The sequence below is a fragment of the Phoxinus phoxinus genome (assembly GCF_949152265.1).
Source record: "Phoxinus phoxinus genome assembly, chromosome: 3".
NCBI classification, from domain to species: Eukaryota; Metazoa; Chordata; class Actinopteri; order Cypriniformes; family Leuciscidae; genus Phoxinus; species Phoxinus phoxinus.
In genome coordinates this window covers 15,024,750-16,082,815 of record NC_136878.1, presented here as the reverse complement: position 1 = coordinate 16,082,815, position 1,058,066 = coordinate 15,024,750, and the positions used below count along the sequence as shown (strand labels likewise).

Below are 1,058,066 nucleotides of genomic sequence, written 5' to 3'. Positions count from 1 at the left end.
CGTTTTGGCAACCTTAGAAAGGCAGGGCAAAAGAGCTGCAGAGTGCAGACATTCTCAATGGTGCTCAGGCCATCTGCTAGAGTTGCAGGTGTTGTTGGTTCAGTTCAGTTGGACAGTTCTGCCTCATCCTCACTGTGCTTATACAGCAATAGAGAATTGTTTTATGTACAATGCAAAAAATATTTCAATTTGTAGAAAGAAAACACTGTGGAAAAAAATGTCCAAAAATGGTCCAGCCTCAGGTAGGATAAAAATAATACTACCTGTATTCAAGTGGAATAAAGTTGTGAATTGATAACAACTGATAATGATACAACATAATAAGTCTTAAAAACTATAATAAATGATGGTAATGATAATCACAGCAAATAATAATAAAAACTAAATACAGCTGTTAATAGATTGCAAATCTAAATATCCCTTCAGATTTAACACATCAAGTGCATTAAGGAAAAAAAATGTAAACAGAACACATAAAACAGATTCTTGCCCCTTTTTCATCTATGCGTTTATATTACGTTACAGAAAAAACACATGTGGTTACATGTGGAACACATGTGAAACACATACTTTGCAGATGGGAAACATGTGGTTTTGGAACAGTTCCCATGTGAAATCCATGTGATCACATGTGGTGACATGTTAGGTGTGTTCGACTTCAGCTGCGGCTGGATGTAACCGATCTGCGAGAGTTGCCGCTTGCAGGCAGGGAGGAAGTGAAGTCGGACACTTTCTGCTCCCGTAGTGACGCTCGCGCTGTGTTTGCATACTTTAAATGCAGTATTTGTCAAATATACAGATGTTTCAGAGACATTTTCATTAAATAATTTATATACAGCTTAATACAGCATCTGTTTCAGATTTAGCTTACAAGCTATTATCTAAATCAGTTTCAAGAGACAAAATGCGAAAGGAGAAAAAAAAATCTGATTGGTTAAAATATTTGTTAAATACAAAGGGTATTTTCAAACTTTTTGATACCCAAGACCCTCAAATGTATTAAATTGTTCTAGTTATATCTTTTTCTATACACAAGAGTTGGTCAGATGCATAAACCTTTTAAAAAACATACCATATTTAGTTTTTATTTCCTATTTAAAAACTAGCGCTGTCAATACAAAAATTGCAAAAAGGCCAACAATACAATAAAAATAACAATGATTCAAATAATATTCCTCATTTTGTTTTGACGTCCTTAAAAAACATTTTTTATTTTTGTTGCCCAATTGGTGACCACTAATGGTCCCCTGACCTAGCATACTCACAGGCTATTCTCACTGTGGCCTTACGGCTCTTCGAGGTTCCTAGGTGACTCCAGGCCACACACAGGCACCAGTAGTCTTCTGGACCATGGAAATCCTCCACCTGCTGCCTAGTAACATTGATCGTCACTTCGCGGATTTTCAGCCCTGTATAGCGAGAAACAGAAAGTATTAACATCTTCATCTGAATTCACTTCAGGTCAGAGCCCATTAAGTATTGATTTTCAGAGTTCGGTCACTTCAGTCAGGGTCCTTAATGTCGATCGACTGTAAGAATATACGCTGGGTGTCAGAAGGATGAAAGGGTACCAGAATTCACTGAATTCTGAGACTGAAGTTTAAAAATATCTTATGCATTGTTATCATTATTATTTTTTAAATCAGTGAAAAATTGTATGGCCTCTAGTTGCTTTTCCATTCACGAGCTGCCCTACATAACTACAGTTTCATGTCTCTCTGCTCCAAGTTTTTGAGTGCATTACTGAAAGAAAGAAAGAAAGAAAGAAAGACAGAAAGAAAAAGAAAACGTTTTTTTTTCTCCCTCTCCCAGGAGGCCCTTCCTTGTTGTCTGTGCCACAGATCGTTAGCAAGATGAAAATAGCTAGCTGAAGTTGCATTAGCCTAAAAGCACAAGAGCCAGGGACGTTAGTTACCCCTGAGGCTTCATTTAAGACAAATATCTTCAGATGAGATTGTCACAACCTGAACCCTTCAAACTCTCGAATCTATGATTGGTAAAACTAAGGATGATACAATTTAATGTTCCTTGACTTTCAAAATGTCTGACTTTCCTGTTGTGAACCTGAAGTCACTCTTTGCAGATTTGTTGCATTAGTAAAGGCTTTCACTGTTAATCAGTTTCATCTTCTACATTTTTCCTACAGTATCCCTATACCCTACAGACTTTACAAAATAGTACAAATGGAATTTTATGCTATATGTTGAGATCCACGATAACCAATCCGGATTGTTTGCTACACCACTTTAATGCACTCCACTTGTTCAAACATAACTGTGTAATCTGGAATGCTCCTGTACCGTACGTCTCCTAACAACAGTGCCAGAACACTTTAACCAGATAAATATCAAATAAATCTGAAAGTGCCTGCCAACTATACAGGGATTGCTATTGCAGCTCAAAGATAAAAGGATGGCATGCATTTTATGTAAAAAGATCAGTTCAAGAAGGCACAGCTCATTTTGAAACAATTTTCTTCTTGTGAGATTAGGATGAGCCCCAGTGCGGGGGGATAAACAGAAGAAAGGATGCTGACACTGCATGCCCTGGAAGATGGCAGCAAAGGAGCCCAAACAAACATGATACTTCTCATCCGGAAGTTTCACATCCTCACTTTTCCTCTCTCAAACTATATAGCTATATAATATTGTGGTTCTCCTTTACACCAACACTACTGTTCAAAAAGTTTGGGGTCAGTAAGATTGTGTGTGTGTGTGTGTGTGTGTGTGTGTGTGTGTGTGTGTGTGTGTGTGTGTGTGTGTGTGTGTGTGTGTGTGTGTGTGTGTGTGTGTGTGTGTGTGTGTGTGTGTGTGTGTGTGTGTGTGTGTGTGTGTGTGTGTGTGTGTGTGAATTAAGAAATTATTACTTTTATTCAGCAAGGACACATTAAATTAATCAAAAGGGATAGTTGACACATTTATAAATGTTACAAAGATTTCTATTTCAAATTAATGCTGTTCTCGGGGCAACTTTGAACCGTTAGATACTGGTGCAAAAAGCATTTTATAAGTGGCATTTCTGGTTGGTTGTTGAGAACAAATATTGCAATAATAATGGTTGACTAGACTGTTGGACAAGAAAGTTTCTATACCATTTTTTTTTTTTGCTGCGGAAGGGATGAAGCTTCTCAGAGAGGGGTTTAGCATGCTGGCAGTATCTGCACTTTAGAGTTTAGTAGCAGTAACTGCCAGACTGTCAGCACACTGAATCCCTCTCTATATTCATCCCCTTTAAAGCACCACTGCTCCAGCCATCAAAGCACTACTTTTGCAACAAAATTCACCGCCCTCAACCAAAAAAAATTTAGACAATCCCTGCTGAAAAATTCAGCACAAACCAGCATGGATTCCATGGTGGTCCAGGCTGGTTTATGATGGTATAGTGCTGGCCCAGGCTGGTTTATGATGGTATAGTGCTGGTCCAGGCTGGTTTATGATGGTATAGTGCTGGTCCAGGCTGGTTTTTATGCATGTATAGTGTCACAATTGTCATCACTAATGCTCAATCATCCCCTGTAGAGTGAATCTACTTTATTTCACTAACTGCAGCATTCCCTTAGTGTTACTTTTACTCTATAGATTGGGACCATGTGACAACTGAGCAGTGTTTGTTTAACAATGAGGATTTTCCTGTGTAGCAGTAAACATTTAACCAGCAACATGCTTTTTTCTTTATTAATACATTTATTAAAATGAATTTGGAAAATTGTCTTGGTCTTTATTTAACTATGAACACACACTAAGAAACATGATATGTAACACAAATACAAGTTTTGTTGTGGTTGTACCGGGATCATTCCAGCACCCTAAAGACAACACTGGTCCACCAGCACTGCAGCATCCCATGCTGAGATCCAGCAACCCAGCAACCAGCATCCCATGACATTAGAGCCTTAGAGGCCGCCATACTCCTAGTAGAGTGGGACCGGACAGCCAAAGGCGAAGGTTGTCCGGTCGACTCATAAGCAAGTGAGATAAGCCTCAACCACCCACTTGCTCATTCTCTGCTTAGGTGCTTGTTAGGGGGACCAAAACATACAAACAATTGTTCAGCTTTACGCCACAGGGCAGCTCTGTGGACATAGGCATCCAGTGAGATTGTGTGATGTATTGAACCAGATATCTGGCTGCGTTTCTCAGAAGCATTGTACTTGAAATAAATAATGTACACACTGGTCTGTTTAATAAACCAAAAATGCATCTGTTTGTCAGAGGATGTGTCAGGACTCAGGAGTGGGACACATTTGTTTGCATTTTCTTTCGTGACTTCCCTAAAACAGATAGAGAGACATATTTTAAAAAATATCTTCATTTGTGTTCCACAAAAGAAAGTTTTTCAGAAGAAGTCACGATTTGGTCTTGTCTTGGTTTTGTTCATGTCATGTTTCTGTCTTATCATGGGATTTCCCTGTTAGTCATGTGTTCCCTTGTCTGATGTGTTATGTTGTCATTGGTTCATTGTTTCATTGTTCACAGGTGTCCCTTGTCATTAGTCTTGTATGTATTTAAGCCCTCATGTCTGCCATGTGTCTTTATTGTTTCCTGTAGACCACTAGTTGTATCTTCATGTCCATGTCCTCATTTGAGTTTTCATGCCACATCATGTTTTTGTTTTATGTTTGATCTTGTTATTTTTTATAATTAAACTGCACTTGGGTTCTCATCAACACTAGCCTCCAGTGGATCACTTTACAAGAAGAAACAGGAAAAGTGAAATCTCTTTAAGAGCAACTAGTTATATAGTCATTCAGACAACCCACTGTCTAATCAATTTTGAAGATATGTCATTTAGTGGATTCCCAATTATGTTGTAGGTTTGCTGAAATTCACCTTCTGTCATTATGTGGTTAACAAAATAAAGTTTCACAAATGAACACAAATCTTTAAAGACAGATCCTGCCGAGATGATGACACAAAATGAATGTTGTTCGCACCACATACGGCACTTACGTCTGATTTAGCAAATTTGGATGTGATTCTTCCCTTAATAAATGAGCAGCTCTCAGCCACTGCGGAAAGGAGTCAAGGGAGCGCGGGGAGGCGAAACGCTAACATCTCATTTAATCAAGTGCCTTCTTGAATTGGTTTTCTCCCAAAAATGAATGACTGCAAAGAAAAAAGCAGACCAGAGCAGCGTGGTGCATCCTGTCTGTCCCACAGGTTTATTGATCATGAAAGCAGATTGCCTTCGCTTCTGAGCTGACTCTACATGGTACTGTTAGTCAGGGGTAAACAAAGCAAGACAGACGCCTGTGTTTCATGGACACTGAGAGACACAGACATTATTCATCATTCCCCAGCTGAGATGTTCCATTGACAGCGTAGTGTGGGGGATCAAATTCAGTGGCAGCCGGCAGGCAAGAAAATCATGACTAATGACGTCGCATAATCCTGCCTGATAGATGAAAATATGAGTAATATGTTAATAGGAGATGGTCTTTCTCTCTGTTAGAAAGTCAAATTTCCTGCAGGAATATCAACAGGTGACAGGTGATATTCCGGAGAGACCTGGCTGACATGTTTTTATCTGTCAGCTTCACTTGTTACAACAACTCTGGTAGGGAATCAGCAAGGACCTGGAAATACAAGGTTAAAATTTACATCGGGATCACAATACAATTATATAGTGATTATCTGTTTAGAGTATATATATTGAATATACAGTATACAGCAATCTTTTACTTTAAGTAGACTTTGTGGAATTACAGTCCTAACCAGACGCGACACACGATAAAAGGTATCTTTTTCATGTTAATAAGAGTTTTTGTCCTAACCAGCTGCATTGGCAATACAAGGCTACTCTATTTTAGAAACCGCTTCTATTTTTGTGATGTTGAGGCTGGACAACAACACAAAGTATGACAATGGTAATCTCAGGTACTCTTTATGTGCTTTATTCAATGTTATATGCATTTAATGCGAGTTTGAAAACAATTGTGCATGCCCTTTATAGCCATACTGAAAGCAAAAATGGATAATTCACCTCAGATCTGTAAAATAAATAAAAGAAACAAACATGTACTCTATGTACTTCCCCTAGTGGAATGGTGTAATTTCTACACTTCAGAATCTCATTTGCCTTTTGACAATGACCAAGATGCATGGTCAGGATGAGATTTAACTGTCAGTAATGTAAAATAAAAATAAAAACACAGATTTCAGGTCTCCTCTAAGCTTTATTTAGAGATAGTTAATCCAGCCTGCCTCAGCTTCAAAATGTGGCACTGCCACGGACTCAATTTAATGGCCAGAAACTGACAGGACGTGACAATCATTTGAAGCTTTGGCTCAAGCAGTATTAGATCTACTAAGCGGATGCTTCTTGTGCTCTGTGCGCAACGGACTGTTAGAGCAAAGTCTGTGTAAGCCTATCTGAGCGACAGCCAGACAATAGGTGTGCTACATGATGAACATGACCTTAAAAACCTGATGTTAAAATGTATCTGAGATCCAAATAAGATGTTTAGATGAGGCACATAGTTGTGACACCATAGAATATGAAAAGCAGCACTCAAGAAGAACCACACTTTCAAGTTCACAATAGTACAACATCAATCAGTAACATTTCCAAGTCACATTTAATGTGCGTTGCTTTACACCGGTTCCTTTCGTAATACTTCACTAGCTAGACTCAAAGAAAGCTGCTTACATTAAGAGGCAGCAGCCACAGGGATTGACTTTAGTAGTATTTCAGTGTTTGAACAGACTAAGAACAGGACATGGCACAGCACAGCGAGAACTGTGTAATGTTTTGTTCCATGTGATTCCAGCAAAGGCTTCCAGCAACTGATTTGCAGCTTTTGTCTCCCCTGCTGTAGCAGAGAAAGATTATTTCAGCACCATGGAGAGCGACATCCATTGGAGGACCAGCAAGTAAAGCTGCTGCATTCATACTATTTGGTGTATTCCAAGTCCGATTTTTTGCTTGCGTATGAATTTAGACTGGATAAATTAATTCTAAACAACCACCAGAACTAAAAGTAAACTTTTCTAAATAACTGATGAGGAGTTCAAGTAGCTAAATTGTGACATGCTACAGTATACTGCAAATTAAGCTTGAGCTTAAATTTGAGCTCATATTAATTAAAAGACCTAAAGGAAATATTGTCCTTTTCTAAATTAATTTGTCACACAGAAGTACCATGCCCATTCAAACTAAAAGCACATGCCCCTCAAAATATTGACTCAAAAATGCAACTCACTAAAACAAATGACCTGAAAATGTTTGAAAATTAAATTGCACTATTATTGCTAGTTTTTTTAAGTATATAAAACTGCCACTTGTAATACCTTGAAATAAATAAATACGCTTGTAACATCACCTAAATAAAATGTTGCCTTTTTTTTATTTATATCAATAAATTGTTGTATATGGATTTTTGTATATTAATATATACGCACACACACACCATTTAAACCAATTTTCTCACTGTCAGCAGATATGCAAACAAGAACCCATTGCACCCACGAACAGAGCATTTAACCCCAGCTTGCTCCAAGGGGGACTAACCAGATAATAAGAGTTGCTTTATACTAAAGCATCAGTTAAATGACTACTTGCATTACTAATGTGGGCCTATACAGTGTGAGATTCCAAATGGCTATGGGTAACAGGTCATTTCTCAACTAACTTATACAGCATTAGAGTGACCTCCTCCAAATGACTCATCTCATTGTGTGCATGTGTGCGTACTTGAGCTCACAGTGGCGAATGTGACACTTTGCTCAGGGGGTAGAAGCTTTAATAGCACATTAATGTCATCCTTCATCACACGCTCATGTTCTCCCCACCCGCTCTGCATGGCAGCTCCCTCCAGCGTAACTCCAAATAAATAATTATCATAACTGCCATGGCACAAAGTGCTATTAGGAGCAATGAAGGGAAGACTTCAAGAATTTAAAAATAAAAAATGAACTGAAAGACATATACGCACATCTATATTCAAGGATGTTTCTGCAATAATGTCCATTGCATCTTCGGAACCATTACAGGTCTTTGAATTGTGTTATACCAATGTTTCAGGGCTAACATTATTTAATTGTTTTATTCTCTCTCATTATATACTGCACTCTGTAAGGCTGCACGATTAATCATTAAAAGATCGCAATCTCGATTCAAATACCCTCGCAATCTTATTACTAAATGACAGCAATTCAGCTATGTCTATTAAACCTTTGAAAAGTATGATCACAGCGAACATTCAAATCTGTGTTGGTGCTGTCGCTGAGCCAGAGAGCGCAGTTGTCATGTATAGGTGAAACAGCTTCACAGTCTTTTCAACCACACAGTATCATTATTTGTGTGTTACAATAATTAAAATGATCACAGAAGTACTGGGATAAAAGCTTATAGTCAGGATATACTGTAAACACTGCTGTCTAGTATCAAAATAGAGTAAATCACCTTTTGAAAGTAACTTGACGTTTCAAATAATTACACCAGTAGGTGGTGATGACGAGTGACTGTTAAAAAATATATTTGTCATCGAATCATTCATTCAAGAGATTTGTTCAAAAACGCTGAATCATCCAGTAATGAAACAAGATAAGTATTTATGAGTCATTGAATCAAACCAATTGTTTTTAAACTATATATAAATGAGTTACACATTTCTATTTTCGACCCTGTTTCCCATTTTGACCCCGTTTCTTAGAATTAGGCTGTGTTTGTTACGGTACCATTAAAGTCGCAATGAAACAGAAGCCGTGTCATTTTTTTTCTAAAGTATTGTGACATATATCCGAGCGAAATGTATTATTGCAAAAGAAAAAAACAAGTAAGGCGAGCCAGAGTTCTATCCATCGGTTGTTGATTGGATTGAGGCAGATCTGAATCTGAGCTTGCAGTGGATTGTGAGAAAGGGGCGGAGTTTAAGCAGACTAAATGATTGGAGAAGATCAGCATATGCCACTGAGTCTTTCGTTTTACTGGAAGATCGAGGTTTGATTTAAAATTACAAGCTCAAAAATAATTAAATAAATTGTGCTTGGATGAATCGTTCACAGTAAGATCAATAAGAAGCATTTAGAAAATAGTTGAATTTCCATTTCATGGTAAAATATTAGCTGTTAATTGTACAACAACAAATGAAAGCTAAATTAATGTTTTCTGATTCAGAACAAATTACATATGTAAATATGAGGGCGATATAATAAATAAATGTCTTTATCTGAATCTTTTAAGAGAGATTGAAAACTATAAAGCATACAGCTAGAAAGAGCATTGTGTAACCCTGTTGAAAAATGTATTTTAGTATGCGTCACCTCTGTTGAATCTGTTGACTTGAAGCTTGCCAGTTAACAGCTATCTAAAATTGAATAGCTTTCCTTATGAATATTAATGACACGTATTGTTCACCCACACCCAGTAGTCCAACTGATTTGCTAAAAGTTTGACATTGATAAGCAGGTGCTATCCATAGTAGGATTCCCGCTTACCAGTTTGTTCAGTCTACTACAGTCTATTACAAGGCTTTTACTTGGTCTTAAAGTTGTCTACACCAAACCAAAACTCTTAAAACAATGATTACCTCACAAAAAGTGGAAAGGACTAACATAGAATTTTAAAATACACATGGCAAGGACATATTGTCTCAAGTTACATGGTTGCTTCACCCCTTGCTATTAAAGAAGTCCAACAGTCTTAAACTTGAAAGTCACAGGTTTTGCAGGTCTGATTTAAATTTGTAATTTCTCATAATATCCTCCCTCCCCCCAAAAAATGTAACTGCAAAATGAAGGTTAATGCCCTGTACTTGTCCTCTTTCACTGCCCTTGCTTTGCAGTCAGCTTCCATTTGTTGTGCTGCAAAAGTCCTCTCTCTCTTTCTCTCTGTCCTTCATTGGCAGTCAGCTTCCATCTATAGCGCAGAGGCACTTTCTCAGAGAGAAGCTTTTTTTCTGAGAAGCTGTCGCTAACAGATGTCAACACCACATCACATGTCAACTCTGACACGTCATAACTCGCAGTAGTCAGCTGGCTCCCTCTTCCATGACACAGAGCTGGACTGAGCCACATGAGCTACAACTGCCCTGAAGCTTTGTGCAGTCATTGAAAAATGATGTGAGACAGAGGAGAGAAGAAATTAGTATAAATAGAAAAGAAGTGACACAGTAACAGGGCTTTACTCTTAGATTTGTGTTGAGGGAAAACTTGTAGCACTAAATTCAAATATTTATAGGCACAATCACAATCAGTTTTTTTAATGCCTCAATACAACTGGTCCAGACCAATCAGAAAAAACACTATAACAAGCAAATGGAGTAAAATAAACAAAGCAACGCAGGATACACAATTCAATTTCAATATATATATGCACAAGCAAGCACTGAAAAATATAAAACATGTGATTTGAAATTTGATAAAGGATATTAGATATATTTTAGATCTTAAAACGCATTAATTTTTTCAGTCTCCACTGAGTTACCAGCATCAGCAGTAGCCACAGCAGATCACATTATAAACCAATATGTATGTAACACGGTTTATAACATTTATTATTCATTAAAAAAACTTCAAGCTTGACAGATCTTGAAATGTTTCTAGTAGTTAGTGAAAATTCAAATGAAATGAATGAGACTTTCATGCAGGGCTGTACAGTGTGATTATAATATGGCGCACAATGCACATGCTATGGAAAAAATAAATCGGTCTGCTTGATGAATAGATTTATCATGGCACGCGTGCAACAGTTTTGTATGTGTGTGAGATAGAGCCGTTTGCTTGTGTGAAGTGAGTTTGTTGCGTCTAGATATGCAACGCTCTGCTTCCATTGCATTCCCAAATATATTTGTGCAGCAAAGCAACTGTAGCTACTGGTTAAAGTTTGACACATTTGAGCAATAAAGAAACATGCATGAATGAGTAAAAGCACAGAACGCTATTAAGCACAATAAGCTGCGAAAAATAACTTAATGCGGTACTTGCATGCTGACTCAAGCTTTGGTTTTACTTTCACAAAGCAACGCGACTGTCCACTCTCTATTTGACTATTTTCTGATATAATATTCCCATTCAAACACACTGAAGCCTCGTCTTCCCTCTTTGCATATGCATATGACGTAGACGTTTAAGGAAGTAATATTCGATTGAGGCGTTTTAGGCAGGTCTGGATCAGTGTTCTCTGCTATATAGAATAAATTACTTTGTGGGAGACTATACGTTTTGTTACTTTGCAGATCGTATACATGCACAAACAGATACATAACGCACAAACATACATAACACACTTAAGAAAAAGGAAAACATTTAAAGAATCATATGACCCCTTTAAAAGTATAATAATTGAATATATAGCACGGTTTAAAATAAGTCTAGGGACAATACAATATACACAAGAAAAATGGGCTCTGACTTTTGAGATTTTTATGAGATTTAACATTTAAGATTTTTCTCAGAAATGGTAAGTTTTATGCATGTTATAATTGTATGGCCTGAGCACCAAAAGGTTCAACATCTGCAGCACAAAAAGTCAACGTACAGCCCTGAAAATATTTTGTAATTTAATAAGCATAATGTTTGTTAATAGTATTGATAATTATTACATTTACCAGTATGAAATGAATACCAATTAATGAAAGCAAAACCAATGTTTTATGAGGTGCACTTTTTTTTTACAAGATACAATTTACTAAGGTAAAGAATATGCTTATGAATAATTAATTTTGTTATACGAGTTTGCCCAGAAGGCCTAACTAACGAAAGCAGAACTAATGATGGCTGAAAGGCAGAAGATGTTAGGTGAGAGCTAATAAACTGGCAAATTAACACATCCATATGGTGAATCCTAGTAAGGTTACCAAGCAACTTTATATTTTAGTAATATTAGTAATCATTCAAAAATATAAAAGTGAATATGAACATACTAATATAAATTTCTAATATTTAATATATAAGTGTGTACAATTCTAGACATTTAATATTCATTATGCCATAAAATGCAGGTTTTCTCAGTTGGACTTGGAAAGGAATAAAACAGCAGCCAATCGCAGTGTGAAAACGAACAGCGTGACATGACAACTACATCACTCCTATTATAATCAATTAGGCTGTTCAATGCAAGAGCGATAACACCTACAAGAGTTTTATTCTGTGTTTTATTATATATACTTTCACGGGCTTTGAGTGGATGACAGTTGCAATTGGAGAGCTCATAATTTTACCGTGCATGCTCATAATTTTCTCTCAATTGCGTGAGAAAAGCTAGGGGTTTGAGCAGGGAACAACTCTGTCTGTTTGACAGCTGCATTACAATATTCATGTGGAGCTGAAAATAAAGAATGAAATAAATGACTCTGAACAAAACCAAATGCTTTAACGTTGAAATTAAAATTGCTCTCTTAAGTTGCAAACACCACAAAGCATATTTCAGTTCCTAGTTAACAAACTCCCACTCATTCAACCCATAAAACTCCAGGAACAAATTGACTTGATTCCCGATGATAGCAGCCATTAGAATGTGACACTCCATGGCAAAGAAGAAAAGCATTCAGACACACTGCCAGAGGCCAGATCTTGTCATTGTTAGTTTGTCACTGCTGCTTGGTCGCCAGGACTCAAGGCCTTCACTTCAGGTATGACAGGGACACAAAGAGCTCATTATCGGGTCTAGGCATTGCCTGTGCCCCATATGATGTTTAGAACTTGTCTGGATCTGCCTCTTTCTATTTGCCTCTAATCTATAGACAGGAAGAAAAAGCTTTGTCTAGTTTCTGGTCACATTCAATTGGATTCTCTCTCCACCGACACTATCAACACAGATTATTATTTTTTTCCCCACAATCCACAGGTTATAATCCTAAATGGAGTAGTCTGTGGGGCTTATTTGTGTGCTGCTGCATAGAAGTTTCAGCTTGTCAGTTATCAGTAAAGGACAATAATAGAGGCACAGCGAGCAGCGCGGCAGTCGTGTCTCCCTCCTTTGGCAAATCCGTGATAAATGACTTAGAGGAGGATGATTTTTCATAAGATGGTTATGCTCTGTAACTGATCTCATGGGCTGATACTGCGGAGCCTGTAACAAATAAAACCTGAGGTATAGTTCTCCAGGATGAGGTTCATCGAACACCTTTGAACATTTCAGATCTCTTCCCCAGTCAACACTGAAGAATAAAAAGGAAATGTATTACAAGTTTATATATATTGTTTTAATGCTCATGGAGGGGAAGAAAGCATCTTGCTGTTTTACCAGTCACTTTAAGACTAGCATAAACTAGGCGTTTTTCATCTCCTGCTGTGCTACAATTTAGCCGAGCAAATTATTGAAGCACCGGGAATGCTCAGTAACTAGCATCATAAGCCACATTCATCACCTTAAGGGTTGGATTATTAAGGCCTTCAGTACATCAGCAATTGATTTGCTGGGGCAGAAACCGTAAGAGAGCATATAATTAGCTGATGTATTAAACATGTTTTTGTCACTGATTATGGCACTAATGTGCAAAAAAATTACACTGCACAGATATATCCATCCATTCATGGAATTTCGGCAATCGTGGAATTCACAGCCAATTTTGCAAGTACCGTCAATCACAATGTGTGCCTTCAAGCAGGAATAGATGGATGCACTATCACTTTGCTTACAATAATTTGCAACAATAATAAACAACTTTGCTCATGAAAATTTCTACTGTGTATCAGAAGAGACATTTTATAAATAAAAGAGAACTGTTAGCTGGTCATTAATCACAAAATGTACACTGCCATTTAAAAGTTTGTGGTTGGTAAGATTTTTTAATTGTTTTGAAAGAAGTCTCTCATACTCAACAAGGTTGTGTTTATTTGATGAAAAATTATGCAATAATGTGAAGTATTATTACAATTTAAAATAACCAATTTTAATACAAGTATTTAATAGAGAGTTATTTAATAATGAAGATTATTATAGTGAAATGGATGGACCTGGAAACTTGCATGAGGTCTATAAAATTGACAGTAATAGAGGAGAGTTTTCAGGATCATTCTCGTTAAATTGCCCATTTGTTGAGAGTGACTCAATATGAAGGCATATTAATTGTCAGTATTCACCAATTCTTCCCATCTGTATTGTCAACAGAAGTGTTTGTAATTGCAGAATGAGAGGAGCAATATTTTTGTGTTGTAATAGAAACTTTATCTGCAATAAAACATTCTATTCTTCTAACGAAATAAACTTTCTACCATTACAAACATTTTCTGTCACACACCTAATGTGTGCGTTCACCAATTTGAGAACGACATTAAAGAAATGCCAGTTAATGTACCATGGGAAAACGTTAAATGAATTTGATACAGATACACATTTGAGTTGATCAACACTGTCTCCCGTTTCTTTATGAAGGAGAAAATCAGCTATATTTATCAGCTATAAACATGACAGTCCCTTCTGCTGGCCTTCTGTCATCCGTTTTCTGCTCCCAACATGAAAGTGAACATAAATTAAAAAAAAATAACAATAATAAAATAATAATAAAATAACAAAACAATAACAAACAAATCACACAAAATGAGGTATCATTTTAAGTCCAGACATTGTCACACGGGTAAGTGGACCCTGTCCAAAAGGTTTGGATTGGTACCTCTCGATCTGCACATGGACTAAACTCAAGGGCAATGTGTTGCTGCTTATCTGTCTGCCTGGTAAATAAGAGATCTTATCTTCCGCTTGCGATGACATTGAAGACCCATGCTTTAATCAATAAAATCCAATTCTTTGTAGATCTGTGGCTCTGATTAGCGTCCACCTAATCCTATCGCCTTTTTTGTTATCCATTATGGTGGCATGGTGGGGTGCTATAAAGGATGTCGTTATCACTGGTTATGAGTTTAGCACTGATGTAAAGCTGGCAATGTGATTGGCCCGATGGAGACTTCCTCTGGCTCTTCTAATTGCAAATCCACTTGGGTCCAGACTGATACATTTCATTGCCTTGGCAACACTGCAGGCAGTGAACCTGGTAATGGGGGAAGTATATTCTCAGGAGAGGAAATTACTGCTTTCCATATTGTGGCTGGACAGAGGCAGAAGCCCAGTAGGCAACGGTGAGCAACCTGTCCTAAGACATCTGCTCTAAATCTGTTGTACAACAGATAGCAAGCTAGATAAAGAAACAAAACTTTAAGTGGAATGAGCATGTGACATCCTAGAACCTAATGCATGCTATTTCACGTATGAAATGTGATCGTTGTGATCGTTGTGGTCCGTCATTTATGACCACTGGACCTGACTCAAAGTTGTAATGATGATATGTCCTTTGAGGGCAATAGAGTGATGAATCTGTGTGCAAGGATACGTGAAATGCAAATGCTCAAGGGTGCAGAAATAGGGGTGAGAAAACATGCTGCAAAGTCTTGAGCATGCATGTACAGTAATATCGAGATGAAACTGGGATCAGCAAGCAGAAAATCTGTGTTAAATCGGTCGGCCAGCCCACCAGATGAATCATGACCTAAATAATGTCACCTCCATTTTGACTGGGGACAAAAGATAGGAAAGATGCATGGGTCCAGGCTTTTCTGACCAATTGCTAAGCATATAATCAATGAAAAAAAGCAGAAATTGAGACCATCTTTAGATGTCCATTTCAGGGATTACATGCTCAATGTACTGTAGCTTCCTCTTCCTGTTCTAAGCCACCACAATCCAGCACTAACTGAGTACAGCCATATAAATGTATGTATCTAAATGAGTTATTCAATTAGTTATTAAAGTAACGTTTAAAACATAGCAAATCACTTTTTGTTTGGCAATGTATTTACAGTATGTGACGGTGGCAAGCAAGTTTGCCTAAACTCCTCGGACTTTTCCCACACGTAAACGAGAATATAATTTGTTGTGATTTTTCATTTTTTAATTATAAGGCCCTCAACAATTTCACAGCACAGCAATCACACAATAATGAACTTCCAGAAGCAATTAAACGGCTCCCTCCTGCCACAAAGCCGTCATGTGAGGCAAACGCCTATGTGGACTAATCGCGGTGTGCTTCAGAGGAGCTGGTGGATTAGGTGTTTTCTTTTTTGGTAATACAAAAGCAGAAATCCTCTAATAAAAGCACTTTCGAGTGTGCACCTATGATAGTTCCTGTAATTCAGCCTAAATTGCACTGGAAATTATTGTAGCCGGCAAGTTGCCAAGGAAACATGAAATTAACTTTACAGAACTTACAAAACAACATTACAGGCGACTTCAGAAGTAGAGGTGGGGAAGAAGAAAAAAAAATTATATGAGATTTTTTACAGTCAATTTTTTATTTTTTATTTTTGGAAAAAAGATTTTCGGCGTATTGTAGCATTGGTCAGTGGAGTGCACACTATTTTTATTTTTAAAAAAATGTCAACCAAGCTGCACAAAGCACTGATGTCCAGTGATGCTGAATGAGAAACAAGTGAGTACTGTATTCTATCACAGTTCTGAATCACAAGCATAAAGAATAGCAATGTTATTGTATCATGACAGATGTTAATATAGCATTGCATTGCCAAATCATATATTTATTTATATCACAATGAGCATCTAAATGTCTAAACCACTTCTATGATACAGACTAACTGGGAAATAACCAGCTGTAGTGTGAAGACAGCAATAAATTCTGAAGAAATTTATGGACTAAACGTAACAAATTATATAGTAGTGAATAAAGTTAACAAATATTATCAACTGACCAATTAATTGTCCTTTTATCATATGCATTCCTTGCTGAAGTATACAGATGGTATAAATACAGAGCAGAAAATTAAAGGATTCACTGGGGAGCTGACAAGTCACAGATTTAAGTGAATTTGAACTACAGATTAACCAATAGGCTGCCCTAGATATACATAAAATATTCCTTGGAAAGAAATGATCAAGTAGCAGACAGTAGCAGTAAGATCATGTGTGTCTTACCAGTGTTTTGGTCCATGTACTCTTGTGAGGTATGTTGATTCTGATGGACCCATTCCCCGTTACACTTGAAGAAGATCTGCAGGGCAGGAGTTGCACGGCAGCGCAGCTTGATTGGGTTGTTTTTGACTATGTAAGCATCCTCAGGCTCTTGCAGGAAGTGGGGTAATGTCCCACCAACTGATGACAGGGAATCAGCAAGGGTATCACTGACAGCTCCTGTGAAATCAATGAAAGCATGCAAGAAATGAGCACATTTCTCCAGCACATTTATTCAAAATTTAAAAAATCTTAATTTTAGGACCATTTTTTTATTAATTAACATCCCAGACACATCATTTATATGTGCGTCTCTAGTACTTACAATTATTTGATGAAAAATAACGTCATAATCTTATCTAAATGTGGTCTGCATTTCATACTGCTTCAGGTTTGTAAATATGGTGCTTTTTCCTCTGGGGAATGTTCTTAGCTTCCCATTGATTTTAAACTGTGTGCCAAAGAGACAATTTCACTAAAACAATTCGAGCCATTTTCTACTTTAAAAACGCATTAGGTTTCCCTGAGTGCTTTTGTGATGAAAAGAATAAAAGAATTAGCGATGGAAGAGGGTGCGACTGATTGCTTTGTGTTTGACTGATGAGCTAAAATGCACCTCGGTGCAGAAGAAAGTGAGCACGCTTTTCCTTAGGCCAATTGTTTGTTTTATTTTTCTTTCTTTCAGCTACCATTCTCTGTAAAGGAAGGAAGAATTAAAACTGTAGAAAAACCAATATAGAAGAAGAAAAATAAAACAGGTTAAGGTGTACTGTTGAGGTGTAGAGATATTTTACATCCATGCTATTTTAATAATAGTAATTGCACATGCATCCCTTGGACTCTGGAATAAAACTTGCCGCTTTTGGGAGACCGGCTGTAAAGTGTTGAATACTGCAAAGTCATTTCCATGAAAGCCATTGCACCACAAAGTCAAATATTTATTTTATTGCCATTGCCATCCTTCTGGGTTCCTCACAACATAGGGAATACCTGAACCACACACACAGTATGTTTTGTGAAGAGCAGTTTATACATATTTCAGATTCTATTGTATTACTAGATTACTGCAAGAGAACAGATTTTTTAGAAATTAATACTTTTATTCACCAATGATGCATTAAATTGATCAAAAGTGACAGTAAAGTAACATTTATACTTTTGTAACATTTATATTTGTACATTTTGTAACATTTATAATGTTACAAAATATTTAAATTTCAAATAAATGCTGTTCTTTTGAAATTTCTATTCAAAGAATCCTGAAAAAATTATGTTTCCACAAAAATATTAAGCAGCACAACTCTTTTCACCATTTATGGCAATAAGAAATGTTTCTATGAATACTAAATCAGCATATTAGAATGATCTCTGAAGGATGCAACAGTTGTTTTCATTTATAATATTTCACAATATACTTGTGTTTTTGATCAAATAAATGCTGACTGAATGCAATTATTAAAACATCTCTAATAATCATTTGATAACTAGTACAGATACATCATGCACCCCTAAGTGCAACCAACTTTATGTAAATGAGCATTGTGTAGACTAGCATTGGAAGTGCAGACAGCAAAACACCACCTCATAGTTAGATACCAAGGCATAGTCTGAACGGCTACTATAATAACCCAACAGCGTGAATGGCCCGGTGACCTCCAGCGATTTAATTGCAGTCCCTGTGAACAGCTGCACTCAAGTGTCATCTCTCTAGCTTGTTTGTAAGAAATGTAGTGTTACAATTGCCCCCGGTCTCTACTACTTAACTTCAATCTTTAGACAAATGCACTGTGATTAAGAGAAAAGCAGAGAGCACCATTCCCCTCTCATCTTACATGATTTTCTTGACAAGCTTTTCTGAGGGGCAAAAAAGTTGCTGAAGAGTGGACATGTTAATTATGTATAAACATGCCAACAGTATTTAACCTCTAATTAAAAACCATTCGTTGTTGAATGCTCTTTTGCGGTGTATTGAAAAACAGCTTGAATAAGCACTAAAGAGAAGAATGACATTATTCAGAGTTATATTCCTAGGAGTGTGATACCTAGTTCACGGTGAAGTGCATTCTGGGCTATTTGCAGAATCACCAAGTGGAAAAGCACAGTCACACTAGGGATGTCAGGAGAATGTCACAGATCACCCCATGGGTAAGGAGGCAAAAGCAGGAAATCTTAGATGCACAATATTACACTGGGTTTCAAAGTTCAAGGTACAAAACATGGAGCTCACTCTAAATAATTCAAAATTAAATGTTACTCTTCCTCTGCAGATGTTTGCTAGTCTCGTATAGTGGGAAGGAATTTGTCTTGGTTGCACAGATTCACTGGGGGGGAAACCACACAATTACGTTTTTAAAGCATATTTGACTTCAGATCCTTCGTGAATTTTGGATGTTTTTGTCACCTGTGACTAAAATTAAGAAGGTGATGAGACCATGTGCAACCATCTTTGGTGTCAAAATCAGTTCACAGCTGTTATTTATTCACTTCAGTATGGGGGCGATAACAGTTCAAAATTCTGGAAAGTATCAAAGTTCAAAGTTTTTTTTCTTTTCTCTATGCATATAGACCTCTTCCTAATGCTTGTTATGAAAGACAAATGCATTTTAACAGAACAGGCCTGAAGCTTCGATCACATCAGTTCCCTTCCATTGTGTAAAAACGTGAATATTCACTGCATTTTGCTCCCAAGTGAAAGAGAAAGAGGGACACAATCGTGCTGTGCAGTGTTGCAGATAGGTGGGTGACAAGAGCTGAATTCGGCGACATCACTTCCCTCCGCTACAGAGGGTCGATGGTAAAAAAAAAGGCACCCACAACCTTTGGACAGAATTCATTATTCTTCCTAGAATCTGTCTGGATCTGCCAGTACAAAACCGTGTGCACCGCTATATTAGCTTGTTTCATGCAAATGTCTACCCTGCACATCACTTGGTATATCTCCAATTTAAATGGTTCCAGTTAATTTAGTATTAGACGTACAATTTCCTGTGAGTAGTTTGATCCTTTCTATACCAGCACAAACACACTTTTTCCCCATATCTGTTCCTCAAATTTCAGTGATGAATAGAAGGAATAATCTGAAATTACTCCTGATCTGCTGCTGTAAAGAAAGCCTAAACTTAATTTGACCCAAACTGCCTTGCAATGAATTAAACATGAATCAGACACAGTATCAAGCACTAAACTAAATATGAGAACACATTGAAAGATTTAAATGCCATATGCATGTAATGTTTTTGACCTCTTGCTCTGTCATCTAAATGCAAACCTCTATTGATCTGTACAAACTGATATCATCAATTTATTAGTAGAGCAGAAGAATGGCTAAAAAAAAGCTATTTTACATTATGGGCCAATGGGTGAATATGCAAGATCACTTTGTACTTTGACTTTGTCATTATTATATTTAAGCAATTACGAGATGAATTACTAGTGACACGAGCAAACCTTCAAGTATGCGGTTTCAGCGATGGAAGGAAAGGTGTTTTAAAGGGACAGTTCACCCATAAATGACATTTGGATTCTCTCAATGTTGTTTCTGTGTGCTTTTATTCATTTAAATGAAAAACAAAACAAAGGAGTCTTCATTCAGCTCGTTTTCACTGGTTTCATAGTGACCTTGTCAGTTACATTCAAAAAATTACAGACACTAAAAAAAATTAAATCATAAAAGTATGTTGATATTACTTGAGCACTATGTTCAAAGACTTCTGGGCCTGGTTTCACATACAGGGCTTAGATTTAGCTAAGACCTTAGTTCAATTAGGACATTTAAACATGCCTTAGAAGAACACTACAGGTGTGCATCTTGAGACAAAACAAAGGCACTGACATATATTAAGATTAGTGCAAGTTGCTTTCAGTTAAAACAGCTCAAACATGCATTTTAGACTGGGCTTAAGCCTTGACTGTGAAACCGGGGGATGAAGTCCTAAAATTTAAGTAAGAAATAACAGCAAAAATCGACTTGTTTTCACTTGGTTGACATTCAACTCAATCAATCAATGATCCAGTCACAGAAGTTCTACTTTTAACATCTCACTATTCTCAATAAATACAAATTTTTAAAAAAAATCTGACAAAACCTTTGCATGGACTGTTGCTAGTTTCTTAAAATGTTTGTTTTATACATGAAAACGACATGAGGATGGGTAAATAATATGTGCCCTATCCCTCTAATTCTCAGAGTTTTTCTTCTGGGAAAATTTTATCAACACCAAGTTCAGCAGCAAGACAACAATACAGTTGGCCATCATAAAACACCTTTTATAATACACCTTCTCATGTGCAGATTCAATGATGAACAGTAATGAAGTACAAAAGAATGAAAGGGAAGTGTGGAGGTTAATGGGGCCTTGCATTTCTCCAACTAGGTTTGAGTTCACACCGATTCCCAGAGTGCTAATTGTTGGCCTTATCCTTTTAGCAATGCCTGTACACTTACTGCAATAAAAGGTAATAGATAATTTGCACAAGCCATGCTCTATAAAAACAGCAGAAGCCATTCTGGCTCCTCCTATGATAAATGAGCATAAACGCAAGTCCTAATAACTAACAAGCAAGCCACAAATAAGTGAATCATTTCCTCATGCTAGTACATTTTAATACAACCTCTGCAAAGGTCCACAGCTTTTCCAATAGTTATCAGGCAGGGTGTAGAGAGGTAAAGAGGGGCATATAATATAGGTAATTCAGGCGATTCATATGATGTGCGTTTCAGTTAACACTGCAAAAACTGCATAATGATGTATTTATCGCATTCTTACAAAAACTGCAAACCATGAAGTGCGGCAGCATCACACCAGCTCCCCAAAGTTTTTTTTAGTCATGTGTATTTTGTGCACTTCTCGCACTTCACATGCAGTATAATATGCTCTGTTATGATTGTTAAATCGCGGCCTTGTCTGTCCTTAGTACATGAGATTTATCATATAAGTTAGGGCTGCGTGCTTAATCGAAATGAAACCGCGCGCGATTTGGCAAAGGCTGAGATTATTTTATGTGAAATAATCTCAGAAGATTACTTGTCATATTTTCCTGATCATTTATTGATCTTAAATCTTTCACCCACATAAAATAGACTCATCAAAAGCATTGAAACTATGTAAAATACCTTTTTTTTCTTTTTTTTAAGCGATCCATTTTTTAAAAATAAATAAATAAACAATAATAAAAAAAGCTTATTTAATTGATTTAAATGGATTTCTGAAGGATCATGTGACATTGAAGACTGGAGTAAAGCCTACTCAAAATTCAGCTTTGCCATGACAGGAATAAATTACATTTTAAAATATAATAAAAGAGAATGCAGTTATTTTAAATTGTAATAATATTTCACAATACCGTTACCTACACATGACCTTTTTACTGTATTTAAAAGAAAAATTGCAGCCTAGTTGAACATTAGAGACTTATTTTGAAAACATGAAAAAATTACCCCACATTTTTTAATGATATATACTGTATATATATATATATATATATATGCACATTTAAAAAAGAAACTAAATAAATCCTTTGAATTAAAAAAAGAAAGAAAAAACAGACCTTTATGTCTTTATAACGACCAAAATGTTTCACAGTGTTTCTGTCAGACTGATGTTGTTGACCATGCCTGAATTCAGTCATTACGAGTCAGTGCAACACTAAACCTCTCATTCTAATAATCTTAAAGTACATTTCCAAATAGCTCATAATGTGTCAGCAGCAATTCCCATGCCAGCTATTTTGGCCTCTCTGGCTTCCTGTAATGAAAGTGCATGGAAAGTAGCTTGGCTAGTGGAAGTGGGTTACATGGAAATGCATTTGACACATCAGTCTTCATCACCAAGCACCCGCTTGATGTAGTTACACATCACGGTTTCAGCACATGCACCAAAAGCCCCTGCCCTTTAAAACCATGCACTTTACTTTCTCACCCAAGCCTCTCATGGATTTCAGAAAAGGGTTTGACATGAGAGGAGGAGAGTGTGTGTACAAGTGAGCATGGGGGGGTTATATGGTGAGCACTCTGTTGGATTTCAACAAGCTGAGAATTTTAAGGCAGAAGTGTCAGAAAGAGTCAAGATAATCCCAGCTAAGGTGAAAGGGTGAGAGTGACAGAAAGGAAGTGTGACAAAGTGAGAAAGAGTTTAAAAGGGAAGGTGGCTTTTGGGTTATAATTGATGTCTCAAATATCCCTACTGTTCATTCAACCACACATCCACGCACTGTCTACAGGGGTCAAGAAAAATATGGAAAGTATTGCTGCCTTTAATTAACAATAAATAACAATAGTAATAGTATTAAAATGATTCATTGTGAGTTTCATAACAAAAAAACAACAGAAACAATACCAAAGGTGTTGTCAAAAATTGGCCACATCAGGAGACAAAGAGCAGGGTCGGAAAAAAATATGGATTTTGGAAAATAGAGATCCTGTTAACATAAATTAATTGAGGGACCCAGTGGGCTGCATATAATATTTCATGTCACTCTATGCATCTAAGCTCGACAAACGTTCTGGCTTATTACCACTGAAGAAATATGCTTTCATGGTAATTAACATCACACTCATGCTGAAATTGGTGATCCTCTCATGCTTAGATGAGAGACACTTCATTTCCATTTTGATAAGTATCAACATTTTCAGCTGGTTTCTGGTCAGACCATGACAACATCTTTGGATACTGAACTACAACTATCAAAAGCACCACAGCTAAACCATATAGTGCAAAGGGACTAAACGGGAGTTAAACTGAGCAAAAGATGGAGTGAAGCTAATGTCCCAAAATAATTTAAATTTCAGCCCAGACAGGGACATTCTTACTTCTGATGCAATTTTATCTTTGAGTTAAGACAAGCGATTGTAACAGTTCTGTCAACCATCTAATGTCCTGCATCCTTCACTAATGTTATGTAACAAGGAACAAAAAGGTTGCGACTGCAATAAGATGACAGCGATGAGCACATGGGCCTTGTGGACGAGGCTGACATGCTGTCTCTGCATGTCACTGATGGTAAAAGCAGAAAGCTGTCGAATGCTACTACTTAGATCATGTCACTTGTCAATACATACATTTTTTATAGCAAGTGGCGACTAAATGACAGGACGAATCTGTTGGTGACATGTTTGATGAAGGGCATAGGTTATTTAGAGGCAAATATAGGAAGAGAAAAAGACTCAGCTCTTACAAACTATACAATCCAAAGAACAAAAGACCAATAGCTGCACACTTATACAGTAAGCTTTAAAAGTCCCCCTGTTGTGTGCAAATCAAGCTTTAATGTTGTTTATATGCTTGAGATCTATTCTGATGAAAAACAGACAAACTTATATATTTATTTTATAATGGTGGTGTGTGTGTGTGTGTGTGTGTGTGTGTGTGTGTGTGTGTGTGTGTGTGTGTGTGTGTGTGTGTGTGTGTGTGTGTGTGTGTGGAGCAACGCACAGTGCTTACGTCGACTGTGTTTACGTGAATACCAAGGATGGAATATTGACATATTTCGATGTATTCGACCAAAAGACAAAGTCTACTATGTTTGTCCGTGGTCCACTTGGTGTGCACACACCGAAAACGCCCTGTCAGTAGCGGATTCAGTTCTCTTTAGCAGCTTATTGCGCTTTTAAAATTACATTCTAATATCAAGTACTGTACATCCCACTCTTTACTTTCTCATTTACCCATGTTTGTTTATTAAAGGTTTTTAAACAGTCCCGCACGCTGAAAGCTACATGGATTGACATACCGACTCATGAGATTTTATACGGCATAAATGGTCTCAGCAGGAAAAGTGAAAGAACCTTGTGAAATGTTTTGAAATGTCTCTTGGCACAGCAGAGCACCAGTTTCAATAAAAGGAGTTTCAGTCAAGTCACTTTTTTTTATATACTTTTATATAATTCATATACACCATTTTCGCTGCTGTTCTAAAATCTTTCTTTTCTCCATTACCACAAACAAGCTGCTTGAATCTGAGAGCAAGAGCTCTAGATTACCATCGAAACGTAACTGCTTTGCCCGTTGATTTATGTCATGACACTCATGAACAGCACTGAGCACGCACTTTAACGTGAAATATATTATTCTAAACTTTTCATTCGGTATAGGCTTTACAACAAAGGAATTGTAATTGGCTGCGTTTTCTGCAGAAAGCTGATCTCTACTCATGCGTCTTATTTTTTAATCGATCTTTTGGTAAGAGACCTGGCGAGCCACATTATTTTTGTTACAGAGCTAGGTGTGTCTCGCTGACCATAGGTTTCCCGACCGCTGCGCTAGAACCTGCTTAACTTCCCCTGATGGCAATCACTGCTCTACTGCATGTCATGCAAAAGAGAAAATTCACAATCTTTGATAAAAACTATAAACTAAATCTGTTGAGATTTCAAGTTATAGAAGTACAACCCACAAAACCCCCCAAACAGCTTTACACATTCAAATGAGTCTGGGCAGACCTCATTTCCTCCAGATAATGAGTCCAAAACTCCTCTTTTCACTCGAAGAGGACGTTTTTGTTTTAGTTCCAGTTTTTTTTGCTCACTAACAGATGCGGGCTGCATGTTAAGAAAGTAGTTTCACAAGCTGAACGTATGGTCAGAATTGTGAAAAGCAGCCAGTACTTGAAGCTCACACAAAAGCCTTCTCCTTCACTCACTTGTTTTCTCTCTCTCTACTTCACAGATCTGACTCTACTCTCAATTCCACACATTCAGCACTCCGGTCACACTTTTTCATTGTTGGGCATTCATTACAGGTGTCATTTTACCTTATCAGCAACATTAGTTCTCGGATTTGTCTGCAGTGACAAAGAGGAGGTTGCTGGCTCCCTCAACCCCTCTCACATTTACCTTAGACGGCACTGATGCCCATCTGCTCTCCAGGCACTAGGAGCCATCAAACCAGGCTGGCAGAAGAGATCTGGGACAAAAAGCTCTGCTGCATCAACAATCCTCACAGTTAGGCCAGGGTTGGCTGTGCCTTTTAGTGGCTAAAACAATAACATCAAGACCTTGCCACTACTTGCTTTTTGTATTTTGCCATCTAATGGTGCCACTAATGATGACCGTTGAGGATGTCAGATTTTGGCGAATCTAAAATGGTCGTTTTTAAGCATCTTTAAGAGTTTGTTCGGTCTGTGAGCTTGTTAAAGGAGAAATATACAGCACTCCAGCCTCTACTTTTGTAACTAATAATGACATTAGCCTAAGTCAAGAGTGTAATTTCCCAGAGAGCTTATCTGTGGTTTTCCTACACAGGTGATTACAAGGAATAAGTGGGGTCTGAGAACCCTCAAAGAGCGGCTAGATTAATTACATTTGCAAATGAGAAATGTTTGATGATTGAATTGTCTTTCTGCTTCATGTTGCATACTGGTATTTCCTGAAATTCCATATCTAATAATATCAAGTAATATCAATTAAATAACAATTGACTTGTTTCACTTCAAGAGATTTCCTAAAGTAGCAATAGATTAGAAAAACTTCCAGTTAGCTTGGGCCCTCCTCCAATGGTTTTAATTTTTCATTCTCTAGATAAGCAATATATTCACAGTATAAAAGACGCACTTGAACAATAGAGCTGTAATGTCACAAATGCTGTTATGAGCAATATAATATGACATTCCATATTCAAATGCAACCCCACCTTACAGACATTCATTCCCATATTGCATTAGAAATCTTCTAAAAGTAAGATGAGATAAGAAAATTCATTAAATTGAAACTACTGTCGTTTGGAGGGAGAAAAGTGAATAAATTGAATGTTAAGTGGTGAGTAAGTAAAGCTAAAAAGAAACTCTTTCTGAGAACAATTACCCTCATCAAGTCACATCTTCTGTTTCATGCATAACATTAGGCATGTTTTATATTAGCACAGAGAATATTATTACAGCAGCTACTGACTTTCTTGCATTTGAGTAAAAAAAAAAAAAAAAGAGAGAGAGAGAGAGAAAATACTATGACCAGTGTGTGCAGAAATATATTTTGGGCTCTTTAATCTGACTGCCATCTGAGAACAGAACAATGATAGACGGCAGTTTGACTTTAAATGAAAGACTTTCAAGGGTGTTTTTGAAAATAAATCTAAGCAATGAAATAAAATCCAGTCAAATTAAATAACACCCAGAGAAATAAGATCCATTGCAATAAAGTACAAATAAAATGAAACTAAATATGATCAAATGAGATACAGTAGTGGCTTTTATCCTATCAACATAAAATCAAAACATTAGTCCTATGGCTTATCTAAGTTTACCGTGCACAAGCATTGAATGTGAATCATTTAAGCAGCATTCATATTCAGCACTCTTCCAGAGCATTCTGTTTGAGTAATCATACAAAGAAATGCATTCATTCAATATGAACATAAAGAGTCACAAAAAAAAATGCATAAAACTACAACTGTACATGCGCACAAGCCATCCAACTCCATCTCCACTGTAGGCTACTCTACTGTATTATACTTCGATTATAAGGTCTGAAAAAATAATGCTGTATAAAAAGCCCTCTGTACAAATAACACCGATATTTGTTTTAAAAAAATACAACGAGCAAAGAGCAAACAGTCATGTCTTACTCATGAGTTTGACAGGCTCATTAATAATGACTAAATGTTCAGGCAGTTTTATGTGAATAATAGAATAATGTTTTTGATGCACTGGCTGCTTCATTTGTTCAACAAATACTAAGCAGAACCTTTGCGTCTTGTGTTCTAACCTCTTATTTTGGATGAGACGAAGCATAAAAAGGTTAGAATGCATCCTAATCTTAAAATACATCACCTTTTTCTTCCTCCATTTCTGTCTCAGTTCATTCTTTTGTGGCTGCAGCCTCCCTGTAATCGGCAGGTGAGTAAAACAGCCCTCTCCAGCTCAGTGGTTGTGAGGTAAATTAAATCTCTTCAGAGGGAAGTTAGGTCACATAGGCTGATTTATTTACCACATGGTGATACGAGGACTCTCAGGGGCTAGAGAAAGATCCAGGGGAAATGACCTATAAAACCAAACACTGGCCCACTCTGATCAATCTTTTTTAATACCCACTCTTCTTTATGCATGAGAACGAAGAACAAATAAACCCGGTTTAGCTATGGAAATAACCAATCGGACAATTTTTTAGTGGTGCAACAAGTTCTACTATGTAAATGACTTGCTTCAGAGTTATTGCCCACAGCATGCTCTCCTCACTTCTGAAAAAAAAAACATACGCTGAATTATGTGTGCATTAAGGCATAAATGGGGGGGGGGGGGGACTAAATCAAGTGTGCTAAAAAATAGCTAACCATGCAAATGCACTTACAGTATTTCATGTGTCACCATTAAAATGATGATATACATATACAGGGCCATTCCAGATCCATTTGCCGCATTGTAGCCAATTGTATTTCTTAATTCTGCCATTAAAGCTATAGTGTTTCAAAAAATATGAATATAAGCCACTTAGCCAACCATAATGTGCGATGTTCTAAGATAGCAGTGGAAGAAACAATCCAATGATCTTTAAATAGGAAAAAGAAAAACGTTCGTTGTCACTTCATTAATCTGCAAGTTTAATGTAATAAAGTCGATTACTTTCTCTCTTCCCTCTCATGCAATTATATCTCCCAATATCGAAACGTAAACGAATCGTGGTGCAGAGTTTCAATATTGCATCACTTTAGCGCCAGTTGAAGCCATTATCCAGAGAAAAGTAACATGTTCACTGAGCAGTGAGCAGAATGTCAAATGGATCCAGTAGCAGATCCTGTAAACACTGTTCTTGAAAACAAGGCCACCATCTAATAGATAGACATCTAGTATATAGCTGTAGCCTATTTGTAATAGTACAAAAACGGTACATAGATATATAAAAAAAGAAATAATAATAAAATTAATTTGAACGGATGTACTTAAATCATTTAACAGCTCTAATTAGGAAAACAAAAAAAATAGTTTTTTAAGGCTTACCTTTTTAATATATATATATATTTTTTTAACATGGTATATAAGCCTCAATACTAAACAGAGAAAGTCAAAGAGAGGTCAGCTGTCCCCTGAGGCAATGTGTTTTCTGTAGCTCAGACTCTCTAAACCAGACCCGTTGGGTGTATGGAACGGAAAAATTAATACAATCACATCTTTTAGGAATGCAATCCATTTACGCTCACCAGGTTATTAAATATGGCATCACCCTTGATGTCTTGGTCTAAGTTGTGAGCTGTATCTTATTTGTAACTATCAATTATATTTTTCCAGCAGACTATGTTCATACTGTAGATATATGGATATTGACATGGCAGACATGCAATACCGAAAAATTTCTGAGGCATCTGCTGTGCATCAGTTGCCAAAATGGCAAAAGAGTGAACAATCTCAAAAGATCCAGCCCAACCTTAATGCATCTTTCACTTCATATCCCAGTCCACCTGCCACCACTCATCGACTGACATTTTACCGCAGAATTGTAAGTCAACACTGTAACAGATTTTCCCCTCAAAGCACATTTAACCTTGTGGAATATGATGTCTAACCACAACAGATGAAAGTATTCAGAAAGGTATACCAACACAGCTGGACATCATTTTCTCTGAGATTTTCTTCAAAATGGCACTGTTATCAGAAATAATGTTGTTTCATCACACATGAGAAGCAGCCGGATTCATTTCTGCATCAGCTGCAAGATATTCCTTTCTAACATGTATAATCTACAAAGTATAGGTGGGTGAAATGCAGACTACACGATCAGTGGTGGCTTTTCATTATGTGGGTGCAATTGTAAAAGTCTAAAGTGCAAACCAAAATATTTGTTAACAAAATAGATGACAATAGCCTATCATTTAATTCGTTTATTTATACTTCTTTAACTCGAACTAATTTTGTAATTCCTTGCTTCATTGCTATAGTACATGATACTGTAAAATTCAATGTTGGATTTCACCCTTTTTTTTCATGATAAAAAAAAACTAACTTAGGAACTACTTTAAAAAAAAAGGCAAATAACAGTTTTAATTTATTAGTTTTCACATTTTTTATTTGTGGTATAAATTAAACTAAGGAACACTTATTGCAAGAGGAGAAATTTTAAAAAGTCACACATCCTTTGCTGCTGTGCCTAAACATGAATTACTGTAGTACTATAGAACAAGAAATTGAAGGCAGGAGATTAAGAAAAATAATCCTCTGAAACATAGCCTACACTGTAATTCAGAAGATTCCAACTGGAGGACTAGGGCGATGTTATAGATTTATCGAACCAGTTCCATCTTTGGTCAGTCCTCCTCTATTGATCCAATCTTGGCATGTAACCTTGATGGAACTCAGTCATGGATTTAATTAAAACTAAAAGAGAAGATTGACTGACATTCTAGACAGGTGAGTTAGGGCGGGGGAAATCAATTATCTGAAATGTAAAAGGGTTTTAATGTTTTGAATACTCCACAGTGTCTGAGAGTCAGACGTACATCTTCAATGCTAATTTAAAAAATACTAATGTAAATGAAAGACTAGGAGAAAACACGCACAGACTATTTCACTAAAAGTATTGCAAAGTCTAAATCAGATTATCTGATTGATGGTAGCTAAATGGGTTGTGCTTTCAAAAGAAAGAAATTAATGAACCAGTCCACAATCCAGTATTAAAATGTTGTAATGACCACACAAAACTGTTACAATACTAGTGTTGTGCCGAATTTCAACTGCCTGTCAAATGATTACCCCCCTCGTTGAAGTCACTACCTGATTGCCTAATCCTAATCCTAACCCCACAACTAATCCTAAACCTACCTATACTAGGGTAGTAATACTTTGGCGAGGGTTTGGCACAACACTGGTTTGCCTATGCTGCTGGCGCCGCCTGGATGAAGATATGGAGCAGAGACTACGCAGCGAGTTGTGTTGAGTTTAGCGATTCCGAGAAGAGAAAACTTAGAATAATGTCACAGAGTTCAATCATTAAATTGCGAACAACACACGGCATCCGTGTAGAACCGAGCACATTCACACTTTGGTCAGAGCGGTAATAATGCGATTAGGTGTACGCCACATAGTTTAATGCGAATATGGTTACTACGATTATGATCACATTAGTTTGTTTGAAGTATTGCACTTACATGAGGTAACGTCTAATCGCAAAATTGCCAAAATCCCATTATCGCATTATGAGGGTGCATGTAATTTAATTATTAATGAATTATGCCATGTAATTTTATTATTATTTTACTCTAATGCTAAAACAATCTAGCATTTGTCATTGATTCATAGCCCATACTGTCTTAAATGGCCTCTGCGTAGTACTTCATCTTTTATAACATGAGATTTTGGTCAAATGACTGAAACTGAGAAAACTGAGCATGCATATAGCTACAATAAACTTCATAACCTGAAAGTTGATGAAAACGTAATGCAATGCACTTATTGCCTCAGATACAGCCGTTCTAATGAAACGGAAAAAAACACAACATTTGCTGGTCAGAAACTTTGTAACTTTCAATTGAGCTTAATTTTGGCTAAATGTTATTAGTATAATGACCCATGCCAGTATATGATCATATATAAAGCCACAATATCATCTTTGAAAACACAGTTTTTTAGTGTGAAAAAATAGTGTTTTTTTCACTTCCTGAAAAGGTTTCAGAGCAACAGTGGGGCGGGGTTTACAAAAATTGATTTTGCTTATATGTCAATAGAAGAAAATCCTGCCCTGGTGATTTTTTTCCCCCCAGCTAAAGGAGAAGAATCACTGATAATTGGCAGCTGGCAGTTTTTACAAGGCGAGAAGTGTGAGAAGTGATTAATGCTAATTAAGGCTGGTGGGAGAGATGAGGGGAAAGAAAGACAACGAAAAAGAGCGAGGGAGACGGTATATAAGTAGTGTTGGAAAAACCTCTGGCAGATGCACAAAAAAACATGTTCAATAAAATGGACAATTATGAAAAATTAAAATTCTGTCTGTCGTTGCAACTAATATATATATATAGGCTATATGTGCTGTCAAAATTAACACGTTAACACATGCGATTTCTTTTTTCAGTTGAATTCGATACAAATATTTAAAGGGTAAGTTCGGTATTTTACACTTAAAGCCCTGTTTACAGATCGTATCTGATGAAATAGAACGATTAATATTAAAATTTGGACACATGCTCCTGTCCCGAGAATTTTAGGTTTAGTTCGCTTCCCCCCCACACCCCCACAATGGTTGTCTATGTGCACTGGAAGATTCCTTCCTAAAACACATTAAACTTTCGTTTACAAAGACGTGAAACTCACCGAGTGGTCAGGGGTGTTCACTGGTATGTGCACTCAAAAATCGCTGAAAAATATGTATTCCAACAGGTTTTATCGTAGTTTTGTCCAACTCCATTAAGTTGTATTGGATTCGCTGTGAGGTAACGTTACGGTATTACTCCGCCGCGGGAAACGGAAATGGGGTTGTTTGCTTTTTGTAGTCTTATGCAGTCGCGGACGCGGTATCGTAGGCTAAGCTATCTAAACATTTTTACAAGATCGAAGCTATCTATGTCAACTTAGAAATGGATTCCGAGACATTTATATGGGAGGATGACGGTTTTGAGATCGATTTTGATGGACAGGGTTATAGGTTTGAGCCTGAATATTCAGAGGAGGAATTTCTGCTAAGAAAGGCAGAGTTTGAACGGCAGTTGACAAAGGTGTCCAGTGTTACGCCTGTTGCCGAAGCTGCTGCTGTCTCAAGGCTTACAGGCACTTGGTGGTGTTCCTTTTGCCACGAATCTTCCCGCAATTCGGAACTGCACAAATTCGCCACATTATTAGCTGTCTGTTTGTAATGCTTTCAATGAAGACAGCGATCTTCTGCTTCTTCTGTGTATATGCCCGTGGTTTGCTTGCAATTGGCAAAGGTGCATTATCGCCACCAACTGGGCTGGGCTCTATTATTCAAGCTCTCAACGGAAGAATCACGGGTGTGACGCGTTTGGCAAAATAGGTCCACAAAAGCTAAATAAACCTAAAATTCTCGGGACAGGAGCATGTGTCCAAATTTTTATCTTAACCGTTCTATTTCATCAGATACGATCTGTAAACAGGGCTTTAAGTGTAAAATACCGAACTTGTCCTTTAACGCAATTAATGCCGCATTTGTTTTTTCCCGTCATCCTTTGCCTAGTGTTACATTGTACGACCATGCTCTCATTCATGCAAATGTTTTTGCACCATTCAAGCATGTTAAAACACAAAAGAGAACGCAGTACAGTATTGGTGCATGTCTGTGAATCTCTTGACTCGTACGCACAGAAAGCTGCTTTAGACAGCAGTTGAACGGACAAAAACACAGAATTATTTGTCGAGTAACCTCGCAATTAATTGAGATAAATGAAGTCAGAATGTCACAATATGAGGGAAATACGGCCCTGGTGCCCTGCAAAATGGATTTCACAGGGTATTCAGTTAGGGAATTCAAAATGTAAAAAAACATATTTATACTGTATGCTCAGTCTGAAAGGCACTGCAAACAGAAAAGTACAGTGTACTTAAATGGAGAGAGAAATGTTCACACCATTCATTGCTCACCGCATCACTACTACAGGATATAGCGTCTCCATTTACATATATCGGGAATGGTTACTAGGCACTTAACCGTCAGTATAAAGAGCTTGACAATGCATGATCATGGGTTACATAACATTAAGAAAACAAATGTACATATAGTAGGTAAATAAAACATTTATAAAAAGATTACAATAATTTATATAATACTGTAAATATAGGGTTTGGGCTTTATTATTTATATTAATTTGAATCATTAATTGTATTTAAAAAAAAAATAAAAAAATTATATATATATAATATATATATATATAATATATATATATATATATAATATATATATATATATATATATATATATATATATATATATATATATATATATATACACATGTAAATGTACTTGGAATACTAGTATATTGAATGGAATTTTTATTGATAAATAAATAAATATACTTTATTGTCCCGTTTTTGGGAAATTTGTCTTGGACTTCAAATGACAATGTTTTCAACATTAGACTCACATAACACATTTAATTCAAAATACAATAAAATGAAGAAGAAACATAGTACAACAATCAAAATATATAACCCAATTTTGGAATTTTCTATTTAACAATTTAACCGAAGTTGGCACAAAAGAGGTTTTGGTTTACACATGAGAATTCTAAATAGTCACCCGAGAGTAATGCTTTAAAATTCTCATGTAGGATGTGTGTTTTGTCAGTTTCAATTTCTTTGGCTTGTTTTTAAGTAGACGCCTCATATAACTGAATGGATATTTTTTTCCCACCCTATAATTTTAGGACAGGATGAGTCGTGCAAGTTTCAATTTTGATTGAACAGTCAAGTTGCAATATCATCTTCTCAAGCTTTCAAAAACAGACTGATAAAACTAAATCTTTTGATTCACCCCAAATACTTTTAACCTTCACGAATAATGTAGCCTCTTCTGCAATCCAGAACACAGACTATTGAGAAGGCCAACATAACAACTTATAATATATAAACACTATATAAACACACAAGTATATTGTAATAATACAGAAATCCTGAATCTATTTATTGTCACTGACATGACAGTTCGTTCAAAATGTAAACTTCCATAGAAATATCCTGCTCAGTGTGTAGTGTATATTGAGCAGTGAACACTGTGAAGGACCCTGTGAATCAGAACACAACTTTTGACACCACATCCCCTTCCCCCAGCTAAAGGAGAAGAATCACTGATAATTGGCAGCTGGCAGTTTTTACAAGGCGAGAAGTGTGAGAAGAAGTGTGAGAAGTGATTAATGCTAATTAAGGCTGGTGGGAGAGATGAGGGGAAAGAAAGACAACGAGAGTGAAAAAGAGCAAAGGAGAAGGTATATACTGTAACCATTGTTGGAGAAACCTCTAGCAGATGCACAAGAAAACACACACAATAAAATGAAAAATTATGAATGTTTTCAGAAAAATTAAGTAATTTTAGTCTTTCAACTAATATATATTAGTACTATCAAAATTAACACGTTAACGCATGCGATAATTTTTTTCAGTTTAATACGATAAAAATATTTAAAGGTGCATAGCGCAAGATTCTGAGTTTTTGCAGAACTATGCCACCTCTGGCGGCAAGTGAAACTGCAGCCAGAGATGTGCACGCACTAGACAAAAGTTTTCTTTTTTTTTATCTTACGTGGAGTTTGCGTTGGTGTTTGAAATGAACTACAAGCAGGTCTCTTACAATCCATCTTCTACGGAGAATGCCGGCGAATACACAAACCTGCCAGACATAGCTATGTGAGCGTGCCGTGAACGCGCATGAAGTGACGCCCAGTCTCAAATTCCGGCCCGAATCCCTCTTATTTATTTTACTTTACAGGATTATAGAGACAATCTCAGTGATCAGAGAAGGGCCCATTCAGCCCATCAGGCAATTGTTTAAGCATGTATGGGTTAGAAAAACGGGTATTTTTAACATGAAAAGTTGCTTAATGCACCTTTAATGCAATAAACACAGCATCTGTTTTTCCCCGTCATCCTTTGCCTAGCGTTACAATGTATGACCACGCATTTATTCAAGCAAATGTTTTTACACCATTCAAGCGTTATAAGAACACAGTGCAGTATTGATGCACGTCTGTGAATCTCCTGTCTGTCTGACACACACAACTTGTGCGCACAGAAAGCTGCTTCAGTCAGCGCTTGAATGGACAATAACACACAAAACTATGCCAAAATGCTGGTTTTGTCGAGTATCCTCGCAAGCACAGTCTTAAATTAGTTAAATGAAGTCTTAAATGAAAGGTTAGAGTGTCAAATCAGTGTGATGTACGTCAGGTCTTAAAAGTGACAGCAGCCTAATAAACCTGCTGCTGTCTGTCATTAAAGGTGCATAGCGCAAGATTCTGAGTTTTTGCAGAACTATGCCACCTCTGGCGGCAAGCAAAACTGCAGCTAGAGATGTGCACGCTCATGGACCACACGCACACGCACGCTTGCATGAGCACGAGCTGTTCATAACCAAAGGAGCATCAGCCGCAAATCTTTTGTTTACAATCATAATGTCTTCAGAGGTAATAAAGTTATAAATCCCGTTTGAGCCCTAGAGCAGACCGGAGATCTCTCCATTTGTTGAAAGTCTTCCCTATGTTTACTCTCGTCTTATTCTGACGCCTGTCTGAGTCCAATTTGGCCCTTTTGGTTGCACTAGACAAAAGTTTTCTTTTTTTTATCTTACATGGAGTTTGCGGTGGTGTTTGAAATGAACTACAAGCAGGTCTCTTACAATCCATCTTCTACGGAGAATGCCGGCGAATACACAAACCTGCCAGACATAGCTATGTGAGTGTGCCGTGAACAAGCATGACGTCATGCCCAGTCTAAAATTCCGGCCCGAATCCCTCTTATTTATTTTACTTTACAGGATTATAGAGACAATCTCAGTGATCAGAGAAGGGCTCATTCAGCCCATCAGGCAATTGTTTAAGCATGTATGGGTTAGAAAACGGGTATTTTTAACATGAAAAGTTGCTTAATGCACCTTTAAGGATAATCAAAGAACAAAAAAAAGAGAATATAGCATTAATAAGGATTAATCTAGATTTCATTTATAATTTATGCATTGAAGACTGTGAAGTGTTTGACTTTATTAAATTTCATTATATATCCTACCTGTTAGACCTATCTAAAAATATCAAAGCAACGTTACATCAAAAACAATGAAAACAATATTTTGTGCATTTTGACAAGGCAAGTAAAAATCTGAACTGGTCTGATTGGGCCAATAGAAAAAAAATGTAGCCCTGATACATAGAAGTAAAGTAACTTTACTAAAGTAAAGTAAAGTAAAGTAAAGTAAGCACAAGTAAATGTGACATTTACTATAATGGGTTTATGTGAAGATTGTTTTAAGTTCATGTGGCGAGCAGGACGAGGTCGAGGGACATGAGAGAGTGGAGCGAGACCGGTGGCGTGATTACTGATGACGAGCGACACCTGCGCGACGCACTGGTCTCGTATCTCTCACTGAGGAGCAGAAGCATAAAAGGAGGAGCGACGACAGTGGAGATCGAGAGAGGAACAGGCCTGATTTTATTTGTTTATTTGGTGTTTCTGTAGCCAGCAGTCGTTCATCATTAACCACGCCACCGGTCTCACACCACTCTCTCACGTCCCTCGACACCAGATCCCTTGTTCATTTCCACACTTTAATTTCCTTTTTTTTTTTTTTTTTAATTTTGTTATTTTTGTTAAATAAATGTGTCTGTATCCACTGAGTTTGTCGTTTGCTCCTCCCGCCACTATACTATATATATATATATATATATATATATATATATATATATATATATATATATATATATATATATACACACACTTTTTCTGGTGTCATGGTATTCAAACTAAAACTATAAATGAAAATACAAAGAGAACAGAGCAACAGGCAGAGATGCGAAGGAAACCGACAGGAGGGGAAGGAGTGATGAGGTGTTAATTCTGCAAAGTCTCACATTGATGTGCTGGTTTCTCTGATGGATGAAGAAAGTGTGTTGTCAAGCTGAGCTGCAGGCAGAGAGCAAGAAAGGGTGAGCAGTCCACAATCCGCCCTGAATGCCAACAACGCCTCAGCCTGCAGTCCACAATATAACAACTGCTTAATAAGCAATGCTGTCCACTAATGATCCCGGGGTCAGGATTTACAATGAATAATAGTAATAGTAAAACAGCATGTTATTGCATGCACAGTTTAAATAAGACAATGTCTAAATTCTCCCACTATCACTTAGGGTTTGTTTAAATATCGCTGCACTGGGCTAGACGCTATTGATCTGGAAAATCAATTACTAGCTGCACAGCTGATTTTGGACCGGGATTTAATAGCTCAGAGGTAATTGTACAGCACAAACTACATACAGAGCAGGACGTCCTTAAAGATCCATAACACATAACACTCTGAATATAACTAAGCACATGGTCAGATAGAGCAGTAATCCCATTCCTAATCCTGACCTTTACTGTCCAGTCGACTAAATTCGAGTGATGTGCAATACATCTGGACAAGTCGGTATGGAACTTGTGATAATCTTTTCTCCCTTTTGTGACATATGAGTGAAATGTCTTCTTGAACAAGAAAAAAAATGTAGAGGCAGGACTTGATTTTGTCCATCAGTTATTGATTGGATCATTGAATAGTTGTGTTTTGCTATTGCTGTGTGATTGACAGGTTTTCCTGCCCTTGCACCAGTAAACACATCTTCAGAGATGTCGCTGCAAGAGGGAGATGAAGTTATTTTTATTAAAGATTACGAAGAAACGTGAATTAAAAATAATGATTTGCATGGATAAATCATTTATGATAAATACTTCAATATTCCATAAAAAAAAGAATGGTCAATTTTGATTTCAGAGTTTGAGGTTTTAAATGTACACTGGGGACAAGCATTCCTGCAAACAAAAATATTGCAATTAGTAAAATGATTTATTTAGTTTATGATTATTGGATAAATTAGACAGAATATGCTATGACTTCATATGTTACACTATTGTTGAAAAGTTTTGGGGTTAGTAAGATTTGTATGCTTTTGAAAGAAGTCCCTTAACCTCACTAAGTTAAAACAATACAATTGTATTGTTTATTGTTTTATTGTAAACAAACCCACATTTTATTCACAATCTTCTATCAACTCAAGCAAACTTACATCACCCAGACATGTACCATTCATCGTGACATTGCTTGAACACAACAGAATAACGAGTCAGGTTTGGTATTCTTTTCCGTTTGTCAAAAGATGTTAAGAAAAGAGCACTGAAAGCCATGGTGAAAACATCATTTGGTGCCCATCTTTGCTCCTTACATTGTTATGGCACAATGAATGACATTTAACAATGGCCAGATGGAGAATTGACCATCCTGTTCCTGACTCTGTCTTTAGATATAATGAGAGCATTTCAGACTGAGTCTAAACTGTCAACCTGAAGGGTAAAAGCTGATATTTTAACTAGAGGGGGTGGTATAACAAGACAGTGAGTTTGAAATGACAATGACTTGCGAGAAGTTTGAACTTTAATGGTGTGGTGGTCCTAACAGACCAGGAAAAAGTATTTCTGTTTACTTAGAAAAACGGATTCAACGAGGTTCACATGAACTATTAAAAGTACAAAAGGCAGTCATTTAGATTTATTCATAAAGCACAACAATAAAACATATTAAATCAACTGTTAACCAACGGGCTGTAAAGTTAAATCAAATAGAAGAAAAAGAAAACTGCACATTACCCCCCAAAATATTTTTTAAATGATTGCCAATATGACAGTGCACGGTCTTAGACTTGTTGCATCTTGATGTAATGCTGCATCATCCAAGAGCTTTTATTACATTTTATTTTATGATCAACTTATTCTATGAGTGAAATAATCTCTTAAAAGGTGGTTTACTCAGATAAAATGAGTACTGTCTGGTCATGTAATCTTAATGTCATCCCTCAGGAGGCGACACAAAAAAAAAACATCTTATTTTCGGCCACTATGACTGGAGTCTTTATTTTATGTTACTGTATATCCTTTTAAACTTTTTTTTTGTTCCTTTATGGTGTAAAACTTTTTAAAATTACAAAAATCACGCACCTTCAGAATGGTTGGAGGGGGTGGGTGGTGGGAGGGGTTAAACACAGTCACGATAACCTTAAAGGGATAGTTCACTTCAAAATGAAAATGATGTCATCATATACTCACCCTCAAGTTGTTTCATGAATTTCTTTCTTTTGCTGAACACAAAGGAAGATATTTTGAAGAATGTCAGTAACCAAACAGTTAACTGGTCCCATTGACCTCCATAGTAGGAAGAAAAAAAAATACTATGGAAGTCAATGGGACCAGTTAACTGTTTGGTTACTGACATTCTTCAAAATATCTTCTAACCCTTCCTTTGTGTTTAAGTTTAACTATCCCTTTAAGATACTTCTTATGGTCTACACGGCAGTTCCTGTCCCTTTTTTTCTTGTTTTTTTTACCAGTACATAAAAGAAACTACTCCTCAACAGATTGTGTGTTCCTTTCACAAGGCTCTTAATGAATGAAGTCATCCATTTAAATATTTGAAGACAAACAATCAAGGTTTTATTACCTACAATCAAAGAGGACAAGAACACAAAAACATTTTACTTAGGACAATTGAAAGCTTCATCCTGAATTCATGTAGGTTAAAGCTTTAAAGTAATTTGTATTTATTTATTATATACATAAATTGTAAATGTAATGATGTTAATTTAAAAAAAAAAATCAAATGTTGATAAATAAACAATAAAAAAGTAAATATAAATATTTTCAGATACATGCCATCCTAAAAAAAATAATATTTAGATAAAATCCTATTCTCTCGTTTTCTTTTCTCTTAATTTCTCTCTGACGGACACTGTCTAGGGGGAATTAATTAATGCTAAACTCTTTTTGAGTTTGCAGCTTTCATAGTAAACTGGAGAGCGGAAAAAAGCCCCAATTGTGGTCAGCATTTACACAAAATAATTAAACAACATACAATTATCTTCTACTCTCATCTCTCTTTTGTCTAAGCTGTTCCACTCACAGAAAATGCTGACTATTTTAAATGTGCTCTTCAGCACTGAAACACAGAAAAGCATCCTTACATGCCAAAATAGAGATAGCTGGACCATAATGGATTTACACCCCATCATTTTCAGCATGTTAAACACTATAAAAGTCATTACTTCGATTTAGTGCAGCGTTTTATGCAATTATGGGCAGAGCATGTGATTTAGGCGAGTTTGAAAGAGGACAGAAGTATTGGCCTAAGGGGTCACTCCATCTCGGAGACAGTAAACACAGATTTTTACACATAGATTTTTTTTATAGTGTAAATATATAGATTATGCATCAATCAAACGTTATGCATCGATGCCAGATAACACATAAAATATCGATATACGGTACCTTTATTTTGACACTCTCCACATCCTCACTTAACTTTTCTCAGCTGAAATAAACGCCTGACAAGATTGACTGAACAATAAACCCATTTTGTCACAAAAGCCGGTATTGTCCACTGTCAAGGCATCACGAGGTCATGTTTTACAGCAGAAACCGAAAAGCAGCACCCTTGTTGTTTGTGAACACAACTCGAAAAGTCAGTTTAAGCGAATCAGCGCGCAGTATTCATGTCAGGTGACAAGACTAAAAGTGATCGAGGATGGATAATTTCAACGAACTTGCCCTGGTGAAAAAATATATATGCCAAGTATACTTGCAGCCAGACTAATTAAGTATACTTCAAGTGCGTGATTAGTTAACTTGAAGTCTGCTATTTTGAAACAACAAATTTTGTACAAAGTATATTTTAGTAAATAAAATTTTAGTAAAGCATAACTTTAAGTGTATTTAGTGTACCTTTGTGTACTAAATTGGAACAACTTCAAGTATACTTGGTATACTTTAAGTATATGCCTGTGTAGAGACTAATTACATGCTTGATTAGGGATATGGCTTTTTTGGGCTTTTATTAGGATAGGACAGTAGCTAGGCAGAAAGTGAGATGGGACGGGATCGGGAAAGGTCCACGAGCCAGGACTCGAACTCGGGTCTCCCGAATCACAGCTGCGCTTCAAGTTGGTGCACTTGCCCACGAGGATATCAGACTACAAATTGCACACTTTGTCTTCAATACCAAATGCAAATACTTAGCTATACTTTGTACAAAATACTTTTGAAAGTATACTTTCAATGCATTGTTACAATGATCATTTCAAGCACAGATAATTTTATAGGGAATATATTTATATTGGCCACCGTGTAGCCAGTAACAGTGCAGGCTCACAAAATGTGTGCATTATTGGTCCACCGCTCCCATAATTGTAAGGACCCTTTTAAAAACTGAAACAACAAATGGAAGACCCTGACCCATCGACTTCAGGACTTCATGGTTTTGGGTATGCGGAAGCCATTACAAGTCCTCAAGACCAAAAGTTCACATCAAGTGCACAATTTAGGACAAGGACAAATTAAACGGACCAGCACTCTTTCTCCCTCTTCTTTTCCACAAAAACATCTGGCCAAACGATTATTCTGAGCCAAACTGCTCTCTCTGTCTTTTTCTATATATGTCTTTATCTCTCTTTCCTGTCTTGCACTCACTCTTTCTGATACACACACACACACACCTCTACAAACAAACCAGTGTCGCTGAAGAACCCCTGATTAGAGAGGGCCGACTGAGAGACACTGCCAAGAGTAAAAACAGGCACATTGCTGACAGACAGCATCTCCATTCATAGTTGCCATCCCATAAGAAAAAGGACCATTGCTGTCCGATTAGTCAGTATGGTGGCCCAGTAGTGCACAACACACAACATTTTTTTAAATAGTCACAACACAATGGTAAACAAGCCACAACACAACGAAAAGGGTCAACAACTTATTCACATGTGAAGCTCCTCATAAACGATTTATGTAGAGTCAAATGATCTAACAAAATCCAAATTTTGATATCCAATTTATTTTTAGGAACCCTTGAAATTTCTATGGGGCAATACATTATCATTGTATTGCACAATCAGCCCATTCATGGTCTTGTTTCTATAGAGGTGTGTCAAAGCTAAACATGCCAGCTTTATACTATAGTGGTAATGGCTAACGAAATCCAAATTTTGAACAGTGTTTACTTTACCAATATATCTTTTATGAACCCTTGAATTTCCCATATGGGCCAATAGAGCCGTCTGTTGCCCAATCAGCTCATTTCACGGTGCCGTTTCTTAATCATGTGTGTTTTAAAGTTAACATGCAGAATATATACTAGTGGCAGCAATGGACTAACGAAATCCAAAATTTTAACAGTTTTTACCATACCAATGTTTTTTATGGACCCTTGAACTTTGCACAAATTATTATTGTTGAATTCATGTCATAACGCTGTTTCTCATGGCCATGTAAATGATGCTTTAAAGCTCAAATTTGGGCTTCGTACTAGATGTAATGGTCTAACAATATTACTAATTTTAAACAGCTTTTTATGACACTTTAAATTTGCATAAATGACTTGGCTAATGGTCTACAATTATAAAGTCCTTAGCTTTAACGCACCCTCTGTAGTGGCAGAGAAAGGGAGCGGGAGCATTTCCATTGTGTTGTCGCAATTCCCCCTTCACAGAGAGTTTGATTGACATGCGATCTGACCAATCATAATCCGCCATTCACCAAATCACAAATTCACTTAAAATAAGCATTTTACACTAAAATAAAAGGATAGTTCAGTTCACCTAAAAATTACCATAAACAAATGATTTAAATATTTTTCATTTTTTTATATATATATATATGCATATGCAAAGTGTAACAGAGAACACTTTCAGATTCAGATTTTTAACAATCAATTTAGATGCCCAAATTTGTGTAATGGTTTCGTTTAAAACTGTATGCCGTTTCACCAATGTGAGGATGAGAGTAGCCCCATAAAGCTGAGTCCATTTCAACAAACGTTTTTTATGTGCATAGAATAAAAGTCAATGGAGTCTGTCAGACCCCCAACTGACTTTTCATGCATGAAAAAACTGTTTAAATATTTTTTCAAAATATCGAATTTGTTTAGAACAACACAAGGGTGAGTAAACAATGACAGAAATTTATTTTTGGTTGAACTACAATACTCTGCAAAAGTCTTCAGGCACGTTAGTATTCTCTCTTGGGTGAAAATACTAACGTCCCTAAGACTTTTGCACAGTACTGTATCTCTTTACATTTGCTCAGCACACAGTGGAAAAAGAAGTACCATTTCTTTAAAGCCAGCCCAGCGTCCTGTAGGTATTGAGTTAAGAATGGAGAATCCGTAGCTGTGAGCGAGAGAGAGTAATGAATGTCAGTGCATCTCCATCACTCAATAGATAAGGTGCCATTTACCCTGACAAGCAGGGCTTCTTCTCTCTCTAACACACACACACAGGTCTAGAACCTCTGTATCATTAGCCTGCGGAGAAACCCGAAGAGCAGGCCTCATAACACCGCTGCTCTGGGACATCACTGGGTCAGAGGAAAGAGCAGGACAACCACTCAATTTCACACTCACCTTTAGCTATTATTGATGAGGTAAGAGAAGTGTAGAATATAAATGTGGGAAAACAGAAACCAGGAGGTTTGGTTTGAGGTAATTATGCCCATTGTGTATTTTTACATACACGGTGGACTCCACGGTTTAAAAAGCACATTACAGCAAGAGACATTATGGGTAAACCGAGCATAAATCAAATAGTAAACATGTTGTTTTGAGCCTTTCTGAAACGGTGTTATGCTTTGGGGGAAAATCAATATGCTGTCCTGTTCTAACCTATAATAACTCTATAGTTTACCTAGAGTAAGACTGGTTACGAGATCATAGATTTCATTATGCATTTTATATTCAGCAGATCATCGCTGGAGATTGGCAGGTACCTATTCTATCAATCATTTAGTCCTCCTTATAATAATCTGAAACACTGACAGTCTGTATTGTAATGTGTGATGTTTAATTTAGCACTCCTTTTATCATTCAAGTAATGGATCTGTTGGAAACAAAGTGGAAGTTATGGACGGACTCCAAATAAGTCTTAAAGGTGCCATGTGTAAAAATTGAGGTAAAAATATCCAAAAAATGAGCTACATGCATTAAAAGAATGAGAAGAAATAAGGGCAATGATGTCATTCAAAAAATGTCAAGTTATAGTGCTGCAGAGATATCAACCTTAATTAGCATTAGCATTACTAGCCACAGCCCGACAGGTGTCGTAATACCAGTTTCGGCCATGGGAGGCGGTATGCGGGCAACATAACCACCAGCCAACCTGCAATACACGAATAACTCGCACGGCTTGTGGGCGTACTTGAACCTGATGTCAATCGTGTGGAAAGTACAGCCCACTACTTCATTTCAATTCAGGGAAGAGAGTGGAAGGATGGCTGAAGGATGATAGCGCGGGGGACGGCGAGCGAACTGCAGCGCATAGCCCTGTTTTACAACGTTCAGCACCCATTCTGACACGCCCGGGATCGCTTCCCATGCTTTCGCACGCATAGCTAGGGGCAGAATGGTCTCCGTGTTCTGACCGCCGCACTGCGCGGGCTCGAGAAACTGAAACGGAGGTATCAACACGGCGCGCGCGCCCTCGTTGTCTGAATATGTCTGAATATTGCTGCTCGCTGACGACAGCAGCCGCTGTTTCACATTCAATGACTCGGTTGCTAAGGACGGAGAACAATTTGTGGCGCGAACAGGTCATTTGTAGCCTACTGTATCTTTCAACAGTGTTCGTGTTTTTTTTTACTATAGTAGAGATGATCGGTTCACGTGCGCTGTCTGATGTTTACTGCATCACTCGACATGGAGAGGTTGGGTAAAGTAATAATTACAAGAGCTTCACGGTTATCAGATACAAGCATGCAACGGCCCTGTAGTATATACATATATAAATATAGGTTATTTGTGTTTGCGCACATGATATCAGGAAGCAATGTAATAACGTTACCTGTGTAATAAGTTACACACATGACGGCGATGCGCAAATCGAGTGTGTGTGTGTCACAAATCATTATTGTTTCTTCAACTTATTAAAATATCTTACTTTACTGCAACTATCTGTTTCTGCTTCTTTATCATATTTATAGTGTGTGATTTATAAAATACCTTATATCCTACATCACATATTTTGATTTTGGACGTCTGGTCACTTTATATCTTATTTCAGAATATTATATTACTGTTAAACCTACTATGAATATTAAAATAGTAGGTTAAAAAACCATGTGTCCTGTATCATAGCTACATGAATGACCTTTGCAGAAAAAACCCCCCGCGTGAAAATCAGTTCGGTATTCAGTGAGGTATGATTATTTAAATGCGCTGACAGCTCATTGCACTGCCATACAGATTACACTGAGTGGAGCGGGTGACCGGTTTAAGATGACGGCCCCACGGCTCGACCGCGCTAGTAGGCAGTAGCGGTCGATAGGGCGTCTATCTATATATTCTCGTCTGTTACTCTAGAGTAGACCAATTCACTTTATGGAGGTATACTGCCCCCATCTGGTATGGAATGTGGAGTATGACTTGATTTTTTTTTGCCAGACATTACACATGGCACCTTTAAGTGGAAGTTATGGACAGACTCCAAATAAGTCTTTCATCTTACGAAAAGCTACGTTTTCTGAATAGATCACAGAGATGGTACAAACATTTGTTGAATCTGGTAAATCAATGCACAGTATATAAACCGTGTACCTAAAGAATCTGAAACTACCACAGTTACGCGGCTCAATAAAATCTATTTATTTTTCTGAGAACTTTCAGTTAGTCAAGGACAAAGGGAAAATGGAAAATTCAAACAGCGAAAAAAAAAAGTTGCTGAGGAGCCTTTATTGCTCTATATTAAAAGCTTTCATGTTGGAAATGAACCATTAAAAAGCCAGACCACTTCAATGCCACACAGAGGCTAAACTATAGTTCATAATTTTGCTTTTGAAAGAAAAACATTTTTCCAGCCAGCATGCATTAAATTGATCAAAAGTAGCAGTAAAGACTTTTATACTGTTATAAAAAAAATCTATTTAAAATAAAAGCCGTTTAATAAAGTTTAAAAAACTTAAAGGGGTGGTTGAGTATGATTTCACTTTTCTAACTTAGTGTGAAATGTTGCTGTTTGAGCATAAACAACATCTGCAAAGTTACAATGCTCAAAGTTCAAAGCAAAGGAAGATATTTGCTTTTAAAATAAAAGGACTACAACAAACGGCTGGTATGGACTACACGACATTCCTCACGGGTTAGTGACATCACCAACACTAAAATTTACATAAACCCCGCCCCCGGGAACACGCAGTCCATGTTGAGAAGAGGAAAAGTTGTTGTATAAGAGTACATTTGTGAGTCAGCTCAAACTTTAGCATCCATCTTTTCACATACAATAGAAGGTCAATCTGTGTGCATCTCACAACAGTTCCTATACGAGTGATTTATAGATTACCATGACAGAATATCATAATTGAAGATAGTTAACTCCACATCAGCAACATAAATTCATCAACTAACCATTCAGAGACTGTTGCATTACATGTTGTCACTTCTTCTTGAGTCTCTCTATCTTTGTCTGACTCCGTTTTAACATTAAAGGCAGAACAGTTTCTGTCATTTTAGTGTGTCTGCGTGAGGTAATCACAGCTACACACACACACACACACACACACACACACACACACACACTCACACTCACTCACACACACACACGAAACCCCGCCCTCTGCAGCAGCTCATTTGCATTTGAAGGGCCAGGCACAAAACTGCGTTTTTGCAAACCCTCAAAAAGTGACAACTTTAACATGCTTTATAAAAATATCTGTGGAGTATTTTGTTCTAAAACTTTACACACACACTCTGGGGACCTCAGATATTTATTTTACATCTTGTGAAAAGGGCATTTTACCACTCCTTTAATAAATAATCAACTTTAATTAATATTTTTTTTCTTAAATGTATCAAATGTTTACCAAAAATATTAGTACAAATGTTTTCAACATTGATAGGAAATGTTTCTTAAACACCAAATCGGCATTACAATGATTTAAGACTAATTGCAATCACAAAAATAAATTACATATATACAAATGACAATAATATTAAAATAGAAAACAGTTATTTTAAAATGTCTTGGTATGGTATAAAAAGACATTATAAAAAAATATTGGCAACTCAAAACTTTTTGAACGGTTGTATTAATGTATGTCATTAAATGAATGATTTTGTTATCAAAATGTTTACCAAAAATATTAGTACAAATGTTTTCAACATTGATAGTAAATGTTTCTTGAACACCAAATCGGCATTACAATGATTTCAGGACTAATTGCAATCACAAAAATAAATTACATATACAAATGAAAACAGTCATTTTAAAATGTCTTGGTAAGTATAAAAGACATTTAAAAAAATATCTTGGCAACTCAAAACTTTTTGAACAGTTGTATTAATGTATGTCATCAACTGAATGATTTTGTTATCAAGTCACCCGCCACATTAAGAAGCATGTGAGAACAAAATCACTGTATACTCCTGAAGATAAAAATGAATGTGAAAGCGCATTGTTAAAAATAAATACTGGAAGAAAAAAAATATCTAAACATTGTTAAAATTAATAAGGTATTCAACTGAACTTACAGTTTTCAGAAAATATAGCAAATTGTTGTTGTTGGGCTTTTTCTATATGAGGTTTATTGTTTGAAATAACCTAAGGAAATCCATATGCCAATGGGTGAGGAAAAATAATTGAGCAATTGCACTTCTTATGTAAATTTATATAATACTAGATGAAGGAAAAAAATAAAATACTGATATAAAATACTGACAATAGGAAAAATACTATTTTGCAATTAATGCAAACCACAGAGAGAATGCAAACCACTCAAGCTTGCGACATAATGAGACTAAGATAAACTGTGTATGTGTATTCAGCACCTTTAACGCAGTGTTGTTGAACTGCAGCGCACTGTACACAAAGGGAACAGGTGTGAACCCTGAGAAGTTCTGCACAATGGGTTTTTGTGGGTAAGCATTGTCATGACATTGCATCATTGCCCTGCTGAAACTTACACAGATAAAAACCAGCTGCTTACTGGTACCAGAAAACAAAGTTGAGGATGGATAATGAGGACTGAATGCTGCTTTTTTTAAATGACACCAAGATACTTGAGCCTCAAGAGACCACAATGACAGTTCTCGTCATTGCTCTTGCACCAGGCCGCTGGAAAGCTCCCTAGCATCTCTGGACCACAGCTGTGGCACAGGGTCATTGAAAGTTGGCTGTTTTGTAGCCTGTGAGCCGTAGAGTCCCAATTAAACAGCCCCACCTGTTCTCCAGAGGTTCAGCGACCCATCTGTCAGCCTGCTGCCCTGCTACAGACAGCTCACCTGCTGCAAATGACTTGTGTGAGGCTTGTGTGTGCTCTAGGTCTCTAAAATCATCACAATTTCCAAATGCTCCCTGTCTCCCGCTGACAGCACTTTGCTAACTCTCATATGAAAGAAGCATTTCCAGGAATTAACATCTGTTAAGCAGTTACAAAAGATGCCCCAAGGGAGCTTTTTAAAACTTCTGTAGATCAACACTCTGGGGCTCAGGGAGAAGTTGTTGATTGGTATCCATTCAGTCACAACAAGGAGATACATAAAAAAGTAAACTAACAAAAAGACATTCAAAAAAATCAGAAATGAGAATAACATCTAATGCTGTGTGCACCAAACGAGAGTTTAATTATTTGCGCGAGTAGATTACATACAAAGTCAATGCAAAGATGTGAACAATAGACGCAAACTGGGCGACGCGGTTGCCGTGAACGCTCGATATTCGCCTCAATCGAGTCTTCCGTGCAAGTAGAGAAATTTCTACTCGAGCATAAAATTCGCATGACGCGTTGTCGCGCAAGCCAATCAGTTAACAGCTTTTTGATAAGTCCGTGCACTGTGCACCTGTCATCCTCAAGTAGTGCTGGAAACGGCTTTCATTCAGGAGCAGTTCCTGGAGTAGACGGTCCATTTTAATTAGTTGTGTGCGCCTCTGGATGGAGCTGTGAACCCAGAGACCTTGGCGTTTCGGAGTTCCACAATGGATACAGTGCCGGGAGAGTAGTTATTTCCAACATGGTTGATGATTTTTTTTTTGTCTATGTTTATTGTTGTTGATGTTGATGTGGGTGACACATCTGTTGATTTATTTGTACTCTTATGAACTTTTGGTTATGAACTTTTGGTTATAGTCCGTTTCCTTTGTTCCTAGTTTTTTAGCTGGCAGTCATCAGTTTCCATGGACACTCAATCATCACAGCTGTTATTATCACTGTGTATTCCTGTGTTCTCAGTTGTCTTCAGTTGTCCGGTATTGTCGTGTATTACACGCTGTTACGTTACCTGTTCTTCATCTGTGGACTATTGAGTTTGTTTTATAATAAATACCTTTGTTTTGAACATTTTCAATGCTCATCTTTATCATCTAGACCTTAACGTTACAATAGTAGAGGCCACAAGGTTTAAAAAAAATGTGAAAATACAGTTCAGGTCAAAGGGTCGGTAAGAACCAGAGATTTCTGGCACGGCTCTGGGCACGACAACACAGCAAGCTCAATCCCACAGGCTTACTGGACAACCCTGTTTGATGACATAATGATGTACGAGTACCCATTCAACTCTCCTTTTTCTCCTTGCTCTAAGGAGCAGGTGTGCAGATCAGTGCCTCTTGATCTGTCAGTATAAATACAAAAATAGCCATTACAATTCAGCTGAGACTGAGACTCCAATGACCAAACCATTGACCTCGAAATTGACCTTGACCAGCATTTCAAGGTTCCTGACATTTATAATTAAACTAAAAGCCTCTCAAGGTGAACTGGTCAATGGTAGTATCCCAGATCTCCATTCTATGATCATTAAAGCGATAGTTCACCTGAAAGAAAGGAGCATTTTCATCCAACATCCAGTATTTTAAAGTAACCCTCTTATCTTCTCATGGTACTGTATTGAACCATATGTTGTATTGAACCATATGTTGCATTTTACGCCCGTTGTTTGGACAGTTGTTGTTTTCTACAGTAAGTTATGCCCGATGATCCAGGGTCAGAGTCAAAAACACTGAACTTTTTTTTCTGATTTTGTTACTGACTGTTTAGTTAAGCTACCGGTAGCTGTTTTTGCTGTGGTATTAAATTGGAATTGAGAATTGTTACATTTTGCTGGTATCTAAAAGTTTGTTTTATTTATTAATTAAGATACAAGATTACATGGGTCAAAAACATATATAAAGATGTATTATTCTTTATCTTTAAGTTATATTTAAAGAATACTAGAGAAAATGCATTTGAAAAAATTATACATGATTTGTGATCAATATTTACATTTACATTTAATCATTTAGCAGACGCTTTTATCCAAAACATTATTAACATTATTTTAAAGAATAATCAAAACCCAGCGAATAGTGTATTGATTAAATTCAGGATTCATTGAGATTCACAATTCACAATTTTTTTTTCAAATGCATTTTTTCTATTTTATTTTTTAAAGAATGCCAACCCAAAAATGCACAGCCCTATTAACTATTGCTTTAAAAAAAGACAACATTTTCTGAAAATTACATTTGTCATTTTTTTGAAGCTTGATAGCAGTAGTCAACATTCACTTTCACTGTTTGGGAAAAAAAATTAATACTGTTGCACAAAAAACAATTCACAAAGCAACATCTTTTTTGGCTTAACTATCCCTTTAACAGATCTAGACTACTAGCATTAAAATATCCTAGCTACTTTAGCAGAGCTACTCTGAGAAAACGGACCTTTAAAAAAACAAAACAAAAAAGAGAAAAACAAACAAAAAGCAAGAGAAGAACTACTGCAACCCAATTATTTCCCCTTATCTCAACAACCCCAGAGTAAAAACAGACAACAGAAGCACCTTTAGATATCCAACTCCATTCAATGTAATCCCTCTATCCCCATTCTACTGTCGTCAACATGCTTGCTCAGTGTTCTTCATATCAGCCGTAAGTTCCAGTGAAAGTGCATCACTGAGAGTTTTCCATTGTGGTTTGTGGTCGGTGGTGGTGGTGTGAGTATGCAGTGTCAGCATGTTGTGCCGTAATGAGGCTGTACAACTACACAGAACCTATCACCAACCACCAGCCAATGTTCGCAAACTGGTGCCTCAAGTAATTACCCCTTCAGCCCTATGGATCAGCCCACCTAGCTTTCAATGTAAACACACCTCACTCGCCACTCTCAGAAAAAGACTGGTCCAATAGGTGGTTTCTCCTGAACATGTAACCTGCAAATATAGAATACGATTCAGTGGGCAGACTTGCCTTTAATAGGAGCAGTTTTCCATTTTTACTCAACATGCCCCATTACCCAACACAAACTCAGGCACAAAAGGAGACACGTTTCATTAGGTAACAGGTTCGGTTTGCCCCAGTGCAGTAATTGTGATGTGACCAGAGCCATCATAATCAGGTCCATCCCTGTGGCCCTTTAGCAGAGGTTCTGTAAAGAGCAGGGAACATGGAACAGAGCGCAAACAAGGGAAGCGATGGAGAGGGCCCCTGGCACAGACAAGGGTGGTGGAAGAAGATACAATCTTATTACAATATAGAGCATCGCTGTTGATCTGCACTAATTATGTCCACTGAGTTTATAATATCCATATATACTATTATTGTGAATATTATTGTTACTTGTTCATCATTGTGTCAGTGTTTTATTTGCTGACTTTAGCTAGCTTCTTTGCATGAAGAACAACATATCCACGAAACGCGTTTGTACGTTTAGGGCCACAGTCGAAACATGTCGCCGCAAAATGGCACATGTCAATGTAAGGGGACCCGCGGTTTATGTAGATAGAAATGGCTCATTCTTAGGTAATAAAAACATAACGGTTCATTAAGGTCTTTATTCACCACTGAAAACAGTTAAGTATATTATATTGCATTGTTGTCTACAGATCATCCTAAATATTACACAATGCACCTTTAAAAAAACAATTTATATATATATTCTTTGTAAGAAGCCACATCATCTGACAAAGGAGTGCTCAACTGTTATTATGAGGGAGTAAAAAAACGTAAATGTCGTCTTTTGTTGGACAAGAGGTTCATAAATGCTTCCCATGTTCAGAAAGATGTTTGACGTGTTATAAGCGACTGTGCTTTCAGATGGAGCAGCATTTCCTACTGATCACAGAGCCGTGCTTCACTGACAAGCTGCGCATAATAAAAATATTCGCAGCCTTTGCGATTTCATAATCACAATAAGCCAAATCGGTTTAAGCGCGATTTCAGGTTATTTGAGATTAATCATGCAGCCGTTTTGAAAGGTATATCTAAACTACTGCCATGGGAAATAAATAAAACTGCATGCAGAAAGAAAACGGGAGGAAACAAGACAATGTTACAGAGAGGGGGGGAAATGCTGAAAGACAGCGATGGCATAAATTTAGCTGAAAAATAAACCAAGCATGGCCGTTTAATTGGCCTCTCTAACTTGTCCAGTCTAAAATCTCTAGGGAGCCAGAAAGCCCCTCATTTAGACAGCCATCAGAGAGAGAGAGAGAGAGAGAGAGAGAGAGAGAGAGAGAGAGAGAGAGAGAGAGAGAGAGAGAGAGAGAGAGAGAGAGAGAGAGAGAGAGAGAGAGAGAGAGAGAGAGAGAGAGAGAGAGAGAGAGAGAGAGAGAGAGAGAGAGAGAGAGAGAGAGAGAGAGACAAAACACAAAAACGTCTGATTTACTCTTCACAGGCATTGGAGAATGTTCACATGTAGTTCGTTCTCTCCTACAACCAACGAGGAGGCCATCACTAGTCACATCAGACAGATACTGGCTGTCAATATCTATACATACAGAAAACACCATTTCAGTTATTTCTCTAAAGTGATTGGCTGATGATTAAACAGGTTGTAGGTTGTGGGTTGGCGGGGGGATACTTGTTGTAGAATGGGGGGGGGGGTATACTTGCACTGAAGGAATGATCTTTTTTGACTTGAGCCAATGTGAAACTACCTAGCAATCACACAGAACAGCTTAGCAATGCCCTAGCAATCATTCAGAACACCCCAGCTCCCCTTAGCCTTGCAGCTGTGAGTTTTCCAAAGACAAACACCACTCATTTGTAAGTATTACTATACTTACTATGTCCACATATTACTCCTGTACTTGCCTCTCTACACTGGCTACTGGTCAAGTTCCATGCTGATTTTAAGATTTTGCTTTTTGTTTTTAAAGTTCTACAGGGATGTGCTCCCCAGTATATTGTAATGTCCTTACTCCATATACCGGTACTACGATCTCTTCAGTCATCAAATCAATTTCTCCTCTCAGTCTGTCGTTCACATCTTAAAACTAAAGGTGAGCGGGCATTTTCTATGGCTGCTCCAATGCTCTGGAATAGTCTTCCCTTTTGCATAAGATCTCACCCTTCTATTTCTATGTTTAAATCCTCTTTGAAGACTTATTTTTATTATTTATGTTTTAATTCTGTTTGAGGGTGTATAATTTGTCCAATTGGTTTTTCAGATGTTTTTTTATGTTCCAAGTATGTTCTTTATTTGTTGTACAGCACTTCTGTTTTCAACATCTGTTGTTTTAAATGTGCTTTATAAATTAATTAACTAAACTAAAACTATTTACCTTTGTTCAGTGTTTTGAACAACAGTACAACTCTCTATTGTTAAACCAAACAATGTTTTACAGCTGTGAAGCACTAGAAGATTTATTTGGAGTGAGTGTTGATATATTGCTCTGATTGGGTTTCATTCCTTGCCATGTTTCCTCTGATTTATCCCCCCCCCCCCCCCCCTTCAATTCCCCCAGTCCCCCTCAGAATCTGTAATCTCAAAACACCTATTGCATTTCTTTGTCTCTCATCCCAACGACTAAGGCTCAAAATAAATATGTCCTCATTGTCGATAAAATGCCACTGTACAGCAATTCTTGTTACAATATGTGGACATACAACAATGTTGAATTGAATTTGTGATTAAATAAAGGACTGCATAGCATTCACTTGTCCTGAATCCTTGATGAAAACTTTTTCTTTCTTTTTTTTTTTTTTTTTCTCATTTTCATTAAATATATGATATCAAAATGAACTCAATACCCAGCAGTACAAATGTTCCCAAAAACCAGTGCAGGGCATTTGGAAACAAAAAAAAAAAAAAAAAAAAAAAAAAAAAAAACATTAGTTACTGACTGCAAAGTGTGGGTCAGTCTCTCAGATTTCTTGGGTGCCTGGTCAATTATAGCCATTTCCTTATATAGAATCTGATAGGCTGCAAAAGTAAATATTACTTATATGAATATTTTATGTAAATTTCCTTATATAAAATTCCATCTTTCTGTTGGCTTCTGGTCCTAATGAAGTCTAACACTGTGCCATTGTGCATCCGCTGTGAAACGCGACTTCCTATTCCGTCTGTGAACAGAGGAAGTCAACTTATTGGCATTCAAATGTCCCAAACATTATCTTGCAGCTGGCATAAACTCATTCTCACTTTTCCACGGCAAGGCAGATCAGATTCCAGCCTTCATTAGTTATTCATTGCTTCTGATGTCCAAGCAGCTGGTCAATCATGAACAATATGTTACGAATCACTAAACTCTCAGAGCAGCACGATGTAACCAAAATGATTATGATAGCTTGAAGAAAATCCCATCTCACTTTATACTAAAAGCAACGATTCATATAGAGTGCTGACATTGCTTTTAAATCCTTCAAGAACCGAGTATTTGAATAATTCAAAAGAATAAAGGAAAAACAAAAACAAAGTAATAAACAGGACGAGGGTGTTTGAGGCATGATGAACTGAAATAAACATCTCTTATGAGAAATGTACACATTCACATGCATGCACATGCACATACATCAGCATACATACATCTTCATCAGCCACCATGGCTCAGTTATCTGATATTCCCATTCAAATGTCTGCAGCGAACAACTCAAGTGTCATAGAGGTGTGAAAAACTCAAAGGTATGAGATTTTAACGGAGCAAGAAAAATCCATTAGACTCAAACTCGTACGCTTTTCCCAGAGCAGTGTGAACGACAAAAAGGATTAAACTTTAATTATGGAGCCACACTCCATTCTACCTCAAGGCTTTAGACCAGCCCTACACCTCTCTCTTTCTCACCCTCTCTCTATAGGCAATGCAGTACAAAATATGTTAATATGAGAGTGGTGGATGGAACATCACCTCAGGATTATTCTCAAGTAACACAGATGAATCTCATCAAGGAGGAGGACAACAGATGGATGCGGTACCACGCTCCAAGACAGAATCCATAAGAAAGTGAGCAGAGATACTAATAACATTGGGAGGAGAAAGTAATTAGAAATCATAGATGTAGGTGTATCATAGAAATGGAGGAGTCTTCCATGCCTCTTTCCGTCAGGGCTGTTGTAAAGAAAAAAACATATTTGCTTCAATGTGCTTTTGTAGCTGTGGGGCTCTACACCGTCAGTTTTCTTAGGGGTGTAATGAAAACACACAAATAGGCCACAATTGTAACAGATTTGTCAGCAACCTCTGTCCTGACTTATGTTATAGCCTGATGCCCGGAAACCTGGTACAATAAGATTCAATAAGATTCCTCCATTAAATCTGAGTTAAGATGAAGTGGCAGGAGGGTAAACCAAGCACGGTCAGCTAGACTGATTATATTACAGTGTAATCATTGCGGTTTAAATCAATCACTCTCTGCTTGATGAGTTCAATTACTTTGTCCATACATTTGTATGATATTGCTTAGCTGGAAATTACACATTTGGAAAATTCAAAGAGACAGTCAGACACCGTTTTATTAAATCAATGAGAAAGCAATTATTTATGAAGTTTGAAGGACAAAGAAGGCAAAATCAATAAATAAAAAAAGCCCATGCAAAACTCACTGCCACAATGCCAAGGTGTTTTGTTTGGTTGCTAGGATGTTCTCCGTGGTTGCTATGTGGTTTCATACTGAACCAAGTCAAAAGAGGCCAAGTCTGTGATATTATGGTCCCTAGACCATAGCAAAGCATTCCTCAAAAGCTTAATACTCAAAATCACTCTTAGCTAGCACCACTATTTAGAAAATTAACAGATGATACATTCACATACGAAGCACTCAGTAGATGTTACATAATTCAAAAAGGAAAAGCTAAAATAAATCATTAGTTCATTGTAACATGAAGTCAAAATGAAGATATATGTACTATCAGTATAAATGAAACTGTCAAACAAACCCCCGAAACATTAAGACACAAAGAGAAGAGAGAAGCTCAGGCAGATGCCTCTCTGAAGTCTTTGGAGCTCCATTGAAGAGCTGTCAAGAATTTGCTCAAATGAACTTCATCTGTCTCTACACCATGTCAAAACAAAGTTGATTTCAATAAATTTATCTGACTGCTTAACTCTCTTCGGAGTCGGTTCTGAAACAAAATCTTGTTAGCTGGTCTGGCATCAGGTCTTTTTTTATTATATTCTCTCTGTGCAGTCACTGTGGGTAATGGAGGAGATCATTTGAATATATCTACATGACTGTGTCCTTTAAAAAAGCAAGGGAATCAGGGCAAGTGTGAGAATGTTTCTGTGAGACAGGCAATCTGACAGACAAGTTCTGTCATAACTCCCCTGAGCCGCTCCTTTTAAAACATGCGTCACAAACACGGTCAGCCCTCTTAATACTCCTGGTTTGTATATACATCTCCAAAAATATATTTAAACAGCCCCAAGCTACCAGAAAGCATATCAGCGAGACAGCAATAAAAATAAGGGAAATAGATAGGAGCTAAAAAGAAAGTAAGGGTAAGACATGCCAGGAATATCTGTATACTGCTCTAAGGAATGATGTGCAGACTCAAACTGCTTGGTCAAGTAAGAGTAATGACCAAAACTCGTCTGGTCGAGTTTTATTAGACAACCCAGTATTTGTGAAAATATGTAGTTTTGCACAATAACTAAATAATTGAAATTATTAAGACCTATAATATAATACAAATACAAAATAAAATAAAAATAAAAAAACATGCATTCACTACAATTTAAAAGTTTGGGGTCAGTAATGTAATACTTTATATCAATATAGTTAATAATTAATATTTTTATTAAGCAAGGACGCCGCATCAAACAGATCAAAAGTAGTCAGAACAATGCTCTGTTTTAATTTTGCTTTAATTCTTGTTCCCCATTTCCATTTTGCCTGAGTTCTTGATGCTAGTTTGCTACCATGGTTGCTGATTGGAGTTACGCACCTGTTCCATGTTGCGTTGATTACATCCTTGTACATTTAAGCCTTGAGTTTAGTTCTGCACCAATCATTATTTTTTTAATGGGCGATTCAGATTTTTTTAAAAGCTCTATAACATATATTTGCTGTATAACAGGCAAACTGGCCTTAAACCAAAAATATCTGAAGCCATTTGAAATTAGAGGCAACCACTGCATTTCACGATCCAAACAAAGATGCTACTACATTGGTTCTGAAAAAAGTAGGTGGCACTTATTTATGGAACAGCTGCGGTACTGCTGTACACAAAGCAGCGCTGTACTTATAAATACTACATTATGCATAGGTAAGAGGAAAAGAAAATGCCATCGAAACTTTTCTAAAGACAGTCCGTTCCCTTCAGAGATGCATTCATATAAACCCCCATCCCCAATTCAATATTTTTATTCCTATATTTCGAGCATTGTGAACAGTGAGCTTGCTGTGTCCGGTACAGTATTTTCTCTGCTGGCGTGTCTGTGTTTCTCTTCAGCGTGTCCCAACTCAGGCCAGTGTTAACGTCCTCTTTACAGACTTCGTAATATTTCCAAACAAATTATATTTTGGGAAATTATTGCAATGCACTTTCTGTGCAAGTCCAGAATAGAGATCGGCCAAAATAAAAATAAAAACCAATCAAAAATGATTTTGTGTTTGGAGCAAAAACCGTCTGGTTCCGATGTATGGCCGGTCGACCAGAGTAAGAGTTCCTTCTGTTCATTGTTCGGTGTCAATGATAATGACAGTAAGTGGTTCTTATCTCATGCATCATCCCTCATGTGGATTATAACTAACCACAACCATAAAGCCAGCAGCCAAATCACCCATTAGCCCAAGACCGGTTGCCCACTGAAGTTAAGCAGGGCTGAGCCTGGTGAGTACCTGGATGGGAGACCTCCTGAGAAAACTAGGTTGCTGCTGGATGAGGTGTTAGTGAGGCCAGCAGGGGGTGCTCACCCTGTGGTCTGTGTGGGTCCTAACGCCCCGGTATAGTGACGGAGACACTATATTGTCAAAGAGTACCGTCCTTCGGATGAGACGTTAAACCGAGGTCTTGACTCTCTGTCGTCATTAAAAATTCAGATTTTTAGCCCCTTGGCCAAATTTGCCCCTTGGCCTCTGTCCATCATGGCCTCCTTATCATCCTCATATACTGATTGGCTTCATCACTGTCTCCTCTCCACCAGTAAGCTGGTGTGTGGTGGGCGTTCTGGCGCAATATGGCTGCCGTCGCATCATCCAGGTGGATGCTGCACATTGGTGGTGGTTGAGGAGGGTCCCCCCTTCCATATGTGAAGCGCTTTGAGGTCCCAGAAAAAAGCGCTATATAAATGTAACAAATTATTGAATTATTAATTATTATAAACACTGTAAAGTCATTTACAGTTTTACAAAACATTTTCTATTTCAAACAAATGCTGTTCTTTTGCAATTTCCATTTTTAAAAAAAAACTGAAAAGAACCATCATGCTTTCCAAATAAAAATGAAGCAGCACAACTGTTTTCAATTCAATATCTATAATAATAGCATCAAATCAGCATATTTAAATGGTTTCTGAAGGATCATGTCACCCTGCAATGGAGTAGAGTAATGGCTGCTGAAAATCCAATAAAAATAAATAAATGTCATACTAATACACTTCAAGGGACAAAATGTAGGAATTACTCCCATCTAGTGGTGAATTTGTATTTTGCATTCAAACTAATTTTGCTCTCCTGCGCCTCGCTTTTTCAAATGCGCGTTGCATCTACGGTAGGCGATATGTACCAAAAAGCTTTGACAGGATGTCTTCTAATAGCACTTCGTCAAGTTTTCCTTCAGGTGAACAGGTGTGTTATTTCAAACAAACTGCAACATGACAACAAACAAACGAATGTTACAGTATGAATTACTGACTGTGAAAAACATGAAATATTGTAATTAGTAGTTATGCCTTCTTTATTCGTTATATTTTCTGAATTATGTTCATTGTTAGATATCATCATCAGATGATTCAACAATAGGGAGAGGAAGAGGTAGAGGTAGAGGACAGAGAGGCAGTGGATCAGTGGGATCTAGGCGAGGAGGTGGACGACGAGGAAGAGGAGGAGAGCGAGAGTCAATACCACGACAAAGATGCCCGGCAGCTACAAGAGACGATCTTGATAGAATTGAAAGTTTACAAAAGGCAGAGAAGAGAAGCGACCGAGGTTTGTACAATTTATGTCTAGCAATAGCAAAGAATTTTCATTGTCTGTACAGTTCTATGCACGTAGCAAATTATTCACAACTTGAGCTAATGGATTGTTTTTGAAAAAGGAGAGCTATATAAAATGTTATAGAGAGTACCGTTTTATTTTGCACACAAATAAAATTTTATTTTGTCAACATTGATACATGAGATCCCTTCTGTTATGAACTGCTCCGAGACGAGGTTTTAGATCCAAACGCAGCTTTATTGTATGGGGCAATCCAGAGGCGTAATCCAATGTACAGGCAAGGGTCATACACAGACAGGCAGTCAAACAAAGAAACAAACAAACAAACAAACAAAACAGGCAGGGACCAGAGGCAAGAGAGTAATCCAGGGACCAGAGGCAAGAGAGTAATCCAGGGACCAGAGAATGATATCCAAAAACCAAATGACAAGAAACCAGGGAAAACGCTCGGAATTGCAGTGAAACACTAGACAAGACTTCGCGGTGAGTGAATGAAATGACATGGTATAAATAGACAGACTAACAGGATGATGAGACAGGTGAATGCAATCAGTGAATGAGGTACAGGTGAATGTGATCAATGATAAGTGATGATGAGTCCGGGGAGTGAGTATGGGAAATGTAGTTTGTGAGTGATAGTCTTATGTGGAGTGCCCTCTGGTGGCTCTCAAGGGCACTCCAGCTGGTGACCGTTACATAGCCCCCCCTTTAAGGAGCGGATTCCAGACGCTCCAAAAACTGTCCAGGAGGGTGGTGTAGCGGAGGCGGACCCGGGGGCGGGATGGAGGGCCAGGACCGTGGAGCAGAAGAGGGCCTGGAGATTGAGGCTGGACAGACGGCCAGAGCGGAGCAGGCTGTGCAGGCGACCAGGGCGGAGCAGGCTGTGCAGGCGACCAGGGCGGAGCAGGCTGTGCAGGCGACCAGGGCGGAGCAGGCTGTGCAGGCGACCAGGGCGGAGCAGGCTGTGCAAGAGGCCAGGGTGGAGCAGGACCCTCGGGCGGCCACGGCGGTGAAGACCCCTCGGGCGGCCACGGCGGTGAAGACCCCTCGGGCGGCCACGGCGGTGAAGACCCCTCGGGCGGCCACGGCGGTGAAGACCCCTCGGGCGGCCACGGCGGTGAAGACCCCTCGGGCAGCCACGGCGGTGAAGACCCCTCGGGCAGCCACGGCGGTGAAGACCCCTCGGGCGGCCACGGCGGAGAAGACCCCTCGGGCGGCCACGGCGGAGAAGACTGTGCAGGCGGCCGGGACAGGGCAGGTCCTTTGGGCGGCCATGGCGGAGACGACCACTCGGGTGACCACGGCACAGGAACAGAACCAGGAACAGCGACAGACACCGGCTCAGGAACAGCGACAGACACCGGCTCAGGAACAGCGACAGACACCGGCTCAGGAACAGCGACAGACACCGGCTCAGGAACAGCGACAGACACCGGCTCAGGAACAGCGACAGACACCGGCTCAGGAACAGGCTCTGGGGATGCGGTGGCCATCTTGTCCGAAGACACAGGCGTGGAGTCGACCATCTTGTCCGAAGACACAGGCGTGGAGTCGGCCATCTTGTCCGAAGACACAGGCGTGGAGTCGGCCATCTTGTCCGAAGACACAGGCGTGGAGTCGGCCATCTTGTCCGAAGACACAGGCGTGGAGTCGGCCATCTTGTCCGAAGACACAGGCGTGGAGTCGGCCATCTTGTCCGAAGACACAGGCGTGGAGTCGGCCATCTTGTCCGAAGACACAGGCGTGGAGTCGGCCATCTTGTCCGAAGACACAGGCTCAGAAAGAGGAAGAGATTCAGGTTCAGGCTCAAGCACAGATTCAGTCTCGGCGGGACGAGACTCTGGATCGGCTTCTGGCTCTGGCTCGGCAGGACTGACGTGAAGCTCTGGCTCTGGCTCGGCAGGACTGACGTGAAGCTCTGGCTCTGGCTCGGCAGGACTGACGTGGACAGTCTCTGGATCGGCAGACGTGACGTGGACAGTCTCTGGATCTGCAGACGTGACGTGGACAGTCTCTGGATCGGCAGACGTGACGTGGACAGTCTCTGGATCGGCAGACGTGACGTGGACAGTCTCTGGATCGGCAGACGTGACGTGGACAGTCTCTGGATCGGCAGACGTGACGTGGACAGTCTCTGGATCGGCAGACGTGACGTGGACAGTCTCTGGATCGGCAGACGTGACGTGGACAGTCTCTGGATCGGCAGACGTGACGTGGACAGTCTCTGGATCGGCAGACGTGACGTGGACAGTCTCTGGATCGGCAGACGTGACGTGGACAGTCTCTGGATCGGCAGACGTGACGTGGACAGTCTCTGGATCGGCAGACGTGACGTGGACAGTCTCTGGATCGGCAGACGTGACGTGGACAGTCTCTGGATCGGCAGACGTGACGTGGACAGTCTCTGGATCGGCAGACGTGACGTGGACAGTCTCTGGATCGGCAGACGTGACGTGGACAGTCTCTGGATCGGCAGACGTGACGTGGACAGTCTCTGGATCGGCAGACGTGACGTGGACAGTCTCTGGATCGGCAGACGTGACGTGGACAGTCTCTGGATCGGCAGACGTGACGTGGACAGTCTCTGGATCGGCGGTCGCGGCAAGACCAGACCCTGGGATGGTGGTCTCGGCGGAACGAGACTCTGTTCGGACGGCCCTCTTGGCCGTACGTGCTGACATCAGCGGTGGATCCGTCATGTTAGAAATAAGTCCTGGACTCCCATAGACCGATCTGGTGGCAGGCTTTATGGTTGGCGTGATGTGAAGATTCTCAGGCTGGGCAGGCGTGACGTGAAGATCAGACTGAGGGGATACTGCAGGTTCACGGAGCTCCTTCTCCTCCTTGCCCACAGTAAACGATGAACCGCTCAACAACAGGGCCAGGTCTATATATTGATCTAATGTCCCGTGAGGATCATGGTCGGGCATCAATGACCGGAGCGGTTCAGATAATCCTCCGCGGAAAAAGATCATTAAGCACTCGGTGCTCATAGGCGTGAGATGTGCCAGTTCAATAAAATCTGCGACGTAATCTTCGATGGACTGATTCTCCTGACGGAGACGCATGATTTGGACGTCTGGACACATAGTTGGCATGGCTGCTGGATCTCTGTGTGGCGAAGTCTTCTGTTATGAACTGCTCCGAGACGAGGTTTTAGATCCAAACGCAGCTTTATTGTATGGGGCAATCCAGAGGCGTAATCCAATGTACAGGCAAGGGTCATACACAGACAGGCAGTCAAACAAAGAAACAAACAAACAAACAAACAAAACAGGCAGGGACCAGAGGCAAGAGAGTAATCCAGGGACCAGAGGCAAGAGAGTAATCCAGGGACCAGAGAATGATATCCAAAAACCAAATGACAAGAAACCAGGGAAAACGCTCGGAATTGCAGTGAAACACTAGACAAGACTTCGCGGTGAGTGAATGAAATGACATGGTATAAATAGACAGACTAACAGGATGATGAGACAGGTGAATGCAATCAGTGAATGAGGTACAGGTGAATGTGATCAATGATAAGTGATGATGAGTCCGGGGAGTGAGTATGGGAAATGTAGTTTGTGAGTGATAGTCTTATGTGGAGTGCCCTCTGGTGGCTCTCAAGGGCACTCCAGCTGGTGACCGTTACACCTGCAATGCCTCCAGTGCAATATACTGCAAAACATGTTTTTCAGCCTTGTGACTATATAGGTCTATCTAATACAGACCTGGGCATTGTACGGCCCCCGGGCCACATCAGGCCCTCTGGCTATCCTTGACCGGCCCACGTAATGTAATTGGTAAATAAAAGCTGGAGTCCGTAATTTTTTTTTATTTTCTCAATATATAAAAAATTAGATATTGAGTGTGTACATCATGAATCAATGTTCCAAACCGTGTTTGTGTCTTATCCTGAATCACTATGGTACACCTATAATCAGTGTTTATATTCGGACTATTTTAGGCCGGTCGAGTCGGCACCGTTGCAGAGTAACACTGTCCCTGAGTGACTCGTCATAGACATGAGAGAAGTAGTTCCAGCTGCAATGTTCTTCCGCAATACGCATGCAGTTCTGTTTAATAACCGCTAGAGTGCCAAAAGTTATGGACTGCTGTCAAGGCAACTGATTTTGTTTATTTTATTTACGTCAGTCACAGTGTGTGTGACATGCACCTTCACTCAACTGTATTCGCGCTCATGCAGGACAGCGTTCAAGAAATGCGAGTTTACCGTTAGCCCTTAAATATGTCAGCTAAAAAAAGAACGTTTTTGTGAACGTTAATTAAATAGTTATATAATTGTGTGTTGTGTTAATTTAATTAATTTCATTTACTGTTTTTCTTTTTTGAGAGAGATGTAATATATTGGGCAGAACTGAGTCCGGCCCTCTATAACCGCCCCAGTTTCTCATGTGGCCCCTTGGGCAAATTAATTGCCCACCCCTGATCTAATACCTAACTTTTTTGGCGACGATGTTTTCTTCTCCTGTGACGCGGCATATGTATGGTCCATAATAGCAATGCAATTGACTGGCTGGCTCTGAACGAAAACGCGTTGTGGAAACGCGTTGGCTTAGTATTTTTTGTCCCTCTCTGCTATTATAGTTTTGCAAGATGGCGGAACTACAGCCTCCGTGGGAAGCCTCCGTGGACCTACCCGTCCCATGTATATAAAGATAATAAATTCTTCATTTATAAGGATAAGTCAGATAATTGGCTGAGGTATTTGTACACCATTGAGGACATATTTATGAATAAAAATATTGATTTTAGATAATAAAATACATATTGTCCCTTTAAGTACAGAATTATTGATCAAATAAATGCAGCTTCTTTCAAAAACATTGCAAAATATTACTGACTCAACAGTAGCGGACATACTGTATGATAATATACATCATTTCAATTATTTAAGAATTAACAGGCCTTTGATTTCGATTAGACCAGAGCAGAAATGCGCAGTGGAAACATCAAGCCAAGGCAGAACAAATGATGTGTGTGAGCAATAAAGTACTGACTATTAAAACCTGCTGAACCTCATCTTGGGCTCAAAATCACTTAAGAGTCATTCAACTTTGACAGCAGTATAACTATTAGCCTGTTAATAAAATCCCAGCATGCATCTGTGTTAATGAATCTATCAAGTAGCTCAATGGACTGTAACTAAAACAAATAAAAGTGCAAATGCAGGCTCCAGATCTTATCTATTTTTATATTTATTTTTCATTTCTCTCTCAATACATGCAGTGATTTTTTACAGATTGAATAATGGGTATAATTAGGACTGCAAGACATATGCTGATTGGCACAGCCAGTCTAATACTGATTTAATGTGATTGTTATGACACACCTCATTCATCTTGATATGGCTGCTGAAGCGGTGAATGACGCTTTGATATATGGGGATCAAGATTTATTATCATAAAGAATCATGTTTAGATGTTGGGTATGGGCAATTTATCTTTGTTGGCCATGGATTGTCTCTTTGCATGAAATTTACTGCCACAGTTCTGAATAATGCGATAAGAGGAGTAATTTAACATGTGGTCCTTAAGCATGGTTGACACATGGGGGGCTTTTTACTTTCAAACCACTCTGGCTGGCATCACTTGACAATAGTAAACTCGCACAAACATCTTAAAACGAAAATCACTACTGATAAGAGAGTGGCTCTACAGTCTACCAAATCAACAAAAATGGTTACGAATCAACTTATGTGTTCAATGAAAAAATGCTTGTATAAAAGCAATTTTTAACTGTCTATTTGTCTAAAATGTGTTCTAACATCTCCAAAAGACATTTCAAAAGCTGCAATTTCCCTTTATTTAACTTTGCCACCCACCCTGTGCTGGACTGCATGAATCATATGAGCTTATTCGACAGGTAAAATGCTGCCCAGCACAGCTCCAAAATGAGCCCTCAGAGAGGTCATAATTTAAAACATAACAATTGGTGACCTCCAGAATAACCTTAAAGGAGCCGGAGAGCCACACCAGGAGCACAACACAAATGGCAGTGTTTCTCCCAGGAGGAACAGTTTGTTCTATTGTGTAAAGCAAACATCGTTAGACCCACGGATCCGCAGTGGTGTGGAAATCAGAGAGTAATGTGAGTCCAGGAGGCCGTAGGATATGCAGAGAGGAGATTGTTCCTGTGATTGAGAGGTTGTCTTGGACTAAGCTGGAGCTCCAATTCAAACTGTGCCATGGATTACAGACAAATGTGCCAAACAGCACAGGCCAAATCAGAACACCTCATTGAGCAGCGATTTCTTTCCAGTCTCCCTTTCCTTTTCGTTTTCTCTTTCTCTCTTTTGTTCTTGCACCCAAGCCCTTATTCAATTGGTTTGCCTGACGCATACTGTCCCCATAAGAGGCTTCCAATGAGCATATCCACATTCTATGCTCCTAATTTACTCATTCATTAAATGAGTGATAATTAGCTATGGGTAATCAGTTCAGAGGTAGGACAGAGGTATCATCCTGCACTTTCAATGGTCCATTTGTTTATGGCCATTAGGAAGAGTTGGTTGTAGCTTGTGGTACAATTAACTCTAATGCCCTTACACTCCACAGCATATGGCAGGGAAGCTCTACAATGCTTTGGTAATGGATAAACAGTTTCAGGTCCACGAGAACTACTGGGTATATCAGCATAAATATTCAATAATGATCCCACACAGCAGTTCTTTAAAGAGGAGCATGTTACCTTATTCAGTGTTTTATTTAATTTGACAGGAATGAAAAAGAGTGTGAACGATTGACTACACTCTCTTCAATGGGTTGTACTACTAGTTTGCGTTGATTATTCAGCAGAAGAAAGATTGGGGGAGAAACACATTTCCACACAATCTGTAGACAAAAACTCCAGAAAAAATAAACCTTTATGGAAATTAGATGTGATTTAGGGTCTTTAAACAGTGCATGGTTATTGAAGAGACTGCAAGTCTATCCCTTATATACTCAATTACCTTACTGTCAAAAATTAAATACGGTGCTACTGTGAATAAGGCCATGTTACACCTTTTTGTTTTTTTTACTTTGTTTATATTTTTAATGAGGGTGATGATTTGATAGTCAGAAATCATTTATTTCTCAGTGTTTCTGGAATTGTACATGTACGGTTACTTATTTTGAATTTTTTCCCATTCAAAAGTTTGGGGTCGGTAAGATGTTGTAATGTTTTTGAAAGTACAATCTTATGTTTACCAAGGCTTCATTCATTTGATCAAATATAGTAAACTGTAACATTTAAAATATTGTATTTTCTATTTTTACTGTGTGCTACAATATATTATTTTTCTTTGGTGGCAATTCGGAATTTTTAGCAGCCATTTCTCCAATCTTCAGTGTCCCATCTTTCAGAAATCATTAAATATACTGATTTTGTGCTCAACAGCATTTTCTTTGTAAACAGAACAGTAATCATTTCTTTTTTCAAATCTTACTGTCCCCACACTTTTGATCACTAGTGTACTTGCTCTACAAATCTTTTTCAAGGTTGTGTCTGTACAATGTGTGGATTGCTAGAGAAGAATAAAGGAGAAAAGGACTGAAAAAGAAAAATGTTTAATAAAAGCAAAGTCTATACTGTATTTATTAAGCTTAAGACTATTTGTATCTAAATGGCACATTAATTCAGTATGTTTTCAAAGATGTGTGTAGCAAAAGTAGGCAAAGTAAAAAATAAAAAAATAAAAAACATAATTAGTACTCTTTCTAGAATATTAAATGAACCAATTACATAGTTCACTGCTATCTATGTGAGATTACTGCCAACAACTAGTCACTAATCTTTTAGAGGAAATGAATTAGAAATGTGAAAATTGAATCTCCACCTCAGTAACTACTGGGGATTAACCACGGATTAATGAACTGCTTCCCTCACCACCAACACGCTTGTTTTAACTGTCAATCACTTTGGAGACAGCGTCTTTCAGTTATTCCACTCAGAATATTAAAGCCAAGACAACTTGGCCTTGGATCACATACTTTGTCACTCAGAGAAAACGGGATTTCCAAGCAAAACAAACTTTTATGCATGTCAAGTCACATTATTTATAGCGCTTTTTACCATACATACAGTTTCAAAGCAGCTGTACAGACATAACAGGAAAATATTGCAAAAAAGTTTGTTTCCAGAAGAAAATAACATCACAGTCCAGCTTAAGTAAGTTCAGTGATGTTTTATTTTTGTTTTTAAAAAAGTTATTTATTTAGTTCATATATATATATATATATATGGCCGCTCTGGAGTAAACCGTGATGTCATCGTCCAGCTCAGTTCAGTTCTTGTATAATAGTGTCAATGCAGGCAGATCAATATTATTGTTGAATATTAAATTAAATGTTAAATGTAATGTCCCCAATGACCTTCAATAACCATGCACTGTATAACGTTGTTTAAAGCCAAATGGCAACAAAGGTGGAAAAAGGTGACATTGGCAAGGAACCAGCTCAATGAAAGTGGCTCTCTCTAATTCAACAAAAACAACTTCTCATATGCAAATGAAAAGTAGCTCATTTATTAAAAGGCAGTCTCTGGGTGTTAAGATAGCCTGCTGTTTGAACACTGATAGGACATAATGAGCAATCCTTCATAGTAGAGACAGAAGCTAGGCCAGATGAGGAAAGAGTGACGATTAAAATCCTACTTTGTTTTCTACTGTAACTTTTAGTTCGGTTGGTTCTTATGGAGCATTCGACTGGTGTACTCTTAACCAGACTTCCTCATCACCCCGAGGCATTCTGTGCTTCTGTCGCTTTACATTGCGCAGATTCATATCGACACTGGTTAAACCTGAGAGGGAATTTCAGTCAACTTCATGGAAACCTAAGTAGCTGAAAAACATCCATCATCCCCTCAGCTACTTTAAATGCAGACATCAAAAATGTAACCTTTTGCAATTGATCTCTCTGATCACGTAATGGATTTTGTGTCTGCCTGACTGACGGCTGTAATGGGATTCAGCTCTCCTTTGGCTGATAAGAGACCTGACAGTTCCTCAGGCCACCACGGGAAAGTTGCACACAATAGTAAATGGGGCTCCTCAAAACCACAACATCTCAGGGCACATCAGGTAAAATTGGCAAGAGACTCAGTCAGGGGATAAATCCCACTACCAAAAGTAAGAGAGAGAGTTCAACGATAACCATCTAGGTGAACATACTGCCATGTCTTACTTGGAAGAAACAGGCCTATATGGCGCTATAAATTTGTAAAATGCTTAATATGATGAAGACATATCATATATCATCATAGGGGATGTTGCGATCACCCGACTTCACAATTAACAGCGATAAAAAAGGTGACAATTACTAAACCGTAAGAATTTGGAAGCTATAGTTAACAAAAATGAAAATTAGTCTTTCAGACTGGTGTCAACTTGTGCCACGTGTGCTGTGTCCTGTGTCCGGATGCTCTGTGAGGCAGTTGCTATATTTGCTGAGTTCATTAGGTGACTATGATTGGTTTATTTGAGACAGTCATAATCCTTTTAGATGGTTCTTTTTCAAAAACATAATGATGATAGTATTAGTAATCTAGTAGTGTTATTTTTTTCTAGTCAGGCATTTTTCAACAGTAGGCCTATGTTTTCATCAATAGTATTTCTCTTCATAGCTTCGAAAATGTGCAGGGACTAGGGGTGTGCGATATATATCATCTGCGATATCGTAATTGTTGTTTTAACGATGTGCGATTTGACATTATCGAGTATAGCCTATCCCTCACACACACCCAGAGAGTGCATGCATATCGCCTGCTTTTTGCTCTATTTCACCAAAGAAAATAGTTCAAAACAAAGCCACACACGGCGGTGTTTCCTTACTGAGTGAATCAGCTTTCTGAACGAATCCGTTGACTGGGATAGATTAAGATAGTCAAGTGAAGAAGATTTCCTTGAATGAATCAGCCATTTGAATGAATCGGTTGAATCTCAATGATTCGCTCATTAACAGTGACTTGCTGCCACCTACTGGTGGTTTCAATTTCACATTTAAAATATCTTTCCTTGTTTTAAATTGACACAAAAGATGATGCATGCATATAATTAGGTTTAAAAAATGGCTTTATAAAAAGGTAAAAATCTATTGAAAAAAATACTTTCTGTCACTGCTGTGAACTGACCACCACACAGAGTATGAAGAATATCAAAAACTTTAGGAGTCGGCTGTCCACGACAGTCCTAAACCTGCCAAAGTACCAACACAATAAACGCACTCAGCAAAATATCGTCTAATAATCGTTATCGAGAAAATAGAGATATCATTTGTCAATATCGCACACCCCTAGAAGGGACGTCTGTACTTGATAAAGTAAATGAAAATACAGTTAAGTGGAAGCTGTGCAGCGCCATTAGTCTGGCTATCACCAGACCAAGCTCAATCTTTTAAGATTGAACATTAGTCTGGGGAGTCTACTCTGTATTTCTACTGCACAAGAGGCGTGATCAACGGGCATAGTTCAAATGACTCTGTACGCAATTGGATAGTCCTTCATTCAACCAATCAACGACGGAAAAACTCCAGGCAGGAAACGAGTCAACAAACGTGTTGGTTTGTAGCATTGATTAGCGGTTTGCAGAAGCAGCAATGGCAAAATCAAAAAAACATGAAAGTGAGTGGTATTTTTTACACCCACTGGAGCGATTTGTTTGCTAAACTAAAGAACCCATTGAGCATAGTCCAGAGAGGTAAAACGGAATTGGATTGACGGACGTGCGAGAGACGGGTAAATCAGATAGAGTGCGCTTCTCTATCGTCACTGGGTTAAACCCGGCAATAGCGCGCCAGGTGGATAAGCCAGTTTAGGATTGGTTCCCGCAAATTTGGAAAGGAAGCAGGAGAAATAAAATGTACAGGTTTCAACTTTCCAGCCTGATCTGCAGGGCGAAATCAAATCTGTTTACTCAGTCTACTGTGCAACATTATAATAAGAATACCATAGAACGTTGTGAATTCTTTTTGCTTTAGTTGCCCGTGTTTCAGAGCATTGTTACTTAAAATACAAAAAAGTAATTTTTGGTCATACAGATAAGAGTAATACTTGTATTTGTGTAAACTCACAATAACAACAAAAAATTTTGCTTTTGTAAAATAAAGAAAACAAACTACTTTCTGTCTCCATGAACTGGAGCACGTCACAAAAATGAACTGAAACTCATAGGCTGCTAGTAGCAACAAATACTCTCAAAAGGTGCATTACTCTCTAAAGGCACATCCATTGTCAATACCGCAGAGATGATTAAATCAACATCGTCAACTTCTTTGCAGCTGACACTCACTCAGAAAACACTATTTTATTCATTAATAAACTCGGGCTCCTATAATACGCATAGGAGCCGAGTTCAAGAAGTTTAAAGGTCGTGGAAGTCAAACCTTTGGCTTGTACTCAGCTTTGTTGCAGCTGCAGGGTCGGTGTAAAACTCTGAATGACCCCATCCATTGGGGCCATACTAAATGGAAGAGGCAGGACTTATGGCCGCCTTCGCTACTTGTGTCCTCCATCACTCAGCACAATGTCTGACCTTGTGTTATGGCACGGCATCCCTCCTCTCTCATCCTGAGACGAATAGTGTCTCTACTGCCTCAAAGCCGCTCCACTAAGGGCCTCTACTGACATTAACAGCTTCACTCTCATTGTCTAAGTGTCAAGGCAGCAGGCATCATCTATATCAGCTCAATCAAGGACACAAAATGGGGGAAATACACATGTGGTGCATGTGAAAAACATGACAAAAAAAAAGTGCAATTAATTTGTGCTGAAAAATAGTGGCTGGGGACACGGTGTTAGTCAACTTTCAAAAGACTTTCTAGGTTCTCATTTGATTCACAGCTATATAAAAATCTATTCTTGTAATGTAAACCTCTACATGCAATGTTTAAATAGGAAATACAATTGGAAATGTCATTTAAATAACCTTGACGGAACAGATGGCTTCTAAAACTAAAAGAAATCTGGGAGACCACAAACTAATCAATCAAACCAGTATGGCAGTCTTATACAAGCTACAATTAGAGAGAGAGAAAAATGCTTGCCGAAGCTAAGCATTTTAAGTATGACGTGAAATAAAAACAAATGAATACAATCCTGCTACAAAATCACCCTTCTGTAATCCCTTTAGGACATTGAGCACTTTTTCCAGATAAGATGGGTGGAATTAGAATTCAATAATAGGAGCATAGGCAATGCTTAACTACATCAGGGAAAAGACTAACAGATATCTCATTTACATTGCTTCAAACACAGTCCCCTAATAGGCTAAAGTAATTCAAATTCAGAAATACTGTAGTCTCGCTGGCACTCACAGGCTTTGGGTTTCTACCATCTGTTTTTGAGCCAGTAACAGCAAATCTATAATGATTAGGGGTATGCGGTGGAACCTACGGCGGAGATATGGGCATATACTGCGGCAGCATTGCACGCATGCAGCGTAGAGCACATTATGAAGAGTAAAGGTTTGCTGGGAACGGATTGGATTATGATGTGTCAATGAGAATGATTCCAGGGGGAGGAGAAACAGCTGTTGCCATTGATTAGCATGATGATTCTGGCACTGAGCCGTCTGCAATGAAACAGAAATCATAGAGGAAAAAGCTTTCTACACACAGCTGACTCTTAAGCTTCCTTGGCACCATTTTCACATTACTTTCAACAGGTATATTATAAGATGCAGTACATCAATCATTTTCTATGGTATGGGTTTTTTTTCGGCAAGCAATTTCCTGAAAGGCAGTGATAAAAGCAACACATTTTTTTTTTAATTGCTTTGTGCTTTAACATTGTCATTTATGATCTTTCAACTGGCATGACAAAGTCTAAGATGCCAATTCGAAGTTCCTTTTGATGATTTCATCATTTCTTTCAGCTTCAATGTTGCTTTGTACTTATCAGTCGTCACTGGAGGCAGTTGGATCCATTAGTACCACAGGTGCTAAATAAAGAGATTGTGAAATGTCACTTGTATGCTTAACATTTTTTAATTAAATAAAAAAAGAAGAAATGGGACACCCTGGTGGAATAATTAAGAAAAATGTTGATTGGGTTAATTCAAATTAATTCCATTTATTTATCTGCTTCATCCCTTAATCTGTCTGAGTGCTGAAAACGCTGTATTTATATTTTAAAAAATAGTAATACATTGAGAAACATTACTTGTCCTGAGAAGCAATTAAAATATGGAATAATCTGACCAGTTTGAAATGTAGGTACTAAAATCAGAAGATGGTATTCATGGACAAGGTGACTTGCGCTTTATTTGCATATAATTGAAGGACATGGAGATAAATCTGCATAAATCAGGATTATGGAGTGACATGTTTCTATACAGCTTCTCCACCTTAAGTACAGGTTTATGCCCATCCAGCCATTCAGACGCCTACAACATTTTCTCAGTCAGTTTTAAGCACTGCTAACAGTAATTATTATTCTTGCTTATTTCATTCTATTATGCGGTGAATACTAAGGATGCATGATTTGGGGGGAAATTCTTTCTGATAATAACTGGGATTTCTTTTTTTTTAAATCTGCACAAAATTGTATATCAATACGGCTATATAATAATAATAATCAGTAGTAGTAGTAGTGTTATTTACTAAAAGCAAAATAAGAAACATTACACTTGTAATATTTAGATAAAAAAGTATTAATTAAAATTTTTAATAATATTTTCATTTTTCATTACAGCTCAAATAATTTATTCATTTTGAAACTTTATACCATCCAACTTTTATTTTGACTCAAAACTGCAGGGAGTACTTAAAGCTTCTCTTTTGTTGAGAAGCACTTCTTATTAGAAGTATGGGAATGGTTGGCGCATGTTGCGTTCTCAGGTGGACATTAAAGTGACCCAAACTCGGAGCACTTGCAGAGATGGAGCTCATGTGGAGCAGTATTTACCGTGAACTGAGCCACTCTGAGATGCTGCAAACACCAGTGTATAATAAGCTGCTCACATGCAAGAACACACATTAGTTTATTTAATCAAATCACCGCTTCTGATAACTGCACTAAGCCATATCGCAATTTTGGTTTTATTTTGATTAATCATATAGTCAATGTGCAGCTAGTTTTTAGAATTAAATGTGGTGCACAAGTAATCCTAATTCCCATGTTTACTGGAACATACTTATTAAAAACTAAAGCAAAGCTGTAATTGTGGTGCTATTAGCTGGTAGGCTCCTCACTCTTACTCTTTATGCAGATAATTATTGCAGATACGCTAATAAATATGCTGTCATCAGCAAATATGATGGCTTGGTTGTTCTTTTAGACTGCATAGCAGTCCAGCATGACAACGATTCCAGCATTCCAGCATGTTTCTAGCCAAAACTCTGACTGAGTAGCAGTATTTATATGATCAGACTAAAAAAAGCTCACAGGGGTCTGAAAGTAATTCAACAATCTCCCTGTTAACTCTTTCTCTGCCAGTGTTTTTTTTTTCTTTAAAGTTGCCATTGTCACAAAACATTGGCCCCCAGAATATTTTGTTGTATGAACATCTGTGCATACAATATATCAAAAGAAAGAACAGAGCCTCTGCTTTAAAGAAAAAAAATGTGCTTCATGCATTTTTTTAAATACACTTTAATGTGGGTAAGTTTCATAAAAATAAAAAAAGAAATACTACACAAAAGGCATAGGCCTAAAGTAATCAAATGTAGCCTATAAAAAACAATGCATAGTCTTTGTGTAAATTAAATATATATATATATATAATTTATTCTTAAAGTTACAAAAGTGATTCAGTACTTAAATTGTACTTTGTGATTAAGTTGATTCAGTTTTTTGTTGTTCGATTAGCATTAATAATGACAGCAGGTACATTTGGATGCTGTCACTTTAAGACCGGCTGCACATTATACTTGCGTGTTGTTCACCCTAAATTTCTCAGACCAGTTTACGTTCACTTAAGAAATAAATTACTCGGTTTACTTGCAAATACATGTCACTTTGAAATACATGTAACTTTGACACATTTAACCATTCAAGTCCAATAGTCGGCAAAAAGCACTTCTCAGCTTCATGTCGCTCTGCTTCTCGGCGCTTTCTGAGAGACGTCTGAGACTGAGAGCACACACATATCCTGAAATGAGTTGTCTTTCACTGCTAATTGCGCTTCAATGGTTTAGAATAGTTTTAAACCGCAGTGCTTAAAAACATACGCAAACGGTAAGCTTCCGTGACAAGCATTTGCGTGATAAGCTTTTGCACAGCAACGTCACAAAATCTCTACCGGTTGACATATTTCTACCGGTTAATCGTGTATATCGCCAATCCCTATATCCTGCTTAGGTGGTCAAACTCAATCTGTCAATCAAAGCAATAGTAAGTCTTAAAAATCATTACGGTTGTATGATATTCAACAGTCAACAATCATATTTCATCTACTTTGCAAATCTTTCTTTCAATTCTAACAAAACATCGTGAAATAAATCATGACTTGTTATCTTGTTTATGTTTGGTGTGAATACTTGGAAAGTTCCAGAATAAATTCCAGAAAAAATGTTTTTAATTAAAACTTTTCTTCCTTCTTGGCTGCCAGCCCATCAACAGCCTTCCCGCTCCTTAGTCTGCGAAAACAAAACTAAATTAGCTTTAGCACTCTCACGCATCTCCTCTAAATGCAGAGATAACCCGTTTACTGAAGGAAACTTGTGACAAAACATGCTCCACGAAAACAAAGGCAGCAGCAATGACATGTAAATGTCATACTAAGAGGAACCACTGCACCATTTTGTCATTAATGTAATAACACCACCCTCATCTCTTTCCCTCTAAACGATCTTAAAAAGCATTCAGGCCAATCTCCAATCCCACAAGTGGATTTTGGTCCAAAAAAGGCTTACAAGGTGCATTAGCAATACCTCTTATTCACTTGAGTGGACTGGCATACTAATGTGACTTTCCAGTCCACACAGTGTTCAGGAGCGCAAAGGCGGTACTGTGCTGAAGGCCTTTTATTAGAAATTATACACATACGATTAATAAACATCACCCCAGCGCTGTCCCCTGGGATGAGGAGCCAGAAAAATTGGCCACTGATAATGGAGGCGTATCCATCTTGTTTGCCTGTCATGTCGTCCTCCCAGAGCCACATCTGCATGAAAAAGTGCTGAAGAGAAGCAGAATCATCAGAGGAAAAGCTTTATAAAATACAATACACAAATTACATATGTTGGACAAAAGAAGAGATTAGCACTGCATTAAGATCACGATCTTGCTAATTCAGACAACTAAAAAATGGGTTAACAGAAATGAGAAAGCTACTTTTATTTTATTTTTTATTTACTTATTTTTGCTTGCCCCACTAATGCAAATACTTCCAAAAGAAGCCAAAGAATGATGACACACAGAAAAAAATAAGTTATACAAAAAGTTTTTACTAATTATAGTACTGTTGGACTAAATAGACACTCTTGGAGCAATGCTTATGAAATCAAATGAGTAGACTGCAATTCATTGTTCATAAAAAGGTTAATAACTTAGCATATAATTGCATACATATAAAGTATGCATATTAGAAATACTGAAAGGAACCGTTCACCCAAAAATAATAATTCTGCCTTAGAGCAGGGACATTTGAGCTTCCATTTACCATATTTTATAAATATAGTATGTGCTTTGATCAATATTTATACATGAATAATAGCCAAAATTAAACCGGTTCATCATATAAAGTGACCATGTCTTTTCAGAAGACTTGGAATAAACGATTCAGATGTCAGTTTTGGTGGAATAGACCTTAGTGGAGAGGTTTCATTAAAAATACATTTCGAAGATGAACGGAAATATTATGGGTTTGAAATGACATGAGGGCAAGTTTTATGATAATTCAAATTTTGGGGTGAATTATCCCTTTATAGATCAACACTGCACGACAATCTAATGTATAACAGGTTTGTCCTTAGATAAGTGTTTTACCCGTCGGCATCTGTTACCATTCGGTTCTTGTTTTTGCCGATTGAACGTTGGTGCAGTGAATTGGCCTTCAGATACCAATATATTCTGTTACATAATGAACTGTCAGCTACATTTCTTAAGTTCAAACATCCTTGATAGTGCTCTTTTCTTGCAACACGTAGGAAAGAAGACACATGCTGTGTTTGAAATGTCAGTGAGGATTACAGAGAGATGTGCTCTGACAGAAACGCATGACGAACGGGTTGATGGTTTAATTTACAGTCATAACACTTAGAAGCCATTCACACAAGCAAAATTAATTGTGCAGAATGCAGGGAGCAAACATTTTTAACTAACTTTCACCTTCTTTTAACTTGACACTACATCTTAAAAACAAGGTGTTCATGGCCTTAAACAAAAAAAAAAAAAATCAGTCATCCAATGAGGTCCATGTACTGTAGCATGTTTCCATGAAAAAACAGTAAATTAAATGCTGTAAAGGTGCGGTCACATTTACCGCTGTTCTGCAAATTTTCATGGATGTGAGGTCAAAAGATTTCCTCACAATGATTTCTCAGCGTGAATCCTGATCAAGTTGGTCAACTGGATGTACAGTGTTAACCAACACAAACCCTTGAAAATGACTTCTGGTTTGAAAGTGACTTATGTGAGCTGTGCTTCATAAAATCGCTACACTATTGACAATGGACCTTTTTTGCCTGTGAAAATATGCTAATGTGACTGTACCTTAAGTCTCTGTTTTAGTACTTTCTTTCATTAGAACTTTTCATTGAAATGTATTCATGAAGTCCACAAAGACAATAAAAACAACAGAAAAAAATATTAAAATAAGATTGCGCAAAGGAATATTCTGCAATGTTTTGTAATGGTGTAAGTGGCATCTACAAAAGCTCTATGCTCTGTTCATGGTTTCTGCACAGAAATGCCAACATGATCTAAATAGAGATGAATTTGGCCCAAATTGTTCGGACTGTTGCAAAGAGGATCGTTTTCCGATACGCCTTGAATAAAAGCAGAGCAAGTAAAGCCTGCAGACCTGCTGCATAGAGAGCTCAGGGATTGTTCTCCTTTGGCAGCCCTGTAGCAGACCAATAGAGATAAATGTAATCACTGCACTTTGTTCTCCCCTGTGATATCATGCCTTCTTATTACTTCTCAACCGGTCTGCCTCTCAGTCCAAGATCAAGATCTTATTTTGTTGCACATTTGCTTTGGGCTTCAGCACTCTCCGATTTCAGCAGGTAATTACACTAGTGTTGTTGTTGCCCTTAGACCGAAGACACATCAAGTCACAACTACGTTTGATAAAGCTGTGGAAAGCGCCAGTGCAGTTTTTGGTTGTCCTTTTAAGATTACTAACTAAAAATAGACCATGTATAATGAGAAGTATAGGATTTGAAACCAGTCTTAGATCAGTGAAAGAAGCTAATTCTAGCTGCACATGAATCCTACCCTGACATTTATGTCTGTATTTTTTTTTTTAAATCCCTATAACTGTGGCAAGTTTCAGCTCATCAAAAGGAAGCGGTGATGATGACAAAGGTGGCCTTTAAGAAAGGCCTTTGACTGAAGACAAACCAAGGAAAATAACATTTATCAAAGTCTAATACCATGCTGCTGATGCAAATAGAAAATGTCATTCATCAAGATATTCCACAATGCCATGACAACCCGTAGCATTATTATGGATGTTTCTGCTAAAACAGTCTTGCCTTAAATGCAGATATTTTTAGATATCTGAAATTGTTAAACCATAACAAAAATCATTCCTAAATTTAGTCTCTTCTTTAAACAGGTCTTGAACTTGACCACAACCCAGTTTTGACTAAGGAAGATTTGTTAATTCAGCAATTTTTATTAGATCAGATGGAGTATAGCTATGGGATTATTATCTAGAAAAAAATATCTGGCCAAAAAATAAGAAAATTTAATTGAGCATGGAAATAAAATCACCTTAAGCCCTATTCGGACGGCACTACTTTTCTAAACTATGTTTGAGTTACAATTCTGATCACTCGACATCTGTGATTTCATGTACCAATTCGGACTGGACTAACATCTCGGGACTAACGATAAACATCGTGTTTATTACAGTTGTGGGACTGTGTGTTTTCTAGGCGTGGCCATTACAGAAGGTCATGTGCTGTGTGTGCGTCACGCATGTCTAATTTAATGTTCATTTATTATTTAAAAAAAAAACATTTAAGTAAACTTTATAGCAGTGGATGTTTATAATAAACAAGTGAGCAGAGAAATCTAGACAAGTATCTTACCTGACACTGATATTTAAATAAGCAGTCTTCACAGTTTCCTCGTTTTGGCTCAATTTATTAATTGTATATATTTTTCCGTCGGATACCATCCATATTGAAACTAAATTAAAGCATGGCGAAGATTGGTGTGCAAACGGTAGCTCAGGTCAAAAACACATGAAGAGAAGCGTTACAATAATACAACATCAGCAATTACAGATATTTGCATTTGGACGGGAACGGGATTAGAATACTCAGAGGACCACTGAGTTTGTGTGAGAGGTTGTGTGAGAAAAACACAGACTTGGCAGTTTCGGACGGGATTAAAATCGCAAAGTATGTCTGTGAAACACAAATTTCTCTAACGACCCCCTAGAAAACTAGTCCTGTCCGAATAGGGCTTTAGAGTGTAAAAACACACTACACACCACCCAAGAGAGTGGTTTGTAGTATTCATTACAATATCCACACCCTACTGTGTCTAAGAGTCACTAATACTACTGCTGGAAATTAATCACGGACCAAATGAACCCCAGCTAATTCCCCTCCTGCTTTCTGTGCCTTTCCCTCTACTGATCTGAATGAAATCAGAGCCACAACCGTAACCACCAGACTCATGTGGGGATTCAAACCCAAGAGCACAAATGGATTGAGCCGCCTCAAGTGCCACAAATGACTGGTGATCTTATGCTATCTGGCAGTACACTAGAGAGGTTTCAGCTACACAGTACTAAGAATTAGGAAAAAGATATTTACTCTGAAGTAAAAGTTAAGAACACATCATTTTACAGTCTGCTGCTTTTTAGGTAAAGGACATTTGTGCATAATTATCTATTAAGAAAAATATATCTCAAGCATAACAAAATTTGTAACTGCTTCAACTTAATTGAAAATAAAATTAAACTGCTTAAAACACATTTTCCTGCGCATGTCTTTATCAAATGGTAATGTGCTAGCTTTCAGAAAAGATGCATCTCAAAATAGGCCTGGATGTAATAATCACTGTTAAGTTGACAGTCCCTGTACCTTGTCTGGCAGAGTGATTTAGTGTTTAAGTGACATCTGCTAAATTACAGGCGTGCTATTTTAGCAGCCCAGCAGTGGCACTGAATTATAGGCTTTCAGTCATAACCAAAGTACTGCAGATTCAAGATGTGAAAGTTCCAACATTTCATATTCAAGAAAAAAAATTGGAAAATGTTTTGAAATTCATACCTTGGGTCCTGCAACTAGAAAAGACAATAACACAGTACACCAAACCTGTTTATGTCATGAATATGTAGCCTTAGGCTTTGAAATCATTACGACCTTTGACCTCAGACCCATCATAATGATATAATGACAAAGCACTGCAATTATCTCTAGCAGGGAACATAATTACTTTGATTCTGCTCTGATATTGTCCCGCAGCGCACACTGATGAAAAGCGAGCTAACAGATTGATGTTTTGTTTAAGATTTAGTAGAGGGGCTGAGTTTACTTTTCAGCCTGACTGCTTTCAGTGAAGCACTTCATTTAGACAGCATAAATATTTCATAGTACCTCATTAATTATTTGAACCCTGGATACACAATCAATGTGTTTCCATTAATTACAGTTTATTCAAAATGTATATTCGCCTGCCCACTCATTGATATATTTACACAAACAAATTACATCGTTAGACATGTATGCCCATTCTGTTGATGTAGTGGCTCATGTTTCCCTGATAAAATGTCACAGCCATTAATGCTGTCATTTTTGCCGACTCTGTATTCATGCAAACAGTCCCTGAGTCCTGACCATAAGATATTCTAACGACGGTAGAAGGACAGTTTTAAAATCTCTGTCTGACCTAGAGTCAGTCTTTACATTCAAAGAGCTCAGGTGTGATTTTAATAGTATTTCCTAATTTGATATTTGCCCTTTGGATAGTAGGTAGTTTATACACAACAAGGACAAGTATTATATGGAAATGGGAATGGGGGATCCTTCAGTTCGCATAGATGGCTTTTATCTGCGTGTCCTTCCAGTGCATGAGACATTAAATCACTACGAGCCAGCTGCATCTATGAAGATGAAGAACAAAATGAAGGACAAGGTATGCATGCAGTAAACCTCAGTCATGCGAGCAGTCCTAAAAACATGCTTCTAGATGTGCACATATGGTGAACTGACATGATCCGTCACTTAAATGTGTAACATGTGCCAAGGCAAGCATTACTTAAGCATAGAAAACATAATCTGAGAAAAATATGGTATTTCATTAAAGCTTCATTGCCCAAGTGAAACTTCTTTCAAACTATAACTTTGAAATACTATGCATAAACAAAGATTTAATGCGGAATATGTAGCAATGGAAACGTTGTCTGATCAAGCCCCTAAGCAGCAGCCAACAAAACAGCATCCTAAGCATTTTTTTGTGATAGGAATGGAATGTTTGATGATGCTCTGTGTTTTTATATTAAAAACGTGTATGCTCATAAAAGCAAAAAAGCCATAAAAAAAATGTAGTTATCAAGTATTGCCCTTTAATAAATAAAAAAAGAGGTTATTTCTGGCACTGACCTAATGTGCAATGTGATATTGTAAAGCACTTCAAGGTGAGAGTGTTATTACTCAGAGGGTTTTCCATTTGATCTAGCTTTCTCCTGTCATCCTATTGCTGCGTAAGCTAAATCTCATCTGGCCCATCAGCTGACCCAATGCTCTGACCCTTATTCTATATATGGATGCGAGTATGGTCTGAGGTAAGAGCTTGAGATGTCTTCAACAAAAACTGTCCCGGAATACTTTTTAAGGTTGCATACACTGTTATAAAAACCCTCCAACTTACCCTTATGCTGTGCATATGCCTCTGACATCATGAATATCAATATGACTATTTTTGGACTACACATAATCTATGCCAAATTTAATTTGAAAGTCATTGATATTGGTCACCTTCGTGTTAGGGTAAAAACATTGGCTATATTTTGTGACTGAAGCAAAAATGCTTTATAATCTGGGAAAGGCTTCAATAGTAAGTGCCATGGGGTGCCTAATTGGTTGCTTATGATTTAAAGGTAGATTAACCTCTAAATGAACATTACGCTGCTGGCTTGAACAGAGAACTGGCTGGTATATGAATAATCAACAGTTCTAATTTAGAAGAAAAAGCGGAAAGCTAATACATGAAACTGCACTGTTTTGCAGTATAATGTTTATACTTCATTCTAATGGATCAAAGGTATTGTGAAATTACTACAGAACATTCCCGAACACTTTTGTCCTCTTCTAGTTCTGTGACTCCTAAATGCAGCATCAAAAAAGCAGAAGAATTACCATGACCCTTGGTGTAGGTGTAGGTTAAATCAAGAAAAAAGCTGCCAAGCATCCTCCTGGGATGGATAAGAAGAATGTAGTGTCAGTGAGAGGCGGGTGGAGCCCACTGTAGGTTGCACTCAGAAAAACTTAGGCACTGGAACAAAAGAAAAGGGCACTTATGATCGAAACTTGGAAAGCACAGACAAGAGAGCGAAAATGGCTTGAGGCACTCAAACAGTGATTTTACACCACTCAAAGCAGATCGGAGAAAGTGTGTATGTATAATGTGGAAGTTAGTCAAGCAGAAAAAGAAGAAAAATCAATAAATGCCACCAGAGATGATGAAAGTTTGGTTTCTCCCCCCACACTTATTGCTTCTTTTGATCTCCTGTTATACACTCCTACATAATTGTGAAACAGCGATACTACACATAACTTACGATCCAAAAAAGTCTGATTCAAACTATAGGGGAACGCATCACTCACTGCATTTCTGGTTATACAAAAAAAACTTTGATAAATAGTGACAAAAGGAAAATAAAAAAATAAAAATCCAATGGTTTGCTGCTTCGTTCAGAGACAGAAAACTGTGCTTCTTTAAGATGCACTTTCGAATTGCAATAATACTTTTCTGATGCCTTGGGAAGGCCTGCAAATTGTACTTTACTGCATGTAGCGGTAAATAAATCTGTAAAAGAGAGGAAGAACACTTTGGATATTTCATGGTTCACTTTAATGTGAGTGGATAAAACAATTTACTGGAGGACAGAGACTGATCTTCTTGTAGAGAAGACACAAATAAATCCTGCAAACCTAACAACTGCCTGGGCAAAAGGGACTATCATAAAACCGGCTTATAAAAAGCTCATTTGGTCTGTGCCATCTGTAAACACTGACACGGAAAAGGTTCCTGAACCAGAAAAACACAAGGTCTAAGTATAACAGCTATTGGCTTTTGGATTATTGCAGAAAAATAATCTCTGTGACCAACAAAAGTTTATGGTTTGTACACATTTATTCATAAAGATAATCTTCACAAATTAACAACTTTTAAGAAATTTGATGCCCAAACACAATCGGCAGAAGTAAAAATCTAAGGTTAGGCTATAAATGAACTATAAATATAAATTAACTACAACTTCAAAATCTACATGTTGCAAAGTTTAAGCTAGAATAGTTTGCGAGAGAGCAAGTATAAGTATAAGCACAACAAGGTTGTAAAAGCAGTGAGTTGATGAGTTTTCACAACAACAACAAAAAAATCACAAGTGCATGGAGTACTGATGAATTCTTCTTTTCTTTTCTTTTTTAAAGAATAAAATGTGAAAAAGACATGAGCTTGTGTTTACCACAGACATTATTTCAGGCACTTAACCAAAAACCCATTCAAAAAACCATGACTTCCCAATGAAAATAAGCGATAATTACTAATAACTAATTTCCAGGTTTAAGGACTCATTCCTGCAGCACTCTTTATTGTCTTTGACATTAAACAAATTTACAACAGCAAAACATGTGTAATTCTGTACACCACATTGCTCTACCACGGTGATCTACCACACTACAGTGATATAATGATAGTGCTGTGTGCTTATTTGATTTTTATTATGCTACAAAAGTAGAAAAAAAATCTTCATATGCATTGAGTTGGTCCTGTACACAAAAAGAAAGGGATCTCTGAGGATGCAAAAACTGCAAGCTTCCAGATTTTATCAGCAATGCCATTTAGAGCATTTGTGTAGATTATTGTAAGAAGATTTGCATTATTCTCTAGTCAAGGCAAAAAAAAAGCTGGTAAATATAAATGTTTAACCTTAAGGTCAAAACATATTGTGCATCTCTAAAGAGAAAAACAATAATGCCTTAACATTCCTGACATGCAACTCCTTTGTTGTTTCACATTTTGCATTACATTTTTGGCTACAGTATATAAAATCCTGCTGCCTATACATATTTTGCAGCCATTGACTTCTGGGGAAAAAGGCACTCTTTAGAGATCGACCAATAATCAGTTTTACAAATTTTTTCCCGATATTTAAACATTTTTCCATAACCAGGTCTCGGTTTGGTAATATTGTTTTTTTTTTAAATTGAAAATTAAATGCAAGACCATCATTAAAGCATTGCGCCTGAGGGGAGATGAGTCAACATGAGCCTCCCTTAATTAATAAACTTTATTAAACAACACCATTAATTAACAAATGAGATATGCTATATATAAATGCTTGATATGTAGTTTCGACAACTTGGTGCTAGAAAATAGAGACGAACTGACAATAAAGATGTAACTACTTTACATTAATGAAATAAAACAGCCATTAATAAAGTGCATGTTGGATTAATTTAAAGGTCCCGTTTTTCCTGTGTTTTTGAAGCTTTGATTGTGTTTACAGTGTGCAATATAACATGTGTTCATGTTTCGCATGTTAAAAAAAACACAGTATTTTTCACAAAATGTACTTATCTGTAAACCGCTGTTTTCACTGTCCTAAAAACGGGCTGATGACTTTCTTGTTCTATGAAGTCCCTTCTTCAGAAATACGTAACGAGTTCTGATTGTGCCAGCGGTTCCTGTGTTGTGATTCGACAGCAGCTTAGCGCACGTTGCCCGGAAAGGTCACGCCTCTTACCATAAAGTGGAGATGCATGCGCTCAGTGTTATTGTAAACATGTCTTTAATATTACCTTATCAATTTAAGCCGGAATCAGACCCGGAGAACATTCCTCAGCGTTTTTAACCTTATATTATAGCTTTTTGTTTCCATTCATTAATTATTGTAATATTGTTTGGGCAGCTACCTATCCTACCTATCTGAAGAAATTAACAGTCATACAGAAGAAATATCTTAGATTTATCTCTCATTCAAATAGATATACACCCTTGGCACCCCTTTATAATAAATTCAAAGTTCTCCCTATTGATAAGGTAAATATTTATCAAACATGTCTACTTATGCATAAGTTTATATATAGGAAACAAGATCTACCAGACTCTTTTCAGAGATTGTTTATCCCTATTTCACATGTACATTCATATCAAACTAGACATAGCAATAATACTTTACTCTTACCATACACACGAACTACAAGACATCAATTTTTTATTTATTTTAGAGGTCCTAAGCTCTGGAGTGAATTAAGTCCAATGTCCTCTTATTCTGCTTTCAAAAAGTATTTGAAGAGACTACTATTGTTAGCCTGACGCCTTTATGTAGTCCTTTCTAGGTATTGCTGCTTTTTCTGCATTATTATCTAGAGATTGATCATCTTGTGTGTTATTGAATTGTTGTTTTGTATTGTTTTGTTTTGTTTTTTTCTTTATTACTATTTCTTCGGTTTATGCTTTCGCTTTGTTTCGTTTGTTGTTTGTATTTTATTTTTGGTTTTTTTTGTGTGTTTAGTGTGCATGTCTCATGAGTTAATATGAGTAGGAGTGGAACTCTGTACAAGCCTAGAGTGGCTTCGTTCCCTCCTTGCATAGTTTTGTACTTGTACTAAACATGTGCTAAACAAATAAACTAAATAAAACTAAATAAACTAAACTAGATGAAGAGGATCGATTAGAACCTGTTCAAGCACGACTTTTGCAGGATGTTTCACAATGGTAAGCTGTTTATTTAGTAGTTGTCATACTTTTACGTTTGGCTGTTACCTTGAATTGGTTAAATTGTAATGTTAAATGTTACAAACTGTTATAAAAGCTTGTGGTATATGGTTTTGTCCGTCTGTCGAATTAACGATGGTGTTGTTGAATAAAATAAGTCCATTGTTTATTTCTACTTTAGTTACACGTGAGCACGAGTTTTGATTAGTAATATATGGTTTATAGGTGTACATGTGGTAACTGTGACAAAATGCCAACGGGGGTTGAAAACATCTGCTGCAAAGAAATACAAAAAGTACTGTAACTAACTAATCTAACTAAATATTTTTTTGTTGTGTAGGCTATAGTTCTTTTGAAATTGTTTTCATCCAAACAACTTTATATAAATACTTTATTTTTACCATGAATATAGCCTTAAAAGCTTCCATGTTGTGTAAAAGAAATCGTTGCCATGCATTACAATAATTTATTTATTAAAAGTTGAATGTTACGTGACTGCACTGCTTTGAGCTTTATAATTTTACAGGTATTATTTATGCTTTAACAGCAACATTACACACTAGCTAAAGTAAAAAAAAAAAATGGGATCACGAAGAACAGGACCTTTAATTCTCTCTCTGTTTTGTCTATGAACATCATTTGTCTGGTAAAGTTGCATTCATAATGCCATTCACTCACCTGATGCTCAGGAATGCTCCAGCATGACCACTGTTTTCAGATTTTAACAAGATCCACTCAATTAAAACTCCCGACATTATATTAACATTTACTATATAACCTTTATTTCGCTAATAACATCTAAATAATTCACAAGAGAAGTTCTGTGCAAATGTATAGATGAAAAAAGTGCTCTGTCAGCAAGTTATTTTATAATCTCTAGACCGACAAAAACTCTGGGCCTTGCCTATTAATAATTCTGATAAAATGCCAGATGAGATGGACTTGGAAATTACGGTGAAGCATTTGTCGATTTGTTTTTGTTTTTCTGACAATGTATATTCCAGCGAATGTATGTGTATTGTGTAGTATATTTGTATTCCAGCAAATATTCCAGAGTGTTCTATTCTGTTAAAGGGATAGTTCACTTTAAAATTAAAATTCTGTCATCATTTACTCACCCTCAAGTTGTTTCAAACCTGTATTAATTTATTTCTTCTGCTGAACACAAGGAAAGATATTTTGAAGAATGTCAGTAACCAAACAGTAGTCTGTACCCATTGACTTCCATAGTATTTTTTTTTCCTACTATGGAAGTCAATGGGTACAGACTACTGTTTGGTTACTGACATTCTTCAAAATATCTTTCTTTGTGTTCAGCAGAAGAAATAAATTAATACAGGTTTGAAACAACTTGAGGGTGAGTAAATGATGACAGAATTTTAATTTTAAAGTGAACTATCCCTTTAAAGGAACCGTATGTTAAGAAATGTATTTCAATTAATCATAAAATGGCCCTGATATGTCAGTAGACATTAAGAAATCATGTTCATTTCAAATACTTATATCACTGACAACAGTAGTCCGGCCAGGATATTGTCATTTAAAAGTGAAGTCGCAGCCCTCAACTGATGTTGATGTTGTCATGTTGTGTTTTGGCCTGATGCGCCATCCTCCACCTATCTACCAATCACGGAGTCAGTAGTGTTTCGGCATCCAGGTTGCCAGCTCTGCTCTAGTCTTGCCGTTGAAAGCTCCTTGTAGCAGCCTACGTTCCTGCTAGATCCTGCAGCCTATCTGGCAACCTCGAGTCAGGGGGGAGGGGGAGGAGATACACCGCTCTACAGTAATTTGAAAGTGATTGCAGTACCAGTTTTGGCCACAATCTTACATGCGGTTCCTTTAACTCTTTAGCCTATATAAAAACCTTTTAAAACTCTATAAAACTAATGTTTATATTTATGCAAAGTTGATAGACTCCCCAGTCATTTATTTTGTTATTAAGTCTATGTAAATGTATTGACCCTATCATTAGTATTACTGCTGTTGTTATGAATAAGGAGATGCAACTGGGAGTACTAGCTACACTAAAGTAGTAGTAGTTTTTGTATTCAGGCTTCTAGATTTAGATGTTTTTGTTGCTTTTTTTTCCAATGTTATAATTATTTTCACATGCTTTATTTGTTACCTGTTTGTTAAGCTGATCAAAGCTTTTATTTTTTTTAAAGACACTATTTATTCATTGATGTAGAAGTGTGTTTTGTTTTGTATAAGGAGGGAGTTAAATAACAGAAATTACAGTTTTAAGAAAAAGGGTTAAAACAGTTTGTTCAGTTCAGTGGTGTTATAATATAATTAATTATATATAATTGTCCAAATTAAACAAATATTGGTTCTTTATATCGGTTATCGGGGACACAAACATGCAAATAATCTGAATCGTTATATATATAAAAATGTATTTCTAAAATCAATATCGGTTGTCTACTAAGACAATCATTATCTAAATGTATTAGTTAGCTACCATATAAATCATAAACTGATGGCAACAAGATTAAAGAGTTTTATTATAATGCTCCAATTATCTTGATTCCAAAGATCTAACACTTATGACTACCGGTACATAATATCGCACAATATGTCCACATGTTATCAGAATTTGTTTTGCAAATGTTGCAGAATGTGTGAAAGCATCTGCTGAGCCCATATATTATCTTGTGTCTTCAAACATAAGCTTGCATATCCTTAGAATAAAGGAAATTTGAATGACACAAAAATGCTAAAATGGGACATTTCTTGAATATGAGTGTGTTTATAGCATGTAAAAGCTTTTAGTGACTGCACATGGTTAAACACTGATCGTTCTGGAGGTGGGAGAGGTGTTGAAAACCAGAAAAACTGCCTGATGGTGGATAAGCCCACGTAGCTTCTACTTTAGACTAATGAAGTTAAATTCACTCTTTCGTCCAAAAAAAATTAATATTTGCACAGAGCCCCTAGCTGAAGAAGTGCATAGAGAAAGCAGTCACAGCAAGCCCATATTATTTTCTTCACACTCAAGTATTGTGCCAATAAGTTAATAATGCTCAAGGTTACACTACTCTAGGTACTTTCTCTTACCAGATTTATTCCATCTCTGGAGGCCATATATGAGAATAGTTTTTCTTTCACAAAAACAAGGATCGATCATGTAATTTCCTTATATACCAACACAGATCCCATTAGGGCCTAATAACAGTTTCAGGTAGAGAATTGTACTTTTGCAAAACAAGGAGGTGGTACTTTTTTTACTGACTCTCATCTGTGAGTGTTCAGTCATTTGGTTTCATTTAAATGTAAATTTGAGCAGTGAGCAGCACTGCATTGGCACACTGTTAGCAGACCCGAGTTGGTGATGGATTTTTATAACCTCTGTCGCTTCCAGATTGGCTGCTTTTTCTCACCGAACGGTCCACTGCAGAGTTTGGCGGCTAGACGATTTCGCTACTAAAATTAGATTGTTGCTGCTAAAACTGCATTGTGTGTGCAATAATTCAAATTCTAACTAAATCCTTTAGCAAAAGGGGGGGAAATGTTTTTACTTGCGTAGTTCTACAGTGGGTTTTTGCCAAGTTAAGCTACATTCTTCATCCATCTACCTAAGTGTACATTACACAATGCTCAATCAAAACTTCAACATTAAAAAAACAATACTCTGTCTTTCGGAGCAAGTGCACAAGGACAAGTGTAGTCCGAATAGCATGCATTGCATACGCACAATTATGGCACACCTTTGCTAAGTCGGACTAACAGAGACCTAATTAATGCTAACAAAAAAACAAAAACAACAACTGGTTAATTTTCAGACAAACTAAAGCATTTAAATGAAATTTTAAAATAATATTATTGTTTTAGTCTGAAATTGAACTTTTAAAGTGCATGTAAACATATTTATGAACTAAAAAATAAGAAAAAGGGTATCACATTGCATCCATATTTAAGTGTACAGCAAAAGTGAACAACTTCTAATAAGAGGCATCTGTAGCAACATCTAGTAAAAAAAAATGTGGTTAAAAAAGTTATGCATTGTCAAACAGATCTTTATATTCTAGCTGAGGTATATGCCTGGATGAGAATGAGAGAATTTTGCGAAATCTACCTTTTCAATAGCGAGAATAAATTAATGCACCTCCGCCAACAAACATATTTGAACCTACCTATATGGAGTCATTTATTAGCTCAGTTTTTTCCAACCTTGTGCTGACACACCTTAATTTACTCTCATGTCTATGCAATCTGTGCCGCCTTCTGTTAGGGAAAAGAAAAGAAAGCTAACCATCGCGTGCCGTTATGTGGGGTCCACAGGGCACGCATGCTCGGGTGGATGCATTGAGAACCCTTTTAAAGTTTCATATAGGCCCCATTGGGCTTGCTGAGAGCAGTGTAGCACGCAAGAGGTCTCAGTTCCTGCTCCTTCACGCGAGTTGTTGTACAGATTTGATGCTCATCCACATTGATTTCAGAATAGCTAAACCTGACAAGCTTCAAGACATCCCAGACAAAAATAACAAGCCGTGACTTAAAAGCTGACTTTTTGTGCAGCTTACAGCCTCAAGGCTTTTACAGTCCTTCGTGACAACTGGATAGTTAAAAAAATAAAAGTTTTATAAAGATTTTACTCACAACGATCGATTTTTTATCAAATTTAGATTCTATATAAGCCTGATACTTTAGCATTTTATTAAAATATATGTTTAAGTGTTCTATGGGATTCATAATATTTATTAACATTATAATGACCTTAGTTAACATGAAGTTTCCTATAAAGTATTTATTCATCTTAACTTAGGCTATTTCAACATTTACTAGTAGGCTACATTATCAAAATCAAAAGTTGTATCTGTTAATTAATGGACCTGACCTAACGAACTAACAATGAATAGATGTATTTTTTTTATTAACTGACGTTTACAAAGATTAATCAATACTGGAACCGATGTATTGCTCATAGTTAATGATAGCTAATTGCTTATAAAGGGCCCTTGTTGTAAAGTGTCACTGTACTATACACGAATAAATTACAAAACATGTAATACCAGTAGGCCTATTGCTCAAAACCAATACTTCGCTTTAACATCCATTGATGTTTTCCATGAAGCCTTGTATATCGAAGGAAAAATAATAACTGGCATCATATCGCCTGACAGTCCATCCACTTCACTTCACCTTAGTCACACAAGAGTAAAGAGACAGCAGGACAATAGCTAGCTACTTTTGAACACATCATTTTAATACATACTATCTTAAGTCATGTTTGTCTCGAGTCGGGTATATATGCGCTCACAAACTGATTTCAGCATAAGTTTTAAATAACAGCGAGCTGCATTTAGAGAATGTGTGTGATCTAGAAAGCTAGAACTAACGTTACTCAAATATATGGTCGCCTGTTGAACATGGACTTTCTATCGAAATTGTCTATTTAATGTAGGCTACTCCAGCTGTATCAACACATTTCTTCAGTTTCCTTTTATTTTACCAATAATCTTGACACTGATACATGGGAAAACTGCTGCTCTTTTTCAGAACAGAATGTTACAAACTTTCAATCTAACTGTCACCTCGGTGTTTACATCAACCGAATCCGTTAAAAACGGCGAATATACAGCCAAAACAACATTTTTTTAAAAAAAGCTCACTTAGTAGGTAGCCTACGGATTAAAAACTACGCAGTCTGTGTGGCAGTTTTTTCAGAGATAGACGCTACCGCGTGCACGATCGCGTGGGCAAAGAGGAGATCAAGCAGGTCTCCTGATATTCTCTACCCAGTATAAAAGTTGAACAAATGACAACAGGAGATTTATTGCGCTTATAATACTGTAAATATCACAACATATTTCCTCCCGCTTACAGCTCTTACCTCGACCGTTGGTGCAGGTTGGACAAAGCGCGAGAACCAAGATGATCTCAAAAAAGCGCCGACGTCCCTTCACAGTAACGTTACTTCCCATTTCTATTCTTTTTCTCTCAATCATTTTAGGGGGCAAATTCGCCCGTTATTGTGATGTTGTGACAGTTCATTGTTTTCAGCTCTAACCGTCTCTCTCTCACTTTAATGCTCTGACTTCTTTCTGAATGATCAGGAAACATCATTCCTGTACGCTGAACTTCAGACACCGTGCAGGCTCGCGCCCTCCCTGCTTGAGAGCCTCGTTCTAGTGCACTCAGACTTGCAGGTGCCGCACGCTCACTAGCCGAACCAGCCAATGGCGCACTGAGGTGGGCGGAGTCAAGTTCACCACAAGCATCAGCACCAGTCAGGTGGGAATATTCATGCGTTGTCATATAATTGAATTTTGATGTTGCGTTTGAAGTGTGTCGTCTGGAATCTAATAGGGAGAAATATTGTTACCTGTCGTCAAATGACTTCACTAAAAACAGTTTAACGCTTAACGACTGTGGCAGCTGCTGGATTTCTTCCAATTAACTTGCACTGTCGCTCCTCCTATTATTTTACTTTACAATATTTCATGGTACAAACAAGGTTTTGTACTTTTTTTCCATAGGCATACATGTGAAAATATATAATTAAATCTAAGAACCTTCTAATTAATATTTTATGTTTAAATACAAAACATTCTTAAAGTCGACATGAAATCAAAACTGACCCTATTTCCTTTGTTAGCGCATATTATTAGTCTTGTGGTGAACAATAATCCATGCAAGTTAATACAGAAAAAAATGTTTGCCGTGGTAATCTTTAATCAAAGTCTGAGAAGTTACTTCCGGTCTGAAATGGCGTTCCTTTTCTGATGACGTCAGTTTGACGGCTTGGGTTGAAAACACTTAAACACTCCCCTCAAACCGTTAGTATATGAGCAGAGATGGAGAGGAGGAGCGCTGACACTAAAACCCTGCCCTCTGTTCAATATTCAATTTCACTTAGAAATACGTCACAACACTGGAGAAAAGTAATTTGCAACTTCTGGTTCACGTGGACTTTAAGAATAAAATTCTTCTTAACTGCTATTTTCTTCTTATTTTCTGACTTAAGAAAAAAGATATGAATTTCATTCATATAGGCCTACCTATACATTCATACTATATCGAACACATTTTTTTAACGTCTGTAAAGTAAGTTCAAATTCAAATGTAGTAGCAACTCAGACAGTATGCGATTTCGGATGCAGCGAGGCTTTCAGGTTGTTTTCATGTTCCAAGTCTTAAGCAATACCCACCTTTCAATCAAATAAGAACATCTTAAATGTTTTCTTAAGAAGAAAATTAAGGTTTGGTCGGTGTTAAGGAAATATTTGAGAACGTCTTAAGAATTTTTCAAGAATTGCACTTAGGAACATTCTTACGCACATCGTAGAATTTATCTTAAGAATTTTCCTAACTGCTTTCTTAAGAAGATTTTCAAGATGCTCCTAGTTTTATAGTGCACGTAAATGAAGCAATATCACATAAAAACACAATTGCTGTTGTATTATCAGCACAGCTGCTTCAACCGTAGGCACAAGGCCACAGATAACAACCTTGCTGATATATTTAGTACTGCAACATGATTGCAAATTCAATTTAGCTAATTTTCATTAATGTTTAATGTATGTTTCAGACAAAAACTGGCCAGCTATTTCATATATGCCAATGAAAACAGTTCCACTCCAGTTTTTCCATTTCACACTCCCAGCTTGCTAGAGAGAGAAATCCTGCTATTCATTTGCCAATGAAAACACAGATGTTTCGACTTTCAAAAAACCTGATTCCACTCTGTGGTGTTCACTTTTTTAAGTTGATATACAATTATTTTTTACAGTATACTTTACGCTGAAATGCTGCGAACACGTACAAGCGTAGTGATAAAAACAGGAAAAAGGAAGGCAGGAAAAAATCCTTATGCTGTGTAGTCTAATTTTTTGGAACATGTAAACAAATTTGAGGACCGGAATATACAGTAGGCTAATATCTTCAGTCTTCCATTGCTTGTTTGTTTGTTGTTGTTTTTTATTTTGCTGAGCAAGCATTTTATTCTGTAAATAGCGGCACCTCAAAATATACTTAATAGCTTAACACAAATAACATATATTATAAATGCATATGATATAGCATTAACGGATGTGTAATGTGGCCCATAATGGAGGAATGTGCAAACATGTATAATGGTTTCATACTATAGATTCACAATAATGCAATAATCTCCCCTTTAGTTGGATAGAGGCACTGAGTAAGAAACAATTTACATATCCAATAGACATAAATGATGCACCTGAGGGGGCAATATTACATTTGAGAAAGCAATTCGAATGTATAATGTGAATAACCTTTCATAGTGGGCGGCATTTAGAAACAACGTTTTTCTGTAAACTGAGTTATGCAAAAGAGAAATATCATGCATTGTTTGTTTCCTACCAGAGGAAAACTGCATTACAAAGTTTGACGAAAAACAGTTTCATGATTTTTAGAGTGGGTATGTGTATTTGTGGTAGTTTGTATATCATTGTGCTTCAGGGGAAGTTTTATTTCATATAAGGAAAGTTTGAGGTAAAGGTAAAGGTCACTATTCAAATGGATACATTTCTATATCGGCAAGGAAATTCAAACTATTTAAGATTGTTTGGGTTTAAAAACACAAAGTTAATGCCAGTAGCTTAATAATGGCTCTTGTGTAATCAACATACACAAACCAAAGTGAGCCAAGCTATAAATACCCTCCATAAAAATCGTATTCATAATTAAGATTCCTCAAAACATACAGTAGCCTATTGTTCTCAGAGGGGACAGCACCATACGTTTAAAAAAAAAAAAAAAAAAACAGATGAAAGAGCAATTTGTTGTAATTGTAAATGATTCCTGTATGATTAGTTGTTCTAAAGTTCATCTGAGGCAGTGAAAGTCCTGAAGATAGTATTTCATTGTTACATTTAATTGTTTCAGGAATGATAGTTTCCATCAGGCTCTGAACGTCTTTGTTTTCCTCAGCTTTTTATGGTAAGCTGAAATTTAATCTTTCAGACAAATTACAGAGTGAGTTGAGTATTATTCACCATTTGTATCAAATTTTAAAGATGAGTAGGGCACCAGAAAGCACTGCTTCCATGAACACGAAGCACAGAAGGATAGTGTTGAAGAACTACTAAGCAAGCTGTAATATATGCTTGGGGGTTACAGAGGGGGGTCATTTTTTTCCATCATTATACTGATATCACTGAACATGTAAATATATGAATCAACCTTCAGGGCTTTGAAGTAGCTCTCTAAACAGTAAGCTTCATAAGCAAATACTTTTTGGGAGATGGATTTTTTTTGTTTTGTTCTAGAGAGGTTCTAACTGGTCTGACTTTGCTACCATTTGCATGAGCTCTAACTTCACCAAAACATTGAAAGTACAGTAAGAATACACAATGGGATAGATCAAATGAGCCATGGGCAATATATTCAGGAAGGGAGACATTTTAATGAGCAATGAGCCAGTGTTTTTGGCAGTTTTCTTATTCATCAAATACATGCACAGAAATGTTACTCCTTTTTCCATTTTACTGCTGATATAAAACAATTGTTCTTTGAATCCCTTAAAAATTTGATACAATTGTATATGCTACAAACAGTACAAAACGTCGCATCTCTTTGCATTCAGGAAACTTGTTAAGCAGTCTATGGATTGTGTAGTTTTTTTATGTTTCTGTTTCAAGGAAATTCTCAGATGCTCTTCAAATTATCCACAAATGATAACCTAATTTGAAATGTGTCTGAAGGCACGCTTGTATATGATTTCAATGCACCATCTGGTTAACAGTTAGGAAGCTGAATAGATATGAAGTTACTGACACCAGAGACAAGACTACAACATAGACAATTCACTGCTCTAACCTTTTTTTTTTTCCACAGAGATTCTCCATATGGTGAGTCTGCAGTAAACATTTGCTATTGGAGAGGTCTAGCCTTCGAGTCTCTTAAGCGGCCCTGAACTTGCTCTGTGGTTAACCTCCTCAGGGTGAGTAAATGGAGTAATCGACTTGCAGCTGGCAGAGCAGAACAATGGAATGAAAATCTGGCATTCGAGCTGTATCCCTGAGCGGAGAAGGCAAACTGATAGTCACCACTTATAGGTAATCTAAGAAGGCATCAATATCTGCCTTCATTTTGATATCTCTGTGAGGTCTGATGGCAATTCCGAATGGTCTTTCCATTTTTGTTTATGCTGTGACTTTTTCTAGGAAAATTGTCGCATCATATAGTTTACAGTGGGATAGTTACTCCAAAAACATTCTGTCATCATTTACTCAACCATGTCGTTCCAAATCTATGACTTTCTATAACTTTCAAAAAAAGCTGTCATTAGGGTGGTCACAAGCTTCAAGGAGTCTGCAGCAAGAAAGGAAAAACAAGTTTATACTGCAAACCATATATATTCATATGATTGCTGAGCAATTTCTTTCGATTAACAGCAGTGAAGCTATACCCACTTGCTGACCTTCCTCGTATGAAATGGAACATAAACAAGAGTTTCATCACAGTGATGTTTGTTTCCACGGTCACATAGATAGAAATATTTCTCAACTTTTTCTTGCATTATTTTTATGTACTGTAACTAATGAGCAAATTAAAGAAATAAACTTTTAAAAATCAAGGCTAAATTTAAAGTAACTCTTTCACAATGCATCCATCAAGCACTGAAATATAACAGCTAGTGCTTTCTCTGAGTATATCCGTCCGCCTCTTCTAATGTGAACAATGCCTCTGCCTGAGATATTAACATTTTTCACAGTTGAACAAGTTATGGGCATGTCTGTCCTTCAACTCTAACACAGAGCATAAATCTTGTCACGTAAGCTGTACATAAAACAATCACAAACACCATCAACGCATAAGCTGTTCAAATGTTCCGATATGAAAGTGACTGTCTACAAGAATTGCAAAGTGTCAATAAAGATTCTCACTCTCTTCCATTTTTAAGCCTTTTTATCATCGCAAACAGTTCCTCAGCTTGTTGAAACACTTGAATCCTGTGATATCACACAAAGGCTATACTGACACCCATCTGCACTCTTTCTCTAACTCTATTGGCATACATCACCTTTACGCTGTTCTGAAAAGGTCGCTCAATGCCGGGCTGGTTTCTGTTCACTATTTTATATACTGCTGGCATTAATGATCAATTTAAGCTGGAAAATGTGTCATAGGGCGATGCTTGCACCAGACAAGAAGCTCAACCAGGTTAAACCTTTCTTGCAATAGTCTGAAATGCAAAAAGTGAAAATATGGCTATTTTAAAAACAGACAAGTCTCATTATATTTATAGGTGCTGTACTGTATATGTGTTGGCACTTTTTATGATAAAAGAAGCTTTTTCAAAGCCCTGCTCTTAGAGCGATACTCAAATACTAATCATGAGCTTCATTACAAACCAGCAAAAACTATGTTGCCTGACTAATGAATGCGCTTCTCATCATGCAGTGGCCCAGATATAATGCAGTTTTTAGTACAGATTTCTGTATACTTTTAACTGACTGTTAGGTTTCCATTTCCATCACAAATGATGACCATTGACAGATATTATCAATGGTTTGAAATGAAATGATGAAGTGTGATAGCGGCATGGCGTCTGTTGGACCAGCTGCTACTGGGACTTGATCAGACCTCCAGTCAATTATTTAGCACACAGCATGTTCACAAAGAGTTTAGCATAGACTGGGAGACTGTTGGCTCTCAGCGGGGGAGCCAGTGAAGTGCATCAAAGAAATGAAAATCACCAGAATCACAGGGTGAACAAATAAATGATTTTAATGCATCTGTTATGAGTCTCTCAAAGATCATCATTATGCACTCTTCATTGGTGCATTAGCAAATTTCTACTGCAGAAAAATCATCCATTCCCTTGCTTACCCTGCCCCTTCCAGTGTCAAAACTCAGGTATCTATGCTGCCTTCAAATGCACCTGGGAAACTTGTACCTCAGAGTTGGGCATTCAATATTGCATTTCAATTGGTAATCAACACGGAAGTAACTTAAAAGAACACTCCACTTTTTTTTGGAAATAGGCTCATTTTCCAACTCCCCTAGAGTTCAACAGTTGAGTTTTACCATTTTCGAATCCATTCAGTCGATCTCTGGGTCTGGCGGTAGCACTTTTAGCATAGATAATTGAATCTAATTAGACCGTTAGCATCTCTCTCAAAAAAATTAACAAAGAGTTTCGATATTTTTCCTAATTAAAACTTGACTCTTCTGTAGTTACATCGTGTACTAAGACCGACAAAAAATTAAAAGTTCAGATTTTCTAGGCCAATATGACTAGGAACTATACTCTTATTTCTGTGTAATAATCAAGGAACTGTGCTGCCGTACCAGCAGGCGCAATGATATTACGCAGCGCCTGAAAATAGTCCCCAGCTCGGTAACTTCCAACGTGACCGGCACTAAGTTTGTAATATAATTGCGCCTGCTGGTACGGCAGCACAGTTCCTTGATTATTACGCAGGAATGAGAGTATAGTTCCTATTCATATTTGCCTAAAAAAACTTTTCATTTTCTGTCAGTCTTAGTACACTATGTAACTACAGAAGAGTCAAGTTTTAAATAAATATATCAAAACTCTTTGGTCATTTTTTTGAGAGAGATGCTAACGGTCTAATCAGATTCAATGATCTATGCTAAGCTATGCTAAAAGTGCTACCGCCAGACACGAAGATCGGCTGAATGGATTCGAAAACGGTAAAACTCAACTGTTGAACTCTAGGTGAGTTGGAAAATGAGCATATTTCCAAAAAAAAAAGTGGAGTGTTCCTTTAAACAATACAAAATAATTATATTGTGAATAATAAACCCAAATAACTACTGTACATGTTCATTCAAAATGAGGGAAATTCATTTCTATTACTTATTTATACATTCTAACAAATAAAGTTGAGGGAAAGTCGAGTTATTAACTTGATTAAGCTGTGTTTTCACTTAAAATTAAATGATTGAAATGCAGCTTTGTAAAACTGAAAATTGATGCAAAGTAATTCATTTTGATTCACCAAAGACTTGGTTTTTGCTTACAATGTTTTGAATCAATATAATGTAGATATATTACATAATAGCATCTATATTATCAATGTGTTTCTGCAATGTTTCAAATCGACATACCCAACTTATGTATCATTAAGAATTCTTAGTTTCCCACTTGTATACAACCTTACTTGGTCATTCATGTGGTTGGAACTTGGAACACATCCTTTTTAATATTTCTGACTCCACTTGATGGCCTCAGCATGACCCTCCAGTTTGTTCATTGATAAAAAAAAAAAAGGCAAGCGCCGAGTCAGATCACCAGCTCACATCAGAATCAGATCATTTGACTTTACTTAACTTACAAGTGTACCAACGCCACATTGCTGTGTTGTCTTGTGTTGTTTGAAAGTCCAATTCATTCTAGTGAATTGACTAGTTCTAAACAATCCTTTCTCTCATATGTAGCGCTGCAAAATCAGATTCATTCTAAATCAGTTCATTCAGACGGTTCATGTAAATGTACACATTACAAAAACAATTCACCTTTGAGTCTCTGAACTTTGTGAATCTTCTGTATGACACATGCATATGAAATATATAATATAATCATCTTAAAGCAGTTTAGCATTCATTTATAGTTGCATGCACATGATAGCATCCAGAAAGCTTATGGTTCGACATGTATTCAGAGCATAATTGCCTTAATATATCTTTCATTTGCACAAGACCAACTTTTATTATGTAATCTATTGAAACTTTTGTGCATGCTCCTGATATTTTTTTCTAGAGGCCCCACATGGAATGCCTTTCAGTTCTGCATATAATTGTCATCAATCATGATTCTGATATAAGTACCAGCAGTGTGGTGTGTTCCACCTCTCACCCAGTGGAGGAGACACTGGGCTAGATGAGCCATAGAGAGTTATTGCCTGCTAGATATTAATTTGTCTAAATCAAGGACAAGGCTATCCAAAGGAGCTATAGACCTTCACTCATGCCCGTCATCAGTCTGGCTCCCTCTCCATGCTAAATCAATCAATGAATCAATGGGCTGCAAAAGAGTCACAACTGCACAAAACAAAAAAAGCCATGTAACAGTCAGCCAGCTCAGCATATGTGGCACTATATCTCTAGGGCATGATATTAATAAATCACAACAACCTTAACCCTAATGTAAAATATTAAATAACCAATTGGGGCAAAAAGGACAAATAAATGAACATCCAAATGACAAATTATATTGTTATGAGTAGTGTGATGGTTTGGTATGATTTTCATCATCGAAGAAAACTCACTGGCAAATAACACTAGACTTGGGACAAAGAACTCGCCCACTGTGAAAGGAAGATAATAAAAAATAAGACTGTTTCACAGATTCGATTTTTCCCCAAAGAAAAGTACACGATCAGTAAGTACTGTGAATGGGGAACACTAAAGGTGGTCTATTTGAAAACAAAAAGAAAAGGCCCAAAGCCAAACTCTAATTCTGAAGAGGTTATTGGAGACAGGAACGGGAGACCAGGAAGGACATTGGGAGAGACTCAGTAATCGGCCCAGAGATCACGTCAGTGTGTTTTATCAGCCTGACTGCCCTGTGAATCAGCCATTGTGCCTCTGCTCAGGTGATAAATATACAAGCAAGGGGTCTAACATACAAGATAGGACTCCTTGTTCGGGGAGCTCGGTCTGTATTTCATTGGGCGGTTTCAGCTTGTGATGGATGGGGTGAGCCTAAACCATATTTCTCCCACCGTCTTGTCCCTGGCACAGTGTTGAATCTGGGGAGTACAGACGAGGAAGAGAGTACATGGAAAGGTGGAGCAGGGTATTCTGGGATAGAATGTCAATATAACCATTGCTATTCTGCACTGCACTCATACTGTACCAATAAAACAAAACATTCACTCTGAACAATTACAATTGTAATTTGGCAATATCTGGTCACATTTAAATTCAAATGATTTCCAAATAATGTTACATTTTAGATGTAGATAGACCATTTAAAATGAAAAAGAGTGAGCCCTCATTCTCTTGTACAGCAAGTCTATTTACTTCCTGAACAATTTCTAAACAATGTCACGTTGTATGTGAAGACTGGAACGTGAGGATGAAACTGAGAGCATGGTAGCATAATTCAATCTACGCACCATACTCAGCTTTATTTTTTAAGAACTTGAATAGTAACAAAAAGTATACACACATAAATTACCTTTTCATGACATCTCCTTGTGAAATATAATTTCTGTCATGACAACTCTCAGAGAGATTGGAATGGTAATGATATGGCAATGTTGATGTATTTGGTCTTGGCGGAATAGATCTGCTACTGTACGTTGCTGATTATTGCTGCAGAGCAAGTACAGAGATTAACTACTGCCAATACAGTACATTACAGACATGCTGATGTATTTGGTTGCTTTTTCAGGAATCTTATGTAAACTTACAGCTAACAAAATGAATTACTATTATAAGTTACAGTTCTTTTTAGCGAGATATATGTTGTTTTTAGTGAATTAAGCACATACAGCTTTCAACTCTTAATCAGTGTTACTGACAGATACTCATTATGTTATTATTTTTTTGTCATTAGTATTTTATAAAAACAAATGAATGAAATATGTTATTTTATGTTTGTTTAGTGTTGTGTAACCTGTATGGTTAAGGTCAGTTAGGCTATTTGTCACTTATTTGATCATAATTATTGGACCACCTAAAGACTGTGAAAACGTATTCAAATCTGTGTAAACACACCTTTTGCAAGATTTTCTTAAAAATTATTATTATAGTCTAATTTTTCCAAATATTTATTCTTTAGAAGTAATAAAATAATGTTTAAATAATGCAACTGCTAAAGAACCGTCATTTGATAGCACACTGAGCAGGGCCTTTGTAGAGCAGGGTTTTGGAAAGAGATTTACTATGTCTAATTCACTGGTTAAGTCTGGCAGAAGTTCTAGAACTTTACTTACAGCACTTTTAAGACGTTCTATCGCAGAGTGTGCTCTGCTTCATGTCATTCAAACACATGCTCCATACTGTTTCTTCTGCTTCATAGTCACCTATAGACCTTGAGCATTGAAGCAGAGCAAGTTGAATTGGGTATAGCTGATACATTTGCCCTCATTGAAGCCTTCAGAAGGAAAAAAAATGAATGTAGTATGAACTAATGGAACAGTTGTACAAATTAAGTGTGTTTTTTAGGTGTGTCATAAGGCTCAGAGGGGTGTTCAGTACCCTCAGGCTGTCTTTGATGAGTGTGCGAGTGAGCCAGAGTCCCGCGGTGTTGTCTAACAGCAGTTCATGCATTACCCATCTCCTGATGAGCATTTGAAGGCAGCACTGCTGCTTCTAAATCCTACTATATAGCTGTTACCTTTTATTTCTGCCTGCAACTGTCTCGCCAAGTCCATTCACTCTCTGAAGAATTAAGCAATTAAAACAAGAAACCATTTTGCGGCTTCACAGGCTTTGCATTCCTTGTACGCTGTAGAAGGTAAAATGTTCAAAGGCTAGAACAGGCTTTTCTCATAAATCACTTATTTATTCTCATAAATCACTCAGTGGCTTATAAGAGGAGGTCAGCTTTGCTTAAAAGGGTCATATCGTGAAATACCGGATTTTATCTTGATCTTCCAAAAGTTTAATGTACTACTGTTTATAAACACACCACAAACTGAACTCAAAACTCCCTGTGTACTTTTCTAACATCACTATAGTTGATGTTTCCTTCAAAGCTGCAAATGTAATTTATGGTTGGGGGGAATATATTCAGAATCATCAAAGCAACAATTTAGATGCAAATTGAAATGATGGTGACTGCCATCATGTGATGTTTTAAATCTAAAGGCACTTTTGAGGGGATTTTTTTTAAATAATGTAGCGCTTTTTATTCACTCTCAATTCTAAGTGCTCCTTTTCCTCTGTTTCCTCATGTCCTTGAAAGACAATGAGCACATTGTCTGTATTTTCAACATCAACAACCCCAAACAACAAGGTTTCTGTTCTGATGATTATAGTTCAAGGTAATTTTGCAACATTACCTCGCCAGCACATTATTCTCTCACACACACCAAGTATTTGTGCAAATGATTTCTAAACAAAGCACGGTAATAGGTCTTGGCGCAAATAATATCTAACGAGAAGGAGTCACCCCCTCAGAGCACTTTGATTGGCAATTATGATAAATTCCTTTAATTACTGCATGCTCAGGGGAGGGTTTAAATCTTGAGTTTGGCATCAACATGACAACTTTTTGTGTACTTAAAGAGAAAAATAGCATTTCCGTGCCATCCTATGGAGGCCATTACAACTGGTAGCGCAGCTGTTGGAGAGGCACGTGAGGAATGGCTTTGGGACCTGGCCATCTATCACAATCTGGCCCTTTTTCCCTCCTTTTTTTCCCTTTCATAAGAGAATTCATCAGGCAGGTTTGGCCTGGGGTCACTTTCTCATGCAGGTAATCTCAGCTGGGCTGCAGCACGGTGGTGCTGGGTCAGGACTTTACAGCAGCTTTGCTCATACTTTTGACCTGGATGGAGAAAAAGCAGTGTTGATGCAGAGGTTTACTACCTCTTAAAACCACAGGAGGCTTATACCGGTCCAGAATGCTGATCAATCTCGCTGTTTGCATTCTTGTAATCTCTGTAAAACTATTATACTGTATAAAACGTCTGTGCTTCATATGATGAGGTAAATTCCCTTTGGACAATAGTTGTATTTTAGTTAGCTTTGCTCAAAGTGTCATTTCTGCACTTCCAGAGACAGGAAACATAATGGCAAAACGATGGACAAAGTGTTTTTGTATATATACTGTTATTGGCCTATCACCTTGACATTCAATTACAGAAAACTAGTCAACGCTGCTTCACGAGTTTATCTAACACAACGGCTGAGGGAGGGATGGCAATTTTTTCTCTCTGCTGACTATCATAATCAATTTCTCAATCTGCCGTGGCTCGTGAAGGGCAGGTAAGGGCACTAAAATATTCATCCAAAACATAGACCTCTGTATAAACTTAATCAATAACAAATTGTAAATGTATTCAGCATTCTGCAACAAATGTTTTTCTGATTTTCGAAACTGTTTTAAGGCGTAAAGTGAGGAGGATATTAAAATGTAACGTATGGCTTCGGCAGGCATGTATTATGATGCTAGGCAGCAGGGCGCCTGAGCCTTGTCTAGCTCTATAGAGCATCCCACAATTTTCTGATGGAAATCTGAAAAATTGGGGCAGATTTGAGATCTACTCCGCTTGTTTTCACATTACCTTACGTAAACCTCACTCCAAGACAATATCACTCACTCCCCTTCAGTTTATATATCAGTGTATATTGGTCTGCATCAGGTCAGAAACTAGTTGTCTGTTCTATGTGGAGTAGCGTATCAAATGAATGAAAACCTTTGGGTTTAAACGTGCTCATGTGAATTGCCTTTATATTCTGTTGTGTTTGTTTTATGTTTGTTCTGAGAATAGACATCCCTTTCTTTTCCGCACTGGAAATCCTCCACAACTTGTAATATTCTGAAACATAATTTGAAGGCAATAAATGCTACATTACGACAGTTCTAAAGTAGCATTCTTTGCGTGTGCCTCAGCATGTGTTCAGAGATTAGAATAAAGCTTAAAATGTTTATCATAAAGAGCCAAGACCCAGAATCCGCCCTACCTAACTTTACAGTCAGGAGCCGCTACAGCTCTCAATACTTTTTCCTCTTTTGTGAAGTCATAGAAACATAATCATGGATTGTTGCTATTGAAGCAAATGGAAACACAAAAATCATATTTTTGTAGTTTTCTGTTCACTCCTATAGAAGTATGGTGACTTCCGCCTCTAAGAACCCTGGGAATGTGAAAAGGGTCAATTGTTTTCAAACAGGTTTTCCAAAAGCTACTACCGCCCCCTGCTGACAATGTTCAGACAAACTCATGTGGGACCCCTCAACCATAATAAACTCTTTGGGATGTCAACTTATAAATGCTCCGCTAAGTTGTATCTGCACATTAAACTGGGATAAAAGAAAGATTGACTTCGAAGAAATAACACACTTCACCTTTGAAGTTTGACAGATTGTTCTGGCTTTTGACAGATTGTTTGCCCACTCAATTATGCTTATTCTACATTCATCTCCAGGTCCTACTCATTAGAACAGATGCGTGTCATTTCCCCACCTTGTTTTATAATGTGATGTATCCTGGCAGCAGAACTCATCCTACACCCATCTCCTCAGTATCTCTAAGCAGATGACAGATTCGAATGACAGATTGCCAATCAGAACAGTTCGGAAAACGCTGGATCTTGTCGATGTCAAACGAAAACAACACAGCTGTTGTTCTAATATCAAAGTTGTTACTCATCACGTAACAGGATGCGTCTTGCTTTTATCAGCCGTCACTAACCTGATCTCGAGTCAAGAGAACAGTAACTTACTCCCTCAGGGGCTGACATGAAATCCGAAGCTTCTTATATGGCAGGTGATATTTTCTGAAAGAGTTGTGAAGGCACTTTCAGCTTATGCACATGAAGTCATTCTTTATCATAGTGTTCAATAAAGCACTTAATGGACGTGAGCAGCACAGCCGGCGTTTGTTTATTCGCAGGGCTGATTTCTCCTTAATTGTGTGAATGTATGTACTCGTTATATTATGAATCAGAATCAAAATGTATGTGCATTTCAAAATCTGAAAACAACGGATTGCATGCATATGAGTATTTCACAATATTACTCTTTTTACTTATTTTTGATCAAACAAATGTAGCCTTGGTGAGGATAAAAGAATAGTGGTTCATGTAGTTTGTCTACAAACCGGAAGGCTGGTGGTTCTATCCCCGGTTCCACCCGACCAAGTGTCTAGGTGTCCATGAGCAAGACACCTAACCCCAGCTGCTCCCGACGAGCTGGATGGCTTGCATGGCTGACACCGCCGTCGGTGTATGAATGGGTGAATGTGAGGCAATATGTAAAGCGCTTTGGTGGCCATGGGTCTGTTAAAGCGCTATATAAATGCAGTCCATTTACCATTTAAACAGTTGTGAATGTGCAAAATTGTGCTAAGTCTATACTGTGACCTTCAAAGCCAGTCAACACCTATGATGTTTTGCCTGGTAAGACATTTCATTCACCCAGTCATCTCTTACAAAATACACACTTTGCACATTGCAATTTTCTTTGATACTCAGTAGCTCATTCAAATTATAGCACTTAATCAATGAATTATTTTTCATTTTTCTTGCAATGACTTGTATTGAAATTCTACAGACCGTTTCACTGTATAATAATGTGTGTTTTCTGTGTACATGGTAAATTAATATTGTTTATACTTTTGTATTTTTATTGCCTATAGGAACTACATTCATCTCTTTTCCTCTTCTGTGGGAGAGCAGTGACAACAAGCTGTGACTTGACTTGAATATATTCCATCGGACATGTTGTGTCCAAATTCGGTTATAAATTCAACAGAGACTGAACTAAAGTGAATTATTTTCATGTTTATGCCAGTGAAAACAACAAAGCAATCAGATGTAAACAAAGTTTTATAGGTGGAGCACTGCGACAGTAGTCAATCATGTAAAGTATTTCAGCGGTGATGACAGAGAGCAGCTAGACTAGCTCATTCACTCTGCTGCCATGCACAAGAGCAGGACACCAACATCCATCAAAGCTGTCAATACCACTGTTCGCAAATAACATCAGGTCTGGCAGGGAGGACTGTTGAACACTTCAGATTGACTTACAGTACGACTCTATTTACATACAGTGGCCCCAACAATATTTTGCTACACTTAAATATGAATATCACTGCATTAGATGGTTCCCTCAAAAATAAATTCTGTCATCATTTACTCAAATTTAATTTTAACCCTGTTTTACTTCCTTTCCTCTGTGGAACATAAAATAAAATAATTTGAGAATTGTCTTGTTTTTTGTCCATTCAATAGACATCAATGGTAACCAAAATGGTTGGGTGATGTGTCACAGCAGGCCAGACGCCAATGGAAGCTTCTTTCTGCCACGGAAATAAACAAAACAAATGTAAATAATTGCGACTTTTTATCTCACAATTCTAATTTCTTTTCCCTCAGAATTGTGAAAATATAAACTCGTAATTGCGAGTTATAAAGTAAGAAATGTGGGATATAAATTCGCAATTCAGACTTTTTTTCTTGCAATTCTTCTTATGAAGACCAGTGTTAACTCTTCAAAACCTCCCTCAAGTTTAGTGTTTCATGAAAAAACGAAAGTCATATAGTTTTGGAATGACATGAAGGAGGTTAAAATGATGACAGAATTGTCATTTTTGGGTGAACTAATCCCTTTATAATTTCGAATAAATATAACTTGCCAGTCCAGGGATTATTATTTGAGGAAAATATCCCAGAATGTGTGTATCCAAGCAACATTTGTGCTACACAATTCTGTAATACATTTTGTGAAGATGTTTTATTGACTAAGACAATTGAAGCAGTTGAACAGTATGTTATTCTCATCATCATTTTAAGCATTTTCAGCTTTATACTGTCATGGGATAGCCTACAGCTCAGAGGATGGAGAATCATAAAATAAGATGACACACACCCAAGGTCTTGAGTTTATGAACTGTAGGATCATTACTAAAGCAACCTTAGCTAACTGAACCAGCGAAGAATCAAGGTTTCTCATCAAATCCCTTTAAGAGTCATATCATGGCACAGTGATTTCAGCACTAAAACACAACGCAGGGCTTTATTATTGTCCATTGTGCTGAGCTTGTATATTTTCTATATCATATCTAGCACAAAATCAGTTGATATCAAAGATAAAATTAAAAAATTGAGATTAGCCCACTGACACACTACATTAGCTACTGAACACCAGTTTGATGTGTTTTTTCAACATTTAGTGCTACTGTATATGATACCCTAATTTATTTCAATATCTATATTTTAACGACATGAAATTTAATGCAAATATTAAATATCAGGTGATGTAACACTTTGTAAAGGTGTAGTGAGAGCACTGTGCAGTGTATTAGAGAGGAGGGCACGCGAAAAGCTGCCCTGACATTGACAAATAGGAGTAATCTAGCACAGGGCTATTATTTACATATTTATGTTTCGACTTTGTCCTACTATTCCTTCAGGATTAAATGAGCATCTATTATCAACTACCGTTTCAGTGGCGAGAACATTAATAAAATAAGGCTTTGTAGTGAGTCTGGATTTCTTCCCGTGTGTGCATTATTTATCACCTGTCACAGTTTTAAATGCAAATCTTCAATGAACCTGGTTTTGGCTACGAGTCAAAGCACTCGGGTCTTTTTTGGGTAACCCACAAACAGTGTTTACACGGTTGCACGACGTCAGCGAAATTTACACCGAACAGATTTCAGAGTTTTATAGTAGTTAATCATATAATGTGCGTGCACACATGTTAAAACAGAATCCAGATAAAGGTTTTGATGCTTTCTGTGTTTTTCATTATCAGAGAACAAATGTTTGGTATTAAATGTCTGTTCTGGCGCCATAGCTTATTAGAGTAGAAGGGTCTTACTTCTCAGCATGGTACGGAGTAAGAAGCTTTGATAATGAGGATTAGTTTGCATCTTGTGTGGCATGTCACCTAACTGAGGAAGTGCCAAACAGCTCCTCTGGGACAATATTCAGTCTGTCTCACACAGCCTAGTCAAGAAAAACAAAACAAAGCAAAATATAATCTGACAGACACTGACAGGAATTCAACACAACCATAATGTGCCAAACAAATGTTTAGCTCTTCACACAGTAGCTGAAAGAGTGCTGATAAGGAGAAACATATAGGTCAGGGTTTAGCATATAGCTCACAGCTAGAATGGCTGTGTTGGATGTTTGACTTCTCCTTCACCATTAACAACCGGAGCATATTCATTTTTAAATTACTTTATTTAAAAGTGATTTTATTGGGGTGAATTTTAGATCAGCTTGTGTATGGACATATGCATGTGTTGCTCATCCAACAAATCTGTCTCATTTATTAACCATACATGTATTTGTGTGTAAAATGTACATATGGAAAGTATCAACTCTGATACCTTATGATAAAATTCAGACTAACTAAAAACAAATCAAATCAGTGTATGTAAAAAAATGCTCCAGGTTTTGAAAATGCCACACGTTACTCAGAGATCTTGCTGCACATGCAGAGAGAGATCTGAAGTAGAACGGAATTACGCTCCGTCATCCATTAAAAATAGAACGAGGTAAATAAAAATTTAATGTACGCACAGAATTGTATGAAATGAGTGAATAAGGTGCTGAATAACTCCACAATGGCTGACAAATATCTTCAACATACTGAGGCTGATTCTACCAGACCCCCAGCTTTCTAGCTTCTCCTCACCTGGTCATCAGCAGAGCGAAGACGAGGGAGGAGGGAGGAAATCACTGCTAGGGCATTTAAAATAAGGTGAAGACGAAGGCACAATCTCAATTATTGATAATTCATTGAGCATTTTATTAGGAGATGAATTTTACAAGAGCTCTGCACTGGAACTTAATAACAAGAAGGATATTCCAGCATGTCCTAAATCATATCACTATGAGAACAGTGTAAAGTGAAGGTCATTGGAAAGAAGATCAGGGAATCAAGACTTCAGTGTTATATTAAATAAGTGATTTAAGTGACATATGTCTTAACATTGTTTATATACATGTCTTTTTTTTTTAATAAATTTTGTCTGCATGTGGGGACCATTACAGTTTCAAATTTGACGGCATGTTGCTTTAGAAAACAGTTTCAATGGGTTATAGAAGAAGAAATGTCTTAAAAGATTGCATAATACTTTTATGCTCAATGGTTATTTTACTTTTTTAGTGATAAAGTATATAGTGATAAAGTATGTGTGTATACTGTTAAATTCATAAAATGTAATCAATATTAAAAACGAATTAATAAAATAAATGAATGAAATCTAAATCCAGCTAAAATATTCTGGTGAACGTAATTTCACCAAGTACAACATGTTCCTGGATCAAATACTTTGTTGATTCCAATCAACCAATCAGATTTGAGGGACAAGTTCACAGTTTATGTCAAGTTTAGGCTTACAAGCAGGGATTTTAGGGATCATTTATGTTATGGGTTGGGTCAGGTTTAGGTTTAGGACAAAATTTTCAGACATGAATGTCTTACTTGGCACAATCACGGTGACCAAAATATTCTATATAAAGTGCCTGACAGAACCCTTTAAGGTTCTACATACAACCTTTTCTTCTAAGAGTGGTAATTAAATGGGATGACAGGGGGTGCAGGGGGGCACACAAAATTCTTACCTGAACATAAAGAAGATTCTGTTTCATTAATCTTTTGTTCAACATTTCACTTTGTAATTGGTGACCACATGCACACATACAAATTTGCACTGTTTCCCAAGATAATTAGCTCGATGTGTCTGACTTAAAGACATGGTCACCACTGAACACATCTTTCCTTTTGTTACCAAGAACACCAGAGCAGGCCAAGAACCTTTAATGACTTCTCAGTGAAAGTTACTTCAAGAAAAGTAAGAAATTATCACAGGGAAAGAAAAAACTAACAAGATGGATAAATAAATGCAGGAACACACGTTGTCCCTGTTGTTAATTTGCCCCTGAGATAAATCAAGTAGCTCACCTCTGATAAAAACAGGCTGTCTGTGTACTCCACTAATTGAGTTAGGAGAGCAGCATATAGTAATGGCTTCATTATACAACTCGAAAATATCCAACAGCTCATTATATACTGCTTTGTGGACTAAATGAGGTCGTTAAGCAGACAAATGACAGCATGTGCACCATTCAAGTAAGGTGAAACACTACTATACAAATTGCTTCAATTATTATTGAGTTTTCGTGCAGGAACTATGCAAATACTGTTACTTACAGGTGTTTATGTATTGTAATTCTTTTGGGGACACTTACAAAATGAACATTTTAAGACGTGGTAATATTTAATATCAGAATAAGTACTAGCCTGAGGGAAAAGCTGTAGTCTCACAAGAAGAAATTTGTAAGGATGCTAACCTAACAAATAAAGATATGGGCTTTCGTTTACTTGAATGTGGGGTATAGGCCTAATCCATAGCATTGGAGTGGATAAACATCATTTAGATGCTTTGTTGTGGTCAGATTCCTTCTGTATCATCCACTCTTTTGCTCTTGGCTAAAGTACTTAAATCAACAACAGTCCCACAGCGATTGACCTTGACTCTGGCTCTAGTGTTTTTCTCGGTGCATACATTTATCTTACTGTGTATCTTAGATGCAATTCAGATAACAAAAAAGGAAACTTACCCATCCAATTGATACTAGTTTTCTTTTTTTCCTTTCACTTTGAAGAGCTATATTGACATTTTAACTTATTTGTTTGTGAATAAATTCTTACATGATGCCCCATGCATCACTTTCATGTGTAAACAAGCCTTAGTGATGATTAATGAGTTATAGTTTTATCATGTTTGGTTGTGTAGTCTATCTTTACCTAAGAGTAAAAAAAAAGCTGTCACACTGTGTAACAGTAGCCAGCTAGTAAGAGGGGTTACATTGCATTGGTGCCGTGACCCAGATGGGATTGAGGTTTAGGGGGGGGCGAGTGTAACAGAGGCTAGCTAGAAGGAGCTGTGTGAGTACACCTAACTCCCCTGGCCTCAAGGGGCACACTAGATACTGTGGTCAATAGTGTCCTTGATGGTTCCCACTTCCCATGATGGTTCGAGTCCCGCTCAGAATGGGGCGAGTTGCACCGGAGGGATTACAACTGCAAGATACAAAAACGTAATTGTGGATTTAAATAAACACTAAATAAACACTGCAAAATTATACTTCTTATCTCACAATGTGATGTAATTTCTTTCAATTTGCAAGACATTTTGACATTACATCTCACAGTGTGACTTCAGATCTTAGGCTATGTCAATTCATGCATCACAAATCCTGTAACTATACTTTTTTTAAACTTTATTTCACCATTACTTTTTATTTTGTTCTCTGGAAATGGCTTCCATATGGTTCTACAGTGTCACACAAAACAGAACAGTAGCAGATTTTAGACCACCTCCTGAAATAAAAGGATTGGAAAGCTGAGTACCACTTAAAGTATGCTTTCCCTTACGATCATTAAAGAAGCAGTCAACGCTGAAGAGTAAATCAAATCCAGACATATGTCCTGTCCTTGGGTTGGTGATGTGCCCCTTAAGCTTACACAACAACAGACTGTAAATTGTTCATTTGTTTATTGGCTTTTCACACCTGGTATTCCATACTCTTCAAACTTGGTGTTAGAACATCTAAGCAGTGTGTTAAGTGCCTTTCAGTGAGTTCATTAAGTGCTGGAATCTCACATTTCTTCAACTTAATGAGGCTATTTGTCAGACACATGTCAAAGCAATATCCACTCACTAGAAATGTACAGACAATTAACGAAAATACATCTAATAGTGTAGGTGCACTTTCAGCCAGATTTACAAAATTGTACCTTTTCTTAACACAGCATATCTGTTGATTGGACTGTCATCTAGCTGTCATGTACAGTAAGTCAAACTTTGGCAACACAACAGTGGAGAAGTTATTTATGGCAAAGTGTTTTACCGCATACGGAAAATGATCAAAATAATGGCATCTACCTTACTGGCCTCTTAATTAATGTCAAAATTATCTCTGCACTCACAGAGGAATATTTTATTCACGCACAATTAAATTCTCTCATGTGCGAATCTACGGTCTCCAGCTAAATTCATCAGGAGCCAACTCTCTTCTGCAAGTATCTGTAGGGTTATAGTAATTCGCAGAGCTCTGGAAAGAAAGAAAAAAACTAGAAAGCTTTGGAAATGTGCAAAAAAAGTAGCTTACAAATGCTGCCACCAAAAGTAGAGAAAGGCGTTACTCTTCATTTTCATTTCAGTCTATTACCAAAGTTGACTTCAGCACCCTTCTTTCTGCACCAGGTTGAACTTTTACAATGGATTAGGGTCATTATTTTTTCATTTTCGGTTCCTCATAAACAGGGGGAGGTTGAGCTTGTAAATCAATGGGGAAACGTTAAATATATTAAATAGTACACTCCAAGGTCTGTGGCACAGCAATATCAATAAAATGTCATGGTCAGTGATATGTTCATGCATAGAGTCCAGTGTAAGAGCTTGCCATTCGTTTTTATAAATTTGTTGATAATCATACATAAACCTTGAATCTACCTCCCCATGAATGAATGAATGAATGTTTCCATGTCACCCCACTTTAGAGCAGAAATGTTTGTTTGTTTGTTTGTTTGTTTGTTTGTTTGTTTGTTTGTTTGTTTTGGGGGGGGGGGGGGTCTGTTTTAAATAACTCTTCTGAAATAAATGTAGTCCAACTTTACCAAGTATGGAAACGAAAAATATATACTTAAAATGATTGATTGGCTCTAGTTATCAAGATATGGTCAGTAATTGAGGAGATTCCCCCTTCTATGTAAAGCCATTTGAGTGCTGAGAAAAGCACTATATAAATGTAATGAATTATTATTATTATTTTTAATTATTATTAGTATATACAACATATACGAGAGTATAAACTTAAAGCTGTTTTGCTGCATAATGGCAACGTTTTGCCATCAATTCCAGTTGGTCATGCAGTCCAAATGAAGGAAACATATGACAACATGAAACAACTTTTTAGGTGTGGAGACTATGACCAACATCAGTGGCAGCTTTTGAAGGTTCTTGATCTGCAGATTGGATACACAAAGTACTACTGTTTTCTCATGCGAATGGAATAGTCGTGCAAGAGATTCCCACTACATCAAGAAAGATTGGCCACCCCAACAGTCATTGGAGCCTAGAAAGAAAAGTGTGCCAGCATCCACCACTTGTTGAATCAAGGAAGATTTTGTTACCACCCTTACACATCAATCTGGATAAAGACGGCATGGAAAGCCTTCCAGTGGGAATACATTTTCTTGGAAACAACAATGCAGACAACTACAGGTTGTTGGTGGAAAACCTCCTCAAGGAATACATAAACCTTGGTTGCAACATGCCACTAAAGATATATTTTTGCACTCTCATCTAGATTTTTTCCCACCGAACTGCAGAGCACTGAGCTAAAAGCATGGCGAGAGATTTCACCAGGACATAGCAACAATAGAGAAATGCTATCAGGGCAAATGGAGCCCATCAATGCATGCAGGCTGTTGCTGGACAGTGACAAGAGATGCTCCATTTAATGAATACAAGAGACAAGCCAAGAAGCGCATAATAGACACTGAAAAGGACTAAACTATGTAGATAACCCTTTTGCTGATAGTTAAAGTGTTACTTAAACAGGACGTACTACACACAATATACATAACATTCTGGGCCCTATTTTAACGATCTGAAACGCAAGTGTCAAAGTGCAAAGCGCAAGTAACTTTGTGGGCGGATCCCGGCGCTGTTGCTATTTTCCCGGCGGATAAACGACTCTTGCGCCCGACGCAAATGTAAAAGGGGTTGGTCTGAAGTAGCTTCATTATTCATAGGTGTGGTTTGGGCGTAACGTGAAATAAACCAATCAGAGCGCCATCTCACATTCCCTTTAAGAGCAGGTGCGCTTGTTCCGTGGCGGATTGCTATTATAACGGCGGATTTGCCGGCGCATGCCAGGAGCAGTTCACAGCCGAGGAAACCGACGTTCTCGTCAGGGCTGTAAAACACAGAGAAGTGACATTGGGGATGATGGGAGAAACCCACCCAAATTAGGATCGGTTAAACAGGCGTATAATTTGGGTAAATGTGTAGCCTAATCTAGATTTTTTTTTTTTTTTTTATCTAGATAGATCTTTTTCACATCTTCACGGACACAACAATGATTTCCCTCGTGTGTTAATATTTTTCCTTGTAATAATGTATGATTTGCAAAAATGAAAACTGCTGCATCTGTTTATATTAGAGAATCAAAGTGGATGCGCGTTAACATTATGGCCAAGCACGCGCCCTTAAAATACCATATCACTAACGCGCAACGCGCCACTGTCTTTAGACTGTTTTTTTCCTGATCAATGGCGCAATTGCTTTCTAAAACTGGAAAATAGCACCATGGAAGTTTTGCGCCGGAACACGCCTTCTCTTTGCGCTGAACCGCCCCCGCGAGCGCAAGTTCATTCCCTAATTTACCGACGTGCGTCTGTGGAGGGAAAAGTCCGCTGTGCGCGGGTGCAAAATAGGAATGATACATGCGTCGGTGTTCAAAGTCAATTGCGCTGGGTGCAAGATAGGGCCCAAAGTGTCAAAACTTTAGTTTCTTGGAAACAGAAGCCAATTAGTTGTTTTAATTGTTATATTTGAATTAAGCACATCATAATATTATATAGCACATTTTATCTCTGAAGCAGACAACTTGTAGACCAGTGTAATCGACAGTGCCTGTCATCTCTAATTAATGGTTTGCATTAAGACAGGAGTGTTGAGAAAATCTTTTAATAGCGTAAAATCAAACAGGAAACAGGTGTTTGCTAATTAAATCGCAGAAAATAATGAGTGACCCATGCTGCCTGATACTGAATCAATATAGCCCCTGCATATGCTGCCTGCATTCCTATCAATTTATCAAGTTATTTCAACAGTTACCAAGGCTTTAATTGCACTGGTACAATGATTTAACTGAGGGGCTGTTTACACAACACCGTTTTCAACTAAAACCGGAAAAACATTTATGCATTTTGGCCATTTACACGACAGCGGCGTTTTAGGGGCCTGAAAATGCAAAATTTCGACAAAAAAAAAGTTTAAAAGTGCAAGTTTGAAACCGATGCTGTTATCATCTCCATGTTAACTACAAAAATGTGATTTTGTGAAAGCGGTGATATCATACCACTCAATTTTGGGTCAAATATGGACATATTAAATAAACTAAAACTGTTATATTTTTTAGTAACACTTTACAATAAGGTTCCATTAATTAATGTTAGTCACCTAATGTTAACTAACAATAAGCAATACATTTGTTACAGTATTTATTCATCTTTGTTAACGTTAGTTAATTAAAAACAATACAGCTGGTCATTGTTTGTTCATGTTCGTTCACAATTTATTGACTAATTTTAACAAATAAAACTTTTTATTTTAATAATGTATTAGTAAATGATAAAATCTACATTAACAAAGATTAATAAATACTTTAGAAGTGTAGTTTATTTTAACTAATTAACCAATGAAACCTTATTGTAAAGTGTTACCGTATTTTTCATTGTTAGTTCATGTTAACTTATATGTGCTAGCCATTTCTTATTGTTGAACTATATTAAAATAATATAGGCAACATCAAAATAAAAAATGACAACTAACAAAAACACACATATCACTATATTCGTTTTGCCATTTCTTGCCTAAAATAAAACATTCTGCAATAAAAGTGTCTGCTTGGAAAGTAAATGTTCATTGGTCAGGTTGGCCCATCTAATTTACTCTGGTTTTATCTGCCATAAACTACACAGTTATGCATTTGGCCAACACTTTAATCCAAAGTGACTTGCAGTAGTGCGTTTAAAGTATAGTTATTCTCCCAGTATATCTCCCCTTCCATGCTGCATCAGTGGAGCTGTATACAGGGGGAAACAAGTAAATAAAATGAAGTAAAAAGGAGCCACTCACAAGCTTTCAAATCCTCACCAGTTTGATAAAGATGGATCTCACCGTCTGCTCACAAGAAGTCACTGAGGAGTCAGTGATATATAGAGCATAAAGAAGGTTCCTAATTAAAATCCATACTCTTAATGAGCTTTTAGACAACAATTGGTTAACATGATTACAAAAGATAAGGGTGGTAAATCAAGGTCTTTTTAATTAAGTCTAAGATATGCTTCCTTGCAAAGATAAAGAAAAGGTGCCATTAGCTGTGCTTGCTCTGTTTTATGGGCCTTGTATTGATTCACAATTATGTAAGTGTAATTCTTTAAAACAAATCACATTAACATTTAATGCAGTGAGACACGCCATGCTAAAAGAGAAAAGGGCATGTTATAATGAAATGCTTAAAGCTATATGAAATAAGCATTTTAATAAGTGACAATTTTACATTATGACTTTTTTTAAACAATCAAATCAGGTGAATATAGCAGTTGGGAGTCCGCTAATAAAATGTTATTCTATTCATTATGATATGCGGGTGATCCCCCCCCTGCTTACTTTGATTTAAAAAAAAAAACGTGAGAATATTTCAAACACTGCCAGATTCGCAGAATGAAACAAATCTGGTTCTCTATCTTTCCAGCTGAGCCATTAAACACGAATTATGATTGATTCTTATTATCAATGCTCAAACACAACAAATGCTTCATAGGGTTTACATGAGCTCTAATGTGAGCCAAACACAAAAACAAAACTCCGTGAAGCAAGACAGCCATCCAAATTTGAAGTTCAAGATTTGTTATTCAAATACTATTCAGCACACTTGTTTTCAACATTGATAACAAATGTTTTTGTATCAAATCGTTATATTAGAATGATTTCTGAAAGATCACGTGACTATAAAGACTGGAGTAATGATGCTGAAAATTCAGCTTTGGCATCACAGGAATAAATTACATTTGAAAAAATATTCAAATAGAAGACAATTCTTTTAAAATGTAATAATATTTCACGATTTCATAGCATGTTTTTACTGTTTTTAATCAAACAAATGCAGCCTTGATGATGAGCACCAGAGACTTCTTTCAAAAAGAAATGTTGCTGACCCCAAACTTTCTAACAGTTGTAAAGCATTTTTAAATATGTAATTTATTATCTGGACAAATCCACCGATGACACTGTCACTAAACCCATCTGGACTTAATACTTGACTAAAGGTCATCACAAGTGCTCATTTTGATGTAATGTAAACAAAGTTTGAACAGTTTCTCCTATACCCTCTGTATCCATATTGCCTGACATTTGAATTCAGTCACTCACTGATCTCTCTGACATTTCCCCACAGGAGGCATGTGAAATCTGACACATCTTTCATGCCTGTAATGACACTCTTCTGACCTTTGTGTTGATTCAACACACAGATTTTTCTATAAGAAATAACACTGCATTTGTGCTGCACGAATATTCTCCATTTGACTGTAAAATGCATGTAAAATGCCAGAATAGAGACAGACCCGCCTCTGTGTTGGATAGACTGAAAAACACTTTTATAACAACTCCCAAGTATGAGAAGCAAATAGTATGATTAGATTTGATTGGAGCACTCTAAACTTGTATTTGTAGATTCTGTAATCTACATTTGAATTGTTGCCTCAAGATCCACACAGACACCACAGCAGTGACGGCACTTGGAATAAGACATCACCATGGATACCACAAGTGTTTTTCTCTCGTCTTCCACTTTTAGGGTACAATTGTCTGTGTGAGGAAATAAATTAGGACCCATATGGCTTTTAAAGGATACAATTATAGTGTTTTTGACTTGGTAAACAACACATTTAGAGCTGCTGGGAGGCAATTGGACTAAACATGAACCGGACCTTCAGGTCATTTTCCTTATATGCTGTGGTATCAGAAGAGGGTTTAGTGGTATTTTTTACATGATTGCCTCTAATAAAACTTTTGATAAGGAGCAGTTTGTCTTCATAGATATTGGCAAATGTCCCGTGTGGCATCAAAATACACAATGTTCTCATTGTACCTTGGTTTAATGGACTAAAATCTGGTTAGAGACCTTAGTTTTTTGTTCAAGTGATCCAGTTACTTCCAGAATCAATTAAAGTAGAGTAAATGAAAAAGACATTTCAGAAATCTTTTGAAGATATAATACAACAAAACAGGAGGATACATAGTGTGTTAGGATGTGAGATTTAAGGGTGTCTAAATTTAATTCTATTTGATCTTCATGAATTATGTGCAGCTCTTTATTATGCTAATAATGTGGAGTTATTTCAACAATCTTAAATTACCACAGTAACATTTGTGCTATTTTTTCCAATTGTTGCTTGTTTAATAAACTGTGCAACAATAAGATTAGATGTGTTAAAACCACAAGCCGAACCAAGACTTTTACGTTGTTACAAAAAAAAAATTTTTTTTTTAAACAAATTATGTTCTTTTGCACTTTCTAATCATCAATTAATCCTAAAAAGTAATAATGTAGCCTAATAATATGAAAGTATAATAAGAAATGTCATGTCTCGAGCACCAAATCAGAATGATTTCCAAAGTGAAGACTGAAAATTCAGCTTTGCCATCGCAGGAATAAATAAATTTTTAAAGACATTACAATAGAAAACTAAATTTTAAATGGTAATAATACTACACAGTATTATTTTTTCTATATTTTTCATCAAATGGTCATCAAAAAGCACTCAATAGATATAGGAAATAGTATGGGACCACTCGTAATTAATATTGATTTCTACATAAATTGGTCATAACATTTTATTTACCCTTCAAAAAAGTCCCAACACTCAAACAATGATAGAATTCTAGAAACACCATGCAAACCTTCACAGTGCTGGAGGAATGTGAATGTGTGATTTCATGACTGGTTGACCCTCCTTTGGCAGCAATCACCTCCACCAAACATTTCCTGTAATTGTGGATCAGACCTGCACAACGATCAGGAAGAATTCAGCACCATCCCTCTTTACAAATAGCCTTTGAGTTCAGCAATATTCTTGTGATTTCTGGTGTGAATTGCTCTCTTACCAAAGCATCTCAATCAGGATGAGGTCAGGACACTGACCTGGCCACTCCAGAAGGCCTGTTTTTTTTTCTGTTGTCATTCTGTTATAGATTTACTCTTATGCTTTGAGTTGTCCTGTTGCATCACCCAACTTCTAATTTAATTGCCAGACAGATGGCCTTACATTCTCCTGATGAACTTGGGAATTCATTTTCCCGATGATGATTACAAGCTGCCCAGGCCCTGAGGCGGCAAAGCAGACCCAAACCAGGATGGTCATCTTTTGCAGGACATACACTCATAAGAAGTGCAGCCGTTTCCTCTATTTATAGACCATTTTTAAACATCAAGCTTTGAAGTACTTTTGTAACCCTTTCCAGCATTACCATTATTAAGATCAGCTCACAAAGATAAACAATCTAAAATCAATGCTAAACAAAAGCCAACTATTGGGACCTCTAAGATTTTACCCCATACTACAATTTAAAAGTTATTTTATTTATACATCATGTATATTAATTATACTGTATTTAAGAATACTGATTTACATTCGAGAATTATTTAAAAACCAAAGTACAAGAGAATAATCATTAAAAAAAAACATTACCAGACCAGTGAGAATTCTGCTTAACTGTCCTGAAAATAATTTCATAAAGCAAAATATGTAGACATACTTAATGGTAGATTACACTTTTTCCAGCCTGTACTGTAAAACTTTAGATTTTGTGTTCAATAAAGACAAGAAAATAATTGTTTGTCGAATATCAGATCAATTGTCACGGTGTGGTGCAGGCAGAAAAATACAAGGGAGAATCAAAAGTTCCAATGCCAACTTTTACTAACAATATAATGCAAACCGGTATAGACAGGCAGAAGGTTCACACACACTTAGTAGGATGGAGATCGGACCATGACCAAGGTTAAACACAGGGCTTAAGGGGAAACCGATCAGGAAAACGAGAGACAGCTGACAAGACCGGCGAGGTAAACAGGTGTGACAGGTGAACTAATGATGGTTACCAAGGAAACTGATGAGTGGCGGTAAACCAGAACAAAGGAAGACATGTGACATAAAAATACAAACAAACACTGATACGTGACATCAATGTATGCAGAAATCCATTGATACAATAATTTTCAGATGACTGGAAATTGTGTACATATTAGGGCTGTAAACGATTAATCGCGATTAATCGCATCCAAAATAAAAGTTTGTGTTGTTTACATAATATATGTGTGTGTATTGTGTATAATAACTTTGTATATATAAATACACACACATGCATGTATATATTTAAGCAAATTTGTATTTATATATAAAATTGTTATATTTATATAAATTATATAAAAATATATATGCAGTATATAAATGCAAATATTTCTCAAATATATACATGCATGTGTGTGTATTGTTGTGGAAATTATCAATATTCAAAAACCTGGATGAAGGAGACAAAGTCGTTTCTCAAATGATTAAACAAAGTATTTTATTTCATGCATGAAATAAGACGTTCCCACACAGACAGCGTCTGATATGAGAAGGCCCATGGCATTCTCACGCAGAGAGCATCTGACATGAGAAGGCGAAGGCTAGTCCCTTTCGCCAATGTTATATACCCTAACACATCCTGTGTAAAAAAACCTTTTGTTACCTTAAACCCAGACTTCTTAGCTCATGGTCTCATGTGCTCATGGTCTCATGTCCAACATAATTTCTATCAGACAGAACACTTGTCATGTCAGCAAAAGTGTCTTGCTTTTAGCTGCAGATCTTAACAGCTGATCGAAACTGCGCACACACATATTGTCAGCCTTCACATGACTCAGAGAACATTTCGTTCCTGAAAGTTTGTCCTAACTTTTAACATTTCTAAAAGCTTGGTTTTATATCTCTAATAATGTGCTTTTTGCTTATATGATTATATTCCTTTAAATGCTCATGAGTAAACAATACATCTTCAATGCTAATAAAAGTTGTACCCATACAAAAGTAAAAGAAACGCATCTAAATGTAAAATTTCCATAACAATCCACCCCATGTTCATTCAAAGAACATACACACAATTTGACATTTACTTTTCCATAATCATAGTAATTTAAAACAGGTAAATTTTCCCCATAGTTACTTAATTTTCTAGTCAAACTCATGTTCGCTCTCGTTCTCATATTCCTCATCATCATCAGCCACTGAAACATTAACTTCATCTTCTGGTACCCTACGTATCACTGTTGTGTATTCCCCTGGATTCATTCTCATCATTGTTACAGTCACTGCCTTAGCAGTGATTCTAGAAATACAATTCATTAAACATGGATTCATCAAAAGAAAAATCAAAATCAAACATCCGCTTGGCATAATGGTACTTATTAACAATTTCGTCCACCCCTTGCAGGCCCAAGAACCAATTATCTAGTGAAGATGACATTTCATCTGGAGTGGCTATGGCCATTTTCATGTGTTCTATTATGTCTGATATATTTTGATAGACGTCAGTCAAACAACAAGAGATTCCTAACATTTTGCATATTTTCAAATAATATGTTATACATTTGTTATTATTCATGATTATCGTGGTTTTACAGTGTGCTGTACCAGCCATTATTACCCCTTGTTGCGTCCCTAATTTACATAAACATACGTCGCCTAATTGCGGTTTCACTGCCCCTACCCTGTCAAAGTCTCTAGTGCTTTGTTCTGATGGGTTCTGACATTTGACTTTCTTTGGAGATATTGATTTGATTTCTATAGAATTTTTCACATTCAGTAATTGCCACATTGCACATGGAATTAGCCCTATTAATTCTCCTAAATTTTCAGTGATTTCTTCTAATTCCAAAAACTCTGGCATCATTCTAATGTAATGACCCTGAAGTGAGACATACCCCGCCTTGGTCAATAGACCCTCTCTGATAGCATCCTGATTACCCCTGTACACACATATTGCCATTGACATGGATCCTTACAAAAATACATGGCCTTACCCCATTTGTTCAAACGTTTTGGATTATACCCAGGTCCTACTGCTGAAATAGGATCACATATTATGCTCATCTTACCCCCTTTACCCTTTGTCATTTTCACCTCTATGCTATCATCTCGTGCTAGGCTTACAGCCACACTAATTAAGAGGATAAGATTTAGTGACCTATTGCCACACAGTACAACCTTGTCAGGCGAGAAAATGTTCTTGTGTGAACGATATCAGTCCCGTTTCTCTATGTATTTTTGGTCTCAGGGCAGGTCTAGTTGATATGATCAGACAGGTTATTCCAATGCCCACGCCGTTAAAGTTCCACAAAGTCCTTGATACAGTTCTGACCACTCCTAAAATTGCAGGATCGTCTCTTACTATTGATTCATCTGCTCTCCAGTGACGGTGGTTTTCAAGTTGGTAACCTACGGGATGACATGCAGCACTGGTTAGTTTGATCCCTGTTCGGGCCTCGTTAGATGTGAATGGGATTCTCCTTCCGTTGCAGCCACCGCTGGGGCTGGTATCTTCCGACAGTGCGTCCCGTGGATCCACGGAGCTCTCCCCTCGACTTTCACCGCAGTGTGAGTTGTCAGCAAAACCTGGAATGGCCCCTGCCACCTTTTCGCCCTCCAATGCTTTCGTCTCAGATCCTTTATCAGCACGAAATCACCTGGCCGGATGCTGTGCAGGGCCGTCTCAGCTGGCTCTGGAACTGCTGCCTGGACCTGTTTTGAGATATCACAGAACACCTTATCCAGTTCAACACAATATTGCAACATGTCATTTTCACACCGACTTGTGTCAGGCAATGTTCGAGGATTTTGTGCCTCCCAGCCCCTCTTTCTCATTCTCATGTAAGTTAGCTCCTCACGATTCTGGATGTACCCAGAAATGTTTCAAATTGAAATTGCACTGTTTACAAAATGTGAACCATTGTCACTTAATAATTTTTCAGGATTTCCCCATCGTGGGACAATTTTTGTAGGAGCAGTTTTGCCACCCCTTTTGAATCTGCCTTTGCTGTTCGCATGGCTTCTACCCATTTTGAAAACATGTCGACTGCCACTACGCAGTATTTCTTTTTGTCAGATTTTGATAAGTCAATATAATCAAGCATTACATGTGAGAATGGTCTCTGCGGCCTGGGATGCCCCACCTGTCTCATTGCCTGACCCCTCCCCACATTGTTAGTCCCACAAATCAAACATCTGCTGCAAAAATCTGCTGCCACTGTGGAAAAAAACTTTGGTAAATCAGTTATTTTGCATAATAGTAAACATCCTCCCTTTTGAGACATGGTCCAATCCATGCATCAAACTTGCATATACCTGAAAGAAAATGAGAAGGTAAACATGGTTTGTTATTTATTGTTTGGGGCCCCAATTTCCATTTTCATATTCCCGGCCTGCCTTCCTCCATTTCTCTTTATCATAAGCAGAAGCGTGTTGTTGTATCGCTTCTGTCACCTAGTTCCTCATTCAGCCGTATTGCTATGGTTATCTGAACAGGAAGTCGAGCTGCAGCCTTCGCTGCTACACTCTGTTGTCCTGTTTTCCTTAGAAAGGTCATCACTACCCTACGTATGAGCCTGGCACTTGCAAACTGCCACTTCCTTTTTCATGGATACTGCATTTTCTTTTGCCTATAGTCAGATTTAGGCTTTATTTGAATCGGCTCACAATCTGCAATCAGACCTACATAATTTTTTTTTATTTTTTTATCAGTAGCCCATAGTCATTTTGGAAACTCTCTCCAACCCGTCTGTTATGACAGGGAGTTGTGTTAAACTCGGTCTGTTTAGTTTCACTTCCTCATCCAACACTGTGACTGCTCTCAAACTTCTGTTTTATGACATGGCTATTTGAACCAAACGGTAATTTCACTTTGGCAGATCAGTCGTTTTTGATCTATCATGACCCAGTCGGTCAGTTCATGGCACCTGGCCATGAAGGGACCCGCGTCACGCCATTCAGCCTTCACTGGTTTGGCCAGTGATATGAGGCTTGTGCATTTTCCATGTCATAAAACACTGTCTGTTTGTCAGTCAATTTCACATTCAAAACACACCATTGGTCAGTCCAATACACATAGTCAGTCGTCACAATTTCTATGTCAACATTAAATCATCGCTGCGCATATTCATCATCATGATCAGTGCTTACATGAGAAGTGCAATGTAAATCCGAGTCTCTCATAGATTCAGAAGATGGCAACACTGTCCTGAGCCGCTTTGTGGTCAGACATGTGTCAGAAATTTGCCATTCATATACAAACAGAGGAGTTTCCTCTGTGCTTTCAATTTTCATGCATCATTCTCATGTCAGCAGTCACGCCCTGATCACTACAATGAACAGAAACCCCCAAAATCCCTTCGCATTAAAATTCACTGGACATGACTTAGTAATTAAAAAACAATGCACATTATTATTTTATTTTTCCCCTTCAATTGAACACTCAAGTGTTTTCAAATATTGTTCTATGACCACATGACCAGTTGCACCTCTGGAAGAAGTCGTCTTACCAGAGAGTGGAATTGGTTTTTCAAACTCTGTGGCTTTAATTACAAAATTGGAAGCTCCCGTGTCAAGCAGAAATAGTAAAGATACGTCATTAACAGTCATTTCTATCAAGGGGTAAAGAAATATGAGTCTTATAGAAAACCCTAGCAAGCAAGTCTTCATTGCATAGAGCAGAATCAGAAAATAAAGGTAAATTATACTCATCAGCTGGAGAGACAGGAACCCCGTCGCTCACCCCCTCCTCCTCCTTTCAATCCGCCTGATCCCCGCCTTCGCCGTGTGGGCATTCATCACGCCAATGTCCTTTTTGTCCACAATGAAAACATTTGTCTGGATCATAGGGCTCTTTGCGTTGTTGTTGAAATGGTTGACAGTTTCGTCCTTTTCCACGACCACGACCACGTCCTCTGCCTCTTCCTCGGCCATTGTCTCTCTGGTTCTGTTGGTGATGGTTGGAGTTGTTGTTGCCCATATACACACCTTGCATTGTCACCAGGGCCAACATGAGGTCTTTGTCTTGCTTGGCTGCGTTGATTTTTCCCTGCACTTTCATGATGTCTTGCGTGTCGTCTCATTTCTGCTGTGGAGGCCATTGCCATCCGACACAGCTCTTTTGAATTGCTTTTGAAATGTCACTGTCCAAGCCATCTAAAAACAAAGTCTTTAGGTAGTCATCGTACGGGTCCGACCCCACGGCTTCTCCTGCTGGTTCTGCTGCAGGGGGTCTTTTATCAATACCACCATAACGGTCAAAGCACTCCTTCAGCCGTACAAAAAATGCTTCCGTATTTTCATCTTTTTCTTGGGTGCACTGACGAATTTTCTGTACGTCTAGAGTTCGTGGAAACGCCTCAGAAAGTGCTGAAATGATTGAATTGACCTTACCCACATAATCAGCATTATCTTCGTGGCTGTACTCGATGTTCTTCAGACGGGAATCCGCGGGCCATTTACCTGACAGCTTCGCCATTTGGACTGGTCCGTATTTCAGAACCATCAATCTCCACAGTTCCCCCAGAGTCGGTCTAAACTCCTGGCAGAAAATGGCTAGATCAGCGCCCAGTTTTGCCCCACCCGCTTCTAGGTTAGGCAGATGTTGAGACGCGCTTTTCAGTTCTTCTTGTGTCCATGGTCGCATGACCAGAATGGGTCCCGCTGCTCCCGCCACCTCAAGCATAGGTGCCTGAAGTTCAATTTCGTTGTCATCCTCTTCGCTTTCGCTTTTTACCTCTGTCTCAGAGTCTGCACCGTCTTTCTTTGATCGGTATGGTCGGCGCGTTCGTTGCAGACGCTCCCGCCTCTTCGTTGACCCACTCAATTTGCGTTTCACGGAAGTTCGTGGGTGAATACTTAAGTCTCTCAGGTTTGATCTCACCATTTCTTCTATCTGCTCGAAGTTGTCCCTTGGCCGCTTTGCGCCGTAGGTGGTCCCAGAGCGTGTTGCTGATGTTGATGCTTCGTTGTTACTTTCATCTTGGCGAGGACTGTAGAGCGGTGGTGGTTGTAGGAGTGGAGCATTTGGAACTGCATGTCCCCGTGTCACTGCGTCAGCCGGAATCAGGTTAGGATTGCCAGGAGGTGGAAGATGAGCCGGATACGTCCCGTCCTCCTCTCTCAGTCTCGCACAGCAGATGTCAAAAGGGGAAGAAAAAGCAAAGTCAGAGCAGTCATTTTTAAGATTAGATAGCGCTTTTCTTGATGCGCTTTTTCTGTCTTCGTCAGAGAATGATGGTGCGATGGCTCGACAGACTTGTTTCTGTTGTCTGCGCGTCGCCTCTTCCAACCATCTTTCTATGACTATCCCACAGTATTTATAATGTCTTTCTTTGTTCCCTTTGACAACGTGATTCGACCAATTCTTTTTGGTTTTTGTCAAATGTGACACGCTTAAACCCCCATTAAACCCATAATTTTCTTTTAAATACGGCACATATTCATGATACCAACTTCCTATTACTTTGTCCATTATTTTGTATGAACCCTTCGAGAAATCAACCTGTTCTCCATCCTTCTTTTTTGAATTTCCGTTACCCATTTTTACTTAAACAATTTTGTTTGTTCAATTTCCCTATAATACTTAATTTTGTTAATTTATATTTGCGTATTTTATTTATTATTTACCTATCAATTTTTTCCTCGCGCGGTCACTCACGCTCTCCTCTTACGTATTAAATTTCCCTTGCGTAGCCACCACGCCCTGCCTTCATCCGTCGATGAAGGTCTTTCAATTTGCCTATATTCGTCAATATAGGTCTTTCCCAGACAAGTGCTTATGTCTGGTGTTTGAGAAATTACTATCAGGCTTATCTCAAACGTTTGGGAATTACTATCAGGCTTATCCCAAACCTGGCCTTTTAAGGAAATTTTAATACGTTTTCTGGTCTGAGAAATTACTATCAGGCTTATCCCAGACCTGTTTGGGAACTTACTATCAGGCTTATCCCAAACGTGACTCTTTAGGAAAAAATATTCAATACGCAAATATCAATCAACAAAATTTGTCTTATTTGCTACATAAGAAATTCTCTTCTCACCGTCTTGTGAGTCTCACTGCCTGTGAGTTCTTTAATCTTGGGATTGCGTCCACCTAGGTCGCCGCGAGGAGTTGAACAATTCTCTTTCCTCAAGCTTGAGGATTTTTGAGCCGTAGAGTGTTCTCTCGGGATGATCAGTCAACTGTTCTTCCTCACGACGATCATCGGTGTTGCAATCCCATCCTCGTCGCCATTTGTTGTGGAAATTATCAATATTCAAAAACCTGGATGAAGGAGACAAAGTCGTTTCTCAAATGATTAAACAAAGTATTTTATTTCATGCATGAAATAAGACGTTCCCACACAGACAGCGTCTGATATGAGAAGGCCCATGGCATTCTCACGCAGAGAGCATCTGACATGAGAAGGCGAAGGCTAGTCCCTTTCGCCAATGTTATATACCCTAACACATCCTGTGTAAAAAAACCTTTTGTTACCTTAAACCCAGACTTCTTAGCTCATGGTCTCATGTGCTCATGGTCTCATGTCCAACATAATTTCTATCAGACAGAACACTTGTCATGTCAGCAAAAGTGTCTTGCTTTTAGCTGCAGATCTTAACAGCTGATCGAAACTGCGCACACACATATTGTCAGCCTTCACATGACTCAGAGAACATTTCGTTCCTGAAAGTTTGTCCTAACTTTTAACATTTCTAAAAGCTTGGTTTTATATCTCTAATAATGTGCTTTTTGCTTATATGATTATATTCCTTTAAATGCTCATGAGTAAACAATACATCTTCAATGCTAATAAAAGTTGTACCCATACAAAAGTAAAAGAAACGCATCTAAATGTAAAATTTCCATAACAATATATATAAAAAATAATTATACACAATACACACATATATTATGTGTAAACAAACTTTTATTTTGGATGCGATTAATCGCAATTAATCGTTTACAATTTTGAACTTTTTGTTGATGCACACTATTTCAGTCTGAATCCTAAAGTCTGTTTTGGGGTCTTCAGTACTTGATTACAGTTCTGTGTGAATAACCACAAAATCAAGCAACAAATTCTAATGTAAAATACAGAAAATTATTGTATTAGAATTCAAATAAGACAAAGTATTCTATTTGGAAAAACTTGCTTTATAACACTAGTAATGAATATGTTTTTGTGCTTGCTTGCTTACCAAGGCCAATCAGTAATTTTCTATGTGCGTATAAGAAATCTCAAAAATATTTGAAGCCTTGAAGGTTCCTTTACATTGGATTGGCAAAACATAACTTTCATTAGCATTCCTTTCAACTGCTATTCACATTCTCTCCTATTAACAGCGGTGCTAATTCAGCTATGCAGCATTTGTCAATCAAGCCATGCAATCAGGAGAAACAGATTACCTGTGCAATCACGCAAAAAATGTTTAAGTGCAAATGTCACCATGGTAGTCTGTAACAGATTCACTGAGGGTGGCTGCTGAAAAGTTTAGTTTATCACTGAAACCTGCATGTGCCAAGAGAGCCTTGCAAAAGAAGAGAGAAGTCACAGAGAAGGTATTCCATTATAACGCTGCCTTCAAGCTCCTTATTATACAGTAAGAAGATATCAGTCAAGATCAGACAAGACTAATGCCTCTCATGAACTAACTGCCCCAAGGGTGAAAGAGGCAAGGATAATATACATATGAACCTCAAGGACAATATGAACTTCTGTCCATAACTCTAGATCTTTAGTAAAAAAATAAGTTGTGTCAAGTTGTGATTTTTAACAAGTCAAAATGATAAAAAGGTTTCTGATACTCTTTAACACTTCTAAGTACTCAATAAATTGAGCAACTGCTACTCAAAATGCTAAATTAAACCTTTTAAAAGGTAAACTTAAAATGAAAAGTTTTCCTTTGTTTCTATAAACTATAGTTTTTGTTAAGAAAAAGGGGAAAAATGAATCAGTTAATTCTGTGTACAGTAAAAATGTCATTAAAAAAGTCGATACATTCTGGGACGAGGATGAGATTTAAGGACTGAGGAAGTGAAGCAAGACATATTTGTAAAACAGAATATCCTGCTCTCTCAAGCATCACTTCAAAGCAACATCATGACATTATGGAATGACTTTTGTACATTTAAATCACTGAAAATTTGCTAGTGCGCTTTTCAATGTTTATACTGTTGCCACTAGGTATTTTGACTTGTTTTTATATCGGTAAATGTATTTTACTTGTACTTATTAAATCAAATTATCAAATCACCAAAACCAATTTTAGAAACATACTCAAGCAGTCTATCAATATAACTAGTTATCATCGATAAGTGTGGTAGCCAACGCACACAAAGACGACTTGAAATATCAAGCAAAAATAGTCTATTTAAATAGACTAAATTTACAGGAGATCACTAGAGAATAGTCAGTAACAGGAGATCGCAAACCTCACATACATCAACAAGAATAGACCAAGAACAACAGAGGACTATATATCCACAGGATAACTGAGGAGGAAAACAAGGCACAGGGAGGGACTAATCAATCAACTATGAATCAACAACAACATACTTATACTATCCCCTGAAAGTATGTACGGTTTATGTGAAGAAAAAAGGTACATAATTTTTGTTTAGCATAATAGGGCAAGCTTATTCATCATACTTCATCATAATTGTGTCTTTAACGGACCGCTCTGTCACCTAGTTATATGCACTCCATCACCGTTTAAACTGCCCTGTCAATCTTGTCACAGTAAAAAACCTCCACATTCAATTCATTTCATTTCCTACCATATCAGAGAGAAATGTAGTAGAACTCTCCTCATGTGTTTGCATAATGATGCATTTAAAATGTACCAAACGTATCCTTATGAAAGTTCACAATGCTGTTGCAGATTAAATATAATGTGGATAACATTGAATAAATATATTTTCGTCAGGTTAGATTTACTGATTATTACTCAACCCCCTTTATCTCACATCCACCATATCCACCATGTTCAATGCACAATGGGTTGTGAAAAATATTAGCCGTTATAGTTATAGATATATGTAGAGGGAGGCCACATTAATTAATTAATTAATTAATTAAAACAAATTAAAGCACTTTAAGGATCAAAAGTGCTTTATATGTTGTTTGATCTTGGTTAATAAAGACATTTATTCAAAAAGCAAAATGAACTGTTGAAATATGTGGAATACATTAATTCTTTACTTTTCTTTCTTTCTTAGACATCTTTAAGAAATGTATGTGGCATATAGTATCAACAAATGGAGCAGAAGTTTCAAAAGTTACAGTATACCGGTATTTTCATGATATATTTAAAGGATCAAGGAAAAGCTGATATGGCCCCTTTAATTAGAACAGTATCATGTCTTATTATTAGTGAACCTTGCTGTTCAATGCAAATCATTACCGAAGTACAGTATGTACTGTGTGAGTTCACAGCTGTAATGGTCATAAAGAGTCATTGCTAACTCTGTATAAGGATTTTACACTTTTCAGCTTATTAGTGAGTGAGTGAAATGACCTTAGAGAATATATAGAGCAAAATAATGGTACAGTGCTAAAGGGGTTAACCCACAAACACATCAGGCCTACCAGTGCACAGCCAGCAATAAAGGAGTACAATAAAAGGGCAAGTACTGTGTATGTAAAGCCTCATAAGATTTATGGTATAGGTGCTACATAAAGTGAAATAGTTTATCTCAGAACTAACACCATGAAACTTGTGAATGTGACTGCCATTTTTCTTGCCTGATGTCCCTCTGCATCCTCATTTTGCATTCAATCGGCATGTGCATTACAGATTCAGGACTGGAAGTCAGATGAAACGTCCTCCAATCTCTTGAGGATTTGTCCTTACTACAGGTAATGTAGGTAGCACCTTGTCTTTGTGGTGTTTCAGTTGTTCATCTGTAGCCTTTTGCAGACAGGCAATGAAAGAAAAGGGCAAGCCATGTGATTCATAACTTTCTCAACATGGGAAGAGTTGCCAAAATCAATTTCACTTCATTCGTTCAATCAGTAGAAAAATTGAGCACTCGGCTGTACTGACTTTATTATGATTTACGTAGTGGGAAATCTTTTATGTTGTTGTCACTGAGATTTTCATTTCTTGCTACAAATATTATGGCAATAGGGAAACATGCAAAGCGAAAATACAATTTAGAGTAATAAGCAGGGGAAGATGAGCAATACTAATAAACTAGCAAATTTAGAGGTGAGTTTAGCATGTACAGGAACGAAAAGATGAAAAGAGGTCAAAAGTGTGTTATTGTGTATGTCAACTCAAATAACAATCTCGGTCAAAAAGATACTTAAAGGGGTCATGGCATGGGTTTTTTTATTTTATTATTATGTTCCCTTAGGTGCAATTATAGTATTACTATAGTTTTTTTTACAAAAAACTTTTAAAATGTAGTGATTTATGACCTTTTCCCACCCTGTTTCTCATCCTCAGATTCAAACAGTCTGTTTTGGGGGTGTTTCCCCTTTAAGAGTTCAGTGTTAACGCCCACTGTTATGATTGGCTAACGTCAGTGCCTTTGCATCAATTATTAACACCCCCAGCCAGAACATTTGCGGATTCAGCGTATTTAAAAAGTAGTTTAAAGTTTTAAATACATTACTTACAGTTTGCGTCGTCGTTGTTGAGCCCAGAATAGTCGGCACGGACTTATCTTTGAGCAACAGTTTTCTGGCAAAGCGAGCATCATTTTGGGATTTGTTCTCAAAAGTGTCATCCTTCAAATGTATAGAACAAACGCTTAAACTAACACTGCCGTGACTGAGACATCCGCAAAAAAATAAAGTGCATCCATTTTTCCCTGACGACTGGATCTTTCGCAGCGTATTCAAAGATGTTGTTTGTCCACAGCCAGGAACAGCACATCTGCATGCGTGGCATCGTAATTTCCCTGTACACAGACCCACTCGCTGTCCGTCAACTGAACACTTGTGAGGCGCGCAGCGCGCGGGCGCGACAACGATACGAAATGAGCGTAGTTGTCTTGCGCTTAAAGCGTAGTTGTCTTGTGCTGGAGGCGGTCTATATGCAAACGCTGGTACGTCACTTCGTACCGTGACGTCACTTCTTACCATGGATCCAGAACGAGCTGTATTTAGAGCTTGATTAAATAAAGGATTCGTTTATAATGGGGAGGAAGTCTTAAGCTATGAAACTTGCAGGACGTTTTAATGGTACAAAGACCTCTTATATACCAAAAGATCAAGGCAAATTTGGTTTCTCATGTCATGACCCCTTTAATTATATATTCTAATTCTTTAAATCATTTACAAGCCTATATTTTTTTTAATAAAAGGACGTCATAATAGCCAAAAATACCTAGTTAAAATGTTTGTGGTTAGTGATATTTTTTAAAGCAATTAATTCTTTTTAGATAAATAGATTAGATGATAGATGGATTAGAAGATAGATGGATAGATAGATATCACTAAATCACTGTATATTAATCAATCCCCCATCAACAAATAGACAAAGTGATTAATATCAACCATAAAATAAATTCACATATCACTATTATCAAATAAAACAAAAAAAAGATCACTTAACATTTAGTTTAGTTTATTTGTTTAGCACATGTTTAGTACAAGTACAAAACTATGCCAGGAGGGAACGAAGCCACTCTAGGCTTGTACAGAGTTCCACTCCTACTCATATTAACTCATGAGACATGCAGACTAAACACTCAAAAAAACAAAAATAAAAAAACAAACAACAAACGAAACAAAGCGAAAGCATAAGCAGAATAAATAATAATAAATAAATAAAAAAACAATAAAAAAAAAAAAAATTCAATAACATACAAGATGATCAATCTAGATAATAATGTAGAAAAAGCAGCAATACCTAGAAAGGACTACATAAAGGCGTCAGGCTAACAATAGTAGTCTCTTCAAATACTTTTTGAAAGCAGAATAAGAGGACATTGATCGCAACGATGGACTTAATTCACTCCAGAGCTTAGGACCTCTAAATGAAATATTAAATTGATGTCTTGTAGTTCGTGTGTATGGTAAGAGTAAAGTATTATTGCTATGTCTAGTTTGATATGAATGTACATGTGAAATAGAGATAAACAAACTCTGAAAAGAGTCTGGTAGATCTTGTTTCCTATATATAAACTTATGCATAAGTAGACATGTTTGATAAATATTTACCTTATCAATAGGGAGAACTTTGAATTTATTATAAAGGGGTGCCGAGGGTGCATATCTATTTGAATGAGAGATAAATCTAAGATATTTCTTCTGTATGACTGTTAATTTCTTCAGATAGGTAGGATAGGTAGCTGCCCAAACAATATTACAATAATTAATGAATGGAAACAAAAAGCTATAATATAAGGTTAAAAACGCTGAGGAATGAACTAAAGGACAAACCCTCCTCAATATACCCAACATTTTAGCTGACCTCTTAGAAACGAAATTGATATGGTTAGACCACTATCTATAATGACTCCCAAACATTTGGTATGCTGAACCAATTCGGAATAGTATTGGGAGGAGTTTGGTACAAGTCGTTAGCCTGACTACGTCAGACTTCCTACTTCTGCTAATTTCATTTCGCTCCTGTAGTTAGTCTGAGATAGCGGCCAATCTTTCAGTTTTCCACCGGCCTTCAGACGGCCGGGCCAATCAACGAACAGAGGGCGGGCTGAGAGCTGTGACGTATATGCTAAGCGCCAAGTTTTACATTGTAGGTCAGAGAAATCGAAAACCGAAACGAGACACGGGATGCAATTCGCTCTGTTATGGTGAACCAGTGCCGCCGCTCCCACCACGCGCTGTGCGTAGGGCACCAAGAGCTGAAGGGGCACCAAAAAAATAGCGTTCCGGGAGTCTCCCGCATATTGATAGCGGCTCACTGACGCCCGCGAATTAGTTAAATTCTCCGGAGTTTAGAGCGAGCGCGCCCGCGAGACAGAGACTGTGCTACAAACCGCGTAGCGCGTGCACGGCAGAGAGGGAGAGAAAGCAAGAGACCGTGCGCGTGCCTCATGAAGCTTCTCGGGGTAGAGGGCATCATAAAGGAATTATGCTTAGGGCACAAAAATGGCTAGCAGCGGCACTGGCTGTGTTTAAAAGATCTAATCCTAAATTTGAGAGTTGGCTACAAATATTTTCTTGTTTCACTCTGTCAAAAATAAGTTTAGAGGCCGTGATCGTACCGTGGATGCGTAGATTAACTTCGCATAATCTGCAAAAGTCGTTTACACTCAGCCATGTTCACTCCGGTATTTCGCTCGCATCATCATGTGTTTATAGCAGGTTTACAGTGGAAGTTCGATCATAGATTTGAGTTCGATGCATGATGTCTGTGGTTCGATGCGGCTGTACAGGCGCATAACATACATCCTAACTAAACTTATCTGATTGGCTTACGGGTAACCAATGATTTTAAACTTCAGACAAGCACCCCCTAGCGAGAGAGAAAACACTTCTCTATTATGCCATTCCAGACTCTGTCTACGAAGCAAAGTGAAGTTGCAGAGTCTGGTATTGCCAGACTAACAAGTCGTGGCCATATCATTAATATAAATTAAAAATAGAAGAGGCCCCAAAATTGATCCTTGAGGGACCCCAATCATAATTTGTAACTTCATGGAGGTATAGCCTTCCAGGTATACATATTGCTCTCTATTAGCTAAGTAGCTTCTAAACCATCTCAAGGCAACATCCTCCACTCCGTATCTGCTAAGTTTGGCAATCAAAATATTGTGACTGACCGTATCAAATGCCTTACTCAGGTCCAGGAAGACTCCAAGAGCAATTTTTTTATTATCAAGAGCTGAGGAAATATAGTTCACAAGTTGAATAAGAGCATGCTCAGTAGAGTACCGCTTCCGAAAACCATATTGATGTTTGTATAAAATATTATTGGCATCCAGATGATTAAATAATCTAGAAAAGACAAGTCTTTCCAAGATTTTCGATATACACGGGAGAATTGATATTGGCCTATAATTACCAAATTCCTTGGAATCACCGGTCTTAAAAATTGGTATAACCCTAGCAACTTTCAAATCCCAAGGGACAATTCCAGTTTTCAGAGACAGCGACAGAATATGAGTAAGAGGTTTAATAATATAGTCAATTGTCTCTTTAATAAGAACACTTTTAATGCCATCATGACCATGGGCAGCATTTTTAAGTGATAAAATAATATTACGAACCTCTTGAACAGTTGGTGGGTCAAAATTACATAATGGAGGATATTGACCTTTGATTAAAGAACAAGGATGTATATCCGAACCATTAATGCTAGATGCTAGTTCAGAACCAACCGATATAAAAAAAAATCATTAAAGCCATTAGCAATATCAACAGGGTTAGATTTAACTGTGCCGATGGAATAACTCACTAGCCTGGCTCCGCCCTCCTACGTACTTCCGCTCAATTTTAATTTACCTTCAGTATACGTCTGGGCTTGCGGTATATTCTTGGGTTTTCTCCGATAAATTTTTTACCGGTCCAACCAGTGAACAGAGGGAGTGGCTGAGAACAATGACGTTGAGGTCGTGCGCTAGTTTTAGTTGACATACGTCACGAGACTCACGACCAAACGTTAGCGGTTAGCGATTGGTTATGGCAGATCCAGAGTGGCTCCGAGCAGATCCAATAGTTTTAAACTTTAACAGAGTAACCGCCTTCAAGGAAGTTAACGCTTGTCAATGGAGAGTGGCCAGACTCTCTGTACAAATGAAATGTAGAAGAGTCTGGTAGGACCAGGCTAATAAATCACTTAATAAGAGCATAATCTTTCGATAAATGTGTTGATGTGACATTTCGTGACATCTATGGTCAAGTGATATACCTTACCGCATCATACTGTTTACTTCTTTTGCAATCTAAGCACTATTGATTAAGGACAATTCGATGTAATGCTTCTTAAATTGAAAATGTGAAGCATTCAATAGTTCACAAAAATAATATATTAGCACATCCAGATCATTCTAGCTGGGCTAGGAGATTTCCTGTGACTGATAATAAAGTGTTCAACAAGAGGCTGGAATAAGAGTTTGAATTAGTACAAAGTACAAACTGGCCAGAAAGAAATGGTGGGGAACAGAGTTTCTCTGATGGGATGGACAGGCAGAGAATGAGTACAAGGGCAGTAGCCATCACTTCTTCGCTTTTATTCAGTCCCACTGTGTGGAAGAAAGAAATGAGCACAGTGTCCCCAAACAGGGTGCAATTCAGTGCCACAGAGATTGGACTGTTCTGAGACAAAAAGCAATATCACAGTGTATAACTGTACAAAATCATTGCATTCTGCATAACTTCTTGTAACAAAGGAACGCATGAAGACACCCTTATATGTAAATTTATGCCTTGCATCCATTTCTGCTGTGTAAAATCAGCAAAAAATATCCTATAGATAGCACATACTGTACTGTATAGACAGATGTGAAATAGTACTCGGGTTCTAAGAGGCAACCAGTTGCTCAAACAGCTAGATTTTACATCCTAGCTTTTAATAGCAGGACATCTGGCAAATTATGGCAGTTTGCTCCCTGTAGTGAAATTAGCTGAGATTTAAAAAAAAAAAAAAAAAAAAAAAAAAGGAAAATGCATTAGTATACAGAGTACATATCCCTAATAAAGCTGAGCTCTGGTGTTGAATGGAGGGCAACAGCTTCACAGCTTAATAAACCAAAATAAATCTGTAAACATCCACAAAAAAAAACAGCTCTTATAATGCCAGAACACATATGAATGCACAAACGAGGTGTTTGCTTAGTACTTTTTAGCAGATTCTTGATTGTAATCAGATTGTGCTAACATACCAGGTTTTATACTGCCATTCTTTTGTTTACCATCTATCCCATCGCTCTTTCACAGCGTATAATTTTAAGCTCACCATTTCACTTGCACAACAAACAGATCTTACGCAGGAACAAGCTGTTCCGCTCCCAATCAAGTTTAAAGGCACATTACCTCCAAACTGACATGGAGAGGAACATCTGCTCCACAAGTCTTCAGAGGAGCTGAAGAACGAGAGCAGACTCCCGAATAACACCCCCATGTGACCCAAGTGACACATCATGCAAATCCAAATGGATGCCTACGACTTTATTGGAAAAAAAAAAGAAAAAGAATAATAATGCGAATGCTCCACACTTGGAGGTTACTTGTTCGAAAACACCACATGGCACCATATGCTTGTTTGTCAGAGCCAAATATCTATTTATGAAAAGAAAGAATGGAGATACACATGAGTGTGTTCATTTTTAAAAGAATCAGGATTGAATTGGTGCTAAGAGGAGGAAATACTGTGGAGGATGTGGATGATCTATTACTTTATACTCAGGTGTATTACAAATGTGTGTTATCTGCACTGTTGCAGTTTTTATATGCCTGTTTCTGATCAAATTAAATATCAAAAAACTTTCTGGAAAACTTTAAAAATTTGGCTTTTTGAGGGAATCATTGAGTGAGTGCAATATCTATGGGGCGTCATGTATTGGAGCAGCTGTCACAGATGAGTAGTCCCTTGGACCAAATGTTGTCACTTCAAATACCAAAGGTCTAGACACCAGACATTATATTTTATTGCAATAAGTTCTTGCTAAGCTCTGTAAATTTCACTGCAATATACGACTTCCATGACTTCATAAAATCATATCAGAAAGCAGGCAATGTCTCAGGAGAGCTACAAAAAAGATCCCATCCAAATTGCAGAAATTGTTTTCTTGTGGAACATTTTACGGTTTCTTTGGAAGAACTAAGGGAACAGTATCCTTTGGAAGAACCAACGGCCTACTAAGAACAAATGCTTCTACTTTACTTCAGCATAGCTTAAAAGCAATGCATAGGAGATATGAACCAACATATTTATTTTAAAATGGTAACATGATGTTTTATCTACATCCAAATGCAAGACATTATAAAATACATTTACAGTAAGCAGAATCATAGTGAACACTTCAAAACTAATTACAAGTAATAAGAGTACTATTTGTGCAGACATATCAGCAATTGCACACATTCAACCACATGCAGGCCTTTTCTACTACTCTTACTTATAAATAATCTCTTCTTAATGCAATAATTTCCCTTTTAGCCATCTTTAAAAAAAGTAAAGTTGCCATATAAACAAGCAAACTCTTAAAGGTTCAAATGTTGCATGGTTGTGCCAATTAGCTTAATTTCAAGTAACTAACCTTTCGGAAACACTTTCAAGAATAACAAAGTTCTATTACATATTGGAAAACAGTACTGTCTAATCATTGAAAATGTTGCTACTATTAACCATTTGTTGGTTACATTACAATATTTGTGTTTTAACATTCTAGCTCTGGTGGACCAACATGAGCTTAAATAAGAATAGACTAAATAGGAAATGAGCTGTTGTGGGTCAGGACAGAATTAATAGGATTTATCCTTGTGAAGACAAAATCAATGCAGAATGTATTAACTGTTGAATTAAACTGGACCCTAAAGTCTTTTCACGACAGTTTGAGAGAAAAACAGTCTTATATCTGATATCTTACAAGTATATTGACACTTCTGTACAACTCATGTTGGGATTATGTGACATTTGACCTTTGGTTTGAGTAAACGAGTTTATGGAAGTCTGAATATTATGTGCTGAGAAAACACACCACGAGTTTAATGAATGGATGCCCAGAGAAAGTCGAGTGCTTAAGGTCAAAGCATTATTATAAATAGATATATATTTAAACTAAGTTTCTATAGTTAAACCTATCCCACCTATTCACATTCCTTGCATTTCTATTCAAGTTTCTTTTTTTCACTTGTTTTTGCTCTTGTTTATTGTTTTCCAGACCATGGAGGACTTTCAACGTGACCTTGTCTTGCTTATGGAAACGAATGGGTAGCCAATGTAATTGAGTAAAACAGAAGTAATGTGGGAGGATTTCTTGATATGTGTGAGGAGGACCTGGGCTGCAGAGTTCTGAATATATTGGAGCTTATTTAATATTGTAGTGGGTAAGCCAAAAAAAAGAGAGAATTACAGTAGTCCATAGGCGGGAAGTAATGAAAGCATAAACTAGGGTCTCAGCATCACTTATATTTAAGAACGGACGTAAACAAGCAATATTCCAGAGGTGGAAAAAGGCAGATTTGGTAAGTGATGAGATAAGAGGAGAGAAATAGGTTTTTAACAGTGGTGGAAAGTCAAACTGGGACACCAGCAATATTAATTGTCAATGTCAACACAGAGACGGGATGTAAATTGAGGAGAATCAACCGAAAGTATATTTGTTTTTTCTATATTTGTTATAAATGTTTTGTTCATCAGTTGGCATGGTTTTTGATTTGCCCTCTCGTTTAGTCCTTAGTGTGTCCATGTATTTATACTCTTGTGTTTGTTCGGTCTTTGTCAGATCTCGTCATTTAATAGTGGTTGGTCATTTTTGTTTCTCAATATCCTGAAGAAGTGTAATTTTGAATTTGTTTTTCATTAAAACTGCTGGCAAATAGATCCAGCTCTATTATTTCCTTCTTTATTTCAACCCCTTGCAGACAATACCACTATACTACAATACTTTGTAGCAAAGGTTTGTTAAGGGAAGGAGGAGGCGGGAACCGGCAAACGATAAACATAACTTTAATAATGAAATAAACAAACAACAAAACAAAAGTAAACAAACTAAATAAAAAACGGTAGCATCCTGTTCCCCCTGTATGTACTCATAGTTATTACAATAACTGGGTACTAATCCTGAACCTACCCCTAAACCTAACATTAAACCATGTGGTAACCTTATATTAACCAGTAGATAACCAGTATTAACTTTAGATAAGTACCCTGTAAGTACACATACTGTAAAATAAACTGTAACCACAACAAAACAAAAAAACATGTCGCAGGGCTGGTTCTCTCGAGTCTTGGACTGCTGTCACCACCTCCTTTTATCCTTCCGGAGCTCCACCGTGGGACGCTCATTAACACTCGCACCACGGCATCGCTCCGATCACACAGCTCTCAGTTCTCAACAGTTAGTTACAAACAAAGAGCCAGCCGAATCAATTAACATGTATCACTTTTAAGGATTAAATGAGCATGTGAACTAATATTACAGAGCAACATTCTGTAAACTTACACAATATCAAAGCTGATGCATTTAAATATAAGAATAACAGTATAGCCTAAATCATAAAGAGAGATAAACAAGAAAGTGACAACATTCACAGGAAGTGTTCTTTTGCAGGAAAACTTCTTTTACAGAGACTTTACAACCAATAAAATATCAAATGCACCTTAAGCCCTGAGAGGAGGGAGGATTTTGAGAGTTTATGAAATATTGTCACGCGAACCTTCAAAACAGAATGCATACAGAAGTTAAACTCTCTGCCTGTGCCTCATATTAAATCTTTGCACTCTGAAATAATGGTCAGATAAGCATTGCTCACGGTGTTGCAAAGTGCTCTAAGCACATCTATTCAGGGCCGTAAGCTCACAACAGAGCAAGCAGTAATACACAGGTTTGTTCCCATTTCCTCCTCCTGCAAAGGGAATACAAAATGTCAAGCAGCATTCTTTTCAAGCAGCTAAATAATTACAGCAGTAGAGGACACAGCAGGGGCAGAGGCCTTCAAAATAATGCTACAAGTCTCACCTTCTACTGTCATAGTGAAAATGAGAATCGACTCCTCCACAAATGGCTGTCTTTTATCGTGTTCACCTGCCAAATACTTTTTGAAAACATAATAATTGGATTTGGAAAGTGTAATGAATTTCCTCTGACATAGAATTTATTGCTGGAAAACACAAACACCAAGACTTGAAACTTCCAAACTGATTTAACCCTTGTGTTATGTTGCGGGTCAATTTGACCCGTTTCGATTTTCTAGTTGTTGGAAATACTGGTTAACCTATGTTTTTTTTCTTGATATTTTGTGACTTTTTCTCATTTATCATCATGAACATGCATGCAAAGTTTCAACATGCTGATGTGTTTTGACATATACAAACAAAATTACTATTACGTTCGTGATGTTCGCGGGTCAATTTGACCCGCATATTTTAACACTCTAAGGCAACTGTACCGACCCAAAATAATAACATTTAATGGTTATATTTTGTTATTGTGGCTTTTTACTACCTTATGAATCTAAAAAATTAGCTTGTCCATATTTATTTCAATACAGAAAAATATTTTGTCAGCCAGATTGTAAAAATTAGCTATCATTTATTTTTTCAAGCTACCTGAAATAAAATTAAACCTTTGTTTTTTTTCTTGATATTTTGTGACTTTTTATCATTTATCATCATGAACATGCATGCAAAGTTTCAACATGCTGATGTGTTTTGACATATACAAACAAAATTACTATACGTTCATATTATTACTAATAGTGTCAATTTGACCCTCATAGACAGCTATTCAAAAGAAACTGTACAGACACAAAATAAAAACATTTATTTTATGTATGGCAGGGCACTTGTGATGTGAGGTGTGCCCATCCAAGTGTGAGAGCAAAACCAGTACCATGTGTGAAGTGCAAGAAATTCATATGCAGAAAACAAAAAGGGGTGTACACAGAAATCCAACATAACACTTAAAGGCACTGATGGAGTAATTGTCCCGTAATCGCTGTGTGTAGTATAATCCACAGAACAAGGAGAACGCGTGACGCAGGCAAATAGGTACAAAGAGACTTTTATTCACACTACACATTAAACATTGGCGTTGATGACACCAAACAGAAGAGAGGGAACTGAGGGAATTTATACACAGGGAAACTGTAGGCATACCACGAAAGGAGATGTTTAGGATGTTCATGCAATGAGAGAAAATGGTGAGCAGGGGCTGTCAAACTCCAAAAAAATATACACATTTTTGTACTATATTCCAATTGTTTTAGACTGAAATTGACAATTTGATGAAAATGATTTACATTTTTGAGTGGATTATCTCTAAATTTAGTTCTAATCTATTTATTGTGGTGGCTTTATAATGATTAAACCAGTATCAGTGCCCTGAACTGCAGGAAGGGTTATTTAGTCTGTTTGTTAAGTTGAACACACCACTATGATCAAAAAGCATCACCGTCATGGAGATCAGTTGTTAGTCTGAAACAACCACAGCACTACAACAGTGACACAGATAAAGCAAATCACTGGGGCTTGAGCCTCCCTCTATCCTATCTTCTCTGGCAGTTCAATCTTGGAATTCCTTTTGAAGTGCATTGTGCAGCACTAATGTCGGTGTAATTTCAGTTCCCTAAAGCCATGAGTTGCCTTGAAAGTGTGGCTTCATTTTCTCTCTATCCTTTCATTGTAGATGCAGTAGGAGAGCGCTTGAGGAGCTGGCCCTGATCTCTGGGCTGCAGACTACACAGATCAAACATTTAATCTCATTTGGGGATATCAGGAAAAAAATATCATAGATAAGAAGTGCCTGGACTGACAGTGAGGAAGATTGATGCGAGTAAGATGCACATAATGTATACAATACAGACGTGTTCAATCACAACGGTAATACATTAATTCAGCATCATTCAATATTATAGGTTAGCCTCTTTCAATGTAAAGAGGTTTGCTTAGGTAATTTGGAGTTATGCAAAATTTAGAATTCAAGAATTGTCTCTCTTTCAATCGGTCTATCCATCCATCCATCCATCCATCCATCCATCTACCCCATCCATCCATCAACCCTATCTATCCAACTACCGTCTATCTCATATATCCAACTATCTAACTATCTATCTCATCTAACCAACTATCTATCTATCCATATCTTCTACCTACCTACCAATCTACCCATCCATCTATCCCTTTACCCATTAATCTATATATCTTCTACCAACCTACCAACCAACCAATCTATCCATCCATCCATCCATCCATCATCCCTCTACCCATCTATCTTTCTACCATCCATCCATCCATTTAAAAAAATTCAAACAAAGTTTAAATTGACAGGATTTTCTAATATAAAAAAAGAAGATTATTCTAAGTTTATTTTCATTCTACTTCAACTTGATATTCTGCACCCTGCCTCAACCCTGGCTTTATATGACAGTAAAGAATGTAATGGAACAAGTCTTGACTTGTGGTTTGCTTTGAAAAAAAAGGTAATCAATAAATCCATCCATCTGACCTATAAACTTTCAAACCTCTAGGCTTTTTAAACAACGTGAAGGAACATGTCTCGACTTGTGGTTTGATTTGAAAACCACCCTCAGCTGATATCTAACAGTAGGTTGTGTTCAGTGGGCCCTTGGACCTCTGGATTTAATCTGAACTCATATGATCAATCTCCTTGTCCTATACCCTACCACTGTGCCAAGCATGTCACCACAAGCCTTCCAGCACATCTCCAGACACACAAAACACAAAGCAACTCACTATCCCCTGACTCCTGTCTTCATTGTGCATGTAATCTGCTTACACAGTCTTAAAGCATCTTTCTTAGCTTCATTCTCCAATAGAGTTGACCCTGTTTACTAGCCTGTTATGACATTTAAAGTAGGTTAAATTCGCAAATGAGTCCTGCATGCAGTCAACAGGACCCAAAAATGACCACCAAACAATGTTTAAAACGGGTAATTTCCCAGATTTTGTGGCCTCACATTAAAATGAAAGATCCACATTAAAATTAAAGATGCAAAGGAGCTACAGCTGAGAAGTGAAGTGAAATATCTGTAAAACGATGCACTAAAGAAGCCCTAACTTTAATCCGCAAAGATTAGGCTACAATTGTAAACCAGCACAGCAGACAGCCATACAGAAGAGGCAAATGTGAACTCAAATGATGGGTTAGAAGGAGTCTTACTTTCATGGTGAGTTATAATCATAAAGTACTTTTAAAGTACTTCTAAAAAGCATTTCAGAAAGTTCTAAGCATTTTAGTATCTAAGCATTTTAGAAAGTATATGATATATCATAATATATCATATAACTGTTAGAATATACTGTACACAAAGTAATTTTCCCCAATAAGCACACACCTCTCTTTGGAGAACTAAATAAAATAACATAATTTTACAAACAACACTGTTTGCACATCACCACAAACTCTATTGATTGCTTTGTGCTTCTAAATGACCGTCTTAGAATTTGAATATAGCCTACACAGGAAAATATTTATGCGAATACACATACAGGTTTTTAAAATATTGACAATTTGCTGTAGAGTAAACACGAATAAAGAAACATTATTAATTAAGCCGATCATGCTCCTGTGCCATTTTTGATAAAATATTTACAATGCTTTCTATAGAAAATGTCTGAACATGTACAAAATATAAAATCATATAACCAGTAAAATATTTTGGTATAGAGACAGCTACATTTTTTTGATTAAAGGATACAAACTACTACTACAATTTATGCTGCAAATCTTTATTTTCTCTTCATCTTCATCCTTTCTCTTGTCTACCAATGGAGGGATCAGAGACTTCACTTTCAAATTCAATCCAATTTTAATTTCCACTAAATGATTATGAAAGTGAGCACAGAAACACTTCAATGATTCTTTTAAATGTACTGTAATGGGAGACTGAACAGTTTCTTTCTAGTTAATCCTACTACATTCTAATGAAGCTACTTACCCCTTTAAACCAAGCACGAGAAAGGAGTTCACTTTTTCTGGAGAGTGGAATTCGTTTATTTCGCAAAATCTTTCAAAAAGGCTTTTGATTGACACCAAAATATTGAAAGACATCGAGTGCTGATGGTGACAAACATGGCACAGAGATTAAAATATAAATATAAGAGGAAGTAAGCTGAATACTTTAACTGAACTACTTCAGGTACATTCTGAGTGTAGAGTATTATACAGCATTGCCATGCAAATTCTCTTAAAGATTGAGCCCCTTTTTAAAAGGAAAAGGAACATTCTGTCATCATCTACTCACTCTCATGTTTTTCTGAAATTGACTTTTGTTTTATGGACAAAAGTTGCATGGACTACAAAATGGCATTTGATGCCAGATGCCACTGGTTCATAAGCAAAGGTCAATTCAATGGTCCTTTTTTGATTTGGGAGGCAGTCTAGGAAGATTTCCAATAAGTAAATGATGGCAGAATTTAAATTTTTGGTTGACTTGAACTATAACTTTTAAGATATAAAGCTGATTAATTCAGCTTTACCTTTTTATAAAAGGTATCTTTTTGTGGGGTAACGCCAGTGACTTTATAGGGAATAACTGAAAACCAAATACATGCTAACAGTAAAAAGTGAATCAGTCAGTGATCCAACCTCTCTGATTAACTTTGAATAATCTGTCATACCATGTTTCCACTACATCAGAAAAAAAAGGAAATATTAGCAGGAAAAAGGAGAGCAGGGAAGCTCTCGGTTTGGCAGGCACCATAGGCCCTAGATCCGCTCCAATCAATTCCCAATGCGGACAAAATCAAGTCCCGCCCTTAATTTTTTTCTTGTTCGAGAAGCGCCACTTAGAAATATGTCACAATAGGGAATTTCATACCAACTTTAAATACAACAGCTAACATGAACAAACAATAAGCAATTTATAAATTTTTGTCAATGTTAAAAAAAATACAGTTGTTCACTTTGTTCATGTTAGTTCACAGCACATAAATTAATGTTTTTATTCATTATTAATTTAAAAATCTAATAAAAGTAAATGTTGAAATTAACATGAAGTAAGGAATAATTGACAACAGGCCGTTGAATTATTAGAAAAATAATGCACACCTGAGGTGGTAATGCGGTCACGACGCGAAGCGGAGTGGCCGTTACACCTCGGGTGTGCATTATTTTTCTAATAATTCAACGGCCTGGAGTCAATTATTCCGCTTATACTACAGTTACCACACCTCGAAATATTGTTCAGATGATTTATTTCAAGACGTTTGTAAAGTTTTTGTCATTAAAACGCTCTTGTATGTAGGACTCATTCCTTGCTCATCTAAACCCATGCTCCGTTACTAATTCCAAAACGTTATTTTAGAGTTAGTAACGGAGGTTTGAGCCGCTGATAGCAGAGTAATGCTGGACATACTCAACGACTAGAAACATTCTCTGACTGTGAATGCAGCAGATTTTAAACACCGCTGTGAACACAGACTGAACGCGCTGAAAACGCGTGCATGATCAGTCATAAGTATCAAATTACATTCATAACCAGCCTTAGAGAGAAGCATGTGCGTCAATATTATTATTTATTTATTAATTCAATTCGTTTTAATTAATTCGTTCATTCTTTTTTTCTATTAGTGACAGTAGACTAGACTAATAAATGAAACACAAAGCCCTTTTAACAAGTAGCCTATAGGCCTATCAATTTTATTTATTTGTTATATTATCTTCAATAATTACGAAAACCCGTGCAACAGGACTATCAATTTATTTAAATATTCAGTTTAATTTTCTATTGATTATGTATAGGACTGTAGCCTATACTTTATTTATTCAAATTAAACTGCATGTTTCCATTGATTGTGAAGTTAGACATCGAAAATTGCAGATCAAGCGCATGGGGCTGCAGTTTTTCTTGTTATGAACTGTATCCTATTTTCCGTTATTACAGTTGACTACGCGAAGTGATATGGAACTGTGATGAGGCCAAGACCTGCCGGAACTACTTTAGCCGTGCGGTTCCCTGAAAATAATTGCACACCGTAGAACGTTTGTCAACCAATCAGATTCAAGCATTCAACGGCCCTGTAGTATAACTAAGATTAATCAATGCTGATAAATAAGTAGCCTACTGTTCATTGCTTGTTCATGTTCAGTAATGTAGTTAACTAACATTAAATTAATCATTATTGCAGAATATTTTAAAAACAATACAAAGAAAGCAATACAAAGAGCTGGACCAGACCAGACTTATCTTCTCTCAGGTCAGCAGGAGCACATTCTCACTATGAGGACATTACTGTAATAAGACTTAAGTATAGAATGAGGCAGACAGCTAGTGTGCAGTGCCGTCATGAATAAAGCAATATAGACGAGAGACTACCAGCAGCAAAACATGGTAAATAAGATGTGCTGCCTAGAAGGCAAAACTTACTCATTTATAAAACTATGATAATTAAAATGGTAAAAATAAATATGGTATGGTAGATAGGTTAGGGCAACAACAACTCTGGCTATGATACCGGTTTTTAGAAATTAAAAATACAGTTTTGTTTTTTAAAAAATACATTAAACTCACAAATAAATATTGGTGTTAGAAAAAAAAAGCATTAGCATTTTCTCATACAGGGTATGACTTTCAAACATGGGAGCCTCTGTGGAAAGGTAAATGACAGTGGGGTGTTTGTGGCAATGTTGAGACAGGAAAGCTAAACAGCCTCTTTTACCTATAGTGTTCTCTTAACATATGGCACAGCAGGAGAAAAATAGACGTGTTTAGAATATGACAGGTAACATCAATCAGGTAGAAGCCCGTAAGGCAGCACACATTGGGGGGAACATGCAGCTCCACACCGGGAAATTTGCACCTCTCCGCCCAGTCAAAGCATTTCGTGTGAATACTGACAGACTCCTAGTCAAATAGGAGCAAAACCAAGGTGCACTATCACTGCATGCTATGCTTCCAATATTTCATGCTTTTCCATTTTAAAGGCTTGGGAATAAATACAATTACCTTTTACAGCTCACTGAACCATATTTTTGAGGCACCGATTTGTTAGAACCATAATCATGAAGCTTTAGAAGACCAAATATTAAATTGGTCTACAATAATAAATAAAACAGTAACAGTAGAAAAACTTTCAGTATCTTCATCCCGCACAGTCTGACAGCAGCAGTCTGGCTTTGCAACTGCACTTACAAAAGGCTGAGATGCAGTGCAGCCTTATATACACAGTTAGTTAGTCCCAGGGACCAGCTGTTTGAAGCCCCCTGCTACGCATGTTCTAAAGCTCTGACTATGTTCCTGGAGGGCCAATCACCATGTGACAAGAAAGTCAACACACAGCGCTGCTCCGCAGGGAGGACGTCACTTACTTTCAGATACAGTCCCAGTATGCTCAGCCTCAGTTCACTGGCGTAAATGAGTAATTGCACCGAAATCATTCAGCTCTCAGTGCATGTTTCCCCATGTAATATCTATGATGAGATGATAGAAGGATTTTATCTGCAATTTAAATCCTTAACCACCGGAACAGCCATTTAATGTATAATATAATACAAACTTCCACAAAGGAAAAACGTTCTAAGCGTATAGCGCTGACTTCAGTTACCTGGATGAGCCTATGTTATCAGTTTTTTCCGATTGTTATTGGGGAATAACATTCCGCTGAATGGCGCGATTGACCAATTAGAATCAAGTATTCCACAAAACCATGTAATAGCAATTCATTAACATCAACCTACAGTAGATGCCATTGGTTTGGTTTGGATTGGTTTACAGTAAACCAATCATTTTAGCAGACTTAATGCATATATTTTTGTAACTGCATTATCTATTAATGAATTTAACCGTATTGAAATGCAATACCATTTTCTTTATCTAGCGGTTTATATACCATTGTAGTTTCTCCATGTTTATTTAACAATGTTTTTAAAATATTCAACTCAAGAACAAAAGGTTGAACATCCACTTATTTTGTAGTCGCCGTTGGATTATTTTTCATTGCCGTTGACATTTCACAAGCTACCTCGACCAAATTCCCAGGATCAGTCATCTCTTATTGGTCTTACTAGTACAGATTAGGTGACAATTAGTTGAAAATGTCACCTTGTCTTCTGGTGTTAGCTTGGTGCATTTATCTTAAAATGTTCCACCAGGGCTTAGTTTCAGTGGATTTTAGAAAATGGCACTACCTCATGTCTCTATATCAATGCTTGCTCATCCTCAGCCTGATCCATAAAATCAGTCATGAGAGAGATTACTATCATATGGCAGATCACTTACATCCATGAAATCTCTCTTCTCTCAAAGATTTCTATTACTGTTCTTGCCTTTATCTTTATAAAGGACTGGGAGTGCCATGTTAATAAACACATCTGTCATTAAAAGCATCATTAAATATGCCAATATATCTTCCAATAAATAAACATAAATATCTAATTCAATCATAAAACTTGGCAATCATTAAATAAATCAATAATTTCATAAATATTTACGAAAAAGATATGATTCACCAAAAAAGGGTTAATTACACATTACACAAATTACACAAAATGACAAATAATTTTCACATTTTAAATCCTTAATATCCGTCATTCACCCAACTACAGAAGAGTCAAGTTTTAAATAGGAAAAATATTGAAACTTTTTGGTCATTTGTTTGAGAGAGATGCTAACGGTCTAATCAGATTCAATGATCTATGCTAAGCTATGCTAAAAGTGCTACCGCCAGACCCAGAGATCGGCTGAATGGATTCGAAAACCGTAAAACTCAACTGTTGAACTCTAGGGGAGTGTTCCTTTAAATGTGTCAAATATATATATATTTAAAAATTATAACAAAAATAAATTATATATTACAAGTTATTTATTGAAATATTTCTTGATTTATTTATGCTTTTAATTAAAGAAATATTTAAAAGGGGCAAAATGTAAGAATTGTAGTGTATTAAATGCTTGCAATGAAACCTAAAAAACAAGACCATATCTGACTTCCTGGGTTGTCTATAGCTATGTTTCCATCCACACGTTTTTATCCGAATTAAGTGATATCAAATGAAAAATGCCTTATGGAAACAGTAAAATTCGATTGAATTTCATGAATATCGACTCAAATGAAATGGGTTCGGTCTCATCGGATTTTATCTTGATCGATATACGGCTTATGCGAGAAAGGCTGATGGAAACATTTGCCAAATAAATAATGAATCCATTTTGTCTAGCAAAACTTTGTTCGCAAATGTTGGCTTGAATATTCTGCGATTCAGTGCGAAAAATGAATGGAAACACCTTAAAATGTCTCAAATCAATTCGATATACCAATTTGATCACAAAACAGCATGTGACGTCATTACGCACAGGTTTTTATTCGCTTTAAAGCCGTTGGATGGAAACACACTTTCACCAGCTTTATTCGCAAGAGTTTTTTTTACCGAACTTCAGATAATTCGATTGACAAGTGGATGGAAACTTAGCTTATGTCTATGGAATCATGTGCTGATTTTAACGTGACAAACGTTTTAGCCGGGAAAATTAAAAGGATGTGATAGTTATGCATGCTCCCAAGAGCCTCTATTACGTTCTTTGATGCTTAGGCCTATACAGAGTCCAGGATAATGCAGAACGAGCTATTCTGAACTGTAATGTTAATGTGTCATGCAAAGAAAAGGGATTAATTCAAACTAGTCTCACATAGCCAAATCTATATAGTCTATAGTCTCAAATATACCGTACTGTCAGTGTATACTTCAAACTATCAGTGTAATTTTAATGATCTATCGACATAATTCTGGTGAATTGCAGAGCTGGTGCAATATCCACATCCCTATGGTCTGATGCTTTTTTAACTGCTGCTTTCTCACTGCTGTCATTTTTTGTTGTGTTAATTTTGTTACTGAGAGGAAAGCGCGAAGCACATATTGACATATTCATCTAAATGTGAACGGCGTTGGGGTGTTCATTAACAATACGTTATATCACTGCAAAGGTATTTCCAACTTCTTTTTACCCCTAAACGAAGAACGAAAAAGAACTTCGCAGTGAGTATAGTATATTGTGGTATTGAATCACGTTCAGTCTCTTGTATCTTATGTGTGCACGAATGCGAGCACAAGCAATGAGTTGCTGGCTGCAGTTCACTTAACGGCCACCGGTGTCGCTAATAGCAAGGGTTTTTGAATTCTACATAGCCTCTTTAAAGGTGCTATATGGAGTTTTCTACTAAAATGAATCCATTTTTTATTACCTGTGTGTGAAGGGGTTGTAATCTCACAATAAAATGATCCACTTGGTGGGTTTTGCTATTACCTCTGAAAGCAAGTATTCCTATTTATATGTGATGCTCCGGGTCGGATTTGCCGCGAAATCCAGTGACGTGACTGAGACCTGCATGCGCGCTCCCGAGCGTCTCGCCTCGTCTACTGACTTTGCACTCAACAGCGACGACACTGCAACTTTATGACATGGAGTCTACTAACACTAGGAAACGACTAGCACAACACAGACTCCAACACAAACTCCACACAATAATAAAAAACAAAAAAAAGCACGCGCACGAGCACTCGCTTGTAAACGTATTGGTTGCAATCTGAAACATCACCGCTAGATGCCACTGAAAACTCCATACAGCACCTTTAATGATATTGCACTACAAATACTCTATATATTTTCACCTGATATACGTACAAACAATGACATTTGTTTGAGTTCAACTTTTCGATTCCAAATAACCATCACAACAACTATCATATCTTGGCCCTCCTGCCGCATCCTTTCCAGGTCACAGAAAGATATCTTCAGTCTTCAACAAATCAACACTGACACATACTGTGTAACAAAACCCTGCAATGCCATATGGGAAATCATTTGTAGCCACAAGGGTAGCCCACACAAAAGAAAAGGGTTTGTGCCTTACAACTAAAGGCAAACAAGGATGCAAGAGCCAATTCCGGTTATGTATCTACAGGGATACATGAAAGAGGTCCTTGTGTACCCAATTTTACACGGTAGAATTCTAAAAACATTTGTATATCACTGTGAAACAATAGAATTGAATGTGTGGAGGAAGGATGAAAAAGAGAGACATGAAACAACAACCTTCACAGTCGACCCAGGAATTTGAATACCCACGACTCACAACCCAGGAGGTACAATCGTAACGAAAGCAATTCAGCAGCAAAGGTGGAATATGTAATGCCAACAGGAGAGTGCTCACTGTTTTCCCAAACGGACAAAAGTGATGCGCGAGTAAAACATGCATTGCATTTCCATAGCATTTAGACAATGTCTCCCTGCTCCCACGATGACCTTCAAGCATTTACTGAATCCAATGGTGGGGCGGAGTAATATATTCTCATATGCGTGGTGATGGCGAACACACATCACATACGAGTGGCTGTCTTGCAAAAACATATGCATGCATAACGCTTTTGTCAAATGTGATTTTTTTTTAACATTGCAGCGACTGCTTCAGCTTGTTTGCTTTACAGATTAGATGGTAAAACAGTCCTGCTTTATGACAGAGAGTCTATATGCAGGTGCTGAGTGAGGAGACGTGAAGGACTCTCCATCATCACATTCCTGCTCGAAGGCCTCTGGAGTCTCAACATTGAAACCAGCTGGTTTAAATGTAAATACAAGCACGACCATGTGCTACATGTAAATGTGAAATTCCCATCAGCACACGCAGTCTCTGTTCAGCTTGTTCGCAAAAAATCCCACCTGAATCCTTAACGACTAATTGCTTATTTTTCCAACAAATTAAATGAGCTGAGTTTGTGAGCTATTGTGACCCCACTCCACTTATCCTTGGAAGATGGGTAAAAGTAGGGGTGGGCGAAATGTAAAAAATATCATATCACAATATTTTTTCACAACAATTCTTCAAATTCTTCTGACTCTCGCATGCTTTTCAAAACCTTCTCCTCTCTTCTCAGCCCTCCCCGTCCTCCTTCATCAACCCTAACAGCTGACGATTTTGCCACATTCTTCATAAATAAAACAACAAACAACTACTACCTGTCCGCTTGATCCTATTCCCACTAATCTACTTCAAGCCATTTCTTCCTCAGTTGTACCCGCATCATCGACACCTCACTTCATTCATACTGGTACCTTTCCCACAACATTTAAGCAGGCTCGGGTAACCCCACTGCTTAAGAAACCCACTCCAAATCCAGCACATCTGGAAAATCACAGATCGGTATCCCTTCTTGCATTCGTCGCAAAAACACTTTGTTTTCAAACAGATCTCTTCCTTTCTTACACAGGACAACGTCCTGGACAACAATCAGTCTGTTGTTTCAACCAGTTTCAAAAGCGGACACTCAACTGAGACTGCCCTGCTCTCAGTAATTTAATCTCCGAGACTGGCAAGAGCAGCTTCCAAATCCTCACTTCTCATCCTGCTGGATATATTTGCTGCCTTTGACACAGTTAACCACCAGATCCTCCTGTCATTAGGGTGTCGTGGAGGGGTGAGGTGTCTAGGGGTGCTTTCACACCTGCCTCATTTAGTTCGGTTGAATTGCACTAGAGTTCGTTGTCCCCCTTGGTGCGGTTCTTTTGCGCAGGTGTGAATGCAGCAATCGCACTCGGGTGCGCACCAAAAGCGGACCAAACAAGCGTATCAAGACCTCCTCGTAGAGGTGATCTCGGTACACTTTCAAACGAACTCTGGAGCGGTTCGTTTGTGGAGAGAACGTGATCCGACCTCGAACAGACCCAACTGCCAAAGAACTGCACATTTTTGGACTAAACCAGCTGCCGTAGTCATCTGCGCTGTGCATTATGTCACTGTTTAGCAACATTAATGCACGCCTCCACCTGAAGTGACTTGTAATGCGCCTTCGCCGCGTGCAGTGCAATAAAAACATTATTTTCAGGCCGCATCCTCACTTCATTCTCAAATGTTATTGTTTGCCTAAAGTGGTGTAGACAGACTATATAATAAACTATGACCAGGGATACATCAGCCCACGCAGTCATCTCTCCATAGTAAAAAGTAGACTCTCCGAATGCAACGTAACACGAGGAGAGTAAAGATGGAAAGCTCCTAAAGCTTGTTTCCATATAAATTCTAAGTCTAAGTTATCATGCTTTTCATTGGAATTACAAGTTCGTGACATTTCCTCATACGGAGTCAGTTCATTACGTTGCATTCGGAGATCGACTACTTTTGACTGACAAAATTCCAGCCACCGGAAACACTAACGAGAGTCGTACAAAACCTTTCTTTTTAGTAAACTTTGTGTACACAAACAATGTTGTCAATGCTCGAGTTCATGTGTAGAGCCCCTGGTGATACTTCAAGCACAGTTTCATGTTGTGTCGAGCCTCCTTAGTGTTTTAAAAATAGCATTTTGATGGTGATTTTTGATAGTGCCCCTAGCACTCCCATTCAAAAGGCATTTTGACCAAAAACAAAAATAGGGTAAATCTTAAAAGTGCCGATTCCATTCTAACTATGCTTTTACACAAATGTTAGACTCGAATAGATTAACAAAAAGAGCCTATAGGTTCAATTTTGGCGACATTTACCCTTTAAGTTGTTTCCAAAATTAAATAATTTGCTTTTATATTATACTAAAGAAAAAGCTAATAATTTGAATAATATCTGGAGAATATTTACTTTGTATTAAGTTGACAGTGAATCTTTTTTTCTACACATTATTAGTGTAATATTAGATGTATAAACCTTTAAGGATTTGTTTTTAAATTTGTGCTGTTTATAACTAGGTCTTACAATAGAATAAAATAACTGTTATCATTCATGATTTCCAACTGAAAGCAACATGTATCAATAAATAAAAATCAGTAAATGCATTTAAAAAAATACTGTTTAAAAATAATTTTCTCTACAAATTTCCACAGACTCCCTACCACTCCTTACACCCATTTGAAAACTTCTGCATTAGGTGACAGAGAAATATGTCAATTTTTTCAGCCATCTTAACATTTACCTTAACTAACTCTAGAATAGAAAAATGTCAGAATTGACATGTAAGGTGATCGATTTTGATGTATTGTCATTACCCTGGGAAAGTAGTCAGATTTCATACAGCAAAACAGTAAACAATCTATGACTTCAGGACAGACGATCAATGAGGGGTCGTTATGCATACATGACACTCTTTTTTAGACCCTTAGGAGTGGCTTGTTAACATTGTGGGAGGATTTGTCCAGACAGCATTAATATTGATCAGAAAAAAATCACTTTGCAGCATTTTTCTTCATTCCCCAGCTATCATTTTCACATCTGTGCATCTGCCATGTACGAACACCCAAACAAACCTGACCGAGTAAACACTGTGGAATGAAAGTGACAAAATGATGTTTAGCAGAGTAAAATTCCCTTGCCTCTTTTCGTTTTTTCATTTCCAAAAGCATCTGCTAGGTTGCAACAAACAAGGGAAGATAAATTGTCCATCAACAGCTTTTGTGGGGAAGATCTGCAGATTTCTTTCCTTTCACAGCAATTTATCTGAGTTCAGTCTAGCTTAAGTCAGATGGAGGTTTTATTTCTTCAGTCATGAAAAGAGGGAAGAAAAACACAAGCTAGTCAGTTCCTGAACGATGATGGCCAATAAATGAGCTTCAGTTGCAGTTCATCTGAAATCCGCAAGCTTTGTAGGCCAACTGTCCCTTAAAGAGTCATTGGCTGCAATCAGTCTAAAAGACCCAATTAAATATTCTTGGGAAATGGGTCAGCTGCCATCCTACAACATGGAGACATTTAATCACATTTGTTCTGGTGTCTCTATCCATGTCTGTAATTAGTCACCATCAACATTAAAATAACCCCACTGTTAAAGATACAAAAAGATAACACTGTCCTGTAGCCGTCTATAAATCGTGGCTTGGTGATCTTACTCAAAACAGTAACTGATTTTTTGCACTATGGCAATAGGGATATCATTCAGGGTTAATATCATGGAACATCTCCACCACAAGATAAATCAGGCAGACTTAAATGTGTTTCTGGTGTATTATTCACTTCAATTATAAGGTACCTGCTGATAGAAAAAAATCTATGATAAAAGATGTTCTAAAGAAGATTTTTTTTTTTCTGAGCTGTGAGAGGGAGGACAGGTGCTGAAAAACACCACGAACCAACTGGGGCAAAGCTGCATTAACCCAAGTTCCCCCATGCTAACATCAGTCCCTTATTCATCTGTGTTGTTCTATCTACAGTGTACACTTCTGTTTAAAAGTTTTTTAAAGACAGTAATAATTTTATTCAGCAAGGATGAATTCAATTGATCAAAAGTGACAAAAAAAGACACTTATGATGTAACAAATTATTGATATTTCAAATAAAGGTTGTTCTTTTGAACTGTCTATTGATCAAAGTATACTGAAAAAAAATGTATCATGGTTTCCACAAAAATTATTTAGGATGTTGGAGTAGTGTAAACTTTGAGGCCTCTCGCAGTTCAAACAAACATGGCTGGGCAACAAACTCAAGCTCCTCCGACATTTTAGACTTCTAATTCGTGACTAGCGTTTTGTTTTGCTCTATCCTCTGCGCTTCCGCGTTCGTCATTACGTTGTGCGTCAAGGTCAAGTTTTAATCTTTCGCCGTAAATCGATGCGTAGGACGTCTGCCGGAAGTTAGTTATTTTAAACGTCGAAAACGTTTTAAATATGGATTTTTTTTACATGAACGCATCGCTTTCATAAGCTTGTCTTTAAGGTTTTTTGTTGTTTGGAATGTCCTAATTTTGAGGGGAATGAATGATCTTGACATAAATTGATGTAGCCAGTAATGATTTGATGCCAAATTTTGATTTGCAGAACATATCCCAGTCTCCTACACACAGCTTACTCTTATTATCTTTTTTCCACTTTCATATAGCCTAGTCCTGGTGATGATGGACAGCTGCAGGATATGTATTTGGGAATGAAGATATACCAAGTTGTTTTCCAATCTACCCAAGGGAAGCAAAGCAACAGATCAGAGTTCAGTTTCCTGAGGTAAGGCAATCAATACGCTGACAAACAACTGGTGAAAGCAGAGTTGAATACACCATTCAAATCCTGAAAGATGAATTAATTGTGTTGAGTTTGCTGACCCTAGTGTTTATTGCCTCTGCAGAGGGCAGGGAGTTCACATCAAAAACAACAGCATGTGAGCAAGTCCTGCTGTAGAAAATATGGCCACAATTCAACAGTGAGTAGATGTACATGGGTTACAAACCATGTGTCTTGGGCTGCACCATCTGTTGTTCACAAAAATGGCAAGTCCACCTCCTGTCTTCTAGCAGATCTTGCTCACACATCTGTGTGAGTGAACCATCAGTGAGCAGGGGTTAAGGATGTAGAAGCAGCTTTATTATGTGACCACAATATGCACACACTGACAAAATTCACTAAAGAACGAAACGCATGTCATGATCACAATCATCATGTGGATTAAGAAAAAGGCTGACTGTGGGCACTCCTGAAAACTAACTCACAGTGACAATTAGCTAGTTAATAATCAGGAGCCAAGTACGCATTGGTCTAAAGCAATATTAAGCCAGCTTTATGTTTCCGCAGATTTTTTACATTTTCCTTTATTAATAATGAATGCATAATTAATCTGGAGATTTAACTTCAAGACTAAATAGAATGTACATTACCATTCAAATGTTTTGGTTGGTAAGATTTTTTTTAATGTTTTTAGTCTTTTATGCTCACCAAGAAATGTTATTACAATTTAAAACTAAATTAGTAAATTCGTAAACAAACTTTGAAGTTGGCTTAAAAAAAAAGTCTAGTCTGGAAGTTTGAAATAAATTTGACAAGCCTAAAGTTTGAATTGTTGAAATTAAAATTTGGGATAGCAAGGGAACACATTTCTAGCATGATTTACATGGTTAGCATGTTTTAACATAATTTTAACATGTTGCTAACATGTTTTATCATGTTGCTAGCATGATTTAACAGGATTTTAACATGTTGTTAGCATGAATTAGCATGTCACTAGTATTATTTGTTAAGCATGTTTTAGCATGTTGTTAGCATGGATTAACATTTTGCTAACATGATCATTTTAACACTCTTGTAGCATGAATAGACAGACAGACAGACAGATAGATAGATAGGTAGATAGGTTTCATCTTGGTATTCAATCAAAACTCAAATCAGAGCTGTAGCCTATTTTAATATTTAGGCTACAAGTAAATATATAGAGAAATATTCATGGAGAAACAACTCCTCGTAATTCACAGCTTGATAGCACGTAAACATTTTTGCGTGATTGTCAGCCTCTGCTTTTCCACTACAGGTGTTCCGGTGTGATGCGCCGCGCCGTTACTTTCAATTAATAAAGGTAAATACTACACATTTCTGGTGTTTGTTTGGGGAATTCTAAATCCCTTCAAACCTTTCAATACAAAAACCACCTCAGATTCCTTTTAATCAAGGCACAAATCGTAAAAACAGATTAACACTATCTGTTCATAAATTCTGATTGGGTGGGCAAGGCAGACGTTTGGGTGTGCTGTTAACATGAATTAGCATGTTGCTAGCATGAATTGACATTTGTTAAGCATGTTGTTAGCATGGATTTGCATGCTGCTAGCATGATTTAACACACATGTAACATGAATTAGCATGTTGCTAGCATTAATTATCATGTTGCTAGAATGATTTAACATGTTGTTAAATTGTTTTAATATGTTGATAACATGATTTAACATTTTGTCAACGTGAATTAGCATTATGCTATCATGTTTTAACGCGCTGCTAACATGAATTAACATGTTAACATGTTTTAACATGCTCCTAGCATTAATTAGCCAAGGGGGTAATCCAGCACCCGGAAAGCGTACCTTCCATGGGGGCCACCATTGGCTAGCAAGCCATCACCTGCTGTTAGCATTCCATTGACTCCCATTAATTTTGGCGTCACTTTGACAGCGAATAAATTTACATCTGAGGCGTTTAAAGACTCCATTTGTCCATTATTTATTTCAAAAGAAACACGACAATGTATAAAAGGCTCGATTACCTTGTATCTTACGTTATGGCCCCATAAAAGCCGTTTTTGTAAAAAAAAGTCTAACGATTGCATCATAACCACGTGACTCTCCGTCGCACAGTAGAGAAATTACCGTAAAGACAGGAGGAGAAGCTAGCAGGCAATCGGGAGGACGTGGAGGCATAAATTCAAGGGAGAAGCCCATAGAGAGTGATAAAGTTGCTCCTGCTGCTAGTTCATGGACGCTCATGCTCTCCGTCTCTGCGAGATACGGAAGGGAATAATTCAGATTTCTCTCGGCACAGCTACTAAAAGACTTACAACTGTCAGACAGGTTGCTCACGTCACATCTACGTCGTCAAGCTCAGTTTGAGGCTGCGCAGTACGCTCAGCCATCAGGAAGTGAGTGCTTCTAATTGACTTCACTTTTCTCCGTTGAAGTGTATGGGGTAGCTGTGTCCATTTCTTTTACTGTCTATGGAATTAGCATGTTGCTAGCATTTTTTTTATTTTTTTATTTTTTATTTTTTATATATATATATATATATTTTTCATACATTATATATCTAAAAATGTATTCCTGTGATGGCAAAGGAACCGACTGGGGCAAAGCTGAATTCTCAACATCATTACAGTCTTTAGTGTCACATGATCCTTACAGAAATCATTATAATATGCTGATTTGGTGCTCAAGAAACATTTCTTATTATTATCAATCCTGAAAAATGCTGCTTAATATTTTTGTCAGGATTTTTTTGATTAATAGAAATTTTTAAACAGTTAGAAACAGAAATATTTCGTTAAATTATAAATGTCTTTACTGACACTTTTGATCAATTGAATTCATCCTTGCATTAAAAGGGTTTTTCAAAAAGTATTCATTTCTCTTTTTTTTTAAACAGCTATTGTACAATATAATTTAAACAAGAACGTCAATATCAATATAATTGTAGACTTTTTTGCGTAAACGTAAATTGTAATGTGGTATCTTACAAATGTAACATATCAGAAGTGTGCTTTTAATGCGAGCCAACAAGTTACATGTTTTAATATCAGCCAAAGGGGATAAAGGTATAGAAGGGTTCCAAAGGGTTGGGTTACTTTAAAATAAATGACACAAGAAATAATCAACTACACGATGTGTCAGTTTGGTGCATAGCCTACATTTAGTCAAGAGTATTAACTTCAAGCCAAGTTTCAGCAAAGTAAATCAAACTTCAATATCACCATTCCCAACGGCTTATAGCAACAAGAGCTTGAATTTGCTTGTGTGCTTGCATAATGACTAAAGGCAAATCTGTATAGTCCTCTTCCTCTGAAACTACAGTAGTATCAGCTCTCTATCCGCTATATATGTTGCTATAAACTTCAACCTTATCTGTAAGTGGAGATTTCAGAGCTCTTGCTGTCCATTGACAAAAAAAGGGGATTTAAATTCAAAAATACTGATCAAGATTTGATTACTTGAAAACCTTGTTTATAATTTTACTATAAATAAGACATAACATAAACCACACCATAGCAGAACTTATTTACAATGTAAATTGTCAAACTGGCCTCATCCGAATAAGTGCTGAGGATATGAAAATGTCAGTATGATTTCTATGGCTCTCTAATGTTAGACTCGTTCTTTTCAGAAACTAACCTCGATCATCATAAGCCTTTTGAAACGCTTGTGGAATCCAGAATTTGTTTTGTGTTCCAGGGCCAAACATGAGTAGTTTTCTCTAGATCTACATATTGATTTATTTTAGTGGAGAGTGGGTTAATTAAATGTGAATTGTAAGCCTGAAACAAAATATTGAGCATGCTGGACAGAGGAGAGAAATCTGTCCTTTAGATGTTAAAACAGCAATCAATACAGCATAACCTGGGAATATCCGTCAACACACTGCAAACGAACGGTATTGAGAAAGATCTGGAGCAGGATTAAGTAGCTGGCTTCAGACACCGCAGCTCAATCTGAGGCCCTGCAGAGCATTTGTAATGAGGTGTGTGTATCGCCTAAACATTCAGGGCTGCAAATCAGATTCCCAATCAGTTGAATGTACAGAACATTTCAGTAACAGAAATAGAACTGTAAAAAGGAGCAGCCTACATTTTCCTTAGCTGAAATGCATTCTTTAGACACATAGAAAGATTTTAGTCACTGAAAACGTTGAAAATGGGCATATAATACAGAATTAGATGAGGCTAGTTAAAAAAGTAATTAAAATAGAGAAATGAGACATAACGAAGGTCACATAAAAATGGTGACACGGTGAGTTAAAATTTCTAAGCTTTCCCTGGTAACATGAACTGGAAAGCTTCAAATTTCAAATGCAAAGTAAACTAAAAATATGCATTATTTATACAACACTTATAAAAGAGTACATCCTTCGTTTATGTGTACAAAACAAACACTGACACTTTTTTTCCTTCATCTATCATCCATGAAGGACATAACGGGTGAAAACAACTCTAATTCAAACTGTGTCACTTTGAAACTTGTGCGCAATTGCACATTTATGGAAATTTCCAAACCGAACATTGAGCTATATAGTGGCCTCCTGAAGATAGGAAATCAGCAGTGAAGTCGCTGAAAAACTACCATGTGACGTGTAATTTACAAAGTGTGGTCCATCAACCAGCCCGAGATGGTGCTGGAGGCAATGGAGAGATGCTCCCACGTCACCTCAAGCTGTATATGACAAGGCAGTTGGAAATCAGGACGTTCCCAGAGATTTAGCTATGGATTTCTGTCGGTACAAGATCCTATAAGTCTTCCTCTTTAGATGCGGACACTGTCTTATTGTAGCGAGAAATGTATTCAGTGTGATTCACCAGCAAATTCCTTTGATCCTCACGCAGATCTGATTTGTGCTTGATATCATTTCCTGCATCAAGAGTCTGTGAAAGAACTCCGGGATCGCCAGACTGCATTAAAGAAGGAACATTTTGATTACAAAAGAATAAACCTTTAAGACGGCAGGAATTACATTTTGATGGAAAGTGTGGTGCCTTCAGTTTCAGGGAATTGAATGGCGCACCATTTTTTAGACAAACATGCTATTTATTATGTCCAAACAAAGCCAGCGCCCTGGGCAGCTGTTGAATATTAAAAGATAGAAAGAAGCTGTGCTGTTTGCTTTGTGGTTGATCAAGGAAGAAAACATGTTGAGTTGCTTAAAGAAATGATGGCAATATCAAGTAATAGCCTACCTAATAGACTCAAGCTCGCTACTGGATGGAAAAGGATAGCGTGAAAAATAAGTGAATGACTATTTTCCAGAGCACAATATAATTATGACAAAAGGATAAAAGGAAAACATGAAGGCATACTTTAGCTTTTTTTTTTAATAAAGAAATTATTTAATAAAGAAACACATTTTTTTTAGATTTGGTAAAGATTACATTTAACAGTGTTACTAATTTAATAGTAATTTTAAAGATTACCTTAAAAAGCGTTAGATGTAAAAGTGGGTGAAGTCAGCATGCGATGCGCAATTAAATATACATAATATGTTTTGCATGCCTTGTGTTATGAGCATAATGTTCATTGAAGAACAAAAAAGGAATACAACAGCATCTCTCTAAAGCTCCAAGAAAAATTTGTCACCTTTGCAGAACATATTTGAACATAAGCCCTTATTATTACCACGCTGTTAAATTCTCCCTTAAGTGCAGTGAGTGGAGAAGAGCAGAAGCAGAACTGAAGGTCAAGGGTAAATGTGGCAGGGTTCTTTAAGTGCCCAGCTGTCTTCTGATGTCCTATTGATTGAGTTCAGTGGGGGGATTCTTGGAAACAGCTGGACGCAATAAAAAAAACAGGACTTCAGTCTTTATCGGAGGATGGCATTACTAAAATCATTATGTGCCTGACATATATTTTTGTTAAAAAATATTTTAACATACACAGATGTGAATTATATTGGATTGGTGCATGCTAAAGAAACTCATTACACGCAACTTATTACATGAAAATATATTTTTTTATTAAACAAAAGAGAGAATTTGATTTGCAAATAATTGTAACTGAATTTTTATACTGTTGAGTTAATATCAAATTGATCATCCTTAGAAATAAAGAACAGGTGTGACATAAGGATACCTACAAGATTGTTAAAATCTGATATTTCACAAAAAGTAAAGAAAGCAATTACCTGGAGAAAAAATACACTAAAGTACACTAAAAATAATCTTGTTTGAATTGCATATAATTGTCAATCAATCTCCCCAACTGAATTGGAGACATTTCTGTCCACTCTGACTCACAGATCTCTTACGTGTGTGATTTTTGAGAGCTTGTTTGCCTGCACAGCATGTTTCGTTTATAGCAATTTAGTTTCTTTTTGTTGCAAGGTCAATCTGTGGTTCAACTTTTTTTTTTGGACGGCCTCTAACGCTCTTGTACAGTGTGGAATTTCTGATTGAATCTTTGATTAAAGTTAGAATAAAGGCCAGGGGTTCTTTGGTCAAATAGTTTGTTGTTGTTGTTGTTAAACATGATGCCACTGTGGCCATCAGTTTTATCTTTGAACTGAACAACACTGACAAGAGCAACTTTTCGAAGCACATCCAAGAATAACTTTTCCAACAGCATTGTAACATCTTGCATTTGGTTAGAAGCTTCAAAAGATGCCCTGAGAACCCAAAGAACATGTAAAACTCTATGATTTACACAACATATAAAAAATAAAACCTTTTACATTATTTTTTGTTCTTTTCCTTACTGCTCTTCACTCTTTTATATCTGTAATATCAGAAAATATCAGATGTTCAGCACATCAGAGGTGAATATGCACAAAAGGGCAAAAACATGCAGCTAGTTTAAATGCCTTTTTAAATCCCTGTGGACCAAAATTCAAAATGTTCAAAGCAAAACCACAGTCAGAAAAATTCCTCTTCAAGTTTTTATCCATTCATCTATGGCATACCAGAGAGCGAGATCTTACTTTGGACGTTTGCACCCTTCTCTTCATGAAAAATTGAAGCCTAAATAGACCAGACAATAACTAGTATTTTGTGCACTATCCTATTTTAGTGCAACATCATAGACACATCTTATTAAAAAAACAATCACTCTGACATGAGTCACTAAAGCCATCTACATCCAATTAATGTTTTAATCACTGTAGAATAAAAATGACATCAATATGCAATTACAGGTAAAGAAGAAAATAACAGCGATAGTCCTTACTAATGGCTCTAACTAATTAAATTGACAGTAAAGAAAATGTATATTGTTACAGAAAAATTATATTTAAAAAAAAATATTACCGACTTTAATAACTTTTGACTGTTAATGTATATTAAAATGGTTTATGATTGTTTCACTCATTGATCACAGCTTTAAACATGTAATAATTCATATTTTAATAAAATATTTTCATATTTAAAGACAACGTCTGGATAAAATATCTGTTAATTTTAATCAACCCCATAAAAGTGCCAGAAGTTTAAGAAACAGCCCTCAATAAGAATCCACATTCTGCCTATAAAAATCACAAATTCCTTGCCTGGATGGTCCGATTCAGTAGGCCCACGCGTTGATTTAATGCCATAAGAAATTCAGAGAAAAAACAAATCAACAAATATTCCAAAGCACAGAGAAAGACATAGGATAACTGCAAGATGGTTGTATTAAACTAAACAAGTCACCGTGCCAAACCAAACACATTTTGCTTATCAGTCTAATTAACCTATCCTGACTGAGCCACCAACTCCAAATCACTTCCCATCTGTCAGCGCTATATGAAAGTGTCATCTTTGCTCCCCCACCTCTGTTTCCACTGACATGCCAGCAATCAGTCTGATTCATGAATGTGTGCGACTGACTGTCACCGTTCGCATATTAGCACAGCGGCGCTGAAACCAAATATAATTCCTGCGAGTGTGCACATCCATTAGTATGATACACTTCCTGATCTAGGTCTATTGTTGTCTTGTTTCATCACTCCAAGGAAGGTGAACCACAAAGTACTTTACAAGGTCAGAATTGTTAGAGCTGAATTATGAATGTGTTGGAAGCTGAAGAAATTCGTCAATGAAAAGAGTCTTTATGAGAATATTGTGGACGAAAGGAGATGACCCACAAACGCCCCCTCAGCCCACTATGGCCGATGATTTGTTTCAAATGAGAGTTGGGTGGACATATCTTTATTTAACAGGAGCCAGAGCCCAGCTGTCCACACATACCTGTCACGCTGGCCAATTATACATGCTTGAACACACTAACATTGCACTGGGGTGATATTATTTTACTTTATTTTATTTTTATTATTTTAAAAAATGTATTATTGTTAGTAATATTTATTATTATAATTTAGGCCTACTGAACAACTCAGATGACCTGTAATAAAGTGTGTGCTCTTCCTTTCATTACTGCCGTAACAAGTACGTCACCCCGGAGACTATAAGATTGATCACAAACAGTTGGTACTGATCCATCCTTGACCTTGAGTAACAACTTTTTGGCAAAACCTGCTTTGTATTGACCCTCATTCACAAAGCAGTCGGGTGTAAAATGATTCGCGCAGACATAAACAAATTTAGGTATGTTGGGGTGAGCATTCCCTTCACAAACAGGACCAATCCACTGCGTCTTCAGCGGCTCTGATGTCAGGAGTAAATGGAGACTGCTATGTTCACTCTTACATCCAACAACAAAACACTTCAATGCTTACGATACATTCTTATCGCTACTACAGCGTTGAGACAATTGCAGAAAGTGTACAACTCGCTCAGGGCAGAAACTATGCTAATAGAGACAGAGCGTATTTAGGCCACGCCCACACCGGGGGGGCAAACAAACAATCCAACCGTCTCCATTGACCTTACATTGCGAGAGGCTGCCTCCTTGTCATTTCTTGCTTCTAACTAAAGACAGAAAAATTCCTAAAAGCTGCTGTGTGACAATGTGTAGATAAGTTAAAGGTATAGCGGAGGATTTTCGTTTTCCGGGTGGGTAGCCTATACCATTGGTCCACCTAAGTGTCAATCATTCTGGTGATATGTTTACGTAAGGCCGTTCACACGCTGGCGTGCGCTAAAAGCACAGGTTGGGTTTCCCACTGATGCCGCAGTTGCGAAGATTCTACTAGACAGGTAAAGTTTGTCATGCTATTTGGAGAAATCCATTTAAAATCACTGCTAGTAGGCGTTCCCTCTCGGGAGCAAATGGTGTTGCGCATGTGCATTTTAAAAAAAATTGGAGAGGGCGGGTCTTTTCTAAAATTAGGAAAGATCCTCCGCTATACCTTTAAATAAGAAATACGTTTTTTTAGCTGTCGACCCCAAAAAACGAGTGTTTAAGGACATAAAAGTGGATACAGACAGTTGAGACAGAGCGTAACGTGTCTCATTACTCTGAGAACAAACGTACACCCGCTGGAGGAGAACGTAATCGGCAACACAGAATAGCTTATTTTACAGAAATATAATATATAAAACTGACATTTGAATATTTGACTCACCAGGGACCAAATGTTTAACTTACTGCACAACTGTATTTTTAGTGAGTGTCAGGATCCCACAATTTACCCATTTGTTCCAGCATGTATCCACTTTTAAGTCCTTAAACGCTAGTTTTTTGGGGGTCGACAGCTTATAAAAACGTATTTCTGGGTATCTTAGCTTGTTTGCTGTACACCTTGTCACACAGCAGCTTTTAGGCATTTTTCTGCCTTTTGTTAGAAGCAAGAAATGACAAGGAGGCAGCCTCTCGCAATGCAAAGTCGATGGAGACGGTTGGATTGTTTTTTCCCCCAGGTGGGCGTGGTCTTCAGATTATGACGCGTTAAGCTCTTTCTCAAAGGATCTTTGTTGACATCTTTGTACGCATGCGCGAGTGGTTGTGTGGCAACAAAACAAACAGTATGGTGGGTTGTAAAGACGCAACGAGCACTTTCAAGAGAGTTAGCGGGCAAAATCCACAATATATAAGCACTTTAACATCTGAAGACCGGAGGAGATTTGGAGAGAAGCTCAAAATTTGTATTGGTGAAAAAAATCGAAGTTATTCAAAGCCCATATGAGATCTGGAATGACAAAAAACGTTGGTCCGACTCGCCCGTGTCTTGGCCACCAATCTGCTGGGGAGACATTTATTCTTATTTAATAGAAACCCCTGGACCCTTCACTCATGAAAGATTAAAGGCTTTCAAAAGTCTGGAGGCCTATGATTATTTTGTTTCTCGAAAAGTTGGGCCGATCTTTTCTGCCAAACAGAAAGCAGTGATCGTGCTAAAAGCAGAGGTTAGACCTGGCCAAGCAGAGTCACAGTGTGATTCGCATCTCCCGTGGGTGATCGCCAAAGAGAACGGCGAAATAATCACTGCTCATTGCGACTGCAAAGCTGGGTAAGTCTTCATTGATCAGTGTTCTTATTTATTTATTTATTTATTGCTGTGGATCGCAGTTTGGGACACCTGAATCAGAACGCGAAAAACATATGACTCGGTTGATTTGACTCAGTTTTATTTATTTATTTTATTCAATCTTCTATAAATACATAGTCACTAAGAATTACCATGAACAAAATGAGACTCACAAACTTGATCAGAAGCTGCAGGAATCCAGGCTTTCTTCGGAGTGTCCAGGTTCAATCGCCTAATTGCACGCAACCATTTCTTTAATTTTTTGCGATCCTTTTCGGAGGGAATTCGAAAAAAAAAAGTTTTATCAGGCCCCCAACGAGCCGTACAATCGACCCCACAGCAAGAGTGAACCATCCTCTTCTCTAAACCCTCCTCCAAACGTGCAAAACAATCAAATTACAGGTATCTAGCGGTGTTTCCTGCCACACGATTCCCATGATGCAACGCGACAAACATAAACAATGACGTCACAAAAGATCCGCCTATACTCCGAGGTCCGTCAGCAATCGTGGGCGGGCCAGCGCAATGTGACGTCACATTGCTCAGAAAATGAACAAATCTTGTTCTATGAGACGGTTGAGGTTTTATGGCTATTTAAAAGGCACACTATGTAATTTTTCACCACTAGAGGTCGATTATTCAAATCAAAGGCGCAGCTTGATGACGCTGTGGCGCGGTCGGCTTGAGAGCAGTGAAGCTTTTTTTTATGCCGCAGAGGACCTCTTATGCTTCTTTAGGTCATATATCTGAGGTAACAGATTACAGTTGAAAGTTATGTTATAATGCTATTCTGTGCATTCGCTACTATGCGGCTACTATGAGAAACTTGTTACACACTGCAGTATGCTAGATCAATATTAGGTATGGTAAAACATACTACTCACGGTAAATCAAGAAAACAAGATTTAAACAATAAGACTAACTGTGTTGAGCTATATAATATGGGCATTTTTCAAATTTGAAACATTTGACAGATCCTATCCAGAGGTCTGGGAAAACCCTGTATTGAAGGGTCGGACTGAAAAAACGAGAAGAGTGTGACAACAGATGTATATCTTTCAAATCTATCACACACACACAGGGATGTACGCTGGCAATCTTTAAAAAAGCAACACTCTGTCATGCCAGATTTGTTTTCCCCTTGCAGATGGCTCATATATGTTACAACTTGTACCCTTAGTCTTGAGTCCTGCTTACATCCTTATCCATATTCATCATGTACACAAGGAAATAACAAAGCAATTAGACAGAGCTGAACTTCATTACCAAGTATTAAAAATAAAAAAATAAAGCAGAGTTTTAATTCATTATCTTAAAGGTGAATGTCATCCTTGGTTAAATCACTGAGGCTGATGTTTTGTTTTGTTTGGGGGGGGGGGGGGGGGGGGGTTACAAAGACTGGCCTTTGTGGCTAATTCTTAGGTTCCATTGATATTGCACAGGGAAACTGGGACACCCTTTCAAGAGGATTTTCAGATCACCGTTGCTAACAGCCTAGGAAAAAGTAAATTAAGAATAAATTAAGCCACGACAACCAAACATGCAATGAGATCTCATACGGTCAATGATCTTCGCAAACTACAAGTCAAATAAATGAGACTTAAACAACTTTCAGATCCACTTGAAAAGTGCATGTTACTTAATCCGATCCCTCCAAATTCTATTATGCTATTTTCCAAATAATCTGGGAGGCACCTCAGCGCTCTTTAGAAATAAAGCTCTTTTTCTCTAGGACCATCAGAATGTGTGACAGATAGATTGAATCAGCACTGTTAGTAAAATACATGACTCAGCTTGTTTCTCATCATGTCTCTCTTGGCAGCTGATGTAAAGTGCTTGAAAGTGTTCTCCTTGTTTTCCACCACTGTCCACAGCCACAGCCACCTAATAATTAGGGGCCAAGCACTGAAGGTGCGGGCACCTATTGTATCTGTTCCGGTTCTTATTAGGGGCCAAGCACTGAAGGTGCGGGCACCTATTGTATCTGTTCTGGTTCTTATTCTTCTTTTTCTTTTTCTTCTGACTGGGCGTCAATGGCAGCCTATAGAACCGTTTGCGGGAAACTTATGAAAATTGGCACAATGATAGAGGACAGCCTGAACTATCACCATAGCAAATTTGAAGTCTCCAACTCATTCCCTCTAGTCTAGCGCCACCAGCTGTCCAAAGTTGCACTCATGTTTATGCTAATAACTTTTGAACCACAATGGCTAGAAACAAAATTCTTTTTTCCTCTGATTCCTGAGCTCACGACGGACCCTATGACGTCATTTTCCGTCATAGTAGTTTTCCCGCCATTTTGAATTTTCGTTAGATTCAGGACGTCATATTGAGTTGACTGATATCCAATTTTCCCATATCGGCCATTTTGGCTGTCGGACATTTTGAATTATGTGCTAAAATGCTGTATTTTATGAACGCATGAACGTATCGTTACGAAACTCAGTATGGGTCATCAACAAGGCCCTAAAGGTACTCAAAAGATTATGAGACAGTGCCACCTTTTGGTCAAAAGTTATCATGAAATTCCCAAAAATGCTAATAACTTTTGAATAAATTTGCCTTTAGTAATGACACTGATCTCAATAGATTCCTTGGGTTATGCTGAAAACATAGATACCAATTTTGCTATAGTCAGTCAAACTTCCTGTCCGCCATCTTTATTTTCTTTTAAAACCTACTTTTTCGAACTCCTCCTAGACCGAACGTCCGATTTTCACCAAAATTGGATCGTGTCATCTCCAGACCGTGCCGAGTAAACCGTTTTCGTAAACCGCAGTGGCAAAGTTGAGGCATGATGCCAAAATGACTATTCAGGCTTTATATCTGCAATGCCTTGACAGATTGACACCAAACTTTGTATGTGTCATTGTCACTTCACTCTGACCACATCACATCAGTTTCGTAATTGCGCCACCTATTGGTCGAAAGTGATAATCATATTTTTAGTTAATGTATGTGATTTTTCAACCATTTTGCCAAAATTCATCTTCAAATGTCTTTAATTGCTCCTTGCTGCAGTTTGTCTCACACTTTCAGCCATGTAGGCATATCTCGTCATCTGCTTTTGCGCTTGGCCCCGGTGATTGCTGCTTGCAGCTAAATTATTATATCTATATCCGTCTTGTTGTCTACAGTCTCATGTGAAAACCTTAGGAGACCAGTATGGCAATAAAGGCATTGGGTCAACTGTATGTTCATGTTGACGCCTAAGGCATCAGGTTGGTTCTCTGAGGACCACTGAACAGAGGTGATAAAGAACAAGGAAAAATCAAAAGCAGAGCACCAGTCCATGCAATTAACATACTGTAGGTCTATGCAGATATGAAACTCTGCGCAGGGCGTCTCTCTACTACTATTGTGCTCATCTCAAAAGAGAGCATAGATCACCACTGCCCCCTATTGGTGCAGTGACAACACAAAGAGACACGAGTGTTGTGTGACGCTGTTAAAGGTGTTTATTGCTCTCAAAGTCTGACAGTGCATTAATAAAGACAAGTATTGAACAAAGATTTTGATGCTTCTCATGCATTTTTTTTTTTTTCAGAATTCTATTATAGGATATAGGAAACCACTACAAAATATCAATAATAACAATACAGTGAAAAAAAATATCCTGATTACCCCCACTGAAATAGTCGTATCTTGATGACTGGCTAGTTTAAGCTCATCTCCCAGCCTGATCCCCTCTAAATCCCCTCTAAAAATAGACCAGTATGACCAGGCTGGGAAGACTAGCTAACAAACTAAGGCTGATTATTTTACATTATTTTATTGATGTAACTGTGTATTTTTGACTATTAATATTTTTTAAAGTTCTTTAGCACACCAACAACACAGACACCCTGCTAACTTACAGTATCCAGTCCACATGCCATCTAGGCACTTTAATTCTTACAAAGCCATGAAGAAATCAGAACCAGAAAAACTTTCTTTCAGGCAGTTTGTGACTTCTAAAACTGGCCCAATCCTAGTAAGAAAACTGACCCTAGGCTAACTTTGCAGTCTTTATAACAGGCTTATGAATTATGAGTATTCCATCTGAAATACCGTGGAGTTGTACAAGACAGAATGAAATAGGTTGAAGAACGAGGAAAAAAAGACAGGCTGACAGATTTATGGTTAAGTAACGTGTCTGAAGTCAATCCATCAATATTTATGACTTATATGACTCAAAAAATGTGCCAATTAAACTATAATAGTCATTAAAGTGGAAAGGCTATAAAGGTCATTCTGTCATGTTCAATATCACTAATGCAAGCTGGCATATATATTTTACAAGCTGAAACACTGCACTTGTCTAATTTCAGGCCACATAAGAAAGACGTTTAAAAAAATCATTGCAAAAAATAAAATAGTTTGGTTACACAAATGGTTATTTGTTCAGTTTCTATAAGATTGTTACGGTCTTTGCTTCAGCTTATAGCAGATAGACTATTAAAAAAAGGAAAATGTGCCATTTTTACTGCCTCTCTAACCTTTCGCTGGAATACCTTAAATAATTTTCATGACAAAATCAGGTAGTTTAGATGTTACCCCAGGAAGAACATTTTTAGGCTATGTGACATCAAATTTTCAGTGTAAGATCATACCTGTATCTATGAGGTGTTAATGGACAGGTTACTGAGTTTTCTCTGGAGACTGTCAGTATTCATGTGTGAAGTTCTTTTGAAGTATAAAACATCCACATCAAATCTGGAGTCAGCACAACTCACACACCCTGCCGGCAGAGCAAGAGAGAGGCAAAGTGAAATGCTGCTGTAAACACAAGATCAGAGGCAGGATTTTGTTGCTGCTGTAGGACACATCTCTGCACTCATTTACTGTGCAGTTGTTTAGATGTCAGCGGGAGTTAAGTGAACATGCCAAACTTTTCTTCAGGAATACTGCCAGAGGTTGTTCAAGAAGAAAAAACTTTCCAGGTAGCACTGAATGATGCAATAAGCACAGCTATTTGTATTAATCATTTGCATGCATGCAATAGTATTATACAACTTGTTTATGATGACAGAGACAAGATGATGCTCGCTGTCTTCTGAAAAAAAGGAGACTGCTCAATGCAGCAGTCCACAAAAATATTAGCTAAGTAGCACAACTGTTTTCAACTTTTATAATAATATAAAGGGTTAGTTCACCCAAAAAATTAAAATGTTTACTCACTCCCATAATATACTCACCCTCAAACCACCCAGGTGTAGTTTCTTCTTTCTGCCGAACACAACTGGAGTTATAGCAGCTAACTTAGGCCTATTAAAAAATATCCTGGCTCTTCTAAGCTTTATAATGGGAGTGGATAGTAACTGAAATTTTGAAGCCCAAAACAGCACATCCATCCATCATAAAAGTAATCCAAACGGCTCCATGTCGATTAATAAAGGCCTTCTGAAGCGAAGCAGTGCGTTTTTGTACAAAAAACAACATACTTGTTATAACTGTATGAACTGTCATCATAGCTTCCAGTAACGGCCGTCCGCGCGTTCACGAGAGAGTCGAGTTCCCGCGTATGACGTAGGATGTAGTAGGTAAGCTTAGTAGGTGAGACCTCAGTAACTGAAACATTCCCTTTCGATAACTGTTCTGGGGGCCTCAAGAGGGGGTACACTGGGCGGTGAGTCATTGTTGGTGACAGTAACGCCTCTCACGGTTAAAACAAATAGGGTTGGGCAACAAACTTACCGGTAAGCTCCTCGACATTTAAAAATTCTCGGTCAGACTTCTAATTCGTGACCGGTGTTTTGTTCCGCTTCTGTGTTCATCATATTCCAGTCCTTGATTCTGATTGGTCAATATAATAGCTGTTTTATTCACGATGAAACACGGCTATGACCGCTTACACAACACTCTTAGCAACGTAAACATTATGTTCTCAATCTCGTGAGAGATTGATGCATTTACAGTACGTTAGATAGCTAGCATCTTCCTTTATAGTCCTGGCTATAGTTATTCGTTATTTTAAAAAACATCAGTTTGAAATTATGTCCTTTTAACGGTGTATTCCTGTGCTATGCTATGACATAAGTTCAGTCCTTTCAATATAAAAAGTCTTCTCCACGGACTGACTCACTCATAAGGACAGTATTTGCCGCCATATAAAGGCAAAATAATGTAACTTATGTTGCTGTTCACGGTCAGGGTCTATTTTTTCCAGCGGAAGGAAGGCTTGTTTTAGCGATTTTACTCCATGAAAGTTGCATTGATATTTTTTGCTTTAATATTTGTATTATGTGGTAACCGTTTTATAAAAGCAATATCATGCGAGAGGCCGTGACTTATTCACGATACAGCACAGAATCTCCTAACTTGCTTATACCTGGGTCAGAGTTCGCTCTTAGGCTATATATAGCCTAATATATAATTAAATTTAATAAAAAAAATAAACTAGGCTAATGGAAGTTTTGCTCAATAACAATATCTAGGCCTATTTATCAATATTATCATGTGGTATGAGTTGTTGGGATGACAGGCACAGAGAGAGGTAAACTTTTGAACTCCTCCCTTAATTCCTTACCTGAAGACCCCAAACACAAAACCTGCGTTCCAGCATGTTGTCTCTTCATAAAGAATTGTGCGGCTACTGCGTAGGGTACAACGAGCCGCAACTTGAGCGTCATTATGACATTAAAGCAATATGCAACGATTCTTGAGTTTAAACTTGAACATTTTCATTGTGGAGTTGAGCAAGAGGACATCTGTTGATTTTGTCAAAGCGAAGTTTCTGTACTTACATTGATTCTCAAGATTATTGTTCATCATGTGGAAACTGTTGGCTTGCGTTCTCATGGCCTCTGAGTTACAGGCGCGTGATCTACGGAAAAGACAGACAACGTGCCCGGATGTGTGCGACCTGTCCCGCTGCTCATCTGCACCCGAGTTTTGTTACTTCGGAATGGTGAAGGACAGCTGTGGCTGCTGTACGATGTGTGCTGCGGAAGAGGGGGAGTATTGTGGGGAGCCCGGACATGGATTTTGCGGTCAGGGGATGACCTGTGAAAATCGCACCTCTGAGCGCGGCACGTGCGTTTGCGACTCCCATGAGCCAGTGTGCGGCAGCGATGGGAGAACTTATCCCAGTATCTGTCGACTGAAAGCTGAGAACAGACGGGCGAAGATGAGCGGCATACCTGCTGTCATTTTCATCCAGAGAGGCCCCTGTGGGAGCGGTGAGGGGATTTTTTTAAATGTTCATAACACCTGACTTGGCAGTGTAAACTGTGTAGTTGTTTTTCCTTTCACAAAGTTACTTGCAGCAGACGCAACTATTTGAATTGAAAGTAATGTAGCAGATCTAATTTGAATGACAGAAAAAAGAAATCTCCTAAATAAAATAAAAAATAAAAATATATAACCGCAACTAAACTTAACAAAATTAAGCTATTGTAAATCTAGAAAAAAATAAATAGGCTAAATAAATATATTTAGCCGAATTTTTTGTCGAAACTAAACTAACAAAACTAAAATATTGTAGCCTATATCCTTTTTTTATGTAGCTTGACAAAACGCTTACTTTTACTGTAAAACATTTTTAAAAATATGTAGGCTAGGCTTATTTACAAGTAAAACTACAAATCGTCTTAGAATTTATGGGGAAATTAAATTCAGAATTCCCTGCGTGAATCAAATTTGTTTAGATTTTATTTCTAATAAGATAGTTTATTCTTATTATTTTCTTAATTTTGTTTCCAATGTTCCAGGTGTGTGTGTGTGTGTGTGTGTGTGTGTGTGTGTGTGTGTGTGTGTGTGTGTGTGTGTGTGTGTGTGTGTGTGTGTGTGTGTGTGTGTGTGTGTGTGTGTGTGTGTGTGTGTGTGCGTGCGTGCGTGCGCGCGCGCGCGCGCGCAGAGTTACTTTTCAATACTGAGAAGGTGAAAAGTCATTCAAGGGGCATATATCAGATATGAGTGAGTACAGCTTGACTTTACAGCTTCATGCAAAATTCAACCAAATCCCCTCATAAAAAGTAAGAAGAGGCATTTATGTGATAATAGATTTATGGCTTCAGCCACAAACCTCTGCAGTAAAAGAGGTGCAGCATTTCAATTCTATTTCAATGTCAAAGGAACTTTGAAAGCATTCATTTCAGCACATGTCAGTGTTGACATTCAGCTGTTTTACATATTGCAGAATCAGTGGTTGAATAATGTCAGCTCTTCTTTCTTTCTTTCTTTCTTTCTTTCTTTCTTTCTTTGACACTTGTTGTTACGAGCCAAGTCATGGAACAACTTTTAAACATCTATATTATAGCATGTTGATTTTATAAATAAACTGAAAACTTGGAATGAGGCTACAGAGATTATTGACATTTTTAAACGCCTTAATTTTCATCATGTCATGACTGCGGGGTGATTTCCACCACCCTCTAAATTTGTAACAATAATGCAAGTAATCATATTGTGTTCTTCTCTCATGCTCGCAGCTTTGAGATATGATTTGACAGACAAATGTTTGTGTCAGATGTTCCCCTTACATTGTTAGTACACTGAGAAACCATTTTCTATAAATGAAATGTGGTGCAGGCAGTGATGATCGTTCTCAATCCCACTGACAACAGAATCATTCCAGCTGATGAGAACAGTGTGGGATTTTCTTCTACTTTCAGAGAAGACAAGAAGCTATTTAATGCTTCAAGGAATTGTGTTAATGAAAAGGTTGGTATATAGTAAGTAAATAAGTCTACTTTTTTAAATGGATTGTTCACCCCAAAAAAAAAATTCTGCTATCATTGACTCGCCCTCGTGTCATCCAAGCCCATATGACTTTCATTCTTCCATGGAGAGCCTCTCAGCCGTTCTCTTCTATACAGTAAAAGTGGATTGGGACCAGAGGCTGTCAAGCTTCATAAAAGTGCATATGACTCATGCATTATATTCAAAGTCTTCTGAAGTCATATGATAGCTGTGAAGGAAGAATCTTAAATTTAAGTTATTCACAGAAAACCTTAGATTGAATCTCTTGCTTGACAGCCATGGTTTGGTTACATTTCATTTTCATTGTATGAAAAAGAGCAAAAATTACTTTGAAATAAAGTAAGAAGGGGTTTCAAAAGTAAATTATTTAATGTATTTATTTAAAAAATGAAATAAAATGTTATGCAATTCTAAACTATTGTTTGAAAAATGTTCAAAAGTTTTTTTGGGGGGGGAATAAATATAAATTATAATATAATATATATATATATACTAAAAACAGACTCATTTTGAAAAGATATTCTCTCAGGTAAGGTTTATATTTCAGGTGAACCCCCTGCTTTTATGCATACAAATGTTCTGTGGCTTCTGGCCAAGAGGTTCACATTTATTTTGTTATGACAGATATGCCTTGGGATATATGATCAATCTATGAAAATCATGTGGCATGTTCTGTCAGCTATGCCTTGCCTAATTCAGGGTTCCCAACGGGCTGAAAAAACAGTGTCACAAGCAATTCAGCTCTGAAAGTCGACTCAGTATGCAGAAATAGTCCAGGGAACATCAATTTCGTCTAGTGGTAACATGTTACGTGGATTACATAACCTTCATCTTGTGCTTTGTATCCACTTCCACTACACATTTGCATTTATGAAGTGTCAGCTGATTCTGCACAGGTTTCTTTGACAGAAACGTAAGAGAGGAGATGATTTAAACAGTTATGTCTATATTTATTTAAACAGGTTTTTAACGTGGTTTAAATTTCGCAATTCACGCTATAATTTTTTGTGTGTGTGTGTGTTTACCTGTTGTGGTTCACCCCAGGGAAACCTGTTCATGTAATGTCTGGGCCGTGACTTTCTCTCAGAGGAGCAAGGCTGCTGTCAGCTGCCACAGACTTGGAGATAAGCATGTAACGTCAATTTATGCAGAGACTTTGTGACAAGTTCTCCCACCGGTGCCATCAGGTAGCAGGGTGAAGAAAAGAGCTCCACATGGCTGTTTGCTTTACTTCAGCTTGTGCCCACGTTACTATTGTTGATGTGTGACAAAACAAGAGGTACATTGTGACATTTGTAATGCATTTTAGATTTTAGTCTTGGGTTGTCAAGCTCTTTTTCTTTCTTTTTTTACAGATGTTTTGGCTTGGTCTCAATTTTTTAAGAGAAAATGTTTTTTTATTAAGCTGGCAAAGTTTCCATCCCAGGTAATATATTTTCTAATGTAATTTTTGTCTGTTCTCTTTGCTCTGACAGACTCTCGAAATCCAAGCAGCATGCGCTACAAATTTAACTTCATAGCAGATGTGGTGGATAAGATTGCCCCTGCAGTGGTCCATCTAGAACTGTTTAGTCGGTAAGGACAGATGGTGGTAGTTGTTTAGATGCTGAGCAGAGTGTCACATGCTAGTTATAATCCTTGGTATTCTTAGGTGGCTCTTCATATGTGATTAAATTATGATGAGAATATAAATGTGTTTGCTAGCTTGTTTAGACAGAGGTTCAAAACTGAGAGTAAACACTGCTGTTTAGATCAGATTTGTTGTATGTAAAGATATTTTATTTTGCATAAGTAAACATTAGTATATAAATATGTGGGAAAATATGAGCAGTTTCACCACCACCAAACATTTAAACAGTTGCTATTACATTTCTTAACACAGTTTATAAAACATTGCCTTTCTAAGGTTTGGGGTCACTAAGATTTTTTAAATGTTTTTTAAAGTCTCTTATGCTTACCTAGGCTGCATTTATTTGAACAAAAATACAGTACAAAATAGTAATATTATGAAATACTGTGTTATTATAATGTAAAATAAAAAAAAATTATATATATTTTTAGAAATGTAATTTATTATTGTAATTGCAAATTTTTATATACTGATTTGCTGCTTAAGAAACAAAATTATTATCAATGTTAAAAACAGTTGTGCTGCTTAATATTTTTGTGGAAACTGTGGTACATTTTTAGAATTCTTTGATGAATAGAAAGTTCAGAAGGACAGCATTAATTTGGAATAGAAATATTTTGTAACTTTATAAACTTTACTATCTTTGCTGTCACTGTTGATCAATTTAATGCATCCTTGTTGAATAAAAGCATTAATTTCTTTTTAAAAAAAAAACATTTTAAATGATTTTCAATAATATAGTATTTAAAAAAATGTTTGGTGGTATCTTAAACAGACAAGATGAAAATGTTGTGATTCAAAACATAGAAATCTCTCTGTAAATAATAGGTAACCTAAGTTTTTCATGAACGCATACACCAAGGGATTCATTATTTCCTTCCAGAATACCATTTTCCAACCCAGAGGTTCCTGTATCCAGTGGCTCAGGGTTTATAGTGTCAGAGGATGGGTGGATCGTCACCAATGCACATGTACTGTCCAATAAGCAACGTATCAAAGTGGAGATGAAAAATGGCATGCTGTATGATGCCACAATCAAAGATGTGGATCAAAAATTAGACATTGCTCTAATTAAGATCGACTCAGAGGTAAGTAGGCCAATGACAAAAACTAACCTCCAGAGCAGAGGTCTTAAGTGGTTAAAATCTCTTTGGTTGCTTGGTAAAAATGTTGTCTTAGCATGTTATGGCTCAGGTCCTCTGGTTTATCATCAGCTAGTAGCTTGAAGCTTCACATCTGCTGGAAGTAAATTAATCTTGGGGAGGCAGTCCAGCAGATGTTTCTGGAGTCAGCAAGGGCTTGTGCCACCAAAAATTAGATTCTCCTTTTTGACATGGTTCATTTGTTTTCTGATTTTCTCAGGAGAAAATTAGTCAAATTCCAACTTTCTGCCTATTTTCGGTGTGCGCTTGTGACCATGCAAGATAACATGTCTGTTTGGCACTGACAGACTGCATTTGTAAACAGGACCAGCACACAGCCCTGAAATATGTCTGACAAAAAAAAAACAGTCCAACCAGTAAAAATGCCATTTTTATGGAAGCTTGTTTCCGCCACAGAATAAAAAAGGTAATTGCAACTGTTTATTAGGGGTGTAACAATACATCGATATGGATCAATCAAACGTCTAACAATAGATGCATCGATACCACAAGTAAAATATCAATATGAGGACAGTGACAGTGAGGTACCTTTATTTTGACTCGCGTAACGTCCGTCTATGCAATTCCGCCAAAGCGCACCATACTGTCTGCCAGTGTGTCTCTTTGTAACGTTAATCTCCTCAGCTGAAATAAACCTGACAAGATTGACTGAACCATAAATACGTTTTGTCACAAAAGCCGGTATTGTCCACTGTCAAGGCATCACGGTTTTCAAAATTGTCAACGCTTGCACCTTGGAACCTATTTCAAGGTTTGTGTTCTCGAGCCGCCAGCACTGTTGTTGTGCAGATGAACGGGCCGGAGCGCGTTAAGGGTTTCCTGTTAGAACGGTGTCGTGTAAGCGGCCACCAAGTTAATAACTAATGATCTTTGTAACGGAAGTGAATCAATCAAAACTAACTTTAGCTGGACTATAACTTTATTCTAGAGCTGCTAAGCTGCTTTGAAACAATCTATACTGTTAAAAGCACTATATAAATGAAGGTGACTTGACTTGACTAGTCTCTTCAAAAAAACTTGCTACCTGAGAGGAGTTTCGTCAATACTAACTAAAAGTGATCGAGGATGGATCATTTAAACAAACTTGATGAACCCGAGATATCTTCTCCGGGGTTATAACCTTGTAAAGCAGAATGTTACAGTGGTGGGGCAAAAGCTCTCTGTATTGTAATCACAACAATAAAGTTTGTAAGGTTACAAACATTAACCGTTACAAACATTAACCGAGTTTATTTGCTTTTGCCAAAAAAGACTGTTAGTTATCTGCTTTTGCTAAATAACAAACTTTGAATGTATAAAAAATACTTTCAATGAACTTTTGTTAGTTACCTGTATTTTTTGAGTTATTATTGCTTAATCAAAACAACCCAGCTGCAGTTTGATTGATATTACTTGGAATGCTCAATAAAACATGATTTAATGAAAATGAACAAGAATGAAGTGATCTGTTTTTGCAAATGAACTCTTCTGTAGTAAATGTCCCAATTGGTAGAGATTTCCAATTTTCAAAGAGTTTAATTAAACGTTCATGTCATATATTTTGGTTGCATTTGTGAGTTAATAAAAATGTAACTGTTTGTGTAAACTTGGCACATACTATCTAAATATCGATTAATCAATTGATATAGCCCTAAATCGAATCGTAATCGTATTGCAGAATTTTTTCTGGCTGAGAGAATCTATATCATATTGTATCGTGATGAACTGTCTGATTTACACCCCTACTTTTTATCTCACAATTCTGACTTTTTTTCTCACAATTGCGAGTTTACATTCTGAGAATTGCGTGATATAAAGTCGCAATTGCGTGTTATAAAGTCAGACTGACTTTTTTTCTCTGAATTGCATGTTTATATCTCGCAATTCTGACTTTATAACACGCAGTAGGGACATATAAAGTCAGAATTACATGATGTAAAGTCGCAATTGCGAGTTTATACCTCACAATTCTGAGAAAAGATTGTCGGAATTGCGAGATATAAACTTGCAATTGCATGTATAAGAGAGTCTTTGATCAGCGGTATAGAGCATCTTCTGCCAACACCGATAACGTCTCGCCATAACCCAGACCGTAGCAACAGCATGTAGCACAATGATTGGTAATCACTTTAATTCAGTCCCAGACTGTGTACGGCTGCCTGTGGTTTCAGAAAGGAGTAGAAAAGTAGAAGAAAAGTGCTGGGGAGGCAGATGGCAATCTGTTATTTTGCAGCGCTCAGGCCCCCAGCAGTAGCCTGCGGAGTCAAGGTTGACACAGAGTGTAAAGCCGTCCTGCTCTAGAAGCACTGGTAATCAAGCCTGGTGCATCAGCCTGAAGTCATAAAAATGCCCCCTACAGAGCGCAGGCAGGCAGGGACAGGCTCAGGCCCAGACTGGCTGCTGGCTTCAAACATTTCACCAAAACCTATTAGACTTTTCTAAAAGGGTGACAGCACAGAAGATAGTAACCTTTGTTTCTTTTTTTTTCTTCCTGAACAAGACATGTGACTTGCTATTTATCTAAAATTTGAGGCGCTGTATCATGAGTTGGTCCAGAAGTAGCAATGAGCCTTTAGTAGAGAATAGTATATTTTTAAAAAAGTTACCGCTTTCAAATTATGTAAATGTTATGGGTCTGAATTAATAACGATGGATGAATCCGTCTACAGAATAGAGCTACAAAATTTGGTAAACTGGTGCGCAGAGAACAACCTGACCCTCAACAGAAAACAACAAGGAGCTAATTATCTACTTTGGGAGATCACAGAAGATTTAATTTGCTTCAGTCTTTATCAATGGAGACAGAGTGGAGAGAGTGTGCAGTTTTAAGTTTCTGGGCACATACATCTCAGAAGACATCACATGGTCCATAAACACTACTGCATTGATTAAGAAAGCACAGCAACAACTGTTATTCCCAAGGATGTTAAAGTTGGTTTGCCCTAACCGATGCTGATCACCCTCTATTGGTGTGCTTTAGAGAGCATTTTAACATGCTGCATGCTCTGTGTGGTTTCTGTACAGCCAGTGACAGGAAAGCACTCGGGGTTGTCCTGCGAGCACAGAAGATAATAGGAGTTGAACTTCTAGCACTAGAGGACATCTATAGATCACACTGTCTGACGAAAGCTATACCACACACACACACCTATATGGAAGTAAAATAATGCCAAATGTTTTTGAAATAAAAAAGCCTGTTGAATTGCACTACTTGAAAAAAATATGCATTGCATTAACCATGCTTGCATTTTAATGCATTGGTATTTTTAGGGCTTGCATTTTTATGAAATACAATATGGTTGTATATTTAAGCTGTGAATATTTCACTTCAAAACATTTAAAACACATTTTCATTAATAAAAATTCAATAATCCATATTCACCTTTCACATTTCACTTCCAAAATATTCAAACTGTTTAAAAATACTATTAAATAATATTCAACAGGCAATTTTAGGTATTTGTCTGAACAATTAATATTGTTGACATTGTTTTATTCTTTTTACAGTGGTTTATTGGTGTACTGCTGTTAGCAGTTTTTTTCTTTTCCACACTGGACTGATTAATCTTTTTGTTGTTCTTTTTATTTCATCTATTTTTATGCTATTTGTATTTTATTGAATGTATATGTACAGGTGCAATGAGAGTAAATAGCATACAATGAAAATAAATAAATGTAAAATTCAAATGATAAATGTAATTTTGATGCTCTTTACAGATCGCTGTTATTGACTTTACTTTGATTTAAATTTATATGTAACTGTTTAAAGTTTCAATTTTTTGTAATTTTAGTATTTTAACTTAAACTTTTTTTTGTTTCAGTTAGTTTTCACGGCCACATTTCTAATTCTATTTTATTGCAGCTTCATTTCAATATGCGGAATTTTAACAAATATTTTTAACAGATTTAGTTTACAGTAATAACACTGGCTGGAATAAATTAAATTCGGTCAAAAAAGTCCGAAAATTTTTGTCATCTTGAGCCCTTTTCTCAAAACAAATTTTTTATGACAGCCACTTAAAGATATAATTTGTGCTCAAAACTGTGTTTCGGGGTCAAAACAACTCAAGATGATGGAGTAATACAAGCTGCAAAAATGAGCAAGCTGGCAAAATATGTTTTAGAGGAATTAATGAAATACAGTATGTCTATGTCTCTCTTTTATACAGACTCCCCTGCCTGTGCTTTTACTTGGTCATTCATCAGACTTGAGGCCAGGAGAGTTTGTGGTGGCCGTGGGAAGCCCGTTTTCCCTTCAAAACACAGTGACCACCGGTATCATCAGCACTACCCACAGAGGAGGTCATGAACTTGGCCTGCAGAACTCTGATATGGAGTATATTCAAACAGATGCCATTATAAATGTAACCATTCTACACATAGACATTATCGTCAGTATAGACAGTTTTAACTGTATGTCCATGTAAATTAATGTTTTTTTTTCTTTCACAGTATGGCAACTCAGGAGGCCCCCTTGTAAACTTGGTAAGAAGCATTTATTCTCCTGTATTTTGAAAATAATTCTCTCTCAGCTGCTACAGCACTTGTGTATCTTTATTTGTTTCAGTAAAACTTTCCCCAAGGTTATAACTCTTGTTTTTATTTGTTCATCATTCGGTGATGGTATTCATGGTTCATTACTGTGCAGAATCTACTATTTCAATGTCTGCTTCCATCTGGAAATTTAGTATACCCTGGGCAAATTACCTGCGGTGGTTTATATTATTCTATTGATCTTTGTAAAGGAAAACACAACATGTGTCCTTGAAGAAGCCTCAGGCTCAAGCATGCATCTGGCTCTGTAGTAAAAAAAAAAAATATTTCCATTTATAGTGCACAATAGGAACTTGAACGTGTAAAACGTGTAAAATGCATTGCACAGATGCACCATAAAACTGGAATCAAACAATGGCTTTTTTTCATATATATTTTTATTTTTTATTTTTTCATATACTTCATAATACCTCAGTATTTCCTATTACTGTTCAATTAAATCATTAAACCCTTTGACCACCATCCCTCGTGTGTCTCAAGGTAGCTGTTCATTCATTACAGTGCATTTCAATATTATGCTCCCTGTTTGCGGTTTCAAGGATGGGGATGTAATTGGCATAAACACTTTGAAGGTTACGCCTGGAATATCATTTGCCATTCCCTCACACCGCATATGGCAGTTCCTTGCAGACTCCTATGACAGACAAATAAAAGGTTTGCAAAACAACTGCTGTTTTAGCTGTTTGGTTGTTTTTATCTAGTTTGAATTAAGTAGCTGTTTTCTTACACTTCAGGAAGAATGCTGACTAAAAAGAAATATATGGGAGTGCGAATGCTTCAACTTTCAGCTGCGTAAGTTTTTACTTATTTTTTATTTTTTTCAAACATGTTTTGATGAAGATATAAAGTGATCTTGATAGCGTTTTTTGACATTATTGAATCAGTTTGATTAGGGAGCTTAAGGAGAAGGACAGCAAGTTCCCAGATGTGAGCGCAGGAGTGTATGTGTATGAGGTTATTCCAGGGACAGCTGCCTTCAGGTAAAGGGATTTGCCTACTCCACCTCATCTTACTCATTAACTCTAACCGCAGCTCTTTCTTCACTCATCTAGGCCCAGAGGCCCGTTTCATACCATCATAACCTTCAGATTAAGATTTATATCCTCGTCACATACCACAGGGGCTTTTACATATTTACCCTATGAAAACATTTTTTTTCCTCAAGCACCTCTGTCCCATGATGAAATTTCCCCCTGTGGTATTTTGATTAGATATGATAAGTGTCCGGCATTAGAAACTTAAAAGGATAATCCATCCAAAAATGAAAGTTCCGTCATCATTTATGTCATTCCAAACCTGTATGACTTACTTTCTTCTGTGAAACCTAATAAAAGATATTTTGAAGAATGTTGGTAAAACAAATGTTTTGGTTCCCATAGACTTTTGTTGTATTTTCTTCCATTGTGTAGACAAAAATACTGTGGAACTCAATGGGAACTAAAACATTTTGAGTACCACCACTCTTCAAAATATCTTCTATTATGTTCCAAAGAAGAAAGGAAGTCGTACAGGTTTGGAATGAAATGGGGGTGAGTAAAAAAACAGAATTTCATTTCATTTATGAATATATTTTAAATAATGTTGTTAATCAAACAATTGACGGAAGCCATTGACTTCCATAGTAGGAACAAATCTGGAAGTCAACGGCTACTACCATCAACTTTCTGGTTACCAACATTCTTCAAAATATATTTTTTTGTGTTCAACAGAAGAAAGAAATGACAGGTTTGGAACAACTTGAGTGCGAGTAAGTGATGACATTATTTTCATTTCTGGGTGAACTATCCCTTTAAGTGGATACAGCTATTGGATTGAGCAATGTCCTCTTCAGCTGCATTGTCCACTTGAACAAACTACAAATCATAAAAATAAGGAAACCTGGATTCTCTATTGCTAACTAAATGGGACGGTTTAAATCCAAAGCCTGGTCAGTTCGCTGTTGCAATTAACATTTATATATGTGCTGTTCCGTGGTACAATAATGAAGAGTATCACAAATCTTAAACATATTGTGATTTGTTTGTAGTGCTGGCTTGGTCAACCAAGATGTGATCATCAGCATTAACGGACATCCAGTGCATTCTACAGAGGACGTGAGTCAGGCCGTGCAGTCGGACGAAATCCTCTCTTTGGTGGTGGGACGTGCTAATGAAGAAATCACACTAACAGTGGTTCCTGACGAAGTGGACTGAGAAAGATTTCTGTTGCAAGTTTTCATCTAAACAATGCATTATCCATAAACATGCTTTATTTGAAAAGGACATTATAATGATAACATGGAGTATCATGATGAAGTGTTAAGGCCCAGTGATGCATTTTGATACAAATACACAAGTATTTTATCTGTAGAATGATGTATAGATATAATGTGCATCTGTATATATTCTCCTGACTGGGTTTAACCTGTTAGCCTTCAGCGCCACTTTTGAAAAATCCCCAGAAATAGCATACCCAACCTAAAAAAGATTCAATTAATTGACCCTTTGTCCTAAAAGCTCAAGTACGGTCTCATTTGAAAGCTGACACCTGGCACTTTATTGGAAATGTAGAATGAATTATTGTCATAATGAAAAAAAAATTATGAATAGCTTCAAAGTTGTGTAAGTTATTAGAAATTTATTTTTATGAAACATCTTCATGAAAATTAAATTGAAGTTGGCCCGTCAGCACTCTAGAAATGCACTCCAGCTAAAGACACATGTCTGACCATGTTATATTTAAAATTTGAAGGTGATAAGTCTAAAACTCTGTATTTTGTTAAAGTGTGTATGTCAGGTTAAATTTTTTATTTTGATTAACACAAAATAGTGAGGGGAAATACACGTTTGACAAGTTGATATATTGTTTTGTATGTTTTTCGATTCCTAAAGGCAGAATATAAGATGAAAAAGTTCGTTATTTTCAGTCCTCCCTTAAAACTGCTCCTCATTCCAAACGAAACGTTTGACGTCATAACAGGGAGACGTCTCCCCAGCTCGCTGAGCTGTGTTGATAATTGCACGAGTGATAGAGCGAGAGAATTAGTGATTAGGACATTTATTTAGTTATTTAAGTTAGGTCGTTAGTATACGCAGGCGTATTTTCACGATGGTGAATTACTGCGTTTGTGCTGGGTGCAAAAACACCGTTAAAACCGGTCACAGAGTCCACTGTGTTCCGTGCCTGGGTCAACTTTGTTCGGACCAAACGCGCCGACTTCAGTTCTGCCTCGGTATCCAAGACTTCGGTCATTTGCAGCGCCCATTTCACTGAGAAGGACTACGCGGTTGGAGATCTCATGAGTTATAAAATGGGATTTAAAACCCGAGTGAGATTGGCAGCTGATGCGGTGCCTACGGTGTATGCTACTGTAGTAGAAGCACGTCGATCGCGCCCCTCTCTCTCCCATCTCTCACTCACACATACACACACACACACACACACACACACACACACACACACACACACACACACACACACACACACACCAACCAACATATTCCAGCATTGCAATATTGACATCGATCGCAGCCTGTTCATTATAGCCACGGAGCTTCAGAGCTAAGGCGGAGCTACAGATTAGGTGTCCCTAAATAACCCGCGTATCTAACAGTAGTTCCGCATTAATTAATTTGCACGCGAGTTTAATTTTTTTTAAATATATACTGTGTATTCTCCGTGTATATTCATGCACTGAACCGTGACACCCGTACCGTTTTGGTTCAATACGAATACATACCGTTACGCCTATACTTACCAGACACCTGACCAACTCTCCACTGGTTCTTCTTCACACCAGATATTTATGTTTCTTCGATATGAATTATTTACATTTCTGTTTGGCTCCTCATCTGTCTCCCGCCTGGGAGACTCAAAATTGTATGGCTGTGGGCCATCGTATAGGTTTGAGGGGGATTTTGCATCTCCTCAGACTCAAAACTCTCCATACTTGAATAGAACTTTGTTGGCACGTCTCCCTTGTATGACGTCACAGCTCAGCTGCGTTTTAAAAATATGATCTTGACAGAAATGGCTATAAAGCTTATTGTAGGGCAGTTACAGTAATCATTTTAATGATAATTACATTTTCACTCAGACATCTAAACCTTATTTAATATATCTAAAAAAAAAATTTAACCTGACATACACACTTTAAATGTTTTTCAAGATCATCTCAAATGACTTTATTTTGAATTGACTCTAAAATGCAAACTTGTGTTTATTGTCATCTATTAGCATCTATTCAGTCTATTGTCTCTATTGTTTTGTGGTGCAAACGAGCCCCATTCAGTGTCAGTCTCTCCTGCACACATTTACACCTTTCCAGCCGGCTTATGGCCATAAATATTATTTTCCTTTGTCTCCATTATAATCGCTAACGACTGGCTAATCACGGTGTTTCACCCCCTAATTTCTTTCATAATCTTCACTTCACATTTGAAACTGTATCAAATGCCTTTCTTAAATAAAGAAATATTTCAGTAAGCATTCCGATTTAGAAAAAAAATCATAAAAAATAACAGCTAGATGGCAGGTGCAACTAGAGAGCTAGCTAGCATGTTAGCTTAGCACACCATCAATACACGACAATTTATGAGATTAAAACCCTTTTTGTGCTCCAAACTTACTTTATAGTGCAAGTCGAGTGTTTTAAATAATCTTCTATGAGCTTATTTGGCTTCAGAAAAGAAAATCAGACAGAAAATATATGATTTGATGTTATTCTGCACTATTGTAAAGTCTATACCGATTAGCATTACATTATACATATAATCTATTATTATAAAAATACCTGACATGGCTCGAAGAACACAGGTAAATCAAATATCATTGCAATCATGTTTATTGTCTTCAAAACATCTTTATCTGCATGTTATAGCGATCTCTGAAAGCTAACGTTAGCTGTGTTTATGTCAGTGACGTCCTGGAAGGTCACAGGTTATTTCTTCTTCGTGAGCTTTCATATTTGGAAAAAACTGTGCAAATGGCGCCCTCAGCCTGCTGTATGGATTGAAAACACAGTACATCAGAGTATCCAGCGCTCTTTATGTATACATCGACGCATTTGGATATAAATTCAATAAATATTATTCCTGTCTATAGAAATATGATGTAAACCTATGATAATATATCAATATTTCTCCAAATCTGCACATTTTTGAGCCAAAAGCCCTGAGGAACGTTGTTTTGTCACGCGTTCTCAAGACAACAGCACCGGAGTTTTTTTCTGAATGGAGCAGCTGACGCTCATAATTCATATTAAAGGTATCGACTCATTTTTTCATTACATAAGTCCTGACACAAATTAAGACATAACTGTCACTATAAGTTTCTCAGAATACAATAGTGGTCAAATACTGAAACGTGAGACTTATATTTTTAATGATGTATAGTTTGTCAAGGTAATAACATTAAATCTGATAGTAACTTTGAACTATTTAAAAAAAAAAACGCTTCAGAGCGTCCTCGCTCTGGTGAAGGTTAACAGGTTAAAGGGGTGGTTGATTATGATTTCACTTTTCTAAGTGTAGTTAGTGTGTAATGTTGCTATTTGAGCATAAACAACATCTGCAACGTTACAACGCTCAAAGTTCAAAGCAAAGGGAGATATTTGCTTTTAAAGAAATTGCTTTTTAATGACTACAACAAACGGCTGGTAGGGACTACTCGACATTCCTCCCGGGTTAGTGACATCACCAACCCTAAAATGTAGCTACATCATTCCCGCCCCCCGGGAATGAGATTTATAGATTATCATGATAGAATATGCTAATCAATGACTAGGAGATAACTACACATATATACATCAACTAACCATTCAGAAATGTCCTGTTGCATTTTACATGTTGTCACTTCAAGGCCTACTTGAGTCTATCCATCAGTGTCTGACTCTGGTTTGAACATAAAAGGCTTAAAGTGTTTTAAATTTGCAGTGCATGTGTGTGTGAGGTAAAAGGACACAAGCTGCAGCAGCTAATTTGCATTTAAAGGGACAGACACAAAAACTGTGCGTTTTTGCTCACCCTCAAAAGTGATAACTTTAACATGCTATATTAAAATCTATATAGGGTATTGTGATCTAAAACTTAGCATGCACACTCTGGGGACATCAAATACTTATTTTACATCTTGTGAAAAGGGCATTATACCACCCCTTTAATGTCACGTTTTTGTTATTTGTATGAGTTTGCCAAGCATCACAATATGGTACTACCACTATTCCTAGAAGTCTGGTATTTTTATATTTTTTAAAAAGTCACTTATGCTCACAAAGGCCACATTTATTTGACCAAATTACAGTAAAAACAAATACTATGAAATATTATTACAATTTAAATTAACTGTTTTAATACATTTAAAATGTAAATGCAAAGCAGTATTTTCAGCATCATTACTTGAGTCTTCAGTGTCACATGGTCCTTCAGAAATCAATCTAATATACTGATTTGGTGGAAAATTCCATATTTTTGTGGAAACCTTGATACGTTTTTCAGATTCTTTGATTAGAAAGTTCAAAAGAACAGCATTTCTATACTAACATGTCCTTGTAGTAGTGTATGATGGTATTGTTGAAAGAACTTCTTAATAAATAACAGCTTGTACTCTTGCAGTGTTTTAAATTGGAGACTTATAATGCATGAAATATTGAGGTTGATGATCTGTCAGGCTAAATTCAATCATGGTCAACAAACACACCACATGTACTTACTACCTGCTGCTTTCAAGTGTTGTCAAGTAAGGAATCATTCTCCCTGCCACACACCAGTCAAACAAGTATTTTTATCCATATGATTTTAACAAAAATTGTTAGAACATTGTTTTAAAGCAGTAATCTTGGATGTGTTGCATGCATCATATCCCAAAGTGCCCCTTTCTTCAGTAGATCCAACTGTTCAGCAGTAAAATAAATCTCATACATAATGAACAAGGAACACGCAAACTGCTAAACATGAAAGAGGAAAATAGTGAAAAGGGAAGTTTTTCACCCAATAGTTTTTTAAAAAGTGTGTGATAAAATCCATGGGACTTCTGCCAAGGGATGCATGTTTAATTTAGTCTATTGTATGTATTTTTAATTGCAAGCTGTTTCATAACATCTGTCCGTTGACAGCTCTTTGTATTCAGTCTAAAATAAGGTCTGTTACATATCTGCAGCTGTTTTGGCACAGTCAGCAATAAACTTGGTGATTTTAAACATCATTTGTTCAGACAGATCATACAAAAACAACAAAAAAACAAAGGCAGAGAAGTGTAGTGTGTATTGAAAATGTCAAACTAATTTCCGAGACAACTTTGTTGTTTGTTTAATAAAGATTACACTTGGATCATCATACATATTGATATATAAACGAGATATAATGTACGAGTTTTACTCTTGGAGGATGGCATTTATTTACATCACTGCTTCACATAAACACTTTACAAAAGAAATAAGAGAAACAGTATTTTACAAATAATAATGGCAAATAAGGCCCATGTAAGCCCACATGCATTCAGTGTATGTAATATAACTTGCGAGTACAAGACAGGTGGAAAGCTGCAGTCACTTTATGTCAGTAGAAAGTGCACCAGTTGCTGCTGTCGCTGGGAGTCAGTCCCCCTGTTATCAGGAGAATGAGGTCTACAAACCACCAGATGCCAAGGCCACCCAGGGTAAGCAGCTTTCCCACCGCAGTCCCAGTGTGCCCGAGACAGAACCGATCGACACCAAAACATCCCAGGAAAAATGAGTACAGTAGAGTGGTGATGAAGTAGTGTCCTGTGTATCTTAAATATCAAAGAGGAAAAACAATCCATTAATGTCAATGCATTATTAGACTGTATAACTTAAAAAATAAAAACATTACGCAAACACATGTAAGCTATGCATGCACTGAACACACTGTCGACAGGTAAAGTTCATAATGAGAATAGTTCATGTTTAGTGTAAAGCTTGTGAATTGATACAGCTCTATTTACTGATGGCCAGATACATTATGCACGTATAGATTTCTAAGTGAAAGGAATCTACAGTACCTCACTGCCCTCTTGTGGTAAAGAAATGAAAAATTATGCAATGCTCTCTTGTGAAGCCGACGTCAAACAGGAAACACTTTGTGTAACTGTAACTGGCTGTCATCTCATATTAGGCTACTGTTATTTTCTTAAAATAATAAATATGTGAAACAAATTATCAGTAAAAGCTATTATCAGGGTTCTGACGTTTTTTTTCCAAATTTATTTTCCATTACCTTTCTAGTCATTTGTGATTACTGGATAACGATTTAAAAAAAAAAAAAACATTATTATTCAGAACAGTTTGCTAATGAATCATTCAGACATTTTGGGAACCATTTTTGTGATTCATTAAAACGAACCGACTCAAAAGAACACTTTGCTTGCTAAACAAACATTTATATGCCTAGCAAGCAAGTTTTACTCTACAAAAGAGCAATAACTAGGTATAGAAATTTCCTTTTTTTAAAGTTTATAATAATTTCTATAATTTTATGATAATGTTTAAGTCCCAGAACATCATGTTTCTTTTGTTTATTATGTTTGGGGATGTGATTATGGTTATTTCTATGCGTGTTGCTGTTTTTGGTGTATTTTTCTCCTCTTTTTTCCCCTTATTCTGCCATGTTTTCAGCTAACAGGTATTTACGACTGCCACTTGATCCCAATTACCTGGCTGGTTTCCCTACTGGTTGTGATTGGCAGATGAGTGGAAGGAAGTGGTATAAAGCTTCAGTGCTCATTCAGAAGAGGAGAGAGACCAAATTGAGCGTGTTGTGTGGAGAGGGTTCCTTTCTCCTGCCCCGGACCTTGTTGTTAACTTTGAAGACTGAATTTGTTGTATGATTATATGACTGGTGTGCTGTGTGCCACCCAACATGGAATTGTAAGAAATTGAATCTATTGAACCAAATTACTTCTTTTTGAGTAGGGTGCCACCTTTTGTTTAATAGTTATCCTCTGATTTTGGTTAAGTTAGGGAGATCCCTGTTTATTTTTTCCTTTGTTGAGCAGGTAAGGATTTTGTATTTATTGTTTTGGCTTAACCCCCTCCTGAGACTCTATAACTAATTCTGTTTGATCTTTATTTCTTACTAAAATAATAATAATAAAAGACTCAATTTAATTTTACCCGGTTAAGTGTCTTGGTTGTAGTGCTGGGGATGGACATGGGAAAACCTCCTTGTCTTTCTCAAATTATTTGACTTTGTTCGTCAATCCTAATACTCCTTGACCGGGGAGCGATGTAACAATATGAAATCATTTATCTGATAAAATATCGGAGTGTCTATTTACACTAAGTGTGCAGCGCATTTTGTTGGCAAAAGCTATTGACAATAACTCTGTCTCTGCCCACCATTTAAGGTTAATGACAAGTAAAATGTCCTAATAAGGCAGCATCCAATTAATGATTTTCAGAAATATATAATATATACTAAATGTGTTGTTGTTATTATTGCATACTGTTTTATAATGTACTACAAATTTGTATTTATTAAACATTTATTACATCAAGGCTGGACTATTGCAATTCTTTACACCATGGTCTTCCTCAATCTTCATTGGCACATTTACAGATGGTTCAGAACGCAGCAGCTAGACTGTTAACTAGTGAATAAAAAGTGATCATATCTCTCCAATTTTAGCTTCTCTTCACTGGCTTTCTGTCTTTTTTAGAATTTAATTTAAAATGTTGCTGATCATTTTTAAAGCTCTTAACGGACTAGCACCATCTTATATTTCTGATCTTATTCATTTGAATTCAGCTCCTAAGTCCCTCAGGTCTGCCAATAAAGCTCTCCTACATGTCCCACGGTCACGTCTTAAATCGAAAGGCGACAGAGCCTTTGCAGTTTGCTGCTCCCCGGTTATGGAAGCAGTTGTCACCTGACATTAAGAGTGCTCCTCCTATTTCTGTTTTTAAATCTAGACTCAAGACACATCTTTACTCTTTTAAATTATGGATTAGCAACTGTTATCTTTGATTTTATGAAAATATTGTATTTTATGTTTGTTTTGTACAGCACTTTGGTCAGTGTAAGCTGAATTCAAATGTGCCCTATAAATAAAATATACTTACTTACTTACAATACAGACACTGAGATGCAAATACTGCAGTATCTACCACTATTTGCACTAAAGTATGAATAGCATGTTATACTTAGTGCAAAAAGAAAATGCTGTTATTTCAACTTTCCAGATTTTTTCTGAATGTCCACGACATGAATGTCTGAATGTCCATTGTCCACCCTGCTATATTTGATTTCACTTACTTGATGCATGGCTCATTGCCTCTGAGAAACTCCCGTGGTCCAGCGCACTCTATGCCATCCAGTGCAGTGCATAACACCTGGGTATGGTTCACATCTTTGTACACTTGACCGCCAAACTACAAGAAAAAGTAAATTGTATGTTTTTAGCTTTATGACACATACATAAACATCAGCTGGAAAGGATTTTATTTTTTTTAAAATTAAAAAGCAAGAGTTTTTCAAGGCTGTGAACTGCAGATTATGGGCGCAACATATCTTTCCAACAAAAAGGTAGGCAACACTTTACTTTACAGTGTCCTTGTTACACTCACATGTAGTTACTATAGTTATAACTATAAAATATATAAATAAATATAGCTGCAAGCAGCGATTACGGGCCCAAGCCGGTGGCACCGCCACCCTGGTGCCTTTAGTTACACTAAAGGCACCGGGCTGGCGCTGCCACCGGCTTGGGCCCTCCATCGCTGCTTGCAGCTATATTTATTTATATATATATATATATATATATATATATATATATATATATATATATATATATATATATATATATATATAAAAAGCCGCCACCCCGTTGCCTTTCGGGTTCCTGTGCACGACGGGCAATAACGTAACCCCGCTTTGACTGTCGAGAAGAAGTCTGCTTTAGAGCTTGCATCAGTGTGAGTCTTTCTGCTCCCCTCCAAACACACACAGAAAAGGGGGGGGGGGCTGTCTGTGTGTGTGCCCTCCCTCCCTCCCCACACACACACACACACACACACAGAGAATGGCAGGGGGAACTCTGTCAGAGAGAGACAAAACCACATTCAAACTAAAATATCTGACTTCCTGTTGGTCGGAGCTAATGACTGTAAATGAGAAAGTTGTCCGGATCGATAAGCACAATTTACATACCGAGTTTTGTGACTGTAGGTAAAAATAACCCACCCACTTTAGTCAAAAGTATCTTGAAAGTAAAACACTTCCTGCTGCCAGTTGGTGGCGCTATAACTTTGACTCACAATAGTCACATCCATGTGATCGCCCTCTTACAACAAACACACTGCTGAAGTTTCATCAAGATCAATAAATGTATGAAGACGTTATAACACATTGTGTTTTTCTTTTCTCGCCATAACTTCGTTTCCTCGCCACGGCCAAACCGTTCGAGATATCAAAAATCCGTCCGCAATTTACCGTCCTCAATGTCTTGACTTCATGCTGACCGAGTTTGGTGGCGATAGGATAATTTTTCTTGGACGAGTATATCAAATTCCAGGGGCATGCATTTTCATACAGCCCATAATAGCCGACTTCCTGTTGGACTGGCGTAAAACTTAGAGCACGAAAGTTGTTCGGCCCGATTAAATCTATATGTGTACCGAGTTTCATATTATTACAGGCAAACGTGTTTGATATATGGACCAAGTTTTTCGGACCACGTTCAAGGGGGCGCTGTTGAGCTCCCCTGCCACGCCCGGGTACCAGCTTCAGCCCAGCCCTGATGGCCGCAGGTTCTGACCTGTGTGCAAAGTTTCAAGAGTTTTCGAGCATGTTAAGGGCCCCAAAAGTGCCCGAGAAGTCCCACACAGCAGAGAAAGGGTTAAAATAAAGCCCCCCTCCTCTCTCACACACACAGACACTGAGAGAGACTGGCAAAATTCCCATCAAATCACATTCAAACCAAAATATCTGACTTCCTGTTGGTCGGAGCTAATGACTGTAAATTAGAAAGTTGTCCGGCTCGGGGAGATAAATATAGATACCGATTTTTGTTACTGTAGGTAAAACTAATACCCCATTTTTGACTAAAGGTGGCGCTACTGAGCCCCTCCACCGCGCCCGTTTCTGAAACTTCACACATACCTAGTACCTAATAAATCTGATATGCATGTTGAGTTTCATGCAATTTGAAGCATGTTAAGAGCCTCAAATGCACCCAAAAAGAATATAACAGTTTAAAGCGTTGCCATGGCAACAGTATTTAAGATATCAATAATTCTTTCACAGGTCTACATCTGCCGTGTGTTTACATTATACACATAAAGTTTGAAGCAAATCGGGTAAAAATAAGAGGGTGAATTCAAAGCATTTTGAAAGTGACACACTTCCTGCTGCCAGTTGGTGGCGCTATAACTTTGACTCACAATAGTCACATCCATGTGATCGGCCTCTTACAACGAACACACTGCTGAAGTTTCATCAAGATCAATTAATGTATGAGGATGTTATAACACACTTCCTGTTTCCAATATTCGCCATAAATTCGTTTCCTCGCCACGGCCAAACCGTTCGAGATATCAAAAATCCCCTCGCAATTTACCGTCCTCCATGTCTTGACTTCATGCACACCGAGTTTCGTGGTGATTGGTTGAATCGTCTAGGAGGAGTATTTTAAATTCCATTGCATGTGTTTTTTAAACTACGCCAAATAGCCGACTTCCTGTTGGGCTGGGGTAAAAAGTCAGAGCACGAAGGATATATGAACCGATGAGATCTATAAGTGTACCGAGTTTCATATTATTACACGCAAGCGTGTTTGATTTATGGACCAAGTTTTCGGACCGCGTTCCAGGGGGCGCTGTCGAGCCCCCCTGCCACGCCCGGGTCCCAGCTTCAGTCCGGCTCTAATGGCCGCGGGTTCTGACATTTGTGCAAAGTTTCAAGAGTTTTTGAGCACGTTAAGGCCCCCAAAAGTGCCCAAAAGGTAGTAATATAATAATAATAAATAATAATTAAAGCTGCAAGCAGCGATGAAAGGGCCCTCGCACCCGTGCCAACCGCCACCCGGTGGATTTAGGAAGACAGAGCACGGTGGGCATTGTGCATTTAAGTAGGTAAATATAGGAGTATGTCAAAGTCAGTTACAAAAATGTCCTTTATTATGGCGATAATAGCATGCGTTATAACTCAGATAAGTGTTGCTAGCATGTTTTAGCATGTTTCTAGCATGTTTAGAACTCAATGGCATATTAAATATGTCGCTAGCAATGCATCACAGTTTAAAACGTGTCACTTCCTGTCGACGGTAGGTGGCGCAATTACTTTAACTTAAAATTGTCATGTAGATGTGTTCAGGGCAGGACTCTTATCAAACGTGTGAAGTTTGGGGCAGATTTGACATTGCCTTCTTCAGTAACAACAACTTCCCGTTTCATTGCATTAGCGTGCTTTAGCACTTAGCTAAGAATTGCTAGCATGTTTTAACATGTTTCTAACATGTATATAACTCAATGGCATATTTAATATGTTGCTAGTAATGCATCGCAGTGTTAAACATGTCACTTCCTGTTGCCAGTAGGTGGCGCTATTACTTTAACTTAAAATTGTCATGTAGATGTGTTCAGGACAGGACTCTTATCAAGCGTGTGAAGTTTGGTAAAGATTGGACATTGCCTACTTTAGTAACAACAACTTCCTGTTTCATTGCATTAGTGTGCTTTAGCACTTAGCTAAGAATTGCTAGCATGTTTTAACAGGTTTCTAACATGTTTATAACTCAATGGCATATTTAATATGTTGCTAGTACAGCATCACAGTGTTAAACATGTCACTTCCTGTTGCCAGTAGGTGGCGCTATTACTATAACTGAATATTCTCATGTAAATGTGTTCAGGGCAGGACTCTTATCAAACGTGTGAAGTTTGGGGCAGATGAACATTGCCGACTTGAGTAACAACAACTTCCTGTTTCATTGCATTAGCATGCTTTAGCACTTAGCTAAGAATTGCTAGCATGTTTTAACATGTTTCTAACATGTAACTCAATGGAATATTTAATATGTTGCTAGTACAGCATCACAGTGTTAAACATGTCACTTCCTGTTGCCAGTAGGTGGCGCTATTACTATAACTGAATATTCTCATGTAAATGTGTTCAGGGCAGAACTCTTATCAAACGTGTGAAGTTTGGGGCAGATTGGACATTCAATGCCTGAGTTACAGCAAATTCCTATTTAATTGCAGTAATAGCATGCTTTAGCACTTAGCTAATGTTTGCTAGCATTTTTTAGCATGTTTCTAGTATGTTGTTAACATGTTAAGCACTTGCTGGCAATTTTTTATATGTTATTAGGAGTCCAAAACAGTGTTAAACATGTCACTTCCTGTTGCCAGCAGGTGGCGCTATGACTGTAACTGAATTTGAGCATGGTCATGTGTTCAGGACAGAACGCTTATCAAACGTGTGAAGTTTGGGGCAGATTGGACATTGTTTGCCTGAGTTACAGCAACTTCCTGTTTCATGGCGAAACATCAAAATTTGTCAGGCCGCCGAGGACACGCCCTTCGACGAAAACTCTAGATCTTCGCAATTTAACGTCGCAAAGGCCTTAAGATTACACTCACCAAATTTGAAGATGATCAGATTAAAACTGTAGGAGGAGTTCGTTAAAGTACGAGGCCTGAAAATGCCAAAAACTGCACAAAAATCAGAGAGGAAGTTCAAAATGGCTGACTTCCTGTTGTGTTTAAGGCTATGCTCCAAGAGACTTTTTTGTAGGTATTGGGTCATTACATGTATGTACCGAATTTCGTACACGTACGTGAAACGTAGCGGGAGGCGCACTCCGTTGAACCTTTATAGGTGGCGCTATCGAGCCATTTTACCCCGCCCAATTCTGAAACGCATATCAGATGTCAATTTTCGCCAGTTCTGACGCGTGTGCAAATTTTCGTGAGTTTTCGTGCATGTTTAGGCCCTCAAAAATGCGATCAAATGCGGAAAATAATAATAATAATAATAATAATAATAATAATAATAATAATAATAAACAGAGCAATTCCAATAGTGTCCTCGCACCATCGGTGCTCGGGCCCTAATAAATAATAATAATAAAGAAGAATAATCCGAAGGAAAACAATAGGGCCTTCGCCTTTTCAAGGCTTGGGCCCTAATAATGCACAATCACATGCAACTAACCCTACAACAAACCTAATCCTAACCATAAACCCTTTATATTAATTTAAGTACACATAGAGCTGGTTTCACAGACAGGTCTTCTTGGATAAAGCCAGGATTCGGCCTTAGGACATTAAAGTAGATTTTATAAACATGCATCTTGAAACAAAACAATGGCACTGACATATTTTAAGATATTTCAGTACAAGTTGCTTTCAGTTAAAACAGCTCAAACATGCATTTTAGTCTGGAACTAGACTTAAGCCTTGTCTGTGAAACCGAGGGATAGTTAATTCTACTCAGTATTTAAATGTATAATTACACTGTAATAAGGACACCTTAAAATAAAGTGTAACCAAACTGAACTTGCCTTTACACATCCATAGCCCATCTCCTGAAAGGCAGAGACATTTCCTCCGTGATCGACTGGATCTTGGCAGAATATGAATTCCTCTGGTCTAAATGAGATAATAGCACATCTTCATAAACTATAAAAGCGCCCACTGAACTGTAAGTCGTTGTTTACAAAAACAGGCCCCGTGCTTCAGAAAGATGAAGTGAACTTACAGGTATCGACAGAGGACGACAGGTGATGGAGGGTTGTACTCGTACTGCTCCGTCTGATTTGATGTTTCAGTAGGTAACGTTATAACGTTAACACTCTCCGTCACAACTGTTTCTCCCGGTTGTTCGGTGAACAGTTTGCTGGTCGTTACTCTGTTTCCGGGTGGATCGGTTGAGTTTTCCGAGTGAATCCCGTCCAGACACTGTAAAAGTAGCACTGTAAAGAGCAATAAAAACTGTCCGCATAACAAAATGTAGTTGACTGAAATCTGCGGCATGATTTCTGAACGGCACGTTAGCTGATATTTCAGCTAATAAACGAGACAGCAGCTACCTAGCGGTGATTTTGCCAGTCGCATCTGTAAATGCCAGTCGACATATTACTGGCGGTATTATTTAGTATTATGCGACTTGTGTACCATATTGTGACCGAATATGAACCATATTACACTGCTACTAGTGAACACAAGCTAAAACTGAGCTGTACAGTGGTCAATATAGTCGGCGCATTTTGATGACGCTATTTGTGTAGCGTTACGTCATTTTACATTTATTTTCAGTACTTGGTACTTGAGATAAATGAATCATTTTACATTAATTTGAAGTATTATTTGTATCAGGAAATACACCGATATTATTAAACATATGTCGGAGTAAAGTTTAACATCAGTTTTTGTGGCAACACAAGTTTTTATAGATTTTATGGTGGCTACATTGTGCTCATTAGGACATAATCCATTACTATTTTATTTAGAAAGAATATTATATTTAGAAATGTATTCAATCTTAATATGTATCATCACTGAAGTTGTTTTTAACTCAGTAGCCCAGTAGATCTCGCACCCCTTTTTCTTTTTCTTTTTCTTTTTTGCTCTCATAAGGTCTGAGGTTGTATGTAAATATGTAATGTATGTAAATCTTAAACTATAAATACAAATTCTCAATGTAAGATTAATTTATTTACATATTATTTAAATTGTATGGGCATCCCCACAATCTTAAATAAACAACTATATTGCTAAGATTGTAAAAATATGCTTAAGTGAGATGTACAGTATAGATTAGCCATATGGTTACTATCAATTACAGACTGTTGCTGAAAATAAATAAATAAAATAGAAGTTTAAAGCATCTATAGTATAGGCTTGATATAGTGCCGTTTAAAATAATAATAATACTAATAATAATAGAAGTAAAGCAAATAAATGGGAAAACAGAGAAATTGGTATGAAATTTATTTAATGGTTGCTCTGCAACTTCGTGTTTTTTTTATGCATTTTTCACACATTTACACAGCAGATAAAGACTAAAGAATAAATAGTATATATTATTTTTAATCCAGACCTTCAGTTGATACATTCCATAGACTTATAATGCACATAACTACAGCTTTCTAAATTTGTTGTTGTTCCTGTACAGACATCTCTAGAGATCCCGACACGTTGTGTTTTGATCCTCATTAGGTTTTGATCTAAACTCAGTTGATCCAGGAGTTGTAATACCAGCATGCTCATTTGTATCAGTTTCACCATATGGTATAAACACTGAGGTTTGTGGCATTTTTCGGCCATGCACCCACATTGGTACAGGATAGGGTCTGCATCGAGATCGGTAGCTAACGTTGAGGAAAGGGGTGCGTTGAACCTGGTATGGTACCGCAGAGGAGGTGGCAGCAGATGTAGTCATGTAACTCTGTGGATAAGGTAAGACACTTCCATGCGTCGAAACAAGAACATTCTGTGAAAATTAGATCAAATATATACTGTATTCACTTATATTTTTTGTTATAATTTACATGCAAGTTAAAGGCTATAAAACAACAGAAAATAATTAATTTAGCATGTTTTGTGTCTTTTTATATTTTATTATATATGTTTTATTATTTTAAAATCAATCATGTTATTCAAAATTATATTAGGCTTACATCATGAATTATGTACCTACCTGAGAGGTCGTTCTGTGCTGCTGAAAGTTAGGTGGTAAATCTGGCATGTCAGTAAGTCTTTGTTGTGAGGTTGAGACTGAAATGGTGTGACTTTGACCCTCCCCTTCATTTGACCTTCGAGATAACCAAGGACCAGTTGCTTCAGATGCCAAAAGTGGAAGTGTTCCAACATAATGAAACTGACATAAATTTGACAAGACTTGTGCCGGCACACGCAGCGAATTAATTAGGCCTGGATGGGGGATGTAATAGGGCCGAGCGAGCAAACGCTTCTGAGAAACATCAGTCATATCAACTGCAAACTTGCATTGTTCAGCATGTGTTTTATCAAATGGTAAATGTTCAGTAGCCTCCTCCTCGCCAAGCTTTTCCTTGTTGTTGACTTCTATGTTCCAATCTTCTCGTGTCTTCTCTTTTGAATTGTCCTTGGACTCTTGTACTGTTGTAGAGATTACTCTGGAATTTTGCTCATCTTGAGAAACTGACTGATTCTCATCTTCATTGCTTTCCTTCTCATCTCCATATCCATCAATGTCGCTCTCATTCATATCTGTAGAATAAATATATTTCATAAATGTGTATTAATAGGAATAGCCTATAATAGCCTAAAAAATAGATGATAAAAAGCATATATATAGTATAAATTAAATTCCAAATGAAACCTGTTGAAGTTGATGTAACGACATTAGTTTCTTGAATGAAATAATTTGATGAATTTTTGTCAAAAGTTGAGTCATCTGTGAACATGGCTTTCTTTGTTTCCACATCGCACCTCTGATCCAACATCTGTTTCCTAAGTATTGAAAAATAATAATGTCAGTGGATATTAAAACGATTCTTTTCAGAATTTTCTTTTAGGCCTTGTTCAACTTTTCAGTAGGCCTAGGCTAAAGGCTGATCATATAATTTATCCTGAAAATAAATGAAAATGCAAAATAGAATAATTAAGTGGAATTTTAAACAGGATATTTACAGGCATATTTATGAAATCTGAAAGAAGAAAAAAAATTACCTTTTCTCTCGTCTCCCATTTCCGGTATCGCGGAATCCTTTTGCAAATGGATTATTATCGATTTTCAGCTGAGTTATCTGTAAAGGTAAGGTTAACTTGTTGATGAAGAAATCGCATTTCTTAAGTGTTGTGAAAATTGTTTACAACTTTATTAGGATATTATATGATTTCATGGATGAAACCTTTTCGTTTTGGTATGCTGTAACAGCAATAAATTCAGTCTCAGGAAACACGTATGTTTTGAATGTGCTGTAAGGAAGTTTGAGGATGTCGTTGGCTCGAACGATATGAAACCTCGGCTGATATTTGTGCATGGAGTTTAAAATTGTCTGCAAAACAAAATCATATCATTTTTCATAATCATTACACACGAATTATTTTTAAACAATAATAAAAAAAACCGTTTCTGTTCAGATTCCACCATTTTTTTAAATCCTTCACACAACTGTTTGATAGCCTACACGCAACTTGTTGAATTTTCAGCAATTTGCCTTTTACACTTGCTTATGCTTGCTTAGTGACAGAGAAAATTAGTTTACGGTGAAATTTACAATAAAGGTCGTTCATAAATTATGAATCACATAAATACTCACAAATCCATGTTTGTCAGATATATTGTTCGTCAGTTTGAGTTTATGAAAGGTGACAGCTTTGGACATCCATTGCTCCCCGGTAGCAGGACTGTCTGGGTGGATGTACATTCGTTTGGGCATTTCTGGATCGGCCTTTCCAGCCACCATCCAACGGGAGTTGTGAAACTTGTATCTGAAGTCGTCAGCCGCCACTATATCCATCAGCAGGATGTACCTCGCCTTCCTGTCAAAGCCGCTGCAGCGCACTTTAAACGCTGGAAACATGCGCCTCAGAGAACCAGAAGACATCGTTTACACTCTAATAACAAAAATATGTTCTAAGAATGTTTTGTTACCTAATGTTCAAACATGAAAACGTTATTTCTAATGAATAGTCTATTCTTTAAAATGTAAGAATTACCATAAAAAATATTGGTTAAGCGAACGTTAAAGAAACAATTTAGCAAACATTATGGGATACTTTTGAATCTTCTTTGAACATTCTGCAACGAGTAGCCTAACATTTAAAAAATGTTACATGCACGTCCAACTAAAACGTTCAGGGGAAGAAAAACTGTTATAGGCCCATAACGTTTTAAGAGCATTATTGAAGGCCAGATAACTTCGAACGAGCGTTCTATTAACGTCACTGTAACAATGTTCGTTCTTAACTTTGAGAGAACCTTGCCAGAACGTCAGTCAAAGTTCTGAGAACCTTGTGCAAGTGTCCAATTCAGAATTGCATAGTGACACTGACACAACACAAAAAAAATCTTACATGAATTATAGCTGAGATCTGAATTTTTAAAATAAACTCACGGGTCTAGTCGTTTTAAAGATTGTTCTTACCTTCCAGACTTTGTTATGACCATCTCCGTGCCGCTTTTGTGAAACTGCCCCCACAGTTCCTTGGCTTCCAGGTGAACCACGGGGTCATCCTCAGGTGTCAGCCCGAGGTCTCTCGTCTCCACAGAGAGGTGCGCGGGAGAAGCGGCTTCTTTGAGTGCCAGGCGAATAGAGTTATGGAGAACGTTCGCAAACTGCTGTTTCCCGTATCCAACAGGAAAAAACTGTGACTGCTGTCCAAGCATCGAACTAATCGTGAAGTCAGTGGAACTGGTCGGTATAAAGTGATACGCCATTCTCTCAACTTATATTCACTCCATCCCCACAACTCCTCCCTGAAATCTTCAGCATTCACTCCTTAAGTGGAATCATGCTAGTTTCAGTGTGGTAGAAGTTGTACTGTTTGTCAAAATGAATCTCGCGTTTTTGCGTCATCCATTCATGCTTTCATGTCTTTGTCCTGTTGAGAGAAAAGCCCAACTGCAGAGACAGTAAAGGTTGTTTTATGGGGTCTCGTGCGCACAGATGAACCCTGGGGAACTTATGTCGGATCTCCAGACGGCATGGTGGTTTCTGGTCGGGACGGGTCAGTCTGGGGTTCTGATTGGCTCCACGGACACATGCAAACCAATTGTGCTTCATAAGGGCGTGGTAAATCGATTTTTATAAAGAATCAACTGCAACAAAGTGATTTGATACAAATGGAACATCAGCTGTCCAGAGTTTAGTGCTGCTCATGTTTGTGAAAAAAGAGAAGAAAGAATGTAGGGCATTAACGGAGATCGGGGCTAGTTGTCACACAAAGGTTGTGTCAAAAGTAGCTACTATTACTCTGATCAGGTCCATGTTTTTTCTGCCAGTGATTTTGTGACACATGAACAAAAATTCCCTATTATTTATTAGTAGTTAAATGGCAGAAGAACACAATAAAACCACACTGAAATAGCTACTGTACTTTCAGTCTAGAAAGTCAGGCCTATAGGCTATGTCTGACATTGATACTGATATATCAATATATATATACACTCTAAAAAAAAATGCTGGGTTGTTTCAAATATATGGACAAATATATATATATGGTAAATATATATATACTCAAAAATGGTACAAGTAACCTAATGTACAAAAATGTAAAATCAATTGTAATTGTATAAATAAAAAATATTGGTTATAGCCGTGTGTGCCAAATATATATACGGCTATAACCAATATTTTTTATTTATACAATTACAATTGATTTTACATTTTTGTACATTAGGTTACTTGTACCATTTTTGAGGATGATCCGAAAACAGATTGTTAAATGGCAGGTTCCATTGTGACAACTTAACCCAAGCTATATAAATTGACATTTGGAAATAGACCTTGTTCTCTGTCGTTATTCTGACATTACTTGATTAAAGGTATATGTTATAATGGCAGAACTGTCTGTAAAAATGCAGTATATACATGTAAAAATATTGCCCTATAACTGATGCTCTTTTTAGGACTGTCACATTAAATTACCCACCCACTCACCTCCCACAAGACCACCCATAATCAATATATCCCTGTAATCTGTGCAAAAGCGCCTATAACAGCACAACCACAAACTATAGTCCAACATGAGAAAGCTGTTTAATCTTTACCTCACATATGTGACATATTTCTCATAGTGAAGCACAACCATCTTATAATAACACAATTTTAAGGGGGTGCCATTAATATATGTCCCGTTCTTTTCTTGCTCCCAGACCCCGTCCCACAATATCATGCTGTGATATGAGTGGGAAGGGACTGAGGATTCAACTGATGCATGCTTTTGATTGTCCTGGCTGGATTAGGAAGTGTATTCAGTTACACTTTTTTATTGCAGAAGAGTTTTGGCTACACATTCCATAAAGGCTCAAAAAACTACACGGACTGAGTGAGACCAGCAGAACACAAGCATCTTGAAACCATCAGTTGTGTAACTTTGTGTTCAACACAAACCATTTTTCTTCTTTGTCATGTTACCAATCACATATTCGAAACCACTCATTCTAGTCACTTGGATATCAAGGTTTGATGTTTTTGAAGGCTGGGGCCAAACTATCATGTTGACAATCTGATAGTCCATATGGGGAAGTCCCATCAGACGCTCTTGCTGGTTTTTTAATGAGGATCTATTTCTGCATCCTCAAGGCATCAGCACTTTTGCACAGTTTTTTTTTCTCAGGGGGAGGCACTAAGAATACATTTCACTAACTGGTGTAACATTTGTGTTGTTTTTGCATTAGTGTATATTGTACAGTGTAAAATAACTGACGTGCTTTATCAGGACAGTGTTGAGTTTTATGTCATAAACATTTAAACGAATGCGTCTCTGGTGCATCTGATGTGTCTGTTATCTCATCTCAGAGAAAAGGATGTATTTTTGTTATCCATTGTAATTCTTTATTTATTTCATTGACTGCTGTATTTTTAATGATTTTTATATCCCTATAAAAACAAAAAATAGTGTGTGTGTGTGTATGTGTGTGTGTGTATGTGTGTGTGTGTGTGTGTGTGTGTTTATGCTAAAAAAAAACAGCTGTTGTATTGACTAAGGGTGGTGAAAACTCCCCTCACAGAGATACAACTTTATTTTGAACATTGCCTTCATTCTGAAGCATTTAAATTATTTCACGCCCTGCTTCTGTAATGGGTAAATCTGCAAATTTATGACAACGCTCTGCTATGACAGCTTTATGTCCTGTGTTCAGCTGCGCTGCCATGGTGGCTGCGAGTACAGAGAAAGATCCAAACACCGGATTATGAGAGATATGCCATCTGCGGCCATCCACTACTGGTGACCCAATCTTTATTGGGCAAGGAGCAACCCTGGCTGTCAATCATACTTCAAAGAGAGAGCAGGCAGAGATCTGTGGGAGGGAGGGAGAGAGAGCTGATGCCAGTCGGATATTTGTGAGAACACTAACAGGCATTGTGTGTAACTTAACACCAAGGATAAATAGTTTGTTTTAACACCACCGAGTACTGACCATTGAGATGTGGCTGCAAAGTTCTAAACAGGAACACTGTAAAAAAAAAAGTTGCTGCCTTAAATTTTGTAAGTACAATCAACTTGGATGTTTAAGTAATTTCAACTTAAGCATTAACTGACTTAAAAAAATGAGTTGAATCTTGAATAACAAAAAAAGGTGAAAATTGCTTAACATATCATTTTATATCATATTATTTTGTAATGTTAGTTGGATTTATAATACACCTATTTGTACTATTGCAAGCATTGTGTTATCTTTTTAATCAATCTTCATACTTGCAGTTTTTTTGTATGTATAAGAAGTTATTAGCACATAACAATCAGCTCACGATTCACGAATGTTACTAAAGAGACAACCTTGAGTAGAGGGTCCTCAAGCCTTACAACAGTAAAAGCATAAAAGTGATTCATTTTGCAGACGTGCACATGAAAGGATTGCGTTTTGTGAATATATCCATGAGGAAAACTTAAGGATAACACAATCACTGAATGTTAGTAATTTAAGTTTCTTTCCTCCAGCAATATGTGGCCATCTCTCAAACACCTCAGCTGTTTATTTAGAGGGGCTGTGATGAATAGTCGGCCGCTAACAGACTGGTGTGACTGGACATGTTTGGGCTGTGGAGGTGGGAGGAATGTAGTTAAACAGTGGCACTGAGAAGGTGTGAGGAGAGAGAGAGAGGGGTTGCAACAGAGCAGAGGTTCAGAGCACGTCATGCTGTCAAATTGATGGTGCTGCTTAGAAACAAAAACAGGACAGGCAGGATCTTTTTCCCCACCTCATTTTTTAATGACCACATTCAAGATGAAGTAAACAGCAGAAATCAGCACATCTCTTCAGACAGGCTTTCTGGGAGCAGGTCCAGCAGCAGATGAATGAGCACTGAGGGAAATGAAAGTAAAAGACTGATTGTACAGTGAGTCTGCTGTGTAGTCATCAGTCTTATTCAGTTTACATCAATTTACATTTCATGAAGAACATCACTTCCTTAAATATTGTTTATTAATAGATAAATACACCATCGTTCAAAAAAAATTTAGAGATTTTTTTTTAAAGAAATTATTACTTTTAAACAGTATGCATTATTCATTAAAAGTGGCGGTCAATACATTTAATATAATACAAATTATTTATGTTTCAACTTTCTATTCATCAAAGAATCCGTGGGGAAAGCATCATGTTTTACTTAAACATCTGACACTTGCCTACACACATGTGATAATTGACATTATGAGTGAACCTCAAGGAACATAAAAAAATCAATAAATAAAAAATAAAATAAAAACATGTGATGACCCCTTTTATAATAAAAATAAATGTTTATTGAGCAGCAAATCAGCATATTAGAATGATTTCTGAAGAATCATGTGACATTGAAGACTGGAGTAATGATGCTGAAAATTCAGCTTTGCCATCACAGGAATACATTACATGTTAAAATATATTGCAATAGAAAAGTATTCATTTAAATTGGAATAATATTTCACAACATTATTTTTTTATTGTATTTTTTATCAAATAAATGCAGCGTTGGTGAGCATAAGAAACTTTTTCCAAAAACATTACAATTTCTTACCAACATCAAACTTTAGAATGATAGTATATAGGTAAATATATAAATATTTAGTTGGAGATCAGAGAGATCAGTCTGACTAAATAAAATATTGTAAAATATTATAGCCTATGTCGTTATGAGAGTTTGTACTCTCTCAGTACATTTCAAGGTCATTGCTAATCTTGTTCAATGATAACTGTATTTGAAAAAGCTAAATGTTTGTCCTTATACTTTTTTGTAGATTCTTATGAAATTGGATGTATTATTGTCACACCGATCTTTGATGGTTCAAGTACTTATTCCCACATTTTAAAGAATAAAATAAATCAGTTTGAAAATAAATGAGAGCTGAGTCTCCTGGAGCAGGTGAAAGCTTTTTTTATTTAATTAATATTTTAGATCATTTTGTGATCCCTGTTTTCAAGCAACAAAAAATACACATAATAACAAAATGCATCCTGAAGGTTCTGTGAATTTTCTGAGAAATGCTTCATAGAATAACACATTGTTCAAGGCAATGAGAAAAACATCTTATGTGATTGTACTTGATGAAGAAAGAAATCAATTTCATTGCACATCTGCACTTCGAGAATCAAATACAACTTTCTTGCACAGATATTGATCGATGTCAGAAGGTCAATGATAACTGGCAGGGTTGAATGTGCTTTGATTCAGATGAAGGTCAGTCCTCAAGAACCATTGAAACTATTCAAATACTGGCTTTGCTCATACTGGGTGGCAACCACAATCTGCCTCATATTGAGCACAAATATATCATCACTATAGTTCTGCTGAATTCTTCTGTCTGTATTTTTGTATATTATTTTATGTATGCAAATTAAGCTCTTTGCTGAACAGTCGTTGGGCCCTATTTTAACGGTCTAAGCGCACGGTGCAAGTGCACTTCGGGCGTATCGAATCCAGTTCTGCTAGTTTAATGACGGGGGAAATGGTCGGTGCGCCCGGTGCATGTTCTAAAAGGGTTATCCCTATTCTCTTAATGAGTAATGGGTGTGTTTTGGGCTTTAAACCAATCAGAGTCTCATCTACCATTCCCTTTAAATGCCAGTTGGGCTCGCGCCATGGCAGATTCGCTATACATGACAGAATTTGATAGTGGAGTTCAAACCATCTATGGGACAAGCCAGATTCCACCATATCTTTAAGTACACACAATAATAATCTTTAAACATTGTGATCCTTTTATTCATTTTTATATTTGCCATGTTTTTGTGCTGCTGCGGGTCCCTGTGTTTAATAAGCAGAGTATACGCGCATCGCGGACCTGCCTATAGGCGCACATTACTAGTAACGCGCTCTTTAAACTTTTTCCGCTCTTTAGACTTTAGACCTGGTTTTTGTTGGTCAATGGCGCAGCAGTCCATTTCGCTTGCCTCAAAATAGCAACACGCCAACAATGCGCCTTCAGACCAGCACGCCTATGGGCGAACAGATGGGCGCAAATGCATTTGTTATTTAAACAACATGGCGCAGGACGGGAAAATGATAACTGCGTCATTCTGAAACTAGCAACACTCGTGTCGCCGCATTGCACCGGGTGTATGATAGGGCCCAATGTCTTTTAAAAATGGCCTCTGACTGTCATCATGATTATAGAAAAACTGATGTGAAATCCAAAAGATTTAATGGGAGTGACTATGTAGAACTGATCTGGGATCATTGTTGAAGTATTTTTTAAAAATGTACATGTTTTGAAATTCTTCAGGGAAAACTGTCCCCGAATCTGCTCTTTGGGGGCCATTGTGAGGCTCAGGGGATACGGCTCATTGGAACGCAACTAATGCCATGAACACCCACACCAAAAAGACTGTATTGATGTTTTTGAGCAGTGAAAACCTACTCTGGTAGATTAGGAAAGGTCTGCCAGGCTCAGTAAACCTGTGATTAAAAGCTGTAGTAGTCCTCAGAGTATTAAACATGAATCTGGGTAATGAACACAGAGGGAAGGGGTAAATAAGGGAAGCTTTTCAGTAAATTAAATTAGATGGAAACATTTGTTTACTTTGGAGGTCTTACATTCGGCATCTGATATTCTGGTTTTTGAATGTAGGCCTATGTTTATTTAGATTGAAAGGAATTTAAAGACTTTGTTTTGAATTAAATTCAGATTTTTTTTTTACTGAAAATATTCTGTAAATCAAATAGCTTAAAAAGTATGCACTGTGATCCGGAGATTATTGTAGTAAGCAGTTATAGGAGTCGTTTTTTTTTTTTTTTTTTTTTTACAGTACTGGGGGTAAAGTTGCGTCAGCAAAAGTTTTTACTTTGTGATTTTACTAGTTCTGGGAAGGACAAAATCACTGGCATACAATAAATTCTGGGGTAGGCAAGGCCGTGAAGGGTCCATCTGTTGTATCCTTCATTTCCCGCGAAAGGGAGGGCGCATTTCGAGGCCGCATTTGAAGGAGCCTTCGAAACGGGACAGCCATCATCGCGCCATGGTGACACAATCAGCCTTTAAATGTGCCCTTCGAAGGATGCAGCCTCTGAATTGGGACGCAGCATAGCCTACAGAGCGCACTGATGACGTGCAATGTCTGCGCGAGCAAGGCATAGGTAAGGAAATGCATATGTTGACATATTTTCTGGTTGATTTTTTGGTCCTCAGTCTTCCAGAGAAGATATAGGACTATGTAAATTTTTTACATTTAGACCACTTCTATTATTGATTGCTCTCAGGATGTGAGGAGATTTTCAACCAGTAAATAACATTTCCTACCTTTAAATCTCTTTGTAAAAGCTCTTTTGTCAGGTATACCTATATGATAAATATAAATCAACATTCTACCTGCAAGGAAATTCCTTTAATTCCAACAAATGTGCATGTGAGTTAAATGTTTTTAAAAATAAATATTTTTAGATATGTTTTATATAAATATTTTAAATTTCAGATTTTATTATAGGCCTATGCAATAATAAAGTTGATTGTAATTTTAGGATTTAATGCATATGCTGAATAGAAGATTTTATGCAGTCTAAAAGTTTCTTCAGAGGCGCCCTTGAAGCTTTCTTTGATTTCCATATGTCATCCATTTCTTAATAAGATAATAGTTCTAATGTGTGAAAATTGATTTCCTTCCCTTTGCCTCTGGAATTGTTTTTCTATTTCTGTTTGCTTCAGACAAGTGATTTACTCCCTTTATATTAAAATGCTTGGATTGATTTTGCAATGCAATAAAGCCAATAAAACTATGTTTATTTAAGCTTTGCAAGGGCTTTGGTGTGTTTATTTGCCAAAGTGAATGGGTCAGGACAAAGTACATTGTGAAAGGAGGATAAAAAATCAGAAAGGGATAAGCTAAACTATCATATATATTTCAGTACAGTAGATATGTTTTATTGTAGTGTGTGTGTGTGTGTGTGGGGGGGGGGGGTGTATGTGTGTGTTAACCGTTTCTGGCCCATTTTGTCTCTTGACACTAAATTTCTAATACCAAAACAACATACTGACAAATATATATATTTTAACATCAGACAAACCAATTTTTACTTCTAATACTTAGCCATAGTTAAATAGGCCCTACTGTAGGCCTACTGAGATAGACAGATAGATAGATAGATAGATAGATAGATAGATAGATAGATAGATAGATAGATAGATAGATAGATAGATAGATAGATAGATAGATAGATAGATAGATAGATAGATAGATAGATAGATAGATAGATAGATAGATAGATAGATAGATAGATAGATAGATAGATAGATAGATAGTAGTGTTCAGTATCACATGCACAAAGGTTCTCTGGTCTAAGTTTGACCATGGATCTAAGAGCTTGAGAAATGTTTGGAATTTATCATGTCTGCCTGTGAATCTGTCACAAACCTACAATTGTTTCCCAGCATCCAGTTTACTCTAGTTTCAGTCCCTGTGGAGCTGTGACTTTTCTTCCACTAAACTCATTGTTGACTCTGAGAGTGTCTCTTTGAAGTGTTGCTCCATAAGAATTTGTGGGGGGGGGATTGTAAGGCTCTACAATGAACATGCTTTGACAAATATTGAAAAGATCGTTCGTGGTAATTGTGCCTTTTTTTGGAAACGTGCAAGGTAATACAGTCAGATGAGTAAAATATGATTTCACAGAGTAATTTTTATGTATTATGAAATGATAACAAAATCTTGATATAGGCTGATCCTTCAGAAAATTATATTTGTGAAATGAAAGGATTAATTTTAAGAACAATAATAAAATCAAAATATAGAACTTGATAAGTAAAGTATCACTAAATGTTGTTATCGATGACGAGATACTGTAGTAGCCTATAACACCGTCCTAACTACACGCGACACGCGATAAAAGGCATCTTTTCATGCTAATCAGAGTTTTTGTCCTAGCCAGCCGCAACGGCGACGATTCTATTTGAAACTGTTTCTTTTTTTCTGCGACGTCGCGCTGGAACAACAAACACAAGTGTGGGAATGATAATTCTCAGGTAGCCTACTCTCTGGTGCTGTGCACTTGCCGCGAGAGCCCGCCCACACGCTGTTCTGATTGGCTGTGGGTTTTGATTGATTTGTACGCATCTCGCAGTCGCGTCGCGTCTAGTGTGGGCAGACACTAGTGATGGGTCGTTCGCGAATGAGCCGGATCTAAGAGCCGGCTCTTTTAGGTGAACGACGGGAGCTGGCTCGCAGATCTGAAGAGCCGACTCTATTTAAAAATATATAGCCTATAGAAATTAAATCATTATGTAAAAAGAAATAATGAATTATTTTAATTTTATTTAAAATAATTGACTAATTCAAAGAAACACAACAAAATAATTAGGCTATCGGCCTAAAGGCGCACACACATTCGTTTCGACTGTCTGATCAGCCTCACACTCTGTTCCTGTCAATCAAACACGCGATGTCAACCAATTATACTGCATGAGGGAGGGCCGAGCACGCACGCACGCACACACACACACTAGAGATGCGGATAAACCGCTGATCGGGCGGATGGCGTAACAAAAAATAATATTTTAATTCAATTTGGGCGGGTGGCGGTTAAACCAATCAAATGAAGAAAGTTTGCCACTAAGCAAACTTGCAATATGAGCCAAGCTGTCAGGAGGAGGCCTAAACGTCTCGTAGATGAGACTGACTGGGTTATTTTGTTTCGATATTAGTTATATTTTAAAACAACCAGTCATATAGCCTACCACTTGTGGAACATTTAAAAGAGAGGCAGATTATGCATATGACTCAGAAATGACATCGGGCAATGGCAGCGCAAGATGTTCAGAAGAACGTAACTAACTTCTATAAGCTCAAAAACATCCACATAAAAAAAGAAGGTAGGCCTAACGTTAGGCCTAAGAAAAATTGTCGGAAAACTTTGCACATTAATTAGATGTGCAAGACAAGCAGGCAATTTTTCGGGTTGTTATGGACAATAAAAAATGTGAATATTCACGTTGCACTGTTGTGCGGTGGACTTTCAGGGAGTTAAAACGTTTATTTTTTAAAGAGCCGTTTGTGAGTCAAAAGAGCCGGCTCATTTCAGTGAGCTGAGTCAAATGAGCCGACTCACGAAAAAGAGCCGGATTGCCCATCACTAGCAGACACATTATTTGTCGCTGGATCTTATCGCATCGCGTTTGGTTAGGACACGGTGTGCCTACAAATTAAAGTCTATAGGGCCCCGAGATCTGAAGAATGCCAGAAGCCGATTGCTCTTAAAACCCAAGTGAAAAAGTTATACTGAGGAGGAGTCCCTTTGGGGCCCATGTTAGCACTTATCAGTATGTTTATCACCTGTAAAAGTCATGATGACCTCGCCAATTTGCAGCAGTTTAGAGTAGAAAAGCCATTGTGGTTTTGACACCTTTATAAGAATACTGAAGTTTGTGCATTTTCGTATGTCTGCAGAGAACACTATTACATAAACATGTAACTTTTCCTGTAAATGTGTACCATAGCCAATTCTAAGAAAACACAGCCGAAAACAGAATAAACACCCGTCCTGACAACACAGAAGAGCACAAAAGGTAATAGGCTACAACATATCAGCTTAAAAGAATAGCACATAAAGAATGATTACTCAACATTATTGAATATAATGATTAAAGAGTATTAAAAAAGAAATATGACATGATGAATAAATGAACACATGACTAAAATAATAGATTCATAAAGAAAATAGATTAATAAAATAATTAAAAGTAATAAGAGACAAAGAATTAATAATCAAAACCAAGTATGAAATTTGAAGACAAATATATGCACTGTTCAAAATGTAATTATTTGAAATATTTTTATTCAGATGTGATGCATTAACTGATCCATTTTATGCTATAAGGTTTCTATTTCATATAAATGCTGTTCTTTTGAACATTCTATTCAGGATCATGTGACTCTGAAGACTGGAGTAGTGGCTGTTGAAAATTCAGCTTTGCCATCACAGGAATAATTACAATTTAAAATAGAAAAAAAGTTTTTTTTTAAATGTGATATTTGTATTTGTATATTTGTATTATATTTCACAATAGCCTTTCCTGGATTTTTTATTTATTTATTATTAAATGAATGCAACCTTTGTGAAAGCATTCCTTTTAAAAACATTACAAGGAATCTTATCTTAAACAAGTTTCTTCCTTGAAAAAAGTCAGAGAGCCAGATATAGTCAGCAGCACAACATTCCGGTATGATGGAATAAATAAATAAATAAAATGAGCAGACGACCGACAGGCTTGCTTTAATGTTAATGAGGCATATTGATCAAAGTCGACAGTAAAAATCGGCAGAGAGATAATGGGTGAGTGGAGGCTTCCTCTGGGAGAAGACGTCAGACCTGGAGTGAATAAAGGCCTTCTTCAGTAAAGGAAGATAGTTTGGAAAAGAACTGTTAACCAAAGTGACTAATATTATACTAATATTCTTCAAGTGAATAGCAGGTTAACAAATAACCAAACAGAGTTTTATATATTTTTTCCACTATTTATAAATAATATAAAACAATTTAATGTTATTTAAAAAATATTGATATCTAATAAAAACGAGGAATAACAAATGAATTATTTGTAGACTGTTAAAATGGCAAACATAAATAAATAAAAACATGCACTTTCACTGTCAAACTGACACTTAAGGAATCACTATTGGTGTGAATTATTGATTGAGACAGGCATTCTGATGAGGATGGCTTTGGAGCAGTGCTATTTAATTAAGGAAATGTATTCTTTCTCTTCCGCTCCCTTTTGTCAGCACAAACATCTCAATGGAAGAAGAGGCGCACTGAGGACACCTCAGCACAAAGAGCATCATTCCTCATGCAGATGCCCTTCCTGCCTGTAATTACGGCCTCGGATTCAAACAGCGTCCAAATGTATGTCTGAAGGTGTTCTTAATGTCTGCGCTGAGATATACAAACTGCAAATTATTCACAGGTGGACCATTTCTCAGTGTAGCCTACTTTAGGAAAGAAAATATATCTAAAAGACTTACCATTTCTGCAATGTAGATATCCTTGTTAGCTTTAAAATCCTAAATGAATGACTCCGCTTCATTATAACGTGCTCAACCAATCCAGTGCTGAATGAACAGGTGCAGCCTGATGTGAAATGATCTGTGTCAAATACAGGATTACGGACCCTGAGTAATTGGTGATGGAATATAAAAACAGCAGGTGATATTGACCTCACAAAAATGGATTACACTGAATGAGGGCCAGTGAAGCAGCTGCAGGCAATGGTCTATATACTGTAAGACAACAAAGTTGTGTGTATAAATGTTGTGTTTGAACATTTATTTACTAGCAAAAGTAAGTAATTCAAACCGGTTTTACTCGACTCGTCTGCATTAAAAAGCATCACATAAATGTGGAGAAATCAATGCACTGTAGAAAAAAATAGAGAAGAAACAAGTTTTGGCTAAACTGACTGGATTTGTTGTGTCTCTGGAGCAGATATCCGTCTGTATACTCTGAATTGGAATATCTTTGCTCAGAAACTGCTCAGTATGACTTTAGGGAATTTTTTTGGTCCCAATATACATAATCCTTGACTAGCTTTACACCTCCTTATATCTTGTGTCTAGTTGAATGAAAAGTGCTGGCAGAAGTTCTGTAGATATTTAAATGAAATGTAGCTTTGTTGTCACGGCATCCTTAGTATCATTGATCTTAAGATTTAGCCACCCCTCATAAAACCAAAAAAACAAACCAGTGGTCCTTTTACATGTTGGAACCTTACACTTTTGTTGATGTTGTTGTTTTTAATCATGTAATGGCAATTGTTAAGGTATAAAAGCAATTGAGCTGAGAAATAGAAGCAGAACTTTCTAATATAATGTCTCAATGGTCAATTTAGACATTATATTATTTGTACAAATTCTAAATGTGTTTGTTGAAGTAAAATACATCCAAACTTACACTCCTTTAATGGTATTTTGTCCTAAATGTTTATTATTATTTCATTTTACTGACTGCATTTGATCTCTAATTGAGCAAGTAATTCAGTGCCAAATTTTCACAAAACCAATGTACTTGTGTGACTGTATTTCCCTCATTAAAGTGTTGGTAATCAAGCCTTCATAAACCTGATATAGGAAAACAGTGTGTGTGAAAAGCAGAGGAGGCGAGTCAGTGAAGTAACCTGAGCTGGTATAAATGGTATTTTCTATCTTGCCTGATTAGGTATGACAGCTTAGGCGTGAACATGTTTCCCTCTGATTATAGCCTAAAGAGGTCAAACTCAAAGCCACACTTTAGTCCAGCATGTGTGGTGCGACCTGCCACTGTATACAGTTACAGGTTGGACTCAACAAGGAAACCTAATAACTTCACGAAAACCCACAGAAAAGGGTCAGACACCATATTCTGAAAACACCTAAGCAGTGATCCACTTAAAGCAGTGAGGATTTGTGTGCAGAGAGTATAGGCCAACTAAAAACCCAAGGGTGAACTAATAAAAAATAATAATAATCTGTGACTCAAAATACAAGAGGTGAGAACTAGGCCTATTCCAGTGCTCGGGTGACCTCTAGCGGTGAGTAGTTTAAACTGCTGGCAGTATGAAATGTCAAACACCTCCACAAGATGGATTGTATTTATTGCAATAATAACACATTTTATAACAATAGTAGAACACGTTATTTCTGTCTATAGACGTGAGTGTGCTATTTTACTTAGAGCCTGTTTAATCAATTGCTTATTGATACTTCTGGCATTTAAAGTTATTATTTTAGTAGCCTAACTGAAGTCAAAAAGCACAACCCTCTTAAATAGTTATAAAATCATCACAATTGTATAATATCTGTATAATATCTCAACACAATAAAACCAAACTGGCAGCTATGTAGGCCCACTTAAAAATATCAGCTTATTTGAACGACAAATATTTGCTTAAATGTACTAAACAAACAACTGACCAAGAATCACAAGGCATAGCTATGCCTTGTGATTCTTGGTCAGTTGTTTGTTTAGTACATGATGTAGTACATGATGATTTGCATAATAGTTTAGCTTTGTAAATTAAATTCAAATATTTGGAAGTAAGATTTAGAACGCAGATTTAGATTATAATTTTAACATAAAAAAATGTTTTTCAGTTTAAAAAAAATTTCTGAGCATATTCTTATTTTATTGGCACACATACTCACCAAACGCAACACAGGGAAACCGGTGATTGGTCAAAAATATGATTGCCAATTCTGTGAACCAACCATTGCCGTGCACGGATGAAAATAGACCAATAGCGACAAGGGGCGTACATTTTGAAGTAAACGAGGAAAAATGGCGACCACCGCGATGAAGTTGAACGGGACTATTTACACAACTGTAATGAATTTGCCCTACAGTCTGGAAAGCAAAATTAGAGTATCTCTGTTATTAGTTTTAATACTCACTTTTGTGAGTAGTAGTTCTGGAGAAAACACATATGAAGATAATGCTTATGAATTTCTCAAGCGAGAGTATTCGCTGACTAAGCCGTACCAAGGTAAGCGTCTATTCCTATTCGCTCAGTTAACTTACGTTAAACCGGTGCCCTGCCAAAAGTGGCACCTGTTTCAGCAAAGTCAACTAGTTAAGAAGAAAATAGTTCAGTGAGACCACAAGTTTATTGTTAAGACGATAACTATCTCTCTTTTTTTTTCTTTTGTTATTTTTTGTTGTCCTTTTCTTGTTCTCGTAAGAGTGGCTGTTTTATTTCGTAACTGCAGTGATTTCTCACGTCGTCCATAGGGCGGAAGTAACATTACAAGACATGTGTATATATTCCGTTTCTATGCTTTATTAAACGACGTGATCGTGTATTTATTGTATCTTTTATATTGAACTATCCCTTGCGTAACTTTACTCATACAGCTTGAGGAAGATAAGGTCATGGTTATCTAGAAACAAAAATAAAACATGCTGCTAAATAAATATACTGACAAAAATATTATGCTAATGTTATGATGCTTATATATATATATATATATATATATATATATATATATATATATATAGTATAATATGTGTGTGTGTGTGTGTGTGTGTGTGTGCGCATCCGTGCATACATTTACATTTACTTTAAATGTTGATGAATGTTCACAGGACTGGGTTCCTCCAGCTCCTCACACTGGGAGTTCATGGGCAACACCATGATCATGCCTGAACACATACGGCTGACACCAGACTTGCAGAGCAGACAAGGAGCTGTGTGGAGTCGCATTGTGAGTTTGAATGGCAAGAAAACCTGAAACGCCACCTTGGGTTGAATCTAGAGCTATTAGGCAGCTCAACCAAAGAGGTTCTTGAGATGTGTAATAGTCAGGCTTGTTAATGAGTGTGTTTGTGTATGTAGCCCTGTTACCTTAGGGACTGGGAGCTACGAGTGCAGTTTAAGATCCATGGAGAGGGCAAGAAGAACCTGAATGGGGACGGCCTTGCAATATGGCTGACTAAAGAGAGAATGCAAATTGGTAATAAATCATCATTATTACAAAATGTTCTAAATATTGATTTTCCATGATATGACTGTTTTTTTTTTTTGTTCTTTGTGTCTTCCTCTAGGACAAGTGTTTGGAAACGCAAATCTTTTTACTGGTCTGGGTGTTTTTGTAGACACTTATCCGAATGATGTCAAGCAGATTGAGGTATATCGCCACTAAACGTTAGACCAAAAAAAACTGAATTACCATAGTTTACATATCATGTCCTTATCATCATGTCAGCTTTAAAAGTCATAAGAAACCATTTATTAACCAAGAAGTGTTTGTTATATTATGGTGATTTTTTTTTTTTTTTTTAGGGCTGGGCGATATGGCCAAAAAAATGTATCATCATAATTTTTTTATATCAGTCAATATCGATAAATGTCAACTCTTTATTTCTTTCAAGTTTAAAGGCAGATTTTTGCTCATAAGTGAAAGTGAAATAAGCTCATAAGTGAAACCAGAGCGTTAATTGTGGTTTTAAACTACTCTTTATTGTCAGAACATATCACTTGCCAAAAGGTTGAACATTTACAAATCTGTAATTTTTTCTTGACAAAATAAATATCTTAATAGAAAAAATTGTTTCTTAGTTTCTGCATGTGCTAATTTTTATTTGGTAAAATGTAATATTCTGACTGTTTTAGTTTTATTAAAATTAACCATTGGTCATCCAGCATCATGCATTTAGATCATGATAACCACAGATAAATCCAGGCATAGCCTACAGCATCTCACTATCATGGCAAAATGTTACTTTATGGTTTCTATGGTATTTGTATGAAAAACAGTAGCCTAAATACATTATTAAATAATGTCATTTATATTCCATTAGTCCTTTAAAACATTGTCTACATTCATAATATTATACAATTCAATATGTATATCCCACATTTCAAGGTGCAGTTAATATTACTAGGCTAACGTTACAGTAAATTATGTGAATTTGTCGACGGAAAAGCCTTCTGACTGTATCGTTGCGCACAGTGTTTCTCCTGTTCGTCAGCACCGTTTCATCTGCCTTTAAACTGGTTTAAATCACTGAGACATTTGTGTTCTTCGCTGAATTCAAGCGCTTCTCACTGGATCTCGTGACCGAGACCGATCAGAGTAAACGCATCTGCTCTAGTGAGCTCGCGCTGGTGCTGCGCTGCCGTTTGGACTTTGAGCCGAGCGGATAAACAGTCCGTGAGGCGCGCGCGGTTCAAAAGAGTTTCGTTCTGCTTTTGGCGCATAAACATTATCGAACATTTATCGAACTCTTGATATCATTTTATCGAGAAAAATTATATCGCGATAACTATCGTTATCGTTTTACCGCCTAGCCCTAACGTAACCCCTGGCCTGGAAGAAGTAAGAAATAATCTAACCTGTTTAATTTATGTCTTTTTCAGAGAACGTTTCCTTTTATCTCTGCAATGGTCGGGAATGGGAGTGTAGAATATGAACATGACCGAGACGGACGGTCTACTGATCTTGGTGGCTGCACTGCTCACGTTCGCAACGTTGAATATGACACGTTCCTCTTGATCAGATACATGAAGAACAGACTTACAGTAAGAAACATCTTTACATTCTGTGTTTCTTTATTCAGCCAGAGTAATACAATACTGGTGCAGTGCCAGTCTCTTATACTGCCATGATGATACTCAAGACATGGAAAAGGTTTCATTTACTTGATCTCGTGATGATACAGATAATGGAAGTATTGTTTAGACAGATGTTGGAAAGCAGCCTTTAGTTCCACTTGCACCTTCATTTGCTTTCAGGTGATGACGGATACTGAAGGGAAGCACGAGTGGAAGGACTGTCTGGACATGCCTGGAGTGAGGCTGCCACAAGGGTACCACTTCGGGCTCTCGTCAGCCACTGGAGATTTATCAGGTTAAGACCAGTGAAGTGTTCCTTTCACTCCATTTTAGTCCAGCAGATATTCAAATCCTATCTGAACCAAGGCTTAAAGGGTTAGTTCACCCAAAAATTAGTTAGTTCACCCAAAAATTATCCAATAATTGACTCCTTCAAGCCTAACTGTATATGATTTTGTTCTTTCAGCCAAACGCAATTGGAGTTATATTAAATATATATCCTTGCTCTTCCAAGCTTTATAATTTTGAAGGTGAAAAAAGTGCATCCATCCATCATAAAAGTAATTCATACAGCTCCAGGGGGTTAATAAAGGCCTTCTGAAGCAAAGCGACACGTTTGTGTAAGAACAATTTCCATTTTTAAAACATTATAAACTAAAATAAATAGCTTCCGACAGACGGCTATACGCATCGATTTACAGCGAAAGAGTAATCCCTGACCCGATGCATGATGTATTGATGAACGCAGAAGTGCAGAGGATAGAGTAAAACAAAACACCGGCCACGAATTAGAAGTCTAAAACGAGAATAAAAAATAAATAAAAAAATTGTCGGAGGAGCTTGAGTTTGTTGCCCAGCCCTATTTGTTTGAACCGTGAGCTGGGCCTACTCTCTCGAAGTTTATGCTACTCCTAGATCCTACATCATATGCCTCAGATGCGACCGTTCTAATGACAGATAAAACACCAATCTCAGACATTCGCTGGTGAAAAAACTCCATGATTGGTTGACTGCCAAATTAAAATCTTAAACAGAACGATAAAATAACGTTATTAACCGGTTAATTGTAATTTCAAACAAACGTTTCTGTTCAGAACGTTGAAACATGATTTCGTTTTTATTTATGTTCCTGTTAAATTTGGTTTGTTTTTGTTTTCGTTCCTTGAACTATTTCAGAGCCCTAATGTGAACTGCATTACTCAAACATTTTGGGTCAATCTTAAATTTGACATTATATTGAATGTTACACTAACTAATAAACATGAACTAATTTATATAATCTATTTGTATGTTAAACAAGATTTCAGTCAATTCACCCTATAGATTTTACCCTCAAACCATTATCAGAGCAGTATAACATCTGCCTGTATTCACATGCAGCCAGTGCCTGGAGAGCTTATTTGCTCTAATGTATTTTACATTAAAAATACGTTTTTTTTGTTTTACATTTAACCAATTCAAGGGCTTCACGTCTTTTTAAATATTAAAAACAACAGATGGATATGATTGAAATCAGGACCAGCAAACCAAACCAATCACTGCTCGGTATACTTGGTGCTAAATTATATGAAATTAATTTAAAATATAGATTCCTACTTGTTCAAAAGAAATAAAGTGGTTTGCAGTCTTTAGATTAATTTGTATTAAAACTATAGTATTATATATACATATACACTTTTGTATACCACTACTAGGCAGTGATGGATTTACTGGTCCTGTTTTAAAAAATTTATTATCTACTTTTCTTGTTCAAAAAAATATTAATTTGTTTGCAAGTGCTTTACATTCCTATACATTTTAAAGAATGTAAACCACTTTTAGAACATTATTAAACAAAAAGAATCATTAGAATGTTTTAATCATTTAAAAAAAATCTTTTTCCATATTTATTTTATTTATTTATAAATAAAATATATTTATTTTATTTGTTTATTTTATTTTATTTTTTTCTTCTTCTTCTAGATAACCATGACGTGATCTCCCTCAAGCTGTATGAGCTTACAGTGGAACGGAGTCCTGAAGAGGAAGAGGAACAGCAGGAGATCACGTTGCCTAGTGTAGACTACCGAGCGGACCCGAATGGTAATACAGTTACAGAAAGATTATACCTTCGTTATGTGTTATTTGATATTTGGTGGAGGAGTACAAATAACTGTATCTTACAAATGTTTTCTTTACACAGTTTACGTGGAGGATGAAGGAAGGAGCATCATCACCGTCTTCTTTCTCTTCATTGTTTCCGTCGTTGCACTGGTTGTAGTGATTGTGGTAATTATCTTTCTATATAATCGCTATAAAGAAAACCGCCGCAAGCGCTTCTACTGAGCAGATTAAAGAGAGTGTGACAGGTAGGAAATGGGACGAAAGATCCAACGTGAGTGTGACTGGCATTTTTGCAAAGGACCACTTCTGGTCCTCACCTCTGCCACCAACAGGAAGGACCTGCAGGCCAACGATGAACTAAAAAAAACATATCTGACCTCTCCAAATGGAAACCGACCACCTCAATCATGATTATCATCTCAAAAAACTGTTCAAAAGGATTTAAAAGACTGCGTGTCTCCAGACTTTTGTGTATGTTTGCTGTATTTTTGTACCAGTTACACTGACCTTGGCCTTTCACCCTGAGGCAGCACAGAGAACAATGTGTGACAGCATTTACAAGTTAAACAAACTGGTGTAATCTCAGGTTGTCTATTGCAATGCCACTGCGGAAATCCCCAGAGCCCCTGTGTTCTTCTTTAAATTAGACAGAAATTGATCAAAAGAAAATATGAATGTGCCCTCGACTTTGAAATGTCATGATCTTGGTTACCAGTCTTCAGTAAATAGCAGTGCCAGAAAACCCCCATCTGTTATCATAATCACTTGGTTGTCAGCCGTGTTTTAACTTGCATCAAAGTCATTTGCTTATCCTCCTTCTAGAAGTTATACTGACCAGCTGTACTGTTATAAACAGACAGTAACAACCATCAATGTGAATGTGAAGAATATTTTTCCCAAACTTCTTTTTGTAATGAATATAGGTAAATATTGGTGCTTTGATGTGTTTTGTTATATGTGGTCCCTTTTTATGTAAACAAAAATGCACTGAACTGTTTGGCCACATGTAGCTTATCCAAAGTTTCTTTGTGAAACATAATTTAACTACTTCAGCTTTCAACCTGTGATAAACCTGTTATTTACATGATAAACTTTCATTTTACATGTCATGGCCTTATTTGAATACCATGTTTAATCTTGATATAAGAAATTGATGATGGCATGTAGTGAATTCCTAAATCTTATTATCTTCCATAAAGAGGCAGAGATGCACTGCAAGCATTTTTGACCATGTTTCAGTCTTTATCGCTGCTCTCTGCGTATAAACAACATTTGTCCATTGTTTTAAACTGTCCAGAGATTGCATTGCTGCTCTCATGAGCTCAGTGATTGAGCAAGCTGCTGTATCAAACTGCTGTTTAATGTTTTCATGGTTCTCACAAACATGTTGAATGATAAAAATTCTAAATTAAACGAGATAAAACCAAATTAAGTTTGTCTTAATGGATGTTTGGTAACGAGATTTTTTTTTTGATTGAAAATGTCAGGAATTGTCTTCAAAAACATTGTTATTTTTATACACTCTAAAAACATGTTTTGGCTCATCAAACCGTTTGAATCAGTCTTTTAATTGAGTTTGAGGGACTTAATTTGTAGCATTAACAGAATTTGTTACTCAAAGTTATTCCAACTAATTTCAACATGAGTGGTGGTTGTGAGACCAATTCATCTTTTATCTATTCCAGTTCAAATTACAGCTAGTATGACATGCTAAATATACAGGACCACATTTAGTAGCCATTAGTTATCACTGATATTATCACATATGTTGCTTATATGTATAAACATACCTTCATGTAGCAACCCAACCCACAAGGCCTACTCTTCAGCACAGGGCTAACCACAAAAAACAGGTACTTATTTAATTGTTACTTATTGACCGGTGGACCTCCCCTTTAAATGACCACACCCTGTGTGTATGGCATTGCTTGCACTAAAATCTGTTCAAATAAAATGAAGAAATTCTGGATTTCTCAGCCACGTGTAAGGGTGCGTTAAATCCGACTAAAGAGATTAATAAAGCATGTATTGATCTAGTGGAAATGAAATATTGGCACAATTTACTGTACCAATTATTATCTGACTTCTGACCAGTTCTGCACCATGCTTTTTTGCCAATAATTCTGCTGTTTGCAATATATGACAAGTTGTGAGAGTGTCTAGTGTATCCATGTGTGTTTTTATAAGACAAAGCATCACATATTTGCAATACAATATTAACTACAAGACGTTGATGAATCTGTTGAGAACGTTGTTTTTGAGGTGTCACCTAACCCTGAGATTCAAGATGAAATTTCAGACTATGGGAGCACACTTTTTTTTTTTTTAATGAACAAATATAACAGCAAATACATACAGTTACAACTCAAAACAGAATTAAACAACAATAATAGAATTATAAACAGTAGATAAAAAGCCAGTAAAGTAAAACTGTTGCATCTCATTGTTTTGTTTTCTCCTGTCAGGACTGAATATGTTTCATTTCCCCATTTCTGTGCATTTATCACTGTGCATTGGTTACCAGTAAAAAAGGAAAACAGTAAGGTCTGAACATGCAAATTACTCAAAGATTTTGACACATGATGACATAATAATGAGGCAATATGTGTAACTTTAAAAATCCCTCAGTAATTTCCTCCTGAATATAAGAATAATTTGTTTTTGTCTTCTCGTCTTTGTTTTTGATGAAAAGACTCTTCAGTTTACAGAGATATAAAGGTGACTGGTAAAACATATGTAATTAAATTATGTAATAGCGGTTTAAATTTCAATGTAACACATAGACGCAAATAGTTTTCAAAAATGTGTAAACACATGTGCTGGTCCATTGTTTACTATCTACTTTACTATTTGATATCCGTTAATACCCAAATGTTTAGAAATGTTTCAAAAAGACAAAAGTTCATGTCATGGTGCTTATTATTATGGTGCACATTTATGCGTGTCGTTTTATTAGGGGCCCTGTGTGGTTTCAGCAAGAAGCATTGCACAAAAACAGAACAGGTTAGGTTGTTTCTCATGCTTCTCTGAAACAGATATATTTTGGGTACATGCATACAAGGCATGTGGTATAGTGACCGTGAATCATGAAGTTTTCATAGCACCTCTTTCTTTCTCAGTAGCATTAGTTTTCTTCAACACCCCTGCACTGTTAAACACTGCGTCATTGAGAGAGGAAGTAAGACCTGCTGCACTCCTGCTGCCAGTAACAGACTTTGAGAACCGCAGTCACAAAGCGGACAACTGTCCAACTGTCTTAATTGAGGATTATTCTTTGGAGCATCGTTACGGAATAAATTAAGGGTAAGAATATTAAATCTATTATGTTTTCTTGACATTTATTTTCATTCTATATTGTGTAAGTACTCACATTGTTGCTTTTGTGTCTTTTTAATAATGTCTTTCATAACATAGGTTTTCATTAAACGTCCAGCTCATGTTTCAAGAAATTTATTTTGGTTAATTTGATATATGTGTCTGAATATATTGAGTAGTGAATATATTAATTATTGTTTACTTGACAATCATTTAAAAATTGGATTTGAAAGAAGAATATTTTTTCATGTAATATTTTTCTCTCCCGTCCGTGTTCATCTACATTTGTTTATCTGTTTTTTGATGAAAATAATTGAACTACAGCTGGTTTGGTTGAGGAAGTTACACAGGAAATGCATCACAGACAGTCAAATGCTATATGGGGCTCCATCAGTAGCATCATGTGTTAGATATTCTTCCACTATGTCAGCTCCACCCTAAGTTTCAGCACAGGAAATTCATTTTCTGACTTTACTGAGTCACTGAACTTTATGCAAACTGTTTGCTGTTCGGGAAAGAACACAAGGATAGTGAAATAACAGTTTAACCCCAGGTCCGCTGTGTTTGATAACCTTGCAGAACTGAGCGACGCAGTGGAAGATGTCGTGCCTGAAGTGCCTGAAGTACACCATGTGTCTGGTGAACTTCATCTTTTTTGTACGTATGCATTTTCAGACAGTCACATGATGATATATCTAATGGCTTTTAACACAAAATAGTTCATCTCGGGCCATTCTAAACCCTGGGTTAACAAAATCCTGGGTTAGGCCAATTTTCCTTGCTTCAAACCTTAGCATACATTAAAAAATATTTATATACACTGTAAAAAAAGTTCTGTTGTTTATACAGAAAAAACAACTGGCAGCTATATATAAAAAAAATGATCTCCAAAAAATACATTCATAGAACAACCTGTAAATTTCACAATTTAAAACTTCAATTTACAAAAAATTGATAAACAAATACATTTGTAACCGGTAAATTCAACAGCCCTTTTTTTATACTGAATTAGCAAGACCAATGTGCTACTAAAATGTGTTATACCTTTGACATATACTGACAGCAATCATAATAATACATGTGGTAAAGACAAAACCATATGACGAAGTTCACCACAAGTTGCTTTTTCAAAAAGTAAATACATGAAAGGTGCGCAGTGTCAAGCACACCATCATGGAAAAACAAAAAACAAAGACGAAACAAGTAATTTAGAGGGGCTTTTTTTCAGTTGCTTCAATGATTAAAATAACATTTTAACAAATCTACATTTGTGTAGCATAATTAGATGCATTCACAGCACGCAACATGTTGAAATAATGGTCTCGAGCACATCATTGGGCTTATATTGGCCTATTCTGACTGTATATGGCTACCATCAATTTAGATAAATTAAATTTAAAAAATACCAAAAGTGACACTTTGCTTAACCTTTTCTTTTCCCAGAGTTAAAAGCGAGGTTTAAAAAGACGCAGTGGAAAAAGCCCGGTAGTTAGGCTATAGGCTACTTCACAACTCTTGTCTCTACAGTAGAATAACAGAGGACTTGCTGTATATAGTTTTTGTGAGCATTTCGTTTGTTTAACCCTCTATGGGACATCGTCATTTATAAATGACGCAAAGAAAATTGCGTTTAAAATAGGCTAAAATATTAATGTTCAAAAAAAAAATGTAATGTTAATAAATGTTTTGAAACACTAAGACCTTTTCAGATTGAATGTGTGTGAAGTTTCAGCAATTTGACACAAATAATTTACCCTAATAGGACAAAGTCAGTTATACCGGTAAATGATGGCGCCCTTAAAAAAAAACAGGTCAAAGGTCAGGTGTAGAAAACTAAATTTGTTAAATGATTTTAGTCTTAAATCTATGTAAAATATAGAGTATTTTTTTTAGTTGTGATTTCATAATTAGTCCCATAGAGGGTTAACATTATCATTACAGATCTGTGGAACCGCGGTGTTTGGAATAGGCATCTACTTGATGACATCCTCCAGGTACTCTTCCATACTTCCCAGCCTTCAGGCTATGAACATAGCTAACACTCTTTTCATCATCGGGATCATAATCACCTGCGTCTCCTTCCTGGGCTTTCTTGGAGCCCTAAAAGAAAATCGCTGTCTGTTAATATCTGTGAGTCTCACCGATCATTTACACTTACTCACTGATGTCCGTTTGTCCTTTTAATAAAACTCAACATCTCATTTGTTTAGTTCTTCGTACTGCTGTTCATTCTAATGCTGGCCGAACTGGCCACGGCCTGCATTCTGCTCATGTACGAGACAAAGGTGAGAAAAAGATTTGTAGCTATATGGAAAATCAGGGCATGTGAGAAAAGATGTATCAGATCCTGCTTTTTTTACTCACAGATCGGGGAATTCATTGATCAGGATCTTAAGACTGGTTTAAATAACTCCATAGACAAGAAAACAAAAAACATCACCGATGCAGATGACTGGGACACAGTGCAAATAACAGTAAGTGCCCGTTTACTGTAGATTACTTTGGAAATGTAATAGGTTACAGATTACAAGTTCCCCTTTTTAACATGTAATAAGTAGTGTAACTATTTCAATTACTTTATTCAAGTAATGTATCTGATTACATTTATTACTATTCTAAATTTCTAATGAATGTTTTCAACTGTTAATCATTTTCAAATATTTTAACCAGGCAGGGTTAACCTGCTAATTCAAATGAGAAAACCAATCAAACGCATCAGAATAGCATCGCTTTACTAAACGGCCTGAATACAGAAAATATTCAGATGTAACCCCCTTTGTAATCGTTAACATTTACAAGCTGTAATTTAATGAAATTTTTTTCTCAGTAACTGTAACAGATTAGTTACATTTATTTTGTAATTAAATGACTAGTTCCACCCCGACACTGATGGCTAAAGACTAAACCAAGCATCATCATTACTGCTCAGTGTTCGCGGACATGAACCGGACCAAAACTAAAAACAGAAAAAAGATTTTCATTACTTGAAATAAAATCAATAGCCTATTAATCTCAGCTAGTTGCCAAAGCACTATTTCTCATTTTTATTTAGTTTAACTTGGTGTACTTAAGTAACTAAATCTTTAAAAAAGCATATTTAAATAATAATAATAATAATAATGACAACAAAATTATTAAAACTTTAAAATTAAAATGGAAATACAAAAATATATTAAACTATAATAGTATCTAGATCATACTGAAATACTGTTTCAGATTAAATGGGCGTAAAAAAACAGACTTGCATTAATGGGCTGAACAAAATACACAAATATTTCGGAGAAATTATAACACAATAATAGTATTATAACACAAATATGTTGGAGGGGGACTGTCAGTTTGTTACAGGCAAACACCACACATTTTCTTCAGTTTTAAATGACTGTTTTTCCTCTAATAACAGTTTCAGTGCTGTGGAATCACTAACTCTTCGGACTGGTTGAAATATGTACCAAAGTCATGCAGCATACCTGGAAATGAAACATACTACTGGTCTCAAGTAATACAGCACTCATGTCAAACTCTATATCAGCTATATGTCAAAACAATATTAATGGAACAGATGCACATCAACAACCTCATCTGATTCAGTCTAATAGCATCACATGTACTGTCTTGTTGCGTTTAGGGTTGTTTCAGCAAGCTGAAGACGACGCTAGATAATAACCTCTTGAACGCGGGGATTGCCGTCATTGTTGTCTGCATTATTGAGGTATGAGTTTCCACGAGACCATATTTGTCTTGTCATATAGTCACCTCAGTGTGGGGAATACTAAAGGTTGATTTTCATTTCAAATGTTGTTTAGCAGCTATTGTATTTTTGTCACTTGACTACATATTAATTTCTTTTTGTAGGTCTTGGGTATGTGTTTCTCCATGACCCTGTTCTGCCACATAAGTCGATCCGGGTTAGGATACAAATGATCAAAAACATTTCCATAGGAGATCTTCCACAGTTCGTGTTCTTAACCACTGTCCAACAAATCCCCCAAGACTGCCGGTAAAAGACAAGATGGCTCGCAGTTCTTGTACAGATGCTTGGTTTTATGGAATGTGCACAACAATCTGTCCACCACAAACCCGATTTTTGCAACTGCATTATTATTATAATTATTTTTACTTGAACACTTGGTCGAGCAGTTAAACCATAACTGGTTCTTTATTTTCTTTTTCTTTTTTTATCTCAGCAGTATTATTTTTACTTTGCCATCACAGCTTAAATGGAAACTTCCTAGTGGGTTTTAACACTGAAGTCACCCACTTGCATTTGAATGTCAACTCATGATCAATGATGGTGTAAGGGAGCTTTTCCATAATTATTCATCTTTACACAAATATACACACAAGTTCTGTTTCTCTTTCATCTCATGAAACATTAATGTTGAGTTTGACCTAGTATGTTCTTGTAATTAACTTGTTACATAGACTATAATTGTTTTTCTGTACTGAACAATGCAAAGCATTTATTTCTGATCACTTCCTCTTCTGACTTGGCAATGACTAAACTATTTGATTTCCCAGAATATGGTGGAAACCCACACATGCTTTCTTGTTATTTAAAAATGATACCAGTTGTAATGCGGATTTACAGCATAATTTTGTTTCTTCACTTTTTTTTGTCTTTAAACCAATGTAAATTAAAATAAAACAATCAATATGCTTTCTCTCCTTTTTGAAAAAACAAAAAAGACAAACTAGCTCTATGGTTGTGGTTGAAAGAGGAAGTCAACGCCACCAAAAGCAAATCAACACTTCCTCCTGCAGAACACTATTGCACATTTACAAGAGCTACGGTCATGCATTAGGTTGCTTAGTTTGAAATATGCTTTTGGTTACTAAAATACCGATAATAAAAGTTCATGTAATGCGTTTTGTGAATGGCAGTTGAAAAATAATAATAATAAAACAAAACATCAGAATTCAATGGTTTTATTTTTAGAACAAAATCCTCTCCACAATATTTAAAACCCAAAAAACTAAAAAAAAAAGACTAAGATTTCCTTTACATGTTTTAAAATAATTTTGTTCTTTTTGAACCATCACACAAAAAAATAGAAACAAATACAATTTAATCTTTTTCTTAAAAAAAAAAAAAAAAGTAACTGTACACGGCAGAATACACCATTTTTCGCAAACACCCCATAGACCTCTTCAACTATACACACATTATTGCAGTTCACCTAAAATATGCAAAACTAGTTTCTTTAAACAAAAAGTGATCTTTCATTATATTTTGTGTTCTGAAAAATGGTGGCTTGTATGCTGATCGTAAGTTTCACTCTTTTGCATTCATGTGCAAAAGCAGATACTGGATCTCATGCTGATTATCTTTTGGGCTTGATGGAAACTATAAAAGTGTGCTTTGAACAAATGAGGTGCTTAGAAAGATATGGGGAGGGTGTATTTGTCCCACATGTTTCTAGAGGGATGTTAAAGCCATTAAGGCAATGCTGCAAATATCTAAAAATGGTAGAAGTTACAGTTCTAATGACCTAGGACCAGTTATAGTTTCTCATAAAACGAGTAAGGCTGGAATTTGGAGAGCGTCTTAATATATTGAGGTTTCCAGGCTGTAGTTTTAAAGCCATATCATTTGTTTATAGCTTTAAGGCCTGGTTCCACAGACAGGGCTTAGATTAAGCCAGGATTAGGCCTTAGTTCAATTAGGACATTTAAAGGACAAGTTCGGTATTTTACACTTAAAGCCCTGTTTACAGATCGTATCTGATGAAATAGAACGGTTAAGATTAAAATTTGGACACATGCTGCTGTCCCGAGAATTTTAGGTTTAATTCGCTTTTGTGGACCTATTTTGCCAAACGCGTCACACCCGTGATTCTTCCGTTGAGAGCTTGAATAATAGACACTCCAGCCCAGTTAATGGCGATAATGCACCTTTGCAAGCAAAGTGCTGGCATTTTATTGAATACACAGAAGTAGCAGAAGAAGCGGCGGAGTAATACCGTACCTCACACAGCACATTCAATACAAGTCAATGGAGTTGGACAAAAACTACGATAAAACCTGTTGGAATGCATCTTTTTCAGCGATTTTTTTTGGGACCGTATCAGTGAACACCCCTGACCACTCGGTGAGTTTCACGTCTTTGTAAACGAAAGTTTAATGTGTTTTTAGGAAGGAATCTTCCAGTGCACATAGACAACCATTGTGGAGGTGGGGGGGGGGGGGAATAAACCTAAAATTCTTGGGACAGGAGCATGTGTGCAAACTTTAATCTTAACAGTTCTATTTCATCAGATACGATCTGTAAACAGGGCTTTAAGTGTAAAATACCGAATTTGTCCTTTAAGTATCTTTTATAAACGTGCCTTAGAAAAAAAAAACATTACTGGTGTGCATCTTAAAACAAAACAAGGGCACTGACGTATTTTAAGATATTTCAGTGCAAGTTGCTTTCAGTTAAAATATGCATTTTAGTCTGAAGCCTTGTCTGTGAAACCGAGGGGTAAATTTATTACAAATTTAAATAGAACTAGGTGTGCATCCATATCTGTACAAATATAAACCGATAGTCGTGTTTTCTCAACCGTTATGAATAAAGAAGAGCATATAGTGCCATCTACAAATGCTTGATAACTCAATTACCGGTACCTCCTTTAGTACTGAACAATATTATTACCACTGGTTTCTTAGGAAAATTCTACACTCGGAGAGTACCACATCATCATTCTACAAGAGACCAGAAACACTTTACACACAACACACCCTGTTTTCTAATATATATATAAATATAAATATATATAATATATATATATATATATATGAGTGTGTGTGTGTGTATGTATGCATGTATATAAGCCAGGTTTGTCCGAAACTACAACATATTAATTTCCCCTTTCCAATAGTCATTGAGGAGATGTGAAACTATCTTTCAAGACCAAAAGATATAGAATCATCATATTTGGAATGAGTACAGCTCAATGGGGAACCCAGCCCCATTCGAATATTGCTAGATAAGAACCAAAGCTCTGCCTTTAGTACAAGTGTCAGTTATGAAACAATAAGTTACATATATTAAGACTCCATTAAAAGGACAGATGGAAAATGTAGATCACATAAGGCCCCATCAATGTAGGTTTCAGTCAGTCCTATTGAAACCAGCTGATTGGGAGGAAAATTCATTTAATATTGCTATTAAACAGCACGACTGTTTCAAAAAGACATGCTTTTGAGTTTAGTGAATAAAAGGAACCAAATGAACCGAAAGAATACAGCATCCAGAAGCACTCCCTCACCCCATGCTGCCCCAAATTCGATTAGAAAGAAATGTCTGGTCTTCCTGCTCTTACGAAAGAGCATCTTAAGTTTGATCATCTCACTCAACACTGAAACTGGTCAGATTTAGAGTCGATTAACCAGAGGTCAGCAGCGGGCATTAAGTTAGCAGCCTAATTTAAGAAAGGTTTTTTTTTTTTTTTTTTTTTTACTGCTCGAGGACATCAACCACAACTCAATCTTAAAGCTGCTGAGTGACTGCAAAATTAAGTCTGTGTTCACACAGGAACGCAGAAACTCAGAGAAAGTGACTGTATACAAACATCCAACAGCACAAGCAACAAAGGCATTCGGTTAACAACGCCATGTGTGAAGTTTACAGAGTTTACATGAAGACTGGGATGAAGTGTCAAGTGCTAGTTTACCAGTCCTGCTTATGGTCATCATGTGCCATTTTAGTTTAGTTTGTGAACGGTTACTCGGTTTTAAGATGCAATATTTTAAAACAAAAAAACAATCATTCATTTATAAATCCAGAAAGCATGTTCTCATTTCAAAGCAACAAGAAAAAAAATCGTCAATTTTTCATTCCCCATCACTTCAGGAAGTGCACTGCTTTGAGCATACCAACATGATTTGTTCCTTTTTCTTGAAATGTCATTATGCTACACCTTAAAGCTGACCAATATACAGAAGAAGCCCAAATGTAAAGCCAAATAAACGTTTTTTGTTGTTTTTTAAATACCACAAATGCACAGCAAAATTGTTAAGGTCACAAGTTGCATGTACATCCAACCTAAATAAAGAGTTTAAGGAATATTTTCCATAAAATGTCCCATCTGTAAAATAACGGAATCAAAAGACGGCAAAAAATTACAATTGGTTTATGACCATGAACTCACAAGATTGTTATGAACTAAAAGCAACTGCCTGCAAACCGATGTGTGAGCAGAGAGTCTCTGTGACTGATGTAGATGAATGGAGCCATCACAGTGTGCTATCGCTGGGCAATGAAGTTCAAGCTAGGAGAACAGGCAGAGAGAAAAAAAAAGAAACAATCTCCATGCTGGTTTCTGCAGAAAAATAATAAAACGCTACTTTCATCTCAAAGTAAAAAAGGTAATGTGTAAGCCACCATAACACATTTTGAAATATACCTCAAAAAAGGAGGTTATATTAAGATTGTGCCGATACAATGAAGATATGATGCGTGGATTTGAAAATCCAATAAGTGTAGTAAGAGAGCACGTTTATTTCCTGCTTCAGTTTTAGAAAGCAGCTGGTCCAGATAGAATGTGACATTCTCTACAGGCAGCTTTACGGAGAAGCAGCTGGAACCAAAAAAAGACGAGAACGGGAGCATGAATAAGTTGATAAACGTGATGTGTGTGTTTGACTATATGTAGGACCAATTCAATAATTAGGGTGCTCTCAGGAATGTGTGGAATAATGGGAGGAACTCAGGATTCCATGCAGGGAATGATGCTGCACGGCATTCTGGAGAAGAGCGAATCATCTCTGAGAGTCTCACAGAGGCAGTAAGCCTCGTGTGGTGTGAAGGAAAAGCGGGTTCAGGTCCTCGGCGTGTACAGCGCGGTGTAGAGAGGGCTCAGAGGCACTCCGCTCGATTTTTGGCAACAGATCCTGGACCTGCTCGATCTCTACCAAGATCTGAGGAACAGCAGGAATGAAACATGAGAGGCTGTTGCTTTATCTGACATAACAGTGCTGAAGTATTACACCCACAGTGTGACAGAGATAAGAGCTCGGGTTTATTCTCACCTGTGGGAAAAGTGGCCGCTCATCCCGTTTGAATTTCAGACAGTCGATGATGAGCCTCTTCATTGATTTAGGGCAGTTACTGGACAATTTACTGAGGTCTGGAGACAAGTACCCACGACCCACCATGAAAATAATCTACAATAAGAGAATAACCGAAAATCAAACACTGAATTTCATAGTTTAAAAATCACACAAACAACTTCCACGGAAGAAAGTCATACAGTCAACATAAGTAAATGACAACAATTGTCATTTTGGGCTAAACCATTTTCAGTAGCTATGTTTCCATCCACCTATTTTTATGCACCTATTTAATATTTAAGGATATTGCATAAAACAAAACAACGATGGATGGAAATTACAAGATTTCTCAAAAAAATTTGCATAAAAAAACCTAATGTGCTTAACTGAGGAGTGCTCAATTGAAAACGAGTATAAACTATGATGGAAACACATTAATCGAATAAATCCCATTTATTTCGAATTAATCCTGTTGTTGTTTTTTCGCAACAAAAAAAGTCATGGGACTGCCTCAACAGATGATGCAAGTGGATCAATTTCATCATCCCACAGCATCTCAAATGTTGGTTTGTTCATTCTGAAATGCCTGATTCATAGTTTGTCATTAAAATAGTTGGGTATACCGGTAATTATCTCCCAGAACTGTCTCACGCGATTGCGCAAGTAATTTATAATGTCGGAAAAAAGAGCCACAGTGACTTCTAGCAACTTCCATTTTTATTAGATATTTTGCACTGATTTCCCAGGAAGTGATTATCTTGTTCTCTTAAACACATGGGATCATGGAAACAGCGCTTTATTTGCAAAATTGTTATGCGATTTCCAATTTTGCACATAAATTTGCAACTTTGGATGAAAACATTGCTATTTTCAATCTGAACGGAAGGTTTGTGTGCTGTAAATTCAACCTAAAAAGAACAATCTATTAACAGACACAAAAAGCTAATTAAAATGTCTGTCCAACATGAACAGGGTCCTTACATGACAACAAGATGCGTTTAGCAACTTAGCCATTGTTTAAATTCACCTAAATATTGTTTTAGACGGCTAGCTGTAGTCTCGCGCTGAAGTACCGTGGGAACTCCCGTTGTAGTGGGAGTTCCCACTACAACGGGGAAGAAAAAAACTAACCGGATTGGTACTTGCAACCAATTGGTTGCAAGCACCAATCCGGTTCGTTTTTTTTTCTATAGACAGTACTCAAAGGTATAAGGATCAAGATTAACTTAAAAATTGCCCAGAGTTCTCCTTTAACCTCTAATTCTGAAACTATACACAAATTCCTGCTACATAACTAAGTTGGCAAAGTGATGGTGTCAAATGTCTGACCTGATCGCGGTTGTTGATATTTGAATAAGGCAAAGTCCCAGACATCAGTTCATAGAGCACCACTCCATATCCATATACATCTGACTGGAAGGTGTATGGGTTAGTGTCTTGCATTCTGATCACCTCAGGGGCCTGAAAAAAAAAAGTTTCACAGCAAGCGGTACATTTTACTTTACAACAATATAAATATGATTAAACTACTTCAGATAAACTGAAAGCAACCAGGTATTATATTAATTTATGATTCTGGATGACAATTTCTTACCATCCACAGGATGGAGCCACTAGGCTGTTCGACCTGCTGAGAGCCAGTCCAGCGAGACTTTACCGTGGCCAGCCCGAAGTCACCGATCTTTACAGTCCAGCCTTCGTGCAGAAAGATATCTGACACACGAGCTCAGGCGTATTATGCAGTACACAGAACGAGAGTAAATACTACACAGTTATTAGAACAACATCAATAGGGAGAATTTATCAGCATTATTATTCCAGTTAATCATCAATCTTAGCCTGTATAGAGCAGTTTTGTTCGTACCCACTAACCCTATATTATTTTGAGCAGAAATGTTAAAACATCCATGAGTAGATATCAAATGTATTGTAACAGTGAGAGTAAAATCTTATGCTTAAAATATGTTTGGTAAATGAGACAATTCTTTCTTTACAAGTATTTTATGACAGACAACAGCTTGGCAATCTACTAGGTGGAGATGATAGGATGCAACAGTGATGCCATCTACTGGCAGAAAATGGGCCGAATCTGATCTATCCTGCAACAGATCTCTCTCACAAACAATACAGGCAAGAACACACTGCTAATACATTATAGAAAGGATACTATTAGATTTCAAGTCCCGATGAATGATATTCTTGGCGTGAAGATAACTGTCAAAGAAAGAAAAGTAAAGTACCAAATTATGTACAAAAAATAATTAAGTTTCCAGTACCTCCATCTACAGCCAAGCTTCACTAATAGACAGTACAATCATATATCACTCGTGGATTTAATTTGCGCTGTTTTCCAGTACGAGTGTGTCCTGTGACTCAGAGCAGAACAAAGAGTCTACCAAGCGTGTTATCTTTATGTGTGAGAACCTCAAGTTGTTTTTATGAAGTTACAGGTGTTCTTTGTTAATCATAAGTCCAAAGTAAAAACAATATATCACTATTGGTTATTCAGGGTGCATGTAGTGATCATGCTTAATAACAGAGATGGGACCAAGTCACACATGTGCAAGTCTCAAGCAAGTCTCAAGTCTTAACCTTCAAGTCTCAAGTAAGTCCCAAGTATTTTTTTCTTGGGCAAGTCAAGTCACAGGCTATGTCAAGTCAAGTCAAGTCAAGTCCTGTAGTAAGTCAAGTCAAGTCCAAGTCAAGTCACCTTATTATTGTAATTTTAACTGCAGAGAATCTGATCTTAATAAAGTGAAAAGACAAGATATAAGTAACTGTCAGTAAATGACAATAATTTGGATTTGCATTGTAAATACTCATGTTCAGTAAAATACATCATGGAATCAAACATTTTCACTTCTGCCAACAGTGTTTGAAATGTTTTAAATTTTCAACATTCGAATCTATAAAACAAATAACAGCTTAACATCCAAGACTCCTCTCTGAACACCTCCCTCTCTCTCAAACACAGTTTACGTACAACATTAAACTTTGTTACATTTCTCCTCTCTCTCACACACACTCACTCTCTCTCTCTCTCTCTCACACACACACTCACTCACTCACTCACTCACTCACTCACTCACTCACTCACTCACTCACTCACTCACTCACTCACTCACTCACTCACTCACTCACTCACTCACTCACTCACTCACTCACTCACTCACTCTCACACTCTCACACTCTCACACTCTCACACTCTCACACTCACTCGTGCATCTCGTCGGTTATTGGTTAGAACACTTTATTTTGCCTTTGAGTGGTTGGTTAACACTTGTTGGTAGCAATTGTTTTTGTGTACAGATCTCGGAGCCTAGGCTGCCTACAGAGACGCGTTTTTTTTGACGGCTTGCTCATGGGGCGGGCATCTAGCGTACAAGAGGGCATGACTGATGTCGTGATCCAGTCATGACAACGCTATTCTCAGCCTGCGCTCCAGCTGGATCAACTTTATTTTTTTTAAATAATTTTTATATTTTATATTTAAACTGAAAACATGATGTGATTAACACTCAAGTCATTGTGTCTCAAGTCAAGTCAAGTCCCGAGTCTTTAACTTCCAAGTCCGAGTCAAGTCTCAAGTATTTTATTTTTTGTCAAGTCAAGTCACAAGTCATAAAAATAGCGACTCGAGTCCAAGTCACCAAGTCACAAGTCCCCATGTCTGCTTAATAACCACACTAGATATTATAATAATGATATATTAATGGTTGGTCTGAGAGTGTAGAGGACATATAATTCCATGTCTGTAAGATAATTATCCATTTTAAATAGTATACACTACCATTCAAAAGTTTTGTTTTTGTAAGATTTTTTAAATGTTTATAAGTCTCTTATGCTCTACATTTATTTAATCAAATATTGTGAAATATTACAATTTAAAATAATTGTTTCCGAATTCAATATGTATTTTATATTATCTAATATATTTCACTTGAACATTTCTTGATGGCAAAGCTGAATTTTCAGCATCATCACTTAGTGTACTACATACTACATAGTCTTTAGTGTCACAATATACTTCAGAAATCATTATAATATGCTGATTTGCTGCTCAAGAAACATTTCTTATAAAGCAGCACAACTGTTTTTAACATTGATAATAATATTTTTGTGTAATGTCACATTATAAATATAAATTGAATGCATCCTTGCTGAATAAAAGTATTTTCTTATTATAAAAAACCCTACTGACCCCAAACTGTTAAACAGTAGTGTACATTAACAATTTATAAAGTCTTGTTATATAAACACCATATAATTGGCAAAGCAAATATACTACATGTAGGATAGGGGCTAACCAGTCAATCTTAAAAAAAAAAAAAAAAAAAAAAAAGTCTTACTCCATGCCCTGTGCAGTCTGGCGAGCAACATCGATACGGCGCATGGTGTCAAACTTGGTCTCAGTAACATGCAGGTGGCGGTACAGGCTGCTGCCTTCACACCACTGTGTGATAATGGCAAAATTTGGCTTCGTCATGAAGCCCATGAACAGCAGAATGTTGACGTGGCGTGTTTTTCTGAGGAGCAAGAAAGTCAAATTAATTTGTCATACCTAACAGAAATAAGACGTCTGATTATTTGAACTGAAGATAAATGTGTTAGTGAAGCAGAAAATTACAGTACAGTAGCATCACTGCTGATTATTAAAGATAATTGACAGGCTTTGATGCCCTTCATATATGATCATACAGATGACTCACCGTAAAACCTGCATCTCATTTTTAAAGGCCTGGAGCTGCTCTGGCGTGGGCTGTGTCACTTTAAGAATCTTGATAGCAACGTCTCCATGCCACTTGCCTTTATAGACGGTCCCAAAAGAACCTGCTCCAATCCTCTTTAACATGGACACCTCCCGTGAGTGCACCTCCCAGTAGTAACTGGAGTCTCTGTAACCACCCCGGTGCTAAAAACCAACAAAACAAAAACAGATTGTAATGAATCTGAATCATTTGGGCTTCCCATCAAATAAAACAGACACTCACCACTTTCTTTTTATCATCAGATGAGGATTGCTTTCGCTCCTTGGGCTCAGAAGGGGATTTGTGGGGTCTTCTTCCTGGTGACCCTAGGTGGGGTGGGCTAGTGGAAGGCTTGGGAGAGGACTCTTGCCCTGTGGACAACACTAGACAATGAGGGCCAGTTCATACATACACGAAGACGTGTCTCATTCAAATCAGTGATGGACAAGAAATAAAAATGTGAGTGTGTGAAAAAAATGTGCTCATGTGTGTGATGGGCAGTCAAGCTGAAAAAAAAAACTAAAAAAAAAAAAAAACTACTCACCCATTGTGCTGATTTTGAATGACTCCTGAATGAGAGTGGGGGGAAAAATGAATAAATACATGCAATGGAGGAGAGATGATCAAGGAGGCATGCAGAACCTCCAGTCATATATTCTGAAATAATATTTCTTAATATTTGATATCTAGCCAAGTTAACACTCTAGTACAGGGGCAGTTCACCCAAAATGCATTTACTCACTCTCTTGACATTTCAAACCTGCAAGAGTAACCTTTGTTTCGTACAACACACAAGGAGAAGTGTAGCAGCATGTAGACACTGCTTTTTCTCATACAAACTATTTGAATTTTTTTTGTGCCATTGCTATACTTTTGGGCCTTGACAGCCATTTTCAATGCATGAAAAAGATCCGCATGAACATTTGGGTTCAACGGAAGAAAGAACATTTTAGAGTGATGAGGGTTAACTTCATTTGTGGGTGAACTGTTCCTTTAGAACAAAAAAATGAGGCAACATAAGGAGATGTATGTGGACTTGATGAGCCTTCAGTCCGGTCTCTAACCTCCAAGAGGCTTGCAACGCCAGGGTCCAGCGTGCTAACCATGTGGACGTTGGGGGTTGAGGTGGAGCGATGCCTCTGAAGAGACTGACCGTCCTCTCCACACATGATCAAATGGAAGCTTGACCCTGACGACAGCAAATCCCTTCTAAAAAGGGTCAAACATAATGAGGATATGTCAGTGCTACATTTCTATTGGGGATGAAGGGATACATGTATTTATAGGTGAAGTTCAAAAGTACCCATGAGAATCTGAAGTTAAAGGTAAGTCGCTCTGTGATATGGAATTGGTGGCCGGATATATCAATATGGAAGGGCATTCTTCTGCATTAGAAACACACCTGACAGTAACAGAACACCAGATGAGTGACAAAAATGACGACAAGCGCATATAAACAATGTAAGAAAATTTAATGTGGAACATACCGTTTTGTCATGGTGTCCATGTCCACACATACTGTAGGGACTTTACTGCTGCAGTGCTGGTGAAATTTATATCCACATGTCTGACACCTGAAGCCGTTGAACAAGAACTTGTGGCAGAAGTCACAGTATGCTAACTTAAAGAATGTTTTGCGTACCTGTGAAAAAAAGATTTACGGGTGATGCTGACTGACAGTTTACTGTTCATTTATACACTACCGTTTAGAAGTTTTGGGTCAGTACTACATTTTACAGACTTTTTCGATTAATACTTTTTTTCAGGTAGAATTAATTAAATTGATCAGAAGTGATATTTACACTGTTACCAAAAAAAGCTTACTTTTTTTTTTTCCTCCTATTCAAACAATCCTGAAAAAACATGCATCACAGTTTCTACACGTTCATTAACACTAGAACTCCCAAGACGGTCATTTTGACCATTTTAAAATTTTACAGTGTAATAACTTTGTTAAAATAAAATCAATGTGGCTGTAGGACTCTGACTTTTCCTAAATATGTGTATATTTTATCCTGACACTGTTATTTTATTAAAATCTCAAAACTCAAAACAGTTCTGACTATTTCTACCTAGAATTGCCATGGCGGTCATTTTGACCGCACGCATTATAATATTTTAAGTCCGCTACATTTCCCGCCATTGGTAATGAGTGTCCCCGTTGCATAGCCTATTATATTGCTCAATAATATCATATTGTTCAAGAAGTGCACAAATGAGCAAGTTTCGCGGAGGGACTTCATCACGCGACTGGCGAGCGAACTCGCTCCGGCCACATGAAATCAAAAGCCACACAACTGGTGGTGCGAGAGCCAGGACCCGGGCAGGAGCAGACGCAGATGGAGAGAAAGCGGCAGTGCCAAGTAAGGAGGAACTGCAAACAAAAATAAAACCAAGGAGACATGTGCCAAATGTCACAAAGTGTGTGGGAGCTGCACACCAAAGTCGGCGTTTACCTGTGTGCACTGTGCGTAAGCGTCAGTGAATGATGCGGGGTGCTTGCGCCGTTCAAATGAGCCCACTTGAGGAAAACGTGTAAACCTGATTTTGTTTGTTAATATTTTTTGTTCACTGAAACTAATCGCTCTAAAGCAGTTCGTTTTCTTGTTTAGCTAATGTTCATGCTTTTTCTTAGCCTGTTTTTGTGTGTAGCTGTATTGTGCTATACGTGTCCATGAAAGTTTTTACAATGTATTAAAATATATAGTGTTTTTGTTATTGTATATGTTATAAGTTATTGTATCATAATATTTGTTTTTATTGTACAAAGAAAATAAGAAAATATTTATCAATTAGGCTGGAAAATAAATTTTCACATTCATTTGAATTTGAATTTAAATGTTGTATCCTGATCTTTATTATTACCTATCATAACATTGTAGATCCATTTATTTTTAGATTTTGTATTGATTATTGAACTTATTTACAAACAGGGCTGTACTAAACGGTATGAAGTTTTGACGTTTCCTAACTTTTTTTGCATGTCTATTCACGTGGTGAGTACGGTGAAAAAAAAAGATGTTTGACGCAAAACATTCCTCACAGAGAGGCAGCACCTGTCGGGGCAATCTTTCATTTGTGCTTGTTTTAAGGGCGATGACATCATAACATGACGACAGGAATTAAAAGCTTCATTGGAAAACTTAAAAGAGAAGGTTCAAATGTAGATATGACATGACGAAAATGACGTTCAGTACGGCCATATGAACGTCAAAGTATGAACGGTCAGAATGACCGCTATGGTTGTTCTAGTAGTTATGGAATTCCGGTAGTTCTAGTGTTAAGCAGCATAACTGTTTTCAATTTCAACTGATAATAATAAATGTTTCTTGAGCAACAAATCAGAATATTAGAATGATTTCTAAAGGATCATGTGACACTGAAGACTTTATCATAAAATAATGCTAATGTAAAATGTGAAAATTATTAAAAGTAATTTTATAAAATTTTAGAATGTCAGAGCTGTGGTGAAAAATAAAATGTATAAATCAAGAAATAACAATTAGTGCCCAATTTAATCCAAGCTTTAGTAGTTTTAAACTTAAATGTAAACCAATCAAAGTTCCCAGAATTGCTGCACAGAACTGTGCTCAAGTAATCATCATCATAATTATCCAACATACTCTTACCACAGAGATTACTTTTTGCATTAATCTCAAATACTTTCTAGAACATGCACAGTACCAAAACAAACTTATAAGGGCCTAAAAATGAGAACCTTTGTTGCGCAAGTACACTTACAAAGTTGTGCATGGTAAGGGGAACATCATCCAGCACTTCTACCAGAAGCTCTTCCCCTACAAGGGGTGTGATGTCAGTGTCCCATTCTGTAAGTCTCTTCCGGCTGACAAAAGAAGAACAACAATTGAATATAAAGTTCACTAAGGAGAAAAATTGTTTCATTTTGAGGCCAGTTTCTTAGAGACACCTACCCTTCAAGAAGGCGAAAGACAGCACAACAATCCTGGCTTAGGCCTCTGACTTTCAGGGCTTTATCTAGACTATCATAGACAGTTTGCCCAGGCCGAACATTTACCTGAACACATGACCACATTGTGCTATCAACGTATCATCACAAACACACAACCTTTAATTACCCATATATACATGACATGTATACATATGCAGGTTATGCTAGCTATTTCGAATCTTTATGAAGATCAATAAATGACATTTTAAACAAAACAGACTGCAGTGAATGAATCCTCACCACTGTCCGCTGCTTGTTGGGGAGGTAGACACGGATGGTGCCCCCACCTCGGGGCGTGTCATCCGGGCTGGTTTCCCCAGAGGAGGAACAGGAGGAGGTGTTGGACATGGTGTCTCCAAAGGGGCAGTGAGGGACTGGCAGCACTGACACAAGATTTACACACCAGGGCAAAGCAGGAGAAAGCCCTCATCTGGAGCCTGGGATGAATAACTGTGTGTTAGTGTCACAATCCATTAAACAGTTATAGTTATGTGAATGATGACAAGAAAATGTATTACTGAAGGTAAATTTTATTGAAAGAAAAATCCTTTCTGCTATTTTTTGTACAGTTGCTTTAAAATAAAGTTCTTTGTGGTTCCAGAACACTGAAGCACATATCATACAAACACACAAATGGATAGTGAGGGTATGAGTGTGATTGTTGTTAAATATGTGGCATATTCTAATTAACGTAACACAAATCAGATGTTATTCAAATGTTTGAAATGCATGGTTTTGCCAACATCTAACTCTATCAATTCTTTGTGTAAAAAAATTAAATAAAAAATAAGTACACAAAATTTCCTGGTATTTACAATTATTTTATTATTGATGTACCAAAATCATCTAGCAACCGGAAAAAAGTGGCCGAAATAGTTTTGGAGGCTGAGTCCCTGCGTCAGAATATGCCATATGCCTACTTCCACACTATACAGTAGGCAAACAACAGTATGTGAGCCGAGTAGTATGTCCGACTTTATAGTATTCATAAAATGGTAGGTAAAAAGTGCCATGGCACGCATCTAAAGGACACTTCACTATCCCATGAGACCACAGGAGAGAACTTGGGAATGACAGTGAAGTGACGCAACTGATGACTACACACTTCACACATTCAGACTATATAGGAAATACTTTTTTTAACGGTGGCGTAGTAAGTTTCAAACCAAATGTAGTACCTACTATATTTTACGCAATTTCAGATGCTGATGATGTGTTGTAATCTTCACATTTCACAGTGACGAAAAATTACACTTAAGTAGCAAAGTGTCAAATTGTGATCCATATTTATATGTAAATAAAAGCTTAAATTGAATCTGTTCATCATATAAAGCGATCATGTCTCTATAGAAAATTTGGACTAAACCGCTCAATTCATATGGATTAGTTTTACAATCTTTTTATGAACTTTTGGAAGCATCAAAGTGGTAGTTCAATGGAAGGGCCGAAAGCTGTCAAATTTGATCAATAAGATCTTCATTTGTGTTCCGCAGATGAACAAAAGTGTGGAACAACATGAGGGTGTTATTAATGACAGAATTTTCATTTTTGAGTGAACTAACCCTTAAAACAGGATAACCTGGTGATAAAAGCACTCTAAACTTGTAGACAATTGAATTTCCAATGCAAAATTAAGCACAAAAGCTCTGCAGACATATCAATTTGTAATTACATTGAGCTGAGAAAAGGCAAACTCTTAACTCAGTCATGGCAGTGGAGCTTAAGTGCCTAAATACATTTTTGGACTTGTTTTAACACTGGTCTTTGAATATTATAAAACCAATCTGAAACGGATGTAGAAGGAAATGCCCCAAATAAAGGAATCCAATGTCTAACTGCTTATAACATTTTAGTCTATAATTAAAGACTATCATTTAAGTCTTAAGGCTATCAAACTCTGAAATGAAGCCATTTAATCCAGACACGTAGGAACAAGTAGGCCAACTTCAGATTGAACGTTTTATGTTAATTTATACAGTATTCACAGCCTTCAACCACAAGTATTGTGTAAAAATACCACTGCAGTTGTTGAAAATTTTCAATGTGAAATATTGTGCTGTGCAGTTAACCTACAGCAAGCATGTAATACATTTCCAAATGCATCTTAAACCCCCCACTGATTCCAGATCGAATGCAGTTTATACCAGCCAGAAAGCACACACATAACTATATATTGTTTCATTAATATCCACAACCTTGATGATGCATTTATAACTACAAAAAATCTATACCACTATCTAAACAGTTAAAAAGGCAAAGTAACAAGTGACATCCCAACAGTTCATGCTGCAGTCTTAAGTTTAAAGGCAAGAGTTTATGGAGAATGATTCAGATGTTTTACACACACACACACACACACACACACTTGACAGTGTAACCACAGAAATGTGCAGTAAAGATGAGCTGGCTGGGTTTAGTGCCTGATCATTTGCTCTGCTCTCTTACTATAACAGGCCATGCACTCTTAGCTTGCTCAATGTATCAAGATATTGACGTCAATAGTATGACTTAACTTACGTACATTAGTATTTTGGCCAAATATAGACCCTTAAGTCTTGTCAGGTGCCTTTTTTACTGCCGAAAGAGGGAATGCTATTTTCATGAGGCGGAAAGGGATTAACGTTAGACGACTAGCTGCTAGCTAGCTACTGTTGCTAATGCTGTTTCAAAGTTTAAAAACTAGGCTTACTCTTAAATTTTCAGCCACGGCGCTGTGAAATACAGCGACTTACACCTGCGAGTAATATTTCTGCAAACGACGCAGCACGCTAGTAAGACTCTCTTTGCATTTTTGCTCCAGAGTAAATACTCACCTGAGACAGCCATCTTGAATTCTCTCAGTCTCAAGTCGGATCAGCAAAGAATTTCAGGGAAAGCGGAACAGCTAAATCTCGCACTCTGATTGGACTAGATATGTGAATCGCGGCGCTGATTGGTCGTCTATTGTGGTACTTTGTAGCAAGGGAATGAAAAAGGGGCGTGTGCTGCGGGTAACGAATGTAAAGTTTTTTCCAAGCATTAAATAATCCTACACAAATGTTATATCCGTTCTCAGTATACGATTCAAAACGTTTATATGTTTGTTAAAACCAAACCAAACAATTTCAAGCAAATACTCAATTTAAAATACTTAACACAAGCCACTTAGAGATTAAGGAACAGTGAAAGCAAAATGCAAAGCCTACAAATGTAAAGAAAGTTTTTTTAATGTCCAGGTGACTTCTATACAAAATATTGAATTTGAAGAAGGGTCAATAAGCGAAAAATATTGAAATAAGCTTTCAACATAATATTGAAAGCAATTGCTCTATCCTTTAAATGCCACACTTAAATGGAAAAAAGATCACTATGTAGGTGGCATTAAAATGAAAAGGTCCATGCTGACAGAACAAGGCAGGTTTCTGAAGAGTACATTTGGCTATTCCACACTCAAGAATTTCCTCTTTTTGGCAGTGCGCATGTAAGGGTGGTGCCGCCATTCAACATCTGCAGTATTCTCGTTCTCCAGTGTGCCGAGTTTGATCATGTACACTGAAAAGATGAAGTACAAGATATGAATGATGAGCAAAGTGCAACATAAGTGCTCATTCTGCATTAATATAGATTAATTTAAAACCAAAAAAACAGAGTTGCTTACATTTCATTTCAAATCTAGGTCCAACCTCTGACAACTCAACGTTCTTATGGTCTGTTTTCTTGTAGGTGTGGTGTCTGCAATACACAAAGTAATTTAGAAGTCAGTAAAACTAAACTTTTTAATCATAATTTTGCTCAAAACCTTTACTACAGAAGTTAACACCACCACTCACCTGAAAGAGATGAAATCATCTGTATTTGCAAACGTGACAACACGCCTACTATCCTCTTTGGGTACAGGAAAAAGATACTTTAGGATGTTGGACACCTAGAGAGATTTTTTTTTTCATTATTCAGATCAGTCAGAGATTATCTGAAGCTTTTATGATGTTGCATTGAGATTTTAAATAATCCTCAGTAAAGCATAGTCTCTTTCTCTCTTTAATTACATATATTACAAGACAATGATGTTTATATATTTATAAATAAATATTGTTAAAAGCACTTGACTATTTAAACAGGAACTTGAATATCAAATACTATACACTACTGTTCAAAAGTTTGAGGTCGGTAAGATTTTTTATGTTTTTGAAAGTCTCTTAATATAGTCACCAAGACTGCTTTTAGTTGATCGCAAACACAGTAAAAACAGTAACATTGTGAATATTATTACTATTCAAAACTGTTTTCTATTTTAAAGGGGCCCTATTATGCTTTTTTACATTTTCAACTTTCTTTAGATGTAATGTTGATGTTTAAGCATGAAAAAGGTCTGCAAAGTTACAAAGCACACTCCAAAAGGGAGTTACTCCGTCTCTATATCAGCAAGCTCTGTTTCTGAACTCCCCGAAACAAAACTTGAGTTTTCTTCCTGGAACCTATACGTCAGGTCAGAATATTTATTCCAAGGCATAAGCAATAAAGGGGGCGAGGCCTGGTTAAATTGTGCAAGTAGTGTGTTGAAACTCGTGGTTATGGTGAGGGGCGTGACATTTCTGAAACACGCTCGCAGCAGTTGACCAATTACAACACACTGGTACAGCCAACCAATCAGAGCAGATGGCGCTTTTAGAAAAGAGAGGTTTCATAGAGCCTGGACCTAAACAGGGGTGCAATTCCCAAAAGTATCGTTAGCCAGCTGTGGTCGCAAGTTCCGTCGTTATCAGCATAGTTCAACGAGTCAGTGTTTCCCGAAACCATCGTTAAAATGTCATTTATTTGTGTGATGGCAAAGCTGAATTTTCAGCAGCCATTAATCCAGTCTTCAGTGTCACATGATCGTTCAGAAATCATTCTAATATGCTGATTTGCTGCTCAAGAATGATTTCTTATTATAAATATTGAAAACAGTTGTTCTGCTTAATGTTTTTTTGTGGAAAGCGTAATATTTTTTTCAAGGATAGACAGTTCAAAAGAACAGCATTTATTTGAAATAGAAATCTTTTAAAAACAGTCTTTACTGTAATTTATCTATTTTATGCATCTTCGCAGAATAAAAGTGTTATTTTTGTTTTAAAAAAAAATTCTGACCCCAAACATTTGAATGATAGTGTAGATGAGAAACTGACTTTATGATTGTTTCTAAGGACATTATTTCCTTTATAACTCACCCTTCGGCCAAGACGTGAAGTGAAGTTGTGGAAGATGAGGTGAGGGTAGGCTTCGGACATGGTGCCAATGTCTGGAACATCATGTCTCATTACCACATTATACAATGTGAAGTAGGCTGTTGGTCCAAAAGGAAGGTGACAAACCACCAAACCATCTAAAGAAGAAAGAGACATAAATAGAAATGGAAAGTACCAAGAGTGAAAATTGCACTTTAAACTGGATATGAAAGTACAGCGATTGGCATTCAATACACCAAATGCTGACACACACTCAAATAAGCATATCCAAAATGGACACACATGAAAGCTATAAAAGTCCATACCTGGCTGGCCTCTGGTCTCATGGACAATAACAAGGTCATTGACATTATTAGCTTTGCACGCATGTACTAATGTTTTAACTTCATGGTTTCCTCTGTTCATACGCTGGGCCCCTGGAAACATCAGCTTCATTTCCTGCAAAAAACAAAAAAAGGCCATCTAAATAAACCACAACTACTGCTAGAAGATGGTTTCCCTTACGTCACAATGGTAAAATGAACATACAAAACATTACATTAGAGTAGACGAAGTAAAACTTCTGCATGGCTACAAGCATTCATAATGTCAAATGTGAATAATAAGATTTAACAAACTTTGGCAAACATCTTGAGTCTTGAGCTGGGGTCTCTGGAAGTTGTGACCATAACTTTGGGGTCTTCCACTCCTGCCCACTTGTACTCATCATCCATATGAGAGCTAACACCTATATAATATCAACAATTATGTTTATATATGGTAGCTGACAAAACAGGATTCTGATATATGTGACAGAAAAAGATCACCTTCTCCACCCTCATCATCAAACTCCAACAGTTTCTGTAATTCTAAAGCCTCTTTCCGAACCTCAGTGGGTAAAATATGATTTTCTGCAAAACATAAGAACAACATAAAATATGACAACATCCTAATATATCATATACGGTGATTGAGTTGGTTATCTAGCAGGAGTCTCACCATCTAAAGCAGATTTGAGCTTGTGTTTTTTCTCTTCAATAGTGCGCAGTCTGTCCTCCTGGGCTTTCCTGTACAGGTATTCCTTTCTCAGTCTCACCTCTCGCCGCAGCTACATTCCAAAATACAGTTCAGAAACAATATGAATTGTGGGAAATACACTGTTCAAAAGTTTGGGGTAGGTAAGAGTTATGTAAGAACTCTTCACCAAACTGCATCAACTTGATCAAAAATACAGTAAAACAGTATTGTGAAATATTATTATAAATTAAAATAACTGTTTTCTATTTTAACATATTTTAAAATGTTATTCATTCATGTGATGGCCAAGCTGAATTTTCAGCATCATTACTCCTGTCATTCTAATGCTGATTAGCTGCTCAAGAAACATCATTACCAGTGTTGAGAACAGTTGTGCTGCTTAATATGATTTGTGGAAACTGTGATACAATTTTTCAGGATTCTTTGATTAATTGAAAGTTCAAAAGATCAACATTTATTTAAAATAGAAATCTTTTCTAACATTATAAATGTATTTAGTATTTTTTTCAGTCATCAATTTAATGCATTCGTGTTGAATAAAAATGTTAATTTCCTTCTTTTTTTTTAACTTACAGACCCCAAATTTGACCTGCACAAGAGAAGTATTTGTAATGTAGGCAATGCAATTACTAAGACATGGCAAGTGGTGCCCACATTCTCGTGGACAACCAACCTGAAAGTCGAAATCAAAGACTACGTAAAGCAATTATTTGAAGACACTTAAATCAACACTCAATTCACAAAACTCAATTCACAAAACACTAAATTCACAAAACATTCGGAGAAACTGCTCAAAATATCAACAAACAATTGTACAATTCTGCAAGTGATTTTTCTATTTTCAGACTGGGGGATCACACTGTTAATGTGTGTTAATCCATCCATCCCACTTCATTATGGAGCTTGCCTTGATCACACTACAACACAAACAGGAAAACAATGACTAATTCGATAAACTACTGTTCCATGTAGCGCGTTAAAAGTTTTACAAGCTAACGTCAAATACGTCTAACACAATTGAGAATAGTATATGTATAAATATACTGTACTTACCATTTTGAACAACTACACGTGACAATTTAGCCGTACGGTCTACTATCACGACTTCCTGTTGGACAACGCGCTAATCCAATCATTGACAACGAACACGAGTGACGCGATCTTTCAAAATAAAAGTTCACAACTGTGGCGTGGCGGTCGGGTGTCATGTCGCGTCTTCCCTTGAAATCAGGTCTCCTGATTATCCGAAGTATATACGAATGATATTAATTTAAAATACGCATAGCTTATTATTTAATGCGTTAAAAAAAACACTAGTGCATAGTAAAACCAAATTGAACGTCATTTCTTAATAATAAGTATTTGTTTTATTAATCACTAAAATATTTAGACATTTAACACTTAATTTAACACATAATTACATTAAAGATAGGCTAATTTAAAATATACGGTAACTTATAGGGTAAGTGCAATTGTGTGTATAAACTAAGCTATCAATATGCAATTGCTATGCTAGTAGGCTATATAAGCTAAAAAATACAGTTAAACTTAAATGGTCATTATAACATAGTTGAAACAGCATTTATCATAACATTATTTTGTAGGAATTGTAGTCAGGAGCTAGAGAGAGTATCAGAATGCAGCACTGCAAACACGAGGTCTGTAATAAAGTAATCGCTAGTAATACAATTTTATTTAAAACTCATTAATAGTAGGCTACAGAGTATACAATAATGTTAAAAGTTTTGTAGTCAGTACGAAAAAAAAAATATATATATTTTATTCAGCAAGGATAGCCTAGGCCTACATTAAATTGATCAAAAGTGACAATACTTATGGTAATAATAATGTTACAAACGATTTCTATTTCAAAATGCTATTCTTTTGAGCTTTCCATTCATCAAAGAATCCTGACATTTTTATTATAAATGTTTCCACAAAAATATTAGGCAGCACAACTGCTTTCAAAACTGATAATAAGAAATGTAGCAGTGTAACATGTGTTCTGTTTTGGTTTGGTTTCTTTGTGTTTGGTGTTTTTTAGCCCTGGGTTTCCTCAGTTAATCTCTCCTGAAATCTCCATTGTGGATTTAATAAAACTGTTTGTGCTCTTTTCATGTGACACTGAAGACTGCTGAAAATTTAGTTTTGCTATTACATTTTAAAACATACATTAAAATAGAAAACCGTTTCAATTGCAATAATATTTCACAATATTACTATTACCAAACTTTTAAACAGTAGAGTAAAATAAATTAAAGTGGATAGAAACAATTAAAAAGAAACAAAAAATAAAGAAACAATTCAAGAGTTTCCTATAATGATTAAACAGTGCAATATACCATGTGCAAAATACAGCAAGTTCACAATAGAATGTGAAACAGTTCATGAAATTGTTCATGAAATGATTCACTGATGACCAGGCTGATCTCTGCTGGTATCTGTGTTAAGAGAAGACATGTTCCTTCTAAATGTGTCTGTGGCAAGTTATTTCCTGTATGTGTTTCCTCTTCTACAACATATAAGATCAGTAGCCAACATCCTCAAAGCACTGTCTGTTTTCAGCCATCATGAATCTAATAACAGCATTTCTGCTAATGATCCTAATAGGTAAGGGGAATACACACATACAGACTAACATAAACACAATCCAGATTTTATACCTGACAACCTCAACTACCATCTCACAGAGGACAAACATAAATCTTTCTCCACAGGACACAGCACATCTGACCATCTACAGACACTCGTCTGCCCCTATGAGAATAGGAATATATCTCAGAGCAGAAGGGTGTGGTGCAAAAGAGATGTCCAGGATGAAAACTGCTGTACCGGCTTCTCATTCCAGCTAGGCACCGGTGTTTTGGATTTGGAGGACGGCAATATACAAGTGCAAGATGATGGAAAGGCCTTTACCATCTCCATAAAGACACTCGCACAAGGAGATGGAGTCTACTGGTGTGGGTTCATGACTGCAGACAAAATCATTGTTAAACTGGCCGAGAATTACTTTTCCACTGGTAAGATGAAATGCTACTTCTCTAGTTCCCTTTAGATAGTTTCCTCAGTGTTAGACAGCACTATATGTTAAAAAATACTTTCAACATATTGAAATGTTCTTTATTTTAACTTTAAATTCCTAATCTTATATTAAAAATCGTATGCAATGATAGTTTATTAATCTACGTTACAGCTCCATTTAACTTTGTTTGGTCCATTCTCCGTTGGATTTTATTTATTTTGCTTCCTCTGATGACCATCTCATTTCACATTTATTCAAACAGTGAGTGCTCGCACAAACCACCTTAGTTTATCATTACATATACTGAAAAACACTTTGAGCTTTGAATGTCTTTAACTTCTGTAAATATTGATTTTTTTTTACATATTCTGTTTTGCTGACCATAGGGAAACATGGAGATGCAAAGGTAAGAGCGCACTGTAAAAACTTAATTTGCTGCCTTTTTTAAGTATAATTAAATTGGCTGTACAAGTAATTTCAAAGTAAATTATATTAAACTGACTGAATCTCTAACTTAGAAAATGGTGAGTTAATGCAAGAAAAAAATGTTGCCATGACTAAAATGTGTTTTTAACTGAACCCTTTAATTTTACAGACAACATAGATACTATGAAGTCTGATGCCTAAGAAAGGAGTTGTAAGGACGAGGCAAGTCACATTTACTGAAGAATAAAAAAAAACATCATCGGCTGTAAATATACAATTTCTATAGTTATTCTTTCTAAATTAAGTGTTTTGTTTTTTTTACAGAAAAGTCCACAATCGCAGCATGACTATATTCAACCGCAATATTTTAAATGAAAATAGGTAATAATTGTGTTCCATTTATGTAAATTAATATAATAAATAAATAACATTATTGCTATTGCATTTATCATTCATGTAAAAGTTAAACTGCTTTGTTTTAGGATTTTTTTTTAAATGTGGATGTTTTCCTCCTTTTAATAATATTCTAGAGCTTATAAATCATATTTCTTAATATACTGTATAAAAAACGTTATTGCCACATTGTGTAATATAAAATATAAAGCATCAATGAACAATGTATAACACAATTTTGATGTAAGAATACATAATAAACATTGTCTGTATCAGTGTCTCTGTGACTTGACCAAAGTGCCGTCTTTACTAACTAACTTTGATTATTATTACAAGAAAACAACTTCAAAACCAGTGAAATTTACAATACAGCCACGCTGAAAATAAGAGAGAAAAACTGACCCAGTAACATTGCAAAAAATATTATAGTATTTTTGTATTGAATTCAGTTTTCAAGCAACACCACAGTTTCAAACAATCATGATTTCATTGAAAATTAGGCCAAAAATGAAGAAGAAAAAAACAACCTCAGATGATAAATACATCACAGTTCTTTCTTGCAATTTACCATCATAAAACGATAAGGTAGACAAAAACAATGGAGTGCATAAATTCAAAATTGTATAATTACAGACAAAAAATTAAAGTAAAACACAAGTTTGCATAATGACACAGTAGATAGATCTCATTGCCTTATCCAAGCACACTCATTATTGGTCTATTTGAGTTATTTTAAAGTCAAGTGTTGCATTTCACCATAGTTTCCGTTAAGGCATTTCCTGATTTAAAGAGTGTGAGAATAGTTATGTCTGATGTCGTAACTACTCCGTATCATAAGACTGATCATTTATTGACCAAAATCCTTTACATTCCTAAAATATTTTTCTTGATATATTTTGGGTAAACAAATAATCCTACCATGAAGTACAGTTTATTGATTTCAAACACTAAAAACTACACAAAGCCAAGCTCTCAGAACATCTATTGAGCATAAATACCAATTCATCCACAAATACAAGGCAACTAATAAAGCAATCAAATCAATAAAAAACAAGTTGGTTCACATATATGTGATGATGAAAATATTGCAACCATATAAAAGCACAGCATGTAAACATTCAGAAAGCACAATGTTATGAGTGAGTGAAAATGGTCCATTTCAGTCTGAAAAACTAAGTACAAAGGTCAAATTGCATGCAAGTTGTAGCAATTTTGCATGGCTTCTCCACTTATTGCAGTTTGAGCCCAAAGAGTGTGAACTACGCCAGCCCTTCCAACCTCTCGAGGCATGGAAGGTGGATTGGGAAGTGTTTGTGGCAAGTGGAAAACCAGTCTTAAGCGTCTCTTAACCTGTCAGTCAGATTACATAGTCATGTGTTGGGCTGCTAAAGAAAGCTTTTTGTTTTTGTGTTTTTTGATAAGAAGTCTTTCAAGCTTGTGGTACCAATGCACAAACAGTGTTACAGTGTTACAAAAGTGTTACAGTTCTTCATAGTCGCCCTCCTCTCTTTTTGCTAAGCCTTCTGCTCCGGCCAGAAAAGCTTCAAGATCATCCGTTTTCTTGCTTCGTGACTTCCTCTTTTTCTTCTCCTTTTCGTCTGCGGTTCCGGCTGCCTCATCTCTTTCCTTTTTCTTGTGCTTGTGTTTCTTCTTGCTACTTTTGTCATCATCCTACATGAAATACAAAATAGTTATAAAACAACAGTAAATAATTTAATTTATGAAATGTTGTAATTGATTATAATTAACCTCTTTACTCCTTTTTTTCTTTTTCTTCTTTTCCTTGGACTGTTTGCTTTCTTTTTCTATGAGAATAAAAATACAAAAACAATTTTAGATGGCTATTATACGCATATATTCACAAATATGCACTTGTATGTATGCATGTATGTATATGTATATATATATTTACATATTTACAGACAACCAAAAACATAAGTCATTATTTCATTTCAACAGTTGTTTACATTTCAACAATTGTATAATGAAATGACAAATTATGTTGTTCTATATTTATAAAAAATTTGCTAGACTGACGGATACATGTCTATCGCTATTATACTTTATACATATACCGGTATATGTATCCGTCAATCTCAGTTTTCAGTCAGTCTAGCTAATTTTAAATAAATATAGAGCAATAGAATTTGTAATTTCATTATACAATTGTTGAAATGTAAACAACTGTTGAAATGAAATAATGACTTATGTTTTTGGTTGTCTATAAAAATAAAAATAAATAATAATAATAATTAATAAATAAATATATATATATATATTATGTATGTTTATAGCTATTATATTTTATACATAAAGTTTGTTTCCGATTACAAAATGATTCCGGTGACTTGCCATCTTGCTCATCGCTGCTGTCTTTGCTTATAACTGACTTCTCCTCGATTCCAAGGCCAAAGAGGTCACCGTCATTCTTGCTTTTGAAGGAGAGTACAGTAGGTTTCATGGGCTCAGGGATTTTAGCTGTGTTGATGTCATCATCAGATATATCAGGAATATCATCTCTAACTGGGAAAGAGTCCTAGAACAAGCAAGACAACAAAAGTCTTTTCTAGTTATTCAAACCTTAAATTTGTAAATGATCCAGACAAGTCATCAAAACAATGCCCATCATCATTCTCATCATCATCATCATTTCAGTACCTTAACCACTTTCTGCATGACTTCTTCCTCGCTCTCAAAGTCAGGGTCATCCATGACAAATGAAAGCATCTGTTTGTCCACAGGCACATCTAGGTCTGTGTCAGAGGACTCTGCCTGAGCCGATCTCTCGTTATGTTTTATGACCCGTGCTTGAGGATCAGCCAGGGCTGCTGTGTGTGACGCTGTCTGCAGCTGTTGAGTAGTGTGTACTGGAGTGGGACAGAGAATGGAAGTCTCTATGTTCTGACTGCTAACAGTCTCCTGGGTCTCGATCACTGGCTCTTTGTGGATAGGCTTTGGTTTGTCCTCTAGTGTTAATGAATCCACAGCCACCCTGAATAACCATATTATTGTTAATATTATTAAAAATTAACAGTCTTTGATTCAGGTAACAAACTTATTGCTCACAAAACAAACTAAATTACTAGCTTATTTCAGCTATTATTTACTGGTTCATCAACATATCACTTATCAATGTATCTTGAATCTTGTCTATCATTTAAGGCCCGTTGACATCAGTGATGACAATAAACTTTAAAAATAACCATTTTAGCAACCACACCAACGTACAATAATTTCCTGTTTATTATGAGCATGTTGCAGTCATGTCGTCTGCAGCTCTTGAGCTCTTTAAAGCAGGATGGATTCTGATTGGCTGTTTTTATCATTCACCAGCTGGGAAAAATCATTCTGAAAGTGATTCCAATGACTTTGATAATGTTTTAATTGTGGTGTGGAAACGATTACTAAAACGTTATAGTTACTGTTATAGTCATCAGCCTCGGTGTGAACGTGTCTTAATGAAAGGAAGGAATTCAAGCTTACAGGTGAGGTTCAGAGTCCAGATCTTCATCCTGAGTTACAGCAGGTTTTGGACCCTCCTCATCACTGGAGAGAGAGATACCCAAGCCTTTACTGACAATAGAAGCTCTGGGTTCAAGTTCTGCATCATCAAGGTCCAAATCATCCTGGAACCCAGCAACCATGGGGTTCCCTTCTCTTCCTTCCCCATCACTAAAATAAACATGTTACAAGAATGGCTGCAAATTCAACTTATTTTGTACTGAACATCAGCTACAATGTCTTACAGATTTTTGAACAGATGAAACCACTAGCTCAGTTCATTTATAAGTAATAGTACACTTCCATGCAATAGTTTGGGTCAGTAAGATTTAATAATAATAATAATAATTGTATTCAGCAAGGATGCATTAAATTGATCAAAAGTGCTGTCAAAGACATTTATAATGTTAGAATAGATTTCAAATAAATGCTGCTCCTTTGAATCATAGAATCCTGGGGGGAAAGTATCATGGTTTCCACAAAAATATTAAGCAGAACAAATGTTTTCGAAATTGATAAAAAAAAATAAAAAAAAATCTCTTGAGCACCAAATCAGCATTTTAGAATGATATCTGAAGGATCATGTGACAGTGAAGACTGGAGTAGTGCTGCTGAAAATGTAGCTTTGTCATCACAGAGAAATAAATTCAATTTTAAAATACATTAAAATAGAAACCATATTTTTCAATAAAACTTTTTTTTATCAAATGAATGCAGCCTTTGTGAGCATAATAGACTTCTTTCAAAAACATTTGAAAAATCTTACCGACACCAAACATTTGAACGGTAGTGTACACTGATTACAATACATTTTCTAACAAAATAACATATCACATAATTTAAAAAAAGGCCTCTGTTATCTGCCCTTGGTGTACCTGTCACTATCTGCAGTACCCGCAGCAGAGGGCTGGGTGTTCATAGCCGGTCTTGTGTTAGGAGGCAGACTGTCTTCCAAGAAGCTTTTGTCTAGTCCCTCGTCTGGCACAAAATCATCCACGCTCCGAACCGTAGGCAGAGTCGCTGCAGATACTGGATATGGCTCTGTGGAAATCCAAGAAGCGTGAGGTCACATGATCTGGGGCAAAAAACATCTTACATTAAAAATATATAAACAGCAGCCATTACAATGAGTTCCGAACCAGAAGAATGGTGAATGACAAAAAAATTGTGATATATTGATATGCGTTTTACTAAATAACTACTGCTTGATACCCAAGCTCCTTTAGGTGGGGTGCAAGAGCTACTAAACCCTCTCCATAGCTCAGGAATGTACAAAGTCTTGTGATTTTCTATTGATCCACAAAACATCCTTATGATCTGCACGAGTCCTAATCCTCCCCATTTTTCACGGCTTTGTGGGTCTTGCTTGAGGAAAGCTCTCAAAGAGAATGTGTGTGTGTGTGTGTGTCTGTGTGTGTGTGTGTGTGTGTGTGTGTGTGTGTGTGTGTTTGTGTGTGTTTGTGTGTGAATGAATTCCTCTCATCCTTCAAATCCCTTTTGCAGTTCATAGCATTAGGGCAGTTCTTTAACAATGAGTCACTGAGACACTGAATATTTGAAAAGAAAAGGAATAAAAGCTGTTTTTAGTGCCATTAAAAGCGTTTCTAACATGTGTGTTTTCTAATACAATAAGCACACGCAGCTAGAAACACCATGCTCAAACTCACCCTGGGCGACTGCTGGAGGTTCCTGGGCAGGAGAGGAACCAAAGAGCCTGGAGATGAAGCTGCGTTTCTGGGTTTGAGCAGCAGAGGCAGAAGCCTGAGCTGGAGCAGAGACCGTTGGGCCAGGGTGAGCAGGAGAAGGGGAGGGAGAGGGAGAGGTCACAGGCGCTGGGCTTGAGGAGAGAGGGGGAGGAGGAGGGGATGGAGAGGGAGATGGAGACTTCAGGACCTGGGAAGGAATGGGAGGCTGCTGGGGGCTACAGGGGCTGGAGCTGCTAGTGGAGCATCCGCTCTGAGGAACGACGGGAGACTGCGTGCCTGAGGAAGGGCTCTGTCCGTTAGCAGGAGCGGGAGAGTTGTAGCCTTTACTACGAGAGTCTTTCATTTCCAGGAAACTGAAAGTTATAACAGACACCTACTGTATCATAATAGTCAGATACCACTCACTGCAGTTCACAAACCTTTTTTTTTTATGTTTTTGAACTCTATAATGTAAGTGTCATATTTTGAAATATTTTTACAATTTAAAATAACTGTTTTTTATTTGAATATATTTTAAAATGTAATTTATTCCTGTGATGTAAAGCTGAAAGGATTTTCTGCAGCCATTACTAGAGTTTTCAGTGTCACATGATCCTTCAGAAACCATTCTAATATACATATATGTAATTTGCTGCTTAAAGGTGGGGTATTTTTTCAAAATCACTTAAAATCCTATTCCTAACCCACTTACAGCCACTGAGTTAGAAGCACTGAAATAAAAATTAAGCAATTTAATCATCTGTGGAATGGGCAGGACTCGAAAAACTCCAGCCAATCATTTCCAAGAAGTGCGTCAATCAATCGGTCGTACCATCCCCCCTCCCCCCATCCATGTCCATGTTCTTTGAATGGGTGGAGTCAAAGGAAAGAAGGTAGGACCATTTGAGTTGTGTATTTTCAAAATCTGCCAGCCGTTTTGCAAATCACATACCCCACCTTTAAGGAACATTTCTTATTATTATTGTTAAAAACATTTAAAGGATTATTTTGAATAGTAGTGTAGTTGCTGATATTTGAATTGGAATTATGCTTTGACGGTCCAGGAAGTGAAATTAAACTACAGGAAGTTTGTGTGACGTTTTTAGTTCTTACATATCATAGTTCTGGTCTTCTGTCTCCTGCTGAACTGTTAGCTCCTCTAGCGTGGCGTCGATGTCCAGCTGATTGGTCTCTAGCTGCCGTAACAGGGTCTCTCTCTGTGAAAGTTAAAATGAAAGATACATTTTTAATACAGTTTAATTTAAAGCTGTAACAACTAGTGTAATGAGAAAAGTAACTGCGATACAGGCAAACATGCAAAGAAAGATTTCTGCCAGGCACATGACACAGCTTATTGAGCTTAATATTAACAATTACAAATGACCACTAACTTTTAACTCTGGTTGAGCTTTTTATTTGATTAAACCTTTAGCCTTGAAGCAATATTCTAGCCTAGAACATTAACCTGCTTACCTGAAGCTGCAAAAATGGAATGTTGAAAAATCTGTGCAAATATTTCAAACCAAAACCATTCTTCATGGAAGATTCTGCATAATGGATGTAAGAGGAGCCACGAGGTCTACAAAATCATACAGACACCAAACATCAATAAAGCTCACAGAGAATACCTTATTAAACACTCAAAAAACTAATTTGTGAACATACTCCATGATTTCCAATCCTAAATTTGACATTAACCCACAAACAATCTGCAGAGAACTAATTATCTCTAGATATTTTAATTTAAACTGATACATTGTTTGTAATAAGACCCAGAATGTATGTTAAGTCAGTAAAAAGTGTCAATTAACATGTTTAGGTTGACTGTAATGATCTAACCTGTTAAGCCCAGCGATGAAGTCACGTATGTCATCAGGCAAAATGACTCGGTGTTCTCCCATGTCCCGGTAATTTCCCAAAACGCACACTGGCACATGAGTGGGTACCTTGGGCAACTCCCTCATAATGTAATTATAAGTCCTATCGGTGCAAACAAAGCACACATTTTGTATAACAAAGAAGAGCTGTGAGTTCTGCATGATGGAGAAGCCGTCTCTGGAGATGCTGATAGTCTCTGTTCACCTACCACTGTTTGGTGATGTCAAACATCAAGACCACACCATTGCAGTTCTTATACACGTCCAAAAACTCAGCATCCAAGGCCAGTTCACTCTCCGTCTGCTAACAGCACAGAGACATTTCCAGCTAAACATTCAAATTCTCCACTATTAGTCATAATAGTCAATGAAGGGGATTTTTAACTGTCATTACACCTGATTTTGATAGATTACTACTATAAACTTACCTCTTGAGGTTCATTTTCCAGCTTCAAGTTTTCACCTCTCTTTTTCCCCTTTCCTGTAGAATGTCAGTGGCAGAATATTTTAACACTCCTATTCAAACGTTTGGGGTCAGTAGTTTTTTTTTTTTTTTAAAGAAAGTAATACTTTTATTCAGTAAGGTGCATTAAATGGATTAAAAGTGACAGTAAACACATTTATAATGTTACAAAGGATTCTTTGTTATTTCAATAAATGCTATTCTTATGAATTTTTAAAAAAGCATCATAGTTTCCAAAAATGTTTTATTAAGCAGCACAACTGTTTTCATTATTGATAAAAATAAATGTTTCTTGACACTGAAGACTAGAGTAATGATGCTGAAAATTCAGCTTTGCCATCACAGGAAAAAATTACATTACAAATTTTTTTTTTTTTTTTTAAATAGAACAGTCATTTTAAATTTGTAATAACATTTCACAAAATAACCATTTTTTACTGTATTTTTTTTTTATCAAATGGTGAGCATATGAGACTTCTTTCAAAAACATAAAAAAATCGTACCGATCCCAAACTTTTGAACAATAATGTAGATCAAAATGGATGCATGTATGTCAAATTAGTTGAAAACAACTTCAAGAGCATCTAAAACAGATAACAAAATGTGGCTTTTAACTTTCTCACAAAGGAAGTGACATTAGTGGAATAAGCAAGAGTTGGTTTTCTGCGGTATCACCCTGCACATCATTAGGTCTGTTTTTTACACTTGTCTATATTTGTAGTTCTGCCACAATGCAGTCAGTGAAAAAGTCAGTCAAAACAAAATGTTTGCACTCGGAACAAACAGAACAAACAGATCAAGCACAGCCTAATGTCTACAATCTATTGAGTTTCTCACCTACACCTTCAGGAATGGGGATTTTTTGGCCTGGTTGGACAGCAAGTAAGAAAAATACCATTAATATAAATGACTGGGGATGAAGGAGGGCTGGGTGAAATGGCTTCATGTATGACCATCAGAATGAGATGGAGGATGTGAATTAAACAATGACATGCAGAACCTGTACACTAATCTTTAAAAGGCATAATCAATTACATAATTGTTGGAATACACTACATGATTTTAAATCTCAACAGATTGTCCAAAACAGACTAAGTAAATGCTTACAGAGAAAAACTGGGCATCATACACTAAACAGAGGGTCACACTACTACCAGACTTTAAAGCCGCTCTGAACACAGAAACACGTGTCTCGTTGCTAAGAGACAAATGAATAAAATGAAAACAGTGTGTTCTAAAACTGGCTCAAACATGCTTGAATTTGATATCCATCAAATGGATGGAATTATATATAAAGAGTCTGCGTCCATCACACTACGAGATTTTCTGTGAAATAGTGAATTTTGATTGCATAATATCTGATAAATCAGGCCCAAACTATAAACTACACTGTAGTGTATTCCAGCCTTAAGATAAATATGACAGTAACGTCTACAACGTCACCTGATCAGAATGCTAAGGGAAATGACTTGAAACAGACTGGTGGCAACTCACCTTTATCCACCACATCCCAAACCTCCACCTTCACCACATCATCAGTAGCTGAGAAGAAATGACAACAAATGTGAGCGGTTCTGGAAAACTGAGGTCACTTCTTTGCATTTATTTCAATACATCTATTTTGCATTGATTCTAAGTTACAAAAGTCCAAATACTAATTTCACAGCATCCATTTTTTTTTTACTTAATTAAATTTTTTAAATGTTATTTAAATATTCAATTTAGGTTTTTGGTACAGAAATCTGTACAGTACCAAACACAATCTGTTTAATTATAAAATAAATACAATGTTTATATAAAATATATATTTTTATTTAAAATAAATATAAATAATGATTTATATGTATTTGTGGTGCTGAAAAACCACAAAGTAATATAATATACAATTATATATAATACTGTTCTTTTCAGAAACAATAGGGAATAGAAAGTATGCTTTTGGCAATGAGCACGGCACTTCAAGTAAAATGTTGAATACAAGTAGAGCCATGCCCGCTACCAAGTGAAGGAAACTCACTGTAAATTACCACTAACAGGTTCCACCACGTAATATGGAGCTGAAAGCTTTTGATAGATGGATGTACTTATTAAATAGGGAAAGCAAACTCTAGAAATCACTAGATAACATCTAATGTTCGATTCAGGCCATTTAAAGTCATCAATCTAATCTACTTATCCACTAGCTGATAGACAGCATATTTACCTTGATGTAAATCTATTTTGCATAATTAAGATGCACAAATGGAAAGAAATAAAAATCATTAGATAATTAGTTCACATCTTTCAAACAAAAGTGCAAAAGCAACTTCCTACACACTCTTAAAAACTACGTTTTTTTTTGTTGCAGTGATGCCATAGAAGAGTCATATTTGGTTCCCCAAAAAACCTTTAGTGAAGCTTTAGTATCTAAATAACCTGTTTTCGCTATAAAGAAACCATTTTGCGCAGTGGTTCCATGGATGTTAAAGGTTCTTCATGGAACCATCAATCCCAATAATGATTTTTTAAGAGTGTAAGTAGAAAGATTCCAATAACACTAAGATGACAGAAGCTTTGATTTCAATAAAAACCATCAAGCTTACTTTTATAACTCCAGTGGATACTAGTGACCTGGATCTCTTGAGTCGGAATGTACTCTTCCTGGAACTTCCTACCCTGCAGCCGGTGCCACAGGGTGCTCTTTCCTGTGTTTCTATCTCCTCGAATTACTATCTTCACTGAAAGACCACACATAACATGTTAGAGCTTGTGATAACAACATTATCCCAAGCACAAAGCACCCAGGGACTCCAGCAACACAGACTTGATTTGTTGTGACATGCTGGATGCATTACAATTTAGTCCAATAGTATACGGATGCATCGAAAGTCTAGATTTTATTCAGATTTTGAAGCAAAGTAAAGAAACAACAAAACAATCAATCTAATTAATTATACATTTCAGCAGGCATTTGACTTACTGTTGTACTGAACACCTTTAGCAAATTTTCTCTGCAGACTCTGGTTCATGGACTGTAGGCCAGCAGGGATGTTCTTGTCCTTCACCTGACCAGCCGGCTCAGAGCCGACAAGCTTCTTTAGAGCGGAGAACATCTTGACCAAACTATGCCTCTAGATGGGTATTATAAATATAAAATATTCTTGTCTCAAACTGGCCTCTATGACGCCCCCAGATTGTCTGTCTGTGGGTGGTCAGTTTTCTTGCAATGTCCATAAAGCATTTCTACATTAGTTTGAGAGGTGAATGAGTCCTGCTTTGGCACAGCATAACATCTCAGAATAAATTCAGATCTTCATCTTTGGATCCTTTTCCACAGAATGACACAGTTACTGCAGTCCACCATCACAACAAGATTCTCATTCAAGTGTTGAATCTGCTTCTGCTACAATATAGAGGAAAAAATAACGAGATAAATTGAATGAAGTGAAGTTGCAATGCCTTTTATCAAGACCTGGAGCTGCATACATATTAAAAGCATCTTTCATGGATTGATATGTTGCAATGCACTGCAGTAACTCTAATTTGCAGGGATGCCTGAATTTGTGTCTCAAAACCTAGTAAGCTGCCTGCATTGACAATCCGTTGGGACACTATAAGTGTGTGGAACATTATGTCCAAAAATGCTGTCTAGGTAGGCAGCTCGCTAAGATTTAAGACACAACCTGACAGTGCGATTTCTACTACAAACGACCGTGATGTTTATATAATAGAAAATAGTGTAGCACTCTAAAAAACCAACACAAATTGCATAGGAACTAACGTACTATAGTGGATAGCTGTTATGTCAGATATTTGACAGATGCCTGTACATACTAGCCTGCTAACGCGGAACTAACGTTAACTGTATATTTAACAGATTTTTTGTATCAGATTTCTGATGCTCTTGTACTTACAGTGGTATTGTCGTCTATACTATAGCAACTGAATGATTAGATCCAACATTCAACATCTTAAATTTCTGACCCACTGTGCAGTGTGATCATCTTTTAACCTGTACAGCTTATGAATAATGAAATCATTGAAATGCTGTTCTGTATATTTGTGAAGTACGCTGCGGTAGGGTTAGCTACAGTCACGGCAATTACATTTCAAAATAAAAGTCTCATCACTAGTTAGTTAGCAGACATCTATGGCATGTATCATACACCTAATATATGACGTATTTCACCCAAAACATTATAATTTATTAAAAAACATTAACATTTGATTTTAGAATGCTTTTATAATAACATTACTTACTTTTACCCATTACTGTAGTGTGATAATATATACATATATATGTATATATATATATATAATTTAAATTATAAATTATTCATTATAGCAGTATTTGCTGATCTGACTTGAATGTTTGTATTAAAAAAATGTGTATTATATTAATCAGAATCAATCCATAAAAAAATTACAATTACTAACTAATTGTATATTGAAATTGATATCCATCAAGACCAAACACTATCCCAAAAATCCCTAATAGGCCTTATTTTTGGGGTGAAATAGCAACCTAGACATGAGATACACACTTTCATTCATTAAATTCATTCTGTGAAGTAAATATTGTACACAAACAATTTTTTTAAGTTACAAAGTAACATTATTTATCAACTACATGCAACCATGTGCTACAATGGAAATGTTACCTCTAGTGTGAGATACTGTCTTCTCAACATCTTAATGAATCCACACATTTTAAAAATATTTGCAATATTTATTTCATATTTGTTCATCTAAAATGGTAGCAGCTGCTGTTTCACATACAAAGATTGTATGTGTATGTTTGATTTCAAAAGATATATGCGTGTTAAATCTACAAACGACATTGATATGTTCTGATTCTTGTTATCATGAACCTTTAAACATTCAGGAAGTGAGGTGAGGCAACAATCAAACAGAAATCAGTTTATAACAAGAAAATCAAATCAAATACAACAGAATTCAGAAACGTATTATGGTTTCATTAATCTCTTGCATCCAGCGGTGGACTCAGTACCCAGTGTTCTTAATGGTGATGCTTTGAGCTGAGTCAATCTTATAGTCGTTGATACCTGAGGAGACAAGCAAGGCATTGCAGATAAAAGTCATTATACAAGAGAGATTGAAACTACAAAACAGTCAGAGACATTATGCATGTGCATTTTTACACCTAATTTTGTTTAAAATGCTCGTATTTGTTTCTCACCCTGTGTCAGAGAGGTGCCACCCGAGGAGACTTGCCAGTATCTACGATCAGTCTGACGTGCTTGTTCTTCATTGACCACACTGAGGAAAGGTCCCCACAAGCTGCTCTCTGTGCTAAAGCTGTGAAGCAGAGAGCAAAAGGGTTGATCGCAAACAAAACGTGTTGCAATTAATACAGTAAAAAGCAAGCACATTTTTGCCTATATTTTTTTGACAATATATTTCAAATAAAGCATCTCACGTGAAACCAGTTAGTTTGTCTTGGAGAAGGTTGAGGGCTTCAAATAGCGAGGAGCCCTTGGGCACATTGATGGAAAACACTGATGAAGCACCATCTGATTTAATAACCTCCACCTGTAGAGACACTTGCCCGTGACTTGGAAGAACTTCCGAAGCGGAATCCGCATCAATAGTAAGAGAGTCTAAATCAGGAACATTGAACCAGGAGAAAATACACATGGAAAAAAAAAGAAGAAGAGAAAAAACACAAACACACAAGTTAAATTAAAATGCTGTACTAAAACTCAGTTAATATTAAACTGCTAAATACAAATATTGTATATAATATATAACATTGAAATACTCTAAAATACTTTGTTTAATATGAGAAATAAACATTATTAATTGTGATAAATAAATAACATATTTTTGGATACAACTTTAAACTTTATTTTTCCTTTTTCCATAAATATATATTTTTAATTTTAATATTTAAAAAAATATTATAATAAATAATATATGTACCGGTATGTATATTATATTTTTATTCCAGATATTTATGGAAAAAATGAAAAACTAAGTTTAAATTTAAATGTAAAAATGAGTTATTTTTAATCACAAAATGTGTGTTTATTTCTCATATTAAACAAAGTATTTTAGAGTATTTTGATGTTATATATTATAACAAAATATGTATTTAAGATGGCACCTTCCTGAATCATTGGAAAATTAACTGTAGGCCTGTAAACACAATTCCGCCAACTTCATTGAGCTTGCATGTCTGATGTACGTACCATCCTCATTGCGGCATTCTTTGCTCTTCAGATGAAGATAGGATTGTTGGTGCAGGGCAGGCAGGACTTGAGAGACTGCCATAGGGTTATGGTATGTTCCTTTCTTAACATCTGCCCTTAAAGCCTCCAAAGCAGAGGCACATTCCTCCATCTGACTGCCCATAGCCAACAAGGCCTGTGAGACGGAGAACCATGAGAACCTGCCACTCAAATAAGGCTTTTTCATTAAGGCAAATATGTAATATCATTATTCTTACCTGCACTGCCAATCCCGTGCTGAACTCGTTGCCCATGTGACCATCAGCTCTCTTAGAGTCAAGAAGCCTCTGCTTAATGGAGGCAAGAGCCCTGTCCAGCTCTGCAGTATCTTTAACAGCAGTTTCCTCGTTTTTCAGACACTGCAGGGCCATGCCTGCCATCGCATGCGTGTCTGAAGGGTGATTTGAATGGTTAGAGACCTGTGAATATATTTCCTTAAATCTAACCAAAAGGAACATAAATAAGTGTCCAATATATTATGCATGACGTTCCAAAATCAGATGACTTTCTGTCTTCTGTGGAACACAAAAGAAAAATTCTGACTGTTTGGGAACATTTATGTCAGGGATACTTTCATGGTATTTGGCATCCTTTCTGAAGTGTGAAGCTTCAGTTCCTATTCATTGAAATTGCATGAATAAGAGTGACCAGCACAGTCTTCAGAGTGTCTTCTTTTGTATAACACAGAAGAAAGAAAGTCATACGGGTTTGGATTGACATGAGGGCGGGTAAATAATGACAGCATTTTCATTTTTGGGTGAACTATACCTTTAAATGTACTTTATCAACGAACACTGGGCCAAAAAAAGAGTCGATTCAAACTCACCGACACATAAGGACTCTCCATGTTTTATCTGTCTGTGTTCGACAGCATGGATGAGCTTGTGGCTGACATGTGTGCTGACTCTAACTCCGCTCACACATAGAGCCAGAATGCCCAGAGAGTACTGGTAGTAGTTGGTCTTTGGACGGTGACTAACTGCACAAAAAAATTCATATTCAAATTTTCATTACAGTACAATATTCATTAGGAACACATATAAGATTTTATTTTAAGAAATAATATATTTTTTCAGCAAGGATGCATTGAATTGCCAGTAAAGATATTAAGACTTATATTTTAAATAAATGCACTTCTTTTGAACTTTTTAACCATCAAAAAATATTTTTAAAAAGTATCATGGTTTTCACAAAAATATTAAACAGTACAACTGTTTTCAACTTTGACAATAGGAAGAAATGTTTCTGGAGCAGCAAATCAGCATATTAAAATGATCATGTGACACTGAAGGCTGGAGTAATGATACTGAAAATTCAGCTTTGCCATCACAGGATTAAATTACATTTTAAAATATATTCAAATAGAAAAAAATGTATTTAAAAATTTAATCATATTATTTTACAATGGTGAGTATTAGAGACGTCTTTCAAAAACATTAAAAAAAGAGAAGGGTCTGTCTGCGTCCCACAGTACCACGTCCCTACAAGTTACACCTCCCACAAAGAAACAAGCGTGGATGACGTCATTAACTGAAAAAATACATTTACTTTATGTTTTTATGTATGAAATAATGGTTAACTTATATTGCTTTCAAATCTTATGAAGTATGAAATAACAGCTATTAGTAAAACATAAAATAAACTATACATTTAGACCTATGGCAATTATAGCTAAAAACCCCTTCAATAAACAAAAAAACTATTGTAGTGTTTCATAATTAAAATACTTTAAAAACTGAGGAAAAACAAACAGGATGACTGCTGAGCTGTATGCCTTATCACTAGGTGGTGATGGTGACGCTTAAAAAAACAAGGAAAGTGAAATCGAAGAAGAGTGGTACTAGTGATGACATCAGCGATTCCAGAGGGAGGGGCTCTGATGGCATCCCCCTGATTGGCTGTTTTAGGGTGTGATTTGTATTACTGCGGGATGCAGTCAAACACAGGTCTTGCTGACCCCAAACTTTTGAATGGTAGTGTATTACAAATATAAATGCTCTTACATGCAATGTTCTGTTTCTCTTCCTCCATTTCTTTCTTAAGGTGAGTGAGGAGGGGCTCCTTCATCTCATTATGATTGAGATGTACGCTCTGCAGATCATGACAGGAAGACTTCAAAGCCAAGATGTACAGGGCAAGGCGGCCAACCACCAACTCACCATTTCTGAGAGATCTACAGGCAGATATTTAGAATAGTAATGAAACAATTAGGACAAAAATATATTGAAATGGAACAATAGAGTAGAATAGAACGGAATTGATTTCCACTACTCTCCCACGACACTGACAATCCTTCCTGAAGCGACTTTATATTATTTAAGATAATTCACACATGAAAATCACAAGTAATCAAAAAATTGTAAGGACCAATAAGCAAATCATTAACTGTAGCTTTAAAGTTTAATATAAAAAAAGAGATGTGAAGATATGCTCCATACTTCTCAATATCATCGTGAAACTCTGTCTTGAGGTGGTTGAGATGTTGGCTCTCTTTAGCTAGGTTATGGTGTGTTGAGAGCCGCAGGGCAATGTGCACACTGGGATTGGGTAGTGTATCTGGTGTATCCACAGAGCGCAGCAGCTGCTGATTGAGGGACTGGAGAAGAGCCTTGTGATCAGATCCTGATACAGAGAACATACAGAAAAAAAATAATACAGTCATATGCACTGATATCAATGTTCTATAATTCTAAAACAAAAGAGTATGATAAACTTTGACTGAATCACTGTCCTCGTTGGATGACTGTTGCTCATTTAAAGTGCCACTGTGTACAAAAACGCTTTGTCTCAGAATGGTCACAGTTACAAAAGAGAGGGCAAAGAACAGAGTGAGACGATTCCAGGTATTCTGAGCAGAACTTCTGCTGACAGGACAAAATTAATAAGCTGAATGTTACGAATATGAATCGTACATTATAGGTTATTGGAGGACATTAGGTTATGTTATTATGGTTATTGGATAGACAATATTTAAAATCTTTGCAATGGCATGGATAATACTAAAAGCTAATTCATACATTTTACAAAAATGTAGTTTACTAAAATCATGACAGTAGTTTTATAGCATTCTTTAAAATACCTGATTAGTACATGAATATTGTAATGATTAAGTATTTTAGTAAACTGTATATTAAATTACCATGTAATTACCATCTATGGCCATCCTTTGTGCTGTTTTACTGATACAGTTTTTTTTTTTTTTAGGTATTAGGGGGAGACCGGGGAGTGTTGTAACATTGGGTCAGTTGTAAGTAACTGTTTGCCAAGTCAGAAAAAGCTATGGTAATGTCATCAATATTACACACTCGCATCACATGTTTGAGCTCATAGGAGATGTGGCATTTTACTGTGGGCAACATTGTACATTTTATGACCAAAAAAATTATTTTCAAGAAGGAAAGTATTTTTTTTTGCAGAACATTCATTGAATAATAGATAAAGTTATTTGACTAGCATAATTCAAAGTAACTATTTCTCTAGTTTAATTAAGGGTTATATTATTGGTAAAGAAAGCCCATGAAAAGAAGAAGAAGATGAAGGCATTCGCCCTTTCAGGAAAGAGAAGGAATGAAAAAGTAAATCATTATTCGTACTAAGTCTTACCACACGGTTTTCCAGCAGCCAGTGCAAGCAGCCCACTCGCAATGATAAGAGTAATCTGAGATTGAAAACAGTACACAACCGGTGAAGTTTGTTAAATTAAAACGAATTACCAAGCATAAGCATGACAGAAAATTGACAATAATCACAAAATGCGATAATAATCTAAAGCATACTAAAAAAAAATATTTTGTTAGCAGACCCGCTGATTTCTAACATTTGTTGAGGCTCGTGGTTAAGAAGTCTATCATATTAACGAAGCTTCAATTTGTTTAGTTCAGGTGCTTCTTACCATTTTTAGGCCAAGTTAGGTATCCTGCTGAATCCAGTTAAACTGATCAACTGACTCTTTTACTAAAATATTATGACCTTGAGTAACGTTAGAGGGGGAGTTACTCCAGTTACTCATCTACAGAGTTTGGTAGTTTTGCAACATCTTTTCGACCTGTGTTCAAAATGATCTATCTCAAGTTTCTGTCTTGAATAGTTCTCTTTCTTTGCTATTTATTTTTTATTTGTCTGTGTATCAGCAAGAAAAACGTATCCTCTCTCTTCCTAAACGTGAGTTTGTTTACTGTTATTTATGTTAACTTCCGGTTAAAGAACTACAAAGCAATGGACTACAAGTTCCATGCACCCTCGCTTACACACTGATCCAGAAAAGCGTCGTAAATCTAGGCTTTTGCAACTTCTCATGCAAACTGTCTTTAGACATTTTTTCATACTCCAAACAAAACTTATTTTACGCTTTTGTGAGCCCGTAAAAGGTAAGTGTTTGTGTTCCTAATGAAAGAGCTGACGAGGTGTTGTTGTGTATGTTGTGGGGCGTATGTCTTGAGGATGTTTCAAGCTGCAATCGGTCAGCGAACAATTCAAGTTATTCTTACCCAGAATGCCACCAAATTTCATCATAGATTATTTGAGATAATTACAGATAAAACTGAAATAAATAATTACTAATACAGAGCATAAAAAACCCGCATTTTAATGTTATGGCCTACGGTGTGAAGGAACACATAAATTTACTAAGTTAGTAACCAGTTAGCTCACTAACTGTAAATGTGTTTTACCCTAATTAAAACAATGGGCATTAATTATTCAACTAGGTCAGCAGTGTACTTTCCATATAAATATTTATGTATGTGTTGTGTAAATGTTTTTTTAAAAGTAAAGGTAAAAGCTTTGAGTTTGCCTTTTATGCCCATAGTATAACTCATACCTTGTATAAAACCTGCACCATCTGCAGAACCTGTTCTGAAGTCCAGAATCACTGAGTTATTAATTTGTCTGTTTTCCAGATTCTTCATCTTCTATCCACACTGCTTGACTGCAGTTGTCATTTAATTCTAATGTCTTCAGCTTGTTCTCACCTGGAGACCGATGCAGAGCACCAGGTCAGGAAGCAGCCAGCTGGAGTTCATCATGTTTCCCCCCCATGCACACTTCAGTAACCCTGATTTGGTCACAATTAGTGGGCCAACCAGAGGGACGCATCATCTGACTGGTGGATCAATGCCAAATACGTAAGTATTAAGTGTCTTGTTGTCCTGTTATGCAGCTCTTGTTTATGCAATCAAATGAAGACAGATGCTTATATTATTTGTCTGCATGTTTAAACTTAGAAGCTGGGAAAGAAGATGCATGAGGAAACAGAGGAGAAGGACAGATGATGAGTGAGTACTTTTTTTACACATGAAACTTGCTATATGCGGTGGTGGATTTTTCACGATCTTTTTCCCCTACAGAAGCTGCAGCCCCAAACGGCGAAAACTGATGGGTGCAGGTGAGTATCCAAGTCCTAAAGCAAGCCACAGATGGTTTGCGGACTCTACCACCTCTTCCTCTTCATCTGAGACCAGCCTGGTTCAACTGCAGACTGGACCCAGGACAGATGAGACGGGTCTGTCCCTCACAGTTGCTCCCTTTCCCTCTCCACTATCCAGAGTACCCACAGAAGGCTCAGGCATGGAGGTAGAGGCCGCTCAGAGGAGACTGCAGGAGATAGAAGAGAGGTGAGACCCTAAATAATGAGGTCATTAGCCTGATTTCAAACTGTACATGTGCAAGCTGTATCTCTGCTTGAGTCATTGACCAGAAATTATATGTATGAGGGTTCAAAATACTCCATTTAAAGATTGTAGATTTGTATAGGCGGTCTTGCTGATATATTGTATGTGTTACAGGATAACTTTGGAAGATGATAGTGATGAAGAAGAGCTGGATGTAGAACCGGCTCAGCGCAGGCCAGTGCTGGTGATGTCCGACAGCTTAAGGGAAGGGCTGCAGCGTGGGATTGATGACATTCTACCCCATATGGTAGCACAGTCAGTGTGGGTATTTTTTATGGCTGGTTTTCCTTATCTTTAATACAACCTATCCTTTTATGTTTTTGTTATTAAAGAAATGTATACATTAGCTTTTTTTATTTATACAGTAGATTTCAAGCATCCTAGCACAATCCTTGCTATAAGGATTTACATAATAAAAAAAAATGATATATATATAGTTCAAAAGTTTGGGGTCATTGAGATTTTAAAAAAGAAGAAGAAATTAATACTTTTATTTAGAAAGGATGCGTTAAGTTGATCAAAAGTGACCGTAAAGACATTTATGTTAAATTTATTGTTAAAAAAATCTATTTCAAATAAATGCTGTTTTTTAAAGTTATGTCAATCAAAAAATTGTCTAAGTTTCTAAAAAAAATTTGGTGAAAATATTGATAATAATAACAAATGTTTCTTGAGCATGTTAGAGGATGATTTCTGAAGGATCATGTGATACTAACACTAAAACTTCTGTTTTGCCGTCACATGAATAAATTATATTTTAAAATATATTAAAATTCAAAAACCGGTATTTAAAAATTTGTTTTTGAGTCTTCTTTTAAAAACATAATCTTACCACCCCCAATGTTTAAACTGTAGTGTAAATTCAAATATTAGACCTGATTTATTATATTAGTCCGGCTGTGAGTAACCCACTTCTAGCCAAAATAACATTGAATTTAGTTATGTCGTTTTTGACAAAATATCTTGTGAGATGTATGATATTACAACATGTAAGCAAAGTCAACAGTGATTACAAGGTGATTGGTTTTATTTATTTGATGACTAGTCTATTCCTGGGCTATGATTAGACGTCTATTACATTTTCATTGACAGCCCAAATTTTGCCTTGTTTTAGCCTAGACGTGTTTGGTTGGCTATTTCTATTAGAAATGTTTTCAAACCAGCAGTAGAACATCAGTTTCTACCAACAGCACTGAGCTCATTGTACAGGAATCCAGCACTTAGCACACTCTTCTTCACTCGCCTCTGCAGGGGCCGCTCTTGTATGGAGCTGGTGCTGTGGCGCCCCCCAGAGGACCCTCTCACCCAGAGGCTGAAGGACTCTTTACAAAGACAGCAGCGCAAGCAGCTGGCAGTGAGCAGACAGACTCCCGCCCCTGTGCCATCTACCAGCAACCCCCCATCCCAGCCCCAGTTCACAGCAACCAATGAGCAGACTTTCAGCCCCCTGTTCAGCAGCCCCGCGCTCCTCAACTCTGGAGAGGAAGACATGGAGTTATAGAGGGAAATCCATGTGTGATAGAAGCTTTGACCTTCATCAGTGCAAATGAGCAATTAGCATAAGTGGCGGAGAGAGCAAGCAATTCACAATGCTCACATGTGATTTTTCTTGTGCCATGTACTTTTTTGTTTGTTTCAACCTGCACTTTTTTTTTGTAGGTGGGACCATATTTGCACTAGATGAAATGACAAGTATCCTATGTGAACGTGGTCAGTGACTCTTTTTTTTTTTTCTTCTTCTTCAGTACAGTTGCAAATTAATATTGACTCTGTTTGCTGTCGATAGCTTTACTGGTTAACAATGCAAGAATATTTTAGTTTTGTCTTTATGCAGTTAGTATTATTGCAGTGTACTAGTATTCTGTTTACAGATTCAGAGCGCTTGATTTGTTACAATATGCCATATTTTTATTTTTAGCAGACATCCAACTGGTCAAAACTTGAGACTCATTTGAATTGGTTCTTCATGGTGTCCATATTGTGTTTTCAAGATGCTGTTGTTATGGAAAGTAGTGATTGATGAATTTCATGAATGGAATGTAAGTTTGAGTGAGGAAGGATCATCATGTGCTCTTGAACTGGATATACGGACGGAGACAGGAGCCGGTTTAACCTTCTACACAGACATACAATGATTCTTGGAAGAGATGCATGGGTATACATATTTAAACCAATCTATTGATTTCAGTCGATTATATTACCTGGCTCAGTTTATTTAGGTAAAGAACAAATAGCACTAATAGTCTGGCTGTAATACTTAAACAACAGTGAAATAAGCTGTGAATCCATTTTGCATTTGGTTTAAACAATGGCCTAAATTATTGTTTAAATGTTTAATTTTACCTTTTTTAGATTTATAAATTTTGGCACATGTCAAAATGTAAAATTCGTAAATATTGACCATATCACACTATGACAAAGGCAAACTTGTTTTTCAATAAAATCAGTTTGGCATTATAATTCTCTGCTTGTGACATTTTATTTATGCAGCAAAAACATTCAAACATCATCATGAATTGTCACTGATTTCAGGAATGTTGATCAATTACAATAATTAGTTCTATTAAAATAAATCACATTAAAAATTCACATCCTGCAAAGTATACAATACACAAGTGTAAAAGTTATTTGTAACAGTTATGGCCAGTTGTAAATTCTGTAAGCTGCATATTAAACTTAATCATTATTTCGTAGTAAACTCGAGCAGAATTCTAAGTCCAAGAGTTCTGTTAATTTCACATCAAAGTTCATCCTTTGATCTTTAACACTCCTGAATTAAACATTCACCAACAATAAAGTGCCAAGTTCTGTCCATGCAGACCATGTTAATCACTTATGAGCTCCACAGAGGTGGTACTAATTATTTTCTTATACATGGTTTCCCTATAAAATCGCCTATCTAATGGACAAATTCTAGGAAAATAAAGTAAATGTTAACTGGAAATGGTCTTTGCTGGTAAGTGATCCTCTGTCTTACAGCTTTCCTGGGCTGGAGCAATCTGCCAAGATAATGAGAAGCTTTGAAACATTCTTGAAAATGTTTTGCACGTAATAATATACAATTTTACTTCATACACACAGTATTAAACAGTGAACTAAAAGGAAGCATCAAAACACCAGTGTCGTTATTGATAACTAAAATGAAAAACAACTAATAAAAAAAGACAAAGGAACATAAAATGACAAATTCTAATTGGTTAATTCAAAATATAAATTGAAAATATAATAGTATATGGATAATACTAAAATATGACTGCAAAATACTTTAAACTAGGATGATAATTTGAAATTAGTTGATGTACCGTGTCCAAATAAGAGCCGCCCAAGTCCCTGGGCTCCCTGTCCCACTTGACTGGGCTGGGGCAGTGGCTCTGGCTCTCTGCTTGAATCTGGCGGATGCGACTCTGGAGGTGCTGCAGCAGTTGATATGAGGTCAGGTCTTGGGTGACTCTGGAGTTTTGGAAGTCTGTGCCACCCTGAAGAGCAGTGGAGGCCAACTGGGATTCGTTGAAATCTCGGCATTGCTGCAGAGACAGAGAATCAGAGAGATGTACTTACTATGAGTTCTACTACAATCATAAGGAGTGAACGTGCAAATGTCGCTCCAAGTATGTTTTTGGTTTATATTTAATCAATATAACACACAGGAGCTGTTGATCCAGATATGAGTAATCGTGCTGATATTCATAGCAGCAGCATGATAGGAACATTGCTTTTTAATTATTAAAACTATAAATAAAAATGATTAAAAATAGCTTTTGTTAATTGCAAGAAAATTTAGAAATGTTGCAGTGGCAACTAACTAAAATAAGTTTAGTATAACACGTATATAAAATTAAATTAAAGCTAAACTAATAGAAAAATGAATTCAAAATATTAATAAATAAATACTATAATAGTATATAAACAATACAGGCGTATTTACCCCAGTCAGATGTCTCATCTCATTCTCCAGTCTCTCCAGTCTCTTCTGCTGCTCTGCTCTGGGCTTTGGAACTCTCCTGTTTTATACAGTCGAGGTTATGAAGGATCATTCAACAGGTTATGAATGTTATTTTTGTACGCATCATGGTAGTCAATCACCTACAGTGGTGTCTTTCATTTATTCATTTATTTATTGGGCGGTTCTAGCAATAGGTGCAAAAGTTTAGTTCACCCAAAAATAAAAATTCCTTCATCATTTAGCTACTTATGTTCATGTCGTTCCAAACCACTAAGACTTTCGTTCATCTTCAGAACACATATGAAGATATTTTTGATGAAATCTAAGAGTTTTCTGCCCCTCCATTGACAGCTACACAACTACCACTTTGACGCTTCCAAAAGTTTATAAAGAGATTGTAAAACTAATCCATATGAGTTGAGCGGTTTAGTCCCAATTTTCTGAAGAATCACAATCACTTTATATGATGAACAGATTGAATTTAGGCTTTTATTCACATTTAAACATTAATCAACTCACACACATCACTTGTGGTAAACTGAAGCTCAAGCATGTTCACTTGACGTGCATGAAACTACAGTATGAGGTTCATTCCTGTGTTACGCAGCACGGTTGAGCTTCCGCAAGAACCAAAGAGGTTCGTTCTCGTATGTCAAGCAGGTTCGGTTGAGCTTCTTTTTATGGTTACTGATCAATGTTTATATGTGAATAAAAGCATAAATTCAATGTTTATCAAGTGATCGTGTCTCTTCCGAAAGTTTGGACTACACCGCTTTGTAAAGTAACACTACATGCCTATAGATTGAACACGTAATTTGCATGACGTCACCCATTTCCGAAATTCTCGTTTTTGTAGTTTACAAGGAGATGATAATGGTATCGTTTTATAAATCTTTCCAAACTTTCAAAACCCCCGTTTTAATGTTTAGGCCCCCAAAATGCTGTTGTCGTGTAAATGAACGGCCAAAATGCACAAAACTTTTTCAGTTTTTAGTTGAAAACAGTGTGGTGTAAACGGCCCCAAGACAAAAACATTCAAGATCCACTTGACTCATATGACGCACCTCTCCTGCTCCGCGTTAAGCTCCAGCTCAAATCTGTGTGTGAGTCTTGAAGTGGTTTTGTCTTTCCACTGTGCCATGTTGTTCTGCGCCTGTCTGAGCTCATCATCTTTAGCCCGCAGCTGCCTGCGCATATGGACACACAGTCTGTCTGTATCATCATTGTTCATGCGCAGCTGGGCTCGAGATAGGCTGCTCATTTCCTCAATGTGCTCCTTAAGTTTACCCATCAATGGACAAAACGAGACATAAACCAAGATTTAATACATTAATAGCAAGTTTGCTCAGTGTTAGTTTTACCTTTAGATGCTTTTGAAGCTTTTTTTAATAAATCGTGTGTCAGTATACCTGTATGAGTTTCTCTTTTAGAGCAGCCAGTGCTCGTTCCTTTTCCTCCATCAGCTGCTCTTTCTGCAGATTTAGCTCTTGCTCCTGAAACACATAAGCAGCGTCTGCTCATAGCCGATGAGTTGCTGTGAGTTGATGTGTGTTTTGTTTGTAACTTTTCTTGTACCTTTTCTCGGCTGAGTTGCAGTGCAGCACGTCTCTGAGAGTTGAGCTCAATTTTTAGATCATCAATAAGCTGTTGAAGGGCCTTTGTGAGGAACTGCAGGGCCTGAAGAGTTTCGCTCACTGTAGGACTGAACCGGAAAATATACACGTTTATAAAATACAATACAGTGTCACTAACAGTATAAACTTAAAGGACTGGTCTGCATATTTGAAATACTATAAATACTATTTTTGATTACTATAAATAGATTTATGTTTCCATTCTTAATACTATGATTATATATTTTTTGCTATTATTTATTTGTATGTGCATGTATTTTATTTTTAAATATATAAATATATATACTCTATAATGGAATCAGGACATGGCATAGGCTGGATTTGAAATTGCATTTCCCACATCAGGACCAATACACAATGTGTGGGGCGGAAGTCACATTTTTAACACTCAACATGGCATATAATTGTGTGTGTGTGAACACCACAGGGTACTGTATATACCACAAGTGAGCGCACCTCTCTGACGAGTGCTTGTTTTCAACAGTCAGGCCATTGTGTTTAAGGAACTCCTGCAGGCAAACACACTCAGCGTGTATGTCCTGCGCCCAGCCTCTGCTCTGCTGCTCGTGTCTGGCTGTTCTTCTCTGGTGTTTTTGGTCTTTTTCAATGACGGCTGTCCTCAGCTCTTGAAGCTCCTTTTCAGAGCGCTGCAAAGTTTTCTTCAGACGTACCGCCTCCTCCTCTGCCTCCTGTAACAAGAAACCAGCAGAAAGTAAATGGCTGAGGACAGCTTTGATAAATTTGCACAAGTAACATGTAACTTTAGAATGAAAAGAAACTTGAAATTATATTTTGCATAAATAAAAAAGAATAAAAACACAAAATTTGCATTGTGAAATTACTTTCATGATTTTCAAAAACTAATCTTTTTTTATTATTAATTTAAATCACCATGATTTAATGGCAAAACATAAAATCATCAAATACTACCATGATGTAGATATGCAAATAAAACTATATACAGTATATATTGAGAGAGAGAGAGAGAGAGAGAGAGAGAGAGAGAGAGAGAGAGAGAGAGAGAGAGATGCTCTTGAGTAATTCTGTGGGATTCACCCATTTATTTTTATATTTTTATCCATATTATATTATTATCCATTTATTTTTATATATTTATCCATATTATTATAATAGATTTATCCACATGAATCTATTAAAATGTTGCATCTGTTTTAATTTAACGTTTAAATGAAAAAAAATATAAAAAGACTTTGATTCCACTCACTTTCTGAAGCTCAATCACTTTACTCTGTAAGGCCAGTGCGTTCCTTCTCTCTTTCTCCACTTCTGCTCTCCATCTCTCCACTGCTTCCTCTATTTGCTTCTCCAGAGTCCCACGCTGCTCTTTCAGAGCCTTCTCTCGCTGTTCCTCCCACTTCCTTTCCTCTCGCTTCACAGCCTTTTGAATCTGTTAGTTCAGATGACAAGAGATGCACTGGTTCTTTTGAGGGGACAAGAACTTTAACAGCGGAGAACCACATTAAAGTTAATTTCCTTGATGAATCTGTCATCGGCACTTCAGAGTCATTGTAAAACAGGATAACAGGGAGGAAACCTTTTCCTGAGTTTGTCTTCTGAGTTCCTCTGCTTTCCTAGTCATCTTCTCTTCATGCTGCTCTAGAGCCTCTTTTAGCCTCTTTACCTCCTCATCTTTCATCTGAAGCAGAGAGAGTTGAATGTGTACGTAAGACTGAGACTGTGAATGTGTTGTGAGATACGAAGGGCACACGCTATGACGGACGGCTGACCTGGATACAGTTGTGTAAGGAGTTCAAGCTCTGTTTGTGGGTCTGAGTTTGTTCACTGAGAGCAGCTGATCTCAACTCATCCGCCTGCTGATGCACCTGGATTTACACATTACAACCAAACAGATTCAGTGCATCACACACTATGTCTGAATAATCTGAGTTAAGTCTCACAGTGAATAAATCGTCTTACCTTTTGAAGCTCCTCTTTGTGGCTTTTGGTTAACTGTAATGTCAGTTGCTCAATCTCTTGCTCCTGAGAAGGAATTGATTATCATATGTAATCAAAGGATACATTTTCCTTACATTTCCCAAAGGCTGAATTTTCAGCAGCCATTACTCCAGTCTTTACATGATCCATCAGAAATCATAATTATTATCAATGTTGAAAACAGTTGTGCTGCTGCTGTTGATGTTTTTGTGGAAATCAAACATTTATTTGAAATAGAAACCTATTGTAACAATGTGAAAGCCTTAACTGTCACTTTTGATCAATACAATGCATCTATAATTAGGTTTTTCAAACAATTTATTATATATGTGTGTTATTTTGTGTGTGTGTTGTGTTGCTATATGTGTATGTATACTGTCGTTTACTTAAAGAATCACCTTTAAGGACAATAAAGTTAAATCAATCAATCTTACTGACCCCAAACTTTTGAATGGTAATGTTTAAGAAAATATATGACTTTCCTACCAAATCCTTTTTTGCCCTGTTCTGTATTTCTCTCAGCTTTAAGCTGTGCTCCTCTCTCAATGAACAGAGCTCCAGAAGAAGGGCTTTCTTCGCCTCTCCGGCTCCCTGCAAAAGCAGCTCCTTCTGGGCAACAATTCGCTCCAGCGCTGCAAAACGCTTCACTTGCAGCTCTAGATCTTCCTGTATGGACTGCACACATATTCTATAGTTATTGAAACTGATAGTGTTTGCAATCTGTCTCTGTATCAGATACTGAAAACATGGTTATTGTAGATTAAGAAGAAGAAACACGAGTGAGAACCTCTTTTATTTGTTCTTTTTCTCTGATCGTATCATCCAGCTGCTTCTCCAGCTCACTGTATTTCTGATGGAGAGTCCTGTAGTCCTCTTCCCTCTGCTCCAGCTCCTGGTTCACCTCATCCAGCTTCTGAGGGAGACAATGACAGGAAGATTAATAAAAGGATGTGTGAATATTCACAATATATATATTTTGAGTATTTTGCTGACAATACAAAATTTAGCAACACATTAATGCATTTTTTATTTGGTCATTAAGTTTCCTAAAGATTATGCCTGTGTTAAAACAGAGATGTGATCTACAGTACCTCCTGCATCGAGTCTAGTGTGTGTCTAAAACGCCTCTGTTCTGAGAACAGGTCAGATTTAGCATTATCCAGTAATCTGTCCATCTCCTCCCTTTCCAGAACAGACACACTGCGGCTTACGCACTGACAGGGACAGACATCAAATCACACTGAATGTCAAGTAGCATATCTATAATATAGAATTCAGCAAACTGACTGATTTAGAAAATAGTGCATGTTATCTGGCTACATTCTGCGTGGACATACATGCATACATGTATTTAGAAAGTTACATTTAATCAAAAAAAGAACCATGCGGATGTTTAATGAAATCCTAACTGAGCTGATGTGACTTTTTTTGTTTCTTAACTAGAGTGACCTTTTGCTCCTGCAGAACCCTGACCTCCTCCAAACATAAGTCCCTCTGGGCCTGCAGTCTGCGTAGCTCATACCTTTAAAACACACATACAGTGCTAGTAAAAAATACATATAAATACTATATGTAATTTCAGAACAAAAGTGTCAATAAAAGCAAATGAGATTAAGGTGTGAGTAGACCATACGTGATGTTTTGGGCCTGTGCTCTGCTGTCCCTCACACTGAGCTGTAGTGAAAGCTGCTCTCTCTTAGCTTCATCCGTTTCCTCTCTCAGATTCTCCAGAGTATGATCTGTAGCCTGTGGAAAAACACCACTTTTGGTTGATAAATAAGCTTTTTAACATATTGAGAATTACAGAGTGATCATAGCATTCATACTGTTTTTTGTTGTAGAGCTGACATCCTCAGCTCTTTAAGTTGATTTCCATCTATTCTGCTCTTGTCCCGAGCCCTTTCTGTGCTCTAAAAACAAAAATACTACAAGCCTGAGAAGAGTATCAAACAATTGTCTCTTTCATAGCTATTTGCAAACATTAAAAACATCATTGCACAGTTAACTCTACTGATTATTGCAGCAATTGTTTAGAGAATGCACTGATGTCTCTCACAATGTGGGATTCATTCCTTCTGCTCTGGCACAAACTCCTCCTCTTCCCCTTCTTGCCAGATGAATGTCTCCTGCTTCTGTAGTACAGTTTAGACACGGTACCTTCACTGCTCGTCTCCTCAACAGTTCTCTCATCATCAGAGCTACAACACAGCGAGTAATAGTGAGGAATGGTCATTTTTATTAAATATATAAATAGTATAGTCCCATAAGTAGTAGACAATTAACCCAATCGTTTCTCCCAGATGTCTGAATTAGAAATGTCTGCATAATGTTTCAAATGAACATATTGTGCTGTTCATTTGCTATTTTTAAATGTATTGTACACATAAATATGATTTAAATGTAACTTTAGTGACTGGAAGGCACAAATATCTCTATATAAAACCTCCCATTGAAACTATGAAAAAGATGGTAGTAATGTAGGGTTTTACTCACAGGTCACTAAAACTTCCGTTTCTGAGTGTTATATCATAAATTAAACACCAGAACAAAACACATTATCCAAAAAGCTGTTCCTAAGATCGTCTAATTGAGCTGCAGTTGTTAAAACGTTGAGAAGTACCTGAAGGACTGAATACTGTTTTGGATGGTTTGTCCAGTACAAAATCCATTTTCTTTGCTCAGATGTAAGGCTATAGTCACACGCATACGAACAGACAAATCCAGTTATGGTAATATGTTATGGACCAATTACAATTCAAATTTCTGAATAACTTTGAATTTAATTTAATTTTAAGATTTAATAGATTTGTTGATATATTTCATCATTGCACATCCAAACAATGTGGTTTCACTGTGTGAAATATGGATAAGAGTGAATTCAAATAAAAACACCAGGGTGTAGCTTACAAGGAATGTAAAGTAAGATAACATACCATATTTTGGATTAGATTCCTGGTCAGAGTTTACTCTGTTAGCATATTTTGCAAAGTGTGTGACTGGGATACAAAAATGAAAAAGCATTATAGTACCAATACAACTGCTCATGCATTCAGCACATGAAAAAGAACACATGACTTTTGACACAGATAAGTTAATATGGTACCTGTACCTGTCCTGTTGCTGAGTGTAGACTTCAGGTGCCGTCGAACCGGTTCTGAGCACACTGTGTCCAGATCAGTGTCTATGGTGACTGAATCAAAACTCTGCAATGGCATTCCTGTCAGTGAAAAAAAAAAAAAAAAAAAAAAAAAAAAAAGTATTATTTAAATGCAGATCGCAAGGAAGATTCTCAAAAAATCTTGAAAGAAACCGCACAGCACAGCTGTACCTGCCAGGTGTCTTATTGGTGTTCTGGATGGATGCTGTGGTTGAGTTTTCGATCGTTCCTCAGAGAACTCTGCAGTGTCACTGCTGTAAATGGGAGCTTTTGGGGCTGGAGAAGAAATTAATACTTATATTCAGCAAATACACATTAAATTGTTCAAATGTGACAGTAAAGACATTTTGCAAAAGATTTCTATTTCAAATAAATGCTGTTCATCTGAACTTTTCATTCACCAAAGAATCCTGACCTAGGAAAATTGGTTTATTTGCCATTTATTTAAACTTTAATTATTAAATATTTTGTATGCACTTTGTGAAATTGTGCCTGTAGTGTAAAACTAATGTCTGTGTCCACGTTTCAATTGTATAATTTGTCATGACACACTGAAACATACCGAATTGTGCGTTTTTGGCCAAGTGGTCCTACCAAGCTTGCCCTCATTATTCCCAGACCCAGCCTACAATTCAATAAATCACTAATGCCACTTGCCACTTCAATTAATGTGGCAAGTATAAGCTATATTATTAGATGTTATTTTGTGGGTTTTAGTGAAAATGGCCAGATGGAAAGAGTTGTCCTCTGCAACTAAGGATGAACCTCCAAATTATCAGTGTTGTTACATAATTTCCATCATTTTGAGTGTTTACATCTTCTTGCTTAGTTTTCAGTACCTGAGGCTGGCAGGACCAGCATTTCCTCTCTGAAGCGTGTTGAGAAGTCCTCAGTGCAGACGCTGTCCATAGTGAATTCATCCTCCTCGTTTCCTATCCCTGCAGACTCAGCACTTCTCCCAAGAAGCCTCTCCAGCCTCCAACGACACTGCTCTACCCTGGACACTGAGCTCAAGCTGCCATCGCCCTCAGGACACCACACATCTGGAACTGAGGCTCCAACCTTCATCATCTCCATTGTCTGATGTTCTATTTGGTCATCTTTTTAAAAGGAAATGATAATGATGGATTTTAACAAGACTTTATACTGCCCTCTTTTTTCATAGCGATATTTGTTTGTCTGATCATAAGCAGGTATAAAAAAATACAGCATTTGTTTTCAGAACAAAAATGTCAAAGATATAGTAGTATATTGCAGTCATAATATTTCAAGTCCATATTATATAAAATTGAGTACATGGACTACCTGATGGAGTCCAGTCAGGGTTGGATGATGTTTTATCATTGGTTGGAACAGTGCTTCCCAAGCCTGTGTCTTTACTAACAGACTGACTCCGATCAAGATAGCCTGAAAGTTAGAGAGCATTAGGAAAATAACTGCACATGAATATATATATATATATATATATGTATATATATATATATATATATATATATATATATATATATATATATATATATATATATATATATATTATTATCATTATTTTGCACAACAATGGTTTACCTGAGAAGGGAAATTCATATATTTTGGACTTTCCTCCGTGCATTTGGCTTTGGCTGTGGATCTGTTGGTGGAGCACAAAATCAAGCCTGCATTTTACCATTACTATGTCAAAAAACCATGGTTATCAATATTTCATCAAACTATAAGTGCTTGACCTGTAGATGACTCAGCTGTGCATCTATGGCGTCCAGTAGTACATCGCAGTGGTCATTGGACAATGCCACAGGTATGAGCCCATAAACGTCATCAACCCCCTCGTCCACATCTGAGAAGGAAAGAGATATAAAGCATTTTCTACTACAGTAGATACAGTGTATAAGCATGAATAGTCAGGTCAATTGTTCTGACCTGCAGAGAGCAGTTCATCAGTGTTTTCTCCAGATCCATCATTTTCCATGGTCTTCTAAAAAAGACAGAAAAATCACTTATGCATAAGATGTAAAACTAACATCTCTTTGGAATCCAGCGCATTTGAGCTACAATGGAGGCAGACAGTTTAAAGTGGGGAGTTGTTAGTTATGTGGTTGCCTAAGAAACGCAACAGAAAGGGTCCCCAACAAACACTAGGGCCTCTTACACAAAGAACCTCATAAAGTCTAATAAGAACCAAAATTCCACATATTTCACACTAGGATCATGCAAAGCTGCGTATCTCATATGTGTATACTTATATGATGATAAATAGCTAGGTTGATTGACAGTTGTATTTTAACAGAAAAATACACAATAAATCCTTTTGCTGACCGGTAAGAAAATGTACACATATAACGTAGGCTACTGCAACATGCACATTTATTCATAACTCTCACTGAATTAATTATTAGTAATTAAAGCAGATTTAGCTTTGTTTCAGAACTCATATATATATCTTTACCTATGCATTGTTTGCTCTTTTTTTGTAAATAAGTTTGTACACTTACGTCAGCGTATTTCCACTCCTAGTTTCTAGTTTTCTCTAGAAACTGGCTCGTACCATAGACAGTATATAAAGGCTCGTACAGCAGAAATTAGTTGACATGAACACATACATGCGCCTCAGTGTCATGGCAACCACACACACCCACTAACTGAAAGACTAGAAACTATAAACTTGAGATTTATTTTATGTTTGTTTGCAATGCATGCATAGCATTTTTTATTAGATGAATACATGTATCGCTATGTTTTTAAATAAATGAAAGCATGTATATATATAATTACCAGACAAATACATCGAATACGTACATCTTGTACGTTCATAAAATGAAACAGTTTGGGGATTTTTTAATAACAATCTGGCAACCCCCGTAATCTCGCAAATATCGCGAGAGTTGTTCTCCGCGCTGACAGTGCAGTGAAACAAGTTTCCATTCCTGATGATTACAAAACAGTAGGTCGAATTTAATTTATTATATTTTTTACACTTTTAAACGAATAATGTTATTACATACTTTTTGAGATTCAGGATGTTTGATAAATTAGATTTACTTTGAATTATTATGCTAACCAGCTAGCAGAGTAACGTCAGTATTGTTATAACGTTACAGTTGTGTCAGCAGCTTGTCTTTAGAAACACTTGGATCTCTGAAATAATGAAATCCAAGCAGTACTTTATGTCCACATAATCTGATGTCTCTTTGTCTGTCAGTCTGAAGAGAGAGAGAGAGAGGCTATCTTACAATGTAACGTTACCATGGTTGTTCTCGCATAGTAAACAGTTTAAATGTAGTAAATATAATACGATCATCGTAAAATAATTCTCATTACTAGAGATGGGTAACATTGGCTTTTAAAAATATTTAAATATGTTGTAAGAATAGTTATATAAATTATCCTCTTTCCAGTTCCTGGGCTACTGCTACTGTATGAGAGTAAACTAACGTTAGCAACCTCACTGTAAGCTTCTGAACATCCTGAACCTTTAGGTAAGCACCGCCCCACCGGTAAATGTCATTCAAATGGTCTCTGTTCATCAGGTGAAGCAGAAAATGGCCTCGTATTTTGATGAGCATGACTGTGAGCCCACGAACCCAGAAGAACAGTACCGACAGAACGCCCTGCTGGAGCTGGCGAGGTAACTAACAGACAGTGCCATCTGGAGGAGCTAAAAACATCACAAATATGGTTAGCTAACACGTTATAAACTAGCCCTAAACGGCTCGCCAATGGGCAGTTTATTTTCAGTGTATAGATGTTGTATATTCATTACGTTCAAAAGTTTGCAGTCAGTAAGAAAAAAAAAAAAAAAAACTTTACCAAAAGTGACAAGATTTAAAATAAATGCTGTTCTTTTGTCTATTCATCAAAGGATCCTGAAACAAATGTATCACAATTTCCACAAAAATGTTAAGCTACAACTGTTTTCAACTTTTCTCAATTTCAAACTAAATGTTTCTTGAGCAGCAAATCAGCATATTAGAATGATTTCTGAAGGATCATGTGACACTGAAAGACTGGAGTAATGATGCTGAAAATTCAGCTTTGCCATCACGTAAATAAAATATATTTTAAAATGTATTAGAAAACAGCTATTTTAAGTTTTAATAATGTCACAATATATGCAGCCTTGGTGTGTAAATGGACTTTCTAAAACATGAATAAACTTACTGACCCCAAACTTTGAACGGTACTATAGGTAGGTACTAAATTGTGTAGTATTAGCATTAATAGTAGTTAGCATTAAACCAACCTTTATAGTTTTTGTCAGCTATGTGGATGAGAATGTGATGGTGGAGCTAACCATTTCAAAATCTCTGTGGCTATAGGTCTCTGATGCAGGGTCTTGACATAGACTCAGGTTCATTTGATTTGTCGGATTGGGACCAGCGTCTCCCCCCTCCTGCAGCAAAAGCTGTGGTTCAAAGTCTCCCTGTGGTCATAATATCCCCTGAACAAGCAGGTAAAAGACTACTAATTCATAATCATGTACAAACTTCACATTAAAATAATATATTATTGCACAAAGGAACATTAGTAGCCAGAAGTAAATTGGTAATAACTGTAGATAGATGTTTCCTTGTGTAATCCATGGTGTCATTCTTCTTGAACTTTCCTCAAGCTCTTTCTTCATTTGACAGATAAAGGACTGAAGTGTCCGGTGTGTTTATTGGAGTTCGAGGAGGAAGAGACTGTGAGAGAGATGCCCTGTAAACATCTATTCCACACAGGATGCATCTTGCCTTGGCTCAGTAAGGTATGTTTACTGGTTCAATCTTCTGTATGATCCAGAAGTAAATACACTACCATTCAAAAGTGTGGGGCCATAAAGTCATAAAAGTGACAGTGAAACCTTTACGTTGTTATAAAAAAAAAAATCGTATTTAAAATAAATGCTGTAAATTATTTGAAATCTATATTATTGTAAAACTTTATATATTAATCAAATAATCCTAAAGTTTCCATTAAAATATTAAGCAGCACAGCTGTTTTCAACATTTACAATGCTAAGAAATCCACTTATATGATTATTTCAGAATGATCATGTGACACTGAATACTAGAGTAAAGTAAAGAAAACAGTTATTTTAATTGTAACAATATTTCACAATATTACAGTTTTTACTGTATTTTTGATCAAATAACTGCAGACACTTTTTTTTTTTAAAAGCATGAAAAAATATTACCGACCCCAAACTTTTGAATTGTACATTGATAATATTTAATGTTTCTACATAACATTACAGACCAATTCATGTCCCTTGTGTCGACTTGAACTACCCACTGACAATCCAGACTATGAGGAATTCAAAAAAGATAAGGTAAGACTGTGCCGTATTTACTGACGTAACCTTGGTTTCCTGAAATGAGGGAACGAGACGTTGCATTCATGCCGTGTTACTTATGCTCAGGGTTTTTTTGTGCCTGGCTTATTCAGTCGAAAGATTATGAGGAAATGCTGTTCAGTGTGTGTTACACCAGATTTGCATGCTTGAACGCCATTGGCTATTGCAACTTCACATTCCCTCATTTCAGGAAACCGAGGTTATGCCAGTAACCCGAGACATTTTCTGTTTAAAGTCATGCGCAGTTATTGTTATTCCTGCAACTTATTCATGGTGTTTTTCTTTACAATGTATGAACACCTTAAGAATATACCGAAGCATTTAGTGGGTTTTTGTTTTTACAGGAACGGAGAAGACAAAGAGAACACAGATTAGAGGATCTACATGGAGCCATGTACACATGACCTCAACATCTCAAAAACTTGATACAAATACAAATTAGTTCAACTTTCAGTTTGTTGGAGGCGAGTTTACTACGCAGGGACCAGGCTTTGAAATGATTTTGTTTGCTTGTACTTGAAAAAAACTATTTTATTGTTATCCCTTTTAAGGTTGATTTTGTATGGCTATGCACTGAAAACTGTTTGTATGAAACTCTAATGTAGCCTTATAAACACATTTCTGATTTTATTAAATGTTTAAAGCAATTTTATTATTGTAATTTGAATTTGTTTTGCTTCATGATCTCATATTCATTCATTTAGCTTCCTGAAGAGATTTCTTACTGAATAAAATGTTGAATACATTTTTATTGCGCTGATAATAAGCAATGAATGCCATAGCTAATGACAATGGTCACTGTAGCCACGACTTGATCAGTGGACTTTACATTGTCCTCTTTCCAGTCAGTAAATTAAACCCTCCTTATGTAATACGGTAGAACTCTACCTCATGGGAAATGTGTGAATTTTAGCTGTGTTTATGTACAATTATGGTAATGACTCAACCTTGCTGAGACAGACTTGTAAAATGACTATTGTAAATGACTAATGCAGAAGCAGAAAAATTAATAAAAAGTCAAATTGTCTTTTCCATATTTTTAAAATAAAAAGTGAGCTACTTTAAACATTGTGTGTGTTATTAGTTCAAGTGTGTAGAAGAATTTATCTTTGAATGATCACAGACAGAAGTACAGATACACTTGTTTATTTTCCATCAGATGTTTTGGTAATTATTCAATATAAATCTCTTGTCAAAGGAAATCATTGAAATTATACATAAATCTTACTTATTTACATAAGTAATTTATCAAATAAAAATAATCTTTGCATTATTTTTATTTCGATTTTGGAGTGTGATCCTCAAGTCTTTGTTCCGTTCTCCACAGATGCATTGTGTTGATAAAAAATACTTTGATTACATAGTTTAAAGGCATCAGAAAAATAACTTCTATCTAGAGAACAGCTGCAATTCATGAAACATCCAAGAAATAAACATCATCAACCAAAAACACATATTTCCATCCTTTTCATGTGAGGAGACTCACATAGTCCTCAGTTTTTAAAGTGTGGGATCCTCAATCCTATATATAGGCTCTTACAAACATTGTCTCACAATCACAGATACATCGCAAAAGTTGGCAACAAAATTCAATGAAAATATCCAACAATTTCCCCGTGTGATTTTAAAGTATTTGAAACAAGAAACGATTCTTACACAACCTTTTGCTCTTAGGTGACCTATAAATGACTAACCTATTATTCAGATAATATAATATGCACTATATCCATTGACAAGTATTGCATGTAATTTATACCAAATAATATGGCAAAAAAAGGCAATGAGAAATGACATCAACATTGACTTTAGGTTTATAAGCTCATTTAAACATGCTTTATATTCCCCAAGATTTTTTTCCCTTTTGTTTTTGTTTAAATTACATTTGACCCGTTGTGTGACTGCAGTTTGGTTTGAGTTGAGTGTATTGTGTAATCACTAAATAATAAATTGTGGAGAAAATGATATTTAATGGATGGTTTCAGTTGTACAGCGCAGCCCTGTGAATCTTCCCTTGCATGCGAAGAGCGAGAAACAATATTTCAAATAGCTCTCCAATAATAGAGGAGTCAACAGAGATAAACATGTATGACGCCTAGAGACCACCTCTAAATTTACAGTCTAATCATTGGCATGAAATTTGTCTGTCCCGTTGAAGGGTAGCAAACACACAGAGAGAGTAACTGGCACATTTCTGCGTGAAATTTAAACGTTAAAGCGCAATAAATCTGGAGTTACTTTAAAAACAATACAGACAGACCATTTGATTGACAGTCTGAATTGGAAACATCAAACAAATACGACAGTAACGTTAAGGCCACCATAACCACTCAACCCTCAGAAAGTTCAAACACGGTTTCCTAGGTTCCAGCCTGGAGACCAGCCAATGTCATTCATGTAATCGCTACAAAAGGTGATAATATTGCAGTACTGTCATTTTCTCAGTGGCTATGTGTCTTAATCCAAAAGAAAAAAAGTTAAATGAATCAAAGGCATATGGTACATATTTAGCTAAATAAAATGAATCCTTTGGCAATGGAGAAAAACAAAAACTGATGTGCTGATAACGTAAAATATCACTTTTCACACCAGTTCGATTAGTTATGTCAGTGTGGATCACAAAACTACGCAAAACAATCAGCAAAGATATGTAAGCAGAATCACAATGTAAAACGCTGAATGGATGTGGCATTTTTGGAGTGGTTTTTATGACCCTTGACAGAGAAAAAGAAATATAAAGAAATATTATTTAAAAAATATATATACTGTATATATAAAACGTACAGTCAATGCGAATATACTTATTCTACAACTTCTCAACTGACCAGGAAGGCAAGGTTAGAGCTGGTGTCACCTTACATTACTTACTCCTGCTCGAAATGAAAAACAAAAACCACCTCGTAAAAGAATAAACAGGACAAAAGCAACCCAGCATGACAAAACATTTATCCTACCCACTGCATCATTAAAAAGGCCACCATTACAAAAATGGGTGAATATGACCTAATTGAAGAAATTAGATCAGAATTGAAATGTATTTTTCTAATAATTCCAAAATCATTGGTACTCAAATGGCTATAGTTCGATCCATACCTTAGACATTCACGATTTCAAAAATGATAATACTCGGTTCCTGATAGTCTGCAATCCCAAATAAAAGTGAAAAGAACTTAAAACTACAAGTTCATTCGTTATGTTGCGTGCAAATCATCCATTTGTAATAGTAAAGGTGGGCAAACAGAAGCAAGCTCTAAAAGAGATAACCCTGAAACATTTGTGCAAGTACAGTAAAAATTGACCCCATCACCCAGTGGAACAGTTCAAGCGACAGCAAAGTAACATGACAAACCATTGGATCTGTGCTTACAATAACCTTAAACCTTACAGTGGAGCTAAAATCCCCCTTCAGTCTTTATCTTTAGAAAAATGCTAATTCTGTCCTTCTCATCCACAAACAACCCTACAGAAGCTTCTCGCAAGGCAAAAACAGGATGGAAAAAAGACAAATCTAGACAACTCAAATCGGAAATGGTAATATACAACAGTCACGCATGTAAACCCGATCAACTCTTAACCTGCCTCGACTCAGACTGGACGGTTCCTCTAAATCATCTCGGCCCAAGCGGGGTCTTTAATGTAGAGAGCACCGTCGTGAGGCATCCCATCTGCCAGCATGTGACTGCGTGTGTTCTTCCGATGCGTTTAAAGCATTGCGATGTTCTCGTGAGTGCAGTTCAGATGAGTGGAGGTGCTGCTTCCTCCTGGAGATTTCAAACCCTTGCTGCTTCCCAGGGCGCCTGTTTGGATGTCGTCTCCGATCATGACACCGGGCCCGTGCGAGAGGTTCCGCTGGAGGCCGGCCAACATGGTCTCGGTTGTGACCGTGCCGAACTCGTAGGTGAAAGTCCCGTAGAACACGAGGATGATTACAGTGAAGACCCACTCACAGATGGCCGCTGCATGTTGTAAAACAAAGCTCTCGTGGATGAAGAATATTCCACCTGAGAGGGACCATCAAGGATTCAAACTGTTTCAAAAAATGGAAGCTTATATTTGTGTTAGCTGAAGGCACAGCTGGTCTCGATGGAATTAACTTTAGTGTGGAAAGCCATGGATTATTTATGGAGACATTGGTTAATTAGCTGCTCTGTTACATTACCCAACAACCCTTTAGCCCCCCTTTTTCCTCCGGTTGGGGAAAAAACTATTCATAAATCATTGACGAACACCATAGCAATAAAGCAGGAAGGCCGGGAGACTCCAGCTGGGATCATCCGTCTCCATGCCGACATATACACTGAAGCAATTAGATTACACCTCCACTATAATATGAGTCAGGGGCTTCATGATTGTGACCAGAACCTCAGCAGGAGGACAAACAGATAAAAGCACAGCTTTCCTTTTCCGCCGCAAATTACTTAAAACAACTGATGCTAAATGGTATAGTTAAAAAATGGCATTTCTGTCATCATTTCCTCCCCCTCATGTTGTTGCATACCTGTATAACTTATTTGAAGAACACTAAAGCTGTATTTTTGAAGAATGTTGTTCTTTTCCATGCAATTACAGTGAATGAGAATCTTGCCAACTATAAATGTATCATACAAACTAGTTCATATAACTTGTGCACTATACTGCAAAACTTCTGAAGCTATAATAGCTCTGTGTGAGGAAAAGGCCTAAATTGAAGTCGTAATGTTATTAAAGTATTTTCTTCCGTATTATTACATACATCGAAGTGCAAAAAAAGATTATCGAAAAAGAAAAAAAAAGTAGGGCGGGGTCTTGGTTCTATCCGGTTGTTTTCTAATGGCGGCAGATATGAACGCAAGCTTGGGATTGTTTGAAAGGGGCGGAGTTTAAGCAGATTGAAAAAGTCAAGGATACTTGACAAGAGGGACAAGTTTGTCATTTCACCTGAAGATCGAGTTGTGATATTATTAGAAATTACGAGGAAGCAAACGTCCTTTTGAGTTGGATCTTTTCGGCTGAATCGGTTTATAAAACTAGACTTTTCACTCATCTGTTCCTCGAGTTCAACTCACTGACTCACAGAGTTAAATGGCTCTCTGGAGGAAAATATTGTCAGTACATAACTTCATATATGTCTGTTCCTCACACAAAGCAATTGTATGATTTCAGAATACTTGGAACATATTGCACAAATCATATGGAGCACTTTTATGATAGCTTTATGATGCCTTTGTGAAGTTTAAAGGGATAGTTCGCCCAAAAAAGAAAATTCTGTCATCATTTACTCATCAAACCTGTCCTTCTTTCTTCTGCAGGACACAAAAGAAGTTTTGAAGAATGTTGGTACCCAAATAGTTCTCAAAATATCTTATTTTATGTTCCACAGAAGAAAGAAAGTCATAGAGATAAAGAACGACATGAGGGTGAGTAAATGACAAAATTTACATTTTTGGTGAACTATCCCTTTAAAAGCCAACTATCCCCAACATGCACTCATTGCATGGAATAAAGCAACCAGTACAATTCCTCAGAAGCATGTCAGTCATTCAGGTTTGGAATGACATGAGAATGAAGAAATGACAGCTCTCAAATTACACAGGTAATACTGTCTAAATAACAAGACAAACAAGTTAAAGCAATCAATCTCAAGACAAATTAAGAACACACTTATTCATCATTTTCCAGACACACTCAACAAGGAAGGATACTAAGAACCAGTGTGATGAGAGCACCAGTAGCCAGTGCTACACGCACGTGAGCCATCCAATAGTCCAGAGAGGTGACAGCCACCCGGTAGGTCAGCAAACATTGCAAACACACGAACAGAATGCCTGCTGGGAAGGCGGCACCTGCACCTACATAGTGAAGTGTTTTTGCATGGTCCACCTAGTCGAAAAGCAGTGCAGTGTTATTCAAATAAATAATAAATCAAAGCATTGGAAATAAAAGACCAGGACATTGAAACTTGAAAACAGACACACTTGTGTGACATCTAACTTGGTGGACAGAAAAACATTGACATATATGTCTTTCTGCAACAAGAAACTTGCCTATTGCACACTCAGCATATGGATGGAAGTGCTGTTAAAGATGAGGAACTGAAATGCCCTCTAAAATCCATTTTGAAGAATGCGACTGGTGCATGCATGGATCAATACTAATCACTTTGAGAACATAAGCCTCTCTGAAACACTCTGATGCTGATCAATGCATCAGTCTGATGCAGTGAATGTACGGCCCATGAAAAGACTAAAGGTGAAGAGTCAGCCCTTAATATCTTCCCATAAAGCACTAACAGAAGAACAAAAGCACCATACCATTTTTGGTATGTGAATGGTGACTGGGGCATGACAATAAAGTCATGGCTTAATAAAGCTCTACTATCAGGTCGGCTATGAGATAAATGTGTCAGACAATGATCCTTCACCAAACAGTGTTTAGGCAGAATTGTGTGACTGACCTGGAAGTTGCCCACCATGACTAGTCCTACAGCATTAGTACATCCAGACACAAGTCCGCTGGTGTTGAGCCAGCAATGGTTCCGGTGCTCGATGATCTGAGCGTACCGTAGCAAACACACCAACACCACTTCAATAAAAAGAAAACAGAAAAACTCAATCACTTCACATTTTATTTTGTTTATATTTCTTCCATAGTGTAGAGCATAGTTTTATTTTCTTTGCTCTGCCAATATTTTCAGTATATATTTTTTATACTATTATGATATTACAAACCTCATTGCATTAGAAATATCAAATCAAGTAGTAGCAACTATAAACAAATGATGCTAGAACTTCACTGATAGTCCACTACTTTTATTCAGCAATAATACATTACATTGATCAAAAGAATTTGCATTTATAATGTTACAAAATATTTCTATTAAAAATAAATGCTGTTCTTTTGAGCTTTCTATTCATCAAAAAAAAATCCTGCAACCAATTAATTATGGTTTCCACAGAAATTAAGCAGCACAGCTGTTTTCAACATTGATAGTAATAATAAATGTTTCTTAAACACCAAACCAACATATAAGAATGATTTCTGAAGGATCACGTTTTGACTGTAGAAAAGATAATATTTTGAAGAAACAGAAAACAGTTATTTTAAATTATATTATACTACAGGGCCGTTGAATGGTTGAATTTGATTGGTTGACGAAAGTTCTGAGGTGTGCAATTGATTTCAGGGAACCGCACGGCTAAAGTAGTTCCGGCAGGTCTTAACCACATTACAGTTCCATATCACTGCGCGTACTTAACTGTAATAACGGAAAATAGGATACAATTCATAACAAGAAAAACCATGCAGCCCCATGCGTTTGCTCTGCAATTTTCAATGTCTAACTTCACAATCAATGGAAACATGCAGTTTCATTTGAATAAATAAAGTATATATAATCAATAGAAAATTAAACTGAATATTTCAATAAATTGATAGTCCTGCTGCACGGGTTTTCGTAATTATTGCAGATAATATAACAAATAAATAATGATTGATAGGCCTATACTTGTTAAAAGGGCTTTGTGTTTCATTTATTAGGCTATAGTCTACTGTCACTAATAGAAAAAAAGAATGAACGAATTAATTAAAACTAATTGAATAAATAAATAAATAATAATAATAATATTGACGCACATGCTTCTCTCTCTCTCTCATAACTGCATTAATAACTGCATAAAGCCGGGGACACACTTACTGTAAGGCCGGTTATGAATGTAATTTGATACTTATGACTGATCATGCACGCGTTTTCAGCGCGTTCAGTCTGTGTTCACAGCGGTGTTTAAAATCTGCTGCATTCACAGTCAGAGAATGTTTCTAGTCGTTAAGTGTGTCCCCAGCATTACTCTGCTATCAGCGGCTCAAACCTCCGTTACTAACTCTAAAATGACGTTTTGGAATTAGTAACGGAGCATGGGTTTAGATGCGCAAGGAAATAGTCCTACATACAAGAACGTTTTAATGACAAAAACTTTACAAACGTCTTGAAATACATCATCTGAACAATATTTCGAGGTGTGGTAACTGTAGTATAAGCAGAATAATTGACTTCAGGCCATTGAATTATTAGAAAAATAGAAAAATATTTTTCTAATAATTCAACGGCCTGTCGTCAATTATTCCTTACATAATTGAGTTTTTACTGAATTTTTAATCAAATAAACACAGCATTGTAGAGACGTCTTTCACAATACGTCATAAATCTTCCTAACCCCAAACTTTAACGGTAGTGTATGTTAGAAATCAGAAGTGTGTGCTATATATTTAAAATTATTAATGTTACTTGATTTAATATTTTGTTATATAATACTAAAGCCATTTATACATTTTAGTATACAAATACTTTTTGGTTATAATATCTTACGTTTTATAGTGTGTTGTATAAAAGTGTGTAATAACACACCTCTGATTTCATATCACAACAACACAAATAGAAGCAGATGACAGCCAACCTTCAACAAGATAAGGACAATCAAACCCCTAATCATATCAATAAACCACATAATGAACCGACACCGGAAAACATTCATTAGTTATGATGCTATAAGTAGCGTGTCCTCTCACGCAGCTATCCGTCTTTGCAGCACCTCTGCCACTGGGACTCGAAACGCATTAAAGTCGACATGAAATCAAAATTGACCCTATTTATTTTGTTAGCGCATATTACTAGTCTTGTGGTGAACAATAACTCCGTGCAAGTTAATACAAAGAAAAAAATTGTTTGCAATGGTAATCTTTAATCAAAGTCTGAAAAGTTACTTCCGGTCTGGAATGTCGTTCCTTTTCTGATGACGTCAGTTTGATGGCTTGGGTTGAAAACACTTAAACACTCCCCTCAAACCATTAGTCGGCTATGAGCAGAGATGGAGAGGAGGAGCGCTAAAGTAAAACCCTGCCCTCTGTTCAATATTCCGTTTTATTTGGAAATACGTCACAACACTGGAGAAAAGTCGTTTGCAACTTCCGGTTCACATGGACTTGAAAGGCAAGGGTGCTGAATACTTCCATTCATGCTTTTTTCTCTGTTATTCGATATGTCACTGCTGGTGTAGAATGTGTGAAAATATGAGAACAAGCATTCTTACCCATAAAAGCTCCCACATTACCAATGAGACTGAACAGACAGCTCTCGGGAGGGTAAGATCCACATTTACTGAATCAAAGTGAAGACAAAGACATTGTCAGATCACACTGGAAATAAATGCAGACTCGAAATAAAGAGGAAGAGCTCAAAATAAAGGCTACCTGATGAGGGGGATGTCTTGAATGGTGCAGCATGTCTTCTGGAAGCCCGGCTTGGCTGTTTCCTCTATGCATGTCACATTGTACGACCTTTAAAATAATAGCATTGACGATCAAATGACATAAACATCAAATACTCGAAATAAACTGACCGAAATAAGCCCAACTTACCAGTTTTCGACAGGACAAACATGGTTGTTCATTACAGCCATAGCATATCTGAGGAGGACAGGGCAAAACATCACTATATTATTGTGAATGTTTGAAATTTATGTTTGCTCTGGTGTCAACTTTTAGGAACTCGCTATTTGATGTGACAAACAATAACGAACAGCTTTTAAGGGTGACATAATTTTAAACTCACACTATCCATATCCCAGTGATCGAGAAGGCAGCCAGGCTGACAGGCAGTACGATCCAGGCAGTCATTGGTCTGACGGTGAGGCCAGTCTGTCCCAAGCATGAGGGGGAGGAACACAGTGGACTGGAGGGGTGAGACAAGGGGGGGATGACAAGGGGGCACTGACATGCAAGGACACACAGGGAGGGGACATGAGAGGAGGAGAGGGATGCCACGCTTGCCCCTTCTTTCCGGCTGCCAAATCCAGGCCTAAAGCAAGGTTTTTGGAAACAAAGCAGGTAAATATAGGAGAGAGACTTAGATCAAATCAAATGATCAATTCTTTCATTAAAATAAACACCTTAACTGACCACTTTAAAAGCCACGACAGAATTCGCAATTCGTTTCACTTCTATAACGTGACATTTTGAAGATCGAGACTATAGGTGGGCATCAGCTGTAAAGCAAATAACTTTCAGGGTGGAGCAAGTTATTACAATCTGATTAGGCTAAATATTACTAAAACAATGGAATAATTGTGTAGCATTAAATCATTAACAATAAGTCCAGGAATATGCATTAAAGCTGTGATGAAATGAAGTAGCCACAGATCTTTTATTGTGAGTGCAACAAATAATCAAAAAAGCAGGGGTTTGGTTCAAACTGGTTGTTGATTTGAAGGATGGCAGATCTGATTGTGAGCTTGCAGTGGATTGTAAGAAAGAGGCGGGTTTAAGCAGACTAAATGATTGGAGAAGTCCAGCATACGTCACCAGAGAGGTGTCTGTCGTTTTACTGGAAGATTAGGTTATGACATTTTGATTTTAAATTAAATTAAATCATTTTGAGGTCAAAAAAGAAAAAAAGGAACGTGCATGAATGAATCATTCACAATAGGATCAATAGCTTGCATTTAGAAAATAGGGAGTGTTTCTATTTCATGCTGACTTTAACATTGATATCATGTTTACTTTAACTAGAGCAGCCAAGCAAATGTTCATGCACAAACGGTAATGTCTAACTCAGGGTTTTTAGAGCATGTTTCCACTTGCCCTTTTGGCCCATTGATTTTGTAACAAAGAGCACTTCTAGTCCAAAGTCATATCCTGCAGTCGGAGTGTCTATGCTGCAGTGAACTATAAAAACTTAAGCTGTACTGGAATTCTGCACATGACTGCCACATGATGCTGCCTTAAAACCTGGCTGCAAAGCAATACTGATAAGTGGTAGATCACAAATAAGCTTTGGTATGATGACTACTACAATGCTGTCTAGACAGGCGGCCTACTAGGTTTTCAAGCATAACGTTATGTGTAATCAGAAAATCTAAACCTTACTTTAGGATATAGATTACAAGCATCAGCACTTAAAACACTGTTACTGATGTTGACATCAACAACTCAGGCAGGTGAATATCCGGATGACTTCATGTCACTCATTAGCATTACAAACCAAAGTGTCATACAGGCGACCTTCATTGATCTCACGGTATCTTTTGAACAATCAAATAGTTTGCATTTTTTCTGGTTCGTTCTAAATATGAACTGACTAACGGTCTCAGATCTCAGGTAGCAATTCCGTGTTTACTAGCAACGAAGCTAACATAGGTTTTGTTTCAAAACCGATTGAGCTGCCTTCTTAGACAGCATTTGGGAAAACATTCTAACGCGGCAGAGATTTCCCAAAATGCTGTCTAGGTAGGCAGCTCACTCGGTTTTGAGACAGCCTTAGAGTCCACCAAATCCTTGAAAAGATTGCTGGCGCCAGAGAAGCAAATTCCTTACTGCTTTTAAGTGAGTTCAAGAGATTATTCCGAGTTCTGCTGGAAACATCTGTAAATTGTTTATGTTTAACAAGCAAATAATACATTAATAATTACATACCTCAAGTCCTGCTACTCCCTGCTTCCAACCTCACTCAACCGTGGTTGTCGCTTTAAGATAAGGCACTGTTACTAAACCTGTTCCTCGCGCCTCACTGTAATTGTAGTTATTTGACGATTGGATAAGAATGCGTTACAAGGTGGCGCAATTTTCAGATGACTACTTTACCCACAATGCCAATGTACGGCGAACGAGGGGCTAAAAAACCCCGTCAAGACTGATAAAGGGTAATACAGCGACGTTCAAAGGCACAACAGCGTAATGAAGAGGTTCATTTTAAAAAATGCTGATCTTAATTTAACGTACTTAGTTAAATAAAATACATACAATAATATTATATATAATATATTGATAAACCGGTATAATTTGAACCTTTGCAGCATTGTCCACGTTTTTATACAATTTGTAAAAAAATTGTGATATGTATAGTGTAACGTTATAAGCATAGTATATTACACGTATATTACACTGTATTTATATATTAAGTTAGCTGTCCCCTATGACTAAAATATCAGTATTTTAAACTGCTCTAAATCTTAGTTGTTGCATGTGTTTTTTATGTTAAATGTATCCCGTCTAGACTAGATTAGTCATATAATACTTGCAGGCAAGAATGTATTTTTTTATTATTATTTTTTATTAATCATAACTAACATTTCTTTTTGCTTCAGGATTAACATTAATGCTCTTGAAAACTAAATGTCCCCAACACTTGGGACAAAGTGTGTCTTAATCATGTTTGAGTAACACAAAAGGGGAAATGAAACTATCTAAATATATAAACTCATGACTTTGAGTAACAAGGTGAAGTAATCAAGAAATCCAGATTTGCCTTTAGTAACAAAGGGTTTCCTGAATTATGAAGAACCAATCAGAAATATTATGTAATGAATCATTTCACCTTTGCCATGCTACTCAAACAGGTAGCTATTGAAGTACGCTTAGCATGAGCAAAATAGAGAATTTCTAGCACATTGGCATTTTTGATAGTTCCATGAATAGCCTACTGTTTAAAATGAATTAAAATGTGTATTATTCACTTTGTGCACTTGTAATTTTTTTTAAAAAGTATAAAAAGGCTGTTATGTTGCTGTAAGAATTATAATTGTTATTCTGTCAAGCTGAACTGTATGAAGTAGCTTAAAATCTGTTAATTTAATCTGCCTGCTATTAGTCTGCAAATGAAAAACTAAAAAACAAATAGCTATATTTCTAATATTCATAACATTCCTTAAGATTTCATATTTTCCATTTTCATATAAAATGTTATGTTTTTGATTTATAGTAACGCACATTATGATTGAATAAATCATTATTTTGAGATTGGTTGCATTTTTGTGTTTTATGTTTGGAATCTCAGGGTATTTTACTCATTCAGTGTTTATTGTGCCTGCCTAAATGCAGCAAATCACATTTCTATATGCCTACAGATATCATTAAAACAGTCAAAAGAAAATGAATGATATAGGACTTGTTTTTAGAAGAACTGTTTTTTAAATGTATCTAAACTTACATTTCATTACACTTTTTGGAAATGCAGAATGGAAATAGATCTTGAGAAGATTAAATCCAACTAATGTATTACCGTGGCCATGAATGAACTGACTGAACTTTGATGAAATCGAAAAATAGAATGCACAGGATGAAGGAAACGTGATTCTGACCTAAAACATTGAATGATCTAAATAATTTATTTTAAAAATATTTGAGTTGTAAAAGTGGACTACATACAATTTCAGTGGCTTTCCTTCTTTGTTCTCATGTTTCTCGTTCCTTTTTTATGTGTGATGAAGGCAATTTTCCTTATCTAAATAATTCAAGACAATTTTCACAAATTAATTTGTTGGGTTTTTATTTTAGGGATTCACCATCTGGGCATAAAAATGTTACATGTCCCTAGATGGCAGCAGAACATCATCAGTCACATCCCTATATTAGATGACAGATGCAATAGCTAATGCAACATGCTTGTTTTTATGTTGTGCAGAGTATCTCTATTAAAGGGGACCTATTATGCCCCTTTTTACAAGATGTGATGTAAGTCACAGGTGTCCCTAGAACATGTCTGTGAAGTTTCAGCTTAAAATACACAGATATCATTTATTATACCATGTTGTAAATCCAATTTTTGAGTGGAAGGAAAAACATTTCTGTTTTGGTGCATGTATCTTTAAATGCAAATGAGCTGCTGCATTTCCAGAAGAGGGCGGAGCCTGTACAGATCGTGCCTCAGATACTCTGCCAAAAAGGCTGCATCTGAAATTATGAAATCACATACTCTCTTGAGTAAGGCACTTATTTTGAACAAGTAATTATTTCACGACCACTGAAAAAAAAAAGTTATATGTAGTCTGGACGTGCTATATTCGCCATGTTGTAATATTCATGTGACCTACCAGCATCACACTTCAGAATCTTGCTGGAAGTAGTAGGTCATCTAGGTACTTTCTGCCTAGTCTTTTATGAGTACTGTGAATTTGGACTTAGGCCTACTTCTTTTGTCACAAGGTGCGTCCCTGCGAACACATCGAAGCACGCGCACAGAAAGCTGGATGTCAGACGGCGCTATTAAACTAAGTTCTCTTTCATGTCTTATTGTGCTTAAACTGTCAAATACACACAAGGTTATGTAAAAAAACACACAAAGTTCACACAAACGGTCGGTTGTGTATGTGAACTTAAACAGCAAGTAAATAAAAATTGCATGTGTATATTAGATCTGTGTATGAAAGCAGCATAATATACAGTACTTACTGCTATATGCTGTTAATAGGAATGATCAAAAGCAAAACAGAAAAACACTCACTGCTCTTGATTGAATAACTTCAGTAAATGCTCTGGTGAGGAGATAAACATGGCGGAGTATTTACAGCTCACTCAGGGCAGGGTCTATGCTAAGACGTGGGTGAGGCCACACATTGCACAGAAACTGCAAACAGCTTATTATGAAACACTTTTTGGATTTATGGGGATTTTAAAAATGCGTGGATTTTGACCATTATAGGGTGGTTGTGTACACATTGCCGACACACATTTATGTTCAAACACCATGTAAAACTGAATTTAGCATAATAGGTTCCCTTTAAGGAGCACTGTAAATGCTTTATTCTTGACACACATGAAGACAAGAGAAACTGACACAAGTCACTGCACTGAACAGAATACCTGATCTCCCACACTTGATTTCAGTTGCCATTGCCAAGATAGGTGTATCTGGCTAAAAACGTATCTGTTTTTCACTGTCATTAAAGGGATAGTTCCCTTTAAAATTAAAATTCTGTCATCATATACTCACCCTCAAGTTGTTTCAAACATGTATGAAATCATGTATTCTGCTGAAGACGAAGGAAGATATTTAGAAGAATGTCAGTAACCACACAGTTAACTGGTCCCATTGACTTCCATAGTAGGAAAAATCAATGGGACCAGTTAACTGTTTGGTTACTGACATTCTTCAAAATATATTCCTTTGTGTTCAGCAGAAGAAAGAAATTCATACAGGTTTGAAACAAATTCAGGGTGAGTATATGATGACAGAATTTAAATTTTAAAGTGAACTATCCCTTTAACTGAAGAGAAAAATAAGCAATAAGCAAGCATAAAATAATCAGGGACTTGTTTTGAACCATTAATTCATCCTGAACGCTACTCTCTGTCTAATCTAGGGCGAGTAAAACAACTTTTTCCAAGTAGCATATTATCAGATTCAGACAAGGGGGCATGTGGACGCAACTGTCATTTAAAAGCTGAATACTAAATTTCAGGCACACTGTTATCAACTAAAGATGTGACATCAAATGACATGTTCATATCGGATTCCTGACAGCTGACATAAAATGCATTGATTTTAGAATTCAGATAACATTAAGAAAGCAACAATGGAGATATCAAACCATTCAGACTTCAAGCTTAACACAAAATTAAATCAAAAGGCTTCATTTAATATAACAAAAAAAATGTAGTTTCAATTTAAAAATAATCTATCTGTTTTAAACTAATGATTGAAAATGCTGTTTAATGTTTAAAAAAAAGAAACTTTTTTTTTGGGCAGTAGCTTTCATGTGTTCCTGAGTGAAAGGTATTACAGTGGATCACTACCGCACCGAATAGCAAGCAAATGTTACATTGTGCAAGATTATGAAGATTTATTTTCTTGTTCATAATGATTGTGACTGACACAATTATTCTTTGGCAGTAGTCATCTTGCTCCTCAAACGATTCTGTCCAAAAGCATTACATGCCAATAATAATGATTTCAGAGGGAATCACATGCACTCAGAATTACACCTCATGAGTAGATCCAGACGGAATATGCAGACCTTTGTGCACTGATTTGAGGGGAAAAATATGTGGATGGATTTAAATATTGTAAACTATATGGAAATCTGAGGTCTGTGGGCATAGGTTCTGTGCGAAACTTCTTGTGAGCCATCGGTTATTGAGCTAAATTAGAAAAAAAAGAAGGGAAAGTGCAATCAAGCTTCCTCTCAGAAGTAAGCAATAATGAACCGCTTTCCTGTTTCAACAGGAAATGATGTTCACATCAGTAGAAACAGTGGTGCTGCATGGTTTAAGCAGATAGTGGCTGGATAAAGGCACAGCGTGAGGATCTTCTTCCCTTGGCCTGGCATCTGGCCCTCATTCCTGCAGTCTGAAGTGGAAGCTATTTGTGCTCCACTGGGTGATGTCACAGTTTTGCATGGTGCGCTCTGTAAAGCTCACATTTCCCTCTCGGTCGATGAGGATAACTGTATTGGTTCTGTGATGGATAGACACAAATATGACACTGGTTAAACATCAAAACTGGAGGGTAAAAAAGAGCAGGGTTACACTCAACCAGTTCATGCTGCAATTTTTATGGAGAGAGAGAGAGGTGAATATAAAAATAGCATGATGGGACCTTGTGCCGTATCCCGGTGAGCGCACACACACTGCAGACAGGGCTTGGAGCATGGCCTTACTGTAGCCCACACCTTGACTCTCCTGCGCGGGGTCCGGGGTGTTTCTGGAAAAGGCAGAGGTGAGACTTATGCGACTCCTTTAGTGTGCCAAATCATCCTGGTGTTTATTGAGATCCGAGTAATTAAAGAATGCAGAGAAATGCAAGGCATACATACATACACATATACAATACTGTTCAAAAGTTTGTGGTCGGTAATATTTTGTATGTAATGTATAATTTAGTAAATGTAATGTATATTGTGAAATATTATTACAATTTAAAAAGTTTTCTATTTTATTATATTTCAAAATGTAATTTTCAGCATCATTACTCCAGTCTTCAGTGTCACATGACCCTTCAGAAATCACTCCAATGTGCTGATTTAGTGCTCTAGAAACATTTCTTATTATAATGAATTTTATAAGTTGTGCTGCTTAATAAATATTTTTGTGGATAGTGATTTTTTTTCTCCAGGATTCTTTAATTAACAGAAAGTAAATAAAAAGAACAAAATTGATTTGGAATAGATTTCTAATACTACCCGATTGCAAAGCTGAGATCAAAGAACTGACATAGGACAATATTATTTACTTAAACATCATATCTGGTTTTGAATTTGAATTTAATAACCCTTACTGATGAATACACAATTGTTATGAATGCAAATAGGTTCATAATGTCTAATCAGATGTCTCGGTTTCATTCTCTTAAATGATCTAAAAGGTCATTGCAGACATGGGTAGGCTACCTGTCTGTCTCTGATAAAGTGATCAAATAAAAAGGAAATGTTTGATAAAACAGTGAAAAACAACTATGCTTAACAAGGATGTAAGCCGTGGATTCATCCGATGGGTCTCTGAAGGGTTGCTTTTTAATATCGAATTTCATTATGATATGCTGCCTGCATTTACTTAATAAAACCTGAGGAAATAAAAAAGGCTTCAAAAAATCATGCTGCTGGTGCTTCAAAGATTCTGTAATGTAATTGTCTAGAAATCTATTTGTTTTGTGTCTCAAGTGCTTCTTGAGGATCAAAAAGGATGGATGTTGGTTTGATTGTTTAAGAAAGATAAAAGTAGATGGAAGATAAAAAGCAAGAGAATAGTGGTTTTCATAATGAAGCAGCATGCACACTTACAGCTCCTCATTGTTGAGGATATGGAGCAGTTCCTGCACTAAGCCGTCAGAGGGCAGTGTTTTGCTCACTACACTGGTGAACAGCTGTTTGCCATGCTGCAGTTTCCTCCAAGGAGTTTCCAGAAGAGAGTTACTCAACCCATAGATTCCTGCTGAAACAAACACAATCATCCATCACTTCCTGTGAGTTTTGAGACACACCCACCAATCTGGTGCTGAACGAGTTGAAAGTGGTCTGTAATGCAGACGGTAGGTGCTTTATGCAAGACCACTGGCGTCTGAACACAGCGCTAAAGGGACTGAACAAACCTGCTTTGAGATGAATGGGCTCTGAACTGCCCTTGTTTCCATAGTAACACAATGTGTCTTCATTGGCCCTGTATTCAACAACAGCGAGAAAAAGAATTAGTTAAAAGACAACCAAACATATTTACAGCTACATTATATGAATTTTTTTTTTTTTATGCATCCAAAATTTGACAAATTCATTATACAGTAAATTCCATTTTTATGAATGGATTCTGCGATTCTGTCCACGGTTTCTGCATCTCTAATTTAATGCCATGATATTGAATTTAAGACTTTCTGCTCTAATGCAAGACATTTTTAAGTCCCTAGATTGCGGAAGGTCGAATTAAGACTTTTTAAGACCCGCAGAAAACCTGATTATATATCTCAGACAGATAGATTTAACGATAGAACGAGACACAGACAGACAAGAATATAGCAATTTATAAGATAGAACAGATAGACAGGCAGAACAATAGATCAGCAGAACATTGGATAGACAGACAGACAGATAGAGAGAGAGATACATAGATAGATAGATTGACTATGCTGTGTTTAAGAGGACAGAATCAACATTTTATTGGCCCAGGAGACACGGGAGGATGTCTATGAAAAGAGAAACGGACAATTTAGGGTTTTTGAAAGACTTTGAGAGGGACATCAATAATGCTGGTGGAACTGTTTGGCAGCGATGGCAAACCACGACGAAGAGAAAGACGGACAGACAGGAAAGGACTTCAGAAGCCTCAGAACGCTGGAGAGCCTGTTGAATAAGTCCTGGGGTTAAAATAAGAATGCAGAATGCAGACTTTCAGTGAAACCATATCTGTTTTAGAAATCTTCAAATTAATGTTTATTAATGGCATTTTGCTGAGCTACATTACTTTCTTTAGGAGGATTAAGTGTACCAAGTAGATGTGATTACAAAGTATGTTTTCTTTCATCTACAAGAGCAACATATTTTTATATTATATACTTATAAAGTTAGTTCAAGATAGTTAAAGATAACTCGCGCGCGCCACGAAAACCGCATCTGACAGCACGTACTTAATTGATCTATATCTTACACATCTTCTTGCACTTGAACGGACAATTTCACACAAAATTGTGTCAAAATGTCTGTCTTGGCGTATAGTATCCTAGTAAAAAAATAAGTCGGTTATGTCTTAAGTGAACGTAAAAAGTTGAGAAAGAAAACGCATGTGTACAGTATCAGTATATTTGATCCGTGCATTATGTTTTAAAGGGACAGCAGCATAATAATCCTGCTGCATTTTTAATGTTAAACAAACACTCACTGCAAACATTTATATCTGATTACTTTATTCAATTTCTAATCTACTTCATCTGTATCCAACTACTATATTGAATAGATATTATATACTATATTATACAGATCTACCTATAAAACCTGAAAAGCATTGTGTTTATTTGTGTTATTGCTTGTAGTTTTATTATTTGTTCTTATTTTATTACAGACTGTTTACTTGACTTTAATAATGTTTGAAATCTACATTTTATATGATATTTATGCAGATTTTTTTTATTTGCATTCTATGTAAAAAGTCTGGCGAGTAAAATAAAAAATGTACTAGCCAATGGCGACTCGAGCTTCAGTGTGTCCGTATCCGTAGAGGGTTATCAAATATAAATAACCCCCCCATCATGTCATTGGGGTCTATAAAAAGAACTTACTTTGACAGCCTCAAACAAAATATCTTTTAACAATGGTCTTATCGATCTCTACTACTGCATTCATTTTATTGAAAGATTTTAACATGGGGGCAGAACAGACAAATAGTTTTCCAATGATGTATTAATGCAGTATAATAATTGCTAGAAAATCAACAATCAGCTCAAGATACAAATTAATTTTGTACTGGAGGCTTCGGTACAATCGTTGAATATTTGGTACATATGCTGAATATTTTCACTTATATTATCTCGCAAAATAAATTAAAAAAGTAAACTTTTTGTTTACCACTTTTAACCACTATGCCAATGTGATTTTGCTTTGAGATTTGGATCAGACAGACCAAGCATTACACGGCTAAAACATCCGGTCAACTAGTCAGCAGACAAAAATTTTACGGTTACACACCCAACTATGTTTCAAGAATCTAATTTTAACTACATCCATATAACAGTAACACTATCCAACTACACCCATAAATGCCACACATAAAATGACCTCCAGTCTTATAATATACAGAAACAAATTCAAGTTAAAGTTAAAAGATTTATCTGGTCATTTTATATCATGAATTTCTTATTTTTTTTATAAAAAAAAAAAAAAATGACAGAATGCACACGTTAATCTCCAAAGATCAAGGGAAATTTGATTCCTCATGAAATTAGCCCGTGAAAGAATCTATATACTCTATATGTGAAAGCTGTAAGCAACACTCAAAGTGGAGTTTGAATACCAAACCTGATAAAACAAGCAGGGAAATGTTTCAATGGGCTGAAATGCCATATAAAACATAAGGCTATTATCAGTGTTGTCAGTCACATCCGTGTAGAGGAACAAACAAAATCTCTTTATTCTTTTGGAAAGGCCGTCTCTATTTACAGAAGACAGCTGTATTGATTTCAGCACAAAATGCCTATTGTAATTCCTCAGAGTTTATCTGGACATGTATCATTTTGTTCTTTGTGGCTGAGGAAAGAAATGGAGAGTACGATAGGCCCAATAATGATCTTGTTTATTAAAAGGGTAAACAAATGAATAACACTCCCCATGGCTATCGCTTTCTGTTCCATTACAGAGTGTGGGAGTCCGAGTGGAGTTACGATGTATTTTCCGTTCATAAATACAGGCTTGAAGAGACAGAGACGAATGGACAAATATTATTCCTCCATCCCCTCAGATGACAGCATGGACTTAAGTAATACATCACTATATTAGCCTTTCAGCAAGCTAAAGGATGGGCTGATGATGTCTTGTCTCTAGCGCACGGCTAACTGCTGTCATTAATGTACCGGTATCTAGAAAAATTTAAAGAAATTCTCCTTAAATAATAATGATCACGAAGCATCGGAAAGATATTAGTAGCATTGGATAAAAGGTAGGACAAGGTAAAAAGACAATCACAGAGTTCGCTGTTTTAAACACATACTACTATATCTAGCTAAATATACACACAACAGCGTAAATCAAATTGCTGCAGGTTGGCAATTCTCTGAGCACGGCTATAGTGTCCATCAGGAGACGGTTTACGTGAGCTCCAGCGTGTTTACTCTTATTGCTGTTGCTCGTATCACTTTCATTGTGAATGTATCTTCAGGCTACAAGTTTGCTAATGTAAAATAAGCATAGGCATCCTCTACAACACAACCACCAATGTGGTATTACACGTACAAAAAAACATGAATTATTTCAATAAACGTCATTATTTTTGACCTTTACTATGTGGAATCATGAAACCTCATCTTCTTAAATCACCTCAAATGACTATGCTCTGAGAAAGTCGCGCTGCTGGAAACACGCCATCTGTTCGGACTATATTCTAAATAGATTTCTTAAGCTTCGGTATATGGAGAGCAGGTGGCGGCACCAGAGCCTCCTGTCCCTTTCAAGGACTCCAGAGATTCAGTATCATCACTGTCATGTCGTCCTCATTACAAATGATAAAGAAAGTGAGATCATGAAAGAGAGGCACATCACTCTTAGAAATTTTAGAGCTATTTCTAAACAGGCTTGATGTGTGATGTCAGCACCAGCTGAGAGGTACATTATTTAATTGGATTTAACTGAAAGATTCTGTAAGAATGCATTGCATTATAACTTTTTCTTTACAACAAAGGCAATTCAGGTTTTATTTGACAGCATTGTGTAGATGATGATGAATGAATAAGCTGCTTTTATCAAGATCATACCATGAAATATTTTTAAATAGAGTTCGATGTACTATGTAAACTTTTAAATTATGACTGTATTTTCCACCAAAAACCTTTTGAGAAATCACTAACAGTAAACATTTAAGATTTAGTAAACATTTTCAACATTTAAATCTGCAGGCAGTAGAGAGTAATCTCCCCCTCGCATTTGTAACGTGAAAGGCGAAGCTTGAATTTCCAGGTATGTCCCTCTTTGGCTAATGTATTTTCAAGATGGATGCGCAACATGGCTTCCGCCATTCGAGCGACTCGCTCGTATGTATTATAAATGGCATATTCTACTCTTACGAGAATACTTGATTAGTTGGTAGAAGTAATTATACATTAATGAGCACATATCATTTTGAAAGAACAAAGTGTTTTTTGCTAAGAACCAACTTAATAAATTACACAGTGTAGCTTTAAGCAAAGTTATGTATATGGAAAGAACCAAGCAAGATTTGCCTTCCACCACTTACCTGAATTCAGCAGTGAGAAGATTAAAGCCATTATATAAATTAGCTTCTGAAGACACTTTACGGAGGTACGCAAAACTGTCCAGGTTATCCGTCAAATAGTTGGACACCAGGAAACCTGAGTAAAAATGATCAATGAAAACAAGCATGTGTCAATAATACAACCATGGATTGTAAAATATAAGGAACCGATTGAGAACTGCTTGTAAAATGTTATTTCGTCCACTCTGAAATATGTGCATAAAATGTTTAAGGTAGATTTTGAGAGCTAATTGCTGAAATTAATATAACTTGTTGAACAAGATGCACTGAGCCATATTACTCCAGATCTTACACACAGCTGTTGTGTACAACCATCCAAATAACAGCCGAGTTGTATGCATTATATTTAGTGTCACGGCTTGGGAACAGAGGGGTGGGGTGTGTTCGACATGCTTTTGATGGTAAGTGCTAGTGAGGTGTCAGCCTATAAAGAGGCATAAACAGACACTGGAGTGATGAAAGTGAGGAGTCTAGTTCAGCTGAGTGGATCTGCAGTGAACAGCTGCTCGCGTATCCGGCCTTACCACCCATATGCCTGTGTTTATGTGAATATATCAGCAATCATTAATAATCACACAATTTAGGCAACCCTACTTTATGTTCAGATTCATTTCTTCAGCATTGTTATAAGTAAAGGCCTTCCAGAAAGAATGTTAACATAGAATACAGACAAAAATCTTGGAGCAATGAAACTTAAACATTTGGGTGAAAATAAACAAATACAAATCTGCAATGATGTTGAAACAGGGGTCATTTTAATCTCAACTGATCTGAAAAAACATCTAATAAACGTCAAAGTACTTTGGTGGCACATGTGGATAGAACTTCTTTTCATTTCTTTGTACAATGTTATAATTATTAGCATAGCAACACCTTGATAAAACAACAAAAAATGCTGTCCAGTGTCCGGCCATATCTAGAATGTCATAGAGATATTGTAGGACTATTATAGGAAATTGTGATAAGTGTGGCTATTTCTAGCATCGTGCATGCGTTTTGCACAGTCAAGCACCACTCACATTTTCTTGAGAAAAATTTAAAAATCTAGTTACTGTTATTATATCTTTTGTTGATTTGAAAATCGAATTTATTTTTTATTTGTGGACAAGTCTTTTTTACAAGCCCCTTTGGGCTGTTTTTACTTTCTCAGGCTCAGCACTTCCGTTCTTTGGTAAAAAATGGTTTCAGCTTTACACTTGTATATTATACTTTATTTGGAGGTGAGCATGTACTGTATAGAGGTGCTGGTTGCAAACTGGATCCTGCCATCATAAGACTCTGATCAGTATGTTCGTCTATAGTATATTTTTGCACATAGCAAATGTTTTTGAGAGACTTGATCTACTTGAGCTCTTTTTATACACAGTAGTCAACATTTGAAGTGGATAAAAAAAAGTCAACATTTGAAGTGGATAAAAAAAGTCAAGACAAAAACGGGTATTGTTCAAAATTCATGTATAACTTTGATGAAAGGTTTTGATCCACTTAAAATGTTGACTACTGTATACACTGTAAAAATGATTTTGTGGTGAAGTAAATACTACAGAAAAAAACAATGTAATTGACATGAAAATTATTAGCAAGGCAAGAATTAAAAAATATAGAAGTAGATTCTATATCAGTACTCAATTCAAATGTGTAGAAATGAAAGCGTAGAAATTTCCAGCTGTATACAGTTTTATCATTGCTTTTGTTGTTAGGATTAGTAAATTGCCATTTTGTGACATTTGGAGTTCATTTTCTACTAAAAATGATCCATCAAATGTTACCGTCATTGTGTATTGTCAAGTATTGAGGTTTCTGCGTTCACATGACGCGTAACTTCTGATATGTAGATATGGTGTCTCACACACTATCTATTGTATTAATTATTTAAATGTTTCTAAGTAAAGCATATACTTTAAGTGTGGTTTAATTCAATGTTATATTTTTTGAGTGAAATGTATTGCAAAGGAAACTTCAACTAAATAGATATTACTCAACCTTTTACTAGCCAAGTTAAAATTACGGTAATTATTTTCTTTGTTACTTTTACTTAACTCATTGAATTAAGTAAACTCTACTTCACTAAGTTAAATTTACTTAAAGGGCACCTATTATGGAATTTTGAAATTTACCTTTCATGTAGTGTGTAACATAGATCTAAGTGAACAAAAACATCCTGCAAAGTTTGAAATATGAAAGTGCACCGTATATAAAGTTATTGTCTTTCAAACGTAAGAGACGACTCTGAGTAATTTTTATGAATCGTTAGAAGACCGAAGCTTTTTCTCTGACTAGATGACGTCAACTTGTCAAGTTATTTGATACGCCCACTTATTGCGCTCCAAGGCCAGGGAAAACTTGAAAACGTCATGGCGACGAGACTCTGTGTTCTGAAGTGCGGCTCAAAAGCAAACTTTTTTTAATCTGCCCAAGGAGGAGCATTTGAAGACTAAGTGGCTACAACTCATATATACAACTATCTATACCACAGAAGTATAGTCCGAGCCTTGTGCTTTGTTCGCGCCGTTTTGAAGACGATTGCTTTACCAACTTAAATGCAATCAAACTTGGATTCGCGAGCCGGCTGATATTGAAGGAAGTGGTTCAGTTCCAAGTGTATTTGCATCAGCTTTCTCCTCCGTATCACAACCTGTAAGTGTTATTAATAATTGTTGTTTTTATGTTTTATGTAGCATGCTTAATAATTATTTTGTTTGTTGTGTAAGCACCGTTTAGCTTCTAGGTCTTCAATGACAATTGTATTGAGATATGTGAAGTGTTTGTCGTTGTTTTCGGAGTTGTCTTAAAGAATAGAGTAATACCTCGTAGTAACGTAACTACATTTTTTTTTTTTTTTTAAACGTTATGTTTATGCATCGGGCTAACGCAAACAAAGACTGATTGTGCTTTTACAATATGAACTCTGGGCTATGCTCGCTAACATAACATTAAATTCTTTATCTTATTTTTATTTTTTTACAAACTACAAAGCAGTGGACTATAATCATTATTATAACACAATTTAATTGATAAAAGCATCATTGTACTCCGTGTTAGACAATAAGTATACCAATCACAACTGACTGGGTCATCTGACCAATCAACGCAGATTAGCGTCGCGCAAAGGAGGGGTTTGGAAAAATGAGTCGTTGAACGAATCATTTGGGAGTCGGTGAGCAAATCAGGTAAAAATAAATGCATATTATACGACAACAAAAGTGTTTTTTGACATTGCATGCACGTAAAACTGCTGTTGGGGACTCCCAAAACAACATTAGGAACATTTTAAATGTCATAATAGGTGCCCTTTAAAAAATATGCGTGTGAAATTTACTTAAAAAAATATGCGTGCAAAAACTTGCCAAAGAAGAATTAAGTAAATTTTACTTATTGTTTTTTTCAGTGTATAAAAAACAATAATCTCTGGATGCCTGCTTATTTGAAGAGAAAGTACATGGATGATGAAGGCTTTTTAAAGGTGAATTATCTTACTATTAAAGGTCCCATGACATGAAATTTTCACTTTTTAACATTAACATGAGTTCCCCTAGCCTTTATATGGTCCCCAAATTTCTAGAAATTTCAATCGGTGTAAATCGAGCTTTTGCTATCTTTCTCTGCCTTTGAGAAAGTGGAAGCTCAATCGGGCTGATCTTGAATCTCCTCCGTATGACGTCATACGGAGGAAATGTTACCTCCCCTTTCTCTGCTTTGCCCGCCCAGAGAATATTTCCCGCATGAGAAAATGAGCTAGGAAGTAGGAATGCGTGCGCGCGATTTTAGTTTGTTCACGGGAGATATCATGGCTTTTGAGCGAGCGAAGCATAATAATTGCTCAATAATTGGATGTACAAATGAACACCGAAGCCTTTTTTTAGTTCCTTCATCCAAGCCCCAGAAGAACCAGTGGATTCATTTCATTTTCTTTGGAAATGCGCCGACACAACTCCCCAAAGTTTTGCATGTCTGCGGCAAACATTTCACCGACGACTGTTTCCTCAACTTGGGTCATAGAGGTGGCTTCGACGAACGTCTGAAAATAAATCGATCGAGCTACCAAGCAACACTTTCTGATGTGTAATTGTTCAAGTTCAGACAGGTAATCTTTCTCTCAAATCGTTCAATACTGCTGTTTATGCCTCAGTAAGTCAAGCCAGTGACTAAAATATCAACTTCACATCGTTTCTTTTAGTAGGATGAAAATAATCGTATTTAAATTGTGAATAAATTATATACAGAAAGCGATCAAAGAACAATCTTTGTAGGAATCGCGCGCACGCGTTCCTATACTTCCTAGCTTATTTTCTCATGGACAAAGCGCGATCGAGTTTATCTGGACACTTGCCAAACTCGTTATGAAATCAATGACGCACGTTACACTGCACATGATCGCTCTTACTGTATTTACATCCTCGTGTTTGCATTGGTGAAAGCAGAGAGTGCAGAAACTGCGTTGCAATGATAAGATCTTCATTCTCGCGATCAACAACAGACTGTCATCTGCTTGCGCAATGCTCATCACGGCAACATTTTATGTGATGGGAATAGATCTAAATACTTTAAAAACTTCTGACGATTTGTTAATCTCGATAGCTGTAATAGTAAAAACGTATAATAACTGTAGTAAAAGTATTCGAGAGAGTTTCACATGTAATAAGTAGCTATTTCATATGCAAGCATGTCAGCCAATCACAGCAGTGGCCGGTACCACTGAAGTCTCACACAGACACGCCCCTTCAAACAGAGCGTTCAAATCAGAGGCTAAAACTGGGCTAGGAAAAATGCCTTTTGTTTCTAAATTATGACTATTTTTTATCTAAAAAACATACTAACATTATAATGGCAACCCAGGAAACATTATAAAATAATATAATAACCCCATGTCATGGGACCTTTAAGCATCATTTGTCTGAGTAATACATTGATTAAGTGTGCCTAGTCAACTGCCCAGTAATAGTGGTACATTAATACAAATGGGTGAAAGGATCAGCACTACCTCTCCCCTGGGCATCTGGATTTTGCCGTGCTTCCAGGTAATTGGTCAGTGCTGCCAGTTTTCCGCGTTTGCTAATTCCCAGCCATGAGCCACCTTCCTTCCCCTCTTCCATGTCCAGACCTAAAGACAGAAAACAAAAAGTCACACTGTTATTTAATGTCAAAGTGACATTAAATCTTGTCTGCTGGCTATAATAATCAAACCAGCAGGAGATCAGATTTAGATATAACGAACAGCTCAGGAGTGTTCAGTGAGAATGACCTAGACTGAAGGTACAGACTAATATTTTTCATCTTGATATTGAAAGAAAACAGAACTTTATAGGCCCAAGGACACTGATATGTCTAGAACAGACTGCTTTGAAAAATGAAAAAATATCAGAAATTCAACAGTGCTGCTAGATGGCTTCATACAAAATTACTCAGCAATACCACAGACTGATTCATATTCGGTAACTATTAGCTTCAATTCATAGGACAACAACCCCAAAAGCCTTCTCAGAAATGGCTGGTCTTGTCATCATCACCCAAAGAATCATTGCTCATCCATACCACACACTTCACCCCTCCAGACAGATAAGGGCTTCTTCCTTGGCAGCAGAATTTATTTCTACCACTGTCATAAAAGCACCCATCAATCAAAGCCCATCCAGTTCTTTCTGACCCCAAGATTGAAGGGGGGAACATGGACAGGAAAAACAAACAAAAAAGCTCCATGATCTTTTGCAGTTGTAGGATAATGAATGATTTCTGTTCTGAGGTGTATTGTTTTTTAGACTGTGTCATCAGTCAATTAAACAATTCTTACTCCTTGAGGGTGGTCAGTTGAATCCTGACAATGGAACACTTAATCAATGTGACATTAAGAGAGGAAAAGGTAATCATCCATGTTTGATTATGATTGAATTCCAAATACTGAGGCATGATGCAAGAGACTCAAGCACAAGCTTCTCTTCTAAATAATTCCATGTTTCCTCAGGAAATTAATCTTCAATATTTTTCTCTAGACATATAATTAAAAATACACCCAATGGAAACATGTCAATTTCGAAAAAACTCCAATATATCGCAAAAAATTTTTTTTCCAATTCGAAGAAGGAATATTTCGTCAAACTGTTTTTTCCCCCCGAATTTACAGTTCACCTGACGTACATAAAAGTCGATCATTCTTTAAAGTTGGTGCGATATGTTTGGACAGAAGACAAGACAGAGTTCTTTATTAAACTCATAAAAGACAAAATAATTATGGGAATACTGGATTCTAAACAACAAAGAAATGCCACAATTTATCAAGACCTTGAGGCAGATAGGAAGGAGAAACACCTCATACGTGGCCGTTCCCAAATATAAGGTGCGCTCCCAAATATAATGTAGCTTACGTCTGCTTCGAAAAAAAAAAAAAAAGCTAGTGCGGTGGCTGTGAACCTACCAACATCCGTTGCCAACTTGCCATGATTTTTGGAATGACTTATCGCGAGAGGAATTTTTATTTTTTTAAATCGCATAATATAGGTTAATGGAAATGGCCCATTTCGCAAGTTTTTAATCGACATTTAAAAAAATATCGCAAAAGTTTTGCGCAAATCTGTAAAGGAAACCCGGCTACTGACTCACTGGATGACACAGTTTAAACCAGCATGAAGTAGTTTGAGGAATTGGATTTTGCCACTTTCTGGTGGCATCAAATCTATGAAATGTAAAACACATATCAGTAAATATCTAGATACCCACAAGCAACATTTTCTCATATTCTCTGACTTAAATTATAGTTAGCCTTTTAAATAAGGCTAAATAGTGCAAGTTCTGCCTCTTGAGTTCAAAAATGGTTCGAAAAGCTAAAATAAAAATTAGGGGGAAAAATCTAGATAAACTTGTCAACCACACTACTTGACTAGCTGGTTAGTTGAACAATAAAGTATTAAAGCTAAAATTAAATAATGAGATAAACTGGCCAACCAAGCTACTCAACTTGTATGACAAATACTCATGCTAATCCATTCCTGTCCGTAAATGGCACATAAAAAAACCCAAAACAATCTGAGCTTGATCACTTAAAATGCCAAACTGTTTTGTCCTGTCTTAGTGGGCTGTTATTCTTGACCAGAATAACATGCAGCCTGGGCTAAACACCATGCCAGTCAAACGTCTCGCTTTGTGAAAAAAAAGGCTGACTCTAAACGAGACTCTTGAGGAAACTTTGTTCTTGTTCATCCTAAATTTTAGGAACTCAAGGACTTCAGGAGTTCAGACAAACTGTATTGAAATTGAAACCAACATCTGACTTCTTCAATAACACAACAAAGTCTAAAATATTGATGAGATAAAGCTGGACTTTGTATATGAAATATTTCTCTAATATTTGAATAATAAGAATGATTTTACCGCTGAGGATTTCACTGTTGCTGCCCCAGAAGTCTGCAGCCTTGGACGGTCTGCTGTAGACCTCATCTCTGTTAGCAGCCAGAATGAGCCTGCATACAAAAAAGATGAAGGTGACATCACACACAATCTCTTTCACAGTATCCTTACTATACAATCATACTAATAACATATCATTTCTATAATAAAACACATCTCTATAACAGACCACCTTTAGAATCAACCATATAGTCTCATAAATGTCATGCTATGCTTTGTAATGTGCTACTCATGGGTAATGGGCATTGTGTTAACCAATAAAGGGCAGATTTTCAGTCAGACCTTCTGTTAGAGGGGGAGAGATTGAGGCTGGCACTGTTGAATGGGCTCAGAGGTCACATGTGCACCTAAATGTGTTTATCTCGCGCTGATCCTGAGAGAGCGCTGACTGCTGTGCCAGCTACACACCTAAGGCCCAGAGAAGGCTCAGCTGTGATGCTGAAAGCTGCTGTGTGTGGCTTTATTGTTCCTGCTCAGGCCTGATGCTCAGTAGATGCCTCTCTGTAATTAATATTCAGTGTAATGGAATATTCGTTTATATCTTAGCATTTTGGAAGTCATTTGGACTGAGATGTCAACCACACATTCTGCTATTTTTTAAAACAAACATTAAAAGAATATAAAGCATAAATCAACAGGCTACTAGGCGAAAGGACTGTAAGTTTATGGTAAACACTTCTCAGTAGTGGTCGATAGATATAAAAAAATGTGATGTCCGATGGCATGCACTAACAATGAGAGCATTTATTAATCTTAGTTAATGTTAATTTCAGCAAATACTTAATTTTTTTAATATCACGTTATGATTAATACAGTGTTTTATGACACTCCTAATAACACAGCTCTAAAATAACTATAAATTCATAAACTTTTACTGGAAAATGATGGCATATGATGCAGAACATTACTGTTTGTAGCTTTAAACACAATGGTCAAGGGCAAGGCCATCACAAATCATTTATGTTATCCCGCTAGATAACATTATCTTGGTAATAATAAATCAGCCGAATTTGCAAAGATAATGCAGAATACATCACACAATCAAAACGTTTAAAGGATAATTCCGGTATTTAACACCTTGAGTCTATATTGTAGTTTGTTTTGGATGAACAAGAGTGGTGGACAAATTTTTTTTGACAATGGTTCCTCTCTCGAGTTTTTGACTATAAAATAATTGGCCATGGACCCATTTAACATTGGAGTCAATGGCCATGTCCGAAAATGTCATTAAAACAACCTTTAACATTAGTTTTCAAAACTGTGCAACTCACTGAGTGATTAGTGATGTTAGTTGATGTTCCAGAAACAAAAAGTGTTGCGAAATACAGTTTCTGTCGTGTTTTATTCGTCATTTCGTAAAATCCCATTGAATTCTGTTGAAGGACTGAGTGCTCGTTAATATAAATGCGCTACCGGAAACGGAAAGGGGGCTGTTTACATTTGGTCGATGTAGTCTTTTTGCTTGCTTCCGTTTCTCATAAGGCTAGCGAGCAGAGCAACTGTGCTCCGGGAGAGTAAGCGAAATAAACAAACAAAACCTTGAAAATATTGAAAGACGTGACCACTGACCAGTGCAATATGAAGTTGAACTCGACTGTGACCGTGAGTGTCCCGCGAGACATAAACATCGGTTATCGCCATCAAGTGGCCGGGAGTGTGCTAACGCTTCAGATTCAAATATTGAGCGGAAGTTACACTGTTGTGAAGTGTCTGAAAAAATAGTTCCACTATAGCAAAATAAACGGATTGGAATCATATATGATATATTGTTTATAATCATCAACGAACACCACTAACCACTCGGTGAGTTTAACAGTTTTGTAAACAAACATTATTGGCTGTTTTAATGACATTTTCGGACATGCCCATTGACTCCAATGTTAAATGGGTCCATGGCCAATTCTATTATAGTCAAAAACTCGAGAGAGGAACCATTGTCAAAAAAATGTTGTCCACCACTCTTGTTCATCCAAAACAAACTACAATATAGACTCAAGGTGTTAAATACCGGAATTATCCTTTAAGTTTGTAAGGCATGAAAATGGATGTACAAGATCAAATTTTGTCAAATGAATGTCAAATTTTGACGAAGCAGCGACGAGGTGAGATTTTTTGCCCAAAACTCTCTCAACACTGACTCCTTAAAACGTTCTGTCAAACTCACCTCGTTGAGTCATTAACCAAACACAGTTGGTTGAGTAAATGTAAACAGTAAGGACATAGAAAAACATGAGTCAAAAGATCCGTGCATTAAGCCTTGAAGATGAAATGCAGCTCATTATTTCCTTCATTGGCCATGCTTACAGCGAAGGTAAAACTTGCACTAACTGCTTAACAACAGCATGGAGAGTCACACGTCCACTGCACTTCCAGCCTGTGGAACCTGACGGGCTGACAGAGAAGAAGAAAAGCAGAGAGACAAAAAGTGATGCAGTCTCCTGAGGGCTTTGCAGATTGATCTGCAATGGTTGATGCACCCCAGGAATATGTGCTCTGTACTGGAGACAGCTTGCAAAGCAGAAAAACTCCTCTCCATCTGAAAACAACTAACTGGCTTGACAATGTCAATTACCCAGACCTTGGGCAAGGTTATCACCCTCTTTGTCAGCCCAAATGGAGAGAATTCTCACAAATTCTCACTGAAAGAGAAGAATGGCAAAAGGATGACTGGACAAAGAGAGAGCTGAAAAGAAGACGAGGGTAGATTAAGAGGCAGTTTTAAGGAGAGCAGAAGGCAGTGATGTAGACAGAGAAGCAAACTCTTTCTGGATGTGGCAAAAAAAATGAGGGTTGTGTTGGACGGTCAAATTCCTTCACGGTAGGGCTGGGCGATAAAACGATAACGATAATTATCGCGATATAATTTTTCTCGATAAAACGATATCAAGAGCTCGATAAATGTTCGATAATGTTTTAGCGCCAAAAGCGGAACGAATCTCATTTGAACCGCGCGCGCCACACGGACCGTTTATCCGCTCGGCTCAAAGTCCAAACGGCAGCGCAGCGCGAGTTCACTCGAGCAGACGCGTTTACTCTGATCGTCTCGATCACTAGATCCAGTGAGAAGCGCTTGAATTCAGCGAAGAACACAAATGTCTCAGTGATTTAAACCAGTTTAAAGGCAGATGAAGCGGCGCTGACGAACAGGAGAAACACTGTGTGCAACGATACAGTCAGAAGCTTCTCCGTCGACACATTCCCATCATTTACCACGGATTTACTGTAACGTTAGCCTAGTAATATTAACTGCACCATGAAATGTGGGATATATATATATATATATATATATATATATATATATATATATATATATATATATATATTGAATTGTATAATATTATTAATGTAGACAATGTATTAAAGGACTAATGGAATATAATTATAGTTTTTAATAATGTATTTAGGCTACTGGTTTTCATAAATACCATATAAACCATAAAGTTACATTTTATCTGTGGTTATCATGATCTAAATGCATGATGCTGGATGACCAATTGTTAATTTTAATAAAACTAAAGAATATTACATTTTACCAAATACAAATAATGTTGTTGCTTTTTTTTTTACAGATGTTACTTTTTTTGTTAATGAACATAAATTGTATAAAGTAAATCTGCATCCTAACTCGAGCTAATCCTACTGAAATAAAGATATTTATTTTGTTAAGGAAAAATGTCAAATGTTTGAATGTTCTACCTCGGATTTGTGAAATGTTCCCCTGTTTGGCAAGTGTTTGTCATGATATGTTCTGACAATAAAGAGTAGTTTAAAAACACAACGCTCTGGTTTCTACAGCTTTCACTTAGGAGTAAAAATCTGTCTTTAAACTTTCACTTTCTTAATCTTCCTTTACACACACACAGACAGTGATTTCCTTCTCAAGTTCAGTGTTTGGCCTATATTTCAGTTCGGAGGCAGCAGGTCATCACAATGATCATATGATCAACAAATAATCACATTTTCTACATCCACGTCATCAAGGAATAAAAGATGTGCACTATGGCAGTGCTAAAATGTCTAAGGTAGGAGTTTTAGATGATTTGATTTCTAGCCTACATTTGAGACTACGCTGTATTTCAGAGACTTTTAACATCTCTGACAGGTTCCATCTGTTCCAAAGATAAAATATTAGCGCTAAGTGGATCCATTTTAGTGACATCAAAGTCATCATGGCCATATATAAGTAAACTGACACTGACCTCCGGCCTGTTTTCTCTCAAAGGGATTTCAGAGCTGCTAGTTGTGAATGTGAGGTCAGAGGTTAACATGATGAAGATTAAATGGCGTTCATATCCACCAAGCGAGTGCGATGGGAGGCAGGTTGGTTTTGAACTTTAATGACCTTTGCAATAATTGTACACTTCTTCTGAGTATTGAGGCAGAAACCCTCATTAATCTTAAAGACATTTCTGTTTTTAAGCTGGATTAATGCAACTGACCTGAATGAGGTGAATCATAGAGCAAGAGGGCTAATGATACTTTTTTTTATGCCAAATTGTATCCTGTCAGTAAAATATGCTCAAGAGGTCAGTGCTAATGATATGACTTTACAGTTGTAGCCTAAAGTATGTCAGTGTTCTCCCAGTCTTTTTATCTTAAGTATCCACATACCTCATCTGTAAGGCTCCATTACCATCATCAACATCAAACTTGAAATTAGGGATATGGATGTGTAAAACTACATATTTTCAAAATCAAGTAGTCAATTGGTTGCTAAAAACAACCCAGTGTGAGATGTAACTTGCTGGCTAAAGATGTAAGGCTGAATGTTTATCAATATACCAGAGGGTGAATTTAAAGACTATCAAGAGAGGGTTTTACTGTGCAAAAGAGCACTGTTGCTAAAAGTACTAAAAATATAAAATAAACTAAAACTACCATTCAAAAGTTTGGGGTCAGTAAGATATTAATAGTTTTATTAGGCAAGGATGCATTAAATAGACAAAAAGGTACAGTGAATATAGTTATAGTGCTACAAAAGATTTCTGTTTCAAATAAACACCATTCTTTTGAACTTTCTACTCATCGAGAGTCCTGAAAAAAAAGAAGACCAAATCTCCAAACTAGCACATTAGAATGATTTCTGAAGGTCATGTGACACTGAAAACTGGAGTAATGGCTGCTCCTGTGAATTCAGCTTTGCCATCACAGGAATAAATAATATTTTAAAATATATTAAAAAAGAAAACAGTTATATTAAAACGCTAATAAGATTTCACAATATTACAGTTTTTACTGTATTTTTTTAATCAAATAATAAATGCAGCCATGGTCAGCATAAGAGACTTCGTTCAAAAACATTTTTTAAAACCTTATCAACCCCAAACTTTTTGAATGGTAAATGTAAAAAGAAGAAAAAAGATAACTAGTCAACCTCACTAGGAATATTAGACTATATTCTAAACGTTGGATAACTAGTCAATTACTTAACTTAGACACAAATGTTACACAGGAATTTCTTCAAAGGAATTCATAGGTTATGGCTTGACTTCAAAAAAATCCTGAGATTAACTAATTAATTTTAGACAGCCTTAATATTAAGTCACATTTCTGTTTTATAGGGATAACAATACACTAAATGAAAATCATTGTAAAGCCCCCCTAAATCTGCTGAAGTACCCTCTGGTATGCATAACCCTGGTTGGCATTCACTGCTAAGTGGATCCAAGCAAGTTGCAATGTTGCTAGGTTACAGGAGGCAAAACAAGCAGAAGTGCACTCTATAAACATCTGTGTATTCTGTAATACGGTTTTCACATTTACCCAATCTTAATTATAGTACATCTCTGAGCTGTTTTGTAAACAAGGTGATGCTACCCTAAATCAGAGGAACCATGGCAGCGCAAGACAACCTTCAAGACAGCGTCACTGATTAGATTGTACATCCTGGGTTGAGTCATCTGTGACGCTAAACCACTGTGACTGACTCAATATTAGATAATCAAATTACAGCTTGTGGGGTAATAATCCTGATTAGCGTAGCATGTTACAATCTGACAGTATTAACAGAGGTAACCTCTCTGTAGTGAAGGGGAAAGAAGACATAGATTACTAGTCCATGCAATTTGATCCCATACACATGATTCAGAGCTCATCAGGCTATAGCTTTTGAAAAAGAAAAGACTGACTTGGCCCTCTCTAGCTCTTTAGAGGCTGCTCACATTCAGAAAACCCTGACCTAGGGACATTTCCTTCAGGGACCGAGAGCTTAAAAGAGTTGTAGAGGCCATCAGGACCAGCTTGATCCACACAATAGTTTATTATGGAATTTTACATTGAGTGCACACTACACATTAGAGATTTAGACTAAATGGCATGGTACTAAACAAAAAAATGTAAACTACCATTCAAAAGTTTGCAGTCAGTAAGATTTGTTTTAGAGAAATGTATCCTTTTATTCAAGGACATATTAAATTGATCAAAAGTGACAGTAAAACTTTTTTTTTTCTATTTCAAATAAATTTTGTTGTTTTGAACTGTCTATTATCAAAGAATCCTGAAAAAAAGTTTAATGGTTTCCACAAAAAAACCAAATTAATAAAACAAATTAATTTAAAAATTTAAAAATTTTTTTTAAAAAAAGCAGCAGCACAACCACTTTCAACATTGATTATAATGAGAAATGTTTCTTGAGCACAAACTCAGCCTATTAGAATGATTTCTGAAGGATCATGTGACAATGAAGACTGGAGAAATTTAGGAATCAATTACAATTACATTAAAATAGAAAAATTATTTTGAATTGTAATTATATTTCACAATATAACTGTTTTGTGGTTAAATAAATGCAGTATTGTATTGGTGAGTTTAAGAGAATTCTTTCAAAAAGATTTTTAAAAAATCTCACCAACCCACATTTTTGAACGTGTATAAACAGTAAAACAAAATTGTAAAAATGTTTACACGTCACAGAAATTAACATTATTTATGACAAATGTAATAATAGGAGCTGTTTTAATATACATGATATCACATGACCAGCTGAATAATACCCACTCTTTTCCTGGACACTTTTGCTTATGGAATAAATTTCACATTTGCCTGTGAAAAATGTATCATGACTCACTGTGAGCATTTATACAATGTCATGGGTAACTGAAAACGTTTGATTTGCATGATTCAGCATCCAATGGATGGTATCAAGTGTACCTTTAAAATCTTAAATATGGGCCAACGATTTTGCTTTGGTTTAGATGTACCTGAACACTTCATATTTAAAAAATGTATACAATCGGTGTGTTTTTTTTGTGTCAGTATGAAACAACACCTTGTTCCCACACTCATGTGCAAGAACTTTTCATATCCCTATTTGGATAACACACACACAGTAAAGCTTCTGGGAACTGGTGCACTACCTGTAGGCATTTTTGGATGCAGGCCGAGGGTCAAACTTCAAGAAGATGATGCACATGAGGAGGTCACTGATGGCAGGAGTATTCAATCACAGTGAGGTCAGAGCTGCTAGGTGCTAGAGGAAGAGATGGAAGAGAGAATGAGACAATGGCTGCATCCAAATCGCACACTTCTCTACTATTTAGTAATCGAAAAACAGTATGTGACAAAAGAAGAATGTCCAAATTCACAGTATTCATAAAAAGAGTAGACAAAAAGTACCTGGATGTACCAGAGATTCTGATGAATTGTGTGCATATGATGGACACTTTACTATTTTATGAATGGCAGTGAAGTGACACAACTGACACTGGTAGGTCACACGATAATGACAACATGGCGAATGTAGTACAGTACATCCAGATTAAATTCATACTATACACACATTCATATAAAGAAGGTACTTTTTTTAGCGGTTGTGAAGTAATTACTTATTCAAAATAAGTAACTACTCAAGAGAGTATGCGATTTTGGACGGAGCCAATGGATTTTGGATAAAAAGGAGACAGAAGTAAACTAGTAAGCCAGAGGAAAGCCTTGGAGGGTATCAATCAAACAAACACTATTACATCAACAATTCTTACTTAAATCTTACAAAACCTCTATCTGAAGATAAATAAAATAAAACTGGTATATCGATTAGACAGATGGTGCAGCTATAAATATTTCAGACCACAGGATAACACTACAACCATTGTCTCCTACCTGTCTTACAAGACATATTGTGCTGAACAGCAACGAAGACATGAAATACACATGTTTTAATGTGAAAGTAATCACTATAACAGAACATAGTATAATCCTGACCCTGGACATCTGTCTTATGAACACTGCATAACGTTACATGAAAAGATTCATAAACATGACAAATCGAATCATTCAATTTCTTTCTGGTAAATTCTGACAGCTCGAGTTCAGAGTAAGTGTAACAATAAGAGTTTTAAGATACTGTTATTATTATTATTAGGTGTATAAATGTATTACGTTAGACAGATAACTGCTGTCTTTGTTCCACAGTGTGCTTTATTCGCTGAGAATGATCCAGTAGGTTTAATGTCAGGCTTGTGTCAACTGAGAGAGGCTGAACTGACAGCAGGCTAGCTGTAGCATAACAAGTTTGCTAACTGGTCGGATAACTTGAAGACAGCGAACAATAACGAACAAACATTTGAGTTTGTTTTCTCTTTGGTTTATAACAGAAATGATATGTCACTTACGGATCCATGTGTTGTCAATGATCACAATTGATTGTGCCGCTACTGTGAAAGCTAACTTTGAGCACAGGCTAATTCTTCACTGTACAAAGGGCTAAACCAACCTCGCTTTGACGTCTGCAGAGAAATCCGGCTGTGATTGGCTGAAACTAAACCTCAAAAGCGAGGACTGGACCCCGCCCCCAGCATCGCAAACGTTTTAAGCGTAAAAACATAATGATCAGAATTCTAATCGAGCTCTCTTGTTGTCAACTGTAAAAAATAATAATATATATATATATTTTTTTTTACAAATTTCTATTTTATTCTATTTCCATATTAAGTTCTTTATTGAACATTCACATATTATTAAATTATTTAATATACAATAATTGTATCTTGAACGTAAATGTATAGGCACATATTATTATATCTGAACAAGAATGAACTAAGTTTGCATTTTTGGTCATCGATTTTGAATTCTAAAACACTTGTTTAGCATTATTAATCAATATGTGATTAAAGGTAATAGTTGTGAAGCAATTTTAATGAATGTAATAAATGGGACAACTTAAATATTTTCCCCAAAGACTGAAATCGAGATTTCATTAGGGCATTTCAAATAGTAGACTACTGAAACTCTTTTGCTAATGATATTAAAAGTGCCTCTTAGGTGTGGTCACGTGTATTTGTTGGTGGCGCTGGCATTACACAAAGCTCTCTATGGCTCTGGGAACACCAAACCAAACCAACCAATAGGAGTAAACTGACCACCCTCCGTTAACATACTGGAAATCGGAATAAATTAAAGAATTATTATTTTATATTATACCAAGTAATAAATAGCCTAAATGAGTTATTTAATAAATAAATAAAAATCACAGTTCATCACTAAATTGTGTAAAGATTATGTTTGATAGATTTATTTATTTGCGTATTTTATTGTTTTTCATTGACATTTCGTAATTTGTTTATTTACATATATATATATTATTTGTTTATTTTTTTGTAGGTTTGGTCTTAATAATAATAGACAGATTTTTATTTTTTAAAAACGTTGCACTATCTCTGTCGAGTCTGTATCAGAGAGATATAGCTGTACTGTTGTAGTAGTGTGCAAAGCCAGCCTCGGAAGAACCCAATAACACTGACAGGGTTTTTGTTGTCTAGATGGAAAGCATCGTGGCATTTTACAAGTCCACTATTTACATTTACGATGAGACATATCCTTTGAATAATAACACGGCTGATTCGAAAAACTACGCAGTGAGTTTTCTCGCGGAGATGCGTGAAGCTAACCGTGGAATCATCCGCTGAGACTGTTGACAAGTTGAACGGCTGCTGCTGCTGGTGCTGCTGTCGCTACACAACTCACTCACAGAGGGGAGACAGGTAAGATACTCATTCTTTTGCGCAGCAATATTCTTTATCTGTGTGATCATTTAAACTCGACATTATAACTTATTTCACAAACCCAATAGGTTATACACGTACTACTACTCAATTCGCGCGTACGCGTATCTCAACTGATCGAGCGATTCGCGTAACGTTATAGGCTAGAGCAGTTGCTCGGCTTTAATTACAGAAACATTACATACATTTTTGTTTTAGTGCGTTTGCAGATATATCTTTATGAATCATTATGGTTTACTTTAAAGCATTTGAAGATGTATCACTTGGCTACAATTGGTAGGCTATTATTCGTTGTTTTGAGGCAGCGCGTCATGCTTGATAGTAACACGCGCGCTCGTGAAATGCAGCCCTTTTATTCGATCGTGCTCGTTTTTGATTATGATTATTATGCACGAGGAAGCGTTTATAAGTGTTCTCACACCCAGAGCATCAAATGAAAGGGAATTATTTGGAAGTATGCGAATATGAATAAAGTGTTTCTGGTTTGGTTACACATGAGAACTGAATTACATTTCAAGGCTTTTGGCATCTGTCAGAAAGGGGATTCCTGGTATCAGTGGATATGGCGCGATTTCAGGTGTAGCAAAGATACAATTCTAATAGAAGGGTTGTTCTTGTTCTATTTTATGCATCAATCAGAGTAGTAACGATCTTTTAAGAACGGCTTTTTTATTTTAATGTATTATAATAGGCATATAAATCATTATCAAAATAGCCTAAATTATAAATTGTAGGGAGGGACAAGTGTTTTCTTGGTCTGATTAAAATGGCACGTTTGAATATATAAATTCGCATCTTCTGGATGAATCCCAATAGGTCGACATTATGACATTAGCCTACTATTTTTTTACATTTAAGGATTTTTAACCTATGTTTAAGTAGACCTAATCACTTCCACACTGCCCAAACTTTAGCCTGCATTAGTAAATAATCATGGTGGGTAATTAAGTTTCAAAATTTCACATTTTAGGCTACTGTGAATTTGTAAACAGTAAAATAGATTTCTTATTTGCATATTCATGAGGTCAGTAATATTGATTGGACGAACACAGCTGACGTGCACGCGAGTGACGCGACCTGTTTTGGTAAGCGCTTGTGAAATGTAGACGCTGAATCGCTGAATCTAATCAGGTTTTGGAAGTTTCTACTACAGTACAAAACCTTATACATTTTTAATGAGGTAAGCGACGCTAAGTTTATGATTGGGTGGCTGATGTTTTAACAACTCACTGTAACCGAAATATTTCACTCTGTATAACTTAGCTACCTTTGACACTGCAATTCGATGTTAACTCAAACGATCCAAAACCAAAGTCTTTGTTCAAAATCCAGTGTCAAGGCCTGTTGTTCACAACAAGAACTATATGGTAACTATAATGATAAAGTATAAGCGTCCACACCAACGGACAAAAGTTTTGTTTATAATAAACGCGCGCGTGTATATTCTGTGTGAACACAATTGCAGCGCGCGCTTTTAAAGGCAGGTGAATTTTGATTGGCTGTAAATGTTTTTTTTTTTTTTTTTTGTCAGCTGAAAATGGCTGTTATTCCAAATTATTGTTCTTAAAGGGTTAAATGCAGTGCTGGAGTGAGATGTGATGTACATTTGCAGTGTCTTATGAAGTAATAACTGGCATTATCAATCAAAAGGTTATATTTTATGGTCAGTTTTTTTAAGGAGATGCTTTCATTTAATAATCAATGTGCAAATAACACTAGTGGGTGAGTGATCAAGCCTCGTATTCATTATCCCTTCATCCTTTAGTTAGGCTTAGTGTGATGTATATAACTGCAACTTTGCACATTGGCTAATTAATTCTTAACTTGACATTCACTTCACTAGCTGTAGGCCTACTGTTTTATTGACAAGGCTCAGTGTCATATTGATAACGTGTTAACACAATTCTGTGATCTATTTAAGTTTTCCTGTTCTTTAAAAACTCTTTTACCCCAGTTGAGATGGGAGCTTGTTAAATTAGGCAGTGCTGTCATTCATGGCACACTGAGCAGCTTTGCTTGTCTGGAGAATTTCAGATCTATGCAAAGAGCTACCCTTTGTTCCATTTTATAATTTAAATAAGTCGTACATGTTTTTGAAAACGTTGTTTTAATGTAATTCAAGGATGGATGCTGTCACATTTGTTTTGCTGCTTCTTGCATCAGGAGGAGAGACTTTGGTGCATTTATAGAGCTTCATAAAGCAACAAAACAGTGTTGCAAATCAGGCCAGTGGGGAGCATATGCTTATGTTTTTATTGCTCTTCAGCATTTTGCAGTTCATCACATTGTGATGTTGCTTCAGTCAGATGGATGAGAGCTGACAGAGCTGAGCTTGAGTCTGCAAAAAGGGCTCTCGTACAGAGAAGACAGGATGAGCCTCAAGGTACGTTCCCATTGGCTGGTAGCTTCCTGCGAAGCAGAGCCATAGAGAGAAATGGCTCTGCTGCGAAGTGGACTTCACAGGATATTCGTCAGGAAGTGGGTAGGGAATTTTAACTATCTGTCATTTTAGGCCACTAGAAGGACAAGAAATTTGTCTCAAATAAACAAAGTGATAAAGAGTTGAGGGTCCAGCAGATCAATTCTACTCAGTTGTGGTTCCTACGCGATAGTTCATTGACTGTCAATGTCGAAAATTGTTGTGCTGCTTACAATTTACAATTACACTTGAAACACTTGAATTTATTATATACGTGAGTGTATATATATATATATATATATATATATATATATATATATATATACCGGTGTATATATATGAAAGAACAGTAATTTAATGTTAGTTTTTAATAATATAAATTTACTGATGTCCTCTGTTTAGTGTATATATGTTGCAGAGACTTCTATATCTATATTTTATTTAGCCTGGGGGGGGGTCAGTTGCCTTTGGGGTCCATATAATTAGAGGGATTGTGTGAAGGATCGTTTTTTATTTATCAACTTTTCATATCTCACTTGTAGAATATGTAAATCATTATGAAGTTTTAGAGTTTGAGCTACTTTGATGGGTAGGCTACTCTCTAAAGCTTCTCTTTTTCCCACCATCTCTTTTTCCATGATTGTCTTGGCCTTGACTGTAAGGCCCCTGTTCTTTGGAACAATAACTATGGAATGTAAATTCCTCAGTGCCTCCTGCCTGGAACTCAGAGTCATTTCATGTTAATGAAGTGTCTTCATTATATAAGCTTTTCTTTGACTGAATCTCAATTTAGGGCTGGTTCTGTGCTGTACACTCATACACTAAGGCTTTGTTCACCGTGCACACAAATCCATTTTTGTTTTCAAATCCGATCTTTAGGTCTGCTGGTCTGTCATTTTACATGGGATTTGATTCGCTTGTTCAGACAGTGTAGTTTAGCCTATACCTGGTGTGTCTGCATTGGTTGCTATAGTAATGATGTAAGAGTCAGAGCGATGCTGAGGAAAAGTGCTCATGTTTATCATAACATCTCGACACCACAGTGCTGAACTCACAAGATGCATGAGACAACATAGGCTAAGCGATGGAGGCATTTTGCTCACTCATGTCGTCATGCGTACTACGTGTCTTAAACCACGGACTAGTTCACTATTCACTTCACTACATAGTTAGTGTTACACAGTGAGCAAAGAAAGGGTGTATTCTGACAGCCCAGAACAATATTGCATTGTACTTTAATGATTAAAAAACGTCTTCTTTAAACTGATCTGGCCGTGTAGACCGTGATGTGTTACAATTGAAAAAAAAATGGATTCATATTCATAACAACGTTGTATCATGGCAGCAAAAATTATCTTATTATTAAAAAGTTTTCTTTAATGAAAAAATATGTAGGCTATTAAAAATGCTTCATGTCTGAACAAAACCAATTAATAGTGTTAGTTTGCACTTTGCAGTCATATTAAAATGTGTTAACGTTTTGTAGCTGTTAATGTATCCAAACACAGGGAAAATGTGCCAAAATGTAAGCAAATCATAGCTGTGGTGGCAATAATCGTACCTAACAATTACGTGTTATACGTACATCGTGATCCGGTAGTGAATAGTTTTTTGTCGGTTTGTTTGACCATATTTGAGCGAAACGGCAATTGGATGAAAAGAAGGGACAGTGAGAGGTTTCCCTGTGAGGGTGAATGACTCTTTATGGCCACACACCTGCTTGATAGCTCTGCTTGCCCCGTCTCTCCCAGGCCATTTGGTATGCTGCAAAAATCCACGACTGGGCGATACTGACTCTCCTTGGCACAGTTTGTGGCACCTGCTCTGAATAATCCTTCCTGATAAATAGCCTTTTTTGGTGGCATTTCAGAGCAGAGCATCAATGTTTTGTTTGTCCTATATAACATTATTCTAGGTTTATCAACTGATAAATCATGTAAAATAATTTGTACACTACACATTTCCAGGGAGCAGGAAATTAGTATGTAGAGCACACATTTCTTTTGTTTGTGCTGCTGTGGGACTGTTTGTTGGATTGAGAAGGTCTAACAAATGTCAGGCCTACGCTACTTCAGGTTTGAGGAATGGTGCGGGCAAACATTCTGCTCCTACGTCTTCAAAATGAGTTTTCATTGCTCATGCAATGCAATAGTTAAAGGATTAGTTCACTTTCAAATAAAAAATGTCCTGATAATTTACTCACCCCCATGTCATTCAAGATGTCCATGTCTTTCTTTCTTCAGTCGAAAAGAAATTAAGGTTTTTGAAGAAATCATTCCAGGATTTTTCTCCATAATCCATATAATAACTTCAATGGCAACCAACCATTCAAATGTTCAAAGAAGGTTCAAATGTCAGTCTCAATGCAGCTTCAAAGTCTCGACACGATCCCAGCTGAGAAATAAGGGTCTTATCCAGCGAAACGAACTGTCATTTCCCCCCCCCCAAAAAAATATAGGCCTACTTTTTAACCACAAAAATGTACCATCTCTGAGATGCACCACGCATTGCGTCATCACGTTGGAAAGGTCATGCGTCACGCCATCTCCTCTTTGTCTGTGTACTCCGGTTCAAAAAGGTCTCATTTTCCCCTTCCAACTTCAAAATCGTCCGACATCCATGTTTTAATTTATTATTATTTTTTTCATTTTTTTGGACCTTTCCAACGTGATGACGTAATGATGATTGTACGATGACAAAAGACGGGCATTTGTGGTTAAAAAGTATATATACAGTAATTATTATAATTTTTTTTAGAAAATGGCCGATTGTTTCTCTAGATAAGACCCTTATTTCTCGGCTGGGATCATCAGACTTTGAAGGTGCATTGAGACGACATTTGAACCTTCTTTGAACATTTGAATGGTTGGTTGCCATTGAAGTCCATTATACAGTATGGAGAAAAATCCTGGAATGATTTCCTCAAAAACCTTCTTTTCGACTGAAGAAAGAAAGACTTGGACATCTTGGATGACATGGGTGTGAGTAAATTATCAGGAATTTTTTTATTTGAAAGTGAACTAATCCTTTAAGTAGGCTGTTTTAAGATTATTTTTTTTATGATCCGCATCACATTCAAAATGTATCTGAAAATAAGCCTAGTTTTCAGCTTTGAATGCTGTCAGGTTTCAGTTCAGATACATTTTTTATCTCACATTAATATTTTTTTATTATTTGTTTCTCAATACAAATTTTTAACCCCCTTTGTACTACTAGTCTTAGTAATTAGCTGTGAAATTATTTGTACCCTTTGGGTATTGGCTTCCTTCAGTCCTCTGCCAAAGGTGGTTTTGTTAGTTTTATTATCTTCTGTACAGCACTGTGGTCAGCCTTGGTTGTTTTTAAATGTGCTTTATAAATAAATATTGTTTGAAAAAGACAGTCCCACATTGGTTTCTTTATGCTATTTTTTACAGGGGAAAAAAATCTCTTCTTTTTTTTTACAAAGAATGAATGGTTAAAAATGATGCACAATTCTTTTTTTCATATTTGTTGTTTGTTACAGTAGGTATATGAATAGAGTGGAGTGCATATATAGGCTAGGCTATATCAGTGATGCGCGGGTTGATCCAAAATGAGCGGGTGCCTGCGGTCACCCGTGGTTATGAGTCATCCAAAAATATTTTTAATGATATTCGGGTCGTGGTCGGTCGGGTCGTTTGAAATAAAGATGCCAATTAAACCTTTGTAATTTATATAGTACTAGACACAATTTTCTATGAAATACATAGGCCTACACTTTATTGGCTGAATAACTGGCGCGAAGATGACGCACAAGCTCAGTCTGCAGGTAGAGATGCAAAATCCTTATTTACCTTTTGAAAGTTGAGCGTCATTAACTTTTGAATAAATGCTGACGTGGGACAAAATGGCCGATTTCCCAACACGTTGAACTGAGCAATCCCATCACCATCTTAATAGGCTACTTTTAAAAGTGTATAGCTCAGTAATGTCAGTTTTATGTATTTTCTGAGAGGGGGTGGGCTTTTTGTTGGGAAAGTCGGGGGAGAGACGCACACTTCGATTAGACTGGATAAACACATGCAGCAATTGTTGTTAAAATAAATGAATAAATCAAGCCTTTATTACATAACACTAGGCTATATCATACAGCATTCAGAAAAAGAACAGTTTGCGCTCCTAAGGGCTTTCACACTTTTCCAAAAGTGGGCCTTCTCTCAGTTGACCTGCTGATGAATTCTTCAAGCAGGGTCGAAACATAAACATCGCATTCATCAATAATATGCATCTAGACAACTGAAATGGAAAATGATGGGCCGCCTCAAGAACTGCCTGCTCTCGCCGCTGCACCTCTGAGCGCACCACGTCAGGGCCTGAAACATTTCTCTCCTCCACAGGCTGGATTAATGGATATTATAGGCCAGGGAGGCTGATGGGGGGCGTATGGGAGGGGGGGCGGCCATACTACGATGAGCATTTGCTACTTTTAAAAAATGTGGGTCAGGGGTCGGGTACAATATATATATATATATATATATATATATATATATATATTTTTTTTTTGAGCGCGGGTTAGTTGAAAACGTTGGTCGGGTGCGGGTTATTTAAACATTGACCCGCGCATCAGAGATATATATATATATCTATATGAGATGGAGGAAGGTTTTTTTACATATAAAATTTACATTTTAGGTGAAATGAGGATTCACCTTACACAGAGATTTTGTTACGATTTGCCCTTTTACAGACTTGTTAATTGTTTTCCATGTTGTGTGTAGAGCAGCGATGCAGATATTAGATTACAGTTTAAAGCTTAAGTAGATTTTTTTGCAAGTAATGTCACCAGAAGTTATGATTCTTTTTAAGCAAGTTTCCCAACATTTCCTCATTTTCAGTTGGTCAAGCAATTAATAATACACAAACTCACAGCATTGGAGCTGTAATGTTGGCACTGGGCAGGACATAAATGGTATAGGTACTTTCTAGAGTTTCTGAATATTAAGCTGGTACAGGAGAAAATATTGAAAAATGACACACTTCATCTTTAATCTGTGGCACAATGGAAGTTAAGATGTTCAGATTGTTCATTCTGAACAAATATAAATGTCCCTTGTTAACTGTTGAGTGATGGGAAGTCACTTTTTTTTAATGCACATAAATGTTACCAATGAACACAGGTGATTACTTACAGTACATGCTTCAGATTGTTGTTTTTCACCATGGACCTTCCCTCGATAGCGCAAAATGCCTACCTCTCTTGAACTAGATATGATGGTGGGCGTATTTGACAATAATCTGATTATGTAATTTATTGACTCAGTGGTGTCTTGCAGTGAAGCTATAAGATAATACAGAGATATTCTTTAAAAATGCGTCAGTCAATCATTTGATATTGCAGGTAACCTATTTTCCATTCAAAAGAATCCTGTTCTGAATAGCATTGTCATTTTAGACTTCCCCAGTCTCTTGCACAGCAGAGTCACCATCCATCTGTCCTCACGTTCTCGTATGAATGATATTGGTTAACATTTTAACTCCTGTGTTTGGGCTGCACCCAACTAATCCTCTTTTCCCAATCCCTTCTGCTCTGCACTGTGCTGGGACAGGGGCTTGATTTATGAAAATGTGATCTGGTGGAAATTTCCAGTCATTTCCCAATGCCCTTCTCATTTCCCAACCCTTTCTCCCGTCACTCGCTCCACATTGTACTTGGCTGAGGAGACGCTTCCTGTCATACTTGACCCTGTTCCAGTGACACCGTCCAAGCAGGCTGGTGGGACTTGTCCTGCGGTGGATGTCATGGTGTGTGTGGATTAACCCTGGCTTGATAAGAGCTGCTTAATTGTAATCACTGGAACATCCAGGGAGGTTAAACACCGCACTGTGTGCCTCAGGAGTCAGGACAGCTGATGCTGGTTCACCTGGCTATATGGCATTTCAGAATGTTTGTAAACAATAGGCACAAACATACTTCCGGGTGGCAGAACGCGAGAGGCTTCTACTGACTAACTGAAGAGATCCAGCCGGCTCCTGTAACAGTTACAGTTAAAAACATTGTTGTTGATCAAAGTTGAAACGATGATGAAAACGGGTTGTGTTTGCGCTGCCAGATATACAGCAAAAGGTTTAGGGTTTTATCGCATTCCTGTGGGTGAGGAGGTTATAACGAGTGGATGTTGTGTCGTCAAAAAGTAGGGCTAAAAGTAGGAAATCTTAATGATCCCCTAAATTATATGATTCATCCAACGTTTACCTTTCTGCTGCCAACCCTGCTTGCCCTTCAACTCTGCTTCGTGTATTCTCAAAACGGTCCATCTACAAAATATCATAGCAGAGCATTTATGTTCAGCCGGGGAAATTCGAGACTAATATTAGTAAACTTTGTGACTCATTGCCAGTCACTGCCTGAAGTAAAAGAGGGCTGCCAACTCTCACGCATTGACCGTGAGACTCACGCAATTGTCACTTTTCACAAGCTCTCACGCAACTTACCGGAATGTATAGTCCTCATACATAATATCGACCAATCAGTGTTTTTCAACTGCACAAAGAGGCCTAACAGCTGGAGAACAATTACGTCACATAACATTTACCTCAGGAAAGCCATTTAATGGCCATCCATGATATACAGCACGTTATTTTGGCTAGAAAAAAGAGCTATAGAGAGTATTTAGCTAATTATGTGTAGGCCTATATTACATATTTATTATATTTTTTACTTGTATCATTAAATACAGTTGTTGTTATGAAAAAAAACACATTATATTTAATATTTTTTTTTTATTTTATATCATTTTTACTGCCGACGGTGGGTCTCCTCCTTCCAAGCAATTTACTAGCGTTGCCATAGGAACACTTCGGCTTTTGCCACCCGGAAGAACGTCTATTACTGCTGTGACGTCATGGTGAATTGTCGTATACCAGAGAGGGCACCTGCAGAGTGGCATATTTGTGCAAAGTGCTGAAATTTCAGGATAGGTGACGTTTGGAATGATAATTTACGAGTTCATGGTTTGTTTTAGGTCTACATGATGAAACCGATAACCATCATGATGATTTTGCGCAAAAATTATAGTCATGATTAATCATGATTGTTGTCATTTTAGAAATTTCTTTTGACATTTAATCAGAATTATTGCATTTTCATAAGCACAAATCCAGAGAATGTTAACTTTACCTCAATAGTTTCCTGATGTATTATTTATCTGATAAATGAACATTCTTTAAATTATGAAACCTGCTACATCTCTTCAAAAATGAACCAGTGAAATTCCTAATATTAATTCCAAATTATGTTAAGGTTTTTCTATTAAAACCACTCCAACTACAATGACTTTCTATTGAGTCTTTGTATAGTCTAGAATAGATTCATCTTCAGAAGTAATCACTGAGGTTTGCTTGCAGATTTATTTGCGCAAATGACTGTGTGAAAGAAAACCGACTGGTTGTATTACACTTTCAATTGAGCAAAATGCCACAGTAGAGACGATTGCTAACACCATGCTGGTGTTTTTAGATCATCAGCGTTTATTTTCTTCTCAGTGTGGAGAAAGTGCATTGCGCATGGTTGCCATGTTGGGCAGAAGAGAACAGCTTTGATTGGGGAATTTAAACTCTTGACATCTGGCAACTGCAAGCATGAACGCTTGTTACCAATGTTGGATAACTTGAATGTCAAATGAAAATAAAATAAGTAACCAGCTAAAAATCATGATCACGATTAAAATATGATTGATTGATATCGTGCAATTCTAGATTTTGTTATTTGTTAGCCTATCCAAAATGCTGGTCAGCAAAACATATTTTATTATATAATTATATATTTGCATATGTTGCCTGCAAAACCTTTTATTTCAAGAACAAATTTTTAAACCCTAAAACCAAAGTTTGACGTGGCACCCTTCTCTGAGTTGAGATAAATTGTCTTTTTTTTAATGATGTTTGTATGCGTTGTCTGTTGGAGGAGAGACTGTGGGAAAGGAATGTCCTAATGATCCAGACTGCTTTGTTGGAGAATGACCCAGAGCCCCAGTGTGGCACGCCTGATCTCTGCCCTCCCTGAAATGGATCTTCTCTCTGAGCTGAGATAGCCGGAGCCGCTTTCAGTGCTCCCAGTCCAATGGTGTGCCATTTGGATATCTGGCCAATAATTAGTCAAAACTTACTTTCATGTTTTATCATTATTTATAGCTGGTTTCTCCTCCTCTTTGAGTACCGAATGCAATTATGATGTGAGAAATGACTTTTTGGAAAGGTTTGTTTAATTAGCAGTGCCCGGAAAACACTCCGCTCAACATTGCAAAGCCACGCTCTCTCCAACTCACCGCAGCCGTGCCAGAATTGCTGGGGATTAGCTAAGACTTTATTTTGAATACATTTCAAACAGCTCTCCTAAAGAGGTCATTTCACAATATATTTATTTATTTTGTTAGTCAAGCTTTTTTTGCGCCAAGTACAATCATGATTTCTCTCTCTTTCTGACACTTTAAATGAAACAGGCTTTTCTTTTTTTTTGCTGCTGTGCCTTTAGGACTTCTTCACCTGTGAAATGAGATATAGTGTTTTGCTGTGCTTACTCATGGTCTGAAGGTTTGCAGTTGGGTCAAATATAGATGGCCTTGCCCTATCTTAGTCACAGGCTTTCTATGCAAAGCCTGTGACAAGTTCATGAATCGAGGATCCACACTAAAATGAGCCTAATAAGTCTGAAATGATCAGGGGCCTTGTTTAAATAAATAGACTTCAGGTGCTATTTCCTTATTGGTATCTTCCTTAATTCTTGATTTCCTCATTAATTCTTGATTTCCTCATTAATTCTTATCTCTGAATAGGTGGAAAAAGGTTTTAAACACTGAATAGAATTTTAATTATATCTAGCCTATTTCTAAATTTGTGGAGGTCCATAACAAGTTGCAGTTGCAGGTTAAGCCCCAAGTGTAGGCTACTTTAGTTTTCAAGTGGAAGCTTAGCGTATGTGTGTACAGTCGAACACATAGCCTTTCAAATGATACAAAAATTATGGCAAATTAAAACTAGAGTTGCGTGTCTCTTCTTAACCCCCTCAAACAAATGCTCTTCACCATGGATGCATTGTTGCGGGGTCTCAAATAGTTTGTTGTTCTTGTTTTTTCTTCTCCGTTTCTCTTTTGAATGAAAGAAAATTTCAAGGCTCATGTGCTGCACAGTTAAAAAAATGAGGCTCTGCACAGTAGGCCCTACACATTCACACAGCAATCCCGGTAAAATACCATACAATTACCAGAACAACTTTTCCGAAAATACACAAATGTTCACACAAGCAACAATGTTCCGTCTTTTTACTGGTAAATCAGTTCTGTCAATTTCCTGATATCAGAAGTTGTAACATTACCAGTCCGTCTAGCGCATGTTTACATGGAAAAAAAATTAAAAGCAGCGGAACTTTCAGTGAACGGCTCCGACTGAGCTATATGATTTGCCTAAAGCAAACTTCTTACGTCTATGGTATTTTTTTGTAAAGACTGTCTTCGTGAAAGGAGCTATTATACACACTATGGGCCTTAGTTTAAACAGATGCTATTTTTGGACTGGAGAAGTTTTTGTGATGCAATTGACACAATAGTTTTCTTTGCATTGAAGTTTTGAAAGTGTATAAGAATTTGATTTCTTATGATATGACCAGCGACCACTATGGCTGGGTATCAATAATACAGATGTCCCAATTCGATTCTGATTCACAAGATCTCAATTCAATTCAAGATTTTTAGTTCAGTGATTCAATTTTCACTGGCCCCACCACAAAAAAGTTATAAATGTATAAAATGGTTGTTGTTTTTGACCCATATTTTTCATACCCATATTTTTCATTCCCATTTGACACCAACATTTTAGATACTACTGAAATATAACAATTTCAATACCACAGCTAAAACGACTAACTAATTTCAATTTCAAAGATTATTAAAGACAAGTAAACAGTCATTAATAAAAATAAATAAATAATCAAACTACAAGCAATATCACAATTGTGGCGGCTGAAATTTCGGTGCATCCCTAAATAGAACAAAGATACATAAATTAAATAATCAGTGGTTTTCAGGTTTTTCTGGTAAGTCTAACAGAAGCTTTCTGGTACAGAAATTGAATAAAGTAATCAAATGTAAAATAACACTGCATATAATCTTCACTGTATGTAAGGAATAATTGACGACAGGCTGTTGAATTATTCAAAAAATAATGCACACGAGGTGGTCATGCAGTCACAACGCGAAGCGGAGGAGAAACCCAGAGAAACCATTACAGCTGGCATGATGGGGGGGAGGGGATCAAGAAATGGGGAACAGAGAAATCTGGACTGAAGACCACATTTAATGTAGCCTTAAGCCTGTTTCTCTCGAATGTCTGATACTTGTATATAACATAATAAATAAGAGATCTTGGCAAAATATCTGGTGTAGCTTCCGCGATTCAACAATAATGGGGAAAAGCATGATTTTCATATCTACACACTTGAATGCTTAAATTGGCAAGGGTTGAAATGCGTGCAAATGTTAAACTTTCGTGATGCAGCACTGGCCCGATCGGGATTGTGAAGCTGCGTTCACACTACCAGCGACAAGCGACATGATACCATTCATTTCAATGGAGAGTGGGGGATTTCTGGAACGAAACGAGCGACAGTGACCGTTGGCAAATGGATGGGGCGTGTCCAGCGACGCAACAAAGTTGAGATACAGTATGTTCAACTTTATGCAAATGAAGAGCGACTTTTGGGAGCGACAACCAAATAGGAGTGAAGTCAGTGGAGCGCACGTTATCCGTCACTCTTCAGTGCCGAGTCCAAAAGAAGCAAGAAGAATGAGAAGCTCATTTTAGCAGTCAGAAATTTTCTATAATTTATAATATGTCTCCATGTACATACAGTGGCACTCGCCGTGCTGACTCCGAGCCTGAATTGTTTAGTGAACCCAGATTGACCGGCATTTGCCTGTTTGTTGCAGATAAATAGCCGCGATGGCAAAGCACTCGCTGTTTCTCGTTCATCTTTATTATGTCTTTTATGTACGGATTCCATTTATATTTAGACTTTTCCTTCCAAAATGTTTGTTTGTTGCGACAAGAAAACTGATTTGTTCTACAACATGGAGTAACATCCGTGAATGTCACTCACAAACATTAGGCAACCAGTAGTGGGAACGCCCTCTAGCGACCTCCCGCCAGCCACTGGCGACTTGCAGCGACAAAGTTGCTTGTTGTGTGAACGCAGCTTGGCAGTCCCTTCAACTGTTTGTAACGTCTTTCACGCTAAAAGGCGCACATGCATCCGCCATGTTAAGCACTGAATGAATGACAAGGTCCCAACTGTAACATCGTACAAGGTAAATATGAGGATAGCATCTAGTGGACAAGACTAGTAATATAAGATTAAAGTCCCTGTAAAGTCAAAATTAAGTATGTGTTCTGAGTTTGTCATATCACAGAAAAATTTGTTATTAGCCACCCAGCCAAATTTGAATGATAAAAAAAGCAAGTACATAAAATAAGCTATCAAAATCTTGAAAAAATGAGCAGTGGTCTCTGCTCTCAAACGCTGGGGGCGTGTCCGCCGGCTGCGCTGAAACCTGTCTGATTGACATCCAACTTCTCGAGTGACTTTATGCATGAAAGACTCGGTCTCTTTTGTGGTCGGAAGGGACTGCTTTGTGAACAGATAATAGTTTAAATTACTTGGCTAAGGAATCATATTGATCATATAAATAAACAAAAAAAATCACGTTAGAGGGTTGCAGAATTTAGTACTTACTGTGGACTACCTACAGTACTATAATTTTAACATAAGCACACAAGGCAGCCTACCCTCATTGGTGGGCACGCACTGCCGAGGATGACACCAGGTGTCGGCGCGACGGGAGGATGAAGGCCGAGGCGGGAGATAGTCGGTTCGGCCCAATAGCAATGGTGAAAAACTGTTTAACGGTCTAACTTTGCAGTTCACAGTCTTTGTAATATGTTTTAGCAATACATTTCTAACATTTATAATGTGTTTAGAATTTTTTTTTTTTGAATTGCCTTTACAGGGACTTTAATATCAATCAGATATTATGTTCAATGTTTGCGGAAATATATATGGGAAAAATATCGATTTGTGGCTTCTGAGAATCGATATTGAATCGACGACATTTTAAAAAACGTTTAATCAAAAAATCTTTTTTTTTTGTTCCCAGCCTTAATGACCAAGATTTTTTACTTATCTTTGCTACACCCCCCCCCCCCCCCCAACCCAGAGTGCAGAAACAAAACGCAAAACGTTGTTTTAACTGTAACATCTTATTGCAGCCTCTCTTCTTAAAAATGCATAGTGAAGGTCTGAACATTGCCTGCCTCACATTACATCAATATTTGCAGAAAGTAATTTTTTAATGAAAGGATGTTTACCGTATCACTCCCCTCTTGGATCTGTGGCTTCCCACTGTATTTCAGGGACATGAAGAGCTCTTGATGGCCATTGAAGTCTTTTAGCAGGAGACAGGATTGCTGAGCTACATGCAGGTTTGCCTGAATGGTCTCATAAAGAAGCTGTCAGATAAATGCTTTTCTGCTAATGCTTAAGACTGGGCAGGAAATGAAAGGAAGCCTCTGTCAGAGGCTGGATGTGGCAGGATGAACTGCCAGCCTTCTTATCACTGTGTCTTTATGCATGTACCGGTTTCCTTGGCAAACTCTGAAGCCTGGTCCAGTGTGTGCTGAGGAGAGGGGGAAATGAAGAACGCTGGACCAGCTGGACATGAATACTAGTGGACGACTGGATATAGAGGTGTCACATCTGTGATTGTGAATTTCCCACTACAGGACAGTGTGTGCTGACGGTGTAAAGCTGGCAGGACTGGGACAGAGTAGAGATGGGCCGATCAATTTTGAAATATTGGTACTTAAGATAGTGATGTTTCATTTAGAGGTTTCTCAGATGAAAACATTGATCTTAAGTGTTTTTTTATTAGTTATTAAGGAATTTATTGTCATGCAGCATGACAGTTTATGAGTATTAAGTGAAAATAAAGTTTGTTAGCAAATGGCTGAGCAACTATTTGTCCTTTCACTCCTCTGAACACAAACAGAAATGCTGAAAAGCACAAGCTGTCATAGAAACGGAGAGAGCGGTGCCTGCCAGAGGTCATTACAGAGAAAAGAAACATTATCTGACTACCTAGCTAAATGTTGAAGGGAATTTTTGCTTGGCTAAACAAGGATTAAATTAACACAAAAATATATCAGATAAAACACAGAATCATAATCACAATATACACTACTGTTCAAACGATTTTTTAAAATCAGAAATTCGGTAAAAACAGTAATATTGGCCAGAAATCATTCTAATATGTTGCTTTAATCTTGACTGTATTTTACTGACCCCAAACTAGGGGTGGGCGATATGGCAAAAATATCATATCACGATTTTTTTCAGGAAAATCACGATTCACGATTTTATCACGATTCCTTTTCATGTTGGTTTTACTATTTGAGTAAACACATTTATGACTGAGCATCACAGCCAAACTAATGTCCCTATTTTAAAAACAAAGCCTTAGGTAACAACATATAAAATAAAAAAGAATGGCAGACATTTAGGCCAAAGTGGCGAAGATAAAAAATATTTGTCATTGTCTTTGTTATTAAAAATTAAGAACAAAGATACACATGCACAACTTAATATACAAATAAAAAAAACAGTGCTTTATTTTTTTCAGCTACAGGTGTATTTAACAGCATTGAAGAAAGTAATTAAATGAACAAATATGAAAATAAAACACAACATCGACTTCACTATATAAATTTTACATTGATTCTTATTAAAGCTACTATTAAAGTTCTCAGTCAAGAGTGAGTGAGATGCTCTTTGTATTTTGTTGTTTTATTAACAGGGATAGTTCTCCCAAAAATTTTAATTCTCTCAAGCCGCTTTAAACCCGAATAAGTCTCCCTCTTCTGTTGAAAATAAAAGTTATTTGGAGGAATGTGGGTAAACAAACAGTTGATGTACCCCAGTGACTTCCATAATAGTTTTTTCCTACTATGGAAGTCAATGGGGACCAGCAACCGCCCGGTTAGCCACACTCCTCAAAATATCTTCTTTTGTGTTCAGCACAAGAAAGAAATTAATACAGGTTTGGAACAACATTAGAGAGTGAGTAAATAATGACAGAATTTTTATTTTTGGGTAACTGTCCCTTTAAGGACAAGCGGCAGCATGTTTACTATTAGGGCTACTGTCACTTTAAGATCTGCGCGCAACGAGTCTACACGCATTTGACAAGGCAGATTTTTTCTTCATTTTTTCTATTGTTCTTTCACTTTAGACATAACCAACTTTGTTTATGTAAACCTTGTGTGTATTTGACAGTATTAGCGCAATAAGATAACTTAGTTCAGTAACGGGTGCTGTAAGACAGGCTTTTAGTGCATGTGCGCGCGTCGGGTCTATTGCGCTCAGAAAAGCGCCCGTTAGAACAGCGCATCAGCAGCGAATGACATGTTTAACCGGCAAGGCTTTAAAGCACATGCAAATAATTCATTTTTATGAACTACAGTGTCCCGTTCCTCTGCATTTCATGTGGATATACGTCGCGCTGTACAGTATGTTGAGACGGAGGCGCCAGAAATGCAAACTGATAAAATGGACGATCCTACGATATTTCTTCAAAAGCAGATCGTGGAGACATTTTAATCGTCCACGATCAAAAATCGTAATATCGCACACCCCTACCCCAAACTTTGAACAGTAGTGTAGGTAAATTAATTTATAAAAAGACATCCATATTTGGGAAAAAGTTACTTAATTGATTGGCCCTTCTTGTCTTAATTAGAGTCTAATTTTCTTGTTTCCTGGTCTTGTTGGAAGTAGATCATAAAGGTCAGATCTGACTGAATTGTGGATGAAATGTGACATTTTATCATAGACTAATGGGTTTTTATGGTGTTTGATTTAACTTTAGACTTTAGATGATGTTAAATGAGTGCACATGTTCTATTGTTAAGAAATGGAGAGCCAAAAATGATCATTTGCAGTTATAGGTCTATTTAATGTCAATGTTTGTTTAATGATCAGTGGACATAATTATCCATTGTATCCTCATAAACCATAATTTTTATTTTAATACAGGCAATTGATAGTTTGATATTGGCCTTGATGGTGCTTGATGTCTGATTGAAAAGAAAGTTAGTTGTATCACCCTTCAATAAAAGACAGATGTGCACATAGAATGAAAGAGACTCAGAGAGCAGGTTAGAGAGCTCATCTGTCATGCTGCCACAGGAAATGACTCTTGCTTTCTGGGGTTGCAAGACTTTTTAAGCTTCTGTCAATCTGACCATGTTCCCAATGTTGGGTATTTTAGCCAAATCATCTCTGGTTCATTTGCATACCGTTTCCTTTATTTACTGCCAAACCAACTAAAAGTCTGTTACTTCAACACTGACGAAAGGCATTGTGGCTTTTACTGAGGCATGCTCAATTAGAATGTAGGAACGCTATATATGCGCATGTGTGTGCAGATTCAGACCATGAATCATAATACAGTCTGCCGTCAGCCTTTTTTGTGCACAGGAGTACATATACTGGACACATCTAGGACATAGTTTATAGTCTTGCAAGTGTGTCAGTATTATAGGAACATATAATACTCACAATATCAAAGTGAATGTGAATCTTATTTGAAATGTCTGTCATTATTTAATCTTCTTCATGTTGTTCCAAACTTGTGTTATAAATTTTGTCTATGGAAAACAGAAATATTTGTAAACATCATTTGAGATCCTTTGAAAAAAAAAAAAAAAAGGGTTTAGGACGAAGTAAAGGTGAGTAAATAATGACAGATTTTTTGTTTGTTTTGCTGAACTGTTCCTTTAAGAAATGTTTTATTTGTTAATAATATAAATGCAGCACCATCGATTGTAGCACGGCTTGTGAATCCTGCATCTAGCTCCTAGCTTTTGCATTATGTAAAAGTCATCCCTAGTGTGAACTCATTCTCCTGGCATTCTTGGGAGAAATGTTGTTTTACGGCCAGGATAATATCTTCACTTTTCTGTTCTATGTGTTCCAAAGGCCAGGAGCCAATTCACAAGTCTTAGGGCAACATAGCCCAGTTTACTCCCAGTACGGGTGAAGGATTGTTTGGGAAAGCTTCCCAATCAGAAGCTTTCTAACTTAAACTCACAAAGCCGGGTAGAGAAGGGAGGGGAGGGCGAGATGGAGGGGCAAAGAACAGAACAGTGAATCAGTTGGAGCAGGAGAAAAACACATAAGGACCAATCACAATGAAAGACCGATTTATAATAAGGTTTATGAAGGAGCATCATTTATAGTGCTAATGTTGCCATAACCACAGAGTCAGCTGACTACAGAAGTTGCTCAGCATGACACCCCAGTGTGTAACTGCAGTGTTTGCTTTTCTAACTGAAAACATGCCTGGAAAATGGAAAACTTTCTTCTCATGTTGCTAAATTTAAATGGGAATAATTTGTCTTACACTGTGCATGTATGTAAGGTATTTTTGAATTAGTTGGTTTACATGGCAATAACATCTCTCTCTCTCTCTCTCTCTCTCTCTCTCTCTCTCTCTCTCTCTCTCTCTCATTATAAATGGTATTTGTATAGATATAAATATCCACATTCTGCTTTCATCTGTTGAATGGAATAATCCATCAATCATCTTATTTATTGTCTACATGATAAAAGCCTTTCTTTTATCTGCCATGATGAGGAGATCTTTTTATTTATATTAGCTCGAACATGTGTGCTGGTAAAATCTGCCACAGCGCCCCTTAGGATCATTTGCACAGATCTTATAGGAAGATAATCGTTACAAGTCTGTGGTAATCTATATGGATATCTTTCTTTCCCACTCATGAATGTCATCTTTTGATATATCATCTCTGTCACCAGATGTTTTCTGTATCAGAATGAGCTTTATTGCTAACTATGCTACACAATTTGTTTTGGTGACAGCATGACAGCGACAAGAAAAAGACAATATAAATAAAATAAGTGAATAAAATAAATAAATATAAAAATACACAATATGTAAAATAGACAATATGAATGTACAAAATAAGGTAATGTGAGACATGTTGCCCTTTTTTCATGGCATTAATGTGTAGACTGCGGCTGTGTTTTTTTCTGTCCTATATTTTGCCCGTCACCCCATCGGAGACGTGTGTCATCGTTTGAATAAACCATGCTGCATAAACAGGGCAAGCCCTTTGAACAAATATGCATCGAAAGCTCGGAGGAGCCGTCAGATAGGATGGGACTGTAACTGAACTCTCCAAGGCTGTGTGCGGCAGTGGAAAGCATTACACGCATCCCTTTCCATGCGCCCCTGGAGGAAGTCAGCAAGCCTGAGGCTTTTATGAGCATAACCCGTGACATACCGGTGAATAATGTTACGGGGCCCATTCAGACCATGCTGTGTGGCATACTGGAAGCCAGATGTATTGTAGTGAAGCTCTGATCAAACTACCGCCGTTTCCTCCCACATTTGCAGTGCGTCTGCGATGCAGGAGATCTGTGGACATGACGAAGGTCTGACCCCCTCGTGTTCACCTTCATCTCACAGTCTTCTGTGAAACTGTTTGTCTCAGATGAGAGAGAAAGGCTGATTGGAAGTTTTGTGAAGGGTTGAAGCGATTTTTGAGCGTTTAGGCTGTTTTCTCTTCAGCTATTACGGAGACTGCCCTTCATATCTGTGGCGGAATAGGTAAATAACTTGGAATGGAAAATTATGGAATAAACTCAGATGTATGCGTCTATTTTGCAGTGAATTACGAATTTTAAACTTCAAGCCTAATGTATTTTCTGTGATAAAGCTGTTTGCCATGTCTTCCCAAATGGTTTTTAAATGTCCCTTCTATTGTAACGCAGTTCAGTCTCATTTAAAAGCTCACAGATGACACAACGGTTCTAAACTTAAATGGATTTGAGCCAGTTTCAGGCCTCCAATTCTTCCAAGATTCTCAAATAATTTCAAATAAACGTTCTGAAGAAAAATTCAGAATTTCCTCAACAACACATTTGTCATTCTTCTCTTACTTTTATATTCTCTCAATTATCTTTACTAAAATCTCTATCTCTGACCTTTGAAAGCCTCAAAGGGTAAGAAAAGAGTTGAATAAAAACTGTCTGGCATGATTTTCATATGAATACTCTCTTGTTTGACCTTGTAGGGTGGCATTAATTCAACAGTCTTCCACTGCTGCGCTAATAATCCGCTCCCATATGCTGCAAATCCCTCGCAGCTTCCACTACAAACAATTCTCCCAGCAGTCTTTAACGCCCGACTCCCCAGCCTCTGGTCCAGATGTTGCTTTTTAATATTCAGGAAGTGGATCAGAAAATAATTAAACTCCGCGACAAGTGATGCGACCCCAATTACCTCGTTCCGTTGTGGTCGTGACAACATGGGCAAGATGAAGAGGAAGAACAACTGAGCTTTTGGTTTGAGGAATGAACATTTTTAAGGGTGTGGGGGTGGAAAAGGGAGTAAGAGTGCGGGTGAAGAAACTCCTTGGTTTTTTCCTGTTTTAATTCTTGCCCTTGTCAAAATGGTGCTAGAAACTAGAGACGTCAAAGCGAAACGAATGAGTATCTGTCAGTCGGCTTGTTTTAGATCTGTGGCACTTGATTCCTCAGTCTTGACATGATCAGGATGACATGAAATAGCTTGTTACTGCAATATGTGTAATGCTTTCGTGTGCACATCTCAGGGCTGTTGGCTTCACTACTTCCTACTTGCCCTAACTATGTGGGATGCATTAGATTTTGAGTGTCAAGTTATTTATTTCATTTGTCCTCACTTAAAGCGAAATTCATGGTGAAACTGATGTAACCAATCCAACTTTGACTTTGGACCAGTAATATGTCACAAGAGAAACCAAGCATCTGTCAAAATGTCATATTAAAGGGAATAATCATCCAAGAATGAAAATCCTCTTGATGCATTAAACCTGTATTTCTTTCTTATCTGGAACACAAAATTAGAAGTTTAGCTGGTGGTCAGAGTTGCTCTCTTGAGTATGTGAAAGTTGATATTGACCAGAGGCTGTCAAGCTCCTGCCCCCCCATAAAAACATAAAAAATAGTCCACATTACTTATGCACCGTGTGCATTTAAGTCTTCTGAAGCCATATAATAGCTTACATGGAAACAGACTGAAATTTAAGTTATTTACTGAAAATATTGTTTGACAGTTGTGGTCACCATTCATTGTATGCAAAAAATCAGCTTCGACATCTGCTATAAATATCTTCTAACAGAAAGATAACTTCAATTTTTTTAAGTTAATGTTTAAAGTTATTCCTTTGAATTGTCAAAAATGATCTTTCCATGTTACAAATATTTAGTTTTAATGTTTGGAATTGATTTGTTTAGGTATAGTCTTCAACAGCAATACCAGTAGCCACTTCTCCAGGATGCAAATGGCTGTCCTCTTCCTCTACTTCCTCTGCACCATCCACACTTCTTCTCTCGCTTCTAAGCTGAGCTTACATGAATGCCTCTGGCATTTGTGGTGTGCGCTCCAGCTCCAGCAGATGGTGAAGAGAGGGAGAAGCCGGGAGATTAAAAAGGGTTTCTCTTGTACTTTCTCTCCTAGTGTTTTTTGATCCTCCACGTTTTTGTGGCATATTTGGGATTCTGCACTCAGATGGGGAGAGATTGATGCCTGCACTCATTCGTATCTCACTGGAGAGGCAGGTATCATCTCTAGCATCTGTTGTTCAGTACATAATGTTTATTTTTATTTTTAATTTTTGTTGCTGCTGTCCTTAAAAACTGTCAATCCATAACACAAGGTGAACATTTTCATAATTTGCTATTTTCTTGACTGTTACTTAACATTGTACTTGAACTGCTTTGACAAGTTTGAATTGCTCCAGTAGTAGGAAGAGCCATTATTACTGTATTCATGGATATATGGATATACTAGGCGTGTAACTGTTCTTGTTAAAAAATCGAACCGTACCGTTCGGCACGCATCAGGAGTGCTTTATTATATAATATGAACAGTCATTTACGCCACCATCATAGCGTTGATAGCGTCCGAGCACACGTTGCTATCTGTGTTTAAACTGGACTCATTTAAGCCTTGCCAATTTAAACTTTCAACCGCAAGAAGATGCGGAAGAGAACTCGTGTGTGCGATGTGAGAATATTTGTGTGTGCTCCACTGTATATTGAGAACTGGATGATGTTATAAAAAGTGAAGCCTATTGGTATTCCCTACTAGTATTCCCTCACATTCTATTGAATTATGGAAATCATCTGATTTTTAATCATCTGAACTTTTCCTAACAAGTCAGCGTCTTCCCGTACATGCTTACAACCAGTGTTGTCATAAGTACCGACTTCAGCACCAAATCGGTAGCCTGACGTCATCATACTCAGATTCTAGTCAGAATATGAGTCTGATACTGCTCCATTGGGCTGTGATTATGGGCGTGTTTCAACCGAACCAGGAAAAAAATGCCTCTGTGCTCAATTGGATAGACCTACAACCAATAAGAGCAACAGAGCAAGTGTAACAGTGTAACATCTTTCCGATCGACAAATGCCTTGATCGCGGTTCTGTGTTCTTCTTATAAAATTAATGTGCGGTCGATATCTTCTATAACAGACGCGATGGCGGAATCTACACATCTCAATTCTCCAGCGTCAACCATCTTTGTTGTAAACAAATTCAACCCAAGCGCTCTTTGGTGACGTGGATGATTACGTTACTGTTGATCATCTGTCCATCATCGTATAAAGCCCGCCTTGATAATTTGATCCAAACAGCTCTGGTTTGAGCATAGTTGCTCCACAACGGATCAAGTCCATAGCCGAACTTCCCAACCTCAAATATTGTGGGCGGGGCTAAGTTTGGCTGGCATCCAGGCTACCAAATCGGTACTGAAATTTAAAAAATGTGACGAAACCAGCATTTCCCTCTAGCAATTTGAGTGCTGTTGAATGGATCCTTAAACAATGGATCCTGAATGGCCATTGTGTTTCTTGCTTAATGTATATGTGTGTGATTGGCTACAATCAGAGCCATAGAGAGAAAGAGTTGCGACCTTCTTTGATGTCGCCGCTATGGCGGTCACGTGGTTCATTTAAGCCCCAATAGTTCCAAAACATACGCTGGCTGTCATGTTCTTCTATGGGACAGACAGCAGTGATTGCATTATTGAATGGTAAATATAAAATAAAACGCACACCCAAGTACTTTTTCTGCTGTTATTGCATTATTGCATTTTGTTAATGTCAGTTTTGCATTTGGAGAGGCAGGGTGACAACAAAATACTGTATATTACTTAGATAAGTTTCAGGCTATATTTTTGGAGGGAAAAGCTTAGTGTTCATGTTCGCATGGGTAGTAGCACTGGCTTTAGCGGCTCTAACTTCACTTTTTTCATATCATTCATCTGATGATGGACGTCTCATGATATTTATTTTAGCACAACTTGACAATTCAAAAAGAGACTTCAAAAGAGGTCGATATTTCAGAAACTTACGTTACCTCTGGAACAACTCGACGCGCAGCATTCACCACTCAAACTCGGCCAACAAGTCACATAATGAAAAGTTATTATATCCCAAAAATTTAATTAAATAAAAGTTGCTATAAAGGTGGTAGCGATGGTAGCGATTCATTACCGAACTAATTAGATGCTACCTTCATAGCTGGCGAAGTCGCGCTAGCTAACTAGCAAGCAGGCAATGCTAGAAAATTGGTTGAAACAACCAAGATAAAATATAAATGATTACGCTGTGCATATACAAAGGAAGACCAGTATAAGCATCGCAAAGGGCCTCTGATACAATATAGACAGTTGACAATTCAAAAGCAACTTACCTCTGGAACAACTCGACGCGCAGCAATGTAAGTGAATGGGGTCCAATGCCCAAATGACAGTGTTTGGAACTAATCTGATCTTCAAATCACGGAAGTAGGCGGTTAAAAGCGCCGCCATTTTTTACAAGAGAAGGTCTATGGGAGTGTCGCAACTCTTTCTCTCTATGGCTCTGGCTACAATGATCAACGCTTCAAAAACGTAGCAAATAGAGACGTTTTTTACGATCTTCACTGAAGCGTTTGAAAGCAGGCGTCTATCAATGGATCTGTCTATCAGCAGATATATTAGGGATCCGCTGATAGATGCCTGCTTTCAAACTCTCCTGTGTGTATCTGTGTAAGCACTCAGTGAAGAGCATCTAATTACAACATGGCTTTTATTTACAACTGCGCCATTACCAAGTCAAAGGTTTTATACTGACCCAGTTGCATATCTTTAAAAAAACTAGAGCCAATCAACAATTTTAAGCATAATTTTCATTCTCAGTGACCCAGAATTAGTCAAGTTTGACTACATTTATTTCAGAAGCATTTTGGCTATAGACCAGTGATATCAAAAAAATTCCCAGCACATCTTACATTTGCCACCATGATATCAACATCACAGTCAAATCTAGATGTAACTTTAAAATTGGTTTTGTAAGACGCCAGTGAAGCTAACATTTCCAGTTTTACTCACTAAAAGGAGGTCTAGGCACTGGGTTTTTCAAGTTATATTATCCATCCACATATATTTCCGAGGGGTAGCGGACCAGCATGGCCTCTGCTCAGTCTTGGTATTAGAGTGCCCTGTGAAATGGCTGTTCTCTGATGGCTGGTGTCTGGGGAGCCTGTTTTTGCTCTCATTAGAGGCCTGCAATTTATAGCATGGATGGCCCTGAATTTCATGCTTCAAAGTGAAGGAGAGTCTGTGGACGTTCTGTAAATTAGCCTTTATGACAGGGGGGAAACATGGACCTGTTAGTGAAATCTCTCTCATTTACCCTCTCTCTCTCTCACATGCTCTTCCTCTCCCTTTTATTTGCTTCCGTTCCGTTAACTGTTTTACCGTAGACTCGCGCACTATACTGTGGAAACAGAAAGACTACTCGATTTATGTACTTGATGCATAAATAGGCAAGGTGCAAATTACATAGAGGACATATTACATTTACATGAGGAATTTAATTTGAAATGAAAGTTTAACAACAAATTTTCAGTTGTAATCTGATTCAGTAAGAAAACACATACTGATATACTGACTGATGCTTTCAGTAAAGATATCTGTGTATTTTAAATTTTTTTTTGCCTGTAGTTGCTTTAGAAATGCTTAAGTTCTAAAGTGATTTTATGGGTCTTTTGTATTTGTTCTAAGACAACTCCAGATTGATCATGTACGTCTGTACCATGTAATTTCAGCCCACCACTCACCAGATCGGAGCTATTTTGTAAAGTCCATTAAAAAAATTATTGCATCAGCCTCAATTATCTCAAGTCAAATGTAAAGGTTGATGGTCCACCCGGCACTTTTCATTAAAGGAGGCCGCCTTGCCTTTTAATTACCCAACATATTTTTCTCTCTGAGAGTTTTAATGGCATCAGAGTGTGTTAAATGGAAATTTCATTTAGAAACAGTGTCTAGTAATAGGTGATCCTTTACAAAGAGTTGAAGCAATGTAAATTCATGGGTATTTGTGTATGCAGTCTGTAGACTGATTATAACAATAGGTTACTGTCGTAACCCCGGTTCTCTGAAACATCGAGTGGAGAGATCCACCTATGGGAAGGGCATCCGTACCTGACCTCTGCAGAAGCATCCAATTGCACCAAGTCTGGCTAGACAGACAGAAGCGCGCAGCCAATGCCAGGTAAGGCCCCGCCCCCTTACCTAGTGGCATATAACGCCTGCAAGCGCTGCTATTCTCCAGTAAGTATATTCGCTTCTCGTGCGGCAAGCGGGGCAAAGCTGGTGGATCTCTCCACTCGATGTTTCAGAGAACCGGGGTTACGACAGTAACCTATTGTTCTCTTTCATCATCTCGTGTTCGAGATCCACCTATGGGAGAGACATGGACAGCTCCCCGATTGCCCAATACACTCACAGTGAGGTTCTGAAAGCCAGAGAAGGACGGTCGCCCCAGGGGGGCGGTGCCAGACACGTCCCATAATCATGAACCTGCAATCCTGACGCACACACATAACTGCTGTGCACATGCAGGACATGAAACATGTATGTGGTAATAACCCCAGCAACACCAATGTGCATATATACACCCAGGAAGGATTGGAAATACGTGCTTGGTGAGAGGAATGTGCATGGCCAGCCGGCCCATTCACTCCTTATTCGTTACTTCCAACGGGGTTACAGGGAAGGGCTAAGAAGACCCCACCCCTAAAACCGAATGTGCTACCGAAATTCTGGTGACATCCAGCCGGTAGTAACGCACAAAGGTATGAGGAGAAGCCCAACTGGCAGCGGAGCAGATGTCCTGCAGTGACACTCCCCTAAACAAAGCCCAAGAGGCGGCTAAGCCCCTTGTGGAATGAGCTCTGATGCCCCCTGGGGGCTGCACTCCTTTTGATTCATAAGCCACAGCTATAGCATTCACAAGCCAATGTGAGAGGCGTTGCTTAGATATGGGACTCCCTTTGTGAGGGGGCGCCCATGAAATAAAGAGCTGGTCGCTCTTCCGGAACGCACTGGTCCTGGTCATATATGTCTGTAAAGCACGGACAGGACACAGAGCATTTAGCCTCTGATCCTCCGGGGAGGAAAACGGTGGAGGGTGAAAAGCGGAGAGCTCCAACACCTCCGAAGTGAACGCAGGGAAGCACTTCGGCATGAAGGCCGGATTAGGCTTAAGGGAAACCTTATCTCCACTAAGAGAGAATTTAGTGCACGAGGGATGAACCGAGAGTGCATGTAGCTCACTGACACGTTTAGCTGATGCCAAGGCCAAGAGCAAAGCTGTCTTGAAGGACAGCAGCTTAAGGGAAATACTTCCCAGAGGCTCAAAAGGATGTTGAGACAGAGCCTCCAGCACCATGGAGAGGTCCCACTCAGGAACAGTTCTCCTGACGACTGGCAAAGAGCGACGGGCACCCTTCATAAATCTGCGGATTAGAGGATGCTGCCCGACTGTTGAGCCCTCAAAGCCCACATGACAGGCCGAAATCGCAGCCAGGTAGACCTTAATGGTGGAAAAAGACCTCCCTTTTTCCATGAGGTCTTGAAGGAAACACAAAATATCAGGAACTGAGCACTGATAAGATGTGAGACCACGCCCATCACACCACCCTTCGAACACTTGCCACTTACAGCCATATAAGGACCGTGTAGAAACGGCTCTGGCATTCTGTATAGTGGCAATCACACGCGGCGAAAGCCCCAGTGCGCTTAGGTTCGTCCTCTCACGGGCCAGGCCCAGAGAGCCACCCTGTCCGGGTGTGGGTGGTAAATCTCCCCGTTCGCTTGGGACAATAGGTCCGTGCGTGGGGGGAGGCGCCACGGCTCGGCATATAACAGAGGGATTATCTCCGCCAGCCACGGTGCCTTGGGCCACCTGGGTACTATCAGAATGAGAGACAGGCTCTGCTCTCTCACCCTGGCCAGTGTTGGAATTATCAAGCACAGGGGAGGAAAAGCATACAGCAGCACTCTGGGCCATGGGTGGGCCAGTGCATCTACCCCGAGGGGTGCGTCCACGTCCTTTAGCGAGAAGAACATAGGACAATGGTAGTTTTCGCGCGAGGCGAATAGATCTACGGTTGCCTGTCCGAATCTCATCCATAACATATCCACTATCTGGGGGTGAAGGCGCCAATCTCCGTAGATTGGATTTCCCCTTGATAGAAGATCCGCACCTCTGTTCAGAATGCCCGGAACATGAGTCGCGCGTAACGACAGGAAAACCCGTCTGCTCCACACCAAAAGCTTGTAAGCTAGAGCGTGAAGTTTCGACGAGCGCACGCCGCCCTGACGGTTGATATAAGCCACAGCCGTGGTATTGTCGCAGCGTACGAGAACATGATGTCCCTGCAGGCGAGGCAGAAAATGATTCAGAGCTTTCCAAATGGTCAACAGCTCTAAATAATTTATGTGCGCTGAACGTAGTCTGCTCGGCCACAGACCGTTCACCGTTCTGCCCTCCTGGGTGGCACCCCAGCCTGTTAAGGACGCATCTGTCGTCACAACTTTCCGCATCATAACCGTCCCCAGAGGGGTTCCCTGTGCGTAAAAGTCTGCGCTCTTCCAGTGTCGCACGGCTGCCGAGCAGGCGCGCGTCACTATTACAGAGCGGCAAAGATCGCGAATCGGGCTGAAATGTAGTGACAAAACCCATTTCATGAACGCTCTCATTCTCAGGAGTCCCAGTGGCACAACTTGGATGGATGAAGCCATAAGACCCTGCAGCCTGAGACATGTGCGATATTGCACTCTCGCCCCCTCTCTGAACTGCGATAGACAGTTCATTAGAGAGAGAACGCGTTCTTGAGAGAGACGCGCTCGCATGGAGACTGAGTTCAACTCCAAGCCCAGGAAAATGACATTCTGACTGGGTGTAAAATTGCTCTTGCTCACATTCACTCTGAACCCGAGAGATGTGACGTGCGCGAGCACACGGCAGGTGTCCTGCAACACTTTCTCCTTCGATTCGGCTATTATGAGCCAATCGTCTATGTATGTCAGAATCCTCAGACCAGACATTCTCATGGGTGCTAAACCCGCCTCCGCACACAGACAAAAACTGCGAGGACTTAGACTGAGTCCAAATGGCAGAACTGTGAATTCGTAACATGTGCCTTGGTAGGCGAAACGAAGAAACTTCCTGTGTGGCGGATAAATGCTTATATGGAAGAAAGCATCTTTCAGGTCTACCGATGTGAACCAGTCGTTCTGTTTTATGGCGCGGGCGAGCGAGCCATGAGTTAGCATTCTGAAATTGTATTTCCTCAAATGTTTGTTCAACACACGAAGGTCCAAGATAGGGCGGAGAGAGCCGTCCTTCTTTGGGACCAGGAAATAACGAGAATAAAATCCCTGATTCATCAGACTGGGGGGCACCACCTGAATAGCTTCCTTGTTTAGGAGGGAGGATATTTCCTCTTTCAGAATGTGTGAAGCGTTCTCTTCCGTGTGTGAAGAGAGAACGCCGTTGAAATGCGGGGGTTTCATTGCAAACTGCAATCTGTAGCCCTGCATTATAGTGCGCATCACCCACTCGGGAGCCGAAACCGCTTGCCAAGCCCGTTCGTGACTCGCGAGTGTTCCCACCCGAGCCGCAGCGGAGCTGTGTAAGCCCAGCTGACTCATTTGTGATGCAATGGCGCCATCTAGTGGATGAACTAGGGGCGGCATGCCGGGGTTTAGAAAGATGTTCTCTCTCTGCAGGGAGATGAATTCTCTCTGCGGAGAGAGATCCTCTCTCCGTAACGAATTCATTTGATTCGTTTGTTTTAATGTGTTTTTTGTTTTTTTGTGTGTTTTGTGTTGGGGGAACACTGGGGCCGAAGCCTTTAATAATTCGGTGAGGGGAAGTGAGTGTGTGCGGTGTGGTGACACTGCTTTGTGACTTTTCCTCACAACAGACCCCTCGAACGTGAGGGGGGAACACACGTTCAACAAACACATGGGCTGGGCAGCCTCGCGAGAGACCCTGCGTCTTTTGGACAGGGGTTCTTGGACATGAAGAGAGTCCAAAGGGCTCGTAGCCCGTGAAAGTGGACTCGATGCCCCCACCGGCCGAACATCAGGCAGGCCGCTTGCGTTTCGAGTCGGTGGGGGTAGGGTTAGATGGTCTTCCAGCCGCGGCCGCGGCGGGAGTAGATTTTCCCCAGTGCTTAGCAGGCGGTGGGTTATTCTGCCGTGGGGCGGGGGGTCTGTTGCGGGGCCTTTCCTTGCCCTGGTGGAAATGTCGTCCCATGGCAGGTGGGTTAGGCAAACGCGCAGGGGGTGCCTGGCGTGGGGCCGCCTTCCTAGGAAGGCATAACTTGAAGGCCTCATCCTCCTTCTTTTTGTCGTCACACCGTTGTTGCATCAATGCGACGGCGGGGCCGAAGAGAGCCCGGCCGGGCTCCACCGATGCGCCCGCGATGCGCCGCTTCTCACTGTCAGGAAGGCCCGACAGGTTAAGCCAGAGCGCGCGCTCTCCCACCACAGAAAGCGCCATAGAGCGCCCGCAGGCTTGGACGGCCTGCCGAGCGTTACGGAGGACGAGGTCGTTCACCGTGAGGATCTCCTTCCACAAGGTTAGAGAAGGAGTTCCCTTTTCCAGCTGTTGCCCTAATTCGTCCAAAATCTCCGCCTGGTAAGCGGAGAGGAGTGAAGAGACGTTCAGGGCCCTGACAGCCAAGGCCGAGGATTTGTATGCGGCCTGGTGAACTGAGGCAGAAAAACGGTCCATCTTGTTGGGCAAGACCGGCTTCGGGGGAGCGAGCAGCCCTCCCTGAGCGGGGTTAAGGTGCCTGGCGATGGAAGGCTCGATAGCGGGGGGGTCACCCATACCATGAGCTGCCATGTCCTTCACCTCAAGACCCGTGAGACCGTGTTTGAAGTCGAGGGGGTCGCTCCAATTGTGCCTCATGTGCTTAGCGCACGCTGGAAGGACGGGGAAGAGTTGTTTTCTCGGACCGGGAGGGGGTCCCAGCACTTTCCCGTCGTAAATATCCCTCTCCTGGTCGGTGGCGCTCTGTGGAGCCGGCCATTCCATGTTGAGGCGAGCGGCCGCTCGCTCACAAACTTCCAGGAGGATGGACTGAGGCAAGGCCGTGTGGGCGCTAGCCTGGGGAAAGCCAGAGGGCGGGATGGCCTCCTCGTCCTCTGAGACCCCAAGAAGGGCCGCGTCATCCTCATCGCCGGAACCGGCCGGTTCGTCGACGAGCGTGAGGTTGCCCGCGAAGATGTCCTCTTCGGGGAATGCGGGATTGGGCTGGTCAGCCCAAATGAGAGAGGCGGCGCCCCGGGAGTCCCCCGGTAGCGCGTCGTCGTCACCGTGTCCCCCATCCGAGTCAGAGAGGCCGAGCTCGGAGCACTGGGTCGCTGCAACTTTCAGACGACGTCGTAAAAGCTTCTTGGGCAGCATAAGGCAGTGACTGCAATTTTCCGGGTTCTCCAAGGCTTCTTGAGCGTGTTTAAGGCCCAAGCAGACCACGCAGAACGGGTGAAGGTCCTTAGCGGCGATGAGCGCACCACACGCGGCCGGGCAGGCCCGTGATAGGCTGTTCCCCGGAGAAGCGGAAGGTTTAGACAACGACATTCCGGAGAAGAACTCGGAAAAATCTGTGGCGGGCAGCCGTGGAAGGAGGAGCAGGTGAAAAACGGCGAGAGCGCGGGCGGCTCCGAATGCAGAACACAGCAGAAAGGCTGAAAAAACGACTGTCACGTCTGACGGAGGCTGATCAGGCGATATGTCCTCCTGAAGACACGAAAGTGAGCAGCGTAATCCAACCGAACTGTGTCAGTGCAGAGATCGCGAGAAGCGAATGTCAACTGGAGAATAGCAGCGCTTGCAGGCGTTATATGCCACTAGGTAAGGGGGCGGGGCCTTACCTGGCATTGGCTGCGCGCTTCTGTCTGTCTAGCCAGACTTGGTGCAATTGGATGCTTCTGCAGAGGTCAGGTACGGATGCCCTTCCCATAGGTGGATCTCGAACACGAGATGATGAAAGAGAACCATGTAAATGTATGCATGCAGTGCTGATTTTTGGAATAGCTTTAGATCAGAGCTTGTCTGGGCGGCAATGTTTCGACTGCCTAATACCTGTGTCTCATATCTCATTCTAAATACATCGGACTGCTTAAATTTGCTGCTTTATATAATTCAGTGATGTGTTTTATCATGGATACAGCAGCACCTCATGCATTATTTGGCCCCCATCCCTCCGCAGTCTCGGCAGTAATACAGTATGCATATGCTAATAGGTTTCAATTCATTGAGTTTGCTGTGGGCTGATGTACTGAGGGGATAGAACCCTGAATGTGTGACCTTCTCCTCCTCCTTTGAATAGATTTGATGGATTTATAGTCAGATATAACTGCTCTCTCAAATGCTGAATATTTCAATCTTAGTTCTCCTGAGACACAGAAGACTGGCAAGACATTGACAGCCACAAAATGTGTGTGGTGTTGAGGCTAGTAGTATAAGTCTTTGTGAAAATAATTTGGAAGAGCATTTCTAATGAGTAAATGGTAGAAATGGAATAAAACAACATTGTGAGGCAAACCAAGTAAGTCAAACCATTAGGTTGCAGTTAGGTAATGTCATAATACAATGTTTTAGAAGCAACATACAATTACGTGTAGAACACTTATTTTAAAAGAATTTAGTACTAAATTGCAACTAATGGCATTTTGGAAAATTGAGAGAACCTACCTTTTCTATACACTAATATGTCTTGTTCACATGGTTCTGAAGTCCAAGTTTTTTGTATTTTTATCTTTGTTGGTTACAAATGGCATTGATTTTGGCAACATTTGGATGAATAAATAAAAAAGATGAATGAATCAAATTGCGATATGGAATAGCGTCTGTGATTATTAAACAGCAAAACGATAGCTGTTAATTATGAAGTCTGCTTACTCTGCATGACTCTGTGAATGAGCGTTGCAGTTTCGTCTACCGCACATACTTAAGCTTGTGACCCTTCTAGTGTTTTCAGCGTCTTGCAATATGAGGACATTCTACTCAAACTTCATCTCCAGAGCTGAGTCACTTCACCAGCATTTCACCATTTCATTTGAGAAAACTATAGTCAAGTACACTCCAGTGTTGCCCACAGGATTTTGTGGAGGGTGGACCTCGGTCCCTGTGGGCAAGCCCCCCGTAATACATCTTTTTACATTTTAAAGTTAAATTCATCAATCTGGTCCACTTTGGGAGTTTAAAATTAAGAGCTCCAACCCATATTCAGTGTGAAAATTGAACAAACAAAAAAAGTCTGTGCATTGACTTGTATCTGAACTTTAAATGGTAATTCAAACCTCTTTTTAGTTTTCTGCATTACACTACATACTACCACTACTACTAATAATTTTATAATATCATTCCTATGACAGTAATAGTAATAAACAGTAATTTATGTTAAAAAATTAATAATAAATGCTGTTATTGTCAAATATAAATTATAAAATTATTCGTAACTTGTGCCTGCTACGTTCCCAAATGCATGCTAAACTCAGCACATGCACAGATGGTATTGGAACCGGTATTGAGAATCGAACCTGTGGAGCTGATCACGTGAGCCAAGTTCACACTTCTCTTTGCGCAGTCTTTTGAAAAGAACACAAAACCTATTGTACTTTTGATTTTAGTTTGTTTGACAGCAATGGCGCAAAACACGACATTAAAGACCTTTTGGTTTCACAGACAGGGTTTATATTAAGCGAGGATTAGGCCTATTAGGACATTTAAGTAGTTTTTATTAACGTGCCTTGGAAAAAAAAACCTCGTACAGACCCAACTGCCAAAGAACTGAGAATTTTTGGACTAGGCTAAACCAGCTGCCGTAGTCAGCAGCGATGTTCATTATGTCACTGTTTAGCAACATTAATGCATGCGTCGTCTCCTCATCTTCATTTATATAGTACTTCCTATACTTCCTCCTGAAGTGACTCGCCGCGTGCATTGCATAAAACATTATTTTCAAGCTGCATCCTCGCTTCATTCTCAAACGTTATTGTTTGCCCAAAGTAGTGTAGGCAAACTAGCCTATATAATAAACTATGACCAGAGATACAATCAGCCCACAAAGTCGTTTCTTCATAGTAAAGCGGCGTGTTGTCTGCCGGATTTTCCTCCTCTTTGTTTACTTCCGTCAGTTCTGTTGGAAGTTCAATTCTGACAATCGAAGTGCAGTTATGAAAATACGTTCAAGACCCATCTGGCCAACGAGTGATGTGGATGTTGTCACGTGACTGCATTTTGGTTCGTTTCATCAACTGATTCGGACCAGAGCAATCAGTGTGGTGTGAAAAGTAACCAAAATGCTACAAAGTATAATTTTTCTCCCTTGGTCCGGACCAAATTAACCGAACTACAGATGTGATGGCAGAAACTCAAACGTCTACACTACAACCCGTCAAAATAAATGTTTGGTTTAACTTGATGAAATATATTACTATTGTACAGTAAAATGTAATTCTCAAAATATAACAATAATGAATCACATAATTGCACTTTTTTTTCATCTGTTTTCATTTAAACCGTAATTCATTTGATTACATAAAAGTTGTATGCATTTATTTTATTACCACCATAATACATTGTCATAAAATATTCAAATATAATCCAGAAAAAAACACATTTCATTATTGTTACCGTACCATGGACTGTGTGCGTGTGTGTGTGTGTGTTTGAGGATTTTTTTAGGCTGTGAAAAGAGAGTCTTGCTGAGGGTGGCAGCCTCACTTTGCTCTATTTACGCTTTCTGTCACTCCTTACAAGGGTTGTAGAGGTGACTGAGCACCTGACCCTGAGTTGCTTTTAGGGCTGTCAAGTTGAAGGAATTTCCCCTGCGGTGATTTTGAGTGGCTAAATATCGAGATATTAATGTCATTTACATTATTATTATAAAAAAAAAAAAAAAAAAAAAAAAAAGAGTGGGTGGATTTGTATCATTGTGGGGTGATTATGTTCACATACTGCCAACACACATTTATGCCTAAACAATATAAAAGTGGATTTTGCATAATGGTGCCCTTTAACTTGGAGCGCCTTTTATCCTTGCAGGGCTCCTCCATGGGACTTGAGTGTGGTAAACAGGTGACGCTCATTAACACTTGCACCACCGGCCTCGCTCCATTCCCACAGTTCTCGGCCCCGTCCTGCTTGCCACAAATGAACTTATTTAACATTCGATACATTACACATGCATGAAGTGTAAAACAAGAAGGTCATAACCTTATGGGAAAAAAAACACAGAAAATGTGAACATCGTGGTTGCGGTGGTTGCTTGCATTTCTCTGTGTATATTATAACCACCTACATATTCACACACATGCTGCCGATCCCTCTCATCACTTGTTGTTATGAGTGCAGGGATTCATGAGTGTTTATTGCGTGTCACTTATCTCACCTCTACCCGCAGCTCAGTTCATTACGTGGTGATGGGTAAACTACATGTTTCTCATTTTAGTTTTGTTCTGGGCAGAAGCAAGCAGTTGGAATGCATGAATAGAATTGTGTGTTTTTTTTTTTTTTTGCAGAGAATGAGAGATCAACTCAATATTATTATTAACTTAATTCTAGACTGTCATAAAGATTATGAATTCTTTTAGCTTAAAGCAGCTCACAGGCTTTGAGTAATTTGAGGTTGTGTTTCCCTGTTTTTGGCAAATGGATGTTTTTTTTATATATTTTGTGCTGTTCTCATTAACTGCTGGGAAATATTTAGGGTGTTTTCATTCTTGGTCCTTTTCAGGGGTTTGATTTTTGGTTCATATGTGAACACTCCAAACGATCTCAAACTCCTTAAATGCAAACTGAACCGAGACCATCTCGGGAGGTTCACCTTCAGCTAACGGTACGGTTAGCAAAAAATGTCACTTGATATTTCAATTCGCGAATGTTGTTTTGTTATCAGATGCCAACGTATAAATCAGCTGTTTATCATGGCTGCTGCTGCTTCTGGGAGATCTCTACAAATTATTTGTTCATAACAACAACCTACACTTATTTATTGTAATTTTAACAGCTTCCAAATTGTCAGACGTGGCTGCGTGCCTTTCCAGTTAAAAATGGTTTTATGAGCGCACACATGACACATCTAAAAGCTCATGCAAAGAATGCCAGCTGTCACAGCGCATGTACTAATCTGAATTATTGTTGGTGTCTTATTGCATTTAAAGTGTCAAAAACACGCAAGGTTCACATAAACAGTTGTTTTTTGTCTTAAGTGAATGTAAACATCTGTAAAAAAAAACAAAAAAAAAAAAGTGTATCAGTATATTGGATTTGTGCATTACTGTAGTTCAAGTGACAGCAGCCTAATATAAGAATCAGTAGATTCAGTAAACTTTTTATTCATACAGTAAAGAATATGAATTTAAATTTTTTCATTTGATTATTCCATTTCTTACTTGAATGCAGTTATTTTATTGTATCTGTCCCATTGTTTTTTCTATGCTGATGTTATCATTGCCTTATGCAATAAAGAAACATGATTCAAGGAAAACAATTCAAAATAAATGTTATTTACTAAGGTGGATGTGTGATATAGTGCACGAATATGGATGTAGGATTGCAACAATTTATATTTTTGTGCAAAAGATAAACAATGTAGAGTTAAGCTCATTGAACAGCATTTGTAGTAATGCCGTTTTACAAAATCCGAATAATTAAAGGACAAGTACGGTATTTTACACTTAAAGCCCTGTTTTCAGATTGTTTCTGATGAAATAGAACGGTTAAAATTGAAATTTGGACACATGCTGCTGGCCCGAGAATTTTCGGTTTCTATGGGAGCAGCCCCCCACCTCCACAATGGCTGCATAGGTGCACTGGAACAATACTTCCTAAAACGCATTAAACTTTCGTTTACGAAGACGTGAAACTCACCGAGTGGGTCAGGAGTGTTCACTGATATGCTCACACAAAAATCGCTGCAAAAGATGCTTTCCAACAGGTTTTATCGTAGTTTTTGTAAAACCGTACCTCATAGCACATCCAATACAAGTCAATGGAGTTGGACAAAAACTAAAATTCTATTTAATCAGAAACGATCTAAAAACAGGGCTTTAAAGGGATAGTTCACCCAAAATGAAAGAAGATATTTTGAAGAATGTTGGTGACCAGACAGTTCATGGAGCCCATTGACTTCCATAGTATCTTTTTTTCCTACTATGAAAGTCAGTGGGGTCCATCAACTGTCTGGTCACCAACATTCTTCAAAATATCTTCTTTTGTGTTCAACAGAAGAAAGAAACTCACACAGGGTTGAAACAACTTGAGGGTGAGTAAATGATGACAGAATTTTCATTTTTGGGTGAACTATCCCTTTAAGTGTAAAATACTGAACTTGTCCTTTAATAATAATTATAGTTATATTTTCAAATATTTTGGTTTGTGAGGCACATACAATGTAAGTGAATGGGATACAATTTTTGAAGGCCATGGGGTCAGCCATCAAACACTGAACTGGACTAGATCCAAAAAGCAACAGTGCACAGAGGTCTGAGACCACATTCCTTCGTGGACCAAAAAAGGGTCAGAGTCCGATTTCAGGGACAGGGACAGTGTGAACGTAAAGAGACCTGGGTCCTTTTTCCCTTGGTTCACCTCTTGGTCCACTTAAAGGAGTCTGAGTTCAGAGGACTCAAGTGTGAACACACCCTTATATAGGCCTATATATACCAGGGGGCTTCAAACTTCAGGCCAGGGATAATCTGTTCTGATTGCTTTGAAGTATTCGCATACTTTTTTTCCATCTTACAGTGAATCCATTAAGATAAGTTGTATCTGTATTGATGTACAGTGTGTGAATTTTTATTTTATTTCAATGTTATGTAAAAATATATTTAAAATTAAGCTTCGGCTTTGGTTGATGTAGTCGGCTTTGTAGTTAATATTGTATTTTTTGTTTAACACATTTCGTTTTTATTAATTTTTTAAACTAGGTTAGGATTGAACAATAATTGGCGGACCCCATGCAGTGCCACCACGGACCCCTGTAGGGGTTACCGACCCCCTGTTGAGGATCCCTGCTGCATGCGCATGATTACAGTCGGGTAACAGACTTTTGACTTCTGAGTTTTCAAAGTAAGCATGCTTTTAAAACACTTAAATGCGCTACTATGTAACATTGTGATTTAAGCACTAAATTCAACGGAAACTCAATTGTTATCAGCAACAAATTTGACGAACATTTACCCTGACCTTGTATGAATTTATGAAGTAGTCATTTTTTGGCTCTCATTTGCATAAAATGCTGCATTTTTGACACGTTCACCACTTGCTCTGATCCAGTGTCAATCCCATAGTCCCTGTGCAAGCCTGCCCATGTCCTATAGAGAATGACCTGGAAAGGCCTGTTCAGTGGAAACATATGGTCACTTTTTTTTATCTAGCAGTCATTAGTCTGTTTACCACATTATCTGAGTGTCCCCACATACATCCTCCTTCCAGATAAGAGAATTTAAAGGGCACCCAATTACATCTGAATCCAAGGTTATTCCCTATTAAGATCTCTGCTTCTTTTACCTCAGGGATTTTCTGGTTTTGTTCAGATTTCACAAGCCTCAGAGGTCATGCAATCTGGAGGGAAAAAAAAGGGTGATTACAGAAAATGTGACCCTTTCTTCTTTTTTGGACTTGGGGACAACAACTCTGGGCAAAATGAATTTTTGTTGACAAAAACAGTTCTCTTTCATCATCTCGTGTTCGAGATCCACCTATGGGAAGGGCATCCGTACCTGACCTCTGCAGAAGCATCCAATTGCACCAAGTCTGGCTAGACAGACAGAAGCGCGCAGCCAATGCCAGGTAAGGCCCCGCCCCCTTACCTAGTGGCATATAACGCCTGCAAGCGCTGCTATTCTCCAGTTGACATTCGCTTCTCGCGATCTCTGCACTGACACAGTTCGGTTGGATTACGCTGCTCACTTTCGTGTCTTCAGGAGGACATATCGCCTGATCAGCCTCCGTCAGACGTGACAGTCGTTTTTTCAGCCTTTCTGCTGTGTTCTGCATTCGGAGCCGCCCGCGCTCTCGCCGTTTTTCACCTGCTCCTCCTTCCACGGCTGCCCGCCACGGATTTTTCCGAGTTCTTCTCCGGAATGTCGCTGTCTAAACCTTCCGCTTCTCCGGGGAACAGCCTATCACGGGCCTGCCCGGCCGCGTGTGGTGCGCTCATCGCCGCTAAGGACCTTCACCCGTTCTGCGTGGTCTGCTTGGGCCTTAAACACGCTCAAGAAGCCTTGGAGAACCCGGAAAATTGCAGTCACTGCCTTATGCTGCCCAAGAAGCTTTTACGACGTCGTCTGAAAGTTGCAGCGACCCAGTGCTCCGAGCTCGGCCTCTCTGACTCGGATGGGGGACACGGTGACGACGACGCGCTACCGGGGGACTCCCGGGGCGCCGCCTCTCTCATTTGGGCTGACCAGCCCAATCCCGCATTCCCCGAAGAGGACATCTTCGCGGGCAACCTCACGCTCGTCGACGAACCGGCCGGTTCCGGCGATGAGGATGACGCGGCCCTTCTTGGGGTCTCAGAGGACGAGGAGGCCATCCCGCCCTCTGGCTTTCCCCAGGCTAGCGCCCACACGGCCTTGCCTCAGTCCATCCTCCTGGAAGTTTGTGAGCGAGCGGCCGCTCGCCTCAACATGGAATGGCCGGCTCCACAGAGCGCCACCGACCAGGAGAGGGATATTTACGACGGGAAAGTGCTGGGACCCCCTCCCGGTCCGAGAAAACAACTCTTCCCCGTCCTTCCAGCGTGCGCTAAGCACATGAGGCACAATTGGAGCGACCCCCTCGACTTCAAACACGGTCTCACGGGTCTTGAGGTGAAGGACATGGCAGCTCATGGTATGGGTGACCCCCCCGCTATCGAGCCTTCCATCGCCAGGCACCTTAACCCCGCTCAGGGAGGGCTGCTCGCTCCCCCGAAGCCGGTCTTGCCCAACAAGATGGACCGTTTTTCTGCCTCAGTTCACCAGGCCGCATACAAATCCTCGGCCTTGGCTGTCAGGGCCCTGAACGTCTCTTCACTCCTCTCCGCTTACCAGGCGGAGATTTTGGACGAATTAGGGCAACAGCTGGAAAAGGGAACTCCTTCTCTAACCTTGTAGAAGGAGATCCTCACGGTGAACGACCTCGTCCTCCGTAACGCTCGGCAGGCCGTCCAAGCCTGCGGGCGCTCTATGGCGCTTTCTGTGGTGGGAGAGCGCGCGCTCTGGCTTAACCTGTCGGGCCTTCCTGACAGTGAGAAGCGGCGCATCGCGGGCGCATCGGTGGAGCCCGGCCGGGCTCTCTTCGGCCCCGCCGTCGCATTGATGCAACAACGGTGTGACGACAAAAAGAAGGAGGATGAGGCCTTCAAGTTATGCCTTCCTAGGAAGGCGGCCCCACGCCAGGCACCCCCTGCGCGTTTGCCTAACCCACCTGCCATGGGACGACATTTCCACCAGGGCAAGGAAAGGCCCCGCAACAGACCCCCCGCCCCACGGCAGAATAACCCACCGCCTGCTAAGCACTGGGGAAAATCTACTCCCGCCGCGGCCGCGGCTGGAAGACCATCTAACCCTACCCCCACCGACTCGAAACGCAAGCGGCCTGCCTGATGTTCGGCCGGTGGGGGCATCGAGTCCACTTTCACGGGCTACGAGCCCTTTGGACTCTCTTCATGTCCAAGAACCCCTGTCCAAAAGACGCAGGGTCTCTCGCGAGGCTGCCCAGCCCATGTGTTTGTTGAACGTGTGTTCCCCCCTCACGTTCGAGGGGTCTGTTGTGAGGAAAAGTCACAAAGCAGTGTCACCACACCGCACACACTCACTTCCCCTCACCGAATTATTAAAGGCTTCGGCCCCAGTGTTCCCCCAACACAAAACACACAAAAAAACAAAAAACACATTAAAACAAACGAATCAAATGAATTCGTTACGGAGAGAGGATCTCTCTCCGCAGAGAGAATTCATCTCCCTGCAGAGAGAGAACATCTTTCGAAACCCCGGCATGCCGCCCCTAGTTCATCCACTAGATGGCGCCATTGCATCACAAATGAGTCAGCTGGGCTTACACAGCTTCGCTGCGGCTCGGGTGGGAACACTCGCGAGTCACGAACGGGCTTGGCAAGCGGTTTCGGCTCCCGAGTGGGTGATGCGTACTATAATGCAGGGCTACAGATTGCAGTTTGCAATGAAACCCCCGCATTTCAACGGCGTTCTCTCTTCACACACGGAAGAGAACGCTTCACACATTCTGAAAGAGGAAATATCCTCCCTCCTAAACAAGGAAGCTATTCAGGTGGTGCCCCCCAGTCTGATGAATCAGGGATTTTATTCTCGTTATTTCCTGGTCCCAAAGAAGGACGGCTCTCTCCGCCCTATCTTGGACCTTCGTGTGTTGAACAAACATTTGAGGAAATACAATTTCAGAATGCTAACTCATGGCTCGCTCGCCCGCGCCATAAAACAGAACGACTGGTTCACATCGGTAGACCTGAAAGATGCTTTCTTCCATATAAGCATTTATCCGCCACACAGGAAGTTTCTTCGTTTCGCCTACCAAGGCACATGTTACGAATTCACAGTTCTGCCATTTGGACTCAGTCTAAGTCCTCGCAGTTTTTGTCTGTGTGCGGAGGCGGGTTTAGCACCCATGAGAATGTCTGGTCTGAGGATTCTGACATACATAGACGATTGGCTCATAATAGCCGAATCGAAGGAGAAAGTGTTGCAGGACACCTGCCGTGTGCTCGCGCACGTCACATCTCTCGGGTTCAGAGTGAATGTGAGCAAGAGCAATTTTACACCCAGTCAGAATGTCATTTTCCTGGGCTTGGAGTTGAACTCAGTCTCCATGCGAGCGCGTCTCTCTCAAGAACGCGTTCTCTCTCTAATGAACTGTCTATCGCAGTTCAGAGAGGGGGCGAGAGTGCAATATCGCACATGTCTCAGGCTGCAGGGTCTTATGGCTTCATCCATCCAAGTTGTGCCACTGGGACTCCTGAGAATGAGAGCGTTCATGAAATGGGTTTTGTCACTACATTTCAGCCCGATTCGCGATCTTTGCCGCTCTGTAATAGTGACGCGCGCCTGCTCGGCAGCCGTGCGACACTGGAAGAGCGCAGACTTTTACGCACAGGGAACCCCTCTGGGGACGGTTATGATGCGGAAAGTTGTGACGACAGATGCGTCCTTAACAGGCTGGGGTGCCACCCAGGAGGGCAGAACGGTGAACGGTCTGTGGCCGAGCAGACTACGTTCAGCGCACATAAATTATTTAGAGCTGTTGACCATTTGGAAAGCTCTGAATCATTTTCTGCCTCGCCTGCAGGGACATCATGTTCTCGTACGCTGCGACAATACCACGGCTGTGGCTTATATCAACCGTCAGGGCGGCGTGCGCTCGTCGAAACTTCACGCTCTAGCTTACAAGCTTTTGGTGTGGAGCAGACGGGTTTTCCTGTCGTTACGCGCGACTCATGTTCCGGGCATTCTGAACAGAGGTGCGGATCTTCTATCAAGGGGAAATCCAATCTACGGAGATTGGTGCCTTCACCCCCAGATAGTGGATATGTTATGGATGAGATTCGGACAGGCAACCGTAGATCTATTCGCCTCGCGCGAAAACTACCATTGTCCTATGTTCTTCTCGCTAAAGGACGTGGACGCACCCCTCGGGGTAGATGCACTGGCCCACCCATGGCCCAGAGTGCTGCTGTATGCTTTTCCTCCCCTGTGCTTGATAATTCCAACACTGGCCAGGGTGAGAGAGCAGAGCCTGTCTCTCATTCTGATAGCACCCAGGTGGCCCAAGGCACCGTGGCTGGCGGAGATAATCCCTCTGTTATATGCCGAGCCGTGGCGCCTCCCCCCACGCACGGACCTATTGTCCCAAGCGAACGGGGAGATTTACCACCCACACCCGGACAGGGTGGCTCTCTGGGCCTGGCCCGTGAGAGGACGAACCTAAGCGCACTGGGGCTTTCGCCGCGTGTGATTGCCACTATACAGAATGCCAGAGCCGTTTCTACACGGTCCTTATATGGCTGTAAGTGGCAAGTGTTCGAAGGGTGGTGTGATGGGCGTGGTCTCACATCTTATCAGTGCTCAGTTCCTGATATTTTGTGTTTCCTTCAAGACCTCATGGAAAAAGGGAGGTCTTTTTCCACCATTAAGGTCTACCTGGCTGCGATTTCGGCCTGTCATGTGGGCTTTGAGGGCACAACAGTCGGGCAGCATCCTCTAATCCGCAGATTTATGAAGGGTGCCCGTCGCTCTTTGCCAGTCGTCAGGAGAACTGTTCCTGAGTGGGACCTCTCCATGGTGCTGGAGGCTCTGTCTCAACATCCTTTTGAGCCTCTGGGAAGTATTTCCCTTAAGCTGCTGTCCTTCAAGACAGCTTTGCTCTTGGCCTTGGCATCAGCTAAACGTGTCAGTGAGCTACATGCACTCTCGGTTCATCCCTCGTGCACTAAATTCTCTCTTAGTGGAGATAAGGTTTCCCTTAAGCCTAATCCGGCCTTCATGCCGAAGTGCTTCCCTGCGTTCACTTCGGAGGTGTTGGAGCTCTCCGCTTTTCACCCTCCACCGTTTTCCTCCCCGGAGGATCAGAGGCTAAATGCTCTGTGTCCTGTCCGTGCTTTACAGACATATATGACCAGGACCAGTGCGTTCCGGAAGAGCGACCAGCTCTTTATTTCATGGGCGCCCCCTCACAAAGGGAGTCCCATATCTAAGCAACGCCTCTCACATTGGCTTGTGAATGCTATAGCTGTGGCTTATGAATCAAAAGGAGTGCAGCCCCCAGGGGGCATCAGAGCTCATTCCACAAGGGGCTTAGCCGCCTCTTGGGCTTTGTTTAGGGGAGTGTCACTGCAGGACATCTGCTCCGCTGCCAGTTGGGCTTCTCCTCATACCTTTGTGCGTTACTACCGGCTGGATGTCACCAGAATTTCGGTAGCACATTCGGTTTTAGGGGTGGGGTCTTCTTAGCCCTTCCCTGTAACCCCGTTGGAAGTAACGAATAAGGAGTGAATGGGCCGGCTGGCCATGCACATTCCTCTCACCAAGCACGTATTTCCAATCCTTCCTGGGTGTATATATGCACATTGGTGTTGCTGGGGTTATTACCACATACATGTTTCATGTCCTGCATGTGCACAGCAGTTATGTGTGTGCGTCAGGATTGCAGGTTCATGATTATGGGACGTGTCTGGCACCGCCCCCCTGGGGCGACCGTCCTTCTCTGGCTTTCAGAACCTCACTGTGAGTGTATTGGGCAATCGGGGAGCTGTCCATGTCTCTCCCATAGGTGGATCTCGAACACGAGATGATGAAAGAGAACAATAGGTTACTGTCGTAACCCCGGTTCTCTGAAACATCGAGTGGAGAGATCCACCAGCTTTTCCCCGCTTGCCGCACGAGAAGCGAATATACTTACTGGAGAATAGCAGCGCTTGCAGGCGTTATATGCCACTAGGTAAGGGGGCGGGGCCTTACCTGGCATTGGCTGCGCGCTTCTGTCTGTCTTGCCAGACTTGGTGCAATTGGATGCTTCTGCAGAGGTCAGGTACGGATGCCCTTCCCATAGGTGGATCTCTCCACTCGATGTTTCAGAGAACCGGGGTTACGACAGTAACCTATTGTTATATTTTTTATATGTTAGTTTTATATGAGTTTTATGGTGTCTGATTTAAAGTTTTCCACTCTATAAATGCAAGTATACATTTATCATTGATGCTCAAATTGATTTATATTCCATTTGGTCTGTTTGTTTCTTGGATAAGGAACAAGGTATAGCCAGGCACATTTGTGTGTATTCTTATCTGGCCACAGTGAAATGGATTTTATGGTACTCAAAGAACCTATAAAGTGTGTGTGACAGGGTGAAATTATATATTTATTAACCAAGAATTCACCAGAGACGAGCACCTCAGAGACTGTGCAATAGTATTATATGAGTACGTTGTAATGACAAATAAGACCCAAAGAGTAGAATAAGAACTATACCTTGCATTAATAATCAAAATAATGTTTTGAAATTTGTTGTGTAAATATCAAGGTTAAAATAATCATTAAATTAATGTAAATTAAATTTATTATTGGCAATAAATTATTATTTATCAAGTAACAAGATGACCTGCATACTGTAAACAGAGAAAAATATGTGCATATGCACACTTCAAATTCGTTTTTTTAGTCAAAAGAAAAAAAAGCATTTAAAATGATTCCAACTAACTAATAGCAGAAGTAGACGGCACATACTCTGTACCGCATGCACATGCCCACACATATAAGACTCAGATTAAGTCTGGTTTATTTATCATTATTATTTTGAGCAGTTATTGCACTGTGCCCCACAAAAGCTCATTTTTTTCTGCACTCAGTGCAGATAAATGCCTCATTGTAGGAGATCATTGCAAAGCCCCATTGATTCTTCTCTTTTCCCATGGCCCTACTGGCCTGTTGATTTTCTGCCTGTAAACATGTTTTTGTTTTAATTTTCTTTTTCTTTTTTATTCAGTTATTTTCAGAACATTACCATAACATAAAGGTCAGCACTCACCACATAGCCAGCAGCCATATCACCCTGTAACCCAAGAATGGTTTCCCACTGAAGCTAAGCGGGGCTGAGCCTGGTTAGTACTTGGATGGGAGACCTCCTGAGAAAAACCAGGTTGCTGCTGGTAGAGGTGTTAGTGAGGCCAGCAGGGGGCGCTCACCCTGTGGTCTGTGTGGGTCCTAATGCCCCAGTATAGTGACGGGGACACTATACTGACAAAGAGCGCCGTCCTTCGGATGAGACGTTAAACCGAGGTCCTGACTCTCTGTGGTCACTAAATATCCCAGGATGTCCTTCGATAAAGAGTAGGGGTGTAACCCCGGCATCCTGGCCAAATTTGCCCAGTGGCCTCTGTCCATCATGGCCTCCTAATCATCCTCCTATACTGATTGGCTTCATCACTGTCTCCTCTCCACCAGTAAGCTGGTGTGTGGTGGGCGTTCTGGCGCAATATGACTGCCGTCGCATCATCCAGGTGGATGCTGCACATTGGTGGTGGTTGAGGAGATTCCCCCCTTCTATGTAAAGCGCTTTGAGTGTCCAGAAAGGCGCTATATAAATGTAATGAATTATTATTATTATTATTATAAACACAGACCAATTGAAATCCAGCAAATGTAGCTTTCCTAGTAATTAATTCTGCCTTATAGCACATTTCTTTCTTTAAAGTGCACACAAGGTTGTTGATATATATTTCCCAGAAATGCGTGACGAATTACCACCACGTTGAGCAAGATTGTAATCTCTCGTTGTACGGTGACATATTGTACTGTTGATTTAAATAAATCTAGCCAATATTCTGATGTCAAAATGGTACAACCATGTGGTGCACAAGACTAGTAGAATTGCCTGACACTAGTCAAGTCACCTTCGTTTATATAGCGCTTTTGACAGCATAGATAGTTTCAAAGCAGCTTTAGAATGATAACAGGAAATTAAAGTATCAGCGATTGTTTTGGCTTTACAGCAGCTCTAGAATAATGTTATTGTCCAGCTAGTTAGTTTTAATAGATTCACTTCCGTCGCAACGATCATTAGTTATTAACTTAGGGGCCGCTTACACGACACCGTTCTAACAGAAAACCCCTATTGCGATCCGGCCCTTCATTTGCACAAAACAGTGCCAGGTGGCTCGAGACCGCAAACCATGAAATAGGTTCCAAGGTACAAGCCTTAAAAAAAAAAAAAAGTATAATACATATTTTTTTTATTGCTTCCGCATAGCCACGTGAACTGGAATTATCCCGACAGCGTTTTATCTGTACAGAGGTAAGGGGAAGGGAGTCAAAGGATCATTTAAGAAATTAATTGATGAAAAATGCAACTAGAATTGCCTGTGACAGACGGTGTCTTTTGTAACTGGTAGTGAGCTTTTACTGTGTTAAATCCTGTAGTAGGACAGTCATTAACAAAAAGCCACATTTGTGTGGCGGTATCCGGGTTTTACACTGGATAAATTAATAAAGCAGTACGACGCGTAACCTGGCAAGTATTTTCATTCACCAACTTGCAACACAGTTGCTTAAACACACATATGTGGGAGATGCGGAATGCATAAAAATAACTAAAAAAATAAAAGAGGATTTGAATGTTTGAGTTATGCTCTTAACAAACTATTTATAACTTTTATTTCCTCTTTCCATATTGTAAATAATGTGTATAATTTTAATTAGCTTGTTACACAATGGAGCCCAACTTACTGTAATAATTATTTGACGTAGCCTACTTTTACACTCAGAATTATTCCTTGGCATCCTCACGTACTAAACTGCATTTTTTTTTATTGTTTGCGTGCAGAAGGTACGCTATTACGTCATGTGCAGAGTGATGTTAACATTTAAGCTAGGTGAGAGAAAGTGGCACTATCAAAGCGAAAATAGGGCAAACAAAGAAGAATGGGAAGAACTATGCGTTCATCCTAGTTTTGTGAATGCAAAGCCGGTGTGTCTTACCTCCAATGAAGCGATCCACAGACTCTTTTGATTGTCTTTCAGAACTTTTCAAATTAAAAGCTCTCAATTCATCTCAAAATAAAACATTGCTGCAAAAATGTTCTTGTACTTTTATTTTGAAGGCAAAATCACTAAAGACGTGATTAAAATAATCACGTCTTTATCAAAATAATCTGGCTGTGATCAAAATAATCTGGCTGTGACCGCCTGTTGCTGACCACTGGTCTAGAGCCCTGTACCTAGAATTTAAAATGATCATTTGAAATCATCCTTAATAGTAAATTGCCATTACCCCTATTTAGCAATTACTTATTTTAGCCATCAGTAGAAATGTGAATATTTACAGTATGGATTTGTCAGTTTTTAGGGGTTAATTGAATGTGCTTTGTTTTAGGATGTGGAGGTTTTGTTTTTGGTCATTTTGCCACTTTATTTGATGTTGATGTAAGAGAGAGGACTATACATTATTTGGAAAGAAAGAGGAGTGTTATTGGGACATGGCATGACATTTCTTGTTAATGTCTGAAGAATGTCCACTGCCAAACCATGGCTCCAGCTATATTTCATGTTTTAGGTTCAGTTTGAATTGCTACTGTTAATACAAGTCTTGGAATGAATAAGGATGAATAAGAAAAAGCCACATGGCAAGTTCATCTAATACAAATCTCCTTATGTTCACATTTTGACTTTATAGCCTCTGCTCAAGCATGTATCCTTTTACATAACATTTTAATCAGCTTAAGTTTAACGTTATCACTCCACCCTCTCAGCCCTGAGAACTGGCTTCTGCCCAGTTATTTAAACAGCTGAGTTTTTAAAGGGAATCGTGGCTCTATTTAACAAGATAATAAATAGCAAGACTCTATATGTCATGCATGCTGTTCCGGCCTTTGAGAGACTGTGGATAGCGGTCTCCATCTTTATGCTTCCTGCTCCGCTGTAATAGGCCACAGGCTCTTAGGTTATCACCACTCTAAAGGCCACAAATTAATACTTGTCATGGAATTGAGATCTGGCTTTTCATAGAGCACTGGACGCTTGTTAAATGCCCATCTACAAGCCGTTATCACAGCAAGCGTGTTAATCAGGAAATAGATGCAATTTTTTTTCCAGTGGTCTGCTTTGGTCTTATAAAACTTTGTAGGTTTTGTCTGGCATTTAGATTTGGATTATGGAACATATCAGAGAATAGGGTAAAGAGTTTAATACGACAGAAGAATGTCAGATAGTGATGAATCCGGCCCAGTCTTACTGCTGTCAAAGTATCTCAAGCGAAACTTAAAGTCCCTGTAAAGGCAATTCTAAAAAAAAATGCGAAGTACTGAATTGTGGAGTTAGACCGTTAAACAGTTTGTCACCATTGCTATTTTCCGGATTTTTTGGGCGGGGCTAAAACGGGGGCTCGATGACGCACTGGAGCCCCTGAGCTCCTGGACACGCCCCTACTTGATGACGCACTGGAGCCCCTGAGGCTGGCCGCTCCCTAACAATATAAATAGAGCACATTCGCATCAGTTTGGCGCTCAATCGCGAGTTACTGTCAGTACTATTATTACTACAGCCTAGTTTGCTAGTTAGCTATGCCTTCGTCACGGAAATGCGTACTACCTGGATGCGATCATGTACGAAACAGATCGGTGTCCTTATTTAAATTTCCTAAAAACGATCACATCAAGAAGAGGTGGATTAATTTTGTGAAGAGCCACCTTGATGGAGAGCTGAGGATCACCACCAAAACCCGCCTCTGTAGTGATCATTTTACACGGGATAGTTTTATAAACTTTCGTCGGAGACAACTGGGATGCTCTGATAATCCGCTGTTACTGGTGAATGGGGCCGAACCGGCCTTCATCCTCCCGTCGCGCCGACAACTGTGCCATCATCGGCAGTGCGTGCCCACCAATGAGGGTAGGCTGCCCTGTGTGCTCATGTTATAATTATAGTAGGTAGCAGTCAGTACTAAATTCTGCAACCCTCTAACGTGATTTTTTTTGTTTATTTATATGATCAATATGATTCCTTAGCCAAGTAATTTAAACTATTATCTGTTCACAAAGCAGTCCCTTCCGACCACAAAAGAGACCGAGTCTTTCATGCATAAAGTCACTCGAGAAGTTGGATGTCAGTCAGACAGGTTTCAGTGCAGCCGGCGGACACGCCGTAGTACCCCAGAGTGCAGTCTGGACGATGGGGCGGGGCGACACTTTGGGGCGGGGTTACACGTGTCGCTCCGCCCACCCCCAATTTAATTGGCTTATTATACAGCAATCTTATTGGCCTGATTCAAGCCTGAGCATGCGCATTCTTTATGTACTATTTTTGTGAATGATTTGTCCATATTAAAGAAATATTAAATGCTAACTCTAATCGTATATTATCGGTTTACCATGGTAATTTTAGTTAAGATCTATTGGATAATGTTTTATTGTTAAGACACAGAATAGACAAAGTTATTGTTTAAAAACGAACGCTTGGTGACAGCACCGACAGCACCATTTCATATTTCCACCAGGTCGGTCGGTGGATCAGCTCAAACTCTGGATTTTACGCAAATTATGATAAATCGCTGTATTAAAGGAAAGACATCGGACAAACCCGAACGCAAGCAGCTGATTTTAGTGCTCTGATTTTTTAGCACGACCGTTTTTGTGGATTTTTTTAACGAGATTTGTTCTCCAATGCTTGCATTTTTTGGCACAAAGTGCAAATAAAATGTTTAATGGCAAACACATATTTCCTTGTTGTTTACCTGTTAAAAATAGTTTCAAATATTAACACTGGCATAGGCTATATCTGTAGCCTAACTATTTTAAAAAATCACCGCTGTAAATCTGTGCATATAGGCCTATAGCCTAACAGCCTACTTCAAATAGCTACTTATTTATATACCTAGCCTACTTAAATTGAGCACATAAATAATCATATTTGCTATAAATCGACATAATAATATCTGTTTTAGTATTATTATTTTTTCCACTTTTCAGCACTGCAGGTTTTTAAATTCCCATTGTACGCAAAAAAACAAAACACACACACACACACACACAAAAAAAATGACCAGGGCTTGTAGGCTATTATTTGGTAACCTATTATTGTCTTATTTGTCACTTGTCTTACTGAAATACAGTGAATTATCATTATGTAGTGTAAAACCCCGAGTTTATTTATAATGGAAAAATGAAGAAGCATAAAATAATGATGTAAAATGTCGCAGCACTGCATGACCATCGGAAAATATTACTATCAGCTTAATAGGCGATCTCTCCTTGCAATGCTAGTAATTTAAAGCAGTCATGATCATTGCTCACTTAAAGTGCCATTGACTTGTCTGCTGGGTAAATTAATAAATATAATTTAGCTAAATCTAAAACATCGTATGATTTATATCAGCAACATATTTATTTATATCGCCCAGCTCTAAAACGGCTCAATATGAATGCTTAGGCCTACATTACTGTTTGTAAAGCTGCTATAAAACGATGTGAATTGAGCGCGATACAATTTTTTTTTACTTCACTTGATATAGACCTAGGTATCGTGGCCACGAATGAAGAATTCGTTCCCCATATTTAGCAGCAAACAGCGGTCTGCCTTGAAGGGATTGTTATTGTTTGTTGTACAGTAACTTCATTTAACTTATTAAGTCGTATTTAGTTAATAAAAACATTATTTAATTGATCATTACTGAAATCGCCATGCGACAACGTAGTAGCCTACGGCCAAACTGCGCGAAACTGCGTAGATAAAAGATCATTCATAAACTCGTACATAAAGGAATGCGCATGCTCATGCCTCAAGTGTCTACTCCAATAAGATTGCTGTATTATAAACCAATGAAATTGTTGGTAGGCGGAGCGACACGTGTCGCCCCGCCCCAAAGTGTCGCCCCGCCCCATCGTCCAGACTGCACTCTGGGGTTACTCGACACGCCCCCAGCGTTTGAGAGCAGAGACCACTGCTCATTTTTTCAAGATTTTAATAGCTTATTTTATGTACTTGCCGGCTTTTTTTATCATTCAAATTTGGCTGGGTGGCTAATAACACATTTTTCTGTGATATGACAAACTCAGAACACATACTTCATTTTGACTTTACAGGGACTTTAAGTTACTTACTGTACTGTAAATAAGCAATTCTGGACTTTCCGATATTCGGGTGAACAGGATAGGATAGGATAGATTGAGATTTTTTAGACTTTATATTTGAATTTTATTTCTATAATTGTGATGCTTTCTAAAAAAATTCTCTCAATTGCAATTTTTATTCCAGTATTTATAGCAGGTCTTTATTTCTCTTTTTCTCTCTCTAAAAAAACATGCCTGTGGCAACATTTCAGAAATATGATATTTTGTTGCTACTTGCACGCTTTGTGTTTACAAATAAAAAATAAAACGTTTATAATTGAAATGTCCAGTGAATGGTGCTAACAGTGCCTTAATTTAATCCGGAACAGATAAACATGATTCTTTTGATTACATTTTTATGGTACGTATTGTGGCAGTTTGGTGAGCTACTGAATATTTACTGCATCAGAAGAGCAATATGGAACTGGTTAGGTGATGCAAACATCAAAATGTATTAGCTTAGAAATCAGCATTGTGCGAAAATATGTCATTATAGTAATCGGTAATCTTGGTAAAAAGGAATTGTGTGCATAATAATATAATAAAAAAAGTGGTTAGATAGATATGTGAATATATAAATGAATGTACATTAATGGATATGTACATGAAACAATGAAAGAATATGAATCCGTTATATGCAGCGGATTTCAGTGGTTTGTATGTGGTTCTGTGTTTGGGTGATCTTTTGCACTGGGTAGTTATAGGAATTCATATTCACACCAAACTTAGTGGAACCTGTGCTACTGCTCTTAAATGTTAGTCTGGAGCCCTGGAATCATTAAACGGAGTCGAAATGCACGTGTTTTATCGAAGTAACTATTCTTGGAAATTTGGAACAGGTTCTAAAATGAAACCTGTTCTCGATACCCAACCCTACTCTGAAGTAGGAGCTAAGTTAGTCCCCCAAAAGGCATTCCTATAATTAAAATTGTTCCCAGTTCCTGTGGTACAAACACTTATAAAAAAGCGGGTACTTCCGCCAACAGTTATAGGAACTATGAAAACGTTCCTCCGGTGCGAAAGCCACTTTTGTTTCACTCACCTCTCTTTGACTAAATCACTTTCTTATTTTCAAGTATGTATTGGCCAGCCCAGTGTTTTTGACATGTATTCCACGTAATAACAGTGTATTAAAAAGCATTATCGTCAGTCAGAGCTGGATTTAATGTTGAATCTGATCCTCTTAAATGTCAACAACACTTTTGTGGCCTTTTGATCTTCGTAAGTCTTTTTATGCTTATTTTGTGGGCTAAATCCGCTGAGTGTGGAGGTTTTTGAAGTGTTTACCTAACTCCAGTTTTAGACAATGTTCCAAAGTGCAGAAAAACAGAGATGCCTTCCCTTTGAAGCTCGTGAGCTATGAAGAAAGCTTGTAGGCAAACTGGAACACCAGCCTTGACCAAGCGGACAGGTGGAGGAGTGGCTCGCTGGAGTTCATTTGGATTAAGCATTTGGCACTGCAGTGGAGGCATTTCCATGGTACTTTCATATCCCACACAATTATTCACAGAGCTTTAATGTTTCCGTGTGAAGCGCTGAAGGCATGTGGACCGGGTGAGGTTGTAGGTACAGTGGTTCTCTTCACAAAACCGATATGTTGAGCTGTTTTTGGAGGGAAATTCTCAAAATAGACCTATGTTTTTTGCAGTTGCAAAAAGTGCGTATTTTCAACCAGTACAGACCAATATTAAAACAAGATGTTGATCATTGACACTATAGAAACGTTATAGTTTATTACTTTTATAGTATTTAAAACTTTAACAAACATTATTACATGAATGTGAATTCGGTGCTCTGTGGCATTTTCATACTGGAAATAAACTGAAATTGTTTAGACTGCTATAACACTGTTTATCTTTGACTTGTGCATCTTTGACATGTGCATGTTGTTTACCTCCATAGCTCTGAAAACCCCTGCAAAAAGCAGAAAGGACTGCAGATAGTACAATTCTTGTCAACAATGAATGTGTTCAACCATCTCATAAACAATAGGATGTTACTGGTATCATGTCTGCCTGCATAGCACTCCAAAAGGTGACCAAAGCAATTCAAAACAAATAGTAGTACAAACGTTTTTAGAAAAGCAATTTTCGAGATGTTTTTGAGTTACAGAATTGTGGGAGTGTTGCTGTGTAAGTGTACTTGAGTATCAGTGTTGGTGTTTTTGTAAGGCAGAAACGATCAGCAGAGGATAGTGAATAAAAGCAAGAAAGACTGAATAGCTGAACTCGCTAGAGTTTTATTTAGAATTTTAGAAAAGTTCAAGAGCTATCGTATTATTGCAAGGCCAAATGTTTTTTTGGTATTTTGTGAATTATACATTCTTTTGTGTTTGTTGGGGGAAAAAAACATTGGCATTAGAATTAGTTTTAACGTCTGTTTGCTTTGGTGCCTGGCCGAATGGTTCTCTCTCAGCATGGTGTTTTCAGACCTTTATGCATGCCTTTGGCCTTCTGGATGTTTGTTAGTGACTTTCTCACCTGTGTGTCCTCTCAGAATCTCTCTGTGACAGGAGGTGCGCTCCACTCAACAGATTTAGAGAGAGAAAGAGAGGATGAGAGGCCTCGTTTGACTTCCCTCCAAACGCTGAGAGCTTCCACAGGACCATCCATCACTCTGTCACTGTGCCAGCAACTGTCTTCCCATCCCTTCTTAGCACATGTTCTATGCTTTCTATACTAAATAGAGGCATCTCCACAACTACAGTCCAATTTTAGTTTTTTACGTTTTCAAGGATTTTAACTGGAGCATGAGTTTTGGTTTAGGACATGGGGGATGCTTTTTATACGTTATCCACCTTTTCCTTTAAAGCAGCACTCAGTAGGTTTGGAAATGTCTTCGCTGTTTTCTCGCAGGTTTCATTTTAGAGCTCCCCCTATAGTTTCGGAATAGATATTTGAGAAAACTGTTGTAAAACCATTGGCAACTTTTCCCCCTCCCATCTTCTCCCTCTGGTCACGTGCATTTGTTTTCAGAGAAGCCGCCGGCGAACGCACGGAGCCATGTCAACTGAGGTATGTACTGTATGATACTCAGAATGATATCATATAAATGTACGTGTGCAGTGCCGTACAGCAATTCGTTACATCGCAAGACTTGATATCACGCGATACTTTCTGACGCGGAGGCCGGCGGCCCGCAAAGTTGCAAGTGTGGTTTTTCCGCTCACAGGCGCTCGGGGGTGCGAGACGACCACCATTCAACCCGAAAAAAGTCATATAACTATTCCAATGACTCCGAAGCTGTTCGGTTAACGTAAAAAAAGTTACTTAGAGCACCTTTAACTCAGAAGTATTGCCCGAGTCATAGCGGAATTACCCTTTACATTTCCGGTGTTTCTAATCAAATAAGCAGATTTTCCGAGCTGATAATATAACGTTTAACTTATTTACTTAAGTTTGTAATAACATTCTGTACTTTGATGTATTGTAATCATTGAAAAACAATGTTTCGTTTTTGCCTTCAGGTAAGCTAGCATCAGTTTTGTTACATTTTGTTTGTTATGGTTCATGTTCTTTTAAACTTAATCTGATTAATCATTTCCTGTCAGACCCCATGACCTCCTTTGAGGCTGTTTGGTTTCTACCCTACAATTCTGTTTCTGCCCTTCACAAAAAAAAGTGGCTGCAATTGAAGTGGAGCTTTTCAGGAGCTGAGTGATTTAATTGACCAAAGGCTTGTAAGTGAGCTGATACACGCTCATAGCTATCGACCTGATCCCAGGCTGGCGGGACCGGGGCTCCTGGGGCATGCTGGTGTCTCTGCTCCTTACAGGCACTCCAGAGATGTTTATTTTTAAAAAGCCTTCCTGAGAACCTCTAGCCTGACCAGCCAGGGATGGCATTCAACACATTTGACACGCGGGCAGCAGTGGAATTCTCTGACTCAAACACACATGCAGGCGTACATACCGGTAACTCACAACTTCAACACACAACACAAACTCACTCAAGTTGCTCTCGTTTTAGCCCTCTCACTTCTTAGGACTCCCTTCGTTCCCTTCACGGCCTTTCATTTTTCATCCAGTTAAAGTCAGTAAAGCAGTAAAATCAGAATTTGTGCTTTTTGGCTGTTAGTCCAATTATATTCCATAGCGTTCTCATAAAAGTTGATTACGTTTAATAAAAGATTCTACTTATATTCTACTCCCTTAGCACTTTGCTCACATGATCTGGTGTTTTCTTCACCTCTGTTTATAGTGAATGCTGTGAAATCAATATACGTATGTGCTATAGCCTACTCAGTTTAACACATATTTGGGAACGCATTGGGCTAGTTAAATTTTTTTTTCACATATACTTAATTTTCAACAATTTTGTTGACAGATTACAGCATTTCACTCGGGTTGTAATGAGACACCTTTGTAAACCTGCACAAAATTCAGTTTTCCTCAAATAAAAATATATTAAGCTTGTGCAAGTGAATAAATTAAGACAATAGTATTGTATTTTTACTACTGTACTGTAAAATACAATTATATTTATTTTTTCTTTCACATTTATTTTACAGTGCAGTTGTATTACAATAGTAATATATTACTGTTTTATGGATAAAAGACGCCAATGCAAAGACTTTTCACTGTGTTGAATTTGGATGAAGAAAATGGGTTGGAGCTTTACATTTTGAACTTTCAAAGTGCACTAGATTGATGCAATTAACTTTAAAATGTACACAATTTTGAATTACAAAAATCATGGTTCCCTAGAGCGAGATTCACCCACCATAGTCTCAAAAAAATTATGTGGGAAACACTGTATGCATTTGAAATATGTGAGCCTGGACCACAAAACCAGTCACAAATCGCACGGATATATTTGTGGCAAAAGCCGACAATACATTGTGGGTCAAAATTATCGATTTTTCTTTTATGCCAAAAATCATTATTAAGTAATATTAAGTAAAGATCATGTTCCATGAAGATATTTTGTAAATTTCCTACCGTAAATATATATAAAAATATTTTTTTTTGTTAGTGAATGCAGCAAAAGCACGAACCTAAATTGACAACTTTAAAGGCGATTTTCTCAATGTTTTTTTGCACCCTCAGATTCCAGATTTTTGTTGTATCTTGGCCAAATCTTGTCCTCTCAAACCATACATCAATGAATAGCTTATTTATTCATCTTTCATATGATGTATACATCTCAATTAAAAAAAATGTTTTACCCATGTGACTGGTTTTGTTGTCCAGGGTCACATATGTCAGTATGTCAGGAAAAACGATTTCCTATCAAGCGATTTCTTGGGGTCTTCGACATACATGCAGGTGCGCAGGTGTACACACACACACACACACACACACACACACACACACACACACACACACACACACACACACAAACAGTCCCCCTCTCACTCACTTCAGGCTCCAGGTCTGAGCTGCCAAATGGCTCCTGTCAAGGTGACAGGCGTTAGTGTGGCAAGCGTAGCAGTGCGATAAAGGCTGCTAGTGAGTTCACGCTGCTCCCATTGGTCTGCGCCTGTGTTCCTGCAGTGGTCAGAGGAGCAGTGTATAAATGTCATTAACAGCCTGTCTCTCAAGGGCTTTCGACCACATTCCTGTGGTGTCAGCTCCATCCCGTCATTACACACTGTTTGTTGACCCCAGCCAGACATTTGGTCAAGCACGATCATCATATTGGTTGGCATGATAGCTTGTGATTTATAATTTTTTTTGTACATAGTTTGCAGATTTTACAATGACATTTGTGAATTCACTCTTTTATAAAGCTTATTCGTATACCAAAAACCCTACTGAAAATTCTTGACATGAAATTTTTATAAAACACTACTTTTCAGATTATGTGCTCTTTGACAGACAACTCAGTGACATATGATGTACTGTAACCCTCTGGGTATGATGTGCTGAGATGCTTCTTTAACTTGGAAAGCGACAAGAGTAGTTAAAGTAGAGTAGTTTAGAGTAGTAGAGTAGTAATAGTAGTTTAAGTTCTTAAACTGTCATTTAGATACTTTAATGAGTGAATCAGTTCTCTTTGAACTTGTTTATTTCCATGAACTGATTCTTTTGGAATGGTTGATTTTCATCATTATGGTTGAGTCACTGAAATTAGTTTTTTTTAAACATTAACGTTTAATTGTTGCTCGTTCGGATGTAATGCTGCATGTGACATTAAAATAACGATTTAAGCTTTTTGTCATCTGTATTTTGGCGTGTGATCGGAAAAAAACATACTATTTTGAATATGCCTGAACTACTGATAAATGTTGTTAATTTAATAGTGAGAATTGGGCCCTAAACTAAAGTTTGACCCATATTGCTCTAAGTGCAGTAGAAGCCCTTTTAGTTTTCTGGCTGATGCGTTGATAATAAATAATCTATGTGTAGTCTGTAGTCTAATGCGGGATTTTACTCTGCCCTCACACCACGAGGGGAATTTACGGAGCCCTACCACATCTTGGTATGCAAATGAGTCTGGGCTTCTGCCAATTTGTGCTCTATTTTCCTCCCTCTCTTCCTTTCTCTCTTCCCCTCTCCAAAGAGAGGAGCGCAGCTGACAGCTCTGGCCACTCATCTGTTTAATCATTGGCTCAGTACACGCTGCCGAATAACGATGCTCGCTTCACGTCCGATTGTAACAGTGATTGAGAATTCGCTCTGTATTTTGAAAGTATAATGCTTGACAAATCAAAACTACAAGAGAGCATCTCACAGCTGCATGGTGTTATCACACGCATCTTTGGTTTGTTGACATATTTCGAAAAGCTGAAGACACACATTTAATGAGCTTGTAGATGGTTATTAAGAAGTTTGATTGATATACTGCTAATTATAAGAATTGAAAGATGACGTGTCATTTCTTTGAAAAAACAAATACTGTCACAGAGTATGTACTATTTGTTTCTTGACTGTTCTAATAGTATGCATAAACTGTACACTTCCATTCAAATGTTTGGGATCTGGGATCCCCCCCCCCCTATTTTGGATCTGAACTTTCTATATACTTTCTATAAAATATAGTTTCCACAAAAATATTAAGCAGCATAACTGTTTTCAACACTAATAATAAATAAATATCACTTGAGCATCAACGTAGCATATTAGAATGATTTCTGAAGGATCACATGACACTGAACAATTCAGTTTTGCCATCACAGGGTTCATTTTTTTTTGTAAATACATTGAAATATAAATTTTTAATTTTAAATGGTAATAATAAATCACAATATTACTTTTTTTACTGTATATTTGATCAAATAAATGCAGCCTTGGTGAGGAAGTAAAGACACTTATTTAAAAAAAAACTTTTGAACGGTAGTGTATGTAGTATACTATGAATAAAATCTGGACATGCTACATTTGTTATGTTGGCATTATCATGTGACCTATGCTGTCAGTTGTGTAACTGCTCCATGTTATTTATGAATATAAGGACTCCTCTTTTATGGCCTCATGCGATAATAAAGTGTCCATCGGAGGCACACTTCTGTTGTAGTAAGTCATCTGGGGATTTTCATATGCTGTTGTATGGATACTGCGTTATTGGACAAACTGCTTGTGTGAAAATCAGTGTGTCAAATAGCATACTATTTGACACTAACACTAACAATATAGCAATAATTGATTTAATATTGAAACTTAACTTCTAATGCTACAATTTATACTTTTAATGTAACCTTCTTTTAAATACTTTGGTCAAGAATTATTTATGCAATTTTAAAAATTCAAAGAGCAGTGTCATGTCTATCCTTGTATTGTACAACTGGTTGAGGTTGATACGGGATTTAGAAAGTAATTAGTTAAGTAATGCAATACTTTTTAGAGAGTAATTAGTACAGTAATCTAATTACACTGTTGAAGATGTAATTAGGTGCTAGAGTAACTTACCCGAAACTGTATTCAAATGAGGAGAATTACTTTTTTCAAACAGTTCTCCCATCTTTTCAAAAACATATCAACCCTCAGATATCCATGGCTCTCATAGGTCTCTCACTTTATATAGTTATAGTAAACTTATAGTTGACTTTGCATATTATACTGAGAGACAAGGACATATTTTAACATGCTTCAGCTTTAACCCAGTTTTTCGGTGGCTGGATTTTCGGTAGAAGCCACTCAGAGGTTGTCCTACATCATCCCGACTGAACCACAGCAACCCAAAAAAGCCTTTTTATTTACTCGTGCAACGCAGCTCCATACTCATTTTTGAAAGCGCGCAGTGTCTGTTAAGCTCTGTCAATCTATAACAGAAGGCATTTCTATTTAATTCTCACTCTCTTTTTTTTTTTTTTTGTGCTGCTGCTGCTGCTGAATGTCGAAGGAATGTGGATCTCACAAAGAGCTGAAAGAGCAAAGTAAAAAGTGCTGCTGCTGGTGGATTTGGGATGAACACACACAATGTTGTGTAGGCTCTGATTGTAAGCACATTGATCATGATACTTAACATTAAGAATGGCCTCATTACTTTGTAGATGCTGGCTAAAATGGAAGTGTGGTGAAGCGTGTACGGGTAACGGTAACTCAGCAAGAGCCTGATGACTGCAATAAAGTGTAATCAATTTTTCTTCCTGTATGTATGTATGTATGTATGTGTTTGTTTTGAATAAGGCTATAAAAGTTAATATACAATTATTAACTGGGTTCTTTTTTTAAGTTAGCTGCAACATCAGAATTGGAGCATCGTTTATTCCTTCCCTGCATTTCGTTTTTTCACCCATAGGGGTCAGTTTCACTCTCTGTAAGCTGTTTTTTCTTTCTTTATTAAGGATGCTGAATTGGCTGACAGTACTCTGGTCAGTGGTCTGTTTCTTTCGGCAGTGCCACAGTGCGTATTGAATTCCCAAATAAATCAATGCGTTTCCCTCTTGCGCCTGCTGTATTGTGAGAAGATAGATAGCAGGACCCTAATGATGTTTAACATCAGCTGGAGCTAATGGAGAGGATACTCAAGCCATTTATATTGAGATGGCTATCTCTCCATTTTACTCTCTCTCTCACTCTCACTCTCACTCTCACTCTCACTCACTCACTCACTCACTCACTCACTCACTCACTCACTCACTCACTCACTCACTCACTCACTCACTCACTGATTTGTTCCCCCCCCCCCCCCATTCAAACCAGAGAAAAGGATCATGATCGGAAGTGTTTGTATACGCTACCGGTCAATGATCAAAATGATTATATACACTACTGGTCAAAAGTTTGGATTAATTAAAGGGGGTCGTGAATGTTTATTTTTTAAATGTTCCCTGAGTGCACTTATAATGTTAGTATGATTTTTACATCAAATTGTTCATAATTTAGAAATAAAAGGCCATTTTTTATACTACATTTTTAGTATTACAGTCAAGATTAATCGTGAAGTGTTGGTAATAGCATTATATTTGGATCCACTCCCATCGCATGAAAGCTTGCAGCGATGAGCATTGAGCAGATGACAGTCTGTTGATCGAATGAATGCAGTGATCTCATCATTGCAGCTCAATTTCTGCACTCTCACGAATGCTTTCATTATAACTAACAGTTCAAACATTTACATTTACATTTAGTCATTTAGCAGACGCCTTTATCCAAAGCGACTTACAACTGAGGACTACAGCAAGCGAGTCATCTTGAAGAGACAAAAAATAACGCAAGTGGTGCTCAAAATACAAAGTTCTGGCATTGCTCAGAGTAGCATAAGCCAAAACAAGGGAGGGTAAAGGAGAGTTTTTTTTTTTTTTTTTTTTTTTTTTTTAATGTCAAGTGCTCACAGAGTTTTCAGTTGTCTTTTGAATGTGGTCAGGGATTCTGCATTCCGGATGAGGGTAGGGAGATCATTTACATGATGTAAATAAGAGTGTAGATAATGTAATTGATTATAATGGGAGTTATGACGAGAGCCCAGAACTCAGTTACTGATAAACTTGCGATGTGTGATTGACAGCTCCAGCAATTATATATATAGGGAGGGTTCTTTGATCGCTTTCTGTATCTAATTTAATCACAATTTAAATAACAGATTATTTATTATGCTTCTAACAGTGAAACCGTGTGAAGTTGATCATTTAGCCAGTGGCTTGATTTACTGACGCATAAACAGCAGAAATAAACAATTTTGAGACAAAGAACATCTGACTGTACATTAATCATATCAGAAACATTATTTAGAATAAACAGTTACTTACATGTTGTGGCGTTACTGTCGGGTCCATATCTTACCTTAAAAGACTGTTTGCACAGCCTGCAACGATATGTGAAATTTACCAAAGAATCCACATTGAAATATACAGAAAAAACAAATCATGCTCTACTGAATCATTCACATAGTAGAAAATAAATAACCACTTTCCTTGCATTAGGATCCTTTGGATGGTAATGTTGTTTTTAGTCCATCTTGCATCTTCTCTCCATCTCATCTCACTAATGCCCCAGTGGGCGGGGTCAAATATACAATGATGTAGATAGGCTTTGGTCTTTCGTCGCACTATCACATCTTAATGTGACAAAATTCCAAACGAGTCGTCAGAGCTTGGTTTCTATAAAAGCTGTTTTTTGGCCTAACTAGGCCAAACAGAGTTTTACAGTACAATGACCTCTTACATGTCAAAAGATCGGGTACATTTTGATTTCTCAATTCATGATCCCTTTTAGTTTTAAACTGTTTAAGTACAATTTAAAATTACTGTTTTATATAAAAATATTCTATTAAAATGTTTAATATATTCTAAAACATAATTTATTCCTGTGATGGCAAAGCAAAATTTTCAGCACCATTACTCTAGTCGATCCTTCAGAAATCAATCTAATATGCTGATTTGGTACTCAAGTATTATTCATTATTATTGGTGCTCAATTATTGATAATGTTTCTCATTATTATCAATGTTGAAAATGCTTCGTATTTTTGAGTAAACAGTGATATACTGAATACCTGTTTTCAGGATTCTTTGATTAGAAAGCTCAAAAGTACATCATTTGTTTTAAATATTTTTTTTTTAACATTTATAAATGTCTTTTGGTGTTAAATGACTGTCTTGACTGTTAGATGCTGTTTTGATCAAATAAATGTAGCCTTGTTAAGTATAAGAGACTTCTTTCAAAAACATCAAAACCTTAACTATTTCAAACCGTGTTTGTAAGCGAGTTATGGAATGCATAATTTTTGTCGGTCAGAGGGTGTATGCGAGTCAGATTGACTGTAATTACCACATACTGTGCTCTGAAACGTACTCAAGCTCATAATAAAACAACAGTGTCACATTATTGCCCAGCGTCCTCCAGTAATGACTCCAACTGCTGTGTTGGCCTGTTAATCTGCATGTACTCACATTCACTGGCCTCTATCGAAATCTCCGTAAGAGAATTATTGAGTTATCTGCTGTTCCAGCAAATCTGACTTGTCAACTTTTATTAATTGCTACAATATCACAAATTAATGCGCAATTGCCAGCCTTATGAAAGCCGGCAGGAGGTGATTTCTGCAGGCCGATCCAGATATTCAATGGCCTCTAACTTAGAAAGTTATACTGCACTGCAGATTAATTATGCACAACGAACTGGATAAATGCAAAATGGGGCAATCGACAGCGCCATTAAGGCGTACTCATCGGTGAGACACTGAGCAAAGAGAGATCTATGAGGCTGCTTTCTCCAACGGCAGGAGAGGAAGAGGAAAGAAACTCTTCAACTTCCTGTGTTGTTACTGCTTCCTCTCATTCTCTCATGCTGGAAGCGGAGGATGATGTTCGTACAGGCACTCTTCCGCTAATCAGAGTGCCGGTGCACCGTGGCTCGAACAAGTGTTTTGAGTTGAAGTTTAAGTTGAAGGGAGAGAATCAGAAACCAAACATAAACTACGGAAATGGTGTGTTCCTAGCTTTGTTTTGCTCTGTTTTTCTTACTTGAACCGCTTTTACCGAAGCACGGTGCATTTCCCGTCGGTTTCTCCATCATTCTCTCTCTGTATCTTTAGCTACCAGTGTTTTCAGACTGTATCTGTCACTGCTGAATAAAAGCAGCACTCATTAGCATTTCTTTCCTTGCTCAACTCTTATTACTCTGTGAGACGCTGTCTCAGGCTTCCACAAATGCAGATTTGACACGGTGCATTGTTTATATTGAGTTAGGAGACATCATTGGCAATCTCCAAATGAAGCTGTTTGGATGCATAGCATCGACGGATCAGTTCGGGTTTGGATCGCTTTGTGTGAGCTCTCTGAGAGTGTGTGGCTGTTGTGGATTGTCTTTGGGGGACGGGTGCAGGGTACGTGTGGGTGGGGATGTTTGATGAGAGTTCATATACAGAGATACAAGAGATTATGTATCATAGAGCCAGGTAATTTGCAAGACTTGTTAAACTATCGTTGTGGCAAAACAGTATTCAAACAGACTTCGCGTATGTGTCGCGTGAGCGCAATGGTTAAAAAAACGTCCATTTAGCATGTTTACATAGAAAAACAATGGTAAACAACGATTATACAGGCTTTTGCGAATTGCACAACAAATGAAAAGAGTTAAAAAGGCATAAAGAAATAACCAACGCTGTCACATATAATTTATGCAAAGATATTGTGCCCGCAATAATGCCGCCTTCCAGAAAATGATGCAGACAATACTTTTTTTTTTCACCACTGTTTTTACAAAAATATTAAGCAGCTCAAATGTTTTCAACATTGATGATCTATTGAGAAATGTCCCTTGAGCTCCAAATCAGTTTATTAGAATTATTTTACAGGAAAATTGCACTTTAAAATGTATTAAAATAGAAAACAGTAGTTTAAATTTTAATAATATTTCACAATATCAATGTTTTACTGTATTTTGCTCTAATAAATGGGTGAGCATAGAGACTTCTTTCAGAATAATTTATAAATCTTATCGACCCCAAACTTTTAAACACGTTTTCTATAAAATATAACTTGCCCTTCATTTTCTCCATAAAGAAATTGATTTTCAACAATAACTTAAAAACAACAGTCCTACCGTGGGTTAGCAATGTAGTTCTGTAGAAGTCATAAGTTCTAGGGAAGTGCTAAAATAGATGCTGCTGTTTCCATGGAATAGAAATCACATCAAAATAGTGTGTGAAGATCCGCTTCCATAACACACTGTGAATGACATAATCCAAGCAGCCTTTTTGTATTTGTTTGTATATATTTGAATATTTGCAATTAACCTCAAGTGATGGTATTTTATACTCCTTGTCAGTGACTTAAATAATTGAGATTTTTATTGTATTGTCTGTTGATTTTATGCATATCTTTCCCAATTCTTCATGGGATGAGTAGTTCATTCCTTTATAATCAATGTCAACGGCACAGCCTTTTGCCTTTTGTCTTTTTCAGATTTTTAAATACCTTAGAACTATTTTTTTTTAATGCAGAAAGAGAAAATGAAAATTGGAAATGAAAGTTGTGTGCACGAGAATGTTACCATAGCAACAGTAACCTTCTCAAACACTTTCCATTAGAATCAGAATGTGGATGATGATGCATTGATAAAACTTAAGTACTGTCATTACTTAGCACTTTATTAAGTCACGTATATTACAAAAATAAGCCGGTGTTTTGTGACAACTGTGATAGAAAACATACATACAAGGCATACATACAAGAGACTGGTATAAGCCTCTCTTGAGCAAACTGTTTTGGTTCTCAGTCTGCCCGACAGCCTACAGTATTATAATATATCATCATTTGTTAAATTCAATATTTTTGTTCTATTTGATTTGTGGAGGCTCCTTTGTTTACAATGGATGTGGAATGAAGAATAGCGTGTGGTAGAGGGCTGGGTGAGAGTTCATGTGAGGTAAAGGACCGTGGCTGAGCCTTATTCCAGAGCTCATTAGGCATATCTGACTGTGTTGAATTCAGCGGCTGTGTCTTCGGTCATGCATCAGCTGGTCTCTGCAGATGCGAGAAACTAAGATCTAAAAACACACACACACACACACACACACACACACACACACACACACACACACACACACACACACACACACACACACAAATGTCTGGCATCTTTTGAAAAATTTGCACTCTGTTGGAATTTGTATTTCATCCTCCTTCAACTAGAATGCTGGACTTCTGAGGAGGAACATGCCAAATTTGATTATGAGCTGAATTTGAGCGTTTCGGTCTAAAAGTCTCTCCCAGGTCTCGTCAGTGGATAACGAATGCAAGCTGTTAAAGTCTGATGTTGAAGAAAGTGGAAGATGGAGAGGAAAACAGAAGGGTAGAGTTAGTTCAATGTGGATCACTGCCAGTATTAAACAATTAACACTATAATTTGTTTTTGTAGTGTTGAAAGGTAATATAATTAACCAGTGAAACTAATCTCCGTTCCCTGCCAGACCGAAACGCTTCTGTAAATGATAATAGCAGTTGGTCCAGTGGGCTCATGGGACTGGATAAATCTGCTTCCCCCTTTGCTCAGAACTGGCATCTATTCAGTCAGTCCTGTGTGTAGAGGGACCCATTGAAATACTTTCTGTAAGCCCATCTGTGTGTGTTTGAAGTGTTCAACACTGTTCTGTGACAAGCTGCAGTTCTTGCCCTCTCGCAGTGACCAGTGCGGTTTCACTGTGTATCACCACACCAGTCAGTCAAGATTAACCCACCTCACCCTTGCCATCAGCTTTGAGCTTTATTTAAACCCTTTAACTCTGCCCTCTGTCCCACACTTTCCTTTTGAGCACAGAAACAGTTCTCTAAACTTCAAACGAACAAAATACAGTTTTTTTTTCTTTTTCGCTTCAGCCAAGCACTTGTCTTGCAGCCATTTAGATTGCCACCTTCACAAAAGAAAGTATAAAATCCACATACAGTATGGTCACAAGTTGTATTGCTCAGGTTAAACACGTCTTTGTGTTTTACATCTGAGACATTTCACCCCCAAATCAAAGAAAAATTTGTTTTTTGTTGTTTGTTGCATTTTGACAATGTTATGTTATTAGAGAGATTCATAAACGGAGCAGTTACCCCAGGGTCCAGTTCCAATAGGGTGTACGTCATCACCTCTCGCCCCGCTAGCGACTATACCGTGCTCAATGATGCTTTGACTCTGAGTGGCAAAGTACTGGCAACATGTGAGAAGTGCCGGTATGGTAAAGATTAAAATATAGAAATGCCGACCCAGTTCGAGCACTGATCATGTTACAATGCAAAAAAATCTTTAATCTTCTTAAGTTTTTAACTAAATATTTCTAAATAATAATATTTAAAGTATGATATATAATTGAAACGTATTATTTCAAATGATTGTTTATTTGGAAAAAAATAAAAATTGGGGTGTGAAATATGTCTGAAACCCATGTTCTTGAGTTTTTGTGAGAATCACTCCACTCACCTCCAGTGGGTTCATTTCACATATGGGCCAATGAGGTTTTTGTCTGGCTGCTGGTGTCTGGTCTACATGCATGAGCAGCTCCCAGTTGCTTACCAGACTGTAACAATGTTTGCCAGGGCTTCTGCCCCCTCTCTGCTCCATCTCTGTTAGTGGGCTGTCATTTTAACAATACTTGGTCAGACCGTCAGAGCAACTGACTCTAATTGATTGATGCCTCATAAATGTTGCGCCCTCCCCCACTTCCTGAACCAGTTCCACCCAGCGGCCCTGATTTCTCGACGTCTTTTTCACCCGCTCGCATTTCTGTTCACATACCCATGTAAGGAAGTGTGGAGGAAGTCTCAGTTCTTCTCCTCAGGCTTAACCTTTGAGCCCCGGAATATGTGTGTGTGAGTTAATGTGTGTGCGCATCAATGCATCCCAGTGGAGAAGAATTCTTCAGGTCTGAATTTTCATTCAGTTGTGTTGCCCAAAAATAACATGAGGGACCACAGACTAGCAGAAGAATGCTGCTCTGTGTGTACGGTGCTTGAAACTTAAGCTTCCTCTGTTGACCGGGCCTCATATTTTTTCTTCTTGGCTTACGAAAACCTCTCATTTCATCTTTGAATAATGCAAAATTGCAAATAACTACATATTACACTAAAACCAAAAGATTTAATTTGTTCTTTGCATTTTGGATAAAATCGTCCGCCCTGGCTTGCTCTTTTTCTCCTTTCTGAAAGAAGCAACGTTTTCATTGAATAAAATTAAATGGCTCTGTTATCAAAATATCACTAAATGTTTCAAATAGCAGCAATTTTAGACATTTGAGATGGTATTGAGATTATATACTGTATATTGTGTGGCAATCTGTGAACAAGGGCCCTGTTGTTCCTGTTGCTTATATCCTTTATTATTGTCGCTGGCATTGTAAATGTCATCACATTTAAACAAAGATGGCATTTTTATCTTTAACCGTAAATTAGATAATTTCTGTCTGTGTTGCTTCCCAGAATGCAAGACACTTAATACTCGTCCATTTGGAATTGTGGAAGATTGAAAGTCTGGAATTAAATGATTTGGTTCAGTTCTAAAATGCTGTTTCTCTTTTAATCTGTACCACTACAGACCGTGCTTGAGCTTAACAGATGTGCATGATCCACCCTCTGTCCACTTTGCATGTGTTTATAACTGATCTGATGACCCAATAAGCTTGTTTGAGGTTTGCAGCACAGCAGAATGTCTGTGCTATTGACACACATACTGTAGTACAGAGCTGGAGCAGCTAACATGTTATCTCATACACTGCCTGACCTTCCAATATGCAACACACATTTAATTCTCACAGACTACAGATCAACAGGAAGTCATCTACTTCTTTGCATGTGTCTTTATGAGTCAATAACTATGTGCCAGAATAGATTGTATTGAGTGGACTTGTGTTAATTACCCACAGTTTACAATCTTTAGCTTGTACTAAATGAAGAACTGGGGCAAATGTAACACTCAAAGGAATCTTCAGTAATGATAATAACTCACTGAATCCATTTAATCTCTGCAATAAAAAAAAAAAATCATAATTTTCCTGTCTGTATGAATGTAAATGCAACTGTGTCATCTGGCCTTTCTGGCTCTCACATTTCTAAAAGGACGTTTCTGGGGAACGAACTCAATAATTAATAATAAGTTAGATTTGTCTGGATATCCAAAGTACTCTATCTAATGCGACTCTGATAATCCATTACTATATGTGATTGTGAATATATTAAAATGTCTCCCTTATTATAGGCTATGGCTTTATTTTGCATGTAGTTTGTTGCGGGTGGGAGTGGGCGGTAAGAAAATACAGCATGGGTCCCGCGGCCCCGCGATTTGCAGCGTTACAAGAAAGGAGTCAACAAATTAAGTTCACCGCAGTCGATCAGTAACATTCTTTTCCTCCATAGCAGGCTAGGCAAAGTGATTCATTATTTATTTAATTCGTTAAATGTTTATTAGTATTATTTAGTCCTATTTTCTTTTTTCTATATGTTAATTAGATAGGCTACATAAATACCTGTGAATTATGTGAGATTTTTATTTCCTATTTTATTTTATTTGTTTTATATTTTATTTGTTCAATATTTTTTTTATATATAAATAATTCATTTAAATATTGTGCCTTGTTAGCTTACCAGAGTTTAACTGTTATGGGTAAGTGTGTGTGTGTTGTTATGCATACTTCTGTCAGGACCACTATCGTCAAATATGATTGACAATTAGCATACAGTTTGGATTGGCGGTATGGTTCCGTTCTGGGCGAGAACTCCTTGCGCATCCATGCAGCCTAGCCTGGATAAGAGCAGAGAGAGCAGCAATAACCCCCCTTAGGGTAAACAGAACAGAACCAACATGAATGCATGCACATATATTTAATTCAAGATAATTAAAGTACAACATAATTTGAGAATTTATTCTGATTCAAGGGGTATCAGAATGCCAAATCCTGACTGGATGAGAGGAGGAGCTGGGGAGGGAGGAGGGTAATTCGCTCCTGGGAAACGCGATAGCTGCTGATAATACTGAAGGAGCTTATATATGTATACGGTGATAGGCGTTGTATTCCTATGTGGATCAGCTGAGAGTCAGTTGATGGGAGCTTGACTAACGTGACCTGCCAGAACTAACGCTACGCTTGATATTTACATGTTTTTTTTTTAGGCTTCACTATTTTTGTTTTAACAGTTGATAGTTGATTGAACAGTTGAACAGTTTGTAACCCAGATGGTTTTTGCCTTATTTTCCTTATTCGCGGCTCCCTCTTGCGTTCGCGTTGTCGCGAGACTTCGTGAAGTAGCGCGAGACTTGAGACTGAGTGTTGCGTCACTTCCTTTAAATACGGCCGCGCGCTGTTGTTTTGGTATGTGTGTGCGCGAGCTGGTGTGTTGAGCTGCTGCAGATTGCCTCTACCTTTTGCAAATGACTGCTGTTGAGTGACTTAATGCTGTGGGAACTGGCCAGGTTCTGTGCATTGATGGCGAGCCACTAGGCCCAAACCTGATGCTTTGGAGTGCATGCATCTAACGGTGTGGTAGGAGGCGCTGCAGCTGCTAACTTTGCTACACCTGCGCACACACCCTCAGAGATATGTTCACACACCTTTGACACTACATACATCTACATATTGGTACTGATCTTATGAACTGAGCCAAACTAAGATCTTCTGATACTGGTCCACTATTTTATTTATTATTTCGGCACTTATATATGCTACAAGTTGATTGAGTTTTATAAGGCTAATAGAAAGCTGGCAGAATGTGTCAGCATTACTTTATCTTATAATCAAACGCAATGTTTTATTTTTGTTATTCTTAACATTTAGTATAAATTTTAGCAGAATTCAGCAGGATTAGGAAAAGTTTAGCATTTATTAAACATTAGCATATTGACGTTTTTGACCGCAGCATGCTGCAATCCAATCAGAATGAAGTAATCCAGAAAATGAATGTGTTTAACCTATCTGGATAGTGTGAATGCAGCTGGGTGTACTGGTCTTTAAACATCCCTTATAATGAGGAAGGAAATTATCCTCTGGAGCAACACCAAGATGTTATCGTGTTGTGTATCTCACATACACCATTAGTCCAAAACAAATAGATGGTCTGCTCAAGTAATGCAGGGTAAATTAAATCCAGAGACATGGGGATATTAATTACGGTTTTGTGAATACCCAGAGAGGGAATCAGTCTTAATCGTTTTGTCTTCTATTTTGTGTTTCAGGTGTAACCGTGTAAATAAAGGTCCATTGTAGGACATTTTATATGGGCCTTTTTCCACATTTAAAGGTTAAAAGATTTTCATTATCTTAGAAAGTTCACGATCTATTAGGGCTCCTATACTCTTTCCCTGCCATTGACAGAGTTGTTCCAGCTTTCCTTGTTTTCACTGGGGTTAAACGGTGTACTGTATATGACAGAATCTCCTGATCAAAACACAGCCTAAAAAGAAGCAAAAACAAACAGTGTAAGCAGATAAAATAACTCCACAAAGCAGTAAAATAACGTGATCATCAAACATTAAACAGTATATAAATCAAAACTGCATTATCAAAACAGATAATGTTACTGAATGAAATGTCCGACCCAGGACGAGCTATAGGACTGTGAAGCTTTGGGGGTGTTGATGGACTCAATCTACTCCATCTGTTTTGATTGATCTGGATGTAGTCTTTGACAAAAACATGCTTTTCTGTTTGTATTCTCTCCCGGGTCTGTTGTCAATCCTTCACAGTTACGCTGATGGCGTAAGACGCTGATGACGTATTATCTGGTGCGCCCGAGCTTCATTTATAGACTGAGGGAAACGCACGCTGTAAAAGTGTCTCATCCGCGACATGCACATTTATGCACCATTAAAACAATTATATCCACGCAGACAATGTAGAATAGCTTGAATATAGCGTGCGTCTCCCTCAGACTGTAAATGAAGCTCGGGCGCACCAGATAACACGTCATCAGCGCCTAACGCCAGCAGCGTCACTGTGGAGCAACAGGCCCGGGAGAGAATACAATGCTGAATAAAGTCTTATTTTGTGTTATTTTTGGACCAAAAAGTATTTTCGATGCTTCAAAAACTTCTAACTAACCCACTGATGTCACATGGACTACTTTGATGATTTTTTTATTACCTTTCTGGACATGGGCAGTATACCGTATATACATTTTCAATGGAGGGACAGAAAGCTCTCGGACTAAATCTAAAATATCTTAAACTGTGTTCCGAAGATGGTCTTACAGGCTTAGAACGACATGAGGGTGAGTCATTAATGACATTATTTTCATTTTTGGGTGAACTAACCCTTTAAGGACACAAAGCCTTATCGCGCTTTCAATTTTTGTTTGTTTGACAGCAATGGTGAAAAACACAACATTTAAAAAAGCTTTTCTTATTATGAGAATTTTAAATATATTTTTGGCCCGCCACAGACTACTTAAAGATGCAGTATGTTTTTATTATATTTGAAATCATCCCAAACAAACACACCCCTCTCTTCATTGCTCTGCTTACAAAGCTCACCCTCCAATCCTAACCGCCTTGCTCCGAGTCGGTCTCGAACCGCGATCGCTGGCATGGGAGGCAGGTGCCCAGTCATCAGCCTGCACAACTCAATTCAATTCAAGAGTGGGTGTCTATTTTTCGTAGCAGAAGCACAACAAAATAATACTTCACGAAAAATAAAGCGAAAATTATGAACGAATGATGCACAAAAAATTTACATACGGTACACAAGAGTAAATGCAAACAAGAGTTGGTTGTTAGTTGGCAACAGCACAGCAGCTCCAGTCAAACAATGACATCAAACCCAAAGCAACCTCCACTTCTGTTCTCAGGTCTTCCAACTTAGCTCTCTCCAGCGCTGGAAAGCTTTTCTAATATTATGCGGGTCCTAAAACTCTTTCCTGATCATAACTCTTCATTTTCCAGTGATAATCTTTTAAGCTTTTCTCTTTTGTAATGTATCTTAGCCATCTCTCTTCCTACAGTCTTTCTTCATATCTCACTGTTGCTCGTTCTCTCTCCTCCACCGTACTACGCCCCCTAATGCTGATTGGTTACACGTTTGTTGTTGTGTCTAGTTGTGTATGTCCGACCAACTTTCAAACAACGTTTTTCATATATCGCTTAGACCTTCATCAGTTCTGTATACTATAAAGTGTGTAAGTGTGCTATAGAATAATTAAGTATTTTTTATGGTCTGTTTTCTTTGAATTGTTTAAAGGCTTATTTTAAAATGTTTAGCTGATCTGCTCCAACATTGTGAAAAATAAATAGGATACGTTAATATGTAAATATGTCATTTTGTAGTTTTGCTATAATGTGTTACCGTTGTTTAATTGTACGGTTAATGTAATTTTAGACAGATTTGCCTGTGGTCCTTGACATTGCCCGAGTTCTTAGTTTATGATATGTAAAGGCTAGAGCGGAATAGTTTGCTTTCATTGAACAAGTCTTATGTTTTTAAGTACCATAATTGAAAACCATAATATCAAGGATGAACTTAATGAAGCCACTTTTAATTTTTTTAAATAAAATCCAGTGTTAGCACTCAACCATAGTAAAAACATGTTGTTGTCACTGCCCTTCTAATTAGAGGCTTTACATCTGGTTCTTGTTGATGTAATTTATTAACACTGGAGTCATGTTTCTGATATTTCTGTCCGATCCTAATGCATTTACCTTGTCTGGATTTACAGTAGATGTCATCACTGGGGTTTGATGAAGTAGTTATGGAATTAAATTTGGAATGCAGTTCCAACGTTGTGTTGCAATTAAGAACAACTATGTAAACTGTGGTTTTCTGTTTCACATGTCAAATTATGTGTTCAATTTCCTATTGATATCCATATAATGTACAGTATAAACCCTTCGAAGATTGTTTGGTCTAAGATTGGGTATTCCTTATAAAATTATTCATATTCATCAGGGTATAAAATATAAAACACTTTTAATGTTAATAAGGTTTACACACATAAGTGCTAGGAGTATAAATGGTACGAATTATCCTATATAGTTTATTCTTGTACTGCAACATTCTGAGTTCTATGTTAGCTTGCATGGGCAGGAAGTTTTTTTCTTTGTAGTTGCATGCACACTATTTTAATTTTATTGTTTGACATTTTCATGTACTAATAATTATTCATAATAAAATCAAAAAAAGAAAAATTAAATAGGAAAGTGCAGAATTTTAGGGGAAAAAACACATTTATACACGCATATACACACAATACATCTATAATATACACTATATTGCCACGTCTCTGCTTAAATATGTTGTAAATGCTGCTGTATTTCCAAGTAGGTTTAAAAGATATCTCCGTGTAATGGCTTTCACTTTATTTCACTGTGGTGTTATGAGAGAATAGTTCTTGTTTACTGGAAACTCTTTCGCCTGTTAGTTTGCGGTAAAGGGTTACGGCTAACTCTCACTGGTATGTGGACTTATTTACTTTGGCGTACTCATTTATTTTCTAAAAAGTACTGTTCTTAGCTGTCTCCGAGGCACATAGCTGAGCCTCTGCCATATACTGCACTTATGAAACTGCATGGTTTCTGTGGTGCCCATGCTGTTGTGAATATGAATGCATTGGAATGCAGGGCGAGCTGAGGGTTAGAGCAGCATGACTAATACTGGGATCTCCTGTGAAGTGTGTGGTTGACTGGCTCGGGCTGTCCTTCACGCCTGGATGATGAGACTACATGCCTAGCGTCCTCCCAGCTTGCTGGGCTAGTCTGTAGAAACATGTCAATGAAAAAGCACATAGCTGGCAGTGAAATTGCGAGCAATGCAAAAGTAAACATTGCTAGGCTGTATCATATAGTCACTTAACACATTGAACTCTTTATTTCAAAAGAAATATCCTGTTGGAAATGAATGAACGTGAGCAATATGGCACTTTCAAAATATGTGGTTTACTGTGAATTCAATTTCTTTCATGCCTACATTGATTTAGCAATGCTTATCAATTTCAGTTCCTCATTTTACTGCGCTCTTTCTCCTCAGTGTCTCTGTCTAGGAAATGATCTGCCTCTATTGTCCTTTACTAACCATGTGCAACAGGAACAACATATGAGCTGGAACCTGATGAACAGAGGTGTTTGTTTTCAGGTTTATGTACCATCATCACTAAACATTTGTCAAAAAAGACTTGAGGGTGTTTTTAATGAATATCCATTGTGCTGGTTTCCCAAGCTGTTTTATCAGTCAAAACACGGCCAATGCACACAGATGAAATATTCAGAAATCCAGAGAGGCATCAGTTCTTAAGCCAAGCCAAACAACAGCAGAATTATGCATTACAATGTGCATAGTTGGTGCGTCTGTACATCTTAATGGCTGTTGTAAGAGTTTTATGGCTTCCAAAGTGTCTTTTTGTACATACTTCCAATCTGTTTTAGTTTTACGATTAGCCATTGTGGCTTATGAGCGCCGGACAGTGACTCTGATTTATCAGCTTGTCCTGAAGGAGAACGCTGAAATGACCTTTCTAATAGTCATTTTCTTCAATCATAAAAACTCTTTAATGTTAATAATGTCCTCTCGTGAAAGTGCTGAACAATGGCACTGCTTCATTAGTGTAAAAGCAGGGAAATGTGGATTTATTAGCGTGTCTGGGTAAAGCAGCTTTGCTTTGTTTCCGATTAACAGGTTTGGAGACATTCCTGTTGCCTTCTCAGCGAGAGTTGAATGGGTTTTGTTCCAGTATGTTTCATTTTGGTATTGATATGCTAATGTTTTAATTGGCAGGGTGAGACAAAAATAGGATTGCCCTGTAAATACATTAAAATATTTCTGCAGGAAAATTGCTGATTACTTCTTTGTGTGTTCTGTTAGTTGGAAGAGATGTCCTTGGCATCCTTTACAGTTCTAGAGCCATGGTTCCAGGAGCCCACTAGGGGGCCTCAGACTTGTTTCCCCAATTAGCCTTACAATTATTTTAATTTTGTTATATTTACATTATCTTAATAAAAAATGCTAGAAACCACTATTAAGATATCCAACATTAAACCGACATAATTCTGAGTTTATTACAACAGAAGTACCAGAGGTACATATCAGCTTAGATGGAAGCATTAATTCGGCTGACATTCGTATTAATATTGCTATTGGTTACTTTGGATTAGATATTTACCTGGCAGATCCGCCATTAATACATCTGTTTTTCTTTATATTTGTCTGCCCCCCTTCAAGTTGAACCAAGCCAACAATGAGATCACTAAAGAAATATTTTAGGTCTGAATTCATTTCAGGAATGTGCATAAATCTTGATTTATTCTTCTTGCATAGCAACATTTTATGTCTTAGACTATTTTAGTATTTTACAGTCGCCCTAAGACTTCATGTGTGCGCATGTGTGTGTTTGTTTGTGCAGGGGGGAGAGTCTCCTGTTCTTATTTTGGAACTATGAAAGTGTTTGAGAATGTTAATTGGTATGACAAGGCTTCTTTGTAGATTACACCGCCAAAAACCACAGCTGGCTTTTTTTTCTTTTCTTTTTTCATTATTGGTCTCAATGACACAACTTCCATAAAAAGAAACCACATCATTACGCTCTTAAAGCAGACCAATATGAATGCACAGTGAGATCACAACTAAAATTGATACAAAATGATGTGGAAGGTGATGCCACACCTCCGAATCTGGCTCTTATCTTCTGTTTGGAAAGAGTTAGCATAATCTTGCTCCAAACAATCGTATGACTGGTGTGAATGGTTTCAAATATAGACTTTTTGGCTATATTTAAATGTTTCCTCTGTATCAGTCACACCATGTGGATGGTGTTGAATCATCGAGTGGTAGCCAACATGCTGGAATATACAGGTACATAGCTAATGGCTGTGCGGCTCAGTTTTTAAACCATTTGTATGTAGGGCTGGGCGATATGACCAAAATCTCATATCACGATATAAGTAATCTCATATCCCGATAACGATATATATCACGATATAGTACCTTTTCTGTAAATTCAATCAATTAATAATTTATATATATAATTACTACATGGAAAATACTTTTAGCATATATCAAATAAAAGAAAAGTTGATATATATATTGAGTATATATTAAGTATATCCTCAAAAATGTTTATATATATATATATATATTATATTCTCAAAAAAAATGGGCAAATGTTTGATTAAGAATGTAGAAATATAAAATATGAACGAAATATAAAACACTTTTCAAAAACAAATGATTACAGGCCCAACATAAAATATTGCTATATAAAATACCAAATGTAAAAATTCAATGGAAGATGTTTAAAATGTAGCAGAAATCAGGGCTCCAAACCTGTTCAATGAACGAAAACAAACAAACGAAATTTTGACAGGAGCATAACCAGAAACGGAAACCAAATTAAATTTAATCGTTCTGAACAGACACGCTTATTTGAAATGGCCATTAACCGGTTAACAACGTTATTTTATCGTTCTGTTAACTATTTTAATTTGCCAGTCAACCAATCATGAATTCAAATAGTACAGACTGAGCAAATGTGATATTGACGCGCATAGCCTATCCAACGTGAGTGAAATGCCCATGCTCAGCTGTCAGTCATCATTGATAAGTCGCAATGGGAATGCGCTGGCGTTAGTTTTCCATACTGTATGTCACCAACTGTCAAAAAATTAGGCCTACATTTCAGTGAAAATGAATAGCAGGTAATATGCAACTTTTTGTTTTTTGAAACCAGCGAAAATTGTAGGATAGTGTAGAACATGGATCCACACAACGTCACATCACGCACTTAAAGCGCTTCTGTGAACGGAGAAAACAGAAAAAAGCTAAATATATAAAACTAATATATAGGCCTATATGCGAAATATAGGCTATTTGCCTTAAATATATATAAATGCCTATATAAATGCAGTCCATTTACCATTTAAATAATTACAGATTAACAAAACGAAAGGAAGCATTTTGCTGAGCTTCGGATCATGCGACAGGGTCCAAAGTTCACAAAAAGGAAACCGAGATGGTAGAAAAGGGAATCGAGCTTTTTTTCTGTATTTTACGGCTTTACAGTTTTTAATCATTTTTTGCTTCTATCCGTATGACCATAAATTACGGAGTAACGGATTCCTGTTCCTTTGATCGCGCCGACGCTTCACGGCGCACACGTTCTTGCATTGCTAACTTGACAGCAGCATGTTCATAATCAAAATATAATAGTCAACCAAACATATAGAAATTTAACCAAATCATGTTCATGCTACAGAGGTAGCCCCTCATTTAGGAACGAGCTCCTCGGTTTGTCCTGGCTGGTCCTGCTCGGAAACACCCGGTTCTATCACCCTTCGCCATGTTATTCACGTTTCTGCGGCGTGTAAGATTGCAGTCTTCCAAATGATGAAAAAGTTTTGCCGTAAACAATGTTTTTTGCGACACCACGATATGAACAATAGAGCATAATATGAATCGATAGACTTTTTATATCGTCCATCCGATATATATCGTCATATCGCACAGCACTATTTGTATGTATCACACTCTATTTATACATCTACAATAACTAGGTCCACTGATTTTTGTGTGCGTTATGAACATTTATTTATTTACTTTTATTTTTTGTTTTTGTTTTTTAAATGATTACCTATATGACATTAAGGGCCCTATCTTACACCTGACGCAATGCAGCGCCAAGCGCGACACAAGTGTTTTTTGCTAGTTTCAGCCTGACGCAGTTATCATTTTTACGTCCTGCGCCACGTTGTTTAAATACCAAATGCATTTGCGCCCATTTGTGCGCCCGTGGGCGTGCTGGTCTGAAAACGAGATGTGTTCAGGTAGTAATGGGCGATATAAACGATATGCGATATAAACGATACAAAATTGGCCTACGATAGAGATTTTAATCCTATTGCACTATCGCGATAATGCATGTTGATGACGCAATCTACCCGCGAAATTTAGAGCCACGAGCTGCAACCGGCTGAACCGCATCATATTCGTCGTCATCTTGAGTAAACATGGCTGAAAGCGAAACGGAGGAGCTGGTGAAAAAGATCGGTGCAACATCCATTATTTGGACTTGGTTCGGATTTAAGCCGTCCGACGAGCAGCAGCAAACTATACAGACTATACAGAGTGCGTGGGGCAACAGTTCGGTAACACACACGGCTAATCTGTTCTACCACCTCAAAACGAAACATGTCACTGAATACCAGCGCGTATTCACAAAATAGTGGTGTAAACACAACATCTCTGTGTGTGCCCGATTTTAAGATTCGTTGTTGTGTTGCTTTTTAACTGAGAAGACATCAGTTTTTCTGCTCTTTGCATCTTTTGTGTCCTTTAAAAAAAATAGCCAAACTACATTTGGAGTGCCTTCTGCACTGTTTTGCACTTTTTACTGTCTATGGCATGGCACTACTGTAAACAAACTTTTATACTTGAAGCATTTTCTTTAGTTGACGTATACAGGTGAAACTCGAAAAATTTGAATATCATGCAAAAGTAAAAGGTGAAACTAATATATTATATAGACTCATTACATGCAAAGTGAGATATTACAAAGTGAGATATTACATATACTACAAATATTACTTTGTTTGTTATAATTTTGATGATTATGGCTTACAGCTTTATGAAAACCTTTTCACAATATTCTAATTTTGAATTTGGGGTTTTTATAAGCTGCTAGCCATAATATTTAAACATTAGTTTCTTTAAACAAACATTAATATTTAAACAAAGTCTCTGCAGCTAGTGTACTTGCATTTTATTTATCTGCAACATTATGTTGTATAATTACAGTTTTGCACAATAAATGTTCTCAAAACTACATACACCGTTTCTTTCTTTCTTTAAAAAATTGTTTGGCTTTCCTTAGGGTCTGTGTAACCTGTTCTGAAATGGTTTTATTATAATTTATATATCGTGATATATATCGTTATCGCAAGAGGCTGCAATGTATATCGCAATATGGATTTTAGGCCATATCGCCCATCCCTATGTTCAGGCGTGTTGTTGGCGCGTTGCTATTTTGAGGCAAGTGAAATAGACTGCGCCAATGACCAACTGAAACCTGGTCTTAAGTCAATGGCGCAATATTTTTTTTGTTATTTAAAGAGTGCGTTAGTAATGTGCGACTATAGGCGGGTCCACAATGCACATACACTCTGCTTATTACACACATAGGGAGCACACAAACTCACATTGTAAAAAAAGAATTACAATGTGAAAGATTATTATGGTGTACATAAAGATATGGTGGAATCCGGCTTGTCCCGTAGATGGTCTGCGCACAAGCAGATCCGTTTGCACCCTGGAGACGCGTTTGGCCTTTCCACTATCAAATTCCGCCATGTAAATAGCAAATCCGCCATGGCGCGAGTGCAACTGGCTTTTAAAGAGAATGGGAGATGAGACGAGTAATGTAGCTACTTCAGACCAACCCATTTTAGATTTGCGTTGGGCGCAAGAGTCATTAATCCCGCCAGTATAATAGCAAAAACTCCCGAGATCCGCCCACAAAGTTACTTGCGTTTCGCATTTAATACTTGTGTTTCAGATTGTTAAAATAGGGCCCTAAACCTTAAAAATTGTAATATTATTTTATTGTGTGTATTAAGGATGTATGAAAGGTAGGGCTGGGTATTGAACTGATTCGATTAGATGTCGATTCACAAGCTTTCAATTCCGATTTCGAACCTATATCAATTAATTGGGGTATGTATCAGGTTCAGTACATGGCAAATTTTCTCAAATGCTGTAAACTATACAGAGAACCCCAGTTTGTGCATTACTATAATATAAAGGTTAAAATTAACTGATTTGCAGAGACCAAAAGATTGACTTTTGAGATTTAAGAATGGATATCGGGTAATCTAAATGGGAATAGATTAAAATTGAGAAATCTATATTTTTAACCCAGCCCTAATAAAAGGCTAGCTAGCGTTAAAAAACAGCTTTGAGCAATATCAGGATTATATCTCTGAGCTGTAGTCTAAACTTAAGGAAAAGAAATGTAGGCAAATTAGGCTGGTACATTGTTGGTGTTTTGTTATGATACAGTAGTTAAATATTGCCCCATTGTAGTGGTGAATAGTTGTGATGTAGTGGTGCCTCATTCATTACTTTTTAAAAGTATCAGGCATTCTCTTGTCAGAGACGGGTCACATTCAGACCACCTTCACTGCAATCATTTTGTGAATGGTGCCTGTACAGATAGTAATTTCTCTGTTCACTGGGTTGTTACTGTAATGCCATCTAGACCCCATGGAGGACCACCCAGTCTGCAGGAAGAAAGGTGTCTGGGACCCCTAGCTCACCACGCACTCATCCCTGACAATTCATTCCCGGCTTTGCCTCTTGTGTTCTGACCTTGACTCTGTAGGATTCTTTTTCTGGCTGCTCTCCCCCTCTTTCTCTCTTTCGATCCCTCCTTCTCTCTGTCCTCCCCTCTCAGGAGCTCCATCTGATTGATCTGCCACCTTCAGCACCTTCTCTGTGAAAAGTGGGGTGTGTGAAATGGTGAAAATGGCAAATAGTCGGATGATTTTTCTCAAGTTCTTGAGCTGTAGGGCACAGAGAGGAAAATTACACTTATTACATCCTTGGTTATATAAAAAGACCCAAGTTACAGGATTAAAAACACATCCAGAGAGTCAGACAGTTTTAAGACTGTGCCATTGTTATTGCTGAACTGTATATAGCCCGGGACACACCAAGTCGATGTCAAAGAACTAGCGAACAACCGACCGTGTTGTTGCCTTTCGTCGGCTGCGTCTCAGCCAAAAATCTGCACTTGAACACACCAAAAGGTTTAAAGACAACTGTCAACTAGCATGTTTGTCAAGAAGTAGTAGCCTGTGCCTGATACCTGTGACTCCGGTATCAATAGTCTATTTTCGTCATTCAAAAAGGGAAACCGAAACTAGGCTGCAGATATACCGTAAACAAAGCAGCGCTTGCTTACCATTTTGAATATCAATCACGCTGATCACTTTCTTTATTCCAGTCGGCTCATGTTATTATGCAAATATTTGTGCATTTGAATGCTCTGGTAAGATGACGTTAAATTATAACAGCCTTCTGTCTGTACCGTCTTGACTTCTTTGCTCGCTTTTATCACTTTCGCTTTTATTCTCGTGTACTCGTTCGCTGAGCTGAACAGCCAATCAGAGTTCGCTCTCTCACCGACGACGATGCAACATGCTGAATTGGCCCCAAACAACCTGGCGACTAGCCAACAGTGCGGAACACACTAAAAAAACTAAGCCGACCGACGCTAAAAAAAAAACAGCCCGACATTGCCCGACGGCTGACCTTAGTGTGTACCGGCCTTATGAAGGAATTGCTAGTGCTCAAAGTCGTGTTTATTATATACATTACTTATTCATGTCAAACTAGGGAATGACTGAGTTTCTCACTTCCTTCTTCTCTCTAAATTTCAGTCTTTCTGAAGCAATGATGTCATCATATCTAACAAGAAATCCATAAATTACTTCTCATAGATAAGAGAAAGAGAATATGGGGTGTTCAGTTTCATTGAGAGTTGGCAGCAGCCTTTGGCAATGCATCAAAGTTTAGTAGTTTAGAAGTTTAGTTTAAATGTATGTAAATGATTAGGAACAAAAGACAGTGACTACCAATAGGATTATATTAAAATATACATCACCATTGTGTATGGCAGGGATTCCCACATTTTATTTTGTCAGCTGAACTCCATGTAACAAGTTCTTACTTTAGGTCCCAATTGAAATTAATATTGCAATAATTTAACAACAAATATGCATATTCATGGCTCAGTTAATGGACACATGACATGTAGGTAAACATAAAATATCTTATTTGTAAGTGTTTTAATTTGATTATTATTTATTTAAATTTGTTTAATGTAAATAATTATTAGCTTGCACATCCCCTGCAGTTCCCTAGTTTGGGAAATCCTCTTTAATGGCAACACACCAGTTATGTTTGCATATTTTGTATCGCCTAGTCGCCGTGATTTTGCCAAGACCTTTTTTGTTGATCCTGGAACAACATTTCTGTCCGAAAACATAGTCCTAACCCTATCATTACCCCTGCCCCTAAACCTAATCCTACCCGTATATTATCCATCATATCAAGGGATAAGCCCCTAACTCTTGTTGTAAGCCTAAACTTGACAATAACTGAAAATCTGTTCCTTAAAGGGCACCTATTATGCAAAATTCACTTTTACATGGTGTTTGAACATAAATGTGTGTTGGCAGTGTGTGTACACAATCACCCTATAATGATAAAAATCCAACCAGTGTTTTTTTTTAAATCCCCATAAATCATAAGCACTGTTTTAGAACGAGCTGTTCTCAGAATCAATGCAATGTGACGTAGAATTGCATAAGCCCCGCCCATGACTGTTGATTGACACTGCAGTTTGAGCATAGACCCCGCCCTAAGTGAGCTGGACACAGTCCGCCATTGTTTCGACGCTGGAGCAGCTGTAGAATGTCTCCGAAAGCGAATGAGGTGTTGTGTTTTTGGATGTTAGAATAAACATAGCAGTCTTCATTTACTCTCGTTGTTACTCAAGGATTGATCAGTACAACTACTCTCGTGATCCAGCTTACAGTCTCCGGAGCAACAGGACTAACGTGACTGATCACGGCAGAAATGAAAGTGAGAGCGAGCACTTTATGACAGCTAGAGCTCATCGAGTCGTTTTACAGATATACAGTTTACCAGTTTATAAAGCACCCACTGAAAAGGTGTGTATATATTTGTTTACTGTTAGTTGTAACAAGTGTTTTGTGTACTTCGCTGTGTAACGTTATGTTCCATGATAATGAAAGGGAGAGAGAGAGAGAGAGAGTTTATGGATAAGACTTAATGCGCACTTATACTGTGTTTATTCGTACAGTGATTTTCTGCAGTAAAACTAACGCGTCATCTTTTGTGTGATGTACAATAAACTTAATTGTACTCATCAGTACATTTTGGTCATCATTCAGACGGGTTTAACTAACGTACAGCAGGCTTGTATTTATAGTGGAGCAGATGGCATATATAAGTTATAAACGTAATTAAAATGAACATACCTGTTCTATCTCTATTCAGCATATATTCTCTAGCTCTGTGGGCATTATTGACCGACTCAAACACTGTTACTGTGAGTTTCTGTTTTGTTTGATATTATCATCTTTCTGTGAGATGATATTGTCCTGGCTCTGAGGCGAGCTGGTTAAGCTCCGCCCCCTGTGCGTGGAATCGCATCTCATTAACTTTTAAAAGAGACACACTAAAACGGAGCGTTTTTCTCAGCCCCCCAAAAATGACAATTTAAATATACTGTAAAAAAAATATCCGTGGGGTATTTTGAGCTAAAACTTACATACACACTCTGGAGACATCAGAGACTTATTTTACATCTTGTGAAAAGGGGCATAATAGGTGCCCTTTAAATCTGATTGCCTGTTTGGAAAGTTGGACAAAGATGTTAATCCAGGAACATGTTCTACTTGAGAAAACACGTTCACCCGCATCACCCTACGTTTTCTTCTTTTATGACATCAAGTCGAGGTCTTGAGGTTTATTTAGCAAAGATGACCAGCTGACTGTACATTTATCACTCACTTACTTCCTCCCATCCATCAATATCTTGTTTAGGGTGTGTAAACAGACTGTAACACTCTTTCAGTGTTACCATGATGTGTTTACTTAGTTGTGATATTGTATTATGTATCTGTGCTCAGTTCTTGTATTGTAGCTGTTAAGAACTCCAGGAAACAATGACAATACATAGCAATCAAGGTTTTGTTTTTTTCAGAGATGGCCCTCCAGTTTATCATCTCAGGTAGCAGTTGTTCATCACATGTAATTTCATAAGGGATAATTAACACATTTTTTGTAATGTTTGATTTAGCCAGCAAGTTCGTTCCGAACTCGAATAGAAATGTCATCATGGTGGGATTTAATTACAGCAGTATCTCCACAGGGGATTTGCAGTTGTTATTGTATACACACTTACAGACATAAACATACAGTGCAGTATACTAGAGCAAGACACTTCCATAATTAACAAATGCAAATTTCTCTCATTCCCACATACTGTGCAGGTAAATGTGTGCATTTCCAGCTGGCATTGCCAGTGTGTTTGCATTAGACCAAAGAGGCTTTTGAGACCAGCGTAGAGGATGCATTATGGCATTTTGTTTTTGATTTAGTTTGGTCTTGATTTTACATTCATAAATGTATTGTGCAAACATTCATTGATGCTCAAGAAAGCTATATTAAAAACAATAGGATGTAAACTTTTGAACAGGATGATCAATGTAAATTGTCATTTTGTCCTAACAGAAATATGTAAAAGGCTTTCTGATTACTTTACTACACTGTGTACCTCTTTGCTATGCAGATTATTTCCTCTGATGCCATGTCAGTGTAACATGTATGTTCTGTTTTGGTTCCGTTTTCCCTGTTCTGGTTTGCCTGTGTTCCCTAGTTAGTCTCCTTGGTTGTTAATTAGTTCCACACACCTGTTCCTGTTTACTTTGATTACATTTTAGCCGCATCCGAAAACTGATATATGCTGCCTTCGGAGGATGCATTCCAAGGTCATTAGGCGTCCGAATGCAATGTTAGTTCCACTTCCTGTCTCCTGAGATACCTTCATCTGATTGATTTTTGAAGGCAGCATAGATGTATCCTTCCCTTTCTTTGATATCCCACAATCATGTGCTTTCCATTCTGTGGCAGTTGAGCTAGAAAAATAAAGATGGCGTCTGAAATTTGCGGCTGGTCGTCAGTTTGTGTGTAAATGTACATTTTTGATCCACGGTTTCCACTTATGATGTGATTTCTAGCGAGAAATTACTATTGTAGTCAATAAATATTCACTTAGTTTTTACCAAAGCTTGCTCTATTTTGCTGTAGATTATTAAACCGTTATGCTGCCTCCAGAAGTCTGTTTGAAATCAGTTTTGTGAGGTACCTTTGTGCGCAAACGCTGCCTTTAAAGTCAATGCCTGATAGGGCAGCGAGGCAACGAGTCAGCTGCCTATGTTTTCGGACGCAGCCCTTGTCAGTATTTAAGCCCTCAGATCTTTCTGTTCCCTTGTCCAGTATTGTCAGTGTTAAACATGGTTGTGTTTATTGTTTCCTCCTGTGATCTCCTGAATTTTCTGTGTGGATTTAATAAAGACTGTTTTTGGTATCTACTCCTTTCGTCTTGCGCTCTCTACAAGCAGTGCATTACAGTCAGGGATTTTTAAAAAATATGTAGATGCAAATGAAAATGACTAGACCAAAATTAAGTAATGTATTTCTATCTATTACTTCAACCAATTAGTCCCATTGAAACATCGTAATGACTGAGTAATGCTCAGTTTTATCTAATTTTCCAATTAATCTTAGAATCATTAAACAGTATAACATATTATTTGTTGTCTCTATTCTATAAAGTCTAATGTATAATTAATTGTCTATTGTATTATTTTTTCTTTTTACTCAAATTGTTGGCAAAATGTCCCCAATTAATTTTTTCATTGGTTATTTTTGCAATTACTTGTGAAGATTTTCTAATCCTTTCTACCTCAGTATTTGTAAGTAATTTGTAAATAATAGTTACATTTATAAAAACGACCCTGTTCAGAAGTTTGCATACACTTGATTTGTAATACTATTTGTCAATCCATGACTTTTTCTTTTGTAAAAGTTATTCAAAGTTTGTACTAAAGAGTTAAACTGCCCACTGTTCTTCAGATTGACATTTTTATGATCGGTATTATATTGTTACAATTATTAACATTTTGCAGATTCCGCAAGGTTTATGTAAACATTTCACTGCAAATGAATATTCTTTAGTTGATAACATTGTATCGGGTATACGGTTTATATCGTGTATATTCCATTTCCTTAAAGGAGAACTTCGGTCAATTTTAACATTGAGCTAATTTTTTTGTAAATTTGGAGTGCTGTCAATACAGAGAACAATGACAAAAATCTGTGTTGCCTACACCGTGTTATCCTCTTTTTAAAATTTGCACCCTGTTGACTTCAATGGGGCAAGGTTTAAACCTGCTTGTAAATGGACTGCATTTATATAGCGCTTTCACAGACCCAATGGCCACCAAAGCACTTTACATATTGCCTCACATTCACCCATTCACACACCGACAACGGTGTCAGCCATACAAGGCGCCATCCAGCTCATCGGGAGCAGCTGGGGTTATATGCCTTGCTCATGGACACCTCGACACTTGGTCAAGTGGAACCGGGGATTGAACCACCAATCTTTCGGTTTGTAGACAACCTACATGAACCACTGAGCCACTGCCGCCCCTTGTAGCCTCTTAACATCTTTGATATGTCATTACAAGTGCCCAGCCATGTTAGATGATTCCTTCAGAGTGAACACGAGTGAATCTGACTACAGTAGATGTGAAAGATAAAAATAAAAATGAGTTATTTCAGCCAGCGCAAATACCTGTATTTACATCCTGTTTTCGGTCGAAGTCCTAAGTAGTCGATTGTCGAGTTCACGCGCATAGGTTTAGTTACCTATGATCACGCGCGTGAACTCGACAATCGACTCTGAAGGAATCATCTAACATGGCTGGGCACTTGTAATTGTCACTTGTCACTTGTGTCTGACCCCAGCAGAATCGGAGCGGCTGTTCTGTCGGACAACATCTCCAAGACGTTACACACCATATGACTAGTAAGTCAAAGTCCAAATCACATTCTTTGCTGTCCCAAATTAATTGATATAAGTACCAGTGTAGAACACTATATAGAAACTGTGTCTATTCCTCGTTTAGTGAGGCCAAACAATAAATCTACTGCAGGATCTAAGAAAAATCTAATTGTGATTAAACCAGAAAATCTCAATATTAGTGAACAAAAACAATTTCTAAAGCTAGGTCTTCTAAACATTAGATCGCTTACACCTAAGGCGGTTATTGTAAATGAAATGGTCACTGATAATAGCTTTGATGTACTCTGCCTTACTGAAACCTGGCTTAAACCAAATGATTATTTCGGTCTTAATGAGTCCACTCCACCAGGATACGGTTATAAGCATGAGCCCCGTCTGATTGGTCGTGGCGGCGGTGTTGCAACAATCTATAGAGATATTCTTAATGTTACTCAGAAAACAGGCCACAGGTTTAATTCGTTTGAAGTACTTGTTCTAAATGTTACGCTCCTAGATGTAAGAAAGAAATCCCTATTATCTCTAGCCTTGGCTACCGTATATAGACCGCCAGGGCCTTACGCTGATTTCCTAAAAGAGTTTGCAGATTTTCTCTCAGATCTATTGGTCAATGCCGATAAGGCAATAATTGTTGGAGATTTCAACATACACGTTGATAACACAAATGATGCGTTAGGAGCTGCGTTTACAGATTTATTAAACTCCTTTGGGGTCAAGCAAAACGTTAGTGGTCCCACTCATCGTCTTAATCATACTCTAGATTTAATTATATCATATGGAACCGATCCAACCGATATAGATATTATACCGCAAAGTGATGATGTCACTGATCATTACATGGTAACTTGCATACTACGTACGGCTGAAATGTGTCATGTTGCGCCACGTTATCGACCAGGCAGAACAATCCTTCCAACCACTATAGATAGATTCTTGAATAGCTTACCTGATCTATCTCCGCTCCTCAGTGAACCCAAACAAACAGAGGAACTAGAGGAAATGACTAGCAGTATGAGCACCATTTTCTCTAGTACATTAGAAACTGTTGCACCAATTAGATTAAAAAAGGTTAGAGAGAAAACTAAAGCACCATGGTACAACAGTGCTACGCATGTTATCAAGAGAGAAACTCGTAACTTAGAGCGCAAATGGAAACAAACTAATTTAGAGGTCTTTAGAATCGCGTGGAAAGACAGTATGTCACGTTATAAAAAGGCTCTAAAAGCAGCCAGGTCTGAGCATCTACGCAAACTAATAGAAAATAACCAAAACAATCCAAGGTTTTTATTTAACACCGTGGCTAGATTAACAAATAAACAGACATCACCTGAACAAAATATTCCATTACATTTTAATAGTAATGATTTCATGAATTTCTTCACTGAGAAAATAGAAAGCATCAGAAACGCAATTGTAAATGTACAATCTTTGACAGCGTCTTATGATTCAGCCTCAATTATCGCCCCTCAAGAACAACTACAGCGCTTTACAACTATAGGACAGGAAGAGCTAAATAAACTTATCACTGCATCTAAACCAACAACATGTTTATTAGATCCAATACCCACTAAACTACTGAAAGAAGTGTTACCTGTAGTGGAAGAGCCTCTTCTCAATATTATTAACTCGTCTCTATCTTTAGGACATGTTCCAAAAACATTCAAGCTGGCAGTTATAAAACCTCTTATTAAGAAACCACAATTAGATCCAAATAACCTAGCAAATTACAGACCCATTTCAAATCTTCCATTTATGTCTAAAATACTAGAAAAAGTTGTGTCCGCTCAATTGTGCTCTTTCTTGCAAGAAAACGATATCTATGAAAAGTTTCAGTCAGGATTCAGGCCACATCATAGCACAGAAACTGCGCTGGTTAAAATTACAAATGATTTACTTTTAGCTTCTGACCAAGGCTGTATCTCAATACTAGTTTTACTCGATCTTAGTGCTGCGTTTGACACTATAGATCATAAAATACTCTTAGATCGACTTCAAAATTACACTGGTGTTCAGGGACAGGCATTAAGCTGGTTTAGATCGTACCTATCAGACCGTTACCATTTTGTCCATTTAAATGGGGAAAAATCAAAGATAACGTCAGTAAATTATGGAGTGCCACAGGGATCTGTATTAGGCCCCCTGCTATTCTCAATTTATATGCTGCCACTTGGTAATATTATAAGAAAACATGGAATAAGTTTCCACTGTTATGCTGATGACACTCAATTATATATTTAATCTAGACCAGATGATAACACTAAATTATCTAAAATGACAGAGTGTGTTAAAGATATAAAATATTGGATGACGTGTAATTTTCTTCTATTAAATTCAGATAAAACGGAGGTATTACTGATTGGTCCAAAAAACTGCCCACAAAACCTCTTACAATACAACCTTAATCTAGATGGACGTCCTGTTACTTTATCCTCTACAGTAAAAGACCTGGGTGTTATACTAGACCGCAACTTGTCTTTTGAAAATCATATTTCAAATGTCACAAGAACAGCCTTTTTCCACCTTAGAAACATTGCTAAGCTACGTAATATGCTATCAGTTTCTGATGCAGAAAAGTTAGTTCATGCATTCATGACCTCGAGACTAGATTACTGTAATGCTTTATTAGCTGGTTGTCCTGCATCCTCAGTAAACAAGCTACAGTTAGTCCAAAATGCAGCCGCTAGAGTTCTTACTAGGTCAAGAAAATATGATCATATAACACCAATTTTATCATCTCTACACTGGTTACCTATTAAGTTCCGTATCAATTACAAAGTATTGTTACTGACCTATAAAGCCCTAAATGGTTTAGCTCCTGTGTATTTAAGAGATCTTCTATCGCCATATATTCCATCGCGCTCTTTAAGATCGGTAAATTCAAGGCTTCTGGTCGTACCTAGGATATCTAAGTCCACTAAAGGAGGGAGGGCGTTTTCACATCTAGCTCCTAAACTCTGGAATAGCCTTCCTGATACTGTCCGAGGCTCAGACTCGCTCTCCCAGTTTAAAACTAGATTAAAGACGCATCTCTTTAGCCAAGCATTCACATGATGCATCTCATACCTTTTATACTACAGTTAAATCAGATCAAATGCATTCATATTAAGAACAGCAGCTACGCTAATTATTTCCCATCTGCCTTTTTTGTTGTTATCTCGGGACGCCTGTCCCGAGATAACTCAAATAGAGTTTGTCAGCTCCAGTTAGTATCCAGCCTCTCATGGAGACTTCAGATGCCCCAACGCCTGTGATGAGACGACTCGACGCCTGTGAAGAGACGACCCAACGCCGGCGATATGTTATGCCCTAAATTTCATGATTAACTAACTGTATTTTTGTATGTATATTTTTGAAATGCATTTTCTGTAAAGCTGCTTTGAAACAATGTGTATTGTGAAAAGCGCTATACAAATAAACTTGAATTGAATTGAATTGAATTGTAATGACATATCAAAGATGTTAAGAGGCTACAAGCAGGTTTAAACCTTGCCCCATTAAAGTCAACAGGGTGCACATTTTAAAAAGAGGATAACACCGTGTGTAGGCAACACCGATTTTTGTCGTTGTTCTCTGTATTGACAGCACTCCAAATTTACTAAAAATTGAGCTCAATGTTAAAATTGACCGGAGTTCTCCTTTAAGCTGTAGCTGCCCATCCCCCAGGCCTTTTATCTGAGTGTAACCCCTCCCCCCCCAGACAGCAAAACAAGTGTGCTTTGAGTGAGGTATGCACTGACCCAGATAACCGCGTCCTCCAGTGGAGTGCGATTGATACTCTCCATGCCCCCAAAGTGGCTGGGTCAGTGTACCAGCCTGTAGACCGGGCTCTGAGCTGACACCAAACACATTGCTGAGGCCAGTGTTGTTAAAAGTTCAGATGGGACATTCTGATACTGTCTAATGCAGTCTGTAATAAGGCACACAACTTCACTGAAGGGATGTGTGTCCTGCAAATTGGCAACTGAAATCTGAATCGCTGATGCCGATAGTGAGAATTTAGCCCTAGGTATGCTCATCAGTAGCAATCAGGGCTTGACATTAACTTTTCTGCTCATCAGCCACTGTGGCTAGTGGTTTTCCAAAGTTACTAGCCACTCAGCAGTTTCACTGTTCACAATTTTGACATCGATATCATAGGGAAGAACTGCCTTATAGATATTTTCAATATTATCTCATAATTTGGCAGCAGTTTTATTAGGCTCTTGTCACTTTAAGACCTGACTGACACACGGATCCATTAGGGGCCGTTCACAAGAGAAAGCGCAACTGGTACAGTATAGTTTATTCTGCGGAAAATGAGTATTGGAAGCGTTTCAGTTATTTCAGTATAGATATGTATCGAAAAATTATATGTAATGTCAAGCCCTGGTAATCTATTACACATTTTAGGTAATATAACCTGATGACTTTTTGATTACTTCTAGATTTATTTTGGTCTAACTTGTTTATTGAGGGGGTGTACCCTTATTTTGTGAATGGGTGTCCCTTATTTTGCCACACTGAAGGTGGCAACCCTAGTTTAGTCTCCTCGACAGCCTCTGTAGTCCCATTTAGCCACTTGTTAGCAACCGCCTTTTTAAAGACACGTAACAGCTTTAAAAGAGATCACAAGATGTATTTTATATCGTAGAATAAAACGTGAAAGTGTCTTAAGTTTGTGTTCACCACAGACCTTATTTCAGCCATTTAACCAAAATCCCATTCAAAAAACCCATTGACTCTGGGACGATGGAACTGGAAGTGCTAAAATGCTAACTCGCTTCTGCGTTTTGGCCTACAAAGTGATATTTAATTCAAAGAGGTTCTGCTGTCAAAATCCCTGCATTTGTGAATCCCTGCATTTGTGAATCCCTGCATTTGTGAATCCCAGCATTTGTGAATCCCAGCATTTGTTTGAAAGACAAATATATGATACAATTGTATAATGTCTATATCTATATGTACTGCCTGCTCAGTGATTGGCTTATGAAATCTGACTTCTTGAGTATCTGATGTTGAGTTAGAAACATAATGAAGTGTATTCCTATCCCTATCTTTCTCTCCATAAAGACCCCAACAACTTTCCACTATTCAAGACAAAATCCCTCGTAGCCATTGCATGAACTAATCTTGATGCAATATTAATGTTCCTTACCTTCATTCTCTTTCAACTTTCCTTTTTCTGAGCTTTTGGCTTCAAAGCCTGTTGTCCCTCATCACAGTCACAAAGAGTTGGTGGGGAAATATAGTTTGAAACTCTGAACATTAATACTTTATCCGCCTATTTTAAGGCTTTGAAGGTGGAGTGGACCCAGACTAGCATATTTTGATATAATGGTCTCTGCTGAAGCATAAGTAATGCTCTTTAGCTTTGCCATATCAGGTTAGTTCAGATCAGTAGTAGGTTATATTATTGCTTCTATAAGTTCTGTAAGTGTTTCAGTGAAGTCACGTTGTTTTCCATCCGTTGCCTATATTTCTCACCCATTTCTCAGCAGCTTAGACCCTATGATACGGTGCAGCATGATGTAATTGTGTCGCAGCTATCTGCAGATAAGGTAAAATGGGTTTTATTAAAGAAACCCTTTCTTTTGTACACTTTTTTTTGAAAGAGGAATTTCATTATTGCACTCTGCTCTTGAACATCTCAGGATAGAAAGGCAGAGCTCAAATAATTGAATGTGAAAGTATCCCTTGAATTGCGTTTGAGCCTTATATAAAGGGGATTTTTAATGAAAGAAAAGAATTTAGACTTCAGTTTATGCGAAGAGAGGAGAAAAGGGGCCTCGGCATGTTTATTCCTGTCATCTAGAAGAAGCCAATAAACTACACAGCTCAAATTTGTCAGACTGTCTTATGTTGCCTAATTCAGGACATTTTGTTAAACTTTTTGAACCAGAAAACTGGTACTCAATTATTTTAGAAACAGTTCTTTCTTTAGTTTAGGTGTAATAATGGCCATAAGAAGATTTGTAGAACCTGCCAAAATGACAAAGTGAGTAGCATTTTATGAATGGATGAGTTGTCTACTTCACTGCAGTGAATGTACATTTAATAGCTCTGTAATCCTACAAAATGAACAAATGCATCATGTTTTTGTACATTTGAATTAGGGCTGCGCAATATATCGAAATTATCGAAATATCGCAAATGTATATATCGCAATATGCATATCGCAACAGCTTGCAATAACTGGGGTCATGAACAAAAGACAAAGTTTTGTAGCTTTAATCAGGATATATTTAATTCATACAGTGAAAACTAACAATGTTTTATTTTTACATTTTATGATTCAGCATCTTTTATTAAATAAACCTAATGTAGGATAACCTGAAGCCCTGAGGTTTACACTGATGTTATAATAACACTTCTTACGCTACAGTAAAACACTGATGTTCACTTTCACAAGTTATAAGGATGTTTTCTTGTCATAAAAAGAATGTGAAACACACGTAGGTTATTTCATTTTAAATATATTTTAAAGTTAATTTAAGTTTATTTTACACACTTTTAGCATTATCGTATCACATATCGAATATCGCATTATTTAATGAGTTATCGCATATCGCATTTTTCTTCAATATCGCACAGCCCTAATTTGAATGATTACCTTGGTCTTTGTAAGCCTTGTTTTTAGCAATGGACGGGGTTCTATGAAATTCACAAATATTTTTTTTCTTTTCTCAAATACATTTTTTTTTCTCAATTGATTTAATTCATAATAAACTTAATAAACACACTTTAAAAAATGTAATACATTTTTTTAATTATGCATAATTTTACTTGGTTTATTTAATCCAAAACATGTCAAATTCTGTTCATTTTTGTTTGCATTTCATGATTTGTCAAATATTAGACCTTAAAGAGACCTGTTGTGCGTCAAATATTGTGCACTACAACTAATGTTCTGTAGAATTAAACTGAAATGAAACTGCAATTATTACTAGACCTCCATGATATTTAATATGTTAATATAAGTGCACCTGTAATGTTTAAGTAGGCAAGTAATAACCTCCAGCGGTTAATTCTCATTAGAACCATGACAAAGACCCCTCAGGCTGCTTTTCAAACCTATTTCCCTTCTCTCCCTCTCCCTCTCCCTCTCTCTCTCTCTCTCTCTCTCTCTCTCTCTCTCTCTCTCTCTCTCTCTCTCTCTCTCTCTCTCTCTCTCTCTCTCTCTCTCTCTCTCTCTCTCTCTCCTCTCCCTCTCCCTCTCCCTCTCTCTCATTTTATATATATCGTTCTATTGTTCTGTCTGTTGTTCTCTCTATCAGTAAAAGGTTGACATTGCCACAGATTTGCATGTTCACAATGAGGGACAATGACATTTCAGCATTGTAAGGGATGCCTTTGGGCGTCATTTGTGAGCAATTTTATCATTTGAATGCATGTGACTCAGCTGGGTCTTAAGACTCATATGACTTTGTGTCTGCTAATATTTTTTTATATATTGTCATGGTGTTTAAAAATCTGAAGTCAGAGGATGACATACAAGGCGCAGCGGAATGAGCTTTTGATGAACAGGTCAGTAGACAGGCTTTAAAGTTACAGAAGGGGTCGTGGATCCAAATGCTGAAAGATACATATTCTGAGACATTTCTAGCCTGCAAATCTGTTGGTTGCTGGTTTGCCCATTAAAATGTAGCTCCTGAAGCTTTCCAGGTAATATTTTTTTTTTGCTGGAAAGATGCTGAGTCTTGAAGGGCTTGTATGATGTAAAGTTCTGAAGTGTTTGTTTTTTTTCATTGCAGATGGGGGCATTATAAAGGTCAGACTGGTCTTGAGTGCTTGCCGCTTGCAAATTTAGCCACTTTGGAAGATTATCACTTCCTTGAGAGGTCTAATAATGATAGGTAGTCATTTTCAATAGCGTTACTCAATTAGCATCCTGGCCCTGGTTGTGGGCAGCAGAGAATGAAAGGGCATTTCAACAAAATGTGTCTTTGGCTTTGCCTCTAATTAGAGCAGCTACAGTAGATGACTGGAATACTGTGATGTGTGTACTCTTTAGAAAATAGCTTGTTTTTCCCCCCCACTTTTAATTACATGCCATTTCAGACCCTGATGGTGTGAAATAGTATGAGGTCACAACATCCCACAAGATATGCATTTTTCCTGGAAAGTGGAAATGTTTGGCATTTTTATGGAACAGTGCCATGCTTTGCAGAAATGCTTCAGCGCTGAAGAAGTCGAGGATGAAGCAACACACGCTACTGAACCTGACAACACATGGCATACTAAATATAGGCTAGAGAACATCACTATTCTTACCCTAGTCTAGCAAAGTTAGACTTTTAAAGGGTTAACTCACCCCCCCCCCCCAAACAAATCACTCCCCGTCATGTCCTTCCAAAAGTAAGACTTTTCATTGTGTTTTCAAGAAATCTGAGAGATTTGTGTCCCTACATTGACAGTCCAAGCAACTATCACTTTGCCACTTCAAAATGTTCATAAAGAGATCATAAAACTAATCCATATGAATCAAGCAGTGTAGTCCAAATTTCTTTGTACGATGAAGAGATTGAATTTAGGCTTTTATTCACATATAAATATTGAATATCAATCCTGCTGAACAACACTTTCTTTATACCACTCCGCTCATGTTAATATTGAAATATTCACCAAGGAACACTCAGGTAAGATGACGTAACAGTCTTCTATCTGTGCCGTTTTTACTTATTTGTTCACTGTTTTGCTATTATTATCGTGCACTGACTCGTTCACTAAGATGAACAGCCAATCAGAGTTCCCTCTTTCACCAACACCGATTCAACATGTAGAATCGGCCGGAAAAAAGCCGACGAGGGCCAATTTCAGGCAACGGTAAAACTTAGACCACCGGCTTGGTGTGTTCCAGGCTTAATTTTCACAGAGAGAGAGATTGATCCGTTACATTGAATTTCTCTGAGCAGATAATTACAAACAATTGTCCATGGATGAAAAGGGAAAGAAAAGGTGGAGCTGAAAAGGTGGAGCTGAAAAGTTACGCGTTAAAAAAGCATTAGAGGTATGCTGTGAAATGCTTCAAATTAACCGATTATACATTTGGCGCGAAGAGTAGCAGTTCAGCAGCTCTGACGGCTCTAGCTCCCCCTAGCTGATATGCTCTCTTGATAGTTTTATATTAATAATGTTGTGTGTTTTAATGTTCTTCTGTTTGTTTCCCTTTGTTTTACAAATATGACCTAATATATGTTGTGCTACTTAAAGGGGTCATGACATGGGTTTTTTTTATTTTATTATTATGTTCCCTTAGGTGCAATTATAGTATTACTATAGTTTTTTTTACAAAAAACTTTTAAAATGTAGTGATTTATGACCTTTTCCCACCCTGTTTCTCATCCTCTGATTCAAACAGTCTGTTTTGGGGGTGTTTCCCCTTTAAGAGTTCAGTGTTAACGCCCACTGTTATGATTGGCTAGTGTCAGTGCCTATGCATCAATTATTAACGCCCCCAGCCAGAACATTGCGGATTCAGCGTATTTAAAAAGTTGTTTAAAGTTTTAAATACATTACTTACAGTTTGCGTCGTCATTGAGCCCAGAATAGTCGGCACGGACTTATCTTTGAGCAACAGTTTTCTGGCAAAGCCAGCATCATTTTGGGATTTGTTCTCAAAACAGTCATCCTTCAAATGTATAGAACAAACGCTTAAACTAACACTGCCGTGACTGAGATGTCCGCAAAAAATAAAGTGCATCCATTTTTCCCTGACGACTGGATCTTTCGCAGCGTATTCAAAGATGTTGTTTGTCCACAGCCAGGAACAGCACATCTGCGTGGCATCGTAATTTCCCTGTACACAGACCCACTCGCTGTCCGTCAACTGAACACTTGTGAGGCACGCAGCGTGCGGGCGCGACAACGATACGAAATGAGCGTAGTTGCCTTGCGCTTTAAGCGTAGTTGTCTTTTGCCGGAGGTGGTCATATGCAAACGCTGGTACGTCACTTCGTACCGTGACGTCACTTCTTACCATGGATCCAGAACGAGCTGTATTTAGAGCTTGATTAAATAAATGATTCGTTTATAATGGGGAGGAAGTCTTAAGCTATGAAACTTGCAGGACGTTTTAATGGTACAAATACCTCTTATATACCAAAAGATCAAGGCAAATTTGGTTTCTCATGTCATGACCCCTTTAAAATAAATGTTTAAATAGCATTTATTTTGTATTGTGTAATATTTTTATTAGGGCTGGGCGATAAAACGATAACGATAATTATCGCGATATAATTTTTCTCGATAAAACGATATCAAGAGTTCGATAAATGTTCGATAATGTTTTTGCGCCAAAAGCGGAACGAATCTCATTTGAACCGCACGCGCCACACGGACCGTTTATCCGCTCGGCTCAAAGTCCAAACGGCAGCGCGAGCGCGAGCTCACTAGAGCAGCAGACGCGTTTACTCTGATCGGTCTCAGACACGAGATCCAGTGAGAAGCGCTTGAATTCAGCGAGGAACACAAATGTCTCAGTGATTTAAACCAGTTTAAAGGCAGATGAGACCGCGCTGACGAACAGGAGAAACACTGTGCGCAACGATACAGTCAGAAGCTTTTCCGTCGACACATTCCCATCATTTACCACGGATGTAACGTTACTGTAACGTTAGCCTAGTAATATTTACTGCACCATGAAATGTGCGTGGGATATATATATTGAATTGTATAATATTATTAATGTAGACAATGTATTAAATGACTAATGGAATATAATTACAGTTTTTAATAATGTATTTAGGCTACTGGTTTTCATAAATACCATAGAAACCATAGTTACATTTTATCTGTGGTTATCATGATCTAAATGCATGATGCTGGATGACCAATGGTTAATTTGAATAAAACTAAAGAATATTACATTTTACCAAATAAAAATACTGTTGTTACTTTTTTTAAACAGATTTTACTGTTTTTGTTAATGAACATAAATTGTATAGAGTAAATCTGCATCCTAACTCAAGCTAATACTACTGAAATAAAGATATTTATTTTGTTAAGGAAAAATGTCAAATGTTTGAATGTTCTACCTCGGATTTGTGAATGTTCTCCTGTTTGGCAAGTGTTTGTCATGATATGTTCTGACAATAAAGAGTAGTTTAAAAACACAACGCTCTGGTTTCTACAGCTTTCACGTTGGAGTAAAAATCTGTCTTTAAACTTGAAATAAATAAAGATTTGACATTTATCGATAATTATCGATATCGACTGATATAAAAAAAAATATCGTGATATTTTTTTTTGGCCATATCGCCCAGCCCTAATTTTTATGCTATAAGTGTTGTTAAATTATTCTGCACATAAATTTGCCAATGTATTCTGTTGTGGGATGTGGTGGGCTGCTGTGGGCCAGAACGTCAAGGGCCACTTTTTGGTCCCAGTCCGCCCCTGGGCCCGGTTGCAGTTTATTCTGTAGCCACTCCGAAGTTTGAAGTGTTTTAGATTTTACAATGGGTGACTCTCCACCTTTCTGGATCCTACATCAAATTGATAAGTTTAATTATATCAAGTGCTGTGAAAAAAGGCTATAAATCTCCACCTCCAACATCCTCACACACAATATAGCCTACTACCCGAGACACCTTCTTTATGTTTACAGAATCAGATGTGACGTAATGACGTAAAGACATGCTCGAATTTCCCGCGGAAATCCACCCGTACCACTGGAATTAAAAACATTATTACAAGCTTACCGTTGTGAATCGAGCGAAGGCAAGCAGATAGTTTTGAAACACTGACTGGTTATGTACTAGCTCAAACATTTATTTTGGATCATTTTTAACCCCAAATAGTTACGGACTGCAGCTTTAAAATGCTCTTTTTATAAATATGCTTTTTTTGTAGTTTTACAGACAAGAAACAGGCATAAAAGGCAAAGTAATACCACTAACAATGAGTAGATTTTGACAATAATTGTCTAAGAACCGCTGTGTTCAATGACATGTAGCCTAATAAGTTTCCTTCACATTAAGTATGATGAAGGAGTGCAAGAGATACGTGACTGCTGAAAGTTGACAATTGGGTATTTGAAGTATCTCACCACCAAGTGTTGAACTGCAAAAAGTCAAAGCAACATAAAAGACAGAATTTGAAGGGTGTGTGAAGGTTACCAACTGCTAGTGAGAGTTTGTTATCATCATTAGAGAGCAATTGACTTTGACATTGGATGACAATTAGACTTGATGACTTGAAGCTGTGTGTAAAAACGAATTAATAATGGATATTTTGAGTTTTTGACCCTTTCAAATCTTTGCTTTTTAACAATTTTCTTTTATAGAAACAATAGTAAGAGAAGAGGAACGGCATCATCATCAACACATAAAACAGGCTGTATTCAAACCTACATCACCTATGTGAGCACCATAGCTCAACAACTAACCCCTATGCCACAGCTCTAACAACATGAATTTTCTAACAGAGACAGCCTAGTCTACATTTAACAAGGCATGAGTATACACATTTTAAACCCATTCCAACTTCTTCAGCTGAGCTTGTTAAGCCCCATTCTACACTTTCTACGGATGTTTCCGGTCGGTCTGACCTTGCCACCTCAGACTAGAAGAGTTGTTCCTTTGCAGCAGTGATTCAGACTCCCCACAGTATAGAGTCTCTCTCTCTTTCTCTCTCTCCTCTAATTAAGATGCTCCTGTGGGCATACTGCCTGTATTACTGTCTAAGCGCTCTTCCCTCCCCTCACTCCTTGGAGAGGGAAGCTACATTGTCTGCTGCTCACACAGGTTATGCCTCAAAGAGAAAAATCCATTCCTGGGCCAATCTCTTTGAAGACACTGCAATCAATTAGATCTTCCCTAGCAAGAATTCTAAGAAATATTGGCGTATTGCATGGTTATACTTTTTTTTTTTTTACTGGTCGTGAGTCTCTGATGTGACCTTAATATGGTGATGGTACTAGATATTTACATGCCCAGCACAAGGAATTTAAAGGGTTAATGCCAATATTTACTTACTCGCATGTCATTCCAAACCTATTTTCTGTTATTTTCTAAGTCGAACGCAAGTATAATTTTTTTAAGAAACGTCACTAGTGAATTTAACTCTTCTGGTTCTTATTCAGGTTCCATTAACAATTGTCTCTAACTATATATTAAAATATTTAACACATATGAATGTGGTAAAATATTTCATTAATTTAGTTTGTTTTTTATAACGTTATGTATTTTTTTAACTCCGTTATGAATAATGAGTCAGTATGTCTCACAATCTTTAAGTACACAGTAACATTTTATGATTATTGATAATTTCTTGAACATTTCTTGATCATTTTCAGTCGAACATGAAGTTGCAATTCAGGAAGTGAGTCATTAATTCAGTAACTAAATTCATTAATTCGCTCCAACTGATTCAGTTTTTTTGGTTCACTAAAAAGATCTAGCTCATTAATGTAGCAATTATTTTTTAGCACTGTGGATTCAATAGCAGTCTGGCTTTTGTATACTTGACAGATGTGGTTACAATGAACTGCTTGAAGTTGCTTCAAAAATGACTACTTTTCTGTTCCACATTCAAAAAATGACATACTGGTTTGGAACTGCATGAGGGTGAATAATGACAGAATTTTCATTTTTGGTGAAACTATTCCATTAATTAAATATTCTCTAGTTTCTTCTTTACTTTGGAAATGCATTTCTTGCCCTTAATTCATTCAGCTCAGAAAATGTTGACATCCTCTGCTTGGTTGTTCTAATAAGAGAGAACTGTATTCCACAGCAGTTAATAGACTGTATTAGCTCATTACTTATGGTTTGGCTGCTAGTTTCACTTTTTATGGGAGAGTGAATGGTATAAAAATGGTACCGTCCTGCATAACATTGTCCTGAATGAATACTATGTTCATGTAGTGTATTTACACTACATGGTATGCCAGGAACTTGAAACTTGAAAAAATATAATGGCGCTAACTTGTTAATTTCCAAAAAGCCTGTTCCATGGTACTTTTTCTTATTGTTTATAGGATTAATACATACCTTAAGATTCATATGTACTGTAAAATAAATCTATTTTAGATCATGAGAATTAAGGCTTTCTGAGATTTGTCATTTACATCTTCTTTGCTTATGTTCTTTGACATGAACTAACTGCAGACATTTTAGCTGCACGCTGACATGGATTTAACACAACACACTATTGCATAGAACACAGTAAGCTCAGTTCACACAGAGAGAACGAAGAGCCTGATAACAAATGTATTCTGACTTAGCTCACCTTTGATGTCAGTCCCACAAATCCAAGGTGCTTTGAGCATGTCTGTCCTTGAAGTCGAAGCAGAGAAGAGTCCCTTGTGGGAAAGATATTGTAATCCTTAGCCGAATAAGAGTGTTGAAGAATTGTTTTGTGAAAAGAGTTTCAGAAATTACCCCTGAGTCTTTGCAGTGCCGCTCGAAGATCATAGAGAAATAAAGAAAATATGACAACGAAATGGAAATATTTCCCCAAATTTTCCCGTTTTTAAATGGGTTTGTCTGGGTTTGCCTTTTAAGTTGCTGATGTTGACCTTTAGATGATTTTGACTCAAAAATCCAGTTGTTGATGTCTGTGCTTTTGCCTTTCGCAAACTGAACATTCTGCTTAGTTGAAGATTCATAGCTATTTTTCACGCTGAAGAAAAACCAAACTCAATTAACCTTTTTAACCAATTTATAAATTGATAGGGTAACAGGACCTGTGGGATTGGGACATGACACAAGTCAGATTCGATCTTGGGTCACCTGCAAAAGCGGCGCTGCACGTGTCTTAGCTTACTCGCTTACCATCAGGCCACATTTCTGACTAAATTCCTTCATGAATAGACGTTCAGCATTATGCAGATCTTAATTTGTGGAACGCTTATGAGTAAATACAATGCTGTGGCGTCGCTCTGTAATGGAGAAGAGAAACTATTTATAACACCGAAGTAAACAATCCAAAGCCATGCATCCCAGCTCTTCACGTTCTCAGTTTGAACCCTGAGGGGGGGAGTGTGTGGTTGCACAGACTCACAGTTGTAATATGTAAATAAACCTGCTAATGAATGATGCAGCGTGGATTGGCCTCGCATGTGTTTGATGCGTGTGTGTTGTCGTCTCTCTTGCAGCTGCTGTATCAGGCAGAGGTTCTTGGGAGGAGAGCTCCAGTTCCTGTCAGCCCTCTCTAACAGCCTTAACCACCACGTCCACACGCACACCGACTGCCTGCCCGACATCAAAGGTACCCTCCCAAACGTCTGTCTGCTTTTCACTTTCTCCCCTTCATTACTGCACATCATTTCGCCAGTCGCACCACTTTGTCTGTTCCTTCATCATCATACTATGAAAGGGGAGGAATGCTTTTCTTTTGCAGCTTTTACTGCAAAGTAGTCATAATGCAGTTAAATGTATCAGTATATAAAAATGCATACAAATATGTTTGATGATGCCATATCTTAAGGTATATAAGGGAGGGTTTTGGTCTTTAGAATGACGCATGTATGTGTTGGAAACAAGGTTTATTTCACCGTACATGTACGCTGGTGTTGAATGAGCGGATATGAGTGGGCGTTATCAATTCAATCTCTATGAGGGGTGAGTGGCAGGATCGCACAGGGGATTGTGGGATTGACAGGGATTTTGGGATTGACAGCGAAGTGTCAAAAAGTTTGAAAAACTCAATTTTATGCAAATGACATTCAAAAATTATAGATAGCAGTCAATTTATATGAGTATCAGCCAGTGATGTCTGTCATATTTTCCAAAATCTGCTGATTTGTGCTGAATTGCTGTATATTTACTACTGTGCGCTAACATTCATACAAAAGTTTGGGTTCAGTATTTTTTAAAATGTTTTTAAAGATCTCTCTTATACTAACTAAGATAATAATGTGAATAATGCACTACGACTAATTCATAGGTCTTAATACTAATTTACAGGTTTGAACGCACTTCTCATGAATGAAAAGTACCTGTACGCATGACATCCTTTTATGAATATAAAGTTCAAAAGAATATTCATTTGAAACCGAAATCTTTTGTAGCATTATAGGTGTCTTTACTGTAGATTTTGATTTGATTTAATGCATCCTTAATGAAAACAAGTAGGCCTATTAATTTTTTTTCTGTAAAAAAACTAAATACCGATCCCAAACTTATGAACAGTAGTGTGTATATAGTGACTCTATAGTTCTATCAGGTGCGTAATCTGTGCCTGTAGGTAATTTGATCCACATGATTGTTTTCGTGATTTCTGTTTGTGGTGCCACACGGAAATGACTGTAAAAGCTCCACTGGATTCCCTAGATGTTGTGAGGTTTGCTTTCAATGTACAGTAGACAGTATAATATTTAAAATACACTGCGAAAGAACTTTATGACAAAACTACATTTGAGTTTTTAAATAGAAAAAAAAAAGAACCCTTCAAAAAGAGGATGACAGTTTGACACCGGGAACAATCACGCTCGGACTCGGACTCGGACAAAAATACTTGTTCAGAAAAGGATTTTTTTGTAGTATACCATTTTAATCGGTCATAGGCCCAGTTTCACAGACAGGGCTAAGATTAAGCCAGGATTAGGCCTTAGTTCAAGTATGGCATATAAGTAGCTTTTATAAATGAGCCTTAGGAAAAAAACATTACTGGTGTACATCTTGAGACAAAACAACTTTATTCCCCGGTTTCACAGACAAGGTTTAAGCCTAGTCCCAGACTAAAATGCATGTTTAAGCTGTTTTAACTGAAATCTACCTGCACTGACATATTTTAAGATTTGTCATTGCTGGCAGCTTTCAGTTAAAACAGCTTAAACATGCATTTTAGTCTGGGAAACCGGGGAATAAAGTTTAAAATGTACTTCCTGTTTTAGGTTTGTAAAGGATATGGTATGCAGTTACCCTACAAAAAATAAATATTACAATGTAAATTTTATTCATTTAAATTAATAATAATTCAAATTTTTGTCATAAATGTGACAGATCGTTTTGACTAGTGAACTTAGCGTGATGTATCTTTATTTCCTCATTTTACTTGCCTCCCTATTCTCTGAGTATAATCAGTTGGTGAAGATGTATAATTCTGTGTGAAATGTGTATACTCTCTGTAAATAAGTACATTGAGGATGCATCCTCTTTGAGAGGCGTCACAGCATGGCATGCCTTTGATTTGTTTTACCTTTACTGTAACGCACTGTGTTATTTAAGGACTTGGAACCTGAGCGTAGCTGAGGATGTTCTTCTAACTCTCTCGATGCTGGTTCATTCCAAAAGGCTTTTCACATCCTGACTGAGTCAGTTCAAAAAACAAAGACTTGGAAAAAAATTAGTGGTAAACATTGGCTTTATTTTTCCGCTCTCTCCTCCTCCTAGAACACACATAACTCTTCAGCGTTTCATAGTGCTAGCTGCTTTGAATCCCAAATTCAAGGCAATATTGACTATGACAGTATAAATTTTCACAGCAAAATGAAGCCGTTTTAAATACACTTTTAAAATATACTTTATTAAGGATCTTTATAGTTACAACCTCTAAGCCGTTCGTTCATCTTCAAAACACAAATTAAGTTATTTTAATGAAACCTGTGAGATTTTTGTTCCTCCATTAAAAGTCTATTCACCCAAAGCTTTGGTACTACAAAAAGTTCATAAAGAGATTGTGAATGATATTTGTACATTGAAAGTAAAACAAAAAGAGTTGGCTAAATGGGTTTGGCATGACATGAGGGTGAGAAAACAATATTCATTTTTGAGTGAGCTACCCTAGCTAAGTTCTAAAAAAAATTCTGCTGTTTGTTTTGTGTTTTTAGCTTGGATTAGGGAGCTTCGGTCATTCATATACTGTAAATGAGAGCTATTTTGATTAAATCTCTTGCGCACTTACTCCATAGTAAATTCTAGAGAACTTTTGTAAACTGTAACATACAGTCTTTTGATTCTAACGATTTTTCATTCCCACTTAGGGCTCCCCTTTTGACACGTGCTTGGAACAAAATATATTAGATTACCGAAAAGCACCAGCCCATCAATTCATCATAAGTGCCGTGACATATAACGCAGCACGGCTCAACATTTGAGGTTGTTAAAGTCCCTTTGTTTAAATCTGAGTGATTGAGCTTAATACATCCCTAATTTGGTATCTAAACTCAGTTGGAGAGGAGCAGATGAGTGTTAAAATGGGACCAGGTGCTCTTGAGGGCCTTGTCTTTGGTCTTCTTTACACTTAGCAGGAGCTCTTGGTCCAGGATCAGCCTCCCTCTACCCAATTCTCCGCCCAGCACACTTTGAACGTGCAAAACTGATCGCTGAACAGCGTCAAATGAGGATTTTCATTACTCTACGGACCCTGCACACACAGATGGGCCTCAGGTGGAGCTGGACTGGTGATTTATTTATGTTGGACCTCTGCCCCCAGAGGAGAAATGAGAGGGTTTATCTTTTTGAAGAGGGGATTGGCTGGGGTTAATGAAATGAGACCATTCTCTAATTGGGGGGGTGTTTCTGTTCCCACCAGTTTTCCGTCTAGTTGCCCCCTCCTTATTTGTCTGCAGCAATCATGCGTTAGTGTTTCTTGCTATAAGCATAAGCATAACCTTTTTTCGCTACAGACATGAATGATAACATGATAAATGCAGCTTCTAAGCATTTAGGCTTATTATGTTTGTTCAGAAATCATCAGGCCAAATCCAACATTGTGTAGGCAAGTTTTGGATGATACAAATCTAGTTAATACTTTCTGGGCCTTGTCATATATCCGCCTTTCTCTATGTTTCATAAGCTTTGTATTGTTTCAGGTTTTTGGGGGTTGAGGTGTAGCAGCTCTGTGCACTGTAAACACAATTGTCCTAATGTTTTCTCACCTTAACAGAAGCGAGGTTAATGTTTCCTGTGTTGGCTAGGTGTTCCCCAACCCCGGATGGATTTGTTGTTGAGGATTTTTCAAGCCGGGGTTTTTAAATGCTCTGCTGCTGCTTCATCTCTTCTCTGGAACCACGCAGAAAGCTCCGACTGCGTTTGTAAATTTATTACAAAGTTATTTTTAGCACTGGGGTTTATGCTGCAATGTATTTATCCCTGAGGAAAAACACTGTGCCAGCACAAGCACAGTTCATGTGACTGTGTTTATTCATCTCCGGGAATAAAAGCCAGTTCTCCCCATTAGTAATTGCTACTAAATCCTATACATATTTGTGTACTTTTTTAGTTATTTATTTTGTTGACACAACCAATTACAAATGTGTCAATTATCAGGCACTTTTAACCAAAACAGTGTTACAGACACCGTCTCCCTGTAAGGACATATTAGTGATAGTTCAAAAAGCGATAATTTACTTGAAAATAAAACAATTCTGTCATTATTGCGACTCGCCCTTATGTTATTTCAAACCTTTATGACTTTCTTGCTACTGTGGAGCAAAAAATAAGATGATTCTTTGCAATGAATGTTAATTGATTTCAAATGTAGTTTGGACCCCTAGCGTTCTTTATCTTTTGTGTTCCGCAGAAGATAGAAAGTCACACAGGTTTGAACTTTAGAGTATACAGTAATAAATGACAGAATTTTCATATTTGTGTGTACTATCCTTTTTAGTTTAACTGCCTTGTTGGCAAATCGGTACATTCATCTTTGTTAATCTGTAGTACAATCATTAGTTCAGGGAACCATATTGCATAGTGCAGTAACGCTCTCTGTAAGGTTAATGCAGCATACAGATGGGATATTCCTGCAGGAACAGTTAGCTGTCAATGAACACTTCTTTTTTTCTCTCTCTCCAGACTATTAGCAAAACCAGCTACAAACCAGACGTGGAATGCTTCACTACTTTTAAATATTTGAAGTGTTCAATGGCTGGTGGTCGTGAGAAGTGCAGTGGGCATGTCTGACATGCTTGTCATTCTCCTGCAGTTATTCAGAGAGGCAGAGAGCTATTTCCCATCTGCCTCTGTACTCCCTGAAATAGGGAGTATGGGAGAGGCAGCTTCTGTAATCCTAAAGCAGGGGTTCATCATCATAAACGTCTCATCATCATAGCTCAGTTAATCCCATGATGATAGCACGGTGCCCCTCTACACTGAAGATTTTGATGGTCTTAATTGAGGGTTTGGGCAACATCTCATTTACTCATTTAATTTTGAATAGTATTATTATATAGCAATAAAGTAATTCACATAATACATCGTTAGTAAAGCTCTCAAAATGTGTATTAGTTGTCAAAATTAAATAGTAGTGTTTGCTAAGGCAAGTCACTAATGCTATTGTTTAGAGCTGCAATTGACCATTTTTTTATTTAGTTTAAAATAGAGATTATGATTCTGAATAGACAACTAATCAAAATGGCATGTCTACAAGAGGTTTTGCCAAAATGTTAATTACTGCTTGTTAATTAATTACTCTCTTTTAAAAAAAGGGTTGAAGAAGGAATAATTCAATGATTAACTCATAACGACTTCACTTGTTTCACTACTGGATGAATAAGAGTCTTAACAAATCTCTTGAATGAATGATTCAATGACAAATACATTTTCCTCCACCTACTGGTGTAATGATGTAAGGCAAGGCAAGTTTTTATGCAATTGAAACTTAATTTGAAGCATCAAGTTACTTTCAAAAGGTGATTTACTCTATTTTGATCGCTACCGTAGACATCAGTGTTTCAGCGTGTGCTGCAGGCATGAAAAGTATGAATGATTATTTTTGAGTAGGGGTGTTCTATTGCTTTTCTAAGCGATTAGACTGAAAATTTCATTGGGCAGACAGAAATTGGGCATAAAAAATCATTTAGACTTGAAGGATGGATCCAAGCCATACTGATAGACTGGCAGATGGATGGATGGATGGATGGATGGATGGATGGATGGATGGATGGATGGATGGATAGTCATATAGGTACTAGATGAAATTCAGTTGACCAGGCTGGCAGAACAACTCATTTCCTAAAACAGGCTAAAATGTTTCCGTTGATCATACCTTACTGTTTACATCTCAGATATCACATCCCACATTTTTATTGACTGGAATTTTTCATGATAAGCTATCACACTTTTGTAAACGTGTCTTATCTAGCAGATAAATGTAATCTCGGGTTATTTTCCAGAGGCAGGAGCAACAGCAGAGGCAGATCAGCTCGCTCCCTTTGCTAGACTCGAGTGGTCGCTCTTTATACCCAGAACAAGACTGGTACAATGCCTTGCCGTTAGAGCTGTGTCAGAATAGCTCTTAAGATAAATAAATGATCAGCCAGAAACAAACATCAAAGCCTGTGTGTGTGTACTGTGCTGCGCTTCAAAGGGAATAGGACCTTCACACACTGTTCTATAGAGAATAGCATGTTTGTGTTACTGTGTGTCTCCATTTGTGGTTTTTCTTTTAATAGAGAACGAAAAACAACAACTGAATTATGCTTTTAGTAAATATTAATATGCACCAGCCCTCTTTTCCCATCTTTACTCTATCCGGGCCGCTTTGTCTCCGTACACCTGTCCCCTGACAGCCCAATCCAATCTACTTTGCTCAAAGTCAGCGAGTGAGGTTTCAATAGTCATTTATCATTTTCTAGCATCTTCTCATTTCTTTCTTTATCTTCATCCTCTTTAAATCCCCAGCAACCGAAGCAGAATTCTGTCTATTATGTTTATAATGTCGGAGTGTTATCTAACCTGTGATTTCTTCTGTCTTTCGTTCCCTCTGCAGCCAGTTCTCGCTCTCTCTTTACTCGCCGCTGGGCACATCTCCTCCCGTCTGTCCTTATAGGGGGATGTCTCTCCTCTAACTGCCTCTCTCTCAACTAACTGCTAGGTGTGTATGCAGGTGAACTGTGTATGAACCATGCCTCAACCCTTGTTTTTATGTTTTTTTCTCTCTCTGTGATGCTTCCATTATCTTCAGTTTGTCACCTTTGTCTTTGGGAGAGAAGTCTGAGCTATTGTGCATAGCATGAATGATTTTATTGTGGCGATTTAGAGTCTGGCATGCCTATTTGTATTGTGTGTGGTGAATTTAGTCTGGAACTATTTGTATGTTTTGTGTCATATGGTTGATACATGCAGAAATGCAGAAGTTTCACCCCCCCATAAAGGATTGTCTTCTCAAAGTTACAGTGCAATTTGCCCCCTCATCTGCAGCATGTGGAGTTACATAGTCAGTATTAACGGGATAGTGATAGAGATATTTTGAGTGTATTTACTCACCATCCTGTCATTCCAAATAAGTATGATTTTCTTATGTGGAACACAAAAAGAGATCAAGAAAATGGGTTCACTTACAAACAGTGAAAGTAGATGAGGACCAGGGGCTGTCAAAAAAGACAAAAAAGCACCATAAAGGTGGTCCATGGGGCAGTACTAGGGGTTGGCTTCCGGACCTAAGCCTATTTTTAGTAAAACTCTGAAGCCCGGTTTCACAGACAGGGCTTAGAATAAGACAGGATTATAGGATTTAGTTCAGTTAGGACATATAAGTAGTTTTTAATAAACGTGCCTTAGGAAAAAACATTACTGGTGTGCATCTTGAGACAAAACAATGGCACTGACATATTTTAAACTATTTCAGTACAAGTTGCTTTCAGTTAAAACTGCTCAAACATGCATTTTAGTCTGGGACTAGGCTTAAACCTTGATTGTGAAATCGGGGGTAAATGTTTTTATTCTGATTATTATAATAAGTATATTTTCTCTTAATAAAAACATAAAGTTTTATGCACTTTGCAGATTTTATAAACTAGAACACTCTAATATATTTAATAATTAAAAAAAAATGGCTCCACATGCATCCACTTAACCCTGAATATCTCCTGACCCTAGAACTGACCCTGAAGATGGTAATTTCCTTGAATGACAGTTGTGGTCACCATTTGCCTTCAAATTATGGAAAAGAGACATTCTGCTGTAAATAACTCCTTTTATGTTCCACAAAAGAAAGAAAGAAAGAAAGAAAGAAAGAAAGAAAGAAAGAAAGAAAGAAAGAAAGAAAGAAAGAAAGAAAGAAAGAAAAGAGCGTATTTAAATGATAACAGAATTAAAAAATTTTTGCTGAATTATCCCTTTCAATTGTTTTTTCTTTTGTCCTGGGTCCTTCTCTCTCCCCTACTTACCCTGCCCTGTAATCAGCATATAATTTTGGGCGCTGCTATGGAAGAATATGACGTGCCGTCAGCCGCCAGTATCCTGGCATCAGTCAAAGAGCAGGAGGCGCGCTTCGAGCGTCTGACCAGGGCCCTTGAAGAGGAACGCCGCAATGTTTCCTTGCAGCTGGAACGTGGCAGTCTGCCCTCTGATCGACTGGTGGGCGGCACCACAGGCGGGAGCAACCAACCGCTGGCCTGGCAACAGATGGTCATGCAGGTAAACCATTCCAGCTCGGCCAGTCATGCGTCAGTCTATGTGAATGAACAAAGCAGCCCCCAACCTCCCTTCACGCTGAAGGTGCTTCATATCCATTGTTTTCAGAAAATCAGTCCATCTGTATCTCATTCAGCTTCAGCTGTGTTTGGCTGCGCGGAGTTAGTGCTCTGGATGTGTTGTCCTCTGGATGTGTCGTCTTTACACATTTCTCTCTTCCCATCTCTCTCCACCATGTGCTTTCTCATGTTATCTCATAGACCTTCCCGTTTGCTTTGAGTCCAGTTTGATTAGTAGAAGTAGTGGGGAGTTAAAAAATTAAGTTAATAGAGTCTCAGGTTTAAATTGTATTTGTTTATTTATTTATTTAGAGGAAATTTTATCACATATATTTGGCCTTTTGGTGAGACACATTTGTAGCTCACCCCCTGTTAGAAGGTTGTCTAATACCTTTCCGACTTATGTTGTTCTGAACTCTTATGTAACATTTGCAAGATCCTTTCATCCATCAACTTGAGTACCACTGGACTGCGTAATATATGTAATCAATAGATTTTCACCACTGGATTGCATCCAGATCAACAACTGATATTTTATTTTATTTTTTTAAACACAATTTAGTGAGGTTCCTATGCAATTACACTAATCGAGTAATTTAGCCCGAGTCTGTGTGGGATGCTGGTGGGAAATGACGCTGATGAAATTCTTTCTATTTGTTTGGTGATCTGTAGTGGAAAATTTCAGGCTAGTAGTCATACTACACGTCTTTACGAATGCAACACCACATCATTTATTTCTTACTGGAGGTGGATATGCAGTGTTCCTTCATCGTCATCCTTCAATGGTGAAATATTTTTGACTTCTAACTAGATGTTTTCCTCTACATTACTTTTGAACTTTTTTTGTGTTGTAAAACCAGTTAAAGAAAAGTTTGATTCTCACGGGAAAAAAAGCCAGGTTCATTGTCACTGCTTATGCTCTGATTGTTTGCATCTTCCATTATATGTTTAGCCTGTGTGCTGCCCTCACCTGCCAAAACCACTTCTCTGTTTTACTCACACATTAGCTTGGCCTTTTACATGTCGGTTACTGTCAGTAGGCCTTGCATGTCTCTGTCTGTCTGTCTGTCTGTCTGTCTAATGGCATTGAAAATGGCCCGTGTTTCTTGGAATACTGTATGAATAAGTGGCATTGTTATGGCTGTTGTGGTGCAGCAGGTGTACCTCATTCATTTTGTGTCTTTTACACTTTAATTCAGTATTGGGAGGTGAATCGACTATTATAGGGCCAGATTTACTAAACATGGCAAATTAGCATGAGAGCGCAATTCCAAAAAGTGCAGATGGGAGTGGAAAGTTCTACGCGCAATCTACTGACGACGCCCACATCAAAGAATTGGATTCGGATCATTTCAATAATGACCAATGCAATCTTCCAAGAGCAGCACAAATTGGTGTCTGGTTTATGACATGCTTTTTTGGGCATTAAATAATGGCGCAAATACCACGAAATTGACCAGCGCAAACCTTAGTAAATCCCCTTGCATGATTCATTTAATTACTCTCCTCCCATGAATTTTGCGTCTGAAAGGGAAACTCCAACAAATGCATATGCAATAAGGTCAGCCGCAAAAAATAACTGTCCACGTCTTTTCAGTGCTGGTTTTTCACTGCATATCTTTAGTAAATCCTGACAGTAGTTTTTTAAAGCCAAAAAGGGGGTTTGCGCTGGAGCAAGCTGTTAGTAAATCTGGCCCTTAATTCCCAAAGCAAGAAAGTACTCACCTTGTGCACTGCTTTATCTTGGGTCTGTTTACTGGGGGGAGATATTGATTTATTTTGTTTTTGAGCCTTTATTATTCTACACAAGGCCCAAAAGGTCACAGAGTGACAGAGACACACAATAGGACTCCGTCAATGGCAGACCTTGTCTTTCACAGCAACTCTGACACCGTAGACAGCTTTTCTTTAAAGTAACCTTAACTGTCCCACGTGTAAGTAATGTTGAGGGGTCATGACCTGAGGCAGTTCGAGGAACATCACAGCTACATGAACTTCCTGGAATCTAGAACATCATTTCAAATTCAGGAAGCGTGCCTGGAGGAGTGAACTGATGCTCGGTTCCTGTGTCTGTATTTTGCTAGCTCTGGCTACATTTTTTGAGTCTGAAAGGCTTGTGAAGAGCTTCGGAAGAACAGTTGCTGCTTTGAGCAATGTCTGTGATAAGACAGATATTGTATGATACACCGTCCCACATGTCCACTGGTGTGGAGTGAGAGGAGCTCAGCCAACGTTTTCAGTTTGTTCTGTTTGGAGAAAAGAAAGGTGAAAAATTCTAGGCTCAATTTTTAAAGTATCTTTATATCTAGTGTATACGTTTTACTTTAATGTTAAATTGTCCTCATAAAAATGATTATGATAAAAAAAAAATATTATTTATTATTACTGTATTTTAAATGTAATTCAAATGATTTAATCACTTTATCCCAGTATTTTTTTTATATGATCTTATTTTCCCCACAGTTAGCAGTTTTTTTTTAAATACTTTTATTATGCAATTAATCAAAAGTGTCGGTAAAGTCATTTACATTGTTAGAAAAAAATCTATTTCAATTAATTTAAGTTCTTTTTAACTAACTTTAAAAAAAATTGCGGTTTCCATTATTAATATGCTTTCGAAAGGATCATGTTACTGAAGACATCACAGAATTTTTTTTTGAATTGTAGTAATATTTCACATTATAACTGTTTTATTGTATATTTGTTAAAATAAATGCAATCGGTAACACTTTGCATTAAGGGTTTCATTAGTTAACTACTTAGTTAACATAAACTTCTACAGCATTTATTAATCTTAGTTAATGTTAATTTCAGCATTTACTAATACATTATTAAAATCAATAGTATTTATTAACAATAGTTAATAAACTGTGAACGAACATAAACAAACAATGAATAACTAAATTTGTATTAACTAATATTAATAAAGATTATCAAATTGTGTAACAAATGTATTGCTCATTGTTAGTTCATGTTATTTAATACATTAACTAATACTAACAACTGAGAGCTTATTGTAAAGTGCTACCATGCAATCTTAGTGAACTGACCGTCCCCTGGATTTTGAACATTAGTTGATGATGATTTTATTGACTGTGTACTGAAATCAGTAATAGACTTTACATACTGGCTGTACATTTTACAGGCAGACCCCCAAAGCAGCCTATATCTCAAGGGTTTTGGGTGGATTTCCTCCATGCCCGTAGACACGTTGGGTCAGCCACAAAACACAAGGAAGCTCGCTACGGGAAAAAGCCTGGGAGTCTTGTAAATCACCTACTTAACAATGACTTTCTCACCCTCCTCCCACACACACAATCTCCCATGCCACCTCACTTCCAGTGCCATTAGGAAAAGTCAAACCTCTTGTAAAACTATAATTAAAGCAGCAGTGAACCTGCCTACATTGCTATTTTCTCTCTCGCACCTCTCATAGCTCCTTTTTCTGCTTTCACACATATATAGTGATAAGTTTTTTTTCTACTGATTTTTCCCCCCTTTTAGATTCCAGAAGTTTTCCTTTGAAAAAATAAAAATAAATTTGACTAAAAATATGGATCTGTCAGAGAATGTGGAATGTTTGTGTGAGTAACACACAGCTTTTCTGCCCATGTATAAATCCAATTTGTTCACAATTATTAGTCATTGAGATGTTTTGTTGTTGTTTTGCCTAAATGTCTTCTTTACACCAACAATGCAATGTCACCAGTAAAAGTGCACTATTTTATCTTAAATAGGGAAAGTAATGTTGAAGTTTGCAATAATTGAAAGCATTTTTGGTAGTTGAGTTGAAAGCTGCATGAATGCTTTGACTTAAAATTCAGGATGTGGGATGTGATAGTTACTGGTGTCCTTTAAATGTGCCTCACAAAGCTGCTTGGAAGAAGTTACCCGTTACCCGAAGTTACCTGTTGGAATAGAGAGTAAGTACAGTCCAGTGAAACTGCTGTGGATGAGCGATGAGAAGTGGAGCGTGAAGCTCTAGGTAGTTGTCTATAAAACCTCTCCAGTATGTCATATATCACAATCCACTTTTGGTGATATCATGGTTATATTTCTTTCATAATACATACAAATTGTAATCCTACGAGTAATCCCCATTTTTGATATGCCTGCAGGTGTTAGAAAGGTGAACCTGCTCACATGTTTCCTAATGCTGGCACACTGAAGGACAGGAGGTCTCAGTGAGTTGTGGGAATAGCTGCATTCTTTGTATTCAGAGCAGCTGCAGGTGCCCACAGCCATTCATATTCTACAGAGGGCTGTTCGGACCGCTCTCATCCCCATTCCACAATCCATCAAATGATTAATCCTCTAAAAGCCCTAAAATACACGGAGAACTTGCTTTTTTTCTTTTCACAATGTTGCTTAATCTCTTTCTCACTCTCTGAGTGTAAAAAACAAGGTTGTGTCCAGTATTTCCTATGTTGTAATCCAAGGGCTGGCTGGGTGATATATTTAAAGGGTTAGTTCACCCAAAAATTTCATTTAGTAATTACTCACCCCCATGTTATTCCAAACCCATAAGGTTTCCACCCATAGGCAGCAACGTCATTGCAACTTTCAAGGCCCATAAAGGCATGGTTAAAATAGTCCATGTGACTACAGTGGTTCAACCTTAATGTTATGGAGTGACGAGAATACTTTTTTTTCACTACAAAAATAACAACTTTATTCAACAATCTCTTCCCCATGTCAGTCTGCTACACTGATCATGTAGTAAATACAGTGCAACTCTTCCGGGTTCTATGTCAGAACGCCAGCTCATTATTGGCTGACGCTGTTCACGTGAGCACCACGACGCATGCGTGTGAATCTGACTCAGGGGATTGTTGAATAAAGTCGATATTTTGGTTTGTTTTTTTGTCGCTTCATAACATTAAGGTTGAACCACTGTAGTCACATGGACTATTTTAACGATGTCTTTACTACATTTCTGGGCCTTGAAAGTTGCAATGACGCTGCTGCCTATGAGGTTCAGAAACCTCTCGGATTTCATCAAAAAGGTCTTACGGGTTTGGAATGACATGAGGGTGAGTAATTAATGGGTGAATTAACCCTTTAATGTTTATCTCAATATTTTATTTATATAATAGCTTAAAAGTATGACTAATATAATAATAATAATATATATTGTATATTGTATATTCCAAGATTAAGATTTCTAGATTTTTACAGATTTGTAGAAATCTATTTTATACGAAGAGTGTACAGTATAAATCTACCATTCAAAAGATTGGGGTCATGTTTTTGGAAGAAATTAATACTTTTATTCAAAGTGGCTGTAAAATCTTTTACATAGTTGCAAAGTATCACAAAGTATAATCACAGTTATTATGCTGCAGAACTTTCAACATTGATTATAAGAAGAAATGTCTCTTGAACCCCAAGTCAGCATATTAGAATGATTTCTGAAGCATTGTGAGACTGAAGACTAAAATAATGGCTGCTGAAAATTCAGCTTTGTCGGGACAGGAATACAATACATTTTAAAATGTATTAAAATAGAAAACAGTCATTTTAAAATGTATTAAAATAGAAAACAGTCATTTTAAATTGTAATAATATATGTAATAATATATAAACACCAAACAACTATTGTTTGACAAGTTTAGAAATGGTCCGACTGTTTTTTTTTTTGAAAAAAATAAAACAAAAAATAATTGGTGGCAAACAGGGCAACACAACTCATATAATCACAAACTGTCCAAATAAAAAGTACATTAAGAACACTGTAATATTCACATTAAAATATAATCAGCAAAACAATGTGTGTAAATATTCAGTATATCATCCTGCCCTAATCTATTTGTAGTCTACTAGTTGTCTATGATATGAACTATTTAACTGACTCATCAGCTACTGAATGTGGTTAAAGGTTTCCTGAATATACCGCGTTCTTAACCACACCAGCAGGATTCTGGGTCGGAGACACTTAAAGGACCAACTGCTGCTCACTGGTGGATCCTGAACTCATGTGTTTAAAATAAGAATCTCTTGCATTATGAGACCCCTGAGTCACTCCAGGAATGTGACCCCTTTACTCGGCATGTTCATATATAACCAAACAAGTCTGTGTGCTTGACCCTCTTATTGGGAGCCTAAATTGAAAACACTTGAAAGACTTGTTTGGAGGCTTCAAGACACTGACTTTTAATAGTTGCCTTGAAGTGATTTAGCATCACTGTTTAATAATGTATGTGCTACAAATTTGTTGCTGGGTAACAACTACAGATATATGGTTGATTTAACAACCTATTTCAATATATACGTACAGATAGAAATCTTGTTTAAAAATAAATTTAAACAATCAAAGCAAATAGCATTGATATTTTTATTTGATTTTCTATTAAATTATTCAAATTGTCATCACCCTGTGTGGCAGGTAACACAATATAAGATCAGCTAAATGTATTCTCATGTTGTTTTTCCATTTATATATATTAGGTTTAAAATTTCTGTCTGGTCTCTGGTGCCTTTATTGACTTTGTGTGTGAGTGGATAGACTCGTTTCTGCTCTTTATATTTATCCAGAGATTGGTATGCGCGTCTGGACTGTCAGTCGCTTACCTTATTACCAGGGCCTTGGTCTACAGTACTTACACGTTGTGTCATAACAAGACTTTATGTGAGCAGAGGACTGTATAATGAGCTTTGAGTAAGTGAACATTTGGAGAGCAGCTACTGAATGAGAATGTTAGACACCTTAGGACAGCTCAGACTGAAAGCAGAAGTGTAGAGTTGATATTTAATGTTCTGATGGTAGTTTGTAAAAGATGATAATCACCACAAAATGAATTGTATGTGTAGCTAAAAGAATAATCACCCCATAGTTTGTCATTATTTACTCACCCCCATGTTGCTCTGAACCTGTACCTGTAGATGACCAAAATAGCACAAAGTATCTTAAAAGTGGTAAATATGATTTGGGCAGCATATTCCAAGTATAAGACATATGACAGCTTTGTGTGAGGAACAAGCCAAATTTAAATTGTTATTCAAGGATAATCTTAAACTTGAGAACTGAGTCAGATTCATGAGCAAATCATTCACACCAGTTTTGTGAACTAGGTCAATTGATTCATTGAAAAGATTTGCAGTTCGGAATCATTGAAAATTGAAGATTTGATTGCTCGGAATCATTGAAAAGATTCTTTATGGATCTGACATCGCTGCTTTGCTTGTAATAATATGAAGACACAAAATGCAGGTTATTAGTCACTAATTTGGTTTGGATTCATAAATCATGGAATATTGCGCATGGGTCATATTGATTATTTTTGTGTTATTCCTATTGCGCTTTTTTTTGCGATTTTGGAGCTAAACAACTCCTCTCCTCATTCACTTTCATTATATTGAAGGGCCAGGGTATCTTTCAGAAATTATTTTATGTTCCACAGAAATAAATAAAAATAAACCACAAGGGTGAAATAATGATTGATTTTTATATTTTTGGTGAAACTTCTTTCAGTGCTAAACATTTTAAGCTCTATATTTCCCTTTGAGTTCAGATTTTTTCATATTCTCTCAGGATCTCATTTACCAGATCTGTGTTGTTGATCAGCATCTCCGTTATGGAGAAACCTAATACTCACATTTTTGTATTTGATCATGCAAATCAAGAGAAACAACATTGTATGTTTATTTCCCAGTCTGCAGTCCCAGTTTTTCCCCCAGTTTTTTTCCCCCATAATCAGTGCTCGTTTACAGAGGTTATGCATTTAAAATGCGATCTTTGCTGAGTCGCCACCTTTGAAAACTTCTAATGATGAAATTTATTACATTCCAAATTTGAGAGTGCTGCAACCCTAAGTAAACATCATACATCCTCTGGAGCAAAAGCCTCTTCAAATATTCAGTGCTCATAAATATATTTATGAGACTAGAACAGTCGCATGTACATTGCATATCTTGCTTATTCTTTCTTGTTCGTTTCATTATGTGTGGTTTTCTCCTTTTGTCTTTCTCTCCGCAGTAGGCCACGTTAACCTTTCACGGCATCTGTTCCATCGCACTACCTCCTCAGGCCTGGATCCACTAAAAAGCTCTGATTACTTTCAGTTTATTTATTTATCAACACTTTTTCTGTTGACATGTTTATATGGTTCAGTGACCACAGGGCGTTCTGCAGTCTGTTTGGTGTCAGACTCCATAGTAGAAAAAGGAGCGAATTCATTCAGGCCGACTGCAAACAGATTCAGGCTGTTACTGCTAGATAAGACATGATGCTCTTCAGTGTGGGGGTGTGTTCGTGCTGACTGTTGTTCAGAGTTTGAGAAGATTTTGTTTTTATGTAAAGACATTTACAAGTTGCATTTACAATACCTCAGCCTCCGAGGTGGAAAATCTTCAGCTTTGACACTTTATTGATGCGTTTCTACTTGTACGGAATTGCTCTCAAATGTGAATTTTTTTTGGGGGTCAAATAAGTTGATAAAGTTATGTTTGACTGAGGCGCAGGCTTGTAAATAGGAATTAGCTGTATAGTTTATTTTTATTAAGCTTAAATTTGTGTTAGGGCAGGTATACACATTGTGTACTCCCAGTCTTCAGTGTCACATGATCCTTCAAAAATCATTCTGATATGCAAGAAAGATTTCCTATTATTATCAGTGTTAAAAACAGTTGTGCTGCTTAATATTTTTGTGGAATTTATTTTTATTTTTTCAGGATTCTTTGGTGAATAGAAAGTTCAGATGCTGAAATAGAAATATGTTTGTAACAATGTAGAAGTCTCTACTGTCACCTATTTTCAATTTAATGTATCCTTGCTACATAAAAGTTTAATTTAAATCAAAAAAATCTTATTGACCCCAAACTTTGGAATAGTATGAAATTAATAAATTGCAAATGCACTATTTAGTTTTAACCCCAGTGTAGGTTAGTAAAACATGCATAATGTTAATTCTGAATTTTTTTTTTTTTTACTCCACGAGCGCACCAATGTACAACAAATAAAAAAGTTGTCCCACATCCGACCCTCAACCTAAAATGAGTTTGACACCCTGTGTAAAGTGCCCATCCCTGAACTCTCCCTCCTTCCGGCTTTGTGTTAAAGCCATTCATAGATTTGGATTAAAATTCTTTCTCACTATCAGTCACTGAATGCTGTCTGAAATCATTCTGCAACCTCTTTCCCTTCTCATATTTAGCAGGCTGGAAGGACAAAAGGACAAAAGCCGAGAGAGAAAAGAACAGGCAGAGTGAGAGCGTAAGGGTAAAAAAAGAGGAAAATAACAAAGTTTTGTGAAGCTTTGCCCCCTCTCAGGGCTCATGCTCTTTTGGCATGATGGCTGGGTGGAGTCTCTCTCTCTCTCTCTCTCTCTCTCTCTCTCTCTCTCTCTCTCTCTCTCTCTCTCTCTCTCTCTCTCTCTCTCTCTCTCTCTCTCTCTCTCTCTCTCTCTCTCTCTCTCTCTCTCTCTCTCTCTCTCTCTCTCTCTCTCTCTCTCTCTCTCTTTCCACTCCAGCTGCGTCTGTCTGTCAGCCCCCTCCCCCTCCAATCCGTCTGACCCTTGTCTGCATAGATGCTCGGTGAGGAGAGGGAGAGAACAAGATACAAAACTATACACTGTGAACAGGGCAACTGCCTTCTGGAAGATTCTATTCACTCAAACGCGTACACCCCCCCTTACCCTGTCTTCTACGCCCCCCTTCTCATAGTCTACCCAGAGGGTTTTGTTCCTGCACCGGGTAACTTTTTTTCCCCTTCCACTTCTCTGTGTGTGAGCTGTTTTGTTTTGGTTCTCTTCAGCCGGATTCTTGAATTTATTGAAGGATTCATTGGACTGTCTAAAGCATCTCTCCTCATTTTGAAATCATTATTCGCTCCAACGTTTGCAGCATCCTCGCTCGCTGACGGTGGAGGCGGGTTTCTTCTGTCCCTGAGAGGATTACGAGCATGTGTTAGAAAGAGCGTGTGTGTGTGAGAAGGAGAGAGAGAGAGAGAGAGGCACACGCAAGAAGACGAGAGAGACGGAGTATATTCGTGCATGTGACCGTGGGGAAAGGATGGCTCTGTGGCTGTGAGCTGTCTCGGCTCTCACAGGACATACTCGCATAATAAGGAACGAAAGACTGACTGACTGACTGACTTACAGACAAACTCCACTCACAAGAGAATATTGTTCTCGTTGCGTTTCTCCCAGAGGCTTAACCAAACAGGATTTCCGTGATGCCGGCTGAAGTGAAGCAGGTCAGTTTGAGGATTCACTCGCTCTCATTGACTCCTTGCGTGTGTTTGTTTTTTAAATGTTTTATGTACATTATCTCCCATTTTCCTGCTATTTAATGGTCAGGTTTCTGTTGTTCTGGATGCGAAGTTTTTTTTTTTTCTCAAAGATCTTTTCTGATCGCACGCTTTGCTATAGAATATCAACACATCGTATCTTGAATACTGTTGTGGTCACATGCAGCGAAATGTCAACATTCAGTATGTCTATTCACTACAAATCTTTCCAGAGGTTACTCTTTATTCAGACTAGGTTTAAACAAAGAAGTATGCCTGTCAGTAATATTTCTGTAATGTTAAGCAGCATTAGGATGAATCCAGCAATTAAGATGAGGTAAACAGGAGGATTCCTACAGGATCTGACAGAGAGAAAATAGTCAGATGGATGTTGAACACAACAAATATGTGCTTAAAGTTCATAAAAAGAAGCTGGGATTGAATATTTAGTGCTTTGCTTCCTCTGCTCCCCCCCCCCCCCCTTCCTTCCCGGCACTGGACTCAACAGAGGTCACCAACTATTTGTTTTCTTTGTTTTGGAGCTACCACATTGCCTGGCAAAGCTGTGAGGAGATTAAAGGAATGTGCTTTTTATCGGCATGCAGGGATTTTCTAAAGCTGTGTTCCCAAAAGAGTGCTGTGTCATCCCTAACCGTAAAAACGTGTCAGGTTGGACAGTTAGGACATGTAAATAACAAAAGGGGGACAGGCTTTGAAAGAAACAAGCAGTCTTTGTGCTCAGTTGTGTTCTGAGCTAATAATTTTTTTAAAGACATTCTTACCACCATCCATTTGGCACCGTTAATCTGTTCGCGGCTGTCTCATGGATGATTGCTGCGAGATAACTGGCACAGGAGAAGCAGCTGTATTTTTCGACATGCTAAGCAAAACAAATTCTGAAGGTGCCGAATTTGTCGTGTCTCCGTCCGTGAACCCCTACCTCCACAGGACGGACATTCCTGCCATTCTTTGGGGTGCGCCGCACGCTGTATCTAACCTTTGCTAACCTCAGAGCATTCCTTAAGACTAGCACCTGCTTGGGTAAGGTCAGACGTGTCACACGAGGGCATGGAGATCAAGGGGCTCTGCTTTCTGCTGGAGTATCTGACATGGTTGATGCTGTTGTCTGTCATCTTGGTTGCTGGATAAAGCCTGTAAGTGTGAAGACATAAGTTCACTAAACAGTTGCACCACCTTTTTTGCGTTTAGTGTTTCAGCACAAAAGCTCATCTTATTTAGAAGCCATTCACAACCACAGATTGACCTCTTGGCTCAACACACACTTCAGAGATGCAGGAATGTCGAAGTACTATATGGTATGTAAAAAAAAAATGAATGAGTCATAATCACATTGTTTGTGATTTGTGATATATTAGAATCCCTAATGTGTGACATTTTATCCTGTTTGTGTCCGAAGAAATGTTGCATGGTCAAAGTCTACTGTGATCACTAACTTCAGGCTTTTTCTGCGCTTTAGGTGAAATCAGGTTATTATTATGTTAATCAAATTATTTGTTCTAAACTTTTGTTACATGTGATCAGAGAATTTTTTCAGGACTGTAATGGACTGTTGTGTGGACCACAACAATTTCTGTTGATTCGCCATGTGTGAGATTTTAGCAATGGATGTTTCACCATTGATTGTTTTTCATTAGAGCAGTATTCAAATCTAAACACATAGAATAGAATTTTTTGTGTATATAATGTCACATTTATTCTTTTTGTCCGTACAATGAATATTAGTGGTGCTCAGTGGTGTGTTGGACCCTATAGGCTTTCGTTATGTAATATATATATATTTTTTTATTTTTAGAGAGGTTTTAGAGAGGTCACTAAAAGTTATTTGTTGCCAATTCATTTTTTTTATGTACTGTATACTGACTTTTTTTGTGTGCATTTACTGCTTTACAGTCCCTCTAGGCCAGCAGCTCATAGTTTGTGGAGGCCCTTCATCTTTGACGCTCTGCAATGCATCTTGAGTGTGAAACCAGACATCTTTATTATTGAAATGCATTCATGTTCACATGTGTTAAAGACATGAAGGAACTGCCTGCAGTGTCTTTCCCTAACCAACATGCATTGCAGCCATGTTACAGTGACTCCCAGCCCAGCGGAGCTTACCGCCGTCAACCCTCAATTACTGTGGGGTGAATCAGCCTGCCCGAGTCTGAGTTAAATATAACGCCTGATACTTCAGCGGAGAGAGGCAGTGCCATTACTGCAAAAGAGATTTAGTCTAATCAAAACTGAACCAGCCATCTCTAGACAGAAAAATCATTTCTGTTTCAAAAAACCATTTACATTTCATTTAGGCTGAGTCTATTGACTTCGACCGCAATTGTACAGTTTGCTTATCCCTAGTGAGTTCTTATTTTAAGTTTTGCTGGTGTTTTCAGAAGTTATTTGACTATTTGGGGGGTTGGGGGGGGTTGGGGGGGGGGGGGGGTGAGTGGTTGGGGGGGGGGGGGGTGAGTGGTTGGGGGGGGGGGGGGTTCAGATTCAGTGAACTGTTTTAACCTCCATTAGCTCTGTGGTTCTTTCTATTCCTCTTTATTCACCTTCCTGTCAGGCCTCTCTTTTGTAAAGCCTCGGCCATTCACTGTACCATGGCATGAATCCGTATTTGAAGACATATAGAGCAGAAGAAGCTGATTGTGTCTGTGAGTGGTGCGCTAAATGTCATTGACCCAAAAGAGCTCTGGGTAATTGTTCTGGTGCTCATTCAGACTGTCAGGTTTGTGGAGCAAGAGAACATGGTGAAGAGGCTCCAGATGTCTTACTGGAACTGTGCTGCCCAAATCAGGCCATTTCAGAATCTCTGGCATGACAGAACAATGATTTGCTCCACCTCTCGAGACGGAGTGGGTGCCAGGGTTTTGGATGAGGTGATGGCTTTAAGATAACAGCCGGGCCCTAAACACTCATCTCAGCTAAGTATCTGATGCCCTTCTGATGCCAAACGGGCGGCTGATTTTGGATTAGCAGCCTAAGCCGCACTTGTGTTGGTTCATGGGTACCTGTGTAATGCTGGACGTGCCGTGAAAGCTTGGCGTGCTATCAGGACGTCCATCACATCGTGCCGTTCAGTAACCCATTTGGCATGCTGACTGGGTGCCCGATATAGACCTGCCTTACTTGCCTGTGTTTTCTCATGCAATGCAGAGCAGCACCAGCTGACCCTTCCATAACACCCCTGTCAAACTGCCTCTGCTTCTTGGCTGCCCCACTCAGCCTTTTTCAGTCAGACACCCTCTCAGATGGATGTCTGTCCTCACACTAAGTAAGCTGTTTCCAAAAGTGCTAACGGAGAAGATTGTGTGTTAATGAAATGAATATTTGTTAGCATGAAGTGTTTAGCATCTATACCCCTTTATGGGCCTATAATATTATTATATTCATTCTTTGCTTCAAAAAGTATTGTGGAATTGCGTATTCATTGTTTGGCCAAAGTAAGATTAAGTCAAAGTAAGATTTATCCAGTAAATTATATTTTTTGTAAGAACAATAACTTTTTATATATTTTATTTATTTATTTAATGTATATGTATTACTAGATAAATACAGACCTAGTAGTACCTTTTTTAAAATATATTATAAACGCTGCACTTATTTATTTTTTATTTTATTTTAAATTATTTTTAAAAATCCTTTTTGGCACACAATATCTATATTGCTATGATACATTAATAAATGTTTCTTTAGTAAATTGGCCAGTAAGAAGATAAAGAAGATTTTTCATGTGCTTATTTTTCGACTTAACTTAGGAATTTAAGAATTTAAGTTGGAGTTTGAACCTACGTTACCTTAACATCCTGTACAATTAACCACTAAGCCACATCATCACAATAAGTTCTAGATGATTTTCAGCTAGCTTTCTCTCTGCTAAACCATCGCATGGGAACCCAGCCCTCTGGGTCACACACAGGGACACCATCATGCCTTTCCCGTCCCTGTTTACTCGACCCCAGTGTCCTGTTTGTTTGGTAATGTTTCTTTTCCTCGAGCTTGTTAGGTGGACCATCCTTGTGTAGTTCTCTGTTTGTTTGGGCGCTTGCGAAGTAAAAACGAAGTAGTTTAGATTGGAATGATAGCCCCACAACAATCCTGTCAGTAAACATAGAGGGCAGAAGGGGAGACGCTCAGGAACCGGAGACTGTGTTTGTGCATGTGTGTCCTGGAGGATAACAGGTGACGACACAGGATTAGTGGGAATAGCCCTAGACTGCCCGCAGATTGCTTGGGTTCTCCTATATCCAGCTCTGCCGTATCTCTTCCTCTCTCAGCACTGAGTGAACGACTGATAAATAAATGATCAGGATTGTTTGTGTGCATGTAACAAAAAAAAAACAAGACTGGGCTGTGTAAGGTCAAAGAGTGCGTATATGGGTAAAAGTGCATTTGCAAAGGAGTATTTGTGTATGTTTTTCCTTTTTTATATTAACGGCTGCAATTGGCTGGTGGCCAACCAGTGAGGCCATTGGAAAGAGGGAAAGGTGCATATGTGACACTTTTGTAGGGTCTGCCATGGCAACAGGACTGGATGAAGAGCCCTCTGCCCCTGGATCTCATGATTAATGACATTGGCCTGCTGGATGCTGGCGGACAGCATTGTGTGTACCACTGTGTGTTTGCTTTTGTTTCATTAGTTCACTGAGAGACCGGCAGTTTTTTCGGCCCTTCAACTGAAATACGCACACACATAATACAGTTCAGCCCGGCTTGGATGGTCATGGTAGCTCGGGAGAGAGCGGATGAAGAATTATCCACTGGGTAAAGTAATAGTGACGTTGACGCTGGAATAGATTTTTGTGTTTTCAGCTGTGTAGAAATATTTTTACAGCACGAATGCTGTTCAGAAAAGATATGCTGTATGTAAACAGCTTACTGAATGTGCTTTACTGAGAAATCCTCTCACACACTGAAGCTGTCGTAACCGCCTCGGATTGATAGACTAACTGTGCTCTGCGTCCTTTAGGAGACATTATCCTGCTGTTGGCCGCAAGGATCGATTAAGACCTTCAATGCAAGTTCAATGCTCCCCCTCTCCCCCCTTACTTTTCCATTACTTCCTTTAGTTCACACTTGTCCTTCTTAAAGTCTTCAGGCTACTTTGATGGTTATGTATAGACTGTTTTGCACCCCCCTGATAAGGTAAGAGGGCCTGAGGGAGAGGTCATTTCCCTTAAACTCCGCCTCTGTCCTCCTTCCTTATAGCATCTGCAGTATTGTGCTGTACTATAACAGACCATGTGTCCTTTGGATGAGAAGCGATTTGTGCCACTTTCTGGTCACATTTGCAGCTTTCTTTAGGATGTTTATGAAATAACGCTCTATAATGGAAAGGTTGGGTTTTGAGTATTGATCTTAAACACTTAGTAAATATCTTTTATAATGTATTGTTCCAGGACCAGCTTCAGCCCTGTTCAGTTCTGTTCTTTTTTATGAGAAATGAGACCGCGAAAATGGTCTCCGCTCAGTGAAAAAGTGGCTTGCTGGTTCTCCATCACGCCATCTGTCTGTGATGGTCCTGAGGGATTAATGATGTCTTCTGACAGCTCTTTAGCGTGTGCTAGTCTCCACATACAGACATGCCAGATTAGCGCTAACAGTTTGGGGAGGGGTGGCGATTTCCTGAATGTTTTTTTGTTTGTTCTGGAGTCTCATGCGCTACAACATCTTATCAAGATTAATTCAGATGAATTCAGAAGGGTTACTGTTCATTTACATTCTCGTTAGCAAAAATGTATTTTATTTTATTAATTATGAAATATTTATTAATTTATGCATATTCATTTTAGTAGTTAAATTATTTTAGTTTGGTTCCATTTATTTTATTATCATATTATATTATTTTATTTTATTAATTATGAAATATTTATTAATTTATGCATATTCATTTTAGTAGTTAAATTATTTTAGTTTGGTTCCATTTATTTTATTATCATATTATATTATGTTACATTTATATTATGTGCTTTTTATTATATTAAATTAATTTTATATATATTTTAGGTATATTTTATGGTTGTGTAAGTTAATTTGTCATTAGTTAATTATGCAGTAATCTGACAGATTGACCTAATTTTGTGTGTATCTGAATATAATATCTGAATGTTGTTGTTAATGTTAGGGAAAACTTAGGGAGAGTGATCATCATCATAGTGATTTACTATATTGTTAAACTGCTCTACTCGATTCACTCTAGAGAGTTTCAGAGAAGTTTTTCTACAATTCACAGAAACAATAGAGCACACGTTTTAACAATAGTGTAGTCCGAATCGGCAGGGGGAAGCTGTCATATGCTGTTAGCTGCATTTGCTCAGTATTGTTACTCATGTCATCCATTTCTGCTGTAGTTGTATGAACCGTTTGTTCTCACTAGGGTTCAGAAGGAACAATAGAGCAAGGCACAGCGTTGACACAAAGTTGTTTAATGAACCTCGACTAGATATGCACCACTGAATGATGTTGCCGGGCTAACAGCTGTTTTCTTATTTGTTCGTTCAGCAGGCTTTTTATTAGCCTTTTCATTACCATTGCTCATTCTTTGTCTAAATATTAAACATAAAGGCAGGGTAGGTGATTTGTTACAGAAACATTTTGTGTTATTCTGGTTGAAAGTCTCTTCACATCCTGATAGCAATCACTAAGTTAAGTGGTCTAAATGTATTTATATGTATTGTATATATATATATATATATCGTCTGTGGAAGGTGTTGGACCATAAAATGTTCGTTCAATTATTGCCTTCGTTCCTGTCAACATGTATTTCCATACCTCCGTGTACCCTGCTTGCACAAACATCATCAGCGTATTTTATTCTATGCAGATTTTGACAGACGTCAGTCACCGAGCACCCAACCAAAACCGCAGCCACGGTTACAGTTCCTCCTGAACCAAAACAATGAGCTTTTGCGGCATTCAAGCCACAACTACCGTAATTTGGAATAGGTGAAAAATCGTGACGTTATACTCAAGAGTGGTTTGTGACTCGAATTTATGCATTTCAATGGCAACATTACCAACGGCGAAATTAATCTGCAGCAGTCAAGTGGCACAGGTCAGTGCTCTTTGAGTTGTTTATGTTCATTATCATTGTAATGCTTTGTGCTTTGAGACATGAGGTAGTTTAACGCCGTCTCTTGTGACGCTTTTCTCGTATGCGTGCATGTTTTTTGGAGGAGGCTTGGCTTTCGAGAGCCCTCTAAATGGAGGGTGGGATCTTATGCTTTTAAAGGGGTGGTAAAGTATGATTTCACTTTTCTAACTTTAGTTAGTTAGGGTTAGGTTGAAATGTTGCTGTTTGAGCATAAACAACATCTGCAAAGTTACAACGCTCAAAGTTCAAAGCAAAGGGAGATATTTGCTTTTAAAGAAATTGCTTTTTAAGGACTACAACAAACGGCTGGTAGGGACTACACGACATTCCTCACGGGTTAGTGACATCAGCAACCCTAAAATGTAGATAAACCCCGCCCCCGGGAACACGCAGTCCATGTTGAGAAGAGGGAGAGTAGTTGTATAAGAGTACATTTGTGAGTCAGCTCAAACTTTCGCATCCATCTTTTCACATGCAATAGAAGGTCAATCTGTGTGCATCTCACTACAGTTCCTATACGAGCGATTTATAGATTACCATGCCAGAATATCCTAATTGAAGATAGTTAACTCCACATCAGCAACATAAATTCATCAACTAACCATTCAGAGACGTCCTGTTGCATTCCAGCCCGATCTCATCCCAAGGCGTCATATACTGACGCTTTTGACAAATCGTCTACATCCAACGCACATGGTACCCTTTAGCGTCAATATGAGACGCAGATAGATATGGGCCAGAAGGCGCCTCCTAGCGGTCTAACCCTAACACTACCCCAGACCTAAACCCAACCATAACCGAACAAAGCTCTGTGCGTGTCATATTGACGCTAAAGGGTGCCATGTGCGTTGGATGTAGACGATTTGTCAAAAGTGTCAGTATATGACGCCCAAGGATGAGAATGCGTTGTGCATTCTACATGTTGTCACTACTTCTTGAGTCTCTCCATCTTTGTCTGACTCCATTTTAACATTAAAGACAGAACAGTTTCTGTCATTTTAGTGTGTCTGCGTGAGGTAATCGCAGCTGCTAACACACACAAGCTCTTGAAACCCTGCCCTCTGCAGCAGCTCATTTGCATTTAAAGGGCCAGGAACAAAACGGTGCGTTTTTGCAAATCCTCAAAAAGTGACAACTTTAACATGCTATAACAATATCTGTGGGGTATTTTGTGCTAAAACTTTTGTGCTAAAACACACACACACACCACACACACACACACACACACTCTGGGGACATCAGAGATTTATTTTACATCTTGTGAAAAGGGTATTTTACCACCCCTTTAAAGCAAGCCCTTTAAAAAAAACTAGCTTTAAAGGGTTAGTTCACCCAAAATGAAAATAATGTCATTAATGACTCACCCTCATGCGTTCCAAGCCCGTAAGACCTCCGTTCATCTTCGGAACACAGTTTAAGATATTTTAGATTTAGTCCGAGAGCTTTCTGTCCCTCCATTGAAAATGTATGAACGGTATACTGTCCATGTCCAGAAAGGTAATAAAAACATCATCAAAGTAGTCCATGTGACATCAGTGGGTTAGTTAGAAATTTTTTGCACCATCGAAAATACATTTTTGTCCAAAAATAACAAAAACTATGACTTAATTCAGCATTGTATTCTCTTCCGGGTCTGTTGTCAATCTGCGTTCACGACTCCGCAGTGACGCTGCTGACGTAAGACGCTGGTGACTTATCTCGTCCGTGTAGTATTCGGGTTTAAATAAATATGGATGGGCAAAAAATGCAAGTCTTCCTCTGTGTCGAAATCCTTAGACATGTTTGCGAAGATTGTTTTGTTTACATCGTGCGTCTCCCTCAGACTGTAAACGAAGCTCGGGAGCACCAGATAACACGTCAGCAGAGTCTTACGTCAGCAGCTGAGGAGTCGTGAACGCAGATTGACAACAGATTTGGAAGAGAATACAATGCTGAATAAAGTCGTAGTTTTTGTTATTTTTGGACAAAAATTTATTTTCGATGCTTCAAAAATGTCTAACTAACCCACTGATGTCACATGGACTACTTTGATGATGTTTTTATTACCTTTATGGACATGGACAGTATACCGTTTATACATGTTCAATGGAGGGACAGAAAGCTCTCGGACTAAATCTAAAATATCTTAAACTGTGTTCCGAAGATGAACGGAGGTCTTACGGGCTTGGAACGACATGAGGGTGAGTCATTAATGACATTATTTTCATTTTTGGGTGAACTAACCCTTTAAAGCTAGTCTCTCCGAAAATTGCCTACCATACCTTTAAGCTTGGGTTGTGCTGTGGATGTGATGATATCTCAAAACTGGGTGGCTTGTTGAGATGTGTGCTATTATTTAGCCTAGCAGATGATAAAATATGCGAAAATTTTGATAGCCATATAAAGACTTGAGGTCACTAAGTGACCACCCAGAAGGCTCTAGTGACCACCTAGCAACGTCTATTAACTTCCCAGAACTCCCTAGCATCATGGGGGTGACTTTAGCATAGGCAACCATCATAAATCTACAACCATTTCATTCTTTTCTTTTCTCTCATCCCTTCTGCATTTGATTTCTTGAGTTTAATGGGCTCCTAAGTACAACATCATGTTTTGCTCTTGTTTATATGAAAAAATGAGGAATGGAAACTTTAATCTCTGCTTCTACCCATGGATGAAGTTTCACACTTTGATATGAAACTGAGGAAAAATCTTGAGATGAAAGAAAATCAGTGCCATGTATAACAAGCATTCTCTCACCAGGACCGAGAGACCCTTCCACCTCACCATATGAGGTTCGAATTTCTCCACTTGATTGTTTAGGACCTTCAAATGACATTAAAGCCCCTTTGATCGCAGAGAGGTATGTTTTGTTTCTCTCTCAGCCTATTGTTTGTGGTAACCCACAGCAAGGCAAGCCAATCCAATCCACTCACTTGGCTGTCCAAAATGAAAGGTTGAGAATGTGCTTTGTGTGTGCACGTCTAGAGTGTATGGGGTTGGAGAAGGGCTTGAGTAAGGATTTAGTGTGGATTTGTCAAGCGCAGAGTTCAAGAGGCAAACAGCAATATTTTTCTTCAAAATGCAGCGTGCGCAAGTTCAAGGCCATGCTGAAGTTCTCTGAGTTTATAAAAAGTACAGTTCACGGACCTTCGGTTTCTCTCCATCCCTCTGTAGCACAGAACGATTTGATCCCGTAAGAACGCTCTCTGCTTTCAAAGAGAGAGAGACCTAGATGAGCCATATTGGTTTGCATTACTTGTCTTAAAGAGTATAATCCATTCTTCTTCTACACCTCCACCTCCTGCCTCAACACATATTAAACCCACTGTTTCGTGAGAGGCTGTTTAGATCTAATTGAGGCCATAAACTCTGGTAACGGTGGTGCAGAGAGACAGTGTGAACGACCTCTTGTGCATGTCTCTCTTGGCTTGGTGCCGTGAGTCACAAGAGTCATAGTCTCTCTTTTATGTTCTTACATCAGTCAAAAATATAGCATATAAATAAATATTTTTTTAATTATGTTTTAAAAATGTAATCTAGTCCTGTGATGGTGATGCTGAATTTTCAGCAGCCATTACTCCAATCTTCAGTGTCACATGATTCTTCATAATTCATTCTAATATGCTGATTTGGTGCTCAAGAAACGTTTATTAGTATTATCAATGTTGAAAACAGTTGTGCTGCTTATTATTTTTGTGGAAATCATGATAATTTGTCTCAGGATTATTTGATGAATAGAAAGTTCAAAAGAACAATGTTTATTTGAAATGTAATACTTTTGTAATATTATATAGGCCTATGTTGTAGTGAGTGTATTGTGTTTAAAAGCTTCAAAGTAGGAAATGGAACATCCCTTGAATACTGTCTGTTTTTCTGTTTTTCATCATACTTGCTTTGGTCTGTTCAGTCCACTTCTGTGACAAAAGAGCACACACTGTTCAGGTACATATATTGATTCAAAAAGTAGAACTCTCTACTGATCTCTTGGTTGGAGATGCATATTAACATATATTATTCATGTGTAATCATCACCTATACATAAAGGACATATCATTTCTTTGATTAGGCTAAAGAGAGAGGAACCTCTTTGGAGCAGCCAGAATAAATGTAAAGCTAATGAGAATGAATAATGGATGCAGTTGAAGAGGGCAGAGTAATGTGCGTACTGCGTACACCTCTACTGAGGTACAGAGAGTCCCAGCAGGCTTACGTTTTCCCACTGGAGGTCTGTGCTAAATAATTACAGCAGTCAGAAAGTGTCTTCTGATTGGTGCACTGTTGTTCTTGGGGGCTTGGGAGATTTGCATTGCATTCTAATCTGAGGCTAATAGCTATATTGTGGTATAATTATACTGACCCACCTGGTGGAACTTTATCGAGCAAATGCATTAATCTGTAATGATTATTCCACTATATTTCTGTTCATTTAGTTTGCATGATAATTGTACTCACAAGATCTATCAGACTTGTAAACCACACACTGATACTTGGTTATCATTTTTAGTTAGATGTTTTTGTTAGATAGTTAAAATACAATGAGGATTTATGGTCACAATAAATTTGTGACCTTTTGGCATTTTTGGCAAATCAAATATATTTGATATCCCTTTTGGCATTTTGGTTACTATTTTTGCAATGGTGCTTGTCACCATTTACGTTCCTTCTTTTACATTGTGTCAGTTGTGTGTGGTGTGGTTCACGACCTGGACTGGTTGTAGGTCTGACCTCTTCAGAGTCGTTCCGTGACCGTGACCGTGACCATGATTTTCTTGATGTACTTCCTAAATTGTTTAGTTAAAGTTTCAACAATTTAGCAACATATTGCATGATCACAGCTGTGTGTTGTCAGTTAATGGTCGCATACAATTTTTTTATTTCTTTTATATTTGTATAAATATTGTTATATGTATTTTTTATTTTTTATTATTGGTTGTTATTTTTGGTTGTTCAATGTTCATACTGCAGAGTTACTGACACATTTATTTTTAATTTCAATGAAAATGAAAATATTATTTTAATATTACTTTAAATGTTACCAAAACAGTAATGCTCATTTCTTCCCATCCTTATTATTCAGAAGAGTTCATTTAATATAAAATTTGTATTTAATATAAAACACTCATACTCTGCAGATGTGTCGTGTTATGCCATGCTATACCTGTGTGTGTGTGTGTGTGTGTGTGTGTGTGTGCGTGTGCGTGTGTGTGTGTGTGTGTGTGTGAACATTATCTCAGAATTAGGGTATCAGAGCTGACTACTTGTGTTCATACAGTATTTGGCATCTTAGGACACACACACAGGCTGGTTGTAAGAGGGCTTCAACAATTTGGGATGCCCAAAAAGATGGCTAAACGGCTAGCAAAGTACTGTGCTCTGTCTGCTACTATAGGCAGTGCTACTTGTATCTATAAAAACTGAGTGACGCTAAATATTGTGAATATCTGCTGTATGCCACTGGTCCATGATTATGTACATGCATTTGACTGCATCTATTTTATTTATGTCCCTGTAAATCATTTCTTTTAAGTGGACTTAAATAAGTAGTTAAAATGTGTGTGTTGCCTCTTGCCTGTGTTCAGTTGTTCTCATTGTTTAGGATAACATGCAATCTCCCCTAAGGTGATCTAACTATTGTTAGCATATTGAAGCTGGCGATGATATAAGTTTTCAGAGAACTTTATCCGCCCTGTTTTTTGATATCTCATCATGCTTCATTGATATGACGTATACAGAAGCCGGCAGATACATTAATGATATGGCTTCTAAAAGTATGAGGGTTTATTCAGTATCTCCTCTAAACGATTGATTATTCAGTGATTAACACTATGACATTTTTTATTTCTTGGCGAATGCAGAATGCCCGTAGCTATCAAAGCAGATATTAAACACTTTTCCACCTGAGTTGCTTTTTATTATTGCACGTTAATGATTTGGAAAATCCCCGTTTTACTAACAGGGTGTCGAATGTCAGGCTGTGTAATGCTAAGAGATGTAGAATGAGGTTTGAATTGATTTTCCTTTGTGAGCTGTGTTACACTATATGCTGTAGTGTGGAAGAGCCCGTGGTGGAGTCATGAATGAAGAATCCAGTTTCTGAAGTAGAGCTATTTATAGTGAAATCCTGTGGGGTGTTTTCCACTGTGTGCGTTGTGCTAGACATTTGAGGCGATTAAAATTCACCCATCTGAAAAACAGATAATGGCTGCTCACTATTCTCTTCTTCACTTGTCTGTCAGAGCTTATGGCTAAGATAAGGAGTTACATTTGATTTCAGCATCGCTACCAAACTTGGAGTGTTGAAATGACCCAGACAGGTTCACTGATGCAAGGCTTTTCCTGCAGCATCTCTCGAACAGATCACACGGGTTAGACAGTTCTCCAGCGAAAGGAAAGATCCCTTTCATGCTTTCTGAGCCTTGAAGGTGGGTCCAGACTATAACTTCTTTAGATTTTCATCAATGGTTTGATGAATAGACTTTGTGTTTTTATTCCTTGAAAAGGGGAGTTAGAGCAATTTGAAGGGTTTAGATTAAAAAAAAATAGCCAATAGTCTTTAGTTTACTTTACAACGCTGCAACTTGCAATTGGTATAGTTGATGTGGGGTGATATTAAAGGAACACTTCACCTCTGGAAAGATGAATGTGTATTTAAAATGGGTCATTTATGTAGAAGAAATGTGAAATTATTTTTGAATTTGGAGCTTTCTAGACTGAGAAAAGCCAGAAAATGTATTTTTGGCTTATGGGGATGAAAGACAACAACTCCCAGAATGCACTTGCTTCGCTGCCCTAGGAGGCCACGCCTACCGGTAAGAGATCGCAGTTAAACAACAAGGCTATGCTACTAGTGAGTCTCCGTGAGTCTGCCCAGTATTTTGATGTCGCCCAAAATGTCCAGGATTCGGATTTTGCGTTCTTCAGTCGCCATTCCTCATGTTTACTGTGACGAGCAGGAACGAGACTGACGGCCGCGGAGAACGATGCGAGCCCGGTGGCGTGATTACTGATGAGCGGCGCCGGCGCCTGTGAGACGCACCGTTCTCGTATCTCTCACGGAGGAGCGGGAATTTTCCTAGCAATGTTAAAACGCACATCAAACGATCACTTGTTTAGCGTTCATGTAAACACTACATTCAGATTCACCAATCGGAATGAATTCAGTTAGATTGAAACAAAAGGTGTGCATGTAAACTATGAATGCGACTGCAGAAAGCAAAAGCCGAATCCCGGACATTTTGGACCATCTCGACGGCCGGACATGTCCGGGAAAAAGAGGATGGTCACCGCTACTACTCAGCTTTCTCCACAGAATAAGAAACTGCTAGCTTAGCTTCCAAATAAAGAATGGCTGACACTGTACATTCTGTGAGTGTGATCCTCCCTCTATGGGCGGGTTGAAAACATGCGGAACAGCGCCTTCTACTGGATAAATGATGAGCTAGTGTTTGTAGTCTTACCCTTATTCAAAGAAATTTGACTTCCTGCTTTTTATGACGCAAAATGACGATTTTTGCGTCATAAAAAGCAGGAAGTGGAACACTTAAATCCTTATTTCTCCCATCTCAGGGGAAAATAAGGGAATAAACCATGACCATTCGAAAATGTGACTGGGTTTCTAAAGATACAAAGTCTAATGCAAATGGGTGAAGTGTTCCTTTAAAGGGCCCCTTTTATGAATTTTTGAAAATGACCTTTCATGTATACACTATAGTGTGTAACATAGCTCTTCAAGCGAATGAAAACATCCTGCAAAGTTTTAAATCTGGAAGTGTACCGTATACAAAGTTATTGTCTTTCAAAAGTAAGAGTCGACTCTGAGTCAATGAAATGAACGTTGTGACGTCAAGACTAAACATTAGCATATTGCCCGCCCACTTATTGCGCGCGCAGACACCAGGGAAACTTGAACCCCAAACACTGCATCTGATTCCTGTGGATACTGGATAGCATCATGTCGAGGAGACGCTGTGCTCTACAATGTGAAGGTAAAGCCAGTTTTTTTGAGAAGAATCAGTGGTTAAAATGTATCTTTACCATGATACTACAGCAGTATAAGCTAGAGCTTGGCTAATGTATACATTGTACATGCACTGTTATTGATCCAGTTTCTTCACAACCCAGCAAAACAATGATTTGCTACTTGCTGTTGTTAGTTAGTAAGAGGTTGTATTAAGAGGAGGGAATATTCTTCTTATAATATTTATTAGACTTGAGTCATTTTAATATGAACTGAACTGACAGAGGAACTAATGATATTCCTGTACCAGAATGCTTCAGAAAAGATCTTAGTTCTTATGTGTTCCCCAGTGTTATTTTAATGCACAATAAAAAGGCCTTCTTTATGCAAACTAATCGGTCCTAGAGCACAAGGTAACTACCTATTTCCTAGTTTAATCCATGTCTGTGCCATTGATGTATTTTCAACTGAAAATAGACAGTTTTTCCTTTATCTCATAGAGACAGGTACTCCAGTCTCTTGGCATGGCATGTTAAGCCCTTTCAGACCGAATAGAGGCAGGCACCTTGTAGCCATATGGAGCAGGAATGCCACTGAAGAGCCTCTTAATCTTCTCAACATGGATTGAATTTGAGGGCCTTGTTTTCAGGCACAAAATAGGAGTCCAGTGTGGCTTTCTGCATAGCTGTTGATGCTGCGCTTTTGGCTGCCACTGCACATCGGGCTTCTTCAGTAAATGAAGGCAGGGCGAAGGGAAGAGAGTGGAAAAATCGGTTCTGGCTGTCCTCAACCAATAAGATGAGCGCGTATAGATATTCCTCCCTTGCTTTTGAGAGGGATTAAGACCAGCTACTGTATTGAGTTGCCTTTACAGAAGTGATTTGAGCGCTGCCAATAGTTCAAAGCCGCCTTTATCCTTGGCTACACAGACCTTTTCCAGGCCTAATAGCATTTTCCTAGCTTGTTTTTAGCATTTGCCAACATTATTTATGTTGTGACAGCTCATTCAGCGCCTAATGCTTTGCTGTCAATGCAGTTAAATTCCAAGGTTGCTGTTGTTCTGTGTTCATGTTCTCCAGTGCAATTCTTTGATTATTATTTAACAGCCTTTTATCACCACGCTTTTAGTGATTTTCAAACACTATTGCTTTAGTATCTTTTATTGCATGCTCGGTTGGTCATCTTCCCATTTAAGCCCTATTAGCGAGAAGGCTGTCTGAGAACCTTGACAGAATATTGGATTTATTCAATATGATGCCAATATGAAGTCTTTCAGTTTTTATTGCATGTGTAGTTCTAGTTTCATCTTACAAAGCTCACTGATATTGTTTTTTGTTCTGCTAGAACAAACTTTGTCTAATCTCATTGGCACATCTTGTATGCCTGTCGACTTCAGATGGCCGAGGGTTATGAAAGTTCCATGATCCATCTATATCATAACAAAGCACTGTTTTCTTTTGTCTATATAATTTCAGACCGTGATCTAAGTGAATCCGAAATTTTATGCCATTGGATTTTGGCTGTGCTTCTTCTCCATGACCATCCCACTGAGTCGCCTGAAGCTTTTGGGAACATTCCAAGAATTAAGACTCCTTCAGTAAACATTTACACCCCCGTCACTCTTAAATACAGCTGCTGTGGTTGGAAAAACATTTTTCAAGTTTATCTCAGTCTCATTTTAGAGCCATGAAGATTGATATACTTCGAACTCTGGCTTGGGCTATTTCCTCAGTGTCCCGGCCAACAATATGCTGTTTATGAAATGTTCATCATGTTGGAAGAGTTCAGGTAAGCTGCAGATCTACTGAGAATTAAGTAGATTCTCAGACTGATAAACGTATCAGTGTCTGAGGGGCTACAAAAACAAAGCCTGTTTTGTGTGCTCTATTCGATCTCATCTAGCTATATTAGCTGGTGTACGCTTGCCAACCAGCGAACTGCACGCAATCCACATACCTAATAATTTAAAGATTTTTTACTCAAGGACACAGTGGTATTTTGTCAAATAAAAAAAAATGTAAAAAATGATTTTAAGTTAAAAAAAAATATATAAATATGTGTCTGTTTCACACTGTTACAGACGTTTCCCACTAGGGTTGTCACGATATCAGATTTTTCACTACACGATTATTGTGGCCAAAAGAATTCACAATAATGATGTAGAAATCTTGAAATAAAATAAATAAGTCAAATTCGTCTCTACTTTGTTTTGTTTTAGTTTGTATTTTGAAGAACACCATTCCATAGGAAAGGAACAATTAAATTGAACGCCAACCAGTTTTTTTTTATTATCACAGAATAAAGGCCATTGCACACTGAGTCCGAAATTTTCGTATGCGTTTTTTCGTATTCGTGATTCGGTGGCTCTGAATTGTCAAAGCACCATTCAAACACCATTCAAACTGCTTGTTACGGATGCGAAAAACACAGAAAATCGAACCCGTTTCGATTTTTTTTTATGACGGACGAAAGTTTCGGAGGCAGTGTGCAAGCGTGATTGACATAACGTGAGGTCGTATTTATTTTTTGACGTGCGAAAATTTCGTATGCGAATTTCGGACTCAGTGTGCAATGGCCTTTAGGCACAAATTATATTATTATATTGCATTCTACGCCACGATAAAGGCTATGTCTAGTGGCATTGCATTGTAAATATACATTATCCTTATGAAAATACCTGAGATGTCTTGAACACAGATAAACCATATACTGTAACAATGGTTTGTTCATTCTCTTCATGTTTAATCTGTCAAACTGTCTCTATCTGCATTTTATCCAGCTGCACTGATAGATGTCTTTGTCCATATTAAGGATTTCCTGAGATGTCATAAGTTTTATTACTCCTATGAGTATCACTTGTGGACTTTCTGTGCGAGGTTGCCCTCCGGCTTTGAGTATGAATGAAACATAAATTACATGTAAGAGTTTAGCGTTCCACAATGCTCACATCTCCCAATTAATAGAAAAAGATATTTGAAGTAAACACAATAATTCCTATGTTTTTACCCGAAAGAGCAAATTTTTTGGACTATAAGCCCTGAGGTATGTAAATATAAAATGCATACTACACATACTACTGTGAAACATGACAGGGGATTTGGGATTTACCTAAACATTTCATAATAAACGTAATCGATTATGTTGAATCAATAATGTAATTGAAATAATGATAAAATAAACAAGTTTGTATGCAGCCTGTTGTGCTGCTAATTTCCTAAACAATATGACTTAATGTTTTCCTGTTGGATGATAATATGTGTAAAAAACAATCATGTGGACTCGCTTTACTTAGACCTGTAAGTAAACCTTACAACACCCCATAACTATTTAGCAACCACATAGCAACGCACTAAAAACAATGCAGAACAACCTAAAAAAAATGCATAATTGCACCCTTGCATTGTGGCAGCAGTTTCTGTACGGACCACTCGAATTTTCTTTAAAAAAAATTTTTTTTTTTCAATTAATAAGTTTGTTTGGTGCTTTTAGTTGCACAGAAATTACATGCTTCACCTTTAATAAGTGCTACTCAGATCTGCCAGCCCAACCTTAACCCACGTTTCCCTAGCACTTCACTGCTTCTGTGTTGCTATGGTGTTGGTACTATGACAGAGAGGTGCTAGACTTTGTGGAGAGTCTTGGATTTCAAAGCGTCTAAGCTGTACAGAGGGACAGATGTTTGAAGAACAGACTGTGCCACTCGGGATGTAACATCAACATAATCATGTCAGTGTCAGTGCAATGAGAGGGGACAGACAGGACGCACTCCACATGTCGCTGTCTGTCTCGAAGCAGGTGGACCTTTATGAGAAATCAAATTAGTTTCGTGGAGTTCACCACCCACAATCCCCACACATATGGTGCACATATAAACACTGTCAGAGAAGACGGCTGATACGTCTCGTGTGACTTAACTACCCGGCATGGCCCCATGTCAAGTGTTAGACATGATGCGGCTCTTCTCTATTACCTCTTCGTCCTGTCACGTCTGTGCTGACATATAGACTTTATGTTTGTGAGTTCACATTCAGACTCCTGAAGGGAATAAGAGTATGAGAAAAACAATACAACAGGAAATGCGCTTGTATGGTGGAAGAGGAACTCTTTGCTCTTCTTGCTGTTGAAGTTTCTTTGAGGCTGCTTTACTGTAAGACATAAGAAACGCTGAGCGAGATTGTTTTGCAGTGCTGCGTATCTCAAAACTAGTCTGCAGGGTTATAGGAACCTTCTCTACTTTGACCTCTCTAGTCCCTCGTTTATTGAATAATTTCTCTATTCGGTTTAGTGTATGATGCTGTATGTGTCCCGAACAGACAAAAGTTTTAGAGAAGGTCAAAATTGTGTTGGCTGTACATTTCAAAGAAAATTAGAGAGGACCTCAGACCTGATTTGCACATAGATTGGATTTGCGGGTTTGATTTGGACTCCAGCCCATTCAGGTTATTAATGCAATAGTTCAGTCAAAAATGTGAGGGAAAAAATCATTTACTCATCCTCATGTCATTTCAAAGCTGTATGATCTACCATATTATTTTGGTTTTTGATACAATGACAGCAATATAAAAAGCCACTTACTGTATTTTTGTATTTTTATTATATATATATATATATATATATTTTTACAATTATTTAATTTTGAAAAGCATGTAGTTATGCTATAAAAGAATGTCTTTATGATATCACACATACTGTTTTTCACATGGCATAAATGGGTCTTCTCTTCATAATGAAAATACACCTGTCTTTATGTTAATCAAATACATTTTAAGTTTTTAATACTTATTAGATACTGTAATTTATGCACTAAAGTTTGGGGTCATTAAGAAAAAAACTAACTTTTATTCAGCAACAAAATGCATTAAATTGATCAAAAGTGACAGTAACGTCTTAAACATTATTACAAAAAACGACTTTAAATCAATGCAGTTCTTTCGAACTTTCTATTCATCAAAGAATCCTAAAAGATGCATCACAGTTCCCACAAAAATAATTTGCTGCACAGTAGTTTTCAACATTGATAATATTAAGAAATGTTTTTCAACAAATCAAAATATTCAAATGTTAAATGACATTGTAAAATATATTATAGATTTAAAATAGATTTACTGCGTTAAGTAGTTTTATGTAGTTCAGTTAGGTCCTTTAATTCTGTCCTTCAAAACGTGTTGCAGATCTGCCAGCCTTCTCTTACCTCATTCACTATTTAAAAAAAGACTTGTCAGACAGATAAATTACTAATGACTAAACTCTCTAACCACCTTCCTGAATTAGTCATCACTTTTCGGAATGAACATAGATGTACAATTCTAACGGTAGTACATCAAAGCTGTTCAAATGTTTGTTGTGACTATGCTATAGTGAGTCATTTTGTTTATAATTTACACTATCATTACACTGAGATTAACTGACTTCCTCATCAGCAGGGGTGGAGCTGAATTCCAGGTTGTTAGGACAGAAAGCCTTGAGAGTTTCTTAGTATTTCCTTCCTGGACTGATACAATGCTAAGAGTCTTTCTGGGTTTACACCAAAGCTCCACTAATAGCACTACGAATTTACACTACTGTTCAAAAATGTGTGATTTTTCTCTTATGCTCACCAACTATGCGTATGCTGCGTGTTTTAATCAAAAAACAATATTGTGAAATACTATTACAATTTGTTTTCTATTTATTTCTGTGGTGCAAAGTTGAATTTTCAGCATCATTTCTCCAGTCTTCAGTGTTACAAGATCTTTCAGAAATCATTGACATGCTCAAGAAACATTATTGTTATCAATGTTGAAAACAGTTGTTCGTTCTACTTAATATTTTTGTGGAAACTGTGATAAATAATTTTTTAGGATTATTTGATGAATAGAAAGTTCAAAAGAACAGCATTGATTTTGAAATAGAAAAATAAGTCTTTACTATCATTTATCTTTTAAACAATTGAATGTGCAATTACTGAATAAAAGTACTTATTTAAAAGAAAAAAATCTTACTGAACCCAAACTTTTGAATGGTAGTGAAAGCATATTTCAGACGGTTTGGTTTAATGTGGTGGTGTTTCAGTAATGATTGATTCTTAAGTGCTATGGCTTCGAAAGTTAGGATTTGGTAATTTAGAAAAAAGGGAGAATCAGAAGTTGGATGTTTTCATGTTACTTGGCTGATGAATGGAGAGGTGTTGAAGTGGAACTAAATGGTTTTGGCAGCTGTATGGATGAGCTGTTTGGGTCACTCTTCCGGGAATCCAACTGTAATTAGATGGAGCATGCTGGGTATCTCTGGACATGACACAAACATGGATACACGCAGACACACTCACCAAAACAAGCCATCTCTCTCATACTGCCTCTTCCTTCCTGTATTAATGAGGGTTTGATATCCGGCTGTCTGTGGGCAGCTGTGAAATCTCCTATTCTGACCCTACAAATAATTCAAATCAGCTTAAAACATGTTTAGCTAAAGTATTTACATTTTTGCATTTTCTGAATAAAATACGATTTGCACAATGATGTAATGTTCTATTCAGAACATAGTGTTGCTATGCAATTGTTAGGTTTTTTTTTTTCCACACAGACAGCATATATTAGGTCTAGTCACACAATTAAATAATACAACTGTATTATTTTCCAGTTAATTCTTTACATTTATTATTCATTTTAATTAAACATTATTATATTTAATATTGAATAATATTGTTTTTTTTATGCTTAATGATAGTCATAGGAGAAGCCTCAGTGCTCAAAGCTCCATTAGATATTTAGAGATCGTACGACTTTACCAGCATAACTGATCTATCTCACCTCAGCTTTTTATTTATTTATTTTATTATATATTTGGTTTTGATTTTACAGAGACGATTGCTGCCTCGGGAGTCTCTTTGGCACATTTCCGCCTTGTTACAGAAGTGTTTGGTAATCGTTCTGTAACTTCTGTGAGCTGCGGCTAAAACGATAATTTATGATGAAACTAGATTCAATGATACTTTCATAAAGAGCATGTTTTACAGGTCACGGTTTGTGCAGTTCTTGTCAGAGAGTCGTTGATTGTTATAAAAGCAAGTCACGCACAATAATGCCCTTTGTTTTAGCTTAATGAAAGAGCAGTCTTTCTCCATAGTAGAGTAGGGGGAATGAATTAGCTACGCTTCAGCTATTGGTGTATTATCCACAAGCTCTTTTGTTGTGTGCCATTAATCTATGATTAGAAATCCAAACAGGCAATTAGGAGGCAATATTCCAGAAATCAAAATCCAATCTGTCGCTAATCAAACACACCTTCGTAGTGGGCTGCTGAAATTGAATGGCAGTGGGCTGGAATACATTAGAACTAATGATGCCCCAGTATCACTCTCTTTCTGTTTTATTCTCTTTCTCTCTCTTTGTATCTCTTTCTAACTCGTCCCTTTGCTTTTTGCCTGTCTTCTCACGTTTTTTCTCTATTTGATGGACACCATATAACCCACTTTAGACGGCTCTTACCTTTTGAAAGATGCACACTTCACACAGGAAATAGTTATACAAGTTAAATTTAGTGTAATGAATATTTTTCTTAATATATTTATATATTACAGTTTTTCCAAAGAGTAAATTTCAGAGAAAGAGCAAGATACTTTGAACTTAAGGCATTTTTATTTATCAATTTATTCAAAATAATTAGTGTGTTTAATAAACGCACTAATTAGAATGCTGAAAGATACCTAAAATGTCTTGTATCATAATATACAAGCAACAATAGCTGATGCTTTTCTCCTCCGCTGCCTCCAAAGCCCCAAGGATCAGATCCAGTTTCTTTATGTAGCTTGTGCTTTTAGGGCTCGTATGGATCCTAAGAGAATATTGCTTACAGATGGGCCTTTCACATGAGGTATGAATAGCCACACCATCTCGGCGGCACATACAGGACCGGCTGGGTTTCTAATGGATCATCCGGCCTCTCCTCGATTTCACAGGACCGTCTCCGTGACGCCGTACCGTGCAGATGGTGGATCAAGCTCCCAGACATTGTTCCCGAACGCTTCTGCCGTGCATTGCATGCATACACGGAACAGCGCTGCAATGCATTAGTCAATGGGCCATGAAATGCCAGTCGCTTTTAGCATTTGTGAAGTATAGTTCAGGTGCTGAGAGCCTCTTGAAGTGCGTAAGTAATGTTCCTGCATTGAGATGGATGACTATAACACCAGTTCACAATGGCTATTCGTTATAAATCTATGCATTTGATGCATAAGGCTATATAGATCTAGAATTGTGAAGAATATAACCACCTTAAACAGGTCGAGGAGCAGGATAGATTGCATTGAGCCCAGAGCTCTGTGTGTACGTCTCTCATGCACTGCGCCTTAAGTCACTGGATATATTACACAGCCTTTATCTCACTGCACAATATAAGCCATGCTGTAAATCAACAAGGGCTTCCATGACAACATGCCCTTCCTTTTCCTGAAGCATGTGCTATAGATGCAGCTCGCTCACTGGTGTGACTTTGTGACCACTCGCTCACACACACAAGCAATCATAAAGTCTATCGCTGATTTAATCACTTCTGAGTGGCTGCGCATTAGGACAAGATAAGGATGTGATAGACAGAAAGTGAGAACAGCGCAATCACTCATCCCAGACTGTTAAAATGTCCATGACAGCCCACCGCTGCTATCCAGCCCTCCGAGTGACTGTATTTCAGTGTTGTGTTTCAGAGGCAGGCTGGTCCCTAGGCCTGATATTTGATCTGTTAACAGCTGGACCTTCAGTGGCAGAAGCAGCAAACAGGACAGCGGGAGCCAGAGCAGTGACAGGGGGAAGTCAAACACATGTCTTTCCTGCCCTGCCCATGGCCGCAGCCCGGAGACCCTGCATGAACTGATCTCTTGGCAAAGGTTCCCAGTGCATTTCCCTGGAGAGACCACATTGCTGACTCGCAGCCAGTAAACAGTGTTTGCGATGCGTGCTGTTGTTGATGTACGTCCATATGGGCCTTTGCCCTCCAAAACCCTGCAAATAGCAATAGCCAGTTGCTTCACCCATTCCATGCAGTGCTACTGTGTATTACTCCCTCTTTTTGGCATCCTCTATGAAAACAAACAACTCCCACAAGGTCATTGCACCTCCCATAACTCGGTGTCATCAAAGCAAAGTTATTCTGTAGGTTGAAATTTGTAATAAATTATCTATTAACCTAAACCCTGTAAAAATTAATTTCACTTCTTTTTGTTCTTCTTTTTTTTAGATAAAAATAACAGATTTTGTGGTGGTAATATCCAGAAATGTGCAACCAATAAAGAGCTTATTTTTATAATAAGGATACTATACTTTACTATATTATGTATTATGTTGTTTATTATCTTGATACATTTTAACTTTTAAAACCTTAACATTGTCTACCTATGGACAATTTTTTTCTGACTTGGAAAGGGGGATGTTGAGTGTGCTGCACAGCCTTGCCCAGAAATGTAGTAATAATAATAATAATAATAATATATTTTCAAAATTGTTAGGCTATTAGATAGCTAGCTAGGCTAGCCTAGTGGTGTACTATCTAGCTTTAATAACATGATTACTAAGGATGGGCAATATGACCAAAATCTCATAATTAAACCACAGCAAAACAAATACTTGCCTAATAGAAGTAAAAAGTTCTCAAGTAATTAGTCTATTTTAAGTAATAAGCTAAACCGCCATAAATAAAATAAGAACAAAGAAACAAATGACAATAGGACAAAATAAATGCATCATAAAAGATACAGATACTGTAAGTGCTTAAATAACATTAACGACACAGACGGCAACTAGTTTAATAGGTTGCTTTCACTTTAAGACTTTAAATCACGGATCCAATACTGACACACGCCCAATCTCGCCAAGATTTTAAAAAATGTTGATGATGAATGAACCGTGCAAGTGCGATAAGCCTAGAAAGAGAACGCACAATTCGGTACTTGCGCGGCGCGCTAACAGGCGACAAGCACACACATAGAAATCTGCAGGCAGTCTGACATCGGTCAGTATGTCAGTAGAGTTCTTTACGTGATCTTTGCTTTTAATAACTCTTTTAGTATTGTCAAGCTTATAATACTTTTTTATTTAGTGTTTCATCCATCTTAATTTCATTGTTTTTGGCACTGCGAGACAGCAGGTGAGAAAGGTTCACTTTAATTTTGTTTCACACTGACATCACGTGCACAACATCTGTATCCTCGTGAAAATAATTCAGTTAGATGATTATAATATATATATTTTTGTGACCTTTTGCGCTTATTTTGCAGTGAAATGGCGACTTACTGTATGCTGGGCCGCAAAAAAAGTCACATTTTGACAGTCGTGAAAAACTTATGTCACATCATATTATATTTCAGAAACTATAAATGGTCAAATTATACATTTGTCTTTCAATTTTTTTATTTAGCCAACAGGCTAACACATTTACACTCTAGCATTGCATACCACTAGCATACTAACTGATTATCCTGCTATCTTAGCAAACGTCTTAACATTAAGTGCTGTTTTGATTAATCAATTTTAAATGAATAAATGTTTTTTTTTTTTTTTTTTACAACAGATTCGCTTTTAATAACAAATAACATCCATTATTTGATAAGCCTGCTAACTAATGATTTTTAGTTATGGTTTTGATTATCTTGCTTAACACAGTTTTTTCAAGTAATCGCAAAGTCTTGTTTTTGTATTGTTCAATTGGAAGGGTTTAGGTTCCTTTTTTTTTTGACTGCTGTTTTCTTCTTACTGTGTTTACCTAGTTTTATAGGAAAACAGGATTGATATATGCTCTGACTGTGTTGCATTCCAGAAAGGGAGCGCTGACCGTAAGCTGAATTATAAGAGTGAAAGTGTGAGAGTGCGGGCAACTGTGTGCTTTTTCAAGCCCTGCTGTAAAGCCACACCATGCCAGAAATCTTTCAGAAGGGTGTAACTTGGATACGTGACTAATTCTTTCCAGATGTTCAAAATTACCGTCGGAAAAATATTTTTCATCTAGCGAGACTGGTGGGGGGTTAATGGAATCACATAGATCATGTATTTTTATTAATTATGCAAACAAAGCTTGAAAACGTGTGCCAGACGAAAAGTTGTGCTTCACTAAGTAAATACTATTCTATTTTTTCAGAGTTAGAGAGTGGTGTTCTTTTGAGGTTTTTTGAGATTTGCCATTTTCTTTTTTTTCTTTTCGTTTAGACCTGAGAATCTGGAACAAAAGTATAAAAGGGGTGACCAAGGGCACCAGTGGAGAAAGAGAATGGCTTCTCAAAGCTGATGTTAGAGAAACGGATGCGGCCAATGAGTGAGGAATGTCTAAAATGAGGCCCCCGTGTTCGTAGACGATGAGAGGACAGAGATTTGGCCCTGGATCACTCAGAAGGACAAAGAGATTAGCAGAGCCATTACAGGCCGCTAGCCTCTATTCCTCGCCTTTTCTCTTTCATCCCTCGTCCTTCCATCCCTTTTTTTAGTTAAGTTAATCTGCCAGCCATCGTCTCTAAATGCATTTGACCATCCGTTATCTGCAACTCTCTGTGGAATGTTAAGGCCAACCCCTCCCTTCCCCTCTTCCAACCCCGTTGGGACGTATCTGTCCATTGGTTTGGGCCTTTGGCTTGAGAGTCAGACTCGAATCTTCAGTTTCTTTCTTGTCACTCATCGTGTCCCCTCCATCCAATTACCCTCCATCCATTTTACTTCCACTTAACTTCCCCAGGCAGTCATACAGAGGAGATCCGTGTGCCCTCTTCTCAGTTATTTGTTTTTTAAATTGTCTGATTTATTTGCTAAATTTTCCACAAGTACAGCGCAGTGAAATGAAAGCTAATTCCCGCTTGCTGTCACATCCTGGCATGGCGGGTGTGACTCTCGGTCATGAAGATGGATGTGGGAAAAGAAGCAAGTTGATGGGAAACTCTTATGACCCAAGGTTATACAAACGCTCTTGGCAAATGGATTAACTGTGTAAGATCCTAGCGATGATTGCTGCCGTGAGGTCTGACTAAAATCCTGTTAGCCAGAGCACGATGCATTACTGACGGCGAGGCTGCGGCCCAGGTGATGCATGGCAACTGTAATGAACAAAGTGGAGGTGCGAAAACTAATCTTCTCTGTATCTTGCAGACCTTCTCCAGAGTGATATCAAGCTAGTTGATGATGTTTTGTTCAGTTTTCAAATGGTTATGAAGCTATTAATCAGACACAAATGAATCGAAAGAAAATCGGAGACACTTTTCATTCAGAGTAGTGCTGGAATGGAATGCTAGCTTGCTACTCTCTGGATACTGCACAGTATACAGTAGCCTCAGCTCTTTTTTTTTTTTAATAGTTGGTTAAACAGTAGTGAAATAGGAAAGATTCATTGGAGACAAATTAATCTAAAGGCTGGAATAATTTATTTATTTATTTGTGTATTACTTAAGACTTTTACTATTGCTGCGGTGTATATTACTGTATGCATACTGGGTATAGTATGCACGTTTTCTGTATATCAGGGAAAATTGTTTTACTTTTAGCTTCTCTCTGAGGCAGAACCCTTTAAGGTACACCTTTGTGACCAAATAAAGGGTGCATATTGCTACCTTAAAGGGTTAGTTCGCCCAAAAATTAAAATGATCTCATAATTTACTCAACCCCAAGCCATAGGTGTATATGACTTTATTCCTTCAGCCGAACACAGAGTTATATTAAAAAAATATCCTGGCTCTTCCATGCTTCATAATGGGAGTGAATAGTAACTTTGAAGCCAAAAAAGCGCATCCATCCATCATAAAAGTAATCCATACGACTCCAGGGTGTTAATAAAGCCCTTCTGAAGTGAAGCAATGCGTTTTTGGAAGAAAAATACCGCGGAACGCGGAAGCGCAGAGGATTGTCACTAATTAGAAGTCTTAAATGTGAGTTTTCAAAGAGAAATGACGGAGGAGCTTGAGTTTGTTTCCCAGACCTATTTTTTTGTACTGCGAGAGGCATCTACTCTCACCTAAGCTCATGCTACTCCTATACGTCATACGCAGGGACTCCAGCCGTTACTGGAAGCTAGTGATTACAATTTATAAAGTTATAATTATTTACATTTTTCTTACAAAAACTTTTCGCTGAAAGAAGAAAGTCATATACACCTAGGATGGCTTGAGGGTGAGTAAATTATAGGACAGTGTGCGTCTAGAACATTTGCATACTGTACTAAACATGCATACTAAATCCTGGAGCAATAGTAAGAGCAGTATAACATTATGATCTTCACTCTTTATATATATATTTATATAGATAGATAGATAGATAGATAGATAGATAGATAGATAGATAGATAGATAGATAGATAGATAGATAGATAGATTATGCATCAATGGTGAAAAAAAATACACCCTCAGAACAAAACTAGAAAGGCTTGAAATGGTTGTTGTGTTTGAGGTGTGAAGTGTGGAGAGCACAAACGTTGATTTCTCAGCTTTACAGACGGGTGGTCTTTTTATCCAGTGTGGATCAGAAGCAGGCCTGATAGCAAAGTATCTCCGCTACTCAGAAGCTTTTTAATTGCCAATCGTTTTTTTCTCATTTGCCTATCTGCTCTATTTGCTCCAGCTCACCTTATCTTCTCCAGCTCTGTCTCAATTTGCCATTATGGAAGACTGATGTTTATCTCACCGTCGCTCCTTACAGGGAAAAGGGTGAAATTAAAACCTACCTAGTATTTCTTTTGCATAAGAAACCATGCTGTGCAATTTACCAAACCCTTAATTATGTGCAGATTCAACACAAGAGGTTTTGAAACGTGATATAACACTCATGAAAAGGCCTTGGTGAAACTCTTGGTGAACTGCGCTCTTGTTCTTCCTCTAACTTGTTTCCTCAACAAAGTTCATTTTGCTAAGGAACGCCTGACTCTCCCACAGCTTTTAATCTGTTCTCAATGCTCAGAGAGTTGTTTGTTCAAGTATTTACGACATGTATAACTTAGAAAGAAGTGTAAAGACATCTTTGGTTAATGTATTAGACATGCCATAACTATCGTCAGTCTACTGTCTTTGTCTGGAAGAAAGGAGTTGTAGGTGTTCCTTAGAACGTCTTAAATCATTTTCTGAAGCCCGTAGGGTTGCCCAGAAACTCCCGTCTCAATTCTGCGAATTCTATATGCTAGCACACTCGCATAAACACACAAACGCGATGTGGGGTTCAGGAGTTCACCTGTGTAATAGTTGTCATAAAGGAAAAGCCGCTATCTGTGGCAGCAGATTTCCCCCATGCGACGCGGATCATCCGTGATAAAGACACCACTGAATGATGCTCAGGTTGGTGGCAAAATCCTCAGCCTGTCTTTGAGCTATATCTCTGTCCGGCTGACTGAGGAGACTTTTTTTGCACAAAAAACGTGCTCATGAGGGCTGTCGGATTTTTTTTTATGGGTTTATGCCCCATCATTTAAAGGTAATTCTCACTGGGAAAACAAACTTCATGGATGGCTGGTGAACATGAAACTGTTTTGCATACTGTGTCTATCCTGAAAGGTGATGTCATGGTCAAGTGTTTATTTTTATACTGTAAATAAACTAGACCTGGCTCCAGCTCTCCCACAGATCTCATTTTGGTTCTGTATATTTCTCTAAGGGTTTGGGTAAGGGCCAGTACTGTTCTGATCATGAGGTTCAAATGTCAGGAACTTTCATTGGTTTTAAGGATTTGTAGAACATTTTAAAATTTAAATGTGAGGAACATTTGTAATAGAACAAAAAAATGCCTATCAGTGGTTTTAAGGATTTGTAGAAAATGTTTAAAAAATACAATAAAAAATTCAGCATGTGGATCTTGTTTTCCAGCAAAAATATCTGAAAATCCTTAAAAACAAGGTCAGTTTAGTTTAGAAGCAAAACCTCATAAGATGCCAAGACTTAATTTCAGAGAATGTATCTTAAATAATAGTTTGTATTTTAGTATTTTTCACCGGCAGTTTTTATACACTATGGAAAAAAAGTGTGTATATTTTTAGATTCCATGATACATTCTCTTCATGTTTTCAGTGGACAACAGGACAATGATGCACAATAGCTGGTGATTTTTACTTTGGATGCAATAGAGAAGTAATTTATTTCCCGTAAACATCTTTTCACTCCTATTTGTCTTAAACACTTTTCTGCTGAGCTTCTGAACTCGGTAGCTCCTACAAAGTGATCGTTGGCCTCTGTGAAGCTGCTCCCAAGAGTATCCTCCTCCGAGCAGAGAGTTTTATGAGACGACCTTTGATGTAGCCTCTGTTTCATGATAATTCAACCAATAATGTCCCCGGAGACGGAGTTTTTTTTTTGTTTTTTTTCACCGTTTTTATTTCGTTTTTAGATGTTTGTCTTCAACAACATCGGAATTTATTTTAGTCTTCACAGCTGTCCTTCAGTATGAAAATGATCCCTTAATGGATTTTAATAAAAAATCTTGTACATTTTAATTTGAATGATTTACAAATAATGGACAGTTACAAGCATTTAAAAAAAAGAAGAATTTATTAGTCTGAGAACTAATCTAAATTTCAATATAGATTTTGTAATTTCATACAAAGATATATATATATAGGTCACTTCAGGCTGCCAAGAAATGACCATGAGGTGCAACCAACATATGAAGAACCAAGACCCAGTTTCAATTCCTATTAACATAATGCCATTTAGAAACAGACACATTTAGTGTCCATTTCTCATGTTATGCCATGATTCCCATTAAAAAAATTCATGTTGAAAAGAGGCATATTTATCTGTGCTTTCACATGGGTGCTAATAGGCTCTTTAAAAGTATCTCATTACTTTCTCATATTGAATTCTGCTCAAGCTTGCTTCTTGGCTGTCAGAAAGTTAATCAAAGCTTTGTTTCTGTGTGGTACGCCTGCATAATCCATGTGGCACTCGGCTATTAGGAGTGAGGCACTTCAGATAAGATGTTTTTTATCCTCATCAATCATCGGTTTCAGTCAATTCACTTATACTGACACCCCTGTCTTAGACCAATTAATGGAACAATTAAAACGAAATCACTCCAGAAGGAAGAAAAAGTTTCTTTTGACTTCAGTTTCTCTTAGAAGAATGCAGTTCTGAGGTTGGACAGGCAGCCGCTCGAACTGCCAACGCAGAGGAATGATATTGACACATGAAAGGCTAGAAGTCAATGATTAGTGAGATGGGCTACGGATCAATTTGGCCTGCCACAGTCTTTGAAGCCTTCCGCTATGCTAATCAATGAAAAACTGCCTGCTCGTTAATGCCTTCAAAGATGGATGGAAAACAAATGGCTACCTCTGGCATCATCCCTCATCAGCCATCCTGTGCTGCTGCCAACACACACACACACACACACACACTGTTGGTGCAATTATGAGGCTACATTATGAGGACTCTCCATAGGCGTAATGGTTTTTATACTGTACAAACTGTATATTCTATCCCCTTACACTGCCCCTACCCCTAAACCTACCCATCACAGGAAACATTCTGCATTTTTACATTTTTAATAAAACATTGTTTTTTATGTTTTTTTAAGCTATTTGAATTATGAGGACTCATGAAATGTCCTCATAAACCACGTTTAAGTTGTAATACCAGTGTAATACACATGTCATTATACAAATTTGTGTCCTCATAAATCACATAAACAAGCACACACACACACACACACACACACACACACACTGTTTGCTGTTGTTTCTTTCTGTGTCATTTACAGTTGCCTCAACCACCTTTGCTTCATATTTTCATTTACAAGTACTATAGCTTCAGGAATTTTGATAGTTTGTTTGTTGTTTATTTACCTTGTCTGATAACACAAGGTCTCAGGGGTGTTCTGTTTCTTCTCTCTCAAGCATTTTTTCCCCTTTTATTATTGTACCCTGTCCCTGAAGATTCAACTCTCCAGCGTTTTCAATATAATTCTGTTTTTGCTGCATAATACAGTACATGTTGTGTACACACGACTGACAGTGAAGACTTTTACATAAAGAGTTCTATTTAAATTTACATTACAAAAGATTTCACTCATTAAAAAAAACAATCCAAGGCACTCAAATAGTTTTTAGAAAAATCTAAAAAGCCTTTATTATTTCATGGCATAAATTTTAAAAACAGGTGACAAGTCAAGATTTCTATTTCAAATAAATGTTATTTTGAACCTCTCATTCTCCATACATGTTTTCCGTTTTCAGCATTTCTCAGTTGATATTTAACTGGTGTTTTGGCCATCCTTCTGTTACTGTCTCACAAATGAATTAGGTCTAATAGCTGTCAGCTGTTAAATTTAAGTACACAATTAGATAATGTCAATATATGTCAACCAATTACCAAGCAATGCTTAATTTTGTTCAGTCTGTGGTGTAAAAAGGTCGCATTAGCAATTAAAGGAAAAACACTTAAGCAAAACATGGTCAGGTCAAAGTGTCTGAATAATTTCTGGTCGTGTGTGTGTGTGTGTGTGTTTGTTTGTGAATTTTTATGTATATGTTATCATATATAACAACCAGAAGTATTTCTTGTTTCCAAAAGTTTAATTACATACAAAATGTGTTGCTTTTGTTTTGAGACGGACATCACTGAAAAGTTTGGGTTAGGGTTAAAGTTATTGATTGGGTCATATTTGCTTTCTTACATGTAGAAAGGATTAGCAAAATTCAAATATTCCCTCATCTATAATTTAAATCTGTAAAAAGGTTTTCTTGAATGCCTAGCTAATCCCACAGGAGTGACCTTTGACCTTGAACCACCGCCCTCTGCTTGTCCCACAGGAGCAGAGCCCCAGTAACCAGACATCACTGGCCATGATGCAGGAGCCCCAGGAGGTCGTGGAGGAGACTGTAACTATAGAGGAAGACCCCGGCACACCCACCTCTCGTGTTTCTGTGGTTACCTCAGAGGATGGAACTACACGCCGCACAGAGACAAAGGTACTCCTGCTTACAACTGACACATTTTACAAATATCTTTGTTTACATGTTTATTATTAGCTATGCAAATGCTCATTTATGCTTACAGCATCTCACAGGACATTTACATTTATTTACAGCAACTTAGCAACTTATAAATAAAATGTATATTTTATTTACATTACCTCAAGTTTATCAGGCAAAAATCTCCCTCTAAGAGCTGTTTTATATTTAACAAAATACTTCAGAAGTAGTCTTATTTAATATCAGAAATGACTGTATATATCATGCATTGTATAAAATATGGAATTATAGAATAAATAACTGTTCTTGTTGTTGACATTTTTACGTGAAAAAAAAATCTGTGTTTTGTTTCAAACAGTGTTCTTTTTGTATTATATACTATTATAGTGTTTATTAATATTTTTTAAGTTACATGTATTTGTATTTTTTCCATTTTAATTAGTTTTAGTAGTTTTGTTTGTTATGTTTGTTCCCATTTTTATTTTGCCTTTTTTTTAAATATATTTCAGGTTTAGTAATTCTATTACGTCAATTCAACTTATTTTATTTCAGGTAGTTAAGAAGGCAACATTTCAAACTTTATTACGTTTTTTGTAAGTTTACGTTTTGATCTAATTATTTACATTTTATTTTATTCCAGCTTTATTTGAGTTAAAAATAGCACCTCTGGTAAAAACCTTTTGTACAGATTAGTGGGAGGTGTTGATGTGGTTTACAGTGGTCAGTGGGTTTAGCCAATCAGCTCTTTAGTGACGAGACAAAGGGATTAACAGACTAGTGCTTCTTTACCAGTCACACAGCTGAGAAGTTTTCAAGCCGAGAGAGCATTTTGCTTTAGCCTAGGCTGGAAAGTTGAAAGAATTCAACATGTAAAAATCTTGCTCCTAAAATTCAAAAGAGAAATTTATCACACAGTAGAAGCTCTGTTTAGATCAAACCATTTATGTTGTACTTTTGTAAGCCACACAATCTTGATTCCCCTTTACTTTTGTTTTGTTGTTTATAAAAGGACAATGTGACTAATATGAAGGTGAGTTAAAATCCCTCTCTCACATAAGCTTTCTCACACACGCCAGTCACCATTATTTGTGCCCATTGAAGCTCACATAGCATCTCAGCGCTGGTGTGAAATCACTGCATAAAGCTTCAATTGGCAGAGCGGTCACCTCTTAACGCCCTTTACTGCTACGGTCCTGTTCGTAATCGTAGGTTTACATTCCCCTAGCAGATTCTGCTAAATGTCTATCATTTTTAAAAATGTTAAGGGATCATGCAAATTTCCCTTTATTAAATTAAATACTGCCCTGATGAAGCTGTGGCATATTGTTGGGTGCAGTATGTCAAAATGTAAACATGCCACTTGGCATTCCCTATTGTTGCTGCTTCTCGCTGCTATGATAATGCTATGGTAAATGTTGCTCTCTGTGTGCGCAGAACTTTCGTTTGGAATACATGTGATCTAAACAGATATGTTCTTTGATTTGATTAAGGTTCATATAAACATTGCATTCGGATTGCATTTTTGTATTTGAATTCAGGAAAAACATACAATATGTAAACATACTGTAGCTCGATGTTGAAATTCAGTTTGCCACACAGAGTATTTAATAAACTTTTGAACAAGATTTGTGTTATTTTAGTTATCTGTTTTTTTGTTTTATACTTAAAAGTCGGCATGAAATACAATTCACTCTCGGCTTGAAATAACATTCACACTATCTATTTTCTGAATGTTGCGATGCATTTAGAAAATAGATGGTGTGAATGTTATTTCAAGCGACTGATTTTGTTGCGACTGATTCATCCATGTATGTTTAATTTGGTTCATTTTTAATTTTTTTATCAAAATGTCTAATTATTTAGCCCACTTAAACCCCGTTCCATTCTTACAATCAGTTGCAAGCTCGCATTCAGATCGGCCTCCATCCAATCAATAACAGATGGAACCGAGTTTTCGCCCTACATTTGTTTTCTTTTTCGATTATCCATTTCACTCATATGTACGTCACAATATGTATCTCACTTCTTCTGGGCAGTACAAATTAAACAGCAAAACTTATGCTCTCTCTTACTTTTTAAAAATGCTAAACATATTACACATTCTGCAAAGGGCATGTACACTTATGAGAAAAGGATAATGTAAAGTGTACAACCCATATCAAAAAATAAATAGCTATATGCATGCACAAGCATTAACCAATGTGCACATAGAAACGGCCCTGTTCTACAGTGTAATGGCGCTTTTCCACTGCATGGTACGGTACGGTTCGGTACGGCACGGCACGCTTTGGCGCTTTTCCACTGCATGGTACGGTACGGCTCGGTTCGGTACGGCTCACTTATGGCGCATTTCCACTGCATAGTACGGTACGGTACGGCTCGCTTCGGCTCGCTTTAAATGGTACCACCTCTGTTGAAGTTCCAAGCGTACCGTACCGATACTAAACGTGACGTGAAAACACTGCAGATCACTGATTGGTCAGACAGAATCGTCACTTCAGCGTCATTGTATTTTCAACACGAGACACTAAACCCGCTAGATTTAAATAGCCAGACAACAGCCAACGCAGTAGCTACTGTTTTTAGAGTATTTACTTGAGTTAAGTTAAGTTTTAAGTTTAAAAAAAATCACAAAAGAAATGGCTGAATCGTGGTCAGTAGACGAGGTGCAGACGTTCCTCTCGTTGATTGCCGCCGGACCTACAAACAGTGTAGGGACAAATTAGAGGCGACATATTAACGATCAGTCCCACCCACTTTAAAACGGTACTAACTGCAGTGGAAAAGCAACCGAGCTAAAGCGAACCGAACCGTGCCGTACCGAGTTGAGTCGTACCACGCAGTGGAAAAGCGAAGCGAGCCGAACCGTTCCGCGCCGAGACGAGCCGAACCGAGCCGTACCATGCAGTGGAAAAGCGCCATAACACAAATGACTGTTGCTACATAGTGGAAGGAAGTGAAGGGTAAAGAATGATCTTACTGCTGCACTATTTCTCACCATTAGACCACTCACACACGGCCAAACTTATGAAACACACAAAGGAATAACATCACAGTGTGTGTGGTGCATGTGTGCACAGATGTATGGGTCCTTCTGTCACATGTTAGTGTGTTTCAGCTGATATGGGGGTTGTGGAGACAAGCTTATAGTCACGTAAATACATCACCTCCAGCCAGTGTAGGATAAATAGCTCTGGGTCGAGGGCAAAATCCTAGCGTTCTATTACTTCCTGGATGTGTTTGTCAACATAAATGTACTTCCTAAAGAAATTGGCACCATAACATCTTATCTAATGCTCTTAAACAAATTCTTCCAGAGATACCCAAGGAAATACTACGACTGCACTGCTTATTTTTTAGTAGAAATTAGGGATGCTCCGATTGATCGGCCGCAGATCGGTAGTCTCTAAATTTGTCCGATCGGCGATCTCACAAACCGATCGCAATTTGAACGCAACATAAAACCGGAAAAAGTCGCCGCTGACGTGCATGTAAACTAGACCGGCTTTTGCGCCACATTCTGCTTTGTAACTTTGCAAAACATTTGTATTGGGATCTCGGGTATGGTACTGTAGGTATGAATGGACGATGTGTCGAGATCAATCGAACAGTGAATGATCGGGATCGGTATTGGCCGATCACGATGACAAGAAATCAGTAGTCGGTATTGGCTACAAAAATCCTGATCGGAGCATTATAGTAGAAACGGAATTATCTGAAAAATATTTAAAAATGGATATTGATGAATAGATTAATTCACTGTAAAAAATTCTAACCTCCCCAACTCAACATGTTCTAGTGACTGGTCACATCTAAATTCAAATTGATCAAATTAAATTAGCAGAATTTCACTTGGGCCAATTGAAAATTTTAGATGTGACCAGTATCTAGAAAATGTTGAGTTGAGGAGGTTAGACATTTTGTACAGTGTTCATATGCTTCATCAGATGCCATTTTTATTCTTTCCAACATTCATTGAATCGCATACACAGCATTGTGGGATATCGTAGGCAGCATAAATGTACCCCATAATCCTGTGCTTACAGAACAAAAACCGACTAGATGAAGGCACTGTAGTTGACAGGATGTTGAAACATTGAATACAGACATGCCTGTAAACATGCTGTATACTGCTTCTGCTTCCTTCATTTTCAGCGGACACCCATTGGTGTACAAATTAACTTTGCAGGGTTGTTTTAGAATAGTTAAAATGTTTATACATATTGATAGGACTCTATAACTGTATAGATTATAGTTGTAGATTAGAATGAGTAGATTATAGACTAGAAAGTACAAACTGACTCAAAGATTACTTAAAATGGTATCTAATTAAATGAATAGCCAAAACATAATTTATAAAGAATATGAAAAATATTATTAACGAAATAATACTAAATATTGAATAAATAACATAAATTAATGAAATGTTATTGCCGTTCTTTTAGTTAAAAAAAACTAAACAGTTTACATGTAGAAGCCTCAGATAAAATAATGTGTTTCTCTCATATGCGTCTTTCTCTGCTTCTGTGTTTTCTCCTCTTGGAAATCATCCAGCTAGAGGAACATTCAATTAAATGCTGAAATTACTCTTTTGTGAAGAGTATTTTTGACAAAATGAGACAATAAAAATATTTTGTCTCAAAGGCATTCTCATGTTTTCTTGTTTAGCCAGATAATTCATATCGAAATTAATTCTCTGGCCCAGTTTGTGTTTTGGAATATTCTGGACTATTAACGAGGCTTCATGGGAAAAGTCCTTAAGTCCTTTTTTTTTTAAACAGGCTTTCATTTAACTGTTTTCCTTTCATTCTTACAAGGCTTAACATTTCCATTATTACTATATCCTTCTCTGACTAATGCCTCCTGAACTGACATACTTTAGTGGTTAAAACCATCACACGACGAACCTTCCAGCCAGTGGTCCTGACCCAGTCCAAACCATCTACGCCCATTCCTCCATCTACACCATCTGAAACAAAACCAGTAAAGAGTGCTTTTGGTTGACATGTCTCTGCCTCCCGTCTTTCATCCCACTAAATGTGTCTGTAACTCACAGCTGGTGTGGCAGCGGTCTGTAAATCTAAATACCAGGGAGATCATAAAACCCTTATAGAACTGTAAAATCTATGGCCATGACGCCTGCATGCACCTTTTAACAGGCAACCATTAGTGTAAACAGCCATCGCTGTAGATAGACACCTTTCATTAGAGGCAACAGTAGCCTTGCTGGTTAAGCTTAGTCTATAAGCCTCAGTGTCTTTCTACCTTTAAACTTGCCCATGTTTCACATTCAATTTCAATAACCTTTTTAAAGTCAACATGAAATGCTGCTTGCTATTAATTGTATGTAAAAAACATTTATATAAATATATGTAAATTAATAGAGTAAAAATGCACGTTTTTTATACAGTTTTTGACAAAATAAACACAATTAAGCATGATATTTTAATTTGTAAGAAAATTTGTTTCAGGAGAAGACCAAGTAGTTATTATTGTTATTATTTTTGGAGCAATGTGCGGCACCACATCACATTCTCAATATTCATTCACAATAAAGTTTCTTTTCAAGCAAATTTTTATATGTTGACTTTAAAAGAGATTGGTGTATGTTTTCACATAATAGATTTAAACCTCATGTGTGGGTGTTAAGGAGTGTTCACTCTGACAGCGATTTTTAGAGGCGCAGCTTAAAGTTGGGACGATTTGGGACGGCATGAGCAACAGAGACAATTGGCGATGCAACAAAGAAGCAACACTGGCAACAACCAGTAGGAGTGCAGACAGTCAGTCTTACAGCTACATAAGTAATTCACCTTATGAAAACAGTTGGATAATGCAATCGAGTGTAAATGCATACTTGCAAACAGTACAGCAGTTCAGATGACTTCCTCCAATTAAATTGACATGGGGGTGATTGCTGCATTTATCTTATCTATCTGTTTGTCAAAATCAACAGCAGCTCACCAAAATAGCTGTGTACCCCCCATTGGTAAAACGTATACTGAAGAATACAAATGTGTGCTAACAGACCTCTACGGACATAAACGCATCCCCTGAGATATTACACACTGACAACTGGCCATGTGGCTTGTAAGGGCTCACACACAAATTCAAGCAGTCATGGTTCATCTTCAATGACGATTAATTTTTATCAAGCTCATTAATTTCCAAGATGAATTTACAGCCATGGACAAAATAGCCAATTAATTGCTCTGCAGAATTCACTGAGCAGCAAATTGGTTTCTGTATCAGCGTTGAACCTTCAGGAGCAGCAGCACTCCATCCTCTTGACAGGCAGACATTTTTGTAGAATAAGGGACTGGATTAACACTCAGAGGGGAATAGTGATTTATTTAAGTTGAGTCATAAAGACGTCAATGCCCAGTGATAGACACAGAGAACTAGAACATCATTTAGGTCCCATGTAGTCTGGTGGCAGCTCTTATGTTGATTGATCTAGTGTAGTCATACAGTACACACTGCTAGTAACAAACTGTATGTGGTTGTGGTTTCCTTTGTAAGGTTCCTCAAAGGGGTGTGTTTAAAAGTAAGTCCCTCGTTTAGTAAAAAAGTTGATCATATTTACATACATTGCTTATCCCAAACTTTTAAACAGCAGTGTATTTATTTTGTTTTCTAAGATTATAACTGAAGAGAACAAGTGATGACAAGCTGACAATTCCTGTAACAGTAATGTAGCATTTAAAATGTTTTCTATAGCAAAACATACCCTTAGTCTCTTAGTTTAACTAGTAAATAAAGCTGGTCCTAGGAAAATAAACCGATAGCAAAGTTTTCTTTATGATGAGAAACTTTGTAACGACTACTGAGAATGCTGTTGAAATGTGTCCATATATTTTCAGTTCCAGCTGTTTCATCACTGATGAACACAAAGCATTTTAAGGGACTGGAAAAGATCTTCAGTCATTTTACTGCTCCTCAGCCAGCTCACAGTGTGACACGCACTTCCCTGCTGATGTTAGACCACTAAGTCAGTGTGCTACATTTCACTCATAAATGCCTGTGGTTGTTTTGGCTGCTATGATTTGAGCAATCTGACATAATGGCTTCATTTTGAATGGCCCTAATATCACATATATGCCCTGCATACGGCATTTAAGACAGGGAACGACTCACTCTAAACTCACTCTGCATAAAAAGCACAAACCTTCACTTCTGACACAAACTGATTCTGTTGCATTTTTGCATCATCTTAGGTCACTAAAATGGTCAAGACAGTGACAACACGAACGGTTCGACAGGTGCCAATGGGTCCCGACGGTCTTCCTCTTCCAGAGGGCTCATCTCCACTGGGGAGCTACACCGACTCCATTGATCGGCGCTACATGAAGAACGGCGAGCGCTTCATCACACCCCAGGCCACCTCCACCCTCACACGCTCTTACAACAATTACAGCGACTCCTACAATGACACTCCAGACAGTCAGTTTCGCCATTACGGCCTTCACGATGGATACGGAGACATGCCCGAGAACTACGGAAGTCTCTCGCGCGGAGTCAACTACAGGCCCTATCGGCCGTACATGCCCACCGGTGGATACCGGCCGGAGAACAGCTACACTCTCCCCATCCGCAAGGAAGACTATGGCCATGTGGCCCAGCCTCAAGTCCCTATGGGAAGTAGCACTGTGGATCTTAATCGTTCTCAGCCTGAGCGCTTCCAACCTGAACCCTATGGCCTGGAAGACGACCGCCGCAGTCTCGGCCCAGACGACGAAGAGGCGTACGACCTAGAGCCGGATTATTCTACGGCTAACCGCCGCACGCTGCCCGGACGTACCATTCGAGAGCCGCTACGCAATGGCCCCCGTGTGAGGTAAGAATCATGCAGTTGATTTGGTTTGTTTGCTTGTGCTGCGGCTTTTTTGATGATTGTGAGCAGCTTTGATGTAATTGCCTACTGAAGGGATTCAAATGCTCCGGCCCTTGAGAAGGACATAGATGCAGGTTCTTTTTTCACATAATGAAAGGTTATTGCTAAGCAGAGCTATATCTCAATGGCAAGATATTAAGGAGCACTGATCAAATACATAATTTTTGTGTACATAAACAAAGTCTAAAATATGATATCTATAATTATTGATAATAATTTATAAAATAAATAAATATTGTATTATTCTGTCTCATACTTATAAATGTCAGGATAGGTAGCATGAGACAAAATTATCAAAATGATCCCTAATTAGTACAGTCTAACTAGATGGAAATACATAAACAGTATTATATTTTAAAAAGAAAAAATGTCCAGGGTGCTCAAGGAGTTCAACATAAGGAAGTTTTTTGAAGGTGCTCTTTGGGGTTGGGAATTCAACAAAATGTAATAGAAGGAAATCCAAGGAAAATTTTCTACTATGAAATAGCCAATCTAATAAAGGCTTTTTATATATTTCCAAAGAAGAGTGCCTTGGATTTCCTTCTATTACAGTATTATATTTTATTTTATTATTAGTTTTTATATAAATATAGTTCTCTATAATTATATAAAATTTACATTTCATCTTTAAATGTATATTAATATTTGATTATGCTGTCTGATACTGAAAATGACATGATAAGTGGCATGAGACACTGACACTATCAAAGTGTTTGTCCTTAAAGGGATAGTTCACTTTAAAATGAAAATTATGTCATCATATACTCACCCTCAAGTTGTTTCAAACCTGTATGAATTTCTTTCTTCTGCTGAACACTAAGGAAGATATTTTGAAAAATGTCAGTAACCAAACAGTTACCAGGGGCCTCATTTATAAACGTTGCGTACGCACAAAAGAAGGCGTACGCCGCTCTCTACGCAATAATTGGTATTTATAAAAAGCAAACTTCACGGGAAAATGTGCGGTCCTTCACGCAAGCTCTGACCCAGGCGTACGCACAAAAACGGGTGAAATGAGAAATGGCGACACCGTCGGCCGATGGAAGAAACACGTGAAAGTGTGTGAAACTGTAGACCGTTGTGTAAAAGAAATGGCAATACTGCCTCTCATAAATAACATGAAGACTTCACAAAGCAAGTCTTACAATTAACAGCCTACACGAACACCCGTTCATCGATCTGCAGTGTGAAACAAACAAAATCAAACGAAAATTACAACTGAAATGCAAATTAAAACATAGGATATTTGCAAAAAGAAAAGTGAAATATGTTCTGCAATAATATTGGCATGTTATGCAATTCATCCTCATAAATAATATGGTAAACAGAACAAAATAATGTACAAAACTGATATTAATGTACAAAACGGAGCAGTTATAGATGCAATTAGATAGACAGATAAATAGACAATTAGGGATATATATAGATAGATAGATAGATAGATAGATAGATAGATAGATAGATAGATAGATAGATAGATAGATAGATAGATAGATAGATAGATAGATAGATAGATAGATAGATGTATTAATTGTCCACTGGGGAAAGTTGTTTTCATAGTAAAAATGTCTTCATCAGCTACGGAATCATGGTATTCATGCATATGCCTTTAGTTTTTTTTATTTTTGATAAAATAACGTATGTCGTATGTCTCAACCATTCAGAAAGCTGCAAGAAATTACATTTGCACTGAACTATTTCCCATTTCCACTTAGATTATAACCGGCATCTGTAGTTTGTCAGATGCAATTAAATGGATGGAAATAAAATGCCCCATCACAATGCGTAATGATGAACAATGGCTGATCTTGTCCGACCATTTCTTTATTTCGGCCACGGTCCGAGGTTGTGAGGCTACAGCATTTACGGCGTCTGCAACCTTTTGCCACTCAAGTGCCTTTTTGGGATTCGTAATGCCCACACTGTGCCCTCCAAACAACATGTTTCTCCTCTTTTCCACCTCGCCAACGATAACTTCTACTTCACATTGAGTGAAGTTACGTTTTTTTTTTTTTTTTCTCTGTGTTTGCCATGATTTCGCAATCGATGAATATTAACTTGTGGGCGTTTCACGGACTATTTATGGGCAACTATGGGCGTGACGTGAAGCCGCAAAAGCTGCGCTACATTTAGGATTGATTGTGATTTATTAAGGGAAAACTGCGTATGATGTGCGTGCGCACGGTTTTATAAATCCGAATATTTCTTTGCGTACGCACGTCCTATGTTTCATCCGTACGCCACTTCTGACACAAATCCTACGCAAAGTTTTATAAATGAGGCCCCAGGTCCCATTGACTTCCATAGCAGGAAAAAATAAAGTATATGATGACAGAATTTTCATTTTAAAGTGAACTATCCCTTTAACTGGTACAGTTAAAAGTTTCATCTATCTTCAGAGAGATAAAAAGGAAAGGATGTCGTTATCTCAAACTTTTTTTCCTTGTCATAATTCTCCAGTCTATATCAGCGCAGTAGCAGTTTTGACGGGGAGCATGTGTTGCAGAAACAGTTTCTTTTTAATTAGAGTGCATAGACACACACACACACACACACAGTAGACAATCACTGTCAGAAACTGCATACACAACTTTTTAGGCCACTTCCTGTTTTTCAGTCCATAATGTATTTGTGTACATCCAGAATTATAGTATAATTAGCAGAGATGTCACCCCTCTTATTCCAAAGCCTTGCGTTTTGCATCCATCATTAGCATTTCCATAATAACAGATGTTGACAAAAATCACACTAATGAATGTGTAAAACAAATATGTTAATTAGAGCTTATTGCTTGCAGTTTGGAATCGTGCAATTATAAAACAGCCAAAATTGCGACATTTAGCATAGAGATGGTTGCCAATGCCATGTTTCCATGGATTAGACCGTTACCGTGCATTAATCTGTTACCCAGATTCGAGGTCTCTTCTTTATCTCTCTTTCTCTATCTCGGTGGAGCTGTTGTTGTCAGGGTGATTAATAGTCTCTGGTGAACACTGCCAGACAAAGGGGGCGTCTCGTCTCCAGCCATATCTGTAATGGTTCTGATCCTCCTTGCACCTGCCACCAGTGCCACAGCAGAGCAGCCATAGGTCATCATGCAGAAAACTCCCAGGAGACCACCAGGAACCACTTCCTCTATGTGGTCAAGCTGAAACGACATCAGTTTATATCGGCAGAAAGGGAAAAACATCCCATCCTTTATCTAGAAGTTTGGTCACGGAGACTGAAATATATCTTGCGAGAAAATTATTTTTAGTGAATCAAAGACATGCAGCACAACCAGTCAAATTCCCGAACAAGTCGGTTCTTTCTAGAGAATTAAACACATATGTAGTCCAATTCCTGAACAAATTATTCAAATGAGTCAGTTATTTTAGTGAATCAAACTCAAAGCTAAACCAGTGTAGTTTGATTCCCCTGCAAATGACTCTGATATGGTTTTAGATGTTACCCTATTGTTTGGTATTATTTTAATAAATATTTACAGCTTACTGTATAATATGCTGTCATTGAAAATAAAATACATGTACCGGTAATAACCTTTTACTAGAATTGTTTATATTAAAGGGCACCTATTATGACATTTAAAATGTTCCTAATGTTGTTTTGGGAGTCCCCAACAACAGTTTTACGTGCATGCAATGTCAAAAAACACTTTTGTTGTTGTATAATATGCATTTATTTTTACCTGATTTGCTCACCGACTCCCAAATGATTCGTTCAACGACTCACTTTTCCAAATCCCTCCTTTGCGCGACGCTAATCTGCGATTGGTCAGATGACCCAGCAGTGTTTTCAGAGATAATACTTATTGTTTAACACGGAGTACAATGATGCTTTTATCAATTAAATCGTGTTATAATAATGATTATAGTCCACTGCTTTGTAGTTTGTAGTAAAAAACTAAAAATAAGATAAAGAATTTATGGAAGTAAAATAATGCCAAATGTTTTTGAAATAAAAAAGCCTGTTGAATTGCACTACTTGAAAAAAAATATGCATTGCATTAACCATGCTTGCATTTTAATGCATTGTATTTTTAGAGCTTGCATTTTTATGGGCTGAAATTCAACATGGTTGTATATTTAAGCTGTGAATATTTCAATTCAAAACATTTCAAACACATTTTCATTAATAAAAAATAAATAATCCATATTCACCTTTCATATTTCACTTCCAAAATATTCAAACTGTTTAAAAATACAACCTATAATATTCAACAGGCAATTTTCGGTCCATTTTATTTCGCTTTATAAATTCGCTTCCACAAATTCAGTGGTTTAAATTCGACAGTAAATTCAACATTGACATCCAGGAACTGCAGGAAAAGCAGTAGATTACCGAGCATAATCTCCATCTGCTGTTAATCAACCTCACCAGCAGGGGGTGCAAGCACGTGTTGTTGATGAAGATCAGAGCAACAGTTAGAGCAAGCCATTTATTCATAAAAACTGATTTATAGAAATGTAAGTGTATTTGTGATTATTATGAGGGCTGTTTTTGTGTGTAATTCAGTGTCTTCACAGTCCCTGTTTAGCCTACATGTATCTTTCTCTACCGTGAACGAGATTATAATGAGATTATAATTATTCCCCCGATGCTGATGTACTGAACAAATGTTACATTTGAGGGAGACATATATTTCTCTTGGTTGTTTAGTTGCCTTAACTTTATATCACGGCGATGTGCTGCAGTAGCTAGGGTTTCCATCAATAATTCAGGATTGCTGGACATAATAAAACGCTTAGCTTAATGGACTAATACAGATATAAAAGACCAAACTCACACCTTATTGAGAAGGCTGTACTATATGACTACAAGCAAGCAGATGAACTCAGAATATGAACGTCTCTAAAGTTTCATACATTGGTACACGTTTCTAACTTCAATAGCAAACTTCAATTTATTTGAATAAATATAAAACATGTAAAAGGTGTGCATCATGCCTGACACCTACATGAACCCTTTACAGTTGTTCAAGTCATTCTCTTCCAATGCTATTGAAGTTAGAAATGTGTATACCAATTTCGTATGTAACTTTAGAGACATTTAGTAACTAAATGTGCGAATGTCCAACGTCAAGAACGCTTAGCGTGAAACTTTGAGCATTAAGTTTGTATTCTGAGTCCATATCTGCTTGCCTGTAGTCATATAGTATTAGTGTAGTCCATTAAGCTAAGCGTTTTATATGTCAATCCTGAATTATTGAGGGAAACCCAGTAGCCTGCAGCACATCGCCGCGATGAAGCTAAACGGTGCTTACACAACAAACAAAATAATAATTAAGCATGCTACTTAAAAAATAAAAGCAACAATTATTAATAACACTTACAGGTTGTGATACGGAGGAGGAAGCTGATGCAAATACACTTAGAAATGAACCTTCCTTCAATATCAGTCGGCTCGCGAATCCAAGTTTGATTGCATTTAAAAAGCAATCGTCTTCAAAATGGTGCGAACAAAGCACAAGGCTCGGACTATACTTCTGTGGTATAGTTATATGAATTGTAGCCACTTAGGGCCAATCCCAATTCTACCCCTTACCCCTTCACTTACCCCTTCCCCTCTGTTTTGCTCGTGCACGTGGAGGGGTAGGGCTGTCTCGATTCTCTTTTGGTTGGAGGGGGAGGGCTAAGGGGAAGGGCCAGATAGCCCTTCAAACGAAGATTTTTCGGGACCACACTTCAAACGAAGGGGTATGAGAAGTGTCACTGCATACACCGGCTACAGACGCAAAATGGCTGCCCAAGCAAAAAATTAGACCATAAATGTAAGAATTGTTGACTTTAATAAGTATTTTAACGACAAATAATGATTTGCTTTATGTTACATTCAATCTTGTGTTCATATTTACGGTCAGTTCCTTCAAAGAAACGTTTGTAAAAAAATCTATTCTCCCCCGAACAAAGCACACAAGCTATTAGTACGTTCAAGTCATCTCGTAAAGATCGTATTTATGAGTTGAACGCACATGAACGCCACACAATGTCGTATTTCACACAGTTTTACACAGTAAATAAATAAATAGGTCAAAATAGGACAAACATAGGTCTGTACCTCCAACGTGTTAATACAACACCACAGAAAACAAGTCCTGTGCATCTTGGAAGTTTGTGATAAACATCGGCGCATCTCCTGTGACGTAGGCGACGACGTATAATGACGTTTAACGGTGTAGTAGTGGTGTCCCATTTCTTAGGGGAATATTTTCACCCCTACGCCTTGCCACTCTGTTTCAAGGGTCAAGGGGAAGGGGAAGGCGAAGGGTTAGGGGTAGACGAAGGGGAAAGGGGTAGAATTGGGATTGGGCCTTAGTCTTCAAATGCTCCTTCTTGGGCAGATGAAAAAAGTTGGCTTTTGAGCCGCACTTCAGAACACAGCGTCTCGTCGCCATGATATTTTCCCTGCTGGCCTTGGAGCGCAATAAGTGGGCGGATCGTATTCAAATAACTTGACAAGTTGACGTCATCTAGTCAGAGAAAAAGCTTCGGTCTTCTAACGATTCATAAAAATGACTCAGAGTCGACTCTTACTTTTGAAAGACAATAACTTTATATACGGTGCACTTTCATATTTCAAACTTTGCAGGATGTTTTTGTTCACTTACATCTATGTTACACACTACATGAAAGGTAAATTTCAAAATTCCATAATAGGTGCCCTTTACATTTTTTAAATGTATTATTGTCCTATAATGCCCTTTTACGAAGTCCCTTTATGCTTGATTGTTCAAAAATGCATTATTTTTCACATATTTTACATTATTACAGCTCCTCTCTCCCCAGTCTGGTCGAACGCATGGTGTGTTGTATAATTTAGTTCCAGTGCTGCACCGGAATTGTTAGAACATAACCTGACATGTGGGAGATGGGTGTGAAGACACTTCCAAGGGGCCATCCACACCTCACAGTAGTACATACACTGTGATTTGTTAGCTGGCCCAGTGTGTTGTGATTGCCAGCGTTTAGCGCGTATTCTGGAGATGTCCCGCCCCTTGCCATAACCGCGAGCTCTACTCAAATGTAAATATTGACGATGGCATCAATTTCAAACCAATTCGATCCCGATACAGACCCTGATAATGTTAACGAACAAGAGGATCGGGCAGAACAGATTTCATGCACGGATTTTGCAAGCACAGATTTCACAGGACATTTCAGAGTGGTATGTTTTTTTTATATTTTTCTTATAGATTTGATGTTATTCACCATTTAATCATATTCTCAAAATAATGGATAATTTTCCTAAGGGGCAGTGAACAGTCTTACAAAAGCTACAGTAAATACTACATCAATACTGTAATGTCAGTTTTCAGGCTAGCGGAGGCAAAGCTTTGCCCTTTGTTTACATCTGTCATAGTAACTACATATAGCTTATAATTGGAACTGTTAATAGAAAACAGTTATACTACAAATAATAAGACATACTTAGAAGTTGTGATAAAAAACAGATTCTCCCGACAAAATGGGATCGGCTACGTCTTTCAGGGGAAGCTTTTGTGCGTATAGCCTGCATTGTACTCTCTTCTGGAAGCTGTTCTCAGAAATATGTGCAGCACACAGACAAACGTTGACGTTATTTTATTTTTTTTAACAAACTTAAATAAAATGTCTCCCTTTGGCGTGGAATTTGACCGTTGTTGCCTTGTAGATCTTTCTTAAGCAACAATTACACTAACTAAAGTTGAAAAGGTGAAAAAGCATAATAGGACCCCTTTAAAAGTACTAAAAGAATCATTAATGGAACCATTAAACATCATAAACTTGTCCCCACACTGTGTGACAATAGATGTAAACTAGAGTTCTTTTTAAGTTAAATTTGACTCCCAGCATATTCAAAAATGTTATGTATATGTAGATGGATGGATGGATGGATGGATGGATGGATGGATGGATGGATGGATGGATGGATGGATGGATGGATGGATGGGTGGATGGATGGATGGATGGATGGATGGATAGATAGATAGATAGATAGATAGATAGATAGATAGATAGATAGATAGATAGATAGATAGATAGATAGATAGATATTTTGGGGCATTTGAAGTACTGTGCCTTACAGTGTAACAGCAAAAGCAACTTTTTTTTATTGTGGTTTAAAACTTATTTAAATAGAATTATAATTTATTTAATTGAAATAAAATTAAAGATTTGAGTCTATTTTCTCACTTGTTGTAGGAACGGAATTCACAAATAATTATTAATCCACAAGTAATTGCTCATTATAATGAGTGATTATTCAAATGAGCGATAACTCATTACTGTGAGACTCTTGGAATAATGAGACTCTTACAAATATGCCAATATTTTCCCCACTCTCTATTTGGAGGCAAAAGCATTTATCCAAAAAATCTAAAAATAAATAATTCAGAGAAAGGACATGGCAGGAGAACAAAATGGATGTAGTAATGGGCACATAACTATGTGGTTTTTGCTGGCAACAAACAAACACACTCTCATTTTTGGAACATGAACATTTACATTTGGCTAATTTGGAGGCATAGTAGCTCCTGTAATAACTTCAGAGCATCACATCTAGTGGAAGCCCATCATGTGTAGTCAAAGTGCTTTTCATGTGTTATCAATACACTCCTACATACAATGGCGGCAATTTAAATGCAAATCTTGACATTCCCATCTCCCAGTCCACAGGATTTAGCATTCATCTGAACTGTCTAAATAATTTCAATTGGCAAAGCCGTGTGTGTGTGTGTGTGTGTGTGCGTGTGCGTGCGCGTGTGTGTGTGAGAGAGGAAGAGAAGGAAAGAGATGAAACTACCTGTATAATGGCAATGTTAATGATGAATAATTTTGAGCCCTCTCATTGTCTCACAGTGATCTTTTCTTCTGGTCATATCCATTTTCAATCTGCACCTGACACCATTGCGGCATATTTTTAATGAGTTCTGGCAGAAGCTTTTTGGCAGAAAATATTTTTTTACTGAAATTCATTATTTATTCACTGTTGTTCCAAACCCATAACATTATCCTTTTTGAAACAAAAAATATTTCCAATAAATAAATCCAATATTTGTATGTTCTTGTCCCTAAAATTATATTAATAGTTGCCATGGCAGTTAATCAAAAAAATAAAAATTGTGACAAAAGCAGGCAAAATAGCTAATAGCATCATAGCTTTCTGTGAGGACCAAAATGAAATTCATCAAAAGATTCACTAATAATCTTCCACTCCAGATAGCTATTAACTCAAAAACTGCTGCAAATGGGTCATTGAATCAATCATTTGAAAATTGATAAAAAAATATTTTTGTCTCACAGAAAAAAATAACCAGGTTTGGAACATCATGATGATAAGTAGGTAATCATTCATGAACAGTTCTTTTAAGAGGTACATATAGTATATACAAAACAATTGCTGTCTGGCAGTGATGCAGCAAAGCAGTTGGTTTTTATTTTGGATACACCATATGTCCGCTCCTCCTTTTTATTTCCGGTTACATTCACAGCTTTGGCCCTCTAGAAAAAACAGCAAAAGAAAATCTGCAGGCAACATCCTTATTACCACTCTTAAATGAATCAGTGTTTTCTGAGTTTGATGTTGTGACCGCACTTAGCTTACCCTCTATTTTTTGTCGTAGAAGTTGTAGACACAACACAATCTTTTCGATCTTAAAGTACTGGGATCGGCGGAGGCGCTTAACCTTCGGGCTATATGTAGAATTCAGATCCTTTGTTATTAGCGACACCGGTGTTCGTTAAGTGAACTGCAGCCAGCAACTTATTGCTTGTGCTCGCATATTCTTGCACACACTCCATAATGACCCAAGCTAGCCTCGGACAGCCAATTAGAGACTGAACGTGATTCAAGGCCCCGATATACTTACGGCAATGTTCTTGTTTGTTCGTCACTTGAAGTAAAAAGAAGTCGGAAATACTTTTGCAGTGTTATACTGTTGACGAACATCCTGACGTCATCCACGCTGCTGAGAGTGACGTTTAGATGAATATGTAAATAATGTGCTTTACGCTTTTCTCTCAACAAAATAAACAAACGAAAATGACAGCGGTGAGAAAACAGGAGTTAAGAAAGCATCAGATCATAGCGATGTGGATTTGTTTGCACCAGCTCTACAATTCACCAGCATCATGTCGACAGATGAAGTAATAAAATTACAATGTTATGATAGTTTGATTATAAAGTATAAATGAGATTTTAGTTTGAATTAATTCCTTTTCTTTGGATGACACATTGACATTGCAGTACAGAATAGCCCTTTCAGCATTATCCTGTACTTTGCATAAGCATTCATTTCATTTGTGTCATTGAACAGAAGAGAGGCTTTCGGGAACAAGCGTAAAAGTCACATCCCTCTGATTTTCCCGGCAAAATGTCCAGAGTCATTACATTAAAATTCTTACATATTGCCCCTTTAAGCTTAGCTTTGTGTGAAAAGGACTTAAAATAAGATGCTACTGCAGAGCTATTTTTAGTCCAGTGCTTAGCTTGACTGGTGGAAGTGAGAAACGTCTCAGGACCAGTCAAACAGCTCTCTGCATGCCTTGGAAAGACTTTAGTACAAGTTGTTTTCCGGGTGTGAATAACGAGATGAGATGACTCCCGGCCTCAAAAACATAGCAATAAGGGCTGGAAGAGGCGCTGCCAGTAACTCGCTCTGTAAATCGTATTATGTACTTGGTCATACACACCATCAAACATGAGTCATGCTGGTTAAGCCTGTGTGCCCTTTCTATATTAGTTGTTCTGGTTAATTATTTGCATCAAGCATGAGTCTTGTTGGGGAGAATATTGAACTGTTTTAACTCAAGTAGAAATAATGTATCCTGAGCTGAGTGCCAGCCGTGTTAATGTTGGTTTGCTCCCAATAGGTCTTGCACTGGTCATCATTCAGACATTACGTCAGTTAATGATTGTTTCATCATTCTGAAACTGGATGGCACTTGGATGGCTTTTCCAAAGCAATAAAACCCTTCCAAAGTTATCACGTGGTCAGTAACCACTCTCTTAATTTGCATGAAATCTATCCATATGTTACAATAGTAAAACAAATGGTGATGATAATGAATACTGACCAGGGCTACACATTGCAGCAGATGTTGCAAACTGATACTAAATTGAGAATTATGTCAAACTCCAGTAAGTCATTTCACTCAGTGGCCACCTTGGAGATACTACATGACCATTGCAATTTCTCCCATTAACTTTTCCACAAGTGGCTTGTGTCCTCCTTACACTGTCTCTGATTATATTTGACTAAACATATAGAACTGTATTCTCTAAAAATAACAAATTAACTTAATTAAATTAAAGACAACGTTTCCACATGATTGCATTACGCATTTTAAATAACCAACAATTTATTTAAATGAATTTCCATCGTGTTGTACAAAATTCCCCATTAAAAAATTCCCATTAGATACAATGAAAGTGGAAAACACGCATACATTTGATTATGGCCATTGGCCATTAAAAAATATGTCTGTAATCTCAATGCAAATGAATTAAGTAAACTTCCATTTTTCAAATATACTGTAAATGTAAATGTATTGCATGCAACCATTGTTCCAGTCTTCAGTGTAACATGATCCTTCAGAAATCATTCTAATATGCTGATTTGGTGCGGTTTTTTTTGGTGTGTTGTGCTGGTTAATATTTTTGTGGAAACTGTGATATTTTTTTCCCCACCATTCTTTGACGAATATACTGTAAAGTAGAAAAGAACATAATTTCTTTGAAATAGAAATGATTTGTATAGCTTTACTTTTGATGATTTAATGCATCCTTACTGGATAAAAGATTACATTTCTTTAATTTCTACTATAATTGTCTCTTGGAGGAGATATCTCGTCTGACAGCATGTTTTACACCTGCCTTTTCATTCTCAGTGCGTTCCTTTGTGCTTAAATCTCTCTTTCCTTTGGGTGCAATCAGGTGACGTGTTTCTTATGCACCATAATGGAGTTAATGTCCCATTTCATGGCCATCTCTTTAAGATGTCAGATGTATGAACTGTTCATTTAAAGCTCTGCCGTGTAACAGCTTGCTGAGACTTCCTCACTCTGTAATGTGCCCCCAAATCACCTCCAAAGTTGCAGTACATAATTAACATAAAACTCTCATTAAAAGTGCATCCCGCACAACCGCCAACATTCTCAGCTGTGGCCCATTTTGTCGAGTCACACATCAAAGACTTTGTTCACACTGTGCGTAAATCCGATTTGTTTTTCAAATCCAGTGTTTAGCACTGACTTTCTACACTGTCATTTTATAAGTGATGAAGTCTGATCCATTTGTTCAGATATATATATTATAGATGAATTTGCAATGTGCTGTTCAGACTATAAACAAAGCCAAAGATTACGATCTAACAAACATTTCCTCTGTGGATTCATGAATGCTGTCAGATTATAGTGATGTCTCTATATTTGCACATGTGGTCCTTAGTGAATTGAATTTCTGGTGCACCTTGGTTTTTTTCCCACCTAGAATGAGATGAGAACAGAAAATAAGCTAGAAATGGAGTGAGAGAAAGAGTGATGGTGAGTAAGTGTCACAGGGGTTTAATATTTCTATGCCAATTTAGGAGTAGCACCACAGGGACATCTCTGTTTTGGTCACACTGATAATGAAGCATGCCGAGACTCCTATCTGAGATTGATGTAACCTCCCTGTTGTGTACAGCACAGCCCCAGACATGTTATTTCCAACTTCTGCTCTGTAGAGGAAAAGAACTGTTAAGAGTAAAATATCATGGCTCGTGTGAACCTCCAGACACCTGCTCTCTGAACATAGCTGCAGAATAGAAATAATGTTTATAAACGTTATTATACATTTATACATATAGTGATGAAATATGGGTAGGTTCTAACAAACAAAATTGGTTTCTAATTTATTCATTATTTGAATTTGTTGGATGTGTAACAGGTCATTGAATATGCCTCAAGCTTATAACGACTGAGAAATGTGATTATAAAGTGATAGTGAAAATACCAAGCAGACATGTCTTATGTCTTATATTTTTAAATACATAGTTGACCTCAACTGATAATATTTAATAATATTATATAATTGACCATAAGTAATATTTTACATTGACTTAGTAAATGCTGATTCAGCTTATCAGTATAATTGAAAGCTATCAATTTTAACATTCATTATAGGCTTTAAAAATAACAACTTTTAATTTTAGTGTAAAACAGTCTCCACATAAACCCATTATAATAAATGTCACATTTACCTGTGCCGTTCAGCATATCATGGCAGTTTTTTTACTTGCCCTGTTAAAATGCACAAAACTTTCTGTACTTTCTTAAAGTACTTTAAGATTTTTAGGTAGGTCTAACCGGTCAGATATATACAGAAATTGAATACAGTTATTAAACACTTCACAGTCTTCACTGCATAAATTATAAAATAAATATAGATTATTACTTATTAAAGGGGTGGTAAAATGCCATTTTCACAAGATGTAAAATAAATCTCTAATGTCCCCAGAGTGTGTGTGAAGTTTTAGCACAAAATACCCCACAGATATTTTTATAAAGCATGTTAAAGTTGTCACTTTTTGAGGATTTGCAAAAACGCACCGTTTTGTGCCTGGCCCTTTAAATGCAAATGAGCTGCTGCAGAGGGCGGGGTTTCAAGAGCTCATGTGTGTTAGCAGCTGCGATTACCTCACGCAGACACACTAAAATGACAGAAACTGTTCTGTCTTTAATGTTAAAACGGAGTCAGACAAAGATGGAGAGACTCAAGAAGTAGTGACAACATGTAGAATGCAACAGTCTCTAAATGGTTAGTTGATGAATTTAGGTTGCTGATGTGGAGTTAACTTTCTTCAATTAGGATATTCTGTGATGGTAATCTATAAATCGCTCGTATAGGAACTGTTGTGAGATGCACAAAGAGTGACTTTCGATTGCAAAAAAAAGCAAATATCTTCCTTTGCTTTGAACTTTGAGCGTTGTAACTTTGCAGATGTTGTTTATGCTCAAACAGCAACATTTCACACTAAAGTTAGAAAAGTGAAATCATACTTTACCACCCCTTTAAAGCTACAAAAGTTATTCCGTCAAAAGCAGTGTGTGATTTTCTCTTTTGTTCTTTGATTATCTTTAATGCAGGTTAATCAGACTGCTGTCAGACTGCTGTCAATTTCTGTGGTCGTGGCTCCTCAACGATGGTACAGTCAGAGAGGTTCAAGGATGGTTGTTGTCACTGTCTTGTGAACAAAGATAGCCTGCGATAATTTTCTGACAGTGTTAGAAATTTAACATGATCATCTCACAGTTTGCTTTATTTTAAAATACCAAATAAAAATGCAACATGAAATGGCGTAATGATCTACGGGACATGACGCTAAAACTTAAAACCCACTTACCACGAGCTCCATTTACAAAATTGGTATGCCAATCCTGGTATCCTCAAAGTGTGATTCATTTTGCTCTATTTGTTTGCCACTTGCCCATGCTGATGACATTTTATTCATCATACATTGTACATACATGTCCTACCCAAGTTTATTAGATCCATGTCCCAGTCATTCTGACACAGACGCAAGTTACTACATGGAACTCATACACTACCGTTTCACTTTTACTGTGAGTTTTGCTTTGCTGAGCATTTTTGTGAGCGTCTTTGCTGAATAAAATCAATCAACTTTCTAGAGTATACTGTATATTTTATGTTTCTCTTTAGAAGTTAAAACCCTGCACAACCTCAGGGGTTGTGTGATCCCTCAGAGAAATGCTAATCTCTTGCTACCAGCTGTGGAGTAGTGGGTCAGAGTTTTGGAAATGAGATGTCTCAACCCCACATGCAGCACATTTGGTCAGTTTCAGCTCAGTTTAATGAAGAGATACAACAGCTGATTTCCAGGGTGCCTGAAGTACCAGGAAATGTTCCCATTGAGCATTTGTTTGCAAACAGTATTTTTAATGTATAGTGCTCTTCAGTTGGCTAAATGGTTATTCCATGTTGTGTTATATAATTTTTCCCTTTCCATGTTGGGCTTTTATGTCTTACTTTTATTGCTCTTTCCAAGGCAGCATAAGCGGCTTCAGATATTAAAAACATGAAATGACAACCCTCTACAATGGAGGAAATCACTTGCATATGCGACCAAATTTCACAAGAGACGACTAAAAATGTCATTAATTTGCCAATGGCTAGTAAATTGTACGATTCCAGTCGCCTGTAATTGAGTTGGAGGCAAAAAAATAAAAAGTTTAGCACAGATATAATTTTATTGCCTACTGCGCTTTATGTGCTGTCGCTTGGCTTTGGTCAGTCACTTTGGTGTTGCTTTCGCTCACACACACGCTATCACCGTGAGAGAAAGAGAGAGCACATGCAGGGCTTGTTGACTGAACTGTCACTGTCCAGATCAGACCAGTGCTGTGTCGTCATGAAAGTTTATCATTTGCATGCTTTTTTAAGCCTTGCCAATTTAAACATTCAAGTGCAAGAAAGCGTAAAAGGTACGCGCTGTGTGAAAAGTTTTGTGCACATCCGAAGCACGCGCCCAGAAAACCGCATCTGACAGCATGTGAACATTGAATTAATCTCTCTTTCAAGTCTTCTTGCGCTTGAACGGACAATTTAACACAAAATTATGTCAAAATGTCTGTCTTGGCGTATAGTATCCTAGTAAACATAGTCGGTTACTGTATGTCTTAAAGCTACACTGTGTAACTTTTTTAGTTTATTCTTAGCTAAAAACACTAGTTCTTTCAAAAATATATGTGCTCATTAATGTATATTTACTTCGTTCAAGTAATAAAGTATTCTCGTGAGTGTATAGTATGCCATTGAAAATACATACAGGTGAGGGGTTCGAATGTCGGTCGCCATGTTTCCCCTCCATCTTGAAAGTACATTAGCCAAAGAGGGACATACCCGTTAATTCAAGCTTCGCCTTTCGCGTCTCTGCAATTCACTGGCATCGGCCCTATTTTTATTTTTTTCCTTTCCCTCTACCTCTACCTCTCCCTCGCACCTCCGTCACATCAACTGATCTCTGCTCACGGAGAAAATGATATAGCCTACAATGTAAACTTTGCCTTACGCTAGTGATGTCGTACAATATACAGAATAACGATAGCACTGATAAAAGTTACTTTACTAAGATTAGCTTGCATTCGTCTGGGAACCTGATAGCTGATGTTAGCTATGAAATGGTAAAAAAATAACGAAAACATAAAACTATTATTCATTTTACATAGATGTCATAACCTATATGTTAACTGACAAATTAAATTACTGCAAATTATAATAGTTTTCTAAAGTAACCTCATCACTTGAAGGAATACTCATGGACGAGGTCGAACTGGAAGCCATGTTAATCTTGGAATACATTGGCCACCGTAGGAGTTAAAACGAAATTGGAATTGAGAGGAACAGAAACTAATATTCACTGGATGGTCATATACCTTTTCACCGCTAGATGAGGGTAAAAATCACACAGTGTAGCTTTAAGTGAATGTAAAAAGTTGAGAAAGAAAACGCATGTGTACTATCAGTTTATTGGATCTGTGTGCATTATGTCTTAAAGTGACTGCACAGCAGCATCATTTTCTTGCTCCTGTCTGTATTTAATGTTAATCAAACAACAGACTCACTGCAAAAAATCACTCAATGCTTTTGACTAAATAACTTTTGAAACTTTAATAAAGATGGATCTTTATTTAATCTATACAGTGAAGATTATGCAGTGTTATTTTATATTCGATGAGGCTACTTTATTCCATTTCTTAACCTAATCTACAGAAATGCACACTGATTATTTCATTTCCTATCTCAACATATTGATTGCTTGCTAATGACTAAAGAGGAGGCTCTCAGAAAAGTCCAGAGCAAGGATTCTCTGTATTCAGATTATTAATTCTAGGAAAGCCATTCGTCTCTCTCTCTCTCTCTCTCTCTCTCTCTCTCTCTCTCTCTCTCTCTCTCTCTCTCTCTCTCTCTCTCTCTCTCTCTCTCTCTCTCTTTCTGTGCTGTGGATTATTTAACACCATGGTAAATAACTAAAACAGTCTTACTTAAGCTGGGGACACACTTAACGACTGTAAGGCTGATTATGAATGTAATGTAACCCAAATGCGCTGAGTCAGTTGCGTTCAGTCGGTGTTCACAGTCGGTGTTTAAAATCAGTTTCAGCTAGTCTTTAAGTGTGTCCCCGACATTAGTCTTTTTACCTCCATCCTTCATATTTGGCTCTCATCTTATTGTTCCACATCAGGATCTCACAGTTGACAAGTTACATCCTATATAAGTTGTGAGAATAACAATTTATATGATTATAAAATACCCCATGTGTTCAGTGAGGATGCCTTAATTTGATTAAATGTAAAAGTATTTCCACAAAAATATTAAGTAGCATAACCGTATAAAAAAAAATAAAAAAAGAGTAAAAACTTTTTCACGTGTGCTTTTTTCAGAGCTGAAATCTCAGGCCCGGACCACACAGAACGTGTTTTTGCACAGCCCTTACGCTATATAATTTAACATTCAGAGTTTTCCACTCTTTTTTATGGCTGGTGTTAATCCCATTGGTTGACTGATAATCCCATTGGTGGACTCTCTCTTTCTCTTCTTTGTCACAGAGGCTACGAGGACCCCATAGAGGCTGAATTAATCGACGAAAGACACCCCTACATCCATGGCATGTACCCGGCACCTCTTGCCCAACCCGAGAGGGGCAGCATGGCCAGTCTTGACCGCATGGGGGGCCGTCGCTCACCCTCGATTGACAGCATCCGCAAAGATCCGCGCTGGAGGGACCCCGACTTGCCTGAGGTCATCGCCATGCTAGGTCACCCCATCGATCCGGTCAAGTCCAACGCCGCCGCCTACCTGCAGCATCTCTGCTATGAGAACGACAAGATAAAGAAGGATGTCAGGCAGCTGAAGGGGATCCCAGTGCTGGTGAGCTTGCTGGACCACCCTAAAGCTGAAGTTCATCGCAAGGCCTGTGGAGCTCTGAGAAACATCTCCTATGGCAAGGACCACGATAACAAGGTAGCCATCAAGAGCTGTGATGGGATTCCTGCTCTCATCCGCCTGCTGAGGAAAACCAATGACATGGAAGTTCGGGAACTCATCACAGGTATGATATGATCATCTTCAGCTGCGCCATTACATACTGAAATTTAGCACTGTGACCGTAAAAAAATATATATTGTGAAATAGGTTGTATTGGGGCGTTGTGCACCTCATTTTGTAGTTTTCTTTTTGGGTCATCATTTTTGGTGTTATTAATAAGACATAACCGAAGAAAGTTATAAGTAGTAGTTCAAGAAGTGTAAGACGTGTCTGTCTGGTAGTATAGTTTTTGTTTAGAGTTGATTGAACTGACCAAGACATGTGGATGTATGACTTCTACCACAGCATTTTGTGCAAACGTAGTTGTTATGTCCCGCAACTTACAGTAACTATTAAAGATAGCTGCATTTATTTGACCAAACATACAGTAAAAACAGTAATATTGTGAAATATTTAATTTAATACCACAAAATTATACTTTTTTAATGTACAATGTAATTTATTCCTGTGATGGCTGAATTTTCAGCTGCCATTACTCCAGTCTTCGGTGTCACATGATCCATCAGAAATCATTCTAATATGCTGATATGCTGCTCAAATAACATTTATTATCAGTGTTCAAAACGGTTAGACTGCTTAATGTTTTTGAGGGAAAAAAATTCACGATTCTTTGATTAATGGAAAGCTTGAAAGAACAGAATTTATTTGAAACCAATTTTTTGTAACAGTGTAAAAGTTTCTGTCAGTTTTAACAATTTTATTAATCTGAAATTTGAGAGATAGATGTTAATGGTGGATACGGTGCGAGTCGAAATTCAGTTCCAGATAAATCAGGCTTTACCCTGTGTGACTGCCTGACCAATAAAAGTAATATTCAGGCCAATGACAAAAATAACCTTCCATCTTTTTAGCTTGTACGTCCTAAATCTTCTATGATTCATTCATTTGTATTTTTCTCATTTCATCTAGTCATGCTTGGCAAGCATCCTTCTAATACTCGCCACAGGCCTCTTGCCAAGTTTTCACGTTTAAATACCAAATGAGTCCAGACTGATGTTGTCTGAATCCAGGTCAGTCTTTCAGCGGGACTGCAGAGCAGGGTCTTCCATGTCACTGTAAAAGCACTCTGAGGTTTATGTGTCTCCTGAGGTTTATGTGTCTCCTTCTGGGACCTTAATCCCACGACCTGACATACATTTACTATACCATTGAGAATGCAAAAGAGATTCGTCTTCAGACCGAACACACAAAAAACACAGGGGGCAAAGACGTGTGTTTGCATGCATACACAATATATTTTATTACTGGAAGCGGGAATTCATGTCATTTACAAAATCTTAAGAAAAAAAATAATAATACAAATTTGTATGAAATAGTTACATTATACCATTCAAAAGTTTAGAATCTGTAAGATTGTTTCACGTTTTTGAAAGAAGTCTCTTCTGCTCACCAAGGCAGAACAGTTATAACAGTAAAAAAAAAAAATTTATATATATTTTTTAAAATGTAATTCTTTCATATGATGGCAAAACTGAATTTTCAGAAATTGCTTATTAATATCAATGTTGAAAATGTTTTTTTCAGGATTCTTTGATGAATAGAACGTTCAAAAGAACAGCGTTTATTTGAAATAGAAATATTTTGTACCATTATATATTTATTTACCTAAATGTGTCCTTGCTGAATAAAATAATTGCTTTAAAAAAAAAAAAAATGTGGATGGTAGTGTACTGTATATGCTTTTAAAAGTGCAGATCTTTCCTCTACTAGGGTTGGTGAATCTACTGAAAGAGAAAGTCTTTCTCATAATGACATTGACTGATGCTTCTCCAGACCAGACATTCAGCTTTTTTACAGACCACAGAAAAAGTTTCTGGTGTGTGAAATACCTGAGTGAATCCTTGTATTGCTGGAGTGTGAAAGTGACGTATACAGGCTCTGCAGCCTCAATGATTATCTGTCTCAGTTAAAAATAGCTTCTCTTCTACGGGATGGAGGGAATATAGTGTGTCAGATTCAAACCGAGCCCTGGAGAGCCGTGTGGTTTATCTGCAAGGCCCCTATGAAAACACTGCTCTCACAATGGTCTTTCACCAGCCTGGAAAATCGGGAATGTTTTTCTACAATTAAAAATAATTGCAGGACTTTAAAAATAGGTTCACCGTGTGCTCTTGAATCTCATGGTTGGTACCCCTGTATTGTCAGCAGCACAATTTGCACCCTCATCCAAGAGCCTCATTGTGTGGATATTGCTAGTACTTTTTTCTTTCTGCTTAGAATTTTTCATTACCTTTTCCTCTTTTCAGCATTATTTTTAATTAAACTGTCCGTTTTAATTTGGTGACCCTGTGTCAAATGTTCTTTGTGTGCTTTGAATATTTAGCAGCTCATATTAATATTTTTATATTAAGGTGGTCAAGACTGATACAACTTCAAAGCAACATAATTTCCTTTCCAGAGCTCTCCATCTTAAATGTTAAAACTTGTCTTTTGAACTAATTTATCATTTAATTACAACTGAACAGCTACAGTAATATGTTTATACCAGTGGCTGTAAAACAAGCTTCCTTGTCTGCGTTCTGTATCTTTGTATCTGACGCAACTCTCCAACTTGCTCTAATTCTCTATTTCTCTTTATTTTCTCTTTGTTTTGCTGCATGCAGTATCTAGCTGAAACAGATTTAAAACGTAGTTCCTCATTCCGTAATCTGTGGTTATGTTCAGCGACTTTTTCTGCTAGTTTCATTATTACGCCAGTAGGTGGCGACAAGTGAGGGAGTCAGCGAGTCATTCTCATCCGATTTGTTCAAAACTCTGATTCATTCAGGAATGAAACGCGTGACTTTCCCACAAATGTGTCACTTGATGAACATGAACGGGTTGTGTGATGCGTTATTATCCTTGAAAAACGTACACAAAACTGGAAGGTCAAATAAAATATTATCTAAGTTACATTAAATAGAGCCATTTTGAAACCAATAATAATAACTAAATGATTGATTTTGATGACTTTTGTACTATAAACCATTTTAGTACTGTGTTGGATCTTACAGTTGAGTCCTTGTTCTTGTTTATTACTGTCTGTGTACTCAAAGGTCTATTTGAATCACCTAATGATATGTTTAAAAGGATATGTAAGGGCATTAGAAAAGGCCACTAAACGTAGCTTACAAAATGATGTTTGTTCAGAAATTCCAGAAGTTCAGAGTATGGTGGCATTTCTGAGATGATTACATCGTTTACCCTTCTTCCTGTTTCTTTCCCTCTGACTCGGATGTCCAATCAGTGTATGATGAATGGCAGGGGGCAGGATGGGACTGTAATAGCCCTAAGTGAATGGCCTGTTAGAACAGCATGTCTGCTGCTCCCAGGAAATTGAATTAGCTGGGAGGCTCCAATGACAAGCAGGAAGGAGTAAACTCAATCAGGCTGCACCTCTTGCGAGGTTCAGCTTCCCTCATGTGGGTTTCATTGGCTCCTTTTGTATTAGATTTGTGGGATATCCAGGAACTTGGAAAAGATGGCAGGGGAACCAAACAGATAAGACACCAGATTACCGGTATATTGTTTTTACCATTATATGGTGTGTGTGTTTGAACAATTAGCATTATTTTGTATAAATATACACAGATAAGCCAAATCATTATAATCACCTGCCTAATATGTTGTTGGTCCTCCGCGTGCAGCCAAATCAGCATCGACCCAATGAGGCATGGACTCTACAGGACCCCAGAAGATGTCCTGTGGTATCTGGCAACCAAGTTGATAGCAGCAGATCCTTCAAGTCCTGTAGGTTGCGAGGTGGAGCCGCCGTGGATCGAACTTATTGGTCCAGCATATCCTATATATGTTCAATTGGATTGAGATCTGTGGAATTTTGAGGCCAGGGCAACACCTTGAACTCTGTCATGTTCCTCAAAGTACCATTCCTGATCAATGTATGCAGTGTGACAGGGTGCTTTATCCTGCTTAAAGAGGACTTCCACCAGGGAACACCATTGTCATGATGTCATGATGCAAATATGTTTAGGTTGGTGGCATGTGTCAAATTTACGTCCACATTAATGGCCAAACCCAGGGTTTCTCAGCAGAAATCCACTGGCTTGGTGCATCCAGGTGCCATCACTTCCCCTGGTAAAAGGCACACGTACACAGCCGCCCACGTGATGTAAAAGAAAACGTGACTCATCGGACCAGGCGACCTTCTTCCACTGCGGTTCCGATGCTTTCGCCGGTGGACAGAGGTCATCATAGGCACTCTAGTTGGTCTGCGGCTACTTATCCCCATTTTGCAGCAGAGTGAGATACATGTACACTGTGTGTTGTGACACATTCCTCCCAAAACCATCATTACAATTTTGTGTGACTTGTGCCAGAGTAGACCTTCTGTTTTTTCAGACCAGACGGGATAGCCTTCATTTCCCTCGTGCATTGATGAGCCTTGGGCGCCCAACAACCTGTCGCTGGTTTGTGGTGTGTCCCTCCTCGGACCACTGTTGGTAAATTCTCCACTGCTGAGAATTGCAACCCACAAGCCTTGTTAGAACAGTTTGGCCCTCGTCAAAGATGCTCAGATCTTTATTCCTGCCCATTTCTCCTGCATCCAACAATGTTGATTACCAGAACTGATTTTTTGCTTACCATTTAATCTAGTACCCAGATTAATGATATTTGCTTCACCTGTGACTGGTCATAAAGTTTTGGCTCATCACTGTATGTCCCTGTATTCAGTCTAGGAGATTTAAATTTCATATTCATAATACATATTCATATTTTATATAAATATCTATAAAATGTTATATATAGGCTACTTTTTATTAATCAAGCTTAACTGGTAATACATCAAATAATGAGTCATGGAAAATTCAAGGTATAAAATGTATTAAAAAGTCAATTGGCTACAATTTGCAGGAGCTCATTTATTTGACCAAACATGCTGTAAAAACAGTAATATTGTGAAATATTATTACAATTTAAAATGACATGCATTTTAAAGTTTAATTTATTCTTATCCCTGAGAGTAATTTCTAATTGTGTACATGTACTGTACATTATTGTAATCACTGGTTAAAAAGGCCTTTGACTGTTCCAACTTGCTCCTGTTGTCTGCCTCCTATTAAAGCCAATGAAGTGAAGTTAATCACCATGTGCTATGTATTGACCTCTACATCTCCTCTGACTACAAGCCTATCTGACACAATAACACATGCACGAGCGCATGAACTGGCCGGTAATGATCCATGCTCCTTAATGTTCCACTTTACCAAGTAGACATTCCCAGGTACTGCAAGGGCCATGTGTACGGCATCTGTTATCTGGGCTTTAACCAGGGTCTAATGGCTATTCAGCGCCTAAGAGGTGATGGCAATGAAGCCTCCTTGCAGATGGCAGTACAAATTTGGCTATTATTAGAAGGTAAATATATTTATTTTGGGGGCTAAAAGAACCCGGGCCCTCATTACACAGATCTATGACATGTTTATAGACGTCTTGTCTCCTGTTGTAGTTTTTGTCTGCAGAAATGGATCTGGAAGTAATTGCAGAGCGAGAAGAATGATGATGTGTATGAAGGGCAGGAAAATAGATTCAGAGTTGTATCAGGATGTACATTTGTATGAGTTCGTTGTCAGCTATGTAAACACTTGCTATTTCTGTTTTAGCCAAAATGCCCTCCGGTCCAGAGACTTCATTTTTGCTAACCCAACAGAAGACAGTTTATTTATCCACTCTACATTTCCAAGGGATGCAGTAGCTGAACGTTGCTTGCCAAGTTAATAAAACAAAGGCTAGTCTTAACTGTAGCGTATATATGTCTGCTGGCTTATAGAACAAGCTTCTGTTTTATTGTCTAGAAAACAACAGCCTGTCCGCTTCACATTGTTTACTCTGATACATTTTTCTCAAACTTTGCTTCTCCTTTCCATTTTTTCCTTTCCAATCCTTCATACCTCTAATGGAGGTTCCTGTCGAGAAACTCAGAATCGATGCTTTCATAATGCGTGGTGCATGTCAACAGATCTAGCAGCAGTGCCACATTTTGTTTGTAGCTCTTGTGTCATGTTAAGAGATGTCAATGTAACAGATCCTATTTTCTCATTTCTTTTCTCTCTCCTGTTTCTTTTCTCGTCTCATTGCACCTGTTAGGAACACTTTGGAACTTGTCCTCCTATGAGCCACTGAAGATGGTGATAATTAACCACGGGCTTCAGACGATGACTAATGAGGTCATCATCCCTCATTCGGGCTGGGAACACGAGCCGAACGAGGACTCAAAGCCACGAGATGCAGAGTGGACCACCGTCTTCAAGAACACATCTGGATGTCTTAGGTACACTGGTCTGATTGACAGCCTCTTCAGCATCCTCGTCAGCTGACCTAGAACAATGTCAATGAATCCTATTAGTAATTTAGTTTTTCCAAGTTTCTGCTAAAGCCTTTGACCCATGCAGTCTAATTTGATTGCTAAAAGGTTTTACAGTAACAAAAGAAATACATTTGTCTTTTTTTTAAGATGGTCTGTCTCTCTCAGTGGTATTTTAGTATTATTTATGTACTAATTTAGTATTTATTCATATTTTGAATTAGATTTTTTTTTTACATTTTCAGTTTTTTTGTAGCACTTTACAATAAGGTTTCATTTGTTAATATTAATTAGCTGCATTAGTTAACTCAAACTAACAATGAACAATACTTCTACAATATTTATTTATATTAATGTTAATCTCAGTATTTATTAATACATTTCTAAGATCAAAACTTGCATTTGTTAATATTTGTTGCATTTGTTTTACAGTGCATTAACATTAGTTAATGCACTGTAAAACATGAACATTTTTATTAACTAACATAAACAATATTTTGTTCATTGTTAGTTCATGTTAGTTAATGCATTAATGAATGTTAACACACGAGACCTTATTGTAAAGTGTTAACAGTTTTGTTTAGTAATTTATTAGCATTTTTATTATTTTCTGGGGGGGTTTTCTATACACTACTCGTTATATCACTTTTCCGTTATTCCCCACAAAATTAGACAGAATCATAATTTATTTTCATTTTCTTCTAAATTATTATTATTATCTGGTGAACTTATTAGTAGCTTCTAAAACTGTCTCTCTGTGTTTTCACTTCCACAATTGCTGTTATGAGTCAGCGTAACATCATTAACTGCACATCTGTCACTCATATTATGTGTTCATGACCCGCCTTGTCTCTTCCGATGACGAAATGCCACTACACTTCTGTTTTCTTTTCAGTACATACTAACCCAGAGAAACATTTGCTATACGATTACTACAAGCAGCATTTGTATGTGATTTTCATGTAATTTGGGCTATTTTTATTTTTAAGAATAGAGGATGTTTCCATGAGAAATGCTAAGCAGGTGTAACGTTAGTAAATGCTACAAATAAACACATTTCTGTCTCATCATTTGACCAAAATCCATGTTAGATCGCAATCGGAAGTTATTACAAACACCCAAGGGTAGTTTACAGTGAGTTTTGAGTAAAAGCATAGTATTAATATAATGAATTGTCATGCTATTTGTAGCTATAATTCACCACCTGTTATAGATACAGATACAGTTATATTTCATGATGTATGTTGTCAAAAAAATAAACAAGTTGGAGAATGCGCAACACATGTAATGCCAGTGTAAAGTAATGCAACAACTTACATTTGACAACGGCATTCTTGTCATCTTTCCTCCTTATAAAACCGAAGTAATGTCAATATTTCCAGCCGCTGAATGTAAGATTTTCCATATTACAAGGTAGCTTGCTGCAATGGTGGCATCATGTGCACGCGTGAGTTGTGAAGATTATGAAAATTAATCTACGGTTTAATAGGGTTTAAAGCAACAGAAATGACATGGTGATGAGCTATTTTATGGATGGTAACTATAATATTATTACTAAAATAAAAAATTTGTTACATTACTGGTTACTGAAGAAAGTAATATTATTATGGTAATGCTTTACTGTCCAACACTGATTTTAACTAGATATGGTTCCTGTGTACAAGGGGTAAAAGAGCCAATATAAATGTTTAGCTTTGAGAAGATGATCATTTTTGCCCATGTGAACAGCAGTTAAAATGAGCTGTTGCCAGTCTTGGGATGGTTACTTTGGAAATGTAATAGGTTACAGATTACAAGTTACCCTATTTAAAATGTAATAAGTAGTATAACTATATAAAAAATAGTAAAAATTGACATACTATCCTTTTTACCACTATGTGCCCTATTTTAACGATCTGAAACGCAAGTATCAAACGCGAAACGCAAGTAACTTTGTGGGCGGATCCCGTAATCTAAAAGGGGTTGGTCTGAAGTAACTTTGTGGGCGGACGCAAATCTAAAAGGGGTTGGTCTGAAGTAGCTTCATTATTCATAGGTGTGGTTTGGGCGTAACGTGAAATAAACCAATCAGAGCGTCATCTCACATTCCCTTTAAGAGCAGGCATGCTTGTTCCATGGCGGATTGCTATAATAACGGCGGATTTCCCAGGCGCACACCAGGAGCGGTTCACAGCAGAGAAGACCTACGTTCTTGTCAGGGCCGTAAAAGACAGAGAAGTGACATTGTATGAGGACGGGAGAAACCCACCCAAATTAGCTTCAGTTAAACAGACGTATAATAATTTGGGTAAATGTGTAAGCTAGATTTATGCCTATTTTTTTCACATCTTCATGGACACACAACAATGATTTCCCTCGTGTGTTAATACGTTTCTTTGTAGTAATGTATGATTTGCAAAAATGAAAACTCCTGCATCTGTAGATTAGAGAATCAAAGTGTATGTGCGTTGTTCACACGCTACATAGCCTAATGGCCAAGCATGCGCCCTTAAAATACCTGACTAACTCGCAACGTGCCGCTGACTTTAGACTAGGTTTTTCCTGCTCAGTGGCGCAATTGTTTTCTAAAACTGCAAAATAGCACCAGGGGACGTTTGCGCCGAAACACGCCTCCTCTTTTCACTGCACCGCCCCCGGGAGCGCAAGTTCATTCCCTAATTTACGAACGTGCGTCTGTGGAGGGAAAAGTCGCTGTGCGCGGGTGCAAAATGATACATTCATCGGTGTACAAAGTCAAGTGCGCTATGTGTGTTTAAAGGGAAAACATTATACCATATAAGGCCTAATATTGATTTCTCACTAAGAAGCAAGAATAGATTCTAGTTTCATACTCACTGGCAACCCAAACAGACTTCCCCAGTGTAGCTCTCATAAGTCAAAACTTGTTTTCTTAATAAAGTTATATTTCACCTAAAATATTGTTTATACTCAGTGACCAATCGTTGTGCAGTTAAATAAGCTCTATTTTGCAAGTCAAAACGGCAAACTAATAGAAGGATTTGTCCACTAGGTGTTGTTTAATGTTAATATTCATCATAGGAGATGCTTCCATGTCGATAGCATTTTAATAGTTGGCAAACATATTTTGCACTGTTATATTTGCGCCCTTTTCTAATTTTTGGATGAAAGGATTTTTGAATTTCCAGCACTGGAACGCATTTTTTATCATTGTGGCAACTCTGGCAAAGAGCCAAAATGGCTGGAGGCATCGTGCACATCAAAAACAGGCAAAGCAACAAATTAATATTATTCAACATATCCTAGCTTTTTACAGAAAATATCCAGATGTAACCCCCTCAGCAACTGTAATGGATTGCAGTTACGTAACCAGTTACTACCCGACACTGGTTGTTGCTATATGAGAGACAACCAATGTATAATATAAAACTAATATAAAAGGAAAGTGGGAATAGACAATTTTGTATAGATTGAACTTATTTGTCTTCTGACAAACTCTATGGAAAAAAAACTACAGAAACATCTCCAAATAATAACTAAAGGCAAAAATCAATAGTGTCTGTGTCTATATTTAACCATTATTGCTCTTATGTTACAAACCTCTCTGTAGACACTGATCCTCTCCTCTGGGGGTCATTCAAGCAGCTCAGCTTTTGATTAAGATATCCAGTCACTAAAGGGCTTTATATCGCCATGGTTACCATGCATCCTGCCACAATAAGTGGAGTTCATTTTCTTTCTTTCTTGCACCCACATCTGTCTCTAAAAGGCAAGAGAAAATTGCTGTATAAGAGGTTGATTTTACTTTTTATCTGAAAAGGATATATTTTTTTCATTCAGTGTGGTCTTTGCATGTCTCAGCAACTGTAACAGGGCCATTGATCCATATATAATAATAAATGTGTTTTAATTGTCTAGCTTAAACTTTGATGTCTTGGCCATCACTGTCCTTGTCGGAACAGCCCATTGATTGACAGATGTGATCTTGGGCTCAAACAATGTGATACAGTGCCATGACAATGCCTTCAGTGATCCTTCTTTTCTAGGATTCACATATTATTGCTGCACTCTTGACATTGTGGCATTAAATCAGTTTATTGTTGCCTTGTTTGGCTGTGACTCTGCTTGTTTGACCCATCTAGACTTCCATGGCAATGGCGGATAAGCCTCCACACACAGGTCTGATTGTCTAAATCAGCTTGCTAGCGGCAGAAGCAGGTCATTGTAGTTCAGTTTTGTGACCTCAAGTGCTCCCTTTAAATCCTTAATCTTGTGAGTAGGTACTTCGAACACAGTGTTGTGATCTGGTTGTCCTTGGTCATAAAGGGCGATATCTAAAATGTGCACGGTGAGGGGCTTATTGATGTGATCTGTTGTTATGTGATGAGGTAAGAGGTATGATTCAGATATGATGATATTCATATCTGTTCCTTACCACACTGTTGATCCCACGTGTATCAAGGGTCTTTCAGAAGCAGGATTTGGATGCTACAAAAACTCGTCGCAGAAACTGTGCGTGGTATATTTCACCACTCTGTCTTCTTCCTTTAATTCCTCCCTCTCTTCTCTTATTTAAGCTCCTGTGTCGTGTGTGAGCTCAGCACTGAAGCTGTGTTTTCACCCTCTGTTTCCTCTCTAGCAGCCAGGCCTGTAATCTCCTGCTGCTACTGCTGGTTGTGCTGCAACCTGCTGGGCCAAGTCCAAATTCTGCTTGCTTCTCTGTGTGTGACTCTACCTCCCTGCCTTCATCCGCCCTTCTTAGTCTCTCAGTCTGTTCCTTTACTTTTCAAGTAAACCATTTCATAGAACATCTCAGATATCAGCAAAAAGAAATATAGGTAGGAAGCATGGACATAATTGTTTATTTATATATCCATTTCTTATTGAGTTTATGTTGATGTCAACTAATATTGCCCCTTGAATAGAAAAATATATATTAAAAACCGTAACATTCTGAAATAATAAACTGTTTTCTATTTTAATATTTTTTTTAAATGTAATTTATTCCTGTGATGGCAAATCTGACTTTTCAGCATCCTCACTCCAGTCTTCAGTGTCACATGATCCTTTATTTAATCATTCTAATATGCTGATGGTGCTCAATAAACATTTCTTATTATGTCATTGTTGAACAATTATGCCGCTTAATATTTGTTAAAAATTATTATTTGATGACTAAAAAAATTAACGAACAGCATTTAGTTGAAATATACATTTAGTCACTTTTCAATTTAATACGAATTAATGCTGAAGACAATTATTAAGTTATTAAAAATCATCATTATTCAAAATCTTATATATTCTTTTTTTTCTGATTTCAAAATCCAGTATTGGTCGACATCTTTCTTTGTCTTATTTTTTTAAGACGAAGAACATTCAGGAGTGTGTCTTCTTGAAAGTGAAATTTCTCCTTGCTTGCTTTTCTCTCTTTTACTCTTTCTCAACCTCCTTATCTCTCTTTAGCTCATTCTCATTTGCCAAGGCTCTTGCTGGCTATTCCCCTGTGACAGGTCAGTCAATATTATCAGGTTAACCAGTGCCTCAGCGGGTCTAAAGGATGCTATAGGTAGAGGTGGTAGTTCAACCATCATGGCAGCATGTGTTTCCACATGCCACCTTTCAGCAGGTCACTAGCACACATCATCGCAGACATGCGGTTGTGCACAACGCCACTCCATCCTCATCCTGTCTTTTTAGCCTCAGCTCAGCCTGTATCCATGGAAACTGTATCCTGTGACATCTGTTGCCTAGTAAGCTGCTTGGAGGCAGAGTTTTGTTTCCTGTCTCTCCCTGGCAGAGGGAAAGCACCCTTTATTTATTTCTTTGTCCATTGTAACAAATGTGCACATTTTTAATTCCTGATTAGTGTGTCCATGTCCAGTTTAAACTTGAGATGTTTGGAGGTATTTGAAGTCCTAACACAGAGCAGAACTAAGCGATAAAGTGTTTATCAGTGAGATATTCACTTTATTTCACAAGATTCAATATTTCCAGGATATAATATCTTGCATCAGTCACTGAATCATGTTATTGTACTGTACAGAAATATGTTAGGGCTGACAATTCAATATTTTGAATAAGATTATTTATTTAATGAAATAATTAAAACACACACACATGCACGCACGCACACAATTATGCCCCCTGACCTATACATACATTTCCTGGCATCTGAGTAAATAATGCTTAAACTGCCACCAAACACTTTTTTCTTTTTTTTTTTATCCCAGTTCAATTTTGTTTATTCAGCCACAATATAATGTCTTTATTTCTCAAACTGTGATTTAGGTACAAGTAATTGTAGGCAGTATTCAATATTGTGCTGACTGTACTTCAGTCATTAGGAAGGAAAAAGACAGGTAGCTGTAAAAATGCAATCCATCTCTCCTTTATCTGGATTGCAGCCACAACAGATGTACAGCTGGAAAATGTTACATTCCATATGGGCGTTATACTGCAAATGGGTATACATTTCTAATACTGGGAATGGACCCATTTGTTTGGCAGGGTGTTAGTTTAATTTATGTTTTCTCCAGTTGTCATTTGATAGTGATGACTCTGGAGTGAGGCTTTTTTTTATGTGTAGGATTTTAGCTTGTCAATCTAGTTATAAAAAACTGCAGCTTGAACAGCTGGTAGGAAAGACATTTTAGGGTTAAGAATGAAGAACCCAGATGGCTCCTGGTGCCGGCTCAGACTGTGGACACATAGGAGGTTCTTTTAATTTTTCTTATATAATGCTAACCATGTAACTTTCTAATGTAATCTGTCCTCCATCAGGACACTAATTTTAGCAGGTCTGAGATCATTAATGATGGGTAACTGAAAGTACCTCAGCAGAATGAAGGTTTAATTGGACTGGATGGCTGTATATCATTTATCATACAAAAAATTACCACAATAAAATAATCACATAAAAATTAGTGCACACAGAGAAGCGCGTTTCAGATAGCATGTGAACCGCAAATTGATTCCTTTTTCGCATCGGACACATGCACACAAAATTGCAAGTATTTTACAAGTACAGCAAGTATTCTCGTAAACGCGGTCGGTTATGTATTAAGTGGACGTAAAAAGTTGAGAAAGAAATTGGATGTTTATCATTATATTGGATCTGTGCAATCTGTCTTAAAGTGACAGCAACCTATAAATACCTGCTGCTGTCTAAGTTATTTATGTTAATCAAACAACAAAACAAAGATTGATCTATATTTAATTTATACAGTGGACACTATAGTGTTTTGTTTTGTTTTTACATTTAAGCCTAATTATTACATTTCTGTACCTGGATACACAGTTAGACCTTACTTAATTTGTAACTTTGTTATATTGCATTTATCTATGCTTGTAATTTGTGGATTTGATATATATTTGATATATATAAATGACTCTTCACTTGCCTTTTAATAATGTTTGAACTGTATTAGTTAGGCTGGTAGTTTTTGCTGTCATATTGAAATAATTAAAGTGTGTTTTAAGTAATAAATGGAAGATATTGGCCCCTTCAATTCCTTAACGTCTTTTAACCAGGAGTTTGTATTTACTTTCACAAGAGCAGTTTGATTAAAGTTTAACTAAATCAATTCTGATTAGTTTAGTTTGGCAAGCTAGAGTTTCAAAGTAGCTTCCTCAACAAAAACTTCAGCTTATGATGTATAATCAGTAGAAATGCTTGTGCTTAATCATGCTTTTGCTATTTGCCGTAGGAATGTGAGCTCAGACGGTGCAGAGGCGCGCAGACGTTTGAGAGAGTGTGAGGGGCTGGTGGATGCCTTGCTGCACGCTCTGCTGTCTGCTGTAGGAAAGAAGGACATGGACAACAAGGTGAGTGTCTTTAGCAGAAGCTGGAGCATGGATCCATCTTTGTTTAAACATTATACCATTTCTGTCTTAAAATTACATGCTTTAGGTCGTATGCAAAAAATGTAATATATATATATATATATATATATATATATATATATATATATATATATATATAATGTCACAATTATAATATTGATATATTTGTATCAATATTGAAATCGTGGCATTAATATTTCGATTAAATATTGCATTCAATAAAATCATGCTTCCGCAGACCATCCAGAGCACCTTCTTTTCCTTCACAGTGGCGTACTTTCGTTTCTCCCTAAGCCAAACTTAAAGGGATAGTTCCCCCAACAATGAAAATGTTGTCTCATTTACTCACCCTCAAGTTGTTTCAACCCTGTAGGCATTTCTTTCTTCTGTTGAACACAAAAGATGTTTTGGTAACCAGACAGTGGCACCCACGTTTTTTCCTGTGTGGAAGTCAATGGCTACTGTCAACTGTCTGGTTACAAACACTCTTCAAAATATCTTCCTTTGTGTTCAACAGAAGAAAGAAACTCAAAGGTTTGGTACAACTTGAGGGTGAGTAAATGATGACAATATTTCCGGGTGAACTATTCCTTTAATATCCAAATCAGCCCAATAAGTGAGTGTTGTAAAATGCAGTCCACTGTTGCTAAACTGTGGGACGTGCTTGATAATAAACAGTATTATTAAAAGCACATTAACCGAGAAAGAGATACTGTTCCCTAGTCGGCTTTCTGTGCGCACACTCCGAGACCTATTTCTGTTGAAGGCTATTACTTATCTCAATACCACTGTTAGTACTTCCATCTTCCTAAAAAACCTAAAGCACTGTTTATTTAATTTGTATTTTTGTTCTGTTGTATTTGTCTGTCGGTTTGGTTTGTAATAAGTTTCTTTATTCTTATTGTTTTGCTGACTGTAGCTGTTTTTAGGACTTAAAGGAATAGTTCACTTTAAAATGAAAATTCTGTCATCATATACTCACCCTCATGTTGTTTTAAACCTGTGTGAATTTCTTTCCTCTGCTGAACACAAAGAAGGATATTTAGATTCCCATTGACTTCCATAGTATTTTTTTCCTACTATGGAAGTCAATGGGACCCAGAAACTGTCTGGTTACTGACATTCTTCTAAATATCTTCCTTTGTGTTCAGCAGAGGAAAGAAATTCATACAGGTTTAAAACAACATGAGGGTGAGTATATGATGACAGAATTTTCCTTTTAAAGTGAACTATTCCTTTAATATTTACATTAATTAACCCAGTATTAGTTTTTGCTGAAGCATCGATAATTGTCATGAAATAAGACTTTGATCACCAATAATCATGTTAAATAATCGTGATGTCAATATTGACCAAAATAATTATGTTTTTTTTAAATATATATAATCAAGAAAGTGGATATCTACTTAGTGTATATGTTTATGCCACTATTTTTATGTTTTAAGTTAACATATCTTTTATATTATAATATATGTTTAATGTTGATCTTTAAAAGCCTTCTATGAAATAAAAGGTCTTTTCCCCTCTATATTTAATTCTTTCAATATTTCTCTCTTGTTGTCTCTTAGTCTGTGGAGAATTGTGTTTGCATCATGAGGAACCTGTCGTACCACGTGCACAAGGAGATTCCAGGGGCTGAGAAGTTCCAGGACCCCTCGGCTCTTCAGGATCCCGGCTCTGCTGGCACTCAGAGGAAGAAGAAAGATGACGCAGGCTGCTTTGGCGGAAAGAAGGCCAAAGGTCATTATTGAGTTCTTCTTCATCTCATCTATGTGCTTTATACCTCTAGAACAGTACTGAGCACCTTTACATCATTGAGCCTTGATCATCAGCAGCAGGTTCATGGAGGGAAGTATGATCCTAGAATTTGGTTGATCCATAGTGGTTCATGTAGTTTGTCTACAAACCGGAAGGTTGGTGGTTCTATCCCCGGTTCCACCTGACCAAGTGTCGAGGTGTCCATGAGCAAGACACCTAACCCCAGCTGCCCCCGACGAGCTGGACGGCTTGCATGGCTGACACCGCCGTCGGTGTATGAATGGGTGAATGTGAGGCAATATGTAAAGCGTTTTGGTGGCCATGGGTCTGTTAAAGCGCTATATAAATGCAGTTCATTTACCATTTACACAACATCATAAATAGCAGTGCAGTCAGATAATAGGAAGCTAAATGATGCTTGAGTCTATTTGTTTGGCCTGTGCTCTATTGTGGCTCATGATTCATAACTGGAGTGTGTGTCTGGGGTATCAATGTTGAATCAATATTCATCTTTAAATGGATGTGGGTGTAGGTTCAGTGTCTGTAGTGCTACACTGTCTGAGTTGAATCAGTTCTTTTTCAAAACGATGCATTTGTGTTGTCCAGGTACTCGTTCTTTATACCTTATATACTTTATACTTTACAATGCCAGGAGAGCTGATTCATTTCCAGGTTCCAGCTGAATAATTTTTTTTAATCAATTGTTTGTATTAGTTAGTCCAGATTGTTATTTTAAATGAACTGATGAGAGACCTCTTGAATATATTAATCTGAATTAGCGAATTGATTCTCGAACAGACATATAAGGGAACTCATCGAACAACCTGAAGGAGCAAAAAAGCAAGAATGTGCTTACACCACTAAGATGACAACATTGATGGCCTACTGTGCCTCATGGACCTTTTTAAATGAGGTTTGTTTATCTGACAGTGGCCCTGCAGATGTACTTTGAAAATGCAAGTGACCTATATTTGCACCAGAAAATGCCCTTTACAAAAATTAAGAGATGTTTTCCCAGCAAGCTATTTAGACAGATCCCTGGTCCCAGCTAAATCTTACCTGATTTAAAAGGCATGAACAAAACACATAACTTTTAGGTTGCCCTGTTGGCTTACCGCAAATTTAAGCTGAAAGTGTGTAGTTTCTGCACCACTATAATGTTAGAAATGATAGAAAATTGGTTTTTATTCTTAATTATTAAAGCGCGTTAATGTACACACATGTACATGCATGTTTCATAATATTGTTATAATTTTACCAAAACTAAGATCAAATAGAGTTATAAGGTTTTTCACCAGCAAATTTCTGAGAATTTCAGACATACGTCATTAGAACGGCCACATTCGAGGCAGTAAGTGCATCGCAATGTTTTCATCAACTTAGGTCATAAAGATATTATTGCAGCTACTGTAAATTGGCACTCAGTTTTCTTTTTCTTTTTTTTCTTTTTTTTTCTCTTATGCTGAGAGAAAAAAACATTTTTACAAACATTTAATTAAAATTGTTGACCCCAAACCTTTGAACGGTAATTCTTTGTGTTTTCACTTAGCAGTAATGATCCTCAACACTCAAAGAGGTGACGTTCATGAGACTATGCTATTAAACTGAATGTGTTGATTTGCAGGTGGTTAGCTGAACATCCTGACTTTGACACAAGTACATTTCTTGGCCAGATTTTCTTGAAACAGTTTATCTACCATCACAGTAGTTGACCTGAAAGAGGAAACTGACCGTAGAAGACTGATTATGCAAATGCCCACTATAGCAACCAGGCAGCAACTCTGAGAATGCAGCGCGCACTTGTGTAAGATTATGAATTGTTCTGACACATTGCAGAACACAATGGCGCATGGGATATGTGAATATTCTAACTTTCTTGTTACCATTTAGTGAATTTGTGCAACATGATTAACTCTTTTTCACTTGAGAGAACTAATGGAACTGACTCTCTCCTAAACTTTTTATGAACTTTATAAACTTATACTGTATATTCTTTCCCATGTACTTTTAAGTGGTTCACAAATAAGTTCTGTCTGCTTTAATACACACACTCTCTGAATCTCCTCTCTTCTTCCCCTGCCTGCTTTTTTCCTTATTGGTATTGCTGCTGTAGAGGAATGGTTTAATCAAGGTGAGTGTCTCTTCCTGCTTTTCCTCTGTCTGTCTGTTTCTCTCAGCATACACTCACTAATACCTCGCTGTATCTTTATCAGAATAAAATTGTCATCGCTGCCCCTTTTGCACTCTTTCAACTTTCATTCTTAAACGTTCCTCTCTTCAAGGAAATGTCAAACCTGTACCGGTTTAGCCAGTTCAAAGATCCTCTCAGCTGGCGTAGATGTGTCTGCGTGTCTGTTGTAATCTGTTAACGAGGCCTGGCTTTTACATTATGTCTTCTTGCCCATTGCTTTAAAGGGATAGTCCACCCAAAGATGTCATTATTTACTCACCCTCATGTTAATCTAAACCTGTATGATTTTTGTTTTCTTGCATAGAAGACTAAAGGAGATGTTTAACAGAATGTTCACATAGCATTTTCCATACAATGAAAGTGAATGTTGACCAGAAGCTGTCAAACACACACAGTAAACATGTCAAAAGGTGCCATGCAGTCCATGTGATGATATCTACAAAAGGTGCATGCAATATCTTTGTCTGCAAAAAAAAAAAAAAAAACTAAAATCCTATGCTAAATGAGCACTGTAGCTTGTTATATTTATTAGTTAAAATATTTACAAATCTTTAAAACAATATTAATTTAATGAGAAGCCACACTGCATAAAATATTAAGACTTGTTTCATAAATTGTGTCTTGTCTTGTGCACAGATTTTTAAAAAAGATTTTAGTGGTGGTTGAGGAGATTCCCTTTCTATGTAAAGCGTTTTGAGTACCCAGAAAAGCGATATATAAATGTAACAAATTATTATTATTATTATTTATTTTAGGTTTTGAAAAATTGCAACAACAAAAAAACTGTCAGTATCTTATGCAGTGTTGCTTTTCAAGTAAATGCATCTTGTTTTTAGATTTTTTAAAGGAAAATAAATATATATAAAAAAATATTAAATAATCAATGTAATTCATTCTTTCATTTAATAATTAATTCAGATACTAAACATTCACTAAAATATTAAATTTGTAGAAATAAGATGTTGTAAAAAAAAGATTTTCACTGAAACATGGCTTTGGTTTTGGTCTTTTCCTGTAATATTGTTGCTTCAGAGCACTTAATATGCAGTGTATGTGAGTCATGTGGACTATTTTTAAGATGTTTTTTGTTATTTTTGGAGCATGTCAAATATATTTGGAACAATATGAGGTTGAGTAAATAAAGGCAGAACGTTCATTTGTACATGTAGATTAACTGTTCCTTTAACATGTTTGATAGTGGAGTAGTGTTCATTACTTTACTCTGTTATAGACAGCCATCCTCCATGACAAAAGTTTTGCATTTTTAATGAGGGGGTTCCACTCTTGGGAGCTGGTGTCAAGAGTTTGTCTCTGCATATCTGTGTAGTAGCTAGATTTATGTGTGGCACGTCTGTGACTGTGTATGTTTCTGAGACTTGTGTCTATTTGACATTTTCACACCAGTAAATTCCGTGACACTTACAACTGCTCTCTCTGTCTCGTTCTCTCACGCTCTCTCACTATGACTTCTTCTCCTTCACTTAGGGAGGAAAAACGGAGAGCATGACAAAAACTATGACACGTTGGACCTACCCAAGCGCACAGAACCCACTAAAGGTACGTCTTTATTTGACACCACCGAATTATTACATCTTTAAGCTGCCACTCTTCTGAAAAAGGGACAGGAAAAAAGACCTGACTATTTGGTCTCTCTCAAAAAGAGAGAAATCTAGTCATGGAAGGCAGGTGAAGTGAATTCCAGTAAGATGCAGTCTAAAAATAGCCCTATTTAGTATAAACCGTACCTAGGGTTGTACTACACACAATTATGGGAAATTAAGCTCTTTTCCAAAACTTAGTGAGCTGCCTACTGAGGCAGTATTCTTAGGCATCACAGGCACACTACTGTGAAATCTGTTCCAAAAGTTAGGCTTCTTAATGATACCTTGATTTGACAAATGTACTGTAAAGGCAATCCCAGAATGCATCATGACAAGCTCAAAGATGAGAGAAATGCACTACCGTTCAAAAGTGACAGTAAAGACCTTTGCTAAAATGCTACGAAAGAGTGTTATTTCAAATAAGTGCTGTTCTTTTTAAACTTTCTATAAATTACTATTTAAAAGAACGGAAAATTTAGCATTTTATTTTTAGCATTGTGTCAGTACAGCATCAGAAACATTTTAGAATATTTAGTATTAAATTGACATGTCAAATCAATTTGTTGACCATTTTTTTGTTACATGCTATTTGTTTAATGTTTGTTTAATATTTGTTTAATGAAGATAATCTTTGGTGCTGACATGGCATAAAATAACTGTAAATAAATAAAAAACATCTATTGCGCTAGAGCTGCTGCAGATTTCAAATAAGTCACTTATAAGGATCCAAGACTGTTAGGAAGCTGCATTAGTAGGCTGTAGGCAGTGAGCTTACTAGGTTTTGAAGCAGAGCTTCGGTTTGCACAAAGTGCATTGAGTGCGCATCAGCATACAGAGATCCTCTGGGAATCCCAGGTATCAGGTAACAATACTCTTCTGCCTAGGCCTTTTATCATTATGACAAACACAGCCGTAATCCTCAGTGGCAGAGTGCTAAATAGTCAATGTATTTTAGTGCGACTGATATCCTTGACCAAGTTCATCCAACTAGAATGAGGCTGATTTACCCTCAGAAACACTCCAGATTGAGACCGTTCTGGTTTAAACCATCTGTGTGTGAGGGATATTCAAACCTTTAGCTTGTAATTGTCTGCACATGAATCATATGGCATGCAGGTTAAGGGAGAATTTAGACAAGATGTGTTGCAATGTAGTGAAACAGAACAGGGGTCTCGTGACTAGACTTGCTGTCTTGAAACCCCTGAAAAACAGCAGTCTGTGTGGCAATGGTCATAGATGTCCGTCTCTATTTACACCCCCTCAACAGTCATCAGGGAGCCACTCAATACCTCTCTCCTTCTGACAGACTGGGATCTAGGATCATTTTACCTTTGAGCACTACTTAGTGGGAGAGGAAAATGTTTTATTGAGGCTCATTTTTTATGTATTACTATAGATGAGCCACAAAGAGGGATGAAAAATGAATCATTTTTAGATGGCCTGATTTTTTTTTTCTATGAGTCTGTGAGGGAGATATTTGCTTGTGAAGACATCCCATTAAAGAGGAGAAATACTGTTTACTGATCGCCCACTCATGAGAGGACCATCATTTGTGTTGTCGGGCTGTAAAGAGAAAGATAAAAGTGAATGAATAAATAGGAATAATGCTAAATCAAATATAGTCATCAAGCTTTAGTAGAGAGGTCCACATGTGTTGTTGGTGGAGTGTTTTGTTTGCCAGAGGAAGAACAGTAGCTCATGAGCAGACCCACAAGGAATCTGCAGAGTTTGTCTGGACCGATTTTGGGGGGAAATCTGTAGAATTGAGAATGGATGAATTATCAAACAATTTAATGCATACATTTGTATATAATATTTATTTGGTCTTTCTTGAGTCCATGAAGATGGATGAATTATCAAACAAAGTTATACAATTGTATTTAAGACTTGTGACTGAGAAATGGAATATAAACAAAAAAGGTAAAGCTCTTTCATTTACACTATGGTTAAAACATTTTGCTTTGAATTTGAATTTAAATTGATAAATAGTGACAGTAAAGAAAAGTAAAGTAAATAAATATTTCAGGAAAGAAATTTAGAACTTTCTGTTCAGAAAATCCCCCCAAAAATGCACCAAAGTTTATGTAAGAAATAATTGACATCAGGCCATTGAATTGTTTAAAAAATAATGCACACTGAAGTGGTAATCCGTGAAGCAGCAGAGCGGCCGTTACTAAAGGTTCGGGTTTGTAACTAAAGAAAAACGAAATATAAAACATATGCCAACACAGCATCAGTGAGAGGAACTTTAGTGCAGCTGGACTAACTTTTAATCAGAGGAGGACGGCGCTAAAAACCATCAACTGTCGATACCATTCTCTTCATAACTCGGACTGAGAAGGATATATTTGTGTAAATAGTTGTGCAATACTTTCCGCAAGTTCTCTTTTGAAGTTCGAAGTTTGGGATCCAAAAGGATTTTATGTTACTGTAACACCTGTTCACCCAGCAAACTTTCATATTGGTAAGTACTGTACCTGCTTTTTCTGTTTTGCTCCTGTGTGCTGACGGCTGAGGGGCCGCTGTGCTTAGATGAAACTGCGTTTGTTTACTCATATTTGATTAATGACTGTTGCATTTAATCTTGAAATACAGCATTTTACAAAAAATATTTTTTTTGCGGATACTGATTTCGAGTTCGGGTCTGGTTCGGTCTTACATTTTAACAATTCCATTCGTGTCGGGTCCAACGATCTTGAGTCCGGCCCGGGTTCGGGCTTCAGTTTAAAGCCTGTGCAGACCTCTATCCGTTACACCTCAGGTGTGCATAATTCTTCTAATAATTCAACAGCCCGGAGTTAATTATTACGCTTATATTACAGTTGCCACACCTCAAGACATTAATATATTTTATTTCAAGACATTTAAATGATTTTTTGACTTAAAACCCTCTTGTGTCTCTATCATTTCTTGCGTATCTTCCAAAATGTATTTTTAGAGCAAGTAACGCAAGCTTGAGCCATTGATAATGCAGACTAATGCAGTTATTAGAGAGAGAGAGAGAGAGAGAGAGAGAGAGAGAGAGAGAGAGAGAGAGAGAGAGAGAGAGAGATTAAGCGCATGAATTACCGGTACAGCTCTCAACAGTGTTTGGCAGCAGCGTCTCAACTAATAGTGAAGCTGTACGTTTAACTGCTTCAAGAACAGCAATGTTAGCAATGTAGCTTTTCAGTTGCGAATCTATTTTACTGATAAAGTCGCGGGGCAGCGCTGACAAGTTTCTGTGTACGTAAATGTTTCCGTCTGTGTGTCTGTACTGTATGTGTGTGCTTTTGTATGCGAGAGAGAGTGTGAGAAAGAGAGTGTGCTTTCCATAGATAATAAAACGTAATTTTGTGGGGAAAAACATGGAAATATTTGTATTTTTTGCATTGTATCAAGTAAATGCTATATTGGTAAGCAGGAGACTGGCTTTTGAATGGTACAGTGTACGTTTCTACACAGGTTTAAAACACTTTAGTACATCTTGACTCCATAGGTGTTACAATCCTGCGGAAGACTGCAGAGTTCTCTGTGGACACAGAATCTGTGAGTGCCTGCTCAAAGGTTTGTGTGTCTGTGTGTGAATGTGCTGACTATTGCAAAACTCAACAAAGCCGTGTTTGTGTGAGTCTACTGCTGTGTGTTTTCACTTTTCTCACACAGCTTTGAGGCCATTTGACACTCCAGATACAAACAACAGTCATGTATTAGTTTGTAAATATTTTAAGGGGCTTTGTTTTCGCAGAACGTTTGCCATTGAGTGTTTCACAAAGTAAATAATAGATGCTGGTCAGGAGATTCAAGGAGCAGTTTCAGCTGTTCAATAGCAATAACATTTTCATGTCTTCAATTAGCCTCTATCTCATTAACATGCAAAATGGGGATTATTGATCTAGATTACAATTCATTTTGATGGTTTATCGATGTAAGCTGATTTTACCTTTTTATAGCAAGTCAAGCAAGCAGACGAGCTTGCACCACAACTTACACTTGCGCCACAAGTTATACCTAAAGTATGATTTAGATAGGACGTAAATGAAAAACACCCTCTCCTCATTCACTTTGCGTAGTTTTAATTATGTCCTTTCAGTTTCATCACACCTATTATATTCTGTAAAAACATATTTATTAGTATTTATTTATAGGCATCTGAATGCACTGGGCTTTGTGTTTCCTGTAGACATAAGACATAAACCTGCACTTGTTTGAACAGGAAAAATAACCTCTCCTGACTCTTTGCTGAGAAGTAATGAATACACAAGGATTCACATTTGTCCATGAGAATAGGATTGGGGTTGAGAAAAGGCAGGAGATCAGATGAATAGTAAGTCTGATCTGATGTCAGATGGGGATTAAGATGCAATAAATAGAACAGGGAAACTGAGTTTACTCTGCATTGGGATTGCATCTATTCTGAGCCTCTCTCTCTGTGTGATATATCCATACATCATAACCGTGTGCTCGAGAGGCTGCTGTGACAGCTTAGAGTATTGAGGGATTTTGGTCGCTTAGCTAAACCTGAGATACACAGCCATTGTTTATTCACTGAGCATCTTTGTTGCGTTTTATGCCTTGAGAATTTGATTTCAGAGAGGACCTGTTGGAAAACTATACGCCTTTAAAGAAATAAAGGCTTCTCACGGCATGGGAAAAGAGACAGGAGAGAATTAATTGAGGATTTTGAGGGAGATGAGAATGACAATGAGGGCACAATGGGGTGCACATTATTTAATGTGTTTTAAACTTTTATGAAATATTTTCTTTTTTTATTTACATAGTTTTTCCCCTAAGCTCATTGCAATGCATTTTTAGTCATTTCAGCAAGAATTCATGAAATCGGGAATTTCGCATGAGTCCGAAAGATTTCCCCATGCAGATTTCACAACAAGTTCAAGTTGGTCACATGGATTAACTGTGTTGACCAACAGAAAGCTGCTTGATTTGAAAGTGACTCCTGTATGCGCTGTGTTTCATACATTGCTACAATATTGACAGTAGGCAATGGACCTTGATGTGACCTCTAGTGTCATGAGTGTGCCTGATCCTTCAAAAGCAGTTCCCTAGGTTGTGGAGCAGAGCTAATCATGTTCTTTGGTGTTAACTGAAATGGCATTTACTATGCTATAGAGGTTACAGAAGGTGACTATTAATAACCTATTGTGTTTCTTAGCTCTTAATTTAAACAATGAAGTGAAGCCATTGTTGTATTCCGTTAAACTGCCTTAACAGAGTCTTGTGAGAGATGAAGACACTGAATTAATTACATGTCATTTTTTCCCTTCTCTGGCTTATTGCTTTTTCTGATTCCCATAACATGGTGACATCAGGTGGGAGGAAATGATGATGAATCTTGTTTACTGTGTTCCGCTGTGGTTCCTCCTGCCCCTGAGCAGCACGCTTTACACAGAGTCCAACTTGTTTACAGATGAAACCTCTAAAATGTAAACCTAAGCTTTATTCCAAAGCCTATTGAGCTGAATTGCTGTCTACTGTTTAAGTGGATACCTAGATATTTTACATGACTGATTTGGAAACAGCGCGCATGAAGCGCACTGGTGACGACTCACAATTGAATAAAAAAAATGTTTTATGTTAGCATTTTGCAAAGCTTATTACTACACTATAATGACCATAAAGGACACACAAAAATGTTGTCAAATTTGAATTGTAATAAAGTAGATTCATGATTTTTCTCTACTTTTCACCTTCGAAGGATTTTGTTTTCATGTGCATAATCGTGTAGCTGTAAAAAAAAAATATATATATGTATATAAAACAGATTATTGGATTACATTTGACAAGAAAATACTATTTCAGTCTTTCTACCTCAAAATTGCATGTTTAATTCAACGTGTTGATTGCCGTTTCTTCGTAATTATTTGTCAGATTTTGCAATTTTCGGAGTGAAAATTGTTTCAAAGGAAAACATACACCAAATTGTGTTTGAATAAAAAATTTCCGCCTGCTTTCAATAGGACTAAAGACTTGAAATAGACCGTTTCACTGTTTCAGCATTTAGCACCTGAATTGTTAGTGGTTAGTGCATAATAAAGATTTTATGTTGAAACTGAAGTGGCTGTTTAGTGAAGTTGCTTAGTGCCAACTCAGCAGCTTCTAATAAATTCATGCTTTGTGTACCGGTATTTGCCTGTTGATTAGAGTCTAGTACTACCTTTTAGAGCTCTCTGTTCTAAGACTTTTTAATTATAGGGATTCATCTTTTTTTCATTGTAGAATTGTCATCACAAAATGCAAGGGGTTGTTTGTACATTAGACTAGTTCTCCCGAGGTAATACAACACATACAGGCCATACTCTTCTCCTGAAGAGATGTGTGTGCCTTTCATTGCTCCATATCTCATTTAATTTGCCTCTGTTGCCTGTTGACAGCTCGCCCGGTATGGAGATTTGCGTGTTCTCCAAACAGAGCGGTGCAGACGGCTCACTTATGAACAGCATCTTGCCATCGTGCCTGGCGGCTGTGTTGTTGAACCCACCATTGAATTTAGAGAGCTTCTTAACAACAAGAACAACATTCTTAATTGGGATGTTTTACAGCAATCTACACTTGAGAAATCCATTTGTGTTATCCGTTCGAGTCCTCCATTAGGAAGCTGTCTCTGCTGGGATTAGATATTCTGCTCTAAAACTGAAGCTGCCATATTTTTCACTGATGTTTTGTTAATGAACTCGAGCTCTCTACCGATGTCCCTGTTTATCAGAGCTGTACATTTCACATTTATGCTGACATGCTTCATCTGGCCCTCGTTCTGTCTACACTGTCTTTCTCCCACATGCTGTGAGACGCCTCGGTGACTTTGAAATAAAAAAGAAAATCTGAAAAGACTTCTGCACTGCGTAAAAACATTTTCTCATATCAGTATAACATATATAATTGATAACATAAGTATTTCATTCTTGTTTTCCAGTAAAAATGTCTAAACATCCCATGTTTATTCATCTTTTTTCTTGTAAATTACTTAGCAGCTTGTGTAAGGTAAGATTTATTTTCACAGTATATATCTTGAACTAACTTTAGCTGGAAAATAACATTATTCAAGAACCGATATAAAGCCAAAACAATCTGTTGCCTTAAATTATACGTTTATCTCTGTAAAGCAGCTTTGAAACAATCTACATTGTTAAAAGCGCTATAAATGAAGATGACTTGACTTGACTTGAAATAATTTAATATTTTTATATTTTTATTTAATAATTGCATTATTCTTACCAGTTATCATAAACTACCCTTATTATGAGTAAAATGTGTGCTTATAACAAGATTACTCTCTAAAAAAACTCATCTTAATATGCTTCTCAAATAAATGTATATTTTTTAGGGATATTTTGATAGTTTTCTCGAAAAGGAACTTTCTCAAATTTCAAATCTCAAATTTCGACTTTGGATCGGAATGGATTAAGTTAGTTTGAAAGCATTTTAAAGGGGTGGTATAATGCCCTTTTCACAAGATGTAAAATAAGTCTCTGATGTCCCCAGAGTGTGTATGTGAAGTTTTAGGTCAAAATATCCCACAGATATTTTTATATAGAATGTTAAAATTGTCACTTTTTGAGGGTGAGCAAAAACACACTGTTTCTGTGTCTGTCTCTTTAAATGCAAATAAGCTGCTACTCCCGGCACTGGGGGCGGAGCTTCAACAGCTTGTGTCCTTTTACCTCACACAGACATGCACTGAAAATTTCTAAAACTTTTAGCTTTTTATGTTTAAACCGAAGTCAGAAAGATGGAGAGACTTCAAGTGACAACATGTAGAAGCAACAGGACATTTCTGAATGGTTAGTTGGTGAATTTATGTAGTTTATGTGGAGTTATCTTCTAGTCATTGATTAGCATAATCGTCTTGATAATCTATAAATCGTGTTCAGGGGGCGGGGTTTATGTAAATTTTAAGGTTTGTGATGTCACTAACCCGGGAGGAATGTCTCGTAGTCCCTACCAGCCGTTTGTTGTAGTCCTTAAAAAAAACATTTCTTTAAAAGTAAATATCTCTCTTTGCTTTAAACTTTGAGCGCTGTAACTTTGCGGATGTTGTTTATGCTCAAACAGCAGCATTACACACTAACTAAAGTTAGAAAGGTGAAATCATATTCAACCACCCCTTTAATTTAAAATGGAGAACAAGTTGTATTGAAAAAGGACAATCCCATCCCACCCAGAAGTTTCCATCCTCTTGCAGTATCTTCATCCGCCCATGTGAAATGTAGCAGCCAGATCATGTCACAAACAGTTCCGTGTCAAAAATCACATACTCTTGATAGTGGACTGTGAGTAAAAACAAAATCACACGAAGATGACAGCAGCCGCTCATCATCATAGTCTAGTTGGAGACACACACCGAGATGCTTACTTTAGTACTCATTAGGTGGTCTTAATGTAGATTAACAGTAACCCAGTTCTTCTCAAAGATACACATACTGTACATTATTCTTGACAGCTTGCCTTTTATGTTCTGAGTCTGGGGTGAAAAAAAAAAAGTGAATTTTTTGGGTGTACGCCTGAGATGCCACCCATGGAGGTGCCAGTCTAGAAACCTGGCAGTGGCATCCTGTCGCTTGCCAATCATTATCCCACCCGCTGATGACAATATTGATTCTATTGTACCACAGCTCGTGATCAACAAAAGACCAGCAGCTTTTATGTGGCATGGTGCTGAGAGGCAGTACGAGACGCAGAGAGCGAGTGACTCGTGGAAAGAATCAGGATGTTTCCAAAGCCTTTCTGAGCAGAAATGCTGATCTTTGAACTGTATTTGAATATGAAAGTTGTGCAGGTTTGCGTCATTTGTATTACAGTGATGAGGAGAAAAGCCGACAGTGGTTGCTTGATTTTAAATTCAAAATTAAAATTTGGGAATTGGAGGGACCTATGACCAAAAGGGGCATGTGTCCATGTGTTGGTAATAGTCATTGTCTTATGATGACCAGGCAATATCACACCATACCTGGGCCTCTGGGACATCAGGGCTTGTCCAAAACCTGAGAAATTATTAGAAAAAAAAATAGAGAGAAGTGATGAAGACTAAATGTTTGAGAACCAAATTAAGATCGGGTTGACGTTTTTTTATTTTTTTATCCCAATGTTTAGATATAACCGCTATAAAAACTCTGTTTCTTTGGCTACAAGGCTGTCAAACTCCTAGTACAAGGGACACGACTGTGTGATTGTTATTGATGTGGGTATCTTGTTATGCAGCTTCACTGTATTGCCCAAAACAAATTTCCCTTAAAAAGGGATTGTTATTATGTTAAGTTATGTTAAGATATCTTCACCTGATTGATTTCTGCAATCAGCATAGATCCATCCTTTACTGCCAATGGCATCCCACTGTGTGCAGATCAGTAGTTGGTTGGTGGAAAGAATAAAAATGTGAGTATGATTGAGCTGTTGAAAGAAAAATATGAATTTCATAAATGTGACCCTGGACCACAAAACATAAGTCGCACGGGTATATTTGTGGCAAAAGCCAACAATACATTGTATGGCTCAAAATGATAGATTTTTCTTTTATTCCAATAATCATTAGGATATTAAGTAAAGATCATGTTCCTTGAAGATATTTTGTAAATGTCCTACCGTAAATATATAAAAAATGTATTTTTGTGAGTGAATGCAGCATAATTACGAACATAAATGGACAACTCTAAAGGCGATTTTCTCAATATTTAGATTTTTTTTTTTTGCACCCTCAGATTCCAGATATTCTAATAGTTGAATCTCTGCCAAATATTGTCCTATCCTAACAAACCACACATCAATGGGAAGCTTATGTATTCAGCTTTCAGATGATGTATAAATCTCAATTGAAAAAAATTTACCCATAAGATTGGTTTTATGTCAATTTTTCATTATTTTCAACTTATGATTTAGACAGTTATGAAAAATATGAAACATTTCTACCAAGACATAAGCACTATAGTCATGAAACATGTTCTTGGGTATATCTAAAGCTCACTTGAATTTGGTCACAGAACCTTCAAAGTCTATAAAACTTAACTAACTAAAAGTTTTGAACGCAGCCCCGGTGCATTTCAAAAGTTTTGGGTACAAGAGGTTTTAATGTTTTTTTTAAAGAAGTCTCTTATGCTCACAAAGGCTGCATTTATTCATCCTTGCTGATTGAAATTATTAATTACATTTTAATTAATTAATTAAAGTAATAGCAGTAGCCTGAATTCGGAACAGCATACTAGCATACTACTCTAACTATATCTGCCATATAAAATTTACAAAACTTAACTTCAATACTCTCATTTTTGCAGTGTAAATCCCAAATATGAAGACTTGACTTTGGATTGGGATGGATTAAGTTAGTTTGAAAGTCTCTTCACAAAGGCTGCATTTATTCATCCTTGCTGAATGAAAGTATTAATTTCTTTTTTTTTTAAAAACCTTTGAGAGAAGTAGCATCAGTAGGCTGAATTCGGAACAGCATACTAGCATACTACTCTTACTATTTCTGCCATATAAAATGTACAGAGAGTAGTATGTCATAATGCTGTTCTGAATTCAGCCCTAGATTGATGGTAGCAGAGGCAGGGAACGATTAGGTTCAGCTGCACCTGATCGAGTTCTTCCAGCAGTGTTGTCACACCCCACTTTTCGGCCACTGGACTTGAGTCAGCGATGGGCATGCAGGATCTATTATGGTTTGAGTGAAGATGAATTTTCTGTCATGGCTCCCAGATTTAGGATTTGGGCAGTGACCTGATCCCAGATCAGCCTAATATCTTGAAGGAGCCTGCAAATAGCACTTGCCAGAAGGCCACAGGCAGCTTAATGATGGATGTAATAGATGATATGCAACATTACGCATATGTTATTGTTTGTGAAAACAAATCCAGCAGACAGTGTCTAATGGGTCCGTGATGGGTCCAGGTACAATGCATGTGAAAATGTCCAGTCCACTGTAAAAACTCATCAGTAAATGATTTGTTTGGGCTTGTTTTTCAATGTCTATTATTTACTAAAACCTATTAATAATAGTTGTTTATCAGTTTTGCTGTTCAATTATTGTACTATAGAGTCTGGCAGAGTAGACGAGAGCTTGTGCATAATATTGCCCAGCGTATGTACGTGATGCAGAAAACCATTCTTCACTGGCCTAATGGCTTAGGCAATAATTACAGGGCGGAATTAAACTACCGGGAGGGAATCGAGTGAGATTTACCCATCGGGGCCTTTGTGTGCTGCTTTTCAGCCAGAAGAGGATGATTCTGTTTCTCAGAGAGATGCTTTACACACACACACACACACACACACACACACACACACACACACACACACTTGAATGCAATTAGGCACAGATTACTAGGCAAACCGTCAGTGACGTCTACATAAAAAGAGCTGCCAGCCTTTATTGTTTCCTGTTTTGCAAACATGCCATTTTATAAATGAACTTTTTAAAGTGAAAACTACTGTCATTTGCAAAATGCTGGAGCGAGAAGAGGAAGACAGAGCGTGTCTGAGGACTGGGCTTTATTCCTGAGATTATAATTTGTGGCACACACTGGCCAGGTTTTTTTTTGTGCCAGTGAAAAATGAGGCGTCAGAGGACTTGTGGATGTGAGATGAAGAGCGAAGGAAAAAAGAAAAGATGTAGAGCATGTGAGAGAGAGAAACGGGGAGCGTGTGATTATTTATCATGTGCTCGAGTTTGGGATGGCAGGAAGGTGGGTCGTGAAGAATGGGATATGACATCAAGCCTGCAAAGGGACATCCTTCTCCAGGCAAAGCAGATCAGACACATCATCCGCTACCGACATCCCAGCAATGACTCAAACAAGCCTAACAAAGACACTATGCAGCTAGAAAGAGAGAGAGGGTGTAAGGGAGAAACAGAGGAAGGTTTGAGGAGGAGGATTGCAAACAGAGACTGCAAGACTGCTGCTGTTGCATACACACAATTTAAACTGTGTTGCTCTGTTCCAAAGGTTAGTAAGCTGCCTACAGAGTCAGCATTTTAAGGCATCATTTGTGCGCTTCCAATGCTGTTCCAAAAGTAAGCAACTGTATGCATCTTTCAAAACAAAGTAATCCCAGAATGCGGACAAGACAAGCTCAGTTTTAAAAAAAAGTAATCTATTGAGGAAAATAAAATAAATTATAAATAAATGTGACACTGATCTATAAATATGATTCTAGCACTATACATGATTAAATGCAATAGTTCTGATATTTAAACTATTGATAGGCCTAGCCTACTTACATTTTTATATATTCCATTAAAATATATTATAAACAAACTGTTTTTATATATATATATAACTGCATTGACATAATTTGCAAGTCAAGTTTGGTTGCATAAGGAGTTTCATACATATTACGTACGTCTTACATACGTCTTACATATTATGTAAGACGTTCCACATTGGTCACTCATTAAACTTATATGACAGTTAGGATGCTGCCTTAAAAGACATATGTTGGCAGTAGGCAGCAAGGCAGCTTACTATATTTTGGAATAGAGTATACGATTGTGTGAGTGTATGGTCCTGGGAAACCCAAAATTATGGGAACAAAATGTCCCCACAAAGATGGCAATATTCTAAATCCTTGTCCTTGTGGGGACATTTTTGGTCCCCATGAGGAAAACAGTTTATAAATCATGCTGTGAAAATGTAAAAATGCAGAAAGTTTTCTGTAAGGGTTGTGTTTAGGGGTAGGGGATCGAATATACAGAAAAGTCCCCCAAAATCTATAGCCGCGTTTCCACCGAAATTACCCGGAACAATTTGTCCCAGGAACTTTTTTCCCAGGAACTTTTTTTGCCCCAGACCGGTTGCTTTCTGCGTTTACACCGCGGTCTAAAGTACCGGGAAGATTATAAACTGCGCGCGTCTGCTCCTCCCAGTCTGCGACGCACAGTAATCAGTTTTGAGCGCCACATTTATAATAAGTATGGAGGAGATTAAAACTGTGCTGCAGTTGTGTTTGTGATGTATTGCGGACATTGAATGTGAGATGGCTGGGACGAACGCGCAGAAAATTTCCTGTCACACAAATTTACGTAACCTCGTCGTCGGTCCAGCTGTGTTTAAAAAAAAAAAATTTAATTCCATATTTGCAGACAGACAACTCTCGCGCATGAAGCCACGAACCGCAATAGATTTTTTAAAATGCCGGTTAAAATAGAATGCTGCGTGGAGTCATCCAGTCAAAATGCGGCGTGAACACAACCAATCAGCATGTTCAGTGCACAAGTCCCACCCCCGAAAGTTCCTGAACTTTGAAAAAGTACTACCTCGCCAGCAGGGACTTTCTGAGGGGGAAATATTTACCCGGAACTTCATTTAGACCTTGGTTCCTAGGGTGTAAACACACCGAGTACCACCCCAAAGCTCCTAGTTCCTGGGGAAAGTTCCCGCGGTGGAAACGCGGCTTATGTGAAGTTCCCAATGTGTGTCTGTGTGTAGTCATTCACAGCATCATAAAATGACAGATGCCATCATGAGAATTCATAGCAGATTGTTCAAACAATGCTTGATTTTTTGTCTTGTTCCAATGAAACTCGGTGTTTGTTTCAGTCCTTAGCGTATTGGCTGTCAGACTAGATAGACGATTTAAGAAAAATATTCTCTGTGGAAAAATGTTGACAAAACTGTAAAAACACAGAAACGCAATCTACATCAGCCATGTGTTTTTAGCCTGTAGGCATCTCTATTTCACTGATTTGATTAGTATGTATAATGCCTCTGTCCTATTTAATCTGTTAAATTTATTCACGGGGTATTCACCGGGCAATTTGTACTTTTGTGTTGCTAACCATTTGAATTATTAGTGTCATTATCATATAGAGAGATCACAACAACAGTGGTGTGAGTTTGCAGCACATGCACCTTACAGCACGTCTCATGTTAAGTGCTTTTGCTGTGCGTTCTGCATGCCTCCTCTTTCTCCCTTCATTCTCAATGCATTGCACGAGTTGCTACTTGTGTCTGTGTGAAAGTTAAATGATCCAGAGCTCAAGGTGAACCCCAAAACAGTTTTTTTTTATTGGTAAGATGGCTCTAAAGATGCGAGACTTAGAATGTAGCCTGTAACCTTTTTTAAATAAGGTTTTGTTGTCCTTAGCTTTTTTCCCCACAGGATGCTTTGGCATAGCCTTCACGCTAGCCTCTTTTTAATTGAATTATTATTTCAAATTCTAAAAATATGTTTCGTTTTTAGTTTAATCTAATAAATGCATAAGCGACTCAATATATAAAATCTTAACTACCCCAAACTTTTAAACCATTTGCAACGTTTAAACCATTGCACTCCTGCGAATGATACATGGCATGCTGCCTTAGAATCTGACCAATATTGGGCTTTTTGAAAGTAGCATAAAGTTGCCGGCCAACTTTTCAAACAGCTTTCGCATCCAAAGTCCACCTCTGTCTGGTGCCTCAAAATACTATCTGTAGACAACTTAGTAGGTTTTGGATCAGAGCTAAATGAAGCATCTATATTCCCTGTTTCCTGTCACCTAGATGTTTGTCTCTCTTCTTGTTTACTCTCTCACTCTTTAATGAATAGATTTGCTGGTGTGGTTGGACGGTTGGTTGCCTGGGAGATTGAAGCGAAGGCTGTTTTGAAGTGCTGGTGTGTGATCATCTCCTCCTCTGCCTTTTTCAACTCGACTGTTGAATTTTATACATAGAGTAGCTTATTTTCCTTGTCTCCTCCTACCCTATTCAATCACACACCTCTACCCTGGGCTATCCAACAATTGTTTAAAGAAGAGCCAGGGTTAATTCAGGACTTTATCTGACCTCTAGATCTTTGATAATTCAATGATGCAATTCAATTTCCTCTGCCTCCCACCGATATCTCAATGAATCTCTCAGAATCAGTTTAGCAGCTACCGTTGTTTTGGTTCATGGAAGATTGATCAAGGTTTTAACAAATTCAACCTCTCAGGGTTTTTTTATCAGGAAAATATGAGATTAAGGATATCTTTTTCATAATTTTAGACACAAGATTCTCATGCCAGTGTCTACTCTATCATCATCTACACATATAAACATGGATTTTTACAATGACATTCATTCATTCACTCCACAATGCATACTTTTTAATAATTCATTAATAGATAGCCACTCAAATGGTTTCACAGCTGTTAAAAATCTAGTCTTGGCAATCTTTGTGCCTCAAATAAACATTGAGTTTAAAACCCACAGGAACCTGGAGAAAATAATGTGAAGTGCATTATAGCTGTCGGTCGGTCCTGGTAAGGATAGTATCTTCTATTTCAATACTACAATCTCAACATTATTTACATAGAAAAGTAATTTAATCTGGGGGGTTTTGAAAGTTGAAGAATGGGGTGAAGGGACTGGATGAATAGAGAGGGAAAATCTTGTTATGAAGGGCAGTTTGAAGACTGACACGCCACATAATACAATTCATTGAGGACAAGCTAAGCAAAAAGACCTCCTTGGGTGAGCTGTGACAAGCTGGTCTCAACAGCCGGTCTGGTCTGGGATGTCACAGTGAGATTTGGCCTGCCAGAGTACAGAGAAGAGAGGGAGAAGCCACTTTTAGGAATGAACCAGACCATTTTAAGAGCTGGCCAAAGGCTCTCAACCTATAAAGAAGCATTTCCAGAGGAAATCAAATATTCAACAGGCTTGTCCATTCTGTTCCAGTGGCCTGTGGAGGGATGAGGGGTTCAGAATGAAAAAGAAAAGAAAGGTGCTTTGTTGGTGCATCCTATTCCCTGCAGACTACCCTACTTCCTGTCTCCACGGGCAGCCCGTATGAGCGCGGATGCTGTGATGTTGACTGCAAGCCATTACCACCTTCCTTTTGGTGCTGTCTGTTGGCATTTGAAGTTCCTACCACTTTGTTGATTCAATAAGCCATCACATAAAGCGTGTGGAATCCGTTCCAAAGGTAGACTGTCATTCAGGCCTGTTTGCTGTTGAATGGACATTTTCCCTCTGGAGACGAAGCTTTCTTTCTTTCTTTCTCAGCATCTGCATTCACAAATTCAAGTATACAACTTTTTTTTTGGAAAACCGAAAAGACCAATATACTATATTCGGTACAGTATAACCGAGAAGACCAATGTTGTATCTCTAACAACAGCTAAAGGCTAAGCAACATCTTGCATTTTTGGTTTATTTATTGTCTCCTTTAGTTAATGCAGTGGTGAATACCTCTTTTATGTCCACTGTTGTTAATGTATATATTATTTAATTTAATGTTCCATCCTTCAATTCTCCATACTGCTTATCCTCTCACGGGTTAGGGTTGTTTCTTGGTGTCACTCACTGATTATAATTATTATTGACCCAGATTATCACTGCAAAAGCAAGAGTGTGTCTCTCTGAATCATGCTCATGATCCCTTCCCTCTTTCCCTTGGGATTGCAAATTACATAATAAGGCACAAGGGTGACGTTGATGTTTCTTTTATCAATTTGTGAAGCGTTTATTTTATGTGTACAGTGGCTTGGACGTTTATGTGCATGACAGCTCATTCAATGCATTCAACATTAAAGCACGGTTCTCACTTTGTTCAAAGAAGTAGATGTTGGATCCTGACAAAAATCAATGATATTTGCAGAGCTGAGATATTTTGTCTCCTGCTGTTTTGATCTCTCTCTGAAGGAGGAAAGTTTTTTCCAACTAATCCCTAATCACAGCTTAAAGTGTGCCGTTTCGTAACTACTACTCAGAGGCAAATCCGGCCTCCAAGAATTGTGCGAGTGGGGGAAAGTGGACAGACTCCCGGATATCAAAGTGCTGTCATGGGTATGACATGAACTTTGCGGTAGGGTTTAACACAGACGCCAGTCATACACGGAGAACAATCTCCATTTGCAGTAATAAATCTGTCAGCCGTTTCCCCACAAAACAAATCTGATTTCATTAGCTGATTTTGTGCTTATTGACTGCTTGGGTTTAAGCTAAACTAGCAGGCAATCATCTTTCCACAATATGAAGCATTTAGGTTTTTTCGATGTTAACTCAATTTTGACAGAGAGATTAGGGAATGCAATTGTTGTGAGAATAGAGAATATTGAATAGAGCTCTGTATCTGAATGACTGTGACTTATGACTTTGTGTTAAAAGGCATAAGACTGATGTAAACACATGCCTGAGCTAATCCATACATACTCACTCTCTATGGCTTTTCTGCTGTCTTTTTGCATAGTAACACACTCAAGAGGAATTTTAAAGTAGTGGGGAGGAGAAAGACTTAAAATAGCCTTAAATGGTAATTGAGGTTGTGAATGTGTGGAAACTACACACACACACAAAAAAAGCTGAGGACAGTTATTTCGCTCAAACCATCAGTCAGACAGAAATAAAAATGTATAGTGAGCCCACATCCTGCAGGCCACTCTTCCCTCTCTAAATTATAGGTGTTAGGTGCACATTTAGAAAGTGCAGATGGGCCAGGCAGTGGCTGAGCTTTTCTAATGCAGTTATACACCAGCAAACATGCATTAGTATGTCAGCTCTTCCATCTTTTTCTGCTCTCCACCTCAGTGCATACTCATTTCAGACATGCTACTGAGTTACACCACATTGCTGTTTTGCTGCCTTTGTATGAATATCATTATTCAGGTTTCTTTGAACTTCTCCAGACTCCTCTATCTTGACGTGGCAGTGAAAATGAAGACGGCCTGTTGAACCACCACACATCTGTCATGCTCAGCCTTGATGTAATGCTAGCCCAGGCCAAGTCATGCAGAGAGTTCATGTGCACTTTATGACAAGCATTACACCAAGACTGTGCGTGATGGATGTGCGGTGGCTGCACAGTTGAAATTTTTAACTAAATGGTTATCCTCAGACCCAGACAGGAACTCTTAGAACTCAAATGTTGAAACTTTCAGTGGGTATTTATTATTATCAAAGGGATAGTTCACCTCAAAATTAAAATTGTCGTTATTTATTCCCCCTTGTGTTGTTTCAAACCTGTACGACTAGATTTCTTCTGTGGAACATAAAAGAAGATACTTTGTAAGATGTCTCAGTGTTTATTTTTTCCATTCAATGAAACTCAGTAGGGTCCAATGCTTTTTTGGACAGGTTTTTTTGATTGCATTGTCTGGACAAAAACATTTGAAACATTCTTAAAAAAATATTTGTCTGTGTTCCACAGAAGAAATACAGACATACCGGTTTGTAACAAAGTGATAGTGAGCAAATCAGGGTTACTACTGGTCTTAAAAATATCTTAAAAGTCTTATTCACCCTTAAACGAATCAAGGCCGTAAATCAGAGCAGAAAGTCTTAATCATAACATCATGGCATTAAATGTTGCATGCATTGCAAAAAAAAAAATCTTTGAGTCAAGATACATTTACTTTTGATGCTAATGTAAAAGTGTGCCTTGAAAAATTTAACAAAATTAAGTGAGTGTAAGTTTGTTTAAAACAAGAACAAATATCTGTTAATGATTCATGAAAAATTAAGTTGAATTAAAATTAACTTTGAATTAAGTAGATTTTTCTGAGCCAATTGGCAAATATTTGTTCTTGGTTTAAGCATAAACTCACTTAATTTTGATCGATCTTGCAGAGGAAAAAAATACTTAATATTTTATGTCATTTTTTATCTCCAGTAAATGCATTTTTTTTTAAGAATCTGGTCATTTGCACTGGGAAACCAGATAACAAAACTGAAGAAGAACTTCCCTTTTTTACAGTGTGAATTAGTAAAAAGGTAATGGATATCTGTTAGAAGTTGTATTTTCAAACTCTGATGTATTGTTATATACAACTCTATAATACAACTCAATGGCCTGGTTTCACAGACAAAGCTGAAGCCATGATTAAGCCTTAGTTCAACTAGGACATTTAAGTAGCTTTTATAAATTTGCCTTAGAAAAAAAAACATTTTTGGCACTGAGATATTTTAGAAGATATTTCAGTACAAGTTGCTTTCAGTTAAAACAGCTCAAACATGCATTTTAGTCTAGGACTAGGCTTAAACCTTGTCTGTGAAACCAGGCAATTGTGTTTCTCCCTAGACATTTACATTTAGAGAACATATTGACATATTATATTTTCTTCACTTGGTCTTTAAATTAAATGAAATACCTTTTAAGCCTTACATTTACCTTCATAAAGCTTGCAGAATCCCTTTGAATGACGACAGACCTTTAATTATTGGATTTAAATGTACGAGTCTTTAAGAAGTAAAAGGGTCTTTATCACCATTTGAATATAAATGATTTTAGGATGTGTTGAATAGAATAGAACTCTTCAGATATCTTTTGCTGTTGACATCAAAGGTAGTGTATCTTCTCAAACTGTATTTTAGTTCAGATTCATCTGTCACTGTGTAGAATTGTCAAATTAGGATGCTCTCTCTCGCTCTCTCTCTCTCTCTCTCTATATATATATATATATATATATATATATATATATATATATATTATTTATTTTTTATTATTATTATTTTTTGTCCAATGTGAAACCTGGTCCTGAAGCAAAACCACTGGAATATACAAGAGGAAAAACTTTCTCTAATTCTCTGTATACTTTTGTGTTTGTTAGATGAGTAAATCTTGTATTGCAATACTCACAAGTGTGGCTTATGAAAAGAAACACACACACACACACACACACACACACATCGGTCACATCCCGGGAGTAGCATACAGTGATTCGTAGGTCCGCCGGCATCATTTAGCATTTAGACTGGAGGAACCTAATTATCCACTCCCATACATATATCTTTGCAAATGTCTCCAACCTAACTGGGTATTCTCAAAATGTCCAACAAAATTGTGTTGGAGGAACTGACCCTGAATCAGCAAGAATGAGCTTCTTCTTTTGGGTTTCTGACCTCAAGTCATGTTTAATGAAAGACTCCCTGATTACATTGCCTTAGACTGGGGTGCTGCTATCAAGAAGCCAAGCGTCCATCAGGCTATTGGCTTTTTTAGGCAGTTTGTCTATTGAACTGCTCAATGTATCTGTGAAAGTGGAGTGACTTTGATTTTCTGTCTCTATTTATTTGTCGTGATAATCATGCGTTTGTCCTACCCTGCTATTTTGTCCACTTTTCATTTCGCCAGGTGCATCACAACACTGGCAGAAGGAAATCAATTTTTCCCACTCCATAGCTAATCTGTGTGTGTCTTATGTTCCACTGTTTACACCAGTGTTTTATCTGTAATTCTGTTGTGTGTCTGTCGTGTACGTGTGCAGGTTTTGAGTTACTGTATCAGCCGGAGGTGGTCCGACTCTACCTGTCTCTGCTGACAGAAAGCCAGAACTATAACACGCTAGAAGCAGCGGCCGGGGCTCTACAGAACCTCAGCGCTGGACAGTGGACAGTGAGTGTCTTCTCATAATCTTCATGTACATAACAAATTTAGAAATACCAGGAATTGGAAACTGATTCTTATTTAGATCCGTTAAAAAAAGCAATACCCGATTGAATTATTTTCATGATATTCAGTTCCATTAGAGATTCTGGTTAGTGTATTTTTATGCTTTATACAGATGGAAAATCATAATGAAATATAGAAATAGAATATACAATAAAAGAATCTGAGCTGTTGTATAATATAATTTATTTATTCACATATAATGTAGCCTACCTTTTTGTGGTATACACTGCATTTTGGAGTTGGTGCGATCTGTTTATGTTTTTGAAAGAAGTCTCTTAAGCTCACCAAGGCTGGATTTACTTTAGGCATTTTTTGCCTTTTATTAGGATAGGACAGTAGCTAGACAGATAGTGAGGTGGGAGAGAGAGCCGGGACTCGAACTCAACGGCTACATGTCGCCGACCTGAAATCTGATATTGTCTCAATTTTCTCTGTTGACAAGTCTTCTGCGAATCCATAAACCTTGGGATGTTTTGTTTCTGTCTGCTTGAAATGAACCTTGAACACATTTCCTAATCAATACCTAATTACAAGTATGGCGTGTCTGTACCACAGTGTCATGTGTGGGTGGTCTCTGTTCTCTCTTGTGGCAGAAGTCGAGAGGAAATGCCCCTAATAAACACGTCCCCCTACACCTAATGCATGAGTAAATCCCATTAAACTGCACTGCCCTGACCCTGCTTCCTTCTCCATTTTGGACCTGAAGTGCAGCCATGCATAAGCTCACAGCTTTTCTGTGTGGTTACTCCGCTTCAAACCTGCCTCATCTCTATGCCTGGTGACACACGCATGCTTGTGAACCCAGAGTCCCAAGCGCATCACAAACCCCTGCTGTAAGGAGACAGACATGTCACATCTGTAGTCTATAAGAGGATTTGAGAGCTTTTATTTATTAATTTATTCTTTCCCTACTTTTCTTGCCAATGTGTTTCTAGGCTCACTACCATCTCCTAGTGGCCATGGTGTGGTTTTGCAACAACTTGGGGCGCTGGTTGTGAAATAGAGATTTTTTTGTGCCACATAAAGGTTTTGTGATTCATGGGGTTGGAGTGAAAAATGCACACAGGTCTAGCAGGGACAAATGGCTATTTACTGGATTGGAGTTTCCCAGAATAGGGGAGCTTTTTCTTGCGCACATACTCAAACAGGCATATTCCTGTTATGAAAGATTTGCAGAGCTGCTTGTCCGGCTTGAGCGTAAGTTGACCTGACTTAATGAAATGAGTGCTGTGGAAAAATGTCTGATCAGAATGTATGATCCTCTCATTTCTACAGTGGTCAAACTATATCCGGGCGACAGTGCGTAAGGAGAAGGGGCTGCCAATCCTCGTGGAGCTCTTGCGCTCAGACTCAGACAAGGTGGTGCGAGCTGTGGCCATCGCTCTGAGGAACCTGTCCATCGACCGCCGCAACAAAGACCTGATAGGCAAGAGCAGCATTTCTTGATCATTTTTACCTTTTGTGTAAAACATATATTTGCATAATTATTGCCGCCAGATTTTTATTAAGAAATAGTACTTAAAAAAAAAAAATCAAATCATGTACACAAATTACAGTAGCCTGATAAAAGCTGTTTTATTTTATATGGTGCCAGTACCTTCATGGGCCTGACATGTTGAGATCACATGACCAGCTTAATAGCACTTGATCTCTATAACCCGTCTTTTATTGGGCAACTACACTAGCTTTCAAATGTTTGTGGTCAGAAAGATTTTTAAATGCTTTGAAGGACCAATGCTGCATTTATTTGATAAAAATGCAGTAAAAACAGTAATATTGTGAAATATTATTACAATTTAAAATAACTCCATTTTTAAATGCAAAATGTAATTTATTCCTGTGATGGCAAAGCTGAATTTTCAGCAGCCATTACTGTCTTCTTTTCAGTTTCGCATGATCCTTCAGAAATCATTGCTGCTCAAGAAACATTTCTTATTATCAATGTTGAAAACCTTTGTTATTTTTGTAGAAACGGTGATATTTATTTCAGGATTCTTTGATAAACCAATATTTCAAAAGAACAGCATTTATTTGAAATATATATATATATTTTTTAACAATGTAAGTTTTTACTGTTGCTTTCGATCAATTTAATGCATCTTTGTGGAATAAAATGATTAATTTCTTTAAAAAAAAATCTTACTGCCCCCAAACTTTTGAATCATTAGTGTAAAAATAATGTAAATAATCATTAGCTTGAAAAATAAATGGATCATGGCTAAATGTGAATCGTATTTGTACAACAAAATTGGTAAAACAAAAAATGTTATAAAAAAAAACTGTTACTCTGTGCTCTTAATTTTTTTCATTAGATTTTTACCCAGAAGGCAACAGTTAATGTTAATGAACCTGATATGTAGAAGATTATGAATACAAATCAGAGTTTACGCTGTGGCACAATTGTATTCTGCTTCTGGGTTTCTGCAACTTTTCCAGAGCCGAATCTATCATTCTTTTGTACTATCATCCTCAGGGAGTTACGCCATGAGGGACTTGGTCAGCAACCTGCCCAGCGGACAGCAGCGGCCAGCCAAGAACCTGGAGGAGGACACAGTGGTGGCCATCCTCAACACCATCCATGAAATCATCACTGACAGCTCTGAGAACGCCCGCTCTCTCATTACTGCGCAAGCAATCGACAAACTTGTGGCCATCAACAGGACCAGGTAGGAAGTGAATGGAGCAAAGACCACGACGCAGTATGGTTTCTTTTTTATCACATTTAAGCTATATTCACACTGTAAACTCCATTCTGATTTCTGCTGAAGGTACTTTATGAAACTAGAGTATAAGATGTTACAAAAAAGATGGTACTCTTTTCACTTTTTAGACCTAATTTGCATGGTACATAATTGAAACATGCTTTCTGTGTTGTAATTTATATATCAAGTCAACTATCTACATCCTCTTCAAGCAACTATGACTTCTTACGGCTCACTTAGTGCTGTGTGTACACCAACAACAGGTTTTTGATCTGTGCAAACATCTTCCATTAGTTTGGGTCCTCCTCAACTCGCAGAGAAAAACAGCAACAAGAGTTGCTGCTCTTTGAAGTGCCTTATTTTTATCACCACACATGTCATCTTTAATATATGCATGTGAAAAACTGAATATTAAGTGGTGTAGATATCAAAAGCAGCAAGAACTGAGAGTAAGCCATATGTTAAACAAACCTCCTCCTTCCTTTCCACATGTGACCTCATTTAAAGCTGCACATCATTTATACTGTGATTTTACCCAAAACTAAATATTGATTGTGAGAGATTAACTTTTTAAAGAGTACATGCTTGACTGGAGAGTGGCTACACGGCTTCTCTCCTTCTCTTTCTGACTCTGGAGATGCGGCTTTGAAGTCGGAGGCTCCTGGTAATTAAGTGAGGATCACAGGAAAAGCTAATGAAGTGAAAATAGAGAAATCTGTGGCCACAGGGGTTGAAGATTGGTGCCGTAGTGACTTCACGTTGCTGGGAGGGGAATACTGTAGATGACTTTGAATTTGAGAGTTATTCCAATGGGCTCTGGCTTCCTCATAGCTCTCTTTCCCTGCATGTTTATGCATTGCAGCCAGTCAGCAAGGGAGACCAAAGCTGCTTCCCATGTACTACAGACGGTTTGGAGCTATAAGGATCTGAGAAATGGCCTGACCAAGGATGGCTGGAATAAAACGCACTTCCAGGTATGCGGAGCAAAGCCACACACAAACACTCTGATTTCTCACTTAGTCTAATACCAAATGGTAAAGTATTGAAGAGTAAATCAATTGAATAAATGTCCGGTTTGCATTTCACTCCAAAATCTAAAGAAAAAAACTGTAAGAAATGAGTAAAAAAATATATATATATTTCTTTTTGGAGTTTATATATATATATATATATATATATATATATAAATCAAATTGCTGCTAATGTGCCATTATGTATACTTCATATATATTGCATTTTACAAATCTACTTTTTTTTTTATTGTATGATAATTTTTTAATTCACATTAGTACTTTTGTTAATGTAATGAGATAAAATGTGCTTTAGTTTTGTGCCTAATTGCCAGGAAAATTATTTCATAATGTAATTTTAATCTAATAATAGATTTTTTTTTCCTAATGCACAACATCATTTTCTTAAAGAAGTTGAACATCACATTTCTTGACAGTTTCTGCGAGATTCACTCAGAAAGTTCTATCACGGCTATCCTTTGCATCCCATATCTTCATATTTTATTACTTGTTACTTGTTACTTTAGTCCTATATTTCTGAAACATTGTCCTCTTGATCCTTCTCAGCCGACAGCAACTGGCACCCCCAAAGGATCCAAGAGCTGCAAGCCTGGCTACGACGACACTACACTTCCCTTGATGGAGAAGAATCAAGGTTAGCGTAAGACCCCAAACAGAGACTTTACACACTATCTGGCCGCTCAGGGGAGTTCTGGAGGTGCAGGTGCACCTGAGCGAGCATATCTTCTAAACTCTACTACTTTTGTGTTTTAACATGTGGCAGAATGCTTGATCTTTCACCCCCACTGCTCAGCTGGTGAGTGCAGCTGCCGCATCTCTTGTGCTTTAATCGGTCATTTGAACAGTTCATATGATACATAATGATTTATGAGGATCAGACAGCAAATGAATGGGCCTCAGTATAGGAGCTCATAATTCATTCACTCTCAAGTAAAATGATGGTAAAGTACTGAGCACCATCCGTCCACCCGGGCACATCTCATTGAGAGAGGAGTTGGCATGACAGCTTTGGCTTTTTTCTCATTTTATTACTGCTGTTAGCATGGATGCTCATGACAGTGATGCATTTGATCACATCCATCAGTCCCTCACCATTCCCTGCTTGCCTGAATGTGGAGAATAGAGCAGCCTTTGTTCTGGAAGGATTTTTCTCATTCATTTTCTCCATAACTGAAACCAGCCAGCTCTGAGACGAACTACTCATCCATGAACCATTACAAATGATGTTATCAAATCAGCAACACCAATCAAATATGAAACTGTTAACTTAAGATCATTATTCAAGAGTATATTATACAATATTTTAGAAGTTTATTACTAAAATATACACTACCATTCAAAACATTAGGGTCAGTAAGAGTATCTTAGGCCCACCAAAGCTGCATTTATTTTATCAAAAACAGTAAAAACAGTAATATTATGAAATATTATTACAAATTAAAATAACCTTTCTATTTTAATATATCATTAATTCCTCTGGTGGCAAAGCTGATTTTTTATCAGTCTTCAGTCACATGATACTTCAGAAATCATTTAATATACTGATTTGGTGCTCAAGAAACATTTATCGTTGTGCTGCTTAATATTTTTGTGGAATTTTATCCAAAAAGAAATCGTACTGACCCCAATTGTTTTAACAGTAGTGTATACATACATATAAGTTCAAGGAGAGTGTAAAGTGACTGATTTGATTGTCATTTCTATGATTTATGGAAGTGGGCAGTCACTTCTCACTTCCTGTGTCTCGTCTGATTGGTGGCTCTCACTTCAGAATTGTGTGTAGTGAAGTATTTCACAGAGAATTATGTAATTAAAGTATTATCTTCCACATTCAAACCTTTTTAAATCAGTTTCTCAATAATGCAAAGAATGAGATTTTACTCTATAGGCCTTGAAAACTATATGGAGAGATTTTATACTTAAATAAATTTTCTAAAAAGTGAAAAATCCAGCCTGTAAAATGCTTTGCAGGCAACAGAGGGTGTAGCGGTGGGGATATGATACCTATGGACGAACTCGGTCCAGGTAAGACCATTTCGGCATGCCCTCAAAAACAAACCCTACAGACTAATGTGGTTTTGTGAGAATACAAAACCATAATCCGTCTTAATTTGCGATTAGTTTTTAAAAAGTCATTAAATTCTAACTGCATTGCTTTTCCCCTGAAGAGTTTCATTCCAATGCTGTCTGCAAAACCCCTCTTTTAATAAGATGTTTGTAGTTCTGTTGTGTTTGGTGTGTATGGGCCGATGGAAGTTTGAGCAGAAGCTCTATTGCTTGTTCGCTACTGAGTACCACCTCTTCATTATGGTGCCGTCTCTCTGATCTTCTCCACTGAAGCAGCATCCTCTCCAAGCCTGACTGACAATAATTGGACAGAGGCTGAAGATGGGGTGCTGTTTGAGTGGCTGGAAGGAAGTCACACAGCATTCATGCACACATACACACACACATCACGCGCTCAGCTGCGAGCATGAGAACATCTGTGAACGCAGCACGTACGGGACGCTCCCAGCTGAAGGTTGAGGGATCTGTCGCTGCTTGTTTGAAGAGCCATGCTGAGGGTGCTGACACACCGATCATGATAACAGAGTTTCTCCGCTTTCTCTCCCTCTCATTAGATGGCTATTCGACGATTGACCAGCGAGACAAAGACTCCAAGTACAAAAGCAGCGACGGCTCGTCGGATCTGCAGGAGCGGGAGCCGTTAAAGGTCAGAGCAGAAGTGTCAGAAGTGAGACATGTTTCTACATCTGTTTAATCTGAGAAGGCACTCTGTGTGACAGTGCTGTCTGTGGTTGTGCGGTAATAACGTCTCTGTCTCATTAGTTGCTTTAGGCACCAACACTGCAATTTTCCATAGGAAAGAGAAATTATATATTAACAGTGAGTTGGTGTCGGAGCCATGGTGCAGCAGTTAACTAGACGGCATCATAGCATATGGTCTGAGGGAAAATAAGCAATTTGGTTCTCCAAAACAAGCCAAAATGGTTTTCATACATTGGAACTGTGCTACAAAGTAACTATTTCTCCTCCTGTAAAACCGCAGCTGCTCGTATATAAGTGACCTAATGAAAAACAAGCCCTTGTATAAAGTCACTTATAATAAGTGGGCATGTACCCCCCAGTACAATTGTAGTTGCAAACAACATGCAGAAAAAAAAATCAACATTAAGACTGGTAAATCAGTTTTCATCATTAAAAATAATTTCAATAATGCAAATTAATGAGATTTTACTCAATAGACCTTGAAAGCTAGATGAAGAAATTCTATATTTAAATGAATACTCTAAAAGTGAGCAAAGACACCCCCAGTACGATGGTAGTTACAAACAGCAGCGGTACAAAAGACTGAAATATAGTTTTTTTACACGCTGGGGTACAAAAGACCACATTGATATCCTGAGATTCAAAATCTAATTTAAGCTTGTGAACTGAACAATTATAAACATGTTTATTAACATTTGAAACACTATATTTTGAGCTAGGTCACTAATTAAAGAAGTAAATGTGTGACATTGATCATGTGATTCTTTAGTCAGGTGTTGGTCAGGCACACATTTTCCCATCATAACAGAGAACAGGATCATCAGGATCATATATTTGAGATAGTAAACTTGACTTCCCCTCATACAGTCTGCTGTTAGCCCCATTTCGTGCTTAAATAGATAACTCAACTTCAGCTTTGTGATATTGAAGTCATTAATGTAGAGATGATTAAGAAACTGTCTGGTGCTGCTATTTCCCCCTCTGACTGGCATCTGTAAGAGAGGTTGACTTGCATATCAAGTGCCTCTGCAACAGTAGATTGAGTTCTCTTACTCCCTCTTCACTTATATGGAGTCATCTCATATTATGAGTGTTATCACAGCCCAGCGTGAGAGTGATTTGCTTTACTGTGTGTCTGCGTTTGAAAGAGGCCACACTGTGCTCATAGATGAGCCGGCGTGTTCATGGACACACTGCATTATTGACGACTACATTTATGCACCATCTGTAGTCTCTCAGCATTGCGACTGGGCTTTGTATCTCAACAGCTGCCTGCCGTATTTCATTGTTAGGCTTTACAATCGCTTTAATAGATGTCATGATAAATTCTGATTTCTGTTGCTGTGAATGTCAGAATTCTGTCAGACCGTCAGATTATTTTTCATTGTCAGAATATTTGGCAGACAGAAAAGAGTTATTTTCCTACTAATACAATGAAGTTGCTCCCTCTAGGGGTCCTTGTTGGCACAACATGCTTTTGATACATAAATATCACGTCGACCACATTTTTGTTGTTTTTATGGAATGGTTCTTTATTCTGTTCTGCATGCTTTCTCTTTAAATGACCTTTCTCTTCTATAATTTCTAACTGTTTATTTTCCCCTTGAGCTTCCCTGTTGCGAGGACTAACTCTTCCTTTCTCTGTGTGTTTAAACTGTTGGTTTTGCTGATTTGAACCCCTCTCTCACTGCTGCAGAATGACACAAATAGGAAACACTATATCAGGAGCAACAGGCCGACTGTCAGTCTGGTGGATGCTTGTGATGTTAAACCTCAGCCTGTTGACTCCTGGGTCTAAATGCATGCATGGTAGGTCTTATGTGTTTGATTTGGATGTTTTTTTATTAGTAGTTTTGTTCTCGCTCGTTCTGTTTATGAAATAACAACCACCCTATGTTATCATTTGCTCTGTCTAACCCAGAGAAGTGCATTGGCTGACAAGTGCATGCTCAGATATTTAAAAAAATATTTTCTATAAATTAGTTTCCTGTGGAAAGTGGACTTCATTGACCAAAATACACTGTCATACATGTTCTTGTGGGCAGTGCTGCCTTCTCTGGGTTCGCTTCACCATCGTCTGTTTATTTTCACTCTCATGCTTGGCAAACATCTACTCATCATTCACGCATTCTTAATCCCATACTATATCTGTCTAGCAGAAAACCATTATCAGTTCAATCCTGGCCTTTGAAACATGTAGAATTCAGTCTTGTCTAGAGGATCTTATTAGTTTGTCATTCATGAAAACAAGTGTAATTAAAGACAAAGTTTTGTTTTAAACATAATATCGTATTTGCTTTTGTAACTTTGGCTACATGGTTAGATCTGGTAAGTTGAGAGAAAACATTTCCTTAGTTTCAACAAATCATCCATCATTCAATCAACATGCTCACTTCCATTTTGCAAACATTATCATATGCATGTCTAATGTAATCAGGAAGTCGTTTTGTGACCATAATAGAAATATTTCTCAATAGAACACATATTTTCATTTAGTCTGATGATGTCATCTGATATCTGTGGCTCTCCGCTGCAGGCTTAGCTCGCAACAGCGCTACATCTGACCACACAAGGATTTCACGAGTCACCACTGCCATTAACCGCAGAACTCACCCTGATGTGGACTCATCTGAAGACTTTTGCCTAAAAGAGCGAGATGCAAACTTTCATTCAACAGCCAGTATTTTCAGATTTCTCAACAAGTGAAAAAAACAAAAACGGTTTAAAAAAAATAAAAAAATACCACTTCTCATATGTACATTCCCACTGGACGTAGTGTACCCAGAACTGAGGATTTGCTGGAATGATGGATGGATTGAGTGTACAGGAAGTGCTGTCGTGGACGCGGACGTGCATTGGAAAGAATTGGATTGAGTGCAAAGAGGAAATAAGAAAAGAAACTATTTTTATGTCAAAACAAAAAAATATAATTTGCCTATATTATTTTTGTTGTACGTTTCTGCCTGATTACTGTTTGTTTTGTGGATTTGTTTTCCCCAGAAGTGCAGTGAATTGTGAAATTTTTGTTTGTTTGTTTTCATTTTGTAGAGTTTTAATGAACGTTTGGGTTATCTAAAATAGTTGAGGACACTTGTGAAGGAGGAAAAGGAAAGTTTGATCTTTAGGGCCCGAGCACCGATGGTGTGAGGACCCAATTGGAATTGCTCCGTTTATTTTTTCGTTGTTGTTGTTGTCCATTACAGCGGTGTGGGGACACATACCATGTGTCAATAAGGGGGGGAGGGGGGGGGGGTCTATATTGAAATGCACGCTTTGCGATTTCTGTGTGCTGGCTTCATAAAGCAACTTTAAAGACATATTATCACTGTGTTTGTTTCTTCTCACTGAGAACACGGACATCTGCTCACAGCGAAGCTGAAGGGAGGAGAGCTGCTGCGCTTTCAGTGCTGATCCTGTATTCCCCTTGACATGTCCAGCTGCAGAGGCATGCTGGGTAACACTGGCACTTACCAGCTTTTGCTTTGGTTTATTTAATAAGCGGTAATGATGGGGGGAAATATATTTGTTAATATGTAGATTGTGTTATGAGGGATAGTAGGGGGATTCAGTTGCTCCTGTTGTCATAAAAGTAGATTTTAAAAACATTTTATATTTTTGTTGTTTTATAAATGTATATTAGGTTGCAAAGATAAAAAAAGAGGGGGGTGTGGGATCACAATGTTCTTTATAACATTGATAGATGTGAATCCATAACAGTTTGTTCAGAGCACATTCAGTATTCCGTACATTAAGCATGGCCATGTTTGTATACAAATTAATAATATAATAAAAAGATCATTGCTTTAGATAAATGTTTATCAAAGGCTGTAGAGTCATTCTCATTGTCTATTTATGTTATATTTTTTACATCTTGCTTTGTTTTTAAGCATTTATTTTCAGTGTTCTTTTTTTTCAATTGGAAAACATGTTCAAAATGATCTGATTGGTTGACAGAATTGAAGCGTTCATCAGGAAAGACAATGAATATTACAGAAGAGGAATCAGGGATAGACACTACCTTTCATTTTAGCTGTTATGCAAGCCTAAATACTTTTACATAAAAAAAGTGTGTCTCTTGAGTATAACAAACAAGCATGACAAAGTTTTAATGTTGTTTTCATTCAGTTAGTTTCATTTATTTGTAAATTGGATATTACAATCTGGACACTCAGATGAGAAAAAAGCAAATGCTGTAAATGTTCCAACTGTCAATGTAAAGATATCCTGTAATATACATATAATTTTACTCATAAACATAAAAAAGGGACAAACACTGACATACCAAGTAGGATGACAAATTTTGTTTCCATGTAATGTGAGGCAAGCAACACACGTCTGCTTTATCGTCTGATTTCTGTCATGTGACTCTATTTAACTCTCTATAGCAAAGATTTTTTCATAGACTTCTAATAACAAAATAACTGTGTAATAATTTTCACTTTTGAAGATGAAATGTTGTGTACATTCACATCGAGATCTTTAGCCTTGTGTAGGTTCATTATTAATATTTGACTGTCTGTTCCTGACTGCCTTTTTGCAGAATACAACCAAAGGATTTTGGTACCATGTAGTACGAGAGGTTCCCGGAGTGTGAATTTGCATCAGATTGTATATTTCTAGAAAAACGGATGTTGAAATGGATTTAAGAGAAACCTACTATTGTAGATATCATTAATTCAGAGCATCAAAATTCAGTATGTGTACAACTTGGTAGCAAATGTGTTTGTAACTATCATGTGCCTTAACCTTTTTCCATGTTAGATGAAAAAGATAAGTGTGTTTTATATGTTTTATTGGTCCCTGACTGCTCTCTCTCTCTCTCTCTCTCTCTCTCTCTCTCTCTCTCTCTCTCTCTCTCTCTCTCTCTCTCTCTCTTACACACACACACACACCCCTCCTCTCTCTGGCTCCTCCCACTTTCACTCACTCTGTGTTCTCAATGTAGTCTAGACTGGTGATGGGTTTTGCCTTGTATTACATTGTATTATAAACTTTTAAAAGATAGAGACATAAAAGGGTTTGATTATATAGTTGTTAATGCTTTCCTAGCACTCAAGAACAATGCCACAGTGACCGAATGTATTGTTAATTTTACTAATACCCAGAAGAGAGAATTGCTCTTGTTAAAGAAAAATCCAGGTTTGTAGAGTATCATTTTGGTGTGTTTTCAATAAATCATGCCTGAAAAGAGTGCATTCTGTCTGCTTTTGTTTCTTTTCCTCTTGATTTAAAGGGATATTTTGTTGTTTTGGACTCCATAGACGTTCAGTGTATGGATAAAAACAGTTTTGTTTAATGTTCTTTCATGTTCCACAGAAGAAAGTAAGTCATACAGATCTGGATAGCATGTGGGTGAGTAAATGATGACATAATTTTTAAAAAAAATGTTGGTGAACTATTCCTTTATTACACAAAGAACTTACAGCTTTCAGTTCAGGCGAATTATGTATTTACTACAAACAGTTTTTTGTTTCAGTGCACTAGGAATCTGCTGGGAGTGGTAGTTCGGAACTCATTTGTGTACATGATTTAAAGGTTGATACTCCCTTCACACACCCTCTGACAGCGTAAATATTCATTTCAAAGTCAAAAGTCTAGGAATTTCTAGTCTAGGTTAAAAAACAGTAAAATATTTCTCCCTCTCTCAAGAAGTTTCCTTTGTGGAAATGTTAAAGTCTGAAGTTCAGCGTGCATTAAATCACATCACCCAGTGTGTGTGCGGCTCCTGCGATGGCCTGTGTGACGATGGATAAGTGTTTATGAGCCTGATCCCAGTCTTCCTTCAGGTCAGTGCTCTCAGCCTTCTCCACCGCATCTGCCAGGCCGGGGAAGGTGGGCACACTCGATGACCTCGACGCCCATATCACGTGCCTGTGTGATGCCAGAGAGCGGTAGAAGTGATTGCAAACAGGTGTGACATCAGCGTGAACAAATGAAGGATGGTCTGTGGAATGCTAATTATTATTCATAAGGGACTGGTCATTAGTAGCAAGATGTTTTATTAATGCTGCTTCATACCTGAAACCATATTGTTCTGGGAACGCTAACGGGTCAAGGAAAGCCCTGTCCAGCAGCATGAGCTGGTCATTAATTCTGCGAGCTTTCAGAGGCCTGTTGTGAAGACAGAAGTAATATTTAAGCTGTTGTGTACCCTTGACACCAGAGCAGGTGATTTATTATTATTTATTTAATTTTTACATAATTTTAACCCTTTAAAGCCTACTGTATCGTATTTTATATGCAAATTTAAAAGGTTTCTAAATGATCCACATGAACAAAAAAATTCTGAAAAACCTGTTGTGAATCTATTACATGCCTTCTGTTGGTTGATAGATTATATTTTATTAGCAAGAAAAAGGCATTTTTAATATAATTTAAAAAACTTCAGGTTGTGGTACACGTCTGTTTGCTGTGAAATCCTTTCAGATTTTTATAAAGTTAACGTAAAGAATAACTTTTATAGTAATATTTCAGGATAAACACTATACTGGACTGAAGCAACTTACAGTAGGTTTACTTGTTTATCCAGGCATTGGCACAGGCTTTTTTTTTTTAGGAAAATCATGTTAAAAATATGAGTATGAAATTATGATTCATCAGGATTTTGAGGAACGTTTATTTTGTGCATCTCTCAAGCATCATTCTGTTGCATTGGATTATATGATAACAAAAACTACAGAGCTTTGATCATACAATTCAGCATTAAAAATATCATCTTACTAAGACTCATTACTGTGATGTTTACAGTAGCTATAGAAAAAATGTTGTAAGTATACTTTTGCTCAGTTTGGGCCTGTTTTTTAAGTATGAGCTCCATATTCTCCTCCTATATGAGCCATAAAAACCTGATTTATAAAATGTTCTACTCAACATAAAACACATATGCAAACATATGCTTGTTTTAAACATAAATTTTGCCTAAAGCTACAATAAACGGTTCCATATTAACTATTATTTCCTTTGTAAGGCTTAACAGAGTTAACTTACGTTTCTTTTGCGAGATCTGAATCCCTGATCAAACTATCCAGTTTGGTGGCTGTCTCTCGGAATAACTGCACAGCTTTCTTCAAGGATTCTGGGATGGGAAAAAGTTCTCATTGCCACTTACATAACTTCCATCGCTCTCACCTTGTATTAACTTTTAGGTTGACAAAATTCCGCTACGATTAGGAAAAAGGAAGCAATTCCCTCATCCAAAGCAGTTTGAATCTTGTTAGCTCACCCATAGAGATTCCTTTATCTGCAAGTTTTTGCTCAAAGGCTGTGACCGCCTGACTGAGGTACCGCTCCAGACTTTCTGCATAGTCACTGCAGTTAAAAGGCAACAGAAGACTGTCAGCCAATCGCACCAGCACATTCCCTGCTGTCCTGGCTACTGCCTGGTGACTGGTGAAACCTGCATAAGGGAAAGTCATTTGAACTTAAAATAGAACAGACGAGTACAGGCTGATAAATATGTTTTAGTATTAAAAGAGGGTTCATAGTAATTAGTAAATATATATCGGCTCGTTTGAGAGTCTTAGTATTCATTTCACCTGGATCAATGAACGTAGATGCATAGTCAAAGGTGTCATAAGCCGTGTGGTAGGCTGGGTAGATGCGCGCTCTTGTTTTACTCTGCAAAGTGATCAAGAATGTGTTGTTAGTATTACTCAACTTTTTTTAATGCCAAGTGATTGCCTTAGCGCTGACCACTTACCCGGTCATAATAATAGGAAATGTCCATAGAAGTTACTCCAAGGTAGTGCATAAAAGCAGCGTAATCACTTCCTGCTCCTGTCAAGAAGCCCACGCTGCAAATACTATTGACAATATTGAGAATTATTACTTTACCAGTCATGGTGCTATAATCCCCTTGCGAACCATGAGGTAGTATTGTGGAATAATAAGAGCATACTTTGGTATAACCCCATAATTTGGACTGGTTCTGTTGAAATATTTTATCCAGTTCTCGTAGACTGATGTGGTTGTTCCAGGTGCATTCACCTGAAAGCACATGACTCATAAAAGTCTTATGAAAGACACGGAGGTCACTCTTCAGGGATACAAGGCTTGTTCCTCACCTGTTTGGAGGCTGTAAAAAGCACACTCTGTGCAGCTGGAGAAGCAGAAGCTCTGAGAGTGGCATTCGCTGTGGTGGACATCAAGCATTTCAGCAAGCGGAACACGGGATGGAATTAATATTGAAAGTATTGAAAGAGAAAAAACATCAACTCGTACCAAACACTGAGATGTCCACGTTGATGTACGCCACAGTGCGTTCACTCAGCTTACTGAAGTACTCCTGAGGATGGACAATGCTTTCAACACCAAAACGGTCAAATCTTTCATGCTCTAATTCCAGTTTTTAGTAATGCTACTAATGTCTTTATTAACAAACCTCTGTGTATTCTGCAGATCCAATCAGACCAAATTCTTCAGCTCCCCAACTGCCAAAGATAATGGACCGCCGAGGTCGCCATCTCCCTTTCGGGTATAGGGAATTACGGTTTGATTTTCTTTGCTTGTAACACTAATATTTGATAAATCATACTCATATTTTTCCTCTGTATTGCAACTTCCTGTTGCTTTCATTATACCTAGACCACCTTGTCTCATAGCAAAGTACTTCATTTGGGTCACTACAACCAGCCCTAGCCACATTTGATATCAAATGCAGTTGTTGTCTGGATGTCATTAGGCCTCACCTTCCTTCAGCATCTTCCCCAGGACTCTGGTGATCTCCAGCATCACTGCTGTGCCGCTGCTGGGGTCGATGGCCCCGTGCACCCAGCTGTCCCTGTGGTTCCCATAGATCACATACCTGTCTGAACAACACGCACACAAAAATACAGTTTGCAGATGCAATTTATTCCTGTGATGGCAAAGCTGAAATTTTCAGTATCATTACTCCAGTCTTCAGTGTCAAGAAAGATTTCAGACATTTTAAGTGTGACTTGGGCGTCCAAATCATTTCTAGGGACTGTGTATATTTGAACAACAGGTATTTTGTGCTTTTTAACACTATTACAAATATAACTTACCTGGCTCCACACTGCCTCTGATTATTCCCATGACGTTCGCTGAATTTTCCAGCCTCTCAGTGTTATAAATGTCCATGTGTACATTGCTGACAGACAAAACAAAACATAATTTTCATTCTATCCTACATTCTATCCTTCCAGCATACTTGTTCAAGCATTGGAAGATACTGTATATATTGGACACAAACATGCACAAACATTTACCTGTTGTTTAAGAGAGACGTGGGTTTGAACCCTGGCCCACCAAGTTTGTATGTGCATTTAAGTGAGCCTTGCCATTCAATAGGGGCATCGTCCCCATCAAGCTCACTGTCACAGATAATTCAGTCAGAATTAGAAGGAAACATAAAAAGTAAGTTACTAAACAAATAAAAAGTATATTTAAACAGTTATGCTTACCAGATCAATCTTTCAGCATCCTCAAACCCTATTGGCTGTGCTGGAATTGGTGGAATACCTGTTATGTCTTCTTTTGGTCTTCTGTATGTATCATCTACAAATGAAATCAATTGCATATGTTGTTGTTTATGTATCGTACGTAATACGTGTTTTCGTGTAAAAAAAATCACTGGTTACCTTTTGCAGCTAAGTAAGGTGTTAACAAGTCTCCAAAGTCAATGTTGTATGAGCCTCGCTCGACGCCAGAGGGTGGCAGATACCAGGAGTGAGGGTAGGTTTCACTTTCTGACACCAGGCCATCATTAATGTCATATGGGTCGGTATAGACCAGCACCCCAACAATGCCGAACTTGGCTGCATTTATAGCCTGTTATATTAGAGTAAGTTGTATGCATTCAAGGTGATGAAACTACTAACAGTCTTCTAAACTGATACCTAATACTGCATTTTCCTTTTCTGATGTCTTTGAGAGATGTAACTAGTGTTTTCTCACTTTTTTCGATCGCCCTTCTCCTCCGTATCTGGTGATGGCGATGGTTCCCCTCAGATCCAGTGTTCTGTTTAACAGCTCGTAGTCACTCATTTTACCTTGGTTTGCATAGACAAGCTTTCCCTGCATATAAAAGACAGATGAGTCAATATATTGGACCATATCACAATTTTCTTCAGACATAAATTTCACCTCCATAATATCTACAATTGCACAATCATATACGCTTTTGATAAAGTTAGTGACAGCAAGATATGCTTACAATAAACTCTTGTTTAAATAGTCAATATAGTGGAACAGTGAAAGAAAAAGATCAATAAATAGCTATCAGTATGACTTTACCACAGTGACTTGTACTGTGCGATAGCCACAAAGGTCATTACGGGTTTTTTTCTAAAACAATCAAGTGCAATAAAGACATTTGTTGTCTTCTCTTGCTCAGATATGTCTGTGTCAAGAGTTATGGCTGTGTCATTATGTCATAAGATAATCGGCTTTATTTCATGATAACAGCTCCATCAGAGGAGGCATTTTAAAAAATAAAACAAAATGGAAAAAACTGATCAGAGACAATGAAAAGTCATTATTAATTGAAAATAAAAAAGTAATATAATTATTATACATTTATTAAAAGTACGCTGCCTTTCAAAATTGTGGAGTCTGCAAGATTTGTAATGTTTTTGAAAGAAGTCTCTTTTTCTTACCAAGGCTGCATTTATATGATCAAAAAAAAAATATTGTGAAATATTATTACAGTTTAAAATGTAATTTATTCCTGTGATGCCATTACTCCAGTCTTCAGTGTCACATGATCCTTCAGAAATCATTCTAATATGCTGATATGCTGCTCAAGAAGCATTTCTTATTATCATCAATGTTGAAACTCTTTAATATTTTTGAGGAAACCGTAACAAAGTTTTTCTTGAAATAGAGAGATCAAAAGAACAGCATTTATTTGACGTTATGAATGTCTTTACTGTCACTTGTGATCAATTCCATGTGTCCTTGCTAAACAAAGTATTACATTTCTTTAAAAAAAAGATCTTACTGACCCCAAATTTTTGAACGGTATTCTACTGCTTTACTAATCAAATGGATGGATAATGTCAGTAAACTACATATATTTATTTAAAGAATAATATGTAAGCGTTCATGGACTGTTAAGGTGGTGAAGGCTGCACACCTTGACATTTCCTGCAGGGGAATATGCTGCGTACGGCTGGACCACCTCTGGGTCGTCCTGGTCAGGTGTGTATGCCTTCTCTCTCTCTCTTGCTGTAAACAGGACTGTGTTTTCTGGATCAACTAAGAGAAACAGAGTTTGTTCTTAAGTTTCCTATACATCGTTAAACATTTTTGGATAAAATATGATTTTGATCTCACTCATTGTGTTGAAAGCAAATCAGAAAAATGTCTCAAACTAAAAGGTGTTCTGAAATAAATTCAGAACTAAAAATGTTGTGCTTTGAATAGATATTCTATATGCGGTCTTACCAACAGAGACTTTGTTGGGGTTTGTTTTGTCAGGGAATGACAGATACACCTTGTAGTCCTCTCTCCATGCATTGTCCAAGCCTGTTTTGGGGTCGTTCCATCTCTTCAGCATAAACTCTACGGTTGCTTCATCTCCAGGGGTGGTGGCCATGTGGGGAACCTTAGTCAGCTCCCTTTGGAGAAACAACACAAAAGTAAATTCTTAAAATCAGCTGAAACAAACAACTCTATACAGATTCATGTCTATAAAGCTTGTCCGTTCAATTGTTTTAGTGTGCTTCAGAATAAATGCTTCACCTGAGGTTTTCTTTAATTTCGTTGGTGTCCAGTTCTGCAAGGAATTTCTCAATGATACTTTCATCCACATCACGAGATGCATCCCGGATCCACTCTGGCACCGAACTGCCCTTGTCAATGGCGAAGTGTCCCAGCAGAATCCCTATAGTAAAAACCACTGCTCCTGCAAGGAGACCCAACAACACCTTCTTAATAAGCATGATGTCTGTATGTCAGAGCCCTAAATGCACCTTCTGCATGGTCAACCGGCTCTACCCTCCTCTAATAAAGCCTGTGACGAGAGTGGTGAGATGGTGGGTGTGAAATAACAAGATCATATGGATGAAATTGTTTTGTCCTTCTAACTGCCATTTCAAAATCCCTATTCCTGATAAGAGGGATTTAACTGAACCATAAAGTTTACTCATTCATTTTTTTTTTTTTTTTTTTTTATAAATGTCATGTTGGACTTTATCTCCTGGCACAACTGTAAAAAATTGTACTATGTTTGCATCTATATATGCACACTGAGTTTATAAGCATTGACACTTTATGACCACCACCACACACGTATGTACACGTATGTATATATATATTCCACCATTACTAAAATAAATGTAAAAACTAAGAACTTTGTGGTGCTCAAGGTCCCATTCTGCTGTCCTAGGACTATCCACATTAAGACAGAATGACAACTACATACATTTTTTTTTTTCATCTAATACTTTGGTATGTTTGTTTCAAAATCTGTGTATTTATCATCATCTGTTGGAGGTTCAGTTCCACAGACTGGGGAACTGAGGCAGAGGATCTGGCAACATGCGTCCGGATGCCACTTTGTATGCGATTTAACATAAACTACTCGTGTTTTGTTTAGTTTTTTTATTTATCTTAATTTGACCTCTTTAATCCTACTGTTACTCAGCTAGTGCAGCGCCTTTAATTAAAATAAAAACAACTTCCCATGATGCAAATGTTGAAGAATTGTATTTTCACTTTCACATTCATTGATTCGATGTGCTCAGCTAAACCATATATAGCTGGATTCTTTTTTTAACAGATCGAGGATTTTACCTGACAAGTGTAGTTCGTAATCGTAAGTATTCTGTAATATAAAGATATACTTGAACTTTATCTATCGCACGTGACAATACCGTGCTTATGTTATGACATTGGGTTATGTGTGTTGCACGCGCAATGCCGTTTCAGTTTACACACAAGGTGCAAATTAAGCCCATCACCGAATGCATTTATTACAACGAATTTTTAAAAAGATTATATTGCTAAATGACTGCATTCGCCGTGCCTGTTCTTTTGAGTCGGATATTTTCAGTAAATCGGTTGAATAAGCCAGAACCGTCTCTTTCGGACACGCGCGACTAGTTGAAAAACGGTGAGCTGATGAACTGGAAATATTTACGGCTTTACTGCAGCCTGCAGGACATGACTCATTTAAACCCGGAAGACGAAATAGCCATAATAAGTTCCAAATGTTCTTCTACATTCTAAATGAACAGGTGCTGGTAACATTGTCTTTTATGATTGTGCATTTGCAATACATACTTCTGTTAACATTTCAGAAACTGTAGATTAGTGTTTCATGACCCTTTACAAATAATAATAAGTACAAATAATATTTGTTTTGTAAATTGTTTTATGAGCATAATCATGTCTGCAACTAACAAAAGTAGAACATGTGAATGTACAGTAAACAGCCTTATTAAGCACCGAGTAAAAGTACCAAAGTTTTAAACAGAACTCAGTCTTTGTTGAGCTCATTGGCTTGTTTTGTATGATCATTGTTTTTATAATACATTTTTACCTTTACCTTTTACAGAACTTCCGAGTAGTACTAGACATGAGTCGCTTTGCTCTGCTTGTGAATCTCATAGCCCTACCCATCATTCACCTTTGGGCTGCTGTCACTCAAGAGCGCACTATATTCCCCACATCAAGCAATGGAGAACCATTCCCATGGAACAAAATGAGACTTCCAGACACAGTATCTCCCCTTCATTACCATCTCCTTATCCACCCCAACCTCACAAGTTTAGACTTCACTGGATTGGTACAGATCCAAATTGAGGTGCATCAAGACACCAAGTCTATAATACTGCACAGCAAGGATATTCATATCTTCAATGCAAGGTTGCTAAGTTCAGGTATGAGTCAGCAACAGCCCTTAAAGGTGCTAGAGTACCCATACTTCCAGCAGATTGCACTTATATCTGATAATGCACTGCTGAAGAGAGGCCATGTATATTCAATTGAACTGGAGTTTGCCGCTAACCTTTCTGAAAGCTTTCATGGATTTTACAAAAGCACATACCGCACCATCAAGGGAGACGTCAGGTGAGAAATCTTATGTAAACACCTCAACTTTATTTTATTTTATTTATTTTGAAATAATAATCTGTTATTGTGTCATTCACATTCTCAGGGTTGTGGCTTCCACACAGTTCGAGGCGACTAGTGCCCGAGCAGCCTTTCCCTGTTTTGATGAACCGGCCTTCAAAGCTAACTTTACCGTGCGGATTCGCAGAGAAGCAAAGCATATTGCCCTCTCAAACATGCCTAAGGTGCTGTAATATCTATAGAACCTCTGTTGATCAATCCTTCTATATTCCGTCTGTAAAGCTTGAATAAATCATACTGCGACATGCACTATTAATCTGCCAGGGGAAGACTCTGATTCTTCTGTTAAGCATACCCTTCTTTCTTTCTTTTTTTTCTTTACTCCAGCTGAGAACATTAGAGCTGCCAGGCGGCCTGTTTGAGGACCAGTTTGATGTGAGTGTAAAGATGAGCACATACCTGGTGGCCTTCATTGTCTCCGACTTTCTCTCTATCAGCAAGACCAGCCAGCATGGAGTCCAGGTTAGAAGACAATCCGTCTCAGATCATTATGACCACTGAGTTAATGACAAAGCCCTGATGTACTGTAAGATCCCACCTCCATCATTTATCACTTTTTTCAATCCTGCTAATAGCATTTATTTGATGTGAATTCAGATTTCGGTGTATGCTGTGCCAGAGAAGATCGACCAGGCAGAGTTTGCTCTGGACGCTGCAGTGAAGCTGCTTGACTTCTATGATGACTACTTTGACATTCCTTACCCTCTACCCAAACAGGGTTAGCTGCACATTCTTGTCTACTGCTTAACATGCAAATTACAGATTTCTAGTTTCAGCATTTATATAATCTACTCCGTAGATCTTGCTGCTATCCCAGACTTCCAGTCTGGAGCGATGGAGAATTGGGGTCTGACCACCTATCGGGAATCAGCCCTTCTTTTCGACCCCAACAAGTCTTCTGCTTCTGACAAACTGGGCATCACAATGGTTATCGCTCACGAACTGGCGCATCAGGTGACATTATGACATTAATTAACTGTGTGTGTGTGTGTGTGTGTGTGTATGTGTGTGTGTGTGTGTGTGTGTGTGTGTAATGGGGGTATTAAGGCCTGTTCACACCAAGAATGATAACTATAATGATAACTATATTTGCATTCACACCAGCGGATGATACCGTTCTAAGCATGTGGTTCAGTTTTATCGTCTGGCACTTTAAATGCTCAAGATTTTGATTGGCTGACAATGTTTTTATTGTTTATCAGCTGGGAAAAAAATTTTGTTCTGAAAGTGAATCCAATGATATTGTTTCTCGATAATGTCATGGGCGTAATTTGTGGGGGGGTTGGGGGGGAGATAACCCCCCCCAATATTTAAATCTATGCATTACAACCCCCCCAAAATTTATACCATGATCACATGAAACCAATGTTCAAACCAAATCTACGCCCTTGGATAATGTTATAGTTGTGGTGTGGACTCTGCTATTCTTTTAAATTTAAAACGATTTTTACAACTATATCTTTATCGTTATCTTTATAGTTATCACTCTTGGTGTGAAGAGGCCTTTATAGTAATGATTGTAGTAAGTGACCTGTTGCTGTGGTTTATCAGTGAATGGCTCATTCTGTGTCTGTTCTTGTCAGTGGTTTGGTAACCTGGTGACCATGCAGTGGTGGAATGATCTGTGGCTGAACGAAGGATTTGCCAAGTTCATGGAGTTTGTGTCTGTTAACATCACCAATCCTGAACTGCAAGTTGTAAGTTTTTGTAAAATTGTTGGCCCTTGCTGAAGGACTGTTTCCTTCAGTTTTTATTTCCATAATGACCATTTTAAAAGCACTCAGCAAGAGTTGGATGAAGATTTGTGCTCAAATGAACCCCAATGATGTTTGTGCAACAGGAGGATTATTTCCTGGGGAAGTGTTTTGAGGCTATGGAGGTGGACTCCTTAAGCTCCTCCCACCCTGTGTCCACACCGGTGGAGAACCCCGCTCAGATACAGGAAATGTTTGATGATGTTTCCTACGACAAGGTGCATTATAAATCCAGTGAAAACTTTTCTTTCTTTCTTGTTTTTCAAGCTTTTTAAAAGCATGTTACAGTTGTGAATGTCATTTCAGGGGGCTTGTATTCTGAACATGCTGAGAGAGTTTCTGACCCCAGAGGACTTTAAGCTGGGGATCGTGAGATACCTGAAACGCTACAGTTACCAGAACACAGTCAATAGTAACTTGTGGGAAAGTCTGACCAATGTGAGTAAAAGTTGCACGCGTAATGCAAATGCTTACAGTATGAGCTAATTCATTAGATGCGGTCACATTTACTGTTGTTCAGCAAACTCAGTGTTGTGAGCGTTAACAGGTTTTCAATGTCTCTGTTATAGGTTTGTGACTCTGATGGTCTGGACGAGGGCAGACTGAAGGGTGAAGAGTCTTGCCGGCGCTCAGGCTCACAGTCTGGATCTTCTGTGAGTTGATTGGTCACATCATTAATCTGAACACTTAAGACACTGTTTTTAACTGGTGTTGTGATGTATTTCTTTTTCTGTGATATTGTGTCTCTTAGAAATGGCACTCTGAGGATGAGCTGGACGTTAAGGCTATGATGGAGACATGGACATTGCAGGAGGGCTTCCCACTCATTACAGTGGAGGTCAAAGGTCGCGAAGTCAGACTAAGTCAAGAGCGCTACCTCAAGAGTGACGACACCTCACAAACATCCAGGTTATTATCGAGTATCTAAATTGACAGTGATATTTTTATGATTTGTTTAGGGTTTATATTTTTGAAAATGTGATCACAATTGAGATGTATTGCAGGTCAAAATAAGATGTCATTCTCTTCTGACATGCAAGCAGTTTTCTTGCTGAAAAAACACTGGGACCGCAGTGAATAATACATCATATCATGAACAAGATGAATGATCATCAATGCATGAATCCCAAGTCACTCAGAATGTTGACTATTTTTGACACGGTTTTCCACACATCATTTTTTTAAATGTTGTCCCTGTATGTGGGCAGAGATAAATCATTTACAAAGTGAAATCACTCACAGTAACACAAATGTCTCCTTTAGGGAGGATATTCGGCAACAGTATCTCACAGGAGACACATTGGATCTGTACTAATTTGCATTGTTACATTTTTCTCAACTCTCACTGTCACTCATGTTTCCACAAATCATGAACTCTCATTTAAAATGAAAACTTCCATTTGCTTTTTTTTCACAGGAAGTTGAATTATATAATTACATTTCTTTTCAGTGTTTTTTGTTTTTGTTTTTTTTACACTTGATTTTAAGTTTGGCTTAATCTTTAGTTCCTGATCTTTTGCTGTTTACAGCTTCCTGTGGCACGTTCCATTGACTTACATTACCAGTGGCTCAACGACAGTGCACCGCTTCCTGCTTAAGACCAAAACAGGTATTTGTTGGAAAACCGTTATGTGACAGTATTACTAATTTTAGTAATGTTATATAATATATAGTTTCATAATAATTGAATTATATTACTTTTGAAGTTTTTGAAATGTCTTCACGTCTCTAAACAACACAAAAGCACTGAAGTATATGTGCGACATTGGCATCTATGGTTCAATGAAGTGCCTAAAATATTCATGGAACCCTTGCTTTGCACAAAAGGTTCTTTATAGTGGGAAAAAAAATCTTCAGATTATTACAAATTTTCACACCAAGAAAAAAAAAGGTTCTTCACTGAAAGGTTCTTTGGGGAATCCAGAATGGTTCTTGAATGGGATCTCTGTGAGAAAAACCCTATAGCGCTGAATTCTGACAGATTGTTGTGTATGTCGTCATAGACGTGCTGTATCTGCCGGAGGAGGTGGACTGGATCAAGTTTAACGTGGACATGAGTGGATATTACATCGTGCACTATGAGGGCTCTGGCTGGGATGACCTCATCAGGCTGCTCAAACACAATCACACGGCGCTCAGCAGCAACGACCGGGCCAGCCTCATCAACAACGCCTTCCAGCTGGTCAGGTCAGTCCTCCTCATCTATATCATATCCATATCAAGAGTCAAACAAGTAGATCAAAAGTACTGAACAATAAAAGTGTTGCCAATTTATCATGCCCTGGTTGATTTAAACACCTTGTGTTTTTGGACAGTATTGGTCAGCTTCCTCTGGATAAGGCTTTAGACCTGACCCTGTATCTAAGCAAAGAAACTGAGATTATGCCAGTGACACAGGGCTTCAGTGAGCTTGTGCCTCTGTACAAACTGATGGAGAAAAGAGACATGGTGGAGCTGGAAAACCAGATGAAGGTCAGTGCCCTTCTGGCTTGTGGATTCATTCATTTATGATTCAGGCCCTCAGCAATTCTGAGAATCAGTTATAATTCGTTTGACATTTCATGATTCATATAATTAAAGGGATAGTTCACCCAAAAATTAAAATTCTTTCATCATTTACTCACCCAAACCTGTATGAGTTTCTTTCTTAACACAAAGATACTATAGAAGTCAATGGGGTCCCCATCAACTGTTACCGACATTCTTTAAAATATCTTCTTTTTTTGGGTGAACTATCCTTATAACAGGATGTCATTTAGTACAATCTCAGTGCTGTCAAATCAAAAGCTTAGAGGTCGGAAAGGTTTTTTTAATGTTTTTGAAATAATCTGTAATGCACACCAAATCTACATTTATTTGATCAAAGAGACAAAGCAGAATTTTCAGCATCATTACTCCAGTCTTCAGTGTCACATGATCCTCCAGAAATCATTCAGATATGCTGATATGGTGCTGAAGAAACATTTCTTATTATGATCAACGTTGAAAACAGCTGTGCTGCTTAATATTTTTGTGGAAACTGAAAGGTTCTTGGAAAATCTGGAAAAATTGTGTGATTTCAGGCCTAAAATAGTCCTGGAAGTTCCAAAAATGTGATGGAAATGTCTGTAGTAAATATATATTTTTTTAGTTATGCTAAGCTGTAAAAGATTTAAATGGCTAGAAATTGCTCTTTGTGAGTACAAATCTGATAATGCGATTTTTTTTAAATCCAGTATTCATGAATCACTATAATATTTTTATTTGCTTGATTTTTCTTTTGTTTTTGTTAACTCTCTATTTATAATGCCTAAGTAAAGCACTTTAAATGACCATTGCGTATGAAATGAGTAATAAAAATGAACTCTCCATGCTGTACGTGTGTACGTGTAACAGATGTTGGTTCTCTCTGTGGTCCAGGGCTACATACTGCAGCTGTTCAGGAAGCTCATAGACCGGCAGTCGTGGACTGATGACGGCTCTGTGTCTCAGAGGATGATGCGGAGCTACCTCCTCCTGTTCGGCTGTGTGCGGGGTCATCCTCCCTGTGTCCGCACCGCCACCCAGCTCTTCAACAAGTGGAGGGCCTCAGATGGGAACATGAGGTCAGAGGCCATCTTTGTCTTTCCCTTCTGAAACACTTTACACTCTTACCATTAAGAAGATTAAGAAAACTTTGGACATTTTATTTTTTTGTCCGTCCTCTAGTCTTCCCAATGACGTTACTATGGCTGTGTTTTCTGTTGGCGCCCGGACTGAGGATGGCTGGGAGTTCCTGTTTGAGAAGTACAAGGAGTCCATGTACGTCTCGATCAAGAGCAGGATCAAGATGGCCCTCACGACCAGCCCTCTCGATCACAAGTTAAAATGGTAAGGCATTTATATATACACATCAGCTTAAGGCGAGACACAGCAGGCAAAAACAGTTTTTTTTTCACTGGTCAATTTTGAGATTTTGGGCTATTTGTCTTCAAATACAAATTTTTAAATGCCTTTTTCTCAAAATGAGTTTTTTGTCATTCTCCAGTATAAACATCTCAGCCTATGTAGCACCTATGTACACCAAATTTTCCAGTTATACACGTATCAGTATTCTGAGGGATTCTGTTCAGAGGGATTTGTTAATAAATAATTCCTGGCCTGATTTATGTGACATTTTAATAAAAAAAATATGGCGAAAATACATTTTTTAAGGCTATGGACAGTATATTTTGATTTCCTAGGTAATGAAAGCATATATCCTGAAATCCCTCTGAACATCTTTTTTCATCTTGTGTAATCAAAATGAAAAAATAATTTTGCACCTGGCTTTATCATATGTTCAGATCTATCTACCGAAAATATATGCAAAAGTGCGCATATTTAATGAGATAATGCATAATTTGCATAATTAAACAAACAAATTTCAAAAACTCGTAATACATTTTTTTTATGAACTTGTATAAGTAATCAACTGAGGAAGTTTCATGGTGATATCTATTATTTTAAAATGTTACCCTATTCACCTGTAGTGTCTCGCCTTAAGTGGCACCAATTTAGACACCAGTTTGACAGATTGTGTCAGTCTCACAATAAAATATGTACAAATGATCACTAATGTAATTTTTTCTTTCTGTCAGGATGATGGAGCAGAGTCTGATGGGAGAGGTGATGAAGACTCAGGATCTGCCGTATGTTGTAACCTCAGTCAGTAAAAATCCTAAGGCCTATAAACACGCATGGGACTTTTTACAAGCTAACTGGGACTCCCTGATTAAGAAGTGAGGCACACACTAGTGGTAACTAGTCTACTATATAATAGTGGTATATAGCCCTTTCATGACTTCAAACTTTTGTTTTTAGGTTTGATCTCGGCTCACACTCCATTTCACACATGGTAGTAGGAGTGACCAACCAGTATTCCACCAGAGAAATGCTAGCTGAGGTAGGTTTTTCTCTTTATTGAACCCAACAAGTAATTAGAAGCTTTCATCAGTTTGCGATCAGAAAACTATTGCTTGACATAGAGCGTGTTTCTCTACTCCGTCAGGTTCGTAGTTTCTTCAGTTCCTTGCGGGCTGAAACTGGAGCAGAACTGAGATGTATTCAGCAGGCCCTGGAGAACATAGAAGAGAACATTCGCTGGATGGACAAGAACCTCCCTCTACTGAAGGCCTGGCTGCACAGATACTATGACCAGTGCAAGAATACAGAATTGTGAAGCACTTGTACTGTAAATGTCTTAGGTGTATACATTTTTTTGAATTTAGAATTTTGATAAGAACTTTGGTGTGCAAAAGTGTGTGATTCTGAATTTTCTGAATACAGGGTAAATATTTTTGAATAGCTGTCCCATTTCTTAAAAAGGTAGAATTTAAGATTTTCGTCGGTCCCCAACCTGTAGTATTGAAATTAAAAGCTTATTGGATTGGATTAACTTTGTTATATCTTTTATTTTGTCATTAATACAGTTTTGTCCTTTCAATTACCTGTTTTAATTCTTGAAAGCATAACTTTATGCTCCAACACTTCAAATGTATATACCAGCAATCATTCATAGTTTGCAAAAATAAGCCATGCAATCTGTGCTGTTTTAGTTTTTTTAAATTGCTTTGGCGCAATTTTCACATTACATTTTCAAAACTATTCGTAGATTTCGTACTAATATCACAACAGATCATAAATGTACACTTTTTTTCAAACATTTCAGCATGGTTTCAATTTTGTTAGTACAATACACAAAATCACAAAGTATTCTTTTCACAACACAAAATAATAGTTTCTGATCTTAATGGTTAATCAATGAATTTTTTGGTACTTTTATAGAACGTTATAGATACTTTCTAATTGCAATTTTCAATAGCGATAACCGAATGCAATGAATTCTTTTTACATTATAAACAATTTATTTTAGATAACTATGATGTTCTGTTTGTGTGTGTGTGTGTGTGTGTGTGACAGATTTGCAATTTGTGAACATGGAGAGGAAACAGTCAATGACTGTGTAACATCAGATTGATCAGAGATGCATCCGAAGGGACACAGATGGCATCAAATACAGCATTTTACATTACAGTATGCCATGTAATACTGTAAACAGATTACCATGGTAGAGACTGTCGCATTACTGTAACTCACCCTTATAAAGGTCAACTGGTCAACAACAGGATTCAGTCATATGGCACAGTGAGAACATGCTCTGCTCTAGCACGAAACCTCATGGCCGTGTCATACTTCATCACACCTTTTAACATCTTTTATCTAACGGAATAGATACTATTACAGACATTATGTATTTATGTTATGTAAGTTAGGTAATGAAAATGTATTTTCTAATGTAGCATCTGAAGCCTGTGTTACTGTAATTATTTCTTCAACGAGGATGATTTGTTGAGAAACATGTATATTGCATTGTTTCCTATTAAAATAACTGATTGTTAAAAGTACTAAATGATAAGATCATACGGTTGTGTTTCGGTGATTAAACCAAAGGTTCTCTTTACATATTACAATAATAATGTGTTTTAAAACAATGATTATTTGGACTGAAAATGTGTATAACTAATGAAAGCAAGGGATCAGGTCTTGAAAGAAAGACTAGCTGTGTTACAAGTGTGATCCATTTAGAGTTTTGTACGAAGAGTTTTGAAAATGTACACCATGTGAAAATAGTACCAAAGCGAATAAAAAACTGTAAATGTTTGAAAAGTTTTTAATTCGTTTAAACAGATAGTCTAAACTGGTCCTGTACAGGTTTGCTCATAAATTAATGAGCAAAGGGAAGTACATTAACATGGCATGTAAGGTACAAAAAACAGAAACAGCGGTCATGTTAAGTCTATTACAAATACAAAATAGGACACTGGAAAATGTTTTTCTCAGTTGTTTCATTTGGTCCAGTCAGTGAGACTCTTTCCCCCATAGGGGGCGCCCCTACATACAGTTACAGCTTGATGCATGTAAACAGAAAACCAAAGATGCCAAAGAACTGATTGTTGGCTTTCATTACCTTAACCCTCAAAACTGACAATCAGTGAGAGTCTAATTCTGTGGCTGAGGGCTTCCTTCATCTCTCAGTTTCTATTTGTACTTAAGTTCACACAGAGATGTCTTGTAGTCAGGCCATCTTGCATCAGGACGTGCCGTCAGTCTGCATGCAGCCGGGACAGGAGTGCAGTGTGTCATGTATGAAGAGATCACACTCCACACAGAACACCTTTTTACAAGCTAGACAAGTAAACACCTGCAGGGAGGAGAAAACAATCAGGCGGAATGTTATTTTAATCCCAGACTAGAATGCATGTTTAAGATGTTTTAACTGAAAACAACTTATACTGAAATATCTTAAAATATGTCAGTGCCATTGTTTTGACTCAAAATTCACACAAGTAATGCGTTTTTCTAAGGCACGTTTAATTGAATTAATCTAAACCCTGTCTGTGGAACCAGGCCTTAATGTTACAAAATGTTACATTACTAAATATTTGAAATGGAAAAACCTACACTTTTTTCCTTCAACTCTCCTTGGCAAGCTTCACAGAACCTGAAAAGACATAGATTAGCGCTATGAAACAGGCTGAAACGAGACAGACCGATCACAGTGAGTGCGGAGCTCACCTCTCTCCCCCATACTCCCCCAGTGGGGTCTCCTGGAAGGCCTCCAGGGGGAAGAGGTGGTGGAAGGAACGGGCCAAGTGTGGAGCGGAAACTAAAGTCAGACCTGCACCAGAGAGAAGACAGACTGAGAACTGAACACATCGATGCTCTCTGAAGATTACTGTAAAGACTGAAGAAAAGGGACATGCTGAGACCCACCACACACTTTACACTCCACTGGCAGCTCAGTGTATTTAGCTCTGCACTGTGGGCAGTAGAAGCCGCCGAGACTGAGTACTGGCTCACCAGTGCTGTCTAGGTGCCTAAAATATTACAAAATATATAACAAAATTTTACATTAAATCTGAAAAATGATACACCAAATTAGCATATTAGAATGATTTCTGAAGGAACATGTGAAGACTGGAGTAATCAAAGGAATAAATTATATTGAAATATAAAAGTTGTTTTGAATTGTAAAATTTACCCCTGGTTTTACAGACCAGGCTTAAGCCTAGTCCCAGACTAAAATGCATGTTAGAGCGGTTTTAACTGAAAGCAATTTGTACTGATATATCTTAAAAAATATGTAAGTGCCATTGTTTTGTCTCAAGATTCACACCAGTAATGTTTTTTTCTTAGGCACGTTTATAAAAGCTACTTAAATGTCCTAATTGAACTAAGGCCTAATCTAAGCCCTGTCTGTGGAACCAGGCCTTGTTTTGATCAAATACATGCAGATTTGGTGAGCATAAGAGACTTCTTTCAAAAACATTGAAAAAATCTTACCGACCCCAAACTTTTAAACATTAAATCTAATTTATAGTACTATTACACTATGGTAAAACAAATGTAACATTAGAAACAGATTTAAAATGATAAATAAATATAAATGTAAAAAAAAAAAAAAAAACATGATCATCTTTAATCTTTACTCACGACATGCTGAACGAGGGTTTGGCATCCTGATCAGACATGGAGGCTATGACATGCTGGGGGAAACCTAAGCAAATTATTATGTGCATTAAAGATATTGTAAAAGAATACAAATGATATATTGTAGCTTACGCTGATACATTATTTCCTAGAAAAGCTTTACATTAAAGTGCAGTGAAGACTAACATAATCAAAATTAAATTATTCTACACATTTATTAAGTACTTAGGCTAATTTGATTACGCTTTTTAGCTACCAGCAATAAGACTTATAATTTCAACTCAGTGCAAGACATTTCAGCATGTTTAAATATGGTGAAAATGACAGTGATTACCCATGCGAATGAGGGAGCACTCGGAGGAGGAGCTGGCAGGAGGAGGCTTCACATGCTGCATCAGAAGCTCTTTAAAATGACTCTCATCCAGGATCACATTGTATGTTCCTGTTGGGGAAAGCAGAATAAAAAATTAAATTAAATTAAAAAAACCTAGACAAATGAAAACCTGTAACTGTATATAAAAGTAAGACTACCAACCTCCGGTTTCTCTTGTGAGAATAGTACACACTCGAACCTCTGCTGACAGGCCGATCACAGACACTCTGATTTTCAAACCATTCAGAGTCTGTTGATATATTAAAACACATTCAACAAATCTTACAAACCATCACATTAAGCAGCTATTAAATTCATTCAAACTCACTTTGATAAGCTCATAGATGTTGGCTGGGTCACAGGTAGTGAGACTGCTGAAAATAACCAGGATCTCTTTGCTTGTATGAGCTGGCATGTGTCTGCATGAAAGGAGAGATATGAGATATTACTGCGGTAAAGGGACATGTAGATGATCAAGACGATGTGTATATGTTTGTACAACTTTAAAGCATACAGCTGTGGGTACAAATCCAGTACTAAAACTAAACTGTCAACAACATACAGTCATGGCCAAAATTGTTGGCACCCCTGGTAAATATGATCAAAACTGGCTGTAAAAAATAAATCTGCATTGTTTATCCTTTTGATCTTTCATTCAAAAAATTGCCAAAATTCTAACCTTTCATTGAAGCAAGAGAATTGAAAGTAGGGCTAAATCACATTATGAAATAAATGTTTTTCTCCAAAACACGTTGGCCACAATTATTGGCACCCTTTTATTAAATACTTTTTGCAACCTCCTTTTGCCAAGATAACAGCTCTGAGTTTTCTGCTATAATGCCGGATGAGTTTGGAGAACACCTGACAAGAGATCAGAGACCATTCCTCCATACAGAATCTCTCCAGATCCTGCAGATTCCCAGATCCATGTTGGTGCTTCTTCTCTTCAGTTCAGCCCACTCATTTTCTATAGGGCTCAGGCCAGGGACTGGGATGGCCATTGCAGATCTTGGTTTTGTGCTCAGTGACCCATTTTTGTTTTGATTTTGATATTTGTTTTGGATCACTGTCGTGTTGGAAGATCCAAACATGGCCCGTTATAAGATTTCTAGCCCCGGCTGTTAGGTTTCGATTTTTTATCTGTTGGTATTTGATCCAATCCATGATGCCATGTATCTGAACAAGATGTCCAGGACCTCTGGCAGAAAATTAGGCCCACAGCAGTAAAGATACAGCAGAGTATTTCATTTTACACATGGGGTACTTTTTTATCCCTGTGTGCACCAAACCCATCTGTGTTTGCTGCCAAAAAAGCTATTTTTTTGTTTCATCTGACCATAGAACCCGTCCCGTTTGAAGTGCCAGTAGTGTCAGGTACTTTTAAAACGTTCTATGGACAGAGGAACCACAAAAATAGCTTTTTTGGCAGCAAACACTTAAGATGGGTTTGGTGCACACAGGGATAAAAAAGTACCCCATGTGTAAAATGAAATACTCTGCTGTATCTTTACTGTTGTGGGCCTAATTTTCTGCCAGAGGTCCTGGACATCTTGTTCAGATACATGGCATCATGGATTGGATCAAATACCAACAGATAAAAAATCGAAACCTAACAGCCGGGGCTAGAAATCTTATAACGGGCCATGTTTGGATCTTCCAACACGACAGTGATCCAAAACAAATATCAAAATCAAAACAAAAATGGGTCACTGAGCACAAAACCAAGATCTGCAATGGCCATCCCAGTCCCTGGCCTGAACCCTATAGAAAATGAGTGGGCTGAACTGAAGAGAAGAAGCACCAACATGGATCTGGGAATCTGCAGGATCTGGAGAGATTCTGTATGGAGGAATGGTCTCTGATCTCTTGTCAGGTGTTCTCCAAACTCATCCGGCATTATAGGAGAAAACTCAGAGCTGTTATCTTGGCAAAAGGAGGTTGCAAAAAGTATTTAATAAAAGGGTGCCAATAATTGTGGCCAACGTGTTTTGGAGAAAAACATTTATTTCATAATGTGATTTAGCCCCACTTTCAATTCTCTTGCTTCAATGAAAGGTTAGAATTTTGGCAATTTTTTGAATGAAAGATCAAAAGGATAAACAATGCAGATTTATTTTTTACAGCCAGTTTTGATCATATTTACCAGGGGTGCCAACAATTTTGGCCATGACTGTATAAGGTATATTGCAAAAAAACAGGAAGATAGAAACGCCAGGATGCACATAAATAAATTCTAAAAATGATCCGGTCAATTGAGGTGAATCTTTTTCTTATCCGATAGGAAGACATGAGCATAAACTATGATGGAAAAACAATTACTGAAGAAATCCTTCGATGCGAGTCTATCATCAAAATGGTTGGGTATAATTACCTCCCAGATTGTGTTCCCAAACACCAACCACATTCGAATGCAAGATAACATGACAAAAATGTATTGCGTTTCGTCTGATTTGAGGCACAAGTAATTTATGATGTATGAAAAAAAATTAAAATATTTTGCTCTAATTATGTGCAAATTTGTTCTCTTGAACACAGGATGGAAACAGTGCTTTATTCACGAATGTTTTATGATATTTTCCAATGTTTGTGCATGAGTTACAGGTGGTACACTATGCATCTTTTTTTTGTTCAAAATTTATTTATTTTTTACATTTTTCATTATGAGCGAGTGAGCACATCATGATTCCATCTTCCAAACCGTGTTTTTGTCTTATCCTGAATGACTACCTTTAATAAGTATCTATATTCGTCTGACTATTTTAGACAAGGTGGGACGACAACCGCTGCACAGTAGCTCAGTACCTGCGTGACTCGTCATATACATAAAGAGAAGTAGCTTCGGCTACAATGTTCGTCCGCAAGATGCATGTTTTGTTTATCAACTGCTATAGTGCCAAAAGTTACATAGTGTACCTTTAAATTTGCAACATTGGATGGAAACATAACTCCTGAGTGCACTGAACGTCCCTCTAACCTCTCTGCTGACATGTGCCTTACTTCAGAGTCTGCATAGCCACGTTGAGAGAGTTGTAGAGGGATGGTTCCCCGACACATGTGGAGTCCACAGCTTTCTTCAGAGCTGCTATATGCTTCTTAGGGTTCCCTAGTAAGAGTAAAATAATGTGAACTGATGATGATAATAAAGAACACCTCATAAAAACATGCAAACATAATAGTAATGTATCAACCTGCAAGATCAGTGAGCTTCTCCGCCCTCTTGTTCTTGGTGGTAATGATCCCTATCTTTGACGATAGATCGGTACAGTTAACAGAAGCTGCACACTCTGTGAAAACTCACAGACAGATACACAGAGTCAAGTGCATTACCTGACTGATTGGATTCTGGTCAAAGTATTCCTCCACAAAATACTCCATCAGCTGAAGAATGTAAAAGAGCAATTTTGACAGATTTCATATAATGTTAGGCTTCCATATTTCACTATAGATGCAGTGCTACTAACCTTCAGGGTGGAGGTCAGCCTGTTGGGCTTAAGGTCATGATCTTCCATTGATCTAGATGAGTCAATGATCACAAAAAGGTGCCGCATCTGGGTTTGGAGGAATTTTATGTGGTTTTATGATCAGTTGCTGATCAGTAAACAGAGATAAATAAATAAATAAAATAGTGCTATAACTATGGAGGTAGGGCTGGGCGATAAAACGATAACGATAATTATCGCGATATAATTTTTCTCGATAAAACGATATCAAGAGTTCGATAAATGTTCGATAATGTTTTTGCGCCAAAAGCGGAACGAATCTCATTTGAACCGCGCGCGCCACACGGACCGTTTATCCGCTCGGCTCAAAGTCCAAACGGCAGCGCGAGCTCCCTCGAGCAGACGCGTTTACTCTGATCGGTCTCGGTCACTAGATCCAGTGAGAGCGCTTGAATTCAGCGAGGAACACAAAATGTCTCAGTGATTTAAACCAGTTTAAAGGCAGATGAGACCGCGCTGACGAACAGGAGAAGCACTGTGCGCAACGATACAGTCAGAAGGCTTTTCCGTCGACACATTCCCATCATTTACCACGGATTTAACGTTACTGTAACATTAGCCTAGTAATATTAACTGCACCATGAAATGTGGGATATATATATATTGAATTGTATAATATTATTAATGTAGACAATGTATTAAAGGACTAATGGAATATAATTACAGTTTTTAATAATGTATTTAGGCTACTGGTTTTCATAAATACCATTCTCACATAGAAACCATAAAGTTACAATATAAACCATAAAGTTACATTTTATCTGTGGTTATCATGATCTAAATGCATGATGCTGGATGACCAATGGTTCATTTTAATAAAACTAAAGAATATTACATTTTACCAAATATAAATAATGTTGTTACCTTTTTTTAACAGATTTTACTGTTTTTGTTAATGAACATAAATTGTATAAAGTAAATCTGCATCCTAACTCAAGCTAATACTACTGAAATAAAGATATTTATTTTGTTAAGGAAAAATGTCAAATATTTGAATGTTCTACCTCGGATTTTTGAATGTTCCCCTGTTTGTCAAGTGTTTGTCATGATATGTTCTGACAATAAAGAGTAGTTTAAAAACACAACGCTCTGGTTTCTACAGCTTTCACTTAGGAGTACAAATCTGTCTTTAAACTTGAAATAAATAAAGATTCGATAATTATCGATATCGACTGATATATAAAAAAATATCGTGATATTTTTTTTTGGCCATATCGCCCAGCCCTATATGGAGGCCAGTAAATTGCAGCTTACCATCCCAAGCCGAACTTGTCCATGACTCTCAAACACTCTGCAATGTGATAGACAGACTGTAAGTGAGTATCAAACCATGATACAATCAGAAAACTGATGTTTATATTCTGCATTTGAGTGCTGCACCTTTTCCTCTTTGCCTGGAAAAGAATGTCCTCCACAGTAGCTTTGAGAGATCCAGACTCATCCTCCTTCAGCACCTCCCTGACAGAGACACGTCAACTGGTCATTACAGAATATGTGCTCTCATGAACTTTAATAAATAACACTGGTTGACAGTTTTGTGATGCGCTTTAAAGATATTAAACCAGTTCCTCCTAAAATATCAGTTACTACAGAAATTGCGTCTGATTGGCTATTTGAGGTAAACATAGATTTTTTTTTCAAATAAATATTTTTAAATAAGACACGCATAAAGCACTTTCAACGTCTCTCACCATGTTCGTTCGTATCCTCCTTCCCAGCGTTTTGTTCTCTCTGGTTCTTCATCCATGATGCTGTAGAATTCTTAACGTTACAGACTGCTAGCTTTCTTTGGGGGGAATGTTGTCAGAACTATTCTTCTGAAACTCTCTCTTATGTTGCATATATTTTTTAAATGTACCTTGTAACAGCAAATAGAGCAAAATGTCTAAAAACTGGATTTTTGTATTACCGAGATATGTAGCTTGCTCAGTGAACTATAAAAACCTAAAAACAACAGTTCCCTTGTACGTCGATTTGTTATGTCCCCCGATACAAAATGCAAACACTAGTTCCGAGTTGTGGGAGGTCCTACGTGTTCCATGTATATTTATATATATATATATATATTGTACAGTCTATGATATATCCATAAAACGTAGGTTTGATGGTTATGATTAGCTTTTTGTTGCCCCCTTTAATTAGTTTTATAAGCTTAAATGAATACAAAAGACATTTTTAAATTGAATAGCTTTACTTTCCGAACACAAATACAACACAAAATGTAGGCTACTGTAGGCTGCATTCAACATCATTGCTTGCTACATTAAAATTGCTCAACAATGAATTATCTATATATATTTTATATAATAGTCTGAAAGAGGCTAATTATACAATTGTAATTTAATTCACACCCATTCTCTAGGTATGTACTTACAAAACAACAACAGGGAATATTGCTATGGTGACAGATTAATCAATCAGTTAAAACAAAAACAAAATCCAATAAACATTATAACAAACAACTTTTATTATAATGTCTTTGCTTGGAAATCCCTAAAGCTACAACAAAAAGTGGTCACAGTCTTGCTCATATTTAAGATACATTAACCTTGGCTTGTCTAAAATTACTACAGCAAAAAGATAAAAGGTTATGAGACAACAGCATCTAGCTTTTTAAAAAAAAAAAATACTTCATAGAAACCACAATATTTTTTTATCAAGTTTAGTTTGGCTCAAAAGCAAAAACCTTTGTATAAAACAGCAGCCATACATTTTCTTGATAATACAATGATACAGATTTTTAATACAGAAATACAGATAAAGTCCCAAAGCAAAACCATCACGTGACAATGTGCCTTGTTGAGTTTCCAGTGCCAGGTTTTTATTGTCTGTGGTCATAGTCGCTGACCCTTCTTTTGATGAGGGAGAGTTTTCTCTTGAGCAGTCTACACCTTTTCTTTTTCATCTGATAGTCTTCAGACTGTGAGAAAGGTAACAGGTCAGCATTTATATTTACACCTATACACTTCTATCATAATTAGTATCTGCAACTTCATTATAAACAATAGTTAATTTAACAGCTGTGACAAATCATGACATTATTCTATAAATATTCTAATCTGAAATTTTATGAAAGATTGTGAAGATTTTACCTTCTTCAAACTTTTGAGCCTGTTGTATTGATCCATGGCATCCTTTTTTAGAGAATAAAATCAGGAGTAATATATATTATTATAACATATTTGAATAATACTACTAATAATAATAATAATAATAATATCAGAATATATAGAGATCATTTTCAAATTAGGATTTGTTGCTGTTTTTAAAGGTGGAAGAGATACTGTGAAAAATAGAGATTAAGTGACATTATACTACAGTATAAGACTTGCCACTCATAACCGTAGGCATTTAATTTATTGTGACAGACAGGCGGAGCTCAGCAGATCAAGCAAAATCTGCATAATAAGAGTAGAAGAATGAAAGAGATGCAAACTTTAGAAGAACTGTTTTAACTTTTATAGATCACATACCAGGAACTGTGGGCTGCCTTCCTGTAATCTGTCCAGCTCTCGATCTGCATCTGCCAAGCCCTGATTAATATCATCTAGCTCGGCCTGAAGACGCTTATACTCCATGTGATCTCTGTCAAACTCTCTCTTGTACTCAAGCCTCTCCTGCTCATTAATGATGGGAGGATACTCACTAAGAGCAAGACAGCGTGGAATAGAGGTAGAGGAGAAAAATGGGAATAGAGTGATACTGATTATATAGTCACAAATGCAGAGAATATATATAAATAAAAAAATAGTACATGCTCCAATACTACCAACTTTAACTTAGAACTAAAGATTCTCTCACGTTTCACGATCAGTGTCCAGCTCATCTCCTGACTCTCCAGTGTCATAGTCTCTTAGTTTGCCCTTCAGTCCACTCAAAGAGCTGGTCAAGTCAGAACCACTACTGAAAAAAAAGAAGAAGATACATTTAATTAAAAATAATAATATCAATAGAACTTTTGTTAATAACTTGGGTGTGATGTTACAATCTTCATTGCAACCAATAGAGTAAAAAAAGCTTTCTGTAATTTCAGTCAGTTCACAGTGGTGGAACTGGTTATTCATGTTCATGAAAAACAAAACCCATCAGGTCCCATTCATACAGGGACAAGATTTCCTGGATTCCTCTGTGGCATCTAGTCTAGTGACAAGCTAAACTGACCTAGGCCAATCATTGTCTGTGCTCACTTTGCTTATTAACAGAGATGGTCATTTGCCAACAACATGTGACTGTGTAATTTTATTTATTTATCATTAAATCAAATAAATTTGCATAACGATATTGTCATTATAACAATTTACCACTATTAAAGGGGTGGTATAATGCCCCTTTTTGCAATATGTAAAATAAGTTTCTGTTGTCCCCAGAGTGAGTATGTGAATTTTTAGGTCAAAATACCCCACAGATGATTTTTTACAGCATGTTAAAATTGTCCCTATTTGAGGGTCAGTAAAAACGCGTTGTTTCGTGTGTGTCCCCTTAAATGCAAATGAGCTCGCTGCTGCTCCCAGCACAGAGGGTGGAGCTTCATCAGCTCATGTGTTAGCAGCTCCAATGACCTCACACAGACATGCACGAAAAAGTTAGAAACTGTTCTGCCTTTTATGTTTAAACTGGAGTCGGACAATGATGGAGAGACTCAAGAAGAAGTGACAACATGTGGAACGCAACAGGACGTTTCTGAATGGCTAGTTGATGAATTTATGTTGCTGATGTGGAGTTAACTATCTTTAATTAGCATATTCTGCCATGATAATCTATAAAATTGTTTGTGTGGGAACTGTTGTAAGATGCCTACAGAGTGACATGCTATTAGTGTTACGTACTGTATTGCATGTGAAAAGACGGACGCGACAGCTTGAGCAGACTCACAAATGTGCTCGACTACAACTCTAACTCTTCTCATGCTCCCTTTGTTGCATGTTCTTGAGGGCGTGGCTTATGTAAATGTTAGGGTTAGTGATGTCACTAACCCAGGATGAATGTCGTGTAGTCCCTACCAGCCGTTTGTTTTAGTCCTTAAAAAAAGATTTCTTTAAAAGCAATAAATCTTCCTTAGAACTTTGAGCGTTGTAACTTTGCAGATGTTGTTTATGCTCAAACAGCATCGCAAACTAAAGTTAGAAAAGTGAAATCATAATCAACCACACCTTTAATAATTAATATCTACAGTATAGAACCAATCATATTCTAAAACGGTCAAGCCCAATCCAGACAGAAAAAAATCCATTGAACAAAGTCTACAGAAAGACGATAAGTAATGTATTTTCTGCTCTTCACTGAGAGAACCTACCTTGGAAGGTAAATTGGTTTCTGGCTGTAAACCATTGGCTGTGCAACACTGATTTTGTCATTGGGGTCATTGACAAAAGCCTCTGGATCTCCAGACACATTATTAACCTGAAGAAAAACAAGGAAAGACTGAGTTCAAATCTGGACATTTTTAAAGAAACTTTACTTTAGGCAAAAACACAGTACAATAAATATGTAAGAAGTAGGGATGTCCCGATCAGGTTTTTTTGCCATCGAATCCGAGTCCGAGTCATTTGATTTTGAGTATCTACCGATACCGAGTCCCGATCCGATACTTCTATAATACATACATACAAAAAGAATAAAGAAGAGCGAAAAAACAGATCCAGGATGTTCCTTATTTTTTATTTAATTCACCTTATTTTAACATTCAACAACTCTGTTAACAAACAGAGCACTTCTGTGAGGTAGCTTAAACAATCAAGTAATAAATAACATAAATTCTTCACTTTTGGTGATGTCAACAAAGTGATGTCATGCCGCACACGTTGCTGTTTCTGTGTGGAGTCAAAAGGGTCTAACTCTGTGCCATCACATAACTATAGATGTGTTAAAAAATAATGAGAATATATATACATATTACATTATTACATATTACATTATTACATATTACATATATATCCGAGTCCTGATCGGAAGGTAACGTCCGATTCCGATCGAGTCTGAAACCACGTGATCGGGCCCGATTTCCGATCACGTGATCGGATCTGGACATCCCTAGTAAGAAGTATTCAGTTCACCCTTCAGCTGTTTATTAATTTTAATTAAACTTAGACTTAGACACATAATATGCATTTAATGTGCCATTTTTTATAATATGCCACTCTTGCATAAAAGCCAGCATGACAACATTTGCCATCTTAAAATATTTTCACCCATCATTTGGTAGTCTGTAACTCATTTAAGTGTTTTGCTGTATGCCTCTTTTACTTCAGCGTCTCTGTTTCCCCAATGCAGTCAGCCTTTTTGTATGGTAAACAGTCTGGACAAACATTAAAAGGCAGGCAGAACCGGTTCTGCCACTTCCACAAATACCATCATGACATAAAGGACGAAACTACCACTGCTCACACAATGAATTGTGTAAGAACAAAGCCAATGGACTGACCCAATAACTCTAGAAGATGGTATTTTTTCACAATTGTCTAACAATTGCCACCTACCAATTCACAGACTTTTAAGTCACTGTTAAGTTTTCCATGCATCTCATCATGAAATTTTGGATCATAATCATGTTTTCCATCAAGTGAAAGTCCATAAGAGGACACACCCAGAAACTAGACATGAAAAACCCTTTGTATCTTCCTCTGAAACTTCTCTTCTTGGAAGAGTCTTAAATAGCAATGCTCAAGTGCAGACAAACAATTCTCCAAAAAAGGTGGAGCAATTATAGGCACCACAACTCTTGAAAACAAGACAACAAGCATCAAGAAGCATTCTGGGCTATATATAGCAGTAGTACAACCCAAGACCTACAAAAAGTATTACATTTCATGACCTCATGAATCCATGCGTTGTACTGAAAGATTAAAATCACAAACTAAAATGAACACAACAGGTGAACTTTCTTACCCATTCCCCAATGCCTTGAGAAGTGAGGCCATCGGTGATGGTCTTCACATCATACCACAGAACACGGTCCCTGCCGTATCTCCTCATCTGCCCTCGGGTCTTCACCGCAAATACAAGTAGGATGATCAACCCAACCACCACCAGAAATCCAAGAACAACAGCAATAGCCTTGTAGAGAAGAGAAAGAAATAACACTTTTAATAGCACCAAAAAATATATCACAATATAGAGGACAATGTGGCAGACATATTCTATATTTGCATAATCAAAAAAGCTGACTCTCAACTTGCATTTCTGCACAATAGAAACAAATTAAGTTGCGTCTGATAATAACCAACCTGAACTGAACAAATACTAGATTATGAAGACTGCCCATGCTCACCTCTTCAGGCTCCACTACACAGTAGTGGTATAAATATTGATTGAGGAAGATCCCAGAGGCCTGATCTTGGTTCTTGTATTGTGCACACAGCTGCAATATCTGGCTATACATCATGGATCCAGATGTCTGTGAAGTGGGGTTAATAGCAACCAGGTACACGATGCTAGCGATGAGCATGAGTACAGCCAGGATGGCACAAATGATGATGGAGGCCAGATAGAATAAGGGAGACTGTGCAGTTTTCTGCCTCGACACCACCAGGATGAAGAGGATGAGCACGGTGATAAAGGTGATTGCCGCAATTGCGATGATGAAGCCCTTGCCTGATTTCGGATCCATGTACGTGCCTCCTCCATAGCCTCCGAGACCCCCACTGCTACCTCCTGCTCCATAGCCTCCGGCACCCCCACCATAACCTCCTCCATATCCACCGCCGTACCCTCCACCAGAGCCACCCATCCCAAGACCACCAAGCCCCATGTTGCTTGCATCATAGTCCCATGCAAGTGTGGAGGCCACGCAGGCAAACATAGCCACACACATAATGATTATGATGATGCACAAAATCTTCATCACACCTGGGGGTGATTTCCAGCGGTAAAAGTGAAGCATATCATCAGGGTGGTAAGAATGGGTGCGACGGGAGGTTCTGTGGTGACTGAAAGAATAAAGCGAAACAACATGGATAAGTAAAAGGGAACATATTAACTGATTGTTTTTTAATAAAAATGCAGATCATAATACCATCAGTGAGGAGTCATTGAAGAAAACTTGTCTCTACTGAAAATTGATGATTACAAACTCTATAAAATGCAACTTACTGTCTGTCGCCATATGGGGGAGGGCGACTTGATTTTCTCGGCATGATGTCAGCTTCCTGGACAAACGTCACAGGGTGATCTGAGTGAGATAGAAGCCAACAGAAGTTTTCCTTGGACACAGAGGTGACACTGCAAGAAAGCAAGGTAAATGAATTAACCCAGGTGTTAATGACAGATACATGTCAATACAACTGATACTAGAGGTGAAACGATACCCTCGTGTCACGATTCGATGCGTATCTTGACGCTGAACTCAAGATACAATACTATTGCGCGATACTCCAAGACATATGGTAAAAGGTTAACAATTTATTTTTTACTGTTGATTAAAATGATAAATTTGGTATTACAATGGGGGTGGAAACAAACAGGCTTAGACTTGGTGATGATAACCCAATGCACAGGACAATGGTGACACCAGAATAAATAAATAAAATATTCATGATTCTGAAGCTGAAAATACAGAATTATTTTAGACGAATATGCTTGCACTTTCACTGACTAGATACATTTAAAATAATGTAGGCCCATTTTTACTGGTAACATCAGACATTTGGCATTATCAGGACACTAATATTTTTTTTCAGAATGTTTTCTCACAGTAATTTTCATTTTGGTTGAACGATGCACAATACAGAATTACATATTGCCACTATTCACGATACATATTGTTGCATTTTTGTATTGTGATATATTCTGAAACAATATATTGTTACACCCCTAATTGATACTAGTCACTGATCACCATAACATATTCAAGACTATATCCATACAAGTCAGATACCAAAGCATAATTGTATGACTCATTACTGACACAAAGAAAGATTTAAGCATTGGCCATTAAAAAGACAAGCCCAGGTTTGTGTAATTTTATAAATATTTACAAGACATAGCCTAACCTACAAGAATCATGGTCAGACTTTGTTTCGCTGTAAATCTGGCAGTCCACTTACAGAAATAATCACTGTCCCAAATGTTTTCCAGTCATGTTTGTATCTTTGGGGAAAGGGTTCTGTTGGTTGAAAACATGAATGCCTGTGGCTATGATATCAACACACGTAGCACTTGTCATACTGGTTGTGTGCTTGCTTTAGACTGTGACTTGAGAGAACTCCATGACTCTGTGAACTCAGGATCAAAGCCTGAGTTGACAGAGAAAGTTGATGATCAGCATCATGGTACCAACAAAGACTGACTAAATTGGTTTGGTTTTGTCAACTTTTACACATAGTTCCAAGTTGTGAAAAGGAAATAGTTTCAGTGTTTCTGAGAATCTTATTACAGATATATTTTCACGTTCACTCAATCCAAAGAACAAATAAATACAAAATTATTAATGTTAAAGATGTTGATATAAGACCACTTCACATAATTTCTTTAAAAAAAATTTTTTTTTGGTAAATCCAAGGTATAAATTTGTTTAAAATTACGTTAAACGTTAGAATATTGCAACTTTGCAATGTAGAAAATAGGTTTTAATATATTTAAGTGAAATACTGTATGTTTTTTTGTTTTAGTTAAATTGGTCAAAAACAGTATATCTCTGACACAAATGTGTAAAAGACCTTAACTGTGTTGAGAGAAATAACACTGGTTGAGCAAGTAACAAAATGTGTTGTCCTCATGGCACATGGAGGCAAGAACTAACACAGGGTGTGTTGCTTTTAACACATTCGTTTTAAAAGTGTACAATTATAAACCCAGACCTAGATCTAAATTAAGATTATTTGAATTATACATTCATTTCACATCTTTAATCGAATTAAAAAAAAACTATATGGCTGAGAAGTGATTCATCTGGGCCCACAAAGACTGCACAAAATGGGAAACTTTTGCCATAATTGTTGAGAGAGTAAAACATGATTTTAGAGTTGGTTGTCTGTGTTTTATGAATTTATATACTTGTTTCCAATTATGTTTAATGTGCGGATAATTCCGCTGTTGCGAACCCTAACAGGAGTAGCCAAAAAGAGATGGATGTTTCCAATTATACTGGATTTAATTCAAATGTGTCCACATATTTTGTTGATCCTGGAACAGCATTCCTGTCCGAAAATTTTAGCCCTTACCATATCCCTACCCCTAAACCTATCCATAACCAGGGGAAATTACTGGTGTAGAAACACCTAACCCTGGTTGTAAGCTTAAACTTGGCACAAACTGTAAACTTGTCCCTCAAATCTGATTGGTTAATTGGAATGTGGGCACATCCAGGCACATGTTGTGCTTGGTGAAATCACATTGATTCACTTCACACCCTGATCGTGTAGGACAGGGTGTAACATCAACACCCTGACTATCACTGTATTAATTAATTTTGAATTAGGCTAATTAATGTGTAGGGATTAGTAGCAGATTTTTCTCAAATTATTTAATTTGTATCAAATAAATATGAGAATATTATAACGTTTGAGATCTAATGAACAATAAATATTCAGTTACAGACTAAGCAAAGTTTGTTAAAGCACTTCCTATCGTCAGTAGCCTACTCCTGTTTGATTAGCCTAAATGCAGATTCGAAAAATATACCTGAATAGCCTACCTGTACCTGGCACCTGGAGTTTTGTAACCCAATAACACACACACACACACACACACACACATACACACAAAATAATAAAGGATAAAACCATGCTTTTTTCAAAGAACACAAATAACATGATAGACGCTTTACTATTTACATGTCTAAAACAAAATAATTGTGCGAATCAGTAAAACACATTTAACAAACCTACAAGTCAACTAGGGCTATATTTAACAAACAAAATAGATATGAGTAGCCTAAATAAATTAATAAATTAATCGTATCAAGATAACTCACCTTATTCCTTTCGAAAGCAGTCAAAGCTGGAAAATATGTGTATAACTCTTCCTCGCTCTTTACAGACGCACTTTATTTCTCGGAGCTGAAAGCGCGCAGCCTCCTTCAGGAAACACCCGCTGATAGTTTTACTGACTTGCCGTCTCTCTAACAACAACACATCACTGAAAGCACAGGTGTAGCCACGCCCTCAACGTGTGACAGATGCAAGACGAGCCCGTTTCATTTGCATATTGATTTTCACAACCTAAGAGGTAGCTTTATTGTGTGTTAGAAAATATGTCTAACATAGTAGTTTTTGGACAACAAAGATGGTATTTAGATCTATAATGCTTTAGGACATGGGTTTTCAAACTGTGGTCCGAAGAACCACAAGTGCTAGAGGGTCGGTGGAAAGGTTTAGAGAAAAACTGTGTTTACAAATAAATACATAGATAAAATAAGATTAAAATAAATAAATTACATTAAAAAATATTTAAAAATTAACATTTACAGTACTAAAAAAAAATGTTAAAATAATGTAACTTAATATACATTTTATAGAAAGTTCATAGAACTTAATAGAAATTTAGAAATAATTTGTACAATTTTGTTATAATGTTATTTCAAAAATAATAACCATATTTATAACAAGTGCGTCTTTATACCAGACACTATATAAATGTATTTAATAAAATTGGTCCTATTTGGGGATTAGGGTGGCAAATATTTATAGGCTAAGTATGCCACATTTGTAAAATATAATTGCAGTAATTAAGATATATAATATAAATAATTAAATAATTTAAGAATCATAACATTCAGTGAGTTCCTGCTCCAAATTGAAAACAAATCTTCTACGTCATATGCACGAGTTGAAAGTGATGTAGAACACCAACTGGATTTTTGACTCCCCAAATCATAAACCTGAAAATCTGGAATGCACTTCAGTCATCTTTAATTAGAAATAAAAATTTGTTGGTTTTAACTGCTTTGCTAATTGTCTGAGTCTCTTGTTGTTAAACATGTGGCTCAAAAGTATAATGTAATTATGGTTTCTATTCCCATAAAAAAACATCAAAGCTGCATTTTTCAAAAAACAATTTACACAATTATTCTAGATCATTGTTCTAGAGATTATTGCACACCATATTCAGTATTTATTAGACATAAGGGGTGGACAAAAATGTATACGAGCACCTTTTCTTCCTGGAATCCATTGCAGCTTGTAACCTGATACCTTTAGAGCTGTCAAGCAGTAAAAGCATTGATTCCTTTACTGCAAATCTACAACTCAGATTTATACAGATAAGGCTTTGAGCCACATTGTCTACCGTCAACATGAGAGGTGGTATGTTACCTGTATAAACTACTAGTTCATTATTTTGTCAAAAAGGGAACCTTTGCCATTGCAATTTGGAGGCAGGCATTTATTTTTATCAGTTTAAAAATGCTGACATTTGAAGGTAAACTGACACATAAGATAATACAAAATGTATATAAAACACACACGTCTGTATAAAATACACAAAAGCAATTCGGGTTCATTACAGAGATATTGATAGTTCAACAAATACCACTTTAAGGGCTATTTACATTATATTCGCCAATTAACAGCAGGAAGCTCAACGATTCCAGTGATTTCCTACTTCTAAAATTATATATACATGTATATGATTGCAATTTAAATGTTGCTCCACATGACATGTCAGTAACATAGTAACTTGCATTCGATGGATTCATGTAACAGGTGACTGCTGTGCTTTAAGATGTAGATGTCCTTCATTATCCTCCTTTGATCTATTGAATTCAATATGAAATTATTTCAATAACAACCGAGACCAAGTCAAACACTCTGTAAATTCCTGAAGATATAGTCATGGACAGTTTTGTTTCTGCCAGTCACTTATTTTCTTGGAACCTCAGTGAAGTTCATGATAAACTTTGAAAGTATATTGGAGTTCTGCTTAGCTGTAACCATCATTCCAGTCCATGACTTTGTCATACTCCTGAATTTTCTGCTTTATGTGAGCAAGTTTGTTCTTCAGATATTCACACCTTTCTTTTTTCTCCAGGTATGTTGGATCCTAAAACCAGAAACAGGGAAAGTAATCTTTGCCAAGCACTCTCACATAGACAGGAAGTATGTAAACATGTCAATAGCTCCATTTACATCCCCCTAACATTTCCAGTTTTTCAGTTTCAGCTGTTTGTGGAACTCAAACAGTTGATACCGTCATTCTTTTGCAATGACTAAAGAATGTAGAAAGGCAACAGGCAGATGATGAAGGGTTTAAAATGGGTCGAAGCAACTTGTAGAACATAGGTCATAATTAACTTTCTTTGGGGGAAAAAGGAAAATACCTACGATTTAGAAGTAGAAAATATAAAAAGTTAAATAATACTTACAGTCCTTTTTCTCTTATACTCTTGAATAACGCTTTTGATTCGCTCTTGTTCCTATGGGAGGAAAAAGTTGAATAAAAATTGGGTTATATTAGCCTGGGTTTCCCCATACTGCCTTTGCGATTTTATTCACGCTGAAAGGCAGTCTGGATACCATGGACCAGATTTTCGCCTCATCTAGGGAACCAATCACAGAACGGGGAGGGAGCAGCAAGACGATGACGACATCTATGCGACACAACTAAGCAGTTTGTTTATATCCATATATACCTTCGACCCTCATGTCTATCTTGCACAAACGGCAATAGTCGCTGAACGTCATTGTTTACAAAAAAATATCTTACCCATCGTCTTCTTCCTTGTCTAATTTCTGTCGCTCTACATACATCATCTGGTATAATGGAAACGATTGGCTATGAGCTACGTACAGGCGCATTTGATAGACATTCTTAGCACCCAATAAACGGCGCCGGGCATTCGTAAACCACGCCTCAAATACGAGAAAATGAACATGTGGTTCCCAGACCCAAGTCTCAACGAGAATTGGGTCTGGCGTTAGCCAGGCTAGGGTTATATAGAATGTATAACAGAATTGTCTTTGGCTACCATGATCAGTCACCAGTTTTTCATCATTTTCAAATCATCTTTGTGCATTCACTAATTAATTTTAATTGTCATGTGGTATGACAAATACATTTTTAAAAGTACAAATATTCCATGCATTTACTCAATTAATATGAGCTCATAAAAACTGTGTATAATAATTGTAAGAATTTGCAAAATGCTGTTTAAATGATTAGCTACCATTTGGCTGGACGGCTGTTGTGCTAGATTCCTCATCAGATTATCCATTTCATCAAACTTCTGCGTTAAGACCTGAACCTCAGCATGAATCTCTTTATACTCTGCATACTGATCATTAAACACAGCCTTGTATCGCTCCCTCTCCTCGTCAGAGCGGATTGTGGGATATTTTCTGTGAGAAAAAAAAAAAAAAAAGATAGAACATATCAGGTATAGTCATATCATAGATATAATCATTACAAAAGGGGTGATGTATTAAAAAAACGCATAAGGGAACTGTAACCATTACCAAATATGTGTGCTAGTTTCCGAACAGTTTGCAGTTTATATATTGTATAAAATGTCTTGCATTCATTCATATTAATTAGGATAAGGATTCTTTGAAACTCACGCCACATAATCTGCAATGACCACAGGTTTGGGGATGTGGCCAGCAGGGATATGACCCCTTAATATCTCTGGTTCCATCATAACTGGTGTGCCATCAAATGAATCTGGAATGGCCATTACTGGAGCAGTTCGGATGGGCACAGAGACGCTTGAGCCAGCATCAATCTGAGATTAAAAATGGCAGATTACAACAGTATAACAGTTTTTAAAATCTAAAAATTGTTCTTTAAAATTCAACTGCTTACCATATTAAGTGGTAGTGCTCCTGATTTCATCTAAATACAAATAAGAACAGAAAAGCAAGCAAATTAAACTTTAGTTCAGTTTGAGTTATTTAATTTTTTTTATTTCAAAGAACGAATGATTTGAACTTTACGTCTTGTCCCAGTCTTTCTCTGCGCATCCTTGCAGCTTCATGTCTCCACAGCTTTAGACACACGCCTCCTCCCACAAAATACAACAGCATGTTGAAAAAGAGGAAGATGATGGCAGCGTTCTGCCCAGCCTCCGTTCGGCAAAACCCCGCATTGGGCCCAGCGTTGAAGTGTGGATAATAGCAGAGACCTCCACGGACTGTGTCTCGCACATACACAATTGCACCTATCAAGTAGAGCAATCCTAATGACAAGTTTATCACACACTCCGTGATTGGCCACCAGCTGGAGTCGAGTAGAATGGTACGATAATACATGGTCATTCCTAACACTACTAGAATGACTGTCACTACCCAGGCCAATCCAGCCACCACGATGACAAAAGGAGTCAAGGGTCCTGAGTACGAAATCCCACTTCCTCCATACATCCCACCCATTGTTGATCCTCCATACGCTCCCCCATACATCTGATGCATCGAATAACCAAACATATTAAACCACTCATTATCCTTGTGCACGTATGCAATGACGCACGCAAAAACAGCAGCCCCCAAAAGCAACTCCACGCATCCCAAAATACGCAAAAGTCCGGCCCAGGACTTCATGTACGCATAGCGCAGATTGTAGTCCTCCACCTTCTCACTATAAGTCATAGCCGTCTGCAAAGAGCGCCCAGAAACCGATTCCAGTGGCTCCCCTAATAACATTGCCTGCTCCTTCCTTGAATTGTAGCTGCCTCCGGACCCTCCAAAAGGGTCTAGGTAAGAGCTGGGGGCTGTAGGTGACGGTGGAGGGGAGCACGGGACGCCTTCGGAGGTGGTGTTCACATCAGGTGGTGGTGGAGGAAAGGTCCATTTCTTGCTGCCTTGGTTGCCACTGGCTCTGAAGAAATTCTTCACAGAGTCAGGAATAAAGCGTCGGATGGGTTTGATGTCCATAGCATCATCCACCTGGTCTTCAACATCACTCGGGTAGAAATCTGGGCCAACAGGAGGGTTTTCGGGGAGTGGTGGTGGTGGTAAACTGTCATAGCTTGATTCTGCCACTTCACCACCTAGAGGGTAAGGAACCTGCTGACCCCACGGCAGTGAGCCGATGGGCACCTGATCGTAGTGAGGCATATCTCTGACCCGGTCAAAGTGGGATGCTGACCCGTTTCCAGCTGACATGTGGGTGATCCTAACAGCTGATTGAACTGAGGATCAGAAAGTTGATTAACATATATTATAGTGCCTGGAGTCACATACTGACATCATCTTTTACAAACATAGCCTAAAAGTAAGGATTCACTGATATTAAATTTCTGGCGGACACTAATAAGGTGTCATATGTTTTATAACCGATAAATGGTCAAAATTAATTAACAAGAAATAAATACATTTATAACACACTAAAACTTCAAATCAATCGTTAATTTTTTTTTTCAAAAGTCGATGTAGGCTTTACAAAGTTATGATCTACAGTATGAAAAATGCACAAATATATCGTTCATCCATAAAAATAAAAAACATTGCATTGGCTGGCTACTACAAAACAATGAAATCAATGACTGTCTTACCTCGGTACAGTAGCCTAGTTACATTGCCTCACGGGGTGAATTTAAAACCGTGTTTTTCTCTCAAAAAGCTCCCTGGAATAAAGATAGACAAGTGTATGTTACACACTGGCGAACAGGGCTCAATTGTCGAGAAATAAAAATGTAGCTAAAACGACTTTGTGACGATAGAACATCTAGATTCTACATGATTTGCGAGGTTTGAAACCTGCCAGTCAACAAAGAACAGGAAATAAATGAAACGGAACGAACGCATCGCATGCAGGCTACATTTCAGCTCTAAAGTCGTCAAAATAAGCATAAAAAGGAATACACTAATTTCGTACTGCAAGTAAATATAATTGTCTACATTAAATATGAGACTACAAGCTACATATTTTTGTCTAAAATACATATTTAAGAAAAACATCGGTGTCATACCTGGTATCGATACTTTCACCTGTCTTCCGCCAGTTGTGCTACAGGTGAAGGGGGATCGATCACGTGACTTGTCCAGCACCAATGTGTGATGTCACAATAGAAACCAGTTTGACAAGAAAACATTGGGTGAAACAATATGTACCGGTACACACACAAATGAAGAAGAAAATGTTTTTTTTCAGGATAGCACGGTGTATGTAGCTACTATAAAAGGTCATTAGCGACAACGGTCACTAGGCTACTTATGATTCATAAAGAACAAAACAGCTTAAAATTGTTTATTTTGGAATTAACTTAAACATCTTGCTAAACATACTGTAGTTGATTAGGCAAAACACAACAGCCCAACATATCAAAATTTCACATTCCTTATGAACTTACTGTTCACTAAATTTCATTCATGTGACAGCTTTACTCCTATTACAATTTAATTAGTAAATTGTTTTGCAGTCATTTTTTTTGTTTGTTTCTTTTCAATTTAATGATACAATCACTGAAAACCAAGTTGCAACATAAAAACCTTCAGCCATGTATTGCAACAGCACTGGACTAAAGCTTTATAGTCTAGCTACACGGACTAAAGCAACATACATCCTTTTCCCCATTCTTCTGTTTCATTATTACTTTTTTATTATTAACTTTTTTATTATTATTCCTGCACTTAAAAATATGCCAGACGGGCCGATTGATCCAAGAATGAATTTTAGCATTTTAGAAGTAGTTTGATTGTTGACAGAACATCAAGAGGGTAATATAAGCAAAAGAAAAAAATATGTAGCAAATAGAAAATGGTAATTTGAAAGGACTGAATAAAGCGAATAAAACAGACTCTACATCAGTAGAATGAAATGTTCATGCTGTAAACAACACTTATCTAGATACCTTTCAGTTTTTTATTTTATTTAATCTAATTATGTTAAGTATAAACTTATGTACTTATGAACCTTATGATCATCTTTTGAGGAGAAACACCCATGCAATTTAGCATAATTTTTTGTGAATTAAAGTTGATCCTACCAATTACTAACATATGTAAAATGTTGCTGGTATTTGGTGGCAGTTAAACAATAATAGATAATTTATTTAAAGAATTTTAATTCATATTTGATGATTTATCAAGGCAGACCAAGACAAATAAAGTTACCCAATATAAAAATATTTATTTATTCCATTCAATTTGGAATTGTGTTTAACTTATTTCAAATAGAGTAATTATGAACAGCCTCACACATTTTTAGTGCTTAGTAAATAGAACCATACTCTGTCTGGGGACACAATAACTATGAAATGCGATGTCTATCTACTTTGACATGAACTCAAAAGTGCTTGAGTTTTTCACATATAATGTCCCATGTCAATTGTTGTCTTTCATCCATTGTTCAATCCACTGAACAATTTGATCCATATTCCTCTCCAGGTCCTCAGGAGTATTACTGGGGAGCTGGTGGACTATCTCCTCCTTATAGGCTTCCATAGCTTCCTCAAAGATAGTCTGGAAGATCTCACACTGCACATTGTCCTGGAGCTTCTTTCCGATGTACCCTCTGAATATGAAAGATATGAAGCTAAATCACAACAGGAAGCATACAGCCGCACAGTATTTAAACAGTATTTCTCAACTATACATTGGGCTCTTAATCACAAAGACTGAAAATGCTATATGGGTGATTCTTCAATTAGGGGAACTTTTCTGCCCGTTAGGATGATTCAAAATATTTTACTCATTTATAGTGTTGAAATGTTAAAATTGTTTCCTTGCGTAACAGAATTTCCCCTGTTTTGCTCAACCCTATCCCAATCTATTTTCAAGATTTTAAGTAGTCAAAAGTTAGCCTGGCTCCACCCTCCTACGTACTTCCACTCAATTTTCATTTTCCTTCAGAACTACGTCTAGGATTGTGGTATATTCTTGGGTTTTCTCGATTCAATTTTTTACCGGTCCAATCAGCAAACAGATGGAGTGGCTGAGAACGATGACGTTGAGGTTGTGCGCTAGTTTGAGTCGACCAAACGTTCACGACCAAACGTTAGCGATTGGTTATGGCAGATCCAGAGTGACTCTGGGCAGATCCAATAGTTTTAAACTTAGAGTACCCACATAAAAAGAAGTTAACGCTTGTCAGTAGAGAGAGGCCAGACTCTCTGTACAAATGAAATGTACGAGAGTCTGGTAGAACCAGGCTAGTCAAAAGTGCCCCAAATTAAATTATTACATGCTATAAATGTTATTGTAATCCACTGTAATAAACACAAACCTGCTTTCAAGGCGATTGTAGAGATTGGTGTTGTCTGTGCGGAGGACAAAAACAATGTGAAACCAGCGTTCAGGAAAGAAATCACAGCCATGGTAATCAATTATGACACCTCCGTCTCCCATTTTGTCCTCCAGTTCATCCACAACCTAGAATATTAAAATGATCTTTACATTTGTATATTATTTGCAGCATGTTGGAGTTGCTTTTGAATGGTGACCAGTATGGTTTCAATAACCGGCTGAATACCTTACATATAATAGAATGTAATAAAATGCATTTTGTACAAGATTGAGTTAAACAAATTCTGTGAATATAAATCATCAAAATAAAGGGGCACTAATAAACTAAAACATGCCAATTAGATCCATTACAGTAGTACATACCCTGTCCTCATCCAATATAGGGCACTGGTATTCTTCATCAAATCCATCGAACAACTGACCTGAATAGATAATGAAAATGTAGAAACTAGCAAAAAAGTCGCAAAGTAAAAAAAAAAAATCCACATTTTTAAAATATGAACGACAAAATTTGACTGCAATGAACAGCAACTTACCCTCCTGTGCCAAATCCCCAACATTGACATAGGTTAGTCCTGTTCTCTGAGCCAACTCTTTGCCTAGAGTGGTCTTTCCTACCCCAGGGGTTCCTGTCAATTCATGAGGATGCATAGCAATGTTTACATTTTATTAGTACGTTATTTTTTAAACCCACTAAATACATCCTAAGTAACTACGTTTGAATGACAGGGAACACATTAGTATCATCAGCATGTCGTTTCTTTTAAAATACACAACTTGCAGTCGCGCATACTTACGTCTATACTTCTGTATAATTAATTACCAAGAGAAATGTTAAGGCAGACTACCTGTGAGAAGAATGTTTGGTCTCTTCATGATTCTCATTGCAAGGTATCACACGTGGAAAAAAATAATTAACACCACAAATCGTTTAACACAAATATCAACCGGATATTCAGTATCAATAAGCAAACAAAAACATGTGATATTCAGGTAATGCGTTGGTCATATCTTCGTATGTGGCTAACATAGATCAACATAAAAAACGTGTTCAAATTTTTGGAGCGTAGTTGATGACGCAATCATCGTGCGCCAGCGGAGGGGCGGTTCACCACAGCTTTAAAGGGATAGTTAGCGCGATGTTACTTGTTACTTGCAACAGCAAATAGTCGGCATTGTTATACTACAAAAATCATCTGTAGAAACGACCAGGGTGAGTTTGAAATGTACTGCCTAAATAGTGTGTTAGCTACGATTCTGTTGTTTGGCCCGATAACTTGACAATGATTGCTAGCATTCGTAATATCAAGCTAACGGTCAGAAGCGAACTTTCTGAACTTGACCATGTTTATAGTAAGTTTAGTCAAAATACCCGACAAAACTTTTATTTTATTTAAGAGTGCTTCTGCTCCCCTTGAGTTTATAGATTGATGAAAGTCAACATGTACCACGCTAGTATTCTCATTTAAGCCTACAGAGGTATTCACATCATCATGCAGTTTTATATATTATGTGAAATTATTTGGTTTTCATCCTAGCGCAATTTTGCATGGAGTAACTAAATGGGACGTCAGAGTTGACGATGTCAAAGCTGTCTCTAAGAGGAAAGCAGTCCTCTGGAAAAGTATGTAAATCTCTATGAAAGTTCTTGATATCTTGATTCTTAATATCGCCAAAAGCTGAATGTTTTAAATTGCATACGTTCTTCAGATTTTAATCTGCACACTGACTCAGTTTCACTGAGAATGGATGTAGATGCTCTAAATATACTGATGTGTATTATGTGTTCTGTTGTTATTTCCTGTTAAGATAAACAACTGGGTTGAACCATCATTTGGTGAACTTTTGGGAGGAGTGAATAGGACACTGAAAAAGGGGCCACTCTCAGGGGAAAGCAAAACTAACAGGTGGCCATCAACTGGGGACCAAACAGAGAAACAATCGAGGAAGAGGAAAGTAGATCCTCATGTGTCCAACAACCAGATCAGTGTGCCAAGTGAAGCATATAAACTAGACCAGGATGAGCCCTGGGTGGATCTGCACGCACCCCAATCACAGGTACAGAAATTGTGCATCTCAGGGGTGCTCAGTGCAGATTTTGGAAATCTACTACCTTTTTGCAGTTTAGTTCCAACCCATTTCTAACACGCCTAGCTGTGTGTATGAAGTAAAGCTAAACTTAATATAACTAGTTCAGGTGTGTTTTCATAACTTTAACTCTAGTCTAGGTCACACAGACTATTTCACTCTGAGAATACATGTTTATCTGCTACTTAACCATTTCATTTTGTTTTTGGTTTCTCAATATACAAGCATTATTGCTTAAAATGCTTCTTTCTCTCTGATAGGCCGAACTGGCAGTCCACAAAAAGAAAATCGAAGAAGTTGAAAGCTGGTTGAGAGTTCATTTGGACAAATCAAAAAAGGTCTGACAAGTATTACATGCATGTTGTGTGATGTATTTTTTTAATCATTTGGATATATTTCATTATATCAATATTATATCTCCTTTTTATATTTCATTTAATTTCATGTTTTTTTTTATTTGTTGTTATATCTCCACAGGGTGGCGCCATTCTGTTGCTCACTGGCCCCTCAGGATGTGGGAAGACAGCTACTGTTCAAGTTCTTGCCAAGGATTTGGGTTTTCATATTCAAGAATGGTCAAATCCCTCCACCACCTCTCAGTACAAAATGGAAGATTTGTTCACACAAAGCTTTGATCCAGGTCAGGAGTCTTTTCTTCTGACTAGTAATGACTAGTGTACATGTAGCAAAACCATGCATAATGTCTAATGAACGGGAATTATTTAGCAACCCTACTTTTAACATATAGCAGAATAATTTATAGATAAAGTTATATCTCAGTCTCTCTGTTTTTGCTAGCTTGTTCATATGATCTTTTTATTCCAACAGATTCAAGGTTTAACAGTTTCCATGGCAGCTCACAAACAGGGTTATTCCAAGAGTTCCTGCTAAGAGCCAACAAATACAACCGTCTACAAATGAGCGGAGAGAAACTCACCGAAGACAGGAAAATAATTCTTATAGAGGTGCTGCACAGAACTACTCTTCAAACATATTACTATGATGTTGAATATTTGACTGTTTGTTTGTGCACATAAAATGCAGACATAAAGCTAAAATAAATGTTAGAAAACAGAAAGCACTTAGCAAGTAAAAACAACAAATTTTACTTTCACAAGAGTGATTAAATAAGCAAAAATGGAATGAAAATAAAAAAAATAGAAGCTGAATGACAATTTCTCATTGGTTCTTACTTCTTTTCTTTTTTTCAGGAATTCCCAAACCAGTTCTATAGGCAACCAGTGTGCTTGCATGATATACTCAGGTGGGCACAAGTACTATATTTTGAAGTATTTTAATGGAAAGATGTCACTGGTGTCTTGCATGCAATTTTCCTGGCTTTTTGCTTGCTCTTTCAGACAATTTATTAAGACTAGCCGGTGTCCATTGGTCCTGATTGTGTCCGATAGCCTCAGCGGGGACAAGAACTCCAGGCATCTCTTCAAGGATGTTCTGCATGAACTCGAAATTCACAACATCAGGTACAAATATATCTTTTTTTTTTCTTTTTTTTTCTTCCATAAAATCTTTACTTAAAAGTATTCAAACCCAAGGTCATCAGGTAAAATATGATTTACTCTGAACCTTCAATAAGACTTGAAATATGTAAAAGTATCCTGTCCTGGGGTCGGTTTAGTTGATCATTTTTCTCTTTCAGTTTTAACCCTGTGGCCCCCACCAGTATGATGAAGGTCCTAAGCCGTATTGTGACCATTGAAGTGGGAAAGGTAGGTTGTGTGGTTTTGTTTTTCTATATATATGCCCTGCTTAGCAGATATTTATGACCGACTCTGAAATCCCCCGTTGTTCTCTCAGCACTTTCTTATCTAAACGGTCTTTGCAGAGTTCAGGCAGGATCTCTGTTCCTGATAAAGCTGCTCTAGATCTTCTTTGCTCAGGAAGCTCAGGAGATATTCGGAGTGCCATCAACAGTTTGCAGTTTTCTTCATTTACTGGTGAGTAAAGCTTTACTGACCAACAGCTTTATATAATATGTTATTATGGTATAAGATTTATTTGTAATTCATAATAAGTTTAAATTATACAATCATTAATTTCAATTCTCAGACAAGAGTCTGGAGAGGAGACTCTGGGCTTCTAAAAAAGGCAAGTCCTCTTCAGCAAAACCTGCTGTAAGGGCAAAAGGGAGGAGCAAGTCTTCAAAATCAACAGACATGCAGGTTGAAAGCCCAGCTATTGGAGGGAAAGATGCTTCACTCTTCCTTTTCAGAGCTTTAGGGAAAATCCTCTACTGCAAACGTTAGTCAATTTCACTCCCATTTTTGAAACTTTCTTGCTGAAATGTTATTCTATGATGACTGTGTTATAATGTACATGATGAACTGCATGTAAATTCATTCTTATTTATACAAATGGATGGCATGTGATTTTTAGGTGAAAGCTATGACAGCTCTCAAGCACCCAAACTGCCTCCACATTTAACAGACCATCAGAGGGACAAATTGCTTGTTGATCCAGAAGTAAATATTAATATATATATTGCATGTTACAATTTAGAAAAATAATAATAAAATTTAACGTTCTAACAGTCTTCTGATTATAATATTTTCCTCAGCTTGTCATTGAGCGTTCTCATATGTCAGGTGAATTCTTCAACCTTTACCTGCATCAGAACTACCCTGACTTCTTTACGGATGTGGAGGATATAGCACGGACCAGCGAGTACCTCTCTGATGCTGACTTCCTGACAGCGGAGTGGAGTGTGAGTGCAAATGCTGTCAGACTTCCATAACAACAAACATAGGGATATATCGAGTTACTCTGATTGTACTGCACATTTGATCCCAGTGGACTATCATCATGTAGTATCTTCGCAACAACTTTGTTTTGTTGTTCTGGTGTTCCTCTTTTCACAGTCAAGGTCGACTATGTTGGAATACGGCTCATCAGTGGCAACCAGAGGCCTTATGCACTCAAACTCCTCTCGAGCAAAAGCCAACTGCCAGTCCACTACCGGTTTCAAGCCTCTTCATAAACCGCATTGGCTTCACATAAATAAGACGGTATATTTCTTTTTTTACTTTAGGGCATTTACATTATTCAGCATTTTAAAGAATTGATGAATTTATATATTTTCACTTTTTATTTTGTGATAGTATCGAGAGAATTACCTGACCGCACAGTCGCTCTTCTTAAATTTCTGCCTTACCCCTGTGAGCCTCCTGACAGAACTGGTGCCTTACCTTGCAAAGCTCACCAACCCAATGAGAAATCAAGGTGAACATGTGACCTTAGCATCCGCAAAATATACAATTAAATGTTTATATTGAATCAGACTGCATCGCATAATCTTTAAATGTAAATGTTTATTATTTTCCTGCCTCCTCCAGCATGCAAGACTTTTCAAATTTTGGGGCATTTCTCTTCATACTTTTTTTTCTAAAAGTGATTTAATATATTTTTTATCTTTGTCATATCAGCTCAAATAGCCTTTATCCAGAATGTTGGTCATATTTCGCAAAAGAGGGATCCTGGAAGGTACGGTAAACAAAACTTTGAAGTGTTGTTGCATTTGAAATGTCTAAAATATTATTGAAATGGTTTAATAAATGGCTTTATTTGCAGGTTGAGACTTGAAGCGCTTGGTGACAAAGACTCAGGCATTTTAGATGCTGACAGCGAAAATGAAGAAACTTCTGCTGCTCAGCACCTTGAACCAAGTACTACACCAGGAAATGCCACAACTGAGTCCAACTTGTCAAATAGCCAGGATCCTCCCGGAGAACTTTCTGCCAGCCAGCCCCAGCCTGCAAGCTCTGAAGCCCTTTTGGATGAGGAAGACCTCTTAATTGAAGACTATGACAGTGATTGACTGATCACAAGTTATGGACTTATTTATTATCACTTGCTGGTCTGATGCAATTGTTGAACATTTAGATCGTTTGTTTTTGTTTTTAAGATGGTAATTATTTGTAGATATTTATGTGCTTCAACACAGTATGTTGATGTTGAAAATTGTTCATACGTTCTTGTTGAAATGTACCTGTTTTGTACATTGTTTCAGCAGGTTTTTTGAAAGTATCTCTAAAAAACAAACAAAAAAACAGACAATTTACAGCCATAATTTAAGTTTAATGTTGTCACGGTCTAACAGTGCTCTGGGACGGAGAAGTAGATCTATTCTTCAGTCAAGTTGGTGACTATAATAAATCAATGTTTGCAAAGTTGATGGCTGTTTTGTCATTTATTTATTTATTGGAAAAATCTCTGAATCCATATTAGTTACTGTAAAGCTGGGTTCTGTGAAGATGCAAGGGATTCCATGGTATGTATTATATATTTGTTATGTTTTAAAATGACATAAATGTTTCAAATATTTTTTGTGATTAACCTCATAGCTTTTTCAATTGTGTCATTTTATCATAGTTAAAAGAAACAACCTCATCTCTGCAGTTGCTCCTCTGTCTTATTTTTATTTCATTTTTTGGGTTGGAGAATCGTCCAATTGGAAACGCAAAAGAGGAAAGTCAGGATAATACTTGTAAGCTAGTGTTTATTAATGATTTTATGAACGTTGTTATTGTCTTATCCCTGGCACTGTAAAACTTGAAAACCCCTGCTATAGAGCGACATTTCTAGATCTACAGTACGTACTTTTGTAATAAAGCACCTGTAAAGACAGACACGCCCCTTCGCAGAAGTTTCACTTCGTCAGAGTAAGCGGAAAGACACTGATGTGGAACTTCGCCGTTGTTCTAGTCTGCGAAATACAAAAACATCTCCCCACGGACAGGTTAGTAATGGTTATGTATTCTTCCTCTACACTCAAGGAATGCTAAAAGTTTCGTTTTTCGTAAGTAAGTTTACAGCTCGAATGAACATTTCCATGTCTGCTGTTTTGACTATCAAACATTATTTAAATCGATCTCACTTGTAATGCATTTAAATACGGGCTACTTAGTACTCAACATGCTTGATATACTTCATTTTGTGTCTAATGCACTCACTCTTTTTCTCTTCAATAGTTTGTTGTGATGCAGGGTGAGGGTTCATCCCCTCAATGCCTCACAGAAGATGACATGACAGAGGGGGATCTGGGTGATGGCATGGGGGCCAGATCCAGAGGACATAAAGACCATCTCCCACAAATAAAGAGCAGGGGGAGGTTTCTGGACTTCTTGTCCCAGTCACGGCCAATCAAAGGGGGCAGCGAGAGAAGCAATGGACCATTCTCCTGGACATCATGCAGAACTATGTATGCTGTTTTTAGGGAAGAACTGGAAGCTGAACGAATTGCACAGCGGGAGAAAAGACAGTCTGGTTAGTTTTCTGGACTTTCATTTAAAGAAATTTAAACCTGTCAAACCTCTTTGATGGAGAAACACGGAGCATACTAATCTATACTGTATGAACCACATGAGTACTCACAAGTGAGTTATGTTTAAAAGCTTTACAAAGAGGATAATTTCCTGGTAATGTACTCCAAACTCTGTAGGGGTTATTATTTGCATGCTCTGTTGTTTTGTGGTGTTTGGTGAAGTTAACACCTGCTATTTCTTATCAGGGAGTTGACTTTGTGTACTCCCTTGAGCAATTCTGTACTTAAACAAATATTCAACAATAGTCATTTGAGAACCACACTACTACCAGGATATGATGTGTTGGCAATCCTAGAAAACCATGTGCTGACATGCACAAAACAAAAGTATCTTATTTTCTAAATGTAACGGCATTCTTTTGTAGAAAGCTCCTCTGAGGACACAAGTGAAGAGCTGCAGAGAAGACTACAGGAGGTCACAGAGGTAAACTCACAGATTTGCACTAATGAGTGTAAATAAATAGAATAAAAGATCAAACACAATAATTTGCCATGTCTCACACATTAGAGTCACAGAAAAGTGGCTCCTTTATGAGTTTTTGTAATGGAGTAAAGAAAAGATTTATCTATGAACATGTCTCAGGTGTATGCAAATCTTCTTCGCTCTATATCAGGAAGTGGAGCTGTTACGCACTGAACTGGAGGTCACTCATCGCCACCTGGAGGGGAAACATGAGGCTCTTAGGATCTTGCAAGGACATGTAAAAAATATTAAGATAATTAATAATTAAAGTTTAATTTTAGTTTAATTTATTAGCCTTAGTCATTTATGAAGTGTGCTACATTTTGTCCTCGAAGGCAATCTTGGACAAAGCTACTTGTCATACTAAAATATTGCTTCAGAAGAGTGAAGAGAGGACCAAGGTCCTAGAAAAGGTGTCCTACTCACACAACATCTTTTAAAAAATATATTTTTAATTCAAGCGTATTCTTGAAAATAGGGTCTCATTCCTGTGAAATTGTTTCCACACAGGAGGTTAATGCACTGCAGTGGGAGATCACCTTCAACCAGGTGCAGTTCAAGAATGTGGAAAACTCATGGAGTTTAAAGTATGAGAGGTATACCCATGCAAAAAGACTATCAGTTATTTTGTAAATGCATGTTATGAATAATTCATCCATGTTGAAATTTTTGACCTTGCAATGTTTCATCAAAATGTCATAACTGGGCCTTCCGACTTTTTTTTTGGTGACATATGCAGGACTCGAAATATTTAGTGCACTTAAGCCCCTGCAAGCTTGTGTCCTGTTCATCTGTCTCTACCTTTGAGGGCAATGCCCACACCGCAAAATCCAGTCAACAACTAATGGATAGAACCAAGTCCCCATTCCAAGTCCCCCATGTTACCCTCGGATATACATCACAATACAGAATTTAGCAGCAGATTTGCTGCTACTTCCATTTCATGCAAGGTTGCCAGGTCTGCGTAACAAAACCAGCCCAATTGTTATTCAAAACCCACTACATTTACATTACATTTATGCATTTAGCTGACGCTTTTATCCAAAGCGACTTCCATTGCATTTCAACACATTTACATTCTTATCAGTTCTTGCTTTCCCTGGGAATCGAACCCATTAACTTGGCGTTGCAAGTGCCAACGCTCTATTTTTTGAGCTACAGGAAGGCTAAATCAGGGCCAAAACTAGCCGAATCACATTCCAGTTGGGTTTCCGCATAAAAATCGCGTTTTGGGGGGTAAAAAAATCTAGTTCCAGAGGGACCAGCAGACTAAAAAACCTGGCAACAGTGTAAAAGTAGCCAGATTCCACGGGTAAACCGCAGACTTGGCAACACTGATTTCATTGCGTCTTATAGTTAATGTGAAATGCCATCTGCAACCCATTTTGCTTTATTTTGATAAAAAAGAGCCCTTTTTAATAATGAATCCATTAAGACTTTAAATATGCATTAAGGAACTATAAAAATGCCCACATCTCATTGGTTCATGTAAATACAACCTCAGGGTGTTGGCAGAAAATGAAGCCCTAAAGAAATCACTAGAGGAGAAAATGAAAGAGCACCAGGAGCAAAGGACAGAGAATGCATGTAAGTCACATCATATTTCCTACTTTTATTTGATTACCCAATAACTGGTTTGTTCCCAGTACATATTTATGCGTTTTGTGTCTTAGCTCTGAGCCAAAAATGTCTGGAGCTCCTGTCCATGCTTAGTACTAAGGAAAGAAGGGACTTCCAGAGGACCCAGCCTTCCTGCAGCCTCAGAACAGACGGTTCAGCTCTGGAGGTAATGTTGGTGAATTGTAGTCTGTGTTAAACAGCTCTGTTCTGTAGTAAACAGCTCTCTGTCCTCTTATCTTGTTGTTAAGTTGGCGGTGTATGGGGCATGCCAGTGTAACTCTAATGGGGGCAAGCCATGCTCTTGTGCTAGAAGTGCTGCTGCAAGTCGCAAACAGGTTCTCCAGCTCAAACAAGAGGTGCGCATCTTGTATTTGTCAATACTTCAGTTCCATTACCTTGTAAATTAACCCTCCTATTCAGCCAATGCATGTATTAAAACCATTACAGGGCTGGCTTTGCTCATTTGTCTTTGAGGGTCTTGTAACACAGTGCATTTGTCTGCATTAGCTGGAGGAGCAGCAGAAGAGGAAGGAGGAGGCTTACGTCATGATGGATGCTTTCCGTATCGCCTTTGAGCAACAGCTCAGGAGAGTCGGTGAGAACGTGCTCCGACAGGCTGAGACAGACAGACACCAGCCACATTACCAAAGACATGAGAGGGGTAAAGGGCTTCTCAGTTTTATAGCTAAAACCTGAGGATGGTGCCAAATCGTGCAGTGCAAAGTATTTCACCTTCATTAAAGATGTCCACAGAAATCTTACCTAAGATTTAGTGTCAGTAAAATGTCAAATCACCAATCAAATCTGACAATGATGGTATTGTAAATTGTGCTTTTTTTTTACTCAAGTGAAAGCCCAGTGTTATTTTAGTATTATTTATATATACTATTGTAGTTTTTATGAATATTTTGAATTAGCTCTTGTTTTTTTAAGTTTTATTTTTGATTTCAGTTTAATTTTTATGTAATGTAATGTGCTTTTGTTATTTTTTAGTTTTCTTTTGATTAAATATTACTTTTCAGGTAATTGCTGTGTCATGTGGCACAGTGCTGTAATTTTACAGTGGGATTCTTTTTATTTCCAATTTTATTTTCAAGGGAAGCGAGGGTCTCTCAGTGTAGGAGAAAGACTGAAAAAAATTCTGCCCACAACAAGCGAAGAAAAGATAACAGCCGATTCAAATGAAATACTCCATATGCTGCTTGATCTGGTCAGTATACTATATGTATATACAGTATCTCACAAAAGTGAGTACACATCACATTTCAGCAAACATTTTAGTATATATTATTAAGGGACAATACTATAGAAATGAAACTTAGAGTAGTCAATGTGCTGCTTGTGTAGCTGTATATTTACTGTCCTCTGAAAATAACTCAACACAGCCATTGTCAAAATAGCTGGCAACAAAAGTGTATATATATACACTATATATTCCCTCACATTACATTTTGAGCTGACTACTATTTTGTTGTCTTTCTCCTTCAGTTAAATGACAAAGAGGAGGCCTTGGCACATCAGAGGAAGGTGAGCTACATGTTGGCACGAAACACTGAAGACTTGGAAAAACGTCTCCAGATGCAGCTAGAGGAGCTGGAACCCTCACAAAAAGACAGTAAAACAAAAGCAGAGGCTTCTGAGGAGAGTGAATGGAGCAAAGAAGGAGACGGTAGATACTCAGACAGCCATGGATCACAACATCTCACTGTCCCTGACAGCCCTACAGCTGATGATGAGCAGCCCTCCAAATCCACCCAAATGAGAGAAACTAAACCTGACAATAAAGATGTTTAAAAGAATGAGAAAATAAGGAAGTTTCATGTTGTATTTTTTGTAAAAATGCCTGCAATGCAATTATCTTCATATTATGTAGGCCTATTACTAAACTAGGACACCAGGGTAACCCAGAGAATAACCTAGGATAACAGAACCAAAATTACCCAGAATTCTAAGTACAAACTCACACTTAAAAGAGTCGATCAGATCTAAGATCCATAATGCACATCTAAATGTATTAGAAAAATTAATTGATGCATCAAAAGCAATCAAACAAAAAAAATCTGAACTGAATGACATTATAACAAAAACTGCATCTAATCTTTCATTTTTGTCTCACAGCGAAACAAAACTGAAACATTTGCAGTAAAAGTTTGGACAAACTTAATTGAATGGATGCTTTTTAATTAGCCTAGTAGCCTACCTTTTGATCCAACAGTTTATGCTGGCAGTGTTTGTAGATTAAAAGTGCCTGTGCTACATTTCTTTACAAAATAAAAAAATAATAAATTTCAACAATATTTTGCTACAAGTGTGTTAAAATAATATATTTATATTTCTCATTTAAATTTTTTAAATGACATGTATTTAAAACGTATCTTCATTATTATTAATATAACAATTGACGTGGGAAAGACGAGAGCCGGTCAACGTCTCTGAGAAAGACACAGTGAAGTGAAAGCGCGATGTGCAGAGGACTGGATAACTACATATCCCACAATGCTTTACGCTACCGGTTTCTGTTAGCTGTCGTAATGTATTGTAAATGTTATGTTCGCAAAAACAGACATTATTTATAACAATACATGGGTTTGGTTAGATATAAATGGTACCGTTTTATCTTACGTGCCGCAGTTATCGCATCTCTGTTCGTTTGCTACCTCAAATTACAGACACTGTCAAACTCCAAAGGTAAGAAAGCTAATTTGCTAACGTTAGCTGTCTAGCAGCTACAGATAATCTCACCGCATTGGTCCAAAAATAAATTATAAATAAATAATAATCTGTGTAAATTCAGGACTAGGACTAAACTTGGTTATGTTGTATAGTCGTAGGATCAATGAGTGAACACACACTGGAATATTTCCTCAACAAGGGGACGATAAAAAGAAAAGATGCTGCTGATATTGAGTGGTATCATGCAGTAAACAGCAAGAGCAAACTCATAGAGGCTCTTCGAGGTGAGTAACTTAAGTTATGCATTACAAAGTATGAAGAAGCAGTTACTTTGCTTCTGCACTACTTTACCCGGCCTTAGGCTTTTCTCATGACCACGTATGATCGAGTTTGAGAAATAATGCGTGTTATCATGCTAATGTTTTCTCACTCTTCATTGAGGTTCTGCACAGATGATTGAAGCAGATGTTCTTCTCAGGGGTCAAGATCCAAAAGAACCCATTATGGCTCACCCGCCTGACAATGACAGTGATATAACACTGCAGGACTGGCTTAAAGAAGTTGTGAAATCAGGCAAAGGAATAAAATTGGACTTCAAAAGGTGATTTTCTTTTTCTCTCTTTTTTTTATAGCACAGTTTTTTTTATTCTTAGAATTTAATCATGCTTATTTTGACAATAGTCATAGACTAGTGTTTGTTTGGGTTGATTTCTCCCACAATGACCTTGCTGCTTATGAATGAGTGACAGATCAACTTGTCATTTTGATTCACAGTCTCGCAGCTGTATCCCAATCCATGATTCTACTCGAAGAGGTCCGAGATCAGCTGCAGGGACCCGTGTGGATCAATGCTGATGTTCTTCCTGGCCCTGGTGGCAAAGCCACCCCTTTGGACCCTCATGTTTTTCTACAGGAAGTGGCTCAAAGATCAGAAAATGATGTTCTCTCTTTGGGTTGGACTACTGGATGGGATGTAGACGTAGACAATCGTGGTAAGAAGATTGTTATTACACTAAAAGGTGAAAAGTACTTAAGTTTAGTTTTTATTGACAATCAGTAGTGTGTGCTATATATACGGTGCAGATACTCTACCGTTCAAAAGTCTGGGGTGAGTAAGATTTTTTGTGACACTGAAGACTGGAGTAATGATGCAGAAAAGTCAGCTTTGCTATCAGAGGAATAAATTACATTTTAAAAGATAATAAAATAGAAAACAGTCTTTTTATTTTTAATAATATTTCACACAAAAAATTATACTGTATTTTTGATCAAATAGATGCAGCATTGGTGGGCAAAAGAGACTTCTTTTATTTATATACATTAATATTCTGCTATGTAGTGTTGACAATTGTTAGCGTCTATTCTTGTGTAAAAAAAATGTTGTTGCTTTTTTGCCACCAGCCTTTTGCTTTGCCTGCCTTATAATTCAGACCTTGATTGGTATTTGCTTTCTGTCTTTGTGTTGTTCTGAGAAATAGGCTATAGCTGGGAGATGGTTCATCAGATGGAAGAATTATGCAGATCCCTAAAGCAACCGGTCACATTTCCAGTCCGTGCAGCTCTCATTCCTGTGTCCTTCCCACAGTTCCAGTGGCTTTTAGAGCGTTCAGACCGGTGAGAAATTAATCAGTCTATTTAAATGTATGTCCAGATTTACTATTATAGATGCTATTAAGCCACACATCTGTGTGAAGGAGTCTTTTTATTACCTCGGAGATTGATTCATATTATATAACCAAGGACACAATGAAGTTCATCCTAATGCTTTGTAATTTCTTGCTGGATAATTTGGTTCTGGCTCGTCTATCACACTTGTTTGTGACTGGAATAGAAACTCATTGCTTTATCTGAAGGACTGTGTTGAGGTATTACAGGATGTGAAGGGAAGGTTTAAGCCTCCTCTACAGAGATACTGCTCTTCACCAGTCTTCTCCCTCTCTTAAGTTAGATTTTGACTTTTTGAGGGTGATTGCAGTCACTCAGAACAAGTTAAGGGGAAGTAAGGTCATTACTAATTCTGTGAAAAAGCATAGTTCCTTGCGTGCGCAATGTTAATTGTCACTTTCATATTAAATGCCAAATTAAAAGCACCATTCATACATTTTTATTCACTGGTGAAGATGATTGAGCTATGCCTTAATGTCAGCCTTAATGAGATTCTGTTTAACATCTTCTTGGCTTCTCTTTCTCTCTCTAAGGTACAGCCTGACTGTATGGACAGGCAAGGATGATGTTCTTAATGTGGAAGATCTGTTGCCCTACAGGCAAAACTTCAACAAAACCAGGATCTACTATGATCTGTTAGAATCACAGTTCAAACAATTTAAGGGACTACCTGGCTACTCCTAAAAAATCAATTAAACTTACGGACATTAGATATGCTTCATCCGCCTATTTTTCTGCCTGTTTTGGTATATCACGTAAAAAAATGCTGGATGGAAACGCCAAGATGAGCATAAACTTAAAAAATGTGGATAAAAAACATTATCTCAAGTGAGGCGGATACATTTTTTATCCGATAAGAAGACATGCTCATAAACTATGATGGAAACACTTTTACAGAATAAACCCCTTGATGTGCAACAAAAAACTCATGTGACTTTAACAGAGGATGTGATTGGATAACTGGACTAACCAGGACTGGCCAATTTCATTTCACAGCATCTCAAATGCTGGTTTGGTCATTCTGAAATGCATGAGCCAAAATCTGTCATCAGAATGATTTGGTTTAATTCCCCCCCAGAAGCTTCTCACATGATTTTGTTCCCAAACACCAGGCATCCGAACACAAGATAACATGTTGTTATTGCGTTTTGTCATTTACAATGTAGCAAAAAGAGCCCCAGTGGCTTCCCCAATTGCAGAAACTTCCATATTTGTTACAATATGGAACATGTGCTTTATTCGCAGATGTTTTATGCTATATTCCAATTGTGCGCGTAAGTTAAATTCGCAACTTTAGATGGAATCAGCTACTGACTTTGCAAAGAATAATAGCTTAGCTAAACACAATATATATGTACTGTAACATGTAAATAAATCCTATGGAGTCTTACGTTTAAGGTTTAAACATGAATACGGTACTCTTGGTTGTGTCATGCTTAACACATTAATGTACGAAATAAAAAAATGCTATATTTTTGTAATCTACATTTGCATTTTGTAACATTTTGTATATTTACAGTTTGTCATTACAAATGAATAATAAAAGTATGAAAAAAAAATGCTTATCCTTATTATTAATATGCACTACCATTCAAACGTTTGGGGGATTTTTAAAATGTTTTGAAAAAAAAGTCTCTAATTCTCACCAAGGCTAAATTTATTTGATCAAAGATCAAAATAGTACTATTGTAAAATATTATTACAGTGTAAAATAAATGTTTTCTACTTTAATATAAAATGTATTCCTGTGATGCAAAGCTAAATTATCAGCATCATTACTCCAGTCTTCAGTGTCACATGATCCTTCAAAAATCATTCTAATGCTGATTTGGTGCTCAAGTAACGCTTCACACGTGGAAACTGCTGAATAATTTTATTTAAAATTTTTGTGGAAATTGTGATACATTTTTCAGCATTCTTTGATGAATAGAAAGTTAAAAAGAACAGCATTTATTTAAAAAAAGAAATCATTAATATATGTTACTGACCCCAAACTTTTGAACAGTAGTATATCAATGAAATTTGCAAGAACGCGAAAGTGTTATCTGTTACATTTTTTCTGTTTAATTTATTAATTCAGTAAATTAGCTCTTAATATGTACAATGATACTGAATGCTATTATTCTGTCCAATGCTTCATTTTATATACTGTATATATATACGCAAGAAACTGAAAGTGTTTTATGTTGCATTTATTTAGTCAATGGATAAATACAAGTCACAATATATTATCTGTTGTAAATACAAAGACATTGCAGGCATAAATCTGGTTTAAAGAGACAGCAGTACATTAAACAGCAGCAAGGTTTCAGTATTCTGATTCAGTGCACTAATGAGTGAGAGTACAAAGAACAGCAGTAAAGTGCAATAGTAAAGTTTACAATAGTCAAAATAAACATATTACCACTGTCCAGTCTGGAAAGTGCATTTCAGGGTGTGGTTTATGTTTATTATGATTCATATTTAAAATGTATTCTGTTCAGATTTCAGACTTTGACAAATTACATTTCTAGATTTACCACAACTTTCCTCTGTGCTGTTTACTGACCAAAGATTTCCTCAAAATTGACCAGCTGCTTGATCTGCTCAGTTTGCATGGAGTGTCGTCTTAACAGACTCTTCTTGTTCTTGAGATCTCTGGGTTGGCTTGGGGCAATGGGGACAAAATGCCTCAATCCAGGAACAACGGGTGAAGTTCCTGCCACAGGCTTGCTTCCACTGTTGACGCCAACACTGGTGTTGACTTTGATATCTGGAATGGGTGCATGCGGATTAAGAGGTGGCAGATAACCAGGGCGAGTTTGTGAGATATGGTCTAGGAGTAGGGCTCCAGATCCCCTCCGCTCCAGCATCGCCGGGCTCCTTCTCTGAACAACACTCTCCAGAGACTCTCTGGATCCAGAGAGAGTGGAGGAGCGGCTGGAAACAAGCTTGCGTTTCTCCGTCCCCCCAGTTCCTCCTCCTCCTCCAGTCTTCCCGAGGTCTTCAGAGGTTTGGCTCCCAAATTGAGGCAACTGAGAGTCAGAACTGTAGTGGTCCATTCCGAAGTTGCGGCGACGAAACACATTGCGCAGGCTTGAAACAGCCAGGTTGGGAAGACAGTCTGGGTCCCGGTTCACAGGAGCAGTGTCTGAGATGGATGCCTGCTTGAGGTTCTGATGTGAGGAAGAGTGTGATAGCAACTCACCATCGTAGGACATTTTTCTACTGAGCCATTTCTGTTCTTTTGTTAGTTCTCTTTCACCATCAGATGTTGTCTCAAAGCCTCTAAGCAGACCAGTAGAGTCTTTGACATCAATGCTTTGGTGCCGAGCTACCTTCGCTCTCAGTAGAGGTCTGCAACCATTGTAACCAAATGAGAGCTCCTCTTCGGGGGTGATGTCTAGAAGCTCCTCGGTCAAGGATGAGGACTTGCTTTGCTGTAGAAGCAGAGAAGGAGGGATCTTCAGCCAGGGCTCTGAGTTAAGCCTCTGTAGATGCAGCAGCTTCACCACACTAGCTGCTTGCAGAGGGCTTGAATCTTGAGTTGGTGATCCTGACTTGGATGTGGGAAGTGTTGGAGTGGATCCCAGGGTCTCAGATTGGGTAAAAAGATTCATTTCAGAGGGGCACATACATGATGCAGAGGCACAGTGCAACCGGTCCTCAAGATTTGGAGGTGGTGGTACGTTCAGATACTGCTTGGTCATTTGTCTTCCAGAGGGTAGTTTGTCTGTTGTAATGATGATGACTTCTTTGCCCTTGGCCTTGCAGGCGTCCAGTAGTACTCTCAGTGCATCCTTGTCTCCAGCGTTAACTGCGTAGACCAGAGCAGAGGAACCATTATGGTCCTCTAAACTAGGGTCAGCTCCACTGGAGAGCAGAAGCGACAGCGCCTCATCGCCCGCCCGCTCTATGCAGGCATGCATTAGGGCTGTCTTACCAGACTTATCCTGAATGTTTGGGTCTGCACCATTTTCAAGAAGATACCTGTTGAGAAGAAGATTTATTAGAGTGAGCTCATATAGGAAGGGATCAATAAGAGAGTCCATCAGAGTGTCCACGATAAAAATATTGTAAATACTAAATAGAAGTAAAATATAAAACACATGCACCAAGATATATACTATTATTGATATACTCATGTGATTTTTTTAAAACTTTTATGCCATTTTCAACATTGGATTCAATGACTTATGTGGTGTTACCATCAAGTAAAAAGTGTACACATCTTATCCAAAAAAAAGTTTGTTACACTACCATCCAAAAATTTAGGGTCAGTGAGATGTTTGTCTCATGCTCTAATGCTCTAATGCTCTAATGCTCACCAAAGCTAGATTTATTTGATCAAAAATACACACAAATAGTAATTTTGTGAAATCATTCAATAGTCATTGTGTGTATAAACGGAATTTTTATTTAGGCCTAAAAACACGAATATCTAAGTTTCATTGTACAATCAGCTAATCATCTTACAGGAGACCCACCTGATGATCTTGGGTTTTGGCACACTCTGAGTATCGGCATGGTGACTTTTGCAGGCCACCATCAGTGGAGTTTCTCCCCTCTCATTGCTTTCATTAATGTAAGCCCCTCCTTCCAGCAGCAGACGCGTCAACCTCAGGCGGCACAAATACACTGCTTTCAGCAAAGAGTTTCCACCCGTGCGCACCTCTGTTGAGTCCTCCATTGTTATGTGGTGGTGTGACCGTTGAGAGGCTAATGTCGGGTTGGCTCAGTGGGTCATAAGAGCTGATTTCTTTATTGGCTTCTGTCAGGGAAGAGAAGGAGAGCATACTTTTTCATAAGCAGAGTTTTTCAAGGTTTTCACTTAAGTGTCTGCTTTTTACCCAATTCATTCGCATCAAAGCAAACCTGATTTCTCTTTGACATTGAAATGTTCTCTCCCTCTTCGCCTCAGAAGAATATGCTAGAGAGGTTTCCTGCTCTAATCTAGTGTCTCTCGCCATTCATCGGATAGACACTAATGTGAAGATGTTTGTTATGATGACTAGGTAGGTGCATGTCTAGGTGGTACTTGACAAGAAGACATAAGAAAACTGAATTAGTTATCTAATCCCCATTACATAATATTAATTACCCTTTCTTTTATATTCTTTTAATTTTTGCTGAATATTTTTGTTCCTAACCTGCAATTATGCAGCATAGTTTTTATTTTATACAAGTTAAGCTCAATCGACAGCGCTTTTAACATCATGTTGATAAACAGAATAATTCATTCCAACCTGTGCCTCCTTTTCTTTACAAAGCAAAAATCTGGTTTACAGTGAGACACTAACAATCACAAGTGAATGGGGCCAATTTGTAAACTTTTTTCATTGCCATGACAACATAACACTTAAAACACTAAAAGTCATTAAAATGATAAGAACAACTTTACAGTTCAAACAACAATTATAATACGGTTTACCAGAAGGATCAATGTAAGTGTTTTTATAAATCTTCTAAAAACCAGCCCCATTTAGCCTACTTCTTCACGAGTTCCACGAGTAAGCTAATACGTTTAAGCGTATTTGGCTTGCTGTCCGCAGTGGAGGGGCTCGAGGAAGCAGCTTAAATTTAGATATACCTCCCCAGTGGGACTACTAATGCTTGGATGATGAGTATGGTAGCAAGATGCCTAGGTTATGTTGGTGGAGTTGGGGAGGTGGAGGATGCCAAAACAGCTGATGCCAGAGCAAGGTGAGCGGCTGCTTATGCTCCGGCAGTTAATTGAAAGATTAGATGGGTTCACTCCTCCCGAAATTGCGTTGTACTAAGCTCATTGCTGTAACCTTGATTTTTAAAAGAAAAGGACAGCGATGGTTTGAATTTATTATTAAGCTTAATTTCACTAGTAGGCTACTTTCGTGAACTTTTTAATTAGCATGTGTAGTATATGTTATGTCTAAAAAGGGATAGTTCACCCCAAAATGAAATAATTGACTCACTCTCAAGTTGTTCCAAACCTGTATGAATTTCATACTCTTCTGCTGAACACAAAACTGAAGATATTTTGAAGAATAATGGAAACCAAACAGTAGATGAGCCCCATTGACTTCCATAGTATACTTTTTTATATATATATATATACTATGGAGCTCAATGGGGCCCATCAACTGTTTGTTTACACATTCTTTAAAATATCTCCTTTTGTATTCAACAGAAGAAAGTAACTCACACAGGTTTGGAACAACTTGAGGGTGAGTAAATTATAACAGTTTATTTTTTTATTTTTGGGTAAACTATCACTTTAAGCATGTAAGTCTGCACCAGACATGCACAGTCTGTTCTTATAAGAGCAATAGCAATGTTTTTGTCAGTAGGTTGAAATTCAATAGCTTGAGGCAATCTGTATTTGCCACATAGAAGGAAGACATTCCTTTATAAAGTCTATTGTGCATGTGGCCTTGTTCTCTCAACTCAAAGTGCAGTTGCAGTGCACTATTTATTTAACAAACAGCGAGAGCGAGACTGCCTCACTCAGGTTTATAAATGTGAATTCACTGGAGTTGAGGTAAGATGAGTAAGGAAATTAATCTTTTTGTGTCCTCCAACAAAATGAAAAGGATGAAAACCTGGGCTGACGCTCTCAATGTAGCTTTTCTTAGCAGTGAAGGCTGCATCTGACAAATGCTAGATTAGAGAGTGCGTCAGCACCGTGGATAAATGTTTTCTTTAAAAAACACACACACATGCGGATTATAATACTTTTATACCTAACTTTAATAACCTTAATTATGTCTGCCTTTCCGGAACAGACATAAGAGCCTCCTCATCTCTTTCTTTCTTTGCGTGTCATGTTTATTATGCTAATAAACCACTTTGTCCTGACAGTTTGGCTTTTGAAATCAAGTTGTACAGACAGGCTAAAGTCCTGATTGGTCTGGTACAAGCACACTGCCTGATGCCTGCAGGACATCTCGGTTCAAGCTGCTAATTCATACAGCTCCCTGGGCTGGCATTTAAAACCACAGCTTTGTGTGCCATTCCCCTAGTCTTCAATCGCCCTTGGGAACAGAGAGAATTTTTAATGACAGGCCTCTCTCCCTCTGTTGCTGCCTCGTGCTAAAAAGCATGGAGCAAATGAGGCCCAAAACAGATGAGGGTGGTGATTGTTGCAGCGGCAGTGCTGAAGTGGAGCACCAAACAGACCACTCCACGCACCTGTGTGCATCTGTGATTCATGCCAGATCACGCAATGCTTAATTCTCCTCGCAAATGGTGGGCTGAATTTGTCCCTCTCAAAACACCTGCAGGGAAAATGAAAACGCACTCTCTGTGACACCAACTGATAAGTGGATAAGAATAGTTTTTCGTGTGTCTTGATTAATGAGGGTAATGTGCATTCGAGGTTTGCCAGGAGAATAAATTATGAGCTTTCTTCAGCTGATCTAACGATACATTTCCATGTCCATAGTATAGATTCATATGCTAAACAGTGAAAGCAGCAAACAGTAGTCCCTTTACTTTGCATTTTTTGGTTAATTTGGAAATTAATTATTTGCATGACGTATTTAAGGCTGTTTAAATTAATATTTAATTTAAACTACATTTGTACTGTAATATAAGATTGTTTTAAAATAAATAACATTTTATACCCAATCGTTTGTACTTAATGCGTGAACTTCAGTTAATATAAGTGTACATAAATATTTTTTGCTTAATCATTTTATATAATTTTGTTTTAAATAAACATAAATGAACTTATGTATATATGATAATAGAGATGATTTTACACAAACAATGTCCATTGTTTCTGAAAATCATTTGTATTATCATCTAAAGATGCTTTTCGTGTGAACTCTTTTTACTCTTATTTTTATAGAACAAATCCAAGGTCAACGTAATAAAAAAGCTATATCCACTCCGTAAGACCAACAGCATCACAAATATACAAAAGTCTGCAAGAAATCCTTTATATTAACTTATTAACACATAAAAATATCATTATACAGCATAAAAAGGTAAAGTTTTGTATTTTATATAAAAAAGTATGCATATTTTTTAAAGGAGATTAAATTATGTCCTTACCTCTTATAAACCAGTCGCTGCTCTAGATTTCCAATAGTTTGTTCCTGTGGCATGTCATCTTTGTAAATAGACAAGTAATCCAGGGGTGAGTAAAGCTGGAGCTTGAAGTGGGGAGATGTGCACTCACTGAAGGTGAATCAAAGAGTGGCACAGATACAGGAGAGAGAAAGAGAACAAGTGCCTGTGCTCAAGCTAAGCTCACCACAGAGTGGTGTGTATCTGGAGGACAGTCAAGCTTAATAGAGCAAGGTGACGCCAGTCCCAGCACATCAAGCGTCAGTAAGTGATAGCTCCATTATTCTCACATTGCGAAGGAGTTATTGAACTAGAATGCAGAGGTTTTACGCAGACCCTCATTTGTTCCTAACTCTGATGTCAACATGATCGCACGATGATGGCACCTATTGTGCAATTACATCATTATGACACAACTGTCTCGCCTTTGAGGCAGCAGTTTAGCTCCTGCGGGGTGTATTGATCCATTTGAGTGATGCAGTCACTATTTATAAAACTGCAATGATGGCACTGAAGGGCCAATAATAAGACTCGTAACGGATACAAATGGGGAAAAAAGTAAAAGATAATAAAAACTAGATACAGATGCAGACAGTCTTAAACAGTCCTCCAACTGCTCTCTTTTACCTTTTAATCTAAATGGCAACTCGCTTGCATAAGCTAATGAAGTGCAAACCCTTGTCAAGTCTCTAGGTACGGTGTGTACCCTGAAAATATATCTAAAGTGCTACTTAAGGTGCGTGTGGTGGGTAATTGGAATTCCAGTCAGGTTTATTTCAGCCTGGCCGTAAACATTCGTAGTACATTAGGCTGACATATCAAAAACAATCAGCCTAAAAAGGTTGTGCCTGATTGCAGCATTTGGCTTTTTAAAATAGGGGTCATGAAGGAGTTTGAGTGGGTGAGCCTGAAAGCTTTAGTATTGTGACCCTTCTCTGAACTATATGACAACCTTTGTCAATCAGCCAGTCCGAGGATGAAACACAACATGCATATTCATGAAGCAGTCAGATCTTCAGACTGGCGTAATAGCAGACACTTCAGTTGCTATTGGATATGGAGATGAGCATGTTGTCTTTTGCAGTTGGCAAGATGAAGAATAATTAAGTGGATAGCAGATGTGGAAAAGACAATTATTACTATCAAATTTATCAAATATTGTTTTCTGAATATCTGAAATTATAACCCAGAAACAAAACCTGATACAGATAAAATAATACTTGTTGTGTTGTCCGGTGGCAAATCTTCACTGATTTTACATTCCACCAGTAAGAGCAGAGTGTAAAGGTTGAATTAGCAGAGCAATAGCACATCTGTACATAAAATATTGCAATTCACACAACATAGTGTGAGACATATCAGAGTTCCAAAAAGGACACATTTTTGGTGTGCGTCTTTCTGACTCATCTGTGACCAGGACAGCCATTCTTTGTGGTGTATCGGGAGCGGTATGCAGGGTAATGATATGATATAATACTTTATTGTCATACACGTCTGACATTTTTCTTTTTTATGACAGTATCCGTTTACAACAATCAACATCCAATAAACATTGACATACACTTGACTTGATCCACACAATACAATTTACACTCACAAAAAATCTCACACATTATACATTACACTTCCTTAAACGTTACATTACACCTACACTCCTATACTACGCTTATACAATTACAACACTACAACACCTTCACTTATACTGTTGATTTTTGATTAAGTGTCTTATTCAACTCTAAGATAGCCTGATGCACAGAAGAGTGCTTCAGCCTCACTTTGTTGAATCTTGGAACCCCATACCTCTGGTTTGATGGTAATAAAACAAACTCATTATGCAGGACATTATTAGGGTCAGAGACTATATTATTAGCCAGCCTTAACAAATTGTTATAATAAGCTGAATCATATAGCTTCTCAAGACCTACACTCCTTGAGCAAATTAAAATTTTATTACACAACTTTGTTTTTAGCATAACACACAAACTCTCTACTATATGGAGTTGCAATATTGCAGTATACTCATTATCACAATGCACATTATCCACATCCAGCAGGAGTAACTGTCGACACAAGAGGAAACTGTCTGAAAGGGATGTCCTGGTATTAACCCGGATTGTATAAAAAAAACAAAAAAACCCCACACCTGCCCAACTCAGGATTAAATTAAATTCACACCACCTATTTTAACCAAAACTGTTCGACAGGAGCTGCAAGATCAATATTCATGGTCAGACAGGGCTGCCTTTGATCACTGTTGGCCAATGCCAAATGTCGGTTTCAATGGTGCCAATAGTGCAAATCTTGGGCTGTGGATAATGTGAAACAAGATGTACAGGTGAAACTCGAAAAATTTTAATATCGTGCAAAAGTTAATTTATTTCAGTAATTCAACTTAAAAGGTGCACCAATATATTATAAAGACTTATTACATGCAAAGTGAGATATTTCAAGCGTTTATTTGTTCTAATTTTGACGATTATGGCTTACAGCTATGAAAACCTTTTCACAATATTCTAATTTAGAATTTGGGGTTTTCATAGCATTTCATGTTTTTTTGACATACGTCAGCATGACATCAGAGCCAGGCGGACCGCACTCGGACACTTTTCTAACCGGCATGATCCCTGATCACCGCTGATCACCGGGAACGCAGATTTGAATTTAAGCCCAATTTACTTCAGCGTCGAGTTCACGCCATAGCTATGTAGTGGGCTGTGTGTAGTGCACGTACCCTTCGGTGTACCCTGACTTGCACCTCTCCAAAAATGTAACAATGTTTTAATTCTACGTGGACGCAAGCGCTGTGATTGGTCTGCTAGAACCCCTGCCTCGGGTTTCACATGCTCCCTCTGCATGTGTTATTGCTTATTGGGCGTCAACGCGGACAACGACGCAGAGGTATAATTGAAAACCAACGTGTAGTCTATAGCGAGGCTCCGACGCAGAAGTATAAATCAGCCTTTAGAAGTTGATGATCACGCGATCTGAACGTTCTAATCACACCAGTGTGACTGGTCGTACGCATCAAAAGGGTTAACTAGTGATCACATGCGGTAATGATGCTTGTGTCCGTTTTGGTGAAATCTGCATTCTGATTCGGTCCAGTTACAGTTTTTCGGTACCCAACCCTAGTGCCAGGTAAGCTCTATCCACACACAAAATAGAATCAGCATTTTTGAAGCCACTACAACACCTCTCATAATGGGAGTGGGGGAACGGATTCCAACAGCTGGTTTCCCGTCGGATTCTTTCCCCCTATGTTTCTTACACAAGGAGGTTCTAATATTTATAAAACTGCCTCTGACACCCATAGCCTTGTGGTTAGTACACTGACAGTAAGAGCTGATGATTTTTAAGTGACACAAGTTCAAGTCCCGGCTCGTGGACTTTTTTTTATCCCATATATTCCTATCATAATAAAAGGCAAAAACTCCCAAAAATATTTCTTTAAACTGGTGCCAGCTAAGCTCCATCCACACGCAAAATAGAATCAGCATTTTTTAAGCCACTACATCATCACCTCTCATAATAGGAGTGGGGGAACGGATTCCCCCCATGTTTCTCATAGAGGGAGGTTCTAATTTTCATCAAACTGATTCTGATTAATTGGCCCAGATAGCCTAGTGGTCTTTGCAATGACATTTATCGTGCTTTGGAGAGACCTGAGTTCAAGTCCCGTCTCTTTAATTTTTCTCGATCCCATACTGTCCTATCATAATAAAAGGCTAAAACTCCCCAAAATTATTCTTTAAACTGATGCCAGTTGAGCTCCATCCACACACAAAATAGAATCAGCCTTTTTATTAAGCCACTACATCAACACCTCTCATAATGGGAGTGGGGGAACGGATTCCGACAGCTGTTTTTTTGCCGTCGGATTCTGTTTCCCCATGTTTCTTACACAAGGAGGTTCTAATATTTATTAAACTGGTGCTGTTTTTTTGACCCCCATAGCCTATAGGCCTAGTGGTCAGTGCACTAACGTTAAGAGGTGATGATTTTTAGGTGACACAAGTTCAAGTCCCGGCTCATAGACTTTTTTTGATCCCATATTTTCCTATCATAATGAAAGGCAAAAACGGCAAAATATATTTCTTTAAACTGGTGCCAGCTGAGCTCCATCCACACACAAAATAGAATCAGCCGTTTTTTATGCCACTACATCATCACCTCTCATAATGGGAGTGGGGGAACGGATTCCGACAGCTGTTTTTTTGCCGTCGGATTCTGTTTCCCCCCTCTCATGTTTCTTACACAAGGAGGTTCTAATATTTATTAAACTGGTGCTCTTTTTTTGACCCCCATAGCCTATAGGCCTAGTGGTCAGTGCACTAACGTTAAGAGATGAGGATTTTTAGGTGACACAAGTTCAAGTCCCGGCTCGTGGACTTTGTTTTACCTCATATTTTCCTATCATAATGAAAGGCAAAAATGCCAAAATATATTTCTTTAAACTGGTGCCATGCTCCATCCACACACAAAATAGAATCAGCCGTATTTTATGGCACTACATCAACACCTCTCATATGGGAGTGAGGGAACGGATTCCGACAGTTGTTTTTTTGCCGTCGGATTCTGTTCCCCCTGTATTTCCTACACAAGGAGGATCTTCTAATATCTATCAAAGTGCTGTTAATAAATAGGCCCCCACAGCCTTGTGGTCAGTGCATTGACATCAAAAGCTAATGATTTTTAGGTGACACAAGTTCAAGTCCCGGCTCTTGCTTTTTTTTTTTATACCATATTTTTTTAAACTGATGCTGATTTGTTGACCCTCAAAGCCTAGTGGTCAGTGCACTGACATTAAAAGCTGATGATTTTCTGTATTTCGTATTCCAGTATTTCTTATGTATTTCTTACACAATGAGGTTCAAATCAAACTGATGCTGATGATTTATTGTCCCTGTTAGCCTAGTGGTATGTGCACTGGTGTTTGGTACTGTAGGACTTTGGGTGACCCGAGTTCAAGACCCGTTGCCAGATTTTACTTGATCCTGTACTGTGCTTTCATAATAAACAGCAGAAACTCCCAAAAATTATTCTTTAAGCTGATGCATTAGTTAAAAGAGCTTTCCTGTTGCTCAAACAGTAGAGCGTTGGTGCTTGAAATGCCAAAGTCATGGGTTTGATTCCCAGGGACAACAAGAACTGATAAGAATGTAAAGTGTGTACCATGATATGCAACCTATGTCGCTCTGGACAAAAGCATCTGCCGAATGTAAACGATTACAGCTAAGCTCCATCCACACACAAAAATACAATCAGCCTTTTTTAAGCCACTACATCAACACCTCTCAAAATTGCCGTCGGATTCTTTCCTCCCCATGGTTCTTACACTGTGAGGTTCTAATATTCATCAAACTGATAACACTTGCTAGATAGCCTAATGGTCTATGCAATGACAATTAACGCTTTTGGGTGACCCGAGTTCATCAACACCTCTCATAATGGGAGTGGGGGAACGGATTCCGACAGCTGGTTTTTTTATCTTAAGTGTATCTATTGCTATTAATCTATCAAATGTATGTTTAAAATCATGTGATTGAAATGTTGTAAAATTAACTATTTTGTAGAGAAACTCGGATAACTTAGCATCCCATTTATGTAATTACTTATTCATCAACAATTACTTAGGCTACTATTAAACTGTACTACTACTACTACACAGGTTAGATTAGAACATCATCTCAATACAATATTGAGCAAACATCTCACCTTTACCAGCACAGGCGAATTATAACCATAGATAGTACGATTATAACCCAGAGATCGTTACTGCGCATGCGTCACCAAAACACACCTCCATCCACTACGTATTGGACCATCCAACTACGTCATCGTGCTACAGGCTGCAGCGAGGGGTGTCTCCTACAGGACCAGATTTGAGGAACCATACCCTACACCATACTAATAAATGATTGTGGTCCAAAACCAGGTGCTTTAGATTTATTCATATAAATAATTAAGAAAAGGCCACAAATCAGCAGAGACTTAACAGTTAGTAACTGTGCAACATGTTGAGCTAATGTGCTCATGGGAGATTGAATCCGGCTGATTTACCCCCATTTATCCACCCTCTTTCTTACCATGATTTTCTGTCTACTTTTCACTTTGTAGATAAAACTGCAAAAGCCCACACATAGAATTTCAAACGAACAATCATGGAAATAACATCATCTTTTAATTGTCCTGGAATCACAACATATTTTGGGCTTTTGATATTTTAATTGGAAGAAAAGTGGACATGAGATATGAAGTGATAGAGAGAAGAAAGAGTGAAGGGGTCAGGAAAAGACAAGCATAATTTAAAATGAAAACTACTACATCATGCAACATGTCAAAGCCCACGTCTCCTACTTAAAAGATTTTCTTCTTAGTGGTCGGTACTCTCATACACTTCGAACACATACTGAACACCATTCTCATCCTGCAAGCCGGTGGGTACACCTGGGAATCTGACCAGAAGGAAACAAGAAAAAAGAAACAGGAGCAATAAGACATTTCCAACTTAAGTCAGGACTGATTTTACAAACGTGCATTGCAACTAATAACATAAGGAAAGAAAACCCTCAAAACAAAACATAATACAGACACAACACAATTGCATAACATGCACAACACAACATAGCCTTTAACAGACAAGATTTAAACTTGTACTTTAATAAATACTCAACTTTCATCTACTTGGATGGTATAGATTCTTGTTAACTGCAGAAAATAATCAATTGAATTTGATAACATGCATAACAAAATCCATTTTGCTCTTTGTCAGATGAAGTGACAGCGATCAACATTCTGTGTGGATTTAACTTCTCTTTAAATGCTTACTGTGAGCCTGAGAGATGTGACATTTGATGCAATCCACCTTTGATGCTAGATGCCATTTTTACATAACAAGAGAGCTTTTTCTCCTCATTGATGCAACTCTCTTCACTATTCTCTCTGGATACACAATACAGCATGTCTGTTCCAGTGCCAATAAATCTATCTACTTTATTCAAGGATACGACAAGACAAATACTCCTAAACATATGTATAAAAAGGTTGTACTTTATAAATGAATGTGTTTCAAGCGGTGCCGTATTAGCATTAGCAAATGGCCTTTTTGAAGTTTAACACAAATATAAATGTAATATCGCTCCTACAAATCATTCTGACACAAATTGTTCGCAACAGTGTTCGAAGAACAAAAAACAGTGTGTGTGTGCGTTGGTCCACCTCAGTTTAAATCGCGTTCCTAGGCGGGACTCGTGTTCAGAGTGCTGGTAACATGTGAGAAATGCCGGTAAGCAAGAAAATGAGCCATACTCTTAAAAGCCATACAAAAGTTTGGGATCAGTATGATTTTTAAAATGTTTTTGAAATAAGTATTTTATGCTTAATAAGACAGCATTTATTTGCTCAAAAATACAGTTAAAATAATATTGTTAAATAATATTACAATTTAAAATGTTCTACTTGAATACGTTTTAAAATATAATTTATTCCTGTGATTCGAAAGCTGAAATATCAGCATCATTACTCCAGTCTTTAGTGTCACATGATCCTTCAGAAATCATTCTAATGTGCTGATTTGGTCCTCAAGTAACATTTAAAATTATTATTAATGTTGAAAACAGTTGTGCTGCTTTAACAATTTTGTAGTAACTGTGATAGATTTTTTACAGAATTATTTGATTAATAGAAAGGTTAAAAGAATAGCATTAATTTGAAATGATAAATGTCTTTACCATAATTTTTAATACATCCTTGCTGAATAAAAGTATTAATTTGTATTTATTAAAAAAACTTTACTGACCCCAAACTCTCGAATGGTAGTGTTCAGTGTATTTTTCCTTGACTGCTGTCTATGGCATCACAGCATACAGTATACACCAACAGATTAGTTGCTAATGAAAGACTTCAAAGCAGCTCTAGAGAAATTAATCGCATGGCATTTACGGCTTAGGTGATTGGCTAAACATTTTTTTTTGAGCTGAGCAACTGCCTTTATGATGAACTGCAATGCTAACCTCTCTCCATGTATTATAGACCTCAATGTAAGCATTCAAACAACTGTATAAGCACTCACTCAGACAGGAGCTTGTACTTGTCCATTTTAATATCAGGTATAAATGTGTCACAGTCAAACTGCTTGAGGACCCGTGTTACAAAAAGACGCCTTGGACCAGAGCACTCCATCACCTCCTAAAGAACACAGCACAACATTCACAAACAGTGTATGATGATGATTACATTGTAGAAGATATTAACAGAATGAAGACGAAGGAGTTTGAAGGAAGGGAGACTTTTGTGCATTTTGCCTTGAGGCAGTTTCCATAACAACTGATTAAACCGAGATCTGAACTACACTGAGCTATAACTGAGATCTAACAAAGTATAGGTCTGGGGTTAGAATTGTTACATTATTCTAAATAAATAGATTAATATTCACAAGATAAATGTAAAGAGTTTCAAAAAAATTATACAATTCACAAATAAATAAAACGAGATTTGCAAATAAAAAAATATTTACAAATGTTTTATTATTTTACAAACACTACTCTGTCTGGCATTTATTTGTAAACCACTTTCTGTGCATTTGCAAATCGCTGCACACATTTGTGAATAGCTTCTTGTGCATTTGTAAATCCCTTCATGCATCTGTGGATTTTGAAACACTTCTAGCGTCGACGTGCAGACAAATCCACAAATAAGTGGACTCCACTAACCGTTTACTCAAGCCAATCAGATAACGGCCACATTGAGCTGGCCAATCTAAATCAAATTTTCAAGCAGCACTAGTCAATATCAGTACGATTATGCAGACAGTTCATATCTGCAGCTAAGAAAACAGACGTCACATAGGGAAAAATGTGTTAACATTTCAAACATGCTAGTTTTAGCTACATTATTTGAAACTGCTACGGCAGCAGTGAAAAGATAATGGGGCACTATTTGCTTTTGACGGACTGTGTCGCGCTTCTTGCCGGTGTAGAGAGGGTGTTACTGATCATGATGCTTGGGATCTGTGATAATCAGAATTCCCTGAGTTTATCCTGATGGAAATATAAAGAGGCCTTAAACTCTGTAAAGGATTTCTCACTAAACCTGACTACCTAGCGTCTACAAATCGATACTTAATAAATAAATATGGCGTCTTCAAATCAACACTCAAAGCGTCTTCCAATCGACACTTAATAACCTTTACACTCTAGCCCTCGCGTCTTCCGTCGACAACTGGCCGAGTCTCTTTCCCTAACTTCTTTGCTGCGCAGCATAAATAACAAAAGAGACAGACCGGGAGTTCTCGAGCAGTTCTCAGAGAATCTCGGCCCAACAGAAGAATACAGGATAAAGCCAGACACATCAAAATAGAATCATCATGACTAACATGTCATCAAAAAAGAATCTTTATGACCACATGTCACGTTCTGTCAATATGATTGGTTTAAAGGAGAACTCCGGTCAATTTTAACATTGAGCTCAATTTTTAGTAAATTTGGAGTGCTGTCAATACAGAGAACAACGACAAAAATCGGTGTTGCCTACACCGTGTTGTCCTATTTAAAAAATGTGCACCCTGTTGACTTGAATGGGGCAAGTTTTAAACCTGCTTTTATTTCTCTTATCATCCTTGATGTGTCATACAAGTGCCCAGCCATGTTGAGTGATTCCTTCAGAGTGAACACGAGTGAATCTGACTGCAGTAGATGTGAAAGATATTAATAAAAATGATGTTATATCAGCCAGCGCAAATACCTGTATTTAGTTCCTGTTTTCGGTGGAAGTCCAAAGTAGTCGATTGTCGAGTTCACGCACGTGATCATAGTAACTAAACCTATGCGCGTGAACTCGACAATCGACTACTTTGGACTTCGACCGAAAACAGGAACTAAATACAGGTATTTTCGCTGGCTGATATAATATCATTTTTATTCATATCTTTCACATCTACTGCAGTCAGATTCACTCGTGTTCACTCTGAAGGAATCACTCAATGTGGCTGGGCACTTGTATGACACATCAAGGATGATAAGACTAAGAACTGGTTAAGTTTAAAACTTGCCCCATTCAAGTCAATAGGGTGTAAATTTTAAAAAGAGGATAACACGGTGTAGGCAACACCGATTTTTGTCGTTGTTCTCTGTATTGACAGCACTCCAAATTTACTAAAAATTAAGCTCAATGTTAAAATTGACCGGAGTTCTCCTTTAAATTGTTAAAAGCAATAATTTAAAGCAAAAAGCAAAGCACATAATTAATCTTATCTATATGAATTCTACCACAGTTTCAACAATCTTTTGAAAACAGTGTTTTAACCACACAAACAGTTCAGCTCAATTTGAACGAAGTACCCAAAGATTATTACTGCTCATTTTCAAGGGTGCAAAAATCAGTTCCCGCCCCGAGTGTAAAACCAAACGTGATTGGTTGTAGCGAGAACGTGCTACGATTGGCCAGCTCAATGTGGCCGTTATCTGATTGGCTTGAGTAAACGGTGGGTGGAGTCCACTTTTTTGTTGGTTTGTCTGCACGTCGACGCTAGAAGTGTTTCAATATCCACAGATGCATGAGGGGATTTACAAATGCACAAGAGCTATTCACAAATGCGTGCAGCGATTTACAAATGCACAGAAAGCGGTTCACAAATAAATGCCAGGCAGAGTAGTGTTTGTAAAATAATAAAACATTGGTAAATATTTTTTAATTTGCAAATCTCATTTTATTTATTTGTGAATTTTATACATTTTTGTGAAACTCTTTACATCTATTTGTGAATATTAATCTATTTATTTGGAATGATGCAACAATTCTAAATTCCATATATAGGTGGGTGTATAATGTATGTTGTTGAATGCATAAGTTACTGTATAACCGGTGAAACTTATACAGGTTTCCGGTGATATTTTCCAAAATTAGGAAATATCATATTACTTTACAAAACAAATATAAATAAATTTCATGAAATTGGAGGAAATAAAAAAATTTAATATATGAAGTAAATAAGGTGCAGTGACGGGAAGGTTTAGGGATCAGTGTTTGGTGTAGACAATCAGTCCTGTACCAACCTTGTACAGAGCACTGCCGCCAATTACCCAAACCTGGTCCACTTGTTTTTCGACCTCAGAGCGGTCTAACAGATGGAGAGCTGAACTCAAGTCTGAAGCAAGGTAGTGAGCTCCCTCTGGGGCTGTCCTGTGCAGTGAGTGATAGAAAATATGAAACATTTTAAAATGATACGTGGTAGCAGTCTACTGTAAGGTTAAATAAAGTGCAAGCATTTAGATTACTTGAGCTCTCTGCTGAGAACTATGTTGATCCTGTTCTTTAGGGGTCTGTTTTGTGCAGGAATAGAGAACCAAGTCTTTCTGCCCATGATGACCACATTCTTTTTACCTGTCAAAGACACAGAGTGAATGCAAAAGACAACAATACAGAGACTCGGTTAAAGATTTGACTAATTTCAGAACAAACAAATAAAATAATAATAATAATAATAATAAGACAATAAAATGAATGACAAATATGAAAGCATTGTATTACCCTCAACTGAAGGGGTCATGGTCATCTTCTGAAAGTGCTTGAATTCGTTACTAAAAAATATAAGAAAGAAGACTCAAAGCAAATGGTTGGGATATATTTTGAGGCTTGCTTTGTGTAAAAGGTTATGAACATGTCAGGTGTTTTTTCTGCAGGACAAAGTTCAAGGCAAGCTCTAACGTTAACTCAAGACCTGTGAAATCATAAAATATTCGGTTTCATATAGCTAATATTCTTGTTTCTACCATTCTCTCTTAATGATTTTGTAAGATGTTTTCATTTTATTAATTTGTGAATAGTCATGTTGAAAAACTGTCACTCGATTTATGTTATATAATATAGATCACTGCAAAGTGCAAACGAGTAACAACTTATAGCTGTTGCAAAATACGAAACCCATAAAGCGTGGCACTGGAAAACAACCAACACGTTTTATATTATTGTCAATAAAACAGAACATGGAGAGTTAACTTAGCAACAAAAACGATCGGCTTCTCGCTCACCTTAGTCTTATTGGATGCCATGGTAGATTTCCATTTTTCCCTATTCCCATATCTGGACAAACTGCTACTATACAGTTGAGTATTCGAAACATAACTATCCTGAATGTAAATAACAATTCAAACTTTACTTTAGCTAGTACGCACTGTCGGCATGGTCCTCCTCCCGCCAAAGGATTTACGATTCGTACGTAGAGCTCATAAATATGAACGACGTTACGTGACGCTCGTAAACTGATTTGCTGTAGGACTGCGTTGGCGCCAGTACATTGTCCAATGAACTTATATTATTGTGAAGGAGTCGCTCTTCTTGTCACATGTGTATTATTGAAAAGTAACCCATCATGAAAAAAGTCCACACACTGAAAGCAGCGTTTATGAGCACCCTTAGAATTTCAAGGTACAATTATAATACGTGGATAAATATTGAACACAACACAAATTAATACATATAAGTACAAGATGTTATTGGCACATATGTTCTTTTTTGCTGAAGAATTTTTGCAGAATTTGCTGAATAATATTTTATTGCATTTTATATTTCCCAGCAACATCAAAGGATTGTGATAAAACAACAGAAACATTTTAAATATGATTTTTCCTTATTCTTATCCTATATTTGCCTAAAACCATAAGTATTCAAATATAACAAAGTGCATGACACTTTTTGTAAAACTTGACAAAGCATGTAATGAACAATCTGGTTAATCTTTAAAAAATAAAAAAATAAAAAATTAATATCGGTCCAAAAATACAGAATGCAGTAAATAATTTTAAAACTCAAAGGCCATAATGGGCTTATATGGATAGAAAATGGACAAGACATTGATAAATCTAATTATGAACAGAGCATGGTAATTTTATTTCATTGTACCAAACAATGTTATCCTTGCATCTTTGATGAATTATGTAAATGTATAACCGTAAAATGCATATTATATCCATACATACATTTCCTAGAATATCCCAGTTTTATAGAATAATCACACAAAAATGATACTGACAGTACAACTATTTTTCAATCTCAGCATGGCCTTTTCTGTCCCCAGCTCATGTCCATGTTATTTGCAGTGTATGGCGCCTCCTTTTGGTTTTGCATTGTAACTTTGTGATATTGTTTAAAGTCATCGCCCAGCAGCCACTCAAATCCAAATGGGACAAGCACCTACAAGTGTTTACAATATGTACTACAGTCTCCATAGTGATATCTGAGCGGTTCAGACTAACAGATCTAAGGCAGTGCAGTGGGGGACTGTCTAGGGCCCTGAGGGGTTTGGCCGGATGGTTTAGGACAAGTCTAAATACAGGGTCCAGTCGACAGGGAACAGCGATTAGCGAGAGCTTCCGAAGGAGTGAAGCACCCCTAAGTAGTGCCCACAGCACTCCCTTCAGAGACCTCCAACACAATGCAGGCTTCATTTGCCGTTCATCCAATGAAAAACTGTTGGGGGGAAAAAGAACACTGAATGGAAAGCAGTTTATAGCACATTTGATTTAAAGGGAAAAGAGCATCAGCATGAAGTTTAGCAAGAATGACAACATGTGACTTACTTAAGTGTTAAAGAGTGGAGATGTGGAAGGCATGGTAGATTAGAAAGAAGGCCTTCGTCTTCACCCTCCTCCTCAGCATCATCATCTCCATTCAAATTAGTGCTGGGTGGGTCTAAATGAACAGTGAGAGAGTTGAGTCTGGGACAGGCATGGATGAGCTCCAGAAGAGGAGTATGTCCATCAGCTCTGATCCCTTCCAAGGTGAGCGAGAGCAGGTGTGAGCCTGAGGCTCTCAGGGCTGGAACAAAATCAGACAGAAGACCAGCAAACTGTAGAGAAAGGCAGTGTAGCTGTCCAGAAAACCTACTGAGTCCTCTGGCTAAAATGGTTGCCTGTTCGAAGTTGTCAGAATTATGATGAGCATTACTCTGGAGACAGTCCAAAGACAGGACATGCAGGTCAGGGCAGATCTTCCCTACTGCCTCCAAAGTATCCAGAGACAGTCCTTGTACATCCTTGAGAGATGTTGTCATACTATCCCTTCCATTACAATCCCTACTTCTACCTCCATCTTTTTCATAACCCTCTCCTGAAGTCCCTGTCCATTCATTCATCTCCGTAGTATCACTAGCATCCACGTGACTCTCCTCTATTGATAACCATTCATCTATTTTTCCTTCCAAAGTAAAACTCTCCTCTCCATCTGCGCTCAGTAAACTGCGGTCTTTCAAGTGGTCTTCCTGTGTCAGATTTGCCCAGATGTCTTTAAGATGTGGCACACCTTCTCGACTAGTGAACTCCTCTGTCACCTCAAACTGTCGGTTCTGTATGAGAACACAAGCCTGTCCCAGTCCCTCCACTGCCAACCTCTGAAGACCAGGCAAGCTAAGCAAGAGGAATGCAACTGCAGCTACTGCATCCATCTCATTTTCTGCTAAACCGATATCCAAAGCAAGCAAACTGCTGAAGGTGTTTGAACTCTTGAAAAGGGGTTCTTGGTAGGCCAGAGGCAGAAGGCCTGCAGGGGTGAGGTGAAGGCACCGTGACACATCCAGGTGTTTCAGCTTGGAGCATTGGCGGCAAACCACCGTTATCACTCTCTGATCACACTGAGTTCCAGCCAAGGAGAGGAAACGGAGACGACGTTGGCTTCCTAGGAGCTCACACAGCACTGATGCAGATATACTCTGTGCGCCACTAAGATCCAGAGACTGAAGATTCTGTGTAAGACAGAGACAAGTGAAAATAAGAATTGTAAGAACTTGGCATGTATTGCACAGGCAAGACTAACAACATTCACAATTTGTTTGCATGTTTTTACAGTGTTTGCAAAGCAGCATTTTACTAAGATTCCCCAAACATTCTAGTAAGGGTAAATAAGGGTTTGTTCTATTTTTTTATGTTAATTACAATTTATACACTGCTATTCAAAAGTTTGGGGTCAGTTAGATTTTTTTTATTAAGCAAGGATAAATTAAATTGATCGAAAGAGACTTTTACATGTACATAGTAACAAAAAATAATATATATTTAAAGTAGGCCTAAATGCTGTTCTTTAAAACTTTCTATTTATCATCAAGAAAATAATGCATCACGATTTTCACAAAATATCAAGCATCACTGTTTTCAATGTTAATAATAAAAGGAAATGTTTCTTGAAGACCAAATATTACAATTATTTCTGAAGGATCACATGACACTGTAGACTGGAGTAATATTTTAAACTGTAATATAACTGTTTTACTCAGAACTATAAGATAATTAAAAGAGATTTCTTTAAAAATATTTTAAAAATCTTACCAATTACAGTTTTTTAAAGGTTTAAAATGACCAAGCCATAACAATTAAGGCTTTTTAACCTTTCTAAAGAGACTGCCTTTGAGTTTCCTGAATCTTTTCTACTATTGTATATGATTTGATTATTTACTAATTTTATTTTATTGTAATGTTTTTCATAAATATTATCTACCGTATCTGCTTTGCGACATTTAACGTTAAAGTTGAAAAATATCCCACTGATGTATGATAGATTGTTCAGCATTCAAAATGTAACCAACATTGAGGTTATTTTAATATTTACATACTGAATTTTTTATCCTCCTTGCACATACAGTATTTAATAAATTAGGGATGGCTTCCGCTGCACAATGACTGTGAAAAATTGTGTGTGCAACTGACTGAAAACAACAACAGTATATTATTTATCTTTTCAAACACTATTATTTTTCTGCTTTGCTGGCACTGCTATTCATCAATGGAAATTCAGATCTAATTGGCGTATCTGGTATTTGCTGTCTGATAAGGGTGAATTTAAAGTTCACTGAAGCCTTACAAGCACATCTATATGTTTGCGCAAACTGTGTGCAGAAACGGAATATACTCAAGTTAGAAGGGGTGTGTGTGTGTTTAACCTGGCAGCGTATCTGGATAAGAGAGCAGAGGTTGGCATTGACAAGGCTGCATGCAGATGAGAGGGACAGACAGCTCAGCTGCGGGAGGAGAAGGAGGTGCAGGGCCGGACGCGTCAACAAATTACGCGAGGACAGGATGCACAACAGCTCTTCCAACAACACACTAGCTGAAATAGAAACACACAGATAAGATCAATATTTTGATAAACACTCACTCACACATATCTACATATGCACGCAAGTATTTTCAATACTCACGTAATGAGCTGAAAGGACCCATGATGTATCTGAAGAAATACTGGTCCATGTATTTTTGGGCATAATCTTTCACCCACATATCCTTCATGTTCTCAGCTAGGCTTTGAAGACAAAGGCCAATCAGTGTGGAAGGTTTGTCCTGATCATCAGCCCATTCATTCTTGCATTTCTTCTTCTTCTGACCTTCCAGGGTGGGCTCGAGTTGCCGGAACAAGGGCATATTTGACCCTGACCGTTACTGACATAGATAAAGACAATAAAAGCAGTTATCATGACATGAAGCACACTGGTCTTACAGAGCCACACCTCACCTGTAAAGATCTGTGCTCACTGCTCAAAGCACATTTTAATACTCATATAAGACAAATACTATTTTAAAATATACAATTAACCAAAATACAACAAAACAGCAGGTGTACTGAATCATAAACTGAAAATATCAGTGTTAAATAATAGTTAATTAAGTTTTCTAAACGGTCTTACCAACAGTTTGAAGATCCGTTTTGTGCTCCTTGGAAAAGACATCACCTAATATTCAGTCTTCTTAACACAAGTCCATAACTTTGAAGTCCATAAATGTATTATTGAGGCTGTAGTAACAAGAAATCACTGACAATGTAACGTAATGTCACTTACAAATAAACTAGGCTACTTTATGTCGACACGACAGACCTTTGCTCTAAACGTCTAATTTCCTCGCTACAACAACGTGTATTTTTACAGGTTTGACAAATGTAGCAATTGTGTATAGCAAACAGTTCGAGTTTTTTGCAGCTTCTATTTCTCCTTTTCCCTTTTCCCGTGAAGTTAAAATCAAATCAGCACTTCCGAGTAGCACGAGCGCCACCTAGTGACTTGGAGATCACTTGTGTTGCACTGATGGTGTTGCTGTTGCACTAGTCGTTTTAATGAAATACACAATGAAGTACACAATGAAGTAGAATGTAAGGAAGCTATTTGGTTCATGGTGTGCTATATTTTCTCTTCAGTGTTTTGCGTTGTTCATTAAATATTATATCGTTTGTCTTTATTAAAATAGTATCTTTCTAGAAGACATTATACCAATGTCTGTCTGTAGCACTTTATGTTGATATTTCAATATACCAGGGGGTATGGGAAAATTCTACTGTATATATACTGGGATACTTGAAGCATACGTCATGTCAGTGAGCTCTTCACACCCTGATAGCAATCAACAATAGAAGTGGTGTACATTAAAAAAAAGAAAAAAAAAAGAAAAAGATATATCCTCTGTAGAAGACTCTAGAACAGGGGTGGGGAACGTTGGTCCTGGAGAGCCACAGCTCTGCAGAGTTTAGCTCCAACCCTGAAAAAAACTCACCTGATTGTAGCCTTAATGATCAAAGACATTGATTAGCTGGTTCAGGTGTGTTTGATTAGGGTTGGAACTAAACTCTGCAGGGCTGAGAGAAAGAAAAATGTAAAAAATAAAATAATCGAATTGAATTCGGGTCCGAAGGTAATGATACCTCCTACCTGCCTATCAGCATGTGTTTGCATACCGCTGCGCATCAGGTGTTAAAGTTATAGCAGCCTAATATACCTGCTGCCAATTTTAAGATATTGTTAAAAATATCTATAATGACAGTTTTTCCTCATAGTATCAATGTCAAAATTGTGGCCAGTGAAAATGCTTGTCAAGCCCTGGATACAATGTCCTACCTGCCTGTCCGCATATGTATTTGCATACCGCCGAGCACCCTGCTCTGCTCACATAGACATCACACATCATCAGCGTGTTCCATAAGGCTAAGCAGAGTTGTAGACAGTCACAGAGCTCCCAAACAAACGGAAGCCAGACAGCCACCTTTTATAGTTCCTTGTGTACTTACAAGACGGTAACCCGTGATGTTCTACCCAAAACCGTTCACATCCTCAGACTCAGATTTCTCTGGCAGCACTATCGATGCTAAAAATCAATCTCCAGTGGTCAGGTGGTACAAGTCCAAGCTCTACAAGTCATTTACATTCATTATTATAGTAATGTTATATGCTTTTAGACATGAGGTAATTTAACACAGTCTCTCGTGACGCTTTGCAGACTGTGCTCTGGTTGTGCAAGTTCATGTGTTTTGGAGGAGACTTTGGAGAGCATTCTGAAGGGAGGGTGGGATCTTGGTGTAAACGTAAAGTGTAAAACTTTAATTTGTAACTGGCTAACACTTTTAGTTTTTTTTTTTAGGTAATACTTTTAAAACACTCATGCATTCCCTAGTTTAACTGTTCAGCAAAATAAATAAATTTTTAAAGTACTAAAATATTCCATGCAATCTCACAAGATCTTAGAAATGAACGCACAAAAAAAAGAGAGAAAAGAAAGTCAAACACCAGACATAACAGCTTCTTCAATGTATTTAATGTCAGTCACCCATTTACAAAATACAAGTAAAAAGAAAGTTTACCATAACACATGATATAAATGCAATACACATAATAAAATATAATATTTAGCATTTTAATCTTGTACAATATTTATAAAGATTACATAGTTGACTCATGCTGCACATGTAAATATTTGCAGGTAGGGGGTCACATTTCACAAAAGTATTTATTTTGCTTAGGTGAGTAGATGAAGGGGGGGGGGGGGGGTAAGAAAGGATGAAATTACTCTTTCAAAGAAGATGCAGAATAGTTTGTTGAATTTGCTTTATGCACAGCTGCACTATGTTTCCTGTCAGCCATTATTGCAAACTGATTAATCCAGGCGTGTCTGATTATTGTTATTGGTCAGGCACACCTGGATTAATCAGTTTGTCCAATAATGGAAGACAGGGAACAAAGGAGCTGCCTGAAATTCAGGAAGTAGTCCATTGTTTCACTCTAGGAGTTGATTTTCTATTTTAGCTCATCTCATTGAAGAGTCCATGAGTTCCATATGGGATGTCCACTGGAACTTCTGCTCGTCCAAGCTCTGTGAACGTCTTGGCATCAAGGACGAGGAGGAAACTGCTCTTTTTCTAAAGAGAGTTACATGACAATATCACATCTGTCACAACTGAATTCTCTAATTGAATTGACTAAAATATGCATCTTATGCATGACACACAAAAAAAGCCCCTTTGCTCTCCAGGGGCCAGGGGGTGATAAAATGTGATATAAAAGAGCACCAATCAACTTCCAAATAATTTACTTTAGAATGGCAAGCGGCAAGAATTGCTTAGATTTCTAAATAACTGCAGGACTCCGACTCTGCCAAAAGAGAAAGTGTGTACACCTGCTTAGAACATGCATTTTTATGAATCTGAATGTTGGCGTACACACCAAGGTCAAATCTGTGCATACGCAAGTTTTATAAATGTGTTTTTTATGTTAATAAAGGTAGTTATGTGTTAATGGTTGCTGATGTGGAATTAACTCTTCTATTAGCATTTTCTGCCGCCATCTATAAAATTGCTCGTGTGGGAACTGTTGTAAGATGCCTACAGAGTGACATGCTAGTGTTACGTACTGCATTGGATGTGAAAAGATGGACGTGACAGCTTGAGCAGACCCAAAAATGTGCTTGACTACAACAACTCTTCCTCTTCTCAACACTGCTTGCGTTACCGGGGGCGGTACATTTTAGGGACAGTGTTGTCACTAAACGAGGAATGTCGTGTAGTCCCTACTGGCCGTTTGTTGTAGTCCCTCCTTAAACGATTTCTTTAAAAGCAAATATCTCCCTTTGCTTTGAACTTTGAGCGTTGTAACTGTGCAGATGTCGTTTATGCTCAAACAGCAACATTACACACTAACTAAAGTTAGAAAAGTGAAATCATAATCAACCTTAACCATCTTTAATATTAATATGTCACAAGAGAAAGCCAATGGAACTAGTCAAGGGAATGAGAACACCATGAAACTCACCTCTCTTGGTGTAATGACCACAGACATGACCACACCATCGTCCTCATCCTTAGCATCAGGTGCTGGAACAAACACTGGTTCTGATGGGAACAAACCAACATGGCGCCACACCTGCATAAAACAAAACAGATCAAACATACTCACAATTGAAGTGAACAGTCATTAATCTCAAGTTAAAATATTTTCATTTAAGATCGTACCTTTAGCTTCTTTCCTTCTAGATCCATCTTAAGCAAAGAGTCACCAAACAGGTGTCCAAAGCCACAGGCGTAGAAGTAGCGATAAGGACGAGCATTGTAGAAGGTGTAGTTTATCTGTGGAAACTCAAGACCACCGTACTGCAACAGGTCATCATTGAAGAGATCTTCATGGGTGAGGAACACCTATTATTACCAAAGACAAATTATATTTATTGAAATCTATTAATATTATTTTCCCAGTTCCCCCCCTCTCTCCACATCTTGTTAATTTACCCCAGTTGTTGTCTTCACAGCAGAGGCAGTGGTGTACGGCAAATTGATGAGGTTGTGGTCACTGGGCTCCTCTTCCATAACGTCCAGAGGCAGTACATATCGCCGTGGTAAGTTTGTACACAATGTATTGAAGAACTGGAAAAGCCAATAGATACGAGTTGCATTAAAAGTAGGGGTGCACCGAAATTTCGGTCGCCGAAAATTTCGGCCGAAACTGCCATTATCGGTTTCGGGCCGAAATAAAAAAGCCAGCTGAAAATGTCAACCGAAAATGAATGTCAACCGCGCCCCTCCCATCCGCAAGCGCTTGTGTTTCACTCACGGTCGAGCTGTCACTCGTCACCCACCCCTCCGTGCTCAAGCAAAGATTGTAAAGATTGAGCATGTCAGCGGTATGGAAGTATTTTAAAGTTTCAGATGAGGACAACCAGCGCCGCCGCTCCCACCGCTGATGCCCGCGAATTAGTTAAAATCTCCGGAATCTAGAGCGAACGCGCCCGCGAGACAGAGACTCCAAACCGTGTTGCGCGTGCACGGCAGAGAGGGAGAGAGAGCAAGAGGCCGCGCGCGTGTGCCTCATGAAGAGCATGTAATATAAAATATATAATATATAAAATATTTAGGTTTTGTTATGTAACTGTTAGTGGTAATAAAAGTTTGATGATTATTCTATTGGTTTGTGATTTTTCATTTCAGATCCATTAAAAATTAAGCAATATAAATAAATATATATTAAAGTTTTTAAAAGAAGCCATTTTCGGCTTCAGTTTCGGTTTTCGGCCAAGTGCATCCTACATTTTCGGTATCGGTTTCGGCTCAGAATTTTCATTTTGGTGCATCACTAATTAAAAGTTACTTTTTATGAAGCTAAAAAAAGTCAATATTGTCGATGTTTGACATGTATTGGATTGTGAAGGTATTACCTTGTCAAGTTCTTCCCCAGATGCCTGACGAAGGTTCTCCATCGTGAAGTCACCGATCACACTGCCATCATCTCCACAGCACATGTCCATAATCAAATATCCATTATCCTCATATGCATTAATCTGGTGCAGGGTGAACATGGCACTGCTGTAGTATTTTGTCTTGATGAGCTGCAGGGATGAAAACAGAGGTGAAGCAGCAGAAATACACAGTGCCCACAATCAGATGTCAGTATGATGTTGTTATAGACTCTGCCTTGCCTGGCCAGTGCGTCTGTCAGCCACATAGAAGATGGTTTCTAGATCTGGGTTCCAGGACATGACTTTATTAAAGCTCTTTCCAGCAACTCTGTACAGCATGAATTTCAGCAGGTCTAGCTGGATCGGCTGCTCAATGAAGACTATGTAATTCTCCGACATGACTGCAAACAGTAATGTAAAATAAAAGAACAAACAGAAGAAAAAAATGCATTCTTTTTCATCTGCTTGTTGGTGGATAATAAAATATACTGGACAATATCCAGGAACAAATGTGTGGCCCATATTTCCAACCCTATGTAAATAGATGCAAAAAAATTAGTATAATATTACAGATTCAGAAGGTCAGATCAGATGATCTATAAATGCAAATATGGCAGGAAAATTTACCAAAACTGTGGTAGTATGATGGTTTTCTGGGGTTAGAAGCAGGAATAGAGCAAAGAATCTCAGCACCGGACAGATCAGCAACATCGTTCGTTCCTTCACCTGGTGGTACTCGGAGGATATGGTAGAAGAAGCCTTTGAGAAAAAAAAAATAAGTGAAGTGCCTTATATACTTTCTATATTGATTTATATATATTCTATATTATTTGGGTTTGGGGTGGGAATATGTGTTAGACTATTGGCAGATGGGAGGAGTCTTTCGGTTTGAAACAGTCGTTTGAGAGTTGACACTTGCATATAAATCGATATGGTAAAGAAGAGTATGCATATTTGGTGTGCTGTCCAAGGGGAGGGCCCAGACAGGGGCGTAGCACCAAATGTTGAGCCCCGATCACAGAACTAAGGGATGGGCCCCTTACAACACTCAACAGTCAACACCCAAGACTGCTTTATTTGCACTATTATTCAAAACTTTTTTTTTTCCCACAAGGTTAAATTCAGAGTACCAATTGCAATAAAATAGCAAGAAATTAAAACAGACTAATTTTAACTATTTTATTTATTATAAATTAAATAAGTGAATTATTAACATTAATAATATAAATGTAAATAGCTACATTGAAATGTAGCCTTCAATCAAATATTTTTCAATTTTGAGCGGACGTGAATTCAGATTTATCGCTACACTCATACGCTCAACAGACTTCTCTGTGATTGGCTACAGTGCTCAACAGACTTCTCTGTGATTGGCTACAGTGCTCAACAGACTTCTCTGTGATTGGCTACAGTGCTCAACAGACCTCTGTGATTAGCTACAGTGCTCAACAGACTTCTCTGTGATTGGCTAAAGGGCTTAGTGCTGCAAACAGGAACGCTTGTAAACGTGGACCGTTTGAATGCTTATATACTGTCTATGTTTGAATGCATATGTCTATCTACGTGTATCTAATTAAGTCCCTGTACTCAGTAAAACCGTGCAGAAAGACTGGTATCTTCACATTTGCACAATTTAATTTACTTTTGTCAAATGTAGCCTACTGGTACTTTATACAGACTACTTCACTGAGTGAGTTACACTTTTCTCTCGCAAGCCCATTCTTCCAACCACGCAAAAAAACTAGTCAGAAGTTGTCTGCCCTCTTGCAGCTTTCTTTCCACTCTTCTTTTTTGATAACCTGATTTAGGCTTAATTTTCTGTAGTGCGAGGCTCCTTTCCATGCCACAAACTGGACTACAAGACCAAACCATTTCTGCTTTTGATAGGGGGATCGCTAACATAGGAGGGCACAAGCTGGCAAATAGGCAAATAAAGAACATTTTATCAGTTTTACGGATGGAAAAAGGAGTCTTGCAAATTTTTTTCCTATCGATAGCATTATTATAACTATGTGATTTTGTAATTTGAATATTATGGATATCAACCCCAATATTACGTGCCCAAACCCAAACTTTATTAATAAAACATTTATTTTTCGCAATTCTGTTTGGGTTGAAAACATTAAAAATAAGCTGTTAGTTTAATTGTGTTATAAAAAGCATAAATGAGTCGTCCCACCTTTTCGGCCATATGAGTTTCCCAAGTTGTAAGTCGCTCCTTCACTGTCATAATGTGGATGAGCTGTTGCTGCATTAATAGCAATATATTTTGACCAATCCACCTTTCAAAACCAAAAATCACAGAGATTACCGTTCATTTTAGGAATAAGATGTAATAAGCCAGTCTCTAATTTAATTTCTGTATCTGTGAAACATTGTCATATATACCTTCTCTTTGGTTTCCAGGCTCACAGGGTCGATTCTGCGCATGAAGTTGGTCTCTGTACTTACGTAAAAATCTCCTTTGTACTTAACAAAGCTCACTCCTGCATTATCAGTCGCCTCTGTTAATCAAACACAACTGATGATTAGAATGGGTTCAGATAAAGGTTTTGTAGTAATTCCATTAACTTTGACAAGTACTGTACTTGTGCATTTTGATCTAATCTTTATGGATAGGCCTGATAACTCAATGTTCTGTCTTAATTTCTGATCAGGTACGCATGCCACTTTCACCTCCAACTGATGCTTACTTGGAATCTGAAAACGTGAAAAGAACCGAGCAAAGATGTTCTTGCATGGGTCAGGTGTTGCCAGGGTGCCAAATTCAGACACCACAATTCGGTTGTTCTCTGCGTTCTGTACATAAGAGTCACTGTGCAAAAAACGGCTGCTGTAGGTCACCTGGCCATCTTTAATGTGGAAACGATGCATCAAGGCCATGCCATCAAACCAGTGGGTGAATCTAAGGAGGAAGAGATGAAGCCAAATAAGCAAAGAAAACAACCAGACAAAAATTAATCGATCTAGCTGTGATTATCGCAATATTTTGCCCTCTTACTTGCTTTCACCAAACTCAAATTTGCCAGGTCCATTTCTAAGGAAGCTGCCAGTGACCCAGGAGGGAATTTGACCCTTAATAACTGTACTGATGGGGTCTGGGGTCTCCTCTACAGAGCTCACAAGAGGACCAATGAACTCCAGTCCACTGGCAGGTGGCCGTTTTTTGTTAGCTGAGAAGAAAATCACATAACAAATCATGGGAGCTGTGACACCGACAATGTGGTGGATGATTAGACTGTACAGAGTTCTGGAGGACATCAAAGCTAATAAAGAACAATATTATCTTACTTTATATTAATGCATTTCATTCAGTTTATGATTAAAGAACGTAAAGAAATAAAGTGTTGCAAAACTCAAATGGCCTTTGTCTCTTCTGTGTGCGTTTCCTTAAATATCCCCTAACCTTGACCCACCAACCACGATGATAACTAATTTACTGTAGAACATCACTAGCTTTCAAAGTACAGGATTTCATTTGAAGGAATAGTTCAGTTTTATAGCCTTGTCAACCCTCTGGTATTCTTCACTTGGGGTGCACACTAGTTGTCTTGGGGTCTCCAGAGACCCCAGGCAACCAAATGCAATTTTGTAACAATCTTTTTTTTTTTTTTTTTTACATCTAATTTTACTCTGTTTATTAATGTTTTTACTCCATATCTGTGCAGTTTTTGGAGGATTTATGATGCCTTTTAAATTTATATAAATAAAAATTTGTTTAAATGGGTTTATGCAAAAACAGCTTTTTAGGTCAGGTCAGGTCACCTTTATTTATATAGCGCTTTTTACAATACAGATTGTATCAAAGCAGCTTCACAGTGATAACATGAAAATTTTATGTAAAATTCACTTTATAAAAGACCTAAATTTCTACATTTCATTTATGGGGATAAAATTGATAATTTTACATGGTTTAGTGTACAATTTTTGCCCATATTTTGGAAAATGTAGTTTTAAAAGTGTCTCTGTCTCTGTCTCTGTCTCTGTCTCTGTCTCTGTCTCTGTCTCTGTCTCTGTCTCTGTCTCTGTCTCTGTCTCTGTCTCTGTCTCTGTCTCTATACATTTTTGTGGTGGTTCTGGATTTTGGACTTTTATGTGAAAAATAAGACCGCTGTTTTTTATAAAACACCTCTCTGTGTGTGTGTTAATTTTGCATTGTGAATGTTTTTAGCATTGTTAGAAGTGCGTCACTTCATTTCTGTCTTGTGTTCTCCGTTGTTTCTAATTTTGATGATGAATTTTGTCCATGTTCTATGCGGGGCATTTTCTAGACCCCGAAGACCACGAGTGTGACTTCAGATAAACAGATATCATTACCATTTTTTTTTTTTTTTTTTTTTTATCTAGAAAGGGTTGAGAGTCGTACAAAGTTTCATGCCATTTGGAGAAAGAGAACATTTACAAAAAATTCAGCAAAAGTAATTTGCGGGTAAAAAATAAATAAAAAATTTTAAAAAAAAATTGAATTCTGCCAGGTTCTGGCATAAGCACGGTTTTATAAGTCGGAATCTTTTTTTAGCGTACGCCATTTTTGGCTTTCGGGCGCACGTACACTTTTAGTAAGGATACTACGCACAGTTTTATAAATGAGGCCCCAGGAACGCACCCACACCCGCACGTGCAGTGTGAAAGCTCTAACTAACCTGTTAACATGGGTCCAGAAAAAACTACGCACTGCATAAGCACTTGTGTATGCACATAACTGATTCTTGATTTTCATTTATCTCTTATCATAGATCAGACAACAGATCGTTTAAACTATCAGCTCAAATTTGCCTAGGCCTATCTATGTTGGTGTTATTTTTTCTAACAACAAAAGTTAGCTTGACAAAATACAATGCATATCCGTGTGGCAAAACATTAAATAAAGGCCTGAGAGATGATAACACATTGAGATAAGATCATTACTATAGGCTAGTAGTAGAGCAAAGGCTTACCTGGACCTTTATACGCTGGCTCCTGGGCAGGCTTAGACATGACTTTGGCTGTTAAGATTCTTGTTCTTCATAACAAGAAACACTAAACAGAAGAGGTGGAACAAACAATGAGATTCTGACAATAACAGACGGTCCCATAATCACATGACGGGATGGGATGGGCTAAATCTAAAGCGAACTGGACCTTGTACAGAGCCAAAGCAACAGTGTGCAGCCGTTGACACATTTAACCCTCGGTTTCACAGACGAGACTTGAGCCTAGATCCAGCCTATAATGCAGGTTTGAGCCATTTTAACTGAAAGCAACTCGCACAGTGGCAGTGCTATTGTTTTGTCTTTTTTCTAAGGCACATTTATAAAAGCATGGGGGGTGTTTACACGACCGTTTTCAACTAAAAACGTAAAAATAAAAAAGGTCGTTCGTTTACACAACAGCGCTTCGGGTGGCTGAAAACCCAAACTTTTGAAACGGGATTCAAAGCGCAAGTTTTAGAAAATGGACTTCGTGTAAATAACAATAAAAACGTGAATCTGTGAAAAATATGACGTCATGCACATGCCTAAATTACATGCTCAGTCTAGTGTTTCATCGCAATCTGGCTGTTTATAGTCTTTATCGCGGATCCCTGAATTGGATCGTTTTGACAATGTTGTTGTGTTGTTGTCTGCAGTGTAGCATAGCCTATATAGCCAACTTATCGGTTTTAAGCATATTGGTGTCGTGTAAACATACCCTTAGAAAAGCAGGGATAAAAACTCCAACACTTGTCCTGGCTTGAATTTACCTAACAAATAAGTGTGTTTTTTATACCTAATAAATAAGTTAGGGCTTGCGTTTCCTAAAAGGTAATTGAAGTTCACGTAATCCCACTAATTTGATACAGGTTTATCTAGTTTAGATAATTGCGTGCATGAAGCAGCCCTATGGATCCATCCACCACAGCAAACAGCATATTTTGTGCAGTTTTATGCGTTTGAGACATAGTGGTCTCCTCAGTGCAAAACTTACATTTCAAAGGTATATTTTCTATCTGTAAATGTATTTATTTTTTTCACATTTTTGCTGCTAAACTTCCCATTATCGAGTCAAATCGACAAATAGGAGCGCAATAATTCTGACTAAAATATTTTGCTTGGAAAAGTAATTAATATTATTAATAGGCTATGATATTTTATAACATCGGAAATATATTCTTAGTATATCCATTTATCTTTAGAAAGTTGGTTAAGTTGCGGTGAACTCATAGCTCATTACACTCAGGCTAGCCTATTTGTAAAATAATAATGCTATTTTTATGGACAGAAATAGGCTAATTCAGGAAGGAAATTTTAAAGAAACCAAATATAGCCTAATACAGATAAATATAGTTTTGGGTATAGCACCTATGCTATTTAATAAAGATGAGTTATAGCCTTATTTAATACAGATCATTTTTAAAGCTATACCAACATTTTGGAGAAAGCAAGAATCCCCAGTGATTGGTTAGATTTAACCCTATTTCTAAAGTACACTATGGAGAGGAACATAAATGTGAAAATATATGGGCACCTCTAAATCCAAAGAATATTCTATAAAATAAAGGAATACATATAGACATTAATTACCTTTTTTATATAACCCTCCCTCCCTTTGAATTTACTTATTTATTATTTAATTAATTTAATATTATTATTATTTGATGTTTAAATGATATAACTTGAATTACTTATTAGGAATTATGTTATAATCATTATAACAGTTTGATATAAATATGTGAATGTTTAATTTTTTACTAATATTTATTAGTATATATATTATATATGTATTTATTTATTTTTTACTTTTTTTATAGGCTAATATACTGTAGGTCAGTTATTAAGTTCAGATTCATCTTACCAGTTAGAATTTAGTCTGTGCTTTTGTTATTGTTTATTTTAAGCTTTAATTTTGTGATTTTAATTGCTTTAAAAAGCTTCTTCTTTTTTTTTAGATTGTAATGTTCTAATGTTCTTCTAATAACCATAAAATATAGGCTACAGCTGTCAAACAAAACCAGATGTGTTCATATATTTTAAAACAATCTAAATAAATCTTGGGCACAAAACATTCAGCCAGTAAGAAAAAAAAGCCTGGATATACATTTACAGTGCTATGCATAAGTTTAGACACCCATGCTAAAGTTGCCTAAAAAGAGGAATAAAAAATCATCTTTTGGAAATTTATCTTAATGCCTTAATTTAAAAAATGAGGAAAACTCCAACCTTTAAGGACACCAATTTTCTTTGTGAATGAATAATGTATCGTAAAAAAATAAATGTTCTTCCTTAAAATACAGGGTGCATAAGTCTGGACACCCCTATGTTAAATTCCCATAGAGGCCGGCAGATTTTTATTTTTAAAGGCCAGTTACTTCATGGATCCAGGATACTCTGCATCCTGATAAAGTTCCCTTGGCCTCTGGAATTAAAATATCCCCACATCATCACATACCGTTCACCATACCTAGATATTGGCATGGGGTACTTTCCATAAGATCATATCTCAATGCAAATTAAACCAGCTGTTAGGCTAACTGAAATAAAACCATGCCAATCTCTAGGTGTGGTGAAGGGTGTGTGATGATGTGGGGCTATTTTAATTCCAAAGGCCAAGGGAACTTTATCAGGATGCAGAGTATCCTGGATCCATGAAATAACTGGCCTTTAAAAATAAAAATCTGCCGGCCTCTATGGGAATTTAACATAGGGGTGTCCAGACTTATGCACCCTGTATTTTAAGGAAGAACATTTATTTTTTTACGATACATTATTCATTCACAAAGAAAATTGGTGTCCTTAAAGGTTGGAGTTTTCCTCATTTTTTAAATTAAGGCATTAAGATAAATTTCCAAAAGATGATTTTTTATTCCTCTTTTTAGGCAACTTTAGCATGGGTGTCTAAACTTATGCATAGCACTGTATATACAAGCTATTTTGGGGTTTTGCTCCAGAAACTGCATGCGTTTTTAATGTCCCACAAGTTTTCAATGGGGTTGAGGTCAGGGGATTGAGCTTGACAGTGGCCACTCAATTGCCTCAATCCTTTTTGTCTGGAACCAAGATGTTGCTATAGTTTACTTGTGTGTTTGGGGTCGTTGTGTTGTTGAAACACCCATTTCAGGGGCATTTTCTCTTCGACATAAGGACAACATATCTCTTCAAGTATTTTGATGTTTTCAAACTAATCCATGATCACAATAAATAGGTCAAACACCATAGTATAAAAACATCCCCATGCCATGATTTTTGCGGCAACATGCTTCACTGTCTTAACAGAGTACAGTGGCTTGACTTCAGTACCCGGGGGTCGCATGACATTCTGTCAATGACCACAAGACCCAAAAATTACTATTTTACTCTCATCAGTCCACAGAAAGTTACACCAGTTCTCTTTGGGCCAATTGATGTTTTCTGCACATGCCATTTTTTTCAACAATGGTGCTTTATCTTGCTGATATTGATCAATGGTTTTCTGACTGTAACAACTTACATGTATTTTTAGATTAACCTTTGATCTTTCTGGAGGTGAATCTTTGCCATTCTGACTATTCTTTAATCCGTTTTAACAGTAGATGCTATTTTCTTCCATGTGTTTCATGTTTTTTTGTGCCATTTTAAAGCATTTGAGATCATTTTAGGTGAGCAATTAACTACAATCAACTTTCTAATAAAATTACGTTGTTCCTCTGAACAAAAGCCCCTTTCACACATATTGTCTTGAGTCCGATAAATTACAGTTGAGGATCATGTGTGAACAGCATATTCGTGTATTTATCAGTAAAGTCATTATGGTAATTTTACAGTAATTTATTCATAATTTGAAAACTTTCATGTACATGACACGTACATGATTTTGTTCTTATTTTCTCACATTTACTGATGCATGACATATAAATATATATGATGAAATATATTTAAGGTCTATATCTAGGTTTAAAATTGCATCTTAATATGTTTATAAGACCACCAAGGGTATGTGATTTTTGAAATTACTGTAATTACTGTGAATACATTTTAGAACGAAAGATATTGATAATTCATGATTTGTTCAAAACGTTCATACGCAGATGTCGGGCACAAAGATGCTTAGTGAATGAGACCCAACGTGTGGAATCTTACTTAGCAATTCAGAAGGAAACACAAACTTATGTCCACTTTTTAACCCCCATGCCAAAATGCACACACACACACACACACACACACACACACACACACACACACACACACACACACACACACACACACACACACACACACACACACACACACACACACACACACACAATATTGTGACAATTACAACACATTTTTTGTGTGTGTTATAATATTTATTTTATAATGTTTAACCATCTAAATGAAAAACTTGAAAATAGATAATGAGCCATTGAATTATCATGTAACGGTCACCAGCTGGAGTGCTCTTTAGAGCCACCAGAGGGCACTCCAAATCAGACTATAGTCATTCCCTCACAAACTACATCTCCCATAATTCTCTGCCTGGACACATCAGCACTCATTGTATCCACCTGTATGTCATTACCTTGTTTAGCTCACCCCATATAAATGGTTTTCTCATTCACTATCTGCAAAGTCTTGTTATACACTGAATTTCTGATCGGGCTGTCTGGTTGTTCCACATGGTTTTCTTGATTCTCTTCCTGTTCCCTCGTATTTCGCTCTTTGCGTCAGCCTTTAAATGCTATTGTTTGCTTGTGTATGGCCCTTGCCTGGATTTCGACTACGATTGTGGACAACCCTCTAAATAAACTGCATTTGGATCCTCAACCTTCTTGTCTCAGAGCAGTTTGTGACAAATCCTTTGTGACAGCCGCATAGTGTCGAGTTAAATTTTCATGTTATTTTAATTTTAAGTGTTAATTTTCCAGTAGATGAAAGCAATCTTCAATTAAATCATGGCACATTTGTCATGTTATCACAATGAATGTAGATTTTCTTTAAAATGAACTTTACATAGAATGTTGGTTTAACTTAAAAAAGCAAGTTACCTTGTTGCCTTAAAATTTTGAGTTCGTTGTAATTAAAAATTTGAGTTAATACAATGAAGAATGGTTTAATAAACAGAAACTCAAAATAGTATGTTATCTTCACACAGTTATCGAAGTTGATTTGACAAAAGATAAAAAGTTGTGATAACAAATCATGAAAATATTTTTTTACAGTGTACATTTCAATTATTACAAATTGAGGAAAAATACCACAAAAACAAATGCAGTAAAAAAAAAAAAAAATCCCCCAAACTGCACAACTTTTCTGCGCAATGATATTATGGTTGTTTTAAAAAAACATGCATGTTACAAAATCACATTTTACTGGTTGATGTTTTTTTTTTACATTAAAATATTTAAGGGAAAGGTGTTTTATTTTTCACTCAATGCTTGATTCATTGCATGATTAAATAGAGCGTTATTGGCCCGAATCTGTTTTTATGACATAAAGACTTTCAGTCTGACAATGACAGAGGAACCATCAAACCCTCTTACTTTCATGTCATACAAAGAACATAAATACACAGCATTTAAATTCTGAGGAGTGCTCAGGTTCAAAGGTGCGATATTATTTGCTGAATTTTCTGACCCAAAAAAAGAAACTGATACAGACACGGGTCAATCCTGCTGTTAACCTCATTTCCCTGAGAACTTACCATCTGCTGTGCTGAACACTTTCAAACTTGACCACAGGTTACTGTACATTAAAATGTAACATTGTTCACAGCGGCTAAGAGGGGGTTAACAACATTAGAAAATAGAGATTAATTTAAGGTTTCCACAAAAATATTAAGCAGCACAACTGTTTTCAATATTGATAATAATAAGAAATGTTTCTTAGTACCAAATCAGCATATCGAAATGATTTCAGAAGGATCGATTCATGTGACATTAAAGAGAGTAATGATGCTGAAAATTTAGCTTTGCCATTTTGTTTTTACTTTAATCAAATAAATGCAGCTTAGTGAGCATAAGACACAATAGAGCACAAGAAACAATAACAAATATTACCGACCCCAATTTTTTTAAACAATATTGTATATACTAGCTAGCGAATTGTCCCAGTTTTTATTTATTACATACATTTTATTAAACTATATATACATTTTAAACATTGCCCAGAAAAAAAGACAGTTTAGGAAACTCACACCCACTGACTTGACAAGTTGATCAAATATCACAGCAAATGTAAACTAAAAACCTATTTCCCTCCAAAAGATGCTCTCTTTATTGTGAATGCTTAATTGTATGCTAATGACTGTATATCTTAATATATATAAATTAGTTTACCTCAGGTTGTGTTTTTGTCATTTTGACCCGGAGAGGATTTTCTTTTACCCCGAAAAGGCTAGTTTACGTTATCGCATTATACTAAAACTGACTTTACTCAGTCAGGGTATAACTACTTCCCCCATTTTTTTTCCACCACCACCACCTTCACATTCTTGTTGACCGGAGCTTATTTTTTTGACCAAAAAAAAAAGCATTATTTGTGGATAATTTTGGCAATATTTAATCAAAATTAAAACCATTCTGAACAATTTATCACACTAGTGTGCTTTCATGTTTAACCAGGAAGTTTGTTCTGAAATGCTTTTTTTATCTTGCACAAAATGGCACAAATTGACACGTGTTCCCGGTCAAAAATGACCGACCTATGAAAAAAATAGCTAATAGCCTAAATCTTTTGTTATGCTATATTATCACAAAATATTGGACACAACTTGTTTTCTTTCAATTAGGAAAGGTTATGTATTTATTTTTGAATTTGACTGAGGACTCATTGATCTGAGGATAAAGGTCATCCCTGTGAAAAAGAAAGCCTGTACACTCGACTGTAGCCTACTGTACAAAAATAGTTTGTTTGTATACAGTACATGAACGTGTGTGTGTGTGTGTGTGTGTGTGTGTGTGTGTGTGTGTGTAAAGTACGAGTGTGTATGTATCCACGCATGCACATCCGAGGCCTTTTCAATATTTTTCTGACCGGGAACACCACAAATGTGACTTTGTTCCATTTTGTACAAAATAAAAGCATTTCAAAACAAACTTCCTAGTTAAACATTAAAACACAGTAGTTTGATAAACAGTGCAAATATATATATATTTTTTACACATTTTGTTGAATATTGACGAAATGTATCAACAAATAATGATTTTTATCACTCAAAAACTGAGGGGCATATGCTCAGATCCATGAGGCCTACGATCAATCAGTTCCAAATAGAAATACAAAACCTTTGCTAATTGAAAGAAAATAAGTTGACAAAAAGATTGAATCCAATATTTGAAGATAATATAGCATAGCGGCGATTTACGAGCAATTTTTTAAAAAGCTGGTTATTTTTGACCAGGAACACAAAAGGTGTTACAGGGTTTTCAACACAGCACAAGGGTTAAGTGAACTGAGTCAAGACAGAGGTTTGTGCATGAAGGCCATGTGAATGGATTCATGGAAAGCAGCTGTTCAGAAACTGATAGGTTTTTCCAGGCAAAACTGGTGGAATGCTTCATGCAGCACCTATTTCATAATTTTGTGTGACATCACTAATAAAGAGGGTTTAAAAGTGGGCAATGCATGTGCTCGGGCAGCTGACCGGAGTCAACATGTTCGCCCTCATCCTAGCATCAGTGCTCATCGCTAGCGGTAAGTGTTCAGGAGACTTAGACTTAGTATCCTCCAACATTATGATTACAGATGTTGTTGTAAAGGTTTTATTCTGAATTTCTACTGCAGCCTTTGGGTGTGGAAAACCACCCATTGAGCCTCTCATCACTCGCGTGGTCAATGGAGAGGAAGCCAGACCCCACAGCTGGCCCTGGCAGGTATATGTAGCAACATTTTGTCTGCCTTTATTTCTCGTTTCCTCTCGTCACTACCTCCATCTCACAAATAGCCACCCGTTCTGCCTCAGATTTACTTCCACACTTTGCCTTTGCATCTGTTCCCTCTCTTTCATTGCATTTCATTTACATTATAAAGCAGTTTACAACATTCAAGGCTTACATTTCATCAGTTCATGCATTCCCTGGGAATCAAACCCCTGATTGTGGCATTGCTAGTACAAAGTTCTACTGTTTTAACAGTATCTAAATTATATTTGTATGTTTAACATAATAGTACCATGCTCAATTATGTTTCCCATGATTAGATCTCTCTGCAGTATCAGAGCGGTAGCTCATGGTATCACACTTGTGGTGGATCTATCATTGCTGAAAACTGGGTGATGACTGCTGCTCACTGCATCAGGTATAAGAGTCCAATCCAATGTTCAACTAATATATTAATCTCTGGTCAGTGCAGAATCCAATTCCTTTTCAAATGTGTTAAATGTTTTGAATATGGGGAATTCAATAGCTTTCAACTGGATTTTAACCATCATGCATTTTCTCTCCTGTAGTTCTGGGCGCAACTACAGGGTGTATGTTGGTAAGCATGACCTGTCCGCATATGAGGACGGCTCAACGACCATCAGTGCTCAGCAGATTTATGTACATGAGAAATGGAACTCCATGTCTGTGTCTCTTGGGTAAGTATTATACTTTGTAGATCTTTACATAAATTCTGTCATATGTCATTTTAAGGAATAGAAAGGTAAACATGTCTGGTCAATACGTTGATCGAATTCACAGATTTTTAACTCACTGAAATACTTACTGGTAATTAGGTTATTAGAGCAAGTATTTTTGTATAACGACCACTATACTGTAAAACTGACCGTTTTTAAATTGACAGGCAAACAATTTTTTTAAATAATTCTATCCACTTTCTTTTTAAATATTTTTGCTTAATATGGCAAACGGATTTCATATATTTATTTATCAATCATAAACACACTGGTTTGAGCAGTGAATAATTTACTGTTTACTGCACTTTGTTATTCTTATAGTTATATAGTGGCCAATGAATCGGAAGGCTCACACATTAAGAGAAAATAGCTTTCTTCGGCGTTGATAAATAAGGTGGATTATAAAATCACGTTATGATGTAAAACTCAAATCAGTTTATATACAGTACAGTCATATATGGCTTCACATCCCGGTCCTGATCACCCTGCCGGGTTTATTTTGTGACACTGACTGTGGACATCAACACAGTGTGAGAGTAAACAACAGCTCTCACTTGTGATTGTGCTTATTCAGAAACGACATTGCCCTGATCAAGTTGTCCCAGCCTGTGACACTGAGTGACACTGTTCATCTGGGCTGCATTCCTCCTGCTGGCGCCGGCCTCCCAAACAACTACCCCTGCTACGTTACAGGCTGGGGTAGAATCTCCAGTAAGTGCTTGTGTGCACACACATGACCCGACATAGCCTACACACGCATGTAATAATAACTGAATATTGTTTGAATATTCCTAGAGCATAAAACATACAGTGCTATGCATAAGTTTAGACACCCATGCTAAAGTTGCCTAAAAAGAGGAATAAAAAATCATCTTTTGGAAATTTATCTTAATGCCTTAATTTAAAAAATGAGGAAAACTCCAACCTTTAAGGACACCAATTTTCTTTGTGAATGAATAATGTATCTTAAAAAAATAAATGTTCTTCCTTAAAATACAGGGTGCATAAGTTTGGACACCCCTATGTTAAATTCCCATAGAGGCAGGCAGATTTTTATTTTTAGAGGCCAGTTATTTCATGGATCCAGGATACTCTGCATCCTGATAAAGTTCCCTTGGCCTTTGGAATTAAAATATCCCCACATCATCACACACCCTTCACCATACCTAGAGATTGGCATGGTTTTATTTCAGTTAGCTTAAAAGCTGGTTTAATTTGCATTGAGATATGATCTTATGGAAAGTACCCCATGCCAATCTCTAGGTGTGGTGAAGGTTATGTGATGATGTGGGGCTATTTTAATTCCAAAGGCCAAGGGAACTTTATCAGGATGCATAGTATCCTGGATCCATGAAATAACTGGCCTTTAAAAATAAAAATCTGTCGGCCTCTATGGGAATTTAACATAGAGGTGTCCAAACTTATGCACCCTGTATTTTAAGGAAGAACATTTATTTTTTTACGATACATTATTCATTCACAAAGAAAATTGGTGTCCTTAAAGGTTGGAGTTTTCCTCATTTTTTAAATTAAGGCATTAAGATAAATTTCCAAAAGATGATTTTTTATTCCTCTTTTTAGGCAACTTTAGCATGGGTGTCTAAACTTATGCATAGCACTGTACATGACCCTGTAAAACAAACCCTTGCCATGTTTAGTGTTTTTGTGAGGTAATCTGTACAGAACATTGTATTAATAAACATACTTTGGTTGTGTCCCAGCTGGAGGCTCTCTTCCTGACAGACTGCAGCAAGCACTGATGCCCGCTGTGGATCACGCTACCTGCTCCAGGTCTGACTGGTGGGGCTCCACCGTCAAGGAATCAATGGTCTGCGCTGGTGGAGACGGCATTGTCGCTGGCTGCAATGTGAGTAAAGTTATTCGGTCTGTGTTCAATATAAAGTAGCCTATGTTGTGTAGAGCTGCACGATTAATCGAATCTCATTCCGAGATGACAATGATTCGCCTGTGTCTATTAAACCTTAACCTTTACATAAAAATCCCACCAGAACATTAAATTCTTGGCGCTGCCGCTGACCCAAAGAGAGCAGTTATATAGGAATGAAACAGCTTCACAAACATTTCTTTTCAACATCACAATATCGTTATTTCTATGTTACAAATATTTATATGATCACAGAAGTACTTGGATAAAAGTTTATAGTTTGAATATAAACACTGATGTCTGGATTTGAGCTAAATCTAGCAAAATCACGAAGTAACGTGAACTTCAAATAACGATTTTCTCGATTACACGCCACTAGGTAACGTTAGTGAGAAATGACAAAAAATGTAGGCTACAATATGTAAGAATTTTGTAATAAAATATCCAAAAATCACTTGCACAGTGTGATATACAAACTCATGAAAGTTCGTAGGCCTATCTATACCACGAATGTTATTTCTCGTGCCATTTATATGACAATTTTTTTTTTTCGTGCATAAGCGACGCACTGAAAACCCTTGGGTAGGATTAGGGGTGGGTGGGGAGTGCGTATCATATGCACGCAAAAACAATTTTTGGCACGAGAAATAACATTCGATACGCACTTTCATGAGATCGGGCTGGATATATTTCCTGCAGTTGTGTTCTTACAATATCCCAAAAGTTCCCAAAGATTTTTTAATTTCAGAGAAATTCCCATTTTAAATAGATCCATCCCTGTTCACTTGTCACTGACGGATTATCCGCGTTATCCCTGGTTTCCCGCTCGTATGCCATAGTAACCATGGCGACAGACGTGGACAACTGCTTAGTGTGTACCGTCTAGCTGGCTGCACGCTGTTATTGTTGTTTCGTTCAAACATTATGGACTATGGCAAGCAGACTTTGGGAAAAAAGGAGAACTAAAACGAGGATCAATATCAGCGTGGCGTTTTTCGAGAAGCCGAGAGCTCCACGTCCGCGACTAACTTCGACTTGACAGAGCTCTTAACGTTACTTAGACAGGTGAGCAAGTATATAAGTTACATAAAACTAATAGCTGCTAAATGTTATAACGTTATAGTTCAACATGAAATGTTATAATATAATCTGTATGTTATTCTAATGTTGATCTAGCTTACTGCTAGTCTCATAGCCAACAAACTAACACATAAAATAACATTATATAACTTTCAACACATTCAAATGCAGTTTAGTGTGATAGTGTAGTTAGACCAAGTGAAACAGTGCTGCGTTTCCTCACAAGTTTAATTCATCAAATAAACTGACCTGGTAGCAGCTAACGTTAGTTTGGTAGAAATGTCCTCATTCCTTTATATCCACGGTCACGGAGCTAACGTTAGTTAGCATGTGGCGCTGATATCTGTCTCTCATTAGCAATCTCGCCGTGCTTCATACCACAGTCATGTTAAAAACATCAATGTATTCACTCATCCATAAACATTATTAGATAACGTTACATAGATCTTGACGACAAGTTCCACATAATTTCTGAGGAAATTTTGCCTACGCCTTTGTTATTGTAAGAGGTTAGCGACCCCTAGCGGCGAAAAAAAATTACATACCGGTATTATGGTATCTTTAAGTGATTAGTTAAAAATACGGATTCATCCAGTAATGAAACGATGAAGTAGGCCTATAGGGCTATATATATGGGTAAGTCATTGAATCATTCATTCAAACAAACCAATTTTAAAGAAAACATTCACTCAGATTAATTGAACATTTAAATAGACTGCAGCAATTAACATTTTGTCAGAACCTCTAGTAAATTACATGTTATTTTGTTTAGTTGTCGGTTCATAATCGTGGGAGAATCGTAAAAAAAAGTTAAATCATGATTCTCAATTTATCCAGAATCGTGCAGCTCTTCTAATCTTGTGCCACTTCATTTTATCTATCAACTGACATTTACAGTGTAATTAATTTAGGCTAAGCAATATCTCTCTTGATCAAAAGAGCCACGTTGTTCCAAATTTGCTTTTATACAATATAACAAACAGAAACAGTTAATATTGAGTAACTTACATTTTAGACAAAATGTTGCCACTTTTCTGTTTTGGCTCCGTCAACAAATAATTCCAAACGAAGCCCAAAAGCCACCGCGTGTTTTGTTACTGAATGATTCAATGTTTTGAACGAATTGGTTAAATGAATGATTTATTGACTCACTTTTAAGCCCTATTCATATGGGACTTGTCTTCCAGGGGAACGTTAGATTCGTGTTTCACACACGTAGGCTACTAGGCGATTTTAATCGCGTCCGAATCTGCCAAGTCTGTGTTTTCTCACACAACCTCTGTAAAAATTCCAGCGCAAATTACCTGTTTTTCGGCAAACTGATGTTGGAGATGTTGGTCCTGTCCGAATCTATAGCCTACCTGAAATCACAGACGCCGAGTGATAAGAATTGTAACTCAAACGTCTTTTAGAAAAATAGTTCCATCCGAATAGGGCTCTATAGACAGAAGTCACTTACCGCCCGGCTATCTACTGAGTGGCGGAATGTAACATCCAGAAAGAGTCACTAAAAAGCTCTTGTGTAAAAAAGCCAATCAAATTCAAATACCTGGACTAATTTTAGTATGATAAAACAAAATTCTCAATGCTTTTGTGTGTGACGACAATATATGAAAATTAGTAAGTAAATTGCTTTTTTTGTGAACATGCAGGGTGACTCTGGCGGTCCTCTGAACTGTAAGAACACTGGCGGCATCTGGGAAGTCCACGGTATTGCCAGCTTCGTTTCTGGTTTTGGCTGTAACACTGTGAGGAAGCCTACTGTTTTCACCCGTGTGTCCTCTTTCAATGACTGGATCGACAAGGTACACTATGATGCTTTTGTAGAAATAACATATTCACAACACTGTGTGCGATTTAATAGATGCATGCATGCATTAGGCTAAATATTGAAGTTTAGTTCAACTAGGCCAAAGTCAGTTCTTTAATTAAAAGGACAGTTCACCCAAAAATGCAATTCCGTCATAATTTACTTACCCTCAAGTTGTTGAGAAAAACCTGTATGAGTTTAAACACAAAAGAAGATATTTTGAAGAATGTTGGTAACCAGACAGTTGGTGGTTTATGACTACCGTCAACTGTCTGGCTACAGACCTTCTTCAAAGTATCTTTTGTGTTTAACAGATTAAAGAAACTCATACAGGTTTAAAACAAATTGAGGGTGAGTAAATGATGACAAAATTGTCATTTTTGGCTGAGCTATCACTTTAAGTTCTGTCTAAAGCCATTATGGTTAACAAATTCCTGAGCTTCGGAAATGACCCAAAGAAAATGTGAGAGATTTGCATTAGATGAATTAATTAGATTTCTTTTTTCTCTTTGCTCATTGAAGGTCATGATGAACAATTAAGACGGACCAAGGATGCTGACCTTATTTTAATTCCAAAAAAAGAAAGAAACCCACCAAGAAAACATTAAATAAATACATAATGGTTCAACAAGGGATCAACTTCTTCCATCAGTTATTTTTTTTCCTTACCCACTCTCCCACACTGATTCAATACAAACTGCCAAATGCTTGCCAAAATATTAATCTAAACTCCAATTAGCTGATTGAAAGTGTCTTCTGATTAAGCACCTGAGAGTTTAAGGAAGGCACCTATGTTGCATCTATGTCAAACTACATGATGAATGCAGCAGATATGAATGTCAGATATGGTATTTTAAAGATTGCAGTACCTCAGAGAACAGTAGATCATTTGGCCAAAGGAGGTGAGGCTATCTACGATCGCTTCCCACTCAAGTGTAGGAGGAAAGGATGATAATCATGACCTACTGACATGCAACAATATCATGTGAAAACAGCACATGGATGATCAGGGATCTGTGGGTTCAAATCAATTTTTTTATTTTTCATGGCCAAATTCTTAAACATAATTAAAGATAATGTTAGTGATTGCCGGTGGAAAAAAAAAACTGTTAAGGAAAACAGATTTTGAGAGTTATTTTTGAGAGTTACACTCATTCAAGTGATTAGATGGATGCTTCTGTATGTTACCTGGTTTTGCTCCACATGAGACTTATTGAAATTCTGAAATTCAAAAAGAGTATGGGGAACAAGGCTGTTTTGTGACGCGAGGTGTAAAAATAAATCTTCATAATTATTTCTCATTCCTGGCATAACAATTCAAATTAGAGATAGGAAACTCTTTGCTTCTATATCTCAAAGAGTGACATTCGGGTGAAGCTTTTCTCTCTGCACTACTCCTAATGGCTCCATGGGGACTCCTGACTCGTTATTGGTAAACCATAAAGGAATCATTTAATAGCTGCTCTAAACGGCATTCTTCAGTACAAATTACTTTTATATTGTATTACATTTATAAAGCAGCATGCAGAACAGCAATAACACACAGAACTGTGACCATCATAGACATTGAAAGCTCATGTCATGCACATCTGATGAGTTCTCCATCTATTTGTTTAGTTTTTTTCCTCAATTTACATTTAGGCTACATTAGTCCCCCATATAATAGAGCATGGTTCTAAACTGGGGCCCGGGACCCACTTTGAGATCCCCCTGGCCTAAACTGTCAAGGAAATAATGATTCAAAGAAATAAATTATATAAAATTAAATATTAGAATAATGATTTTAATCATTTAATTAAATTAATATGAGCGGATTATATATAGCTAGTATCTGGAATAATTTCAAGAAAACCGCTTTTGTATTTTTATCCTTTAAGTTGTTTTTAATTAGTCATGCATACTAAGTTGAATCAACAGCTATATCTGTTAAAAAAGTTATAATTTCTATGGCCATGGGGAATAGATCTCCCACAATACTGAATATTTGGTAACAGCTTTAAATATACACGAGTACACTACATTTAAAAAGCTGATAAACACAGTTCCCTCCCGACTCCACCCGAGCCTGCCCTCCGAGTCCGGACAGTGCAGGGACAGTCACGTCACCTGGGATCGCTCGCGTTGTCATTGGTTAACGGAGTTTAACGTTTATTTTCGTTCTCAGGACAACAACACAATGACAACCACGCCTACAAGGCACTGGCAGTGACTGCAGGGGAGACTGAGCTCTAGGTTGCTTTGAATAATGCCACTTCATCTGCATATTAGCTACACTCGAAAAGTAAACATTGCGTAAGTAAATGACTGATGAGATCTCCGAGCTGCTGACGCTTCAAACCAACCGGATTCACTGGATGCTGAACGCGGTCAGACACGGACCCGTCTGATTCGACGTCTCTTGTTTAGCGAAAACTTTTTGATCTGACTGCACATCAGGGCATCAGCTCATTTGACTGGCTTCTTATGATTTGTCCGCATTAGAAGTACTTGGCAATGTCAGTGTAAAAGATGCGGGTAAGTTCACTTTGCAAAAGCAGCATCGCCATAACAGCAGCGTTTACGATCGGGATGAAACGAGAAACTGCAGCGCGGCGCCAGGCGGTTTGCATCGCATTGTTATGAATGGAGCACCATCTTCTCATCTTTTAAACAGGCAAGTTTATCCTTTCATAATGTTTATTGCGTGTGTAAAAATATTGTAAAGTCTTGGATAGCCTAACCATTTTCTTACTCAGTTGAATATAGTCTTATCTGCTGTATTTAGTATTCAGCAGCAGTCAGCTGTTGTGCTTCCACATAGTGTTGGACAGACAAGTGTTTCATTGTTCCCCTCATGTTTCATTTAGGGGGGTAGGGCTGTTTTTCTCAAACTAGTACTTCAATTAGTTCTTTATAACGCTGGTAGCCTACATGATGATTTTGTTTTTGAAAGGCTGGATGTCATCTTGATTGGTTTTTATATAACCTAATATTAATAATTTTTGCATATTTTTGTATTATTATTAATGAACATCCTATTTTTGAGAAGAAAACAACAATAATTGAAACTATTTACCTTGAGGACCATATCACTTTTAGTAGACCTATAATAGAAGTATATTAAATTGACATTATCATGAGTTGTCTCATGCTGCACTGTAGTGCTGTGAACAACCGGCAACTTCTTTGCAGTGTTCCTCAAATAGATATGCTTAAATATATATCCTGGCCATGCAAACATGTTGTTTCATCTGGAACTGAAGCACAGAGGCATATATGCATACTGCCCACAATAAGGTCAGCAAAATAAGACATGTTTCATGCGTCTTTCTTTCTTTGCATTCCAAAGCAAACTGACAAAAAGAACAATCACACTTGTATTTGTGGGTGGTTTTATTTGAGCTCTTTATGCTAACGTTTCACCTCTCTCATTTGACATAACTGTCATCTCATCAATAAAATTGGAGGCGTTGAGTTGGTGTAAAAATTAGCATCCATCCAGTCTCCGAACTCCTTGTCTTGTGAATTGCACAGACAATAATGCTGCTTTGTTATCATTTATTTGTAGTCCTATTAAAACAAAGCAAAATAAGAAACAATCAAGTACATATTAAGCAAACAAATACAATCATGCCCTAGTATTGTTTGTGAACAAATATCCATGTATGAATCAGGAAGGCAACAGTATAGCCTAAATCATTCAGATCACTAATGTTCATGTTAGACTGTGGCTCATCAATTGCTTTCAGCTTATTATTGATCAGAATGTCACTGATTCTGACTAGCTCAGCTAAGCTTAACCACAGAATACACAGTATGTACGTCATAGTGCAGTTTACATTTTAAGACCTATATATAACATCAGTGGGACCCTTTGTATAGGGGGAGAAGTTAGAGATTATGTCCTCTCTACAGAATGATCGGGTTTGCATGTAAATAGTGTTTAAAGAAGCAGTATAGTATCAGCCAGATCTGCATTATTCAACAGAATATGCATATAGAGCTGTGATAATAGGATTGGAGAGGGGAGGGTGTTTGTATCTGGGGAGGCACTTTAAAACATATTGGAAGTAAAATGATATTGTGCCCTAAGTGCCCTCGTTACTCAAACAGAGTTTGATCATCAGTCTTGCCCATGTGTTGTCTCGCTTCAAGCCGGGGCTCTTAACTTGAGTTTAATGTGAGTGGAATTGCTCTGGATTGTCTATATAAACTGACCCTCTAACAGTAATTTGAGCTCTGAAAAAAGAACTGACCTAGGGTAGAGACTTATGGTAGAGAAAACAACTGGAGATGAGGTTAGAAACAGATTCAACATGATGAACCATCTTGGTTTAGATACATGGACTTTTAAATGTCTGTGAGAGAGTAAAAAAAAAAAAAAAGGTTCACATTGTTCCTTTTGTAGTATAGTTTTACTTAGTAGTACTTTTTACTATTGTTTAAACTTGAATTACAATTTCAAAATTAAGTTTCAGGATTTTTAAAACTTTTTCATTGGTGGTCTCATGGACTTTGGGTCCCAATGTATGTATGTTTTTTTTATTAGTGAGTAAATGTATAGATTTAAAAAAAAAGACAATCTTGATTATACATTGTTACATTAAGAAAATGTTGTTTTCTCTGTTTTTCAGGAATCATTCAGAGGCTAAGGATGTTTCCCTAGGGATCTGGCTGACAAAAAACAAGACAGTCCGCCTTTGCAGAGATGCAAACCTTTGATCAGTAGATCACTCTTACTCACTGAAGAACCAGATGGTGTTGTTGGCTCTTTCAAGAATCATGCAAAATGGCAGCAGAAATTGAAACACAGTGACCCATTGATATGAACTGCGATTTCACGTGTCTTCCCTATTCTTGAACATCAGATCCCTGAGGTCAACTCACCATGGAGACAGAACTAAGAGCTGGGCTGTCCGCAGCTGCCATAGTGGCCATTGTGTGCAACTCAGTAGTAGCTGTGCTTATTCTCATTCTTTTTGTTATACTCTACAAGGCCTGCAAAATTCCCTCCTGTCCGGAAAGGGCTCCGGTGCTGGCAGAGACTCAGGAGCCACGGATAACTGAGCAAAAATACTTATTAACTGCAGCGTGAAACTGAAAAACGTGAATACAGGACTGCTGATTAAATTCACTGGGGCTTGAAGAATCTTTTTTATGGTTGAGCCCCCTTCTTCCCTATATTTAAGGTCCAGAGGAGCGCTTTTCATCTCAGGGCCCAGGGCTTTTCTGATTGTCCCGCTAAATGTGAAATGAACATGTAAAATGTGCGTACATGAATTTTTGGAAAACCACACAATTGGAAGGAATAGGAAATTTAAAAGGTTCTAGTTTGTAAAAGATCTAAAAAAATAGACACACTTGTCAGCCAGCGAGGACAGTATGGTTTGTTCAGCATTGTTCAGCAAAGTTACCCATCAAACATCTAAAATGCCTGGTTTTACTTTGTTGCATCTTTTTACAATTTATATTTGTACAATTCTCTTCGCTTACTTTATGGTAAATCTGTCAAAAATCATGCTATTGTCAATTGGTGAAAGACTAAAATATTTTTATGAATGCAGAGCTTGTGTTGAGATGCATGTAATGCATTTTACTATTTTAACATGTGAAAGACTAAAATATTTTTATGAATGCAGAGCTTGTGTTGAGATGCATGTAATGCATTTTACTATTTTAACATGTTTTATACTAAAATAAAATGTCAGAGACTCGCTGGTCATTTGTTTCTTTGTCTGAAATTAAGGATGAAACAAAGTTATGGACCATGCACATTGAAATCAATCAATGATGTATGCAGTATATTGAAACAGATGTATTTAGCACTAACTTTTCCTCATATAGATCTGTATGTGTTTGCTTGTGTGTATCTAAGTCTTGCACTTGTTTGTTTGCTGGTGATTTGCAACTGGAGGATCATTACGTAAAGACAACAAAGCCTCTTATCTATTTTACAGTCCTTGGACACAGTCCATCTGTTAGTCTATTTATTGCTCTTCACTGGACATAGTCACTTTGTGCTAGTCTTGGATCAGTTCCCTGTTCGCTTGCCCAAACCAAATTAACTAAATGGGCCCAACTTTCAGCAAAGGGCTATGTGTGGACTGCTAATCTCCAGTTCAAGTTATAAACTATACTGTATCTCTCATCAAAAATACATAAATGACCAAGAAAATGGGGAAATTATTGTGTGAAAGAGAGTAGCAGAAGTAGGAGATAGAGAAACTGTGAGGGGGTGAGGAGTGGGAAAATACTAATATAAAGTTTAATTTGAGCATGTTTATGTTGCCTGAAACCTCTCAGGGCACCTATAGTCTTGAGAACTGTAGGGGCTTTGGCTTTAACTTCCTCTATTTTTTATAGGTCAGTATGGTGAAAAAAAAAAGAACAGCCAACAAACACGTTTCAGCATGCAGGCGTTGTTAAGGAATGTTTTCTATCTCAATGTCTCTGTAGCTTTACATCTCATGCAGCTTATGAGACACTCCAGGAGGGCATAAGAGCCAGGGCTGCCAGGACTGTGGAACAAAACTAGCCCAATGAACCTTCTGCAACAGTGTACAGTTTTTTTCAACTGCTTACACACATTTTCAAAACTTTGCCTCTTTTTCTTTTCTTTACCAAGAATTTCACACACAAATCCAAGAATTGCGCACGCAAAATGCCTCACATCTCTTGCTAAATGAAGCACTGCATTCAAAATATCACAAACAAATCTCAAAAGCAAACACCTTTGCCATAATATACACACATTTATTTAAAACCTAAAGCTCTTCTTTCATGAGCTCCTATGTACATTTCTGTAAAAGATTGAAAGTAATTGGCAGATATGTTGAAAAATTCACGGTGAACACGAAAGACAGATTGAAACCAACCTATGTATTTTTCTACTGTAAGCATTTGTGGTTGTGAATACAGTATGACACAGTCCGCAAACCCTACACCTTGACATTTGGCCTATTTATAGGCCTATTCTAAAGCCATGATTGGTTGGTGTTAAGTAAAGCAATGAGTGTTTGCACATGTGAGGAGTTAGTGTGAGGCTTTGGTGAATTTGTGTGGCATTTTTATAGGTTGTGTTTGAAAACGAAATCTAGATTCTTCCTGTTAGATTTGTGTGTTGTGGTTTACAAAAAGTGTTTTATGAAATTGAAAACTGAGTCGAAGGCTCAATTAGTGTATGGTTTTGCAGATTTGGTGTGTGGTTCTGGTGTTTAAGTGTCAGGTTTCAGAAATTGTGTGGCAAGTAAGGATTTTGTGTGTAAGCAGTTGAAAAAAACTGTACAAGTAAACCGTGTCCTTGGCAACCCTTAAAGAGCTCAGCCATGTGAAAGGTCAATGGTAAAATTTACCATTATAACAAATACAGCACACCAAATGATTTTTACTCTGTCAGATTTAGGCTTCTTTTCTTCAGTTATCTTCACTGGAAATAGTTTGACATAACTACAGCTTCTATATGAACGTACAAGCTTATATGTCATGATTTAAAGATGTAAAGCAAAGTTGAGACATTGTGCTTTTATTGTGTATTACCAATTCAAAATAATTACTTTGAGGGACTGATGTTCAACTCTCCATGTTTGCTATATGGACATGTGACTGGACTTTCAGAAAAAAGGATTTTCTCTATGTAATAGCTTTAATTGTCACTTCATAGACATACTCAAAGTAGTTTTGTTATCCACATAAAATGGAGTTGTTTTCTTCCTGTTTTTTTGTTGTTGTTTTTTTTTAACAAATTACGACTTCATTCTTTTGGTGTGATTTGCAGAATTTGATTATTTTTGAAGGAAAAGACTGTGTAGTAATGACACACTGTAGCTTCAGAACTGATTTGCCCTAAGGTAAAGTAAAGTGAAGAATTACATAACAACATTACAGGCTATACAGGAATAAAATCCAGATTACTAATGAACCATAATCTGCATCGCCATCTGTGATGTCATGGTTGCATAACCTAAATGAAACAAAGATACATGATACATTTGCCCCTGCATTAAAGGGTGTCTTTATGTGACAACTGACATGGATAAGAGCAAGCATATATTTATTTATAGTACATCTGACTGCAAAGCTTTTTTTTATACAGAGAATCTTATAACAGCTGTTCGTATGGGGTTTCACATGGGCTTTTATTATAGATTACCTCTTAGCACCTTAGAGGTTATCAAAGAGATAATGAAATCCAAAAAAATATCTCACAAAAGCAACCATTATTCATTTTCTTTTTACAATGGTGCTTGTAATGTTCATAGGCTACATCAATTATTGCGTTTTCTCCCAACCACGGTATAATACAATTGCAATCAATTATGCCATTTTTTAATACTTAATAGCCATTAGGGAACCCCATTATTACATTTTATCGTGATTATAGTTTTAAAAGTAGGCTATAGTTGTAAAATGCAGGAATGTATTTGCTACATTTAATTCTATAAGCCTAATGCAGAAGAAGCAACGTCTAATTTTCATCTTACAATGTTAATTGATAAGGAGTTCGACATCAATGTCACAGCGGAATGATTCTTTTCATACAGCTTTGCTTGGTTAGTAATGTGACTAATTTCTGAAATAATCCTCAGTAAAATGATGTTTATTTTACGCCTTGTTGATTAGCGCCATCTACTGGCAAACACGTCTACAACTATAGGCAGGAATATCATAAATATACTAGCATTTCAGCATAATTAAGATGGTAGGAAGTAGCGGCCTAAAGCATATACGATTTATGGACATTTTACAGTTTTACTTCTATTTTGAGCTAATTTTGTTAACATTTGGATTAATTAAATTTCTAGTCAATGTTCGATTAAAAGTATAGTCTGTTATATTGGGTTGGGTTGGAATTATTGTTTAGAAAACAGTTGAGGGAAAAAACAAAAGAGCAAATATCAGACTAGACATTGCCTATTTTCAGATTGCTCTCATACTGCCTCGTAGAGTCGTAGGCAGTTTTTATTAAGGTTAATATCCAGAAGCTGTCCAGGGTCCTGAAGTCACTTGCTCTGTGTCTTGGGCAGGTGTATGGTTAGGGTTAGCAGCCGACCTCTTTTTAACACTGTAAAAACACAAATGGGGACACTGTAGATCCCGTTTATAAGGGATACATTTTATTTTATTTTATTTTTTGCATTCATTTTATTCTAATCCCTATTCGACATCCCTGATTACAGGTTCGACATAGACTGCAAAAACATCATTCCACACGAATTTTGCCATCTCGAGGTTATTCAAACACTCACAGACAACCCTGCCTGCACAATGTCTGTGTCTGATGCTAGTCTTGGGTGGAGCAGACATCGCTCGATGGCGTTGAGTGGGGCGGAATCCGTGGTGCTGCTCGCGTCTCGAGACTAGTTTCTCCCGGAAGTGGGTGGTTAAGTCGCCACTCGGTCACTGCTGGCTAACGAGCGATCGCTGGGATGAAGGAGAGTCGGGGATATTCTTGGGGCTGACAAATATCCGACGAAACAGCTGTGAAATTTCATTTTTAACCAATTAGTTTGCGGTATATCCGCAGAAATCCGCCACAAACGTTCACAAAAAAAAAGAAAAAAGGCTCAGACACCCCGCCGCCAAGATGATGGAAGAAATTGACAGATTTCAAGTGCCGACTGAGGCAGAGATGCAGCCTTTTGTAAGTTAAACCAGATTGACTCTTTAACAGCCGATTAAAGCATAAATGTTGTCAGTATGCGGTTTTAATAACATTTTGATGGGCGAATTGTAGCTTAATATGTAGGCTACTAACGACCCGTGGGATATTTCATTAGTCTCATTGTGTCATCACAGACCTTTATTTCTTAAAAAAAAGGTAAATATCTTATATTACGAGAGATCGCCGATGGTCCCTTCTGTGTCTTATGTGAATTTTTGCTTGTAAATGTAAGGATGCTACTATGATGATGCTGCGCACTGAGACTGTTTGTGTCTCCCTGCATCGAAAACAACATCAGCTTCATTTTATTTTATAACTTCAGCTCGAGTTGTTCTTCTATCTCTTCGTACTTTCCATCGTAACGCTGTCTGTAACATTTATTTGAAACAATGTTAAATACTGCGTGATGTTTCTTCAATCTCATAGAGGCCTTCATATCCTTTTGCTTCATCATGCAGAATACGTGCTATGGTACCTGAATAATGTCATACCCCTCCCACCCATCCCAAATTCATCAATAATTCTCAGGAAAATAACCAGCTCTGTTTGAAGAGACATCTGGATGGCCCATATTTAACCAATGACCCATAGAGCAGATGCCCGTGTTCCTCTGGTTAGTTCTAGATATGGTTCTCATTTTGGTTTTGCTTCAGAACCCAGATTTTACATTGGTCATTAAGTGGAGACCCAACACAAAACCCACACTGTTTATATATAGATGTAAATAACATTTCCTTAAGATCAGAAGTGGAAAATTATTTATTTAATTAACTACATAGATTTAATAATATGCGACAGAATTAATAAAAAAAAAATGACAGTGTTGTTTTCAAAATTTCTGTTGAAATTCAATGATTTAATGCTCTCTGTACACAACACACAAAATATATTGTGATTGGCACAAACCATGTTTATTCTTGGTGGAAGTAAACCAATATTTAAGGTAGTCTGGGTATGCAACCCTTCTGCGACCCATTTTTTTGGCCATGACCCAGTGGTCTGGTGTATATTATATTATATTTTATATTATGTACAATATGTAAAGTTTTTGTGATCCACGTACCAAAATGTATGTACTGTGCCTATGTTTTTCCAGTTTTAGTAGATTTAGGCTTTTGTAATATTAAAATCGGTCATAATTCTTTATCCGTTCCTTATTTGAATTTGGCAAATTCCACCTTTTGCTTCTGCTAATGTTGTGTTTCCTTTCACAAACATCCCAGGGTGTGTTTTACTGTTTTAGAATGAGCTGACAGAAATCATACAGCAGACATAAAGTGATGCTTTGTGGACAGAATGGACAGAATGGATCTCATAAAATTGACTTAATCGATAAAACTAGACAGTCCTGACACTTCTGTCTTGTTCACCAGGATCCAGCATCATCGACCACATCAGAGGCAGACTCAGATACCAGGGAGAATGAACCTGCCACCCTGAACTATAAACCTTCTCCTCTCCATATGAAGATAGGTTTGTCCATACTGCCAAATGCCAATATAATTGTTTGTGCAATTATGTATTATTATAAGACATGATGAAATTATAAATGTGTCTTACGTCATTTTTGCTCTGTATAGACAAACAGAGAGAGCTGGTTAGGAAAGGTTCGCTGAAGAATGGCAATGCTGGAAGCCCTGTCAATCAACAACCCAAGAAAAATAACGTGATGGCCAGAACAAGGTACAAACTAGAGAAAATAATCACCAAAACGGTGAGACAACATGAACGTTGTCTGTCTTTTAGGTTAATCCAAAAACAGACTGCTAACTCTATATTTCTTTCTCAAACCAGGTTAGTGGTTCCCAATAAAGGCTACTCTTCTTTAGACCAGAGCCCAGATGAGAAACCTTTAGTTGCTCTAGACACAGACAGGTAAGCTCTTCACACATCCTCCATTTATTTATTAACGTCCCCATTTGCCACAGGCTTCAAACTCACTTGTTTCCACTTGCCTTTGCAGCGATGACGACTTTGACATGTCTAGATATTCCTCATCAGGATACTCATCAGCCGAGGTGAGGTCTCTATGGGAACAGGTACCTATGATCTCTGGTTAATGCATTAAGCCCCATACCACAAGCGTCATGACTGTGGATTTCTTTCTCAAAAGTCACTCACAATCTTTTATGCACTAAATTCCCTTTCATCTCTCCTTGTTTTCCTGTAAAGGTCACCATTGTCATATCCATGTTGTTATACGTGCCATTGATTCATTAAACCAATAAATGTACCAATCAAGCTATTGAACCAACCCCGTTGTCGTATTAATCTATCAAATAACTGCTTCCAGGAAAATCAAATGAATTACTCTGATTTGATTAGTGACGGCCTGACATGCTGTTCGTTGCTTCCTGCAGCAGATAAACCAGGATCTGAACATCCAGCTACTGAAAGATGGATACAGGCTGGATGAGATCCCTGATGATGAAGACCTGGACCTCATACCGCCCAAATCCGTCAACTCCACCTGCATGTGCTGCCAAGCCACCTCCTCCACTGCTTGTCAAATCCAGTAAAGCCATCACCTTTTCTCCTCCTCGTGCTCCTCTCTCTCTTTTCCATCCCTTATTCCCGTTCATAACCCTTAGATAACACATCTAATCAATATTACAGTGGGAAATGTACAGTACAGTAAACGTTACGATAAACATGGTGTACAGGAAAATGTGAACACACACACATACACAAAAACGCATTACATGTGCTAACACACACATACACACATTTACTCTAACATATGATTATTACCATGACTATTATTGGTTGCTTCCTCCTATGGCAGGATATGCACTGTTTTGCTAATACGCTAGGAGAGTCTGCTCACTTTCACCTCCTAGTCTGCATTGCGTTATACTGTAAACGTGAAAGTAGAACAAATAAAGCTTTAAAACGGCTTTAATTGTGATTTAAAAACAATAACTTGATGTTACAGAGAGTTTGAAATAGCTTATCCACAGAATTATCCGCTTTCATGTTGCACTCATTGCATCAACGTTGTCATTAGGGTAAGATTTGATTTGCGTACGGATCTGGTTGGATGTTTACTGTTCGTGGCTGCTATTGAGGCTATACTTTGGTTCGTTTTTTGTTGAACATTTTGCATGTTGGTGCATTCGTACTGCAGCGCTAACAGTAGCCTTGTCTGGCATGCACCAGGGCATCACACTTTGTTTTGTTTACTCTTGGTATGTCACATACGTGTGTTTAATTGAATCATGTTTGAATCATGTTGATCTGATTGGTCAAGGCCTGGACTGTTGTTGTTTTCACAGTACCTCTCACTACAGGCCTAAGAAGATCAAAAGTGATTACATGAAGACATTTTGTGTCTCTCAAAGCAGTTTTTCAAAGGTCAGAAATAACTGGGTATGATTTACGGTAATCTGTTATGACATTTTCTGTTCCGTTTAGACAGAATGTCCAAACATGTTAGATAGTTAAAGCACCTGTTAGCTTTTTTAAAGTAAGTATTGTTTTATTCAGGAAGATGCTCCGATATAACAAACTCGAAGGCACCAAAGTATGTTTATGCTCCTTGTTGGAATCAATTATTTTTCCCTGTGTCCATTTTCATACGATCACTGCATTTCATGGAAATGGTTACTTTTTCAGACATTGTGGGCTGTTTAAAAGTGCTGTTTTCTGCTGGTCTTTGGAAATAAACTATGAATGTTAATGTTGCTAAAATGATAAAAATTCCCTGGTCTATCTTAACATCCATTATTATAATTATTGTTAAAAATGATTCAAGCTGTCAATGATGAACCTGCACTGTTAGTCTACACATTAAATCTTTTACAGATTTGACCCTTCAATTCAGCTTTGACACATTTTGTTTTGTCTTTACACTACATATTGTGTTGATCAAGTTGTATCTCAAAATGAAAATTGCTTTCATTTGAACTGCTCATATTCACTTTTAAGTGAATTTTAAAAGTGTAATGACCTGATGTATTCAATTCAAGCATAAGCAAAGGTGAGCATTTGTTGGACAAAAGCTGTGTTTTTATGTTATAAATATGTTAATTATGTGAGAAAGTCCATTTATGTACTAACAATGTTGTTATTGGTTTCAGTGATATCAATAAAAGCAGACCTGAATTACACTTCTTTGTTTTAATTATTTATCCTCTTTACACATAATTTACAGGTAATGAACGATGAATGTTGCAAAAATGATATAATGATGTAAAAATACAGAATATATATGTACAAATGATAGCGATGTAAAAATACAGAATATGCACAATGATAGTGGCTCGAAGTCTGCAAGATGCTGATAAACACAACACAACATTAGGATTCACACTATGCAACTAAGAAGACTTTTGTAAACAACAGCAAAGTATTTCTCTATAGTTTGCTATTTACATTCTGCAATCTAAGTTAAGAGTATGAAACCTCAAAACAGAAGGCACAGGTTGAGCAGTTTTACAATGACTGTGTTTCAAATGACCTGCTTCTTGAATTCAAGCTCACATCCTATTAAACATATGGAACATCTGGAAAATAAATTAGCACAGATATTCTGTGATGATAAAAAGCGTAATTTTTGTTGATCAGTTATCATAACATAAAAATCGATACAACTTGAATAAAGATCTCACAGATCCATTGCCTATTATTCACATTAAAAATTCTGTTTGTGCTTGTCTTTTAAATGGCTGATCATCACGGCAGATTCAAACTAAATCTACATTCAAATAACATTACTTATTTCAAGTATTTCAACAGCTGAATCTGAAAATGAAAACCCCATAAAAAACGAATAAAATAATATGTTACTCAGGTTCATTGACAAAGTTAATACTACAGGCTACTAAAAAACTAAAGGTAGTGAGAAAAATGACACAATCTCAGTTCTGTATGGTTCAGCTGTGCAATATTTGGAGATTAAAGGCACAGATCTTGCCTCGTGTTATATCATAACACGCCTGTAGATGGCGATGGTAAACTATTAATGAGTGAAACTCTGTTGGCGGGCCTCACTACATCACTTATGAAGGCTGATCAAAAACTAAGTAAAAGTTTAAAAAAGAACAAATTGAAAGTGTTCAGAATGAAGAGTATTTTCAATGCTCTAGCTTAAATGTTACATTATTTTGCATAACTGAATAGAATATGCAAATAATTACTTATCATTGCTTAAAACAAAAGTGTGATTGTGTGAACATGACAACTCAACATGATGTTAAGTTATTTTCATAAGTGCCCAGAAGTTTTAATATCATTCAAAAACTGTGTTCAACACTAAAGTCAACCGCTGCCCCCCTGAATATCACCAAGAACAATATAATATTCACAGCAATTATTTTAAAACATATTCACTTCCTATACTGGACCACTGGAAATATTGACACTTCAACCTGATTATTGAAATGTGTCTGTTTCACATAATATATCTTTACACAGACTCTGTTCATTTCCCTTTTTCACAGTGGGTGTATAATAAATCACTCTGTTGACATCAATCCCATCTTTGTGATATAATGTAAATATGTGTAATTTACTGTAAATAATATCTTTACTCATTTAAAATAACCATTGGGACTTTATTACATTGTTTCTGCCAAAAATGTAGTTTCTCTCCATTCCATTGAGAAGTCCCATTTTCAGTCTTTGTCTTAAAGTACTCCTGCAAGCATATTTTGTAAGACTCCATTATGATGTTTTGTATGACTCCCCCTGATGATATCTTTTATCATCGGTTAATAGATATCATTATATAATAGATATATTTCATATCAGATGGATAGTTCATAGATGTCATTAATCATTAATAAAGGCTCTAAGACCTGAATTGGGTGTGTCAGGTAAGAGAGACATCCAAAATGTGGGGTCAGGCTCACGTAGTTGCTCATACACCAGCAGAAATGTGATCACTGGAGCCAGAGGACGATGTGGATGTTGAAGAGTGTCGTCTACGTCCGGCGGGACCCTGGAGCATGTTGGGGTGAAAGCCGGCGTGTCTGCGGGCGTGCTTGGTGAGGTGATCGCTTCGCATGAAGCATTTGTCGCAGAGCGGGCACATGAAACGCTTCTCTCCTGTGTGCGTACGAAAGTGTCGTGTCAGTTCATCTGACCGGGAGAATTTCTTGGTGCAACCTGACCAGGTACACTGAAAGGGCCTCTCACCTAAGAACACACACAAACAGGAGAAATGTAAGGCCCTCCTGATAATACAACTTAATCTAGTTAGGCTATAACAAAACCTAATCGACAGATTTATTGGTGACTTACTAGATGTGCATATGTTGTTGTGTCAAACTGGAGACAACGTTTTAAACGCCCGTCGTTGATGAGCTTTAAGAATTCATCGATGTTTTTAGTGTCGACGTTTTGCACTGGATGTAAACGCACTTATTGGGAGGGGCTGAGCTTGGCTACAACGCGGCACCACGTGCCGGATGTTTACAACTGTGAAATCAGGAGGTGTGTGTACATGACGTCATCGTTGCGTTAAGTTAGCTATAGCATAGGCCCATAGATGCCTCATTTGCGGCTAGTCTGTCATATTGGAGTGGTCAAAGCCAGTCCGTTGACATTCGAGAGCAAGTTGACTGGGCGATTGCAACCGTAGTTAGACTCATGCATGAATATATCTGCAATTGACTTCAGCAGATGATTTTACACAATACAACAAGACGAAGGCGTCAACTAACACGACATTACAAAAGTTACCATAGCAATTCAAAAGTACAACAGTAAAACCCTACAATATTGAGTTGATTTAAATAAAAACACAAACCAACACATTCTCACCTGTGAAAGGTTGTCCGATTTCTTCAGGAATTTAAACATCTGCGGCTTCACAACCAGAAGCTGCGCAATGTTGTGGCATCATTGATTCTTACTGTGAGTGACGACATCCTGACCGTTCCAAGATGGCGGGTACGCCTACGTGTCTGGAGCGGTCAAATTTGTCATCTACGTATACATTTCTATGGGTTTATAGACTTATGCGCCAGAGAAACAAGCGTGCAGCCATCTTTGAAATAGTGTGTTTAAACTTCCGTTATTGCAGTAGTTCTGTATATTTCTATGGCATCGCAGTCGAAGAGTAGGCTAGGCTAAGCTGGTGAAGTGTATTTTACTTATTGAAGAGTTGACGAAAGTTATCATGAGCATTGTACTATTTGGAACGGATGTCATAACAAATGTCAGTAGATCGGGAAGATTGTAAAACTAGCGGTTCATTAATTTATCCGTACGATCTTACTTTCATGTTAAGGAAATACAAACAGGAAGACAAAAGGCAACGAGCGCTGGAAAGGGGCGAGGCTACACAAAGTCTATATATGGGGTTAGTGAGTGTCGCATTGATGTATGTGTGGACCACTAGAATGACCAATGACCACTAGAAGAATAGAATTCAATAGAAAAGAACATATTCGCCATATCAAACCGAATCATTAGATTGCAAATTAGCAAGCCTGAAATGAGGTTAAGCCACTTCTAGCATTTTCCCGCCACACGATTATGCAATTTTATGATCACACCGTGACCTGCGTAACAATGTGGACTAAGCAACATGTTTGCTCTCATTTTGGTAAGAAACATTGTGTACTGTTCCACCCTCGTGCACCCTTGAGTGCTCCGCCTGCGGTTACACCCACATGAGTGGCAGTTCCTGAAACAGAACTGTTCCTGAGAACACGCGAGCGTGGGTCGTAATAACAGACGACGTTCCAGACAACTTAACAGTCGGTATCGAGTTACTGGCAGTAGTTAAGTAATTGTGTACATATAAGCACAAAATTAATTCAACCGTGCTCATTTCATACCGGTGTGTACTCTGAAGTGCGCCTTGAGATGGGACGATTTGCCGTATATTTTACCACAGCCAGCATAGGTACAACAGTGTCTCTTCTCAGCTGATGCATGCAGTCTGTCACGGTTCCGTGTCCTTTTCACCCTGCTCGCGTTCTGTCTGCATTTCTCCCGGTTCTCCTTTACGCCGTTTTGATTCTCCGCATCACAGTCCACCATACGCTTGGTGCTGATTCCGCTCGGGTTACACTGATTTAAGTCCAGCAGAATCATTGCGACCATTAACAGAGTCCGACTCTCTTGACTTTCCTCAGGTCCCTCCTCGCCGGCTAGTTTGCCTGTGCGGCCAGAGCTCGATCCGTTTGAGACCGGCTCCAAGGACCTTGCTGCAATTTCAACGTCCGTCATTGTAATTACCCAAACTGTGCTGTAACTGTAGAAGTCACCAGTGCCTCAAATACTTCAAAACAAAACTCAGAGCGCAGTGTGGATGCTCATCATATGGGCATCGGGGTACAGACGACTCCAGTAAACGTGGCTTTACGCCTACACGTGTTTTTCCCAATGTGACTGGGATGAAATAATGTTCCCAGCGAAGGATAAAGGAAAAAGCTTGTGTCGCTTCTTGCGTCTATAACGTTACACACACACGAAGCATCCAGGTGTCTATTCTCAATAATGATTTCAAGAACACCAGAAAGCGTGGAAACTTTGCGTAGGCTACTCTCTTCTTCCCTCACAAGTGCGTCAACTCTGTGTGCCGCTGTTTGCTGTTCTGTTCCTATCTGAAAGAAACTACTTCGCGGAATCCCAAGGTGTCATCATAAAGCTCGCAGCTGATTGGACATAAGCCCTAAGGGTCCAAGAGCGACGCTCTGAATGCACTACCAGGAATCACCTAGGCAGCATGAGATTGACGTGTCATTGATCCAATAGTGTTTAGAGTTTGAGAGGGAGGTGGGGCTAACATAACAGTAGTAGCATGGTGAGCCTCCTTCAGAATCAGCAGAGGGTGCACTGGTTGATACAGTTGAGGACACTGTTTCTAAAAAAAAGTAGTAGACGTTTGCATTAATCAGACTGTCTATCTGACATTTAGCTAGTTACAGTTAAACCCAATGTGAGTCAGTTTCACGTTGTTCAGCAGGCCTATAAATTGTATATTTTATATATTATTTTATAAATTACATAGCCTATATCATTTATTATTAATGTTTAATATATTAAAATGTTTTAATCACACGCACGCACGCAATTCTATTAATTGACAATAACAGCTCTATTTCCGCGTGGAATGACCTGTATATCAACTGTATGAACTGTATGAACTCAGTGGATATTGATATAGCTATACACACGACACTAACACGTTTTAGTTTCAATAGTCCCTTTCCTTAAATAAAGCGTGCATTTGAGCAGATGATTTGTACTAGGCTAAACATGATTGTCCTACATAAGTAAAATAACTTTTGAGGCGGGCCCTCGTGAAGGGTCATTGGAGAAGGAGAAATTAGCCAATGAGAGCAAACGTAACACGACCCTTTTCAGAGTAATCTCCGAACTCGCGGAGGTTCACACTGAGAGACAGTTCTAGGAAATTATGGGAACAACGCAAACGAGCCTATTTCAAGAGTTTGTCCATAGACATGAACGGCATGAGCTGCTTATGAAAGCATACATTTACAATCAACGATCTTAACAACCCCTTAGAATGCAACATAAGAATAATATTTCCGTGATCATCTAAATAGTTCGATTTTCTTATTATTCTGTCTAAACATTCAGAACCATAACTATTTTATTAACAATACTTGGTAATGGGCTCTTGACATAGGCTAGCTACTTTTCTAGGTAAGAGTGAGATTTCATCATTGCAGGTGTTTTTGGCTGTGTTGTTTATTTTGTTGTACTGTTTAAAAGACGACGCATTTGGCCTTCAACATGTTAACACGTCTAATAAATCATATCGTTTCTAACAACGCTGTCAGTACGAGATGGGTCACGTTGATGTTGTTATTTCGCTCTATCCAGCCCCACGCACGTGTCTGTTTTTGTGGAACAGAATGTACCCTGAACTAGAAGTGAACTTGAACGCCTCCCTACGATGCAGAAAGGACAGTGCAAGCAACACTTCCGCTCGAATGCAGAGTCATGCTTGTGCTTAAGCAGAACAGCACTCCAAACTCAAGAAGAACAGATCGTTCTTTGGGATTCCAGGATGTAAACTTAAAGAGCTTTCTAGAAAACATAAAGGCAAACAAATCTTTTAGACATGGGACTTAATAGACTACTGGTTTAGACTAAATTAATGAGATAAATAGGCTACAAATCAAATAAATAACTCGGATGAATCTTTTTCAACATGATCACTTATTTTTGGGTGCAACCTTTTTTTCACAAAATGAGAAATTCAATTAAATTTGGTTCATTGCTACTGTAATTTAAGAGTCAAATTTAAGTGATAAAATATATTTATATTTTAAAATAAATAAAGTTGTTAAAAAATCCAAAACAATTTCTTAAAAATGTATGAAATTGATCAGAATTTGACATTTCTACAGTATGTTTAAAATAATAATAATAATAAAAAGATCAGATGCCATTCTCTTGAAATAATGTAACTTTTTTGTAAACCATCACACTGACCTTAATAATTTCCCCTAATAACAAAATTAACCACAATGATGTTTTGAATTATATATATTCTTTTATTTGTTAATACATGCCAAACATCTTATTCACATTGAGGAATACAGTATACACATTTGTATTTGCATCCAAATACTTAGCCTTCTACAATAGGAGTCCTCAGATCCCTGCTCTCTGTTCTCTCATATCTCTCATTCAGCTCGTATCATTTGGAAGAACAACATGCATTTTAAAGACACTATAAGTAAACTGAGACCTTTCCGTTCAAACTACAGCATTATTGCAGAAAACATGTGCTTGGACTTGTTAGCAGAGAAGTGCTTACCAATAAGTTTAAAAAGAAGTGGCGGGAGGAGAAACTTGACTAAAAGTGGTATACAATTCACAACCTTTTATGCTACAGTATAGGAAAATATTAAGAAAATACTGTACATAAAGTTATAAGTCAACATGTCATTTTGGCACACTGGGTAGGTTGTCATAGTGTAATGTCTTCTATCAGACACAGAGACGTTCTCTTAAAATCCTATTATATTAAACTAATTTTTTTTTTTTACATCCACAGAAAGATTTACAGATCATATACAGAACATTTACATGTGAAAAAACAAGTGTCATAAATATGCTCACTCTTCTATCCCAAACAAGAGAGCGAAACAGAGGATAGTGAGAGAAACTTGCATTCAGTAACTTAGATCAAATGCCCTCTCTGTCTTATTTTGCTGGAACCAGTCCAACAAGAGGATTTGTTAAAGGACATTACCCTAAATAATAGAGCATGGACATGTTTTAAGGGCCCGTGTATTGTTCATGCATTCCTTTTACCTGTTTTAAGGCTCTTTGCAGTATAATCACCTTGTATGAGGGTTAGCGCCTTCCTTGTGAAGGAGAGCAGGCCCAAATAAGAAACAATGCTTAAAATCATATAAAATGAAGCAAATCTGATAAACATATTGAATGTCATACTAATATTGATTTGAAAATCATTGGTTATTTGAAAACCACAGTGATTAGAATTACTGCTATGCACAAAAAAAATAATGCCATTTAGTATTTTATGTTTTTGGTTCACATACAAGCTCTAATACCAAATGTATATTTTTACATCTCAGAACACTGTGACTGTAATAATGTTTTTAAATCTCTTAGCAGTATTGCACATCAGTAAGGCAAACAATCCATCCAATGAGTGATGCATGTGGTGGAAATGGAATAAGTGGAATAATTCATTTACTAAAAAGTGACAATACTGAATATAATTTACGCCAGAGATACAAATGCCATTTCGGTATTGCTTTAAACTGCTCTGTTTCATTTATGATATAAGTTAAACAGCCATTTAAAACAGTGAATTGTAGAGCAGTAAATGTTCTGCTTTATCGAAAGTGACTGATTGATTTATCTGAACGAAATTAATTGTTAAAAACGGAGTCTGTCCAGATCTCCTTATATCCTTCTGAATTCCCACTATGATAAATCAAGTCAATAAAATGATATATACCCATTAAGAAGAAAATAGGAAGAAAATTGCCAAAGGTATATAACTTTCTGAAAAAAAGATAATATTATGTACTAGTCTTCATTATGTCCTTCCAGCATGTTAACATATTAACTCAATCCGGTTGATTAGTGATGAGACTGGTGTGCATAAAGAACTCCTGCTTTAAAGTGCATAACACTTCTTACTGACCGACCGACTCTCTGTGGCATCTTGCATAGCAAGTCAACATATAGTACCTTTTCTGTGTAAAATAACGCACTTATAGAAAGACAATCAGACTTTTTGCTTTAAAATCCTTTTGGGAAAGGTTCTCTATGCATTTTAACACTTGCAACAGTCTAAAAGTATGTTTGGAATGGCATACTATCATACTACTATTACCACAGCAGCACGTATGAATGGAAATACATAGATGACCTGCTACACGTGCCAAATGTGCAGTTATTAATCTGAAAACACTGCGCAGGAATACTGCAGCCGACAATACAATATGCTTGACCTTTCATATGCAGTGTATTATAAAATCAAAATTAAACTAGCAATATATGTTATCATATATAAATCATGTTAGGTGACAAAAATGTAGCATACTACTGTTTAAAACATTTATCATCATATACTGTTTACTTTTTGCACATACTAAAAGAGTATGCAGTGTACAGTACAGTGCACTGAGCAGTATACTAGCATTCCATACCAAACATGCTGTTAGTGTAGAGTTCAACTGGTTACTCCTTTATAAATAGGTTCAAATGGGCACCCTTTTGTGATAAATTTGGAACAATACAGACTACAAATGACTAAACATGATCATTTAGTGCTTTAAAATTTACATAATCTGTTTTTTAAATATAAATTATGCACAAACTTATGCTGTATTCAGACAACTCATTGTATGGTTATAAAGCCTTTTGAATGCAGTTGTATACACCCGACAAGGGCCTAAAAGTAAATCAAGGGTCCAAAAAGGTTCATCTTTTCATAATAAAACCAATTATATTCTACATTCAACATCTTATGGAAGATACAGTATGCCTATGTCCGACTAATCTGCTGTGTGGGTTTGAAATGACAGAACATCAGTGTTAAAAACCTTGTCACAGTCTTTTGGTTTCAGTCGTTCAGTCGTTGGTTTCAGTCGTTTTGGAATGAAACCACCACTCTACCAGGCCTGTAGGGCATATTCTCAAGTCTATGGAGAGAGAGAGAGCATGATTCATGCTGTGACAAGGGTGACCCATCTAAGCTAAAACAGTGAGTTGCATTGCAAAGTTTTGTTAAGGCCTGTTCACACCAACATGAATGTTCGGTACAAAAGTTCAGTATGATTTGCACATTTGTCGTTTCAGACTAAAGTAAAAAAAAAAAAAAAAAAAAAAAAAAAAAACAGACAGGCGGATGTAATTCAAAATGCAAAATCACTCTCAGATAGTAGGTGTCACTTATAGTAATGCTTATAGTTTACCCCAATACGCAAAGTACGGCACAACTTTCCGTTTCTGACACTCACTTGTCAGAGAGCCAAAAAGGAAGTCAAGCAGTATTTTCAAACAGCCATTCAGATTTTTTCATATGCTATGGTGTTTATTAAACAACACCCAATATAAAAGTACAGAGAGCAGTGAGCCGGTTTTAGATTCTGCCTCTGCTATTTACTGTCGTCACTAAGTCATCGTTTTATGTAACGGCAGAGGCTCCGGCCATGTGATTAAAAGCACAAATTATATTGGTTAGCTAGTTTTCTTCACAATGCAATGAGAAATATATTAGAAGACACTTTTTATTAACAGCCATTCATTCGAATAAAATGTTTATCGCACCAAACTTCCGTACCAAACAAACGTCTTGGTGTTAATAGGCCTTTAATCTCAAAGTTTCCCCTAATTATGAATATAGCCCCAATAGCACTTTCAGAGCACTTTCGAGTTGAAGGGAACTGGAACTAATGTTGGCCTAATGGCAGTGGTCAAGTTCTGAATTTATGAGTTCTAAAGAAAATCTGACTTTGCATTGCAGTGTTATAATAGGAAATTAACAGCAATTTGATACCCATTATAAAACATTCCAGTGTACAGCTAATTACTCAATCAGACAGTACTAATTAACGGACTGGCCCTTGGATTTTAAACGAGGTAGAGCCACCCTACAGGAACTAGATCTACAATGCCATCACTACTGGTCTGACATCATCACGTGTAATTGTGTCTGCTGTCAAAACTTTGGAACGCTGAGGGTTTGGCCAGTTTCCTCATGGACAGCGAGTCTGTTTTACCCTCCAGTCTTGCCCCGGCTCTGGCCTTCTGGAAAGGATTCTTCGAGCTCCCACGGCCCTTGTCCATTCTCTCACTTATGGAGAAGCTCTTTCGGGAGTAGATGTTGGAGTGCGACTCCTCCGAGGAGGAGCAGCTGTTTGCTCGTTCTAGTCTAGAGATCGGTGAGCAAAACGGGCCCGGTGCGAGGCCCAGGTCTGTGCCCATTCCCCCGCTACTGCTACTTTGACCCCCCTTACCTGTATCTGCAGAGCCTTCTGCCAGTTCCTCTGGATCAGACTCGGCGTGACTGAGCTCGGCGTCTCTCTCAGGGTGCGAGACGCCCAGGTCCTGAGGCTTATCGAATGTGAAAGAGCCTCCAGGCGAGTCAGACCGCTCTGGGACAGGATAAGGGGTAGAGACGCAACGGATGTCTATGCAATCTGTGATGCTGGTATATTCGGCTGCCTTCACCTGCACGCCCATGCCGCCATAGTAACCACGTGACGTGAACATCAGGCTGTGCGACTTAACCATCGATGGCTCATCCAGAAACAGAGGCCCTGCTGCGGATAGGAAGCGACTGCTCTTGGAGCGCTCCAGAACGCCAGCTGATGGCGGTGGTGAGGGGTCCAGGTCCCAGGGGGGCAAGTTATCTGGCAGCAGGTGGGCAGAGCAGAGTGATAGGTCAGCGGCGGCACTGTCCTCATATAGGGCCGTACCGTCCGACTGTCTTTCGCTGCCCCCTGCCCTTCCACTGCAGTCCCGCCCTCCTGAGAGCACCGCCTCCATGATCTCAGAATGTAGAGATGAGTCTCGAGCAAGAGTTGTAACTGTCCGGACTGGCTCCAAGAAGCTCTCAGTAGGCGGGACGTCCTCTGAGGCAGAAACATAGATGTCTATGCAGGAAGAAGGGCGAAATTGCTGCTGCACAGATAAAGTATTCAAAGGTGTGGGCTTGGACTCTTTAGGGCCTGCTCCCGAGGACACGGACTGTGAGCTGTTGGCCCGATGGAGGCTGAACAGTCTATCTTTAAAGAAGCCTTCCCCCCGATCTGCTCCGCTCTTATCTTTGGAAGAGTGGCTCACGTAGAAGGAGTGACTGCGGACACGTGGGGCCAGAGCGGTTGGAGATGTAGGAGAAATGGACTCCTCGCCACCCTGCTCCAGAGACTCCTGTAGCCTGTAGGAATTGCCTTCTTGGCTGTTGAAACTGCTCTGGCGCAGGATGTAATTTGTATCTGTGCAGTCAGATGATGTCCTGGACCTGCCTTTGTTGACTTCGCCTCGATCCATACCAGCAACCCGCTCCAGTGCCACAGCAATGCGGCCGATCATCTCCTCCATCTGAGCGAGCCGGATGTCCACAGTCTGCAGGGACGCTTTCATGAAATGTTCCCTCTCATTCACCTCCTCCAGACGCATCGCCATGTTCTCTACCCTGAGTGATCAGACATTAGATGATTGCATGAATATTAGGCCATCTAGTAATGTTGTGTTGGTCACACTTTACATCATTGTCTTTGTTAAATACATTGAAAATACACTACCAATTAAAAGAAATTAAACTTTTGATCACCAAAAACGTAATTAAAAAAGGGGCAGTCAATTTTTTTTTCATTGATCAAAATACATTTCTATTTCAAATAAATGTTCTAGTCAAAAAAAGTATTGTGGTTTCCAAAAATATATTAAGCAGCCCAACTGTTTCAGGATCATGACACTGAAGACTGGAGTAATCATGCTGAAAATTTAGATTTGTCATCGCAGAAGGAAAAGGAGTTACATGATAAAATATTTTTTAAATAGAACAGTTATTTTAAATTGTAATAATATTTCACAATAGTACTGTTTTTACAGTATTTTTAATAAAGGGGATGTTAAGACGTAGCACCAATCACTAGTCCCAAACAGATTAATGAAAAGATGTGTACAGTAGATCCAAAAAAACCCTTTAAAAAAAATCAGAAAAAAGATCCGCACATGAAAATTGGCCAAAAACCTCACAATATTTTATTATCCAGAGGCCACAATAAAAGTGCAAAAGTGCGCAAAATGTTTTCGGGTTATGGTCAGCAGAACATTTGAGGTTGTCAAAGTAAACATGTTAACTTTAAATATTTATTAAATATATTTATAGAAACACTTTAAAATAAGGTCTCATTTATTAATATTAGTTAATGCATTAGCTAACATTGACAGTTAGTACAAATCTCATTGTTTATTGTTTGTGCATGTTAGTGCATTAACCTTATTTTAACAAATACAACTTTATTTAAAAGTATTAGTATATGCTGCTTTGGAATAATAGATATTTGTGAAAAGGGATTTCCAAATAATCGTAACTGAATTGATAACGTTTCTCTTCAGGTTTATGCATCTAACATTACTCTAATAATATTTTGATGTATGGTCAACTTAATACCAAGTAAATATTTCTCAGATTGTTTTTTAAACATTGGCTTTAGCTTCAGTTACAACGTAAAAGCCAAATGAATTTTGAAAATAACACTGAGCAAAATATTACATGTGATATTATAAAAACAAAGTATGGATGTGTATGAAAATATATGCCTATTATATTTCAGGAAGAGGCTCATCATATTTGCGGGTCCTTGCCATAAAATGACTGAAAACCCCTGGTTTAAAATACATTCGAGTGTTAATATTCTTTTGTGTTGTCTGTGATGTTTTAACCTTTCAGATGTCACACGTATCCTCTCATCATTGGAGGAATTGAAGCGATCATCTTTCTCTCTGAAATACTCCTCCATACACTGCTCTTCAAAGTCATGTACCTTCTTCAGTTCATCTTCAGTAATGAAGAGCTCTGTGGGGGGAGAGGTTATTTTTGTCACTGTGACTTTCACATTAGATTAGTTTCACAAGTCCAAGTGTTCTCTGTTAAACAGAATTTTTTAAATTGTGTCTTCACCACACAGTAGCAGAGCGCATCATACTACACATACCTTATTATTATGCAGTACAAATACTGTGCATCACTTTTGCATGGCAGTATACAGTATGAAAGTAATTTGAGCACAGAACTGTCTCGCTATTACGAAATAATCATGTTTGGCAAAAGATGTATCAAAGAGAATCTTTAAGTTGGCATGCGTTGGTTTCACTCTCATTAGCTGTATGATCTGAGAAAACAAAAAGACTCCTGCTGTCATTTTGAGGCTTTCAGTATATTGCAACAGCATTTTATTATCACTCACTCAGCCCATAGTCGCGCTCATCCTCATCATGCTTCCTCCAGCGACAGCAGAGGTGTTTGAGGACCATAGTTATGTGGCTAAAGATGATGAGAGGAGGAGGAAGGACAGGACGCTCATGGAAGGTCATGATTAGCTGGTACCTCTGGAACTTCCACACCTGGTTGGAGATGGACTTCACTTCAAAGAATGTGTTACTGTGAGAATGAAAGACAACATTAGCAGCATACAGCATTGTTTCACTGGTCTGAGCTTCAGACGGCATGTCCACATTCTATTGGCTGACTATGTGATGATGATGCGTGCAATCTGGAAAGCACTGGAAAGAAAATTGCAAGCTACAATCAGATTTCCTGACTTAATATGCATGACTTAATTATGTCATTAGTCAAAAGGCTGGTCATGTGAGATATTCATATGACATGGTATTTATTTACATGGTGAAAGAATGCCATAGCACTGTTATTGTAATGTTCTTAAACACTATGGAATTAACATGATGCAGTGTATAAAAGAAATAGTAAAACAAGGACAAAAAAAAAAAAGGATTCAATATGAAGTATAGTCATGTTTTTATTCAATATGACTATTATTATATATTTTTTATCATTATTAAAATATAATTGCAAGGATATAAGGATTTTTGGCCATTGAAAATTTTGGTAACACTTTACAATAAGGTTAATTAATTAACATGAACATCTACAGCATTTATTACGGTAATCTTGGTTAATATTAATTTCAACATTTACTAATACATTATTAAAATGTTGTATTTGTTAACATTAGTTCATGTACTGTGAACTTACATGAACAAACAGTGAACGACTGTATTTTTTATTAACTAACATTAACAAAGATTAATAAAGACCGTAACAAATGTTTTGTTGATTGATAGTTAATTTTAGTTAATACTGTACATGACCTATTAACCTTATTGACCTATTAACCTTATTGTATAGTTGTTTAGTTTGTCCATTGCTTAGAAAAGCACACACAATGTGAATATTAATTGAACTTACTTAAAGACAGCAATGAGCAAATTAACCAGCAGGATGTTGGCCACCAGCAGGTAGCAGGCCATGATGGCGGGAACAATCCAAGCTCCGGTTTTGCAGGGTGGGAGAGTCACGATGGCTCCATCCTCTGTGGTGATGTTCTGACCACATGGAGCTGTTAAAATATACATACAACTGAGTGTTGCCCAAAAATCAATCAACTGTCTGACCAAAAAAGAAAAGAAAAGAAAATCTTTGATTTGTCTTTGACAAATAGCAACAAAGGCCACTTTAGAAAATAGAAAATCTCCTACTACCTTTCTGACACATGCTCAAAAACATCAAAATAAAAGAACCAGTCAAAAGTGGGTTGTGGATAAAACTTGAATGGAAAGACTGTATGCACCAAGTTGTGGAATTCAAATATATTGAAAATATATTCCATATGTAAAGTTGCACCCCCAATATATTTAAACATATGCCATGTTTAAAATATATTGATATTAAATGTACAGCATTCTTTTGATGGTTGCTTGTAGTTGGTTAGAATGTATTGACAATACATCATACGTTTTTCCAAATGGGATGGTTCAGTTGCTGTAGCTTTCAAGGAGAAGAAAGTCAGTCAGGTTCATATTAATTTACATATTTATTAGTATGTCATTTACTGGTTTCAATTTTTTTAAATCACACTCAGGAGCCCAAAGTGAGAGAGCTGAAGTAACTGGTAATATTTAAAACGCAATTTTTCATTTCTTTTTTGTTAAATTCCAAATTCAAATTGTCAAAAACTCTGACAACTGAACCACGTGAAAAAACTTTCATACTGATGAGTGGAGGCAAATGCATTTTGTTGTTAAAGGATGTATAGCGGACATATGAGATGGTCTCTTTCCAGAAACATGTTTGGAGCTTTTTTGAGGAAACGCAAATGGGCACTGATGCTCATGCTCTATTAGATATGCATAACACGTAATATCAACCCAGTGGATTTTTCTCCACCGGTAAGTTCAGTTTACATTGTGAAATGAGAAGGAATCACACAGACTTTGCGGACTACCATAATAATGGGACATCATTTACTGTAGTGCTAGCTGGCTGTGGGAGGCTCATGATGGTGACTTAGCATTATCCAAGTTTCAAGTTTCCATGATAGGGTTTTAAAAAACTGCAATTGGACCTAAACAATTTATTATTGTCATAGCACCTTGAACATTTCCCCCACCACGGAAACCTGTCCATTAGCTTAGCAGTGCCGTGCAGGGGTGTCATACACTCAATGACCATCAGGGGACGGAGATGAGGTGATGACATGATTGTGAAATTAGAATGGCTCTGGTGACAGAGATAAATCTAGCAGAATTTATATATTGGAAATTGCCTATATGGGATGGACCACTGCTACGCCCAGGTCCATGAGTGCGAAAGTAATTTTCGACCAGCCAGAGTTTTTCATTCACTTTGTGACGTAGCTTCCTACTATTCACATCTGAAACAAAGAACGAAAGCGTTATTTCAGCTCTCTTGTCTTTGGGCCATCAATCTCTCAGCGCGCGCGCACACACACAAACAAACACACAAACAATTGAAAGTAAGTAAACAACAAACATACACACAGTACTTAATGAGAAAACAAAAAGAGACGCTTATCCACGTGACCGAGTCACTACATTTCTATGAGTGTATTGATGTATTTTCAGGCACAAGAAATAGCATAAATCTGATAAGAAAGAATAACAACACTATAAGCACTCAGGTTTTGCAGCTGTAGAGTAAGATGGTCCTGGGGTAAGATACAAGTCAAACATCTTTATTATTCACAACCGATAATTAGGTAGAATCATTCAATTTGATAATTGCTACTATCGTCACATTCCTTCCAATGTTTAATATATGTAATTTAACCTTTTTATGTATCTTTTTAAATGTGATTATATGATTTGATTGTCTTTAATTCACTTTGAGTGAACTAAACCTGATGCATGGTTGCATGGTTCAAGTTATATTTGAATTTAAAAATATATATATATTTATAATTTATATACTACAGTTCAAAAGATAGAATATAAGTTTTTTCCATCAAGGATACATTCAATTGTTCAAAACTTACAGTAAAGACACACACACACACACATATATATATATATATATTAGGGCTGTCAAAAGATTAATCGCGATTAATCACATCCAAAATAAAAGTTTGTGTTGGCATAATATATGTGTGTGTACTGTGTATAATTATTATGTATAAATACACACACATTCATGTATATATTTAATAAATATTTGCATTTCTATACTGTATATACATTTATATAATTTGTATTGTATATAAATATGTTATATATAAATATAACCAATTTTTCTTAAATATATACATGCTTGTGTGTGTTTTTATATATATAAATAATTATGCACAGTACACACACATATATTATGTAAACACAAACTTTTATTTTGGATGCGATTAATCTTTTGACAGCCCTAATATATATATATATATATATATATATATATATATATATATATATATATATATACATACATATGTATATATACATATGTATATATATATATATATATATACACACACATATATATATGTATATATATATACTGTATATATATATATATATATATATCAATACAATATTGATATATTGATATCAATATTAAGCAGTACAACTGTTGTAAACATTGATAATAATGAGAATATTTGAATATCTGAAGGATCATGTGACTGAAAACTGGAGTAATGACTGCTGAAAATTAAGCTTTTCCATGACAGGAATAATATGCATTGTAAAATATATAAATATATATATATATATATATATATATATATATATATATATATATATATATATATAACATTTATTTTAAACTGTAACAGTAATTTACAATATTACTGTTTTTACTGTATTTTGGATCAAATAAATGCAGCCTTGGTGAGCGTAGGAAACTTCCTTCAAAAACATTAAAAAAAATCATTCCAACCCAAAACTTTTGCACAGTAGAGTCAAAAATGATGTCAGGCATACATTATACATCCCAGGGGAGATTTTACTCCAATGCCCATTTATATGATTTTCAATTTCACGCTCTAACACAATGGTTCTCAACTGGGGATCCACAGAAAACTTCTAGGAAGGCTGCACATTTATATTATTTCCTTTAATATTACAATACTACAACTATTAAAATGCCAAACCATGATATCATATTAATGTCTTTGCTGAAAAAAAATAAAACATAGCATCGACATTCATTCAGACAATTTTTATTCTGTACCCACAGAATCATGAAAAAATAAAATCATAAGTCATGAGAATAGGGTTAAATATGGCTCGGTTAAAGTTGTGTTTTTCCACTCTAAGCTCTGGGGATGAATAATATAGATGATATAATATCAGATCACAAATTCTAAAAGTTAAATTACCCATTGAAACATATTAAGAGTGTTTTTCTTAGTCAGACTTTTGCTGATGCTCTTCTTCTGCAGTTTTACTATGGACTACTATGGGGAACAATTGGGTCTTAAAACCATTTTGAAACAGCAGAAGCACTGTTCCGTATCATCCTGTAATGACAATATAAGTGCAGCCATTTACAGAATATGAGACCATTTAGAGACACAAGCACAACTATCCATCACAAAATCTGATCCACATATAACCATTTCAGCTGTTAAATGCAAAGCTTTCATCATATTTGTGTGCACATTTATGCTATCAGATAACAGCTTACCATATTTGTTCATACAAGCTGGACATTTATGAGACAAACCCTGAGGTGTTGTGTGTGAAACTGAGTATACCATAAATGCATGTACCCCTGGTAAATGTTAGTAATATAAGTCAGCCTTACGGTCGATTTGGTCAGCAAACACCTCTCCGTAGATCATCCAGTATGGCATGAAGAAGATGTTGCGTGCCAGCATCCAGGATGGGTCCTCATTGGGATTGAGAATTGCCTGCCGCGCCACCCCGAAACTCATCAGCACCACCAGCATGATGATCACAAAATACATCATGTCGATCATCTACGTTCACCCCGGATCATTGAAGAAGGTGAAATGAAGGAAAGAGAAAGATGTTAGTGTTAGGAACTGTTACACATCTACATACGTAATTTCAAATGGCTGTCAGAGTTCATTATTAAACCGATCAATCAGTCTCCCTCACCATCTTGCCAATCATCATGACGTATGGACCCAGGTATTTGTTCACTCCGAAGATATCGAGCAGTCGTATGTACCAATAAATGATATTGACGCAGTAAATGACCCTCCCGTAGCTCATCAGGGGCGGGTCTTGTAGGCGAAGCACCATCCCAATGGAGAAGATGAGGATGGCCATGAGGTCAGTGACGTTCCAGTACTCCTGTAACCACACTTTCACCTTCTGCAGGAGCTTCCCCGGCTCTGACATGAGGATCTAAGGGACAGGAGAGAGTTAAACAGTGAAGAACACGGTGGAAACCCTAATGTTGGACAAATTAACTCTTCTAAACATTTGTAAACCAAAATCACAGAAAAGAGTAATATTTTTTATAAAATGTAATTTATTCTTGGGATGACAAAGCTGAATTTTCAGGATGGACATGGACAACTGAACTTCAAAACAACCATTAACCACCAGACAAGAAGCAAACGTATTTGCATTTATTCATTTCCACAAGAGGGCAGTAATGGACTGTTTATTTGAAAGAGTGCACATTCTGAGGTCTCCTCAACAGCAAGTTTTTAACTGAATGGCAGCGGTGTAATTATATGCAAATGTAATTATTAGACATTGCTTATGAATAATACATCTTTCCCCACATTTCAGGGATCGAAGGAAACAATATTGCTTTCTCACTGAGGTCTAATGAAGACTCACCTCTCTCATCTTCTCGATGCCATTGGTGAAGATGTAGGCAATAACAATCCACTCCTGAGGAGAGGGCCACAGGTCCATCTTCACTAGCACAATATAGTTGAAGAGCATCAAGTACCCTACATAGGCCAACTGTGGGAATACAGAGCATCATGATTTGATTAGGGAAAATAACCCTCTTTGGTCAGTTTTAGCTCAAACAATGAAGTTTATTAAATTCACAGAGAATACGTGATAATTCTGACTTTCATTATGTTAGCTTTACTTACACCAGAGTTATTATAGTTTAGAGTTTTAGATTTTTTATTTTGGTTTCTATTTTATTTTCAGTACTGTTTAAAAGTTTGGATCAGTAAGATTTGGAAAGAAATTGAATTATTGTATTCAGCAAGGAACATTAAATGGATCTAAAGTCACAGAAAATATTTCTTTGGGGTCAGTAAGATTTTTCTTTTTGAAGAAATAAAAAAAGACGGTAATAAATTGATCAAAAAGTGACAGGAAAGACATTTATAATGTAACAATATTTTTATTTCAATTAAATTATGTAAATTCTGCTACGTTTTCAAAGAATCCCGAAAATCATACTGTATATCATAGTTTGGTAATAATAAGAAATGTGTCCTGGGCACCAAATCAGCATATTAGACTGATTTCTGAAGGATCATGTCATGTGACACTGAAGACTGGAGTAATGATGCTGAAAATTCAGCTTTACCAGCAGAGGAATACATTACATTAAAAAAAAAAAAGTTATTTTAAATTGCAATAATATTTACAATATTACTATTTTTATTGTATTTTTGCTCATTATGATCATGAGCATGAGAGACTTCTTTCAAAAACATAAAAATCTTACTGACCCCAAACCTTTAAACTGTACTGTATTTTTTTCCAGTACAGCTTAGTGGAGTTTTCACTCTATCATTGTTAGTTTTCGTTTCATTTTAGGTTTTCTGTTTTCTTAGTTTCAGTATCTTTAGTTAATTCATTTGTAATATTTTAGGACTACCAAAGTTAATTACCAGAATTAAATTACTTAGAAGTCTAGCATTAATGATCTACCAGGTTTAATGCAGGTGTGTTGTTGGTTCTATAATATACCATACATCACAAACTAAAAATAATTTGTCATTTTTATTTTATTTTAGTTAGTTTTGGAGTCATGAAAATGTATTTAGTTAATTTCAGTGGTTCCTAGTTACATTTATTTACATATGAATTTGGTTAAACAGACAGTAGAAAGATTGTCACTCTCACCAGTGGAAAACAGAAATATTGCTAATGTGACAGTGTGACAGAGAGAGAGAGAGAGAGAGAGAGAGAGAGAGAGAGAGAGAGAGAGAGAGAGAGAGAGAGAGAGAGAGAGAGAGAGAGAGAGAGAGAGAGAGAGAGAGAGAGAGAGAAACGAGAGAAAAAAGAGTGAGTAAATAACAAAAGACACACGCACATAGAGCAGAATTTTTCATCTTCTGGAGCCTGGAGATTTGTCAGATTCATGGCCTATATTTAAAACATAGATGAGGCTAAAAAAATCTCAGCTGTTTTGATCTCTACTTGCCTGCATTTGAACGTTTCTCCCTCTGGACCTGATATGGTATCTATTGATATGAATTGAACTGAACTGAAAGATTTCAGAGGACATTTCTCTGAAGAATTCACATACAAGGTATTTTGATGTTCATATATTTGATATGATTTGATATGCTAAACAGACTGAACAATACTGTGTGTCTTTTTGTACTAAATGAGGGCACAGCTGGGGCTTTTACCGTGTGAAACCAGAACTTGACGATAGGGGCGTTGTAAAACTCATAAATTTTGCGACCCAGTGGAATCAGCCGATGGCGGCTCTGGACCTCCACCACCTGTTTCTTGCGTGAAGCTTCTGTACTGACGTTTCCCAGCATGGCCTGGAAAAAGTATAGAGGAGAAAAAGAGGAGAAAAATAGAAAGCATTGCTTTTACACACTATTTACATAGTGTGACTTCTCACCCAGAATTGCATGCAGCTGTTTCACTGCTAAGCAATCCTGAGTGTCGAGGAAGGTGAGATATTCACTATGAGCTGGGCATTGATGATTCCGCTGGGAATGGTGCGGGAAAAGAAAGAGAGAGTGTGAGAGTGTGTGAGAGAGAGAGGAAAAAAGAAAAGGGGAATGAAAATGCCCAGTGTCATGAGTTATTTGGACACATCCTTAATCCAAGAGTGGGGAGCTTATCCCGTAAATGGAAAAATATGGTGCACTCTTGGACATTATGGCAGAATTGTATTGCAACAACTTTTTTTTTGCTGTTGAAGCTGTTTGGTCGAACTTTGCTGCATTACAATCTTACAAAGTACACACTGTCAACCTAAATTCAATTATATATATAAATATTTTTTTTAAAGCTTATGTTATGCACAAGATCTAATTTTGGCAAAGGCATTTCAATGTTTTAACAGAGAAAAATTACTGCAATTATACTTTCCAGAAAAGCATTCAAATGCATTGCAATACAATTGTCATCTTGTGTTGTAACCTCATATTTCTATATTATATTCATAGTGAAGTGAGGGGCAAAACTTCCATTTTTGATACCGTGTTGTATATAAGATCAGGTCAACCCAGTCACGATCTGGGAAATGTAGCCCTTCTCAGTTGTTTTGACAGTAACTCTTGGACTACATTTCTAAACTAGTGTCTTGTGCTGACCTGTTTCTTTAGAGCAGTGGTTCTCAAACTGTGGAGGATTATATGAGTTGATTGGCTGATTTAAAAAAAAAAAAACAGACCTATAAAATTATGTAATTGACAAAGCACCAACAATTACTGTAACTGACTGTGTTTAAACTAATCTGATAAAGTGTTTTGTGTGTCATACTTTCAAAAGTTTGGGCTGCATGTATTTAATCAAAAATACAGTAAAAACAGTAACATTGTGAATTATTATTATAATTTAAAATGTTTTCTTTTTTATATATATATTTCACAATGTAATTTATTTCTGTGATGGCAAAGCTGAATTTTCAGCATCATTACTTTAGTCTTCAGTCACATGATCCTTAAGAAATCATTCTAATGCTGAAAAGAAATTACATTCTTTTGTAACATTATAAATGTCTTTGCTGTCTTTTTTGATACATTTTTCTTTAAAAAAAAAGAAGAAATCGTACTGCCCTTTAACTTCTGAACAATACTGTACAATATAAAAAAAAATACAGACTTTAAAATGACACAATTATCAATTTCATATAAAAACATATTCATTATTCAAATTCTCTGTTTGCCAAGTGCAGCACTAACAGCGTATGCATTCTAGTCGTCAGTTTATCGAGATATTTATCAGATTGCACCAGTATAGCACCAGTCTCTTTCTCTGAGACTCCAATGTACTTCTTATCTTGTTGTTGTTCATCTGGGCCATCCACGTCTCTCTCTCTCTCTGTGTTGTTTAAATCAGGTTTGCTTTCTTCTCTCAGAACAGTGTATAGAACAGCCTTCAGTTCTCAAAAGAACAACAGACTGGTGTGTTTCTAGGAAAATGTTTTTGTGTTTGCTATTTTTACAACCAAAATTTGACTTCAAAGTGTATTTACTTCGGCAACTGAAAAAAGACACTGCACTACCATTTAAACACTTCTTTAAATAGCATAAACATTTAGACTGTGCTAATAATAATAATAATAATAATAATAAAATCCTTTTTTTTTTTTGTAGAATGGAGTAAAGGCTGCTAAAAACAGGGCTTTGCATTTACATTAACATTTTCTTTCAAAATTGTATTTCAAAACAATAGTACTGTTTTTGATTGTATGTTAAATAATTAAATGATACATTGGTGAATATAAAAAGTCTTAGTGTTTCCAAAATATGGAATGGTAGTTTAATTGTTCAGTCCAACTTTATTAGCAAACATGGCTCATTTGGGTTGATTAGCTAAACATACTGTAGCAGTTTTAGCAAAATAAGAACACAATTATGGATCCGTAAAATTAAGACAAAGATACAGGGTACAAATTAAGGACAATTTGTACACTAATAAAAAAATGTAAGTAATTGTTTTGAAGTATTTGCTGCTTTCCCCCAGATTTGGGGCTGTGTATGTGGTCCACCATCTGAAACAGTTCAAGAGCCACTGCTTTAGAGCAACACTTGATAGTTCACAATAGAAGATTGAACAACAATATTCGTGCAGTTTTGTGTGAAAGAAGGCACTTCTGGTTCAACTTAAAAGTGAAGGCTGTCATCATGGAGAAGGCAGATCAAGGCTGCTAACATAATGCAATATTGAAACAAGCCTTTAACATGCACAATGGTGTTGTAGATGTGTGAATGATAAAGACACAGCATTCAGTCACAGTACCGTACTTCAGACGAGACCCTAGCGTAAAGAAAAGAAACAGAGGAGACAAGGACAGAGGCAGACGGAGACACGATACAACTCCACAACCACGCGTCTTCGCTTTGACAACGAGGAACGAAGAGAAAGGGCAAAGTGGGAAAAGGTCAGAAAAACGGCAGGGTTGGTACGGATTTTGAAGAAAAGGAGCCACGGACTCGAGGGACAAAAAAAATAAATAAATCGGAAGCATATTTGAGAGGCCAAATTGGTGGCAGGTTGAGGACAGAGCAGTGCAGATGTGCCTAAGTGTGTGTACGTGTGTGTGCCCGAGTGTGTTAAACTACAAGCCAAGGGACGAGGCTAAGGTGGGTGCTCTCACCACGGAGTTGTACTGCGTCTCACAGTAAGATCTTACTGTGAACTCCATGTCCTCCTCCTCTTTTTCTTTAGCTTGTTTCTCGGGTTCATCCACATCCTTCTCCTGCAGGTAGGTGTCCTGATCCTGAGGCATATATGACATCTCGTCCTTATTTTTAAACTCAAGACTCAGTATGGAAGGGGGGAGAAGTAGGCCCAAGATAACCTAGTGGACAAAACAAAAACACAGAGTTGGAGGGGAGAAAAAAATCCACGGTTACATTTCATTATTTAGTAGTGTGTAGACCAGTTCCTCCAGTCACAGAATGCCTGTGATGATGCAATAACCGTCTCTCTCTCTTTCTTGCAACAATAGCACCCGTGAGATATGAAACGCCAATCTCACCACTAAGGTCTGAACAAAAGGCATAAATAAACCATGCAGAAAGTGAGCGAAATGCAAGGAGAAGCTCTGCACAGCTTGTTTTATTAGGGACTGACATATGGCATCTGTCTGAGAATGTGTCTTAATATTAAAGTTGTCTTTTTTCACATTGCTAGTATCGTGTCGGACCCCCTTTTGCCTTCAGAACTGCCTTAATTCTTTGTGGTATAGATTCAACAAGGTGATGACAGAATTACCCAAAGATTTTGGTCCATATTGACATGATAGCATCACATCAGCTGCGCATCCATGATGCGAATCTCCCGTTCCAACACATCCCAAAGGTGCCCTATTGCGTTGAGTTATAGTGACAGTGGAGACATTTGAGTATAGTGAACTCTTTGCCATGTTCAAGAGCACAGTTTGAGATGATTTGAGCTTTGTGACATGGCGCATTATCCCTCTGGAAGTAGCCATCAGAACATGAGTACACTGTGGTTATAAAGAGATGGACATGGTCACAAACAATACTGAGGTAGGTAGTGGCATTTAAACAATGCTCAATTGATACTAAAGGGGCCTAAAGTTTGCCAAGAAAATATCCCCCACACCATAACACCACCAGCAGCCTGAATCATTGATACAAGACAGGATGGATCCATACTCTCATGTTGTTTACACCAAATTCTGACCCAACCATCTGAATGTCCAGCAGAAATCAAGACTTATCGGACCAGGCATTGTTTTTCCAATCTTCTATTGATAAGCCTGTGTGAATAGTTGCCTCAGTTTCGGCCTTTCTGTCAGTTCAAACCAGTCTGGCTATTCTCCTCTGACCTCTGGCATCAACAAGAAATTTTCGCCCACAGAACTGCTGCTCACTGGATATTTTCTCTTTTTCTGACCATTCTCGGTAAACCCTAGAGATGGTTGTGCATGAAAATCCCATTGGTTAAGCCGTTTCTGATATACTCAGACCACCCGTCTGGTACCACCAAACATGTCACATTGAAAAGTCACTTAAATCATCTTTCTTCCCCATTCTGATGCTCAGATTGAACTTCAGCAGACGTCTTGACCATGTATAAATGCATTGAGCTGCTGGGTTTAATTCTCAGTAGGATGTGTTTTGATGGACAAGCCGATGTAAAAGACCACAGAGCATGTCCATTTTTCCATTCAAACCCTGAAGCTAGTATGCCAACTGTCCCCTTCAAAAGTCCAGAGTACAACATAGTTCCACCAGTGCACCATTTTGAGTGTTCATATCACTTGTTTAACTTTGACACCGGCAGTGACATGAGAAACATTGTATATGTCCAGATTTGTATTCTGTTATCATGATTTTTTTTGTGTGAATTAAATTTCTTTACATAGCCAACCAATTTAATTTGCACATCTCCCAACAATAAATATTCCTGTCATTTTGGTGTCTCTCGAGTAAGAATGATAATTAGACTAGAGATTATTCAGAGAGCTATTAGAGTACTGAAATGGCACTTAAGATGCTACATGCAAGTTGCTGGCCTCATGTTGATGATGGTAAATACAGCAAAAATGACAGATTCACCCATAAAACGCCTCACTTTGGCAGGCAAATTCACAAATACCGTAATCTGTTGAATATATATCATTCATTATAGACGTGATGTAACAAAAGAGGCGACAGATCATTTCTTACAAACTGTAATGTACATCAGAGTGAAATGGAACATAAAAAAGTGATCTATCTATCAGTTGTTGATTGGGTGGAGACAGATCTGAATGTGAGCTTGCAGTCGATTGTAAGAAGGGGGGGGGGGGGGTTTGCAGACTTAATGATTGGGGAAGACTAGCAAAGAGAAGACTATCTTCCCTGGAAGAACCATTTATGACATTTTGCTTAAAAAATTACGAGGTCAAAACATAAAATAAAAAAAATGAAATATGCATGATTTAAGTGTTTACAATAAGATCATTAGATGCATTAAGGTGAATTTCCATTTCATGCTGACTTTTTTCTCCCAGATCTGACCTTCAGGCCAGAGTTCTTGCGCATGCGCAGACGTCCCATCCACATGTCAGTGAGAAGCATCTGGCTACAGGTGTGGGCGATGAAGTCCCTGTGCTTGGCAGCCACTGCCAGCTGTAGACAGGTGGCGTTACTCCAGTTCTTCAACTCGTAGGTCAACAGCTTCATGGCCATCTGTTCATCCTGCTTATAGGACTGATCGAGCAGCTCAACAGCCAGCTGACCAAACTCCCTGATGAAAAAGAAGACGGAATATTTCTGTGCCAAAGATACATTCATATGCACATAATCATACAAGATCTTCTCTACACAACACAAAACAGCTTGTTTTAGGTGTGCAAGCAGGATAAGCTAGTCTCAAATTCCATTACAAAGAGAAAAGGGTGCACATTAGACTTTTATGAATTTTAGTGTCTTTGTGGCCAGCTACTGTTCCTTTGATGGGATGCCAGTTTGGTACATAACAGATGGTCTCCCCAAACGTGCCCACCCAAGAGTTGTACACTCAACAGGAACAGGACATGCAGGTAAAATTCTCGTGTGTACACTCATTCTTGAAGTAACCGGGTCATTATATATCTTTACATTCATACCTTGAATTCTGATTGAGTTCCTGTGAAATGTCATCTACCATGTCGTTTTCTGACGCTTCGTGGGCCATCGCCTTACAGAGCTTACAGGCAACCAGTGCTTTAGCCATGGCCTCCTCGCCATGCTGCCAGAAGAACAGGGCCATCTTCTGCCGTTTCATCAGCACTGCCCAAACCATCAGCTCATGGAATGGGAAAGGGAAATGATTGATTTCTGGGTCATCCAGGTCAATGTCTACTTCCTCTTCTCGTTTTCGTGTGGTCTTCTGACGTCCTCGCCTAATGGGCATGTCATCCTATCATGGTAAAGATAAAAAAAATATACATAATAATAATAATTTTTCCTTTATAATAATAGTAATAACCACATTTAGAATATAAATTATAGGTACTTTATTGTCCTATTTTGCCCTAGTTTTGTAATGATAACAATAAAGTTGCAATATTTATAGTCAAAATTTGGTTATTATTAATAAGAGTAAACACAAATGTAAGATAATTGTAGGTAAGTATAAAAAACCCTCTGAACATGCATTACAAGGAGCGTTTTTCATTGTGAATCTTTATTACTTGATCCAATCCTTTAAATCAAAGGAGAGCTTAAAGAAAGCGTTTCAGTGAAACTCAGTGGGGATTTTATTGGAAAGCAGTGGGATACATAAAATTAAGAAATAAATCTCACCTCCATTCCAAGCAGCTTCAGGGCTTTTGGCTACAACACACACACAAATAAAAACATATACAGGACAAAAATATCAAAACACGTTAGATTTGATTTATGCATTTCCCAAATTGTTTTACCATCCTTCTGGTGCACATGTAAAAACATGGCATGTTTAATGAGTAGATAGGATTCTTCACGCTTAGCAATGATACATTTAGAGCATCTCTCTGGTGGCACCACAGATGTCTGATCTATTTTAAGCCTATACAGCCGCATACGTAGAAAGATGTATGTGTTTATGTTCATGTAAGATAAAATGTACTCACAATATTGAAGTGCATGCATAGATTCATGAATACACACTCTCAGACATCATGTTCTGGCAAACTACTATTTCAGATAGGATGCTCATGTGACATTGGCATGATGGAGCAGCGATGTTTCATGTACTCTCAGTAACCTAGGTTGCACTCTCTGAAGTCTGTTGTGCGTCAGAGGGCTGCGATTTGTGGTTTAGATGCCTGAGCCTTCAGAGGAGTTAAAAATGTATGAGAAAATTAGATATCATCCAGGTGTCAGTGGCTTGAGGATTTGTCTTGACGCCCGTTTACTCTGAAGTGCCGCTATATGGAAATTTGCTCTGCACCGAGTATGTAGTTTGTGCTATGACATTTCTGTGGTAGCTCAGATGGGATTTTTTCCCCCCCAAGTGAGTCATGCTGATAGAAACTCAACACATTAAATTACTTTGAATTTTTTTTCATTAATAGGAACCTGAGAGAATAATCTTGTGTTTGAAAAGCAATAACACTTTATTACAGTGTTATTTAGATAGCAGAAGTGATTGACTATTTAAATGGGTCATTACTTAACTACAAAGTTAACTACTTAACTACAAATGTTAAAATTTAAACAAATATATTAAAAAGACTTTTGTAATATGCATATTTTAAGAATTTCGTAAAAAAAAATTATGAGAAAATATAAAAGTTTTGAGAATGACATTAAACAAAATACAGTATAAATTCTAAAATTAGAATTTTTTCTTTAATTATTTTTACTTTATTCATAGAATAGCCCTACTACACTTTTAAAGGCACAATATTTAAGTTTCGCAGCTAGAGGTCGCAAAAAAAATAAGAATAGGCCTAGCTTGATAACGCTGTGAATGAGCATTGTCATATTCACCTCCACTCCACTGATGGAAAGCAATCCGACGGGACTACAGACATCGTGTTCATGGGTGAGCTAATGTAAAGTTTTATTAACATTACTGTGGTATGAAGCCGGGCAGGGCCGAGAGGCTGGGACATTTTACGTTGCTGTATTTATTATGCTTATATGCAGCAGTCGGCACTCGGCAGCTAGCCTGGCTCTGCCCTCCTACGTACTTGCGCTCAATTTTCATTTTCCTTCAGTACTACGTCTGGGGTTGCGGTATATTCTTGGGTTTTCTCCGATACATTTTTTACCGGTCCAACAAGCGAACGGAGGGAGTGGCTGAGAACGATGACGTTGAGGTCGTGCGCTAGTTTGAGTTGACATACGTCACAAGACTCACGACCAAACGTTAGAGATTGGTTATTGCAGATCCAGAGTGGCTCTGGGCAGATCCAATAGTTTTTAAAGGGCACCTATTATGGAATTTTGAAATTTACCTTTCATGTAGTGTGTAACATAGATCTAAGTGAACAAAAACATCCTGCAAAGTTTGAAATATGAAAGTGCACCGTATATAAAGTTATTGTCTTTCAAAAGTAAGAGTCGACTCGGAGTCATTTTTATGAATCGTTAGAAGACCGAAGCTTTTTCTCTGACTAGATGACGTCAACTTGTCAAGTTATTTGAATACGATACGCCCACTTATTGCGCTCCAAGGCCAGGGAAAACATCATGGCGATGAGACGCTGTGTTCTGAAGTGCGACTCAAAAGCCAACTTTTTCATCTGCCCAAGGAGGAGCATTTGAAGACTAAGTAGCTACAATTCATATAACTATACCACAGAAGTATAGTCCGAGCCTTGTGCTTTGTTCGCACCATTTTGAAGACGATTGCTTTTTAAATGCAATCAAACTTGGATTCGCGAGTCGGCTGATATTGAAGGAAGGTTCAGTTCCAAGTGTATTTGCATCAGCTTCCTCCTCCGTATCACAACCTGTAAGAGTTATTAATAATTGTTGCTTTTATGTTTTATCTAGCATGCTTAATAATTAGGGGCCAAGCACTGAAGGTGCGGGCACCTATTGTATCTGTTCTGGTTCTTATTCTGCTTCTTTTTCTTTTTCTTCTTTTTCTTCCGACTGGGCGTCTATGGCAGCCTATAGAACCGTTTGCGGGAAACTTATGAAAATTGGCACAGTGATAGAGGACAGCCTGAACTATCACCATAGCGAATTTGGAGTCTCCAACTCATTCCCTCTAGCGCCACCAGCTGTCCAAAGTTTCACTCATGTTTATGCTAATAACTTTTGAACCACAAGGGCTAGAAACAAAATTATTTTTTCTTCTGATTCCTGAGCTCACGACGATTCGCCTGCACCCTATGACGTCATTTTCCGTCATAATAGTTTTCCCGCCATTTTGAATTTTCCGAAAAACCTACTTTTTCGAACTCCTCCTAGGCCGTTGCTCCGAATTTCAACGAAAATTGAACCAGATCATCTCCAGACCATGACGACAAAAAGTTATGGAAATCAAGTTGATTCGAATAACCGTTCACGAATACCACGCAATTTAATTTTACGTTGCGCTTGCGAAAACAGACGTAAGGCTCTATCTCCACAACGTTTTATCGGATTCATACCAAGTTTGGTACATGTCATCACAAGCATGACCTGAGGCTACATGCTGCGTTTCGGCGCAGCGCCACCTACTGGTCCGGAGATATGAAGAATTTATGTTTTTGCTTATAACTTCTGAACGGTTTGTCCAAAAATCACAAAAGTGGTCTCGTTAGGTTCAGGGCGTCATACTGAGTTGACTGATATCCAATTTTCCCATATCGGCCATTTTGGCTGTTGGCCATTTTGAATTATGTGCTAAAATGCTGTATTTTATGAACGTATCGTTACGAAACTCAGTATGGGTCATCAGTACAAGGCCCTAAAGGTACTCAAAAGATTATGAGACAGCGCCACCTTTTGGTCAAAAGTTATAATGAAATTTCCAAAAATGTTAATAACTTTTGAATAAATTTGCCTATAGTAATGAGACTGATCTCAATAGATTCCTTGGGTTATGCTGAAAACATAGATACTAATTTTGCCATAGTCAGTCAAACTTCCTGTCCGCCATCTTTATTTTCTTTTAAAACCTACTTTTTCAAACTCCTCCTAGACCGAACGTCCGATTTTCACCAAAATCGGATCGTGTCATCTCCAGACCGTGCCGAGTAAAAGTTATGGATTTCGTGCCGATAGACGAAACCGTTTTCGTAAACCGCAGTGGCAAAGTTGAGGCACAATGCCAAAATTACTATTAAGGCTTTATATCTGCAATGCCTTGACATATTGACACCAAACTTTGTATGTGTCATTGTCACTTCACTCTGACCACATCACATCAGTTTCGTAATTGCGCCACCTATTGGTCGAAAGTGATAATCATATTTTTAGTTAATGTATGTGATTTTTCAACCATTTTGCCAAAATTCATCTTTAAATGTCTTCAATTGCTCCTTGCTGCAGTTGGTCTCTCACTTCCAGCCACTTTGGCATGTCTTGTCGTCTTGCTTGCGCTTGGCCCCGGTGATTGCTGCTTGCAGATATATTTATTTTGTTTGTTGTGTAAGCACCGTTTAGCTTCTAGGTCTTCAATGACAATTGTATTGAGATATGTGAAGTGTTTGTCGTTGTTTTCGGAGTTGTCTTAAAGAATAGAATATAATACCTCGTAGCAACGTAACTGCATTTTTTTTTTGTAAAAACGTTATGTTTATGCATCGGGCTAATGCAAACAAAGACTGATTGTGCTTTTACAATATGAACTCTGGGCTATGCTCGCTAACATAACATTAAATTCTTTATCTTATTTTTAGTTTTTTACTGCAAACTACAAAGCAGTGGACTATAATCATTATTATAACACGATTTAATTGATAAAAGCATCATTGTACTCCGTGTTAAACAATAAGTATTATCTCTGTAAACACTGCTGGGTCATCTGACCAATTTGCAGATTAGCGTCGCGCAAAGGAGGGGTTTGGAAAAGTGAGTCGTTGAACGAATCATTTGGGAGTCGGTGAGCAAATCAGGTAAAAATAAATGCATATTATACGAAAACAAAAGTGTTTTTTGACATTGCATGCACGTAAAACTGTTGTTGGGGACTCCCTAAACAACATTAGGAACATTTTAAATGTCATAATAGGTGCCCTTTAACTTCAACAGAGTACCCGCCTACAAGGAAGTTAACGCTTGTCAATGGAGAGTGGCCAGACTCTCTGTGCAAATTAAATGTACGAGAGTCTGGTAGGACCAGGCTACTCGGCAGCTGCCGCTCCTTTCATTTTGTTGTTTGTTTATATAAATAAAATATATAAAATTAAAGATAGGTTTAATGTCCGCCTCCTTCCCTGAACTTGAACTTTGTTACAGTTACGTTTTATAACTTAAATCACATTATTTTATTGTTATGAAATAGCCGCAAGTGCTGAATTATTAGTTGACGAATTAAAATTGTAAAAACGCAGCACTGTTTTACTTGGACAAAACTATCATACTAAAAATACATTTTAATGTGTTTAAAGTTATGTTATAACGTTACACTGTGGGTTTGCTCGGTGGCTGCTATGAGACACTTGTTGCACATTGCAGTAGCCTAAGCTCGGTATTAGAATATCACATTAAAAGCTGGATGACTTGGGTTGCTAAATGGCATGTAATTCATTTTACTGTTGTTACTCTAAATAAAGCTTTTTCTGAGCTTTTTGCTGTTAGTATTTTGACAAAATAGTGTTGTCTCTGAGGTATGGCACACTCACGGTAAATAAAAAAAAACGAGATTCAAACATAAGACTGACCATATTGAGCTAGGAAGAATTCTGAGAAAATATCTGTGGATAGAGGTATCCAAACAGTTGCTCACCTAATAAAACACATAATGTATTAAAGCATCTTTGATGTTTCCATAGTTTCTATGGAAGTCAAACGGAAATAGTGGGTAACTTTGGTAAAATTGCTGATTTCTCTGGATTTAAACATTGTTAGAAACACTTGAGATCATTTAAATACACAAGTCAACTAAATATATGTGGAAAGGGCGGGGACAAGAGCCATGGGAATTAGAGATGCAACGGCTAGGGACCGGAATCGGCCGATTTTCCGCATGACCGGCCGGTCAGTCTCACGTCTTACCGTTTCTGAGCCAGTCCATTTTGTTGCCAGTGGCGCAATAACGTCAGCTGCGCGTTCTAGCTCTCACTCGTATGCTTGTATGGCATGGCATCGTTTTACTAATTCCTGCAGGTTTCGCACTCACACAAAAGGCACGCACACCACTGATCTATATAAGTGGAGCGCACATAAGCCGCCTCTCAGTCTCAAGCAGCTTGTGAGTCGCAAGCACCAAAATGATTGGCTTACTGCGCTTAAATGGTCAAATACACACATAATTATGTCAAAATGTCCGTCTAATAGTCTAAAATTCCAGCTGCTGTCTGTCATGTTAATAAAAGAACAAAAGACAAAGAAAATAACTCTCTGCTCTTGACTTAATAACTTTTGTAAGTAATTGTAAGCATTAATCTGTATCTAATTTTTACAGTAAAGACTATCCAGTATTATTTTACATTGTATATAATATATTCTATAGAATAAAAGCCTAATTTCTGTAGCATTTCTTTCCTGAATATACTACTGTATACCCTCCTGAAAATCCTGAAAAATTTCAAGCTTGTTTATTTCATTTATTTATTTTATTTATTTATTTCATATCTTTCTTTATTCTATTGCATGTATTTGAATTTTGATTATTTGTTATTTTTTCTTTCTTTTTTTTCGGCATTGAAAAAGTAGATTTTTTTATTTGTATATGCTGTCAATTATTATTTGATAGAAAATCGGAATCGCCAAAAATTGGTATCGGCAGGTTACACGTACAAAAAAAATCAGAATTCGGCCAAGAAAATTGCAATCGGTGCATCTCCAATGGAGCGAGGCTGGTGGCGCGAGTGCTAATGAGCATCACCTGTGCACCACACCAGTCTCGAGTCCCACGGAGGAGCTCCGGAAGGAGAAAAGCAGGAGAGAAAGCAGAGCAAGACGAGAGAGGACCAGCCCTGGACTTTATGTTGTTGTTTTGTTTTAGTTTAAGCGGCACTTGTCCGCATATTACATATTAAATCCCATACCTTTAATCTCCTATTTTTATGACTATTTTATTCTCACATTACAAATGTATTCTTATAACATAACGACTACATTTTAGTAACATAGCAACTTTATATTACTTTGTTCTTGAAATCTTAGTTTGGTATGATGCTGATTTAGAGCTACATGCCATTTTTTAAAGGGTCAATAACATACTCTTTTGGGTCCAAAAAGGTTGTGATAGAGGGTCCGAAATCTCTTCCTGGTGTAATTGCAGCGATAGGCTCCGCCCATGAGGTATTCAATTACCAATCCAATGTCAATCAGGCTGATGCGGTAATCAGGGGGCAGGTTACCCTGTAAACAAAAAGGTTATTAATGGCAACACTGAACCCATGCTAACAGTTATGGCTATGAAAATGACAAACGGTAAAGTCAGACACGAAACACGTACTACATACACACCCATCCACTCTCACTCCACAAACACACTGACATTATTGCTAGAAGGAATCAAGATAATTGAAGAAGATTGTCTGATTCACCTTGAGGTAGATCCAACTGAACCCTGGATATTCTTGCTTGGAAAGAACACACAAGGTCAGTGAGACAGAATCATATTAAAGGGACAAAACATCCCACTGAGACCAAGCAAGTCTAGAATCAGGGTTTGGTGCCATATTGAACTGACCGTGAAAACAATAAGCCTCTCTACCCCCCCAAAAAATAAAAAATAAATAGAGAGTCAGAGAGTAGGAGAGAGAAAGTGAGTAAAATAAAGAGAGAATGGAGTCTAATAATGGGCAGGACAAAGAAAGACCAGGGAAAAGTGATAAGAAACAATTCCTCAGTTGTTAATTTAATGATTTAACTCATCTTCAGGTTTATGCCGACATTAGTGAGCTTTTCCAATTAGAGACTCCTTATCAGGGTGTCGAGATTTTGATTGTAAGACTTAACAACATAAAGAGAACATGAAGTCCTAAGATTCTTCCTTTCATTAGATCTATGGGCCAAATCTCTCTTAGCATAATGACATCCCTCATCCAGCCTTCAGACTATGATAACTAGGCTCTGCTCTGGTTCTGTAATTATCAATGCAGAGCCACCATGGATCTTCTAAGCTGGGCTAATTACTTCAACCTCAGCAAATACCACAATATGCTTCAACTGGCAGGTCATCAGAATCATAGGTGATGCTGCATTTCATTTGTAAAGACATTTTGTACTACAGTAGAGTAAGTTCATGTGAAATCAAGACATTTTAACATGTTAGTCTCCAGTGACAAGCAAAAGATTTGAGCCTTCAAAGTATACCTTATGGTCCCTGCATTGATGATTTTCTATTTTTTTAAGTGGAAATTGCAGTATATGCACAAATGTCACTGCAAGACCACGAAAATCCCCAGAGTGCAAAAAGAAAGTAACCATGCGCCCCATTATGTCTCGGGAAAATGCACGTATGAATAGTAATGAAGAAAAACAATATACACGAGCGACCTAAGAAGCAACAAACCCGTTGTTCTGACTGTTTTATAGTCTGAAAATCACTGAAAAAAGCAGAGGACACAGACAGAAACAAAATAAGCAACTAATTCACCCAATCTCTCTGTTAGGCTAAGAAGCAGGAAAGACACCTTTGCTGAATATGCAACAGAAATCTAACACTAATCTACAACTTACACACACTCTCTCTAACGTCCACTCACACACATGCATACAGAAACACACGCATACACAGACGCATGCACAGTGAATTCTTACCTTTTTCACATCTCTGACAAGGTGGTACAAGGTGTTGGATGGACCATGCCTCTGTTTTAGACAAACAGACACATATTTAACCTTTAATAATCAATTACATCAATTACCTTTGAACGGTACAGTATACATATATATATCAAAAGCACTATAAAAATAGCAATATAGTGAAATATTATTACAATTTCAAATAACAGTTTCTGTTAAAATATGTTTTAAAATGTATAATTTATTCCTGTGATGGCAAAGCTGAATTTTCAGCAGCCATTACTCCAGTCTTCGGCGTCACATGATCCTTCAAAAATGATTAAAAAAATGGTGCTTGAAAACAGTTTGAAAAAAGTGCTGCGTAATATTTTGTGGAAACCGTGATACCTTTTGTCAGGATTCTTTGATGAACAGAAAGCTACGTTACCGTATTATAGAGCTCTTCAAGTCTGGACAGTGTCAGGAAACGGTGCATGCTCACTCCATTCTCAATCAACAGCTTTACAAAGTCCACTCTGTCCAGCACCAGTGCGTCCAGCATAGATTGCTCTAGAGAGCCCACCTGACCATACATAAATAAAGCTTATAGGTCCAGGACACATACTACCCAAGCACATGATAAAACAGACATATAGGTGCACAGCAATTCATCGATTTCATGAATTTGAATCTGTTTGAAATGCAGCTCCCGTGTTTAATTAGAGTCAGAACACAGAAGTGCTTCTCGTCCCCTCTGCGATCAATAAATTATCTCTGTATCTATACCTAAATGAATTACAAGCACTCAGAGGTATGAAGTTTGTGTGAGTGGAGGATATTGCCTACAGGCCACTGCTGTCCGTAAATGAAGATCTGACTCCGAGCAATGTCAACTCTGTTCCAGGCCAAAGCCAGGCTCAGCTGATCTGGAGCTGATGCATTGGCCCCTGGAAAGACAAGCAAAAGGGCACATAATTTAGGTTAGTTCAGCAAAACCAGCTTTAAAAAAAGGCCTGGGAATATGCTAACAAGAACATATAAAACTGTGGATGAATTGTGTTGATAAATACCTATTAAATATTACCAATTTTTCAGGCTAATGTCTTTCAAATCATTGGCATGCTTAAAGACTCTCAACTCCCATTGATTTAAGTGCTCACAGTGGAGAATCCTGAGGAATTTCCGGCTCTCGCATCATTACAATGCATACCGTTATGCCAGTTTAAAAAGCTGATTCTAGAGATAAATCACTCTCCAGGGTCTCTGGCACTTTGCTCCGCTCCTGCTTCAAGCCAATAAACCTTCCCCCTGAGCAGCAGGACATTTGTCTTTACTTACTCTGGCCTGGTGCTTCTTCATTTACTTTTATGAGGGTAATCTTTCCAGACACAGTCTATTAAATAGACACCTCTGTGGCTTGTCTAGGTGTCGCCATGTATTAAACCACATTTGCATAATCTCAGTTAAGTGCCAGAAAATATCCTGCCTGACTCCATTTATGAGCCGTTAAACCTAAAATACAGACACAGAGGCCTGTAATACCTGAAAGTGTCCATATGGGGCACTTTATGCTTTTGTATTTCATGTTGTATTAAGTTACTATATTGACGCTGGTGAAACAAGTCCTCAGCAACAGGAAGGCGCTGTATCAGCAGAGATTGGTCACATAATTATGCTTAATTAAGTCTCTGAGGATGAGCTTTAATTGCTGTTTTCTGCTGCTTTGAACTCTATCAGAGGTTAGCTTTATATTCTCGCTTTAATTTCACGCTACATCATAATAAATCATGAGACTTTGTATTTGTCAGATATTCACAAGTGTGTGTGTCTGCCATTTTGCGAAATCTGAAGAAAAAAAAAAGTCACCTCAAAAGTAACCCCTTATGGCATGGCTAATACTGAGCTACTGATAAAACCATGAAATAATGTTAACTTGCATGTTTTCAGTAATTAGCATATCATACACTCTCTAAATCAGCAATCAAATGATTCGCTTAGTTTGCTATAAAGAAATTTAAGATAACAAGATGCATACATTTTAAAATACATGTTAGCTTCAGGGATATAAATATGGCCTAAATTGGTATCTCACAGAACACTTTTTCAATGGCTTTATTGGATAGGACAGTGCAGATCAGACAGGAAAGCACAGGGTGGAGAGAGAGAAACGGGATCGCCAAAGGACCTCAAGCCAGGAATCAAACTCGGGTCGCCGGAGGCGTAGTGGTGCTACTGTATGTCTGAGCGCTGCCCATGAGGCTGGCTATCAGCTCCAACTCTCACAGAAAACTTGAATATATTGAAAAAAAGAAATAGAATAAAATATGTAACATTGGACTAGACTAATATATGTAATAGGGGTCACTGTTAGTTCCCTTTCAGAACACTGAAACTGTCCCTTGTATAATTGACTTAATTGGCATTAACTGCTTGTGCGAACTCAAAAATACAACATATTATCTGTTCTTTGACTATGTACCAACTGATATATGTCCCTTTTACATTCATTAAGGGAAAAGGAGAGAGCTGGGAACTGCATGAGTAAATCATTCTTTAGATGCGCTGCAAAGTACTATGAATTATGCAAGAGCAATGCTGCTGGCTTTCAGAGCAACACATGGAGCTCTTGGAGGAAAGGCTTCACTGGAATCCCATCTTTTGAAAGGGATTTAAAAGTGGGTCTTAAGAAGCATAACCAGTAGAGCTTGCGTTTTGCTCACTCCTCTCAGCGGCAAATGTCCTGTTAACCTGGCGATTGCGGGCACTGAAAGTCGTGGGCGGTAAGGGAAGTTAGTGTGTGGTCAGAAAAAGTCAGATCTCTGCTCCACAACTTGTGGGAGATTTCATGTGTTTTGATTGACACAATCTAGAGGACACTCCTGTGTGAGTTACTTAAAAAAAATACATAAAGATGTTTCAGATGGCCTTCAACATTTTCAATCCATTGGCCAATTGTTGGATAGAGAGACAGAGCAGGCAACCTTGTTACATATCGTATAAAACTGAGTGGCACATTCTATAAAACAGTGGATTCTTATCTACTGGTAGAGGACAAGGGTTACCTCACCCAATCCCCTCCAAACTGCACCCCTACTAGAGGGCCTCAACAAACATCCAGGGGGCCCAAATATCTTGTAACATTATTTAAAATGTCTTATAATTAAAAAACACAAACAATAAAGATGTACAGCATTAAACTAACATCATTTTTCCGAGTTGTTTATTACAACAGAGGTACCAGAGTTACATATCAGCTTAGATAAGAGGACCACTGCATGAAGTACAGTATTTATGTACTGTACTTCAAAAAGGCATAATCATTACTGGAGTAGTTATGTACATGCACATTGCAATTTTACATTAATAAGGGAGACACACTGTAACAATTATCTACTCTAAACTATTTTGGCTTTGGTTAAATTGTATACTGTATTTTTGTTTACCTCTTAAAGGGGTCATGACATGAGAAACCAAATTTGCCTTGACCTTTTGGTATATAAGAGGTCTTTGTACCATTAAAACGTCCTGCAAGTTTCACAGCTTAAGACGTCCTCCCCATTATAAACTAATCATTTATTTAATCAAGCTCTAAATACAGCTCGTTCTGGATCCATGGTAAGAAGTGACGTCACGGTACGAAGTGACGTACCAGCGTTTGCATATGACCGCCTCCAGCACAAGACAACTACGCTTTAAGCGCAAGGCAACTACGCTCATTTCGTATCGTTGTCGCCCCGCGCGCAGCGTGCCTCACAAGTGTTCAGTCGACGCACAGCGAGTGGGTCTCTGTGTACAGTAAAATTACGATGCCACGCAGATGTGCTGTTCCTGGCTGTGGACAAAAAACATCTTTGAATACGCTGCCGAAAGATCCAGTCGTCAGGGAAAAATGGATGCACTTTATTTTTTGCGGACGTCCCAGTCACGGCAGTGTTAGTTTAAGTGTTTGTTCTATACATTTAAGCATGACTGTTTTAAAAAAAATCCCAATATGATGCTGGCTTTGCCAGAAAACTGTTGCTCAAAGATAAGTCCGTGCCGACTATTCTGGGCTCAACAACGACGACGCAAACTTACTTTTTATCATGGCTAATATAAACACATTTGTATAAGATAATCTTGAAAATATGTCGCCTTTCTAGTAGGCCTACATGTGATAGAACATTAAAAATGTTGCCTTATCAATGCTGCATCTTCAAATATGGCCTGTGCATGGATTTTTGTCCGTGGTACACCCTATCATTTCATTGAAATTAGTTAAATAATGTTAAACTGTTAGCAAATTAAGCTATAGGATAATTATGCAACAATAATCCGTTTTCAAGTGTCTCGGGTTACAATTTTTTTATTAATTCAAAATAGTTTCACTTTCCATGTGGACACGGGCTGATCCAGTCTTCGTTGTTGTGGTGATGGTTCATTTTCCTCTGATTCCTCATCTGATTCCGGCTCAAACATAATAAGGTTTTATCATTGCAAGAGCCATCGCTTCGCATGCATCACCCGCTACTAAACAGTTGCGCCGAATCCGCTAATGTTCTGGCTGGGGGCGTTGCATAGGCACTGACGTTAGCCAATCATAACAGTGGGCGTTAACACTGAACTCTTAAAGGGGAAACACCCCCAAAACAGACTGTTTGAATCAGAGGATGAGAAACAGGGTGGGAAAAGGTCATAAATCACTAAATTTTTTAAGTTTTTTGTAAAAAAAACTATAGTAATACTATAATTGCACCTAAGGGAACATAATAATAATAATAAAAAAAAACATGTCATGACCCCTTTAATTAGCTATTGTCTCTGCAAAATTCAGTTTAAATTGAAATGATATAAGAGCAAATCCCAACAGATGCACATGAGTATCCACAAATTTAGAAATATTACCTTTCAGAAGAGCTGTTAAAATAGCCAGATCAATGTCCTGGTGTCCCTCTGATCCCATTCGAAACACTGTTATCTGAGAAAGAGAGATATTGCATTATTGCTGGCATCACATGAACATCACAACTGTTTGAGTATGATAGCATGATAAAAGCAAATCCAATCATGGTGATGATAACTGCATAGTGTCTTGCCCATATAGTGAAGAGAAGTGACGAGAATAGAGCTAGAGGGATTTACAGAAATGTGCCGGAACAGTGTTTGCAGTTCTGTAAACACCGAAACGTCGCATATGAAGGGCACCTTGTGGATTCATATGCAACGCAACGTGTGTTCTGAATTCCAGAACATATAGAGAACAGGCCATTAATCTAACGCCTGTCATTTGAACAATCCACCTTTCTTTCAGTAGCCATTTTCCATCTGTGTCTGGTAAGGACTAATGAACTTATCTGTGGAAGTGGGAGGATTGGTTCAGCCTAATGTCAATAATGTTTTCATTTTCATCCCCCAAGCAACCATGAAATGATGGCACATTTAGAGTGTGTGAGGTTGAGAGGCGGTGGCGGTGGAATAAAGAAGTGGAGCACTTCAGCGAGCTTAAATAACGGAAAATATAATCCTTCAAAATGTCTTATAGTTCAGAACTGATGAATAAACTAATGGTGATATGCTTATGTCTTGTGTGTGGTGTGGTTCTGTGTGCACTATGAAATCATTTTGCTGTTGAATTTGGAGAGTAAATGGAATGTGATCACATCAAACAAGCACTTCATCTCCTCTACAAAGAGTATAGTGACGGCCAATTACTGAAGTGACAGTTATTGATGACCCTGTGACTGTGGAGGTGACCCAACTCTGTGTGTGTGGGTGTGTGTTTGTGTGTTTTCTTTTTGTATGTGTGTGACTCCAACCAGTCAACCTTAAAGGGATATTCTCCCAAACGTGACAATGTACTCACATTCTTGTCGATCCAAACATGTATGACATTTTCTCTTGTGGATTGTGTGAAACACACACACACACACACACACACACACACACACACGCACACACGCACACACACACGCACGCACGCACGCACGCACGCACACGCACGCACACGCACACGCACACGCACGCACGCACACACACACACACACACACACACACACACACACACACACACACACACACACACACACACACACTTGAATAATGTTTCTAAGAATGATTTTCACTGTGTGAAGGAAAAACAATGATACAGGTTTGGAATGACATGAGGTTGAGTAATTCATGACAGAATTTACAACTATCTGTTTAAATTCAACACACACACATCACCCAAACACAGCAGGAAAGTGATTCAGACACTGTTAGTTATTTTCCAAATTTCATATGCATATTGAGTACACAGGCACATGGGGACATGTCCGTGATTTATAAGCCTGTAGTAGCTGAATAGAAAAAGTCAATAATGGATAATTAAATCATCTCCATGTGCCTCGGAGCACGTTTTAACAACTAAAGCACCCATTCGATTCAGAATCTTTTTAAAACAGGTTATAACTCTACAAATACTTGAAAAACTACACTGTAAAAATTATTGTAATTTTTACCTACAGTAAAACAGACTAAAAACATGCCACAGTAAAAACCTGTTAATTGGTCACTTACTACTGTATATACGAGGAAAAACTGTAAAACACGGTTAAAATGTACTATTAAAAGTAAAAAAAGAAAATCATCAAACTGACATAACTAGAATTCTGTGCGACACATCACATTTAATGGTTTTTCATTTAAATATTCAATGGTTTTATGTTACATCTTATGTTGATAAATTAATGTATATTACATTATTTTAGTGTCATTTGTGCTAACATAAAAGTGTTTTGTATTTGTGTGCATGACACTGACTGCAGGCACCTTCCATATATTTGTATTTACCTCAGCTTGTGGAAAAGCTTCTTGTTATGAAATGTATTTCATCATGTGGTTTTCTCTTTACCACATGTGTTAAGGTGGTTGTCAATATATGATAAAGGTAAAACAGATTTTAGTTGCAGAAAATCAGCAGAAAATGTTTTTTAAGTTCTGTAAATTAGTTTTAAACAGTACAATTTACAGGTTGTTCTGTAAATATGCTTACACTTTTTACTGTATTTTACAGAATTATTCTGGCAACAACTTTTTTTTTTTTTTTTTACAGTGTAGTAATATTTGCAGACATCACAGAGATCATTTAAATCCACTTTGTCTAGGCTGTCATGTCCCCACATGCTTCAAATCAACCCCCATCATCTGAGTGCACAAATGTCTTCAGTGACTTTCACCCATTGCATTTACTCCAGTGGTTCCAGAGTTTTGAGAAACTGGTCACAGCAAACATTAAGACCGCCTTTCCAGTTTCCACACTTTCAAATACACACCTTCAGACACTAGGGCTCCATGAACATTGCATTTATCATCCTTATTGCACTTTGTTACCAAGACAACACCTCATTTGTCAAATAATTGCTTATGTTTACTTCATCTCTGCATTAATCACAGTCTTCCCCCAGACTCCAACAAACTAGCTGCACTTAAGCAGGTAACTCTGTCTCAGGTAGACCTCTGGAGCAATAGCTTTGAGGCAGTAAGGATCCTCAGGCATACAGTACATAACACCATGTGTGCATCGCCAAATATCAGAGCAATCATTAAATCGGCATACAACGCCTCTGTTGAGGGGCTCAGCAGGAAGAGGTTAGACAGCTTGCAACCTGGTGCTAGAACAACTTCTCTATTAATGCTAGTTAAAAAGAGATGATTGTTTGGGATCTTGGGATCTACAGTCTCGAGCAGTTCATTACTCGCAGCTCATCAACAATGTGGTGGAAGAGATAACAGGCAGCCTTAGGTTAATGGGTGTTCACATCACCAACAAATTGTCATTGGCCCTGAATTCCTCTTCTTTGTTGAAGACTATCACAACAGCACCTCAACATCCTAACAGAGCGTTCACTGTGACACTGATTAAATCACTGGAGGTTGCTAATAGCCTTTCTCTCAGAAGCTTCTGCTGTAAAAGGTGGTGGAAAAATGTCTGTAGTCATATTGGTAGTGTGGCCATGTCGCATCACTGGTCATTTGCGTACAGTTGAACGCTCTCGCAGTCGATCATGTCACATTGCTGAATAGCTCTGCCGCCCTCTGTCACTAATGCTAACTCATACATGCTTTACAGAACGTCCCGTAGGAATATACCTTAATCAGGGTAGCGCCATGTTTCATTTTTGACAGGAATGAAAACAAGGCTGTGAGGGACAGAAGTACAGTGTGTTCAATGGATTGTCCTGTTGTTTAACAACAAACCGATTGTTAAGCTGACAAAATGTCTTTCTGGAAAAATATGAAATAGTTTTGAAAGTTACATTACCTAGGGACTTTATACAGTGCTTTCCACTGTAAAGACTCGAAGTCTATCCCTCCTCGTTTTTCATCTAAGCTAAATTCAATAAGAACTGGAGATTTCTGTAACTTTCAGCAAAACATATACCCCAAAAAATGATAATTATTGATTGGATATTGATCTGACATTTGGTGGAATGTGACCACTGTGACATATTTAAATCACACAATAACGTGCTTATTATGTTGTAAGTGAACAGATCTGTTACTTTTGACAATGCATTCACAATAGTCTAAATCAATGTGTAAATGAAACAAAGTTAAAGGAAGCTAAAAAACAAAGAAGAAGAGAAAAACACCTCTGGGGAATCGTGTCACTCACTAACTATAAGTGACCTGACAATGTTTTTTTTGTTTTTTTTTACCGTATTGTTGTATAATTTCCGTAAAATTGCATTTAACACACAACGTTCATAGACTGCAAATCAAAATTGAGAAATGCCAGTCGGCAACATTTTCTATTGTAGGTAAAGTTTTAAGAGGGCTTAGCAAAGGGTCAAATGTTAATGTATTTTGATTCAGTATTTATATTTGAAATATAAATGATTCAGTTCACTTTTTGTGTGCATGTGAACTTTAACTTCTAAATCTCTATCGACAGACAGTATGTCCCATTACAGCAAAAAAATATTTTAAATTGTCCCTCAGTTTGTTAACACTAAGGCAAAATGTGTTTATGGTTTACAGTACAGCTGAAGTCTATTTAGCATGTCACTCTGTTTGTTGGCATTTTGCAACAGTTCCCACACAAGCAATTTTATAGATTATCATGACAGAATATGCTAATTAAACATCAGCAACATAAATTCATCAACTAACCATTCAGAAACGTCCTGTTGCTTTCTACATGTTGTCACTTCTTCTTGAGTCCCCAACTCCAGTTTAAACATAAAAGGCATAACAGTTTCTGACATTTCAGTGTGTGTCTGTGTCTGAGGTAATCAGAACTGCTAACAGAGAGCTCATGAAGCACCGCCCTCTGTGCTGGGAGCAGCAGCTCATTTGCATTTAAAGGGACACACACAAAACGACACGTTTTTGTTAACCTTTAAAAAAAGGACAATTTTAACATGCTGTAAAAAAATTATATGTGGGGTATTTTGACCTAAAACTTAACATACTCACTCTGGGGACATCAGAAACTTATTTTAGTGAAAAGATCTTTAATATGTTTTTTTTATATGTATTAAAATAAGGAGGGGTCTCTTCAATCTTTTTCTAATAAACCAAGGTCTCTTATTACTCCAACACATTTCTGGGCCTTTTTTAATTTTCATTCAATCCATTTATGGAAAGTAAATAAAGTCTCTTTTGAATTCAGAAAAATAAGGTTTCGTCTTCATACATTTGCACTTATGAAAGAAACTCTGCCCAGAATCAACATTATATTAATGAGAAATTCACTTTTTAACCATTTAAAAACATTCCAAACATAATGTTTCTTAGCAAAAGTGGGCAGTGAATTAATTGTTGTTTCCAACCAACAAGAAAAGTTGATCAGTTGTCTGTCTCTATTTCAACTTGACAGAAAATACAGGGATTTTCTTCAAAATTAAATAGGGTCTTAAAAACTCACTTGACAGGTAAATATACCATTAGAATTTAAAAATTAGTTTAATATGCTTTAGGAACCAAAGCAAAGGTAATATACTGTGAACAAGAAAACAGTATGTGGACATCATCAAAACATGGAAACTCAGAAACTTATATTTAGAAACATATTGATGTATTCTCCTGTGTTGGCAGGAGAATCCGCTCCAACCCTCTACAGGTGTGTCAAAGAGAGCAGCCTGACCTGCTGCTGTTTTTTCTGATGCCTCAGTAAGAAAAAAACCCTGCAGAGTAGTGAAAGCTCTGTCCATCACAGAGGCGTCTTCCTGCTGTTAAGGGTTATCATTACATTGAGAGGTGTGAAATTATGTCCAGCAGCAGCATCTAGAAAAAGGCTAAGGAGTCTCTTTCTCTCCTTATACTCTCTTTTATACTCTCCACTTTATTTAAATTACAGAGCTGTAATTAGGAACACAAATGCAGGTTTTTGCTATCCTTCTCCTTTGAGGGGGCACAATTTTGTAATAGCCTTATTGGCGATGTAGCCTACTCATTTCACGTCTTAACTAGACCTCGTCTAAATATCTGGTTTGACATTTCACCAATTGGGACAACACGTTTTATTAATGGGTCACAATGTGTAAAATTTATCGAAACAGAGAATTTGAATGTATGTTAAAGGACGAGATGGAGTCTGTATCTAACGCTCATTGGAGATCTGGCGAATGCTGTTCTCGCTGTTCGGTGGATTGCTTCATGCATCAGTGACCCAGGCCCATGGGCAAACATTCATCTTCATTTATCAGGGGCGAAATTTCCTTCCTCACCCACACATTCATTCCACCAGTCCAGCGCTCTCACATCATCTTAAATCCTACAGCAACACTACTCACTGTTCCTCACATGTGCCAGGAGTTCGTGTCTCCTCTGGTCTGTCAGCTGTCCATCCATTTGTTCATCCACACAGTCACTGACCCATTCGACATGTGGCCGGATGTGACTCCATCTTTCCATCCATCATCATAAGCTGATCAGTATGTCATTCCCTGAAGCATCAGTCTATTTATATTCAGCTTCATTCCCATTGACAAAACTCAACTGTGCAAAAAATAATGACTGTTTTCATGCAAGTTTCCCCAAACACTACCTCCACACCATGCTATTAGTTCCATCCCAGACACACTGTTGCTTAAAGCAAACAGAAAAATCAGCCAATGAAAGGTTGTCAATTTGAACGATAACTTAAAAACATTAAAGGCAGACCTACTACGAGGTTGTTAATACATGGTATTTGGTTCTGCCATCAGTCAGTATCATTTCAGATTTTTATTTTATTTTTTATAATCATGTTTAAAGGGGACCTATTATGCTATTTCACTTTTAGTCAGTGTATTGTTGCTCTATGAGCATAAAAAAGATCTGCAAGGTTACAAAGCTTAAAGTCCAATCCAAAGGGAGATATTTTATTTAATAGAATCCACTTTCCAATAACTACAATGAAGGACTCAGTTGGACAACTCCACAAGTTATAATGTTACTCATTTAAATAATATCCGCAAATGGAGTACGTAACTCATTTGTTTGACCTTCCTAAAGCTGACGAACTTACAATGGTTAAAATTCATTTTAAACACTGTACCTGAATATTGTAACCCCAATGTTTAACTGTGTGCTGCACGTTTTATGGAGAACAGCTTCCAGAACTTAAGAGAGTAGACCAACAATGCAGGCTATATGCACAAAAGCTTCTTCTGAAATGGAGCAATTCCCACTTTTTCAGGACAATCTGTTGATTTTGGATCACGGACGTAAATTAGCAATGTTGCTATAATCCGGCTTGTTTACATTGTGTATTTTGTACAAATGTTCATTAACATGCTTTGTCCCTATCAAATAAAAACAAACTGAAACTGAACTGAAACTTGTAAGTATGTCCAATTATTTGTAGTTGTGTTTTCTATAAACAGCTCCAATTATAATTTGTATGTTGTTGCTAAGATATAAACAAAGATTGCCAACATTAGTGATGATATAGTGTTTAATGTATAGCTTTTGTAAGCTCTTGCTTTTTTAAGACTGTTCACCACCCCTTAGGAAAATGAACCATGGTTTTGTGATCGATTACTGTTTGTATTACCATAGTTTTATGACAAATATCATAATTAAATGGTGTATAACATCGTATCTTAAATGAAAATTAGAAGAAGAAAATACCATGCTGAAACATCCTGTGGAATCAGTGCTTTCAAAATCTGTGCATGAAATCCGTCCTGCATGATCCTCTTGTTTGTTAACATTCTTAAGTCTGAATCAGGCTTGAATTGGTTTTAATATTTACACCATAATCCACCGATCCAAATGCGCTGGACCATATGAGATTCTACACAGTTCAGCGCATTTGGATCGGCTGTTCGTAGATCGATTGATAGAGTCTGTTTTTCAAAGATGGATTCTGCTTGTATACGTGAAGTTGACTGCATGTATAAAATATCTTCTTATTAAACTGTCTGGACACTGTCAAAGTTCTCAATGCTTCGGTTTGCATGTAGGGACCCTCATTATGCTACCGTGTTAGTGTGGGGCTATTTTGAGCCTTGTTAGTATTAACAAGCGATTTTTATTTGTCATTACTCAATGCCCCATATACTAGCGTTATACTAGCTTTATAGGCTAAACTGTTTTTAGAGATAAAATTTACAGTCGATAATCATGAAAACAAATCTCAGATAACGGTTGACTAGGTAACAATGTGTAATTAGACCAAAGGTTCATTTTGCACCGGAGTTCTCCTTTAAGAAATTTTATCCTATTTTACTTCTGCACCAGACTTTTTGCAGCAATGATTTTGCAACAGATATTTTCCATGGTTACACCTACATTTGCAACATTCTTTTTATTCTGGGTTTCAGACAAGTGCGAGTTTGCGATACCTTTTTCCCTTTGCGCTTCACTTTTCTGTGTTTTTCACTTCATCATCTTCATGGAATCAATATTTTGTAGGCTACATTGTAATTGGCGATTTGTTTTTGTAGTCTAAGCTTTAAGGTAATACAGGTAAATTATATAAAAAAAAACTATTTTAACTCAAATCAATATTTTTGTGTGTGTGAATAGCTAATAAGTGAAATGCTGTACCGAATATAAGCCCTTTTAGGGTAATAGAAGACCCTAACATTATAAGCTGGGATGAGAGAACAAATTTTGACATTGAAAAACATTTTTCCACAATTAAGCAAGAGTTAAAACAATGGTGTTTCCGAATAGGAGATTAAAATGCTTTGTTTTGAGGGAAAACTAGCAGTGCTAACTCCCTTCTGAGCCAATGGAAACATTAAACACAAGGAAGATTCTCTAGGAAAACAGAATGAGGCTGATAAATAGACAGAGAGGCTGTCAGTCTGATTAATTGAACCATCCTTCCCAGGAACAAAGACCTCCACCGTAGGAAAGAGATTACGAATGGAATTCAATCCTGAATGAGAGAGGGAATGCCTACTGCAGAGAAGTGTAAAAGACTGACATCATGCTTCTTTTATGTGTCAAGTGCCAATTAATCTCACACAGAACAGAAACACTGAATCCCTAAAAGGAACCTAATCTAATAAGGTTGTAATTAATTGTAGTTTGCTGCTGCCCCCTCCAAATCTGGAGAGGTGTAGTCAGGTCATGTACTGAGCGGCAGGAGGTTATGGAAGCATGTCCTGTTGAGTTCAGGTTAAACATCTGCTCAGGTGCTTCAAATGAACAGGGCTGATTTAAGACACATCCCTACAGATCTCATTATTATCCCACTCTTGATTCATCACAGAACACAAGGTGTCTTAGTGTTATTCTCATATTTCAGCATTTTCTTAGATATGTTTGTATGAACATACAAATGTTGTTAACATTTGTAACAAATGTTACAGCGCACATAATTTTGTTCCTCAAGGCATATTTTGCTTATTTGCACCTTAATGCAATATACACATAATAATTTATGTATGTATGGTTGCATCAACATTAGCCCTCAAGCACATGTCATGATCAGCATGAGAGCTTATCAACTAGCAGCTTGGGGGCAAAAAACTGCCGTTAAGTATTCTTACACAACCCTTCGATTGAGTTCGATAAATCTCTGCACTGCCAAATACATCAGATAATATGTGTGCAAAGCTCAGCAGGGAGTTTATAAGTCACCAATATTTGTCTGTTGGCAGACTTCTGTCCATAACCGGATCGAAGCGAGCGCACATTGTTCTGTAAGCTCAGATTTTTTTCATAGGTGAACATTGGATTGCATTTTCTAATCAGATGCATTATGCAAAAGTGTTGCTGCAGTGGAATGGAAAACTAGCTACTTGCCGAGGACAGTGCAGTATATACTATATACTGCCTACAATTAAAAAAAATGTCAACACATTATGTAGAACACATAACAGTAGTATGCTACATTATTGTTGCATGTTTATTACAGCAAATGGCATCCAAATATCATCTTAGAGAAAACAGTAATTTTACATTGCAAATAAAATTTTGTAAACATTTCTTAACATTTGTCAAGAATGTAAGATAAATTAATAAATTGGAAAAAGTGAGTTTTCTAAGTGAGCACTAAGTTCCTGTTTAACCATCAAACTGGAAAATCAAGTTAGCCGCATTGCATTGTGGGACACAGAATTCCAAGCTGTAAGTTATTGTATAATGTGCACAGTATGTATATACATATTTATAAAAGTCAATTTCCACCACATTAAAAAATAAATATAATTGACAGAAGTCATAATATGTAACAATTTCAATTTAATCTCATAATTTTACTTTTTGTCATATTTTTATCTCATAATTATGACTTAGCGTGTCATAAGTTGACTTTTTATCTCATAATTATGACTAGGTCTGTCAAAATTGTAACTTTTCATGTCATAAATATAACTTAAGTATGTCATAATTTAACATCTCATAAATATGACAGTACAGTATGTCATAATTATGACTTAGCATGTCATAATTTTGACTTTTCATCTTATTAATATAACATCTCAGGTTACGAATGTAACCATTGTTTCCTGAGAAGGGAACGAGACACTGAATCGTAAAACGACACTTTGGGGAGCGCCTGTAGCGTGACAGCGTCTGAAGCATGTGTGAAACTAGTCCAATCCTGATTGGCATTGCGTCATGATGAAGTGTGTTAAAGTGCACCACGGAAGCTACAAAGGTAAGCCGGCACACAACAGCGTCAGTGTTGTGAATTCTCTCCCTTTAAATATTAATGTAGCTACGTGTGTGACGTTTTAAGTTGCGTTGTACGCAAATGACGTAGTGCAGCATTCTCAGCACGTACGGACTCAGTGTAATTGCCTATTCACTAAGCTACTCCAGTTGAGCGATCATATCGTGTTCACACATTCATGTGCAGTGTTTATGTGCAAGATAAAGTTTGTGACAAAGTAAGTTTTCTTCTAATGTATATTGTTAATAACGCAGATTGTCACGCTGTATCCCATCTGCGCTAAGTTAGACCATGTTTGTGATGTTGTTCGTCTAGCGATCTCTCTGTAATTTGATGCTGCTTAACGAGCGGATTATCCCGCCAGCATCGCGGCTCGTATTGTTCATGTTTAGTTATTATCTTGAAGTGCATTTCTCCGTGGGATAATATCCTTCACTGGTTGTCATTTATTACTGCCTTTATTAACGAGACAGTCCAATTTATATCATCTATAATTTGGTGTTTTTGTCAATTTCATTGCACTATGCAGTTTATTATTGCAGACTCGTACTAATATATTTCTCCATTTATATTTGATGTATCAGTGCATTTTACAGAGATGTTTATATTTGAGTTTGCAATCTGTTAAGTTGTTGAATATATTTAGACAATGAGTATTTATTTCTGTTATATTATTTATTTCAGAAACTACCTCAAGTACACTATTATGTGTATGGTCACTCTTGTACAATAAACGTCTGAACTCTATCTGATGACTCCGACTCCCTGACCAGAGTTCTGCAGCGGTCAATAATATAATCCACCAGTTTCAGTGGGGCAATCCCCAACAGTCAGGTTCTGATAGACTGAAGTAAGTCGCTCTCAAGCATTCAGGTTGTGTGGCAAAGGGGCGCAGTATCTCGTTCCGTTCTCAGGGAACAATGGTTACATTCGTAACCTGAGACATTCCCTTTCGAGGGAACTTGCGCTGCATCATATAACGACACTTTGGGGGAACTAAATACCCACATCTCCACAGTGACTAATGCCTGCCCTGGTGTGAAACCTCTCCAGGCACAACTCAGGAAAAGAGCACTGGCGTGGAAGGAAGGTCCAGACTACAGAATCTTAAAAATGTGTGTGGGGAGGCCCAACCCACAGCATCACAGAGCTCTTGAAGTGAAACCCTGACAATAGAGCCTTTGAGGATGCGACACTCCTCGTAGAGTGTACCCTGATCAGTAAAGGTGAAGGCATGCTGTGTGACTCATAAGCTGTAGAGATTGGTTTGACAATCCATTTGCTGATGGTGTGCTTTGACGTTTGGGACCCCTTCTTGGGAGACCGAAGACACACTAACAGCTGGTCAGACTTCCTCCATAGGGAGGACCTATGCACATAGGCCTCCAGAGCCGTAACCAGGCACACAAGGTGTAGCATCTCACACATGGGGAGGATGGAAGGCCTGGAGAACAATAGACCGTGCCAAATTAGTCTGCACTTTCGGCACATAACCCGGTCTAGGGTTGAGAATGGCTTTAGCTCTCTCAGGAGCAAACTTCAAACAGGAAGGAGAGACGACAGGGCTTGTAAGTCCCCCACACTCTAAAGGGATGTTATAGGCAGTACGAAAGCCACCATTAGTGTAAGGAACTTCTTTGACACAGACTCAGTGTGTTCGAGCCAAGTTGGAACCCTGGCATGAGTCGCAGCCCTCATCCTCAGAGCACAAGGAAACAAACAACCAAGTGGTGTCTCCCCAATGGTCCACTGCTTAAAGGTGCATGGAAGGCAGCTATGGCCGTCACGTTAACCTTAAGTGTGGATGGGGAAAGACCCCCAGAGAAATGATCCTGAAGTCCAGCATTGAAGCCACTGGGCAGTTAACTGGATCTAACTGAAACTCTCAGCACCATAAAGTCCTCTTCACTTTAAGGTGTACAGTTTCCCAGTGGAGGGGAGCTTTAGAGCTTAGGATTGTCTCAACAACCTCAGTCAATATCAAACCCCCTGCTTGTGACAGAAGGTCCCTTCTGACTGGAATCTCCCATGGAGGGCCTGCTAGGAGCGATATGAGGTCCGAGAACCAGACTCTGTCTGGTCAGAATGGGGATACAAAGAGTAGACTGATCCCGTCCTGGCGAACCCTATCTAGAACTCCCAGGAGTATAGTGCAATCGAGGTTGAAAGCATGGGGGAGCAATCAGAGTTGCAAACACCCAAACAAATGCATATGGTTCGTCCAAAGTAATTGAATGTCCATGTCAAATACAATGAAAACAAACAAACATTCTGGTCTCCAGGGATATACATAGCTTTTGGTGTCAACAGCTTTCCCTGAGACCAGAGAAGGACCTGATGCAACAGTTTGTATAGAGGGTGCGACCTCAGGCCCCAATGGTGATTTATGTAAGAGCCCACTGTCTGTTTGAACCAGAACATGATGGCCTCAGAGGTCTGGGAGGAAATACCTAAGAGCACGAAATACAGCCAATATCTCCAGGCAATTTATGTGCCACGAGAGATGATGATCTCTCTACAGATCCAATGCTGAGCGGCCTTGCATGGCAGCACCCAAGCCCGTAAGGGCAGCTGAGATGCTGATGACACAATGGTCCCAGCACAGGACCTTAGGATATGAACAACTTTTCTTCCATATAGCCAGGGAATGAAGGCATCTGTGCGTAACCCTGATCATACCCTTGGTCCTGAGCCACCACTTCAGGGGTCTCATGTACAGCAGGCCAAAAGGTATCATGTTTGATGCAGCTGCCATGATCCACAGCAATCTTTGAAAATTTTCTACAGTGACGGCCTTCTACTGTTGTCTGGATAGAAGGGGGGAAAACATGCTCATTTTGAAATTGAGCCTTAGCCTCAGATGTCGAACCGCCATCTCTCGTGACTGGGCTAAGATCAACCAGTTGTCTATATAATTGAGAACACGAATGCCCTGGAGTCTCAGAGGAGCCAGTGCTGGATCCATGCATTTTGTAAAGGTGCGAGGAGATAGAGAGAGATAGGCCAAATGGAAGAACCTGATACTGGAACGCTTCGCCCCCAAAATCAAACCTCAGGAACTGGATTTGTGGAAGTAAGGTCCTTTAGATCTATTGTGACAAACCAGTCCTCAGACTTGATTTGAATTGAGCCTGAATCTCCTGGATTCTGTACCCCTTTTCTACCGTACGCAGGACCCACTGAGATATATAGGTAGGTAGGTAGTACTGGGGTGACAGTGAGGTTTGCGTTCACTGGGAACCGGTGTGCCCCGAAGTGCACAAGGCGGCGGGGAAACAACATCAATTTCCAGAGGGCTCAGTGGAGGAGCGTCAGGGCTTCTTTCCCAAAGCCTTCGTCAAGAAAATAACGATCCTCACGGAGGTCCTCATATCGTGGAGCAACCGATGGCTTGGGCCTTCATCTTGATGGCACGGAGAGACAGGTCCGTGGCCCGATGCAGCTCTTTAAAGGGGGGGTAAAATACTTAGTTTCAGTCAATCTCATGTTAATCTTGAGTCCCTATAGAGTAATAGTGCGTCCTTCATATCTCCAAAAAGTCTTTAGTTTCATCATATTTATAAAATAAAAATACAGCTTTCCGATTCTATCCGGAAAAAGCCGAGGTCCTTGATTCTGGGCGTGGGCGGAGCTATAGAGTCAAGCGGGAGCGCGCGGGAAGGTTTGCTTATTATCGATCGTGGTGCGGTAGGCCATATTACTATATATATAAAGTATTTGGTTTGCAAATCCAGCGACGACCTGGGTCTTGTTAATAAAACATTCGTCACTGAAATGACCAGAACACAAAACCGCACTTGCCACACTCCTTTGCTGTCCCGGAAATACAAACTGCATCCACTGTTCCAGTAACACTGGGTTCTTTGGGAAGCTGAACAAGGTAAACTTTCCCTCAAATCCCAAAACACACTTTTTTGGAGACATTCTTGACATCAACCATTCCTATTTAGCGCTGCTGATGATGATTTCCGGTAGTAGCGCGTCGATGCATAGATACTATATAGAGATATATGATGTCTATGTGTCGATGAGCGCGGTCTTTCTCTCCTCTGGTCGACGTGTGCGTGAACGCGCTTTTCCGAGAGCAATGCTCATATAAGGAGTTCCACTCTGGTCTACGTCATTAGATCTACGATAGAAAAAAACCAGCCGAAACGTGTTGCAATCCGGAAGTATGATTTTCAGCACAGAAATTCTCTGTTATTCGTTCAAAATAACTTTTCAAACTTTGGCCATTATTAGCATGAGAATCCATCTCTTTAACACTGTAAACAACTCTGAATACATGAAACACCATTGTACCCCCCCTTTAATGTTGTCGGGCCCGACCCCCTCGCCCTCATCAAGGTCCCTTAATAAGTCTACTTGGTACGCCTGCATGCCATGGTATGCAAGGGCGCACCAGCACAACTAGCCACCATTTATGACTTGTCCCGCCTCAGTGCTGAGAGCTTCCAATTTCTTAGAACTAGAGCTCGGGCATCAGGCTTTCGATCGGGGTGGAAGAAGCCCGAATGCGAGAGCTGGAACCTGCAGAGGAAGGCAGAGAAACGGCCAAAGACGTCTACACCTCCTCTGCTAGCTCCACTTGAGAACCCTACGACTTAAGATGGCGCGCAGCCTCGGGTCCCGAACCATGAGGAACGCAAGCCTGGTCCACCTTATCAAACAAAGGCAGACGGGAGCGGAGCGTCCTGAGCGGTAGAGCTGCTCACAGTGAGTACAGGCAGCCCCCTTTAGAGCTGCCTGTGCATTCTCCGCTCTCACAAAATTTGTGTGTGTCCCCACTCGTGATGTATCTGGGGCAGGGAGGCCAGGGGCGATTCTAGGATTTTTTCAACTGGGGGGCACAAGAGGGGCCACAATTATTACAGAGGGGCCATTCTTATGTTGTGTATTTATGTAGAACTGTAGATATCCAAATCATTTCAAGTTCAGTAAGCTTTAAAATCAGCAATAAACAGTGATACCCTATTATCTTTTAATAGCAGTTATTCACTGCTCTAAATCCAAACAATAAAATACAATTTATATTAACTTTTCACTTTACAAAAGTGAAAGAAAAACTGTAATAAATAAAATAATCCAATGTATTAGTGTACAACTCACAAATAATAATAGAATAGCCTTATTTATATAAATGCATAATTATATGAATCATTCATATAATAAACACAATTAATGAATTCATATAACTGTAATAAAATTTTATATAATAAATCTTTTTTTCCCACATCCTATTCAATTAGCATATCAGCAGTTGCAGTAAATTTGCATTGATGAATAGACCAAATCTACTTATGTCGAGGAAGGCTAATTAGTCTTGAGCATATTGATTGTAAAATATCATATATCAATAGGCTACTTTGTTAGATAGCTACTTTTTCAAAAAGGTAGCTTTAGTTTAACGTAAAATATGTGAATTCTAGAAACAGTTTAGAATGGCTTAATTAATCAGTGTTATTTTAGTATTAATTATTTATTTAGCTATTTAACCCTTATGTGCTGTTGGGGCTGTTTTCAGCCACGAACATAACGAAAGGATGATAATTTGAACAATGCACAAGGGTTAATCATGCATTTTTATTTATTTATGATTTTTTTTTTTTTTTAGAATGTTTCTGGATGTCATCAAAGGACGTTTTGTCACTTCTGTGAAAACACAGTACACACTACACACCAAATTTGAGACTCATTTCATTAACTTTGTTTGACACACGATTCGCCTGATTGTGCCACACAGCATAGCAAAACAAAACTACAATATCTTGTTGTACAACAAGAAAAGTAAACATCAAGATATAGAAATTACATACAACTCTATTTTAGCCTCACAACTGTAATACTGACCAAACAAATAAACAAAAACAACAACAACAAAACCACTGTCCTACAGACTAAATACAGTGGACGTAGTTCATGTATAATGTGGCTTATAATAGGTTTATGTTTCTGGTGTTTACCCAACAAACAATATTCATAGATTCTCCTCTAACGTTACCCATGTTGTTCCGCGTCATGACTCATGCGGTCACCCGCGGTTACGAGTCATCCAAAAATATTTTTAATGATATTCGGGTCGCGGTCGGTCGGGTCGTTTGAAATAAAGATGCCAATTAAACATTTGTCATTTATATAGTAGGCCTAGACACAATGTTCTATGAAATACATAGGTCTACTGCACTTTATTGGCTGAATAACTGCGCGATGATGACGCACGAGCAGTCTGCAGAGATGAAAGAGGGAAATCCTTATTTACCTTTTGAATGTTGAGCGCGTTATTAACTTTTGAATAAAAGCTGACGTGGGACAAAATGCCCGATTTCCCAACACGTTGAACTGAGCAATGCCATTGTGCCATTTTAGGCTACTTTTAAACGCATATAGCTCAGTAATGTCAGTTTTTTATGTAGGCTATTTGCTGAGAGGGGGGCGGGGGGATTTTTGTTGGGAAAGTCGGGGGAGAGATATAAAATATTTTCTTTCTTTTTTTTTTGCGGTTCGAGTTGCGGGCGGGTTAGTTGAAAACGTCGGTCGGGTGCGGGTTGTTTATACATTGACCCGCGCATGGTGGGGGCACACTGGGGGGCCAATCAGTTTTCAGGAGGGGCCAGTGCCCCCATGGCCCCTCCCCTGTCTACGCCACTGAGGGAGGCACACACTGTTTGTACGGTCTTTCACTTGCCATATTTCTTTTCTTTTTTTCAGACAAACACTGCCAAATAGACAAATAGGTACAACAGTAAATTACAATTTCACACACAGAGCCATTGCTGAAGAACAGAAGCTGATGCTGTTGTGTGCCGGCTTACATTTGTAGCTTCCGTGGTGCCCTGTCACACGCTGTCTCAAAACGCAGTTTCACACATGCTTCAGATTCTGAAGGCGTTCCCAAAAGTGTTGTTATATGACGCAGCGACAGTGACCTTGAAAGGGAACTTAGTATGTCATAATTTTGACTTTTTATTTCATAACTACAATTTACTGAAGCATGATTTTTTTTGGCTTTTTTTTTTTTGGCTTCCATAAATACAGTATGACATATTGCAGTAATAGTACAAATTGTATAATAGTAAGCTATTATGAACGAAGCAGTAAACCTCGGGTACTCTGATACTGTTTCATCTTCAAATTAAACTGCTAAGATACAATAATTACTCCATCTTCAAAGACTGCCAAAGGCACCTCTAATACTCATTCACTCTAGCTTCCTAATCACAATTGTAAATTGTAAGCAGTTTTTCCAATCATCAAGCATGGAAATTCTCCCATTGGCTTGTCTTTAGTGGAAAGTACAGCAATGAGGGAGCAAAAGAGGAGATCCAGCACTGACCTGAACTGTGTGCATGTATGATGAATATGAGATGAGTGCATTGGACTAAAGTTCTCTAGGTCCCAAACACACATGCTGCACTCATCTGCCAGCACATCCAATACCCAACTGAGCAGAAGCGTACATGTTTGTGTAACTACCGGTAAGAAACAGATTATTATATATGTGTGTTTATTTGGTATATTAGCAGTGGCATTTTGTGCTTGTACACTGGTTTAATGTCAATTCTACTTTTAAGTATCATTTTTTTATTTGCTTCCCCTAGTTGCGTCTCAAAGGCTTTGGGATCTCACTTTTGAGTCATCAATAAAACATATTCAAGTGGGTGGCATGTAAACTAAAGCCAATGTGCTATACTCAAAACTAGCTCTCACCTTCAACAAAACAGTTTGCATCTGAACACAATTGCATTTAAGCCAATACAGCATATAAATACAAAGGCTTAAGTAAAAGTCATATGGTGTGTGGGTACAAAGATTCATATCTATGCTTGAAAAGGTCATCTTCATAATGAGGATTAACACATCTACAGCTACATATCATACTTCACAGTGGAAATGCATGCACTAACAACACTGAAAACACAGTTATACAAAGAATTAATTAAAAAATAACATGGTGTGCACATACACAAAATCACAAATACATAGACACGTGCACAGACAATGAGTGAAACCACTACAATGACTAAAAGAAGATTCAAATCATTATTAATAAAAGAACAAACACAAAAATCACTTTGAGGATGTATGATTTAATGACTGAAAACAATCTGAATATACAAACACAACATTGAAATTTAAGGTTGAACTACATCAACATTCAAAGACAACTAGAAACGTTTTGCATGCAAATCATGGGCTTGATAGATTTTACTTGATAGATAAAAAATATGGAAGCATGTTGAGATAAAAGTAGGATATGTTTCTCCTGGCGACACTGAAGTTGATTGTTAAAACTCTTTATTGAGGCATTTCAGGATGTTCTGGAAGTAATGGCTAACAGGGGAAGGATAAATGTGTAGTGTCTGAGAGCTTTTAAATGAGCTCACTGGAAAGTGCACTCTAATTGAAAAGTCATACAGATTATGGAGTCGTCAATCTGGTGAATAATTTAACAGAGGAGTAGAGGATTCAAATATATGACACGTTTTAGGTGATAGTATCGGTAGTACTTAATAGTTTTACTTTCTGTGCATCAGAGAGATAAAGAGAGAGTGTATGTGTGCAAAAAGCTAATATGAAGAGAGATGGTCTCAGGGCCTGAGGAAATGTACTTCATGTGGGATGCAGAGGTAGTGACATTTATCAGCCCCAAGCTTAAGGGCCACTTTACACGCATCTCTGACTGTCTGATAGAATAACGGCATGCTGACATGGAGAGGAATGTGCGGCAGAAAAAACTCCTGGCTTTATTGCGAGTTCACTCTCATACAAAGAACTTAAAGATACAAAGTACAGCAAAAAGGCTCTAGAGGAATCTCTTTAAATCTGTCAGATCAGGGGGGTTTAATCAGGACTTTTACAGCCACACTGCACACACTCACCAGTTCTTTCTTCTTCATGCACTCCATCAGAATGATGAAGAGATGCTGGGCCTGTGTCCGACTGTATGTAAACGTCTTCTGAATGGTGACTAATAACTGGTCTCTCAGAGATTCGTTTATGATTCTAACATGTAGTCAGAGAGAAAGATGAGACTGTGATATCAGAGCAATTCATTTATGCAATGAAAATATTCCAACAGAGCGCAACAGTAGGGTTCCGGAAGGAAAAATCCCATTAATTTTCTCCATAGACAAACTGCTTTTTAATGATAAAATATGACCCTTTCAAAAAAGACCCACCACAGCTCTGTGATTTCAACTTCACTTTTTGTTTAAAAAAATATGTGCTTAACAGTCAAATTATCTGTAAAGAACTACACTACCATAATATTGAAGATAAATCTTCTCTGGAATTCTTTGAATATATTTAAATATTTTTCAGTAAATGATAGAAATTAATGTTGTGAATAGAACAAAATTGAATTAATCATATAGGTTCCTGAGATTAATTGTGATTAATCATGTTAAAGGAGAACTCCAGCGCAAAATGAACCTTTGGTCTAATTACACATTGTTACCTAGTCAACCGTTATCTGAGATTTGTTTTCATGATTATCGAATGTAAATAGTTTTATCTCTAAAAACAGTTTAGCCTATAACGCTAGTATATGGGGCATGGAGTAATGACAAATAAAAATCGCTTGTTAATACCACTAACAAGGCTCAAAATAGCCCCACACTAACACGGCAGCATAATGAGGGTCCCTACCTTCAAACCGAAGCATTGAGAACTTTGACAGTGTCCAGACAGTTTAATAAGAAGATATTTTATACATACAGTCAACTTCACGTATACAAGCAGAAGCCATCTTAGAAAAACAGACTCGATCAGTCGATCAACGAACCACCGATCCAAATGCGCTGAACTGTGTAGAATCTCATATGGTCCAGCGCATTTAGATCGGCGTTTCGTTGATCGACTGATCGAGTCTGTTTTTCTAAGATGGCTTCTGCTTGTATACGTGAAGTTGACTGTATGTATAAAATATCTTCTTATTAAACTGTCTGGACACTGTCAAAGTTCTCAATGCTTCGGTTTGAAGGTAGGGACCCTCATTATGCTGCCGTGTTAGTGTGGGGCTATTTTGAGCCTTGTTAGTGGTATTAACAAGCGATTTTTATTTGTCATTACTCTACGCCCCATATACTAGCGTTATACTAGCGTTATAGGCTAAACTGTTTTTAGAGATAAAACTATTTACATTCGATAATCATGAAAACAAATCTCAGATAACGGTTGACTAGGTAACAATGTGTAATTAGACCAAAGGTTCCTTTTGCGCTGGAGTTCTCCTTTAAGTACATTTAATTGCAATTAATCAATAATGCAATAACATATTTTTTTTCCTGTTTAAATATTTTGCAGTAAATTAAAAACTAGGGCTGTGAATCGACTAAAATGTATTATATAAAAAACTATACAGGTTTCTCAGATTATTTGCAATTAATCATGTTAGGTGCATTGAATCACAATTAATCTATGATGAGATAACATTAAAGTTTGTAATCATTCATATATTTATACAAAGAAATTGGCAAAAACATTAATTGTGTTAATTATTTTTAACACGCAAAAACAGTTCAACATTATTTGCAGAAATCTAAATTTTTTTTATTTTATTTTATAGTTATACTTTATATAACTTTTACATATTTTATAATAGTTATACTTTATATAACTTTATATATTTTATACAATAACTATGTCAATTGCAACTTTCTATATTATTATACTATTATTAAAATTACTATGTTGCAAAAATTTTATATGAATATTTAAAACATTTCCACCAGTTATGGACATTTGAAGAATACATCATTTGCAGTGCTTTGTGAGATGAGTAGTTCATTGCTAAAAAATCCAATAAAATCAAACGCATCAAGTACACCTTGTCTTTATCTCAAATTCCAAATTCCTTTTTTTTTTTGCTTAAATTAAAGTGTGTAAAATTTGTGATTCATCTCATATCTGGTTGGCTTGGTTCATGTCTTACAAGTCCTTATGGAGAAAATTAATGGGAAAAAATACTTCAGAAAAAAGTGGCCATTTACTTATGCGCTCTATTCCGTGCTACAGTTCAATTATCATCTATATGTAAATGAATATTCATGTCTTATCGTACTGTTACAGCGGAGAGAGATAAACCTCACATACCCGCCTTCCTCGGAGTACTTGTGCCCAAAGGCCAGGATGTCAGAGGCCCGACCGCTGCCGTCACACACCACCACAGGCACTGGAGGAGTGTCTCTCAGGTACTCCAGTACGATAGAGATCACATTAGGACCCCCCTCCAATATCAAAGCCACCACTGGAACACCCTGTCCGATCCCTGCGGAGAAAGCAGAAACGTGAGTGAGAAAAGGGGGGGATGTGTGCGACCGTGGGGGTGGCTGTTACAAGAAAAACCAATCAAAAAGATTAAAGGTGAAGGGTGCATTTTTTCTCCTCTACTAGTTTAATGTGCAAAGACATAGAGGTAAGCCATTCATATAAAGTGTAAACACTGCACACATGTGGTGCTTTGTTTGAGGAGTCTGATATTTTAACGTCTGGCTTAACCAGTATTGTGTATTTTGGGCAGCACTACCTATAATAAGCTATTTACAGGGAATCTATTAGTTTGAAGACAAGCAGAGTGGAAGGGGCAAAAGGGGTGCTGGGAGTGTTTGGAAAACAATCATTATTTTCTAAATTCTATTTGTGGCACAGAAAATACACACTTTAACTTTAAAGGGACAGTTCAGTCAAAAATGTGGGTGAGTTTCCAGTACAACGACGTAACTCGCTGCTTCACTATAGTACGATGCATCGTTGAAGAAATCAACTAGCTAGTCATGACTGTTTCCCGAAACCATATTCAACCACGTTGGATAAGGATGTCACGCACGTGGTGGAGTAATAACTTATTTTAATGAACCTATTTGAGATCGAATTAATGCTAGATGTTTTGCTATAAATTACAGACATAGCATCTGAGGACTATTTCTCATTTGTCTTAATGTTATTTTTCTTTATTTCCAGATTCAATCATAGGCTCGTTCTTACACACTAGAGCAGGTACGCACAGGCGCACTCTTCAAAAATGGTGCTTTAAATCTTTTGACAAACTAAAAGAAGAAATTGACATTTGTATTCATTCTAAATAAAAGATACAGATTGTAGTACTGAACGTCAGCTTGCTTATTTTGCTCAAGATAAGGATTTATTGAGTCCAGGCCATGAAAACAAGAAACTATGCTTCTAAACACAGCTCGAGAGCTGTCGTTCCAACCACACAACTTTGCGATGTTCGTTGGAACTATGGTTTCGGGAAACACAATTCAAGTGCTGCATTGATATGTACTGAATTTGATGACGTTGTCATCACGACAAATTATGTTTCATAAGCAATTTGATTCTAACTGTAATTTGATTATGATTCATTTGGGTATATGTCAGTTATAATGTCCATTTTGCTTACAAATGAACGTAATTCTACCACTGCTGATGCTTTAATGATATATGGAAGTGTTTCAGACTGATTAAAATTGGTACCTTGTTTTTTTTAGAACTATTCATTGAAAGAATCAGCATGATGAGTGAAGCTTGATTCTAATGTGTGTGTGTTTTAACCCACTAAAATTGGACTATACTGGTCATGTAATATTTGCGTGCAGCCTGCAAGGACAACTTAATATAACTTTAGTGCACATTCAAATGTAACATTTCGTTTGCTGTGCAGGTACAAATCTTGCTGCACAATCAGATAATTTCTACATTCATTAATCAGCTGCAATGAACCGCTCTTGGTTTAAATAACAGGTATGCGTTTAGTGGGAGAGGACCTGTGCGAGATCAGGTGAACAGAACAGACAGATATTCTCTTTCCAACAACTTGATGAGAACAAGTTATGATGTTGTGCCTATAATTCAAAAAGCATGTTGCAGCTAGATCTTCACTGCTTAAATTATGCAATGTGAGATAAAGAAAGAGGGAAGGAGGGAAAGAAGAGCAAGGGAGAGACAGACAGAGAGGTACACCAGATCCACATGTGCTGTCATCATTGTGCCTAAAATGGGTACGGTTACATAAAGAAATCTCTATTTTTAGCAGCACACTGACTTCAAAAGCAACTGCTCAGCTGGTATGGGAATCAGAAACAGTGGGATTTAGTTCTTCATTCAACACCTCTTCTTCCCACTGTTATCGCTATGTGTCTCTTGTTTTCTCTCTATATCATTTACTGTTTATTTGAGGTGATATTTATTGATCAGCGAGTCCTTCTGCCGTGATGTTTGTGGGCTTACAGAAACGCTTTTATTCCCCTCCACACACTAACTCACCGACACATACATGGCAGTTCGCTCCACTCTGTCTAGACAAGCTCTTATGTTACAACAGGACATGTTATATTATTCATCTGCCATAATTTATGTTCTCAAAAAAGGTAAAATTATGATATTTTCTATTCAGAAGTGTTTGATTTCTTTCATAATATTTTAATACATTTTAAAACATTTGAATAGGTTCTACCATCCCCTATATGGCATTTTAAACCATGAATATATGTATTTATACAGTGTTTATGGCATTTTGATGCTAGCAACCAAATACCAGCTAGTATTAATATAATATTCCTGCTGTTTCTTATAGTGTTTGTAAAATAATAACATAATAATTCTAATAGAATATATTCAGCCCCACGCAGCCAAGGTGGAGCCAACAGGTTGACTAGCCGAGATGGAGTGATGGGCTCGGCTGCTGGAGGCGGAGCCAGGGGATCCTCTTGCCAAGGTTGGATCCAATAGGGGAGCCGAGGGACTGAAGGGAGCCAGCGGAGGCGGAGCCAAATGACTGGCTGGCTTGGGCAGAGGAGGCGGGAGAGAGAGGCTGGTTGGGAACATCGTTAATGACATGGTGCTGGGAGACGACACAGGCTTGGTGCTGGGCGGCATCAGCGGCAAAGAAGAAGACATGGGCTGCATCCGAAATCGCATACTTCCCTACTATATAGTAGGTAAAAAACAGTATATGACAATAGTAGTATGTCCGAATTCACAGTACTCATTAAAGTGTAGGGAAAAAGTACCCGGATGACCTAATACTTCCGTCAAGATTCTGAAGTGTGCATACAATGGACAATGCACCTCACTCTTAATGGCGGGAATGTGGGCGGGACATTCTTCCATGCCCTTGTACTCCACAAGTAACCCCACGGCAATTGACTGTGGAGTGATGGTCGGTTAAATTATCTGGCTCTTTCATCACAACGGGCTTGGGGTCTCTGTCTGTGGTGGGCTCTGGTATCTTGTCCGTGCTAGACAACTGGCGTGGTGACGGGTGTGAGGAGGGGCTGGAGAATAGGGATGGCCTCCTCTGCTGCTTTTCCCAGTGTAAAAGAGGACTCATCCAACCACAGGGCGATGTGAATATACTGTGCCAAGGTCCGGCAGATATCCCCTTTTGGCATCAGTAATCTGAAGTCATTGTCCAGCCCGCACCTGAAACCCTCCATCAGAGCGAGGTCGTTACAGGATGCAAGCTGGCAGACGTTGGTAAAATCCTCCACATAGTCCTCAATGTCTCTGCCACCTTGAAAAAGAAAAATTACAGCCCTTTCAGGACCGTGAAAATTTCCTGCTGGGCCTGTTTTTACAGCAGCTATATCCATAGTTTAGGGTCCGTTCTTCTGTCACACTTGGTTGCAATAAAGATGAGAAAAAGTATATTCACAGCAGTATTGAATTTATTAACAGAACCGAAAACACTAAAAGCTGGTGGGAACACCAACAACCAAAAAATAACATACAGTGTGCTAAACTTTTTCAGCAGAGATACACAGTAACCACAGGCCCTGTTGCAGATGCTAAAATAAGTTCTTTGGGGGAAGTAATGCGGTTTCCAAAGGTTTTCGATTTGGATGTGAAGAGCAATAAAACATGCTTTCACAAATCTCAGAGAGAGAGAAAGAGAGAGAAAGAGGGAGGGAGAGAGAGAGAGAGAGAGAGAGAGAGAGAGAGAGACCAATCAGATAAGAAAAATTAAAAGATTAAAAAAGCCGATGAGTGTTTGCTTGTGCTATTGTATTATAATGTCATCCAAACCTAACCTTTTCTTTCCAACAAGCATCAGTAGATTCCAAATAGACTTTGAAAAGAATCTGGGTGGGCAGGGTGTTTGTTTGTCAGTGTTTGTTCTAACGGCCGATATCTTCAGCTGCCAACTACATCAGTGGCCAGAGAAAGTAAACAACTGAAAGAAAAGTTGTTTTTGAATCTCAGTACAGTCATTTGCCATTTAATCAGAGAATGTCAGACGTGTACCCAACAGCAGGTCAAATGACATCTGATATCTTCTATTATCAACATCAAAAACCTCATCATCCCTTCATTTTCTATAGCAGTTCATCTATTCAAAAGGAAGATAAATAAATAAATAATTATCAAGTCTGTTATCTCAAGTCAGATCCATTCGGAAGCATGATGATGATGAAGTTAGAAATAACTTGAGGGTTATAGTAGTTAAACACAAACAAAACAACACAAGAGACTGTAAACAAGTTGTTCGGTTTCATAAACTCTGGCTTTCTGTGCTGATCCCCTGCCAAACACGTGATGGTCCCCCTGCTATCTCTCCGACTCCCACAGTGATACGCCCTGTGCCTCCAGCGAACTCCATAACCTCTTCACATTTACCAATTGACCTACGGCACCACCACAAAAGAACAGCAAGCCCAGCATTAATAGAACACAGGCCCCTGTGCTCTGGAAGAGGAGGCAGTGGGGTGTTACTGAGACAGGGCCGGGTTGATTTGTATGCCCCCCTGCCAAGCATGTAGATGGAAGATGAATCTCATGATGAACGGGCAGTTCATTCTGCGTCACTCTCAATCTATTTCATTTACACCTTGTGTGAACAGTCCTATCCCCTGCCTGGCAGTGACAAATGCGGTTTATTTATGTATACAAGAGATTAAAAACAAGAGCTAGACACAAGATCCATGTCCAAAACTGGTATGATGAGTTTTTGTGAATATAACTGCCAAACAAACAATGATCAGGAACTGAAAGGGAGGAAGAAAACACGTACTATTCATTTGGTTCTATCTGTGTGGGCTTAACTTTGATATGATCCAGAGTTTTCTATCCTTCCACACCTCCAATAGCTGCAAACACTCACAAGTCTATTAGACCCTACATCATCAAGGTCCTTACAGTTAAGTACAGAAAATGTCACGCAGAGTATGATTAAAAATAAACCATCCAAAAATGATCATCATTAAATAATTTTGTCCTTTTTGTGGCTTGACACCCCGCTAGTCACTGTGGACTGTTGTTACGGAAAAGATTTTTTAAAATGAAGATTTTTGTAAAAATGCCTGACTGGGTTTGGAACAACATGTGGGTGATTACTGACTGTTCCTATACTTCCTGATAAAAATTTAAAGGAATATTCTCGGTATATTAAAGTTTGTGGTATTGACAAACAGTCTTTTCGATTCATCCCTCAGCTGGAAAAACCATGTGTAGAGTAGTGCACTTACAATGGAATACTAAGGTGAAAGTACACCCTGTGCACCAACAGGGTTTAAAAGCAGAAATGTGAGGCTTGTATTTTTGTAAAATCATTAACTTGAATTAATCAGATACTAGTGCTATATAGTCATTTTGTGATGGGACTACTTTTCAATAGGGATAATTATATTAATTATTATTATTATAATTCCTGTGAGTGGAATTATAAAGATTTCATATAACTGTACAGAAAATGTTAGTAGGTGAATCTATCCCACTGATCCTAAAAGTGTAATAATAAAGAGTTATTGTTATACTTACATAATATAGTTATACATTTTCTGTAGCCTATACTTGCCCTATAGGCTTCCATTATAAGCACAGTAGCTACTGTCCATGCATGTTATTGTTTTTATAAAAACTGAAGGAATTGGTTGAAAATATCTTATGCACAAATCTACAACATTTACGGCATAAGCTTCCTTTACGAGAAAAAAAAAACTCCAATCAAATAAACCTTTAAGAAGATGGAAAAAACTCCCTCATCCCCCATCATGTCTGGTCAATACAGCAGCTACTGCTCCATTATGCTAATGTGATGGAGCCCGCAGAGATGAGCAGCATGGAACAAAATCCAGAAATAAACCACCAAAGTAAAAAGACCAGCTCATAATCTCATCACTTGGAGACCCAGTTAGTGGAAGGGAAGGGAAGGGAAGGCTAAAACAGGTTTCTAGGCTAGAATCACCATCAGCCAAAATAGTTTGATGTGACTTTTAATCAGAGTGTGAACATGACTGACTAGAGCGTTGAATGAAGGGTGATATGTAAATATAACAGCATACAAATGTAATAAATTTTTTTGAATATTAATTCATATGTTAATGAAATTATATATTCGCAATATATTCACAAAACCCTAAGGGGTGAATTCACCAAACAGTTGTACCACTTTTAGCACAATTAACACCATGCTAATAGAAATGATGGAGAAGAGCGATATAACCAGGCATATATATCACTCATAATTTTAAAGTTTCAGGTGCCTGATTCAGAGAGGTGGATCTACGGTCCCAGATCACAGTAGTAATACACAAAGGGCCCTATTTTAACGATCTAAGCGCTTGGTCTAAAGCGCAGGGCGCAATTGCACTTAGGGCGTGTCCGAATCCACTTTTGCTAGTTTAACGACGGGAAAAATGGTCTGCGCACCCGGCGCATGGTCTAAAAGGGTTGTCCCTATTCTCTTAATGAACCAACCAGAGTCTCATCTCCCATTTCCTTTAAAAGCCAGTTGCGCTCGCGCCATGGCAGATTAGCTATTTACATGACGGAATTTGCAAGCGGAAAGACTAAACAGGTCTCCAGAGCGCAAACGGATTTGCTCGTGCCCGAGGTTAAAGTGCGCAAGCAGACCATCAACAGGACAAGTCAGATTCCACCATATCTTTATGTACACAATATTAATATTTTACATTGTAATCCTTTCATTTTTAATATTTGGCTAGTTTGTGTGCTGCTGGGTGTCCCTGTGTGTTTAATAAGCTGAGTGTACTCACGTTGTGGACCTGCCTATAGGCGCACATTACTAACGCAGTCTTTAAAAAAAAAAAAAAAAGATTGCGCCATTGACTTTAGACCAGGATTGTGTTGGTCAATGGCGCTGTCTATTTCACTTGCCTCAAAATAGCAACACGCCAACAGTGCGCCTGAACAGACCTCGTTTTCAGACCTGCACGCACAGGGGCGCATAAATAGGCGAAAATGCATTTGCTATTAAAACACTGTGGCGCAGGACGGGAAAAGGATAACTGCGTCAGGCTGAAACTAGCAAAAAACACTTGCGGCGCGCTTGGCGCCGCATTGCACCGGGTGTATGATAGGGCCCTATACTGTATGTCAAATTTATAATATTAAATCAAATATTAAGTAAAGTATGCATTTTAATAATTTACTCGAATTGAATAATGAATATGAAAATAAAAACACTTTTCAATTTATATTATTATAAAATAATAAAAACACCACAAGCATCATGGCACCGGGGGACTTCTGCACCAATTTTAAGGGTGGCATCAACAAAGTGAGCATATACCAATAAACAATGCCATCAGTAGCCGCAAGTCATTCTTTCTGTATTCATCCCTCTTTAGTAGTCTGCAATTTCCCAACATACATTCTAATTCACATTGGACCATTTACGCATATTTCCCATAGGAATTAAACACTGATTCATCTCAGTAACACCCCTCATCCTCCTCTTCCTGATTCCAATCAGACTGCACCTAATCCTGTACAATGAAATTGATTCTCACATCCCATCTTATCCTGCAAGGAAATCTTCATTGCATCTCGTGCACGCTACTCTTTCCCTCATCTGAGAAACACTCAAAAAGACCTCCTCAGTAGCCCAACAACAGCAGGCACAGGTCTGTAATTCATTTTAATCCAGTACCGCTGCAGTGCCTTGTCAGAATGTGAATACATAAGCCGGGCCACAGCCTGCCACAATTCTTCCAAAACAAAGAGATTTGATTCCATGTTTGAGGGTCTTTGTAGCTCCGTGAGCCTCATGGTGATAACTCAGAGCATTATTGATGTTCTTCTAGTGTAGGAAAGGACAGGTAATAAAATAAAGAAATGAGCTCTGCCCAAAGCCAGAGCAAACACCACCATCACACAGCTGATGCAACACAAAAAACAGAGAGAGAGAGAGAGAGAGAGAGAGAGGCTGCGGACTGAGATATGGCTCAGATATATAAAGCTTCTGTTATGTGATGTCAGAATACACTGTTCTTATCACAGTGTGAATATGTGTCATGAATGTGTCACGGGATGATTTAATGATCTTAAACATGTTTCATCTGTTCTGCTTACAGGGCTCAAACATGTTTGAAGTCTGAAATGTCCACATGCTAGAGGGTTGGATGTGTTATAGGTTTTGCCCATTTAAATGTCAAGGCAGTTACCGGTTTAAATGCTGATTATTTGAAGTGATCCGTACACATGCTGCTTCCTACAGATGAATCAGCGTGGGTGAGGCTGGTGTCATTTTTGATGTGAATGATGACGCCTGAGCGTCCCTTTGACTTCCCAGCCCCCTCTATTACTCCAGGCATAGGATGACAAAGGGAAGTCCACAGGTCACATGACAGAGGTCAATCTCTAGCTCACTTCCTGTTGATGACCTTGCGCTGTATATGGCAGGTATATGGAATGGCTCAATTGGTAGTGTGGAAAAGTGTTTATGTATTAAATTGGCTAAATTCTAAATAAAAATACACATATTGAATGATATCATAAATTAATACATTTAATAATTAAATAAAATTAAAAATAATAAAAATGTATGCATTATGCGTATCATGTCTCGGTTTATATCTCAAGTGAATTAGGGCCAATACAGATTGCGCCATATTCACACAACTCAAAGCTAATAGCCTGCCATAATTAAAGCTGCGTTATTATTGCCCACAGATGTTTGTATATACTCTTACCATTGATAATAGCAGCAGTCATTTCTCAAAATTAATTTAATGATAAAGAACATTATAATCAAGCGTATATCTGTGTGGTATAGGAATCTTATGAAAGTATTATCCAAGGATACATGATCCAGCCAGTGGAGAAAAGTAACCAGTGTATATTAAAAGCACTTTTTAATGACCCTAAATGATCCACATGAGCACAATAGTCATCTTTTTCTTGTGTGTTTGTGATTTATTGCATTTATACCAGCTTTAATCTGAATGTGTTCCTTCAGCTGAATGACGTTTATTTGATATCTTTATGCGAGTAAATTGACTGTATGGATGTTATCTGGCAGAGTGCAGTTGCGGAGGGCTTTGTGCTCTCAGTGCAGTCAGCTATGAATCTTGCAAACTCGTGTAGCGTTTTTGACGTTGAGCCACAAACTAATCTGGGCATTTCTGACAGCAATCTATAGAGAATCACCTCTGTGGGTTTTTGAAGATCAGCACAACAAAACCTAGAAGAAGTGACTGAGGATATAAGACTATTATAACCGCTCTAGAAAATAATTTGAATGCACCATTAAATTTGCAGTTTGGAGTAATCACATGAACATTAGCATCTTTAATTACTCGCAACTGTACTCACGCGTGTTGATCTTTTGCAGAGAGATGTGTTTCTCTAGCTGTCTGCGCAGTTTGACCTCTGCTCCATACTTTCCGGTGGTGCCATTATCAGCCAAAATGAAGTGGGAGTGTAGGCTGTTGAGTACCGTAAGCTTACTAAGAGGGTTAGACATTGTCTGGTACGGCCGGACCACCTGCAATACACACAGCATGAAGTAAAAAGAGGCTGTCCAGGGATGTTCAGGATATGAAGAATGACACAATAGTAACAGTGACATGTTCCAAAAAGCAGAGTGGCATGCACAAGTCATCAGTGGACAGAAGATAAAACATTCAGTGAACATAGTGAGCAACTTGGGGTCCAAAAATCTAAGTAGAAATGGTTTAATTTAGCATATTTATAATATAATAAAAATAAATAACTGAATACAAGTAGTATATAAATAATATATACAAAATAAATACTGCAATATATAAAATGAATATATACAAAATTATAAGTAAATAATTAATACTGTAAAAGAAAATAATGAAATGTTTTAGTATTTTAGTTGCTCCCCTTTTTGCCTTGTGCTTCAATGGAAGCAAAAACATCTGACTGTCTTTACAAATAGTCACGTGATCAATGCCACAATTTTGCTTATTTGATCAGTGACCTAGCAATAGTGAACATATAGGGCCCTATCTTGCACCCAGCGCAATTGACTTTGAACACCGACGCATGTATCATTCCTATTTTGCACCCGCCCACAGCCGACTTTTCCCTCCACAGACGCACGTCAGTAAATTAGGGAATGAACTTGCGCTCGCGGGGGCGGTTCAGCGCAAAGAGGAGGCGTGTTCCGGCGCAAAACTGCCCTGGTGCTATTTTCCAGTTTTAGAACGCAATTGCGCCATTGACCAGGGAAAAAACAGTCTAAAGACAGTGGCGCGTTGCGCGTTAGTGATATGGTATTTTAAGGGCGCGTGCTTGGCCATAATGTAGTGTGTTAACGCGCATCCACTTTGATTATCTAATATAAACAGACGCAGCAGTTTTCATTTTTGCAAATCATACATTATTACAAGGAAAAATATTAACACACGAGGGAAATCATTGTTGTGTCCGTGAAGATGTGAAAAAGATCTATCTAGATAAAAAAAAATAAAAAATAAATCTAGATTAGGCTACACATTTACCCAAATTATACGCCTGTTTAACCGAAGCTAATTTGGGTGGGTTTCTCCCATCATCCCCAATGTCACTTCTCTGTGTTTTACGGTCCTGACGAGAACGTCGGTCTCCTCGGCTGTGAACTGCTCCTGGCGTGCGCTGGCAAATCCGCCGTTATAATAGCAATCCGCCATGGAACAAGCGCCTGCTCTTAAAGGGAATGTGAGAGGACGCTCTGATTGGTTTATTTCACGTTACGCCCAAACCACACCTATGAATAATGAAGCTACTTCAGACCAACCCCTTTTAGATTTGCGCCAGGCGCAATAGTAATTTATCCCGCCGGGAAAATAGCAACAGCGCCGGGATCTGCCCACAAAGTTACTTGCGCTTTGCGCTTTGACACTTGCGTTTCAGATCGTTAAAATAGGGCCCATAGTGTCTTGTTTTTTCAAAACATCCTCTCTAAAACATTCACAGCATGAGATATCCGACCAGACCAGGCCAGACTAGAGAGAGTGGTGGGGTTGAGTGGGGCTTTGAGAGAGATTGAGAGAAAGACAGAACCAAAATTGTGTATGAGTAAGGTTGGGATAGAAATCAGTGGATATAAATAAAAAATGATTCTATCTCTGTGTCTCAGTTGTGCATCAGTCCTCAGAGACACACCGACAAGCTGAGGTGAAACTGAGTAGATATACTGTATGTAGTGGCTCACACACAAATTATTTATAGAATTCTACATGACACAGAATACATGCAGAGACAACATGAAAATCATCCTGTTGTGATCTGGAGATTTGCTTTTGTGAATAATAATTCCAATGAATATATCAATTTGACTGTTTCATTATTATTTAACGAATGCACATTTTTTGAAATCTGCCACGATCCAAGCCAAATAAAGTCTTACTGGTCATTAGAAAAAATATACTACTATACTATACTATACTATACTATACTATACTATGTTTAGTAATTAAATGTATCTGTAGTTGAGTCTATGAAAGACTTACATCTTTGCCCACCAGGTCTTCCTGGTTCTCCACAATCCCCCATGGGGCAATGCCAATAGTACAGATCTTCCCCCTCGATTTGGAAGCGTGGTCTTTCAGAGCATCACCAACATGTCTGATGACTCCTGAAGAAACAGATAATGGAAGAGATAACAGATTCTGGGTGTGAGAGATATCACACAAGGCATCATGGACATTGAGAAAGTACACAGTTACACAAATATCTTCATCCGCCATTTATCTCTCTAAGAATTTAGATAGTATAAGACTATAATATTGACTAGCATTGCTCAGAATCTTAATAAGAGTAATCTACCCAGAATCTTAATTAAACTGAAAGATACATGAACACCTCGTACACACCAGTGTTAACTCCTCCAGTGAAGATCCAGGCCCCAGTGGTCATGGCAGCCTTGATGAGACCCTTGCCAAAGACTTGCTTGAGTTTGGGCTGCAGCTCGAAGTTCTGAAGTCCTCCATGAACAGAGATGAGCAGCTTGGGAAGCTCCAGTTGCCACTCCTTCGTCATCAGATGCAGCAGTAAGTCTGGCTTAGTGTCATAAGACACTCGTACATACTGACAAAACATAAAAGTGGAATTATGACATAATCTTGAGACCATCTTTAACAGTACATATAAGATTTTACACTAACATTCAAAAGTTTGGAGTCTGTAAGATGTTTTGTTATTTCTGAAAAAGGCAGTTATGCTGATCAAGGCTGCATTTGTTCGATAAATAAAATGGGGGAAATTATGTTGTTATGTATTGTTTATTGTATAAATCATTACAATTGATGTGATATTACTACAATTTAAAAGAACAGTATTCTATTTGAAAATATTTTAAATTAAAGTAATTTATTCGTGTGATGGCAAAGTCTTCAGTATCATATGATCCTTAAGACATCATTCTAATATGCTGATTTAGTGCTCAAGAAACATTTCTTATTATTATCAATCTTGAAAACTAGCTTAATACTTTTTTGGAAACCATTCAGGTATTTCAAGCTGTACATGCTGGGATTTAAATCAACATGTAGGTAAAATGTAGGAACTTTGTGTTCCTCTTAAAAGACTTTAATTTTCCGATAATGTCACTTGTATAGTGTTAAATAACAGCCAGATTTCTGGTACATAATGTCTGCTTATCAATATTCAATACATTTCCAATGAATAAAATAATTTTGCTCCCTACATTTTCATCTGTAGTCTTATTGAATGTCCTCTGAATTACTGAGTTTATGGCTGTAAAATTGATGATATTTTGAAGCTCAATCTGGCAGGATCAACAGACATTAATAAATGTCTAGCCAAAGGTTCTAAAAGGTTCATGGATATTTTATCAGAGTTATTTTGAGCACTTTGAGCATCAAACCATTGTTAATAAGAGACTAAATGCATCTACCATTGCTTTGTTGGAGTGTCCACCTCCCTGAAACTCAATGGTTCCAAAGGCATCAGTGGGACTGAGCTGGGTGTGCTTGCTGATGGACCACTTCTCTGACAAGCTGTCATTCTTTGGCACACGATCTGACTTCTCGTTCTGATTGGATGAGATGCTGGGGGGCAGGCCAACATGTTGACCAATTAGACGGCCACAACAGCACCTGTGACAGAAGACACAACCCGTAAAAAGAGTGTGAAATTAAACTAAGTGAAAGTCAAAACTGTCAGCAAGTGATCTACAGTACAAAATCCTTATTTGCAGATTTTATTAAAGGTTTTAGAGAGGCTTTTCAGATTTACACTTCTCTGCCATAACAGCGAAGCTAACAAATTCTTCACATCTTTAAAAACAGTCTAAAAGAAGCATTTAGAACACAAGATCTTCTTCACAAGAGTTCACTTCCGCAATCTGTAGTGATTCTTTAGATGCTTAGTGGTATCTTTAGATGCTCTAACAGTTTTGAACAAGGCCAGACTAATGAAGAATGATTTCTCTTTCATTAATAGTATTGACACATTTACAGTAGATACATCTAAAAACAGTTTAAATCTGTTATTTGTTTGTTAAAAATTCACCTTGTGCAGAGACTACACCAGTGGTGGCGGTACTCACCTATGGGGGTCTTTGGTGCTTACAATAATGTGCACACATTCTCTCTTGCTGAAAGCTCTTTCTATCCATGATTTCTGTGCCTGGGGAGAAACACAATATGTATAAGTTACAGAAATCACTAGAGGGAGAAATGGCAGCTTCCTGCATCCACTTGAGAGAAAATAAAAAAAATACAATGTACACATTTCACCAGCCTCTTAACATTGCAGCCGGGAAGTGGTGCTTTATTGTACTTTAGGCCTATTTGATCATGATAACCTATTCATCAATTGTTGTTCATTCAGAGTTATATATATATTTTTAAATAATTTAACATATAGTCCATTGTTTTTATGATTATGAACTGGTCTCTTGGTTTATGGTTTACTTTCTGAAGAATTGTAAATAAATTATTCTAATTTATTATTGCCACCTTATTTTTTAATCATAGACACTATTGTTTTCTTTTTTTATTCTTGTCAGTGCTTTTGTCGTGTGTTGATGCTTTGGCAATATTGTGAGTAAAACAATCATACCAACAAAGAACATGTCAATTGAACTTTTAATGCTTTTATTCAAAGGTATTACAGGTCCCGCATTTACAAATGAACACACTGTCTGTTTGTGGCTTGCTCTAATTCAACACAACAGCAGCACCGTCTGTGAACGCACCTCAAAAACAGCAAGTGGTTACACAGGCACTTACCCCACAACTAGACTTCCTATGGTACACCATTACTCTTATAAAAAGCTAGCCTGAGGTAGAGAGGGAGGTGGTTCTGGGGTTTAGCTTTTACAGGAAAACCCCCATGTGATGACTCAGTGAATCCAGGGCGCATCCCTGACCACCCACATTCACACATCGTTACGCCAACATGAACATGGATAATGTAGATCTGACTGAACTCAATGCTTTCTGACAGAGCTGCTGTGAGAGCAGCTCACTTTTCTGCTGTTGGTCAAAAACAATGCATTACCATTTCTTTTTTGAGGTCTGAGAGACCCCGAGGGTATTTTAACTGTTTAAAAAAACATAATTAACATTTAAGAATGGGATTGACACTTCACAACCTTTACTCATTTTAAGAGAACTAATTATAAACAATAAAGTTTCATATTTGGAATGTTACATTATTTATTGTTTCAGAGAACCTTATAAAACATGAACTAATGTTACTAAGTTAACTAAAAGGGTTGTGCCAACATCAAAAACTATATATATATATATATACATATACACATTTTTCTTTTTTTAAATAATAAAACACTTAAAATAAAATAAATTGTTTTAAATGGTACTGTACACTTTTTTTTACAACATAAGCCAAATTGATTTTGACAACATAACAAAATTATAAATTAAAGCATAAAACATACTAAAAAGGAGTACCGGTATATAAAATGTACATTTAATTTTTTTTAAATTGAGATATATTTGAAAGATTTTAAAGACTATGTGAGTGTTAGATAATAGCAGATGTAATCTAAATATAAAAATAGCTTGCTCATATAGTTTCATTTTTATTAAATTTTTTAGTTATTTTAGTACATCAGGTTAAACTAAATGAAAATAAGAAATGTTGCCTTGGCAACAAGCTGAAATAAAATATGTTAAAGTTTATTATTACTATACTTACAGCATTACAGAACCTCAGTATTAACAACATACAATCAAAAGGGTTAAAAAAAGCTTCTTGCAGAGCCAAATGTGCTGATATTAACAGTCAAGCAAAAGAGAAGTAAAATAGTTTGGGAAGTAACACCTGAATTATATTAAACCCAACTGGGATCCCTAGGTGTGATATCTCTGTAATTCTGCTCAAGAGTGATGAACATAATCAGTTTAGTCTCCAGTGTATTCCTGTGTGTGTGTTTTTAATGCGATAACACACCAGGTAAGCTATATCGCTGTCTGCAGGTGATGTCAGAAAATGCAGCGCACATTCAAAACAATTTAAAGACCTCATAAACTTCTCATATACTTCTTTTCTTTCGCTCTCATCTTGTTTGTGAGTGTTGACATGAATCGTAGGGATCTCCAGTCACAGCGGAGAGCTGTCAAAAGCTTGTGGTGTAATTAAGATTTGTCATCAGGATTGGCGGCCTGAGAAGCAAAGAACAGCTTTGCTCCTTGTTGGATATATCTCAAAATCTATAGGGGATCTGTGCCAACAGGTAATGTTATGAAAGGTGGAGCATATTGGGCATGTAGACAACAACGGAAGACCCCCCAAAAAAAATTTAATAAAAACAAATCGCAGGTAACAGTACCTTGCTGTGCATCAAAATATTATCAAGTAAGTGCAAAAAAAGAGGAAGCAATGTATATTTTGGTCAATGTAATGATATTTAACTGCAAATTCATACTGTCCGAAGTTAAATAGTCTATCAAAGTTAGCGCTCATTAATAACTTTAAAATGAGCACTTTATTAATTACTTAAAATAACTTACTTTTGCAGCCAAATTCTTATATTAAAAAACGAAATTTTTACTTTTCTAAAATGTAAATCATCAAATGTATAATAATTTAATTTCTTATAATAATTTAAATTATTATAATATAATATTTAATCATTAGAAATTACCTGCTCTTATCGTCATCTTCATAAATAAATCCAGAAGTAAGAACCCCATCATTATTTTGCAATCCAGATATTCACAGCTGCAGCTTCTGCTCTGTTGAAAGGCCGGGGACTTTAGAGGCCAAACAAAAATGCTTGTGGCCTTGTTAGCTGAACTCAAATGTGTTTGGACTTCAGAATTAATCCCTTCTGAAAGTCTCACAGACGAAAAAAAAAAAGTCAGGACGACCCCCTCAAATCCTGTTCCGCTAACCCAATTTGACACCCCTACAATAACGAACTCCCAACAGCGGCATCCAGATGGTAACATGAACATCCATGTTTTCCTCTCTCTCAATCATACACACATTTGTGACACATTTAAACACACTTTTTCTTTGCATTGGTTGTCTAGAAAATCTTAGCATGATTATTCTGACTCAATCTGCTGCAGTTGTGGTCAGTGTCTGTCCCTTCACCACAGGGCCTGTCAGAATCATCTCACACTTCTGTGCATCAGCAAAATCCTTTACAATCACCTCACACAACACCAACAACGAATTATACGGGGGAGGATCAAAGTATCGCTCGGTTGAGCGGCGATTAACAATGGCCATCACCTTCTTTTTTTGACATATGGTAATTATATCAGCCCTGCCGAACTTACATAACACCCCGAACGTATTTACTAAAATAAAGCATACACAAACACAGTGCTGATGCACCACCTGTCACCTGTGTGAAAATATGTCAGTCTGACACAGATGGAACCCTCTAAGGTGTCCATCATGCTTCTCCTCCCGGGTGAGGAGCTCAAAGACTGATGGGAAATAAACCTGTGGTGAGGGTAAGACCTCACATACATACATACATACATACATACATATATATATATATGTGATAACATTTTTAGCATAGCACATATATAATATTCAGATTTTACATTTGTACTTTAGAGTGGATGGATATAAATGACAGGTATGTCAAGTAAAAGTAAAATTTGTATACTTTCATACTTGTTACATCAACTCAACTTGCTATTAATTGCATGTTGCAAATCATTTATATTTTACCATGTCAATTTATGGGCTGAATACATTTAGAGAATAAAACATTTAATTTGTATATTAATACAATTAATTTGTATAGGTGATGGCGAAAAAATTAAGAATAATAAAAATACAATAAACAAATAAAAATAAGTATAAAAAACATAAGTATAATAAATATGAACTATATTAGAACTAAATAAAAATATATAATATAAAATCAATAAAATATTAAATATTAGTTAAATATAAAAATATAAAGAGCAATGTTAAAAAAATAAAAAAAACGTTTTTACTTTTCATGGGAACGCAAAAATGAATGACTATAATTTTATCAGTATATTAAGCTTTTTTAACATAAAAACTGCACACTTCTCCTTTAAGTGATCCTACCTCTCTCTTGCTCCTCTATTTTTGAAACAGGTGAAAACTGTTAGTGGTAACTTCTCCAGTATCCCCCTGCTCTCTGCCCTGGCCCCTACTGAGGTGTTGGGATCTCAATAAAGGCACTCTGCTGAGAGTTCATTTAATGTAGATTAGCGTTTAATTTCCCCACTGTTTAGCCTAATTAAAGCCTCTGGAGATTAGTTAAAGACTGTTTATACAGGGGCATTGCAGGATCGAGTATGGCAACATTTATAACATAACAGAAGAGAGCAGCACTTTTGTACAGGGAATGGAGAGTGCTACTCGGGTTAAGCAGTGTAAGATTAATAATTTAATTTGAGGATTATTGGCATCAGCGTTCCCCATCGGAGCACAAGAGAGACATTGCTTTGCTAGGTAATGTTCAATTTGCTAGTGATCTCGGGTAGCCGTGCTCCTTAAAGCTCATTTGCAAAAATGATATGCTGAGTTAATACATTTTTATTATTATTATCAATGTTAAAAAACCGTTGTGCTGTTAAACTATGATCTTAAACTACATAAACATCTAAACCATGTGCTATGACCATAAGCCTGAGTTTAGATAGATGTGATCATGACAATCTTCTTCAGGCACTGAAATACCTGTAAATGGATTTTGGAGCCTCCACAGAGGACAGATCAAGATGTTTTCACAGGAAAAAAAGAGAAGGCACAAGAAGAGGCTTTTAAGTTCCATTAGGTCTGGAATTAGCTGAAAGCTTTTAGCAACTGCAAGGTCACATAGATGTAACATGAATTTACTCTGAAGGTTCATTGCTGAAATTTGCATAGAGCTGATTGCATGATACTGTTATCAGATTCACAAACACCCTATACAAACACATACGACAGCTTTCCACTTTCACGGTTTTGTTGAATATTCAAAAGCGTGGAAATAATGTGTGATTCAAAAATCAAAGGTAAAGACTATTGACGTATACTTCACTTGAGAACAGAAAAAACGCTTTTACAACAACCAAACAAACCTTTACGTTTTGATGGTGAACAACACGGCTATAATAGTCCACTAGACTTGCATCGAACCACCATTAATCTGCATAGAAATCCAAACTGATTACGGATGGTATTTTTAACAGTGATTAAAAAGACTCCGATCCGTATTTAAACCAGTAGTGTGGAAGAGTACTATATAGTTCCTTATTTGCAAAACTTAAAGGGGTGGTCAAGTATGATTTCACTTTTCTAACTTTAGTTAGTGTGTAATGTTGCTGAGCAACATTTGCAAAGTTACAACGCTCAAAGCAAAGGAAGATATTTGCTATTAAAGAAAATGACTACAACAAACGGCTGGTAGGAACTACACGACATTCTTCCAGGGTTAGTGACATCAGCAACCCTAAAATGTACATAAACCCCGCCCCCGGGAACATGCAGTCCATGTTGAGAAGAGGAAAAGTTGTTGTATAAGAATACATTTGTGAGTCAGCTCAAACTTTAGCATCCATCTTTTCACATGCAATAGAAAGTCACTCTGTGTTCATCTCACAACAGTTCCTATACGAGCGATTTATAGATTACCATGACAGAATATGCTAATTGAAGATAGTTAACTCCACATCAGCAACATAAATTCATCAACTAACCATTCAGAGACTGTTGCAATCTACATGTTGTCACTTCTTCTTGAGTCTCTCCATCTTTGTCTGACTCTGTTTGAACATTAAAGGCAGAACAGTTTCTGTCATTTTAGTGTTTCTGCGTGAGGTAATCGCAGCTGCTAACACACACACACACACACACACACACACACACACACACACACACACACACACACACACACACACACACACACACACACACACACACACACACACACACACACACAAGCTCTTGAAACCCCGCCCTCTGCAGCAGCTCATTTGCATTTAAAGGGCCAGGCACAAAACAGTGCGTTTTTGCAAACCCTCAAAAAGTGACAACTTTAACATGCTATATAAAAATATCTGTGGGATATTTTGTGCTAAAACTTCACACACACACACACACACACACACTCTGGGGACATCAGAGATTTATTCTTGTGAAAATGGCATTTTACCACCCCTTTAAATATAGCACTAATATGACTTTACAGGCTCAAATGGCCACATAATCAGACATACATTCTCTCTTCACATACACATTCAATATTTGAATATCTAATCACAGGGCTACCCACCCCTATTCATTTTGACAGGCCCTGAGACAGGTCTCTCATGCTCTCTTCCTTTCCAGTATCCTGCGGCTTAGCTGCTCACTTTGGCATGAAAACAAGCAAGGGATCAGGCCATCCATGAGAGATATGTGTGTACATGTGTGTGTCTGTGTGATTTGTGTATGTAATACACAGCAGCTTTAGAAACTAGCCTAAACGGTTTGTTCTGTGGTTAACTGGACATTTCAAAACATTGCAATGAGTATTGCCCAGAGTTACATCATTTACCAAAGATAATTTACAAAATGTCCAAAGCTGATGGGTTTCAGAACAAACCCTCTTGAAATGATGCAGAAAAAGTAAAGCATATACTATAATGAGGCAATGTATTTCCCAATATTCTTTAAAAAAGCAGTGACAGTAAACAACGCAGACAGGCAATAGGTTCCCCTTACACCCATAGCATTAACATGAATTTTGTATCCAGTTAATGTATGGATATTTTATAGTGGGATTGCATATATAACTTCATTCAAATGTGTCTCTTAGAGCTGCATGATTCTGGATGAAATGAGATCATGATTCAAATATAGAGATCATGATTCTCCCACGATTCTGAACAGACAACTAAACAAAATAGCATGTCATTTACTAGCAGTTCTGACAAAATATTAATTGCTGCAATCTATTTAAATATGATTAATGAATTTGAATGAATTTAAATAAAATCGGGTGTAAGGAATGATTCATAAATACTTCACTTGTTTCAATACTGGATGAATCAGTGGTTTTAAACAAATCTTTTGAGTAAATGATTCAATGACAGATATATTTTTAGCAGTCACTTGTCACCACCTACTGGTGTAATGATGTAATGGTGCCGGAGTTTATGCTGGATTTAGTATGTACAGTAAATCATATTGTTTACACATTGGACACTGCAAATTGACAGCATATCTTTAGGGAATTCGGAAACAAAGCTTGCCTCTTTCCAACTGTAATTGCATGTATTTGTGATGATTATATTGCCCCAGAGTTGAAAAAAACAAAACATAGATTAAACACACTTATTACAGACACATCGCAAAGTGGAGGGATTTTAAGCAGCACTGAGCGGAGTTTTGCTGCTGTAGTGCACATTCACCATAATAGACACAAGCAAATTGTTGTCATTTAGGAATAAGATATCGTGGGTGTTTGAATCGAGATTGCGATCTTTAAATGATTAATCGTGCAGCTCTAGTCTCCATCACACTTAATTAATCATCACATAACACATATTCATTGACGGATAATTCAAAATGTGTAACCTCATAACATATTACTTAGACAGCTAAATACAAATAATGGAAATAAAAAGTGGTCAAAATCCAGACAATCTCCAAATGTGGTGTTAGTGATCACAATTTGTTTTTGGTGAATTTACATCTGACTTTTTAAAAAGATTTATTTGAGGTATTTTTGCCTTTTTAAACCAGATTGGAAAGAGGACAGAAAGCAAAGTGGGAGGTGGAATTGGGAAAAGACCACAAGCTGGGATTCGAACCTGTCATAGTGCTGCCCACAAGGCCATCGCTCCATCTGATTTTGAATGTGGTTAAATGTGATCCAATCACTGAAAATGCATGTCTTAGATTTAGCTATGGTGGTGTCAATGAATGGATTTCATATAGCAGAGGCCTTTAAAAAAGGAAATCTGTGATGATTTTCTAATGCTTTGCCACAACACCCAAGTATAGTAAGTGTTTAATTTTAAAGCACTCGGAAGCTCTACACATTTATTTACGGATGCGCTCGTGTTACACAATAACAGCAGTGTTCTGAAGCCAATTCAATCAGCATTCGATTTCATTCGTACAGGCTCTCCTGGCTCCCAATGAAGTGCTGTATTACTTGAGAAACCCGAGCAACCTCTATCAAACAAAGGCTAACAAACATAAGCTGGTATAAAATCCTGCCAGTTCCTGAGAAATGCAAATCCCTGTAAGCAGAATAGGATTAGCGTGTATAAAATAATGACCATAACTTGGCAGAGTATCTTCTTGAAATAATAGAAGAATGTCACACGATGTGAAAGGAAAGGTAGAAAAAGAAGTTACAGACTATGAGCAAAGTTTGTGTGAATGCAAATAAGCTACTAAGTGTGTGTGTGTGTGTGTGTGTGTGTGTGTTGTGTAGGGAAAGCGATAGGCACACATAAGCAGTAATTGACCGACTAAGGCAGGGAGGCACAGCTTGTTTTATCCACGTCGGGGACAATCCATCTGTAGACCTGCAAAATAAGCACAGGCTCCCTTTCCCATAGGCCTCCCCGGTCCCAGAATGCGCCACCTCAACCAGCTCATAATCACTTGTGGCATGACCATTCTGGCTTTCTGCAATGACTACATGAGGACCTAATTCTCCCTGCCTATCCGAGACAGAGACAGAGACAGAGAACAGCTACACTTCAGTGCTGCCATTATCACAGCATTGCTACAAAATGATAAGTGTTACAGTAGATGAAGGTTGTCAGGAACGTTCTCTCTTCTTGGCAGAAAGATGAAATATTAATCTTTCAGCAGCGGACAGATTGGCAAAGCCTTGTGACGGGATCTAAGTCGACCAAAATGTAGAACATTGTTTAGACTGGCAGGAAAAGATGATTGATGACTATAGCATATGGTGTTGTTTGGTACCTGCTTATGAATACAGCCTAGAGTAAAGTAGACCTATATGTACGCATAGAACACACACACATACTGAGTTCTTGCCATATTATATAAAAAAATTTGGACTGTTATACTGTAGCATTCAAATAACTTATTATAATGTATGTTGCTCCACTCTATACAACGGTTTGCAAGTGCTTTACGACTGCATTGGAAGCCTGACGCCCCCTATAATTTAATTTAAACAAATGGTAAATGTCATGTCACTTATCTATAAATAATATATTAATATAATATATACATCTATAAATAATCTATATATACAGTATTACAGGTCACTTAAATGAAAGTGTATATGGTATCACAAAAGCACTACTGTGTTGTTTGTGATCCACTTACATGAATTTGAGCAGGATTCTGAGTGTAAATCCAATCCAAATTTGAATGTAATGAAGTCAAAGAAACGTATACTTATACTTTGTGACTAAAGCAGCGTTTAAATGATAGAACTTCAGAATGATCGAAAGATAGATAAAACTAACAATTGATAGATAAAACAAAAAACAGATCGATAAATAAAATTATAGAATGAATAGAATGATATAAAGTGATAGATGGATAGAACGATAGATAGAACGACAAAGATGGATGGATGGATGGATAGATTTAAAATTAGATAGATAGATTTAAAATTAGATAGATTTTAAATTGGACAGCCAATTATTGAAAAAGTGACATACTGTACATGACTGTCAGGCCATGTCATGTAGAAATACTGCAGTACACGGAGGGCTAGGGTTGCGTTTATGCTTTGGTTTATAAAAATGTTTGTCAGAAACAAGCTCTCTTTAAATTACAGGGTTTGGGCTGTATCTTACTCCACCTGCATGGTTATGCATTCCAGTATTTATGTGTGTATGAGTTGACATATGTTTTGTTTATAAAGCTTGAAATGCAACATACAGTAAATGCTTTACAGTGTGCCTAATGGTGTGACCCAGCCTCCCTATCTCACATACAGTACATGAAGCCATAAGTGATATTCTAACATACACCCACATGCCTGTACAGACATGAACATGTGTAAAAATAGTTTTAAATATACCACTGGATACTGAAGGGGTGGATTCTGGAATCCACTACTGCTTCAATGTATATCTAATCAATGTATATCACTCATTAGATATGCATTGAAGCAGATATTGATCAATATTTTTCCTTCTAAATATCACATGAGTTGAAAGACTTCTCTAGGCTTATGATATTTTACTTTGTTATAGAAGGTACCAGTGTGATTATCGAAAATGTTCTTTCATGTATTCTTTAAACGTCTGTATTAAATATCTGAGAGGTGACTGAAGGGTCTGGCTCAAATGCCAGGAATGTAGTAACAGTGCTTGCCCGGCTGCCAGAAATGAAATATGGACTCGTTTTGTGTTTGAGAAATGTCTTCAACATGTGTCAATACATACATCTGTTTTTCTAGGGAAGTTTGCTATACAATGCTAAGATATAAGTACAATATATGTGTACAATAACAATATTGGGAAAAAATAACATTGTGATGTCGAGAAATAAATTTAAATTGTACATTAGGTTTAATTTGTCATTTAATGAAATCTACTTATGTATTGTTAGTGCTGAGATTTCGTGACGTCATACAAATCTGTGATCCATTTTAATGGTAGTGAGGGACTGAAGGGTGTATTCACACCAGGAAAGTCCGCTAGTTCACTTGCTTTAGTCCGGACCAAATACAATGTAGATTTTTTTTGTGGTGTGGTTCGCTTTCACACTTTTTCAACTGCATACTTCCACATTATTGCATTATTATATTATTATATAACTGCATTATTGGAGATTGACTGACTTGTTGTTTTGGACAGGCTAGTGCCCAGCAACCCGGACCTGCAAACTGGACGTCACGACGTGCCTAAATTCAGGGTCAGATTGTCAGCTGCATGGAGATAGATATGCTTCAGTATATCTGTAAATGTGTGGAAAATTACTGTTTATCTATTTCTTAGCCAATGAGGATCATTCAACCTGAAGCAAGGACGTAGCTTAGACCTTGGTGAAGGGTATAACGTTGTGATCTTTGTAATTATAACAGAGCGGCCTATGAACTCCTTGTGAGTCTTGAAGCTGACTTCTGCCTGATGAAACTGCAAACTATCTTCAGTAAAAAAAATCTTTAATTTATTATAATTCTGACTCTTGTCTTAATGTCTTAATTAATCATATCTGGTCCTTGGGTCGTTAACTGTAAATCCCCTAACGATACAATCCTTATGGTGCTGATATTCTCCTACATATACACAAAAAATTATATAGACAGCTATAGACAGATTATTGTCATCATTTCTTGCCCACTAAACACTGCAACAGCTGACTTAAGAGCTTAATACTCCTTTTGAGTGTTATTTTGACCAGCTTGACCATCCAGGATAAAGTTTTTTTTTTTTTTTGGTTGTTTCCATTCTGCCTGCTCCCGCTTCTTTTAATTGAGAGAGCATTGGTCTGTATTTTCATGTCAAGAGGTGAAAGGTGTGAAATTACCTTTCTCCCTGCCAAAGTCACCCTCCATTTCCTCTATAATAATGAGCCACTCCTCTGCTCTCCTCTCTTCTCACCCTCTGTTCTGTGAATGGATGTGCTCTCACACAGCAGCATTATTAAATATGGAATACTGGAGGACTACAGAAGATGTGAGGTTAGTGGCGTGTGAGGTTGTATTGACCAAATGGCCAGTCTATCTGTCGCTTTACATATCAGATTAAAATAAGACATGTTTCTTATTAATGGCTTTAGAAAGGAATAGGAATAGTTCACCCAAAATGTAAAATTCTGTAATCATTTACTTAAGTCTCATGTTCCAAACCTGGAACAAACCTGTGTAATTTTTGTTAATTTGCAGAACACAGAAGATATTTTAAAAAACGCCTCGGTTACGACTGTAACCTCGGTTCTCTGAAGGAGACGTTACGTCAAGATGACGCTGTGGGAACGTTCTGCGTGATTGCGTCATGAAGAACTTGTAAAATCAGTCCAATGGCGTATAGGCGGGTGACGTCATGGCATGAAGCTATAAAGCACACCCAGACCAAACACTGTCAACTTCTGATAGGTCGAAGCAAGTCGATCACAGGCACGCCAGAAGTATGGCAGGGTGACACAACGTCTCGTTCCCTCTTCCGGGAATCGAGGTTACAGTCGTAAATAGAGGCGTGCCCTTTCAAGGGAACTCTCGCTGCGTCGAGATGATGCTGTGGGAACGTCTATGCCAACACCACCATAGTGACCAGTGCCTGTCTTGTGTGAAATCAAGCGAGCACAACAAAGACAGAATCACCTGGGACCCAGGAGTGAAGCCCAACAACTAGGTTGTAAACCCAAAGGAACAGCCCACTGCATCACACACCTCTTGTAGGGATAACCCTAATACAAGGCTACAAATTCACTCCTTACTCCTCCTGCTCCAACGCACCATAGAGGAAACCGGTTTGTTACCTGTGCAGGGAGCTCTAGAGTGATCGTGATCTCAACAACCTCAGTTGAGAGACCCACAGAGGCCAAACCCACACTTCCATAACTCTGTTCTCCAGAACTTCCGGAAGTAGAACAATCAGGGAAACAATGTACAGATGCAGTACAGCCAATGCAACTCCATATGAGCTCCGCCACCACGGGGTGGAGTCTCCCTTCCCTGGGCCTCAGCCCCTGCCTCGACAGGATGTCTGCTCCCTGAATCTGGTGCTCAGGGATGTAGAGCCTGAGCCATCATCACCAGGTGATTAAGTGCCAGGTGAGATGGTGACCCATCCACGGGCACCGAGCAACCATCCATGATCGCTCCCCAGCCCGTGAGAGAGGCATCTGTCGCTAGCGTCTTGCGACGACAAGAAGCTCCTAAAACAGGAACCTGGGACAGGAATCCATGGTTTCTTCCCCATAACCAGGGCACGTAAGCAGCGCCGCGTAACCCTGATCATGCGAAAGGGGTTGCCCCTCGGGGAAAACCCTTTGGTCCTAAGCTACCACTGCAAGGGTCTCATGTACAGCAGGCCAAAAGGTATCACGTTGGATGCTGCTGCCATCAAACCCAACAGTATCTGAAACGGTTTGACAGTGAGTGAGTGGCCTAGCTTTATTCTTTTCACAGCTGACAAGATAGACTCTATGCGTGTCGGTGATAGGCATGCCCGCATCAACATAGAATCCCAAACTACACCTAGAAAAGTGGTCCTCTGTAATGGAGAAAGCACACTTTTCTTGACGGTTAGCCGTAAACCCAACTCTTTCATGTGAGTGAGAACGACATCTCGATGCCGAACCGCCAACTGATGCGACTGAGCTAGAATCAACCAATCGTCGATATAGTTCATGATGCGAATACCCTGCTGATGCAGTGGCACCAGAGCTGCATCTACACATTTCGTGAAAGTGCGGGGTGATAATGCTAGGCCGAACGGAAGAACTCAATATTGGTATGCTTTGCCCCCGAAAACAAACCTCAGGAACTTCCTGTGATATGGAAGGATGGAAATGTGGAAGTATGCGTCCTTGAGATCTATCGTGACAAACCAGTCCTCAGATCTGATCTGTGGCACGATTTGTCTCAGTGTTAACTTTTTGAACTTAAGCTGCATGTCTGACTCATTCAGAACTCTCAGATCCAAAATGGGAAGCAACCCCCCATCCTTATTTGGAACGATGAAATCCCGACTGTAAAACCCGGTGTCCCTGCTGGAGGGAGGTACATGTTCTATGGCCCCTTTCTCCAACAGGGTTTTCACTTCTTGTTCCATTACCAGAACCTGATCGGGGCCCACCACGGTGGATAGGACCTCCATAAACCTGGGCGGGCGAGACCCTAACTGTATTTGATTACCCTTTTTCTATGGTCTGCAGGACCCAACGAGAAATATTTGGCAGTAGCACGCTGTCAAAATTTCTACTAGAGGTACCAGCCTCTCGAAACTGGCTTCTGGATTTAGTTGTTGTTGAGCAGTCAGTCCGTCGCCCTGTAATGGGGAACTGGTAGGGAACGACTGAACTGACTGCTCTGGGACCCTCCTCGGAGGGGGTGGGCATTCCATGACCACTAAGTTTCCAAGGTGAACCCTAAGATATGTGCTCGCCGGAGACCGCTGCACCCAGTAACACACAAGGTGGCGGGGTTAGCATAGCGGTCCCCTGAGGGCACCGAAGAGCAGAGGGCACCGTATAATGAGGTGTTAACCGCTTTACTTCGGAGGAGACTGCCCTCATTGGCCTGACCCCTCAGGCGTCAGGACTTTTTCCCCATACAATACAATACAATACAAACTTTATTTATAAAGCACATTTAAAAACAAGCAAGTTGACCAAAGTGCTGTACATTGACATTTAAACAGTAAATAGATAAACTACAACAGACAATTTCAACGCCTATCATGCTGGATTAAAAGCTAAGGAATAAACATGAGTTTTAAGTTGCGCTTTAAAAACTGCGAGGCTGGGGGCCAGTCTGATATGAAGAGGCAATGCATTCCACAGTTTAGGTGCTGCAACTGAAAAAGCTCGATCCCCTCTGCTCTTTAGCCGTGTTTTAGGAACAACAAGGAGAAACTGGTTTGCGGACCTCAAGGACCTTGACGGAGCATGTGGCTTTAACAGCTCAGTAATATAAACAGGAGCAAGTCCATGAAGAGCTTTAAAAACAAACAACAAAATCTTAAAAACGATTCTAGAACTAACAGGCAGCCAGTGAAGAGAAGCTAAAATAGGGGTGATATGTTCGCGCTTACGAGTTCCAGTGAGGAGGCGAGCGGCAGCATTTTGAACTAATTGAAGACGAGATAGGGAGGCCTGGCTGGCACCTACATACAGAGCATTGCAATAATCAAGGCGAGTTGTGATAAGCGCATGTATAACCCTTTCGAAGTCTGTGAAGGATAAGAGTGGCTTAATTTTTGTAAGTAGCCTAAGTTGAAAGAAACTGGCTTTCACCACAGAATTTATCTGCTTCTCCATTTTAAAATCATAATCCATTTTCACTCGTAAGTTTGTTACAATCGACCTTACATAAGGTTGAAAAGTGGCCAGATCTATTTTGGAAACATCAGATGTGCCACTGGGTCTAAGAATCATGACTTCAGTTTTATTCTCGTTAAAGTTTAAAAAATTTAGGGCCATCCAGGTTTTTATATCATTAAAACAGTCAACTAACCTTATTAAAAAAGTAGCATCATTTCTTTTGATGGGCAGGTAGATTTGCAAATCATCTGCATAGAGATGGAAGCTGATATTGTGTCTTTTTAATATGGATCCAAGGGGGAGCAGATAGAGTGAAAAAAGAATCGGCCCGAGAATCGAACCCTGGGGAACTCCACATGTGAGAGGCACAGAATGTGAAGTAAAACCACCAAAACTGACTCTAAAATCTCTTTCTGACAAGTATGACCGAAACCATTCTAGCGCAGTGCCCCTTATCCCTACGTCATGTTAAAGGCGAGAAATAAGGATGCTGTGATCGACTGTGTCGAATGCTGCTGTGAGGTCCAAAAGCATAAGAATTGCACAATCTCCATTGTCAGTCGAAATTAAAAGATCATTAAAAACTCTCAAAAGTGCGGATTCAGTACTATGACATGTCTTAAACCCCGATTGGAACACTTCAAGAACACTATGTGTATCTAAAAAGGACTGTAATTCCCATGCCTTGTTGGAAATAATGACGGTCCTCAGATCCGTCTTACCCCTTGAAGGCTTCGGTTGAGAACGCCAACCCGACCCCAGTCTTTTAGTGAGGGCTCAGGATCAGACACTCTGTTTCTGTTGAGATATGTTTGGCAGAAGTTCCCTAAAAAAAAATCTACTAAGAGCTCTCAAGACTGGTCTAGGTGTTACTCAAGCGACCAATTTGCTGTACGGAGAACGAGCAGGGAACAACCGAACAGACTGCTCTGAGACCCAGAGGGGGCGAGCATCCCAGTGCCGCTATGTTTCCGGGCGAACACAGAGATATGGGCTCTTCGGAGACTGTTGCGCCCCGATGCACACAAGGTGGTGGGGTTGGCAGAATGGCCCCCTGAAGGCATCGAAAGGGAAATGGGCACCGTATAGTGAGGTGTTAACCACTTTCCCCTGGAAATTAAGAGAACCAGCCTCTTGAGACTGGTCTCTGGTATTACTCAAGCGACCAATTCGGTGCCCTGAAGCGGTGCACCGGCAGGGAACAGCCGAACGGATTGCTCTGAGACCTTTCTTGGAGGGGGCGAGAATCCCAGCGGCGCTACATTTCCGGGCGGACACTGAGATAAGGGCTCGTCTGAGAATAGAACTCACTGGAGACCGTTGCGACCCGAATCACACGAGATGATGGGGTTGGCAGAACGGCCCCTGATGGCACCGTATAATGAGGTGTTATTAATTTCCCCCCAGGAATTTCACCATTTATTTCCTCAGAATTAAATGCAGCCAAAGATCAACCAGACAAGTAAACACGGTCTGGATGAAAGGCTGAATAGAATACTATATTAATACAGACATCTAACTCTTCAAAGATAAGATGGGTACATATTTAATTTTCTCAAAAATTAAATGCAGCCAAATATCAACCAGACAAGTAGAAACGTGAAAGGTCTAGGTGAAAGGATGAATATTGTGTATTAATACAGACATAAACCAGATGAGAATTTAACATTTAATTTCATCACAATTAAATGCAGCCAGAAATCAGAAATCTACTTTCTAAGCCAGACAAATATTTAATTTAATTTCTCAAAATTAAATTAATGTAATATCAAACACAAAAAGAACCATAATAATAGTCTGCAAAAAACATTAGTTTGCACAAGAATCAAAGATTCTTATTGCAGAAATGCAAACCCATAATCTACGCGCTGCCTCGGCAAACGCGAGATCCGAGCCAGACTCTTATGCAGCCCCGTAATCTACGCGGAGATCCGAGCCAAAGAATGTTTATTGACTTTCTTCCCTTGAGAAGAAAGCAGTTGAGCTCAAACTCTCGATAGTGCACGTTACAAGTCTGGAATTTATGAATGAACCCTGTCAGCCCCATTTTACTAGAGCTGACCGTGCATGCTCCACTCCCAAACAAACAACACACGAATTACTCGTAATGAAGTGTGGTCAGGGAGGAACACATGATCCAAAATGCTGTTTGCTCGCCATTATATTCCTGTCTAGATATATAATATGCTTGAGGACAAACAGCAATAAATAGACAGAGACAGTTCACACAGAGCGCTTGCTGAATACGCAAAAGCTGACAATGTTTGGTCTGGGTGCGCTTTATAGCTTCCTGCCATGACGTCACCCGCTTATACGCCATTGGACTGATTTTTCAACTGCTTCATGACGCAATTATGCAGAGCGTTCCCACAGCGTTATCCCGACGCAACGCGAGTTGCCTTGAAAGGGAAATATGTTTTTTGTCCATATGATGAAAATAATAGGGGCCCAGAGCTGTTTGAATCAGTAAATGATGACAGTTTTTGGTGAACTATAACTTAAAGGAGTATTTTCTCTCCCTGATATCCACCTTTTTCCTGAGCAAATGATGATCGCCACCATGATGGATTCTAACGTTCATTGGGATGTTGTCCTGTTCTGGTCTCCATTGGAATCCATTGTTAAAACAGGGTAAAAAGAGCACCTAGATTTAGGGCTGTGCAATTTATCGTAATTAATTCTCAATTTCGATTTTGGCTTCCAACGATCATTTGAAAGGAAAGTGTGAAAGGTAAGCAATTTATTTTGCGGCATTGGTAAGGCACTTTTACGTTTTCTCGTTAGCTTCTCACAATTTGGACATCCAGGAAATGCACACTTTAGAACCATTTTAAACACTACATTGAGACCCATCTGCGTCATCTTCTCAGTTCTCGCGCATGGTGCTCTCGCTTAGCTATTTTCTTACAGCCACTTTCTATTTTGTGATGCTCAACAATCTTTTGATACACATCAGAACTATATTCTTTGGTTTTACTCATTGTGATGGATGATTAAGGGAATTTGGCCTTTGTGTTTCCTCTTATTTAAACTCCTGTGAAACAAGAAGTCATGGCTGGACAATTTGATGTTCCTAGTCATCCTGGTGTGCTAAAAAAGGTAAATATTAATGGGAATATACTTCAGAGATATTTTACTCGTAAAAAATTCTAGGAGTACCAATAACTGTGGCCAATGTGTTTTGGAGAAAAAACATTTATTCCATAATGTGATTTCCCCCCACTTTTAATTCTTTTAATGAAAGATCAAAAGGTTTTGATCATATTTACCAGGAATGCCATTAATTAAATTCAATATATTGACAAATACATTATTCCATATGTTTTATCAAAATATTTAAGCCATTTAATATATTGATCATAAATATATGGAAACATATTTTCTCCATAAGGGTATGCACTTACAGAAGATGTCATTGCGGCACTGTAAAGTAATGGTACTATAGAGCCATCTGCTTTTTAAAACCATTTTTTATAGGTTTTAACGTTAGATTATCAGCTTGAAAAATACTTGAGTCGGGCGAGACTTCTGTGTTCAGGAAAGTGGTAGATACTATAGATAATAAAATATCAACATATTTCATCGATGGTGATTGGCCTTGCCTTCGCTGCCAGTCATATTGAGGATCTATAGCTGTCCATTGTAACCTTGAATGCAGGTCAAGGCAGAATAATTTCTGAAAGGAGCATTAATCAAAGGAGTCATTCTGCCATGAAAACCACCTAACTGGCTACTGTTATAAACCAATGAGAAACATTAAATTAAACAACGCTGATTATGAAATTACATAAAGTACCTTGTAGAGCCTTTCTCTCATCCACATTTTGTCGAATTCTGAATTATTATAACAATCCTTTCATCAATGATATCACCCCTAATGGAAGCCCTTCACCTATCAATGATTTCAGGCAGAGGAAAAGGCATCACTTTTCCACATTATAAAGAAAAAAAAATGTCCCAACCCCCCGTAGCTCATTCCATCCCTTGATATAAGTGACTTTCATTCCTCAACCTTAATCTCATTACTGTTGCTGTTTCCTGAGAACACTAATCCAATGTAAAGGAGATTAAATATACTGCATTTAAAGGAATGCAGCTGTAATATGAGGGGCAGTGTGAAAAATAGCGTACTCTGGTTTCGTGCCCTTAAACGCTATGAACCACTATGTTCTTTAGCGGTATATAATTTGTTGATACCTTCCTTCAACCCCGAAACACTTTCAGTATCAATAGAGATGCTTTTGAAGGTTATCACATTGCAGCAGGCAATTCAGAATGCAACTGTTCTGTCGAGAAAGTCGGAAAACAGAAGGAGGGAAGCAGAAAAACCCCAATACCAACACACACAACAGAAATGTTTCCCTCAATTCGCAGCACCGCGGTTTTTCATCTGGCCACATTCGGAGGATAAAGTGAGAATGCATTTTCAATTTAGGGTCTGTAATAGAGGGTGTGCAGAACTGCTAGTGCAGAGAAAAAGCCATTCCTCCCCCATCCTTGCACTGACACGCACACACTCATACAAGAGCGCATGCTCCCTTTCACTTTAGTATTATGTATTTATGGTGAAGCTTTACAATCTTTTATAAATATCCTTTAGGGTCTGAATCTACAGTTTTTCCAAAATGCTAAATAGTGCAACGTACAGCAACAGAACAATACAGCCCACTCAAAAAAGGGATCCTAAAAGACCATTACATCGTTACTTCCAAATGAAAAAAATGTTTTATAGACGTATGTTGTGACATTAGGATAATAGTATTTGGCTTTGTAATCATAATAAGAGGACTTTAAAAATGACATGCACAAATTCACATATTGGATTCAAATTATAGGCATTTTTATTTTCCATCATCTCAGTAATCAGCCTAACTACCAGTGTGCTGTGATTAGGATTTCAACCCTGTAATTTAATATAACCCGCAGTGCATGTGCCACACAGGGAATTTTCACAACGCCAGTGGCAAAAACAAATAATCAAGTACCTTTAGGCATATCGGCAAAACCAACATCTACCAATACGATTTCAAATAAATGTTCTCATCGAATGCTGTTTTGCCTAAAATAAAATAGCGTTGTTTATAAAATGACCCGAATTATCTTTCCCTTTAAAACTATGTATTGTGTAAAGCACTATACAAATAAAACGGACTTGACTTGATGAACGTAATGCAAAATTCTGCCTGAAAAACCTATAAAACAGTAAAAAAAAAAAAAAAAAAAACTCAACACTAGAAAAATCTGGGACATCCCATTTTGAAAGTGTTGCAGACACATGAAAATGCAAATTCTGAGGGTTGAAAATCACCCAGCTTCCTGTTCTGCCCTCACAAAGACGTCACAGCACCGTTGCCAAAACCTATTCCCCAGCTTTTTTATTCAAGTGTATTTCAAGCATCACACCACGTGTTACAGCTATGATAACACAGAGGAACACGGACCAACGTAATCATAAGGGTTTTAGGAGGGAAATTGTTGGTAAGGCTGGCAAAGAGCACATCCTTTGAGCACAGAGAGACAGAGAGAGAGAGAGAGAGAGAGAGAGAGAGAGAGAGAGAGAGAGAGAGAGAGAGAGAGAGAGAGAGAGAGAGAGAGAGAGAGAGAGAGAGAGAGAGAGAGGATTGTGTTACGTAAACCTCTCCCTCTACCCAGTATACTGGTGCCAGCCGCCCCAGCTCTCCACTGCGCCCAGTCTGTTTCCTTTGAACCCAGCTTCTGTCATCTGCCAAGGGAGAGAGAGAATAGAGACAGGAGACATTGGGACAGACCTAAGCTTCCAGCTGAGAGCCTCTTCATGATGATGTATGTAATGACTGAAATGCAGTGCGACAGAGGTCTGGATAAACACAGCTCAGACTTGCTTTGGTCACACACTCTCTGCTGAAATTATCACTGTCAGAGAAGCTCTAGGGCAGCAGTCCTCCTCCAAACATCTCCCCACACTGACCTGGAAAGCTGAAGACCCATGCTGAATACATCTGATCAGCTTATACTGTACAGTGGCCTCAAAATGTGGACTCTTATGACACACTTAATGTATGAATGAAACCAAGTGGAACTTGGAATTTTCTAGCAAAATATAAAGCTTATTACATTTCAAATTTCAACAGTGCACAGCATCGTTTAAGAGTTTAGGGTCGGTAAGGTGTTTTAATGTTTTTGAAATAAGTCTTGTATGCTCTCCAAGGCTGCGTTTATTTAAAAAAAATACAGTAAAAATATATGTGAAATATTATTATATTTTAACTTTTTTTTTGTTTATTGTAACAAATGAAACGTGAATTTAAAAAACCTGTTTTCTATTTACATTTTAAATAGCAATGTATTCCTGTGATGGCAAAGCTGAATATAAGCAACACACACACACACACTGCACTGTACATGCACCACAATCTGTTATTTCCCCCCTTCTTTTAAATTTCCACTACAGTGTCATTTTTACTACAGCTCAAATAATGTATTGTTTTTGATAACATTGTGAAATCATCACATTAAAAGCAACATTTTTTTTTTACATTTAATGTACTCCCTGGAACCCATGACCTTGGTTCAATGTTTTACTGTTAGCTAAAGAAAAGTAGAATAAAATTGACACATTTTTCTTGCAATGTATTGTTTATATAACAAAATGAAAAAAAGTTGTACGATTTACCGGTAATAGAAAACGACACCCTGGGACATAAAAGTGCCTGAAGTTGAAGAAATACCAATATATAATAACACACTCACTCACTCACCCACACAAAAACAAACCTACATTTTACCCTCATAACCAGTCAGGCTGAGTTTACAAACATTTGCGTTTTTCAAAATGTATATGGAGATAACCATAATATATCAGCAGCAAACTACCTGGTTTCCATTGTTTAGAGTCACACTTCACTAGAGTGAGGGTCCAGAGGCACGTGTCATCTTTATATCATATATCTAATAGAGATGTCACTTAGGGTGCTTCTCAGTCAGCTCCCTAGTTCAGTAGTCAGGGCACTGATCAGAGCCATTTTAGGGGCCGTCTCTATCGCACAATCCGTCCAGTGCACAGTGCACTGAAACGTTAGCTCCATAAAAAGTCCCACAATGCACCGACAAGTGCGAAACATAAATCACGTAAGCCAACTCACTACACATAATGACACGCGATAATACAAACCATTATTTTATTATTTCAGCATAAACATACATCGCTAGGCAGGTAATGAACATAATCTAGCTAACATTTATCATTTATTTATGCCTGAAATTTATCATAGTGTACTTTAAATAACATTAACAAATAATGTCAGAAAGATATTTCTGCTGTGCTTTTGTTCATAAATACCAGTAGTGATGTTGAACAGTGAGGACATTGCCACGTCGCGGGAAATAAAGTCATCAGTGTCCCAATGTGTAGTGAGCCAAGGTCCTTAATGTCCTTACCAGCGCCCAAATTCCTGTACACGAAATATGGATTCACAACCTAAGCTAGGGAGCTGATAGAGATGCACCGTTATTGTCGCCTGAGGCTGAAAACCCTCATTACACCACATCTCTGGAAATGAACACAGTGAACGCTGTCTTTACACTCACTTTCATTAAAAAAAAACAAATTTAACAGTGTTACCGTAGGACCCTCATCAATGTCTCCTGCTTCACATCGGAAAGACAGTTTCTAATTATCGGATGACCCTAGATCACCCTCAGCAAACCAACATTTTATAGTCTGTCTTCTGCAGGTAAAATGAGGTATCTCTTTATAATCATTGCATTCAATAAAAATATAATAATTACAAAAAAATATGTAAAAATAATATAATTATTAATATAATTACTATGTGCCTTGAAACAAAGTTAAAGGGTTAAACAAAAAATTAAAATTCATTTTTTATAGACAAAAGCATTCATTTCTGCTTGTAAAACGCTGTAGGATATCGAAAACCTTTTACACAACTTTCATCAATCACTCAAATGCAATTTTATGCCTAGTGAAGATAATAATGCTTGAGGACTTACAAAGAGTTTTTTTTGACAAATGATGTTTGTAAGCAGTGATAAAAATAAAAAGGCATGCTGTGCAAATGGTGCGAGTCACTTAAACAACTCTTCAACTTATTCAAGATGTTATTTTTAGCACAAGCTATATTTTGAGATGTTTTATTTTTAACCTTTTTTGTTTATTTTATTTCATGTAAATGTTACATTACAGGGTGAATTGAGGTAAATGTGATGACTTTCAAAAGGTTAAACTAAATTAACCAAATTTAGAAATATTGTAGAAGAAAAAAAATCCCATTAGGGGTTTGCAAACTCTCAGTATATCCAAGGGATGGTTCGGAATAATTTCAACCTAGGGTCCTTTGCACCATGACCTCGAGCCAAACACCCCCCCTGCACTAAGCCATTCGGCTGATATCTCTAAATAAGCTCTAACTTTAATAATGTTCGACTAAGGGAAAAAAAAGCTTCTAGGGGGGGGGGGGGGGGGGGGGGGGGGGGGGGGGGTGTTTGGCTCGAGGTCATGGTGCAAAGGACCCTAGGTTGAAATTACTCTGAACCATCCCTTTAAGTGAAATTTTGAGTTGATAAGAGTTTCCTTAGGGCCTGTTTACACTTGGTCACTTTATGCATTTTCTCTGTTTGGATAGCTCTCTGATCGTGAAAAGTCTGGCAGCAGGTCACGTTAGTCAAGCTCGCATAAGCTGACTCTCAGCTGATCCATGTCTACCTATAGGAATACGACGCCTATTACTGTATACATATAAGCTCCTTCAGTATTATCAGCAGCTATCGTGTTTCTCAGGAGCCAATTACCCTCCTCCCTCCCCAGCTCCTCCTCTCTTGAATTAAATATATTGGCATGCATTCATGTTGGTTCTGTTCTGTTTACCCTAAGGGGGGTTATTGCTGCTCTCTCTGCTCTTATCCATGCTAGGCTGCATGTATGTGCAGGGAGTTCTCGCCCAGAACGGAATCATACCGCCAATCCAAACTGTATGCTTATAGTCAATCATATTTGACGATAGTGGTCCTGATAGAAATGCTGTCCAAAACACTTTCGACTTCAGGAGGTGGTCTGATACGCATTCCAGTCGAAACTGGACAAGTGTAAATGCATCTGGTTGTTGAAACCATTATGTAACATTTACAATCCCAAAATTAAAAAATAATAAACGTGTGAGCATGTTATAGGCTATTTGATATGTTATAGCCATATATGATAGTGCTCATGAAACACAGATGAGTAGCTGAGTATCTCTTTTACAAGGCAACGTGCAAACTGCTGCAAATGAAACTGAAAGCTCAACACAATCATCTTCATTAAAAGTAGTGAGACTAAATTATATTAACAGTGATGACCCCGCGTTTTCTCCTATTGCGGTCTTTGATTTTGAAATAGACCTGAACTCTATTAAATTTGCATATTGCACGGATATTGAAGATCAGATTTATATTCGTTTTGCGGATAACATTTTTTTGTGGCAAAATGAAAATGGATATGCCTAACTATCTTATCAGTAAAAACGCATGAAGAGACCAGGTGTAAACGGCCCTAAACTCTACACTTTTTCAATATTAAGCACATAATAATGGGCGTCGTCAATCCCATCAGTTAACTGAATATTCAAAAAGAGAAAAGACAAAGAAAAACTGAAATCTGGCACCTCATCACAATTGAATTCCTGTCCACCTGAGCCGGAAAATTCCAGAAAGCCATTTCCCCAAGAAAAATTGCACTGCTTCTTGCTGATATTTTATTCTGTGAGCTAAACAATAAGACACTTCTAGCCCTCACATGGAGTCCATGTCCAGCGACAAGCAATTTCTCCACACCAAAAGTGAAAATGCTGTGTAACATTCTAAATAACAGCCAATCACAACACATTTGCTTTTAAATATAACTTCAGGAATATTAATTCTGGAACAATGAGATTTTATGGTTGGCGAAGCTACCTGGTGCTTTATCATGTTGCTTTAAACCAATTCAACTGAACAAAGATTTTAAATAAGACCATTTTCTTTGTTTAAAATGTAAGGACACATACTGATGTTAAAGACCATAGCTTGAAAAGAAAAAGTGGATTTTAAAAGAGATCGATATCAAACTATCCTTTCTGCATCACAACAGTCGTGTTCTCTTTTTCTCACTTGAACACAATGCCGGTGATCGATTGGCCACAACATGGCAAGTTCAGGTTCACCTGTCCCTGTGCCTTCTCCCTTTGCGCTGGTCATTGATTTTGGCAACTCAACAATGACTTAATGTCTTTATACTTCAGAGGTGTGATGACTCCATTAAGTTATCACCAATGTATTTGGTTCAAAAGACTGAATTCAGGGTGACAAATAAATGAAATTCCTGATGCATGTATACACATCTATTTTACACCTCATTATTTTACATAGCTTACAATAATACAGCACATTGCCCTGTTGCAAAGACCAACATTTCTGGTCACCAGCATATATTGTATTTTGGATGCTGGTCGACCAGTTAGACCAACACAAAACCAGCTATTACCAGCCTGTCTGAGGTGGGAAGATGTTACACTTTCAAAGAGCAGTCTTGTCAAACTGTAATGTAGTGAAAAACAAGAACACATAAACGAAAGACACTTCTCTTTATAATTAACATTTTTGTTGACCTTTCTGTTTACCAGCTTCACAAGGTACTTGTGTTGACCTTACACTATGTAGCGCTATGACTAACATAACTAAGTTAACTTTAATGCTATGAGTAACTTTTCTTTAATTACTCTCTCAACTTTCAATGATAGTATTCTATAGCAAGTCTAAAGCAGTAAAAACACTCAGTAGCTACTCTGTACTCATTAGTTTATTCACTACATAGCTATAATATGCCTAAGAGAACATAGCGCTACTTTCTCAAGTTAACTGCATGTGGAGGCAGGCAGCTGTGAAAAAGAAAAGGAAGAGAATGAGAGAGGTAGGTGATTATACCTTGGTTTTATCACCCACCATTTAAAGACATTGATGAAGCCCAAATCATTTATTGACCCCAAACGCCATTGCTGGAGACCTGAGCGTGTTTATCTGAGCAGGTTTAGCTATTAGCATGGGAGGCACAGGTACTAAAGTTCATTAGTACAAACTTTCCTTTGCATACTGTCACATTCAAATTGCATTTGTGTGTGGGTTCTTTTGTGATCTAAAGAGCAGAACTGGCATCAATAGAGGAGGTTAATGAGGTGGTTCAGGATGGATTTCACCCAAGCTAAGCATTGTGCCTTTCAGCCCTCTCATTTTTGTGTTGTTCAGTGTTAAAGCACGATCCATACAGATCAATGATGGAATTATGTAAGACTTCTTATGTAATAATAGAGTAGCCACCTCCTCAATTTAATGTTTAATTCAGCAATATTTTTGATTCATGAGTATTCCTCCGTCTTTTGTTGAGATTAGCGGACAGCTGTTGCTCCATAAACATCCCATAAAATACTTGGAAGCACCTGTTAACTTATGACTAGTGGGTCCAAACCTTTTTTTCCAGAGACCCCTATTTTACCATTTAAATTCCTTAAATAAATGCAACAACAGAAACATTAAAATAATAGCATTAACAATTACCGACAGATTTGACTTCCAACATAAATGTTATTTACTATGTATTACATGTTCAAATAAAGTATTGACTAAAATGTTGTATACAATTATAAACCTAAAATTCCAGCCTGAAATTATTTTACCGGTAGGTATTTTATCAGCTCGAAGAATAATTCTAGATACCTTATTATCCAAATTGTTTCGATTTTTAGAATACACATTAGCTTACCGGTATGTTCCATGGTTAAAATGTACAACAGCGCATAAAAATGTGGTATGAGTTTCACAAACAAAAACCGCAGACTGCCTGAATGAAATTCTGCGAATTACAGTAGTCAATTTGCTTCTCTTATTCTGTAGTTTTCAGCAGTATATAAAAAGATAGCTCAGATTTCTTGTTGAATCTATTTGTGCAGTCAATCGCAATGCTTTATCCCATTTTATATGCGTTTTGTGTGTTTTTTCCCCGCCTTTCAAGCTGAACACCAACGCTTCCACCCCCAGTGGTTCCCACCTATTGTGATGTCATGTGAACACCCTCTATTAAAGCACTACAGGACCGTGCAGTTATTGCCACATTAGAAAATTACGGACAGTGAATCATAAGAAACATTGTAAATATGGTGTGGCCAAGCATTCACATCCACATCAATCGAAGCAAATCAAATCACTTCTGCACTTCAGATGTGATTGCACAGCTATGAAAATTAAAAACAAACTACCCTTGCCATTACATCAACAGAAAACAGATCCTCATACATATTCCAAGCTCTTCCTGTTGGCAGCAAAAATTCACAATTATTTTATTTGTGATAAATCAGCTCTTCGTGCAACTAAATGTGCTGACTCGATCCACAGGGAATAACCGGAGCTTGTCTTCCCCACAAGCTGAAGGATTCTCATCATTAATTGATTCAGTATTGCAATACTTTATCTGATGGCATTTCTGTAAGACACATTATCTCTTTTTGAGCAGAATTGAAGGAAGTCGATAGTCAGCATCCATTAATCTTTGAAACCTAAAAGTCAAAGAATGTGCTTTTATAAAGCACAACAATTACAGTATTGTATAACTGTGTATCTCATAAAAGCACATCATGATCCTCACACTGCAAACGATAATTTCTATCAATATCCTCTGGCCTGAGAGCTGTGGGTGAAGTCCACATTTTCCAATAGCAGTCACCACCTGTTCCACAAAAGAAAAGCCTCCCACAGCTCAAGACGCCAAAATGATTACTGTACATGACTAAAAAGAACAGAAACGTCTTTCGTCTTGTTGTGTTTGTGTATATATATTGCTAGTTAACCTGGATTTCAGGTGATTAGTAAATCAGAGGCAGGTTTATATGCCAAAGTCAAAAGTAGCACAACTGTTTGGTGAATTAACCCCATTTTTCTCGAGTTAAGTAGTAAATTTACTTTAAAAGGGTAACTAAACCCTAAACCAACTTTTTTTAGTTAATGATCTGTAAGAACGGGTCTTTGTTAGTGCTGTTCATTGATTCAAGTAACTTTTTTGACATTTGGGTATAAAGTGTTTTAATTCTACAATATGGTGTAAAAAACGTCTGAGTGCTGCCCTCTTCAGGTTGAACGGTGGCTACTGCAGTTGAATTTTCCTATTGGATGTTTGCGGTGGTGCGTGACATTAGCAGGTTCCAGCTCACCACGCCCTTGGTACGAGCTACCACGCCCTTGGCAGTATAAAAACCATCTTTATGAACCAAATATTCTGGAACGGAGAGATTTATAGCACTGAACGTGATATTACTGCAGTAACAAACCACCGTTTCCACATTGCTAATTCACGACGCATGCTTCAGTGTACATTGAAGTGAAATGTGCAAAACTTTGTCCAAAATAATACTGATGTATAATGAATACTGAATACTGTTTATATTAAGGCGAGACACGGCAGGCAAAAACATAGTTTTTTTTTACTGGTCAATTTTGAGATTTTTGGATATTTGTCTTCAATAACATGTCTTTTTTCAGACTTGTGGTGAAAAAAAGTCCGAAATACACATTTAGGTCTTTATTTTACTACACTTCGTCTGTTTGCATCTGTAGATTTCTCATAAATTCAACAAAAGTATAACATAGACATCTGTGTAGACATGAAGTGGCAGCTTCAGCCATTTGCAGCTATGAAAGGTATGGCGGCTGCAGCAGCCATTTAGGTTTTGGCTGAGCCGGCTAGCCAGCCAATAACTTCATCAGCCAGCCTTTATTCTCAAAACAAATGGCTTCGGGCTCTAGTTGTCACAGATGGTTGGAAGGATGATGGAGACGAACGTGGAATTAATCCTTTCTTTAATAAAGTAAAGTCAGGATACAAAGGAACAGGTGAGACAGCATGTGAAACACAAACAATACCGGACACTGAACTGATCATAGACAGGAACTCAAATACACAGTGATGATGAATACAAAAGACAGGCAGCTGTGAGGAAGTGATCAGTGTCCATGGTAACAGATTGGTGGCGGGAAACAGACAAGGAAACACAGGTGAAGACAGGTGACACAGATGATGACGATGAACGGGTGGATAATTGAGGGAGTGAGTTCAGGTGTGGAGACAAGGGATTCTGGGAAGTGTAGTGCAGACTAAAACAGACAGGTGCAGACGAAGACTGTGACATAACGCCCCCCTTCAACAAGGCGCGACCTCGCGCCGTAGAACAACAAAGGGGTGGGGGGGTAGGCGCCCTGGAGGCTGATGAAGGGGTGGCCGATCTGGAGCAGGAAGCCTCCAGGGCGGAGCAGGACGTGCAGGCGGCCAGGGCGGAGCAGGACGTGCAGGCGGCCAGGGCGGAGCAGGACGTGCAGGCGGCCAGGGCGGAGCAGGACGTGCAGGCGGCCAGGGCGGAGCAGGACGTGCAGGCGGCCAGGGCGGAGCAGGACGTGCAGGCGGCCAGGGCGGAGCAGGACGAGCAGGCGGTGTGGACCCTTCGGGCGGCCATGGCGGTGTGGACCCTTCGGGCGGCCATGGCGGTGTGGACCCCTCGGGCGGCCATGGCGGTGTGGACCCTTCGGGCGGCCATGGCGGTGTGGACCCTTCGGGCGGCCATGGCGGTGTGGACCCTTCGGGCGGCCATGGGAACCGTGTCGGAAGGGCCTCCACGATCCCCTCAGAGGACTTATTGCCCCCCCCCAAAATTTTCTTGGGGAGGTCAGCACTGGAAAGGACCAGCGGCAAAGACGGGTCTGGACTGGACGGGACCAGCGGCGAAGAGGGCTCTGAGCTGACCGGGGCCAGCGGCGAAGGCGGTCCTGGGCTGGATGGGACCAGCGGCGAAGGCGGTCCTGGGCTGGATGGGACCAGCGGAGCGGCGAAGGCGGCTCTGGGCTGGAGGGGACCAGCGGCGAAGGCGGCTCTGGGCTGGAGGGGACCAGCGGCGAAGGCGGCTCTGGGCTGGAGGGGACCAGCGGCGAAGGCGGCTCTGGGCTGGAGGGGACCAGCGGCGAAGGCGGCTCTGGGCTGGAGGGGACCAGCGGCGAAGGCGGCTCTGGGCTGGAGGGGACCAGCGGCGAAGGCGGCTCTGGGCTGGAGGGGACCAGCGGCGAAGGCGGCTCTGGGCTGGAGGGGACCAGCGGCGAAGGCGGCTCTGGGCTGGAGGGGACCAGCGGCGAAGGCGGCTCTGGGCTGGAGGGGACCAGCGGCGAAGGCGGCTCTGGGCTGGAGGGGACCAGCGGTGCAGGAAGCTCTGGGCTGGACGGGACCAGCGGTGCAGGAAGCTCTGGGCTGGACGGGACCAGCGGTGCAGGAAGCTCTGGGCTGGACGGGACCAGCGGTGCAGGAAGCTCTGGGCTGGACGGGACCAGCGGTGCAGGAAGCTCTGGGCTGGACGGGACCAGCGGTGCAGGAAGCTCTGGGCTGGACGGGACCAGCGGTGCAGGAAGCTCTGGGCTGGACGGGACCAGCGGTGCAGGAAGCTCTGGGCTGGACGGGACCAGCGGTGCAGGAAGCTCTGGGCTGGACGGGACCAGCGGTGCAGGAAGCTCTGGGCTGGACGGGACCAGCGGTGCAGGAAGCTCTGGGCTGGACGGGACCAGCGGTGCAGGAAGCTCTGGGCTGGACGGGACCAGCGGTGCAGGAAGCTCTGGGCTGGACGGGACCAGCGGTGCAGGAAGCTCTGGGCTGGACGGGACCAGCGGTGCAGGAAGCTCTGGGCTGGACGGGACCAGCGGTGCAGGAAGCTCTGGGCTGGGCGCTGGATGGGAAGTGGGACTGGCGGTATCCTCAACGGTGAACGCAGATCCGCAGGACGCCAGCACCCACTCCACATATGCTGAGAAGCTCCCTCGAGGAACTTCCCCGGACAACTGTGCACATGTGGCAGCGTTGAGTCCAACTTTCAGGAATGTGCACAGGCAGTCGTCCGGGAAGGTGGTCAGATGAGCAAGATCCAAGAATTCTATCAAGTGTTCCTCGAGGGAGCGTTCTCCCTGCTCAAGGCACATGAGTCTTACCGCTGGGAGGTCCATGGTGCAAGCAGGGGTGAATACGGAACAAAAACACTGAACTCGAAAACGGAAAAAAAAGAAGAAAATATACAAACGCGTTCTTTAGTTTACGGTCCGGTATTCTGTCACAGATGGTTGGAAGGATGATGGAGACGAACGTGGAATTAATCCTTTCTTTAATAAAGTAAAGTCAGGATACAAAGGAACAGGTGAGACAGCATGTGAAACACAAACAATACCGGACACTGAACTGATCATAGACAGGAACTCAAATACACAGTGATGATGAATACAAAAGACAGGCAGCTGTGAGGAAGTGATCAGTGTCCATGGTAACAGATTGGTGGCGGGAAACAGACAAGGAAACACAGGTGAAGACAGGTGACACAGATGATGACGATGAACGGGTGGATAATTGAGGGAGTGAGTTCAGGTGTGGAGACAAGGGATTCTGGGAAGTGTAGTGCAGACTAAAACAGACAGGTGCAGACGAAGACTGTGACACTAGTTAGGATAGCTTCAAGTTAGCATAGATTTATCTGTATTTAGTACAGTGGTCAGCTGGTACGTAGGTGTAGGTTGCAGCAGCACTGCTGGACTGCATAACTTTCCACCAGACTTGGAAATTAGGCGCTAGTGGTTGCATGCACTTGTGTGCCAAACGCTGCTCTTCCTGCATCGACTTTGCTGGATATTTTTTTGACATAGCGGCAAAATATACTTAACCTAGGTTAATAGTAATAATAATCCACTCAAATACTGGCCCCATTCTCTCTTGCCATCTTTAACGGCTGTTTCGTTAGCATCGTCGGATGCCGATCGCGATGAGTTAATTTCAATGTTAATGAGTTAATGCGATGCGATACCGCAGTTTGAGCCAGCGGCTCGAATTGATATGGCTCTGGCTCTGTGTCCACAGACAATTCCTCCACTTCAGGTTAAGGTGGGGGAGAAAAGTCCTCGATTTCAAATGACCGCTCTATTGCAAAGCTATCATTGATTTGAGTAACTTTTTTGACATTTGGGTATAAAGTGTTTTAATTCTCCGCTGGGCTCTGCCCACTTTTCCAGCATTTTTCAAATATTGCCAGTGGGTGGAGTCAGGCTCTGACCAGGGGTTTAGTTACCCTTTAAAATACAGTATGCTTGGCATTCTGGACATACATCAGCCCTTGCTTCAGATGAAGGGCAAGGAGATTCTTCATTTTTATCAAATCTACGTTAGTCTGATCAGACTTATATGTCCTGAAATGACTGGTACTACTCTTCGCAGGGGGACAATTGCTACTACTCCTCCACATATTCTCTGGGAGCTGCATTTGCAGGGTTTCTGTTGAGCTCCATTAACTGCTGCTGCCTTTTCCTTTTGTTTGTGTACTTCTATACTTGAAATTTAGATCCTGTCAAAGCTGACATTTTCACTTCACCTGATGTCACTATGTGCAATGACTGTGACTTTTGTCTCTGGACAGGGTTCTTTTAAAAACAGTCCACTTGATTTTCTGCTAATGATTAAACTTTGCTTCACATCTCAAATTGTTCATTCAGCCAAAACCATTTGCTCATTAGCAACTAAATTGTTCAGCCTGGGACTTAACAATTAAAGTACAAACTAATGCCACCAACGCTAATGCTTTATGAGACATTTGTATTTAGTGCACAATTTTGAATAGTAATAATAAGCTTAGAGGAAAATAACATGTCATAGTACAATTAAGCAATGTGTATAAAGGACAGCAGATTTCCATTTATCGACTTCCTGTTTTCTGCCCACTGGTCACAAATCAGCAGCTGCACTGATTGGCTCAGATTGGGCCTGTCATGCTGTCAGCCGATAGGCTGATAATGAAGTGTCAGAATCATAAAGGCTTAAAAAGAGACAGGCTGGTGCAGAGCGGGTGTCACCAGAGCGAAAACGCTGAAATAACACCTCCTACAAACTGAAAATCCTCACCTCACTAATTGAGAGAGGGCTATCCTGAATCATCTCCCATATTCAATATTTAACTCTTCTCTAGCCTTAAAAAGTACTGAGGCAGTAACCGTATAATACTGTGATACTGTTATATATGCCAAGATACTGAATGATCACTATATTCGTATATCATATCACACATATCATGGTACTTCTAGGTGCTTCAAAGAATATCAAGATTCATTTGGTACATATATTATATAGCCATGCTATGTCAAAAAAAAAAAAAAACCTTTTTAAAGGTAATTGTTCTTTCAAATCTGGCATTGGCAAGAAAACTACAAAATAATAATAAACCAACATATAAACTGAAATAAATAATATTCAGTGTACAGCAAGCTTTTATTTATGTACAGTTGCTTCACACTTAAATCCTCACACATCACTGAAGCATTTGACCTCACAATAAAACAGAGAGAGCAATACAAAAAAGTGGTGGTATATATTTCATATCTCTATACATTTATGACTCACTAGTGGCAGAAATCAAGTGCTTAACCAATCCGAGAAGCGAGAACACTTAAGATTGTGCCAGTTTATTCCCCAGTTGGATCCTAAATGACTCACTGGTGAAGTAGGGAATACCTATAGGGTGCCAAATGGCACATAAAGCATGTTTCAAATAACTGCAATATATTTTGGATTTGATTTCCCAGATTTAGCTTAAATGGGTCTTAAAATAGATGTTTTAATCATCTTTTCCATTTATCAACAATCTTTTCCCTAGCTTTAACAACTTATTAATCATTTTTAATTTTAGTGATTTAAATCTGATTGCAGATGCCTCTGCTGCTTGTTGCCCGGGTTCATTTCAATTTCATGTTTTGCAACGCGATATCAGCTAAATATATTGCTTTAAATTAAACATTTATCAAACATTTAAGATTCAGATTTAACATTTAGACTTACAGACAGCAATAGTGCTGTCTTTTTATATATTCATAACACTCAACTCATCTCAACTCATAACTCATGAAGTGGCACAAAATTGCTGCAACAGATTTAAAGGTTGTCTGTGCAAAACCGAGAAAAACGTAGCAATTATTTGCCGCATGCACCATTTGTCATACCATAAACACCTGTACATGAATAAAGAGTGATTTGAGGGCTGTGGTTTGTTGCTATGAGACTAAGTGTTGGTTTGATTACTTAATGGTGTTGATTGTTTCAGTCATTGAATCTCGACCCAAGAAAATCCCATTTACTGGCATAAATATTGCAGCTCATAACCCTGTATTATACTGTATGACGGCTATGTATAAGTGAATTTTTAGTAAAGAGAGAAGATCTCTCTTTGTTTTATTTAAACTCTGGGGATAAACATCCAGTTTTTGCAGTTTGCAGAGCAGGCTGCTTGGGCTATCAAATTTAGATACTTACAAAAGTGCCCCAGTGTTTTCATGTGAAATCCTTTACAGATCACCTACAACAAATTACACAGTACTGTAAATATCTCTTCCTCTGCATGTGATTTTTTTTTCATTCTTGTGCAAGCTAAATTGCATTTGCACACTTGGATGCATTTGATGCCGCAAAAGAGAGATTGGCAGGCAGATTCATTACTAAATGTGATAGGATAAATGTGCCGATGTCACACGATGTGACCTTTTGTTGGGAAATCTGATATTACAGTCTGTTCTTGACATTGATTTGTGCTGCATTGCCTCTCTCAGTAGTACACATGACTGATCCTGCTCTAGTGTACTAGTGTGTATCAATATGATAAAGCAGTATTTGCTTGCAGGCTACGCTTCAAAGTTAAAGTAAAATGATGTGCTGTTTTGTGTTTTCTGTGGGCTGTCAGGAAAAAAGACTATTTAATTTCGTATACCGGTACCTGTATAAGCTCACATGCACATACTGTACAAAAAATAATCACAGTGCACATACACACACTGTACATGCATATCATCAGCACTGTTATTTAGCATATACTGTACTGCAGTAAAGAGTAGTTTGCATTAATTATTCATGCCACGGGGAATGTTTGTAACCACAATCCTGCCTCATCACAGATATCTCATTATTACCTACATCATAAGGTAAATGTACAATTTGATTGTGCTGTCATTGTTGTTGTACAGTTAATTATTCAGCTAGATCAAGCTATGAAAATTATAATTGGCTCCCTGGTAAATATGAGCAAAACTGACTGTGAACATGTGTTTTTGCAGTTTCTCCTCTTACTCTTTCATTCAAAATATTCACAAGAATCTAACCTTTAATTAAAGTCAAATAGTTGAAAGAAAGAAAATGATCGCCCAATAGCGGTTATGCACATGATGCCACAGCAGACAGGAATCACTACGGTTACACCACTGAGTGGCAAAAAGACCGAGTTGGCATTGGTGTTCAGCTTGAATGCCGCAAAAACACACAAAACAAATCCAAAATGGGATAGAGCTTTGCGATTGACTGTACAAATAGATTCAACAACAAATCAGAGCTATCTTTTACAGACTGCCGAAAGCTACAAAAAAGAAAAGCAAATGGGTTGCTGCAATTAAGTAGCAGTTCAAACCAGGTTAATTAATGATACACAGCTGAACTAAAAGAAAAAATCATATCAGTAACCATGCCAACTAAAGAGTGGCGGGAAAATCAAACAAAGGAACACATAAGACTGATGAAAACAAACTATGGGGCTGTTTACACAACACCGTTTTAAACTAAAAACGTTATGCGTTTTGGCCGTTCATTTACACGAAAACGGCGTTTTTGGGTGCCTGAAAACACAAACCTTTGAAAACAGGTTTCAAAGTGCAAGTTTTTGAAAACTGTCATCGTGTAAACAACAACAACGCAAATTTCTAAAGACGATGACGTCATGCACATGCGTATTACATGTTCAGTCTATAGTGTTTCATCGCCATCTAATGCTGCAGAAGCAGAACACAGCGTTTTTAGTCGTTTTCGCGGATCTGTGTGAATGGGGATCGTTTTGACAATGATGTTGTCTGTACGCAGAAAACTCAAAGGAAAAACTTCTCAGTTTTAAGCATATCGTTGTTGTGTAAACGTACCCTAAAAGTCAATGATAATAAAACAGAAAGAACATGTGACAGCTATAGGTAAATAATGAATAAAAGAAGAATAAAGTGAAATAAATAGTTAAACTATTTTTGCTACAAAGCAGTGTGTGTTTATGAATACGATAACCCTAACCAGAAGCTGCAAAATTTACAAATGGCCACACCCGCTCTTACATTACAAATAAGGTTAACAGAATTTGGATGTAGGATATTTTATAGCATATATGCCTACTATTTGGAACAGCCTTACTGTCTTAATGCCTTAAAATGCCTGCAGATGCAGTTCGCTAGGTTTTGTAACAGAGCTTTTGTCTCATTACGCCTCAGAAAGTACACTTTATAATTATCATGATGCAATTAGAGAGCAGGCACAGAATAGAGATCCACCCACTTGAAAATGTCTGTTCACAAGAGTGCCCTCACAAAAGCCACCTGAAACGGGAAAATGAAAAACAACAATGGTGTCTGACTGACATTGAATCGTTCTTATTACACTGTGTCTATTGCATGTTTCAAATGGGCACCGGGCAGCTCAGTGCTGAAATGGCATGACTCGAAGGCATCCACATGAAGGATGTCAGAAAGCACCAAGGGGAACCTTGACAGTGGTCCTGGGAGACAGCGGTATTTACAGGCCTGTAAGGCGGCGTGAGTGATTGCTGCAGATCATGTGACCTCTGGCTGGGCGGTGAACAGGGATCAGTGGTTTCAGGGTTAAGAGCCATCCAGCTACCAGAGAGACTGACGCTCCACTGAATTCACTAGGACATGTGACTCTGAGAGAGTCTGGAAAAGCTGATAAGACACGGCCCCAGCGAAAGCCGCGGTACATCCGACACATCCTCTTTCCTTTTGCTCGCTTTGGCTCTGGTTCAAGCTATCTAACGCTAACTCTTCCATTCCATCTTTCTCCCATTACCTCCACCTCTGCCTTCACAAGTCCTTTGTTTTTATCCCTCTCCTTTCTCTGATAAAGTCAAGCCCAGTGGCAGCAGCTTGCAGTGTCACAGTGTTTGTTGCAGAGTAGACTATATGCTATCTGGATTATATAGTAAAAAAATAAACATTTAAATACAAAAATGATCACGGGTGGCAGTGCCCTCAAAGTACTTCACATACGGCTGCACATTAGAACCTCAAGGGTGCATATTTGCACCTTTAGAGGTAGATTAGGTGCAATTTATTTAAGGTGTATCTTGAGGCAGTGGTTCGCAATTGTTGTCACAACCCACAATTGGGTCACATGTCGATTCCTCATTCCTAATTTTAGACAGACACTTTCCAGCAGAGTTGTAGAGTTTTTTCTAACCATACTTCAACACACCTGGATGGTTCTTTTCTCTCTCAAGTAAACAACAAAGATGTTGATCGGCTAATTCAGGTGTATTTTATTAGAGTTGGAACTAAACTCTAACTAAACTAAAAAACATTGTGATGTTAAAGTAGCAGCTAAATGCAAATAACAATGAAATTAACCACATAATTGTGCAGTTAGGATAGACAAATCTTTTACGGGCTTATCACCTTTTTTAGAAAAAGTATTTTTTTTAAAATAGGTCTTGTATACATAATATAATATTTAATAATATATAATATACAATACAATATTTGTCCCTGTGTTTGATGCAAATCTGATACAAAACCAGTTAACAAGCTCTAGTTAAAGGAATATTTTTCACTTTTTTGTTATTTTTTTTTGTCAAAACAGTACAATATTATGTTGTATGTGACATCATATATAGCTAGATCAAAAGTGATCCAATATGAATTAAATAAACAAAATATTTTTTAATTAGATTACCGCACCACTTAATGGGATATTCAACCCAAAATGAAAATTCTCTCATCATTTACTCACCCTCATCCAGTCCGAGACTTTCTATATTCTGTGGAACACACACGGATATTTTTAGAAAAATAATCCATCTCCATGAGTCCATATAATGCAAGTGGATGGGTCCCTGAAATTTCTATCTGCTGAACACAAAAGAAAATATTTGGAAGAATGTTGGTAACCAAACAGTTAATGGGACCCCATTGACTTCCATAGAGGAAAAAAAATACTATGGAAGTCAATGGAAGTCAATAGGGTCCCATTACCTGTTTGGTTACCCATATTCTTCAAATTATCTTATTTTTTGTTCAGCAGAAGAAAGAAACTCATACAGGTTTGGAACAACTTGAGGGTGAGAAAATTATGACAGAACTAACATTTTGGGGTGAACTATCCTTTTTTTTCAGTCCAACTGTCAATTGTGTAAATGTCAGCATGTGAAGCGTGATATAAGTTGTGAAACTCGCGTGAGAAGTGACGACCCTCAAGCATGAACTTGCATTTGACCATTGGCCAGAAGTATTGGTTTATAAGTTTATCGTTTCGCTTCAGAAGACATTGATTCATCACCTGGAGTCTTATGGATTACCGCCGCGTTCGTTTTGTGTGGTTTTTGAAGAATCTTCTTCATTTGTGTTCATCTGAAGAAAAAAGGTCATTTACATCTGGGACGGTATGAGGATGAGTATCCATTTACTGAAGCTTTTAATTGTGTAATTTGCAATCAGTAACAGGACGCATTTTAGAATCTACCTAACGCTGTATGTGTGTGTGTGGCAGCGTGTGGAACATTCAGTCCTGAGCTGTGAGGAAGGATTAACAGAAGATTCAGTGCCAGAGATTCAGGGCTCACCACTGTGACCACACATACACCAACTGACCACCAGCACTGAAACCCAGCAGAGCAAATGCAAAAACTGCCTCCAACCATTCAACTTAAATAAATGCAGGGGTAGAGAACTGAGGCAAGGACTTCAAAACCTTGAACAAAAGAGATCAGGTCAGAAAAAGGGCAAACCAGCTTTGGGTACAAACTGACCTAGCCATAATGGAAAAAGGATATCTTCTTAAAGAGATAATTCACCTAAAAATAATTGTGTCATTGTTTACTCAACCTCATGGCGTTCCAACCCATATGACTGAATATTATAAAAAAGAGCAAACATTATGCCGGAGAACTCAATTTATGTTCCACTGAACATAATGATGAGTGTATAACCAAACAATGACAGAATTACATTTTTTGGATGAACTATTATTTACCATGGCCAAAGGTATTTCGTAAAATGCTTTTTAGGGACTGCTTATCCATGAAGTGTATCTGTGTTGGAATACCACTTGTGTGAAAGATTGCTGTATGCTTCTGCCTTCTCACCAAATAACATCTAATCCTCATTATGCTTCAGCCTCAAAACCAATGCATATTATGCTTCACAAATTATTTGTTTACCTGACACAAACAAGCACTGTTTACAGATATCTGAACAAATTGTATTTGACATTATGATAAATTCATAAAAAAATGCTAAGTCATTAAGTCTCAAAACTTTTTCATTCCCATTTCTCGAAACCCTCAGGGTCATTACCCAATGTCAGCATGTCTTCGCTCTCCGAGGGGAGGAGATGGCATCTCTGTGCTCAAATTTAGATGCAATTCCTACCAAGCACGCTCACAATCGTCACAGCATTCTCTGAACACATTCCCTTCTTTGCTCAAGTGCCACACAAATGGAATTCCAGTTTTCTTCACAAATGAGCCACCTCTTCTGTGATATGTTAGATAAGTGCAATAGCTGATAAGTGATAGCCGTGGATTTCCCGTTATGCATCTCTAATGAATAATACATGCAGATTTTGCAGGCCTGCGGGAAGCTTGTTTGATGTATTACACGATAAGCAGCTGATATGAATGTGGCGGTGAATGATGAGGAGGTGAGATGATAGGGGAGAGTGTGTGAAACATGTGCACAAAAACCATACAGGGCTCCAGATTGCGACCAAATGGTCGCAACCTTTTTTCCTGCCGATGCGACTACATTTTGTTAGAGGTCATACTGCTGCCCCCACCACTTTGCCCAATTGATAATTTCTGTTGCATATGAGAAACATCCAACGCATCAGCAAACAAAACGAAAGTGGAAAGAAACAGCGCTACTCATTTGAGCTGCGTAGCGTGGACCGTTTATCAACTTGGCCCAATAGATATCGCAGCGCAAGCTCAGAACAGGATTACTCATGGGCTGATCTCAATTACGTGACACCATTTACACAGCACTGGGAGATCAAGTAAGAAAGTGATTAATTTTGTCGCAGTATTAATAACATCGCAGCGAGATCTAGTGAAAAGCATTCAAATTTGGCGCAGAATTCTCTATTCTAAACCATAGATATCAGATCAAACAGTGCTGGCGTGGAAACCAAGAGAAATAATATGCCATGAAAGAACAAGTTATAGAAAGCTTTTCAGTCAACAAATCACCAACACAGGTTGCCCACTCTTTCATAAAACACCAGATTCAAGGACTTTTTAAAGCACCTTTTATTTTATATCAAGCACAACAAAGATAATAAAGGTGAATTTGAAACTGGCAATCTGTACAAAGACCCACTGTACCTGTGTCTATCATTATTGCAGTAAATTTAAGGGGCATTTTACTTTTTTATAATACAATGAGGAGAGAGGGGAGGCGCAGTGTACGAGAGAGAGCGAGTTTGAACGAGAGATGCAGTTTGCAGTAAATATGTGTAAAATCATAGTACATTTTAACAGATAGACTTGTGTCATATATCATTGAAAAGGTCTTCAACCAGCAGAATACAGTCAGCAATACATTAAGAACAAATAAGCAAATTATCAAAAATAAATACACCTGAACAAAGTTCAGAAATTGAGAACAAATGTAAAATAACACTGCACAGTTCTCGTTTTATAAATTAAATATAGATGAATCCTTATTCATCAAATAGTTATTCAGTCAAGACCAGTGAGTGCTTTTCTTTTTCTCTTGTTCTTTGTTTAACATTAATGACACACACGGCAGCAGGTTCATTAGCCTGCTGTCACTTTAATGCACAGATCCAATACACTGTTACACGTTTTCTTTCTCAACTGTTAATGATCACTTAAGACATAACCGAATTTGTTGTTTTCTTAGTTGTTCTCTTTTCGATCCTTAGTTATTTGAGCTTGTACAGCACTTTGGTCAGTCCTGTGGCTGTTTTAAATGTGCTTTATAAATAAAATAACTGAACTAAACTGTTATAAAGATAATTTTATATTTTTTTTTTAATAGTATATATAGTATTTGTCTGTTCAAATGAGAGGCGGCTTTTGATGTGTGCCCATCACAGAAAACTGCATACCGAATCGCTTGAATGGTTTAACACCACATTAAAATGCACACACAGGAATCTATAAGCAGAATCAATATTTTAATTTTATAAATTAAAATGAAATGAAATTACCTTTGTGGTTATATAATCAGTAAAATCACTATAAAATCAGTTGCTAGTACCACACTCTGTAGAACTTAATGGCACCGGTGCTACTGCTCTCAAATGTTAGCCTGGATCCCTGCCACATCATATTATTATTGATGAAATGCATATATAAGTTTCCTCACAGGTTGACACCCCAATCTTGATGCTAATTAAAAATATTTGGCTTCATTTGGTGCATTCATTATAAAAGTTGCTGCCTCCTGACACATTTTTTTATGTTTTAATGTAAAAGATGCTTTATGAAAAACGTAAAAAAAAAAAAAAAAAGTATTTTATGTTAAATAGAATATTTAGAATATAAAAATTGTAATTAAATTATTCACCACACATTTTAACATGCTCTCCATAAGCTCATTTTCTATCTAACTTTATGAATAACAATGAAGTCACCAACTGAGAAACAGTCTGTCGTGTATGTGCCAGCTAAAACTCTTTATACCAACACCCCATTAGAGTTAATCTGGGAAATGCCTTCATTGTCAGCTGTTTGTGTCATTTGTATAGGATTGTATTGATTCAGTGCCACTAGCTCTAGATTGAGTGGGACAATTCTATGTCCAGGTTTCGAGACAATATTCAGTTTCAAATGAATGTCCACAAATAAAGGGAAAACTATGATGGACACACATCTAGCCTACACATACATCAAAAATAATACCCACATTCACACATAGCCATAGGCTATATATGTACAAATACACACATTCAGCTCATTTTCAAGGATGGTTGTTTTAGAGCTGGATTTGCACTATAAAAGGCATCATACGCCGGGATCCAATCCATATATTTTACAGAATAGTGTATCAAAAAATATTCAAAATAAATGTCAAAATGAAATAAATGTCAAAAAGAAATACAGATATAAAAAAAGATAGACTGATAGATGCATAGATAGACAGACAATAGAAAGACGGACCGATTAATCGATCGATAGATAGATAGACAGACAGACCCAGAAAACCAATCCAGTCATGCCCTGTGCTCACCTTTACAGTAGAGTTATGGGAACTTTTATTTCAAGAGGTGAAAAGAAAGTGTTTTGTAGCAGACATGGTGAAGCCCCGTGTGTTTCTATTCCTGAAACAGTGGAAGTATTCTATACACGCAGAAACGTCATTCACACCACAGACAAATGAGAGAACATGCTGTCATAAAGAGGGGAAATAAATGAATAAATCAAGGACATGGAAGGATAGGAATGAGTGTGAGAGAACATGAGGGAGTGATTGAGTGAAAAATAGGTGTGGTGAGCCGGGGACAGCTGTGGTGGAGGGTTAGATCTGGGACTCTGGGGTGAGGAGACAGAAATAGCTCACTTTAAGGAATGAGAAAGAAACTGGAGCATAGGTCCAATATCCATTAAATCTGAAATGTGGGGACTGTGTGTGTGTGTGTGTACGCACAAACACCCAATAAGAGAGGGGTTCCTGAAAATAGCCACTCTCATTTTCTGTGTTCACACATTCAATTTATTCTGGCCACACAAATCGCAGAGTGTAAATGGACACACACACAGAGAGAGCATATAAGAATGCCTCACACCTATCAATCGTGCTGACAGGGCATCTTAAAGCACACATGAAGAGGATATACTTGATTGGATCAGGTGCCTAGAGACCATTTGCAAGAGCAAAGACAAGAGCAGAGTAAAAAAAAAAAAAAAAGATTAAAAGTGATTTCCATTTCTGAAACTCTCATTGCATACGTCTTTGACACGGTTATGCGGCACATTTTAAAGATGAGGGAAGCTTTTTACTTTGGCCAACTTCAAAGGGCCGGTCCCGTTCAGAGCCCATTCATGATTTTTCCCATTGAGGGAGGCTAATTCCAAATTCTCCACTTAGAAAAAAGGAGGGAAGACTGTCCGTTTCACCTCATCACTGAAACCGTTCATGTTTTCCAGGGAAATGGCAGCAAACCAGAAGGAGCTGTTTGGTGATGCAATGTTTTTTTTTTTTTTGGTCCTTTATTCAAGACTATGTAAATCAAAGCACATGGTGCTCATTTATTTTAAACCAAAATTAGTTTTAAAATACCTTTGAGAAACTCTGAAAAGAATTCTATTGACTTAGAAAGCCAAGAATCAAACTGATTTACTGCTCAAAGACTAAAATATGTTTAGAAATATGTTGTCTTTGAGTTTAAACCTAAAGATAATGTAATGAGCAATCATAGAAAATTAATTCAGACTCTCAAATTTAAAGGGATAGTTAAACTAAAAATTAAAATTCTCATTAAATTGCTTTTTCTTTTCTTTTTTGGTCCATACAATGAAAGTCAATCAGGTCCAATGTTGTTTTGGACCCCATTGACTTTCTTTGTATGGACAATTTTTTTTTTTCAAAACTTCGATGTTCCACAGAAACAAGTCAAACAGGTCTGAAACGACATGAGGGTAAAAGATGCGATGTTTCATTTTAAGGTGAACTATTGCTTTTTATATGTTTTGCTATTAATATGCAAACGAATAAAGATCAGAATACAGAAGGATTGTCCAAGCTTTTAAGAGACATTTTTTGAACCACAAAGTCAGACAGGTGCACTTCATTTGAAGCTGTTGGTACTATTTTTCCGCTCAGATTTGCACGATTTGACTCATTAAAGCAATGCAAATTTGATTCATTTAGACATGACGATGTTTTCGCATAGACTTGCATGTAAAAAAACATGCATCGCTTATCAAAATAAGGTCAGGCTTTTGTTGTCCAAGGTCTCTGTGATCAAAGACCCGTGCTTTAGAAATTCACTCCTCAAGTATGGGAAGATTTACCAGACTGTCTTTTATGTTGATTAAGTGAATAATGATAGATGCAATCCTGCCAATGACGAGTTGCCCACCTTTTCACACAATGCATTTTTAACTGAATATCATAATGTAACTTAAATCACAGCAGCAGACCTACCTGAGCTCAATAAGGACCCTGTGAATTATTTTAATACATTTATTGAACTTCTCATGAAACGAAGAAGACCTCAATCCACTAACAGCAGAGGCCAGAATGGAAGCAAAATACCTCTAATATCTGGGTCAGACTTGCTATAGACTCAAGATTATAGCATCAAACTTTGCATAAGCCTAGACACATAACCATTAAACAGTTTTCAACATTTTCTTATTACAAGGCATCCGTCTTCTTGCTTACAATCACAAAGAATTAGATGTCCACTTTTCCATTTACAAGAGTTTGCTTCAATCAGCAGTTTACATTAATTGACACACGCACACACACACACACTGTCCAAAAATAGTGGTGTGTATTTATTAGTGCAAGGTGTATTTTCAATTTATAAATTGAAATTCACCATACAATCAAAACCAAAGAGAAAATGTGAAAATAAAATTCACATTAAATATACTTTTGAAAAAAGACTAATTAAATGTGCAAATGACTTCTTGAGCAATATTGACAAAGTTTTACTTGGATTTGGCTTGTTAGGGAGCTAAAACATTTATTACCATGTTTTGTACGGGAACATTAATTTAATTTTATTTAATTAATGTCAGTGCCTTAATCCTTTTGAGTATTTTCTTTAGGTAGCTATTTGTGTATTCGCTGATTTTCTAAAGAATAAGTGCTTAATTGCAGTGTACAGCATAATTGAAAATCGGTCTTTCATCACTATATCAATCCCTTTTCCACACAGCGAGTATATTAAAGTAAATATGCTTCAGTGCAGAAAGAAAGGAGAAACAAGAGACATGCGAGTTAGCCGAAGAGAGAGAGAATGAGAGAGAGATGGGATTGTCAGAGTGTGTCACTGAGATAATATTCAATATACAGTATATGGTCCTAACACCTGCCACCAACCCTGAAGACATTTGCTGTTGAGATGTGGTTTCACTCTGAAGCACCATGAGGAGAGCCATGGAGACTGCATTTGTCTTTAGACTTGGATTATCATAGAGCAGATTAAATACATTTCTTAATACTGATAACCAATGTAACTCTTGTAATCTTAAATATTAATGCAAATAGTAATACATAATTTAGAATAAACTGACAATAAATAATTAAATATGACAATGAAATATTCTTAGCTATGCATGCTGAATATCTCATTTGACATAATGAGTTTACTCAAGCTAGTGAATAAGAAATAGCCTAAATAAGAAACTTTTGACATTTACTGTATATAATGGGAATGTTTCCACATAGAAATGCTTTTTACTCTAGCATCGAGCATGCCCACAAATGTAATTCATCTTAAATTATCACATAATTGACAGATGTCTTTAAACAATATACTGAGCTGCTGAGGACAATCTAATCCAATGGCACACATCCCTTTTTGTCAATTGCTAAATGAATCATAAAATTTGTTACAAAACATAAAAATTTTGTGCAAATTATGCAACAGTTAGATTAGAGAGCACACTTAAAGTTAAACATGCACACACAGACAATATAGAAGATATAAACTTGCAATTCTGACTTTTTTCTCAGAATTGGGGGATAAAAGCTCGCAATTGCATGTTATAAAGACAGAATTGCGAGTTTATATAAAGTCACAATTACCTTTTTTATATTTATAATTCAATGGCGGAAACAAGCTTCCACACTCCAGTGCCGACTGCTAAACGGAAAAAAATCCAGCACATTGCTGTAACTTGCAAAAACAGCAAATAAGCCTTTATTTACCTCCAAGCATACATACTTTTTTTCCCCTCTCCATTATCTAAAGATATATTACGCACAATCCAAAAATGAGAATTCCAAGCTGGTATACTTACATTTTTCTACGGAAACAAAATAGGAGATATAATGAAGAACCAATATGCAGATCTTTGCCAAATGACAGTTTACAGTGACCTAGCTGTCAAGCTCCAAATAAAATGACAAAAAAGGATCATATAAACACTATAGTATTGTGATGTATTCCGAAGTCTTCTGAAGCTATATGATAGAATCTTATTGCCCATTCAGATGAATGAGTCAAAAAATGATGCCATACTGTGACAGGTTTGACAGGTTTTTTTTTTTTTTGTGCACATATTTTGCATGGGAACACAATATTCCAGATCAGAAATGTAGGATAGAGAATGAGACTGAAAACCTCTAGTGGGGGAAATACTTTCTCAAGATGTCACCATAAATGTAATCATTTCCTCACACTACAGCTATTGTTCAGAAAACCTGGAATATAGTTGTATACACTATATTTATAATAATTTTGTAATATTTTTGGAGCTTGCTAGAGGTGGTGGTATAAAATTTTAATGAAAAGAGAAGGATGAATTAAATAATTTGATCGCGTTTTATGGAAAAATAACAGCATAAAGATTTGGATCAGCATGAGGGTGAGCAAAAATAAATAAATAATAGAATTCAGTTATATGATGGAAGATTGTATACTTCCACATATCTGCATCTATAAAAAACTCATGAATACAAACCATGTGAAATTGGTGCAAGGTGCCAAAGCATCTGATTCATTACCAGTGTTCCATGATAACCAAACGAAGGCATCAGCAAATTAGATTAGCTCCAGTGCGATGACAGATAGAGGCACATCAATCACAAACCTTCATTTGCTCTGAGGTATTTTCATTACATCCGGAAGGTTGACAGTGTTGCTATGCTGGATAGCAGTGGCCTGCCAGCTATTGAACTTCCCCCACACACAAACGCAGAAATAGTGAAATATCCGCCACCTCAGTGCACTATTGGCAAACTACACCTCAGCAGAGCTGGACAAACATACAGCTGTTTACTCATCGCTGAGATAATCTCATTTGTAGGGAATCTGTCTGTCCAACTCCTATAATCTTCAACTCCTCTGGTCAGTCACCTACACAGAGCACCTGCAGTTTAAACATTTGCCCTCTAACCCAGAACATTCACTCAAAAACATTTACCTTGAAGCCAACACATACTGTGTGTTAAATATGCTGCATTGGCAAACCATGATCAATCTAAATTCCCACCATCACTGTTATGTAACTCAGCAATAGAATGTATTATGCAAAACACAACCAACTCTCATACTTTAACAATTCAAATTCACAAGCAAAGAGTCGATGTTTACTACACACTAAATACTTACTTGACTATCAAGGCTTTAAAACACAACTAAAATATTCCCAATGGCGACAAAACAAATAAAACGTTCGACAATATTTAAATTTCTAGTTAATATGGTTTAATTGGACATCATATGGAAAGCTTTGTACTTGTTCATGCATTTGTGTCACATACAGTAGCAGAGGACAGGATTCGTGAACAAATGACAGGTTTACTCATGGCAAATCTTTCCCTCGTTCTTCGCTCAGGAGTAGAAACAAATTCCACAGCAGAGACTGTGTAAGTAAGAAACTCACTCAGTGAACTGAAGCAATATTTAACCATCTGTTTCAAGCAAATGAGTAATATGTCAACTAAAGGTCATTTGGCTCCAAATTCTTTGTTTACATCGTTTACATCTCCTTCGATTGCAGTGGCTGCGATATACTTAAACCTACTGACATCTGTTGCCATGATTTTTGGAATGACTTGTCGCGAGAAGAGAAAATTACATTTTAGTCGCACATTTCGCAATAATTTTTTATCGACATTTAGAAAATATCGCAAAAGTTTTGCGCAGATCTGTAATGGAAACCCGGCTACTGACACAGTAGTCATTTCTTTTGTCTGGAACCCTGAATGGGAGCAGTTCTCTGTGTTTCACAGCCATGACGAAAAACAGCCAAGAAGTTCTCTCTAATACTACACCCTGAAAAACTGAACCAAGAACATAATGATCCACTCATAACTCCGTGAGCCATGACCGAGGGAGGATTTCACCCCTGAGGATGCTAAACATAAGAAAGCACTGTCTGTGACCTATCTATACTGTACTATTACTATAATATGAGCAGAAAATAGGTAATATAACATCACTGACAATAATACAAAAAAGAAATCACATTACATACTGGGTACATTACTATACTACCAGCAGAGATCTCTCAGGAGCTTTCCCTCTCATAAAGCAACTACCATGGTCCCAAGTGTACAGGGAAGCTTTATTACTACCTATTAGCTAATACCTCTGAGCAAAATATCACAACAAAGGTAATAATCTTTATCATGCATACAACTGATAAGTTTTTGATTCATGTGAAATGCTATGCTGTTAATGTAAGGCATGTGCATGTTGTAAGTGATTTGTGGGCAAGCAATAAAGCATTACACTTGAGAGGCTGACAGCACTTATTGCACACCACGTGATGTAATTTTTAATTTAGCTGCTAGACCTCAACAGTTCGAACTGACAATATACTTCCACATGAGCAGAGTACCTGTCATTATCAAATAAGACGGAGAAGTTAGCTGGTTCAGCGCACTGCAAGAAAAAGCTCTATGAAGCAGTGAATTACGAAAGACGAAAATGCTTTAGAGAATCAATCCCATAGGTCACAGTACTCATTTCAAGAGGGACAATGTATCAGATAAACTCAAAATCTGCTTAAAAAAAGCTTTCAAGTCTTGTTTTTTTCACTATTTCCCTCTTTTCAACAACTAATTCAATTAGTACAAGACAAAATAAATATTTCCTATACATTTTTCTCTTATAAAGACCTCATTGTCTCTTTCCTCCCTCCATCTACCCATCCCACAGGTACCTTAAGCAGGCGCACAGACGGAAGGAAGGCTGCATGACACAGTTTCCGTATGGTCCAGTTGAGTGGTCGAGGAGCATCCAGCTGGTTCGTCGCTCCCGGCCGGACGTTCCCGCCATCCGGAAAAGGGCCCCACATTGGGGCTGCGATGCACGAGTGGTCTCTGTCCGAAATCCTCTTAACTCATTAAGCATGACCCTCCTCAGCTCCTGCCGCAAAGCCGCGCAACCTATTTCCCCCGACACGGAGCCCTTCACCTGCACCCCCTCCCTGCCCTCCCTCCCCTCCCCACAGATCCACAGGAACGGGAAAACACCTTCAGACCATACAGGGTGTCCGGGTCCACTTCCACTGGCCACACAGACCCAACAGTGCCAGAGATGACGGGGAGCATGCGGTCTGAATGAGTGGAGAGAAGCAAAGAGAAGAGGAGCGAAGCCGAGTGGAGGAGAGAAGAGTGGGAAACAGTAGCTGTGATGTAGAGCAGCAGAGCGGCACTGTCTTGAAGGAGAGAGAGAGAGAGAGAGAGAGAGAGAGAGAGAGAGAGAGAGAGAGAGAGAGAGAGAAAGAAAAGAGATGGATGGAAGCAACATGAACAATCGTACGTACTGACAAAGAGAAGGAAAGACAAAAGATTCAGGAGATCATGCTGTACAATGAGGTTGAGAGTTGCTGCGAAGGCAAAGCACTGGGATTGATGAGGAATAATGGAAAGCAGATGGGGGAAATGATACATTTTGATCTTTGCATTTTAACACCACATCTTTCTCTTGTTTTAGGTCTTTTGGGTCACAAATGAAAAACAGAAAGGAAAGATTTTCCTGATTCCCTCCCAATGTCTTCTATTTGTACTCCTCTGACCTGTTCTCCTCTATTCCCTCTCTTTTCTCTTCCTCTGTAGCCCCCTCCTGCTCTTCCATCCCTGCACACTCCATCCTCTCCAAACATGACGCATTGACCATCGAAAGGATAATGGAGTAGAGAGGGGGGGGGGGGGGGGGGATAGAGATAGATAGATAGAAAGAGAGAGAGAGAGAGAGAGAGAGAGAGAGAGAGAGAGAGAGAGAGAGAGAGAGCAACACTGGATTGAACTGCTCCCTTCCATTGGATGGGTTTAATAATCCAGTGTTTATTATACGGTCTTATATGCCCTTGTCTCTGAAAACGTGTTACGGAAAAAAAATCTCCCATAGGGAGAAGTGTTTAAACAAATAAATGGTGCAGTAGAAATGGAGAGAATGCAGTAGAAGAGTTGGCCATATTGCACTGCAGTCACTAGGTCGGCATCCCTGCGGAGCAGATCGTAATAATGAATCTCAGCAATCAATCCCCACTCTTCACGGGCATCACCTGGACATGCAGATGTGAGAGATGTCACAGAGACCTGGATGGAATACTAAGTACTGCACCGAGTGGGAAGCTCCTCCTCTTCCTGCTTCCCCCTTGGATGCGGGGTTCTCCTGTCACTCAAGGTATCCTGAGACGGTGAGAAGATTATGCAACTCTTCAAGGCAGGGTGTGTATCCATGGCAACCTCCGTTTACCAGTGTCAGTGGGAGATTGGGTTTAATGTGCAGGTATGTGGAAAAAGGATTGTCCTCCAATCAGATCTGACAACTTGAGCGAGAAGCTCCCAGAGATACAGATATTAGTGAGTAAACAGAGAGAGCATGAAGACACTGTACACATGTTTATCATATATTATATGAGAGCAATAAACATATGCCATGTGTAGGGTCGTTCTAGTATGCAGTACATTTGTACCAAAATATGTCTTAATAGAAAAAGTATTAAACATGGAAATCAATGTTATAAAATAATAAAATATAATAAAGTAAACAATGGGGTGATTTTATAAATGTTCATTTATTAAATACATTAATTTCACTATTTTGATATAATTTTTTGCCAGAAACTTCAATACACTAAAAGCTTCTATAAATACAAAAATGAATGCCTTTATATCCATTCTGATCAATGTCTTTATATCCATCCTATTAGGTTCCATCCTGTTGAGTGTATCAATAAGCTATAATTAATAAAGTTTAAATTTAACGTTTTTTCATTTTATTAAATTTCCTTATTGCCATCTTAACAAACACATAAGCATATTCATATTAAAAAAAATCAATATAACTGCATAACAGGTTCAATAACAACAACAAAAAAGATTAGCTACATGTAGATGTAAATAATTTGTCTTTTTTTGTCAATCCTTAAACAGAATAATCATAGTGCAGCTGAGATTTAGGATACAATTAATTGCTTCTGTATATACTGAGAAGGGGGGAAAAAAAACTATAAAAAACTGTTGATGACATTTATGGATGTGACCAGACAAACTATTCCACATGTCAAACTCCTAAACTCTATCAGAATGGTGATAAGTGAGTGTAGCTTAGGGTAAAAGTCAACCACTTAACCAGCAGCATTAATTTTAACTTCAGCATGCATCACCCAACATCTGCACAACACACACACACACACACACACACACACACACACACACACACACACACACACACACACACACACACACACACACACACACACACACACACACACACACACACACACACACACACACACACACACACACACACACACAGTTCACAACAGAATCTAATTACTTCTTGACCTACACACAAAAGCAATCACATACTGCTTGTTTACATGTCACTACCTTCTCGCTGCAAAACAATGGTATGGAAAATATGTTCCACAGTATGTTTGTGTATTTTAATCAGTTTATGTGAATGCATGCAAATATATTTGAACGTGCGAGTACATGTAAGGAGTTGAATATCCTTTGACATACACCCACAAGAATTTATTCATCTGCCAGTTTCAGGGCAGATCCAATTATCAGCAGTGATTAAGTATAAAATATTGCTTGATCGCTGAAGAAATGCTTAGGGAATTAATAGCATATGCTAAAGATGTATACTTCTAAAATGAAGAAATTACCACAATACAAAAATGAGAAGAAAAGACCCCCCCCCCCACACCCCCTTTTTACAGTTGTGCTGTTAAAAAAAAAGCCTCTCCTGAAAGAGGACAGGGAATGTGATGCTTTAGGATTCTGTCTCTCTCTTTAAATTATCATCAGTGTAATGGCCATACCTACACATTCATTGAGACCTACTCCAAGCACTGTAAAATTGCACTAAATAACAATTTTACACTATTTTAACCAAAACAAATACATAAACCAACAAATGGATTTTCACAATATTTGAAATAATAGAAAACCGACTTTAACAAACAATTATAACACCCAAAGCTACCAAAACTGCTCCATTATCATGTTCGAATGATAAAGGTTTACTAAACAATTAATAGGGCCGAAGGGTGCTGCTTTTGTGGTGAAACCTGTAAAGACTAAGCAAAGCACCCTTTTCATTATTCAGAAGGGATGATGGAGTGAGAACTTTCTCTTTAATGAGCTCCAGTTGCAAGGAGCATGGCAATTTGAAACAGTCACTTCCTAGCACACTATATCATCCTTTAATCTCCGCAGAACACTTTGTGACTTTGCACCCTTGCTGTTTCAATGTCAAAGACATTTTCTAAAAGCAACTTATTTTGTATGGTCTGGGTCTTTCTAAATCACATTTCGCTATATATTCTTGTTTAGCATGCATAGAACACATTAGAGCAACATTGCATTTGTGTCTCTTATGTACCAGAAGCACTAATTAAGTAAAAAGTATGCTTGTTAGTGCAACAGAGATTGTGTTTATTGCGATGGATGCTGTGCGGTTGTGGGCAGTGAAAATCTAAAGTTCTTGGTCTTCACGACAGAGATGGGGACTCGAGTTTGAGACTCGGACTCGAGTGCGACTTAAGTCGCACACACAGTGACTTCAGACTCGACTTGAGACTCGTCCTCGAAAGACTTCAGACTCGACTCGGACTCGAGCTGCGGGACTCGTGAACAATGTTTATTTTTAGGAAACGTCTGATGAGCTCGCTGTTATTCCCCTCCTTCCGTTATCTAGCCTATAACCTGCCTACATAACACTATATCTGCTGCGCGCGGCCACACATGAGAGGACATCAAAACATCGATTGCACCGGCCGCTGCTGTGCCATTTATCGTAAGCTTGGGTTTAAAAACTTTCACCTCAAACTGAATTTTCACTTCAAACAGAAGGCACAAATCCTTTCTTTAAAGTGAATTTCGTTTTGTATTAATTGTATCTTAATTTTAATCAATGTTTCATCAACCAATTGCCTGGATTTAATAAATAAGAAGTAAATATAGCAGACAATATAATCACGACACGGAGGCGCCTGCGCGTGAACTGGAGCGCGTCTCATAAATTAACCGAAACTCAGCGTATAGGTAGTCTACTTCACAGACCTGAAAAATATATCTATATTGAAATGTATACTTTTATACAGAACAATTCAAAACGAAAGAAAACAGACTGCTCTCTGCTTATGTAATCCGTAGCCTATTTCTCTCTGGCGCATTCACTACTGCGAAGATCGCGAGTCAGCATCGTCAACTTCATCTTTATTAATAAACAATTAAAATGTATCCTTGCTATATTTGACATATTCATAATCATTGCTTTTGCTGGTTCTTTGAGCTCTGGTGCTTTATCGGTAGCGCCACCGCATTAAAAACATGATTGCGTGATGAAAACATGATGAAAAACACCACCTAAATATAGCCTAACTGCTTAGAAAGAAAACACAGAACAAATAGAGTAGCCTAATGCGCATACGTCCATCTCGCGAATGTACAGTCTTCTTCATGCCATCATCACCCATATAGCCGCTTTTCCACTGGCCACCGCGAGCACAGAGGCCGAAACTCCTGTCAAAAATAAATCGCTATACAAATATATCAGACGCTGCCATTTAGTCTTTATTTAAAAACCACAAACAGGTAACTTAGCCTACTTGCATTCTTCATTTGTCTCGCGGTCTTTTTTTTTTTTTTTTTTTTTGAACAAGTAAAACTAAAAGTGTGTTGTAACGCAAGCGTTACTGAATATTTAACGAGTAAAATATTACTGAAAATTGATTAGTAATGCCGGCTTAGACTACTGCGTTACAGCAAAAAGTAATATGTTACTGTTATGCATTACTTTTGTAACGGCTTACTCCCAACACTGCATATTACTTTGATCCTTATATATAGCTATACAGTGTTCTAAGCAGCCTGGATGGGTCGCTGTACGTGATGCAACACTTATTTAACCACAAAAGACTTGACTTGGACTCGAGCTCAAAGACTTGAGACTTGACTTGGACTCAAGCTCAGAGACTTGAGACTTGACTTGGACTCGAGCTCAGAGACTTGAGACTTGACTTGGACTCGAGCTCAGAGACTTGTGAGCATCTCTGCTTCACGATAATGAGCCATTTGCTTTCTTTAGTTTTAAAGAGCGCTGGTGATTATATGTGACCTGGCTAATTCACTGAGGGTTCTGTATCTGGCAGGGTGTTTGTGTGTTCTATTGTCAAGGCTCCACTTAGCAAAGGTTGAAGATATTCCTGCTGATGTATTATACAACTTTAGGCTCTTCTGTCCAGTTGTGGAACTCACAGTACCTATTTATGTAACACCACACTGTGTAAAATGAGTACTGATGTTGTTTGGCTTTATAACATTGGCCCATTTAAGTGAATAATCATGGAAGAATATAACCTTGTAGGTACGCTCAATGCTACTTGATGTCAGTTTGAATTATGGACATGGGTTAAATTTGCACCAGAACAGTTTTTGTTGCAATTTTGAACCCAGTAATGGAAGAACTTGTGGGAATGTGTATCACTTGCATACTTTTGGGAATGTAGAATCTGTGTGCTTGTTTTATGATAACTTTTGAATCCTTCCTGACTACAACTGCATTCACTGACAGAAAAAAACTATAGACTGCTCTCCTTATTTCCTCCCTGTCTGAACACTATACATTTTATTTTATTTCTCCTGCAGGCATTTCACTACCACCCTTTCATTGAAACATCCTCATATCTTCTTTGATATGCTCATTCTTACTCCATGTACATCTCCTCACTACTAATTTTTCTAGATTTTAAATAACTGCAAGCACTAAAAAAATTGCATGTGTGATGCATCTATTCAAACACTAGATGGCCATCACATAAAACAAATCAATGCATCTCTTAAACTGAGCTGAGATATATAGAAAATCATTTTATTGATCTGGCTGTCTTAATATATTGATCTTACTTGTCAATATTGTTTCTTAAAAGCATTAGTATAATTCATTATGCAAATGTGATTTTATATTGAAGCTGAGAGGGAAACAGTTCCCTCACATGAGAGTAAAGATTCAGAACAGCATGTTTATTAGCAAACATCTGAATCATCTGAACATCTGTATTTAAGCACATCTGAAACAAAGCAAAAAGCATTGCACATGCAGCGCATTCCCCCAAAGCACTATAATATTGTATATTTTAAGCACAATTAGCTTATATCTATAGCAAATGCAGTCATTTCACATTCAGTACATTTTGTGCAAATACACAATGGCATATTGTGGAGCTCTGGCTATAAAATATACTGTGTCCTACAAATAACCAAAGAATACTAACCCATGCAGCCCCAACAAACTAATTATAAAGATTTTACGATATCACTTTATGCATTTAAGATTAAACTTTTGATATATTAAATAAAGACATTATTGCTATAAATGCTGAATCTATTTATTTTAAATATCAGTCTTAAGTTAAAGCCGAACCAAACTGATGAAATGGGCAAGTGGCAGAAGAATTGAGCTCTTTAAAGAGCTGACAGAGAGTCAAAACAAATATAATATATATATTATATACATTATATTTATATATATTATATATAATTATATATAATAGCTTATTCAGGATTTGAATAAGCTATTATATATAAAATAATCAGAACAGCATTATTAAGGATAAACTTTCATCAGAATCTGTTTGAAGTCCAAAAGAGATCACATGACCCCAGAGAAGCTGTTACATTTTTCAGAAGGGCCTTTTTTCATCTTAATAGAAGTGGCAGAAGCCACTTATACCAACACACCATGATCATCAGTTCATACGCCTGCAGACTGCTCATGTCATTCTCCTCTCTTCTTCCACCTCCGCACACCACTTTTCTCACTGCGGAAGACTGTCACTTTTTACACTAAAAAAGGTGCTAGCCACACCATACTTTCACAAACAGTTCCCACCCACCCCACTCTCCCCTCTCTGAGGCTGAAGTTTCCAACTGATCTACCACCTGCCCTCTGAACTGCCATCAATCTTTCTCCTTTCTCGAACATTCAGCCTCATCTGCACTCAAACAAATCATTAATGCATCACTTGTTACAGACACTTTCCTGATCATATTTAAGAAGTCTTGAATGACCTCACTGCTAAAAAGATAGTGGAAAACTACAGATCATCCGTTCTTGTCATGTTCTTGGCAGCATACTTGAACAAGCCGTTTTTCACAGAACAACCTTTTGGAAGCCAATCAAGCTTCAAGTGTGCCACTTCGTGGAGACTGTCAGTAACAACCTGTGGCTGATAAAAGTTGCTTCCAGATCATCCATTCTTTCCAAAGACTCATAATTGAAGAATTGGCTTTCTTTGTGGTGTGACCAATTCCATTCAAATTCAAGTCCGAAAAATGTGCACAAACCTGTTTCTCATTCTGCCACATCTTTGAAAGTGAATTAGCAAACACTTCTTACTGAGTTGGGCATCACGGTCATCCCAGCAAGCCCATGGATTCAGCACAGCATGTCATGACAGGTGGGCTTGACCTTGGTTATCTTTCCTTCATGCACAATTAAACTACAGATGATCTAGAATGTGGCACCTGATCTTCAGTCAACCTAAAAAGGCTACTTCACACCATCTCTGCCTTGCTTCACTGGTTGCTGCCTGTTAAATTCAAGTACCTGCCCTGACACTCTTATAAAGAACAGCCACTGCATCTGCAAGCCTTCACCTAAACCCACTGATGCAAGTCAATGATCCTTCACCTCTGCAGTCTACAAGTCTGAGGCAGAAGCATCACAATGGGGCAATAAATCACTTTCGAATATACCTTCTGCTGAACAGGCTGTACCCCAGGTCTAAAGAGATGCTGAGTGTTACCTTGTATAAATCATCAGCATGCTCTGAGATATACAGTGCTTTCAAAGCCTTTAATAATTTCTCACTTCTCAGACAATGCTATGCATCTCTATCATCATTTGAATTTTTACTTTACTTTACTTTTTTCCACTACCACACAATGTAAGGGCATGCAGTGTGCTTCACTAAACAACTTAACTTAATCACTTACTCAAATTTACAGTACATTAATTCTTAATAACATAAAAAAATGTCACCATAATTATATAAAATTGCATTTTATTAGGATAATGTGGACTAAAAATGCTGTTATTTATGCATTATGCAATACTGTGCGTTTAGATTAGCCTACATTTCCAGACCTAGCCACTAGAGGGACCAAGTATTTTGAGAAACTCTCCTGTTCCCAGTTCAGTTACAGAGGTGATAATGTGTCATAAATGGCTCTCTTAAAGCAGACTCCTCAAATGCATGATTATTAAAAAATATATATATATATATTAAATCAAGCACAAAAACTGTAAGGGAAGTCAGAACGGCAGTAGTAGAACATTAAGGTTTATTATTTGCTCATAATTAATGCTTAAGTACCCGGGACCCTCTTACTAAAGAGCAAAACAAACATGGCCATGCTGTTTAGAGCCATATGCTGTAGTGGATGCCCAGGAAAACATGCTTTCTTGCCATTAGCAATAAGATATCACATGTTAAACACTCACACTAAACATTCACTCCAGTCTATTGGGAATAATTACTGAATCAGATTTTGACCAGCCACTTGCAAATGAAAAATGTGCTAATACAAGGACATAGACAGCCAGGACTGAAAACAGTATAAAAAAGTACAAAAACAACAGATGCTGAGTTTTTTCAGTTTGCAAGCTTGAGATGTTTTAAGCATGTTTAGTAAGTCACTCTGCATAAAAGCTCCTTCTAAATGGCTTGCATGTAAATTACTGAAATTTACATTTAAGCCCCTGAAAGGCAATTTACAGTGAATTACAAAGAAAGTCTGCCAGCATGTGGCAGCTTTATCTGATTCATGTGCAGGAAGCATCAGAATGCACAAAGGAAACGTTCACCAGCACCAACTCTGATCCTGTAACCATGTTCATTTACAAACGCCCATCCAAAATAATGATTTACGAGATCAGATTGCATCTGAGGAACTACAGAATCACCGTGGCTAGTCTTAAGTATTAAATTAAAAAAAATAATAGACGAGTTAAGAAGCAGCGGGAAGCTGAGAAGCATCGCAGACTCAAGCTATTTTCTTCCGCTGCACCTGTGCCAGATCTGATTTGCGAACTGACGAGTGTGAATATGAAACCAATTCCCACCTGCCATCAGCAAATGACATTGTATTGCCCACTGTGAAATGGTTCTGAAAAAGTATGAATCATTAAAATCGCATTTCATTCCATGTAAAAATGCTGCGAACAGTACAGTAGATGCTCTTTATGTAAATCCAAAGACATATGCTCCACTCTAATTGTGTATACTACTGTGAATAAAAGCAATTATTTGTGCGTATGTGCATGCAGACGTATTTAATTTGCAAGTGTGACAGGTACAACAAGAGCGTGTTTTGTATTAGCATTCTTATTTTGTTCTGGACTACGTGACTGTGCACCTGGTATGAATATTTGAATATTTGAGATGTGCGTATGTGTGCATGTGTCTCTTTACAATACAGCGCTGTCAGTGGTTCTCTTCTAAGCCTGTGATGCTCAGCCTGGTCCTGGAGGCAAAAGGATAATAGCAGCTCTGTGGGGCTATGGAGGAGTCAGGGGATGGGATGAGTCTCCTACTGGGTCTCCTCCCTCTCTCAGGAAGACCTCCACTGGCTGATCTCTCCCTGCTCACTGCCCCATCTGGAGCCATCAAACCCATAGGGCCCAGTGAGCCGCCATCAAAAACCAGCCTCTACACGTCAGGCAGAACCAGTCACACATCATTAATACACTGACTGTGTTCACGGTGCTTAATGTGGACCGTAAAAGGGACTCAAGCTTGAAATTAAAAAGCGTATATATTTAGGGTGTGTTTGGATGCTTGTATTAAATCCAATAACACCAGAGTTTCTTTGCAAAAGTCAGGAGGGAAACAAATCATTATTCTTGATGCTTTACCTGGAACAAATGTTTTGGTTTTATTTCCTTTAAACACAATGCATATTTTTTATCACCTAAACTGACCTGCACTCTACCTATGAATGAACCTCTCAGAAAAACATGTGCAAAACATTAGATTTAAATAGAAACATAATTTGGCTGATTTATAAGCCTTTTTAACTTGTGTGGTCATGCTAGTCTGTGTTCAATAGGTTTCTCAAAATTAGTAAGGAGGACTTTATTGAATAGTGAGGATGAGGGTGGTCGATATAGCAAAAATATCATACCATATGATTTTTTTCAGGCAGGATCACAATCTATGATTCTTTTTCATGTTGGTTTTTAAGACTATTTTGCAAGTCCGAGCGATAAAGCCAAACTAATTTCTCTATTAGCCTTACAAGGTAACAAAAGAAAAAAGAATGACAGAACATTCAGGCCAAAGTAGAGGTGGGCCATACCACCACCATTTATTTCACTTTATATCATTATTTTATCTTTGCTTAAAAAAATAAGAACTAACATGCAAATGACAAATAATAGGACAAATGCAATATAAGGTACAAATAAATTAATAGTGCTTTCATTATTTGATAAATGGAACCATTCAATAGTAAATTATGTTTTGTTATAGATTTTGTAGCAAGGGCGCAGTACTGCAATCTTTGACATCACAGGGTTGGTTGTGTTGCCTAAGTTAAACAGATACAGCAGTAGAGAGACAGACATGGGAGGACAGAGGATATTATGAAATATAAAGACAGACACAGTGAAAGATGGAAATGGGAAATAAAACGGCATCAGGGAGGCCACTATTGCATTGCTCCTGGATGTAAAAATTAGTTTTACAGTGTTAAAGCAAAGGAATAGGCTGCTATCACTTTAAGACCTACAGTATGCACAGATGATACACATGCGTATTATAATATAATGACTCGCATCCAAACAGTTTACATTCACTTAAGATATTAACGACTGTGTTTATGTAAACCTTGTGTGTATTTGACAGTTTAAGCGCAATAAGATGTGAAAGAGAAATTAGTTAAATATATGGTGGCAACAGGCTTTTAGTGCGTGCGCACTTCGGGTCTCAGAAGAGGACTGGCAAGGCTTTAAAACACATGCAAATAATAAACTTTCATGATGGCGAAGAACTGCAATGTCACATAAGCATAAACTTAACGCTGTATTGTTAAAGGATAATTCCGGTATTTAACACCTTGAGTCTATATTGTAGTTTGTTTTGGATGAACAAGAGTGGTGGACAACATTTTTTTGACAATGGTTCCTCTCTCGAGTTTTTGACTATAAAAGAATTGGCCATGGACCCATTTAACATTGGAGTCAATGTGCATGTCCGAAAATGTCATTAAAACAGCCAATAATGTTTGTTTACAAAACTGTTAAACTCACCGAGTGGTTAGTGGTGTTCGTTGATGATTATAAACAATATATCGTCACAATATATGATTCCAATCCGTTTATTTTGCTATAGTGGAACTATTTTTTCAGACACTTCACAACCCTGTAACTTACAAAATGACGAATAAAACACGACAGAAACTGTATTTCGCAACACTTTTTGTTTCTGGAACATCAACTAACATCACTAATCACTCGGTGAGTTTAACAGTTTTGTAAACGAACATTATTGGCAGTTTTAATGACATTTTCGGACATGCACATTGACTCCAATGTTAAATGGGTCCATGGCCAATTCTTTTATAGTCAAAAACTCGAGAGAGGAACCATTGTCAAAAAAATGTTGTCCACCACTCTTGTTCATCCAAAACAAACTACAATATAGACTCAAGGTGTTAAATACCGGAATTATCCTTTAAACATGAAAATGTACGCCGCCACGTTGTACAGTATTTTGGGATGGGGGCGCCAGAACTGAACTGATAATGCACTGTGGCACGATGCTAGGATCTCACTTCAAAGGGAGATCATGGGGAAATTTGAATCGTTCAAAATCTAAAATTGTTTTATTTGACCTCACAAGTGTAGGCAAACCTGTACAGAGTTACACAAATCAGACGTGCACACACACACACACACACACACACACACACACACACACACACACACACACACACACACACACACACACACACACGATGAGATTCCATGTATTATGGTGACTTTACACAGACTTCATTTTTATACTGTACAAACTCACTTGCAATTAACCATCACAGAAAACTTACTGCATTTTTATATAAAAAAAACTAAAAAAATAATTTAGTAAGATTTACACACACACACACACACACACACTTTAAAAAGCACAGTGTTAGTGGATCTTTGATCACTATAGCAACTGAATGCAGTGTTTCTATGCAACTTCTATTGCGTCATATAAAAGATTAGAGTTTAATTTCCAGACTTCTCTTGCCACTCCTGTCATTTTATTTTATTTTATTTATTTACCTGTATCAATCCTTTAATTTCATTCCTTTCCTTTCATTTACCTTATATTTCCTCGTTTAATTTTACCTTCTTTTGTTTTGTTTCCTTTCCCTCATTCTATTTACTTTATTTTCATATCTTACTTTATATTTCCTTCTCGTCTTCATGCATTACATACAGATTTGTTTTGAAGGGATTAAAAAAAAACATTAACTGCAATATAACAATATAACTACAAAACATCTGGCCTAAATTAACGCTTTATTTTTTATATATATGAAATGAAATACAATAAAATAATATCAAATATGATCCTGCCATGCAGTACTTAATATTCAGGCCCCAGGCTGTTTCACAATTACATCTTCCCATGTGAAATTATACAAAATGTTTTATTTTTGAGCCAGGTCCAAATTGACCCTATGCTAGTTATGACTTAATCAGCAGGCTTGACATTTTCACATAATTAAAGGCTGCTGGTCGATACGCCACTGGAAAAATAAATAAATATATATATATATAAGAAAACTTTGTAGGACTTTACTCTTAAGAAAAATAGACTCTTTATGTCTCTCAGTACTTTTTGTCTTAATCTTCTGAATGTTCCTGTAAAAAGAGCAACAGTCTTTCCCTGTAACTGAAATCCATTTCATTTCACAGGATACTAAGTCTCAGACGACACAAGTACTGTACATGCCCTAAACGTGGAGTAGCGTTCTGTCAAGCTAGGGAAAGAGATTTTCATCCTTTAGCAGCCAATTAAAGTCTCACTATAGCACCCTTCACCTCGCAGACGTGGACTAAAGAAAAAACATTACATTTTAGAACTAAATAAACTGTAAGGTTGCAATGCAATTAGTGAAGACAGTCTCTCTGCTCTGACTGTCTCTGTTCAGACTGCAGGCAAAAGTGGCCCAAATCCAATTTTGGGGTCAAGTGAGGAGGTCAGACTTTTTCAGAAGTAGTGTGAACACTCAAATCTTGCCCAGATCTGATTTTTTCAATGCGGCCGCAGTGTGAACAACCAAGGCGGATTTGATGCGACTTTTACGTCAATCTAAATCGACATTTGTCACAAATTATGCGCCGGCGAGTTAGCCCTAGACACAGACGGTAAAATTAAAAACTTGATTAGGCCAAAAAATGGAGAACAGTGATGGAGCAAGTCAATGGAAGGGGAGTGAGGTGTTAGACCTAATTAGTATTTGGGGAGATACTTCAAATCAAGCAAAACTAGAAGGTTTATACCGTAACCGCTCCGTTTTTCAAAAAACAGCGTATCTGTGAAGCTATTCACATCACATTCCCACCACTCCTGGCTTCGTCTCTGCATCCACACAGACCTCTGTAGTGAATTTGCAGCCATAACCCCGCAAAAGGCCAAAATAGCCAATTTTGCTATCTTTCTCTTCATTTTTCTCTTCCTCAGCACCTGCTCATTAATGTTACGGCTGCCATTACACTAACATTTTGAAATAAAAGCGAAAATGCTTACTTCCTCCATAAACTCCCCAACTTTAGTGCAACAGCGTGCTGCGTCTGATGTCATTGTTATTGTTCTTTTGCGCATGCGGGTCAGAAACCGCAAACAGTTCACACTGGAATCTGATATAGGCCACATTTTAAAAGGTAATGTGAACAGCCAAACAAAAAAATCAGAATTGAGCATTAAGGCTTGCGGTCTTAGAAGTCTCAGTAACTCACAATTATGCAATTATTCACAGACCGTCCGATCCGCCCCCCCTTAAATCCCAGCATCTCACAGGTTTTCAGTTGCCAGTTAAAAGGTGCCATCATTAAAGGTTTCATTAATCAAATGGTGAAGCTTTTTGTGATCAAAACCGCTTTTTTAGAAAGAGAAAGAGATAAAAGAGAAATTATGTATATGATAGTCCCTAGAAGCAATTCAATAGTGTCAAAGACACAACAAAGAACTAAGACAGACAAAGAGGTTAATGGACCAAACGTTGGCAAAAAGAATGGGAGTTTTGCGAGTCATCTGATTTGGCAGTGGAAAGGAAAATCTTAAGAATGACGTGTGGATCCCTAACGGGACAAATGGCTAAAAAACCGGCAGGTCTGGACAAGAGCAATTCCCACTAATCTTAACAAAAGAAGAGCAGACTCGTTTAATAAATGCCAGTGCAAATTTATGACTATGCATATTCAATCTTTCAAACACTTAAGAGCCACCTCAATGAGATTCAAAACTCAAGAATATAAATATGGTGTTTGGTCAGAGGTACAAAATCCCAAAACTTTAAGGTAAATATTTTATGTAAATTGTACAGCCCCATAAAAAGCATTCACATAGTTTTGGTAATTGCTTTGCTTGAACAGCATTGCTCATCTTAACAGGGGGCTGCACAGACGTTTTCATGTGGTCCTGTGTTGATGATACCACATTTGTTGGATCTTAAACTCTGCAGGCTTCCACTGTGAAGCCTGATCTATTCTTGCATCAATCTCCCTCTGTCTGAAATTTTGTCGGACTAATAAGGGCTGGAGCGGGATATGAAGACCACTAATTGGCCTCTCTGAATGATACAAGACTTTGTCCTGTTGGAGCAGATGAGCTGATTAAGAAATGTAAAAAAAAAAAAAAGAAAAAAAGGCTGGTACAATTATTTAAATGTGGTGACATTCCTTTTACCTTCATTATGAAAATTGCAGTGCTTTGCAAATGACTTCCTGCAAATATGCACATATATCATCCCTGACAATTATTTGCCTTAGTTACAAAACTCTGCAGATGGCCAATCACTGTACACTTCTGTACATTTAATTTACTTTGCTATCTAAATAGGGATATTCCATAGACTTTCATTGTTTTTACATACAGCTACAAATGAGGACATCCTCAAAAGAAGGTTTTGTCAGATTTAGATCACTTCTGGGTACAAATGTGTCCTTAAAATATGGTTACGAAGGTAGGTCTACATACACAAAAGTATAGTATTAACTATCAAAACAAGGAATGCATGGATATTAAAATTGTGGCAAATAACAAGAAGCCGATAACTTATTAATAAGCACATTATAAATGTAAAGTATAACAATATTTAATTTGAAATTTGATAAGGCTTTTTTAAGGTTAATTTTAAGGGATGACAAATGTAATAAAAAACGTAAAAACAGAGGAAATGAACCACTGAATATCCAATATCCGACAATAAATATGTTTTATATAAAATTAAAGGGAAAAATAACACTGCAGTATGGGCCTGGCTATGTGTTTATTATTGCAAATAACCACTATAAAATAAATGGGACATAAGTACATGTTACTTATTTCAAATTAAAATAAAACATCTGGGCCCGTATTCTTAAAGATTCTAAGAATCCTCTCAGAAAACTCCTAATTTAGCTTAAAAACTTCTACGTATGAGTCTTAGCTTAAGAGCGATTCGGGACCGATCTGAGAGCAACTCTGAGCAGAAGACAAACTTTCATCTTAGTGAGGAGACGGGGCTGAACCCGTTGCTATGTATGACACAATCTTTTGAAGACTGTGATTGGTTGGTTGTCCAAGAAGGGAAAAAAAGAGCAATTTTAAGTATAGGGTCCACACACACACGCATGCACGCACACGTCTATAAATCCTTTTTTTTTTTTACCATGCTGTTAATTTCCTATAAGGTATTTGATTGCCTTAGAATGATAAAAATCTGATACACTGATTGCGGTCTATTTAAGTGATGGTTTGAATGTTGGTTTTAATGCAGCAAACATGGAGTAAAAAACAAGAAGGACGAGAAAGCCCAACTGGATAGAGGAACAGCGTTTACTGTTAGCCCAATTAGTTGATGAACACAAGGCCATCCTTAAAGGAAAATGCGGGCCTGGTGTCAAAGGCCTGCCTATGGCAAACATCATAAATGCATCTCTTGCCTCTGGTGTAGTACCATCCAGCTTTAAAATGGCGGCAGTCATCCCCACTCTCAAAAAGCCTGGCTTAGACCCAGACGACCTCAACAACTATCGTCCAATTTCCAACCTCCCTTTCCTCAGTAAAATCCTGGAAAGAGCAGTGGCAGCCCAGCTCCAACATCACATGTCCCACCATGAGCTTTTCGAACCTCTCCAATCTGGTTTCAGAACCCACCATAGTACTGAGACCGCCCTCATCAAAATCACTAATGACCTCCTGCTTGCTGCAGACAATGGCCTTATCACTATCCTCATCCTCCTTGACCTCTCCGCAGCTTTTGATACAGTTTCCCACTCCATCCTTCTTCACCGTCTCTCTGAGCACATCAGCCTCAGTGGCACAGCACTGTCCTGGTTCCAGTCCTACCTCACAGACCGGACACAATTCATCACCCTAAATGGTTCCAACTCGGATCCAGCACCCGCCAACCATGGCGTGCCACAGGGCTCTGTGCTTGGTCCTCTACTTTTCACCATTTACATAATACCCATAGGTCATATTATCCGTAAACATGGTCTTAATTTCCACTGCTATGCCGATGACACTCAACTTTACATCAGCACAAACCCCTCCTCACAGCTCCCACCCTCACAACTTGTCAACTGCTTGGAGGATCTCAAATCATGGATGACCACAAACCTACTCAAACTCAACAGCAACAAGACAGAACTCTTGGTGGTGGCCCCTGCACCACTGCTTAGGAAAGTTGGAGAACTGGCCCTGGTTGTGGATGGCTGCTCCATTTCTCCATCTCCTGAGGTGCGCAACCTGGGCTTCATCCTGGACTCCACTCTCTCCTTCCGGTCCCACATCAACAACATCACTAAGTCTGCCTTTTACCACCTCAGAAACATCTCACGACTCCGGCCTTCACTCACACATTCAGTAACTGAGACTCTCATCCATGCCTTCATCACTTCCCGTCTGGATTACTGCAATGGTGTCCTGTCTGGACTGCCCACTAAGGTTCTTAGCAGACTCCAGTATGTCCAGAACTCAGCTGCCAGGGTTCTAACCCACACAAAGCCTTGGCAGCATATCACTCCCATTCTTCAACAGCTCCACTGGTTGCCAATTAAGTCACGCATCACCTACAAGATCCTTCTGCTCACCTACAAATCTCTCCATGGACTCTCACCACAATATGACAGATCTCCTCCACCCCTACACTCAGTCACGTTCCCTGCGATCCTCTGACAAGGACCTGCTGGACACACCCCGCACCAGGTTACGGACTTTTGGGGACAGGGCTTTCTCTGCCAATGCTCCCAGACTCTGGAACAGCCTACCCCTCCACGTCCGCTCTGCCCCATCCCTGCTCATGTTCAAAATGCACCTCAAAACATTTCTTTTCTCTAAGTCCTTTGATTCCTAAACCCCTACCCTTCCCCTTTTTTGTTAAGCAACCTTGGGTACTATGAAAGGCGCTATATAAGTCGAAGTTATTATTATTATTAACGTTTCATTCCCCTGCTTGTGCGCACCAGGGAAACCTGCTATATTCATAAATGCAGTTTTTTGAGCCTGCAAGGTGGGAATGTCCAGTGGAAACGAAATGTACATGCGACACAATAAGAGGTTCTGGAAGTGCTGTACTTGTTTGTGTGATCACTCTGCTTACAGAAGGTTGTGACAGACCCAAATCATCACCGCTGCACTGTTGCCAAATATCTTAATGTAGTGATTAATTTAATTTCTGGGGCTATGGCATTCCTGAGCTGTGTCTGAGATGTTAGCATGTCTCTAATAAGATCTGTCACAAACATGATCCCTGCACGATCTAATCTATAGCGTCTTTTCAACTCACTGTCATCCATTGTCTGCAACACATTTCTTATCCCTCTTTGTATTTCTGTCATTTTCTCCTCTGCTAAAGAAACTCTTTTAATGGTTAAGATGCTTTCTGAATTACCGGTACTTTTTTCTTTACTAGGGTTTTTTTATTTCATTTTAAGAGTAAACGCCCACATTTGCCCACAATTCTAAGAAGTTTCTTAGAATTTTGTCACTAGGAGCTACTCTTTGCATTACGATTTTTTATGAATACGGGCTCTGAAGTCTGTAAAAAAAATTAAAACTTTAAGGTAAATCACAAAATAAGGTGGTAAAGTAATACATTTCTATGAATCCATAATCAATCAATTTGCAATAGAGTTAAACTTTTTTTTTCTACAGATTTAAGTAATGCTTAACTGCAAGTAAACTGTGGATAGAGCTATAAATTACTTTTAATAACAATAACTATGTATTTTGGCACAGCTTACACAATGGATCTATTTTCATACCACGGCACCCCTGATCCCTGAGCTGAGTGCAACTATGCTAACAGAGAGCGAGCGGAGGAAATGCCACACTCGCTTGACATCAATTTTACATTAGTTCCCTGTGCCAAGTGTGTTACCAAGGCAACCTGGCAATTAACGGCTAATAGGGATAGAGTAATAAAAGCAGCACTGCACTGTATAAATATAATGGTGTTTATTACAGTTCTCTTATTCCCTTTGACCACTTTAAAGGGAACATCCACACTGAAATGAATAGATGCATCAACCCTGGGGCACGCCAACTTTTCCAGAATGGGGAATACTAATGTAGAGCGCTGGTTGAGGCAGGCGTCACATGCTTTGCATTTCTCTTTCGTCTCACTGAGGGTGATGCTATGGAATAGTCAGGGCAAGCTCTGGTAGATTTGCACGAGCTGGGGGTAAATACTGCCAAGATAAATTAATCTGCCACAAGAACACTGATTGGTTGGTTTGTTGGCCGTTACTGATAGATACACCATCATCTGTTTAGAGACAATCTGTTGTGCCAGTGTGTGATGGGATAAACGGTTGACAGACTCTGAGTAAGCTAAATAACTGTTCGCATTATACTGTCCTACTATATACAGTTTATGATATACACACACACACAGATTAAATTACACTAATTACAGAGGGTTCAGACAGTAACTTTTTTGTTTTGTTGTTGCTGGGCTACGATTAAATATGGTCAAATGTGTAAATGTGTTTAAATGTGTGCTCAAATGCAAAATTTTGATTACAACCATGTATGTTTTTTTTGTTTTTTTTTAATCCTGTCGTGTCTGATACCATTCTAGCAACAGGCTCCCTAAGTCCCTGCGGTGACCGTTTTTAGAGAAAAAAGCTTTTATCAGAAATACACACAGGCTAGAGTGTGAGCTCATTAATTCACTGAGATGAGTGCTAGGTTCTGTTAGGCTTTTTCTGCTGTCAGAGATTCTCCAGTTGGCTTTACCAGAGGGAGGACCTTTCCAATTCACGCCTGTTATTTCATCTAATGCTGAGGGACGGTGATTTGAGACCTAAGCACTTGGGTTAATCTGCAGTGGCTGGAGGGTCATGGAAAAAAAAAAGGGGTGTGGGGGGGGGCTGTGAAGAAATAGTATGTAGAATAATACAGAAATATGTTTTTGCAGGACTAAAGTTACACACATTTTATGCAGATATCAGGAATAATTTATTCATTTAATTAAATACAAGTTAAGCTCAATCAACAACATTTGTGAATCGTGGCACAAAAAAATATTTTCACTTGTCCTCCCTTTTCTGTAAAAAGAAAGAGGAAAATTTGGGTTACAGACTCTTACAATGGAAGTGAATTTGGTCAATTAGTAAATGGTAAAATACCTTGACAAGTATAGCCACAAGACAAACAATAAGAGTGTATAAGATATAACTTCAGTAATTCAAAAAAACTTTTCTTTGTATAGTTACATCCCATGACAATGTTGCACCTAAACCAACTGTAAAAATCACAGTGTACATAATGCACAAATTTTAACAGAAGAATTAAGTGTTTTTATAAAATTGTAAGCTTCAAATTCTTGCACAAATGGGCCCCATTACTTCCATTGTAAGGGATGTGTCTAAATAATTTTTGTGGTAATTAACATTATGCTGTAATCAACACGAATCCTGTCGGTTAAGCTTAATGACGTGTATTAAGCCTGGAACATTCCTTTAAAGCTAGGGTTGTGACTTTGTCCTATAAAAACACAGATTAGAGTTTTTTGAGGTGACAGTAAGTGAAGAAATCACTATAATTTAGGAGTATTCGATTTTGAAATCTGAACTTTAGTGACATATCTGTAACCGTAGTGAGAAGTCGACTGTAAATGTGCAGGGCGATATGTGCGACAGTTGCTATAACAACCAAAGTAAGCCACATCCGCCAGGCATAAAGCCCTGTGGTGGTAGCACAAAATCAGCCCCCCGAGGTTGTACCGGCTCATTCCAAAACTCTGATCCGCTCCTATTTCAGTTACCCAGTGCAATGCTGTTTAAGACTGCCTTAACACCAACCGAGCACAAGATGGATTTTCTGAATGTTTAGGAACAAGAAATTCGTAAACCAGTATTTGTAGTCAAACACAATGGGACGCATATCTGGTGACTTCAGACTAGAATAACTTCAGACTGTGAATGAACAGGGATTTAATGCGAGTAAGTGCACTCTGAATCGTCCACACGTCCAATTTACGCTTAACATTATTAAACGTTAAGTCTACAGGGATTTCTTTAGCACTCAAACAACATGTAACACATGAAAGTTGATTGGGAATTACTATACTTTAACCCACTATAGCACTATCCCCCTTAACACCTCCCACTGAGATAAGCCCATATAAAGAAACAAAGATATATAAATGACTCCGTTTCCAAGCTACAGTTGCCAAGGTTTGTATCCACACATTCTCATCAGCCTCCTTTGTTTCAAAACCACGCTATAGAACAATTAGCCAGTTTGAGCATTTGTGTTGGCATGCACACGCTCCTCACTGTTTGCACTGCCACTTAGTGCCTAATGTCCGGCCTGCCGAGCATGAAAGCAAACTTCCTCCAAGTTGGGATGTAAAACCGTAAAACTCCTCAAGGTGACTGTTGGAGTCCCTCTTAGACCTGATTCATATTCTATGAAAGTACTTGAACATTAACAGATATTTCACTCTTCACAATTCATAGCTCAACACAAGTATTCCCAGAACTTCTTTGTGTTTCTCACATTAATGTCTATCCTAGCACAATTTGGTGACACATTTGTTTTCTATTTCTGTTTATTTTTCTCCTGGTTCTCAAACGCATCTAAATATCTTACATCTTAAAAGTCTAGACCCAGTGGATATGGACAGTTATAAAAGACGTGTCTTCAAGTTGATAAAGGTGTGATTCAAAAGGCAATCCATATGATACACAAAGTGGAGTCATTTCTATAGCAACATGACCACAAATAATTTCACACCCACCCACCTAAAGTAAACACTTACTGTATGGATTTGTAATACATATCTTGCCATTTAAATACACTGTGGATGAGAGTAAACTAGCTCAATGAATGTGCCTGTTTTCACTTTCGACGACTTTGATTTCCTCTAACACCAGCTTCTTCAGTCCTTAAACTAGTCCTTTTTTCAGACGTGTATCAAGGCTTCAGAGATTTTTCGTTATGTTAAGTCAATTTCCCAGGTGCTGCATTTCCATTATTTTTACATCCGTGTATAAATTGCATACTTTTAAAACATTCAGATCAGTACTGAATGGAAAGTTGGAAAGCATAATAATATAATGGTTGGAAAAAAAATCAGAATAATTGCCGTTTGCATACAATACTGTGTGCAGGCTACTTAAAAATTATACTCTGTAACAATTCAACAGCCTAATTGCAGCTGCACTCAAGAACAAGTAGCTAGTTAATGACTTCCATCTCTATGACAGCCGTTTTCATTTGTTTGTGTCTAAGCATGTGTTTTGGTGTATAGTGCAGAGCACAACAATAAGGATTTATATATATATATATATATATATATATATATATATAAGAATATATATATATTCTGGCCAGTCGTGCCAGTAGTTCAGACTGCCACAAAAGACTGATTAATAGAGTACATTTTTATATTTGCTAGATTGATTTTAGCAATGTACTTTTATATTAGCTACAAATTTTGCTTTATCTTAACAAAAACAATTAATAAAAGAATAAAATTAATAAAAGATGCTTTCAAAACTATCAGACATAAATGCAATTTCAACAAAAATCTCATCTAGCTCATTTTTGATAACATTATCTTTTAGCAGAATTTGCCACAACATTGCAGAATGCCAATCTCAGAGAAAACAACGTGTATATTTGGAAGGCACAAAAATGGATATACAAGATGAATGCATGTAAAAATTTGTGGCAGCACACCAGTAGCTCGAAAAGGTAAATGACAGTCTTGTCAACGGGCCCAAAATTAAATCCTTATTGTTGAAACCTGCAGTTTGTTTGATCGGCCGACATAAATTATGTTGTACCATAAGTCACGCTTGTCAACTGTATCAAAACTAAACACAAACACACGCACTCACACATGTTTCCTTAGCATTCAAAAATGGGGATATTTTATAGACTATAGGCTACAGTAGTTATAAATATAATAACCTACCCCTAAAAGAAAACTTTCTACATTAAAAAAAAAAAAAAAACTTTATTTATTTTATAACAAATAACTAAGGCTGTCCCCAAGGCTTTTTCAAATTTAGCTCACTTCTGTGTATACATTTATTTCCAAAATATAGGTACACACACACACACACACAAAATACAGTGACTTATATTTTGGAAAATACAGTATCTTTTCTTAGCTGTGCAACTGGAGTTTGCACAAAAGTGGCAAAATAATCTTTGGTGTGTGACAGATGGTTTAGAGTGCGCTTTAGGGCACACTCTTGTGCTTAGCAACAACTGACCCACTGAGTTTCCCCTCGTTATTGACTCCAAATCAGCCAGAATGAGATCAAACATCAGGGGGTTGGGGTTTTCTTGCTGGAACTACATGCCTGAAATATTTGACTGCAGAGATGTGAAATGCAATTACCCCTCACTTAGCAAATGGAGTATTCTATGGCCTGGTGAAACAAAGAATTTAATATAATATAAAAAATAATAACACATCCCAAATGGCACATGGTCCTGCAAGAACATCTGATTATGGTATATATCTAACATCTTTTTGTTCTAACATCTAACATCAAACTGTTTTGTTCAGGCAGGCGTTCTTAAGTTGTCCTTAGGCTTTGCAAATCTCACTCTGCACTGAAAAAAAAAAAAAACTCCTCTTTTAGCTGTCTTTTTTCTTTAAAAAAATTTATTTTATTCACTTGTTTTTTTATTATTATCTCTTTTTTAATGTGGTCTCTGTAGCACTTTGAGATTCTTTTATGAAAAGTGCTGTACAAATAAAATTTATTATTATTATTATTATTATCTTCACCTTTATCTCTCTCTCTCTCTCTGCCTTTCTAGTCTCAATCCATGCATATGTTCTGTTCACTTGAAAGCATCTTCATCATAAAAACCTTTTAGTGGTCACAACGTGTTACACGTGCTATCCTGAAACTTTCCACTGGCATCCTCCGAGGCAGAGGGGGACCTTTAGATTCCCACCTGCTTAAGCCAGACTCTTTCCTGCACCCCTCTGTCCATCTCTGTGTGATCCCATGCCCTCGTTCTCTACTCTTCCTCTCTTCCACAAACGGTCCCTCCTCTGCACCCACCCTCCTCGCTCCAAGTTCAACAAATCAGGGAAGACAGAGCACACACAGATGCTGTTCTGCTTCTTACCAATGCTTGCTGTGATGCCAGTCCTGACCTCTTGGTAGACCCCTGTCTGGAGCTCAGTCTCTTCCAAGACTCGGAGAAGCGACCTCTGGTGGAGGGGCGTCCGGGCCCCTGCGCCTCCTCCCTTGTGGTGCTGACCTTGAAGCCTTCTCTCCTCCCCTCCCACTTTCTTTTAGTCATAACTCTGAAGGTTTTCTTGACGACTCTGGAACAAAAGCCACGGAAACAAGGAACCCTACAATGTGATGATTCGTCTTCCTCTAAAACTCTCCCCAAGTGTCAGGGCATCTCTTTCCTGTCCTTTTCTTGAACAGAGAAGCAAAAGAAGTGGAGGGAGTTTGGCTTCTACACCCTGTTGCATGTGGTCCCGCAGCTTCAGTTAATGTAGGAGGCTTCACCCGTAGATAGAATAACACAGAAGGAGAGAGACAGAAAAAAAAATGTAGCCTGCACGGCCCCGCCTGCAAGGTTCCTCTCCTGGTTTCAGTCTTCTGATGTCTTCAAACTGAGCGGGCAAAGGCAAAGCGAGTCATACTGGAACTGAGCTCTCATCCTCACACTCTCTCCCCACCCTCATTCACACACTCTCCCTCCCTTCCTCCCTCCCTCTCCACTTGTTATATCTCCCTCTCTCATCTGCTTCACTGCCAAAGTTCACAGCTCACGTGTCGCCAGCTCTCGCCGTACAGCGTTTCTGGAGATTAAAGAGTTATTCAGAACAGAAGGTTTCTACAGGTTCCCCCTCTCTTTCTCCCCTGTGGTCCCACACTGGTTTTAATCGACACAAGAATGCGGGCTTCACATCAGCAGAGCCCCACACACTCACCGGTCAAAAACTTTGTGATTTCAAGACCTAAGAACTTTTATTACAGCTAACATTCACCTAGATCTGTACATAAGGCCCATTTTGGTACCACAGAGAGAGTATGTGCACTGTACAGTACCACTTATTGGGACAATGGACTGTGATTTTGGTAGTAAAGAGTAGGATTCCCCCCCCCATGAAAACATCTCATGTCATGTGTTCTACGACCGGGGCAAATAGACCTACTTTACATAGATAGAAAATGAAAGCTGAACTTCCTCCTGCTGAGCTGGTAAAAATACAAATCAAAGCAATGAATGTGGAAATTTAAATATCTTGAATTAAATCTAGGCCTACCAATGCAACCACACAAAATCAGAGTAAGACTGCACTATTACTAGGCACATAGTAATATCTGATTTGTGCAAAAAATTTACAAACCATTCATCCCACCACTGACATATTGTACATTGTGATAAATCCAGCATAAGACCCACCTACTCATAGTTGCCAAGGTTACCACAAGAAAACACCAGTCCAACATAGCTGGTGGTTCATTAGCATTCCAGTTTACATCAACGCTTAAAAACTACAAAGGAATATGCACCATATACTGAAGCAACAATTATAGAACATTTTCTCAGAGATGTGATTATGACTTTTCAAACTAAAAATTAAAGATATAAAAAATTTAGATTACTGGGATTCAAACAAGAAAATGAGTTTGGATGTTTTTTGTTAAATGAGACACTTAAGATTTAATTTAGAGCTGAAGGTTCTTGTGATGGCTCATGGATATTCCAATGGCCTTAATCTGATTAGCAATAAGAAAATAACACGTTTTCTAAAGGCTTTCCAATGAGTTTAATTAAAAGTTTAAGCGAGAAGACTCAAAGGACTTGAAAGAAAAATCTCGGCATGTAACCTTATGTAAAGCCCACAGCACACTGAGTCATCACCCTTGGAAGTAAGCGTGGTATTTTAATAAAAAAGCTGCTTGTTAGATCTGAGAAAACAAATAAGACCAACATATTTTCTGACCAAAAGAACAGTTTGCTGTTGGTTAGCAGCAACAATAAAAAACATCTCTGGTTTCTTTTTTTAAATCAGAAAGAAAATGGTTCTAGGAACAATAAAAAAAAAAGAAAAGAAAGTGAATGTAATTTAGAGTTATCTTTATTTTTGACCGTGAAGAACTAGTTCAAAAACAAAAGATAAGTAATAACTTTTATAGCACAAAAATAGTCATTCAATGTAATATTTGTATATGATTCTCAAGGACCAAGGATTTTTCCTTCACAGCTTCACTTTTCATCTTAAGAACAAAATTCAGCAGAGCTCATCAAATTTGCTATTCGATATTACATTGACTGTTTAATTAGACAAAATGTTCCCCCAACCTGTCGACATCTGACTCACAGGGGCCAATTTCCTATTATTCACTGTGGTCATTTTATCCATTATGTCCTCTACCAATTTCTCAGATCAGCAATTTTGTGACAGATTAAATCAGTCACAGTTGCCACTGTTTTTCAGAGTTTTCAGTATCAAGTACTTCCAACATTCACACAAGACAGAATACCGGAAAAATAACTGTTAAACCCCCCCCAAAAAAACAGTAATACTAAAAACAGACAATATTGTGCCTATAATATTACACAATATTAACGTTTTACTGTTGTAAATCAATAGGCCTATCACATTTGCACTCATGTGATATTGCAGACTGTCAGGATTATGTTGTTTTTGTTGGTTTCATTCCCGTGTTTGTTTCTTGTGCTTCAGTTCAGTTGAGTCCTAATTACCTCCTAGTTAGTCTCCTTGGTTCCTGATTACGTTAAGCAGTCTGTCATTAAGGTTTCCCTGTGTAGTTATACTCCCCGTTTTATTCACAATCAGTTCACTGTTGGTTCTCATCTAAGTGCGTGTAGTTAATGTAATGTAGCTCTATGCCTTCATCTACTGTATGTATTCTCTTCCTGTTCATTAAACAAGTTAGTCTTTGATCTTCATTGTCATGATTATGTTAACTACCATCAGTCGTTGCTTGTGTGATATAATTTAACTATTTCATATGATATAAATATGAAACACAACCTAGAGGGTAGCACGTGTAACACGTTGTGACCACTAAAAGGTATTTATGATGATGATGCTTTCAATATCTTGAATATTAGGGCCATTCTAGTTGTTGCCCTGCTTTCCATCATCAATCAACTGTATAAAATGTAAGATGAATAATGTAACTCTGGGATGGGTGCGTAAATTGCGTTAAATGTTTTTAATTGCTTTATTTTTCTCTTGGCTCATGGGACCTTATTTCGGAAAAAATCTGTATGGTAGTCAATGGCAGACAACTTATCTTTTTATTCCGTCTGAACTGTGCCCTGAATTACACATATGATGTTTGTCAATTTAAAAGATAATTATGAAAGTCAAGAAAGTTGCAGTTTGTCATAAAACAGAAGAGTAACATTTAGTTTTATGTGAAAATCGCTGATGACTAGGGCTGATTATCAAAAGGTCAATCAAAAAGGGCAGAAAAACGTGCCAGACTGCAACTCATACTGACTGTGAAGAAAATTTTGTGTTAAATTTAGGGCTGTTAAAGGTAAAGTAGGTAATTTCAGCGAGGCTAGCAATAGCAACCTAGCTTTGAAAGCGGAGAGCTCCAAAACACATGAGCACATATAGCCAGAGCACATTCAGCAAAGCATCATGAGAGATGGCATTAAATTACCTATCTCAAAGCATAACATTAGAATGATAAAACTTGACTGCTGTAGATTAATTTCGGTGTTGAAAGTGTTGCCATAGGAATGAGAACATCACGAGTTCCCATCACTTAATTGACCGTTCGACAACAACGCGCTGACAGACAGGACAGACCAGGTTACTTTTCGGTTACTTTTGATATTAAACATATTAAAGAAAGTCTCACCTTTCAATTTTGGTAATTTTTTTAAAGAAATTTAAACAATAAATACAGTTTTGTGGCTCTTTAATGTCTCTGACAGATTGCTGTAGAGCACCAGTTAAAGCTGCCCATGAACCGTTCATCTCTTCCTTCTAGTTCATTTATAGCATCAAATAAACATGAATGAACATAAGGAGGAATGTTGTTTTAACCGCGGAAAGGCATCGGTACACTCCGTTTTTCAAGTTCAAATCCTCCCATGTTAATCTACTAACTCTCTTGACTGCTTTATCGGACAAAATGGCGGATGGCGAAGTATCATTGGTCAGATCACCTGTCAATCTAGCTCCCTGCAAAGGGTCAATTAAGGTAATTACGACATGGCGTGAAAGCAGCATAAGCTTGTTGTTTTGGTTCAGGAGTAACCGTAAAAGGTGGCTGCTGTTTGTTTGTGGCACTCAGTGACTGTCTGTCTACAACTCTGCATAGCCTCATGGAACGCGATGATGACGTGTGATGTCTGTGTGATCAGGTGGGTGGAGGTATGGAAATACATAAGTTGACAGGCAGGTAGGACATCCTATGACGGACTGAATGCAATGATTGGACAAACATTTTTGGGTCCTGAGATTTCCACAGAAGAGATATGTACATTTACTATCATGATGTGAAGAGAGTTTCAACCAGTACAACAAAAATTGTTTATGAAAAACATTGCCGAGTCCGACCCTACTTTAATGTGACAATAATGCAGTGACAGTTTAAAAAAAGCAACATTAAAGCAGGCTATGATTGACCCTATGAATCACCTGTAGTTCAAGCCAGGGTTGCCATGTCCACGGTTTTTCCCTACACCACACATTATTTGTAGCACGCCTTTAATCCAATAATCGCAAAGAGCTTTGTTACTTCTGATAAAAAAACAAAGTCTGAGCTTTCAAGTTATGTCAATTTATCATAAAATTCAAATAATAAAAGGCGTTTTGACGCTGTTATATTTGGCAATGCAGATCGCTGTAGCGCCTCAGTTCAAGTCAGCGAGTCAACCAACACAATACAAGTTATAGCAAAAAAAAAAAAAACATCGAAAAGATACATTAAAACTCACTGAAATGTATCATGTCTCATATAATCGTAAAGACGTCAGCAAAACAGCTTGTGACCAATATGTCACTTAAAGTTGCATTTACCACAGGAAAGTTATGCAATGACCACAATTTGTTAGTTATAGAAAAACTAGAGGAGCTTATTTACTGTTAATTATGTCTATTTATTTGAATACATTTGATATGAAGACAAGCGTTTATAAAACTACCTTATGTGCAACTGAGTTTTTATTTTATTTTTTTACCTTGAATATTATAGTATTGTACCAACTGAGAGGCTCAGCTGTATAGTTTACTTTACAGCATTAGTTGGGAGAGAAGAATATCAAACTATCGGTAGATATCATTCTGCAGTGTTGAAACTGTAACTGTAGTCTTACCTTCATGTCTGTGCAGAGAGGTTGCAAAACTCTCCTGGCTTGGACTTTTCTTGTCATGGAGTCCTGTTCAATGAGGAAAAGACAAAGCATTCACTTTCTATTTAATGAATAATAATGTATAATGTTATTTAAAATTCTAATGTAGTTTAGGAAAATTACATTTTCAGATCAGTAACCATAAACTTCCTTTTCATTTTGAGTAATTCATGACTCCAAAGGACGTCTACCTGGAGTATAATCACTATATCAGTTTCAAGCAAATCTATAAATCTTATGTAAAAAAAAAGAAAAAAAGAAAATGTCTATAGCCTAAGAATGACAGGCTTAATCCTGGTGACTGAGCAGCTAAAATAACATCCTACAAGGCATGGGGTGAGCATGTGAAGCTTGGTCTGTATTATTAAAGGCAAGAGAAAATAATGACTATTTTGCAGCTATAGAGCAATAAAAACCTGTTACCATCTGCATCTGTCAGAATGTGTGTATGTGTAAGCCTGCAATGGCATTGGAGAGACACATAAATGGAGGAAGATATATTTATAGTGGCAAGATATTTAAATTTCATTTCATTTGCTCTAATGAAAAGTTTAATAACTAAATTATAATGACAGAAATCTCTGGAGTATCGTGGGTTAACTGGAACACATTAACTACTCATCTGATTAAATCACAGTGGCAATTTCTCTGAGGCACCAATAGGCTGTCATTTAAAAGAAACTGATAAATCTGCTTGTGTAAAATAGGAAAAAAAGAGAGAATAATGTTGTTTCCATCGTAAATAAACTATGTGCATCACAACGAGAATATTCGTGTGATCGATTTTATGATAGTTCCGTATTACAATTAGTGGGTGAAACCGAAAACAGTTTCAGCCTCAAACAGCACTCCCACGGACCACCCACAGTTTGCTTCTTAAGCGCATAGTACAGAAAACAGACAGGTTCTTCATTTCCATCAGAAAAAAAACAAGTAATGTTTACAAGGTATGGTAATTGTATACAATAAAATACCATAAACACAACTAATCCCTTAATTTGCCAGATTAATTAAATCAAAGATTTGAAAGATACATTGTTTGAGACCTTGGGTAGCAAGATAAGTGTTGCTTCCAGAAATATTTTTCAGGTACATTTTTTTCATTAGCATTTAAGAAAAATCAGATCTAAGATGAATCACAACATTAAACATTTTAAAGTCTTTTCCCCCCCAAAAAAGACAAATGTTATTTACACACAGGGTTAACAATGTTATTTTATCAGGGAAAGACCTGAATGGTGTTATCAAATTTAAAATTGTAATATAATTTTATATTCTGATAAAAACAAAGTATGTGTGTCCTTATTCTTAAAAATAAAGATTCTTTATTGGCATCTGTGGTTCCATGAAGAAACTTTTCCAAAGAAGTTTTAGTGGAAAAAGGATTCGCCAGGTTATCACACTAAATGGGCCTAATGGTTCTTTTAAGAACTGTTCACTTAAAGTTTCTTTGAGGAAGAACACAAAGGGATTCGTCTATGGCTTTGCTGCAAAAATCCCCCTAAGGAACCATTATTTTTAAGTGTGAGGATAAATACATAGTGTGGGTCTTTACCAGATATTGCACTGTTAAACATCTTTTCTTTTCTTTTTTTTTTGTTAGAAGAACATAAGAATTGAGTAATTCAAGCAGTCACAAAAATATTTGAAAGTTCGGTCAATCTTTAAGCTGAAAAAAGTAGTTGAAATAATGTACTGAAAGCTTTAATATACTGTAAGCATATACTATTGATTAACCACCTTTGAGCTAACAGTAGTTCTATTTAAAAGTTTACAACTTACTATATGGTTGAAAATCAATATAAAAATAAATAGGATTCTTAAATTCAGAACTGTTGCACTATTATTGTGATATAATTAATTTAAGATATAACCCCTCTTTTTCTTGGAGCGGAGAGCAATTCTCAGTTAGAATAAGTCAAAAGTCCTGCTACGAGACTACACCTCATATGTTCTCCTGTCTCTCAGATCTAGCTTGTGCATTCTTTTGAGTGTTATAATTTGCTATCTGTCTGTCAGCCCCCAAAACAAACAACAGAAAGGAATAATTTAGAAACAAAATGCTTGGCAGAATTTCAGTAATGTATGCAGAGTCTTGTTCCCTGCTAAAACTGATTATCATAGCATAGTGTCTATTTTTCAGGCTTCATTACACATGGTTCACTCTCTCGGTCAAGATTAAAGAAGACTTCAGATTGCTCTACTAATTGGTTCTTGATTGTTGAATGATAAAAAGGTTGTGGATGCATTTTTTAGCAGTCTGGAGCCATCAATAATTCAAGCTCCACAACAACAAAGTCAGTAGGTGTGTGTGTGTGTGTGTGTGTGTGTGTGTGTGTGTGTGTGTGTGTGTGTGTGTGTGTGTGTGTGTGTGTGTGTGTGGTGTTTGCATAATCCTGATATTAGCAACAAAACATTTGTATAAAAACAGATATTTCAGATTTAGTCATTCGTTCTAATTGGTTCAGAATCAATGGCATCGAGCTATAGCTTGCTATATGCATTCTCAATACACAACTTAATTTATTAATGTGTCTTAATAATGATTATATTCCAGATCAGAATCAGCAGCTTACTTTAGATGCAAGAAACCCAATGCTCTCAAATGTCACACCCTGCCTTAAAAAAACAGAGAGGTTTTCTCTGATAACTTCCTAAATATTATTTCTAACTTACATAGAAAACATTATGGCATGAAAGTAAATATTCAAACTAATAATTGTTTGACAATATATCCAGTTGTGAAAATGTAAAACATTCCGAAGCATTGACATATATATATATATATACATTCCTAAGTATATATATATATATATATATATATATATATATATATATATATATATATATATATATATATATATATATATACACACATGCAATCGTCTGCTTTAAGAAAAATCTGTGAAAGTGAGTTATACAAAAGAGAAGCATGAGTGATTTCTCCTTTGAGAGCATATGGTATAAAGCCTTCTTGCTCTATGCTCACTGCAGTTTCCAACAGATGGTGAATGAGTAACAGCTATCATTTATTTACCATAGCAGTAGTCAAATGCATACCACAGTGACCGATTGGCCTCATTATTAATCAGCTTGAAGTTCAATAGAAGTATCCATCTTTCCAGACCAAACTGTAAAAACACTAATCAGAAGACCAAAACTATCCACTCTTCTCTATTTGGTGATAGAGGTTAACAGCAGCAAAAAAAAAACATACACGTGACGAAAAACGATGTTTGTTTTAAAAGACAACAGTGTATATCTCTTACCAGTTTGATGATTCCTCTCCTAGATCTTTCTTTTTCCTCAAGGAGGTCTCTCTTGATACCCTGTGAAGATTTAATGTTCAGAGTCTCAAGCAGGCGGTGAGGCCACAAAAAAAAGCCAAAAGGCCCCTAGTAAAAGTTTGTATGAACAAAAATGTAGCTTTGGTTCAAAATGCACAGGTGACAAAGTCTCTCAGAGACGAAGCCCTTGTTGACCACATGACTCATTTGACAGCAATGCCTCTCCCTTGGGTCTGTTCCCTGCGTTCATGGCATCCAGCAGAAACGGGCATCCGTGAGCCCATGCGTTGTTCTTGTGTCCGAGCGTCAGAACCCCAACACAACTTTATGTCTACTTCAATGGTGCTTGCAAAGTCCTTCAGCATCCATTTTAAAGTGAAGCTTCACAAACTGATCTGTAATAGATGGCTCATTGGGAAAAAGAAGTGTCCGAACTTATAAGTGTCTACGGAGAGAGGGAGAGCGCAGGAAGGAGAGAGTGTATGCCTGTCGTTGCCCTGTCACCAACGCATGACACACGTCATCAGGGGAGGCACCTGGGCCACAGACATCTGTTTGACTCTCCCAACGAGACACGGGAGGTGTGGGGACCAGAGGGTGGTAGGGGGGTCTGGGAAGCCCTGTGGGCCAAGGGTACGTGAGGGGGGCTGGGGTAGCAGTCCCTGCCTGCTTGCTCACAGATGCAGGTTGCTAGGTGAGGGGGCTATAAATGCTCTCTTATTGAGGGGCTAATGATGTCAAATAAAATAAAGCAAACAGTCGGCGGCTAACGAGGACTAATTTAGTGTGCTCTACGTAATGAATTAATGACGAGCACCCCACTGATAGAAATGGTGAGTGCAAGAAATGGCAGGAGACTGTGGACTCCACCGCTCTGATCAGGGGGCCGCGAATCTATTCACTGACAGTTCTGCTCTTCTTCATCTTTTCAGCCTTCTTTCCTCTAATATATGTCTCGTTTAAAGTACTAGAAATAAAAGCTGAGTATAGCTTTCAAGTCTATCGTCGTAATGCCTCTCTCTCTCTGTCTCTCTAATCATTCTCATTTTCATGGTTTGTCTGCGGTTTGGATTGAGGTGGTCTGGCTTGATTTGGCTTGTCTCTGAGGTTGTCATGGCTAGAAGGAGCCGGATGAACAAAACACATTAGCTTCCATGCTGCTCCATCAAAGGGATCTAATGTAAGTGAGAGGGAAAAAAATATTTTGTTTAAAACTGAAAGACTGGCATGACTATTTGATAGATAACCACACAAAAAAAAACGCAATGATGATCAAATGTTGCAGTCGTGCACGGATTTACATAGTAATTATAAGTGCGTTTCATATGGAAAAATGCTTTAAAAGGCAAAAGTCTTATCAAAAAGTTACAGGGATAGTTCACCCAAAAATAAAAAATTATGTTGTGATTTACTCACCATCATGTCATTCCATGTTGTATGACTTGCTGGATTTTAATGCTGCTTTTATCATACAATAAAACCAGAGACCAGGGCCTGTCACACTTTAAATAAGACAAAAAAGAAACAACAAACCCACATAAAAGTAGTAATCCATATATACAAACCCCATTTCCAGAAAAGTTGGGACATTTTGTAAAATGCAATAAAAAACACAATCTGTGATTTGTTCATTTTTTCGAACCTTTTTTTTTTTTTTTACTGACAACAGTACAACGATTTCCAATGTTTTCACTGACCAGCATAATCGTATTTTGTATAAAAAATATATATATATATATTTTTTTTTTAGCTGGCTGCAATACACAACAATAAATTTGGGACAGAGGCAATATAAAAGTGAAAAGAATATAGAATATCAAAGTTAAACTCTTTTGAAACAGTCCACAGTGAGCAGGTGAATTGGTAGGTGAGGGTATCGTGATTGGGTGTAAAAGGATCTTCTCTGTCTTTGCGAGGAAAGATGGGTCGTGGCTCACCACTTTGTGCCAAATTTCATAAGAGAATTGTCAAACAATTCAAAAATCACATTTCTCAATGCAAGATTGCAAAGAATTATTGTCTTTAACCATCTACCATACATTATATTGTAAAAAGATTCAGGGAATTTAGAGAAATCTCAGTCTGTGTAGGGCAAGGACCTCAGATGAGCCCTCAGATGGCACTGCATGAGAAACCATCATGCTACTGTGTTAAATACAGCCACATGTGCTCAGGAGTACTTTGGAAAACCGTTTTCCCTTAACAGTCTGCCGCTGCATCATACAACCTGAATCTCTGTTACGCAAGGAGAAAGCTAAACATCTGTTAAATGCAGAGATGCTGTCGAGTGTGTGTGAAGGTATCATTGACGTGGAGACATCAGAGACACATACTGCCATCAAGATGACATCTTTCCAGGGAAGCAAGACAATGTGAGGCCTCCTTCTGCATGTGCTACGACAGAGTGGTTTCTAGACACTTCTATACTCTAGAAGGGATGTTCATGACAGCCTGCAGTCCAGATCTGTCCTTTATTGAAAATCTATGACCCACCATGATAAGGAGAACCAGAGAGCGACGACCACGGACTGCTGAGCAGATGTCTTATATCAGGCAGGATTGGGTAAAAATTCCACTTGCAAAACTGCAACAATTAGTATTACAATTAGTATTACAATTATGTTTACAAAATACAATTAAGTTGGTCAGTGAAATCTTTGGAAATATTTTCTTTGTACATTTGTCAGTTAAATTAATGATCAAGAGAATTAACAAACCAGATTCGTAATTTTATTGCATTTTAAAAATTGTCCCAACTTTTCTGGAAAAGGGGTTGTACTATGTATCAAACTTGGGAAGTTATATAACAGCTTTGTATGATGATCAGGGTGAAATCTATATCATTATTTACAAAAAAAAAAATGTTTTGAAAACAGTGTGTTTGGAGCGATATGAGGGTAAGTAAATCATGCTAGAAGTTTAAACTACTCCTTTTAAAACTGAGTCACAATTCCAAAAGTCCTACAGGAAGTGTTTAAGAAAGTTACAATATTGTTGAAGTATTATACAGCAGTAAAATTAGTCTTTTAAATGGCCAAGGGTCAAGCTGAATTCTCTTCTGTGCTTTTATTCTCTCAAATACAGTCCATCAAAAGGCTGGGCCATTTCTAAGAGGTTATTACGAGTAAAGAGTGCAACCAGCCATGGGCATGCTCTATAATAACCATAATGTAATGAGTCAATTAGCAAGGGTGGGGGGGATGGTGTTAGAGAGAGATAGGAGTTGTGATTCGTCCCCCATGGGATGGTTTCATATCCTCACAGCACTGTGAGTGGCTGTTTATATCCATCTAAAATCTTTAGCACATCTGAGGTTTGTAATGATGGAGAGAAGTGGCCCCATATGTCTGGACCCATCAGTTCTAAACTGACCATCAGCGATCCAAATAATCCTAAAAAGCTCCATGGCAACAAGACACCGCTACACAGAGGTCCATTGTATACATCGCACGACTGCACAGTTGATCAGTAGAACCAATACGGCTTGATAGCTTTTTAAAATCACGTCATGAATACTAGATATATTTTTAAACAATTTTTAAACAATTCTGTAACTTAGGCCACAAAACTTGTTTCAGCAAACCATTTACATATGTTAGATTTATTTGAATATACTCCTTGTTTATTGCTAAGTGAATAAAGAAATATGTTATTTTGCACAATGGAACACTTGCACTGAGCTTCGTTACGCACTTCCGTTTAGAAATAGTACGTCTCACTTATTTCCGGTTATGTTTACTTTTTCAACGTACCGTGGTCAATGAGTTGAACAAACGCCACCTAAAATGAGTGTCCGCAATAAGATTAAAATTTTTGGCAATTCTTATTGACAGGAGAAGGTATATTCTGATGTTTACTGTGTGCAGAATTTTCCATGTGGAAATGATTTCACCATTAATTCACCACAGGGTGTCACTGTTCATCTTAACTAGCGACCGCAACGCTGAAGTGTATGAAAACAGATGAATAACATCAGTATGAACCACGAACATTTGGATTAAATATTTGAATAATTCTGTGTAATTTTTCAATGTCAATCTTTTTACTATTTACATGTTTATGCCCAAAATGCTATAATATTCAAAGTGGTCGACTGTCACTCTCCTCTACGCTGTGTACGTTAGCCTAGCCTATTTAACAGCATTACAGGCACCTCGTGAGCAGTCACTCATTCAACTATTTTAAAAGACTGGAATAAACACCAACGCACACAAAGCGATCCTTTTAATAGTCAATTTCATTTCAAATGAAAACCCAACAGGTATGAAATGTCAGAAAGAGAAAAAATCTGTTAATGAGAAGACGAGCATATAGGACTGCTGCAGCTTAGTGGATAAATATATTTACGGTAGCCTATTTATTATTCAGAATGCACAGTTGGAAAGAAAATATATAGGAACATTTCAGCAGGCTCAAGATAATTAATACGGAGATCATTATTCATTGTTTTAATCAATTGGCAGCCATAAAACATAGTGATAATCTGCATTTCTATCAATACTTGTTTTGAATTAAAGATACAAAATGTAATTTTTTTTCGCCGCTAGGGGTCGCTAACATCATACAATAACAAAGGCGTAGGTTGATGACGCAAAATTTCCTGCGGAATAATGGAACTTAAGGATGAGTGATTGATGTTGCTCAAAAACAAGTGATTGATCAAAAACATTGATGTTTTTATCATGACTGTGGTATGAAGCAGGGCGGGACAGATATCAGCGCCACACGCGAATCCTGTGGATATAAAGGAATAAGCCGAACTACCCACAAGTGCTGAATTACATTAGAATAACATACAGAACATATTCTAACATTTCATCATGTTGAACTATATAACATTGATTAGTTTTATGTACATTTGCTCACCTATCTAATAAATGACATGTAAGAGCTCTGTCAAGTCGAAGTTTGTCAAGGACGAGGAGCTCTCGGCATCTCGAAAACGCCACACTGATATTGATCCTCGTTTTAGTTGTCCTTTTTTCCCAAAGTCTGCTTGCCATGGTCCAAAATGTTTGACACTGAGCACAACAACAGCGTGCAGTTAGACGTTACGCACTACGAAGTTGTCCATGGCAGTACTAAGAGAGGAAACCAGGGATAACGCGGATATTACATCATTGACAAGCGACAAGTGAACAGGGATTCCGGTACGGCCAATTATTTAAAGCTGCAGTCCGGCACTTTTTTGTGTTTAAAAATATAAAAAAAGACATTTTTGAAAAAAAACGTAACCAGCCAGTGTTCAAAACGATCTGCTTGCCTTACCTCGATTCAAAACGGTAAGCTTGTAATAATGATTTTAATTCCAGTGGTACTGGTGGATTTCCGCGGGAATTTCGAGCATGTCTTTGCGTCATTACGTCACTTCTGTACACATAGAGAAGGAGTCCCCGGCTAGCGTGTGTGGATGATGGTGGAGTTTTAGCTTAGCACTTGGTATGGCGGATCCCGAAAGTTTAAAGCGACAATCACCAGTGACAACTGGAGATTCACCAGTTGTAAAACACAAAGACTTCGGACTTCAGATTGGCTACAGAAAAAATATATTTTTCACGTTTTGACGTGATATAAGCAATCGTTAGATTTGATCAGCATGGTAGCTACCCTACTGCAATGCTTCCCCCCACCCCCCGAATTTGGTTAGAACAAAAGTGAATGTTACTTACTTGTTCAGATGACATTTTCCGATGAAAATTCTAATGTTGACACTTTCAAAAAGTATACTCTGAGATTGCTGATGAAAGTACAGTATCCACAGCGACGCGGCAGCCTCAATACATTGTGTTCATCCGCGCTGTTTCATGCCGATTTACTACCCACGCACAGTTAATAATTCCGCGAATAACTGCAATTGCAGATTTCGAACAGAGATGGCGACAAAGAGGAAAAACGACGGACTGCAGCTTTAAGATTGGAATTTCTCTGAAATTAAATATATTTGAAACTTTTGGGATATTATAAGTACACAACTGCAGGAAATATATCACATTGTGCAAGTGATTTTTGGATATTTTATTACAAAATTCTTACATATTGTACCTTTAAGATATATTGATGGACACCAATTTTGAACTGTTTGTATAGATTCATATTGATTGGCTAAGACGCATTTAAATCTGGTAAATGTTGGTGAATCTTGTTAATTTGTTAGACGTTTCAATATCTCTTTTTCTCCCCCTTTAAGATTTTGTTTTTGGGAATTTTCTATAGATTTCTTTTTAGTTTAATATGTAACATCATTGAATCTTTATTGGATTGTGTAGTGAGCTCATTTCATGTATTATGTGTTGTTAAAATATGTCGTCTGATTGTTAGTATACCCTAGTTTGGTTAGCTGTGTGATCCATGTACTCATGAGACTCCTTATATTAAGATGGCTCCTGCTCTGAGCATTGTTAACTAGGCATTGGGAAAGGTCACATATGATATGACCGAAACGTTTGTCACTTTTTCATTAAAGCAGTGTTTTTTTATCTTGCAATTGGTGGTTCCCATTCATTGTCAGAGTGTGCAGGCTTTTTTAAAGTGTTTCCCTAATTGAAGTTTTTGGTCTACGAACCTCATTTGGACAATTTAAGGCGCGGTGAGTTCCTGGCTTTTCATTAGACGAGTCGACATTTACACTACCCCACTAAGTGCCACCTCCGTGGGGGGAGGATGTTGCCATAGTAGCATACCCCTATGTCACTTTCTGAGTCATTTAATTATTAACAACCCCATGCCTGAACTGTGCAGTGATATCTTAGTCTGTTGCACCACAATGTGTGATACACACAGTCTGGTGGAAACATACACCATACAGCACGTAAAAATTTAAATTGAAGTGTCTCAAACCACATGATGCTCAATTGAGACAAAATTTCTCCTTAGTCTAACAAGTTTTGAGAGAAAAACAATTATAAATGAAATCTATGCTCGTTTACATCTAGTCACTTCATGCATTCACTGATTGGATAGATATCTGATTTGTTACGGTTCCGTTTACACTTGGCCGCATAAATATCCACAAAACACTTTAAAATTCGACCTTCAATTTAACAGTGTTCACGTCAACGAAAGCAACAGATAAGCTGTATTTTTTTATTTTTATCATCAGCTAATTTCTAGTAAGATTATTTAAATCAGCAAAGACAGAATGAAGTTTTTGGCAGAATATGAGAAGTTGTGTGTTGAGCGATGAATCACAATGAAACAAGTTGCATGGTGATGCTCCAGAGTCGTGCCTTCGAAACCCTGCTGAGAAATATAATAATAAATGCATCTCTACCACAGTGAAGCATGGAGGAAGAGGTGTCATTGGAACAACACTGACTCTTCTTCCTGTCTTCAAGTTAGGGAAGGCTATTCCATGCTAAGTTACTTTTTCTCCAATACTTTATCTGTGCAATTCTGGCTAATTTCCTGATTAAAAAGGTTAAGATCATTAAAGGACCACTAAATATTTTGCTATTTTTGGCTTTGCTTTGGCTTGTTTGTTGTAGTTGTTTTTTTTTGCCCAGGAGTGTAATCTGGTAAAATTCTGACATTCACAGTACATTGATGTCTTTATGGATCATAATATATCAGTTCACTTAATCACGGGCAATAACGACTAGAATGCAGGGCCGTAACCACTATAGATAGAGGACAAGTCCCCCAACATTAAAAAATGACACTGGGCCTGTGTTATGTCCTTTGAGACACAAGGTAATTTAACGCCGTCTCTTGTGGCGCTTCGCAGCCTCTGTTCATGTCTCTTGGAGAAGGCATGGCTTTGGAGAGCACTGTAAAGGGAGAGTGGGATCTTATAATTTCAAAGCTAGCTTGCTATTGCTATTTTCTTCGAAATTACCTATACCTTTAAAGGAGTCATATTATGCAAAATTTACTTTTATAAGGGGTTTGAACACAGATGTGTGTCCAGAGTATGTGTAAACAACCACCCTATAATGGTAAAAATCCACCCACTCCTTTTTTTATATAATTCCCATAAATCATGACCAGTCTCTCCAAACGAGCATTTCCAGATTTCCGCCTACTCTTACGTACGGGCAAAGGGAAGCCCCACGCATGACTGGTGACAATCTGCCCTATTAGCATAGATAGGCTACTACCCTGAGTTAGCCGCAGCAGTCCACCATTTCTGTTTCCTCGCTGTAGCAACTGGAGATATACAATGTCTGCGCCAAAAAAACATTACAAAAGTTATGTTATTGGATGTACCAACGAACATAAGAGTCTCCATAGAATCCCGGCATCTGAGCCACACAGGACACCATGGTTGAATTTCATTTATGATGAAATGTGCCGAAGACGAAAGTTAAAGTGTTATATATTTGCGCAAATCATTTCACGCTGGACTGCTTCAAAATTGAGGGTCAGTTCAACACTGGATTAGCACAAAAGTTGTTTTTGAAAGATTTTTTTTAGATTAACATTGTACATGCTAGTCAACGAGTTGAATCAACTTAACTCTACAACTACTACATAATGTATCCACTAGGGGTGTGCAAAGCAGCCGCTATTTGTATCTGTATTTGTATTTGTTGAGGGGGGAAAAGTATTTGTATTTGTATTCGAGTAAAATTCAAAATAGGCGTAAAAATCGTAATCGTAAAAAAAAAAATTTCGTTACACTTCTAATTTACGTTATGAGTAAGTATTCTTTAATTATATCCATTATAATAATTATGGATATGCAATATTGGTTGATGAATCCAGCAATGAAACAAGGAATGTCATTGAAAAGAAAATAACATAACAGCCATTACCTCATCCATGGTTAAACCAACAACTAATAAAATACCATTGTGAACATTATGAAGCCTACAGCCTACATCTTGCTGTCTGCAAAAGACAGAGTAACTTAAACGTACCATATAACTCCCACACGTGCATACAATTCGACACAACTACACAAGCTTTTTTAAACTTTTTAACCGAACGTTACGTTACTCTGTCAACAGCCTATTGTCTAAATGACAGCTAAACAGCTGACGTTACGTAAACAGAGCGAGCATGAGAGCACCCGACTGCAGACGTCAATAATGCAGCGTAATGGAATAATGTCCCGATCAAACTCCGCTTCTCGACAGTTATAAACTGCCTCAGGAACCCAGTTAAGGTACAAACATCTATTCAACAAAAATAGTGATGGAGTTAAGTGTTTTATCGCTCAGCCGAGCGCTCTCTGTTGCTGTGGAGCAGCCTGTGTCCGTCACTCACTCACTCATCCGGGCACGCACGGCGCGGTCTCATGAGGAAACGCAGCTATTTGATATAAAGTTTTTCTTGTTCCCGAATACAAATATTTTATATAAGTATTTGTTCGAAATAAGTATTTGTAAAAAACACGTTATTTGTGCCTTTCCGAATACCGTATTCGGCTCCACCCCTAGTATCCACTAACCATTCACAATTGCATGCTGCACGATTAGCATAGCAATTAATGAAAAGGGGGCAGAGAGCAGCAGCTCATTTGCATTTAAAGGGACACACCCAAATTGAATTTGGATCGCCAGCAGCCATTTCACCCTGTAGCCCAAGACTGGTTGCCCACTGAAGCTAAGCAGGACTGAGCCTGGTTAGTACCTGGATGGGAGACCTCCTGAGAAAACCAGGTTGATGCTGGAAGAGGTGTTAGTGAGGCCAGCAGGGGGTGCTGCTCACCCTGTGGTCTGGCTGGGTCCTAACGCCCCAGTAAAGTGATGGGGATATTATACTGCCAAAGAGCACCGTCCTTCGGATGAGACGTTAAACCGAGGTCCTGACTCTCTGTGGTCATTTAAAAAAATAAAATAATGGCCAGTGCAGTGGCTGTGATATATAAACCTACCAACGTCCGTTGCCATGATTTTTTTTAATGACTTATCGCGAGAGGAAAAAAATATGTTTTAGTCGCATAACATCGGTCAATGGAAACGCCATCATTTCGCAATAGTTTTTTATCGATTTAGAAGAAGAAAAAACACAAAAGTTTTGCGCAAATCTGTAATGGAAATGCGGCTACTGTCTCCTCTCCACCAGAGTAAGCTGGTGTGTGGTGGGCGTTCTGGTGCAATATGGCTGCAGTCGCATCATCCAGCTGGCCGCACATTGGTGGTGATTGAGGAGATTCCCCCTTCCATGTAAAGCACTTTGAGTACCCAGAAAAGCGCTATATAAATGTAACAAATTATTATTATTACAAATAGGTACAAATTTGATAAGCTATAGCCTAATAATTGATCTGTGGGGTATTTTTAACTAAAAATTCACAGACACATGGGGACACCATGCAGAGACATATTACATCTTGTGAAAAGGGGCGGTCCCTTTAAATAGAAAGACCATCACCCACTCCCCAATGTTCAAAGCACAGTTAGGGCCTTGCTCAAATGAATGAATACTATAAAATTGGGAGTATTACAACCTTTTAGCTTCATCATGTAATTTTAAGGAAATACTAAAGACCATTACCTGTACTGTATCAGATTACATTGATGTATGTTTGCCGCTAGAACAATTCTGCCCAGATTCACTGTGGCAAGCCATTAGCTGGCTAAGGTTTCCATACTTCGCTGAAACCAACAATCAGATGGGGTTTATACGGCTCATACGCACGGGTAGCATTTGAGTAGGAGTAGGCAGTGGGCCAAGTCTGTTTTTCTCCTTTAGTTTTCGATTTGATAGATCTCCTCCAGGGAACTGGTTAATTTTTTATAACTGGCTTTATAAATTGTTGTTGAGCACATTACTGCTTGTTTCCAACGTCAATTGTTGCACATTAAAAATATAACGTAGATATAATCTCGCTAGCTAACCACAAAATGTTAGCCGGAGTAAGAACCAATCAAAGCTCGTGTTGTTACCTTGTCAACTTGAGTTGACCAATCACGTCATTATTTGAACCGGTGCCCGAAGACCCGGATGTGAACTGAACTCGCGGGCGCGGCGGCCGGTCAGTGGCGAGTCCTCCGTTTTTTGGCTACAGTGTATGGCTGCACCACACATCGTGGAAAGGTAGGTAACTGATTAACACTAGCATTATCCGAAACATTGTAAAAAGTCTGAATGCATTGGTCTTGGCATATGTTCGCCGAATGCTACTACACACGTGGGTAATGCTAAGCTATTTTTGTCGTTTTAAATGTAGTATACGGCAAGTTGGCTAGTGTTAGCACCTGAAGTAACTTTGTATGGTAGGATCAGCTTTTTTTTTCTGTGGATACCGCAAGCTAATTATTTATTTAACCTGTGTGTTGTAAAGAGTTTATCAAGGGCTTATTTGCATTTGTCTTAAAATGTTGACTATGACGCTGAAGTTTTTTTTTTTTTCGTCCAGAAGAAGAAAGTTTTAAAGTTTTTTTCCATCGTTCAGCCCCTTCCGTGTAACTAGCTAACAGTTATATGAATGTATCTTATTTGAAGTGAAGCTTATGTACTGCGAGAGTATTTCCCAAACATCTCCAGGAGTAAGTTACACGATACACGTTGTCCTGCCTGCTTTAGACATCTCCCTGCTCCAACACAGATGATTTAAACAGCTTCCATAGTTCATAATGAGTTGACAGTTTGAATCATCTATGTTGGGGCAGGGAGATGTCTAAAACACACACGGTTATATAGTTAGCTTACGTTATCTCCTGATTCCTGTCTAATTACACATTGTATTTTGTATATTTTGCATGCGTTTCCTCTCCTGATGGTGAAGCCGACATCTGTAGGGCAGAAGGCAGACGCTCTGGAACACCTCACTTGGGTGAAGTAGGCAACGTATTAACGGTATCTCCATGAGGCAACGTCCACGTTGGATTTATTTTGTATAGTTGGCTAATGTTATTAAGGCAAACATTAGATAAGGGGTTTTCAAAGTCTGAGACTGCGTGCCTTCAAACAAAGCGTGGGAAACAACGTGCCCCCCACCACATTTTTAGTTTACTTGGTAAGTTTCGCTCAATTCCTGGATGACTTTGGGATCATAATTATATATTTTTTATCCCATATGCACTCAACATTTGAGCCAAAATATTGCTGAACATAACTTCTTACTGCACCAAACAGTTATAAATAAAGGTCTGTCCTAAGGCATTTATTAGTTTCAGCCTGATGAGGGAAAACAGTTCCCAAAAACTACTGTATCTGAACTCTCACACATGTGGGCTATTCTGTGTGATCTCCTTTTGATAACTAATGCAAGTAATGTAATAGTTTCACTTCCATTGATCCTCCCCTGAAACTGTTTGGAGGCCCACCACACACTTTGAAAACCCCTGAGTTAGATTATCAACGGCTAACTAGGGCTATTTAGTGAATTTACAACACCAGACAAAAACGAACTTGAACCAGATTAACTTTTATTAGTGTCATGTTATTTAAAGATGTACTCAGGCCATGGCTGCACGCTCACAATGTTGTGTGTTTCATCCTTAGACAGCGTTGGTGCAGTTCCTACATATGGCGCTTTTCCACTGCATGGTACAGTACGGCACAGCAAGCTTTGGCGCTTTTCCACTGCATGGTACGGCTCGGTTCGGTACAGCTCACTTATGGCGCATTTCCACTGCATGGTACGGTACGGTACGGCTCGCTTTAAATGGTACCACCTCTGTTGAGGTTCCAAGCGTACCGTACCGATACTATAATGTGACGTGAAAACACTGCAGATCACTGATTGGTCAGACAGAATCGTCACTTCAGCGTCATTGTATTTGCGACACGAGACACTAAACCCGCTAGATGTAAATAGCCAGACAACAGCCAACGCGGTAGCACCTGTTTTTAGAGTATTTACTTGACAAAAGAGGTAAAAAAAAAATCAAACAAGAAATGGCTGAATCGTGGTCAGTGGACGAGGTGCAGACGTTCCTCTCGTTGGTTGCCGAGGAGTGGATCCAGCGAGAGCTGGATGGGGCAACACGGAATGAAAAAGTGTTCCAAGAAGTAGCACAGCTCTTAGCCGCACACGGCTACCACCGGACCTACAAACTTAAAAATTAAACTTTGAAGCGGTACTAACTGCAGTGGAAAAGCAACCGAGCTAAAGCGAACCGAACCGTGCCGTACCGAGTAGAGTCGTACCACGCAGTGGAAAAGTGAAGCGAGCCGAACCGTTCCGAGCTGAACCGAGCCGTACCATGCAGTGGAAAAGCACCAATAGACACATGTCTGTGCATGGTAGCTGGTGCTTTCTACATGTGCAGTTCCCCCCCACACATTGTAATGCTTTGCACTGGCAATGCACAAGCTCCAAGACACTTTTTGGTGCTGGTGGAAATGTCATCCAATGAACTGCATAGAATTCCCCCTCGATCCTCCATCCATGCTGCATTGGGGGAGGTATGTCTGGCAGGCTTTGCAAACTTCTCCTGTAGAACAGAGGAATAGAAAATATTTTGGTATATATTCCAGTATGAATAGGATGAATTGTCAGGTAGACAAATATGACAAAGAATGTGTTTATCAAAGGTGGTTACTTTTAATCTAGTAATCTCACTGTTTAGATTTGTAAGAATACCATGTAATGTCTTCGTTTCAAATAAAACATTCCTTTAAAAAAATGACTTTTGTGTTCAATTCATTGTCAACCTTACACTATTCACTGTAATCTTATATTGAATATGCTTTTTGCCCTTGTTAAATCTCCAGCTTTTCAATAAAATTAAGATAAAGTGTTCAAAAATATACATGAATAAAAAATCACTTTGTGTAGTTAAGATTCACTGGTAGTGTGAGGTTTATTTAACATACTTTCTTAAACTAACTACAATACACGCATACATAGCCAAAGTTACACGATCAATACACAATTATTTTAATAGAAAATTTGCAGAATTTATGGATTTGATACATACCTTCAGTATCTTTGGCTGCCATTTCTCTCCTCCTACATGCTCTTGCAATGTGATCTTTATTGGTGAAGAAGAGTGTGTAACGTTCCCCATGGAAGCCCACATTAACTGGCACATCTTGGGCTCTCCAGGTTTCTGTTAAATTGAATGTTGCTATGGCTTTTCCAGCTATTAAACTCTCAGCAGTGTTGAGGTTAACCCATTTCTGGGCACACTGAACAAATGATGCCCAACTTGTTTGAGAAAATAAGGTTATTGGGCTTTTTGCCCTAGAAGCAACATGTATACAGCACTTCATATTGTCGCACACCGGCTGTCAATCGCGTCCCGCTTTGTTGTTATGCGGTCTATGTAAATTTCTATGTATGTCACGGGTGATCAATAACCTTAGAGGTCTTCTGACGGTAAGTGCACAATGTATAGTATAGCTCGTGTAGACAAAAAGTATATAAAGACTATTTAAATCGCAGGATTTCGTTATAAAGAGAGCAAAGTTACTGTATCAAATATGTTGGTTGTCAGGGAGACGGGTGATTTGTTTACGTTTTCTGGCGCTACGATTTAGTAGTTCTACAAATTTGCCCGTTTAAAAATGTAAGAGTTTAAATCGATATCTTCATAAAATGTGCACACATCAACGTTGGAAACAATGATTACACTACTTATGAGAATTTTTACATGCCATCTGTAAACAAATCACTTAGTTCCTTGGCAGGGATCTGTGAAATTCACAATTTCGGGGTCCGGCCCACGGCCTAGAGTGAGCATTTTAATGTTCTGGTTCTGTCAGCGGCCCACCGCTCAGCTCAGCAAACGTGCCATGCGGAGTTCTGTGTGAACACTGTGAGCAGCGTGACAGAAGCTAATCACGATGACAATATGCCCACGCGTGGAAGATTTCGGCGGGAATAATTACTGAGAGCCTTTGTATGTCTGACGAAAAACATCCTAGCACGGTCAATAAATGTGATGAACCATATCTCTTCCTAAAGCTAAGTTTTTTGTTTATCTTATATCATTTATGTTAAATAGACTGAACCATTTGTCTCAGATTTAAAGTTAGCGACAGGTGAAATTGTGTCGATTCAGTATATTGCTTATATAAGCTTAATTTAGATTAAATAATTTACTTGTCACGCATATATAATAGTTCAGAAGAGCAGAGCTATGACTGGCAGAAAAAAAAAAAGTAGCCTAACGTTAATTATTGGAAGAAAACATAGCCGTTATGTTGTGTGTTTGAAGCCTAACGTACATTGATTGATGAGATCTCACTTCTGAATGTCCAAGTCAGTGGCTCACTTTATATTTCACAATCCGCCTGAATCCCGTTCCTGTTCATGATGAGACCAAGCTCGATGACCTGGATCACGACAGTCCTCAGTTAACCGGGAAAGCACTGGTTGGAAATTAGTGGTTGTAAGTTACTACATGACTTTAACAAACCTGTAAAGCAACTCTGCCCCCTACTGGTCACTTGAGTGCCTACAAGTATTTTACGCCTCAATTTTATTGTCACACAAAAGTCAACATGACTACAAAAGCGATTTTTTTGTTTTATAAACTTTGTAAAATCTTATCTGGAAAAAAAAACATCAAATTACAGCACAAAAGCATCTAGTAAAAAAGAGCATTTTACAAATACAAAAATAACGTCATGGGTGTTAACACCCATATACTTGGGAAACACTTTTTGCATCTTTAAGAACAGTTTACACAACTACTATCTCTGTTTAAAATGACCAATAAAACTCTTTTTACAGTGGTTAAGAAGTAGCCAAACTCATTCAACTCAAATAAAAACGACACATACAGACAACTAAGGCGTCCATTTCAATCAATACAATGACAATACATTTCAAATGGGATGTTACATCTCTCAAGCTAAGTGATGGCACAACAATTGATAATGGACATTATTTTAAAGGGACAGTTCACCCAAAAATGAAAGTTGTTTTAATTTACTTACGCTCATGTTGTTCCAAACATGACTTTCTCTAGTCCTTCTTTCAAACACAAAAGGAGATGAGACAGCTAGAAATCACAACCTCAGTCACCATTCGCTTTCATTGCTTTTTTTTTTGCTTTTCTCCATGGAACGGAAATAAAATGTTACATGCTTCTGCATCTCCTTTTGAGTTCCACTTTAGAAAGAAATACAGGTTTGGAACAACACTAAAGTGAATAAATGATAACAGAATATAAATTAAGTTTAGGCTTTGTTAATATCTGTCATAAAAATATTTTGGTGTGATTTCCTGTAATAAATGGCAAGTGACCTGAACAAATCTTGCTTACTGGTTAAATACCTTTTCTGCATACACATATTAGATAATTGTTTATTGTTTTATGAAAAATATTTTAACTGTAGTTGATGTTTTGTGTAAAATAACGAAACATGAATAGTCTAATATTAAGTGTGAAAGTATATACTGTAGAGTCATTGGTGTGTGTGCAACAGTAAAAACCAGAATGACAATTAAATAAAATGTCCCATTAATTTAAGAGGAATAAATAAGGAAAGCCTGAGTGTCATTTACACCTGCAGATGGCTGGATGAGGGAAAGAGACCCCTCAAATGACAATTTGTAGTGTGCTGTACTTCTGCACAGTTGATACTGAAATGTAAAACCATCCCTCAGCATTTTACGATGTACTTCTAGCTTGTCCTGTCCATTTGTTATCCCATTTGTAATAAAGATGTTTGGTGTGTCTTAAAAAAAGTGCATCACTTTGTGCTGTAACATTTATGACAAAACCAAACCACGGAGGACAAAACAACAAATACATTCAACTCACTTAATAAAATACTTGTTTAAAGTCCATTAACACTTGTCTTTGCCGAAATAAATTACGTTCATAAGTTCACATTCATTCGCTGGTTGTGTTTGTTCACATCTAGTAAAGCCTCACTTTTGGCTAAGAGATTTTCTCAGGAGTTCAAGATCCATCCGTGTGGGAGGGTGTTTTTGTGGTGGACAAGAGTATTCCTCAAGGGACAGGGCAATGAACCTTTCCAGTAATCCCAGCACCTTGGTGCCTTGGCAGGCCAACAGAGCAGACCATGGCTGTGGTGAAGGTCCTCCTTGACCGAGGAACCCAAAGAAAGCAATGGCGTCTGTAAAGAGACGTCATGGGTATCAGCAAACTCAGAGTAAACCTCAACCAGGAAAAACAGATCTTGACAGTTATTATTTTTACGTGTTGGTAAAATCCCTTACCTTTCTTCTGAAGATCTGGCGTTTTAGCAGATCCCAAAGAGACCAGATATTGTGCAATACCAGAAATGTCAGAAGGCTGACCTCTTGTGGCAAGAAGAACAATCGACCTACACAGAACCAAAATGATTTAGTCTAAACAGTGAAATATGGAAATGCTCACCTTAAAAAAAAGGCAAAGAAAAGGTTCATAACAGCAGAAGGTCCAAAATAGAGACCATACGCTACTGTTCAAAGGTTTGGGGTTGGTAAGATGTTTTTGACTCACCACTCTTATGCTTAGCAAGGCTGAACGAAAAGACAGCCGCACAATTTATTTAATCAATAAGGCAGTAAAAACAGTAATATTGTGAAATATTAATACAAATTAAAAGAACTGTTTATTTATTTATTTGAATCTATTTTAAAATGTAATTTATTCCTGTGATGGCAAAGCTGAATTTATCACAGTCTTCACTGATGTCACATGATCCTTCAGAAATCATTCTAATATGTGCTTTGGTAATGAAGAAACATTTGCTATTATTAATGTTGAAAACAGTTGTGCAAAAGAACAGCAGTAATTTAAAATAGACATCTTAAAAAAAAAAAAAAAGTATATTATATATATATATATATATATATTAGGGCTGTCAAAAGATTAATCACGATTAATCACATCCAAAATAAAAGTTTGTGTTTAGATAATAATATATATATATATATATGTGTGTGTACTGTGTATAATTATTTATATATATATATACAAAGACACACAATCATGTATATATTTAAGAAAAATTGGTTATATTTAAATGTTTATATATTTATATATAAATGTATATACAGTATATAAATGCAAATATTTCTTAAATATATACATGAATGTGTGTGTATTTATACATAATAATTATACACAGTACACACACATATATTATGCAAACACAAACTTTTATTTTGGATGTGATTAATCGTGATTAATCTTTTGACAGCCCTAATATATATATATATATATGCCTTTACTGTCATTTTAGATCAATTATGTCTTTGCTGAATAAAAGTATTAATTTCTTTCAAAAAAAAAAAAAAAAGACTGTCCCAATGCTTATGAACAGTAGTGTATATAGCTACTTAAATCGGCCCAGCTCAAATCCTTCCACTCATCACTAGCTCCCTCAATAAACATTGTAAGCCACCTCTCAACCTCTTCCTCCTCTGCCAACTTCTCCTAACCTCCAGATGTGCAGTTTTAAACCCCAAACCGCAACTTTCACCCCTCACCTCTTCATAATTCCAGTTTTAAAATACTGTTCCATTTTAGTGTCCAGCGTCGAAAACAATGAGCTCTTTGTGACTTTTCCAGAGCATGCGTCCACAGTAACTAGGAGGAACCCTGACTGGTTGAGGTCAAACCTCTCTGCATTTACCTATAAGACAAGAAAAAGAGGAAACAGGTCCTCAAAACAGTTTTACATGTAAACAACCTTCATTCTTAATGCATCCACAAAAGACTATGCAAGTAAAATGAAGGAAACTCCAATTCTAATATTCTATAATACCCCCAATATACTGTATAAAATTACTAGAAATGTGTACCTTGAATATTGTACAATTTGCATACATACAAAATTTGTGGAAAAAGAAAAAAACATACTAAAAAAAGTTTTATTAAAAATGTAAATGTGCAGAAAGTTTTCTGTGATGTTAGGTTTAAGGGGTAGGGTTAGTGTATGGGGATAGAAGATACAGTTTAAAAACATTTACACCTATGGAGAGTCCCAGTAAACCACATATACTGTACAACTACAAGTGTAAAGGGCCGTACACACCGGGACGAATATCGGCGCGCATTATTCGTCAGCGTTTTTCAACACGTTTTTTTGTGTTCACACCCAAGCGATTTTCGCTGACGATGAGCCGAGTGAACATGCAAATTCATTACCTGACATTAGATGGCGTTTAATGTAAAACAGAAATACCCTGCGTAGTCGCTGGCACGTTTGTCATATAGTTCTTTATGTTCCGACACCAACGAGACCAACAGCTCTACATTCATCTTGTCTTGCATCTTCCTCGTCTTATTTCTTCCCGGCAGTGTAGACCATAGATATTATATGATGTCTATGGTGTAGACGCTATACTTGGCGTATATCTTCTTTGCGTTACACTCGGCAAGACCGTTTTGTGTTTGAGCGCCCCCAAGTTGTGTTTTACTGTAACTTCAGAAGCTCCAGACACATGAGCAAAAGCGTCAATCTCCTTGGTCGGCTAGTTTTTGACGCGGCGTGTCAAACCAAAAAAACGTTTTTTTAAAAATGACGCTTTTACGCGTGACGTTTTACGCGTCGGTGTGCACACTCACATTGGCGCCCTTTGTTTAGTCACGAGGCGTTAAACGTCGGCGAATATCGCGCGCGAAATTCGTCCCGGTGTGAACAGGCCTTAAGTGTGTGTGTGTGTGTGTGTGTGTGTGTGTGTGTGTGTACACATGTGTGTGTGTGTGTGTGTGTGTGTGTGTGTGTGTGTGTGTGTGTGTGTGTGTGTGTGTGTGTGTGAAATCCTTACATATATTCTCATATACATAAACTAAAATACATTGTCATGACAGCAAAACTAACTAAAGTAAACTAAAAATGGCCACAATCAATTATAAAGGTTTTAAATTTCATAACTTTCTTTCATTACAATATGGTACTATTGATAACACTAGACATCTTTTTTTTTGTACTAATTTAAAGTGATTATAACTTTAAAATAAAATGATATTAGGTAACACAAACTATATAACCCTTTAAAATACTAAAACTACAATAAAAAAAAAACTCAAATCAAAGCTGTACAAATATTCTTACATTTTACTTCTTAAACTGGAGAACATGCACAATTTCCCCAAGATTATATGAATCATGCTTTGAATGGTCACACTTACAGTGATAAAGGCTTGCGTGTCATTATCCTGCTCTTCTTTTACACTAAGGGATTTGATCTGGGTTTGGAGGTAACTGTTCCATGGCTCACTTGAGAAGGCAAACTATTGAGAGGAAAATAAAAGTCACTCAGTGTTGACAGTTTAATGACTCCATGTTACATACAATTACAGAGAAAACGCAAGGTATTGGCTCTAGGTCAGGATGGCAGATGGACAGTCAGTTCAAAGCCTGCCCCACGCAAACAGAGCTACAAAAAATTATGTTGTCCGTTCATATGGAGCTTTGACCGTACTTACCTGTGAGGCCCCACAGGCTCTGCAGGGCTCTGTGTTCGGCTTTGGCATAGGCACTATGTTGCTGGCAGGCTTGCTGTATTTGGGGTAGGCACTGGCGGTGCAGTTGCAGGCCTGAGTCTTTTGGTTGGCACGTATGGTGGCGATGATCTTCACCCTCTCACAGCCTGCGGTGGAGCAGTAGCTATGGCCGTCTCGTCTGTTCCGAGCTCGCGCATACAGCCATAACAAACTGGAGGTTAAACACAGGCTTAATGTGTCAGACTGATCAGACCGCACTGTAAACAATAATTTATCTGTATTTGACAATATCATTTCTGTCTCAGCCAATGGCGTGAATCTGGGTTGGAATTATCTGTTTGTCCAACCAATGGCAGAAAGAGGAATCATTCCGAAAAGGTTACTACCCTTCAAATGTTTGGTGGTCAGTAAGACTTTGAATGATTGAAAGAAATTAATACTTTCATTCTGCAAGACCACATTACCGTAAATTGATCAAAAGTGACAGTACAAGCATTTATAACGTTTCAATTTCAAATAAACACTGTTCTTTTCATTGCAGGAATAGACTAGTGTGAAAATTGAATATAAAATATATTGAAATCAAAAAGAGATATTTTCAATTGTTATATTTTCACAATATTGCACACTTTTTTTGTTTTTACCAAAAAAAAAAAAAAAGATCATCAAGAAAATGGTGGGCATAAGAGACTTCTTTTAAATACTAACTAATGAACCTTAATGTAAAGTGTTACCGTTAAATCTTGTAAAACCGTACAAACCGTACGGTTTTAAAACCGTAAAAATATCATCCATTTTTTATACTGTACATTATATTATTCACTTGGCAGTCACTTAAAACAACAGATTTCAGTTTTTACTGCCCTACAGACTTTTGTGAAATCAATATGTTGATAAAGGCTTGTCGATATATGTCAATATTTCAAATATACTTATTCCTACCCAGCAGATTTGTCGAAAAAGTACTTCCTCTCCTGCTGTCGTTTCTCTAGGTCTGAAATGGACGACACAGGGCCATAGTCCTCTATGCCATCAAAGCCAATGTTCTGCTTGTTGTAGATGTCTGATGTGATCTGGAATACTGTTTCATTGGGGTAGCAGAGGCCAAGTAGAGCCCAATCCCCCCTACAAGAGCAATAGTCCAAAAAAAAACATCAGATTGTCTCTAGTATGAGAAACATGTATGTTACTTATGTATATTACTTACTAAATCTCATGGTTATAGAGTTTAGTGCAGGGATGGGCAACTGGAGGGCCACTGTCCTGCAAAGTTTATCTCCAACCCTACTATACAGAACAAACACACCTGAACAAGCTAATCGTTGTCTTCAGGATTACTAGAAAGCTACAGGCAGGTCTTTTTTTATCAAGCTAAACTCTGCAGGACAGTAACCCTCCAGGATTGAAGTTAGCCGTGCCTAATGTTTTGTTTTAGATATGGGGGATCACATTCCTCCTTTTTCCTTACTGGTCAAAATTAATAAGGGACATGACAGTTTCTTTGGGTGCAGGTCCATTCCAGTGCACTGTGTAGCTCTTGCCCATCATCAGTACAGGCTGGTACTGCTGAGTTGGTGCTGTCTGGCTTCTGACACCTCTGAGAACCATGGGTTTATCAGGGTACTCATCTCTACTGATGGACAGGCTTAGATTAGATGCGCCCTGTGTCTGTATGTACACCTATATAGAACATAAGTAACATTGTTTAGGAAACAAAAACAGTTAAGATTTTACAGTTAAGTTTTGGGTCAGTAATTTATTATTATTTTTTTTTTAAAGAAATTAAGCAGCAAAGATGCATTAAATTGCTCAAAAGTGGATCAAAATCACAGTTTCCACAAAAATATTAAGCAGCACAACAGTTTTCAATATTGATAATAAGAAGAAATGTTATTACCAAATCAGCATAGAATGATTTCTGAAGGATCATGTTACACTGAAAACTGGAGCCAATATAACTGCTTTTACTTTATATATGATCCAATAAATGCACCCTCGGTAAGCACACAAGACTTCTTTCAAAAACATAAACAAAAAATCTTACTGACCCCAAACTTTTGAAAGGGTTGTGTACTTGCATATAAACATGACATGAAAATGTAAAAGGAGAGTGAGAGATCTATTTCTTTACCTGGGAGTACTTGCCACTACACACAACCCCATTCCAGTGAGGAACATCCACACATTGAGGGTGGCGGATCAGGAAATTGTCGGCCCTTGCCACATATGTATCCGAGTAATTGCTGATCGAGCCATCCAGGTCATGAAATATGGAATTTTTATCGCCATCCAAATCATTCTGCTCAAACCACTCGCCCGGTCGACCAAAAAATGCTCTAAGATTCACCTAGATGATTAAAAGAGGATCACTGGTAATGAGAAATGTAAACGGAAAGATTCTAAAACCTATAAAATGTCCTGAAATTGAGATTTGGTACTGAGAAAAAAAAACATTCGGGCAGACCTAGAATCAATGTGGTACCATTCACACATATCAACTGAGGCAAAATATGACCACACTTAGACCTTTCCAAGGGCTCTTTTTAACATATGCTAAATACCAGCTGCCAGAACAGGATTTTATTTCATTACTCAGCACCAGGGCAGATGGTGACCAATCAGGAGAGAACAACCAGATGTGTCATCTCTCCCTGAGAAATGAGCAATAAATACAAGCATTAGTAGCACTTAAGGTAAATAAGCGTTATTACAGACTAGACAGACCAGGTGGGTTATCTGGGAGAAAAGAGTCTTTATGACCTTGAGTAATGCAATTAAGTCCAGGTTGCCCCAGGGTATCCCAGACTGTAATTAGTCTAAAGTCATCTCTGACCCAATAAAAATAAAAAGGTGAAAATGTAAAAAAACTGAAACAATAAAAAAATGGCACAAATTCATTTTTGAAACACACTACATTTTAAAAGTTACCACACTAACTTTGGCATTCGCAAAATATCATGAAAGACAAAAAAAAAAAAAAAATAGATAAATCAAAGGAAGCTATAAAACACTGGGGAAAAAACAGGTAAAGATTGAAAACTAAACAAAAATGACAAACTGTTAATACAAGATACAGAAATAAAAAGGTATATTCTAAAATAAAAGTTCAAAACTATAATAAACTCAAATAATATACTCATAAACATGCAAGATCAAAAATGTACAAAAAATTTAAAACAGTATTTTGTAATATTTACTTATTTTTTTCACAGGAGTAATTAAACTAAGCAACTTATTTCTATGTGTTAGGTGGTTCAGCAGTCACAGTATAAGAGTAAAGAAGTACAGCAGTATCAGAGTGTGTTTGAACAGTTTCCAAGGCTAAATGTGTATGTGCACTCACACTAGGGTGGAAGGCGAGAGAGGACAGGTTATTTCTGGGTGTCAGCTGCCAGATGTTTTTCAGGCTGAATCCCACAGCCATGGTGAAGCGCTCTGTAGTGGGACTGAAGGCTCGAAACGTGCTGTCCAAGATCCTCACTGGACCATCATTTATCTGAAAACCTCTGATCGGAAACGTCCTGATAAGAACAGAGCAGAAGACAAACAATATTCAGATTAAACAAATAATTTATTTTCCCGCTAAACCACACTGAAAGTTTATGTTAACACTATTCTCTCTTTTCCCTTTATTTCTTCTCTCACATACTTGTTTCTTGGTAGAGTCCTCATCTTTCCATCTACTCCACCAATTCCCCAGTATTTATTTTGCCTCCCATTGGTGCCACGATTTCTGCTCTCGCCAACAAACAGGGACTGGGAGACCTCCTGACTGGAGCCTTCATCTTTAGGGTAGCTGCCATCACTGCAGTGAGGAGGAGGAGGAGGAGGGGAGTGAAATACTTTAGTGGTTTCATTAACTGCTTGGCTACAGGTTTATGTAGAACACTAGCGCAGGCAATTTCACACACTTGCACACATTTGCCAATCAGATTGTAACCGTTTCAGCAAAATAAAAAGATGTTTCTTAAAATTAATATGCCTGCAGCCAGAGACACAGACAGCAAGAACATTCCTACACGCGCACGCGCATGCGCACACACACACGCTGTCAATTTAACATGTTTAATGCCATTCTTATGATTATTATATATATTTTTAAATAGTGTGATAAAATTAATGCGTCTTTTGAACCGCATGTATATTTTGTAATCAGGGATTTCCTACCATTGGAGCAATCTAAGACATTGTACCGCCTTCATTTTTTTATGAGAAGGCGTTCTTTTCATTTGAGGACTTTTCTCAAGAATGATCAATATATGTGATTAACAATAGATGCGAATAATGAGATGACTGGCAGCTCTAACAAACAGTAAAATGACACAGTACCTTGCAAATGACAGTCCAACACCATTGTCAGCAAATCTATCAGAAAAACAAAATCAGGAGATTGCAATATTGTTTTTATGCAATGAGCTTCTCAGAAGGTTTTAAGCTTAGCAGGTCTACAATTGAGAGGTTTTGTCCCCTACCCTGAGTTTTGTATGATGATGTCACCTCCACGAATCCAGGCACCCAGATCATTGTTTTTAAAGGAGATGAGTGTGTCAATGACTGCGGCCACCCGTGGCTTGCTTGGATCAGAGTTCTCATGAGGCCTGAACCTGTGAAAGCAATGTCAAACAATGAGAAATTCAATCTTTCCTTCAGAAGAAAATGTGAGTGCTTCTTTCCCATGCAAATGTCTTTATACTAGGGTGGTGCTATGTAGTTTTCGGTGCGACTGCTAGGTGTAGTATGTAATATGAAATACTGTAATATGAAATACATTATATATATTTTTTGTATTTATTATACTGCTTTTAATTTATGCTGATTTATATTGAAGTCTATTTTCTAGATTGCATATTATAGATCTAATTTTTAAAAAGATTTACAATTAAAATGTCATACTGGATCTTCTGAAAATAACAGTCTTCTCTTTGGTGATGTATGCAGGACTTCTCCAATCATTTAGTGTACTTAAACCCACCCCTGCAAGTTCACATTCATCTGCCTCCACATCTCAAAATCCAATCAACAACAATCAATGTACGTCATGAAATGGACAAAAATATATCACTATTTAAATTTTATCTCAACTAAAGATCTATATATTTTTGTGTAAATGTTATATAAATAAATAGATATGTAAATGTAGGTAAAAAGTAAATAAAATGTCCAGACACATTATGGTAATGAGAAATTTTGTAGAATTGTAGATTTGTAGATTTCTGTAAAATGTGAACTACGTTTTTGTGAGATTCACCCACACATTTTAAAGAACAGCATGTTGACAAAATACTGTCACGGGAGTATAAATGAAAACGGAAGTAACTTACGCCTACACCATATACAAACTATGACACTATGACTGTATATTTAGAGTGTGGTCACTGTGGTTTGTGGTCTAAGAAGAGACCAGAGCTCTGTCCGGCTCTACCATATTCCCTAACTACTGCAGAAACTCTATCTGGGCAGATGTGTTTTCTTTATAAGCAGAATCAACAGACCCTGGACACAGAGAAACGGTCACCATATCCACTCACCTAGCGCTGTTGTCCAGACAGAGATATTCACGTGGGTCTGCCGCAGTGGCGTTGGTGCTCTTGACTTTTCTATCAATAAAGAGGCCAGCCTGACACGGGATGAGAGAAGCAATCACTCTTCACTTAGAAATTGTATGTTTAATCTCAGGTACCATGTGAGTTGTGCAGTGAAAGTGAAGCCTGGATTTTCTCTGCACCTGGACAGTCTCGACACTGAACACACAGCTCAAGCTACCCAACATAAACAAGCAGATAACAGAGAACTATTGTATAGGGAAATGTATGTGTGAGCACCCTGTCACACAAGCACATTGTGCGGGACTTCGAACAATGAGGCGTTTCAGAGAAACAACGAAGATGCCTTGTGTAAGTGCAATAAAAACTGGTAATTGATTTCATCAGTTTGTCCTAAAGCCACATTTCATACAATGTTATAAATCCCGAATGATTTATGAACTGAACTGTTATGAGCCAGAGGGAAGAAATGCTAATTTCACCACAGGGAGGAGGGAGTTAAATGTAGATGGAGAAAAAGCAGTAGCATTGATACTGTTTGATATCACCTGAAGACTGTGTACAAAACGGACAGATGAATGGGTTTATAAATCAAAAAGTCTTAAGTATTCTGAGGCATTTTATTATTTGAAGGTTTGTTACTAGAGAATTTGGTGTTAGAGTCATAAGGCATTTGATTACCTTAAAGTTGGAATGAACACGGTTGTTAAAGAAGATGCCCAGAGGCGTGAGCTCAGCTTTCGTCTCTGGAATCAGTCCGTGAGAGTCACCTGTAGAGGAGTTGTGGAAAATGTACCAAATTCCTGCATCCTGAGAGAAAAACAAAACAATATCAGAAACAGAGGATGAGGGGGAAATTTAGATATCAGGCACTTTTCATGAATATGGTAAAACTCCTCAACACCCTTGTAGGTTAAACATCTCCATAAACTTATAATTTGCTTTTAAAATTCCCTATTTTGTAGTAGTGGAAGGGCCAGATTGATTCTCTATTAACCTGGCCTTCTGAGAACACAGCTTCATAAGAAGCTTTTCCTTAATAAAAAAGGGTGGAGGGATCATCCTTTTTATATACAAAACCTCAACAACAAAAAAGCCAAGCTTAACAATACCACAGGGCTGAACTGATTTATATTGGCAAAAACATATTTAATAAAGGATTGGAATCAGGAGATGCTATCTGTGATTGCATAAGCTCTTTGATGTTCTCATGAATATCACAGAGATGTGGGAATCATTTCAAAGAGCACAGGTTCAATCAGAGAAGCTCATGAAATAGCCGGTCAATGATAAAATACCATGAAAATGATTCATTTGGTCATATCAAAGATTGTGCATACCTGTGATCCAGCTGCTGAGTTACTGATCAAATGATTATTGGGGTGTGCGATCCAAAATGTAGATACTGCCCTAGAATACACACATAAGAAAGGATCTTTTCAATGTGTGACCTTAAAATATAAAGCATATATATATCTAGGTACTGTACAGATTTCACTTTACAGTCAGTATTATTCATATCCAGGTAAATATAGCAGTATGCAGTATTTGAGTGCATTCAGTGTCTGGTTAAACTGAATTACTGTTGGTTAGTGTTAAGAGTTACTGAGTAAGACAGGTTTTTATGTTGAAATATAACATGCAAAGCAGTGTTACTAACAAACACTAACCAATCAAAATATTTTTGTCAAATTAATTGACAAAACTGAAACTAAAATGCCATAACACTTTTTTTTTTTTATCTTTATTTTAGATAAATAAAAACTTTCACTCAAATTAATTTGTGGCTATTTTTACTTAGTTTGAATTAAATATAAATATTAAAAAAAATGTACAACTTGCCAGCATTAGAAATAGAAATGGTAGCTAGCAATAGTACATTCTGTGCTGATCATTTTAAGTGTTAAACATTAACATTAGATCTTTGATCATGATTAACAACACTGAAACATATTCAAACCTCTATCTTCATCCTGAACATCTACAGCTCTATACAGAAACACATACAAGCTCCCAAAACATTTTTTATTCTTTTGAAAACAGCACCTCCTTAGCCGCCAGGGACATTGGGTGTTTTATTACCCGGATAAGAGAAAAGGACTATCGCTGAGTCTCAGGAAATGAGAGCTCTGTTCTTTCTCCTGTTATTTGACCAAACAATACAGTGGGTCACGCTGTCAAGGTCAGCTAGTCAGAGCAGAACAAGTGCTCTGTAGTCTGTACATAAGGAGACTTTCAGATAAAATACTCACACATGCGCAATTTTAAGCTGAGAGGCTTCAAGCAGTTTGAATTTTGGCCTCATTTTGAGTTACAGGACGATTCAGCAATATTAAATGAATATGTGTTTATAGTATCTTACTTGCACTCGGTTGCAGGAGATGGTATATATCCTTTGTGCACCCTGTTCATTAAGTCTGTGCACATGCTATCATTGCGGTCAGTAGGTAGAATGGTCCCTGGCCTGGTCAACAAGCCTAGGTTATGGAAAAATATGTTCCTTTGTTCAATCCCGTCTTCCAGGAAAAAACAATGCCCCAGTGTGTCATAGGCAACTGTGTCCCTAACCTATAATAAAAGGAAGACATCATGGTAAAACAAAATCTCATATTTTCAATGTGGTCTCAGACTTTACTATATGTGTACACAAGCCTGCTGTTTATCGCTCGGTATCCTTCTCTCTCACCAGCAGGCCGTTAGTGGCGTGTATAGCAACACATCGGGAGAAGGAATGATGGATGGACAGGGAGTTCACATAGGTGGGGTCTATGTAGCCCCCGCGCTGATCCACATCTCCACACCTATGAAAGTTCACAGGGTACCTGCCCTTCTGCTGCTGCTGACCCATGTGTTTCAGCTCCACCTGAGACAGGTGTACCGATGAGAAGTTCCCCAAAATCTAAACATACACAAAGAGGAGATCAAAAACAAGTGTTGGTGAACAAATAAAACATTTGTTCTACCTTTTATTGTGAGTGGTTCTGATTTTATTTTAAAATAACAAATAGTAAATAAAATCATCAAGTTGTTTTTAATTAATCAAAATTATATTAAAACATTTTTATTATAATAAAATATATAATATAGTAATAAAACAAAATATAATAAAAAAGATAGAATATAGAGTAAAAAAGGTTTTTTTTTTAATTGAAAAAAAAAAAATTGTTCAAAATGATTTTTAATTATGAAATAATATTATATTATATTAAAACATTTCTATAAAACCACAGCACCGAACTTTCCAGAAACAGCAAAGACTGCTGCATAATATATGGTTAGTAATTTACATAAGGTAAACATTGACCCGTCAACTAGTCGACTAGTAAAAAATGAGTACCGGTAGTCATATAAGTGCTACTGTGTGTTGTTCATTCTTTTGCCAAATACAACACACAAATGTTATACTTTCAGTTCCTTCCATTAAAAAAAAAAGCTATACTCAATTATCCAGCGCTAACCCCAACATACAACAGCCTGCGATTTCTCCACATGACAGCACCAGACAGCTTAGTGTTAAATACACACAACCGCTCTCACACATACACACAGACCCTCAAACAGACCTTGATGTGTCCCCCGAATGTGTCGTAGCTGAAATACTGGCACCAGTTTTTTCCGTAGCAGGAGTTTTCCATTTCTCCATGAATGAGGATATTCCTTGAGAGGAGAGCGACCTCTGCACGCATGTCCACACCGTCCAGTATTTCTCCCACGTGGGTGAACTGAGGCTTTCCTGAAAAATTCCAACACATAAACACACCCATTAAAACTCACCCTTTAAAAGAACTGACTAATGATAAAGTTTGAAAATATGAGTTATTTAGAGAGATTTGTCTTAAATAATGAACTTACAACATCTAACAAATAACATTTCTCTATTTAAATATTTTGATCATTTATCAAAAAAAAAAAAAGTTAAATAAATACTGGATCCAGGAAGGAAAGCAACCTGTCCACACAATCGGACTACCCTTTACGCACACCCGGAGTGCACACGGTATCCTTCCGGAAGGATAAGGGCTGGCAACAGCTTTGCCAACAGCACACAATGCACAAGGTGACATTTAAACTACATTCTTTCAATAAAGGCCACCGATTGAAGATATTTCCAATTCTCCAAGGACTTAACACATGTGCTGGGAATAATGACCATATAGTAATTCATACACAATACACCAAAGAAACTATTTGGACACTTAAATACTTAATAATGTATAAATGGTTTAGCATTATACAAAAATATAAATTCAAGTGGCATTTATTTTAAAGAGATGCACAATCATAAAGTTTGGGGTCTTCTTTCTTTAAAGAAATTAACTTTTATTCAGAAAGGATGCATTTAATGGATCAAAGTTGACTGTAAAGCCATTTATAATGTTACAAAATATTTCCATTTAAAATAAATGCTGTTCTTTTTCTTTTTGATCTTTCTATTCATCAAAAAATCCTCAAAAAATGTATCATGGTTTCTACAAAAATATTAAGCAACAACTGTTTTTAACACAGATAATAATTACAAATGTTACTTGAGCACCAAATCAGCTTGATTTCTGAAGTGTGATGTGACACTGAAAATTCAGCTTTGCCATCAAAAGAATAAATTACATTTTAAAATATATATATATTAAAATAGAAAACAGTTATTTTAAATAATAAGAATATTTCACAATATACCTGTTTGTACTGTAATTTTAATTGAATAAATGCAGCCTTGGGGAGCATAAGAGACTTCTTTCTATCTAATGAAATGACATTCAGACATTTGTGTGACTTAAGTGTCCAAATTACTATACTCACTAAAGGCCAGCTGGGACATTAGCATTGGAAAGCAATTAGTGAAAATGTTTTTAACAGGGTGGAGTACATGATGGTGGAATTTTCTATACAGCCATTGCTGGCCTCTGGTCAGAAATGACAGTTTGTTTATGGCATTCTGGTAAACAGTCCTCACCCTTTTCCTGTCCAAAACTCAATGACACTATAATCATTTAAACTCGGCTGTATACAGATTCACAGAAAGATTCAGATCAGAAACACTGCAAATAGTCACCAGACGAAACCGGAGGAAATACATGCCGTTTAGCGCAAACACACCACTGCCTCACCTTGAATTCGAACCTGTTTCCTGTTACAGTGGGGACATGGGAGCAGGGTGAATTCCTCTGCCTGATGCATGGAATAATCTGTGCTGGCCACCACAATCCGGTCGCCCGGTTTCCAGCCGCTAACATCATCTTGCAAGTTCAGAACCACTTTATCCACTGCATCCACTTGGAAGCCTGTTGTAGGGTAACCTTTATGGTTGAGCAAAAACCAATGTAAGTTTTAAAAGGGTTTTCTTTTAATACATTACTGGTCGATGTTGTGGATTTGATTATGTGCTGTCCAATACGTACCATTACTCCACTCACTGTAAGCAGTAACAGTGAAACCCACACCGTCCACAGTGACAAAGTCTCGGCGAGCCAGCGCCTTGCCACCTGTGTCATGGTTCTCGTGTTCTCGTACGTCTTCTGTGCAAGAACCATTTCCTCCTCCAATTACTGAGACCAAGGCCCATGCCTGCCTAAAAGAGAGATAGAGGATGGAGAGAAAAAGCTAAAAAGAAAGCCAGTAAGGGATAACAACATGCGAGATAAAAGATGCAACAGATTTGGAAGAATTGTGTACTCATAAAATATAAATTGGCTAAAACCGATCAGTTGTTGAATAACAATAAAATATAAATGACAAATTAGTTTGAATGACTTGTCAACGCACTCCCACGTGGAAGTGATGATCGGTTACTGCACATAAATGGAATTTAACAGAAGAGCAGCCAAAACTCTGGGGTGAAAGTTAAACACCGTCAAGGATGAATGAGAATGACTAAATGAATCCTTCCTTCTTATTATTTATCTTGTCAGCCCATTAGTACAGTGAAAAGAGCATTTGTCACTCAACTGAAGGTAACTGAATTTGAAACTGATACCAAAAACAAAACTATTATGGCTCAACAGGCTCTGGAGCTACTAGCTTCTGTTTCTGTAGTAGCATTAATACTTCCACTATGACATAATAGCAGTCACTTCTTAACAGCAACTAGGTCAGAACTGCTATTTGTTTTAATAACACATGAGCCCTAAAGGCCAAGCCTCGGACACAAAAGCCCCCAGAGGTTTGGAAAAATAGTGTCTCACTAAACTTTCTCCCTTTAAGGAATGTGGTTCACTGCAGTTTAGAGCAAGTTCATAAAAATCTTTGTGGATAAACAGAGGGAAAAACTACCCACACAGAGACCAATAAGGCCATATTAGCTGCTGTGAGGTGGAAGGTCTGTGGTGGTCAGTAAACCACACTTGTATTATTGTTCTATCGTTCATATTTTCATCTTTTAGCAGTCACCAGGGCAAGATTACTTCATTTCTCAGAATTACTATTATGTCTGACTAACACAGGAATCTTTCCTGTCTTTTTCCTTCTTGTTCCTGGCCAATTTGAGTAAACAAACCATTTTCCACAATAGCACAACAAACTCTTTCTTCTTTCAGATAAATCAACCACCAGGGATTATATCATTGACTCTGAAAGGACAAAGGTATTTTTAGAAATATTAAATGACAAAATATTTGTACTTAAAAAGGCCCATTTATACGGTGTGAGAAAGAAACTATAAACACGATATTATAGACAACATCTTGTTCAATTAAAAACTTGCAAAATTAATAAATAATTGCCATATATATTTTATTTGTTCCATAGTCAAAATAAATGATTGAAATGTTCTCTAAATTTTTTTTTACTTCGTATTAAATTAAGTTAATTTTTTTCTAACCACTGCAAGAATTAATTTAGAACAAAAACCCTTTAAATTGCATTACATCATTTTGTATTAAATTATATTTATTGTTTTCTTTTTTTCCACTGACCCCCTTGCAACCCCTGGGGGTCCCCTCACAAATGTCCCTCACTTAGCACATGCTTTGTATCCAAATACACACCACTTTCCACAGGGATAATCCCCCCTGAGTAAAAAAAGTTAAGTTAAGTGCTTTCTTAACAACACAGTCAAACTTTAATAATCAACATTCTTTCATACCTCAACTTCTAGTAATTTGCCTTGTAGTCTGTCAGATTGGCTGAACCCATATAGTAGATTTATCACTAACCAACAATAGGCTTGTCAATTTATTTTTTATCAAAGATATGTGTGGCGCTGCAATGTGTGGCCCCCCCTCTCTGGAGTGCCTATGGGGATTGGGGGTTAGACTTGGACAGGCTGGTTTATGTTGCGCAAGTTTTCAGTTAGATTGTGCCAGATTGTTCTGTGTTTGCAAAGGGAGCTACCAAGATTGCATGTTTTTATCAGAGATGTTTTATCAGAGCCGTCTGAGTGGTAAGGGGTGGAAAGGTAAGGGATTTCTATATGCGCAACGCGTCAAACTGAAGTCTCTAAATGAGTAAATTCAAGTTTTTTTCAGTCAATTCTTTTTTAATTCACACCTAGTCACACCTACTACTAACCATATCCTGCCCATTTCCCACACCAGTTTCACTGGAAATGACATAACTGCAATGGCACCAAGTCAGTAGTCAGAAGACTGATATTATTTTCTCGTATGATATGCTTTTTCTTTGCCTTATAGTTCTAGTAGTTATGTAACAGAAATAAGAGTTTTCATGCCCAAGACCGTTTGACCAAGCTAATGTGTCTGGAGACGTAGTTTACCGCTTAAGAATGCATATTTTCCATGTTTCTTGCCCTTTGCAGTGGACTGTAAACGTAGGTTTTCTGTCTGGAGGAATTTCTATTTGACAGTAAACTCTTTACAAAATAGTTGCATGGTAAGAAAAAGTATATCCCTCATTGAAAATAAAAACCTGTACTTTTTCCATCTGCAATGTAACCAGAAGAGACACGGCATCTGTTTCTTCTGCCTTTGAACTCTTTAAAAAGCCTTTCAATGAGATGGCAGATACACACGTCAGCTCTTTTTACACAAATCCTGGAAATATGCCCGTTTAACCTTTCACCAGCTTTTCCTGCAAAATACTGCCATTTGAAATACTTCTTTAGATGTGTTTCTGTGGAACAACCAACCTTAGGACTATTTGCTACTAACATTTGGCTTATATTAGACTGCTCATGCATATACTGGCAAAAGTCAACATGCCGACTGACTAAATAAATAAGAACTTTTATATTTGCTTTAAATTTCCTTTAATATTAATGTGCAGTGGCCCCAGAAAGTATTTGGACACCAAAGTCACACTTAAACTCTGTGTGAACCGGAAATTGTGAACGACTTTTCTCCAGTGTTGTGACGCATTTCCAAGTAAAACAGAATATTGAACAGAGGGCAGGGTTTTACTTTAGCGCTCCTCCTCTCCATCTCTGCTCATAGCCGACTAACGGTTTGAGGGGAGTGTTTAAGTGTTTTCAACCCAAGCCATCAAACTGAAAGCCGTCATCAGAAAAGGAACGCCATTCCAGACCGGAAGTAACTTTTCACATTTTGATTAAAGATTACCATGGCAAACCATTTTTTTCTGTGTATTAACTTGCACGGATTAATTGTTCACCACAAGACTAGTAATATGCGCCAACAAAGTAAATAGGGTCAATTTTGATTTCATGTCGACTTAAAGTTGTCACTTTTTGACGGTTTGAGAAAACGCACTGTTTTGTTCCTGGCCCTTTAAATGCAAATGAGCTGCTGCAGAGGGCGGGGTTTCAAGAGCTCATGTGTGTTAGCAGCTGCGATTACCTCACGCAGACACACTAAAATGACAGAAACTGTTCTGTCTTTAATGTTAAAACGGAGTCAGACAAAGATGGAGAGACTCAAGAAGTAGTGACAACATGTAGAATGGAACAGTCTCTGAATGGTTAGTTGATGAATTTATGTTGCTGATGTGGAGTTAACTATCTTCAATTAGCATATTCTGTCATGGTAATCTATAAATCGCTCATATAGGAACTGTTGTGAGATGCACACAGAGTGACTTTCTATTGCATGTGAAAATATGGATGCTAAACTTTGAGCTGACTCACAAATGTACTCTTATAGAACAACTCTCCCTCTTCTCAACATGGACTGCGTGTTCCCGGGGGCGGAGTTTATGTACATTTTAGGGTTGCTGATGTCACTAACCCGAGAGGAATGTTGTGTAGTTCCTACCAGCCGCTTGTTGTAATCCTTTTCTTTAAAAGCAAATATCTTCCTTTGCTTTGAACTTTGAGCGTTGTAACTGTGCAGATGTTGTTTATGCTCAAACAGCAACATTACACACTACCTAAAGTTAGAAAAGTGAAATCACACTTTACCACCCCTTTAAAAATGTCTGAATGTCACTGCATAAGACAACATTAAACACAATCCGAAAGTAACATTGAATATTAAACCAAGTGGCATAATTTTCTCAGAACTAACTTCCCTGGGCTATTTTTGGTCCCGAGTGTTGGATTTGTAGTTTATGCCATTAACTATGAACATGATCCACATCCACTATCATATGACAACCAGAAAGGGTCCAAATACATTGTCTTCATTTTTCACAGTATATCTGTTGTGTTATAATATGAAACCTACCTAACATGCCAAATTGTTTGATATTTAGTTATAGAATGCAAAGACATTCCTACATCTTTAAGTATGGCACAAGTATTCAGTAAGTTTGCGTCATTGCATGAATGGGACTCGTAAAGTATACACAATGTACACTGCCTTTGGGATTCAGTAGCTGGTCCTCAGCGGGTGAGTCTGAATTAGGATATGGTTTATGGAACAACAGGATACTTTATGTTTCCAATCACAGTAACTTCAAAGCTGTGCTCGGAGATATCAAAGCAAAACTCATCAGATTGGAAAAAGCTTCTTTCCTGCTACCACCCTTCAGGGACTCATTTTGCAGCTATTAAAACGTTTCGGACTACAATGACATTCAAAGAAAAATGATGGGGAATCATACACAGTTTATCCAAACATCCTATCATCAAAAAAGTACCGGCTTCGGTACCAGTCGGTACTAAAATGTAAAAAAATGTGACGCTTTACGCGCTGTTGAGTGGAATCGTAAACACCTTTGATTGCCCATTGTACTCACGCGCTCAACGGATATGTCTGTGATTGGCTACAATGATCAGCGCTTCAAAAACATGTTGTAAAAAATATACATCAATGACGCTCTTTGCCGAGCGCTTACACAGATTCAGACGGGAGAGTTTGAAAGCAGGCGTCTATCAGCGAACCGTGCTTTCAAACGCTCCCGCTCCCGTTTTTCAGTAGAAATACTTTTGTAATAATGCTTTCAAAAAGCCTGCCTTATTCACCTGTATTTGAGATTATTGACATGGTTGCTGCCTAGAAGATCCTGGATGGTTCTCTTGGTCTCATCCAGCAGGCTCTTCACTGCAGAATCTCCGATGGCCAGTGCAACAATGCGTCCTGTGGGCAGAGACTTCAGCAGCTCACTCAGCCTCTTACTGTCATTACGAGAATCGTGCGTGTCGAAGCGCTCATTATTCAGCACCTCCGCCGTGTCCTGATCAACCACCCGCAGGTTAATTCCACGGCTGAAGTTCCTCTGGAAGGCATGGTCCCCGGTAGCCAAACCTGAAGTGGGTACGGTGCAAGTGAGGAAGGTCCAAGACAGCCTCTCTGACCCGTGGAGCTCCAGAGTTCCTCCGCCATTCACACCCAAAAACTTGCGGCCCATCCCGGGTACTTCAGTCACGGCGGTCTCGTCCGATCGGCCGACCAGGGTGATGGTGGCCAGGGAACGATAGCGGCATTTTGGAGCCCCGATATGGAGAGCACCGCCATCTTCGACCAAAATGTGGCGTGTTCGCAATGTAATGTTTTTGGAACCTTTTTTATCATCCGCAAAGACAACCAAACCTATAATTGAATAAATCGAATCAGACTTAAAACCCTAATAAAAGTACTATCATTCACTTTCAGTCAGAAACGCACCACAATAGCAAGCCAAAGTGTTCTCAAAGGCAATTTCTTATTTTTAGGGTACTACACACTGGACAAATGATCTTACCTCCGGCCTGGATAGTGACAGAGTACAGAGTGGCAGATGAATCTAGGCGATAATGCTGACCACTGCGTACCACCACCACCTTTTTAAGATCATGGCCTGGGTTCCATGATAGCAGTGCAGGGTTGTGATGAGGGCAGTTCACTAGAAAAAGATATATGAAGACTTTTCAGTGTCCGAGTACAAGATAAACACAGTTTTGATATTGACAATAAGGATCAACAATAAGGATTTTTTTCCCTACTTTCCCAGACCAGTAGTTCAGAATTTAACTTGTCCCACCACAAAAGAGTGATCAATACTTATTTTTAGATTTAGTAGATTAGTACATTTTTGCCCAAAATAAAGTTTTAAATAGACTACAGATGGTCCAAAATGCGGCTGCAAGATTGCTGACAAGCACTCGCAAATTCGATCATATTACTCCGGTGTTAAAATCATTATATTGGTTGCCTGTCACTTTTAGGATTCATTTTAAAATTCTGTTATTTGTATTTAAATCTCTACATGGCTTAGCCCCATCTTATATTGCTGATCTAATCCAGGAACAAAAGTCAATGAGATCATTACGATCACAATTTCAGAAACGTCTTGTTGTTCCTCGGTCTAAGATGAAGTCTAGAGAGGATCGCGCGTTTGCGGTCGCAGCCCCTAAATTATGGAACAGTTTACCTGTATATATCAGGGACCTTCCTACACTCAGTCAGTTTAAAAGCCATCTGAAAACATTTTTTTTTTTATGATAGCGTTCGATCAAGATAAGTGTGAAGGGTGCTAGTGTCATTTATTTCCTTTTTATAATGTTTTTAAATGCGTTATGATATTTATATTACCTATTTAGATATATGGATATGCATTTTCTTTTATTTTGTTTTTTTCTCTGCTCACTGTTTTACTGCTTGTACAGCACTATGGTCAACTGTGTTGTTTTATTCAGTGCTTTATAAATAAATTTGAATTTTGAATTTGAATCCTCAAGTTCTAAACCTGCTGCACACAAAATAATATATTTTTTAAGAATATGAGTGGCCAAACAGTTGATGGGCCCCATTGACTTCCGCAGTATGGAGAAAAACAAAATACTATGGAAGTCAATGGTGCTCATCAACTGTTTGGTTACAAACGTTCTTCAAAATATCTTTTGTGTTTAGCAGAAGAAAGAAATCCATTCAGGTTTGGAACAACTTGAGGGTGAGTTTTAATTTTTGGGTGAACTTGAACTATCCCTTTAAGCACACACACAAGGTGTTCAAATCTTACCATCCAAATCATTTTTAGAGGTAAGGCAGAGGACGATTATGAGAATCAGTAAGACACAGAAGAAGACGCCAACACAAATATAAGTGTTCTTCCTCTGCTGGTTCTGGGAACGCTCCCTTCGACTCTCATCTACTGTCAGATTAAAAACTGGAGGCCGTGCAGGGAGCGGGGCAGGGGGCTTCAGTGGGGGCGGTGGAGGAGCCTTGGCTGGAGGTGGAGAACGAACTGGAACAATCCTGCCTGGAACATATCCTGATGACCGCTGAGCATTTCCGTTGACAGGAGCCACAAAAATGGGGTGACTGCTGGGGCCATCATTAACCTGCATGGTATAACTGTCTGTCACGTCCTACGAGAAGAAAAGAAAAATACATAAAAGATGCATTAGCATTCAAACGTTTAGGGTTGGTAAGACTTTTTCATGTTTCAAGGCAAGAATAAATTACGCTCACAAGAAATATTATTACAACTTAAACGGCTTTAAACGCTTTACCCGTTTTTTGACCCTGTTTTAATATATTTTAAAATGTAATTAGTCCTGTGATGGCAAAGCTGAATTATCAGCAGCAATTACTCCAGTCTTCAGTGTCACATGAACCTTCAGAAATAAACATTTCTTCTTATTGTTAATGTTTTACAATTGTGCCGTTTACAATTTTTGTGGAAACCGTGATACTTTTTTTCAAGGTTCTTTGATAAACAGAAAGTTCAAGAGAAGATAATTTAATATGAAATAGATATTTTGTAACATTAAAATGTCTTTATTGACACTTTTACTCAGCAAGGATTCATCTCATTGATCAAAAGTACACATTTCCCCCAACTGACCCAAAGACTTCGAATGGTAATTTACGCAAAAGTTGTTTTTTAATGACACTGAAAGGGACTTCTTAACTTAAATCTGATATTGACAAAACTACACCACACTTTTGGCATTATGCATTACACTCACAGATCTGTGGGCCAACCAAACTGGCATAAAACGGTTCCATCACCTTAATTTCGATCGGGTCTCAATTTCATAGTGGCATACAGCGTGCTTTGAAGTGCAAGCTTTCTGTGGGTTTTCACATTTTCAAGTTATTTACTAAACACATGGCACCAATTACGAGAAGAAAAAAAAACTGCTCAGTCGTTCAGCCCGTGGCCCCTTCATGCCACAAAACAACAGATACTGGCCCTATAAAGAAATTCTCCCTATAAAGCCTGTCACACAACTATTTGCTTACCAATAACCACGTCAGCCAAATTCCTTTATTATCATCGAAAGCGACTTAAAAGCTCCAAACAGAGTCTAAACAATTTGGCTTCTAACTAATGCTTTTATAAACTCAAGTTAGACTCTCCAGGGCAAAAATCAATCACAATTTTTTCTGATCTTTTAAACATTAGGGGGGAATAGAACAACCAATCTGACCACAACATCTTTTGAACCATAGCTTACTATTATACCAATTTCATCCTTGCTTTGATCAACATATAGATTGCACTATCACCAGATCCTGATCTGACCATCTGCAACTCCTCATCCACAAATGCAGAGGCACAGAAATCACTATAACTGAGGAGGACATGCTTGCACCACCCCCCTTCTTTGGGGATAATCAATACCCAGTGCTTTAATGTGTCCCTCCCATCCCCCACTTTTCAAGTAGTTTTTCACCCCTGCACAAATCAAATAACATTTTAAAGGGGGATGAGCTATGCATTTAAACAGTCTGAAGGGGCGAATGGACAATGGGTATGGACAGAAACTTACAGGTTCATCAAGATTGTGTAGTCCACTAAGAACATTATAAATAAATATAAAAAATAACTCAAACCTGTTCAGATGATTAAGGAAAAGCTTCCATTGACACAGGAATTAATAAATTCACTTTCTCATGATGACCTACATTGCATGGACAAATGCAAAAACAGAAGACTCTGATGCATGCAAAAACCAGCCTAAGAAGATACCCCAGCCTGGCCAAGCTAGGTTTTTTCTTCAGCTGGTATAGATGGTCAGTCAAATGGTCTCCCAGCCTGACAAGTGGCTAAAACCCATCAAATCAAGTCTGACTTGGGATATCAGCTAAGACCGACAAACCAGCTTTGTCAGTAAGGTAATTTTTTTCAACAGGAAAACTTTATAAGATAGTTTTTTTTTATTGACACATCTAAATTCAAATGAAACATTTTGCTCGGCTTGTACTGTAAAACGTTTGTTCTGTCCATCTTTGTTTCAATAGAAGCTGGTTGGCTTGGCACCAAAACGGCTACATCGCGCCCTCCTCTAAAGTTTACACAATGCCACAAAGTTTCAACCTCAGATGCATGCATGCGTTACTTCATTCCTCCTTCAGTAATCTACCAACAGATGCCATAAACGCAAAATACACGCCCAAAAACCCATAGAAAGACAGTAGAGGTCTAAACTGGGGGGTCTCTATACAATGAGACAGAGGAGGAGATCTCTTACCTTTCGGTCTCTTTTCACTGTCACTTGCTTGGCTCGTCCGCTCCTTTCTCTATCAACCGTAGAGAACCACGCGCAACTCACGGGGTTATTTGACAGGGGGTTCACACTAAATGTGGTTTAATCTTCTTTTACATTATGTTTTATCTCCTGGGCTGAAGTCAGCCAGCCCCGTCCCAGGCGCGGCTCGCGGAGGAAGTGAAATTAGAGGCGTGTACTGAGGATGAGGGAGCGACTTGACAGAAATGTAACTTGTGGAAGAGCCATGAGCATGAAAATGGGTTCTCAAATGGGCGGGGCTTACAGACCACGACATATTATGAGCCAACACGATCTCTTCACTATAGCTTCTTGCAGAAGTTGCAGTTAAATTGTATTTGAAACTCTGAATTCGTTTTCATGGTAGCATGCCATCAGCTGACGACGAAACACAACAGGGTAGTTTTCTCGTTTAGAGACCGAATCATTCTTATGAGTCGGATCTTTTAAATGAACCGGTTAACAAACTGGTCTGGAACTGACTCGGTCGGATCGAGTGCCTGTTTTTTCAAATTAAATTAGATTGTAAGACACGTTTTTGTTAAAACAATTGGTGTTATTAAATTGAGTTTTTTTAAAGCTGCAAAAATATGCATGCTGAGAAATGTTAATTAAGTTTAGTGTTGTTGATGTGAATACAAATTATATTTAGATTTACTGTTTTTATGACCTGAATAGTGGCTCAAATTAAAATAAACAAAGGTATTATTTCATCTGAATCGTAAAACATATGCCTACCTATGGCTTTAACTGGCTGTTTTAGATTTAATGGGTTGTAATTAGTGCACCTTTTGTAAAGCACAAAAAAAAACTTTATTTATGCACATTTTCTAAACAATTCTGGTATTACCTATATGTTGAAATGACCTGAAATAGCTATGTAATACCTTTTTCTTTGAATTATGCAGTGCATTTTTGGTTAAAAATATTGTGCTGTTGGCCAATTATTTCATACATAAATGCAGATTCTTTAAGAACACTCCCACATTCATATTTTTCCATAAAGTTTTAATGATCCACTTAGCTAAAGCTAAGTCATCTTTTGAAGGTATTTGTTTATGATAACCACCTTGTGTAATAGGCCTATTTCATTTATGCATCTAATTTATTTTTATTTTGTAATGTTTTTTTTAGGTTTATGTTGTTTATTTATTCTTTGTTTGCGACAATTTGGACTTCTTTGAATTGTATTAAGGTGTGTCATTTTAAGTTTTTTTTTATATTGTATGTTACTTCAAGCAATAAATAATATATGCAAAGCTAATTTGTTATGAACCACGTTACGTTCTGATCTAAAGAGTCACTGAATCGTTTTTTTTAAACCGGTTCTTTCAAAATGAACCATTCAAAAGAATCGGCTTGAGGAAACGAGCCATAGTTCACTTGTTTTTTCAACGCTTAAAATAATTGACCAATCACAGTCGTTTGTGATTAATGGTTAAACTTTTTATTTTATTTTATTATCTATAAGCAGAGCTAGATGGGACAGATTTAGATTTGCATGACAGGCAAAAATCGTTGAATGTAATACATTTAAAATTTGTATTGTACAAATGTAAGAAATCGGCTTCCGGAGCTCCAATGCGACCCCTTGAGGAGGACGACTAGGATTTGTGTCTCATAGTGCATGACACGCAGGCTAGAGAGAGAGAGAGAGAGAGAGAGACAATTCCTCTAACATTGCTAAGATTCTGTAGGCTACTGTAAGGAGCAGATCAGGGATGGCAAAATGAACCATAATTCTCACCCATAACTATTTAATTACATCAATATACTTACATTATTCAGTGACATTTTATAAGAAGTTTAACTTTGAATTAAAACATTAGTGTGTAATGTTCAACAGTCTCATAGAAACACGTCTTTATCGTTCTCACCCTTTGAACCTATTTAAGTGCACATGTCTGTCTTTAAACATTGCCCGTCCCTAAAATAAATTGGTCACATGTGTTCTTAACTTCCATGTTCAAGGCCCCTGGCTTCAAAGGTCACTGAACCCCAGAGGCGCGGTTGACCTCTGTGCTGTAAAATGGTTGTGTAAAGTGAATACACATGAAAGGTTAGGATCATTGTTAAAAGCAATTAGGTTGAGCTGTTGAGTTAATTAAACGCCTAACTGCTTCTCAGAAAGATGAGAAAGAAGATGTTTGTGTTAGATGCTACTAAGACCTTACAGCTTTATCAAATTACAAATCATATTAGTTAAAAATCAGGTAGCTACTATAGAAACAATTACCAGTCAGACGTTTCTCGTACTTCCACATGTTAATGACGCATCATTACTCTATCATGATCCTAACTGAAACCGATACGGTTACTAAACAGATAGACAGGGTTTTAAAGTTATTGTGTTTTGATTAACTTAATTAAAAAAAAAGTTATGGTTAATGACCACAAGAGGTCGCTTTAAAATACAACACCTATTAGCAGCATGTTGCAGGTCAGAAAAACATGAAAACTCAAGTCAAGACTACCACAACTGGCTTTTAATACTTTTAGTTCTCTAGCCTCTGAAATACATGTTTATTTCCATCTTTGTATTATAACTATTTCAAGATCATAATTACATACAATTTATTTTTACAATGGATGTTTACAAAAACAGAAAAACAACACGTCTGGAAAGATTGAAGCATGTCAGTTTGTGCTTCAGTCTGACCAGTAAAAAATCTATTCTGTTCCATATGTAATATAATAAATCAATTTAAATGGGTAATAACAGCATTATCATCAGTTTCATAATACAGACATTCAGGAAATAAAAAAAACACCATCCAAATGAATTTTATTTTCAAAGTGGAACAGGGCGACAATCCTCTTTGATATTAAAGATCATCTATTTTAGAGGATTGTTCAATGTCCAATAGCTCTCAAAAGAGAAACGAAATGTTGCTGTCTAAAATCAGCAGCAGTGCAGACTAACAGCCTTATCATGGCTCAAAGCAATAACAACAACAAAAAGTTGTGTGCATTTCTTTATATGGGTTTCTTCTGAGACACAAGACAGTATAAATTACATTTGAATAAAAGACAATGCAATGACTCCAAACAGAATCAAGTGTTAAGTTCATTATAGGTGTAATCAAATGTATTATTTTCATTTTAAAAAAGTGAAAAAACAAACAAACAAAATTACCATTACTAATATATATATGACAAAGCATATTGGCATATGCACTGTTTGAGCATAATGTGTTTACACTTTGGGCTATTGAAAGCCACAATATTCAAGTGTTTCTTTATTTGAAAAGTCTATTTATTTATTTGACAGTTAAAACATATAACTGCCATATTGTCCAGCATTGTTTTCAAGGTCTAAGACAAGTAAAACATAGACAAGTGTGAGAACATGTTGAACTGTACACATTGTACTTAAGCAGAGACGTTTTAGAAAGTAATGTATTAAAGTTTAATATTCTGAGTATTTGGCATCCCCTTTATGGCAATAAATCCCCTTGTTTATGTCAGAATGCTGCGTTTGTACAGTACTCTATTACATGATATTATAACATGCATACAGCAAAACAAAAACTTGACTTAAACGGAATGGGTTTGATTCTTTAGTACATGGTATCAAGACACATTTACAGTCGGGTCACCAGAACATCAGACCCCTCGCTCACACCTGTAGAAGAACAGTTACACGAACACACCCCTAAGAAAGGCAGCAAGGAGACTGCTCCCCATTTTCTATATAGCGTGGAGAAGTGCACCTTAAGTAAATAACCAAAAAAAATTGTGAGAAAACCTCCCCCCCAGTAAAGTTCACAGTTCCCATCTGGGCACCAGGGGCATGTTCATCAAGGTGAGTCCTAATCTTGAGGTCCATTTATAAGTTTACAATTTCATGAGCCACAAACTGTTTCAAGCGCTCCAGGTACTGTCCATACAGCTCTACGTCGTTGTGTCCCGCACCCTCCACCCAGAGCGGCTCCACGGGCCGCTGGCAGCGCTCGTACAGGGCCAGCCCATGGGAAAAATCAATCACCTCGTCCTCCGTCCCGTGGATCACCAGCACCGGAGAGGTGACTTTAGAGATTTTATCAATGCTAAAGAAAAAAAAAACAGACCAAAAACACATGAGCAGAGTGTTCTACAGTACAGTGTCTGTTAAATCATCATAACGTGCTTTGTGAAGTAATTCGTACATGAGACAAAGGGCTATTGTAACAACAACAACAACAACAACAACAACAACAAACAGAACTAAAAACTGATTTTGAGGTATGAAAGTGCTGCTTTGGATGTCCACTATTTTCCTTTAAATTTTTTTTATCAAAATTGACCCCATTCACTTAAATGCACATTCTTTGCCTTTCTAAAACTAAACAATTTTTTTTAACCATAAGTATCTAGCTGAAATTTGGTCCTAAATTAGGCTGTTCACACTGATTATTTGTGTATCCGATTTGAATCTGATCTAAATTATTGACACTGTGTATCGCAAGGCGCCCTTTTGTTTTCCAGCATATCTCCATTGGTTTCTTTGGCAATGATGTTGCATTGGTACGATTCCTCCAAAAACATGGAGTGGTTTGCAACACATTGGCATTTTGCAACAACACAACCTTGTTTCAGCAGTGACTTTCAGCATGTTTCCTATAACAACGTCTGACATGTTTACTTTTTACGAGACGCGAGTAAGTGACATAAACCATGGAAAATCCGATCAGAGCGGTCAGACTGAAACAGATTTCCACAAATGCAAACCACACATGAATGTAGCTCAGAACAAATTTGCATCGCATTTCATGTGATTTTTTTTGTCGTTCACACTTGCTAACAAAAATTGGATTTGGACTGACAAGTCCGAACAATAATATAATATTATTAACGGTAAAATATATTAAAGATTAAGAATATTAAAAAAAATTTGATTTATGATTTGCTTTGATGGCAAAGCTGAATTTTAACAGCCATTCCTCCAGTCTTCAGTGTCACATGATCCTTATTTTTTCTGATTAAAAAAATAAATAAAAATAAAATTATAATATGCTGATTTGGTGCTCCAAAACCATTCTTATCATTAATCCCTTATCAAGCGCCCCCCTTTTTTTTATAGACATGAAAATGCACATTCCGAACTTAAATTCAAGAATGCTTTGGAATATAGATGTAAGATTAGTCTTGTTTTTAAGAAGACATTTGGCAGATTTTTGTGGAAGTGAAATAAATTAAGAAAGTTAAACAGAAAAAAAAGTTATAGAAGTTTGAAAATTTTAATTATTCATATTTTATATAAAATATATATTTTCAAAACCTGGTGGACTCTAAAACTGCAAAAAAAATCAAAGGCAAAAATCTGAACAAATTGTGTTTCAAATTTTGTTTGAGTGATCTGAACTATTTTTACAATTTTCATACAATTTATGAAGTAGACTTTGAAATTAATTCAACCTCTAAGAAACATAAAAAAACATGTATGTACATAATAGCTCGCTGCCACGAATGGTGAATCACAAATGGTGAATCTATCATTTTTTTCTTTATATTTAAAAAAATGTTTCAAACCTTTTTTTCTAAAACAACTGAATGGATGCTATCTTTTGAACTCTTGGCATGAAAACAAACTGAGGTTTCTACCATTCTTTCATGATTTTTCATGTTCATCACTATTTCAAAATAAAGGTCTGAACACGCCTTAGGAGTATGAAAATATTCTTGTTGCAAATTGATAAATTACGGCTCCTCTGTAATGCATTTTAAAAATCAGTCACCAAAAATGAAAACTAGAGATTGAATATTAAATATATATATTATATGAATATAATTATATATAATATAATATTAAATATATAATGGCCGTGGTGCCAATATAAGGGGTTAAAGTAGAAAACTGGTATGCTGCTTAATATTTTTGTGGAAATCATGATAAAGGTGTTTTTTTAATCAATTTAATGTGCCCTTGCTGAATAAAAGTATTAATTTCTAAAAAAGAAAAAGCTTGACTGACCAAAATCCTTTAAATTGTAGTATATGTTTAAAAATAAATGTAATTGTATTTATAAATTTTTACATAATTGAAATATATTTTTCAACTGAAATCAGACTGTTTATCCATTATAACTTGTTTTAAAATGAAAGTGCACAAACACTGAACTAATTGTTGGAAGATATGTCACTAGAGGGCACACAATATCAGTAATGGTTAAAGTGCAGAAAACCGATGAACCAACCAGGTGCCTCGTCCACAACATGGCTGCTGAAAGAAAGGCGTGAACAGTGTGTGTCTAATTGGTGTGAGATACAGGACAAATAAGGCGGGGAAATGTGGTGGAAGAATTATGAAAAGATGGCGAGTCCAAGGTAAAATAGAGAGACTCACTTGGGGAATGCGTCGAAGCAGTACGTCTTCTTTGTGTCAGGAAAAGCCACCCGCATGCCTGAGGTCAGAGGGGAGTGAAGGACGACAGCAGCGCTCTCGTACCGAGAGGCCAGATCCACCGAAGGGACTGTACCGATGCTCTGGCCGTAAATGATCACATGCTCTGGCCTGATCCCGTACCTAGAACATGACATTCAAATGATGAGTTCAAATACAGACGCACATACACACCTGCACTGATGATGCTGAGATCAGAACACAATTATCATGAATTAAGTGGACAGGTTGTTTCCTTGTGTCTGGTTGCTTTTAGAACCAGAAAAACTGGGAAGCACCCTTGGTGTTTTGTAGGTAGCTTGCATGACCGAATCTTTCGAAAGACGTAATCCATTACGTAACCTCAATTGACATGCCCAACTTAAGTGTTATTACTTTTACAAAAAGGCATAGGTGTGAGCCAAAATTTAAGCGCAGATACTAGAACATTTTAGTCATTTAAGTCATTAAATCAAACCATTCCTGCAAGTCAAGCTGCTTGCAGTCAACAGTCCATTACATTTCATCAAGTGATTGCTTAAAGGGAAAAAGAAAATATTTTTTGGTAACACTTTACAATAAGGTCATATTAATTAAATGTCATTATTAGGCCTAATTAATAACATTAACACTGAACAATGAACAATACATTTGTTACAGTATATTTTAATCTTAGAGAATGAAAATACAACTGTTCATTGTTAGTTCATGTTACTGTAGGTCCATTAAATAATATTATTAACAGATACAACTTTTGATTTTAATGGTAGTTTATGTGAAATAATGTAGTTAACTAATGTTAACAAATAAAGGTTTATGGTTGTTTTTTGTTTTGTTTTTTTGATGCCGTTCTGTATGCACTGATATTATAATTCTGGTCTAATAACCGATTATTTAAGAAAAACACTAACGTACGGATATATTCAGTAATATTCTCCACCCACGGTTCCGTACGCACTTGCAGCTTAGTTCAACTTAAATCTGATATTTTTATTTTAAATAACTCATGAAAAGTTCCGCTAATGTATTTTCTGACGATGGATACACATTCTGGCTTCCCGATATATTCCAACAGGGACGATCAAAAAAACATCACTCTTTGTAAACTTTGTTCAATGAGAGTGCCGTATGCTTGAAAAATGACCAGTCATATATATGCAATTTAATACAATATGCATTCAAAAGTATGCGGAGCAACAACTAAGGAGAGAAAAAGTGAGCTTGATGACAATAGTCACTGCATGATCGTGATCAATTACTGTCTATGGTAAAAAGCTATGAGAACAGATGATTTTAAGGAATCCAGTGAGAGTCAAGAATCCTAGTTTCACTGTACAAGAGAATTGAAACTGAGATACTTGATACTTGACAACGTGACCATCAAAACACTCCTACTATGGAGAAGATGGTGTAAAGGTTGGTTATCCTAGGCGGCGGTGTGTCCACATTCCATGCCATATTATAAAGCGCATGATCACTTAGTCAGCTGACTGCAGTGCCACAGAGAGGTCTGGGTGAAGAGATCATGGACCAGAGATGTAAACAGAAATTACTCCAAAAGTAGGTCATATGATAAGCGTATATTAACACATATCAAACGACTTACACTGTACTTTGTCCAGTGTGTAAAAACACAGCACTAAAATGCACAGTGAATGTTGCATTCAGTTCTTCAGTAATGCTTGACTGCCGTCTTGCTGGCAAACAGAAGGTGATAGAACTGGTTTAAAGTGAAACTGAAAAATGTCGTATGACCAAAATAAATATAAATATTCAAGTCCGATTCACAAGTGGACCTCACATGTAACACAATCAGGAATTACAATTCATCCATTCAGTTACACATTCATGCCACCTTAAACAAAACCCGCAATCTTGTTCTGATTATACAATGGGCCGTTGAGACCAATACAGTCATCAATTTTGTCCTCAGGGATTACTCTGTGTGATCATGTGAGAAGAGGTGGAATGTGTTTTGGAGAGAGGCAGAACAGATGGTCAAGGATGAGAAAAAGGAGAAGGGACCCTACAAAGTTACTCTCAAAAAGAGCATTCTTTAAGGAACAGTTCTTTCAAACATAAAAATTATTTCATTATTCACCCTCATGTTGTTTAAAACCCATATGCTGTTATTATTATTTTCCAATGAACGAGCAGGAATTTAAGAATTGTTATGCAGCTTTTGCCATCCAACAGTCCATAGTTATCCAGTCTGTCAAGTTTAAAGTAAAATGTGTATTTTATATGACTTGTATTAGGGCTGCAAAATGAATCGTATTTTAATAATCGTCACAATATTTGCCTCGCTGATTAAAGGTAGGGTAGGTCAGAATTGTCTAAAAAAAACTTTTATTCAAATTTGTTTAAACTGTCTTTATATACCAATGCATAATTAAAATGCAAGTACTCTGAAATAGAGAGTATAAAAAACCGAGTGACTCTAGTGTATTTAATCTTCAATAAACACAGCTCATTAATTCCATTCACTCCCACCTAAAAACGGGTGCGCGACTGCGCGCACGTGGGCAGAGCCAGTAATAGCGGCGGTAGTCATGGCGACGGAGAGTGACAGTCGCGCAAGCCAATCCTGTGATTCGTCCCGAATGGAAATAATGAGCTGTGTTTAATGAAGATTAAACGGTCTAGAGTCACTCGATTTTTATACTCTTTTTATCAGAGTACTTACATTTTAATTATGCATTGATATATATAGAAAGTTTAATCAAATTTGGTAAAAAGTGTTTATATAAATCCTACCTACCCTACCTTTAATTGACCTGAAAACGTCTTCAGACATTTCCATTATCTTACATTGGTAACAAGCTTCCACTAACTTTCCTACATGGGTTTGCCAGATGTCAGGAGAATAAATCCCCCAAATAGAGCTTTTCTCTTAAAAGAACACATTTTCTGCCCAGTGTTTCACTTAATCTGGCAACCATGCACACACACTCTCTCTGGCAGCAAAAAAGTGCTGATGAGCTGACAAGTGACAAACATGTACATTACAGTTTAGCGATGCTCATTGTGAAATTCTGTTTGAAAAGTCATACAGCCAGTCTGTGTTCCTTCACAAGCCTGCGTGTGTGCTTTGTTACTAATAAATCGACTACCGGTAAATCTGTGACAACATGTAATAAATCCATTCCAAACATGATTCTTGAGAATATTGTTTGCAATTATGGTTGACGATTAAATGTGGTCCGTGCAACCTCTGTTTGCAGCGTTTAATCATTTCAAAAATGAAAAAAAGACTACCGTATTTTCCGGACTATAATTCTCTCTGTAGTAGAAGTCGCATCAGTCAAAAAATGCGTCATGAAGAGAAAAAAAAAACATAAGTCGCACTGGACTATAAGTTGCATTTATTTAGAAATGTATTTCACAAAATCCAAGACCAAGAACAAACATTTAATCTGGAAAGGCAAGTTATTCAACTACACAATAGCACACAGAACAACAGGCTGAATAGGTGTCCGGCATGTTAACGTTCAGCTACACAATAGCATAATGAACATATACCTGGGAGGCTGAATGGGCTAAATTAACATAAGCCAGCGAGTCCAACAAGTTACCGGTGAGCAAGTTCACCAAGCTCCCGCGATCTCATTCCACATCACTGTACTCTTTATCCTCGGTGTCGCTTCTGAACAACCTCTCGCGGCTGTGGACGTTAATGTTTTCTCTTGGTTCATCTCAGTCAGTATTAATTAATTTTGATAGGCTATATAAGTCGCACCTGACTATAAGTCGCAGGACCAGCCAAACTATGAAACTGTGACATATAGTCAGGAAAATACGGGTAGTATCGTTCTTTGCTGTCTGATGAATTTGCATTTGTGGAGCTCTCATTTGCAACTGAATTGCCTCTCATAAAATAAAAATATCTAATATAAAGACAAATGACAAAGCACTCACAAAAACCATGAAGTCACATTAATGGTAAGTAGTGTTCAATTTACACATTTTTTAGCAAAATAATCATGGTTATCAGTTTAACCATTATCGTGTATGAAGATGGACTGGATATTTTCACATTACAATTTTTTTATATATATTATCTTTTTGCCGCTTGACAGGCATGGTCAATGTGAACCGTAAGTCAATAATGACCAATTCTAATTCATTTTAAGTACATATTCAGGCTTTTAAAAGGGTCACATGCTTTCAGATTCTGGAGAACTCTGATGGTCTATGGAATGCCTTTTTAGTCATTTTAGAAAAAGATGGTAGGGCCTCACCAAAGACCTAATGATTTATAGCGTACTCATAAACACTAAATGAAGTACGGCCATTCCATTTCAAACTGCTCATTATTTTGGCTATAAAGATAAGAAAATTAAATCAGCACTATTTGTTGCCATGACAACAAATCACAAATTGTTCAGATAAACAACAACATGTACCAGACTACCTTTCTTAATTTAATATAGCAGCTGGCTGACAGCAAGTCTACACTGATAAACTTTTAGATACAAAAACCTGCTGTGTGACCATCAGGAAGTTATTTTTTACTTCCTGGGTAGACAATACTGCCATGACTGCAATCGGGCCTGTCCCTCCAGGACTCCCTGGGAATCAGTTGCTAGGCAACCAATCAATATTTGACTTGGAGAACTGGCTGCTGGAACCTCCCCCCTCACCTCTCAGTGAGAGCTGCGCTCCATTAAAGATGGATACTAAATTCTCACAGGCTTCTCGAGTGAGCTCCTCTCAGCTCTCACCCCAAAAACACTCAAGCACAACGGTCATTATATCACTTCAGGAGGAAGGAGGGCACAGGGGTCTCATTCAATACAACTGCTAATGCTGGTTGCCGTGGCGTTTCCTTTATGACATCACAGTCATCGACTTCTGAGGGGGGAAATTCTCTCAGAGACAAAAGCCATTTTCTTTGCTTCTTCCTTTCACCGGAAGTCTCAGACTCTTGGACTTGGAAGACAATACACATCACCATTTGACTGTTTTGAAGACGAAACCAGATGGTTTTGTTTGGTAGAAGTTTACATACACCAAGCCTGGTTGCAAATACCTATTTGAAACACACACATGCTGCAATGGCAAGCTGTGATAACAGATGGTCTTATACGGACCAACCCCTTAGATATGAACCCGGCCCAAGTCGAGTAATTCAGGCTGCGGCAAAATATTACACTGGAGTTCCCAGTGGCATCCGCTCTTCTTGTAAATGCCTAGTGTCTACGTACGTACGTGCGTGCGTCAACAACACCACCTGATGTTTCAACACTGACTCACCTGGCTGAGCAGACAGAAAGGTGTGGCTGTCCTACACTAACATATCACAGTATAAACAATCTCATAGTGATTCTCTGCTGTGGTTCAGGAAGACAATGGGACTGAACTTGAGCACTCGCAAAAACATGAACATTAGCTATACTTCAAGCTTGATTGAGAAATCTTTGGGAATTGGGATATGTATCGGTATTGGGTATTTAAGTGTTTACACCTATTTTAATAGTTAGATCATCATCTAGCACCATAAAATGATAGCAATAGCCTAGGTTATGGCAAAAGTTTAACTCTTAAGAGCACTATGCTTTTCCTGCCATGAAATAAAAATAATCACTAGCTAAATGAATTCATCCATGTATCCCATTCATTTATTTGGGGAAAATAAATTCTGGTGAAAATGCTAGACTTCTCCAATCAATTTATTTAAACACCGCCCCAATCGACTGCAAACTCACATTCATTTTTGAGTTCAAAAGGCACATTTCAAAATCCAGTCAACAAATGATGATGGATAGAACCAATTTCTTGTCTGATCATTTCTTTTTTTGATAATCAGTTCAAATGTACCTCACAATATGAAAGAAAAGATCTGCCTCTACTTCCGTTTCATTGTGGCTTTAAAAACACATGTTGGAGTGAGTTACTATGCACAAGTAACATGTTTGTCGTGTATAATATAGCTTTACAATATCACCCATAACACAAACACAATTATTGTTTTTTTACATCGCCCAGAATTTCAATATTGTTATACACACCTAAAAATGATTTACTAGGTCAAGGGGGCAACATTTTTACTTAAATAATAATAATCACCAATTTTCAATATTTTTGTATAATGTCGACTGAATAATCTGCGACAACTGATTTTCAATACAGTACAGTTTCTTTGCCGTGTTTAGTTTCATGAATTTCCTCTCACATTATATGTCAAATCAACATTTAATGTGCATTTATTCATAAGTAGCCCTGTAATAAGAAGAATCATGTACAGTAAGTCTGACATAAACCCAGACAGAGAGATCAATGAACTCCGTAAAAGGACACGGTACACAATCAAAACTGTGATCTTGCTACCTGATATAAAAGCTGCTTTTTTGTGATTAGAAATCATATATCATTGGCCACTCAACAAAGGGACGAGCAAAAAAAAGCTTTGTTGCATGCCTCGCCGAGTCAATCAGCATGGTCTGATAAGCACTCTCGTCTATTGAGATCAGATGGAGAATTTCCAAGGCAAATATTTTCAACAGACATCTAAAGGCAGGTGCTCTTTATGCTAGCTGTTCGGAAGATACGACTTTTGAGGGATGTTTAATCCAACAAAAACTGAAAAGCAGATGAAAACCCAAAGGCCTCACACAAACACAGAAATAGCCTATGTGTCTTTGAAAACACTATACTGCAGTGGAACATTTAAAGTCCAAAGACTTTTTCCACAATTGTTCATTACACACACACAAAAAAAGGCCCTCACACTACAGCTTTTTTTTTCAATTAAGTGTTTGGAGATCTGTAAAAGCACCATTTTTATTCTGGATTCTCAAGATCCTTTATTTGAGCACAATTTAATAATAAAAAAAAAAACATGCAATCCTGGCCATCTTTGACAAAATTAGATTAAAATGCCAATTATCCACCAGAATGGTGGGGATTGGGGAAAGAACTGCATACAATGGTGACATACCAAGCTAGAAAAAATGTGTTACTATGAATAAAGAAAAAATAAATTCCCAGCAGGGGCCACAGTTTTATAGTTAAGAGAAGATTTGGATGGGCCGGCCTACTTACTCCTACTCCTCTCTCAAAACACATAAAACACCTTAGACAAACATATACATAAACACATAATAAAGTTATATTCTTCAGAGTGGCAGGCAGTCAGACTAGTTTATCTGCACTGTAATCTGAATCGTGTCCTTGTGTGGGACGGCCTGATGCATCTTCTGTGGCTGATATGGCAATGCGTGGGAACATTGAAAGTGAGCAGAAGAACAGCGTGGGACTGCTTCATGAGGTACGACCTAACCCTCAGGGATATGACTTGTCAAACAGCGTGGACTGTGTTCAAGAGTATCAGCTGTACTTTCTGACACCACATGCATGCCTGCATGCACACATTTATAGACGCAGCACACGGCTGTTATACACACACCCAAAACATTATGGTGGTCACGAACACCAAGTCATTTTGTATGTTATTCTCCCTCTTGCAAAAACGAAGAAACTACTAAATCTTGCTACATCAAAGTACAAGCAAAGAACAGAACTAACTAAGTTCTCATGACCAGTAACCCCAGATGACACGCATATACGGAAAGACGGAAAATAATTTAGGGCACATGATACAGTGAACGTCCTTGAGATAGTTTCTCTATGTCCACAGTGTCTCAAATAGCTGCCACTGGGAGAAAACACTTCAGCCATCTATGAGGAAATGAAACTTTCCTTTGCTGCACTCTTCAAAAATCTAAATACAACCGCAGTTTGAAACAAAACATGACTCTTGACATTATGAGTCCATCGCAAAGGACTCCAAAGGGTTTTAAAAAAGCACAGGAAACGCAGATGGGGGGATGGGATCCAAAGGCAATATTAAATATATACCCCCAAGCCCTAGGAACTCACAAGGACAAAGACCAAAAGCAGAGTAAACCGGCTAAATATTCAAAAATGTGTGTAATTATTTTTTAGGTCCATAGGAATGGGTAGTATTTGGGATGTTCAAATCTACCTTTTTTTTTTTTAATCGACCAGTTGTGGGGTTGCTGTGTATAAACAGAATGGTGTCAGGTTCACTAGACACGTTTTAAACGCTGTTCACACAAAGCATTCTTGCATTTAAAAAGGCGCAGGACGGAAAAGGGACAAGAACAATGATGCTTCTTGAGAAGCATTTTTAGAGTCAAGAGGTCTCAACTCAAGACATGTTTTTAAAAGCTAGACTATATTTAACCTGCACGCCATTTGCAAAAACAATACACTAAAACAAGAGACATGGCACAAGTGCTTTAAAATGGGGGGAGGGGGAATTTACCGTACTCATTAACTGCAGTAAATGAAAATTTAAATGATCAATACAATTGACCGTAAAAGACTTTCATAGGTTTCTAATGGTTTTCACAAAAGAAAGCAGAACAACGGTTTTCAACATTCATACAGTAATAAGAAATGTTTCTTTAGCACCAAATTAGTATAATATGTTTTCTGAAAAATCATGTGACACTGAAATCTAAAGTATTGGCTGAGAATTCAACTTTGCATTACAACTATATGACAGGAAGATTTAAAGAAACCAACAACATGTTTATTAGATCCAATAGCCACACTATTGAAAGAGTTGTTACCTGTAGAAGAAAAGCCCCTTCTCAACATTACCTACTCGTCTCTAACTCTGGGTCATGTCCCCCAAGACCCTTATTAAGCCTCTCATTAAGAAACCACAACTAGATCCAAATGAATTGGAAAATTACAGACCTATTTCAAATCTTCCATTTAGCCTATGTCTGAAAAAACTAGAAAAAGTTGTCCGCGCTGAAGTGAGATCCTTTTTGCAAAACAATTATATTTATGAAAAATTTGAGTCAGGTTTCATTTTGTTTATTTAAAAGGGGAATTATCCAAGTTAACTACAGTTAATGATGGAGTGCCTCAAGGGTCTGTTTTAGGCTCTCTGCCATTTTCAATATACATGCTGCCCCTTAGTAATATTATTAAAAAACATGGAATTAGTTTCCACTGCTATGCTGATGATACTCAGTTATTTATTTCATCATGTCCAGATGAAATCTCTAAATTATCCAAATTGACAGATAGATCTTCGATTACCAGTAATTTTCTTCGAATAAGAAATTAGGTATTACTTACTGGACCAAAAACATGTACACAGAATCTCTTAGAACGCAATATACACTTATTACTTCATCCTCTAGTTAAAAACCTGGATATTAGCCTATATTACACAGCAACTCATCTTTTGAAAATTATATTTCATATGTTACAAAAAAAGCCTTGTTCCACCTCAAAAATATCGCTACGCAATGAAAAAAATAATATCCGTTTCTGATGCTGAAAAGCTAGTTCATGCATTAATGAACTCTAGACTAGATTAATATAATGCTTTACTAGGTGGTCCTGCATCCTCAATAATCAAGCTACAGTTATTTCAAAATGCAGCTGCTAGAGTTCTAACCAGGTCAAGAAAATATTATCATAAAACCCTAATTTTATCATCTCTTCGCTACACTGGTTACCTATCAAGTTCCACAATGTATTGCTACTGATCTATAATGCCCTAAATGGTTTAGCTCCTGTGTGCTTAACTGATCTTCTGTCGCGCTACAATCCATCATACTCTTTAGGGTTACAAAATTCTGGACTTTTGGTAGTACCTTGGATATTTAAGTTAACAAAAAAAGAGGGAGAGCATTTTCATATTTAACTCTTTAACTCTAGAATAGCCTTCATGATCAGTTCCTGCTCAGACACACTCTGCCAGTTTAAACCTAGATTAAAGACATCTCTTTAGCCAAGCATCTCATAACCTTGCACTCCAGTTACATTAGATCAAATGCGCATGACTATCTATTGCTTGAAATGTTATGAACAGCAGCAATGCTAATTATTTTCCATTTGCTTTCTGGGTATCAAGAGATTATGCAAACTCCAGTTTGGATCCAGCCTCTTATGAAGAATAAAACAATATGAAGCAATAGACTATGTATTGTGAAAAGCTCTATACAAACACATTTGAATTTAATTATATATTTTTAAGCAGGCTATATTACAATAGAAATGTTTTTTTAAAAACTGCAATATTTACATAAAACATAAAAACAATCTTACTGCCGCTACTGAATAGTCATTCTATTTAGGAAGTGTAGTAAGAGGCCAGTGTGACTTCAGATGGGGAAATGTAATGTAAGAGACAAAAAACAAAAGAAGAAACAGTCTGTTTGTGAAAAGCCTCAAACAACTACCCAAATGAAGTGGCTTTCAGGTGTACTCTCACCTTGTTCTTAGTGCATGCCAGGCAGCGTCCACATCAGCATACAAATTCTTCTCTGAAGGCTTCCCTGAGCTTGCCCCATAACCAGAGTAGTCATAGGAGAACACGTTACAGTTGATGCGGGAGCCCAAGCCGATGTAGAAGCTACTCATCTGACCCAAGTCTACAGCATTACCATGGGAAAACAACAAGGTGTAGCGAGCGTTGGGAGAACATCGCACAAACATACAGGCGATTCGGTTCCCCCTAGATGTCCGGGTCATGAAACACTCAATGGCGTCCTTCTCCCGGGCAGAGTACTGCCAATCCGCACGCTCAGAAAGGTGGAGGGTCCAGCGGCTGCCGCTCTCGTCACACATGAGGGTGTAAGTGGGCTCCGGAGGAAGGAAGGCCAGCTTGGAGGCTATTCTGCTCGGGCACGGCGGACAGCAGAAAAGGCAACACAGCTCACTCAATGACAGGTGATTCATCCTTCACTTGAGAAGAACACAGCAGATTGGAAAATGAGTGGGGTGGAAACAAAAAATAAAAATTTTTGTCTTCAAATAATCCTTCACTCAAATGAAAATTCTCAACCCCATGTCGTTTCAAACCTGTATGGCTTTTGTCTGAGGGACACAAAATAAGATATTTTTAACAATATCTTCTAAATCTTTTTTTATTTTTATAAAATTAAAGTAAAAGGGTGCCCAGTGTTGTTTTGAACCCCACTGAATTTAATTTTGTGGACACTGACATTTAAACAGTAAAAAAATATATATATATACATACATGTATGTGTATATATATATATATATATATATATATATATATATATTGTTTTTGTGTTCCACATAATAATGAATGTCATACAGCTTTAAAACAACAACATTTTAAATTATAACTTTAACATTTTTGGGTGAACTACACTTTTAAAGGGGAAGCATCAAGATTGAATCTGCATAGTAAGATGAGACATTGACATTTAAAAAAACACACATCACCTTTATCATCTTATGCAGATACACCATGTCTATACAAACAGTGTATTTACCCAAAGACATAATAGTTTACTTAAGATGAGTAAATATATGCAGACCTCTTATAACTCAACTGACAAATTACTTGTGTGTGTGTAAACATACTTGGCAATAAAGCTCATTCTGATTCTGATCCTGTACTGACAGAAAAGTTGTGATGCAATACAATGGGTGAATATGTATATAAATGGTTTATTCCAAATAGCTTCAATATTATTGTATTAAGTAATCAATATTAAAAGTCCACACTGTTAGGATACACAAAAAATACAAACATAACAGTATCTGGGATGAAATTAAACAGATTTCTAAAATGTTCAATATTCACCCCATCTTAGTGCTAAATTGATGTCATTAATAATGACTCTCAGACTTCACCCTGAGGTTAGCTTTGACGTATGTGCAATCATCGATCAGATCACTTTATCTATATGTCATGACAGCTGAAAAACACCCTAATTTATTTGGTTTCTAGGCTAGGCCTCTTTGTAATAGCCAATGTTTTACAAACCTGAGAAACATATCATCAGTAATCCACATCACTGCTTCATAACAGTCCAACAAATTGTCTAGAATTTCCTTGAAACCGCTTAACCACCTTATTATGAACTCCAAGTAGGTGACCACATTAATTTAGTACCTAAAGAACCATTTTTACAGTTTTCTTAACTTACTGGCAGACCATAGAATTTAGTAGCAGAGAGGAAAAAACATTGAATCAGACCCAGATCTGACCCATGATAAGCAAATCCCCACCCTCAATTTCATTAAGCAGGAAACCATCTTGTTTGGGGCATTTGGACTTCACATTGAAGGGAAAGCAAAAGCTAAAATTATCACCACAATATTACATATCACACACGACATCCCAAATAATTAGCTGAGGTTAATCTTTTTAGCATTATTATTATTAAAGGTCAAAATGGGGGGTGGGGGGTAAAATAATGTTATTTCACTCACTAGACGGGTTTTAAAGATTATTTCCCCAAGTAATAAACAGACACTTGTCCCACATGAATTTATATTCAAATAAACATTAGACTTGTTATTCACACTATATATTACAACTTAAGTATTCGATATCATAATCTTAAGGGTTATCACAAGATGATATTAAGATCTTCATAGATATTACAAGAATTTAGAAGGAATCAGTGACAATGACACTGAACTCAATTGAATCAAACGTGTTTGCTAACTGAAACGAGCTTAGTTAACATATTAATTACATTATTTAATGAGTGTAACAGTTTAACTGAAAAGGCTGAAAGTACGAGCTATTTTGTTAGCTCGGTCAGCTAATTACCTGCGATAGAAGAAGGTCTTGAGGTTGGCGAGTGCAGAAACGCTTTTATCTGGGGAAGTCACAGTATTAGATGAGTCAGATATGAGATTCCCTTTAACAGATCACTCCGTCCACTTAGCCAGATCAAGAGTCCATCAAAACCTGCCTCTGGTCCGTCCGATCTTATCAACATGTGGACACTGTTTAATAGTCAACTGAAATCAAAGGCTGAATGTGTTAATACGGACGTAACGTTAACACCTAATCTAATCCGTCCGGTACGGGTGATCTCATCTCTCACCAACGCGTGCCTAACGCTGGCTTTCTTCTGATTTTCTTGCGGAATGCCGGATATCAACGTCAACGCTGAACGCTCTATTGGCCAATCAGATTAATGGTTAGATATGCTCGACCAATCACACGCGTCCTCTCTGCACACGGATGATGTCGAAAACACAAAACATGTTGATTAATGATTTTGCCGTTATTTATCCATAACTCTATATAATGCTAACTTTGTTGAGAATTAAATAGAGCTAAACATTTTTAACGTTCGCCGTGCTTTGTGAAGTTAGCAATCTTTCGTTTCGGTTTGAAGTTGAAAGGCATTAACCAATTGCTAGTTACTTCCGCTATTTTCGCATTGCGTCAATAGTCACTTTAAAACGTGTTAAGCCACGCGGTTTCTTGTTTAGGCGCTTTAAACGGTTATCGTTCATATAGTTTTAGCGTTAAAATGAGCAATCAAAAAGGTAATGTTTCACGTTCGCGAGGTCAAAAACACCAGAATGTAATTGCCTACAAAAATGACAAGTACGGTGCAAGCGCACAAGTTAAGGTAAGCTCGTGCTAAAATAAACGGTGTAGTGTTATTTAACGTTTATATAATATAAAGCTTTGTTGCTATTGCGCTGTTTAAGATATTTTTGCTTATATTTTGTTTGAATTTGTATGCATTCTTCTGTTTCCAGAAAGCCAAAACAAAGGTTCATGATGGTCTTTGCCAGCACTGCAAAGGTGTGCTGGAGTGGAAAGTCAAGTACAACAAATACAAGCCCCTTACACAGCAACGCAAATGGTGAGATGAGCAAGGATTTATTGCATAGTAACGGATAATAGGCAAATAAACTCTTCCACCGTTTACCTCTTCTAAATATGTTGTTTCTGTGGGGTTGTTTTTTTAGTGTGAAGTGTCTTCAGAAAACAGTGAAGGATGCCTATCATGTCATGTGTAAGCCATGTGCACTAAAGTTGGAGCTTTGTGCCAAATGTGGAAAGAAGGAAGAAATTGTTATTCCGTAAGTAGATTATGTATCTTTTTGAAACATAAGATCATGTAGGTTATGTACATATGTGCAAATTGGGTATAGTGCACTACTTTAGTGTAAATCTGTATTTGCGTAATGTACGTAACTTGAGAGAATGTTTAAAACTCTTTCAATATTCAACTATTTTTTTTCCAACTCTTTCTCTATTCAACTGTAAAGTTTAGACTGCATCATGTAATATCTATCTTTTTATTTATTTATTTATTTATCTATCTATCCATCCATCTATATGGGGCGTTTCCTCTGAGGAGGCAAGGGAGGTCAGTATATTCTTAAAAAAAGAGAAAATAATCGATATTTCACAAAATAAAAAAAGTGCAAATATAAAAAAATGTGACATTAAAAAGTATAAAAGTCACTCCTTTTAACAGACCTCCAAAAGCATGCTGTGAGTTTGATGGGGGGTAATTGAGAATGAATGGTGGAATTTCACGTGAGAGGAGGCAATGCCTCCATCGCGCTCTGATGGGATATTATCGGTTATGATTGGTTCCTGCGATAAATCCCGCATCTTGTTTTCGTGCACGTTTTTGAATCAAAACACATGCAAATAGAAAAACACCCGCACATTTAGAAAACATCTTCATCAGTTTCACAACACATGTGTGCTCCAAATACTCACAATCAAATACAGAAACGCGCTGCAAAAGTTCACAACACAACCAAATACAGAAACGCACTGCAAATAGCACAGACCACAACAGAAATGTTTCCAGGTGACCCCAATAAGTGGCTCTCGGCCACCGTAGAATCAGCCTGAATGAAGACAATGATGGCATTAATGGAAAGACTAATTAAAAAGTAAACAAACAACTCGGCCACTTGCATTTCTCCGCTTTGTCGTGTAAAAATCAATCTTGAAATGGCCTGAAAACATGACTGTGGGGGGTTTTAGTAAGAAATCAGCTTGGGGAAAATAAAGGTACATCTGCGTGTCTGTGACCAGTGTGTTCAAGCTTGATGACTGAGGTAAATAAGTTGATTTATTAAAAAGAAAAGCTGAACATTAGTTCACAAATAATATAGTTTTATCTAAAAATTTGTTTTATCACAATTTATACATCATTATGGCAAAAACAAATTTGTTCAGTGCAGCACACGTGCCATCTTGTGGACATATACAGTAAATGGTGAAATTATTTTTTACAGCAAGATATTCATATATTTCAGGCTACTCGCTGCTCTGTTATTCCTTCAACATTGCATTATTAGAGACACTTCATTAATAAAATTATTTGACACTTAAATATGTTGTGTATACAGGTGAAACTTGAAAAATTTGAATATCGTGCAAAAGTAAAAAAAAATTCAGTAATTCAACTTAAAAGGTGAAACTAATATATTATATAGACTCATTACATGCAAAGTGAGATTTCAAGCCTTTATTTGTTATAATTTTGATGATTTATGGCTTACAGCTTATGAAAACCCCAAATTTGAATTCTCGGAAAATTAGAATATTACAAGAAATCAATTATTTTAAATACAGAAAGGTCGGTCCTGTAAAGTATAATCATGCATATGTACTCAGTACTTGGTTTTGGGCCCCTTTTACATGAATTACTGCCTCAATGCGGCGTGGCATGGATGCTATCAGCCTGTGGCACTGCTGAGGTGTTATGGAAGACCTGGGGCCTCATTTATAAAACTTTGCGTAGGATTTGCGTCAGAAGTGGCGTACGGATGAAACCTAGGACGTGCGTATGGACAGAAATTTTCAGATTTATAAAACCGTGCGCACGCACATCCTACGCAGTTTTCCCTTAATAAATCACAATCAATTCTAAATGTAGCGCAGCTTTTGCGGCTTCATGTCACGCCCATAGTTGCCCATAAATAGTCCGTGAAACGCCCACAAGTTAATATTCATCGATTGCGAAATCATGGCAAACACAGAGGAAATCAAAAAAACTTAACTTTACGCAATGTGAAGTAGAAGTTATCGTTGGCGAGGTGGAAAAGAGGAGAAACATGTTGTTTGGAGGGCACAGTGTGGGCATTACTAATGCCAAAAAGGCACTTGAGTGGCAAAAGGTTGCAGACGCATGATGCTGTATGACGCATGCATGAATACCATGATTCCGTAGCTGATGAATAATTTTTTACTATGAAAACAACTTTCTCCAGTGGACAATTATACATCTATCTATCTATTTATCTATCTATCTATCTATAGATCTCCCTAATTATCTATCTATCTAATTGCATCTATATCTGCTCCGCCAGACGGACACATTGACGAGAATATCAGTTTTGTACATTATTTCGTTCTGTTTACCATATTATTTATGAGGATGAATTGCATAACATGCCAATATTATTGCAGAACATATTTCACTTTTCTTTTTGCAAATATGTGTTAATTTGCATTTCTGTTGTAATTTTCGTTTGATTTTGTTTGTTTTACACTGCAGATCGATCGAACGGGTGTTCGTGTAGGCTGTTAATTGTAAGACTTGCTTTGTGAAGTCTTCATGTTATTTATGAGAGGCAGAATTGCCATTTCTTTTACACAACGGTCTTTTCACACACTTTCACATGTTTCTTCCATCTGCCGACGGTGTCGCCATTTCTCATTTCACCCGTTTTTGTGTGTACGCCTGGGTCAGAGCTTGCGTGAAGGACCGCACATTTTCCCGTGAAGTTTGCTTTTTATAAATACCAATTATTGCGTAGAGAGCGGCATACGCCGCCTTTTGTGCGTACGCAACGTTTATAAATGAGGCCCCAGGATGCTTCAATAGCGGCCTTCAGCTCTTCTACATTGTTCGGTCTCATGTCTCTCATCTCTCTCTTGGCAATGCCCCATAGATTCTCTAGATCAGGGGTGTCAAACTCAGTTCCTGGAGGGCCAGAGCCCTGCAGAGTTTGGCTTCAACCCTAAACATTTTTAAAAAACACCTGATCAGCTAATCAATTCCTTCATGCTAATTTGAAAATTGCAGGTGTGTCTGTGTTGAAGCAGGGTTGGGACTAAACTGTGCAGGGCTGTGGCCCTCCAGGAACTGAGTTTGACACCTGTGCTCTAGATTCTCAGGTCGAGTTTGCTGGCCAATCAAGCACAGTAATTTAATAAAGCACAGTGGACCAACACCACAAGCCAACACAGACTGTGGAAACTTCACACTGGACTTCAAGCTGGATTGTGTGCCTCTCCATTCTTTCTCCAGACTCTGGAACCTTGGTTTCCAAATGAGATGCAAAATTTGCTCTCATCAGAAAAGAGGACTTTGGTCCACTGTGCTTTATTAAGTCCAGAGTCAACGCTGCCATCTACCAGGACATTTTAGATCACTTCATGGTTCCTTCAGCAGACAAGCTTTATAGAGATGCTGAGTTCATTTTCCAGCAGGACTTGGCACCTGCCCACAGGGCCGGAGTGGGGCCACTTTTCAGCCCGGGAGATTCAAGCCCAAGACCGGCCCACTTTTTCCATGGTGGAATTCCAAATTAGCATTTTTTTCCAAATTGGATAAATGAAGCAACAGTTCAGCTCTTACTATTGTGTAGTTTGTATTAATACCATGGTTCAACAAATAATGTAAAGGTTAAATAATTCACAGAAGAAGTTAACAAAAAATACTCGACTATTCCAGAAGAAAAGGTTGATAAATTAACGAAAGCAGAAAGAAAGAATTTGAAATGTATACTCTTCCACAAAGAGGTATATTGAACTAATGTTTACAGTTCTGCTGTTCAGAAGCAACAACAAATAATTAAGAGGTAATTTTACTGCATACACAGATCAAGCATGAGTTTTGTTATCAATATTAAATTGCATAATATTTGCAAAGTCTATGAGTCGCCATGACATGTATTGAGTGATACAAAAAGGCTAATATTTTAATTATATTTTGCTTGTGAATAGGTTGACAACGATACAACGTTATTAGCCAAATAATTACGTTGCAGCGTTGCTATTGCTAATCATTACTAGGCCTATCTCTCTTTACCTGCTTGCCACTTGTGTTTGTCCTCTTGAAAATAAATCTGTAAGTGTCATGAATTTGCGTGGAAGCAAAGGCAGTAGTCGGATCTAAATGCAAGCAGTAGACTTTAATTTCTCAGAACAGGATAAACTCAGAACAAGGAACAGGAACACAGAACGTACATACAATCACTGACCAGGAACAAGAGAGAACACCGGGTTTAAATACACAGAGGGGAACAGGGAACGAGACACAGCTGGGGCAAATGACATCAGCGAGAGGGACCATACAAACTAACAAGGCAACACACCTGAAACAAAGGAACTAATAATTAAGCAGGCTAGGGATAATTGAATACAATAAGCACACACAGAATCAAGGAAACTGAATGAAATAAAACAAAGTCCAAACACACAGAAACATGAAAGAAATAAAACAAAGTCCAAACACACAGAAACATGAAAGAAATAAAACAAAGTCCAAACACACAGAAACATGACAAAAACAGAACCTGGTCATCACATTAAGCTTGGCACATTTGGCAGCATCCTCCTCCAATGCCTTTTTTTTTTTCAACCTGGCTTCCTCCCATCCATCCTCCCTGACGCGTACCGTTATGGTAGGGGCCGGCCCAGCTATCGGTACCTGAGAAAACGTTTTGGAAAAGACGCGCTATGGACCCAACCAACTATATGGGAGGGGAGGGGAGGGGAGAACTGCCTCACATGATGGAACAACCCATGCAGAGGCTGCACGCTGCGGTGTCCGAATGCGGAACGCGTGTAGCCTAATATTGTAACTAACGTGACAAATGTAAAAAAAAAAAAAAAAAAAAAAACGACCGGCCCAAAAGTGAAGCGGCCCACCGGGAATTCTCCCGATTACCCACCCCGGGCCTGCCTGCCCACACTGAGAACCAAAACCTGGTTCAATGACCATAGGATTACTGTGCTTGATTGGCCAGAAAACTCGCCTGACCTGAGAAACTAGAGAATCCTAGAGAATCTATGGGGCATTGCCAAGAGAGAGATGAGAGACATGAGACCGAACAATGCAGAAGAGCTGAAGGCTGCTATTGAAGCATCCAGGTCTTCCATAACACCTCAGCAGTGCCACAGGCTGATATCATCCATGCCACGCCGCATTGAGGCAGTAATTCATGCAAAATGGGCCCAAAACCAAGTACTGAGTACATATACATGATTATACTTTTCAGAGGGCCGACATGTCTGTATTTAAAATCTTTTTTTTATTATTGATTTCATGTAATATTCTAATTTTCAGAAATTTTTAATTTGGGGTTTTCATAAGCTGTAAGTAATAATCATCAAAATTATAACAAATAAACGCTTGAAATATCTCACTTTGCATGTAATGAGTCTATATAATATATTAGTTTTACCTTTTAAGTTGAATTACTGAAATAAATAAGCTTTTGCACGATATTCTAGTTTTTCGAGTTTCACCTGTATATGTTGAAGTGTATTGAACTATTTATTGTGACAAATTAAGTGTGCTTAGAATTCAATGTGTTTAATGTATCTGACTGCTTTTTTTAGGCTTGACCAGGAGGAAGAAGGAGAGGTAGAAGCAAAGGGGCAGGAAAAAGGAGATGATGAGGAGGAGGAGGAGGAGGAGGAGGAGGAAGATGATGTCAATGACATTGGCACTAACAATGATGAATTTGATAGTGATTAAGAAGCTGAAGTGAATTAACATTTGCCATCTTCTGTATGCATTACCAGCAAACAGCTAAACCCAAGAACACTATCTAAGGGAAAATTAGGCTGGATATTGGACATTTGCTTACCTGTTCACCTGCTGTTAATTGGGGAAAGACTCCCAGGAAATGTTTTCCTGTTGGCTGTAATGATTGTTTTTTCCCCATCTTGACTACTTGCTATGATCTAGCAGGAACCGACACAGAAACCCTCATTCTTGTTTTTAAGTAGATATTTCTTTAATATAAGCAAAAGTGCACTGAAAAAGCTGATGCCAGAATAATTCAATAAAAATTAACATAACGACCTGTAACTTTAAAAAGGGTAAATTCCAACAGCCCTTTCCTTCTGAATTAGCAAGGCCATGTTGTTACTTAAATCTGTTTTGTACTTACATATACTGATATCCCACATCATAATACTGGTGGTACAGAGAAAAACATGTAAAATGTTCATCACAAGTAGATTTTCTACAAGCTGATGTAAATGCTAATAAATAGAAAAGCACACAGTGTCATGCACACAAATACAAAACACCGTCATGGTAACATCATGACGTGACACTAAAATAATGCAATAAATATTCATTTAACATAAGATGTATCAAAACCCTAATGTACATAAAGTATACAAAAAATAGAAGAAACACAATTACATTTATAGGGAATTCAGGAAAAGTCAGTTTACAGCTTTTTATTGACAATTACCGGTACAAAATGATTTGCTCTTTTTATTTCAGAAAGTATACGTTTGACAGTATTTTACTGTAAAATGTTAGGCTAGATCTATTTCAGTTTTTCTCTGAATAGTACAGGAACTTACTATAAACAATTAACAGGTTTTTATTGCCCCATTTTCAGTCTTTTACAGTTAAAATACTTTTTACAGTGTCATCCATGTAATCTGTTATGAATGAGAGGCTGTGTGAATGCCTCACATTTATATTAAGTACATTTGGTCTTCAAAGTCTTCATGTAAATGGAAAAACAGAAAGTACTGATGGAACAGGTCCATTTAATAAACAACCTACAAGCAAATGTTGACATGCTGCTTAAACAGCACAAATTTACACCTTCATTGTTCTGTTTTCTGTTTCGCTGTCTGATTTTTATTGTTTTTTAATAGCTTTTTTAAACATCCTCTTGCATATCATTATATAATAATTTGATATAAACCTTAAACCTATATCCATTCCATTAACTAATTCCAACTTCAAATTAATGGCAATGCAATATGAACACATAGGTACATTGTGCCTAAAATATTTTTTTGTAAGTACATAAAGTAGAAGACACAGATCTGTAGAATAACTTTTCTGAATAAAAAGGGACAAGTGACATGTTAAATTACCATGTGATCAGAGGTTATGCTGAAATCATAGTCAACTATTTCAAGATTTTCAGTGGAAACTCATGACTTTTAAGGAACTTGAACAAGAATAGTCTGTTTCACCCTTTGTGCAGCATCATTCTGAAGAACCTGTGACAAAGTTCTGGAGAAGGTAATAACGTGAGTGTCAGAACAGGATCTAAATATAGACTGTTTAGTGGAATATTTAAGAAACTGTAGCCTTTAACCCTGGATTTATGTAATGCTGTTTAACCATAGTTATGAAGCAAGAGCCTAGTCCAGTATCACATGTCTTCTTTAATATGTCAAAAACAATGCGTGCACAGATTTCATTTCTTCATTTCTTTTTTAAAATTAATTTAGCATGTTAATACAAGCCAACAGGAAAGTGAAAATGCTTTCAATGGCTGTTTTCCATGTTTTTTTTTATCTCAATAGCAGAACTTACTGAATAAGTTCAGCTATGTGCAGGCCATTATGTAACTTCATTTCAGAGCAGGTCTCATGTGCAATGGACAATACATGCCATTTTATTCTGTTTCATTACAATGCCTTTTATTTTTATTATCTGTTGTATATGTAGTTTAAGTGTTTGTCTAGTTATAATATTTATTGACTGTCAGGTGAGACTGATGTCATAACATTGCATGAATCCTGTCATTGTGCCCAAGTGATGTACAGTCAAGTTTCCATGGACACTGTTATTAAGTGATTACGAAATGGCAATTGTTATAAGAAAAATAGCCTATTAGTGTTGATGAACGAGTTACCACGTGACCACAAATATTTTGAAAAGTTCACTAATCATAACTTTTATTCATCGTTTGTCCCGTCATTTGAAAATAATGTGCTTAATTCTCATTCATAATCTTTGCAAACATAGGCTACATGAAGTCCTTCTAATTTCTTTCATTCACATATAAATTAGCACAACCGAATAAAACATTAAAAGCACTTTCAGTTCATTTGTTGTAAATGCAACAAGATACTAATGGTCTACTGATTACACTGTTAAATGTATTATTGTCTGTTGAATATTGTATATATAATTTATTATTTTTAATACAATAAAAACAGTTTATTATGATTCTGACATAGCCTACTCCCAGACAGCTGCTCATACATCACCATGACCACGCGTCCCGTGAGACTTTGTAACATAGCCCAATGAAATGCGCTAGAAAGCACACTTTCATTTACTTATTTTATTACTTGTATCACTGTAGGGATTAATTAATAAAAACAAAACAAAATCTACAAAACAGGCGTTAGTGCGAGATCACCAATTACATAACGTCCCAATGGCGCATGAGAGTTTGATTGGATTGACGCTATGACGCGTAGATCTGTTGTAATGATTACCGGTTTATGACAATAGCTATACACCTCCCAGTAATTTTGCAATGACTTGATTCATATATAAAAGTTCAGAGAAGTCACATTTGAAAATCTGTGCAAATAATGCGTCAGAACGACACAACAGCGCGCATTGCGCACGTCTTCAGTGGAACATTTGTGCACTCCACACCGCGAGCTGCAGTCGAAATACTGGAGAACTGTGTCTTAGGAGTCGACGATGAGGGGAAGGTTTGTTTAAATCATTTTCATTCATAAATTGTGTTATCCTTTCATTCGAAGATAAAGGCTGTCCTAATATATGCTATACGAGCTACAAAACATTTGATTCTAATTGTTTTCTCTCTGAACAGATTGCATTTATTGAAAAGGATAAAGATTTGGTCAGTCTTTCAAAAATATGGCTGTTTGAAACTTCAGACATAAAACAGCTTGGACAAAAGTGAGTAGCCTACATTTATCAATAGGCTACAAAATGCACATAGTCTAACAATCCTGCTAAACCAGCTTTAAGATCAACATGTCAATACTTGTGGTATAATGAACATGTTCAAGCTAGAAATCTTTCCATATCCATTGCTCTTCTGCAGTATCAGTGCTTAATTTTACTCATTTAACATTCGATTTTGCTCTTCAGTGAGTTTCTTATGCCAGGAATGGTTGATACACACATCCATGCGTCTCAGTATAGCTATACTGGCACTGCCTTAGATCTGCCTCTGCTGGAGTGGCTCAACACTTACACTTTCCCTGTGGAAGCAAAGTATAAAGACTTGGAATTTGCCAATAATGTCTACACTAAAGTCGTGGTAAGTTTATTTAAATAGACTAAATAAAGTCTAATTAAACTAATAAAACGGGCAAAGGCAAATTATTGATATGGAATGCATACAATTTGATTTCCCTTTTTTTATGTTGACTGTTTGGAATTGAAGAGAAGAACCTTAAAGAACGGCACCACCACTGCGTGTTATTTTGCCACAATACACACTGATGCCTCGCTTCTGCTTGGAGAACTCGCAGGTACAACACATGCAACCAAGGACACACACACACACACACACACTGATAGAATTGTGACCCTGTGACTGGTTAGCATCTGGGGTGGCAAACACAAACACATCCTTTCTCTAACCTTTGGAGTTTGCCTTGCTTTATCCTATATTGTCTTAGTTCTTGTTCCTGCCAGTATGCTAAGTAACTGCATTTGTTTGTTTTATTTATTTATTTAACGAGATTGATGTGACCTATCATTCTGTGAAGTAAAATTATAATCTGTCTGAACTTTAATATTATCAACAAAAAAAAAAAAAACACTGTCCACTATGTTGCTGTTTTTAATCATTATCTCACAAGATAATACATCAATCATTGATTTTAGATCGTGATATACAGTATTTTCCCCCTTTTCCACCAGATAAGTTTGGACAGAGAGCTTTAGTGGGTAAAGTTTGCATGGACTGCAATTCTGCAGTTCCACAGTACAAGGAAAGTCCAAGTGAATGTAAAGTGGAGACAGATCGGTGAGTTTTGGAGGTCTGTGTGACTATACTGACACAACAGGATCAGTAACCTCATGTACATTGTAAAAAAATAAAAAGTTGAGTTAGCTTTAAAAAATAAAGCACCAAGTTGCAAAGCATTTTTGAGTTTTCTCAACTTCAGAAGTTGTAGTTTTGACAACTCATTTTTGACATTTATACTGGTTATTCACTCACCCTTTCTCAGCACGTACATTAAATATTGTTGCAAGTTAAATAAGAGGCTAAATAAACCATTATTCTAATATTAAGAAGACGATTTCAACAAACTGCATGTCTCTGAATTCTAAAGATAAAAAAAAATCCTTATAGTTGCTTATATTCAATTGAACAAAACCTGACCAAAAGGAACACTAATTACACTAATGGTGTTTTGCTCTTTTTTTTCTTTTTTCTGACTAAATGGATGTTATCCTTTATGCAATTTGCAAGGGATTATGGGTATTCCCAATGGGCATACTCAGTAACTCAGTACTACTGAGCAGACACTACATTTGAATTTAAACGTACTTTGCGACCGTTAAAAAGGTGCATTCTATATATGAATGTGGGTATATGAAATTCGGACGTAGGGCCTACTACATCCACCATGTTGTTACTGTCACATGACCTTCCAGTGTCAGCTACGTCGCTTCACTCCCATTCATAAATCCTCTCCCGTGGCCTCATGGGATAGTAAAGAGTCCATCGAATGCACACTTCAGAATCTCTCCTGAAGAAGTAGGATTTTTTTCAACTATTGTTTTTCGAACACTATGCACTCGGACACAGTACTCTGTTGGCGTACTGTTTTTCGCATACTATAGGGAAGTATTCGATTTCGGACGCAGCGTCAGTCTTTATAAAAGCAAACTCAAACGGTCCACTTTACAGGTAAATGGTATTTTATATCATTTACATTCAAAAATACATTTCATATTAATATGAAAATATTAATTTACCTTTAAAACCTTTCAAATAGAGTGTGTAACAAAATAGATTGGAGTGTACAATGTACAAAATGACTAATTTGCTGTCAGAATTTGTTTTAATCTAATCTGATATAAACCCAATCTAATCTGATCAATGAACTTCCTCTTGTCTTTTGCAGTTTCATCAAAGAACTTCTCAAAAAGCAGGTAAAAAAACAGGTTATTTCTAATTCAATTGTTGTATTATATAGCAGTAACTCTATTTGTTATGCTGATCAGAGTTGAGTAGTTTTGTTTAAATTCTTCCAGGCTCTGTGAATATAAAACACAAATCTGTATTGTCTAACTGTTTTAGTACCCGCATGTTAAGCCTGTGGTTACTCCTCGATTCGCGCTCTCTTGTTCTGCTTCACTACTCAGTGAATTGGGTGAGATTGCCAATAACAACAACCTTCACATTCAGGTTTGTCCTCCTTCCACAGATTAACATCAACTTGATGAATATATATTTTATTTATAATGGTTAAATAACATAAAAATGAACATTAATAGTAACAGCTGTTAATGACAGAAGGTTGAAACGTGGTATGATGACAGAGTTTTTGACTGACACATAGCCATACTTGTTATGGTGTTCAGAATTATTTTGAAAGGCAATAATGAAGTGAACTACAGAATGGGTGTGTTCTGCTTTACTGGCCATTGACCTTGAGATGGAAGTTTACATTCTGCTTGTATGTTTCTAAGAAATATGCACACATTCAGATACTCGATCCGAATTTATGTAGAAGTGATTATTTGTTGCAATTTTGCTTTATAAAATAATTATAAACTAATTGTAATTATGAGAGATATAATAAAAAAATATTATGAACTGAAATTCCAAACTCTGTGATTAACAGTAAGCAACCAGACAATGAGTAAAATGAATAACACCTGTCTTTCTGCATAAATGAAACCTATAGAGTCACATCAGTGAGAACAAAGAGGAAGTTGAGCTTGTGAAGACATTGTTCCCAGGATGCAAATCCTACACTGATGTTTACCTCAAGCACAATCTACTTACAGATAAGGTGAGTGGTAGAGATTGTCGTCATACATTAAAGACCTGATGAAACATATCTGTCTAATATATTAGTCTGCAATTTCACAGACACCTTTGTTACTGATTCGAACAGTTCGGAATTGTGTTGCAACATTTCTATATAGCTCAAATGAGCATATACAGTACAGAGTCCAAGTGAGGGTCTGAAGTCTATGCATGCGGTAAACAAATGTCAGCAGTTTCTTCTGTAATCGCATTACAAATACATTCATTATTCAAAAACTGCCTTACCTGAAGGTATACGAGTCTGCAATGAGATGTATGAAATATTTATTTATTTATTTTTGTGTAGTAATATTTAATTAGTGGTTTAAACCACCATTGCACTTAAATGGTCAGCTCATGGTATAGCAGGGCTTTGAGTCTTCAGTATTGCAGCAACACAAATATATGCAGCTGTTTGCCAATATACAGTATCATAAGTAAAAATCAATGATTAAAATCAAATAAAGCTGAACATATTTGATGAACACTTTTTTTTCTGTATTTTGGTTTGTTGTCATTAGCCCTGTGGATATAAAGGGCTTGAATGAGAGGTTCAGAATCATGTGCTTTAGAATACGAGTTTTGTGCTTAAGAGTTCAGTACAGTGGAGTGCATTGTCATTTGTTTGAGAATACACATGCACTGCACTGATGAAATCAATACAAGATGCTCGTCCTCATTGACAGGGCCGTTGCTAGCGGGGAGAAAAGCGGTGAGGATTCTAGGGGCCTCCAGCTTCGGTGGACCCCATGATTTCCACCGAGGGTTACTAACCCTCCCACCCGGAACACAATTTTTTGCCCCGGACACCTACAACTACGGCCCTACTTACGAGGCCTATGATTTAAAATAATTGTTTCCCCAAAAATGTATTATTTACCCGTTTTCATTATTTACCTCACTCTTGTGGAACTAAACATTTGAACATTTGAATTTGTATGGAAACGTTATTTTGACAGAGAAACTTTCCAATTAGTATGCCTTTTTACTCTAGTACTAGTAAGTACTCTAGTAGTTAAATTGAACTTTTGCAGAAAATAAACCCCTGAATTGGATAGGAATTAAATCATGTACTCTGATGCTGATGGTAACAGTGATGGTGTGGTTATTGCAGACTGTAATGGCCCATGGCTGTCACCTAACCGACGAAGAACTGGAGATCTTTCATGAAACTGGATCTGCAATCTCTCACTGTCCTAACAGTAACATTTCGTGAGCACCTCTAGCCTTTTACTATTAGTATTAATATTCAGATCCCATTAATATACATGTTATATCTTTTAATTCATTGTTTCTTTTTCTCTCCCAGGATTTGCAGTGGGATGCTAAACGTACGCAATGTTTTGAAACACAAAGTAAAATTGGGTTTGGGGACAGGTGATTTTTTTTTTTTTTTTTTTTTGCATTTCAATGACTGAATCCCTGCTAAATACATTGTTGCTATAGGCCATTTTGCACATTGTAGTTGAATTTTCTTAGCAGAAAGCTTTAAGATAATAGGTTATACATGTAAACTCAAGTCAGTCGCCTGTTTAATGTCAAGGTTTATGCATTTATATGGCGAGTATGTAATATGTACAATCAGTCTTTATCATTATCCCTTAGAAATTGTGTATTGATTCTGCATTTGATGGTTTTGTCTGTGCCATCTGTAGATGTTGCAGGAGGCTACTCCCCATCCGTGCTAGATGCTATGCGAAGGACTCTGGACACGTCCAAAACCCTGACCATCCAGGACCCTCAGCATCAGACTCTAACCTTTGAGGAGGTTTTCAGATTGGCTACACTTGGGGGAAGTGAAGGTACAATATTCCAGCTATGATTTGACAAAGATGTTATTTAATACTTGTACAGGACAATATATAAACCGGCCTGGCTGTTTCCCCCCACACAGCTCTCTCATTGGATGAACAGATTGGAAACTTTGTGGTAGGAAAGGACTTTGATGCCCTGCGAGTGAATGTTTGTGTTCCTGATGGACCGATCGATTTGTTTCCTGGTGAAGGCCCCAAGGTTTGACTGATCTCTAACTTACTGAACTGGGTTCATTTATAACATCTCTAATGTGTAGAGATTATAGAGAATGCCTCATCTGATGTGCTGTTTTTTTTTTTTTTTTTTCAACCAGGTCATTCTGGAGAAGTTTTTAAATTTAGGTAAGTTTTTTTTATTTATAATACTTGTATAATATCTATTAAATTCATCCATTTTTCTTCTCTTATCTAAATCCTTACACTTTTTTTTTTTTTTTTTTTTTAATAGGTGATGACCGAAATATTACTGAAGTCTATGTGGCTGGAAGACAGGTGGTTCCATTTCTAGATACATAGTTACAATCTATTCAAGTAAAAAAAAAAAAAAAAAAAGTTTTACCACAAATATTATACATCTACTCAGGACAAACACTTTCTTAAGATCACACTTTGGATTTTAGATTATTCGGTTTAACATGGTTGTTAAATGTCTTGCTTTAGCAATTTTTTATTATTATTTAAACTTTAAAAATGATAAGATAGTATCATGCTCAAATATTCATTTTACTTTTTATTAGATTACAGTATTGGATTCTATTTACTAGTTGTGTTGATCATGGGACTTTTTATAAAATATCACTTGTAATATTTTATATTAATTGAATCAACTTTTAATCATTTACAAATGGCTACTGACAATACAATATATTCATGATATATTACTGTCATACTGCTTTTTATTTGTTTTGATTGCTTATTTCATAATAAGGTTCTTTCACCGGTTCTTTCACTGTTTATGACATTTCTCAGTAGGAATACAGCTCTCAATGACATTTTCTTCATGCCCTCTTACAAACAAGAGTTCCAATTTATCAGATAGTCTGATTAATGTTCATCGACACTCTGAATGTAGTTAACATTTCAAGCAGACAGCAGTGTCTTGCAGTAGGCTATATGCTATATATAAAACTATTTTAAACAGCATCCTTTCAAATTATTCTTTAAAACTATATGCGCTCATGTCATTTTTTTGGTTGTGTCTGAGTGAGAAAGTCATGCCATTTGAAAGCTGTCTGAGTTTATAACTTTCCTTACTCTCATTTTATCTAAAACATCAAAAATATTCTTTCTGGAGATGCAAATCTGGTTTTCCGCTAGAAACCCATCAGTGATGCTTCTCTTGCTCAGACAAACTCATTGTGAGTTTCTATGTGTTCTGATGTGCAGTAAAGCAAAGGGTCAGGGGTCAGAGTGCTCTTGGCCTCACGGAGTTTACGTTTCAGCGGGGTGACGATACAGATCACCTACAGCATTTTGGGAGAAACTCTGAGACAAAGGGGATACCTCTAACAAACATAACTTAAAAAAAAAAAAAGATTAAGTTTCCAGATATGAAAGAGCAACCTCTACGCGATAATGTAGTTTAGATTCACACTGAAGCGTCACATCAGGGCTGTGTTTACGCCGTCGTCCCGTTGTTTTTGTTTCCAGTGACAGTCTCTCCACACTCACAGAGATTGGATTCATCTCCTGGTTTGAATATCACATGCATTTCCCTGTTCTAAAGACACATTTGCCTTTGACACATTAAAACGAATAATTTTATGTAAAGCATAAAACAAAACTTCTTCCATGATACAGTGGTGTGTAACGTTTGAAACGTTAACGTTTAGCTGAAGAAAGAAATTCGTATGGTTTGGAAGAACTTGGTAAATTTCGGACAGAATTTTCTCTCTTTTTTACGACTTTTGATGGGCAAGATATATAATATATATAAATCAAAAGTATAAAGTCCTGTGTGTGTTTCAGTCCTGTGATCACCTGTCTGCGGATCTCCTCTTGCTCTTCTGGCTGGGTCCAGGTAGCATGGTGGCAAAATCTCGAAAAGTGTGTTTTCTGTTTCTGCTTATTAGCAAAAAATAATTGGTAACCACATGGAGGCGCTACAAGACTGTGTTTTACACTCCATCTTTGACTCCAGTGATGATGTCGCTAATATAGGCCTATCACACTAATGGCTTTAGCAAAAAACATAAAATGTGATTTGGTTCAGTGAGGGTGAGTCACATTTGACTCATATTTTCATAATATACTTACATTTGACTCACATTTTATATTAAAACATCAGTACACGATTTACTTGTAAAATTATGTTAGTAGGCCTATATCATAAATTATGATATAGGCCTACTAACATAATTTTACAAGTAAAATTTAATATACTATTTGTTTTGTAGATTAGGCCTACTCTGTTTATTTAATGATCTGAAACACTTTTGAAGTTTGTTGAACCACATTGCCAGCATTCCAGTTCTGAACTCTTTGTCAGGCAGGTCTGTCTTGTGTGTTGCATTTGCGCCACCTCTGAGCAGCATTAAACAGTCTGTATAAAGGATACCTAAGCGCTTCTGTGCCATCTTTGGAGCTTAAATTTGGCCTAATTTAGATTACCTTTTCACTTCAAAATAAAAAACAAAATTTACTCCACAAATCTAAAAACATGAATGTGTCTACAAATCTCATTAACAAACAGACACAAAAAAACTCAAAACAGTTTTGACTGACTAATATCACAAAATTAAGAAGAGCAAAGCAATTTATTAGGCTAAGTGAGATAAGATTTTGTGCCATCTATTGTTAGAAAATAAAATTTCAACTGAGGGGCATCCTTACACCATTGTAATCAATCAGTTGCACTGTTATCACGACCACAGCAACTGCTAAACACGTTTTATTTCTTTTCTACGCAGTATTATCACTAATTATGTCTGTTAATTATTTTGTAGCCCAAATTTGTGCTCTGAATCTGTTTTATAGCTTGGAGTGTCTGGTATAAACACCTTTAGTAAGCTATTTTATACACAGCTCTGTGACGAGGGAAACTGGCTGCTTATGCGTTCTGGCCCTAGGGCTTTGAAACAGACAGCATAAAGTGTGTCATAGAGTGAGAGAGAAGCCAGACGGACCGCGCAAGCAGAAGTGAGGGCGAGTGTATAAACATGGGAAAGACAATGAGGCACACAGTTGGGGAGAGAGACGAGTGAGCGCTGAGAATGAGTGAGACCGAGGCATGAGTAAAGCGCATGTGAGTGGGCGGAGCTTCTCACACAGACGCGGTGGAAGCATGTGAATGAGGAATGAGGCGGCCTGTGTCATATGCAATGACGACATAATACCCATCTAAATCCCGCCCCCTTCCTGCCAGCTCTCTCTTTTACAGAAGTGCTGAATCAGTCAAGAGCTGGATTTGTCTGGCTGGGAGTTTCCTGGCTAGACCACACAAGGTACATTACATATTTGTTAAGGCACACATAAGCACTTAACAGCAAAACTTTATCGAAATGTCATAAAGCATAAAATTTAGACCATAGGTCTTGAATGAAATAAGAACAGACAATTTTTTTTTATATATATATATTTTTTTATATTAGAATATTCCAGTATTCATCATAAATTATTTATCTACATATCATTCTTTTTTTATTATTATTATTAACAGCTTAAAGAAACTAACAGCTGCTTGAGTTCTTGCCAGGTCAAGCATTGATTGATGATAACACCAATTGTATCATCTCAACACTGGTTACCTTAAGTTCTGTATTGATTACAAAGTATTGCTACTGACCTACAAGGTTTAGGTCCTGTGTGTTTAATCGATCTTCTATCGCCCTACAATCCATCACGCTCTTTAAGGTCACAAAACTCTGGACTATTGGTTTTAGGCTACCTATATATCTGTCCACTTAAGGAGGGAGAGCGTTTACGCATTTGTCTCCTAAACTCTGGAATAGCCTTCCTGATAATGTTCGGGGCTCAAACTCACTATGTTTAAATCTAAATGAAAGACATCTCTTTAGCATTCACATAATGCATCATACTCCAGTTATATCAGATAAAATGCACAAGATTATCTTTCCTTAATGTTATGAACAGCAGCTACCAATTATTTTCCATTGCTTTTCTGTTTTACCTCGGGATACCCATCTTATGAAGAATTCAGATGCTCTAACACCTGTGAAGAGATGACTCCAACTCCTGCAAGGACTTCAGATGACCAACTCTGAATGCAAAATTTTCGTATTGTAATAATTTTGTTCACGCTTTGTAGCATTACTTCAATTAACTCATTGCCTTAAATTAATACATTTAGCTAACTGTATGATTTGCATACGTATATTTCTGAAATACATTACTTACGCAGTCACCTCTGATAACAGATCTTTCTAAATTGTAATGTGGTCACATGTGTTTTCTGTAAAGCTGCTTTGAAACGATGTGTATTGTGAAAAGCGCTATACAAACAAATGTGAATTGAACTGAATTTCATGTGCCCTTGTAATCTTTACTCAAAAAAACTTCCCCTCCCTCTTGCAGCAACATCTCTTTTCTTCTCTGATGACTGTACTGGCATGAGGGCTCACATTTGATCGCAGCAGTAGCAAACCAACATGATTCAATGAATTCTTAATGGACTAAAGCAAGTATTGCCCTGAATGTTTTCTTGTTTGAAAAGCCATGTCACTTGGATACGTCACAATAGGGAAGAAAACACTGTGACAACTTCCATTTCATGCTTCCTTTCATATGATGCAGGAAGAGTGTTGACTCCTTCAGTGAGTCAAACAGGTTCTCGTATCTGTCACTATCCCCTTTCGCATGTAACCTGACTGACTGACTGACTGGACTTCCTGCATGAGGAACACAAGCAGCTTTGTGAGCCACACCCAGACACACAAGTTAGAAGGGGGTTTTACCATGTAGTGTGAACTGATTAGCATCTTCCTGACTACGCCTCAAGGAACAAAACACACGAAACAGCACGAGAACGTTCCGGTAAAGTTGAGAAGTGAGAACATGTAAGTTTGGAGTTTCCTGCGAACTGAGAATTGTGACGGAATTGTGACGGAATGTTTGCTCGTGCGTGGTATTGTTAGGCTGAGAGGCAGGGCTTGACTAGGGCTAAAATTCAGGGCAAATCCAGATCAGCCCACGAGTTCCCCCGTGAATGTTTTTACTGAAGTTAGGGCCTTAAATTGGGGTAAATAAATTAATAGATAAAATAGAACAGGGACATAATAACATAATAAATAATGATATTATTGACTTTACTGCGAATGCAGTTAACAAACTAATATTGCATTTGACAAGGCACTGAATTTAGGATGGAGTAAAGTAAATTTGCTGCTTTTAAATTCTGTCATCATTTACTCACCATCATGTTGTTCCAAACCTGCATGACTTTCTTTCCTTTGTGAAACAGAAGATATTTTGACTTCTATTGTATGGACAAAAAAAAAAAAAAAAACCCAGACTCGAATCAAATAAAAAATATATTATTTTATGTTCAACAGAAAGAAAGTCAGGTTTGGAATGACATTAGTAAATGATGACATTTTGGGGTGAACTATCCCTTTAAAGCAATATGATTTGTAAGAAAGACATCTCTCTTTCACCAGGACGTCATTGAATTAACATTTTACTTCAATTCAAATACATTAGAAGTTAGAACTATTAAAAAGTGCATAAAGCATATTTAAAGAGAAAGAAGCTTCATCTTTAATTGATGGGATCCAGGCTTTAAAGCTGTTTTGTTAAATTATCCTTTAATTGTCCTAATGAAATTTACCATTCTTGCATAGAATCCAGAGTGTAACTGTTTCCCATGCGCTCCAATTTAAAAAACAGTGCCTCATATGGAGGAAGGGGAGGCCTCTCTCTTGCTTCTGCCTGTCAATACATGATTGACCAGTCCTTGGCAAAAACAAACAAACAAACAAACACTGTATCGGCCCCAAAGTGCGTCGGGCAACCAGGAAAATGCCTGTATGCCAGATTACCAATTCAGCCCTTTTGAGAGGGTTTTTGTGAGATCATGCTGCCCTAGTTGTGCATCTGTCATAATCTGGTTAGGCTTTGTTGACAGGCCATTCTCACTGTACACAGTAAAAAAAATTATAAACTAATTTAAACTGAAAACTAAAGTTTGCAACCTTCAAATTATCATTACACTTTTTTCACTAATTACTGATGGACAAGTTATTGTGACAAATTAACACATTTGTTTTTTTAAACTTGAAACAAAACAAAAATCTGCCAATGTGACAAGATTTTTTTTTTAATTCATAGGGGAAAAAAAGGTTATTTTTCTCACCCCACTTGCAGAATTTTTGAATTTGATTTTTTTCCCCCATATTTTAAGCATGACTTAATTTTGATGATTCATCAGAAAACAAGACTATCACATGATATTTGTGCTGCTCAAGTAAATGTTACTTGATTTAAGAATGTTTGTACAGGAATTTTAGTTTAAACTTATATATTTGCACTGGAAAACAAGACAAATATACAGAGTAAGAAAATTACTTTTTATAGTCAACATTTTTGCAGTTCATATTAGCCATCAATATCCCTTACATTCCTATTAATTTGTAACATCCCATTTAAGTCTAGTGTGTGTGTGTGTGCACACACACACACACACACACACACACACACACACACACACACACACACACACACACACACACACACACACACACACACACACACACACACACACACACACACACACACACACACACACACACACACACACACACACACACACACACACACACACATATATACACACACACACACACACACACACACTAGACTTAAATGGGATGTTACATATTAGGATATATACAGTTGCAATCAAAATTATTCAACCCCTATTGCAAATCAGGTTTATTGGCAAAATGTACAGACTTTCAGCTGTTTGCAATGAACAAATCAAACAAAAGTCATTAAAATAGCTCAACACAACAAATGTTTCAAGTGGTTTCCCCAAATGACTTCTGCTGTCTCAAAAGTATTCAACCCCTTCATGGCAAGCATCTTTAGAACTCCCTTTTGCTGTTATGACCTGCTGCTGCAAACAAGATGTATAACCAGACACCAGCTTCTGGCAGCGTTTCTGAGGAATCTTAGCCCATTCCTCGTGAGCAATGGCCTCCAGTTCAGTAATATTCTTGGGTGTGTGTGCTGCAACCGCCTTCCTCAAATCCCACCAGAGATTTTCTATGGGGTTCAAGTCAGGTGACTGTGATGGCCACTGTAGAATCTTCCAGGACTTCTTCTGCACCCACGCCGTGGTGGAATTTGAGGTATGCTTGGCATTGTCTTGTTGGAAGGTCCAATGACGCCCAAGCTTCAGCTTCCTCACTGACAGCATAACATTTTCTCCTAGGATTTTCCTGATACTTCAATAAATCCATCTTGCCTTCCACACGCTGCAGGTTTCCAGTGCCAGAGGATGCATAGCAGCCCCAGAGCATCACCACCATGCTTAACTGTAGACAGTGTGTATTTCAGCATGCTTCATTCTTCTTCCTCCAGACATAATTATCGCTGATCCAGAGGGATATATATATATTACATTTTATTGAATAATGGTCAATGTATTACAATTTCCTTCCCTTCTCCACTCTTTTGTCCTCTCTCTTAAATTTTTTCTCAAACCCTTCTTTTTTCTCGTAATGACCACAATGCCCATTTTCATTTCATTCCTTCCAGCACAAGCTTTGTAATTAGTGTTCATACGAAACTCTTTCTTTAAGCTTCTCTGCCTCATGGTCATGAGCCTAGAGCCTTGGCCTCTTCTCCTCAGCCAAACTCATGACTGTGAAGCCAATTTACATCCTCTGACTCGCACAAGTATTAACGTGAGAAGAACATGTGTGAGAAGACCCATCTGCTCCCCTGCTGAACTATTCCTAAATCCTGCTTTTAATTTAGCCACATTTATTTTTGCCCGCGATACAAAGTTCTAAGCCACACTGTTTTTCCTAATCATCTCACTTTCCAGTTCGACTTTGCCTTAAAATACATTCAGAATAACTCTTTGTACCGTCGGTGTGCCCCTCCCCCTGACGCCCGTCTACACACAGTGGCGTAGTCATCTGCCCTTAACATCTGTCACCACCCGTCACTGTGAAGTCATCCACCCAGACAGGCTTAACGCTCAGCCCCCTCTGTACAAATACTGAGAGCGGGCCACAGACGCTGACTAGTCAAGAGTCTGACAAGAACACAAACTGACTGGACCGTGTCAGACAATGATACAAAAAACATTTTCTTTCAAGGGACCGATATGTACTTTGAAAACAAGGAAAAATATATCCTGCGTTCTTGAATGAGGCTGACACTTAGGGTCCACCACACCACCTGTTGTCATTCCTTAAAAGTGACACACACCTCTCCAGCTGTTACTAGGTCAGGCGGGGATTGTCAAATCTGCTTTGGTTGCGAGTACAGAAGTGCTAAAGGTTGTAAGGACAGCTGTCGTAAAAACAGGATGTCTTTGCGTTAGCAGCTGGGACAGGTGTGCAAAACAAACGACATCTGAAAAACCATACAGGTGTAAAGGAATCCACAGTTTGGGCCCTCTGCTTTCAAATAAGAAGCGTTTTATTCAGTGTAAAAGAATGCCTAAAAATGTCTCTAATATCTGCATGGTGTTGAGGAATTTCCCCTAAAAATACAACAAATAAACAGAACAGCTTGACTGTATATTTTCTCTGTATATTTTTATTTACAATACTTTTTTAATGCCAGGTAAAAGGATTAAATGCAATACATAAATATGAACATAGTAATGGGGTTTTTTTCATACAAATTTGCATATAACTAAAGGCTTAAATTCAACATACTCTCAACAGATACATCTTTTTTTTTAAGGAAACCTCACTCCCTAAAGAAGAAAAGACGTTTATATACACAACATATGCACTCGGACTCGCTTACATTAAGATATGCAGACACACAAAAATGACAGGTGCATTGTGGGTGCATTTCAAAACCAACAAAAAGAACAATGTTTCACAGACTCAGGTCTGACTTTATGCGTATACTATTGCGGTGTTGCAAATGCACTAAGGAGGGTCAGCTCATCTCGTTTTGACAACAGGAAGAAGGGCTTGTGCGCAAAATTCCCCCCGTGCGCACACATACGCTCACACGGAAACCGACTGCACCACCTCACAGTCTTATTAAAAAGTCTACGTAATGTTCACACAAAATTAAAACTCCCAGACCACTGAAACTCTAAAGCGCAGTTGTGACAGATTGAAGGTTATTGGTTCTAGAATGTGGGAACAGAGTTGCCAACAACAGATGAATCTCAATCTTTCATTCTAAAACAAAGAAAAGGTATGATGTCACAGTAGCAAGTTCACATTCTAAAATAATGCTAAAAAAAACAGCCTTGACGACTGGGCGGCCCCACATTCCAAGTAATTTTGTTAGAATGACAAACTGCAGTTTAACAGACCAACACATGCAGCACATACCATCAGGTAGAGCTTTGACACATCTCTTGAAAATCCAGCGTCTTTCATGATAAGACAAAAGGCTAAACAACACTACTTACTCGGAAACTAAACGGCCACGTTTTGGCACAGAGTATCTGCCACTCCCATTGCATGAGGACGGGAACAAGCAAAAAAGAAACACAAAAAACAGCTAAAATTTCCTGAAAGGTGTCCTATGCTTTAGGGGGGGGGGGGAGAATTTGCAATAATAACTAGCATAAAACACCATAGAGAGGGAAATAAAAATTAAAAAAACGGATAGAAATTAATACCTATAAGAAAACAAAATTCTGTCAGATCGTTCATGCACGAGCCTCAGACGGTACAGTTCTCTCGTTTTCTTCTTGAGGTGATCGAAAAACACAAGTCCGTTTTTCAAGTCGTCCATTTTATCCACCAGTGTTCTTGAAGAAAGAGGGAAAATCTTATATTCTCTGGATTTTATCGGCAACTACAACTGGATTCTCCTTGCGGATCTTAGCAGCGGCTTCCGCCTTGTAATCGTACGTGCAGTTGTGCTTGTCAGAGTACCGGTGAATTCCACAGAACAGATTACCACATCGACAGTCAAAACCTGAAACACAAGAGAAAACATAAGACCTCCGTTCATAGATGCGTATGACTGTCAAACTAATAACAGAGTGACCAATCCATGAGCCTCACCTGTTAGGCCGACTCTCTTACGGCAGGTAAAGCATCTATTTTTCTTAGGTTTGATGGAGTCTGGGATCTTGTCCTCGTCGCTTCCCTGAGCCACAGCGATGGGGGAGTAGGAGGAGGTGGGCTGTGTTATAACTGTGGGAAGAAGAGAGACAAGAAGGATTGTTAAATAAAACAGTTGCAATGTGGCATGCATGGATTCTGGAAGCAGTTTGTGGGGTTTAAAGGGGAAAGAAGTACGGTCGCAATTTTATAGGGCTGTTCCTTAAAATAAGCTCTGCCACAAACCCCAAAGTCCCAATTTCTGTCAGAATTAAGTTATTAACACTGCATGAACTCGCATTAAAACTGAAGCAGACCCAAAGATGGCTCTGTTTGCTCTTGGGTCCGGGCTGACAATAAGAGTACATATCTGAAGAATGGGTATGTACGATGCAAAAAATACTTCTGAAAACATGTTGGCAATTGAATTTATAGCAGCGAAGTGCCTTTTAGTAAAAAAGAGGAACTAACAAAATAGAGCTTACTGTCTTAAGGCCCAACTACTACAAACTTCACTTCAGTACTTCCTTTGAGATTGACATTGTTAACAGAGTCTTGTAAATAAACACACCTTGCAACACCTGAATGGTTGCAGGAATGGTGATAAAACCAATAAAAGCAATCTTGCTCACTACTGTAGCTGCAAAAATTTGAAAATATATTTAGATAGCACAAGTTTTGGTCTACCAACATTCGTCAGACTTTTTTTGTTGAAAAATCCCAATACAGACATTATAAATTTGGCAGATTTTGGCATTACAGACATTTGACAGGTGCTAGTGTCAAGCCCTGGTTGTGATATGAATGAAATGTTTAGCATAATTATCTACATTTACCAATTTTAATACGTTTAACATTTCATTCTGCTTTCTAAATACTGGTGAGAAATCATGAGATCAAATACAATCCCTTTTTTCCAATGACAGCACACATTTTAACAGTATGAATCTACTAGGGATGCAAATTATCGATTAATTCATTAATCATTAATTGATTGACCTTATCGATCGATTAACGATTAACTGATAAGCGGCTATTTTCCTGAGAATGTACATTTCTCACGGTATCAATAGTGTCTTTAACATAAAAAGCAAAATATTGCTTATAAACTGAACAAAAATGCATGTTATATTGCTCAAATGATGTTTTATTGTAACAGTTGGGATATGGTACAGAATGGCATTTATGTAGTTTAACAAAATAAATTATGCACAGAAAATTAAAATACATAAAAAATAATTGTGCACTGGCTCACCTGTTGCAAACATTAAGCAACATAAAATAAATGTTAAATAAAAATCTATATGGGTAGGCTTAGCCTAAACTATATTAAGTCTACATATAATAATCTATCTGGTAAACTACTTGAAAAACTTGAAACATTAGCAGCAGCACTTATTGATGCTTGGTCTGAGAAAGGTAACGGTAAGATTACTAGACCTGGAAACTTCAAATATAGAACTGAAGGGATGTCAATTTTCACAAATTCCCATGATCGATCGTAATTTAAATTAACGATCAATTATGCGTCTGCTGCAGTGCATATGGCCAACAGCATGACAGGGTTTGTTAAAAACGCTGTTACTCACCAAATGAATGAGAATGGCTTTTAATCCAAATAAAGGGCTAGTGGGATTGTAAAATGTTTCGATGTGAATGATAATTAAATTAAATTAATTATTTAATAATCAAATATAACGACTAATAATACAACGTGTCACCAACTCAGATGCGTGCTTGCAGTGTGTTACGTTAGACGTGCACTGAAACGCACTGAAAACGGCAACTAAACCCAATGAATTCACAACGATTTAATAAAATAGTGTTCTGATGTTATGTAATATGACAGTCCCAAATTAATCATCGTTATTATTAGTCGTGCATTGCTGCTTGAGCGGCGCGCGCTGAATGAATAACCGTTGAGCACTTTGCTAGCGTGTTATTTAACTCAAATAAGCGCAACCTATATGAGATTAGTCAGATATATACAAAATAAACATGATATTACAAATTATATCTGCACAAAATGACGTGAATGCACAAGTGAACTTGAGTTACGTGCCATTCAGAATGACTCATGTTGTGGACGCGCTCTTGCTGGAACAACGCGACACGGTAACTAAACCCAAATACTTCACAATGTTTTATTACACTATTGTTCTCTTTATAATGTTATGTAATATGAGAGTCCCAATAGTCATTATTAGTCGTGCGTGCATTGCCGTTTGAGCTGCGCGCGCTAAAGATCACGCTTCAACAATTCTTAACCAAATGCATCCAATATGAGATAAATCAGATATAGATAGGCGTTCACATAATAAACTATTACAACTCACATTTGCACAAAACAAAAGGCTGCGAATGCACACGAAAACTTATAGTCATGATGAAGGTGTAAAATAGTCCCAAACATAACTCTGGCGCGCTCGCTTGTGTTTCGCGGTTGAGCAGCACGCACGCGCATGAACCTGCTTAATCGATGATCGATAAGTTTGATCGATTAATGTATTATCGACAATTAATCGATCGTCGATTAATCGTTTGCATCCCTAGAATCTACATATAGTTTTGTGAAAAAAAAAAAAAATCAAATTTCAGATTAAACTTTATAAAAAGCAAATAATTTCTAGACTATATTTTAACAGTTTGCAACAATGACAATGTAAAAGACATTCATATATATTTTTTTCGACACAATTATTTAATTCAGTTGTCTCTGCAAGTAATCACACTTAATATTTTTATATTAAGTATAAATACTTTATATTTCAGAAAGTGAGTCCATTTTGTCAACATGACAAAGTTTGAAACACCTTGTGTTACCCTCTCAAACAAGGAGCTTTATATGTCTACTTCAAAATATATTTGATCATTTTTAAGTGAAATTACCTGGTTCAATAGCCTCAGTTTTAGGAGACAAGGCCCTTTCCTCTCTAGAAATACTCATTTCTGTCATCTGTTGTGTCACCGGTAAGGAGGTTGAAGGAATACTTCTGAAAAAATAAATAAACAACAAAAGTGGGGTTTCAGCACCTGGCTTTTCTTGAAACACATGATATCATTGAAATGTCAAGCAGCTGAACATAAAATGCACCCTTTCTCAATCTGAGGTTTAACAACAAACACACACGTGAAGTACTCACTCTCTCATGGTATCTGTTCTGGGTGCAGGTGAGGCCTCTGCTTTGTTTATGCTGGCTTCTAGTCTCTGTATAGCACAGGCCTCTGCTGAGGGGCTGCCAGCTGGTCCAACAGAACACAAAGACAAATCACAAACAGAGCACAGGTGCAGCTGTGCTACAGTATACAAAAGGCCTGTGACACAAAGCAGTGCTGCCTAGTACAAAACAAGTGCAGCTTATTACAGTTTCTCAGGGAAGTCCCAACATAGAGCTTAATATTTTTCTTGAGGTCTCGAGCTTTAATACAAGTCAGCTATCACTGGTTGCAGGTGGGTCTGAAATGTCTTACAAGCAGTTCTATGGCGGTCTGTTATTGCTGTAACAACTTTAATGTCATCGTCTCCAAGAAGGGCAATGAATGAGAGCCCTTATATCATAGTATAACCAAGTTGTTTGTGTGGTCTGTAACCATAGAGAGAGCTTTCCAGGAGGTTAGACAAACAGGTTAATGTTTCAGTGTGACTTACCCAGGGGGCTCATGGGACTACGATCACTGCTTTGCTGTCTGTTCAGGTGCTCCTTATAGCACACCGAGCACATGCCATTGGTCCTGGGGTTGCCATAGAAACCACAGCCTGTGGTACACAATATAGGCACAGGACTCTGGTTTGTCTCTTGGGCCATTGCTAATATATCACAAAAGAAAAAAAGAGACAGAACAGGAATGTCTTGTTAATAATGACTGCATTGTGGTTGGGTTACATGCACATGCAATGAGTAGAGGATATTATTGTTTTCAAGGTCCTCTCAGATAAAAACTAGCTGTTAAACTATTTTAACCTACATGGACTGGGTCCCCATCATGGATGTTGCCATGTTCAGGTCACACGACCAGTCAGTTACATATGTATTATGATAATAACCATAGTGTCTGTATGTATAATACAGTGAATAAACAAGTAAAGATTACTTCAAAAAAACAATATTAACATAACAAATTAAATATGCTGAAAAGAAAGAAAATTCCCCAAAAGCAAATTACATATTTTATTAGTAGTAACAACTGGTCATGTGACCTCAACATGGCGGCACCCATGAGGGGGCCCCACTCCATGTAGAGTAAAATAACCTTTTCTAGAAAACTATCCTTAAATCATGTAGATGTACGTAATTTTAATGACATTTAACAAAAGTGCAACTAATTTCTTTGTGTAAAAATTAATTAGCACAAAAGTCACCTTGTGCACCTTTAAAGCAGAAGGGTTTAAACTTATCTAGAGTCTCTAAGCGTGAATACACTGCCCCTATAATTAAAAGGCATTGTTTTGATCTGAGCCAAAAATAAAGATACAAGCTCCTCAACCACCCTCATCAGGACAGTAATTACAGTGAAGTCAACCGTCTGACCGGACTAATACAGAGTTCTGCTGCATCTATTTCTAGCCACATCCAAACTGAACTCACTTCCAAGTCTGTATCCCAAAATAAAGTACACATAAAACAGCACGATACAAGCTCTCCCACCTAACCATGACTAAACAAACGAGTGGGTGTTAAGCGTGATATGCAATTACAGGAGGCCGTAAAGATAAGACATATTTCTAAGACTCTAATAATATTTTTAAGCAAAAGAAGCACACAAATGCTGTTAGGACAGTGTTCACGTGTTCAACCATGGAAGTCAAGGCACCGACACCAGCTGACAGACACCACACCACAGATCAATAACCGCTCACGAACACTCGTGCTAGTCAATGCTGACGGGTTAAACTACTTTAAACCTTCACCAACCGAGAATTATATGCCATTTAACAGTCTATATGACGGGACAGCCGTCTCCGTGATGGCTGTCTCAAAACCTGGCGAGTTGACTACCTAGACAGCATAATGGGGCATCATAAGCGCATGACTACCTAGGTAGGCAGCTTAATTCCGTCGAATCTCTCCGACAAGCTAAACTGGGTGGATTCCAGAAGACTGAAGGAACTGGAAAGGCAGGTAAAAGCCCAAAATAGCAAGACATCAAATATCATGACACATCCAAACGCAACCATCGCGAATATGAAGCAGCACTGGCTTTGTTTAATCTTCCCTCTTTGTCCCTTTGCTCCAGGATTTCCTCCCCAGACAGACAATCTACCCTTTGAACAAGCCCGAAACAAAAAGCTAACTGGTTTAGCCAGCTGTTTGTCTGGGTTACTAGTATCATAGAGCAGGAAAACGCGAAAAACTAAACGAGATTTCCTTGGATTTATAAAGGCACGGTCGAACAATAAACCCACCTCACAATGAAGATAATCCGTTGGATTGTGTGTCTGTTTCAAAATCCACTGTTGAAATTCTGAATAAAAAAAAGATTGAAGAACAGACGGTCGGAATTCGACTTCTAGATCAATGACCAAGATGGAAAAAAGTTGGCGATTGTCCGTGTCTTGTGTTTTATGTAGAGGCGAGTCACGTTCTGGGGCTTGTGATGTTTATGAAGGTGCTGCTGACAACTTGGGACACTTTGTTATTTTAGGGATCCACCCGTAGAACAACAAAAAAAAAGCTCAATACCTCGAGCAACCCTGGCGTTTATAGATCCCGGTGCGAGACCGCGGGTTAACTCGCTGTGCTACACGTTCTGAATCGGTAATCGTTAATCGCTCCCTTTTTCGGGGTCAGCCTCAGCCAGTCTTTCCGTGATCACAGCGACAAACCTCATATTATCACCTAAAATAAAATTCAAAAATCGTTGCGGTGCTTACCTTGGTGGATTTTAAAATCTAATCGGTCGATGAACCTCGGTTAAAAAACAGGGACTCTTCGAAAATGAGTTTGTCTTCCTCCCGAGGCTTTGTGTCGGTGATGTAAATAAGTCAATTCCTCTCCCAAGCTCTCTCTTCTTTCACTCTGTTTGTTTCCTTCTTTAGTAAAGGGGAGTGGCTGATAGCGTCATCATGTCGAGGCAGCTATTCATTGGTCACTCGACGTTTGTGGGCGGGGCCTGGAAGTCAAAGAGGGGCACACAATCCTCTTTACAATCCAAGGTTTGCCACCTACACAGATGACGACGAATTCAAACCTTCCTGATGAAAGTCTGAAGAAACCGACAAAGTCAACAACAGGCTCATGAAATTGATTTAACGGGTACATGTTGTGTGTTATACATATTCTCATTTTTATTTGGTACTTTCCACTTTTATCAGTGACAAATTTTGTGTTATCTGTCCCACACTGTTGTATCACAGCTCTTTTTGTTGTTGGCACTACAACATTTGGCATGTGTTGACACTCTGATGCCATCTTTACATTGCAAAGGTGGCACAGGAACTGCATCTGAAGTGGTGAATTACACAGACTGGTTAATTTTGCACAGAGGTGTCAGAAACACATTCACATAGGAATTACAATTGCAGAAACAATGTTATGAGAATTAGTTAGTAAGTAGGAAAATATAAATGTAGAGATAGATAAATTGATAAGTGGAAACCGAATTAGAAATATTTAGATATACTCTCTGTCAGGAAAACAGTGAAGTTTTGGCCTGTTCAGAGCAGCCTGTGTAAAAAAATATGTTTACACTGTCCGTTCTGGAAATCTTATTTCAAAGAAGTTAATTCATTTTGTTACCTCTGTTCCTGGAGATGCTGACAGCTCTCGTGTTTTTCATCACACACATACCAGGTGTCAGTCAGCAAACACTCATGTGAACATGTGAACTGTATGAACCCATGACCATTGGTGTGAGGGAGATTCCTTTCAGTGTAACCCAACTCAGTGTGTCCTGAGGGTGGCTTTTCACATGAGCAAAGGCAGAAGTTGCAATGGTTGTTTGTGAAAAGAACAGTTTTAGGTGGAGGAGGGGGATGAGTTTAAAACAAATATAGGGGAAATAAACCTGCCTGAACTAGTTTAAGTTTAGTTTGTCATACTGTGTGTGAGTGCATGTATTTGTTGTGTGTGCCAATATGCTGTACAAGGGAGTGGCTTAATCTACAGCATGTTTTTCCTTTAAAAACTGATGTTTTTGGTGTGTCAAGGCAGAAGTAGAGATCCAAGACAAACAAACACCATGTGATTTTTGCATTTTTATTACAATGCATAGATAACAGTAGGACAGTAGGTCACTCTCTTCAGTGCAAAGTAAATATGTAAATGCTGCCTTATCTGCATGCATCCCTGAGCACACAGAACCTCACTGCATTTACATTTCGAAGCTTTCAAGATATCCACATTGTCTATATATAATATGTTTCCCTTATTAATATAACTGCTCTTTATAATCCAGTTAAGTGCATGGAAGTAGTTTTGCATTTGGATCCCATTCTTGGCTGTGGGGCATGAATGGTTAGATATGGGTTTTTTCATAATTCGTGGAACATGGTGGACAAAAAGATATTGTATATTTAGACCATGACTGTGTTGTACAGTAAGGTAATTTTCCTTCCTTCCGTCTATGCTTTTACAAGTGATAAGCTCCAAAATGACTGAATACAGAGTTGAAACACAAAAATAACACTCACATGAAATGTTTTTCTATAGTGTACAGTGATTTAAGTAACCTCTTGTGCCATAAAGTGTTTGTTAGGTTGCCAACCGTGTCATAAGGTTGAGTTGTAACAGCTGCTGGTGCCATTGGCTTCCTTGTGTTGGCCCATAACAGTATCAGGATCAGATAAACACTCTGAACATCCTCAAACTCATAAACACTAAGTGTGTCTTCACCTCAAGGCAATGATGATCTAATGAATGTATTGCATTATCTCCACAGAAACACATATACACAAACCCTGTTCATTATTCATGGGGTCATGAATAAAACCTGTTAGACAAGGCTAATTTTTTTTTTAAACAAAATATTTTACTATGGAACGATAGAAATGTAAATCCATAAAATGCGCTGTTTAAACCAGCCTTGATTTACCTGTCAGTTGCTCCACTTTATTTTGACAGCTTCTTCCTGCCCTTGTAGCTGTTTCAAGCTTTCACTTTGGCTCTTCTTCCTCAAGGGAGATTTGTTGTTCAGTTGCTCAAAAGTACCCAATATTCTGACAGTTTTTCACACTATAAGTGTTTTTATTCTATTACTTTATATTAAAGTGACCCTGATTTTTTAAAATATGGTTTCAGCAATCACATCTATGCATAATTTGACATCTTCCACTTAAAAAAATAAAAATTGTTTTATCCTCATCACAGAATGATAGTCTTCAGTCAAAGGCTATTGCATCCTGTTATAATTATGAATTGTACACCTTTATTAATGTATTGATTCCCATTTTAAAAAGTTAAATGAACAAACAATCAGAGGAAAACTGTCTGAGTGCAGTAAACCAGTCAACAGACGCGAGTGTGAATATTGTTTTTTGTCCTCTATCACCAATGTGATGTAAACAAACATGAAGTATGTAATGCTAGAAAGTTTTCTTCATGTTCTAGTACACTCATCCATATTTAATCACAGGTTCAACAATTTCCACATCACAAGTTTCGTCCTGTACCTTGAGCAAATGGACAACGAAGAGTGCAAAATAGAAATTAATCATCTTTCCAGTGCAGGCTACTCTTTTCTTTTCCTGGACAGGCAGTACTGAGAATACGACCTGAATGAAAACGTGAGAGGGCACCGGCTCTTCTATAAATATAAACCTTCATCCACCCATGATATTAAATATCCTGACTATAGGATTCTTCAGAGTAATGGAATGCAGAACAGCAGCGTCGGCTCACATGACCACCTTAGGCTGGTTCTGATGACAACATTAAAAAAAGAGACACTGTATGTGACTCATAATAACAGTCACATATTGGGAGAGACATTCCACAAATGAAAGCTGCCAGCTCATAGTTTTAGTCACGTCTATTGACGCTAAATTCTTTATGGTGTATTTTTAGCATTATTTGTATTGTACTGTAGGGTTTGTCAAATACTGTTAAAGTATATAACAAACGTTTTTCTTTAAGACATGATTGGGAAAATAGGAACGTTTCTCAAAGGTGTGCCAGTGGCTGAGGGAATGAGGGAGAGAGAAAGAGGCACAGTTACAGCCTGTGTCAATCCTCCGACGATGGAATCCCCAAACGGTGTTGCTAAACTTAGCCGAGGAAAACAATCTAGCTCCCTGCAGGGCGAGCAGACAAATACTGAGGTAGACACTCAAGCACAGGGATCACACGCACAGATATTGACACAATATGCACGAATACACTGTGTAAATGTAAATACCTGCTGACTAGATGGGTAATGTGCACAAGAAATGGGTCAAACATTCAATGTAGCCTGACATCATCTGAATTCCCCCAGACTGCTCATTCATTTCAACAGAACAAGCCTCAAACGTTTATCTTTAGTGACATCAGGTGGTCAAGCTGTGTAACAGCAATGAAGGAATCCACTAACACTACTGATGGTGTTTGATTCAGTGCTTTGGAGATACTTTAATCTCACTTCTTTGTTAGCTATATCTATCACATGCACGGAACATCATCCTTACATTAGTTGCAAAGAGAAATAGGTGAAATCCCTAATTTAAGGATGTAATAATAATAAGATTCCATCTGTAAACTCCAAATTACTGGTTGATTACAACTGCTTTCTGGTCTCAGTATCATCTGTTCTGTTAATATTGTTCTGTTCTGTTCTTTATTTCTTTTCTCTTTCTATCTGTCTATTTTACATTATTAAATATTGTTGAGATAATTTAGGCAACATTTAAGAAAGATAAAGATAGACAACCTTAATAAGATTCAGTTAAATATGGCAGCATATATCAAGATTTATTTATAGAGCTCTTTTTCTCCTTTTCCATACCTCTAATATTTCCATGCTTCTACTGTGGAGCATTTTCCCACAGGACACCTCAGGCATATGAGTAAAATCTATCTTCCTATTAATTTCTCCGGAGACACTTCCAGACGTTCTGTTTTTAGCCTTTATTGTATGACAGCTTTGGCTCTAATGTGCCAGCCAGATACTGTACGCTGTTTGAGCAGTGGCACTGCATCGCTCGTGTAGTTTAGAGTTTCACACTGCAGGACAATTTAAGCTGAGGGGGTATTTTATTTGAACAATAAGCACTTGGTCCCAAGTCAAATTCAGAAGGTATAGCAACAAAAAAAATCTAAATCAAAATCAGGAAACGCTGGGGACCATTTTAAATGATTTTGGTAACACTTCACACTAAGGCCCCATTAGTTAATGTTACCTAATGCATTAACTAACAACTAACAAACAACACCATATTTTTTTATGAATCACAACACAAGTCCTCTGTGACTTCATGCCAGATGTGTTTTTATAATAAAAAATTAAAAAAAATTAATGTCCCATAAAACACTGTTGGCATATACTGAGAAATATACTTCCATATTTCTTTGCATAATAAAATTAAGATATATTGAGAAAGTTGATATTTTCAGTAAGGAGTGAAAACATGATGTCATGTCTGCTGTCCATGTATATTATGTATGTATTTTTTAAAAGTATTTTGCTATCTGAAATTTTTAAATCTTATTTTCCTACATGAAAGTCATTCCTTAACATAGGTATGTTATTTGTTAAACGATTGTACTATTTCCTGCAAACTGAAGCAGTATTTCGGGTAAGTTTTGCACTATAAGTGGAAGTACTCACACTGACCCTGTGGCACTAATCTTCTGTTATCTGCTCTTCCATCTTTCTATAGTCAGTCATTAGACCATCATCATCTATTTTGGCTTGGTACTGTGTGACCCCCTTTCTTTTTGAAAAAAGAGTCATAATTCTGTTGAATAATTCAAAGGGGTGAAATTGAGAGGCTCTAGAGTTTCGACTGGTTATTGTTCCTGGGAGAGGTCGCTGAATGCTAGTAAAAAGTGAACTCTTCATGCACGGTACTCATCACCCGCCAGGTTCTGTTCAATCAGGCCATGGTCCAATGCTACATCATCATCATCATCATCACTCACACACACACACGCACAAAATAACCACACACACACACACGCACACGTACACACACTTTCACTCTCACTCTCACTCACTCTCTCTCTCTCCTGTATGCATGGACACACACACGCGAGGTCACCGAGTGAAGGCCACTGAAGAGGAGGATGCCACGGCATAAACTCATCGCATCTGAAAGTGACGGTAAAGATGATTATTACTTTCTGTGTATTTGAAATCTTTTTAATACCAGTTTTAAACATGTGATGTTTGTGTTTATCAATGTTAAGGCACAACTAACAACTGATTTATAATTTCAACTTATTAATTGTAATTTTTGTTATTAATAATAAAAAACTAATGTAACATTGTGTGCAGAGATTATAGCATCTTGGCAAAGACGTACTGTCTTTTCCTTTACACAGTCTGTCTCAATATTTAAAAATCTGATAATGATTTTTTATTCTGATCAAATTATTTAAAATGTTTAGTTACTTAAAAGGCAATTTATATTTTATGCCTTATTTTCATTTTGATGCAAACCTATTGACTTAATCATGTATTTCAGGCGTGCTAAATGCCAAGGTGGTCTTGCAGAAAATATTAACTTTAAGTATGTGAACGTATGAACATTACTTTCATTCTTTTGACCTTTGACCCCATGTAAGAGGACAGTGTGCATTGACACTGAAGATGAAAAGCACCATTGTGTCTATTGTGCAACACAGCTAAGCATGTAATGACCCGGTCAGCACTTACCGGTCTGGTTACACTGTGGTCAAACAATACAACAGACGCTAAACAGCTGCTGGGAACCCAACATGTCTGACCTTTCAGGACTTAACAATGTCTTCTAAAAAATGTCTGGAACTTATGTCTCATTCTTTTTACTTTTTTGTTTGCTTTACCAGTAAGCGTTGAGGTGGAGGATGAAGGTAGGAAGGTTGACTGCTTTCTGGATGCGTGTTTTTATTTTGTGCTGTATGTTAATCAATGTATAAACATTTTTTTTGTAGGGAAGGACAATGAATTCAGCATTTACTATGTAGAAGTGGAGGAAAATTTTGAGGGAGGTAAAGAAAAGCAGGCGACACGAGATGGCAAACGGAGGAGAGTGAGAAATAGCGAAGTTGGCAGAAGAGCTTCAGAGAAGAGAACAAATGAGGCGGGCAATAAAAGAGCAGAGAAGAAACACGATAAACGGCACAAAACAGCGAGGAAAGAGGGTGAAAAACATGGAAGAAAGCAAAGAAGAAAGAATGCAGATGCAGATGAGGCTGAGGAAGAATCCGGAAAGGAGAAAAAGAACATTAAAAATGAAAGAACTAAGACATTGAAGCTGGAGGATGAGAAGGAAAAAGATGTGAAGAAAAAGAGAAAGAAGCATGTTAAAAATGAGGAGGACAATGCAAAGCCTGAGAAGACAAAACACAAAGATTGTCATGACATGCCCTTGAAGGAAAAGAAAAAGAAAAGAAAGAAACCAGAAACTATGTAAGTTTGTTTGGGATGCACCGATTTTAATATTTTGGTCGATACCGATAACCGATAATTCTTTATATTTGAAAGTCGATAATCCATTTATTGGTCCAAATTTTATTATATATTTAAGAGCCTGATTACAAAAAGAACTGACAAGAACAAGAAATTACAAGAAGGTCATTACACCATCCATGTCCCAAGCACACAATTTATAATGTTCTCATTATAATTTTATGTAGCCTAAGCCTATATGATAGACTTGCGCTGCACATGTTTCCTTTTTGAAGTCATTCCAATCATATTTCAAGCAATTCAAAAACCTTAATGGTGAACAGTGCACATCTCAAGTGTCGCAGGTGAAGGAAATAATCCATTATTTATTGGCATTAAGATATCGGCCAAATTTTCTTATCGGCCGATAACAATATCATTAAAATAAACGCAGATACCGATATGATGGCCGATATATAGTGCATCCCTAAAATCAATAAATGTATAACCACTAACTTCTGTCAAACTACAGTGTACACTATGGACTAGATGGAGTCTTTTACACAACAAACAAAATAATAATTAAGCATGCTACATAAAACATAAAAGCAACAATTATTAATAACACTTACAGGTTGTGATACGGAGGAGGAAGCTGATGCAAATACACTTGGAACTGAACCGTCCTTCAATAAGTTGGTTTAAGCAATCGTCTTCAAAATGGCGCGAGCAAAGCACAAGGCTCGGACTATACTTCTGTGGTATAGTTGTATATATGAATTGTAGCCACTTAGTCTTCAAATGCTCCTCCTTGGGCAGATTAAAAAAGTTGGCTTTTGAGTCGCACTTCAGAACACAGCGTCTCGTCGCCATGATGTTTTCCCTGGCCTTGGAGCGCAATAAGTGGGCGTATCGTATTCAAATAACTTGACAAGTGGACGTCATCTAGTCAGAGAAAAAGCTTCGGTCTTCTAACGATTCATAAAAATGACTCCGAGTCGACTCTTACTTTTGCAAGACAATAACTTTATATACGGTGCACTTTCATATTTCAAACTTTGCAGGATGTTTTTGTTCACTTAGATCTATGTTACACACTACATGAAAGGTCAATTTCAAAATTCCATAATAGGTGCCCTTTAAGTATGTTTTAGCTTGTTAGAATATTTTTTTCAATGATGTTCAGTAAGGAAATAATAATATAGTATTCAGTTGTTTTTATTTTATATTGTTTTCTTATTAAAACATTTTGCATTAAAGCAAATTGAAGATTTATTCAAATTCCGACATTTTCAATTCAACTTTTCTCTGAAATGGTTTTGCTATAGATGTCATTTGTATTGGATATGTTGAATTTGAAAAATACAAAATAGCAAGCATCCCATTTGTGGTCTCAGTCGTTTGAGTCTCGCTCAGCATACCTGCATCCATCTCCCTCTCCCAGCTCAGAGTCTGAGTCGAAATCTGAGCCAGAATCTCAGTCCGACTCCGACTCAGAGTCAAAGGACAATCCGGCCGTGGGAGTTTTGGGGTCTCTGACCCCAGAGGAGCTGGAAAAGTTAAAAGAAGCTGTGGACGAAAGGAAAAAGCTAATCGCCACACTGAGAGGAAAGCCCTGGCCCATGAGGAAAAAACTAGTTGTCCTTAGGTACGTCACTGCTGTTTTTATATGTATGTACACCCGCCTTCAAAATGCCAGCAATTTGTGTTCTGTCTCAGGGAGTCACAGGAGTTTGTGGAGAAATATGAAGGGGCTCTAGGAAAGGGCAAAGGCAGGAAGCTCTATGCCTACAAGGTCATGATGATGAAGGTGAGGAGATGATTGTCATTATGAATCTAATGGAGCTGGAGATCTCCTTCTACAGCTTCAGAGTGATCATCTTTATTCTTTTTTACTTTGATTTCAGAAATGGATGAAGTTTCAGCGCGACTTCGAGAACTTCAAGACTGCGTGCATCCCGTGGGAGATGAAGATAAAGGAAATAGAAAGTGTGACACCTTTTAGTTTGAGCTCTCTTCTATCTCCTGCTGTTTTTTTCTACTTCCTTTTTTTTATCTTTTCTCATATACAAACTTATTTTTATCTCCTTACAGGCCATTTTGGCTCATCAGTTGCTTCTTACTTCATATTTCTGAGGTGGATGTATGGCATCAATATGATTTTATTTGGATTGACGTTTGGGCTGGTGATGGTTCCAGAGGTGAGAAATATATGAAATCCTGCAGAGTTTAAAATTACATAAGGTATTGGTAATGAACACCACATTATTTCCTTCAATGTAACTAGCTCATTCTTAAATGTATCACAATCTATGAATGTATTCACTTTCCAGGCTCTTATGGGGAAACCGTATGGCAGTTTACCCAGAAAGACAGTGCCCAGAGGGGAAGAGGCCAGTGCCATGAATTTTGCAGTCTTATGGGATTTCGGGGTAAAGAGTCTATATGATTATACACTATACCATTCTAAAAATCAGTATGATGAAAGAAAAATAAGAAATTAATCATTTTAGTCTGCAAGGATGCTTTAAATTGATTAAAAGTGAGATTAAAGACTTGCATTGCGTTAATGTAATTAAATATGACATTGTTACAAAAATGATATTTAAAAATAAATGCTGTTCTTTTGAACTTTCTTTTCATCAAAAAGAAAAATCCTGACAAAAATCTTCCAACATTGATAATAAAAAGAACTCAGCATATTAGAATGATTTCTGAAGGATCATGTGACACTGAAGACTTGAGTAATGGTGGTGAAAATTCAGCTTTACCAACACACGAATAAATTACAATTTAAATATAAAATAGAAAAACATTTATTTTAAATTATATTAATATTTAATGTTTTACTCTTAGACTCAAACTTTTGAACAATATAGTTAAATACCTCACCATCCAAGTACATAATTTCTCTTGCATCTTAGTCCAGTACTTTTCTTTTTTTTCTTCAGGGCTATGCTAAGTACTCTGTCCTCTTCTATGGTTACTACAACAGCCAGCGGGCCATTGGGTGGCTCAAGTTCCGCATGCCCCTCTCCTACTTCCTAGTGGGAGTGGGCACAGTGGCATATAGCTACATGGTGGTAATCAGGACGTGAGTGATGACAGTCTATTGTATTTAGTCTTAATGTCTATATCAGAAACCATTATGTTGAGTGTGTCAATAAGCACCTTTCTGCCTCTTAGTTCATGCACAAAACATTTCTTTAATGATTTACACACTCTTACCGAACAGTATGGCACGCAATGCAAATGAAGAAGGTGGCGGAGATGACACCAGCTTTAATTTCAGTTGGAAGACGTTTACTAGCTGGGATTACCTCATTGGAAATCCTGAGACAGCAGACAACAAGTTTGCCTCCATCACCACAAGCTTTAAGGTGTGTTTCTTTTTATTTTATTTCCCCCTGTACATTTTGTCCATTATAGAGGAGTCTTATAAAGGGAATGAAGATTCTCAACAACAAAAAAAGCTTGATATACCATAAAAATATTCTGCAAGTTTCAAAGCTGTTATGCATTTTAAAAAAGACCATAAATTGACAAGGAGCTGCAAAAATGGCTATTTTTGGATTTCTGATGTCAGACCCTATAAGCCCATTCCACCACATAAGAAAATGCTTGGGAAATCATAATTATAACATACAATGTCACAATTATGATAATATAATTCTAATTATGATAGAGTTAATTATAAAAAAATTGAAATGATGTGAAAATTGACTTGATCCTGATGTTATATTGATGACCTTTTATCTAATAATTTTGACCTTTTGTCATAATTTCGACATTTGTCATAATGATGACTTTTTATTCCATAATACATAATTGTAATAATGCATAATAATAAGAATGTCCATAATCCCTCAAAATTTTGAAACTTCTTGAGAAAGTCAAAACTTCTTTTATCTCATAATTATGATTAACCAAAACATGTTTGTTTTTTCTGAAATGGGCTTTCATATCAGACAGACGAGTATATTAACAAATAAATGCCACATTTACATTTTCAATGACGCTATTCAGTGTTCAGAAACTGAGGCTATACCTGCTACAGTATACCTTCACATGCAAAGAAAGCATATACACAGAACTCTTAAAGGGATAGTTCACCCAAAAATGAAAACTTTTAAAAAAATTACTTGTTCTAAACCTGTATAAATTTCTTTGTTCTATTGAACACAAAGTAAGACATTTTTAAAGAGTGTGGGAAACTGAACAGTTCTGGGTTGAATATAATTTTTTTTCCTATATAAAAATCAATGGAGCCCCAAAGTGGCCTGGTTATAAACGTTCTTCAAAAATATCTTCCTTTGTGTTCAGAAGAACAAACACATTTATACAGGTTTGGAACAACTTGAGGGTGAGTAAATGATGACATCATTTTCATTTTGGGTGAACTATCCCTTTAAAGGCAAAGCATGAAAACAGCCTGTTTCTGAGTCAGAAAGAGGGTATGAAAAAAAAAACATTTATTTAAGTTTTTTGCACCATATAACATCTTACGTGGGGGGAAAGCCCTTCTTTCTTCAGGGGGAAAAATAAAAAAGAATGATATGACTCCTTTAATATGGCGTCTCTTGGCTTCATAATAAATTCAGTACTTTAACAGGAGACCATTGTGGAGGAGCAAGAGAGCAGAAAAGATGACAACATCCACCTGACAAGATTCCTTAGAGTGCTGGCCAACTTCCTGGTGCTCTGCTGTCTGGCAGGGAGTGGGTATTTGATCTACTTTGTAGTACGCAGGTCTCAGAAGTTCGCTCTGGAGGGACTGGAGAAATACGGCTGGTGGGAGAGGAATGAGGTCAGACTCATGTAACAATGCACAATGCTCAATGGCTCTTGTTAATCAATAAAAATGAACTTTGCATGGTTTTACATACCTTCAGGTGAACATGGTGATGTCTCTGTTGGGAATGTTCTGTCCGATGCTGTTTGATGTAATCAGCACTTTAGAGAACTATCATCCACGCATCGCCCTCCAGTGGCAGCTGGGACGCATATTCGCCCTTTTCCTGGGGAACCTCTACACATTCATTATCGCTCTCATGGATGCCATCCAACTAAAGGTAGAGCTTCATTTAACAAAGACTAAAGCCCTCGCAGTCCCATTTTCAGTCTTTCTGTTTTACAGAATATTAATGTTTTCCATTATTCCAGAAGCCACAAAATCTGTGCTAAATCATCTTATTATGAAGGTCATTTATTCTCCTAACTGTCACATATTTTCAAGAGGGCAGAAGAGGAGATTGTGAAGAAGAATATGACAATATGGCAGGCTAACCTTTACAACGGGACTATGCCAGACAACTCGACTGCTCCTCCGTTCACAGCGCACCCTGCTGATGTCCCAAGAGGGCCTTGCTGGGAGACAATGGTGGGACAGGTACTGGGGAAGAGTGCTTAAAGCTCTTTTCATAATCCAAATTCCAGTACAACTGGAACACAATACGTTCCAAAGCAGCCTTACAAAGTATTGTATAACTCCTAACCCAACCGTTAGTGAGAAAAATGTAGTATACACTTGCAAAAACTTGCTAAACACTACCCCATCTTGAATTGTTTGGACAAGCAGTCCCACTCCTGACTCAAAATCACGCTATTTGTTGAGGCGATGCTGCTATTTTAGGCTGCTCAAGTACGTACCAACAGTGTTTACACTTTTTCTTCTTCTGTTAATCAATCTGCAACGGTTTACTTCATTGCACATTAAAATGTTAGAGGGCAAAATAGTTTAACATTGAAAATGTACACAGCAATAACACACTTATTAGTCTAAGACACTGGTGAGATGGCTATTAATGACTTATACAATTTAAAAACATTTCAGCCTGTTTTAAAGATGTATTTCCATTATTTGACACATTTACATTGAATTAAACTACAGTTCAAAAGTTTGTGGTCAGTTAATTTTTAATTTATTAATACTTTTGTTCAGCAATGACACATTAAATTGATCAAACGTGACAGAAATCTCTTGAAACAATGTAAAAGTCTTTTACTATTTCAAATAAATGCTGTTCTTTAGAACTTTCTATTAATCTAAGATTTTTTTGAAAACACACACACACACACTTCAAGCAGCACAACATTTCAAATTATTATCAATGTTTCTTCAGCCCAAAATCAGATTTCTGGTATGATTTAAAGGATCATGTGACGCTGACATTTTAACTTAATGTGATTTTGGATGCAGCCAATGTTTTGATCATGGTTCTGAACCCGATTCAAACCGTAGTCTTTGGCTATGCGATTTCTTTTTTATTTTAATGAAACTTAACAGCATTCAAGTGTTGATAAAAAAGAAAGCATGAAGCTAGAATAAAAGGTCATATTGCATGCTCAGAGATATATTCATACTACAAAGTATTCTGGGGGCCATGAAACTTTTGTGAAAATGATCTAAAATGCTGGCACTGGCTGGCAACTTTTTTTCCAAAGTGCTGGTGGGGATAAGGGTTAAAATACATATTTTAAATTATTTTAAATTATAATATTTCACAATTCTGTTTTTACTGAATTTTTTATAACATTTTCTTGGTGAGCATAAGCAACTTTTTCATAAACATTACAAAAAACTTACCGACTCTAAACTTTGAATGGTAGTGTACTGTAAGTATAATATTTTTTTAAATATAAGCATTTCATTAAAATGATTGAAAAATGTAAACTTTTTTCAGACGAAATACAGTTTGGTAAATGGAAAAGCAAGTACAAATGCTTTGGCATTAGCTAATTCGATTTTCTAGTCAGCATAAAGTTACAAATATTGAGTGTATGAACAAATCCTAAAAAAGATAACTACAAAGTTTTAAAATAAAGTGTTAAATTAATGTTATGATGCTTTAGGCTACATCAAGTCGTTAGAGATCATCAGCATCCTCTGCGTCCACAGGAGTTTGTTCGTCTCATCATTTCTGACACAATGACGACTTACATCACTCTGCTTATTGGGGATTTCTTCCGTGCCGTTCTGGTGCGATTCCTAAACAACTGCTGGTGCTGGGATTTGGAGTTTGGCTTTGTGAGTATCCATAACACATGCAGAATCAGTGTCAGGGATTCCCTCTCATTTATAACTGAAGTGTGCTTTCTTTATTAGCCGTCCTATTCAGAGTTTGACGTCAGTGGGAATGTCCTGGGGCTGATCTTCAACCAGGGAATGATCTGGTGAGAAACATCACCATATTATGTTGCATGTTTTCTTTCTTTCTGAATGAAACCTGTATACCTCTAAATCGCACCAAATCTTTTTCTGTGTGTGTACCAGGATGGGGGCGTTCTACGCTCCATGTCTTCCAGCATTAAATCTTCTACGGCTTCACGTGTCCATGTACCTGCAGTGTTGGGCAGTGATGTGCTGTAATGTGCCTCAGGAACGGGTCTTCAAAGCTTCAGGCTCCAATAACTTCTACATGGCCATGCTGCTGGTCATCCTCTTCCTTTCTACATTGCCTGCTATATACACCATTGTCACCATTCCTCCCTCCTTCGACTGCGGACCCTTCAGGTTTTAAATTTTAATCAGAAATGGTGGGGATTATAGAGAAGGTCGGTTTAGCATTTAAAGACTGAGTAATAGTGTTCCAGAAGTGTGGTGAATGTTTAAATTAAGAATAAATACAAATAATTAGGGGAGATCGGGGCACAACCTAACGCATTTTGGTTTTGGCTCAATTATTTAAAAAATAATTAGGTTAGATTAATCTTTTTTTTTACACAAGAAACATACACATCTCTGCTACAAATAAACACTTAAAGTTTTTTTCTGGGACCTTCCATTTTCGTACAGTTGCACTGAAAGTGACAGAAGTGCAAATGTTACAACTTACCCCATATGCGGGGTTAGTTGTAACAGACAGAGGGGTTAGTTGTAACACTTGTGTGTAACACACATAATTCAGTACTATTTTATCTGTATAGTTTGATATTGTTTGTACATCTGTATAGATAGATATCCATACATCCATCCCTCATCCAATCATCCTTCTATTATGGATCATTATCATGGATAGAGATATAGGAAAGGGCTGCACAGTTTTGCATGCAAAATTATTATTATTATTTATACTAACAGTAATAATAATAAAAACAAGCTTAAAATCACATTTTAAAGTGTTTATTACATGAAAACAGGCAATATTTTTTATAAATAAACAAGTGATCAATATAGTAAACGGACCCAAATCCCATAGCCTACAATATCGTGAACACTTGGCGGCTTAGTTGTAACACTGTGCTCAAACTAACCCCGCTGAGTACAAAATATTTTAAACCTAGCTAACAGTTGCTAGGAGTTGCTGACATGTTTCAAAATGGTGCCATGTTTTAGCCAACAAGACAGTGATTAAGGCAATATAAAGTTAGATTTGGTGACGTACACACACAACTCAGAAACAGAAAAATGCGTATGATGAAAAAAAATACTTAGATGGTGTCAAAACACTCTTTGTCCAGTATTTTCACAAAATATTACCAAAACTTTTCCCAAATCCACGGGAGACCGTCTTCTGGCAGCGAGAGAAAAAGAGCGTAAACACAACCCGCGTGACCCTGAGTACGTTAACTACGTAAAAGGTCCGTGTTACATTTAGCCCCGCGTTAGGTTGTGCCCCGCGCTCCCCTACACTTTTGAGTAATGGGCTCTTAATTATTTCTGTATATATGTATTTATTTAAAAAGTAAAATGTAAAAGTGGAGGTCTGCCAACAAGTAAAATCCTGCAATGCCGGATCTTCAACACTAGAGCGTAGCAGAGTGCAAGTCGACAATTTTCTCACATCCTTTTTCTTCTTAAAGGAGAACTCCGGTCAATTTTAACATTGAGCTCAATTTTTTGTAAATTTGGAGTGCTGTCAATACAGAGAACAACGACAAAAATCGGTGTTGCCTGTTATCCTCTTTTTAAAATTTACACCCTATTGACTTGAATGGGGCAAGTTTTAAACTTAACCAGTTCTTAGTCTTATCATCCTTGATGTGTCATTACAAGTGCCCAGCCATGTTGAGTGATTCCTTAAGAGTGAACACGAGTGAATCTGACTGCAGTAGATGTGAAAGATATGAATAAAAATGATGTTATTTCAGCCAGCGCACATACCTGTATTTAGTTCCTGTTTTCGGTCGAAGTCCAAAGTAGTCGATTGTCGAGTTCACGCGCATAGGTTTAGTTACTATGATCACGCGCGTGAACTCGACAATTGACTACTTTGGACTTCCACCGAAAACAGGAACTAAATACAGGTATTTGCGCTGGCTGATATAACATCATTTTTATTCATATTTTTCACATCTACTGCAGTCAGATTCACTCGTGTTCACTCTTAAGGAATCACTCAACATGGCTGGGCACTTGTATGACACATCAAATATGTTAAGAGGATAAAAGCAGGTTTAAAACTTGCCCCATTCAAGTCAATAGGGTGCAAATTTTAAAAATAGGATAACACGGTGTAGGCAACACCGATTTTTGTCGTTGTTCTCTGTATTGACAGCACTCCAAATTTACTAAAAATTGAGCTCAATGTTAAAATTGACCGGAGTTCTCCTTTAAAATCCGCACAAAATGCGGTTCAGAGTTTTTTTAGTCGACATATATAAACTCAAATTAAAAGCTAAAAATAAACATAAAAATGTATAAAAGGATTAAAATATTTACAAATCCCCCTCTCAGGGAACCAGTTGACGAGTCTGAATCCATCTACTTATTCGTTTGTTCGCCTACTTATTATTGTAACGTTAACTAGAGCTTTTTCTGCAGTGGGAAAAACCGCATGTTTGACGTGATTCAGGAGACCCTGGAGACAGACTTCCCTGCCTGGTTCGGTAAAGTGTTCAGCTATGCCTCGAACCCCGGACTGGTGCTGCCCTTTCTTCTGCTCTTGGTGTAAGTGAGAATGTCTAAATCCATGTGTTTTTCCTGTACTTCTATAGATGTGTGTAATGGTGTTTTTTCTGTTATTTTAGTCTTGCAATATATTATCTGCAGTCCACTTCTAAAACATACAAAAGGGTAAACATGGAGCTGAAAAAGAAACTTCAAACAGTAAGTTGCGAAGACCAAATGTCAAAATGAACATTCTTACTAACCCTGTAAATGAGCAGATGATATTATGTAAACTTGCCACTAGGTGGAAGCACTAACATTGAGTTAACATAAATAATGATGATAATAATAATATATAATTATTATAATGACTAATTATTGTTATTATTATTTCACATAGACCTAAATATATTTGTATAATATTTCAATTTAATTGTATAATTGGACATAGATCTACTCACTAATGTCACTTGCAATTTATTGTCATGTCACTGAATTCTCCAATTTTGCATTTACAGCAAAATGAGGAAAACAAGAAAAAGAACAAACTTGCAGCCTTAAAGGCAGCCAATGAACTGGAGCAACAACGCAGCAACAGCGCCTCCGATTTGGGTGAGAGCACATTGAACGGGTCACAGCTCCCATCAGTCAGTGCACTAGACAGCATCTTGGAATCAGTGGAGGGAAACTTTCCATTAATGTTGAAGAGTTAATGTGCTGTGTTTGGGCAACAGGTGGCCACAGTCTTAAAACAACATGCCCTTGTTTCTGTATAACAGTGTTGTTCTGAGACAGCAGTTGAAAGGTCTCTCTGCCTCCTCTTTCTCAGGAGTGAATGAAGAAAGCAGCAGCCTAGATGAAGCAGGGCATCACAGACAAGCTGGGCATAACGGTCGCTTTATTCACCCATCACAGCATACTCAAAACTCTGGACCTCCCGTCACCTCGACGCACACAACTACCAGAACCCCTGCATCCCGGGGACACACATCATCTGGACATCTTCCAGGTCACCCACATCAGCCACAGAAAAACTCTCACTCAAAAAGGAGATAAAGAGCACAGATGTAAATAGATGTGAATCTCTATGTTGCATACACAACATTTGGCACTTATATGACACATTTAATTTCTTGTTGATATTGTTATTCAGTATAAATACTGTGCCCAGGCCTGCCGCACATGTCATGACTGTCTCAGTTATGCTCAAGGTGACTATGTAACTCTAGATTGATAAGTCTTGTCTCTGTGAAAGAGAAATGACTCCTCTTGTTACACACGGGCCAAACTGGGGTCAAACTCTTCATCTCTTGATTTGTTTCATATTTTGACTCATGTTTTATATATATATATTTAGTTTTAGAAAAAATGCTTGATTGTTGGTTTACATGCCAATTACAACTAGTTATTAAAATGCAGCAGATAAAGTAAACATTTGTTTGACTAATATGTTATTCTAAGAGCTACACAGAGGTGGAAAACGTGTGTCTTATTTACAGTGGAAAGTGATTGGACATCTACTGTACGCTACACTTAAAAATGTATGAGTGTCATTGCATTATAAACCAAGTGGCATTTATGATAGCAAGAACATTTTTTTAAAAATACAAAAATAATTCAAATTTGAAAGAATCACATAAACCAATAGTTGAAATCAAGACAAGACACTTTTTGACAGCTTGTTAAAAGTCTAGTTCTAAATAAAAGGCCTAGCATCATTTGTTTGCAGATTTCATGAAATTTTAAGTGTGACAAATTGCTTTGTTGTGGCCCAGTGTAAAACGCCTGAGGAGGGAACGAGACACTGCGTCGGTGAAAACGACTCTTTGGGGACGCTTCCTAAGCATACACCTCTGAAGTATGAATGAAACTAATCCAATCCCTATACTGTCTATGTCCAATCCTGATTGGTGTTGCGTTGTGACGTAACATGTGAGGGCATAACCGGATGCATAAAAGTGATGCCGGCACACATTAGCCTCGCGATGAAGCAAGCCGCTCCCAGGCGTTAAGGGGCGTGGCAAGACGACGCTAGAGATGGGAATTGATAAGGATTTAACGATTCCGATTCCATTATCGATATTGCTTATCGATCTGATTCCTTATCGATTCTCTTATCGATTCTCATTGGGTGAGGGAATAAGTACAAATTTGTTTGTTTGTATTAACTCGCTTTAATATCTGATCAGAAGACACAGCACAGAGCACATACACAAATTATGTGTGGCAACCTCAGAACAAATCTAAAAGTATAGGTGAGCTTCTCAAAGTGAGTGTGTGTGTGAGTGAGCATGTGTGCGTTTGTGTGTGAGTGAGTGAGCGCGAGAGAGTGCGTGTGTGAGCGCGAGAGAGTGTGTGTGTGAGCGCGAGAGAGTGTGTGTGTGCGCTAGTGAGTGAGCGAGAGTGTGTGCGTGAGCGCGAGATAGTGTGTGAGCGCTAGTGAGTGTGTATGTGCGCGCGCGTGTGTGTGAGTGAGCATGTGTGCGTTTGTGTGAGTGAGTGAGTGAGTGAGCGAGCGCGCGAGAGAGTGTGTGTGCGCAAGTGTGTGTGTGTGTGTGTGCGTGCGCGCGAGTGTGTGTGTGTGTGTGCGCGCGCGCGCATGAGAGTGAGTGAGTGCGTATGTATGTGTGCGAGTGAATGTGTGTGAGACAGCACGCGATGGCTGGTCGGAAAGCAACGTGGCGTCCCGTTAAAGGCCTCATTATACTTCTGCGTCGAACTTCTGCCTCTGCCATGTTTGCCACGTTCTGAATCAAAACAACGCAGCGCGTGTGTGACGTCATGACACATTTGCATCGAGCGGAACCGATAAGCGGAATCGATACGCAGGCATGCTAACGGTTCCAAGGAATTGATTCACTGGGCACCGGTTCTGAAGAAGAATCGGTTCTCGATTCCCATCCATAGACGACGCAGTGTCTCGTTCCCTCCTCAGGGAACAAAGGTTACTGTCGTACTCGTAACCCGAGACGTTCCCTTTTGTAGGGAACTCAACACTGCGTCGTTGAAAACGACTCTTTGGGGAACGAATGCCCACTAGGCCACGCACCGAAAAAGCCTGTCCTAGAGTGAAGCTGATCTCAGGCACTTAAGCTAGGACGAGAGCACTCGTGCGCCAGACGTACTAAGGAGGTGAAGACAATAAAACCTGGTGAAAGTGTGCAGGGTAGCCCAACCGGCTGCCTCACAGATCTCCTGGAGGGGCACTCCCGAACGGAGGGGCCTAGAGGACGCCATGCCTCTTTTAAAATGAGCCCTTACGGCCAAAGGTGAAGGCAAATTGCACACCTTGTAGGCCTACTTATGGTTTGTTTGGATGCCGGGAGCCCCTTATTAGGTGACCCAAAACACACTAACAGTAGGTCCAACCTCCTCGAAGAAGAGCACCTCTCAAGGTAAATACTCAGAACCCTGACTGGCAGAGCAAAGGAACCTCTCTTCTTCTGCCGACACATGAGGTGGAGGATGAAATGCTCGCAGGACCATGGACCTAGCCATATTCGAATGCACTTAAGGCACATAGCTGGGTCTCGGATGCAGGATGGCCTCAACTCTGCCGGGGGCAAACCCCAAGCAACCTGGCGTTAGTGAAAGGGCTTGGAGATCTCCCACTCTCTTAATAATTTTAAGAAATAGCTAAGAGAAAGGCTATCTTGAAAGTGAGGTTCTAGGCAAAGCCTACTGGAGGGGTTGGGAGGGAGCCAAGGATAGCCCTTCGAGAACCACCGCCAGGTCCCAGGAAGAAACCCTGGACCTGACTGTCGGTCTCATCATCCATGTACCATGGAGAAATAGTATGACCAGTTGGTGCCTCCCCAAAGGCCCATCACTTAGTGGTGCATGGACCGCCATAATGGCAGCCACGTACACTTTAAGTGTGGACGGGGAGAGACCCGCAGAGAAACGATCTTGAAGAAACTCCAGAACTGAAGCCACTGGGCAGTTAACTGGACCTAACTCATGTTCTCTACTCCAAGTGGAAAAACATACCACTTGAGGCCATATAATCTCCTAGTAGACGGAGCCCTAGAGCTAAGTATGATTTTGACCACCCCAGCTGATAGACCGGCATCTAGGTACTGGACCCCCTCAGGAGCCAGACCCACAATTTCCACAGCTCCGGGCAAGGGTGGAATATTGTGCCCTCCGCCTGAGACAACAGATCCCTCCTCAGAGGAATCTGCCATGGCGGAGCTATCAGTAGTGAAATTATGTCTGAAAACCATACTCGGGCCGGCCACAACGGTGCTACCAGAAGAAGACTGATGCCCTCCTGACGGACCCTCTCCAGGTCTACGTAAAACGTACAGGCGAAGCTTCGGCCAGGCCTGTACCATGGCATCCAACCCCAGTGGGGCTGGATGAGTGAGGGAGAACCAAAGTGGACAGTGGGACGTCTCTCGAGACGCAAACAGATCCACTTCCATTGGTCCAAACCTCTGCCATATCAACTTCACCACCTCTGGGTGAAGTCTGCATTCCCCAGGCCTCAGCCCCTGCCTCGACAGGATGTCTGCTCCCTGATTCTGAACCCTCGGGACATATATTGCTCTAATAGATAACAATTTCTCCTGGGACCATAGAATAATCTGATGCGCCAGTCTGGATAGAGGGCGCGATCTGAGTCCCCCTTGTCAGTTCAGATAAACTACCACTGATGTATCCGAAAGTATCAGAACGTGGTAACCCTTGATGTCTGGGAGGAAACTCCTCAGAGCCCTGAACACAGCCAACATCTCTAGGCAAATTATATGCCAAAAATGTTGATGGTTCTGCCACAGACCCCTGGCAAAGTGGCCGTCCATGACCGCGCCCAGTGAAGGAGGTGTCTGTCGAACCGGTTTTCCGGCGAAACTCCCAAACTCTGTTGCCAAACTCCCGAGGGAGGGGCTCTAAAGGAAGGAGTGGGGTTTATCCCATGACTTAGATAACTAATTATGCAAGTCAGGAAAATAAATAAATAAAAATGGTAAGCGCTGATGTTGTGATTGTTGCTGCAGGAAGTGCTAATTTCCAGTTATTTATTAAGCGCTTCCTGTCTAACATGTGGCCAGTTGATTTTTAGTCTGGCCACAGCATGGATCACAACACGCTATTATGCCTCGATGTTGGACTTTTTTTTTCTTTTTTTTTTAAACATCGGGTGCTTGTCACAGGCAGAAGAAGCCGCATCGCGGGCTCCTGCACCATGAATGGGAGCCTTAGACCCTTCAAATAAAGAATGAGAAAGTGCCTCAGCAGTCTCATCAGCAAATTTCATATTTTATTATTTATTTTATTTACGAACCCCACGATCTGAGTCGCCACGCCGCCTCAACGGACGTGGTACCTGAACAGCAGAGAACGTGAGCTGGTGAGTCTAATTCACATTCATCCGCCTCGATGCTGAACACACCCACTCCCTCAGAATCAGATAGTTCAAACATCAGGTTCTCATCACGGGCAGAAGAAGCCGCATCGCGGGCTTCTGCACCATGAACGGGAGCCTTAGAACCTTCAAATAGGGAATGAGAAAGTGCTGCAGCGGTCTCATTCTCATCTGTAAGATCCTATTGCAAACCCCGCGATCTGAGTCACAGCGCCGCCTCAACGGACGCGGGACCTGAACCACGGGGAACGCGAGCGCAGTACTGATAGGGAGTGTTTCACAGAGATCACAGACAGCCCCCTCGAGAGCTGCCCGTGCGTGTTGCACTCCCAAACAATTTACACACAACTGATGCGTGTCCCCACTCGTAATATATTTTGGGCAGGGGTGCACACATCTAGTGAATTGCTCACTCTCCATAATACAGTGACTGGATCAGACAGACAACACCAAATAAGACAGACAACAACAGAGAGCGCATGCTGAAGAGCGAAAGCTAATGTGTGTGTGTGCCGGCGTCACTTTTATGCATCCGGTTATGCCATCACATGTTACGTCACGACGCAACACCAATCAGGATTGGATTAGTTTCATTCATACTTCAGAGGCGTACGTGTAGGGAGCGTCCCCAAAGAGTAGTTTTCAACGACGCAGTGTTGAGCTCCCTACGAAAGGGAACCAATTTATACTTCTGCGTCAAACTCGCGCCGTAGCTACGTCGTGGGCTTTGTGTGTAGCACGTGTAGCCTACGACGTACCCTGACGTGCACCTCTCCAAAAATGTAACAACGCGTCAATTCTACGGGGACCGCAAGCGCTGTGATTGGTCTGCTAGAACCCCTCCCTGAAGTTTCACATGCTCCCTCTGCATGTGTAATTCCACGTCAATGCGGACAACGACGCAGAAGTTTAAATGAAAACCAACTCGTAGTAGTCTACAGTGTAGAGGCTCCGGCATTGGTCCGACGGAGAAGTATAAATCAGCCTTAACTTCAGCAATCCCAAAATGGATCCTTCACACAATACGTGTTTTTCCGTTCCACTGTGCAAAAGCGATAGACGGACAACGTGTTTAACCGTTGTGTTTGCGTCTTTTGCAGCATTGTGCATGGCAGGGCATTATAAAAATGCCAGGGGTTCCTCAAATCTGGTCCTGGAGGGCCACTTCCCTGCAGAGTTTAGTTCCAAAACTAATCAAACACACCTGAAAAAGCTAGTCAACAGAGTTACTAGAAAATAGCAGGTAAGTGAGTTTGATCGTGGTTTGAGCTAAACTCTACAGGACAGTGGCCCTCCATGCTGGATTTGAGGAACCCTGACCACTGGTCACGTTCAAAAAGACCACAAAACGCGTTCTGTGTGAACCGGTGTTCTGACGATTTGTGCTCCCTGTTCAGGGAAAATTGCTATCAGACTACCAGCATTATATTTATGTGGTGTGACATGGTTTGAGGCTTTTTTAACATCCATACCTACCCCAAACCCTAAACCTACCCTTAAAACAATACAAATATAGTGTTGGAAGCACAATCTTATAGGTAGCGTTATTCGTCAAGACACCGGCCCTTAGCCCCCATAGATCTGGAAGCTAAATAATTTTTTAACCGATTGACGGCTTGGCTTTGCCCACCATTATGCCTCTCGTCTCCATTTCATTGTTTTCCTATTCTCAAATCCATGCAGCTTTATCTTGATCAGCGTGTCAGGTGACCCACAACATTTCCATGCGCAGTACAGTATTCTCAAATCTGCTCTCAGCTCTAGGGGTGTCTAATGTCCTGGATTATTTTCCAACAGCCACAGATTTGGCAGCAAAGATGCATGTGACCCACTTGTCATTCCACTGCCCATGCTGCTCTGTTTGGGGTTACGCTGTGTACCATTTAAGTGAGGGGAGTTTGTTACAAACCTACTAGAGGATGGTAAAAAAACATCCTTGAAGAATATAAATGTTCAGTGCATGTCAGTGTGAGGTAAAAGGACACGAGCTGTTGTAGCTCCGCCACCTGTGCTGGGAGCAACAAAGAGCACCTGTTTTGAAGATGTATCGAAGAGATCTTACAATCCTTTGAACCTTATGATATCCCTGTATCAAATCTTGACGATTATTTATAAGAAAATTGGCACATAAGTTTCATTAACAATGCAAGTGGCCATTTATTATTCATGGGCAGTCGTCATTAAGTATTAACTGGAGTCATTTGAGATTTTGTTTATTTGTTCATTTAGGTAGTCATTGTTAATTGAAAATAGAGCTAATTTTAAATTATTTTAGTAAGAAATTAAGAATAGTAATTTCATTAAATTATTAATTGAATCATAAATTATACTTTATCCAATTGATTTGTCCAATGTATTGGAATTGATCAAACTAAATAAAGTTATCTCAACTTTTGGGAGTAAGTTGTGGTCAAAAAACACAAAATATAATGAGTTTAGATTTTTCAGTGTTTTTGCGTTTATTGTGAACCTTCCTTGCAGTCACTACAGAGAAACCTCTTTTATATGCTGGATATCTGATCTGTGTGAATGTAGCTCTGTTACCGGATGTTATAGTAGTAGACCTCTTGTATATAATTAACTGAAAACAATTAATGGTTAGATCTTCCTGTTGACACAATGCCTCATCATTTACTGTACACACATTAAGAACAAAGACACACATTTAACCAAAGTTAAACAACTATAGGTCAGTATATTAATCTCTTGTACTGAAATGGAACCAGGAAAAAAAGTTTGATGTGAGAATATAAAAAAAAATAATAATAATAATTATCTCTTTTTACTAAGGTCCAAAAATGAGTTATTGAACTTTTTTCTAATTAACATAAAGAATGATAAATTTGTCGTAAATAGAAAAATTTAATCAGAACTTCACATTATTTATAATCTGTTATCATTTTCTTATTTTAATTCTAGAAAAAAATATTTTCAGGTGTTTATTATGAAACTCGGGTAGACTTGCCGTACTTCATTTAGCCAACCTGCTTGTGTTTAGGTATCATGAGAGACACCTTGATTATTCTCTGATTATTTGAGTCTTGAATCTGCCCTGTGCACTGGCGTTTTGTTTGCTGGCTCTCACGGCTTTAGATCTTGACTACCATTTTCTGTAGTCAAGGAGACATTTGATTCCTTTTTTAGGAGTGGAGAGCCTGTTAACAGAGACCCACCTGACAGTCAGGTGTGTCTTCAGCTCTAGATGCCTCGCAAGACTGAATAGCAGGACTCAAACTCAAAACGGCAAGATGCCTCGCAGAAAAAATGATATTGCGATAACCGTGGATGATGGTAAGTAGATTTGATTATCAGAAGAGGATCATTCTAATGCATGTTGTTTCAATTTGATTTAGTGTATACTAGTAAACTGTTTATTTAAAACACATCAATCTACATATGAATAGGTTGGGTAACTATTTGCAATTTACTGTTCTGATATAGTTTTTATATTCTGATATAGGCTAGTGGAGTCAATCATTTATTTGTGTTGCACTGTTGTGTTTCCTGCTGTTATATGTTTGTGAGTGAGTTTTTGAATGATGACCCTTATTTAGCAGGTTTACCTAATTTATGTTAATTGTTTTAATGATTAACACAATATATCATGTGTGCCATGAAGTGCACTCATCTGACAGGATGTTATATAGTTGTGTTATTGAGTTATTGTGACAGTATTGTAAAAATTAAAGAAATTCTCATGATATTAATACAGTGTGTGTGTGTGTGTGTTACAGTTGGGATGGAAATCGATGCAGAATATGATAGTGGAAGTGACGGTAAGTTCTGAACATGGTTGAGTTTTTTTTGTTCATTTTTATTTATTTATTAACAATTATTGTTTATCATTATTATTTATTATAATATTACTTTCGAATATTCAATAATATTATTGTATTATTTTTTATTACTAATTTGAATGTGCATGTCATGCAGTGATCTTACAAAATGTATTTTGTCAATTGTTGTTATTTTATTAAAATATAATATGAATGTACACATTCACAAACACACATTTTCTATATCTTTTCAGTGGATTCAAAAAGAAGAGCAAAAGGCAGGAATAAACCGAAGCCTGCTGCTCGAGGAAGGAAAGCCAAGCCCGCCGATAGCGTGGAGGAGAGCGACGAAGAGGAGCAGACTCCACGGAAGAGGAAAGGCCGAAAGAAGAAGGAAGTAAGTGAAGACGAGAGCGAGGAAGAGCAGAAAGGAAGAAGAAAGAAACCAGCAGGTGCGAAGAAGAGGGCTGCCAAGAAAGATGACTCAGAAGAGGAGAGCGAAGAGGAGAAAGGAGATAAAAGAAAAGGAAGGAAAAAAGGCACAACTAAGAAGGAAAAAGAGGTGGAGAATATCAAGGAGAAGAAGGGGAATGGCAAAGCAGCAGGAAAAGGAGGGAAGGATAAACAGGAAGATAAGGATAAGAAAAAGAACAAAGGCAAAGGCAAGAACAGCAGGTGCAGTATTCTCTAGCCTCCCTCTCCACGCCACACACACACACTCATGGTGCCGTTCACTCCTCTTTACCTCCACAGCCATACACAGATTTTGCCATAAAATAACTTTTGAATGTTCTCAACTATTCATATTACAAAATGTGTGGTAAAATGCCAAGGAACTAAAACCTCTGAACAACCGCAAAAGTGTTGTTATCATAATATTGTATTGTATTGATTGTATTGCTATAAATAAAACAAATATATCATTTAACCTAATTTGCCTTCCAACTGATGATCTGGAAGTGCTTTTCATGGCCATCCTGCTCACTAGAACTTTTGACTTGACTTGACCAAAAGAACAATATCCTTGTGGAATATACTGTTAAACTGGACTTAAAGGACTGACTGCTGACTCTTGGGTCTCGGCTTTGTTCTGCAGCAGTTCATCATCAGACAACAATTCAGAAGACGAGTCTCTGTCTGAGGGAGAGATGGCCCGGCTAAAAGACGAAGTGGAGGAGAAGAAAAAGCTGATAGCGACACTTCGGAACAAACCCTGGCGCATGAAGAGGAGACTCAAATGCCTGAAGTAAAACGGATTTCCTCCTACTCATTGTTTGAGCTCTTGTTTCAGTCACCTCTCACTCAAATGAAGTTCATTTATTTAGCATGAGTTTCATGTTTGTTTATGTGCTTCATTAAAGCTTACAAGTCGCTGTGCTTCTGCTTTCTTGCATCTTCACGTCTCTTAATGCACTTTAAGCTGAGGTTTAAAGGAGCTCTTATTGCCTACATATTCTTACTGGCTTTGAAAATTATTTTTAGGAAGTATGGAAGTAATTTGAATTAGGATCAGTATAACATGGCACTTTTGAAGTTTACAAAAAGTTTCGGTAAAGAATCAACATCATCCAAAATGTGTTTGATTGTACTTTGAGATAAAACACTTGACACAGAGACTACGCCAATGCATTCATTACCTAGTGGCCTCCGTCTGAACCTTTACCTCAGACTGCCCAGTGGAATTGACCAGTGTGGGTGACAAGTGAGAGTTTAGACAAGTGCCCTCAGAAGTTAGTAGAGACTGACACACTGCCCAAGAAAGCATCAGTAACATGGGCCCTGAAGCTGTAGGGAAAGAAACGGTGCCACATAGGGGACACTCACTTGGCAAAGCTTCTACATGGGTAACTTCTGATAGGTGACAGGAATGTTACAGTTTCATGAGCTTGATGCTGTTTTATGCATGCTGATGTTTCTTGAGGGCAGTCTTTGCATGCATGTTTGGGTACAATTATGCCATGTACAAAGTGCCATAAGGTCATATGGTCATGCCCAAACAATACACGGATGTCGATGGATGTTATAATGAGGTGCTTTGTAGGTTTTTGGATATGAGACTGCAGTTTAATTGCTGTAGTTGCCAAACAATTTTCTCTGTACATGGATTTAATATTGAGTCCCTATAATGTTAGTGTTAATATTATATAATATATGGATATTATTTGAAAGACTTATAGTTTTTTATTATTCTTATTATATTTTCTATTTAAAAACCAAACAAATACCCATACTATTTCCATATGAAAACATTAAAGGGTTGGTTCACCCAAAAATTAAAGTTCTTTCATCATATACTCACCCTCGTGTCTTTTCAAATCAAACCTCTATGACTTCTTATTTTGCCTATACAATGAAAGTCAAAGGGGTCTAAAACAACTTTCATTTAATGGACTTTTATGACTTTCATTTTATGAAATGAAATTTCACACACAAAATCCACACACACACACACAAAAAAATATTCTTTTGCTTTCAAGTCGCAAAACACAAGGGTGAGTAAATAATGATGGAATTTTCACATTTGGGTGAACTATCCCTTAGGTGAAGTAATATCCGTTTATTAGTGAATTAGTTCATCTTGTGTCCATCTGGTCCATTCACATTTATTATTCATTGATGAGTTAATTAATTGGCTGTTGGGTCAGGTTACAGTGTGTGAAGGTTGTGAGTGAAACATGATATTTTTTCCTAGTATTGTCTCTGGTGCTTACTATACAATGCTGAATGGTCATGCTGCTTAATACACGCAGAACCAGCCAGTAAGTCAATGGACTGGTCCGTCTACAAATGTATAGCAGCATGCAAAGAGTACAACCCCAACAGGACAGGGAGAAATACTCATGCCCTGTTGAAATCTGAAACAAAAACAGAAAGTTTGTTTAGATATTGTGTCATACATTTTATTTCCATGCTAATACAAGTTTCTATTTATATCACCTGTTAGAGAAGCCCAGGGGTTTGTAGAAAAGTTTGAAGGGGCTTTGGGCAAAGGAAAAGGGAGGAGACTCTATGCATTCAAAGTCATGATGACTAAGGTACAGCATTAAATATTCCATATTGACATGTTACATTTTAAATGCAATCACTGAATATTTTTTGTTTGTTCGTTTCTCAGAAATTAATCAAATTCAATAGAGACTTTGACAACTTCAAGACAGCCTGTATTCCCTGGGAGAGTCGGATAAAAGAAGTGGAAAGTCTGTTCATCTGTTTTTTTTTCTTTTTTATCGAATTCTGTATTTTCAAAGTTCCGTGTGTTTCTTATTCTCTTCTCATCTGTTTTATTCTCATAGGTCACTTTGGGTCATCTGTTGCCTCCTACTTCATTTTCCTGCGCTGGATGTATGGATTAAACCTTGTTCTCTTCGGCTTCGTGTTTGGACTTGTTGTTATGCCAGAGGTGAGATGTGACGCTAATGTCGTTGTTTAAACACCTTTTAGGCAATTTACACTACCTTCAGAAATATTGTGAAATTTTATTACAATTTCTATTTTCATATATTTTAATGAGTCATTCTTCCTGTGATAGCAAAGCTAAGTTTTCAGCAGCCATTCCTCCTGTCTTCAGTACACATGATCCTTCAGAAATCATTATTATATGCTGGTTTGCCTCTCAAGAAACATTTCCTATTATTATCAATGTTGTGCTGCTTGATATTTTTGTGGAAACCGTGATTGGTCAGACTGGTAACCCAAAGGTTGCAGGTTTGATTCTCAATACCGGCAGGAAATGAATGAAATGCCCTTGAGCAAGGCACCAAAACACCAATCGTTCCCGGGGGCGCCACAGCAATGGCTGCCCACTGCTCCGATTGTGTGTGTGTGTTCACTACTCACTGCTCCTAATGTGTGCACTAACTTGGATGGGTTAAATGCAGAGGACAAATTCTAACTATGGGTTATCATACTTGGCCTTCAGGTCATAAAAGAGAAAATTAAAATTAAAGCTACACTAATATGATCTGTGTCTTTCTCTTTGTAGGTACTGATGGGCATGCCTTATGGCTCCATTGCCAGAAAAACAGTCCCCAGAGAGGAACAGGATACTGCCATGGACTACTCTGTCCTGTTTGAGTTTGGCGTAAGGATTTTTCACTATTGGATTCTGTGTAAAAGAGGTTGTAAGATTGCTATTGTCTTATTTGGATTATACCTTTTACATTTTTTCACAGGGTTATTGCAAGTACTCCGTTCTATTTTATGGTTTCTACAATAATCAACGAAGTATCGGATTCCTCCAGTTCAGGTTACCTCTGTCATATCTTTTGGTTGGTGTTGGGATATTTGGCTACAGTCTAATGGTGGTTATCAGAACGTGAGTCTAATAACTACATCTGCAGCATTACCAGTGTCTCTCTGTATTTTGCTCACTGACAATGCTCTTTTTGCTGATAATGTGGAGCCTCTTTATTTCTTTTTTTAATGGCCTTCCTTCTTGTAGAATGGCAAGAAATGCCAATGAAGGAGGAGATGGAGCAGAGGATAGTGCCTTCACCTTTTGCTGGAAGCTGTTTACTAGCTGGGATTACCTTATAGGAAACCCAGAGACAGCTGACAATAAGTTCGCGTCCACCACCACAAGCTTCAAGGTTAATAACAGTAATACTAGTATCAAAGAATGGTGCACTGTGCTGTGAAAACTTCTGCATAGTTAGACTGATCAAATCTAACATTAACTATGTCGTATTCCCTCAGGAATCTATTGTGGATGAGCAGGAAAACCTAAAGGATGAGAACATTCACCTGCGCCGCTTCCTACGTGTCCTAGCCAACGCTCTCATCCTGTGCTGCTTGGGTGGGAGCGGATACCTCATCTACGCTGTGGTCAAAAGATCTCAAGAATTTTCAAAAAAGGACAGGAATGAACTGACATGGCTTCAAAAAAATGAGGTACCCCTTTTCTTTTACTTTTCAATTTATTAATGTGATGGCAAATTGTGAAACTCTTGTTTCTTCTTCGGTCAGGTTGAACTTGTGATGTCCTTGTTGGGCTTGGTGTGTCCACCTATGTTTGAGGTTATAGGGGAGCTGGAAGACTATCACCCTCGAATCGCCCTAAAATGGCAGCTGGCCAGAATCTTTGCCCTCTTTCTGGGCAACCTGTACACTTTTCTGTTTGCTCTGTTTGATGAAGTCAATGCAAAGGTATGACCATAGATGGTCTAGGAACCAAAAACATAATAAAAAGGGATATCACTCTGCTTAAAGAGTCCTTACACATATACCTGTTACATTTTATGTGAATCATTTCTTTGGTATTGTATGTTCATAGCTTGAAAACGAGAAACAGATAAAAAATGAAACCATCTGGGCTCTTAAAGAATACTATGACAACTACACCTTACACCACAACGTCACAGAAAACATTCCCCCTCCAATCACCTTCCCAGCTGATGTCATCAGGGGGCCATGCTGGGAGACAGAAGTAGGCATTGTAGGTACCATCAGCACCAACATCACCACCACCAAACTTGTCAGTAACAGTCAGTGCTTAAAGGACAATTCCGGCGAAAAATGAACCTAGAGGTAATTAACACATGGTTACCGTGTTTTCATGATAATCGAATGTAAAGAGTTTATCTTTAAAAACAGATAAGCTTATAACGCTAGTATATGGGGCATCGAATATAAGTAAAAAGAAATCGCTAGTTAATACCACTAACAAGGCTCCAAATAGCCTCACACTAACACGGTAGCATAATGAGGGTCCCTACATGCAAACCGAAGCATTGAGAACTTTGTAAGTGTACAGACAGCTTAATAAGAAGATACTTTATAAAGACAGTACACGTCGCGTATACAGGCAGGAGCCATCTTTAGAAAACAGTCTCGACCAGTCGAGCCACGAACGCCGTGCTAAGCTGGTCGATAGGTTTAAGTCACAGTTCAGCTCACATAGCACAGTGTTATTTTTATTTATATATATCTATAATATTTATAATATCTCTTTTTATTTATATTCGAATTTCGATGCGCCATATACTACCGTTATAAGCTAATCAGTTTTTAGAGATAAAACTCTTTACATTCGATTATCATGAAAACGCATCCCAGTAAACGTTCAACACGGTAACCATGTTTTAATTACCCCTAGGTTCATTTTTCGCCGGAATTGTCCTTTAACCCTGTACAGTGTTGCCTACTATTTTTAATGGAAAGTAGCTAAAGCCTGCTCAAAAAGTTACTACTGTATATGACGCCGGATGACGTAACGCGCCAATTGTCAGCACTTTATATCCATTTTTTTATCCTAATCCGTGCTCACATACTGTATTTTAATATAATATATAGCCAAATGTCCAATAAAGCTGTTCTCATGTACATATTTTATGTCGGAAAACGTAACAAGTATGACACAGTGACTGACTACATGTTAACCAGCAGTCCAAGTTGGCAACACTGACCCTGTAGAGCTTGACAAAATATTAGTCACAAAAATCTAATTTTTTGAAATGGAATTAGAATTATACTAAAAGGCCTTTTACTTGCTAAAAAAGTATGATTTATCAATCAGAGTGCTGAAGGCATGCAGTAGATTGTGTGCAACTGTTTTTTCAGCAATGTTTTGATCATGCTAATAAATCAAAGGCCTTAGAAATTAATGTATCAAACATAATACAGTAGGCTTTATATGGTTAAAATGTACTGTTTTATTTCCTCACAGGAGTTTGTGAAGCTCACCGTATCCGACATCCAAGTGACATATCTGACCATTCTGATAGGGGACTTCCTACGAGCCGTGATTGTGAGATTCCTCAACTATTGCTGGTGTTGGGATCTTGAAGCTGGGTTTGTAAGTCCAACCTCACACCCTGCTGTTATTCAAGTTACTCACGTAACACTGTGTAAACAAGCTGTAACAGTATCAGTTGGATGACCTCTGTCGGATGCACATTTTAGTTGTTAAGTTTAGTTCTTAGCAATTTAGCGATGATGGGACGTTCCCATCAAGAAGAGGGCAGATGTTAGAAACCTGACTGACTGTGATTATGTCAGGTTAAGTGTATTCTCATCAAAAGTTTGTTGTGCTCAGAAATTACTGCTCTATATGGCTTTGCCCTGTCGCCCTCATTTTCCTGTCACTCGATATAGGTGACATACTACTCATTCATCCGAGGTCAACTGAACACCATGAGAAGGTGGCAGGATAGGTGATAGGGCTGCTTTACAACCAGAGTCACAGAGAGACACACTACACCATTCAGGGCACTTAATTACAGAGAGAGAGAGAGAGAGAGAGAGAGAGAGAAAGAGAGAGAGAGAGAGAGGTATCTTTTACTGTGACATCTCTTTCTGTGTTGTCATGCATACAGATATTTATGCATGTGTGTGTGTTTGTGTTTCTGCAGCCATCTTATGGAGAGTTTGACATCAGTGGTAACGTACTTGGGCTCATCTTCAACCAGGGAATGATCTGGTAAGTAGATCATGCGAGTAAAAACACAGAATCTCGGCGATGGACAGTGTGATGACTTCACATAATGTGTGTGTTTCAGGATGGGCGCATTTTACGCCCCTGGGCTGGTGGGCGTAAACGTGTTGCGTCTGCTGAGCTCCATGTATTACCAGTGCTGGGCAGTGATGGCCTGTAACGTTCCCCATGAGAGAGTGTTCAAAGCTTCACGTTCTAATAACTTCTACATGGGATTGCTCCTCCTCGTCCTCTTCCTCAGTCTCATGCCTGTGATCTACTCCATTATGACACTGCCACCGTCTTTTGACTGTGGACCCTTCAGGTAGCTTTTAAACCTTATCAAGATTTATGTACTAATCCTTGAAAAGGCTCACTTTGGTCAAAAATGGGAAAAAAAGGGAAAAGTACAGAATGCCTGAACAAATTATTCCTGTAGGAATAGATTTGTTATCCCTATTCATGTACTAAGTATGGAAGCCCATTTACGCCACATAAGAAAAAGAAATCATGCTTTGGTAAATCATGAGAAGTCAAAATTATGACATACTAAGTAATTATAAGATAAAGTCGAAATTACAGTTGTAATTGAAATGAATTAACCCCCATTGCAAATCAGGTTTATTGGCTAAATGTACAGACTTTCAGCTCTTTGCCTTGAAAAAATCAAACAAAAGTAATTGAAACAGCTTAACACAACAAATGTTTTCCCAAATTCAACTGAAAATGCAACATTTAATGACTTCTGCAGTCTCAAAATTATTCAACCCCTTCATGGCAAGAATCTTTAGTACTTTGTAGAACACCCTTTTGCTGTTATGACCTGCTGCTGCAAACAAGATGTATAACCAGACACCAGCTTCTGGCAGCGTTTCTGAGGAATCTTAGCCCATTCCTCATGAGCAATGGCCTCCCGTTCAGTAATATTCTTGGGTGTGTGTGCTGCAACCGCCTTCCTCAAATCCCACCAGAGATTTTCAATGGGGTTCAAGGCAGGTGACTGTGATGGCCACTGTTGAATCTTCCAGGACTTCTTCTGCACCCATGCCTGTACGTCATAGAGTTCTGCCATTGAAACCGCATGTGTTTAGTAGACGCCTTACTCTGCAAGCGGAAACCTCAGTGCCTGTTGCCACCAAGTCTTGCTGCAGGTCTTTTGCAGTCACTTTTCTGAACCTGTCTTCTCAGAAATCTGGTTGCAGCCATTGATAGATTCCTTTTTCTGCCCCTTCCAGATAGTGTAACCACTGTCTTTAATTTTGAACTTGCGAACTATGCTTCCAACGGTGTCTCTAGGAACATTTAGTGCCTTCGCTATCTTTTTGTATGATGTTCCTTGTTTGTGTAGGGCAATGATATCTTCACTTAACTTTTTGGACCATTCTTTTGACTTACTAACTTGTATACCATATTTCTAACTTGCAGTCAAACGTGACACTCAACAAACCTAGCCAGTTCAGATATTTAATGTGTTCTAGCTCATGCACACCTGCTGCAACTAATGAAGCCCTTCATTTGTTATATGTATATAGTACAGTATGTCATAACATAACATTTCATCTCATAATTACTTCATATGTCTTTTTAATCTCGAATATGCATGGTATTTTTCTGATTTTTTGGGGGAAATTAACTTCCATGATTAAAGGCAAATTAATACAGGAGACCGTATAAAATACTTATAAGATAAACTTACTTAGCTAAGAAGTTATAAACAGTGATTAAATAAACATAAAATGTGTGTTAAAAGTATGTCTTAAAATGTTACAAAAACATCTTACTACAGTATAATAACAAGCTTGTTTCATGTTGGTCCATCAATATTTATCAATTTATATTTTAAATTGTCATACATTTTTAGACCAGCAAAAAAGGGCAAATTTCCTGAGAAAAAATGAGATCCACATCTCTCCACAGTGGTAAAGATAAGATGTTTGATGTGATCACGGAGACTATAGAGAAGGACTTACCACCATTTATGGCAGACATCTTCGGTTATGCATCCAACCCAGGCCTCATAATTTCTGCAGTCCTCCTCATGGTGTGAGTAGTCACCTAATGTGAAGTTTAAAGGTAAATGTTATATGATTTATTTGCATTTAATAAAACTATTTGTCTGTCTTGTCTCTGACAGGTTGGCTATTTATTACCTGAATGCTGTGTCCAAAGCATATCAAAACGCTAACTTGGAATTAAAACGCAAAATGCAAATGGTTGGTAAACGTTTTTTGTAAATGATGGTAAAGTTGTCTGACATCAGCAGTGTCAGCTATTGGTTTATATTTTCTGCTCCATCATTTAGCAAAGAGATGAGGAGAAGAACAGGAGGAACAACAAGGACAGCACCAACCAGGTGATGAAAGACCTGGAGGATCTTATGCCCAACAAGTCCCTGATTCCCCCTCCATCTGCTGAAGAGGCTGGTCAGTGGGCTAAACAACTCGTTGAACTAGTCATGACATGTTTCTTTTGCCGTGTTTCCCCTACTGGTGTTCACATTGTAGGAGATACTTCCAACCTCTTGTGATCTTTAAACTTGAGAGTGGAACAGTCTTCATTCACAATGGAGTGTCTGTTTCTGTTACAAACTTGCCATTTTTATTACAGAGAAACCAAATGACCAGCTTAGCAAGTCACCAAAAGTGACTGGCAAACCTGGCGCTGCAGCCACCGGGAAAGGGGTACATGTTCAGAGAGATGTGTCTTTGGCTGCGGCAAATCCTCGGGCACCAGTGACTCGCCCTCCAGGTCCCAGGCCACCCGGGCCTCTCCCAGGTAATGGCCGTGGACCTCCACCAGGTCAAGGGATGGGAAGAGGGAGAGGTGGACCACCACCACGAAGATAAGGCTTTAAGAATGCATATAGACACACACTCCACAGTCATACTACATATGGATCCAAATCGAATTGTAATACTATTACAGTGAGGAAGTGCTGTTGTTGTAAATATTTTTTGTGTAAAATGTATTTGTATGCTATTCAAAAAAGTGCAATAAAAGGTTTATGGATACATGTCTGTGGTGGTTTATTAATCAAATCATTTCCATTATTATTGCAAACAGATCGGTATGAAATTGGATTCCCTTCTTATGATCCCCCTTTTTGTGCCGCTTGGATAGTTGTCAAAATTACTTATAATAATTTGTAAAATTAAGATAAATAAATAAAATATAAAAAACTAAAAATAGCATATATTTCATATTTTGCAGGTATCAAGAGGAAACCTGAAAACATATAGTGTATTATTATTATTAAATTATTTTTACAAAGTCAAATCGAATTATGTGCAGTGATAAATTGGGAATCCAGTATGTTAGCTTACCCAGAATCCAGTCAGTATTTCCTTGTTTCATAATGTGTTCCATATAGTACTACCACATATTAAATAATTAAGTAGAACAGAAGGCTACTTTAATTACAGGAGTTTCGTCTATGACAAATGCACTACTACAGACAAATAAACGTATCAAGCAATGTCTACCATTGCGTTTTTTTTTACGTCAAGCAATGTCTACCAATTTGATTTTAGCCTAACGTTACATGTTTTTTTTCGAGGGTTTTTTTCTTTCGAAAAAGCGATTCGATTTTACGAATCTAATTTTAGAACCCTTTTGCATACACAAACCATCGACGCAAACAACAGACTGTCAGTGTCATAGGTCTGGGTTTTCCCAGGCTATCAGTGTCATATAACTCAATGCAATTTTCTAATCATTCTAATCGAGTCTGCTTTCTCTTTCCTCCTCGATATGTAAAGGCTGTGAGCTTTCAGGGTTTTAAAACACTGCCATCGTGTGGTAACACGCACTTACTGTATTTTTTAAACAACATTTCTCTTCCTCTCATCACTAGCGGACTAGCGGTAGGCTATTTTTTTATTTATCTCATTGGCTTTCATTCATGCTTGTACATCGATCATCTCGACGGCCCTCCAGTGTTCTCTGCTTCTGAGAATCAGTCTGTGTTTTTGTGCAGTCATGGAGACACGTTCTTAAAGAGTTCTTTCGCAGCCATTTATCAGCTGGTGAAACTTTGAAAGTATTTGATTGCAAACGCGGGAGCGGTTTCAAAGGTAAGATAATGCAAAATGCTTGATTTAGTAACTATTCTCCCTACCGTTTCTGCCGTTTTTTCGCTTCTATCTTCAGGATACCGTTTTACTTGAAAGTAATAGGCCTACAATAGCTATAAAGGTTTAATTTCCCTAAAGTTTCTCTTTAAAGCTATTTATAGAGTGTAAAATAGAATTGTGTGTATTATGCTTTATGCGTCAAACCCCTATTTTTAAATAACGTTATATCACAGGCATTTTCTAATTTATTTGCAGTGTATGCCATGTATCTGGAGGAGATTTCCCAAACGACTACATCTGGAGTGACTCTGTTCCTCTGTGCCTTCGCTCTGCTCTTGCTGGCTCTCCATGGTCGACGGAGAGGACCATGCTGCTCCTTTCTTCCAGGTCCCAAACCTTGGCCGTTAGTGGGCAACCTTTTCCAGATGGGGGAACAAATCCATTTGTCATTAACAAACCTGAGGGTTCAGTATGGAGATGTGTTCCAGGTGCAAATGGGTTCTCTTGTGGTAGTTGTTTTGAGCGGCTATTCTACCATCAAGGAGGCTCTGGTACGGCAAGGAGAGGCATTTGCTGGACGCCCTGACCTTTTTACATTCTCTGCAGTTGCTAATGGCACCAGTATGACATTTAGTGAGAAGTATGGCGAAGCTTGGGTGCTTCACAAAAAGATCTGCAGAAATGCCTTGAGGACCTTCTCCCAAGCTGAGCCCAGAGACTCAAGTGCCTCGTGTCTTTTGGAGGAACATATCTGCACAGAGGCCATGGAGATGGTGGAGGCTCTGAAGGAACAAGGAGATAAGGTCGGAGATTCAGGGCTTGACCCGGTTAAGTTGCTAGTGACCTCGGTTGCCAATGTGGTTTGCACTCTGTGTTTTGGCAAGCGGTATGCCCATAACGATAAAGAGTTCCTCACCATCGTCCACATCAATAATGAAGTGCTGCGCCTCTTTGCTGCAGGGAATCTGGCAGACTTTTTTCCTATCTTCCGTTACCTGCCCAGTCCGTCTCTGCGAAAGATGGTCCAGTACATTGGCAGAATGAACAGCTTCATGGAGCGCAACATCAGGGAACATCTCATCACCTTTGATAGGGTAATACTGTTGAAATAATCAAAAGATGAAAAGACAAAACATTCCTGCAGGAACATGATTATTTTATCCTAGAGATGAGTGGCAGATTGTTAGTGTCAGAAGCCTCAGATTACATCTCTTCTCATGAGATGAGTGAACGGACAGAGGTTATATACTCCATACATTTATGCATGCTTCATTAGAAAGAAAATCTGTCAGCATGCTTGCATATGCAGATTATACAGTATATAAAGTTTGGGGTCAGCATAATTTTGTGTGTTTTTGGAAGAAGTATCTTATGCTCACCAAGGCTGTGTTTATTTAATCAAAATACAATACAGTAAATTCAATAAAACAGTAACATTGTGAAATATTTCATGATTTATATATATATATATATATATATATATATATATATATTAAAATTAATTTTATTCCTGTGATGGCAAAGCTGAATTTTCAGCAGCGTTGCTCTAGTCTTCAGTGTAACATGATCCTTCAGAAATCATTCTGATATGCTGATTTGGTGCTAAAGTAACATTTCTTATTATAAGCAATTTTGAAAATAACTGTCACTTTTTATCAATTTAATTCATCAAAAAGAATAAAACTATTAATAAAAAATAAAAAATAAATTAATAAAAAAAAAGAGTCTTACTGGCCTCAAACTTTAACCAGTATGTTATATTTTTTATACAAAAAAAGTGGTCAGTAACTATTATCTCCAAAATATGATATTTCTCTTTACAGAGCGCCTGTGAAGTGATGCTTTGTTTCTGTTTATACAAACTAAAATATTCACATGCACAGTTGAATTTGGTGTACACAATGTATGCATGTGTGGAGAAGGCACCCGCATATATGGCCAGGAACAAGATGGATGTAAATGTCATAGAGAGAGTACTGTTTATTTTCCCACATTTTAAACATTTAGCAAATCTGATTCTCTGTGTTTTTGTACAGAACTGTATTCGGGACATCACTGATGCCCTTATTGCAATGAGTGAGGACAGGCAGGGGGACGAGGAAACGGCCATGCTCAGCAACTCACAGATCGTCCACAGTGTTATCGACATCTTCGGAGCCGGTGAGAGACCAGGAGAAAAGAGAATAAATGTGTGAATGTGAACAGCAACATTGTGCTTTCAGAAATACATACAACAGAACAGTTTACATCCAGAACCAGATGTTTGTTCTGGCTCTTTGTCGTCACAGTCTAGAATCAGACCTGGAGTTTTTCTGAGAATTTGCTTTAGATGTATGTTTTTCATCTGCTCTTGGCTTGAGCTGTTCATTCCTGTTTCAGTTTATGCATCTTGGTAGTTCTAGTTCATTAAACCGTATTTAACAAACCCCCATGAGGAGCTCATTTTCATTCTTCTAGCCTGAGAATTATAGCCCACAACACATCTTCAGTCAATTTGGTTGCCCATATGCCAATTGTGACTTGTGTCTCTAGGCTGTTAAAGGGCACCTATTATGACATTTAAAATGTTCCTAATGTTGTTTAGGGAGTCCCCAACAACAGTTTTACGTGCATGCAATGTCAAAAAACACTTTTGTTTTCGTATAATATGCATTTATTTTTACCTGATTTGCTCACCGACTCCCAAATGATTCGTACAACGACTCATTTTCCAAACTCCTCCTTTGCGCGACGCTAATCTGCGATTGGTCAGATGACCCAGCAGTGTTTACAGAGATAATACTTATTGTTTAACACGGAGTACAATGATGCTTTTATCAATTAAATCGTGTTATAATAATGATTATAGTCCACTGCTTTGTAGTTTGTAGTAAAAAACTAAAAATAAGATAAAGAATTTAATGTTATGTTAGCGAGCATAGCCAAGAGTTCATATTGTAAAAGCACAATCAGTCTTTGTTTGCATTAGCCCGATGCATAAACATAACGTTTTTACAAAAAAAAAAAAAATGCAGTTACGTTACTACGAGGTATTACTCTATTCTTTAAGACAACTCCGAAAACAACGACAAACACTTCACATAGGCTATCTCAATACAATTGCCATTGAAGACCTATAAGCTAAACGGTGCTTATACAACAAACAAAATAATAATTAAGCATGCTACATAAAACATAAAAGCAACAATTATTAATAACACTTACAGGTTGTGATACGGAGGAGGAAGCTGATGCAAATACACTTAGAAATGAACCTTCCTTCAATATCAGCGGCTCGCAAATCCAAGTTTGATTGCATTTAAAAAGCAATCGTCTTCAAAATGGCGTGAACAAAGCACAAGACTATACTTCTGTGGTATAGTTGTATATATGAATTGTAGCCACTTAGTCTTCAAATGCTCCTTCTTGGGCAGATGAAAAAAGTTGTCTTTTGAGTCGCACTTCAGAACACAGCGTCTCGTCGCCATAATATTTTCCCTGGCCTTGGAGCGCAATAAGTGGGCGTAACGTATTCAAATAACTTGACAAGTTGACGTCATCTAGTCAGAGAAAAAGCTTCGGTCTTCTAACGATTCATAAAAATGACTCCGAGTCGACTCTTACTTTTGAAAGACAATAACTTTATATACGGTGCACTTTCATATTTCAAACTTTGCAGGATGTTTTTGTTCACCTAGATCTATGTTACACACTACATGAAAGGTACATTTCAAAATTCCATAATAGGTGCCCTTTAACAGATTATGATCATAACCAATGCCTTTTTTTTTTACCTTGTAGGTTTTGACACTATCATCTCCGGTTTGCAGTGGAGCCTTTTATACCTGATCAAGTTTCCAGACATCCAGGCTAAAATCCTCCAGGAGATAGGTGAAGACTAGAAAAGGGCCAATCAAAACAACATTGTGTTTACTGGAAAAACACAATTTCCCATCATGCACATCCCTTTCATTAGCTGTGCTGCGGCATCCTGGGGAAACTGAATCTGCATTAGAGAGGATTTGTGGTTTCTTGTGAGACAGACACAGGAAACCAAAACTTATAGACAATTCGATACACAATTTTGAAAGTGGAGCTTAAAAGATGTTGATGGAAGACTAAAAATGTCTTCCTGTGGCCTCGCTTTATTTTGGTCTTTTGGAATTTGCTATAAACAGGAAATTATATAGTTTTAAATGAGATTTTATCTACAGGGTTATTTAGAAGTGACTGCGAACAGAGACATCTGAAAATATATATATTTTAAAAGAAATCTCCCAGTGCTAAAACAATTTGTGAGGTCCAAAATAATATTGTTAAATTCAGTTCAAAATTCATGACGTATTTCTTCATCTTCTACTCTGGGTGTTTATTATGCTATATGTGCTTTCCTAGATAACCAGGTTGGTATGAACAGGCTTCCACAGTTTAAAGACAAGCCAAACATGCCGTACGCAGAAGCTTTCATATTCGAAGTGTTTCGTCACGCGTCCTACGTGCCTTTCACCATACCTCACTGGTGAGTCCATTTTTTTCTCTATAGTATCATAGTGTTATAGTATCCTACTATTATCATAGGACTGCATTCATAAACCGGTACTCACATTTTCCTCCATCATGTTATCTAGCACAACTGAAAACATAATACTGAATGGATACTTCATCCCCAAAGACACGTGTGTGTTCATCAACCAATATCAAGTCAATCACGATGTGTAAGTATCACATTCCTGCCACATTCTTGTTAAGTTTCCTAAGGCTCTCTCTGTTATATAAATATTATTTATTATATTAATATGAAATATAATACAAACAAATTATTATAAATAATTTTATTTCATAATTTTATATATAAAAGTAAAGTTATTTTTATAATATTTTTACATGATTTTTTTCTTATATATATATATATAAAGTTATAACGTTAATAAATAACTCAATTGAACTGAATTAAACTCATTATTTGGCCAAAAGGGACATTTGGGGCGATCCTGAGGCTTTCCGACCCGAACGATTCCTCACCCTGTCTGGTCATCTAAATAAAAATGTGACTGAGAAGGTAATGATATTTGGCATGGGAATACGGCGTTGCCTCGGTGACAGCTTTGCCCGTCTGGAGATGTTTGTGTTCTTAACCACCCTGTTGCATCGTCTGCACATAGAGAACATTCCAGGGCAAGAGCTTGACCTGGGCTCTACATTTGGACTCACCATGAAGCCCAGACCCTTCAGAATAAAAATATCACCTCGTAACTAAACTATTATGCTCTCAGTGTTCCAGATGTTGTGTTTTATGCACCACAAATCAACCTACAAAGCACCTCAGAATCATTGAAGTCACAGCACCAAGCTAATGTTGGCCATCACTGGACTGCTAAGCTAATTCGTCACTTATAATCATCATGTGGTCTTTTCTCTACCTCTGTTTTAAATGGCCTTAAACTTTGTTATGTTATTGTTTTAGTAGAGAATTCAGCTCAACTGTTACTTGAATGTTTCCTTTTGTACTCTGAGCTTATCAATATATGTGATAATGCATGGTTTAAGCTTGTAAGTGTTCTGGTTACTGCTTTTAGCACAGATATTTTAAACATTAAAGAAGTCTGTTGTAAAGCTGTTTTGTGTTATATAAACTGAATCAGTGAGAGAGAATCACAATTAATAGGCCTATTACTGATTTTGCATTAACAAACAAATATTATTAATAATGAATCAAATGTAATCCAGTTTAATATATTAGCTATACAAAATTATGTGATATTTGTAATACTTTAAAGTTGTCAAGTCTCTATCATATCACTAAACTGTTGTTATCCGTCTTATTGAACATCACAGAATTTAATAGAATAAAGGACAGTTAAAACCCCTAAAATGTATTTGCTGCTTTTTCTTTTTCATTTTCAAAGTTTGTGAAGAGAGATGAGTGATTGAGATCTGTGTGTCTCTGACTATAGCATGAGCTGGTGTTGATGTACACTACCGTTCAAAAGTTTGGGGACAGTAAGATTCTTTATTAATTAATTTAAAATAAATGTATAATTTTATTTAGCAAGGATGTATTCAATGGTTTAAGACTTTTACTTTATTACAAAGAAAATCCATTTTAAAGAAATGCTGTTCTTTTGAACTTTCTATTCACCAAAGAATCCAGAAGAAATTAATTGTTTTTAACTCTGATAACAATAAGAAAAGTTTCTTAAGCACGAGTAATGACTGCTGAAAGTTCAGCTTCACCCTCACAGGAATAAATTACATTTTAAATTTTTACATTTTAAAATATAGGCTGTGTCCCAATTCAAAGAGGCCGAGCGTTGTGAAATGGGACTGTCTAGCCATGGAGAACTGGTCTTGTCGCCTAGCAACTGTGACAGCTGCCATTGATGATTGACAGTAACGTTTGTACAGGGTTTATATGTTCTATTTCTGTAAGTCTATATTCACCACGGTCCATTTCTGTATATAATAAAGAGTATAAACTAAATATAAACGCATCTTAGTAAAATATAAGTCAACATGTGAATGTGTGGCTTAAAATTGAAACCCAAAACTTCCATTAAAAGCAATTTCTCTCAAAAACAATCCTGTCATCACTGGCACGGATAACATATATATATATATACACATATACATACAATTGTTTATCAGGTTAAACTTTGATTAGTCACTCAAACCTATATCTAAACCTCTCACTGTCGGTCGCGCATAACCTTTTTGGGTATTTTTTTAACACTTCTTACTCATGTTTGTAGTTCTGAATCCTCCAAAGAGGATATTTTAATCTCACATACTGTTTAAGATGAATAGTATGGACATTGAGACTTAGGGTGACAGTTGAGCTAGAAAAATAAAGATGGCGTCTGAAAGTTGCGGCTGGTCGTCAGTTTGTGTGTAAATGTACATATTTGATCAACGTTTTCCACTTATGATGTATTTTCTAGCGATAAATTACTATTGTAGTCATTAAATATTCACTTAGTTTTCACCAAAGCTCGCTCTATTTTGCTGTAGATCATTTAACCGTTGCGCTGTCTCAGAAGTCTGTCTGTCCGAAATCAATTTTGTGAGGCACCTTGCCTGATAGGGCTGCGAGGCAACAAGTCAGCTGCCTAAGTTTTTGGACGCAGCCATGGTCAAGACGTCTGCTGAAGTTCAAACTGAGCATCAGAATGGGGACAAAAGATTATTTAAGTCACTTTGAATGGTGTGACATGTTTGTTGTTACCAGACGAATGGTCTGAGTATATCAGAAACTGCTGATCTACTGGGATTTTCATGCACAACCATCTCTAGGGTTTACAGAGAATGGTCCAAAAAAGAGGAAATATCCAGTGAGCAGCAGTTCTGTGGGCGAAAATTACTCGTTAATGCCAGAGGTCAGAGGAGAATAGCCAGACTGGTTCGAACTGATAGAAAGGCAACAGTTACTTAAATATTCACTTGTTGTAACCGAGGTCTGCAGAAGAGCATCTCTGAACACACAATTCAGATGGCCGGGTCAGATTTTGGCGTAAACCACATGAAAGCATCAACGGTTCAGGCGGGGAATTTTTTGGGGAAACTTTGGGCCCCTTAGTACCAATTGAGCATTATGCCACAGCCTACCTCAGTATTGTTTGTGACCATGACCATCCCTTTATACCCACAGTGTACTCATCTTCTGATGGCTACTTCCAGCAGAATAACATGCCATGTCACAAAGCTCAAATCATCTCTTGAACATAACAATGAGTGCACTTTACACAAATGGCCTCCACAGTCACCAGATCTCAATCCAATATTTCCCAAGACCTTGGGAATGTGGTGGAATGGGAGATTCACATCATGGATGTGCAGCTGACAAATCTGCAGCAACTGTGTGATGCTATCACGTCAATATCGACCAAAAGCTCTGAGGAATTCTTCCATCACCTTGTTGAATCTATGCCACGAAGAAATAAGGCAGTTCTGAAGGCAAAAGGGAGTCCGACCTGGTACTAGCATGACAAGATATTTTTGGATAAATGATAAAATTTCACACTATTATGGTTTTATTGTATTTTGATTAAATAAATGCAGCATTAATAAACATAAGAGACTTATGAAAACATTAAAAAAAATATGATGTACCCCAAACTTTTGAATGGTAATGTATGTGCATTTAGATCAACAGAAATGCATTTTACTCTAAAGATAAAATGTTAAATATTTTAAATATCACTAAAGATCATGGGATTATGGCCTTCTTCAGTTTCTCTTGCACTTTGTCCACTCGTAACTTTATCCAGGTTGTAAAACAGGGCTCTAAATTTATTGAGATTACCATTGCCCTCAAACCATCACATGGGCCTTTCATGTCCCCGGACCACCCTGTGTGTGTTTTGCATTGAGATCTGACTGCGTGACAGCGTCGATCGGCACAGCTCTCTCGCACTCATTTGCCTCCTGTATTTGCCAAGTGAAGCTTCATTCACGCTCATTTCCTTTTCACACATTAGCAGCATAAATTGGCCAAGTGACTTCATAATTGGCGCTGGTTCCTCTATTCCCGCCGCTGGGCACCGTATGTGCCTGATTGGGTTGCATGCGATGGCTGGCCCACCTTTGCCTTCGGCGTTAGCCTGACACGCACATTTAGATAAGGGGTGAAAAGGGACACACTGGGTACAAATTCCTTCTCATAGAAAGAAAACACATCACAAACAAAGAACACATTACACAAAAAAGGCCATCACTGGAGCTGCAATTGCTAAAATGTACTGTCAATTTACTTTGTTTATTTTTGTTTGTTTGATTTAAATTAAAGCTGCAGTCCGTAACTTTGTTTAAAATGTACAAAATATATATAATGAGCGAGTACATCATTTTCCATTTTCCAAACAGTGTTTTTGTCTTATTTCCAGTATTCATATGTTATGAGCAATGGTTAGAAAGATATAACATGCATAAATGGAAAAAGGTCTAATTTAAAAGAGCCATATCTCCAGGACTATATGGAAGTTTAGACATCTTCTTCCACAGGCTGACCTGACTTCAATTTTAAAATCACCTGTGAAGTACACAGATTAAACGAGACATAAATGTGTGCTGCTCATACAATAAAAAGGTGTGATTTTGATTAATAATGTGCAAACCTCTTTCAGCTGAGAAATTTCCTTGCTGTCTATGTTCCTTTGAGCATTGTTGGTGATGGCTTTCACTCGAGTTGCATAGCTGGAAGACATAAACCAATTTTAAAGTGTATACTGTATATTCTTTGGAAAACAGCCTTTATGCTGCAAAACCATATACAATTATATGATTAGCTTACTCAAGATTTTCAGTTAAGAGCAGAAAACTTGCTAGTGTGGTACAAAATCTAAAGTTATAAACTTAATCTTGGAGTTTATTAACGGATGCAACTGATTACCTGTTTTAATTATTTTTTTAGTTCTGCTAACTATTTAGGGTTTACATGAAGTGAGTGAGGTAAAGAATATGGGCAAGAATATATATATATATATATATATTTTATATATATATATATATATATATATATTTTTTTTTTAGGATTTTTAAGATTTTAGGACACAGAAGAACTCACTTCACATTTATTTATATAATGCTTTATAGAATACTGATTTGTTTTAAAGCAGCTTCACATTAATAAACAGGACAATAGTGTTATTGATGTAAAACTATGATTAAATTATGAAACCAATTCAATTTCAGCTTTAAAGCTGCTTTACAGAAGATAATAGTGTCATTATTCAGGTCAATTTAGTTCGATGTTGTTTCAGTTCAGTTCAATAACATTATTAATGTTGAAAAGTTCATTAATTATGAATCAGCTATAACTAGTATAGCTCTCCCGAAAACAATTTTTTAGCTCAAGTCAGTTAAATTATGTTTAATAACAAAAACAATCAATGTTGAAAGGTTAGTGTCATTATCCAGCTCAATACAGTTAAAATTGTCAACTAGTGTCAGTGCAGTTGATGAATCTGTAATCTGTCAATTTTATTTTAAATCCCAAATGGTGACAGTGGTAAGGAGTAGCCTTGTGTTGCTATTCATTTAGGTGATTGAGCATGTAAGGTACATGCCGGGTATTTGGATCTCACATGAGCGAGGTGAGAGTCTCGTCCAGGTTGCAGTCAGAGGGAGCGATGTTGAGGAACATGAGAGTCTTGGCATTGCCCCCCAGTGAGTCCTGCATGAGCTGGGTCAGCTTGTTGTTACGGTAGGGCACGTGAGGCTGCTCCATTGATAAAGCTGAAATGACATCTCCAAGAGCACTCAGAGATTTGTTAATGGCGTTTGCCTCCTGGAAAGAAACACATAGACAATGTGGGATAAATGTTGTCGTGAGAAGTATTAGAAATAAAATACAAGACAAAAGTCAGGGGTGAATAGATACATGGGGGATGGGGGGGGGGAGGGGAATGCATTAATAAGTATTTTGACATTTTAAGTCACACTTAATAACATCGTTGCCATAAAAAATTATTAAACAGTAGTATTTGAAAGAAAAATAGCAGAAACAGCAAAAAAAAAACAAAAAAAAAACAATGAAAATAAAGTATTTGGACACTGGGGATGTCAAACTTTGTGTTTTTTAAGTGCTGCAAGTGTATTATCTTATTATTCACTTCAATATGCAGTTATATTATTGATTTCACTGCAGTGACTTTTGGATGAGAACAAAACTTGAACTGACTTGAGCCAGATGATAACACCACTGTTTTTTATAGCTGATTTAACGGTTTCATAATGGAAGAATTTTGCAACATTTGTACTGTTATTGAACTGAATTGCATCAACACTGAATGACTCAAAGTGGAAAATTACACTATTGTCTTCTGTAGAGTTACTTAAAGTTGAATTGAACTCATTTCTTAATTTATGAACTTTACAGTTATTGAATCGAACTAAATCAACACTGAACTGACTTCAGCCGAATAATGACACTATTGTCTTTTTTTAGAGCTGCTTTACAACAGAATTTGTATTAAACAGAATTCTGTTTACATCATTGATTCTGTTATTTTCCTGTTTATCACTGTAAAGCTGCTTTGAAACCTTTGAATTGTATAAATCGCTATTTAAATAAAGGTGACTTGACATATATTCAGTGGAACAGCAAAAAAAGGGGTTTTGCCCTAATTGTTTTTGGTTTAGCCACTTATGTATTTTACTTCTGAATTACATGTGACACGTGACAAGTCATAATAGTGACTGTCCAACACCTCGGGTGCACATAAAAGCCAACATGAAGTGTCCAAATACTTTCTGGGGCCACTGTAAATCAGCTTTTTAAAAAACCTTCAGCTGGTCATCTTTGGCTCCAGTTTTTGCTGCTCGTTCACTTCCTGCCAGGTCCACCAGACTGAGCTTCCCAAAACTCACACTTCCATTGGTCAGATTCCGACTCTCAATCATAATGCCAATGATCAGGTGAGAGCGGGAACTCTCTACGTTCATCTCTACAAGAAGGAATAATAAAAATGAAAAATGTTTCAAAGTTAATTTGACAGCAAATATTACTTGTGTAACCAATAATGAATAGATGGATGCATGCATAGATGATGTACACAGACTGTATTAAATCTGCATTTGTTCAAGACAGACACACCTGTCTCTCTTATATAATATTAACGCTCTTTATAACCCTAAATCACTCCTTTAGGCTTGTTCTCAGACACATCACACAGTTAAACTCAAGGACCTTCTCCTTTGTTATGAAGTTTGGCATCAGTGCCAGGTCATTATGTTCTTACCATGCATTCATACTGACTGTAACTAAAGCAATTAATCCAAACCATTTAACCGGAGTCTTTTGAAGTTTCATTAAGCACATACTTGTGGCCGCAATGTGGCGATTTGCACAGCCCTGCTCAAATAATGCAAAGAGTTCGCCGGCACTTGCTGCCTCCTTTGTCTCTGCTCCCTGGGCAAACACAAGCCCCTTTCTGTCCCTCTTAATTTCGATTCGCTTGCTGAAAGCTTCAGCGGGGCTCACAAAGAGATCCTGCAGGCGGTCGTTGTACAGCTCCAGCATGTAGGCTGAAACCTGAGGACGGACAAAAGAAAAGAGTATGAAGACTAGTTCAGCTCTAGACACACCTAAACATACCTAAACATACCTTAAACTCAAATTTAGACTCATTATCCTGGATGATCTCAAAGATCTTGGTGAATGTTCTGGGAATGATTCCTGGGTTCCTCCGATCTCTGTCTCCAACCATTGTGAAGGTTTTCCCTGAACCCGTATGGCCATACGCAAAAATGCATACGTTAAATCCATCAATTGCACACTGGATTAGCCTAGAAAAAAAAAGCATCTTTATCTTGAGGAAATCTGCCCAAATGTCACATTTCTTATATCTTAAAGGAATATTTCATAAAAAATGTCATCATTTACTAACTCATGTCATTCCAAACCATATGAGTTTCTTTCTTCTGTGGAACACTGATAGAGAAATTCTAAATGATGTAGTTGGTCGCTCTTTTCCAAACAATTATAATGAATTATTAGCATCCGAGTACTCAGAATATAGAAAACACGTCACATGTACCAATATTATTTGTCATTTTTGCAGCTTGACAGCCACATACCTCATTAACTTTCATTATATTTAATACAACACCAAGGATATTCCTCACAAATTCATCTTTTGTGTTCCACAGAAGAAAGAAAGGTTACATGCGAAAAGATTTTCATTTTTGAGTGTGCTATCCCTGTAATTTAGCAAATATTTTTAACAAAATGTATGCAAAGTATGTCTCAGTACTTTCCCGACCCACTTACCCACTGGACTCCATGAAGACCTCCTCTTGCGTACACTCTGAGTTGAAGATCTTGTCAAACTGAAACTCGCGAGGTCCTCGAGGGGTGTCCAGGATCACAGAGTAGTCATCAAGACAAGCAACAATGGTGTGACCTCTTCTTGTCTGCTCTGCAAGAGTCAGTGGCCTTATTCGACAGAATACTCTGATTTTACCTGTACAAGACATAAAGTCAGAGACAACCTTTTTAAGGGTCAAAAATGCACATATACAATTAGTGACCTAGTTGTGAAGAAACTTTAATATATGTCTCATGATAAATGTTTTATCAATTTCACATCCTAACTTGTCTATTTATGTTTAATTTTTTTGTGGAAATGTCCAGGTTTAAATTTTCAATGTGGGCTCAGACTGCCGCACCTCATTATACTTTACCTTTGAAAAGTTTGGGGTACTACTTTTATAATACTTTTATTCAGCAATGATGCATTAAATGGGTCAAAAGTGACAGTAAAGACATTATTTCACTGTATTTTTGATCAAATAAAAGCAGCCTTGGTGAGCATAAGAGAACATTTAAAATAATCCGCATTTAAGCCTCGCAAATCATTAAAAGCCTTTCATGGTCAAAAATGCCTGTAGCTTTTTTTTCTTTTCTTTTTTGGCTTTAATCTGTAATAATATTGGATTTGAATACAACTGATTAAAATAGGGGAAAAAAAGGTCAAGGGAAAGAAATAGGGGAAAGAAATCAGTCAAGGGTCTCAGATTAAATTATATACCCAAAAAAGGGCTATTCCAGACCATGTTGGCAACAGTTCCTATATAAACTAATTTCTATGTTTTAACTTTAAAACTGTGACATGCCTTTCAGCATGTCCTGGTTTTGCAGAGTTAGACATGTTCTTGGGTCAACATATTTTGTTGAACGGCATTCCTGTCCAAAATGTTTTATCCTGACCATATCCCTACCTCTAAACCTAACCCTACCCATATTTATATCTAAAATCAAAAGGAAATGATAGGTGAATAACACTGATGAAGCACCTAACTCTGTCTGTAAGCCTAAACTTGTTAGGTGTTTGCACTGCACTCTTAAAAATGCTGGGTTGTTTCAACCCAATTTTGGGTGAAATATGGACAAACCCAGCCGTTGGGTTACATTTTTTAATTACATTTTTAACCCAATGTTTGGGTTTGTCCATATTTGACCCAAAATTGGGTTGAAACAACCCAGCATTTTTTTAGAGTGTGTAAACGTGTCCCTAAAAAGTCTATAGATAGATGATAGATTGATTGGATGTTGTTCCAGGAACATGTTGCACTTGGTGAAATCAGGTTCTGCATGCCTTTCATGTCCTCCACCATGTTGTAGTACTTCTTCCTCAAGGTTCTTTCAGCTGAGTAGTTTTCAATAATCTTCTTGTTTTCATCTTTGATTTGCTTTAACTAGATAGACAGATGAGAAAAATTAGGCCTTAAATGGCAAAACAAATAAATGGACTCCATGCAATTCAGTCACTATGACATTTTAGAGAGTCTAATATTAGTTTAGATTATACATTGAAAGATATTTCCATTGGCTGTGGTCACCTCAGCTTGAAGTAATAACAACTGCTGCCCCACGCTTTTAGCCGTTTCAGAGTTTAAGAATCCATTGTTTTGGAAATCCTCCTCAAATTTCTAAAATGAGAGGAAAATTGTCTGTATGGAGTAAGAATGAGTACAGAACAAGTTTAGTGTGTGTGTGTGTGAGTTTGTGCCGTACTCTGACTCTTTCATCCAGCTCTGCCTCCCATGCCTCATTCATCTCAGTCTCTAAGAATAACACATAACTTATATTTAGACATCCATCCAAAAAAAAGAGACATTAATCATATACACAGTTACCAATTGACCATATTTACCAATAACATTAGGTTTAGCCCCTGCTCTGATGCACTCCAAAGCCACCTGAATGACCTGACGATGGAGTAAACTGGCCTGTGATTCATCATCCACCTGTGGCTCTGCCCTGAGTTAACATGCATTATTCAGTTGGCTGATGCTTATCCTCTGAGTTAGATAGTTTTAAGCTATATTCTGACTCTTTAGAAACCATGCCTTGCTCCTACATTTTCTGCAGTACATCCTCTCGTTCCTCATGACTCTTCTGGCCGGACTCTTCCACTGTTTGGCCAAGACTTTCTTTAATCTCGGCCATGATTTTTTGGTTGTCTTCTGCCATTTGGTCAAACTGCTGTTTAGCCTCCGTCAGCTCAGCATAAACATGATGAGCCTGGAATACACAATGCAGGAAAGCTGTTTTGATCAGTCATGGTCAATTTGAAGGCACAAATTAGCATTTGGTTAGCAATTCATGTTCAGTTTTAGTACAAACACAGTAGCCTACTATTTTTAATAGACCTTATTTTACTCATAAACTGAAAACGATGTAATAATAAAATAAAATGACCTGTTGTATAACAGCACTAAGGAGGCGAGAATATTCGGACTGTTTAACAGGATCTGTCACACGCTCTTGTTCTTCCATAAGCATTGAGATCTCTCTCTCCCTCTTCAGCAAATTATCCTTCAAAATTTCCAGACGTGTTTGTGCTCCATCTAGTGGAGCATCAGAGTCACTACTGTCCTGATGGCAAAGGCACAGTTAAAACCAGTTATCTCACGAAAATCACATATGCCGTTACCTCACATCACCAATAGTAAATACTACAACATGTCTTGCTTTACAACTCTCAGCAGGGAATCTTTTAGAATGAAGATGGTCTTAAGAGTTGGAAGAGATGTTTTTATTTATTCTCTACCTTTTCTTCAGATGTTATTTCTGGTTCTTTCTTCTCCCGAAAGGCCTCAAGCATCTCCTGTACCTTCCCCATCTCTGCCCTGGCCAAATGCAGCTCTTGCAGTGCTGTAAAGAGACAGAGACATATGTTAATCTTACCATATGTCTTTTTAATCTTGTAAACAGCATACTGTCACAATCTTATGTGCAATATTAATACAACTCTTACTTGATGCCTGGTGGCTGTGAAGGAGGTCCAGTCGGGAGGAGAACAATTCCATCACCTTGTTCTGTAAAAGTTTCAATTGATGCCTTTAGTCTATTAAACAGCCAATCTCTAATATAGTCTCTTGTGTAAGAGTCTCTCATATACACAACAATTGTATACCTTTTCTTTATCCCATGAAGCCAAGTCTTTTTGGTTTCTCTCCTGCAGCAGTTTGTGTTGCCCCTGAAGTTTTTCATTCAGATCCTCCAGAGTCTGATCGCAGGAAAAGGAAATATTACAGTTAAAAAAAAAGACAGATGACAGCAATATGACTAACCTTTAAAACAATAAATATATAATACAAATCCTATACAGGTCACTACACTGTAAAAAGTGATCAGTTGACTTGAAAGTGAGGAAACCAGAAGTAAATAAAATGGACAATTACACATAACTCAATTACGCATGAAGTTTATGTAGCCTACTTAATAATTTTAAGACAATGGGGTTCCTCACTTTTTTTAAGTTAAGTCAACTGATCACTTTTTACAGTGTAGGATTACATACTGTGTTTAGGTTTAGGCCTGAATTGGGGATTACATGCTGTGATCAAGCCAATGAGAATTTGGGAAAATTGAGGAAGACTCACCCTGACCTTCTCTTCCCAGTATGTGTTTTTTCTTGCCACCTTTTCCTGGTAAATATCTAGGATTCTCTTCAGGGTGTTAAGCTTATTTTGGTAATACCTCTTTATTTTAAGAGCTGTATTTTCCTACACACACACACACACACACACATAAATAAACGTAAGCATCCATGCATACAATCACCATACTTGTTGTTTGTCTGAATAAATGAATGATCAGTAAACAAGCTCATCACCTGATTCACTCTTGATGCAATGAGAAAGTTCTCCTCCAGTTCTTGAATCATCTCCTGATGTCTGCTCTTCATTGCGATCATATCATCTGTTATCTGTTGGTATAGGTAACAGTCATTTACTATATTGGCGATAAAAAAGATTCTACATGATCGGCCATTGGCAGCATGTTAAAACATAACATTAAAATAGTTCACCATTTAAGCTCTCATTAAAGAAAGAAACCTATTGGTAATTTTTTTTACTCAACATATCAATTATTTTTATGTAAAAGTGAATAATTGTGACCACTTTATTAAATTTAATTATAATACTGAATTATTTCCAGTATAATATTAATTAAAACTAACATATTTCTGGTTTGGTGTTCATGAAGAGGTAATCAATCAAGGTTGGGAAACATTATTATAGCTGTCTGCATACAAAAGTATATACAAGTGAGTACAATATGGCATAATGCTAACAGCTCTACATTTAGCAAACTAAACAAGGATTACATGGGGTGTGTACTGGAACCTGATGAGATTTGTCCTTTTGTGAATCAATATGAATTATGGGGTATGAGTTGTTTAATAATGTGTAGTTATGAAAGGGCCTTGCTCTCAGAAGAATTTAAAACACATGACATCAGATGAGACGTCTCATCCCCACCCCATGCCCCAGGGCAACAGAGGGAGGGACAGACATGTGACTAATGCAAGAAGCAAACCAAAACTCTTGAAAAACAAAGTTACAGTAATTTCCTGTTCCAATGTCTTGACCAAAATATATTGGCTTGGGTTACATCTAATGAAAACAATGCTGAATATAGACAATAATCCACATACGAAAGCAAAGGGAATGGTATCTACATACTTGGGTTATGCATAGCTTGGCAGAGTCGTATGGGATAAACATCTTGACATCTACTGGAGCCTCATCTTTAGGCTGTCTTACGCTTTCACTCATAGAAGACACATTGGGTGCTGTAATTTGAAAATGCCATGACAATGAAATAACTTTTATCGGCATACTTTTAAGTATGCCCAATCTCCACTGCATGGTAGAACCTACCTTTGCCACTTCGCTTTGGATCCCGGTGCCGGTCTGCACCGATCCAGTGCCTGAATGTGTTCCATTTGAGTCTACCTTTCCTCAGCCATGAGAACTCACAATAAGCTGCACCTTTAAATATTAACATGCAGTTACAGCGACACTTCACTCACTGGACTCGGTTGGGGAGTCTGGAGATTTTTTTTTACAAAGACTTGAGCATTTTCTTTAGAGATGTGGGATATATCAGTGACAGTTTTGGATCTATGGTAAACAATAGGGTGCAGTAAATGTTAATTAGTTAAACAAGTTAATTAGCTAGACAGGTCATCTTTGTATTCATCTTATAGTCACACACTGAGACGCATCGGAATAAACAATACCATTCAGTACAAATTTATTAAGTCTTTAATTTATACATTTTATCATTCAAGTTACATTTCAAGTATTGATTTATTTCTTAAAGTTACAGTTTTACAAACACATTTATTTTAGTTTGTATTTATTTATTCCTTTGTTTAAATGGACATTAACAGATTTAGGGTGTTTAATTAAACATGCAATTAAGCGAGAGCTGAGCACAAAGTCATTACTGTATGTACTTTATTAAATAAACAATTACATCATTATTTATCATAATATTTCCACAATAGCACTGAATAAACCTTTTAAATTACTTAAACATGTCTGTACATGATCTGTATTCATACTTTGCCTTAAGTACTTCACAAAAGAGATTACTTTCACTTTTTTATGCAAGTAGTTTCTTCTTCTAACGTTTTCAGCTGCACAAACATCATGATGAAACATTTGTTCCAGGCGTACTCGCTTAAAAGACAAAAAAGAAAAACCGATGTAAATAAATCAAATTTTAAGAAGTTGGTTAAATGTCCTTTTTAATGGTTTAAAATCAGGTTTAAAATTAGGTTACACGTTTAGATGAATCAGATCAAGTTATTTTAGTGAAGTGGTATTGAGATTATTACGTTATGATTAGTTAGTTTAAATGTTATGCAAATATTAGATTCTTTAGATTCTGGGAGGTTACAGGGACACTCAACTCACCTCTATCTTTACCCTGGTCTAGGAGTGTATTGTGGATGTTACACGGTCTACGCCACTGAACCTCTTCTCTCAGATCAGGCACGCTGCCTGGAAGTTCCTCTGATGATATGGGATGAGAAAGTACAACTCGGGTGGAGACCACTAAATCATCCTGATATCGAGAAAGGTCAGTGGTCTCCCAGGCACCTAGAGATTTCAAGAAAACACTTAGCCTGTCCTCAGACATGTTCTTCAACAAAGTATAGCCTATAACATTTAACATTTAGACACTTTAAAAAGGTGTCTGTTGGTTGTAGTTTTGGAAATGAATCCTCTGATGCAAAAATATTCAGCACAAGTTTTCTTTTAAAATGACTCCATTCACAGGAACAACAGAGCATTGATAATGACTACTGAGTAGTTTAGGGGAAACTATTTCTCAAACCTTTATTATAAAAAATATAACACACTCAAATTTGATTACACAAGACTCACGTGATGTATTAAAATCATAGACAGTATATATAAATAAAAATGAACGGAAGGAGTGGGCACTTGTGTGCATGTGATATTTACTTACGTTGTTTTGCTGCTGGGGCAACAGTGTGGTTACGTAACTTCCTGCCCATGAAGTTCAGAGACATGGACGCATTTTCTGCTCCAGAATTGACATACATGATGCCAGAGTGTTCGTATCTCGATCCGTTTTGTTTGGAATACAAAGCACCCGATACGTTGAAACTCTGTTTGCAGGTTACACTCAGAGGTGACGGTATAGGCTGGATTCCTTCACACACACAAACATGCAAACTGAGCAATTTTAAACATATTTTAATAACTATTTTATAGTCCCTATCCATCTGAATATATATTCAATAGAACAGTAAAATCATCCTATAGTGTATCTTTGATGTAAACATTTTTTTTTTTTTTACTTTTATAACATTTTACTGAATCTGGTTAACCAGGATTAAGGGTGTGAACAACCTCTTCATTTAATGAAAGTAGCCTACAGGTTATATAAACAAAAGCTACCTCCGGCTATAACAAACAGATACACTTGCATTTAATAGCTATTGTTGAATCAGACAGATAATCATTAACATAATCAGTGAAACCATCAGTATCCGCTTTCCGAATTAGATTAAAGAAATTAATGAATCAATAAATCAGAGGGATTACCTGGATTCAAGATGACACTTGACTGTGGTTATAGCTGTAGGAAGACCTGACTGGCAAACATAGTGGAGAAAAACTGGAAAGATGCTTGTTTTGGTGAGGAACCAAACTCTCAACACTTGTTAAATATTAACCTTAGTGGATGAGGTTTCAGGTGGGATTAGTTTGCTTGAATGGCCGACACAAGCTGCATCAGGTTTCCAATGTGTGTGATAGAGATTGTAATGTGATCTACACTGGTCTATCTCCCTGGGACAATATAATGAAAAACCTGCATTGTGCTCATCTGTCAGTTTTGTGAATTACTGTCTTCTTAATAATGGATTCAATATTTTTCAATGAGAATTGAGAACCATAAGATTAACATCATGTTATTCTGTCTTAATGCACCTTACACTGTAATATATATACAATACATAATATATTTTTTTACAATACAATTACTTGTTTTTTATTGTAGTATTTCCCCATTATTTTTAGTTTAACATTTTATACAGTGTGTATGCAGTCATCTGTCCTGTTTGAAGGCATAGAAAATATAACACAGTACAGGGCTAGTTAATTTTCCCTTGTAAAATATTAAAGGGATTTAATATGCTTATTCATTGAAGTGAGGGAAAAAAATAGCTGAGCTGTCAAGTAGGGCTGAACGATATTCGATTTTAACATCGACATCGCGATGTGCGAGTGAGCGATAGTCACATCGTCGGAACATGCGATGTGAAGGGTAGTAGCACAGTAGCACCAGCGGGAGATATTACGCGCTTCATGAGGCACGCGCGCGGTCTCTTGCTCTCTCTCCCTCTCTGCCTCTCTGCCGTGCACGCGCTGCGCGGTTTGGAGCACGTCTCGCGGGCGCGCTCGCTCTAGATTCCGGAGATTTTAACTAATTCGCGGGCCATCAGTGAGCCGCTATCAATATGCGGGAGACTCCCGGAACTTCCGGTAGGACTTGGGAGGTCTGTATCTATAATAATATCGGCATTAGAATTATAGATTTTTCATTAGGCTATTTTTTTGGTGCTCCCTCAGCTCTTGATGCGCGTGGTGGGAGTGGTGACGCTGACAGGTGTGGTGTAAAGCTGCTGTTTAAATGTGTTCGGCTTTTCTGTTTACAGAAACATGTTCTCTAATCTGTTTAGAAGATTTAATACAAAATATATTAAAGCTTTATATCATTTTGTTTATTTCATATGATTATGGTGACCAACACCAACACTGTTTTACTTTGGCTAAGAAAAGTTGACTTAAAAGATTGTGAACCAAAATGCTTAAGTTGTTTTATAAAAAATATATTTATTTTAAGTTATATTGTTGTAAACCAATCAGGGGGTTGGTGTAAAGCTGCTGTTTTATTTAAAAATGTGTTCTGCTTTGTGTTTACAGAAATGTTCTAATTTTGGAATAAAATATTAAGTGACCTTTTTGTCACTTGTAATGAAGCTTGCTTATTAGTGAAATTATTAATATCATGGAATGGTAATTATTGTCTTTAGACTGGAGTTATGGCTCTCAATATCGCAATATATATCGTTGGGGAAAAAAATATCGCAATGTAATTTTTTTCCAATATCGTGCAGCCCTACTGTCAAGTGATTTACACTTGTTGGAATAAACCCAGTTGATCTCTTCCAGTTGCGCAAGTGTTGAAAATCATGCTTCAATGGAGATCACACTTAGCAAATACATCACCCGGCTGTGCTAGCGGATGTTAGGCAGAAATAAAAGGTGTGGGGAAATAGTGAATGTAAAAGGCAGAGAACATTACATGTTACAATCAGTTTGGGCAGTGTTAGGTCAGTCCTGTTCATAAATGCGTGCGCAGACAGGTCTGCATTCTCAAAACAGCAATTACTGGCTGTATCTTTCCAACAGTCAACCTTTTGTCCTAGGAATGTCCATAGATAGGTAAGATGCCTCATTGCAGTCAGTTGGTGTGTATCGAAGAATGCAGGAGAACTAGAACCTCAGAAGCATTGCCCGTCTCTGTTTTATCCAATGCCCTTTTCTCACAAATTCAATGAATTAAGTGTTCAAGGTGATCGTAATGTGCTATCAAAGCCACTTAACCATGGTAAAAAAAAACAAAAAAAAAACACAGTACACAGTAAGTGAATGCAATAAAAAGCATAACACACATAAATTGCTTCCAAGAATTGTGCAAACTGCCTCCATCGTGCATGCTTGATGGCGTGTAGCCAGAGTATTCAGATTGCATACTTTTCGCAACAGCATTTCCAGTTGTTCTCCTCCTGAGAACAAATACATTCCAGAGCAAAGGGTGTTTAATATGGAGGCCCAAACCTGCATAAATAAAACATAAATAAAAGAAATAACAGGAAATAAATAAAGGAATAACCTACTTGATAAAACAAATTTAATCTGAATCCTGATTATTTTTCTATTACTTTTTGTATGTATTTTTAATTTTTAGAATTTAAAAAATATATTTTATTATTATTTTATATATTTTTTGTTGCTGTTTCTGATACTCTGGAATAAAACTGCACGACTGCTGGTTTATCAGTTGTTTTATTTATTTTTTATAGCAAGGTGCTCTAAAACAGGAGATTGAAAAACTGACTCTAGAACCGAGACGACATAATATATATATTTTTTTAAAGCTTTTCACATTTTATAGAACAACCCCCCACCCAATGCCAGCAAATCAACAAATAAATAAATAAATAAAGTAAATAAATAAATAATAAAAATCAATAATGATAAATGCCTATACATACTGTATGTACAAGTACATATACACACACAGAAACATACAATATCCATACGTACATATTCATATACATAGATACACATACATTCAAAATAAAATACTTAAAATAAAATGCCAATACCAATGATTACCCAATTATAAGGCTCTCTCCCAACAACAACAACAAGAATGCACCTATAATGTCAGATTCAAGTGTTGCATGAAGTAAGAAGACAAAGGCTGGCTATTATTTACGACTCATTCTGGCTACCATGACAATGGAAAACAATATACAGGTAGGAATATGCCTGCTGGGTTGCTTAAATAATTAGTAATATATGAAGTGAGTTGGCCTATGTGACCATAACCTGTCTAAATCTAAACCTATTTAAATCCATTAAACTACAACACAGTTTGGCCTAACAGTTTAAAACCAACTGTAAATTGCTCAGAATATTATTCCATATTTATTTGATACCTTTAGGTCAAACAGTGTTGGTTCTAAGTTCTAACATACACCTTCTGGTGCTACTTGGACACGTCATCAGTGATGAACCCGGGGTCAACAGGTGTTTCGGGTCTTTAATCAACAGATACCCTCGCCCGGGCGACCCTGCCGGGGGTGATCAGTCCCTGGCCTGTGTCCAAGTGGCGTGCTACTCCACGGATCACTCCTCCGGATCCACAGCCACCGTGAGGCTTTTTCGGCAGCCTCAGAGATGATTTATGGCTCGCCTGCACAGTTGTCCTTTAACTCCAAGGATTTTGAGTGTTCGGAGCAACGACTGTCCAGCAAAGCCCCGGTATCTGACCTCCACTGGCTCACTGTGTGCTTTCGAGCCGCCGCTCCTGCACTCCTCCACCAGCTTCCTGGCTACTTGGCTCTCTTGCACTCATTTGCCAACTCCAATCTGTCTTCCCAGGGGATCGTAAGCTCCACTATGACCACCTACCTGGTCGACTCCGATGTTATCACCACGTCTGGGCGGAGTGAAGTGGCCGTGATGTGATTCGGGAACTTGAGCTGCCTTCCCAGGTCCACTTGAAGGTGCCAATGCATCTCTTGCATTGGCGAGGAGCCCACCTGGGGAGCGTGGCTGCTGATGTGTCTTCTCCCCAGCTCTGACAAAGGAGATGATTTGCTTGGAGGGATGCTGACTCTTACTGCTCTGAATCTCTGCGGTGATTATATCTGCCAGAGCCCTGAGGACTTGGTCATGTCGCCATCGATACCGCCCTTCCCCCAAAGCCTTTGGACAGCAGCTGAGGATATGCTCCAGTGTGCCACTCCTTCGGCACAGTTGGCATGATGGTGAGTCTACCAAGCCCCAGCGGTGTAGGTTGGATGGGCTCCAACCTACAGATCACCAAACTGATGAGGAACTTGATGCACAGTGGTTCAGAGCTCCACAACTGTGCCCAGGTGATATTGCGCTTCTCTGCGTTCTCCTACCTAGTCCAGGCGCCTTGCTGTTGCATACCGACCATCTTGGTCAGGCGGTCCTGTCCGCACCTCGTCCTGCACGAACTGACGCTTCTCCCTCCCTATTACTTTGTCATAGGGTGGCTTAGGGAAACTCCCCAGGCCTGCACGTCCCACCGCCGCGTTACCAACCAAGACACCATGCCTCAGCCGCGCCTCCACTCTGTCCACCGCTACCTGCCTGCCACTTCCTTCCCGTCTTAACGCAGATTCCATCTGAGGAGACTTTGGCATCGGATGAATCTCGGTACATCAAGACCTCCCTGGTACAAGTGACCTTGAACTCCTCGGACAAACTGCTGATGGGAAGCTGCAGCTTGGTGGAATGGCCATAGAGGGCGATGTTACTCAGGGACCGTGGGAGCCCTAACCACCTCCTGAGGAACTGACTGATGGTTCTCTCCAGTGCTTATACCGTTGCCATGGGTACCTCGTATACGAGAAGGGGCCAGAGAAGCCTCGGCAAAATTCCGTGCTCGTACATCCAGGTTTTGTACTTTCCTGGAAGCCCCGACTTTTCGACTGCAGTGAGCCAGTTCCTTATGTCGTTTCTGGTTTGTTGGAGAGGGGTTGTGTCCTTCAGGGAGCTGTCAGATCTTCCTCAAGCTATTGACTGGTCTTTCGGTTTACTGGTGGAATTTGTAGTTTACAAGTGTTGTAGTTTATTAGATTTAAATGGGTTCAGTATCCTACTGTATATAAAAAATATCAGATTAATCTGAAAAACAAGCCTTGTGCATTAGGGAATAATATTAGTATAGTAATATAGGCTAGTAATTTACAGTTGGTTTTATAAGGTTAGGCCAAACTGTGTTGTAGTTTAATGGATTTACAGACTATTGCATACATTTAAAGTTCCAAAGTTATTATAAAACATGAAATTATAATTCTATAGACTGAATATTTTACTATTATTTTGATATCATATAGGTAATTGTTTAGGCTAATTCATTTATAGGGCTATAATAGGGCTATATTTTATTTCTTGAAATTAAGCCTTGAGCTATGCAAAGGTAACTTTGTGTAAATCTTAGCTTGTTTGGGCTGAGAGGTTATGAAACCGAATGCCTTACGAATGTCAACGTTAAAATAACTTTATCGCCCTCTGGCACGGATTCTTTTAGGTGCTGTTTCCCTACTATTTTTTATGTGCATTTTTTACCTGAAATAAGTGAAGGAATATACCTTTTAAAAAATATGCATCCCATAGATTTTCTTTTTGTGTAGCTACAATGGAACTGGGTGTTTAATACGGGAAGGACCGCTGAAAGAGCGTAGACTGCTGCCGAGACAACGCCCAACTGTAGCGCAAGAGTTAAGCTGATGTTGCTAGGTGTGGTTCTGTGTATAAATACTGCTGAAACTTTTCTTCCACTCGCTGGCTGTGTGTGCATTCGGTCTTGGTAAGTGAGGAACTGGGATTTTCTCTATTTCATACACGTCGTCTTACTTTTTTTAATATATAGGCTAATTGTTGCATTTTTATGACAGCGTTGTTTTTGTTTAGGCTACTGAAAAATATAATGCAAAATAAGAAAAGTGGGGAAAAAAATTGCTAATGAAAATTATGCAACAAAGCAAAGCAATGCAATGCAGTTGCTTAAAGTAGTTATAAACAACTTTGCACACTTTGAGCTCTAAAACTCCACATCCTGGTTTTGTAAACTGTTTTGTCGTCTTCAATATTTTTTTTATGACTGCGTTTGACAGTCGCTTTAATGCTATGTTTACTTGTGAATCATGTCCTTCCAAAAGTTTAAAACTACTAGAGAACGTATATAAAATATGATTAATTCCTTAAAACTACAACCGTATTATTTTTAAGGATTCGGCTTTTTGATATAGCTATTTTAACATAATGCCAACATGTAGGTTTGTCTGTTCAGTTCCAGGTGTCAACATGTCCTTCGTCAGTGCTTTTCTCGAGCAGCTTGCCTATCAGGGCATGCAAGAAAACACAGTACAAGACATCACAGTAAGTTTGCTTTAACTTTCTGGAAAATTTGAGCAGCTCCAGACTGAATGAGTCAGAGATAGGAATGTACTCCACTCCCCATTCTAGTCACAGCCATCCTGTTAAAGGACATGTGTGCTTCAATGTTTCTGCTTTCCTTCCTAAAATGTGTATAGACTTCTTACGTTGATCTGCTATTAGTTTTTTAGGCTATAATATATAGGCTATGTTTAAAGGATTTGATTAAGTGTCTCTCATGTCTTTAGGAGGGGCAGGGGACAGTGAGGCCCTTTGCTCAGTTTAATGCGGCTGCGGATGCAGGTGTCCTGGAAAAAGCTATCAAGGCAAAAGGTTGGAAAGTGAAAATCTATAAAAACACGTTCATGTCTGTGCATTGTGCATCTGTTTGCTCTATTGACACAAATATTTGTGCACAGGTGTGGACGAGGCCACAATCATTGATACACTGGTCCGCAGAAGCAATGCCCAGCGCCAGCAAATTAAGGCTGCTTACCAGAAAGCGACCAGCAAGGTATTACATTCAGTGGACTTGAAATTAACACATTCTTACTATCTGGATTCACCTTCATCTAAATGACCTCTCTCTGTGCAGCCTTTAGATGTAGCCCTGAAATCTGCCCTTAATGGTGAGCTGGAAGATGTGGTTCTGAGCCTGTTGATGCCGCCTGCTCAGTATGATGCCTCTCTGCTCAAAAATGCCATGAAGGTAACATTATTTCCCAACTGTAGATACAGATAAACTTCACTTTGGTGAATATTGTAAATATATTTACTGGACTTGTATATCTTCTCAATTTCACAACCCCCCCCCTGATAACTCTTTTTCTCTGCAGGGGTTGGGCACAGATGAAGATACACTTATCGAGATTATGGCCTCTAGGACCAATAAAGAGATCCGAGAGATTAAAGAAGTTTTCAAACAAGGTAACATTAATGCTAATTATTAGCCAGTTGTCTTTTAAATATCTTTTATGGCAGGAGTGTCCAATCTTGCTCCTCTAGGGCCAACGTCCTGCTGAGTTTGGCCCCAGTGTCTAGTTATCCTGAAGAGCTTGCTTAGCTGGTTGGTTCGGGTGTGTTCAATTAGAATTAGAGCGGAACTGAGCAAGATAGTGGCCCTCCAGGAGCAGGATTGGACACCCCTGGTTTATGGCATCTGAGTAGAGTATTATCTGTAAATTAATGTATGGCTTACATTTATAGATTGTAAAAAGGATCTAGAGGCGGCGATCAAGTCTGAGACAAGTGGCGACTTCAGTAATGCCCTACTTGCTCTCTGCAAGGTTGGCTTTTCTTACATAGATGATCCATCTTACATTGTCTAGTAGTGTTTCTCAATTCTGCCCCTCCCAGTACTGCATGTCTTGGATGTCTGTCTTATCGAATCTGATCATCTGATTCTGCACCTCAATTCACTAGTAGAGTGTTTTGTGACTTGTTAATAACCTTTCTTTTCATTTGAAATCATAGGCTGTCAGAAGTGAAGACAAGGTTGTGCAAGAAGACCTTGCTGACAAAGATGCCAGGGTAATCCAAGTGTTTATTGTGAATATGTGGTGGGTTGTTGGATGTACATGTCTCTTGAACTCTCATTTTGCATGTAGGCCTTGTACGAGGCAGGAGAGAAAAGAAAAGGCACAGACTGTGCTGTGTTCATTGACATCCTCACTACACGGAACGCTCCTCAGCTGAGGAAAAGTATGGTTGACCTCCCTGTTTTCAAAATAAGTAGAGCAGTTGTCTTCTAATCCACGTAATACATAATAATGTCAATTTTTTCTTTATATTTAGTTTTTCAGCTGTACACCAAGTACAGTAAAGTGGATGTTGCAAAAGCCATTGATCTGGAGTTGAAGGGTGATATTGAGAACTGCTTGACTGCTGTTGGTGAGACACTGAAACTTTCATGAATGTCTATCTATAGCTTTACATATCTCATTATAAAATGGCATGACATGCAATGTCTCTGCAAAGTTCTTTGTGAATGGCTTTAGATGAACCTTACCTTTCAAGACTTTAATTACTTTCTTAAAGTATGACACGAATGCTATTTTAATGTTTATTTTTACTGTATGCAACAATACAACAAGAATTTTAGGAGAAAGCTTTGAGCAATGAAACAGAAGCTGCATGAAAAAAAAGTATTTTCATGTTTTCGTAAACTTGTCACTTGCCATCTTTTCCACAGTAAAATGTTCTGGAAACAAATCTGCATTCTTTGCTGATAAACTGAATGTAGCAATGAAGGCAAGTGTAACTCGACATATAATTGATACATTTATATCACTAGTCAAATTGCACCTTTTTTAAATGTGTTGGAAATACAGCAGCAAGACCCATCAGTGTGACTTTATGTTTGCACAGGGCTCTGGTTACAAAGGCAAGATCTTGACCAGAATATTGGTGAGCCGCTCTGAGATTGACTTGGCCAAAATCAAGCAAGAGTATCAGAATAAGTTTGGCAAGAGTCTCTACCAGGACATCCAGGTAAATACTGTAAATCTCAGTTAGCAAATTTTAAATATTTTTTTTTTTTTTCTGTGCTGTCATTATTGTACTCTTCAATACATAAACACAAAATTGTGATACTGTGGTCCTTTCCTGTGAAGATTCCATTGTTAAAGATTGCGTGTTTTGTTTGTTTTAGGATGACACCAAAGGAGACTATGAGGCGATCCTGCTAGCCTTGTGTGGCAATTGATTGGTGCCAACAATGAATGTGTACAAATGAAGACCCACCATCAATGAATTATACACCCCATACAGTATAACAACCATATTGGATTTTTTTTATTTTTTTTGAGAAATAAAAACTGGTCTTAATGTATATGTGTGTGTGCGTAAATTATGCAACACTTCTAATATGGTGTGTATCTATACATTTCTATGAAAGAGCCTAGTGAACAACACAACTGAAGGTTGTGCGACAATGTGGCAATCTGAGGAACCACAATGGACTTTATGCACAGCTGCACTACTTCCTGAACTTTAGCCAGCTCCTTTGTTTCCTGTCTGCCATTATTGGACAAACTGATTATCCAGGTGTGTCTGATTATTGTTGTTGGTCAGGCACACCTGGATTAATCAGTTTGTCCAATAATGGCAGACAGGAAACAAAGGAGCTGGCTAAAGTTCAGGAAGTAGTGCAGCTGTGCATAAAGTCCATTGGTGCTTCAAGAATCTTTTCAATCTATCTTTTTAGTCTGTGCAGTCTCTGTCATAAAAACAAAGTGCCTACTTTTTACAGAGAGGAAAATGTGCCAAGTTTTTAAAGAAAACAGTCCCCCTGACTTACATCTATAATGAATAAATGTGCTTAGACAATATTACGATCACATATTTTTTTTAGATGCCTTTATATTTCTCAAGTATATTTATCTAAATTCTTTAAAAATGAATGACATTTTCTGTAAAACCTGGGTTTATAAAGTAAACTTACCTGCAGTATAAAACACTATTACCATGACAAAGACTTGTCTCTGTGTCAGAAGAAACATATTTGGCTGGAAAAATGGGAGAAGTGGGAACTAGATAAATATTGACTAAGAGAGAGGGCGTGATGTGTTTAAAACTTAATGGACTTGGGGGGGGGGAAGTACAGTCCTTTATAATGTCATCGGATAGGTGTCAGCACAAGCCAAGTCTTGCTGTGATTCCTGGCATACGCTGGCTGCAGTACCGGGTGGCGCTGTTGATTATTGGCTGTGAAACAGGGGCTCTATCGAGGGCTATATGTTGATTGGTTGAATGAGTGCGTTACGTCACGCGCTTCCACGGAAGTAACGAGGATTGGAAAATAGAGGTTATGCAGCATTGAGCACAGCGGGTTGAGGAGACATTTACCTGTAAATACAGTAAGCTATTTGCTGTACTTAAATTGTGTAATTTGTACATTGATATGTATAATTCGGTTGTTCTTATTAGTCCCAATCGATAGTCTCCTTCAAGTAGAGCAAATGTGGACAGTAATGGACTGTTTATGACTGTGAATGAAACGTTCTTATGCTCAAAGATTTAATTGCAGTGTAAAGCAGTTTGCAGAACGTTTATAAAATATATCTAATTACTCTTGTCTTGCACATGTTCTATCTTTTATACCCAGGTGGGATATTGTATCAGTGTCATGAATGAATACATGTGCAATGAATGAATTGCAATACAATGAATGCTCTTTGCAATGCTGGTTTGTGTTTTTAAATATAAAAATGCATTAAGCCAATATGTTAACTTAACAAGTCCATGTCAAACCCTCTACTTTTGTTCGTTCCAGAGTGCAGCCATGAGCTGAGGCTCCCCAAACCCGCCTTTCTCGATGATGAACGACAAGCTGGTGTTTCTGGGTCTCCTTTACTTTATCCAGGGCATTCCATATGGCCTGCAGTCATCCCTGCTCCCAGTGTACCTGCGTGGTGCCGGTCACTCCCTCACCCGGATCAGCCTCACCAAAATCCTCTACTTCCCCTGGGTGCTCAAGGTGCTCTGGGCCCCTCTGGTGGACCGGACTGGCACCAAGCGCTGCTGGTTGGTGGGCACGGTGGCTGCTCTGGCCCTCACCTGTTTGGTGAGCGCTACTATTTCACCTGATGTTCAGTACATGGTTGTAGCGGGCTCCCTGCTAGCCATGAACTTGCTGGCATCCGTGCAGGACATTGCAGCTGACGGGGTGGCCGTGCGACTGCTCAGGGGGCAGGGGGAGCTGGGTTTGGGGAACACTGTGCAGGTGGTAGGGTATAAAGCTGGGTCTCTGTTTGCTGGAGGGGGGTTGCTGGCTGTGATTGATGTTGCAGGCTGGGGCTGGATGTTCACACTGCTGGCTTGTGTGTACGGTGGTGTTGCTCTGTTTGTGTGGGGCGCCCCTGTGTTGGACGGAGAGTCGGCGCGGGGACAGGGAGAAGGACGGAGAGGGCCAAAGGATGTGATGCAGCCCTGGAAGGTGTGGAGGAAGCTCTTGTCTGTGCCTGGAACGCTATGGACGATGTTCTACGTCCTCACTTACAAGCTAGGTAAGATATTTGTCATACTTCGACACCATTTACATTTTTACACTAGTTTCACACAAGTTGACACTAACCTATTGTTTTGTAGTTGTCTACTGAGTAAATTATAATAAGACAGTGTAATATGTAAAGGTGAAGTGTGTTGTTTCTACCTCACCAGAAAAAATAGCAGTTTTCGCCCAAACATGTATAACTTTGCCCCACTATTCTGACATTCTGTTGATTTACTAGTCACTTTCCTGCTTAACATTTACAAATAATTTTATTAAAATATATTTTTATTTTAAAATATATTTGTGTTTATATATACAGTCGTGCTCAGAATTAATCATACCCCTGGTAAATATGATCAAAAATGGCTGTAAAAAATAAATCTGCATCGTTTATCCTTTTGATCTTTGATTCAAAAAATTGCCAAAAGTCTAACCTTTCATTTAAGTAAAAGAATTGAAAGTGGGGGGGAAATCACATTATTAAATAAATATTTTTCTCCAAAACACGTTGGCCACAATTATTCATACCCCTAGAATTTTTTATGAGTAAAGTATCTCTGAACTTTATTCCCATTATTCCCACCAGGGTGACTAGGAACATGAAATTGTCTAGCTATGACTTCTTGTTCACAGGAGTTTGAATATGAGGAAACACAAAGGCCAAATTCCCTTAATCATCCATCACAATGAGTAAAACCAAAGCATATAGTTCTGATGTTCAGCAAAAGATTGTTGAGCATCACAAAATGGAAAGTGGCTGTAAGAAAATAGCTAAAGAATTGAAAATCCTAATTTTGACCATCAGGGCAATAATTAAGAAGTTATAATCAACTGAAGATGTCACGAATCTGCCAGGAAGAGGACGTGTGTCTATTTTGCCTTAATGGACGGTGAGGAGGACGGTTTGAGTGGCCAAAGACTCTTCAAGGATCACAGATGGAGAATTGCAGAGATTAGTTGAGTCTTGGGGTCAGAAAGCATATTAAAAAAAAATCAAACGACCCCTACATCACCACATGTTGTTTGGGAGGGTTTCAGGAAAAATGCTCCTCGCTCATCCAAAAACAAACTCCAGCATGTTCAGTTGTCAGACACGACTGGGTCTTCACACGGCACAGGTTCTGTGGTCAGATCAAACTAAAAAAAGAGCTTTTTGGCAGAAAACACGCTAGATGGGTTTGGTGCACACAAGGATAAAAAGTGCCCCATGTGTACAATTTAATATACCTTTGGATCTTTAATGTTGTGGGCATATTTTTCTGCTGGAGGTCCTGGACTTCTTGTTCAGAGACATGGCATCGTGGATTCTATCAAATATCAACAGATAAAAAATCAAAACCTGACGGCTTCTGCTATAAATCTTATAATGGCCCGTGGTTGGATCTTCCATCAGGACCACGATCCAAAACAAACATCAAAATCAACACAAAAATGTGTTTAGGAGTACAAAAGGAAGCTTCTGCCATGACCGTCCCATTTCCCTGACCTGATGAGTGGAGTGAACTGAAGAAGAGAAGCAGCAACATGGATCTGGGAATCTGAAGGATCTGGAGAGATGCTGTATGGAGGAATGGTCTCTGATCTCTTGTCAGTTGTTCTACAAACTCATCAGGCATTATAGGAGAAGACTCAGAGCTGTTATCTTGGCAAAAGGAGATTGCAAAAGGGTATTTAATAAAAGGGTATGAATAATTGTGGCCAACGTGTTTTGGAGAAAAACATTTATTTAATAATGTGACTTCCCCCCCGACTTTCAATTATTTTACTTCAATGAAAGGTTAGACTTTTGCCAATATTTGGATAAAAGATCAAAAGGATAAACGATGCAGATGTATTTTTTACAGCCATTTTTGATCATACTTACCAGGGGTATGATTAATTCTGAGCTCGACTGATACATTTTATTTTAATAAAATTATTTGTAGCCTAAATGTTAAATACTATTTATGTGCTGTGATAACTATACAGCTATTCGTAAAGTTCCTAAAGTTATTTAGCAGAAAAGTGACTAATTTATGTTAGAATCGTGGGACAGAGGGAAAGTTGTAAATCAAAAACTACAGCAACAACACAAACATATTACTGACTGATCATGAACTTAAAACTGAGCAGATTATATATATATATATATATATATATATATATATATATATATATATATATATATATATATATATATATATAGAAATTGTACACAACTGCACAACTGCTAATGTAAATTATTCTTGAGCATCAAATCATCATATTAGAATGATTTCTGAACCATGTGATTCAGAAGACTGGAGTAATGATGCTGAAAATTCAGCTTACCAACACAGAAATAAATAGCATTTTAAAATATATTAAAATAGAAAACAGTTATTTTAAACTGTAAAAATATTTCACAATCACAATATTACTATTTTTGCTGTATTTTGGATCAAGTAAATTAAGCCTTGGTGAGCAGAAGAGACTTCTTTCAAAACATTAAAAAAATCTTACCACCACTGTATATATATAGTTTTTTTAGTTCATGGCCAGTCATGGTAATGTGTTGTTTTTCCACAAGATGGCAGCATTGCCCTTTTCCATCCTTACTGTCACATTATTCTCTATGACTTTGAAGCTGCTAAACATCAGGAGACCATACACAGTTGGGTCATCCAGTTGTTCAGAATGTCTGCACTGAAATTGATATTGAAATCTTTCATTCAACTTTGAGCTAGCATTTAACTTCAAGCCTTTTAACTATAACTTCTATGTTATGATTTGAATCAAGAATATAGGCATACATAGCAGCTAATGAATCACTTTCAATGTGGTGTTTGGCACCAGAAGGGGATTATGTCCAGATTAGTCTCTTTGTGTCTGGTATTTTCATTGAAAATGGAATTTGTATGTTTATATGAATGTGTTTTTGTGTGTGTGTCACTTCATTTGAGTGCAATGTTTTTTGTCAAATTGAACTTTAATCAGAAAACCAGGCTTTGTGTAACTTGTTAATGTATGTGGGTATGTGTCTCTGGCAAAGAGAGAGAGGTGGCACTGTAATCGGATGAGCTCCAGCAGACAAAATCAGACAGGACAAGCGGCGGCCCCACTCTTAATCCGTCTTATAAGGTTTCTCCCCCTGATCATCATCATAATCATTATTAAACAGCACTTCGGATGACACAAATGACTTTAAATGCAATAACATCTTTCGTTTACAAGTGTGCCAGCAAAGTACACTGCAAAACATCATTCTCCTAATCAGTATTATGTCTCATTGTTCATTAAAAAGATGTACAAATCTTTAAAATAAGATACATTTACTTTGCATTAGATTTGTTTTAGAGAATATGCATGAATTGAAAGGTTTATTTTCTGTTCCATTGACAAGTTTTTATTTTCCTTTTCAATAGTAATAAACAAAAAAAAATTGTGCAGTTCATGTTTAAAGCAAACCACAAAAAAAAAAAAAAAAAATCAATTTGCCTGTGGGATGAGACATTTTTTACTTTTTAGTCTCTGATAACTTTAGTCTGATAACTCTGATAGTCTTATCTAATGGAGTTTTGCATCTCAATGATTTATTTTAAATATAGTATGATTTATTTCTTCTAGAAAACAAGAAAAAAAAATTCAGAGAAATAGTTTTGCTCTGTTATCACTAAATATCACTAAAAGACAATAAAAAAACACTTTAAAACTCTCAACACACACTGATGTTGAGTGGAGATAGAAAGTCTTAGAATACATGCATTTAAATGGTCGTTTGCAGTTTTTTATTTAACTTCAATTGATTGTTACTCAAAAGCTTTATATGATCATATATATTACAGTACATAAGAATTCACAAACTATAGTTCCCTGTTATTTACTTCAAGATTTTAAAAAGATGTTTATTGGATTGTAGCATAATGTGATTGTCTTACTAAGTTGTCAAATCAATCACACTTTACGGTGTTCAATGTCATCTAGAGCGTCTATTGCATCACAGGTTGTTAACAAAATGTGTTCAGCCCAAGCGTTGATAAAGGGTGATGGAGGGACAGTGATGGGATGGAGGGGGCTGGGATTTTGCCAGACGTGATGCTTCCCTGGGAAGAGTCCAGCTGGAGATGGGAGTGTACTTGTGGGGGGGTTAAAGTTGGACTCTTTATGGGAGTAGAAAACCACTTTTGCTCTGTCTCTCTGTCTTTCACTCTCTTTATCTAACTATATATATATATACATAACACACACTCATACACGCTTGTATGCATGTATATCGCCTGATGCTGCCCTCCCTCTGTCCCGCACAGCAGGGGCCAGGGAAAGGGGGGGCTTGCAGGGGGGATGGAGGGGTGACGCGAGCAGGAGGCAAATATTTTCTAGAGGGAACGCAGAGGACTGCAGGGGGGATGAATTAATGAACACCCACCACATGGTCAACTATGAGAGAGAGTGAAAGAGAGCGAGAGAGATGATGGGGTGCAGGGGGCATCGGGTATGATGAAAAAGCGTGTGAGTGGAGGGTGATAGAGAAAAGAGAATTCCAAGGAAGAAGATGAGTAAAGTATGTGATGTCTTTTAGTTGACCTACCTTGTTTTCCCATTGTCTGGACCATTGTGTAACTCGGGTGTGAACATTAAAAAGCATTCTGTTTAGATATGTGAGCTTACATCACACTATGAATAGGATGCGTCTCCGTTCCCTATCCATACCACCGTATCTTCGCTCATGAATTTTCTCTATGCTTTTGTTTCATCCGAACAATTATGTCATTGTGTCCCAGAACGTAAAGGGAATAAACCTAGACCTTTGCATATTCTAACCTTAGAGGTCCGTAGAGACTTGGTAGGGGGCTTGTCGTTGGTTAAGGAGCATTTACAATGGAGTTGTGTGACTTGCTCAAGTACACAGATGCAGATACACACGGCACAGTGACCTACATGAACTGGGAGGGATCCAGGTTCCTCAGGCTGTTCCCATGCTGAAGACTTTAGGGACTTTGTATCGTAGAGTTGGTTTTTAGTCAGCATAGTTCAGGTGGCGTTTCTTTGAAATGCATGCTCATGTTGCTCCAAACCCGTATGGCTTTCTATCTTCTGTGGAATACAAAAGGTGAATACTTAAATAATATCCTGGCCTTTCTTTTCTGTGCAATAAAAATAACTGAGGTCTGGAGCTATCAAGTTTGAACATAATAGCATGATAGCCTTGTGTGAGGAACCGAGTAAAAAGTGAATCATTATTCATGGAAATTCTGAATAACTGTATTGCTGTTTATGGCGTCTTGAGAATAGAGATGTCTGCTATAGTTTTGAGTGAAATTTCCAATGAATCAGTTGATCCAATTCACAAAACCTATTTCAATGATTTGTTCTTGAATTATGAACAAATCATGAACTCACTGGCTCAATCTGATTTTAACAACACTTTGAATGAAAAGATCTTTGTTAACATTCCAGTCTTTTCATTTATGGTGCTTTTGTGTCCTTTCATTCTGAGACTTGAAAGGTCCAGTCGTTATTCATTTTAATTGCATGTAAATAACCAGTATATTCTTAAAATATATTTTTATTTCCATAGAAGAAATAAAGTTTGGACCAACATGAGAGTGAGGACAAGATGACAATTTTCTTTATTAGCTTGAACTATTTATTTAATTGTAATCCTTAACAGGTTTTCTTTCTTTCTTTTAAAAAAATAAATAAAATGCAGTGGCAGAAAACTTCAAAAGAGCTTCACATCTTTCATCGGGTTTCAATCAGTACCATGAGTATGATTGTTGTACAGTTCTTTATTTGCTGTCATAATTGTTCAGTCTCATCCTGAATCTGTTGTCCATTTTTGTCTTCATCTGTTCCCCATTATCTATCGTTGTTAACCGAGGTGAACTGATAGCATCTCTCCCCTTTCTCTCTCTCTCTAACTCCCCCATTTCTCCTCCCAGTGCCTCCCCTCTTCTGCTGTGTTTTTGTGGATGTCTAATGAAATCCCATGTGAAATGGACAATTGTTGCTCTGAGATTATTTATAGACATAAATAAGCAGCCTTGTTGTTTGTTTTCAATCCCTGCTTAAAAAATAATTAGTTTGAAGCAGCGTAGGAGAAAATAAAAAGACTGAGACAGAACGCTGAAGCGCATGTCCAGACTTCACATATAAGACGATCTACAGCATCTGAACTGTTCAGTGATCATTTTTGGCACTTTGTACATTTAGACTACAATGTTGTTGACACGGATCACTATTTGTTTCGCAGTGTTCCCTTTACATACATTTTAAACTATAATAATTGTGATATTTTAGTGGTAAACCATAATCTTAAGGATTAAGAAAGATGTAAGGAAATTAATTTTAAATTAATATAATATTATATTATATATACAACTACACTTGCCCCCCATATAATACAGCAAGTGTAGTTTCGAAGACATTTGTACTATGGTAATGGCCTCCGTAGTTCTACCTGTGTTTACTATGCTCTTAAATAAATTATGGTTATGCAGGAACTGTGCTAAATTTTCACAAGGGTTAGGTTATAAATGACTACTGTGACATTAATCAACACACAATACAAGCAAAGTAATATGCAGTTTCAATGTCCTGTGTGTGCAAAGTAAATGTGACTGACTTGTATAAGTTCATCCTACATAAAACTGCATTCTTATTCCTTGAAGGCATTGGACCTTGGTGGCATAGCTGCCTTATGATTCTCTAAGAAAAGATGTGCTGAATGTGAAAAACGAGTTCCATTGTTCATTGTTGCCACCACATTAGAGACTTTACAACATCCTTTACAAATTTATTTCTACTGTCAGACTCAATCCTCCACAAAGAAAGCAATGTCAAAGCGCTCACGTGCCGCTGTCAGCCAGCGTAGCAGAACTCAGGCAGAAGCGTCTGATTTTTGATTTGATTTTCTGTTTTTGTTTCTCACCGGTTTCATCCCGGGGTCCCCGTAAGCGCAGTTTCTGTTTGACGGCGGTCTCGGAGCTGTCAGTCAGCGGGCTGTCTCGCTGTCAAACTGAAGGCAGACTCCATAAATAATGACAATGGCGTTAAATAATACACGGCGGCGGGTTCCCAAGGCCTCTGTGCACCCACTATCATGCAGCGAGGCAGCCAGGCAGGACTCTGCGCAATGTAACGGCAACGTTTTCTCTGGCAACTTTTGTTTTTGTCAGAGTTTAAGTGACAAACTCTGAGGAAAAAATGACTGGAAGGCAATCCAGGCACTGATCCTTTTGAGGAGTAAAGTGCGGAAAAACAAAACAAAACGTGGCCTCTGCTCAGGTTACCATCACTTTTTTTTTTCCATTCTCAGACATGGCTGTGTTTTATTTTGACTAAGTTTGTGCTATGATGTAGTTAATATAAGGTTTTTAACACCAGTTTTGAGAAAAGTGATGTAATGTGATGGTCTTTTTGATGTAATGTGATAAGAATGCAACACATTTTCAATAATCCGGTCAGTTTTCTTGGTCTTTTTGTTCCCTCTAAGTTTTCCTCGAAAAGAGCATTTACAATCGTGCGTGTGTGTCCTGATGTAATCCTATGTTTTGTGTCCAGGCGAACAGGGAGCTATCACCATGTTTCCTCTCTTCCTGCTGGACCACCACATGACTGCCAGAGAGCTGGGGGTGTGGAACGGCGTGGTTGCCATGGCATTTTCCATCTGCGGCTCATCATTCGGGGGCTTCTTGCTCTCTCAGTACAGGTAGGGAGTGTGTTTTGTTACAAAACGATGGTGAAACTGACTCAATTCTAGCTGCAACACCCTTTCAGCCAAGTCACGCTTTGCCATTAATGTTGCAGGAATGGTGTTGGAAGACGTTGTTTGGATTTCACCTTACATCTTTTTCTAAACCCCCTCTTGCTTTATCGGTTTTTGTTGCCCACCATCTCTCTGTGAAAGAAACGCGGCCCTTTTCTTTTTCTCAGTGTTTTCTCACTATATCTCTACACCCATCTCAGCCCCAGGTGCAAAAGAAGGAGAGAGAAAGAGATAGAGAGTGTGTGTGAGAGATAGAAAGAGTGATAGTAATGGAAGTAAACACAGCCTTTTGTGGTAGCTGAGAGTAAAGCAGGCTCAGGTGTGAGCTGAAAGGCCTCCAGGATGCAAAAGGTTGGACTGCGTGAATGGAGATATACTTGTTGCTGATACGCTGCCCTTGTCTACTGACCTGAGACCGGTTTTTACCAGTTATGTCTTGTAATAGTTAAGATAGGATTTTGGTGGTCTAACTGTTCCAAGAGCAGTCGAAGTCGAAGTCGAAGTCGCTTATCTTCCTGGAGCGGTATTGACTCATAAGCCCACACACCTGTTAGTGTGCTCAGAGAAAGGCATGAGGAAGAGGATTTTGGAGAAAGACAGGTGCAGTGGTTCTGTGTTTATTTTGTTCCAGACTTGAGGGCAGACATCCAGTCATGTATGAGTTTAAAGTGAAATGATACTCTTCACACTGGACATGTGCCATTTTCTCCAGGCTGGTTTTCTTTACATTATGTCATCATGAAAATGCATTTTAATGCAGTTTTACACACCATTGGAATGCATTACATTATCTTCTGCACTTGACTGTTGGTGTGTACTTTAGTTAAAATGATGTAATGTTGGTTTATTAATAGCCTGAAAGTAACATCAACCTTAGTCTACTGTCTCTGTGAGCTGCAATTTCCTAACCATCTTAACAAGTTAGTCACTGAGGTGATGCAAACATTGTCTAGATCAGAGGCCACCGAATCCAGAACTAAAAGTTTGGGGTCAGTAAGATGTTATTGAAAGAAGTCTCTCACCAAGGTTTCATTTATCTGATCAAAACTGTTTTATATAAAATGTAATTTATTCTTATGATGGCAAAGCTACATTTACAGCAGCCATTACTTCAGTCTTCAGTGTCACATGACCCTTCAGAAATCATTTTAAAAGGGTGGTAAAGTATGATTTCACTTTTCTAACTTTAGTTAGTGTGAAATGTTGCTGTTTGAGCATAAACAACATCTGCACAGTTACAACACTCAAAGTTCAAAGCAAAGGAAGATATTTGCTTTTAAAGAAAAGGACTACAACAAACGGCTGGTAGGAACTACACGACATTCCTCCGGGGTTAGTGACATCAGCAACCCTAAAATGTACATAAACCCCGCCAGTCCACACAGTCCATGTTTACAAGAGGAAAAGTTGTTGTATAAGCAGGGTTCCCGCGGGGTCTTAAAAAGTCTAAAAAAGTCTAAAATTCTGAACTTTAAATTTAAGGCCTTAAAACGTCTTAAAAATGGCCAGATTTTCATCCGAGGTCTTAAATTTAATTTAGTCAGGTCTTAAAAAAGTTTTACCCTCGTTCATTTCCTGAAATGCTGGCCACAGAAAGTTATTACAAAGTAGCAAAAAAGTATCGAGTCGTAGCCTACAAAGCGGAGCTGTAGCAGGGGTCTCTGACACGGCGCTCGCGAGCTCCAGTAGCTCGTGGCCTGATTGGCGGTAGCTCGCCAAGAGGCTGTTCACATATTGCGTCTTTTGCGCGCTCAAGTTCGTTATTTCAAATTTAGGCGCGCGCCAAGCGCACTCATATTAGAAGCAATGCGCCATTTTTTCCAGGCGGAGTGAGATAAATAAAAAAAAAGCTCAAGTTTTCAGAATTCTGAAAGCGCACCGCAGGTCATGTGACAAGAACCAACCAATCCGCTTCAGCCTTTCCGTAACAACATTGAAAGCTCAGTCAACATGAAGGATGGGGGTGCACCGTGCACCCAAACACTACAGGTGTTTTTCTCTTCTCCGTAAATAAATAATGGCTACAGCAAGCGTTTATCAGTGGTGGAAATCCATTAGCTAGCTACTAAAACTTCTTTGTCGTTGTGGAGAGCGCAGTGCATGGTTGCATAGCAACGACAGACGCAACGGGAAAATCGGACCAAATCTTACTATTAATAATAAAAGATAAGCTAATGTGCATTGTAAATGTCAGTCATTTATCTTTTTTTGACATTAATTCTATAAAAGATTATTTAAAGGCTGAAATACGTGAGGTTTATCTTTTTATAAAACCTTTTTTGTCAAAACGTTATTTGAACTTGTACATTAGTAGATAACATGTTGCAAGACACTCTTTTAAAATCTATAGCCATAATTTTTTACGTTATTATTTTAATGTGTAAACAAAAAGTGCATATTGATGCTAATTGTATTTGTTATTTGCTGGTTAATGCGTCATGTAGGTCTTAAATTTAAATCTTTATGGTCTTAAAATGTCTTAAAAAGGTCTTAAATTTGACTTACTGAAACCTGCACGAACCCTGATAAGACTACATTTGTGAGTCAGCTCAAACTTTAGCATCCATCTTTTCACATGCAATAGAAAGTCACTCTGTGTTCATCTCACAACAGTTCCTATACGAGCGATTTATAGATTACCATGACCGAATATGCTAATTGAAGATAGTTAACTCCACATCAGCAACATAAATTCATCAACTAACCATTCAGAGACGTCCTGTTGCATTCTACGTGTTGTCACTTCTTGAGTCTCTCCATCTTTGTCTGACTCCGTTTTAAACATTAAAGACAGAACAGTTTCTGTCATTTTAGTGTGTCTGCGTGAGGTAATCACAGCTGCTAACACACATGAGCTCTTGAAACCCCGCCCTCTGCAGCAGCTCATTTGCATTTAAAGGGCCAGGAACAAAACGGTGCGTTTTCTCAAACCCTCAAAAAGTGACAACTTTAACATGCTATATAAAAATATCTGTGGGGTATTTTGTGCTAAAGCTTCACACACACACTCTGGGGACATCAGAGATTTATTTTACATCTTGTGAAAATGGCATTTTACCACCCCTTTAATATGCTGATTTGTTTCTTTCAAGAAACCTTTATTATCAATGTTTAAAGCAGATGTGCTGCTTAATATTTTTAAGGAATTACAGTGGAAACTGTGATACTTTTTCAGGATTTTTAATAAATAGAAAGCTATATAATAGAGCAGCATTTATTTGAAATAATTTTTTTTTTTAACAATAAACATTGAAAAAATGCTTTTGTTTTGATAGCACTTATAATATACAAGTTGCCAGTTCAGGGTGCTGACCCACCAAAGACTGTCCTATTAGAGACGAAAACGAAGATGCACTTGCTTTCAGGGAATAACCCATTTATTGTCACCACTCAACAGACCGTGGTTATGTTTGTAGTTGTGTTGTGGTTTTCTATAAAATAAACAGTAACATAAACATGAATATACATAATAATAACAATAATGAAAGTAACAACAATTCTCCCATTAAATATAGCAGAAAATACCACAAACTTCGCTTCAATAACTTCAATAAACAATAACTTAACATGTAATAATAAAACAAGTGTAACTTAAATTAACGAGGTAGAGTTACAAGCATGAATGGGGAATACACACACACATCTATGGTATATCGTCACATCACGGGCATAATAACTTGTTTCCAAGAGCGAATGCAGTCCTCATCAAGTGTATAATTAAGGATTGCAAACTTACTTTTGCATTCACGCACAACACTTTGTCCGAAAAGCGATATAAACAGTTTATACTGCTGTAACTTCAGCGTCAGTCTCCGCGTCCCGCTACACTGTCATACTGTCTCTGTGAGGGCGGGGGAGATCACGTGGTCAAGGTTTCTGGACGCTGATTGGCTCAGACAAGGTGCAGTGTGTGCGTGTGCCTCGGAATACAGAGGGAGAGATTTTAGAGAGAGGTTAGATTGACAGCAAACTATAGCCTTTTTTATAAACATCTTTACTGTCACTTTTAAGCATTTTAAAGGTAGTGTAGGCAATGTTTTTCAAAAACACCTTTTTATACTGGTTGAAACTCTCTTCACATCCTGATAGCAATCAATAATAGAAGTGGTCTAAACATTAAACAATTATATATATCTTCTGTGAAAGTCTCAGAACCAAAAAAATGTTTGTTCAATCATTGCCTTTAGTCCGAATGTAATGCTACGATAACTTACCTGCCTGTAAACCTATGTATTTCCATACCTCCTCCGCTCCAGTTCCATGAGGCATGCAGAGTTGTAGACAGACAGTCACTGAGCGGCACAAACAAACAACAGCCGCCTTTTACCGTTCCTCCAGAACCAAAACAACAAGCTTATGCTGCGTTCATTCCATGTCGTAACCACTCAGAGCTGTTCACGTCCTAAGACTCGGATTTATGCTTTTCTGTGTCAACACCTATCAACGGTGAAATGAATCTACAGCAGTCAGGTGCTACAAGTCAGAGCTCTGTTAGTTGTTTACGTTCATTATTATTGTAAAGCTATGTGCTTTGAAACAGGTAATTTAACACCATCTCTTGTGATGCTTTGCAGACTCTGCTGTGTGTGTTCATGTGTTCTGGAGGAGACGTGGCTTTGGAGAGCACTCTGAAGTAGGGGTGCACCGAAATTTCGGTCGCCGAAAATTTCGGCCGAAAATGGCATTATCGGTTTCGGGCCGAAATAAAAAAGCCAGCCGAAAATGTCAACCGAAAATGAATGTCAACCGCGCACCTACCATTCGCGCGCCAGCGCTTGGGTTTCACTCACGGTCGAGCTGTCACTCTTCAACCACCCCACCCCTCCCCTCCCCTCCGTGCTCAAGCAGGTTTCACTCACGGTCGAGCTGTTTGCACGCGTCTGCAAAGATTAAGCATGTCAGCGGTATGGAAGTATTTTAAAGTTTCAGATGAGGACAACCAGCGCCGCCGCTCCCACCACGCGCATGAGCTGAGAGGGCACCAAAAATAGCGTAATGAAAAATCAATAATTATAATGCCGATATTATTTCAGTATAGAAATACAGACATCCCAAGTCCGGGAGTCTCCCGCATATTGATAGCGGCTCACTGATGCCCGCGAATTAGTTAAAATCTCCGGAATCTAGAGCGAGCGCGCACGCGAGACAGAGACTGTGCTACAAACCGTGTAGCGGGGAGAGGGAGAGAGAGCAAGAGACCGCGCGCGTGTGCCTCATGAAGCACATGCAATATAAAATATATATAATATATAAAATATTTTAGGTTTTGTTATGTAACTGTTAGTGGTAATAAAAGTTTGATTATTCTATTGGTTTGTGATTTTTCATTTCAGATCCATTAAAAAATTAAGCAATATAAATAAATATATATTAAAGTTTTTAAAAGAAGCCATTTTCGGTAGTGCTGTGTTGAAAAAATCGATTCACCGATTCTGAATCGATTTTCATATTAATTTCTAAAGATCGATCCGTAACTCAGAGGATCGATTTAATAACAGGCCTATATTTTCCCCATAAACACACTGAGACATGGCGACCGGCAGCGCTGCGGTCTCTCTGAATCCACCATAGACAGTATATAAGACTTGTTGACCAGAAATGAGGAAAGAGCCGTTCACATAGTGCGTTTTTTGCGCGTGCAAATTCGTTTTCCAGCCGCGCGGCCCGCGCCTCTGTTCATGGTTGCATAGCAACGACAGACGCAACGGGAAAGCACGCGCTTGTGGAAAAGAGAAAGCGGTGCAAACTGCGCTCTCCATGATGACGAGGAAGTATCGTCAAAAAATGTATTGATTTCTAGCCCTTGCATTAGCTTTACTACTAGATATATTCATTGAGATGAGAAATAAAAAGCCGCCCTGTACAGCTATGATCAGCTGTTCGGCCGAGCTTTCCATGTTGTTACGGAAAGGCCGTAACAGTCTTGTTTTTGTCACATGACCTGTTGAGATGCATTGAAGTGCTTCTCACTGAATTTGCACGCGTATAAAACGCGATACGTGAACGGCCCCTAAAGTGGTATCGTGTGCGGTTGTATCTAGTTTAAAAGGCCTTTTAAATATGAACGCAGTTTTGGATTAAATAAAAGGACAGTCAAGTCAAATAAAACACGTTTTATCTCCTGTTTAGTTGGTAACACTACATTAAGATACCATTCATTAATATTACTTAATGCCTTATCTAACATCAACACATTGAGTGAACAATATATTTTTACAACATTAATGTATGTTTGTGAATGTTATTTAATACAAACACTTGATTGTTCATGAACAGTTAAAACTTTTGAAAATTTTATATTTTAAGAATATAAGATCGTATCGGATCGGATCGAATCGAATCGAATAATGATAATCGATTCAAGATCTTGAGAATCGGAATCGAATCGATTCTTGAAATTTGAATCGATACCCAGCACTAATTTTCGGTATCGGTTTCGGTTTTCGGCCAAGTGCATCCTAAATTTTCGGTATCGGTTTCGGCCCAGAATTTTCATTTCGGTGCATCACTACTCTGAAGGGAGGGTGGGATCTTATGCTTTCAAAGCTAGCTTGCTATTGTTAGCCTGTCCAAAATTGCCTACCCTACCTTTAATGCGTCCTTCTCAAATAAAAGTATTTATTCCTTAAAAAAAACAAAATCTTACTGACCCTAAACGTTTGAACGGTGGTGAATATTTATTTGTGAGTGTGTATGTGTGTACACTAGAGGATGGATACCCGACCCGTGGGTTTGGACAGGTATTTAGAAATTATGTTTGGGGTCGGGCTCGGGTCACATCAGCGCGATAAGGCATTGAACATTTTAAATTTAAAACCGCTTATTATGTAGGTAGCCAATGTGCCTGATGCTTTCACTTGATGCAAACGTTTGTTTTTGTGATTTAAAATACATGTAAAATATTACCATAAGATCTGTCTTCCTGTGTGTGGAAATTTGTTTATCTAGCCGTGACAATGAATGCGCATGCGCCTGTGTTAAGTGCGCTTGTTGCTCCGTGCTTGCTGATGCGCACATCCTGTTGACATTCTCGAATGCCTTCCTACAGTTGCTTAATAAAAGTGGGCTTTCCACACAAACAAATGTACATGTGTCATTAGTATGAGAAAAAAATGGGATTTTAACTGTCGGACTCGGGTCGGGTTCGGTAACTGCTCTGTCGGACGCGGGCCGGCCTCGGACGGAGAAATTCGTCCCAATCCGCACTCTGGTGTACACTCATAGAGAATAATGTGTTCAAATTTTAAAGACGTGATGCTACACGGTGCTGCGCTTCTCGTCCGGTGTGCGACCCCCTTAAAGGAACACTCCACTTTTTTTGGAAATGATATTACAAACTTAGTGCCGGTCACGTTGGAAGTTACATTAAGGAAGTTAATGTTAGTAGCTTGGGACTAGGTGCTGTGTAATATCATTGCGGCTGCTGGTACGGCAGCACATTTCCTTGATTATTACGCAGGAATGAGAGTATAGTTCCTAGTCATATTGGCTTAGAAAATCACAACTTTTCATTATCCGTCGGTCTTAGTACACGATGTAACTACAGAAGAGTCCAGTTTTAAATAGGAAAAAAATATCGAAACTCTTTGGTAATTTTTTTGAGAGAGATGCTAACGGTCTAATCAATATTCAATGATAAATGCTAAGCTATGCTAAAAGTGCTACCGCCAGACCCGGAGATCGGCTGAATGGATTCGGAAACGGTAAAACTCAACTGTTTAACTCTATGGGAGTTGAAAAATGCGCCTATTTTCAAAAAAGTGGAGTGTTCCTTTAAGAAATGTAGATGGATACTGTAAAAATCTAATTCTAAAACCGGATGTACACCATACTGTAAAAAAAATAGATGTATACCAGCCCAGAACCTGTGCAAAATTCCCTTTAGATATCCTAATCAGCGGAAGATTGTGCGTACATGCATCTCCACCCCGCCTCCTCCCCAAAAAATAACCATATAAGGAGTTTACAACTCGACTATTCATATCCTCACCTGCATATCATTTCCATATGCATATTTCAATCCATGTAATAGCCTACTACTGCTTTCAAAGACACTTGGACAATATGAGATTGAGATATTTGAGACGGTAAATGCTGTTTGTGCCATTGCATTGCTAAGACTCATTTAGTATCCTTGTCTTGTTTAAAAAAATTAAATAAATGCCCACCAAAATTGTAGGTATAAAATACTTTTCAGAAAATAATTATTCTCATTCATTCCTCTTGGCAAAATAGACCATTTTTAATTGTTTTAAACAAAACAAATTTATGCAGTTTTGAGCATTAAATAAACATATATATTAGAATGTTTAGACTGAAAAAGATACTTATTTTTCAGTGTAACAATTTTCTGACATCAGTGCTTCACACAGAACATAAAAAATAAAATAAAAAACATGTAAATAGGCATTTTCATGATGCTTGGAAGACTGCGTAAAGTGTTATCAATAGGCTACTGTCAGTCTGCTCAGGAAAAGCCGCACACCTGTGTGCAGTGTGGCAGCATTGTACAGTACTCTGTCATCGGACCATTCGAACCCCTGAAGAGTCCTTGAGTGTCTGTCATTGCCTGTGTCATCTTAGTCAAGTGCGCATCACTGATCATAATTCGTGTGAAAATATTTTCTTCTGCTATTTAGACTACAATTCAAAGCAGAATTATCATATGTCAAGCAAAAATGTAGCATTCACTGGAAAATTGGTAAAAAGCAGTACATCCATTACAAATATTCACATCTAAAAAAAATGTTTTTAACTTGTGGATAATGATTTAATGTAATGCTTAACTCCATTAATGAGAGTGGAATATTTAATATAAATGTGTATATCAAATGGAAAAACAGTTTTAAATAATTTAGTTTACTTCATTATTTTACTCACACCGGTTAACAAGTGTGGAGTGTGCGGACGGTGCGTGCATATTTACACCAAATAAATTTTTTGTTACAAGTCCCGATATATGCGAGGAAAATTGAGTATGCATATTTCAATGCCCATTTTGTGCACTGGTTATACATGAGGACTGGGGTGAGTGGGACAGATGTGCAGTCCCAAAATATGCGTTAAATATCTACTGTACTCTCTCAAATGTTCTTACCTTTCCATCTCTCCCTTTCTCTCTAACCTCTCCATTATTCTCTGTCTCTTCGTCTTTTTCCTGCTGTACCTTTCTCTCTCCCTTTCGGTCTCTCTCTCTGTCTCTATGCTAAAGGCAGTGTTAGTGAATGAGGAGGAATGTAAAGTTTCACACGCAGGGGGCTTGTTCATTCGACACAGTCGTGCATTCAGGCCTTGCTTCCCACAGATTGGGTTTCTGTCGTTGTCTGTTCAGGGCCACTAAAAGCTAATTTGGACACTTATCCCGGCCCCATCTGAAATGCTTGAGTGGCCAAAAACTGACCCCCATACACTGATCGCCATCAGCAATCTGAGAGTACGAATCTTATCGGGCCTAACTGCTCGTGTGATACGCCTGTTTTAGACTTGCTTTCGATCTCTCGCATCCTTCTCTCTCTCTAAGTTGCTTGTTTTCCTCTTTAAGACTCTGTCTGTCTTTCTTACAGCTCTCTTTTTCTTTCTCTCTCTCCTCTCATCTGAGCGAAATATGAAAGAGTGTTATTGAGTGGATGCAGGGAGGGTGTTTGCATGAGAATGATGGCAGATTGGCTTTCTGTCTGACCGGCTGCTGTTGTTGACTGGGTTCATCTAGATCTCAAAGGCTGGTTTAAGATGACAGACGATTCCTTACTCTTCTCTTAAAGTTCAGTTGACCTTTACCCGCATCTCCTTCTCTCTTTCTCGACTTGCTTTCTCTGTCAGAGGCCTTGGAGTTTATTCACATGCAAAGGATATTTTTAATTGATGATGCAATTTTATACTTATTTTTACAACCTTAGGGACAAGTCAAACTAATTTTCAGGCAACAGATGCTGTCACCAGAGCTTAACCCAAGCCTGGTTATTAATCATTCTGCCTGACTGCTTTAAGCATTAATACATTTGTTCGTTTTAGAGAACATGATGTAAAATTATGTTAACTGTACTGATAATTGGAAATCTTAACAACACCGTAGAAGCCGTGACTCCAGACCCTGTGTGTGATTGACAGGGCCCTACGGGTGTTCTGATTGGAGCTGGGAGAAATTGAGGTGTGTGTGATGGTCACTAATTAGCCGGGGGTTAATCAGCCCATGTCTGTGGATCTTGTCGCGTTATTGATTATGTTGTGACGGAAGTTCACCCAGTGGGATTCTTAACTGCTAATAGAGAATCAATTAGAGTGTGTAAGCAAACACACTGCATGTAAGCATGTGTACAGGAGTGCTTCTTCTCTGTCTCAGTGTGGCAGTCCTGTGTGGTTGACCCTCATTAATGTCCTACAGTGATTGATCTGTAAAATATTAGCCTATAGTTTGTTTGGTATATATTTTTTTAAATATATATATGTCATTTTTTAATGTTAAATTATATTGTACTACTGTTCAAAAGTTTAGGGTTGGTAAGAATTGCTCAACAAGGCTGCATTTATTTGATAAAAAAAACTAATAATATTTGTGAAATATTATTACAATTGAAATTTTCTGTATAATGTATATTTTAAAATGTAATTTATCCCTATGAATTTTCAGCAGCCATTAGTCTTGTCACATAATATGCTGATTTGCAGCTCAAGAAACACTTCAGTGTTGAAAACTGTTTTGCGTGATATTTTTGTGGAACCTCTACCAGTGATAATAAATAGAAAGCTGCTGAAATGCTGAAAGAGCAGCATTTTTTTTGTAACATATTAAATGTCTTTACTATCACTTCTCTCAAATTCAAATGAATGTGTCCTGTAAAGTGTCCTGTTACTCATGAAAGTATTAATTTCTTTAAATATTTTTTTACTTTAATGTATACTATAATATACGTATTTGTGTAGCATGAGATGATATGAACTGAACTTTCTCTCTTTTATGTCCTCAGTATTGGCCTGCTGATGAGACGTGTGTTTATGATGCGGACTATCAGCATGGTCTTTCAGAGCTCACTTCTCGTAGTGCTGGAGCCCTCGCCCTTGATGAAAGGTGAGACATTCACATACATGAACATTCTTTAGGACCAGCATATTTTAATTTTATTTAATTTTATATATATATTTTACTTTATCTCTTTGAATAGTGCCCTGCTTTATACATAAAAGGACAGGGAAAAATGTTTTCAATGCATTCAACACAGGTTAATGACTGCCATGTACAATTTATGGGTACAGGTTGTTCTTAAGAGTCAAATAGCTCACCTGTAATTATGTATGTATAGAAGTGAAATTGACCTGTTCTCCGCCGAGCTTTCTACTGTTCCCCTGCATTTAAGAATCCATAGGGCCGTCTCCGGTTTCCCGCGTTTTCCACTGACAGGCTAAAGTGTCCATTTCAGCACCTTGCACAGAGTAAACAGGTGTTCAGGCAGAGTGTGTCTGAATAAAACTCTCAACGCTGCATTAAACAACAGCGTCTGATAAAAAGGGAGAGTATTAACATGAATGTCATACAGGCCAGCATAGAGTTCATCTTGCTGTATGGTGAGATCAGAATAGAAAATGACAAAAAATCTAAAATTGACGTGTGAGATTAAAAATATGTTATTTTAACATTGTTTAATTTAGTTAATTAATTTGATTTATCTATAAATCAAATCCAGATGGGTTGGATTATAAATATATTTACACTTTATATGGCAGAAATAATTAATTATCAAAGCTTAACGTGTGTAAAAGAAAATGCAAACATTAATACGATAATCGCATGATAAAGGCAAAAACGTATTTGGTACTTAAGCGACCTCTGGAGAATCAAAAAGGAAAAATACACATTTTCATATTTATCCCGACAATAATTGGCAATTGTTGAGTCTGTTAACAGACTTGGTTTAATTTCATCAGGTGCTCAAAGCTGTTTATTTGTTGCCTTAGGTATCTGTTTTAATATACAGTAAAATCCGTAGTACCAGAGGATATGTTACCGAAGACAAACTTTCAGTATTGATCCAAACTTATATCAGTGTGCTTTCTTTTCTGAGAAATTATCTTGAACTTTTATTCCATAAATCTTCTGTAAGACTCCTGTAGATCTGTTCTGATAACCATCTTCATAGTCCTAGTGCTTGGATTCAGCATAACTCAAGCAACATTTTATGCATGAACTGTGTAGAAGTGATCATACAGAAGTTATGTCAAACATACTCTCTCCCGGTTCAACTTGCTTAAGTGGATTTGCGTTTCTGTTTCTGTCTGCGGAAGCTAACGCTATTTTACCTTGAGTATTCTCACGGCTCACTTTGATAAATGAATAAACCCATATTCATACCCTCTGCCTGTTTCTCTTATTTTTCCTTGCGCGGTCTCTTTCTCTCACAGGTGCTTTGAATGTTTATTTAATGAAAATGAAAAAAAGGAAATGGGGAAACTCTTGCGTTTTAGCTGTTTCACTCTGTATTTTTTGCCACTGTATTACTTCTTCCCCAGGATGTCGTTGCTTTTTAGTCTAGATGTTTTTGTCAGCGAGCTTCTGTTTGACAACTCCCTCATCTCTCTGTCTTTCTTATTCTCTCTCTGTGTCTCTCTTTTTGCCACTCTCCCAAACGAAATGGAACAAAGCAACTCTGCACCCCATCTAACCCCCCTCCAAAAAAAAAAAAAAGAGGAAAAAAGAATGATAAAGTTCTGCAGAAAATATTTTTCAATATTGTATGAGACTGGATGCCTCAGAAGAGCTGATTTTCCTTCCTGTGGTTCCTGGATAAGTAATGGAGAAGTCTTGTTAGGCAGAACTAAACATTTCCAGTAAATAATTCAGATGGAGCTGGATGTGAAAGCTTCATGATTTTTTTTTTTTTTTTTTTTTTTTTTTTTTGCAAATGGGCTTCTGGTAATGATTGATTTGAGATTCACGATTTTTAGAGGCTTTAATGGTAGACGGTCTGTCTCATGCTCTGGGTGGACGTTACTCAGGTGAATTAAATAATCATTTTCAAAATGGCCAAAAAGACAATTGTGGCAACATATAGAGTCAGATTTGACTGTGTCTTAAGTTAAACTGCTAGTAGTTTGACATGGTTCTGTCTGCATAAATAATAGTCTGGGAGAGCTCAGTTATAATAACAAGCATGTACAGTACTGTTCCTGCTAACACAGGAATGCCAGTGTTGAGTCTGAGTAGAGCTGAAACTGTATGAAAATTTCACGTGTGACCAAAATTATCATAATTATCAATATTTTCTTTGTATTGTTAAAATGTGCTGGAAATGTTCAAAAAGTACTCTACGTACACTGAAATCATTTCACCAAGTTTTATGCAGAAAACCGACAGACAACAAATAATATTAGCACTATGCGCTTTTTGTCCGCATTGAAAAACATTAACCGGTAGGAACCGGTGAACTTTTAACATACCATCTGAATGTCAAAATAAATAAACACTACAAAACCACAGTAAAGCAGTCCGTACCTTTACCTAGTGCTAACTTTGCTTATTGCTGAACTGTATTTTACTGCAAGTTTTTAAAATCGCGATAGTTGGGTAAATTAAATATGAAAGGTAATACTAAACTTCAGGATTTTTTATCATGGCTTATCGTCAAACCGATAAACGCTTCATCCCTAAGTTTGAGTAAGGCCAAGCACAAACTACCAGACAGAAGCTCGTCACCCTGCACACATTTCTTCCCACAGGCCATCCCTCTCAATTAACACTGCCAGATATTCAGTGCAATATTATGGCATTATGCGTTTTTATATGCAATATCTAAATTCAGAGTCATAAATTCAAACTTGAGGTGTGTCTGCGATCTAAGGCTTTTTGTCGCAGGCTTAAACAAGGGCAGAATTTTGTGTCTTGTCTTAATGTGTATTGTGTCTTCCTCAGGTATGGCAGTGTTGAGTCTGAGTTTGCAGCATTTCATAGCGGGTCTTATCACCACTCTCACTTTCACCACGATGATGAACTGCACACAGAGAGCCGAGGAGAGCATACAGGTATCGCACGCCACCCTCTTCAACTGACCACAGCTCTGACTCTTGACAGGTCAGAACAGGCTGCTTAGCAGCATCACACGTGTTCACCTGAGGTCAACAGCAGGACAAATCTGTTGCGTTTTCTCTTCAGTTTCAGCAGGCAAGCTCCAAAGACAACAAAACATGCATCTTACAATTTTTGATAGTTGTTGACAGGTAGAGTCTCACAACAGGCCGTGAGCTGCACAAAGCCTGAGAGTGTTTCCTGTCTGCCACATACGTGAGCACATCACAGCAGTCAAAATCTCATTCATCTGTCAGTCAATATCTCCACTCAGAGAACTGAGCAGTTTTAACACTCTCTTTAGCTCTGCACGTCAACCCATTTCAGCTCATCAATCACCTACAAAGCATACTCATCAGAAAGTATATTCAAATTCATAGATTTGACATTTTGATTTCTTTCTTCTTCTTTTTGTATGTGTAGCCCAGTGGTTAGTTTGCATGCTCTGATACGTTGTACATTAGTGCTCATGTGAGCAATGCAAGTTTAAGATTGATTTGTGTTATTTCCAGACTCCGTTCCACAAACAACTCTACGGTTTCAAAACTTTCTTCCTAGCAAAGGTCTGCAAAGGAGCAATTTGTGTAAACACAACCGTTGGAAAAAAGTTTGATTTCAGATTTTATGGAGTCGAAAACCCTATGGACACTAAGGCTGCATTTATATTTGATAGAAAGTAATTTTAGAATTTTTATATAATTTATTCTTGTGATGACAATCATTAGTCCAGTCTTCAGTGTCACATGATCCTTCAGAAATCATTCTAATACAGTATGCTTATTTGGTGCTCAAGAAACTTTTCTTATTATTATCAATTGCTGAAAAATATTGCTGCATAATGTTTTTTTCTTTTGAGGAAACTGATAATATTTTTCAGGGTTCTTTGATGGATAGCAAAGATCAGCATTTATTCAAAATGGAAATCTTTTGTGAAATTATAAATTACAATTTTGATCAATGTAATTATCATTACTGAATACATATAAAAAAACGTAGCAACTCAACTTTTAAACATTTGGCTGTAAATAAATGAAGCATTTATTATCTCAGGAATATTAATTGCAGGAGTGATTATAGTGATTTTTTTTCTGGTTTCCAGTTGGGCCAGTAGTTTTTACTTGTCCTGCCAACAATTATGCATTTCTTCTGTTAATGTGTTAGAGATAATATAATAATATTTTGTTTTTCGAAAATCCAAAAAGTTTTTAGTGTAACTGAGAATTATATCGCTATTTATGAAATCCATGCTGTAAATCTATAAACAAAGATGGCATACAGTGCAAAAGTTTGCTCTGGTGACAATGAGTGCCCGTTTTGTTCTGAATATGGGCATAAGATAAATAAGGGGCAGATTGAGTTAACAAATAGTATTTTTAGAACATAGTTTGTGAAAACAACCTAATGCACGTTGTATTTCTCTTCAGATATTGCTTCTGTGCAGTGTACTGTGCCACTTTTATAGTGTAAAGACAGCTTACTGTCTATCAAAAACATCATCTCTGTTCTTCACAATACTCCACTCCCTATTATGTCCCACTAATCTTGTTGGCTAATTTCTCTCTTTTTTAGTTTTGTTGTTCATTCTCTATATTTGTTTATTTATGTGTCCCTTAGATGATAAACGGTAGTTCTCACTGTTCCAATATCTCTCCCCTCCCATGTTCTCTCGTTTCGTCCCATCGTTCATCTTTGACATGACAGTATTGTCCTGTTTAAATGGGCCTGCGCTGCTTGCATGCGATCTTTCACTGCTCTCTTAGCTACAGTGTTTGTCACTTCACCAGCTCAATACCTGCTGAATTAATGGTACTAACGAAACTCATTACAAAATAAGAGAAAGTGCTAGTATGTTTTTCCTCGGCCTCTAACCAATTAAAAACTTCAGATTCACATTAAGAAGAAAATGACCTGGAGGATGATTGTAAACTGTAGGTTAATTCCAAATGTTCTTATAAAATACTGTACATACCGTAGCGAGAGCAGCTTGTGTGTGTTTGTTTTAAGGTGGTTTTAGATGACCGAAAACCGATACTGTGAATGTTTGTGAAAAAGCCCTTGAGGGAGAAACTGAACACCTTAAACAAGTTTGTAGGAATAAAGGTACTTCACTTAACTTTGGTGGCGGGGCCATGTGAAGGAACGGACTTGGCTTTGCTTTCCCATTCTGTGTGTTAAGTCGAAGGACTAGAGTATTGAGACAGTCTCTACCGTCCAGACAAGAGAGGGATTCAGACTGCTCTTTGATCCTCCTGTTGGAATTGTTTTGATGTGAGGCGAAGTTAAAAATTTATAAATATGAATCATGTTAAAAAGTCTGTTATTTTGAAGAGTATCAAACCACGTCAAAAATTTCTGTTTTGTGCGTTATCTGGAGTGTTACTGCAGTTTTTTTTCTTCTACACTCCATCTTTGCCTCCTCTCCCCATTGTTTCCTGTACTATCTCTAACTGTCCTGTCCTATGAAGACATAAAGGGTCATTATATTTAAATTAACATAGTACAATGTTTATTAGTTATCGTTCGATATTGGAGATATGTTTTATTTGTTGTAATATTTCATTGTGATATTGTATATTTAATTATGCATGTTCAATTGTGCCTGCTCAATATTTTTACATTTAGATTACTTTTTCCATCATCTAACATCTTCTTAAAGTTTGTCTTTACATTTTTTTTATAATCTTAAATTAAATATCAATTTTCATACTGCACATTTTAGTGTTATTTTAGTATTATTTTATGCTATAAATACTTATTTTTTAAAAATATTTAATTCATATTTTCAGCTTTTAAATTAAAAAATTTAAATGTCATTTTTATCATTAAACATATATTTATCTTTTTATTTCAGCTTTAATTTGAGTCATTTAAGTACTTTAGCTTATTTTATTTAAGTTAGTTGCTAAGGCAACATTTCTAATTTTTGTTTCAGTTTGTCATCTAACATTTATATTTTATTTCAGTCAATGGAAACTTTTTTCATAGTTTTAGTATACATCAACAAAACTGAAAAATGATATGCCTAGCATTACATGTTGTAGTGTTTAAATTCACTTTTATTATTTCACATGACAGATTTTAGTTTGTGTTTTCTTTTTAAGTTAGTTAGGCAATATAGTGTAGAATTGTAATAAGTCATTTGTTGGTTTTCGGCCATAACGTGGAAAACATTTTTTGGGTTATTGGTAAATTTAAAAAAAATCGGTGCATCCTTAAAGGAGAACTCCGGTCAATTTTAACATTGAGCTCATTTTTTTGTAAATTTGGAGTGCTGTCAATACAGAGAACAACGACAAAAATCGGTGTTGCCTACACTGTTATGCTCTTTTTAAAATTTGCACCCTGTTGACTTCAATGGGGCACGCTTTAAACCTGCTTTTAGCCTCTTAACATCTTTGATATGTCATTACAAGTGCCCAGCCATGTTAGATGATTCCTTCAGAGTGAACACGAGTGAATCTGACTACAGTAGATGTGAAAGATATTAATAAAAATTAGTTATTTCAGCCAGCGCAAATACCTGTATTTACATCCTGTTTTCGGTCGAAGTCCAAAGTAGTCGATTGGCGAGTTCACGTGCGTGATCATAGGTAACTAAACCTATGCGCGTGAACTCGACAAGAGCTCGACTTGAAGTCAACAGGGTGCACATTTTAAAAAGAGGATAAGACAGTCTAGGCAACACCAATTTTTGTCGTTGTTCTCTGTATTGACAGCACTCCAAATTTACTAAAAATTTAGCTCAATGTTAAAATTGACCGGAGTTCTCCTTTAATGTTTAGATCTCTTTTGTAATTGAATGCTGGACCTGGATCTAAAAACATTTTTTTAAAAGTAGAGATCAGTGAATAAATGACAGTTGCACACATGTGTAACATCTGATTTTAGCCTAACAGCAAAACACTTTCCCCTTTCTTTATAATTTACTGTCCCATTTTCACTAGCTATTCTTGAGTAAATTGCCAAAAGTTAATGCTAAGACTCTTTCTATATTTGCCTCTCTCTGTCTGTCAATCTTTAGGCCACCCACTACAGTTTTCTGGCCACTCTGGAGGTCCTGGGGAAACTGAGTTTTAGTGCCCTGGCTGGAGGTATGGTGGACACTGTGGGCTTTCCCATAGCCTTCATCCTCTTCCTCTTCCTCACTTCCAGCAGTGCACTGCACGTGTGGAGAGCCACAGAGACTGGTGTCCTGAAGGAGCAACTTAAAGGCCAGCCACTGTGACCAGTGTGAGCCTAAAAGAGCGCCGAGTGAGTTAATGTCTGGGTAAAAGAGAGCGAGATTGAATCTTATGCTTAGAAAAAGATACTGGTGACCAAATAGACAGACAAGCAAATATGTTGTTTTTATTTGTATTAATTTATGACACAACCAGCATTGTCCGAGACAAAAGCCACATGCGTACTGCACTCTTAGTACCTCTCTGAAAAACACTGCAAATGTTTAACAGCTACATATAGTCAACTATTTATAGGTACTTGCTTTTATAAAACAAGTCATCCTGAATGGCAAGCAGACTGAGCTATGGCAACACTGTGAACATGCCATGTAGTCTGTCTAAAGGACAACAGTTCGTTAAAAAAACGAATGGTTTATCCATTATTTGCTATAATGGACAATGCTAAATGTGTAATTCAACAGAATTATACTAGTTCTAAAAGGTTTAAAGCTTGTTTAAGGGTCTAGTATAGTTTGGTTTAGTTCTACACACCCTAGTCATTTACACATTTCCTTATATGCAGCATGTATTCATCTTAGAAATGCCTTTAGTTTTTTAATCACAGACATCATTCAGCTTTATGACCAATCAGCAGCATGCTGCATTTTAAGAATCGCTTGACTTTACAGTCATGCACATTTGGAAGCAGTATGAACATTGAATTATGGTTCTATGATTAACGGAGTGCTTTTTTGTATTCTCAATGCAATACTTTTATTAAAGGGGTCATATCACGGGAAAATAAAAGTTCAATGTACTATGAAAAAGCACTGTACCTTTTGACAATGTTGTACATTGACTCTTATTTGGAGTTCAGAAACTCTGCCAAAAAAATATGACCTTACTTCCCAAGAATTATTGATGAGAGTTAAATAAGTTAAAAACCTTGTGCTGCTCTTGTATAGCACCTGGAGATCTGCTTATCCTTCCTAGGATTGTTAGGAAATGTGAGGAAAGAATGGCCCAGCAGCAAACGTGACCCAACGATTTCTCATTTCACTTACTTAGACTGTTTACATACAGTATGCAAGGCACAACAATTGCTATTTCATTCAGCGAGTCAGAAAGAGCGTGGAGAGCAGTCATGAGAATACTATATTAGGACTGTTTTGATTTATAAAACTTGACTAACATTGTGAGTGGACCTCAGGGAGAAAAATATTCTAAAAAGTATGATATGACCCCTTTAATGTCTGTACATTAAATACTGTACATTGAAACAGTCAACTCATCAAGCTCATTTCTTTGAGCCAATACTATATTGTTTAAAACTATTTATTTTTTGTATAGTGAGTTGTCTGCATTTCCTATGCAATAACACACATTTTTTCATGATTTTTCAATATAACTGCTTCTTATCATACCTGAAAAATAATTTATTTTCAGTCGGTGAAATATAGACTGTCATCATGAATCGATATACAAACCTTAATCCTGAAGTTCTTGTAAAGGACTGTGGGTAATTCTCTGAGTCACTATCTTCCTGAGCCATGTTTTATTTTTGAATATGTTTGAATTGCCTTACTTTTTTATATAGTTTATTCCAGAGCCAAAACATGTGGAGATATTATTGAGACTAGATAGGTATACGTGTGGATTTTGCCATAACTAATGTGTTTAAGATATCTTGAATCTATAACATATTATAATTGTTTATACAAATTTTGGGCAATTTTAATTGCAAAAAAAAAATAAACAAATGAAAATGCAACTATACATGTATAAAGCGCATTAAGTCTGTGTATGTTCAATACATTCATTCGTTTTTTGTTTTAATGTTGAAATTAGAATTTTTTGAAAAATTCTTTTTTTCAACCCATTCTTCCACAGTTCCGTGCAGAATAATAGTCCTCCGCTGCTGGATGGATTCTTAAAGTCTTTATTAAAAAATGATCTCTCTCTCATCCAACAACCGGACTAAGGAATGCTTTGACACAAATTGGCCTATTAAGGGTTTCCTTCTCTATAGACATGGGCTCAACAACCTACATGCCAGAGAAATACTATCTGATAATTTCAGAAATATTAATGTTGGTTATCTCTCATCTGCACCCACATATCCCATCAGCCTACTTCTTCAGCACACCACTGGTTTTATTTAGTTGTCCAACTATCAAAATCTGTGTGGCAAAGCTGTGTGGCCCAATGGACAGCATGGAGCCGATATTTTATGTTGTAGTGAAGCACACATAAATCAGCCGTTTTCTAATTTTTCTACTTTCAATATTAAATCGAAAAACGAATGAACACCATGTACAAGGACTCATTTACAGTATATGTTTTCCATGCTTGTATAGTGTAGTATAGTCTTGTGTCATTTTGCTCTTGGTTGTTAGCAATGCTTCTGTTTTTTTGGTTTGAGAAATAGAAACAGACAGCCACAACTGAATAATACATTTTTAAAATGTTTCAAAGCTCATCCTTTTATTAGATAACTGAAAAAGGTATGGCCAATTGATGGTTATCATTAAATACTCTGATTATCAAAGGCCTTACCAAACAAAAAAAAAACATATTTTGGGGACATTAGCCCTGGCTATACATGTAAGAGACTCAAAAATAAAAGCTATTACTGAACCTAGACTGTGCCTGTGCTTTTGTGAGCTTATCAGACAAGAATTAAAAGCCATTAGTCTGTGTTATCAAGAGATCCTGGGCCATAAGACTTAACCTTAGTCTTTAGAAAATCCAATATTGTGTTGTGTACATTTGTGGTTTATACACTGCTCTGAAGATCTAAAGCAGAGTGAAATACTCAAGTATTTCCCCAGATGGAGCCTGGAGATGTTTCCCCATGAGATGATGCAATAACTGTAGACCCGTATGTTGATGGGACTGAACCATATCCCCAGTTTTTACCATGACACTGTATACTCTCCCTCACCTTGACCGAGAGGTGATTATTCCCGATCTGTCAAAGGGATTAGGAGTCCTTACGTAATTCATGAATAGACCTGCACTTCACCTTTTCACTGTGACATTATTTCCTGGGTGGTTTAGATAGAGAGAAAGGACAGGGAAGAAAGGAAGGGAGAGTCGTCTTCACACTTCACCTTCGGAAAATCACAAGGGACCAAGAACTGGTCAAATGGAGAGTGTGTATGTTTACATACACAGTTATAATTGAGCTACATCAGGTTTTTTCATAGTCTTCAAAAGTATATTCAGAAATATAGATAAACTATGCACTATAAAACGTGATCAGTTGACTTAATTAAAAAAAACATGCGTAATTTAAAAAAATAATTTATGTGGAATTGTCAAGTTTCAATTATGCATGAAGTTTATTTCTTAATAATTATAAGGCAATGGTTTACCTCTCTTTTTTAAGTTAAGTTAACTGATCACTTTTTACAGTGTATTTATTTTACAGTATGTATTGTATGGTTTCTTCAGCTCCTAGCCAGAAACAGATGTTCTTTGCTTTAAGTACATTATGGTGGAAAATGTTAAATCTGGGTCCACGTGTTTTAGCAAAAATTGAATGTATGTCACTCACGTCATTAAATTGGCTATGCTTTCAGCTATGAAAAAGTATAGCTATTTAACATGTTTTCCAAATGTACAAATCAAATGACCCCTTACCCTTTAGTCTGTGATTATGCGTTTTTACAGTAAATAACATCATAAATCTATTTATTTATTTTCGAGTAAAAATAGTTTGTACATTTACATTTATTAGTTCATTCAATAATATACTTTGCGTTTTATCACCTAATAAAATTAATCTCTCTCTATATAGTTTTCTCTTTTGTAAAATCATAGAGACACTATAGATTTTTTTTTTGGGCTATTGGATCAAATGGGAATGCAAAAATGATCTTTGTTGTAGTTTCCTTGAACCAGAAGTTTACCCCAACTATGACAACTTCCACATCTGAGAACTCCAGATATGTCAAAAGGGTCCATTCTGCTGATTTTTCCTTCAACACCAACACAGGAAACACTTGTGAAAATAAATGTTAAATGTAGTCTGCCGACATTATATTGTTGTGGTCAGAATTTCTGTTGGTACAAAAATAATAAGTATTGATTATTTTAATGAACACTGCCTACATTTTCTTAAATTGTTAGCCTCATAGCTTGTTTTTGTGTGTGTGCTGTTTTCTCCTTAGAGTTTGGTCAAATACCCAGTTAACCTCCAATTAGCTTTGGGTATGAAATGTGGCCTGGATTCCCATTTACAAACAGCTGAATGTGACCACCAACTGTTTTTAAGGTAGCAAAGCTGTTGTAAATTGATTTGTCTTACCTAATAGCAACAAACAATAGGTATGACATGAAACAGACCTCAAGTTGTTTCTTGTGCTTTTCCCAGGCATTGAGTTTCCATTTTCTGGGAGCAGAAAGAAGCATTAGAGCCTCAGGTCTTTGGGAAATAAGCTGAGAAGAGAAGAAAGGACACAGTGTAGAGTGAGAAGTAAAGGGACAGTTTGTCTCGTGGTGTCGATTGGAGACAGACCCCCGACTGGGTCCGAGAAATTGGGAGGAGTTGTCCAGCTGAGTGAGTGAGTCCAGAGACTGTACAGTCACCAAAGCCATTCTGCTGCTTTCAGTTTCAGCCTGTCTTTGCATGTCTCATCCAAACCTTGCACAATATTTTAACTTGAATCTTGACCGTTCCGAATACTTAAATTGTGCGTCATATGAGCAGTACAATATCTTTGAGATACTACTAGTTTTAAATAATATTTTGAATTTAAAATGTTTGAATTTTAGTTTGTTTTAGTAATTTAGTCTACATTTTTAAAATATATAATAAGTCTATATAGTTTTTATTCATTTTTAGTTATTTTAGTACAAGTTAAACTAAATGAAAATGAGAAATGTCTCCTGGGCAACTGGCTGCAAAAATTAATAATAAGTTTAAGGTTTTAAGATGAATTGCTTGTATTCCTCATTTTTAAGTCACTTAGGATAAAAGCGTATGCTAAATAAATAAATGTAAGGTGTTTTATATTTTATTTAATAAGTTAATGTTTGTTTTATTTCCAAGTAACAAAAATATATTTGTTATGGTTTTAGTTTTAGTTAACTATAATAACCCTGGTTGTGACTTAAAACCTCTTATCAGTAGTTTAATCTTTCTCTTTGGCCCTAATAGAATAACAAGATATGCCCATCATTAAGGGATGCACTCTTTTGTGTCAAAGGGATAGTTCACCCAAACATGAAAATGCTTTGATCATTTATTCATATTACCTCATATTGTTTTAAACCTGCGACTTTTGTTTCTGTGGAACATAGAAGTTTTTTAATTGTATTTTTTAATAAATGTCGGGTTTTTGTCCATTTAATAAAAGTCAGTGGAGTCCAATGTTATTTGAACTCCATTAACTTTTAAAATATCTTCTGTTTTCCACAGAAGAAAGAAAGTCGTACAGGTTTGAAATGCCGAGGGTGAGTAAATGATGATAGAATAAAACATTTGGGGGTGAACTATCCCTTTAACAGTTAACTCTAACTAACCCTACCATCCTAAATTGACTAACCCTCTCCTCTGATGATGTTCCTAGTCCCTGTATTAAAAACCAGCCGGCTATAGCTTCCTCCTCATGATTAAGTTTCCTTCGTGAGACAGGGGCTGATATTGCAACATGTTTTAATATCGACTAACAAAAGTGTTTTGTGGAGCCCCCGAAGGGAAGAGGTGTTGGCTTTTTCAGCGCAGCTTTTTGTGGGCAGGCCGGCAGAATGCGCTGGTGGCTCTTTGTCTTCCAGGGAAACCCTAGCCGGGAGGTGCGGGCTGAGCGCGGAGCGGCGGCATCGGATAACCACGCATTTCCTCTCCTGCTATTTACCGGCCTTTTGTTTGTTTGCCGAATGCGAAATATATACATGTCGCCAGATCAGATCTGCTTTCCACACGTTGCCCCTCTCTTTGTTTAGTTTTTTATTCATCATCCTCCTCCTCTTCTCCTCCTCCTCTTTCTCCTCTGCCTTTCCAAACTCTTCATGCACTGTCAAAAGTCTTTGCGCCTGTTCTTGAATATTTCTGACTGAATTTGATAACCCTCTCAGAACTGTTCAGATATCATTTACATAATGCAGTCTATTATTTAGGAGGTATAACACTTTCATTTGTGTGCCAACATTGTAGAAAAGGTGTTGTTGTTTGTTTGTGATGAAGGGAGATGGGTAAGCTTGAGATGACCTTAAGGTCATGTTGCCGCTCTTCAGCACACAGGGCAGTCAATATGTTGAACATAAGCAGGTTTGAGATCAATATTTTGGTTCCCCAAATATTTCCTTACTGCTAGTTGAACTATACAGCATAGTAGGGTTCGAAAGTCTGAGAACATATTGAAAGTCTGTGCTGGTTAATTGCAATCGGTTTTCTATAGCTTGGTCGTTTTACAAGAAAAAGCTTCAGTGACTTAGATTGGCCAACAGTTGTTTTCTTGAAATGGAGTATCATTTGTTGTTGCAAATAAAAAAAATCTAATTGACTCTAAACATTAATGTTCAAAACTATTCAGCCTCCAAAAGTCACATTTTGTGAGAATTTTTTATTCTTTATAACCTCCAATAAACGCTGCTGTAAGTGCTTAGAAGCTGTCACCTCTATACTGCGATCTTGGCCAATTCATCGCTTGAAATTCACCACTGGTTTCTTCAGATTAAAATTTCATTGAAAATATTTGGTGGAATCTGAAGACTGTACAGGCCACTCAAGAGCATTCTACGACTGATCCCTGACCCAAGCTTCAGTAGATTTGGATGTATACTTTGGGACGGCTGTCCTGCAGGAAAGGCCACTGATCATCAAGCGTCAGTCTCTGCACCCAAGGCATCACCATCTTTGCCAAAATGGCTTAATACTTCAAAGAATTCATGATGTCCGTCATTCAGTCAAGATTTCCACTTCCTGCAACAGCAAAGCACCGCCATAACAAGACCACCTCCGTGTTTGACCATGGAAATTGTGTTCTTCTGCTCATAAGCTTAATTTGTTTTTGCACCAGACGTACTGCTGATCCATGGGTCCAAGTTCAATTTTGGTCACATCACTCCATAAAACATACTTTTGGTACTCCACAGGTCGATCCAAGTGAATTTGAACACATTCAAGTTTGCCTTTTATGTTATTCTTGGTCAAGAGTGGCATTCGGCAAGATGTCTCAACATTTGAAATGTTTTTTTCCTCCTTTCATCGGGTCATCTTGCAAGTCTTTGGCAGTAAATTAAGGGTTTTTCTTAGTTGCTCTGATCAAACATTTTATTCCCCTTAATGATATTGTGCTTTTTCTTTAACACCCTCAAAGGTTTTCTGGTAACACATTTTAAACTTATGAATAAGGCTACCAGCTGTGTCTCTAGGAGCTTTTACTGTTTTGGAAATCTTCTTGTAGCCATAGACTTTCTAATGTAATAAAACCATCTGTTCTCTATAGATTTTGTGAGAGATCTTTTGACTTGGCCATATTTGCTTCTCAACTTTAGCACATGCATGAGCTAAATGTATGTATGTGTCACAGGACAAGCTAATTCAGTTTAGTTATAGAGTTTCAAAAGGCTTAATTGTGTTTTAACATAATTTTGTACCATACCATACAAATTAGTGACTTAGAAACAGCAGTATTGAATAGGGGTTGAATAATTGTGACATAGCTTTATATATATATATATATATATATATATATATATATATATATATATATATATATATATATAAAAACACTTACTCAAAAGCATTAGCCTACATTATATTTTGACATTATCACTTTTAATTTGCCACTAAACTGATAGATGCAATTTAAAAAATCTCTGTATCTTTAGAAAAGCTTACACCTGTAAATGATTACAGTCTCCGAGGGGGTGAATTATTTTGATTGCTACTGTATATCCAATAATTTAAATTATCCTGTGATTTAAATATATATGTGCTTACAAAGATGAATAATCACTTCAGACTCATCTTATTTCCCTAGTAAAAGGAGAGGATTTTTTGTTCCTTTTTAACCAAGTGCCCACACAATAATCATATTCAGCTATTTTTACCAACCTGACTTTAATCTGCATAAATATTCATAGGGTAGACAAGGGAAATACATGAGAAGTGGCTTAGTCTGTCAAACTCAAAATTTCATTTAGAATTCCTTTTAAATTTAAATTCCATTCCTGAATTTGAATTGTTATAGCAAGCACAATGTAGAACTGCAATTTGAATTTTAATGCAAAAAAACAACTAAAATGAATAGAAATCTAATATAATGTAATCAATAGAAACTGTAATTTTAACTATAAAATTAGGTCCAGACAAACTATGAATGTTTAAGGTTTATAAGCCGGATAGATAGATGGGTGGACGGATGGATACAGTGGACGGACGGATGGATGGACGGACGGACAGATGGATACAGTAGATAGATGGGTGGATGTTTAGATACAGTGGATGGATGGATGTGTAGAAGGATACAGCAGCCAGTTGGATAGAAGGATAGATACAGTGGATGGATGGATACAGTAGATAGATGATAGATTCAGATAAATAGATAGATGATAGATACGATGGATGGACTGACAGACCCTTGGATACTTCTGGAAGCTTCAGTGATTGTTAGAGAAAAGACGTCAATCAGGATGATGATGATGATGAATATTGCTGTAACAAGCATTTTAGAGAACGTGTAACTGATTATCTTTGGCCTGATGATGGCACTCGGTGTGGACAAGGAATGCTGGTTGATTCTGATGTGTTTATCACACTTGTGCTGGTAACATGTAAGGGCTGAGGAAGCAGGTCTGATCTGATAATGGGAATGTGTCTGTGTCTGCCTTTGTGTGATGGGTTGGGTTGTGACAAGCTGCCAGCTCATATGGCGTTGAAGCAGAGTCACCACCGCCTCACCCCTGGCTTCACTCCACTGCTCTCCCCTCCGCCTCGTTTGGGCCATTACGGCGGTGGCAGCAGAAGCCCGTAGACCTCTCTCATCGCCATTTCATCCCCCTCTCTTTCCCCCTCACTGCTCCCACTGTTCATCCCCTTCCTCCCTCCCTCCGCCATGTCCTGTCCCTAAATCACAGCGTTTCTCTCTTACCCCTGCCTCCCGGTGACATCACTGCACATTCTTTGCTTGTTCATCGGACCACAGCAGCGTGATTCAAAATACTATTTCTATTCGCTTCGTCGGGCCGGCCATTGTGGGGAGTCCGGCTCGGAAATGACAGGCCAAAGGGTGATTTTCAATGGCGTGTTCATTAAATGTAACTGCTGCAAACTAGATGTGACATTTCACAGAAATGTAATTATTGTGCATTTTAAAGTTAATTTTGAATGTTGAAAGACTTTGTATTTTATTTGATTGTTCTTGCTCATGTTCCATGCATTTACAGTAAGCAGGGACTGAAGTTTTCAAGCTTATAAAGAGTGAAAAACTAAATTTGAAGTAATTTACCACAAATCTTGACATTTTTCAAAGCGTGCCTAGTGATTTCCAATTTGAGAACAAAATCATTCTTTTCAATCATTTATTCAGTTCATTTTTATACCACAAAAGCAATATTTCATGTCATATGGGTTTGAACAACATCGTTGAGTATGAATTTTCATTAGTGGTTGAGCTATCCTTTAAAACAATTGAATCTGTTGTCATATTCAGTGTCATTCAATGAGCAGAGTCTTCTGACACTGAGAGAATGTGGTTTTCCATTGGGTTGCAGGGATTGCTGTGCTATTGGGCTACAGCTGCTCAAGTTTCTTCTAATCTTCTAATAATATCTGCAGAAAAGGTTACACAATTTCTTCACAATACAGCCCAATTAGTCCCTATAATGTGTCATTTAAACCTCCATTATTGTGTACTGATTCAGTCAATGGCTTGAATTTGATCTCATGTCATAAAACACTGTATAGATCACTGCAGTTTTGAAGTATTCCGAAATTGTTTACAACGTCTTTAAAGCGGTTGACCTTTCTAACAGCACAAAACATTTTATCCTGGTACAATTTCCTTTTTTCTGAAGACATAAATGGACCTCATTGTCTGTTTCTTTAACAGCCAGATTGTGTGTATGTGAGAGGAATGCAGTGCTTGACTTTCTAAAGTGATGACCCAAAGGACGTACCAATGAATGTGGAGGTGTATCCCGGGATATAATTGGATACTGATCCACAGTCTTATTTGAATGATGAGAATGGGGAATCATGAGCTTGTGTCTCAGTGATTATGGGATGGCCTTGCCAAAGTCGCTGGTTTTATTTTATTGGTATAATTCCTTCCAAAGTCAAAAGGCGATGATAAATCAAAACAGTGCGGCATGACTTATGCTTATCCTTCAGTGCTGGATTTATGAATTTAATTTGGTTCCATGCGTACAAATATGATTGTAAACATGAAAATAAAACTATGAGGGTCAAGAGAGAAATTGACAATTAAGGTGTGCTTTAAAGGGACAGCTCACCCGATAATAAAAGTTCTCTCATCATTTACTCACCCTCATTTTGTTCCAATCCCATATGATTTTCAAAAATCATATACGAGGCCAAGGCACTCACAAATTTATAGCGATAATTAACAAAGGTTTTTTTATTTTTTTCTAAATTCTCGAGTGCCTTGGCCACATATTATTTTTGCAAGTTGAACTATCCAAAGAGCAGAGATTCGGACTTTATACCCCATAGCACTCTTTGCATCTTGTGTCATATGATTTTTTTCTGTAGAGCACAAAGGACAAATTTTGAATAATGCAATTCTTTCTTTTTTTCATATAATTACAAATAATGGGAGCTTTAAAAAGGACGCAAAATCAGCATAAAATATTGTAGCCTGCTAGTCCATCATGCACTTTATCATCTTATATCATCTATCCTCAATTCTTCTCTCATGAACTCTGGTGATGCCATGCCAACAAGATTTTTAATGAATTAAGAATAAAATTTTAGTCTGTTCCTCACATATTGTAGTCGTATGGCTTCAGAGGACTTGGGATATTGTGTTGTATAGTGTATATCTTAAGTTGTATAGACCACTTTATGATGCTTTTTAGTCATTTTGGAGCTTTACAGCTCTGGGCCTTATCACTTTTACTGTTTTAGGATGATCTAATACATTAAAACCAGGCTTACACATGGCTTTGATTCCTCAAATTATACAATTATTGAGCTAAACGTGGCTTAACTTGTGAAGCTCTGGTCAGGCTGCAAGAACACAGAGAACTGTCTCACTGTGACTGTAGGTGTGAGGAGTGGAGGTCTGTGCGAAACCACAAATCATGTCCACTCACAGAGAGGATGAGAGATACAGTTGTCTCTCTAGTTGCTGTTTCTTTAGTTAGCTAGTGCTTTATACTGTATAGTTTTTACTGAGAGAAGGTCCAGTTGAGCGAAACCAAGGAAACAATGATTTGACCATATTATTAATTTGAGTGTGATATAGCTGTGTAGGGGGCTGGTACTGCTCAAATAAACTGATTCGGACAGTGGCACTCCTCAGTGATGGGAAGGAGCCTTAATTGGGCTAATCAGAGGGCTTTCAGAGACCTGCTCATTAAGAGAGGGTGTCTTCCTGCTCTTAATGCCAGTGAATAGCCTGCCAAAACTATAAACGTGAATCACTCAACTGCATCACTGGACCCAACTGAAACCCTCGAGAAAAGGCCAGTCGTGAAATTCAAAACATTATACTGCATGGTCAGTCTTTGGTCATCTGTGTTATTTCTCCATTTGAGAAAGTGTTATGGGTTGTCAGCAGGCCCACATAGCACATGGCCTTCACTAAGCTCCAAGGGGATTTTTATTGTGCTCATAAAGTGGTAAAACTCACGTTGGCTGGAATGAACTCTGTATACGTTTTTTTTTTTAACTAAAATGTTAGCTTATTCCTGTGATGGCAAAGCTTAATTTTTTGAAATCTGAAATGTCCTATTGTTGCCAATGTTAAAAACAGCTGTGCTTAATGTTTTTGTGGAAATCGTCCATGATCCTTTTTTTCAGGATTCTTTGACAAATTAAGTTTATAACAGCATTTATTTTATATTTTTTTAATTTAAAAAAATCTTACTGACCCCAAACTTTCGAAAAGAAAAGCTTAATTTGAGAAGAAAAGTTTTGATTGCAGCTCATAACATTAGTGTAATGTTCTTACAATGCATTATTTGTTGCAATCTCTGTAGACTAGAAAAGACAGAAAGAGCAACAAAAAAAAAGAATATAATATTTTACATATGATAGTATACTGTAACATTTTGGCAATTTTTTTCCTTTAACTACCAATAATGATTCATTTTAGCTCTGTTTACCACATTTTACCACTTTTGAGTCTATTCCACAGATTTCCCCCTAAATTCAACATTGATACCATCAGGGTCATCAGATAAGAATGCTCTTTCACTCCAATCCAGTAACTGGTGAGAGAAGCATAACGTGTTTTATTGAGATTACCGTGACTCATGATGCTCGTATCATTATGACGCAACAGTCTGTTGGTGTTGAAAAAGACTGCCTTTTTGTCTGGTAATGAGAGAAAGTGCACAGATTTCTGTCTCTCTGTCCTCCCTCACCTCCTTCCCCTCGCCAACAGTCCCCTCCCCCATCCACCCTCTCATTAGGGCTCTAATTGCTCTGTATTTTTGTAAAGTGTTACGTTTAATGAGCACTAACTGTAGCACATGGACTGATCACCTTGTTCATTTGGATTTATTTCTGTTATTTGAAATAATTATGTCGGATCATGAAATTGTGAAATAAACAAAATAGGATAGTTTACAATAAGTTTCCATTTGTGCACTTAATGCATTAGGTATGATTATCTAACAACAATATTTACAGTATTTATTAACCGGTGTTAATTTATAAATACATTATAAAAAATGTCACATTTGTACAATTCTTTATTCAGTCATGTTAGTTCATATGCTATCACTTAAAAGTGTAGGGTCAGTAAGATGTTTCTTTTAATTCATTCACCAAGGATGCAGTTATCGGATAAAACGGTACGGTAAAGTTTTTTACATTGTTACAAAAATGTGTAATGCTGCTCTTTTAAACTTTCTATTCATCAAAGAATCTTGAAAAAAAAATAAAGTTTCTTCAAAAATGTTGAGCAGCACAACTGTTTTTGATATTGATAATAATAAGAAATGTTTTTTGAACAGCAAATCAGCATATTAGAATTATGTTTAACTGGTCATGTGACACTGAAGACTGAAAAATTCAGCTTTGCCATCACAGGAATATTTTTTTTAGTAAATACATTTTTGTATATTTAGTACATTTTAGTATATATTTAAATAGTTCTTTTAAATTGTAATAGTATTTTACAGTATTACCATTTTACTGTATTTTTGATCAAATGCAGCCTTGGTGAGCATAAAATGATTATTTTAAGAACATTAAGAAAAATCTTACCAACCCCAATTGTTTGAACAGTAGTGTATTGATAATTTATCTCAATATTAACTTAACAATGTTAATGTATTGGTTTATGTTGAAGTTAACATTGAATAAGAATAGATGAATACGTGCTAGCTATTGCATTACCTAATGCTTCCATATAGAAAAAAAATTAGTTGCAAAGTGTTACCAAATATATTTACCTATCAAGTAATTCCTAATTTCTTCAATTTGCTGTTGAAGTGGTTGTTTGTTAATTAACAGTCAGAATGAATTTATTTGGCCACTCCCCCTTGTTGACATCATTAGCTTGTAGACTTCTCTTGTAAATGCAGCAGTCACAGTGAACAGCAACATGCCAATAGGCATTTTCTGCACATTTCGTGGTTGCAAACGTAAAAAAGACGCAGGAAGCAGTTTTCAGAATTCCCACGTGTGTCGTTTTCCCCAAGACAAAAGAGTGTTTCATGTTTTTGCACTGTAGTTGGGGATGTTACCCCTGCTGATACTGGGTCAATACATTGTTTATGTAAAACAAAAGGATAAATGTGATGTCGCGTCTAGACAAAATGCAAATGAACGTTGATAAACCTTTGTTTGCTATCGCGTGTTTTACGAAGGCACGCAAACAAACATGCATACAAACTTATTTTTGATATTAAATGCTCAGTTATGACAATCGTGAATAGTGTGTAGCAATTTTCAGTTTGCTATTTGTGCTGGAAAAACCATTAGGATGAATTTGTTTTGATCCACACACATTCTGATGATTACCCATGATGGCTAGAAAACATAAACTGGTAAATCTATTAGTCAAAATAACAACAGCATGCTCTTTTTAATTGCTCTGAACTTTGCCCTTTCTCTTTTTCAGTCTGTCACTGTGACACAACTATTACTATTACTATTACTGACACAACTATCTCTCAAATGTGAGAGGAGGATGTGACAGCATCATCTGGTCTTTCTTTGGCAACCTGTCTATCACTCTCAGGTTTCACTATATTGTCTCTTTGTACTCTACACTGATCCTCAAGCCATTAGAGCCTATATCTCTGACCATCATCTGCCTGTTTCTTTTGATGGAGCTTTTCACACAGACAGCTTTCACTTCATGTATACTGTAGGTGCTTTTTACTTCTAATAACTCATGATAAATAAAATCGCGAGTTCATCTGGTTCAGTACTGATCATGACTGTCACTGAAATGATCGCAAACCGAGCCATCAGCAGCTCTTGTTTACCAAGCTGTCTGTTGTTGATGAGGGGGTCGTGAAATGTCAAGGGTGGGGAATCGGGATTAAGATGTATGTTTCTGTCCAAAGCCTACTCGTCACTCAAACGCTTCAGTAATTCACACACGTATAGCAGCTCATTGTTAGGGGAGACTGAGGATGGTTGTAGTACTTTTTAAGTCTGTAACTTAGTTTTGTTTTGTGCTGTTTACAAACTTATAGATTTATATTGTACTCATCTATACACACTCTACAGTTCAAAAGTTTGGAATCTGTAAGATTTGTAATACTAACAATCAGCTTAACAAAAATGACTTTTTCTACCATTTTGGCAAAGTGCTTCTGATTTTACTTGCCCTTTCACAAATGATTGATACAAAATAAAAATATATTTTAATACTTTTTTTATTTTTGGAAATGTATTTTTATATTTGCTAGAATATTTATGTGTTTCATAATGTGTTTCAATCTGTCTTTCTGTCTGTCCCTCCGTCCGTCTGTCTGGATTGCCGTCTTTCTGGATATCCATCCATCCATCCATCCATCCATCCATCCATCCATCCATCCATCCATCCATCCATCCATTCATTCATTTCTGGGCATGTATTGTGGATGATGAGGGTATGAGAGATAATGGGCCCTATTTTAACAATCTAAGTGCATGGTCTAAAGCACATGATGTCACTTAGGGCGTGTCCAAATACACTTCTGCTAGTTTAACGATGGGAAACATGGTCGGCGCACCCGGCGCATGGTCTAAAAGTGTTGTCCCTATTCTCTTAATGAGTAATGGGTTTGTTTTGGGCATAACATGCAATTAACCAATGTCTCATCTGCCATTCCCTTTAAAAGTCAGTTGAGCTCGGGCCTATTTACATTGTGAAAATTCCCAAGCGTAAAACTGAACGCTTCTCTAGCGAGGAAACGGATCATCTATGGGACAAAGTGTATGCGCGTTGTGCACCCACCTATAGGCGCATATAACTAATGAACTCTTTAAATAACAAAAAAAATTGCGTCGGCGAAAAACACTGGTACCGCATTGCTCCGGGTGTATGAAGGGGGCCCACAGTAAGACTGGCAGCCTTTTTTAATGAAACATCTGTGCTCATATGTCTTTATATTTTTTCATATTTATCGTCTGGCCTCATAATTATTTAACACAATTAGCCTACTAAAAAATGTCTGGTCATTTTTAACACCCTTAAGGTAGCATGATCGGGGCTTTGCAGGTGTGCCATTTCAGCCGCATCCCAATATTTAAGATTATTCTGTTTCAGCAGAAAATGTGAAAGTTATCAGTTGGAGAGATGATTGGTCAAGGCATCATTTATGAGCTTATTTATCATGACATTGGATTATTGATCTGTTTAGAGATGGATTGTTTCAGTGACTGACCGTCTCTTGTCATCAGAGAGCAAAGACAGACAGATGGCTGTCATTGTGTGAGCGCTGTTTTGCACATTCTCATAATGGCGGGAATGAAACGTAGCAAACATATGCACTGCCCAGCAGGACCCAGCCACTGTAAGTAATGTCCATACATCTGAACCCCCAGCACACACACACACACACACACACACGTGTGTGAGGATACACACTCAACGTACACATGCTCAAATTAGACAGCCTCCTGAGACCAGAAAACGTGTTTGGATTCAGATTTAGTAGATGACATTTTTAACTCAACATTAATCACCTAGTCTTTTGATAGAGCATATTCGCGTGATTGAATATGTAAAGACCGACACGGCCTTGATCTGCACATCTCAGTTTCTGAGAAGCTGTAGAACATGAACATTTGCAGACACTGATGATGAAAGCTACAGCTTTTATTTCAGACACATTTGTATTCGTTAGTTCTTCAGACTGTGATCCTGAAACTGATTTTCTCCTACAGTACCTTGAGCTATTGTTCTTGATGGCATTAAAGTTTCCTTCATAAGATATTTATGAAGCCTATAGTGCCTCAGTTAAATGCTCCCCTAGGATTACAACGTCTACTCGCTTGTAAATGAAGAAGCAGGTTGCATGTCAGCATTTGATATCTTTTATAGTTTCGCCACTGAAAGCACATGCAATTCATTCATGCAACAGTTCTACTGATGCAACAATTTTGCAGTATTTCACATATTTGTGGTCCAACAATGCAATGTTTAATAGTATATAGGTAAGTATACAGTGTTGGGGGGTGATTAGAGTGGCGCTGCTAACTTCAATACATTTTTCATGACTTTTCCAGTAACAATCTAGTTTTTATAGCTTTTTATAGTTTTTTATATATATATATTTAAACATGCTCTTCTAAACCACCCACTTTTTACCCACTCGTATGTCATGTTTGAAACTCGATTAATTTTGAGACGGTTTGTTTCTGTAAATGACCCCAAAAAAAACAAAAACATATAAATTAATAGTAAATAATTGAATTTAATGCTATGTAGGGTGCATTATGGTATTACGGCTATAATGGCTAGTTTAATGTAGGGTGTATTTGAGTATTTAAAACTATAATGAAATTTCGCAATACATAAAGCTATAATTTAATATAGTAATTAAATTGCATTATGATTGATTGGCCTACATTTAAAGGTAAATGTTCCTGTACCCAAATTACAACTAGTTGCTGAAAGTCAGAGCCAGTCTGCAGATTATGGGCAGTCAGAGTTGATCGCTTTCACAGAAAACCGTGAAGTTGATTTTTGAGCTTCGTTCAGACAATGATTCCATCCAGTCGAGAGATATCAAACGTATATAAGCTGATTTTAGAACACATTGTTTTTAATTTGTCAAGCATCAGAGAGGCACGTTTCTCCCTTAATTTGTTGTGTTTGGAATGACTTCAAAGTCTGGTGATGTCTGATGCAGCCGTTTAGTGTATAATGCAGTTTTATTTCTGTAACCTTTAACAAAGTCCTGTAGATGAAATGAAAGTCCTGTAGTGAATTCCAGCCTTTACTTAAGCCTCCATCAGCAGTGTGTGCAGGGTTCATCCTTTACTTGGCAAGCACCAAATGCGAGTACAGTTGGGCTTTGCTGAGTAAATACAGTGGATTTAATTCGCTTTTGGGAATTTTGCTGCTAAATTGAATCGCAAGAACATTAGTATGAAGTAAAAGTCATACAAGTGCTCTTCTAGAGCTACCGTCTGTAATGATGAAAGTGTTTGCGTTTGCATAGACAGTTTCATGACCGTTACATTTTCTCAATTCATTCACCATTGGCAGGTGTGATTATAAAGTTAATTTTGGTGTCTTCTAATAGGCTGATGCAAAATTCATGAGAAAGCATGTCTACGTATCAACACGTGTGCCAGTGTAACGTCCCCCAACATGAGGCCTAACCCGCCTATCTCTCTCGCTCTCTCTGTTTCTGTTCTGAGTGCCTAACTGTAGCTGACAGGCAGCAGCTCATTAGAGAAGACGCTCATTTTGTTTCTCTGTCCGCCAGCGCCCTGGGACTCTGCTGAAGGGAGGGGTTAGGCTGGGACCGGCTGCCCCAAACAATGCTACTGTTTGTCCAGGACAGGACAACCTTACATCCATAGCTCAGGATTTGGTCAGAGGAAAGGGGCAGTGTCGGGGGGAAGGGGAGTGGTTGTGTGTGTGTGTGTGTTTAGGGGGGGGGGGGGGGGGGGGCTGTTCTGTACTCTCCTGCACAAAGATATAATTAATGAAATGGGCAAATGGTACGAAAAATTGGCTCTTGAACATTCAGTGCTTCACTGACGTTACTATAGAAACGATAGTTTTTGTGTGTGTCCGTGTGCATGAGATGTTAGAGACGGCTGAGTGAATGTTTTTATAAGTATTTGTCTTGATAGAGACAGACGACTCTAGACTAGACAGTACAGTAGATAACTGCTGGAAACGAAGGAAAATATGAAAACAGAAGAACTCTATTTTGATTTATTCAGCTGGTAGGAATTCTGGGCACAGCTGTTGTCTCGCTGTCATAATTAGTTCAGAATTTTTAGGTCATTCTCTCAGCAAATGTACAAAAACATTATAGATATTATATCATTTCAAACTAGTGTTGATGCTTTGCAGGATTTAGATAGTAGGAGACAACAGTATCAGCTGAGAGAGAGAGAGCTATCATTATAAACTCATAAACACTTTTTCTGGAAAGAAAACAACATGCAATGCAAACCTTACTGATTTTTAAAATCTTTACATTTTTACAAATGCTTCCACATCTATTACTGAAAAAAGTCAAAACGAAAAGTTTTGCTTCATTCGAGGTTAAATTTGAAGCTTTTTTAGTGGATTTTAGTACTACATTCATAATTGTATAACATCATTGCTGTAATTGAGGTAATAAGTAATATGACTCCACTTTGAAGTGTCACTGAAAGCTAATTTTGGATTATAAAATAGCAGTATACAAGTAGTTTGTTAACTGACCCTCTACAAAATTAACTAATTAACAGAACAAGTGATGCGAAATTTAATACATCTGCATTATAGGGTTCACACAAAAAGAATATAATGCTATTTTAACGATATGCCTTATGTCTTATTGCATTTGACACACACACACACACACACACACACACACACACACACACACACACACACACACACACACACACACCACACACACACTCTTTCTCATTCATACACACACAAACGCACACAGACACACTTCTTTATACCTGAAATGCTTGGCGCTGAGAGCCCTGAGAGCTCTTTGCCCTGCGATTAACAATGATTATAGCCTCTTCACTTCCTATTGCTAGCACACTGAAGATTTTAATTTGTAGTTTAATTAATTTTAATGACATAACACCGGGCTCAAAGCACACGTAAAGATGGATTGCACTGTACATGAAAACAAAAACACGAGTTCTATGTGCTCGGTGTCTCTGAGCATGTTAAATGAATCAGATAATGTTCATTTATACTGTGGAGTTCTTCTCGTCGGATGGCTTTTGATGAGCATAAATGGGTTTTAGAGGACAGCATCAAAGGGATGTAAAGCAGGCCTTTAATTAACTACTCCATGAGTCAGCCAAGCAACAACAACAATAACAAAAAAAACACATATTTTTACAATACCTGAAAAGAGCTGCAATATCTAAGCCCTCGCCTGTTATTATCTCGGTTGTAGTGGAGAAACTCTCATTTTGTGATGTGTTAGTAACAAAAGATAATCGATAGGAGATCAATTAGTGGCGATGAGAGATGGACAGATGTCAAGGACAAACTCTGAGAGCCGATCGATTAATGAGGGGGAGTTATAGGTTCCATGGAGGGTGTTTGTTAGTGTTGATTTATTGCATAATGACTGCAGTCACCCAGTATGTGTGTTAGTGGAAATGTACCCGACCCTTCTTCACAATTCAGTTAGATGATTGTTTCTGCTTGATTTATGTTTATACATCGAAAACATTGTGCTATTCTCCGTACAAAGTGACTGATGATGAGTGATTGGCGAAGTCTAAGTCTGGTCGCTCTGAAACCAACAAACTTGTGGACGAGCATCTGGAGCCAGAGATGTGTTGTGTTTTTTAGTAAGTGAGTTGGTGTAAAGTTGTGTCCTTTGGCGTGATGGGTTTGTCTTTATGCCTGTGTGAGTGTGACAGATACTGTACCCTCCTCTGCCCCCCCCCCCCCCCCCCCTCTCTCTCTCTCTCTCTCTCAGCCCCATGAGCCAAAACAACAGGCTCCAAACAGCTTGAGCCTCTCCTTATCAAGCATAAAAAAGTGCCCCATTTTCACAGCTTTGAATCTGACATTTTTGGCACATTAAGTATTGGACATTAATAAATTAAATGTAATGAAGTGACATGAAAGCAGAACAAGTCAGATGGTACAATGCAAAAAAAAAAAAAAAAAAAAAAAGTAGAAAGGAAGAAAAAAAAACTTTCTTTAAGCTGCAATTAGCTAATACTTTTTTTAAAGTCATCAGAGAGTGTTTTTCATGTTCATTTATTCAGGCATATAGTGAATAATTAAATGGCCAGAGATGTAAGGAAGAAATACAAGTGAAGTTTGTGCCAGTAAATCCCTGTTTGTGGACGTAAACCAGGGATCATTTTAAATTCATTTTATTTGTCGTTTATCTTAATTGGTCAACGGGAGGGTGTTTTGCAGCATTGAAATAATCATAGGCATATTCTGGGTTGGATTAATATTTGCTTCTCTTTTGATTCAACCTGCAGTGTTTATGTTGATCGTTCATCCTCACTTGTGTCCTTATTTTAATATCACCTGAGCAAAGTGAATCATTGCATCAAAAAGATATGCAGAAGGTGATGCTTTAAAAGAGCCACGCATAACAAAAACAAACAGATAAATATAGAGTAAGGCATGGAAATCTGATGAATGAGTCAGAGTTACTGAAACCATTGTGCACTCAGAACGTCAGAATTATAGTCAGAAGCCTCATTATAAATCAGTCAGCAATTTATAACAAAATCCATTTATTTTTGTAGTACTTTTTATTACATTTTATAATGATAATTAAAAAAAAATTCATTCAATAATTGATAATAAAACAATATAATTTATAACTAAATAATTTTTTTTACAACAATAGGATTTCATTAATTCTTCAAAATTGAATTATTCAATTTCATTATGCATCAAGAAATAAATACAAAATCTCAATTTGTTTACAAAGCACAAATTATATCATCTTGCCAAACATGAATTGTTTATGAAGCTCTATAAGCCCGCAGAAGTTTTAGGGCATATGGAGTATGTCACTCAGCTACACACCGAGGGCGCAAGTTTAACAGGAAGTGGGTCTAAGCCTTTGAGCCTCTGATTGAGAGGGGTGGATGGAGAGATGCTCGGGTAGAAGGAGAGCAAGAGAGCCAGAGCCAGGACGCTCTGCAGAGGGAAAGCGACTGGACCAGCGGCCCTCCTCTGGGCACGGGAATTAGGGAAGTGTGTGGATGAAAGGATGAGGCTGCGTCCATGGAGGAAGTGGAGGGGCGGAGAGATAAGGTCAGCACTCAAAGCGAGGGAACGGCGTGGAATCAACTTCAAAAAAACAACAAGGCAAAAAAAACAAACAAACAAACACAAAAAGAAGCGGAAAAAAGAAAAGAAGAAACACAGGCTCCAAGGTCCTTTCGCTAATTACCAGCACTTGCATTTATTAATAAGGTCTAATGAGCACTTTCTCAATAGTTTGTTTTCCCCTAATATGAATATTTCCTTTTCATTAACATGTTACATGCGCGTGGATTCTTTCCAGTGATCACACAGCCTTTTCTTTCCCAAATGTGCGCCTGCATGTGTTTATGTCAACATTAAGTGCAAGACAGTTGCACTGTGAGAGTTTTTATAGATCAGTACTCGGAGTTTCGGATCGCAGTTGTGCTCGTGCAGTTATACAGTGTTCAACTTTTCCTATGAGTCTTTGCATGATCAGAATCGCGTTGGATATTGACAGAGTGCGTGGGGGTGGGGAGCCGATCCAAGTGCCAAGTTCAGGCAGATGGTTTGCCTTTAAACTGCCTGATTGGAAGCATGTAGCCATCATTAAAGGTAGTAATTTCAAAAAGAGTCCATATTGTACACATGCTTAATTAATCAGCCCCTGGCTTGCTCACTAAATCACCACTGCTGGTTCTTTACTGATATAAACTATACACAATCACAAACATCTTCTTTTATTAGGTCAGGAGGTTGTGGATTTGAGTTTGTGCTTTAATGAAGTGACTGGTTTTCTGGTCTGCACCGCTCATCATTGAAAGTTTTTTTTATTTTTTGGACTGAAGTCTATTGACTGTGCAAGGGTTCAGTGATATGAAGAAAAAAATTAGGATGAAAGTTCTTTTTGTACTGTGCAACCGATCCAAGATGTACAGTAGAAAGGGGTTTTGTTCTTTTTGATATTTTCAGTATATTTCACCTTGAAGATGAATAATTGTACGTCCGTCCGTCCGTCCAGTGGCATATTTTTTTTTTTTGGGGAAACTTACTTTTACTTCACTACTTTCCGTTTGTATTATGAATTTTTAAGGCCAGACAAGTAATTTGGTGAGAATTTTGTAAAGAAGGACTACACGCCTGCGCACATATATATTCAAACGCGCATATAGACTAAACACATAATAAGCGTGTTCACGCCGTCAGCGTTTTCACAGATTCGCGTTTTTGAAGTTTACTCGGAGATGATAATGTTTTCCAAAAAATGTTCAACGCTTGCACCTTGGAACCTATTTCAAGGTTTGCGTTCTCGTTAATAACTCATTAATAACTAATGATCTTTACAACGGAAGTGAATAAATCAAAACTAACTTTAGCTGGACTTTATTCTAAAGCTGCTGTAAAGCCAAAACAATCTCTGTTACTTTAATTTCCTATTATAACTGTAAAGCTGATTTGAAACAATCTATATTGTTAAAAGCGCTATATAGAAATGGTGACTTGATCTTTACAGTGTTTTATTGCTCCTTTAAAATAAAATAAAATAAAAAAGTAGCAGCATTTTGATTAATTTAGTTTTGTTATTTTTTCCACATAACATTATTCTCTGAAAAGGCCTATTTAGAGATTATTCTCAAAATCTGTCCGACTTCATATAAATACCATTCAAAAGTTGTTGTTTTTTTTCGTTTTTGAAAGAAGTATCTTCTGCTCACCAAGGCTGCATTTATCTGATAAAAAAAATACAGTATAAAAACAGAAATATGCAATCTCATTTAAATTTAAATAACCGTTTACTATTTTGATATTAAATATAAAAAAAAATCCTTTTGATGGAAAATGTGTTCCTTTGATGGCAAAGCTCCAGTCTTCAGTGTCACATGATCCAGAAATTATTCAAATATGCTGATTTTGTGCTCAATATACCGGTATATATATTTTTTTTATTATCAATGTTGAAAACAGTTGTGCTGCTTAATATTTTTCTGGAAACCATGACACTTTTTTTCAGGATTCTTTAATGAATAGAAAGTTCAAAAGAAAATACAGAATATGTGTATTTCTGCTGTGTGTGTTTGGGTCAACATGGATCAAATGAATGAATGAATGAATCTCATTCTCCCTTTCTTCATCACTCTCCCTAAAATACGCATGAGTCTGTGTCTGTGCAATACTGGGAAATTACAAAACTGTACAGAAAGAGACTTTTCCTAATCTGATTTTAATAGATTTTACATTCTTTGTCCATCAGATTTCTATCTTCACTCTTCAGTAAAATATGTGGGAATATTTACACGCCAAATGAAAGAAAATGTTATCTGATCGCTTCCCAGAAAGCAGATGATTTATGATGCTATCAAAATAACAAGACTAATATATTACCCAATATAATCTGGTGTGACAGCTAAATTGTACGAGTGTGTACATCGGTTCTAGTTTAGTTTTCAGGGGAAAGTATACGGTAGACGGTACAGTAAATAATCTTTGTGCATGAACAAGCTGGTTCTGGTTTGTACAGTAATTAAATCCAGTCTGAGGGGAGAGTGTGGAGCCAGTGCCAGCAGGGCTGCTTAATCTGCTGCGCTCTCTGCCTGTAGGCTGCTTGTAATTAGTGATGAGTTGATTGGTAATCTGGCCTCTCCTGGTGCTTTATCTGTGGCAAGTTAAGACGCCCAGCTTTAATCTGGCCTGCCTAGTGTGTGCATGTATACCAATTGAATTGGCTGAATTTTAATCTCAACCTCCCCCTCGCTGGTGTTTTGTCTGTTGCTGGTGCGTGATGCAATGATCTTTGGGCATAATCAGTGATGCACGGTCATTGTAAGTGTGTCTGGTGAGTAGTGCACGTGCTCTTATGTGTCTGACTGCGAGTTTGAATCCTCATGCAGTTTCTTGCGGGGTATTTACAGGTGATGTAACGGAGGCGTGAGCTCGGATACGCCCTTGACGGTTGGCTCAGCAGGAGGACACACACACATGTTACTAGGTTGCAGAACTGAAACAATGATCCCGGAGAGCAAGGGTGGGTCCCCTCTCACCCTGGGACAGTATAGAGCAGGAATATATTGTAGCAGAATAATGAGGAAACCTATATATACTCTCGTTGTGTCACTCTAGCCTAATTACTGCTCAATACACCGAGAGCCTGCGTGTAACGCAAATCTGATATCGCCGTCCACCTCTCAGCTTCATTACATTACATACAGACACCTGCTACATGTTACACGGGACTCACACACTTAGCTGTTTTTTTTTCCATTGGAAAAGTGTTGACTTTTTCTGATGTAAATAACATACTGAGTGCCTGAGGACTATTTATATATTATAAATTACGCTGCCAGTAATTGCTTTGCTGTTACCCCTGTCAAAATGCCGAAAAGGTATAGGCCTACTTTAATGCAACAGCTGATTAAATGTACACAGCTGTTTAGGTGTGTACAGTATGTATACTGTATGTATGTGTGTGTATGTATGTTTGGGGGCAGTAAAAATGTTTTGAAAGAAGTCTCTTATGCTCGTAAGCAATCAACTAGATACTTGTGATATAAATAATAAAAAACAATATAAATAATTAACAATAAATAAACATTAAATATTGATTTGAGTTATATTCAAATGATCTTATTATGTGACATGAAAGAGTGTCCAGGAACACTGAGCTCAATCTCTGCTATATATGAAAGATTCAAATTATCTTTCCACTTATATCTCTCATATACTTCATATACTTTCTTTCAGATTGTCACGGTTCATTCTGATGAAGATGAAAAAGGTACAAACAGGTTTCTACAAACAAAAGGTTCTTTAATAAAATAAATAAATAAAAAACTCAGGTAATCCAAATGCAAGAAGGCAACGTAACAGAAACAATACCAGACAGCAACTGAATGAAAGAGGTAATAATAATGACAAACACCTGTGATGATTAATGAATCTCCATAGTAACTAATAAGTGTCAGGAAACTGAACAAAGGAACACAGGTGACTAAAAATAACACAGTAAAAGTCCATGCTAATGAAACAGACAGAACATAAACGTGACAGACGAATGCACATTTTTTATGTAATATACTATAATTGAAAAGTTTGAGGTCGGTAAGAGTTTTTAATGTTTTTGAAAATAATTTTCATAACCTCACCAAAGGTGCATTTATTTGATAAAAAAAAACAATAAAAGCAAATTTTATTGCCATTTTCTATTTTTATGTATTTTAAAATGCAATTTATTCCTGTGATGGGAAAGCAGAATTTTCAGCATCCTTCAGAAATATATACATTCCTATCTTCTTTCCACTCTCTCCCACTTTTGATTTATGAGAATGACGACACGTGAAAGGCCATTATAGAAATTCATCTTAGGAATCTCATAAGCAAATGAACCGTAACGGCGGGAATTAAAACTTCCCTTTGGCAGATCCTGGGGGCCTGTGGCTCCGTGTGTCCTTTTCTGCACATAAATGTTAGTGCTCCTGGTCTGAGACACAGAAATGCTAAATATGCCCCAGTGAAGAGAGCGTGCTGGCATTTGGATTTTTAACACTGCATATGCTTTGAAAAGAGGGTTCTGCTGTCTTTCTTCATATTTAAATGGATATCAGACCACAAGCAACACTTTTGTGGGCCTCTAAAGGAATCCGTAGGCTGAGGAAGGTGTGATTTCTTTTTTTGTTGTTCATCTGAATCTGTCATCTGAAATTTAAACCATGCAAACACAGAACAAACATATGTCACTGTTGCATTTCTGCGATGACAGTTTCACGGATTATACAAAGTAAAACAAAAAGCCCAAATGCGCCTAAAACCAAGCAAGATCTGAGACCTGTCATGTTAGGATACAAATAAAGATCTATTCATGAAGGATTTCAGAACACATACTTAACGTTCTGTGGCGAGTCCTTTCATTTAGTGGGTTAAGATGTAGTAGATGTTACTTGTGCTCTAGGCAAAGAGAGATGAGACAGAGGTAAAATGAATACACCCAACTAAGCAACGTCGTGCAGTAAATTCTTCCAACTTGGTATTTATTATTTAGCCGTTTTTTCATTTGCTATATCTTAATTTCTGTAAGAGGTGAATCTATTTTTTCCATTTAATTTAGAAGTAATCATTCACATTTCTAGACAGTTGAGCAATCTTTCAAGGAGCCACAAAAGGAGCATAACATGGAAATGGAATTTAAACCTCGAATATGATCACATGTTTTGGAGAAAAAAAATTCTCCAAAGATTTTTTGAAAAATTACATTTTGTAATGACACAGAATTATTGTCCAATCTGATACTGGACTAAACAATTGGCGCACAAGGGAACAGCTGCGCATGCGAGACCGTTCAACATTCCGGCCATCAATGCTGCCAGCAAATAAGAAGTATTGATGCTCCTTGAGTTTTTTTTTTTCAGGCTGAAATATCTCTTCACCACATACGTTCTCGGATCATGAAAAGTCCATTTTGCGGGTTCTCAAGCAAGCCAATGTTGTAGTATCTCTTGCATTTGGTTGCAAATATGGATTTACGCCATTTAGAGACCAACACAAAGAGAAGCTGTTAAAGTTGAGAAGATGTATTAATTACAATGTTTCAAAAATACTTTATGATTTTGCAAGCAAGGTCATGTCTGAGTCTTTATATGGGTGAATGCAGGGGAGAGGGGACCTGGCAGAAAAATGTGGGAACCACTGGCTTAAAGTAACCAGCAAACAGGTCTGGATCTTAGTGATTTTTCTTCTCTTTTTTTGATAAGTTGATTTTAATAATTTAGTAAGTCACTTTCAAGGTTAAAGTCACCACTCAAGTTATCAAGGTCACCTTCTATTGAGAAGTATTGTGATGCAATTGCAACATTGAATTGTTTCTTCTGACTGCATCTCACTGTAAAAATATATTGTTGGTTTAACTTAAAAAAGTAAGTTACCTGGTTGCCCTAATTTTGAGTTCATTGAAATAAAAAAAAATTGTTAATGCAATGAAGGAGATTGGTTTAATAAATAGAAACTCAAAATATTAATTATTTAAGTGCATTTGACAAAAGATAAAAAGTTGCGATTAAAAATCATGAAAATATTGTACTTCAGTGTCCAAATGAGGGACAAATACTGTGCTAGCCTGTGTCTTTATCAGATCAATTGTTTAAAATATACCCTGTACAAGATTAGGTGTCTTTCAGTGATGCAATGTGTATTTAAAAATATGGATCTATACAGTGTTGGGGGAAATGCATTACAAGTAACTTGAGTTACGTAATCAGATTACTTTTTCAAGTAACTAGTAAAGTAACGCATTACTTTTAAAATTTACAACAAAATATTTGAGTTACTTTTTCAAATAAGTAACGCAAGTTACTTTGTTTTCCCATTTATTGACTGAAAGCTCTCCTGTCCTCATGTTGAGACAAATCAAAGTGTGTGTGTGTGTGTGTGTGTGTGTGTGTGTGTGTGTGTGTGTGTGTGTGTGTGTGTGTGTGTGTGTGTGTGTGTGTGTGTGTGTGTGTGTGAACATTATGTTTATTGTAGTTCTAGACTAAATGTGAGCATTTACTCATCTCACTTGCACAAAAAAATATTTAATATTCCTCAAAATGAATAAAATCAGTGAAATGCAGAATCAGAATACTATGCAAAACCTCCAAATAACTAAATATGTTAAATAAAAAATAATTTTGTATGCATTTAATCTCACTTTATTGACCAATGTACTTGCTTATGACCTTCGATGATTCAGTTAAATAAGCAAAAATTACTATAGATAGATAGAAAGGTTTGCTTTCCTCTACTGTACACATTTCCTTCAGCCTGGGGATTATTATTTCACTTTTAGTGTGAAAGTGTCTTTACATTTGTCCCAAAATACAACTTTTGTGTTATAAAAAAACAAGCTCAGCTCAGGTGGGAAAAAAAGTAACGCAAAAGTAACGTAACGCATTACTTTTCTAAAAAAGTAACTAAGTAATGCAATTAGTTACTTTTTAAGGGAGTAACGCAATATTGTAATGCATTACTTTTAAAAGTAACTTTCCCCAACACTGGATCTATATTAGATTGTCACATGCACTATACAGTACGTAAAGTTAGAATATGGTTAAATTCACATACACTGTGGGTTATTGGAACATGTTGGACCTGCAAGGCAAAATAACCAAGCAGAAGATACAAAGAGAAACAAGTGTGGAAAGCTTTTAAGTTCAACAGAGTGAGCTTTATGTATAAGAATGTCTAGACGCTGAGGAGAGTGATGCGCTCCTCACTCCAACAAGCCAGCAGTGAAACCCAGTTCTGCCTCTTTCAGCTCAGGCCTTTCAGTGCAGGACTTCTGCATTATCTGTCTGTCAGCCGAGGCCCGTGGGCAAACTCTGCGCTCGTGTGGGGGTGGGCCGGACCAGGCAGAGGCTAGCGTCTCTAGCCCTGTGGCTTAGGGATTGAGACTAATTCAGCATCATATCAGCAGACTCTTACTCCAACCGCAGTGCTCCATTTACTGGACTATACTGCAGGGTTGTCACAGTCATTCTCTCTTTAGTTTCAAAAACATTTCAAGTCATCTCCTCTTACAGTTGACCTCTAGACTTTTGAATGGCCTTGTTGCTCTTGTTTCATTCATTCATCTGTACTCAATTATTTCTTCTTCTTAGTATTATTGTTGTTGTTGTTGTTGTAGTTCAGTAGTTTTTTTAGTCCGGTAGTTCAGATTTGAATTTGAACCCCCCTCCACCACCACCACCACCACAAAAAGTTATTAAATATTTTATCTAAGGTTAAGTTTGCTTTTGAGACACACACACACACACACACACACACACACACACACACACACGTCTGGTTCGCTGTCTTTGTGGGTACTCTCCATAGACGTAACGGTTTTTATACTGTACAAACTGTATATTCTATCCCCTTACACTAACCCTGCCCATCACAAAAAACTTTCTGCATTTTTACATTTTCTATTTTTTTTTATTCTGTATGATTTATAAGCTTGTTTCCTAATGGGGACCTCAATTTAGGATCCCACAGTGACATGAGTCCTAATGAGTGATAGAAAATCATGAACAACACACACGCTATTTTGTGTGTCCTCTCCATAGGCGTACTGGTTTTATACTGTATTGATGTTGAAGTCCCTTCAGGACAAGATATTCATTCGGGAAAAAAAATATTTTTTTTCACTATGTCATTCACAATGCTTGATGGGATTGTAGTTTATTGCCTCATTGAATACTTCAAGTACACAGTCTGTGTTTTTCAAATTTCCATATTCCCCCTTCAAATAAAGGTTGTAATGTTGTGATACATTTCGGAGCTAGTTGGTTTGGTTCATGCCTTGGAATCTTTATTGTATTTTCTTCTCTCAAATCCCTGCATGGTAAAAATGAATAGGCAAAAAACTTCCGGAACCAAGGCTCCTGAAAAAGTGGGCGGTCACCATTACGCTCTGGCAAATCAAACTCGTTTTTTTGAATGGCTTAATATTAAACGGTTTATACCGTAACTTTTGCACTAGAGGGCCTTTCTGGGCACACATTAAAAGCAAAACACAGAAACAGTAAATCAATGTGAACAAAATGAGGCACCATGTGAGATCATCCCGTACTGCAGTGTGTGACTGAAGCGGGGTCTATCTGAACACTCCGAGGCTGCCCAGCGTGAGAGGCCGTTGAATATTGTGGGGTGCAGATCTATAAGGTAGAGACCCCTTCTGAGTGGTGAGTCCTTGACGCAGCAGGAGAGTAAGTTCCCACTCTCATGATTGGAGACATCCATTATTGATGATGTCCTGATGAGATTAATCAAGCTTGAGAGTCTTTTTCTTCCTCTTTTCTATTTTTTTTTTATCCAGAATCATGTTCAAACCAATAACAGCATCATGACATCCTAATCGCTGTGTAATGAATATTTATATCAAATGGAAAATGATGCGTTCCATATTCATGACATTTTCTGTTTTTGTTTTGTTCTTTCATCTATCAGGGTTTTATTTGATTTGTTTATATTATTATTGAAAGTGTATGTTTCTGAAGGATATTAAAGTGCTGCATATGGATGCATGTTTTAATGCGTACACTCTTCCATTCTTGAAAAAATCGGTGCGTTACTGATTGTCAAATTATACTGTATCTGTTTGAGTTCTTCGCTTGCTCAAATATGATACATCTTTCTGTTTGACACAGCAACAACCACAAGCTCAGAAATATTATCTTACAAAAATAGCTGCTCATAACTATACATGCTGTCCAAACACATCAATTACATAAGCTTCTTCTTTCATTTCATAAAAGACCGAAATAAAGAGCCCGTCATTAAAATACATGTGAATGCATCGGTGTTCATCCTCAGTTAATGTTATTTTTGATCAAGGCTTGAAGCTTCTTTTTTTTTACAGTCTTTCCAAGAAAGCTATGTAAGACTTAACGATTTCAGAAACACTTGGTTGTGTGGATTATTAATTCAGACAAGTTATTTTTCATGCAGTTCTGTTTAGCTCCCTCAACCATTAACTCTTCTCAGAATACCTTATCAGTTCATTCACAAGCAATGAAGAAAAACAAATAAAGCAGGATGACACACTTGTAGTATTCAGTATATTTACAATGTATTAATGTTATTTGTAACTACAAAAAGCAAAACGAAAATTGGCACCCCTGGTAAATATGATGAAAGATGGCTGTAAAAATGAATCTGCTTTGTTTATCCTTTTAATCTTTCATTCAAAAATCAAACCTTTCATTGAAGTAAAAGAATTGAAAGTGGGGGGAACCTCACATTATTTAGGAACATGAAATTGTCTAGCTATGACTTCTTGTTTCACAGGAGTATAAATATAAGGAAAAACGGTCCCACTTTATATTAAGTGGCCCTAATACCTGTGAACTTACATGGTAACTACATGTGTACATAGTATGTAACTACAGTGTAAGTACACATTAGTACATAGTATCTACAACTGTATTATTAGTGTAACTACACGTATGTAACAACCCACGTAATGGTATGTGTAAGTACAAATGTGTAACAGGACATTGGTAACAACACTTTTTTCACATTAGTAAGTACACATGTGTAACTACATTTTGTAACAACAATATGTAGCCTATTTGTTGTTCCACTTCCACATGCAGTCTTAGATACTGCAGTTACCAGTTTGGTTATAAATGTATTTAATTTCCAACAAGTGGACAGTTCCTATGGAATTATCATGTAACGACACTGATGTACACAACAATTACCTTAACAATTACACTTTATATTAAGTGGACAGTTCCTGAGGAGTTACCATGTAACACTGGTATCACAAGGTTACTAAAGGAAACTTTAGTTGTAATTCAACATTAGTCCTGCCAGTCATAAATACATGTATTCCAACTGGTAACTGCAGTATCTAAAACTGCATGTGGAAGTGGAACAACAAATAGGCTACATATTGTTGTTACAAAATGTATTTACATAATTACTGTTACATGTGTACTTACTGAAGTGAAAAAATGTTGTTACCAATGTCCTGTTACACATTTGTACTTACACATACCATTCTGAGGGTTGTTACATATGTGTAGTTACGCAAATGTTACAGTTGTAGATACTATGTACTAATGTGTACTTACACTGTAGTTACATACTATGTACACATGTAGTTACCATGTAAGTTCACAGGTATTAGGGCCACTTAATATAAAGTGGGACCAAAGAGGGTCGATCTTCACAAAATAGAAAGTGGCTGTAAGAAAATAGCTAATGCGTTGAAAATTCCCATTTCCACCATCAGGGCAATAATTAATAAGTTCTAATAAACTAAAGATGTTACGAATCTGCCTGGAAGAGGACATGTCTCTATATTGTCTGAATGCACGGTGAGGAGGAGAGTTTGAGTGGCTCTCCAAGGATCACAGATAGAGAATTGCAGAGATTAGTTAAGTCTTGGGGTCAGAAAGCCTGTAAAACAAAAAACAAACAACCCCTACATCACCACATGCATGTTTGGGAGGGTTTCAAGAAAAATCCTCCTCGCTCATCTAAAAACAAACTCCAGCATATTCAGTTGTCAGACGCGACTAGAACTTCAAAAAGGACCGGGTTCTGTGGTCAGATGAAACAACAAAAAAATAGCTTTTTGGCAGCAAACCCAGATGGTTTTGGTGCAGACTTGGATAAAAACTACCCCATGCCCACGGTTAAATATACCACTGAATCTTTAATGTTGTGGGCCTATTTTTTTTTACCAGTGGTCCTGGACATCTTGTTCAGATACATGGTATCATGGATTCTAGCAAATAAGAGATAAAGAATCAAAACCTGACGGCCTCTGCTAGAAATCTTATAATGGGCCGTGGTTGGATCTTCCATCAGGACAACGATCCAAAACAGACATCAAAATCAATGAGTCACTGAGCACAAAATGAAGCTTCTGCCATGACCATCCCAGTCCCCTGACCTGCACCCTGCTGAAAATGAGTGGGCTGAACTGAAGAGAAGAAGCACCAACATCTGGGAATCTGAAGGATCTGGAGAGATTCTGTGTGGAGGAATGGTCTCTGATCTCTTGTCAGGTGTTCTCCAAACTCATCCGGCATTATAGGAGAAAACTCAGAGCTGCTATCTTGGCAAAAGGAGGTTGCAAAAAGTATTTATTAAAATGGTGCCAATAATTATGGCCAACGTGTTTTGGAGAAAATAATTGATTCCATAATGTCATTTACCCCCCCCCCCCCCCCCCCCCAACTTTCAATTCATTTACTTCAATGAAAGGTTAGATTTGAGCACTTTTTTGAATGAAAGATCAAAATGATAAACAATGTTGATTTATTTATATATAATGCAGACATTCTTGATCATATTTACATATTTTAGGGGGCAATTAATTCTGACCACAACTGTACATAGCTTTAAAATTGTGAGGTTAATTAGATTCTGAATAAGGCAACAAAAATAAAGATTTTAAAAAGTGATTTCAAAACCATTTTATGGTCAACATTCCCATGAATTAAGAAAAAAAGAATGTGATGTACTAATTCATATTTTCATACATACTCATATTAAATATACAGCCTCTAGGAGCAGAGGAGAGTAAGACATTTGTTGACATGGTGACCAGGGAAAGGTCTCTGTTAGCCTGCAGTGTCTCTTTAAGCACATATTTAAATGCAAAAATGCAGATGAGATATTAGAGCACATAAAATAAAATTATTTTGCATATATGGTACTCGTGTCCATGTCTAGAATCAGGAAAACAGGGAAAGAAGAGGAATCTGTAGTCAGTAGGTTAATGATCTGATTACCTTGCATGGATTTATGTGTTTTCGACATTGCATTGTGGTGTGTGTGTGTTTGTTTATGATGAATGGTGTTGTGGCAAAAATTCATCAAACAAACATCACTGCGTAAGGGAGACTCAGAGTCAAATTATAAAATTAAAGTATTTATTCTTGCAAGAAGGAGCAGTCTAATACACAGCTGTTACCCTGTGCAGAAGAGTGACACACCCCCAGACAGACTGAACCTGCTTTTATCTCCTGGCTCTTCCAAGGTCTTCTTGCCAGAGCCATCCTCCCAGTAGTCTTCCATTCAGTAATTTTCCATAGACAAGGAAGCCATAACACTAGTTTCGATTCGTCACTAGAGCCAACTCCTAAGCCCTCCTTCACCAAATGGCCTTCTGACATCTAGGTCAGAGGTCCTCGTTCGTCTGTTCTCTGGAGTGTCTCTCCCTTCTGCCTCCCCAGGTACATAAAAAGAATCTTCTCTCACTACAAGTGAGAGTCACACATGTGACATTCTTTGAATCATCTATATTTTACTAAAGATCAGTGAATATCATAAAATAGCCACTACACTCCTCACTTTTTATCATTATTAATCAAACATAATAATAATAATAACAATAATAATAAAATGCAAGTTCAAGTCATTACATCACACATCATAAAAGATCATTCTCCTTGAACCTGTGAAGAAAAAGTTTAGAATGAAGAAGCATAAGGCTGTTTTTGTTGGGGAAAGCCCCATTAATTATTTAGCAAGCAAGTAAACAATTTACTAATGCCGGGCTCACTACCGCAGTCACACTAGTAAGGAAAAAGATTATAGCACAGTAGGAAAACAAACAGATAATAAATAAATAAAAAAATAAAAATAAAAAAATAAAATAAAATAAATAAAAAAATCCCTCAGTTTCAAACCCTGTCCTTGTACGCCATCTCGTAACACGGATGACTGCTACTTTTAACCCTCTTCACATATCAATCGTTCTCAAAAAGAAAAGAAAACACCAACACATTAAACTGTAATCTCTACTTGAATCATCTGCATAATTTTGTTCATCATCATCATCATCCAGATAGACTGTCATTTTCACCAATGAAACAGACATTCCAGTTTTCTCATATTCACCCATGAATAACAAAATGATCAGAATAACACATACAATCATAACTCATACACTACACATTCAACATTTTCCCCATATCCATTTCCCTAACCATATTTTGTTCTTTTACTTTTAATTCAATCAGGCAGTGGTTCTACTTGATAAGCTTCAATAATCCCTATAATTTACATTAATTAATAGATCTTCTCTTCCTGAAAACATTTGCCTTAAATATTCTCTAATTAATCAGTAACCAATCAAATCATTTGTCATATACCAATATCAATACTAAACCCTATTTTAATATAATCAGATAAAATCCTCAAAATCATCACAAAACCACATTCTTAATTCGTTAGTTGGCCAACATCCTCTCGTTCGCCCCATGGACTAATGGGATGGTTGCGGCCTGTTGGTGTAGGTGAGCGGCTTGGACCCAGGTGTCACCTGTGAATGGAGACTTTAAGTATTTTGTTAGTGATTTGTCTTTCCCTCATCCCTTTTGGTGTGACCTGTGGAATTTTTTTACCATCTGTTTACAAACTGAAACATATTATCATTAGACATTTCTTGCTTAATAAAGTCAGTCCTTTTCCCCTGAAAAACATATCCACGTTAACAAGTCAATATTCATACATTTGGAAAACAGAATCAGTTCAGCTTGATGCAATCCATCCTGACATTCTGAAAAAGGAAAATTTTAAAGTTATGCTCTGTACACCTTTCCACAATAATAACAATCAGGCCAGGACCGTTACCAAAATTCATCCATAGCCATTATTCAACACATTTTGCCCTGTCTCCCAATCCTCCATGCTCTCTGTAAAGAAAAACAAATTTTGAGGTTATTGTCAGATAGTAAAGTACGTGCTGCCCCTTCGATGTCCTGGCGTTTCCTGTTGAAACAATACAGACAGCAATTTTGTTAGGCAGAAGAAAGGCTTCTTTCAGGGCTTTTACCCAATTACCCTATAGTGTTCTCCCAACATTTATTCCATAAAGAATATAAAACCTAAAGCATCCCCCTTTTGATGGTCGACACAACTCGATCATCAATTTAACATAACATTTAACATAGTGTCTTCGATAAAGTCTGCCATCAACACCAACCCAAACGTTGTCCCTCAGACAAACTTTCTCCAGACATCTTTCTCTGCCTCTGAAACAAAAATATTACATTCTTCACTTAAAGCCACAATTTCATTTTCTTATCAAAGTATTTGAAGGGCAACGGCCCTCAGTCTCACTGCGTATCCTGCTTTTCAGGCCTGTTGTTTTGTCTCGCAACCATTTTTAAAAGTCGTCAGGTCGTGCTGTACAGACTTGGTCAATGTCAGTCAAAAAAACATTCTCCTCCTGTTTACGATAATCATAAATCAAATGGCTCTCTGCATAATTTGATATTGACTTAGCCAATGTGTCACATCTTTGTTGTTGCTGTCAAATCTATAACATCTTCTTTTATTTCAACCCACGATCTACAACTCCACAATTCCAATTTATATAAATACCTAAACTTATCCAAAAGTAATTCAAATCCACATCATAAATGACAAAAGTAATTACTACCAGACGGACCGTGATGACCAATCAACTCAAATAAAGTCCCATGTTCTCTATCATCTTCATCAGATTCACTCAGCATTTGCCTTCTTTACAATTTGTCACTTGCCTTAACACATCTGTAATGAAAACACTCTCCAGAGGTTAAAGACACAATATACTCACTATTCAGGCGGAATAGCTGCCCTAAACTAACACAAGACAAAGTGCTGTCCCCATCTCACACACTCATGCTAGATACACATATGTTAACTGCTCATTTCCAATGTTCGCTTTTTTTATATTAACTCTAAAAGTATAATATTTAAATTCAAATAAGATTTAAACTTCACATCTTTCTGTAGCTTTTATATAATTTTACATGTCCTTTCAAACCGTTTCAAATGTTCTATCTGTTCATTATTTTGTCTTTAGAAAAGTCAGCTGGGTTGTTTTGGTTTATCATCATTATTTTGTTTAAGCTTGCCTTACCAGGCCTGATAACAGAAAGACAAACAGAGTACCAAATCCCTTCCTCCACTCAGCAGTCTCTCTTACACAAATAATCTTTTCAAACAGCCTCCTAAGACTGAAACTTAATTAATCATAGTCTAGAACCCTTAATAGTTCACAAATGTTAATATACAAATGTTTAACTCAAATTAGAACCATTACAATAATCTAAAATACATTATGCTATGAGCATTCCTAAGATTGTCTTTAATTTGAATACTTGTATAAATTCTCAATTCCTAACCTTTGTTATCCAAACTCTACTAAAAACTGTCTTAATCTTTAGCCACCCACCATGTCTCATGATTTTCAGGAGTTAAAACCATCTTATAGACATATTAGTTCAAAATCAACACTTCTATAATTTTCCTTGCCCATAAGGCAACAACATCATGTTCCTGATATAAATTAATATTAATATTAATATTAATGTCTCCCCAACAAATAAAGACAATCAACTCATGGTCTCAGCTGGCTCTTGAAAGCACATTTCACATTAGCTCTTTATCTAAAATTTCCATCAGACTTGTCACAATTGAAAACAAGCCATACAGTGAATTGCGGGGTTTTCTCTGGTGAGTGGTATAGAGGAACTTACATTATCTCGGTCAAACAATGCTCTGCTGACCCCACAATGCTCTGCTGACCCCAGTTGGCCTCTAGTAGTCAGCGCTCAACTCTCATACCTTCTCACATATAACACCTCCATCCGGAGATGCAGTGTCCGGGACCCCCTGCGTTAGAATGTCTCCTGGCCAGGAAAATCATCCCGTCTTTGAGTAGCCACGTACCCACTGGTGACCCGCTCGCATCACACAATCAGTTTCTTCAACAGAACTCAGCTGTTTTTCTGGAGCTTAGGAAAGACACATTCAGGAGTCACCTCTATCTGGACTGCATGCCTAATAAATGTTAAGGGAGACAGGTCAATAACAACAGTATTTAATCCTGTCTGAATCAACAGTGAACTTTATTCACATCCATCTATTCAGTGTACATCTATAGCATGGTCATAGGTCCTGTGTCATGGTGAAGGCTAAGATCAGACAAATACGTTACTGGTCCTAAAATAACAAAGTACAAAAATGTCACTTCTGTCATTCAGGTCTACATTATTATTTTAAAGACTTCTTTAAAGTCATTCAGTTTTACAAATCTAAAATATTTAAGTACAAATTGCCCTCTGAATGGCAATGATTTCCTTTAACATGATTTCTTTTAACATCTGTGTCTATAATTTTCAACTGAAACACTGTGCTTTACTAAATAGCTTATTGTCATGACAGGCTAGATAACAGCCTTCTGACATTGAATGAGACAGAGACTCTGAGGCCTTCAGGACTTGGTACACCTTTTTGTAATACTAAACATTCTCTACTTTATCTTTTAATTCTGGCAGCTTAAGGCATCTTTGCCAGAAATTACATACGCTTTTCAATTTTAGAATAATTTTATAGTTGTCTTTTGCCCATACATCAGGGAATTTAGACATTACAAATTTCCACTCATATTGAGTCAGTTTCAGCCAAGTCCCAATCTTATCTTTTGAAACCAAAACATCTTCTAGCTGCTTCATGGTCAACACTACCAAGCTGTTTGTTTAATCAGATCCATTTCTACAAAATTGTTTTTACATTTAGCAACCCAGTGCTACTTCTACTTATTTGATCTTAAATACAAATAGATATTCTAGTTCTCAATAACGTTTCATTATAACATCTCAATTTTAGTTGTCAGATTCTCAATTACAATCTGCAACAAAAAATTTTAAGCGTTTCATTAAAAGACAATCATCTTTTTAGTTACCTTTACAAATATTTTCCCTATCTGTAATTTTACATTTACTGGTACTTTAGTTATTTTCCTTTTAAAAGGATTTCCTTACGACTTAAATCTTTCAACTTTCTTTTCTCTTTCAATCTACTTACGACTTCCATCTATCAACTTTCTTTTTTCTCTTTCAATCTACTTACGACTTCCATCTATCAACTTTCTTTTTTCTTTTATTTACTTAGCACTGCATTCACATTCTTAGTTCTTTCTCAGACGAAAACTTTAATATCGTCTTCAAATCCTGTTCTACTTTCAAACCCACATTAATACACGTCACTTTCACATTCCATCAACTTCCTTTTCCACCTTTCTTAGTGGTCATTTTCAGTTACTGCTAAATGCAGCTGACCACAATTAAAACACTCTCTGTCCCCTTGCCTATAGTTCGATCACCTTGAGCTTTCTAGCAGCACCAACTTACTGACACCCTTGAAGCAGTGTGTCCCAATCAGTTTGTAAACA

General features: G+C 37.7%; 45 protein-coding genes and 1 long non-coding RNA gene across 140 annotated transcripts in view; 19 read left to right on the top strand and 27 right to left on the bottom strand.

Moving 5' to 3' along the window:
• unc5db (unc-5 netrin receptor Db) overlaps positions 1 to 174,083 on the bottom strand; it is a 220,024-nt gene extending 45,941 nt beyond the window's left edge. For 5 of the 8 annotated variants that reach the window (XM_079605682.1, XM_079605684.1, XM_079605683.1 and 2 more), the window contains exons 1-3: positions 91,750 to 92,051; positions 16,864 to 17,079; positions 1,266 to 1,409 (exon numbers count right to left, since the gene is read on the bottom strand). In XM_079605682.1, the coding sequence (XP_079461808.1) occupies positions 1,266 to 1,409; positions 16,864 to 17,079; positions 91,750 to 91,864 (475 nt within the window). In that variant the 5' untranslated portion in view covers positions 91,865 to 92,051. Of the gene's footprint in view, positions 1 to 1,265; positions 1,410 to 16,863; positions 17,080 to 51,640; positions 51,669 to 91,749; positions 92,052 to 171,853; positions 171,982 to 172,438; positions 172,754 to 173,986 lie in introns of those variants that run through there. The other 3 variants (XM_079605688.1, XM_079605687.1, XM_079605689.1) reach the window with 3 other exon arrangements.
• LOC306995410 lies at positions 120,901 to 127,598 on the bottom strand. The gene is made up of 2 exons (XR_013796845.1): positions 127,461 to 127,598; positions 120,901 to 123,132 (listed from the first exon to the last, which is right to left on the bottom strand). It is a non-coding gene; the product is annotated as an uncharacterized lncRNA (long non-coding RNA).
• LOC306995409 (uncharacterized protein) lies at positions 124,924 to 127,494 on the bottom strand. Its single transcript, XM_079606996.1, has 2 exons — positions 127,375 to 127,494; positions 124,924 to 127,339 (listed from the first exon to the last, which is right to left on the bottom strand). The coding sequence occupies exon 2, from the start codon at positions 126,959 to 126,961 to the stop codon at positions 125,498 to 125,500; it is 1,464 nt and encodes a 487-aa protein (XP_079463122.1). The 5' UTR covers positions 126,962 to 127,339; positions 127,375 to 127,494; the 3' UTR covers positions 124,924 to 125,497.
• On the top strand, positions 173,842 to 186,010 carry htra4 (HtrA serine peptidase 4). The gene is made up of 9 exons (XM_079605690.1): positions 173,842 to 174,421; positions 177,419 to 177,518; positions 178,457 to 178,661; positions 182,885 to 183,079; positions 183,168 to 183,200; positions 183,809 to 183,923; positions 184,004 to 184,061; positions 184,154 to 184,249; positions 185,296 to 186,010. The coding sequence occupies exons 1-9, from the start codon at positions 174,013 to 174,015 to the stop codon at positions 185,459 to 185,461; spliced, it is 1,377 nt and encodes a 458-aa protein (XP_079461816.1). The 5' UTR covers positions 173,842 to 174,012; the 3' UTR covers positions 185,462 to 186,010.
• Positions 186,011 to 190,527: 4,517 nt separating this feature from the next.
• tm2d2 (TM2 domain containing 2) lies at positions 190,528 to 199,505 on the bottom strand. The gene is made up of 4 exons (XM_079605691.1): positions 198,962 to 199,505; positions 198,765 to 198,852; positions 193,517 to 193,632; positions 190,528 to 191,015 (listed from the first exon to the last, which is right to left on the bottom strand). The coding sequence occupies exons 1-4, from the start codon at positions 199,234 to 199,236 to the stop codon at positions 190,802 to 190,804; spliced, it is 693 nt and encodes a 230-aa protein (XP_079461817.1). The 5' UTR covers positions 199,237 to 199,505; the 3' UTR covers positions 190,528 to 190,801.
• A 677-nt stretch (positions 199,506 to 200,182) lies between these two features.
• Positions 200,183 to 203,867, bottom strand: tbx3b (T-box transcription factor 3b). The gene is made up of 7 exons (XM_079607686.1): positions 203,337 to 203,867; positions 202,509 to 202,776; positions 202,098 to 202,244; positions 201,916 to 201,992; positions 201,566 to 201,696; positions 200,903 to 201,453; positions 200,183 to 200,695 (listed from the first exon to the last, which is right to left on the bottom strand). Exons 1-7 carry the CDS (start codon positions 203,627 to 203,629, stop codon positions 200,384 to 200,386), a joined length of 1,779 nt encoding a protein of 592 aa, XP_079463812.1. The 5' UTR covers positions 203,630 to 203,867; the 3' UTR covers positions 200,183 to 200,383.
• Positions 203,868 to 217,565: 13,698 nt separating this feature from the next.
• On the top strand, positions 217,566 to 224,053 carry lman2lb (lectin, mannose-binding 2-like b). Its single transcript, XM_079605680.1, has 8 exons — positions 217,566 to 217,836; positions 218,436 to 218,554; positions 218,686 to 218,803; positions 218,895 to 218,977; positions 220,210 to 220,371; positions 220,585 to 220,699; positions 222,367 to 222,486; positions 222,587 to 224,053. The coding sequence occupies exons 1-8, from the start codon at positions 217,632 to 217,634 to the stop codon at positions 222,727 to 222,729; spliced, it is 1,065 nt and encodes a 354-aa protein (XP_079461806.1). The 5' UTR covers positions 217,566 to 217,631; the 3' UTR covers positions 222,730 to 224,053.
• Positions 224,054 to 225,483: 1,430 nt separating this feature from the next.
• LOC306994808 (leukocyte surface antigen CD53) lies at positions 225,484 to 230,481 on the top strand. The gene is made up of 8 exons (XM_079605681.1): positions 225,484 to 225,810; positions 226,402 to 226,479; positions 227,764 to 227,952; positions 228,033 to 228,107; positions 228,189 to 228,296; positions 229,226 to 229,321; positions 229,451 to 229,534; positions 229,678 to 230,481. The coding sequence occupies exons 2-8, from the start codon at positions 226,423 to 226,425 to the stop codon at positions 229,744 to 229,746; spliced, it is 678 nt and encodes a 225-aa protein (XP_079461807.1). The 5' UTR covers positions 225,484 to 225,810; positions 226,402 to 226,422; the 3' UTR covers positions 229,747 to 230,481.
• A 2,470-nt stretch (positions 230,482 to 232,951) lies between these two features.
• araf (A-Raf proto-oncogene, serine/threonine kinase) lies at positions 232,952 to 246,437 on the bottom strand. Its single transcript, XM_079605679.1, has 16 exons — positions 246,393 to 246,437; positions 243,820 to 244,016; positions 243,542 to 243,645; positions 243,351 to 243,453; positions 241,097 to 241,251; positions 240,913 to 241,011; positions 240,674 to 240,818; positions 240,154 to 240,178; positions 239,853 to 239,980; positions 239,571 to 239,773; positions 239,211 to 239,387; positions 237,029 to 237,075; positions 236,456 to 236,574; positions 236,191 to 236,322; positions 234,841 to 234,975; positions 232,952 to 234,729 (listed from the first exon to the last, which is right to left on the bottom strand). Exons 2-16 carry the CDS (start codon positions 243,925 to 243,927, stop codon positions 234,586 to 234,588), a joined length of 1,824 nt encoding a protein of 607 aa, XP_079461805.1. The 5' UTR covers positions 243,928 to 244,016; positions 246,393 to 246,437; the 3' UTR covers positions 232,952 to 234,585.
• A 332-nt stretch (positions 246,438 to 246,769) lies between these two features.
• imp4 (IMP U3 small nucleolar ribonucleoprotein 4) lies at positions 246,770 to 251,002 on the bottom strand. Of its 2 annotated transcripts, none has more exons than XM_079607350.1 (9): positions 250,854 to 251,002; positions 249,762 to 249,870; positions 249,590 to 249,673; positions 249,401 to 249,510; positions 249,089 to 249,221; positions 248,766 to 248,920; positions 247,389 to 247,483; positions 247,217 to 247,290; positions 246,770 to 247,110 (listed from the first exon to the last, which is right to left on the bottom strand). In XM_079607350.1, the coding sequence occupies exons 1-9, from the start codon at positions 250,854 to 250,856 to the stop codon at positions 246,998 to 247,000; spliced, it is 876 nt and encodes a 291-aa protein (XP_079463476.1). In that variant the 5' UTR covers positions 250,857 to 251,002; the 3' UTR covers positions 246,770 to 246,997. The 2 variants fall into 2 exon arrangements, with proteins under 2 accessions (XP_079463476.1, XP_079463475.1); XM_079607349.1 differs by having other exon boundaries at positions 250,617 to 250,854.
• A 1,261-nt stretch (positions 251,003 to 252,263) lies between these two features.
• LOC306995387 (uncharacterized protein) lies at positions 252,264 to 253,921 on the top strand. The gene is made up of 6 exons (XM_079606960.1): positions 252,264 to 252,410; positions 252,518 to 252,820; positions 252,994 to 253,083; positions 253,209 to 253,228; positions 253,418 to 253,470; positions 253,573 to 253,921. Exons 1-5 carry the CDS (start codon positions 252,371 to 252,373, stop codon positions 253,424 to 253,426), a joined length of 462 nt encoding a protein of 153 aa, XP_079463086.1. The 5' UTR covers positions 252,264 to 252,370; the 3' UTR covers positions 253,427 to 253,470; positions 253,573 to 253,921.
• A 141-nt stretch (positions 253,922 to 254,062) lies between these two features.
• Positions 254,063 to 265,254, bottom strand: rabl6b (RAB, member RAS oncogene family-like 6b). Of its 7 annotated transcripts, none has more exons than XM_079606953.1 (17): positions 265,061 to 265,217; positions 264,127 to 264,549; positions 263,750 to 263,884; positions 262,662 to 262,709; positions 262,005 to 262,034; positions 261,133 to 261,185; positions 260,914 to 261,008; positions 260,667 to 260,807; positions 260,301 to 260,406; positions 259,941 to 260,044; positions 258,810 to 259,201; positions 258,018 to 258,183; positions 257,125 to 257,313; positions 256,300 to 256,633; positions 255,994 to 256,177; positions 255,391 to 255,446; positions 254,063 to 255,312 (listed from the first exon to the last, which is right to left on the bottom strand). In XM_079606953.1, the coding sequence occupies exons 2-17, from the start codon at positions 264,257 to 264,259 to the stop codon at positions 255,121 to 255,123; spliced, it is 2,358 nt and encodes a 785-aa protein (XP_079463079.1). In that variant the 5' UTR covers positions 264,260 to 264,549; positions 265,061 to 265,217; the 3' UTR covers positions 254,063 to 255,120. The 7 variants fall into 7 exon arrangements, with proteins under 7 accessions (XP_079463079.1, XP_079463083.1, XP_079463080.1 ...); XM_079606957.1 differs by having other exon boundaries at positions 257,125 to 257,187; XM_079606954.1 differs by having other exon boundaries at positions 260,914 to 261,005.
• Positions 265,255 to 265,854: 600 nt separating this feature from the next.
• tcn2 (transcobalamin II) lies at positions 265,855 to 271,623 on the bottom strand. The gene is made up of 10 exons (XM_079606179.1): positions 271,290 to 271,623; positions 271,001 to 271,055; positions 269,836 to 270,019; positions 269,401 to 269,570; positions 268,224 to 268,376; positions 267,616 to 267,788; positions 267,359 to 267,533; positions 266,587 to 266,767; positions 266,347 to 266,465; positions 265,855 to 266,212 (listed from the first exon to the last, which is right to left on the bottom strand). The coding sequence occupies exons 1-10, from the start codon at positions 271,290 to 271,292 to the stop codon at positions 266,151 to 266,153; spliced, it is 1,275 nt and encodes a 424-aa protein (XP_079462305.1). The 5' UTR covers positions 271,293 to 271,623; the 3' UTR covers positions 265,855 to 266,150.
• Positions 271,624 to 271,626: 3 nt separating this feature from the next.
• On the top strand, positions 271,627 to 275,526 carry ccdc117 (coiled-coil domain containing 117). Of its 7 annotated transcripts, XR_013796788.1 has the most exons (8): positions 271,627 to 271,764; positions 272,296 to 272,520; positions 272,620 to 272,670; positions 272,743 to 272,780; positions 272,913 to 273,009; positions 273,181 to 273,327; positions 274,318 to 274,776; positions 274,985 to 275,526. XR_013796788.1 is itself a non-coding variant. In XM_079606184.1 (7 exons), the coding sequence occupies exons 2-7, from the start codon at positions 272,378 to 272,380 to the stop codon at positions 274,565 to 274,567; spliced, it is 726 nt and encodes a 241-aa protein (XP_079462310.1). In that variant the 5' UTR covers positions 271,627 to 271,764; positions 272,296 to 272,377; the 3' UTR covers positions 274,568 to 275,526. The 7 variants fall into 7 exon arrangements, 5 of the variants coding, with proteins under 5 accessions (XP_079462310.1, XP_079462309.1, XP_079462307.1 ...); XR_013796789.1 differs by having other exon boundaries at positions 272,743 to 273,009; XM_079606184.1 differs by having other exon boundaries at positions 274,318 to 275,526.
• On the bottom strand, positions 275,523 to 287,314 carry LOC306995013 (uncharacterized protein). 4 transcript variants are annotated; one of them, XM_079606177.1, is made up of 28 exons: positions 287,192 to 287,275; positions 285,671 to 285,725; positions 285,478 to 285,587; positions 285,323 to 285,383; positions 285,062 to 285,163; positions 284,596 to 284,856; positions 283,928 to 284,032; positions 283,709 to 283,816; positions 283,533 to 283,595; positions 283,220 to 283,289; positions 282,656 to 282,797; positions 282,426 to 282,509; positions 282,233 to 282,345; positions 282,049 to 282,121; positions 281,691 to 281,813; positions 281,387 to 281,512; positions 281,086 to 281,274; positions 280,582 to 280,644; positions 280,392 to 280,487; positions 280,199 to 280,300; positions 279,869 to 280,051; positions 279,100 to 279,332; positions 278,585 to 278,711; positions 278,419 to 278,502; positions 278,074 to 278,285; positions 276,992 to 277,067; positions 276,369 to 276,590; positions 275,523 to 276,065 (listed from the first exon to the last, which is right to left on the bottom strand). In XM_079606177.1, the coding sequence occupies exons 2-28, from the start codon at positions 285,717 to 285,719 to the stop codon at positions 276,000 to 276,002; spliced, it is 3,243 nt and encodes a 1,080-aa protein (XP_079462303.1). In that variant the 5' UTR covers positions 285,720 to 285,725; positions 287,192 to 287,275; the 3' UTR covers positions 275,523 to 275,999. The 4 variants fall into 4 exon arrangements, with proteins under 4 accessions (XP_079462303.1, XP_079462301.1, XP_079462304.1 ...); XM_079606175.1 differs by having other exon boundaries at positions 275,529 to 276,065; positions 287,197 to 287,314; XM_079606178.1 differs by having other exon boundaries at positions 275,529 to 276,065; positions 287,183 to 287,309.
• Positions 286,619 to 290,145, top strand: rnf181 (ring finger protein 181). 2 transcript variants are annotated; one of them, XM_079606186.1, is made up of 6 exons: positions 286,619 to 286,691; positions 287,278 to 287,425; positions 288,067 to 288,200; positions 288,379 to 288,494; positions 288,984 to 289,058; positions 289,427 to 290,145. In XM_079606186.1, the coding sequence occupies exons 3-6, from the start codon at positions 288,074 to 288,076 to the stop codon at positions 289,484 to 289,486; spliced, it is 378 nt and encodes a 125-aa protein (XP_079462312.1). In that variant the 5' UTR covers positions 286,619 to 286,691; positions 287,278 to 287,425; positions 288,067 to 288,073; the 3' UTR covers positions 289,487 to 290,145. The 2 variants fall into 2 exon arrangements, with proteins under 2 accessions (XP_079462312.1, XP_079462313.1); XM_079606187.1 differs by having other exon boundaries at positions 286,629 to 286,691; positions 287,278 to 287,375.
• Positions 290,146 to 290,213: 68 nt separating this feature from the next.
• Positions 290,214 to 300,715, bottom strand: tmem150aa (transmembrane protein 150Aa). The gene is made up of 8 exons (XM_079606180.1): positions 300,522 to 300,715; positions 298,663 to 298,908; positions 298,470 to 298,517; positions 298,302 to 298,388; positions 298,142 to 298,209; positions 295,513 to 295,640; positions 294,761 to 294,938; positions 290,214 to 293,080 (listed from the first exon to the last, which is right to left on the bottom strand). The coding sequence occupies exons 2-8, from the start codon at positions 298,725 to 298,727 to the stop codon at positions 292,782 to 292,784; spliced, it is 873 nt and encodes a 290-aa protein (XP_079462306.1). The 5' UTR covers positions 298,728 to 298,908; positions 300,522 to 300,715; the 3' UTR covers positions 290,214 to 292,781.
• A 1,635-nt stretch (positions 300,716 to 302,350) lies between these two features.
• On the bottom strand, positions 302,351 to 343,621 carry tango2 (transport and golgi organization 2 homolog). Of its 8 annotated transcripts, none has more exons than XR_013796736.1 (10): positions 327,293 to 327,426; positions 326,039 to 326,151; positions 318,648 to 318,736; positions 316,267 to 316,386; positions 311,247 to 311,361; positions 306,910 to 306,977; positions 306,602 to 306,749; positions 305,422 to 305,526; positions 303,967 to 305,280; positions 302,380 to 303,919 (listed from the first exon to the last, which is right to left on the bottom strand). XR_013796736.1 is itself a non-coding variant. In XM_079605678.1 (9 exons), the coding sequence occupies exons 2-9, from the start codon at positions 326,092 to 326,094 to the stop codon at positions 305,160 to 305,162; spliced, it is 822 nt and encodes a 273-aa protein (XP_079461804.1). In that variant the 5' UTR covers positions 326,095 to 326,151; positions 343,476 to 343,621; the 3' UTR covers positions 302,351 to 305,159. The 8 variants fall into 8 exon arrangements, 4 of the variants coding, with proteins under 4 accessions (XP_079461804.1, XP_079461803.1, XP_079461802.1 ...); XR_013796737.1 differs by having other exon boundaries at positions 302,380 to 303,906; positions 327,293 to 327,420; XR_013796738.1 differs by having other exon boundaries at positions 303,351 to 303,919; positions 306,602 to 306,752; positions 327,293 to 327,420.
• arvcfb (ARVCF delta catenin family member b) lies at positions 328,537 to 558,433 on the top strand. 31 transcript variants are annotated; one of them, XM_079605623.1, is made up of 23 exons: positions 329,761 to 329,861; positions 330,948 to 331,064; positions 430,730 to 430,842; positions 438,702 to 438,935; positions 481,985 to 482,143; positions 483,156 to 483,176; positions 489,364 to 489,983; positions 507,626 to 508,128; positions 514,209 to 514,392; positions 522,090 to 522,207; positions 523,794 to 523,965; positions 526,097 to 526,114; positions 527,660 to 527,731; positions 547,931 to 548,058; positions 549,391 to 549,541; positions 550,589 to 550,781; positions 551,680 to 551,791; positions 552,395 to 552,482; positions 552,612 to 552,644; positions 553,820 to 553,873; positions 554,470 to 554,582; positions 556,314 to 556,426; positions 557,154 to 557,314. In XM_079605623.1, exons 2-22 carry the CDS (start codon positions 330,992 to 330,994, stop codon positions 556,413 to 556,415), a joined length of 3,261 nt encoding a protein of 1,086 aa, XP_079461749.1. In that variant the 5' UTR covers positions 329,761 to 329,861; positions 330,948 to 330,991; the 3' UTR covers positions 556,416 to 556,426; positions 557,154 to 557,314. The 31 variants fall into 31 exon arrangements, with proteins under 31 accessions (XP_079461756.1, XP_079461757.1, XP_079461770.1 ...); XM_079605651.1 differs by lacking the exons at positions 329,761 to 329,861; positions 330,948 to 331,064 and adding an exon at positions 437,287 to 437,391 and having other exon boundaries at positions 430,735 to 430,842; XM_079605630.1 differs by lacking the exons at positions 329,761 to 329,861; positions 330,948 to 331,064; positions 438,702 to 438,935 and adding an exon at positions 328,537 to 328,660.
• Positions 558,434 to 559,994: 1,561 nt separating this feature from the next.
• naaladl1 (N-acetylated alpha-linked acidic dipeptidase like 1) lies at positions 559,995 to 566,630 on the bottom strand. The gene is made up of 19 exons (XM_079605674.1): positions 566,321 to 566,630; positions 566,024 to 566,196; positions 565,713 to 565,834; positions 564,533 to 564,652; positions 564,217 to 564,406; positions 564,040 to 564,133; positions 563,845 to 563,949; positions 563,641 to 563,726; positions 563,305 to 563,424; positions 562,998 to 563,083; positions 562,838 to 562,901; positions 562,681 to 562,748; positions 562,515 to 562,603; positions 562,317 to 562,410; positions 562,153 to 562,234; positions 561,840 to 562,013; positions 561,605 to 561,692; positions 560,636 to 560,728; positions 559,995 to 560,488 (listed from the first exon to the last, which is right to left on the bottom strand). The coding sequence occupies exons 1-19, from the start codon at positions 566,518 to 566,520 to the stop codon at positions 560,311 to 560,313; spliced, it is 2,226 nt and encodes a 741-aa protein (XP_079461800.1). The 5' UTR covers positions 566,521 to 566,630; the 3' UTR covers positions 559,995 to 560,310.
• Positions 566,631 to 567,080: 450 nt separating this feature from the next.
• On the top strand, positions 567,081 to 576,516 carry erap1b (endoplasmic reticulum aminopeptidase 1b). 5 transcript variants are annotated; one of them, XM_079605621.1, is made up of 20 exons: positions 567,081 to 567,395; positions 568,137 to 568,651; positions 568,740 to 568,878; positions 569,042 to 569,176; positions 569,312 to 569,432; positions 569,514 to 569,668; positions 570,298 to 570,411; positions 570,555 to 570,686; positions 570,775 to 570,906; positions 571,038 to 571,121; positions 571,220 to 571,377; positions 571,998 to 572,077; positions 572,472 to 572,655; positions 572,784 to 572,940; positions 573,868 to 574,052; positions 574,156 to 574,317; positions 575,067 to 575,207; positions 575,290 to 575,371; positions 575,477 to 575,672; positions 576,388 to 576,516. In XM_079605621.1, the coding sequence occupies exons 2-19, from the start codon at positions 568,158 to 568,160 to the stop codon at positions 575,645 to 575,647; spliced, it is 2,826 nt and encodes a 941-aa protein (XP_079461747.1). In that variant the 5' UTR covers positions 567,081 to 567,395; positions 568,137 to 568,157; the 3' UTR covers positions 575,648 to 575,672; positions 576,388 to 576,516. The 5 variants fall into 5 exon arrangements, with proteins under 5 accessions (XP_079461747.1, XP_079461745.1, XP_079461744.1 ...); XM_079605619.1 differs by lacking the exon at positions 576,388 to 576,516 and having other exon boundaries at positions 575,477 to 575,899; XM_079605618.1 differs by lacking the exon at positions 576,388 to 576,516 and having other exon boundaries at positions 567,286 to 567,520; positions 575,477 to 575,899.
• Positions 576,517 to 577,111: 595 nt separating this feature from the next.
• gtf2h2 (general transcription factor IIH, polypeptide 2) lies at positions 577,112 to 584,854 on the bottom strand. Its single transcript, XM_079605622.1, has 15 exons — positions 584,523 to 584,854; positions 584,212 to 584,289; positions 584,086 to 584,122; positions 582,793 to 582,879; positions 582,659 to 582,709; positions 582,520 to 582,574; positions 582,329 to 582,434; positions 579,660 to 579,750; positions 579,494 to 579,581; positions 579,293 to 579,400; positions 578,962 to 579,025; positions 578,242 to 578,345; positions 578,044 to 578,146; positions 577,930 to 577,969; positions 577,112 to 577,669 (listed from the first exon to the last, which is right to left on the bottom strand). The coding sequence occupies exons 1-15, from the start codon at positions 584,576 to 584,578 to the stop codon at positions 577,559 to 577,561; spliced, it is 1,179 nt and encodes a 392-aa protein (XP_079461748.1). The 5' UTR covers positions 584,579 to 584,854; the 3' UTR covers positions 577,112 to 577,558.
• Positions 584,855 to 585,008: 154 nt separating this feature from the next.
• oclnb (occludin b) lies at positions 585,009 to 593,975 on the bottom strand. 2 transcript variants are annotated; one of them, XM_079605908.1, is made up of 9 exons: positions 593,741 to 593,975; positions 590,920 to 591,048; positions 590,099 to 590,756; positions 589,717 to 589,884; positions 588,125 to 588,231; positions 586,633 to 586,734; positions 586,305 to 586,476; positions 585,924 to 585,965; positions 585,009 to 585,751 (listed from the first exon to the last, which is right to left on the bottom strand). In XM_079605908.1, exons 2-9 carry the CDS (start codon positions 590,961 to 590,963, stop codon positions 585,653 to 585,655), a joined length of 1,392 nt encoding a protein of 463 aa, XP_079462034.1. In that variant the 5' UTR covers positions 590,964 to 591,048; positions 593,741 to 593,975; the 3' UTR covers positions 585,009 to 585,652. The 2 variants fall into 2 exon arrangements, with proteins under 2 accessions (XP_079462034.1, XP_079462035.1); XM_079605909.1 differs by having other exon boundaries at positions 586,633 to 586,731; positions 593,741 to 593,880.
• Positions 593,976 to 594,742: 767 nt separating this feature from the next.
• marveld2b (MARVEL domain containing 2b) lies at positions 594,743 to 599,887 on the bottom strand. Its single transcript, XM_079606547.1, has 8 exons — positions 599,669 to 599,887; positions 599,252 to 599,323; positions 597,696 to 598,888; positions 597,565 to 597,594; positions 597,321 to 597,484; positions 596,930 to 597,101; positions 596,129 to 596,179; positions 594,743 to 595,806 (listed from the first exon to the last, which is right to left on the bottom strand). The coding sequence occupies exons 3-8, from the start codon at positions 598,860 to 598,862 to the stop codon at positions 595,687 to 595,689; spliced, it is 1,704 nt and encodes a 567-aa protein (XP_079462673.1). The 5' UTR covers positions 598,863 to 598,888; positions 599,252 to 599,323; positions 599,669 to 599,887; the 3' UTR covers positions 594,743 to 595,686.
• Positions 599,888 to 599,923: 36 nt separating this feature from the next.
• ak6 (adenylate kinase 6) lies at positions 599,924 to 603,038 on the bottom strand. Its single transcript, XM_079608390.1, has 5 exons — positions 602,792 to 603,038; positions 602,480 to 602,572; positions 602,307 to 602,365; positions 601,924 to 602,069; positions 599,924 to 601,212 (listed from the first exon to the last, which is right to left on the bottom strand). The coding sequence occupies exons 1-5, from the start codon at positions 602,826 to 602,828 to the stop codon at positions 601,023 to 601,025; spliced, it is 525 nt and encodes a 174-aa protein (XP_079464516.1). The 5' UTR covers positions 602,829 to 603,038; the 3' UTR covers positions 599,924 to 601,022.
• On the top strand, positions 602,959 to 608,373 carry rad17 (RAD17 checkpoint clamp loader component). The gene is made up of 17 exons (XM_079608389.1): positions 602,959 to 603,156; positions 603,482 to 603,567; positions 603,753 to 604,001; positions 604,292 to 604,369; positions 604,509 to 604,671; positions 604,860 to 604,996; positions 605,243 to 605,295; positions 605,390 to 605,512; positions 605,689 to 605,758; positions 605,875 to 605,986; positions 606,099 to 606,290; positions 606,426 to 606,511; positions 606,607 to 606,753; positions 606,908 to 607,054; positions 607,148 to 607,268; positions 607,472 to 607,529; positions 607,617 to 608,373. Exons 2-17 carry the CDS (start codon positions 603,526 to 603,528, stop codon positions 607,861 to 607,863), a joined length of 2,025 nt encoding a protein of 674 aa, XP_079464515.1. The 5' UTR covers positions 602,959 to 603,156; positions 603,482 to 603,525; the 3' UTR covers positions 607,864 to 608,373.
• A 255-nt stretch (positions 608,374 to 608,628) lies between these two features.
• ccdc125 (coiled-coil domain containing 125) lies at positions 608,629 to 613,273 on the top strand. Its single transcript, XM_079608193.1, has 12 exons — positions 608,629 to 608,784; positions 609,017 to 609,311; positions 609,735 to 609,793; positions 609,984 to 610,070; positions 610,168 to 610,245; positions 610,343 to 610,428; positions 611,337 to 611,419; positions 611,506 to 611,618; positions 611,701 to 611,808; positions 611,960 to 612,113; positions 612,550 to 612,662; positions 612,941 to 613,273. The coding sequence occupies exons 2-12, from the start codon at positions 609,026 to 609,028 to the stop codon at positions 613,244 to 613,246; spliced, it is 1,473 nt and encodes a 490-aa protein (XP_079464319.1). The 5' UTR covers positions 608,629 to 608,784; positions 609,017 to 609,025; the 3' UTR covers positions 613,247 to 613,273.
• Positions 613,274 to 613,870: 597 nt separating this feature from the next.
• fam151b (family with sequence similarity 151 member B) lies at positions 613,871 to 617,346 on the top strand. Of its 2 annotated transcripts, none has more exons than XM_079608192.1 (6): positions 613,871 to 614,140; positions 614,278 to 614,409; positions 614,567 to 614,726; positions 614,900 to 615,117; positions 615,604 to 615,739; positions 616,330 to 617,340. In XM_079608192.1, the coding sequence occupies exons 1-6, from the start codon at positions 614,035 to 614,037 to the stop codon at positions 616,472 to 616,474; spliced, it is 897 nt and encodes a 298-aa protein (XP_079464318.1). In that variant the 5' UTR covers positions 613,871 to 614,034; the 3' UTR covers positions 616,475 to 617,340. The 2 variants fall into 2 exon arrangements, with proteins under 2 accessions (XP_079464318.1, XP_079464317.1); XM_079608191.1 differs by having other exon boundaries at positions 613,874 to 614,140; positions 616,324 to 617,346.
• A 606-nt stretch (positions 617,347 to 617,952) lies between these two features.
• Positions 617,953 to 940,055, bottom strand: ankrd34bb (ankyrin repeat domain 34Bb). Of its 4 annotated transcripts, none has more exons than XM_079605601.1 (2): positions 620,257 to 620,461; positions 617,953 to 619,759 (listed from the first exon to the last, which is right to left on the bottom strand). In XM_079605601.1, the coding sequence occupies exons 1-2, from the start codon at positions 620,457 to 620,459 to the stop codon at positions 618,331 to 618,333; spliced, it is 1,632 nt and encodes a 543-aa protein (XP_079461727.1). In that variant the 5' UTR covers positions 620,460 to 620,461; the 3' UTR covers positions 617,953 to 618,330. The 4 variants fall into 4 exon arrangements, with proteins under 4 accessions (XP_079461727.1, XP_079461729.1, XP_079461728.1 ...); XM_079605603.1 differs by having other exon boundaries at positions 620,246 to 620,373; XM_079605602.1 differs by lacking the exon at positions 620,257 to 620,461 and adding an exon at positions 939,925 to 940,055 and having other exon boundaries at positions 617,974 to 619,759.
• Positions 629,983 to 636,224, bottom strand: dhfr (dihydrofolate reductase). The gene is made up of 6 exons (XM_079606965.1): positions 635,845 to 636,224; positions 635,345 to 635,394; positions 635,092 to 635,197; positions 634,870 to 634,996; positions 631,890 to 632,005; positions 629,983 to 630,273 (listed from the first exon to the last, which is right to left on the bottom strand). Exons 1-6 carry the CDS (start codon positions 635,934 to 635,936, stop codon positions 630,192 to 630,194), a joined length of 573 nt encoding a protein of 190 aa, XP_079463091.1. The 5' UTR covers positions 635,937 to 636,224; the 3' UTR covers positions 629,983 to 630,191.
• On the bottom strand, positions 636,206 to 640,879 carry LOC306995391 (uncharacterized protein). Its single transcript, XM_079606964.1, has 6 exons — positions 640,674 to 640,879; positions 640,485 to 640,591; positions 640,002 to 640,239; positions 639,744 to 639,910; positions 637,393 to 638,552; positions 636,206 to 637,282 (listed from the first exon to the last, which is right to left on the bottom strand). The coding sequence occupies exons 3-6, from the start codon at positions 640,219 to 640,221 to the stop codon at positions 636,892 to 636,894; spliced, it is 1,938 nt and encodes a 645-aa protein (XP_079463090.1). The 5' UTR covers positions 640,222 to 640,239; positions 640,485 to 640,591; positions 640,674 to 640,879; the 3' UTR covers positions 636,206 to 636,891.
• bco2l (beta-carotene 15, 15-dioxygenase 2, like) lies at positions 642,317 to 660,675 on the bottom strand. Of its 5 annotated transcripts, XR_013796735.1 has the most exons (14): positions 650,956 to 651,158; positions 650,223 to 650,304; positions 648,287 to 648,458; positions 647,979 to 648,190; positions 647,674 to 647,789; positions 647,465 to 647,567; positions 645,913 to 646,044; positions 645,526 to 645,686; positions 645,265 to 645,435; positions 644,342 to 644,476; positions 644,069 to 644,251; positions 643,869 to 643,979; positions 642,760 to 642,979; positions 642,360 to 642,713 (listed from the first exon to the last, which is right to left on the bottom strand). XR_013796735.1 is itself a non-coding variant. In XM_079605597.1 (13 exons), exons 2-13 carry the CDS (start codon positions 650,260 to 650,262, stop codon positions 642,863 to 642,865), a joined length of 1,653 nt encoding a protein of 550 aa, XP_079461723.1. In that variant the 5' UTR covers positions 650,263 to 650,304; positions 650,956 to 651,158; the 3' UTR covers positions 642,317 to 642,862. The 5 variants fall into 5 exon arrangements, 4 of the variants coding, with proteins under 4 accessions (XP_079461723.1, XP_079461725.1, XP_079461724.1 ...); XM_079605597.1 differs by having other exon boundaries at positions 642,317 to 642,979; XM_079605599.1 differs by lacking the exon at positions 650,956 to 651,158 and adding an exon at positions 660,521 to 660,675 and having other exon boundaries at positions 642,357 to 642,979.
• ela3l (elastase 3 like) lies at positions 650,482 to 678,524 on the top strand. 4 transcript variants are annotated; one of them, XM_079605606.1, is made up of 13 exons: positions 650,482 to 650,502; positions 657,839 to 657,893; positions 657,984 to 658,072; positions 658,399 to 658,496; positions 658,648 to 658,776; positions 659,390 to 659,526; positions 660,537 to 660,682; positions 663,433 to 663,585; positions 674,604 to 674,703; positions 674,811 to 674,913; positions 675,025 to 675,105; positions 675,194 to 675,269; positions 675,591 to 678,524. In XM_079605606.1, the coding sequence occupies exons 1-13, from the start codon at positions 650,497 to 650,499 to the stop codon at positions 675,747 to 675,749; spliced, it is 1,332 nt and encodes a 443-aa protein (XP_079461732.1). In that variant the 5' UTR covers positions 650,482 to 650,496; the 3' UTR covers positions 675,750 to 678,524. The 4 variants fall into 4 exon arrangements, with proteins under 4 accessions (XP_079461732.1, XP_079461734.1, XP_079461731.1 ...); XM_079605608.1 differs by lacking the exon at positions 650,482 to 650,502 and having other exon boundaries at positions 655,484 to 657,893; positions 675,194 to 675,248; positions 675,594 to 678,524; XM_079605605.1 differs by lacking the exon at positions 650,482 to 650,502 and having other exon boundaries at positions 655,484 to 657,893.
• klf9 (Kruppel like factor 9) lies at positions 677,335 to 681,806 on the bottom strand. Its single transcript, XM_079605616.1, has 2 exons — positions 681,018 to 681,806; positions 677,335 to 679,368 (listed from the first exon to the last, which is right to left on the bottom strand). Exons 1-2 carry the CDS (start codon positions 681,409 to 681,411, stop codon positions 679,091 to 679,093), a joined length of 672 nt encoding a protein of 223 aa, XP_079461742.1. The 5' UTR covers positions 681,412 to 681,806; the 3' UTR covers positions 677,335 to 679,090.
• trpm3 (transient receptor potential cation channel, subfamily M, member 3) lies at positions 683,701 to 849,413 on the bottom strand. Of its 7 annotated transcripts, XM_079605615.1 has the most exons (28): positions 849,248 to 849,413; positions 834,164 to 834,223; positions 830,859 to 830,921; positions 752,705 to 752,784; positions 752,051 to 752,252; positions 751,008 to 751,221; positions 750,645 to 750,769; positions 748,498 to 748,669; positions 739,039 to 739,213; positions 736,824 to 736,947; positions 717,750 to 717,822; positions 713,712 to 713,812; positions 713,314 to 713,448; positions 712,902 to 712,952; positions 711,683 to 711,718; positions 711,354 to 711,494; positions 704,847 to 704,876; positions 704,168 to 704,460; positions 703,578 to 703,806; positions 701,201 to 701,404; positions 698,268 to 698,408; positions 696,499 to 696,627; positions 695,803 to 696,054; positions 695,486 to 695,660; positions 691,643 to 691,793; positions 690,624 to 690,817; positions 690,100 to 690,232; positions 683,701 to 688,843 (listed from the first exon to the last, which is right to left on the bottom strand). In XM_079605615.1, the coding sequence occupies exons 3-28, from the start codon at positions 830,913 to 830,915 to the stop codon at positions 687,343 to 687,345; spliced, it is 5,118 nt and encodes a 1,705-aa protein (XP_079461741.1). In that variant the 5' UTR covers positions 830,916 to 830,921; positions 834,164 to 834,223; positions 849,248 to 849,413; the 3' UTR covers positions 683,701 to 687,342. The 7 variants fall into 7 exon arrangements, with proteins under 7 accessions (XP_079461741.1, XP_079461735.1, XP_079461736.1 ...); XM_079605609.1 differs by lacking the exons at positions 683,701 to 688,843; positions 690,100 to 690,232; positions 690,624 to 690,817; ... (13 more) ...; positions 713,712 to 713,812; positions 717,750 to 717,822 and adding an exon at positions 835,598 to 835,675 and having other exon boundaries at positions 736,078 to 736,947; positions 834,164 to 835,356; XM_079605610.1 differs by lacking the exons at positions 683,701 to 688,843; positions 690,100 to 690,232; positions 690,624 to 690,817; ... (13 more) ...; positions 713,712 to 713,812; positions 717,750 to 717,822 and having other exon boundaries at positions 736,078 to 736,947; positions 834,164 to 835,356.
• Positions 849,485 to 875,182, bottom strand: cemip2 (cell migration inducing hyaluronidase 2). Its single transcript, XM_079605595.1, has 24 exons — positions 874,726 to 875,182; positions 872,265 to 872,613; positions 871,008 to 871,148; positions 870,289 to 870,856; positions 865,373 to 865,542; positions 865,082 to 865,270; positions 863,540 to 863,709; positions 862,663 to 862,875; positions 862,339 to 862,544; positions 861,317 to 861,386; positions 860,658 to 860,786; positions 859,962 to 860,050; positions 858,906 to 859,037; positions 858,763 to 858,798; positions 858,083 to 858,238; positions 857,777 to 857,954; positions 856,565 to 856,780; positions 855,902 to 856,113; positions 855,376 to 855,558; positions 854,416 to 854,644; positions 854,119 to 854,220; positions 852,471 to 852,616; positions 851,214 to 851,320; positions 849,485 to 851,110 (listed from the first exon to the last, which is right to left on the bottom strand). Exons 2-24 carry the CDS (start codon positions 872,590 to 872,592, stop codon positions 850,902 to 850,904), a joined length of 4,179 nt encoding a protein of 1,392 aa, XP_079461721.1. The 5' UTR covers positions 872,593 to 872,613; positions 874,726 to 875,182; the 3' UTR covers positions 849,485 to 850,901.
• On the bottom strand, positions 877,178 to 894,376 carry abhd17b (abhydrolase domain containing 17B, depalmitoylase). Of its 2 annotated transcripts, none has more exons than XM_079605940.1 (4): positions 893,709 to 894,376; positions 891,387 to 891,859; positions 881,087 to 881,266; positions 877,178 to 878,810 (listed from the first exon to the last, which is right to left on the bottom strand). In XM_079605940.1, exons 2-4 carry the CDS (start codon positions 891,851 to 891,853, stop codon positions 878,591 to 878,593), a joined length of 867 nt encoding a protein of 288 aa, XP_079462066.1. In that variant the 5' UTR covers positions 891,854 to 891,859; positions 893,709 to 894,376; the 3' UTR covers positions 877,178 to 878,590. The 2 variants fall into 2 exon arrangements, with proteins under 2 accessions (XP_079462066.1, XP_079462067.1); XM_079605941.1 differs by having other exon boundaries at positions 877,214 to 878,810; positions 891,387 to 891,854; positions 893,709 to 894,151.
• Positions 894,326 to 902,015, top strand: cUnh9orf85 (chromosome Un C9orf85 homolog). Its single transcript, XM_079605942.1, has 4 exons — positions 894,326 to 894,525; positions 894,659 to 894,765; positions 894,872 to 894,985; positions 900,504 to 902,015. The coding sequence occupies exons 1-4, from the start codon at positions 894,424 to 894,426 to the stop codon at positions 900,640 to 900,642; spliced, it is 462 nt and encodes a 153-aa protein (XP_079462068.1). The 5' UTR covers positions 894,326 to 894,423; the 3' UTR covers positions 900,643 to 902,015.
• On the top strand, positions 903,377 to 909,283 carry gda (guanine deaminase). 2 transcript variants are annotated; one of them, XM_079605938.1, is made up of 14 exons: positions 903,377 to 903,602; positions 903,725 to 903,813; positions 904,009 to 904,180; positions 904,307 to 904,394; positions 904,789 to 904,894; positions 906,003 to 906,030; positions 906,179 to 906,286; positions 906,789 to 906,896; positions 908,028 to 908,125; positions 908,223 to 908,290; positions 908,569 to 908,715; positions 908,808 to 908,926; positions 909,042 to 909,069; positions 909,176 to 909,283. In XM_079605938.1, the coding sequence occupies exons 1-14, from the start codon at positions 903,477 to 903,479 to the stop codon at positions 909,241 to 909,243; spliced, it is 1,353 nt and encodes a 450-aa protein (XP_079462064.1). In that variant the 5' UTR covers positions 903,377 to 903,476; the 3' UTR covers positions 909,244 to 909,283. The 2 variants fall into 2 exon arrangements, with proteins under 2 accessions (XP_079462064.1, XP_079462065.1); XM_079605939.1 differs by having other exon boundaries at positions 903,381 to 903,602; positions 909,042 to 909,065.
• On the bottom strand, positions 917,440 to 925,056 carry zfand5a (zinc finger, AN1-type domain 5a). 2 transcript variants are annotated; one of them, XM_079607072.1, is made up of 7 exons: positions 924,814 to 924,946; positions 924,346 to 924,404; positions 922,591 to 922,749; positions 922,085 to 922,184; positions 921,831 to 921,934; positions 918,903 to 919,034; positions 917,440 to 918,813 (listed from the first exon to the last, which is right to left on the bottom strand). In XM_079607072.1, exons 3-7 carry the CDS (start codon positions 922,745 to 922,747, stop codon positions 918,665 to 918,667), a joined length of 642 nt encoding a protein of 213 aa, XP_079463198.1. In that variant the 5' UTR covers positions 922,748 to 922,749; positions 924,346 to 924,404; positions 924,814 to 924,946; the 3' UTR covers positions 917,440 to 918,664. The 2 variants fall into 2 exon arrangements, with proteins under 2 accessions (XP_079463198.1, XP_079463197.1); XM_079607071.1 differs by lacking the exon at positions 924,346 to 924,404 and having other exon boundaries at positions 924,814 to 925,056.
• tmc1 (transmembrane channel-like 1) lies at positions 929,465 to 942,763 on the top strand. Its single transcript, XM_079605596.1, has 20 exons — positions 929,465 to 930,176; positions 930,884 to 930,907; positions 930,989 to 931,466; positions 932,890 to 933,093; positions 933,165 to 933,255; positions 933,353 to 933,434; positions 933,540 to 933,646; positions 933,779 to 933,877; positions 934,397 to 934,539; positions 934,681 to 934,825; positions 936,058 to 936,252; positions 936,338 to 936,517; positions 936,682 to 936,834; positions 938,344 to 938,472; positions 938,551 to 938,618; positions 938,719 to 938,958; positions 941,209 to 941,334; positions 941,415 to 941,493; positions 941,793 to 941,886; positions 942,104 to 942,763. The coding sequence occupies exons 1-20, from the start codon at positions 930,140 to 930,142 to the stop codon at positions 942,328 to 942,330; spliced, it is 2,901 nt and encodes a 966-aa protein (XP_079461722.1). The 5' UTR covers positions 929,465 to 930,139; the 3' UTR covers positions 942,331 to 942,763.
• Positions 942,764 to 949,520: 6,757 nt separating this feature from the next.
• tmc2b (transmembrane channel-like 2b) lies at positions 949,521 to 960,841 on the top strand. The gene is made up of 20 exons (XM_079607683.1): positions 949,521 to 949,933; positions 950,377 to 950,418; positions 950,673 to 951,093; positions 951,515 to 951,664; positions 953,363 to 953,453; positions 953,534 to 953,615; positions 953,712 to 953,818; positions 954,401 to 954,499; positions 954,591 to 954,733; positions 954,860 to 955,007; positions 955,114 to 955,308; positions 955,384 to 955,563; positions 955,691 to 955,852; positions 957,083 to 957,211; positions 957,768 to 957,835; positions 957,915 to 958,154; positions 959,747 to 959,872; positions 959,964 to 960,042; positions 960,132 to 960,252; positions 960,437 to 960,841. Exons 1-20 carry the CDS (start codon positions 949,891 to 949,893, stop codon positions 960,673 to 960,675), a joined length of 2,865 nt encoding a protein of 954 aa, XP_079463809.1. The 5' UTR covers positions 949,521 to 949,890; the 3' UTR covers positions 960,676 to 960,841.
• Positions 960,842 to 961,501: 660 nt separating this feature from the next.
• On the top strand, positions 961,502 to 967,749 carry cyp1d1 (cytochrome P450, family 1, subfamily D, polypeptide 1). 2 transcript variants are annotated; one of them, XM_079607858.1, is made up of 9 exons: positions 961,502 to 961,692; positions 961,806 to 961,902; positions 962,158 to 962,996; positions 963,939 to 964,062; positions 965,683 to 965,772; positions 966,277 to 966,400; positions 966,510 to 966,596; positions 966,856 to 966,940; positions 967,044 to 967,749. In XM_079607858.1, exons 1-9 carry the CDS (start codon positions 961,528 to 961,530, stop codon positions 967,095 to 967,097), a joined length of 1,665 nt encoding a protein of 554 aa, XP_079463984.1. In that variant the 5' UTR covers positions 961,502 to 961,527; the 3' UTR covers positions 967,098 to 967,749. The 2 variants fall into 2 exon arrangements, with proteins under 2 accessions (XP_079463984.1, XP_079463983.1); XM_079607857.1 differs by having other exon boundaries at positions 966,856 to 967,749.
• A 2,850-nt stretch (positions 967,750 to 970,599) lies between these two features.
• On the bottom strand, positions 970,600 to 981,856 carry kifl (kinesin family-like). 3 transcript variants are annotated; one of them, XM_079607606.1, is made up of 23 exons: positions 981,757 to 981,856; positions 981,155 to 981,361; positions 980,596 to 980,781; positions 979,552 to 979,662; positions 979,354 to 979,463; positions 978,501 to 978,593; positions 978,268 to 978,390; positions 977,799 to 977,891; positions 977,640 to 977,700; positions 977,433 to 977,536; positions 977,081 to 977,257; positions 976,740 to 976,903; positions 976,533 to 976,639; positions 976,394 to 976,443; positions 976,219 to 976,308; positions 975,975 to 976,074; positions 974,648 to 974,840; positions 973,983 to 974,163; positions 973,699 to 973,909; positions 973,162 to 973,322; positions 971,961 to 972,163; positions 970,992 to 971,070; positions 970,600 to 970,906 (listed from the first exon to the last, which is right to left on the bottom strand). In XM_079607606.1, exons 2-23 carry the CDS (start codon positions 981,249 to 981,251, stop codon positions 970,859 to 970,861), a joined length of 2,742 nt encoding a protein of 913 aa, XP_079463732.1. In that variant the 5' UTR covers positions 981,252 to 981,361; positions 981,757 to 981,856; the 3' UTR covers positions 970,600 to 970,858. The 3 variants fall into 3 exon arrangements, with proteins under 3 accessions (XP_079463732.1, XP_079463731.1, XP_079463733.1); XM_079607605.1 differs by lacking the exon at positions 981,757 to 981,856 and having other exon boundaries at positions 981,155 to 981,648; XM_079607607.1 differs by lacking the exons at positions 981,155 to 981,361; positions 981,757 to 981,856 and adding an exon at positions 981,070 to 981,151 and having other exon boundaries at positions 970,601 to 970,906.
• Positions 980,577 to 990,751, top strand: anxa1a (annexin A1a). 4 transcript variants are annotated; one of them, XM_079607610.1, is made up of 14 exons: positions 980,577 to 980,761; positions 987,177 to 987,352; positions 987,836 to 987,924; positions 988,170 to 988,254; positions 988,341 to 988,435; positions 988,517 to 988,630; positions 988,758 to 988,848; positions 989,128 to 989,207; positions 989,395 to 989,451; positions 989,529 to 989,622; positions 989,716 to 989,811; positions 990,113 to 990,171; positions 990,289 to 990,411; positions 990,572 to 990,751. In XM_079607610.1, the coding sequence occupies exons 3-14, from the start codon at positions 987,850 to 987,852 to the stop codon at positions 990,623 to 990,625; spliced, it is 1,023 nt and encodes a 340-aa protein (XP_079463736.1). In that variant the 5' UTR covers positions 980,577 to 980,761; positions 987,177 to 987,352; positions 987,836 to 987,849; the 3' UTR covers positions 990,626 to 990,751. The 4 variants fall into 4 exon arrangements, with proteins under 4 accessions (XP_079463736.1, XP_079463737.1, XP_079463735.1 ...); XM_079607611.1 differs by lacking the exon at positions 980,577 to 980,761 and adding an exon at positions 981,749 to 981,849; XM_079607609.1 differs by lacking the exon at positions 980,577 to 980,761 and adding an exon at positions 986,934 to 987,073 and having other exon boundaries at positions 987,160 to 987,352.
• An 806-nt stretch (positions 990,752 to 991,557) lies between these two features.
• mfsd3 (major facilitator superfamily domain containing 3) lies at positions 991,558 to 1,021,493 on the top strand. 3 transcript variants are annotated; one of them, XM_079607387.1, is made up of 6 exons: positions 991,558 to 991,769; positions 992,195 to 992,927; positions 1,000,436 to 1,000,583; positions 1,011,605 to 1,011,705; positions 1,014,541 to 1,014,650; positions 1,018,715 to 1,021,493. In XM_079607387.1, the coding sequence occupies exons 2-6, from the start codon at positions 992,237 to 992,239 to the stop codon at positions 1,018,916 to 1,018,918; spliced, it is 1,254 nt and encodes a 417-aa protein (XP_079463513.1). In that variant the 5' UTR covers positions 991,558 to 991,769; positions 992,195 to 992,236; the 3' UTR covers positions 1,018,919 to 1,021,493. The 3 variants fall into 3 exon arrangements, with proteins under 3 accessions (XP_079463513.1, XP_079463512.1, XP_079463511.1); XM_079607386.1 differs by having other exon boundaries at positions 991,558 to 991,778; positions 1,018,715 to 1,021,487; XM_079607385.1 differs by lacking the exon at positions 991,558 to 991,769 and adding an exon at positions 992,091 to 992,107 and having other exon boundaries at positions 1,018,715 to 1,021,487.
• The last annotated feature ends 36,573 nt before the right edge of the window (positions 1,021,494 to 1,058,066 follow it).

Coding starts and splice junctions, on each gene's coding strand:
- araf (XM_079605679.1), bottom strand. CDS start 243,927: ATGTCCAACACCTCCTCCTGTTCCTCCTCTGGGGAAACCAGCCCGGAT. Junction 239,388..239,570: donor AATGAGATGCAGGTTTTACG/GTGAGTCATCTG, acceptor CTTGCTCCTCAG/AAAAACACGCCACGTCAACA. Junction 236,323..236,455: donor GTGGCTCCATCCTGTGGATG/GTAAGAAATTGT, acceptor TTTTTTTTTCAG/GCCCCTGAGGTGATCAGAAT.
- tango2 (XM_079605676.1), bottom strand. CDS start 326,094: ATGTGCATCATCTTCTTGAAGTTTGACCCTCGGCCTGCATCCAAAAAT. Junction 316,387..318,647: donor CAACAGTGAAATCCTCAGCG/GTAAAATCATTC, acceptor TTCTGTCTTTAG/GTCTGGACATGGAAGAGGGG. Junction 311,362..316,266: donor TCCAGATGCCCAGGGGAGAG/GTAGTGCTGATC, acceptor ATTTTTACTCAG/GTTTCCTGGTGTCCAACTAT.
- tmc2b (XM_079607683.1), top strand. CDS start 949,891: ATGCCTCGCAGAAAAAATGATATTGCGATAACCGTGGATGATG. Junction 954,500..954,590: donor CTGTCCTGTTTGAGTTTGGC/GTAAGGATTTTT, acceptor ATTTTTTCACAG/GGTTATTGCAAGTACTCCGT. Junction 955,008..955,113: donor CCACCACCACAAGCTTCAAG/GTTAATAACAGT, acceptor GTATTCCCTCAG/GAATCTATTGTGGATGAGCA.
- anxa1a (XM_079607610.1), top strand. CDS start 987,850: ATGTCCTTCGTCAGTGCTTTTCTCGAGCAGCTTGCCTATCAGGGCATG. Junction 989,452..989,528: donor TTGCTGACAAAGATGCCAGG/GTAATCCAAGTG, acceptor TTTTGCATGTAG/GCCTTGTACGAGGCAGGAGA. Junction 989,623..989,715: donor CGCTCCTCAGCTGAGGAAAA/GTATGGTTGACC, acceptor CTTTATATTTAG/TTTTTCAGCTGTACACCAAG.
- erap1b (XM_079605618.1), top strand. CDS start 567,479: ATGTGTGTTGCACGCGCAATGCCGTTTCAGTTTACACACAAG. Junction 569,433..569,513: donor TTACCCTCTACCCAAACAGG/GTTAGCTGCACA, acceptor TCTACTCCGTAG/ATCTTGCTGCTATCCCAGAC. Junction 574,053..574,155: donor GCCTCAGATGGGAACATGAG/GTCAGAGGCCAT, acceptor TCCGTCCTCTAG/TCTTCCCAATGACGTTACTA.
- LOC306995387 (XM_079606960.1), top strand. CDS start 252,371: ATGAATCTAATAACAGCATTTCTGCTAATGATCCTAATAG. Junction 252,821..252,993: donor CGAGAATTACTTTTCCACTG/GTAAGATGAAAT, acceptor TCTACGTTACAG/CTCCATTTAACTTTGTTTGG. Junction 253,084..253,208: donor ATTTCACATTTATTCAAACA/GTGAGTGCTCGC, acceptor TGCTGACCATAG/GGAAACATGGAGATGCAAAG.
- ak6 (XM_079608390.1), bottom strand. CDS start 602,828: ATGAGAATCATGAAGAGACCAAACATTCTTCTCACAG. Junction 602,573..602,791: donor ACCAAACATTCTTCTCACAG/GTAGTCTGCCTT, acceptor ATGAATTGACAG/GAACCCCTGGGGTAGGAAAG. Junction 602,366..602,479: donor TGGGGATTTGGCACAGGAGG/GTAAGTTGCTGT, acceptor TTATCTATTCAG/GTCAGTTGTTCGATGGATTT.
- ankrd34bb (XM_079605601.1), bottom strand. CDS start 620,459: ATGGAGGACTCAACAGAGGTGCGCACGGGTGGAAACTCTTTGCTGAAA. Junction 619,760..620,256: donor CCAAAACCCAAGATCATCAG/GTGGGTCTCCTG, acceptor TCTTCTCAACAG/GTATCTTCTTGAAAATGGTG.
- LOC306994808 (XM_079605681.1), top strand. CDS start 226,423: ATGTCGTGCCTGAAGTGCCTGAAGTACACCATGTGTCTGGTGAACTTC. Junction 227,953..228,032: donor ATCGCTGTCTGTTAATATCT/GTGAGTCTCACC, acceptor TCATTTGTTTAG/TTCTTCGTACTGCTGTTCAT. Junction 228,297..229,225: donor GGGACACAGTGCAAATAACA/GTAAGTGCCCGT, acceptor CTCTAATAACAG/TTTCAGTGCTGTGGAATCAC.
- rad17 (XM_079608389.1), top strand. CDS start 603,526: ATGTCAAAGCTGTCTCTAAGAGGAAAGCAGTCCTCTGGAAAA. Junction 606,754..606,907: donor TCCTGACAGCGGAGTGGAGT/GTGAGTGCAAAT, acceptor CTCTTTTCACAG/TCAAGGTCGACTATGTTGGA. Junction 607,530..607,616: donor CAAAAGAGGGATCCTGGAAG/GTACGGTAAACA, acceptor CTTTATTTGCAG/GTTGAGACTTGAAGCGCTTG.
- arvcfb (XM_079605623.1), top strand. CDS start 330,992: ATGAGAGCTGACAGAGCTGAGCTTGAGTCTGCAAAAAGGGCTCTCGTA. Junction 514,393..522,089: donor AACACATCTGGATGTCTTAG/GTACACTGGTCT, acceptor TATTTGCCGTAG/GAATGTGAGCTCAGACGGTG. Junction 553,874..554,469: donor TATGGACGAACTCGGTCCAG/GTAAGACCATTT, acceptor CCCTCTCATTAG/ATGGCTATTCGACGATTGAC.
- lman2lb (XM_079605680.1), top strand. CDS start 217,632: ATGGCGACCACCGCGATGAAGTTGAACGGGACTATTTACACAACTGTA. Junction 218,978..220,209: donor ATGATGTCAAGCAGATTGAG/GTATATCGCCAC, acceptor TGTCTTTTTCAG/AGAACGTTTCCTTTTATCTC. Junction 220,700..222,366: donor AGCCACTGGAGATTTATCAG/GTTAAGACCAGT, acceptor TTCTTCTTCTAG/ATAACCATGACGTGATCTCC.
- kifl (XM_079607605.1), bottom strand. CDS start 981,434: ATGGATAGGGACTATAAAATAGTTATTAAAATATGTTTAAAATTGCTC. Junction 979,663..980,595: donor AGACCAGGGTAAAGATAGAG/GTGAGTTGAGTG, acceptor TAATATTTAAAG/GTGCAGCTTATTGTGAGTTC. Junction 971,071..971,960: donor GAGACTCTCACCTCGCTCAT/GTGAGATCCAAA, acceptor TATGTCTTCCAG/CTATGCAACTCGAGTGAAAG.
- ccdc117 (XM_079606181.1), top strand. CDS start 272,378: ATGCAGAGCACCAGGTCAGGAAGCAGCCAGCTGGAGTTCATCATGTTT. Junction 272,671..272,742: donor AGGAGAAGGACAGATGATGA/GTGAGTACTTTT, acceptor TTTCCCCTACAG/AAGCTGCAGCCCCAAACGGC. Junction 273,010..273,180: donor CTGCAGGAGATAGAAGAGAG/GTGAGACCCTAA, acceptor TATGTGTTACAG/GATAACTTTGGAAGATGATA.
- rabl6b (XM_079606953.1), bottom strand. CDS start 264,259: ATGTTCTCCGCTCTAAAGAAGCTTGTCGGCTCTGAGCCGGCTGGTCAG. Junction 259,202..259,940: donor GAAGACCAGAACTATGATAT/GTAAGAACTAAA, acceptor TATAACTTTCAG/TTTCCTGGAAATGAAAGACT. Junction 258,184..258,809: donor ACCTCCAGCAGTCGCCCAGG/GTGAGTTTGAGC, acceptor GGATTTCCACAG/AGCCATATCCAGTATCTGCA.
- fam151b (XM_079608191.1), top strand. CDS start 614,035: ATGGGTTTGGTTAGATATAAATGGTACCGTTTTATCTTACGTGCCGCA. Junction 614,727..614,899: donor ATAAAATTGGACTTCAAAAG/GTGATTTTCTTT, acceptor TTTGATTCACAG/TCTCGCAGCTGTATCCCAAT. Junction 615,118..615,603: donor TGTAGACGTAGACAATCGTG/GTAAGAAGATTG, acceptor TCTGAGAAATAG/GCTATAGCTGGGAGATGGTT.
- gda (XM_079605938.1), top strand. CDS start 903,477: ATGCGTCAGAACGACACAACAGCGCGCATTGCGCACGTCTTCAGTGGA. Junction 906,897..908,027: donor ACAATCTACTTACAGATAAG/GTGAGTGGTAGA, acceptor TGGTTATTGCAG/ACTGTAATGGCCCATGGCTG. Junction 908,291..908,568: donor AAAATTGGGTTTGGGGACAG/GTGATTTTTTTT, acceptor TGCCATCTGTAG/ATGTTGCAGGAGGCTACTCC.
- gtf2h2 (XM_079605622.1), bottom strand. CDS start 584,578: ATGGATGAAGAACCAGAGAGAACAAAACGCTGGGAAGGAGGATACGAA. Junction 582,880..584,085: donor GACAAGTTCGGCTTGGGATG/GTAAGCTGCAAT, acceptor CTCCAAACCCAG/ATGCGGCACCTTTTTGTGAT. Junction 582,435..582,519: donor GAAGCTCACTGATCTTGCAG/GTTGATACATTA, acceptor TACTCTTACTAG/GGAACCCTAAGAAGCATATA.
- ccdc125 (XM_079608193.1), top strand. CDS start 609,026: ATGCAGGGTGAGGGTTCATCCCCTCAATGCCTCACAGAAGATGACATG. Junction 610,071..610,167: donor TTAGGATCTTGCAAGGACAT/GTAAAAAATATT, acceptor TTGTCCTCGAAG/GCAATCTTGGACAAAGCTAC. Junction 610,429..611,336: donor TGGAGTTTAAAGTATGAGAG/GTATACCCATGC, acceptor ATACAACCTCAG/GGTGTTGGCAGAAAATGAAG.
- tm2d2 (XM_079605691.1), bottom strand. CDS start 199,236: ATGCCGCAGATTTCAGTCAACTACATTTTGTTATGCGGACAGTTTTTA. Junction 198,853..198,961: donor GTCGTCCTCTGTCGATACCT/GTAAGTTCACTT, acceptor TATCTCATTTAG/ACCAGAGGAATTCATATTCT. Junction 191,016..193,516: donor GGCAATGAGCCATGCATCAA/GTAAGTGAAATC, acceptor TTGATATTTAAG/ATACACAGGACACTACTTCA.
- naaladl1 (XM_079605674.1), bottom strand. CDS start 566,520: ATGCTTATTAAGAAGGTGTTGTTGGGTCTCCTTGCAGGAGCAGTGGTT. Junction 566,197..566,320: donor GAAATTAAAGAAAACCTCAG/GTGAAGCATTTA, acceptor GTTTCTCCAAAG/GGAGCTGACTAAGGTTCCCC. Junction 562,014..562,152: donor ATCTACGTTCATTGATCCAG/GTGAAATGAATA, acceptor TCCCTTATGCAG/GTTTCACCAGTCACCAGGCA.
- tbx3b (XM_079607686.1), bottom strand. CDS start 203,629: ATGGCGTATCACTTTATACCGACCAGTTCCACTGACTTCACGATTAGT. Junction 202,245..202,508: donor TATCTGACAAACATGGATTT/GTGAGTATTTAT, acceptor TTTGTTTTGCAG/ACAATTTTAAACTCCATGCA. Junction 201,454..201,565: donor CGTTACATCAACTTCAACAG/GTTTCATTTGGA, acceptor TTTATTCTACAG/ATATGAATGAGAGCGACATT.
- LOC306995409 (XM_079606996.1), bottom strand. CDS start 126,961: ATGGGTAACGGAAATTCAAAAAAGAAGGATGGAGAACAGGTTGATTTC.
- dhfr (XM_079606965.1), bottom strand. CDS start 635,936: ATGTTTCGAATACTCAACTGTATAGTAGCAGTTTGTCCAGATATGGGA. Junction 635,198..635,344: donor CATGACCCCTTCAGTTGAGG/GTAATACAATGC, acceptor TGTCTTTGACAG/GTAAAAAGAATGTGGTCATC. Junction 634,997..635,091: donor GTTCTCAGCAGAGAGCTCAA/GTAATCTAAATG, acceptor CTCACTGCACAG/GACAGCCCCAGAGGGAGCTC.
- cyp1d1 (XM_079607857.1), top strand. CDS start 961,528: ATGCAATTTTCTAATCATTCTAATCGAGTCTGCTTTCTCTTTCCTCCT. Junction 961,903..962,157: donor ACGCGGGAGCGGTTTCAAAG/GTAAGATAATGC, acceptor ATTTATTTGCAG/TGTATGCCATGTATCTGGAG. Junction 966,597..966,855: donor TATCAAGTCAATCACGATGT/GTAAGTATCACA, acceptor TTTGGCCAAAAG/GGACATTTGGGGCGATCCTG.
- tmem150aa (XM_079606180.1), bottom strand. CDS start 298,727: ATGACTGCCTGGATCGTACTGCCTGTCAGCCTGGCTGCCTTCTCGATC. Junction 298,389..298,469: donor GTTTGTCCTGTCGAAAACTG/GTAAGTTGGGCT, acceptor ATTATTTTAAAG/GTCGTACAATGTGACATGCA. Junction 298,210..298,301: donor CAAGACATCCCCCTCATCAG/GTAGCCTTTATT, acceptor ACTTTGATTCAG/TAAATGTGGATCTTACCCTC.
- marveld2b (XM_079606547.1), bottom strand. CDS start 598,862: ATGTCAGCTGGAAACGGGTCAGCATCCCACTTTGACCGGGTCAGAGAT. Junction 597,485..597,564: donor GAGCACTACCACTTAATATG/GTAAGCAGTTGA, acceptor TTTTAATCTCAG/ATTGATGCTGGCTCAAGCGT. Junction 595,807..596,128: donor AGTATAAGAGAAAAAGGACT/GTAAGTATTATT, acceptor TTCTGGTTTTAG/GATCCAACATACCTGGAGAA.
- cUnh9orf85 (XM_079605942.1), top strand. CDS start 894,424: ATGAGCAATCAAAAAGGTAATGTTTCACGTTCGCGAGGTCAAAAACAC. Junction 894,766..894,871: donor CTTACACAGCAACGCAAATG/GTGAGATGAGCA, acceptor TTGTTTTTTTAG/TGTGAAGTGTCTTCAGAAAA. Junction 894,986..900,503: donor AAGGAAGAAATTGTTATTCC/GTAAGTAGATTA, acceptor TGCTTTTTTTAG/GCTTGACCAGGAGGAAGAAG.
- rnf181 (XM_079606187.1), top strand. CDS start 287,290: ATGGCCTCGTATTTTGATGAGCATGACTGTGAGCCCACGAACCCAGAA. Junction 288,201..288,378: donor AATATCCCCTGAACAAGCAG/GTAAAAGACTAC, acceptor TTCATTTGACAG/ATAAAGGACTGAAGTGTCCG. Junction 289,059..289,426: donor AGGAATTCAAAAAAGATAAG/GTAAGACTGTGC, acceptor TTGTTTTTACAG/GAACGGAGAAGACAAAGAGA.
- tcn2 (XM_079606179.1), bottom strand. Junction 267,534..267,615: donor GCACGGGATTGGCAGTGCAG/GTAAGAATAATG, acceptor TCCGTCTCACAG/GCCTTGTTGGCTATGGGCAG. Junction 266,466..266,586: donor GACAAACTAACTGGTTTCAC/GTGAGATGCTTT, acceptor TCTGCTTCACAG/CTTTAGCACAGAGAGCAGCT.
- klf9 (XM_079605616.1), bottom strand. CDS start 681,411: ATGACGGACGTTGAAATTGCAGCAAGGTCCTTGGAGCCGGTCTCAAAC. Junction 679,369..681,017: donor GCACTTCAGAGTACACACCG/GTATGAAATGAG, acceptor GTGTGTTCTTAG/GTGAGAGGCCCTTTCAGTGT.
- ela3l (XM_079605605.1), top strand. CDS start 657,821: ATGCATGTGCTCGGGCAGCTGACCGGAGTCAACATGTTCGCCCTCATC. Junction 660,683..663,432: donor GCATTGTCGCTGGCTGCAAT/GTGAGTAAAGTT, acceptor GTGAACATGCAG/GGTGACTCTGGCGGTCCTCT. Junction 674,914..675,024: donor AACGTGATGGCCAGAACAAG/GTACAAACTAGA, acceptor TTCTCAAACCAG/GTTAGTGGTTCCCAATAAAG.
- cemip2 (XM_079605595.1), bottom strand. CDS start 872,592: ATGCAGGTTAATGATGGCCCCAGCAGTCACCCCATTTTTGTGGCTCCT. Junction 860,051..860,657: donor GTGTTCATTCCAACTTTAAG/GTAATCAAATGC, acceptor ATCCCGTGTCAG/GCTGGCCTCTTTATTGATAG. Junction 859,038..859,961: donor TGTCTGGACAACAGCGCTAG/GTGAGTGGATAT, acceptor TTGCTTTCACAG/GTTCAGGCCTCATGAGAACT.
- oclnb (XM_079605908.1), bottom strand. CDS start 590,963: ATGCCGAGAAAATCAAGTCGCCCTCCCCCATATGGCGACAGACA. Junction 588,232..589,716: donor CTCAAGGCATTGGGGAATGG/GTAAGAAAGTTC, acceptor GTTTTTCTTCAG/GTTAATAATGTGTCTGGAGA. Junction 585,752..585,923: donor GGCTCAAAAGTTTGAAGAAG/GTAAAATCTTCA, acceptor CCTTTCTCACAG/TCTGAAGACTATCAGATGAA.
- trpm3 (XM_079605615.1), bottom strand. CDS start 830,915: ATGACAAGAAAAGTCCAAGCCAGGAGAGTTTTGCAACCTCTCTGCACA. Junction 752,253..752,704: donor AGCACCAAAGACCCCCATAG/GTGAGTACCGCC, acceptor CTTCTGTCACAG/GTGCTGTTGTGGCCGTCTAA. Junction 712,953..713,313: donor TTGAAGAGCTCTATAATACG/GTAACGTAGCTT, acceptor TGTCTAAAACAG/AGGCATGGTCCATCCAACAC.
- LOC306995391 (XM_079606964.1), bottom strand. CDS start 640,221: ATGCCCTTGTTCCGGCAACTCGAGCCCACCCTGGAAGGTCAGAAGAAG. Junction 638,553..639,743: donor TTATCCAGATACGCTGCCAG/GTTAAACACACA, acceptor TGTCTTACACAG/AATCTTCAGTCTCTGGATCT. Junction 637,283..637,392: donor CTCCACTCTTTAACACTTAA/GTAAGTCACATG, acceptor TCCCCCCAACAG/TTTTTCATTGGATGAACGGC.
- tmc1 (XM_079605596.1), top strand. CDS start 930,140: ATGCCACGGCATAAACTCATCGCATCTGAAAGTGACG. Junction 931,467..932,889: donor AGAAAGAAACCAGAAACTAT/GTAAGTTTGTTT, acceptor TCCCTCTCCCAG/CTCAGAGTCTGAGTCGAAAT. Junction 933,094..933,164: donor AAAAAACTAGTTGTCCTTAG/GTACGTCACTGC, acceptor GTTCTGTCTCAG/GGAGTCACAGGAGTTTGTGG.
- bco2l (XM_079605599.1), bottom strand. CDS start 650,262: ATGTCTAAGCCTGCCCAGGAGCCAGCGTATAAAGGTCCAG. Junction 646,045..647,464: donor AAACTCATATGGCCGAAAAG/GTGGGACGACTC, acceptor TTTTTCTCAAAG/GCTTCTTCTACCATATCCTC. Junction 645,687..645,912: donor ATCATACTACCACAGTTTTG/GTAAATTTTCCT, acceptor TACTGTTTGCAG/TCATGTCGGAGAATTACATA.
- abhd17b (XM_079605940.1), bottom strand. CDS start 891,853: ATGAATCACCTGTCATTGAGTGAGCTGTGTTGCCTTTTCTGCTGTCCG. Junction 881,267..891,386: donor TGGCATGCACTAAGAACAAG/GTGAGAGTACAC, acceptor GTCATGTTCTAG/GTACGGGATCAGGCCAGAGC. Junction 878,811..881,086: donor TGCTTCGACGCATTCCCCAA/GTGAGTCTCTCT, acceptor TTTTTTCTTTAG/CATTGATAAAATCTCTAAAG.
- htra4 (XM_079605690.1), top strand. CDS start 174,013: ATGTGGAAACTGTTGGCTTGCGTTCTCATGGCCTCTGAGTTACAGGCG. Junction 174,422..177,418: donor GAGAGGCCCCTGTGGGAGCG/GTGAGGGGATTT, acceptor TTGCTCTGACAG/ACTCTCGAAATCCAAGCAGC. Junction 183,080..183,167: donor AAACAGATGCCATTATAAAT/GTAACCATTCTA, acceptor TTTCTTTCACAG/TATGGCAACTCAGGAGGCCC.
- LOC306995013 (XM_079606175.1), bottom strand. CDS start 287,313: ATGCTCATCAAAATACGAGGCCATTTTCTGCTTCACCTGATGAACAGA. Junction 282,122..282,232: donor GCACAGGCCCAAAACATCAC/GTATGGTCTACT, acceptor TGTGTTTTAAAG/GTATGAGCTACGCAGACTGC. Junction 280,645..281,085: donor ACAGGGCAAAAAAGGATTTG/GTAGGAAAGTCA, acceptor ATTCCTTCTCAG/GAGCAAGAGATTGAGCAACT.
- zfand5a (XM_079607071.1), bottom strand. CDS start 922,747: ATGGCCCAAGAGACAAACCAGAGTCCTGTGCCTATATTGTGTACCACA. Junction 919,035..921,830: donor AACTGAGGCTATTGAACCAG/GTAATTTCACTT, acceptor TTCTTCCCACAG/TTATAACACAGCCCACCTCC. Junction 918,814..918,902: donor TAAGAGAGTCGGCCTAACAG/GTGAGGCTCATG, acceptor CTTGTGTTTCAG/GTTTTGACTGTCGATGTGGT.
- imp4 (XM_079607349.1), bottom strand. CDS start 250,685: ATGGATGGATTAACACACATTAACAGTGTGATCCCCCAGTCTGAAAAT. Junction 249,222..249,400: donor GACTCAAGATGTTTGCCAAA/GTTTGTTAAATC, acceptor TGTTTTTTGCAG/GAAATGAAGCTGATGTTTCC. Junction 248,921..249,088: donor TGAGACCAGAGGCCAGCCAG/GTATGGACTTTT, acceptor TTTCTTCTTTAG/ATGGTTTGGTGGTTTGTCAC.
- mfsd3 (XM_079607387.1), top strand. CDS start 992,237: ATGATGAACGACAAGCTGGTGTTTCTGGGTCTCCTTTACTTTATCCAG. Junction 992,928..1,000,435: donor CGTCCTCACTTACAAGCTAG/GTAAGATATTTG, acceptor TTTTGTGTCCAG/GCGAACAGGGAGCTATCACC. Junction 1,014,651..1,018,714: donor GAGCCGAGGAGAGCATACAG/GTATCGCACGCC, acceptor GTCAATCTTTAG/GCCACCCACTACAGTTTTCT.